General features: G+C 40.8%; 5 protein-coding genes and 4 long non-coding RNA genes across 22 annotated transcripts; 5 read left to right on the forward strand and 4 right to left on the reverse strand.

Moving 5' to 3' along the window:
• Positions 1–98274: 98274 nt before the first annotated feature.
• MBOAT1 (membrane bound O-acyltransferase domain containing 1) lies at positions 98275–156899 on the reverse strand. Of its 4 annotated transcripts, none has more exons than XR_007508924.1 (14): positions 156801–156899; positions 132760–132905; positions 132134–132211; positions 127728–127823; positions 118525–118580; positions 116308–116362; positions 113336–113519; positions 111506–111698; positions 108193–108296; positions 104708–104772; positions 103311–103378; positions 101899–102050; positions 101419–101631; positions 100026–100143 (listed from the first exon to the last, which is right to left on the reverse strand). XR_007508924.1 is itself a non-coding variant. In XM_049823836.1 (13 exons), exons 1-13 carry the CDS (start codon positions 156888–156890, stop codon positions 100011–100013), a joined length of 1485 nt encoding a protein of 494 aa, XP_049679793.1. In that variant the 5' UTR covers positions 156891–156899; the 3' UTR covers positions 98275–100010. The 4 variants fall into 4 exon arrangements, 1 of the variants encoding a protein (XP_049679793.1); XR_007508922.1 differs by having other exon boundaries at positions 103246–103378; XM_049823836.1 differs by lacking the exon at positions 101419–101631 and having other exon boundaries at positions 98275–100143; positions 103246–103378.
• Positions 156900–161744: 4845 nt separating this feature from the next.
• On the reverse strand, positions 161745–177224 carry LOC126048610 (uncharacterized). Its single transcript, XR_007508925.1, has 3 exons — positions 173164–177224; positions 165739–165787; positions 161745–163976 (listed from the first exon to the last, which is right to left on the reverse strand). It is a non-coding gene; the product is annotated as an uncharacterized LOC126048610 (long non-coding RNA).
• Positions 177225–186522: 9298 nt separating this feature from the next.
• Positions 186523–230221, forward strand: E2F3 (E2F transcription factor 3). 9 transcript variants are annotated; one of them, XM_049823798.1, is made up of 7 exons: positions 186523–186882; positions 217930–218041; positions 220342–220561; positions 221129–221287; positions 223948–224062; positions 226183–226319; positions 226821–226939. In XM_049823798.1, the coding sequence occupies exons 1-7, from the start codon at positions 186565–186567 to the stop codon at positions 226831–226833; spliced, it is 1074 nt and encodes a 357-aa protein (XP_049679755.1). In that variant the 5' UTR covers positions 186523–186564; the 3' UTR covers positions 226834–226939. The 9 variants fall into 9 exon arrangements, 8 of the variants coding, with proteins under 8 accessions (XP_049679755.1, XP_049679757.1, XP_049679756.1 ...); XM_049823800.1 differs by having other exon boundaries at positions 226824–226939; XR_007508914.1 differs by having other exon boundaries at positions 186525–186882; positions 226183–226708; positions 226821–226905.
• Positions 230222–234998: 4777 nt separating this feature from the next.
• On the forward strand, positions 234999–657608 carry CDKAL1 (CDK5 regulatory subunit associated protein 1 like 1). 3 transcript variants are annotated; one of them, XM_049823860.1, is made up of 16 exons: positions 234999–235048; positions 236828–236865; positions 238524–238690; positions 241662–241774; positions 306720–306804; positions 366697–366793; positions 377717–377765; positions 392489–392609; positions 423560–423663; positions 496706–496872; positions 513052–513197; positions 547065–547245; positions 564913–564975; positions 628728–628811; positions 632077–632241; positions 656703–657608. In XM_049823860.1, the coding sequence occupies exons 3-16, from the start codon at positions 238524–238526 to the stop codon at positions 656907–656909; spliced, it is 1749 nt and encodes a 582-aa protein (XP_049679817.1). In that variant the 5' UTR covers positions 234999–235048; positions 236828–236865; the 3' UTR covers positions 656910–657608. The 3 variants fall into 3 exon arrangements, with proteins under 3 accessions (XP_049679817.1, XP_049679820.1, XP_049679816.1); XM_049823863.1 differs by having other exon boundaries at positions 235013–235054; XM_049823859.1 differs by having other exon boundaries at positions 235025–235114.
• A 92390-nt stretch (positions 657609–749998) lies between these two features.
• Positions 749999–769731, reverse strand: LOC126048725 (uncharacterized). The gene is made up of 3 exons (XR_007508958.1): positions 768459–769731; positions 751640–751803; positions 749999–750512 (listed from the first exon to the last, which is right to left on the reverse strand). It is a non-coding gene; the product is annotated as an uncharacterized LOC126048725 (long non-coding RNA).
• Positions 769732–796044: 26313 nt separating this feature from the next.
• SOX4 (SRY-box transcription factor 4) lies at positions 796045–800809 on the forward strand. The gene has a single exon (XM_049823982.1). It carries the CDS (start codon positions 796616–796618, stop codon positions 797981–797983), a length of 1368 nt encoding a protein of 455 aa, XP_049679939.1. The 5' UTR covers positions 796045–796615; the 3' UTR covers positions 797984–800809.
• A 24355-nt stretch (positions 800810–825164) lies between these two features.
• Positions 825165–905883, forward strand: LOC126048728 (uncharacterized). Its single transcript, XR_007508959.1, has 3 exons — positions 825165–825388; positions 827589–827894; positions 905804–905883. It is a non-coding gene; the product is annotated as an uncharacterized LOC126048728 (long non-coding RNA).
• Positions 905884–916732: 10849 nt separating this feature from the next.
• LOC126048729 (uncharacterized) lies at positions 916733–986827 on the forward strand. Its single transcript, XR_007508960.1, has 3 exons — positions 916733–916932; positions 960025–960140; positions 986757–986827. It is a non-coding gene; the product is annotated as an uncharacterized LOC126048729 (long non-coding RNA).
• Positions 986828–1128852: 142025 nt separating this feature from the next.
• On the reverse strand, positions 1128853–1135215 carry PRL (prolactin). Its single transcript, XM_049823837.1, has 5 exons — positions 1135131–1135215; positions 1133433–1133614; positions 1132918–1133025; positions 1131263–1131442; positions 1128853–1129309 (listed from the first exon to the last, which is right to left on the reverse strand). Exons 1-5 carry the CDS (start codon positions 1135165–1135167, stop codon positions 1129118–1129120), a joined length of 699 nt encoding a protein of 232 aa, XP_049679794.1. The 5' UTR covers positions 1135168–1135215; the 3' UTR covers positions 1128853–1129117.
• Between the last annotated feature and the right edge of the window lie 18218 nt (positions 1135216–1153433).

Here is a 1153433-nt window from a genome sequence, read left to right on the forward strand (position 1 = left end):
TAGTGAACCTGAAAAACTTTGCTTTTAACCTTTGAATATCAAAGGGTCAAAATCTAGCCTTCAATCCAGGTGAATTTTGCCTATGGTCAAGGAATAAATGAAAGTCTGTGTAATTATCTAGTATCTGCTTTTCTGCCCGTCTCGTTTCTCTCCCATACAATAGTCCTCTTAGCATCATTTCTCTTTTCAGTTCAAAAATATTGTGTTTTGATTTAATGTTGCTCAAGAAATGAATACAACTGTGTTTGTAAAATTCTCGCAGGCACCAACCTGATTGCAAGGCAAAACTCTCTACTTTGAATTTTAAGGTCTGTATCTATCAAAGGAAAAAAAAAAAAAAGAAAAGCATAGCATTGCTAGGAAGTATTATTTGCTTTATTGCAGCATTTTTTTCGACAGTGAAATCAAATAAAAATTTCTCAGATGTGACAGTAAAGTTGACAATATTTAAACCCACAATGGCTTAACAGCATTGCAGAAAAGATAGCATTTACCAAAAATATATCGAAAGACATTTTAAAATTTGATCACCTATTATTTTTTTCTCTGACAAAAAATTAAGTATCTGGCAATCAAATCCAAACAACAGCTAAACCGAATATCTTTCTTTTATGATTGCTGGGGGGATGAAAGAGTCTCTTCTTGTTTCTTAGTCCATATTGAATATGAGGTGGAAATGAGACGGCCTTTGCGGTGGAGAACACTCAGGGGTCCAGGCCGGTGTCCACGTCATCCCTAGTTAGTCCTGTTAGACGCCTTCCCTCGGATTCACTCCTTGTGAACCCATGGGGACTATGGACAGTAGAAGGTTAAATGTGCTTTGATGTGGAGGCCAGCTGGCACAACATGGCCCACATCCATTCTCCTAATCCTCCTTCCCTCCCCAAATGCCTGTTGGGAATGGTCCCTGGCCGGTGTTAACACCTGAGCTGTGTCCAGGGATGGCTGGGGAGAGTCATATTTGACCCAAGCCAGAACCATGCCAGGGACCGCTCTAACAATTTAACAATCTGGAAAATTGAGCTCCAGCACCTGGGGACGTTCCCTGGTGCCGTTTCCTTGACTATCTGCATGTGGCCACGCAGAGCAAACCGATTTGATAAAATACCTATACGATGACACTTTCAGTGCAGGGTTGCACGCCGAAATGCACAAGAGCAGACACTTTCAACATGCCAGCCAAAACATTACGTTGAAGTTTTGCACGTCAACTAATAAGTGTCGTGATTGTTTTTAAAAGAGAGCCTAAAATTTGCCAGAAAGGCAGTCAGATCCCCAAGCTGAAGGGAAGTCAAGATAACACTTAAGTGGCTTATTCATGAAAAGCTACCACTTGACTTTCCACAGTGAACTTGCCAACGTAAGGCTTCATGGAAGGAATGCAAAACAATCAGGCGAAGCTCAAAGCAAAAAGCGTAATTTTTGTCAAGGACAAAATAATCACGCCATCTCGAGATGTGACAGGCCAACTTACATAGCTTTGATTTTACCAGCATAACTACCTGGCACTTTCTGTGATCAAGATGCCCACAGCTGTAATCTAATGTGATCTGGAGCTTATTCACTGATCACAGCTGTGTAATTTCAGGTAACATGCTTCCCTTGTTTAGTTTTGTTTAACATTGTTAAATATATAGTCAGACCATCTGCACAGTATTTTTTTAAATTGGAAATTACAACCATAACTTCCTTTTTATATATCAATAAACTAAATAGCAAAATTTCAAAGGGATCCTTCTCTACCAAACACTGAAGCAGAATGTTTGTCCCACGCCACACCATTGCCTAATTGCACACTAATTGGACAAACGTGATTAAATATTTCAAGATCTTTACTAATTGCCTCTATTTTAGCTTTAAAATTTGCTTGCCACCAACAAATTTAATGACACTGGTGTCTAGTCATCAGCAAAAAGCCCAAGAGTTGCTCTTTAAAATGTACCTAGTCAGAATATTTACTGATTGTGCATTGTTGTTTCCAATGTAGCTTAATTAGAAATCCAATCAGTTCTCTAAGTCTAATTATACTTGATTTGTAGATTCAGACTATGATACATAATGAAGCTAAGCAGCTAACAGTAAACGTGCTTGAAATGTAACAATAAGAGAAATATTTTTAATGCATGCCTTGTTATCATTTTAGAAACTCCAAGTAATATATGAGATCAAACACAAAGGGAAATACAGAGATTTATGACTCAATAGATTTCAAAAAAAGCCCATGTTTTATCCTGCAGCAATATAACTGGTGTATGTTTAGTGTTTAAAAATATTTTCTTTGTTTGTTTACTTATTTGTTTGGACAAAATAGCAGCATATATTTTGCGGATACTTTGATGTCTGTACTTGGTTGCACGTATCTTACAACAGTTATTTTTGCCCTATATTTTAAATGGCATTATGCATTGGAAGCTGGGTTAGAGGTGGTTACTAAGGCAGCGGTTCCCTTTAGCTGAGTCCCTACATCTTCAATGCACCCTTAATTTACTCTTCTCTGCGAGAAATATCCTTTAGGGGCCAAGGGCCAGATGTTTCTTTTTATTCCATGCTGTGCAGGGAAACACATCTGCTCTGCTATTATTTTTTACCTCAGTCCTATAGTCTGAACATTGCAGCTGCATCCTTACACCCGTGTTGTAGGATCAAACTAATAGCGTGTCAATTTTTGTAGGCAAGGCATTGCCTACAATGTCCTTTTATTAGTTTTTTTGTGTAGTAGCAAACATTTTTATCATGCTTAAGTAATGAGCAGCACAAACATCTTCTAAAGAACAGGCAAAACTTGGGGCAAGCAGAGGAGGAGGAGGAAGGAAGTCCGCCAGCAAGTCACCCCAAGACCCACGGTTGCTTCCTTGCGTTTCCAAGAGAGAAATCAACAGGCAGCCACACTTTTCCATTTAGTAAACCACAGAGTTACCCAGGGGCTTTTCAGAAATCAGGCTTTTTCATTGCTACCTCTCTAGCTTGGTGGCTTTTAACATCATCGTCTGCAGACTTCTTGGGGTCCACTTGTTGCTCCTGAAGGGTTCACTAACGGAGACAAAGCTTGCTGTTTGGGAACTTCAGTTTGCTGGAGAAGACACTCTTTCTCCACTAGAAAGTTTTTATGAGTCTACAGGTTAGAAACAGTCAAAACCCACCCAGGTTATCTCAGATGGAAAAACCACGTTCTAACCCTGTGGTGGAAAGCATTATGATCCCAGGCTCCTTGTGAGGAGAAGGAGCAAGGCAGGTAGCAACCACCTTCAGCAGAGTTAGGGCAGGATCTTCTGGAGGCGACAGCACAAGGAAATTCAGGCATCTGGACCCTTTCCTTTTAAGAGGGGACTCCTAGGGGCTTTATGCAGCTCAGGATTTTCTCTCCTTGCCTTTTTTATTCTAAATCTCTTCTTAAATCAAAACCTAGTCTTTTGCTGCAAAGAAAAAGCATAACCAACTGGCGAGCGTTTGTGTGCGGCCTACAGAAGACAAATGTTGAGAGCTCACCCTGCTAATTGCTGCAGCTCTGGAAGAAGCTAATGAATAAAGCAGTTCATGAATAAAAGCTGTTCCCCAAGTTGTGGCAACACCACTGAGAATACGGATGATGAGGAAAGCGAGGAAGGAAAGCCGAGAGGGCAAAAGAATTAAACAATGAAGTTAATGTTACCTGCTGCTCAGTAAGAAATGCAGTGCCTAAAGTAAGCCGTCACTGAGAAAAAATAAAAAAAAAATTCTTGGTGAAGCCGTATGACTTAGCTATGGGCGATGCAATCATGCTACCACATGGTATCATGGTTTTAAACATTTAAGATGCCACCCCAACGGGATAAGCCCCCATCGGGCAGATCCCGGCTCATTAGAAGCTTGGTCAGCTGTGGAGCCATGAGCTGGCTGGAGGGACAGCCCAGTCTCCCCCATGGTCCCCCAGCTCTGGTCCCAGTGGCCTGACCACGCTACGCTGATGGTCTGCCACTGGTTTTGGGGGTCTTTGTCAGGAAATACATCGAATGGCTTTGCTTGGCAGCATGACCTGTTGCATACAGCGTGAAAGGAGCCGGTGGGTGATGTTGACTTTCATGCTGGCTTCCTCCCCAGCCTCGCCGGCACCGGGGTACGGCCTCTGTGCTTTCTGCCCAAAAGCCAATATTCACCAGCTTCCCAGAGCACTTGAGCTCTGTCGATGAAGAACACTGAACAGCAGCTGGCTATTATTTTCAGGCTTCCAGCATGATATTTTGTACCACATACAATGAGATAAATTTTGATTATTTTTCTTTTTCAGTAACCACTGCGACAGTGTTCTTTAAAGAACAAAAACTGTGAAGTGGAGTTGTTATTAAGAACTTGGCCCTGCTTTAACAGCAATGTGTGAAATATTTTTCTGTGTTGCTCTACTTACTTTATTGAGTCCAGGGGTGGGGTTCCCCCTCCCCTCTCTTTTCTTCTTTGCCCTTAAAATCGACGGCAGCAAGGACAAAATTTTTAAAAAACAGCAAAATAAAATATTTCAGACGCAACCCCCACACTAACCAGTGTTCAATATTTTATCTTTCTTTACTTTTTTTTTTTATCTGTGTGCAATCAGCCTTGAAAATTTCCTTTGCCTTCAATTCTTTTAACTTTGATGGTATTCAGATTGCAGGCTCTGCCTTGGCCCCTCATGCCACACAGTCTTCTATTTATATTATTAAAATGCAGCACTTGCTTTTTCATTTTACTCTGTTTACAGGGTATTGCTTTTATTGATTAATGTCTCAGACTCAAGTAAAATGCTAATCACACAGGGAAAAAATTGTAAAAAAACTCAATACGCTGGTCTGTGGTGCTTGGCATTGGAAGTAGCTCACTAACTTAGCTCTGATTTAAGCTTCAGATTGGCAGCAGCTCCACCCCACTAATGCAGCGGCTGAAAACCTGGACCTCTTTGGCCAAGGTGCACAATGTGTTCCCAGTTGTGCTCACGTCATGGGGCACGTGGGTCCTAGAGAAGAAAGACTAGAAAAATTGCATATTTAACTTAATTTGCCCGGGACTATGATTTTCAGACTCATTTATATTTATCTATTTTCTGCCAAAATGGTGGCTGCCACATACTCCTTCCTTAGGACAAGCCTGACATAAGTGTGTGTGTTCTGGCAGCCGTGACAATAAATAGCAAGCTGGCTTGGAAAAACAAATCAAACCCAGAAATACAAGCCTAAAGAAACAGCAAACCACTCTCTGCTCATGCAACACCTGCAGGTGACTGGACTCTGCCGTGTTGCTTCTGCAACGCCAACCGCCGAGTGCGTAGGAAGGAGCACGACAGGCTCAAGGTCTCTCAGCACCGAGAGCAAGACTGAATTTTGTTGCATCAAAGGGGAGGGTGCCCCAAGGAGAGCAGGCTTTTGACTACTGTTTCTGTGAGGAGCTCTTCCACATCCCCTTCTCCCCTGCCTAAGCAACACCACCAGCAGCAAGACCATCTTTGGCACCCAAGCAAATCACAGGCAAAGAAAAGGAAAATATGAGCAAGAGCTGCCCCTTGCCCACTGCCAGCTGGGGAAACAGTGAGTACTACAGCCTCCGTCTCACAAAGATGCGTTTCTGCACACACCTGAATTTTCCTCACGTGCAGCCTGCAAGGAGCCGGCAGGACCGACTGTGCGAAGTGCTGATGTGTCTGTCTCTGCGGGTTCAGGACCCGTGTGATTGAGGCCCCAATTACGATAAGCTCTCAAATGTATTTTAAACTTGCCCCTCTCCTCAGGATGTGCTTACACCAGGTGCTTAACTGGGAATGGATGCTTAAATTATATTCACTCCAGTGGGACATAAGCAAGAGCTTCAACTCGAATGTGGGTGTACGTCGTAACTTCAACAGTGATGCTTTCCTGAAGCGGGATGCAAACTGTGACCCACATGAACAGTGTAACACATTTCATCATCAGAAGTCCTTCTTGCTGGTGCGGTGTGATTGTGAGCCGTTTTTCTCTGCTTGAAATCTTTATAGGTAACTTATATATCCTGTAGAAACAAAGCTAACATGACTTTAGAAAGTGTTCAGAGGCTGGAAGAGGTTAATTGATGCTTTTCTTTTTCTCCAAACCAGAAAGCTTTCTTTTTTAAAAAAGCTATTTTATACTTTTCCCATTATACTCTCTTTTTTCCCCTCTTTTCCTCTTAATAATAAGGTCTGGCCCTCTTTAACATGCAACAAGAGCCTAATGAGCCATGCAGGCTTCTGTAATTTCTTCACTGTTGAAAATGCCTGACACTAATCTATGCTATTTATACTAATAAGAGGTGCATCAGCTGATACTTGGTGGAATGAAAACATTTAAAATATACTTTATTGGATTGCAGGTAGCAATTTCTCACAGTTTACTCTGCTGTGGAAATAAAAGCCCTACAAGTATCACAGAGCTGTATGTACTGCACAGCACGCACAGCTGAAAAAAAAATATCTGATTCCCAATGATATATTAACTTTATATTTTATGTAAATATGTCAGAGAGATACTGCAGGAAAATCATATCCTCCATTTTTTTCAGCGCACTGTGTTTACAGTTTACATTAACAATGAAGTGCTGACCTAAAATACGAGGTCACATTTTATACTAAGTGGACATTAATTAATGCTAAACTGCAGGAGAACTCGTCAGGAGTTTATGCTTTACATATGTATGCATACCACAACAATTCAGCATGATTAATGATGTTCCAGTGAATAGCCAGGATTTACATGTGGAAAAACTAATTCCAGTTGCAGAAGTGCTGGTGTAGCTATGAGAGATGAAGGACGTAAGTGAGGCAAGGTTTGTCGGGAGAGCTGGTATCTCTTATTAGAGCAGCAGATGCAGCTGGAAAAAGCGGACAAGCTTTTGGGCACACATTCTTTTTCTCAGGTTTGAAGCAAAGGCTGCAAAACGGCTTTCCACGTCAGGCCTGAAGAAAGGCTCTGTGCCTGAATCTTTTTCCAGTTAAATCAGTCAATCTAATAAAAAACACTCCCTTTCCTTTCGAATCTCTCTTTATACACATATTTTAGAAAGGCAGAAAGTATTATCATCTCTTCTTCAAAGATGCTGAAAAGAGAAGCTGGGATGGACTGGGCTGAAACCGAGACGTGCTGGCTGCCCGGGTGAGAGGAGGCCAGTTCCTTCCTCCGCCTGCTCTGCTGCCTGCTACGTGAAGACAAAAACGTCCAAGAGAGGGGACCGCAATGATTCACATTTCTGAAGATGTGCCCCAGGCACATAGTTACCCTGTGGTTTTGGAAATATAAATTCATACCTCCAATTTAATAGGAAATACAAGCACACACTGCGGTATCCTATTTAAGTGTCCTCCTATCTGCCAAGTGTGGGAAATAGAGCTGGCGACTCCCCAGAGGCTGCAAACTCGCTCTTTTCGAGAAAGAAGGAACAAAGGAGGGGAATAGCAGGCCTGGGAGGAAGGATATAGCACAAAAATCCCCACACCGCCCAGTCCCGGCATATGGTGAAGTGGCGTGTGGCCAGTGGCCCTTTGCAGCATACGGATCAGGTGATCCAGCCGAGGGGGATGCCATAAGGGGGTCTTCAGACAGATTGAGAAACTAGGTGGGAGATTTTCTCATCTGAGCAGGATGTGACCCTTTAACGATACTGGTGTCAAGGTGCCCCCCCCCCTCCCCATTTTAGCAAGCTCTGCCTAGAGGTCACCTCTCCCGGGCATGGTGATGTCCTCCAAGTTTCTTTGTTTGCCAACGTGTCTACCTCTGTCGAGCGAGGTGTGAAGAGGCATCCCAACACCAATGTCAAGGACACGTCACAAGACACATGTCCTGACTGTGACAGAAGTGAAGAAAAATCGTCGTTATATTGAATAAGACCTCTGGCACCTCCAGGCCAGGTTTCCTTTCCAACAGCACCTGCAGATTTACTGGAAGCTGTGTGAAGCACCGTAGCGGACGGTTGCAGGATCTACTGCTGAAATATCTTTCTGAGCACTAATGTAGCAGTGTCACTCGAAGCAGAAGTGTAGATGTCCTTCAGGATTATCCTTCCACCTCAGGTGAGAGCCCTGTGGATGTTCTCGATTTCCACCCACAGGACAAGGCCTTGGTCAGGTCTTGGACATCCTTCCTTCAGAGATGTCCTGGGGAAGGGAACTCCAAGAATTTGTTACGCAGTAGGGGAAAAAAAAAAGGCCTATCTCTATCTTTCGTAATCATAGGGTCTTTTTACAAAACCAAGCATACTCATGTTTGCAATTTATGGACAAGTGTTAACAACAGCACTTCTTTTCATCTTCTTTGTTGTTCTGTGAACATGCCCTCCTCTTGTGTTCATTTTCTCTATAAGGTAACCATCATAACCATGGTAATCATCTTCCTCTGGAAAACTCCAGGTGCACTTTTGGGTTTTTTTAAGTTAAATACTTTAAGTACATATTTTCAATAATTTTAAAATATAAAATTATATTTTTATGCATCTTCCAGTCCAGAGGAAGTGTGGCGGTACCCAGGGGAATCCAAAAAACCACAGTTATATTGTGAGGTCTGCATTGTTTTTTCTTTCTGTCCTTTGCACGTCACACCTTGAGCACAGATTTGCACTGCCCCCATTCCTCAGACTGTCCCCAAAAGAGCAGTCAGATCTCTTTTGTTGCTTATCGAGGCTAATTTAGAACCCAGCAACGCACACGAGTAGTTCAAATGCTTCTTTTAAAGTATATTGTTTTGCATTTGTTAAAATTGGATTTTGTGTGCCACTGACCTGTCTTTTTGCCCTGTCCCCTCTGAAAGTGCCCACTGTCTCCCTAGTCTAGATGGTAGCCACTAATTTCTCACTTGCTGCTTTCTCCATCACCGCCACTCTGGCTGTCTGTATACCCTAGGTCGTGCCTAAGAGACCAGCCATGGTCCAGGGTCCTCTTTGCTGCCAATGCAGTATGAAGGGCAATGAAGCTGGTGAAGGGCCTGGAGCACAAGTCTTACGAGAAGCTGGTGAGGGAACTCGGGTTGTTTAGCCTGGAGAAGAGGAGGCCGAGGGGAGACCTTATCGCTCTCTACAGCTACCTGAAGGGGGGTTGTAGCGAAGTGAGTGCTGGTCTCTTCTGTCAGGTGGCTGGAGACAGGATGAGAGGAAATGGCCTCGAGTTGCACCAGGGGAGATTTAGATTGGATATTAGGAAAAGTTTCTTTACTGAAGGGGTTGTCAGGCATTGGAACAGGCTGCCCAGGGAAGCGGTTGAGTCACCATCCCTGGAGGTGTTCAAAAAACGCGTAGATGTGGTACTTCAGGACGTGGTTTAGTGGGCATGGCGGGGTTGGGTCGACTGTTGGACTTGATAATCTTAGAGGTCTTTTCCAAACTTACGATTTGATTTGAATACGCAGCACGAAGACAACCCTTCCCTGCATGCTTGTATTCCTCGGCCATACCTACGTGGCCAGGGTCCCCCCGTGCCCAGGCCACAGGCGAGGCGGCAGCCGTGGGGAAGGGCTGGGCACCCCCTTTGCCGGCAGCGCTGGCTCACGGGGGCCAAGCTGGAAGCAGGCACCTGACCTGCGGGCCCTCCACAGCAGACAAAAGGATAATAACAAACGCAGACGAGCAGCCTAGCAGGCAGGAAATTCAGCTCACCGCTCACCATAGTGCTCCAAATTGCTGATGTTTTCCACTTGGTACATTCCGTTAAATATTCAGCGAAGGTCATGGTAATCTGTGTTGTAGTGATCCCTCTCCTATCGCTCGCTTTTCCTGACGTTGCTGTAGCAATCCTGCTACTTCACCGGCGCTGAGAAAATGGTTCTGTAGCCCCTCTTTCCTCCCTCAAATCCAGAGAAATGCCCTTTGATTTATCCTCTCAGCGTTTGTAGCGCCGGGGGCAGATTGAATTGTGGGCTGTCTGGATCAGTAACTCATCCCCTGGACAATTACTGGACATACACGTCCCAGCACCGCTCTCCTCTTAACCTTCACCAGCCTAAGTGTGTTAACTCCCCAAAGATTATCAGGCTGTCTGAAGGTGTGATTGAAATGAGCTTGGCTCCTCTCGAGAAGCCAGTGCTCTAACCTACTAAATCACTGGCTCTAATCTTGAGCACTTAAGCAAAAACAAACAAAATAATCTTCCAGGAAACACTAATAGCGCAATGTCAATACTCACATCATGTGTGTCAACTGCCCTATTAATTATTATCATTACCTGCCTTCATAAATTGAATGCAACTGCACTGTGGGAAACCAGCATTAATTGGGAAAAAGCCTACAGAAGCACCTTTGCGTATTTGCGTGTTTCTCCTCTCTCCCTGCACGCACATACAACACAAAATGTACCCGTTCACCTATGCTACCTTGCATGCATGTATGTAGACATGCATAGATTTTGTACACACGTGTATACACTCCGTGCAACCTACCAATTTAGTTGAATATGGCACACAGGGGTACGCGCCTTCTTCCCGAGCAGCTTATTTTGCAAATGTTGCTCTATATTCTTAGCCTGTTGTTGAAATACGTGCAGACACAGACTCCGCGAGGATACGTCTTATGCCCTGCGTCTCGACATTTTTCGACAGATGTTGGCTAATGCGGTTGTAGAAGGTTCACTGTGGATGCAGTGAGCCCAATAAATCTTCCTCTTAAATGCAGACACTCCACCATCCCAGCATCTTATACCTATAATACATTTTAATTACTTGGCTATTCAAATTATACTAAATTAGATCTGCACGGAGCTGCATCACAGATTTCTCAATTTACATTTAATCCACGGCAAACAAAATAAAAAAAAAAAAAAGGCAAGCGCACTTTTTATTGGAACTTGCAGGAGCTACTGAAGTCTGATACCTTTAAAATTATTAAGTGACAAAGATTACTAGCACTAAGGTTCTACTTTGCTTCCCCATTAGCCATTTAGGTGACAGCTGCTGTATTACACATAAAGATGAACCATTCCTTGAGGGATGATAGTGGTTCCGCTGTGACACTACTGGCATAAAGCATTATCAGACCATAGCTGTGCTTAGAGCCATCACAGTCTCCTAGGCACCTATCAGTACCCTCATTATCTGCATCACAGAGTGTCTAGAAAGAACACTGCCAGGCTTCACAGCTTTGCAGCTCATTTGAGAAGCGGAAATTAAACATCCCAGGAGAAAAAACAGGCACATTGTAACAGCACCAGTGCTGTACACCAATAACATGTTGACTGCTGTTGCGCCGACTTCTGTCTCATTAATTTAATAGGCTCCTGGATTGGGGATGGGAAGGTGGAGAGGCAGCCTTTACAAGCAGATTACTGAGCAGGGCTCTCTGCACTGATTGCGAATCCAGATCGGAGTGAGAACTTACGCTGAGCACCGCCACACTTCAGATACCCGTCCTGACTTCTGCAGCTGCTCTGTCGTGAAACAAACCAGAGAGAGGCAGCAAAATTAGCTCGTCACATATGTAATCTGTGCTTAGATTATCACTAACCCCTGTGTGAAGTAAAGGAAAGCAGCACAGGTGCCTTGCTGCGTGCCCGTGCGAGGGTTAATACGGGGGTGTTCAATGGGGACCGCTGCATTCAGACTGCATTCAGTCCTGCTGCTGCTGCAACGCGGCTCTGCTCTTCAGAAAAGGCTGGTTTGCTTTCTTCCCCTGAAAAAGTAACATTCACTCACGTGGTGATGTCCAGCAAAAAGCATAGTCCTCACCGAGGCTTCTGTAGGATGCGAGCGGAGCATACACCTTCTAAACGGCCCAGGGGTGACTTGCTCCCTCAATCACTGCATTTAAACAGCTTTCACTTATGCTGAAGCCAGTGAGTGCAGGTCAGGGAAGAAAAATGGACGTGGGCTATTCCCTTGCCAAATTTACATCCAAGAGCACCTGAAGGAATTTGGAGTTTTTAAAAGTTTTTACTGCATTTTAGTTAGTTATTGCAGGTGATTTCATGCATTTCCGTACCTTTAGGCTGATTAGGACATTATAGGAGATGTCAGTGGAAGCAGGACTGGTCTGCAAATGTATATGTTGTGACAGATGTTCGTCAAAGTGATCTCTCCGCTAACGGTGTGCTTGGGTATTTGTGTCTGTCTATGTGTCAGTTTGTGTGGATGGGTGATAAAAAAGAAGATAGAAATAAAAAGAAGGTGAATTCATTTTTACAGTCTCTGTAAAGCCACTTCACCCATCGTATAGGAGCTGAATTCCTTGGACCCCACTCTTCTCTCCCCTTGGGCTGTGTAGAGGTTACTCAAGTGCTCCAGGGTGCGTGCTCAGATATGGAACGGAAAAAGGAGCCTACAGAATGTATATATATATATTTACCCTTATCTTGGCATTCAGTAATGCAGGGTTTTTTTCTGGATTGCATAACAAAAATGCAGAAACTGCATTATCTAGAAACATGTACAAACCAGTGACAGCAGGAAGAGCAGGTGGGTACTTTGTTTTGAAGGCCCTGTGGGGAATATTGCAAAAGGAATTGCACTTTGTGGGGCTATTAAAAAAAAAGTCATATGCACACAGGTGGTCTCAGCATCTGAACTACATCCCCGCCCCTTGGAAGTGTTGTGGGTCCCTGAGTCTATACACTTTTTGGGGAGTCCCACAGTCAATAAGAAGGGAAACTTCTTTAAGTATCTCACCTAATGTCATCCAAATAAGTATACTGAGATTTTTGAAACGGTGGAAATGAACAGGAATATGCATCCCAGGAAATACTTTCCAGAATTTTTCCCCAACAACTGATTCCTAGGAAGATTTCCCAGAACTTGATAGCAATTACAGACATTACTCTTGCACACTTAAGATCTGATCTGGCTTAAAGAAGCAATCATACACAGTGGTCTTTCTTCCAGGGTTCTTGTACGTGCACTTACTGCAATAAGCGGTGTACTTTCAGCTGCTTCTACATTGCTCCTGCGCTCATCTTTTGGGCTGATATTCCCCAGATGTCCTTGGACAAGGGCAAGGGTCTTAAGAGTTTGGGGCTGGGGTGAGGGTTGGAACAGTGATTGGAAATATTGGAATTATCTAACCATTAAAACAAACTTGCAGATGCTCATCTTGTTTAAACATCTAAAACCAATTTTTAAAGTCTCAGTTTTGATCATGGCCTAAGCCCAGCAGGACATAAAATAGGTTAACATTTCTAGCGTGCAATTGGAAGGATTAATGAGGCTGTGGAGGGTTTGAAGGTCATCCTCTGCCCAAGAGCAATGGACACCTTCCCCCTCATTATTCAACAACACATGGAAGAGATAGGTATATATAAAGCTTTTATTTGAACATGCAATGATTTGCTCATTCATGTAGGCACACATACGGTAAAACCCTGGGTACCTAGAAGATGTTGGGTTCAGTGGAATCAAAAACAGGTACTTAATGGTAAAGCCAAGGGACCTACATGAGGGGATTTGACTTGTTTGAATCTCAAATTACACACTTGGACTTGGTGCTGATTGCTGTCTTAAACTGTGAGCCTAGTTTGGTTTCAAAACCACCTCTGGGCAAAGATAAGTGCATAGCTCCCATGTAGCTGCTGCAGATTCACACACATGGGAGTAAGAAGATAATACGTTTCCATAAATATATGTTCATGAGGAATCAAAATCCTCTTCTTTTTCCATATTGGTCTTTTTTTTTTCCATGGGTGAGGGAGGACCCTTTTTTAAACTAAAAAGATCACAAGAAGTTGTGTTAACTGAGTATGACAACAGGGGCGACAGGACAGTAGTGAGACCCACATTTTCATTGCTGTGGGGGTGCCTTGCAGTTCACCATACCTTTTGCCACAAAGGTCTACATTTTAATTCTTACAAAACACTTTTTCACTTAGATGTACCCAACTGAGGGAAAGATTTGGCTGCAAGAAACCTGGGTAAACCTCAATCCAGATAAAACAGCAGGAATCCCTTTGACCTTTGAAAAAAGATCAGAGCAGCTGAGGTACATGCAGGGACACAGGAGCAGAAGGCATCACCTGGGTCATCGAATTCAGTCACGCACAGCCACGAGCAAGCTGAATCCCGTAATGCTCTGGGATCCAGGAGCATTTCTCAGACCTCCAGCCTAGGAACAAGACACTGTCTCCTGCTGGCAATGCCTGCTCCCAGTGGAAAGGACACCTCAGGGCAGCAGGAGCAGAGGTTCCCAGCACGGCCGGCAGGTCCCCAGCCTGGCTCACAGCCCTGGCACCCGACGTTCTGCCCACCTGCCCCTCCAGCACAGACCACCTCCACCGCCCTGGTGCCACCCCTACGTAAGAGACCGCAAGCCGTGTCCCTCAGGTAATCATCTGTGGTTGCTCCTAAGGTCTCCAACAGCTTTACCCTGCTGAAGCATCACCTTTCAGTCCCGTTAGCAGCAGGACAAGAGAAATGCATCTGCTGCTAACCCAGCTGGCTTGCACGGGACCTGGACGGGCAGCTCCTCGGTTGCAACACACCAGAGGGCCAGACCTCAAGTCCAGACTTCAGGGATACCCTGAAACCTGTCACCTTCACAGACAATATCTCTGCATCCAGGATACACTCTACCTCCTTGCTTATTGATTGTAAGTTGGAGAACAGAAAATTCTTTTTATTCCCATTAGGAATCTGGAAAAGCTTGTAAATCCAGTAACCAATGTTGGACCTGTTGCACCTCAGTGTTTTAGAGTTAAGCAAGGGAACATGAGCTGGGGAAAGGCACAGGTTTGTGGAATAATGCTCCTTTTCTAGACAAAGGGAAACAACCTTGTTCTAAACCCACAGGTGTGGATGTTGGAATAATAATGTGAAATTGCCAACAGATGGTCCTCTTTCAATCCAAAATATGGCAAGAAACGTTTGTATTAACATACACAGTGTTACCTTACATCCCTATCTCTTCGTACTCTGCTGTGTCTATCCTCCCATCAGATAATTTTGGACAATGCACACTGAGGCAACTATGCGTGTAATACCGTCTAGGAATCTGTGCCCACATGGAGAACAAAGGTGTCTGGGGCAAGTGTGCAGGCTAAAGGTCTCATTGCATGCATCTTTGCAGCTTCCAGATCGTGCCTCTGTTTGGACACTGATGTCCCCTAGCCATTCGGTGGGACTGGGATGCAAGGTATTGAGAATCATTAAGACATGCATTGAACTCTCAGTTTGTAGCTTGTCCTTGGAAGAACTGATTCATTTAAAGTAGGGGCACAGCCACTTGTTTCTCTGCCAGCATTTCAAACTCCAGGTCAGAAGGCTTAAGGATTTCGGAAAGTGGGGATAAAGGTTTATGTAAGTCTAACTTATTCCTGTGTGCCCTCAAGATATGCAAGATGGCTTTCACTGATGTCTGGGATCTGATTTGAGGTGCACAAGCATCGCTGCAGACCAATCCCCACTGATTTAGGTGGTGTTACGGAAGATTTACGCAAGTATAATTGAAGGATTCTTTTATTTTGAAACTGTTCTGGGTCAAACCCTGGAAGAAAACATATAGGGATTAATATGAACTTATCACCCCTCCATTAATTTCCAGTGACAGACCCATTTCTTTCTATTCCGGCTTGCTATTGCTCCCAAGGTAGTAACTTAAAAAAGCCAGCTCTGCCCGTCTCAGAGGTAATTGAAGTCATGTCTTCTTCACTCTTGGTGCTTTAGAGCCCCAAGAAAATGGACCATTATTTTGTCCACATTATCCAAGAAGACCATAGCAATTGTGACAGAAATTGAAATTCAAAATAATCTAGGCAATCTGTTTATAAGGACTGCACTTTGCCTGCCTAACCAACTAGAATATAACGTGCCTAACCAGCTTGTTCTGAATGCAAGCTCCATTTTGCAAGACTTGCAGTAAAAGGAGAAAATCTGCTTTACCTATTTTTGCTTTTGAGTATGTCACCTGGAGCCCCAGATATTTTTATTTTTTTTCCTGCCCCAATGAAATGGCTCTGTCTTTGAAGAATTTCTGCTATATGAATTAGAATCTCTGCTGGGAGAATGAATGATTTTGTCAGTTTATAGCCAGTATTCTTATTAATGCTATCTAATTGACTTATTTTAGAAACACATATTAAACATATGCTTTAAAAAAAAAAAACCCAAAATCCAAAACCAAAACTATGTACAAATCTTTCAGGAATGGGAAGAAAATACAGAAAAACAACAAACTTTGCAGTCATCTCTCGGATGCTGGATTCTTCCAGACTCACAGCTGCTCGAATGCCTTCTGCCAGCTGAGTGAAGAGTTTGATGTGATAACAAAAGAGCTTCCCTGGAAAAGCCAAAAATACGTCTGTAGCACAGCAGCTGACCAGCTCAGCAGCACGGGTCACTGCAAGCACAAACCGCCTGCTTCTCTATTCATTCCTCTAGCTCCTGACTAAACGCTGAGTCAAGTTTAAGGGCACAGACCATATTCAGACCATTCATCACGAGTGCCGCAACCATTTCTGTCCCTTGATTTTGCAGGAAACCCTGGGCAACAGATACCCTGGGTCACCCATAGCTCTCTTGAAATGAAACACCACAGGGGCTGCAAAATCTGAATGCTTAGAGACACCGTAGAGGGCTTCTGAATATGGTCCTGCACCCTGTTAAGGGTCTTAGGTGGCCTGGGGCTCGGGGACCTCTCTCTTTGCAGGGACCCCCTTGCTGGCTGCATTCCCGCAAGTGACAGCCACCCAGAGCTGTTTTGTTGAGGTCCGAGCCCTAAACGCACACCCTCGGCCCCGCTTTCCCCTGCTGCGTCAGCCAGCATTTATGAGAGACAGCGGGAAGAGCATCTTGATTGACGTCCCCCTCAGGGAAAGAGAGGGGAGAACCGTATTGTATCGGCGGTGAGTCATCCTGCCCAGATTATTTTCCCCTCCTAAAATGCTAAAGATACCTTGGTGATGTCAGCTCAGGCTGAATAAAATTTTAGGATGAGGATGAGGAAGGTTTTAAGCCTTCAACACTGGCCGAGTGCATGAATTTTTCAAGCAATCAAGAGAAGAACTGGTGGGGAGGGGGGGTCTCCCTGGGTCACTGTCCCTGCTCCGGGTCCCCCGTCTCCCCCATCACGCTCCGGTGCCGGGGAGCAAAGCCTGCAGAGTCGGTGCGGGGCACGCAAAGGAGATCCACACAGAGGATAAGAAAGCCGCAGTGTGGATTGTAAAAGAAAATTATGCCCCAATAATAGAGAAACACGCAGGCCTTTCATTCGGTTCACAGGCTGCAGTGCTCTAATATTATTAATCTGATTTATTTCAAGGAAAGGGTCACTTTATGAAGCGACTGTGTCTAAACTTTGTTCAGATAAAAGGCTGTTAACAAAAGGCAGGCTTTGGGAAAACAAGCAAAACTCAGGCTGTGCACTCAGTAAGCACATTTTCTAGTTTTCAGTCAAGAAGTCATTGGCAGTGTCAGTGCTTGAAAACTGCATGGCTCAGACATTTCTAAACCCTTTTAATCCATCACAAAGGGCTCCCTTGATTGTTGCTTTGTTTTTCTGCTGCTGCCCTACAGTATGGCTGCCAGTGTATATTCCTGATAAGCAGTGAGCTATGCAGATGCTGCTAGGTTTCCCTGCCTTCGGTACCATGCAACCTGCAAATGCCTGTGTGAGGGACACAATCGTGTATCACAAGCAACCAGGAGAGGTGACACTTCGTCCTCCCCTTGTAGCCCAGGAAACTTAAAAGAATACAAGATTAATTTCCATGGGCCGCGTGGTACCACCCATAAAAGTCCCTGTTGCAATAACTGGGAAGTTCTGCTTAAAAACCGAGGACACAATGAAACCCCAGCAGTATTAATGCCACTTTAATCCCCCTGGATTCAGAGTTTGGCATTACTAATGCAATTAATTGCGATAAGAGAGGGCGAGCACCAGCTCCATGCGTCTGAATATATACTTCAACACACAATCCATCTTGAGATGTATGGGGAAACTATGTCTCTCTTCTCATGTGACTGAAACCCCAGCGCAGCCTGTCCTACTCGAAAAAGCACCACAGAAGTCTAAGGGACATATTCAAAACCATTCAGGAGGAAGAAGAGTGCAGCAGATAGCAGGGAGGGTCTCGGCACAGCAGCAAGGCGACCACTGGAGTAAACCGGCATGTGGACCCCCGAGAGCGGGGGACACGTCGTGTACAAGCACCTCCTGGACAAAGCTACCAGGGAAACAAAGGGGACAGCACAGTTTCCAGCAAGCAGAGCAATGGTCTCTTGTTTTCACAGTTCTGCTTCACCTTTGCAACCTCTCTTAAATGCAGCATATTAGGCAGCAGCCCCATGGGGGTTTTGGAGGTTCTGGGGCCCGGGCTTGGCCGAGCACGGTGCAGCGCCAGCTGTAATGCTAGCAGAGAAAAATCTGAAATGAGAGACCAGCGTGACGTCAGCCCCACCGGCAGTTCTGTGCACTTAACCCAAAAAAAGAGCATGGATAAGGGAGGGCTACTGCTTCGTCCCAGGTGCAAACCTTCATCAAGAGTCTGGGAAATTGAGCTGTTTAACTCAAAGCACCCCCTTCCCTTCCTGCACCCCAACAGCGAGCAGGTACATACGGTCAGGGTGCTCAGGTTGTCCTTTATTGCTGGCTGCAAAATGTTGTGGTTTTATCTATAGGACACGAGCATCTGCTGAGGCTGACCATGAATGAGTTATTCCTTGCCCCCAGCCCTGGGAAGAGAGACATGACATTTTCACCTACAAATACATGGGGTTTTTTCAAATTTTGGCTACACAAAGAGAGGACAAGCGGCAAGATGCTCCGTATGAACTAGGGTCCTTGCAAATGTTACCCTGAGCCCTGGGAGATGGGACAGGCAGCACTGCTGTACTCAGACCTGAGGGGCAGGACTGAGCAGGGAGGGCAGCAGGAAAACAAACACGGGCACGCAGAAGAAGGAAGAAGAGCAGAAGGGGGGCGCGGAATGAGAAAATGAAATGCAATCTGCTGATCTCTGGAGATCTTGGTGAAACACGAATGGACCCTGGGTTAAGGAACATCTGTGCATGGTGAGGGCTGGGTGAGACCAGGAATAAATGCAGCAAAGGAGACGAGAGTGAACACATGCCTTGCGTTCAAAATCCAAATGGAAAGACATTTTCATGTCACTATTTTAATACTAGATGTTGTATGTCCAACATTAGCAATGAGAAATAGCCACCTTATTAATTTTTAATAATTACTAATGACCTCTTAAATTAAATTTCTGAATTGAAAAATATCATCAATATCAAACATCTGTGAGATACATGAAATCTTTACAAATATGTATTACGGCCGCTCATTGCAATACCTATGACATCAACTTTTACAAACATTGCTTACTTGCTTGACTCCCCACTGGCATTTCCACAGCTCAGCCCTGGCCACCTCTCCCCTGCAGCTGCTCCTTCTGCAGCACTGTTATTTCCACGCAGCCTAAAGCACCAAACACCAAATACCACAGAGGTACTGGGGTCTGTGCAGCTCTTGCCTGGATAACATCTCACTAGCGATAAGGGAAAAGGGGGGGGTAAAAACCCTGACGTATTTTTAACAATCTCATACAACCTTCTGAATGACTGCAGAGCAAAACATCAGATTTAGGAATAATAGCTGGTCTTTACCTTTTCATTACTGACTGGCAGCCTCAGTCTTTAGTCCCTCTTTTGTCTTGAAACAGAAGGATGTATTAAAGAGGATACAAAAACTTTACCGGCATCACTACAAGCAGCACACAGAGAAGCTGAAGAGTGTCAAACCCCCAAACTTTATCTTCTCTTGCTTTTGAATGCTATCTTGTTTTTCAGTTTGTCTGCTAAATGTGATTGCCCCATTACAGCTGCAAGCAATTTGAGACAGAGGCTGTATCTTCTTCTATTATACTTTTCTTTCAGAGACCCAAGGTGAGGTGGGGCACTTGTTAATACGAAGTCACGATGATATAAAACAGCACATGAAAAATATTTCTATAAAGAATGGAAGACTTGGCAGAGTAAACACACTAAGATATAAGATTTTCAGCAGGGTTTGTTTTTCTGTTTTTGGAGGAATATTCTGTACCACAGTGTTTTCCCTGGCCTGACCAATGAGTATTAGCTCAAATAAAATGGTATATTAATTTCCCTTGACAATAATTGGAGCAGCCTATGATCTTAGCAACCCTCTGGGTATATTCCTAAGGTCAGAATGAGAGTGTCACAGCCATGTTGCTCTTTTATGCCACTCCCTATGCATTCCCAGGAAAAGCTACTAATCCACTTAAACAATTACCTTTCAGAGGAAGAGGCAGAGGGCTTTGTATGAGGATACCTAATGAAAGACTCAGCCTGTGAAATGTTTGAAAAACTCAGGGAGCGAAGAAGTGGAATACAACTATTATCTGACATGTAGCACCAATGAATAAAATCGTCACCAGACTGAAACTGCTTGGTATTTTTATTCATGTCTGTGCTGCAAAGTGGTTGAAGCCTAAAGCTAATGAAGGAAATAATACGCAATTCATCATGGTGGAGAGAGAGAGAAAGACAGACAAACATAACTCTTGACTCGTGTCACATCAGTGCCTTTCAACCTTCCCTTTGTGGCAGCTTTTTGGGAAAGGACCGTCTTCTCTAGGCCACTTACCATCTCACTTTAATCCCGTGAAAGAGCCACATCCCGAAACCCCACTCAGGCTGCGAACACGAAATCCTCTCGGTTCCTTACTGCTCGCCTTGCACATGTATACAAAATAAGGAAAGATAATCAGTAATCATGCCTGACTTTAAGTTAATGGGGCATAATACTGGAGGCGAATAGCTAAGTTGCGGTTCCACGTAGTGGGGACAGTGCGTGCCGCGAGCTGTACGTCCGGCACAGACGGCTGCTGTGCCTGCCAAGGGATGACGGGACGCAGGGATGGACCCTGCCTGTGCTGGGAACGCGTCACCTCAGCCTGGCTTGCCTGGCTTTCCCAGAGAAAAGCTTGCCCCTGGGAAAGAAACTCGCTCTTCGGTGGCTGCCGTGGACTTTCCGTCTCTGCTAGCGGGTGAAAGCTCCTTCTCCCGTCTTCCCGCGTTCTGCGCGGCACTGGGAAAGTACCAGATGCGGGAGGGACTGAGACTCGGTCTGGGGCTGGCGCTGCCTCTGCGTCGTGCATGGTGTCCTGGTGGAGCAGCCTTTGCTATTCCAGCCTTGGGACACTTACTTTCCCTTAAACTAATGCCAGTGCTGGTCTGGAGGGGGGCTGCACTCCAGCCAGCCCCCAAATACTCAAAGTCATGGGGGAAACAGCAGAAGGAAATAACTTGCTTAAAGAAAAAACAATGTGTGAATTTGGCTATAAGAGCTCGTTTAGTATATTTGCTGTCAAAAAACTCCCAGAGAGCGGATCTACCCCAAAACGTGAGACTTCACACCTCTTTCTTGCCTGGCTCAGGCATCTTATTGGGAGAACACGCTTTGGGCATGGGGTGACTTCGTAGTCCAAGGTTCCCCCTCCAGCTCTGCAGGGCCAGCCTCTGCCATGCTAGCCAGGCCGGGGGGCCATGAGGGGGGGGGGCCGTGGACACCTCACGCTCTCCATGTGAAGCCTGGCAAACTCACACAGGACCCTGCAGAGAGCAGTTTGCACCAGCCCCATGTAGAGTGCTCTTTTCCTGCTGCCGTTACATAGCGGTTGCAATCAGCCGAGCGGGGGTCACTGCCCACCCCACTGTGTGACCTCCTCCCCAAGGGAAGGATCCCACCCGGGGACAGCAGTGAGCTGGAACAGTGGGGTTTGGTGCTGGTGGCAACTAAGCAGCAGACACGCACGCTTATTGGCAATTTTTTCTGCATCTTATATAGTCGGACCTGCTGCTTGCCTGGGTATTTGGGGCACTGTCAGTGCGCTTGCAGCTGCAGATTGGCACCTCTAAAATTTTAGTCGTGATTTCAGTCAATTTGCACATTTCCAAAATGGAGCAAAACCTCATAAAGCAGAGATCTAATGCATATAATACCAATTTGCTGAATGTCAGTGTATACTGACCTTCTATTACAAACACTGGCAGATGGCCATTCCTTTAGTACTCAAGAGTTGCTTGAATAGAAAATCAAGCGATGGCTTAGCCTGTATTTCGCCTCTGCATCAGTGCCCATAGCAACACGCGGTGGTAGCCGCCTGAATACGATGCCTCTGCCACCACCAGCTCCTTTCCAGCGCAGCAAAGCCATTGGCGATCCCATGGCTACCATATCCAGTTCTGTCAGAGCTACTAAATAGCCAGAGGGACCTCCTGGGAAGAAGACGGGAGCGTGAGGGCTGCCAGGCGGAAAGCCTCAGCCCAGCCACAGCAAACTGCGGGCAGGAGCCACGCGGTCCCTCCGAGAGCCGGAGCGATGGTTATGCCTGTAAAGCAACCGCTGCTTTGCGGTGCCGGCAGGGAGAAGGAGAGCCAGTCAGCCTAGTCTGAATGTCACGCAAAAATGGACCATAAATGCAATCCAATAGCCGAGGAAAAAACTGTTTGAGAAACCAGAGAATGCAAGAGCAGATCAGACACTTGCTCTGCAACCTGGCATGTGTGGGCAGCCTCTGCACAAGCGCCAGCTTCCTCGGATTTTGTGTCCACAAAAACTTTGCAGCTATTTTCTAATGGCCCAGATTGTCTATATTTGGGGTCTTTTTCATATCTACCCCACGAGGCCTATTTCCAGAGCCGAGAGCCTGGCAGTGCCCAGGAACAGTGTGTGTGTCCAATACAGGTAATGCATACTGTGCATCGCTCCGAATTTGTCCCTTGCCTTTTCAGCATCCCTCGGGTCTTCCGTACCAGAGCACACGCAGCCTGCACATTTTGGAAATCATAAATGCGCTGTGGCTGCTCTTGGAAATTGGAAGTGACGTGGTGAGTCGTCAAATGTTGCAGCATCCTTCCCTCCTGACCTCTTTTCCTCCGGGACTAAGCTTTTTCCCTCCCATGGGAAGGTACTCAGAGGTTCGAGGCCAAACTGGGTGATGCTCCTGTGTGGCAAGGACCAGATTGCCGGCCAAATTCCCACCTCCTGGCTTGTGGGTACAATCTGCTTGCAAAATAAACTGTGGGTTGAGGAGGTGCATTTCCACCTACCAGACTGAACCTGTGGTTGAGTTTGCGATTCTGCTGGCAGGGCCACCGCTGCCTTCCAGGTGTTTTCGGTAGGTTTGCAGAGATGCTCAGCATCTCAGGGATATTCCCTGCCAGCCTCTTGCGGTTCTTTTAATAGGCTGTGAAATTTTGGAATCAAACTATTTAAGCCTTCTGACAACACAACACATCTCCAGGTGCCTTACTCCACAATAAACATCCATTGTACGGCCTTGTCCCCTTACAATGCGGATTAATTTTAACCCTCACAACAGCCTAATGGAAAGAGCGTGCTGCACTCCAAATGCCAAACACTTGCTGAAAGCTTTCCTTTGTTAGCGCCTCCCGGTTTAGTCACCACCAGCTTCTGAAAAGATTCCACAGAGTTAATGTTTCCATTTCTTTTAATTCGCTTGCAGTGATGACACAGCCATAACACAGCTGTGTTCCAGCTCAAAGGAGCCGAGTGCGGATGCTGCCCACTGTTCCTCGGCCCCTGCTCCCTCCCTGGCTCACAACTGGGGCTGATGCTGTTGGGAGAATACGGTGACATTTTCCTATCTGGGGTGGAAAAGTTCTTTAGAGGAAGCGTCTTTCTTTTTTTTTTTTTTTTTTTAATTTGACATTTTCTCTGTGAGAAGCTGACCTAATTTTCTGGGAATAATGTAAACGGTTACACACTCAAAGCATTGCGCTGGAGAGTTTATAGATAAAGCTGAACTATTTTATGGTTCAATTATCCCAAAGTACAGGGAATCCCTGTTACATTAACACTTCATGAAGATAGTACAGTGGGGGCTTCCTTGCTCTTTTTCGTGTGAGCAAGTTAGGATTTGCCAGTAAAACCTTCACTGCAGCTTTGTTACTACAAAAGCCATTAGCACTGCTAGTTGTAAAAGACACATTAAAGATGTTTTCCTCAACGACCGTGTCTGGTGTTAGCATTTGTACCAACTCTCTGCTCCATTCTGGAGAAAGTTTTAAAGTGCCTATTCTGATGCACAAAAGATCAGGTGGAAAAGAGTTGTTCAGGGATGGGAAGAGGCAGAGAAAAGGGGATGAAGCAGTGGCACAAGGGTTGCCGGTGGCACAAATGCTGTAGCAGCGGCCAGTTGCCACTGTGTGTCCTGGACTGATGCTGGGGAGATGTTAGGACACGGGTGTCCAGATCATCCTGACGTGAGCGACACGCGACTTAGACAAGCTGTGCTGGCAAGGGCCCTTCTCCCTGTTGTGTGGGCTGTAGAAGATTGCCGTCACCCTCAAACACGCCAGTACAACCTGCTAGATTAAGTTGTGGTAATTCGTATTTCAGACTGAAATACAGTGCATTGGGTTCACCCCACCAAAAGGTCAAGGTAGTGGTTTCAGCTATGGACTTAATGCAGTGTGCACTAGGCTGAAAATGTGGGAAAAGAGGGGTGAAATTGTCTGGCCTACCCATTTAAGAGTTTTCTCTTTGGTGGACTGGGCTGTAGAAATCACCGAGACCCAGCTTGGGTACACTTTTCTATTAACCCAAATAGGTGTGCAAGTCCCTGATAGATTTGGGTTTCAACATCAGATTTTCTGACATTTCTGGGGTTTTATTCCAAAAGAGCAGTTGTTTACATTTCTTACTTCACATATTCTGTAGGTCAATACTTTTGGCAAGTTGGACCATGCAAGTGGTTTGCGTAGGAATAGATGTACCACCATCGTCTCCCTTGCTGCTATCTGAACCAGCTGTCTTAAGCGTGGCTCGGGTATGGCTCCCAGTTCTCCAGCCATACCTGACTGCCATAGAGATGCAGCTCGTATTCTTGAAGGAATTTGTTGTTCATCTGTTGCTGGTGTGCACTTTCATTTCTATGAGAATCTAATTAGGTTCAGTGATTAGGAGTGCTAATGGGCATAAGAATCCCACGGAAATTTACCTTTCAGAGAAAGAAGGGCAGCAAAAATATCCAGTAAAAGAAGAAAAAGAAAGAGAGGAAAAGGAGAAAAAACTACTACAGTTTTATGCAGGATAAAATAAATAAATAAATAGCCACTATGCAAATGCCTCTACCTATCTATCAGGGATTGTTGTAAAGACAAATTAGTTAATTGCTGCAAAGTGCTTTGAAAATGAAAAGGGATATATAAGAGGTGATTATTATTATTCACAACAATCTGGTAGGTGAAGGCATCTGTCTATTTTGCTTTATATATCCCCGGAGCTTTGCCAAAGCAACATTAGAAGAAAGGAAAAGACCTAAAATAGGAGAAGAACAATCCCAAAAGGGAGAGAAAAGGCCTGTGACATTTGTGAATAATAAAAATAATAAGCTACGGATCAGATTAAAAAAATACCATCAGGAGTATAGAGTAAGAAAGCTACACTGAGGTGCATTTGAACAGACCTTAATGGATATGGAGATCATTAGCAGTGTGCTGATACTGCTGAACTGACACAGAAAATATTAATTTAAATAGGAATATCTTACGTTAAGTCTATAGCTGCATTACGATGCAAAAAAGTGAAGCTTCTGTGCCCTATGCTTTGGCCTTTCGGTACTAACCAGAATGTTTGTTTTGTGTCAAAACTTCCAAAAATGATAAAGGGTAAAGTTTTTATCCCCAGGATCTGATGCAATTCTGCAATCTAAAATGCTCAAGGATGATGTAATGAGATCTGTAATTTAGGCTATGACTAAATCACACATTTGTCTCCACAAGTTGTAGAATAGCATCCAAGCCTCTGAATACTTACGTTATGTGTTAACTCCCTTCACACCGGCAGTCCCACCAGACCCCAGGGAGCTAGTCATGTGCTTATGCTAAGCACATGCAAAAGTGCTAGCAGGATCACTACACTAATTTTCAGCATCAGAAGGTAAAATAATGCCTATACTGAGGCAAGACTCCTGATGAGTCTGTGGACTACAACATTTCATAGCTGTGGATTTCATAGCTGTGGAAGAATTAACTCATTTTTCCCCTTTTTTTTTTTCCTTCTTCTCAATATAGCAGCTAAATTATCACTTGCCCTAGCTATGAATCACTTCGGAGCTCATTCCTTAAAGGTACCCAAAATTCCCTCAGGTGTTTTGACATAATTCTATTACATCTTATTTCTGTTTAATATTAAATTCTTTCCTGCATGTTTAAATAAACCTGGAAACCTTTTTAGGGAACACAGCTTAATGGAGAACTAAGAACATGTGCACCGAATGTCACTATCTTACATACGTTTTATTATTAATGGTAATTCATGCAGAACCAGCCACTTCACAAGGAGAGACTAAACACTTACATAAAGCTAGGTGCTTCTCTCTGACCTTAATTTGTTTCTGTACTTGAACGCTGGATTCCTTTTCAAAAAATAATTATTCCCATAAAGATTAAAAACCAATAACGCAGTCTCCTTCTGGGTGACAAACAAATGCAGGGGTTTGAGGGTGAATGCTAGGAATACTTTCTCGGTGGCTATTCCAATAACCTAGAGGCTAAGAGGTCTCCTCCTGGGTCAGGACGTGGGTGTCCTGAGAGAAGGGAGATGGAGGATGGGGGCCTGTTCCCACACATTTCATGGTGTTTTCTTCCTTGTCTGTAATACATGTTTTCTTACAACTTCTGCTATTAGTTTACTTGTTCACCAGACAACACCTCTGGTTTTTCTACGGTATGGCAGTCTTAATTTAAGTCTCGGGCGACAGTAATTCCGGCATTTCTTCTTGATGGCCAGTTCATTTCCCTATGTGAAATAGCTGAAGACTTTAGTCCAGCTCCCAGGGAAAACGCATCCTTCTTACAGCTGACTTTTCAAAGTAAGCCTGGGATTTAGCATGCCCGAGACTAGATGGGCCCAAAAACTGAAAAGAGCCTGATCAAAAGCTCATCAAATCCCATGGAAAACTCCCTCATGAGGGGGAAGGACAGGACATCTGGGTGGTCTTCCAGGATGAGGAGTGGGGAGATGTTTGGCATCTTCTGCCCAGACGGCAGAGATTTTGGTGTGGTCTCTCTCACTTCTGATGAAATGGCACATCCATCCAGGCAGGGCCACAGCTTGGGTTTTTGTCTTCTGCCTGCCAGAACCATAGACCCACAGGCACTTTTGGTAGCTCATGGTCTCTCAAAAGAGGTTTGTAATTTGCCCAGAGGAGCACGGGTAGCAGAGGGAGAAGGGACAGGTTAGCTGAACTAACAGGATTTCCACCTTACCTCTTTCAAAGTTGGTGTTTGCTTAGGAGATTCACTCATTCTTGTAAGTGAACAGTGAAAATGCTAATTGGAGTGGTACGTGGCGCTTCCCACCAGCGGTCAAGAATGATACATCATTTCAGACATACTGGGCTACACCCACAGAAGTGGAAGGTTTGGCAGTAAATCCAGATTTACCTTAGCTAAAGTATTTATGTGTTTAACATTGCCATAAAAGCTGGATATTAACAATTCTTAAAGTATTTCTTCCCCCCTACCTCTACTGTAAAGTGAAGGCAGGGGTTTTTCCCGGTTAAGCAGTTAGCGGTCTGAGCCCAGAGATCACAGGGGACTTGGTCAAGTCAGAGGCAAAGGAGGAGTACCCAAATCATAGGCCCACACGGAGACTATTTTTGCACCATTTTTCCTCTACTTTTGGAAAAGATAGATATGTGCACTGTGGGGAACAACCGCAGAGGGAAGAACATAAACTGACAAGGGTGCCAGAAAACAACAGGAAAGACAAAACAAGGATTCTTGGATTAAAACAACACTTCCATTAAAAAAAAAATAAAAAAAAATCAGAGCAGTGCATGATGCCTTTTGCAGTCCTTTGGTATTACATAGCTGTTGGCATAAAAAGGAAAGCTGCCATATAAATCTGAAGCTGTTTGTCAAGACACTGGAATATTATTCTAATAAGGCATCTACCATGATCCTTTTCAGAATCCAAAGACATCCATCAAAGCCAGAGACTGAAAGGGATGGCTTGGAGTTTATATTTCTAGGCACTGTTTTGGAGAAAACGCCTTGCTTTTTTTATTCTCTTCCAGGGATGCAAAGCTGGAATTTGGACAACAGAGAATCTGACATTTTCAGAGTACTGGAAGAAGTGCTTGTAGATGTGCTTTGTATTTTTGATCCCATCTTTAACTGTGGTATAGTCATAGATATCTGCTCCTAGGATATACTAGGTATTTCTTGTCTGACTAGGAATTAATGAGCAATACAAGCAAATAGTGTTGAACCAACATGGTGCGCTGCTATTTATGTCTCCGAAACTTTGCCCTCCCAAATCCAAACTATGCACTTCAGGTGATAAGTGGGGGTTTTTGTGTGGAAAAAAAAAAAGAAAACCGGAGGGCTGAGCCAACACGGATGCACTAAGGACAGTGAGAACACTTACTGAGGACTCAGCATGAACAGCGCAATCAAAAAAAGTTTTGTGTGGCAAGCAAGTCCTCGTCTAAAATACTTTGGAAACTGGGATAAGCATGACTAAGTTCCCTGCCAATTGCAGAAATGGTTTTCAGTTGAGCTGGGTTGCCGAGTCCCATAGCCCAGGTCCTCATTCGTCACCTGGGCTCTCTGGCTGCGAAGTTTAAGCAACACACTGCTTCGTGCCTCTGTTTTTTCACCTGTGAAACTTGCACATTACCTATCCATCTGACAATGACATTACGAGACTAATTTAATCACAGCTATATAGCTCTTCTGAGATAGTTGGAGAAAAGGTGCTATAGCAGCCATCATGCTCTTCGTTATCATTAGAGGTGGCATTTGAGTGCCAGCTGAGTACTGCGGGAGTCGGATCCAGGCATCAGCTGTGGCTATCCGTCGTAATGACCCAGATGATGAGAGTAGCTGAATGGGGAACAATTTTGGTGACCTGCAAAACAGCTCCATTAAAAATGCAAACTCGTCTGCAGCCAGAATTTAATTCAGTGCCTGGAGAAACCAAAATCTTCTCACATCTTATTATGAAGAGGAAATTAATTAAAGTTTTTTCCTTCAGAAGCACTTTTGCTAAAATAAACTGAGAGAATAAAAGAGACTGATAAAGTTTCTTGGAGGATTTCATTAGGAGGACGGAAGGCAGCAGGGGTGACAGGGAGGCTTCCCACCACCAGGGAAGGATGTTTTGACTTTTTCTTCTGCTTCAGTCTCTTCACCCTTTTCCCGCTCCTCTTGCCAGCGGCACAGCAGCACGCAGCCAGCCCCACGTCTCTGGCACAAAATCTTTAAGGTTACTTTGTGAAAGTGGGTGGCCCTGCTATCCACCCACCACAGCCCAGTTATCCCACCCACTGCCGCCCACCCCACGTTTTCCAGAAAACCTCCCATGACAGAGGCATCGAGAGCAAGCAAAGTGATGCTGGAGTTTACTTCAGGAAACGAGACAGCCAGAGGACCCATGCCTGTGACAGACCCAGCTTGGAGACACCTCCCCACTCTGCCCCAGTTTCTTCCATGGGACCTAACAGACAGAGCTGCGTGAATAAATATTTATACTAAACATAGTCAAGAATGAGAACTCGTGATCTAAAATTACACAAATATTTGGGAATCTAGACACTATAACTCAAGTGGCACTTAATCTCCAAGTGCAACCAAAAATATATAACTCCTCAGTTTACTAGCAGTGTCAGCTCCCCAAGCGTGGAGCCGAATAATTTAGGATGGAGTAGAAACAGAGAGTGAGCGCGGAGTTTGCTGGGGAGGAGAAGAGCTCCCCTCCAGCTTCGTTGGTGACTTTTCCTGGCCAGGCAGGCAAGGGAGGCTCCAGGTCACCTTTGGGACAACCCCCGTAAAGGCAGAGAAAAACCAGAACCGCGCACTTAAAACCAACGACCCCGCGAGGAACGGGGTGCAGGCAGGGGCGCGTGGTGCTGGAGCCTTCCCGTGGCAGGGGAGGCTGCCCAACACCTGCCACCAGCCAGGCTCAAATCTGAGAACTACAGCTGTAGCATAAAGGCGGATTATCACCCATCCAAACCAAATTCAATTATCATATCTATGCTGCTTCTCTATTTCTGTAACTGGAAGGCTATTATTAGGCTCCCTCCCTCTCTCCCTCCCTCTCGCTCCCTGTTTTTAATACATCTCCAAGTAATGCTGCTGTAAAACATTCAAAAAAGTAAACATTAGCTTTAGGCCATTTGATTATCAGTTTCCCAGAACACTTCGTTCTGCCCTGCTTTACTCCATATTCCTTTAATACCAAAAAAAAAAAAAAAAAAGGAAGAAAGGAAAAAAGAGATGGGCTGAGATAGGTTTAATGAATCCACACTATAGCGATTCCCCTCTCTGTCTCCAGTGCTGGCTCTGGCTCACTCTCACGATGGCAAAAAATACCAGTTTACGCTTGGATGGAAAAGAAGCAAGGAAATAGGTTTTCCCTGGAAAAGGGGGATACTATATTCCCTCCTGTCATAATTGCCAAAATGTTTCTTAGCAGGCTACCCATCTGCACCCTCGTTAATGACTAGTCCATTTTCCATGCTGAAATGGGAGGTGATCGGGTGGTGAAAGTACCTCTGAATGGGCGAGGGCAACACAGCCCGCGAGATGGGGGATCCAGTCCTGGTAGCTGAGCACACCGGGAGTCAACATCCCAGAAACATCTTCGGAGCCATTGTCCTTCTTGATACTGCTTGTTTACTCCACAAAGTACATTGTTTTCCCCTTGAGGTCTCAAGATGGGATGGGGAACGTGTCACGCACGCTCGCCTCCTCCAGAGCTCTGTGCCCTCTGTGATGAGAAGCTTATATTTTTTTTTGTGGGATGGTGCTATACTTTTTTCTTGTGTTAAACAAACACTCTGAATAACTCCTGAGCAGGTATTGCCCCTCAAAGGCACGGTGAAATAAAGCCGGTGAGTGCTTTTTCCATGTATGTCTCAGCTGTAGGAACGCAGCAATGAAAGCATTAGTAAGAGCTGAGTTAATCCTTTGGGACAAGCAATGTGTCTTCCGATGGCTTTTAACATGTCCACTCGTGAATTTAACACAAAAAGGCCCAAATCTTTGCTCAGCTCTTGCAGAGCTACCATAATATGCGTAATAAATCATAATATTATACCCTGGCTTTTTGGTTGTAATGGGGTGGTTTTAGCATCGCGACTTTCATTTCAAAAGCTGCTGGTTGACTTAAACTCCTTTATCTCTATCTTTCCCACAAATCAGAGAGTTTCATAGGTAATAAAGCATTTGGAGTAAAATATAGAGATTGAAGAGGTAGGGTCTCACTTTCATAACTTTAGGAATTAGCTAGGAGCAAAGAGCGGTGCTCTGGCCTCTGTGCTCCAAATTCACACCATACCCCCCCCCCCGCCCCGTTAGCATCACCCATCCAAGACATGCCCCAGGGCCACGCCGGCTGGAGCAGGACCATAAGCCAGGCGTGCTGAGGTCTGGAGTATTGGTCTACTTACAGAAACATCCTTCCTCTACTTCCTACATGTGCATAATTAAGAGAATTGGGTTCGTTGACTGTTCAGATGAGTCGGCCCACAACCCTGCTGACACGGATTGCTGCCTCTTGCAGTGGCTGGTCCCAAATACTCCACAGAAAAGCAGGCGTGAGCCTTCTGCTAGCATCCTGCCTCGCAAACACAGAAACCTGCTCGGCCCTTCGTTGCAATGGGCAAATCTAAGCTAACTGCAGTGGCTGCGCGTGGAAACTGGGAAGCGGAAGGTTTAGTTATTCCCTGCTTCATTCTGCTCGGCTGCAAATATTGTACAAATATTGTAGCCAGCCTTTTTTAAAATGAATTTTAAAAGCTTTTGGATAAGGTTCTTATTTACATCAGCCTGATCATGTAAAGGGACAGAAACAAGCCAAGTTTTTTAATTAACAACTGATGTAGCAGAGAATTCGACATTATATGCAGAAGTACTTCCTCTCTGTTTCGTTTCGGCCATGTGCAACCATAACACCACGTAATACTAATGACAGTTGCATGACCCCAGTACCATGCACCAGAGCAAAACCTCCTGGGATGTTAAATGGCTTCTACGGTAGGTGCTCGCCACCTTGTTCATGTCTGTAATCTAGGATAAGGCATGGGGTTTAGCCACATGTTATTCGTTAAATACTGTGCGAGTTTCTTGATTTCCTTTGTTTCACTACCGCTGATTAAAAATTTAGCAGCGATGCTGTGCAGAAGTAAGCCTACAGGCACTTTATTTGAGATCCACCTTTGAAACTGGAGGCACAGAGAGAGGCTGGGGAGGGTCTGCGGAGGGGGGGGACCGGGACAGGGACGGAGACCTTGGCAGCAGCGGAAAACACCCAAGGGAGACACAGAAAACACCTCTTGGGGGAAAGGAGAGAGAAAGGTAGCAGGTCTGGAGGAGGAGTTAAATAACTGAGAAATGAGAATTGTGAGCTAACCTGCCCCGGGGGCTGGGGGCCAGGGTGGTCATCGCCGCAGGGGCTGGGACGACTGTGCTGGTCTTAACGGAGCCTGCCCCCCAGATGTTGCGTCTGGGGTGAATTCATGATGTTTTCCTTAAATCTCAGAGCTATTTGAATTTCATGCAACAGGAGAGCAACTGGAGAGGCTTAACAGCTGGCGAGGTTTTTCACTTCAGCTGTTTAATGTGGTGGCTGTGACTCGGTTTGCACCAGCGAAAATTAGGGTGAGGCCAAAAGCAAACCATCCTTGTAAGCAGCAGCTTCAAGTCACCCCTGAGCATCCCTGCCATGGGGAGGGCTCGGCCCTGCTCGAGCTTTTACTCCTCCGCCTGGCAAACATACCTACTCCTCATCAAGCTGAAGCATGCTGCTTACTTGCTAATTTTTTTTCAAAAAAGGAAAAAAAAAAAGGAAAAAAAAGGAAAAAAAAAAATCGTTGTTTTGCTGTGGTGTTTATTGTTGTCCAGTTTCCTCGCTGAGAGTGATGAGCAATCACAAAATCGATAATTCTCGGTGGTATTTTCTCAGCAGCATTTCCCGCAGAATGCGAACGTCTCTTTTCTTGTAGGCAGATGGACAGAGCCTGCAGGATCACATTTACTGGAGAGAAACCAGCTTTGAAAAGTTTCGACAGCCGGCATGGTATCTGGTCCATCTCTATCGAAATGAGTTCATTATCATTCATTTTTTGCCAACTGCCAATCAGTTCTTAAATCACTCTTCAAATTAGGATGTTTAAAAAAAAATCAAAAAAGTCTCTGCAGATACAGTTTCAACATTTACAGGAATGTTTTAGAAGTATTGTTCCAACAGCTGACATTATATAATTAATGTACAAAATAAACCACAGAGACAACAGACCTTCTAAAAAGTATTTTTTTAATTATGTGGGTGCGAAAGCAAGCAGCAAAAGATCCCAAATTCCTTCACCTACTCATTTACTAATGAATTGTGTTTCAGAGAAGATGAAAATTTATTATTCAGAGAAACTGTTTCTCAATGCCCATCCATTTGTTGGTTTGGTTTTTTTTCTTTCAAAGGGCTACACAGTTTTTCTGCAGACATTCTGATTTTGCACTCAGAAATTTATCATCTTCCTAGTGCTGGTCCTCTTAAACAAGTGTTTGTCAATGTATAGTGAAGAGACCCACATTCAGACTGTCATACTGTTCTACCAGATTAAGGTATTTGCATATTTTCCTGCAAAATAAACCCATTGTCACAGAGGATTAATAGGAAATAAAGAAGGCAGGAAAATGCAGATTTTAGCATGCAAGCCCATGCCTTTCACCTATTGTATAATTGGTCTGCGTTTGCTGATTAGCGAGTATGCTGTTGTTTGAACACAAAGTTTTGTCACTTTTTTCCTTTTTGATGGTCGCAAATATCCAAATAAAACGTAGGAATGTCAACTCTTGCAGTCCATGAAACCTATAGTGCAGCACAATCACAGCCCATCAGCTTTCTAAAGTATCCTGTAACCTCAGAAAGAAAGATGCCAGATATGCAATGCTATTCTGAAGTGGTGCAACCTGACCATTTGCCTGAGAGAAAGGAGGGAGAAGTGAACGAAATAGGAAAAAAAAGCTGAAAATATTTGTAACTAAGTGCCTTGAAGACAGGCTTGAAGTCTAGCAAAAGCAGTACCCCTATGGATATATGGTCTGTATTATTCTACGCAGATGTTAATGAAGGTAAGATGTTAAGTGCACAGTTAAGGCGTGGTACTTGTTCTTTGTTTTTTTTTTAACAAAATGAACGATGCAAAACCAGCTCTATCCCTTCATGGTGTACAGGGACCACAATTATTTCTTGATCGACATTTGCCTCTGCCCAGCATCGTGGTGCCTCACGCCAGACACTGTCCCCTTGGCTTTGGCAGATCCGTGCCTGCGGTTCCCGCGAGATCGGGGACCTTGGGGCAGGAGCAGAGAGGGGAGTGGGCTCTCCTCTACTAAGGGGTGTATGTGCGTACATATACACAGAGGCATCAGCATTCCACTGATGGGAGCTTAATTTCTCAGGTTTGGCCAGCCTGGCTTTCCAAGCCACAACAGGACGCAAGCCGCAACACTTCTTTAAGTTAGATAACATGAACCACGTGCCAATGTAGGAAAAAGCCGTGAAAACACTTAAGGAGAAATCGAATGTATAAGGAACACTGGTGTCTGACTGAAGATGCTGTGAGATGTGGGTAAAATGACTACCTGGGCAACTTTAGATGCTGGAAGTATTGCTAGTAGTGAAAAATTTTCATCCCAGAATAAATGAGGTTAAAATGGCCTTTTTCCCAAGTGAGAAATTTCATGCATTTTGCTTTTTGTTGGCTTCCTTCTCCCCCCACCTTAAAGTTATTATTTTCACAGGGTGCTCCCTTCTCCCATGGTCTCTGCAATATCTTTTTTCTTCTTCTCCCACACCTCTGTTTTTTGATTCTTTCGGTCTCAAGAAAAATAAAAGGAGGTAAACCATTAAAAGGGAGAGACAAGTATAAAAATCAGGAGGAAGGTGTTGCTTATTTTTTTCCCAGCCAGCTCAATACAGTTTGGGAAAAAAAAAAAAAAAACCCAAACACATTTTCTTTTAAAATACTTAAGAGGAAAAAAAACCCATTGCTTTTCAATCAGCTCTAACATTTGAACAGATTAACAAGAACATTTGCAAATGTGTTTAAAAGGCAATGCAGGTTAGCATTGCATCTTGACGGTATTGGTGTTTCCAAAGTTGCAATGAGAGTCGCAGTCTCTTTCCCACGTACATTTTGCAACGAGACAAAATGGTTTCTCCCCGCTCTGTGTTTTTTTCTTCAGGTGTCACATCATTCTCCTTTGTTTTAATCCAGCACTACCTGCACTCGCCTCGTGGCATGCTGCCTCCATGCCATCTATAGTGTCATCTTTATTTCCTCGTTTGTGCTAATAAGGAACATTTAGGAGCTGCTCCCACTCAGGCGCTGCATTAATGAAGCACTAACATTTGTTAGGAGAGAGATTCAGCGATGTTGACAAGTGACTTAGCTGATCAGAGAAGTGCGGTTGGGTTGGAGGGAACCTGTGTTCTTGAAATGCGGGAGGTGAATTATCTCGGTATTCAAAAAAATAAACAGAGACAAGTTTGATGAGTTTAAATTCACAGAAGAGCTTTTTAATATTTCCTGAGGTCCTAATCAAAGAAGCATCTTAACTGGTCCCAAAGGGAAATGAAAGATGAAAGGAGCTGACACTGATGCCCACTCTACCTTGCCTGGCTGCTACTATTTTTTTTTTTTCTTCCTTTTTCATTTGTTGCTAAAAATATCTTGACGGGTAAGAATTAGCAGTAGGATATTAATGCAAAGTCACAAACAAAAATGCATTGCAAAATGTAGCATACCTTTAAAATTTTAACATCTAGTAAATTAAAATCAGAGAAATTGACATAGATCGGATGAAAGAAGATACAGCACCTCTAGCTTATGCCAACTAAAAATAAGAATTATTAATGAAGCTAGGCTTTCTTCTGCTGTGCACATTAATTATTTATGATAATAATACTCCGCACTGCCATATTAAAGAATTTTCTTCACCCAGCTTCCCAGAAAACTCCATCTTCTGAAACCCTCAACATGTTAAAAACCACAAAAGAATGAATTCCTTTCAGTGTATTTATTATACTGGAAGATGAATATAGTCTTGGGTTATTAAACTGGAATGAAAAACACATCTTATTAGAACTTACATGGTGATTTTTATTCTCACTAGTTTCATATAAACTTAATGATGCAGACTGCATTTTTATGCTCATCTATTTTAAAATGGTGCCTGGAGCAAAAAAAGCTTCCATTAATGCCAGTTTGGTATTTCAAATACAATTTGATGTAATTTACTTCAAATATATGTGAACAGAGAAGGATAATGTTGAGAGCTTTTTCTGGATTCATATCTGGGTTAGCTCATGGCAGTGATTTGTTAAAACACAAGTTTTATGCAAGAGAGGAAAAAGAAAAGGAAAACTAAACTATTTTTCAAAAAATAGGGTAGAATTAATATCTTTATACAAAGGTGGGGTTTAAAAATTATTTTGAATTGACAGAGTTTAAATAATTAGCCCTGAAAATAACATTATTATTATTTATAAATCAACAACAAATGAAACTAATTCAATATAAGTATTGGAACACATTTGTTTAGAGCCGTCTTATTTGTTGTGATCAATCTACAATAGATTGTGATTGATTTTTTTACATTAATATTCATTTACAATCCAAATTTTGCGTAACTGTATCTTTTGTAGCACCAAACAAATATTTCCATCCCTTTCAGCCCTATTCCTGCAGCGCTTTTTGTTTCATGTTATTTGCCTCTTACTGCCGTTGGAGTTTGTTTTTCATATTCCAAGAGCTACACTGGCAGAAACACTTGTACTTGAATGGACACAGCAGCGGCTGCAGGACTGGGTCCTGAGGTATGATGGGGCAGGGGTCCCATGCAAGGAAAAGAGTTTTTACAGCTGAAAAATTCATAGCCAAAAAATACAACTTACGGTAAAAATGTGTGGTTAAAAATGGTAAGGGGGCATGTAATATGTAGTATTATACTATAAATTCACAGAATCATAGAATGAATCATAGAATGGTTTGGGTTGGAAGGGACCTTAAAGACCATCTAGTTCGAACCCCCTGCCATGGGCAGGGACACCTTCCACTAGAGCAGGTTGCTCAAATTTACATGTGTTACCTGTGTATACACAGTGTCACGCTCGCAGTGTATGTAGCTGTCTCAAGGAACAGCATCCTGAAACAGAAACCATTGCAGCAGGTGCAAGGCACTGGTTTTGCTTTCCTCCTGCAGTCTTGGGATACCCCGTCAGGGGTTTGCGTCCCCTGCTACATTGGGACACCCGCTATTTCCATAAGCAAGGAGAAAACACAGTCATTGACTCCCTGGTTTTATTGCATTTCTGCCTGTGGTTTTTTCTTTTTTTTTTTTTTTCCCCTTTTTTTTAAAAATTTTATTTTTCTGAGGTTTTGCAGGGAAGGAGGCTGAACCTGAGATCAAGTAAGTGGCTTAAGGGTAAGATTATAAAAGCACTGGTGAGCTCTAGGCACATAACTCCTGTGCCGAGACTTTATGCCTAATTCCCCTAGGGCGTTTATTGAAGCTTACTCCTCCTTATGAATTTCCCCGGCATTTGTCCCACTTTGTCCTCCTGAGGATAAATGCTCCCCCCACCAGAGCTCACTGCCCCATAGCCCATCAGCAGGCGGTCACGGCTCGACCCTCTTCCCATGGCCTGCTGTGGAAGACCCCAGAAATTTGAGGCAGCACCAGTTGCCCCAGTTGGGGCTTCTGGGACTGTTGTCGGACAGCACCAGCGATGGGCTGCCATCCCCTGCGGAACAGTGCCTCTGAACGAGGGGGAAAGGGTGGGCTCCGCACTGCGGGGTAGCTGGAGAAGACAACCCGCTGCCTTCCCTCTGCTTGGGAGGCTGGAGAGAGCCCGCTCCAGCACTAGGACTCTCTTCCCAGGTGGATGAGAGCCCTTTCTGGATTATTTCCAGCAAGGAAATAATCAACGAGAACATTTGTAAAGGAATCCAAGGGGAAAATGTTTCTCATTGTTTTTCGGGCAAGGACTGGACAAAGAACTGTTTCTGGAGGAAGTGTGTCACAACATCTTTTCACAAAACAACGGTAGCTTTATGAATGGGTTCATAAGTTTCAGCATACACATCCAAATCATTATAAGCAAGATGAATGCCTAAGAAAATTAATGAGCATATTTAATGTCTGGTAATGGACTCTGTTTCCTCTGCCTGTAACAATGAAGAGAACACCGCGCGTGATCTCACAAGTTACACCATTAGAAAGATTAAAAAATCATCAGCGTTTCAAAGCTCCATGTTAGAACATTTTTTCTTTTTTAAATCCAAACATTAGAACTCTCAAACCAGCCAACGCTGTGACCTGAAACACGTATCTCTATTTGTGCAGTTCTTTACAGATGCCTTACTTATTCAATGGCAGAGGCACAGCCTGTGCTAGACAGATATTTGGTGTGCGCTGGAAAGAAGAGAGCCATTAAGATACAACATACTATTAAAATAAAACCCCTCCCTTCCTGCTTGTTCAGTTTAAGATTATGTTTCTTTAGAAATTCTGCCCATTTTGACCCCAGGGTGCCCCTCATGAGTCAATGACAGCACATACAGGCAAGGAGCAGGGCTGGATCCTGTGCTGGGTCTTGTCCTCTGGTTGCTTGTGCACCTGATAGTGAGGGCAATTCCCAGATCAACAAATAACGACTGGAGCGTGACAGATTTTCTGCATTCAGTGATTGTAGTCTTGGAAGTCAAAAGGAGATCACAGCTTGGGTGAAATATTGGTGGAGACCAGCTGTATTAAAGGTGATTATGTGTTAGTACCTCATAGCTCTTGCTGAAAACTGGCTAGTCGGCTTGAGGGATATTTTGGCCTTTTCCAGTTTCCACATCTCTGTTTCTGATATAACAGGGTGACCTCTGCAGCACAGTCTTCTCAAGTTGGTATTACACTGACACAGATATCGAAAGGGGGAGACATCTCCTTTCATCTTCTCTGAAATGGTCAGGTTTTAGGATTGCTCTTGGAGAAAATCTTCGCAAGGTGAACCTGAACTCATCGTCACTTCTACATCTGATATTTAGAAAATACCTATTCAGGCAGGGCAGACTAATAAGTACTTTGAGCCTTTCAGCTACCATGAGTTGCACTCGAGACGTTTGGGTCCCAGAACAAGTACAGCACTCATAACATGTAAAATACCCATTTTTTGACAAACAGGAAAGAAAAGAAAACCAGATAAAACACTGCAGCCATGAAAACAGTCCAGCACTGTTCCACCTTAGATCAGCTATTGCTAAATTAGATCATAATTGTAATGGTTTAATGTTTCAGATGACACAAAGGAACTTCACTGCACTGCACACGAGCTAAGGTTCTGGTGTGGTATCTATGCCAACATCACACATACTTGCTAGATGTTTCCAGTACACTCAGCAGCTAGCACCTGCTGGGCCACAGAACAAAACAAACCCACTGATGTTCAGCTGATTTCCAGAAAAATGATGGCAATACTAAAGCAAACAAAAAAGCCGTGTAGCGTGTACATAAATAATATTAAGCCTTATTTGCTAATATGAGGAAAAGTGTCTGTAATTAGAGCATGGGAATGCTCTACAAAACCATGCATAAACAAACCACTTTATCCTTTCACATACTTTGCTAGCTTACTCTGATCCTATACATTGTCCCATCCTTCCAATGAAGACCAGCCTGGTGGCAGAGGTTGCTCAGGCCCGTATGGATGCTTTTGCCCCCTGGCAGGTGCCAACCACAACCCAGGCTGTCATGGCAATGAGAGGCATGAGAGAGTCTATGTACCAGGGGTTTCTTAGCTTGAACCAAGTGGGAGACTCATACCCATATGTGAAGATTAATGTTGCATTCTGGACTCATCTTAACTTTTTCAGCCTCCTCTCCCCTAGCTGTGATGTTTTCAAATGAACTGGAGAGCAGAGGGCAGTTGCCCTTGGATCTCAGCAGAATCCAATGTCAAAGCGTAGAAAAAGAGTTGAAATTTGTGGCATTTCCTTCTGCCTGTATGGTTAAATCCTGTACAAGGAAGGGAAGAGGGTGACATTCAGGTACTGGATTATGGGTAGAAGTCTCTTCCTCCTTCCTGGAAGGTAAGTGAAGTAGAGAAGTAGGTGAAGTGAGAAGTAGCAACATATCACTGCTAATTTATGGCACTGGAACATTCTGCAAAGAAAATCTAATCTGTGATTTAGTCATTTAAATGAAACTTCAGTTCACCTATAATGTCTTCACCTTCCCAATGGTAGTTATATATGGCATGTGGCATGGAAAGAATGAATCTCTTGCAGATGTAGAAATGGTTTAAAAAATGAATGTTCTGTCCACCCTACTTTACTACTGCTGTGATTTAGTAAAAGACTAGTTGCTGTCAGATCCAGTAATTTGAGACTCATCTTACAACGAAGTATATATGCTGATGAAAAGCTGCTTTAGCAGCAGAGAGACTGCTAATTGTTTGATTATACAGGTCTTCACATTAATGAAGCACTATTCCATGGATTTGGAGCATGGCGTGCAACCAAATTACCACCCCAGCACTCAAGCTGTGAAATCTGATTATTCATTAGCCAGTCAGTGAGTGGTACAAACATCTTTTCTTTTTTCAAACCGTCAAAGGAGAGTGACTGCTTTTTTCCCCCACTCTTCCCTTTAAGAATATGAGGTTTTGGACTTTTATCAATGATAGGAGCTTACTCAAGATTTTAAGGATAAGCGTGTTATATAAAGAGGGGCCCATTTTTCTCCAAACTGTGCTCTTCTTGTATAATTTATCCTCCATGTTTACTTAGTCCTGGCCTCCCCTGAGCCTGTCACGAACTGACAATTGTGGTGCACTTAATGAATTGAGAGTAGACTATATCCTTCCTAATTGACAAGAGTTACTGAAAGGCAAGAAATCAAAGCGAGGAAAGCTCACAGTGCATCTGCCTCTACCATGCAGACCCGACTGAAGATGGATGGCTGTGAAAGTAATTTCAAAACTTCTTTTATTATTATCTTTTTTATAAACCTTGATATTTTTAAGGGAAAATTCCTTTCATGTAAACAATGAGATGGAGAAAAAAATCATTAGGTATTATTAGCAGAAAGAGTCACTTCCTTCCTTCCTTCTTTCCTTCCTTCCTTTCTTCCCTTGTTCCTTCCTTCCTTTTTTTCTTTCTTCCTTCCTTTCTCTTCCTTTCTTCCTTTCTCTCTCCTTTGAATTTCCTTGCCCACAGCAAACCTAACTTGAGGGAGATTCCAGCTACAGCCAGTCTGTTTTGTACAGTGAATGTAGCTGGAATCGGTTACAAAATGAGCCGAGTGGAAATCCTTCCTCACATGGTGGAGAAGTACTGACATCTCCAGCAAATGGGATTATCTGTAATGAGATTACATACAAAGAGATTAAGATGTGAACTGACACTCCTAGGAGATACAAAAGAGGCTCCTGAGACAACAGAGAAATGAGGTGTCAGAAGCAGAAGGTGGAATTGCTTCCTTGAGAAGGTTTTTCATGATAATGATAATGATCTTACCCGTATAATAGTGCCTTTCATCCAGGAAGATCCCCAAAGAGCTGTACAAATGCCGTACACTAGTTCTTTTCAGACCATCATGGAAATGCTTCCACCTCTGGTTGGAGTACAGCAGCTGTTTAACCACATACAACCTGACCTCATCGCAGCACTGGGCAGGAGCTATTAAGATAAAGGCTGATCACAAAGAAAATTCAGGACACCAAAATATAACTATATAAATCTCAAGTCTGGACACAGAGTCATTCCACAAAACTGTATTTTGGTGTTTGGTTTTAATTTCTTTGGTGTATTTCCACCGTTTTTCATCATTTACATTGACATGTTTAAATAAGAATATTGAATTAGTTTTTTAACTGTTCATTAAGAATGTATCATTTCTCTTTTTCAAAAACTGTGTGGAAAAATTAAGAGGCCAAAGCAAATAAGAATGAATGAAGATTTTGAAAGTTTTGTTGCGTTAAAGCTTTGGCACTATGCTTAGGTGCATCTGAAAGTGCAGTGCATAGGCTGGCCATTGTCAAGCAGATGATTGACGCATTAGACCCACACATGTCTGTTGATGGACGCAGTTTTAAAAACATGACATCTCATATTTGATTGACAAGGTTGTGATGGAAGTCACCACAAACCAGTGCAAATAGAGGAGAGGCCTCTTACATAAAGTAACTTACGACTGAATCTGGGGTGCTTGGTTTTTCATCTCACAGAACATTGCATTACGTACTGAGGCTCTTAACTTCTCTCTGTAAAGCTGGCTGGCAACAACTTTGTATGAAAAGCCTCAGAAGACAGGCAGTAGATGTTGTCCAGAAGAAAAAAATGATAGAAAAAACCCCTCCTGTTCAGGCTCATAGCTCATCAGAAGAAATAACTGTACTTCAGGCATGGCTTGAAGACGTTAGAGCAGCGTAGGCAATACTCAGATACAGCTCCTCTCCCTCACCCTCTGAGTGCTAAATTACCGTCCTTGTTCTTAGTAGATTTTATTAGTTTTCTTGTCACTCTTATAAATGGAGTTTAACAGGAAAACAAAATGTATTTAGACAATATGGTCTATATGGCTTTGCAGCTAAACAAGTCTTCCTGTCAGATTCTTTCAACTCTCTGGCAATGACAGTAAAGCAACGTTTTGCTTGCTCCTCCGCTCCGGTGTTTGCTCTGCCAGGCGAACCGCCAGCACCAATGCTTGAAGGACAACTTGCTTTCAGAGAGGGGCCTTAGCACTAACCCTGGATATTATTATTCTCCTTCCAGCCTCCAAGCCTAGAAGCCTTAAGTCAAGTTTACCACTTCGTCGCTTGCCACGTACCAGAGGAACTGCTAAGTGCTCACAACAGACCCAACGCAGCATCCTCCAGCACCACGTCTCTTCTCTGCGGAGGAGGCCTGGGTCCTGGCCCTGCCTCTGGTGCTGTCTGACAGCCCTGCCCTGACTCCACGGCTCTGAGCAAACACCTCTGCCGTCCAGTGTCCCTGTCTGCAGCATGGATAATAATGTTATTTATCCCGGGAGGGGTGGCTTTTCTTTTTCTGGCAGTCACAGTGCACAAAAGAAAAATACAGATCTTTGTAGCATCCCTCAGGCATCACAGACTGTTAAAACCAATACAAATTACTATTTTACCTGCTGCTACTGCCATTGGTAACCTACCACCAAGCTCCTGAGAGCACCGTACACACGGGAGATCTTCTCCTTTGCTCTGCCACACTTGTACCGTATCATCTCGCCCTGGATGAAAACCCACACGCTTATCAATGCTAACAATGCTATCCTCATAAATGAAATTGTTCTCTCTCTCTTTTTTTTTCTTTTTAAACGGAACTTTTCAGGCACTAAGAGTAGGCCTCTAAAGACACTTGCCAGTATGACTGTGTAATTTTAGGGTTTGGGGGATTTTTCATCTAACTTTATCATATTATATTGGCAAAAGCCCTAGGTTTTACTCACTTGTCCTGGAATAAAGCTGCTTTGACTGACGTAGCTTGGTTTACATGAGCGGCACATCCAGACTCCCGATATTCGCTGCCACAGGCTGTGGCTACTTGAAGAAGGTTTTGCTCACCTAACTGTCCTGATCAAGGTCCACCCTAGGACTCAGCATGGGCTACTGTCTGGCTATAAGCTTCCCCATGCTTTGGGACTTCTCCAGGAGGAATCGGATCGGGATACCTGCCTCTTGCCTTATGCAGTTTGGTGAGCACCCAAGGCAGGGTGCATACCACAGCCCAGCTCGCAGCCGGCTCGGGTGTCCTGACCTGGCTCAGTGCTTCTCCCACCCTGCCCCAGTAAGAAGCTATTCCTGGCAAAACCAACCATCTTCCAGTGTGGACAGGAATCCGTCACCCACTGAAGAGGGTCCTGCTTACCACTCTTGCTCTGCAGCGTTCAACGATTTGGATCTCTGTCTGGGCTACTGACAAGTGCTTCCAGTCCAAAGCAAGAAATCCAGCAGCTTTCATCACCCGCACAGAAGCTTTCATTTTAAAAATAATGCCTTTCAATGTCAGCTTGGCCAACAGCTGCTTCTAGAAGATTAGAGCTTTTCTCTGCCTTCTCTGGCAACCCAGATGGGTTTGTTTGCCTAGTTTACATTGCACTGCATTGTTCAGCTATCTGTAAGCGTGATCAGTGCTGGCTTCCACTATTTCAAAGCCTGTGGCATCATCATCATCTAATACCAATTATGGGGGAAAAAAAGCCTCTTCCAAGTAGCAGCTGTTGAGTTTGGGAGGGGCAGTGGGGTACCCTTTGTGCTTGCACACTTAATCAGCAAGATGAGAAGTACTGGCACTCACATGACACAGCACTTTTAGGACAAGATACTATAAACTATTTCCAGGATTTTCCTGCGTACCTATGCCAACAATGTCTGCAGTGACATTTCTGTATCGGGATGATCACGGCTTCCCAGGAATATCCAAGATGGCAAGACTATTCCTGGCTGGCTTCATGTGTTTTTCATGTCATCTCCGTGCTGCTGCACCACATCCTGCTGAAAGTAAATGAGCTGATGCACAATTGTCTGAGAACAGAAAAGTTACATTGGAGGTATTAACCACCTTTGTATGCTTCAGCTTCTCCCTCCAAGCAGTCTTACAGCACGATGAACATGTGCTAAGATGTCTCCTGCCACACATTCAAGGAGGACAAACAAGCACAGACTGCCAGATCCCCCCAAAACTTCTATGTTTTTGTGCCTGCAGCTCAGCAGCTAAGTCAATGTATTAAGCACCACCATCAGTGGTCTGGTTTTTTGGAGCTGCTGAGTGCCCACAAGTCCCATAGACATCACGTACAGATTCTCCCTGCTCAGCTTCTTTCCCAAAAGTTTTCACAGCTTTGTTATTATCTTCCTTCTTCCCTAGCCTGCATTAACTTGCAGGCGTTGACATATGTACTTCAGGGTAGAGCACAAAGTCCAGTCACTCTGCAGAAACATTCCATGACAGATCAAAATGCCTATAACAATACCGATTTTCCTTGACTTCAACTTATGCCACAACAAAGCTCTTCATGAGTCATTTGGCAGAGGCTCTGCTCAGTCGAGAAAACATTCCTTAACTTGGGGACAATAAACAGCCCTATTACATATGCTGCCACTTCTTTCCTTTGTTTTATTTACAAGACCTTTAACACAAGAATATCAGCTTCTCTGTGATTCTTCATTTTTCTCATTATTTCCTGCTATTAGGAGCAGTTCATTTCCACCTGCAAATCAACTGTTTGCATGCATATACATGCAAGGCACCATCTATTTCGCACAGGCAAACGTAAACTGTGAGGAAAACACTTGAGCATTGGAGACCCTAAATAAGTGCAGCCCACAAAGAGAGATTATCATTTTGGATAGGAACAAATGTTCAATCTGGGGTAACATTTGTACTGCCAGATGTCATAAAACTTGTTATTCCGCATTCCTTATGCTGGAAAGTGCTACATCTGGCTCAGGAACACATCAAAGGCTATGTCTACCCAGCATTTTGCAGGCAGACTCAAGCTTGATCCGACCGCACTCCAAGCCAGTCAGGAAACATGTGGCCACACAAGTGGGGTGCCAAACCCCAGAGAATCTGCCCAGATGAGAAAAAGTGTGTATGAGAATAGTCAGAGCTCAGAGCAAGTGTCTCCCTCCCTGTAAAAATGGCTGTAGATATACCAGGCTCAGATTTTCAGGAAACCTCCACGGGGTTTTAGACTCAACCTTCTCCATTTACCTGGCTGGTAACAAAAGTCATGAGGTTTCTTTTCATACATCAATAACTTTGTCTAAAATCCTTTGCTATAACAACAAAAGATGCTTTCATGAAAAGCCAGGAGAGCTTGACAGACAGGCACCTGCTTCAGGAGAGCTCACTGAGGAAGACCCATAGATCATAGCAGTCTGGGACATAAAACCTTGGTTCAAAGCAGTGGAAAGAATTAGGGCCTTTGAAACTCTTCATCCAGGAGCTCTCAATTATTTGCATGCTGAAGCCGTTCATATGTTTTGGAAGCCGATTATTGTTTCAGAATTTCAGGTAGTAGTCCAGGTTGGTTGCTGAAAAATTATCAACAGCTGAAACATGAGAAGTTGGACTGTGATGAGCCAGAACAAATTTGCTGTGGATGATCTGTTCTTCATCATAGCTAAATTACTATTAGCCTTCTTTAAATAAAAGTGTATTCCAAAGCTCAGTTCCATTAGTTTAATAAAAGATTGAAAAGTTATGATTTATACTAGCTCAGTTACCATGTAACATCAGGCAGACTGCATTTATCACCTATTTCCATGTGTTTGCAAAGCAGTCCGAGTTTTCCTTTTCCTCCCAGTTAACTGCATGCGGACAGAATTCAAAAGTTTATTTAAAACATGAGAGAAGCACTGAAGAAGCACAGAAGCAAAATGGTGTCACGTCCTCGGTTTATTGAAGCAGCTGCCAGCCCTGGAGCAGATGGGAAACCGCAGCTTCTGATGCTATTTCATAGAGTCTGCTCATGCTGGTGATGGGCTCCAACAGCTTGAGATCCACCTGATCTCTGATGATCCTTCTCCAACACTCCCTTCATGGAGGGATGAACCTTTTCCTCCAACTCCATGTGTCGTCCAAATGCATGCCAGGTGCTTTGTAAGTTGCTTGTGGAAAAACAGTGACCCTGACCCAAACCCACTTTCTGTGTGAATGCAAACCACGAAACACCAACCAGATGAGTGATAGTTGAAGGACTGTAGTGAAGATATCCTGGCTTTCCACAGCAATGAAACGTAGCCTTTTCTGGTCTCTGTAGGAAAGTCGAAAGTCTGATCTCCCCACCTGTGTTCAGAAGTGGACTTTTGTCTGGTGAACTAAGCTTGGTGTGTGGGTTTGTTTATGCAGACTTGAGCATAACTCGTTTCCTCGGGTGAGAGCTGTTTGCCCAGACTTAGACAGTACAAATGCATGTGATTTACAATTAATTCAGTGGGAAGTCAGCATCTGGATCTGCAGTATTTCAAATTATTGCTTCATACTGAGAATGACGTGCCTCAGCTTTTGAAGAGTTTCATGTGAGATACCCAAAGGAAATTTTCAGACTACTGAGTTATCATTGCTGAGCTACTGCAACTACTATCTGTCTTAACATTTCACTGTAATGAGGTAACATTTTAGTTACCACCAAGGAGGGTCTTGCAATACCTCCTTAAGCCAAAGGGTGGGTAAGCACCAGAGACGGTTCCAAATTTTGTCACTCCAGGGATGGATTTTGCAAGTGGTCCATTTCTTCTCCAGCCCAACCATCTTGAGACACTGGATAATACAACTTGCACTTCTCTCTGGCATAAACTGGCTACCAGCTGTCATAAAACTTGGGGCAACATTTTATTGATCAAACCTTTTGGAAATGTGACATTCCCAAGTAAACCTCAGCACGACAGAGGTAGCAGAAAGGAAAGAGTCATGCTGAGGCAGAGAGTTTCATTTTTTCCTTATGAAGTCACCATTAATGTACTACTCTTGCCTCTCACCTATATTGCAAATTTAAGGCCCCCAAAAAACAATGGCAACTAGCAACACGTTACCATAGAGGAGGACTGTTCAGAGCTGGGTGACACTAAACAGTCCGTGCGTGTATTACACTGGTGGGAGGCTTCTTCCAGGGCAGATGTGCAGTAATTGCTATGAGTCCCAGCAAAATCACAGCAGGCACCAACAATGAAAACAGACAAGGGAGACCTTTGAAGAAACAGAGGGTAGAGCAAGAGAATTTGGCTGTGCTTTACAGTCATCTTCTGGCATTTGTCTCCAAGATAGGGGCAACAAGCATGCTAGCACCTCAAGACAGCCCAGGACCACCAATAAACTACTGAACCTGAATCTCCTGAACTAAAAGTGTCTTAAAAGTGGTGGAGAATCCCTGTTCTTTCAGGGATGAGGACTCCTCTGGAGAACCAGAAACCATCTCGTGCAGTGCAAGACCTCTTGAGGTAATGGAATACCTCCTGAAGTCTAGGAGGAGAAAAGGGGCTTTTTTCTTCTGCTTGTGAGAAGAGAAAAGGAATGACTACTTGAAAGTCATTCTTTACTTTTCTCTGGCACGTAAGGAGTGAGATCCTCTTGAACAGCTCTAAGCAGAAGACAGCTCTAGTCGTACGATACCGTATTATAAGTCCATCTGCTTCACAGAAAGTTATGTTCAGTAGGTATTTACAGATCTAATTTCTCTCTTTAGTTCTTTTTCATCAGGATAAATGTGATGAACTTTAAGAGGTATGAAGTTGGGAGAGTGGGGGCAAAAGAAATATAGACGAATTTCAAGGTAAAAAAGTACACTCCATCCTCAAATCACTTAGCTTAAGTACTCTATGAATATCTGAACAGCTGGTGATTTTGCATATTGTATCATCTGCACCGTGGTATGGAGGTAGAGGGATATGTATAATAACAACGGGCTTTGGGGCTTAACTGAGAATTGCCCAGGATTTTGTTGATGTAAATCAGCTATCTTAGTATAAGGGTAGATTTTATACCAAAGTTTTCACTTTTCATATTTGAATTTTCATTACAATGCTGGTTATTATAATTTCTTTTTAAAGAAAAAGGCAAGCCATCTCTTCAATAGAAACAAGAACAATGCCTCTTACTGGAGTTTCATGAATCCACTTCAATGTCACTTGAAAGACTCCTGAAGAGTCAAGCTGCTTGATTTCTATGAAACAGCCCAGGAGTCTCTCTCTGTCCAGCTCACGCAGCTAAGTTAAGCTCTTATTAAACTCAGTTGTTATTTTTCTAACAGATTCTTAATTACTGTTTTTTGAAGCAACAATCATCCCACGCTTCGCATTCTCTTTGTTTCTCCACCTCTTCGTGCGGTGCAAGCATGTGGGCAAAGCGTGGGAGGCTCCAAGAGCCCAAGCAATTGAAAATTGATGCAGCGCTTTAAAATAAAGGAATGATCCTTATTATAAAAGGGGAAAAACAAAGTAGCACACTGAGATAAACAAAGACGCACAGACAATGCAAGGAAAATAATATTAGCAGATGTTGAGCCAGCCGTTAATGATCTGTTTTATATTTAAATCTATTGCTTGAATGCTGGAGCCAGAACACCAAGGAGCGAGAAAGAAGCCTGGCAGCAGCCATGCACTTCACTTTTATTGCTCTGACTCCAATCGTTGATGTTTCCTTTTTAAGTTATCAATATAAAATTTTTGCATGCAAGTTGAGTGCAATGGAAAAGCAGACCTGATGGCACCGGGAGAGGCAAGGGCTCTCCTTGCAGACCACGCACAGCAAACCTCCCCGTGCTTCCAGACCGCTGCAGCTCCTCAGAGGAACAGCGCTCAGGGCTTGCAGGACCTGGACCAAACCCTTTACACACGCGTCACGGAGCCGTGCAGGATGTCAGATATGACTCGCAAGAGGCAGGCAGGCCTGTGGAAATGAGAGGGGAAAGACTCCACGTTCGGCTTGCGACCAACCTCCAAAGTCACGCACTGTCTGCGCTTCACCGTCCCTCGTGGGGACACCTGCACCACGCACCTCGGGGACATTCTGAGCAAAAACGCCGGGCCTCGACACTCCCTGCGAGGAGAGGTGGCCTGGTGAGATGCCGCTCGATTGATTGCCCGCAGTTACGGCAGCGTGGTGAGCTGCTCCTGAGGAAAACCTGCCTGGTGCTCTCAGAGCCACCCGTTCGGCAGAGGGACGTGCTCCCAGGTGGGGTCTGCGGGTGCCACCAGGAGCGGTGATGGCTTCCCCATGCTCATGCTGAGCACGGGCTCCTTCACCACATGGCCGGACGAGAACTTCTTGCCCAGTTGCTTTCTGACCACCCCACCTGCCTCGGCGGTAGCCGTTGCCAAGCCCTCCCCACTGCTCCCGTAAGCCTGGCCTGAGCCCACAAGCCCAAGGTATTCTCAAAGACATAATCCAACCCTAATACCAAGGCGTTGCAGAAGAGGCGTTACCTCACGTCTGCAACGAGCTATTTTGGCAAGGTGGGCAGGCTGGCAGAGAGCACATCCTTGCTTTCGAGACCTGTACAGCTTGTGCAGGGCGATAGGCACTACAGCTGCCTTTCATACCAATTCCTCCCCTCAAAGGATACCTCAGTTTTCAGCAATAGACCACACCAGACACGTTTATTGCAAAGCAACGTGATGAATAAAAGCTGGAGGGAGAAAAGCTCCCTCATGTACTGTTCAGTCAGGGTCAAACATTCAATTGCAAACCTGCGAGCAGCAACACAAGAACAAAATGTCATAATACCGTTTCAAGATCAAACTTCAGCTAATTTAGGCAACATCAGAGAGAGCTGGATATCATCTCACGCTGGAGCAAGGCCTCCCTGGGACCAATCCTCTCCCCAACACCATCTGCCCCCCTGTGAGGAGGAATCCAGCTGCATGGGTCTGCACGGGGCTGCAGCACCCTTTGCTCAAGTCCTTGCCGGAGGCGTGGGGACCTGGGACCTGCCAAATCCTGCAGCATGCACCAGCCATTCGGACTAGACATGTCCAACCGAGGTGGTCAGCTTGGTTCCTCTGCCAGGGCCGGGCTTCTTGGTTTATGCCGGAGTTTCTTGCTTTAAGTTTCCTCTCGCCGTGCATGAGATGGCTGCCCTGTCCTCACCCACCCCCTCTCCTGGAACAGCTCCTAATTATTGGCCGTCTCCCCCTCTCCTTTATATTTACATTTTCATTTGCATTCCCTAATAAATACACTGTCTCTACTTTTCAGGGTGGTATGTCCTGCTTATGCTATTTTCAGGACTTTGGTAAAACTTTATAAATCACCGCTCCTGAGGAACAGATACTACCCAAACAATCTGTTAATACCACAGTTGTCTGCTTGCTGTCAGCCTGATGTAGACAGGGAAAGTAATATGTAAACACATTAGGAAAAAAACAACCTAAATGGAAAGGGCATTGCTCCAACCTTTCCCCCTGTGCTCCCCGGTACCCAGAGGAAGGGCACTGGGCTGTTCGCAGCTTTTGACCCAGCTCCAGACCACCAGGATCAGAAATTGCCACTGTTAATTACCTTCTGTCCCTTCAGTGGAAGGGATGTCCTCACTAGATCCATTTAGGATCAACTAGTTACTGATTCCCTGTGAAATTTTTGGATCTGTCAGGCTGTTTGACTCCATTCCGTTACTGTTACTGTAATAAAAGCATCATTACCATCTATTATGTATACCAATAATTCATACCAACCACTACCTAACTTAGAGTAATAATACAGTTGCTTTTAGCTTATTTAAAAGAGAATAATTTAATCCATTTCACTTGTGCCATACTGATTTTAGATCAGTGCATGTTTTTCAGTTAAGGCAGGAAAATTTAATCCAAAACATGCTCTAGTTGAAACAAGAATTGGTGCAACTTCCACAGCTCCTGCTCCACTGCCCGTCCAGCTGGACTGCCACGGGCCTCTGTGGCAGGGCAGTCCTCTGAGCCGATCGAAATGGATCAAGCATTAAGTCAAGCACTTTATAGATGCCTACCATGAAACTACAGGTACTTTTAGCCATCACACTTGAAATTTTAACACCAAAAGGTATCAAGTTTGTTTTTAAAATAAAAAAAAAATCAGCCATTACAGAGTTTTCACTGATACTCTTTTTACCATGTATTGACACCAGTAACAACCCTGACGTTATTGGCTCAGAATCTTCTTCAAGCTAAAGGTAATTTCAATCACCTGGATTGAGTGAGGAGTCTCCTTTAATGCTGACCTTCTCCCACTTTACTGGAGCTTCTCCGCTTTTCAAAGACAAGAGTAGCTCAGCCAAGCCTTTAAAAGCTCTTCAGTTCAAGTGATATAGAACTGCTAATTTTTAAAATAGTTAATCATTTTTGATGCTTTTTATCATCCAGCAACACCACTTATGACCTTACGTGTGTACTCCAGGAGCCCAGAAAAATCAGACCCACTGCTCTTTGGCATATCCTTTTCCATTGCCTACTTACTAGATGCCTGTGTTTGCAATTATCTTCCAGTGAACAGAGCCATGTAAAGTCAAAGGAAACAGATCTGTGCTTTGAATCTTGCACTCACCACACTTCAATAACACATTGCCTTGCAAGTCACTGTTGTGCATGCTAACATTTGGTGGTGAACAATTGGGACAACATTACTGTATCCATTATATATTAATAACAGATGCATGTGTATCCTATTTTTCATTCCCTTTCTCTCCTCCCCTCCCTTTTTCATGATAATTAACAAGGCAATAAACATGTAAAACTTAAAAATCACAGAAGTGGAAAACTGATAAAGGCTTCTGAAATGATATCAAGGAAAAAAAAAAAGAATCAGTGAACCAGAAGAACATATAAAGTTATTGCTATTGAGCTTTGCGGAGAGCACAAAAATTGAAAGAAAAATAAATAACAAGGGCAGGTCAGTTTTCCGTCAAGAGCTCAATCTGAGGTGAGCTGAGCTAACGTAAACAACCTATGTTACGATGTAAACGAAGGGAGAGATTCCTTACACTGGAATAACAGATGTCGTTCAGGTTTATGGGGTGGGGGAAAGAGCTGTATTTTTTAAGGCACTCGGACATCCAGGAGCGTGACCAGCTGCACCCAGCGCCATGGGGCAGCCAGGGGTCCCCCAGCAGCAAAGGTCTTACCCAGCCCAGCTCACGGGGACCAGGTCCTCCCGCAGCCCAAGTGCCTCGCGCACCGCTCTGCGGTTAACGAAGCGCAACAATAAATGGTGGAAGAGCAGCATTGCCCCGAGAGCGAGAGGGGAAATCGGCCTACGCTGTGAAAATGGGAATAACCGGAGAGTAGTGGGCTTTTGAGGAACTCCGCTGCGATAAGCATGAGCTTCATCTGTCTCGCTAGCTATTGCCCTGCCACCTCGTCCCCAAGTGTACCCACACTCGCACACACAGACCTGCCAGCACACACAAGCCTATACTTCCCGCCAGCTGAAATCAGGAGCTCCCAGATAAAGTACATACGCCAAGGTCTTAAGATCAGTTTAATGAACCATCATGACTAAATTTGGCAAGATTTCCCATCTTGCTTCTTTTCTGTACCTCAGACTGTTTTGATCCATTTGTGAGAAATTTAGTTTGGCAAGTGAAAGTCCTTTATCACTGCCAGTGGTTAATCTGCGCTGTAACACATTCATTCAACCAGAGAAAATCCAATATTGACATTTGTACCTTGGGGGGAAAAGAGGTTAAATGCTGGATGTACAATAAACTCCTGGACTATGCCAAGCAACCGTATAATATCTATATCACGTATAGGCGTGTTTCTTTTCCTGAGAACTCAGATTTAGCTCTATCACATCTGGACTCCACTATTATTCCTCATAATCAGTCAAATGGATGCTGTTGGACAACATCTGGAAGTGTCTCTGATAGCCCAACTCAGCTGCTCCAGCCTTTTGGTGGTCTACTGAGAACTGGCTGTTAACATGCTGCTAAATCTCTTCCTTGTTTCCACCTGCTAAATAGCATTAAAAGGCAGCTTAAAATACATTAAATATGCTCCCAACATTAATTTCCTCTGTAAGCAATTACTGTCTTGGCCACAAGGATGTTTTGCAGTTGCTGGTAAGAAGGAGATGGTCTGTGCGGCCAGACGTTCGCACGTGGGAAGGACCGACCCCATGAGTCTCACTAAAATGTGTTGTCCCTGTTAATTATTTTCACTACCACTGTGCCTAAAAGTCAGCCAGAAAAAGGAATCCCTGTTGTGCAAGGCACTGTACAAATACACAGTGTTGTGAGGCCTGGGCTCCAAAGAGCTCACAGCCCGAGAAGCCCTCATTGCCCTCTTTTCATCTATTTTTAACTCATTCATTTGACTTCTAGAGATAGGTTTAAAAGTTCTGAAATCTGGTACCTTTGCATACGTTGTGCAACATCTTCATCCATGAACAGTCTCATTGATTTCAGGAGACCTATTTTACAGATTTATATGCTTTTTTTTTAGGCACACGTATACATACGTTTGGGTATGTACGTATATTCTATATTTCAGATTATATGCAGGCATAAATAAGTTGGACTAGAGAATATTTCCCAGAGGAAGATCAGAACATACAGTATTAAATTCTCTCTCTCCAAAAGTAACTGTGCTTTTTCTTGGGTGTAGGGCTGCTGAAAGTAAGCAGGACTTCTCAAAGGCTAAGTGTCAACATGAACAAAGGTATCAAGATAATACTGCAATAATGATCAAAACCGGCTGTTTTTAAACCACGATTAAGCCTTGCAAACCATTTCACTTAACTTAAAAACTTCTGAATGACCAAATGACTTTTTTTACACTTTTCATTAAAAAGAATATTGTGGAAAGGTTGTAAGTAACCTGTGATTCAGATTTAACCCAGTTTAGACAGAAACCTGAGAACCAGCCAGAGCTGGAAATAAACCACTGTTGCCGATTATTCTGACTGCCAACAAAGAGAAACTAGGAGCCTTCATATGAAGCTAACTTTTAAAATCTATTAACTGCTTCTTTCCCTTATATCTAGAACTTCATCCGCTAATAACGAGTCAAACCAAAATAATGATGCTATGACATAGACTGTCTGGTCACCCTAAACTTGCATTGCTTGGCTAAAAAATTCTTTACTTTTGCTGAGGCCAGTGCTACTCACTCTGAACTTTGCATATGTAACACAGAAGGGCTTAACATATGACAAAGAAAATAGAGCTGGGAATGGCATCCTGACAACTATGTTTTCCTGATATAGTCATTTTGGTTAGAGAGGTAACAAAGGAAAGCCAGTTGAGCATCAGAAACTGCTAAACTCGGATACAAAACTAATGATTAAAAAAAAAACCTTTCACAGATGTAAATTTGATTTCAATAACAGGAAATATTCAGTGGGGCTTAGTCCAATCAAAGGTATAGGCACATCTTTATTAAGAAACATTACGGCCAACAAAGCTGAGAGAAATCATCACAGAAGTAACACCCAGAATCAATGGAAGGAAACTAAGCATTATTTATCTAGACAACAAGAAAGCTTTTGAGGCAGCATTATACAAAAAGCTGATTTATACAAGACGATTACTACAATTTACTCAAAAGCATAATGTTTTCATTCTCAATTGGGAAGTAATTTACTTGATTAGAAAAAAAAAAAATTAAAAAAAAATCAAGGCCCTCTCCTGCAAAACTTTCACAGTAGAAAGGCATTTCAAGGGATTGCCCGGAGGACCAGCTTACTGTAGCTCAGGTGAAGACATCTGTGATAACAGAAATGGGAAGGAAGGTGATAGGATCTGCAACACATGCAAGGGATGTTAAGAACCAAAATTTAAGAAACAGTTCATATAAGAAAACAGGTCAAATAAGGAATATATAGGCATTAATAGAGAGGAGCAGTGGATGAGTCTGGTACTGAGGACAAAACCATGAGTCCAGAACAGACCTGTAAAAGCATCATGCTGGTGAAACACAGGTGAGGCAGGCAGGGCACTAACAACCTGTCATGGCACTTAAAAACAATGAAAAACCGTGTTTTCTGCTAGGCACAGGATGCGAATCAGCAGGAGTTTTGTTCAGCAAGGATCACAGACCTGAAGTCTCCTCTTCGTGGACATTAAGTAACCAGACACTCGTCCCCAGGGGACTACACAGGCGGCAGAACAGGCAGCATATCCCCAAAGCTGCCCCGGCCAGCACCCTTGTGGAATATGAAATTATATCAGGCGATCAAAATCAGTGCCACTACAGCGGAGACTCGGTCATTGGGCCCCTACACCCTGACTAGGCTACGGCTGGAAGCAGTGTCCTCCTAAATCACCCCGGCACACGCCAGCAGGGGGTCAGAGCTGTCACCTCGTGACTTTATTAGAGATGGAGGATTTGGTTTCACCAGAAAGTTGTCCCAGTGCCATAATACAGGGCCAAATAGCAAGGAAATTAGATCTAACCCATCCTGTATTACCTGTTTTCCTTAATCTGGAGGCTTTTCCAGAGATGGAGAAGGTGAATTACCAGCGTTACCAGGGTAAGTCTGTGATCCTGGGTACTCAGCAGCTATCAAAACTTCAGTCTTTAGAAGAAAAAGGTTAAGGTCTATTATTATTGCAGAGATCCTGTTAAATCAGATGCAGCCATGGTTTCCCTCTACCTTTAAGGTTCCTCTTCACGTGCAAGGAGCATTTATTACCAGCATCATCTTCATAATCTTGGGATGGAGGCTCATCTGGGCCTGGTGTCTTCCTAATCTTCATTAACTCTAATTTCATTATCACCTGTCCTGGAGTGACCCTGAGATCACTCACTACTTCTTTCTTCCCCCCTCTGGGAAATGAATTTCTGTTCCTGTCCTCAGCTACTGAAATGCTTTTGTGAGCCCTGCGGCAAATAATTAATATTAGCAGTATCCCCTTCGTCTCTCACCGATCTGGGTGCCCCACCCTGTCTTAAAAGCTCTGTTGGCTCCTTGACTCATCTTTCTGTTTCTGATATATGTTTTTAAAAGCCTCTAGAATATTCGTCTTGGCTTGGTAGTCTTGTTTCATCCCTTGTGTGAGCTTTTCTCACCTTTTTTTTTCAAATCCATCTATTAACCTTCCCTTCTTGCATTTGATGTTCAGCAGCTCTCAGATGTCTTTTGCATGACATAAGAACCAATTTTTCCAGTTAATTATTCAACCTCTTCTCCTGCCTCTCCCCTCCCCCCCGAACAAGAGTGTTATAAAGGTGGGCTCAGGGTGACAGAGCATCACCAGATTAAAGAAACAGACTGAATTAAAGGTCTTCCCACAAAAGAGAGGTCTCGACCAAAAAGCTCAGACGTCCCCCCTAACCACAGGGAAAAGTTTTGTAAAAAGCAGACACCCCAGATCCCTCCTCTGGCAGCGGCAGAGGACGTTGTCATCTGATAAGGCGGCAGGGCAATAACGTTTTATTTCTGTCCCGCACCTAACTAATGGGGCTGTTTGGCACCGAACAGAAACAAATAGGAAGGGAAGACTGACGATGACCGAGAGAAGAGAGAAAAGGAAACATTTTCTTCAGCTCTGTGTCTTTGACAAACATCGGAGGTAATAAACAGGGAGTTTTATGAGCTAATTGCATTTTAATCAATTTGAGCTCTTAACTGCATTGGAGAGGCTGCTAACTTATATTAGATTCATGTATGGTTTTACACTGCGTCCCCACCGTTAACAGCTTTACGATAACAAAGCCTTCGCCGCCACCGTCACCATGGACTATTGCTCCTGAGGAGCGCGCGGGTGAGAAAAACTCCCCTGAACAAAAACAAAGAGGAAGAGCAGGATCCTTCGCATAAACAAGGGGAAAAATGGAGCGATTGTGCTGCACAACGTGAGGCGAGAGTGGAAGTTCGGTGGCTGGCAGCAACCCATGGCCACCGATCTTTGGAGAAAGAAATCCTGGCACAACGAATTTGGGAGAGTCCAATAAAAATGTAGAAGTGAGGGCAAAAAACTCTCTCCTCCCGGTTGTGTACGTGTGTCCACACAACCAGCATATGTTAAGCCTTTAAATGAACATTTGGCCGTGAAACAGTAGCTATGGCAATACGCAGGCATGAATTTATGTACTGTACGTACATATCGCATAGAAAAGCTCTCTGTTTCTGAACTGGACTGGCAGCTGCTTGAAATTTTCCCCTTCGCTTTCCCTAAGGTCTCAGGTGTGGGATTCATGAGCCAGTGTCTCAGCTAGAACAGGTGTCTATCGCTGTGTAAATAGCAATTAGGCCCAAATTTCAGACTTTTTTCAAATCCCTATCTGAGGAAAAGCCCAGGAATAAATAGTTGCTGTAACGGCCAGGGGTATTGTGTAGCATTATAGCCTCCAGCTGGGCTATTACATACTATAGACGGGTGAAGAATACAAGCACCTGACAGATGTGTTCTGTTAGCTTCATTAGAAAAGAAACAAAGAAACTCCTCAATTAATAGCAGTGGAGCCAAAGGGAAGGGGGGTGCGGGAGGGAGGAATCATAGCCTGTTATTTAAACAGAGTCAGGGAGCCTTTCACTGATGGCTTAATATGATTCATTAATAAAAACAGCTTTTTGAATGCCCAGTTTAAGTCAAAAGAAATCACTAGCGTGGGTTTTTTTGTTGGTGGTGGGTATTTTTTCCCTGCAAAAGAAGGGCAAAATGACAAACTGGAGTTGCTGAATACATTTTGTGCGAGGCTGGTCCTTCTCAAAGCCCCCTTTCTGCAGGGCATTTGTCCCTCGGGGTGGTGGCACAGTCCTTGGGAATCGACCGGGTCACATCGAGACTTTGGGTGAGAGAGATTTGCAGGAATAGTATAGACACATTCCATGTCTCAACCAGGAAGCCTTAATGATTTTAAAGTGTCAAAACAGAGCTTTTCAATATAATGGAAATCAGATGCATCTAGGAAGTCACACCTTTCCATCACAACACATTACTCCTGTTCTGAGGGTCTGAATGACCGGTAAAGCCTTGTTGAGTGTAGTCCTGTGTGCCACTTCTTTAAAAGCGATGGACTTCATGTCTCTTTATTTAATGCAGTTTTAATCATAATAAATGTATGTACAAACTATATTGTACCACAGCTCCTTCTTATGCCCAGGCACATGTCAGGGTAGAGGATCCTACAGCTAGCTACAGAAACCACGTCTCTTCTGCTCCTAAAAATAAGACGAAGCCATCACCACCTTTTTCTAACAGACAGCAAAACTGAAATGCAATGTAATTCTTGAGCTGCAGTGCTTACTGCTGTCCCTGGCTGTGGCAGTAAAACTATCTTCCCAAGACACACTCGAAAGAGAGGGAGGCGTTTCAAGCATTTGCGGGTTCAGGGAGCTCCCAACGTGAAGCCATCTGTGCTGCAGGGTTTTAAAGATCGAGAAATTGCTGCAGCACCTCCATGGCATGGTGTAAGATAAGTCGGAGGGAAAGGATAATCCAGCATCTGAGAGTACAGAAAGAGCCCTACAATGGAGGTAGCCATCGTTTTCACCTCCACCTGCCGAACAAACTCATCCCAAGACCTTGCAAGATTTACCAGCATCGGCCTGGGCAAGGCAATGGTGACGGTGTGGTTCTCACGCAGCAATCACCGGATCCATGTGGTCCAAGTCTGATGATGGCAAAGTTGATACACGGAGCTGGAGGGTTGGTTTGATTAGATGTATTACAGAAAGATTAAGGAGACCAACAATACCTATCAACTCCTCTCACATATTTCCCTGCAAGTTGTTTCCCACTCTGCATTAACTGATGTTTTGTCAAAGCCTGCCTCTAAACATACCAAAGGATGGGTCTTTCATCACTTCCCAAGGGACGGTCGTCCATGACCAAATAGATCTTGCTGTCAAGAAGGTTCCTTTTATATATTCAGCCTAATTTTTCCTATTCTTAATTTCATCCCATTACTCTTAGTTAAACCCACTGCTATTGTCCTAAATAATTCACCTCCCTCAGGAATTTACCCCCTCCATGTATTTGTAGGCTATTCTTTTGTCCCACTGTAGTCTTCACTTAGCGAAGCTATCTATATTTAATTCTTTTAATCTCTCTCCATAAATTAGTCCCTCCAGCCAGTGAGGGGAAGGGCATATTTGAGATGTTATTCAGTGGTGAGCTAGGACGCTCTGTTACATTCTGGGGATATCTAGAGCATGGAAAATGCCTAGGGGAAGCCTAAACATTCATATTATTACTTTTCTTTTTCTTTTCTTTTTTTTTTCCCCAAGTGTTTGAACTGCCATAGACAAAGTGATATTTCTGAAGGAGAAAAATGTAACTAAAGATCTCTGTTTCGTTCTCCCTTTTCTGCCCCACTGTTGTAAATGTCTGCTTTGTCCTCAGTTAATAACCTCCATCGCCAGCTGGCCAGCTCTTGCTTACAAGCTTTGCCTTCCTTTACACCCTAACCTAGGATTTTTTATATCTGTGTGAAAAGCAGAAAATCAGTCAACATAAAAATAGGTTAAACTATATATGATAATAAAGAAATGCACCGCTGCTGCAGCAAGCTGGAGCTTTTTCCATCAGGCTTGAAGAAGCTGTTTACTTGTGATAGTTTGTATACTTGTGACAAAGTTACTGCTTTTCTAATGTCCATAAATTCTTGATGAATTAGATAGCACCACTATCTTCTGGGTTTTTTTACTCTACTGACAGAATCAGACAATAGCTGTACTCTTGCCCTTCCAACCCAAAATTAATGACTTGGAGCATTCAGACTTACGAGTTAGATGCAAACTAATAACTGGTTTATTTGAATTGCTGGTTTCCTTCCTAAGGATAGTTTCTATGACAGAGCTGATGGCAAAGTCTCCCTCTAGGAGAACACTGTATAATTCTGTGTCTTACATTTATTTGCTGCAAATCACTCTCTGTTCAACCAAGCTCTACGTCTCAAGAAACTGAGGTGACTTATACAAGGAGGTGAGGATTGTGTGGTCTTTGAACCCAGTATTTTTTTTAAAAAGAGAGTTGTAGTTGTTGTTATTACTTGTACTTCATGGCACTTTTCCCATGTAGTTTAAACCCTCCTTTAGCAGCAAGTGGAATTTTATACTAAAACTTACACCCTACCACAATCGTAAGGTATCCATTAGTATTTGTTAAAGGGACCATAATAGTGTTTGACTTTTGTGTTGAAAGGGGATTTTCAATTGCTTTAAATACATCCAAAGACTTGGAATGACTGGGCCTGTACACTGGAATCATTTAAATATCTAAAGGAGAAATGCAGAATCCAGCACATGAACCAGTGCCCATAATTGGCTCTGATACTTCAACAATTTATTTATTTTTCTCTACAGCTGACTTAATACCATAAAATGAATTCAGTACTTGCCAAAATGCCTATTGCAAAAAAAAGTCAAACAATTCATATTTGGGTCACACAAACCTGAAAAACATTAGAGGCCAATAAATGATGTCTTCTGGAGGATATGAAAATAAACAGACCCGCATGTTAATGCTAACCAACTCAGTCTTTAACCCATTGGCTATTATTTTTCTCTGCATTGTGGCAGCACATAGGATCACTTCTGGTTATAAATGCTGCACAAGCATGAAACCCCAAATAATCCTTAACTCAAGAGTTTTTACACTAAGGAAAGTAATTGGATTGGGAGGAAGCTAGGGATGTGTGTGCACATGTACAGGAAAAAAAACCATCAATGGTATGCACAAGGTGTCCTCCAAGTACCTTCTTTCTCTCAAGTATTCCTTCTCTTCCAGCGCAAAGCCTGTTTGTCCGTTCAGCAGCCAGAGCGATGATTTAACGTGGCTGGTGGTGGTTATTTCCAGAGTTAAGAGATGCCCGCGAAGACCATCCACAAATTGCGAGAGCCTCAGTTCTTTGCCTCTGGAGTCTCAGGGCCAAGCTCCTGACATCGTATCCCCTCACGTCCAACAGCTTTGTTCCAAAAGAAGCGAAAAGCGCACGTTTACTTCTCTTGCTATGTTTATGGGTCAACTTGAGTGCAAAATGCGAATATACACAGGCTGGAAAGTCTATTTTAATCTTTAGGTTTGTTATATTTTCTTCTTTCATCATACTGCATTGCAAATTATTCTAGTTCTATTTCTCTGGTGTATTAAACTAGTGCATTGCCAAGTTTCAGCTCTCCATTCAGGTTCTGGCATCAAAGCCTTAGGCCAATTTTATTTCATTTGTATTTGCTGTCAGAGCAATGTCTTTATTCTAAAATGCCCTTCTCATATCAACTTCTCAGGTGGCTTGACAGACGTAGAAAGTGTGAGGAAGAAAACCCTCCCCCACGCTGCACTCTGCAGTATTGCTTTTATGTTTTCACCCTCTCTGAGGGGGGAAATGTACAACACACGTTGAGAAAATGGAGTTCAGGACGCCATTTAGCAATGAAGGGGATTTTCTTCTAATCTTAGCTAGGCACTTGACCTGTTCATACAGCCTTTCTACTTTATTTATATGTATGTCTAGATATAGGTGTATATATATGTATGTATATAAAAAGCACACACACTTTTAAAAAACACTAATGCTGCTGTTGCTCTGGGCTAATTTATTTTCAACTGTGAGTGGCACGTTTAGTCAATTACAAAAAAATTTTAGCAAAGCAGAGTGAAAATCTATCATGTCCAATTATGATGACAATGCAGTGCTGTGCAGCTGAGGGTTAGACTAGGACCAGCCGTGTTTTGCTTGTGGCCATCAAGGATTGCGATGGAGCTTTTTTTATGCATGGGTAGAAAAATGATTTAAACTGGATGACAGGAAGCCCAAATCATTTTGTCGTATTAAAGACTGTCAAGGACCCACCTCAGGATGGAAGTGTTTGATGTCAAATATAATGCCAGAATTCGGCAAGGTAAGGACAGCTGTAAACAGGACATCTTAAACGTCGCAGGACAAGGGGAAGCATAAGAAAAGTTTATCTTCTGGCATTGCACGTTAAGCAGTAACAGTACTTGATAATAGTTTTTATTCTTGTTATTACTATTCCCCGTTGTGTCTGGCAAAGGACACTTTGCATTCTAACAATTTTTATTTGTCAAGCACAAATGTGTCCTATCTATAAAATCACATGCACTTAAGCATATATAACCAAACACTAAAAATCCACTTGCATACACACACATCTGTCTGCAGCATCCGTGCATCGGCAACACTAAGGACACTGAAATCCCTGGGTCATCTTCTTTGCAAAGATCTTAGCAAGCAGCACTGCAGGCCTGTGGTGCAACAGGAACAGTGCAGTGCCGCACCCACCCTCGCACCCTGTTTTTAGAAGTCATGATTCTCACCCTTTTAAAACCAATAAAAATTTGGGTTGCACAAAATACAGACACCTTCCCAAGCACAAACACATGTATACATGTTTTGAAGGCTACTCCCCATTAAGTGCTTTGGTTTGGGATAGTTTAATCTGTGTCCTCACTGGTTTAAGGCAGAACAATGGGTTTCTCAACTGAGGAATGTGCATGTAAAAAGCAGGGATCAGATGAGACGTCCGTACCAAAGCAATGAGTTCCGCCAGGGCATTGGAAATAAATCTAATCTACAGAAATCACCGCTACATTTAGGATCTCACAAAATGTTGTGCCTTAGGAATGGAGTATTTCAGAAAGCAGTTGAGCAGTGCTAGTAATTCAACATCAACAGCCAGGAAAAAGAAACCTCACTTCACTGTATTGCTAAGCGAATGCAGGTGATTGCTTCCTTCCAAGTGGTGACGGTTCAAATTCCTCAAAAAATATTACAACTACCAGTAATGTTTTCCTTTGACAGCTCTGGGACAAACTTTTTCATTCATTCACTGTTTTCTCTGAAGATCTATGTCAAAATTAGGGGCGAGTAAAACCTGCTTCTTCCCATGTTTTCTGTTGCTTTTCCCCACAGCTCTGCTTTATTCTTGACTGGAAAAGAAAAACAAGTTGAGGTGAAAGAAGCAACAACAGCAGAACAAAATTATCAAAGCAGGTCTCAGTAAAATAAAAATGGAAAAAATTGAGAGCAAAAGGTAATTTTTTTCCCATTTTGTCAAAGACCTATTTTTCCCACAGGCCAGGGAAGAGCAGAAACCTCTCTGCAGTCTACCTAGATATTGCTGTCTGGATGCATATTCGTATTTCAGATACTATAATGACAGATGTGAGAGAAGAGAGATTTTTACAGCAATATTGGATGAGAAAAACTATGGGAGTGAATCAAATTTTCTTTCTTTGGGTGTGCAGATACGGAAATGCATTTATATTATTATCTCTTTATATATTATTCATATGATAATGTGTTTTGATTTGCTGCAAATTACAGAAGACTTAAAATACTAATTTTAAAAAACTTTCCCTGCCTGCCTTTCTCTCTCTCTCACTCTCACACACTTATTTTCTATACAATAACTCTCTCCGGTGATCATTACAAGAATATACTATCAGCCCGTATTCTACTCTGAGGAAGCCTGGGATGATGCACTGAACAGCCACTCCTGCAGCTACTTCTGCCAGGGTCATATAGGGGCTGACAGTGACATTTTTGTGTTTCTTTTCTGGCCTTTAGGCTTTTCTGTATGCTGTATTTAAGGCAATATAGTCAGGGTGAAATCTAGAAACCACAAATTGTCTATGTCCATAGGAAAAAAATGCCCTATGGACATTTCTTCACACATACCATATAGTAGCCAGAAGCCATGACTTTAAATGAATTCAGTATCACTATTTTAGTCATGTCAGACCAAAAGTTTGAGAAACAGAATTATCTGCATAATGGAAGTTTACTGTTGTCATGATACAAATCAACAACCATTTTAAGCCTAAAATCAGTTCAGTTTACAACAAAGCAAACTCCCTATCTCCCAAGCATCCTCGTACATACAAATTAAGCATACCCAGATCTGAGGTTCTGCATGAAAACAGAGGCGTATCAAAGTTAAACCAAATGAAATCTTGTTTCATTAATTCAAGCCCACCACAGCACTATCTCTGTTAAAATACCTACATTTTAGTCAGGACTACTTTGGACATTTCTATAAGTAGTAAACAGGCAACAGGAGCAGTCTCCTCACCTACTTCGTGAGAAGGAAGAGTTTGGGGGGAAGGAGGTGTTCATCATTTGGGCACAGAATTGCACAAAGGTGGATTTTTCGCAGGCAGAGCAACAGCCAGGGTTATTGATCTTACAAAATGCCCAGACAACAGCTACACACTGTTGAGAAGTACCTCCCAAAACATTTGCTCTGCACTAGTTCTGCATATCTGAATGCTCCTGTTACAAGGCAGATGATAGACTTGTTGTGGGACTCAGTGGAGAAGAAAGATAGTACAGACAGTCACGAGCGATGGGGAAAGGGAATTGCCGTGAGGATAGTGCCTGGACAAGGGACAGGGGCTGGGGGGGTGCTGGGCCACTGGCACAGGCTGAGGGGGAAAGGCAGAGGTGGGTGCTGGGGGAAACACCTGGGAGTTCCTCAGCTAGGAGCCAGCTTGAGACCGGGGTGGTCCAGAAATCCATGTTTCTGAAGATGACAGGAGCAAGAACAGAAGCGAGTCCCACCAAAGGTGTAGGTGATCCCCAGGAAAAGTCTTGGGACAACTATAGCCCAGCATGGAGCTCATACTAACCAGGTTTGTGTTCTCTCAGGAAGCGTGTGCACGCTTCCACACCGGACAAACCCGGTGTGCCCGGCTGCCCCAGACCCCAGGGAGTCAGCCCCACTCCCGTGGGGTTCACACCAACGTCACGAGGGTTAAGAAAGGCAAAAGGCTCAGATAATGCTGGTGTTCCTTAGCCTGATCCTCCTGCCGGGAAAAGAAGAGGCAGAACAAACCCTGGTGAGTTTATCAGAAACAAGAGATGATTTATTGAGAAAGTGTTCAACAATCACTTCTTTGAAGGAAGTTGGCACCTCGCCCCTTCAACAGTGTCGTTTACCATCCGCTCCAAAATTAGATAAGCAAATCCCTCCTGGCCTTTTCCCACCAGGAAGAGTGTCAGTCTACTCCATCCATGACCCCTGAGCCCCAAGTACGTGATATAAACTGACAATTGATAGTCCATAGTATTGGCAGACCCACTCATCAAAGCTAATTGCACAGCAGGAAACATCCTGTTTCAGTTCATCATTGTGTAATCCAGTGCTATATCATTAGAGATACGAGGAAAGTTTCCCCAGGAAGAGAGATTGAAAAGAACAGGACTTCTAGTTTAGAGAAGTAACGAAAACAGGGACTCGCTAGCCTATGTGACACAAAATATCTACTTTTGTGTTATCTACTGTTTCTCAGAATGAAAGAACAAGAGATAGCTAAAAAAAAATTGAAAAGCATTCAATTGAAAATTGATAAAAGGAATTATTTATTTGTATACAACATGCAAGTAACTTGTGGAGCTAACTGTCAACAGATATGACTGAAGAAAAAAAATCAGTAGGATTAGGAGTTTATCTGGATATTAAGCTTTTATATCATACAAAACGAACTTGCCAGCTGTGGGGTTTTTCTCCTGCAGTTAGTAAACATAACCAACAGCTTTCTTGAAAATTTCTGGAGTATTTTGAGGTAGTCAACCTGAAGATTTAAAGGGACTCATTGAAAATCACTGAAAAATCACAGTCATACCCCACTTGCTGTCTCATAATTCTACTTTACTGATAATCTGAATCAAGTAAGTAGCTGATAAACAAAACAGGACGGGAAACCAATTTGTTGACAAATACTGTAATGTTCAAACTTTGCTCTCAAAGTTCATTAGCACAGCAACCCTGTGGTGCAATTAAAAAAATCAAATCTATGCCCTTTTTGTTTTCCCATCATGAAAAGGTATTTTATTTTTTTTTAAATATACTTACCTAATAAGCATATAACACCTCAGACATCTCAAGTCACTTCTTACCATAGATTTGCTCTATGTACAAAGTACTGCTTGGACCTTCTGAAAGTTGGGCTAAGCACAAATGATCCTGATGTCCTGTCTCATCTGGGTTACCTAAAAGTGTGGACGGGCAATCTACTCCCTGTTGGCAAAGATTTTTAATCTGAGTTTTCTGAGATGTAGTTCATTCTAGTGAATAAACACCAGGTATTTCCTGCACGTAGGAAAAGTGATTGGAATAAGGTTCAACGGAGAACTGTGAAGGTCCTTGCTGACACCAGAAATCAGAAGTGAACCCCAACACATTCGGTATTAGGATTATACAGGCTTCTGACTCCAGTGCCACCTTAGTTTAGGATGTCCCACCAAAGTCTAATTTGTCTTTGTAATAAGATGCTTGGTTGACGGGTCCTACAGTTTCACCTTTGCAAATATGCGCCAAATTTATCTTCCAGCCTTGAACTGACTTCTTCCTAAACTCACGAGGTGAGCTACTGCATGTCTTACTGATTTAAATTCAAAGTCAACAGGATACATCTTCTGCGATCTGCATCTTACTTACAGCTCACTCTTGCAAAACATGACAACTTTGAGACACGGGTTAAAAATGGAGGAAGCTATTGCAAAATACATACTGCAACTCATTTTACATGCCTAAGCCTGTGAAATACCTTCACTAATCTACCTCATGCTTTCTGTCAAACAGTTCTACCAGATTTGTTAAAAAACAGATATGCAAATTTTAGGTAGAAAGGAGATTTTTTTCCGGAAATTGAACATAAGGGGTATCAAAATAAGACTTGATTGTAAAAAAACATTAATTCAACTGCAACTGCTTTATAATTCAGCGTATTAGATTAATGCTTTATGAGCACATTATCTACAAGCTAATGTAAATGCTGTAACAAACTGAAATTCAGAGATAGAGACTGTTCACAGGTTTGGCTTGGACCCCGTCCACAGAGGCTTTATTAATCAGCGCAGAAAGTTTAGTCTAACCTTTGCCAGACATTTCAAGGTAGAGAAGCTTCCTGAAAGACGACAGAAATGTCTTTCACGCTTGCAGACATCTAGCAGCCCCCTCTGCTCTAGCCATAGGGCTGGGTCAGACCTTCCCACGTCACCTCCTCACTGCTGAAAGCGCTGGACCACCCGAGCCACGACCGAGGCATCGCCGCTGCGGGCGCAAGAGGAAGCCCAGCTGAAAAGCGGTCCGTATCCATGACGTGGAAAGAATCAAAAGCCAAATGTCTGTACCACCGGCAGAGCACTGCGAGGCACACGCACACTTCACACGGTAACAGCGGAGACGTTTCAGTGCCGTGCTTTGCCCTCCGTCCCAGCCACCCCAGCCAGAGCTCACCATATTGCCAGCCTGCATCCTTTTACTTTTGTGTAGTCCGGCACACGCAAGAAGAACAGCTGAATCAGGAACAAGCAGAGAATTGCTTTTTAGCAACGTTACAAATGTTAACCTAAACAAACCAACGAACAAAAACCCGGCGCGGCAGTAATAGTGATGAAGCCACGGCACTTTATCATAATCCCATCTAGCGAGACAGGGAATTTTTGTCAATATGTTTCATGCTCAGAAAATGTACTGCTCAGCGCTTTGACACTGTACTAGCCACACGCATTTTCTTTTATTGGGGAAAGGCTCTTTTATTTAAAAGCACGTGTTGGATCCAGATCTGTGTCCTTCCATACAGACTTCCCGGCTCATTCAAACTGGGACATGTGGCTGTGCCCTCATGAATACAGTGCACTGGGAGAAAGCACCAAGTATATGGGCAGAAGTCCTTGAGACAACTTTCAAGGACATTTACGTGGCAGGATATTAGGAGCCTTGTTTAAGGAATTTATTCACTGGGAACCCTTACAGGTCTGGCATAGAGATGTGTAATTATATCCTGTAACAGATTAAGAGTGGAGGCAAGTGTCGGGCCCCCACGAGTGACCAGTATGAGCAGTCCCAATGACAAGGCAAAGTGATTTATAGTACATAGTTATGAAATAACTTACCCACTTGAAAAATGTCTTCTGAAGCTGGACAGTAGGTCTCTGAGTTATGCCATGGAGCATTAGGGTTTGTACCACTGATATATTAAATAATCTCAAATACCACGCAGAGTGCAGCTCTCCTTCCCCTTTAGGCATCCTCTGGGTCGCACACCTCTGTGAGCACCTTACAAGTCTCTGGTCTGCTCTAGATTTCATCCATTTTCCCCTCTCTCTCCAAGGTTATCTTTCCATGTCTCTAACAACTTCCATAGCAAACTTCAGTCCTTTCATATTGCAGATCCTTTCATCTTTCATCTCAAGCTTTTTTTTTTTTCTGCCTTTTTTTTTTTTTTTACTTAGTTTTGCAAGATAGGCTAACTTTTCTTCTCTGGCTGAAGACACTATAATTACATAAGGGTGGCTGATTTTTTTTAATCCCATGGGCTCTAACACATTACTTGCATTATTTTTTTCTAGAGACCCCACTAGCACCTGTAATTTATTCAAACTATTTCAATGGATGTCCTTCACCTTTTTTCACTACTTGTATTTGGTTTTGAGCAATCTACCTACCTGAATTTATCAAACTACTCTGAAGTTCCTCACAGTCTTCAGGAGCTTTGAATAACCTAAATATTTTTGCACTAGCTCAAATATTTTCAGGTGATTAATGAAAATGTTAAGTACCAGCTCTCAAGAAAAGACCATTAATCAACACATTCCCATGGATGAAGCACCTACGAGAGTCAAAAGGCAACAAAGCCTGTAGTCAGTCTCAAGCCAAGTTTAGCAGTAGCAAAGGCAGGCTTAATGCCCGCTTCCAAATTTCTTCCAGTATCTACAGTTCCTGTAAACCTGTCTAGTGATACTGTTCTATCAGTTACTGGTAACTAACAATTTTTCCTCTAATGAAAGTTATTTTGCTGTTCATTTTTACCGAACTTGCAAAGTTCTTTCACCCTCCAGTGGTTCAAATGAACGGAAGGGCCTTATTGTGCTGCTGTGCAGGGAGACACCAGGACGGCAGGGGTTTGGGCCAAAGGGTGCGAAAAGCTGAGAGTATGGGATTTACTCTACCATAAAGCAGCATTAACTCTCAAGTAATCAGCATTAACTCCTGAGAAATCACTCGATACCCTCCTGAGAGTGCTGTGGGATCGCAAGGGTGAAGCCCTGAAGATGGAGCTGCCGCTGCCTGCCCACGCTGGCGCGGCTAACAGCCTGCCGCAGAAATACTTATGTGAGATAGCCATAGCCATTAAAATTGGACAAGAAAGAATAGAAGGGAAGTGGTGTAAAATGTCACAACCAGACAAGAGAACAAAACAAAGGGATTTTTTTTTTTCCCTTACAGCAGGAAAAAAGTACTCACAGGGGCTTCTTATCCCTTCCTCCGTCATTTTTTTTTCCTTCTCAGGTTTCTTTCATGCAGGGAAATAATTCTCTCTCTGTTGACACCTATGCAACCACAGACGTGTCAGCATGAGCTGACTGGGTGGAAAAGAAAAAAATATTTACCCCCAGCATTTCTGCGATCTGCTGCATTGCCATTACGGCCGTGATTTATTGGGGCCCATTACATATTTTAGCTTAAGCTCCTCAGTCACCCAAATGATTTCCTCTCAACAAATGAGAAATACCAGGGAGCTGCGCAAGTTTGTGGGAAAAAGAGGGCGAAGGGAAAACAAGCAAGGTTTCTCTCCCCAGCATCTGCCTCCAAAACGGGGGAGGCAAACCCCCAGAGCTGGATGCTGGGAGATGCTGGGGAATGGCGGGGTACCCCGGGGCTACGATCCACCTCCACCTCCCCTCCTCGCCCCACACACCAGCAGCCCCAGCTCCCCCCCAGGGACCCCGGAGCCCCCTTCTCCTAACGGAGGGGGGACAGGGGAGGGACGGGAGGTGGGAGCGATGGCTGCAGAAACGCAGCATCAGCAGGGAGATGAGGCTGTCAGGCTCCAGAGCACTTCCCTGCGAGGGAGCAGATAAGAGGGAAAAGGTGAATGGGAACACTTGTCATAGCAGATGGCGGCTTTGATTTGCAGAAGAAAGCCGGGGCTGGGGGGGGGGATGGAAATAGGGAAGGGGAGGCTGGCTGGTCCCCGCCGCTCCACCAAGCACCCCCCAGTGCCGCCCGGGGTGCCACAGAACCCACTCCCTCTGGCCGCAGGCCGGCCGGCCAAAAGTACTTGTTGACCTTCCCCACAGAGTTTGTAAGCCCAAGTGTGGGGATTCGGCAATCCTGGCTGCCTTATCCATTTTAGTAACATTATGCTAATTAGCTGGAAAGCCACGCATTGATTTTCTTGAAAGGATTCAAGGATCAAATATCCATGAATAGAGCTGGCAAACCCTAATCTACTAATGGATTTAACTTAAGAGAAATATAAAGCTCAAAGAAAAATATGATTATTTGGGGGCTACGTAACTAGTATTTATCTTTAAAATACTTTTACAGAATTTCCATATTCCATTGAGGTGGAAAAAATCAGTTATATTTTTAAAACACATTTGGCCAATAGCTCCAAACAATGCCTTTTGTTTTCTTTCCTTCTCTTCTCTTCTCTTCTCTTCTCTTCTCTTCTCTTCTCTTCTCTTCTCTTCTCTTCTCTTCTCTTCCCTCTTCCCTCTTCCCTCTTCCCTCTTCCCTCTTCCCTCTTCCCTCTTCCCTCTTCCCTCTTCCTTCTTCCCTCTTCCCTCTTCCCTCTTCCCTCTTCCCTCTTCCTTCTTCCTTCTTCCCTCTTCCCTTCCCTTCTCTTCTCTTCTTCCTCTTCCTCTTCCTCTTCCTCTTCCCATTGCTGACCTGGTATGAATTGCTGATGACAGCCATGAGCCCACAGTGGCTGGTTCAAACCAGAGGCAGAGACACCCCACAGCACTTTTACCCCCCTGCAGAGGGACGCATTTTCTGCCGACGCACCGTGGCTGTGCCCCCATCAGCTGGGACGGCATTTTGTCCTTTTGCATCAGGGAAAGGCTTGACCCTGCACCTTTTTGTGCTGCGGCGTGGCATTTCCTCACTGTAAAACCCTTTCAAACTTCGCAGATTATGTCTCAAATTTGTAGGGCTGGACTCCAGGGAAAGTGCTAGAAGGCTGCACAGCCATGCTGGGGGATTGAGGAACATGTGTCCCACACTAACCAGGGCTAGCAACAGGGAATACAGGGCTTCTACTCTCTCCCAGCAGTACATCTCCACCTGATGTAAACCACCATCGTGTCCAAGAGCCCTAGCCACAGGCAAGGCTTGCTTTGTGCATGCGCTGTGTAAGCACAGCACAAGAAAATGGTTTAAACAACAAAGAAATGAGGCTTAGCGGGAGAAAAAAAGACCCCAGGCAAATGCGGACAGGAAGGAAATACAGGGAAATAACAGGAAAATAGTAGTCAGCTGGACAGGCAGTCACTCCAGCACAGCCACAAGCAGTTGTCCAGCCCTTTATAGATACCATTATAAAGGATAGTTTCAAGGCGGGTTGGACAGCGATAATAAGGCAAGTTTAGATTTGGCTGCAGGGGATGCATCTTGAGCATAAAAGGCAGCGGGAAAGAAAACAGAGAGACACTTGTTTGAAACTTTAACAAGGCAACAGGGAAGAAAACACAGAGGCCCTTGTTTGAAAATTTAATGAGCAATAGAGACCAGAAAATTGTCTGACTGGAGGTGGAAGTAGACATTTCATGAGTATGCAAGAGGTGGTGGTGACCCAGTGATGTGCTAGCTGGGGAATCAGGCCTTGAAAATGAAGATATGTAACTGATGTTCAATGCAGCATGGAAGCCAAGCAAGTGGAGGAAATCCCCCAAGACAGACTAGCATGACCAACGCAACAAGCCACAGAAAACTTGGATCGTGATGGTCAAGTGTTTTGATATGTTGGGACATCTGGGTAGGTAGGTAACCTGGTAGACAGCATGCCCCAAAAATTTCAGAAGGTCACACAGCTCTAAAACAGAGTTTTTAAATCAAGACTACCAAACTGTTATGCAGACAATTACACTGACACTATTGCATCGGTCTTCTCATAGGTGTAAATATGAACTATCAGATCTAAACCAAGGTGCACTTTGTGCTAGGGACAAAATCAAAGCTGGACAAAATCAAAGCTGGTACCAAGTGAGCAGAAATCTGAAGTGCGAGTCTCCCCCGCCATTGTACTAGAGAAGGCACTGTGCAAGCTGCCTCCCAGAGCTCTCTCCATGCTCTTTTCTCTCAGTGACTCAAGACCAAATGTGCACAGTTCACTAGTAAAAGACCATAATTTTAACTGTCAGCAACAGCCTCAGCCTGTGCTGTCATTCTGTCTTACACACCACTAGCAACCAAAACCATCCAATTCGAAATTAGCTGCCAGTCCTCAGAATGTTGGGTGTGTCAGAACAAAAGCAAGCAGGGCATTCTACACTGGGCTGGTTATTCAGTGCTTGCTGGACAAAAAGAAGTACACCCCCCCATTTCAGTTAGCACAGTGAGCAAATATAACTTTGAACCAACACTTTCACACCTAGGTGATACAATAAGGTGGATTTCTACATTACGATTCCTGATAATCATTCTTGAAAAACTGTAATCTGTTCCCCAAGTGAATTTGTCTGAGTTTCCATGTGTTCGCTGCTTTATTGATAAAACTCCTTTTAGCTAATGAATGGCTGCCATTAGATTACATTGTTGTCTAAACTCTAAGGTGGTTTTACTTATTCACCCCCAGAAGCACGATTGCTCTCTGTCCCTCAAAAAAAGTCACACAGCTCCGGGGCAATGCGTTGCTCCAGGATGCCTCAGCAGAGAGAAGTCACTTCAGAAGAGTTACAGCAGTCTAGAACCCAAGCGATGCAGGGGCAGGTCAGACCCACTGGGTTCGTGATAATGCAGTTGTCATCTTGTAATTTAATCAGTCTGTTTGGCGTCCCTTCCATACCTCAGGCACTCACGGTATGGTATACTTGGGTTCTCAGATTGATGTGACTCTTGGCCAACAGTAAAGCTCCAACCTCAGCTTCCCACTTCAAGCCACCATTTGCCTCTCAGGAATTCCCACAGAAAAGTCTCTGCAGTCTTCCTTGCTCCTATAACTAGGGCTAAAATTCACCACACTTCTGAATCCTGGATGTGATAACCCTAGCAGCTGTCAGATAAGTTTTGTTCACTGCAGCAAGGAGACCACCACCTTTGAGGCTAACTTTAGAGAGAGTCTTCCATAACAGGGCTTATGCCTCAGACTACTAATATCCTGCACCCACCTAGTTTATGGTCAAGAGGTTCTGACACATGAATAGAAAATGGCATGTATTTTGGGTTATTAGAGGGTTATTTCATTGCTTTTTCCACAGATGGGTTGTGATACTCACAAAGGAACCGTCCCAGTGCTGGAAAACAATGCCATCAAAATGCTCATGACGTTCAGCTCTGTGACTCCTATTTCATGGGACTTCAGGTTTTGCAGACATTTGGCTTTCTCAGGCTCAATCCAAATCCAGGATTTGGAAGACAAGAGCCGACTGCACATGAAATCAAAACAATAATTGTGGCAGGAAATAATTGGGGGAGACGGCAAAAGTGATGCTCGCCGTCTGGATGGAGGGAAGCCTTGCCCTTTGTTGCCCGGCTGGAGAAGGCCTCCTGGATTTCCAGATGCTTTTGAATGTTCCAGCGGCAGCAGGAGCTACGAGTGTTTATTTCCCCTTCTCCTATCTGCTTGGTGAGGAGATTTCAACCTCTTGTCCTGTTGGACTGTGTCACCATTGTCTGTGCTTTTCTCATCTCCAGACTGGATCGCTGCCATGTGGTCTGCTCAGCACTACGTCTGAGGACCACTCAGAAACTTCAGCTAATTGCAGTATGCAGCTGCCTGCTTACATATCCACATTTCAGACACAAACCATAGAGCGCAGATGGTACACAGGCTGCGCCAATTTTCAGTTCATTTCCAGGTGCAATTCAGGCCTTAGTTTCTAAATCTCCTTGTGATTTGAACCTGCTCGTCCCCCAGAGACTACCTCTGCCTACGAACACTAGGTCCACCGCTAAGATGAGCCGAGGCATTTAAACTGACAGTCCCCGGAGCAGCGCATTTGGAAGTGGCTTCTTTTCACAGCAGAAGGCGGCCCACAGCTCTTGAATTTGCTTCCTTGTGTGGTGAACCTTCAGGGCACGTTGCAAAACTTGTCTCTTTTGTTAAGCTTTAGCTTAATATATTGGGGTGGGCCAAGAAGGGAGGTTTTGATGAGGACACTTTTACTTTCATTGTTGTCGTGGCAGTATAATTCAGTAGGGGATATGAGTTTTGATTTGGTTTTATTTTAGCTGTAGCTAATGCAATCTAAGATTGTGCTCAGCATAAATGAAATAAAATAAATAATTACAATTGCTTCAGGCCAGTGCTGTTTCCTGGAGAGCCAGAGAAGGAAAGACAAGAGTAGAGTATCGTTGCACTGGAAGGAATTAAGTAGGTACGGCCAAACGAAAGGGAGTAAACCAGGTTACCTCCCATAGCTTATGCTATGGGATGCCACTGAGGAGTTTCCTTGCACGGGGTTCTTGGGGCCTGATGTGTCCTTCAAGCTCATAATGAGAGTTCACTGCAGTATGCGACTACTGTTGGTCTAGAGAGGAAAGGACAGAGATACTGAGACACGCTGTCAAAAAAAGAATAAAAAGAAAGAATAAACAACCAACAACAGCAAAGCATGGAGTACAATAACAAACCACAACAGCATTAGATCCCAAAGACCCCTTTGTCAAAGTATTATCTTACCTTTCTTTTTCTTCTGATTTTAGTCCCCCCCGCGCTCCCTTTGTGTGGCTGTCTCTGCTCATTTTCTCAGGTTCTTTTCAGCTGGGTTCGTACATTGCAGATCTGAACTGAGACGTCAAACTGAATAATGCTTCTGGAGAAGAAATGAAAACACCTAGAAAGAAGAGAGGCAGATTGCTGAAAATAACCAAAGCTCTCAGATGATATAGCTGATTCTGTCTAGAGGCACATGTATACATATATATACACATAGGTAAATAGATCATGATTGCAAAAAGCATTTCTTTGTGTATATCCACAGTCTGGAAGCACTTCTACTCCTTTTATAGACAATTATATCCCTCCTAGCTAGAGATCTGTGTATACTTCTATTTACTAAATGAGGCACAATTCATGGTCGCCTTTGGGTATGCAATGACAATTGTAGACCTTCAGTTTCTGTAGCCATGTGTGGCAGAGAAGACTTCTTGCCTAGAGCTCACAGGACAAAACTATGGACAAAACATGCTGCAGAACTCACCCCAAGACCCACAAAAGGATAAAAACCCAGCTCCCCAAAGCATCTAACCAGGAAAAGGCAGGAGATGTCAGCCCTTTGGAACTGTGCTTTCTTTACCTGTAGAAAAGATTTGTTGAGGGAGTTTTGCTCTCCAGTGGTGTAAAGGGGACTGAAAGCTGCCTCAAACAGGCAGCAGAGTTGGTTTTTTTTTTTTCCTAGGATGGGGATTGGCATAGTGCTGGAAGAAACAGTTTTATACCATCTGCTTCCCCCTCTGGTTCAGAGGAGAGGCAAAGGACAAGAATGCCGTGCACCACTCTTGGCAGCATGATTTACAGCAGACCAATTTAAACTCCTGCCAGTAAAGCATTTATACTGCTAGATCATCTTGTCTTCTATCATCACGTACATGACTATGTCTGTGATCACATGGACACAGTAAGGTAAAGGTATGTATCCATAGGTTCAGGTGTTTGTGTTCCAGGCCTTTTTAATTTTTGTGGAGGTTGAGTAACACCATTTTACTATGATTATTCAGGCGTTGGTTGGGGTTTTTTTCCTTGATTCTCTTGTTAGCTCTTTTTAAATACTGAAAAATTTCTCAGTGGCATTAACTCCACAGCTCTTGCAACATGCATATAGTCTTTGGCTAGCCTTCAACTGTACAGAGACAGCTTAAAAGGACTTTAAAAATCACCTGCCTGGCTCTCAGACTTGTTTAATACTCTGTCTCTCATTACACATTTGTATCTCAGTCCCCACCCCAGACTAGACCTGTTCCTTCCTTCATGAGAGACTTTCCTTTCCCCACCATGACCCTAAGGGAACCGCATACATTGTAAGTCCCCCCCAGCTCACCTACACCATATAAATGGGACTGCCATATGCATGTAATGCACACATCAAGATGAGCTGTGAGTACAATGAACTTACTGAGCACATAATCCATTGCCACTGTCATAAAGTAGTCACCAGTAATCTCAATGTCTTCAACAAGTTCTTCCTTAAAGACAGCTTCAAAGTTGGTTTGCTCTTCAAACTCCAGCAAGAGAAGCCTGGTTTTGTCACTCTGTTTTTATGGGTGCAGCTCTCAGCCGTGTGGGACCAATGTGATGCCTCTAACTCAAATTCAAGCATTCGTGAGCTCACGTCCTACAAGTCCAGAACTCAACGGGAGGAAAGGAAGCAAAAAATCGCTGCAAGCTGGACTCATTACATCAAGAGCAGGAAAGCAGCTCTACATTTTGCAGTCAGAGCTCATCTTGCCCCTCAAGCTTCTGTGAAGACTTCCACAGCAAAACCCACCAGCAGGACAAAGGCAGGAGACATTTCTTACACCGAGGGGATCAGCATCTGCGCAACACTGAGGACCGCAGTTGGGAAATGACATGTTCCTACTTGACAAAGTCATTTTGGGCGCTGCCTGAGTCAACCTCATCGGCAAAGCCTAATTGAAGAGGCAAACGAACAACCCCAGCAGAAGAGAAAGGCTATTGTTTGAGAGCAAACCTCGAAGTCACGTTGTATCTCACTGGCTGCCAGGAGAGCACAAGGCAGGTTAGGACAGGAGGCTTTCCTGGGGGGCAGAGGACGCTGTTTGCGGTGCAAGAAGCCTCGAGCAGCTCGAGTTGTCAAAGCCGCGTTCCTGTGCCACAGACCCTGACCAGAACAAAAATGGGCTTCCCCCAGTGAAAATGTTACAGCCTTGGCAGGAGAGGACCTTGTCTGGAGGTTGATATGAGTCAATTGTAAGGGGCTTTTTTTTGTGGGCGCACGTACGTGTGTGTGCGCGCGCGCGGGTGTGCGCATTAACTGAGTACACTGTCAGGGACTGATTTTCAATGATGCAAGTCTCCTCTAACTGATAACACTCTAAATAACAGGTGAGTGACTCCTGGCAAGAAGGAGATTGTCTGACCTCATTGTTTGCCTTTTTTCCCCCCTCTTTGTTCTTCACAAATAAAGGTTTTTTAATAAACTGAAAGGTCCTCCGCTCCTGCCTGATGATAAAATGAAAGGAACCAGTGAGGTATGGTACAACGTGGCAGCAAAAAAAGAGAAGCTCATCAGAAAATAACAAAGGTGCAAGTTAAAGATAAGGCAGCTGTCAGAGATTAATCCTGCTGGCCTGATTGTTTTCTTTAATACCAAGGCCTGCAATAGCAAGCGATAAGTTTGCTGAGTAATTTGGTTTTTGGTGAGGAAATAAAATTCAGGTAGGCCTCATAATTGATTTCCTTTTCTCTAGTTTTCTAAACATTAAACAAAACAAAACAAAACAAAAAACCCACCTCTGCTTTGACTACACTTTCCTTTTTTTCAAATTTGCTCCAAGGCTGTGAGCTTCCCCCCCAAGCTGGGTCTGCAGGAAGATAACTCGGAGGGCAAAAACACCCTCTCCTTCTCTGGCATCCTCCTGGGAATACTTTTGTTTCGTCCTAGACACTAACTGCACCTCTTGAACATGATTAATTCTGCCTGATGCTGGCTTCATTTTACTGTCCAACAGTGGGCAAAACGTGAGGTGCTGGAAAAAGCAAATTTCAAAAGAAAATCGGCGCTGCCCGTCGCCCGTGGGACACGGTAGTCCCCGGCCATGGCGTTGGCCACCGGCTGTGGAGGGAGCAGCGCAGAAGGACGATGCAGTCCTCATCGGGCTGGAGAAAAATCATTGCTGTCAACCATGGGCACCATCCGAGGGGGTGACTGGCTGGGGAGGACCCTCAGCTCACCCCAGCAGCGTGTCGGGGCTCCAGTCTGGTCCCTGCCCCTGGATGTGGAAGGGGGAAGTGTAGTGAGCAGGAGGTATTATCTACCATGTCGCACTGGTGAAAATCCACTCCCCATCCAAACCTTCCTCATTTGGGGGTCCATGTGGCCAGCCGTGGGGACCCTGGGGACTCCACAGGCGGCAGCTGCGGGAGAAAGCAAAAGAGAAAAGAAGTTGAGGGATGAAAACCTTTCCAAATCAGGGAGTGTGTAGCAATGAGGTAGAGCTGCTCTCAAGTGAGAAGATGATCCTGGGAGAGAGACGGTGTGAGTGTGCAAGCGTCTGCGTGGGGGGGTGCACGTGTGTGTGCGGAGCGTGCACACAGGAGGCAGCCGCAGCAGAGCCTTATTTATTGTGACAAAATGAACAGCCCCCAGGATGCTCATCCAGCAGCTAATTTCTCATCTTATCTATTATGTGAATGAGATGGGAAAACAGTTTCCTGTTTTTCACAGATATCACTAACATGAAAGATACAGAATGAATTCCCTTGAAAGCCATGCAGTCAGATCCAGCCACAGACTCATTTGTTTCAATGGAAGGAATTAATGCAGTCAGGGCTGCCCATTGATGGGAAACAAGTCTATAAAGCTCTCTATAGAAGCAAACATGCTGCCACCACCTCCAAAACAGATGAAGAGCTTGGCGGACACTTTCTCCCCATCCATTGATAGCACACAGGCAGATGCAGGCTTGTGCACCACACAAGCACACACATTTAAACCTTGTCATTTCCCTTATTCAAAACAGATATTTCTAGTGTTATAATGCAGCACCGGTGCTACACGAAAAGGGTGATCTCTACCATGGGGTTACACCCAGTGAAGGAATCCTTTGCCTCTGGGGAGCTTCTGAGGGTCTTATACCAGGTGTAAGAGCAAGAAGTGAGTTTAGGGTCAGGCTTTGGGAAAAGTCCCATGTTAGGGGCAAACAGAGGGGCCGGACAAGTTATGTCAAAGCCAGGCTGTCATGAAAGAAGGCCCTACATCTCTTTTAAAGCGTAGACTCAGAGGAAAGCCTATTAAAAAAAAAAAAAGCAACCCTGCCTGTGTATGTCCACAGGCAGTCAGTGGCCGTGACCTTGCTGCAGCTATGGCTATCCCGGTGTGTGACGGACTGGAAAGTCCAGTATCGTGTTAATGCTTTTCAGGCCATTTCTGCCTATTTTACGTTGGTTTTCACCTCTTTACTTTTCCCAGCAGAGGGAGCACTTGGATGGAAATGAAGGGGAGGAGGTGCCAGTCCCACGGCAGAAATCAGGCAAAACCTGATAAGCCTGGCAATAACCTCATCTTAGCATCCCCTTCCCCAAAAACAGGTCCCACAGCCCTGGCACCCACCTCGGTGCTGTCAGCGGCGTGGTGGGGGGACACGACTCTGCAGCACGACCGGTGAGATGCCGAGCTGACCCACCGCCCGTGGGGTGGGAACCACAATCTTGTGGGCATGGGAAGAGGAGAAGGACGGTGGTGGGCACTGCAGGCACCGGCATCGTGGCCACGGCGGTCACGCCGCCGGGGATGGGCTGATTCCATGGGATGGGCTCCTCTGGGGTTGCTGATTCCGTTGCAGCTCTTGCTCACGTCCCCGGGGTCTTACGACCACAAAAGCCACGTTCCCCACAACCTCCGCACCCTTTGCTTGGTGAGGCCAAAGCTCTGAGGCAGCAAACCTTAGAAGGCTTCTTAAAAAGTTTCCTTTTGCTTCCTTTTCCTCCTTCAATGGCACAAATGGGAGTAAGGGGGAAAGGGAGGACCCAGGCTCCTTGAGGACAGGACACCTTCTCAAAGGGCAGTGTCGTCCCAGCCCCGGTCAGAAGGGGAGCAAGGCTGGACATGAAGTACTGCTTTTAGCCATATCAGGGTAGGACACGCACAGCCGCATCACACCACGCACAGATTCGCCTCTCTCAGCCAAAGGCAACGGGCTGTGATCTCCGCTCCCGGTGTTCCCACCTGCTTCTCTCCTTTTAAAATTTTGGCTCTTGCCCCTCCTGCTTTTTTTTTCCTGGCCCTAGAGGCAGCGGGAGCTTTCTGCCCTCCCTCAGCCGAAAGCACCTCTTACCTGGCACAGGCTTAAGTGCATCTTCTGACCTGCTATAGCCGGGGGAAGAGGGAGAGGAACCTGTCCGCCGCAGTGAGGTTAGGGTTTGACCCACAGGCCAAGCGATGTACCGAGTGTGGCAGGCATCCCTGCCTGCTGCCTCTTCATTGCCAGCAGCCGATGAATCCGCGCAAAGCCCGGTGTCAGAGCCTGGGTGATAGTGGGTAAACAAGTTGCAAAAGGGAGAGCGAGAAGGAGAAGTGGGAAGGGGACGAAAAGAAGGCTGAAGAAGGTTAAAAGAAATGAGAAGAGACAACTCTGGTACTTTAGTACACTAAAAAGAGATGCTTCAGTTACACTGCAGCAAGGCACTAGTGTAGGAGAAATGAAAATAAATTCAGCCTACAGTCCTAATGAAGTAAATTCCAGAGTGGGCTGAGACCTTAACTGATACAAATGAGGATCATTATCTTCACTCTGCTATTCTGCTCAGCACAGGGCAAGGAGTGCGGAGATAGGAGGGGACGACCAGGGGTGTGACGGTGTGAAGTACAGCCCTGCCACCCTGCTGCCGTCCTGTGACAAGGAGACTCACACGAAGGGCCAGCGACAGCGCTTTCTGCGAGCCACAAGAGCCATCTGCAAGCCTTGGCCATCCCGGGGTTTACGCCAGCTCTTGGTCTGGTCAGGAGAAGGGGTTTCTGGATGCCAGGCTGGCGGGAGGAGCGGTGGGTCTCCGGAGGGATGGGGTGGGAGTCACTTTGTATCGTTCCCACGTGCATCCAACAGGACACTGGCAGCATCAGCCACCCACCGCGGAGGCTTTTTCGGCCTCAGTCATCTTTTTCTCAAGGGCAGCGCCCGCTCAGGCTATTGGGGGTCAGCCTTTGGCACCCCAGAGACTGTGTTGAGCACTGGGAGACAAGAAACAGCCGGTAGAAAGCAAAGTGCTTCTCTCCTGCCCGTGATGGCTTATTGCTTATGCCAGGATGAGTGAGGTGGGCACGGTTTTGATGCTTCCCGCTGTTACGTATTTAAAAAAAAAATGAAGCCACACATTGGTGTGAAGCAGAGCAGCACATCTGCTCAGCAAAGCGGGTCCCTGGGAACAAACCTCCGCCCTCGTCCCGCTAGTGGGACGCAGACCCTTCAGCAGTTTAAGCTGCCCATTGCGCTCCTGCGTGGGCTGTCTGGGCTCACCTGGGGAGGCCACCTCTCCCCACCAGTCATCCATCTCCTCCCGACAGCAGTGCCCAGCCGCTCTCCCACAGACCTATGATTTATGTGGGGTGGAACTCACCACCACCAGAAATTAAAATGACCTCCAGATTCGCCACATTCAACATTAAACCTAGAGGCTTGCTGCCCTATCTCCTAACCTCGTCTTCTTCTGACCCCTCCTTCAGCTCTTTCCATGGTCCTCTCAGTAGGAGTGATGAAAGGCACGTGGTAATACGGCAGTCTTGGTCCTCTCCATCACCATATCTACATGTTAATATCTCATACCATATTTAATATCGACATCATTAATCCCTCTTGGCTTTGCTTAGGCAGGTATGACACATAAGTAGGCAGCGACTTACTTACACAGTTTCTGAGCACTTACCCTAATGAGAAGAGCTGGAGCCCAGAGAGGTCTGAGAAAATAAAGACACGATAAGGTAAATTCGCTGTGGCATTAAATCAAACTCTTAATAGGATGTTGCCTTTGACATTTCTCTAAGACCCAGGCAAAAGCCCCTCATCCAGATTCGATGGAGACATGAACCTCACGTAAGCAGCTCTGCTGCAGATGCAGGGTAGTGGCGACGGAATTTAAGAGTGAATTTCTAATGAAAAACTGAAGGCTTTACCCAATTTAATCTTTTTAGTAATGATCTCAATAAAAGTCCCATTAAAAAGATACTGAATTGAAATACAAATGAGTTAGGCGTTTTCATCCCCGAACATGTTGGCATTCTGAGGTCAGATTTTGGAATTTTGAAATGAAATTTGAGACTCTAATGTCAAAATGTTTTTAGGTGGTTCATTTTGGGTTTTGTACTACTCGTGTTACTTACCAATTACATCAGCATAGTTCTGATAATTGACATCAAGGAATACCATAAAATTGTAATAATTAGCTCCCAAATTAAACAAATCACCAAGTGAACTAGTTCTGAAATGCTATAAGGCAAATTTCCAAAAGCAAAATTTCAGAGAAAATATTTAAACAAACATATTTCTGGTTCAAACAGGGTAGAAATAACACACCCAATGAACTGAAAATTCAGTTTCAGCCATCTGTGGTGAAGGCTTGCATCTGAGCACTACTCCCAAGCAGGCAGGCAGCGTGCTCGCTTCTCTCCAAGGATGCAGGTTGGCACATGTTGGGGTAGCAGGTCCTCTGCTTGACCTCTCCCAGTTTGGTCTGTGGGGCTGTAGGAGAGGGAAAGAGGTAAAGGAAGATGAATAAGAGCTCTAGCAATCCACTTGTTAAAAAAAAAATAAAAAATCGATGTTTCATCCTACAGAACTGCAGTGTGCACAGTGCGGCTTTTTGCATGCTAGAAACCCAATCCAGATGCTCATTTTCAGCATCATGCCACAGTAAATGACTCATCTTCAATCTCAGCCAGACCTGGGGACAAGGGTTAGGCCAGAGTTCACATGAGGTTTTGTTTATCTTCATTTTTCTCAGTAAGGCTGGACCAGAGAGAGTTGGATTTGGGTGGCTTTATTTATTTATTTATTTATTTATTTATTTATTTTTAATTCACAACATTCATGTAGCTGTAATGTGCTTTCCTCAATTGCTTCACAGCTAGGTTAGCAACATGTAAACAAGCACAGTGAAATCTAACTCAAGCTACTATGTCAGATAAGCTGATCTTGCCCTGCAAAACCTTTTTCTTTGCCCTGCTTTGAGAAAAAGCTGTCCACAATGTCGTGGTAGAGGTATATCATCCAAAGAGGTTATGATAAAGATGCCAAACCCTTCTTGACATTAAGTACGCCTTGCATCAGGAGCATAAGTCTTGCAGGTGCAGTGGTACCTACCTCCTTTTCAAATGCAGTGGTGGCTGCTTTCGCTCTGAGGCCAAAAAGGCTGCAGAAACAAAGATATGGATGTGCCAAAGACAATCCTCACCTCTTTGACTACAACTTGGGTCTTTTCAAATACAACTTTCGTTTGCTTTAAAATCTGGGACAAATACAAGCAGTCTGCCTAACCAACACCAAAAAGAGAGGGAAAGATTGGGAAAGGCTAGTTAAAACCAGAAGGACCCAGCACTGCTATTTTATTCATTATATTCTGCATGATTTTAGGGGGGACGTGGTAATTTACAAATGTAAGAAGACCAGAACTCTGCCCTGAGGAGCTGTTTAACTTAAATTAGGCAGACCAAGCATAAACAAGTCTGGGTAACAAGAACATCTAGAATTTAAATAGTAAATATTAAAAAAAAAAAAAAGAAAAAAAAGATCGTGCTCGAGGCCACAAGTCATCCTTTAATTGACAGCAGTTCAAAGGAAACTTTCCCAGGGGTAAGCCATTTCATAACTGCCTGCTGTGGGTTTCTTCTCCATCCTTCCGAAGCATCTGGCTCTGGCAACTGCTGGTGATAGGGCTCAGAGCTCGGCGAGCCGGCTGCTGAGCCATCTCCTCTGACATCTGACCTCTCCTCTCAGCCATCTCCTCTCAGGTCTGACCGCGAAGGAGGTGGCTCCCCAAAAGGTGGTGTGAAATGGGAGGGAAGGCCAGAGGAAAAGTCCACCCAACTCCAAAATGCTGAAGAAGGGGTCAGGGTGGGAAAGCCTGAGTCAGTCGTGAATCGAGCCCTGGACAAAGACACTGGAAATCTGGATTTCATCCCAGCCTTGACCTTGGACAAGTTCCTCTGTCTCCATTTGCCTGCTTTCACTCCCAAATGTCATCTGCCTTCATTATGTTAATTATAAAATTCTTTGGGGCAGCAACTGGCTCTTGCTACGCACTTGTGCAACACTGCTCACAACAGGATCCCAATCCTCTCTCAAGTCTGCTGGTGTGGCTGTATGCAAAAAAGAAAAAAAAAAAAAAAGAAAAAAAAGAAAGAAAAAAGGTGTAAGCACTTCAAAAAATGTTCAAAGACAGGCGACTGCAGGGAGTTCAAATGAACGTCAGCTAAAGATCTGATTTTCAGTGTCACTACATGCAAAAAAAATAGCTTAGAAACCACCCCAAACCTGGTTTTGAATGATGACTCAGTAATGGCTGGGACACATTTGTCACCTGGGAACAATAGAAAATTCTTGCATTAAAAAGATTTTAGTTGGAAAAAATGACACTTTTTAGGATTTTCCCTCCTTTTTGCAAAAGTTTGTCATCATTTTTAACAAAATTGACACCAGAGTTACTACTGAGTGGTTTTGCTCTCTGAAAAAAAATTTACTTTCAGTAAATTAAATATCTCAAGAACTATTCTGCTAACAAATTTCATTAAAGGATACTGTGGCCTATTTCACAAGAAATAAAAAAAAGTCCATTCTGGTCCCTGCACAATGAAAATAAGTTTGAAAGTTCAAAATTTGATGAAGCTGTTTTCCCGATTTGAGGTCTGCTCTATTTTTCACGCAGTGTTGACAAGAGCTAGATGAGAAAGAAATTCAGTTTCCATCATCTATTCAATCTCTGGCCTCTCTAATGATTAGCAAGAGCGCCTGTTTCACTGGTGTTTTCTTGTTAAATAGAAACTCGTCCCACAGAAACACAACTCGAAACTATCAAATCATTTCACAACCGACAGATGGTAACAGCTATTTACGCAGCCCTCGGCTGGTTTTAGCCAGCGACGTGGAGGTAAGAACTGCTGTATCATGATCAAACTCTGTATGCCTCATCCATCCTTGAAGATTTCCTCTCTGAAATAAAAGTACAAAAAAGCTGCAGTCACACACAAACCCACCGGTAAAGCCAGCTTACACCCGATGCTTCGCTCTGCCTTGCCATTAACTTCTTAATTAGGAAATACATTTTTAAAAAAAAAAAAAAAAAAAAAATTTCAAGGGAAATAGAATTCTCTGTCTATGGCTCCCCCTAACTGAATTACCCAGCACATAGAAAAAGGTGAGCAGCACCGGGAGACAGTTCAAAGACTCCACGTAGTTTTTGAAATCCAGATGAAGCTGTTCCCCACCACAAAGAAGATTTCTCAGCATTGTCCTGTTGGTTTATAAAACGATTTCTTTCCAAGCAAACAAGCCAGGAAGGCTGAGGGGCACGGTGACGAACAAGACTAGGTGGGAACCCATCACCTCTGGGCACCACCTTACAGTTTCAGCCTGGCAAGCGACTGATCGAACATCGCTGCTTCGTCATGGCCGCTCGACAGCCTCTTTGGAAGCAATTCACGGCCTCGGTCTAATGTCTGAGGCAGGTAACGTTAATAAACATCCACGCTGGCAGGCTCAAAACAGCGGCCAAGCAACCCAAGGGATGGAAAACCTTGCGCGCAGGGCTGGGGTGCCCGCGGAGGTGAGCGGGGCGAGGGAAGCCGCGCCGGCTTTGTGCACGGAGGGGCTTTTCTCTCCGGGGGTCCCCGTCCTGCCGCTGCCACGCGCGCTAAATTTGCAGGGGAGGAGAAGGACGATGTGCTAGATGGAGGTGAGCTGGCCGTGAAGTCTCAGCCTCGTCCCTCGCAGATGTTTGGCCTCTTCAGGAAAATTTCTAGAGTGGACTTTGGGTGCTGCTTTCAAAGGACCTGAGAAAAAAGGGTCCTCGCTAGCATTTTTGGGTCAGAAATACAGGCAGACATGCCACCATCCAACCCCTTCAGCACCTCGCTTGCACTTGCAGAACAGCCTTCACGTATGCACGCAGCCCAAAAAAGTTTGAATTCAGATAACTTCCACATAAACTACCCTAAAAACCCCCTTCAACACAGTAACATTTTCTAGCTTCCGGTACAGCGACTCTCATGAAGCTGTGGCATTCAAGGAGGGTTTGTATGCAGCACTCAGACGTATCGTTATCTGGACAATTTTTCTCGTGAGGTTTTTTTTCTGCCTCATTGAAACACCTCCACTGTGCTCCTGCCCTTGCCTTAGCCTTTGGGGCACTAACAAAAAGCAAGCAATGAAGACCCCATAACATCGTGGAAATAAATTACGAAAAAAAACCACTTATGCAAAAGGAAGAAAAAAATAAACAAAACACAACCTGAGGTTTCAGAAAAAGCTGCATAACTTATCATTGGGGCTGGAAGAGAAACAAATTAATTTGCTTCACATTAAGGAGAACTAAATCCATCTATGTGCAAGCTGCAGTGTTTTAGCCATCAGTACCCTTTCACTAATACAAAATCTAGCGGCGGCTGTATATCGATAGCGATTGGCAGCACTGAAAGTACATTCGTACCTTCTCCTATCTAACCTGCCAGCAAGCTGAGGGTCTGTTCATTTTTACTTTTAGGCGCAAGCAAGGAAATCTTCAGGGCTGATTTCAAACACACAGAAAAAAAGTGAAAGGCGAATACTTCTACCTTTAACCTGTGGAAAAAGCAGGGCAGAAATTAAAAAAAAAAATAAATAAAAAATAGGGTCCTAGCGCTCTGCCCTCCTTTTCCTTCGGTTCTGCAGCCGCCCAGAACTCCCTGGTTTCTAGGTCCGGGCTTTTCCACCTCAGTTCCCAAATTCTTGAGGGAGCACTGCCACCTGCCGGCCTCCCCCCCATCCTCCCTGCACCGCATCCCAGTATGAAACTGGGAGGGAAGGGGGTCCGTCCTTCCACCCCTCCAGGGTTGGGGGGTTATTGCACCTCTGGCTGAAGGCTTCTTCTTTCCTACAGAAGGCTGAAAGAGGAGGATTCGGCCGAGGGGTTGCAGCCCCGGAGGAAAACGCAGTGGCAGTGGGTGCCGGGGAAGTGGCGTTGGGGGGCTCAATTTTTGGGCACCTCAGTCCCGTTGGCTCGCTGTTGGATTCCCTTCACCGCAACGTCACGCTCTGCCCTTCAACACTTGGTGGGATGGGGGGTTATTTATTTAATTTAATTACAGCAACCTTCCTCGGAGCCACCGGTGGATGCCTGGTTATTATTTCCCACGCCTGTGCGGCTGCTCCCCTCTTCAGCCCCGAGCTGGACACCCAGTTTTGAGGATTCTGCCTTAGGGTGGGGGTGTGGGAGGCGGTGGTACTCCCGGCTGTACGCCCCCGGCTGCTCGGGGCGCACCATGGGTGATGTTCTCCAGCGCCTGCAGAGAGAAGGTGGGCAAAATCCTGCCACCAGCCCGGTCAGGTGCTGGAGGCCTGGACTAGGAGCAGGAAAGCAAGAGCTCTGAAAAAAAAAGAAAAAAAAAACAAAAAACCCCAACCCAACAACCAAAAAACGTTTTCCTCTGAGTGTTTTTGTGTATGTGTGTGTGTGTAATTTCCATAATAATTGTGTCTGTTGTCTGCAGACATGAATTCATTACAGCAGGAGGTAAGAGAACAGCCAGCATCAATATACATTTCAAATTCCTTGCTACAGCCTTGATTTATAAGGCACAACCTGAAACACTGACTAGCTGGTTGCCTTTCAGTGAACCAAATCTAGCATTACAGCCGAGAGGACTGAAAAACAAATAAACAATTTTTTTAAAATTTTTTTTTCCCAAATGACTCCTTCTCCATATTTTTTTGTTTTTAAGAGTTGCTAGCTGTGTTCTGGATATCCCCCTGCTCCCCCCACTCCATTCCCCTCCTTCCTCCTGTGCATGCTCCATCGGCACTTGCATTAATCCAGGCCCGAAAGTACTAAATTGATTCGCAGTAATGCAGGCACCCAGGGGCAGAATATTCAAGGAACAAATGAATTAATCATCTCGAAGCTTTCCATGCCAACCCACATAAAAGCCCAGTGCCCAGAGCGGTGGCGATGATGGGAGCACCGCTTGCACCACGGCAAGCATCCCGTCGTCCCCCGGTGCCACCGGCCACGCACGTGGAGGCTGCCGGGCACGTGCCCACGTGAGATGGTCCGTGCGCTCGCACGGATGCTCTTTGAAGAACCCCAGCGTATAGAAATAGGTGTAATAGGAAGAGGGGGCCCTGCAGAAATAAAAGAGGTCTGCAGTCATTGTGAATGGACCTTCACGGCAACAACGACAAGGAAAAAAAAAGAAAAAAAGCTTTCAGGGAGAAACAGAAAATAATGTTTTGCAATTACAGTCCACAGCTGCCGCAGCTCCAGCACGCATGCTATACACAGGTGCAGCTATTATAGCACTGAACAGAGTGCACTAAAGGTGGCATTCATATGGGTAATAATATGAGGGCTGAAAAGGTATTTTCATTTGCAGCCTGATGCTGGGGAAGAAAAAAAAAAAAAAGATAAAATAAGCAGGCTATCTCTCAGCCACCCAGGTCTCAGCCTTACCTGAGGCTGTGGAGTACTAGGTGGGGAGGTGGGCAGGGGCAGAGGAGCTCCCTCCACCTCCTGACTGGGGAAAGCCTCCTGATGCACCAGGTAACGTCTGAGTCAAGACCACGAGGCTTTAGCTGATAGGAAAACTGGTAGTTTTCCTCTTTCTTGGCTGTGAATAGAAAGTTTTTAGAAGTTTCTTTCCTTTCTGTTATTTAAAACACCTGAACTGTGAAAGGTCCTTGGAAGAAGGGGAAAGGCAGGAGTCTCTCCACCGCTCTTTTCCACCCAACACCCATGCCCTGGCAGTGCCACTTTCCCGACTTCAGCGGCAGGGTCCCTTACTGCTGTGAACAAGGCAGAACTAGACACGGAAAGACGGCTGTGGGACCCATTCATTAACATTTTGCCCTTTCCCCTGCCGTCCCTGTGCCAGCTCCAGGCGGCAGCAAGGGGTCTGGCCCGTCTGACCTCCAGAGATTCCCCCCAGCCCCAGTTAACGCTTCTGTGACCTGCCTCCGGTGCAAAGCGGCCCAATGTCGTTTGGCTCCACTGTGACTTACTGCAGCTCACGGCCACTCTCCACCGACGTAGACCTGTGACTCCAGAGGCACGGGACAGTTACACAGACCTAGCAACCCACTGCAAGCAAGACAAAGGCTTTCCAGACTGTTTTACCACGCACATCCTTTCTTCCATCAGAAAAGGGAGCTGTTAAAGATACTCAGCAGAGAGCAAAGCGAAAAGCGGAAAAGGGGTTACCCAGTGCAATCTGGCATCTTGTCCCATGGTTGAACGCTTTTCGGTTTTTTTCAATCTGCAGGCCACTAAACATTTTTCCACCGGCAGTGAAGATGCCTCAGTCACAAATGCAAGGCTAACATCAGGTTTGCCTTTTCCTCGCAGAGTTCTTAGCGGTTGTCCACAGACCCACAAGCATCCACAGGTCATAGACCCCTGACTGAGCATCCAACACGGACAGCTTTCACAGGTACAACGATGTCCTCGTCCCCCCTCGCCTCTGCCAGCTCTGAGCCCCTGCCAAGGTCCACGCTGCCACAGAGCCAGCTAGTTTATAGCTGATGTAAGTAGGTCCGCACAATCTGCACCCTTTTGACTTGCAGTCCAGACACAGACCAAACCCTTTACTCAATTTTTTTTTTTTTTTTTTTTTTTTTGACCCTGTATAGGAAAACCACATCGCTTGCCACTTCAGCCGCAGTGCTCCCCCCCCCAGCTTTGGCTGGCCTTTTGTGGACCAACCCCAGCTCCGACAAGTCGGCCGAGCACGGGGACGTGGGGGTGAGGCTCAGGACTGCCCTGCTGGGATTGCCTGACCCAGCACAGCGTGGGGCAGGGGTCTGACATCTGAAGCATAGCTCCATCTTCTGACCTGGGGTCCGGATGTTTTCGGACTGATAGCACCGGGAACCCGCTGAATGCCGGCAGGGGAAACGGTTCCCCCCCTGCACCAAGGCAAAAGCATCCTCCGGATTCCTGAATGGGTCCCAGTTCACCAAGGTAGGCAGAACCAGGGTCTTTTTATAGACCTCAAAATTGAGGGAGGCGTTAAAATTAATTTGAAAACTTCGCAGGAAGCTGGCATAATGAAAACAAAAGTGGATTGATGCACTGGCTGGCATACCCTCACCCTGGGAAAGAGCTCAGGCAGCCGCTTCCAGGAAAGCTGGAGCCTGCTGGAAGAGAGCACAAAACAGAAAACACTGCTCAAAGGAAGCTCGCAGACAAAGTGGCAATGTGGAAGAAATTATAATGATTAATACAGCGCCTGAAGTGTGCAGGGGATTGCAGAAGATCAAAAAAAAAGACCCAGAGATTTGATTTTCCACTACCCTTCATCAGCAGCCATCATTTTATACCAGAGCAAAGTGGGAGTGCAATCTTCACGGCACAGAACAAGTGCACTTTATGTTGCCTTTCTCTCTGTTTTCCTGCTGCAAAGATCCCAGGGAAAGGGGCAATCAGGACTTTTTGTCCCTGACCACTGGGGCTTGGAGCCTAAGCTAGGACATAGACCATAAACACCAGACAAAGGGAGAGGGAAGCCACTGAGAAGGGCTGCCACATTTATCTCTGGCTAGGATGGAAGAGGGAATAGGAATAAACTGGGGGCAACATCCAGTGACCAGGTGCAGAAAAAGCACAGAGTTACGGAAAATAAGAACTTGTTTCTTCTCTAAATTTGATTGGATTCAAGAGTTGTGCCACAATCAATCTCTTCTAAGATCAAAAGCAAACACAATTAGGGCCTTAGATAATACAATTTTAAGCCTGTAGTTCAGATTCAGCCACCTCCCTGTATCCATCACAGCAGGTCAGCAGCACTAAAGAAATAAATATGGATTGATAAACAGACAGACAAAACAGGTATGAAATGCTACCAAGCACAAACAGCAGCTGTTTGCAGCGGCACCAGCTTTCAGCGGACCGACAGTGCACCCTCAGGGCGTTCTGGGTTTGTCCTGTGAGATGCCAGCACATTTCAGGTCCTGTGGTTTCTCCAGCGTGAAGAGGGTTAAGATTTCAGTTCTTGCTTTCTGCTCCCTGGAAAGCTGTGGTTTGAATTAAGAGGCTTCTTGCTCAGATTTACTGTGAACAGGAACATGTTTATGCCAGGTCTAACTTCAGCTCCTTGGTGCAAACCAAACTGCTGATGAGATTTTTCAGTACTAGTAAATTAAGCAACTTTAAAAAGACCTAGATGACTTTCAGGGTTACAATAATGGGAAAAGGGGCACATTAGGCATAGATTTCCCTCAGTAAATAAAAATTACATACATTCACCTGTGATTTATGTGCCTTATTAAGTCCAGAGAGCTGAGATTCGCATGTTGTACTTCATTGTACCACACCGGTGCAGCCTGCAGTTTTACCAGGTACAACAAATAAATCGGAACTGGTCAATACAGGGGTGACAAAAACTCCAGACGTGCTGAAGTGAAAGAGTGACTGAGCCTGACCTCTGCCCGATGCTCACAAATATTCCTTGCTTCGGGTTTGCAGTCTGTACAGCAGCATTACTAAGCAGCTAAGTGTCTCCCATGGGTTGTACCTCTGTGACAGGGGAAGCACGTTCAGTCTCTCTCAAGTCTGGCTTTATAAGGCTTCATAAAGACATTGGGATATATAGTAGTTGTATCTTAATGTGTATTTGTGTTCTGTGACAATGTTTGGACTAAGCTTCTAACAGAGGAGAGCAAAAAAAAAAGGAAGGGAGAGTGTTTAAAGGAATAGGTTTCTTCCACCTAAAACAAAAAGCAAACAAACAAAACCAGAACAAACTTTGTGAACAGATCTTTTAATTTATTGTTTTTAAAAATAGAAGAGGAACATTTTGTATCTGGGTATCCAGAATATTCTTCTAGCTCAGAAATATTTATCTCCTGACTTAAACACTCTTGCAGCAGCCTCTGAATTCCTTTGAGTCATTAAAGGATTTTGTCCTCAAGTCATTCCCATTAGGGGAATATTCAATTTAGCAACTTGCCTCCTGCTCAAAGTTTGCATGTGAAATTCATGGTTAAGATCCCTCCTCGCTGCGTTTCAGGTCAGTGCCCTATCCACTGTAGAGATAGAGATATTTAACAATTAAACAGTCCTCTAGGCTACGTTCGTACGAGGCAGTCCAGGAGTGCTCCCCAGTCCGGGGATCTACGTGCCCTGACTGTTTTTCGCTCCGGGAAGGTATGGTCTCACCCTGCCTCTCCCCATGCTCGCTCCCCTTCCCATGGGAAGGGAAATTCCCTGGAAGGGTCAGGAGGGACACCCGGTGCCCTCCCAGACCCCAGGACAGGCAGCTGGGGTCTCTGGCCACAGAGCCAGCCTGGGGCAGCCGAACGCTGCTGGAGAGCTGGGAACGAGCCCCAGAATTATCTAATTTTGGTTCCTAAATACCTTGTGTAAATCTGTCCACCGCTTCAGGCTAACATTAGCACCCAAGAAGTAGGAGCAATCTGAAAGGTGGGAAGAGGTAAGGGCATTTCTCTGCCTGTTCAAAGATGACACAGTTCTGCTTGTAGAAAGCAAGTTATTTTTCCATTCTCAGGCTTTTGATATTAAGAATTAGCTATCCACTTTCCAGAAAACAGGGAATTAGTCTTTCCAGACTACGTGTTTAACAGAGAAATGAATCTTCATGAGCTCAAGACATATTCCCTCTTCTTCTCTTAGCCCCTCACCCCCTGCCTCATATCTCTTCTATGCAGTTTTTCAAATAGTTTAATAATATTCACAGGGACATTAGATTAATTGGATTTTAATTCCAAATGACTGTGAAAGCAGAGAAGTGAGTCACCAGTCCATGCTAATGAGAAGATCTATTAAGGACCCTTCTCTGATAGACACATAGAGTAGGGTTATAAATATTTCATATTCAATTAATTGAATTTTGCCCCCTGTTATATGATGCTGCCCTGGAATGTTAATCAACTGGGACCAGAGAGAGAGAAAGAGAGAGAGAAAGAGGAAGAAGGAGGGGGGGGGGGATCTAAAAGAGAGGCTTTAAACAACATCAGAGCCATTACCATCCCCAAATCCTCCCAGTTCACACAGCGCCTGCACATCAGAGCAGAGGCTTTCATACAGACCGCATCTGGTTCCATACAGCGGATAAATTAATGTTAATTAATCAGACAGTCATTTTATGAAGAACTGTGCGCAAAAGGTTATTCGAGCCCTGCTGCAAATAGATTTATAGGTATAATTGCCATGTTGAATGACCCTCCGTACATAGGCTCATTAAACTGGCCATCAGTCAAGAAGTCTAATTGAGGCAGGCCAACAGCACGCCGCTGGGACCACGCGGCCGCCTGCAAACAAAACCTCTCCGCAGAAGGCAGCTCTCTGAAAGCCGCCGACAATGCCGGTTCCCATCCTCCGGGCAGTTTCTGCCTCCGTCCCTCCTGCCAGCTGAAACTCTGGGCGGGAAGGAGCGAGGAGAGAGGAGAGCTCCCGCGCCCGTCGTGGCTCCTGCGCCCGTCGTGGCTCTACATCATTTGTAAAACACATCGAGGGACTGACAGCCGCCGTTTCCAAAAGCCTTTCTGGCCTTCGCAGCTGGGAACAGCTTGAACGTGTAGGCTTCAAAGGCGCCGAGATCAGAAGGCAAATATAAAGACGCTAAAGATGCATATAAAGACGCTAAAGGTTCTTGATGACGTTTCATATTTTAAGAGCATCTCTTGATTTCACTGGCGTGGGGGGAAGCACAGGAGGGACCAGCCCGGGATTTGAAACACCCAGGACTGCCAATCGGACACACGCACACGTCCAGAGAGCGAGGCAGCTAACGAGGCGGCCGTCCCCCCCGTCAGTGCCGCGCAGGTCCTGTGGTTACGCCGCGGCAGTCGGTCGTTCCCACGGGGGCTGGGTCCGGCACGCACCCCTCCAAAACCAGCAGTCAAACCTTGCCACCGTCGCTGGCAGGGGACACGTGAAGCCGTAGGCTGGCGCTTTGGAAACCCGCTTATTTTTTGCTCCTTCTTATGGCACAAGCTGCCTGCTCGCGGTCCCTTGTCACAATCTGTACCTCCGGTCCCCACCTATGCGTTTATCTCCGCTGCCTGCTGCCCAAAGCAATCTGTCTTTCTGCTCACGATCTGCACCAGGATCATCTCTTATTTCACGTACCTGATGGGCCCCGCACCTGGGTCTGCACACTGAGGGCTGAAGCTGCAAGCAGTCTCTCTCCCTCGCTGTCACGCGTGCCGTGGATCGCACGCGTGTTCACAGGCTGGGAGGAGGAGGAGGAGGAGGAGGAAGAACACGGTACCCCAAGTGATCCCGAAGCATCCCGGGCTGCGCCTCACCCACCTGCCCTGGAGGAGTCATGGTCCAGGCCAGGGTGGGGGGGCTGTGGGTGTCAGAAATGGGCGGTTTTTGTCTGAGCTGCTTCCCAAGATGCCTCCAAAGGAAACCTGCACCAGTCGCTGCACACTGGGAGGTGTGATTTAAGAGTACTCAGGGAAACACCCCCCCCACATCAGAGTCACAGACAGGTAAAATCAATTAATGGACTTAGAATGTGTTCACATTCTCTATTCCTACACTCATGTTACTCGCCACATCTTTCGATGTTGCCTTTAGTTGTGTATCTCCCTGATCAGACAGAAAATAGCTACATAACACCATCTTTCTAAAACACAAATAAAACAAGTAAAGCAAAAAACCTGAAGCACACTAATACAGAAGCCATCAAGGCAAGAATAAATATGAACAAAGAGAAATCCACATGTCTCAGAGCAGTGACAGTGTCACCATCTGAAGATGTTTCTGATGAAGAGGGGTACCAGTCTCCACCCCAGGACAAGGCAAGGGTTACTTAGCATGGCTGGGCCCTGGCAGCGTTTCCCTTCACCCCATCCCACCGTGACTGGTTCGGCCTCAGTACGCGCCAAACTCTTTTCCCAATACGGCTGGGCAGCACCTGACAGAGGGATCGGGAAAACCGACCGTGAGCGTGGCGTGTTCCTGGATCTGCTGCCTGCCGTTTGTGGCAGGGACTCACACACAATCTGCACAGCCCCTCATCCCAGCGTGCAGGGAACCAGGCTGCACTAGGAAAGCCTGGGGTCTCACTTTCAGAGCTGCTCTATGGACAGACAATAAATCGGGTCCTGAGGGCGGTCTCGGGGCACTTCTCAGAACTGATTTTCCCCCATCCTGTGGTTCCTCTCCATAGACCATATTTGAGTCAGATGAACGAAAGCGTACCCCAAGCCCTTAAGGCACATTTAAGGCACATAAACACCACCTTTTCTACCAACAAGGCAGCATTTCCTCCTGTAATAATATTTTTTTCCCAGCCTACCTAGGTCTTTAATTTCTCTTGCTCTCCTGCCCCAAAGCAAAACACGTTTGCTATCGGACATGCGAAAGCCACCAGCTGTCCTGCAGTTAGCGCGGTTGCGTTGCTGCGAACGCCTTCGCCTTGGCAGCGTCCCCCACTCAAAACACTCGAACCTTCACTCGAGTGCTGGCCGAGGTCCGGCTGCCCACAGAGGGCACTGCTCGTAAACGTATAACCCAGCAAACGCGCGCCCGCTTTATGGCATCGCATCAGCACTCGGAAGGCTGCAGTTCCCACTCAGAGCAATCCCAAACGCTTCGTGCGTTATTGTTACTGTCACCTCTAAGAAAGGGAGCAGCAAGCTGATGCCGCATAAAAGAATACGTTTTTAAAGCGCGTTCGTACTCACGCTGAGATGGCAGGCAAGGCTTCCCGCTTTGTTACCGCAGTGGAACGCCTCTAGCCCCCGAGAGCTGAAGTACATCAGTTCAGTGCAATAAGGGAAGAGAATGGTACCTCAAAGGATATATGATATTTCAATATGCAAACATACATGTCACTTTGTCTTGGGTAAGGATTCCTTGTAACACACTTTCCATTTAGTCCCTTTACTACTGCAGCCAGTAGATTATTTTTCTAAAGTCCCTAGCTCAGGGATAAGGAAATAAAGGCTTTAAATATCAGAGACACTGCCCTCACTAACAGGAATTTTACCACTAGACTTCCTCGGGTGTCGGGATTTCGACCTGTATTTCTAAGAAAGGATCCAGATCTAGTCTGCTGAGCCTACTTTTACATGTGCACACAGAGAGGTAAGTGCAGGTTTATGTAAACACCTACCAATAGAGTACGAATCTATGGCCTTCTCACCCGCCTACCTCATTTTAAGTGATGCAAAAATCCCAGCTATGTGCAATGTATGCACACAGAACAGAACAGCCAAAAAGGGAGAAAAAAAAATCTGCCCACCTTGTATCCCCCTTCTGTGCTGCCTCCATTGCTTGGAATGTACTCGAGGAGGGGGACAGCCTACAGGACAGGAAAAGAAAGTATTTTGTGCTTCCAGTCCACTGAGGAAATCACTGAGCTGTTGCTTCTTTAAATACCAGACCCATAGTTAAGCTGAAATGAAGTTTTACTCTTCATTCACTCCTGCCTAAGTGTGTCACAACTTCTAGTTTAGCTTTCATGCAGCTAAATGTGCTGAAAAATAGCAGCTAGTTAATCCAGTACAATCTACCTTTTTCATTTCTGTATGATAGGCCCACATTTGTCTCTCACAAACCATCAAGATTGTTTTTGTCTTCAGAATCTCTCTAGAAGCTTCAGCTCCTCAGCTTTTTGTAGCACAAGCAACCTAGAGAGGGGTTAGAATCTAACACCACGGTGGTAACCACAATCATGTATTTTAATCACTGAAGCACACCCTCAAATTACAGTATTCCAAGCAGAGACCAAGCAATGCAAGGCCAGTACTTGAGTTCCCGACATCACACTTTTATAACCTGAATCTCTACTTTGGCTCTTAGTTATATACTCCTGTGCAAAGTAGATGCATGCTACTAGCACGAGTGTCCTTTAAATAGTAGTGGCTGTTTGCAGTCTTTCTATAAAACCAAATTTTAAGCCCCTGAGAAAAAGAAAATGAGAGGAAGACTCAGTACGATGGATTGAGACAGGTAGTACCAAAGCTAACAGCCTTTTTTCAAAGGAGTATTTTACAGTGATTTAAATCCACTCTGTTAGCTCTGCGGGACTGCCACATTTGGCTATGTAAGCTGTCTGGTCCACAGTAACGCAGTACAGCAAAGATTTTAGGTAATTTTGTTTCATGTGTTGTTCCCCCCACCCCCCCCCCCAGCTTTAAGACTAATTCAACGAGCAAGTTTCCCTGCCAATGCAACATTTCAAAAAGACCATTTTGATTTTAATTCATGTAACATATCATATTAAATACACGTGACCAGTTGTCATTGAAGCCCAGGGTTCCTGTTTTCAGGGAGGGGATGAAGCTGAGAAGACAATGTGACAGGAGAATAAGAGTTTGCTCACTAGCCCTGACTAATTCATCACATTGTAGAAGCTGAAACCACAAGAGAAGTCGATGGCATTAGAGTTAAGCAGGTTCCACTTATGTGAAACACTAGAAAAGAAACCCCACTGATAACACTTGGCCTCTTGTGAATGTAGAGCTTGGGAAAGGCTGCAGACCTCAGAGCACAGAGCAGCAGATACAAACCCACAACCCTCTTCGAGCACATTTATTTTCCAAAGCAGATGCTAAAGCCAACCTGCTGGAAACACTTGCCTTCTGCAGGCTTGCCGAAGCCCGGCGTTGGTGTGCGTTCCGCTGGGTCTGCCAACGCTCATCATAGCAATTAATTCCAGTTGCTGGGAGGTAAACGCAGGCTGGCTTCAAGCCCACGCGATGCCACGGCCAGCAGCACCCAAGCCCCCATCCTCCCTGGGGATGTGCCCTGGTTCCCTCCCGCAAGAAACAGGGCTGGCACATCCAGACCTCAAGGGAAACACTAGATGCCCAAGATGCAACGGAGGCCGGTGCCACAAGGAGAACACATGCACAAGGACAAGTAAGGACTGGCCAAGTGAAGGACAGAGCTGCCATGAAAACGAACGGGGGGTCGTCTTGTCTTCATTTCAGCAGGAGCAGGATGTAAAGCCCAGCTGCTCTGTAAAATCCAGCAGACCTGAACATTCCCCGTCACAAGTGTGAGGGATCTCATGCCCACCCACCCTTTTTCAAATTAGACATTTGTGATTAATAATGCCAGGCGGTGACACAAAGCAATTTGTTTATTCATATCTACCTTTTAATCCCATCTCACCTTCAAAATAAATTACCAAATAAACTCTTCCATGAACTATGCTCTAAATCACGAGGTGGTCACAGGACAAAAACTTCCCACCAAAGGAAAAAAGAAAAAATCAAACTTTTTTTGGAACTTGTTTTGGTTTCACCAATTTGTTTCTTCCCAAAACATTAGGATTCTGCAAAATTTTAATCTGACACAAAAATCAGAATGCAGTAAACAGCAGATTCTTTGCTCAACCACACATCAATTAAATGATCATAAAGCAATACCAATACTTTAACGAGGGAATTGCTTCTACAAAATGCTGATAAAAACATTCCTGGAAAACAGTAATTTTAAAAATGTTTTAGTTGGTTTCGATGTGTTGTCATACCAGCCTGTTTTATTGGGGTAAGTGGACTTAAAAAAAGCAATGAGATAAAGAAAACCTGACACAGCATTTTGCAGCAGGTTATCTCAATGCACTACAAGCTCTTAGAAATTAAGCCTCAAAACATCCCTGTAAGCCAAGGACTACAAGCAGGGAAACTTGCACCGACAGGCAAAGTCACACGTCAAGATCATACCAGGACTCTGCCTTTACTCTTGTGATGATCATATCACATCACAGTATTTTGTAGGGAATGACTTATTATGACTATGCTAATTCCTGTTCGGGTTTCATATTAGTGTTACCCTGCTGGAAAGTAACCCTTCCATAAGATGGGATGTTTTTGAGTAAAACAGTCTGATCCATCACAAACCCTTTTCAGATTTAACCCATAACTGCGAGCTTTAAAAGACTAAACCTGCATGGCTCCTCAGTTATTTTGACACCAAAATGGAAGTGCTGCATCACACTAAAACTGCAAAGTAAGGCTGATGCAGCAATGAGCGCCAGCTGCGTCATTAGAGAAGCACAACTGTACAGATCACAGGGTGTACGTCCCTTCTTTTACTCTAGGTTGGGTTCCCCCCCACACCCCCTCTTTTGTTTTGCTTTTACTTGGCTTTAGATATTGGATTAGCCAGTTGCCAGTGCTCCCAGACACCTATTCCCAAGGGACATTTTCTCGCCCTCATTACCAGCAGGTGTCACATTAAAGGATGTGAAATACCCTTGCTGCCAAGCTCAGGCTGCAGTCCCTGTTTTGGGCATTGCTGGGGAAAGTCCCGCTCCCTCTTCTCCCTGCCGGGGCAGAAGTCAGCGCCAGCACCTTGAGCAACCCCACGTCCGCAGTTTTCTACTTGCGCCATCTCTCTCCGTAGCCAAGAGATGAAAAGCTTCCCCTGCCAGCTGCCCACAGCACCGGGCTATCAGGCAGCTGGTCTAACTCTATACTAGCTGCTTCCTGTCCCTCTAATCACAAGATTATTTATTGATTAATAGTTGTATATTTCTGTAAAAGAGAAAAAAATGCCTCTCTGTGTGAAAAAGTTTAAATATATAAAAACACTTCATAAAAATATTTATTAAAAAAAAATCAAAATGCCCCATGAGCCTGTAAACGTTGCCTGTAAAAATCTCTGATAACTGGAATAATTTGAAATACGGTCATTCAGGCTCTTTTCTGCCCTGTCCAGTAAGATTTTAAGACAACCAATAGAAATGCCACCTGTATTGTACTTCAACCCTCATCCCACCCATTCTTCTTCTTCTTTGTTCGTTTCCAATATGACAGTATGTTTTCCCAATATTGGCAATTTTCTTTGGAGGCATCATTTGTCTTTGCTTTTAACAGAGTTCATCATGGCCTGATTCTGAGGCTTTCTTATGGAGTGGGCTTGAGGTCTGATCGGTAACACAAGCAACACCAGGATGCTTAGAATATGCATGTGAAAATACATAGACCTGGGAACAAAAGCAGAAAGAGAATATTATATTTTTCTTGGTAATAACATGAATTGTGCAACCTCAATAAGTCCATGCAGAATTTAGTGCTAAGGGACGAATGCAGAAAGCATGAACCCAACCTAGAAAGCACAAAAATACACCCTTGAATTTCACACAGCCTATGCATGCGGTACCACTGGCATCGATGGAAATGTTGCCGTGGATGTTAATGAGGGAAGGAATCAATCAGCAAACTCCAGAATCCAAAGTCGGACAGCTCAGATAAACCCACGTAACTCAACCCCAGACTTATTCAGCCCACCTCTCTTTTAACGTTAGAGTACGTATACAAGGCTACATTCTGAAGAAACATCCTTCATGCTTGGGACATAAAACTTGTACAAGTTTAAAAAAATTAAAAAAGTGACAGAAAGAAAAAAAAAAAATCATTTAAAGGGCTGAGATCTGAAATAAATCCAAACACTGAACTTTTAACTGGGGATGGTCAAGTAATGATGTTTACAGAAGGATTGTGTTTTTGAAGGCAACTACTCAGATATCTTCATTTGATATTTTATTAAATATAAAATATTTTTATTTCAAATAATTCAGTATACACAAGATTGAACAGAAATAAAAAAAATACTTAAACCAATTACATGAGGCTCTGGCAGCTTGGGGAGGATGATGTTTGGGAGCAGTATGGTCCAGCTCTTAACCACAGAGATACACCTCCCTGTGGTCTCATTTATGCTTCTTACCATAGTTCTTAATATCCTTGTAAGGTGCTTAAGACCACTGCTAGGTGTGCAGTGTTCCAAAAATTCATGCCCTGGTCCAAAGGCCTACAATTTCCTTGCTTAACAGTCTCCAAGTTTATGTTAACTATATCCAAAGTCACTAGGGCAAAAAATATTAAGGAATGGAACTAAGAAAGATTTGGAGTAATTTTTATTTGGTAAATTTTCTGCTTTGAAATGAAATGTTTTATGAAACAGGAATAGAAAATGTCAAAATTCAACACCCTTCAAACAGACTTACTGACAGCAGCTATCTTGACTACCAGTTTTATGTCTTTTACATTAGAGAAAGGAACTGTCGTCTTAACCAAAACCTGTTACTCTATTTTGACAGTTCACTGTAGAATGAAAAAGTAAAGCAATGTAGTCCAGTCTCTTTTTTCAAATTATTTTCTCTATTTCTTTATTTCAATTTATTTTTATTAGAGTACATTCAGTATATTCTGCAACACCAGCATTTTCTTATTTTTAAGGAACCTAGAGAAGTACTCACTTCCTATGGAAGTATTCAAAAAGAAAAGCATGCTCTTTTCTAGAAGTAATGCTCTGCCAGGCACCCTCCTTATCTCCTGCTGACCAATCACATCTCCTGTTCGACGCATCCACAGCTGGAAACCTGGCCTTTTCTCATCGAGTCCTTCCTACTGCCAATTTACGTTATTCTTGACCTCTCCAGCCTTGGCCACTGTTAATGGTTGAGACTCAACTGTTTTGAAAGAGGAAACTGAGTATATGAAAAGTCACATAAGGATGCAGAAAGACTGAGAAGTACAAGTGAAGCGCTCTGCCTTGGCATTATTATTATCTCATTAAGTTACAGGAGTGCAAAAATTACCCCTTACACATTATTAAGCATCCTGTTTGAACTCCTTTCAAATCGGATGAAATGCCAACTGCCTTTCAGTGTGGTCTGAGTCATTTAACAAAAACCCATGCTGGTCTGGAGAAAAATAGTCAAGAGGAGAGAACTTACTTGTAGAACTTGATCGTGGGCTCAACGGCCAGCATAACAAACGGTGCAACAGTATAGCACACGGCTAGTTGAGTGACAACCCAGGTAATAACATCATAGGCTATCTTGAGAGGCACTGATGAGAGGAAGTAATGTCTGCAACTGTTTCTTATCTGCAGGTCAGGGAAAAGTAAACAGAAAATTAATATAAATTCTTTTCTTAGGCAAAGTCACGTGGACACATTGTAATGTATGACTTTCCACTTATCATCAGCATTACTATTACAGAAAAGTTTATACACCAGTTAGAAAGCACTGAGAGTAGGAAGACAGAATTGTATTGACTGGCATACCCAAGATCCCACAGTCAACCAGTGGCAAACAGAAGTGTCCCCTAATTTCCTCCATCATAATCATGGAAGCAGACTCTCATGCTGGATATCTGGCATGATATCTTTGGGAGGTGTTATGATTTGATCTTCCTCCCTGCTGGTTTTGATTTATTATTGGTTATCAACAGTGAAACAAAGCTACTTTAAATGAACAGATACGTGTTTATACCTGCAAGTGTGTGCTGCTCCCCAGAGATTTTGATTTAGCTTCACATCTATGAAACCCTCATAAATGAGAGGCAAAGCACATGTTAAGACCACATGTTCAGTGACCTGCTCTAGCCTTAGTGGCTAATACTGATCACTAGTTTAATTCACCTTTCAAATTGGCCTGGTTATTTATCCATAGTCAAGCTCTGAAAGACAACGGTGCTGCTTCCCAGCCCTGCACAACTGGCTGGTTCGGCCTGAAAGATCAGCAGTGATAAATTTAACAACAGTGAGAGGGGAAACCTGTTTTGCCTTCGGTGCCCCTACCTGAAACGAGGCCCATAAACACAGAGACCAGTTTACTGCATCAATTGCATCCACATGGAAGAGTTCAAGTTTGGGCTAATGCTCAACCCATAACAGCTCCTTGTGAAAGACTGGGCCCCGGGCCGATTAGACACCAGCACACAGGCAACACGACCTAGCTGAAGTCTGGACCCCAACGTGACCTTGAATCTCAAGCTAATTTGACTGCATGGACATAGCCTGTGGCACTACCAACTGTACACCCACCAGCAACGTTTCCTCTGCCAGCCAGGGACAGCATTGCAGTCCGTGCAGAACTGGTGCTGCTTAAGACTGCTGGGGGTACTCTGTGATGAGCATCAATACAGAACAAAGTTTCAGTGAACTTCAAGCCCGCAAAGGCATAAAAGAGGGCTCACAGTGGGGACAAGCTGCTTGACCATGTCAGGGCGGTCCCTGCAGTTGACAGCTGGATAGTATCTAGCATGGGCCTTAGAAGAGAACAATGAAAGGTACATACTGCTCTGGCTGCGAGTGTGATAAGGATTCCAGTGAGAAACGTAAAATAATATCCAGGATAGATACCGTGCCACAGGGCCGACAGGATAAAAGTTAAAGCCGTAGGGTACCAGGGAGCTCTGTCATAGCAGACGCTGCAAAAACAAAAACAAGAAGAGGCTGAATACAACTGAACAATGGACGCTGCACTTCAAATCCTTCTCTGTTTGTAAGGTCTTATTCTGTTTTCTTAACGGTCTTATCTTGTCTCTGGTACACACCAGGGCACAAGGCGCTCTCCATTCGTTTAGATGGAGGTTTAGATGGAAAGACGAAGCATGCTTTCATGCACTGAGTATCCAAAGAGTGCCCACACAAATATTCCCGGTCCTCATAGCATTTGATTGAATAATGGGATAGAGGGCAGGCAAGACTTCATTCACCTTTATACCTCTATCTGGAATCACACACTACCCTTCAAAACTCTGATGGCAGATCAAGAGCGAGTCAAAAGACAAAGAGACGTGACCCCACCTTTCACTGGTGAAAGAAGGTGTTTTTAGGCACTGACAAATGCTGGGAACAGGGAGTGCCACAAAGCTATTACAAAGCAGGGGATTCCTGCTAACTTTAGCAGCCCAAAATCTTACTCCAAAGACACAAGCAAATGATACCAGTTCAAAAACACGCCAACCTTTTTGGCTATCTGAAGTTTAACTGAAATGCTGTGCTCCAAAGAAACGAGTCACAATAATGCACTTACCAGGAACATCATTTGAATCATGAAAAATAGTAGACATTGACTTTTGGGATGTATATATTTAACAACAAAAATAGTTACGATAACTACAATAAATCCATGCCTGCATTTCAGACACCACATTGACTGTACGCTGAACTGTAATCAAACCAAAAAGTGTAATGAGTAATGAGAGAGTTCAATCTACAAAACTTGGACTTAATGCTGTTATTTATATAAGCCTTAACAGTCATGGGTTAAAGTCAGATCCTCTCAGTGCTATAAAGAAGTCTCTTCTCCATATCCTAGTGACTCCCTGGCAAACATCTTGTGGTAGCTCCAAACCAGACTACACTGGGGCTCTGAAGACTGACTCCTCTCCAGTTCTAGCTGAACTGGATCCCAGTGACACAGAGAGGCTCACCTCTGGTAATAATACGCATGGGAAACACAACATGGCAAAGTGAAACAGTACAGCAAGAATAACGGAGGCAAACGGCAGCCTAAAAGATGCCATAAAAATGCTATTACTTTTTATTATGGAAGATCTGAACAGTTCGTTTGGGGCTTTCCTGCTTATATATAAAATGTGGGCATTTTACATTTGCAGCAATAAAACTTTACAGCACCAAATACCCTTGTATTCCACCAACTGTTACAGACACAGTAAACAAAGAAAGGTCAAGAGACTATACATTTATGAGATTTGAGTTTCACAAGCACGTTACTGTTTCATTACACTTACCGTTTTAGCCAGGCAGCTGTCTGAATGTTCCAGTTTTCAATGTACATTTTAAAACTTGTTGCAGTCTAAGAAAGAAGTTCATATGAAATGTTAGCACTGAAAGCTGTAAAATAATACTTGCATTTTAAATTCGAGAGGAGATACATGGAATACATTAATTCTAGTAGCTAACTGTTGTGAAACCTGTGCCACAGTCCATCATTACACTAATATGTTTTGGGAGGGACATTAACTAGGCTGATTGCTCACCGCTAACACTTGGCACTTGCTAAAAAATCTCACTTTGTTTTGTAAAATTAAATACAACGTTTAGTTATTTTTCAAATTGTGGGATGTCGTGGTTTAACCCCAGCCAGCAACTAAGCCCCATGCAGCCGCTCACTCGCTCCTCCCTCTGCCCCCTCTGTGGGATGCGGAGGAGAATCAAAAACAAGTAAAACTCATGGGTTGAGATAAAAACAGTTTAATAATTGGAATAAAAAATAAAATATTATTATTAATAATAATAATATTAATAATAATAACAATGAAAAGGAAGATATCAAAAAGAGAGTGAAATAAAACCCAAGAAAGACAAATGATGCACAATGCAATTGCTCACCACATGCTGACTGATGCTTAGCCAGTCCCTGAGCAGCGATCCACCCCTCCCAGCGAACTCACCCCAGTTTATATACTGGGCATGACGTCACATGGTATGGAATACCCCTTTGGCCAGTTTGGGTCAGCTGCCCTGGCTGTGTCCTCTCCCAACTTCTTGTGCCCCTCCAGCCTTCTTGCTGGCTGGGCATGAGAAGCTGAAAAATCCTTGCCTTAGTCTAAACACTACTCAGCAACAACTGAAAAGATCAGTGTGTTATCAACATTCTTCTAATACTGAATCCAAAACACAACATTATACCAGCTACTAGGAAGAAAATTAACTCTATGCCAGCCGAAACCAGGACACAGGAAATCTGAAAATCTGTCTCGTTTTAAATGCTTAGCCTTCCCTTCAGTTCATAAACAGCTTCATTTTTGGAACAGATATCTTGCCACCCGTTATGCAGTCTGGACTTCCCTAGAGTGCTATTAAAACAAAGTGTTATAAAAACCAAAAGAAACGCATTATTATTATTTGGAGAAGGAAGGGGGAAGACTGAAAAACACAGACAAAAAATTTCAGGACTGAACTTAGAAGCCGATTCTCAGTCCACTGCCCAGCTTGAGAAACCAGAGTGGACTCCAGGGTCCTGGGAGAACTACCTGTACCTCCTGACAGCACCAGTCCCCCCAGCTTTAGGGGGCTGCTGGACTCCATTCAGCATCAGTTCCCCTAATCCTGGTCAACTTCACCCATCTTGGTTCCCCATCCCCGCTCCCCTTGTTCCTCGCTTGTTGACAAAAACCTCCGAGCACCTCCTTGCCAAGCTAGGACGTGGTTCAGTGACACCACGTTATTTTCCTGTATCAGCTGAAGGCAAGGGCACACGGGATGGATTAAAGGCAAAGGTTTCCAAGGGGAATATGCAGATATTTTTGCACTTCCACACAGAATCCTGAAGGCTAGAACTTCATCCTCTGTGTTTAAAGAGTTAAAATGATTAGCAATTCCCAATGCAGTACTGCCACATTTTAATTGCATTACTGCGCCAAAAGAAGCCAAGAAAAATATAATTTCTCTTCCAACTAATACTGTCACTCTTTTGGCTTCCTTTAAGTTCCCCTGTTATGCTACCAAGAGAGAGAGTAGTCATTGGCTGTCAAAATACACATGCTGCCAAAGCTTTTAAGTCCCCCACATGTGTTTAGCCCCCATCACATTTTAATGCCCTCACAGCTCCTGCCACGTGCTTATCTTTACTACAGATCAGGTCATTTCTTAGCCACATTTAGCACTCAAGTTCCCAACTCTTAAGCAATTTTACATATGCAGGTGGCTATACCTGCTTAAAACACACTGTATGATCACACTTAAACTTCAACTCCTGGAATTGTTGTTGGTGCATAAAGTGACAGTTCAAGGCTTACCCGAAGTAATGGTCTCTGTAGCCTCTCTTTTTCTCAGCGCACACATGACCAAACCAATGGAGAGCACTGTTTTACACTCCTGGAAACAATTTCTCCACCTTGATCTCTATTGCCCATGTGAGCAGTAAAGGAAAAAAGGGTTTGAGGGGCCTTACAGTTCAGTGGGTAGAGAGGAGCAAAGGCTCCCGTTTCTTTAATTTAGTTTGACTAAAGAGCATTGCCTGCACTTTACTTGCCTCCTTCAAGCAGGAACTGCCTCAGCTCATCAAGGCAGGAGTCATCTCCTGCCCCAAAACTGAATCAGACATTGGTTCAAGATCTCAGAAAGGTATCTGGCGTGCTGCCGCCATCAAAGAGTATAAAGCATTTCTGGACTGTGTATTCTGTACCGCTCAAGAAGAGATATATACTGAGGATTAATTAAGGTTAAAAAAAAGACAGAGAAGGATGTTGAGAAAGAAAGAATGTATAATGATACTGGCAGCTTTGGCATCTTTCAATGAAGAATTACAGGGGCTCTTTCATTTTTGAGAAAAGCTATTACAGCACATTCATTTAGTCACAGATCATTCAGTAATAAAGCAGTCAACTTGTTTTCATCTGCTTTTCCTTTTAAAATCATAACTACAGAATTACAGGGGAAAGCTCCTCCTATTTCTAAAGAAAAGAAGCCCTTAGAAAGCAGCCTCAGTCACGTAAACATTTTCACATCCCACTGGCATTCACAAAATATTCTTCGGGGCAAACAAATTACATCGGCCATCTTTTGCATTAGAGAAACAAACACAGATAGCTTACAAGGGACTAACGGATGTTGAAAGTATACTGCAGTCACAAGAAACACATGTGACAAACGTTTTGAGAAACAGTGTGGTTTGCTGGATGGAGCTCTAGATCAGCAGCCACGTAAGCTCTACCCAGTAAGCCCTGCCAGTTCCCATTCAGGTTGCTCGGTTTGTACTTGTTATCTCTCCAACCCCTGCTTTTCTCCATTTACCAGAGGCACTCCAGGCATGTGCAGGGACCCAGCCCTCGCAAGTGCCTGTGCAATGCCCGCTCGTGGTGGCCTCTTCCACTACCACCACCCATCTCAACTGGGTTACAAAAGTGGAAGACTGTTAGCAGTAATTAAACAGAATACACCACAGATGGTGGAGAATCATAGCTGCGAGCAATTTATTGACCTGCTGAACTCAGCCACAATCTACAGAAATTGACTGCTCATTTATTAAACATCTGATTAATCATTTATTAGCCTTCTATAAACTATTTAGAAATGCAACCTGAATACAGAGCATGACAAAGGCTACGTGACAGATGCTTTTTATCTGCCCAACAGATAAAATACAAAACCTCTCTATGTTAAAGAGGGGCAGCCTGCTGGCATGGACTTACTTTCCTTCCAGCAAAGCTTCACCCTGTTATCATGCCCATTTCTTTATAATTATGTCAATGCAGCCACTCCTTTAACTCACCTCAATATTCCAGATATTTAAATTGGACAATAGGTCCCAGCGGAAAGTGCCTCTCTCATCAACTCCACTGAATCCATAGCCAGCTGCATTGTTGACTGCATCTGCTGCAATGTCAAAGCAAAACAGGTCAAATCAGACTCTGGAGGAGCCGTGTTTTCTTACAAGTCAGTATAGCACCAAATACACATTCAAGTCAGCTTTGCAGCAATTAGCATCCTCTCTTTCAAAGAAAAGCTTCCCCTTGGTAAAGGGGCATTGCTATAGGGCAACACAAGGGTCATTTCCTCAAGAGGAAAAACTAGCTACTCCTCAGGCAGAAGAAATAAAATAAAATAAAAATAAACCAACAGTCGATAGAAATCACTTTTCCCATTATTTTGCCTCTATTATCTATCTCAGATAGATATACAGGGGTTGACGTAAAATGAATTAGCGTTTTCCTCAAGAGGGTACCTGGATGTCACAGCGTTTTCCAGAATTCAGAAAAACTGTAGCGTCTCAAAGATATGTTTACCTTTCCTATTAAGAGTTCCAGCATGGCTGTTTAATTGAGACTTACTTTCATACTTCCGCAGACAAAGCCGTTCGCTAATCCTGTCACTCAGTGCCTCCCTAAGTACCTCACCATCTTTACAAATCGAATATTGAGTAATTTCCATTACGGACTTAACTACTTTAAGTGCAAATAAAAAGCTTGGGTAATGGTAGGCATTTCACATGCTGCACTCTTGCTCTTTCCCAGGGCGCTGGTCAGCTACTTCCCCTCTCAGCCTTGCCTGGGAGCCATCTCATCACTGGTTCTCAAGATCCTGCTTTTAATGCACCCCTGCCAGAAATCTTCTCTCACTGTATTAAGAAAACAGGAGGGACTCATTACCTCTGGTTCACTAGCTGCAGCCAACATCAAGGATTATTGGAAGAAAAAGGAAAGCGAAAATACAGGTAAGGCTTTTCCTTGTAGATATTTACAAAATACAAGCCTGGTTAAGTTACGCTTTAAAAAGGTCAGCATTTCTTTCCCAAGAACAAAAACTGATTTTGCTTTGTAAGTGCTATGAATACAAGCACAAGCTCACGGAGGAGTCCCAAAGAACAAAATTAGGGAGAGAACCTAATTAAAAGCAACAAGAGTAACAATAAATGAATAAATAAATGAGCAACCTTCTCTAACCTGAAGTATTCAATTTTATTTTCCACTTTACTAAACAAGCTAGATTTTACTGATAGAAAGAAAGGTCTCTGAGTTCTTAATTCTCTCCCTGTTAAAAAAAACCAGCAACAAACCACCAAACCAAAAAAACCCCAATAACCCTCTCTGAAATTATATTTCCTTTATGGCCTGCCAGTGTCTTGCTATGAGATCAGTAAGGACCCTGCCCAACTGCAGAGACTGGAGCTGCATGTAACTGTCACCCCAGAGCAGGGGGACTCCTGGGTTTGCTCCTCCTTGCTGCTCCAAGGGTGGCAGGGACCACTTAGCGATTCTTTGCCAAAAGCAAGAAACCAGAAATTCAGGGATGTAATAATACAGGAGACCCATCCGCCTCTCGCTTCCCAAGCTGCTGTCTGCAGAGCGAGGTGTGAAGCGCAGAAGAATCGCAATTGCCCACCCTTGAACTGCTCATAACACCCCAACACTCCACAGTGCCTGGCAGAGTTTTCCCTGCTGACTTGAACAGCTCTGGCATATCGCTTTCACAGCTCCTTGGATGCAAGCTCTCAGTCCCAAATTGGTTTCATCGACAGCTCTGGGTTAGGTTTGCAGCCATGTTCCCATGACTATTACTAATGCAGCGAGAAGCTGAATTTTCCATCTTTCCATGGATCTGGAGGAATTCGGCAGCGCGGCTCTCGCACAATAGCGTGACTGTCCTTTTCGGAGGACAGGAAGAGCTTATCGGCCGTTTCAGCAGGCACTTTCGTAATGCCCTGGGCCATGCCACCGGGAGTTAACTGCGAAAGCATAAAGTGTCTGCTGTTCTGCTGCCTGGATTTGCAATGTGAATAATAGAGGCCTCACCCTCCAGTATGCTATGCATGCTTTTCCAGAACCCCCTCATTTGTAAGATATTTCTACAGCCTCTATGGCTTAGTCATGTCACAAATACAAGTTCAGTTTATCTCTTTGATAATGGACTTTTAATGCCGGAAAAAATGGAGGCAACAATTTAACATTGGATCTCACAAAAATAAGTTCCTGAGCAAGCAATTCTTTACCCAAAGGCTTTCCCATCCCATATGTGCCAGTCTTGGCTGTCTTCCCTCGATCTGTCAGTTTTATTCCCAGCAATTTAATCACAGCCTCGCAATGAGTTTCCCTTGCTCTTTCCATCCTATCTCAATGACACTCTTCTCAGTTTCAGGTATATATATTGCTGGCTGGATTTTCAGGATCTGCCCTACACACAAAGTCTTGTAATACCAGCAAAAACCATTCAGTCTCTCAATTTTTGGCCTGGCCTAGAAGGACTGACTCCTCACATAAAGATGGGAAAGATGACTTCTAAAAGGAAGAAGGTAAAATACAAAAAGATTACTTTGGCCACCAGTCTAGCTGGCTCCCAATATAAGAAATTTGCTTCTTTCTATAATGACCCCTCTTCCTTCTTTTCCTTGCAGAGATTCTTGGGTCCTTCCCACATGTCCTTCGTTCCCCACCTTCCCCACAGTTCTCCAATCCTTTCTCCCGACCGCTCAAAGCTAACATGCGTACAGGATCACAAAGCGCCTTAGAGGCAAAGCCTAACTTCAGCCCTGCAACAAGCACTACAGCTTTCAAATAGAGATGCATGTGCTAAAGAGGTCCCTAAAGGAAGAGAGAGGTCCCTAAAGGAAGAGAGAGGTCCCTAAAGGAAGAGAGAGGTCTGTTTGCACTGTAACGCTCTTGTAAAGCCTGAGCCGGTGTGACCAATTTTAACCTCCCAACTGCAAATTCTGAATAAAGCATAAAAATCAAGGTTTAGAGGAGGCAAAATTTTTTTTTCCCTTAGAATTCCTGTAAAAATTATTTTGGTACAAAGTTTTAAGTAAGAAGAAATTGTTACATTGACTTTACTGGCAAGAGGCTGAAAAGCAGATTTGATTCCAGAGGCAGGGGATGTCAGACAAGCTAGAAGAAATTTTATGCACGTTTTTCAAAACTTTTTGATATCTCCCCACTTCAGCGGAGTCCACTGCCTACAGGAACATGTGTACATCTCCCACAGGAACTAGAGGTCTAGGGATTACTTTCACCTCCCAATGTTTCAGTCCTCTTCCCCCATTTATAAACTTATTCATTACCTACAAAAATAAATGATGTAGTCAGACTTACCTAACGTCCATGCAAAGTAATACTTTGGTTTTGCTGCCTGTGTTACAACATACAGGTAACCAAGTCTTGACAAGAAGGGTGTTTTATCAAGAAATTCATTATCAATAATATATGCCATAGGAAAGTTCTTGGTAAGTGTCAAGAATAAAATGAGAGATACTAGTGTGATACACAGCTTGTACATCACTGCTCCCTAAAAAGCACAAATAACAATGAAACATTCATTAGAAACATTTGCTTAAGGGGAAAAAAAAAAGGCAGTACTCATGACATAGAAAAACAATGTGCCTCAAGAACCAATAAAGTTAGCAGTGACAAAGTTGATAATTAATTTAGAAGCGGTAACAAAGAAAAGGCCACAGTCAAAGCTTTGGTCTGATTTGTTTTACTGAACTACCTATAGATAGGTACAAAGGATAATTAGAAGTCAAAATTGGTGATGAACTTCACAAGAGACTCCTACATCAGTTAGTGAAGGTCCTCAAATGAGAAAGGAAACAAACTAAAAACAAACCCTACAATGTAAAGGAGAAATCTTTCCTGTGTGGACTATCATCTCCTGGAACTAAAGACTAGATTCCTCCTAGAAGCCAAAACCACCAGTATTCAGGACAATTTTAGGTCTTATTGCCCAGCTATCATCCAGAGGTCTTGCTAAAGACCACATGTCCAAAAAGCATAGGTCTTATACAGCATGCATACCTTCCAATGATATAGGGTATCTGCTACACCACACTGTTTTTTACTACCACTCCCTAGCTTTCTATATACTAATATTATTGACAGTCATGTCAGTAGGTAGAAGCTCAATTTCAAACACACATCATGAGTAGACTTTCCTTGATACAGTCATAATTAAAAAGGTAAATCTGGCACCTGGGTACCATGTAAAAATTGACTCATGTTCTCAAAAGACTAATAAAAGTGCAATATACTATTGAAACGACAATGCATTTTTTGATCCCAAGTACTCTTTTTATATCTTCCTCATATTCAGGAATAAAATAATGTGCAATTATCTTTAAATGGTTACAATGCAAGTTTTAGTATTCTCTGCTGACTTGCATCTAACACAATACGGGCCTTATTCTGACCTCAGTCAGACTAATGTAAGTCAGAAGTAACACCACTGAAGTCAGTAGAAACACAGCCATGTGCAGCAGGAATCAGGTATATATAAGCATAAAATTTCAGAGGAGAAATTCTGCACACATTCAAAGCTACACATTCAGTGTCACCTTAAGGTAAAAGAGAGGAATCTGGTTCTCATGCTATGTTATTCTGCCTTACAAGAAGTTCATTTTATAAGAAGGTCTTAGGTAATATTAAAAAAAAAAAACAAACTGTTAATTGTATGTGAAGAATGACCTCCACGTCATCTTAAAGTGTGAGATTCTCTTGCAAAGCACCCGGGCAAGCTACAGTTTCTGATTACCTGTGATTCATGTACTTGTACCATCATCTGCACTACGGGTGAGATTTGACTTTTTTTCCTGACATTTCCTCTTCTGCTTGGAGCTGAACTGCAACTTGTCATTGTCAGAACCTGCAGACCGTTCTCATCACTGCACAAAGGACATCCATTAACCAATGACCCATTTTGCAAGCCAAATGCATTGCATTTGGGGAATTGAAGAGGAAGACACTAGCCCCTTCACCCCTGACCCTGTGATAAAAACAGCAGCCACTTCACAGAAAAAAACCACTGTAAAGTTTACTGGGAAGATAATCCAAAAATGTTTTTACTTCTTAGTTATTAATTATGAGAATCATCTACAAAGCTGTACTCTCCTGGCCTTTGCAATAAATCTTTGTCATTTTAAAACTTACAGTTGGAGAAGGATCAGGAAGTCTGTCATAACCCTTCTGCTTCCAGTTCACTTCTAATAGTTTCATGTGCACATGCCTCCCTTCAATGAAGGCTATATAATCCTTGTAGTTGCTGCAAGGCCCAGCTATGATGCTCATAAAATTGAGGAGATAGCTTAAATACTCCAGTAAAGAAGGTCTTGTCCTGTGAAAATCATCCACACATGACAAAAGAGAAGAAAACAAAAACAAGGTAAAATTCAGCAAAGGCTTTCACGAATGCTTTTTGTTGTAGCATCTGCTTCAGTCCCCAGCTCTCTCCTGCCACTGTCCCCCCATCTGAAAGCTCACTAGATCTGTTTTGGAGACGATGAAGCACAGCTTCTCTTATATCCTGGTGATGTCTGGCAGATGGCAGACAGAACAAGGGTAATGTGGAAGTGCTTAAGCTACAGGTGAATGAATGCTACTGATTTGAAAAGTTGTAATCTTATTACTAGAAACATTTTAGTTAGAAAGAGTCATAAATTTACATGCCCACTCCAGATTGACTTGCGCATTTTGAACAGGCCAGCACTAACAGGAGTGACAAACTGGTAATAGTTTTTGGACATCTGTCCAGTATGTCAGGGACCAGTAACGGCTGGCAAACCACAAACTAAGTAACACTGGTCTCACCAGGCTGTGCGATACAGTACCTTGCCTTGTTATGCAAACCACAGGGCAGGGAGCATTTAAGACCAGGACTCTCAGGCTTGAGAGAAGCTCTCACCCACCCTTCAGTTCAGCTTTTTGAAAAATGAGAAGAGTGGTGTGAGACATAGAGGAAGAGAATGAAGAGGGACTCTGTCCTACTGTGCAAATAAAGGAAGTAATTGCCTGTATTGCATCACAAACAGGAAAAGGAACTAATGGGGAAAACACACATAAATCAAAAGACAACTGAAGATGAAAGTCAAAGAAAGTCCATCGTGTTTGTTATTTCCATTTTGCAAGTGCATATCCCCCACAAGTTCCTTGTGGGGTTTTGCATTAGATGTAAAATGAAGAAGATCCACTGTCCCTGCCACAGATCAGTAGGATGGAAAAGAAAGGTGCATAGGCCTCTCGCTGCTAGTGCAATTTGTAAATTGTTGGGCTTGCTTTTCTTATGTGGCAGAAAACACCAATACCTAAATTCTGCACTGGGATACACAGTGCTTTCCACAAATGTGCTAACAGTCACTGTCCAAGTAAATAAGGAGTACCCAGATAAGAACAGAAACTAGGGCACAGTGTTTCAAGACTTTCCTATCCAAGACACAGATGGACATGGATAAACCAAAACCCACTTAAAATTCTTTCAGACCAAAACATAAATTTCTAGCAGAAAAACTAAGCAACGGTTAAACATTTGCTACTGCCTACTTTTATTCTGAAGTGGAATTAGTTTGAATAAACAGTTAGCTTAGCCAGGATTTTCTGCATCCACCCTGCTGGTTATTGTAGATGTTAGTGCCCGAATGATATGTTCTCTGGTGAAACCATTTCACAGAAACATGCAGCAAAAAATTTGGGGTAAGGCTCATCTTTCTGTTCTGCAAAATCGAGTCCATGATTTGGGCTTCTGAGCTCTACAGTAAGGTTAAAAATAAAGTCATTAGTTTCAACTTAGATTCTGCACATGGGTGGGTGGGGAGACATGAGCAATGCACGAAGGAATGTGCAGAGGATGAGTGAGAAACAAAAACAGACCAAGAACAGGAGGGAAGACAAAAGGCTGTATTACCAAAGGGGATTTAAAACTCTTCAGTTATGACTTGTCTGCCACCGACACTTGAGCTATTGGCATGTACTTTTCTATTATGAGCTCATCTACTGTACAAGAAGGAAAAAAAAAAAGGCAAAAAAAAAAAAAGCCTGTTTGGTGAGAATTTGACTAGAATTAATCATATGGTCACAAGGGCCCACTGCAGTTAAACATTATGCTGTGAGCTTTAAAAATAGACACAAAGCTATGGGTCACAGCAAATGTTACATGAGTCTCCCTACAGGATTTTTGCCTTTCAAGAAATCCCTCCCTTCTTACTTTTAGAAGTTCATAGGCAGATTTTCTGATGGTTGAATCTTCTGCCTTGGAAATTAAGGAAATCATTTCCCTGGCCTTAAACAAACACTTCATGGTGAAATGTAGCTATGGTTCTAAGACTAAGTCTGTAACACTAATTCTTAAAAAAAAATAAAAAAATTCACCTGCATCCTGCACTTGTATTGAAAGATAAAATAGAGAAAATAAAAGGCACTCAAACATATGATCAACATGCTATCTCCCTCTAAAGAATGAGAAGACTAGTCACATAACATGAAGGGCTAGGAGTATTAATATTATGAAGGGAGATAGGAAAAATAAAATTTCAGCCTCCAAAAATTATGGTAAAGAAAAGCAGTACTTGAAGTGTCAGAGCCAAACCAAAATGGATTTTTACTATGCAGTGGTTTGCTGACAGAGGAGGAGTATTCTACTTGGAAAAACAACATATCACACATAGGATGAAGATAACAGCCAAAAAGTCCATATAGTACAGTCTTAGCCTGAATGTAAAAGAGTTGTGATTCAGCAAAAACTAGTTTTGTTGCACGTGGAGTATGTATCTAAGTCAATGAAATGTTGCCAAGTACTTCGGCGCTTTACTGACCAGCACAGGGTGATAAAGGCCAAAGTCCTGGATTGAAGAAATAAGGAAGACACAGCAAAGAAGCTATGTTTGTGTAAGGAGGGCACTGACAGCAGCATTACAAAACCAAAACTGCTCAAGCCAATAGAAAAAGTAGGTAGGCCTTTTGGCTTATCACAGACTGGGAAGAAGCAGGGAACATTTTCGTGGCCGGGCCACTAAGTTGGTCCTGACATTGCCAAGGGGAAAAAAACCCAATCAAACAAAAAACCCAAACCCAAACCCTAAACTTCTTCGGATGAAATTAAACACAAATCACTAGGGGAATTAAATTCTTACTTTACAGCAAGCCGATTTTGCTCAGCAGTGAGTTCCTCAGCTTGTCGTCCTATTCCTAGAGAGAAAAAAGTCACATTAGATCTTCCCAAAATCCAAACAGTGAAAGCTATCCTCAAAGCCTGATGTTTGCATCCCACAGATAGCTTTCTAAAGCCATGAGCTTCAAGATTTCTTTGTCACAGGTGGCTGTAATACAGCTCAATTCCTAACTTTTAAGTCAAGTATATTCATGTTCTACACCACCTCTTTACCCAGTTCCTTACCTCCTTCCCCCTTTCTCACCCTTGCTACACTGTGAGGAAGAGCAGCCGTCGTATTCCCACACACCCAACGCAACTCGCAATGCCACCAACGGGCAGCAACCCCCACCAGCCTCTACTAACAGTCCTGGGCTGGAAAAACCTCAGTTCCCAGAAGCTGCTGGCTCATTTAAGCACAAGCCTCCCGCTGGCTCCTCGGTGAGAAATGGAGCATTTCACAGCAGGAGGAGTGGGCAGTGGAAAAGAAACGGGCTCCTGGGGAACAGAAGCTCCACTGGTGTGAACAAGCAGCCTGGCTGCCTGCTGCTGGAGCAAGCCTAAACACACACATCGGTAATAGTCTGGAATTGTACAAGGACCAGACTGGAAGGGCGACCTCCTGTTGGGTGCACAAGACCTTTGGGGCCAGAGGTAGAGCACAGACTCGCCGTCCCAGGAAAACTATGGAGAAATCTTGTATGGTGGCCAGTGTGTAAACAGATGTTGCTCATAGCAAATAGCTCAAAACCTTCACTCCGAAGCTGTAGCTGTGCATCCTGTGAGGAATCCCACTGGCTTCAGCAGAACAGCTCACCGTGGGATGAGTCACAGCACTGGATGCTGAGCATGCATATATACGCCTTCACAAAATCAGGGGCTTGGCATCAATTAACACTACTGTTCTAAACGGACTGGCCATAATTACCAACACACACACACACACAAGACCCATTTCCTAAAAAGACTGGAGACAATTAAGCACTTAGTTACTTAAAAAGCTAGGTATTTTGTTTGTCTGTTTCCATTTATGGGCAGCTGCGTTAAATTTTTACAAATAGAAATTTGTCACTGATGCTTGAACTGCAAGCTGCCTCCATTTGATCAACTGCCCCATATATGGATGTTCACAATGTAATGAGCCTTTTCCACCATCATTAATCTGCAGGATTCCTGGTTTGCTTAAAATGCTCTTGCCTCTGCTGTTACCTTTTCCTTTCTGTTTATTTACCTTCAAAACAGTAGGTGTGCATCTAGGCTGCACACTACTGTGGCACGCAGAGATACCTGAGCTGGCTAGCTTAAATAACAGAAGCAGAGAAGCCTCAGCAACATGAATGTCAACGACAAGGTTAATTAGCCAAGCTTCAAGCTGCACCCATTATAGCCAGCTAAAAGCATTAGGCCCACTTGTGTAAACTTGGCTTGCAAACGATGCCAGACCCTGCAGTCTGTGGTGTGGCCATCACCTAAATCCCAGATCATAACAACTCTATAGCAGGCTGCTTATTTAGTCACCTACAGCTTATAACGCAATGGGCCTTGGACCATCAGAAATTCACACTGCAACATCAGTAGACATGAGCAATAACGGTACTGATGACAACTGAAGTTTCTAGCCTTTGCACTGTACTGGACACAGGCATTTTACTGGGAAATAATAGTGCTCTTTGTCACAGCACAGCACAGCACAAGACTGAAGACAATGTTATTTTGCTTGCAACTATGCTTCTCCCTGCGCTGGGAAAATGCTATTGAATTCCATCTCTCAAATCATGGAGTATATTACCACCAAATATATCAGTGATAGCATATTTTTGTTACATTAACATTAATGACTGAACCTATGTATCAAAACACAACTCTTGATATTTAAGAATCAAGAACAGCTCCAGAGACCTTAATGGAGATGCACTGTAGCAGCTAAACAGCAGATACTGGTACTAGCTAAAATCCAGATTGGGCCCCAAGGAAGTAGCGCACCCAAAGGGGAAACCAGTTGTCTTCATTACTGCAAAGACAGTTTGATCCTAGAGAACTGATCAAAACTTGAAGTTTCTAATTTTCTTCCTCAAAGCATTTTTCTTCTTCATTTGGAGCAACTTGCTGAACCACATTTACCTACTCCGTAACCCAGCCATAGAATGTGCTGGAATAAAAAGGCTGTCTTCAGGACATGGGAAAAGATTCCTTTTCTTACCATCATGTAACTGGCATGCAAGTGTTGTGATCTTCTGTGTAATTATCATCAGTGGACTGTAACAAAGACAGAAACAACAGTTACATGTCTTGTAATACAAATTATTCCCAACTTTCTTACTAAATGTCTTTATCCCTTTAAAAGGCATAACTGTGGAACTGTGGAAAACATCCAATTAAAACTAAAGGAGGAACTCAGGCATAAGACAATTGTCTGAGTTCAAAACAACCCCACAGTAACTTGCACTGGAATTTTTAATTGCTAAGTGCGCACAAAGCCTTATTTTATGTCTCCCCATCCTGCAGCAGCGCAAATTGTAATTCAGAAGAAATTGCACCACTAGGAAATACCAGCTTCTGCAGTCCACTGGGCTTCCTTTCAGGCAAAGACCAAATTCAAGCCCCATACGATGCAACGCTCTAATACAGCAATGCTGTTGTAACATAACTCTGGCTCTTCTTACTGTTACTCTCCTATTGTCTGTCTCCTCAGTGCCCTAAAAAAATGTCAACTCTGCAAATACACATGCTTATTTCCCCACATGAATAGCCTTATCAATTAGGACTGTGTGCAAATACCAAAATAGCTATCGGCACAGCAGTTTCCCACTTGCTTCTCAGCCATGCAACTGCCTTCTGGACAGCCTGTCCAAGATGTACCATCCAACTGGGAGCATTTGGGCATGTGGGGTCTGGAGCCTCCCAAAAAAACATGAGCTAGCTGTACCTGAGCCGTGCGTACAGGCTACAACCACCCAGCAGCTTTGAGGCCAACCAAACATGCAGCGTAGGAATAGCCACTACATTCAGTAGGGGCTACTTATACTTCCAGTAGCCAGCTTTACTCAGCACTGTAGGCAAATGTACGCTGCTGCAGCTAAGGAAAAAAGGCAAAACTCAGCTTGGTGGCATCAGGAGCTGGTCCCCTGGAGAGTAAAGGACACAGCCAGGAGCATTCAGAGGTACACAAGAAGAAAGATGGAGGGAAAACCATGGGGAGAACTAACCAGTCCCTCACAGGCTGGAGGATTAATTGTGGTCCGTACACAGCTTCGAAGGGCTGTGGAGCCCCATACACAAACCCCGGCACCGAACACCTGCAATCTGGAAGGACCCATGGCAGGCGAAGAGCCTCTCCCCATCCTCTCTGCCACTGGGGACACCAGCACAGGGTGCCCAGATCTCACACCGCCTACGAAACCTTCGTGACCGCAATAGCCAGGGCGATGTAAAAGGTGATAAGGATACATCGTTATTTTAAAAAACATTAATTATAATGATTATATGTAAAACCAGTTCCACAGAAGAGATTTGTCTTTGCTGAGGATTAATACAATGCATTGTTTCTCGATTTGGTGATGAATTATCAACATAAACTGTACAGAGGTTTCTGCTTGAACACAAACGTCTTCAACATGGATATTAAAACCCGAGTTTGTGTACATGCTGTTTACAGAGTTTGACCAGTATATGGAACTCTTTAAAGAGATGTAGATGATTATTCCATTTTAAATATTGTAATATATTTTCTGGAATTCAATGAAAGAAATAAAGCTGAAGGCTATTTTTGTAGTTCGAGCACTGTATTTTTTCCACCCATTTCTCAAGGAAAAAAAAAAAAAGCAAAAGTTATATTCAGTGATACCTCTACCTAAAATTACAGTCAAATACTCATGTTCTGCAGAGATTTTCAAGAGATTCTGAATCATTCTCAACTAAACTGACCTACTGGTTACAATCAAATGTAAATCCAATGGCTAAGATAAACTGTTTGCAATCTGATTATCCCACTATGATAAATCAAACTGATTTTCAAGATAATTCATATGCTGAGCATGGTAAACACAAGAATACTGGAAAAAGAGATTCTTTCATCATAAGTGGTCTTTTTTTTTTTTTTTAAATACTAAATATGGCTGATCTTTTTCAAGAGTCTACATGTAATTCTGCGTGGGTAGAGAAATTTGCATTTTCTACCCAAAAACAGAGAACATGCAGTATCAGCCAATTTCTTAATCAGAAACAATTTTCATCATTCCAGCAGCCTCTACTTGAAACGTCAGTAAAAAAGCTTGCACATAAAATCCAGAAAAAGCTTAAATATACACAGATCTGGAATACAATTGTAACACAAGGGTTTGCACAGCAGCTCCCCTTGGGTCACCCAGACCCCTGATTGCAGCTGAGGGATGGACAAATTTAGCAATGACTTTTCAACCTTCCAGGCAGCTCCAATATTGTGAAATAGTCATTCTATTTTTTATTCCAATTCATCTTTCAAGAAAAGTTATTTATAAGCTATTTTCACCATTATCTTCAACATCCTATTTCTCAAAGTACATTTTCCCATTCAGACAAAATTTAACTTTGCTTTCAAAGATACACAAATCCCAATCCTTTAAGCATACGAAAAAGCTGATTTTTTTTTTTTTTTAATCCTTAAGAGAGACAGAGGCTGTCAGGGAACCAGCAGTTCTACTGCAACAGATTTTTCTTTTGTCAGTGCTTGACCTTTTAGCTTTATGGATGAAAGCTAACACTTGTTTCAAATTGGTTCAATTTGTTGCATATGTTTCTTACAGCAAGGACTTTATGCCAATATTGAAGTAGGTAACTTTAAACCTCAGGCTCAGAGCCAAAACTGTATGCCTTTAATTGCCTAAATTTAGACACTTGTCTTAGAAAATTGGGTCCCCCCACTGTAAGCCAGAGAGAACCAAAATGCAAACAATCCTGATGTGCTGATTAACTGAGGGAAGCAGAAGTGCAGCCTGGACTATGGTCGTACAACATATAAACACAGAAGAGAGAGTGATTCTCTTCATCTATATTAGGAATTCATCGCCTCATTGACGGCACGTTGTAACCAGGCAGAACAAGTCAGCCTCTCCTGCGCTTTAATCAGAAAAGATGGACGGTCTGCCTCCCTCAAATCCCAGCTCCAGAGGAGACAAGCGAGCACAGAAGTGATGCTGCTGGCACCGTGGGCGGGAGGGAGACCCACAAAGGGCATCTGAGATACCTTCGGTTCTCTCTCCTGCCATCATCGTATTGCATATCGACATATCTCTTCTATACCCTACTCGGGAAGGTGGAAGCCTGCTGTAGAGTGGCAACGGGATGACACCCTCCAAATCTTTCACAAGATCAGTATCAGATATCATTAAATGCTTTGCGCAAATGGTAAGCAAGGTTTCAGGTGAACAGGGAACATCTTCCACCCATCTACCATTCCCCCACTGACTTGATCTCACTGGGGGACGAAGCCTTCGCTGTAGGAAAGGGCAGAACACAACAAAACTACAGCAGTACTGGAGCTATCCCTTCTTTTGGCATCCCTTTGGGGTGCGGAGGTCCCCCACCTTCTGTACACCCACACCCATCTCCACTCCTCCCTGGGGACTCACCCAATCTTGCCTCATCACACACATACAGAGCAAGTCTAAGACTGGTTTTGTTTCTTCAGAATGAAAAATAGTTCTTTCCCTCATATTTGCAGAGCAATGCATGAGGATGCAAGTCTTGAAACAACATTAAAAATTAGATAATAAAAATACATTTAATTTAGGGGGAAAAATAGTATCATCATTTCCTAAAAACACATGTGAGTTTTGATTATTAAAACTTGGCAATACCAGGGTAATGAATTGTCATTTCTATTCAACCTTTCAGACAAGCTCTAATTTTAAACAGTAAAAACATTGAGTTGATAAAATATAGCATCATATCACATAGTCAACTGTTTCCAACATGATAATGTTTTAAACCTTAGACTCTACTGGAAAAAGTCAGTAGTGTTACAAACAAGAAGGGGAGTTAACAAAACTGTAAAACTTCTAATAACCTTTCTCCCAAATTTTGAGACATGCAGAGGTTATTGGAGTGGGCCAAATTATTAGGTTGAATTTTAAAAGAAAATCTACCTACTATACTTGCATTTACAGATGAAGCATGAAGACCTACCCCTAGGGAGGAAGCATTTGAAATAAAACACATTTAAGAAGACTAAATGAATTGAACACAATCATATTTGAACAGCTTCCAGTCACTTTGCAGCCACATGCAGAATGGTGATTCCACATCCTCTCCTCTTCACCTGTCCTACCAAGCACTGCAGTTAAAAACTAGCACAGAAACACAGAATTTGATTTAACTGTGGTGTGACTTCCCCCCCTGCAATGTTTTATATATTGGCCAAGAGTTTAATCTCAGGTTGTAGCTGCATTGTACCTCCTACACACAAACCATAGTGGCCAACTTTTAATTTAAAAAAAAAAAAAAAAAAAAAAAAAAAAAAAAAAAAAAATCTCCAAGAAATTGTCCCAGGAAGTCAGTATAAAATAGGAAATTTTAACAAATAATAAAAAACCCCAAACCATCTCTACCTTATGTTAGATGCCTTGAAAAATAACACAAGACAAAGATGCCACACTTTACAGAGAATGCTCAATAGATGGATTTACCCTTCTAATTAAACTTTCCAAATGAAAACTTACCAGTTAATGTCATTTTTAAACATGGCTCACCCCGACATAAAAAATTTGCCCAGAAGCACAAGCCAGTGGAACTAAAGATGTCCACATCAGTTATAGCCTGCTGTGGGGATCCTCCCCATATCACAGACTGACTTCTGCACTGACCAAGCATCGGTGCTTACAAGAGAAAAGACATTTTCCAAGCAGAGTCTGCCTGACCTTAGGTAATCCCGTGGAGGAGTCTGGCACACGCTCACTAGAAATAGTTTCCACTGACCTGATTTCACTAAGAGAGGAGGTGGAGTCAAAAGGCTCATTGCAGACAAGACTCCAAAACGGCAAACATTTATTTCAGGTTTATCTCTTTAGCCCTGAAGCCACGATGAGAAGTTCACACAGTCACACTCTGCTACAATCTTAACCGTGCTGCCAAGGGCATCGCCAAGCCAGGGCCACCACCGGCAGCGGGCTCTCGCTTCTGCTTTCGACAGCAAAATGAAGAAGTGCTGAAGCACACAGAGGAAAAAATACACACTTATGCCTCCAAAGCAACTTCCAATTTGCTTCATGTGGTTTTTTGGTGAAAGCTCCCCAAAAGCGTTTCTTATGCTTTCATGGTAGAAGCATTTCACTTAAGACAGTATTGACTTCTGGAGAAGCGTCTGGGGATGTACTAGATGCATGGACCTCTCTAGTAGCAACTGCCTGCTTGAATTTTGGCTCATTTCCACACCGCAGCTCTTGCAGGACTTCTGTTGTAAGCAACGGTAAGCAATCTCAGTGCAATTTCAAGCAGACAAATGCCCAGCAGAGCAGCCAAGCAGCCAGCGGGCACGGAAAACTGCCTGCCCTCCCTGACCCTGCACCTGCGCTGCTGTACTGCCTCTGGGGACGTGCTGTGAACCAAAGTTACCCAGAGCTGCTGGAACACACGCTGCCAACAACGTCTTGCGCTTCATGATAAAATAAAAATAAAAATAACCAACTGAATTCACAGGACCAGTTAGTGTTTCTGCATTGGGTTTTCACATGGTAACGGAATACATCCATGCTTGTTTCCAACAGCAAATGTATTTCCTCTGTAAAGATCGGCTGTTGTACCTTTGTTCCTTTCTTTTGTGGTTGATACTAAGCCACTGAGAGGGGGAAAACCAGCAAATAAGCACTAGCCTCCCAACAAAAATTCACTGCCTGAAGTGACACTTGTTACTAAAGTCTCTGCTTATACGGCTTTTCGAGAGGCCTCTTTCAATGACCATCCCTTCCTAAGTGGTTTGCTGAGAATGTTGCTGCTATTCTGCATTTGGGATAGGGCAAACAGAGAAAGATGTCCATTCCTTCTGGAGAGCGATGTCCACCAAAACACTCATGTATGAGGCAGAGATTTGACATCTGTAGGGAGAGAAGCTGCTCGAGTCTCCCTGATAATTCAGCTCTGGTCTCCGTAAGACCAACAGAAGACTGAAAGCAATGCCAGTGTGTGTAGTGATTTTCACAAACTGAGTTTCTTTTCTGCAAGGAATGGCACCAAGAAACTCACATATGCACAATCATTCCCTGACATTCACCGAATGAGCTGCAGTACTAGGAAATTTTGCTGAGACACTGCAAGAATTCAAGGAGGACACCAAAAACATCTATGGTCTTAATCAAGCAAAGGATTAAAGCAGACACAACTTCATACAGATGAGGAGCGACTCTGAATTCTGTCCAGATGATCATATGCATATGGCATTTGTTCATCTAGCTTGCTTGATTGAAACCATATCTATCACTAGTTTCCAAAAATCCCAATCAAGATCCCCTGATTTATTTTAAACTAATTTCTCCCTAAAGCCATAATATTACTATACTTGGTCTGAGCCTGTGATACAAAGGGAAAAAAACCCAACCCCAAACTGTATGTTAGTATTAACATTTTTATAAAGTTGTATAGAAACCAGGCAACTTACCAGCATAATCCTCTTAGCATAAAGAAGAAGAAATGAGAGAGAAAAAGAGAAAGAAAGAGTTAGGATTTAGTTTTCCTAGGTACAAAGTATAAATGCCATGGCAAACCAAGCAAAATAAAATATGCATGTTTCTCTCAAAGACTGACTTGAATTAAGGGGGGAGCACAGCATTCAGTTATTTTACAATTAGTGTTCAAAAATGAATAGTTTTCTTTGAGAAAGTAGTCAAAAGAAAACTCCTAAACTATGTCACCACATTTTTGTGAAATAATATAAATGAAAGGACTTTGATAAAATATATATAAATTTTTTAAAATGTAATTAAAGTGTAGCATACTGGAACTGGTTTTCATTAAAACATGGCACTTTAAAAAAAAATAAATAAAAAAAAAAGAGGAGTTTTCATCCAGGTACTATGCAATACATGAAAAACTCTTAAATCAAGAAATTGCTGCAAGCAGCTTAAGTAGTTTTGACTGTGGGAGCCAGTGACCAAACCTACCTTTTGCATGATTTAGAAGAATTAACTATTCACCAGTAAGGAACAAGTTTCCTTACTACTTAACCTTGAAGTGATGAGTCACAGTTTGATTTTCCAGATTACTTAAGACATGACTCAAAAGTTACCTTGTCTGCTCCATCTCTACCTGCATTTTACAAGCTGCGTTCTCAAGATGGGGGGACTCCAAACAAACAGCACAACCATTACTAAAGAACCAAAAAAATAATATTTGCAAGCACACATCAAAAGGGTTATGCATGCAAGCTGTTAAGTGCACAAAGCAGGTCAAGAGAGTGAACGAGGTATGTCAGCTTTCAGCACCAACACTGGGAAATGCTCATTTAACATCTGGCTGGTCACTTTGGGAAGCTGACATTGGAAAGCTGATGGCACTAGAGCTGCCATGCAATAGATGTGGAAGCATCAAACGTGGGAGAACAAGCAAGAGGAGGGTCAGTTGCTGCTCATGCATGGTAAAACTGTGGTAGGGGGTGTATTTTGTCTCTCTGGGTCATCACATCTGTTTAGATATGTGCATAAAGCCTCAGTGGGCACATATTATTTACAGCTGAGGAAAACAGCTTCTTCTTAAAAGAAGCTGACCTGGATTTCAGCACTTTGGATTGCAAGTTTTTATTAATACCACTACAACATTTTTATTTATTCTTAGTTTTTAAAATATACCATTAAGATGTAGTTCATATCCAAACTACATTTTCCAGTTGTTTACTACTTTGCAGTTTAATGTTTGACTGAAGTTTAGGAATTTGTTTGTATCTTGAAACATCAGGACAAAAATCAAACAACAAAGTTCAAGTATTATTCTTGCAGTACCGTTATCATCCTCAAGCTTGTCATTAGGTAAGAGCAGCTCCTTTTTCATCAAGAGAGAAGAAAATGCTACCTAGTCTATAATTTAACCAACTACCATTCCTCTTCTTCCACCCCCAGTCTCAGCTGGATCTTTATTACACGTCTTCAGAGAGAGACAGCTAACACACCTCACAGTGCATTTCTGAATGCACTATTCAGAAAAACATGCTCTCTCGCGTTTCTGTCTCATACACACACAGAGCTATAGCATTCCAATCCCATTTATAGGCTTCTTGGTACGTCATGCTCTTTCAGGACATGCTTTTTTTTGTGTATTAAAAGAACCGCAGAAAAAATTATAGAACTAAATTTCTCTAAATATAAGAGTACCCTTTTCTACCCCCTCCTCTCATAAAAAAAACCCTCTAAAGTCTCAGAGGAACTTCCCCTCCCACCCCCTGAAATTTAATTAAATGCTTAAACCCACCACCTCACACAGAGACACATGCACACAGACAGCAAAAACCTTTGGTTTCCTACCCTATGCCTTGCCTATAAGACAACATAGGCTTGGAAGAGGCATCTACAACTCACTGTGCCGATTTACAGAAATTTTTCATAGTATGTTACTAATGACTCCGTATTCAGACATTCAGTTAAACAAGTGGAATACAGATTAGCACATTGTTTTTACATCATGCAAAAGCATGCCTTCCTCTCATAAACAAAATATATAGGGTTAGCTGTTCGTATTTTTGCAAAGCATCCTCTACTGCTTCAGTGAAATCAGAGACTACAGTATATATGAAAAACACTGTTCCACAGAAATGCATGGCATATAAAAAGTTGTGCTATTTAAACAGCAACCACAATCTGCTGGGAGAACCCATAAGACCGGTGCCAACAGCGAAAGCTGATCTCGTGTCTCTCTGCGCCGGTTACCCACCCACCCACCCACGTCCCAGCTCCCCCAGGCACTCAGCCCCTGGCCAAGTCCTCCCCTCCCACCCACTGGGGTGCCTGGGGTGGGAAACACCTTCCCATTTGGGGCATCAAGGTAAATCAGAAAGCGGGAAAGGATGACCCGGAGCCAATGGCCGTGCCTAGCAAGGTGGGAGGAGAGCAGCCCACCCCACCTCTGGGCACAGACCACCAGGGACCAGAGCACCAGCCACACCACTTGCCAGGGCTGCTCAAGGTGAAAGTCTAGCTAACCAAGCTCTACCTTCCTAACTAGATAGTGCCTAACAAGAAGACAGCAGAAACAATGAGTCAATGCAAAAATCACACAGTGTTTATTCTTCCTAAAAAAAAAAAAAAAAAAAAAAAAAAAAAATCTTAGAAAAAGCTTAAGGGAAACAAAATTGCAGGCGCTCCCCAGATGACATAAAAATTATTCTTAAAATGTACTAAATTTAACTAATACTAATTGACACAGGACCCAGCTTGCAGACTCACTCACCCGGAAAAATCTGTAGTGAGAATACCATAATGAAATATGTATATTCGGCTTATGTGGCACAACGTGAGGTATCCCATAGCTACGACAAAGGAGTACCTAAAAACATAACATACAGAACACAGTTACCAACACAAGTACCAACAAGAACTAGAATCACTCAAATTGGGTTTGGGCTTGCTTAGGAGTGGAGTTTGATTTTTGCAAATTAGGTTGTTAACAAGTCTGAAGATATGTTACAAGATCTGGCAGAAATTTTCAAAGAGGACTGATGGTTTTGTGTACCCAGCTGAAACATTACGGAGGTGTCTCCTCACAAGGGGGGGGTGGGAAAAAAGAAAAGAAGAAATAGGATCACTTCAAGTTGGGCGTTTTGATTTCAGTGTTCCCACCCTCACATATTAATTTGAAATTGCTGTCTGACTCAAGTATTTGAAACCAGATGATACTGTAAATGTATCACTGAAGTTATCCATTGCCTTTTTTTATCTGTACATGTTCATTATTTATATGTACAACTCTTCCTCAGATCTACCAGAAACTAAAACATTTCAAGTTTAAGATATTTCCTTTCTTCTGACTTTGTGTGAAGGCAGATACTGACATGTAGCCTAATCTTTTCAGCTCTAAATGCTGAAAGATGCCCCTTTCCAGAAGAAGCATTCCTTAAGCAGAGCTTGACAACTTCACTCAGTTTTTCAGGATGATCACAAAATTATGTTAGGCAGGACGATAGCGTGACTCTTTCTATCTGAAGAGTTGAGCGGTCTGAGGGCTGGAGGCATTGCAGTATCTAGGTAGGGCAGATGCAGCCTTTCCTACAACTAACTTCTCCCTGTGTTTACCCAGCAAAAAAGAGGATACTAGGGAGGTAAGAAGCAGATGGATATTTGGAAATAAGAATGACAAATGAAGCAAACTAGACAGTACACAGAGAGCTGGGACACCAGAATGGAAGGCTTGCATCACATGGACAAGCCAGGACCAAGTCTACTGCTGTCCCCCACACCAGGAGAAAATAGTCACGTGGAGGAGAAGATGCAAAACTCTACAGAGGAACAAGACTGCGGCTTTAAAAGAAATGAGTTTTTCCTCCCTGGGGACTAACAAACTGCAGTGTGAGTGACAGTGATGGATGGCAAGGCAACCTGCAGGTCATGTGGCCCACAGCAAACAGCTGGATGAAAGGCAGATTGAGGGACATGACAGCTTCTTCAGGAGATTCAGAGCAGAATTTATCTTATTTTATCTGGGTCAGGCATCCAGTCCAGCCTCAGCAAGCCCCTTGGGCTCCCTCTCATCAACGGAAAATGGAAAGCATCCCTCCAAAGGCAAGTCACCCAGCTCAGACATGTAACAGTGATAGATCATAGAATGGTTTGGGTTGGAAGGGACCTTAAAAAACATCTAGTTCCAACCCCAGTGCCATAGGCAGGGACACCTTCCACTAGACTAGGTTGCTCAAAGCCCCATCCAACCTGGCCTTGAACACTGCCAGGGATGGGGCATCCACAGCCTCTCTGGGTAACCTCTTCCAGTGCCTCACCACCCTCACAGGGAAGAACTTACTTACATCTAACCTAAATCTACCCTCTTCCAGTTTAAAGCCATTACTCCCTGTCCTATCACTACATGCCTTTCTAAAAAGTCCCTCTCCACTTTCTTGTAGGTCCCCTTTAGGTACTAGAAGGCTGCAATAAGGTCCCTCTGGAGCCTTCTCTTCTCCAGGCTGAACAACCCCAACTCTCTCAGCCTGTCTTCATAGGAGAGGTGCTCCAGCCCTCCGATCATCTTCGTGGCCTCCTCTGGACCTGCTCCAACAGGTCCATGTCCTTCTGATGTTGGGGGCCCCAGAGCTGAACGCAGTACTGTACCAGGTGGGGTCTCACCAGAGGGGAGCAGAGGGGCAGAATCCCCTCCCTCGACCTGCTGGTTATGCCTTTTTTGATGCAGCCCAGGATGCGGTTGGCTTTCTGGGCTGCGAGCACACATTGCCAGCTCATGTTGAGCTTCTCATCAACCAACAACCCCAAGTCCTTCTCCACAGGGCTGCTCTCAATCCACTCATCGCCCAGCCTGTATTTGAGCTAGGGATTGCCCCCACCCATGTGCAGGACGTTGCACTTGGCCTTGTTAAACAGGTGGAATGAAGCATCTAAAATAGGCCTCAATGCTTAAATAATTGTAAAGCACCTAGATTGAAAGGGAAGCAAGCAGAGGCAGATATACTGAATTGCTGCTGCAGCTGGGAGCATTCTGATGCTGGATTAATTTGTCCATTTATAGGCCTTGAAGGCTGGAAGCCTCACCAGAGAGCAAACTAGCAGAAAATAACCAGGGCAAGGAGCATGCAGGTTAAACTATGCAGTTTCTTTACTCCATGCGTTCACTTCCACTTGTGTTTTGGGGGGAAAAAAAGCCAAATTTTGCACACCCACTATGAATGATCCACTGCTCTTACAGGCCCTCTGAATGTACAGGTCCAGCCCTTAAACTAGCATTTTTCAAGTTTATTCTCAAGCAGCTTGAATACACTGTTATTTTGCCAAAATTAATAACATGGATGTACTTTGAGTCACACTGCTATGGGTAGTGGAATACAGTAGAAAAGTCCTAACCCAATCCTCCCAGCCTTCCTAAGGTTTTTCAGCATGTTGGACTGCTATTTCGCATTGACTCAAATCAACGCATGGCTATCTCGCAGCAGTGGGCGACATTATATTAACCGGCTTAATTTGTGCTGCAGTGTACAGCTATTTTTTTCCATTGTGACTAACTGGCTGAACAGTAAGAGTTTCCAGTTGAAACTGTGCCCATTTCCCTACCACCACCACCTCCACTTCTCTAGGAAGACATAAGTGTATTGCATGATTCCCTCTGTAGACTTGGTTCCTCTGATCCACAATGCATAACTCCTGCATTTCCCCCAAGTGATGGGCACAGACAATGACCAGGAGACAAGTAATACACAGTCTTAGCACCTTTTCCTTCTGGTCTCTGGATGGCATTTCCTTCATTAACATTGTTCAATTACTTTTTTTTTTTTTTAATTATTCATTACCTCTGGACTTCTGGGCTTTGCACTGAGTGAGGGGGTGGAAAAAAGCTCCTTGATTAATATCTGTCTTGCTGGTGCAAAATGCTAGTGACTGCTATAGACAAGCCTGTAACGGTTCACATTTCTAAACAATCCTAGAGAAATCATAAGTAATGGTTGCTATTTGGATATTAGAGAGGGGTTGCCTCAGGAAGAGATAAAGAAGCAGAGATGATTATCTGAGCATTAGACCCTCAGACAGCCCTGGCCCTGAAGACAAACGAATAAAGGGTTTCTGTTGCCCAGCCCAGCCTGATGGGGATGTGAGCATTCAGCAGCAGCGATGGAAACAGCCACAGAGACAGAAATCACCTGTAACACACCTAAATCAAACCACAGTATTAACCATATGCTGTTAGAGAAGCCAGCACAAAAGTAAAGTGGGAAGAATGGCCAGCTCATCCTTCTAGCCTGCTATAAAGTAGCAGTTTTACAAATAAAAATTCCTAATTATGATCAATAAGAAAAAAAACCAAGTCTACCTACACAATTTTAAAAACTCCCACATGCTGACCTCTGACAGAGAGTATGGTACCCACATGAGCAGGCTCAATGACTGAGCAGAGTAGTTCTTCCATATGAACTTTCTCTTACTCAGTGAAAGAAGCAGATGTAACTACCACGTAGTTTCCATTTTCATATGAAAGTGCTTTTTGTCTTTTGGCCAGGAAGGCGCTCATTTGATAAAGCCCCTTTAGGAGTCTTAGATATCTTCCTTCCTCTGAAACATTTGTATAGGGAAAAGAAAGATCCCATGGTCAAAAATTTCTCATGATGACGCTGGAAGCTTCTGCTTCAAAGCAGTGACGTTTCTGGTACTTTCTACTTTTTTAAGCTCAAAGCCTAGTACCAAATGCAAGACTTAATTTTGTAGATCACTAAGTTAAGCTGCCACAGTGACCTTATTTGAACTACCTAACTCAAGAATAAGTGGAAAATACCTAAAGGCCAAACAGCAAGGGGGAAAACACATTAAAAAGGATTGTCAAAGGCAATCCTCAAGGACACCAGACCAAGCAGAATATGACTTCATTATGCTTAGGAAACCAGAGGTTTGGGCAAAAGTTTTTAAGCCCGCAAAAGCTGCCTCTCGAGGCCAGCAATTTCATAGGGAAATGCAATATATCAATGCAAAAACCACAAATTGAGAATACAGCTGCTTCTGTAACTGAATGAACAAAGCTCCTGCAAGTAACTGGGAAAGAAAGGCAGGAAAGAAGTGAAGGTGGTCCTAAAAAACCCTCATGCTTCTCCATGAAAGGGGAGAAGTTGTCAGAGGGGCAGCTCCAGTCTTGCAAGCACATAAGCTCACCTGTGGATGTTGGGAATACTCGCCATATTCATAATGCCATAGTTCATCATCACCAGGACAAAAAGATGAATGGAATACCTTGAAGACAACAAAGTGAGTATTTAGATAATTTCTACGTGACCTGGAGGGGCTGGCAGTTCAGAGCGAGGGAATAATTTTCCATGCAAATGAAATAAATGCAATGTCATATCAGAGTATCAGTAAACATGGATTATCACAATGACATCCTTATAGCCTGATCATCCAACATAGATTAATACTCATCGACAAGATATCATCAATGTGTTTGTTGCATTCAGAGAAAGAGCAGCCTAGCTCAAAGTCCACATTCGAACTACACACATCTTTTCCAAAAGACGTATCTTCACAGCAGACTGGTGTGGCTTTAACTTCCAGAACAAACATCACAGATTAAATACTTCACTTACAAATACTTTCATGGCTCATTTTACTTTGAGGGTTTGGTGTGGTTATACTAGTTAGGTTTTTTTGGTTTGGGTTTGTGGGTTTTTTTAGGATAACACAGAATGTGCCTTAAGACTAAAAAGATGTAATTCAGAAAAGCTGATATGAATTTTAAAAATATTTTTACCCAAGCCTTGTCTACATGGTGACTGAATACTCACCACCCAAAGCAGAAGACAGCAAAGTATATTCCAAAGAGGGTGGCAAATGCATGGCGAACAGCAGAGCTGGCATGACTGGGACCCAAGTAAATACGAAACCAAAACGCAGCCAAAAGTGCAAACAGTTGACAGGCTACAAAATTGATCTGTAAAAGACAAACAAAACAAAAAGTGGTTGTGATTCTTGGAGGGGGAGTGAAGGGGAAGAAGTTTCTCCATTCTCAGAACAACAAAGAGTAGAGCCAGGAAAAGGGAGGAAAAAAGTGAGAGCAATGAATCTTTTGTTTTCTTAGCATTCTCACTTGTGAGCCCAAGTGGTAACTTTCCTTGGCCAATGACAGAAGGGATTAAACAAGCATGTAGCCACCCAAAAACTGAGACAAGCAGGCTCCAGCTCCCCGAGGTACAGGTGGGCTCTGGGCAGCTGGCACGCCAGCCCACCCCACGTGCAGGGGACGTCACCTCCGTCTCCATCCTCCTGGTGGGAGGCAGAGGCCAGGAAGCAGACTGGGACTCTGAAGCATTGCCCCAGTGCCTGACTTCCTCCACAAACCCCAAAACATGGGCAAGATCAACAATCCTGATGTGACGCTGTTTCACAAGCAATAACTGGACAGCCTTCTTAGCCGAAATGCTCCACTCTGCAGCACTCTGCAGCAATCTCCAAGAAGGCCTTTCAACTTACCACTTTTTGCAGCTCGAGAGCGTGAAGAAAACAACTGTGCTCTACCATCACGCAGACAGCTAAAGGAAAATGCTTCTCAATTGTTCTTTGGCTACTGCGTGTCTCTATAGAGCATGGGAAGTGGTCTGGCTCCGTTGTAAGGAGGTAGCAATGGCAGTGGGAGCACAAGACAGGTATATGCAGAGGGTAAGCAGTCCATGACTAGCTGCTACTCCTGTCAGACACAGGGACAAGCAAAAGCTTCAGTGTCCTCAGAGCAAAACCAACACCAAGCTGTCTTTCTTCAAGTCACCTTCTCTTTGACAGCCTCAGCAAAAATCCCAGAAGCCAGAGGAACAACAGAGCTCAGGAGCTGTCTCTAACAGACCAATACACCATTAGGATGCGACATCCGTAAAACCAACCTGGACCCTAGACAGCTGGAGTTAAATTCATGTATTCAGCTGCAGTCTTTCTTTTTTTTTTTTTTATTTTTTTAAAAAAAAATTCACCCTGAGCTTTCCAGCAGCAAGTCATCCTAGACCGAGCAAAACTAAATAGGCTGCAACGTCGAAGCAATCACTTGGATTAGAGGATTATCCAAAGCTATCAGTTCAGGACAGGATGATACATCTCACTCGGAAATGCTCTGACATGCTGGCTGTCCAGAGGTGGTTGGATTCATCCAGGCTTCTTGCCAAAAACATTTACAATGTGTTTAACAAGACACTACAGCCCCAAACTGCTTTTATTCTGATGGACTATATCCAACGTGGTGCTGTTCAAGCAAATGCTTTTATTAAAGATTTGTTGGCTATGTTGCTGTAGTTCCTTTATTTCCGTGACACAGGCAGCCATGTGATAGAATAATGCAATAATTTAAATACTTACATATGCTGAATTTTAGTTTTGGAGCAGAGACAATATCAATTTATTTCTTGTTCATGTAAGCACCCAGCATTTATAATGGATGGTATCATAGAACTATACCCAAAAGCAAGTAATTAGCAATGTCTTATTATGACAATACTTTACACTGTATTTAAATAAGATGATTCTTATTTTCTGTGCAAGATTTAAAAAGAGATCAGAATTGCACTGGTCTCACAAAACCCAGTTGCTGTAGTACAAATCCCAAACTCTCATCTGGTCTATTACCATACAGTTAACACTCAAACCACCAACTCCTCCTTCCCCTCCTTCCACAGCCAGAGCTACCGCAGAAACTGCTGGAGAGGACATCCCCTACAGGGCTGCTCTGACTGTATCCTTTCTAAGCAAGTCCCCAAGTCTGATGGATGCCAATTCATCAATGACAATTCGGTGAACCTTAATCCCACCTCATCCAGTGCAGCTCAGCTTGGTGGCATGCAGAGCCCCTCTCATTCAGTATAAAGAAGGAAAGTGCAGAGACTCCAAGAAACCTGTTGTGGCTGATTATTTAAAAGTCAATACCCCCTTCTGTGCAGCATCACTCACGGAAGCTTTACACCAGTAAAACCCATCAAGATAAGCAAGCATTTGCTTTTTACTTTCATCCAGTTCTTGTATGTTCAGTTTGAGGTGTTGAAGATGCTGGGACTTCAGAGGTTCACATACACAGCAAAATGGAAGTGCAAGATCCCATGGCAGACACACCTGTAATAGCATTTACATAGCTAAGGCAGGTAACCACAACAGCAGCAGAAAGCAAGCAAGCAAGCAGAGACTTCATTACGAGCTAACATATGGTATATGACAGCCCAGTAACCTTGCATACATATGGTGTTGCTTGCCTACGCTATCAATTCCTCTGAGCATGTTACCTGTGCTACTTGGATTAAAGTTAGCACTGGTACACCAACCGTGCCACTACCATATCTTCATTTTGTTGTGCAAATTAACCAAGGCAATTTCTTCTCTGTGCTGTTTTTGTAGGAGTAGGGGTAAATCCTTGTACCAGTATAAAAGCAAAACTACATGCTAGCTTTACATTTCAATCAGCTTTCAATTCGTAAGGGTTGTTTCTGCAGACCAGCCAAGCATCACAGATCCAGTGTATTCAGCAAGCAATAATCTCAGAATGCTAGTTTTCATTTACCCTTTCTGTACTGAATTAAGCTAGGAAGTACCTTAGAGAGGAATGGTTACAACACACCATTAAAGGTTAGAGATAGGATTCAAAAATCTAAAGATTAACTTTCTTTTTCAGGAGCTGTAAATGACAGTGATGGTGTCAAAGAGGCACAAACACACATCAGGATTCCTGAGTCTCATTTGAACATTACGTTGCTTACTACAATAGCATAAAGGAAGTGAGAAAGCTGCACCTAATGCATTGCTTGGGAGATTGACTCCCAGATACAAAAAAATACCATCTGAAATGCAGAAAGAGAAGACTTTTGCTCACTGGCTGAGAACATTCATACCTTTGCCCTCCCTTCTGAACTGCAACCGCCATAGCTCTTCAGCAGTTTTCCAGGTTCCTTTCCCCCATAGCCATCTTTTTCTCACAGATAGTACTGCTTTTAAACACAACGCGCTGCATTCGTTGTTCTTTGTCTACCATTAAGGCTTTCAGTTTAGGGGTTTTTTTTCTGTGTGTATATTTACATAAACACATACACATTACAAACAACATTATCAGTTTTAAAGGATTCATCAGCAGAGAGGTTGGGAGAGGGATACCAATGAACAAGAAAGCCAGGTAAATAAAACAATTACTGATAAAAACTTCCTGCCATCCATGAGGTAGTTGGTACCTGCTGGACAAAACCATTGGGGAATAGTATTGGAGAATACTTCTTGTATCTCTCTACCTATAAGCCTCCACTTAGAATCTGAATGTACCAAGATGACCTCTGATTTCTGTGGGGTTCAGTCCGTAGATCAAACTGAGCTGTGCAGAGCTCACTGCACCGTCTAGCACAGTCTACTGCAAGACTGACTTTTAGAGGTGCTAAGCAATTGCAGAATACTTCTGCAGATGAATCCTTTCTGAGTTTACTTGAGCCAAAACTGCAAGCATGAATAAACCAGGACAAATCTTTTCTTAACTATAACCTGCCACAACGAGAGGAGGGACGCTGTCTGTTTCTTGGGTTTGGGGAACGTAAGAGAAATGTCAAGGCACCAGTAAAACTCCTTTCCAAGTGCTGAGAAAACTTGTTCTGCCTGGCAGGCTGAACTCCATATTTAAAACTGGGCACTAACTTTGGTACTAGACCACATCTGGTCTGTTCTCCACAAAGTAACAGACGGATATGATAGCTTTTCATATGACTACCACCTCTACTTAGTTATTTATATGTAACATTTTAAACATATGCAGCATTCATGTGCATACACACGAAGACTGTCAGTTCATCTGACAGTGACTTTACTGCATTCCATTTAACATTAATTTCATTCTTCACTCTACATATTTAAGGTACTTAAGTAAACAGATCCCTAAGATTTTAAGAAATGTTGCACTGCATCACAAGTGAAGTAACAGTCACACTTTCCTCCCTTTCCCTTCCCGAAGAGGAAAGGGTTCATATTATTCCTTTTTGGCTCTTTCCACTGTTGCTAAAAACACTTTGTAAACAGTAAATTGAGGGCTTCTGAATGTTGATGAATGGTGTCCATGCAAAAATAACAAGGAAATAGAAAAGAAATTATACAAGAATTAACCCTTCCCATTCTGACCCACCATTATAAGTCATTTAACCCATGTTTTTAGCTAGTCAAATCTATTTATTCTTGCCATCAACTTTTTTTTCACATCTGGTTTCAACTTTGCTAGCAGGAAAGAAACACCTTTGCTTTTTACAGTCAATTTCTTTCATGTTCTAGAGAGTAAGTTGTAATAAAATTAGGAATCACAGCACATGATATGTTGCCAAAACAAGATACTATCCTCCTTTCATTTTCTGTAATTAAACATTGGAAGACAGAAAGGCAGTCTCATCACAGTATCCTGCACCAACATCTGGAAGACTTGTATCTGAGTCACAGCCAGCTGAAGACAGCCTTGCAATGCAGAAACAAGATATCTGCACTTTTGGAGAGAGCAAAAATCTGGAACAGCTCCAGCCCAACTGGGTTGAGAGTTATTGTAGTCTGGTTAAGGAATTCTTTAATATCTAATAGTCTCGACTTTAAAAGGCCAGATAGATCTAGAGCATGTAAACACCTGGTACAAAGAACAAGAAAAAACAATAAACTGTAGTTCCTCCCTTTATCCATTCAAATTCCGTAGTAACAGTAACTCAAAGTGATGTTTAGACTGAAAATCTGAGTTTTATAGAAAGCTAGCACTCAAGGCAAACCAACCCGCCAAGCACCTACGATATCGACACAAGAATCACCAAACATAATGGTTTCAAGATCCCTCTGTACTATTATGCTAAATCAAAGCCCTCAAAGGGCATAAAAGGTTAGTTCCGTCTGCCTCAAGCCTTTGCACCTTCTCCCATTTTTGACAGGGTGAGACCAACTCGGCAAATATTGGACTGGTCCAGTAGGAAGGGGAAACACTAACTGCTAGGCATCTGGAGTCACCTTTTCAGTCATGTCCATCAACGGGCAGGACATATTACATGGGAAAGTCATCTCTTCAACTTCCTAGCCATTCTCAGAGGAAAACCATAAAACTTTTTGCTCTATCTTTTATTGGGTCCCATTAACCATCTGCAGGCGGGCACTTTTAGAGGCAACAGCCAGCTAGCAAGTCACAAAATAAAAGTTCCAAATATCTGGCATTAAACATGCACCAATTACACTGAGTGGGAACAATCATCACCTTTTGTTTTGGGGACAAACTGGCTCCATGGTGGAGGTTAAAACAAAACAACAAAAACACCCAAAGTAGTAGCAATTTGTTAAATTTTGTCTAACAGGAAAGTCATGGAGTCATAGCACATTTCTAAAAGGAGACAGGTAAATGTGTTGTTTGGTGTACTGGGAAACAACTGAAAAAAAACCCCCACAAAAATCTTACAGACAGAAAATGGAAAGTGCTTCTCCTACCTAGAAGTTCTTGAGATGGAAAACAGAAAACACAAGAGGAGGCAAAACTGGCTTTATACCCTTCCACCAAATCATCACAAATAGCCTTGGTCACTGCTTACCATTAGTTCAGGGGAGGCTACTAATTGCCCACTTCAGGAAGTTTCAATTCCCCTCATCCACAAGCCTTGCATCTGCAAATCTCCCTATTTAAAGAAGTGGTAATAGACATTTGAGGGTTACTAGATCACAATCTAGGAAGAGATAATAAGTAAGGTGAAGCACGTAGGTCTGTTATTTTAGTGCTTTTAACATTTCCTTCTAGTTAAGTATCAGGAAGAAAAATCCTGCATTCTGTTTTGACCACAGAAATACTTTGGTTTTCCTTTACTACTTTTTTCCTCCCTCATAATGGCAGAAAAACTGATCTCACTTTCCAAAAATCTAGGAGGATATAAGAGATTGACCACGTAGTTCTCTCCAAATGACAATTAAGTCCATTACCCAAACCGGACAGTCCTCTGTAAGCAAAATTCCTATTAATGCTGTAATTCATTCACTATGAAAATCACAATGAGAAATCACACTGCTAACTTGTTACTTGTTGGATGACAAGGTGCTGATGTGTCCCCCACAGCACACAACCTCTGGACAAAAACCAGGCACATTGCACATTCATACACGTTCACAGACAGAGGTACAAGTGTGTTACGGCACAGCCAGGCTGCCAGAATATTCCCAGCCATCATCCAGGTCCATGCCCGCTCCAACGTGCAGCAGATGATGCAGACTGTCCTCAGATTATAGATAATGCAGACGATACCTCTGCTTTTATTCCAGGCCTTGTGCTTACCAGCCAAATGAGAGAATAAGGCTTTAAACCTGCATTTCGTCTGCTGAACAAAAGAAAGTGTATGAACAGAGGCCTCCCATGGTGGCTCAGTATAAAGATGAAGTTGTAGCCCATGGTCAAGATACTCTGTAGTTGCTGCTATCTACTAACTAACTACTGAGCATTAGTTTAGGAGGCAGCTACAGGGTTTTTATCTGGTAGATTAGAATTTCTCCTCTATTCCCTAGCTTACCACAGATCATCAAACAGCTGTTTTCAGTATTCCGAAAAGCATAAGGAACCATGATAGTAGAAACTACTGACAGCAACAGCAACTCCTTCTCAAGTCAAACCACTGTCTGTGGAGTCCAACAGTGCTTGGGTAGTATTTTGGAAAGGGGATGCCATAATAAAGCATTCCACTTTGCCAGAGATCAGCCCCATCTTCCAGGATGATGTCTTTCTTGCAAAGAATAAAGCAAGAACTACAGAAGTGCAATAACTTGTTTTCTCTGTTTAAAAGATTATTTTGCACATACAACCAAAGACACCTGGCAAACAACATGTTTAAGTTCAGTTTGCTGGAGACATTTCTACTTTGTTGCTGTTATGATAGGATTTTGTAACATCCAAATTGTGATATTTAAAATGGGTGTGTTAAGAATGAGAGATGGAATTTTCTTTAATCAGATAATCTCAAAGATATCTGATACTTACTGAAATTTTTCAAAATATTTTGATCTTGAAGACTATTTTTATGAACCATAAGGACAAATATTCTCTGCAGAGATCACTTAGCTCTATGCAGGGAGGGGACAAATGACCCCAAAAAGGAGGGCAATATCACAGAAACCACGTCAAGTTTCCCCCTGCTAGAATTTTGACTCAGGCTTCCGCGAAGGAAAAGGATTCACGTAACATCATCTGTGCAGTTCCCCTTATTGCCCAAAGTGGTACGGCTTTGCACAAAATTCAGTGCACCAAGAGCCAGCACAGGCAGGCATTCGTGAAGAAATCAGAATTGACTGTCACTAGCAAGATGCTCTATTTTCTGTCTACAGCCAGGCACTGTGAATTGCAAGCAGCATGGATCAGAGAAGAGACAAATTCATTTACATTGGGGAAATACCGATACGACTACTGAAAAGTCACACCTCCAGTATTATAATGAAACAACTCATTTCTCTGACTTTTGAAGTAGGAGTCCTGTGGAAGATTTTGAGGAGACAGAAGCAAAGGTTTGAAAATAGAATTTCTCTCATGGGAGAGAAAGAAAAGCGTATATGCATGACTAATTGAAGATTATTGTCCTCTTCAGAAGCAGCACTAAGTTCTTACAGCCCTGGCTTTTTTGTTGCTGTTGCATGTGGAATATGGACTCGGTAAAGCAGAATATGCCAAACTGACAGTATTTTGGCCTGTTGTGCTGTTTTCCTGGGTAAATTCTGCTGTTTCCCTACTTACAGGGTCAAATATCCTTCCATGATTTAGACTATAAACTTGAAACAGATGTTCTTTCTGGATTACCTCTATGAAGCCACTAGCAGAATAATCACTAGCAGGACACACAAATATAGCCATAGAACAGATTAAACCCTGACTCATCAGAAATTTTAAAAGAAACACATTTAAGTCAAAAGTAAGCTTGAGAAGTCAAATCTACATCATAATGCTAAGTCACATACCCATATATTTACCTTCAGTGGCTGATAAATTTAATGTGTGGACCTGATCCAAATACAGCTTTAGCTTGCTGTCAACAGCTCTTACATTGAACTGTAATGACTCTGTATGTTGAACAGATGTTTAAGTAGTGATCATCTATGTGCAGCGATGTTCTGCCACTACCTGCAACTCAATAATTGCTGTTCTCTTAGTGAGTAATGCCAAAACATAGCATGATGAAACTCCCTTGTACCTGAGATAGCCAGCACTAATTCCAACCTGTAACAGAAGCAGCAGTAAAATCAAACAAGCTGGAACCTTTAGTCATTCCTGTGGGTTGGTTTTTTTTAACCAGAATGCCTTCAGGTTGTTAGGAGAGCTACCTCATTTCTTCAGACTACTCGGCAGTGAGGTAGCACATTAATTACAGTAACTTTAACCCCAAAAGAGTACTTTAAAAAGAATAATTAGACATACCTCTGTGCAGGTATACTATCGCATGGTATAGTATGGCAGATGTCTAAAAGCAGAACTACAGCCAGCAGGTCACAGTATAAAGGATATTTTAATGAGAAAGAGATGAGTGAAATGCCATTATTCAAATGGGAATTTTGACAGAAAAAAAAAAAAAAAAAAAACAAACAAAATACCAGGACTACCAGGCTTGCTTTTCCAAAGGCTTCCATGGTTAGTAGGAAGTCACTGGGATCTTGTACTTCTCATAAGAAAGGTGGCATCTGGTTCTGCCTGCCCTCCTTGCTTATGCATAGATTCAAACTGACACAGAGGGAACAGACTGACCTTACCATCATGTTACTCCATCATTCCAGCTCTTCTCAGAAGACCCAATTTAAGTATATGTAAAGTTATGAGACAGGTGTTGAAGTGAAAATGAACAGAAACAAGGAAAACAATGACTTGGGGAGAGTGAAATACAAGAAAGCAGAGACTGGAGTGCCTGCCAAGCCTCCTCTGAAAGTCCCTAGAGCTCTCAGACCCCCCATGGCAGGGACACCACAGCACCGCTTCCCCCTTTCCTTGCCACCTGTAGGGCTCAGGCACCCAACTGGAGCTTGGATCCTTTTCAGATCCATTAGCTACATACACCATCTTTTTCTCAGAGATAAATTCTTGGATAATAGATATGGTTCCCAACTGGTCTTTTCAGACCTGATGAGTGCTCCCAAACCCCAAACAATTATTTTCACACAACCTCTCAAGAGCCTTGCCTAGCCCCTGCTCTCCAACACCGTCACCTCATCCACTACAGACAGTGGGTCAGCAACAAAAAAGAAGCAGGACCGAGACAGGTTTCGTCAGGCACAATCCAGCTCAAGTTCACCAGCCTCAAGCACTAATTGCTCCAGAGATTTCAGTCCGGTTTCTACTTTTACATTTTTCAGTAAATAACTTCAAAGTAGCATCACCACAGATTTGCATTTTGCTCCCAGATTTAAAGGTTTAGTTTTTAAAAATTTAGAACACAGCACAGCAAATCAAGCACCTTTTCACCTTGTCTATGTAACTGACATAAGTACGTAGCTGATTTATTCAAAATGCAAAGAAGGCAGACAATAGACACGTGTATATACCCAGCCACCCTGCTGGCACATCTTTCTGTGGCTTCAATGTAAATTATATTCCTCAAATACCAACAGGAGTTGCATGAATGTAGCAATGGCAGGATCCTTGTAGCAATGTATCTAAAGTCCCAATTCAAAAACAGCCTTAACTTTCAGGCCAGTTGAAAGCCTGGTGCCCACACTTATTCACCAATTTAAAAACAAAACAGTAGGCTTAAAGTGCAATCCTTCACTAGAATGGGAACTGGCACATCTAAAATAACTTGCCCCATTATTGCTGTTGCAATGTCGGTGCAATTCTATTTTCAGTTCCTTTTCTACAGAAAAATGTGTCAGTGTCTTTAAAAACACACACCAATACAAACAGAGCAGGTTTGTTCACATTATCCCAGTAATTGCACACAACAGAAAGAAACAAACATCAGTAAGGGAAAAAAAGTGCCAACTTCACCGTTATTCTAAACCAAAAGAAAGTTGGGCGCTTTTTCCCCCACTGTAGAAACTGTCAGCACTGCATTAAATTTAGGTACATTATTCTTGCAATTAAGTGGCTTGATCAAAGACTAAACCTTTCAGACATCACAACAGTATTATATAAGAATTTATTAGGCCCTTACATATTGAAATCTGCAATATCCTGTATTTAAATGCTCAATCATCCTCTTAGTAACTTAAAACAAGGGCACTGTAAAAATTAGCATATTAGGACTTGCTTTAAAAATTTATGCAATTTGCTAGAGGAAGGGGTAGAAATTATCTGTCCTAACACTGATGTTGATACCTGAGCTAGTCTATCTAAATTTCTTTCATTGTCAATGGGGAAAAAAGGCAATTCTAGGTTGCAATTCATCTAATCCTAAAACACAAGTCTAAAACAGGTACTTCTACTATAAAAGTAATCTAGATGAGTAAGTTTAGATGTAGAAATGTACACTGCAGACTTACAAAGATGAACAGTAGCCATACTATACACGTTAACTTTAACGGAAGCAAAAAGAAATCTCTGGGCTATGAAACTGGACTTTAATTTAGTTGTAAGAAATGAAATTTTCAAAAATGACCCACAGTTCCTGGTGCTCCACTTTTTGGTTTACCACTTAAAGACACTGTAAAATGGTATCATATTCCAGAAGCTGGTATTTTGCAATAAACTAAGCCCACTTCAAGTGCCTGAAATAGAGCTGGGGGGGCGGGGGAGGAAAAAAAAAAAAAAAAAGGTACCACCAATCAGGAGACACTTCTGAAAAAAAATTACTAGTATATCTACTGCCAGATACATGTGGAAGAGTTTTAGGGTAACAATGATCCCATGTGATGGGTGTAGCCAAGCGCACCCGTTTTCCTGCTTCCACAAGCAGGTGCTGCAAACCTCAGATCTTCCTGTCCTCTTCCTCACCTAAGCAGTTTTGCATCTCTGAAACACCCAGTAACAGCACTTGCAGAGGAAGGGACGAAAAAACCCTTGCGAACAACACCAAAAATTATTTCAGTTGAGCTTAAAAACATCACTTCAGCATACATCAACATGGAGAGGTGACAATCTATGTTCTTCTGCCCATGCTCCAACCTAGCAAAATAAGGGGCACAGATCTCAGGGTGCCACTGTACCCTTTCCCACACTGCAGAGCCACAGAATTTGCTAAAAGAAGTGCAGAAAATATTCTCAGCTACCGTTCAACATGGAACTCCCTCCCAGGCAGAAGAGGATACACAAAGATTTTGGGAAGCCACCAGTAAGGGCCAAGGAAAATCTGCAGTGAATCTGCCGAGATTGTTGGGGTTCTTTTAGAGTTAATTTTCAGTCAGCTCAACCTGTACAGATGCACAACTGAGAGTGTTTTCACAAGAGAAGAAGGAGGAGCATGGCACAAGGAATATGTGGAGAACCACCTTTTTTAGTAGTAAACTTTAGTCAGAGCCATTTATTTGACTGGGAAAATCAGTTTATATTTTGGCAATTATCTTTGCAAATGTAACAGTTAGGAACTCAGTCTCTTTGTTTCCATAAACAATGAAAACTTTATATTCTGCAGTTGCTTGCAGAGTCCCCCATTTCCACCACAGCCCTTGATTCTGCTGGCAAGCAAATTTTCTAGATAGCTTTTTTCTTCATTTTTTAGCCTGTCCAAAGAGCTGTGTATGGGGTTTTTTTTTTTTCAATTCAAGCACAATTATCTCTGTTTCATTCTTTTGCTCTAACAGTGACAGTGTAGAATTAGCAAGCCTCCGTAACTGCCAATTTCAGGTACTCGCTTTCACAATCATGAGATTTCACAGTCATAAAATACTGCTCTTCTCTATTGTTCTACAGTTTAAAAGTAAAATTATTGCTCTGTGTTGTTTAACATAAGGTATGTTTATCTAACCTTCATTCATGTGGGCTACAGACTTATTTTTAATCCCTTCTAAATTGTGGCAGGAAGAAAACCCACCAATAAAACGTGTGCAGTGACAGTATCCTGTTGTGGCTGTTTTTTCCTTCCTTATTTCTGTTCAGAATTTGCAGCATTCTTACTGCACGCTCATTTATTTTGGATCTTGAACCATGCAAGAAAACAAGAATGCAGCCCCAGCTGTTTAGTTATGCCTGTGCTACAAGCACCTTACATCTACAGCAAATATCTCTGGAAGCTGAACTTTGGAGCATGTCTAATTTTAGGCACTCAACTTCAGACACTATTGAAAACAAGTAACTTGGAGATGACAAGCAGTCAGGACTTGACGCAAGTCAAACATCTCAACTCTCACTAAACTAAAATATCTGGAAATCATTAGTACCTTTCCAAAAAATCATGCTCTGAATGAATTCCAGGGGTTACCCCCTCCAAAAAAAAAAAAAAAAAAAAAAAAAAAAGATTTCCTAGATTTCAAACTTAGCAACCAAATCAAAACAAAAACTAACAGGAAAACACACAGCATGAGCAAGTGTCAGTTGGTGAATAAGCATAAAGAAATGTAAAGTAAACAATAAAAAAAAGAAGAGATACTGGGATTTTGCTATAAATTAATTTCTCTTGCACTATACTATATTTGAGAAAAAAAAATTTCATTTTCTTGCCTCATTAAAAGCATGCTGCCCTCTTTGTATAACCCCCACTAGAGTTCCATACTTCTACTTGCATACAGTACAGCAGAACTTTAGGTCATAACACTGATATTTTCCACAGATAACTGCCATATCAGGAGGAAAAAAACCCCACCCACATTTGTATTACTTAGCCATAGTATTGTATTTTTCCCCAGGCATATTCTTGCCATGCTTATGAGTCAGCAATAGCAGAAACTTAACTTGCTTTCCTTTACAAAGGACAGCAATGATTAGGCAACAGGAATAAGTCTCTTTTTTTTCCCCTTTAACAGTTTGGAAAAAAAGAAAAGAATGCTCTTACATTCTAGAACGATTACAGTGAGGCTCCTACCATGCAGTGACAGGCAACTTGCTGTCCAAGAAACAAAGTACAGCAAAAAAATTCCAGAAACTCCAAGCGAGCTCTTCTCAAAATACCCCATGAACTTGAACACAGCCAGGGAAAAGGAATTCAACAATCCTTTAAGTTGCATAAATAATTATAACTTCCCTTTCAAACAAGCCCTTTACACATAAAGCCTATAAAAACATGCTTTAAAAGAACTAGGACATCGCATGATCTGCACAGCTGACTTGCAAAATTTGTTTCCATCTCTCTATCGCAAGGTTTTATACCACTAACATCTGGCTATCTCAGATGGACTCGGAGAAAGCATTTCAGGTTTGATTTTTAGCAAACTTATGATATCTCAAAATGCACATGGAGTTTTCCCACTGTTACTATAGAACTAAAGTGCAGAGTGCGGTAGCATTTCAGCTTCCCTGATGCTGGAAGGCACCCGAGCGGTGAGCAGCACGTACTTTATACGGGACGAGGGAAAGGAGGCTGGGAAAGGGATGACCAGGGACCTGGGTCCCCCTGACTGCTCAAAGCTTCTCCAGGGCACAAGCCAGTAGTTCCACCTGCCAGCACATAAATGAGGCCATCGTCTCACAGGCAGAAATAGTCCAGGGAATTGCAAAGACCCGATCCTAGACACGGGAAACTGAGGCACACCTGCTGTTTAGGGTCTTCTAAACTGGTCTGGTATGTTGCCCTTATTAGTGACTATGCTCAAAAACTGAAGTGTCAGAGAAAAAGGAAAAAGAGGAGGCACATATGGAATCAGTTTTCTCCTTATAATTATTTAATCCCTGACTCAGCTCTATCCAGGCCAAAAAAACAGGAAGCCTGACCAAGATAGTTAGGCAACTGAGGTAATGGAGCACGTAAAATGTGTGATTGATAAACAGTCAGATAACAGACTACTGATCAGGACGTCAGAACCCTATCAAAGGATGAAGGCAGACTACACCAGGCACCTGCTGGTGTAGTCTCTTCAAAGAGAATATGCAGATGACAAAACCCCCAAATACAGCGTTAAAGATATGCAGCATGAACTGAACAGAGAGGAAATGCTCAGCATATGGACAAAAAAAAAAAAAAAAACAACCCAAGAGTTAAAAATCAGAAGAGACAAGTAAGAGGATAACCAAGAGGGAAATGCATTGCAAAGCATGTAAGGGGCCAGTTACTTTCTACATCAACTAACAGGACAGCTGTAGCTTGGGTTCCCTGAAAGCAGGATATTGGAGAAGTGACTTCTCCTGGGCGTTGGTTGACCTTCCCTACAGAGATCTGCTGCTTCCTCCGATATCACCATGTGAAGGAACTTAAGTAATAAATCCAGCATTGAGGCAACCCCTGGGACGGGATGACGACTCCAGCAGACCCACTCACCCGTAACGGGAGCCACCGCGCTGAGGACTGCCAGCAACGGCATGGGATCCCAAAAGCATCAGCAACACCAGAGGCAGAGCTGCCAGAAACCAGTGCCCGCTGAGGGAAAGGAGCCAGCAAAAGAATACTTACTTCCAAAAGGTTTCCCTTTTAAGCTACTAAGTATCTTACTCTAGGTACACATGTTTTTCATGAGAACATCCAAGTCCACGCTGGCTCTGGCCAAGTTTTTGGGCTCAGCAGCCTCCTGTTGAAATGGGTTTCATAGTCCAGTTCCGGACTGCATGAAAAAGACCTTCATTTTAATCACTGTTGAATCTGCAGCCTTCCAATGTTGTCACATTTTTCTCTTCACATGGAGAAAAACTGGGAGACGGAAGGGAAGATCCATTTCATTTATGCTGCTCACGTATACTTTCACCATGATCCCTTTGAACGGCCACATTCCTAAAGCAAACAACCCAGTTCCTTCACTTTGCTTTTGCATGTTTAAAAAAAGAAGTCTACCCTGTAATTTTTTTCTCTTTTACCTTGTTCATATTTTCATTCTGGTTTCATGGCAAAGAACAGCTACAGTAATCTTTTGATTGACAAGAGCAACTACAATGGGACAGAAACATAATTACGTTACCCATTTCCCTCAGCTGTGGGCCATTCTTTGTTCTAACCCTCACTTTATTTACTGGTTAGTATCAGCAGAACATCTTCCAAACTTTCTTTTTCCAAACTGCTGAGCGCATTTTCCTCCCTGCAATGTTACATTTGCAATTGGGAACTAGCACCCTAGCACAGAAGTAGCAATAAAGGTAACACAAAATTAAAGTTACATTCTCTAAATAAAAACCAAACAAATGTTTTCTGTCTCAAGAGTCTACCATATTTCACAATGTACCACAGCAATATGCCTACACTTTCAACATACTTGTACAAAATAGGCAAAATCCACCCATACACTGAGTGCAGTGTTATCATCGCTGTGGCAACCACAGACCACAATTTTTTGCCTCAAGAGAATTAGCATGAACACAAACATAAACGCAAAGGCATAAACAGCTGTGGGTGAGAACCGTGCCTACAACTCACCGTGAATGTGTAACACTGCCATCAAAAACTGGATTTAATTCAAAAAGTAAGTCCTTTAACTTCCCAGTCACTGTCTCCAAACCATTCGTCTACGCTTGTTTTTCACCTTCAATACAGCATAGTTGGCAAAAACATCCTGAGAAACCCTGCCATATAAGAAGTATAAATGTAAGGTAACTTAAACTCCGCTTGTGAGTGAACAAATTCTAAAACTCTCTCTCAGACAGATGAATGATTGCTCTACCAGCTGGAATTTGCTGGTATAAATACTCAGTGCAAACTGTAGGAGTCAATGATTTGAACCTGCCCTCTGTGTGTGCACATGTGAGATAAACAAAGTCAATACTGTACTACTCTTTAACACTCCCTTGCACTGATAACAGGAAAAAACCTACTTTCACCAGTTTATAATGTCATTTAAGCTAGGTGTAAGAGTTAATAATTAAATCTTTGACTCAGTGGTCCTTTTAAAAAAAAATAAAAAATGAAATAAAACTGACACATGAGCATGAAAAAAGCCATGGCAGTTATTTGAGAAATGTTGGGAGTGGGGGATCCTCAGATGTTTCTTTATTTGCCTTGTCATTTTGTCTTCCCCATTCCTGCCCTACCTGCATACCAGTGCCAATCTGCACTTGAACAAGAAACGACAAACGAAGAAATTGCTCAACTCCAATTAGAGCTTTTGTCACAAGACCAGGGCCTGTAGTAGAAGCAAACGCTCACCCTGTGCATAACAGCCAGCAGCTGAAGTTTCTTTCTTGGCCTGAAATTGTTATTTAGATTTTTAGTATTCTGCACACAATCCAGAAGACTGATCTAAAGGAGTATTTTCTTGCCTCCTTTTTCCCTCCCAGACATGCCCAGCCTGATGCACTCACTGAACTTGAAAACCGCAGAATATAATCTGACACTGATCAATAACTTTTAAAGTTTCTATTCCACAGGATTGCCACTTTTTTGTCTGGGACTTACACACACACAGGTCTACCCGCCCTTTGCAGGTCTGTTCTTGTAGGTAGCTGACATGCTTTCAGACAGCATCCCACCCACTACGCTGCCATGTGTCACATGAGGGGACAGGCAAAATTCCCATTATCCAGCCACCCAATCACCCAGGAACACCAGGTAAATGCTCAGAGTCCTCAAATCCCACCTGGACAAAGCATCCAGAAAGAGAGAAAACAAGAATGAAGAATTGTTCTAATATTTAGTATTTGTTTTGTCTAAGACCAGATAGCATGGCAACAGTCATGCTATAGACTGACTTTCTTAATAGTCTTCAGAGTAATTACTACCATTTCCTGTTCAAAAAAAAAAAAAAAAAAAAAAAAAAAAAAAAAAAAAAATCCAAGCTGGTAAAGCTGTCTAGTTCATATTTTGAATTTTGATTTTAAAACTATTTTCATTCAGGTATTTTAGAAAAAACTGAGAGGAATGATTGAGAATAAAGTCTTTGGGAATTTGAGTTTCCATTAATTTGATTCAAAAATATGTTTACAAGGTTTTTTTCTCACATTATTGAGGTTTTTTGTTTGAGTTTTGGTGTTTGGTTTTTTTCAGACCTGAAATTTTCTTATCATGAGGGAAGCCCAAAACACAGTAGAAAAATTATTTCCCACCCAACTCCATTAAGGATGCAACATACTGTAAGTAGCCCCCCAAAAAAGTTCTAAAAAAACCATTAATACCAGTAACTACTGCTTGTGCTTTTGTTTTGGCTTTGGTGCTCACCTACAATTTTGCAAACACTGTTTAAAATGCCTTAAGCCAGGGAGAAAAGGACTGGCGAAAGCGAACATTTCCAACCAAGATTGTAAGAAGGGAGAACGCTCAAATCTCACCTTGCTCTGGCAACCCGAAAGGTTTCCCCTTGGCCATTTTTCTCCCCGTTGGCAGAGGCAGGACAGGCTGACCCAGCTGGGCCCCATGCAGAACGGGCTGGATTCCACATTGTCAGAAGTGACCAAACAAGCCTGACCAGCACTACGCTCTGAAGAAACCACCAAACGAAGGTCAGAGATTTCCACTACGCCCATCTTAGCAAGTGCTGCGGCGCAGAAGTGGGTCTGAAGAGCAAAACAGCTGAGGATGAGGACCCCACATTCCCATGGCTCGTTGTCTGGAGGGTCTCACTTCAGAGGAGCTGAGCTCCGGTGCTGCGGGCTGTGTGCCCTTTAGCAGCTGAAGGACTGCAGGCTCCTGGGACGCATCCTTCAGCTTCACATTCTCAGAAAGCAACCCTGCGTGTAGGTGCTGCGGGGCCGCTTCACGTACAAAGTGTGCTAAGCGGGGACAGTCAAGAGATTCCTCCCCAAAGCACACTCCTGATTCAAACTACATGTTAACATAAACACTCTCACTTTTAGTAAAGGACAGTAGAAATTTATGCATCAGGCTGTACTTTTAAGAGCAAGCCTGAGTTTCTGGAAGCTCTCCTTAAGTACCCTCACCAGACTACCTGAGCATCCAGGAGATGAGGCTTGATACCCTCAAGGTTACCTGTAACTACTAGGTCACATACAGAAGGATTTTTCCACTCCAGAAAGAAACACGGCCCATTGACATCAGACTTCTTACTCAGTTTTGGACAAGTACAAAAGGTTGGCTTCACCTCTGCACTGATGCCAAGCCCAGCGCGGCAGCCTCCCCTGCCCAGGGATTACCAGCACCACTTGCAGTTTGGCAAGTCTACCTCGAGCGCTGCCCATTCTCATGAACAGTAACAGAAGCCAAGGAGCAGCCAGGGTATTAAATACCGTGCCAGGCTGGCTAACGCGCAGTAAATTCTAAGCATCAGGGGCTCCCCTGAAAGCACAGAGCCAGCTCTGTGCTCGGTGCCTAGACCCCTAGGCTGGAGCCCAAGAGTCTTCATCGCTACTTTATATTGTCTCAAAATAGGTGCAGAGCACCACTAAATCAGCGCTGGTGTGATTAATGTGCAGAGAAGGTTTCAGGAAACTTTATGCAGCCCTTCAACGTTTATTTTTCCAGCTCTCGTTTAACACAAATGAGAAGGAAAGTGCTTAAAAGGAGGAAAATTGCAAGCGGCTGTTTCCAGTTGCACTTTTGTCCCTTGCCAAATGAAAAACTTAATAGGACAGACCTTGTTTTCAAGGCATGAGGGATGTGGAAATATTTACACCCATAGTATCAAGACATCAGCCATGAGGTTCATGACTGCAGTGCCAAACTGAGCGAGAACACATTGAAAAAGACAGCACATGTTTCCAATGCAGAGGAAAATGTGTATTACTGCAATTGTTAGTAATAGCTGACCTGAACAGAAAGAAATGCTTTGGAGACAGCCTTAATCTTTGGAAAGTACTATACCTCTGACTCAGGACTGTCTCAGGAACATACAGAATCTTGGGTCCTGCACAAGTGGGTGCAACCAGTTTGAGAGTGTATTTGCAATAAAAGCACAGAAAAGCCATGCAGCCCACGAGCACTATGAACTGCCCGGCTTGCAGGCACCTGTTTAACTGGGGACCCAAAATAGGGTCAGCAAGACTATTCCTCTGGTCTTCAAACCAAGTGCTATGTCTTCCATAGCATTGCAGTAAAAAGCTAATGATTTCTTTTAAGGACAATAGTTTTACAAAACCTGGGTACTCGACAGTCAGAAAAATATCAAAATTAAAGGTGGTTTTGGCAACCTAAGTAACACCTCTCTATACATGTGTTGTAAGATGTTGATTTCAATTTTCATTTCTGCTTACTGTTTCTCAAATAACTGAAAGTTACACAGCTTTATTTTTTGCTGTTGATGGTGTCAGACAGGCATTAAATCTGACAAGTACTGCTGCGATTCAAACTGAAAACACAGAATTTTCGATTGCAAAATGACTGGCATTAGGAAATTAAAATGTAGCATAGTTCATACCAAACATGGACAGTTGTTGCTGTTGCCTTAGAGCAGCTTTTTTCAGGTAAAAATCTGACACTAACCCCACTTATGTCTTCAGTGAACTTCCATCTTCAGTTATCTCGATTCAATCTGTAACAAATTACGTTTTTTCCTTAGCATTACATCTTCTAATGGCTGTACTGACAGCCATTAAAGGAACCTCAAACTTCCCAGCCCAAGTCTGTTGAGTTCCTAGAAAGCTAATTTTTTATTTGGCTTTTCTTTGCCCAAAAAGTCACACAAAGAGGCTTGGGACTAACACATTTGCTGACAAGCCAAACCAGAAAGCGTAGAAGTAAAACTGAAGTTGGACAGCAAAAGAGCTGAAAAATGTGAAATTTAACAAAGCAGCCCCTGATTTGGGATCAGAATTCATATTCATTTTTGTAAAAGGAAAAAATATACATCTGCTTTTTTCTTCTTTCTCCTTTTTAAACCAATTAATCACCATGCTTTGGGCAGAGAGCTTTTCCAACTCAAGGAATGGTGGGAAGACATCTCTAATACTTCAACTATCCCGAGATTCAGAGACATGTTCCGCAGTCCCACCCCAGAGTTAGTGTTTTATTTAAACTGTTGCCAAAACATAAATATGCAGACCAGCTCCAATGAAAGGATTAAAATGAAAAGGTGCACAACCAGCAGCCAAAGCATCTAAAATTAAGTTTAAATGCACATTTTTTTCCCCTTTGGGGATTGGCCTCATCAATGAAAACACTGAAGTTACAAGTACTCTGATATACATTTATATACATTTTTGGGGAAGAGTCTCCTTGAACACAGAACACATTTTCCTGATAGTCAACAAACTTGGTGCTGTCTGACACAGGTCAGGGTAAGGCCTGTTAAAATGTAAGGTTTGTTGTGTGGCGGTTGAAGATTTGCATTTGGGCTGCTACTTCTAAGGCAATAGGTAACCTGGGATATCAAGGGTACTGCAAAATAACCTTGAGAAGTGAAACCTTCTAATCGTATGGCTTAACCCTTTGAATCTGAATTACTTCTAGAGATGCCTAGAGCTTAGGAAGGCACAGTAAAACTACATGTAGATAAACAATGCCATTAAACTGACTTTTAATATACCTTTAAACAGTATATTTATTTCTTCACTGTAGTTATACACACATGCACTTTGTTTGCAGAAATTACACTGTTAAAATTTAAATGTTTAACTTCCCGTATCTCACTGATTTATGGTAGAGGACAATGTCCCAAAATTGGTGATTTAGGGCGTAAATGACAAAAAAAGTATATCTTTTGCCAAAAGTTACTGTATAAGCATGCTGGAAGGATGATGTTCCAGAATCAGTTATTTGGGGCACATGTGATAAGGAGAAAATAAAACCCCAAACTCTTTCCCAAATGCTGCTGGAGGTATATCATTGACCTAGCTAGATATTTTTAGAACATAAGTCAGCTAAACTTCAAAGTCTGCTTTCCTGGGATATGAGGATGAATTGAACACAGAGTCTTTTCATCCTCTTTCAAGCTCATTAATCTTGTTACTGAATATAGCACTTCTTAAAAAATAATACTTCAATGCTAAATTCAAAGATAAATCATCCATTAAAGAGACATGCAAATACACACTGAGACATCAGGATTATTTTAGCATCTAATGCAGAAAACATCGCTATGTTCTCATGCTGTACACCGGCTACTGAATAAAACAAGGAAGTCTGCCAGGTACGCAGCGCAGCTAGGAATCGCACCCCCACTAATTCTGTGCTGGTTTTAAACCTAAGTTGTAATTTTTTAAGATTAATAAAAGGACCAATGTGAAAAATGACATTTTCATATTCATCCACGCTTCCCATAGTGAGTGATACAACAGCTGCTTATTAGATGACAAAATATTTTCCACCTACCATTACTACAGCTTTTCTGCCCCTGCTATGAAAGGGCAACGCTTACGACTTTTCATTTTTCAGACCCTCAGCTCAACTGGGTGGTTTTTTTCCTGGTCTTTCTCATAGACTGAAATCTCTCTCGCAGCACAGACCACACGGTAAACCATCTCTATAAAAGAAGGGACAAGTCCTCTGCACGCTTAACGTAGAGACAGATGCACACAGCTTTCAGGTACTGCAGGGACTCGGAGAGGTTAGACCTCACCTGCACAACTTTGACTCTCACTCTCTGGGCACTTCTCGGCATTTTTTGGAGGCTGAGGGCCAGCCATGGGGAACCGCCGGCCACACGGACCGGAGATTTAGGCTGTCATTATCCAAGAGGCTGAGCGCAATGATGCTGACACACAGTGACAAACCCGAGATTACCTCCCCTGCTGCAGCCTAGCCACTGAGTGGAAGGCACAGAGAGCTCGCAAGCATCGCGGTAAGGGACTCGTGTAAAACCAGTCCCTGCTACACATGGGATTCACACCTAGCAGAGTAGGCTTTCTTATGCACAGCTCCCTTCTGTGCAGAGGAACAAGTGAACTTTTCCCCTTCAGCAAAAGCCCTCTCTCCTTCTAACGGGGAAGGTAACCAACCCACCTGGCAAAAGAGCTCTGTGAAAGCGTTTTTATTTTGTTTCCGAGGGCATTAGCACTGCAGGTCAGAGTTGAAACTCATATGTCATTTGAGGGCATGGTGATGGCACAACACTTCTACGTGGCGATCTGCTTATTTCCTACTTCAGGGCAGCAGAAATCCCTGATGCTTGGTATGGCCAGCACATTGCAGTGGGGCAAGACGGGTGGGGGAGACTTTTTAAAATAACTGATAGCATAACCTCACAGAAACAATTAAACAGGATTGTGGAGGTTGGAGGGGGGAAGGGGGTGCGTGTGTGATTTTCAGGTGAGAAAAGCTGCATTTCAGCACAGCCATGCTGCACTTCTGCGATGAACCCCAGCAAGGGGGGTTCCTCCTGACCCATCACTGCTCCGTGCTGCAGGAGCCAGCGGGGTCGTTCGCAGGGACGACACCCACGCCTGCACGCACGCTTACACAGTCCAGCCACACTGGTAACCCCAGGGTGCGTGTCCCCCCTGCTTACTGGTGTGGGCTCAAGATGCAAACCATCAGGCACACAGGTGCCCACCATCAGCACCCATGAGACCGCGGCCCTGGGACAAGCACAGCACGTAACCAGATGCAGCGAAGCATCCTCAGGCCCAGAAGAGCACGGGGAGAATTTTCTCCATGGACAACACCATCTTTGGGTCACCTTGGCTGAATGGAAGGACAAGTTTTTGAAAGCTTCGAAAGAAAAACTAGAGTCTGTCAAGTCTTCATTGTTCAGTGACTCAGTCAGCCTAACACCACACGTACGCCATGGTGTTGTAAAGAAGCTAGAACAGTAAACGTTTGCTATTCCTGGTTCCTTTGGTGTTCCTGTATTCATCAATCATGGCACGGATTACCTCAAAAAAGAAGCTATCGCTATTCATGCACCTTCTCCTAAATTAATAGCTTATAGATAATTATAGGCCTTGATTGTTTGACTGCTTTAGCGTTGAGCAACAGATCTCTTTTTTGCATCAAAACCCATTTTCTTTTAAAAGGAGAAACTGGCACGGTTAGACGTAGGGTTTTAATCTATAAAATGATATATTTCTCTTACTCAACTTCAAAAACAAACAGTAGTAAAAAATGACACATAGCACCAGCCACTCAGCAAACAGAGGAACGCAAATAAATCTCAATCTTCTGTCAATTGTTACCAGCACGTCTCTGCTGCCCTGGTTCCTCAGAGCACAGCTCGGTGTTCTAGTAATTTGGTGGAGACTTTTTCTGGTCAGCGCAAACTTTCAGACCAAACTTCCTCATTGCTGGAAGAACGCAGGCAGGCAGCAGGTGCACGCAGGCTTGAGAAATGATAAAAAGGGGGGTGGTTGGGGGGGGAAAGCAACGTTTTCTGCCTGTTAGGGGTCAGCTTAACTAGGAGCCTATAAACAACCAGGCAGCCAAAAATATATGTTATGCCGTTAAGCGTTTTATACAAACTTGCTCGCCCGTTTCTCGTACGCGTGCCGGGCGTCCCACGTATCTCCCATACGATTCCACCAGGCGCTCGTCCGAGGCTGAAGGAGCCCCCCGTGCCTCCCTTCAGCAGATCCACGCCCGCGTAAAGGGTTTCCTCACAAAACGCCTTCCACACACACGCACACACACACCCCCCGCGGCGGGTCACGCGTGGGCCAGCGCCCCAACTCTTCCTGCCGCTACGACTTGGCCGCGACTCGCAGCATCCCCGCAACCCGCGACTTTATATTTTTTTTTATTTTTTTTTTGCAAGAGGACGAAAAGCGCCAGGCGGTGCCGGGAAAGATAACGGGGCTTTCCCTCGGGAACGGCGACCGGGCCGGCTCCTAACTCGAGCCCACCTCCCCCCCCCCCCAAACGCCTTCCTACCCCAAGCTCTTCCACGGGGGACCGTGTCCCCGCGCTGTCCCCCCTTAACCAGATACAAGGCGTGACGGCTGCGGGCTGCTCCCCTCTACCACACGAGCCCTCCCTCCCCCACCCCAGCACCGGTAGACCCCCCGACCCGCTACGGCAACGACCCGCAGCCTCACCTGATCCAGCGGGATACCCAGCAACCCGCTCAACGGGTGCAGCAAGGTGGAACCGGTGGTGCGGTGCGGGGCGCCGGGCGGCTCGGCCATGCTGCATAGCCGCCCCCCCCCCCCCCTCCTCCCCCTCCCTCCTCCTCCTCCTCCTCCTCCTCCTCCTCCTCCCGCCCCGCCAACGGCCGACACGCGCCCCCGGCCCGCGCGCACCTGCGCGCGCCGCCGCCACCACCGCCACCACCACCCGCCGCTCTCCCGCTCCAGCGCCGGCCACCGCCCCGCCCCGCCCCCGCCAGGCCGTAGAGGGCGCTCGGCGGGGCGGGTCCATCACCAACACGGGGGGGTGGGGGGGAAGGAGGAGGAGCGGGAAGCGGGGATGTTCGTTGAGGGGTTCACCTGCCGCCTCCCCCTTGGGAAGGGGGATGGAGGTGGGGGGGGCGTCAAGCGGCCAAGCCTGCTGAGCGGGGGCGGTCCGTTATAACGGAAACTGAGGGAGCCGACCCCCCCCCCCCCCCCCACACACACACACACACACCCGCCCTGCGGCGTCGCGTTTGTGACGGGAAGTGAAAAACATCCCGCGCGTCCCCTCACGGGGGTCTTCCTCTCCCTTCGCTCACGGCACCCTCGGTCCGGCAGGGCGGGGAAAGCCTCGGCGGGAGCGGGGTACGGGGCTCGAACCCACCGGCGGCTCGGCGGGGGGCGGGTGGGGGTGCACGGTCCCGTCCCCCCCCCTCCCCCGGTAGCTCGGTTCAACCGAGTAGTCACCGACCGGTCTCAGGTAAGAGCAGTTCCCCTCAACCGGCTTTTGGTCAGCACCCTTAACCTCTCTCACACCCGAAGGGCCGAGGTGCCGGCAACTAACTGTCCCAGGCAGAGGGGAGGTGGAGTTTCACAACAGAAAACAGTTTTAAGGAGTTTTTGGTACTTTTTTTTAAACACGGATACGGGTTTTTTTCACCCATCGCTCTTAGAAGTACTGTTGTTTTTAATGGGGAGCGACCAAGCGTTCAGCCTGAGGTTCGCGTTGCTGGAAGCTCAGATGTGTGTAATCTGAGGGGGAAAAAATGAAAAAGGAGTAGGAGTTTTAAGTGGTATGTTTGTCTTGTAAGTGAAATATGGCCATTAAAAAGGTACTTATGCCAAGATCATCTGTCTGCAGCAGGAGCGTTCTTATGCTTGCCCCGGACAATGTAGTATTGTGTTGCAAGGAGAGCTCGGGCAACATTGCAAAGCTTTTTGTTCAGCTCGTGCTGCCGACGTGCTTAGAACCTGAAATACCCCAAAGGTTCTTTGCGGGCTCAGTTTCAGGCTCTTCTATAGGCCCGTCATTTTCTCTTCTTCAAATAATTGCCAACTGTGCTAGCTGAAACTGTAGCAGTGCCTTAAAACGGTAGCGTGCCATGTTCGGTGTCCTGCTTACGCTGTGCAAGTGAGTGCTGTGCTGGAAAACCCAGGCAAAAATTATTCAGTAAGGAAGGAGTTTTACTGCAACAACGTTCCCTTAATAGTATTGTTTTACTGGTGCCACTTTGAATATATATGTAAATATATATATACACACACATACGCACACATATACATGCACACACGTAATTAATTAGGGAAAGTAAACAGTTTGGAAGGACTGGGTAACCATGCATAAGAGTTCCTAATGTTTTCCATTAGAAGTCCCTCTTTCCAGTTGTTTAGAATTTGCCAGCCTGAAACTATCTGGATGGAACTTTCCATGGGCCATGTCCACCACAAGCAGGCTGCTTGCTGAGCTGTTGACCTGCTTTTGGGAACAGAAAAAAAATGATTTATTACACACACACTACAGATGTTCTCAAAGCTTTTTCACTGTGGAAATCTTGTACCTCTGGGATGGTGACTTCAAGTTTAGATGTGATAGTTTTCTTGGAATCAAGGAAATGCCTTTCATTGCCTTTGTGAAACCACTCAAGAGTGACCAACTGCCAGAGTTCTGGGGAAAAAGCCATACATAATCCATGTGGAGACTCGGGGGGGGGGCAGTATATAACATCTCTGAAGGGCATGAGCATTCTTCAGCCCTTCACATTTCCTCCATGTGACAGGACTCCATCTATTTCTGCCACTACAGGAGCAGAGTGGGATATCGCATGGCTCCAGGCACAGGAACCAAGAAGAGCATGCCTGTCTCTGTAGTCAGTACTTGGCCATCTGGGCTTTGTGTGGTGGTGGAAACAGCTGCTCTGGAAAACAGCTGGAAGGAGAAAAGGACAGAAGGAGAAAGTCAGGAGCAAGAGCACAAGAAGGAGGAAGACGGTAGTTCTGAAGTGGGTTAGCACAAGAAGCCCAGGGAAGGGAACTGGAGCAAAGTTGACTACAGACGTAAAGGAACAGAAGCAAAGGGAGCTGTGGTTAGGAGGACAGAACTGGTGAGGGAAGTGTATCAGCAAGAAGGGGGCGGGACAGAGGTTTGAGAAGAAAGGAAAGGCAGTATTGAGATGAAAGCCCTGAGGAGAGGGACAGGAGAAGCTAAGAGGGGAGGAAAGAAAACTGGAATTATTATTAGAAAAATTATTACTGTTGAAAACTACTATTCCTGAATTTCAGTGCTCCTTTTCTTGTTTAGCTAGTAGCTTTGAAACATATAAAAAAACATACTGGCAGCTCTACAGCTTCTAGTCACGCGAGGCTGGTACAATCCCAAAAGAAGGAGAAGGTAGATTCCGCCTCCAAACCTGAGCTGTCAGCAGGAGAGCTTGGTTTGATGTCTCGTCAACGCAGTCTTTGCTGCACCTCCTTCTGGGGGAGCTTTACTGGCTTGATTACAGGGTAGTACAGATGTATGGAGCCAGCCGTGCAGCATGTTATGCAGAGTGTGTGCCCCTGGAAAGGGAAGCCCTGCTATAAGAAACACTTGAACTGGCACTGCATGGAGCCAAGGGACATTTGACAGGGCTAAATCCAGCTGAGAGCACGCTCCTGGACCTAAACTGGCTCAGCAAAGGTACATTTGTAATACACTGGGCTTAGACTAGAAAGCTCTCCTACACCCTACTGTGCTCGAATGGACCCATCTTGAGTATCTTTGCACCACTGCTGTATTTGATTTATAAACTAATTTGCACATGTTACTGTCTGTTGCCCCCTTCTCCGCTGGCAGGACCACCTACAAGGTTTACAAGGAGCCATAACCTGTCAGACCAAAAGGTTATTTAGGTCTCTTGTCTCTGACAGTGACAGTTGTGGATGTATACAGGAAACGTGGCAAATACAGAGCAATCCTTTTACTTTGTACTCTCCCAGCTTCTAGTCATCAGTAATTCCCAAGATGGAAACTTCATCTGGAATATCGTGTTTAATAGCCACTGATGGGCCTATATTATATGTCTAATATTTTTTGAATTCACTTATATTTTTGACCTCCACAGTATCCCCTGAGTTCCGCTATTTAATTATGTGCTGTATGAAAAAGTACTTCCTTTGGTTTGTTTTAAAGCAGCTGCCTTGTAATTTCATTGGGTGCTGTCTTGTTCTTCTGCTGTGAGAAATAAGTGAGTAATCATTGCTTAATCACCTCCCCCATGCTATTCATAGCTTTATATACCCTGAGTTGTCTCTTGTCCTCATTGAGGAGTCTAGTTAATCTCTCATTATATGGAAGTTACTGGTATCTTTGTTCTTCCTTTTCACCCTTTTCTGCTTCTATTTTTGAAAGGGAGAGACTATAGATTTATGTGGTAACATAACGTTTCGCTCTATATTCCTTTACAAAGAATTCCTACCATCATCCCCAGTGACTTCAAAGTCTATTTTCTCAAAGGTAATGGGTAATTTACAGCCTAATGTGTATGTGTAATCAAGAGTTGCTTTTTCCTGTTTACATTTATTAATATTAAATGTTAACAGTCTTTAAATTGCCCCACAATACAACATTGTGAAATCTGCTGCAACTCTATAATGAAGCTTTGATTATCCTGAATTATTTCATATCCTTGCTAACTTTGTCTTCCCATGTCCTTTTCCAAAAACTTAATGTGTTCAACAGGACAGATTCCTTTGTATTAATTTCCAAGTCGACATTTATTGTCATCCTTTATTTATTTCCTTTTAAACAGCTATTAATCCAGGAGGGATTATTCTCTACTCTTCTGTGATTATTTAATTTCTGTGGGTGTGAAACCTTTCCCCCAATAATCTGAAAATACAAATATACTTTCTTGACATCATCACCCTTAGTGTTCAGAGAACTCTAATGGATTTGGAATGTATAATTTCTGTACAATGGCTATGGTTTCCCCACTATATCACAGTTACCTGGGTGTCTACTCATTTCATCATTTACTGGACAGTTTCTGCCAGTTTGCATATGGAAGTGAGTGCTGCTCTGCCACCCTGCCTGATTGATAGTTCCGTATGGTGAGTGTTACTCTTCAGTGGAAGGTTTTAGTTTATGATTTAAAAAGTAGAAGACCATTCACTGGACAATGTGGAGACATCACAAAGACAGTCATTTAATAGGAAATGCAGGAATGAAGCTTGCTGGTGCAGCAGCCAAGCACAGTGTGGCAACATTTTAAGACATCTAGATTGATCTCATCAATAGAAATGTTAGTCTGCCTGTGGTGGGTTAACCCTGGCTGGATGCCGGGTGCCCACCAAAGTCATTTTATCACTCCCCTCCTCCTCAGCTGGACAGGGGAGAGAAAATATAACAAAGGGCTTGTGGGTTGAGATAAGGACAGGGAGAGATCATTTACCAATTACCGTCATGGGCAAAACAGACTTGACTTGGGGAAATTAGTTTAATTTATTACCAATCAAATCAGAGTAGGATAATGAGAAATAAAACCAAATCTTAAAAACACCTTCCCCCCACCCCACCCTTCTTCTTGGGCTCAACTTCACTCCCGATTTTCTCTACCTCCTCCCTCCCCAACAGCACAGGGGGATGGGGAATGGGGGTTGGGGTCAGTTCATCACATGTTGTCTCTGCTGCTCCTTCCTCCTTAGGGGGGACTCCTCACACTCTTCCCCTGCTCCACTGTGCGGTCCCTCCCACGGGAGACAGTCCTCCATGAACTCCTCCAATGTGGGTCCTTCTCACCGGCTGCAGTTCTTCACGAACTGCTCCAGCGTGGGTCCCTTCCGTGGGCTGTAGTCCTTCAGGAGCACACCGCTCCAGTGTGGGTCCCTCGCGGGGTCACAAGTCCTGCCAGAAAACCTGCTCCGTGGGCTCCTCTCTCCACAGACCTGCAGGTCCTGCCAGGAGTCTGTTCCAGTGCAGGCTTCCCACGGGGTCACAGCCTCCTTCGGGCATCCCCCTGCTCCACTCTGGGGTCCTCACCAGACTGCAAGTGGATATCTGCTCCACCCTCGACCTCCATGGGCTGCAGGAGGACAACCTGCCTCACCATGGTCTTCCCCACGGGCTGCAGGGAAATCTCTGCTTCGGCACCTGGAACACCTCCTCCTCTTCCTTCTTCACTGACCTGGGGGTCTGCAGGGTTGTTTCTCTTACATGTTCCCATTCTGCTCTCCGGCTGCAGTTTCTGCCCTGTAGCAACTTTTTTTCCCTTCTTAAATACATTATCCCAGAGGGACTACCACTCTTGCTGATGGGCTCAGCCTTGGCCAGCGGTGGGTCTGTCTTAGAGCCGGCTGGCATTGGCTCTGTCAGATGCAGGGGAAGCTTCCAGCAGCTTCTCACAGAACCCACCCCTGTAACCCTCCTGCTACCAAAACCTTGCCACACATACCCAATACACTGCCACTGAGAAGTCCCTTTTACCTTTGCAGGGGTGTTTTAAACTTTGGCCTTGCCAACACTAATTTTGGAAGAATCCAGAAAAGGTTGGAAAATGGGGAGGGGGGGATAAACCAAGAATTTGATTCTGCAGTGAAGGAAATAATGATGTGAAAGTGCCCATGAGGTGTATCACCTGTGTGAATAAAACTCACCAGAGATGAGCTGGAAATTACTCCTGTGCTCCTTTTGCTTCAGGATGAAGGGGTATGGGTTTGTTTTCAAATCCTGATTCCTTTTGACATTGGAAACTCAGGCATAGGGACCACGGTGGCCTGGGGACGAACTGCAGGTCTAGAGGATACATAATTTTGCAAGAAACAAAGCTGAGCAACTGACAGAGCAAGTGGTTGGGTATTTTTTTCTAAGTAACATCCAGATATCTGCATGGCTGTAAAGATGTAGCACTGATGGCCTTCATCATTATCAAAAGAGAAAGTTACCTGCTGAAGGAGGCTTCATAGATCATGGGATAATGATTTTTAGTATTTTCAAATAATAGTGAATTAGAATCAGGATCTATTGATGCAAAAGTAAAGGCAATAGAAGACAATGAGCAGAAGTTAACATATACCTTGTGATTCATTCTACCAACATGAGGCATTCTGTGTCTAGACTTGAGATAATTTTGCAGCCTAGTTTCTTTTCCTGCTGGTGAGAGGGTTCTCTTGACTTTAATTAAACCAGTGGTCATAAGGCAGGCATGTGTAAATATAGAAGGATTCTTTATTCCATTTACTAGTGAATTGAAAAGAAGATGGTTTGTATCGGATCTTTTTGTGAGCTCTACTACTCTTCATTCAGGAAAATTTTGAGATGTAGAAGGCTCTGTGTAATATAGCTTGAAACTAAAAACCTGGAAGGGCATTTTGTGATTTAAAAAATGAGAAATTGCAAAAACTGAAGTTAATAAGAATTACTCATAACCAATATGAAAAAGGCAAAGGTTCATGGAAATAGTTCAGGATCCAGGCAGTATCTATTGGACATGTGGAGATTTCAGTTCAACTACATTCAAGGAAATCAAGAGAAGGATTTTATAAAGAAAACAGATGTCCAGGAGTATTGAAATAATGTTTTATATTAAAAAAACTATTTACATAATATGTTTGTATTCTTAAGAAAGAATTTGCAGAAAAGTAATGTAAAGGCAAATTGAGGTGCATGAAAGTAACATTCCTTCAAAATTCCAGGTTTAAGTTTACTAGGAACCATCACTGTATCCAGCATAACTCTTCTTACCTATGTCAAATGAAAATGGAACACGAAGATAATTTGACATAGCATGACTTTTCAGCTTTTTTGCTTTGTACTTCACCAGCAACATTGTTTTTCTCTGGTACCATCCCAGTCTTCACTGTGCAAGTACCTTAGAGTTTGTTCTCTGCTACCATCTAGAGGGAAAACTGTACAACACAGAGAAAAGTCATTTTAACTTTGCCAGAAAGTTAGAGAAATAGTTCCAATTCCTTGTATCATAACTGTTTCCCACAAATCCTTTTTTGCAGTAAATATAATAGGTGGGGGGGAAAAAAAGATGTTGAAACCACTCAAGACTTACAGTTAGCAGAAAGGTATTCTAGTATTTTTAAAGCTGTAGGTGTAATACCACAATTTTATATAAAGAAAAATTAAACTTGTATAAGCAAACAAGCCCCTTCAATTGTAGTTAAAAGTCTCATGGAAAAGATGAAATTACATTGCAGGACTCATTCAGTGCTGGTGCATAGATTTAGAGAGCCGAGATCTACAAAGTCCACTAATGCTATCAAATAACACTGTTGGCTAAATGCACTGCTCTGCAACATGTATAGCCTGAATAAGATATCTGGTAACACTAGTGCTAACTGAACCCTTTGTCCTACAGTACACTGTTAAAGAGGTCTAATTGTGTGTACACAACTCTAGTTGTGGATAGTCATGATTTTTTCAAATAATGTCCAAAGGAGAAAAGAAATTGGGGATAAGTATGATTTAAAGCTGATGAGTATTATTTGAGATGATCAATATAGTAATTCTGTAACTACCAGAAATTCTGGATTGTAAAGATTTTCTAATCTATTTGTTTCATAGAAGTTGCCTTTTTCTACTTTAAATCGGTACTTCATTACTCTGGTTGAGTGAATACCTGTAGAAATCTAGTCAACACATGCTCAGCTAAAATCTCCTCCAGGCTCTCATTGTCTCATTTTGATTACTGAAACATTTTTTTCCTGCAGCATTGGTAAATTTACCCTTGTCCGAATAGAATGCTACTTCAAAGCGTATTTCCCAAATTCACCTCTTTGAGCATGTCACTTGTATTTTTGCATAGCCTGCTTTGGTCTGTCTTGTGTCATTCTTCCTTTTCTAGGTTCCCATTGTCTATCCATCCACCCTAAGACAAGCGTTAGCCCTTATGTTAGATTTTCAGACAAGCACTCCTGGGTTTTCTTCTGAACTTGCCCTTTTACAATTAGGAGTTGACCCCAATAAACATGCAAGATTAATATACTATCCTCTTTTTAATTACTTCTTAAAACTTCTTTTTTCTTATTGTTTCAGGGGAGTAAAAACACTTTTCTACTGAAAGCTTGTCAACAGAGAGTTGTTATACTGAGATCACAGCATATTCACTGATTAGTGCTGTCTTATTGTTTCCTTGGCCTCCTACACCAGCTGGTCTACATCCAGCTTCGAATCCTGCCTCCTACTTAGATCATTAGCCCCTTCAGCCGGGGCCGCCTGCTTTATTCTGGGCCTGTGTAACATCCAGAAAAATAGGGTCTTCCTCCATGAATACAGCTGCTTGGTGCAGTGATAATAAACATATTACTGCTGTGATTATTATTATGAGTATAATATTTATATGTATGGGGGAAAGGACTGAATTCAACACCCAGTAAGCTCCACCAGAAAGAACATGACCCAACTAACAATATGACCCTTAAGTGTATTTTCATCACTGGCAAAGGCAGGACCCCTGCTGTCTAATCTCTAAAACATTGATGATGTTTGTTTTAAAGGCAAACACTTAACAGACCCTCCCGGGTGGATCAGTTCGTGTCACTGCCTCAAGCCAGGATCACCAAAGAAAGGCTGTGGATACTACAAGGAAGAGAAACTGAGACTTTCACCTTCAAAGTCTCTGGTCAATCACACCTGTCAGCAGATATTTTATAAACTTACCATGGGTGTTGGCACACCTTCTGGCTGTCCCATAAGCATGAGGCTACTCCTGTAGGAAAAAGAAGACCTGGTTGAAGAAGACAATTTAGCTGAAGTTGAGCATTGCTGCTTTAGCAGCTCCTTGGAGAGAGTACCATGCCTACAGTATTAAAGTGACTGTATGTGACCAAATTCCAGGTTTCTTAGCAGTGCAGGAAAATAAGAAGTAATAGTCTGCCCTACCATAAAGCTGGGTGTCCAGGTAAGCGTTTAGTTTTACTAGCAGTCCAACTAGACCAATCTCATAACACAGCATGCATTTCCCACAAGGCTGAGATGGTGCAGGCATAGAAAACTGGGCTTCCAAGTGCCATCACAACAGTGCAACAGAAGAGTACGCAAAGACTATTTGCACTGAGGGGCTTGATGTTATATATCGCATGTATTGAAACGATGTTTGAATATTACCCTGTCTGCCTCAGTCCTACCATTTAGCTCCAATTTCAACAGTCAGCTCCCTTACCACTAGCAACAAGCCCTTTGCCCAAGCTGGCAGAAATGTGATGAGCTTGCTGTTGCTGGATGTTTTTTTCACTGCTCATTTTACAGGCTCATCTAAGAAATGGATTGATTGGCAGTGATGCAGTCTGCTAGATTAAGTCAAATGTTAATGAGTTTCAGCAACTGTTGTCTTGTTCAAGCGATGACTCTGTTAAATACTTTGGGGAATTTTAAAGTAAGTCTGGTGTGAAAGAAGTGATGGAAATGGCTGATGTAGCTGAAAGTTCCACTCACACATTGCTGGCAGTGGAGATTCACTGGCTATAAGGCCAGAAGCGACCCTGGTGATCACAAAGTCTGAACTAGTGGGAGAGCACAATGTATGAAGCTTCATTTTAGAAGGATTCAACTTTCCTTTTGTCTTCCTCCTTTAGCTTTCTTTCCACTAAATCAGTTTTGGACTTCGTTTGAAGAATGTGTATGTATTTTTGGTGCTTAATCTCTAACGAAGCTATAAGGTGCTTCCCTTACATTTGAGAGGAAGTTTTGCTTAGTTTCTCAGTTTGTTTTACATATGTTCCATATATCTGTGTCAGTGAGAAGTTGTTGAGTTTCACTACAAAAAGCTCTTACCTGACTTTATACTGCTGAGGTGGCCAAGGCATCATGGATAGCTGAACTCCCAGAAACTCATTCTGTACATATAGTAATGGAGCTTGTCTCAGAAGAGAAAATTAAAAAGGTTCAGGGGTTAAAGACTGGGAAAAAAAAATCCACTCTGATGAGGTAACATAAGCTTTTTGTAACAATTATTTCTTGTTCAGACTAGAGCCTAACTTAAGAAAGGCAAGTACTCTAGCTTTTAAAATTGCTAGGAATAGAGAAGAGTTATAATCCTAGCAAAGTTATTCTAATGGATAATTGCCCTGAGAGACACGGAGAGAGGAGAAAGAATGAATACTTAGCGTAGAGGAAAGCCCGATTCTTCTGTCACAAACAGCTAAAATAGGAGTTATAACTTTGTAATTTTTCTAACCAAAAACTTGATTATCTTTAGATCAGAAACCAACTCTGTTATTAACTCTTATTACAAAGGAAGCTCCAAATGAAAATTGCCAAACTAAAAAATTAAAATACACCAGTACCTTCCCAGTATCATTTTTTTCACATGGGCAGTACCCGTTGTTAACAGAAGGGTGCTGAAGCTGGTGATCTGTAGCTCTGGACAGGAAAACAGCTCATCCTGGCAACCCTCTCTTTAGGTAGGTTGCAGTCCCCTCTGTAATGATAACTTTCGGAACCTTTTCCCTTGTTTTCCTTCAGCATAATTTCTGAGGTGCAATTAGACCTTCTCCAGAGCCTCAGTTGAAGACGTGACTAATGGGATCTGCTGTTTCCAGTTGGTTCCATAGGAATATTTTCTTTCATTTATCCCACTGTTAGAATCCCTGGTCCGATACAGGCTTTCTTCATATGAGGTCATTGCTTCTGTCACTACATGGGCAAAATAGCTTCTTCTGAAGTGGCTGACCCAATTACTGTGGTAACAGATGGGCCAGTGTGTAATGCAATTGCCAGCTGACTGCTTGCAAATATGTTTTAAAACAGATATCATCATCATTCGCAACACAGGAACTGAAAAATTGCATTCTACTTGACAGAGTATGATACGGATCTGCTGTAGTGAGAGCCTCCTATACAGTTAACGAAAGATCTCCTTTTCCATCCTATGCATAGCCAAGGTGTCAATAAGGGTGATCGCCAATATGTAGTTATTGAACTCCCGTAGTTTCCATTGAAGTCTGCTGCTTGCCTGAGTTATCCCTATAAGGAAGCATTTAGGCTTCTGATCTAACCTGAATTTATCTTCTCTAGCTAGCCTGCAGATACATCTTATAGATTGCTGATCTAGCTCACTGCTGTGTGCTACTATGGGTGACATATATTCTAGCTATATAGCTTTTTTCAAATGCTGCTACTGATTTTAGGGGCCTGGCTGAAGGAGAGCTCCTTGCTGTCTTGAAACCAAGCAGTGTAATGATTTTGGTTTAAATTCAAACTGTAGAGGATTGCAGTTTACATCTACCATGTAAGCAGAGGGAGGCATCCAAGTGTTGTGCATCTTGTAAGAGACAAGGAGTGCTTCCAGCTCCGCTGTGTCTACCCACGGGAAGCATCTTCTCCGCACCCAGGCTGTGGGACCAGTGAAATGAAGAGGTCATGGGATGCTCTCAGAAAAAGAACAATGCTCAGGACTCCAGTCACAAACCCCCGTGCATGCAGGCAAAGCGGTCTCCCCAGCCACTGCAGAGGAGCTTATTCAGTGACTGTGCTGTCGTGGCCTGACTCTGCCCACAAAGCACTCTGACTCCTGTGACGTGCAGAAGAAAACAATAGGGTGCAACAGAGACTTAATACTTGTGAAAGTATATTAACTCTGAGTGTCCCAGCTCAGCAGTCTCTGCTTCCCCTTTCCGTTGGATTTGCCATCTTTTCCATGTGGCCCCACACTCGCTTTTATACTTGGGGAGGGAAGGAAAAGCAGGCTATTTGTCCTCTCCACATTGGCAAACCATAGCTTTTCACAGAGATTTTTCCTCCTGCAGGGTTTTTCTAAGCATGGGAGTGGAAGGGCAGGTTGGTAACAGCATCCCAGCATTTTACATTAGACTTTTGGAAGGCTGAAGCTACTCTGTGCTGCACAGGATGGTAAAACATGACCTAATGTTGCAACTCCCATTCTAATTTGCCTCTACTTAATTCAGCTCAGGTTGGGTGTGCAGGTAATTAAGAGCTGACTGCTTGCTCAAACTATTCCTTTGGTTTCTCACACATGCTGGTATCATGAAATAAAAAAAATTCTATCACAAAGTCCAAATGTGTTGCTTTAAGATCCCTGCAGATATAGCATCCATCTTCATTTTTGGGTATGCCAAAGAGTGCAGAACACACAGATAATCCTAATATTCCCAAGGGACGTAATGGAAAGAAAACAAGAACATGAAAACCACTAAATGATTAAAAGTTTTGTTCTGACGTAAAGTTATTCCAGCTCACTAAGGATTCTGAACAAGTTGTGGATCCAAAAATCACACTGTTCCCAGAAGTAGGGTCCTTTCCGTAGGTACTAACTCTCTTTTGCATAACATACTCATTGCCAGCTGCAAATTGCGATAGTTTTACTGGCAGGAATATCCCTTGTAGATAAACAAACCATCCTTTACCTCTGCAGGATGTGCCTGAGGCTGTCCCATGCATCAGTGAATAGCTTTCAAGTTTCTGGCACCATCTTTGGGGTGTTCCTCAGCCTGAGAGGGCTGAGCACAAGAAAAACCCAGCTACTGCTTCAAAGTTATAAGGAAACACTCTACGTATGTGACTATACTTGAAGATTGTGTTTGGCTTACATTTTATATAGTGCAAAGTTCTGTAACTTAGGAGATAGCCTAAGGTATTTATTGCTGAAAAGTAAAACTGGATGGCTTTTAGCACTTGAAGTTCATTTCTGAATTCAAGACTATGAGCAAGAAATGCAAGAAGCTACAGACTTGAAAATACTTAATACTCCAAGCAAATATTTCAAGAGCCTGTTTAACAGCAAAAGTGTAAAGAGGAAAATCTATTGTAAATAGTTAGAAGTGAACGTTGTATTTTATACATGGTCAGGAGTATAACAGTAGAAACATCTAGATGGTTAGCAGACATGCTGAGAAGCAAATAATTGACCAGCTGGGCTAGTAACAAATAGAAATGGGTTAGCTGTTTTCAAAAAGCTGTGCTAATTGTTTATTTGGACTCTATAAACTATGTGTATGTCATTGGTCTAAGGAAACTTGAGAACCTTGAACTTCATGGAGGGCTCTGCTCTCTGTTTGATGTATCAGAATAGATGAGGATAACAGTTTTAACCTCTACTTTACTCCAGACTTACAATCAGACTTTACTCCAGATTTACAACCACTCTCATTCATCAACTGCTACTTAGGTTAAATTGGGTTTTTTTTCCTCTCTAATACATTGCTTTTTAGAGTTAGATGGATACTTTATAAAAGACAGAATTGGTCAGGCAAAAGCTTCTCCACAATACTATCTGCATTTTCAAATACTATTTTCATCACCAGATAGATCCATTTTTACATTGTCCCCTTGTAGTTTACAATGAAACTGACTCAGGACATTCCCTTATTAAGGCTTTTCTAGTTTTGAGAAACCAGTCCATACTCGCAGAAATATGTCCCAAAGAATATGATGCTGAAGCCTGAATGTCATCACCAAGCATCTGATTTATAGCAGCTCCTTAAATACATGCTGTTTTTTTTAAAAAAAGAACAAATCCCATATTAACAACAAAATGGGCAGTATTCAAAGAAATGTTTAACAAATGGAAAATGGATAAAGAGACAGCTGCCCAATGTAGAATAAAAATTAAATAAATTTTAAAAATTAGGAAATAAAGTCAATGAATTGCTGTTGACAGAAATATACTTTTGCAGGGCCTTGTTAGTCTGACATCTGTATTATATTTGTGGTCATTATTAAATGAAGATAGTAAAATTTTTTCAAGGCTGTAAATATCACTTCCCTTAACATTTGTGGACAACGCAGATTTGCCTGACTAGAGTTACTTGGGCAGACAAGGCACTTGTATAGAGCGATCCGAGTCATTCTGGGATGACCTGGACCTTTTCAAAAAAATTGTAGCCAAACATACAATTGCACAAGAAACAGAGGCTCTGCCTACAGCATGGGGGGCTGTAGGCTGGACAGCAGTGACCCTGGGGGGAATTGCAGGAGACAGTAGCTGAACAAAGTCTCCAAGTGCAATGCTGAGGATTGGCACAGCTTGGAAAATAATGCAGAGAGAAACGGTAGGAAGGAGGGAGTTGAGAGCTAAGACTACTCCACTAGAAGTCTGCACAACTGCATTAGCCATCCTGATTTAAAAGGATGTTGAAAATGGGTGTTGATACGGAAGAGAGCAGCAGTATTTATTACAGAGCTGTAGAAAACACCTGATGAACAGAGGCCTGAAAAACACAAACTCTTATCAAATTCAGGTTTGATTACAGTGTATAAGTATCTTCTGAAGAAGGAAGTACTGAATGACTGTAGGCTAACAGTCAGCAACTGGAAATTGGAGCCAGGTACTTCAAAACAGACAGTAAGCTCAAATGATTAAGAGGAATAAATTCTCAAAGAAAGTGGGGAACATTCCACCTCTTTTGATATTAAAATCAAGTTTTAATTTCTTTCCAGGAACTGCAGTTTAGTATTCTAATAAAGCACAAATCATTGGGTGAACTTATAGGATGTATCAGTGAAATTTAGGAGTCCACAATATCCTCCAAAAATAGGGTGGCCACATTCAACAGCTTTACCAGGAATGGTCCTGAGCTGGCAGCAACTCCTGAACTATGCCCAGAACTGTTTTGGGACAATGGTAGTTACTCTGAACCAAAACCATGCCAGCAACTGTTCTAATAATTTAAAAGTTTAAAAAATAAAATGAAATCCATGCCGAGAAGCATTCCCTGATGCTCTTTAATTTCTCAGTAACACCTAAGTCTCTGGACAGATAAACTCACCTGAGCTTTTTGCTTCTAGGGGTTTTTTTGTTATGTCTCTCTTACAGAAAGAGGCACAAATTTGGCCATTTTTTTAAAATTCAGGCCTAGAGGAATTAAGGTGCAACACCACCTGATTCAGTAGCACACAAAAATTAAGCTCTTCCTCAGCAAAACTATGGTAGACAGAAATCAGGGGAAAGAATTTCTCAACAGAACAATTTATGAGTACAGAACGCTGAATTCACCCACCTTGTCCTACCTTCTTTGGGCCCACCTCCAGCCAGGAAGGAAGAGAAAAACCACCTCCCAGCCCAACACCTTCCAGCTCTTGCTTTGTAAATGTACCCTGCTGGGATGGTTAAAGTTGCACACCTCTTGCCAGAAGATCTCAAGATATGCATCACCTGAACCTAAATGGGTCTTGTTGAAACCAAAGATGAGGAAATATCGAAACTCAGAAACAGAGGATAATTTTTGTTCCTTAGCCTGCACCCCATTCCCTGCCTGTTAACAGCAGGATTACTTCTGCTATTCCTTTCATTTACATCCCAATTTAAACTGTTAATGCTAGTACATCGGTTCAATGTAGCAAATTAACTCTGTATGAAGGGTAACTTCATTTTAACATTGACTATCTTCAGATGCCTGGGAGTGAGCAGGTGCAATAACAGTTGTTATTATAATAAACAGTTGTTATAATTTCAATGAGCAGAAGAAGATGCTCTTTAAACAGACAGCCCTGCTTTAGACAAAGAGCCTCAATGACAGGCAGAAGCAAGTTGTATTGCTCAGCATTGACTTTATTAACATACTCTGCTGGCATTCCCGTGAAATCAGTATTCACCAAGTTACTCGCTGTCCTCATACTTGTACTAGCACAGCTGATTTTTTTTTAACCTTAAATCACAATCTCCCTAAATAGGTACTACCAAGGAAACCTAGCTATTAAAAAAAACTTGACTGCACTTAGTTATTAGGTTTGTAAGTATTTTCTCAATAGCAATCCTTGCTTCCCTAAGTACACAGTAATTTAAAACGAATGTAAACTGGTGGTGGGTGGAAAGGGATTCTGAGCAACAGTTGAGAAGACTTGGATATGTACCTTTTTGTTTGCTTGTTGTTATTTTGCATGGGGGTTTTTTGGTAGGGAAGTAGGGCTTTATAAATTGGAAGAGAACAGAGAGTTGTCAGTGAACTGAGGAAGTGTGTGTAGCTAAGGTTATGACCAGTGCGTCTGGAAGAAAAAAAATCTGCAATTTGTTACTGGGGAGCTGGTAATCAGGGGACTTTCTTGCTGTCTGTCATGACACTTCTATTTCAAGGCCACATCTGACTTGATCTAGTCAGGCAATAGTTCAGCTTCAAGCAGGAGACTGACCTGCATAACCACCATGTGTCCTGGCAGCCTTCTCTGCTTCTACAGCTCTCTGCTAAGTTAACGCCAGCGTCCTCCATCAGCAGCGTGTGAACCTGTCAAGTACATGCACGCGATGCTTGGCTCTGTTCTGCAGCACGGCACCCTTTCAGAGGCTTCTGGCAGTCCTTAGATCAAGAAAGCAATCTTCAGGCAGCGCACTTTATAACGCTCCTCAGGCTTTTTGTGTATTTCAGTAGTGCTTCCCCATTGGGTAAATCAGGAGTGTGCAATCATCCTGTTGTCTTTGCTGCTCTTTACCTCAAAAACGAGATTTCTTGTATTTCTGAGAGATTTACCCATGGTGTTTCCTGGAATGCAAAGAGACATAACATTTGATACAACACTGATGAAGTTGTTGACTAGTTCATGAAGTTCTCACTAATCTCAGTGCAACAGTCTCCAAAGTTTCCAAGCTCCTAAGGTTTCCCATCTGTCTCACAAGCTTAGAAATGGCATACTGCAAAATCAGATGAATGTGAGATCTGAAGAAATCTGCTGTTTCCCAACTTATTTGCTGCATCTCTTTCCCAGAAAGACAAGATCTTCCCAGATGAGTCAGACATAAAAGTGAATTGAGGACCAGAAGAAGAATGCATTTAAACCCTAGTAGAGTTAACTCAACTTGCATCATACATTTTCTGAAATTAAAATGCTAAATTGTTTATGAAAAGCAGAGGAAAAGCCTCTGTTTTCTATTCTAAGTTTAGAATTTAAATGAGACATGAATTATCTTTGTTCTGATTATAATAAGAAATATATTTTACACAAAAGTAAAACCAAAAGAGCTAAAATCAGAGAAGCATTTCCCTTCTGTTCATCTTGATAAATAATAATATGCTTTGCAAGTATATGCTTCTTTCAACAGCCACTCTCTTTAGTCTCAGAATATTGATGTCTGGCTAATGAGGATTTTCATGGACTTGAATCTCTTTGGTTTTGTAAAAGATGCATAGCAAGACTGATCATTCTGAGAATTGAATCCTAAAATCTTTATGCATGACCAGATTGTGCTCAAACCTGGGGACACATAGGGACCCGAAAAGCTGACAAGGGGTTTTCCATGTGGGCAAAGGACTGCATCACAACAGACACTGTTCCCTACTAGAAGTACAGAGCAATTTACATTAGTGTCTTATCTCACAGCTGTCCATTCCAGAAGCTTCATCATTTTCTAAGACTTTGACAGCCACATCATAGCACCCCCGCTTTTGCTTATGGAAGTTCTCCAGAAGGGAGAAAGATTTGCTTGTCTTTGTGATTTTATTCAGAGTCCCTCCTATCTCACCACTATCACTCACAACCTCAACAGCCAACTATTCTAATATTTATAATCTTTGTCCTTGCAATGGTACCCACGGAGTGCAATGTTGCTCAGTTATAAATAGATTATTTTTCTTTTAAAGAAGCAAATACTGCTGAGATCAAAGCAAAATCAACTGCAAGGAAGTAGTGGCAGGAAATGGCATGGTTTGGTGGGAGGATGTTCTGAGAAAGGCCAACCTAAGTAAATAATAAGAAAAGTAGGCAAATAGGACCTTGCCAAGGATAGGTGTGCATTAAAACCGAGATTAAGAGGCTGATCAACAGCTGCTCCTGTAGCTGTTTGTCCCAGCTGCATCTGCAGCTGGTTCTTCCCTCGAGTTTGGGGGCAGATGGTATTACCCCTACACCCATTTTGTGCAGAAGAGTCCTGGAGAGTGGGACGATGCCAGCTGGTCTCTACTATATCAGCTTTTACTGCCAGGTCTGAGGGAACATGGATCTGCAGCTGCACTCCAACAGACCAAGCACAGCTTGGAGCCACAGCAACAAGAGAAAACATCGGCCCGTTAAGATCCCTTCTGCAGTCAACAGAGTACAGAGACTGCTGTTAGGAACATGCAGTGTTAAGCAGTTTTTCCAGCTGTGGTTCAGCCAAAAGGAAGCCACCGTGGGGCTTCTGTTGTGCGGATGGAGCAGAAGCTGTAAGGCCAAAGCTCCTTGCTGAAGATCTCAACGGTGGAAGGTGAGATCTCGTTGGTTGCAATTTTCTCTTTGACCACCAGACTCCACTGTCCTGCCTGGGATGTGGGCAGCTGTGACAGCCACGTCTTCCCTGAACTCAGTGCTCCCAGCATCCCACCTTGGAAAGCAGGAGCAGCAAGAAAAGCCCAGAGGAATGGGAAGTAGCGTAGATCACCTGTTATGCAGAGATGGAAGAGGAACAACTGAAAATTTTTGCTGGCAAAACAGCAAAAATTCAACTGACCTCATTAACTGAACGCCTGCAAAGCACAGTCAAGAAAAAGGCTGGAGTTTCTTGAACTCTTTTTCCTGGTGGTGTCTCGGCTCCCTTTTTTCCAGGCACCTGGATCATCCCTGCCTGCCTCCACGTTGTCCTGTCACTTGTGTTGGCACAAAAAAATTCTGCGCAGCCTTGCAGTGAAACAGATCAGGAACCAATACAAGCTGAGATCAACCCAGCCCAAATAATAGTTGGCTCTAACTCAGATCAGTTCCCCAGCCACAAGCAAAGGGAGGGGTAGCACAGGGACCTGAACAAATGATAAGTGAAAGGCGGGACGGCTTCTTCTGGTGGCAGTGGGAGCTTCTGCCTGCTCAAGTTGTGCATGCACCTATAGCCTAAGAGCAGAGGCTTTTAGGGTCAGTGCTCAAGCCTGACTCAGCTACGGATGATGTTGGAGCAATGTTGGATTGCTCTTCCTCTACCTCATGTTCATGTGTCTCCAAAAGGTACCTAATTTGAACAGCTCTGGTCAAAACAGAAGGCCAAAAGTCAGAAAACAGGAATTCCCCAAATGTCTTCATTAGCATTATGCTCTGCTAGCTTGTAGCTTCTGACGGGGACAGCAGAAGATAGTCCTACAGAGAGAGTCCTGACCACGTGTGAAAACCTTGGGCTCTCGCTAACTTGGTTTCCACTGTAGTCTAGATAGAATGGGTTTCTGAAGCCTTTATATGCTGTAATAATAATCAAGCAATATTTGAAAGTATTATTATTTGTTGTAGACACTTCTGATGCCGCCAAAACACATGTCTTGCAGTTGAACTCCTGTGATGATGAAGTATGAGTTTTTGGACAAGCTGCCAGGTACTGGAGAAGCAAGGCCATATTCCTGAAAAAGCTATATTGACAGAACAATTCAAGCAAATAAAAATGCTAACTGATGTTCTATCTAGATGTACTAAAGAAGAAGATAAGGATGGATATAACTCTACTTATAAAAACCCACTGTGAGGTGAAAGGTGGATTTATTTAAGAAAATTTTTTAAAAAACACAGTAAAGAAATGCCTCTTCATAAGGCACAGAAAAAGCTAACTATGATCTCAAAGCAAACTTTACAAACATTCTTGATGGAACAAGATTTCATGAAAGGTTAGGGAAGCTTGAAAGTGAAAGGGAAGGAAGAAAAGGATTTCCATCTCCAAAAATGGTCATGACTCTACCTATCAAACCACAGGTAATAGGAATTATGAAAAAATCCAGAATGTAACTTGTAATTTTGGTAGCACAGTATACTTTGTGCAACTCTGTACTTTTCTAAAAGAAAGGGCTGTTGGTTTTCTGGTTAATAAATAATAAATCTAACCATTTTGCCAAAGCCTGTAAATAGTCGGTTCCAAAAGTCAGCACATTATGAGAAAGAGCCTCAGTGCATAGACTCTTTAGGCAAGCATTCAAAAAAGTAAATACAGCATGCGATTTATCTGATCTGGATGAATGTGGAAAAGAAACCTAACAAACCTGGACTGAATTAAGACATTCCACTAGTATAACTCTCCTACAACAAGCCCACTAGTTAAAGAAGAATAAAGGAGACCTTGTATACACAGAGATTAGAATCTTCTAGTTACAGTAGAGACAGCGCCCTAATAAAGTAGTCCTGCTCCCGTCTCCTCTAACAGGAGGTAATTTTGAGCTGGATTGATGGAGGGGATATAAGCTGAGCACTGTGGTGCCCGTCTTGTAGCCCCTGACCCAGGGAAGGAAAGGGTCCCTAGCCACGCAGCCATCAATGCTCTTCCTCGCTCTCTGCCACCCACCTCACCTCGTCCCCAGCCCAGGCTCCTGCCACGTAGCTGTGTGCTCAGCAGCCGTTCCTGTGCTGCCGAGGGAGACCTACGGGTCTGAACCAAACACCCAAGCTCTTCCCAGCCGGTGCATGGAGAGAAACAGGCACCCAAGATTAAGGGCTGGCCTTCCACCCTTAAAAAAAAAGACAAACAAATGAGCAGAAAGCTTCAGAGGGGTCCTTACTCCAGCTCTTCGCAGCAAGTTACTTGCTGAGCAGAAGTCGAAATGTTCTCTCCTGGTTTGCCCACAACAAGGGATATTAGGGGACTGGGTTCAAAATTGTCTTCTGTCTGCTTTGGAAATTGGGTTTGAACATGTATCTCCATCCTAGGAGGGTGCGTGGGCTGTGGGCACCCTCCAATGGAGCTGTTCCACCGCCAGCCAGACCACTGCCCAAGCAACTCCTCGGCAAGTGATTTCAGTGATTGATCCAGAGACCTGCACTGCAGCCCTTGCTCAGCAAAGAAAAATGGAGAAAACTCCAGAAGATGAAACTGAAACAGATTCCTATCAGAATGCCCTGGAACTGACCCACCCAAAAAGTCCCTAAATAACTTGCTCTTCTTGAAGATAAAAATACAGAAAAATGAACAAAACATACATTATCAATAGTATATACCTGAACTTAAAAACCTTTTGAAGCCAGTTCTTCTCCTGAAGTTATGAGCACGTGAGGTTCAGGGCCTGCATGGATAGTTGTCCCACAGACTTCTGCACGCTCCAGGGGCCAGGAGAAATCCCCTCTGGATGCCAAGTCTCTTTGCAAACAATTGTTCAGGCTTGGTTATTACAAGGGGATTGTTTGGTCTTTTGGAAGGCAATGGGGTCAGTTATACAAAGGCTGAAAGAACTTCAAGATTGGAGGTCTGAGTAGTAGACTTAAGAGGGTTAGATGGCTTGAGAGCAGATATATTTTATGTTGCTTTGTGTTTTAAATAGCACTTGATCAAGATGAACAAGTTTTCAATTGATTGCCTTGTGAGGACACGGTGCGGGAGGCTACTATGGACTTTAACTCTTTGGACTAAATTGACAAAAGGGATCGAAACGGGCCGTAGAGGAACAGTCTCTTCTCCCTGCTAGTGAAACCCCTTGCACTGGGCCACATTCTCAGAGGGTGAGAACTGCGAGGTGTGCTGTGATCCCACAAAAGGAAAAGCAGAAACTTGCAGCAGAAGGAGCGACAGTCTAGCAAGCAGACGATCCCCTAATCCTGCAATACACAGACAAAGTCACCTTGTGATAACTAGCCTGCATAGGGTCAAGTATATGCTTCTGTCTTTCCGTGATAGGGGCGTAGTGCCCTTCCATCTCCTCAAGCAGATAGTCAGACTTGATGTTCCTCACTAAAATCCTCCCTAAAGCCGAACTATGCTGACATACAGAATTTATAATGCATGCATGATTTTGATTGTATTTTTGTAAGTATCATTTTCTGCAAATCAAAATTGTATGTTTACAAAGTATGTAGGTAGTGAAGTATAGAAATGGAAGATGTTACAAGCTTATAGATATATACAGGAGGTTTTTTCACATAAATATGTGACTACATGCAAAGAATTGAGATTCTTATGGAATATCAAGAGAGTGTGATGACCTTGTGTCCTGGTTTCGGCTGGGATAGAGTTAATTGTCTTCCTAGTAGCTGGTGCAGTGCTATGTTTTGAGTTCAGTATGCGAAGACTATTGATAACACACTGATGTTTTCAGTTGTTGTTATGTAGTATTTAGTCTAAAGTCAAGGATTTTTCAGCTTCTCATTCCCAGCCAGTGAGAAAGCTGGAGGGACACAAGAAGCTGGCACAGGACACAGCCAGGGCAGCTGACCCAAAGTGGCCGAAGGGATATTCCATACCATGTGACATCATGCCCAGTATATAAACTGGGGGGAGTGGGGGTGGGGGGATCACCACTTGGGGACTAACTGGGTGTCGGTCAGCAGGTGGTGAGCAGTTGCACTGTGCATCATTTATACATTCCAATCCTTTTATTATTGCTGTTGTCATTTTATTAGTGTTATCATTATCATTATTAGTTTCTTCTTTTTATATTCTATTAAACCGTTCTTATCTCAACCCACGAGTTTTACTTCTTTTTCCTGATTTTCTCCCACATCCCACTGGGTGGGGGGGGAGTGAGTGAGCGGCTGCGTGGTGCTTAGATGCTGGCTGGGGTTAAACCACAACACCTTGCCAAAAGTTAAAAAAAAAAAAATATAAATCATTAACCCTGAAAAATAAACTCATATGAACCAAGCAATCATTTCTACACTACGAAGTTCTTTTGATAACTATGATTAATGGATGTTACACAGGTATAAGGAGGAGATGCTACCAAATGATGCTGTGTTACTGTATGCCCTCGCTCTAGTTAGGTGGTCTGCTGCTTTCCCTGAAGCCACCGAAATAGGAGGGGTGGCTTATTGGTAAAAAAAGTTGTGCCCATGTCTAATTATTTTTTTATGGCAAAGTGACCTTTTAAGGTTGATGCCTTTTAAAAATTAAGGGATGATAGTTCTTGTAAATGTTTCCAGAAACTGTTAAGTAAATACGCTCAGTAACTAGATCACATGCTGCTCATAGGAGTCATTTCACCCCTAAATTCTCAGATCACTTTCCTAGTAGATATTACAGAATAAGGGAGTTTAGTTTGTTTGGTTTAATTTCTCTGTTTTTTTTTAATTTGGCCTCTATCCTTGAAAATAGCATTATAATCCTAGTAAATTTTATAAGTGTAAAGGTGGTTAATGAATTTGCCCAGGTTTTAGGCTTTTACTTCAAAAGGGTTCATTTTTTTTTTGTTGGTTAGTTGGATTATTTTTTTTTTAACTCTGAGTTCCAGCTAAGAGGAACAAGGGTCTAATGACATAAACTGTGTTCAAATGTTGTGGAATCATATTAGATTATTTCCAGTAATGTCCCAAATATCTAGCCCCCTGCACAAAAGCAGAATCTGCTGTTACTTTACTGCAGCTCCATCCTGTTTATTCTCAAATTGCTCTCCAGAAGGGATGCCTGTATATTATTCTCTAGGAGGGTAGGCATGCCTATACTTAAGGTTATCCATCATTTCTCACTCTGAGACCCAGTTGTTCAATCATCTGTTGCCTTCTAAAAGCTAACTCATTTGGCCTGAAATTTCACAAAGATGATGGCCTCAGCCTGACATTTTTGCCCAGAACTATTAAACTACTTGAGAAAGAAGGCAAAGGAACATAAGCTGTCTTTTAAAAAATCTGGCAGGCTTTCCTTTGAAGCAAAGCCTTGAAATTTGGTCAAGGATAGCTCTAATACAATTTTTCTGCATTTTTTTTTTTCTGAAAAGTGAAACATACTAACCATCACGGCCTGCAATTGCTTAGCAGAGATTCACTAGTGCTTAGTGGCTGCTTCAGAAGATGTCATCCTAAGATGGCAATCGTGTGTGGAGGGAGCAAGGCAAAAAGTAGGATCACAACCCAGACTGGAAAAGAAGAGTTTGGCTTTTTCAGGTGTCTGCCTGGAAGAATCCCCTGGGAGATTGATTGTCCTGGAGAGAAGAGGAGACCAGAAGATCAGTTGCTTTTCAGGGATGACCCCCTTCACACTAGAGATTCGTCCATCCCAATGAGCTGGAACTCAAGCAAAGGCAGCAAGAAGCTGGCATAGATGGACAAGGAGCTCCTGACAAAACTCAAATGTAAGAAGGAAGCACATAGGAGGTGGAAGCAGGGACAAGTGACCCGGCAGTAGTATGGAGATGCTGTCCAAGCATGCATGGATGGGGTTAGGAAAGCCAAAGCCCGCCTGAAGTTGAATCTGGAGAGGGATATGAAAGGCTAGAAGAGGAGCTTCTCTGGGTACATCAACAGCAAAAGGAAGGTGAGAGAAAACGTGAGCCTGCTGTTGAATGGGGAAAGAGACTTCGTGATAAAGGAGGTACTGAATGCTTTCCTTGTCTCAGTCTTTACTGGTAAGACTTGCCTTCGGGAATCTTCAAGAGATCAGTGGGAAGGTCTAGAGAAAGGAGGATTTACCCTAGGTAGAGGAGGATCAAGCTGGGGAACATTTAAACAAACTGGAGGTACATGGGACTTGACAGAATGTAACCACGAGTGCTGGGGGAGCTGGCCAACATCGCTGTGAGGCCACTTTTGATAATCCGTGAAAGGTCATGGTGTCTGGGAGAGGATCCTGGCGGCTAGAAGAACGCAAATGTCAATCCTGTTTTCAAGAAGGGCAAGAAGGAGGATTGAGGAACTACAGATCTGCCAGCCTCACCTCACTCCCTAAGAACGTGATGGAACAAATTACCCTGGAAACCATTTCCAAGCACATGAAGGACAGGAAGGTGACTGGGAGTAGTCAGCTTGGATTTATGAAGACAAAGATATGCTTGACCAACCTGATAGCCTTCTACAGAGAGATTGACTGGTTCAGTGGATGAGGGGAGAGCAGTGGATGATGTTTATCTTGACTTCAGTAAGGCTTTGGATAGTGTCTCCTGTACCATCCTCGTAGACAAACGGATGAAGTGTGGGCTGTGTTAGAGTGAACAGTGAAGTGGATTGAAAACTGGCTGAACCGTAAGGCCCAGAGGGTTCACATCAACAGCACAAAGTCCAGCTGGAGGCCAGTCATTGGTGGTGCCTGGTAGGGATCAATACTGGGGGCCACAGTGTTTAACATCTTCTTTAATGACCTGGATGATGGAGTGTCACACTTTCAGTGACAGCTGGAAGCAGTATCCCACCACTCTCAGTACTCCCTCCAGATGTCCATTTGCTCTCATGCAAGTTGTGTTCCAGATGTGTGATCGTGAGCATATAATCCCATCCCTCCCTTCTCAAATCTTCCTTGGATGCTTGTGAAGTCAAGCTCCAAAATTCAAGATATTGAGTTCTTAAAGGTTAATAATTAGGAAAGTGGGTTTTTGTACAATCTCAGTTCTGCCCCTTGCATGTATGCATAACAGTGCACTCTTTTGTTATGTGAGCATTATTCCTGCACAATTTCTTCATTCAGCATGAAGGATGGGCAGGTCTCATGTAGTAAGTAGCTGTTCAGTATTTTCTGTCCTCATAATTATTCTGTATGCAGAGCTATACATTTATTTAATGTCTATTACTATTCAAACTTTTCTTAGAGACAGTTTTTTTAAAAACGGGAACTTTTTTGCACTCTTCTTTTTCACATTGTGCATAATCTTTTTTATGGGAGAAGTCACATTAGAATCCAGGTCTCTGGGGCAGCTTTTAACCATTTTAAGATCGAGGCAAAGCTTAACCTCCATTGTTTGCTTCCACTACCTGCAACAACAGTCAGAATCCCAAAGACAGCAATCTTCATTACACAGGTCCATCCATTTTCAGGACAAACACAGCCTTTTCCCTAAATAACACTGTGTGGATAAAATTGCGTATCATCATACAGATAAAGACCATACTCACAAGGGTAGTAGTGTAGTACCATAGTACCATACTCGCAAGGAAAGAGAAATCACAGCTGCCCACCAGTCTTAATTATAGTATCTCCTAAGCCTTTGAGTTCTGCAGGGTATTTTCTCTGCAATAGATACCTGGATGATGGCATCCCAGTAGGCAGCAATTTGTTTTTTATAGACCAACAGAGGTTCTTGGGCCTGCAATTGTCTTCCTTTGTGTAGCTCTCTGCACACTTCTTTTGTATGTTTTACTTCCCACTTTCTTTAGGTTCCTTCCATTAGCTCTAGCAAGTGAATTACACGTTCAATAGGTTGTGCTGCCAACTGAAATATCTGTGTTTAAAGAAAAGAAAACGCACCCCTTCTCCCGCAGTGTTTTCTGCACAAGTCAGTTTATGGACAGCAAAGTTGCTTTTCAGAATGAACCCCATGCTTTTCTTTGAAGTTTCTCCACCAGCCACCCCATAATCGCAGCACAACTCCACTTCCAGAAGACAGGAACATGCGACCTTCCCATTCAGACGATACGGGCCGCGTCTCCTGGCCATCCCATTTGGCTGGTGTGCATTTCTGGGACTAGCTTACAGGGAAATGCTACTTGGCAGAGTTTCTTCTTCTGCTGGGGTAAGGATTTATCTTCTATTCCTTTATTCTTCTATTATCTTCTATTCTTTTTCTTATGTAAAAATAGATGTTGTCTTTCTGGATTTATTGCAGTTCAGCTGAAGTGTCCTTCTGAGTGTAACAGGGTTTTTCTTGTTTCTTGGAAACTTTTACCCTTTCTTATGCATTAAGCCAGACCCTTTACCTTCACAATGAAAAACAAAACACAAAGAAACAATACAGGATTTAACTGTTTATAGTTTAGCTTTACTTTATTTCAACTGCTTGACTTTTGCCCTTTACAGAGTAATGAGCTACTAGGAACTTAGATAATGAAAGAACCAATGTATGAAAATGAATTCCGAAGTGTACCGTGCCTTAGCCTGGGCACTTCCCCTTTTGCTCCCTCTGTTTGACTGTGTTTTGTTTCTGCTCCTGGGATCCTGCCTATTTCTACTACATCTACATGGCTCTTTTTATACTTCAGTCTTTCTCTGTTCTTTCTCTTTAAAGCTCTGCTCTAAGGACTCTCTGTTTTTGCTCTTGTCACTTTGCTATGTTTGTACCTTGTTTCTTTATTGCTTTTATTTCCTTATGACGAAACAACATGGCCCATGTTTCTTCTCTTCATCTTGCAGGATCCTTGATTATTTCCTTTTTTTTCCCTCCTTTTTTTTTCTATTTTTTATACTGTTGTTTCTATCCACAGTGTTTCCTAGATGCCTTTTTTCCTCTCCTCTCTTTCCTGAAGAGTCCTCATTACTTCTTTCACAGCTGCCCACGGTTACCCTTCTTTCCTGTCATTTCCATTCCCTTTCCTCTAGGATATGCAAAAGCAATGTAGTGTTACCATTTCCATACATGGAAAAAAAAATATCTTTATTTTGAACTATAAGCAAGCTTACTGCCTGCCTGCCTGCACATTTCTCTATATCTGGACTTCTCCCTCCCTCTTCCCCTGTTATCCTCACTCATCTTCTGCCCTGCTTTGGCCCTCCGATGTGTCCCAGTAACCGCCTCCTGGCATAGGATGCCCTCGTGTGATGGGTAGTTTGCTGAAGGTGGCAGAGGAAAATCATAAAAGATGCTGAGGATCCACCTCACCCGGCCAGCGAGGTGCTGCTATACCTGCCACGGCCAAGGCACACTGAGCACAGCTCTCAGCTGCTTCACGCCAGGCACGGGCACAAAGTTGGGAAATTGCTGGTTGACTTCTTAAGAGCGGTTCACAGCAGCAGAACTGCAGATTTAGATAACAATGCTAAGGTTCTGCAGAGGAACATGAAAATTTTCAGCCAAGCCCTGCTCCTGCCTGGTCTGGGAGGACCATAATGAAGAACTTGGAAAGGCTTTTAGACTTGGAAAGGTGCTGGATGCCCAGCCCGAACTTGCATCACGCCTAAAAGAAGTCTCGTTCGCCTATTAAAAAATCTCCAGTACCCCTGGGTAGGCTGCTGCAGAGTTTCCTCTCTTCAACATCTATTGATCCCCAATTATGTAGACTAAATCTAATATTGCTTAAAAAGTCCGTAATCCTCCCTACGGAGGAAGAGCAATCTCTTTGTGACCTCTTGTGTATCAGATCACCACTGCCCCGTCCTCTTCCCCTACTTTTCACCCCGACAAAGCAAAAGCCAACCTTTGTAGCAGGACAAATTTTCCTGTCCGTCTTTTCCTCTGGATTCTCTCCAGGCTGTACCTTCCCTAACGTGCAGTGTCCAAAATTGTATGCAGTGGCTTAATCAAGGCCTCTCCAGTCCCAAACAGAGCAGAATTTCCTCCTTTGATGGAGAACACGCCCAGAATGCAAGATGCCCTCGTTTTATGTGCAACAGCATCACAGCGCAGGCATCGGCTCTGTTTGAGCTGGGGTCAGACCGGGGGGAACTACAGGCAGGGTTGCAGACTCGGTGGAGCAACTTGTTCGTGTACCTGCTAGTGATGGAAACGGGGAGTGTTACGGAGGGAAAGGATCTTACTCTGCCCAGTTCAGTAGTGCCAGCCTGGACATGTCTGCTGGGAGCACTGGTGGGGGGTGTGGGGGGAAACGAAACATGGGGAAATTTCCCTGGGCACGGCTAGCGGGGGGGAGGGCATTTAATAAATTATAATTAGTAAGTTAAGGGGGGCATTTAATAAGTGAAAACACTACCAGAAAGCAGGGGCAGTGGACACAGTTCCGCTGTTTTACTTCCTGGAGGTAATACAGATCCTAAGGGAAGGGAAGAATTTGGCGAGGGCTCGCTTTCCGTGGCCAAAAAAAAAGACATTCAACGCCTCACGCAGGCTGAGGATCCGCGGGCGCAGCTGCCGGAGGGACACGGACGGTGCTTCTCCGGCTACCGGAGCCGGGAATCCCGCGTGAGGACAGCTCCTTAAAAACTCCTCCCGCACCGGCTGCTGCCTTTCCGAGCAAACCCTGCCGAGAACCCGGGGTGGCCGGGGGCTACAAACCGGACCCGGACCCGGACCCGGACCAGGACCCCCCCCCCCCTGCTCCGCCGCCGCCGCGGGGGGAGCCCGCCCGGCGCGGCGCGCCGAGGGGCGGGGCGGCGGCGAGGGGCGGGGCGGGGCGGGGCCAGGCGCGGTCCCGCCCGCCGGGGTGGCCCCTGCGGCGGGCACGTTGCGGCAGGGCGCCGCCGCAGCTGTCACTGTCAGGGAACCGGCGAACCGGGATCCCGGCTCTTCGGAGGGGGAATCCCCCAGCCTCGCCCCCGCAGCCAATCGGCGGGCGGCATGCAAATCGCGGCCGCGCCGGGTCGGCGGCGGGCCAGTGGGAAGGGAGAGGGGCGGCGGGGGGCGGCGCCCCGTCGGACGGCGGGGAGGGCGGCGGGGGCCAATGAGGCGGCGAGGCGGGCGGGGCGCGCCCCGGGGGCGGGGACATGCAAATTTGGTTTGAAAAGAGGGCGGGAAATCCGAGTTTCGCGGGAGGCCCTTGGCGCGTAACCCGTCTCCTTTCCCTTCATTCATTGTCAGCAGCCGCCGCTTCCTGGAGCCATTTTCCAGCCGGCCCCACACAGCGGGAGCGGCCCCGCTCCATCCGCCGCATCTGCCCGCGCCGCCGCCTCCGTCCCCCCCCCCGGCGCCCCGCATCCTGCAGCCGGGGCCCCCCCGGTACCCGCAGCCCCCAGTATTTTGCGCGGGGCCTCGGCATCGAGGAGGAAAGGAGCTGGGAAGGCCAGGGGGGGGGGGGGGGAGGGAGGGAGGGCCGGGGGGAGGAGGAGGAGGAGACGCGGCTGCGGGGACAGACCCGGAGGGAAGGATGAGAAGGGGACTCCAGCCGCCGGCCCCGGCAGCGCCGCCGCCCGCACCGTCCACGGACTCCAGAGCAGCCCCCGCCGGCTTCCCGGCCCGCTTTGCCGCCGGCACCTTCATCCAGATCCGCAGCACCGGCGCGGCGGCGCCCTGTGTTGTCTCCTCCTCCGCCGCCGCCGCCGCTTCCCAGGCTCCCGGTGCCTTTGCCCCGGCGGCGGATGGGGGCCAGCCCGCTGGCAGCTCGCTGTACTGCACCCCCCACGGACCCGCCGGCAGGACGGCGCTGCTGCAGCCCGCTCTCGGCGGAGGCGGAGGCCGCCCCCCGGTAATTTTTTTTTTTTTTTTAATTTTTTTTTTTCCCGCCCCCTGCCCCCGTCCCCGCGTGGAGGGTGAAGGGGACGGGGGGGGTGGGGGGGGGGGAGTGGAATCAAGCGCCAGGCAGCCCCTCTCCCCGCCGCCGTCCGGGCCCGGGGGCGGGCGGGGTGGTTGGTGGGGGAGGGAGGGCAGGAAAGGCGGAGGCAGCGCTTTGTTGCAATAAACTTTCCTGCCTCCTTCCCCCCCCCCCCCCCCCCCCCCCCCCCGCCCGCTGCCGGGTCTTATTTAAAAGGAAAAAAAAAAAAAAAAACCCAGAGAAGGGGGGGTGGTAAAATAAAATATAATCCCCCGCCACGTCCCGCCGCACGGGTGCAAAGAGCCAGAAGCCGGCGGCGGGGAAAGGCCCCGCTTCCCGACCCCCCCCCTCCCCCGCCTCTCCCGGGGCGGGGGGCCGGGCCGGGCCGTGCCCCGCCGGTGTCTCCGCTTCACCCCCGGAGCCGCCGGTGACGTCTGGCACACGTGCGCGGAGGCCGCGGCTGTGACTGGGAGCCGGGGCGGGCGGGGAGGGGGACGCCGCTTCCTCCTCCTCCTCCTCCTCCTCCTCCTCCTCCTCCTCCTCCTCCTCCCTCTGGCCTGGGACAGCCCGACCGCCGGCTGGCCGCCCCCCGGTCCCCGCCGCTCTCGGAAATGCCCCTGCAGCAGGTCAGTTGACTCGTGGGGCGGCGGCGCGCACCGACACCCCCCTCTCCCCCTTCCTCTTGAAAATTCCTCACCCCCTCCTTTAAAATTTTCACCCCCCCCAAAAATACCCCACCCTCCCCCCCCCCCCCGCGCTGCGTGGGGTTTTCTTTGTCCTCGCTGTTTTCGGGTGCGCGCTTGGCCCTCGTGGGTCCCGCCAAGTTGGAGAATGGGGGGGGGGACGCGGGGCATCGACGCCGGGCAGGGGGTCGTGGGCGCCGGGGGGGGCTCACCTGCCCGCCTCCGGCGGGCAGGTGAGCCCCCCCGGCGCCCACGACCCCCTGCCCGGCGGCGTGGGATCGCTAAACTCGCTTCCCCTCCCGCCTCGCTGCGCCCCTGCCCGGGCAAAAGGGGTTTTAACACCCCCCCCCCCCCCCCCCCCCCCCCGCCGCCCTCCAGTCGGTGATGGTCCAGGTATGGGATGCTGCTGTAATCCTGAAATACTTTTGCAAAAGCTTGGGAGAAGCGTTTGCGGCTTGGGAGACGGTGAGGATGGCAGGAGCTGCCGTTCAGCGCAGGTTTTTTTTGCAGGTGTTGGTTGCGGAGGTAGGGATGGGAAGTTTTTGAGACTTGTCAGACCCCGCTTAAAGCTTGTTATTTGTTTGTTTCTTAAATAAGCGTCCTCGCTGTAAAAAAAGAATTGATTTTTCGGTGGTCCTGGTCATCAGCATATCCTAAGGGGGCTCGGTGTCAAGCAGGCTGCTTCAAGCCACTTTGTAAATATTTGGCTGTCCTTTGCGAAGGTTTGATTCCTAGAAGGTGGTGGTAAGCGAATACAAAGGGGAGCATATGTTACAGGGCGATTCTGGGAGAGTAATGGTACAGGCTTTTTTGGCTCTGTGGGAGGGATGTTGGTGTCATAGGGGACTCCTAAAATTTCCCCTTAACGGGTGCTTCAAGACCTTCAAACATGAATTCGGTGCATTTTTTTTTTTTTGGTATACTGTTCAGCTCTCTAACGGGAGGAACTCCTGGCCATAAAAACCTAGGCAGGCTTCTGTCCACCTTAAAGGTTTGGAAACAGGAAGGCAATTTTGGACTCTTGCCTGCAAAAAAAGTCCCCAACGCAAGTTGTAAGCGAGTTCCTTGTATACCCTCGGCCCCCATGTTTACTTTGGGGAGAGATGTGGGAAGGGGGAAAGGAAGAGAGTGGTCAGCCCAGCGGTATCTATAGGCTCGGGCTGGCACCCTCCCAGGGCGATAAGCCATCCGTGGCACGTGTCGGGAAAGGGGCTGCGCATCCTGCTCTGCCCTGACAGCCGTGCTCTCGGGATTGCCCCTCTTGGAGCCGCGCCGGTTTGCCACAGACCCGTCTTTCGGGAAGTAAGGCTGAAGTGCCCCAGTGCTCTGCCTTGTCTTTCTGCTCCACAAACTGCTTGGTGGGGAGATGATCCAGCCCTTTTGCAGTTCTTTGGCTCCCGCTTAGTTTTCCCCAAAACTCGCAGAGGATTTCCTGGGGCTGGGAGGTGAGGGTATTTTCCTGGTTGGCTCCTAGCTGAGCATTTTTGAGAAACTGGTATGGGAGACTGGTGAGGGGAGCAAGGAAATGCCGGGTAGTCGAGGCAGTGAGCTCAGGCAAGTAGCACCAATATAACTTCAGCGCTTGATTAGCTGAGTTGCAAAGTAACGCATGGAGTCCGAGACCTCCAGCTGAAAACAAGGCCCTGCTATGCAAAAGACTGTAGGGATAAGTCTAAAATTTGGCCAGCACACCTGCACTGGTTAGGGTTATGAAAATACTCTAGCTTTGTAGATGTAACTGCATGGGCAGCCCACCCATCACTTCCAAATATAAACTATGGAATGACTGGAAAACAGTTAGTACAGAGGTATAGTTTAATTCAGGGAGGCGTTTGACTATACCAGCAAATGAAAAAGTTTGTTTTGCCACGGAGTAAGCTGCTTCTCCCCTGGGAATTCGTTAGTTACTTTATCTGTGATTGTGTTACTTTATCTAGGCGCTGGAAAAGCCTTGAAAAGTGGCCTAGGCCATAACAACAGGCAGCTCCAGCCCCAGACTGATGAGAGTGTGCACACTCCTCCATCTCCCAAGCAGGTGTCTCGATACTGTCCAAAAACCTGTTCCTTGCTCCCGCGGCCGAGGGCTGCTAACCGGGCTTTTGTACCCTGGTGAGCCCAGGCTCTGGGAGGCTGTGACCCAGGCTGCCCGCCCTTTCAACCTGAGGAGCTTTTTGGTGATTCCTGTGGAGTTAATAGAAAGTGTTACCGGGCAGATCTGAACCCCCGCCATGGCTTAAACACAAGCGGTAATGAAGAATTAACCCTTGCAAAGTAACTACCAGTTTGCGCTCCTGGGGAAAGCCTGAGCCTCCGGCGACGGGGTCGGTGCTGCTGCAAGGGGCAGGCGGTCCTGCGTCCTCCCCTGCCCTCCCTGGGGTCTGGTGCCGCTTCCCTTCTGGAATCTCAGGCTTCCCAGGATGGACAATTAACCCTGGCCAGAATAAATAAATAAACATTTTTCTGCTGGGCAGGCAGGTTGAACCAGCTAATGGAAGGTCTGGTAAGTGCCAGGGACCATCGTGGGAAGGCAGTGGCCGGGGAGAGGGCACAGGGGTAGTGTCACCACGCCGTTTTGGTGGCAGTGAGCTTGCGAATCAACTCGGCTCCTCATGAAAACATAGGAGAAATTAGTGTTTGATGAGGTACCCCAAAAGCGTTCTTGCTGGTGTTGCCTTCCAGCTTGGTGTGAGAAAGTCACTACCATTTGCAAATCCCACTACTTAAAAATGGGGCTGCTATAAAAGCAAGCTGCTCAAAATGTTTCTAATTCAAATAGTGGAGAATTTCTTACTGTCTTTGGGTTATAAAGATAAGCCTTTAAGAAGAGGGCCATTTTCTTAGCCATGAGAAAATGCTTAAATGGAGACACCACCCACATGTTAAGTCCTTTTTAAAAGGGGCTAAATCCTCTTAACAAGAATATCTTTAGAGAACTCCTGTGGCCTTTAGATGACATGAGCTGTGGAGAGGCTGGTTCAGCATACTTCAGAAGGGGCTGGGAGGATTTACATTTCCAAACTGAATACTTAGCACCTCTCTCATTTTTCTGGTGGTTTAGAAAGCACCTCTTCCTCCCTCCTTCCCAGCAAGTCACAGCTGGAAAGGGAGAAAAATGGGGTAACACACGATCTTTCTCCTAGGCCTTAGGTAAAGGAGCAGGCCAAACAGGGCATAAATACTGAACAAGCATTCGAGGTATGGGAGAAAAACCTCTAAGTTGCAGAAAGGAAGTGGGTAGTTAAGTAGGAGCTTTTCTTTATTTTGCAGGAATAAAAAGGTTTGTCTGTGAAGATGCAGGTGTTTCCATATTCAGGCCCGTTTTCTCATTTCTCTGCCTCATAGTTTGTGTTACTAGGAATGAAAGCTAGCATAAGGCTGGGGCCTTTGCTTATTCAAAAAGCATTTAAGGGAGTTCCTTTGGTTTAAATCCATCTCCTCCAGCAACAGACTGCTTCTGAGCCCAAAGAGGTACCGCATGGTCCTTTGGCACAGCTGTCTGAGGAGAGTTCAAAGAGGTATAAATCCTGGTTGCCCTAACTGTGCCAGCAAGCATCTAGTGGAAAGCAGGCATCCTAATAAAATGGTACAGGAATAGACTGTAGGTTGCTGTGCTTGCTGACGGCGGCTTCGCTATCCTCACACGAAGTCCAGCAATGCTGGTGTGGCTCCGTCTGCACCAGAACTACTGAATTATGGTAGCCTCACGACGATAAGGGCTGCTGGCGTGTTTCCATGAGCAGCTGAGACACCCAAAGGCTTTACTGTTGCTGGAAGGAGTCGGCTTGCTTCTCCCTCACCATCTCCTTTGCTCTGCCCCTGGCCAGGCAGCACTCTTCCCCCACCTCTGTGCTTGGGGAGCATCCAGCTGCCGGGGGGGGGGTGGTGGTGGTTTTCTGCTGCTTTAACGAGGTGAAATAGCTGGGTCTGACGAGCGTTGGGGCTGGCATGCGGTAGGTATTGGGCGTATGTGGTCCAAGATGGGATGAGCGAGATGAAGGAAGGAGACGGGAGCTTTCCCACGCAGTGGTGTTGAGGTGTTAAATTGGCTCGCTGAGGCCTCCGTTTTCCGAAGTTAGCCTTGCCTGTTCTCACCATGAAGGTATCTTCCTTGTGCCACCAGACTGCTTGCCGAAGGCTGGATGTGGGTCACTTTACGGCCAGTTTATTCTTCTGTGGAGGCTGCTTCAACTGATTGAGCAATTAAAGGCATTTTCTTTCCCCTCGTTTTATCCCAGGTATGTTGGTGCTGCTCTGTTAATTTTTACAGTGTGCTCATTTGTGAGTATGTGCAAGCATTTAAAAAAAAAGGAATCTTTAAACTTAGGAACAGCTGTATTTTGCAAGATGAAAGGTTCTCCCACTACTTCTCTGACTATGACTGTGGCAAACGTTTGAGGAAGGAACACAAGAAGAGGGCTTGCACAGGACAGCCCTTCTACTTGCTTTGAGAGAGCACTTGCTTGGTCAGGGCTTACAATGAATTTTATGGCTACCCGTGGTCTGTGTTTTTTGTTTAATCACTGTTTAAATCTAGTTGTAGTTCTGACCTTATGTAGCAACGAGTTCTATCTATGATTAAGTTATCTCATATGGAAGAAAAAAAATAATTATTTTTTTTTAAATTTTCATTTTGAACTTACTGTCTATAGTGTTATTGGGTGATCCTAGATACTGTGGTAGGGGAAAATGATTTTCTTATGTACGCTTCTCTACGCGGTTTATGATACATTATCTCCTGTTGTCCGTTGTCCTCTCCAAGCTGAAGAGTGCTAGACCATTTAATTTCTCCTGAAATGAAAGCCGTTAACACTAAAATGAAGGCCTCCTTTTATAAAAGAACCCCATGGGTGTGAAAACAAGCCTGTCTGTTAGTCGTGAGTTTTCACGATCGGCAGCTTTGAAAGACGTTTTGAAGACGTGGTAGACCCACTTTGCAGGCCTAGCAGGAGCCAGAGACCCTTTCAGAGCCAGCTTGTTTCACAAGGTCTTAACCTGGCCCTGTGGGGGGGGGGGGGAACGGGAGGTATGGATCACGGGGATGAGTGTGCTGGACTACTGCGGGAACGGCTCGTTACAGAGCGTAGGTTGGAAAAAGGAAAACGAAGCAGCGCCGTTCCTCCTGGGAGCGTCCACCCGCGCAGGCCGGTCAGCGTGGTGCGGCTGTGGGAGGGGAATGCGGCCCACCCCTTCTGCCCAGAGCCCCCAGAGGGGGGACCGGGGGAGAAACGAAGATGGGAGCTTTTCTCAGTAGCTTGAAGCACGACGCCTTTCAAACCTTCAGCCTTCGCTTCTGTCCCGGTGGGGTGGGAGGGTGGCTCAGGCCTTAGGCCTGCCTTGTGGAGGGGCTGCCCGCCAAGGGTGGGCTGGAGACGGCGACGTGGGTTCGGGTGGGCTTCGTGCACCCACGGCGGTAAGGAGATCCAGCCCTGCCCAGAGCGAGGCTTCGGCAGATGGAAACCTCTTCTTAGAGTAACTAAATCTCCAGGTTTTACAGTCTCTGCAAATAATCTCATTTACAGCTGGCAGCGCTGCTGCCTGTGTATGTATGGTGGCAACTCTCATCCTCGCAAATGAGTAAGTTGGGCTTCAGGCTTTTGTTTTGGCTGGCAGAGTTAATCGCTTCCCGCATTGTTTTTCAAGAGCAGAGTCGGGTTTGCTGCTGCCGGGAGGAGAAACCCCCTTTGGGTTCCCCGGGGGCGGTGGGAGGGAGGCTGCCCTGCTTGAGGTGCTGCTGATGAGGTATTTGGACTCGGTTTCAATTTCAGTTCTGTTTGAAGACAGACTTGGCAAAATTGCCCAATTTATCACATCTTTAAAAGGGAACTATTTCACTTCTGTTTTCCTCAAGTAAGTTGGTCCAAAACCACGCTTGGAAGTGCTATGCCTGGCATGGGTGTCTCTTGAAGTACTGTGCTGTCTGCTTGGATGGTGCTGCTATTTGCTGGATCTCGTGGTGTCCGTGGAGTTCTTAATGCCTTGTGGGCTCAGCGTGAGCTGTGGTAAATATTTCCATGTGCAAGCCCTGTAAAGGGGGAAGACAAAGAGTTTGGGTGTTGATGAAGCTGGAGCATACTAAAAATGGCCTCTGCTATGTGGTAGGAGTGTTCTACATCATGCGTTTTAGCCTTCCTTTTATACATATATGAGTACATCTCAAATGTGTTGGTAATTGTTTGCAAACTGAACTTGCCTAAGGTTAATGGCGTGTCTTGTGTCTCTCCTGTCCTGCTTAGGCATGTGAGCAGTTGCTGACCTGTTACAGTGTGAAAAGTAACACGCTAACTCTGTCAGCACTGCATGTGCATGCCCTGCAGCTTTCAGGCTTTTGTACCCAAGGTCTTTTGCCTAGGACCAACTTAGGAAGGAAAGGTGGAGTGTTGAAGATCACCTTTTCACTATCAGCCAGGCATCTTTTCTGTGACTGCGCTGAGTTAGGGGGGCAAGTGTGGCTTTCACTTATTCCACAGGGATGTCAATAACCGGCCTCTAGAAGTAAAACCCATATCCCGTTTCGTCACTTCATTTAAGTAGGAGACTTAATTTGATTACCTGCGTCTACTTTCAAGACTTCATCCAACTCGTATGTGGCTGCATCTAGGCCCAGAAGTGACCACTACCTAAGATTGACGGCGTTTTCAAGGACTTAAGGGATCTAGGAATCGCTTTTTAGGAGGATACTGGGTGCTTCCTGTGATGTTCAGTTGCAGTATTGCAGATGTGTTCTTGGTATCTTGAGTTTTATAGGAACAAGCCACTGTTAAAAGCAGAGGCTGCTATTATTTTTGGCTTTCATTTCTACATCTTTACAATGGGATCTTACAGTCTCATCACACAGACAGTGCAAGCCACTAGTTGTTTTACAAAGAGGTGTGAAAACTCATAGAAAGTATCTAAAGAACTATTTTTGGTAAAAATAAATTGTTATCTAGTTTCCCAGTACAAGAGGTGTCTGCTTAGCCTTGGTTGCTTCAGCTCCAGCATTCCTGCTACAAGTTGTGGTATGTGTGTATTGGTTAATATATGCATAGATTCTAGAAGTAATTTTCATTAATGAACTTCTTGAAAGACTTTCTTTTTACAATGGTATTCTGTTGTTGGTTGTTTTTTTTTGTAGGGGGTATTTTTTTTTTGGTTGTTGTATAGCTGTTGGTTCAAAGGTTGTTGCGTATTGCATAACTTACTGCTAGAAAGCGGGGTGGGGAAGAAACTCATTGGCAAACTTCCTTCCTTGTTAATTAAGGTGACATTAAAAGTATCTGGTTTAGGTCTCAATGGTGGCTGTCACTGTGGTGCAAAAGTCAAATTCTTATATATCATGTCAGGCTTATTGATCCACTCTACTAGTTCTCTTTAAATAAGACTTTCTTTTCATTTTGGTTCTACACGTTAGTTACAAAATCTTACTAAAATTGGAGTGCAGTAACAGATAAATTTTTCTTCTGCAAGCCACTGAATCTGCACTGTAGGATTTCATGATTTTTACACATCTTAAAAGTACAGATGTAATTTTAGAGTGAAGTACTTCTCCATAGAGCGAGTGTGTTATGCTCGCTATAAAACTTAGCTTTCAAATTTGCCTTGCATGTTGTTCAGAAACAAACTGGCATGCAGACTTGCTTGCATCCCTTCTACCGAGACTCCCATTTAAGAGGTGTCGTCTGGCAAATTTCAGGTCTGGAAGTGAAAAAGTAACCTCTTGGCCTGGCATTTATGTTGGCACAGTCCATTTATGTTGACAGTAGTCTTGTAGCTTTTTGGGTGCTACCACAGTGTAAGTAGATAAGTATGTAAAAATACAAAATGATGTGCAGAAAGGGTTTCATCTTGTACCATAGGTGGAATGGTGGTTTGTGTGTATCAGGTTGTCTACCATGTACTGGAAAATACGTGCTTTAAGGAGCAGGTCTGAAGGGTTTGCTGTGTTCTCTGGCTGCTTCTGTAATGGAAACTGGGCTTTCCTTCGCCCTCTGCTTGGGCTTTTTTAACATCTGCTGGTTTTAAAGTCTTTTTTCCAACCAGAGATGCTAGAAATGCCATTATATGGAATTATAATGTCCTGAGTGATGCTAGTAACCTAATAGTGCCTTCAGTACTTGTTTTCTTGTGCTGCTAACTCTGGAATTAAATGGCAATTACCATGTATATATGCTGGTGTTATTTTGCCTTGCCAGTGTTGTGTTTTTAGACAGTGTTGGTCCCACACATTGACAGTTTTTTGTCCCCGTACAGTAAGCTAGTTCACACTTTGTCTAATGTCTTCGCATAGTGGGAATTGATGTTGGTTACAGCTCTCACAGAAGGCTTTTGTGTGGCGATATCTGAAAGCTGTCTTGTTGGAGCTTTTATCAAGGCTATTGCAATGAGGCCATTATCCCCGCTCGTGGCGAACATAGATATTCTCAGAAATTTTTATAATAATGCTTAGTAAGTGGCATGCTGGTAAAGAGCGACAATGCTGGAGTGGTACAGAAATAATACCCGAGGTGGCAGCCGTGCGGCGGTGGGGCGTTATCTGTCCTTGCAGACCGGGGACAGGGTGGGAAGGGAACCCCGCGCGGGGCAGACGGAGGGTGGTGATCAGGGCTATCGCAAGCACGAATAATCCTGGCCGTCGGCTCAGCGGAATAAAGTTTTACTTTTCATGGTAAGACTTTTATCGAGTGGCTCCAAGTAAGCCAGATCCAAATTGCTGTATAATAGTTCTGCATCTCGTCCTTTTTTTGTTTCGGCTGCACGGTATCTGTAACCTAAAAACGTCTCTTGGGAGTTATGTAAAACTGTGAGTCGGGTGAGAGGAAGCCGAAACTTCACAACTCTGCTGTAGTACTCTTTTTAAGCACAAACCTCTTGAGCCGGTAGAAAAGACAACTTACTACTTGAGGTGGGGGCAGGGAGAGCTTTAAAAATTATAATAGCATTTTCACCGGCTGCTTTGTCTCGACAGTGGGTATTTCACTGGGTTTGTTCTCTTTTTCCCTCAGGAACTGGGTGTTAGAAAAAACTCTTTTTGTAAAAGACAGTGTCCTGAAAGCATAAGCGAGTTGCTCATTTTCTTTCATAATCGTAAGAGCTGCCTTGATGATTTTTCCCACCTCAAATTAGCAGTTTATTTATAACATGCTAATGTTCTGCATACCCGTCGGTATTACTGTTCTGTCGTGCTGAGCTGAGAATTGTTCTCTCGAAAACTGACACTGCGAAGATGACATAAATGAACATGGGAAATAGCATATGATAGGGAAAAATTCAGGTGGCTTTTGGTATGACTTTGGTTCACACTTCTTTCTATAAAATCACTTCAATTTTCTTTCTGATTTCCATTGCTAGTCACATTTTTGTTGCTTCTTTTTATTTGTTACAAAAGAAAAATGCAGACCATTGCCTTTTGGCATCCTCGCTACCCTTTCATTCCTTGTTGGCAAACTTCTTTGCGACCGTCTTCTGCGCGCTGCCACCAGCTGCCTTCTTGGATTGCAGGCAGGGGAGTGAGGAGCTTCAGGGGGTATTTCTCCCTTATCAGGGCCCTAGCAAAAACTGCTTCATTCAACCGAGAGCCTGCAAGGCCCCTGCAGGAAGGCTTTTCCAGATCTAGAGGTTAGCAGCATCCCTCCTGGTGGTCCTCTGCTTCAGCTGTTCTGCAGAGAGACCGGGGAGTGTTCAAAGTCCAGACCATGCAACGCAGGGTGCCTTGTGCACGGAGAAGGAAATGGTAAAATAAACACATCCCATGAGTTGCTGTACTTGGAGCCATGTGCTTTGTAGGTGTTTACAAGAAAGGTGCAAGATGATTTGGAGGCCTCCAATATTGTTTGCTTGTGACCTGTTCTCTAAAGATGCTCTTCATGTTGCTGCTGGCCTTGGGGTGCTGAAGTCCTTCTCTTTTCTCGTGTTGGTAACATCACGCTTTTGTTGAATATGTGGGAAGTGGATGCAACATTAGAGAACAGGTTGCGTGCTGTTGGCTAGACATTAAGCTTGGGTACAGCCTTCTGTGGACAGAAATAAGTTAATACTTATAAAGCTTTTTTGTGGGTTTTTTGGGGGGGCGGGACAGAAACCCACTTTGCTGTGAAGGGGAATGTGTAGGGGATTCCAGAGACTGACATATTTAATTAATTTTTTTTTAAAAAAAGAAGGAAGAGAAAAGCAAGCTCGGAGGCAGGCAAATTCCCCTTATTCAGAGAAGGCCATATGTTCAGGATACTATCCTTAGTGTGATTTATTTGCTTCAGAATTAGGAAAGAGGGTTGCTAGGAAAACTAAGATGCATTCACTTCTTTCACCTTAAAGAATTTTATAAGGGTGATTACCATCTCCCTCCTTTCTTCCTCTTTTCCAGTCCTGGAGAATAATCAATTTAGCAATATGTCAGAGCAAGCAAAAATGGGATTGTTCTCATCTGCAATGCAGACACTAAGACAGACTCTCTCTTTAAGGCCAAAATCAGGTATTTCAGGAGTTATCAAATCATTCTGTGTTCAGTTAGAAAGGATCAGAATTTCAGCCTTTTTATTCTCCCCTTCAGATTTGTCTTGTTTTTGTTTTTTTTTTTTTTGTCTACCCTTTAGTTCTTTTGATGGCCTCAGTGCCACTTTGAACACATTTCTCTACTTCCTCCAACGGGGGGAAGCAGCACCAGTTGTACCAGACAGGCATTTTTATCTGTTGCTGGTACTTCATTTGAAGTGGAGAAACATGGCTTTCCCAGCCATTTGAAGAGCTCGGTTGCCTCAGCGTGTGAAGAGCAGCCCCCAAACTCTGCTCAACTGGCAGTTGAGAAGGGAGGAATCTCCTTAAGACCTTGCAGGGAGAAAGCTCTAAGCACCTGTGAGATGCTGTATTATATCTAGCTAAAAATATCAGATACTTGAGCTTGCCTATTGACTTGTTCAATGGCGATGCCTTGTCGAAATGGAAAAAGCCAACAGATCTGGAACAGTTTTAAACTTCTTGAACTTTGCATAATAGTGCAATGACACACGAGGGTCAGGATAAAGATCCCAGCAAACGTACTTGTCCACTAGGGCAGCCCTGGCTCTTTCACTGGTTGTGCAAGTGTGGCATGCTAGAAGATTAGGCACAGCCTGCCTGCCAGCAGCTGTAATGGTCCTGGAGGGTTTGCTTTTCTTCTGAAAAACTGGTGTTAGATAATTTGTCTGGATTCAGCCCCAGACCCTTTGGTTAATGTTGTGCAAATTGTACAAAAACGTATCGTTCCTTCTGCTGCAAAGTAATGCTGAACACCTTCTGCAAGTATTTCCCTTCTCCCTGAACACCAGAGATGATGCTTTTTGTCCTTCTCGCTCTGCCTCGTGTTTGAGTGCCCCTCCATGACTGCATGGGCAGGAGCCCCACCATGCAGCACGTGCAGTGATCTTCCCAGCTAGAGCCTTGAATTAAAAGAGTATCTGGAATTAAGAGTGTGGGAAGGTACACAGTTTGCTCTCCTCTGAAGAAAAATGTGGGGTGTAACCTAGTAGGTGTGTTAGTTTGAACGGAGGTGGGTGTGCAGGTCAGGATTGATGGAGCGGCACACTTACATGGGGGAGGTATTAATGCACGTGTCACTAGAAGTCCACCTGTTTGTGCATCTGCACCCTACGCACGTAAGATTGGAATTTTTTGGATAGTAAAAGTGATCAGGGCCATGACTAGTTGCTTTCTTGTTCTTGTATGTAACTGTGTAGAGTGGAGAAACTTCAGCTTTCACTTAGCTTCCTATTGCTTTCAGAGGTGGAGTTGAAACTTTGATTTTCTTAGGTCTACTTTGACTACCGTCGTATGGTTGTAGTACTCTGATCTGATTTTTCCCTTCAGAAAAAAGGATCCAAAACCCAGCATGCTTCACTCTGTCCATTTTGCAATGAACTGATTCTTTTTTAAAGACAGGCTTAGGAGCTTCTGTTGTTGTGAGGAGCTACACTTACCAGCAGATGCTTGGAGTTACCTGTGAGTTTGTGGAGATTGTGTCGTCTTCAGACTTGCTTTCTGAGGGGACAAGTTGCTCGTCCTGCCACCAGGTCAGCAGCTGCATCTACCATCTTGGCTGTGGCTGAGATTGGACTATCGATCTCAGTGACATGAGCTTCAAATTGCTGAAGAACTGATGAAGGCTTTGGATTGCTCAGACAAAAAGACAGGAGATATATCTATCTATATATAGATATATATGTATATATATACACACACACACAGCCTTGGGGCTTGTGGGGGCTGAGCAGGAGTCCTCAGAGGCAGTGGAACGAGGTGTGCCCTGGGGATCCTGAGGAGCTGGGCGTCTGCTTCTCCAGTTTAATTAGCTGCTTGCATCTCCCCTGGCACGGTGAAATCACATCAGTCCCTTCACTAAGTGTTTTTATCCAGATTACCAATTTCAACAAAGTGATTTTTTAATTATTTTTTTTTTTTTTTTTAAGCTTCGTGTTAAGATCTTTAAGAAGGCAGGCCAGCAAGGTGATTTGGGTAAGAACCTTTTACAGTCACAATATGGAATTTTTTCACCTTAACGAGCGAAGGCAGTGGTTTGAACACATGCCAGTATGCCTTTCCAGAGCTGTGATACGGCTGAACCACAGTGGAAATCTGGAACCGTAACGACACTGCTTATAGGAAGTTTGACTCCCTGCATTTAACCACAAATGTGGTCAATCTTAGGAGAGGCAATAATGGAGAGGAAGAAAGGTGGTGGTATTTGATTAGCTTTGTTCTCCTTGTTTTCTGCAGTGCATCTGATGGATGCAACTCCGGCTGTGAGAAAAGAGTGATAATATTACTGACTGATGGTTCCAGTTTCTTCCTTGTTACACTTTGAAGATACTCTTTTGGGGTAGATATAACAAGACTTGCTTTCAGCTTATTAAATTCAATAGTCACGTGCTATTATTAAATGGTTGTGCTGCTTGGTAAACTGTTTGGTGTTTCTGAAGACAATGACCTATAGAAGAGGATTAAATACCATGTCAAGATCCTTCAGGTTGTCGCTAGCTTCACGCGGGGACTGAAACACGAGGCAATCCAGTCCTGACAGGTATGTGCAGTGGTTGAGTGAAGGACGAAGGTCTTCCCCTTGCTCCTCACCGTCGCGCCCCAGACCAACACCTTAGATCCGTTCAGTTCAGCAGCACGGGAACGGCTGTTTGTCTTGGAAACTAAAATATCCTCCTGCTTCCTATCGGCCTGTTCTCGGAAATGAAATGTAATCCTCTCATCGTCAGGGTAACCTGGATTGCCCGCTGTGGTGGGAAGGAAAGGACGAATTGGGGATCGGGTCTGTGCCGCTCAGAGCACTTCCCGTGACAGAGGGGATTTCCTGGAACCATCCTGGGAGACGCTTTGGGGACGTGGTCTCAGGGTCAGCTTATGGCGATCCAAGTCGGAGCGGGGGTCATGCTGCCCTTTCTCCCCTGCTCAGGCAGTCCCACCGCCTCCCTGCCTTGGCGCCTGCCCCTCGTACCGCCCCGTGCTCGGCCGGACTGGGGACCCGCTCCAGCTGAAAGCTAACACTGGGCGAGCGATTAGTTTTCATCCCAGCGAGCTCCCCGGCCGGGCTGGCAGCGTGGCTGGGGGCAGAGGTGGCCGGCGGGGGGCTGCCCCCTCGGTGCCCCCCTCGGCTGCAAGCGCGTCCTCCGGCCGCGCGTGGGATGCCTCTTTTTGGCTGCCCGCGCGACCTCAGCATCGCCTCGAAGCGGGTTGGAGTTGTGCGTGACGAAAAGCTAACAGATGGCTCTGTGAAAGAAACGGGCAGCTTTTGTGCTGTTACTTACTGCTTAGGTTACCGACCGCGTGCAGCTGCCGGTGCCCAGGGGCTGAAGGGATCTCTCGCACGTTCTCCCCCATCGCCGGTTTTTGGCTTTTCAAGGTTCGGGGGCAGTTTAGGGGTTTTGTGAGCAGGCGAAATGTGGTCGAAAACGTTCTCAATTTGCAGAGGAAATCTACAGTTGCTTAAACCGAGAATCTGCATTTTCTCAGCGCTCCGTTTGCGCCGTGCCTGGTACGCTCGGCTTCCAGTCCCGGACCGAGGCTCCCAGGCTACCTGTAATTTAATTACAGCCTGACGGCAGTCACTGAAGTAGGTGAGGATATAAGTGTAATTTGTGCCTAGAAGTTATGTATGTATGTAATACTGGAGGCCTTCTCCGAAATTGTCGCTATCAGGAAATACCTCCTGAGGAAAGACTGGCTGTGCTGCTTTGACAGGTACGGTCACTCTGAGCAGGGCTTTAACATGACTGATTTTTAACGGATGAAAGTAAAGGCGTTGTGGTCTTGCACGAGAGGTCACGGGATCCTTGCACGTAGCAACTGGGATGGCTTTTACTGCCAATAGCCGCAGCCGAGGGGCTTATCTGGCGTGGGTTATGGACATGGGAAGGCTCCTAGAGCTTCTGGTCGGGTGAGTGGTAATGGATGCTAGTGACATGGAAGGTTCATCAAGGAAGGTTGAGTTTCATGACTGCAATCATAGCAAGGTCTCCTTTTTGCCCCTCAAGGGGAGAGGTGAAGCCAGCCTGCGTGGCAGCAAGAGCACCCTGCTTATTTCACGCTGCTGCAGAATTTGGCCCTTGTGACCAAAATACACTGCTGAATTTTGGCTTCAGCTTAAAAGGAGGTATATCATTTTGGTTGTAAGGGAACCTCCACATACGCACTCAGCTAGTGCGGTATTAACTAACTCTGGAGGCAGCCTGTGACGAATAGGGCTGCAAAATTAGAGTTATCACTTTAATCTGTTGCCTAATTTTGAACATAACTGTTTTGTTATTGATTACTTCCACAAAAAACTTCAGATGTGTTTATCTTGCAATCCTTCTACACGCTGCCTGCTGCCAGAAGCCTCAGCTCTGCCCACAGCAGCTGCCAAAATTTCTATCTTTTTCCCGATACTTTCTTTAGCACCATTGTGCATTGAAACGTTTGCAAGATAGTAAAATGTGAAAGCTGTGTAGCATTCCTATTTATTTTGGAATTCAGTGTTTTACACAAGGAACACTGTAACTCTGCCATATTTACTGTCTTGTATTTAATTCAATAAAATGTATTTACCTGAAGTGAACATGAAATTACCAGTTTGCTGTGGAAAGCGTAGGGCCACGCTGCAGAACTTGTTCCAAGTTAGCGCGGAGTGCGTGAGGGCTTCGTGCCAGTGCAAAGCGTGGGAGGGAAGTCGGGAGTAAGAAGACTCTCGCTGCTATCATCAACAGGCGTCTGTTGAAAGGGTAGAAGTTATGGATGTCAAGTCAAGATGATAGGTTTGAGTCTTTTTTTTTTTTTTTTCTTTTTCTTTTTAGTTTTATACTTCCAAGGCAAACCGATGAGTGGCAAAGCAGGTTTCTTCCAAGGCTGCCTTTAAAGTGCTTTTGCTTTACCTTGGATAAGAACTAGCAACCTCATATAGTGAAATGTAGTTGAGTTTTCTTGGGTAATCTTGGCTTTACAGTTTGATATAGTTTGGAATTAAGGTTGAGAAAACAATTAGTGTAGAAAATGAGGATTTTCTTAAATTTTTTTTTTCTTTCTTTTGAGAATCTACCACACTCTAGGTTTTTTAGCAGTCTAGGAAGCCTACAGGCTGGTAGGGGCTTCCCATGGCTGCCCTCAGTTGTCTTACCCTTTCCTCCTACTGCTAAGAAAATAAAGCTGTCCTTCCTATCCATATACTGTTGAGAAGGACCATCATACGCAGGCTATTTTTGATCCTATTCCTTTCCATAATTATATGTAGCTTTTATAAATCTGTCTGGATGGAAAGATCCCGTGTACTTTGGAAGGGCTCATTTGATCTAAATTTAAGGATGTCTCATGTCCAGTTGTGAAACATGCTATTTTAGTTTGCCCTACCTACAGCTTTTACTAAAACAAGAGGAAAAGGATGAAAAGAAGAGACTGAGAAATGTGTGTGAGAGGAGGGAAAGATGACTCATAAGTGGGACTGCACTTGAAAATGAAAAGGATCAAGGTGTACTGATTGTAAGAAAGTAAGTTATGGTTTTTGTGAAGAAGGCACAATTAAATCATATGGTCATTTATCTTCTGAACAGATTAAGGTACATTCGTGGAAGAATCCATGAGCCTGAATTGAGTAGATAATTTTGAAGAGAGAAGAAATCCATTTAAAGAACAGAATTTTTAGTGCAATGTTTAATAGGTGATATGTTAGTGCTAGATTCCCCTGGAAGACTTCTCCAGGCTTCTGGAAAATCCCATTTAGCTGTCCATTGCCTATGGGATAGTTCTAATAACTGCACAGTTATACAGCAAGGTAGGTAGCAGAAAGGAAAAGAGGGGGAAGGCAACAGTGCAAGAAGCCAAATAGGCTTTCTCTGAACTTTGGGCTGCAATGAATAGAAATTAAAGCTCATGAATAGACTCCTGAGTTTTTGCTTTCATCATCGGTGTTGTCTCTTTTACATCTCTGCTAATGTTCTGCTCTTCCACTCTTGTTCTGACATCCGTAAAACTTCTCTAATACTTGGGATGTCCAGCAGTCTTGAAATAACCCTTTCTGTAGGGTTTAAGTAGTGTGCAGTTACAACGATGGAGTTCTGTATACAGTACTGCAAAAAGTGCTTGTGGTGGTTCTCAAAATGTTTACCAGCAGTATCCGACAGCCAGCTCTTCCCACCTTCACCCTTCTTTTCCTTCCTTTCATCCCCACCAACCAAAAGCTAAAAAGATAACAAAGATGTCACTGTCCAACATGTGAATGAGGCTGATAGAAAGGATGTTTAATTTTGTAAAGCGTTTTGATTTTAAGAAAAAAGTAACTGTCGGTATGGCATTGGATTAAAAATTGGCTAAGTGACAGGAAAAGGGTCCTTTTGATTGATTCCAGTGAGTATTTGCACTAATCCCAATACTGTAGAGTGCTTTCATCATTGTTGCAGAAGTAAACAAGAAAACTGTTACTGATAGTAATTGCTAGCAGAATAGTAAATGATAATAGAGCTCTCTCAACTTGCTCTGGAGGCACATTCAAACACACTGTGTCTTTAATACAGCCAAAGGCAAAGTTGTATGCCAGAGAACAGGGAATGCAAGCTCTGCCTTATGAAAGAAGGCCTGTATCCTGGAAAGCAGCACTTCTGAGAAGTCTGTAGTGGACAAGCAACTGCACGCCAGCTTCCAGCGCACTGCTGAGGAGCGAGGGCACTGAGGCTTGCATGCTGGCATGTATTAAAAAAGGAACAGGAGAGGGGATGCTTCTGCCTCAGCGAACGGTTTTGGTGCAGCTGATACTTAAAATAACATACACAATTCAGTGCTAGTACTTGTAAAGGGAAGAAGTTGAAAATGGAAGATGATGTTAAATAGGGCAGCAAAAATTGAGGTCAGAAGGAAATGCCCTACAGTGCAACTTAAGCAAAATATTGCTTAAGTGAAATTAATATTAAGGGATGACTTGACTGATATACAAGATACAGAATTGGGAGGGGTGGTTGATATAGCTGATGGTTGTGCTGCCATCCAGAGGGACCTTGACGGGCTGGAGAAATGGGTTGACACCTCATGAAGCTCAGCAAAGGGAAGGGCAAAGTCCTGCCTCTGGGGAGGAATAACTCCAGGTACGAGGATGGGCTGAGGCAAACCTGCTGGAAAGCAGCTCTGCAGAAAAAAAGCCCTGGGGGTCCTGGTGGACCAGCAATGTGTCCTTACGGCAAAGGCCCCCGATGACCTCCCGGGCTGCATTAGGCATTGCATCATCGGCAGGTTGACGGAGGCGATCCTTCCCCTCTGCTCAGCCCTGGTGAGATGCATCTGATGTGCTGGGTCCAGTTCTGGGCTCCCCAGTACAGGAGAGACATGGACATACCGGAGCAGGTTCAGCGAAGGGCCGTGAAGGTGGTTAAGGTCTCAAAGCATCTGATACACAAGGGGAGGCTGAGAGATCTGGGACTGTTGAGCCTGGAGGAGAGAAGGTGTCTGAACACCTGATGGGAGGGAATGAAGAAGATGGAGCCAGGGTCTTCTCAGTGGTGGCCAGTGACAGGACAAAAGGCAATAGGCACAAATTGAAATGCAAGCAATTCCATTTAAACATAAGATTTTACAGCAAGGATGATCAAATGCTGGAATAGGTCTCTTGGGTTGTGAAGTCTTCTTCATTGGAGGTGTTAAAAACCCAACTGGACACAGCCCTCAGCATCCTGCTCTAGTTGCCCCTGCTTTGAGCAACTAGGTGATCGTTGGACTAGGTGATCGATCTCCAGAGGTACTTTCCCACCTCAGCCAGTCTCTGAGATGATTCCGGTGTTAAAGGACTTCTTAAATTGTTGAACTTGATAACATCGAGAACCTAATACTGAAAGGTGAAACAGTGCAAACTCAAAGTGGAAATTAGACTTTTTTTTTAAGTCAGGGGAAAATAATCATGAGTTGATACCTTCAGGTTTTGAGAATAAATGTTTTGCTCTCTAATTTCTCTGCAGTTATGCTCTGTAATTTCAGCTCTGAACAGCCTTGAGGTCAGCAAGTCCATCTGCCTACTTTTCGGTGGGGGCAACTGTGTTTATGGTCCTTCCTGACAGGTGCTTGCTCACTTAACTTTCTCCTAACAGAGATTCTAAAATTGCATGACAATCTCTTCTTATCCTTGGCTACAAGATAACTTAATGTTACTAATGGCATAGCAACTAGGGGAAATCCAGTGGTCTGTGACACCTAGCAGGTCATATTAGAAAGTTAGATTCTTTTCTTTGATCAAAGGGCAGATTAGAAAATGTGAATTCATTTCATTTTAAAATTTAAGACTTAAAGGTAGTATTTGTTTTCCTGGAGAAGTCATCTCAAGGTATTTAGTTTAGGGAATACATAGTAAAGAAGGCAAAGTAGAATGGAGAGATTGTCTGGTGTGGGTCGATTTGGTTATAGAATCAAGTCCTTGCTTGACTATGACCTGAGATGCTTCACCAGAGCCAAAAGGGATAATTTTTTGAAATATGCTTCATAATCTGAGAAAGAACAGCAACTTTAACTTTGTTTCCCCTAGAAGTTTATTCCCTGTGATGACACATCTGTTTTGGATGTTGTCTTGTAAATATTAGGCTGTCACATCAGCTTTTTAGATTGCCCTGTCCGTGGCATGACAGAATTTACCCAGATGTGAAAAAGAAAATTATTTGGTCTACCAACACTCATTCACGTTTCTTGTGAACTGTTGTTTGTCTTCTTGTCTTGTTTTTATTCCCTCTCTGTCACTGGGAATAAGTAAAACTTGCCATTTGGATCAAATAATTTATCTTCATTTTGTCAGCACTCTTAGGTTGTTCTGCTCCTTGGTGTGGCTGATGGAGTGATAAAATACTGCCAAGGTAGGATGTGCATCACGGCGAAAGCTCTGTGGATTAGTTGTTCTTTGTGACATTACACAGAATTTAAAACAGTAAGAATTTGGCTATCTTTGTGCTGTTTCAGCCATGTAGGCTGTCTGCTACCAAACAGACTTGTGAAATAAGAGTATATGCAACAGCTGCCTACCTTGACGTGGGGAGGGAGGAAATCATCAGTCCTTAGAGTTTAGCAACCCAGGCTAGGTGAAAATCAAGTTCCGTTTGTAGTCAAAAAATGTGAAGAAACCTGCTGATGGCAGTACTGGCTCCTGATCTAGGATGAAGGGGTCTGTTAGCCACGGCTGGGGTCTCTGGGTCCCTGCTGTCTGTGATTCTCTCCCTCGCTCTCTTCTTATATGCTTTTATTTATTTTTGTGACTTTCTCCTGATTTGGAGCCTGCTTTGGGACTGCTTCTAGGAGTAGTTGCTTTTGGATATGTAAACTGTGTTTCCTGCTTCTTGGGCACTTGTTATTTATGTTTGTTACTCTGAGGTTTGGTATGTGGAGGAGGTTATTGTGTTAACTTCTTCAAGGTTACTTAGGGATTTTTTTTTAATGTGATACTAGTAACTGCATTTTCAAAACTGTACCTAATTAACTGTTTGCAAATAATATATTGATATCTGGATGCAAAGTCAGCATTATAGGTATTGTAGGTGCAGAAATAACTTCTTAGGGTTAATCTGTTTGGACAATGTTGGGACTTCCTTAAAGTGAACTGAAACCCCCACAGTTTATGTAATGTACAGAACTAGCCCGTATTACAGTAAATTCTCATCATCTGGCTCTAAGTGCAAATCATTGCATCTCATTTGGGCCTGGTTGTCTCCTGAAAGTTTTTTGTCAACTTTCACAATATCCTTTGGTATCTGTATAATATTTTTATCACCCTAAGTGGATTCAAAGTACATTTATTACTTCTGGGGAATCCACCTGTATGTTTTTATACTTGTATGGAACCAGGTTAAGGAAGTACTTAAAAATAAAAGGTTTTAGTACTCAGATCTGATTTCTCATAACTAATTACATTAATTGAACAAGTAGTTAGATGTAAGAACCATCGTGCCTCAGGCAGTGAATTAAAAATATGGAGTCAAGATTGGTGTTGACTTTTTTTAAGAAAGGATTCTCCTCCTTCGGGGCCATGAATACCCAACACTAATGCTCATGTGCACCTGAGTGTTTAAAACTTACTGCCTTCTAGTTTGTAGCTCTCTGCTATAGTTTCTGAAGTGTTTGTATATGGATCCTCTTTGTCATTAATTTTTGGAAGAACGTACAAGCTAGTCGGTTCCCTGTGAATCACCTGTCGGTAAGTAAAGCGATGCAGTCCCTTGGCACTGCACTGGTATAACTCAGGATGGGTATTTTGCACGGAGCGCAGGAAGGTTTGGGGTGCCAGGGTGGGAAATTTCAAACCACAGACCTGTATAGACAGGAAAGCTTGCAGTCCAGAACCTTCATTGGTATAATTCCACAGATGCTGTCCGTTTGTGTAGGTGTCCTGTATCCAAGGAAAACAAAGCTCGAGATGCTGTGGCTTAGGCTGGCAATTTAGGGAGCAGACTTTGTGATGCAAGCCCAATCTTGCATCATTACGGCGCACCTACACTGAGATGGTACTGGCGTGGCTTTGCTAGTGCTCCTCCTTGTCCTCCCTTTCCCCTTCCTATGTATAAAATCTTACTAATTACATCTTCCTAGAGAGTTTTATGACTATAAGCTGCATGTTCTGTAAGTAAGGAGTAACTCTCCTCCCAATTCCTATGTTGATATATATGCCCAGTATACTACTACTTTAGTTTTTAACCTGTTTATCTGATGCTTCATGGCATTTACTGGAATTTCCTCCAAGGAAGTTCATCCTATCCTATTCTCCACCTCTCTTAATGTCCTTCCTCCCCACTCCGAGGGCTTGTTTGTTTAGTAGACAATTTGGCAGACAACTGAAAGTATTTGAAAGTTTTTCTTTTTTAAGTAGCTGTGCTAATTTCTACACGTGGTGTGCAAGCCACTTGGTGGAACTAATCCAATCACAATCTTATTTTGAAGTTAATGACTTTTAAAAGAGTACTTGTAAAAATAGTCCTTAAATACAAAAGACAAAATAATCTCTAGGATATGTTTTGCGACTGACTGCTTTGCGATGGTTTTTCTTTGGGACCAACCTTAAAATGATACAGAAGATGTATTTCCCTTGGTCCAGTTCAGTTTTAGCCTCACTAGTCAGGACACTGGAACTTTCCCGAAGGGCTGAAACACTGCAATCAGCTCTGCAGCCACGTGAAGAAGTGGTGCCCTATCACACACTGTGTGAATTTAAACTATCACTTTCTTATTTGGCTTACTTTGATCCTGATGGATAACATTAAAAGTGGACCTGTGTCAGTGTAATTGTTACGTACAGCCGCCATACAAAGAAATTACACCAAGAAGTCTCTTATGTGGCCAGGCTGTCATCACGTCCTACCCTCCCCCCCGCCTGCTCGCCATCAGTTTGAAAGTTCAGCATCAGGCCTGTTTTATGACAATCTTGTTTTCTTCAAAGGATGTCTGTGGTGAGAAATTACTGACGTGAACAGCAACTGAAAGCCCCTGGGCTTTGCTCTGGAGGCAGCAGCCTTGCTGAAGTGGTATTTTTGGGAATGGGGGTAGGCAAATGGCCGGTAGCTTTGGCATCAGTTTGTGGGACAAGGCTGGCATTAAAGGCTGCTGGTGGTCCACCGTGGTCCTGGCTGTGCTTCCCAGGGAATGGCAGGGAAACTGTCCTACTGTACCCAGCCACCCCAAAAACCTGCAGTCAGGATTCCCCTCCCCAGACACTGGTTGGTCTCTCTGTGCCTCTGTGTGTGAGTCTTGGCTGTTCGTCGGTACATTTTCTGGAATTTTTGTCTCCCAGAGATTCCACTTTACCCAGGCAGGTGCAGCTCAGCCTCCAGCAGCTGTTGGGATGAGGGAGTAGCTGTTGCATGGAGCCGTTTTCGGGGCTGCTCGGAGACACGTGTGCCCCTCACCTTGGGCAGTTAAGCAGTTGAGATGAAAACTGGGTGCAGTTTCCTGAAAATAACTTTTCATATTTCAACATGAGGTGGTAACTGGAACCTTCAAGCTTAGTACAGTTCAAAGCCATTGCTTCCAGTAAGAAGTAATTGTTTCATATTTGGTGGAAAAAATTGCAATAGAAAGATCTCAGATGATTCATTTCCTATGCAGCATAGGTGTAATTCTGTTGGTTTGAGGCCTGAAACATGGCTTATGCTTTGGTTCATTTCTTGCACAACCGTCGTAATGTCCTTCCCCTTCTAGTGCAAAGAAAATACCAAGTACCGCACCAGTGCGGGAGAACAAGATAAGCTGCACATTTTAGCAGTTGCTACTGTACTGCGAGCGAGCGTAGGCTGATCCCATGGCATCAGAGTAGGCTGATGAGCAGAAAATGGAATAACATCAAACAGGTTGTCCGCTTACCTCAGTGTTAAAGTTACATTAGTGGTGGTGACTGAGATACTTCGACCTTCTGGCAGGTCAGCTCCCCATGAGATATGAGGGTGAAAATCAACGGGAATTAGTACCTCGAGATTATAATCCTCCTCCAGTAAAACCGACCTGCCGTAGGTGTAGGAAGAAACCACCATTTTTCATTGCTACATTTTGCTGCTTTCTTGGTTTGGTTCAGGTCATTGTGTTTCATCTGAAAGCAGTTGAAAATGTTCTTCTGTTCAGACAGGACCGAGATGAGAGAATTGTGAACTGCCACCTTGGGGTGAGGTGCAGGGCATCCACGCACAGCGCCGCTAACGCGGGAGCGAGCTATCCACGCTCTGACTCTTGAGCGTACCTGAAAGCTAATGTATTCCTTTCAGTGGGTGTTAAAAATGGCATTGTGTGATGTTCTGCGGTAATGACTGGGAGGCACTCATGACACTTGCGTTGCTCCTTTCTGCATATTCAACCTGAGAAGGGAAAGCAATCGCTAGGTTCCTCTGGCTCGGGTCCTACTTTCAAATGAGGATCTGCCACTGAAACTTGGCTACCCACATTTTAAGTTTTTTGAGCTAAATATAAGTCTTACCGTTTGATGTTTAAGCGCTTACAGTTCGTGGCTTCCTTGCTACTCCTGATACTTCTGAGGGAATCGTGAAAATGGAAAATGGATGGAAATAGGATGGTTTAATTAGGCCTTGAAAGGAACTTCAGCAGAGTAACACTATGAGCCTTCAGCTCTCAGGCTCAAATGCCTAATGAGGGGGGGCTGCGAATGATCAGAACGTAGTTTGATTTCATAATTGTGAGGTGCCTTTTATTGAATTATAAACCCAACTAAGACATACAAAGGGGATTTTCTTTTAATATTCATCTACATTAAAAACAAACAATTTGACTGTAGCTGAATGAATAATTTCAGTATAGGAGCTAGAGAAGAATTTCCCTCAGTCAAAACTATGATAAGCTGATCACCTGATAAGCTGAAAAATAAGATGATAGTTTAGGAAACACAAATTGGTATAGTGGAAAGGATTTTTTTGTCCTCTTTTTAATATACTTGCCATTTTCTGAGAAGAAAATTTGGGGCTTTTGTGTTGGAGTAGGTTGATCAGGATGATTTCTGTAAGCTGTGCTTTCATTTGCTTTAAAATGCTTCTTTAAATGTTACTTTAAATACCAGCTGCTTGTCACTCAACTAATAATCCTGACTAATTAGTGATGTTTCAGACTCCTGTTCTTCCTTGTGTTGGTTTTACAGTGTATTCAGTTTTCAAGGCACTATTTTTGTGTATCTTTTCATATGCTTTTACCGGAGTCTAATGAATGGGCTATGTATAAAACTTAATTTTGAGGTCATGTTTTCATTAAAGTGCCATTCCTGGTCTTGTTCCACTGTGTAGGGTAGTACGGCAATGCATACTTGTGACAGAGAAGGAATATTTTGGGGAAGAGTTGAGAGGACTTTTAGAGCTCCCCTTTTAAGGACATACTCAGTTTATTGTCTTTTACGTGCAAGCAGTTTAATTCCCAGCTATTTCTTTATCTCCCTATTCTGTTCTTAAAACCCATTTTAGTGGTTTTATACTGTCAGAATTAACTACTGAAACCAAGGATAGTATGGTACTAATTATTGGTATCTGTGTGTAGACCACTGGGGTAAATATTTCTTCATGGAAAATGGAAATCCCTCTCCCTTCCAGGAGTTTGAACTGCAAATTTATCTCCTCGTTGCTCAACAGAAATAGGTAGGAAACACGAGTTGTCACTAGGAGTCCAAAGGCAGGATCTCTGATAGTCCTCTTGCATCTTTTTGATGACCTCCGGCGTTTCTTCACTTGTGAGCTGACCTGCAGAGCTCAGCCCCTTCCTTCCTTGCTGAGAGCTCCTCTGCTTTCGTCTTTGTGCCTCTCCCCATTTTTGGGTCTCTCTTGGTGTTAGTGGTAGTGTTTGCCATGCCCTCAGCTGGGTGCAGCCCTCTGGCAGGTACTCAGGGCTCTCCACATACCAGAGTTTGCTCATTTGAGCATGTTCAAAATGCACAGCCTGTATCACCTTGTTCAGTGGAGACATTTCCTTAGCGTATGAATATTTCTGTGCATTCACCCCCAAGGTGTCTTTTTTTTTTTCTTCCCTTCTTTTCTTGTATTCCCTCCTCATCAGGCTCCAGCTTAATTTACCCTTTCAAGTAAGATGTTTGCTTTCTTCTCCGCAGCTCCTGACCTCTGGAACTGCTTTCTAGAGTTCACGCCTCAGAACCCTGGCTTTTAAATTGTATTTTTAAGTGACTGCTTAATTCTGAAAATGTGGAAGAAAGCTTGTGGAAAGTGTGTGGGGATGGGCAAAGCATCTGTGCTACGGCTTCCTCACTGCGGTCAAAATTTATCTGTGCTGTCTGGCTAGGCTTGCATCCCCTCCCCAGTAATATCAGCATTGTGGTGACATACAGAAGAGCTGCCATTTTATCTGCCCCTAGCAATTGTAATATCTTCTAGAGACTATGCCAGGTTTAGTCATCTGCTCTTGCTTAACTTGCCCAACTTAGTCCTTGCTCTGAGACACCGACAGAGACACAGCTGAGCACTAAGACACATTTCTCTGGCTTGCTGCTTAGTTCACCATCAGCTATCACTTAATACACACATTTTATTCCTTGCTATGCTTGGTCATTTCCAATCTTCCTATTTTTCCTGCCCAGTCAACCCTAAACTGGAGTTTCTTTCCAGCTCCTCATCCTGTTTTTTTTGGAATAAGTTATTTTTATCTTCTGTCCCCATCTCAGCAGGCTTTGTCCCAGGTAACTTTTGCTCCCATTCCGAGTTCAACTTTTGTCCCTTTGTATTTAAATCAGACTGCTACTGCTCTGATATACCCTGAATGCCAGCTAGGGGAGCAGGGGACTTAGATGTGTCTTGTCCCAGACGGGACCTTCCAGGAGATGGCATGTGCATAGCCTGGGCAGGCCCAAGAGCTGAGACGCTTGCAGTTTGAAATGGAATTTGGCTCTTAAGGTTTATAATGAAAATGTACTGACTGTGCTTTTCCAAGTGTATTTAAATTTGGGATTTTGAAGGGATAGAATATGTCCCACTCAAATCATCCTTCTGTCAAACTTTATGTGCCTGCTAAAGCCTAATGGGTGCAGGAATGTTTCAGACAAAGGGTTTTCAGAAGGCAGCACAGGTAATGTAATTTTTCTTAGGTCTGTTTCTTGCAAAGAGTGCAACTGTCTTGTGTCCAGTAATAAAGCTGAGAGAGACATCTAGCAGGAAAAATTTCAATGCGCATAGTTTGGCAAAGTTACGCTCCATGGTTTTATCATTGGAAAGAATTAGAGGCCGTTTTTACTGCTTCTTCCCTCAAACTTAGAACTATAAGCTTCGTCGAAAACGAGGCTTTGGTTTGATATGGTGCAGTCTTCAAAAACTGGTGCTGGCTGTCCCCCACCACGACACTTCCCTCTCTGCTATCTTGACAAAACCTTGTGCTGGCTGTTACCTAACGCTTAGCACTTTGCTATCTGTTGTGCTCTTACAAGGTAAGGCTCTGACTTTTCTTTTTTCTTTTTAATTGGTGACAGTTTCTTTCCCCAAGAACTGAAGTCGATGGCCGCGGGACACCGAAGCGAAGCCACTCTAATGCCAAGCTGATGCCCCAAGGGGCAAGGGGGTGTCCCACTGCTCCCGCTCAGCAGTGCTCAGTGCAGACAAGTCACCCACAAGGGATAACCTGGCAGAAAACTCACTTTTCTTTTGGAGGAGGACTAGGTCTCTGCTGGTTGTGATCCTTTGAGCCAGCTCCCTGCGGGGTCTGACAAGGACCCATCGGTCAGGCGCTGCCTGTGCCAGGGGAGCAGGGAGAGCGCAGGGGTGGAGAGGGGACGTGGGAGAAGAGGCGCTGGCAGCAGCGACCTGTCAAAACAGCTCATTAAGGCAAATGGGCTATAACTTCCCGTTTGCACCTTTTCCGCCCCTATTTTTCAATTCATCAAAAACACACTTGCTCTTTTTCTAGTGTTCTGTAAGCATACCTGCCTCCAACCTCTTCTTAAAAGTTACTCCCCGAGACTGAGTATTGTAAAGGGAATTGCATCAGGTCCTGCCTCCTTGAAAATACTTAGCTTATCCTAGGAGTCTTAGAACTATTTTCCTACAGAGACAAGTGTTCTTATGAAGACATTCTTGTGGTTTTGCCTCTGATGTTAATTGTGGTAGCTATCTGGGTTTCTTTTTTGCAAGAAGGGATTGAAGCTAAAAGAGCATAACTACATAGGAGTCGAGGTGCCACCTGTTTTTAGTGGTCTGCACTGAACAGTGGATCTGTATCAGGAATTGCTCATAGTATTGGAAGACAAAAGTGAGTCAAAACAATTGATGCCACATTTTTTATGTCTCCACCAAGGGGTTAGATAGGTGTCTGGTTCAGCTCAATAGGATGCTTTCCTGTTACTTTTATATCTCTTGCTGGATGTATCAATTTGTGCCTTTACCTGTCTCATTGCCCCATGTGTTTTGTGATCCTTTCACAATCCCCCGGAGGAATCTGACTTCCATTTATTGCACTCAAGTTTCATGTTGCTGAGAAGTTCTTAGTCCCTCTGCTTCTTATCTTTCCCTATCATTGGGATGCTTTGTGCTGGTGTCCTTTGCCTTGCTGCTTCTTAGCAGGTCCCACATACTGTGTCAGAAGATTTTGCACGCTATGATTGATCAAACAATGCAAATAAAGAAAGATAATATAAATTTATACAAATAGTGCAAATAATGAATATAGTGCTGTAGCAGAAATAACTTACGCAAATCAAGAGTTTTTTTCAAAAGGGTCACAGATTCTGCTGATTGCTGAACACAGATCTTGAGATTTTTGAAAGGAAGTCTGATATCAGAAAGCACTATGAATAATTTTGGAGATGGGAGAGAGATACTATGAGTCACTCGGGATCTCTAGAGCAAAGAAAAAGGCGCTAGAAAGTCTTTGGTCTGTAAGTCAGGGAAGAAGAAATTGAAGGAATATACCACTTCAGTCCTGTATGTTATCAGTTATGAAGTTTGTAAAACAGGAAGGGGAAGAGAGCACTTGCTGAGTGATGTGTAACATCTGGCCAGAAATTAAACATTCCCCAGGGTTTGCTAAAATTGCCTCTCAGTAACTTCACCAAGCTTTTTAAAACTCTTCTAAAATATTTTGCTTTATATCTCAGGTTTTCTGTGGGCTTTGTGCTCTACAAAATAACTTACCTTGTAGTGCTATCTCTGTCCTTGGTATTTTTCCAGAAGCCAGTCAATAGTCTGTGCCGTCCCTAGGTACAGTATCCTGGTGACACCAACAAGACTGGGTCGTTTGTAACGGCCCCCAGCACACACGGACGGGCTTGTGCTGCTGCACACAGCCAAAGGACGCTGTTTATGTTCTCTCACTACCAAACCTGATTATTTGAAGTTCACAGGAGAAAGTTGTAAGTGTTTAACCACAAAAGCAGGGGCAAAATACTGTTGTTTGTGTCTTGCAAACAAGTTGAGACATAAAGTTTTGATGTGTAGTCCAAACTTAAGTTTCTCTTCTGATGGAGAGAACCGCTGCAAATCTCTGGATTTTAAGGCTTTAGCATTTCCCCTCCTTCTCACACCTGGTTTTGAGATTCTCTTTTATCTTTAATTGTATCCCTTTGGCCTAGTCTTCCCACGCCCTGAATTGTTCCCTTTTCACCCCTCCTTCCTTTTCTCTTGTAGTTCTCAGGGTGGAAAAACACTTACTTAAAAAAAAGTGTGAGATGTATTTCTCCCTGTGGAATAGCTGTAATCTTAATTTAATCCAATTACGTTGGCTAAACATATTAGCTGGATGCTTTTGTTAACAGTTGACCTTTTTAAAATCTGTGTCCTTGGATTACAGAGCTGATGTCTCAGGGAGAGGAGCAGAGGTGTTTCACAACACTAGAAGCTGCCACCAATGGACTGCTGGGAGCCGGGTGCCTGTGTTGGTTACAAGGATGCAGTTAATTCAGTTTTTTCTCTGTCACCAATGAATTAATGCCTTGCCCCTTCCCACAAAGTATAGAGAAGAGTGGCTTGAGCACTTTGCACATGCTGTTACACCATGGGCTTATATGAGTTTCATGTGCTTTAACTTGCCTTTTAATAAGTTTGAGGTTTGCAAACGGAATCCAGTACAAAGATGTTAGTTAGCTATCCATAAATAAATGCATACAAATTAATTTATTTAGAGGCTTCTGTTGGTTACAGGCCCAAAGTAAATGCATAAGCTAAATCCACAATGCAGAAATATCTGTCTACAACTTCATAGCAGACTGTATTATTTTATCTTGGTTCACTGAGGAGCAGAATATGATCCAACCCTTTGGGGCAAGTCTAAAGAGCAAGCAACTATAGTACTCTGAATTACTCTACATAACTGAATAAACAACGTTCTTCAGAAACAGTTATTTGGCTTATACTTCATTAGATGTAAAACTTTTTTCTTCTTTTTCCTGTGTCTTCCCAGGTAATGTTCTTTCTATTGTTAGGATAACAAGTATCCCCAGGTTTAATTTCAGTAACCCGAGTAGCATGGCAGGGTATAGAATTGTTCCCAAAGATAGTAGATTGTGTTTCTGTCTAGGAACAAAATTCATATTGCTGGTGGTTTTCCTTGCAGTTTGTCTGTGTGTTGCATAGTTTAACAGTTTCATTCATTGTGTTTATTATTCAGGATGTACACAGCTTTCCTTTGAGTTGAATGCAACATTTAGCTCTTTCAGGGATCATCTATCTAATGCTACTTATGCTCCACCTTGCTTTCATGTAGGTAGCTTTAATGCAAACGTGCTAGTTAATCTGAAATAAATGTAGTGGTTGTGCTTTCAGTGAGGACAATTGTTGAGAAGCAGAGGAGAGCAGTTGTTCAATGCTGCTTTTGATGCTGTGTCTTGTATTTCATTGATGGAAAGTTTATACTAGTTGGAAGCTACTGGTCCTCTCAAAGCCATCCTTTCAAATGGTGAAGGAAAAACATAACTTGCACTAGTACTACCTGTGCAGAAACTTACATGGATATAAGGAGTTTTTCAAAAGAAATGTAGCTTTGTGGGTGCATATGTATGTGTGCTTGAGAGATTCTCTTTGTTGTTCTTAACTGACATGTTCTCAACTCAAGTGAGGGTAGAAATCTTTCATATGTATTTAAGAAGGTCCAGACTAGACTGAAGTGGATCATACAACTGTCACTCAGCTTTTCAAATTAAAAAAATTGCTGAATTTTCAAATAAAAGCCCCATGAACCTAGCCTTTGAGAGAGACATATTTAAGTCCACCTTAGGATTCCAGTAAATATTCAGATTCCCTTGTGAATATGGGGTATGAACCTGTACTGATACCTTGCTGTGAAAAGTTCACTGCTGTCTGCCTTTCCTGTAGCCCCAATATTGTGTTTGATAAAGCAAAATACACTTCTTAACAATCCATCAATTAAGAAAAAATGATTTTTTTAACAGGCGAAACGAAGGCTGGAGCTAGGAGAAAGCGGCCACCAGTATCTTGCTGAAGGACTAAAGACTCCAAAGGGGAAAGGAAGAGCTGCGACAAGAAGTCCAGATAGTCCAAAAAGTAAGGGAACTTGTAACACGCCGTATGGCACAGTGTTTTTTATTTTACTAGCCTGGGATTGGAGCGAACCGGTACAACAGGCTGCGTTACCTAGCTAAAAGAATGTGTTTATTACTATCCTCACCTGGATGTTCGTGCAACACACTGAATCCCGCAGCCAGGCAGTGGACAAGTTTGTGGCGTGCATCGGTCGGTGCAGAGCTGCTGAGCGGCTGCAGAGGCTCTTGGCTGTTAGGTCTGTCCCTCTGCCTGCAGCCTCTCCGTCCAGGGCCTCCTCTTCAGCCAAGGACATGAAGTTAGGGATGATGCTTAGGAGAGGTAGATGCTGAGGAATGAAGGTACTATGATGGGATCAAACGCACAGTTATTAGGCAAGGCTAATCAGGCCAGACTCCTCCTTCCCCGCTAAAGTTACAGCAGCTGATTGGCAGGGGTTCTTCCCCCAGGCAGGGATTTGCAAAGAGTGGTAGCTGTGCCTCAGCAGCATCGCACGCTAAATGCTTTTTGTGGGCTCTGAGCTGTCTTCTCTCACTGCAGAGTGACTAGATTATTACTGCCACTGCTTAGTTGCTGCAAATATTAATTTTTGCACATCTATATTGTCTCGGGCAGTAGGTTTCTTGCAACAGGAGCTGTGGGGTAGAGCCTTGCCATCTTGTTTGGGGGATTTCAGCAGGAGAATTAAGCTTGCATAGGGAGGCAAACAGGGAAAGGGGAGGACTGGGGCAGCAGTGGTAGTGACGGGAGAGCAAGAGATGTGAGGGGGTACTTTCTTGTCCCCTCTCACTGGTCTAAGTGCTTGCTTCTGTTGAGGCAGATAGGAAAAATGACATTAACTAAAGATACAAACTTAAAGTGGACAAGTTAAACAACCCCAGTTGTTTTAATTAAACTAAACTTCGTTAAGCTAAATGAAATCCATTTTAAATTGAAGTGTGTTTTCACAGAAGTTCAGTACCGTTCAGAGCATAGGATGCTGCTGCAGTGTTGGTAAGGCTGTACAGAGGACTTCTTGGTGCATGACCAGGAGCACATGCCATTTTAGGTGGGGGTCAAGGCCTCTTGTCCTTATCACTCCGACTCTCTCATTCTTTTCCAAACCCCAAAAGAAAAACAAACAAACAGAGCCCACCCTGCTCTAAATTCACAAGGTCGCCTAAGTGATACAAATATTCCTCCATTTCCCAGTGCAGACAAGCCCTCAATCTACCAGAGAATGAGGTACAGCTAGCTGGTTCTCTTTGCAAACAGGCAATGACTTCATTTTCACTGAAAAGCCGTCATATTCTTAAAAATATTTCAGGGTAGTCTAAAGGTTTACTTTCAGGTAGGATTTCAATTTTGACTACCTTCTGCAATTAAATGTGGGACCTGAACCTTGAAAACATGAAAATGACCACCAGATCAGCCTAAGATCCATCCTGCATAATACTTCAAGTGAATTAAAGGTTTGAGATGTACCAGCCCAGCAGACTTCTAATAATGGCTGGCTCATTTCCCTTGACACAAAGGCCTCAAACATTTAGTATTAGAAATTATTCTGATCTAAGTATTTAAACTCTTAAAAGCGCATCTATTAAGTATATGATGTTGCAGTTGTGCATGAGAACAGCGAGTTGTCTAGTAAGATCCAAGCTGTTTGCTGACTTCTAATTTAGAAGTGAATACTCTTGCCCAGTTTGAGCATTGTTTGGTTATGGAGAAATGATGATTATAAATTGTATCTTACGTCAGTCTCCTTCAATTCACTTGAGTTTTCTGTAAGCCGTGGAGTCTGGTGCTGATGGAATCCATCATTGTGTTCACCCACTGAAGTACACCTAAGTCCTGCTTAATTGCATGTGAAACACTTATCTTACAAGAGGGAAAAATCAAACCCTGATGAAAGCTGGCTATCAGCCTGATGAAGGAGAGTCATAGGGGAATTTTTGGTATTGCTGCCAGGATAAATAGATACTAAAAATACTATTAAGAATTCACATAGTGAAAGCCTAAGTAGAATATTGCTATATGTATCCGTCGGACTAATGGAAATATTTGCATTTAAAAAAATGTATATATTTGCTCATGTACCTGTGACTTTTGGAAAAGTACATCTTGAAATACAAATAAATACCTAGTGGTAAGTTGTGTCTTAATGCAGAGGTTTGAGAGATTTCTTTAGTAAAAATGAAAGAAATATCTGTAATACATATCCTTTCATTTCTGGATGCTGCTTTTGGAACCAAAGAGAGAAAAACTGATTTATCTGTCTGGGGTTTTTTTTTTTTTTTGTTTTGTTTTTTTCTTTTCTTTCCAAGCTCCAAAATCTCCTTCAGAAAAGACTCGGTATGATACATCACTTGGCCTTCTTACAAAGAAATTCATTCAGTTGCTGAGCCAATCTCCTGATGGGGTCTTAGATTTGAACAGAGCGGCAGAGGTCCTCAAGGTGCAAAAAAGGAGGATTTACGATATCACCAATGTACTGGAAGGCATCCATCTCATTAAGAAAAAATCCAAAAACAACATTCAGTGGATGTGAGTATTCATTATCCTTTTCCATTCCTGCTGGCTGATTTCACTGTCACAGAGCAGCAGTGTTTTTCTTTTCCCACCTTCCATTCTAAGACTTTGCTCCAAGCAATCATCCAAAATGCCTTCCATCAGGATAAAGCTTTCTTTTTCTGTTAAGACAGGTTTTCAGTGTATAAATAGCATTTGTCAGGGAAATTAAACCAACATTTTGTCTGAATACTGGATTAACTCATTTGCTTCTCCAAGTTGAGTAAGTTTTTAGGTAAATGTCCCTACCTACTGCTTTCCTCAGTCTTTTTCAGGGTGTGGTTAGAGGAGCTAGAAGCAAGATTTTGGAAGTGCTTAGGAATAATCAACTTTTCCATCTCGGTAGCAGTCCAAAATGTGTTGTCATGATAAAAAGATGCTTCTTCTGGAAAGCATAGTTTATGTTGACTCGCTATGGGCAGGTTTAGGGAGAATGGGCTAAGAACTTGATCTGCAGTGTAAAACCCTGCCTCTTCCCTTTCCCTTAGCATAGGGTCAAGTTGTACAAATATGAAAAGGTGTCTTCCTTCTTTGTGTCTGTAGGGGCTGCAGTCTGTCAGAGGATGGTGGCATGCTGGCACAGCGTCAAGGCCTCACGAAGGAGGTGACCGAACTGACTCAGGAAGAGAAGAAACTGGATGAGCTAATCCAAAGCTGCACCCTGGACCTCAAGCTTCTAACGGAGGACACAGAGAATCAGAGATATCCTTTTTCCCAAAATCTCGGAGGTGGTTAGTCTCCTTGCTGTGCCCTGTAATGCTAGGAAAATTCCTCTACATAATGTGATATAAAGCATCAGAAATTTCAAGAAGTTGGCTAATGGGTTTTAATGTAGTTCTATATAAAAGTTACTTGAGCCACTTGCACCCGTAGTGCTTCTGGAATGTCAAAAGAAAAAAGAAAAGGTGGTATATGAAGAAGCCCGTTAACATCCGTGTTCACATAGAGTAGAACCAACAATCTAGCTGATTAACAAATGACAACATCCAACAACCCTGTCCTTTTTCGACTATTTTGGGCCTAGAGCAAACCCTGTTTTTATGTGTGCAGAAATTATAAAGGCATGCAGACAAAGTCTTTGCTAAGGTAACGGAGTTTTGCGTGTGTGTGTACTCATTATTTTTTTTTTTTTAATTTAAACTACTGTGTATATACATTACAGGCACAGAGAGGAAAATAAAGTTAGGAGTCAGTTTAGTCTGAAACTTGCAACAAATTTTCAGATTCCTCTGGTTAGAGAATCTATAATAGAGTATCATAGATAAAAGTTTTATGAGCTCTCAAAATTACTATTTTGGACTGATAACAGCAATGCTCAATTGCATAAGGTTTATATGACTTCAGATATCTTGGCTGTTAATATCCCTTGTAATTAACCAATTGTCATTTTCACTAGATTTCCCACCCATTAGCAACAGAAGGAAGCATTTTATTAAATGCTGATGTGAAAACTATTAGTACTTTTTATAACGAGTAGTTCTTAAAGAGCATCCAGTAAGGTGGACTTCTTTGTTCTGAAGGATCGGGAATAACTACGGGAGTGTCAGTAAGAAGTATGTGAACTATGTAAGTACTGTCTGTTGACTAGCTTTCATACACATTTCGAGACGTAAGCAAAGATCACCAAGTGGCATAGGGAGTAGGGTCAGCACAGCCTTCAGCTAAGAGCTTGATCCCTGAAGAGATTTAAACAAGACAAAACTGAGCATTACGATTCTTTGTTTTTCTAGTGCTGATTCCTGGTAGCGATGGTAGCGATCCCTGCCCTGCCACTGCTGGCTGCCGTGGGGATGGGCGAGCAGGGATCAGCGTTAGCAGCATGTTGGCCTCGTGCTTTTGGATTTAGGAGAGTGTATTCCCCAAATCCTTCTGTGACTGTAAGTTTAGTGATAATACTAGTGATTGTTGAGGAAGGAATGCATGTGAAACCTGGGGATGAATCTGAGTGCATCCCAGTACTGTCTTTCGCCCACCTCACTGAAGTCTGACATGAGATGACCTGCTGAATACTCATGGAGCTGAGAAGCCTCTTGCTTTGCTTAATCACTGAAGATGAAGTTTCTGCTTTTGAAGGTTTTTTTTCTTTTCCCTCACGATTAGGTAGTGTGCTTCCTTGTCTCCCTTAAACAGAATCAGAAAGTAACCGATTGCTACCTTGAATGTTTTGGGGTATGCCCAGCATTAGCATGGGGAGCCTTTATCTACAGCAATGAAGATTGTTGTTTTATCTGAAAACCGTGCAATCCTTTCCTTTGTTCGTATAGTGACAGTCACTGTAATTTGTACTCTGCCTTTGCAAACCTTACTAAACAAGTGGTAAAAGCCTTGGTAAAGCTGCTTGGGCGAAAGCTGACCTGTCACTTTGCCTCTTGACCTGTTAGGTCCAAGTTAGGTGTGACATGTATTAGTGTTTTGAGCTTGGGCTGTCTGTCTTGCTGTACTGCATGGTAACAGTACACTTTTACCAAAATTGTTCTCATTTCCACCCCCAAAAAGTATAATATTAAATTAGGCTTTTTATTTCTATGGCATAAACATTGATAGATACCTCACAGATGACAAAACTGAAGAGCTGGAAGCGCTTGCATGTCATTGTGGCCATTGCACAGTTCTTTTTGCAACCAAAAGCACTGTGACACCTCAGTTACATGGGTCAGTAAGTGAGGCAACACTGCGGTAACCCACTAAAACACTCATGTTGACTTGGACAAATTCGTGTTGAACAGCAAAATATTCATATTCATTCCATGCTTATGCAGAAATTGACCTTGTCAAGTTGTTTAAAGTAGTTTAAACAGGTGTTGGAAATATTTTTATATAATATAAGTTAATGTATAAATATATGAGTATTGTGTAAATGTTTATACATCTATATGTTTATTTATATGTTGTATAAAAGTTTACAAAAACCCCTTAAATGAAAACCGAAATTATGATTTTGTTGATGACTTCAGAAATATATTGTATATGCACATCTATAACATGCTTCTGTAAATTCCTTTACATTTTTTCTGAGATTTCCAGTTCTCTGCATTTTGATAGCAAGTGTGTAAAAAAAAAAAATTTTGCTTCACGTAGTCTGTGAGTAATTTCAGGTTGTGGGGCTTTAGCTTATGTAGCTTTATGTGTGTAAAGGAGGAAAGAAGCACTAAGCACAGAGAATCCCTTTTGTCACTCGGTAGTGGCCCTGGGAAGTTCTCACACAGCTTCGCTACAATCACAACCAGTATAGAGAATAGAAAACTTTGGGCTAAGAGCAACGTAGCCATGAGAAAATGGAAAAATAATTCAAAGACTTCTGCCTCTTCTAATAGTCTGAATATATTGTAACTGGGGTTGGAAAGTTCCTTAACAGTAATTACATTAGCTTATGTGACGTATCAAGATATTCGAAAAATTAGTGGCCTTAAAGACCAAACTGTTATAGTTGTGAAAGCTCCTCCAGAAACAAGACTTGAAGTGCCTGACCCAGTGGAGGTAAGGAGAACCTGGCATTTCCTGCCAGGTTATATATCATTTTTCTATTGTTGTGAGTCTTACTATGGTAACTGATGCAGAAGTTGGATTGTATTGGCATACAGTCCTACATTCATCCGTCTTACAAACTTCAGACTTTTTTTTTTTTTAAAGGAAGGGGAAACTTTAAAAATCAATTTACACAGGGCAATCATTATTTGTTCCTTTTCTTTCGGTTCCAGCTTTCCTTCAAAGTAATCCATGCTATTTACAGATACTCTCTTTTACTCTCTTTTGCTATACTTTATGTAAAGAACAGCTCTTCCTTGACAGTCAAAATTTCCTGTTTGTAACCATGTAAAATCTTTCTCTTAAGAGATTCAGCTCTTTTTTTTGTTTTTTTAGCTTTTTATGTGGTTTTATTTAAAAAGTTCATGGATAACTCAATGCCTTAAGCATCTTGATGACTCGTATTATTGATACCCTAATTTATTGAGACATATGTTTTCATGTAGGGTTTCCTTTTCTGAAGTACTACAGTTATTTGTAGAAACCAGTGTTTCCTGAAATCCATTTTTGCCCTTCCTTCTTCCATCACCATCTTTGCTTCATTGACAGTGATTTTACACATCTGTGTAAAACTTTATACATTCTGCTAGTGCACTTCTTGTTTGCTATCGTGAAATCTGTAGGGGATGGGGATTTCCTTTCCTATTTTAAGTATTTCTATTTCTGAAGCTGTGTTCATCTGTGCCTCTTCTGTTGCCCCTTGCTATTCAAGCCACAGTCTCTCTGAGTGCTGGCTTTTGTATACGAGATGTCTGGCTGTCATTCTTTTGTTTCTTATCTCAGGTAGATGTCTAGGGTAATTTAGCTGCTTCCTTTATGTCACAATTGCAGAGAAAAATGCTTCAGGTGGCTTTTCTTTGAAGATATCCTCAGGGAATAGCTTTACTTTTCTTCATTCCTCTCATGGTTTATGAACCACATGGTTCAGCTGCTCCTGGGATTTTATCTTGGTGGTAAAAGTGTGCTGCATTACAATTCCCAGTTGTTCTGACAGACCCAAGTACATTGGGCAAATGGAATTTGCAGGAGCCACTGCTTTAGAGAATCAAGAAGTGTACCTAATTTCTTCACTCAAGGAGCAATTGGAGAGAGGGCTAACCCCCAAACTCCTCTGTGTTGTGTTCGTACCTCTGCGTTACTCCTTCATCCCTGCCATTGTGCCGGTTCCAGTGAGCCCAGGGCTACCTGCTGCTGGGTGGGCAGGAACAGACTCTGGGATTCCCTGTCACTTCTTTTCCTAAGATTATTTTTCACTTGCTTTAGGCCCATTATGGTTTCCATTCTCTTTTTTCTTTTTTTTTTCTCCCTTTTGTCCTTAATTTCCCCTTTGAACCTAGGTGCAGGTTTTGGAACAATAAATCATTTTGCTGCAATGAGGAAGGGATATCTTTTATCGGTACCCATAAATATGTACTGTTATTGTTGCTTGCTTTCCTGCTTCTTTCCCCTAGGCGTTATGCTTTGATTTTAATTCAGTGAAATCAGGCAGTTAGAGATGCACACAATCACTAAAATTAGTGCCTAGACCTCCCTTATCCCCTATATCCAACTTATTTGATTTTCAGCTTCAGGCAGTAAAGTCCTATTTCTTTCTCTCATTTGCAGTTACAATTCAGTGTCTTTTTTTGCATATCTCAAGTCACTCAATAGTACCTTCTCCAACTTCCATCTCCTTTTTTCTAATTATCTATAGCATTGCCCTAAGTACTCTTTAACTGTTTTCTACGCCCTGGGGAATCCTGATTCAGTTGCTGTTTTCTGTATTTGTAAATACCGTCTGTTATGTTACATAATGGTTAGAATGCAAGTAATATGAAAAACTTTTTGTCAAAGGGCACAATAAAATGTGTTTGAAACAAGTCTGCAAAGAGGTATATAATGCCTGTATTCATGCTTTTGAAAACTATTAATGTAATACAGCTGGAGCAGATTTATTTGTAACCAGAATAATTTATGATTTTCCATCATAACATAAAGAGAAACTTTGCAGACTTTCTGTCTATATATGTCATCTTGTTTTAGTGCATTAATGTGTGAAACTTAAGAAAATGTAACTTCTTGTGACTAACTAGGAGTTCCTGTTATTCACAACCACCATCAAAATTGCTGCCTTGAGGGGGCAGAAGAACTTACATAAACAAGTTTGGGTGAACAAAACGGCATCTGTTTTTCTTTTCTTGTTATTTGGAAAAGCTTCCCTGATAAACAGGTGAACTTGCATATAGCTATTTGAGTTCAATGTGAATAAGTGCTGAAGGTTTTTTGGGGAGTGGGAAGGATGTTTTGGCATCTGTTTAAAGCAGAAACATTTACACAAATACATCCAATAATATTGTTATGTATAATAATAATAAAACCTGTGACTTGCATCCCATAGCTCCATGCCATCAGAATGCTCCAGGTTATTGTGGTTATAAGAAAATGTTAGGAGTTCAATCCTTCATACCTGTCTGGCTATGATACAACACATAAAATGGTGTGCTTCTGAGATTTGTGCCCTACAGACAGTGGGAAAAGCTTTTATGTTCTCTTCCAGTCTACATCAGCCAAACCTTTCACATCTTCAAATAAATGCATGGGGGATTTCAGGTTCTTTTGGTTAGTAAAAAAATGTATTCAAACACTCACACCCCAGTAAGAATTTACTCCATATCGTCAATATTCTGTTGTATTCATTGGTATAACATCTTATTGATGTTTGTTTTGTTAGCAGAGTGCATTGATACATTTATCTAGTACTCAAGGACCTATCGAAGTTTATCTGTGCCCAGAAGAAAACGATGCCCTCAGTCCAATGAAAACCTATAGTCAGGACCACAACGGAAATATTTCCAAAACCATTTCCAAAGGTAAAATTATTTCTTTGTAATACTAATGGCCCTTCTTCATGCTCTCATGCAAGATTTCATTTTGAACTTCAGATATCCAGCTCTTATTTTTTGGCTTTATTTTTCTTAGAAGTGAAAAGCTAGGGTATCAGTTTTCCACTGTGTCTTTCTGATTTATATAGCAGGAAATATGTTTTCCTCTGCATCAATTCTTTAAAATAAGCTTCCTATTTGCATATCATATGTAACTAAAGTTTATGCAATATTGAAGAAAGAAACAATTTAGTTGCTTTTGTGTTTTCAAACAGGACAGTAGCAGCAAAGATTCACCTCAACACAAGAGGCAGAAATCTCTGTGTATGGTCTATGCAGCTACAGCGTCACTGATGACATCTCTTGCCTAGAAAGTTTTCACTTTGACTATGAATTCCACCAAAAAATTGGCATGTCTTGCTACACTTTATTTTTTCTTTTCCCCAGTAGTTGTTTAAACCTTGTAAAATAATTTTTTAGTAGAAAAGTCACTGGTGATGGCAACATGAGCATTTTTGAGAAGCCCTTTCTACATATCAAAAACAAGCTAGAAATTATACAGAGGCTGTATTTTGTTGAAATGATGCTTTATGAAAGGCCCTTTATGTAGTGGGTACTTTGTTTGATCTGTGTCTGTTATTTCTAATGAGATTAAGTGTGCCATCTTTATTTGTTCTCTTCCCCCTCTTACAGAAGTGGCTTCTGCTAACTCAGGACAAGGTGACTGCTCAGTAAATATGGCAACAATCTCTCCGTTGGCTTCTCCAGCCAACCTTCTACAGCAGACCGAGGACCAAATTCCCTCAAACTTTGAAGGACCATTTGTGAATTTGCTGCCTCCTCTGCTTCAGGAAGATTATTTGCTGAGCCTTGGGGATGAAGAAGGCATCAGTGACCTCTTTGATGCTTACGATTTAGAGAAGCTTCCTTCGTTGGTGGATGAATTTATATACAGCTGATTCTCTTAAATGCTGTCCATATCTAAATCATTTTTTTAATGGAATCAAAAAACCTGCCATCATTCAGAGTTGTCCCCTACTTACTATAAAATAGCATTATTAAATAAACTAGGCTCTCGAACAGTGCTGATATTTTAATGAAATACTCCCTAAAATACTATAAACGGGAAGCAAAGGCTTTTACAGCAAGGCCTTCTCCTTGACCCTGAGCTCCAGCGCCTTGTGAGTCAGCAAGTGCAAGCAGGTGACCGTAAATGTTTTGTCTTCACACTCCCCCAGTCTCTGCTTACCGTGACAAGTGGGCTTACGGAGAAGGGCTCAATGAACTGCTTTAGTCCTAAATTACAATTTTATAATAGTATTTCAGGTCGTGCCTTCTGCAGAGAATGCATGTCTCTTGAGTGTCACAACATGGATTGTACCTGCAGTGAACATAAATATGAAGTAATGCAAAAGTGTGAAATGGGATTCTTCAGCTACTTGTGGGAATGTTTAAATTGCTGTCATAATGCTCATTTTGAGCTGTGTATATGTCTCATTATGAGGTCAAATACTTATGTCCTTAAAAGCTTTTAATAAAAAAATACACTGTAAATGTAGTGTATATTGCAAATATTGAAAAGTATAAAGTTCTGCCACTTCTCGTAGTAATCACAGATTTTTAAAGATGCTTGTGTGTGTGTGTGAAAGTAGTTTTTGTTGGTTGTTTTTTTAAACTAGAACGAAGATGCACAGTTCAATTTTACTGCCCCCAGTGTGCATTAGAACTGGTACATAAATTTTTGTGGTACTAAGTGGGGCTTTGTGTTAAGTGCCTACTAGAGATGCACTGTGGGTTTTTCCCTCTATGGAAAACACTTATGCCAAGCTTTGTTTGTTCAATATATCATATTTATCTCAGTGGGTTAGCTTCCTCTGCTTACAGCTTTTTATAATTCTCTTCGCCAGCAAAATGGAACTAATTTTTTTCCAAAGTACATAACTGTAAGTACCACATCAACTGAATTGCATTTATTTTTTGAAGATCTTTGGTAGTATAGTATAGTACCAATATTTATTTTTTGAACGTGAGAGGAATTCTAAGAAGTCTTAAATAATTTTTTTTTTTGAGTGTAAAATATGTTGCCATGTTCTGGGCTAAATTAATGTAATGTTGATTAGATGATGCCCATATAATCCTTTTGTTTGCATTACTGTTGTGCTTATCTGACATACTCAGAAAATTAGTACTATTTGTACTGTAGTAGGATATTATGTATGCAGGTTTTCTGGTACCATTGAGTTGCTGCTATGAAAGCTCACACATGAAAAGGCAAGAAGTCACAGTACTAATAAGAGAACTGTATGACTGTGTGAGTTTTGGAATATAACAAATGTATAAAGGGCAACACATAAAGAACTGTTAAACAGTGTTAAGTGTGTGTTTATATGTACAAATGTGTGCATAGATCATTCAGCAGTTGTATTTAAGTTGATAAATGTTCTCAACTCACACTTTAGTTATCTAGCAGTTTTGTACAATAGAATTAATTTGTAAACACTGCCAGAATATTTTCTAGCTGGTTTGTAATTTTTTAAGAGTTTTTTTAGATGTGGATCTGTAAATAAAATTGTAGTATTTAAAGTTTTCGTCTTGTGGAAGAGGAAAGTAAAAGTTGTGTGAGCATGAAGATTTGCGAGACAAAGGGGCACTTTTGCGGGGGAAGAGAAAATGAAGACTAACGCAGACCATCTTTTTTTGTACAAATTAAACACTTGTCCCAATGTGTGTGGGCAAAATACTAATCTAATTTAGCTTTGCATTGTATGCTAGTTTAAAAAAAAAACCTCTGTAAAATACTGTAAAAAAAACCAAACAAAAAACAACAAAAAAAGCTTTTATGGTGAGTTTTGTAAATAGATTTATTAAAGGATGACCTGTTCTCTAGCTGTGATCTTACCACTTCAAATGGATGTAATTTGAATAAATTTTGTATGGTAATGAATCAATAAAAAGGATTTTTTAAAGAGTTTAGATTTGTATACAGCTATGTAAATTCTTCTTACTCTTGGTGCCAATCATGCTGGTTCTTGGAACCTAGCTGTTACTATTTTCATTATTAGTGCTCACACTCATTTGACACCAGGTATGTTTCAATGCTTTTTTTTTTTTATTATGCCAACAGTAAGTTCAACATTTTTTTTTCTTAAGCCAGAGTGAAACAAGAATAAGACATGTAAAGAGACATAGGAGGAGATCCAAAGGTTGGGATAACAGGTTTATTTTTATTTATCCCCCCCCCCCCCCCCCATGAACTATGAACAGACTTCTTTCAAACTTCATAGAAATTGGGTTATTCTAGAATTAAATGACATGAAAGCAAGTGTTGAGGATCCTTTTAACCTTCCTACTGATAATTCTCCAGAAGTCTCCTAATAGAAGCTTTGAAAAGAAGGAGTTCTGTTTACTTGAGTCATCTCCAACAGTCTCTTGGACCATACATGCATTTATGAACTTATACTCCCTTTCTGGTCTTGATGCTGCACCTTTCTAGATGCATGGCCATCTGTTACTAAAACAAAAAAAACCCTATAAGGATTATAAAACCACAGTAGGATCGTTTGCTTAAATATTACACTTCTGAGCAAGTCCTATGTGTCTCATGATCTTCCCTGCACACAAGGAGAAGGCTACTATTTTATCTCTTTATGTATCTGTCTGTACTCTAACTTCTGCATACAGCAGTACTGAAGGGAAAATTACAGAGAAGATCCTATGTTCTTCCATATTCCCAACAAATAATAAAGGAAGGCTAGAGGATGGTGTTCTCTGTTCTCCCTTTGAAGCAGAGATGACAATAAATGTCCTCCTTCCGTCCTATCTGTCATAGCTCCCTGGCCTGTTCTCAGTTTCTCTGTTCTACAGGTGCCATAAGCACTTTTTTATTCACTCCTAGACTCTACTACTGACTGCCAGTTTTCATGTCAGTTTCTCTCCTTTCCCTTCTGGCTTTCTGTAACTGCTTTGTAAACTTTGGATGCGATGAGTTACAGGAGAAATAAACCAGCCAGTTAAAATACTTCATTCTGCTCCCCTGAGCTAGCACAGTGCACCTCAACGTTATTCAGTGTACAAATATTAGTTTCAGTGAGGTTTTATTGTTGCCTGTATGTGCTGCATTCCTTGGCTGCCAGCAGATTGAAAAGAAGTCTGAGAAATCTTTCAAAACTGTCCCGAATGATAGGCAACCACACACTCCTTTACACCCAGAAGAAGAATTTAAAAAGGAAAAAAAAAAAAGCAGCGTTCCTGCCCTTGAACCAACAGTGAGAACTCGTCCACCTACAACTGACAGATACGATCACTTTCTATTCTTTTTGACTTAAACCTGAAAGAGTAAATTACAACGCTGTCTTGATGCAGACATGGACTTTTTTGTTGTAGAAAGTATGAAAGATATGTAAGGTACTTTTTGTAGCATGAGACATTGCTACATGTTTAGAAACACTAAATTTAGCAGTATATGCCATTTTTTTTCTCTATGGAACACAGTTAACGAACAATGCTGTTACTGTTCCTGGAGCCAACAATTCTTAATCTTAAGTGAACCAAGAGCCTGTATAGCAAAGTCAATGGAGTGATATTAACAAAAGCATGAACAAGTATCATTCATCTCTGCATTTTGCTTTTCTTCCTGAAGCAAGATCTTCGTGGATATTACTCTACAGCTAAGCAAAGATCAACAGACTGCTTTGCCTTTATTAAGTTTGGGAGTTTCTTTACCCACTTTTTTCTTTCTAAAACTTGGCAGGGAGAAAGTGTCACATCTAACAGAAAAAACGGGTTGCTATCAATTCTGAGTGGTGCTGAATGTTGTTGACAAATGACCAGCCAGATTCTCCTGAATTGCAGGAATACAGGAAGAAATCTGATTTCTTGTATCTAACTTTAGGACTCTCATTTTTTTCCTGCATGCCCTACCACTTACTTTTCCACCCAGAACTGCACGTTAGTTATCAGAGAATAAGATTGCCATGTAAAAATTGGGCCCCCACTTCCCCGTCTGTTTCCCTTCCCTAAGAATGCTAGTTGAGATGCTCTAAACCAACTAAGGATGTATCTTCTACTAACCATGAGCTGTAACTGATGTTTGTATTTTATTTTCCTACTAGTTTTTGTATTTTCCAACTACCTACTCCTGCAAAACCTGTCATGATTTATAACCCAGCCTGAGCCTGGTGTCTTCAAGTCTACCACGCCTGAAGAGTAGGAAGTAAGGTATAAGGCAACTTGGAAAGGATGTATTCTAAAGCTGTTCTTTGGACATTCAAGGAACTGGAGCGTGTATATTGCCAGTCTATAGAAGGCCAGTACTGGGACTTGTACTGCCAGCCGCTGCCTCTGAAAAAGTGGTTTTCCCAGGTAGCTATAGATAAGCTTTCTTCCTGCGGTCAGGCGGTGGTAGGGAATCACCTGCTTCCCTTGCTCCCTGCTGCACTACAGCAGTCTGTGTGCAGCTTTATTTGTAATTATGAATATGCTACAAAGCAATTTAGATTTGTGAGCTTCAAAAGCACTTACAGAGTGCCTCCCATGTTGTGGCTATATCCTAAGACTGAATAGGACTGTGCTGGCACAAGGGCTGCTTGATATTATGAATTCTTGGCAGCGGGACAAAGTAAGGACTCTGCCGGATCATGCTGAAACTGATCAGCATGGCCTATTTATGTCACTAGGTATGGGACTCATGGGTTATTCCTGCCTGGGAGCTGCTCTTGGAGCTCACTGCCTCCCCTTAATGAGTAGTGTTTTGTCAATCTTGGCCATCTGGTGATTTTTAGGTATGTCTCGCAGACTATCTATCTGTGCTTTGCTCTTTCAGTCAACCATAAACCAGCACCGATGTCTGCCCAGTTTTGTTTAACCAGAGAGGTAACACTTGGCTAGTCAAGATAACTGTGGGGTAGTGCAGTGCAGCGCTCCCAGAATAGAGAAGTTTAGACTGATGTGAAATACTTAGAAAACTGAATATGGGAAACTGAAAAGAAAAAGGAAGAAAATCGCTAACCTTATCAGGAAGCAGTTAAAATACTGATTAGTAATATGATTACTTACTGACATTCTAAGGACTACTTACACCGTACTACGAAGGAGGATGTCTGAAATAGATTAATGTGACTGCCAATTTTAAAATGTTTTCCTCTGCTCTCTTTCTGGGCTAAAAATGCTGCAAAAATAATGAATTACACATCACTCAGTGTCTCACTGAGAGTACCTCTGACAAGTACTTGCATGCTTAAACAAAGACCAATCACAAAGGCAAATGTATCTTAAGCTGTAACAATGACTCTAGCATGAGGCCAGGGTGATATTAATAGTGCTCAGTCCTGCCTAGAATGATTTGTTCTTAAAGACTGATTAAAAGGAATTTGTGCTTGTTTCTTTCTGTCCCAATTCTCCTCTTCAAATCTCTCCTGTTACTTTGTTCTCATTGTTATCCTTCTTTGGCCTGTGAACATTGTCAGGTAAGTGTGACATAAAATAAGCACCAGTTTTTAAGAAAAAGGAGAGGGAGGGGAACGTAGAAGTTCATAGGTAAAAGTTGCCAAGTTTTATCAGCTAGCAGACCAATAGGCCTATTATGGAATACGCTCAGGGCTTTCATTCGCTTTCCCTCCAGTTCGAGGGAGACTATAATCGGCTAGCTGGAGAATAAAATAATGATTCCAGAGGCTCCTTACTCTAAAGAGAGTAACTTAATGTTTGAAATGCAATTACACGAAATGGTGATTTTTATACTCCGAAGCTGGCTACCTCAAAATCAAATTAATATGTTGAAGATGCAATATAAATAATCTTTTTAGATTAACTGCGTGTATTAAAAAGAAAGCAACAATATTATGCTCACCCTCCATAACACTTTGATCAACTAGGAAAGTACACGCTTAACAATCTGTCTGCTTAGAGCAGTAGCTTTAGCCATCCAAGTTGAAACAGCCAGACTGTCTTCCAAAATGTTAATCAGAAAAGTTGCTACGAGCCCTAAATTGGAGGAAAACAATGCCAGAAACTTTAGCCATCTAATATTAAGTATTTCGAGCAATGTCTTCCAGACTAAACAGAAAAGTTGCTACGAGCACTGGATTTTGAGGAAATGAACGACTGAATATAAAAAAGCGTTGTGGCCGTAACAGGAATAAATAGCTCATCATTCATTTGGATTAGATGCATCAGAATCCAACCGTTTAACGGGAAACGTATTGCTGGACCTAATTCTCCATTAAAATAAAAGGTGGATCCCCAAGGATTCGGGAAAGTGGCGCCGAGGACGTGTGCCCTCGGTGCTCAGCAGACGCCCGGGCACCGCTTACTTCCACTTCAACCACAGCCACGGAGGAAATTCCATCTTCCGACTCGCCCGCTTCACCTGCGGTCTCACGGTATCCCACGTTTCCAGCACAGCAGAAGCCGCCGCTTGTCCGTTCCACGCCGTGCCCGCGGGTCCCGGCTCCCATCTCCTCACGGCCCCAGCGCGGCCTCCACAGGGCGGCTCCAACGCGGCGCCCGCAGCGGCGGGAAGCTCTGCCCCGGGCCGGCGGGGCACCCTCTCCCTTCTGAGGGCGGCGGCGAGGACGCGGACCCCGCAGCCGTTTTCAACCGCCGCCCTCCGGACACACGACCCCGGAGCACCTCCCTCGCGGCTCCGGGCCCCGCCGTTCCCCCATTTTTTACCCGGCCGGCAGCGGACGAAGCGACGCCGCTCCCCCCGTTTCTCCCCTCACGACGCCGCCCCCCGCTGAGGGCCGGGGCGGCCCCGTGAGGACGCTCCCGCGGCCCTAGCGCCCGCCGCCCCCAGCTCCCGGTAGGAGGCCTCAGCTCTCCTCTTCCCCCACGTACGGCAGTCCACCGGCGAACGGAGCGGGAGCGTCGGCTCGCCTGTCGGAACACCTCGGCGTTCTGCCGGCGGGACCGGGCCGGGACCGGCGGGACCCATCCCGCCGCTCCCGTCCCGCCGGCAAGTGCCCGGCGGAATATTTTTGTCCGCTGCCGGCCGCCGTCGCGGCGCGGCTGCGCGCGCGGGGGCCCGAGGCGGGGCGCTGCGCGGCGGCCGTGATGGCGGAGCCCAGCTGAGGCGGCGGTGAGCGTCGGGGCTCGCCGTGGAAGCCTCCCCGCCCTCCCCTCCTTCCCCTGCCCGGTTGTGACGGTAACGGCCGCGTCCGTCCCCCTGTGGGGGCTTCCCCGGGGCTCCGTGTTAAAGCCGGGAGGGGGAGGTGGTCCCTTTCTGGCGGGAATCTCCAGAGGAGTTGGCGGCCCGGTTGCCGCTCCGGTGCCGTCAGTGGGGTGGGAGCCCGGTGAGGGACCGAGCCCAGCCGGGATCCGGGGCGTCCCTGCTCCAGGCCGGGCTGCCGGTTGCCCGCGGGCACCGAACGAGCTCGCCCTGGGGCGAGCCGGGCCGGGCGGTGGGTCGGTCCGGTTTTATATTAACGCTACGGGTTTGTTCTGCTCCGTGTGAGCCTGGGGATAAAAGCCCGGGGCTTTACCGGAGACACGTGTTGGTAAACAGAGGAAAGAGCGGTGCTCTTCCACCTGGGTGGAGGTTTTTTCTGTGGAAAGAAGGACTTACTCCCTTGGTATGTGCAAGAGGATGAAGGAGAGGTGACTGAAAGAGACAGGGGCAAGGGAAGTTTAGCTTCTGTCAAGACGTTAAAGACACTGTTACTGTTTTTTGTTTGCTAACGTTCATTTTTTAAAGGGAAAGGTAAAGTTCTGCAGGTACAACTTGACAGCGTAAGAATACGTTAGCTTCTAATTTTGTTATTGTCTCTTATTTCGGTCAATCTGTCAGAGTAGCTGCAGAAATCTGTTTATTTGCTTCTGAAGTAGGGATGTCACGGATGCATATGGAACCCGTGCAGATATCAAGTAGTCTGTTCTAAAAAAACTTCATTGTGCAATTTAATAAAAAAGTCGTGAATGTTTTAAGCTAGAATTTACCCTTAATCTCTTCCGCTTCTTTCATTCCAAATTTTAAACTCCTGATTGAAGATAGAAATCTGGAGGAGGTCTGAAATAACTTAAATACACCAGATTTTGAAAAAAACACAAACCCTTGTAAAAGAAGGACAAGAAGATTAGTGCCTCTGCTCAAGGAAGGACAGGAAGAATGTGGTTACTGTTCTACCTTGTCAGCCAGTCATCATGTGTTCCCAGCATTAACAAGGTGTCCTGGTTTCAGCTGTGATAGAGTTAATTTTCATCCTAGTAGCCAGTACAGTGTTGTGGTTTGGATTTAGCATGAGAAGAAAGTTGGTAACACACTGATGTTTTAGTTGTCGCTAAGTAGCGCTTACCCTAAGTTAAGGATTTTTCATTTTCCCATGCCCTGCCAGCAAGCAGGTGTACAAGAAGCTGGGAGGGTGCATGGCCAGGACAGCTGACCCGAACTAGCCAAAGGGATATTCCATACCATGAAATGGCATGCTTGGTATATAACTGGGGGGAGTTGGCCGGGAGGGGCTGATCGCTGCTCAGGCATCGGTCAGCAGCTGGTGAGCAGTTACACTGTGCATCACTTGTCTTTTCTTGGGTCTAATTTCTCTCCATTTGTTACATTCCTTTTCATTACAATTATTGTTATTATTATATTTAATTTTATTTCAATTATTGAACTGTTCCTAACCCACGAGTTTTACTTTTTTTCTGATTCTCCTCCCCATCCCACTGGGCGGGGGGGAGGAGTGAGCAAGTGGCTGTGTGGTGCTTTGTTGCCAGCTGGTGTTAAACCATGACATGAGGTCAAACTGAGCAAGAGACATATTTCTGCAAAGGGAGGACGAATACTTGTTGAACAATAACATGAACTTGTGTTTTCTGTCTGCTAGTTCATGCTATGTCTTTTTTTCTTTTTTTCCCCCAGGATTATTATCCAGGAGGATTTAGACCTTCCTTAAAAAGGTAAGAAATTTATTTTGGCTGTATTCTTTCTTTTGTGGGCCACTGGAATAAACTAAAGCTTATTTGTTTTGCTAGCTGCACCATTATATTGGATATTTTTCTGGAAGAGAGAAAAAACAACAAATCAAAACCTTTTTTTCCTTCCCTGTATTGAGTTGATAACTTTACCGATTTGTACATGCTTTTGGTGTTATAAAGCAGTGTAAGGGATGTCATTTCCCCTGCAATGTTTTTTATTGCTAGATTTTTCACAGCTTTTTATGTTTGTTCCTCCTTTGCTGCATTTTTTAATAGATTCTGGGATTTTTGATCTAGAAGAATGCTAAGTGCTTAAATATCTTCATCAGATGCATCCTCTTTGTGACATCATTATATTCCTTTTTAAGTTTAAATGCAGATGTGTAATGGTTCAGGTAATATGAAGTTTTATTTTGAAGTATATTTTGCAAAGTTGAAGGACCTTATACTGGGAAAATGCACACCTGTTTAATTTCTTATGTTCTTGAATAATACAATTTCAACATCTGAAAGTATTTTGTACGCCAGTAGCCTGTATTTTCTGTTCCTGAAATCTGTTTTTAAAGAAATTAAAGCCTTGTTTGTTTTGATTCACTGTCAGTTAGGAAAGTATTGTATTTTCCCTGTAAACTCTGTGAAATGTCCTTGTGTGGTTTCCTTAGTAAACTGTTGAGACATGTCCGAAACCAAATTTCCAGTGGTAAATCAGACTTTATTCCGAATAAGAATTGCACACAGCGCAGTATGAGGCATGCAATTAATGCAGTAGCTTTTTTTTTTAATAGGTTCCTTTAGCAAATAGTTTGATTTTTTTTTTTTTACTTTCCTGAAAACAGACCTGGATCTTGAGAATCTGGGAGATGCATATGCATATATATTTACTTTCTTGTGGACAATATAATGAGATTTTAATGATCTTCTAGTATATTATACGAGCCAGATGATAATCTAGCTATTTTATATTAGCTAGGTATAGTTGCTTAACATCTTGTACCTGAGGACAGGAATTTTTATTTTGCTGTCCTGATGAATGAAATAATTCAAATGAAAGGCCTGTGGGATCAGGAATTCTAGGAATAGTTTGATTTGTTTTCAAAAGGACTAAGAAGACATTGACATACTGTGCACCTGTTTTCAGCACACAGATAAAAGAGTCAGAACAGCTTCTGAAGGAGGCACTTGAATGCTGTATGTTTCATTCTTTGCCTGTGATGTGAGTGGAAGCATATCTGTCATATAATGTGAACTCGTTGTTTCACTGTGATGCCTGACGTGATTAAGAATACTTGTATCTTGGGTATGCCATGTCAGAGCAGTGGCAGGGTTTTTGAATTAGAAAATGACAAGTACAGATTAATAAAAAAAAGGCAAACAAAACCCCAGAAAACCCCAACTATACGGTTTGTGGCTTTCTCCTCGCTTGTGTTTGAGATGTTAGGGGAAGAGGGCATCAGGAAGTATCTCTGGATAGTTGATTGTTTTAATGTGCTCAGTATCCCTCATATGTATGATATATTGCAGGTGTATATATATATAGATCTATCTGTCTTTTCTTTATGAGAATATATGCAGTAGATATTAGGTCTTGGTTTTGTACTCAAATGCTTGCTAATACCAGTCTTCTCTAATGCTTCTTGAAGATGCCTGCTGCCTGTGACTCAGTGCTTGAAGATATTGAAGATATTGTGTCAGCAGAAGATTTGAAACCACGTGATCGGCAGTTTGTAAGAAAGAATGTTTTTCCCAAAGTGCGAAAACGCCATTCACAAAAGAATATTCAGACAGATGATGATCCCCCAAGTGACAGGTAAATTCTTCCATCAACCCTATCTTGTTGCTTTTCTCCTATCTTGTGCGCACTGTCAGCTTCTAAAAATAAGGTGGAAGTTCTCGTGATCTCATAATATAAAATCTGAATACAAAGTAAAAATGAGTAAAATAGTGTTTAGAAAATGTAGTGATAATGAATCCTAAGCAAATGTCTTGTCCTGGACAAACTTTCTGTAGAAATCAGTTATGACTGGGGTACTGATTAATGGAGTAATGAGACTGGAAAAATGGTTCTTATTACTTAAGCTTTTATGTGTAAAACATTTCTGAAAAAATTGTCTGCTTCACCTTATTTACCTAAATAGAAGCTGAGCTCTTCAAAATGCATTCCTGGAGTAGCCTTTTGACATCTGAAATCAGAATATAAACAAAATTCTGAGAGTCACAGAAGGGTTGAGGTTGGCAGGGACCTGTGGAGATTATCTTGTCCAAACCCCCTGCTCAAGCAGGGCTTCCTAGAACCAGTTGGCCAGGACTGTGCCTAGATAGTTTCTGAATATCTCTAAAGAGGGAGATTCCACAACGTCTCTGGGCAAGCTGTGCCAGTGCTTGGTCACCCTCACAGTGAAAAAGTGCTTCCTGATGTTCAGAGGGAACCTCCTGTGTTACAGTGTGTGCTTGTTGCCTCTGGTCCTGTCACTGGGCACCACTGAAAAGATCCTGGCTCTGTCCTCTTTGCACCCTCCCTTCAGGTATTTATATATATTGATGAGATCCCCCTCTGGCGCCTTCTCTTCTCCAGGCTGAACAGCCCACACTCTCTCAGCCTCTCCACTTACGAAAGATGCTTCAGTCCTTTAATTATCTTCATGGCCCTTTGTTGGACTGTCTCCATTATGTCCATATCTCTCCTGTGGGTACATCCCATCAGGGCCCAGGGACTTAGCTATGTCCAGTTTGCTGAAGTATTCCCTGATCCTCTTCCAGCAAGGGTACATCTTCTGTCCTTCAGTGTTTCCACCTGGTTTCTGGAACCTGGGATTTCCAAAGACTGTAGTTTTTATGTGTACATCCTGCCAGTGATATAGGGAAACTTCTTTTGAACTTAGTGTTTTATTTCAGTGGAAATAGTATGCAGTAACTACAGAATGTACCTTTGCATTTTTCCTTCTTGTGACTCCCATAAGAACAGAATCAACCTTCTGCTGCAGTGGAATTGATTAAAGTATAGGTGAACTCAGTTACTGATTCTAGTTTCTACTGCAGTTCAGACATCTGGATTTTGTCCCCCCCACTTCCCCAATTAAGTTCAAGCTGGTGGATAAAATTTCCCCCCATTATAAAGACAAAAATAAAGTATGTCTGGAATGCACAGGAAATTCAGTTTTGGTTTTTCATTAGTATTCAGAACAGATTTTATAAGCATAACAATGCACCTTTATGTGAAGCCCCATAAAGGTGCATTGACTGCATTCTGCCGGGAGTGTATGTACAGCTGAACTGGTGGTCTATAGATACTTCACACTAGCACTCCTTTCTCCTAACTATTTGGGTGTTACGAATTACCTAACAGGTTGTATTTTAGTGTTTTTGACCCAAGAAAGCACATTAAATGTATGTTGTTTAGACTTCAGGAAGTCAAAATACATTGTACCTGTGTGACAAGTTACGCATGTCTACTTAATGATTATTAATCTTCCATCAACAATTTTCTCATTCTAGCTAGGGGAAGTATCTTTAAAAAAAGAAGCACGGTGGGGAGGAAAAAAAATGTGGGCAGGGCAGAGGATTGTATTCCAGGAAGTATGTTATTGTTCTACTGGCATCTTTAGCTCGTTAGCACAGTTATCCCAGGAGTTTCAATGGGACCTTCTTGCAGAATTTTTTGTTGCTTCCTAAACCATTGTTTGTGTTAGCTCATGGGTACATCTGCCATACTGCTTCTGTAGCCCAGAAAGGTTGGGATATGAGCTTTCAGATGTTAGCATGCCTGGTGGCAGGCTTAAGTTAAGAATTTATAAAGATGGCTTGTGTGGAGGGAACTAAAATCAATGGGTGCCATAATGTCAAAAGGTTGCAGTTTAGCTGTAACACTTTGTTTGCTGGTGGCCTAATTTCAGTGCAGTCAGTTGAAGCTCACTTGTTAAATGATATGATAATTTTCAGAAAGTTAGTTGTTTTGTTTGTGTTTTTTTTTTTTTTTAACATAACTGCAGTGTACTGAATCTCTTCTTATCCTACAGCTCTTGTACTTTCTCCATTCTAAAACTCTTTTCTTGCCACTTGTTGGCCAGGGTCAACCCACCACAACTGGGCAGCCGCCCAGCCACTTGCTCACCCCTCCTCCCAGTAGGTTTGGAGAGAGAACTGGAAGAGCAAAAGCGAGAAAACTTGTGGGTTGAGATGAAGGCAGTTGAAGGGAAGGGAAGAGTAGGGGAAAAACCCCAAGTGATGCAAAAGCAATTGCTCACCACCTCCCACAAGCAGGCTGGTGCCCAAGCAGTCTCAGAACGATGGCTAGTTTGGAAAGACCAAACCCCCAGTTTTTATTGCTGAGCATGATGTCATCTGGTATGGATTACCCTTTTGGCCAGTTTGGGTCAGCTATTCTGTCCATGTTCCCTCCCAACCTGCTGTCCATCTCCAGACCGCTTGTGGTGGGGTGGATCACGATGGGGAAACAGAAGGTTTTGATGCTGTGCAAGCACTGTTCAACAATAGTTAAAACACAGGTGTGTTATCAACACTGTTTTAGTCACAAATACAAAACATAGCACCATATGGGTTGCTGTGGAGAAAGTTAACTCTGTCCCAGCCAGACCTAATACCCACTACACTAAAATTACATAATTATGATGTTTTTTTCCCCAGCTGTTTTGGAGTTGTTACTGTTTGTGTTGCTTATTTTATATTTGGAGAATTACAATTAATTGAGTCTGTTTAGTGGGCTTAAAGGGGGAGCTTGTTCATCTTTTAACTTGCCTTTTCCCTTCCTTTTTACTTAACAGCATTATTCCTGGTGCTCAGAAAATCTGGATTCGTACATGGGGATGTTCTCACAATAATTCGGATGGTGAATATATGGCTGGACAGCTGGCTGCATATGGATACAAAATTACAGGTAACAATATCAGACAAGTTGCATAATTCAGGTTTTTGGGGGGGAGTGTTCAGAGCTGTCAAGCTGTAATCAAATGTTTTTAGTCTTAACTACACTTTTTAAAATGCCGCTTTAATCTCCTTCTGATTTGAAGGTGAGAAGGTAAAGTGTTTTCCTGGCATTAAGCAGAATGATTACAAGATGAGTGCTTTCAGAATGGTTAGGTTTTCCTGACAGGGTAGCCATCTAGTAGATGTCATACAGTGCCTTTTGTGGGCGTTTTGCTTGCTAAACTTAATTGAAAAGTTTTCATAAGAGTGGAAGGGAAAGATACTAATTTTGGGGCAGAATCTAGCTGGTTGTCTGGTTGTAGTTGGTGGAACCCATGTGAGAGAGAGAGGAGGGAAGTGCTATGTGTGTGTTTGCTGCTGGAGCAGAGGTGAACTAATCTGTGTGAATGATCCTTTGTTTCAGGAGGCATGAATAGTATGATGGAGGTGGGATGATATAGGATTGTATCTTGTACATTCAAAAGAGCTGAAAATACTATTTCTTCTTTTCTTCCAAATACTTTAAACCACTCCCTGTCATCTTGTTCCGCCTCCCCAATGCTAAAAAAATATATGCAAATTTATGGTTGTGCTAGCCACATTTCATCTCCTTAATGCAAAATGTGTTGAAAGAAAAGCTGTAGAAATCTGAGAACTTGGATGCCATGTTTCAATGGAGAATTATTATCGGAATACTTTTGTGTAGCTTATGACTAGTAAAAAATTTAGATTTTATTAATTCAAGTTGTGGTCTGTCTTGCATTTAAACTTGCGTCCTGCTTGTACTGAAAGACTGCAAAGTTGTCTTTCCTGACATTTTGCTAGAAGTATTTTATTCTTGATTTCACAAAATGCTTGGGTTTTTTCTTGAACATCTGGTGATACTGTTAAGCAGTTACATCTCATTTTCCTTTCTTGCAGTTGATGTTTCTGTATTTATCTAAGTAGAAACTGGATACTGATTCAAATGCTGAACTATTTTAGGGAACCCAGGTGATTCTTTAATTGGTAGTGCAGCTCTGGAGTAGGCATGCTTTTTTTCACAGACAAGTGGAATGCTCGTCCAAAAAGCCTTATTTGTGACAGCTGTTTATATAAGACTAGAAATGAGTTCTCAGTTTTGCCTTGTTATGGCTTTCTTAAATTTAACTTCCTTTTACCTTAATTTCTCTAATGCAGTGTTCCAGAAGCGACTTCTGACTTGTCAAGATTCATGTGGCTGTCCTGTCTTTTTGGAATTTTATTAGGAGAATTGTGGGAAAGATGCAGTGGAGCAAAAGAAGGAACTACCTAAAATTTGATACCTTCTCTTTTTAGAAAATTAAGTGTTCATAACTAGAATAGAAATGAAGTCTACAGCTACAATCTGAAACTGAGAACTAAAAACTGAATAAAAGTTGCAGTAGCTGGGACAGGAATACCTACTGAGTAATTTGGTAATTGTGTATGAAATTGACTGCTAGTTTCTGGTAATTATTAAATCCATTTCTTGATTTAGTTTATTTGTGTGTATGTATATACATACATAATATCAAACAAACAAACAAAACCCAGTGATGAGGTGGTAGGTAGAAATTATCCAGTGTGGTTTCTTCTTTGTGAAATTAGGTAACTTCTTTTTAAGCTGATATATTTAAGAGCCTCTGGAAATCTCATTTTTGTTCAACAGAACAAAAATATTGGCTATAAATTCTGGCTAAAGTAAATTTTTACAATTTCATCTATTGAATGTTCTCCTTTACAGGCTGTTAATGAAGCTGGAGCTGACTGCAAGTATTGCAAGTGTGGTAGCTGTATGTGAGAATATGAGGTGGTGAAGAGGGCAACTGCCTTTCTGCTCAATATAGTGATGCTTCTGGCCAAAAGTGCATAGGAAAGTGCTCTGCTGCTGCTTGGATTGCTGCTAATGTCTCTCAGGGTTTCACACTGGGACTGATCTATTTAATGTCTTTAATGGACTTGGAAGACAGGGTGTAATGTACTTTCAGCAGGTTTGTAGACTATGCCAAACTGGGGGAAGTGGTTGATAGGCTGGAAACCAGTGCTGTGATTCAGAGGGACCTTAATAAACTAGAAAAAGGGCTAACAGAAACCATGTGACATTTAGCAAAGGCAAATGCAAAATCCTAGGGTTGGCATAACCCCAGCTAGTGGTAAAGGTGGGGGTGGACAGGCTGACTAGAAAGCAGCTTTGCAGACAAATATTTTGGGATTGAGATAGACAAGAATTGAATATGAGTCAGCGATGTACTCTTGGAGCAAAAAAAAGGCAAACTGCATCCTGGGCTGTTAGCAAGAATGTAGCTAGCAGGTCTGTGAAAGTGATTCTTCAGCTCTGCGTGGTAGTTGTGAGACAGCCTTTGGAGTGCTGTGTTGACTGATCCAGCTGGGGCCCAGTTTTGGGCTCCCCAGGAAAAGAGGGAGATTGATGTAGCGGAGTGAGTCCAGTGGAGGACCACCAAGATGGTTTGGGAGCACATGGTGCATGAGGAGAGTCTGGGAAGACTGGGTTTCTTCAGCCTTGAGAAGAGAAGGCTCATGGAAGATCCTAGTTGCAGACAGCAATGCCCAGTAGGAGGACACAGAGAAAATGGAGTCAAATCGCTTGTCAAAGGTGTGCAGTGAGACAAAAGACAACAGAGTCTTGCTCTTGAAAAAGTGGCAGTTAAGATTTTTAGCATCTGGTACATAACTTAGTGCTCATGCTGTCCCTCTTTCCGTAGAGGAAATGCCAATATAGAAAGTTTCCCAACATTTCTCGAGTGTCTTTCATCAATCCCTTTTAAAGAAAGCATGTGAATTTTTTTTCTTATAGTAACTCATCTGGGAAGTTCAAATAGAATGTCAAGAAGGGATTTAATCTCTTTTTGTCCTATACAGTGAAGTAGTTACTCAGTAAGTATTGCTTAACACAATCCAAATTTCAAACATTTGTTGAAATTAAACTTATATTGTTTACACTATGCAAAAAAATAACAAAAAAATGTTTTGCAAGACCTATTTTCTACATCAATGCCTCTGTTGCTAGAATTTGTTAGCTTAATGTAAAACTGTTATAAACTTCAGGAAAAGATAGAAGTATTCACTAAAGTGAAAGATTATCTGTTGTCACAGTGCCTTGGACAGCTATTGCTTAAGTGTTTTGATTAGCATGTTTCCTATGTATTCCTAAGCTTTTAAATCAACAACACTTATTGAAGGGATGCTGGAATAAAGTTCTGGTTCTAGAAGATAAAATGTGAGCTTTACTTGCAGTTATTGCTCTATCGTAAGGGAAATGGTCAAGCACTGTTTCTAGTGTCTTCTATCTAATTGCAAGATTGAAAAAAACCCAAACAACCAGAAGGAAGAAAAGGAGCATCAGGCAGACTTTTATTGCTAACTGTAACAATCCCACCTGCCTTTTAAGTTGACTTAGCTGAAACTGAACATTGATATAATGAATGTCTTCTAATTATAGAAATAAATTTTTATGACTTGTTGCAAAAATCCGAATACTATTCCTTATCCCTGTTTATTGCATGGATTCTACCCTGTTCTTTATTTGAACTCTCTTCAGGACATGCCAAAATCTTTTTTTTTTTTCTTTTTTTTTCCTTGTCTTTCATCTGTTTAAAAAAAATGTTCTTTCTGTACAAGCACCCTTTGCTTTCTGGAATGGCTATATCCAAAGGTGAAAATGGAGGGTTGTGCTACACTTCTTCAGAGCAAAGACTACCTCTGTCTGGGGAGAGAGCACAGTGTGAATCGGCAATAAACAGATATTACAATAACAGCAATGCTGAATAAATATCAGGAACTGCATCAGCTTAAAAAAAAGGCAAAGGGAAACCAACAGAAGAGATGAACCTGTTTTTGTATCTGCTTTTACAATGTGAAGGTAGGCGGTATTCTGAACTGATCTTGCATACCATCCTATGGGAACACAAAGCTCCTTTGTTAGTCTGAGCCACACAGAAATGTGTGGACCAGCTGCTATCAGTTTAGGGCTGTACCGTGGTACTTGTTCATGTTCTGAAAACGGTATAGCTGATGGTTCTGAAGTTGGTTTTCCTTTCTTGGGAGCATGACTCGCTGTATAGTTTAAATATGCCTGCAGATCTACTCGAGTACTCCCTTTGAGATATACCCTGGAGGAAGAAACTCTCATGGTACAGACAAGTAATGCCTACTGTGAAAAAGAGGATGTGGGCGAGCTGGGAGCTCTCAAATACTGGGAGCCAGATGTTTGTTTGGGAAGGGAATTCAGTATGTGTGCCACTTAACAGTACTTTCTCTTGGAAAAATAGAACTGAACATGTATAGTCAGACAGAAGGAGTTGTCTTCTGAAGTGGGTAGTTGTATTGGCGTTTGTGGCATCTATGGGTTTCTGGTTCTGTGGAATGAATGGGTTTTGGCCCAGCCTTCTTGAATGCATTTTGATGGATCAAGCAATTAGGTATGCTTGTTATTTTGTGATAAGTGCTTTTGGCTTGAGGATATTTAGGTCCAAAGCATTCTCTTCTCAGTCATTGTAAAACTTGTTAGGAGGGGGAAAGACATTACTAGTGACTTAAAAATACCAGAAGAATGAACAGCAACTTTCTCTTTTATGAAGAGGAAGCGAAAACTGTTATTAAATGTTCAGCAAAGCTAAACCAGTAACAGCTTATCAGCACTATGCTTTTTTTAAAAATTTAGAAATAAATGCTAGCATGGAACTCTTCCTCCTGTAGCTTGGGATTCCAGAAGCAAAAAGGGGCAAAATTGTTTTGTTGCTAATTCAGTGGGTTTGGCTTTGATTTAGCACATAGAAACTAGGTTATATTATAGACCCTTAGGTTTACTTGTGCAATTTTAGAGTAGTCTTTGTTCAGGCGTCCTTTTTACTGCCTCGTGCAATTTTTCAGCAGGTTTGTTGGATGGAAAGATGCTGTATTTTTCATGGGTTCCTTCCTGTGCCTCTTGAAGAGCTCACTCAGTCACTGTGATTATGGTATTTGTTGGCAGGAGATGTGTCAGATTTCCCCATTCCTATTGAAGCTTAATGTTTATAGTCCATGCTATATGCCTTACAACTCTGAAATTCACTGTGCAGAGAATTTATGCAGTTCTCTAAAGCAAATCTCAAATAATATTTTTGGAATGCTGTTAAAGAAATTCTGTTTTTTATTGCCTCTTGTTCTTGTTAATTTTCTAAACACTTCTCAGTCTTGTTTACCAGGGGATATAGCTGAGGTATCCTTAAGACTGTCCATCTGCTCAAACAGCAAATTTTAGTAGAAGAAAGAAGGAAAAAGACAAGGAAGAACAAATGCTCTGATTTACTTAAGACTTCATGTTGAAAAGACAGATGTAAAAGGAAACATACTTAGTCTGCTGTTGAAAAAGCAGATGAGGTGCAACAAACTAATACAGACTTTGGTGTTCAAAGGCATTGCCTAGCGTTCATAGTGTTGCATAAACTGTTTCCTTATACTTTGGCCATCCCCATACAGATAAAACAAAGCATGCTGCAGCATCCATTTTATTCATCCAAGTGGAAAAAAAAGAAAAATGATGAAGACAGGTATTGACTTATGGTTTGTGAATCACAATTCAAAATCTGGTGTTTTAAGTGTTGTTTTAAAAGTACTTTTGTACTGCACAATAAAATTTTAATAATTTTAGATTTTGATTTAGTTTGTTGTCCTAAAGTGGAGAGCTCTTAAACAGGTTACTGTATTCCTTACATTTGTTAACTTAAAATAAGCTCTCTGCAGCCTGTGTAGTGGTTGATGAAGTATTTTGACTAAGGTTTCTGCTGTTTTCCGGTGTATGCTTTTAGTTGCTCATAATCAGCAGTTGGTCTTTCTGTTTTTCTCCACCCTGCTGCTGATAATGCTTCACTGTTGCTTCATAAGTATCATGTAAAACAAATGGTAGTGATTACTGTTTAATTTTGGGGTGCTGGGAGCCATCCTCATTGTGAGGTATTTTTAGTATTCTTTTTTTTTTAAGCTAAAAGACAGATCTTTATTAGCTGCTCATTAAGTGCTTGATATTTAGCCTTATCAATCAGAGAATTCAAGTTTAGTCTTTGCTTTTAGATTTGTACTTTTCAAATGGTTGTGATTGCAGTGCCAATTTAGAAAAAAAGATACTTTACCACCTTTTTTCTTGGGGGGGAGGTTTAAATATACAAAATAATCCAAACTACTTTTCTGGTGATGAGAAATGTTTCTGTTTTCTGTGACAGCACTGCAGTCATGAAACTGTCATTCTCTGTGAAGCAGCTGAGCGATGGAGAAAAGTGAACTGAGGTGTAAATCCTGTGGTGTTTTGTACCCTTGCTGAAGAATTCCCCCGTATTCTGTAATTTGTAGAAGCACAATCCTGTATGATTTTTGCGTTGCATGATAACCTTACACACCTGCATAACTACTCCTGCAACAGATTTAATTTTCAGATTCAAACTGATTGATAATATGGTCATAAGAGCTTTTGGTTGTTGATATTGAGAGAGGCAGTAAAGTAATTTATTTCTGTACCTGTTGTTAAAGCAAGGTAATTGCCTTAACAGTTCCAGCGATATGGTCTCCTGGTTTCAGAAGGTCTAAGTTGCTCCTTGTCACAAGTTTGCTTTGTGTTTTGGTTCTTGGTGCTCTGTCCTGAAAACCCTGCTCTGTCATGCACAGTTAGTATGTGAATGCTTGGTATGTAGGTGTGGTGGGTTTTAAGTTTAGTCTCGTTCTTTCACTGCTGCTGAAATAATTGTTATAGTTGGGCATATCGAAAACCATCTTCCAAGGAGATAGAAGAGCTGTGTCCTCTGTTTAGAATCTGAAACTTTTGTGGTGAGATGGTTAAGAGGATGAGGAGAGAGGGTGTGAAATGGGGACACAGAGGAAAAATGGAAGGTGATATTCATGGGATAGAACAGGTGGGATTGCATGAATGTAGACCATCAAGATATCACAGCTCTTTGAGAGGATTATAGGTATCCCAGTGCAGCCTGAAGTGTCCTGTAAGGCAATGAGTGGGATGATGGGTCTGGATATTGTTGGGGTGCTTTCTTACAGTATGGAGTTAATACAACATCATAGTGTGACTCATCTGCAGCAGTGTGTGTTCCCCAGGTATCTGTAAATTAATGTATAATTGTGGTTTTGGCAACTGTGTATTACTGTATTATACTGTTCCCGTGTTCCCTGTAAAACTTCTTGGTCCGTGTGTGGCTAGGGTTCTGTTACTTGCCACCTCTGACTTCTAGCACAGTGCAAGATATACGGCCTCTTTGCGGTGAGTTTTTCCTACCTCGGCTTCCTCAGCATCAACTTCTTGTTCCCATTAGGCAACTTCCTGTTAAGTGGAGTACCTAGCTTTGAGGATGTTGTCTCTGTTACAGGACAGAACTCCTTTAATTCTCAAACTGGGAAATGTTTCCCCTGTTTATGGGGGAACTTAAAACTAGTATGTGTTTTTTCCCTCATAATGGCTTCCTGTATCACTGCCATTAGAGTTTGACCTGACAAGTGTGCACTGTTCTCTTTATCCCACTCAAAATTACCTGTTTTACAGTCCCTCTAAATTGGTATGATTTCTTTGTTTTCTTTTAGTGTTTTTCTTTTGCAGTCACAGAGCTGGCAACTGGAAGTTGGGAGCAGGCCTAAGAGCCTAAATAAATCCTACATGCACAGAGACGCTTGTTGAGTGATTACATAGGTAAATTTAAGCATGCATACATGTTTAGGGTTAATTCTAGTGGCAAAGCAATTGGCTGCATGCTCTAGTGGTTGCACAATAGGCTTTAGTTTTGGCAATGCTGAACTTCATGTAATCCAGAAGAATTAATCTGAAAAGGATTGAACCATGAAAGGTAAATTTCAACTACTAGTAACGTGTATTCTTTTATCTGGAATGTGTCCCTACAGTAAATGGTTAAGCAATTGGTAAATTAAGCATAAATAGCAGTGATGAAGTGAGGTCAAAATAGACATAAGAGGTGAGGTGGAGCTTTGTAGAGTGCTCTACTGAGACATTAGTTTCATGTACCTCATGGTTCTTTGTGCTACAAGTAATGATTTATAGCAGATTTATAAAAGCTAGTGGGAGAACAAACCAGACTTTTATAACCCAATGAGATATTTGACCATGTACTCGCAGAGGTAGCAGCAAGATCATATTTTGGTCAGGAGCATTTGTAGGAGCACCTGAAAAAGACTTGCTGGTTACCCTAGGTGACTGGAGAGGACTGGAGGAAGGTTAACGTTTACTGCAGGCTCTTGCTATAACTTGGCTACGGTTTCATTGGCTAGTAAAGCTGAAGCTTAGCTGCGAGTTCCTTGTTTTTGAGAAATTGCTGATTAGGATGAAGTTCTCTAAACTTGCCATGGTCAGCCTTTGCTGTGCAACTTGGCATTAAGATGCTTTCAATCTATTTTGGGAATGCTTTTTTGATGGTTCCAGTGTGTGTGCCTTGCACGTGTGAGCTGCTGTTGCTTTATGTTACTCCATGGAGGTGAGGCAAGTTTAAGGGAGTTAGTTTCTGGCTTGTTGCCGGTAAGACTTTCGAATGTAGCACAATTGATCTTGAAATGTGCTGTGTCTCCAAACAGAGAGCATTAACCTGCATTGTTCTCCTTCTGTCGGGCCTGAGGGTATGCTAAGAGACAAGGCTGCCATGTGATTGTGGAGGCTGGCTGGAGACAGTAGAAATTCACTAAGCAGATAAGAGACACAAATTGGTTTTGGTGCTTTTCCTCATTGATGGGAGCAAGTAAAGTCTCTCTCTCTCTCAATCCTGCCTGACAGAGCTGAGTGTAATTTCTATTTTCTTCTTCATGGCCAACCTGGGTTATGTTCCTCTAAGCCTGGTAAGGGTCTCTGTGGCTCCCAGGTGTTAAAACAGGTCCTGTCACCGAGCAAGCAAGTAAAAACACATGTAGATATTTTACATCTCTCCCAGAGTCCCGTCCCCTCCTTGGAGTGTGTCTTCTGCTGCTGTCTTTATGCCTTTTTCCTCCTTTTTTTTTTTTTTTTTTTAATCCACACATGCACACCCACCCACCCCTGCCCCTGCGGGCCCTGTGACTACCTTTGGGGGTACCGGCTTCATACTCAGGCTCCATGTCTGCATTTTCTTACATTGGCTTCACTCTAAATTATTTGCTGTCATCCTGATCGCATGGCTGTTTAAGTCAGCAGCTTTGCTGTTGGGTGTTAGAAGGGTCTATGCTTCGTGCTTCTGTTTTGTCTTGGAGTTACTGCTTTTTAGCGTAAGTTATGTTTTGTGTTGGACTCGTTAGTTCCCCTTCCAAAGAGCGTGTGTTATGGGTTTGAGATTCATAAAGTGTAGTTGCTAAGTTCATGTATTTGAAGAACTCTTCCATTAGGAAACCCCTTCCTGCTTCATGTTTGTTGGCCTGGGGAAGTTGGTTTAATTTACTTAAGGACTTCTCTTTGAAACGTTAATTGAGGATTTTGCTTATAATGATCTACAGGACCCCCTGCTTATTTTCATTAAGGAATGATTTTAAATTTTTGTTTATTTAATAATCTTATGTAGACTGTCTTAGAGTGTGTATTACACCAAGACACTGAAAACTGTAAGGGCTGCTGAACAAAGGCTATCTGTCGAAATGCATGACTACAGCGTAAGTAAAACCATGCTAATAGTGTAAAGGCAGATGGTGTTCAGGTTAGACATCAGTAATTAACTGTTACAGCTTAATAAGGCTAGCATTTCAGCTAGATGGTAACTATTGTCATTAGCGCAGTGCTATCCTGTTTCCAAAACAAGGTTTTTCATTTGTTCAAGCAAATTCTAAATAATGTACAGGATCTGATTTAATGTGGTTTTTGAGGGAAAGCGCACTTGCTGTGAATTAGCATCCTAAGTTGAATGTAGGTGAGGCCTAGCTACATACTTAGCTTGTGAATTTTGTATGGTACACTTAGGGTTTGTGCAAATATTTTTTTTATTTTTATTTAATTTGCCATTGTTGAGCATATATAATTTTCTTGAGCTTATCTTCAGGAACTTGCAGGTTGTATCATTTTTTCTTTTTTTTTAAGCTAAATATTTTTTAAATTTAGTTGTGTAAAATCTTTTGTTGTGAATGGTGTTTAAAATAGTGGGAGATAAGCAACTTGTCAGAGGGCAATCTCTCCCTTGTACGTGTTGGGAGCAGTAGAGCTGCGCACTGGGAAGTGTCTCGAGTTTGCAGGGAAGGAGCTCCAGGTTAGTTGAATGACATTGTGCTGCAGTTGGAAGCAAAGCTGGATCAGACTCCCATGCTGTTTGTATCCTCCTGGTGGTGAATATGGAATAACCATTGGATCTTGAATCCTGCTCTTCTCTGTGGCATTGCTATACTCAAAAGCCTATTTTGAAATTAAGCAAGTTATGCACTGGCTCTTAATGTTTCACAGAAACTGAGTAATGATGTGGTCTCAGCAACATTGTAGACAGAGAGGTACCTTTCACCCCAAGAGAAGTGATAAGCCGCTCTGTATCTCAGAGATGCGGAGAAATGGCTTTATTGCATCATAAAACTGTGTTTTAGAATGTTTCATATTGTCATAGCCTACTTCTGCAGTTCTTGGGAAATTTCAATGTCATCCTGGCTAGTTTCTGTGATTTTTATGCTCATCTCAAACACTTGTGGAAAGTGGGATGGATGCTGTGACCAAACAGCCTGGCACTCACGGGGGCCTTAAGTTGACTTCGCTGGCGCAGTCTTTACAACAGCCATGCTTAGCTGGGGTACAATGTGTCTGCAGAAATGGGCATCCATGAAGCTTGTATGCACTTCCATGAATCTTTCAGCATTTGTGTGCTGCCAGTTGGAGTTAGCACACTAAGTGTTGGGGCTGAGGAACAGGCTTCATCTGTTTAAGCATTAGACGTTAGCATTTGTCTTGTGTGTCAAATCCCTGGCTTTGGAATTTGCTTACAGAAAGAAACTAAGCAGAAAAGCAGAAACTTTGTCTTGGATGACTATAAATAGGCTTTGAGTTAATTGTGCCAAAACTGAATTGCTGTTGATTGGTACAAGACACTGGTGTATAGAGAAGTGAGTTTTTTGGCTTGCAACTTAATAGAAGACAGATCACTTGGCTGCTGATTTTATTAGGCATTTTGGACCCTCAGCTTTTGTTGGCTGGGCTTTAAGGGTAAAAGTGTGCTTGTTTGTAATTCATTTCCTAAGTGATAGTTGACTTTTGAAATTCTGTTGTTTATGGATTGGCATTTTTCTGTTTGTCTTTATCATGCTTTGAAAACTTTACTTACCATTGGTAAATGTTAATCTTCCTCTATGAATGTAAAGATGTAGACCATCAGATGATGCTAAATTTGAGTATCCAGTATTTGTTTAACTAGAAGTTTGAGTCTTACAATTGGGAGTGATGAGAGGAGAATATCAACTGAATATGCTTTAGAAGTCTACTAACTAGAAAATAAAAAATGAAGAAGTTTGTCTGAGACGGTCACGTTGATATATTCTCAAGAGCTCCAAATATTCTTTGTAACATCGTAAAATAGGAAAACCCATAACATAATTTTTCATTAAAGGAGAAAAATGCCATTGTTAAAGTTGTTTTAAAACAACAAAAAAAATCCCCAAACAAAAAAATCCAAGCCCCAGGAAACTTATGAGTGTGAGGAGGAGTTTTTCTACAAACTATTTTGCTGTGACACTTGTGTCTTTTTGTAAAAAAAACCCAACACAAAACTAATGTGTTTTCTGAATTGTCATTGGGTCTGTCCACAACTTTCCAAATACGGACACAGCAGAGCAGAAAAACAGCATTTTCTTCTGTAGGTGGCCGACAGTTCGCTTGCAGCTGTAGCTTTTCAGTGCTGTCAGTGGTTCCTCCCTTTACTGGGGCAGAATTACATTTAAATGGGGGGGACTGAGCTTTGCTTCTGCTGTTCAGTGAGTTGGGGAGAAATTCTCATAGCTTAACAGCACCTCCCTGTGATGCTGCTCACCTGCTGGCAGGCAGTCAGGCACTGGGTATGGGGAGAGGAGTTTATTTCTGGGGTGTAAACTGATGCAGAGAAGCATGGGAAGAAGAATTTTAAGTAAGATTGTTTTCCCTGACCACCTGTAAGGAGTAGGTTGTAAGTCTGTGTTCGTGACTGGCAAAGCCTCCTCTTAGGCTCCTGCAGTCTGTTGTAGATCATAAGGCCAAAAGGCACCTGCCTGGCTGAGCTTTCCTTCCAGGGCTGGGCCTTTCACCGACATTTGTTTTAGCTGGTTGTCGAAAGCTTCCAATGATGGAGAATTCATAACCCATTTTGTGAGTGATTAACTACCTTTCTGGTTCAAAATTGTTTCTGAATGTGTAACCTAAATCTTTTAGCACAGTTCAAGCCCATAGCTGCTTGTGTTTTCTTCAGTGGGTATGGAGAACATCTGATTCTCTTCTTCTTCATAGCAACCTTTCACATATGTGAATGCTGTTACCACTTCTCCCTATAGGCATCTTCTGACTAGGCTAAATAGACCTAATTCCTAAAAGTTTCTCTCATAGGTCATGTTCTCTAGATCTCTGGCCTTTCTTGTTCCTCTCCTCTGGACCTTATCCAGTTTATTTGCATCAATCTTCAAGTGCATTAGTCTGTTTATCTAGTGCGTACAACTCTGATAAATGGGTAGTAGGTGGATTTTTTGGTGTCTTGTTCAAAATATGGTTTATGAAACCTTGAAATTAGGTCCCAGAACAGCTGAAATCTAGAACAAAATCTGTTAGAGACCAACTCTGTCATAATTGATATATATATATATATATATTTTAGTAAAATGGGAAATGCTGAAATAAACTTATGTAGAAAAATATTTATGGGAGATGGTTTTAGAATAAAACTATTTAAGATGGGGAAGCTGAAGTCTTGGTGCTAGCTTGGTATACTATCCTGAACAGAATACCTTGTTTCTCTGCATCTATTTTTAAGGTATCTGAACTGAATGCTACTAATTTATAGAGCTTCACAGTTTTTAAGGATTTGCTTTTGTGGCTCATTTAGGGACACTGCTGCTGTTCATAATGGCTGTATTCTAGCTTTTTTTAATAATATGAACTCTGAACTGCTAAGCCAAAGATTGACATCACACTTCTGTTGTTTGCTTTTATTTTTTTCCACTGTAATGTCAAAAATACTCTGGGACCATTTGTTTTACTTTTTGGCCATTTTAGTCTAAAACAAGATTAGTTCCTTGGTTTGATTTACTGCGAAGTTGGACAAATCCTTGGAATCTATGCATATGTATTAAGACATTGCGAAAGAAAGAGGGCAGAGCATTAATAGGACTGAGTGCTCAAGAGATGGGTCGTCTTTCATTTAGCACTAGGGCTTACTTATGCTGAGTTAAAGTATGTGCTTGTGAAACTAGAGCTTTAAACTTGGAATACTTCAGTGCAGTGATTGATTTCTGCAGGTATTTTATGCAACTTGATCTGGTAAAGAATCCATCCTGATGCCAATCTTTTGGGCCTTAAAGTATCTTTTTTTTTTCTTTTTCCCCTTAGTATGTTAGAAAACGTGAAATTACTGGTGTGTGTAACTTCAGATGTTTCAACAGTTTTAGTCATGACAAGCAGAGAAGTCTTGGCTGTTTAAATTTAGTGAAGAAAAAAGCTTTATAAAAACAGATCAAAATTTAATTTTGTTGTCAGACTTGTGATAGGAGCTGTACAGGGCTCCTTTATAACAAGAGTTCTGATAACGCTTACTTACCTTCTCCAGAACATTTTTAGAAAGCTTTTTTGCAGGAGTAATAAGCTATCAAAGAAAGGTGTGTTAAACACCTTCTCCCCCTCTTTTATGAGGCCAGAGTTTAGGTCAATGGAAAGAGAATTGTGGCAGTTGGTGTAGATTCAATCTGTAAAGTTTCAGCTTTAGGTTCGCTTATAGCAATTGTATGGGTCACTTCACTGGTTTCTTGGAATTTACTTAAATGAATAAGGACTTTACAAACTATTTAATGCATCAAACTTAGTATCGTAGTAACTGCGGTACTGTAAATCACTGCTAGATGGCACTGTGTAACTGTGCTTTCACCAAGATTATTATTGAAACCTATTTTTGAGAACCGTTTAAATTAACATTTAGGTTAAAAATGGCATTTTATTGAATTTTATTTTCAATTTAGTCACTTAATTGATCCCACTACAAGTGATCTCTTGGCTCAGGGACTTATTTTGCATTGTTTGAAAGGACTCAAAAGTTCAGAGGCAGCCCTAGCAAGTGAGGTAAAATTTTCCTGCATTTCCCACACAATTATTAATAATGCAGAAGCATTGCATACATTAGGCTTGTGTAAATATCTTAGAAGATTATTCAGAAAAAATGAGATCCATTGTCAGGTCGAATATGGTCACAAAGGAAATGAAGCAGTGATTAGTATAAAAGTCTTTTGAGATTAGAGGGATTTGTATGATTTTTCTTAATTGATCGTCGTCCATGTGTGTTCATGCTAGCTACATGAACGCTTTCTTGTCAGAATCTTAGCTAGGAAAGCTTAAAATTTGTTTTAACTTTTTTCTCTCTGTAAAACTGGATTTTTGGCTTTAGAGTGACTGTGCCATATTACTGTAAGCATAGTAGTTGTTCATACATGGAAAAGATCATCTCCAAATAAAGCTTATGGGTGTGGTACTAAGATGCTTGCAATGTGATGCAGCCAGGGTTTTCTGTGTCCAATCAGGATGGCGTAAGTTTTTTTCATAATAATCAGTGTTAGGAAGTGGTTTTCACTGTGCAGGAAGTACAATATACTAAGCAGTCCGTTTCCCTTACTGTAATGGTCAAAAATCACTTTAGAAATTTTGGCAAGGCAGATTTTCCTGGTTCTCAGGTATGTACATCAGGAAAGTTCGCATCTCTTGAAGATGTGGATTCTTCCAACAAAAGAAGAAAGTTTGCTTCAGCTGCGGCTTGTGCTATATGTCATTTTTAAAAAATCCCCAAACGGTCTGTGAAGTGCAAAAATGGCATTTATGTTACCAGACTGCATGTTTTCTGTGTGCATGTGTGAATTTTTTTTTTTTCTTCATCATTAAGTGTATTTTTTGTGGGGGAAAGTTGGAACAGATGTAGTTGCTGAATGCTCTAGTTGTCTCTTACTGTAATGATTATGTGGATTTATTTAATCATGACAGGATATTCTTCACTTACTTTCTGAGATCTTACCAGTTACTGTCTTTGTTCACACCTATACTTGTGTATCGGTGATTATTTGCATTGTGTGTCTGTAACATTTCTAGTTTGACTCACCTTCCTGGCACTAATTGAAATCACTGGATGAATTTGTACTTGGAGTTCCAGGTGTGTTACCTAGCACACAATACAGAGAAAATGGAAGGTTTAACATAACACTTGATTCTTTTAAAAAATAAATGAAAAGTATATGCAGATATTGGCAAAGGGACTTTTCTTAGAGGAAGATACTGGGGAAATACTGAGCAGTTACTTTTGCTTTCTTTAACTGCAAAACTTTATTAAAACCAATTTTTTTTAACTGAGTTTTTTTGGGAAACCTCACGTATTGAAGAAGTGTTCTTGCAAAGACCGTATACTAGAAGGAAACAGAAAATGGTCTCTAGCCATATATAATTTTCAAGACATTGAAATCGTGGCAATCTGAATTAGTTTGTTACATGAGGCTGGATGGCAAAAGTGAGATGTTTGTGAAAAATGGAAAAGCTAAGATGATCTGTTGTCTTAGTTGAAAGCTTCCTCAGTTTGGAAAAAATACATAACTGTAGTATATATACCTATAGCTGCTGATCCCTGATCATGATGCAGTGATTCTGAAGTAGTTAAGTTTTTCAGTCTAAAATGTGAATGAACTAGTTTAATATAACTCTCTTATTTTGCAGGTTTTCATAGCCTTTGGTTTGAAGCAGTAAGGCAGCTGCTAGGATGAATTAGTAACACATAGTTCAGTTGAGATCTTTCTTCCTGTGTCTCTATTGATTTGGTTCTGCAAGAAAATGTTTTAATAATGAAAATAATGTTTTTGTATGAACTGATTTATAGGTTCTTTCTACTTCGGGGGGGACAACCTGTTGAAGGACCTCCCCCCACCCCCAGAGACCTGTACCCAAACTGTGATTCAAGAAAGTATTTTTAATTTAAGGGGTCTGCCTTTCTTGTCCTTACTGTTAATGGACACTCAAAGAAGGAGAAATTAATACAAACTGGAAATGTTTTTCTAAGCTTTAGTAAAAAAAAAAAAAAAAAAAAAAAAAAAGTTGTAAACTCATGTGAACTAGGGTTGGGTTTGGTTTTTTTGTGAGATCCAAGACACTGAGAAATGCCTGCTAATCAGCAGTTCGCACCTGTAAAGCTTTGTTTTAAGCTTTTATAGATGTATTTTTTCCTTTTCATTAATACAGTCTAGCTTTCTGTAAAAGTAATTCCCTTCCCGTTAACACCTATTTCAGGTACCAGATACTAAATCAAGAATACACTTTGATGTATAGAAAGTGTGGAACTAGTTAGTGGCTTGGTAACATCAAGGAGTGTGTGACTTAAGAAACAAACTGTGTGGTATTTGATACCAAGTTGTACCCAATTACATTAGACACATTTCAGTATTGAAAACACGTGCCATCTATGTTGCAAACCATATTCTCAATAAACTGATTCCTAAAATGAAAGATTTAAAGCCTGATGAATGAAGTGGATTTAAGATGTGTTTTAAATGGAACTATGTATCTTTCTGTATGCTAAAACATTTTTAACCTCTACTGAGTCTACTGATTTTTGGCATCACTCTCTCTAGCATTGTTTCAAAAATGTTTTCATAGTTAGCCCCTGAAGATAGAATAGTGTCTTTTAAAGTGTCATTCTGGAATAAGCAAGGAAGAGACTTCTTTGGCAAAAAAACCCCAAGCCAACAACTGTTACAATGGGACTTTCTGTCTTTGTTTAAAGATACGTTTTAGCTGCTATATCAAAGTGATGATGAGCAAAGGACTGCCTAGGGATTGCTGAAACATATCAAGATAGTTGTTCAAAAAGTGTTCTTATGGTGCATCTTCAGATACATAGTTTAGGTTCCTCAGTCCAGTTAGCTAAGTGAAAAGGGACTTGCTTTCCTGAAGCACCCTCTGGAGGTAAGGAGTTCAGTAGTGTTGGCTTTTTTCCTTTGAATATACAGGGAGTTCTGCGCCTAACTCAAGACACCTAAGAGATGCATAGTCATTGGTATGAATACCATAATTCTTTCCACTCTAGTTATTAACATATTAAGACCATATTTCTTGTTTGTCTTTTTTTAACTGTATCTTCCCTCAAATTGCGTAAATCTCTTCAGTGTTTAGACAGCTTTATAGTTCTTCGGGGTTTTTGTGCATATAGGTAAACATGTGAAATGCATTAATAAGTTACAATGGAAAGTCACATGGTCAGGCTTACAATATAATTTCAAGTTCAATTGAACTTTCAAGATTTGTCTCTCTTGTTAGTTGAGATGGTATTTGTGGGGAGGGCGCAGGATTTTGTTTCAAGTTCAGTGCTTCTACAATGTACTTAGCTAACCATGAATTAGTTGATTAAAAATGGTCCTCATTCATGTTCTTTTTTAGCAAATGTAATTTCTATGCCTTTCTGACATGTCTTTGTGATAATTTTATCTTTGGATCCATAGATTGCCATTAAAGCAGAGAAACAGGTACACTGTTCTTTGATACATCCTATAAACTTTGTTGCTGCAGAGCTGTCCCTGCTTCTGATAATAGTAACTACTTACTGGACTGTCTTGGCAGATGCTGTTAACATACTATCTTTGGCTGGGAAGACATAGATTCAGTCCAGTTCTGTAATGATATTTATACACTGAGTAGAACCCTATATGCTAAAAAAAAACCCCCAAAACAAAAGTTGCGAGAAACGCTTGGTGGGATGACACTAATCTCATACCCTGTGATGCTATGTGATGGAGCTGTGAACATGTTTGTCTGGTAAACTGGTGCTGTGTTTCGCTGAATTCAATCCAGGATGTCAAAATTCACAAATGCTTACTTTTTGTGTCTTGCAAAATTTTTCCCTAATATGATGAATTTTAAATATTCTTAATGATGTCCCCGTTAGGACATCCTAATAACCCTATTAGGAGGTATATTGCCAAGCTGTTTTAGTACTGTAAATAAATAGACAAAGTTAAATGTGCTGTTTTGTAACAAAAGTTCAATGCAACATGTTAACCGTTATGTTTAGATTTTCTTACTGTTTTGCAATGGATGATTCTCAATAGGTATGAAAATGATTTAAAATAGTGCATTATAAGATTATATGTTATTAGGAGAAAGATACAAATCAAATATACTTAGATATGTTTTTAGCTTTGAAGTAGACAAACTAATATGGTAAGTATTTGAGCTGGCTTAGTTAAAATGAAGTATAACGGTGTAATGCCATGCATGAGAAAACCAAGATATTGTAACCAAGGAAGCAAAATGTTCCTTTACTTCTGTTTACACTTGCAAAGACTCATTTCTCTGTGTGCTGAAAATTTCACGGGCATCTAAAGATGAACAGCTATTGTAGGAGAAGGTTAAACTTAGGTGTTATTTATTGTTGTTGTCTATAATATTTGAATTTATAATTCTAAAGTAGCACCTGTTATCAAAGTGCCATCCAATATTATTTGGCTAGCATGTGCAATTCAAAGTTGTACCACATACACAGGAGGCTCACTCAATATAATAAATTCTACGTGGGATGCATCATTGTTTATATTTGTCCTTGGTTAGAAGGTGCATCAGTTTGATCTGATCTTATGGGCCAGTAAAGGGGTGAAAGAGGTCTAAGGGTGTCCGCTATAGCTGGTTTTCAAGAGAGAAGGGATTAGGCCACACTTTAAGTTTCCCTTCATAGGTCCTCAGTATGAGTGCAGAGAAACAGGTGGTTTCTGAAACACAGAGAATGTTTTTGGAGATGTCATCGTCTTGATGCTTCCTGTGGGAAAGTTTAGTCCCTCCATGGGAATAATAATAAAAAAGAAAATTCTGTTCTTGCTATCAGTAATAGAATAGTTCTTCACTATATCGCTAGTCTCCTTCATATATAAAGAAGAAAAACGACCTATTTGTCTTCTGAGTTAAAAGACCGATATCACTGTTTTCTTGGAATGTATTTAATGCAATATATCATTGCACTTGAGGAACAAAATTCAGTCACTAATGAAAGGTGTGTTTTAAATGTTCCATTTTGGGGTTCTTGAGTATTTCCTTGTCCAGATAATTTGCTGTGGTTGCCATAAAGTTAAGCTTTTGCTTGCAGCCATCCTGGTGGTCACATCATCATCTCATTCAGCAGTAGGAATGAGGTACTAGGAGTGAGGCTAGTAGATGGACTGTGTGTGGTGTACATTACAGGCAGCTAGCGCTGTCTCTTGTTTCGTAAGAAATACTATAACGAAGCACTTAGTGCATTGTAAAATGTGAAGTTATGTCTGGGCTTCAGTCTAGTACATAGTGACTACAAATGAAAAACCCACTCCCAAAAGTGTAATATAAAAATGTTAAGTTAAAAAAACCCAGACCACACACAAGTTCATGTTTACCCTAAAAACTGTGACTAAATCGGTATCTTATCAGGTAATCTGGGCTGAGGCTACCTTGATTTTGTTTACACTATTCTCAGATGTATCACTTGTGAAAGGCACTTAATTTCTGAAGTGACCAGAGACAAGTATCTAATAGGGAATGAGCCTAGCTTAACTTTTTTTTTGTTACTTCAGTGTCTAAATGTGAGCTTATTTTGAAGAAGTAGTATTTTTGGTACCTTTCTTAGCATGTAACCCTAGGTCATGAAATCTTTGGTGGGCTGTCTTGAAAAAGCTTTTGGTAGCATGAAAAAGTGGAAGTTGTTCAGAAAGGGACGTAATTCATGGTTTATGTGAGGGGCAGTTCGGTTTTCTTCAGACTCGAGTAAAGGTGGCTTAAGTACTTAGGTTGCGGTGATGTTTCTGTATGGGAGCTGTTCAGAATAGATAGCCCATTGTGAACTTTTTAATATAGATTTTAATTAGTGTGCTACTCCTACCACCTGCTGAAGTAGAGTTGGAACGTCTACTGACCTGAAACGAATGCACGTGTTCAGTATTAATACTGCATGCCTGCATCCAGACAGCAATCTTTCATTTTGACATGCACATAGTCAGAGTAAATTAATGTTTAAAATCTGAATGCTTGAAGTTCAGCCAGAGTGTGCATTCATAATTATCTTCAGACTAGTTTAAATAGAAGTGCAGAGTGCTTTTTTATTCTTTATTTGCAGTACGTACAGGTAAAAGTTGTGATATTAGTAGATAAGTTAATTATATTGACTTGTTTTCCCCCTACGCATGAACGATACTTATTAAAAGCCTTTGAAACAGTTCAGTTAGAAGGTTCAGATTCTGTGTGGTTCAGTGTGCACTCTGTTTTTTCATGTATCTTGAACAATTGATTTCAACTTTTCTAGTTGAGTATATACGTGCAATTAGTCTTAGAAATTATTATTTTGTTACAGGAAGGTCTAAGTCATTGTAGATTTTGTGGCTAGTCAAAAAACTACTCTTCTACCTTGGAAAAAGTATTTTCCAATGAATAGCATCATGACCTTTCAGATATTTGATTCTCATCACAATATCTGCTCCCTTAATTTAAGCTATGTATTCTCAAAGCTTCCAGAAGATAATTAGTCTAAATACTGCCATTCAGTCCAACCCTGTTCTCACTACAGCAAAATTATTTTAACTTGTATCGTTAAAATAGTGCATAGTTCTACAGACAGCTGCAGCTTTAACAGCACAAACATTTTTATACTAATTTTCGTTTGATTGTAAGTCAAGTAAAGTTCAAGCATGCAAGTACTGCTCAGTCAGGACAAAGAACTTTAAAAATGTTGTAATACTGAGGTTCATACATGTGTCTGCAGTAATGCCAATTACTGGCAAGAAAGCTAAGTGATAAATACTTTTGATATACTGCTGTGTCGATTTTTTTGCAGTAACGTGATAACGGAAAATCTTCCCAGTGATTCTTTTCTTTTTGTTTATTAAAAATAACAACAACCCTGATGCTTAATGGGGTCATGTTCACTGATTATAAGACTGAAAAGCCTATTGGTACATTATCTATTTTATTTCTCATGTTGAGACTATAATGAGCCTAGGCCCAAAGCTGTTACCCGTAGAGCTGTGTTCAGCTCTAGGTAGTTCAGATAAGTGAACAGTGTTTTTAACTGTGAAAATTATCGAGGACATAAATTTGTAAAAATCAATCAAACAAAAAAAGACCAACCCATCCCCCAAACCACCCCAATCTATATAGGATTATAAATTAGTATAAAAATGTTTGTGTTGGTGTAGCTGCATCTGCATGTGGATTGTGTTTGAATCTGAAAGAGGTGTCATCCTCATACTGGGTTTTGTTGGTAAGTGTCTTACTAGTAGATTCACAGGAGAAATGTAAATGCTGATAACCTGTAACATCTGAGTTCTGAATGGGGAATTTTGCTGCTGACCAGTGAAGAATTTTTTTTTCTTCTTTTGAACTCATGATTGATGACTGCTGGCTAAACAAAGAATGAGCAAATAGATTTCTCGTACTTCTTAATCTTTCCTTCATTAGGTTAACTTTCCAGCTTGAATTCAAATTTTACTGTCTAATCATAGAATTTCTAGAGTGTGGAGATTTATTATTAAATGATCTGTTCCAGTCTTTTTTACTGTGTTCTATTTATAGTGTTTGTGGGTTCATCGGATACCTTCATCTCAACGATTCAGCTGTGGTAAATCTTACAGCACTTTTTCTTGTTTCATGATTGACTATGAATCTGTTTTTAAGCTATCTGCAGGGCAAAAAGAGGTTCCTCACTTTTTCTCTTGTCTTACCTGCCTCTAAAAAGAAAGAAATACTGCTTTGTCTCTCTGATTTTACAGCAGAAGATGCATATGTGTGATTGCAGAGCCAAGTATTTTTGAGTAATGTCCTTTTCATTGTATTATGCTTGGAAATACTTATTTTTTAATTGTGTAATTTTTAGGTCTTCAGGTGAAAAGCTAGCTGTGTTTCTAATCTGCTGACCCTCTTGGTTGTCAGGAGTTTTTCTCAAATTCTTACAATCTTTTTTGCTATGTTACTTGTGCAAGTAAAATAAAACAAAAAACCCAGCCAGGGATCAGACTATTGGTACGAGTACTTCCATTATGCTGTCTCATGTTCTTCTGTCTGTATCAACATCTTAAGTTACTAGACAGTCTTTTTCTATGAGATTTTTGTTCTAACAAAAAAATACCAGAATCACAGGCTGAAAATGTGAATCAAGGAAAGAGAACGCTGCAGATGTGGAGTAATAATGGTCAGGGTTTTAATTGTTTATCATCTCAGTAATTGGGTAATTCAAATCTTCAGCTTAATATGGCATAAATCAGCAGAAATTACTGTTTCTAAACCACCTTTTGTGCCTACTTCTCCCCTGCCCCCCCCCAATTCCTGGTGTAAAGCAAATATCAGATTTAAACAGAAATTTTTCTTCTGCGTGACAACCTTAGGAAGTGAAAAGCATGTAAAGTGTGAAGTGTTGTAAGGAATGTTTTATGACTTTTACTCTTAAATTCAATACAGCTATCTTCTGTGCAGCTTTTCCTTCCTGTTCCTCTTAAGCATCAGATAGTGATCATCACAAATACGTAACTATTAGTGTCTGCGTACAGAGTAAATTTTTGTGTGCAATAATAACTCAGGGTTCTCTTCAGCTAATGTTACTGTGCCTTTTGCTATGGTCTGACAGGCATGACCTACATTTAAGAAAGCCCTCTGGGTCTGTCTGGTTCATTACTGTCTACTTGCAGATGCTTCTTCATAGATGGTTAGTTGAGATGCTTTTGCCAACCTCTAGGGTTTTTTTGCAGCATTTTGGTATAGTGGTTTTGCACATTCATGCTCTCCAGTAGTAAGAGCCTGACTTGCTTAATAGGATTTATGTGGAGCTTGGTTTTAAGCATCTTTCTGGCTTTCTAATAGCAATATTGAGAACATTTTGATTTTTATGTCACTGAGCTTCAGGTTGCTCTGGGTTGGTAGATGAAAATAAATGTGTATTTACATATGAAATGTCCAGTCTCTATTCTGAATTCTGCTTGAGAGTCTGTTTTCAGTAGACTGTTAGAAATGGTTTTGGATATAATTTAAAGTCATTTCCTAAACCAGTGGGGGTGTATCTTTAATAATAAAGGAGACTGCCTCATATTTTCCTCTTTAGTAGTAGTAGGCTGGTTGCTGTAACTGGCATAACTTTTAAATGTAGTAACGATCTTTAAATTAACCAATACTGCTTGTGTTTGAAATGCTAATCCAACAGACTGTATGGTTTGTACAATTATTAATACTCTTTGTCTATGTTGCTTAGTAGTTAAGAGGTTAAGCAGTTCCCGGGGGGCCGGGGGGGGGGGGGGGGAACAAAAGCAGTTTGCGTTTTGTCAATTTTCAACTTCAGATATCAGTAAATCATTGCAGCAGCCTTCCTTATCAGTTGTTTGCACAAAAAAAAGTGGAATGGGGGAGTGGAGAAAACCTGTTAGAGTTGTGTCTGAGGGGACCATCTGCTGTGGCTCCCAGTGTTGTCAGTGTGATAAGGGATAAGCTGTGTAAACAGAGGTACCACAAAAAAAGGCAGGCCCCGTTTGGGGAGGCATATGTACGGTTTGGATTTGGGTTGATAACGGCCTTAGAAAGTCCGGGGACTTAGAGTAAAAGTCTGTTAAGCAGAGGAGTGATGTATTTAATCTGAAACTCCAGATGCAGCTTATTAGCATGAGTTTGCCTTTGGACTAACTTCTGTAGCTTTCTTCTGATTTATTGGAACTTCTACAAACAGAAAATATGCATGAATTGCAACGGTTTTATGTAATACTGACACTATTTGTGTTTTAGAAACCTTCATTAGCTGTTTGCGTTAGTGCTTAATCAGCAAAAATAGATAAAGATTTGCAGAATGACTGGCATCGATATGAAGTGTTTGATTTTGGGGGGAGAAATGGCCAGGTGGTCACCTGGCAGAATAAGTGGGCCCATATGAACACAAATGGTCAGAGGAAATTGGTGACTATTCACCTGGCCACAGGTGGCCCTAGCAGATCTTAATTTGATGTATCTCAGACCTTTGGAAAAACTGTGAAAAGGAAACGGACTGTCTCTTGAAGTGGGGAGGAGGTTTCTGGAGCCTCTCGAGTCACACACTGGATGCTCATTATGGCAGGGTGGGGTGCAGGTGTGTTTTGCTGGCTGCCAGTCCACCTGCAGTGTACAGCATGCTGCATGTATCAAAGAACCTTAGATCTGTCTGGACTAAGGCAGACATCTGCTACTAAAGCCCCTATAAGTAGGTAGTTCCAGTTTAAATTTCTGTATTAGGGTCACTGATGTGTCTGGTTTCATGGTGACTGAAGTACTGGAAAATGGGGAGGAGGTTTGCATTAAAAGTAAAGTTAAACTTTTCACCAGTCAGTTTCTGGCTATTTAGGGTAGTTGTTTAGGGGAAATATATGTAGAACTTGGCATTTTTTGAGTTAATGTGATGAGTTTTTTGCTACTAAGATTCCTGCAGCCATCTATAACAGCAACTAGGGAGGAACTCTTTGGGAAGATAATGTGTAGAATAATGTTCTGAGGAAAAGAAAGAGTATGACAAGCTGCCTACTACTGGTCCAGGACTGTCTCCCTTTCCATCACACAAACTCTCCTCTGTAGTAGCTATATCAAGAAGGTAACAATTTCTTTATTAGTGACGATGTGTGGAAACTGAAGAGATGCCAGTACCTTCGCCTTGCTAACTGCTGGAATGTGATATGCCACGTTTGAGAAGACGTAGTGTGGGTCGATGTTGGCCATCGGGTACGTGGTATTACATCTTTGGGGAGGAGTAGTTGCTGTGAGCTATTACCCTCCGTGAGGGGGCTGGAGCCTGGAGTTCGACGTGCAGAGGTTTGGAACAGGCTGGAAGCTGGGGTCTATAATGTGAGAAGAGAAAGCAGAGGTACGGGCTCTCAAACCTTTATGGAAAAGAAGGGAATTGTCAAATAAATAAAAAAACTTTGAGCATGGCTGACCTATTGGTTAATTTACTTTCTGGTGACTATATAAGATGTGAATATTACATTGTTTATTAGTTGGCCAGTAACAGTATAAATGTAATATTTTCCTGACTTTGGGATGCGGCAGCAGGTTTATAATAGCCCTGTTTAAAATGTATATACTGCTTTCTCTGATGAATGCTCACAGACCTTTCTGTGCTGGGCTTGACTGATGTCCCTGCTGCCCGTGCAAGTAAATACTGTCAGTATATGGTAAGATGTATGTGTAACTCTTCTCCGTGGTGCCCGGGGATGGGACAAGAGGCAATGGCCACAAATTATAATACAAGAAATTCCGTTTAAACATAAGAAAAGACTTTTTTTTTTTTTTACAGTGAGGTTGATCAAATGCTATAACATGTCTGTTGAGGTGTGGAGTCTCCATCCGTGAAGGCATTCAAAACGCAGCTGGCCACAAGCCTGAGCAACCTGCTCTAGTTGACCATGCTTTAAGGGTGGGGGTTGGACTAGATGATCTCCAGAGGTCCCTTCCCACCTCAGCCACTCTGTGATTCTACAAAAAACTGTAAGCTTCAGAAGCTTTTCTAGATAAGGAGGAAGTTGTTGGGGAGGGGAAAAAAGACTTTTATCTTGTTATGTGAAGTCAGCTGAGTTGCTGGCTGTTTTTCTTCTGGTTAGCTTTTTGCCAAAATGTTCTTTGACTTTTCTGTCTACATTGTTTTTCTGTCTGTGGGTCTGCACTCAGGTTACCAGGGTTTGACAAAGTGTCTTTACCTCTCTTACGGAGGAGGGGGGAAGGTTTTCTTGCACTTGTGGGAAGCGGGGAAAGGCAGAGGAGAATTTCACATTGCTTTCCTTTGTCCCGTGGAAAGTGTTTTCTAACTCATTTTTAGGTAGTTCTTGCAAGGGTGAGTTCTGTACTAACCTAGTGCTACTGCCTTTATCACTTTTTTTTCTTTTTTTTTTGAATGCAACTGCCCAGGTCCCAGTAATAGTAAGGGGAAATGTTCCTATAATGGCAACTATGATCAAAACTTTAGAAATGACATACCAGTTGGAAGAGTTGCTTCAGTTTTTTCACTCTTTGAGTTCAGGCTCAGATATTCCTTGTGTGTGAAATACTATCAAGGGATGAGAAAGAACTCAAAGTGGGCATAAAGTGCTTCTTAAAAGTAAACTTTGAAGAGTCTGAATGCAACACTTTCTCAATATTGATGTTTCCTTTATCCTGTTTTCAGTTTGTGAAGGTTTTCCTCTTTTCCTGACAGACTTTTTCCTTCTTAGTGTAGGGATGTTCACTTTTTATTGTCAGGGCTTAGTTATACATTTATCAATTCTCATCTTGGTGGACCATTATACTTTGCAGAAAGTCTCATATGTAAGGTTCTCCACATAGGACTTTGATTGAAATTATTGGGACACTTGCTAGGTGATAGAAGTTGCTGGCTTCTCTTGGACGTTGGAAGAAGATGATATAAAGAGCTAGTCTTTGTGGCAGAGGATGTGTAGGAAATAGCTCACTGCTGATCTTACCCCTGTAAAAAGAGTAAGGTTACATCAGATGCAGCAAATGTGACCCCGAGAATTTAAGCGGGTACCTCTTCATCATCTGAACAAGATGAATTACGTGGATGTATTTCTACATTTTGTTTAAAATGCTGATACAGCATATTTTCTTCCTTGTCAGCGAACATCTGGTACGCTACAAATAACACACTCTCCTTAGGATATTAAAAAAAAAAAAAAAAAAAAAAAAAAAATCTAAGTGCTTCAAATTATTGAGATTCTGCTTAAGTACATGTAAATACTTATTAATAAATTGGTGATTTAATTAATGATGTTTTAATAATTCTTATACAATTAGATTGAGTGATAGAAAGCATTTGCAAGCTGAATTAATTATGGAGTTATTTTACAGGTTGCTCCTGCGTCATCTACTGCATGTGTTTCTTAATGCTTTGGTTTGCTATGATTTCACCTTCACTTAGTATTTCCTTATTATTTACTTAATTCCATGCATTATGAAACAGTGGTTTCTGTTTCATATAGATATGAGAACAATATTTGAAATCTGTCCTCTTTGGTCTGCCGCATTAAAACATTAGGTGCCAGAGGAAAATGTTGTGGGTCAGATGCAGGTTTTTTTTTTTTTTTTAATCTGATCGGCTATGGACTCTTTAAGCTCTTGTAGTAGGTTTGAAAGTCTGTTTACCTGCAATAGCATATGTTAGATGCTTGTTTCTTCGTAAACACATCTGTCCTAATTTCGTTGTATTATTTTCATGTTTTGAAACAAAATATTGGAAGCTAATGTACTAGCCAAAACCTGCACTCAAGCTTCTGTCTGCTTTTTCTCACTTGAAGCAATAAAATTAACCTTTCCAGGCATTATTTAATGTTGGAGACCTTTAAGTAGTTTCAATGTTGAGTTCAGCTTTGTGTTTGCTGTTTTCCACAGTTTCTGCAGTTGTTCTGAGATTTGGTGCTTCAAGTAATAAAACTAATTAAAATTTGAAGAGCGTGGTTTTTGCTTTTATAACTGATTAATTTAGTTTCCATTGAAAGTAATTTCCAGATGAATGGTATCTATTAGCCTGCTGTATACCTGGAATATTCTGGCAATGTAAGTTCTCTTCAAGATGAATCATCTGTGTGAGGAAAGACCACATGCCCTTGCCTGACTTGACTGGTGGAGAGGTGTATGAATAGGGGGGGAGTGTGGACTGACGGAGAAACAATCTTTAGGATGGCTCCTTTTTTTAATAATCTTTCTCCTTTTAAGCTGTCTTTTATTTGTGCTGACTTTAAAAATTGGTGTTTGAAAGATAACACAAAATGTTATTAATTTGCTTCTTTAGGACGGAGTAAAGAAGTTTTATAGATAAAATGATTTTAAAAGAGTAGTGATTATCAAACTGAAAAGTCTTCTTACCTTGAATTTCGATCTGTTTCAAAATGGGTTTTGGTTACTCAATTACTGTATGCTGACAGAAGTAGCATATTGAGAGCTTTGGCAGTAGAGGAACAAAAATGACCAAATAGTGAAAATGTGCAGTCACGGACTTTCTTTCACTGCTGTTCCAAATCATGGCCTTCTGATTTCTGCTGGTGGTGGACTGAAAGATGATTAGCACGTGGATCCTTTCTTCGTAGTAGCACAGCTCTGGTTTTCAGTACAAAGGTAAAGAGCGGCGTGGGCTGCTGAAGCGAGTGTTGAGGAGTTGAGTGGACTGATTCGGTGTTGCCGAGGTGGTGCAGCAGCAGGGCAGGGGTGCAGGCAGCTCACAGCCACTGCGCGGTGCTGGGGCTGGGCATCAGCCATGGGAAGGCTGCTTGAGCGTTAGCTGGTGCTGTGCTGCACAGCACCCTGGCCTTGTGGGCGACCCGTTTGGGTGTCAGCCCCTGAAAAGCTAGGAAGAAGTGCTTGTTTTTGAACATTGGTCCTGTATCTTCAGCCTTCTTGGAATGCAAAGGCAACGTTTTGGAATTGTATTTTTGCTCTAGAATATAGGTCTCTGCTTCTGTGTTCTCGGAGTTAGATGGTTCAACAGGGCATATAAGGTCCCATGACCTTGATCAAAACACATGGAAGCAGTTTTGCTATTCCTCTTGATGCTCAAAGCAGCTTTTCCCATTTGCTTGTCTTTAACTTAAAAATTATAGAAGAGCTTTGGAACACATTGCTGGGGAATCTGGAAAACCATTTTTCATTTGTTTTTTTGGTGTGGTTTTTTTTTTTTTTTTGTGTGTGTCTTAATTAAGTAGCAGTATAGAGAACATGATTAATCCTTTATCCAGAGCCTACCACAGTGGGCAGCTTCCTAAAACAAAATTTAGCAATGTTTGACTGTCAGTTTTATTTTATGTGTGAAAAATGGGTGAAGAGGGATTCTTTTTAAATGTTCCTTGCTTCTGCAGGACCGGGACGGTGAGTTCGGTAGCTGCTGTTCACGGTTGAAAATAGAGGGCAGCTCTATGCTGGTTGTCAGTTTGTGAGTAGACTGTTTGTGGGGGGTGTCTGGGGGGGACAGAGCTACCTCTGTGTGGAGGACAGGCTGGCAGACCCTGTACGTGGGCAGTGGCATATATCTGACCTGGGGAACAGGATGAAGCAGGGGGCATGAAAGTGGCTGTGACTGGGGAATGGAAGAGCAGGATCTGGTGTCTGGTTTAGGTAACCTGGAGTGCCCCAGTGCTGTCAGCCACGCCAGCTCTTGTGCCAGTGCACAAAAACCTCACTTAAACCGTGAGCTGCACGATGCCAAAAGCCATAGCTTTAGATGCTGCTGTTTCAGAATGTACCAATTCTTAAAAAGCGTGGCATGACTAATTTGTTCACGTTTTGAATGATACAGGATTTTAACAGTAATGACAGCATTGTGGTCTGGATCCTTCATTTCATGCCATATGTCACACTTGTAATTTAATTCTGAAAAGTGCTTGCATAATGATTTAAAAGTGCTTAAAGTACTTGACAGCACATCATCAGCGGGGGATAAGTCAGTTAGTGTCTGTGTAAATTCCCTTCTAGTCCTTTTGACTAGATTATTCAGCACCTTGTTTTAAAGACAGATGACATGCAAGTGTTTTCTGAAAGTCAACTGTATAACTTGAAATTGGAAAGTAGTACATAAGTATTAGCAACAGTACCAGACAGAACATTGTGATGCGTGACACAGCGTGAGAGACTTGTGCCTCCTGCACACTCACCTTGCCACAGGGCCTTCGCAGTGTTGCAACTCCATGGTTAATATCCATCAGACATGTCCAGCTTCACCATCTACAACACCTATGGCCTCCGCTGAGCTCCTAAGGCCAACGCACAAAAAGCTCAGTGAGTTTTTGGACACTGACTTGGACTCTCCCAAGCTTACCAGCCATGCTAGGAGGGCAGAGGTGGTAACAACTGTAATTAAATCTTCCTTTCTTTGTCTCCCTGAATGCTAAATAAAGGGCAGGATAAAAAAAGGTGATCCAATGAGGAGATTTCTTTCGATCATGAAGCTGTAGATTGCATAGAGCTAAGCTTAGAGGGACCTATTTAAGCATTTTTTGAAAGATAAGGTATACACACGTCTTGCACACTTTTATTTTTAACTCTTGAAGGCATCTGCCTCAGGTTTTTTTTCTGTATAGTATGAGCTCAGATTTAAAACAAACAAAAACCCAATCAGAAAAGCCACCCAAACCCACTGTTACTGGAATCTGCACTGGTAGGTTGGGATTTGAGATCTTCCTGGCACTGGCGGTGTTTGTGGGAGCTGAGCACTGTTTAAGAGGGGAAACTTCAGTTTTAGAGCTTTTACTTGTGTATTTATATATAATATGTGACAAGTGTCTTCTGAAATTGCACAATTTTTATCAATTATGCACCAAACTTTAGATTATGCCACAGGATTTGATTCCTTCCAGTTAATGCCTTAGGCAGCTTAGTGGGGAGTCTGTCTTTAGCAATGCCATGCAAAGGATTAAATGTATTTTTTATAAATGTATAATAAATTAACTTCCTTATTTGAAAAGTACCGTTACTTAAATAACAAAGCAACATGGGGGAACTTGCTATTTTGGAGAGTTCATTTTTAGCGCGTGTTGTCTGAACTTTGTTTTTTAAATAGCTAAATAATGAATGGCTGTAGAATCAGATGATGAATGTTGTTATGAAAATTTCATTCTTGTAGTTTCTAGTTCTGAAAGCATTTGCTCTATAAGTTTTGTGTGAATTTTGAACACATTTTCTAAGGTTTAATCAAATAAATCTTAATAGACTACTGAAAATCTGATTTGCTGATGCACTAGAATTGAGGAAAAAACCATATTTCTAGTTTTTCAGTTGTCAAAATACCAAAGTTATTCATTACTGAAGAAATTCTGCCTATCCTCTGAATTTTGAAGCAAGTATTTATTGTCTTTTGGAGATGTGCACATCTTTGGCTTTTTCTATGGCTAGATGGGTTTTCTTCGTCTATGTCAAGTAAAAGGACAGAGGTTTTCATAGCTAAATAGATAATGTTCTCAGAAACTTCAAATACTAACTGTTCACATTAAAAATTTTACGGTGAGGTGCTGTTTGTCCAGAGGTTGGCACAAAACAGTTTTATATTGCTGTATGTAATCCTTTGAGTTCTGAAATAATCTATTTTGTCTACCTTTAAAAAAAAAAAAAAAGAGCCACTGTTTATTCTATTGTAAGTAGATGCTCTTTGTTTGCTATTATTTACCAATTTTTTTGTTATTAAACAGAACTGTTGTTTATTTGCAGGTTTTCTCCTCTAAGGTATTCTGAGCACAAGAGAGTTTTACGTGATTTGTTTTCTTCTGGATTAATAAGCCCTGAGGTAACAGCGTAAAATATGTCTTCTCTTCATAGTTAAGGCATCCAAACACAAAGTAGTAATAACAAGAGAATGGTTGGCCCCCCTGCCTGCCATCTGTGATAGCCAGCTGCTGGATCGCAGCGCTTTGTATCGGAGGAAAGGCACGTGTCTGACTTGTTTTGAGATGAAAAGCTGGCGTTGGGAACGCTGCTCTGCAGGAACGCGCGGCCTGCCTTGGTGTGCTTCTGTGGGGCAGGTATCTTCCACTTCAACGTACAGAAGTTAAATACGTGGTGTTTACTTTGACCTGCAGAGAGGGGGTAGACTGCCCAAGGGGGGATGCTGTTAGGAAATAGCCCTTTCCATCCTTATCCCCTTGGATCTAGTGTTCAGAAGCAGTAAGTGCCTGTCACTCGTGCACGCGTAAAGGCTTTTCCACGTGCGCTTGTGGAACTCGCGGGTGGCATGCAGGGACCAACGCTTGAATTCTCGCTACTTTGGGCAAGGTGCTCCGATGGTGGCCTTGGGGACCCTCCGCCTGCCCTGCCTGTCGCCTTGCCAGAGCAGAGCTGCTCTCTTCTGCCAGAGCTTTCTGCTCTGTCGCTGTGTGGCCGGCGAGCGAGAGCGCCGACTTAGTCGTCCACCAAAGGTGGCTTAGGTGTCATTGTATGACTTCTCACAGTGCAGAGTGAAAAGAAAAGGAGAGAGGGGGATAAAAAAAATAATCACATGTGAGCCATTGGCTTTCTGTGGAGACTGGGGTCTCCTGCTGAGGTACAGTAATGAATAGTTGGAGGCAGTAATATCTTAATTTATTCTAGATAAATTCTCAAGAGAGTGAAGTTCTGTGTTTTGTGTGCGGTGTTTTTTGTTGGTTTTTTTTTTTTTTTTGAAACGACTGTTATTGTTGATGGATGGTTTCCTTAGTATATTCAGACAGAAGTTGCGTAGACAACATGTTGGGGCTTGCTTCAAAGAAAGCGATGGGATTGTTGGCGAGACACAGAGGGAGGAGAGACAGGAGGAGCATACTGAAGAGGAGCGTTCACTTTGCACTGATCAAGAGTCTGAAAATGCTTGGTTTTGTGTGGAAAGTGTCTGTTTTGAAAGATGGTGAAAGAAAAAGAGCAAAGTCTTCTTGAAAGTTGGCTGTGGGTTTTTGTTTTTGATTTGGGTTTTGTTGGGTGTTTTTGTCTAATAGTATCACAAGGACCAGGATTACCAAAGCTAAAAAGCTAGTTTTTCCTTCTCTTTAAAATAATAATAATAATATTAAAAATTCAGTTTTATCAGTATGGCCATTTATGTACAGTCATTTGTATTCACAGTTTGATTGTGTTTTTTTTTTTTTATTTTTTGTTAGTGCATGTGGCTCTCTCTTGGTGAGAAATGACTAAACCTTTTGTGGCACTTTTGTGGTCCTATGAATGCTTTCTTTTTTAAAGTGGTCCCTATTATTAAAGTGGTGGTATGAGCAGTCTTTTCTGAGTTGCTGGACAGACACAGCTAATTAAGGGAGCTGTGAAAATGAAGTGGTTTGATGTAGAGAGTGTTCATTGAGAAAATGCTCAAAAATGAGGGTTTTGCCCCTCATACTATGGCAGAAACATTGGAAGGAATATGACTTGTTATACAATTGTGTTGCTGCTGTTGTGGCAGGCAACTAAGATAAAACCACAAAAAGCTAACGTGTAAAATACAATGCTTCTGTATGTGCTGTACACTTAGCTCCTGAGATTCATTGCTGGAAATATCTTCAGGGCCAAAGATTCAGGAATGACTTCTGTGTTCATAAATAACGAAGTATTTTCCCACCTCATAAATTAGGTGAGGCATCATACCTCTGGGTCTGGAAGCAGCTTCTTTGTAACTCGCTTGCTCTTATGTTTCTGACAACTTCTAAACAAACCTCTGTGCCCCTCTGCCAAACTGTTAGACAACAGTGACTGGCTGTGACCAGCACGTCAGTGATAAAGAAGTTGCTAAGTAAAAAGAGCTTATCCTACTACCACTTTTTTGCATCAGCTAACTGTCCAAAGTGTATGTGGAACAAGGACTATCTGTTACTCGGGTAGTATTCTTGTAATTTCTGCAGCTTTCAGCATTGGAGAACAAAGAAATGCCTATTTTATCAAATCAGTGGGTTTTAACAAACAGCAATAATATTAAGTAACAAAATACCATGTTTTCTCCTGTGAAAATTCACGAGAAAGTATATTTTCTTCATGGAGAATATGTACTTCTTGGTTTCAGAACAGTTTCTGTAGCTTCCATAAATGTAGTGGCTGTTGAGAATAAGTTAAAGCTTTTCATCATGTTTAATATTTGCAAGCTGTACACAAACCTCTGTTTTATACTGTACTGCTTTTTCTTTCTACATTCAGCAAATAGGCATTGGACTAAAATGCTTTTGTATTCGTAAAACATAGCTGTGTGTGAAATACAGTAAACTTGTATTGCCACTGCCTGATCCCGAAGCCCACTACAGAAAGAGATTTGCAGGTCTCTTTCATTGTAGTCTTTGTACCTGTACCTATACCTTCTTGAATTAAAATATTAAGTAAAATTTAAGGTAGTGAATCTGCTAAGTGTAGTCTGTGTTTGGTACAGAAGTAATGTCAAACTGACACGGGGTGTAGTGTAGAGAAATGGGACTGTGCTATCTAGTATGAAAACCCTCATGTCATGTAGTGTTTCTAAACTTATTTTTAAAAAGTTGTTAATGTCAAACAAGGCTGTTGAAGCTCTTTGGTTGGCCAAAAGCTTCAGGAATGAAAGGTGGTTGCAACACCTGGGTAGGTCCTCTTTCTAGAACTGCCTGGGTGAAGGAGGAGCAAGTGGAGGTTTTTCTGTGTGTACTTCTGAGTGGTTTCCACCCGAAATACAGATTTACATAAATGACAAGTTAACCATTAATTATGTTGTAAACAAAAATAGTTAACAATGATTTTTAATGCATGAAAATGTGAAAATTAAGAATCTGCAAAAGTCTGTTAAAGTAGCACAACTATTTAAGTATATAAAGAAGTATATTTTGTGGTTAGCAAAGAAGGATTTTGGTACAGAGGTTGTAACTTCTTTTGAGACTGAAGTTTAAAGCAGGTATTATTTTAGTACATGAGTTAGAAGTTTGGTTTTAAGTTGTGCTTCTCCACTACAGTAAAATAGAAACAAGTGGCTTTACATAACTGTTCTTAACCTTGAATCCTTGCTGTCTTACTTTTCAAACCAAGCTGATACACAAAGCTGCTTCAAAGCAGCAGTTATCCTAAAGATAACATTAAATGTTTGCAAGTGTTGAAGTGGTAACATGTTATGTGGCTAGTGTTGTTGAAAGACTGTAATGGTTAAGATTTTGCTACTATTTCTGTGGTGGCATAAACTTCAGCATGTTACTTCATGCTATTTTGTGAGAAGCTACTGTTCACCGTTAAAATTGTTTAAAGAAAAACTGATCTAATTTTTAGCATTTTTTTGTTCTGACCGAAATGTTCCATTATGACAAATGTTACAACTTGGTTGGAAGAGAAATGCAGGCTTTGGTCAAAGGAGGAAAATATCCATTCTTCTTCAATGAAGTGTTAATTTAAGTTTTTAATGTGTTTTGGGCCATATTTCAGATCATCAAGCTGCTAGTCTGAAATTAATAGAACATTAAAAGTGGAGTGGGAGATAGTGAGGTTCATAGTTCCAGTTAGGAATGATGTAGAAAATTAAATTTTTCTTCAAAATAAAATAGTAACTTGAAACATTTCCACTGACATTTAGTGGGAATTTTTTAAATGTTTTGTATTGATTATATCATAAAAGGGGAGAAAAAAAAAATCTACTTAGAAACCATTAGAAGTGTAGTTCATAACACTGTAAGAATCTCTTTCACTTCAGTGTGAAGTGATATTTAATGAAATCAAGTGTTTCGGTTGCTGTATTTTCTTCAAATGGAAGATAGATTTTCTGTTGAGCTTCGGTATTGATGTGTTTGAAATATGTTAGCACTGAATTTGAAAATGAAACAATTTGAAACCTAAGTTGATTTTTTTTAAGTAAAGGAAAATTAAACTTACAGTACCATGAGGTAAACAATTTGCTAGTCCAGACTTGATCGAAATTAATTTGAATAACTTATCCTGGCAGCTGATCGACAAAGTGGTTCTTGTACTCAAAGGTCTGCTAGAGTTACTGTGCTTTAATGACTTACCGTTGGAAGCTGAGCTATAGTTATGTGCCTGCGCATTTGCCTGCAGCAAACATATTTAAAACACCAGCTTGAACTGTAATGGCACACTAGCTAGGGAACGCGTCCGTGCTGCCTGTTGACGTACAGCTTTATAGCCAATAATCTGCTTTTGTGTATCAGTTATTCTTTGTAAATAGCATTGAAGGTGAGAGGACACCTTCAGTAAATCAGTTATCATGGGAGAGGGTGTATAGTAAGTTTGAAAAGTTTCAAGTGCAGGTTTGAGATTGCCTTTTGACATTAAGTTACAACAGATGTTGGATTTATTCCAAATCCTTAATAAGAGATGGGGGTTGTAGTTTCTACTTGGCAAGTTACCAGACTAAAGAAAAAGGCTTCTATTCATGCTGTTATAATGGAAACTATTCTTTTTACCTTGGTCTTCCACAAATGCAGCTCATTTGGTGGATAAAAATATCTCCTCATATTCATAGACTTCAGTCTCCTGGTTATTCATAGCTAGACTGATTTGTTGCCCAGAGGTCTTGGGCAATACAGGCAGATTTACACAATAGTGAGAAAGCCTCCTTTGAGGCTTGACTGATACCTTCTTGTGAAGTAAAAGGAGCTGAAGTGAAGAGAAATCTGGTAGTGAGTCATTTGTCCTTCAAGCAGGAGTATAAACTTAGTCTTGCAGGATCACCTGCTGTACTCGGCTGGCAGGGGCAGCAACAGGATAGCAGCTCTCATGCCCGTGTTGTGATTTCTGGGCTGCTCAGTTTGTGCAGTGGGGCCAGGTTACTGGAATGTTAAGAGCAAGATAGACGATTCTTTTTGGCAACTTCATTGACCACAATGGTTTTTAATTCTGTATGTCTATTTTTCGGAGGAAAGCCCTCTGAGGGCTAAACCAGGTTTGCGTGGTGCCCCAGGATTTTTCTGAGAATATTGTTGCCTCCTTGATAGGTGAGGTAGCAGTGGCTGATGGAGACGTAGACCTTTTATTATGATGTGAATAGCAGGCAGAGATGTAGATGTTCTTCAAGCATGTTTTCCTTTATAGATCTCATCCCTTTTCTCAAGTCAGGAAAGTATTCAGATAGAGGTGAAGGTGTAGGTGGCTCTAAGGGTATATTGAAGATTTTGTTTGTTTTTCATGGCACTATTTAGGCTTTGCTATTGAGACATGACCAGATTTTATCTGTCTGGTGTGAAGGTCAGTAGGGTATTGATCTTTGGGCCTATTGGGTACCAAAAGTAAACAATGAAAGAAGTTAAAAACTTTGTTAGTAAATGACTTAAATTTATGTTTAGTGGAGGTCGGGACTCAAAGCTGTCTAAGCTTTTTTTACTGCTCAGTAGCAGAAATGAAAAAACCAAAACAAACCCCAACCAACAAAACAAACCCCAAACCCCAAACATATAAGCATACATCAAGCGTGTTCATGACAAAGTAAGAAAAACTTCACTGATGTTCCTGATTAGTTGACACTAAACAGTAGTTATGCAGACAAACAAAAATATGTGCATGTAGCATCCTGAAAACAAATGGAATTTGCTCACTTCTACTTCGGAGCAGCATGCATTAGCAGGAAGGAGGTCATTAGAGATGAGATACAGTTCTGAATTACAGCCTTCTGACAATAGCAGTTAAGCAACATTAAGTGAAGAATGACACAGAAAGCAGAAGAGCCTTTGAGCCGTCAGTTACAGGACAGTTAAGTATCAGATTTTATTTGAAACTTTACAGTCCAGTGCACTTTTTGCAGAGGCCAGTATTAGCCTTAGCGCTGAAACCTCACAGTGCGATAGGTGATACTAGCTTTCATGATCTTTACACCAGTGACCAAAAGTAGGTCATCGTTTTAAAAACAACGATACACTTGCAGCCTACATTATTTATAACCGCATCGCATTGCCTGCGTAGCACGTCTTGACAAAACGAAAGTCAGTAATGACAGATATCTCATGTCATGGAAGAAGACAAATGTGAAGTGATTTTGAAATGTGTAAGAAATCCATAATAAAAAATGCATGACTTCAGTATTAATCTGTAAAAACTGGTCTAAATGATTCATTTAGAAATAATTTTGATTTTCAAGTTTTCCTCGCTTCACAAATTTTAAGCTTTATTCAGTCTGTTTGGTTTGTTCTATTAGATGTTGAACATGCATGCTCTCACTTTCTGACTTTTTTAATAACACTAGAAGGCAAGTGCATTATTCCTCTGAAGTAGGAGATGAAAATGGGGCATAGCAAGTGTAAGGAAAAATTAATAAAATCAAAGTCTGTAAATCTAATTTTAATTTACCCCCACCCCACCCCTGAAAGCTAATTAAAGCAAGTCCACCACTTCTAAGTCCACCATTTTCTTAGTCATAGGTTGATTATTCCTCTTTTGGTGAGAATATGGTGTTGTATGTTGAGTTTCATTAAACACTTTTGCTTCAGTATAGTTCCATCCTTCTTTTTCAACATTTACTGAAGAAGTGTCAGTTACAAATTTGTAATTGTTTAAAACAGAAACAGGTTTTTTTGTATTTGTTAACATATGTCGACTCTGATGCTAAATGCCTAATAAAAAATTATAAATATATTTAATTTATCTAAAAAGACATGACATTTGAGAAAATTATTCATTCTCTGATATTTCAGTAACTCTGCAATGTTACCTGGTGCCAGAGTAAGTAAATTTCAGCAATGTATTTTTTTTCTTGCACTGTCTTGTACTGAGGTACTTATTGCACTGTGGACTCAAGTTCCATAGCTTACAAGGACTTCAGGAGGTGATGTTACATGTGCTTCATTTTGAGAAAAATGTGTTCAGTGAAAACAGCCTAACAAACCTCTCAATTCCAGCATTAGTACATTCTCATGGAGGAAGCGTCCTTTCTGAGCGTTTCAGTTTGACCCAGCCCATGCAAACTTACGTTCATATGCAAACAGTCTGTGTGTTATATAAATATGACCTGCTTTATTGTTGTTTGATGTTTCTCAAAGCATTATTTTAGAATTTGCCTAATCGCTTGACTCAGTATTTTGTATTGTCAGGAGTGCAGATGTTATGGATATGAAAAATACTCTAATGTGCACAAAACACAGAAAGGTAGTGTGACAGGCAGTGTTCCCAGGTTAAAATCTTTCATAGATATTTGCATGCATTTTGAATATTGAATATTCCCAGGTTATAATCTTTCACATGTATTTGCATGGAGTTTGCATAGTGAAGCATTCATGTGCTTATTAGCCCCACACTATACTTGCAGTTAAGAAATTTGCATATGATTTGCTTTCTGTTCAGTGAAATAAGCTTTATACAGAGTTCAGTGTATTAACTCTTTTTATGCATGATCTATTACTGGGTGGAAGGCACTTGAAAAAAAAATCTGGTACTACTTAGCATTTTATAACAAATGCAAGATTTAAAAGGGGAACACGAGTATGAAGTGTTTCTGTCAATAGGACCTTTCAGTAACACATGCATGTGCTGGGTGGCATGTTTCCAGGTTTAATGTCATTTGTACCCTACAAAGGACTTAAATTTGAAGCTTATTCTTCATAGCAGATGCAGAAAAAGAGGTAGAGGGGATAGATTGTTTTGTTGTGGTTTTGTTGTTGGGTTTTTTTTTTCCCCTTGGTTCTTTTATTCATTTGTTGCAGAAGCACTGATTCATTGCCACTTTCATGACTGATAGCATGAGCTGTCAATTGGTTGTGTTCGTGACAGTAAATTGCCATTTGTGTTTAGAATATTTCCTAGTATATTAATTTTGGCTTCCTTCTGAAGCATAATCAATATTCGTTGTTCTTTCAGATCTACAGGCTTGAATTGAGATTATTCAGATCCTTGAAAAATTAATAAAATCCTACACTTTTTCAAAGACTAGAGGAAAATAATTGTGTTCAAAGCTTGGCTCTCAGTAGCTACTAATAAATTTTACTGTGAGGTGCTCTGTAATTCCACACCATATGTATGTCAAAAAACCCCCCCAAACAAACCACAAAAAACCCACCTCCATGTGTCAAAGTACTCCAGCCGTGTGCATATGACTAGTTATCTTTTTGAACTGGAGTTGCTTTCAGTAGGTTTTAAGTTGTAGTAACTTTATTACTTTGGTAATTCTAAGTGTGCTTGCTAAACAGTAACTAATGTACCTATTAGCGTATTCGTGTATGACAATCAACTTTTTTTTTTTTTTTTTTTTTAACATTTTCATAGGTCCTAATGCCCTCACCTGCATCCTCGTGGCATTGGAAAGTGATTTCCACTGCTTTGGCTGCTTGTCCTTTACCGTGGTCAGAGTGGGTCAGTGCCAGGGTGCTGTGCAAAGATAAAATTGATTGTAATTTATGACAGCAGAAATTACAATACCCCCCCTTGATTATTTATGAAATAAAATTGGCACCCCCGTAGTTTTATGCTGCCACTAAGGATCAGATGTCTCTGCAGCACTGCCTGATAGTTTTCTTCATCTGTAAAATGGAAGAATAAAAAACTGATCTGAGGTAGAAGTGTTTAGTGGTCTGAGAAATCCAGAACATCTGATTTGCACTGCAAGACGTGTTTGAATATGGATAGCAGCAGGCCACCGCTAAGAAGAACCTGCGGATCTTCCTTCTTCATCCTTGAAAGTTGGAGATGGTCCCCGTTGTGTCACTTGGTGTTACGTTTTGGTCGTTAAATACCGCGTAGCACAGGCTGCAACACCGGTGTGAGCAGCTGCCCTTGCGTTCCCCTTGGGTGCCTCAGCGGGGCCAGTGCAGATGTGCTGCGTGGAGCAGTTCTGTACCAAAACAGGTTACCTTTTTTGCCTGGTGCATTTTTTTTATCCCAGGTCTGTTATCTGGCTGATTTTGTAGCCACAAACAGTTGTATTATTCCAGTGAGGACCGTATAAGAAAGAGAGGAAAGCTGCCAAAGCTTGGACTGCTACTAAAGGGAAGCTTTGTAAAGCTGTGCCTAAGTCTGTTCCCTGTCTTAATTAGTTATAATTTGTGTCTGTGTGCCAGAACCGGCCTGCCACTGTGCTACTAGGACAAGACTGAAAAACTTCTGTAATGATTGAAAATGATGATTTTTTACAATGATTTACTGCTGTTGGTGATGGCTTCATATTTCTTTAGCTTAACACACTGCAGAACAATAAGCTGTGTTTGTAAGCCTGAGTTTTGCCTATGGTTTGCACATTTTGTCTTGGAACTTGGAGTTCATAAGATTAAGTTCAAAGAAAGTAACTTCTATTTTTTTTCCACAGGGTGATCTTGAAATATTATGAATTTATTTTACCTATTTAGGTGATTAACAGGAAAAAGTAATAACTTTTTCATTACATTGCTTGATGTCAACACTGTATGAACACCAGAAATTCAAAGTAGATCTGATTATGCAGGAAAAAGTATATTATTTAGTCTATTGGTGTACCTTGAAGGAAAAATGTGTTTTGAGGCTTATTACAAAACAGATAAATATGCATTTTCTCCAAGAAATATTCTTTAACTTTTGTATCTAGAAGTCATTGTTAATTATTTCAGAATTAGTTTTCGTATCTAGTAAAAAATTCTTTGGGAATAAGCCTGAAATGTAACTACTGAAATTTAAGAATGACTTTTGTACAAATTGATGGCCACTTTTAGTGATTGGGTAGCAGCGTTTCTGGTCACATGAAGGTACTATGTATAAAAGATGTTATTCGAAAGAGGTGTTTAAAAATGTTTCATTGTCTTGATTGTACTGCAAATAATGGCAACAGTAAATGAGAAAGCTAACCAAAAATCATCAAAGTCTTTTTTTGTTCCATTTCTATTGATTTCCTCAACTGACTCCTGCTAGTAACTGTGGCTGGGCTGCTTTGCTTTCCATTCTGTGAGCATGGGAGAAATGCCGAACCCAAAAGAGCTGGCTTCTATGTGTTTGGTGGAATTATTTGTTTAGTTTGGGACAGTTACATTTACACAGTATCTTTAAATAGAGGCAGATTGGATGGTGTCATAGAAGGGAAAATTTGGCAACAGTAGGATTAGCATAAACACAAAACTCTGTCCTTTATAGTGGAGGTATTATTTGGGATAGCCCTTGGTTTAAATTTCTTCTCAGAAGCCTGTATGCTTTGTGTTTAAACCTCCGGACATAACACCGGTGTTCAGGTAGTGTTTTGGGAGCTGGTTCATGCTTCTTTACATATGCTGTCATCTTGGCATTCTTGATCTCATTCTACGGTGGTGCAAAGTGTCAACAGAAGGTGATGGCTAAGGACCCTGTTCCAGTCTTCCCCATATACTTTCTTGTCTGAATACTGTCCTAGGAATTAAAAATTGTTCTCTCACCTTTTAGAAAATGTGGAAGGCTCTTTTATCCTCTTGCACTGTATAAAATTTTATATTTGCTGGAAGAGAAGCTGAGCAGGGTTTTTCAGTTCATCATGTAGGTGACGTCATCTTCGCCACATAGACCAAACATGTATTGCTTATTTTAGTGCTACAGCTCATCTCTCTTGTAGAGTGAAAAAGATACAAGTAATATCTCCCGTTTCCTGCTGTGGCTGAACATGGCTTTGTGAGCATTACAAACACCTCAGTCTACCTAAGAGTATCTGGTTTTTGGCTGACGGCTCTGGTGCAAGAGCAGGGACAACTTAAATTTTGTTTGTAGCTAGTTTTATTTTAAAATACTGGGCTGTCTGGTATCTGTCTTACAAACAACTTGGACGTTCAGACTATTGGAAGAGGGTAACAGTACCCTTGAAGGCTGTCTCAGTATAAGTTATCTGTATGAGTCAGAGCCCTATGACTAAGATTACTTTTTTCTTCTGTGGTGTTTAGCATCTGCTCCTTGAGACTAAGTAGCTGTTCCATTTTGCATTATAGGTGTATGACTGCAACTACCTTTTAATCAGTGCTATAGCTTTTAAGGCTTGTTTTACATTGTGGAGATGTATTTGAAAGCATTATTTAAGTATTGCTCTAACCAGTCACATTTATAACCCTCTAATGAGTAGATAATGAACTTAATTTCAAAATACATGCCTTTGTAAGTGGATTTTAAGATATGGCTTAAAGATAGTACAACTTCACCTATGGTCAAATGAGTTTCTGCAGCTTCAGTGTTTTACGTTGGCTAATGCTGTAGTTGCACATTCGTGTTCTGATGGTAGCAGGCTACGTACTTGTGTCTCTCCATCCTTCTTTGCTTAGGTTTATCATCTCGTTGATTGGGCCACCTCATGCCTTTCTACATCTGGTTTCTAACTTGGATCTGTGGCATGGTGTTCATGGAAAATTGAGTGTCTCTAACAACCTAAGCCAATCTCAGTTTGACAAACAGTTGTCACACGTTCCCCCAGCTGCAAGGTACCTGCCTGCACTACTGCACAGATCACTGAGCCTGCTCGGTTTACCAAGTGGGGTTATGATCCCCTGGGGTGGGAATGGTTGTTGTTGCTGGGAAGGAGGACTTGCCTCTGGTGGAAAAGGATAGGGTTAGGAAATACTGAGTCAAACTGGAAATACATAAGTCCATGGGCCCTGGCGGGATGTACCCATGAGTGCTGAGGGAGCTTGCGGATGTCATTGTGAGGCCGCTCTCAATCATCTTTGAAAGGCTGTGGCGACTGGGAGAGGTGCCTGGTGACTGGAGGAATGCAAATGGCACTCCAACCTTAAAGACGGGCAAGAAGGAGGACCCAGGGAACTACAGGCTGGTTAGCCTCACCTCAGTCTGCAAGAAGGTGATGGAGCAGCTAATCCTGGAAACCATTTTCAGGCACGTGAAGGACAAAAGGGTGACTGGAAGTAGTCGGCATGGCTTCACCAAGGGAAAAGTCATGCTTGAGCAACCAGATAACCTTCTACAATTAAATGACTGGCTTGGTAGATGAGGAGAGAGCAGTTGATACCATCTACCTGGACTTCAGTAAGGCTTTTGATACTCCTCATAGAGAAGCTATGAAGTATGGACTAAATATGCAGACCCTGAAGTGGATTTAAAACTGGCAGAATGGCTGTGCAAAGGACCTAGGGATCCCTTGCTGCAATGCACCCTTGCAGCAAAGAGGGTAGTGATATCCTGGGTTGCATTAGACAAAGTGTTGTCAGCAGGTTGAGGGAGGTGATCCTTCCCCTCTGCTCCACACTGGTGAGGCCACACCTGGAGTACTGGGTCCAGTTCTGGGCTTCCCAGTACAACAGAGACATGGACATGCTGAAGGCAGTCCAGCAAAGGACCGTGAAGGTGGGTAAGGGACTGGAGCATCTCTCCTATGAGGAAAGGCTGAGAGAGCAGGGGCTGTTTCACCTAGAGAAGAGAAGGTTCATGGGAGATCTTATCAATGTGTATAAATACCTGAAGGGAGGGTGTAAGGAAGATGGAGCCAGGCTCTTTTCAGTGGTGCCCAGTAACAGGACCAGAGGCAGTGGATACAAACTGGAACGCAAGAGGTTCCCTCCGAACATCAGGAACCACTTTTTTACTGTGAGGGTGACCAAGCACTGGCACAGCTTGCCCAGGGGGGCTTTGGAGTCTCCGTCCCTGGAGATATTCCAATGCCATCTGGACACAGTCCTGGGCAGTTGGCTCCACGTGGCTGTGCTTGATGAAGGGGGTTGGACCAGATGACCTTCCAACTTCAACCCTCTGTTGTGCTGCTGCTTCCATGCATTGCTTCATAACATGGAATTCAGACTGGAGGATGTGTTTATGCTGTATCAGAGTAACCACCTTAAACCCGTCCAAGTATTGTGTGGTACATGAGCTCCCGGTGAGTTCTGTGATGGTGTGGGTAGCCTTCTCTAGCGACTGACGTTGTTGGTTTAATGGTAGTTCAGAGGTCTGTACAACCCTCTATTTATAGTCTTACCTAGAGCAATGCAAGATGTGGTCAGGTTCATTGTGAGCTCTGGTCATGCTTGTTGTGAAAGCAATTTTCTTTGAATCTTTTAGCAGTGTATTATACATACAGTGAAAATAGTTCTGCAAAACATGTTGAAAACATCCTACAGCAGATATATCGTACAGCAGAAAGTAAATATTATTTTTTTCAGCAAAACTTCCCATTTTGCCTTTTCCTTTCAAGTCTTAGCAGGGTCAGTATTTTTTATTAGGTTCCCCTGTTAGTTAGTTTTTGATTCTCTTCTGTAGTCATGTTTTAAGTACACTTTAGAAACCTACCTGTTTTCATCAACTGATTTGAAACATGCATTTTGCAGTCCATGTGTTATTTTGGAGCAGTTTGCACTACAGCAGCACTTACCAGCCGGTGACAGTCTTTTGGTTTCCTATATTGATCAGTTTTTCCCCCTGACATACAGTTGTTGGTTCCTTAACACCTTAGATGTTCTCACTGTGATGGAATGCTGTCATGTCTGGGTAAAATGGTGATGGTTTTTAATGGGGTGCATATGGAAGTATTTGTGTATTTTTCCCACAAAAAGCTTAGTCAGCAGGGAGACTCTTAACTAAATACCAAGTGTTTTGATGTATTGTTAGTGTGCTAAGCCTATCCTGGGATCTTTGATAAGTGTCTAAACTAGGAATGTACTATCTGTGTAGGATTGCTATGGGAAGAAAGAAAGAAAGAAGATTCATGAAGATTATTTATCTAGCAAGAGGTAACTTGAATTTTAGTATTCAGTGTAGTTTTGGTCTGAATCGAAGAGTTTACCTTTTTGCAGTTTGCTGTCAAGGTGGTATGAGCTTATGTGACACAAGCTTGCTGTATGTGACTTGGAAATCTTTTCATTTAAACCCAAGGATATGTTTCTTATCTTGTGTCCATCAGCTCTCCTGTTTGTTGGGGGCAGAAAGGCAAATATTTGTTTTGGGATTCAAGAACCTATTTATGTTGTCAGAAGCAATATCTAGTTGAATTGTAATGTGTTATACAGCTTGTGTGTTCTTGACTTCGGTGCCAATATTCCATGATGTATTACAACCTGACGTAATGTCACATATTTGGGGGGCGGGAGACGTTATCTAGAGCAAATGGCAACCTGTTCTTGATGTTTGTGAGCTGGTTCATTAATCAGCTGAACTGCATACTCATAGCTCAGCAACTTTCTAGTATCTTAAATATTAATTTCAAATGAAAAGCAATGAGAATAGGAGTAAGGTTTTAAGATCATGTTTGAGACAATTCATTGTTTTCAGGTAATAGCAGCTAAACGCTGGTTTTAAACTAATCATATTTTGTACATTTTTAAAGGCTGCTGTATCTTTTTAGGATGCTTTCTGTCTTGGCAAATGATCTCATTTGTGTTCACCTCCACCAGATTAAACTGCTTTTTGTGAGGAGTCTTCATGTCTGTTGCTATTTTTATTTTGGTTCCAAGGTGGTTAATCACCTTTGAAGTGCTACCAGTAGATTTGGAAAATACACCTCATAAAAGTCTTTATAATCTGTACAACATTCGTGTGCAGTGCTGCTATTGTTTTATTAGATAGTCACGTGTAGTTGAAGAAGTAAGTGTGCTTTTGGATACATAGACGTAAGCTCTGAAATAGAAATAGCTGACTTCAAAGGTAAATACAGGTTGAGAACTGCTGCTTGGTCACATATCACTGAAAAAAAGGGGGAGCTGGTACTTAGAGTGTGGGCAGTGATAAGGACAATAAAGTGGTTATCTTTGGGGAAGGAGAGAAACTTTGCCTCGTTTCTCATAGGTGATGATTTGAAGTTCTCATACAGAGTGGAAGGTGGGGTAGCCTGGAGGCTCACTTTTCTGTGGGGTGGGTGGTAGCTGGTCTGCCTTCCCAAGCTGATGAGTTGTCTCATCTGGGTGATTCCACGGTGTAGCGGGGTGGCTGGTTTGGCTTTTCTGGTGTGTGCAAGGATACCCTGTTAGGCAGGCATCGCTGGCCGATGGCTCTGTTCTAAACATTTGGAGATATTGCTGGACACTAGGTTGCTCAGGGTGCTGATAAAATAAAGTTTTAGGGCTTTTTGGAAGAGCCTGCTAGTCTTTAGGGTTGCTAAGAGTCCTTAGTTCTTAAAGAAACTTGTCAGAAACTTGCTTGCTTCCTGAGGGATTTCCTGCAAATTCTGTGCTACTTTGAGTATGTTTTTAGTAATCTGTATCTTGCTGTTCCTCCATTAATATACCCCCCAATAAGGTACTTCATGTATTTTTGAATCCCATGTGCTGTATATTGGTTTGTGTTTATTCAATTTCTTGAGAGGTCTGGTGGGCAAAGAATTAGTTTCCTGTTTGCTTGCAGATATTGCTGTACCTCTTACTGTACCCTCAACGGCAGGACCATTTTATTTGCAAATACGCATCTATCTATTCCTTCGGTCAAATTCACTGCTGGTCTTGTATAATTTAAACACTACTACTTTCAATTTTTCATCATTAGTTCTTAACCATAGCAAGAATGCATTTCTTGCAAGACTCCTCTAGTTGCCCATATATTTGTAGTGTAGCTTTATACTATGGTACAGACTACTTACGGTAGTGTTTTCTGTTATGTGGCTGGGAACACTGAACATGACAGTGCATGTTTGGATACATTTTGAGCAAAACCAGTGTACCGAAAAATATGAGGCATGTATTTTCAATCTTTTCACAGGATTATTTAATGCATCAGAAAATAATATAAAACAAACTGAAGACAATACTCTGGCTAATGACTGTCTGTGTTGTGGCAATACATACATAAAAAAATAAGGAAAGATTTAAGGACTTCCTCTAGAATTTTTCTTTTAAATTCAGTGGCAGTTTCTTTTGAGGGAATTAAAAAAAAAACAAAACACCACCACCAAACCCAAACCAAAACAACTTTACAGCTCATATTAGAGTTTACCTCTATACTGACATGTGTTGATTATTTGTACCTATATTAATTAAATTTTTTCCATATGTAGGCAACAAATATCAAATAATTACTGGCTAGGATTACCTCTGCTAGTAAAATTCCTTTAATATTTTCATGCCTGGTAAAAAAAACCATTGGACATACAATTATCAAATAAATAGGGAAACAGAAGCAACCGGAAGACTTCGGTACCATATTATTTGCAGCGTATTATTAAAATGAAGTAGTAAACATTAATGAATAGTGACTTTTTAAAGGAATAATACATACTCTTTTTTCAAATGCATTGGTGTTAATACATACTCTGTTTTTTCAAATGCATTGGTGTTAAATGTGCACCTGCTTTGAAAGAAGTGTAATAATTTTTCCTTTTTGAGGTAGTCATCCGAATGGTATATATCAAATTTGCTTCTGTAGTGCAATAGAGACCACTTAAATGCATATGTTGAAGCTGAAATCTTCCTGTGAAACCAAGGGTGTGATGCACAGAATATCTGCATTATGACAGATCTTAAGGGTTTCAGTTTCCTAGCGAATACTCAGCTCTTCATACTTCACAGAAGACTCCTGCGTGTCAGTGGAAAGGGAATGTTATGCCTGGCTTTTACTTGCTTTAGTAAATGGATTAAAGCGATTAAATTCTACCACTTAACTATTTACTTCACTAATCATCTGTTTCAAATGGATTGGTCAGTAAGCATGCCTGTTCATATATTCTAGTGGCACTTTTTCTAGTCATTAATTTTGTACAGATTTTATTGTGGATAGTAATATGTTGAAAGAAGTGTACCCGAGTAGTTTTGTTCTGTGCTTCTTAAACATGGTCTTAAGCTGAGTCGTCTTCCTTCCTAATCTCAGAGGCTCTGTGAAAAATCAGAAGCTGTTGGTATCATCTTTGATGTATTTTTGACACACAGTTGCTGCCCATATTTAAAGTAAATCTTCAGCCTAAGTGTGATGATGAAAGATCTGTACATTTTTAGCGCATGCCTTAACTTTCTGAATAGTTTAAGCCTTGCAAGAATTCCTTGAACTTATGGCCTGCCTGAAAGAACAGAGGCCTTCAATAAACTTCCTCAAACAGCTAAATCTTTTGATTAGCCATTAAGTGTCTAGAAATCATGTTTAAAAATGCAGAAGCAGCGTATCTGTAGTAATTACTGGTAGGACTTCAAAAAATGCTGTGTGTCAGAAAGTGAAAGACAAGTGAGATAGCTGTTTATTCTTTCACACCTAGTAAGAATAATATTTTTTATTTTTAAGGAAGAAAGTTAAGTATATATTATACTGTAAAAACAAAAAGTGGGGAACAGAAAGAGAGGAAGTCACTCAAGATTTTGAACAGGATCTAATAATTTATTTGTCGTAAGTGCTAAATACTGCTTTTGAAAGTAAGTGTAATGCTGGATCCCAGGTTCCTCAGCAAAAATAGAGGATGTTATAGGATTCTTGACTGTTAGGAGCTGCAAACATTTGATTTTAAGTTGTTTTTAACAGTGTTCAAAAAAACTGATTTCTTCAACCTATCTACTGGAGAATTATCTTGTTTCTACTTCATAACGTGGGCTAACTTGTGAATAATTAATGTACTTTTGGGCAGGACATTTTTCACGAAATTATGCCTGTTATCTGGAGTGTTTGCTTTGGTCTGAGGATTTAATTGTGCTTGATGTGTGTAAGTAATCACATTTGTTGGGGAGTTTGGACCGTGTGCAGTTTAAAAACAAATACAGCAACTGTAGACCCTGTACCGACTGAGAATTTAAGGATGATACAGCATGTGACAAAGATATGTGGCTCAGCATGAGGAATACAAATAAAATTCATTTCATTTTATACCAAAACATAGCTATTCACTATAACGAACATTTGTAGTACTGTGAAAATGGACCTGCTGTATGTCATTCCCTGTTTGTAAGAAAGGTAAAAGAAAAATCCTACTTTGTTTGGAGCCAGTTGGGGCAAAAGCTGTATTTCAAAATTATTATTTTTTTTTCCCTGCAAGTAAAGTAGAAGTTAAGGCAATGCCATTCAGAAAACAGCACTATGGGGTGGTTCTGAAATAAGGGGTTACATGGGACTGGCAGCTTTGGGGTGAAATGGGGAATTGCTTTCCTTGTCCACATAAGGCTCCGCAGTCTCCGTCGGCAGCCAGGCTGCGCGGATGCTCCCAGGCTGTGCAGGGCTTGTGGATTTGGGGGCAGCTGGTGGCTTCACCTGCTGGCTGGGGATACAGGCAGGGCAGAGTGCCAGCGGGCTGGGGAGTCCAGGAGAATTTGGGTCACCCCCTCTGGGGTAGTCTCGGAGCTACAAACGTTTGGGGCTTACCTCAGGGCTCCCAAGAATGAGTTTGGGACACAGAGCTTGGACTAGAAGGTCTCGAAGTCTGCTGACAGTCTGGGAGCTGGAAGCGCGATTTCTTCCCGAGGGATGCCGGGAGCCCCCCCACGCTTGGGTGGTGCTGGGGTGCGGGACCCTGAAAGCGCCTGGGTTGCAGGCGGGGGACCTGGTAAAGGAGCTTCGGAGTGACAGGTACGGAAGGTCTGCAGTGAAGTGGGTGCTTTCTCAGTTTTTCAGCTAGTGAGTTTTGGCAAAATACATTTGTTCAAAGCCCCTTCCAACATTGTGTGTTAAGTGCCAGATGATTAATGGAAAATACATCGTGTGTGCGTTTGCAAGGCCCAGTGATGATGAATGGCTATGAAAAGCCTGTAACAAATAAAGTGCTGTGGTGTCTGTTTTGTGAATATACTATTAATATAAGTTTGAATACAGATTTTTTTTTTTTTTCTTTAATCCATGCTTGGTGGAAACTAGGGAATTTCAAACAAACTTTACTTATTTTTTCCTTTTGTGATAAAAGGTCTGTTATCTTTAACAAGAAACATTGACAGATTATATCCAGGATGTAACAAATACTGCGCTTTTCAAACAGGAAGAAGTACAGTTGGAAATTGTCCTGGGGTGGTGGTGCTTTTAGTGATTTTATTTCCTGAATTTTCTCTGTCAGTCTGTATACTGCTTTTGTTCCTCCCCCATTAGAGCTGCCTCTTCCCGACTAGTGTTACACCCAACAGTATACCCTCTCTCTCCCTCATGGCATCAGTTCTAAGTATGGAGGTTAGTGCTTATACTGTTTGTTTGGTTTGTGAAAGAAATTATCAAAAATTACTCTAAACATCTATTGATGGAAGACTGTGGATAACACTTCAAAGTGTCACCAGACACTTCTTTCTGTGTATTAGTCAGTTGTGCATACACTGCACATAGCTTGCTCTGGCCTCTGTGATTCCTCACCCGGGAGAGGAGGAATATTCTCTTAACTGTATCTATCTGAAAGCATCACAACATTTCCCAGAGTACTTGCTGTCAGATGAAATGCTGTGGTAATTGTAAAGGTTTTTTACATAACAGTATTCTTATGAATCTGTGTTAAATCAAAGGCTGTTGTGAGGTTTCTCATCTTTGGTGTTTGGAAGACATTTAATTTTAAATTTTGTTTACATCAAGCATGTACTTTCTTATTCTCTGTACTTACCTTTAAAAGAAAGTAATGCCACAGTGATTTTTTTTCCACAGTTAGAAGAAGAGTAGCTGCTGGGTGTTTGAAGTACTTGTAACTTTACAGTAATAAGTTATTTTCAATAAGAGAAGGGCCATTGGAGCAGTAGGCAGGGTGCCATATATATTGCTATACATACTAAGCATTAAAAAGGAACTTAGCCGTATAGAGCTTATGTATATGGAGTGTAACTTCAATCTAAATTGCAGCCTTGGTGACTAAATACCTGCGTTGGCAGAGCTTTAAAGCTCTGCCAAGCAGAGGGCTGGCGTGACTGAGGAAGAGGACAAGGTGAAAATGTGAATTTAATGTTGTTGTCTCATGGCAACTTTGTTTTCCTGGTTTTATAAGTAGGACAGTAGTAAATACTTTCATCTGAGCTGAATTTTAATTGGAAGAGCTTAGAGCAGCACCTTTAGTTAAAATGCAAGGGGTTAAGCACTTTGTGGCGGTTAACTTTTGTGCTTTATACAGGTTGGATGTGTGGATGAAACTGAAATGGTAGATGAGGTGCTGTCAAAGGCGGGAAGGCACCTGCTCTGCCTGCGCTTGTGGGAGAACTCGATGGTTCCACGTTGTTTGTAGCTGGGACTCTCCAATGCGTGATCCATGCTGTGTTGATAGAGTGAATTACCAGCTGTATTTCAATTTAGACAGATCCTTACTGCTAAGCTGTGCTGATGACCCTAAAGCTGAGTCAGTATCTGTATTTCTCTATCTTGCTGGATATATCCTGACAAGGTGTCACTCACAGATTTTTTATTTTTTTTTTTTCTTTTTCTTCTTTTCCTCCTTACCTGGAGAGGTCTGTTAATGCACTTGTAGGTTGTACTGTTTTCTTAGGGTTATTGTTTCAAGGCCAGTTGAAATAAAGATTATTTAGAAATCAGTACTGTGTAACTTTGTGAATTGAAGGTAAGTAAGTAGTCTACACTTTCCATGTAGTCATGGACCTCCTGGTGTCCTCTGTTGCCACTGTACCGCTTCCCTTTATATCTAGCAATGTTTTATTTGTTTCTATTAGGCTTTGCTCTTCCGAAATCTTGAAAAGACTGAAGGTGTGGCAACAGAAACAGCTTATGTCTTCTACTGGAAGTGATCATTACCCTTTAGCAAAGGGTGGTTATGACCATGAGCATTTTTACCTTTGTATATTAAAAGTATAAAAAAAATGTTGTTTGCATTTGGGTTTTGGATTTTTTTGTTTGGTTGGGTTTTTTTGTTTAAGGTTTACCACTAGGGTTCACCAAAAGCTTTCTAAAAAATTGCGTCAGTATCAAGCAGCTGAGTGGATAATGTGCCACAGTGGGATGGGTTGTGTGACTTGTAGGAACTTGATATGCTATTTTTAAAATTCATCTTTGAAAGCAAAGAAAAGGTAAATTAGAGAACATGTGCTAAATGAAAACAGCTGTAAAGACAGTGAAGTCATAAGATATATAAATATACAAAGGAAGATAGTGATCATGGGAGATACCAGATTAAACTGCAGCCATCAACGTGAAAAAGGAGGAATTTGCATAAAGATCCCTCTCACAATAGAAAATGTAAAATAAATTGTGGAAAACTACAGGCCTTGAAGTCTTCAAAGTAGGAAAGTGAAGTACCTTCAATCTGTTGAAAGGAGAAAAGTGAAAATGGCTTCTGAAATATCTTGGCTACTTTGAGCTGTGTAGTGAAATGTAGGTTTTCTGTTTACTCCTTACCTTGCCTTCAGAGTAGGAAAGACAAAGGTAAACCCAGCCAGAAGAAAGACGTTCCCAGTGTGGAGCATGGGGCAGGGGAGGAGAACACAACCCCAAAACTTTGTCTCCTCCTGTTATTGGCCTATGGAGCTCTTCCAGAAGATCTCCTGCCTTTTCCTTGAAGGAAATGGAGAACTGCTAGACAGCACTGTGCACTCTGAAAGCGCAGCTCACTCTGCTGTAATACATCAACATCACTTCTTGTGACAGTGCTTGAAATCTTGAGATGTTGCTTCCAAATAAGATGAGAAAATGGATCCTCACACACACCCACCTTGTCTTGTTTGTTGAAATGATTTCCTTTTTATTTTGGGGAGCTGCTGCTCCGTCAAACAATAAACGCACGGTGCCTGAAACTGGTGTTTGACTAGTTTGTGCTTGATGAAATTGGACTACTCTGGGACCATAAAGCCACAGTTCTCTATGCAAAACTGGCATACTTGAACTTTTGGCACTTGTAAATGCTGTTGAAAGTTTCAAAATAGGCTTGTCTTATTGTATGCAGCCTTATTAGTACTGGAAGAATAGCTTTTGTTTGTGTTGTGTGGTGGTTTTTGTTTTTTTTTTTTTTTTGGTAGTGACAGGAACCTGACAAAACTGGCTCTCACGAGAATATTAATTAAACCTGCAATCAAGATGGGGAAGAGACAGGATAGAGAAATCATATGTGAGGCTGTAATGGATATCTCTGTATTGGTACAGAAATATTCAACCTCTTTAAGGGACTGCTTTGAGTGACTGGTGTCTCTTTTTACTTCTGTCCTCACCTGTTCATTTGGTTAGGTGCTGTTAGATACTTCAGTTGCACAGGGAAGAAAAGTGTTGGAGAAACGGTCTGCATGGATAGTGAGGCTGCAGAGGGGCACGTAAGTGCTGTAATAGCTGCATGGGCTGGTGTGTCTGTTCAGTATGAGTCAGGGCATGGAGAGAGGGCAGGTGGGGCTGGGATGTGTGTTTGCACATCTGCCTGTGCTCAGTCTTGGTTTTTCTTTCCCAGTACATCTTTGCTCTTCCCTTCTCCCATGAATAGACTTCCTTACTATTCTGGATAAATGGGCAGAGAAGTAGAACTGCTGCTTTGTCCTAAAGGCTTGCAGACAAAGCATAATCGAAACCTGTTGGTGGGACTTTGTGAAGAATCTTGCACTGCTGACTGCTGCGTTGCATCTATCGGTTGTGTGTGTTAAGAGTGAACTTTAATTTCCGCTGTGCTCAGTCTGGAGCTTTCACAAGCACTAAATTCTGCTGATAATCTGAACTGGGGATGATGGCTGGGAATTAACCACAGCAAAGGCTTATCTGGCTGCTGGGTATGGTACCTTAAGCCCATATCTCCTGCTTTTCAGAAAACTGATAAAGCAGCAAATAGATGAGGTGTGAAGGTAGTTCTGAGAAAGTCAATAAATAGCCAGAAGCTACAATTTAATAAGTGTTTGGACATATCTGGCTCAAATAGCTTATATATTTTAAATCTTTTAAAAGTGATAGATGGAACTTAAATCCATATTCCCTGTGGCATTAGGTATCAGGAGAAATAAGTGGAAGCAAGGCATTTGAAATCAATAAATTGCTTCTAGGTACAACTTAATGCAGACAAAATTTAGAGAAAAAAGATGGTGAAACAGATACAGGAATAAAATTTAGCTTTAATTTGCAGACCACAGCAAAACCCTAATCCTGGCTCTTGTGAAAATGAATGGAGATCAGGAAGTTATGGAAGTGAGAAAGTTCAGTGCTGTGGGCCAACTTGTACAGAATAGGTGTACTGAGAAAGTAAGAAATCTGTGGAGTAAAGCTCCTCTCCAGATTAACTTTATACATTTATGGTCTCATTTAAGACATTTGATTACCCAAGATCTGCAAAGATTCTTCCTCATTTGCTTGGGATTTTTGCTATACTTGAGAATCTTCTACTTCGCTGCTTTGAGCTTCATTTTCTTGGGCATACCTATGGCTTTCAGGGGCTAGAAGTGTGAGAGGCTTCACCGAGTAGGTTATTCAAGTGATGCCATTGCATTTTATAAAGGCTTTTGGTTTCTGTCTGCTGTGCCTAGCCCAGCAGGTTGTTACCTGGGTGCACGATAGGATTGAAGCAACCCTCAATTTATATTTTCTTCTTTCTCCCCCACAGACATAGTGAGGGAGAGCTGTTAACATTTCATTAGCTCTGCAGATGGAAGCATTTGTTTAAGTGAGGCTTGTCAGAGCGTTACGCTTAAGGGAGATTGAAATAATCTTCCTGGGGCAGATTCCAGTCAATCTTTCTTGTTCCTGAAATATTTATTACTGTTTACAGCAAATTCGTATGGAATCATAGAACGTGTACAGAAAAACATAAAACTTTCATTTTTCATTCACCTGTGGCTTTGTGGTCAGCATAGGAAATTAGCTGCTTATGCTTGACTACAGTGTTTTCTCATACCTTAAAAAACCATCACGGTATGTGATATTTCCAAATAAATAGCTTAGACAACATTTCTGACTTGCACTTTGTATCTTGCAGGTCTTGACATCATAAGTTTAACTTAAATTTTACCAGTTGTTTAGAAACTCAGTAAAAATGATCAAGAGGATTTGACTAAGTAAGCTTTCTTCCGAGACTATAGATAAAGCAGGTGGAGATTTCTAAAGTGTTGTACCAAAAATGAGAACACAGTTGTTTTTCAGTGAGCCCTGTGAAAGCTAAGGGTTCTTCTGGAGCTCACACATCAACCGTCATCCTTCTAAGGCAGTTGTTAGTCTTCAGTAGATGCTCTAAGACAGTTGGTAATGCGTCTGCCAGAGTTGAGTTTGAGTACTCATGGGGAGTTAGTAGAACTGTTGTAATCTGCTTTCATTTTAGTTTGGGGTTGGGTTTTTTTTTTTGTATGGTTGGGTTTTTTAGCGTGTCCCATAAAAATATTCAATTTGATCTGCTGTTTAGTGTTTTCCATTGATTTGCTATGCTACCCAAATTACTGAAGGGCTGGTTCTTGGGGGTGCCTTAAAACCTGTTGTCAAAAAGTTATTGGACAACAGTGATCTGGCCTGTAAATGATGTAGACTGAAATAACTTGTGCATATGAATCTAGGCCATAGCTTTATGTTTAGGAGCAGGCCTGAAGTCAGGGACAACTTGGCTAAGATCTTGCCTTATTTGCATAGACATCCTGTGTGGCTTGATCAAGTTATAGAAACTCTGAAACTACTTGTCTACATTTATAAGATGAAAAGGAATTGGTGTAGGGCTGGGCGCATATTTAATATGTGGGTGTTGAAGGTAAATCAGTTAATATTTGCAGTGTGTTTTGAAACTTTAGTTGCACGGTATTGTGCAAGATTTCTTTTGTTGATGGTTGACTTTAGACTGTTAGTGACTAAGATAGAAGCAGTCAGTCTGTATTTGCTCATTTGAATAACTCTTGTGTTTTGCGTATAAAGCTGTATGTAGGGAGTACAGAGACAAAAAAGCACTGAATCATACTGCGTGTGCTATTTCTGGAAGATCAAGCAGGCTTAAGACTTAGAGGAGGAGGAGTTTCTGGGATTTTTCCAAATTCTGTCAACAAAACAAATTCTACCCGCGTTAATCATCAGAATGAGTCGTTGGAGTTATTTGTATGTCCTTGTAGTGTAGCCTGGCTGAAGCAGGCTACTTGACCTTGTTTCTAATGTAGTGGGACTTTCCCTGCGAGACTGATAAAACACTCATTAGTACTCTTCATAGTGAAATTATTTACACTGATCATTAAGTCTTCAGTGAAGTGAGAGGAGCAGTTGACTCTTGGAATGCACCAAGATTACGCTTGTGCGCAAGAGCAGGATGAAATGCCCACCTTAGCATGGTGCTCTACGGCACCTCCGTCTGCTGCTGCCCAGGATAATTTGGGTGCCTTCGTGTTAGGTGGTACTGTGCTGAACAGACCCTGGCTACGCTTAGGCTTTCTGCCAACACACCTTTTTGCTAGCAATGAGATTTCTCCTCTCTTGTTTTAAGGCCTTGCTTTGTTCAAGGAATAGTTGTGCGATCCACTTTGAGAAAAGTAGTGAGGTCTTTATTTTGAAGGAAAGAGCTAAAATTCAGGCTGCCTTTTCCACCTTTGGCGTATAACACCATGTGCAGAGAGACCATTGACTGTTTGATATCAACAAAGAGCCATGGGAAGAAGGTAGCCCAGAAGCTCCTGTCACGTTGGAAGAAGCTTTGTTTAGAACGTGGTCATGGATCTATGCTCGTAAATGGGGTACCTTTCCTTTAAGATGTCTATCTGGGAGCTGTTTGAGAAGACAAGCGGAACTGTAGAATGTATAATAAAATCCGGCCCAAATTCAATTGTTTATGGCACACAGCACTGTACTTAGAGTTGAAGATGGATGTAACTGAACTACGTGGGTTTTGTTCTGATCAACAAAGGTAGCAAGCAGATAAGATATGGAAATGGTCAGTCCCTTTCTTGACTGGCAGAAGCATGAGGTGTTTGATGGCTGCAGGCATGGTGGTAGCCATGGGCTTAGGAAAGTTAACACTCAAATGGGGAAAAAATGGAAACAAAATTATTGAAATGCCCTGTGGGTACTGCAATTTTAGAGTGCGATTACCTGCTGCTCTTCAATAAGAAACATTTCTAGATTTATCCTTTTAAACCTGAATCTTTTTACAACCTCAAGTATCCTTAGGTGCCTTAATGAATGGAAAATTTAGTGAGTTAGAGAAGATGAACAAAAGAGCAAAATAACTGTCGATTCGTGTTGTCTGTGCTGGTTAAACAGGCAGAAAAATCAGCTGGATGCTACAGAAGGAGTTGAAATGAAAGGTATAATCTAATTGGACTCTTAACATTGTTACAAAGTAAATCTTTAAAGTATACTTAATTCTCCTGTTCATGACTGTGCAGCTTAGGTGTTGCTATGGGTAGATGGGCTGAAGCTTTCCTACCAGGTCTGTGTGTTTGTGTGGGTGCTTCAGTGCAGACCCTGGGCTGCTCCAAGCGGGAGTACATCTGGAGTAGCCTGGAAGTCTGACATAAGTGTGTAGAAAGTGGGAGAAAAAGGTAGGTTACTCCAAGGATCACCTAGGATCCAGGCTGCAGCCTCTGCTGCGTCTAAGAGCAGAGATGGAAGGTATTTAGAGAATGGATTGCTCACTTCAAAATCCTGATATAAATAAGACTATGTGCTACTGATAGTCACATGGTAGAAGGAGAATATAAAGTTTATCATAGTCAATGTTTTGAAGCAAAATTTGTTTTCATGTGTTTTTTCTTCTGTACTGTGTCCTGTGTTCAGTACACCTGTGCCAGGATTCTGTTAATGTACATGCTCTGAAATACAGATTATTTTGTTTATGCTATTTATAAATACATTAATGTTAATTCAGGTGTTCAGCTATTGTATTTTTTCCAAGTTCTAGTTAAAAGGTATCTTCTGGGTAACTTCAAAGTTGCCCTTAGTTTTAGTGATAGCAGCAGACTCCGTAAGCTGTTCTGCTGGCCTTGGCCAACTCCAGCCACAAACTTACTGTATTTTGAAGGAGTTTGTTTTTTGGAGGGAGTGATAAGGCAAGGTTCCTGGTCATGTATACACTGAATGGGATACCAGCTGGTAGTTCAGTAGTTTGTCCCAGTAGCTGCGTGCTCCCACCTAAAGAGCTGAAAAGAGAGCTGTGTTACAGTACACTTCTTACTTGGGAATGGGCTCTCAGTGGTGACTGGAAATATAACAGTATTTTTTAAAAACATCACAGACAGACCTGAAAGTATGCATGAGTAAATAAAATTGACCTATTTGTTTATCACACTGAAATGAAGAGAGGCAAGGATTTAACAGGTAGTATTTTGAATCCAGTCAATAGGGTATTATTAGGTTTGGGGTTCCGCCCACCCCCCCCCTTAGTTGAACTAGCTAGATCTTATGTGTTCAAACATGCTCAGTTCCAACTCATTTGATGTCTTCAGTGGACAGTCCCTGTGCACCTCTGTTTTGGTGCTGGACAGAGAGAAATGTCTGTTGATAGCAGACACAGCATGCTGATCTGGAAGGCTTTACAGAACCTGTCTGTTGTCCAGCAGTAGCTGCTGTTGAGATGTCTGCCCACTCAAGAATGAATTTATTCAATACACTCAATTTCTTAACAGGAGAAAACAGAAAAGCTTACTTGTGCTATTAGCTCAGTAATGGAAATGTTAATGGAGAATACAAACAGCAACTTTGCATATGTGCAGTTTAAATTAGGGCAAGAGGTATGATTGGAGAATTATTTTTTTTAATGAAGACCTGTCCGTATTACCTGATTTGATAAGCAGTCTGTCTTTCCTTGTGGAGCTTTAAATAACATATTTGCAGGGTGAACCAAGTTGTTGAATTTTCATTAGTTGTAGATGAAGTAATTTGGTATGACCAGAGTATTTCAGAAATTCAATGAGAAAACAGAAGTCATGTTGCAATCAAGTTGACCCTTTTATATTTTACATCCTAATATTGCTGATAAGAGACGAGTGGGGGGGGACTGTTTTGAAAGACATTTGCAGTCTGCAAAGTTAGTACTTTCAGGATGCATTTAAGTGCTTTGTGTCATTGGTAAATGCATGGTAGGTCTTCAGACGTGGGAACTGATAATGTGGCTCTGAGATTTCAAACAAATGCTATCTGGAAGTTCATGATAACTTGTGGTTTGGATTTGTAGTTGTTGTTGAGGGAGCAGAAAAAGGGACAGTGCTTGCTTGATTGGAGTCTTTAAGATATGATATATGAAACTTGATAGTTAACTATATTTGGTACGAAATATTGAGAACTAGCACATGGTAACTAAGTGTTTTGTGTGCCAAAGAAATGTCTGGAAAGCAAAAAAAAAAAAAAAAAAAAAAAAAAAAAAAGGAAATTGAAATTGCTTTCTCCTGTTCTTCTTAACCTTGTGTATTTTTCCTCTGCCCAGCAAAGCCTATTGTCTAGAAACACATAACCAAACTTAATGTCCCCAGAGGAAGATGTACCTTCCTTTTGTGCTGATGACTCACAATATTTCTGAACTAATATTTAGGAAAAAGATTCTTTCCCAATACTTGCAGAGGTCCCTCGATGCCCAACGGCCCAAGAAATGATTAAATTAACCAGCACCTAATTTCAGTAACCCAGGGCGTAAGAGTGGGTTCCTGTGACACAGGAATGTTGAAAGAAAATAAGTTTGGTAACTTTGTTCCAGGCAAGATGCTGGATGACTTCTGTAATTGGCTGTGCGATGTCATCATGCTTAGATTTTTGTGTCTTTTGGGGTGAGATGATTCACATGGAGTCCAGTTGTGAGTTCATGCTCCAGATACATAACTTGGGTGTTAACTGGGTCTGGCCCCAGGGCATAAAATGCCAAGCAGGGGATTAAGGGAAGGGGGCAGAGCTGTTTTGGAAGTGAGAATGCACAGGACAAAGAGTTAATGGGGAAGCCCATAAATGGGAACAGAGACTAGAATACAGCACATGAAGACAGAGAAACTGGAGGCTATCTGTTGTGCAAGAGAGTTGGAAATAAAGGAAAATCAGAAAGGGTGTGAAGGAAGACTCGCAGAGAGCTTAGGAACAGAATAAGGAGAGCTGGAGGAAAAGGCCATGGGAGAGCCTTCTGTGATCATAGAGACAGATCTTTTGGATTGAAGTTACACAGATTCATGTACAGGATTGAAAAGGATGTCATACGAATTGAGTCATGTTTTTTGAGCAAGCAGTGCTGAGCAAATCTTGTAGCAGTTTCAGTGCAGAGAGGAGTGATGTGCTCAAGTAAAGAAGGGCTAATCTGTCAGGGCTTCACTACCTGTGTTTCTTCTACTTCAGTGCTCTGTGCGTGTTTTGATTTTTCAAGGAGATGTGGGTTGGGGGCAGTTGGAAGAAAACAAAGTTTTGGAAAAAGAGTTGAAAGGAAGAAGACTTAAGTTAAAACACCAGAGCAAACCCAAGTCAATTGTTTAATTTTCAACTGATAGTATTACTACAGTGTTCTTAAGAAGTTCTCCTGATTTACGATTTCTAAAATGATAACAAACCCAAAAATGCTAGTTAGAAAAGAATTGTAAATATTGTTTTCCTCTGTAGGTATACTGATATTTCAGACTCTTGCCATTTTGTCCTCTTAGTATTGCACAATGCAGCCAATTCATGTTTTCCAGAGCTTCCCAATTAAGTTAAGTGTTCAGAAGTTTCCATGACCTTTAGGTTTCTTTGTACTCTATGTTGTTTTGCAGAGAGTATGATAGACTTTGTGGTTTACTTCCAGTGTAGCCTTTCTTTTATGGAAAAGATGTCACAATGCAAAAAGGCCATGGTTTTGAGTTGTGTTTTTGAGCATTTAATACAATGCTGATTTGACATAGCTTTTTTTCTAAAAATGTCTTAACGTACAGGAAACTGCTTAAGTAGCTCATCAAAAAATGATCAGCAAATTATCATCATTTAGAAAGTATGTTGCATTTAGAAACAAGTTGAAGAAAGAAGGTTCCCTTAGGGAAGTTTGTTGCACGATATAGAAAAGGACACCTATATCTCTCATTAACTACCGTAATTGATGTTCACTGTGCTTATGGTTCTTGCTTCAGTTTTGCCTGCCTCAGTATGTATGACTTGGTGGAAAACCTTCTGTAAAGATTAGATTGTCCTCTTCAGTCAGATCTGTGAGAGTTCCCAAACACAATCCTCTGTTCTTCACTGAAATTCTGGAGGTTTCTCCAAAACCTTATGGTCTAATGGAGTTTTCTGAGGATGATGGGTGTCAACCTGCTGAATGAATGAGTCGCGGTGACCTTACAAGGTGGAGGCTGGAGTTGGAGAAGGTGGCAGGTGGAGACCTTCCAAGGAAGGGTGCACGGGCTGCCTTAGCAGGCACAACACTACATTCCTATGCTGTTTACCACCCGGACCTAAACACGTTCATGTCTGTCTTCCTGGAGTACAAACAGAGAAGAGTCAGGTCTGTCTGCCGCTGCCTGTGTAGGCATGTATTTAGAAGCCTGAGCTTATTTGTCAGAGCTATTTTACTCTTTCTTTGGGTGTGCACTGAACACTAGCAACTACTTGTGTCAGAACTCTGATTAATATACGTATATATAGGTATATATATACATTTACATATAGCCAGTCCCTCCAATCCCCCTGCCCCGAATGAAGAACCCTTACCCCCAGTGTTGCTTAATATTTGCTAATTATGAAGCCTCAAGATCTTGTTTATACGTGCCAACTCTGATCTGGTGTTTTGGTCCATGTTTGTTTCAGCATGTCCCTCAAGGTCTTGCATTTAGTGTAAGTGCATCAAAAGTTCTGAAAGCAAAATGTGACCGCTGACAAATTGCCCTCGCAATGTTGTACAAGGGCATATTTTCCTGCAACCTGATACATAAATGCCCTGTGGGTAAATAATTTTTTTAAAACTGAAATTTGCTTGAGAAAATACAGTAGATCATAGTGAATCTACACCAGTGCATGTAATTCTTTTATGTATGAACAGTGCAGTAAAGAACTAAGAAGATTCAGCTATCATTTTGAAGATTTGTGGTATGAACTCTTATTAATAAATACATACAGCATAAACATATGTGTGTATATATATCTATATATACAGAATCAAAACTTGTATGTAAATATATCTGTATGAGAGAGAATGAGAGTTAATAAGAAAAAAGATTAAAAGATAAATACAGAAATAGAACAATGAAATATGATAAAAAAAATACTGCTGCTGTAAGAAGGCAAGCCTCTGCTACAGTTCTATTTTTCTTAAATGATTTTTAGATGTATACATTAGTGAGACTTCTTTTCCCAAAACTGCTCAGAAGATTCTGTTCTGCAGAAGTCTTTATTCTGTACCCTCTGTTCTGCAGAGGGTGAAACATCTGAAGGAATGAATTAGAATGTATTTGGGAGATTTTTTTCGATGTGTAAAATATGTGCAAATGTTGCAGTTGTCCCTCAGACTCCCAGTCAAGGACCTAATATATTAATAGTCTGGAGTCCAGATTGCTGTATGAAATGATGGCTGCTGGGTTAGTATGTATGGTCTTTCTAAACTTAAATGTGATAGTTTTTCTAATGCCATTTTGAAGAAAGGGGTTTTATTTTAGCTTTAGGGGAGAGGTATTGTCACAGTGAGGCTATTTCTTCCTTTGCATGTGGAGACTGTGGTACAAGGAGGAACTGAAACCAAGCCCAGAACTGGTGTTCTCTGCATTAAGGCATCTCTCCTCTGAATAAAGACATCTCTTGAAAATTGTTATGCTCTACAGTGATGTATGACTGCTACTGAAAGTCTTGTCTGGTGAATGTATTCCCAGCCTCTTGTCTGACTTACAGTGCTGGTCTCTTGTTTAGTTCCCCCCAGTTCTCAGGTGGGTGTGTTATGGGTGTGGAGTTGAATTTATAAACATTTTATGCTGCTGAACAGAATAAGAAATACAAAGTTTTGGCAGTGTTATTGGAAAACTGTTTTAAAAATGTGTTTGTTTTCATACATGGTGAATTTGACTAGGCCAAGAGTTCACCCTTTTCTGGTTTTGAAACTACCTTTTTTTGCTTTACTGTACATCATTCCTAATCAATTGTTTAACTATAATTATCTTTCTAACAGTAATAGTATGTTCATTAGTCTGAAAATGTTCTTTTCACCCAGCCTGGGTTGGAGGAGAGATTCTTTGGCTTGTTCAATTTTTGCTTTGACTTCTATATGGACTAAAATTGAACTTGGTCCTCTTTCCCATCCTGCCAAGACAGGGACAGATCTTGGTAGATTTACTGTATGTTTAAAATAGCTAAAGGTCTGAATGCTAGTTTTGATGACTCCTTTGTAGCCTTTCCCTGTCATAGAAGAGGCTGGTGTTTGATCCAAGTTAAATGGTGTAATCTCTATCAACAAAGATTAGAAACCTTCACAATGTTTTCTCTTATTTAACAAAAGTATGTCCTTTGGTTGCTATTTTATGTGTTATTTTCATTTTACCTGCTTCCTAGGTTAAGTGACTGATAGTTATTTTTAAAGGATCATTTCTTTGGAGAAAATGGCAGTGAGACAAGGAAAGATTTTTCACTTTTAGCATTGAGTGATAAGTATGTGTGTGGGGGGAAAGGATATGCATGCCTATGTGGATACATTCGTGATGAGTGCATATGTAAACATGCTTAAATCTTTGCAAGCTTTCTTCTGCTTTAGCAGGATGTCAACTCAAATAAAGCATCCTAAAAATTATGTTTTAGCTCTATTCATTGTTCATTGGCTTATGCTATTTAAAGATACCTCAGTCAGTACTTCAGTACTCGGGATGTACTGAATAATAGCAAGAATGACACAAAATTTCTTATCCAAACTGATACAAGCTATTCTGATGAATGCTAGAGCACTTGAATATTTGACATGTATTATCATAGACCTTCTTTTTTCAAATAAAAGAATTCACAAGAAAAATAACTGTGCTAGGAATTCTGTACTATAGGTCATGTTTTACAGGATTAGAATTTATATATGTGCTGGCGCAGATAATTCTGGGATGCAGTTCTGTTAATGCATTCAGCTATCAATAGGCTGTGAACATACAGAAAGGTTTGCTTCTTGAAGAAACTTATATGCTTATCTGAATGAAAGCAGATACTTGTTGCATGAATATCTTTTGTATGAAACTTGCTGAGCTATAATTATATGATAACTAAGATATAAGCCAAACTAGAAATACACATGCTTCTTTCCAAATTAGTTACATTCATTTTTGTCTTTAGTAGAGATTAATGTTTTATTCTGATTTATCTCTTTTGTAGTACTAATTCACAATAGAGCTGAAGCAGGGATTTTGTTTTGTTAGTGAAACCTGCTGTTGTTGACCACTTAATTTAAAAAACACCTTTATGTATTTTGGTGATCTTTTTGCCCTGGTGTAGGCCAGATCTTTGCAGGCTGTATGCATTCTTGGGAGTAGCAACCATTTTTCTTAACTTTGTTTCCCATGATGTGCAACCTAGTGGCATCTCAGTTGGTAAATGAGATAACTGTTCATTCTACCTTTGTAGGAAAAAAAAAAAAAAAAAGTACAATGGAAATGCTCATGTGTGGTCTTGTTTTTGTTTGTTGTTTTGTGATTTAGGAAAAAAAAAAGCAAACAAAAAACCTGTTCCTTTAAATGTTGAATATAAAGTCATTTTGCAAATTGTCAGCTTATCAATAATGGCTAAGTTTGGTCTTTTTTTATATGTTATAAAGTAGGACTTGAGAGGTTGGATAATTCTTAACACAGATTTGTATCTTTATGTCTTCTAGACAACTCTGCTGAAGCAGATTTATGGTTGCTGAACAGTTGTACAGTAAAAAATCCTGCTGAGGACCACTTCAGAAACTCAATCAAGTAAGTTGTTTCCCTGAAAAGATACTTAATTATCAATGAACATTGCATGTTTTAATTTTAAAAGCTTCATAATTTCAATCTGGAAGTAATTTTGTGTTTTAGAGCAAGAAGCGTGCTGAGTTTGAGTGTTACAATGGTGAATTCTCTAGAATGGATTTGTAAGGTGCAGTGCGCCTTTTTTTTTTAAATTAGCTATAACTTTCAAGTGATTATCAATATACTTATTTAGGAGAACTGCTGACCTATTTAGATAGGGGCTTTTACATCACTTTTCAAGACGATGTTTTAATATTCTTTGGAAGAGTTGAATATTTTTTTTTTTTTTTCAAAAGTGTGAATTGTTAGGCTGTTTCTTTTTTCTTCTACTTACATTTTACATAATCAGGCCCTTCTAATTAAAAGAGTATCAGGTACATACTTAAAATTAACTATTTCACTTTACATTTTCTTAAAAGGTGAACTGATTAGCCTGTAATAGAAGTCTTGTGAAGAATGTGTTTTGCTTCTCTGTAACACTTCAATGATGTTGAAAAATACGACATGGTAGGGACTTCTGCCTCCGACGTCCACAGAAGTGTAGTTGTGATGAGGGTAACGGGAAAACCCGTACACTTACAGCTGTCACTGTCCAGTATAAATAAATATTGTGGTATGTTTCTTGTAGATTTTACCTTTAGTAAACAAGCGTGGCTATTTATGCAGTCATTGTTTAGTGTGGCGCACTGCTGGTGGACTGTTTGTTGAAATCCATTTTGGTTAGAAAAACATAGTTCTTAGTAAGCAGTTGGCATGCTCAGGAAGGTAGAGAGGAGAGAGAAGCTGGGTATGAACAATCTGCTGGAGTTACTAACAACATCCCAGGGCTGTAACCTGGAACAGAAACAGTTTGCCAGCAGATTAATTGTATTTGCACAGCAGAAGCTTTCTCCACCCCTCAGAAGGCTTCACTTCCTGACTGCTGGTGTTGCGCTTGGTGACAAGACTGGCTTTTTGGCTTTTACTACTGTTGCCAAAAAAGAAAAAAAAAAAAAAGCTGTTCCCAGAATACTTCCAGTTAGTGTGTGTTGGCCAACAGAACTGATGACAAGATCTTTTCCAGTTCAGTTGTGGCCATCTTTCTATTTTACTAATCCTATGCCAGAATTGATGTGGTATGGTGTGTGTCCTTTAACCAGTAGAATAGAGTTGGTTAAGAAAGAGGGTCTAACTAAAAGCAAATGACCAAAAATTTTTCTTTGAACTTAATGTTTCTGTTGCCGGTCTATTAACGAGCCTGATGTTATTTGTAGCCTGGGTTTATTCCTCTTTTTCCTTACTTTTGCCTATACTCTTTCTGTTCTGTCACATGGATACTCCGGTTGTTCTCCATTTCTTCTCTTTGCTGAGAGTCACTCCTTTCCTGTAACATGCATCATTCGTTCTCTACTCTCAGTTCCTGGCAATTCCTAATTATGGAGAAAGACAGCTGTTGTTGTTGTTTCTGACCATTTTTTATAATGTTGATTAAATGTAGGGGAGAACCATATGTGGGTGCTCTTCCATGGAACTTAGAACCGAAAGATTAAACATCTTCCATCTCAGAAAAGAGCAACTATTACTGTATTTGGGTGAGGAAAGCTTGTATCTGTAAAGAACACAACTTTTCCTGAATACATCTTAATTTGTTACAGCAACAAACCCGATGCATGAAGTTTGGGTGATACAAAACTAACTGCCGTTATATCCTATCATAACAGCTTGTTGGTAGCTGTGGAGATCTTTGTTTTTCTTGGTTGAGTAACAAATTAAACATTTTTGACATGGATTATCAAAGCAAACATAGTTCCAGTGGAAAAATTAATACTCAGCACAATAAGCCTTTCAAATTAAAAAAAAAAAATCAGGCTGAAAGTGTTATATAGCATTATGAATGTCATGTGGGAGAAATATTTCAGTTTTGTTTATTCTCTGCTCTCTGCAACAGTTTCTGCTATGTAACTTTCCTTGCATATATGACTTTAAAATGCACTGATTCAAACCAGTGGTAGTGTGTTCACGCTGGTGGTTGAAGAATGACTGTCTGAGAAGCTGATCCCTCACTAATACCGTGTGCCAAAGGATGTGTCAGAACCCAACAAGTCCTGTAGGTTCAACGTTTTTGATCTGATCTTCTTCTAAAAACAAACCAAAACCACTCCCAAACTCTCTGAACCTTTGCATTGGACATGCAGATGTATATATAGCCGATACAAGCCAACTGACGGTATCATCTCTGTGCCTTTTTGTATAGTTCTTAGAAGTAGTGTGCTGCTCTTCAGTATCAAGAAAGTTGCAGCTGCTGAGTCAGGGTGAGGATATGGAGGGCAAAGAGTTGTGTAAAGACCATTAGCTTATGGATGGGAATTGAGAACTTTTCCTGTGTGGATTTTATTCTCGGTTAATTGTAAAATAAGATTAAAGGCAGAGGTAGGCAATAGTAATAAAGAATTCCCAGTATAATTAAATATGTAGAGTTTAAAAAATAATAATTAATATCCTTCAAAAAAAAAGAAGGTTAATTCAAGGAAAAGTAGGAAATAAAGAGAATAAACTGAAGCACATAGCCTTCATAAACTTGCTTGATGGAAGTTAAGATGACTGTACAGCAGATAGCAAGGCAAACAAAAAGGATCCCTTGAACAAGTAAAAAGAAGCAAAAGAAGGAAGAAACTAACATTGACAAGCAAGGCAGAGAACACCACAGAGACTCAGTCCCCATTTGGTGTAGGGAGGCTGAATTGTGTTGTAGTAACTCTGTTCTTCTGTTTTAAATACTTTGCTAAATATCACAGAGTATGCAGTATTCCCAGCTTTCCAGAATTCACAAGTGCATGTAACCCTGTGGCTGAAAACCCTCGCGATGCAAGATTTGCTAGTAGCTGGTTTTGGCAGCATCCTACCTTAGGATAGGAGGAGCGGGAGGCGGTCTGTTGTTTAAGGGCTCCAATTTGCAGCTGTTAGGAAATGAGAACATCAGCTTCTTCGATGGGGAAAGGGAGAGCGTGGAGTATAGGGAGGAGAGGGAGACAAGGGCAGAGGAGCTAGTGTAGGTGTATGGTGTTACTTGTGCAGCTGATAAGGAATCCCTTATTACATGGTATATGTAGAGATGAATGAACGATGTCCCTTTGTTCCTACGATGTTACTGTGTAGTATAGATAGTACTGCATACACAGAATCACAGAATGGCTGAGGTTGTCGGGGTCCTCTGGAGATTGTCGTGTTCAACCCCGCTCAAAGCAGGGGCAGCTAGAGCAGGTGGCTGAGGGCTGTGTGCAGGCAGGTTTCGATTATCTTCAATAGACTCCACAAATGCTCTGGGTACCCTGTTCCAGTGTTTGACCATCCGTACAGTATAAAAGGGTTGTCTTAGGTTTCAACTTCCTATCTTGTGTTTCAGTTTGTTCCTTTTGTCCTGTCACAGGGCACTGCTGTGAAATGCCAGGCTCTGCCATTCCCTCTCTCCCATCTGTCTCCCCATCAGGTGTTTATACACGTTGATGGGATTCCCCAGACCCTTCTCTTCTCCAGGTTGAACAGTCCCAGCAGCTCTCAGCCTCTATTTGCATGTCAGATGCTCCACGATTACTCTTGCGGCCCTTCCCTGGACCCCTTCCAGTTTGTCCCTTTCTCACCTGTACTGGGGAGCCCAGAGCTGGATGCAGTGCTCCAGATGTGGTTCTCACCAGGACCCCTGGGGACTTTCCTGCCAAGCTGCTTTCCAGCTGGTCAGCCCCAGCCTGTCCTGGTGCCTGGGGCTATTCTTTCCCAGGGGCAGGACTTTGCACTATCCATTTGTTAGACTTTAGGAGGCTTACACATTATGTTAGTTTAAGAAAATCTCATTTTCATTAAAATTGATGTTAAAATAAACTCTATACAGAAAATAATTCATTTGGGTTAAGTCAGTGTTTATTGTGAGTGATCTACTTGTCCTCGTAAAGGTCTGACTATTCTTGGGTATGTTGCGTAGGCTTTTAGAAATACATTCCTGCAATGAACTTCTCTTCTGAAGGAAAAAAAAGCACTTTTGTTCTATCAAAGGCTTGTATTTTGGTTGGTGATTGGTATACCTATTGTGCTTTAGTAAAGTAGTTGCTGGGCATTCCTGGGAGGAAGCACCTTTTGGAAAGATCCAGGACTGTTGAATCCTTCTGAGCAGTTTTTTTTTCTAGTGGTAGTGAACCCTTACTAAAGTGGAGGGTTCTCTTGGCGGGGAAAGCATGCCACAGAAAATACCTCTCTACCCTGACCTGTTCTTAAGAGTCTTAAGTATCTGTGAATGGCTGCAATCCCAGATAGGGTGTTAGTTTATTGGTCCTTGATCTTGTGCTTTTTAATTGGCCTGTATACACTGATTTAAGCAGAAGGATTTTTTAATTTTAAGTTGCAGTTCAGAAAACCCTGATAAACCTAAACCACAACCATTAGTATTGTTGATATACTATTTATACAGAAAGTGCCCCTGAAAACACATTGTTCAAGGTGTCATGTTGAACAGAACGACTGTGATGTTTTTAAAGCCTGTAATGACATAGTATCTCAAATAGAGTTGTGTGGAATCAAGTGTATTGAGGTGGGTTGGACTCAAGAACATTTACCTTACTTGGAGGTAGTTTTTGTCTGCTGTCACAACTGCTTCTGTCCCTGCTGTTTTTTTTTGTTTGTTTGTTGTTTTGTTGTTGTTGTTTGTTTGTTTTGTTTTGGTTTTTTTTGTTGTTGTTGTTTGTTGGTGTTTTTTTTTTTTTTAATCCTGTAGCTCAGTTAATCAGAAGTTAAAGGTATTTTATGGAATGGGATATGTTTTCCGTTTCACATTATTTCTTTTAATGGTGGCAGATATTTTCTTTCTCCAGTTACTAGTCAGATAAAATATATCAAGATTCCTTTGGAGAATGCATTCCTATGCTAAAGGCAGCAAAGTGCTTGGGATCCTTCCTTGAGGGACTTTGTCCTTGTAGGACAGCTATGCCTTGAAAACTCCTTGCCCCGTCCTGTGATCTGAGCTGGCTTTACCCCTGAGATGGACAGAGCTAGGATATTACTCTGTTTTGAAGTCCTGTAGGATAGTATATCATAACATTAAATTGACTTGAAAAACTTCTTAAATATTTGTTTTAACATTATGACGTCTACTCTATTTTGCCTTAGAATTTAGGATGGAATAATACTTTTTTTAAAGGTAGCCTACAATCTATATTTAAAAGTCAATCACATCCTTTTTTGCTGATAATGTTTTGATATGATGTCTTTGCTCTGGTCCTGATCATCTGTCAGTGTGACCACATTATATGAGTTAGCTCATATAGGTGTTTTATAAACAGTATAAATAGTAAAGATTCAGTAAAGTATCATTAATACCCTTCTAGAAAGATGTCACTGTATGTTGTGGTTTAACCACAGGATACTGTATTTGTTTATTTTTGGGGGTGTTGGGTAGTTCTGTGATGGTACATTTTAGTGTCTCTCCTTAGTCTGGCTGTGTTTGGGTTGTTTTCCAGTTGCAGAAGGTTGTCAGCTAACATTTTCTGCTATCATTTATTTTATGCAAAAGTAGCTTTCTTAAAACTTAGCTGTTAGCAGCAGCAAGAATAAGCATTCAGTAAGGAAGTTGCTAACCTTAACTTCTGTAAACCACAGTAAATCTGTTAAGGCTGTTTGAAGAAGAGAATTAAGCATAAAAGCACATTCCAGAGGAGCTCACTTCCTTTATTTTAAAGTTACTTTGCTCTTTGGACTATGCTTCAGTGATTTCTGCATCCTCTGATAGTTTGTCTTGACCGTTACATCTCAGATATGTAACCCACTTTTCCTAATGACCTCTAAAAATTTAGAGACTTTTGTGTGTTTCTAGCTAGCCATCTTCCCCCTTGCTTGATCCTCTCCTGAGTGCTGTTACAACTTACTCGTGTTCAGGGACTTTGGCTTTTCCTAAGGAGTTCTCTTGCTGGTTCAAGTATTATGGACAGGATTCTGGGGCATCTCTTATCAAAATAGCCAGAATGATGTCATTCGGGAAGTATGATGTGGTTATGCTGTTGAGGCGTTCATGGCTTGTCTCTTGGTATGGAGTAAGTTTGACCACCATAATAATCTTTGTTACTATATATAATTAATACATAACATTAATGCATATTCTTTTACGTATATGTCGCTGCATTCAGTTTAAGGCACGCTGCAGTGTGTATTGAACCCTTTTCTTTCTGACAGCTATGAGTTGTGACAGCAAGTGAGGGCTTTTAGCACTGAAGTAACGCCATGTGGCTTCCAGTTCTGTCCTTGCTTCAGTTTTGACCAATTCATGAATAAACACTATGTGTGGGATCTCACTTTTATGCTAGAAGGAGCATAAAAAACTGCACAATTTGTTGAAGTGGTAGTTTAACAGGACTTTGATCTTAGACAATGCAAATTGTTTAAGGCTCTCGGGTCCAAGTGGACTAAGTTGAAGAGTAAAAGGCGTGACTACCTTTGGATGCTACAGAATTTCTGTTCACTGAATACGATTGTGTTAATTTTAAGGTACAGAAGGAGGTTATTCTTTAAGATATAAAAAGCTTGTTCAGAGATGATAACTTTCTGCTGCTTGTCATCTTCGCAAGTGAAAATAACCCTGAAAGAAGGTTTTTTGGTTCTTTGTTAATAATTGTGAATGTAACTTATACAATGCATTTTGCAAATTGAGCAAAGCCAAAAATTGCACACTGAATTAGAAAAGTGTTACCACTTTCTTTAAAGCAACATTAAGCCTTTTGCTTTTACTAATACTTTTCTAGTGTGAAAGTAGACTGTGATTTACACTTATGATTTACACAGATTATACTGTTCATACAACAAAGTTTAAGCTGTGAAGTGCCTCTGGAAGACATAAGCATTTCAAAGCTCTGCATTTTATAGAACCTGTTAGCATAAGAAGATTGCTTCCACTGTGTTTCCGAGATGAGTGCCATAGCCTTGCTGTTTATTGCATTTCACAGAAATAGTATGTTGCCATGACTTTCAGTGTTTGTGTTGGAGCAGTTAAGGTAACAGGACAGCTCCGAGAACTGTAGCTGGGTGTACTGCTATTTTCTGCTCTTGTATTGAAGATATCTGGGGAAGAGCTGGATTCTCTGAAGTAAAAAATGCCTGTGGAATAAGCTTCATTGGTTGGGAGGAAACCTGGCACTTGAGTTTTTTAAGAGAAGTTGCCAATAGTATTCCTTATTGCTCAGACCCTCTAAATTATTCCAGATAACGTTGATGAAAATCTTATTTTGCCATGATGAAAGGCTCACATGCTCACAGACTGATGAAATGCTTGTATTCAAAACACATGCTATATTCTCTGTGCAAGAGAAACATCTTCCCCAGATAATAGGAGTTACTTCGTTTTGAATGGAGACTATAAATCTATTAACTAGAATTTTAAATCACAGCTCTTTTCTAAGAACAACTGGAGAAGCTTATGTGACTGCTGCACACTGGCTTCATCAAAGCCTTGATTGCGATAGATTTATGCGCAATGCTTCCATTTTTACAGTCATGGGAGATCTGTAAAGATCTCGGCAATCACACACCATTAACCAAAATGATTTTTAAAATTGGTTTTGTAGTGTAACATCGCTCATGCTGTTTAATAAATAAATATTTTTAGAAAGCACTCTCCTCTTTGATATAAAGTGTACATATTAGCTAGTTGAAAACACTGAATACTTCTGTGTTTGAATGGTTTTGGTTTTGAGGTTCAGCATTTTTCTGGCAAAAATTTCTAGAAGGGTTTTGTGCTTCAGCATTTGCGATTTCGTTTTTCATATAGCTGTGCTCATCCGTATTACAAAACACTTCAATGAATTTTATTTTTATGTTCATTTTGCTAGTTAAGGTGTCTTAGCCAGAGCAGTACCAGTTTCACTGTTATATAGTTGGTTAAGCTTTACCATGGAGCATAGTGTTGTGCTCTCTGGCTTCCAAACGCGGCAGAAGGATTTTATATGGCTAGACCAAAAATTTTCTTGAACTGGAAGTCTTCATTTAAAAACTTATGGATCTGATAAGTTTTTTCTTCTTTTTAAATTTACTGAATATTGTTATCCATGCTTTTATTGTCATAGGTTGATGGAAGACATAGCTGTTTGTGAAGGATTCTGTTTTTTAAATGATGTTTGTTAGTGGAAGGGTTTTTGCTGCATTTGAGCGCATTCCTTTCTGTGCTCCCTTCCCTGCCATAAAAGAGAATGTTAAAAGCTGCTTGATGTGATGTTATAAAATGCAGAGAAAAAGCAGACCATATAGAACTGAGTGTTTTCCATTGTACAGTATTTAGAAGATAAAAGGGTTACGGACCTTTTGTGATGACATGTGTTACATGGCTGCATTTTGCAGAGATTTGCAAAAGCCTGGGTTATAAACTAGTGTGCATTCTAGTTTAATATTTAACAAGGTAAAAAAATAGTACAAGAACAGGGCCTGTTAAAATCAACTTTTAAACACTATTCTGGAAATGTTTTTGACTTTATTATGAACGCATTTGGGACTGTTACAAGTGCTGCATGATAGTGATGCTTTGAGAGGTTAGATAGTGCAGTGGCTTTAGTTCTACACTGCTTAGTAAGCCGTGGATGCTTCAGGGGGCCGATTAGCTTTTAGATACTCTTTAAGCCTTGAGCCAGATCATTAGGGACTGATGTATATTTGATGGCCATTTTAAAGGGGAAAGTATTACCAGGACATGAGGGGCCGACTCTGTTTCATGACTTCATTTAAGTTGAACTTTTTGATTGGGCTGTAGTTACAGGTCCCCAGCTATGTAGGCTCCTGGAGCGCTGGTGCATTACAAGCAGTGTTTACAGACATTGAAAATCAGTTAAGTTCACTACTAAACATACAAGATACACTTTTCTTTGCAAACAAATACAAATCTATTACACTTCAGTGATACGGGTAAACAAGGAAGGCTTCTGATTTGAAAAGTACAGCTCCCCTGGTAGTTTATGGAATAGCATTTCCACCTCTCTCCTCATCAACCAAAATGGGGACACAGCTGTACTCAGTCTTTTTTCAGCATTTTAGAACAGGAACTTGCATTCGCATATAACCATCCGAAACCTGTTTTAAGAAAACGAGCAACACTAGAAAGGGGATTTAATTCTCTTTAGACTGCATTGCTGATGTTATCTTTAGTTGAAAGACAAAACAGTTCTTCTTTCCCCTCCTCTCAGACTTGGTCAAATTGCATAATTTTAGGAAACCTCTCCAAACAGGTTTAATAAAATTAGCAAAAGTATCGGGCTTTTTCAGTGTTTCTTATGCTGTTCTGCCATACACTTTCTTTGGGGATGTGATGTTCCTTTTGGGCTCTTAGTGCTGGCTGCCCTCTCTTTGCCCAGACCAGGGTCAGATACAATTATAAGTGATCAGGAAGATGGAAGCACCATTTTGGGATAGAGATTCTAGGTTTGTTTGTTACTTAATCAAAGGCTTTAAAGAAGAGGCTTTTATAGAGATGGCAGAAATTTGGACAAAACTATGCTTGGTCTTGCATTATGGGCATTTGCATGAGAAGCATGTTAAAACCTATATGAAAATGTCTTGCTTGTTTTAGTAGGATGAGGACAATGATTTCTTTTCATCAAAGGAGGTCTCATTCTGAATACACTAGTCCTCAATTTCTAATGCATTGGTTAAAGTTCCTCCCTTGATTAAACTCACACTTCAGATTAGCAGGTTAACCCCTAGTTTGTCCCTACTAGTCAGAGTGTTTTCTGTTTGTGGTTCAAAAAATAGGCTTCCAAATAAAGATTTTAAAAATGTAGTTTGAGTGTAGAAACGAATAAAATCCACCTCTGTGTATATGAATTTAAGGGATGAGAATGGTGGAGTGAAATTAGGAAATTAACAGTTTGTAATTCAGCATGGCTGCAGATGGAAAACACTCCTACTGAATTTGTCGAAGCAAAGAGCAGGTGACAATTCGTTAAGAGCTTGTGCTTCACACAGTGGTGAGATAGTGGATGACTTCTGGAAATGGAAGCAATCTGAGACATTGTAGTGTGCTTTTTTATAACTTCAAACAGTAGGCTAGGTGTACTTTCTTTTGCTTGGAAAAATATCTGTGACTTACCCAAGCAGACTGTTGCCAGTAGTGGACTACTTTAGCTGAACTTTCTGGATTGCAATTAATTTGGGAGTGTGCTGTCGGGGTTCTTGCTGCCTCTGCCACCTGGCATTCATCTCCTTTCTGTTGAGAGATTTCTTTTTTTCTTTCTCATGGGAGGTAACTGAATTAATTGCTTCAGCCCTGAAAAGGGCGCAAGAGACGAAGACATTTTAGATTTGCCTCAAATATGCAATAGCATTACTGAGAGAGGACATAATATTAATTGAGGTCCATGGAAATGATGTGAGACAGCATCAGGACAGGGCTCTGATAGGTTTAGTTTGCTTTGCCTGCACACAGAAAGTACAGTCATAAGAGGTGAAAAAGGCTTTGGCATGTTTTGTGTTGTTCCCCCCCCCCCCCCCCCCCCCCCCCCCCGCTTTTCTAAGTGTGTATCTAATAGATCAGAATATTTTCAGTAAGCTGCTGAAGAAGAGAACAGCAAATTGATTCTGCTTCCTTTTTAAAACAGAGTTTTAGTTTCAGCAAGGCTAAGTTTTCATTTTTCAATGGGACAGGTGTTGGGCTAAGTTGAAAATAAAACTTTCCACACTAAGTGATTGCTGCTGTTTTAAAAGTTTCATTATGAAAGTTCTAGTAAGAAGTGGAGACTGAGAGTTCTCTGAATGAATTGAGCAGAAAAGGTTAATGCCTTGAGTGCTGGAAGCAGATGGTTGATAGCTTTGAATATTTATCTAATTAACTGCATGTTGGCTGTTGTCCTAGCAGGCCTGACTTTTCCTAGTGAGGGGGCACAGGAAAGCACGCAGAAACTTGCTGTAGCAGGATTAATGCAGAAGTCAACATGATCTAAACTTGTCTGTACTGACAAGTGTGGTTTTTATTTGTTTTTGGTTCAAAAGACTATCTACTAATACTTAACTTGTGTTTGTCCTAAAACAGAGAATGCTTGCTTGTCTGTGTGAGCTTGAGTGGAAAAAGCATCCTCTCTCATGCTTCTGGACGGGTGTCATCACATGGTTGCATTAGATGCTCACTCAGGAAGGGCAAAAATAATGTTGGAGATTTTTCTGGTTTGTCTGTATTCAACAAAGCTGTTGCTTTTTACAAGGAGTTTTGTTGTAATTTGTGCGTCTCTGTCTAATGCACATCTGTAAAGACTGTGATGGTATACTGAAATTTTACTTTGGTATATTTAGTCAAGGCAAGTTGGGGTATTGCCTATACAGTACATTTGGCATTTGAATACCTCAGCTGCTATCTTGACCCTCAGTGCACCGCTTTTGTCGGGGATATGAACACGGACAACTATTTCTTTTGAATTTAACTTTTTAGCCAACATTTCCTCTTATAAACTTTTCTCAGCTTTCATGAAGAAACAGCAGAAGCACAGGCCCACAGCAAGAAATAGTTGACCACAGAGTTGTTTCACTCCAAGTATGTTCCAAAGAGATAGTGTCTAACTGCTTCTAACAGGCTAAATAATCAACTTTTTTTCATGTATTGGTTTTACAGCTCACAGCACAATGGAAACTGACCCTCATTAGTGCCTCCAGCTACCAACATAACACAAATACTAACCAACAAACTGTATACACGTTTGCTCCAAATAGGAAAAAGCCTATTGTTTTTCTTGGGTGTACTGTAGTTTATTAGCATGATCTCAAGGGAAATTTAGTAGTGAAGATGCAGAGGCTCATTTTTTACAAAAGGACAATGTTAAATAAAATTGTCTAAAGTACAGTAAAACTCACTGTAGAAGCAATTTATGAATACCTCTTATCATAGTGGGTGGCATGCATTTGTCTCATAAAAATTTAATATACTTCCAGTTTTTATGTTGTCTTTCTCTGTGCTTTTTTAAATGAAAACAATACCCTTAAAGTAGCCCATTTCGGTAACAGGTTTCTAGTTTGCATGCATTTACCTTATACCAGTTGTCAGATAAGACATTTTTTTTCTGTGGAGCTGTTGATTGATACCTCTAACTCCAAAAAATGAAGGAGAGTCAGAAATGTTATTTAGAGTCAGAAAAGGTGCAACTGTGCATGTGTCCTAAGTACAGTGAAAACTTCTTTCACATTATTTCAGAAAATGAATACTGTGTTTAACTTGAATCCTGAATCCAGGTTGTGTAACTTTTTTATACAAGGAAAGCAGCAGAAAATGGAATTTTTACTTCAGATTGTCCTTAGCTTCAGATGCCGCCACTTTGAGATTTAATATCTGAACCTGAAATTATTCTTTCAGTGATTTCCTCTTTTTGTGTTTTATTTCTTCCTATTAGTAGGAGGTCTCTTGTTTAGCTAGTATTGGACACCTTTGCTAGCTTACTTACATGAACTGTCTTGGACTGAACCAGCAAAGACATTTGATACAGGAAGCTCTTTCAAGATAAAGACCATAAAATTTAAGGATTTGTGAAATGCAAATTGAAATTGCTGAGCTTTTACATGAGAAGTGGAAGCTATTGGTTTTTTGTACATAGGAAAGTTGTATATGGCCTCTTTTGGTCCTATTGCACGTAATTGCATTTGTGGCCTGTGGATTTGACTGTATATGTATGCATGCATGTAACATACCTGTACACAAACACCCTAGAAAACAGGTTAAATATGTGCTTTGACACAGGCTTTGCTTTGACCTTCGCTCTATGGTTCAGCAGAGTTGCTTCTGATTTACTCCTCAACTAATATAAATCCAATCTGTGGTAAACCTGGGGCTTTAGAATGTGGTAACTTTGTAGGATTCACTATGCACTGAGATGCTGAAGTTCATCTTTTGAAACACGGATAAATGCAGTCTCAGTTTGGACGGTGTAAAACGATGTGGGCTGAGATGCTCGTCGCTAACGCACTAATAGGGGCAGCCGTTCCACACAAGCCCGATTCACCTTGCAGGCGGTGGTGTGGATCGCTTGGTTTTGTTAAGGTGTTTGGTAATTCATGAACATCCCTTGAAATGGAGCTTGGATGAGGGGCTGAGGAGAAAAATCAACGTAATTTCTAAATGGTTTTGCAATGGGAAAAGAATTTCTAGTATTTACTGTGGAAATACTGCGCAGTCATGAAGGTAGCAGCTCCCCAGCATAACTAAGGTACAGATCTCTAAGGATCCAGAGGGCTAGAAGATGAGATTGCTAGTGGTCCTGGCCTATTGTAGACATTAAGAAAGAAACCCCCAAATTTGTCAGTCTTTTCTATAATGATGGTAACATGTCTCATTTTTTTGTAACGTAGAAATTGAAATGGCAGCTCAATTCTTACTGGCTTTATTCCTTTGTTCCACTAACAGTCACGCTCATGAGGAAGGGGATTATTTGCTTCATATTTGAAATACATTGGTTTTCAGTGTTAATGGCATAACATGAATTAAATGCAGTGTTAAAATATCTCTTGAGCAACATGTTTTTAAGTCAACAGTTCATAGTTTTGACAGCAAGCAGTGCATGCTCTTCAGTTTGTGGTTTCCACTTCTGTTTCACAAAAGATACCAGTTGAGCATGTTTGTTGCAAAATTTTTAAGTTAAGCTGTTGTGAAATTCTACTCCACATTTTACGATCATTGGAGGAAGGACATTTAATTAGAATAGGCCAGGTATTGCGCACTCTGTTGTCGTTCTTTATTGATGCTGTGGTTGAGATGCAGTATGCCTTGCCTGAATTTCTTGTGACTATCGCTCAGAAACCACATGCTAAGACGACATTGTCATATTCTAAGAAAATTGTCAGGGAGTGTGTTTTTATTGAGGAGATGGGCTGTAACTGACTTCCTCTAACATCCCAAATTACATTACTTACATAATGAGGTTTCCAGCTGGAGTCCATTGCTTGGTGCAGTATTTCCATGTGAAGAGAGGAAAGCAGATTAAGTTGCCCCATTTTTCTTCTCTTTCCCCTGCTCCCTGCTGGAAATGTTCTGGTGCCGCAGCTGCTACCAGCTTTACCCCCTGCCAAAGACGCGATGTTGCTTTGTGGCTTCAGGAGGAAATGGCAGGTGGCAGGATAGAGGGTCCAGCTTTATTTTGTCTTCTCAAAACATGCTTCAAGTAGTGTTAGTTGTGGCTGATGCTGTGAGTTCCTTTCCTGCCTTTCTATTCCCCGATGGGGACAAGCTGTTGAAGTAACACAGCTTTGGTGCTCTTTTGTTAACCTTTGCCAATTGTCCTGAGGATTTGGGGCATCCAGATGTTTGAAATAGAATTAGGCAATCATTACAGTAGTGTGTGAGGGCTTTGTTTACTTCTCCAGTGCTGATTTGCAATGCTTTTCCCTGTATTTTTCCTTTGTTTCTAATTTTAATATGTATACAATAGGGAGAGACAAACCTTTTCAATATGACAATTTTTTTCTACTTTGCCTGACTTGAATGATAATGAGAAGCTTCTAGTATGTTTTATTGAGGTTACCTTTTTCTCAGCATTGAGATCTGAAGTTGCACAATAGGGTGTTTCGTTACTGATCCACAGTAAACTTGGATTTGTTGTTGTTGTTGTTGGTTTTCTTTGGTTGGCTTTATTTTTCCATATGGAAACTTATCTGTTGCAGTGATGTGGACACACTGAGCCATTCACCCAACCATCCTTATTCAACTGCAGAGGGATTCAGTTTCCATTTCTCTGTGAGAATAGGCAGTGCTTGTTTGTTTTTCCTTTTAAAAACTGTGTTCATTAGCTTTGCACTGTGGGAATACATGTGCTGCCTTTAAATGTTAAAACACTCAACTTATCCGTGGACTGGAGCCTGTATGCGTAAGAACTGTAGACTTATGCTTATAGAAGGAAAAATATATATTGATATGTGAATGCGTACAGAAGAAGCACATGGCTAGTCAGTATCACAAGCTGATCTGTTAGAGTTGTAGCACGTTTCTCTTGGAGTTTGCTTTTAAGAGATAGCAGAGATTGCTTCTGAATTGGAACCTGAAATCCAAGTTGAGGATATTTGCAGAACGTCTCATTAGATGAGTAATTGCACTTTATCTCTGACTAATACACTGGACCCTCTGTGGGAATTAATGCTGCTGTATTGTAGCAATAGTGCAGCACAATGTATTGAAAGACCTTATGGGGAAAGTGATTCTATTTTGAAAAATAATACAATTTCATAGCTGCATACTCACGTGCAATAAGACATGTCCATGCGTTGTGTCCAGCAATTAGGTGCCGTGACACATGTGTTGCAGTGGTAGTATTCACGGGATGACAAGAAGAACATGTCCTTCATTCTTCGGTTGTCTTTTGATGTGCCTCCTGTATTCTGCAGAGTACCTAACAGGTTAGGATCTCTGTTTTTTTTCTTTCCTGTGCCATGCCTGCAGGTGTTAGGGTTTGCTCTGTCTACTTACCTGTGGTATCTTAAAGCTTCAGTGATTCTTTTCATCTTCCTGCCATCATCTGTTAGCGGCTCGAGTTTTTCTTTCAGTAGACTGTACCTTATTCTAGGCTGGCACTTGTTTTCCTACTGCGTGTCCTGAGCAGCTGTGTGCGGAGGTGCTGCGATCTGGATCACCTGCTAATTCGTGTGCTGTCAGCACGAGCCTTTCTATGTCCCTCCTTCTGCTGTCCCTTCTGACGCTTCCACATCTGTGCAGCCCCATTCATTCACCAACTATACCAGTCGTAACATTCTTATTACCAATCTCAACAACAGTAAAAAGATACCCGACTGTGTGTGTGTTAGTTATTTTGAGTTTTCCATTATCATATTTGAAACTTGCATGTTTAATTCTTTTAAGTATGTATTTTGTGAATGAAATAGACTTTTTGTATAACATAGGCTGCTACTGACGTAGAAAAAACTCGCTAAATAGAAATCAATTAATTCACTGCAGTTACCTAGTCAGGACCCTTGTTGTTTGTGTAGTATCTCAATTTTTGAAATCTGCTGTGATTGATGCACCAAGTTGCTGGAATTTGAGGTGAGATAAGAGAGTTTCCATTCAGCTGAGTTGGTACTGACTGAAGGCACGTCTCTTGTAAATCATACTGCTCAGATCAGAGCTCTGTACATCACTTGTAACTTTTTGAAGAGTCAGAGGAAGGTTACGTTCTGTCTTCCCCATCATTCTGCTTACCTTTAATGACAGGCTACTGCTACTGCCATGAGATGAATTCAGAATAACAATCTGGTATTTTTTTTTCATTCTTTTCAAAAATGTCAACAAGCAAAACTTGTTATTTTTGTTTGGGAGTAATGAGTAATGCCTTCAATCAAATCCTGTTGAGTTTGCCTCTGAGGCATGTGTTGTTAAACTTCATTTTCAATCTTCTCCATGTACCGCTTAGAAACCCATGGGAAAGAAGTAAATTTTAGCTTTATTTTTGTTGGAATTATGAAGCTTAGTTGCCTATTTTTACTTGAAATATTGTGTCTGCTGAAAACTGTCATAGCACCAACGTTAGAGGCACCTCTGGGAGTTCTGTGAGGTCCCATGCTGATCTGGGGTCACTAGGTGGTACCTCTTCTCCTGACTAGGCATGGTTTTAAGCATCTATCCTATTTCTCTAAGCTCTGGTTCAAATCAACATTAGCAGGGCTATTTTCCAGGATGTCCCTGAAGGTGGTGGTTGGGGGGGAGGTATTATTAACTGGGGTTGGCAAACTTGTGTTTCAGCAGCAGTGAAGATGAGTGTGCTTGTGTTCGTACGTCACAGTAACTGTTCAAGAACTCTGAGACAGCTGTTGAAATAAAGCAGCTATCGTCAGTTAAAACAGCTCTCTGTGCCCACAGATGTAAAGCTCTACTTCTGCTTCTGGACCTCTTACTGAGCTGTTTTACAAGGCCATGTTCTCTGTCACCCTATATAACCTGTCCTTATGATAGAAAGGAGAGCTGAAAACGTATGTTCAAAGACAGTCGTACTTAGATGATATGCATTATTAAATATCCTAACGTAATTTCTAATACTTGCACTCCTAGGATTCCCAAGGCTTAACAAGATGAATACCTGGGTATTAGGAAGGCTTAGCTTAAATCTGGATTGTAGGGAATTTGTATCATAGATGGAAAACAAGAGAATACTCAAAAATAGCATAGGAACCTTGCTGTCTCTACTGTGTTTAAACAAAGTGCTTTAATTAAATTCCTGAAACTGTTTAAATGTTTCTTTAAAATTAAACCAAACATATTTGTTTATAGTTTTTGATAGTTGACATAGTTATGTTAAATTATTTTGTTTATAGATATTAGCATCCATGCAGGTTGAGAAGTTAAGCAAGTACAACTGGAACATACAAGCGGGGATCTGTACCAGACATTCCTAAGGTCTCTTGTCTGTTTTCCTTATCTGAGTTAGTTATGTTCTGAGCAGTCCCCCATAGCTAGGCAATGGCTAACACAAATAGTCCCTCTTCATCTTGTTGGATTATCCAAATTCCTGTTGCTGTTGCATGTGCAGAAAATGGTAGTTCTTCATGTAGTTGAAGTAGCCTCATTTATTCGTTGCTCTTCTATGCCCATAAGCACAATACCACATAATGGTAGTTCTTCATGTAGTTGAAGTAGCCTCGTTTATTCGTTGCTCTACTCTGCACATAAGCATCTGGTTGTGATGATCTGTGCGTTTGTAACGTCCGTAGTTGTCTGCACAGACATACAGCATTTAGCAGTGGGGACATATGGCAGTTGAAATAAATACTGCTACATCAAGTGCTGGAGCTTAGTATATTACTTTAAAAATGTTATTTTTATATATGTAATATATTAAATATATATACCCTTGTTTGTGTGTATATATCTCAAGGTTCCTGATTATGTGTTAGCTTTATACCACCTGAGGATGTTGTTGGATGTCTCTTTGAGGGCAAAACTTTACTTTATCAAAAGTGGTATCACTGGAAAGAATTAAGGAATGAAATTCTTAAGCAAAGTGGTTGTGTCTGTCCCCTGTTCCAGCTTCCTTACGGATCTGGAGCAAACTTTATTCCTGGGGAGTTACATGATTATAACTCAGACTGAAATGTAATGCATTATCTTGAACGTGGTCTTCCCCTACCGTAATGAGTCATTAGTGAAGAGACAATTAAAGTAACTTCCCATTGTGCCTTCCTGGTGACCTTACAAAATGAGGTATTGGGGTGATAAGAACCACAGCAGTAAGAAACATGGGTAGCTTTGTCAGTAGTTATGATTATCACTTTGTTATGGCAATTTCCAGAGGAAGTCATGCATGAGTCATAAATTACAGGCTAGTTTAATACTCAAAATATTTTCCCATAAACATATGCATGATTCCTGTCATTAGGAGTTACTATGTTGGGAGACCTAAAATTTGCATCCTTGCTGAACTCTCAATTGAAAATATATTGAAAATCTGGCAGGGAGAGAATACTGATAAAGTCTATACAAAGTCCACTGGAAGGTACTGCAGTGATGCCCTATTGCGGAATCGAAGTTGTTACTTTGCATTGATCTAATCTTTGATTTTATTAATGTTTGAAAACCACTAATGAAACTTCTTGGCATTGAACTGCCTCCATCCTGTTTGCTCACTTATGAAAAGGAATCCCAGATAGCTTACAGATGTTTCTTAGTAAAGACTGGAAGACAGACATTGAAAAATCCCCATTCAGTCATTTCTAGAGAGGCCTGCTAAGCTGGATACAAGCTTACTTCCTGATGTAAAGTGATCTCATGGTGTAAATCGCTGATGTATTTAAAAACTTCATTTCCAGAGTTTGGAACTTAATTCTGACCTGAAGGTAAAATTTCCTCAAAAGGTGCAAACTTAACTTAACTCTTAAGTTCCCATGGCTGTTAGTAACTCAGAAACACTGGCAAAACTGGTCTTAAACTGTCTTGTCAGATTAAAAAGAGAAATTATTTCTGGTTTGTGGAAGGTAAAGGAAGCACCCTGGTTCATCAATGTTTAGCTTGTGCCAAGGTGATAGATGTCAGATGATGCCAGGGAACAAACAGATTTATGTGGGAAATGTCAGGTCTCTGTCTGCAACGTTCTTTACTGATGCTGAGTTATTTTATGTAAAAAGCAACTATAGAACATGTATTGTAAACGAAATACTAAGGAGATTGTGATAGTATTTTCTGTGGCGCTAAGTATTTAGGGAAGTATTAGATTTTCTTTCGAAGCTCATGTTGTTTGCTCCCTCTTGTTAGAAATTGCACAATTTTTTGGCAAATTTTTCATGTGCGGTAGGCTTAGAGGAGGACAGACTTCTGCTTTATGTGGTATATGGTAAATCTATAAATCTCTGTGCAGTTCTTTGAGGGTCAGTTTCTTCATTCAGACATGATGGGTATCAGAATAAGAAGTGATTCCTGCTCTTGGTGTATCGGTAAAAGATATTTAAGTGTGTGATCACAAATGCTTCTAATTGGGAGCAGGTGATTTTTCTTTTAACTGTTCCCATAAATGTGTTCAGAGGCAAGTTTTTACCGGTGAAGGATCTCTAGCTAAATATTTAACAGATTACAAAAAATAATAATAATAATAATAAAGTGTGGACAAACATTTTAATAAAAATGTTGCTTTTCTATTGGTATTTCATGCCTTCTGTTATGTCATAGGAGAGCTATTTAAGCAATATAAAAGCCAGCATGTAAAAATAGAGAAAAACAGGAGAATGAATTTGAAATAGGAATGTTAATGGCTGCTTTGTTAGATACAGAATGACTGGGGAGGGGAGAGAAAAAACCCAACAAACCAAAGTAACTGTGTTTTCTTCTTGAAGTGTTTTAGTGAAACACCGCCATTTTGCCTGGGGTCTGTTGAACTGATGGCTTCAGTCAAATTACATTAGCCCCTAGCACCTCAAAAACATTACTGATGCTTTAAGATGTCATTGCTTCCATGCTGGATGTTATTGCACCTACAGCAGAATTAGCAGAAGAAAAATCCATATTAAATTTTCTTGAAGTTTTCTTCAATTCTTTCAAGCAGTTCTTTAGTCTTTCATAAAACCCAATGAAGTAAAGGGAACAAAAGTTTGTGGAGTGAAGGGCTAAGGTCACTTTGTAGGCTTCCTAACTTGAGTTCTGCCTGTCTCATAATTTCAAACCTAAAGCCTTGGTCAGTAACCATCTCTGCACAGCCTTCAGTCTCTATCGGTGACAGCTGCTTTCTCTTGTAGCTGCGGGTGTACAACTATAAAGAGTATTACCAAATCTGCAAAATCGAGCACTAGAAAGTGAAGATCAAAATGAAGAACAGCTATGCAGCCTCCTTTTTTTTTTTTTTTTTTTTTTTTTTTTAACCTTATAACAGTTCTTAATAAATGATTACATGCTGGTGTTTTCAGAAGGTTACTGCCATAATCCGTGCTGTGATATACAATTCCCATTGCATGTTCTGAGGTGCTATTTACTGGTATCTAATACTTTTTAAAACTTGCAAGCTCTTTTCAGAGGGCCAGATTTTTAATTTCCTTATGGCTTTTCTGTGCTTCCCATCACTGTAATATCCAAGTGCTTTACAAAAATGATATAATTTATTTTCACAGTATTCTTTGTGGTCAGAGCTTCATGGTATTCCTTTTTTTCTTAGTGTATGGATGCTTAGCGGGTGGGAACAGGTGTATGCCTGAGTTTGCTCATCTGATATGTGAACCCCAAAGGTTTGGTGCTTCAGAACCTTTAGCTGTAGCTGTGACCCTCCATGCCCAGTACCTGTTGGCGATAGCTGCTTCTGCAAGTCAGGCAGGCACCACCCAGTGGAGGGTATTCAAAAGAAATATAGGTACAATTTAGAAGCATGCATGAGTTTTGGAGCAGAAACATCCTTGAAAAGTGGGTTGTGGGCGGGTTTGTGGTTGTTGTTGTTGGGTGGTGGGTTTTTTTGAGGATAATCGGGTATCTTCACTAGGAGACCATGTTTTCTTTTTCTGGAGTCCACTATATTGTTTGATATCCTGCTTTTGCCATGAGTGTTACAAAGGTTGTAGAAATTACAATTTTCCTCATTACACAAACAGGGGAAACCCATTCCATCCAGCACTGGATCAGATGGGAAACCTGGGGAGACCTATTTTTTGAGCCTGTTTAATGGTGTTAGAAGCGCCTGCGAGCAGACTGTGAGGGGAAGTACTGATGCGTAGGGGCAACCTCACCTCTGGCATTTTTACATTTTGAGTGTTTGACTTTGCAACCTGAATAACGTTTTTTGACCAGAGTTTTATGTGCATCGTTTTCTAGGTTAGAAAACAAACCAACAGCCATTTGTTACCTGGCACCGCACCCCGTGCCTCACCGTAACCTCTTTCCCAGGCTGCTAAGCCAGTTGCTATTTCCCCCAACGCCCTTCTCTGGTTCACCTCTCCTCTGAATTTATGTTGTGCAATTTGTCTCTTGCATGAATGGTCTTGATTCACTGAAAGCAGAGGAGGCAGAGGCTCCCTGCTCTCTGTTCGGGTAGTTGGGATGCAGCCTGCTGCATCCTGGTGTTGTGTTTGGAGGGAAGGTTGTCTTCTCTGGACGTGCTTGGTGCAGTCCGAGTCTCTGAAGGACGTGGTTAAAATCGGTGCCTTCTGCCAAGCTAATGCACCTGCAGTTTTTCAGAGGCCTGCAAGTTGGCCAAATCCAAGCCTTTTCTCATAGTGTTGGCAGAAAGCATGTCTGTCATGAAAACCTATTCTGTTGCCCATCTTGAAATACGGCTATTAAAAAAAGTCTTCCGAACTTTTTTTTTAAAATCTTTGGCAAAACACTGCATATCATTGTACTGGGTCTTCAGTCTTATTCTTGGAAGAGAGCTATGGTTTCTGGAGAGTTACGATTTCATGCTGAAGTTTCCAGAACTAATTAGATACTCTGGAAATCTCAGCCTGCTGGAGGGGAGGGGTTTTGAGCTGAAAAATAAGGTATTGGCCAACTGTTAGAACAGACTTTTTGTAGCAATCTAAGTAATACAGCAGCTGAGTAGTACCTGACTTTAGTTTGGCTATCCTAAAATTCTTTTTAAATGACAACCAACAAAACAATTACATTTCTACAAGGAAAAATGTTGAAATGCATAGGACTGCGTGTTCAGTGATTTTGATAAAGGAAAACAAAGCAAAACCAGTCTTAAATGACTCGGGCTGAAAAAAAATGACCTGAATGGTAAATTGCAGAAATGAGTCAATCTTCTGCGACCGGTTTGCTAACGGTCGGCATAGGCTTAACTAAGGCGGTGAGCTCCAAGCTTATTTTAGGGGGATTGCAGGGGGTGTGCCCGGGAGCGAGAAGCAGTTAGGTATGAAGCCTGTGTCACTCTGCCCAGTACCGGCTCTCAGCAGAGGTAAGGTCAAAAGGAGCGGAGAAGTCAAGAGTCCCTCTGGCCACCTCTCCTTCCCCTGCCTCTGCCCCAGCCAGCTGTGAACCCAACCTCTGGACAGGTGGTGGAGGGAGGCAATCGGGCCCGTACGCTTTCCTGCAGGTGGACGTAGAGTTACCAGATACGCTTTGTTTACCAAATGTTAATGGTTTCTTAAGGAAAGAACTCTGTGCCTTCTGGAGCGGAGTTTCATAACCGAGTGGAATAGTTAAAGCTCAACAAATTGCATTTTTAAATGCTGTCTCATTATGACTAATTAATAGGCTGGCTAACTCACATTGCTCAGGAACAACTATAGCCACAGTGGCTTGAAGTGTGGCAGTAGAGCTAGTTTTTGTGGTCCTTGTAGATTGTAAAACGGTTAAAGAAAGCGTGATGGATTCTGGTTTTTCCCTGAACTTTTAAAACCATCATGTTATTTTAAGGATGAAATCGAGAAACGCTCCATATTGCATCACTGCCACTCTGCAAATGGAACTGACAGGTACAGCTCAATTTTAATCAGAAAAATTAAGTGCTACTTGATACACTTATCTCAGTAGTTGTAAGGACAACATTGAATATGTTTTGGTCTTTTTCTGCTTCACTTGCACAGTCAGTGTGGAAGGCTCACTGAGCTCGAACAATGAAAGAAAAATCTGTCTCACCTTTCACAAGTTAAAGTTTAAACAGCGAGGGTTAACTATCTACAGACCGGGAGAAACAAAGGAGGTTTCTTAGCTTTGCACCTGTCAAATGCTGGAAATAATTGCTGTTCTAAAGCGAAAAACCCAAAACACAAGCTGTACAGCAGCTGCCAAGCCCGGTGTGTCGGGTATACGCAGGTACCTGGGCCAAGCAGCTTGAGGAAGACGAAGCTTTTGGTGTGCAAAGTTGAGATGTGTTTTGTCGTGTGGAAACCATGGGATACAGGTGTGGTGTGTGCACTGGGGGGAAGAGCCGAAGCAGTCACGAGAGGGGGTTTGCGCTCAGGCGGGAGGCAGCGAAAGCCTTGCTGTAACTTGAGTTAAATATGGCTCAAAGCGTTTTTCCAACCGTCTCAGCTGGTCTCGTAACAGGCAGCCTCTCCTCTCACAGACCCTCCCTCGGTTATGTCTTCAGGTCAGAGGTGTAGCCTCCCTCCGCAGTAATGAGCCATGTTAGGAAAATTATATGTGTTTTCTCCACTCTCATGTAACAGGAACGAGCGAACGATACGCTAGCGCTTTTTTTTGTGGACATGAACTGGCCCCCTTGTTTTGCTGAAATTAATTAGCCATGTGGTGCTTCATATTACTAGAAATCCATTATTGAGCACTTCAAAATTGAGCAAAAAAAGGTGCGGGCACTGGAATTTGAATGCTGCTCATCATTTAGTTCATCCCTAATTGGTAAGGTTTTTAAAGATAGAAAGTTTTTTGTGATTTCCAGAAGTTTCTCAGTTGCAGAACCCAAAATTGCAGTAACCCATTAGTATTGAAAGAAAATCTAAAACTTAAAATGATAGGGCTGGTAATGATTTACATGTGGTGGGACTGAAAGCTGAATTACCCCAAGGAGTCCTTGGTTGAGGCATGCGTTTGCAGCAGCTTAGCTTTATCCTGACAACTCATTTTGATATTAAGCTGCTTCTGTAATTTTATCTTTCCTTGGTCAACACAGGTAATTTTAGGATGTTTGTACCTTTCATCATTTAAGGAAACAAAAAAGTGAAATTGTCTGATAAATCTGTTGTACTCTTTCATACTACGCAAGGCGGTAGTAAACTACATCAAGGTTTAGCATGGAAATAAGCTGTTAGTCCCCCTACCTCCACTAGAGCTTGCTTTTTATTCTATGGAAAATTGCAGTATTTTAGTGAGTAACAAAACATGATCTGTGTAGGTGGTCTGAGAACACCTGGACTCCTACAGTGAGGTGGCCCAAAAAATACTGGCTCTCCATGTGGAGTTTCTTATTGTAGCTTGGAAAGCCTGGCTTCTAGGATGGACAAGAAAAGGAAACTGTGGGTTTCGGCTGTTGTGATGAGATGGGAGGAAGAGGGCAGCTATGCTCTCTAAAGGGTTTGTAGCTGTAAATGACCCAACCATAGGTTATTTGGGAACAGGGCAAATGTTCAAGAGTGTGAAATCACCAGTATTCTACCTAGGTACCTGGCTGTGGCTTTGTCTGGTAGGCTTTTTAGGGCATCTTCCATGGAGTAGTTTATCTTTGAAGCTAGCATAAGTTTTAAAAATGTGGATACTGATAGAATTACCTTGAGAAAGAAAACTGTGCTTACGTATTTAATTGCATGTTGTATAAGCAGTATACAAGCATAACATATATAACAAATACGAATGAAGTTAATCTGCTCTGTGAGGAAGGAAAGTATCATCAGTTTTGTTTTAAGAGAATCAAGGAATTAAACTGACAAAGGTCCCATAGGAAGTTGGTGGCAGAGCTAGGAAATGGACCTAACCCAGTGGAGTCCCACTAATATGCTTAATCCAGCAGCACTGGTATTTTTACTCTTCTGTATGTCAGAGCTTACAACCGAATCCAGTCCTGTTTTTAAGACTCTGAATTGTATTGTTATTCTTACATTTTAAAAAAATAAACACCAAAACCCAACCAACCAACCAAAACCCCCCAAAACCAAAAAACCCAAACCAAAACAAGAAAAAACCCCTCAAAACCAAAAAACAACACGGGAGAAATTTCTTTTTCTTTGCTAACCTGTATTGAAGGATCTTGCATTTGCTTCATGCTAAGAAAAAGCCACTGTCTTTTCACTGCAGGTTGCTTGGCTAGTAGTATTTTTTATCATGTTAATCTTGTGCGTCTTGTTAAACTGGCAGTTAAACTGATACAAAAGCTGTATGTAGACATCTAGAAGAGCAAGGAAACTTGTGCTGTTGCTGATCTGTGCAATCACGCGCCCCTGTGGCTGCTGGCTCTTACATCCTCTGTTTCTTCTTGCTGTTTTAAGTCAGTTTGCTGTCTCTTCTTCACATGGTAATCCCTGTAAGATGGGGATGTTGAGTTGCATGAACATATTGAAGCTCAAGGACAGTACGAGTCCTGCTCTGCATTGCTGCTGTTGCTCCGTGTCTCGATGCAGTGAAGTGAGAGGTGTGAAGCCACATCACTCAATCTCCTCATCGTCCTTGGTTGACTTCTATTATTGTTATGTTAGAGAACTCAAACGTGAGTCAAAATTTTACCCCTTCTCCATAGATGTAGTATTTCAGTTGTAAGCAGCTTATCCAGGTCCATGACCATAGTTTCAGTTAGATACAGGTGAAGCTGTTTTCCCTCCTCAGTCCTTGTTTTAGGACCACGTGGTCCGTGTGCCCCATTCCTGCGTTAAAAAGCTAGTACAAGGGCAGCCTTGCCTTTGTGTTGACACTCTCACTGCACCAACCCACAATTTTTGGTTATACAGATAGTAATTCTCAGTTGAAGATTATTAATTTTGAATTTGTGCTATTGAGCACTTCATGTCTGGCTGTTTGCTACTTGTTCTTTTACAGAGAGAATTTAACGCAAGAGTCAGCTAGTCTTAATCTTTCATACTTGCAACAGTGTAGTACCTTCCAACTCTGTGTGCTTAGGCAAAGATACACTACATATTGTAAATTTTACTGTGTTTGCTAGTTTTTTAATTGACTGTGACAGCCTGGTCACTCTTAAGTTTCTTTGAAGGTGCATAGTCATAATGTGTGTATCAGTGGGGCTTCTTGGGTGTTGATACTACTTAACGTTTTTTTCATTGATGTGGATGATGGGATGAAGAGCATTCTTACCGTGTTTATGGATGACACCAAAGGGAGGAGAGTGTTTGGTGGCACAGCAGCCTGTGGTAAGGTGGGAACTCAGCAAGCTGGAGGAATGGGCCGACAGAACCTCCTGAGGTTTGGTGAAAACACGTGTACCTTCAGGAGAATAGCTCCATGTAACAGTGTGGGCTGGGAACTGATTGTCTAGGGAGCAGCTTTGTGTGGGGGGGTTTGTTTGCTTGTGGGTTTTTTTGGGTTTTTTTTTGTGTTTTTTTTAAAGAAAATAAACCTGGTGGACACCAGGTTGAGTCAGCAGTGTGCCCTTGCAACAATAAAGGCCAGCGGCTCAGCTGCATTAGCAAGAGCATAGGCAGCAAACTGATGGAAGCGATTATTCTTGCTTACCATTTGGGAGCACGGAGCTGGAAAACTGCACAGTTTTGGACTCATGAAGACAAAATGAATATCAACAAGCTGGAGGGAATCTATCAAATGGCTGCTGAGATGACTGGAAGCTGGAGATGAGATCTCATTGCTGTCTTCAACTGCCTAATTTATAGCTACAGAGAAAATGGAACCCAAATTTTCTCAGGGGAGCCCAGTGATAGGACAGGAGGCAGTGGTCTGACAGCAAGACTTTGGGGTAGTAATGGAAACAATGGGAGTGATAATTTTAGTAATTCTGACTGGCTGTAGAGAAAAAAATGTTCATGGCAAGAGGGGGTAAGTAGCAGGAACCGGTTGCCTGGAGAGGCTGGTGTCCGTCTTTGGGGAGTCTCCATCCTCGGATATGCTCAAAATTCAGCTGGGCAACTTTGGGTTTCATTATTAAGCAGGTGTTGGAACTAGATGGGAAGTTAAGGGGGACTCTGAGACCCTGTCTGACCGGAGTTTTTCTATGGTTCTATACAGCTACCTTGTTGATGAAGGGGTTTTGAAGACATCTTTTTATATGACTATATTAACCTGTCTTATGCCAAGGCACATGTAACAAAAGGAGGCTGGGAGACTGCTAATCTGGCTTTGGAGTGTGTGTATATATACGTCATTTCAAGCAGTTTTTTGGGGACAAGCTTAGTTGACTGTAAACAGAAGAGGGGTTTTTGTTTTCTTTCAGGTTCTCTAATGTCAAAGAGCAGAGCCAACAAGAGCTGGTTTGGAAAACAATGCTCTTACAAATAGAAATGCTCTCAGTGACAAACTACTTGTTTGCTCACACAGCTAGTCTGGAGCACTGCTGTTTGTTTTTGTTCAAAAGTCCAGATATTTGTAAATATTCTCTTTGTCCTTTTCTTAAGAAAAGAGGGTAGCAGGATAGAAGCATGTATACTTTCAAATGCTCTCATTATCGAGTAAGGCCAGAGTGCTATGTTTATAATGCTGGGTAGGGGGCACAATGGTAAAATTGAAAAAAGTTAAGCAAAAAAAAAAAAAAAAAAGCAGGATAAGTAAACAAACAAGATAACTGTTAACTGTTTACAGACATTTTCTTCCTAAAAGTACAATTTCTAAATGGAAATTACTGAAACCTTAAGGCAGGAATTTTGGAGAATAATTTGCCAGTTTGCTGTTTTGAGATTTTTGCATCTTTGCTGTTTAAGTGCTTTCCATCCCAGTAGCAGGAGGACGCAGTAGTAGCTCTAAAGGAGGCAGTTTGACTAGATGATCATTGTAGGTCCCTTTCAACTAAACTATTCTAAAATATTCAATATATCTTTAATCCTTCATAAGCTTCTTTCTGCCTCTATGGCTAGAGAATTTGTTTCCTTAAATGTTAACAGGTATGAAAGCTCTTAGCCCCTGCAGTTGGTGGCTTTTATGATATCCATTCCCTACTCTTTTCTGAGTCAAGGATTGTGCCATCCTGTCGTTCGGCGTTGTCTCAAGGTAAGCTCCTGTGTGTCTGGAATATAATCAGCTATTGGTATTGAATCCTTTGTTATGGACTGATATCAAAGTAGGGCTTTGCTCAAGAGCAACTTAAATTTTTATGTCTGTTCGTCCTCCATTTTTTGGTACTTAAAACTAAGGCTTAAAAGGAAAGAAGTTGGTGTGTGTTTGTGTATCCAGCCCTCAAGGACAGGTGGCTGATCTGATCTGACATGCACTTAATGATTTAAATGCAGTGAGTGAGTGACAAGCTTGACCCGAGGCTGTGAAAACTGAAAGCTGCCCTCCCACCTCCGTTTCCTTGTAGGCACTGTCAGGCTGCAGCTGTGCCCCAGACTGCACTTTGGAGCCAGCACCTATGTAATTAGCTACATGTATGCCCCTCGGAGAGGAGCAGGGGTACAAGTCATTTGACAAGGGTAGAGAGCATGTGAGACTGTCCCTTGCTTTCTTCCTGTCTGGGCTAAATATTGTTAGAGGTACTACTGTATTTCTTGCTTTTTTCCTCTCTTTGTGCAGGAAAATGCTTTGCTGTAATATTTCTGGGCATTTGTTCAACTTACTAAAGCATATCTACAGAATACAGTTAAAAAATGACTCTTTCTTCAGGATCAAATAAAGATATTTATGTGCACCTCAAGCTACAGTCTAGGCAAGCAGTTTTAAGCCCTGTGTCTTGTAAGCAAGTGTCCTCCTGTTTTTGTCGACCTAGTGCATGTCTAGCCTTACAGCTGCAAGTGATAAAAGGCAACCTTGGGCTGAATCTGCACAGGTGTGCAAACACAGTGTTTGCTTACTCTGTTTGCTGCAATCTGAATCCTTCACTCCTCAAAGTATTTGTTTTCCCTGGAAAACTACATTGTAGTGTAATGTATATAACACCACATTAAATATCATGTAATAGATCTGATCACTGTGAGAAAAAGGGGTGTGGTGGTTTTGTTTTTTTGGGTTTTGTTTTTGTGGCCAGGAAGACTAATGGTCGCTAACAAACTGCAAGACTACCCCACCTTGATATAGGAGTGACAAAGCCCACATTGAATAAACACTTTTGCATATGCCATTTCCACTGGAATTTTGTCTTGCTATCGTTACCTTGACTAGCGGTCTTGGGGAAAAAGTGACCCTTGCTATGGCTTAAGAAATGCAAGAATTGCCTTGATCAGCCCTGCAGGTAAAGCTTGTTAACTGCTACAGACTGGCACAGGTCAGTGTGTAAAAACATTGTGGTTAAATGTTAGTATTAGCCTCTTGGACATTGTACCGTTCTGGTTTTTGTCAAGTATGTGAACGCAGTAAAATTGGGATGAGGTAGTTACCACTGGTCGGTGTGAGCAGCTGCCTGTCCCCTCCCTCCTCCGACCTCAGCATTACAAGGGTGAGCCCTAAAAGCATCTTCCTTTCCTCTGTCTTAGGTCCTCCTTGCCTGGCTCCCAGACTGAGGGTTGTGGAGGAAAGACTGGGTCTTCTGCCCGGGTTCGTAGTTAGGACTGCAGAAATACGGCCTTTTTGTTTCCACATTCCCCTTGCAGCCCTTGTTTTATGAACTCCCCTATACAATTCCTCCCAGTTACCAGAAGTCATTGTATAAGTAATAAACCTAGATGTACTCATGCAATGTGGAGACATTAATTTCTTGACAAGAAAAAACACCTGGGTGTTCACTTTTTTTTTCTTGAAGAAATGTAAGTGTTATTTGAGTTGAAATAAGTATAGTGGTTTTTGGACTTGGCTTGTGTATCCGACAGAGGAGTGTGGTGGTGTGCTAATGTAGCAAATGCTTTATAATGTTCCATTTTATTACACTGCATTGCTAAAAATGCTACACTGTGGGTCTGGATACCAAAACTGGGATACAGATTTCTTATCAAACTAACAGTTGAAGTGTATGTAAATTTTTTATCTGGAACAGGTGAGGAATTGGAGAATATAATCTGGTTTATTTCAGTGATTCATTATTTCAACAGTACTCTTGTGTTATACATTTCTATTTATTAAATATCAAGTAGATTACACAACTGTTTTTAATTATCCTTCTGAGCTGTTGCCTCTTCCATTGAGATAGGTAGCTACTATGGCAAGAGGAATGGCAATTAATAGTATTGCAAGAGGAAAGCAACAGATTGAAGACAAAACCGATACAAAATGCTGGTAATAATGTTCTTTTTCTGATGCTATGCAGTTTTACATATTCTTAGTGCCTCTGCATGTGAAACAAGTTTTGTCTGGTCTCAGATTACTAAATTTATTTTAGGAAACAAAACAACAAAACCCTTAATGTATCTTTTTAGGGGTGTAAAAAGACTTCAAGCTTCTGCTTCTGGTTTTCCATCCTTTAGCCCTTTCTCCTAGGTAGTAAGCTTTTTAGTTCATGGCCTTTTCACTTCTGCAAGTGGTGATGCCCTTTATTTAAAAATAAATAATCAAGAAAACAAAACCCCAGACCAGACAGTGCCTTGCAACTGGGGATTGAGGTTATTTTTAGGCATATCTGACTTCTGTCGCATCAGTTCAGCAATGTCATATCACTAAAAATATTACAAGCATACTATTAACCTTTGCAAAAGAGATCCAAAATGCGATTTCAGATTTCAAGATCATAATGCCAGCATGAGACTGGAAGATTTTTTTCCCAAATTGCTGTCTGAGAGCACCCTCCCGGAGGGAGAAGTGGGGAGCGTGGAAGTGTGGCTGTGCCTGGGGTGGCCTCTGTGCTGTCCCCGTCCCCCATCGAATGACCCGGCAGGGAGTATTACAGTCTGCAATTCAGGTGCAAGTCTACTGGAATTAAATTACCAGTGAGAAATGCATTGGAGTAATGGAGTATTTAGTGCTTCTTTTTCTGGTTAGTTCTCTCTTTCTGTGTATTAACACTAGCGTAATTGTAATGACTGAATGTTTTTCTTCACTTCAGCTGAAGCAAGTAGTCTTCCTTTATGGTGCACAGCAAAGTGTGTAAGCCAAACAGTTCCTTTCCTATTTAAGGTTAAAAGTAGCCCATCACAGTTGCTTTCAATGCAGACTGGTAAGACAACGAGCAAGGAAAAGTAATTAAAAAATACTACGTTGTAACATAGGAGGCATAGGTTGCGCTTTGTAGCTTTTCTGTAGAATCAGTGTTTCCCAGATTTCTGGTCTGAAATGCCAGGCGCTGGATTTTCTCCCGGAGCCCGACGCCAACTCCCACCGTGAAGTCGGCGTGAGAAGCGGACCGGGACCAGGCTCCGAGGCTCCGGCGGCCGGATCCCCCGGCCCTTTGCCGGGAAGGTGGGGCCCTGGCTCAGGTGAGCGGCCGTCGGGGCATCCCGGGTTAGTCGCCGGTGTTAGATAAAGAACTAACTGAAAGATGGCCTGACGAGCGATAGTGCCGTGTCCGTTTGTCATAAAATGTTTGAGCCATCTGTTGCTAGAAAAACTACCCTGGTCTACCACCTGGTGTTTCACTGAGCCCGGGGATTTATTCCAGATAAGCACTGGTTTACTTAATAAATATTGAAAGGGAAGAAAATAGAGAACAGGGAGGGGAAAAAAATGCAATAGTTTTTTCTCTGTTTTATTGAGTGCTGAATAATACCGTTCGGATCATTGTCTACTTCTATGGTTCGTGTGTCACTAAACCCCATTTTCTTTTCATTTTGAAAATCGAGGATGAAGAGTAACATTAAACAGATACAGCACTACACAGCGATTGGTATAAAGTTCTGAGCAGCGTATGATTTAATTTGGAGTTGTGGATGGCCACCTGCTGTACTTTTGTTCTTGTGGCAATCTGGCAAGTGGCTGCGCTGTTTTGGTGCTTTTATTTGTCGGGTGGATTTGGAACGATCCAGGAGAGCTGCAGACTGCCTGGGCTGGCACAGTCTGGTGGAGTGCTTGGCTACCAGCCCCCTGAATGCAAAAAAACCCCCAAACTCCTAAGACTTTTTTTCAGTAGTCACAAAGTGCATCACTGTGCTACTACCACATACAGGTAAATTATGACTTCACCGTCGGCCAACTTATTTCCTTTTGCTAATCTTTAAAATAAAAAGGACTGCACTGCTCTGGGGTAATGCAATTCCCAATGTTGTGCCAGTGCCTGGAGCTGTATTGCCGGGGTCACGGCGGGCTGCAGGAGTAGTCGGCTTCAGTTTCGAGGTGTTGGGAGTGGGCTCAGCTCAGGGCGAGACATGGTTCCTGACATGGGGTTCGTTTTGTTTTGTTTTGTTTTTTAACTCAGAGTATATGTGATATGTCCTTCAGAGAAAGCAAGTAACGCTGTGTTCTCCAAGTCATTCGGATCAAAAAACCCAGCCTAGATCTGGCAGCTGCAGTCTGCTGGTGTAACCTTCAGCTTCCTCCCAATTTATTCTTTCCCAGGCAAGTTTTGATATACTCAGTAATGTGCAAAATGAATGTGGGAATTATTTAAAAGTTAACAGGTTTGTAATGTTTTTACCATTACATTCTGTTTTTTCGTTTAATTAGGGTGGGGGTTTTTGATATTGAATATTGCTTAGGAAGCTGAAGGATGAGTGGGAAGAAGCACCTCATTGTGTAATTTTATGAAAATTTTATCTAAAAGCACCAGATGTAGAATAGTTTTCTGTAGCGTGTTATGTTTAATTTTGTATAAGAATGGAGAAAGCATTTACTGCAAAATAAGCACTGAAGGTAAAGTAAACACACCTGAAATCCTTCCATTACAGTAACATAGTTTCAACCTAAAGTTTTAGTGTTGAAATACATTGGCAGTATTTTGTAGCCTGTATTCAGATCCTGGTAATTTGAAATTAGTCTTCTTCATTTAGTTGTCCTTTAGGCTACAGAAACGATGTGATTTTTGACTATGGAGACTAATATTCTTTTCATAGGAAATGCAGTCAGAAACAATAAGGAATACAATACATGCTCCTATTGCCCTTTGAAAACTTATTTGGACTTGCTGTTGTGATTTTTTTAAAAGTGCATTATTGACAGATTTCTGTAACTCTAAAAGCAGCAAACTAGTGTTGTGTAGGTTTTTGTAGGGGTTTTTGTTTGTTTGTTTTAGGAGTTCTTGCTTACAGGGACCAAAATGAGATACTTTAAAAAAAAGAAAGAAAGAAAAAATCATGTGTTGAGCAACTATCAAAAATGCATTCCTGTGTCAGCTTGTTAACTGACAAATGGTGGCCCCTTGTATTCTTGTTTCCAACGTTATTTGACACATCCTGCAATCTGCTGAACTTGAGTCAGTTCTGTCTGCACTGAACTGGTAGGCATTTAAGTAGCTTTCAGCTCTTGTGTGGATATGGATTGTATAAACAAATAATGTTTCAGGCTTGCATAGGATGTCAAGGCATTTCATAAATCACCCATTAGAAGTTTGGAAGTATCACGTTTGTTAGTTAAATCGGATTTTGCCCCTTGCCTGTGTTCCTGCTGTGTGCCCCAGTTCCTAGCTTTGGGAAGCAGTGGGTGAAATAAGTGGCTGTGAGAATAGATGGGCTTTTGACACTTCAGTGCCAGCGGTTACAGCTATTTCTGCAGTAGAAATACTGTACCTTGAATTATAGCAGCTCATCAGCTACTAACAAAATCGCTGTGTAGTCTTTTGTAACACAAGACTGTAGCCAGTGGTAGCTCAGCTTGTTTCAGAAGGAGTTGACTTACGAACTGAAGCAGTCAGCTGCAGCAAAACCCTGCCCTGCTTCTCAAGGTAATTTAGCACACATGGAGTGTATTGATGGTACGGCTGGGCTGGTTCCAGTGCCTGCTGTAGCCCCTTCAAAGCTCCGTCAGCTCACTTTTTATAACTGGTCTGATAGTATGGCCTCTGCAGTCCCTGTGGTTTGAAGAATGGTGAGTTTCACACTAGAAGCTTGAGCGCACTGAAAGCAGCAAAATATTGTTGTGGAAATAATTCCGAACTGAAGTCCATTTCTTACAGCTTGAACTCATCGGTTTTCCTTAACTGAAAACTGGGAATATGTTCAAAGAAGAAAAAGTTTTTGGGGTGGTAGTTTTGTTTTGTTTTGTAAACTGTGAGTATGGTTAGGTGCAGTAGAAGCATAGTATGGGTAAGATACTAACATTTTAAGGTGTAGGCAGCCAACGTTTCTGTTGGCAGAAAAATTGATAGTTTGTGTAAATTACTTGTTGAAAAAAACCCCATGTACTAAGGATTATTTAAGTTGGAGAAATCTATCAAACGCACTTGAAGTGCACTGGGGCAGATATGGAAAAACGTGCTTTACTTTGACTACACATACTTGATAACACAAAAATTATTATCAATTTGACAACACAGGCCCATGCCTCAGTTCTCTATTGCTGAACTGTAACTCTAGTTTAAAAATGTCTAGCTGATTATTTTGAGGAAAAAGAAATAATTGGGAGAACTCTTCCTTTTGACTGATACTGACATCTTGGAAATGCTTGTGAAGTTAAATTCACACGTCAGTTAAATCCAGAGTCTTCATTGGACCAGTACGTGTATGAAGCCTGTATGTTTGACACATGCTCAGCATCTTTCGGGAGAATTTACCATTGAGAGTCCACGGTCAGTTTATCTGAAACACACTGGGGAGAGTACAAGCAACGTGGCTGGGCTCAGCTGGACTGTTCTGGTGTGTAAACATTGCTAATAAGCTTCATGGAGTTGTTGCCGCGCGTGGACTCAGGAAGGAGATCATGCCCATCTGCTTTCTGGGTGCTTCTCCGAGTTTTTCCTCAGGTAGTTGTGACTTTTCCATCTCAGACCCATTGAGCTTGAAGTCTGGCCTCGGGGGTGGGAGTTTGCCAGCTGGCTGGAGCCAGACAATTAACGAATCCTCCTTTGCTCTCTTATACATTTTTGGTATTTTGTCTGGAAAAGAGAATGTCTCTGACACTGTGTTATTTCCTAAAAGGTTTCTTTGATATAACCTTGTAAAGTTAAATCAATCATGTGTGGCAGGTAGTACAAAGTCCAAGTTATTTAAAACCAAACTCACTCTCTCTTAAATGCAAAGAGTTTCATTTGCCCCTCACACCGTATCAGAAGTGGCATATTGAGGGAGATTGGTTACTCATCGCTTTGAATGTTTGCCAGTCGTCTTTCTGAGACCCAGGGTTTGTGCAACACTCGGGCAGTGAAAGTCTGAATGTGGTTCATTTTATGTTAGGCAGTTTTTTGGCTCATGTGGCTCCACTGTTGTAACACTTAAAGGGAAAGCTTTGTCCACTGAACTGGAAAAAGTTGTAGCCAGTCTGTCTCTCCTTTCCCACCATGTGAGGCTGGCTAAATTTTGACAACAGGATGATGGTCTGGATTTTGGAATGTGGTTTTGGTTTTACTGCTTGAGTGACTTTGAACAAGTCACTCTTTACTTTTTGGAGTGGTAAAATTGTGATAAAGAAGGATACCCAACTTGTGGATATGAGCTTAGAAAAATGCTGCTTGGACAAAAGAAAGGATTTATGATCCTTGGATGAAAGCTGATGTGAAAAATGCAAAGCAGCATTATTCTGAGCCTTTTTTTTTTTAATAACAAGATTATTCTAGTATGCATTGGGATGGTCAGCTCTAGCATATCATGACATGCTGAAACGTCTGTCTGCTATGTAAGCTTACCAAGCTAACTTCTATGTATGTGTAGTGACACTGAAGTAGAGCCTTGTGATAGGGGTCTTACTGAGCCAGAAGGGTATCAGGTTATTCCCAGACATCGTGACTTGTCAAGGGATGTTTCAAGAGATGTGTTTTGGTTTTTTTTGTTTGTTTTTTTTTTTATTTTTATTTTATTAACAAGGAATGTATTAAGTCTTATTGTGCAGCAGTTCACTTTTACAAACGGTGAAATTCATTAAACTTAACAGCATGCTGTAGGTAGTTGAGAAGATAATTATAGCCGCCTGCTTGGGAGCAGAGCAAATAGCCTTCAGAAGGTGGGCTCTTCAGGTGCTGACTTGATTATATTTCCACTTGCCTCTGGCATGGTTTCTAGCAGATTTATTTATTTATTTTTTTTTTTTTTAATTATTATCATGCCAGAAGACAGCCTTTGAAATATGCAATTTTATGTTAGCCTAGCAGTTTCCCCATCTGTCCCACTGTTCAAATCTGAATTTATTAACTCTTCCAAAATAAAAAGTTCATGGCTTCCATTAGTACATCTGCATTCTCTAATGCTGAATTATCAAACTGGGCAGAGAAACTCAAGATTAGTGATTTCTGTATCAAGATTATCTATGTGTATTCTCTGTATGTGTAGATAAGTCTGGTGAAGGTTGCAGCTACAATGATGACTGCATCAAAACTTTCACTGTGAACAATTATACAAGCTCTACATTGTTACAATTACTGTGCCTTTTTTTTCTCACTAATGATAATAACACTTGGCAGATTGCGGAATTCTAGCTAGAGCTTCAGACAAACTTGTGGATAAAAAGACCAAATCCTTTTTGCACTAATTTTAAGATTTCAGCTTGGCTGTTACTGCAATGTGTAAATGCAAATATATCCAGAAGATAACCCATGCATACGTAGCCAGAGATGCGAGCTGACCATTGATCTGTTGGTCACCCTTCCGTTGTGCGAGGCAGAATTGCTTATGGTCAAGAAATGAGTTCTTTCCTGTTCCACCTACGCCCTCCCTCCATCTCTTGTGTGTTGCTCGATGGGTTATTCTCCTATTTACTCACTCAGCTGACCTCTGGGAAATGAAGGCAGAAGATCATGCTTTATGGAAGTAAACTAAAAGACCTCTTTTTCTGCTCTCTGCTTTCTCCTTAATGATAAACCACAAACTTGAGAAATGCAGTTCTCTAGAGGACAGATTATCAAATCTACAAGACAAAATTTAAGCACTTACAAGTTCCCGATTAGGCACAGGTTTTCATGGTGGTGATGAGTAATTATGCTCTTCACCTGAATTTTTTTCTTGAGGGTTTGTTTTCAAGCAACACAAATAAGGTACACGATCCGTTTGAAAATGGTCACTGCTGGGTATGACTCTCAGCAGCTGGCCCCACTGGAAATTTCAGTTTTGCATATGCACCAGTGGTGTGTTGACTTAATACAAAGGTGATCATAACTTCTCTCATTTTTAATTGCTTACCTACAACAAATTATAATTACCAATTTTGGCCACTCCTGAGTGAGAGTGAAGAGAAGGTAGGAGGCAAATGTATGACAGAGAGGTTTGCAACTGGATAAAAATTCTGCATTTCTCTATGTTAAAAACAAACAAAAACCTGTGTGCTGATGGGGTCAAAAGGAAATAACTCTGGCCACCCTTTCTTTGAGTTTTAACAACTTACTGTTCCCCCTTCAGTTGAATTCCTCATTAGGCATCTGTTCATAGTCTCTACTTGTTTGTCTTTTGCTCTGAGCCTCATCGTTTTCTTGGAGTGCCGACAGCTCTCGCTCAGGGGCTGGGCAGGGCCGGCTCCCGTGCAGAAAGGCAACCGCCAGCACAAAACGCACCAAGGGATTTTGTTGTCCTGTGATCAGACGTGGCAGTAAATACATTTCTCTGTTGAACAGCAGAAAGCACTTATACTGCACTGTTCTTTCGGTTGGCAAAATACAGCACAGGTAGAGAAAGTCAAAAAGGTGGAGTGAAGGAAAGTAAGTAGTAAGGTGAGAGGATCTGGGCTTTTAGGCAGCGTGTTCTGTGGGAAGGTGTAATGACTTGCAGGGATGAAGTACATGCTGCTTTTGGTTGCCTCGCTGAACGTGCAGCACTAGAATACGATTGGGCAGTCCCTCTATAATTAGTCAATACTTACAGGAAAAATGCGTTTTGAGAAATTGATAAGTTTGCACAGTGTGCTTATACTTTGAGATAAACAAATATATAGTAATTTAATTGTTCTGCAAGATATTTTTTTGCAATTATTGCAGGGCTTAATATTCTTTTTCTAGCAGCACTGCTTTTATGTAGCAAACAAAATTTCTGTAAAATATTAGTGCCTTAATACATACATGAGAAGTCCTACTCTGTTAACCTTAGTTCATGAGAGTTGTCTCTTATCACACACTTGTTGTTCTTGTTCTTAGTTTGATATGTAACTTGGAAAAATGCTCTGTGTTGACTGAAGCTACTTGCGGTATTAAAACAGTGATAAGTAATTGCTGACAGATCCAGACCAGATAACCACTTAGTGAAAACTCAAACATCCTAAATGAAAATGTTTTAAATCAGGCTGAGAGCATGTAATACACAGTTCTGAAATAACATGGATATGGTCTTAAAACTCTTTTTGATGGTAATTTTAATTCTGCATACTGTAATCTTAAAAAATGTTAAGTCCATTACATCAGTTGAACTGTGACATTTAGAGCACTTGGTATTCTGAGTCGCATGTATGTCTTCTGAGAACTACATCAAGTTTGGGGGCTTATTTACGTACAGTTATCACACAGCAGTCTAACTGGATGTGTGAGATACAGCCTGGTTTTGTTGCTTTGCACTGAAGATGACTGCCCTGCTCTGGGAAATAGTTACGCAACTTCTTGGGTTTTTAACTTATTTTATAATACTAAATGCCATGGCGATAATAAAGCAACAGGATGACAGATCTCCTAGGCATTGGCAAATTGCTAAACATCTCCTGTAATCTATTTACCCCCCATACCTTGCCTTCTTGGCCGTCCTTTACATCTCTTCTGCTCTACTTGTTCCTGTATCACCTGCTGCTTCTGCCTTATACTGGCTTACCCCAGTGCCCTCTGATTTCCCTTTCTTGGCCTGGCACACCTGAGTGCTGGTAGTGGCTGGCAGGCCAACCTCCTGTCGACATACTCTTAGATTTATTTATTGTTTGGTTTTGTTTGTTTGTTTTAAATGATGCTCCCTTCCTCATCCACCGCCAAAAAGAAAAATCTCAGGGAAGTACAGTGCACAAGAACCTTGGTCTTAAATGGACGGCACTCAAACACAGAGTACTGAAGATTCCATGTTAAGTATCTTCCTCTGTGTTCCTGGTATACTAACAATAAGGGTAAGTTCAATAAGCCTTCTAGCTATGCAAAGCAATTCAGAAGTAAAACAGTAAAATGGTGAACTTCCAGCAAAAGCGCATGAACTAGTCTTTAAAGCGTTCTTTGGAAATGTTCATGCAATCTCCACTGCTGGGAAAGGGGAACAAAGAGAAAAGACAACACAGAATGAGTGACTTGCAGTGCTTAAAGTATGGATTTTTCATGAAAAATGGTTGAATGAGAAGCCTCTGCGTTTAAGCTTTCATTTAATAAATTCAGTACACTCTTACGTTTTACTTAATAGTTACATCATCTTTATTGAAGTCAGCATAACAAATAACTTCGAGTATAAATGAGAAACGCTTGAGATGGTCTTTCATCCAGCTACCAGCACGTATTTCTATGTGCTGCAATGATGTGTTTTGTTTTATATCAGTAATCCTTGATTACTTTAAAGCAATAACTACTTCAGATGGAAGATCAGGCTTTTTTCTGTTCCTGCCCCCTTCTCTTCCTTCAGTGTAGAAGTGGATGAAATGTTGCAAGGGTTGGAATGGAGATCAGATGTGTTAACAGAGAATGCTGTTGATTTAGGTAGATTAAAGGATCCACGGTAAGGACTTCAGGTATAATAATTCTTCTTTTATTGCCCCTTCAGCCCACTTGAGTCTCTACCAAGATATGTGCAACTGTGAGAAGTGGATAATAACTAACCAGACAGGTATGAGGAGATTTAGTATTTAAAAGAGCACTTGAAATTTTCAGTGGTAGGTATTGTGTGTTACCTAGACATACTCTATTGCTGCTGGAAAAGGAGTATTTTAATGGTCTTGGTGTTCACACCCCAGCCCCAATTTTCAGATGTTGATGGTATAAAATACACTGTTATACAAGGTATTTGGTAGCTGGACTAGCTATATCCCTGTAGATAGATTCTGTACACAGAATTACAAAGGCCTTCATTTGGATTGCTTGCTCACTGAGGGTTTTTTGTTTGTCAGTCCTTTCTGAAGCTACTGCTGAGTACTTAAGAACCTATTTTAAGGGGAAGGAGAACAAGTAAGAAGCAACACAATTCAAATACAATAGATGCCCTTAATTAGTACAAGAAGAGTTCAAGGTCTCTTAAATTTGTCTAATAAACTTAAGATAATAAATCAGATCATAGTGCGTTCAACACAAGAACGTACTAAACGTGCAGATGCATACTGACATGACGTCTTGTTTTGTTTTACCAGTTGAGGTTGATCTCAGAATTTTTTTCCCTGAGGCTAGCTAATGTATACAGTACCGTTGAGAGGCTGTCTGAGGGACAGAGGTTTTGTTTTCATATAAGATTTTACAAAGTACTCTTCTACTCCATATTGTAAGTTTATTATTGGTTTATCTATAGTCTGATAAAAGGGTTCCCAGCTCACAGCGAGTTTCACATGTAAACGCTTCCAGGTCTGAGCTGCTGAGCGACATTCCAGAAGCTGTCCGCTCTGCCGCCAAGGTATGGGGTTGCCCCCTCCATGTTACTATTGTAAATAGCCAAACTGTTTAACACGGACAGATCCACCTTGTTGTGGGGAAAGGAATTCTGACCTGGCTTATGTGAATTATTCAGCCGAGACCCCATCAGTCAGCCCACAGAAAGGTTCACCTTTGAGGCCCCAGTTCAAAAGCAAATTGACATAAATTAGCTTCTACAACAGTGCAATCCTAATGTATCACAAGTTTTGGGGAAGAAGAACACAAATGCTGAAAATTTGTATTGAGACTAATGAAAAGATTGATTGTTGGTTGTTTAAAACATCTTTCTGATAAACTAGAAATTCTTATTTCAGCTTTGTTGTATGTCTTGCAGTATTACTCCGGTACGTAGCATACTATACTTTTTAAAAATTAGGTAATGTGTTTGTAAGAGGAAATTACACCCCCCCCCCACCCCACCCCCCCACCCCCCCCCCCACCCCCGTCACATTTTCACTGTTTTACACTCGTGAAAGTATGTGTGCACATAATAAATACTGCAAAAGAAAGATTTCTAGTATCTGGTACTTCTTATAACTAAAACTTTACAGATGCCATGATTTTTTTTTTTTTTTTAATGTGGTAGTATCTTCATGTTTCCCTAGATATCTCAGAGCTCAATTTAATTCTTATTTAGTAAGCAATACTCTTTAGTGAATCTCTGTTGCTTTGGTACTTAGGTGCTTTTGTTTTGATAATGATGTCTTCTAATAGCAGAGTTCAAGATCAAATGTTGACCTTCATAACCATAGTTCAAAATCATCTGATGTCTGTCATGAGTCTTTAGCCTGTTCAGCACATTCAATTTATTGGAAGTACTGCTTTGATAGAAACAAGACCAAATTTTCCAGAGGCTCATATATACAAGATTTCTGTGTTTTATGTGGACTGGCTTTCCAGCCTTTACTTCTCCCGCTTGAGAGAAGTTCACTCTCTCAGAAATCTTTGTGGAAGTAATGGTGTCTGAAATCCTGCATTGATAACTCCAGGTTTCTGAGAGGGATAGCATGAACTAATAATGTTCAGATAATTGATGGTTGGTAATTGCCCTCCTCTAGGAGAGGTTGTTGATTCTTTAGAATACTGAGTCATAAATGTTGTGTTGTCCATTCGAGTATGTTAAATCATTAATCGAAACTGTGGTTTGGGATAACAGAAGTAATAAAAAGATGACCTTTTTCTATTGGGCCTTACTTACCTGTGGTAATCTTAAGTTTTGTGCGTTGTTTTTTAAAGCAGGTAATTAGAAATTTTGCTGCTCTGCTGCTTCTAGTTGCTGCAGGTGGTGCTTAAAAATTCTTGATACCATACAGTGGTGTTTGTGTTTCTTGTGCAACGGTGTAGTGTCTTTGGATTATTTTCTAAACAGTGCTTGTTAGATGTGTGGTAGAAGTCCCTGGGAATATTTAGCTGGTTAGCTTCTCAGGCAGATGATTTTTAAGGCAAAAATCAGATTTTTGTTGCAAAGCAAATGACTTGTTAAATAGCTGGAAGACAGCAACTGAACTTTCAGTCTGTAATTATGTTAGTTTTGCTCTTTACCAAGAGTGCCTTTTTTTTTAACCTTGGACAAACAGTAGTTTCCTCAGCTTCCTAAAGAGGGAGGTTTTCTTCTGTGTTCAAGTAAAGCCGTGATCTGTAGTGATTTTATGAAAATTTCTTAAATTCATCCCATATGACTGTATGATCTTATTTTGATACAGTTCTTTTCCTGAATTTGGTAAGACCCGCTCTGTTTTCATGCCGTTATCATAGCAAACAGCGGTGATTTTCAGTAAAACTGGCAAGCTCCCCTCCCCTGCTTCCCTCCCACTATCAGTGCTGAGGAGTCCTTGACCACAGTAACTTCTACTTCACTCTTCCAGGAAGCCTGCTTGTAAACAGAGATGTATCTTGCTCTTCCCCCACCATTGATTAGTTTTACTGGGAATGCAAACAAACTGGTTTTGCTATTTTTATACGCAACAGATGGGCAACTTGTGCTGGAGTGAGACTTGCTTGACAAATGGAAGTTCAGTGTAACAAGGTGCCTTCCTACACAACTATTTGTCCCTCTGACCTGTTTGGACTGTTCATCTGGTTTCCAGACTGAACAGTGTTTTTCGGAAGACTTCAAACATCACATTTAAGTGTATATTTTTACCATAAGCATTGTTCTACCCAAAACAAGATGATATTTATTTTTGAACTGACTGTGTCTGGTAAAGGTGAAATCATAAATGGATTTCAAACTGATAGTTTGATAAGGATTAGTGACTGTATGAAGCTGGTTCTCTTCAGTGGGGGTTATCTCAGTGAATAACGTGTTTAACATTCAGAAAGAAGTAAAGAAACAGGTAAAATTATGTAAGAAGAAAAATTTAGACTAAGTGGAGACTTGTGTTGGAACAGTTCCTTCACTCGTCCCCAATTCTGTAATCAAGAAGGGTGGGTAATATGGAATAAAGGTCTAATCAGGTGATGTTAAGGCAACTTTTTTTAGATATACATAGGAAATGGAGGGGGGGAAGTGGAAAATGATACAAAATGAGGGTTACATAACCTAGATTTTTGGCAAAGAGAAGCTGATTTTATTAAGGGAATATCTGTGGTGGAAGCCCTAAGAATACCAGGAAGGCTGTGTACATTAGAACTAAAAAGAGAGATCCTACCAATTTTGAAGTGGCACTAATGATATACTAAAGATGTATGTTTATTATATGCCCTTAGTGTGTCCTATGCGTGTTTACATAAAGTGCATAAAAATGTTAGATTTTTTAAATGCCATAGGTTGTGGTAATAACTGATGGATGTTAAGTTTAACAAATCTTGGAATGCTGAGATAGTTCCATCAGACCGGGAGAATGCTAATATTGGGTTAATACTAAAAGAAACAACAACAACAACAAAGTGTGATGCTCCAGCCTGTTAATTTATTCAGAAGCTCTCTTTATCCCAGAGAGAACTGTATGCTAGACAAAAGATACGAGGGCATAGTTTATAGTCCACAGAGGAAACTGTTGTTGATAATCATGGAAAAAGCATCCAGTGTTGCTTGGGCTTGTACAGAACTGCCAGTCTGGTATTTATGCCGTTTCTGAAATACTGGCCGATGGTTACGTGGCAGGTAAAGTGCTGCATTTATAGAAGGAAGGGTACGTATAGCTGGGGAGTCTGAGAGCAACAGAAAGGAGAATATAGGCTTTCAAACACCTCCCAAGCACTTTCTGTGGTACGATTAGGAATTGAAGTGTGTGTTGTGTGGGTTGGATAAATTCTGGAAGAAGACAGCTGGATAGATGTTGACTATAGTCCGTAGCCTCAGGAGTGATTTCTCTAAATTAGCACGATATGACTTCCTTTTGTAGTAACATACAGGCAATACTATTCTGGGGCAACTTGACATCTTGAACGGTTTCTTTTCAAGTTATGCATCCTTTCTATTATGCCCAGATTTCCAGAAAAAAACCTCATAATAAAAATTAGAACATTTCGGGTTGTATTGGTCAATATTAAATCCCATAAATGTGTTGCAAATTCTCTAATATCAAGATGTGGGATACCAACAAAGTGGGAACAGTTTGTAACATATCGGTTAAACTGTATAATAAGTTGAAAATGCAGAGAGTATCGTTGCCCATTTTGATGTCAAGGTCAAATGCACACTGTTTAGAATACAGAATATGAAATGAAGGATTTCGCTTTTTAAAATTTATAACTTTTGAGAGTTATGTGCAAACTCTCAAATTATTCATGTACTTTTAGAGCTTGAGCAGTTCTACTGAATATTATAATTCATTGTGAACACCACACATTCTCTGGTTTTGTGCTTTAAAATTGATAAAGCTAATGTATGAATAGTAAAATATTTATCTGCTCACTTTTTCTTCTGAGTTACTTTTTAAAGCAGAAGTTGCTAGAGGCACAGCTTGAAATAAGTTTGCTGCAGCAAATAATTATTTTCTATTTCTGTGTTTCCTAATTTGGTATCTGTGTTATTGACATTGTGATTTTCTGATACTGAAGACATTTCAAACTGGGTGGAAACACACTTTATCCATCTCAGTGTTATTTTAGATACCACTGTTTTTGTAGAGCGGGAACTAATTTAGAAAATAAGTATAACAGTACAATATCTCTTTAAGCTAACCTTGCTTTATACATAGGGTTTTGTCTGAGCCTGCCTAATTCCCGTCAGGGGGAAGATGTTCTTGCATATAATATCTGATAGCTTTTTCAGAAAGTGGCAAATACTGGCAGAAATCACAGAGTAAGTGGGTATTCCGTAAGTTGATATGTATTGTGAACGGAGGCGGAAAGTAAGAGTAATTTTTGGTATGCTCATGGGAGTAGGGACGGAGAATGTAGCTGTAACAACATTTTAAGGAGAGTGCACTGGGAGTGAAGGCTCTTAAGTCTTCTGAAGGTCATCAGAGTAGATCTGGCCTTCACTTGACCCATGATCAGGGCACACAACAGGGTAAGAGCTTTAATTTTTTAAAAAAAACAACAAAACAAAACAAAAGGCTCAAGTGAGCAGTGCAGCACTGTCTAGCTCCATGGAAAGGGATTAAGCAGCCTAAGGTGTTCGCTCCTTAGTGTTTCATACTGATAAATCTAAGATACTGTAAAAAAAAAAAAAAAAAAAATCCATCTAGTTTAGCTGCTGGTAGTAGCGATGCAGAACTTACCTTTTTACTTCTGTAATTCTGTAGTGTATTTTGAAATAAGTATACATGTAACTTATTTAAGTACTTGCTTACTGTTCCTTACTGAAGAATGTAACCAGCCTTCTGCTGATATAGGTGGGCCTATGTCCTACAGATACAGAGTTCTGTGTTGTCTCAAATCAGGTTAACACACGCTTTGCACCCCTGAGTGCTAGAGAAACCTGGAGTGTGTTGTCTGCTAGCAAGAGATGTGAAAAGTTGGTGAATGGGGCTCAGATTTTGAAAGGAGCTTCAGGGACCGTGGGGCTCAATTTCCCAATTTGAGCTTTATTTAAAAGAAAAGTTCTGACTCCTGCTGGCACCTGTTTAAAAACAAACTTCTGCTTGATGGCAGGGGAAGGTCTTCCTGTGTGTAGACTGTTCAGAATAAAGGCTCAATCACTGTAAGAATTACCTATTTAACATTTTAAATCTTTGCATATAGGCTATGGTAGGAAAAAATCATGATGCTTATTAATGAAGTAGTGTTTAAAAGAAAACATATTATACACTTAGTGCAATCAGTCTGAAAAATGTACTTGAGTCACTATGGAAATTTGGAAGAAAAATATAAGCAAATTTCAGAGGTGTAAGTTGTGCAGTTAGCACTTCTCCCATCCTCTCAAATTCTGCAGTGTCTGAGAACTGTAGAACAGAATTTCTTTGAAACTCCTGGTAGGAGCAGATGGATTTCTTTTACGAAGGGCATGAATCTGTCATACAGAGAAAGTTTGGAGCCCCAGGAACATGCAGCTGGAGTCTGCCACCGTTTCCTGTACAGACCTGTGGGTGATCACTCATCAGAAATGGGACTGAGAAAAAAGGTTAGAGAACGTTACAGAAACTTTATCTGTAAAGCACCTAGCTCATTGTGCATAGGACTTGCAAAATAACCTTTAAAAATGATAGATTCTTATCTTTAAAAAGCCACTGATCAATAGCACGCTGCAATGAGGCCTTTCTCCTGATATTCCTGATAGCTGGGATGGGAGATAAAACTGTGAAATCCTGGTAAAGTGTTATATGCGGTTTACTGTGCTCAAATAGTTACTGCTGCTGATTATATGCTGCAAACTTAGTCCTGTGTAGTATTAGAGTCTGCTGCTTCTTCAAAAATGGAATATTCCTTATATGTGTATGTACAGGTAAAAAGGTGCTATAAAGATGGTGGTATTAATCTGTGAGAGTTAAAGTTTATGGGAAATTTGGAAGAAAAAAAGGGAAATAGAGCTTTGGGAGTAAAGTAGTTGTTGTCATGTGCATATATATATATATATATATGTATAGTTTCAAGCCACATTAGATTGCTGTTTCTTAGAAATGTTTAGTGTTAAGGCATAGGAGTTAATGTTTGTTGCTTGAATCCTTTAAATTGTTCTGACCTTTCAGATATGCATGTGACCTAAAACTTTCATGAGCCCATACATTTATTATTATCCCTATGAAATGCCTTGCAGTGTATTGAACTTGTAGAATATTAGCTATTGTGAAAACTACTAGAATGATATCTTGGTTATTTTAGGAAACATTTCTAGGCAAGCTAATATGCTGAGAGAAATTATTCCTCCAGCTCTGACAGAAGTTACAATTTTTAGCTCTTTAAATAATACATTTTGAACTAGATTTAGATGACTAAACTGGTGTTAATTTTTTGGAGCTACTTCTAGGGGTTTGTCTCTTTCTCTTCCTTCTCTCAGCACTCCCCCTGCAAATGTTTTCCCAGCCATACTCATCAAAAAGCCTAAACCAGAATGGAAGCAAGCATGCTGCATAAATTGTTAGTGGTGAGCAGATGTAGCTACTCCGATCAGTCCCACCTCACAGTGGGAGAGCACTAAAGCCATCTTACCCTGCTTGATGCGCTTTCAAGCTTCCTGCTTTCTAATAACATTTTCTCCCTTCCCATGCTTAAGCGTCAGTGACAACAACTGAGTGGAGAATTTTTCCAGCAGTGTACAGGCAAAAGCAAAGTGCAGTCGTTGCTCAAGTCACCTGGGAATTTCATTTTTGTCCTGTTTTTGATAATGTGATTAAAAATGCCTCAGCAGAAAAGGACAAAATCATATTTCTTCTCTTCAGAAGTACGATTAGCTTCTTAAATAATTGTCATACACTGTTGAATCTGTACATGTAATCACAGACTCAAAGCTTCAGTCTCTTAAGAAAATAGTAATATCTCTTCAGTTTGTATGGTAACGTGTGGTGCAAGGTCCTTCTAAAGCGACAAATTAAAGCAGTGTAGGAGTCTGTTGCTTTCAGGAACTGTGATGAATTTGTGTGAGTGTAGAAGCATTAAGATGTTCTACCAATACAGAAACCAGATTTTTTTTTTGTCCAACAAACACGTGTGTCAAAATGTAGTCCATTGAGAATTGTTTGGGCTTTTACCACTCTTTCAGGTGTGGTATAAAACAATGAGAAATTAAAGATATTAATGAAGAGTTAGCTACCATAGCTTCATAATCTATTGAGAGAAGGCTGTTGGCCAAGTAGCCCGTTGCAAAGAATGCGGGACGTATGGTGAGGACGTGAACCGCCTCTCAGGAGTTGCTCTCACTTGTGAATAAGACAAAACATGACCAGAAGATTGAGGGAGGGCATTTATTCCTCTTTACTTGGTGGGGCTTCACCTGGATTACAGTGTTTTGGGTGCAGTGGAGGCAGTTGAGAGATGCAAGGAGAGTGGAGCAGGTCCGTTGGAGGATCACTAAAATGGTCAGGCTGTCATGAGTCCGGCACATAGGAGGCTAGTGGATTATCTACTAGTAGTCTGTAATTACTTGAAAGGCAACTGCAAAGACTATGGAACCAAGCTTTTCTTGATCAGGCCGGAAGACATAACAAGTGACAGCAAGTTTTCTGGCCTTGGCTGGGTAACGATGTTGTCAGTAGTCCACTTGTGAGCAGTCCACTTGTGAGCAGGAGGTTAGGCTAGATGACCTCTAGAAGTCCTTTCCAACCTACATTTCCCTGATTCTATAAAAACAAGGTTAAACAGAGAGGATAAGAGACATTCTACTGTGTAGTATGTTACTTCTGTTGCTATTCAGATACTAGGATCATGAATAGGAATTAAATAAAACAGTCCTCATCTCTCTAGATTAGGAAGAGCTTACTGGGGTTTACTGGAAGAATTAAAAAAAAAAAAAAGAAAAAAAAAGTAAAAGGTTAGTAAAAATGTGATAGAGTGCAATTTGGACAGAATGAAGGTTCCGGTATTGAAGAGCTAAACCTCCTTTTTTGTTTCTGCTCTGTTCTTTGTTGCTTATTTCTGTTTCATCACGCCATGCTATAGTCCTTATCTATTGCAGAATTCCTGACAAAAACTAGGCACAGTGTGGCTGCTCTCATAGTGTTTCCATAAGGGAAAAAGCACTTAGAAACAGCTAACTGTTTTTAAAAAATTACTTCATTGAATTTTGTTCCCTTGTCTTTGTTTGATAGCTTCTGACAGTCTTCTGTGCACATATGATGAAAACTATATTTAGTGGCTCTTGAGAAGATTTTTGTGGGTTTTTTTTCTTTCATGTAGTAGTTGTAGTTACCTGATTTTGAGTAACAAAGAAGCCTTGATGGTCAGAATATTGGCTGCCTTTCACCTCTGTGGCTTTTCTTCCTCAGCTGCCCTGATGGTGTCCAAGAGAAAATGAGCTGGTTCTTAGCGCCTTTGTTATCCTCAACTTTTTATCAGAATGTCCCATGTCAGACACAGCATGGAAACCTTCAAGGGTTTTGTTCTGATGACTCAGTAGAACAATATTGTTGGTACCATGTACTGTTCCAGGTGTTTAGCCCATGTAAATTCTGCACCCTTTTTTGGATCTTCACCTTCCCTACCTGATGGAAAAAAATTTCCCGGTGCATTATATTTACCAAAAAAAAAAAAAAAAAGTGTGCTCATAATAGCTTCTAGAAGAGCAACCTCTCTTGATGATCCTTTTTTAATTTTGTAGGTAGTCTGTTACTGAGAAGCATACTACACCTCTCAGGGGAGGGGGGGAATCAGATTATTTAATTTTCATTCAACAGTAATTTCATTTTTTAGCCATTGTATCAACAAGGTTTTATATTACAACCATTGGCCATGCATGCATGTAACTTGAAGCCTGCCTGGACTTTGAACCTGAGAGGTAGTGTAGTATTTCACAAACTAATTAGAATAATAGTATGCCCTAAACTGCACTTCTTTTATGCTAAAGAGATGAATAGAAGTAAGAGTGGGAAGTCTGGGAGGGTAAAGTAGAATAAATGGTCAGTTAACAAAACATAAAGGAGAGATATGCCGCAACTACTACAACAGAATATTATAGTTCCTACAGGAATATGTGTAGAAAGAACAGAGGAACAGAATAAGAGTCAAGTGGGTTATATAAAAGTTCACTGTAATGATTTTTATTTCCATTTTTTTTAATCTGTCAGAAGTTTAATGTCCCCTTCCAAGTGAATTTACAAGAGATTTCCTTTCACTGGTGTTGAGACAAGTATATGTGATCAAACAATCTATATATGCAAAAAAAATAATTAAGAATAGGATTAAACTTTCAAGTTTGAAAGGAGAGAATGAAGTCTTGCTTTTTCAAAGTAATAGAAAGAATGCAAGAATGCTTGAAGGAGGAAAGTAGTGGTAGGAGGTGAAGAGAAAGGACAAAATTGCTGCTGTAGGTTTGGAGTACTTTCTGCTTCTTCTGAAAACTCTCACCACTGTGATTTCATTAGATCGTTGCTGAAGAAAGGCTAGCAAGAAACTGGAGATGTAGAATGATAGTGAAATATTTTTAGAAGCTTACTACAACCTGTCATATACGTACTAAAGGACATAAAGCTTCAAGGATATGCAGAAACTGCTAATTTTTTTTTTTAAAAGGTAATTCCAGCTTTTGCCACCTGCAACACTTCCCTTGTGGTGTGGCTACCGGCAGCCTCTGCTTTTGCAAGGCTGAGTCGGCAGAACTTCAGTATATCTGGTACTCTACTCTGTGCCTCAGAAGTTCAGAGTTAAAGTTACTCATGCTGTCCCCAGAGAGCTAAAGTGTAAGGACGGGAAAAGAAAAGGCAACCAGTGCTGGGGATGCCCAAAGTTTTGTGAGGTTTGCTGGTATACACTTTAGAGCCTCATGTAGGTAGTTTAAAGTAGCAGTAACAGAAAAAGAAATAAGCATTTCTCGTTTCTTCAATCCCACAAATAAATAAAACATAATATTAATTATGGAAAATGTTGTCGTCTTAGAAACTATTTTAGTGATACGCTTAAACTTGCAGGTATTACCACAAGACCAATCAACATGCTGAACTCAGTTGTAAATCTGCGCTGGTCACAAATGGAGATGTGATCTAGTCCAGTGTGTCTGTTTAGGAGTGTCTTGGCTTATGTTTGGTGTTCAGTATTTGCGTTGAACAGAGTTCAAGAAACGAGATGGGTTTTTTTTGCAGATTTTACTGAAGTTAAAGGTTTTGAATGGAGAATCAGTAATAAAGGGCCTACTACAGCAGGACAACCTTATCCAAGACATTTAAAATTGCCTAATTGTGGTCTTAAGTAATTTAATTTCAGTGAGTAGTAAGAATCTAAAGAGTTGTGAATATTTTATTTGAAGAATGGAGTACGTTTACTTTTAATAGTTGTCTACATGCATTGATTAAGATAGCCTAGAAAAATTTCAGTCGGCAGTGATATTTTTTGTTTCATTGTTCCCTGGGAAGAGTATAGGGATGCTGCCCAGTTGTGTAGGGATGGGGTCAGGAAGGCCAAGGGGTGTCTGGATCTGGACTTGGCAAGGAATGCAAGGAATAATAAGAAGGGCTTCTACAGGTGTGTCGGCCAGAAAAGGAAGGTCAAAGAAAGCGCACCAAAGAAAGCGCACCCCCCTGATGAACATGACTGGCAATTGGGAACAACGGATGGAGAAGGCTGAGGTATTCAAGAACTTTTTTTGCCTCAGAGGGCTGGAGCACCTCTCCTGTGAGGACAGGCTGAGAGAGTTGGGGTTGTTCAGCCTGGAGAAGAGAAGGCTCCAGGGAGACCTTATAGCAGCCTTCTAGTACCTAAAGGGGGCCTACAGGAAAGATGGGAACAGACTTCTTAGTAGGGCCTGTTGCAATAGGACAAGGGGTAATGGTTTTAAACTGAAAGAGGGTAGACTTAGACTAGATATAAGGAAGAAATTTTTTACTCTGAGGGTGGTGAAACACTGGAAGAAGTTGCCCAGAGAGGTGGTAGATGCCCCATCCCTGGAAACACTCACGGTCAGGTTGGACGGGGCTCTGAGCAACCCGATCTAGTCAAAGATGTCCCTGCTCACTGCAGGGGGGTTGGACTAGGTGATCTTTAAAGGTCTCTTCCAGCCCAAACAATTCTATGATTGTAAGAAAACAGTGAAGGGGCTCAGGACCATAGCAACGCATCCTACCAATAATGTGCTTGAAGCCCCCCCCCCTCATAAAACCCGAAGTTTGTAGAGCATCTAAGGCAAATACATTACCCTTTTGTCTGAAGAAGAATGGTAGGAGCCTAAACAGTTGTGAAATATTGCAGAAATAAATTACTTCTCAACGTTTTAGCAAATACCTTCTACAAACCATAAATGTCACCTTTGTTAGCTAGTGAAGGTTAGATGGTGTCTAACGAGTCCTGGCGGACGGTGGTGTTCACTTGACTGGAGGTGGAGGGAGGTTTGACCCGGCGAGTGGGTGTGTTGGTGTCCGCTCCGACAGCCCCTTTGCATTTTGCCAGGTCCCAGGCTGTTTAACTGTCTAAGAAGACAAACGCTGTTGCTAACAGAGCGGGATGTAGCAAAATCTATATGCCTTAGTGTGTATGTTCATATTGCTGATACTACCCGGGGGGAAGTATCCCAAACTTCAAACTTGATGCATAGAAAACTCTTTTCCTGGGCTCCTTCGTACAAGGCGGAGAAAAACTCTTTTGCAGAGTGAGCTGGAGCACCTTAGTTTTCTTTCCATTCGGAAATACTCTTTGGAAGAATGTTTCTCTTGACTAGAGAGGTAATTATTTTTCTCTCCCTGCATACCTTTAATTTACCTGCCATTCTTAGAAATAACTTTCCATTAGTTTGAGTACTCTTTCCACTACAGAGCCCACTTGCCAGGGAGAATCTCTAGTTAGTTTGTTGGGGTTTTTTTCCACTCTGAAGGGGGAAAAAGAAGTGATAGAAATAGGAACAAATTTTGGAGGTAGCACCTAAATCACAGAGCTTTCTAAATGAAATTTTTAAAACTTGGTCTCTTCTTAAGGCACTAGCCGATGCACTCCAAATAAAGGAAGAAAGTTTGATTCAAGTGAGATGAGGCCCAAAAATACAACCCCCAAAGCATCTATCCTGTTCTTGCTTAAAAAAATTCAAACCTATTCTTCCATAGGTCAGCAAGCGGGTCTAGAATTGAGTTGTGGGAAAAGCTTGCCCAAGAGCGCTTATCATTTGGATGGAAGGTATTTAATTTGAATAGCAGTAGCCCAAAAGCTATGGCATCTGGTCAGGAATTTAAGAATACAGTGTCAGGAGCAGGGCGAACTTCCTGGTTTGAAATATTGTACTGAATCTCTAGTGCTTTCTGTTCTATGGCAAGGTCTCTCAATCTTTTAAATAAACAGAAAAAAACCCCACTTGACTTCTTAGTAATAATGAGAAAAACAAATTAAAATACATGTGCTTTTTAGCAAACAAGTAAAAAACTGTTCACCACCAGCCAAGTTGAATTTTTTTGAGGAGCAGATTGTCATTAATTACATTTTCCCTTTTCAAACAGTTTTGTTGTTGTAAGGCTGATAACTTTCATTTACTGGTTTTGCAGATTTGCTTTAAAGTTATGGTATATTGTTTTTTAAATTGATTTTCTTAATCATCTGGAGGGACAGCAGCTGGCCTGTAACCATTCTTGTCTAGCCCGCCCAAAAGCCATCCTGGTAGATATCTCTTCTTGGGGAAGGAGCTTCCCCTCTGATGTCAGTCAGTTCAGCCTTGCTTGGGGCTACAAAAACTACCAGCCGGGACCAAGGTGAGATTTAGGATTTATTCCTTCATCCCATCCTCTTCGTGAATACATCTTGGTCTGATTTTTTGATTTGATAAAATCTTTGTACTGTTACTTCAAAAGTGTTTGCAGGAAGAAAAGACCATCATCACCACTAAAATACCATATTTGTTTGAGTAATGACTGCCCAACAATAACTGTTGCATCTTTCATTGCTGCCTATAAAGTTACATTTACAGAAAATTTGAGTAAAACTGAGGCACAGATTTGACTGGGTCTGGAGTTTAAAATGAGATTGCCTTTTGCAGACAAACCTGCAGTCACTTACTTGCATGCCAAGTAGCTGGATGAAAACAAGTTTCCACTCAAACCAAGATATGAGAGCTACTGCAATAAGCTGCGTTGGGAAAAATCCTTCTAGTTTGGAAGCAGCTGCTAACCTATCATTTTGGAGTGTGATGGATGTAAGTGTCTGCCGTAAAAGCCTGGATGAATCTGTTGTAGTTGTGAAAAGCAGAAGTTCGAGTAGTATGTTCAAATGTGTTGTTTCTGACAGCAGGAAAGATGCGAGAAGTGTAATGCCTGTTCATGCAGATGCTGCAAATATCCAAATGTAGATAAAATACGCTTTTTCTTCCTCAGGTATGTCCTCTCAGAAATTCAGGGAATAATTTGATATGTAACATGCGAGTCTTGGGGTTATTCTCAGAGCTGACATAACACCTCCTATAAAAAGCTCTGTTGCAGGGGGATATTTTTATGCTTTTATTTATTTATTTTTGCTTGGAGCATATCTTCACAACCTCAGTTTGGAGTCTGATGGACTCCAAAAGAGATTTGTGTCTTTTTGAAGTATTGTCAGAAAAGATACTCTTGCTTTTGTGAGGAGGAGAACATGCAACTTACCCTGGAGTATTTACATGTTACCTGATGGTTTTTGCCAAAGGAGACAAGTTCAGAGGATGCAGCGCGGTAACTAGAGGGCTGCTTCGCTAGAGGTTGGTCCTCAGAGCAATTTAGTAAACTCCAGTAATTAGCATCCTCAAATGGACTTTACATCTTCACATCATTCCTTTTCACAAGGAAAATACGGTAATTCTTTGGGCGCTGTGGAAGCGTACAGTCAAGCTGACAGGCCTTAGTAGGCTCGAGTGGTTCTGCTCTAGTTAATAATGTTGACAAGCTTAAATCAGGTTTTCCATATGCCTTTGACCATGGGGCTGTCCCTAACCTCGAAAGCACAACGTGCACGAGTTTCTTGCATCCTTTTTGCTTTTTATTCACCCATGCCGCTCAGCATATTGTGACCTCAGAGGTGTGACGAGACTTGTCAAGCTCACCATAAATGAAACAAGTTGTTCCCATGTCCTTCTCTTTTTCTGTTTCCTTCCCAACAGCTTTCCCTTCACCTCTGTTCTGGCTCTACTGTAGCCCTTCGTCCATGAGCTAACTTAATGGAATAAAATGGTAAAAAAAACCCCAAACTTGGCTCGATAGGTTTCTCCTATATCAGTGAGTTAAATGGGGCCCTGGAAGGGTCCAGTGAGCTGCAGAGCTTGGAGCAGAGGAGGAGTGATACCAGATGGCCAGAGATGAGAAAGAGGAGGGGTTGGAGCTGGAGAAAGGTGGGAGCAGCAATAGCAGACAAGGAGGGTGGGAAGCAAACCTTTGGGTAGTAATAAGACATTAGATTGGCTCAAAGCCTGTACAGCCACAGTTTGAGTTACCATTTGTAATTTTTCAAACAAAAAATAGCTGTGTGATTTTATGGATTTTCAGGAACGTATTCCAGATGCTGTACAGGCACCATCTTTTCATTCCAGGGATGTTGCGCTCTCTTTAAAACTTGTGGCTTCCTACTGATTAATTCAGCAGATGAGCCAGTTGGCAGGCCTTTCACAACATTTGAATCTTTAGCCAAATAGCATTTCTTTTTCCCCGGAGACATCACAACATCATTTCTACAGCCTGGGAAGTAGTATCCCCCCAATTTTACTTTTTATAACCTTTGGCATCCTAATCTCATCATACACCCAGCTCATAGTGTATTCAGCTAGAGCTGCCTTAGCAGAACTTTTTCATGTATACTAACATTTCTTTGGGCATTTCTAGACACAAACTTCCTGTTGATTTATGGCTTTACACCTTTCTAAAATACCTGATAAGGGGTGTTGTGGATTTTGTGTAATAGAAGGCTGCGAGAATGGCATGAATAAGCTACACTGGTGCATTGCACAATTTGGTTCAACTGAACACATCTTAATTTGAACATTGCCAGGTTTGTGCTGGTACAACAATGGGGAGGGGAGTCCTGTGTTTTGTAATAGCTCATTGATGTAAAAACTTGCTTGAGAGTGTGCTCAGTTGTCATCTGCCTGGTAGGATTCAGGTTGAAACACTTCCATTTTCATTTCAGGCAGCAAAGATGCTTCCTGGTTTACTTTAGCATTAGAAATAGTTCCTCTTATTATTTTATGAATATTTCCCAACTACCAATGCAAAGCTTAACAAGCTCCCTGTAAAGCACTTTCCCCATAATTCATTGCTTTTGCTGAAAATTCCACTCTTGCTTCTTCTCTTACTTGTATTTGACTGTTAATTAGTCCTGCTGCTGCAGGCAGCCTTCTGCTCATTGTTTAAAAACATCTTGATTATTTGATTCCACCAACAGTGGGGTTTGGAGGGAAAAAAAATTGGATTTGTAGGTATAATGCTTGGTTTCACATATCTGGTACTAGAGCAACTCTTAACAAATTGCGTGTTTTGTGCTGACCAGTCTGTAGTTTGCCAGCTTTGCTCCCTGCAGAACAGCCTGCTTTTGATTTCAGATGCCCGTCGTGCCTTCCTGTGCGGCTGGGATACCTTGGTGAGCGGTAGCGGTGGCTCTCTGAAAGCCGAGAGTCGTTCACTTGAGGGTTCACAGCTTATAAAAGTCCAGTGGGCAGCTCTGCTTTCGGAAGGGCAGGTGAGCAGTGGTGATCTGGCTTCTCTCGTCTCTGTCTAGCAACGAGCACGTTAGCAATTACTTTTGATGTCACAAATTGTCTTCCACTGAACTCGGCCCATCTTCTCTGCTTTTGCTTTTTTCTTTTTTTTTTTTTTTTTTTTTTAAGTGCTTTTCTCAGATTTGAACCTCAGGGAAAGGTCCTTAACTTTTCTCCTGTGGTGATTCCACCTGAGTAGCTGTGTGAATCATGAAAAAGTGGTCCAGCTTCTTGCGCTGGCTGCCACGGTACCCAGCAGGGTTGCTATACCTGCAGTGCTGATGTAGCAAATGCTTACGGGGGGCTTTGCTTTTTTTTTTTGGCGGTGGGAGGGGGGAGCACTTCTTTATCTTTGGCATGTTACTGACCAAATTTTCTTGAAGCTCAAAAAAATAGAAAGTAGAGGAATTGTGCAACAACATGTTACATAAAATTGTGAGCACAATGTTCCAGTTTGGGCAGGTTCCTAAGAACATAAATAGAAGTGCACATAAACTAGGCAGAATTTTCTCCCTGTCCTAGTTACATTCTCAAATTTGCTTTGTAAAAAGCAGAATACATTGAACATATTTCATTAAGTCTGCTAGTACAATTAGAGTTGCGATGGCTGTATCTATGCAATGGAGTATAATCTCACTACAGGTCTTGTATGAGTCCCCTACCGTATGCAGTACTTTTTTTCATGCCCGTATTGTTTCTCACTTGTTTTTCATTTCCCCCCCATTACATAGGAAGTAGCTCAAACAATTCCTTTCTTTAAAAAAGAATTGCTCTCATTAGATTTCTCTTCAGATGTATATCTTGCAAGTAGTTTTTAGAAAAGAGCGTATTTCTAGAAAATGTTTCCCGAGTCAATTAAATTGAAAGTTCAAGGTAAGGTTCATTTAATTGAAAAATATAAAGGGTGTCTAAAAGGGAAGATGTATTTATTCATGCCACCCACTAGATTCTATGAGGTATTATTCTCATTACTATTCATGTTTTTGAAGGATAAAGGCTTTTCTGATACAGTTGCCGTGCTAACTAGATTTCTGAAGAATAATTTTTGTAGGCTTTTGTTCATATGAGGAGGGCTCATTAAACAATATTAAAAGGAGGTGCCAATATAGTACTGGAATGCATATTTTGAGAAGTAGTTTCTTGAAAATGAAGCAAAAATTTTCATAATTTCCTTATAATGGTTTTTCATTTATGGCGGGTTTCATGGACTGTACGGTGTATTATGGTTGTAATGAGAATTGACTATGATTGAAAATTTAGTTCTGACATTTCCACTTAATTGCATTTTTAAGCAAAAACATCTCAGTGTACAAAATTCTTTATTCTGCAGAGACCTGTACAACTTTAAAAAAGTTAAATGAATGCAATACTTACTATGAAGAATATTCAGTTTAACTTTTTTCCCCCTAGCTCCAGTTATAGTCCCAGAAGATATGGCAAAATGTTAAATCTGTGAAATAACATTAAAATGCCATTTAATGTGTCAAGGGAAACTTTGTTTATTTTTTTTCTCAGATAAAAAGACTTGAATAAAAGCTTTTTCTTCTGTAGTGCTCACAGGTTTTCAAGTAGATGGAGATGGCTGTTGCTAGCAGCAAATTATACCAGATGCGGAGCTGCTTAGGGATGTGTGCTTTGTTTGCTGGAGACAGGTCTTATTGTCTTGCCTCGAGGCATTAGGTTGAGTCTGTTAGACTATATAAGTAGTGATTTTTATCCTTTGAGTTAGTGAAGTGTCACATGGTGCTATGTGACATTTTTAGGCAATGCATGAAGTAGGATTTTTGTATTTGGTTTTTTGGGGTTTTTTGTTTGTTTGTTTGTTTTACTTGGATATGTAGAAGTAGGTGACTTCTGTTGAAGTTTTGCAAAACCCTTAAATATTTACCACTGAAAGAAAAGAAGAATTGCAGATTTCAGAGATGTGTTGCTAGGTCCCCTGCCTAAGAAATATACTAAATTAGCAATTCATCATAATTCTTTATCCACAAAAATATTATCAAGGAAGAGACGGAAGGATTTGCATTTATATTATACACCTTAGCCTGCAAGTAGAGGACCAATGAGGCTCTGTATGATGAATGTCTGAAGATTTCCTGAAATTCCCACTAAACCAGAATTGAATATTTTACAGATATTTGCTTTGTTTATATTAGATATGAGGTAATAGGTGTAATACATTTTCCTGTTATTTCACACTTGTCTGTGTATAGGATATTTAATTTTTTCGTTTGAAGTACCTCATTTTAGTGCAGCAGCCAACACAAGGTATTTGGCAAGATGGCCCATGATCTCCTTTAATATTACAATTTGTGTGTTGTGAGATTTCATTTGAGCTATAATTTGTAAATAAATTTGTCCATATTATGAGTATGAAGTGAAAATTGTGAGTAGTGGAACTGCATGTGGTACCAGTCTGGGTTTTTTTTCTTTGTTAAATTTGCGTTTGCTGGAGATCTCCAGATACTCAGTGTAGCATCCTGGTGCCTGTTGAACATCACTTTTTCTAGTGCATTCAGCTCGGAGGCAGCTCAAGCAAACTGAAGAGTATAAAATTGTCTAAGCAATTGTGTATTTTGGATAAGGTAATTTTTCTGAAAAATGTTATGACATGTCTTAGCCTGTTCCAACATAACAGCAAACACTTCATGTATTCGTACATTGCTGGAGAAAATACGGATTTACAAGGTTCCAGTTTGACAGAAGTCTGCCAGGAGGTTGTGATAACAGCACGCAACTGTGAAAGATAGATCTTAGGGCAACCCATAATATGTCAGACCCAGCAAATCTGCTAAAGTTATTCAGTGCTCCTCTTCTTTACTGTTTTGCACATGACAATGCAGTAGTCGTGTTGGGTTAATGTGTTAATGGATGATCTTCAAAGTTTAATGGACATAAGCAGGTTTCGCATCTCAGTGTTTTGTATGCAGCCGATAGTTTTGTTCAGGGCTTCCTGTAGTTTCAAGATTCAGTGATGACTTGATATTTAGTGTCGAATTCAAAGCGAGTCAAACTATTACTAATGAAATGAACAGTGTTAACCGTTTAATCTTGGTGTTTTGTTTTCCTGCTTGTGGTGCTAAGGTAGCATCAGAGCTAAGGAATTATGTAAGTTAATATCCAGACAAATGTTTCCCTGCCAAAGGCAAGCAGTTAAAGCTTGAAAATGCTCAATATGATTTTAAGTAAATGTTTACTTAAACATTTTTAAGTAAATTTAAATTTTTTACTTGTTTAATTTTTACTTTATTTTAAAGTAAATAAACATTTTTGAGTAAGTATTGGAAGACTGCTGTAACTGGTCGTTTCTGACTGGTGCTGCTTATTGGTTATGTTCTGAGCTAGCAGCTCCTATCTGCGTGGGCTGTCCCTTGCATTCTCTGTAACTTCTCTTGAATCGTGCTTAATATCTCTGTCCCATCTTTCTTGACCAGATTCTCTGCTGTCATTCTGGCAAATAAAGGCTAACTGAACTTGATTAGAGCTTTCAAGGTTGTACTTTTGTCGAAGATACACAGTGGTAATGGTCTCTGAGGTGCTCCCCAAACTGAGCCATGCGTGCTGTAGCCTGGTAGCTTCGTATGGGGTTCTCTTGGTGTGTGGGTTTCTTTTGGTTTCGGAGGTTCAAACATGTACAAGCTGCTTCTGAGTTGGGCATGTTTTCATTGTGGTTTCTTTGCTGTGTCACATGCATAGTACGACTACTTTGAAGTTGAAAATAGTCAATTTTGAAAATTTTAACACAGTGTCTTGTTTGTCCTTCTTTAGGAAAGCCCAAGAAGGGAGGAAGAAAGTGGTTCTAGCAGGCTGCGTGCCACAAGCCCAACCTCGTCAGGACTACCTGAAAGGCTTGAGTATTATAGGGGTATGTATCTTTATCAATTAGAAACCAAAGGTTTTAAAAAATGCTTTCAGTAGGTCAATATCAATATATAGACTTAGCTGCCTTTTTCTTGGAAAAAGCAACAGAGAAGCTTGGTGCTTCTGTTAGTGCCTCTGTTAGTCTTCTTGCATTATACAGCGCTTGAGCCTTCTTTCAGCCAGGGAGATTTGGTTTGATTGTGGCATGAGGGGAGAAGGAAAGGGATACTGTTGGTGGAACTGACCTCCAGTGCCCTTTGTAGCCTGAAAATATCCAGGCTTCGTCCATGTTGATGAAGATATCCATTACCATATTCTTTAAAATACCACGGTTTATTTGCTTTAAGACAAAGAAATACACCCTTTGTTAAAATCAGTGGAAGAAATGTAAAAGACTAGAGCGTATGAATTACACAGACGCAGCTGAGGGTTGGGTAGTTGTTTTTTTACTTCACACTACTAAGCAGAATCGCAAATAGCAATGATTATTTTGTTCAAATTTGAGGCAGTCTGAAGAGTTAAATCCACTGGTGACTGAGTTGTTAAACAGTTATCAAGCTTTGCCTTGAAAAGGTAACCAGAGAGCTTTTGACTTCATTCAGTTAGTAAAGTGCCTTCAGTATCCTTTGGGATGAAGTACTGCTGTGTAATTGAATCACCTTTGTAAACCAAGCATGAAAATCCGGGAGTCAAATCACAAGCTAACAAAGACTCTTCGTTGTTCAAGCCTTTAGATTAAAACTGGATGAATTTGTAAAAGACATGTTTGCGTTGAAGCTCTGTCATTGGATTCAGTGGGTGAGAATTAAAGTGAAGCTGTCCTGTATTATGTTAAGTCAGAGCAGATGACTGTGCAGCATCATTTCTGTGTTAAATGTAAAGAGGTTAATGTGTTTCCACTTCAGCACCATGAATCCAGATTGAAACTAAGATTTCATAGGAACAACAACAACAAAATGTTCCAAAGCTTTCACTTTTGTTAGAAGATTATACAAGATGCATTTTTTCAGAGTAATTTAGAAGTAAAATAATAGTTTGTTTGGAATTAGGAAGATTGCTTCATTAACTGATTTATTGGAATTCTTTATAAAGATGGGCTTTGTGCTATCTGAATTTTTAATGAATTGCTGCTGTTGCTCAAAACGTTTTCGCTCCCAATTTTTTTCTCAGCTGCCATTCTCAGCTACGTTGATGCCTATAAATTAACTCAGTGCCCAGGGGCTGTAAAATGCCACACTATTCTGTGTAGATGATATTGCATTGATAGTCACAGTTCAAAGGAAGAAACAAACTTTCCATTCCACTCTGCAGTCTTACTTCACACAGATATATGCAAGAGAACTGTGGTGCTGTGTCATCTCTAAGACTCCAACTAATGAAGTGCAACTTAGTCTGTGCAGCAGGATAGGAAAATAAATGGTGAATGGATTTCCTCTTGGCTCAGAGGCAACATAGTTATGTGATCTGTATTTGGTTGTTACGCTGAATATGAGGATATCTACACATATGAACGGAGAGGAGAGTCACTCTCCTTTGACTAAGACTATAACTTAACTTGATCTTTCAGTTTTGGTGAATTTAACTTGGGAAACGTGAGGGACCTGAAGTCTGATACGTAATTTTTTTTTAATTGCTATTTTTTTTCTTTCCTCTTTTTTTTAAATTTACCTTTTTGGGCAACATGTAATTTCTGAAAATTAGCCTCTTCATCTTCATTTTGGTACCTAGAAACAATGTTTAGTGAAAAATGTTTGCAGTTTTGTATCTATTACAGAAAGATTTCTGTTAGCAATTGAATTAGGCTGTTAATGCGGTGTTCCCAAGGACTTTGGAATTGGACCTGAAAATACTGAAATGTGATCTTCACGCACTGTCTTCCAACTGTCATTGCTGTGGTCAAATTTACTGTACTTTAAGTAATAGATGCTTCAGCTCAGAAAGGTCTTAAACTTTAGGCATAACTATTAACAAAAGCAAAGCTAAGAGCAGACTTTGTCCACATTTTCTCCTTGTATATTTAAGACTTTCTTCTCATTTTACAAAGAGTGTGTGTGAAGGGGTGACTGTATTTAAAGGATAAGAGTTGTTATCTTACTATTGCAAAATATTTTTGAAAGGCAGTTTTGACAGAATTGAGAAATAGAAAATGTTCTGTTGGCAGTAGGATATTGATTCTGTACAGTTTTGGAAGTCTTGCTTTACCACCAGGTTGGTCTCATTTTCAACTTGGCTGAGAGATACAGTTGATTTATTGTTGCTTATGTAAGCTCTGCTATTTTTTTATTTTTTTTTAAAGAACAGTGTTGTCTGAGAATGTGGTTATTTACCAGCAATTATAACTCCCTTGGGGTGGCTTTCTGCAGGCAGAGTGTGTCAGAGGGCTCTTCTGCTCATCTTTTTATGACGGAGGAGGAAGTTGCGATGTAACTACCAGAGAAATTCTAGTAACTCAGGGCTTGTTTTGAACTGCACTTGAGAAATACAGGACTGAACTTCCACTGTTCGTTCTTTATTACTCGACTGGGGCAGAAGGGAAGGAAAGGCAACTTCATATCCCTGTTACATTTGTGATGCTACTGTGCTTTTGTGTTTCTTTAAAGTCATTGCCACTTTTTAAAAATAATGTGGGTTAGGGCATTGCTATAGGCTGTATATAAGGCAAACTGTAACATAACATGGGAAGGTAAAGGACCTGTTTTCTGGAAGGGGGAAGCTCTGGGTAGTAATAAACTTGCCAAGTGTGAAAAGTACACGAAACACCTAACGATGCATTACACAGGTTCACAGCCATTTAAGCTCAGGTGGTTTCCAAAGCTTACTCCTTTATGTTTAGAGTAGTGTACCCACTTCAAACTCAAGTGCACATACGGTATCGCAAAGAGAAATCAACTCTCGCAGTTAAGGGTTGTCCCTCGCTTTTCATTGTAAGTTGATAAAAAGAAGGATATCTGCCTTTGTCTATGCTGATTGTTTTGAGGGGTTTATAAGGGAAGGGAAGGGAGGGACAAGGGGGAATGAAAGTTTTAGCAGACAGGTTATGTTCTGGGGTTCAGGAATGGCTGTAGGTAGGTGTAGTGTTTCCTCGCTTCCCGAGTTGCATTCGAGGGCATACCGACCTCTTGTTCCCAGTGATAAGTGGAACCGTTGGAATGGGATGAGGTGTTTTGTTTCTTTGACACTTGTCTGGAGTTCTAAGGTATTTGGTGTCCAAATGATGCTATGTGTTGGAACCCCTGACCAGTTGGCTGAGGGTTCATAGGTTTTAAGATGCTTTGCAAGCCCCATGTATCCGTACTTTGAAATCACCAGACTTACTGGACGTACTGAAAGCATGGGGCCTAATGCACATACGTATCCCGTTAAAGGCGTATAACAGCTCTGCAGGTGAGAGAATCTCTTCTCTTCCTGAATGAGAATGTCAACCCCAATTCTTCTTCCTTCCCCATTTTTCCCAATGTAATATCTAGCATCAAAGGTCTGTCGCCTTCTGCTGTACACCCGTTTCCCGAGGGAAGAATTTCAGCTCATTCTTTCGTCTGCAGAAAATATATCCAGTTTTGCCAAGGTTGTAATCCTCCCTCTGCTGCTACGCTCTGACTCGGAAGGTGCAGGTCCTGTGCGTGGCAGAGTTACTGCAGGCTCTTTGGCCAAGTTGAGTCTGAAGCTACTGCTTCCAGGAGAAACATATAGCTGTCAGAACCTCTCTGCAGGGGCTCCCTGCATTCCCCTGACCACCAGATAACTCTCTTCTGTGGCTGTTCTACTCTATAAGGCAAGCTTTAGGTAATTCTTTTTTAATGTCCAGTTTGAAACTATGGAGTGTGATTAGTGGAAGTGCTGAACACTCCCTGTAGCAGCCCATAACACTAGGACCGCTGCTACAAAGTGGATGGTTCAGTACAAAAAATGCTAAGTACATTGCGAAAAATAGCCACTTCTCAAGTTGTACATCTATAACGGGTGTACACTTCTAAATTTAATATGCCTTAGGTCTCCATTTGTAAAACTCTTCAGTGCCCAGAGCTTTAACGGTACCATTGTGAAAGAAAATCAGTGTAACCTTACTAAGATGCTGAATGCCTGTACATCCCTACTGCTTTGGTGTCCTAAATGAGGATGATATGTTGTATGATATTTCTGATGTTCAGTTCATACAAGTTTCAGTGATGTTTGTAAAACAGAGATAATGATACTTCCCTACCTTGCAGTGTTTGTAAGGTCAGACTGCATTAGAGACGGCAAGCCTCTCTGTGTGCTGCCCTGGAGCCTTGCATAAATGCAAATATCCAGTGTGTACCTCAGGAAAGACAAATTTGATGGAATTTTATTTTGAATGATTTGAATTAGCAGAACTTCTTGGAAAGTGTGCTGAAAGCTTGGGAAGAGGTGCACACTGGTTTTCTGTAACTTACGGCCAATAATGATTTAATGCAAAATTCAAACTCGGTACCTCTCAGCTGGTCAGCTTTGGCTTTTGAATTGCCATGCTGATATTCAGATATGACACTTAACCTGGGAAGTCAGGAAAGAATTGCAGTTAAGCACCTGCTTTTAAACTGAAAATTGGACATGCAAATACATTTCCACAGCAGTTATTGTCCTATGAATCAAAAGGTAGAGGAATTAATTTCGATATGAATTATACTTCAGCTGTGTCAGTGTTCAGCAATGAAAATCAGTTGTTTACATGCTTCTCTGGGGCAGTCGCCTTCCCTTGAAGGTCTGTGTAGAGCCTGCTCTCAGTATACCTTCCTAAACTAGAATGTTGCCCATTACTAGGGTCAGTGTTGTCAGCAAAGGTTTTAAACACAGATGTTATCCCTCTGAAGCCAAAGTGGCTAGTCACGTTGCCTTTTGAAGTTATGTATTAAGGCCTGGATTTATGCTGCCTAAGTGCTGTAATTTGAGAGTCTGTTTTGCTCAGCTCCCTTTATGGTCAATGAAGATAATTATCTCTAAGATAATTTAGATTTTTAGAAGATCTGAAGTGACTTTTGAAGGCATGTATTTCCCTTTTACTGGCTTTAGAGAGGGGATAGGCTGAGTAGGCTTTTAACATCGATATCTGACAGACCTGCCTAAACAAGGTGAGACGAAACCGAGAGTTGGTGAACCGGAGTTAAAATCTTTAGGTTTACGAGTAGTGGGTTGTAATTCCCTAAGATTATTTCATCTGTGTACTAACCAATTTGTTTCTTATCTATGTGAATGAAGATCAAAGATGTGTAGGGTTTTTCCTAGATGAGAAAAAAAAATTGTTTTACTTCAAGTAGTTATGTATATACATGCACGCTCACTCCCAGGGTGTTCAGAAGCAGCCGAGTGCCGATGATGTTTGCTTCAGCAGTAGCCTCGTGCTGTCTAAGCGAGCTGCTGCTCCTTCCTATGTTGTGGGTACCCTGTCCTCAGTTTCCCTCCATTGGCTAAGGCTTTTTTGGTTTGTTTTGCAGTGTTTTATTTTCAAGAAACATTTCTAGTCTTAAATATTTCTGGTTTTTGTCCCTCCTCCACTGGCTACAAGATCTTTTTTTTTTGATAGTCACTTTCTGATACTTGATGCGCTTAGGCATGGCTTGTGTTACGTCCGAGAAATTTCTCTCTCTGGGAAACTCAGTCACCGTGCCAAGAGAAGGGCAGTCGGGGGACTCTCCGGGAGTAACTTCTTGAGAATTGCCACTTTCCTGTCAACATCAGAGAAGATTTAACCTTCAGACCTGCTGTGGTGGGAAGACGTTTCCTTCCACACTGAAAGGAAGCAGACTGCGGGGAGCAACTGCGTTTGCTCCGGGAGAAGGTCCCCGAGAAGGCTGGCTGCGAGGAGGACCTAGCTGCCATTTCTCACCAGCGGTGGTAGCTCTGTCAGTAGCTGAGAGAGCCGAGACTCATCAGAGGGTGAAACCACGGACTCCTTGGCCAAAAGACAGTCACTGGTGGCAAGTGTCAGAGGTCTCATGCTTTGTCACTGGTTTGTTTTTATTTGCTGCTGATTCTACCAGCAGAAACAGCACTCGTCAGCCAGGTGATGTGGACACCTTGTGACCGCTTAGAAGAAATGGCGTGTCAGGCACAGGAATTATTCTGTGATCTTATGATTTGGAGACAACAAAGTGTAATGTATTCTACGCTCAGACCTGTTGAGGTATCACTGCACTAAGAATCAAAAGATAATTTGAGGGAAACTGCTGATTTGAATGCCAAGATGCTTCCCAACCACTACAGTGATTTTTTTCATCACCTGGTGGGCACGTTCTTCTGAGATAGGGAAGGTTCAAGTCATAAGGACATACATATAAGGACATATTTTCTGAAGGAATTGAAATGCTTCCTTTGTAGGATTTCATCCTCTTCAGATGGGACCAGGGTAGCCATTATCTAACAGGCAGTGGCATGACTCCAGAAAGCATGAGCACCGTGACAGTTGGCAAAAGGCAGTGTGCCTCTGGTGTAAATATGCTTCCTGCAGCTGACTCCATCTGAAATTATCTCTGGGATGTATTCAGAGGAGAGAAAATTAGTACCTTTTATCACATAGACTGCCCGGGAAGCCTTATGCATTCCCACCTTTTTTGCAATACATAGTTGGGCCAGATCATTCCTTAGCTGCTCCAGGGGTGCAGCTTGAACCAGCCAGCTTTGCTGTGGTGTCTTAGATGCCTGTGGAGCGGGCTCCATTAAAAGGCAGTTTGTGTCCTCCAGAAAGTATTGGACATTGGTAAATTCTTTGTTTTTGCAACCACCCTCTAGTTTCTTGTCATGGCTGCAGCCACAGAGAGAAGCATGCTGAGGCTTCTCTCTCAGAAAAGACCATTAAGACATCAGATATCATCACTAAAAAGAGCTAACTGTAGCACTTTTTACCTGGCTTTGTTTGTAAGGGACATTTGAAGACCATCTCTCCTGTTTTGTGTTGGTCCTATCACTTCAGGAAGGGTTTGGTCCAAACATCTTTACCCACCAAATGCTTCTGTCTGTATTTTGGTGGATGCATTATACTGAAAGTATATTTATTTCACTGTAAATCTTGTATGAGCTTTTGTCTTCCCAGATGACAGTGCAGGGTCTTTGCAGAGGTCTTGATGCTTTCCTGAAGAGAACGTCAGAAAGTTTCTCTTAGTTTCATGATAGGTTCATGCATGCACTTTTCTAGGTAGCGTTCTTTGGTGTGAGGCTCACTGACTTCTACAGAGTACAAAATGTCAGGGTAAATGTGCAACCTCTCACTCAACTGCCCATTAGGAGTATTCGGAGTTTATAGGAGCTATCTTAGAGGTTATGTTTTTTCCAGAGTCCATCTCCTGCAAAACAGTCTCAGGATGTTAATACTGGTTCTGAGACAACTTGGATCATGTCTGAGAGCTTGGAAGAATTTGCATGACCATCCTCAACATGCGCGTCTGTCTGCACTCGCAGATCGCCTGGTGTGAGACCGCAGACATAGCACATCACAAGCGTTGTCTTTGGGCTGTTTATGCCCAGCAGTCATCTGTCAAACGATTACATCTGCGACTGTGACAGTACAAAGGGAACCGGGGGAATTTCTTCGATGACAAATGGAACGTGTGTGCATTTCTATACTCCTTTTGCTAATTAACTGGTGCTTAGTTGGAGAGCTCAGGGCTTCTGTCTCTCCGCGGAGCGCTGGGGTGTCCTGGGAGGTGCATGGTTTGAAATGTGGCCGGCTCGGAATTGCGTGTTGAGGAGTGACCTCCAGCTTCAGCCCCAGCATGGATTGCCTCACGTCTTCCTTGTGCGCGTATACGGGCTGGATGCATAGGATTGCTCAGCTGCATTTACACCTAGCTCTGATCCCACCAGGAAGGCTCAAAGGCTTTTTCCTGGTGTTTGTTTCAGCTCAGGCTTCACACTTTGGTAAAACTTCTTTTTTGCTTTTTGATCAGCCAGTTTCCTGCCTTGGCTGCTCCTTCATCCCGTGGGCCTTGCCACTGCTCTTGTCCTATGTCCATCTCAGCCCAGATTTCTTCATCAGCCCTGATTCGTGGTGGTTGGGTGTTTGGGATTTTTGTTTTGTTTTTTTTTTTTTTTTTTCCTTGTGTAGTCCTCCTCAGCTGCCTGCCTCAGTCTGCCATTAGCTTTTGTTCTATCCAAGTCCTAATGGAGAACCATTTGTAATGGAAAAGGAAGTCCACCATGTACATGCTTACACTAGAAACAAGATCTCACAAGATGTGTGGAGCCAAGTACAGCACACGAACTACATCCAGCAGTAAAGTACCTGCTGTCGGTCCTGAGGGTTTGGGTTTTTGAGACTCACTGCAAAGAAATGTTGAGGAATGGTGTCTTTTCCCTTCATTCACCACTAAGAACTTTTAAGTCTCTGTGCTTCATGGGCTTCGTGATGCCTGTTGGAGACATTGTTGGGGTCTCTGCTCAGGAAGATTTATAGATGCCTTTGACAGCACTCCAGAACAGAATTATCCATAAGGCTAGTGAGATGGTGGGGAAAAGAATCCTGCAGGCCTTTTAATACCCAAGAAAATTGAATTACAATGACTGTGATTTCCCCCCTTTTTTTCCAAACAAGAATCCTCTAAACCCTTCCCTCATCTCACTCCAGATTCACCTCAGTTTTACTAAAATACTTTTATCTTCCTAAATGCAGATAGGAAGCATTCCATATTTTCTTCCTGAGCACTTGGGGCTTTAGCCAAACAATTTCCAATAATTTCAAATGAAAAATACTTAATGGGGGAAATAACACAGAAGGCAGAATAAACGCCCATGTCTAGTCACAGAACTCATTACCTCTCAGACCTAAAATTTTAATTACTTACATGGACGTTCTTCTTGACAGACATGTTAAGAATAAATTAATTTATCTAATAAAATCAAAATACAATATACTGGTTGGTTTTTTTCTGTATCTTTATTTAACAGGGGGTTTGGAGCTATGCAAAAATTTCTCAGATGTACAATACAGAAAGTAATCAAAGGTGGTTCAGGTTATGAACCAACCAGGATTCTCTTGTTTTAAAATGATTATGAACTTAAACAGTTTAGTATTGACATATGTAGTGATGTTATTTTGGGCGATGTATTTGGCACAGACTGTGTTCTCTGCCTATATTTATAGGTGTAAATGTGCACACATTTTTTTTCAAGTTACATATTTTTATTTATTTTTAAAAAATTAAGTAGAAAGTCTATATGTAAGTATCTTAGGCCATAATTTTTTAACTTATATCTAAAGGGGATATGTACACAAGTATGTAAATACACATGCGTTCCACACAACTGCTTATGTGTGCTTTCTTTAGATTGTTAAATATTGCCATATGTCTATAATATGAATGCTTGTAATCCAGAAAAGGATTTAAATATATATCTATTAATAAGATTATTAAAATGCCAATATTAGTGATACTTTAAATAACTTAAATTCTAGAATTCACAACTAATACTCTGTATTCAGAAATCTGATGTGGCAGACAATTGTGTTCTGAAAAGGCTGTATTTCAAAAGGTTTAAAAAAAAATAAAAATTAAAACCCAAATAGTTTTACGTGGACTTGATCCAACACCCAGACAAGGAGAGGAACAGACTCCCACTGACTTCAGTTGGGAACTCTAGATCAGACACCAACTACCCATGAGGTTTTTTTTTTTTCTTTTTAAGCTGCTATTAGACCAGTTGGGAAAGGAATGTGAAATAGAGGTGGTTGTGCGGACATGTGTTTACAGAAAATGACAAACTCGGTGGTTTAAGGGCCCAGAGACTTAATGGCTTTGATGCAAGGGATCCAAGTTCCAGGATCCTTGTTGCAGACCACGTTCTGCTCTTGAAACCTCTGCGGCTTGTGCTTTTCCGCTTGTTCTTGAAACAAACCGGAAAAGAAACTCCAAGGAAATGACTGCAAAAAACATACAAAGTCTAGTTCATATAAGGAACAGCTTAGAGAAGCAGTGTTTAAAAAGGAATTTTGTGGGAAAATTATAATCTAATTTAAATGTGCAAAGTAGGCTTTCCTGCATTGTATGTAAACATCTATGCACATATATAGTAGACATTACATAGAATAGGCAGTTTGGATGACAGTTGTAGGAAGAATCTCAATTCCAAGAATCTGAGTGTTTAATTTCGCGGTGTTAATGCTGATTCCTTCTACCTAATATACCAAACTCTCTGTAGTATATTTGCCATTAACTTTAAATAATGTATCTAATAAGAAATGTGGAACTTTTATTTATAAATAATAATTATAAATTATTATTTATAATTTATCAGGTTATAGATGAGTTTTGGCAAGCGTTAACACTAAATCATGAATTTGTTGTCTTTGCTGGAGATGCTGTCATGGTCATTAAATGTTATTCTGTCTTGTGAAAAGCGTCAGGGCTTTTCCTTCCATTTCCAAACACTGCCTGCAGTAAGTCTAGGACAATGTCTTGTTCACTTCAACTTGGCCACAGTATTTTTAATTTCTTCCCATATTTCAGTGTCTTTTCCCAGCAATACTTCCTTATTTTTCTCCCCTATAGTCTGCCTATTGTCAGCTTCTTATTATGCTCTCTACCATCCACTCTTTTGGTGCCGAGGAGCGGGTTGGGGCTGTTTGAGCCGCCCAGGCACCGACTGCCCGGGTGACCACTGCTTTTCACAGACCACGAGCAGCAGTTCAGACCTGAACTCTTTTTTTGGGTCCATCTTTTCTAGCCATGTGGTGATTTATTTTTTTTATTATTATTTTTGCCAAATTTACAAGAACTTGCTATTTTGGGGGACAAAATTTTGTTTAAGTTAGGTGGTGGGTTGTAAAGTTACTTTTGGCAGAAGAAAAACTGGCTAAAAACATAGCCCCCAAACTCTTTACTCCCCCTTAATCCAGAAGAACACACTTTTGAAAGAAGAGTTTATATAAAGTATGTCCAGTTGTTGACTACTTAGATATTGACCTTCTGACTTTTTTTAGGTTCAGCAGATAGATCGTGTAGTAGAAGTTGTGGAGGAAACTATTAAAGGTAAGCATCACACTTGGAATAATCGCAGCTAGTCTGAAAGATGTAAGCATTACTGAAAGATGTAAGCATTAGCTAGCAGAAGCGCTGCTGTTATGTTACCAACCTAATGCTTGCTTTCTCCTCTAGCTAAATGTTTGGGCAGTGCTGTACTTCGCCATGTATGCTTTGTGTGAGTGGTAATTTCAGAGGGATCTTTTCTGGAAGGACCTGTGCGGCCCGTTGGGTTCAGGGGTAAATGATCCAGGGGAGACTTCAAGAAATCGTTGAAGTTGCATCAATGTAGGTGGGTGTGGAGTATTGTCTAAAGTTTCTGCACTATCTTAATTCAGGGCTGTATCTCTGCTTTCTTATGTTTAGTCCTCTCGTGTTTTCTTCTTTTCAGATGTTTTGGCTCACTTCCCTGAGCTTTCCTCAGCAGGACAGATAAATTATCTGCTGGTTTAATGTTCTTTTCTAACTGTGTTCCTTGTTCTCTCTGGCTGTGTTCGTGTGTGTACACTCAGTACTTTGTAGTGAAGGGGGCAAAAGACAGTATTGTTTCTGCAGCCTGACTAGTAAACATTTGCTATTAAATAAATATATTTGTCTGGGTCTTTCTGGGTTACCTAAGTTTGTCTCCATTACTTATCAGGCCATAAAAATTACTGTTCCCTGAAGCTTTAAATTACAAGGTTTAGTTAATTGGCTGTACTTTCAATATAAACAAGTGTCTAGTCCACAAGACATTGCCTGTAACTTTAATCCTGGAGTATGATGTTTCTGAAGTACAGCATAAAAATGTAGAAACAGTGCAAAATTTTAAAAGGAATGGAAAAGCTTCTACCAAGAAATTGTGTAGCGTGGTGTAAGGCTTCTAGAGTTTGTGGTTTGAAGGCCTTAAGATTTCACGTTGCTTTGACTGCTTTCAAAAACGAAACCTGTACTCTTACATACTCCCAACTAACACTTTTCCCAGTTTGTCTTTACCTTATGGCATCTATTTTTGGGGGGTACAACCTGCTGTACCACAGAGACAAAGAAGAAATATATTCAGTGTCTTCATATTTGTTATTAAATAAGCCAAACTGTTTTTCCAGAAACATCACGGTGTTTATGACAATGTGTTGGAAATGGGTATGCTTCATGATTTCTACAACAGCACAGTATTTCAGATCCCTATCTGATTTTCCTGAATTTTATGTATTCTTGAGGGAGTAAGATGATAACCTGGGTCAGCATGGCCTCCCTTTACAAAAATGAGCTTTGCAATATTTATACTGACTCCAGACATCACTGGTTTTTCAATAACATAGTTACTCAGGTTATTGTGACTGAACATTATATGACTAGAAAGAAGACAAACAATCTAGTAGCAGTTGTTAAAATCATGTTTTTCACTGAATTGATTTTAAGATTGCATTTTACATATTGATATAATTCTGGAAAATAATGTTCATAGAAGTGTTAACATTTAAACATCAAAAAGTGTGAATTTGGGGAAATATTTTGGTTCATTTCTAGCTTACTAGAAGTGATTTGAATAAAATGGAGTAAGTGGACTGCTGAATTCCATACATAGTGCCAGTTCCTTCAGGGATGTCTCAAAGGTAATGGAACACAGGATTTCTGAAGTTTTATTGGAAAAAATGAACAAAAATGGCTCCCCAGTGCAAGAGAGACATGGACATACTGGAGAGAGTCCAATGAAGGGCTGTGAAGATGGTTAAGAGGCTGAGACTGGAGCATCCGTCCTCATAGGAGAGCCTGAGAGAGCGGGGGCCGTTCAGCCGGGAGAAGAGAAGGCTCAGGGGGGATCTCATCAATGTGTATAAATACCTGAAGGGAGGGTGCAAAGAGGACGGAGTCACGCTCTTCCCAGTGGTGCCCAGTGACAGGACCAGAGGCAGTGGGCACAAACTGGAACACAGGAGGTTCCCTCTGAACATCAGGAAACGGTTTTCACTGTGATGCTTGCCCAGAGAGGTTGTGGAATCTCCCTCTTTAGAGATATTCAGAAAATATCCAGGCACAGTCCTGGCCAACTGGCTCTAGGGGGCCCTGCGTGAGCAGGGGGTTGCACAAGACGGCCTCCAGAGGTCCCTGCCAACCTCAACCCTTCTGTGAAAAATGGAATTTCCATTGGCAAGAGAATCGACACATTGACAGGGGTCATAGCATATGATAGCAGTTTACTTTTGCAAAAGCCAACCATAAGAAAAGGAGTTTTCACTTACATTTCTTTCATCCAAATTTGTGTAAAGATAATGCATCGATTAATGTATTTGGGAATAATTTTCCACTACTGGAGAAGAATGTGAAGCTCTTTTTCAGTGTGCTTTATGAGTCTAACCATGAACTTTCATTATCCAAGTGAAGTGAAATACTGTAGACAACAGGAATGTTGGTTAAGAATATTTTATATATTTGTAAAATAGATACGTGGTAGAAACTTAAATTCATTTATGCAAAACTAAACAAATTATAACCCTCTGTCTTCATAAGTCTACATCATTAGTAACAACTTCTGAAGCTGCAAATGGGTTCAGGAGATGGAGTTGATGTGGGACAAGGGATTCAATACAAATTCTGAATTCAGAGCCAGCTTTTATTAGCAAGTTTGAAGTTGGTTGTCTGTCATAGTTGTATGATACAATTTTTTTCACCTATTTTTTAAAATGAAAATAAAAAGGTTGCATGAGTGGTATACTCTTATAGCATGGCTATGTTTACATTGGAAGTTTAAAAAATATTGTATATTGAAAGTTTTAAAAAGTTTCAACTGAATATTGAAATTGAGTAAGTTTTTAAACTGCATAGCATCTGCACTCTGTAGGGCAGCTGTCTCTGTAGATTGATTAGTCTGAGTTGTCCACATTTTCTGTCCAGATTCCAAGGTGGTTATCTTAGTTGACAGTTTTAAGTCTAAAAGTCTAGCTTTCCTTGGGTTCCACTTTCTTAAGGGGTACCTTAGATTTTTCTTGGATGCCTGAATTCTGTAGTGCACAGTTAATAAAAAGGGAAACTTTGTAAAAACAATTTGCCTCCTCCCCATGCCTTTTTTTTTTTTTTTTTTTTTTTCCTTAATAGTCACTTTTCTAGTTTGCCAAGAAAATGGCTCCCCTGTTGGATTTGCTTGAAAGGTTACTGTACTCCCAAAGAAAATGACTTTCTTGGAATTATTTAGAATTCTTTGTACAAATATGAAGGGGTTTCTTCTGGCTTTATTTCTCAGTCTTCAAGGCATTGTCAGGAAACCTTCTTCAGAACAGTGTCATTCTGCTGGTTCAAGAGATAGTTTTGAGAAGTAGATCTTTATGGTGGTCTTTACTTCAAGTGTCTAAAAACTGTAATTGCTGGTTCCCAACTCTCCATTGAGATAATTCTCAAATACTTTTTATATGACTTTATCTTCTTATCCTTCTTCATCAGAAAATGGAAAAGAAGGATGTTCATGTTTATTATTGCACTAACAGCCAAAGGAGAGACAGAATTTTTGAGAAACTGTGATTTCTCTTTTTTATATCACCCTGACTTTTATCACGAGTCTTATGAAACTTTGAAATTTCCCAATTATCAGGTAAATTGTCAGGCAAACTGTCATTTCTGGAAGTGATCTTTAGTAACTGTGCAGTATTTGTACACAGGTCATGTCTGATTAATATTTATACAGTGTCCCAAAATGTATTTTAACTAGAGGCATCTTCAGGTACTTTTACTATGACATTGTAATTTATAATCTGAAACGTCTATACTGCCTGCTAGGAGCTAGACAAGTTAATTCAACCTCAGCCTCAGAGTTGGGTTTCTCACAGTGACAGCCACAATTGTGTAGCCAGCGTGTGTCAGTCTTGCTCATACACAGAACAGTTTCATCATACAAGGCTCTGATTTAACCTTGCTTTTAGTAAACCTTGCTTCACCTGTACATTACCCAAATTATAATACTAGATTACAGTAATTTCTACATCATTGGGGCACCCATTTCCACTTGTGTGCTTAGTTTCCCAGTGACATGTTGTGATGGCATAGTATGTTAGGGAAGTATTGCTAAGGAGTTGCAGTGTCTGTGAGGTAGGAGAAAACAGGGTTGCAACTGGTGTATGTTCCATCATTAAGTAAAAATTCTGTACAGAATTTAAAAGCTGTTTGGGCTGATCAGTCTCTATAGCATGTCCCAGTAAGATGAAGATCTGTCTGTGATGAGAACCACAGAATGTCTTTATGGTGATTGCTCAAGTCGGCATTTTATGAACCACTTTAAAAGCTGTCTTTAAAAAAACCCATACCCTGTGTATAAAAGCTTGGGTATAAGCAATAGGCAAGATAATACATATATTGTGTAATTTAAAAGAGAAATTTTAACTGCTAATGTAGATATTCTTCTTTTCTTGGTTTTGAATTTAGGTCTTCGGAGATTTGGGTCTTCCCCCCCTTTCTAGACATGCTAGCTCTCAAATCCCATCTTATTAAAGCTTTCTGGGGGTGGGAGGTGTGGAACCAGGGTATTTGTGTACAGTCTGCTTTTAGCTTAGGCCTTGGGGAGATGAAGGGACACAGGTTGAATTGAGTTTAGTCTATATTGTGTCCGTCTAATGCTTTCACAAAACATAGTTTTACAATGGGTCATTAGACTTGATTGTAAAAAACAACCAAAGGAAATTACTTCAGGGTTGAGCCTTTTATAGTTAACCTTTCTTGATTTCAGTCACGTTGACCTGTCTGGTGAAGTTGCCCATCCATTCCCAGTTTGAATATTAACCAATATTTACTAATCTGTTAGATTGTCCTCATGTGGTTAGTAATTATGGTGCTGATAGTTGCAGTGTCATTTTGTATGAAAATGAGCAGATAAATGGTGCCTATATTATATATAGGCTAAAGTGTAGAATTTATACTGGATTGCCTACCTTAGAGCGAGTGTGCATGTATATATATGTATGTATATGAATGCCAGCATATTAAATAGTATTTATATGGGCTGTATGATTTCACTATAATCTGCTGATAACAGCAGATGAAATACTCTCTTTTCAAGTTCTGTGATTGTGGGAAGAGTGGACTTGACTTAAGAAGCTGATGACAAGCCAAATGAAGACTAAAAATTGGAGGAGTCAGGAGTTCCTTTTTGAGGAAAAGTATCATTTGGCTCCCGGTCAGGAAACTGACTGTTTGTGCCAAAGTGCAGCTTGAGGAGGGTCAGAGGGAGGGTAGTGGCCTCATTGAGTCCCTGTTTCTCTTTCTATGTCCTTTAAAAGGAGATAGAAGGAGGGGGGGGGGGGACGGTTTTGCATGGGTTGTTTTATTTATTTCACTGAGTGGTGGGTTGACCTCGGCTGGCTGCCAGACCCCCGCCCAGCCGCTCTCTTGCTCCCCCTCCTCCACAGGACAGGGGAGAAAATAGGATGGAATAGCTCATGGGTCACGATAAGGACAGGCAGATCACTTACCAATTACTGTCATGGGCAAAACAGACTCGACTTGGGGAAAATTAATTTAATTTATTGCCAATTAAAAATAGAGTAGGGTGGTGAGAAACAAAGAGAAAACTAAAACTACCTTCCTCCCCGTCCCCCCGCCCCTTCTTCCCAGGCTCAGCTTCACTCTTTCATCCCAGACTCCTCTACCTCCCTCCCCGAGCGGGGCAGGAGGACGGGGAGCAGGGGTTGTGGTCAGCCCATCCCAGCTCCTCTCTGCTGCTCCTGCCTCCCCACGCCGCTCCCCTACTCCAGCCTGGGACCACCCCCCGGGGCTGCAGTCCTCCGAGGACCTCTCCGCCGTGGGTCCTCTCCAGGGGCTGCAGTCCTTCAGGAGCAGGCTGCTCCAGAGTATGTCTGCCCTGCAGCCCCTCACCACGGACACCCCGTGAACACTGCTATGTCCGTAACGGTATTTCTAGGGAGTAAAATTGCCTTTTAAACTGAGATTGTTGAATAGTAAAGGCACTACTGGCAAAAATGATGCAAGGGGCTATCTGTATTTGACAGGCTAAAAAAAAAGCGGTGGAGGGGGGTTGCAATCGGGTTTTCAATAGGCGATGTACAGAACTACAGCCTGCCAGTAACTTGGTGAAATGACTGTGGTTAAAAGATTCGGCATCACCCGTTTGTATTAACGGCTGAGATTAACAGTATAACATGGTAAATGTCACCCCCTGCCCCTTTCTTGTGCCCCTGGGTTGGAAATTTTGGCGCTGTTCCTGTTTAAACAAAAATAATTACAGATTTTTGTTGTCATCTAAAAAAATGGCTTTGTGTGGAAAGAGTGTCATTATCAAAACAGTAGCGGTTTTTTTCCTTCTTTTAATTTGAGAACTACTTTGACAAAAAGCATTGACTTATGAAGGACCTGACTCGAAGGTATCCCACCTTACAGTTTTTAAATGAAGGGGTTGTCATTCAGCCGAACGCTTCAGTGAGAGCACCGGGTTGCATTTTGATTGCCCGTTTCTGACTGCTTTGGGGAATTGTGATGTACTGAAGGCACGAGTTCAAAATAGTAATACAATGATCTGAGCCAGTATCAATTCTGTGAGTTTAGCTTTGTAGACTGTAATTTAAAGAAAACAGTAGAGCACAATGAGGAATATATGGTAATTATGGAGAATCTCATTCTGCAAAGTCAGATTTTAATTGCTTTTGTAAAACATCAGTAATTGTGTGGCTCAACTTAATCTCATCTGCTGGGACAAGAGATTTCCATTGCCATCAGTTGGTTTCTGTTCTTACACCAAAGTTTATTGCCATTTTTGCTATGCCTGTTCAAATACTTTTAGGCATGCAGTGACTATTAGGTGTGTGAGATGATCCAGGATTTTAAGTAGGTTTTGTAATTATTTTTCTCAGTGCAGTTATTTCATTGATTTGGTTTATCATTATTTCATTGATTTGGTTTAGAAAACTGTTAGGAATGACTATCCCTGTTATGACTGTCGTTGTTACAACTTTATTTTGTAAGTAGTTCACAGAAACTGAATGGGAGATAAATAGTGCTGCAGAAGAAGAAAACAAGAAATGGGGGGGGGGGGGGGGAGGGAACAGATTGAAAATCTTAGTAGCAAAATTGTGATTGTAAATCATCCTGTGATGTGCATGGAAAAGATGCCTTTTCTTCCAGATCCATACTGTGCACTTTTCCATACCTTCAGTGAATGACCATCTTACAGGATCCCTATTTTTTCTGTCCTATTCGTATCAGTTAGACCCAGCTGGGTTTAGCTCTGTTAAAGAATCCTCGTGGCTGGTAAATGCAAAGAGCACGTTGTTAAACCAGTGCAATTTAGTTAGCCATAGGAAGAGTACAAATAGATAGCAAAGCAGTAGAGATGAAGGTAAAAGCTTGCTTTTCCATACAGCGATAGGTTCAGCTCAGCATTTCTCTCTAAGGCTAAATTTGTTCTGTTCAACCTGCACACCCCAAAACATGAGGCAAGTTACTTGCACTGCTGCAGCTGGCTCTGACAATCCACCCTTCGGCATTTCTCTTCCTTGGAACACAACCCATTTCATCCGATTCAATATCTCTTTTCCTTGAAAGTTTCTATCCAAAATCTCCCAAGATTTTGAGCAGCGTCCTTGAGCCTAATGAAATGCATTTCTTCAGAGGGATGAGGACGGAGGGTCAGGGGAACTCCTCCTGCAGTGGATTCTTAGTATTGTCCTTCTGAGCTGTCAAACTGTAGCAAGTCTTTTGAGTTCACAGCAGATGTAAGGTTTAGTCACTTTTTCAGAAACACAATAACATCACATGATCTCAAAATAAGTAGGGTGAAGCTATTGAATCCTGAAGAAAAAAAAAGTGCCTTAATAGGGCATTTCAAGTGCTTTTGTTGTGAGAGTGAAGTGCTGTGGATATGTAAAAAAAAATGTTCTTGAATATGTATATTCTTAATTTAACTCTGTGAAATTTATGTATGAACGCTAATTCCTTGTCAATAGTTGTCTCTTTTTCTGTTTTACTTGTTGCACCCTACTGTTTTTAGTGCTTACAGATATTGTTATGATTGAATGACACATTGGAGAAATACCAAGAGTAAAGAAGTATTTTGTGTTTAATGAAGAGGAAGTGATGTATGAATTTTAGCAATCCAGGCCACCTGCAGAGCTTTTTTTCTGAAGTTTGTGAACTGCCACACTATATTTAATATCTTGGTTTTGAAATTACATAAAATGAATTTTAAAACCCCCTGTCCTCACATGTGACACTCACATCCTGGAGTCTTCTGAAACAGAATTGTTGTTGGATGCTATTTCCAAGTGCAAGGCTTAGGAGGTGTATATATTTCAAGCTAGTAACATACGTGCTGTATGCTTAGTAATACCTGCACGTTTCTCTGAAGCTTTTTTGGGTTGGTATAGGGTGGAAGGCGATGTTTTTATGAAAGAGTTCTGAATTGCGGAGACCGGGTCACGTATACCACCTGCTCTCAGCAACCTGGTGGTGCTGGAAACACAGGGACAGATCAGTAATTCTGCCAGCATTAGTCTGCGTTATTCCTTCTCTCATACTGGACCCAGTTCCTGCCTACACCAGTTGAAGAAGGAGTTTGACTGTTGCACAACATTCCCACCTTCACTGAGCTAGAGGAGGAATAATTTGTAGTAGTTGCTTGGCCAGGAGCAGGACACCTATCTTCCAGCTAGGTTTGGCTTCTCTTTGCTCCCCGTATCTAGTGGAGCCAGGAAATCCCACAGATGACACTCAGGGATGCCTTCACTGCGTAGCTAAATGTGCTGCTGGCCGGCTGGGGTTGGTTTGGGTGGGAGCATTCACGCAGCCAAGTCCTACGCTGATTAGTGTCCTTGTTGTTTCTGCACTTGTGTGTGTCTGGCAGCATGTGATTGCTCTGGGGAGCTTGGGGATTCCTTTGCAATCAGTCATGTCTGCTGTGGGACAGCTTGTTTGTGCTGCAGGGCAGGGAGAAAAGATCTTGAAGGTCTTTTCCAACCTAAATGATTCTGTGATTCTATGGGAGAGGAGTTTAGGGTCTGCCCTTGCTACACGTGGGCTGCTGCCATCGGAGGTGGACGAGGCCTCGGGCTCTGAGCTTGCCTGCCCACTGCGAGATCACCAAGGCTGGGTTTAAAGCATCTCCAGACTGAGGAGGCTCGGACTCCAATATGAGTAACAGTCCAGGTTAGATGTAGAGTGTGTTAGGCAATTGGTGTTGCATCCTTCTGTTTCAGATGCTGTTTTTTCTGTTAGTCCTGCCAGAAGATCCAAAATAAGTTGTTTAGAAGGTTGTTTTTACCCAGTAGTTAGAGAGTGAGAAGAACATAACTGGAAATAAATCTAATATTAAAGTTTTGTAATAGCTCCCGATTTGCTGCTTCTGCCTTTACACATATTTTTTGTTTGATCTTCTTAGGCTCTCTTTGCTCTTTAATATGTTCTTGACTTTTTTTGTTAACTTTCATTTAAGTGTTCTAATTCTCTTCACCTTTTGTATTTACATGATGCTCCTTTCAGTCTTTGTCACTGCTTTTGGTTCTTCTTTACACTTCTTCCTTTTGTTTTTCTTTGGAGAAATTCACTACTTTGTTGTCCCTTCATATGGCTTTGCCTTCCTTAGCTACGCTGCTCCCACGTGCCATTTTTTCCAGTGTTAGCCTTAAGGAAAGGAAGCTCTGTATTCCTTAAGAAGTGAATAATGGTGGAAGGAAATGTGTGCAAGCGTACATGAAATGGTGTTTAATCCTTTTCCCTGAAGATGCTGGAGAAGATCAGACAGGTTGGTGAGAGACAGCTGGGAAGTATAGAACAGTACCTTGCCAGCCTTGTTGAAAAAAAAGTGTCTTTCAGGAAATGGTGAATAACCTCTAAGTATAATGATGTAACTGGGAAAGGGAAAGAATGGGTAACAGAAGAAGCAGAAAACAATAGGAATTGTTGCTGCCAAGGCTGGGGTTTCCCGCATCTTTGAGGATTTTCTTTAAACTCGTGTTTTTGAGCTGCTTGAGATATCTGCACGGAGCTTTGAAGCTAACGGCTAAGAAACACTGCTCTGTGTCTGGCTGGGAGTTTGTTTCAGCGGCACCCTGTGTAGCTCCAGCAGGGTGCGCAGGGATGGGGAGGACCCTCAGTGGGTGCCCTCTCCCATCATTCAAGCAGATAGTATTTCTCAGCAGCTACTGAGGGACGCCAGCCGATGGACTGAGTGAAGCTGACTTTTTTTAATACAGTAGGTCTATTAATAGCTGATAGATATTTGCAACACTGATAGGCAGTTGTTAGTTAACTTTGAGATGACTAAGCGAGGCCACTTCCCCCTCACTTATCTTTGTATCAAACTAGCAAAATGCCAGTCCAATTTCAATCTGTTTGCTCTAATATCGTTAACATGCTTCTGTGGGTCTGGGTCCCGGGGGTCTGACAATAGTCTGAGGTTCACAGCACTTGAATGTTGTTTGTAATCTTATGGCAAAGAAATTTCATTACCTGTTCCCTTTGTATATTTGTATTTCAAGATCATGCAATCTCTATCCCAGTCCTGAAGCACACATATCTATGATTAATGGTATATGTACATGCCATTAATATTATGTCACTTTTTGGTATCCTTTTAACAAGTGAAAATAAATGCCTTGAAAATATTTTCATTCTGCACACTGGTTTATCAAACTGACACATTTAAAAGCCCTTTTTACAACTAGAAATCTGATTTAATATCCTGATTAATTCATTCCAACCTCATCCTCTCTGCGCACAATGCCTTGTAATGTGAATTGCATCTACTGACTTGCATGTAAAGATGAGTTTGATTTTAAACAGTCAGTTCTCAAAACTAGAGAGCTCTGATACATTTTAATTTGTTTCTAGCTTGATTTCATTTACACTTCCTGTGAGTGATTCTGCTCCATAAGCTTCCTCACTGGACTTGCTTAGTACTACTGCTGTGTTGTCATCCGTATTAATTATGCATTAATTAGTGAAAAACTGCTCTGAAGCATGACCTAAACTGCTAATTAACCTTTTCATTTTTATTTTTTTTAATAGAATTTTATCTGCTGGTAGACTATGTGGAAGTAGAAAAGTTATCTTTATGGCAGGAGAGGTTTATAGGACTCGAATGTTTAGGCTCTCAAATACAACCCAACTAGATCTGTTTGTCATTAAGCTGTGTTTCAAAGCTTGCAACTTCCAGTGAGCCATCAAAAAAGGAGTGGGTTTTGTTTGGTATCTGAGATGGAGCACTCATCGTTATGGAAGTGGAAGTGCGATTAACTCTGTTTTCAAAAACGTTGTACCAAACTTAAAAAAAAAAAAGAAAAGAAACAAAACAGAAAAGGACTGCTTTTAAGTTTAGGACCCCTGTTTTGCTTAGTTAAGTTGTTATCCAACCTGTAAAGTCAGAGAGAAGGTAACTTAATCAGACAAAATTCTTGAGAAATAAAACTTGATGGCAATGTTTTGCCCATTCTAAGCTTTGAAAGGAGGTCATAAATGAGATTTAAAATTACTGGTTTTTCTGTTATGCTTGGTGTTGGTGTGGACTTGATAATGCTGGTTAGACAGTTTAAAAAAACAAATGTTGCTTAGCTTTTTCCTTATTGAAGATGACAAAATATTTATTTTTAAGTTTTCTTGAAATAAGCGTGGGGAAAAAAAGATCTACAGCATGTGAAAAAGTATGATTCAGTGTTTATCAAGTTACATTTTATTAATAGCAACAATGCTGTAAACAGATGCTTTAGTGATTACTTAAAATGAAACAAAATAGTCCTTGTATGGAGTAGGGGAAAAAGGATTTAAGGTCATGAATACTGTAACTGAGGGGTTTTTTTTAAAAAAAAATAAATAAAAAATTAAGTGTGCCTGCAGCACAGATCACTGTAGTTGGATATGCATGTACTGCTTGCTTTCTGGAAGCATTGAACTATCTGCTAAAACTCATCTCCCAGTACTGCTTTTTTTTATCCTCTGGTGTCTAGAGTGAAAAGTGCAGGGTTGTTATCATTTTCGAGTGCCACACAGGTTTTGCAAGCCTCATATTAACTTGAATGTTACTGTCATTCAGTAGGAATATGGGAAAAGCTGTGGCCATCTTTCATGTGAAAATAAGCTGCCATATTTGATTGCCAGGCCATAGATTTCCTGAGCTCCGGCGCAGGGTCGGTGTGGGTGTTAGCGTTCAGTGGATCACGTGGGCGGTGGTCACAGGGCTGGGGTTTCTTTCCTAAATTAAGATTTCTGAAGGTAAGAGAGGCTAGGTCTTAGGCTCTCTGTGAGTTATATTCTAGGTTCAAGTGTCCTAAGGTTTTGGTATTTTTTTTTTCCTTTTTTTTTCCCCCTAATGTATTTGCTAACCTGCCTAGCATCTGAAAGACAGAGATCTGTAAGAAGGTAGAAGTAGTACTTTTGGTTAACAAGGTTTTCTAGACTACCATAGTGTTTTGGGGTTTTTTTCTCCCCCCTGTTTTCCTACGAAAACATGGATTACAAAATTGTGCCTCCTGCACAGGTCTGTCATTATTTCTGTTTTCCTCCCTCCTTATTAGTTTTTAGTCCTTTGACAAATTTCAAACAGATTTGTGCCAAGTTTTGTAGTCTAAAGGATACTCTTTTTCCAGAAGTTCCATGAAAAAGTTTGCCTCTTTGATTAATGCTCCCAGTATGAGAAAGGGAGAGCATGAGCTAAATTCTTACTAGAGCAGTAATTCACATGGCTGTTCGTTTTGAGGGTGCGCATTCAGAGGAGATGAAGCTTCATTGATTTTGTGCTCTGAGATATTACTTGTTGGGGGAGCAGGTTGTTTATGTGGTTTGTTGGTTTGTTTTCTAAACTTCAGAATGGAGGTTTGACCCCAATTCTAAATGTATGGATTTTAAATTTTGGGTAGCTTGTTGTTATGTTGTTAAGCCTGATTGTTTAAGAATACTGTGAATTGTTTCACTGTATTTTCGGCCATAAATCTGAATACAGTTTTAATATGGTAATGCTATTGAATATTTAAAAAATTGATAAATCTGTTTATTCCAAATAAACCACAGTATTAGGAAATACAAAAAGGAACGTTCTCTGCTTGTATTTTACTTGTTATGCCTACCATAATGCAATCACTTCTGTTATACACATAAATAAAATGGCGCCATGCTTGCGGCTTCTTAATGAAGCATTAGATTGGAAAATAACTGATTGTATTATGAGACAAAGATATTGCTGTTATTGTCATGAAAAGGTAGAAGTGAATAATTTAGCAAATGTTAATAGCACAAGGACCATATTGCTAAATTCACAGCAGGATGTAATGAAAATTTTGTCAAATGCAACTGCAAAAATAATGCCTTTTATTTCCTGTTGACGTCATGATGTCTCCTTTTAGTATTAATCACTATGATATCAGGCCAGTCCTGCTCACTTCTTCATTAGATCACGTTTTTGATCAAGAATTTTTATGTATCTTAAAAAACCTAAGAAAGATGGTATGCCAGAAGTAGTTGTTTATTTCTGGGCTGTTATTGCCATATCACAGAAATAAATTCAGAGTATGAATGCCACATTATTCAAAAATTAGTTAATGACTCCTCAAAACAGGTAGTGGAGAAAGAGTTTTAGCTGACGGATGAATTGGTTTTGTAAACAGCTGTTGGTAGTGTAAGTTAGGAGGTTTGGTTGAACATGGTTTTTAATTGATCTGAATTGGTTACCTGCTTTGCTGTGCTGGATGTAGCTCAGCTAGTAATTCATAGTTTCGTGCTTTCCTTTCGCCCCACTCCCTTTTTAGGTTAAGTGTTGTTTTTTTTCTTTCTTTTCTGAAATATTTGACAGATGGTAGCCGTAGTTTCATGTACTATCAAAAGAGTTTTCCAACTTCGGCATTGGATACGTGCTTTCTCTCTTTCCTCTACTCCAAGTAGTGGTTACTTTCCAGCTCTTTTCAGGTATCTATAATTAGCTTTCCCTTGCTTTCTCTTATCTGCCTATTCTAGGCTTTGTGGAAGAAATGATACAAGTCTTATGTTTATAACTTGGGCACATTTTACACCACCTGTTGCAATAATGTACACTTAATTGTTTTTATTCTTCATTGTTAGATATTGCTTCTGAATATTAGTGAACACTGTCATTTGTGCTCTTTAAATATAGGACTTGACGTGGGATGACTGTACTGTTGTAGGCAGTTGGTGACAGTACCTGTAGTTTACTCTCTGAATATTACTGGCTTCAGGAAAGAAATTGTGAGGCAGTTTTCTGACCTGCAGTCTCCTTGGTGTGGGAGGAATATGCGTAAATCTTGGTAGTCAGCTTAGCCATGAACATGTTATCAGGATATGCTTCACAGCACTTCCCTCAGACTTACTCAGTCAAGTAACTTTGACTGAAATGTGTTGGTTCTTCATAAAATAAGCTAAAAAATATTTAGTTGTTTATTACCTACTAATTTAGGTTTGAATGAAATTTTGGGGAAAAATATTTTAATCCTGCCATGCAACTTATTTAAATTTTGCTATGTTGTTATTTGCTTGAGAATCTGAAAATGAAACTGCTTAGATCATTTTAATTGAATAAACCAGAAAATATAAGTGTGAAAAGGTAATTGGATGAAATAATTTGTTCTTTTAACATGATTTATTTTACCTGTCAGTGTCTCTTTTTAAATGCTCCAGCTGGTGGGAATACATTATTACACCTCATTCTCATTTTCAGTCTTTGAAGTATAAACACTACTTCTGAAGAAGAGCAAGTCAAACCAAATATGATGGGACTTGTGCTTTGTATTGACTGCATTTTTGTGATTCATTTGAAGGTCATTCTGTGAGACTGCTGGGTCAGAAAAAGGATAATGGAAAACGTCTGGGGGGAGCACGACTGGATTTGCCAAAGATTAGGAAGAATCCACTGATAGAAATCATTTCCATCAATACAGGGTAAGAATGTTCCAAATTTATAAAACATTCAGTACTGCTGAGGAATTCCATTTATCTCTTTCTTTAGGCCTGGTGTATTACTCCTTAGTTACATAGCAGGGGGCAGGATGACCACTTTTATATAGAAAAAGATTTTAAATGGCATTCTCTCTGGAAAATAAATCCCTGTTTATTTGGGTACAAGACTTCTGCTGCTCTAAGGCTCCATACAATCATGCAGTCCTCTTTGTAAGTTCATCTAACTCTTTCTCAAAAGAAAAAGTCCTAAGAAAATTGGAGAAGAAAAAAGCATTTAGAGTTTTTTCGTGTGCTCTTTTGATTTCTAGGAAGGCAGTCCTGGAATATCATTAGTAACTCGTTAAGATCTCTAAACACCTAATTGTCAGCCCAGGTGTATTAGTGGCTAACTTATATATAGTTATTTGCTTCTTACCCCTCTAATATATTTGTAAAGAGTTATCATGCTTGTATTTTAGCTTTTTCTTTGTTTGAATAAGCTACCCTCTGCCTATCAAGCAACTCTGAATGTTCATTTCTCCATAAGGCTATAAGCGTTTTTCTGTTCTGTATTTCTGCTTTGAAGAAATCTATTTTAATATTCCTTCCCTTGATGTTTTCCTTTTCTCAACTCCACTTGGTCATCTCCTATTTGGTCAGTTTCCTAAAAAAAACCCCAAACCAAACGAAAAAAACCCACACAAGTCCTCTTCTGATTTTCCCATCTTCTCCAAATTATGTAGTAATTTCCCAGGTGGTAAAATGCAAAATGCATTGTTCTAGGCGTCCCAGGTAGGTGCGAACTTACTGCCTAGAGAAAAGAAATGTGGTAGCTCTTAGCTGTCTTTGGTTTGAGTTTAGTCTAGTACTTCATAAACATTTCATAAAAGAGTTTTGTTACTATCCTCTTTCTCTCTTCCTTCCTTGTTTTTAAGTAATCTTGCCTTCATAATTTGCTGTAAAACCTAGTGTGGTATTTAGGTCAGAACACCAGTTCAAGGCTTAGTGCGGTTACTTTTTCTTCCTCTGACTTATGGTAAACATATGGGTTATATTTTGTCATATTGCGAAATTATAATACCTTTTTAAACTGCAGTTTCATGCATTGTTTTTTTTTTTTGTTTTTGTTTTTGTTTTTTTTTTTTAAGTCTGGATATGAGCTCTTCTGGTGCAGTTACTTGAAGTGATCTAAATTTTTTTCCTTATTGTCTTTACTGTCGACATCTTGTTTGTGCCCATGTGATTGAATTCCTTTTCATGATTAAAAATAAGCAAAGCATTCTTTTATGTTTGGTTGTGTCTCGGATAGTATAATTTTTTATTTTCCATTAATATTTATCAGAAACTAATCTTATAATATCTTTCTAGTTGTAAATGTTGTCAAGGATGTAAACTTATAGAGCCATGGTCTTGTTTACATGTCTTTTGTTTTGTAGTAGTGTGTTTAAGATGGTAAAAGGTATTGCTCTTTCTAACAACAGGTTATTGCTAGCCTAATTATAGAGGTTAATACAAGAAGAGTACTATAGGGTATACACACTTGATATTAGGTGGCTGATGAGAGTATCAACCCTTTGAAAACATTTTTTTTAAAATATATTTTGAATATATGTGTTTTCATACTGGATTTTAAAAAAAAAAATATTCTCAAGTTGATCGAACTGCAGACAATTAACATCTCCCTAAGACGTTACCTTTGGAAAACCTTTTATTTAGAACCTGATAGTTTACAAACACTACTTTGCTTAGTAGTTATTGATGTTCTCAGGTCAACAGAATATGTATTTTATACCATAAGGTAATCTAAAAAATACTAGAAACCACAAAAATATATTTATTTCATGGAGAATAATGTAAAATATGACTTGATAAGACCAGAGTATTCTGAAAACCTCAAACAAACAAGTCAGTTGTATAAGACACCTAAATTTACTGATGTCCCATTCTATGTTACATCACATATTCAAGGAATCCTGTTTCTCTTGAAATACAGGTTATTGTGTTTTCCTGTCTTTTTCCCTTTCCTGGTCCCCAGTCTCTCCACCTGTGCATTGCAGGTGACTGTTTTTGGTTGCTACTCTGGGTTTGAAAATTAAATTGTAGCTTTAGAAAGGTAGCAGTGCTCGGCAGTTTCTGAAAATATAAAGATATAATCAGTGAAAAAAAAAGACACCGTACGTGTTAGTGTGACTTGACTGTGTTCATTTTATCAGCTTTGCCTTAGTAGTCTGGCTGTGGCAATTTTTAGTACCAACACCACATTTGATCTGAGCTGTTTTCTCTGTGTAAAGACTGGAGAAAACTTTGAAGATTAGTTTTTGGTACAGTGCAATTTATTGAGAGGTGAGTTTGGATCAGACTAGGTGGTCTTAAAATGGTAAGAAATACATTAAAAAGAGCGGTTTCCTCTTTGGAAATACATTTGTCTGATGCTGTTGAGCGACAGCGTCCGGGAGCAGCACGAGCAGAGCGGTTCCGTGCGGGAGGACAAGAAGGGACCTGAAGGTGCCACCAGCACAGGCAGTGCCCGCACCAACGGGACACCCGGTGCCACGGGGCCTCAGCACGGTGGGCAAAGCTGGGGCCTGGTGGTAGGACCCATCGGCAGTCCCAGAAATGGCAAATAATCAGCCAGGGCCTGGGTCTGTCCAGGGCTCCGGTCGGGATCAAAAGGAAACGGGCTGGAGACGGGACGGTGGAGGTCTGAGGTCCACCCAGGGCCTGATGGTGCCCGCAGGGCTGTGACGGCTGGTGGTGTATCACCGTTTACACGTGGGGTCTTAATGAACTCTTGGGCCTTTCTGTAATTCTGTGGGGGAAGAAAAGGCTTGTTGGAGCATGTGTACCCCAAAGCACTGCAGTCTGTGGTGGCCTTTCCCTCTCCAGTAGTACCAATACCTTTATGTACGTGGTCACCTGCCAGCTGGAGCTATTCTTCTGAGAATTCTGGAGGACCGGTTTATTTTTGAGAGTCTTCAAACACGCTGATCGTTAAGAAGTCTCTCGTTCTCGTACGACTGTCTTTGAGGATGGGGGTGCAGCTGAAATGCAACCCTGTAGAATAAGTTTTGTTTCTTAACTCAAGGCGGTGTCAAATTCTATTTGGTAATTTTGAGTTGAGGCTTCTTGTTATTGATTCCTTCTTCTCTCAAACATGGAGGGGAAAAAATGTCCTGTCCTGAAGGGTTCTGCCCTTGTATAACTGTGAATTTTTTCTTTCCTTGCCCATGCACGAATGCATGCCTTCACGTGCACGTGTTCCTCTGTGTTTGTTTTCCCCAGACTGCTGCTGTATATGTCTCCTCAGCTTGTTCCTTTGCATGAATCAAGTCAGTCCTATCGAGGGACAAACATACTGTGTCTCCACTACAGTATGCGGTCTGTAATAATAATAATTTAAACCAAACCAAACCAAAACCCCATTAGGTATGGAATATCTGAAGAAAAGTGCTGCTTCTGTCTGTGGTGAGCCAGCTCAGCGTTTTCACTTAGTGGCATATCTGTCCCTAAAAAGGTGTTGCGGTGCCCTTAGAGGGACCTGGATCTTGTTCAATGTTTGGTGCTTTTTCGGAAGTAATGGACAGGGGTTTTTTCTACTGTTAATTTTGGTTGCTCAGAGGTTTGCTGTTTTCTCGTTTAGAAATCCAAGGTATCTTTATCTGTTTAATTTACCATGGCAGTTAGTGGTTTCTGTCAACAGACCGTGACTCTAGAGGAAACCTTCCATCCCAGGAGCAACATGTTTCAGAGTTTCCAAGTATGTTTGCAGAGGCTATGGTGGGTACCAGAATGGGGACACAAGAGACTTATCAGACTTCTCTGACACACAAAGATACGTTAGCGAGTCTTAATTTTTCCATGTGCCAAATACATAAGGAATTCTTGCCATCCCAGTATCCCATACAAGCTGTAGATTGACCTTTGTAATTTTCCCCTAAGGAGTAAGTGACCCTTTTTCCCTGTATTGTTTGCTTTCTCTGATATCACTTAGAAAACATTTTTCAGTATTTTTCAAATCAATTATTCATTTTTTTTCTAGGCAGCTGATAAAAAACAGTGTTTCCAGCAGAGCTTGGTTAGGTCCTTTAGTATCTAGTAAGTTCTGCAGTGATGTTAGTGGATCTGAACCTAGAAACAGTGATTTGTTCCTGTCCTCCAAAATCATTTTCTGCTTTGAATTAAGGGCATTTGGTTCAATCTCTTTCACTTTTATTTATGTCCTAAGCATGTATTGTGCAGGTCATCTTACTGGAACAAGCAAGGTAATAGTAGTAGAATAGCATGTTAAATGCTGTTTGCAGAAAAGGCATAAAGTTGTTCACTAATCTCCTAATATGATTATTTCATCCGTTAGTTTGAAGTAGGAAAGAGAACTGTTCTCAAATCCATTTTGCATTACAGCTTCTTTTAGGTCTAGGGAAAAATCTTATACCCTTGTGATCTAATCTTCATTAGTGCTAGTTTTGTAACCTATGTAGCCACTTAGCCCTTTTTAATGGGATCAAGACTTTGTCTTCCACCTTTTAAGTAATTCTGTATCCTGAACTCTCCACTTTGTAGCTTGGACTATTGCTTACTGACGTGTCTCTGTTGTTGGCATGGCCTGAGCTCCCTTATATTAAAGCTGCTACCACTCACAGACAATTCAAATATGATTTTATATGTGCTTTGCCTGGATGCCTTGGGAAGCAGGAGAGGAGTGTAGAATATGAGCCCACAGTAGAATTTACTGTTGGGTGGGTTTGCACATAGGTCACTGAAGTGCTTTCTGTACTGTTTCTGAAGTTTCTGCCTCTCTTTTTCCTTCTGGAGCAGGCAAGTTTTTGTACTGCTGATGTGGCTGACTAGAGAAGAATAAGCACGCGTTATACAGGGGATTCGGCACCAAAAGGAACATGGCAGTGTGCATGCATGCATTGGACCTGATTAAGATCTTGAGAGCTAAGATCTGCTGCAACTCATGTTAAATTTGCTGTATGAACATACCCAAAGGGCCAAGTCTCTGTCCAAGTGTTTCTGTTGTTCTCGCTCATCTGAAGACACTGCATGAGTCCCATATAGTTTCATTCTCTTGTTACTTTTATAGATTCTCCTATTACGCTACTCAGAGGACAGGGAGATGTTTAAGATTCAGCCCAGCAAACTGAGCATCTGTATTTGAGTGTAGTTCTGAGGGAGTACAGCACCACAGCTGTACTGAGAGGACTTCAGTAGAATTCAGTAGAAGCACTGTCCCCTTCTCAATCTATACATCTGTGTCTGTTTTCTTTTGGGAGAGGGGCTTTAAAAAGCATTATTAAAAGGAAAAATAAATTAAAATTACCTATCCAACCAAGCCTGATAGATTATTCCTGTAGTGCTAGAATATCTTACAGAAGATCAGCATATTAATCTATCTCAGAAAGATTTTCGGATCTACTTCTGAGTCTTACATGCTAATTAAGGCATAACACTTCAAACTTAGTACTCTCAATGTTGAAGAAATGCAAACTTTTTTCTCATGGGACAGTCCTTGCTAGCAAACTTTCTGTTGAGATTGAACATACATAGTCGTGCTTAGGACTTTCTTTAGAAGTCCTCAACGCTTCTTGCTAATTCTGCAGGGTTTTTTAAGGCCATGCTTTGAAGTTCTGTAGTGGTGGTCACTGAGAATGTTTCTAAGCTGCTGATGGATCTGAATCTAGCAGAAGGATTAAAAAAAAAAAAGTAGTTCTACGTACAGTGCTGGATTTGTTTTACGAATCAAGTAAGCAAAAATTCATCATAAAAAAAAAATATGAATATAGAGTTGTTCTATATTCATCCTATTGTTGGTTCTGATGTTCCTAGGCAGGAATATTTCCCTGGTTATGAACTGTGAAAGGTTAAAATTCTATTCTTTCATCTTTTTCTGTCGTAAGCAGCTTTTGCAGTTTTATGATGAACTGGGGAGTAGGAGGATTGAATTTTCTCCAAGAGTTGCATTTTAATTTTATGTGAGGTCACATAATAGTCTTCCTATATATTGTATTTCAGCATTTGTTTAGGATCAAGAATATAGAATACCCTGGAGTTGTATGTCCATGTAAGTGTAGGTAATTAGTTTGTTGTTTTGTTTATTTTTTTTTAAATTGTGCCAAAAAAAAGAGAACAAACTTAAATGCTTTCAACTCCATGATTTTTTTTAATGTGGATATCTGAAAATATTTGATTTAGTTAACTTTTCTCACATTCTAAAACTTAGCAGCACTAGATGGTTTTCCCCTTTACTTACTTTTGGTGGTTAACAACTAGGTACCTGTAAGGTGTTAGGTTACAAAAAAATGTAAAATAATGCTGGTAAGAGGTCTGGAAAGTCTTTGGTGGTATGCATGGATTCATTTTGCTATAGGTGGTCTTCATTGAATCAGCACATATTTCAGGCTGCTTTCAGTATTAAAAGCAGATCATATTCCACCTCTTTGATTGCTGCAGTTGGTTGAGATGTCTCGTGAACAAGAAATATCGGTGGCTTTCCCCATACGGCAGGACATAAAGAGGCAGTGGCATCACCTCAGAAATGAGGGTTTGCAAACAGAAAGATCAGGAAGAGAAGCACATGGCTCTACTTGCCTCCTCTGATGAAGGGATAATTATTGCTTTGGAAGCATTTGATGCCAGTACACTGGCAGAAGTGGAGTCCAGTCAGAACAGTATGTATTCCTTTGCCAACTTAAGATGCTCCAGTGAAAGATATTGCGGTCCTTGGGAGCACTTGAGGATGCTACTATAGTTTTTATCAGTGAAATATGCATCTAGTTATTAATCTGACAGTACTGCAGTGAGTCAAGTGTTAACCAGGCCGAGGTGCAGAAGCAGCGGCCCAGGGGCACGTGGCGTAGGACTGAACCGTGTTGAACACAGGGTTGGGAGACCGGTCTGATAAAGTTTAGGGTCTCTCTTGTTTTGTTTTTGTTTTTACCTGGTTGGCTCTTGTCCAGCTATATCACCGAGATGCTGAATGGCTACGGAGGCTTGGGCTTGCAGTGCTGATCCTGCAATATCCTGCTCCTGCTGTACCATTTCAGAGTGTCTTTTCTCCAGAAGTCAGGTCTGCTCTTCCCCTCGTGTTACAATACTGCTTTCCACTTTCATATGAGACCGTGTACCGCAGAGTCACTGCAGGCCTGCGCTATTATTTGGCACTGGGGAGCTCCCTGTAAGAAAGGGAGATTTAGTCATAAACACGGTGGATGTGGATTACAAAGCAGCAAGCACTCTGTTGTGATTAACTGCATATTTACCATGGTCTAGCCTGCCTGGAGAGTGATTTAAAATGGATATTTAGCAAGTATAGAGATCAACTAGGATGCACTGCAACTTTTCCAATTACGATAGCAAACTGCTATTTGGTAAGGCCATAAAAAGAGGCCCTAATTGTGACTCTTAAATCCCTGAGCTCTTGCAGTGGCCTGTGTTGCCTGTCCAGATTTTTGGCTAATTGAACTGGCTGAGCTGGATTTCTGCCTTTTTGTGGCATTCAGCAAACATCATCTATACCTGTGGTTCCATCTTTGAAAACACTTTGTGCATTCACATAATCTCTGACTCCTTTATAACTAGGATGAGTTTTCTGGAGGCACCGCCTTGAAACCATATCAAAATATCTTTCATTGCTCAGGAAAGGTTGTTGTGGCTTAAGTCTGAGAGCTTGTGAAGCCATTCCCCTCCTGTGCTGAAATTAGTGGGCTATTTCTGTAATAATCTCATCAGTTCAGCAGAACCACCACTATTTCTGTGGCTTTCTGTGTTTACTGATGTGAACTCAAATCTATTCCCTAGTGCAATGTTATCTCTAGATAAAAATACAGAGATGGAAAAAGGAAATCTTTCTGGTAAGTGAAAAATTGGATTACCTACTGTTTGACGGTGATAGACTTGGCTTTTTTTTGGCAACTGCTTATATACTTTTGTCTATCCAACTATGCCACAATGTTTTCAACATTTCCATCTTCTAAAATATTGCTGTCCCTATCTTGAATGAATAGTGAGTATAAATTACAAATATGTTCATATTTTGTAAAAATCTGACTGAATATGTACAAGGTAAATTCCATGTCTTCAGTTTATTTGATTTAGTTTGTTCATTAATAACATACAGATTTTCTGTATTTTAATGTTTAACTTTTCAAGATACTCATGTAAGTGACAGTGCAGTTGATGGGTTTTGATTTTAGAATCGGAGATCAATACACGTTTTGATTTGCATTCAATATTATGCTTGCAGAGGCAAAATAGTATTTCTTCTGATTATAATAATATAGTTGTTGTATAATTGCATATTCTATTACCACATATTGTATTTCCTTTTACTTGAATTCAAGATAAATGCTTAGAGTGAACTCCCCAGGAAATATGAAGTGATACAATTACTTTAGCCCTACCTTAGCTTATAATATTTAAATAGACAGGCTTTGTAACTTATTTAGCTCAAACTTCTATGACATGCCAGAGCCTATCATGTCAGTTACCCTCAGAAAAACAGAGAAGGTAGAAGATCTAGAAAGATAGTGTATGTGTTTTTGAAAGGAAACCTCTGCATTAGGCAGAGATTTATATTTTAATCAATATTTGCATGTATATCTGTTTAGATTCTAGCTATACTATACACTAAGCATGTATTTCGTTCAACCTTGCATGTACCAGATATCAATCTGATCTGCTTTTGCACACTTCACATAATAATTTACATAATAAAAATGATAGATGGCACAGTTGTGTGTATCTATATGGAAGGCATTTTAATTTTAATCATAAAATCTGAAAGGCTAGTATTCCAAAGCTTGCAGAAACCACACTGCTGTAACAGAGGGAAAAGGAAAAACAATTGTTTATAACAGTTCTAACAGTCTACTTTTTTTGCCTAAGGTCTCTTTCCACTGCAACTTACTGTAACTCATATCCAATGTCATTATTTCCTAATTAGATATTTAAATAGCATATTGATGACACTCTCTGAAAGATTGCTTTTTTTTTCAGTTATCACTAATTTCTTGCAATTATAATAATTCACATTTGAAGAATGGAATATAAAATTATTCATAACAGTCTGCTACAAAACCTCTAGGTGCTACATGGTAACAATTTCACTGAGAACATGGAAAAAATGTTGTTATTTATCATGAAGAGTCAGTACAGCGGTGTGGCTCACATTCTCACCTTACCAGCTGTTGTGCTTGTAGTCACTTCTGTTCTCTGTGTGTCTGTCTTGTTCTGTGTCCCCATTGCTAAGAACATGCCTGCTCACCTATGCTTCCTCGTGCAGAATAAGTGAGAAGTATTGCATTTTAGTGGTTAGTTTCCTTGAGCAGCTTATGTAGAAAGGTAATTTAAGCAAGCAGAAAATAATACATGGATTGGAGCCAGGAAAGAACTGTTTCCTCCCCCCTGAGCAGCTTGATTTCTGTCTTCCCCCAAACCTCAAAGCTTGCTACAGCTGATTCTGTAGGGTAGACTTGTATTTCCTTCGATGCCAAAAAACCCCAGCCAGTAGTGTCAATTAATGGGAATTGCTCATTGAAATCAACAGTTGAGGGCAGGAGGGGTTACCCCTTTGGCTATATTGGCGGAGGCGGCTCTTCGTTCCTCTTCATTCCGCAGTAGTATTAGGCCTGGTCAACTTTGTTGGACTACCTGGAGTTTAGTATGATAAATTCCCTTCTGCTGCTGGGAAGGTGGAAGCTGTTGATGTCTTCCACTTCTCTTACTGTCGCACGTGGTAGTTCTGCCATCTGTATTATACAAGACTGCTTTGAGTAGTGAATACGATACAGATGTTTTGCAGATTCTTCTGGAGTGAAGTCTGCTACTGTGGTAGCCTGAAAGGAAGAGGACCATGAATTCAGGATGATCCCTCACAAAAAGAAAGGTTGTTTATACACAAAAACTTAATTATATGCCTGTATTCAGTATATAATTGGGGTAAAAACTTTTCACTAAGTATTTGCCTGAAAGAAGGTATTTTTTTCTCTTATCCTTTATGACTGTTGTATTTCAGCTTTGTACTTGTCTTTATGATTTCTGCCACTGTTACTCTCTTTACGATACTACTTTTCTCATTTTTAGTCTGCACTGCTTGAACTCATTCTTTGAACTTCTGTCCTATCCATGGGATTTTAAGTACAGAACTTGTGAAACCCTTTAGCTACAACATGTGAATTTCTCTGATGTCGTGCTGTCTTAATTCAATGACAAAGTAATCCTGAACTGGCTTCTTTACTTTCCCTATAGGGATTAGAGCATGAGCCCTGCCAAGAGTAATTTTGAGGAAAAAAAACTTTAAAAGTTCAAAGGGTCTTTAAACAACTTTTTCACTAGTACATCAAACACCTGCAGTTGTGACATCATTTGTGGTATGACTTGAAGACTAGTATTCATTTGTTGGATTGTATTTTTCATTGCTGTTGTTAAAAGCTGTTTGAATGGATCTAGGACAAGCATGTTTTTAATGAACAGCATACGTTTTGTCCCATTCCAAGAGATGTTCAGCCAATCCTTCATTAAGTTTACTGACATATGACGCCTAAGAATTATTCCACTAAGTAATTGTTTCTTTGGCATTATTCTGCTATTCAAAATGACATTCAATGGCAATTCCATATTATCTGCTAGTACTGCCAACTGTACTGTAACACATATTTTTCATTCCCCTGTTCTTATGATGACGGATTTTGCTCCTGTTTCTTCAACAGTGCAGTTTGATGACATGTCAAAGTAAATAGGCGTCTAATCTGCATCATCCACTTGGCTCCTTACTTAGTCCTATTGTATGCTGTTGACATGCAGTGAGGTTTTTCACTGGAGTCAGAAGGTACATGTTGGTAAAGTTCTTTGCCACAGGCAAAAATCATTATGACACAGTGTTTGTACACACCAAGCGTTACTGGCCTTGAATTCTTGCTGTGCAATGTTTTGTGTTCATGCTATTTCTTGGGCTCTTAGTTTGAGAAATGAGAAATGCTGTTTAAATACACATAAATTCTAAAACTGTTTTTTTCTGGGTCATGAGAGCTTCCTCTTTTGAGTCTGCTGAATGACTTCTGCATTGAGTTAGAAGAAAATAGTTTGTTTTGATTGTTCCCATTATTGCACATTTGCTTCCCTTAGGTTATTTCCTCCCAGCCTCACAAATCTTAACTTTTTCTGCACATAGTGCCATCATGGGTTTAAAATTTGCATCAAACCTTCTCCTTACGCATCTTGATACATTTCCTTTTGCTCTTCTACATCTCATCTTCAGAAAATTTGCTATTTCACAGTTCACTTAGACGATTAGGAGGACTCATAAAAGTTGCCAGGAATCACTGTGCAATTCTCTAAACTCCAGTACACCACACCACTTGCAAGTCAGTGAGAAAAACAGCAGTAATCACATGCTCCAACTGCGTCATCTTATTAAAACTTTGGGCAGCTTCAGGCATGTTTGTGCTCCTTCGTCACTAGGTGGCTTCCCGCACTGCACAGTTCTGTTACTCTGTTAACCCAAGAGGAAGATCACCAGAATTTAACACAATCCCCAATTTTCAAGTTAAACTAGGTGGGGAAAAGGTTGGGGGGGAAATAAGCTTGACTTCATTTTATGGAACTTTGATATGTAGTTCCCTGCAGTGTCAGCTTATTCATTTCGATGCTACATTCCTGATTATTTTGAAGATTGATGCAGAAAATGAGACAGCTTTCACATACTGGAACCTGATTACAGGTTAGCACGCAATATTGTAAGGCCACTTCCTGCCTGCCTTTTTGGCAGATGCTTACATACAGAAGTGGTTTTGGATCACACAACAAGCTACATGTTCTAGTCTTTTTGAATGAAGAGAGATCATTTGGAAGTGGTTTGCAGTTTCATAGATCCGTAATTCTGACATCAATATGCTTTCTGAGGTTGGAGATAAATTCCTCCTTGTTGAGAAGAGCATTCATTTGCGTCCCTTTTCTTAACACCCACATACGTATTTCCTAAGGGAAATCTGGACAGAATCCTGAGAAACATTTTATTCATTTCTCAGATTACAGTAAATACTGAGAAATAACCTCCTGTGTCATAACTGATATTGTGTTGCCTTTAGTCCCAGCTTTTCACATAAAAACCCCCAAACTAGAAAAACAAGACAATCACTAGAGAAGTCATTGTTTTGAAAAAATACTATCTTGCTGAATGTTAGTGTGAGAAATGTCTGTGCTTTTACATATTCATAATTCTGGGGGTTTTAATGGCCTATTTTAAAATGTTACACAACTTAAGTGTTTAAGGCTAAGTGCCCATGTCGTTACTGCTCATCCGCAGAATCGGATAACTTTTAGTTGCCTAATAATAATAATAACCTCTTTTGCTAGTGTTGGTATGACTTCTTAAATGCGACTAAAAATGAGAACAACTTGTCAAAGGGTCTGATTGAAATGTCTCTTGTGCCCTTTTTGGTTAAGGTGGAATTTTTTTTGGAGACCTGACAGGGAAATGTGTTAAGGGCTGTGCAAAAAGGAGAATCAGAATTGGGAAACATCTTGTGCTTGAATTTGTTCCTAGACTTGACCCAGAGATAAATTTAATGGAAAAAATAGTTTTCCCTGAATAAGGGGGGTGGGGGGGTGGGGCAGAAAATTTATATTTTACATTATCTATCAAAGTACGAGGCATGTTTTTGTGGTATTCTCATTGACTTGTGTAAATCTATAAGATTTGAAAAGTAGGGAGGAGTAGGGCATTTTAACTGTGATCATCAGTATGTGGCACAAGAGTAAAATCACTGAAGTAAAGGTACTTTAAAAAAAAAAAACACAAGCAAAAAATAACTGAAAAGTTGAATATTAAGATCGTCCTTGGCAGACAAGGTGGCACAAAATCCCTTGTAACATATTCCAAGATTATTAATATTACTTCAAGTGTTTTGTACGTGATAGTATCTTTCTTTATATGGCTTCTTTATGTGGGGAAGAAAAAACTTGAAACTTAACACTCTTTAATTCTGATATTTATGCTGAAGCTCAAATAAGCTGTGAGTTTTTAACCTGTTAGCTTGCAAGGTCCTTACTTTTTAAGATAATTTACATGATCTCTGTTATAATTGCACTGTGTGTTCCTTTATCTGTTTGTATAGCAAATTGTGGTGGGTTGACCCTGACTGGATGCCAGGTGTCCACCAAAGCCGCTCTATCACTCCCCCCTCAGCTGGACAGGGGAGAGAAAATACAACAGCAGGCTCGTGTGTCGAGATAAGGACAGGGAGAGGTCTCTCAACCAATTACCATCACAGGCAAAACAGACTTGACTTGGGGAAAATTAACTTAATTTATTACCAATCTAATAACAGTAGGGTAATGAGAAATAAAACCAAATCTTAAAACACCTTCCCCCCACCCCTCCCTTCTTCCCGGGCACAACTTCACTCCTGAATTCTCTACCTCCTCACCCTCAGCAGTGTAGGAGGATGGGGAATGGGGGTTGGGGTCAATTCAGCACATATTGTCTCTGCTGCTCCTTGCTCGTCGGGGGGGACACACACGACTCCTCACACTCTTCCCCTGCTCCAGTATGGGGTCTCTCCCACAGGAGACAGTTCTCCATGAACTTCTCCAACGTGGGTCCTTCCCACAGGCTGCAGTTCTTCACAAACTGCTCCAGCGTGGGTCCCTTCCATGAGCTGCAGTCCTTCAGGCACAGACTGCTCTAGCAGGGGTCCTCCGCAGGGTCACAAGTCCTGCCAGAAAACCTGCTCCAGCGTGGGCTCCTCTCTCCATGGGTCCACAGGTCTTGCCAGGAGCCTGCTCCAGTGCGGGCTTCCCACGGGGTCACAGCCTCCTTCAGGCACCCACTTGCTCTGGCGTGGGGTCCTCCCCAGGCTGCAGGTTGATATCTGCTCCACCGTGGACCTCCATGGACTGCGGGAGAACAACCTGCCTCACCAGGGTCTTCACCACGGGCTGCAGGGGAATCTCTGCTGCAGCACCTGGAGCATCTCCTCCCCCTCCTTCTGCACTGACCTGGGGGTCTGCAGGGCTGGTTCTCTTACATGTTCTCACTCCTCTCTCCGGCTTTGGTTTCTGTGCCCCAGCAACTTTTTTTTCCCCTTGTTAAATACATTATCCCAGAGGGACTACCACTGTTGCCGATGTGCTCGGCCTTGGCCAGTGGTGGGTCCTTCTTGGAGCTGGCTGGCATTGGCTCTGTTGGACACAGGGGAGGCTTCTAGCAGCTTCTCACAAAAGCCAACCCCTGTAGCCCCCCCGCTACCAAAACCTGGCCACACAAACACAATACACAAATACATTTTGAATGGGGTGAGTTGAAATTTTTCTCATTGAAAATTGAAAAATTTTGGGTTGGTGTTATTGAAAAGTCTCACAATTCACATATATTTCAGCATTATTATTCTTGACTGTCATTCTTGAACTGTGATACAGTTTTTTAAAAAATCAGGTTCCTAACTGTAAAAACTAGTTACACTGAATTGAGTGATAGTTTTATTTGTGCTTCAAATAGTCTAAAAAAAATTAAATAAAAAAGGTAAAATGCTTAGAGCAGATTTCTGCACTCCTCCTCCTTTTGCTTTTACTACAGGTTGCATGCTAGAAGAGTTAGTATTTATACCAAGAATAAAAAAGTTTAAAAGAGGCACTTGAAGGCTCCTCTACCCCCAGTTGTGGAATTTAGGCAATAAAGTCTTAAATTTTTGTGGACACACAACTTTTTCTCCAGCAGGGTGGCTTAATAAAAAGCTGTTGAAATAGTTGCTTTAAATTTTCATTTGACTAGTTGTTTTAGCTTTTCCATTGTAGCAAGATCAATCTTACCCAAGAAATTAAATGTATGCTTTACTAAGTATTTGCTAGTACAAATAAGATGGAACTCCTCAGCTTCTGGTCCCTTCAGATCAACATATTTCTCTGCAAGCTGCTGGTTTCAGAACTGAGGGTACTCAATAGATCCCCCAAAATGCTGTGGTGTTCCTGCACTCCTATGCTGCAGAGTACCGTGCAGTACTGCTTCACTAAATGGGGAGAGGAGTTAAAAAAAAAAAGTCATGATAAACAAAAGGTAATTCCTTCCTCTATCAGCTGGATACCAATTGTGTGATGGCATGGAGAACCATGTCTGTTTGGGGTTTTTATCTAGAAGATGGTTTATTTTCGAGTGGAAGAATACAAATACAGAAGAGAAGATTTGAGAAGTGCCTGGAGGCAGGTCCACCCTGACTGATTCACAGTTGTATTTGGGATTAAGTGAACTAGATTCATTCACTGACTAGAGAAGATCTTTCACGTGTTCCCTCTCTCTTTACAGAGATCACCCATTAGGTCCCTTTTTTGTGTTGTCATCCTTGTTTTTCTTAACTCCAGACTCAATTGAGAGGAAGAAAAAAGAAGCTGTAAAATAAGATCTTGGATCCATATTTAGACTATAAAAAATAGTTGTATAACTTTTTTCAGCATGCTAGTACCTGCTATGTGCTGTTGAGGAGTGTGGAGTGGTGTTTGTACAAATGTTTTGTATTCCTTTCTGCTCTGATGCATAGTAGTAGTGTAAGATGCACAGAAAGCTTCAGTCAAATGAGCACTGAGTACTGTGTCTAGAAAATTAAGATCAGGTATTTCTCTGTATCCCGATGAATTGTGTCGGTAGTCTATAAACCTCCTGAAAGTAAAAGCTGCCATGAGTATCTCACGTACTGTTCCTGAGGCAAGTATTTCATAAGTCTGATGGACTCCTGACTCATCCTTACATAAAACATCTTTACAAACATGAAACATCTATATGAATCGAGCCTAAATATGACAGTTATAGTCAACAGTGTAGTATTACCTCATGTGTATTGGCATGTCAAGGAGGCAGGTCCTTAGACCTCCATTTAATCTGTTCTTTTTCCTTTGGCTTTATTTCCATCTTCAAGGACTCATCTTGTTGTCCTGTATAGCAAGAATATGAATCCAGATGAAATAGCCCCGGCAGCATGTGCTTATGTGATGAAAAGTGGAATTGAGCGTGTGTGATTCCTGTTAATTTCCTTTCTTGCAGACACAACTGCAAGTCAGAAAGCTGGTGCTTTCCTGTTTGCATATCATTGCCAAGGAGTTGAGAAACCAGGCTGTCCTGTTGGTGGGACTGTGTCAGTGTAACTTAAAACAGGATTTATCCTAACAAATGGATTTTAGTTGTCTGACTTTTTTAAAGGAGAGAGACCTTTTCTCTGCTATTTGGTTCTGATTTCAGGAAAAAGAATGATTACTCTTGGAGGGGTGGTGGTAAGAAGTGAAAATTCAATGTTTTCTTTTTTAACCTCTTTTGGTCATGATTAATTACAATGATGTATTACTCTTTTCAGAATTACTGTTGGTTGCCCCTTTTTATGGAGATTTTCAGTTCATACATCAGGAATGGTTGGGGACCTCAAGTCTTTATTCTGCGTCTTGAATACAGTGAATGCAGTGGAGGAAGATGCCGAAAAGAATGCTTTGTGCTACTAGGAATATGGTTAACAGCTTTGCCCCCGAAACCCGTATCACCCACTGACATGATCATACATGTTTAGGTAAAGCACAAAACTTACTGTGAGATTAGCCCAAACCAGGAAACACTATCGCATACGTCTCATTACTTTCTGTTTAAAATGTGCAAAACACATATGTAAGGCTTGTTTTCACAAACAAAAGTACATGGTAAACATGAGCCAGCAGCGTGCCCTTGCAGCAAAGGTGGCCGACAGCCTCCTGGGCTGCACTCGGCAGTGTCTGCGGCAGGTTCAGGGAGGTGATCCTTCCCTTCTGCTCAGCCCCAGTGAGATGCATCCTGGAGTGCTGGGTCCAGTGCTGGCTCCCCAGTATGAGAGAGGCATAGAGACACTGGAGCAGGTCCAGTGAAGGGCCATGAAGGTGACTAATGGCTTGGAGCATCTGGCATATGAGGAGAGACTGAGAGCTGGGACCGTTCAGCCTAGAGGAGAGCAGGTTCAGGGGGATCTTCTCAATGTGGATAAATACCTGGTGGGGAGGACAGAGTAAAGAGGACAGAGCCAGGCTTTTCTCAGTGTGCCCAGGGGCAGAACGAGGTGATGGACACAAAGTGAAATACAAGATATTTTATTTAAACATAGGAAAAAAACTTTTTTACAGTAGACCTGATTGAACACTGGAACAGGTTGCCCAGAGAGGGTGTGGAGCCTTCATCCTTGTGGTACTCGGAAGTGATCTGGACGTGGTACTGAGCAACCTGTTCTAGTTGCTCCTGCTTTGAGGAGTGAGGTCTTGGACTGGATGTTCTCCAGAGGTCCCTTCCCAACTCAGCCACTGTGATTCTGTGACACTTAAATGAACATAAACAGCAACAGAAAAACCCACAAGGATTTAGATACAGGCACTATGGATGTAAGTGCAGTTGCTTAATAGTAGTGGAGACCTTCACTCCAGAGGTAATTGTTGTGGTTTGACACTTTAAAAAGTAATGCTCTAAACTAAGGGTTCCCCATCCCATGCAGAATGCATCCCCATTTCCTGACTTAAAAGCATTTCCTGTGCAATCCTGTAGGCCTACTCAGCCTCAGGAAAGAGGAACTCTATTTCCAAATTCCTCGCCTGCTAGGCAGAGTGAAATATTCCCACTGGAAATATACACCCCAAGCCTCTGTCTCTGTAATTTAGCATGTTGAATTTCATCAGCTTAATTTACAAGAACATTTCAGTGCTTTTTTTTTTTTTTTATTTCTTTTTCTGTATTCCTCCTGCAAAACGTACTTTTAAAATTTTTTTTCCTAAAGTAACCATGTAGAATTTTGTTTTTAGAGTTTATCTTTAAGACATTGGATGACAAGTAGGGTTTTAGCTTCTTTTTGTTTTAGGAATTTTTCTGATACGTGTGTGGACTGTGAAAAGTTGCTATTTAAGAAAAGGTCAAGTACAAAATTGTCACTCATCACATGCTTATCTAGCTTATTTTTAAACTAATACACAAGTGTCTAAGTATCACATGGTCTTTCTTGCATTGCAGACTGGTGCCAGACTTGGTGTCTTTTCTGGTTTTAAGGGATAAATGGCTAGTGGTTTTTGTTTTCAGTGAGTATGTTTGTGAGTCATGTATATTGTATAATGTTGCTTTGCTTCTGAAGTTTAATCATTTTGCAGAAGGTAGATGGAGTCTCCATGTTTTAACTTGGTATTAGGCTGAAAACTACAGCTGGGGAATGTTTACTGAAGGGTTTGTTTAGTCATTCACATTCCTGTGTTCCAACAGTTTGTTTTAGATCATTTGTTAAAGAGCTTAAAGAAGAACTCACTTTGCTTTTGTTGTAGATCTTTTTTTCCCCTGCAAGTTAGGTTTTTTTAATTGATTCCCCGTCCCCCCTGCCACCCCCTTCCAGAATTATACATCTGTTACTTTTCTAAGTAGCAGGTATGGGTAAAATCGTATACTGAGTTAATATAACTAGTCAAATACATATTGAAACTTTTGTCTTTTGTTTTAGGAATAATTCTTTAATAAAGTAAAATGTGATGAGTTTTGAGATTTTCTTTTTAATGTAGCACTTAAATGAGCAATAGTCTAAATGAAAGTTTTAAGTAATAGAGGGAAAAAATTATTACAGGTTAAACTATGTAAGTATCAACATCTTTAGGAAAGTTCAGCTGTATAGTTCAGCAATGTTTAATGTATTAACTTACAGTTCTGTAATTCACAGTAATATAGCAACGTCTGTTCACCAAGCACACTATAAACATTTAAATAACCTTTGAATTCTGGCTAAAGGGTTAGTAGTCATGTCTCTACTAGGCTAATCCATTTTGCTTGAGCAGAAGGCATAAGCTGATGTTGTCCTTATTGGCTTGTATCTGCAGTTTGTAGGGAGATAGTAGGTTTGCAAGGGAGTCTTGCTGTATCTGCAGCTGATCTCAGAAGTGTTTCTTGGACATGTTCAAATCTTAATCTAGCATTTTTTTGTGGAAACAGGGCCCTGTATGCCAAGTTTAGAAATACATGTATGTGAAAGCACCAAATATGTAAGTTATACTAAGTGCTGTTTAGTTCCTATGCTTCTTTGTGTAGGTTCCCTTCTTGTATAAATGTTCCACTCATGCACTAGGTATATATCCCTTGCATCCATACTGAAAGCAAAGCTAGTGCAGACACTTTATAACCACCTAATATCTAACATTCACCTTCTTTTCGATTCAGACATCTGCTGAACGTATTGCAGAGACTAGAATAGGAATTTTAATCATTAAACTTAAACTAGGCCCCATTCCTATATTACCAGTTCATTCTAAATGAATGAATGCAGGTAAAACAAGCACATTTGAAGTAGGATTTTTTCCTGAGGACTTGTAGCTGAAAACTTTTGTTTGAACACACATTGTTCAAAAAAAGTTCCAAAAATGTTTGTGGTTGGAAAAATGCCCTCAACCTGCCAACTGAATTTCAAATTCTACAAAAATAAGGATATTGCTGTGAAATGGCACATAGGCTGCAGTGCTCTCTGGGACGTTGTATGAGAACAGTGCTGAAACACCACCAGCAAAGCAGATCTGTGTGTTTGCTATGTATTTGTGTAAGGAGAAATGCATTTTTATGAGGAAATAAGACTTGCTCTGTCTGACAACTATTAAAATACTAGGAATGAGATTTTTCAGTGTTAACTGGGTTTGTATCTTTAGCTTTATTTCAGATGCACTGGGTGTTTGTGTTTATTCCAAAGCCATTTTGCTTTTAGGATATTCAGCTGCATAGGTTGGCCCAGTTTGTGGTACCTTCTGCAAAATAAGAAAGAATAAGACTTGGTATTCTTCATGATTTTAATAAAATGAATTTAATATATAACGCTTACAAGACTTATATGGGAAGATATTCTCAGCAAAGTGATAGGTACGTGATTTGTGTATGTTATGTCCCATAAAGGTAATATCGCTCTACCTAAGTCCACTTAGAACTCCAGTATCTTCTGTCTTCTATCTCTCCTTTCTGTAGGAGTATCTAGGGTTTATCTTGGGTCTATGTTGAACATTTTATGAATATTGTTGAATATTATATGTTGAATTACTTTCTTATTCAATCAATATGTGGATAAAAGTCATGGTCCCCTTTGAAATGAAATTGTGGAAGTAATACCATAAATACTCAATAAACACAGTGGCTTTTTTATGTTAGTCTGGATCAGCTGAATGGCTTTATTTTCTGAAGGGAATAATGCTTTTCTGAAAAGCGAAGCATAAAGAGGGACCGGTGTCCATCGAGTCTAGTGAGACTAGAAACTTGGATTCTATAGTTTGTGTAAGCTGTCTTAGACGTGAGCACATGTAACAGCTTATTGCACATCTGTTCACTGAGGGACTTTTCTTTGCTGTTTACACAGTACATTCAGGTTTTTTCCCCTGATCAATTTCTTTTACATGTGATGCAGGTGTGTTTGCAGAAGACAGTTTAGGATTCTTAAGTGAATTCACAAGTTTAAAAGTGCCAGTTATAACTCATAACAAAATGACAAATTTCACCTTTTTTGGTAAGACTTGTTCACAATTTGGGTTGACTTGAACATTTCAAAGGGATATGGAGAAGCACGGATATACTGCGCTCAGGGGACTAAATTATGGCCTTTGCACAGTTACTCTCTGTATGACTCTACATAAGGCTTAAAGGCATATTGATTAACGTAGCACAAAGGTGAAGGATGGCAGGAAACAAAGTGCAGTTTTAAATGGCAGTTCACAACTCCATGGACATGGAAGAATGCCCATACACCCGCTTTCTCAATGTCCAGTGTTATGGATATAGTGCCCCTTCCCTGTATTCTTTTATGCTGTGGAGGAACATGATGAAAGTGGAAACCTAATTTGCACAGAACGGATTATCTGTTGTCATATCTAAAATCAGAGTGTTCTAATATTTTATTATTTTTTTTTTTTCTGTGAACTCTTGGCTGGCTGTAGCTCCAGTAGCATGCTTGGGAATGTTTTGTTCTTGACTGGCTACTGGCGATCTGCTCCAAAAACTCTGCCGTACTTGTTTCTCTGTTAATGTTAGCCCTCAAAGTGCTGTGGTGTACTTATGGACAGCATGTGAATATCACGTTAGTGTCACACTCTAAATGCATTTGATAACAAAGGGAAGGAAAATTTTAAATGTTGACACTGTTTGTGGTATCTTTAATCTAATCTTCTTCTCTGGCTCTCCTTGTACAGGCCAGACATGGTCCTTCTCTGCATTGATTTCTCATCTTCTAGTTTTTCTTACCCCTGTAGTTGAATCTAAGCTTCCTGTGGTGTTGGAAGCATGCTATGCTTCTCCTGTGTGTGTGTGTGTCTTACACGTAAGTGTATGTACTTATCCATGTACACACACGTAATCCTGGAGCAGAGCAAGCCTTTGGGCTCTAGAAAGGAATAGTGTTCTTGTTGGGTTCCAGCATCTCAAAGAGATGAGATCAGCAGTAGTGCAGCCTGTTCAGTACTTGACCACTGTCATGGTAAAGTATTTTCTTTGGTCTAATTGCAGTTTCGTGTGTTACGACTTGTGTCCGTTGCTCCTAATTTTATGACCTTGAGCCTCCAAGAACAGCCTGGCTGTGTGTTCACTGTATGCTCCCGTCAGCTGTTTGTAGACAGCAGTAATATCTCCTCATCCTAACAATGAGTAAGCCAGTTCTCAGCCTCTTCTTGTGTGCCGTGTGCCTGAGCTCCCTAATCGTCTTGGTGTCTTTCCTGTCTACTTCTTTGTTAATTTATGTCACTGTCTGCCTTGCTCCAGGGAGCTCAAAACTGGACACAGCACTACAGATGCACTCTCACAAGTGCCAAACAGAGGGCAGTAACAATTTCAAACTGTTGGTTTCATTCTTGAGAGCGCAATCCAGTTGCACAGGACAGTGCGTTTGACCCTCTTAAATATAAAGGGCATATTGCTGACTCGCATTCAGTTCATTGCCCACCTGGACCCCGAAGTCCTTACCCACAAAACTGCTTTCTAGCCAGTCAATTCCCTCCCCACCTGCACGTTGGCCTGGGGTTACTCTGTTCTGGATGTGGGGCTTTCTACTTGCTGATGTTGAAATTCGTGAGGTTCCTGTTAGCTGGTTTCTCCAGGCTGTTGATAGCTCTCTGAATAGCAGTCCTGCCCTCCAGCTGCTCTCCTCGCTGCCAGCTTGGGATTTGCTGCAGATGCATTACATCCCTTCACCTATGTCGTTAATGAAGTCAGGAAATAATCACGGCCCCAGCATCTAGTCCCTGAGGAACACTGATACTAACGAGCCACCGGTTAGACTTTGCACTGCTGACCACAACCCAGCAGTCCAGCCAGTTTTAACCCACCGTGTCGTCCACTTATTCAATCCGTATCACAGCAATTTGGCTTTAAGGATTCTATGGGAGACTGTTGCAAAGGCCTGCCTAAAATCAAGGTATATGACATCCCCAGACCTCCCCTTTCCACAGGGTCAGTCACCTCTCTGTGGAAGGCAAGGTCAGGTTATGTCTTCTAAAGACAACTGAGCCTCACGAGGAAAATGTCATTTTAAGCGGTGTTGATAAAAGCAAACAAACGTCTTCTAGTATGATGTCATCGACCTTATTTGTGAAAGCATTTCTGCAGGGAGGTTGTTGGGTGGTGCTTACTGTACGAAACGGTAGCGTACCTTGCTTCCTTGGCTTGTTGGGTCTGTTCAACAGCCCATGTGCAGCCAGTGCAAACCGTCATCCTCCAAAAGGTTGCGTCTTTCTAAGAACATTGTTAAAGCTGAAAAACTGTTTCAAGTCAGCCCTTGCAAAGATAATGTTGTAGTCAGATGTGGCTGTGGAAATACAAAGAAAACTTCCATTTACGTGTTGACTAAGGCCTGTGAACAACTGAATTGCTGAGCTACTTTGTGTTTGGTCTGTCTATTCCTTTTTATTGTTAAGTCTTGCTTTTTATGACTAGAGCTGCCTCTCATGTATTTTCCAGCCTGTAATGTCTAGAAGGCTGTTTAGATCCTGAATTCCCAAGGGCTTCTGTGGCCTGTTTTTAATGCTCTGATTTGTGCATTAAGTGCTTTGGTCGTGGTCTTACTGATTTTCTTTTAAATGACTGACCATAACTATCTGAGTTGCAATGGAGATGACAAAAAAAAAAAAAAAAGAAAGAATTTTCATCAACTTAAGTCTAACCAGATAAAAACTAGTTGTCTTTGTGCTTAAAAAAAACACCCAAAAACAAAACAAAACACCAAAACTAGGAAGTTTATGCTTTCTGTCAGAGCTGGCAGCAGTTGAACTGGAAAAGTTTCAGACTCACCACAGACTTGAGTGGTTAAAGAGGAAATCAAAGCATACAAACACTGGCCAAGTAGCTTGGAAGAAAGTCAGACCATTCCAGTCACTGGGACATGAGGACACCACAGGAGAGTTACAAGCATAATGGTCACTGAATGCAAGACAACAGGAATAAGTGAAGAAAATGGCAGGGGAAAAAAAAAAAAGAAGAAAATAGAAGAAAAGAGCTGAGGAATCATTAGAAGGGGAGAATTTTTGAGAAGTAAAGCAGATGGAGAAGTTGAGGATAACTAGTTTAGTAATGAAAGGCTACTGTTTCCTCTTTTCTGCACTGTCACTATGCTTTTAAGTTCTGCAAAATATATTTGGATATATTAAAACCATAACATTATAAAACAATGAAAATAATTTATAAATATTAGTTTGCCTAGTTATTCAAATTAGTTTCCCTAATTATTCAAAGGTAAGTACTTAACTTGCATTTTCTGTAAGAGGTACATGGGCAGTAAGGAAGATATGTCCATGAAGATAATCTGACTGACTCAGCTCTATAACTGTTTAAAGGGGATTAATTTGCTTTTGAAAATCTCCTTGGAGACTCTTAAAGGCAAACATAAGGCCCCTGGTTTAAATTTCTATTTTTGAAAGGAATCAGTCATTGGAGTCTTATAAGAATAACTGTGTAAATCAGTCCATTAAATTGCTTGGAAAATCTCAGACAGATTTAGGATTGGGCAATTATGTTGAAATGTGTGGTCGTCTTTGATTTTAAGTTGACAAAGTAATACATAATGAAGAGTATGTACTTGAAGCATGTATGTCTGTGCTGCTGCTCATACACTTTTTTTTTCAGCAAGACTAACCAATTTATCACAAGGCAGAGATGATGTTTATGAGCAACAACATAGTATTAATGGTAGATAACGCTTAGATCCTTGTCCACATTGGAGCTTTTAACATTTCTACTGCTGCCACAACCAGTAGGACCTTTTGGAGCAGAAAGCTTTGTGTAGACACAATCATTGGGAAGGGATTCTTTCTAGATTATAAATGGTGAGTTTGTTTTTATTCTGCACTTATTTCCATTATTTTACCCAGACAATTCAGATCCACTTTCCCACAGACATTTTACAAATACTTTTTTTGAAATTGGTCTGATGGCAATCTCAGATAAATTCTAAATTAAGCCTGGTAGTTTCAGTGCTGCTGAAATGTAACTTTTTTTTTTCCCCCCAGGATGTTTTGACCAGTACAAAAACAATACCTTTTATCCCAAGAATCTGTGTGGTACCTGCTGTATGTTACAGAATTAACTGCAGCCTAATGTTTCCTGTGAGATTTCACTACTCTAAAAGGGTCTGTCCCAAAAGCCATTCAGGAAGTAAAAACAATAGCTCTTATCACAGGCAGTGGTCTACCTTTCAACCATGTTTTCTGTGTGGGTGATTCAGGAGCTGGTAATGTTGTGAGGATGCGTGGCAAGTGAAGTGGTTTGCTTGTAGAAAGACGCTTGACTCCCCTTACCCTTCCTCTACTCACGGAGATCTGCTGAGATGCTGCATTCTTGGAACAGAACTTTAAATGTGCTCATTGTCTCCCCCCTGCTATGTAGAAACCACAGTTTTAATGTAATCCTTAGTATTTTGTCAAAAAACTTTGAAAGCTGAATTTTTAAAGCTTATGAAATTGTTTATTACTGACCCATTTAGGTTTTACAGCACATTCTGTATAAGTTATGCTAAGTCATCTGTCCCTGGTAGAGGTTTTTTTAATAAAATGATACTATTTGATGCTTTAAATACTATGGCATTTTTCAAGTCACAGCTCTCTAAAACTTTATAAATTAAAGCTAGCCTCTGAGAATCCTGTCCTCAGAGGTCATTTTCCAATCATTGCTGTTCATTAGGGGTATCTAAGAATAATAGTTGCTTATGCATGCTGAAATTGTGATCTTGCCGTATTCTGCTACTGTATATCTGGGATTAGCTGTGAGCAGGTTTCTAAGAAAGTGTCTTTTCTATGTAAGGTTTTTCTGTCGTAACTCTTTATTTCTACCACCTTCATTACTGCTATTTGACTGGGACCAGGAGTCATCATCTTCCAAATATTGTTGCTCTTTATGAAGTGTTGAAAGAATTGATTACTTGTAGTTAAAATGCCGTGGCATTTTCTGCTCTGTGCAACCACAGAACCTAATTTATCTACCTGTGCTATTTCAGCTGAGTCACTTTCTTGATATTAATGATTGTCATGATCTGTCCCAAAGTTGTGGTCTGTGTAGCCAAGCAGCTATTTGGAAATGCTTCTAAAGTAATTTATGTCTCTGTGAATCATAGAGCTTTAGTTTGAATTGCAGAGAAAAAAATCATTGCAGTTTCCAGTAAGCATCCAGCAATGCACCATTTTGGGCCAGGGTGGGGAACGCAGATCTATGCAGCTTAGCAATGGAACGTTTTACCTTGTAATATCCATTTAGAATGCCTGAATTAATGCAAACAATTGCAGAACTGTGGAGGCAGAGTAATTAATCAAGAAGTTCTTTAGACAAACACTAAAAAATGCCACTGATGCACTTGATTTTGCTGATGTTAAATCATGGGCCTTAAAGTGAGCAAGTTGAATGTATGATGATATAACCACATGGCTGTGACCTTTGAATCACCTGCACTTGACTGTAGGAATTCAGTTTCACAAAACGCAAATATTTAAAGTACAAAATTAAATCTTATTATAGCTTATCAAACTAACTGAGCTGCCTTCTCTCGAAATTCCTTTTGATTAGTAACTAGTGAGACATTACCAAATAAAATGCTGGCTTCAAAGGTCTTCGGAAGAACAAAATTATAATGCACTTTGTTCCCATTTTGCTGAGCATGGAATGGGTTGCAGAATTAAAAAATAGCATCCTGTAGTTGTGTCCTACTTTGAGAAAAATGTGTGTGCAATCCCATACACTGTACAGTGTTTGTTGAAAGGTCATCCTATTTTCTGCTAAAACTTTCTTGAGAGGCTGGCTTTTTCTTTTTAAGTCGGCATTGTACTTTCAGAGCGGTTTCTAAAATAGTTGGCTACAAAGATCATTTCAGAGAAGTCCTGCTTTTATCATACAGAAAATGTTGTAACATCGAGTGCATCTGTGTAGCATAGCCCCTGTGGCTCATGTCCAAGCTCAGTCTGAACAAGCTGGGATACTAGAAACAGTATTTCTGCAATAATGTGGTTTGCTGCTTAGACTAATTAGCCTTGATGAGAACTGGTTTGCCACTGTTTCAAAAGTATTTTAAGTCCTGAATCTTTTTAAAGTGAAAGCAAGCTCCCATGCCCCAATTTTTTACAGGAAATTATCTTCCCTGTCATAGTGGGTTGAAAGGCTTTATTGTAAAACGTGCAAACTTCAAGCAAAAGAAGTTTCCTGAAAACAAGGCAAGTGTATTACGGATGGGATTTTTTTTTTCGGTAAACTACTTTTTCGTGATCCATTGCAGTTAAGTTTGGTGGAATTTAGAAATTTTGCAAGTACAAAGTAGCATTTATAGAGGAAAAATGCTAAGAAATATTCATTAACTCAATAGTATGATATTTAACTATAAATACAGTATAAATGCTGTTGTTAGATTATAGTTAGGAGAAAAATATTTGTAGACTTCTACTAGCTCTTGTTTAGTAAGTTTTGACTAGTATCCATCTCCTTTTCATCTGCTGGGAGTATATATTTCTGGTATTTCTTTTGCTCAGTCAAGCATGCAAAGGGAGTTTTCTCTTTACTCCCACTGCAGAGCATTTTTATCAAAATTACATTTGGTAGAAACTCTAAAAGTATCTTACAAAAGCCTAAATCTCTTCTCTAAACTGTATTTTGAAACAAGCAAATCATGCTCCCCTTTCAGGAAAACCACAGTTTACGAATACAAAATATTCTTGGGCTGGAATTATTGAGGCCTTCTAAGGAAGTGTGGTGGTAGGTGCAGAGAGATGGTGTGGGTGACTGTGGTGAGCAATCTTTCTATATTTGTACTGCTGTGATGTTGCAGTGTTGTTAGGGGCACTGCATTACTGTGAGAATTTTTATTTTTTTTAATAGGGCAAACTTCATAAGATCTTGAATTTGTATAACGAGTCAGATCTCATAAGGGCAGATATTGGTATTTAGACTGAACTGTGATTAATGATATTTTACTTTATTTCTGCAGATTTTTAATTTGGGAGAAGACCACCTTAGGACTGGGTTTTGGTTGGGTTTTATTTGTTTGGGTGGTTTGGGTTTGTTGTTTTTTTTTTTTTTCTTTTTCTTTTTTTTTTACCAGCTCATTAGGTTGATACCAAGCAAGAATTTATTGGGTTATTCAGGAAATGAAGGGAGCAATACCACCTCCCTCCCCCCAAATTAACCACCTGCAGAGCAGCAAGGATCTTCTGTCATATGACACTGTTGCAGCTATTCAGCTCTCCCATCTTGCTCACAGATGTCTGGTCTTGGTCAATCACATTAAATGTGAGTGACTAGCACACTAATGGCACATAGCAGTCTGTAATTGAGCTGTTTTCTAATCCCTGAATGAAAGATGTTTTATACTTTTCATATCTGAGGGTGGAATCCTGTCTTCACTAAACTTGGTGGCCCAAGTCCCATTAAGAGGAACCAGCACTTTGCTCCTCCTGTCTGTACTCTCATTCTCATCTGCTGCTGAAATCCACTGATTAGTCCCACTGAAGGAAAGTCTTTATGTGTCTGCTGTGTCATAAGTATTCTTACTCCTAATTAGTTCCATCTGTAAGGGTTAGCCTTTCATGTTAAGTGTGTGTTTTATGAGGAATATTACTGTTTCAAAAATGAAGAGTCTGCTTAATCTAACGCACAACATAAACACATACTAGCTAAACAATGTGAAGACCACTGTTTCCTATGTCTACAACAAAATTTCAGGCACTTGACCAAAATGTTGATGATGTTCAGCTTGGTAACATGTTCAGAAAGTTTTTAATTAGCCACATGGTTGTAATTTATCTGTGGATAATATTTTACCTTGCTGTGAAATAGTTCTGTGTATTGGGCACATATCTGATTAAAGGTTAATAATTCAAAGCAAAAGGTTAATAATTCAAAGTACCTCCATCAGTTTAGTATGTTGGAAAACCAGGACTTAGTGGTTTTTGTTCTGGAATCAATACAAAAGTTATTCAAAACATGTTGATAATAACAAACACAATGATGATTAATAGTTGTTGCTGTAAATTACTGTAATTTATTTGTGCAAAAAAACCCTTTGACCTGTATTAATATAAACTAACATTTGCAAACCAACTTTAAATGCTTGAAGAAGGCTTCCACTATAACGCAAAGCAAAATACTCTTTTGCAACCACTAGCATATTGGCTTTTTAGTCCCATATGTTTGAGCTTTAGCTATGATAAAGGCTGATTTTTAAGGAGAGCTTTACCTATGGGGCTGGTTTTAAATGATCCACTTGCTGGTGCATGCCACTTAGTAAGAGGCAATGCTCAGATTCTCAGAGTTCCCAACAGCTTTTTTCCACTTGATTGTCTGTGGTCTGAGTATGTGGCAGCATGGACGTATGAATAATTTGTTATGCTGGGAACTTGGAGTAGAGGCTGGCTTACTAGGGGAAAAAAAAAATTCTACAGATACTGTATTCTACTTACGGTTTGGTTTAAAATGATATTTTCAAGAACAGATTATTATCAAATCTCTGAGAAGTGGTTAGTTCAGCATTTTTACAAGTATTTGAAATCTGCACTCTTGTTGGTCAGCTGCAGCCCAAAATATTTTTTTTTCCCAAGTTGGAATTAACAAATATGGTACAAATAGGATTTAAAAGTTTTGTCTTTTTTGTTTTGCTTTCTAAAATTGATCATTTTCTATGTTACATCGAAGTCTGTCTCATTTTGGTTAATAGGGGAAATATAAACAAATTACCTGCTTATACTTTCTTGATTTCAAATGCCACTCTTTTAAACATGCTTTAGATCTTGCATGATGAAAGGCTTTGATTTGCAGAAGGAAGGTGAGATATGTAAAAATTGTTTCATGTCTGATGATTAAGTTGTCTTTGGGTGGGAATAAATCACTTATTTGGAGCAGGTTGTAAAGGTTCAGATTTGGGTTTGTTGTTTTTTTTTTCTTTCTATTTTTAATAGATGATGGTGTATTTTACTGAATGGCAGCTTATTTCATGTAAGTTTTTAGTTCTTAATAGAAAAGTCTCATTGCTGCAGTTAAGCCATATCCTTTAGTTTTCTGATCTAAAACGGACACTAAAATCTGAAGTTTAGGTGTGATAGGCAGGAAAAATAATATACATAAATAAGACGATGTAGCATTTACATAATGCAGTCTAGCAGAGAGAATCACAAACTATCTAGATGTCCTCTGGCAGAAAGTAAGATTTTGTTGGTGGAGAAGGTCTCAGGGCCAAGGTGAAGTGCAGGGGCAGGAGGGCACTTGAGAAAATGTTGTGTGCAGTGTGCTGCACTTCCCGACCCGCTGCTTGTGCAAACAAGGCCTAACTGATGTGTGAGGGGAATCTCTGTGAATGAAAACCTTTAGAGTTTGCAAAGCAGTAATTGCCTAGTCATGGAGCTGCCAGACGTCATAATAGAAGACAAGGTATATCCGAGTAGTAAACACAATCTTGCAGCTGGCGACTTCATCAGAACCCACCTGGTGCTATCTTTGCCTTTTCATTATTGTTTTGAAAGTTCTGTAGTAATTCTCCTGTAGTTAGCCTTTTCTGGCACCAAAATGCTTTATGATATTGAAGCTGAGGCTTTTTTTATTGTCAAAATGGACAGAATTTAAGGTGTACTAGTAACCATGAACGAGAGAAATGTTTATAATTGGTTTTTTTTGGTTTTGTGGGGTTTTTAGCGGTTTAAACACTTTAACCTATAAAAAGCTGTAGGGCAGTATTAGCTTTAAAGAGCAGGGAAGGGGAGGAGGAAAGTACAACGAACTCATAACATTCTGTTTATTACATTAATGTCACTACCAGGATTCAAAGGCTGGTCCAGGAAAAACATATGAGTGGTAGTTTTTGTTTGTTTTGATCTTTCCATCCTTTTACTTTGAATTAGTCTGCCTTTACTACATCGTCAGGTAAATTAAAAGCATTCACATTATTCCTTTAGTTTCTTATGAGAGTTTTTCATTAGCTCCCCATTCTTTTGTGCTAAGCCATCCTTCTAGTTGGTGATTCTGTCTTCATTATGTTATTTGTTCTGTTTATATAAGCCAAATGAAAGGAGAAAAAAGTAACTCAAACATGTTTTCAAGAATATGCACTATCTTTAAAATCTACTTTTAGTCTTTCAGGACTTTTTTTTTTTTTTTTTTAATTCCTTGTTTGGGTTGGAATTTTTTATGTACTATCAGGATCAGAAGCCTGAAGATTCATCTTTAGTAATGAAAAATTATTGACCTTATCATAGCTTTCTAAAAATATGTAAATTCCCACTCCTAGGTTTTTGTATGTGATTTCCACTGATCATTTTTTCAATGCTTTATATAGATGTGAAAGGTGCTTTCAGGAGGTAGGAGGACAAAACTTTTCAAACTACTTTATTGATTTTAAAACAGAATACTATTTTCTGGTCATAGCTACAAAAGCTTATTTTTCTTGATGTACTTAAATATAGCTGTGCATATAAAGGCTTTCTTGGCTAGAAACTGAGTTTTTTTTTTTTCTAAACAGGTGTCTCAATGCATGTACCTACTGCAAAACTAAGCATGCCAGAGGGGATCTAGCAAGTTATCCGATTGAAGAGCTAGTGGACAGAGCCAAACAGTCTTTTCAAGGTAAGCAGTTTTATCCCTACAATAAAAGTCAGCTTCTGAAGTGTACCAGCTCTTATTTTCACATATAATGATCGTGATACAATGTGGCTCTGTTACGGTATTGATGTTCTTAATAGCCATAACTGTGTCTGGTGGTGCCTTTGCAGTAGAAAGCCATGCTTTCGTTATGTTGTGCACCACTATTTACAAAATGTAGTCCTACCATAAGGAGTATTTAATTTTGATTTTAGGCTTGCTGAAATGAAGTTCCGTGCAAGCATTTTTTCATGATGATGGGATAACTGTATGGACATTTTACTCTATCTCTGGTTTCTTAAAGGGGAAGACAGTAACTTTTTTTCACTCAACAATAAAAGCCAATTTCATGACACTCCCTAGGATTCTTAAACCCCTGTTTTAAGGATACATTGCTTTTTCTGGTAATGGATTTCCTGGAGGAGTTCTGGGATCTTTCTGAGAGCCATGCAAAGCTTGTCAGCTTTTAAGTTCAATAGGATATTTGTAACATCACATGGATCCAATCAAACATCAAAAGTTTTTCCTGCAGTACAGTACTCTGTGCCAGTATCTATCTAAAACTCTTGTATGTTTGGTAGTTATGATAGCTTTATTGTACCTTAATATTTGTTCTTTATATCTAAATTTTGCCTGCATTTCAAAAATACAGATTTCCAAATAATGCCAGTATTCATTTCTGATGCAATCTCTGTGAAGGCACAGGTGGTGTTTTTTGTGTTTGTGCCATGTTGAAGGACTAAATGCATATTATAAAAAAGACAGAGGTAATTCAGGTGTAGCATCTCCTGCCATCTTTGTATCAAATACTTTGAATCAAAAGTAGAGCAATAAATACGACATGTGATGTCACATCTTCTGTGCACTTACAAACAGTACATGCATTGGGTTTCACTTATGGCTCTTGAGTATTGTATCTGTTCTAGTAAAAAATAGGTCTCCGATGATTTAATGTGTTTTTAAATCCATCCTTATTTAGGGGTCCATAATGAACCATATCAAGGTCAGTGATGAACTTCTGGCTATTTCTATCAGTACTACGCAAGGAAGAGTCCTTTTCCTAATCAAAGCCCACATTCACAAATTCTAAGTTCTACATTATCTACATAGAAAGTTCTCACTTAAGATTGTAAACACCTTTTTCTTTTGCTTTTGTTAAAAGCCAAGCTCCTCTCTTTTCTTCCATGAGGCTTATCTGTAATTGGCACAAAATTTCTCCTATTGCTTAGGTTTGTACGGTTAATGCTGTTGTTGCTGTGAATTGGATTGTCTGTTATGACAGACAGGAATCCTGTCATGTCTCAGATTTCTTGTTTTAGTAGGACAAGCTTCTAAAACCTGTATGCCTATTATGAAATGGTCAGTAACTGAAATACAAGATGTGTAAATACACTTATTTTAGTAGAGAAGCAGTTCAGGAAACATTTCAGAAAGCTAGAAGTTTTCAGTTGTACAAAACAGGTGATTTTGAAATTGCTAAGTAGTCACTGTGCAAGAGAAAATCTGCCATTTGATGGTTATGGTTGTTTTTATGCAGTAATTACCAGACACAAGTAAATGCCTGGTGATAGCAACACATGTAGGTAGAAAAGGAACACTACATTCTTTTCCCTTCATCCAGGTGTAACTGTGAAGTACTTTATATTACGTGTACCGTAAGAATAGTATTATGCTGATAGCACTATATAGCTGTTGAAATGTTCTAAAGAAACTTGGAACAATTCAGCAAGGGAATATGACAGAAGACAACATATGGGTAATACAGTCAGGATTGTGGTCTTACTTAGGTTGACTATATAAATTTTATTTAGATTTATTGTATGTATAGAAAGAAAAATTCAGACTTGTCTGTCCTGTTATAGGTGTGTATACATGCCATAAAGTCCACATTAAATTAACAGAAGGATGTATTTGCTTGATATAACAAGAAAGAAGACTCAAGTTTTGTCTTTGCAGACAATAAATGTGAAATTTTGGAAAGTATTTTAAACTTCAAGTATTGTACATTTGGATTGAAAATTCAGTAATTCATTTCATCTGTTGTACTGTGGCCTTTATTATAAATATTGACTCTTTCAAAATAACTTGATTTCTAATGGAAAAATTTGCCCTTAAGCTATTGTTATGAAATTTCTTGAAGAAATGCTATGACATGTCTCACAGCAGGCATCTCCAGGGAGTTTTATTCTTATTTGGCCTTACAGTAGTACCTTTGTTGCAGAACATAAGGAAAGAAGCAAGTACTGAGTTGTAAAGTGACAGGCTTTGCCTCCAGCTTTCACATACTTAGAAAGAGGCATGAAATAGTCAGATACTTAGTTTGCAGCGTATGGAGAATTTACTCCTGCCAGCTTGCTGCATCTGGGCTGCAGAAACTTCATCAATCCAGTGAAAGACTTAAGCAATTCAAAGTCATCATTAAAGTTCTTGTTGAGTTACTGAGCTACAATCTCTTCAGCAATCACTTCTGTTTTCTCAGAAGATGTGTTGCTGAAGCTCTAGTGAAAAATAGAGAGGTACAGATGTGTGATGAAAAGTTTTTTCCACTGGAATTACTCTTGGGAGCACTGAGGTGTCTTAGAAGAGCAACAGCAAACCAGTATGGGATGATTTCCTATGCCTGCGTGATGAAGTCATGTGAGAAAAGAGAAAATGATGTTGTTTGCAGTGTTTTGTACATATATATTCTTACAGTACACAACTTCATAGGCCCCAAAGGTGTGATGTTTCAATTGTGGAACACACTGAAAACGGATTAGAAGAGCTGTATTTAAAGGTGTTTTGTTACCGGTCCTTAAAGCTCAGCACAAAAAATCTCTCTAAAAACGCTTTATTCACGTGATTCTACTTTGATAAGATTGCAGCTGACATCTAGAAACAGTTATTTCTAGTAGCAGTATGTTGCCAGAACAGGCTTTAGTGTTGCGATCAGATACTCCCAATTTTCCTTCAGTCACTTCTGTACTGCAGCCTCTGGGTAGGATGTCTCTATGTAGGAAGTATTTCCAAGCTGCAGTATATGCTGCGTCACTGGGCTGCAAGCCATTTCAGGTAGTCAGTGGACCAGTCTTGGACCGCTAATAATGTGGCACACAATAATACGGTATCTGTGTGACGGCTGCTGTAAGGCGGTGCCTGACAGTCATCGTGCTGATGTTTGTCTGCAAGATGACTTCTAAAGATTTTTGTAACTCAGGCTTTTTAGTCAAAATTTAGCTCTGTGATTTTATTTAGCTGCTTTTTTTGAGAGTTTTGCATACTTTGTATAGGTAAGTAGGTATTTATTTCAGTGTATTTTAGGGTCCAAACCTTTATCTTGTTGGTCAGTTTTGTAAAAATGAAATTTCATGCTCTGCTGACAGTGGTAACTAGGTGACAGCAGATGATAAAGCTGTAATAATTTACATGGGTGTTCAGATTATTTGTATAAGCATAAACTCGATTTAAATCAACTGATTAAAAAAAGATGGCTGAAATAATCATGACTGAACAGATATCAGCCTATATCTTTTCCAACATCTGAAATAGTTTTTCTTTTTTTTCTTTTTGGATTTTATTTTAATATCTTAAATGCAACATAATGTGCACAAAACATAAGTGTGTTGCAGGTTTCTAGTACATGCTGCATACTTTCATAATGCATTGGACTAAGTGTTAAGGTACACTGAAATTGAGTTTGTTTGCATACTTTGTATGGGTTTATGTCTCCTGTCTGACCTCCGTAGTAGTTTTGAAGTTACGACTGACATCAACCTTAATAACTGATAGAATTTCTTCAACAAAATAATCTATCTTACGTTGAGAGTAGACTGCTGAGGTTTTCACTTTTTTAACTTTTATGTTTTTTCTGTAAATTTCAGATTTTAGTAAGTAGTATCATTTTTTTACATGGACAGCCTTGTCATATCACATTGTATAGCAGACGTCTATAAGACAGCTAGTAAAAGAAAGTATTGCGAAATATAGTAAAGTAGTCTTTGAGTAGAGAACAAATGTCTACTGTAAGGTTGTTTATGCAAAGAGATTTTCTACAGCTGATAGTACAGCACTTTCTTTGTGTCATCAATTTAGTAGTATGTTTTTTTCAAAACTTGCTATATCATATTCAATGCTGTATTTTAGGGAATTGCATTTGCAGTTATGAGAGAGCTCTTTCTTTCCTTCCCAAAGCTACTTTATGTGTAACAATGTGGTTTTGCTTAGTATGTGAAGTGGAAGGCTGGGGTAGCAGCCATTGGTGAACAGTGTTCCAAGGAGACACAGAAGTTAAACAAGCCTCAGCTTTGAATATGATGTGGAGTGGTGTCCTGGGATAGCTTTGGCTAAATTGCAAGACTTTAAATTGATTTTATATTTATTTTTTTTTTTTCAGTGGGATTTTAGTGAGCATAGAAAGGTATATAACTGATAATGCTACATGGTGATTTGTAAACCCTACACATTGTGAGAGTCTTTCTGGGCAAAGATAGTACTTTATCTTGCAAGCGATTTTTACTGGTTCAGCAAACTAAGTTAAAAATATAAGTAGTTTTATGGAATTAGCTGTTATTTCATTCCAGTATAGAATGATAATTTTCTGCATGTACCAGTACAAAATTACACTTTAGCATTGCATGCCTGTTGCAGATGGCATGGAATATACTGCTATTAAAATATACACTGTATAATTACTACTATATTAGCTTATTTTATGGTAGCAACCAGGGAGCTCAAATGAAAGTCAAGTCCTGTTGGGAAACATTGCTTTCATATCCTCAAGCTATGTGGAACAATTGCTGCTGGTTGAATAATTGCAGTGGCAAAATATAATTTATTTTTATTCCATTATTTGCATGATGGTTCACTGGCATGCATGGTGTTGAATTCTGAATAACACTTCTGTTTATGAAATCTTGGACAAAAGGTAGCACTACAAAGCAGAGTAGCTATCTAAATGAAGATTCTGAGTCTTGACTTTCATTAGTCGTCTTCGGCAATTATCCCTAATCTGGTAGATTTTGAAGTGTTGAGAGTTTAAAGGAGATTAATGTGAAATATTTCAGTCTCTACAAGTAATACTGTAAACAGATGTTTATGCATAATGATAAGGATTGATTTTATATAATGTGACTGGTTTCCAGAGCTTTTCAGATGACTGTGAGCTTTGCTAAGGAACTTTGATTTTTGTAGTTCTGATGAGGTGCTGTCAAGACATTCTGCTTTCTTAACTGGTAACTGTTTCTTCCTGCACAACTACCAGTAAGCTCTCTGTATGTTTTCAGAACAGCTGCTGTTCATGAAAGGACAAATATTAAGTATCGGCAATGTTTTTAGTTTCCCATTGATTGGCAGAAGGAGTACCAAATTAGGATGCGTAGGCTACGTCTTCTCAGTAGTGGATTTGGTCTTTGTACACACTGAGAGGGACTGGGTGCCCAGTCACCCAGATGGAGACCTGGGCTGTGTCCTCAGGGTCCTTCTAGGGGTGAAACTAAAACTGTAGAGAGAGCAGTTGTTGTATATGCAGGTCTCACCTTCGTGTGAGATAAACTCTTACTTGGAGCCTGGACGCAGATCCAGGAGTGAATAAGCTGTCTTAGTGATTTCAACACAGCCTTTGTTAACGATCCTAAGCATGTCCCAAGAAAGCTTTCTTAACGGATTTTAATTTTTGCTCACTGTTATTTTTGCCCTCCTAGTTCAAAGTTCTGTCAAACAAGTATATGTATCTATTATACCCACACCAATGTCTTTCTTCTGTAGCCTAGCAGCATTATCAGAAGTCGAGCATTTTCTTGTACTTCTTTGTCCTAAATTTTATTCAGCAATTTCTGCAACAGTCCTGAAAGAAAGCTAACTCTTCTTCCATACTAGCCATGTGATGAAGAGACTGTTGAAACCTGTTGGATAACAAATTCAATACCAAAAAAGTGCGCTGGTGTTACCCATTGATGTCTGGGAACTGGGTTTCCATATAAACTAAAATCTTGACAGTGTGCAAAATTGTAGTTGATGTTGATTTCGTGGCTGTCAATTAATTTCTATTGGAGTTATGCTTGAAAATGCTTGGAAACTCCCTGAAATTGAGTCTGCGCTGTATGGTTCAAACTCATAGTCTATGACTCTGTTGTAAGGATAGATTGGGGTGTGCTTTGTGTGAGAAAGAAAGGGAAAGAAAAACTTGTCATTATACGTATATTGTTAAATACCAAGAAAAACTATATCATGTTAATGACAGACAACTAATCAATTAGTTGAATTGGATGCACATGTCTTTTGGAAGTGGTGTTGGGTTGTTTTTAATTCAGTTGTCTTTTGGAAAGATTGGGACATCTGCTTTGTATAGAACTGAAATATGTTTGCTTGGTTGTTCTCAGAATAAAAGGTTTTGTTTCATTTTGGATTGAATTAAATATTTAGATTGACTTGAATGTTTTATTTGGTTTTCAGAGTACCCCTTGGCTTTCAAAATACAGGTCAACTCTGAAACCAAACATTTGTGAGTGGGGTGATTTTTTTTTTTTAATTTTTAAGGAATGGTTTACTGTGGAAAATGGTTACATTGAAACATGTCACTTTCATTCCATGTGAAATATTTTACCATTTTGAAATTTTGTTAAATTTTAAAAATTTTCTTTCCTTTTGAAAATTTGATGATTTCAATACGGAAATGATGCCTGTTCCCAGAAGGCTGTAAGCTAAACTTTAACAGATGTCTGTTTCTGTTCAGCAAAAAAAGCTTTAGAAAAGCAAAATTTAGGGTATTATTTACCAGTCATTGCTGAAGGCAGCATAACAAAAAGTTGCATATAAAATTAAGAAAGTTAAGCTCAAGACACTTTTTCATGCTGTGTCCTTTACAGCAAAAGAGGAAGCAAAGATAAACGCAGGTTTTACCTGTAAATGGAGAGTATATGTTATTCTTTTTTTGCTGTTTTAGGCACACTAAAGAAAGCTTGAGGGTGAAAAAGCCAATGTTAGTACACTTTAAACACCTCCAAAAGGGGTTGCAAAAGTCAAACACAATTTTCTTGTAAGGTGAATGTAATGAAGGAACATGGAACTTCAGTGCTGGTTCACTGTTTCTTGAGTTCTCCCATACTTCAGTCACAATATGCATGACCCCATAAAACCTCAGAAGGAAAAAAGCCCGTACTTAATATCTGATATAAAATGGTATGTTGAAGGTGTACCATGTATTGGCTTCTACTTGCTCTCTTTTAGCAGCAAGAATGACATTGTAGGAGTATGAAATTCATGCCCATTATAGTTGGTTTTAAACTGTCTTATGGAATGTTTTTCTATCAGAATAGACAAATTTTCAAAATGCTTCATTTTTGACAGGAATATATTGAATTCAACAACAAAGTTCTATAGAAAAAGCTGAATCTGTTCCATTTGGCATTGTATAATATAATGCTTGACTCTTCTTTTCCAAAATGCTTTTGCCTCTGTATTTTCTGATTTATAGAATCAAAATTTTCTGATGCAGATATTATATATAAGACAGGAAAATTTTATGTGCAAATCTTTTCTAACAAACACTCTTTACCGTTAAAAAAACCAAACTCAAACCCCATACAATTTTTCAAATCCTTTCCATTTGAATTTTTTGGGAGAGCAAAATTTTCCATATCACAGATAATCTTGGTTCATACCCACCTTTGCTATGCATAGTGTTTCCTTATGTTGTTTTTATTTGGGTTTGGGTTGTTTTTTTTTTTTATTTTGGGGGGGAGGAGGAGAATGGTGACTGTTTTTTCTAAGATAAACCTCTTCTGTCAGCCTTTTTACCGACTTCTAGAAAAAACAGGCTTTATTCTAATATTGTTCCTGAAGTATAACTTGAAGTCGCATTCCAGGGAGCTTGAGCAGCTGTATTTGAGACACTTTGATAAACAGCTTCTCTTTGTTCTTCTGTGCTTTTTGGCTATAGCTAAAGAGCTAGGTTTTTGTTGTTGTTGTTAAGTTTATTAAAATTCTTTCTGTATTGTCTTTAGTGCCTTATGAATGTTTTACGTTTTTCCTGCTGACTTTGCTAATGCACAGAATACTTAAGCCAAGATAAATATTTTGGTACCAGCCTGTCATTTCTTAGAGTTATATGGGACAGCGTAATGAATTAGCTTTTCATGGCCCCTTGTAATCTTTTCTGATGATCCTGAAAGAAAAAGATATAATTACATTCTGTCAGTAGTGATTAGAAGCAAAGTTTTCAGGTATGTAAAACCTGCTGCGTAACAGATATTTAAACATACATAACCAACATCATATATAGCAAAGAGATATTTAAAAAGATATCTTTTCAGTAGTAAATTACAATATTGTAGATATTTTAAAACTTCATTTGAGCAATAAAATTAGAAGTTTAGTCAGCTTTCCTCTTGCCTTAGAAAAAAATTCCTCATCATGTTTTTGATATGTGTTTCCTTTATACAGTCAAGTTTACCAATGTTACGGTTGTTTCTGTTTTCTTCAGTGTTTCTTGTTGTATAAAAACTTCCTTTGCTTTTTTTTTTTTTTTTTTTTAAAACAAAATTTTACTTGAGAAATGCAGTGGCAATTACATTAAATTATTGATGTCTAGCTTTTCCCCTTATTGCTCTCTCCAGCTTTCTGAGGAGGGAAAGTGGAGAGGGAGGTGCTGATCTCTTCTCTCTGGGATCCACTGCCAGGACATGTGGGAATGGCTCAAAGCTGCGCCCGTCAGGGAAGGTTTGGACTTGACAGGAGGAAGCATTTCTCTACCGAGAGGGTGCTCAAACCCTGAAACAGGCTTCCTAGAGAGGTGGGCGATGCCCTGTGCAGGTCAGTGTTGAAGAGGCAGTCGGACACCATGCTTGATAACATGCTTTAGCTTTTGGTCAGCCCTGAAGTGGTCAGGCAGTTGGATTTGATGATCATTGTTGTAGGTCCCTTCCAACTCAACTCTTCAATTTTATTCTTCCGCCCTCCTTCTCTACCTACCAGTACATGCTGAGAAAATAATTGATGGCATTTCTCCCCAGCCCTGCACTAGCAGAAGGGATTGAATGGGTAATCATGTCCCGGCATAGACATTGGCTCTGTCACTTTGTGGGAAGGAGGCATGTACCTTCTAACGGGGGTGAGAGCTGTGGGTCATCTCCAGATCATTTGACCACCTGAACAAATTTGCAAAAAGCGTGTGCGAACTTTGGTTTTTGAAAGTTTCCTATGTTTATCTAGTTCAGTTGGATTTCCACAGGATGGGAAACCCCCACATCTGTGACACTAGTGAGGCTCAAAGATCAAGCCAGCCCTGTCTGAAGCAGGAAGTGCTCTGGAACTAAATGGTTGAAAACCTTTTTGAGGTGAGCAATACCTGTTCATTTTCCTGCGGATTTGTTTTTTTCCTCTTCCTTGTACTCATTTTTAGAAATGCCCGAGCTGTGTCCCTTGGAAAAACATGCTAAAACAGAAGAGCCAGAGAACAAGTGTTCTGCCACAGTGAAAGTCCATGTGGCCCAATACTCTGTCTCCGAAGTGGGCAACCATAAATGTCTGAAGGAGAGTATATGAGCACTGCCGATCTACTTCTGCCAGGGTCCTGGGGGTGCTCGTAGGCCTCAGTGGCTGGGGCCGTCTTTCCCTGGGACCCCCACCGCCACTGTCTCCTGCCAAGGGCCTGGGGAACGAGATGTCTCAGCTCTGCCTGGGGCCTTCAGTCCCTGCCTGAGCCATGTTGTAGGTGTGCCTTGTCTCTGCCTCTCTCTCCTGCATGAGCCTGGGACCGGCACTGCAGAGAGCTGCTCTCCTGGAGGGAGCCCTCAGACCTACGCCAGAGCCTGCCATGCAGAACTATATGCAGAACATAGCATAACTATTATATTCTATTGCCTCCGCTCACCACGAGTCGAATACCAGTGAGACTATTATTTGCCTGAAATGCCAGGGTACTTTCAGCTTTTTCAGGACACATCACAAAAGTTAGAAGTGGAAGCAGGATTTTATTTTTATGTTATTTTTCTGAATTTGTTTCAGAGCCGATGCTCACAAGCATTCACACAATGTGCATGTGTAGCCAGGAGCAGGCTGATGCATTCTCCAGTTCAGCTTGAAAAAACATCCCTTGCAGTCTGGCAAAGGCAAGTCACAGAGCTACAGAAAGTAGCAGCAGGAATACAGACTAAGCAGTCCCTGTTTCCTGTGAGAACTTGATAAATGAGGATCAGAATCAACCGCTCACAAAAGAAGAAGCGGTGTGTGGTACTGTGGGGTATTTTCCGAATTAGGACACATATCAATGACAAGCATCCTTTTTGCCTTCCCAGACTTGCTCCGCTCTGCTTCTTGGCCAGTAATGCATGAAAAGCGCTCTCGTGCCTGCCCTGCCTTTGTATTGCGTGCAGGGAGAGCTGGAAGGTGGCAGCTCCTGATGGGGCAGCAAGGCTGGAGCTCTTCCAAGCACAGGCTGTTTTGCACAAGCAAGAACCCCTGTGGAAATGGAGCCAAGGGAAGAGCAGAGCTCGCTCCCACTACAAACTCACACTAGGAAAGAGAGCCTGAGAGAGCCAGGGCACAAGTAGCACCTTCGTGGAGCAAGAGCATCAGGCACCTGGCCGAAGTGGTCCAAAGGAACCCTGGCAAGGGACCACGCTCAATGCTGCAGAGGAAGGCAAAAAAACCCCAGGAATACTTGCTAGTCTGCCTTTGGGGGGAAAAAAGCCTTCCTCCTGCCACCTGCAGGGCATGAGAGGCCATCTTTGTGGTGCGTGAGCAGCAGGCAGCAACCCAGCCAAAATGGACCAGAGGAGCCCTGCCCTGACAGGTGGACATGCTCAATGCTGCAGAGGAAGACAAAAAACCCCTGGGGACCAGTGCCAATCTGCCCCGGGGGGAAATTCCTTCCTGACCCCAGAGTTGGCGAGCATGTGAGCAAGACCTGCCTCCTCGTCCCACAGGCTGGTCACGCCTCCCAGGAGAAATCCAAGCCCTATTCTCCCTCAACCTGGAACCATCTCCAGGGCTCCCAAGAGTGGCCAAATGCCCTTGGTCTGATCGACTTTGGGGGCAAGAATCCTTCCCACCCCTGGCAGGACACCAGTGGCTGCTCCAAAGCACTGGGACCCCTGGCAACATCTTTGCATCCTGATTCTTATGGCTCTTGCCATTGGCTCCACAGGGGATGAGGATGGCGAGCTCTGCAGGACTTCTCAAGGAGGCATTCCCTTGCTCTTGCCACTGTTCTCCAGCTGACAAGGCCTGATAGCCTCGGGCACCTCCAGATGTTGGTTCTTTTCATCTCCAGCAGCCTCATCCAGCCTCCAGTCTTCCTCTCTCAGCCCCCTCCAAGTAATTCCACCGGCTCCTCAAGGACTTCCTCTGGGATGTCTGCAGGCTGCCCCTGGACCAGCTCTGGCAGTGGGACACGGGAGGATGCTCCCTTTTATCCTGCCCCGGGGCATTGTGACTGCTGCGTTGCTGGGTGGTGGCAGTGTGACACTGGGGTGACGGGGCCTTCCACGCGTAGCCCTGCCTGCCGCCCCTCCGCCCAGCATCCTTCGGAAGGAAAGTGGAGAGGGAGGTGCTGATCTCTTCTCTCTGGGATCCACTGCCAGGACGCACGGGAATGGCTCAAAGCTGCGCCCGTCAGGGAAGGTTTGGACTTGACAGGAGGAAACATTTCTCTACCGCAAGGGTGCTCAAACCCTGGAACAGGCTTCCTAGAGAGGTGGGCGATGCCTTGTGCCAGTCAGTGTTGAAGAGGCATTTGGACATCATGCTTAACAACATGCTTTAGCTTTTGGTCAGCCCTGAAGTGGTCAGGCAGTTGGATTTGATGATTGTTGTTGTAGGTCCCTTCCAACTCAACTGTTCCAGTTTGCTGCATTCTGAATGTATGTATTAGAATACTGAGCAGACATCTGTGCTAGTTCCTTTTACATGTGAAAAAACATCCATCTTCCTGCGTAGTTACAGCAATTTTTAGGCAAGTTTGGTTCAAGACAGAAAGTCATATATATGCCCTTGGATGATTGAGCTGAACTGTTTTGTCTGGTCTGACCAAAGTTGTCTCTTGTCCTGTCCGGAATTTGTAAAAACTGCATTACACCGGTGAGTTTCCCTCCATTTCAGACATATTTTCACAACAATGCACCTTTCATTTATACCTTTTTTTAAAGTTTCTCTTTTGTATTTGCTCATTAGTCCTGAAAGATGACAGTATATTTACATTCCTGTTTGCTATACAGTGACTGAGTTTCCAGTTCCATGTGTCCCTGCACCTAGCTTTAGTGAAGAGATAATTTCCTCCATTCATTTCTTTATGACCTTTGATTAGTGTTAAATTGTATCTATGTGTTTGTTATGCCACTCCTTTATTTTATTAAATATAATTACATTTTAAAAAATAGTTCCTCTGCATATTTTTACTTTGTTTTGCATGTTTTTACTTGGTCTTTGCAGTTAGAGTTGAAGTCTCCTTCTGAGATGGTCAGATGTGAGCTGACTTTGATCTAAAAAACACGTAGCCATTCTTGTGCATTTGTAGTGCATTATATATGTAGTCAGTCCACTGCTGTCAGAATGCTTCAAACCTATTGCACATGCTAGGTGATAGACTCATGCAGAATAAATTTGGTGTTTTCAAGATCTCTTGCCAAAGGCTGATCACTCTGCAGTGCACTTGCGGTATGTTTGATGTTGTCATCAAAATATTAAACATACTGATCATCTCTGTGCCCTGTGGCCACAAAGGATTCTGGAATTCACAACATGCCACTGTTTTTCACAGAAACGCTAAGAATCAGCAGAAGGCTCAGATTTAGTTTAAAATGTTGTTAATATTTTCATTAAGGGTGTAGATCATGGCATCTTCTAATTTTATAGTTGCCAAGAACTTTCAGTAATATAATCTTGCTTCCATTTCCTTATAACTGTCAAACTTTAATTGATAACATCTAGTTAAAATCATCTGACTATTTGCAAGAATTATGTTAGGGAAAAGATGTTATTCTAGACGAGTTTAGAAATAAGAAAAACTTGCCTTACTGAAAAGTTATGGAGGCCTTCATCCCTTAGTGTGGTAGATACTTTGCCTCAGGTCACCTTTTTTTAAAAAAAAAAAAAATATGCTTGGTTCAAATGGGTTTTGTGAAGACTCAGTAGATTTTGACTGTTAGATTTTGTAGGCATGCTCCATACCTTAGGCTGATTTCATGCATTGTTTTTTTCCTGTTGCAAGGTCTGCTGTGATACTAGGCATCGGAAATGAGGAAGGGAAACTTCTTTCTCTTTTGCTCCATGTGTTAATGCCTTCTTCTGGTGTTGATAAAGGGTTTAGTCTAATCAATCTGTTTAATTGTCCATGGCACAGCCTCATATAACAAACATGCCATAACAGTTAGTTTGCCAAAAAATCATGTCTAGGCCACGTTTAGGACACAAATGAATCACACGAGATTTTGCAAATATGCAGTGTAATGTGCAGAACTGTAACTGGGCTCTTCCCTTGCAAGGAAAACCACTTAGGCAACGTTTACTGTTCGTATAATTGGGATTCTACTATTGAAGTACTGTGTACCTTTACCAAAAAAAAAAAAAAAAAAAAAAAAAAAAAAGGAGGTGGCCCTAAAGAGCTTATAATGTTGTGATGTAAACAATTGAAGAGAAATACAGTAGAATAAGATATGCTTGCATTCAGGGTAATAAGCAGTTGGTCACCGTAGTTACTACCAAGACATTGTCCAGGGTCTTATGTGGGATGACAGAGGCAAAATTGTTATATGGGAAAGATTGGAAGAAAGACAGTGCAGTAACAAGGATTGGTCATTCATTTGGGGAGGAGCTATCCCTCTAAAATTTGCAAAAATTTACGTTCCCCTAAAGATTTTCATCAGGAGTCAAAGTCTGTATGTGCTGGCTTGTGTTTCTGAAAGTAGTAATTTCTTCTCTATGGGGATTATTATAATAAGTTTGAATAGCTTTAAATGGATTCTTTGGATGCTTTGGAATGTTGTTCATGTCATGGTTGTCTGTTCCAAAATATAAAGCCCATTAATGCTGTAAGATGAAATAAAAAGCATATTTTCTGAAAATCCAGACAATTGTTGGTTTAGGATGCTGTCCTCTCTGTAAGTTGTTGTCAGAGGTACATAGTCATTGTTCTGGGGATAACTTGCCAGATGTATTGACACTGTTGCCAAAATTTCTCATAGCATGACCACATTACCTTTTTGTCTCCATCAAACCTAGTCTAGTAATGTTGCTTTTTTTATAAAGTGTTTCTTACTGTGCATGGGTTGTTGTAGCTTACAGTGTTGGAAAACCCAGTATAAAATGTATGTGAATGCTTATTTTGCATGCCTGCCTAAGACTCCTACAGACAACAAGACTCCACTAATCTCTTAGCTTTGGCAGTTTGAAGAACCAGAGAAGTCTGTTTAACAAAGGTCGGGGGTTTTTTTTCTTTAACAGAAAAAAAAGCAATTTATGGTCACATTTGCCTGGTATAATTCAGTCTTCTCATCCCTTTTTATTTTCCTACTCAAATATTTGCATTTGTGCTGTTTAAATTCTTGAATGACAACCAATCAGTTTAATTTTGCATTTTTTTGAAAAAGGTGTGGGTTTTTTTTTTTTAAATAAAAGTTTAATACAAAAGAGCCAAAACAGAGATGTGTGCAATTAAAAATACTACTTGATCTTCAGCCTTAGGCTATAGTTTCAGCTGTACTTTAAGCAAATACTGCAACTAAAAGAAGCATTTCTTTACTGTCTTCCCCCCTGCCTCCTCTTCCCCCCCGCCGCTTTCCTCAGGCCACCTGCTTTCTTGCTGGTGGGAGTGAGTTCCTTGTATGAAGCAGGCTGGGGAACTGATGTGGGGGTAAAACTGAATGTTGGTCGTTCTCCCCACTTCTCTCCTTCCTGCCTCCCTAACCAAAACCAGCCCCCTTCCCCCATTTTAACTGGGATTGGTTCTCCAGTCTGGTTTACTTCAGGACAACATAAACACTTGTAGTGTAGGGAATAAGCAACTGAGGACAATGGAAGGTGGGATTGATGCTCTCATCAGCAGTGTTGCCTTGTGCTGCTTGAAAAGTGTGAGAGAAACTGGACTGAAAGAATGATCAGATCTTGCTTTCTGGGAAAGGCTGCAGAGTTGTGCATGTATTCTCTTGTGAGTCTTGCATTCCTGCACATACCTTTGTGATTAGAGGTGGTGAAATCTGTCATTCTAGTTTCCATGAAACTTTTCAGAATATAATTTTGTTGTGTTTTAAAATGAAATGTCCTGCAAAAGAGAAAGCTGGAAGGAGACTATTTATTATCTCTTATCACTGAAGCTGCATCCTACCCAAGCTTATCTAGCTTGTGGGGTAGAAAATGGCCCTACAAAACTTCACCTAATACTAGACACAGTGGGGTGTCTGTCGTCTTTCATGTTCTGAGAGCATAAGATACCTGTTCCGTCTTAACTCTTTCCTTCAACAACTTACTAGGAGATCCACAGATTTCCACGAGCCCCGTATGCACTGTGACATTGGTGTCTTCTGGCATTTTAGTGAGGAGACAAGAGAAGGGGTGATCACTAAAGAGGGGAGAAGCAGAGTTCACCTCCAACCTTTTCAAACTCTAAAGCAGAGATTTTCAGATACTGTGGGAAGGGGAGAAGAGAGACTTACAACACACTTAGCAAGACTAGATTGGATTGCTCAAGGCAGAGGAAGGCAGGGCACAAGCGTACTGTTTAGGAGTAGTTTAATCATTTGGATATTCTTTTATATTGCATATATTAGACTTACAGTTATACCATGATAGTAGTTAATTGTTGATAACTGCTTGATGGCTCTGAGAAAGATTGACGTGATTCCTGTTGTGACCTTAAACTGTTTGCTAAAGATGAACGATCTTACATGGTCCCAGACAGTGAATGGGACTGGATTTTGGGAACCTCCAGATTCCAGAATGGTAACACTTCAGAGTTCCCCAAGCTGGCCTCAAAAATTAGATGTTCTTGAGGCAGATGTCTCCTCGTGGAAGCAGCAACTGGGCAGCCTGAAGAGCTGCTTAGCATAGGAGACTCAGTGGGAAACACTTTTCATGTCAAGATGTCCCAAAATAGCAGATCTGGAATCCTCGTTCAAGTTTTTCAGCTATCAGGTTGTAGAAAGAACTGGGAGGTACGTAAAGCCTGACTACAGGTCCAGACTTACAGGCTCTGACAGTGGGACTTCTCAAAGCTGATGTTCTGAAAGAGGCTTTGCTGCAGCAAACCAACTTACTGGTGGCTTTGGGCTGCATATTTTACTTGACCTCTTCTAATCATTGATCAAAAGCTATCAAACTATTACTACTTCACTGTGCTTGCTTAACATTACAAAAACACATAACTTTTAGAAGCCAAAGTAATTTATGGACATTTTAGAACAACTTGCTGTTTTCTTCGTCAGTTACTGAATTAGGTGTTGGTCTGCTAAGCAGTATGATCTTGTAAGCCTTTGAAAATTATACCAAGTGCTTTTCAAGTACCAAGATAATGTGCTTTTATCTATACATTTTTGTTCATCCTTCTTGAAACAGACTTCCTTAGAAATACAGTTTTTTCTTTCAGTGTGTATTTTTACTACGTTATTAGGAAGACTTAAAAATCACACTGTTTCAGTGTTTTCATCCAGAAAGGAATTGGTTAAAGTTGCTGCTAAATTTTCACGGAAAAGAACTGCTGATCTCTACTTGTTAAAAAATAAAAGGAACTTTTGGTTCCTGATTGGTACCTGTAAATGCTGTGGTAGTAGAATACTGCAAACAAAAGGGAAGTTCAAATGCAAGCCACCTGTGTCTTTCTGAAAAACTTGTTGGAAACACCAAGGCCTCACGTCCACATTCCCTGTGCAAAGGAAAGCTCGTACACCTCACGTATACCGCAGCGAGACAGTAATGGCCAGGTGCGAGTTGTTCTGGCAGAGGTAGGAGTATACACTCTAGCTATGGTTGTCATCTTGCTGTTTAATACTGTTAGTAACTTTACCATTATAAACAGTACCTTACAGTTACTTTTGAATCATGTTATTAAATATTGTATTTTAAGAATATAAGTTCTTAGGGGACATGTAATTACTATCCGTAGCTGTATCCTTTTAGAACAAAAGGTAGCCACTAAGGCTGCTGTTGTGTTAAAAATCTCACAGATGCAAATTGGTGGATAGTTATCGTGGGTTTGTTTGAACTCACCCTATTGCCAATATATTCCCCTTGTAGTTCTTCACTTTGAGCTTATGCTTAGATTATAGACAGTAGAGTTTTTACTTCTTTTAAAGTGTTGTCAGCCAGTTTTGTGTCACTTTCACTTTCTTTTGTGAATTGTAATGCCTTGAAAATTTAATTCACTGTTTAGACCTGCTGAGGAAAGGACTAAAAAGCTTGTACTGTGTATGTTTGGCAGTGAAATAGATGAAGATTCTTCATGCTTTTTAATAGAATGTTTGGCTTAGGGCTTCCTCAGAAGAGCTATTCAATCTGATGTTTGCTTTAAAATCTTTTTTTTAAATACTTGTTTTATACCAAAGTAGTGTGTGTTATTTTCTTTCCATGCTTGGTGGAACAGCAGCAGAGGAAAGCTGGATAGCATTGCTTGTTTGTTAAGTTTTATTTATAAATATATTTTTGTTAAGTTTGCATTATTTGAAATGGAATGTAAGACACGAGGTATAGTAATGCCACAGCCAGTAGTTGAAGTCTTTACCAGACAGATTAAGTTGGTTTTGTGTGTATTTTTCAATTCACAATTCAATTGTGTTGAATTCAGAAGCAGTTCAAATTAAAACACAGTGTATCTTTTTAATTGATCTTACTTTCAGGAAAATAATTTATATCTTTAATTTTGTTTGAAAATAAAAGTTTGGGTTTATGTGGCTTCTTAGCCACAGGGGTATTGGAGGGTTTTTTCACTAGTTTTTTCACTCCTTGTAAGTATTTGTTCAGCTATGGGAACTTGTTGTGTTTCTTTGTTGGTAATACTTGTTTTGCTCATGTATTTACTGCTGCTTTTGTAAAACCTGGACTAGAAATATTGTCAAAATGTAGTAAGAGTATTATCACAGCCAACTTCGCACATTATTCACCATCGGCTACTTGGAGCTTTCCATTGCTCCTGTGACAGTATCACAAGCAATTCTTACTATAAAAGAGATACGGTAGCCAGAATCCAAATTGTTAATTTAACAAATCAGATGCACTGTGTTTCACCAGCCACATACCAAGTGGTCATAGTATAGGTCTTCATTATTATGTCCAAAGGTAGTTTATCAGAATACAGCAATTATTTGTTCTATCATTTGGTAAGTAGTCTCCTACTTACTTGTGCTGAACACTGCAAGGTGACGGGTGTGCCAAGTACTTCTTAAAATGAAGAGTAAAGTTAGATACCTCATCCTGTACAAGGTTTCAAGGCATTAAGTGAAACTAGCAAAAGCTAGGTTCAGCACAAATTAGATTGGGATTCTTAACCTCATAATGTAGTTAAAGCTGAGAAACTTCCCAGCATGGGACATAGTGAAAGTTTGCACGTTTGGGATAGGACAGATACGTGGAAGAGGAATCCATTTTCTTTAAATGGGAACAAATCTTAGCAGGAGTGTTGTGATTTGCTGACTACTCAGCAAATACTTTATGCTGCCTGTATTTGTACTCCCCATTAAGCATGCTTTGAGAGACGACACCAGGCTAAACTGACTAGTGGTCTTATTCGTGGCTATTCTTAAGCAGTATTTTAGCAAATGTGTAATTTCCCCCATTTTGCTTTATCTAAAGTGTGCATTAGCCTTTTAGTGTTGCTCTGTACCACCTTTGTAATGAGGGCTTTCCTTCCGTGTTTAGGTTAGGTTTTGTGGTGTTGATGCTCCTGTTATGTTATGCAATACCATTGTGACTCAAGTCCATGTCATCTCCATATCTAATGCTACTATAAGATTGAAACTTCTAAAATTCTTTTAATAGGAAACTAAGAGCTGATCTGATCAAGTCTGAGTTAGCTTTCTTCCAAAGTCCGTTAAAAGTGCTAAGTGATTAAATGAAAAAGGTATGGTTTACAGAAGCAAGAGGCTTCAACATCAAACAACTCACAGCATATGTCACGTGTAAACAATCTGTAAGTTATAAAAAGAAATTGTCTAATCTTTCATGCTGTATTTGCTGAAGTCATAGTGAGAGCAAAACTCTGGGTGGTGACAAGCCCAGCTGTGACAGTGAGAAAATGCTGAAAGAATACTAAATATGTCTTATGAAAAAATAAGTTTAAATGCTCAGTCACAGAGATTTGATTGATCTCTCTCATGGTTAGCTGTTGTCCCTTCCTTTTTTTTTTTTTTTTTTTGCCTTCCCTTGAATATTTCCTACTAAGGTAAGAAAAAAGTCAATACGAGTTAAAGCATTTTGAAATTGGCTTTAGACACAATGCTACAGTGAATTGTGATTGCTCGTGAAATAACAGGTCAGGACTAGGTAGAAGAAAACATTACTTTCATGCTGCTCTGGCGTTATTCACAGCATTTAATACAAAGTCAGACTGGTCAATCAACACTGTTTTTAAACAAAATATATTATGTAGCTTTTAGCAGCCTTCTGAGAGAAGCTAGTTATATTGTATGGATGCATTAGTGGCTCTTTTCATTGGACAAGGCATGGCTGCAGTTTTTCTTGTCTTAAAACCCTCTTGTGTGAACAAGTATCTGATGTTCAAAAGTTTCATCTTGTTATTGAAGTGTTACAGAAGTGATAATTTAGATATAATTTGCACCTGTACATTTTAGAGAGCTCCGTGGCCTCTCTAAATCAAAGCAAATGGGTCTTAAAATGCATGTCGTAAGAGTTATGTACAACTTGCTAAGTTCAGATGTTAGAGAGATGGCTTTTATACACAGTTTGGTTGTTCGTGGAAATAGATTAGGAGTAATCATGTTGAATGACACAGAAAAATTGTCTGCAATATTGCCCTATGAAAATAAGAGCTGTGATTTTTACAGATGTGGGACTCCTGATGTGCACACCAGGGTGTCCTGGTAGCTTAAATATATGCCTTTTTTAATGCTGTGTACGATGTGTTAAAATACTGAAATCTGAAATTCAAATATTTCATGTAAGCTAGGTCTAAGAGCTGTCAGTGAGGGTTCAGGATACTCCAGAACCTTTAGGAGGATACCTGGTTTACCTGTGAAGACCATTTGATTCTGCTTTACTTTAGGGTAACTGTATTTGTGACCTGTTCATGGTTTGTTTTCATGTATGGGCCCAATGCCCCAAAGAAAAAAAGGAAAAATAACACTCTTGTTCCTAGTTTATTTGTAAACCAGGTCAGATACCCTTGATTAGCTCTCAGCTGGAGCATAATTTAAATCCTGCCAGATTGAACCTAAACAGCAGGCTTTTTTCAGATTGGCCGAAAGATAAGGAGAGAAAAATAAAAGCTATTTCCACTTCATGAGCAGTACAACAGTGCTGAATAAATCTGCAACTGTTAATGAATAGCTATTTCAAATATTTACAGGAGGCAAAAGAAAAGAAGATTGGCATCCAAGGCAGCTGTGCCCAGGGAGAGCTATTAAAAATAAACATGATAAATGATGTTCAAGTGCTCGTATAGCTGTCAAATATCAGAGGTACTCAAAAGTGGAAAGGGTTTATACTCTATGGCCATGCTGCTAAGCATTCTGGACAGGGATTTTTTTTCTCAAAATATTAATAAAACTAACATTTAGCAGATCAAAAGGGGACAATGGATCTGATGTAAAATATTCAAAAAAAGTTGTACTTTTTTCTACATTAAAATACACAAATGCTTATTTGCTTTGTAGGTGAAAATCAAATTGTTTTATACATTCAATTATTTCCACACTTGAAATAATTTCTTTAGTCTTGATTCCTAATAAAAAAAAAGTGATGAGAGTTTATGGTCATAAAAAAATACATTACTTATTTTTATGACTCTTTCAGTCTTCTGTATTGGTGGATGATAGTGATGAGGGTATATGATTGTTGCATTGATTTTGTATGAAACTTGAAAAATTGTATATACGTAGTAAGCTATGGACTTCATGTGCTTCTGTACATAGATTTTTTTTCCAGGTTGTCTAGAAAGTATTTTTATATCAATTTTCAGTTCTGAGTTTAATGTATGTCAGCTGACTGCAAACATTTTAGCAGATGCTTTATTTTTGTACTTCACCGTGAAGCTAGTTTCTCAGAAGCTGTCATGCTGGCAAATCCCTCTCCCTCCTGCATTCTCCGCCAGCTCCCCCCCCCCAAAAAAAAAAAACAAAACAAACAAAAAACAACAAACAAAAGCCCCCACCAAACCACAACCAAAAGAAACCAAAACAAAAAAACCCAAACAACCCGATCCCTTATATATCAGAGATAGACCAAGTGCAAAGGACATGAGAAAAATGTATAATAGAAATCATGTGTTTGTTGTGCATGGTGATTGCTTTCTTCCCTCTTGCAATGTTTTTTCCCCTTTCAAAAATGAATGAGAAAAAATGATGCTAAAATACTAATCCAGCTTGTCTTAGAAATAAGTTCAGGTCCTGTGGTTGAGCAGTAAGCAAATGTGGAGTACATGTAACAAGCATATTTTCACTGAAACGCTGCAGGAAACCCATGTGTTATAGTTACATCGATTGCTGTCTTGCTTGTGCATAAACTCCTGTCCTTCAGCACTGAAATTCTCTGTGAAATGGGTATAAGCTCAGCTGTCTGAATCTCAGTCATGGAGAACAGCCGAAATAGTGTCAGTTTTATATTTGGTGTCTTGAGCTTTTGAAGAAATTCCTGAATTAAGTGTATACTGATGACTCAATGAAGAGGAAATGGCTTAGTGGTTTCCTCAAAGTAAGTTTTAGCAAAATCTGCCAGATCCACTTCTTATCAAATTGTGGTAAGAAGTGCAGTGATGGTGAAAAAATGGGAAAAGATGGGACCTCCCCAAGCCTGAAGACATTCCAAGCCTGAAAGATTGCCTCTTCTTTGCAGTTCTACCTTTCCCTGTAATGGCAGATGTTACCTTTCAATACACTATTGCATAACAGTATAGTTTCCTGAAATGATCAAAGGAGACAGCAAATTCTATGCTGGTTTCGTTAACATGGAGGCTTTGTATGTCACTGGACATTGATTTGAGAGTTAGCACAGTGTTGGATATGGAAATGATTGTAGCTGCCATGGCCCAACATGCTTTCAGTCATCTTTAGTTAAGCATGCCTCTTGCCCGATTTCCTAAATGGATCTCATGATAGTTACACTTTTATTGTTTCAGGATTATAATGCTGTGCTGCATAGGGTGCAACACCTGAGTTACTTTATGTGTACTGTTGTATGTATTTTAAGTGAAATTTTATAGTTGTGGCATGTAAACCAGACTTCAGAAATCTGAGACATTTTTTGTAAATTTTAAACGTGAAATCTGAGTTGTCTGTGTTACCCTTGAAAAGTCCATGTGGTTGGAGTAAGCACTTCTCTGCCTAAGTAATACTGCCCAGCTAGGAGCAGGAGGGACATTTGATTTGGATTTTCCTCCTTCTGGGAGTGAAACAAGCTGTTCTCTCTTAACTAGATCTTTTGAAGGCTTGCTCCGCAGTTAGCTCACCAGAATCTAGACTGCTTAACCTTCTGTATGTGATAAAAACCCCATAACTTTCCAAATTATTTAAGGAAAGGAATAGGTAATGATGAAGGAAAGGAAGCTATCTGGAAGGCTTGATAGTTATGTGTATATCAAAATAGAATTTGCCATATATAGATAAAACATATATGATTTTTAATCTGTATGAATACTGTGCAGAGCAGGAAAATCCAGTTTCTCTAGCCTTCTTTTTTTTTCAAACCCCTTTTTGGTTGCACAGTAGGAATCATACTCATTACAGAGTAGGCCTTTTCATTGGTTTTGGGTAAACAATAAGCTGACATACTTTCTGAACAAGAATTGAACATTAGTAGTAATACTTTTTTAAAAAATTAATTTTTAACCTGCTGTCCTGATTTCAGCTGGGATAGAGTTAACTTTCTTTCTAGTAGGTGGTATAGTGTTATTTTCTGGATATTGGATTTAGTGTGAGAATAATGTTGATAACACATTGATGGTTTCAGTTGTTGCTAAGTAGTGTTTATACCAAGTCAAGGATTTTTTAGCTTCTCGTGCCCAGCCAGCGAGAAGGCACAAGAATTTTGGAGGGGACACAGCCAGGGCAGTTGACCCAAACTGGCCAAAGGGTTATTCCATGCTATGTGATGTCATGCCCAGTATATAAACTGGGGGGCAGTAGGCCTGGGGTGGATTGTTGCTCAGGAACTAACTGGGCATCAGTCAGCAATTGGTGAGCAATTGCATTGTGCATCACTTGTTTTGTATATTCTGATTATTTTGTTGTTTTTTCTTCCTTTCTGTCTATTAAACTGTCTTTATCTCAGTGCACGAGTTTTACTTCTTTCTGATTCACCCCCCCATCCCGCTGGGTAAGGGGGTCAGTGAGCGAGTGGCTCCGTGGTGCCTAGTTGCCAGCTGCTGTTAAACCATGAAACCTGCAGAGTGTCACTGGAAGAAATAAGATGCTGGTAGCATTCATTTAACAGAGATCTGTCTAATGCCAAGTAGTATGTAATACTCTTCAAATAGTGCTTCTTATGGATAAAGCTTACCTTCGTGTATTTAAACTAAAATTTGTGTGCACTGCATTATTCACACCAGCTAATGTTGTATTATGATGTGATTCTTCTTCAGCTGTGGTGAGTACTGTTTTTTAAGCACTGATGACTTGAAGAGAATTTTGTGTAGAACCCATTTTCTTATAGCAAAGCTTAGTAAGTAAAGCTTCTGGTTGGAGGATATGAAAGAGAAAGGGTTAATGGAGAGTTCGAGAAAGTTCAGTTTGCATTACCACTAGAGAAGACAGTCTTGCTCAGAATCTCTGGATTTTTAAAAGATCTTCTGGTTAACCTATGAAGGTATATTTCATGTTCGCTGGAAGCACATGTACTTGCAGACTACTTTAGTTAATTACTGAAAATAAATACATTTTCTGCTAAACCTTGTAAATGTCAGGTGCATTGAACTACTGGAAGGGTGTAGCAGACTTATATTTTCTTCCTCCTTTAGTACTTTCCATTTTCTGCAAGTAGAGTAGATTTTTCTGCCTTTTGTACACAGAGAAACTTCTTACCGTTCTTGGGTGTAGAAAGGACAGAGATTCAGATGGCACGCCCAGACAAAATTTACTCACAATATCATAAGAGTGATTTCTTTGGGCTTGTCTGCTGCAGCATCCCACCACCATACCCCATACTGAAGGCAGCATACAACATCTGCGGTGAGCAGACTGCATCTGTCTAAGCTGACTTCAGTAAAATTACCCAGAGCACTTTTGCAAAAGTAATTATTGTTGTCCTGCTCCAGTTCTTCTGCTAACTGTGAAGAGGGGAATGATACTCTCCATTATTTTACTGTTCCCCAGGACCGTATCTTTCTCCCTCTTTGTAAATATGCTAATGCTTGTGTCTGCTTATATTTTTCCCAGGCTGCAGCAATGAGAAAGAATAATAGTGTTGCAGAAAACCCTTAGTATCCGGAGCAGAAGCAGAGAAGCTAATAAAATTAGCATTAATTTCTCTGTTGCTGCTCTTCCAAAATTCTGTGGGGAGTGGTAGCTGGATGGACCTGAAGATTCAAGGAGAGGAAACTTCAACTACTCAACTTCCCACTGTTAGTTGGGAAGTTCTTTGTAAACATAGGGATAGAAATTTTCTTTGAGGTTTAATCAACCACATATCAGTGTTTCCTTATCCACAAGAGTTTGAATAAGGAGGAGTAAGCACATGGAATTATTTTTTTAACACTTTGGTAGAGCACAATATTAAGTTCTTTTTTGAAGATGGATAATTGAAACATAATTTATATCTTGTGTATTAAGTACAGTGTTTGGTCCTTTAAATATTCCAAGTAGTAAAGTTGTCATAAGAGAAGTAACATTTTTACATTTCTAGTATTCTGTGGCAAAAAATATCTTCACAGCAAATAATAAAATGGAAGTTCTATAAGGATTTTAAAGTTGCTTTCATGTTTGGTTATTATAAACTGCAATATCCTTCACTGTAAGTTAATTTTGAAAGTATCTGAGGATAGAGCAGGTATTATAATGTTAAAATTTCTGTGATATGGATAATTTTACAGGTTACAGGAATTTTATTTAGACATAATAAAGTTAGCGCTGTGAAGCTTATCTTTTCTTTCTCAGCCCCTTCCCCCAATGCAACTCTTGCTCTATAAAGATTTGTGCTTGATTCTTACACGTATTTAATGTATTTTTTTGGTATTTAATTATTTTAATTTGCATATTGGGCTTGCATAGTCTCCTTAAGTTAATTGTTTCATTTCTCCAGCTGTTCCTAAATAGCCATTGTGCTGATCAAGCACTTACTTCAGTATGTCCTTGATAAAATTAATGAAAGCATCTGTAGAAGCAGCGACAGCAGCTGCAGTGCCTTATGGAAGCCAACTTCTGCTTAACATTCTGATAAAAGAAATAGTTTTGTACTTGTGCTGGAAGCTAATGCTGGCTGGCTTACTTCTAGCATAAAAAGAGTTGCACCTGCCACGGCTAGACCAAGCACTGAGGCTTGCTGATTACATGTTCTTGTTAGTGTCATTGTTATTGGTAAAATGGGAGTGATGTCATCCTTATCAAACCCTACTGGCACCCTACAGAGTGACAAATAATTTGCCTGCTGCTGTTTATCAGCATGGGCCTTGTTTCAGAAGTGACGAGAGTGCTGAATTTTCACAGTTGAATGCTGTGCAACTGCAGAGGTGTATGAAAATGAAATGGATTGGTACTTGTAATCAGTGTGCATAGTGATGGTTAAGGTGTAATGAAACATAAGTGCACATTTAGGGTAATTATATTGCTACCAGGTGGGGCCCTGGGGCTTTGCATGTATAGAAACTGCTTGAGGTGGCGGATATGCAGGAAGAAGTACTGCAGCACCATCTGCTTTTTTCTCATTTCCTCATTAATTCTTCTATCCCCCAAGCCTGGACTGCACAGACTTTGAACAGCACTTGGACTGCTCAGTATCTCCTCCCCTTCTAGTTGGGTATGGCCCCAAACACTGGAGTGGGTGTGATGCAAAACAGCAGCTCTTGTGAGTAGAATATATTAGTACACCCTTCTAGAGCTCTCTGAGACATATGTTGGATACTTCTCCTCTTTAACCTTCTCTCAAGATGGCTTGTAGTAAAATCTGTTCTTGTTATATTTTAAGGCGGTAACTAATATTTTAAAGTTTTCTGTATGTATTGGTTGTGTATTCTTATGCGTCTATTTCTTAAATGGGGAATGAAAAATACTAAGAATTCCTCCAGACAGGCATCTGTATTTTCTGTTTATTTCAGTGGAAATCTGTAAACCTTAAGCTACTTGCATTTCTTCGAAGTAAGTAATGGGAATAAATGGTTGGTAGTTAAAAACACTAGAAGTATCTTTTGCTCCTTGGAATCACTGTGCAATCTAAAAAATGAGAACTGCATATTGTCATTCATTTGTGGTAATTACTATGGGAAATGGGAATGTGTATTTTCAAATTTAGAAAGGGAAGAGGAGCCTGGTGCCCCCAGGGACACTACTGACACAAGCACACCAAATGTCTCAAATGTGGTAGATAGACCACACGTGCAGTTTGGTTGCACATGTCATGTAGAGTAGGTTTAATGTATCTCAGATGCCTTGTATTCATCTGCACTTGTTGATAGCTGATCTGTGTTATGTGCATTTACTCGTCTGGGAGTATGCTACAAAAAGCAGTGTTTTCAAAGCAGTTTCTGGACTGATAGCCGCAGACAGATTGTATTATTGTGAAATGTTTTGTAATTTATCTAGCTTTTCTGTTATAATGCATCTTTTATACATCTTTGACATTTTTATTAATCTCAGTTTTTCCCTGCTGAATATAGGTCATTATATAATTTGCACTGTTTGTTCCCTAATAAAAAAAGAACATTGCTGAATGTGACTTTTTTTTTTTTTAATAGCATGTGCCAGGGTCAGGCCAATACTACTTGATGTAACTGCAGGAAAGTCAGTGGAGTAATACCTTGGCTAAATTTCACCCAACTTTTACTAAAGCATTCAAGTTTTAACTGAAGCCTGCCCTGTTAGAGTATTAAAAAAGAAAATTAAAAAATTATGTGAGAACTGTCTAGGTATAAAAACAATTCTGTATGTCTGAGGTGGTTCCTGGTAGCTATTTAGCATAAGTTACCAAAAAAACCCAGATTTTGGAAGTTAATGCTGATTTACAGAAGCTAATGCTGATTTACAGAGGTAAACATAAAAAACCATCACATTTTAAACTGATTACTTCAGTGAGAGAAATGATGGAAATTTAAAAAATAGATGTGGGTGCAAGTAGGGCGATAACCTGTGTTGCATATATGGAGAACATAAAAGTTTAATCACTGTAAACTTAGAATGAAAAACGTATTTATGGGTGGCGAGGCCATTGAGTTTTATCAGCTTGACAAAAGGCAGTCAATTCTGAATCTTGTTAAGACCTTTACTATGACCTTTTATTAGGACCTTACTTCCGGGAACCCTTGCAGAATGAAAGCATGAATGATCCATTTTTTAGAATTAATTTGGTGACAATCCTTTATCAGAGGAATGCATCAACATCTCTTGGCCTGGTAGATAAATTACCTCTGCAGCCTGTGGCCCGAGAAGCTGTACAATGCTTGGACGTGATGCTCTTAATATACTTGAAATTGTTCTTTTGATTAGAATACTGGAGTATTATTGTGTTTATCCTACAACTTAGTAAGTTATCTTACTAAGGTGGAACATTTCTTAACACTCAAGGAAAGCAATGAATGTCCAATTTTATATTTTTTTTTGATCACGTTTCTTTCTCTGACAGCAATGAAAAGACAGATACTCTGTTTCTATGAATTAGTCTTTTAAATGGGCATTGGAGCTGGTGGTAGTGTAATGTACAAGTGCGTACCACATATGCTTACAATATACTTTTGGTTGAAAGTGCTTACTACTAGGCAAGAAATATGTTAAGTGTTTCTGTCCTGAATCATGGGCAGTTCAGTTTTATTCTACCAGTTTTGGACAGATGGGGGAAAAATAGCAGCACATTTGTCTTACGCAAGACCTTAGTTTGCAAGATTTTAGTATGTGTTTTGTTTGTCTTTTAAACACAGTTTCTGCCTCTACCTCAATCCTCTCTGACATACTTGCCTAGATGGACATGTCTCTCTCTTGAGAAAAAGAGCTTTTTTTGGCCTTGCAGGCATAAGCCTCTGGTACTGTTTCTGTTGGCCTTCTCTTTGCTTGTGATATGAGGTGGCAACTGTCAGTAGCAATGGCATTTCCAAGTTAAACGGAAGCAGCAGCTCTCAAACTCAAGGGATCTCTCATCCCCTTCCCCATACACACACTACATTTTTAAAGATCAAGATGAATCCTTTAATTCTATAACAGCTGATGAAAGAGTCAACAAAAACACCAAACTGAAACAAAAGCATAGCTTCAAAAGACAGTTGATTCTAGGCAAAATTCTAGCTTGAACTGTAGTGGCTTTCACTCGTATCATTTGTATTCTTAGGACAAAACCAGCTGCTATATTGAAAACTTTCAACATTTAACTTGCATACAGCACAAGAAAGGAGATTTATTTTTGCCTAGAATCTGTAGGTCATCACAAGTGAAATACCCATGGTACTGGGCAACTTCTCTGTGTGAGTAATGGCTTGACTGCTATAAATATTTGGTGGTGGTAGTAAAAAAGTTATAAATGTACTTATATTTGTCCGATAATACATTTACAGTTTTCTGTCTTCAGTAGAATAATTATATGAATAGTACAGATAAAGTTCATGAAATGATCTGACAATAAGAAGTGAAACCATTGTCATCCACTTTAGAGGAGAAAGAAGCACTACAAAGGTGATGTTAAATCTGAAACGTAGGGTGCTCTTGAATTTGTAGCTAGACACAAAACCAAGATGAACTGTTGTGATATGTTTTTCTATATGCCTACTCTTAGGAGCATAGTCTTCAGCAAAAAGTGAGAGGTTATGATGCCATTGCCCAGTTAGTGGGAGGCAAGATGGGTGTGAGAACGGGGGGGGAATGGTCAATGCTAAGTGCATCATGAAGACAGAATATTCTGAATTGCTTGAGCCCTTAAACAGTACATGAACTTGTACTCACTGTTTTTTATTTTGGAATTCTGTACTGAGATGTTTGATATTTTGGTAGGAAAGAAGGACATATCTTATTTGTCTGCCTGGTTTTCTGGGTCTTGGCAATATGAAAAGTGCTTAGTTCACAATAAACCAGTGATCTTATACTTGTGAATCACTGTGTTTATATTGAATTCTATTTGTTGAATATATTTCTGTAACAGGACAGGTAAAAACTCTGTGCCTGAATAGATATAAAATTTGATTCCATCTTATCCCTATACCTTTTTGAATAAGCACTTTCAAATTCTTCTTGTTGGTTTTCTGTTTTCTTGATATCCTTAATTTGACACCTGTCATAATGTCAAAGCTGACTCCTGTACTTTAGATCAACGGCTCATTTTTAAAAGTGATACTAATAATATATTTTAATCCACAACTCTCAAATTACAACACTTAAAGGTGTGCGTGACTCTTGGCATGCCAGAATTGCTTGTGGATTAGACTAAATTAGTTTATTAACTCTGAACATGTTCTATGTGAATGTAATGTAATTAGTTGAGATGGATTAGTTAACATATGAAGTATGGAGGATGAGAAATTTCAAACCAGAAGAGGGCAGCAATGCTATAAAAAAATAATTTTGGCTCAATTATCTTCCTTTTTCTGTTTTGCCAGTAAGTCACATGTACGTGCTCTGCTAATGTCTTGGACAGACTTTAAGATAAGTAGCATGAAAAAAGTCTGTTAATACCATTGCAGTGGTTATTATTTCATTTATATTTCTTTGAACAGCTTCTTCCTGCCAAAAGCTATTAACTTGAAGAAATACATGTAGAGGACCTGTTGACTTTTTTTTAACATATATTTCTACTATGAAAATTAATTTTTATGATGCTGTGGTGATTTCTGGTTTTAGTCTGTCTGTCCTTAGATGATTCAGAATAAAATGTTTAATTTCCTAGTTGTCACAATCATATTCATTTTAGGGTATTGAATATCAAGCTGGGTGCTTTTTAATTTACATGTTGGAAGCAATAAGCTATGCTGACCAAATATATTGTATTGTATTTTAACAACTTTACTGTCCTCGGAAAGTGACTGTAGAAACACCAGTGTATTGCACAAATGTACCAGAGTACATAATGTAAAGCAATATTAAATACTTGTGTGGAAACTGGATTGGGGACCATATTAAATGTGAGGTAGTGCCTAGATATGCAGGACTAAAATTTAGTTGATTCTTTCTGATGATGCATCAGTTGTAGGAAAAAAAGTGGTGTCTTCTTTTTGGAGTATGTTCTAAGAGGTAGTGGAATGGGGGAGGAATAGTTTCAATGCATTTTCCATACATAGAGGAAAATAGGTCTGTTGAGGAAGGTGATGTCCCACATATTCTTATTATAGAACAGAGCTACTCCTCAGCACTCAAAATTGCTGATATAGTTCTGCAAGTGAGTGGGAGGAGGAGATAGACAAGCATTGCTTATTTTGGTGCTGAGAGAACATCTGAAGAATAACTGCAGCTATTTATATGGCATTAGCAACGTGTGGGTACTAATAGTTGTGGAAATGTACATCTTGTGTACAATTACATTTGTGGAAATATAAGGTTTGAATGTTCTTTTTTCCCAGTGCTGATTCAGACAGGAAAGCAATAGCCAGAAACTGTTCAAGGGTCCACACTGTTCTGTAGTCTGAGAGAATAAACCCAAATGTTCACATGCTACAAAAGAACTGGAATACACAGAGGGTGTTGCTTCACCATCTGGGGAAGAATTAGCATTTCATTTGTATTAGCTGCTTCTGCTCTGGTTTTAGAAGCTGACTCACTGTCTGAACACACTAGAGGGCTTCTCCTAATATGTTAATTTTAAACTAGTCTGTGTGCTGATTAGTATCCTTAATAGTTTCCTGAATGTGGCGCACAGTGCATGCTAACATGCCATTGTTAAATAGCACCATACATCCAGGTTGCTGTTGGGTATGCCCACTGGAAAAAGTAGAAACTTAGCCTTCTATTGTTTGGGTATGTATAATTATCTATGCTTCTTCCTGGCTAGACATGTCTTAGTCCTGTGTCAATCTTGACTAAGACATGACTAAGGGGAAATTTAGAAACCAAGAAATCTTTGAAGATGTTAAGATGACAGCATTGTTTAAGAGTACCTGAGCTGTGTTACTTACGTCACGGCTGTTCTCATGATTACTTACAGGGAATTTCTGGTTCCGGATTTCTGGTGCAGACAAGGCTGTAGAAGGAAGAAATATGTGCTAGTATGGCACAAAAGCTCCTCCCAGTGGGCAGCCCCCCCCTCACCCCCAACCCAGCTACCCACTAAAGATGAAATCATTTAATATTAACCATAATGTATGCACAGTAAGACAAACTGGGCACTAGTACAAGGAACTATTGAGTGGCTGAAGTCTCATATATTACTACATGCCAAAGGCATGAATTCTTTTAAAAAGACATATCCATAAGTATGTCTTGCAGCTTTTAATTAAATCCTGCAAAATCCCAGCAAGACTTAAGCATTTCTACTGTTCTCAGAATCTTGCTCTTCCACTGAAAATAGTGGTTTGGGGTTTTTTTTATTCTGAACACAGAGGTGCAAGCTGGAATTCTTGCCATTAAATTAATCTGGAAATGCAAGATAATGTCGATAGACTTGATCTGATTCTGGGTGCTTCAGTTTTAAAGATGCATTTATTTGACTTTAGGTGTGTAATTGAGCAGCCTTGGCTTGATGCGTGTAAGTCTGTATCTTGCCGAGTTTTTTAAGCTTTTTGCCAAACTGACAGAATATGGCACAAGAAAACAGGATTTCAAGCACCTTGGAAGTTGTTTTCTATAGTTTCATTCTTTAAAAAGAGGTAATTTTTTTCCAGGAAAGAAGAGAATTGCTTCCTAACTTCCCTTAGTATACTATGCACTTCGGTTACCTACCCAAAATTTGCAGGAATTGAGAGCTGAAGTCCAATCTTCCTTGACTATATAGGGAAATAATCTCCTCATTTAGACACCTGAATGAGGTACTCAAAATCAATGTGAATACAACTGTTTTCCCCAAAGTAGTCAGAAAATTCCCTAGCATAGTTTATAGATGAAAGTGTACTTAATACTACCTTTGTGGCATCCTACCAAAATTCTCAAATGACACCTGAGTTGATGTCATATTTTCTTATGTGGAAGCTGGAGGAATTTTGTTTCCTACAATCATGGAAAGGTTCAGGCTGGATGGCAGCTTTGGAGATCCTCTGGTCCCACCCCCCCTGCTCAGGTGGGACCAGCTTTGTGAGAGGATTTTTGTTGTTGTTCATTGGTCTAATCCAACAGGTGTCCTAGCTTTTTACCTTCAGTGCAGGCTACAAGCATGTTAACTTCTTCACCATAAGAGGTACCTGGTAGAATATACCTCCCCACAACCCTGGCCAACTTGATGCTAGAAATACATAAATTACAGTTAGGAACGACTTTCTCTATATTATATGGTTTTAAGAAAAGAGTATATGTTACTACTATGTAAAATGCATAAATATAAACCAAACTTACATAATCTGATTTCTAGAAACCTCCCTTTTCTAGTTGGGTTACTGAATGCAATATTCAGGTTTAATTGCAAGATACTTTTGGATTTCTTTTCAAATACTGTATATCCTGTGTTCATAGTTTCCATATGAATTATTGCTGGACATTTTGACCATCTTTTCCTGTTCTTGCTGTAGTAATGGATAAATTTCAGTTTGCAATTTAAAGCACTCCGTGGCAAATGTAATCTGTTTTTAGTTTGATTAGACTGTGCCCTATCAGCTGCTTTTGGTTACTTAGTCATTCAGAATTGTTCATGTAATTGTTATGATCATGCTGCATCTAATATACATGTGCTGAATCTTATATGCCATACTTAAATTAGCTGGTTTGTTAATTTTGTATTATTACTGATTACACTGTTTGGACTAAGGTATGTTCTTGAACTGGATAGGTGTTGTGTTTTTAACACCATGTTGTAAAAAGCTGTCTCTCCTTGGATTCTGAGTGGTTTTGTATAGTGTTTAATTAATAGCATTCTTCTAAACAGTAAAAGTCTTTCAGTGCGCTTAAGTGAGGTTTATATACTATTTAATTTTTTCCACAGTGTTCTTGTGCTTCCACATGTTTTTCTCTTCTTTCTTTTTGTAGGTGCTTTTTTTTCCCCTCTGGAATATCAATTATGGAATGATTTACTTGTGGTTTTTGGGTTGGGGACTAATTATGGAATGGGTACATTTTATAGTAAACATAACTGACAAGTTGGTCGAATGCACTGCAGGGTGGGCTGGGTTTAGCATCTCTCTCTTTACCACTTTGCCCAACTGTTTTTCAGACGAGGTGTGCTGCCCAGCCTCCGTGTGTAAGCAGTTATTGCTACCTCTTATTTTGTAAAACTCCTAGATCTGAGGGCAGAGGGGATTTTTAGGAGCTTCATTTTCAGGGTGGTTTTTTGTTTAAAACCAGCAGCTTTTTTTTCTTTTTTTCTCTTTCTCCGTTTCTTTTTCAAGCTCTGATGATAGAAGTGTGAGATACTAGATCAAAAGACCTTGGGTCTGTTCTTAATCTGGAGAAACTTGCTCTGTGATTCCCCTGTAGAAAAAAAAGAGGGCTTTGTTCAGTTACCTGCACAAGAAATAAGCTCATGGACTTTCAGGCAAACAAAAATGTTCAGAAATCAGTTTAGTTCATTATATGACATACATGAAAACACCATCCCATGGAGCTATATAAAAGTAGCACCTGTGCCCATAATGTCTGTTTGGGGTTATTTGTTTTCCCCACCCGCCCCCATCCCTCCTTCCTAGGCCTGTGTATTGCCTTAGTCCTGCGTTTTGTACTGTTTGGGCCTGGTCATTCATTTCCCTATTTTTTTTCCCCTTCCTGCACATTTACCTGTGAAAGGGGAAAAAAGACTGTCAGCTGTGTACATCAAGGACTCTTAATCATGGCTCTCTGGAAAATGTTTGAAAGTATTATTGGCTCTAACATAGCATTACCAGTAATACTTCATGTAAAAAGAAATGTTTGGGCAGACAGTGCATTAAAGGGGCACCACAGTGAGCACAACATAATGATGATTAAATGGATGGCTTTGAACGAGGAACGGTGGCATCTCCAGCTCTCCGACTGTTGCGTCTAAATTATTCTTTTTCCTTGAGTACTTGTTCCAAAAATTGTGCTCTCTGTTCACTTTGGGCACAGTGAAGCCAAAAACCTTCTGTGCTTTTTAGGATGGAGCCAAAGGAAATGCATGAGCACCGGCAGCTGGCTTTTCCCGTTGGTTTGGGGTTTTTTCCTGTTGTTTTTTGTTTGGTGTGTCGTCGTCGTCCCCCCCAAACAGAGTGATTCTCTGAGTCTGTTTCGGAGGAGGTGCTGAGGGGCCGTGGGGAGCTGGTAATTCCTGCGTGCCGAGGGCTAGTGAAGAGCGTGGGGAGCTGCCCCAGCCAGTGTGTGGGGTGGAGGATCCAGGGCTCGTGCCCCATCCCAAATCTGGTGGCAGGAACCAGCGACGCCGGCTGCCGCAGGCCGCTTCCCCAACCGGTCTGCCGCACCTGGTGAGCCGAGGACAGCGTGGCAGGTGCTCTCCGTGCGGCCTCCCCGACGCCGAGGGGCAGAGCCGGGCGGCCTGGGGTTGAGGGGGGCAGGCCGCGCTCCCCGGGGCCCGCTGCCAAGAGCGGGCTGAGGCGCTGGGCGCTGCCCTGCGGCCTGAGCCGCGGCAGGTGCAGGGCCGGGGGAGCCTTTTGTCCCGCACCTGCTGCACGTCAGGTAAGTGTAAACAGCTGCTGGATGTAAACTGGGATTATCCGGTAGGTGGGCCTGGACCTGGCCCAAATATGCGCGCGGTCTTTTTTTTTTATTAGCTGTTTTGAACCACAGTTTACAGTGCAAGCAGGCGGGGGGGGGGGGGGGGGGGGGGGGGGGGGAAGCGTGCTGGCGATGCCTGCTCGGACTGGAAATGTTCACGCTAACACGTGCGACAGGACTTAAACCTGGGGCCCTTGCATTTTGCGGGGTTGCTAGGCATTGTGCTTGCTCTGAGGTAGCTGGAAGTTGCACCACATTTAAGTTTTCAGATAAGCAGACAGCCCGTTGTTTAACTTAGAAAACATTAACTTCTTTGTGTGGCTTGCAGCAGCGTAGCAATGAGTTGAAGGGTAAAGAGAATAGAATAGAAAGTATACTGCTTTACTGTTTTTATAAAGGACTGTGATCACTGTGTTATCAATACTGAATTACAGAAAGAGACTTTCTTGCTGTTACCTTCCATTATGAAACAGAAGTACTCTAATGATAAACATTTACAGTGGAAAATTTAAGATACAAATATATCGCTGTACTATGTGTACTAAGCGTAGGAAATACCACTGTAGGTCAGTACCGTGGCATAGTAAATGTTTACTTTTAAAGGGCACCCTCTTTTTACAACTTTTTTTTAAGACATAGTTGTGTGCAAAGTGTTTATATATCAACAGTACTGTGTCGGGAATAGTCAAGTGAAGAGAGCAGATAAACCACAGGAGAACTCATTATGCTTCAGCTTTCTAATTTTCATTTCTTTATTATTGGGACTCCGTAGGTTTTTGCGCATCATTAATACCGTAAAGGAGCTATAACTGTAATTATCTACAGTGAGAATAAATGTAAGTCAAACAGACTGTCTCTTTCTTGAGCTTCCTTCAACTTCTGAGAGCACTGTAAATGGAGACTTGTGAAGCGACCAGCAGTGAATGGCCTAGATTATTAAACCTGTGTGGTGTCTTTGTTAAGATCTCCTTCAGAATGTGCATAAAATCTGAGGGAGACTATGATTCTGGGTAGAGTAAATGCTAGTGGCAGATGGAGGTAAAGAACCTAGGCAGATCAGAACAGTAATCTGGAAAAATCCAACAGCTATCTTGAATTTTGAAACAGAAGTTCTTGAAATTAGAGTATGGACCTATCAGAATATTGTCACTGCTGAAATATGGTTGGAATTTTCTGAAAATTGGATTTGGTCTCACAATATCCATTTAATAGCTTAACAGGTTGGAAAAGAGTGCTGCAGTTACTCTCAAAGTTCATAGTCTTTTTTGTAGGCCTATTGGAAATAGATCTGAACAGTCAGTGTATAGTAAAAATGTTTTAGAATGTTTGAGATATTCAAATAGATGAAAGGAACAGCTGCTCTTACATTGATTTTTTACTCTTGGAAACAGTCATGATGGAGAGAGAGTCCCTAGAGGACCTGGAAAAAAAACCAGAAAGGGAAGAATAAAGAAGTTAAACTTTCAATTTGGGATTATTTTGTCACTCTAAGGAGAAAAAGAAGGAGGAACTGGTTCAAGTTAAAATTGATTTTTATTAGCATAAAGGCACGTGCATGCTCAGATAGGATGTACTATTGGGGGGGGAATGTGTTTTTATTATGAGAAGAAGCTACATATATGCAGGCACAGAAAATGTTTCATTTACAAAGAGTAAAATATTAAGCAGATTTTAAGGTACTTAAAAACTGCTCCTTATGAAAATCATTAAGCAGTTTAAAAAAAGGCAAAATAAAACAAAAAACAATGATATGATATTCATGAGAGATATCAGAATAGCAGTTGGAGACTGGTGTCCCTCCTGAAGCGGTGGATTCAGTATATGATCGGGCTTCTGGCCCGATCATATCCTTCTCTCTTCATGTCCTGGTTTCAGCTGGGATAGAGTTAACTGTCTTCCTAGTAGCTGGTACAGTGCTATGTTTTGAGTTCAGTATGAGAAGAATGGTGATAACACACTGATGGTTTCAGTTGTTGCTAAGTGGTGTTTTGTCTAAAGTTAAGGATTTTTCAGCTTCTCATGCCCAGCCAGCGAGAAAGCTGGAGGGACACAAGAAGTTGGCACAGGACACAACCAGGGCAAGTGGCTGAAGGGATATTCCATACCATGGGACGTCATGCCCACTATATAAACTGGGGGGAGTGGGGGCAGGGGAATTTCCGCTTGGGGACTAACTGTGGTGAGCAATTGCCCTTTGCATCATTTGTATATTCCAATCCTTTTATCACTACTTCTGTCACTTTATTAGTCTTATCACTATCGTTATTAGTTTCTTCTTTTTATATTCTATTAAACTGTTCTTATCTCAACCCACGAGTTTTACTTCTTCCCGATTTTCTCCCCCATCCCACTGGGTGGGGGGGAGTGAGTGAGCGGCTGCGTGGTGCTTAGTTGCTGGCTGGGGTTAAACCATGACACTTCACCAGCAAAGGCCACCTGGGAATAGATAGTTCAGTCTCCTGACCTGTTCAGTTCTTAGTGCATTGGCTGGAACTGGCCCTGTGCTAGATCATTAAATGCTAAATAGTTTTAGATGCCCTTTAGATGCCTTTAACACTAACTGAGGATTTGCTCACAGGTTCTCAGTTAGTGCCTTATTGAGAAATCCTCAAGTTCTAGTATTCAGAAGAAAAAGAAACTCTATTAAAAGGCAGTATTCATGCATAGTGCTCTCCTGTAAACTTTCAGTCTTGTCTATGTGTAAAAGAAAAGTGCACAGCTAAGTGAAGCTAGTGAGAAAATTCAGCCATTTAAGTTGTGATTTCATTTCAGATTTTCTGCTTAAGGGAGGTTTTTTTCACTCAACACCTTTTGAATGATCCTGTTTCGTTGGGTTTCCACTTGCAGTGAAGGACCTTCATTTTCCTTAGACTTGTTTACAAAGAAATACACTTTGGCTCTGGGTTTGTTGGTTCCTCAAGATGAACTGAAATGAGATGTTCTGTAACAATGGCTGTTTCACATATTCAGAGTATAGTAACAAGCAAACGTTGTCTGGCAATATAAGATAGCTGAAACATCTAAAATGAAGGTAATGACATTTTATTACATCTCATTCTATATATATATAACAGGCCTTAAAGGTTGAAAATTAAAATGAGTTTTAGGGAACTCCCTGTGCCACATGAATTGTCAAGGTTTATTGTGACCAGGATAGTAATTTGTTCATCATTGCTTGTGATCTGTTGTGTCCTGTTGCTTTAAAAAAAAAAGTACATTGAAATGTGGAAGTGTAATATATTCAAGCACTTGCAGGTGCAATAAATACATGTGGTGCCAAAACCAAGTAACTTGTATATTTGAGAGGAAGACAGTTGCTTTCAAATACAGTAGTAAGACTGATTATGGTGCCATGTGCTTGCTTGAATTGTTTCTTTTCAAGCATCTGCTCCCTTACTGAAAATGTATTTTTGAACACCTGCAGAGCACAACCATTTCCCACTTCCTTCCCATATAATGGAGTTGTATTTGCTAATGGTTCAGAATCCAGCACACCCCCAGGGAGAAGGGGAAGGCACGTTTTGTTTTTCATCACTGTGTACTCCGCTGTGTCAAGGAGCATACTGTGATAATCTCCCTGTGCAAATGCTAAAACTCATTGTGAGGTGTTTGTTGGGGGTAGCTGCAGGGCTTAGCATCTAAAACAGTCCGTTTGTAGGTGCAAATTTATTTTGCCCAAACTTTAAAACGTATTAAGCTACCCAAGGATCATGCACACTGTCTAATGTAAAACACAGGGAATTGTTCGAATATATACTGAAGTTCCATTGTATCCATACATCCTAAAACCTAAAAAAATAAGCAAGCCCCCTGGTAGAAAGAAGGGGGAAATGATCTATAGTTGAATTCTGTAACTGCTGGAAAATGTATGGGAAATCAGCTCTTCCTTTTTGTCTTAGCAGTCATGTGAATAGGTTTTACTGCTCATAAGGTAAGTTGTGAATAACTCCGGTGTAGGTTAGGTGGCAAAAAATTTACTTGTTTGGTTTATAGTGTGACGGAATTTAAAGTGCTGAGGTTCAGGGTGCTGCAAAGTTTTTTGATGGTTTGGGGTTTTTTTTGTTTTGTTTCGTTTTTCTTGTCCAGGCAGCTTTTTTTGCTATCCTTGAACCCTGGGTTTAAGAATATGGTTTCACTGGAAGTTTGTGGGGTTTTGTTTTTTTAGTTTTTCCCCCAATATTGGCAGTATTATTATTTCCTACAATTACAGGTGGTACAATACAGACCTATTTATTCTAGTGGCATTGGTATGCCAATGTCAAGCTTCTTTACCATATAACTTTTCATAGTTGACTGATGAATGTAGTAAAAACAGTTGTGATTTGCAGAACCATTTTTGTTAGTACTTCTTTAGCAAAAGACATCACTGTTTACCTTGCTTAAAAAGTCTTAGCACCAAATTGAAGTGTTTAGATTTTGTAGAGTGAGCTTCGTGTTAAAAATATTTTGAAAACATTTAGATCTAAAATAATGGCTATCCAATATTTTTTTCCCAAGTTTTCATATGAGAAGGTATTTATTAATACTGTTTACTTGCAACTTAATGCTTTTCAACAAGAGAATATAGAAACCATAGAAGAAAGTAGAGTGCGTTGGACTTCTATTCATTGTCTGTATTCTGTCATAGAGTAGACTTTGTAATGGCTAATAGTTTTTCAGTGTACTATTTTGAATCTCCAGAGACAGTCTGTCTTTACCTGCCTTTTAGTTTTAGAGGTTTTATTGTGCCATTAGAACTGATGTTATAAGTCCTTGTCAGTCCCATGTTTATGTGGTTAAAAACAAACAAAGTACACCACTTTAGCTGCACCAAAAACCTCCAAACCTGTTGATACAAACATACAAATGTAATTTTAATAGAAACAGCGATAAAAAGCTTCAGCATAAACCACTGATAACTGTTGAAGACTTCAGTCCTGCATGATTCTCTTAGGTGTGTCTTACACTAGTGTAGTTACTAGGGTAAATCATAATTTTATCATCATTACCTTGAAATATTTAGTTGCAGCTAATATAAGACCTTATAAGATAAGCACAGTGTATATAATATATAGCTCTTGCAGTTTTCCCTTACTATAAACTCCATAAAATTAGTATTTTAGGTGTTAATATTAAATGTATTGATTTAACATTTCTGTTTCCATGAGAAGGGGTTTTTACAGCTATAACTAAGTTGTTGATACACATATAGCAATTTTCTTGGTGGTTCTTCAAAAATGTATTAATTTTACATCTGTGAATAGACTAGAACTTCACTGTAGTATAGGCAGACACAGGATTCAGACTGTCCTGTTGCAGATAAATCTAAATTGAATTAACTTGTGTCTGCCTTGGACTGACTTCTCACAAATGAACATTACAGTTGATGAGGTAACTCTGATATTTGTCTGAGTCCTGGCAGAGCACATAAATTTTTGATTGCGTTTACATATATACTGCATAGATAAATGACTTTCCTTGCTTTTTTTTTTTTGTTCCTTGTGCATTTTGATTAGTATAATTTCTATCGAAAGTGTGTATTGATAATTTGTAAACTCTTAGAATTGCAGATACTAATAGCATTTAGTACTTTTCCAGTTAACACACAAGAACTTTCCAAAAAGCTTTATATCGTGTAACCTTCCCTACTGGTTCAAAATAGTAAAATCTTGGATTTTGGGATATAACTACCATTTTGATTTTGATACAATTTATCTTTTGATAAGAATATATGGAACTGGTGACAGAAGCTTTATATCTTTTATGGCAATGAACTGCTCAAACAGGGTTCTATGGCTGCTTTTTGCAGGAGTGTTTATTTTTGTATGTCCCAGATTCTGCTCGTAGGCTACAATTTCATAAGCCCAGCTCTTTCTTTCCTTGTTCTTGTGCAGTCTTCCAGGACTTTCTGCAGCTGTGCTTAATGCATGGTAGTTGTACTGCTGTCCAGCTTATTGTTTTTGCACTTCAAATTGCAGTTTTCACAAGCATTTTCCATTCTAAATTTTCCTTTTCAGGAAATTTTCTTCTCTCTTTCTGAGTAACAGAAGGAGGCTTTCTGCTGGAGTGCTGTGAGTCTGCTTGAGGATTCTCTGGCTCAGGAGTAGATCTCCTGCCCCTTCTCGGTTCTGGAGGTTGTTTTAAAAGTTTCAAGAAAATAATTGAGAGCTCATGCGATTATACTGCTGTAAAGCTCTCTGAGCAATGTTGTGGGCTTCTCTTTCAAGCATAAAAGACTTCTTGAAATCACTCCTTTTTTTGCAGTTTTCTGTTTCCACCTATGTAAAATGTCTTATCTGGATCTGATAATTATTCACCCTGCTAGAATTAAAAATGCTTGAGTTTAAAAGGCTTTTTCATACAGAACTGCTGAGCTGTTAGATTTTCTGAAATAAGTATCTTTATTATTCTGCCTTATTTGTATGTGAAGGATGTCAGACTTCAATCTCATTCAGTAAGAACCTTCTTTAAGACTGGATATTGACACGATGCATTTCATATTGTTCCTATTGCTTATGTTGCACAGACTTCCTTTAATGAGAGTTTAGCTATTAAACCCAATATGCGCTTGCCATGTTTGTTCAACAGTTTCAAAGGACTCTGTAAACAAACAAACAAACAAACTTCCCCCCCACCACCACCACACCCCCCCAATGAGGCTACTATATTGATTGTATAGGGGATTCCTCTCTCACCACTGAACCTGAACATACGTCCTCAGTTGTGTGGACCTGTGTCCCCTCGATCTGAAAGGAAGAGTGGAAAACCAATAAAACTGGATGTGATTGCTTGTCACACCCAAGCCTATGCGCTTTGTTGAAAACGTGCATTCTGACACGTATTTCCTATCAGTTATTGGGTGGTTTTTTTAAGTGTAGTTGTGCTTTCCAGAAGTGCCTGCTGACATTCCATGGTTTTGCTCAGCAGAGTGTCCTCTCTTCAGCAAGCTGTGGCCAGTTTCTCCGTAAAAGTTAACAGTCGTATTCTCGTACTACTAAGAAATTACTGGGCCATATTCCGATTTTTAGCTTAGAAAAATAACTTTTAGACGAAATCCGTTTTCTCTTTAGAACATACAGACTTTCTTAAAACTATATAGAGTTTGTGTGTGTGTGTATGTGTGTGTGTGTGTTCGGTTTTCTTCCTGAGTGAAATGGACATTTAATACCAGAAGATGATTTTTCCTGGAAAGTAATTAATTACCAAAGACCAACTATTACAATAGAAGCTATTTTGAAATCTTAATTATAGTGTTGATTATATTCAATTTACAGGCTTCTGGACATGACAAAATGAAGACTGTAGGGTTTTTAGACACTGAAAACGAGATGTATAATTAGTCTATTAGTGTCGTTATTAAAACAGTATTTCCTTTTCCTTACTGATCAATAGTAAAAGCAGAAATTTTTGCTTTTAAATGTAATTATGTTCATAACATTTGTGATCCAGCATTTTTTATGTTAATTTGTTACTTGGTGCCACTGGAAAGAAACAATTTTCATTGGAGATAATTTTCTGGACTGGAAAGTTGTGTGGCTTTGTGCTGTATTATTTTTATAGGGTGGAGAAGTTTTCCTGGTCTGTTTCTGAAAGAGAAAGAAAGAAAAAAAAAAAAAAAAAAAAAAGATCAAAGTGAAATGCTCTGACATTTTCCTGAGAAAAGACCACCCTACGGTTTGATAGGTTTTATGTTTTTCTCTTGCTTGATGATTGATGCTTCTCTGGCACACTGACGTGTGTCTCAGGAGTATAAAAGTGAGGGGAGGATGGTGCTAATATTACATATCATTTGAAAGGGCATTGTGTAGTCATTTCAACACGTTTTATTTTTGTGTCCATTGTTTACCGTATTTTTCTGAAGCTTGGAAAGCTCTCGTGTTCCACTGGGTGAATATTTTCCCTGCATGTTTCTCGTTGAGTTGAAACAACTTGTCTAGTTAGTTCCTCATCTATCATTCTAAAATATTTCTTCTTTGCTACAGCAGCAGTTTCTGCTCCCTACTGCCATGTAGGCCTCTGAGGAATCATTTAACATATCTAAAGTGACTCTTCAGTGCTAGAAGCTATTTGTATGTTTTATGAAAAGCAAATGATTTTAGTTTGACAAAGTTAAGGAAAATGAGGTATTGGATAAAAGTTTCAGAACCATCTTTAATGGCTTACCAACTTACACCATTAATAATTAAAAAGTGCGTTAATTACTAGAGAACCTCTCAAAACTTTACACTGTGTCCTTCGAAACTTTGGCTTTATTCCTCTAAAGTTCAAAAAGCATCAGACAATGTTGGGAATACTCTGCATATAAAAAACAGTGATGGAAAAATGACCAGTATAAGGACAAAAACCATAAAACAGTCAAGATACAGAAACATGAAATCTAGCAAATTTGATAGTCATACACGCGAGTTTATTATTTGTTGTAGGAACAGGTTTTCAATACTAATTGAGATTTCCATTTTGCATTACAGGATTGTATATTAGATGGGCAAACAGGTTGACATCGTTTAGATATCTGAGAGCTGGTATTGGCTCATTCAGTCTTTTGCGAGCCATTTCCTCCAACATATCTCCCTCTATCTGCATTAGTAAAAATGACACATTTTGTTGAGGATCTGTAAGGATTTTTTTCTCTTTCTGTAAGTGTCCATACTCCGCAACTTATGAGAGTTCTAGTAGTTCAGGTTTGTAAATCCCAGTAGTGCAAATTCATTGGAGGGCGACTGTAGTAACATTGATATTTAAGGAAATAGTTACAGTGTTTTAGGGAGCATTAATGTTTGCAGTGTGTACGTCTGAAGAGGGTTTCTGTAGTTGTGCTAATTCCCTATCTCAGAAGGCTGATGGATTTTCATGAATATGGCTGAAGGATGAAATGGCCAGACAGAAGAGGCGGAGAAACAACAAAGAAAGCTTGGCGGGGGCAAGGGGGAAGGAGAGTTGTGTTAGACAGCTTTAGTTTAGTTGTGTTCGTTTAGCTTTAGTGAAAGGAGGAGATGAAAATAATTGAAACTTAAGACTCTGTTTTGCTTTAGAACAAGGCAAGAAGAATCTACTTACTAGAATTGCTTCTAAATAAACAGAACAGGAAACCACCAGAGGGAGATGCAGGGTAAAAGTAAGGTCACTTTTCCAAGTGAGTGGTAAATTGAAAACAGTAATTAAAAAGGGGGGGAAGGGGTGGGGGAGACTGCTGAGAACTAGTTTAAAATTTATCAGAGAGAAACCAACAAGTTATTCAGTGGCAACTTTATTAATAAAAGAATTTTATTATTTTTCTGAAGTTACTGTGTTTCAATTGCGTTTATTGATGATTATTCCCAAGTCTCTTGGGAAATTTATTTTATTAACATCACTTTCACTTACAGAATATATCATTTCATAGTACTAAATATTGTGAATTTATAGGTCATCTGAGGAGGTCCACTACTCCACAAATCAGATAAAACATTTCTGTACTGGATATTGACCTGAAGGGAAAAGATGGACTTTGATTCATAAGTCAGCAAAATTTAACAGACACCTTACATTATTCAGGCTAGAAATGGTTTCAGAATATATGTGGTTTTCCAGTTGCTCCGAGATAGATGTAATAATACATTCCAGATGTCGAGAATACCAAGAAATGCCTTTGCCTTTGATATTCTTGGTATTTTACTGTCTTGTTCTTCAGTACCATTTTTAATTTTCATTAGTATTGGTGATTTTTCATAAATCAGCATTTACTTGAGATTTGTTGACTTTTTTTTTTTGAGTTTTTGGCTTCTTGGAAGACAGGTGCACCATCTTCAGCATAGCACAACACATCTAGGTGCTTTCTGTCCCCAGATTCACCACTGATTCTGTTTTTTCTAAATTCTTACAAAAGGGAGAATTCACACTTTATGATCTAGAATGTAATGTTTGCAAGTTCTTTGGACTGGCAGAATTGCATAAGGGTGCAGTCATGGTATATACTCAGTTATGATGGCTGTGTCCTTCTAACAGACATAATGTCCAGCTGTTGTTTTCCTCTAACTTGGCATAAAATTAACTGCAACTTAGTGTTTAAGCATTACTTTTTCTGTAAATTGTTGTCTACAGGCACCACTTACTTAAAGCAGTGATTATTGAGCACTTCTTTAACTGGCCTATGCTGCCAGCTGTGAGGATGTTAAACTTTGTGGCTCCACTGTCAGTCTTAATCTCCCTCAAAGCAGAAGATTTCTACCAGCAAGAGAACCAACCTACTTTTCAGTTTAATGCAAGTCAGTCATTTGGGAGCTTTTTTGGGTTCTCTATTAATTTTTGTAAATAATATAATTGCTTAATTCTCCAAAATTATGTGTGTATGTCTGTTGCAAAAAAGGAAAAGTTACTAAGTATTTAGGCAATGTAACTTTTTTTTTTTTTTTAAATGTAATTTGATCATTTCTGGTACTTAAAACTATTAACTGTTTTACAAATATCTTGAAAAGGAAATAACATATAAGTGGTATTCTTTGATATTAAAAACTTCTGTATTTTTTGAATGTCAATATGTTGGTAGTTGTAGCTAGATACTTGCTTATCAGTTTGTAGGAAGCTCATCCCAAACGACTGTAGCTAGATAGTTTTGTTGGACCAGATCGTTAGGTTAAGATAAGAGAAAAGCAAGGCTCCTCTTCCAAAAAGAAGACATTAAGCAGAAAAAAAAACATTAACAAGGTAATGAAATAAGGAGTTGTATCTGTTGTAAAATTAATGAGTTTTCTGGATTTTCTTGTCAGCAATGCAAATTAAGCCACTGCTATCTAATATTGTAATCTGTTCTTGAAAGCAGTAATTTCCTAGTTCATGGACTTCTTTAAATATTTTGAATTTTGAATTAATTGCAGTGAAGATGATAAGGAACAGTTGCCCTTATAAGTAGGAGCATCTCTATAATTCTTAATTTTTATGATCTGCTTGATGGGTCTGAACAACTGGAGAACATTTTTGCTCTCCAGGGTCAACAGTAAATTTAGATTTAATACTCTGAGCCACAATGACACACCAGAATCGTAACTTCTGTTATTCTGTGACTTTTGCATTCCTCCTGCTCTGTCTTCTCTGAAATCCTCTGCATGTTCAGAGTTACTCTTTTTATTCTCCTTCCAAAGATTAGTATGATTCCCTCCCTTTCTCCCTTCTCCCTTTTTTAACCAAGAACACATCAATATGTACTTGTGAGTGAAACTGGGAAGAACAGACATTTCCAATCAGTCCATACTGCTCTGTATTGTGTAAGAATCTACTGCTGCTTCTGGCTGGACTGAAATTTGGAAAGAGATTTGAAGTGCTGTCTTGATTATCATCGTGGGCCCTGTCACATTCATCTGTGTCCCAGCAACTGCTATCTATTAAAGATATGTACTGTAACACGTGTGTACGTGCATACATATATGTTGTATATAGAGATGTACGTGTAAGGGAACCAGGAATCATTTGCAATGATTAATAGGATTTTTTTATTTGTGTTTGTGTCCTTGAAGCAAGAGTGATTGTAAACCCTATTTAGGTTTACTTTCCAAGACTCTGTTTTACGTACTGTACAGAAAATACGTTTGGTGTAATAATCTCAGTAAGTGAGCTTTTTTTTAGAAGCAGGTATGTATGTGTCCAGAAAGAGAGTGGGGAAGAGTAAAGTAATTTTTTGTGAAATTTTGTAAATATTCGAGAACATGAAATGTACTGAGGTTTACAAGTGTATCTAAATTTTATAATTAATTGTAGTTTAAAGATCTTGACAGTTGGATTGGGGAGACTTGAGCTTGGTAATGCTTAGGCATCAGTTTGATTTGTAACTTTTTTTTTAAATTCAGTTACTTGCTTATAGAACATTAATGTTTTGAGTTTTAAAAATGAGAAAAGGACACTCTTCTGATAATGTAGGCAAGCAGGAATCAAAAATAGTAAAAAAAAAAATAAAAAAAAATTAACATCTGATAGAACAATTTGGTATCCTAAAATTCATATGCTTTAAAATTCATTTTTGGTTCATTTAAAAAACAAGTATATAAGGTTACTATAAAAATTAGGACTGTAAGTACAGTGTTTTACTACTGTATGTATATTTTTCTTGGTATTTTCACAGAATTATGAGGTGCTGATTTGAGTCATTTTCAAAACAATTACTGTTTTTAAGTGTCACACGAACATATATAAAAGTAACGTTAGGGTTAGTTTCTTCAGTGCATACCAGTATTTGTGTCTTTGTAGAGGTAAGCCTTATCTAGTTTTACATTTCCATTTAGAATTAAGAATTGTTTTCATACATGTCCTGGGGCTTTTTTTGGTCTTCTACCAAGGGCATGATGTTTTCTGAAAAAGAGACAGTTTTTAACAGAAGCAAATACTCACTTGTTATTTACTAATAAACCAACATTCTCTTTTATGTTGGAGTGGAAAAGTACATTCTGACGTTATGTACCAGAGATGTATTGGAAAAAAATTAAAAGGTGTAATTTGGGGGTGAAAAGATACAAATATTTGTAATATTTGGGCTTTTATATTTAGGTGTTTCAGCTATTATAAGGGGTCAAAATAGTGAATATGGTCCTGTAAACATAATCTTATATATTTTCCTGTATATGTGTGTATATATATCTGTATATTAATATCAAAAGCAGGTACACAGAGCAGGCAGCATACATTGCTAAGCTCATTGTGAATGTTTAAATTTGGGAATTTCGTAAATTACATTCAACTGCTTTTCCAGAAAGCCACAGCTGTATGTAGTGCAAATTTGTGAAAAAAATGCTATGATGTGCTTTGTTGACAGATTTGCTAATGCAGTTGTCTCAAGTGTGTATTGGTTGAGGCTGTACATTGGGCAGCCTGCAAAGCATTTGCTATGGATTAGTCTTATATGATGTCTAGTGTTTTTCAAAATTTAGGTCGTTTAATTATGTACCCTTTTAAGCCCCAACTTAAAATCTTAGGCAGAGCTTTGTCTTCCCAGCTTTGTCATTGTAACTTTTTGAAGAGGCTGGGGAGGAAGGCTGTACTGGCTTGCAAAGAAGTGATTCAGAAAAAAGAAAAGATTCTGTAATATGCCTTCTCTACAGCTGACACGTGAGTGTCTGTTGACTGCCCGTGCACATAAGAGATTAGGAACATGCTCTGTATTAAGGCTGTTGTACAAGCTTGCTATATCTTTAATAAGAGTATCATGAAATTTGCCTTCACATTCCTTTCTGATTCATTTAGCTGAAGAACAGAAGAAAAGTATGTGGCTTTGCCTATGGTTTCTCAACCATTGTTTACTGTGTATTATATCGTGTAATCCATCAGCCAACTTTAATTTCACAAGCTATTCATTGTATTTAAACAGTGCATTTCTTATATTAAATATTTATGGAAGTCTTTGAGAAGAATACATTAAAATGGCAGATGGAGGTCGTTTCAAGCATTTTCTTGATTGAAGGCTGGGGACCCCTGTGAATTTGAAGTCTGCTTTCAAGGAAAGTTCACAATGTCTGATTATAACCCAGGCAGGCAAGAATTCCACCAATTCCCTGCACTGTGATTTCAAAAAGGAATGGCTGCCTACAATCTTCATGCTTCAGCACCTTTCATTTTGAAATCATTTGCAAGTGCACTGAAGAATGGTGAACAAAAGCATTTACAGTTGTATTGCTTATTAATAATTCAACAGACCTGCAACTTTTGCACATTAAGATTACTTTACTCATTGATTTTTAACTACTAAAGCTAAGTAGAAAAATCTGGCTTTTGATGACAGTGCAATTGAGACACGTACATTCAGACTCACACCAGTAACCTGGGATTTTTGCTAGCCAGGTCTAAAAGGAGCCAGAAAGAAGGGATGTCGTTATGTCAGGCAGGTGAGGTGTCCCAGGTCCTCAAAGGAGAGAGCAGATCATGTTGTCTACTGCCTTGCCTCAGCTAGCTGATCTTACTGCTTCATATTGCTATTTCTCCAAAAGATGCCATGAGCATCTCTGCTGATATGCAAGGACTGATTTGCAAACATATTTCATTTTTAGTACTTGTGAATTTCACTGGTTTATCAAGTACAGTAGCTGATTATTTTAATTCATATGACTTGATGTCAAAATAACATTCGTATATATTTTTCCTTGTTTTTTATTGTCTTTGATCATGAGCTACTTCCACTGACGACTGCAGTCAGCAGAAGAACCTAACTTTTTTTCTTGCTAAAAGCTTGTACCCCAACCCCTTTTCCTTTACTCTTATGGAAACATTTTCAATACCCATATACATGAGAAAATAAATCTAAGAATATGTGGTTTTTAGAAAAAAAAAAAATATAGCGTAAGAAATGCAGTCGTTTACACACAGTTGAATTTATATGACTAAAGTCATATTTGGCGTTGTCTTTTTTTGATAATTTCACATTTAAAATTATAGGGAAACTTTTAAGAAAGTATGCATCAAGATGACCAATTTTTAATCTTTCTATTCTGTTCATTATTACATAAACATATGCATATGTGATACGAAATTGATGGTTTCTGAAATAGTAAGGTGGAAGAGAAATTACAGAAATACTGGTCAGACCAAGTCCACGAGGATATATTCATCACATTTAAAAAACAAAACAAAACCAACAACAACCCCCCAAAACCCAGCTTCATTAGATAAGGCATTGTTTTAATCGAGCTTCATTACAGTAGCATGCCATTTAGGCAAGTTTCTTTGGGAAAAATATAGTAAGTAATGTGTTACCATCTGGAGGAGCCTACCTTTTGCTTTTGTTCTTTGGTAGAATAACTCTAGTGTTTTCCCATTGCAAAGTGTGTTTATTTTTGTCATTTGGACTTTTTGAAATTTTCCACTTAAACTGTATTTATGCTTTTGCTGTATTCAAGTATGAAAAAATTAGTGTTGTCATTATGCATTACCTTATAAAAATGTATACACTGTGTAATAGTTATTTGCTACCTATTGGGAGTATTATACCCATCACTTCATGGGTCAATAAAAAGTCCTTGCTGCAAAGAGTCTGTTGTCAGAGCAAAAAGCATGCAACCACAACAAAAATAACTATACCCAAAATGCCTTGGAATGCAAGCAAATGAATTATTACTTCTGAAAGTATAAATTTGGCTTAATTTTTTTTTAATTTTTTTCTGTCATTCTCTGTCCATGTGAATCATCCTAACAGCTGTCTACTCTGTGCAGGTTGGGTGGCTTAATCATATCTCTTGACCTTAACTAACGGTGATGCCAAAGAGGACGTGTTTATGATGGAGGCTGTTACTGATAACAGGGCAGTTTTGGAGTTGGTTTTACTCCCTCAGAAGTTCTTATATCTCAAGAGTTGATTCAAATTTAGAAATCTCATACATTTCTCTGAAAAGTTTTGTATATACTAGATTTACAGTTTTGTCTATCAACCATTTTTTCAGTTACATGACTAAATTTTTATTACTTTTTTAAACTTAAGAATTTGTGGGTTTTCTTTGAATTTCTTTAAATTAAATACTGGGTGTTTTAAAACTTCCTGAACACACAGATAATAAAGTTAGGTCTGAAATCAAACCTAACAAAATAATTTCCATAGAAAATTTAGAAAATTGAGGGAGAAAATCCTTATGCATGAAATTTCAACTGTAATTCTAGCATTGTTTGGCCATGTTGCTATAATATATTCACTGTAAAAACTAGAAGCTGTGTAAATAAGTGAGTGGCAGTTGCCCCAGGCAGAAATTTTTACTGATGCAATGAGGTAAAAGTAATTAAGAAACATGTAGACTGATGGGTAATTAAATCCATGGGAAGCATTTTGTAACTAATTACTATGTTCTAATCACAGATTGCTTTCTATTTGTCAAGGTAAGTGTATATAATTACACAGTTCCCATTTTCTTTCATCTAAAATCATCCCAGTTGGATGAGTATTTTTAAGCAAGCCCAGACCTCTTAATTTTTGACAGTTCTTTTTTCTTGGAATAAAACAAAGTAAGTGGTGGTCATCTTATTGCCTGAATCCAGGAGGCACAGCTGTCTGTGTTTACCATTGATGCTCTCTGCCATGCTTGCATTATGCCATGCTCTGTGAGATGTTATTCTCACTGGTTTCGCATGTTCGTACTCTCTTTAGATGCCTAATGACATTCTGATACATGTCACTAGGCTGAATTCAAACACCAACACTTAAGCATCTTAACTGCATGTCTTTGTATGGCTCAGCTTTTCAAGTGCAAATATTTTAATACTTGAAATAGAAAGATTTCCTTTTGTTAGGAAGAGTGATATAGTTTAGATACGGCTTTGTTAGTATGTGCTTAGAGCTTGCCTACTCAGTTTAGTTTTTTCCTAATGTGACACTTCAGTTTGACTTTAAGTTGGTTTATGTTTTCAGCTTGACAAGGTGTTTGAGGAAAATGTAACTCCGTATCTATACTTGATTTTGCCGTAGAATACAGGATTCCCCAGTATGTCTTACCTGAGCCCAGATTTTCCTTGAATCAAGACAAAAGCATGGAATAGCTAGGATACAAAAATTGTGGCCATCTTTGGAATTGCTATTCAGTACACTGTCTTTTACTATAAAGTCATGGATTCATCTGTAATCACTTACCTTGACATTTTCTCCTGCCTTGTTTACACCTTGACAAATGACTGAAGCAGGTAACGTAAATAAGTATTGCTCTGTTGTGCCAGGGAACTGCCATGAATATGCAGTAAGCTTGTTCTACTTTTCTCTGGTGGTGGTCAGTACTGGATGCTTTGGGAGCAGTGAAAGAAGTGAGGCAACTCAAGGTGAGGCTTAGCTTAAACCTGGCATAGCCTCCCAGCTTGTAGGGCCCTCCCATGCCAGAGGTTGCAACCTGAAAGTCATGTTTAATAGCCTCTTCTTCCGTAAAATTGCCAATACTCTTACAGTTCCATTCTCTGCAGCAGCCTGTAGCAGTGAGTTTCATAGTTTCTCTAATCAATAACCATGTACTGTGTGAAAAAAATTCTTTTTACTTAAGAAGTCTCTGCCTGAGTCACTTGCTGGTTGAATTATGTTTTCGATTCCTGAATAGTGAAAAGAAGTGTGTAGTAATTTTCCTTATCATCTTTTCCACAAGTTCATGATTTTGTAGATCTTTGTTGTATTCTCCTTCACATCTGTCCTTCTCAAACTGTGTGTTCATTTTCTTGTGTCAACTTTATTACAGTCTTCTTTATGATAACTTTTATGACAGAATGTCATGATGGAATTCAGAATTTTGGAATACCAAGGATGTGTGAAGAGGCATAGCGTTGGCTTCCCCTTAGTTCTGTATTCTTTCTTTATTCAGTGTTAACGTTCTGCCAGCTTTCTTTGATTGGTGCTAATTAGTCAGATAATGCTTTCAAAAATCTCTAGAGAAAAAATTATCTCCCTTATCCAGGCTATAGTAAATAATTCTGAGCCCATCCTTCTCAGGTTTTGTTTGTTTTATTTTTGGTTTGGTTTAGGTTTTTTATATGGTGTGTTATTTTGTGTTTATCTGCATAGGGTTTCATTGGCTGTATTATTATCACCTGTTAATTCAGTATACTTTCTGCAAGTTGTTGCAGTGAATTTAGTTCTGACTTCTTATAGACAATTTTATGTCATCACAATTTTTTCTCGCATTCCTATTCCACACTTTTTCCAGATTGTTTGTCTGTTGGATACACCAATCCTAGTGTAAATCTGGTAACTTCTCTATATTGTAAAAACTGGCAAATCGTTCCTAATGGTTGCCTCCTATCTGTAGCAAGGCAATCCACAAGAGGCGTCAGTCCCTCTATCTTATGAGATACTACTGTCTCTAAAACTTATTGGTGAAGGACATTTGAGAACTGTTTGGAAATCCATGTGCACTGTTTTGTCTGTATGTTGACTGAATTTTGAAAAAAAAAGTGTAATAAATGTGTGAATTCACATAGGTGTAAGGAGATTTAGTTAACATTGACATAAATACAAGTTGTCCTAAATGTGGCAGGGAGTTTCATTAAGAATGTGGATATGATTGTACCAGAATAAAATATAACTCACCTACATATAACATGCAATTTTGGGCTCAAAGGTATTTAATCTCTTACGTTTTAAATTCTTCATAGTATTTTTAATACTTAATTTTAAATACTTAGTTTAAATACTTAATAGATGCATTCTTTATGCAGAATGTTTTTGCAGCATATCAATTATTAAAACAAACCACACTGAAGCTCAGTAGGGCTTGTGCTCTTACATGAGAAATGGAGAAGTTAAATATTATTCACATCCTTTGGCATAATACAGGACTGATTTGATTTGCACCATCCTAGGTTTGAACTTGGAATTGTAGCTACTACAGAACTTTTCCTAGATCCTCTTTATCAACTTTGTAAGTATAAAGAAAAACTCTTTGCGACACTTGTGAAAGCTGAAATTTTGGAGCCTGTAAGTGGAACACGGTAGCTACTTCTTTGCTGAACAGCTACTGACCTGGTCTAGGAAAAATTGAGGTTGATTTAAGAGGAAAGAAGCCCTAAAAGGAACAGGCAAAATGTGAAGTTTTATTTTCAAAGCTAACAGAAGCCAGCAGTGAGCTCAGGGAAACAGCTTCAATCTCCTCCCACTCCTGGCCCTTTGTACTGGCTCCTGTACTGCTCTCTGCCCTAAGATGATACACTCTATGGCTGCTCTGTGAACATCTGGAGAGCCGGTTCAGATTAAAAGTAGCCTTATGAGGATGGGGAGAGGTAAGGTTTAGTCACTGTTAATCAATGAGTTTCTTTTTCCTTTTCACTGCAGAATGGAAGGGAAGAGAAATAGGTGGCTGGAGAAAAGTTATGACTATTTAAGATGCCATCCTTTTTTGTTTTGTTTTTGTCATTGTTTGGTTTTTGTTTGTTTTTTTTTCTTCCCCTGAACACATCTTTTGGTTCTTTCTAAGGGTGCTTATCTGTAGCAGTTTGTGTTGGTCGGTGTCAGGGCTGTCCGCTGTCACATGTTCTTCCTTCCAACTAGCTTTTCTGATTCCATTGCTCATTGCGCAGCCAAACAGAAGGCCTCTTCAAAATCTGTTTTTCAACAGAAAGCTAAAAAAAAAAAAAAAGTTTCACTCCTCAGCCTGCTGTTTGGTTTTGTGCAAAGGTAAGGTAGGGGACATAAACATGCAGCAGACAGGAGAATGGGACCATTTTAGATACAATATAGATCCTGTTAAGCTTCTTGTAGGACGGGACCCTTAGAAGCAAAATAAGGGCTTGAAAGAAGCAGAACAGACTTCGCAATGCAAGTAGACTTGATTGTCAGGCTTTGTCTGCAAAGGATTGTTGGTGGTTGATGAAGACGTGTCTACCAAGACCTGCCTTTAGGCTGAAGCAGTACTGAAAGTTGTGTTGTAAATTCAATCTATAAAGGAAGGGGTGAAAGAGAAACCTCTCATGAAATAACTACTTCAGATGAATGTATCTGTTGAGAGCTATCATGTATATGCTTTTCATTTCCAATATCCAAACTGATGACTAAGAGTGTGATTTTTAGAAAGGATGCATTGGGTTGATGTTTATAGAGTACCTGGCACTGTGTAGCTCATATTCATTCCTACCATACTAGAACTAATTATGGTAAGAAGGAAAAAAACTTATCTGCTGACTTTTTAGTTATAGAAACAGAAAAAAGATGAAGTGCCCTCTTTCAAAAAACACTTTATTTTCTTGTTTCTAAAATGCATTCATTATTTGAAAGAAAAATCTTATCTCCAATGGGTGACACAGCCATGGAGTGTTTGCAATTTAGAAGAGAGCTAATTAAGTGCTCCTCGTAGCATAAGATGAATGTTATTTATTTACTGAGATCACTTAGGCATCAACAAATAATGTTAATATTACAGAGTGTTATGTGACTCTTTATAAAGAACCAATTTTAAAGAAATTAAGTATGACCAGACTACAGGCACAGCTGTGCTTGTAGCTCATGTAAGCATATACAATCTAGCTTGAAATAAGCCACCCTTTTTTTCAGTAGTAATATAACTTCAGGTCACCAGAATATTTGTCAAGGTTCCCTAACAGGTTTCTGCTGAGTTCTGTGCCATTAGTATTCTCTTTCTATAAATAAGCGCCTGGGATAGCTGCTTCAAGCCAGCTTATGGGGACATGTCCAAGCAAAAGCAGTAATGCATGACATATGCCCTAGTTTGTATTATTTCTTTAAATTAACACGTTGTTTAGAACATGATACAGGCAGCAAGCTGGTGATATATAGGCCATCTAAAATCTTTCAGGTTTTTAGTCACCTCTAAATTGGGTTGTATTCACGTTACTGCTGAGTCTGAGATGAAATGCATTATTGCTGTTACATGGAGTCATCCAGTCCCTCATGTTTCATAAATATGACTGGAAGAAATTCATCCAGTAGTTACAGCTATAGTGAGGTTGTTTATATTTTCTCCCACTGACTTAAACAATGCCAATTTCTTCATCCTGACTCTTGTAGAAATAACAGTGCTTTAATATATGTTATGAAATTGGAACGTACATTTTAAGTAGTGACATTGGAATGCTTTGCATTGGAAACTAGCGAGCAGCCTCTGCCCTTCTGAAGATCAGATTCTTAAGTAAATTACCATTTTCCTATCGAACAGAGAGGCAGAAATTAACACTTTGAGATGGACTCTGCAAGTCCCACAGAATGTCAGTAGAGTTCTTTTAGGTGTAGAAATAGTTTCAAACATTCTTTCAGTGTATTTGTGTTCCTGGATAGTCCAGTTCAATCCTTATAACTCATGTAAAATTACTGTTCTGTAGTAAGATTTCTCTGGGAACTTTGTGCTGCGTTTTAGTTTTACAATACCTGCCTCTTGAAATGTCAATGTGCTTGTATTTGTTAGAATATATCTTCATTAGGAAATAGAACTTGTGAACAAAAACATGTATCATTTTGCTTCTCTTTGCGGTTTAAAGTGGGCTAAATAACAAGATGCTTGTGTTTGTTCCTTTTATGACAGATATTTAGGTGGTCCTCTATGTTCCTGTTCTTCCTATAAAATAATTTGAACTGCAAAAAATTCTTTACTGGCAGTCTGCACCTTGGCTAATTGGTTCTGAGGATGTCACTAGTCAGGTCTGAGCAACCTCCCGCTGCTGGTTTCCCAAGTTACAAATGAGAATTAGCTCCTGACAGCCGGCCAAATAACTTCAGCAAATACCTAGGACAATGGGCACTGAAAAGCACCGAGTCTGTGAAGTCAGTGGTTTATGGACACTGAAGCATTCCTGAGGATCTCTTAAGCTGAGCCACATGGTGCTCAGCTAGGAAGTTGATTGATGGTTTTACAAAGAAAAAATGTTTATGAAAGAATGCTTTTCTTACAGATTATCCTGCATTAATATATATCTGATGTGCCTGGCAATGTTTCAACAACTGGATGTTTGCCAAGACTTGACGCTCTTGCAAGACACAATACAGTTTGTGTCTAGCATCACAGAGCTTTTTGGTTTATGATCCTGTTTTTAACGATGCAGACACTTTCATATGAATCGTCCTTCTCTAAATCAATTACACTTCTACATTGTGATTGTTACATGTTCAGTTGTTTATCTGGGCTGAAGTGGAGTCCATTTTTGCAAGTTTTTGCTTCTTATCCAGAATTTCAGTCTTATTATAGCATTCTGTTTCAGTGATTGGAATAAACACAAAAGGTACCAGAAAGGCACTCTCTTGTGAAGTTGAAGAATTACAGGCTCCATAGAAAACGTGCTAACCAAGTTCCCTGTTCATATATTCTGAAAATAAGCTCAGAGGTGTTTAAATACATTTGTAAAGAAAAGATCGGTGTTCTAGGCTATCAATGGGAGCTGGGAACCTGAATCCATTTGTAGATCTGTCTGTAATCATTTCAGAGTATGCATTTGATATTAAATGTCCTCATTGGACTTGCTTAAAAGTGAATTTCATCAGTTCTTTTGTGTAATTTCTGCTGTTAATTTCATGTATTTTGTGTGCTGTTCTATAGAGGGGGGGAAAAAAAAGCATTTATGCACAGCGTGGAGAATTATTAAATCCTTCCTCTCAATCTGGGAGAGCAGCAAAACCTAGTCATTCTCAAACTGCGGCACAGAAATTGCTCAGGCTATGATTCCCTTATGTTAAATTTATAATTAAGGGCTGGAACAAATAAATTATTTTACTTTGAACTTTGACTTACGTCCAGCCTCCCTAATGAAACTAGTGAAAGATTTTTTTATTTTTTTTTAAGCTAAAAACTCCTTGTATGATTCAAAATGATTGAAAAGTTGCATATGCTTTCTTTTATGAGAGAGGCTTTAACAAACTATCATTGAGGCTGAATTACTTCTTGTTACTAGCAGAGGGTGGTTCATTTAAATTGGGTTTAAGGTCATTGACAGGGCAGGTTGAAGGGGAAGAAAGAGAGGAGATATGCATTGTAGTTAAATGTGTTGGAACAGACCTGCAAAATAAAATGGAGACTGTCAGAGAGTCTCAATATTTGTTCTGTCATGCATAGAAACGTACACAGAGAGAATATGCAGAAAAACTATTGCTCCAGTGGCTTGCATTCAAGCATATGGTATGATGAATTGCTTGAAGCCCTAGTAATAAAGAATATTAACAACTTGAAGACAGAGAATCATTTAACTGTCCCATACTATTGATTATTGTCACATAGTATTCTTTAGGTATAAGTAGAGGTAAACTAAAGTAGTTGGACAAGTAACTGTAATTACAAGTTGCAGATTCTTGTGAGTCTGTACTCGTAGTTATGCAATGCTTGCAGTATTTATATGAAGACCAACTCTCATGATGTGGCAAAGCAGGCTTTCTTAAAATTTGGTGCCCTATGATACTGGTATTCTTTTCCACCAGTATGAACCCCACTTCCTTCCTCATGGAGTCTGTGATGTCCCCGCCATGGAGGACTTGTAGCTAATCCAGCCTGGTGGCTGCAGCCAAATAAACTGAGTAGTGGCAGAGTCCTGCCTGACTTCCCCTAAGTGGGACACCCGTTTGGGTCATGCTTCTCCAGCTGGTTACTAGTATTGATGAAATTTGTGGGAACTTACTGTTGAGATTTCTAGTTTTCAGTCAAATTTGATAGAAAATGGCCAATGAGTTCAAAAGTTACTGGGATAGAATGATACATGCACAGCATGATCATGCAAGCCTTGTTTTCTTAGGTATTCTGATTTCTTAAATACAAGCTTAAGGAATCTGAGTCCACATTGGAGACTTGAATAGGAGGATTCAGGATAACAGTATTGGGATCCAAGAACTCAGTTCTTAGTAAATGCAAAACATAATTTGTTTTAAGAAATAGAAGCTCAAACTTGTCCATTCTTCTGTATTCCTACAGACCAACGTGATTGATTTAAATAGTATTTCATAAGAGTGGCATCAAAACCCGTGTTGGAATAGTAACTCTAAACCTAAATAAATGAGGGCAAACTTCATTGTAATCCCAAGATGACTTGATATTTTGTGCAACTGGAGGAAAGGAATGTATTTCTTTTGAAAATTTTCTTTTGAGAGGTTTCAGTTTATTTTTCTGTGCCATTCTGTAGTTAATACTGTGTGTGGTGTTATTTAACACAGTCAGTTTTGCTCGTTTCTCTGATTTCTGTTTGTGTTCATGTGTTCACACTCATTCTTAAAACACTTCTTTCCGGTGGCTGAACCTCAAACAGTATCTGAGCTGAGATACTGCACATATATCTAGAGGTTCTCTGTAGGACTCAGGGAAGTGTTTTCATCTTGTGCATCATTTTTTGGTTTATGCTTACATGTTTCACTGCATTCTGTGATCCTTATTTCGAATTTACGGTATCCTTTTAATTTTCTTTTGAGGCAATATTTTGAAATAGGTAATTGTTTTCCGTATTTCACTAGAGGGTGGAGGTAGGAGAGAGGAAATAGTAGAAAAGAATCTTTATGAAAGTATGGTAAACTCCAAAAGGCACTTTATTCCCATCTCTATTAACCAACTTTTTCCCTTCCTAGAAAAAAATGAAAAGGTGTTCAACATGTTCTAAGTTGCAGCCAGATTGTTGTTGTTGTTGTGTAGGGACACAAAGACATGTTATGCTATGACTTAAGAGTCACTGTAAACCTTCATTAGATTATTTGGAAATTAGAGCACATGACCCCAGGCTAAAGCTCATGTTGTTAAAAAGGAATTATTGGCAGTCAAAACATGCTATGTACGATATGACATTTCTCCCATTTCTGAAACAGAGGAAGAACAGACCTTTCATTGGGTTTCTTCTTGTCTCTAGCATTGCTAAAGCTTGTTTCCATATGTAGAAGTGACAAATGGCATATGTTATATGCAGCATGTTTCCTCTGCAGCAGTGCAGAATATATGATAGTATACATTTTTATTTTTTTAGTCGTGCTTTGGGTTAGATATTTGATGACTTTGTAGTGCATTGTATGTATTTTATTTCTTTATGCAACTTAGTGATATGCATTTTGGCATTTTTAGTAAAACTGCTCTACAAAATATCCCTTTTATCATAATCAGAAAAGACCAATATATGCAAAAAAAGTACTCCTTTAACTATTGGATCATATTTCTTTCAGAAAAAGGAGGAACATTTCTGAATAGCATTTGTGTTTGATTTGTGATGCCTTCAGAAAGTATATTTTGGAATTCATCTTCAGGGCTCATAGGGTCCTGAAAGAAAATGATTCCTTGAGTTCCTGTAAAGATAATTTATTTGTGGAATTCTGAAGCCACGTATCAGTCGTAGATTTCTATGACTTAATTGCAATGCTACTATTAAGTGGATTAGTCATCGATATGCTGTGCTAATATTATTGTAAGTGTTGAAAGGCTGAATATTTTAGTAGTGACAACAAAAGAAAAACCTCACTCAATACTTCTGACTCTTTGGCCTGAAATTATTTACAAGGAATTGTTTTCCTACTATCACTGCCCATTGCAGCTTCTATGATCGAATTGAACAAAAACATATAATGTAAGTAGCACTTAGCAGTAAGAGAATTCACAAGATTTTTGTGCTTGTTCAGAGAAGACATGCCTGTGCTATTCAAAGAATTTATCTTTTTCTCCAAACTGATTTTCCCCTGCCCCTTGAAACATCTGGTAAGCAGCGGTCATTGGCAAGAGTACCACACCAGACAAATCGCACCACTCGCCCCAACTGCTGTGGTGTTTTCTGTGTTCCTGTCCCAGTGATGTGTTGCTGTAGCACATGTGCACACACTGCAGTTCCAGCCTTCCCTCCGTGCTCCTTTCCTTTCTAAAATCAAATACACAGCCTTTCCTTAATCACCTATGAACTGGTGCTTTGACATGCCCGTTGTGGGTTGGATGAGTCTCCTAAAACTGAACTCTTTGTGAAATGATGAAAAGTACTCCTGATGGAAAAGCCATCTTGAGAAACAAAAGAACAAGTAATAACAGCACTGTTCCTCAAACATTAAAACTGCTGTGCATAGAAGTAGTATTTGAAATGCAATTACCTGGTTTGAAGGGAAATGTGGTCTAATGTTAGGGATAACTCATTAAAGAAGTCTTTAAGGCAAGTGTATTATTTTTTGACATGATTTTCTTGATGATGGCTTTCTAGCAGTTACTGCAGCTGAGCAGCTGTTGTAAGATTTGTGACGTTCAATACCTTCATAATTTTTTTCCTCAAATGACATCGCTGGGTTGCGTCTCTCAGAGCTAAATATAGGATGTAGAAGTGTTGGTAATAGGTATAAGGAACACATTACAGAAAATTTTAAATGAAGACAAAGGTAAATTTGTACAACACTCGTAGACTTCTACTAAGTGTTTAAAAAAAACCTATTTCACAAATAGGGATATTATTAGATATTGATAGATATGATATTGATTAGATATTGATAATACATATTATCAATAATTTTAAAAAATTTTTTTCCTAGTGTCATCTACTCTGTTTTTTTCATAGATGGAATAATAAACTATTTTTCTGAGTGACTAGGCTCTTGTTTGAATTCTAGTCTTGAAAAGATTCAGTAATTGCAGTTTGCATATTCTTTTGATAAAGATTCCCGAATAGAAGCTCATCTCTCTTAATTTTGATTTAATTTGCATTCCTATATTGACATATAATAAGTTGATCAAAAGGTAAATTGTTCTCTGGAATGAGACTTTAATAGGTGTTAATCTGTAAGAGAAAAATACATTAATAGCTTTCAAAACTCTTGAATGATTTCACTTTGACCTCCCTGTGGACATCTCCAACAGATTTTAATTGCATTCTGATTATGATATATTTTGGTGGTGTATCACTGAATACTTAATAAATTTAGATTAAGGTGATTACACACCAAAGAGGCTCTTGGTATTCAGTGAGCATTCAGTAGATATACTTAAATGACTTCATGATTTAGAATTAGGGAAACTATATTACTAGTGCTATACAAGCATTCTCCTTTTTGGTCAAGTTGACCCATTTAGAGTTGCAGAGAAAATACCATCCATTTGAGAAAATATTTTAAGTAATACTGAACATTAAAGCAGGGTTTTGCCGAAATTGGGATTATGATGTTATTTCTATCTGTAGCCTATCTAATTTTTAATGTATATTTTCCTGATTATGGTTTTTCTCTTAAAAAAAAATATAAATGAGACACCACTTTAGTTTTGAGGTTACTCAGTGACTTGCTACTGAACTGTTTTAGCTTATAATCAGGTGCAGCAACAGGTTGACACGCTTGCAGATACAGGCCACATTATTCTTAATGAATAAATGGTGTTATCTACAGTACCATGAGGATGTAATGTTAGATAAGGATTATCATCCTCAGAAACAGTATTTACACGTTACCTCTCTGTATTGCTGGCTTATGGAATTGGGGTCCCCTAAGTACATTCTGTGTATAGCTGACTGCCTTGTCCTTGCACATGCTGAGTGTTTTTCCCTGCTTTCTTTTATTCTATGATATAGCAGTTTGCCAGATTCTTCAGCTATTTTCTCACTTTGTGCAAAGAATAATTGTAATTAAAATCAGTCTTTTACTTAGAATTCAGTACTTCAACTTAAGATGACTGTGGTATATAGAAAGATTGCTGAAAAACAAAGCAAAACAAACATTTTTTTATTAAAGTATTTTTGTAGCCTGTATTGCCATTTGAAGTTTACATTATTATATCTTGGCTCATAACTTAGTGTGAAACAAAGCATTTGACACTTTTATATTTGTCACTTATGATAGTGCTTTATTCTTAACTCTGGGGGTTTTCTTGTGATCAGAACATGTAACATTCTAAAAGATGTCTCCCCTAATCCTGGGATATGTAGCAGAACAGAGATTATTCATTCTTGTTAGCTTTTCAGTCAGAGGCAGACATAAGCTATCTTCTTTCTTTGATTACATTTTAAAATTTCAACATTTTATTATAACCCAAATTATTTCCAACTAATTTTCAGGTAATTTTTAAAATGTCATCTGTAAATAGCCAAAATGTGGTTTCTTTCTACTCTAGTTGTTAACCTATTAAAAAAAAATCAGAAACATTGAATGAAACAAGACTATAGGATTCAGCTCTCCAAAATGCAAGAAATTTGGACAGGAGAATGCTTTCTGAAGGATGACTTTCCATGTCAAATATCTCTGATGTGCCCCAGTAGCTTGTGTGCAAGCTGCTGTTGTAAAATTTGTAAGTTATTCTCTTTCTGAACTCAGATTAAGAGAGTTATTTAGCTTGGCTACAAATTTTTTTAATGATTGAAACTTGGTATGCCATGTTACTTCCCAAGAATTAGTTTCCGTGAAAACATGTTGTTTAAATTAATCCAAAATCATTAGCATTACAGAGATGGATACTCAGTAAAAAGCCTCCATTAATTAGCACTGCATCCTGTAATATGCCTACAGCTCGTGACCATTTCCTTGAATTTGTGCAGTGTGTGACCCTTTGCATCTGATACTTCATCTACAGCAGACTGATAGGCTATGTTTTGGTTTTAAAACAGTAAGCATATGTTATAATGAGTGGCACGTTACTCTTCGTTTCCCAATGAATTCCTAAGTCATAAACAAGATTTCTCGTATGCCTCATTTTGAATTCAGAGTTCAAAGCAGGTTTCTCATTTGTGTTTCTACAATAGGCATAGAAATAATAAATTCTAGTTCTTCAGTTTTTAAGTTATGGAAATTTTGCTCTTTCTCTTTTCAGTAACTAAAGAGTATTTCTGCAGGGTGCTAGACCGACCCTTCTGGTGGAGGGTCAAGTACTCTTTCTCTGCTTACAGTACAAGAACAACATGAGCATATCAATAGTTCACAAAGTGTATTTGTGAGGCATAGAGCTGAGAACAGTAATTCCATGCTTCTGGGACCTGCATATCTGTGTGCCGTATACAGGGCTGCAAAACGGCAACTCTAAACTCAGGCCTGTTTTCTGAAATAGGTTTCCTTTGTGTTTAAGTCCCTTTTTGCAAAACCCATTCCCTATGGTCACCCAGTCCTTTATGCTTTATTCTCTTGATGCATGTACCATTGCCTATCATTGAGCTTGCTTCTTGAATAATGTTCTTGGTTCAGCAAAGAACTAATTAACATCAGGTAATTCTGTCCCCGATCATTAATACACATAAGACTTCTATTCTGTTAACTTAGGCGGTAGGTGTCCACGGTCTCTGAAAACCAACTTGATTCTTGTAGGATGTCTGCATAAGGAATGGCAAATTTCAGATTTATCTTTTTGCAGCTGGCAAGTGTAATGATTAAGTGGATTTTTTTTTTTTTTTTTTTCATTTGTGCAAGAGCTAATGTTAAAAACAGGCCATTGTGTAGGTAACACACATGCCTGGAAATAGGAGGGTCATAGGCAGGTGGCCAGCAGAAAAAGCACAGACTTCTCTCTTAAAGAACAACTTCCTCATCCCTCAGCCTGAGAAATAGGACCAGCTCATGAAATTCAACTACGGTTTTTTCCCTCCAGTTTTTTCAAAATCCTTTCCTCCCCTTTCTCTTCAAACTGGCTACAAAACACAGTTTATCATCATGATATATGGTATCATTAATCCTCCTTGAAAGCAAGATGCATAGTGCTGCAATGTTGGCACTGAGCAAACTTCTGCGGCCCGACTGTCTTGATGCCCTTTTGAGTCTCTCTTGTTCTAGCAGAATGAAACTGGACCCATAAAAGTTTAGCTATCATGCTGTTTGCAGCAGCAAGTGACCTATTATACTGTTCCCTTTCCTTCCCCCCTCGCTCCCCCCTTTGCTAACGCACTATAGCTACAAAATGAGCAGACAGGGCTGCTAGTTTATGCTCTAGCAGTAAGCTATTAGGAACAGAGGTCCCTATAGGGATAGAATGACCTCTTTTATAAGCAAGGACAAGGGTTTGCTTTGTGGGAGAGAGAAACCTCTTATGCTCTCTTTGGTATTTAATGATCAGTTGGCCCTATCTGCTGCCTGCTTTTTATTGGGAACTCTCTAACTATTTTTTTTTATTATTATTGTTAATACCATACAAAGAAGAAATAATTTTAACTAAACTTTTACTGCTGTCACAAGCTTTCTTATTCCTTATTTCAAAATACTCCTTGTATCAACATACTTTGCTTATCAATGTAGTCACAGAAGTGCACAAATGGAACAATATTTGATACAAATTGTAAAACTGCTAAACCCTACAACAGTCACAGGTTACAACTTCCTTTGTAAAAGCCTTGATGGTGAAGCATTTGCTGCAAAAGGAGCAGTTCTGGTTTTGAGACTTTTACGCAATGAATTTAGATAAATAATCAGTTTCATCTTTCAGATGCATGACTTTTCAAAAGGAAAACCTTGAATGGATCCATTTGTACCTTCCACTTTCATAACCACAGAAATGGAAAGCTGCCATTAGTCATACGGCTATTAGATTCTGCTATCAGACTTCACATCTAAATATGAAGCAGATGATAGAGTATCCTTACATTAAAGTTAGCCTGATGTTACTGAAGAGTAGACAGGTAGCTGGGCCAGAACATTTCAGTGTGTGGTTGTTCTGGTAAAATCTCCAAAGTAACCCTAAAAATTAAAGTGAAAGGTGGTAGTAGAAGTGTTTGCATATGTTTTGTTGTTGGGGGGGAGGGGGAGTTTTAATTTTTTTTAATTTTGTGCAAAACCAGAATGTTTTGTGGTTGTAACTTAAAAGTAATTAAGAAAAGTTCTTATTGAGCAGACCTAATGCTTGTTATTTTTTTTTTACTATGGTCCAGCTCTGATTTGACTTTGTAAGTTACATGAAATAACACAAGAAATATGAGTGCACTTTGAGGTGAAAAAATGTATAAAACAAAATTTTTGAGATGTATTAACACATTTTCATTGAAATAGAATCAAGCTGTTTCTTAAGCTCTTTTGCATTGAGCTTCATAAGCTATTTCTTGAACTCTTTTGCGTCAAATATCATTTAAGCTCTGATTACAACTTATTATATAAGTAAGTGAGATAGCATGTTTTACTTTTTGGAAAGAGAACTTAATCTAACCAAAATTCAAGGGATGTTTCATATTTTTGAAAAAAGCGATTGCCAGAAGAGCTAAGGGGGTCCAAGGCACGATTAATTTTTCTGTTTTGGAGTTTGCAGCTATAGCCCAAACTTTTTTTGCATTGGTTGGCAGGATCAGGAATTTGTTGTAAGTACCTACGTCACGTTGGTGGTAAACGATTCTTTAAATCAAGTTCCAGTTATGGCTTCATGTAGTTTAAGAATTTCATACCATGAATATATACTAATGTATAGAATGTATATAAATACATGAGAACTTTGATCATTTGTGGGTGCAAACATTTACTTAAATTAAGCATCTTGACAAGGAGAAAGAAAAAGTATCTTGTATTTCGTTACTAAGTGTAGTAGACAACACTGCCAAACAGAATCTTCCAAAGTGATATTGTTGAGTGTTCTACTTTTAAAATGATGTTATCCTGCATAGGTGGAATAATCTGAGTCAGTGTAACTTGGTCTGTATGTCACTTCATATTAGTTCCCAAACACATTTGTTCTCAAAAACATGTAGACCATAAAAGTTACTGTGTTCATTTCCTAAGCACTCTAAGATATGTGTCATCCTGTGGGCAGTAGAAACCACAGCTGCTTTAAAGACTTGTACTGAGCTAAGCACTTGCAAAACATAGCTGTAGTTTTTGTAACTGCAGACTGACATCCAGAAGTAACAGAAATAATCTTTCAATGAGAGGCTTCCAAGTGTGCTGAGAGTGCCGGCTGATGTCATTATGAGGCTGTTCTCTCTCATCATTCAAAGGGCATGACATTCAGGGGAGATTCTTGATGACTGGAGAAAGGGAAATGTCACCCTGCCCTTCAGGAAGAGCAAGAAGGGGGATCTAGGGAACTACAGGGCAGGTGAACTTCACTTTCTATGGGGCAAACTCTCCTGGAAGCCACTTGTAGGCACATGAAGGACAACGTGTTTGGGAACAGCTAACATAGATTTACCAATGGCAAATCATGTGACTAGCCTGAGTGGCTTTTCTGATAGAATGTCTGGCTTTGAGAAGGAGGGGAAAGCTGTTGAGTTCTGGGGTTTTGGGGTGGATTGGTTTGGGGTTTTGGGGGGGCATGTTGGTTTTTTTGGTTTTGGTTTTCTGTGTTTGAGGTGGAGGGTTTTTTTGGTTTGGGATTTTCTGTTTTGTTTGTTTGGTTTTTTTTCTTTTTTGGTTGGGGATTTTTTAGTTGTTCTTGGTTTGGTTTTTTTTACCTTGAATTTAGCTAGGTCTTCAGCATAGTATCCTATTATATTATTAGATTGGTGAGATGTGGGCTGGATAAGTGGATGGTAAGGTGGCTGAAAGAATTGGCTGGACTGCTAGGCTCATAGGGTGGTAATCCATGGTATTAAGCCTAGCTGGTGGTTACTAATGGCATTTCACAGGGATTGATACCAGGGCCAGTATTTCATGCCTTTATTAACAATGTGGACAGTGAGATAGAGTGCTTTTTGAGCAATTTGGGAGTTTATACCAAATTGGGGGAATAGTTGACTGGCTGGAGGGTAGGGCTAATATTTGCAAGGGACCTCAACTGTCTGGAGAAACGGACTGACAATAACTTCAGGAAGTGCAACAAAGGCAAGTAAAATGTCCTGAATCCAGGACAAAATAACACCATGCTGCGGTATGGATGTGGAAAGCTGACTGGCTGGAAAGCAGCTTTGCGGACCTTGGAGTTCCTTTTGGCAAGCTGATGAACGTGAGTCAGCAGAGAAACCCCTATGCAATTATCAGCTGTGTCCTAGATGCTATTAGCAAGAGTGCAGCCGCAGGGCCAGGGGAGTGAGTAGTGTCTTGTATTTGGCAAGTATGAGACCTCACGGAGACAGCGCTCAGTCCAATTTGGGGCACCCCAGGACCAGGCTTACTGACATACTGGAGTAGTTCAGCAGAGGGCCGCTGAAATGATTAGGAGGATGGAGCACATGAGGCATGAGAAGTGGATTTGTTGAGCTTCTGAAGAGAAATCTAGGAGGAGATCTTACTGCTGTCTACGAGTGCCTAATGAGAGGGTGTAGAGAAGGCAGAGCTGGACTGTCTTGTAGTCAGACAGGTCTTACAGAGATAGGATGAGAGGTAACAGGACAAGTTGGAACACAGGAAATTGCAATTAGGTGCAAGGAAAAATATTTTACCCTAAGGGCGGTCAAATACTGGAACAGATTACTCAAAGTGGCTGTGGTATTTCTGTCCTTGGAAATATTGAAAACACAACTGCACAAGGACCTGAGCAACCTCATCTGATTGGACCTGATTGGAGCAGGAGATTGGATTAGATGACCTCCAGAGGTCCTTCGCAACCTAAGCTATTCTGTGATCCCGCAAAAAGAAATCTTCACCGTGTGTACAGAATTGCCTTTGCCTTTTGGCTTTCCTGATGACCACATAAAATGGGATTTGTTCAGGCTTTTAAATTAAGTCACTGTGTGTAGCAGACCTTTATGTAATACTAATCAGCGCTTCAAGGCAATTTATACTATTAAAGAGATATTTAAAAACTATTGATTATGACTCTAATAGTGACAATTCAGAGAACTATTTTTCTGGTCCTCATTTTGATGTGCACTAATGCCGAACAGACTTTCCTGGCCACTCAACCAGCCATTGCTTCCTCCTGTGTTGTGAAGGGTTGGTTAAGCCAGTCATCCTTTTGCTAGGTGTTCTTTTAACAGGAGTTTTGGGGATCCTAGCGATTTCTCCAAGCGTTGCATTCCAGTAGGTCAAGCCAACGTTCATGATGCCATTCAGATCCTGTTCTGCTATTTGTGGCAAGCAGTAAGAAAACAGGAGTGTACAATTATCTTTCACTTCCATAAGACTGTACAGAAGGGTAAAAAATAGATCTTTTGAAAAGAGGAAATATGTTTGGGCATAATAAAGATCCTCTAGAAAGTCAGACTACAAGACACTTACCTAGAGCTTTGTCCCTCAAAGTAGAAGTGAGACTGTGATGGGACCAGTTTGGATGTAGCATGTTGTGAGCAGAGGTGCAGGACTGCATTCTCCTGAATGATACGTTGCTGAATCATAAGCTGACCCACACTTTCCAAAGTTCAGAAGAAGCATTGAACCATTAAATCACAGCCTGACAGCTTGTCTCTTTCACCAGCTCTGTACCTACACCTGTCTTTTTTTCTTCGGTCTACTTTTTTTGTCATCTGCTCACCAGATATCCTGCAGTTTCTAGTTGTGACAGTTAGGTGTGAGTTACTTTGTGAGTCTGGGATAGGGTGTGTTTGTACAGCATTTTGTGTAGCTCCATTCTTGCTCTCCTCTACAATCCCTGTATATATACAGATCAAATAGGGATTTCTGGGTGAACTGGAAATGAATACTTCCAAAACTCCATTAGCACCAGTGAGTTGCTCCCAGTTCGCTTCACTTTTTCAGGAAGTCCCTGCAACGGGAACTTTCAGTGGTGATCCATGTGGTTGAACTGACTGTCTAAGAGGAGGCCTGGACTCACATGGTGAATCCATGCTTGCAAAGTACTTCAGAAGTATAGGAGGAATTTGATTCCCTCAAATCTCAGTTGCTGTTTAACCTTGCATTATATTCAGGTTGATAGTGGTATGGTATGTACACAGATGTTTTCCCAGTTTCTCAGTTAAGGCACTGATTCAGCAAAGTCATCTAGCACATGTACTGTATCAAAATACGTAAATAGTGCCTGTAAAACCCATGCTGAATAAATAAGGGGAAACTCAAATAATTGAAGAGAAAATACATTTGTGTAGGGTAAGCTCATTCTGAACAATGAGCACATTTAAAATGAATTGGATTTTTCCAAGCCTTTCTCTCTGTCTTTGGCTATGATTTTTTTTTTTTTTTTTTAATTCTAAGGGTGTGATCAGGAATGGCAGAGTCAGATTGATTGTCCTCATGTCTGTAGACAGTTTTTCACAAACATTTAAGTCAGACCTCCCCTTGGCAGATGGTCTTTCAGAATTCTGTGGTGCAGTGGGAGAGGTATTCTATGGTCTGTACAGCACTGCAGGCTGCCCTAAGAATTCACTGTTGGAGAAGGAATAGTAAGGAGGTCAGGCAGTTATTGATAAGCATATGTGGGCTACTGAGGTCAGAATCGGGGGCCTCCCACCGAGGCAGCCTGCAGAGGATTGTGCTGCTGGAGAAGACACTCCTGTTCACATTAGAAAATCTCCCAGGAAAGAGAAGAACAAGAAGAAGGGAAGGAGAAGAAAGAAATAAGGGGATTTTGTGATTGAATTTCACTTGTATAAAGGTACAGCAGGTTAACAAATAGGAGAATTTCAGCGGGATTAGTGTCTGGTATTTTAACACCTTCAGATGTTTTTGTAGATTGAAGTAAAGTCATTTTTTCAGATGGAGTACGTTTCCCTTCAATTTAAAAGATGTTTGCTACTGCTGAAAACAGTGTTTACAATAGTGGCATGAGGATAAAGCAAAATAAAAAACACTAGAAAATTTTTATTAAAGAAATTAATCTTCTCAAGTGCTCTCTAAAACAGAAATGCACATATCTTGTAAAAGTGACAACTGTTGGATTTCTTGTCTTCTTTATGACAAGGGCTCTTTAGTCTACCCCACAAAAATGAAGTTAAAACCCTTGTCAGATAATCTGCAATGAAAATTCTTTATATTGAAACGTTGGAGAAGGAGTAGGCTCAGAACCTCCTTAATTTACTTGGAACCTATTCTTTTTCCAACATTTATCATTCTCAGTCATCTCCAATTACAGCAGAGCAGAGATCAGAAGCCAGCTGTTGAGGTTACTCTTTTGTGCTGGGTAGTGATGGCAGAGTGAGAAATAAACTATGAGCTGTGACCAAAGGCAGACTTGTAATTACTTGAATATAATGATAATTGGCCTTAATACTGTAACAAATGCTCTGAGTTTGCACATGCAAACTCTGCAGTTTGGATCAATTTTCTTGTTTACAAAATCAGCTTGCTTTTATTAGCACCAAAATTGCCCAGTAACAGGATGGTGAATAATCAAGTGTGGTTCACTGCAAAAGAAAAGAAAAAAATACCGTACATGGTTAGACAGTGGATTTAAATAGGTTCCTACATAGGGCTGGAGCTTAGAGGGGAAGGGGCTTGAGTGAGAGTGGGAAGTGTTGGTTCACTTTATTAATACTGTTTGAGAGGTCTGTTGCTTTCTCCTCTTACCTGGTGTAAGTTTAGACTCCTAAACTCAGGATACAAAGGACTAGAATAAACAGCCTGACAACAGTTGACACCAAACCTCTATCACACACAGTTGTGTACAAAGTTGATTTACCCTGCCTGTAAATACTTAGCACTCGGAGCAGCTTTCAGTGTTTGAAGATCCATTTTGTCAGCCTGAAACTGGGACATGAACTTTCTCATAAAATACAGGTGTCCATTCCCCCCATGTTAAGACTACGTCCTTGGTTCTCTCAGCATGAATTATGCCCATTTCTAGTTGTTTAACACCCTGATCGGAGAGCAGATGAGACAGTTATTCCTGTTGTTGCTGATTTACTGTTACAGCTGCTTCCTCTTCTTGTGATTTAATTTGAAGTTTCAGCCCACCAGGGGGCTAATGGTCCCCACCTATGCAGTTTTAAAAGCTCACTGTTGTTTTCCACTGGAACATTATTTCCATTCCTAGCCAGTGATTTATTTTTTTTCCTCAGTGTTAATCTGGTAACTGTGAGGCAGTATTCCATTAGCCATTTTCATTAAAAAAAAAAAAAAACAAAAGAAAACAAAAAAAAACCCCAAACACAAAACAAAACAAACCCCACCAAACCCAAAACTCATGCAGCTATTTAGACTGAAAGCTTAAAAATGAGAATTACTCTGTTTTCCAGAGTTCTCCTGGCTATTGGAGACTCATATAAAAAAAACCAACAGGACATTAGGCATGATTGAGATCCTTTGTTTCTCTTATTTTTAAAACCTATCCTATAAATCACTTCTTTTTTTCTATATCTCAGGAAAATGTAGGGCAGGCGGCAAACCCTAGAGTATGTTTCATGGTGTGGTACTGCCTGGGGTGAGATGAATTCTGAAAACGTTAGCAACTGCAGTGGAATCCAAGGTGTGATTGTATACTGCTAGCAGATTCTGTATACCTGATCAGGCATAGGGGAGCTCAGTTTGAGTGTGACTACAAAGTTGTGACTGCAAGCTGCATAACCAAAGAGCAGTGTGTCAAGAATACTTTCCACCAGACTTCTTACAAGAACAGAATTATACATCTCTATCATTAACTTCTTCTTGAAGCAAAACTTAAGAAGTGATGAGCTTTTTGGTTTACCTTGATTTTTAAGTATTCTTAGTTCTAAATAATAAATGGCCTTGAAAACTTTTCTGAACAAACAAAATTAACTGTGATGCTCAGCACAGCCTGCTGTCCACCTTTATTGTTATAGTGTGAGTTTAAAAGTGCCAGTCTCGAGTTCACATTTTTTTAAAGCTTCTGGTTTTCTAGGTTTATTACTTTTTATGTGATTAAAGTCTGGGTATGTGTTTGTTTTCCTCACCTTAAGTATGTATTTGTAATATAAACATTTACATTTTGCAATACATTCTCTGCTGGTCCAAAGAGTGCTTTGATGAATTACACATCTTGTAGTAGTGTTTGGATGTTTTCTTTACTGGTTCATCATTGGTATTAGAAATTTAACTCTTCACTGAGTTTATGGTATCTTATCTCACTGGGAATCACAGGAGTCTTTCTCCCAGCCACCCTGTTTTCGATGGCTTATTTCTTGCTTTGGAGTGTTGAGGAGGGAGAGGGGGATTGCATTGCAAAAAGGATGGAAGCTGGGCAGACTGATAAAAAGAGGCTGCGTGAAACCTCATTGCTTTCAACTATTATTAAAGGGTGGTGCAATCTTTCCCCTCTTTGAGCAGGAGGATAGTATTACCAAATATCAGTGTTCAAGGTCACTGCTTTTTACAATAAAATTCAAATATACTACTTCCTAAGGCCCTGATTGATGGAAAATAAAGTATTAACTGTCCAGAAACAGGTTTTCCAACACTATCACTCAATTATGCAGTGGTCACTAACCTTTTCAGGACAACCTTAATATTGCATTGCTAATTGTATAATTTAAAGCATACAGGGTTTTAATAGTTATTCCAGGAGGATTGTTAATCACTGTGCTTTAGAGCAATTTTTGCTTATTGGAAGCTTATCAGTTAATAAGTTAACTACTAGTAACAACCATTAATGCAAACTCTTTGCTTGGGTAACGTAACTTGTGGTGTTCAATGAATTAGACTCAAAAAATAGAGCAAGTACTAAACTTGACTGCCTTGCTGTAGAGGCAGCACAGAATTAGTCATCGGCTGTGAATGTTAATCACTCCACAGCAATGATAATTTACAGCATTGTTGTAGCACTCTTGTGCTCATAAAATGAACTTAATAACCCACTGCTACCCATGGGATAAGCCTTCCTTCTCCTTCCCTCCCCCTTGCAATTGAATACCCAGCCTGGCTGCATAATAGCCTTGTGAAATACTGCATTAGAAAGAGTGAGCAGCTGTATGATAAAATAAACAGCTCTAAAACAGATTTGTTAATTATCTCTTTCTTTTATTCACAGAGGGTGTTTGTGAGATATGGCTGACCAGTGAAGACACAGGGGCTTACGGCAGAGATATTGGCACAGACCTCCCTACGCTTCTGTGGAAGCTGGTTGAAGCTATTCCTGAGGGAGCTATGCTGAGGCTTGGCATGACAAACCCTCCCTATATTTTAGAGCATCTGGAGGTAAGGAAGAAAAGAGAATCTTTTATATGCCGGCATAGACATTCATTGAGTGAGTCAGCATGGAACCTTGTGTATAGTGCATTTCATTTTAAGCTGTGGCTTGAAAAAATTACGGATTTCAAGTAAATTTATAGAATTAGACTAATAGTGTTAAGTCATTTGCCTGACAGAGCAAGTTATAGAGATAATATGATATTCAAATCATTTTGGAATGATAATATTACTGAGGTCTCTGACCTGTGGAGCTTTATTATAGTGATGTTGCATTTGTGTGTATGTCTAGTGTTTCCAAGAAGTAAAAGAAATATCATTAGCAGGCGATGGACTATGGGATTGAATTTGTCTTCCTGCTACACCTCAGACAAATATTTCCAGAAACACTATGCTGGTCTCACTCAACGACATGTTCATTATCCTATGTCAAATGCTATTCTGAGAGTGTGTAGAGCTTCCATGATAAGAAATGGAAAGTCTAAGTGTAATCTGTGTTAAAAAAATTGTAACAAAGTAGTTCAATGAGATCAGAAGCAACAAAGTGTACAACAATGTGAATTTGAAAGAATATCGTATGTGTGCAGGGCAGGAAATGAGAGTTTCGTCTCAAATATAGGTTGATTTGGTTAGATTGTCGCCAAATTAATTTATTGAAATTCATAGGAATTGTTTATAGAAAGAACCTAACTTTGAAGAGGAGGAAACAGCAAGGAAGGATATAGCTTAAGGTAAATTCTGTAACCATGTGCATCGGCAATGTTCAGATAAATAGGTGGTGTCCATGCTGCTTTCCCCAAGATGTTATAGAATTAATAGTCGCACTTACATTTTCTTAAGATGTCAAGGACAGTATTTTCTCACCAGAGTGCCATAACTGCACCTCTCCCAGTTGAAGCGCATGGGCTAGAGGAATTTAATCTTGATAGGAATAAGCAATTTTTCATTTCAGCAGCTAAAAAATAGAAGCTGCAGAAAACTGCAAGAAATTTCACAGGCTGTTATTTTATTCTTTTGTTTAACATACACTTCACTAAGATAGAGTCTTAACAACACACTAAACAGAAATCTTTAGGAAGTGGTTTGGTTGTGTTTTTTAGAGCTTTGCATTCTGTCTTGAACTCTCAAATCTGTCACAAGTTTTTCTTCTGTTTTTTATTTGAACTTTTTTCAATATCTTGTACAAAAGCAAATCAAGCTTTTAGCAATTTTCAGTTAGTGTCTCTGCTTTCATTTTTAAGTCGTATTATTAAAAGTGTTTTGGCATAGACCGCCACTTTTGTCACTGCTGCTCATCTTATGAGTACTCTCAGAAGCTTTTTAAAAAAAAAAAACAAAAAACAGTTGCTGGAAATAAGAAACTGCTAAGGGGCACTGTAGTAGTCTTAATTTGATATAATCTGAGCAAGGTGGAAAGTATATTGCTTTCCTTCAGTCAATAGCCATCTTAGTGAGTGTGAGCATGTCACAAATCTGTGAATGGTTTTGATTTATGATCTCTAAATCTTCCTGTTTCTGAATTTTCTAGAAAGTGCTGTAGCTAGGACTCTCTTTGACCTGAGTCATATTCAGGAAAAGTACTCTTAATCTCTTTAAAGATGCATCTTTAAGTGTGATGGCAGAATGAGAGGAATTCATGAAAGCCTATTGAAAATGCGTGTCTTGAATGTTGCTGTGCAAACATGTGTTATGTGTACACCAGCCTTTTTGTATAATAGCAACATCTGCTGTTGCTTGTCCTCTTCAGTGTTTCTTACGATTTCCAGTTTATATGATGTTTTTTTAAGAATTATTTAATCACAATTCTGTGTTTCATGTACGACCAAGAATTTCTGAGCTTGCAATTCGGTGAAATAATTTTGATGATTTGGCAAACTAAATTTGTAAAAATTTTTTTACCTTCTGTATTTTTGTCTAGTCCCCTCTTCCAAGCTTACCAGACTTGTATCTGAAAGATCACTAGGGAATGCTGGCAGTCTCCTGTATACATTTTCACCAGACAAAATAAACTTCTTATGGGGAATGTGCTTTTAACTTTCTGGTTGAGGAAAGGGCAAAACTATGATTTGTTTAAAAAACAAAATAAATTAAATGAGAAGTTGATTAACCTTCATGTCAGTTGATTAGGATAAAATCCAGATGTAATTCTGTTATCTCCTAAGAAAAGTATGAAGCTGTGTTATTGGTTGCAAACATCTTTTATTAATTGTTTTAAAAGGTGCTGCATTTTATGAATTTATTTTGTTAGAAGTCATGTTGCTAACTAGTATGTTGTTCGGCTTTCTGCAAAAAAATTTTACGTGGGAAAATGTACTAATTGTATGTCACTTTTTATATCCAATGAAAAGGAAAAAGACATTCCAATTGTGTATCTTTTTAAAAAAATAAGAAATCTTCAGCAATTGCATAGAACTGTACATATGCAACTGCTAGGCAAGAGTGTATTTCACTTTAGTAATGAGCACGTGTCTGATAAGTGGTATAGAGCAACAGCAGTCATGTAAAACCATAAATTAATTTTAAGATCTGGACAGAGCTTCCCTGGAGACTCAGCCTAAAAGCAATTATTTCGATTAATTTACTGGTTTTGCCATATTTATTGGAGCTTACCTGCAGGTAAAAGGTTTGGCCACTTTTATGTCTGTCTGGTTCTTGTAACCTCCAAAGCTAATAACAAAACTTATATAAATAGATTTGTTTTCTCCAATAACACTCAGTTCTAAGTTAAATGTTTTAAAAATACCAGTTTCCAAACACCTAATGTACATGTTTTAAATATTGATTTGTAGTAGTGCATGAACTCCTCTACCATTAGAACTGGTTTTGTACTTAAATACAAGTTTTTAAAACATTTCACAAATATCTGTTTTCCTTCAAATACCTATGCATTTTAATCTCTGATCATTCAAAGCGTGAGGTCACTGACATGATTGAGTGCTTGGAATTCGCAGGTTTCTTTTACTCTTTGCTGGAGTTTCTGCACCTTTCAGTTGTCAGAGTGGGAAGAGATTGGAAATAAAAAGAACAGGGATGTACAGATTAATGCCATGAATTGTAGGTGGTGCAGCTGCAGTAGAAGCAAAGAATTTGTTAGACCATAATGACAATGCTCATGTCCTCAATGAATGAGGAAAAAGTTGCACCTATGGATAATATGATTGAATAAAAGACTAAAAATTTAAAAGTGTATCATTTCATATTACAACTGAAGCCTAATTTGCACAAACTGTTCTAGTTGTGTATGGAGTCATACACAGAGGGAAGGTATCTTGAGTGGTGGGTTTTGCTGCCCTTGCCCCACATCTCAGTCCTTTGAAATATGCCCAGCTTACATTGTTTGTGTTGCTCAGGTGGATCTTTAAGATGTAGCTATATTTGAGGTACTTCAGTTACATATTAATTCGTGTCTTGATGGTTCTCAGGAAAATAGATTGTATCCACTGACTAAAATAATATGACTTTGTCATACTACCTGTATTTTCTATATATAGGTGGAATAGCTTTCTTCTTCATTAAAAGATACTTAGCCCACTTTTTGGTCAGCTGCTTGATAAACTGCTTATAGATTGAAATTTATTTGCAAGTGCCAAAAAGTGATTACAGGTTCTTATTTTTTTCCTGAGAAAAATCATTTCATAAACATACTCTGAGATATTGTCTGCTTAGAAAGTGTACAGTGGATGGGATTATGACCAGAGATCTGTTTAAGGTGTCGGCAATGTTTCCTTTGTACCGTACGCTCAGGTCTGTGGCTGGGCTTTGGCCCTGTGAGTCTTTTGACTCGTTAATGAAGTGCCGACACTCACAGGTTCTCTGGAAATAAAAATGGAGGAACGGAAGATGCCACTCGTCTCGGGAGTGCTTCATCTGCCTCTATCTGGGAATCCGTCTCTTAGTATCCACTAAGAAGAGCCAGCCAACAGCTGTGCTGTTTGCTGATGCTGGAGGCCAGCACAAGGGGGGGAGGAGGAGGAGGAGGAGGAGGAGGAGGAGGAAGGCTTCCCTTGGGTCAGGAGTGGTGGGACTAGAGCAGAGGAGGGGGCAAAGGAAAGCTGTGGGTGCTTCTGACTCGACTTGAGGCTCTCAAGGGCCTCCCAGTGCCTTCAGGTACTACTGTCAGGTAAATGCCATTCTGTCCTTAAAGATATTTGTCATTTCAGGGGAGGCTGTTGATCTCATGAAAATCAACATTATACTTCTGAGGTACGGTCTGACAATTTAGTACTTTTAGGGTTTTTTTCAGGAAATATGGTGGTAGTAGTGCCTTATGTATTTACAGATGCGTGTAGCATGAACAGTTTTGGGATGAAAAGCAGCCATATGTTTTCAAATGATAAATTCTGCATTCAGTTGGGCCTTCTTACTTGTAAAGAAAGAAATATTTGGAACCATGCAGTGTTTTATAGTCATGCAAAATATTAAACACTTTTTGATATGCTGCATACTGAGCTAAGTCATTAGAAAAAGAGCCTTTATCACAATTATTCAGCATATAATCTAAAATACTCGATTTTTTATCTGCTGTTTTCTTCAGCTGCAGATGTCTGTGCTTATATTATTGAGTAGTATGAAGCAACAAGAGAAGATTAGGAAATTGTAGAATTTGGTAGTGACGCCACTGTATCTCCATTATCTGCATTTTGAAGTCCTCGCTTCAAAATAAATCTAATCCCCTTAACCAAACTTTCCCACTACCCATGGTCCAAAGCTGTTTCAAAGGCAGATCATTGGTTTGAATCCCTCTGTTCCCATCAAGGGCTTGGAACACATTTGCTGTGAACCTGGAGTATGGCTACTGCTCTCATTTCCTTGGAAATGAATTTGGTTTGCCCAGCCCAGTCACCCTGCGGACTGAACAAACCTGTGGCCGGGAAGGAAGCATGGGAAATTGCACTCTACAATTTCACTGCTGTTTTCAGCCACCACATTAATGTGAACACAGCCAATGCTAGTATTACTTCTCCTACGTGAGGCTTGTTGGTATGACAGAGAGGGTTATTTTGTGTGTTTTAAAAAACTGAAGGACCTGAGACCCTAACATTGTTTCTCTTGATCGTGGTGCTGAGACTGAGAAAGAAGTTGGAGTTCACTGTTTAGCTGCAGGAGACATCCTCAGTTTTCCTCTCAGAGAAAATCTGGGCAACCGATGGAGATAGTATTACTTTTTCCAGAGTGTGCTCTCACAATCTTAGCAGTCTGTTTGAATGTATACATCATGGAGCATATAGCTTGCTTGTTTGAAATTTGGTCTCCAACTGCGATTTTGAGATGTGTGCCCTTGTCCAGTGTCTGTCCTCTCCTAATAGGTTGATGCCACATGGTATTGAGGAGAACTTGGGATTTTATCTACATGGCAGAAATTTTTTTTAAATGGACATGAACTATGGTCAGGGATAAATGTTTTAGCTCGGAACTTATTTTATAAGATGTTAAAGGTGAAGGAAAAGGTTGGTATTAGGATCAATTTTATAGTCCTAGCAAAGCCTGCAATGAATGCACATGTGTACAGTTACCTTGCGTACACTTACCCATATGTCTTTGCACAGAGCTACTGTTCAAATTACACAGACTGCCAGATGGCAAAGATGTTATCGTCCTATAGTATCAACATGTACCAAAAGTACATAAGGTATACATCCTGCTTCAGATGTAACCTCCAGGCATTTATTCTAGACAATCATACAATCTTATTACGGAGTTATTGGCTAGTGCTTTAGTGAGACAGTGTTTTACATCCACTTGCAGTGACAGATGGAGAGGAAGGGTTGGGAAAAATCCATTAAAACAGTAGTAGTAGATAAACGGTGAACAGAGTCCGAAAAGTAAAAAAAAAAAAAAAAAAAAAAAGAGGCCAAATGTATAGCAGGTTGAAGTGAATTAATGTTAGCGGCATGGTGTTAGAGACTAATTTTGCCTAGAATATATTTCACTTTTCCTTAGGTTTTTACCTTCATTTTCTTGTTCAGTATCTGGGGCTCTGTCCAAATCGAAAGGGAATACAGATCACCCAGACTGTAGAAGGGCAGGGGCTTGCATCCCAGCCTTAGCTTACCTCACTTGCAGATTTAACACTAACTGCTCTTCCAGTTGTCTGGGATTTTAGTACAGTACTTTCTGTGAGTGATGGGACGCTTCCAAATCTGTATAAAGGAGGCAGTTCACACCTGCCATTCCTGTAAGTGCTTAATTTCACATGACTAGATGAGTAGTCATCTTTGTCACCTGTCAAAATGAGTCTGTCTCAAACCATACCACATGCCATCTGTGGGCTTTATCTCCGTTATTAATTCAGGACACTTGAGTGATACACCAACCATTGAGATGGAGTCTGCATGGCGGCAGTGTCTTTAAATGCATAAGGAGTGCCAAGTGTACCACAAGTTGCAATAGTATTTCTTTGCTCTTTTGCTTTGATTTTTCATGTCAGCTCGGTGTTTATGTTCCTTAACCTCATTGAAGCTGATACCCTACAGATGGCTTCCTCAGACGTGCCCTGACACAGCACATAGATACGTATTACAGTAAAAATACTAACTCACTTTTCTTTTTTCCACATTGTTCTTTTTTCTTCTGAGTGCACCAAACGCTTTTGAGCATTGTGCATAAGTTCAAGTTTTGAATAAGCTAGAGTGTAAGCTGATTTGAAATGCGTTTAAAAAGGGAATAATATGCACACATTCTTCAATTGCAAATAAAAGGGCAGCATGATTTCAGGAATTAAAAGGCCTTTAGGGCATATATTTGCTTTGTTTCTAGTATTATTTTTGTCATTTTCATAGACTGATGTATTTGAAAGTGCCAATTAAAATCTGTTGATTTGACCAGAAAAAATGAAAACTGTGGCATACATTTAAATAAATGAATAGTTAAGCCCCTGACCTCTTATTACTGTGAGTTTTGTAGTGTTTTGTAGTCAGTGGACCATGCAACTTTCCCTTGCTGTAATTACATAGTTGTCTCTATGCAAACTGTGTTTGTCTTGCTAGTAGTAAAATTGAAAGAAATCTCGGATACCAAGGGGAGAAGGAGAGGGGCATCTGGGCTTCTAAAAAAGAAAAAAAAAAGGAGGGTGGGAAGGGATGATAACTGTTTCCTTTGGTATTATGTTAAATGCTTATTCATCCTATGGAGGCTGTGTGTGCATCTTTGCTTACTCTGTGTATTCCAGCTTTTTATATTTTTAGTACTAAAATACTCTGTCTCTCCTGTTCTTCCTCTTAAAGGGTTCTTTGTCTTTGGGGTTTCCGAATACAGGATATTTCCTTGAAATTAATCCTTAAGATATAGTGTCATGGGAACTTTTTCAGTGGTGAACTCACCCCAGAGTGAACATATATTTGGGTATTATGGGCGTAGGAAAGGGATGAATCTCTGCTGTGCTTTGAGATGCATTTTGTCACACTACTTTCTGTAATCTAGAGTTTTAAGGTATCAAACTCAGAGGGGCCTAATGTCCGTAAATGCTTGGTGACGTGTTTGCTGCCAACTGGTGAAACAAATGGCTTAATAAATGTCAAAATAAGAACCCATCTTACTCTTCTTGAAGGTTTTATGTTGTATTTGTGAATCTTGGGTGTTCTCAAAAACCTTAAAGGTGTTATTGTATTGAGAACTTTGATGAACAATAAAGGTTTGCTTCCAGATAACATAGAAGGGAATATTTGTGGTGCTGGGAGAATGAAGCTCCTGTTCTTTGTAACACTAGTAGAAAAAATGCTTTGAGAAACACAGAGAAAGAACTGTGTTTATTTATGCAAGATTCAGTTCTCCATCAGAATATTTTATGCATGCATCTAGTGCTCTGCTGTATTTAATAATCTGTGCATAAAAATCAGTGTTGCAAAAAAGGGGTTAACATTAAATAGCACATTGCTTGACCAGTTAAAGCTGTGCATACTAACTGTACCTTGATTATGATTTGCTCATATGAATGTTTCTCTTGCTTGTTAGGTATCACAAGAATGAAGAGTATTTAAATGCAGACAGATCCACACTCAATCTTGTGTTGAGAGTCAGGTCGTCTGTCAATTACTTATAATGCTGTCTCATCGTAGCAGACCTTTGGAGCTGTGGTTTACTTTGTTGGTGGATTATTAACAGAAAATAAAAGTCACTGTTAATTGAGCGGTTTCTTCAAAGAACGGGTAGTACACATATGGGAAACTTCATTTTTGCTAAATAAAATGGGAATTTCAGCAGTTGCCATGCACTTCAAGGCATTGGGGTAGAAACTATTATCAAATGTATAGCTTGCATAACAAACGGTGCCATCTTCTCTCAATATTTCTGCCTTCAATGAAAAACAAATAAGAACTCACTTTCCTAGTTATTTATATTATAATAAGTAAAGTTCCACCAACTACTCTCCATGCTCATTCAAAAGCTTCTGTTTAGTTTAGATGCATAAACCTTCTTGTTTTCTTTGATAGATGAGCTCTCACATTCACTGTGCTTTGCAACATCATCTACATAATCTTCAGTAAGACTGCTTGCTTCGTTAAGCTTTGGCATTTGTTTAAAAAAAAGTTTGGGTTGGGTTTGGGTTTTTTTGAGGTGATTATTCTTTAAAAATGAGAAAAAGGAAATATAATGTGTTCTAGAAACTTTAATAAAACTGCACAATAATATTGGCTGTGGGTTTCTGTACCATTGTGAATTGAGGAAAGACATAAAATCTCTTCTACCTAGTCTTTGAATTCAATTAGTTTAGTTATGTTAAATGTGCAAGAGCTGCTGAAGAATGTAAATTCTATGATATCAATCTTGTCATTATGGTTTTGAATATTTTTATTCTGTTTTGCTATGAAAATTAGCTCAGTGAATTGGATATTTATGAAAGAAAGTGATAGCACTTGCCTAAAGGTTTAGGTTTTGATTAAATCCTTCCACTATTTTCCTTCCATTGTAACCTGCTAAAGCAGATGCTGTTTTAGGTATTGTACTAGCTTGTTTGAAATAGAGGGAAACAATAGGCAGGCTTCCTGGCACTGCTCCGTCTTGGTGCAGCTGAACTCTGGTGGGGTGTGCCATTCATTCTATGACTTTCTTCTGAGCAGAAACCATCAATTATTTTATATCATGTGGGATTCTCATTTTTGAGGTGGTGAACAAATGCATAGTATGGATGAAACTAGCAATCCATTTCACTCATCCGGGTTTCTGAAAACAAAAAGGTAGTGTGACAGTCCTACCTGCCTATTGTAAGTGTGTGCCTCTCTATGCTTCAATTCATTTTCAAGGTTTAATTAGCATAAAGTATGATTGGGACAGAGTTATTTAAAGTAGCAGTGTGCTGTTGCAATAAATCATCTTTTTAGGGAACTTCCTAATATGTTTCTAACACATACTGCAAACAAGAGTATTAATTTACTTCCAGAAAAAAATATTTCATTTGAGGAGTGCTTAATGATGAGAAATTAGAGAGCACCATGGAGAAGATAAAGAAGTGCATATTTTTTTGCACATCAGAATTAATCATTTCACAAGGAATTAGCATTAGCTATTTGGTTGGTTGGCTTTAAGTCATTAAGCCATCACTGTAGCTGTTAATTAAATGTACATTTTACCTTAAAGTGAATCTCTTCATTGAAACTGGACAAACAGCGCCCTGCACGTTTCCAACCCCACAACTTCCATCAGTTTGTGTGGGAACTGAAGGTGTGCGTTACCTTGAGGAAGTCAGTGTGGTACTATTAATGCTGAACGCGTCGCTGAATCAGCTGTGTTTCGGTGACACACTTGCAGAGACTCAGATGTTGTACTTGGGCTCACGGCTCCACACAGACTGAGTAATAAGCAGTCAGCATCTACCCAACGTAGATGCTGATGCTTTACAATTTATCCAACGTAAAGTCAGTCCTAGTTTAATATTGGAAGCGGGTTGTGATAGGGATACCAGTTTTCCTATCATGAAGTATTTCGGCAACCCGGGTTAGGATTTCTGTATGGAGAATTAGTTTTTATCAGATAAATGCAAAAAATGGTACTCTGCAAAGAGAGTCTCTTCTTGTATATTCTTTCTATTCATGTATATTCAAGTTAAGTTGGAGAGAAACATATGTACTTGTTAACTGAGTAGGAAGAGGTTTTGGTATTTCTGTGTTTAAAAGTAAAAATCAGGTAGCTAGTATTTGATGCTGTGTGTTTCCTTGTTTGTGCACTGACTCATGGGAAGAGATGCAACAAACCTCAGCGGAAGCTTTGAACTATGAAATACGGTATTGTATTGTGGTATTATCTGAATGTCATTTTTTTTGCAAGAACTTCTGTTAGCCTGTCCTCATTTTTTCATAAAAGAAGATATGGCAAGTTTTTGAAGGCATGTAAATGTTTTTGGTGTGACTTGGTTTGGTTTTTAAGAGATTAGGCTTAATATGTAGCCACGAAGGAGAAAAAATTGCTTAGCTAGTTCGGGCTGTCTATTTTATGAGGTTGGAAGCAGTAGTGAGATCCCATACCTAGGAGAACAGCTGGGAACAGCTAGGGCCGAGCATATGGCTCTCACGTCTAGTTTTCCTATGAGCAAATCACGGCTTGCAGTCTGGTTTATATCCACTTCTAAGGGTGGCCTGAGCTAATACCAGTTTTTTGTTTGGTAATGTAGAAGGCATTTTTCCCATATGACAAAACAGATTTTTGCCCTCCATCTGGCAACCCAAAGATTTGATTTTAAGGTTCAAATTACCTTGGTCAGAATTGCGTGGGCTTCTAACTGCTCCAGTGTGATCTCCCTTTATCCTAATGATAGGATAAGGACGTGGGCATAAGTCATGTCCTATTACATCGGGTAGGGGCTGCCGCTAAGCTTGCCATCGTACGGCTTCATTACATTTCCCCCACTTCATATACGGATGAGGGGGAGGCATTGCCTTCCAACCAGTGTCCTTGGGGAGGTTTGCGATTTTACATCCTACACGTTCTTAGAGTTTTTTACAGCCCCATTACTCATGGCGGGTGGGAAGCATGGGGAAGGTTCCCTGTTCATTAGTTTTAACAAAACTGTTACGGGCTTTCCAGACTCGACCGTACTGTGTCATCGTTGCCATGCCTGCATCGCTAGATCACATCTGTTCTTGAACTGCACTGCAGCAGAGGAATTTATAAAATGGACTACAGCCACTTGATTTTTAGCCAGACTGTGCTGGTGGTGGCACCACTGGGCTTCTGAAACAGAACAGTCAGCGGACACCCCTCGTGACATATCCCAAACTAACATCTGCCACAAGGGGATGAAGTTTTGAGGGAGTGCCATTTTGTCATGTTTCCATATGGATGAGGGTTTCTTTGGGCTTCACTGCTGGCAGAGGGAAAAATCCTTTTGCTAAGAAGCAACTTACTCAGATCATCGTGACTCAAACACGAGGCAGAATTCAAATACTGGATTTTTGCCTACTTTAGGATAGGGGAAAGAATCACTGTCTGAACAGCTTGCTGGTACTGACATAAAGATGCACAGATATTGATGTTTATTGTCTCTGTGAATTCTCCGTGGTTGTGCGTGGTGTCATTACAAACAGAAGGATTGATTTTCTGGTTAGGTAGTTAAATTTGTGTATTGTAATTGCTAGGATAAAATATACTGACTAGATAAAAATCTTTCTGGCAATGTGCCTTGTGTTCTGATGTACTCCAGCTGCTAAGAATTGGAAGAAATAATTTCCTATGTGATAAGTACCCTAAAGGATATTTCACATACGTGGTTAGATTCCACAGGTAGACAACTTTTATTTTTTGTAAAGGCAGCTTAAAACAAATTGTGCTACTCTTTGACCTTTTCATTCCTACATGAAATGTCATTTTCGCATAGTGCTTCCCTTCCTTCGTAGACATATTGCTGGATTCCAGGGGATAGGGGGAAAGGCAATCAGCTGTTTCAGTCATGATTAAAGACAGAAATTTTCTTTCACAGTCATATGATTTCAAAAAGTTGTTCCTTTATTGTTTCCAGATGGAAATAAAATTATATGTTGCATTTTTCCTTCTAAGTGAAATATGTAATTATATCTAGTAATGCAAAGCACTTTGAAAAAAAAATATTTATAAAAAAGAACAGGAAACAGATGTTAAGCTTAGAATGTTGAGACACTGTAAACTACAATTATGCATTAGCCCATGATGTCCTTCAAGTTCTCTCTGGGATATTAACTAATAGTTTTATTAAGTGATGAAATCTAGTATTCTGTGCGCAATCTGTGGTGTGGGAAAATCTGTCAGCATTGCCTAAGTATGACTGTTCAGTGCATAGCTGTAATTTAATCAAACCTGTGTGGTAAAGTACTTCAGTGTAGTTTTAGGTGTAGGGAGGATAAAGGTAAGACTGGAACAGTCTTACCTTAAAGCTCTGGGTTAGCATGTGATATATATATCACATGAGATATATAACACTTACAAAGTTTGGAAGAGTGATTTTTCCAGATTTCTGAGGTAATAATGCAAAATTTTTGTTTAGTTCATTATTCTGTTTCCTTCTGAATTGCTCACTCCAAGTTTCTGGTTATAAAAGGTAAATTTAAGAACACCAGTGGTACTTAAGAGTGAATGACAAACAGTGGCTCATCAGGTATTTCTATCTTGTGTTTGGTTTGTGTTAATAATTTCTGTTCTGCTAAATTCACCAAGTTAATAGTTATGATCCTGAAGTATTTGGTGGGAAATCAGTTTATCAGTAGGGCTTTTGATTCAGATCTACACCTGAAAATAGAGGAATATACTCAATAGGACTTCAGTGCTTAAAGCACATGGCAGCATATTTTGTGTAGCTTTAAATATAGAAAGTAAGCAAAGAAAGGACTTCACAGTAGAAAGAGTTGTTTGCAACCTCCTCCTCTGTAGAAGGAGCTTTGAGTGTCCAGAACATACCTGAAGCCTGTGACCACAGTAAGCTAGGCTGTATTAGGGTTTCCAGATACTTAATGTGTGTGTCGCGTGTGCATTTCGGATACGTTTGTCAAGCAGTTTCCTTTCAAAAGAATGCAAGATCTTTGATATTGAGGGACTAATGTGCATCTTTCTAAAACAAAATGAGGCAGTGGAATAGTCAATAAAGTTTTTGAGCTAGTCTTACTGCATACAAGGACCTGCAGTGACAGTTGAAAAGTTCAGTTAATTAATGCCAGGCATTTTGCGTCCTATTAGTACAGAACCAAGGGAAACGACTTTAAATGACAACAGTTGTGTTCTTAATCCTGAAAGATAGTGACAACTGTGATTGCAGAAGCCATATGATTTCTTTTGTTTGAATGTGGGATAACTAGAAGAGGCAGTTCTGACTAGAGTCGTGTTTAACTATGGCTGCTGAACACTGTCGGTTTAGTTCCTCTTACAGGAGGCGTAGTTGAAAGCTCCCTCTTGGCCACATCCCACTGAAGCAGATCAAATGTGAGACCAGCAGGATTCTGCGCGTTACTGTAAGATAAGCAACTAGTGGGTTTGGGGTTGGTTGGGTGTTTTTTTGAGATCCTCTACATAGGAAAACACTTTTCAGATTTTAGGATTTGGTTCTCGCTTTTCATACGTTGCAGCAGAATTTTCATTTTTTTGTGGCAAAGAGAGGAAGACAAATGAAACCAACGTTTTCACATAACTAGAGAATTTCCTCACTTGTGACTTTAAAAACCAAAACTTTGTGGTAAAACAAGGTAGTTTCTCCTTCTTTACTACGGATGGTGTCTTCAACACAGGTAAATAACAACGTAGTTATGCCTTTTTTTATTAGTTCCTGCTGGCTTGCAATGTGTGTCTAGTTTTGTACACAATTTTAAACTAGCTACTATCACGGAAAGAATCAATCCCTATTTTAAGGTTAAAAAGCAACCCTTAAAAAGTAAGTGTTGTTTACTATGAATTCAAAGGGGAAGGAACAAAATCTTAAATTTTTAAACATAATATTCCCTGTGTTTGTTTGAGATATAAATGTGGGTTTTTTCTATCAAATGATTCTCAGCCTTACAGAAGCTGTAATAAAATAACACTTTTGTAGTTAGAAATTCTAATAAATAGTTTATTACCTTCAAAAAGAATTCACAAAGTGATCACATATTGAAGAGGCTGTTATTCAGAAGGTGCCAAATTTGAGAGGAGTGAGAAAGAATTAATTTTTTTTTTTTCCTGTGTTGTAGGGTGAGTTATTTTTAAGAACTTGGCAGATTCAAAAACATGTTATGAAACTTGACTTTTATTGGTTTCTTATATCATAAATCTGGTTTTGAAGATTGAATTAAGTGCTTTGAACTAAGAGATAAGCAGAAAAATAGGCTTGTGGTACATAGCTTAGGTTCTAGCCTTTTTGCCACTTCTCATATTTTAGAAACATATTTTATTACTGATAAGCAAAAAAATAACAGATGACTACCAGGATGCTTCATATGAACTATGTTTACAGTATTTTCTAAAGCTTAAAAGACAAGCTTTTTGTCACTCTATTTTACTGAACTTATTCTACGCTGTTTCATTTTGAAAATGTATTCTAGCTGAACATCTAAAATTATTAAGGGCATAGGCAAATAGTTCCATTTGAAATGGACACATAAAATTTGTATGGATGCATGGTGGCCTTTTCTTTACTCTTTTATTCATGAAGCCAGCTACCTCCAGCTTCCACTGAGAGCCAGGTTCATTGCACACAGCCTTTCTGTGCATCAAATTGTATGCCCTCCATTATCAGTATAGTTATTATGTTATGTTTAGTTTACATACCTGAGATAGATATTCCACTGAATAATGTAACCACTTCTCTTAGACATTTATGTAATAGGTTCTTAGACAAAAACTTTCAATACTGCTTTCGGAAGCATTTCGGGTTTTGTACGTGTATGTTTGTCAGATGAAAGGTATGTGTTGAGAGCGTTTTTCCTTCTTGCTCTAAAAATCAGTGCTTTTAAGAGGCAGATACCTGAAAATTAAAAGGCATGAGGGTGTTTACCTTCTCTTTGATCAATCTGGGTCAACCTTGTAGAAATACAGAGAGAAAATCTAGATGCGTGACTAATATTGCTGATTAATGATCTGGAAAGAATTTGTAAATAGTTGCAACTCAACAACTAAATCTGGCAGCAGTATGTGTTTTCAGACAGAATATCTATGCTGTCAAAGAAAAATGGTCTGAGTGAGCCTGACTGGAGCATGCAGTGTGCACATGGCAGAAGAGCAGGCAGTGCGGCGCTCAGTCCCAGGCCATGTCCTGTATGCTCACTGTGTGGGGAGAAAGGGAAGACCTTAAGTGAAAACCTGGTTGTACACATAATATGGTTCTTTGTCCAAGTTCACTTAGGTTTTTCAGGGTGGAGATTAACAGGCCGTATTGTACCATATTGCACACAATCTAGATATTTTTTTGCCTCAAGTTTTAGAAATATTTAAACTTTCTTGCTAGACTGTATGTCCTTAATTGTATAAAAAATAAAAATTAAAGAAATGTGACCACCATATTCTGTTCTCCATCTCATGTTCCATCACCCTGCCAAGCCTCAATCGGGGTTTGGTTTGACTTTGATCTGGGGGTTTGTTTGCATTTTGCTGTTACCTTTACTTTGTTTTCTTTCCGACCTTTGTATTTGTACAAAATGTAGAACATCCTCTGTCTCTTTTCAAGCTGTCACTCTGCTTTTAGCTGCCCCCTGATTAATTCTATCCATTTTATAGCCAAACACTTTTAATTCCTGGAGTCTTATCTCTGAAATAACACAGGTAACATACTTCAGACCAGTATTGGAGCAGGTTTGCAAATGGCCAGATATACCTTAATTAGCAAATGGCCAACGTGTAGGATACCCCAATTAGAGACAGTGTCATATTGGTATCTGAGAACTTATGTGACTCTGACAGGAAAGAAGCTAACCCTTGCCATCTTCTGAAATTGAAAACAGCCACTGTCCGAAAGCACCGGTTTTCACAGTAATTTGCCTCTGAAATTTTCTCTTAATTGGATAACCAATACTACGTAGAAAACATTATCCCCATCTCAAAGGAAATGCAATCTTGCATTCTTATTTGCTTCTTATTTTCTTTAAAAACAAAACTGCTTCCAAATATTTTCACCTGTCCCTACTGTTTCAAACTGGGCCACTGCAACTCAGTATTGGGTTTCAGAAGTATTACTACTGATACTTACCCGTATATTAATTTAAAGGAGTTTTGTGTATTGTTTTCATAATGCTTTAAAGCTTTTCTTTCTTTTTTAATAACTCTTAGGAAATGGCAAAGATTCTCAATCATCCAAGAGTATATGCTTTTCTGCACATACCGGTCCAGTCAGCCTCTGACAGTGTGCTCATGGACATGAAAAGAGAATACTGTGTGGCAGACTTCAAACAAGTAGTGGATTTCCTTAAAGAAAAGTAAGTCTACTAATATTTGAGAAAATAACAGTATTGGGTTTTTTGCAATGTCAAGAACATGTGGCTGAAAACACAATTACTTGCAACTTCATAATTAAGGTATGAAAAAGAATGAGCTTCTTTAAGTTTTCAAAGTCTTTGCATTTTCTGTAAGCCCCTTGATGTGGTTTGCCCCTTTGCTTGAGCTTTTATAAGCATCTTAAATCTCTGCATGACATGCTTTTAATTTGTCAATATATTCCTAATCTATTTCAAATAATACATTCTTAAATTATGTTTTTATACTTAAACTACTATATATAGAGTGCTTGAAGTTCAAGTTATTGAAGTCTTCTTTAATGTGGTTTTTAAGCGTTGTATACTTTGTGTACTGGAGATGATCCAGCTCCAGCAAATGTGAATGGATTGATTTGTTGGGTTTTTTTAAGTAAGTATTTTATGTCCTATAGCTGATATACATTTACATAAATATAGTAATACTCTAATCTTGCTTATAGGACTCATAATTTCTAGGATAATTTCAAAATTATTTCCCTTAACAACAGAGCTAACTAAGTGTGAGAAATAAGAGTGTATCGTAATGTGTTTACTTATGTTGACCTCAAGATGAAAGTTACATTCACCTGCAAAACTTTCATAACTACAAGTAATAATTCAATGCCCAAGGAAGTCTTTTCTTAGCTTTTAAAATTTAATAGTGACATAAATTGATGGATGTTTCTGCACCGATTGTGCTAAAAATAGGTAGCTGGAGAATAATTTCTGTCACATTTTTTGGCTACTTACTCTGTCTTCTTTTTTTGTTGTTTGTGTGCTTGTTTTAATGAATTAAGGACTGTGAATTTGTACCTTTCAGTCTTGAATTGCATTAAAATACTTGTACATAAGAGACTCTAATTTTGATAATCATTTTCATAATCAATTTTTCATGATCATTGCAAAATCCAGCAGTCTAGCTATGTAAAACATGTCATGCAAGAGCTGCATGGGCATTATGATACATAAGAAAGAAAATCAAACTGTGACACAATAGAATCTATTTTGCAAACTGTATGCGTGGTTTATAGGATATTCCGATGCATCTAGGACAACTGATAGAAATGGAGCTGCTTGTCTTCATACAGGTTGATGGGGCATTAATTTTCCACTCTAAACAATGCACATGAATTCTTGGCACCTAATTTTCATATGACTATGGGTCAGTGTTAGTTTTTAATTAACAGATATATTGTTTTCCCACGTATCTTAAGTGGGAGCTGTGTCAGTTTATGTCTTAGTTGTCTTGAAGATGATTCATTGTTCTCTTCAGTAGTTTTAGCATTGGCAGCTATTATCATAACAGCAGCTGGATTTTCGATAACCTAGTATAGCTGGCACATGTTGGGGCATATGGGAATTTATTAAATCATTCAGCTCTTGCACACAGAAAAGAGTGAATTACTTAATATCCAAATTTGAAACAGCTGGTCATTGAATATACAGTAATCTATGACATACGTCTTTTTCCACAGGCTTTTTTGTAGTGAACTTAACAAGGAAGAAATAATTGGTTTGATGTCTTAATTTTAAGTAATAATAAACTTTACTTATCCTGCTTATTAAAAACCTACCAAATGATCTAGTAGTTCCTGTTAGAAAACAGTTTCCAAATATTAAGATGGAAAATTCTTTGTACCATATGGCAGCAGGATGAGGAAGCTATGCAAGGCAGAGAAAATGTTTTGGATATTTGAACATGTGCACATCTGTAAAATTAATATTTTTTTTCTTTTGCGCTTAAGAGCATAGTGTCTTCATTTGTAGTCTCTCCTCTTATGGCAGCAGCCAGCTATTACATTCACATATAGATATTCCCATAAAGATCTCAGCACAAAGTTTGCCAGGACTTAACATTGTTGCAGACAACTCCAGAGCCTAGAGCCAGAATAGCTAAAATTAAATATGTGTTTGAACTACTTTAATAGCCAAAAGGGATTATTTCCATCTTCCATTTATCAAAAAGGAAAAATAAAACAAAAGTAGAGCCCCCTGTATCTCCTTTCGCTATTGCTAGGGCCATAAAGACATCTAGACGCTTCCTGCACAAAATGTACAGGGGTCTTATCAGTAGATTCCTAATGACGTCTTTGTCTTTAAAATGTGACATCTGCTTTGATAGTATCTTCACCTAAAACTCTATTAAACCAATAATCGTATATGCTGACCTGCTGAAGAAGTAAACCCACACATCAAGAAATTATATGGTTATCAGTTAAGTGCTTAATAACTTGAGTTCAAACATATAAGCAAATAAAAAAGAAGTACAGCAAGTAAAAAAAGAAGGGAAAAAGGAAAAGAATGAGCCATGTTATCTTTTTTGGTTTTGGATACCAAGTGATTCCTGAATCTTTTCTCAATCGGGCCTTCAAAACACACTGGGACTTTTTTCTCCCAGTAGAAGGAGCAGATAACTTTCCTTCCTCTGGAGAGCCAGGAGTGACTGCAGAGGTATCTCCTTCCGAGAGTGAGTATTTATTTATATCCTGCCAGGCACAGAATGCTGTACAGAGAAGCTAGAGTTCTCCAAAGCAATTACTTTTTGTGTTGAAACTCACTTTTTAAAAGAATAGACCATTCTAGACTATCTGAGGCTGAAGTTAGACATGTCACTTTTTTCTTCTCTTTGAGGACTCTTTTTTTCGGGCAGAAACCCTAGAAATGAACTTGGAAAATGAATATTGGTGTTCTAGTGCAGTCTTTTGATATGCGATAGTTTGTGTTTTAGAGCCACTGTCCCCAGTCAGTTGACAACATTTTTGGTTTATTATGAAGATCAACAGCAAAATGTATAGAATATAAAGCCAGAAATACAAATCCATTAGACTGAAAAACTGAACTACAGAAGTCTTGGTTTATGGGTTTTTTTTTAGAAATTCCTTCTTTGATATTATGCATTTTTTGCAATGAAATATCAGTAAATTCAAGTATTCAGAAAAATACTGTTGTGCATTTGATAGGTCAGTAGCTGATCTTACAGATATGTGTGTGTATATATATATTTACTGAGGATTTATTTGTAAACTATTCTAGAGAGCAACAGCATAAAGGAAATGAAGATGCGCTGATTAATTTAAAAGGTGATCCTGTACAATTTGTACATAGTCTGTAGGGACTAGGGACTAGTGCCCTGGTCTGTAGGCTTTAGGGACTAACACAGTAGTCTGGAGGGACTATTTGCAAGAATGATTCCTGGATGAGATACTAATTTCAACGTGTTTGCAATTAAATACAGGACCTTTAGAAATTGCTGCTTAGTAAATTTAATCCAGAGACCAATTTAGTCTTATATCAGAAAGTCTTTTAATTGTGGTGTCATTATATCAAAATGTGAGTTGTTTTTCAAGTGATCTCATCTTTCAAGAATCAGCATAAATTATATTTCTGAAAGGTGATGTTTGTAGTTGCAAAAAGAACAAGACTGCTTTAATTATCTCAAAGTTTTGAAACTTAATCCCCTGAAATTTACTTTTGCTGATGAAAGCAAACAATTGGAATATACTTTAGTTAAAGAATCCTGAGATCTGAATGTCATATTCTGTAATTGCTTGAATAATCAGCAGTGCGAATATATACCCATTGAAAAAATCCTTAGACTGGTGATGTGGTTTCCAACTCTCTTGTTTGCTGTTGTTGACCATACTATATTCTCTTACCTTTCTGGTTTGTGAAGCGATTAGAACGTTCATCAAAGTTTATAATAATCTTTCCCTATTACTTGATAAGATAGGAGAATTGTAACACTGAAATCTAGACAAATTTAAAAAGTGGGGAAATTTAGAGCGAGGCTGAAACACTATACCATTCTGTTTTGGGAAGTAGCATAAAGCTGAGGAAAAGTTCGGTTTGCTTCACAGTTTGTTTGTGTTTGTGTACTGAGATAGTGTAATATGAATTGTGGGTGGCTGCTGCTGTTCACTTGAGATTATCTCATAATTCATACTGGAAACATCTGAGCTTTCCAATATCATTTGAAAGCCAGCAAACTTGGGCTGCCGGGGGGAGAGCCACAGCGCTCTCGGGCAGAAAGTTCTGTTCTTTTTTGCACTATTTCTCTCTTCTCCATTGAAGTCAGATGTACTAGTAAGCCTGTCCTAGCCTCCCTTACTTACTTTTAGTGATACTCAAGAATCAGTTTTTTGGCATATGTAGATACATAAATGCATGCAGTTGGAAAAAGACACTAAAGGACCAAAAGTAAATGAGTGCAGTGTAAAATAAATCTCAAACTTGGAGGGAGATTAATCTCTCCGGTGTAAACTCGGATCTTAGTTGCCCAGCAGTTACAGACAACTGCTGAACATCTGAAGAAACTGGAGATCTTGTCCAAATTGAGAGAAGGTGTTATAGAGTCCTTTGGCACAGCTGGCTTCAGGGAAGCTCCCTTCTTCCCTGTTGCTATACAAGGAGTTAAGACAACAAATGGTAGCTTCAGCAGCTTCCTAGGCCACCTCTGAATTCTGTTTTTAAGGATTTTGGGAGATTCAGCAGTGGCTGTCTCGTGTTTCCTTTGATCTGCCCTGACTTGTCTCTTGTTGCAGTGGCAGCCAGGCTGCATCTGCTTGGATGTTTAGACAGGGTAAAATAGTGTGGCTGGGAGCAAAGTGGACTTAGCTACTGTCTCCTCCCAATAATGCTGTATATCCATGTTAGTGGATTTTTACAGCAATATTTTAAGTGTCTGAATGAAACTTTTCATAGCCCGCTTTCTCAATATAATTTTTCCAGTATGTTTCTGGATGGCTGCTCTTGCCTTTCTGAACAGTTTCACAAGCAGTAATTTGTTTCCCAGGTTCTAGTCTTCTGTTGTGACCTTGTTCTTATTCTGGGCATCGTAAGCCATACCATAAAAGCTTATGTGGACAATCAGCTGTTTATCATGGTCTCTGTATTTCTTGCGCAAGGAAGTATCTTGCCATCTGGAAGTCTTCTGCTTGAAAATTTTCTCTATTTTCTAATAGCTAATTTTTGACTGAAACGATGAACTGGGAAGAAATATCTTCCCAAAAGCTTGTTTCTAAATACTACTATTTGGATGATCAAGAACATTCCGAACACTGTAAATAACTTATAGCTGTAAATAATTTTCTTCTGAAAGATGTCCATATAGTAAGGTCCTGAATGTTATTAAGTCCACATTGAAAGATAAACGGCTAAATGAATCATCATCAAATTTGCAGCTATTACAGACAACCTGCAGTTTTGAAACTATCCCAGGCCTTGTGGCAGTAGTAGTGTCTGTATCACATTATCCTGCCAGTTATTGAAACTAGAATTTGGGGGCAGTGAATAGAATAATTTTTAAATAACCATTTACTATTTTTATATACATTTTTCTGCTCACTTTCAAAATGCAGGTAATTATGAAGCAGACTATAACAGCTCCCTCACCTTTTTTTCAGCATGAATCTGTTTCATTTTCTGTCTGAAAATGCGCTTTTGTTTCTTGGAGAGAGACATCGTTGAGCTCATTTTGCAGATGTGCAAATTGTGGTCCTAACAAACCGTGACAAGTCTTTCAGATTCAGGCTTTTTTTAATGGGTTTTAGTACATCTGTTCTGTCAGTCTAACTACTGCAAATGTAAATGTCATCTGTTTAAAATCCTTATGACGTTTTCTGCTAAGAAATTGCTGAGTGTATTTGGTACTTATCTGTAATTTTATACTTCAGTCTCTAGACTCTTCTCTCTACTCTTGTCTTTTGTCTGCACTTGGAGTCTGAACTAATCACTTTACCAAATGTGTCTCTTTTGGAGGATGTTTTAAATGAATTGAGTATTTGTAAAAAGTATTGAATTAGCACCAAATACAAAAATGTGGGGGGGTTTTCACCAGACACAGCACAAAAGTAGATTCAAGTTTGTGTCTAGACTTTAATGATCAGTAATGTAGTCTTCGATGGACTACAAGCTCTTTTTACTACAGCATTAGCTGTCTTTAAGTGTTGTGAAATTTAAATTTGGGCTTACATAAGGCAGTTGCTAAATTTATAAGTCTTCCTGCCTTGCATTTGATTTGCAAGGTCATGTAAAGCGATACAAGTAGGTGAGAGGTTTCAAACGTGCTGAACATTTGAAGATCCATTAATTTCATTAGGATATTTTGAATATTTAGTGTTCAGCTACCTGAATTTAAAAAGTACATTTTTCTTTGGTACTGACTGGGGAGAGACAAATGTTAGGCATTCCAGGATAGCCTTTTTTTTTTTTTTTTTTTTTTTTACTTTAACATTACTCCAACTAAGCTGAATGTCATTTTAGGAGGGCAATCTTTCCATTTTGGCTTGTACAGCACTTCTTTGCCCTCTTCTCAGCAAATGCTACTGTACCCTTATTTTCTAGCAAGGAGATATACTGAGGGGATTTCCTGGAGGGGAAATGGAAGGAGGGAAGGAAGGTCGCTTACAAATACCTGCATCTTTTTAATCTCCTGTCTTCACTGTTCTATAGGTTGTTGAATCAGATTTCATTTAGTTCACGGAGAGACCTCTTACTGCCATAGTTCGCATAATTAGATCTGTTGCCACTTTATAAATTACTAGTCACCATTTTATAGCATAGTCTTTCATGCCAGATGCATCAAGGATATTAGAGTTTGCTGGGCTGTAGGCTCTTAGTTATTCTGTTGCTTGTACGTCAGTATGGCAGCTGCCAGAAGTGTATGCTTTTTTCTACTTTTGGTGGTCCCATGCCTTGTAAAGTGTGACTATTAAACTCTTTCTGTAACAGGGCTGGGGGAAAACATCATTTCTGGAAGGTGAACTAAAACCTGCAGCTGAAGTTGTGGTTGTTATTTGTAGAACTTTATTATAGGCACTTAAAAAATATCTGTTAATAACAACTTAGCTGTGGGTCATCTGTATTGAACAACATGAATGTTTGTCAAGTTCACTTTACAACTTTCACTTTCTTATATGTGCGTATAGATAAAGAAATTGCTAAAGTCTCTGGCTGAAAAAAACCAGCTTCATCTATGTTAATTATACCTTGACAAAAGTCTTCTGAAAACACACAGGGTATAGCAGAAGTTTTAATGACAGTGATCTCTAGAAGTCCAGGTTTTCTTTTTTCAGAATCTTGAAGAGCAACAAAAACTATTTACCTTCAAATAGTATGCCTTTTTCCTACTGGGAACATTGGCTTGTGTCTTACTATACAACCAGTTATTTATCTAAAGAGTATACAGATAATGGTGTAATGCGTTCTCTGAAGTTTTGGGGATATTTTCATAAAAGTAGTTACTTAAGTTTTTACTTAGTCATGTACCCACAAGAAGAGTTGGGAGTAAAACCTGTGTAGTATTGTAAACTGGATTCTGTGCTTAGTAACTGTAACTAATATTGAAGACAAGCTTTTTGTTCCCATAAGATTTATATATTTTTTTAAAACAAATATTTGACATTTCACTGTTATGTTCATCCTTGCTTACGTCTTCCTTCCAACTGTTTCTTCCAGCCAAGTGAATTCAGGTTTAAATGAGATTGTAAAATGCATAGGCCTAGAACTGTTCCATAAGGAATGTGACTGAGTCAACTTGGAGGACTAACAGCCCACGTTGTAGTATGGGTATAACTAATTCGGGGTAGTAATAAAATAAGAAATATAGAACTGAGTTTAAAAAAAACCCAACTCTTTGATATGTGTGGAAGAATAATGCCAAAAGCCCATGGGGGTATCTCTTCAACAGTTCACCGTGCTCATTTTTCAGAAGCTGTCTTTCTTAAAGAGGATCATACCTTTTTTGAGCAGGAGACTTGGAGTTTCAATACATGATATGGTAACAGTACTCTTTGTAATAAAAGGATATTTGTTTTCTGCATATGCATATCCTACAGCTACAGTCTGTTACCCAAATTCCCAGTAAGAGTACGGCTGCAATCCCGGTTTTCCTGTGGCTTACTGTTACTGGTACATCTGTCAGACTCTTGTTCATGTGCTGATCACACTTTGCCTGAGGATGTACACATGCAAATACTGAAGACCAAATTGAGTCATTCGATGTGATGTTAACACAAAGTAATTCTGAAGTTACAGACTGCTTTGCAGATTAGATGGCACTAAGTGTAACTTCAACCTATTTATTTTTGGGGAAGGTACTGTTTAGGAAACTATGATTTCAAAATTTCTATATGTTCCATGATTTTTTTATATGAAATCTCTTCAGCTTCTGGAGCAATTCATTTCTGCATACTGTCCTGTTTAAGCAGGATGTGCATGGTGCTCCTGTTTTACAGAACTTTCCTCTAAATAATACACATATTTTTCTGGAGATAGAAAATCATTATGAGAGGGGTTGGGTTTTTTTCTGGCTCTCATGCTATTGTTCTGCCCCTATAGATACATGTAGAAACTGGAGGGTGAAGCCTGGCAAATAAAGTGCCCAGGATGAGCACAGCTTGCCGAGTGCTGGCTTACTGGGTACACAGGGCATTTGTACTTTGGATGCTTTGTGGTCACGACACTGTGATGTTCTGCTTTGGCCAAAGTTTGGAGAAATAATTTTTGGAATGGTTCCTGGAGAGAGAAGATATGTCCCCTTATTAAATGTAAAAATTATTTAGTCTTATTATTATACTTGTCATAGAAGCTGGCTTGCTTTTTTTACTAATATAACTAGTAAAGTTGTTTGGAGTGATACTTTCTGTACGTAGTTATGGTTAGGCTTTCCTTTTTCGGGGCAGTCTTATCTGCAGTTTTCTTCTGCAAAATCCTGATGGGAGTATTGTTAGATGATAGAGTAGGAATTAGTAATGTGCATCCAATTCCCAGTTTCTGAAGTGTAGCAAGATGGTATCTTCTTTTCTTTTTCCTTCACCCCCTGAGGGCATGTGAATGTGGTTTTTGGAAGTAATGATATAAAATCTGTAGTAAGGTTAAAAGGAAGGAACTGTAAGCATCATGCAGAATTAGAAATGAGTTGTCTTACAATATTTAATATTTATGATTTTTAAATGCTTGGTTTTACTTACTGAGATACTATACCACTCTAGTATTTTAAAATAAAATAACTAAAATCACTTCTTTGTTTTTTTCTGTATAAATATTGTTGTTGTGTTTCAATGTCTGGGTCAGAACTTAGAATGGAAGTGGGGGGAGACTAATTTGGTTTTAAAACAATAATAACTTTAATTCTTGGGGGTTTGCTTAATAACAGATTGATTTGACATGTAATTATCAATTTTAATTTGTTCCTGAGTTGTTAAGTATATCCAAACATATGTTAAGATACTTAAGCATTTATTGTGTTAGCATATTAGTACCCATACAAATCCAAGATGCATCATGTGTACACCTTGTACTGCTCAGATGCGAAAATTCTGATGATGGTGTTAAATTTTCAGATTTGATACATTAAAAAAATTAAGAATTTGTTCATTTACATGTGTACATTTTTCTGAATTTTTGGCATAGTACTAGGTAATAAATGAATTTTGTAAGCCATATTATTTTGATCATATAAAACAATATGGTACAAAAGAATTTTTGATGAAGGTGGTAGTTTGCCAGCTGATAAGTACTGACTGAAGTTACATTTGTGTCAAGTTACATAGCTGATCAGTACCTTTAACGGTTATTTTCTTTAACCCTAAAATGCTTAAATGAAGAAAACTAGTAAGTGGAAATATGCAAAAGTTGTTAAACCTCTTAAAGTGTAGCTATGCAATTAAAACTCTATTGCGTGTGAGGCAGACAATTATTCAGCTACCCAGACGTTTCCTGTATACATTCATTTGGGGGCTGTGGTACAGATTACTTCAGGGAAGCTCAATTTTGTATTCATGTGCATATTATACTGTCCTGTAAATTGTACTCATGAGTTGATGATTCATCTCTTTAAAATGAGAGTGAAATTTATAGTCATAAACTTCTTATTTATTACATGGCAAAGTAATCACAAACCTGATATTTTAAAAGGTTTGTGCATAAAAGTAGTGGCTGTAGCAGATGAAAGTTTATTTTCCACAACTGAATCGCTTCTCTCTTGCACTTGGAATTATTTTGTCTTTATATTTTGCTTCTCATCGTGATATAGAACTCTCATTTTGTTTAGTAGGAGAAATTACCACAGTATAGCTGTTAAATTACTTTGTAACGGGAAGACGATATTGCAGATATGGTCATATGTGAAGGCACAACAAGCAAGGTGAATTCTTCTCAATCCGCTTACCAGAAAATGTGATTCAGATGCAAGTTCAAGCTGGAAAATAAGTTACTGTGTCCAAACACTTTACACATAGGAGAATATAGTGCCAGTGTCCCCATTTCTTCTTAAATCTGGAGAAAATATTTATCGGCAAAACCCAGAGGTCATAGAAATTAATTGTCTTCCGGCTTGCTGGGTCGGATGCCTCCCTGCTTGGCTTTTGAATAATCCGTGACCCTTAGCAGGAGAGATGACTTCTGAGATCAGAACGCAATTCCATACACACTTGCAGTCAGCCCTTGGGGTAATAACTTTTGAATATTACTAACCCCAGCAGATTTGAGTCTCCTACAAAAAACGTCGTATTAAAACCAAATACTGATCTCTGAATTGTTTATCTCCACTGAAGGATTTTTGTTGTCAAATTTTGTCAAATTTCAGCATAAGCCTTCAACTTATTTACAGAAGCGGTAAACACCACGTCTGAAAAATGGGTCGCGTGGTGGCTTGTAGCTCTACTGCTGAATCTGTGCATGTGTCTATGTCCCACAGTAACGAGTCACAGTTCTTTTGTCGCCCTAGTGCTTGGTGAGAGGAGATCTACTGTGTGGCAGGGACGGGCTGTTGCCCAGACTGCAGAGAGGTAGACAGACAGACGAGCTATGGGTTCAGGTTTGAACAAAACAGACCGGCATCCTTTCTCTGCAGTAGTGGCATGGCTGCTCCCACTGTTGACTTGAGTTCTTGGGAGTACTTGACTCACATACTCAATCCTAAAAATTGCTAAGGCAGTCAGCTGAACTCTGAACTGTGGCCAGCAAACTATTTTTCCATGTAGCATATTCTCTTGGACCTCCCCCATCTCTGTTAGACCATGTACCTAGAGAAAGGGGTTGTAACACTGAACACTTGAAGAAGCAGACTTCTGTTTCATTTCGCCTATGTCTGTCACTTCTTGTGTACCCACATACTTTAGAATAGAGGAAAATAATACACGTGCTTTGCTTAGTTGTGTTAATTTCAGTTTGTAATTGTGTGATTGTTGACATTGATTGTAAAATCCTAACAGCTGGGAAAAAAACGTAGCAGTGGAGATTCCTCTTTTTTTTAATGCTATGATACTTTAAAATGTTTGTTTCAAAACCAGAGCAAGCAAATAGAACTTCTGTTAAATTTCCTTTTACTTTTTGCTTCCTTCCTGTTTCCTTACCTACTTGATACCTTCCTTTAAATAGTTCTTGTAGTACTAAGCATAACCACTGTGTAGGGTAATGTATTTTACAGTCAGCCAGGCACGATGACTTGGGAGTTTTGCCACAGCGTTGTATCAGCTACCGGCGTCTGCATATGAATTTGAGTCGGAAGCTTACTTTCACCATAGTTTATTATGATCTTATGTGATAATTAGAATAGGTGTGAGAATTGGTGAGAGGACACAGGCAAAGGATAGTTGGAATTTAAATACATCAAAGTGGAAAATGCAGGGAGTGGTTTTTGTTCGGTTTGGGTTTGTTTGGTTTGGTTTTTTGGGGTTTTTTTTTGTGGCTGCATTTAGTAAGTACAATAGATACGCCTTAATTTTATGTGTGTCAGTGTATAAAATGAACATTGTGGGTGCGGCAGTGCATTGTAATTTAAATGTTGTGAGAGAGAAGTTTTCTTTGACCAATGTAGTTGTCAGCAGAAATATGATTAAAATCATTTGTAAATGAAACCCTGTAGAGTAAGGAACTAATCTAAATTTGGGGCATGATTTTGTGACTTTTATCAGCATTATACTTGGATGCATGCAATGTTATGGATTCACTTAATTTTAGTTAAACATCTAAACATTCAACTGTGGTCACAAATTATGAATTTAAACTGAGCAGTAATATTAGCTGTGCCTCAAGTTCTTCTAAGACTAGAAGGGGAACATGTTTTGGAAATCTGATCCTCAATGCAGAAGCTCTTACAACAGAGCTTTAATAGCTGGCTTGACACGTTCAAATATATTGAAATCACTAAAATAGATGTTATCTAAAATGATTTTCTTTATCTTTCAAACAAGAGGAGCCGTTTTCTAGTCCTAATTTGCAGAGCAATGTTTTATAGTGCAGAGCACTATTTCAGCATTGGCAACCTCATGTAATTGAAGCCAAATAACTTTGTGAGTCATTCCACTTCCTAATCAGTGTTGTTCACATATGCCATAGAACAGGGAAACAACGTTTAAAATATTTGGCTTTTTAACTTTCTATATCTGCTTTCTTTATGCATTTTAACGTGTACCCATGCATGCGGATATCATCTTCCCTTAGTTTTTATGTTAGGGCCTGCACAACTATATGTATGTACCTGGGAGACTGTTGAGAGTCAAGGTTTATATCTCGCACAGCAGAAGCTAATTCTAACCTTGTATTCTCCCACGGGTGTATGCCTGCAATTCCTGGACAGTTAACATTAATTAGAAATTAGCAGGGAGCAATTGTGCTTCCCCTGGAGGATCATTTTTAGCACAAATTTAAGATGAAAGAAAATGAGAAGCTGTGTTACTGCCACTCGTTTGGATTATTTCCTTACCTCCTTATGATGGTAAATAATCATCAAAAACTTGTTAAGCTCCTGAACAAAACTATCATGAGATTTGTTGGCATTTTATGAATGTTAACAACTTTGAAGCATTTTGCTGAAATTTAACTACTTTCATACCTTTTATAGGTGACTTTGTATTAACACCTCTCTGCACATATCATCTAAACAGAATATAGTTTAAACTTTATTGTTTCATTTTCAATATTTCTTTTCTGTCCTAATAAGCAGGACAGTTCTAAATCTGAATACAAGCTGGTTTAGAAACTTGATTGTTCCTCCATTCAGTCCATCTACTCTAAAAATGGTAACAGGTCATACCTACCAGCTACCTGCTTGTGTTCTACCTACTTTTCTGTGTATTAGATTTAGGTTTTTAACTTGAAGTAGGGTGACTATATATCAATAATAAGACATTAAAGAAATTGGAACTACAGGTATAAAAAAATTTCAAACAAATTTAAACAGTTCCCAAACTATGGATTCACAATAAAAAATCAGAAATACAAATATATGGAAAATGTTACATATAATGAAGAGAAGTTTACATATGTGGCTTAATTCAAAATCCAGTGGACACAGTAAACAAAGGTTATAACAAATGATGTAATTTTACCATTAGCAACTGAATTTTTATACATTTTCCTTTCCAGATCACTCTAGATTTTTGACATAGCATACCTCCTCCCACCCAGCGGTGCAGGGTGACAGGGAATGGGGGTTGGGGTCGGTTCCTCACACCTTGTCTCTGCCGCTCCTTCCTCCTTAGGGGGAGGACTCCTCACTCTTCCCCTTCTCCAGCGTGGGGTCCCTCCCACAGGAGACAGTCCTCCATGAACTTCTCCAACGTGGGTCCTTCCCATGGGCTGCAGCTCTTCACGAACTGCTCCAGCGTGGGTCCCTCTCACGGGCTGCAGTCTGTCAGGCACAGACTGCTCCAGCGTGGGCTCCTCTCTCCACGGTGCCACAGGTCCTGCCAGGAATGTGCTCCAGCGCAGGCTTCCCACGGGCTCACAGTCTTCTTTGGGTATCCCCCTGCTCCACTCTGGGGTCCTCCCCGGGCTGCAGGTGGAGATCTGCTCCACCATGGACCTCCCTGGGCTGCAGGGGGACAGCCTGCCTCACCATGGGCTTCCCCACGGGCTGCAGGGGAATCTCTGCTCCGGCGCCTGGAGCATCTTCTCCTCCTCCTCCTCCTTCACTGAGCTGGGGGTCTGCAGGGCTGTTTCTCTTACATGTTCTCACTCCTCTCTCCGGCTTCGGTTGCTGTGCTCCGGCAACTTTTTCCCCTTCTTAAATACATTATCCCAGAGGCGCTGCCGCCGTCACTGATGGGCTCGGCCTTGGCCAGTGGCGGGTCTGACTTGGAGCCGGCTGGCATTGGCTCCGTCAGACATAGGGGAAGCTTCTAGCAGCTTCTCACAGAAGCCAGCTCTGTAGCCACCCGCCCCCCAGCTACCAAAACCTTGCCATGCAAATTTAATGCATCTTTCTGCTGAAAAAAAGTCCTTATTGCCATTTATCATAACCTACTTTGGACTTTGGTGAAGAGAATAGTTAGTTCTTTGCCAGAGTATTTCAGAGTGGTGTACAAAAAGAATGTCTGAGTTGTTTGGTTTTTGTCTTCAAAAATTTTAAAATTTGATATAAGATCGGACATGATTGTGTTAAGATTTATGTTCCTGGTTGGTTTATGTTTTAAACGTTCTATGGAGTTACATGGTAATAAGTCATAACATGAATTTGTGCTGTTGGCTACCTAAGATTACATAGTCATACTTCCTACAGAATGCAAAATTATTTGAGGTGTTTTGAGAGCTTTCATCATTACAACAACAGCAGAAGCTGAAGTCTGTCTTTTAACATAAGTTTTCACAAAATACAGGTTTTACTTGACAGTATTAAAGTGAAGCACAGTAATTATCACATTAAGTGAGATAATCTTTTTGTGTTCTCATTAATAAAGCAAATAAACTTTTTTTTTCCCAAGGAAAATGTTCAGCTAATTCTTTAGAACAAAATATTGTACTACTGATGGCACTAAATGTACATTCACACTAAGATTATGTTTATGCAACAATAGTAGCTGGAGATTTTTTATTCTTTTTTGTAATGTAGCATCTCTAGGGGATATGCTCTAAGCCTACTGTCCCTTGCATAGAGTCTGCACAGAAATTAATTGTTATTTCAATTTGACTTCTGGTTAAATTAAAGTATCTTGCTTTCACTTGTTAACTCTGTCACAAAAACTTGTTTTACATTCACTTTAAATCCTCTTCTAATACTTCTGATGAATTCTTTTTATTAGTTTAGCCTTTCATTTTTAATGTTCTAGCCTGAGGTTTGTCCCCTGGCATGCTGCGTTTTTCCTCCTGGAAACAAGAATGTAATTTCTGACCTGGTATAGATTTGACATTTCCTATTTACCTCAAAGTGCTTTTTTTCATTTTCTGGTGGACATTCCTTTATAAATAAATAAACTGCCTTTACTTTCTGAGAGAAAAACACATTGCATCTAAATATTCTATCTTTCTAGTAATTGACCCCTAAGCCAGAAATTTGCAATGGCATCTTCAGAGTATTTACTTCCTAAATTCAGTGTATTTTTTTGCCAAGGAAATAACTCACAGTCCACATTTCCAATTACTCCAGTAGCATCTACTTTGCCTCCACAGAAAGCCAAACTTGAGGGCTTTGGTGAGGCGCAACCCCATGGTGCAAGAGTGTGTGTTCTCCTTAGGCAGCTTTCTACCAAGTTCCTGAGACTTGAAGGCCCAAAGAAATGTTTTCACAATGGGAAGTGGTATCTTTGCGAGTTTGATAGATACTTATAGCCCATGGCTATACTAAGATCCCGTTGTTGGACACCACAGGCTTCCACAGGTAACACAAAATTACCTTTTTCACCAAAACAAGTTTGTTCTGGAATTACTAGCCATGATTCTGGTGCATAGGATTCTAAAATCTTGCACCTTTCTATCCACACGTCCACAGGTGCAATGGATTTTAGGTCTTTCAGTATCTTTTGGGTGTTCACTGCCATCCTTGTCTGTGAAGATAGCTTGTACTTTAGCTGGAAGGAAAAAGGGAATTTGTGCTCTAATGGTTGATTCTCCATTTGTTGTTGTTTTCCATAAAGGCAAGGTAGCCCATGTAGCATTTCTGAATTCCTTTTCCAAGGTGATTTCCAACTTTCAATTATTTTAGGAAAGTCAGCGTGCCTTGTTTTTTTTTCTTAAACCTCATGCTTTCCTTTACAGATGCTTATTTTGTATCCTGCCTGGATTTTACCTTCTGTGTGCCAGGGGAGAACCCTAAAGAGCAATCCCTTAACTCCTTGTATCTGGTGATGAAGACTTGAGAGGTTAGCAGGCTCCTCAGAGTCTCACAGTAGATGAAAGCAATATTACAAAGTCATGAACAGGAATCACCTGCTCCTTTAACTGCTCCTTCAGTTAGACCTTATGCAACTATGCTCTGCATCATACTTTTGTATTTTTTATATGCAAAGTGGACACTTGAAACTTCACTTATATCTTTGCTAAGTGCTACCCTATTGAGGAGGCTGCTTAGGAGAAAGCTGCATTTGCCATAGCTCTCCTTCGGTCTTGGTTTATTTAGAGACTTGATGTACCTTTCTTCAGACTTTCCATGTTCTTGGATTGTCTACAGTGACTGCAGGTAGTCCAGCTGAAGAAGAGAGAATATTTACTTTCCCATAACTGTTTTTACTTTGAGATATGCTATCAACACATTTAACCCTTCAGTTTAGCTGTGTTTCTCAGAGTTAAGTCTAGTTTGTGGATTCTGTCTTTGAGGGGAACTGAGCCACCTCTGTGGCATGAACTGCTGGCTGAAAGAGGCAGGCCTGAAAGATGTTCCTTTGGATACTGCTGTCATAATAAATATCATGGTTGAGAGTGCTTGCATGTACCACTGTGTGATTACATGTAGATAACTCCTCTGAAGTGGTGTGTAGATAGATAACTGATCTTTGTCTTCACCCTAGAACATGGTTGCTTTGTTATTTTTTGTTAACAGCAATCCAAATGCCAAAGAGATTGTATTAATATTTTTTTTTCAATATTCACTTTTCCCTTAAAGGGTGAAATATTAATACTGAAGCCTATTTTTAGGCTGAACACTGAGGTAACTTCTACAAGACAACAGGAGTGTCCTAGAAATTGAGCACTGTAAAATGAAATAAATATTTTCAAATGATGTTCTTTTCTGCTAAGGTAAAACCTTATAAAAACCTTTAGTGAGATGCTTAACTACTCTGTCTTCTACTCAGCTGTAAACCCAACCTACTGAAATTCCTGGAATTTCAGTACTGACACTGAAACTGGGGGAAGGGAGGTGTTGTAAATTATAAAGGCTTACAATAGATCACAGAAGATGAAACATTTTCCATTAATGGATTCAAAAGTTATATCAATAAATAATTTCTAAAGATATTCAGTTTTTCTCTACCTACTTAAAACATGTCTGTACCTCCCACCCCGCTGAAATAAGCATTTTCAGAATGCTGGTACATAGATGGCAGCTCTGCATTAGTTGCTCAATATTCTCAACATAATAAATGAACTTAAATTATCTGAGATACAGCTTGTCTCATCCTCAATGATCCTAATTTGCCACTTCCTTTAAATCTCTTTTTATATGGTATCTTCTTTTTTTTTCAAAGTTGAAAAGCCAGTGTCCACATTAGGCCCACCAAGTTATACCCAGACGCTTGATCTCAGCTTGGGAATTTACAGCGTTTGCACCAATGTTGTGAATAGTCCATCTTTCTGCCTAAGTATTCTTCATGTCTCATGTTGGTATTGCAGAGCCAAAAGCATACCATTGTGCCTGGCAGTCATTTGGCAGGCTTTCCAGGTTCTTTACCTGATGGCCATCGTGGAACATTATGTGATTTGATAAAATTTATTTCAGTGATATGGTCCAAATGCAACACTCCTGTTTCTACTGAATTGATTCAATTCCATTTTTGTATTCTACTCCCTCTGTATCATAGTATGCATATTTTATAAAATTATTCATTACATTTAAGTAGACTTTGACAAGGAGAGTTCATGGTAACTATTAAATTCAGACTTATCTTCAGCTTGCAAAATTGAGTATGTATAACCACTCTATTCCATTCATTTGAAACATTTTCCAGGTCTTTCAGTATTGGTTTAGTTTAATTCTGGAGCTTAAGCCTGCTCCAGTAGTAACAAGTGAGTGAGAAGTTTGTCAGCACTGGTTTGGGGAAGGCTTTATCCCTCTGCAAATTGTAATATGATTCTCTGATTAGAATGCTGGGATGGCATTTGTTCCATCTCTGTCAATCTCGCTATCAAAGTACTCTCTTTTTGTTTCTATAATTGGCTCTTTAGTAATAGAAGTATTCCATTTTTTCCTTTATCAGAATTATTACATTTTATATTCTTGTCTGAGGACATCACTGATGTCCTTTTATAATGATGTTTTTAGAGGTTTTCAATTCTGTTCTCTCTCTTGTATAAAATTTCATGAGTATTGCTTTTTCTACTTTTACCAACTCTTTAGGGATTTCTGAAGGTTTATTATTTTCCTCAATGCAAGACTGATGCCAGTTCTTGAGCAGTTGCATTATTCCATGCTGATTCTCATTTCTTTTTCAATAGTAATCAACCTGCCTAATCTTCTAATTCTGGGAGCTTCAGAGATTCTGTTTGGGTTCTGTGACTTTATGTGTCAGGTCTTTCTGTCTTACCATTTCAAGATACAAGAAAATCTGTTTTCCGTAATCTTCAGATATTACTCCTGTGTTTTGAATCAAGTTGGTTAACCAGTTGGTAGTGATCTTATTTCTTATCTAATTACATGTATTCATACTTGAGAAAATATATTATTTTTGTCAGCTGCATCTTTATTCATCTTCCACTGCTATTAAATTTACCTGAAATCTTGTTCCCTAGATACAATTTTCATACATCACTTATTCTAGTTGTAATGGTTTAGTGATGCCAAAGAGCTTTGTTGCCATAATTGGAATGCTGTCATACGTTTGATTTCTTCATAAAACACATTTTTAACTTTGTCATTGATGTTTCTTCAGTGATAACAGTATATTGTTGATTTTGTGCTAATTCTCTTTTAACCTTCGGTTGTAGATTTGTTCACCAATAGGTCAAAGCAGGTAACAGCTCACAATGTCAAATTTCCTTAATAATTACTTCTCCACGGTATGAGTTTGCTAACTTTAAAAAATTCATTTTCTGCCTCTTTTACTTCTTTAAAATGTGGTAACATATTTACACTGTGTCTGCTCCATTGCATAATGGAGGACTTCTGACCCTTACAAGCCCCGATATTTCAGGTGTCCACCTTCCAATCTTCTGTATAAATAGCTGGGGTGGCTTGATTTATCTTTTCCAAACTTCTAAATTTTGTTTGGAGTTCATGAATAGCTTTGGGGTTTGTAGGATGAAAGATAGTAAGCAGATAACTCTTCTCATGTTGATGTGCACTATTCCTCTTAAGTTTGTCCAAGATGATTTGGATTGTCCCATTTAGGGAGTCTACCTTTAGGCAGCAAAGCTACTGCTCAAATGACGTTGAGAGTTGTGGCTGTGTACAGCATGTTGAAGTCGGAGTCCTTCAGAAAAAGGCACCTGAACTTATACATGTTTAACAGTCCTTCATTTTATTTAAAGTTTTTGAACGTGACAAAATATACTGTTGTTTTGATAACAACATTGTAAACCATGGTAACTGTAATTTTTAAGGCATCTGAAACTTGGTGACATACCTAAAGTGAAATAGTTCACTGAACTGAATAGACAGAAATGGGTAAAAGCGTCCCTGAGGCAACAATGTCTATTGAATTTGTATAGTTTTAACTTTGTCATTGACAAACTAACAGTCTACATTTGAAATACCATCTTTTCTGATTTTGCTTATGATGTCCTGTATGTGTATTTCTGTGTGTATGTTTGCATCTGAACATTTGTCTTCAAAACTTTTCAAGGAATGTGTGTATTAATTACTTCCATTGACCCCAAAGTACTAAACTGATTTTGCCTTTTACAAAGAAATGTTCTTAAACTACTAATGGTTCTAGACAAAGGAAACTGTTTGCAAAGTGTTGAGAAAAAAATTGAGTGACAACCTGGTTAGTTGAGGCCATCCTTCTGGAAGGTGAAATAGGAGATTTTAGAGCTGTTCTCTGGTGATTTTGCTTTTTCTGCCCAGTGTCCTCAACTGCATAGCAGAGTAAGCCCATTCCTCCACTTGGAAGTGAAGCCACAATATTTTGCTCTAAGTTATGTTTTATTAACTGATACATACATTAATATTTTTTTTGTTATGGACTGATGCTGTGTATTTAAGAAAGTCTTTTATATTCTGAACTCACCTGTTGTTTGGGTTTACCTGAGAACAAAACAGATACTTCTCACAGTAGTTCTGCTACCTTCCAGTTAGCTGAGTGAACTGTGCTTGCTCATGAAGATTGATATTGTTTCTACTGTGATTTCTTTAAATTCATGTTGCTATCAGAACGTACCATGAATAAGATGAGACAGAGTGATTTACAGACAGTATTTGTTGTATGCTATCACTCCTGTGATGCCCATTAACTTAACAGTCATGCCCAGCTCTTTCTGTATATCATTCCCATTATTTTTTACATGAATGAATAATTCTTTATACACACTTACTTTGGAAAATTCACTTCATAATTTCTTTAAACTAATTCTTGCAGGGTGAATTCTCTGTTTCCCAGTGAACCAAGTTATATTGCATTGTGTTGATTTGGAACATAATTTACATTATCTTATCACACTTTCATTAGTAAAGCACACTGGATTTCTTTGAAGTTAAGCTCATGGGTTTTGACTTAATGAGGAAATAGCATTGCTTGTGAGTCTGAAATGTTACCTCTGAAAATTTAATTCTGAAACTATATAAGGTTGTGTTTCGAGCACATCATGATGCTTGTGTCACTCTTTGTTCTGAAGTTTTAAGACTCCATTGTCACCTTTGCAGTGTAGCACGGAGTAAAAGTGAAAAACTCTGAAGTTATGTGATAGGAGCTTTGAATCGTTATGAGGTGGGGAGGGTGTATGTGTGGGATTTTGAGCCAAATACTACACTTACTCTTAGAACTGAGAAAATTATTATTATTATTCAAATTTGCTTTTTATGCTTCTCACAGAAGGCATAGTTCCCTATACAACCTTTTTCCATATGAACGTGTACACATACTGCTCCTTAAGGAAAAAAAGTGCTAGAGCAGTGACAGTAAAAGTTTTTGACCTAACAGATCTTCCTTTTATAAAGGCATAAATCTCAAGCCTATCTGGAAACATTGTCTAGTCCCCTACATCCTCTATGCAGCTGTTAGTCCTGAAGGCTATCTGGGGCACACGTATTAAGTCTGCAGTTATGAACATCTCTGAATAAGGATGCAGATTAATAGCTAGCGTAACATTGCTATCCAAAATGCTGATCTGTTTTGATATTTTTCTGTTCTGTTCTTAATTTCAAAATCCATCCTCTTAAATATCAAATTAACTTTGTACACCATTAGTCTTTGCTTCCCTATTCAGACATTCAAAACCTGTTGTTTTCAGAGGTAGTAATATCCTACACTTGTAAGGGGAAAGCATCTCTGAAAATTAGACCATTTGCATTTCATGAGGGATACTGCCTGTGAAAAAGTCACATTTAGGAATGTACGGCAATGTACAGCAACAACTGTCTGGTGTAAAGCTGCAACGCTTTTTAGTTACAGTAAGAGTACGTTAATTGTGTTTTAAATGTCTCTGGCTAGCATTCAGAAACGCTGCTTACAACTGCTAAAACCTTGCCCCAGCCGACCTGCCTGCCTCTCTGTCTCTCTCAAATCTGTGGTTCTGATATTTAGTTATAACAACGCTTTTTCTAAGTACTGTGTCAATAAGGATGTAGCATATAAAGCTGCTGTGTATTGGATGATCAACTGGCGTGGTTATAAGTTGTATTTTATGAGGTACTTTGAAAATGGAGTGGAGATTATGTTAAATTTAGTGCATATCATGCATGTGGTGTTAACTGCTGTTTCCTTCACAACCTTGATCCTTCCCATGTAGATGTTTGCAACTGGAAAACTTTTAATGTGATGATTTCTCAGAAAGTAAGGACAAAAAAAAGCCAGCCAAATTGTTTGTATAGCTTGTGATGTGAGAGAATTATGTTTCTCTTAAATCTCTCAGCTGTTTTAGGGTAACTCTTTCGAGCCGAGTGTGTTTTCCTCAAAGCCTGCTTTGCTTTAATGTCTGTCTTGCCAGGAGCCATTCTCCTCTTTTTCTCTGTGCTACAGAAGTTCTTAATATAAATAATCTTGAACCAAAACCTTGGAATAAAACATCTGGCCCAATGGCAATTTTAGTTCTTCATTTTCTTCCTTGATCCATTCTTGGTTCTGCTTCAGATAGAAATCTTAAATTTTCTGTTAAAGTCTTCTATCTTGTCATACTACTACTCCTTCTGTTCCCCCCTACCCCACATTGCTGACTTTGTCCTGTCTTTGAAACCTGCTTGGCCTTCTTTTTGTTGCGAGTTTTAGCTTGCTTATTTTCTAAAACTTCACCTAGCCAGTATGTTTCTGCAAAAAGTTATTCACTTCCATCAGATTCATACCTTAAGGGGAAATAATTTAATAAGGAGGGACCTATTGCACCCCAACTATTTAATATCCAGCTGAAGTCAGCTGCACAGTCCTTGACTTTTTCAGGTGACGTCTTTGCTCAGCTTTACGTTTCAGATGGCATATTCATTGATCGGTCTCCTTTAATGACAGTTATGCTTTTCTGACTTTCTATTCAGTAATAGCTCAGAAAGAGGCAGAGGCTGATATTGATTTGCAGAAGATCTAGATATGGTGGTAATCCCAGGCTTCTCAGATGAAGCAGGTAGAGTGGGACTCAATGTAGTGTTTGTACCTTTGTGGAGGAGAGAATTTTTTTTCTCCATCTTTTGTTGGACAGTGTCTATTTTCCTATAGCAGGGGAAAGCAGTAGTATGAGTCCTCTTTTCCTGAATTTTAACGCTGATCACAAGGGATTTTTACCAGTTTGTTGTCCCTGTTGCAGACTGCTCTCAAAGTAAATTTCAGAACATGGCTGACTTAAATGTAGTGTATTTCAATGATTTCGGGATGTAACATTTCTCTAGCTGTGGAATGCTTACCAATGCTATACTTGCATTTTCTTGCAAATAAACAAGCGTCATTGGTGTTTCTCTCTTGTCCCTTACCTTGTGTAAGGTCCATTACCTTTTGGTACTTGCTTACTAGAAAACAAATGAACCCAAACCTGAAAGAAAAATTAAAAAATCAGACCATTTATCTAAATTCTAGAAACACTTTGAGAGGTTTTTATCTCATTGCGCCTGTGTTGTTAAATGCTGTCAACATCCCTCTCAAAAAGGATATGTTACAATGGGAAATGTTACTGTGAAGACTAACAGAAATTATCAGAGGTATGACAGATCTGTCACACAAAGTAAATTAAGGACTCTTCAGTCTGGAATAGTGCTAATTGAGAGGGACTAGAACAGAGGTCAGTAAAATCATGGAGAGTACTGAGAGGGTGAACAGAGTTGTCACTGGTCTCTCCCACTGTAACAACTAGGAGACATCAAATGGAATTAGCAAGTGGCAGGCTCAGAAGAGATATTTTTTATTTTTTATTTTTTTTCTTCTTTCAAGTGGTTATGATATGAAGGGGTTTAGATTCAAGAGGAAACTGGACAAGTTAATGGAGAAGTCCATCACAGGCTACTGGTTACAAAAACACCTCTCTGACAAAATCCAGTTGTTAGAAGGAGGAAGGGATTCTGGGGGACTCTGCATCTTAAACACTTCCCTGGCTGCCTGCTGCTGCTCAGTGCTAGCAGTAAATGACTGGGCTTAGGTGGACCTTTGGTCTGATCTCTCTTATGTTCAAAGTCCCTGAAACATTACAGGACTATAGATTATGGGGGGGGGGGGACGACAAGTTCAGAAAGATTTTATTATTATTATTATTATTTTTATTTTTAATTAGCATCTGTTAGTGGAGCACTGCTTGCAGTTTTTTCATTTGGTTTCATCATGCCAAAAAGGCATGTTAATCATTTTGTTTAATATGCCCGATTTCTTTGTCAGAGTGAAGAGCTAAATGACTGTCACTGACACAGGCATGGATGGGTCCTCAGAGCCCAAGACATTTAGTATTGGTGATAAGCATTCTGTCAGACTGAGAAGAAGTATATAATATTCTCAGCTACTCATGGCTGCGATCCTATTATTTCTGACCATGCCTGACAGCTCTAATGTTAAACACTGAAGGGTCATACAAAATTAGTGTAATTTCAATGGCTGCTTTAGTGCAGCAAACATTAAGTCAGTTCCCAAGAACAGTTCCCTGGTGCAACCCTTAATAAATGCAAACTTTATTTTTAGTGATGACCTTTAGTAATGCGAGCCTTGATCCATTGAGATGCTGTTCACTTTTGATGCATCTCCAAATCCCTTTTTTATGCATTTTAAATCAACACACGCTTATTCTGAATTTATGCGTGTGGATAGACGGAGAGATGTAATTTAAACACATCTGTTCAAATATGCATTTCAGATCAACTTGGTGCCGGTTCTCATAATACGGCTGAGTTTTTGACGGGTATTATATCCCTAAAGTACACAGCAGATGGTATTTATTAGAGATTGAATGGAAATGAAGTTTAAGGATGTTGAGCTTTTTGTCTTAAGTCGCTCATTTTTTAATCATAAAACAATAATGATCTGAAGTTATAAATCTGTAATGAAGTCCTGTAAAATGTTTCATTTTTATGGGAAGAGTAGAACACCTTATATTTGAATAAAGTTAGTCCAAGCCTTAACTGCTTGCTTCTTTAAGAAAATTGATAATGGGAAGGATTACAATGTTTCTTATAAAACATTTGGGCTAAATCTAGTAGGAACTCTAGCAACCTTCACTGTAATTGTTCAAAGAGAGTAAAACTGTGTGTACTCTTTCATCCTCAGGCAGTGAGCCATGCTAATTATGAAATATTCTTCTTATCTAGGTCACTATTCCCTGACAACAAGGACAGACCCAGTCCCTACTCGCACAGAGTCTTCCATACCTATACTTTCTCACATTCAGTTCTGGAAATCAGGTCTCCTAGCTGCCTCCAGGTGTCATTCAGCCCAGTTTCTGAAAGAGCTCTTTTGGGGTCTGGAGGTGGGCTTGGAAAAGAACAGTCATAAAACATACCCCTTCTCACTCTCAGTTAAACTCTGAGAGCTGTTAGATTGTGCATCATGGTCACAGCTACTGTATTCTACAGCCCTTCTAAGGTGACTTGCATCAAAACTACTAATGACTCCAAAGTTCAAAACCAGCCTCCTAAGATGCACTTGTAAATCAGTAGGAAGTTGCTGCAGATCACAAAGCTCAGGTGTAATGTGTTCCCTGTGGGGATCGCCACCGTGAGCAGCCTTCAGTGCTGTGTAAGGTATGGAATGCAAAAAAGCAGAATTCATACAGTGACTCTGTATCTGTCAGGCTAGGCTTGTATGTAGTTTCTGCTACTCTTGAAATCTGAAGTGTTTCACTATGAACCACGTCCAAATTAAACCCCCTCTGAGGGTTTCTTTGTGGTCATGTCTGAGTTTTGTTTGTCTGTTTTGTTATTTTTTTCTAAAAACCCAACATATAAAAAATACGGCATTACAATTTCTTTGATTTGTTGTGTCTTAGATACCAGTTTCAGAAAGATAGGACCCAAGCTGTGAAAACAATTTGAAAAAAAAAAGTCTTAAAATTATGCATTTTACACACATGAACAAAATTTTACATACTTAATCGTCTGCTAGTATTCAGTGTTTCAATAGCTGAGTGAAAGTAAACAAGTGACTTGACTTATAAATGAAGCCATCATAGATTTTACAAACAATAACAACATAAAGTTATCTTCACTTTGATGCAGGCAAGCTGCAAGGTGAAGGAGAACTGATTTGTGAGACAATCTAGACTTGTGTTAGGCAGTAATAGAGAACATTTTAAAATATTTGAAATAATATAATTGCTTTGCAGTGGGAACATATACATGAATAAAAGATGTTAGCAGGTGTCCTGCCAGGGTGGAATCTCATGCTATTGTATTTAATAGGAATATATACACCATAAACAGCTCTAAATTTGCTAAAAGTAATCAAAACAGAAGGCCTGAATAACTAATATGCAACACAGTTTAAAAATAATTAGGTTTAAGCATGATAGTTTATTAAATACATTTTTTTCTTGCACTGAATATTAGCAGCTTTCTTTTTTAGAGAGTGAGGCCACAGCTTTCACCCTTTTCTCTCAGTATGTGATTGTATCTGACACTATTGAATGTAGTATACATTTAGGTTTTTTCCAATACAATTCATCACACCTTTAACAGAAATTCAATCAAAATGCAGCAAATTATCTTTTCAATTGGCTTGATCTGATGGACAGTTTGATAGAAGCAAACGTAAGGTCCCTCAGACTTAAACAGAGCTTGAAGTCAAACATATTAATACTAACTATAGAAGAGTAGAAATGGATACTACTTCTACGTTATTTATATTTATTTTATTGAGGTCTGACTCTGTGGCCATGTTAGCTCCAGTATCTTGCCGTCTCTCTGTCCTTTTAGATTGTATTGCAGTCTGTGAAATGTCTGTCCTGTCTTACCATTTAATACTTTTATTGCTAAATTTTACAGTACTATTTTAAATGTCTTTCCTGAGAAGTCATGATTGGCTCTTCCCTACTTATCCTACATTTAGTTGCAAAATCTCCCACTATTTGTCCTAATAATTTCAATGATGTCATTATGCGTCTAGAGCAACTGGACACTGGAAAAGGAAATGGCAGCATTAAATAGATTTTCATATAAAAATTAATAACATAAGTTCTGTGGTGAGCTTGATAGTACTCCTTACATCAGTTTCTTAAGTATTAACGTTCATGATATATATAGCTTCATTTGGATAAGCACTCTTACCAAATGATAGTTTATATCTAGCCTTAAGGGTCGGTCTGTTATCATTTAAAAGGTTTCACACAAAAATGTTAATGAAATGTCTATTGTTGTTGAACCGAGGTACTTTCCAGTTTCACTCCATGTGTAAATCAGTTGAGCAATTGATACGAGGGTTTAAAAGAGCTCTTTTTTCTGCCACAGAGGTTTTGAACTTGTACATCCTGGACTACTTTAAACACATATGGAAAAGATTACTAAGAAAAACATTGTCAGTGGATATCCATTTATTAGAAGTCTGTACATCCATTGCATAATTTAGGGTAAATCATAAACTGGAAAAGATGGAAAACACCCTGCTTCAGAAATGATGTGCAGGTTTACTCCCCTAACTCCAGACACTTAACCCAGGAATATGGTGTGCTGTGCTCCATTCATAGTCCATGGAGAGAGAGAGAAGTGCAGGAGGGTTTCAGATCAGAAGTAGGCCAAATCCTTTTCTGAAAGTGTGGGGATCTTCCCGTGGCGTCATTCTCAAGTTAATCTCCATATAGTCAAGAGAGAGGCAGGGTGAGGTTTCATGTTGTTACTAGCCTTTGAAAGAGGCAGTGCTTCCAGCTGAGCAGTCTGTTTCTCTTGTGCTGGCTCCAGCTCGTGCAACTCCTCAGTGAGCAATTCAAGTTTAAGTCAAAAATCCCACAAGACTAGGCCTTGTAGACAAAAAAGAAAGAGGGGGGGAAAAGGGCTTCTAGAGGACTGTGTGTGGCCATGGGGAAGATGCAAACATCTCCTTCAGCTCCAACACAACATGGCATGTTGAGATGCCTGTTAGGTTCTGTAAATATGCTCGAAAGACCAACTCTCAGATACCTTCAAGTTATTTCATCCATTAACTTCATTTCATTTGCAGGTTCCCTAAACGGGCATATGCTCCAGAAAGGTTCTAAAATATAACATAACATATGAGGCTGAAATAACATTTTAGAGAAGACTGGTATTATTTTCTTAAGAATTCCACTGGGGTTTTTTCCTAACATTTTTTCAATGTGGATTTCTAATTTAGGAATCAAGAAGTTGCTAGGTCATCACACTTTTTATTTTGACCTTAATTACTCTAGACTTCCCAGGCAGTTCTTGTACCCTTCTGTAAGAACATATAGTGTTTTAAATTTATTCATACAGCTATTTATTCTAATCCATATTTTGTTATACTGGGAGGAGCGGAGGTGGGGGATCTTGGTTAGGAGCGAGTTGGTGGCTTTAAGTCATTGCTCGATTTAAATGTTAATTGCTGAAAAGGAAGTGGGAAGAATGTGTGATCATGCAAAAGAATTCCAGGTGGTCACATTAGTAGGTGAATGTGCTGATGAATTTTAGCTCCTTTACATAATTTCTTCCCTGAGCATGGATTTGGTTTATAATGGTTATTGCTAAAGGAAATGTTTTCTGTAACTAAAGCCACATGAAATGATCCATGTAACACCTGAATCCTAGCAAGTTTCATGCTTTCGCTGCTGGTTTTCTTAGACATCTTGCTCTGTGAAAATGGGGGGTGGGGGGGGGTGGGGGGGTGGTATTGGGGGTTTTTTTGGTGAATTGACACTTCCATCTCTTTCCTAAATCAAATGACATGGGATTTTGCATTTCACTCCCAACTTACTTTCCATCAAGAGTTTTCTCTAACTTCCCTCTGTTGGTGAATCCGTCTGGTAACTGTCGCTGTAATATCTGCTGTGCTTTCCTGTTACTGCTAGTCTAGTTTCTGTTTTCTCTAACATTGTTAACTAGGTCCCCTGGGCAGAAAAGAGCAGAAAACTTGTCACTGCGAGGGTATGCCTGCACTGCTTGCTGGTTAGTAATATGAAACAGAGATACCTGAGCAAACAGAGCTCCAGGAGCTCTAGTAGCTGTAACAGCTCCTGTGAGATGTGAGGAGGCAATTCTCAGGGCCACAGTAACCTACAGCATGTTCTTTACTTACCCACGACTTTACTTCCAGGCACCAGACACTCCTTTGGGAGGAAGAGGTAGTTGCTTCTTTGGGGATGGTCAGAACTGCCCAAGGTGATGGTGATGGTATTGCTGGTCTGCTTCAGGATGACAGAGCATAAATCTGCTTGAGCAGATGGAAGGGATTTATCTATGTAGAGGGACATAAAGGAGAGAATGTTGAGGAACCCTAAGTATTGGGGCTGTATTATCTTATACATGGCATTGATTATTCTTCAAATTCATCTTCTTCTGAAATTCCACAATTTCGTTGTAAATTGTTCGAAGTGAGAATCAACTTAGGACGCTGTTTATTTTTCTTGGTTTCTGAAGTTGAGTGAATGGAGAAGATAGTACGTCTTCAAAGAAGAAATCTTGCAAGATTTATGATTGCCAGATAAAATGATTGCACGCAGTCTTGCTAGGCGTTTGTCGGGATTATGAGGGTTTAAAATGGCTTGCAAAGTTTAAGTCATTTTATGCTCAGAAGTGTTGAAAGAGGTTGACCACCTCCATTAGCTAGGCTATAAGGAGCATCTAGAGTTCTGTATGTTTGAAGCAACTTCTTGGTTTTTTGAAATTGTTTTATCTTTCATAATGACCACTGTGTATTCTTGGTTCACTGAACAACGTCTTGTGGAGCTTCTCTACTGACCCTAGAAAACATCTGCTGCAATTTTTAGACTTACTGTGAATGCATTTATGTAATAAATGTTACAAAATGCTTACTGGGGATATGCAGCAGTTTCTACTTTGTGTACTTCAGAATAGATAAACTGCATTTCATTTCGAATAACTTAATATTGGCTGATGCACAATAAATTGTCCTTGTGTGATTTTGCATTGTATTTCATAGCAGGGACAATTTTTTAAACATCATCTAAATCTAAGCAATCAGGAATTTTGTGCTGCTTTCTTTCAGACTGTCAGAGCAAAGGTTGCTCTAATTTTCAAGTGTATATGTGTTTTATATTTTTCCGCAATTATATCTTCCCCCCCTTTTTTCATTAATAAAAGATGTTTCGCATGTGTAACTAATTTTACTTATTTTTCTTCATCAATGCTTTGAGAAAGGCTAAGAGCTTGATTTTTGTTAGTAACTGGATTTTATTCTGAGCGAAATCTCATGCTTTTCTCCCTTTTTAAAACTACTTTTTAAACAATATAATCAACAGTGATATAAAAATGCACTATGCAATGTCATATTTTAGGCAGTCATACTGGATTGAACTGTAATTAATTGCTGTTGCTGAATACACTGTGGTCCTTATTCTCTTTTCATACCCTAGCTTTTCTTTGTGTGTAATAATTCCATCCAGGAAGAAATCTAATTACTAAGATAATTAACACCTTATCACCAAATGAAGTTCAGACATTTGTAGAGTTTATGAATTTTTAAAATATGTAATTTCCTTTTAACTGAGCGACAACTGGTGTTATGGAGAAAAAGCATATTTTATTGTATCTGGCTTGATTGGACCTTATAATTCATGTTGCTATAGAAACAACCAAACCTTTATAAAGGATGGTATTACCACTGCCATTTGTAATAAATGCTTTGACTGTTGCCAATAGTGTCATTAAAATGGTTAGAATAACTTCATTATAATGGTTTTGTCAAACATAATGAATGTTCTGTTCATGTTCTGAGAAATGGCAGCTGATGTTATGTGATATTGATTTATAAAGTAATGTACTTTTTCTTCCATAAGCTTACTATTACTGCACAAAATATTTGCAATGTGAACAAAATCTTGTCGCAGAATACAGTGCTCCTCTGTTCGCTCAGTCCTTAAAGCTAACGAATTTTATTGTTACCTGATATCAAGCAGAACTTCATATCTTGCAGTTTGTCAGTCTTAAGAAAGCAATGGTAATTGAGGCTGTTTAGCCAACAGCTCTGGGGATTTTTGTTGTTCTGTGCAATAGTCAGCTTGTGTTTTCCACTTACGATTATTGGACCGAGTCCTTGAAAGTGTTCAGTTTTATTCTGGTTTTGATTTGGCATTCAAATGCCATGTTTTAACTTCGTCTCAAATGATGGAGTTTGAATTCATGAACTCAAAAAGGAATTGAAATAATTTGGTTTCTTCTGTGGGGATTTTTCATAAGGAAAACATGAAAGAAGATTCTAATAATATAATGTCTAATAAATTCCTGTGCAGCTAATTATGCATACAGACACCTGCAAAAAGGAGGCCAAGACATTAGCTTTAATATAAGCTCATTGCTAATAGTTAAATAAAAAATTGATTTAAGTTTAAAAAAAAAAAAAAATCACAAAAGATATTTACTACCATATAGTGTTTGTTTGAAGGCCGCTGTGGTGAATATAAGCTATGCATGCTCTAATAGTGCACCTAATCAAATTACTAAGAACAATATTCTCTGCTTCCCCTTTCTTGGGTCTTCTGCCAACAGATTCTCATGTTCCAGTAGAGCTCATTGTTGCAGGAAGTTTTTCTTTCAGCTATTCAAACTCAAGTTTCTTCACCCACTGTAACCACAGCGTTATTTTTTCAGTGGTGATGTATTGTCTAATAAGAAATGATAGTTCTCTTTGCCCATTCAAATGCTTTATAAATGTCATTTGGATTACATGCGTTTGTATTTACAGTTCTGCTGTCTCTTGTCCTGGTGAGGGGAAGAGAAGCCCTCCAGACATTTCTTTAGGTTGGAGACAGTCTTGGAGACCCCTTCTTAAGCTCACGTGTGAACTTTGCTTGTGGCAGTGGTCTTTAGGCCATTCACCCATGAAAGAATCTCTCGGCTGTTCCCTTCCCTAGTAAAGAACTGCAGAATTATTTAGGTTGGAAGGGACCTCTGGAAGTCATCTCATCTATTCCCCCCCCTTTGAAACAGGGCCAGCTTTAAGTCAGATACCACCAATATCTTTATAGGGTTCTCACTTTTCTCCATAAATCATACTTTCTCCAGTTCATCGTTACCGATAGTATAGAATCAACTCTGTGTTGTAGGAACAGTCTCATCTGTGTAAGTAGGAAGCACTGAGCACTTCTGAACACTGTACATTACTGCCTCTCTGCAGAAGGGGTTTATCGTTATTCCCACTTTACATAAGCAGGCTGAATACAAAACAGTGCTGTGGTTTCACGGTTTTTCATAGGGCAGTGGTCATCCAGCTGGCTAGGGTCAGATTTGGAAAACTGAGCTGATATCTCCTGGGTCCCATAGAGTGCTCTGTAAATACTATGCAGTAATCTCTTGGTTGTAGGAGTCATTTTTCTGGGCCATGTCACAGAATCACAGAAGGGCTGAGGTTGGAAGGGATCTCTGGAGGTCATTTTGTCCAACGCCCCCCTGCTCAAGCAGGGCTACCTAGAGCCAGTTGGCCAGGACTGTGTCCAGATGGCTTTTGAGTATTTCCAAGAAGTGAGACTCCACAACCTCCCTGGGCAGCCTGTGCCATTGCTCAGTCACCCTCACTAAAAAAGTGTTTCCCGATGAGGAGCACCCCACCTGAGCCGCCATGCCCTTGACTACTGCCCTGCAGAGCTCCGTAGTCACTTTTAATACTGTCCAGGTGTCTCGCAGTATCATTTGTGCCCACATGAAATAACAACAGGGCGTAGCAGTCAGAGGGCCAGACAAGCCCCACAACATCCCGGATCCTGGCCCCTGGCAGACAGCAAACCTCTCTAGATGATTTCTTGGGTCGACAGACGGGTGCCTGTGTCCCCCACAGCAGGGAGTCACCCGTTAACAGTGACTTGCCGCTTCTTCCTGGTAGTCCTGCGTGGTTTAGGTATTAGGTGGACCGGACACTTTTGTTGTTGGCACATCTGGCTCCTTTTCGGCTTTGAGGGAGATGAACCTATTTAGCAGTTGCAACCCCTGTGGGGCAAGACCCTTCCTCTTGATGTCAGAAGTTACCGGCTTCCAACCTTCCCCTTCCCCAGAGGTTTCCCTTCCCTTGGTAGTGGGGGTTGACACTACCTGCTTCTCTACTGCAGGTGGGGCCTGAGGCTCTTCAAGCTGTTGAGTTGCAGAGAAGGTCCTATCTCCCATTGATCTTCTCTGATGCTGTGCAGCTTGCTCACTTCCTCCCATCCCTCCTCCACTTGGAGGCACAGCTGCTCCAAGGCAGCACAGCTCCTGCAGGACCAAGGGCCGTCTCCTGGCACCAGAGAGAGCCCCCAGGAATTCCCTGCAGCCTGGGACTCGGAGGGCTGCCTCCGCCATCTGAAGCTCAGTCTGGGTGCAAGCCTCGACCCTAGCAGGGACGGCTACTCCAACAACTGCTCGGGAAAATGCTCAGTGACGTGTTACCACCGTGTCTAAGACTGTCACTGTGACACAATTTCAGTGAGGCCCCTTACTTCACCCCCTTCTGTGCGTCCTGCTGCGCTAACTGCTGGGTCGGTTGGCTGCCTCTGTCAGCTGCGCCCTCTTAAGCCGCTCTGTGTGACGGTTCTGCGTTCTCGGTCCAAGGGGAACAGTTAGGAAAAGTTGACCTTGCTAAATAACAAGGGAGCTCAGTGCCTGTGCATTTGTAAACTTCAGTATTTTGTTTTCCTTTTAAAGCAAGGCATAGGCTGATTTTATGGAGTACTGAGTTAGAAATTAACTTGTGACTAAGAGGTGTCTTCTTGGTTCCAAAGCCAATTTTGTTCAGAATTGCTAGGTTCTATGGCATGCGAGTCCCCTCTTTTGGCTATCCTGTTCTACTTCGATAGCAGCATTATAAACATTAGTTTACAAATTCTAGTGACTAGTCTCAGAAGTTACAAATTTTGCAGGTTAAGCAATCAGAATTTAAGAAATTTACAAGCTCTGCTGATCACCTATAATTTTGAATGAAGAAGGAGTGGGTCCAGATATTTTCACTCTTCTGTCACAATCCTAATCCAATTTTTGCTGCAATATTTTCCTTCTATTCCTTGTGCTCTTGGCTGAGTACCAAATGCATTTTTCATTAGCAAGCAATGGTATTAAAATCTCTCTTCCCCCCCCTCCCCCTCCCCCCCCCCCCAATATCACTTTAGGTCTCAATTTCTGTAGATAAAGTTGAAGAGTTATATGTCTGTACACTAGCTTTTAACGGAACAAGATTTTACAGGTCCTTAGTTCAGTGTTCCTTTCTACTTTCTTTACAGAGTGCCTGGAATAACAATTGCTACAGACATCATCTGTGGGTTTCCAGGAGAGACAGATGAAGATTTTCAAGAAACAATGAAACTTGTAGAACAGTACAGGTTTCCGAGCTTGTTTATTAATCAATTTTACCCACGCCCAGGAACACCGGCTGCAAAAATGCATCAAGTCCCAGCTACAGTGGTAAGATCCATTTTCTTGTGCCGCTATACATGGTGTACTCAGATGTCATTAAATACATAAAGCATGTACATGAAAATGTAGATTTTCTGCAGAACTATGCTACAATTCAATTAAAGGGGCCTTTTTTTTCAGTCCAGTAAGTGAAATGATTGTTGAATTGCCTTTAGAGGTTAGCTAGATCACTGAATGCATTTTCATATATAAATTACTGTTCAGATTGTTAGGAAGGGTAAAATAGCGGTTATATGAAAGTCATGTCTTCTTTCTATCAAGTTTTGGCTGAATGAGTACGAACAGTGGTAGCTGATTACGTGTATTTTTTTTCCATTTTAAGATTTTTGCGACTCCAGCAATCTCAAGCTTATTGTAAATAATTATGCAAAATATTAACAATAGAGCAATGATAATCTCTGATTTATTTGTCAAATATCAAATCTGCAGGCAACTTCTCAAGACTCTCCTTATACACTGCTTATAAACTCTGCTTCCTTCAGCCTGCATGTTAAAGGTCATTGATAAAACTGGCATTTAATCTTTCGGTTTTCAGCTGGTTTCTTTCTTTCTTTCCATTTTTGAGTGAGAAGTGTAACCCTTCCTGATACCAACATTCTCATCTCAAATTCCCATGAGGAAAACGGCCTGTTTTGATGTAGAAGGTAGATGGCTATTGACTGTATTTTGCTTGATATAAATAGCTATTTATAAGCAATAAGAACAGCAATCACATCTGAAGGCATGGTTTGATTTATTTTAAAAAAATTGAATTCGTAATTTTTTTAATCTAAATTTCAAAACAAGAAAGTATACAAGACTGACTGATGCCTGTACAATAATTCTACTCATTATTATCTCATTATTATGAGCATAAATAGCATTTGTATTTCTTTTCTGTGTAAGAATGAAAGTCAGCCAACAATGTAAATCAGTTTAAATAAAAACCCGTTTCTTTCAATTTATGTATCCTGGTACACCAACACGAAGTCAAAACTACATATCAGTATGTGTATCCCTTTGCTTATACATCTGAAATCTAAACAATTTCTGCTTACTCTCAATATATACCGCAAATTCCATAAGATGCGTCAGCTGCTGAAGACATGAAATGATATTATATTTGGCTTCTTCAGTTTATTGTTTAGAGAAGTACAGCTTAAGTAATGACTGCTCATTTATTGTATGCTATCTCATAATGGGAAATACCAAGTTTCCAAATATAAGTAGCTGCTGTTGATATAGTCTACTCAGTGTAACTAACTCACATTGTTGAATTATTTTCATTAGTTTTGAATGCTTTTTACAAACTTTTTTAATTTAAAAAAATGCAGAAATGTAATTTTTGGAAGTTAGGAAGCTCAAAAATCAAAACCTTGATTTATGTTTCTGGTTTGCATTCTTTCACCCACAAGTTTTTCAGTGTGCTATTTTCACAGGAGGTGCAAAGAGCTTAAGTTAATTTACCCTCTTCTGTTTAACTGGGTGCCCTGGGAAGACAATATGTGAAGAGCTAAATTATTAAAAAAACATTAGCTTTTCTGTGGTTAGGAGTGTTACTTGGAAAATGGTAATGTCATTTTAACCCAGTTTTACATTCTTTCTTCCTATTTGTAGAACTACTATTATTGCTTTCAGTGAATTAGAACCTTCAAAGAAGATGGGGCTTCCCATCCAGAACTGATGAAAATCTGTAATTCACAGATTTTGTTTCTCTCTTTTTTTTGCACACACACACCCCCCACCCCCCACCCCCCCCCCCCCGCAGTCCTTCAAAAATCCTGTGTTGTGAGATCCTTTGTTCTTTTATCTCTTTGTAGAAATGGAGAATAACTACTCAGAGCAGGAAAGGCTTGTGCCAATCTCTTACATTTTATATTCACATTACTTCTAGACAGAAGCTGATGGTCTTTCCTGCATTACCAAGAATGGACAGGCATTTCATTTGTCATTCCTTGCATAGAGTAATTTATGTTTCTCTGCTAGGAGAAGGAAGTAGCATGTTACCGTCTACGTTATGCACTCTTACCCCTTCATCCCTTAATAAAATATTATTTGTGCTATCTTTCTGTTAATGCATTTATTTTATTGCATTTGCATAGGGAAAGAAATAGTACATAAAGTGACATACAACTGCTATGTGCAAGGGTCTGAGTGTACAGGTGGTACATTGTATTATCAGCCTGAACTTGTGAGCTAGTGCTTTTACAGAATGTTCATAACATTATCCTCTGCAGTGGATCTGTTGGTATGATTTCTTTTTATGAAAAGAATTTCGGCTGTATTATTTAACTACAGACGCTGAACCAGTGAGCAAGTTATCTGACAATTGTTATCCTTGTCTTTTTTTCTAATGACTGGGTGTATTTGTTATGTTATTTCAGCTTTGCAGTACTTCTGCAATGGATGGATCTACTGCTATTTGCAAACTGCTCCACTTTAGTGAGTTCCACTTCAACTCTGGTTCAAGACAGCTTCAGTGATTCTGCCCAAGTATCACAGCTGCAATAATAACGTATTTGCCTTGTCAGTTCCATTTAAGTTAGCTCTTTTTAGGATGATCTTATGACTTCTAGGGACAGTCTGTGGAGTATTAAGCTTAGTAACATTTAGTGCTTTCAAATTTTTAGTGGATGGTTTTGATGGAAGTCGTTGCCTTCTTGGAGAAAACCCTCATTTGAGTTTATCTTAATAGAAAAAAAAAATTGGTAGGTCAGCATGGAATCTTCCCTTCACATAGATAATTTATCTTTGAAAGCCTTACAAGCACTGATATTTTTCTAAAAGGGCAGATGACACTAATCCAGATGGACAGTGCTGCCACCATAAATTCAGAAAAGACAGTTAAGGCTGCGGGCCTTTCTTGTTTCTCCTGAAGAAAAAGTGTCCATGGAGAATCAGACATCTGTCTAAATGGTCTCATCATTTCATAACCATCAATTAGATTATGCTTACCATAAATGCTGTCTCTAGTTCAGAGAAAAGTTAGAGCACAGTTAAGCAAAACTAGGCATGATTTTGGTTGCGTTTTTTTTATAAGCAATTGCAGTGATGCTGAGTCATGTACATGAAAATCAAGTCAAGATGTTGTTCAGAACTTAAATGCTACCCCAAAATTCTGTTTTTCCTGGCTTTTACCCCCATTTTATCCACCTACTGCTAAATACAGTGTTTCAGAGATGAGTCTGGATGCTCGTTGTCTCCAGTGGGCTGTCTGTAGGAAATTTTTACCCTGAAGAGTGTTAACTATGAAATGCTATTTTGTAGATGATGATGATGATGATGATGATGATTATGGATCTGGATTTCTCCATTTCCCTATTGCATTCAATCATAAAAGTTATACTGCTGATAGTTGCATAACTCAAATTACAGATTCTAGTCAGATAAATATTTTAATAAGCAATGTAAAAGAACATGATTTAGATGTGTCTGGTAGGGATTTTATATTTAGCTGCATTGCAGAGGATCAGAATGCTTTAATTCTAAGTGTAAAAATTATTCTTTGTCTCTAAAATTAAGGATCTGTAACACCTTATATTCTTGATAATGTAATTTCTCTGTGCTTTATTTTTTTCAAGGTAGCTATTACTTGTCTGGGGACTTGCGAGGAGTCTTCTCTCTCTGTCCTTGAGATTTGGTCCATCACAATTTCTGCAAGCATTAGGGGACATCATCATCTCAAGATCAGCTTGATTTCCATTAGATGGGAACAACATGAGGAAGTAGCCATTTTGAAAATAGGGATAGTAGTAAGGTACAATTAGGTTCATCTCTACTGAGAATAGGAGATGGCAGCTGTTTTGAGAGCAGTAACGTGACTGCAGCTTTATGATTACACTGCCCTCAACTGCAGTGTGGATTCCAATCTTTCTATATGTATTTTCAATAGTGTGAGCAATTCAGTTTCCGTTATTGGTAAAATTATTAGATTTTTTTTTTAAAAGAGCATTGTGATGTCTAGATAAAAGACTATATATTCACTTTCCTTACAATCTTTTTCCTTCTCTCTTTCTATATATCATCAAATAATTACCTTGCTCCAAGCTAGAAAATTTTGTCAGTCAATTACTGAACATTTCCTTTAATTCATCTGAAGAGTGTCTCCTTAAATTTTTCTCTCTATATTAGTTGTATTAAGCACAGTCCTTACTATACAATAGGGATAGCATAATGCCATATGCACCTTCTCAGTGTTTTCTGCCAGACAAGTTGTATTTGATCATTTCTGTGGGAGCAAACCAACTATCTTGTATTTTATGCCTTCATTCTAGGTTGGCTACATATTTTTTATAGACTGCTTTGCTTTTGCTTCCTTCTAAGAGGTCTCCAAGAAGTTTCCTGACAGCCTTTCATGACTGACTGGCTGCAGATTCCCCCATATCTCTCTTCACCAATTAAAATTCTGCAAGGCACTGGAAATAGATATTCCTGGATACCAGCAGATACAGTATGATGCTTAATTCCTCCTTTGCTGGATTGATACAGGTTTTGTAGTTCTGAATCTCCACACACAAACAGCTGAACCTTCTGTGGTAGCTCATGTTGCTCTTACCTCTTCAAAATCAATAATTGTCTGTGTTGCCAAACTGTCCCTGCCTGATTGAGAAGTAACCACATTCCTGCATCGGGCAATATTAGCTGTCTTCTTCACTTTTTAACACCAAGCAGCAGGACAGCAACTGGAATAGCATTGCTTGTGCAAGGGACACTTTTTGCTCTGTTCACAACTCTAAAGGAATGGGAGCACAGCTGAACCTTGCAGTTGTACCATCAAAGAAAAGGCTAGTAAGCTCCGGGTTGAGCAGACAGTAAGGAGAGATGACAATTGAGGGCTGCTCTTGCCCTTGAGCATGTGCTTCAGGTGTTAGTGGGTACAATGTGCCTAGGGAAGCCAGGGTCGGAGCTAGGGCAAGGAAAGAATTCATTTGCTGTCTGGGATGGATTTAGAAATAAAAATAACTTTATAGAGTTTTATGTACTCTGTGATATGCGAGAGGACCAATTGCACTGTTAATCGCTTGCAGGTGAGAGAGTGCAACTTTGGGTAGTGTTGATTAGTTAATGTGATTTAAGTGCCCAGAAAGGAAGGGACCATTTCCCTTGTTTCTAATAGAGGCACAGCAGAATCAGTAATAATTCTTGCCTTAGCTTGATGGCAGCCAATCCAAAGATCATACAATGGGAAGGAATATGTAGGGATATTCTAAAATTAAGAAAGAGAGCTGAGGAGATCAGGAGGCGGAAGAAAAGCAAAGAAAGCCGAGTAGGAAAAGGAACAATGCCACTTACTCAACAGTACTGCTACTCTGGTCTACCATCACTACCTTTGAGCTCCCTTGTTAAGTGCTATGACTAAATGGCATTACATGCCCCAGGAAGTAGATGCAGGTTCTGGTGTATCAAAGATGCTTGGCCCCTGACACCCCCCTAACACGTGCAGTGATGCATGGTGTAACATGCAGAATGTACGTTATGTGCAAGAGAAGCCAAGACTGAGTCTTGTCTGAGTTTGACTACTAAACCTCTGTACTACGCTTTTATTTTTTCAGCAGTACACTTTTATTTACTGCTTGCTACTCTGCCAGAATAAAGACCTGAGTGAAGACTTTACAGCAAGTTTGGGACCAGAGAGTTAAAAATGTGAAGGCTGGAGCAGGAGACAGATCATGAAGGAAAAATCAATATATAATCCTTCATATTTGTCACTGAACTATTGCAGTATTCCAAGTTAACATTTTCCAGCACGTTTTGTACTTGCTTTCTAGTAGTTTTATTTACAACATGTTTCCTTATGGTTTTTATGAGAACAACATGTGAGGTACTGCGGAAAGCCTTACAAACCATCAAGATAGCTGTGATTTTCTCTTATCTACAAGCCCAGTTATTCACCAATGGGATTAATTTTGATTGATATAGCTCTTGGTTAGTGGCAAATCAGTGTTGGCTCTTTGTGTTACTTTCTGGATGCTTACAAATAGTTTTGCTTATTTTCCTCCCTGTTTTTCCAGGAACTGTATAAACTGACTGACCTATGAAAGCCTGGTTCCTCCTTTTTCCCTCTTTTAAAGATGGTCAAAACATTTGACTCTTTTTAAGCCGTGTCTTTAGATCTACCACAGTGCTCACCATTCGGTGTGCAGCCAGAACTGCGGGTTTGTGCAATGAATTCAAAGGAAGGTAATTACCCGTGAATAGGTTTTTTTGTGGTTATAGACAAAGCTACTAAATAGAATTTTACAAAAGTTTAAAGAGACTTTTATTTTAGAGCTAGATTCAGCTCAAGTTCAAACCACTTTAAGTTATTTAACCAGGTGCTGAAATGAAAATCTGTTTGTGTTGTTGTGGGAGACAGTTGAGCCAGTAGGTTTTAAAATAGGTTTTACCGTTTTGGAAAGCTATAAATGATCTGCCTATGGAGCTGCTGAAAATTCACTTCATAGCTTGAATCTGGGGAATGATTGAAATTGCATAGTCACGTCTGGGCTGTGCGGAATCAGACCCCTGAGAAAGGACAATATTTTTACTCCAGCCTGGAGCCGTAGCTCTTAAATCTTGCACTGGTGTTCTTCAGGCACATGGTAGAAATCTTATAATAGAAGTCTTAATGCTTTCAAGGAGCACGACTGTCTTTCTTGAGAAAGCAAGTCAAAATTCAAAGCTAGACTGGAAATACACTTAGGAAACCAAGTTGGTGTTCTACTTTTTTGAATTTTGCTTTGTTTTTACAGCAGAAACTGATTGGAATGAAAATTACCTACAGCTTCCTCATAAACTTTATACAAATTCAGTTTGAAAATTTGAGCATCTTAAAGTAAATGTCCAGCTATGGGTTCAATCTAGGCCATGTTGTTAAGAAAAAGAATTAATAGACACTGGGAAATAAAATGTGGAGACTATACATGTAGAGGAAGAGGCAGAGTTCTTTCTCAACTTCACTGTCAACCTAGAAATAGTTACAGAATTTGCAAAGATTCTGAAACCACCAACAATATCATGTAATTTTGTGGGTTGATACTTGCAGCGATGTGCAGTCCACAGGTTGACCATCCAATATAAAAAAAAAAATACTTTAAGGAAAGTGTAGTCCTGTAAGATTTGTAGTGGCCATGAGCATTCATTACCCATTCTCTTTGCCCTGTGAGTCCGTCTAGAAACCCTGATGCAATTCTGGCATTTTAGTTGCAAGGAAGCTGCAATAGCATCAGGATTTTTGTATACCACATACTCCTGCGCTGAATAGAAGGGAAGGAAGGTACTCTATGGATAAGGTGGAATACTCTTGGATTTTAAGGGAGAAAATTACTTTTACCTCCAATATAAATATATATGTGATCAGCATCTCAGGTAAATTTCTCCTTTCACTATAAATATTTTTCTCAGAAAAATTCAAAAGTCAAAAAATGGAAATGTAATTTAGTGAAACAAGTTTAGTGGTATTGTGGAGTTTTTATCTTTTTTGTAGGATATATGGTTTAGCATCCATCTAAGCAATTGCTTAGAAAAATGCAGAAGAGTATATCATTCTTCTGTATTTCCTACCTAAACTTAGTTCATTGAAATTTTCAAGATTATAACATTGTTCTTCAAAAGAAGTTTATATAAAATGGCATCAGGATAAACTCAATGCATAAATTTATTTTACTACTGTTACATTTAAATCACACTACAAACTGCCTGAATACACACATACATGGAGTATATTGGAAGCCTCTCCCATTAATTAAAAGGATTGAATTGGTAAGACAGGTGTCATGAGAGCAATAAAAGCTGAAAATTGTGCATCTTTTTCCTTTACCACCGATTATGAATTATGTATTCTGATCTGGGGCTTCAAGTTAGGATGTTACAGGAAGTTTAAGGACTATTTTGTAAATTCCCTCTTCCCTGTCAGGGAACTGAGGGGAGGCAGAAAGAGAAACAAAAATTTCTTCCAACACCTTTTACTCATTAAGCTGTTGTTATTAGTAGAACCAAGCCATTATTGTTAAAAGCAGATAACTGTTTGCACAACACGTTCATTTAGTCACTGGCATTGACTCGCATGCTCACCTGTGGTTCCCTGTGGGGCAGGAGCTAGGAGGCCAGCCCCAGCTGGCTGCTCAGGTGTTGGGGGGTCAACCTTTGGCTTTGAGGTGGGTGCTTGGAAGGACCCTCGGAGGGATCTTTATTCCTTTCGATATAAACGTGATCCTGCAGTCTTCGTCTGCATATAGGACTCACCACCCTCTTGGATGTGGTCCGAGTCACTTTGTTGTTGATCATGCTGGCCTTGGGCGGGTTGAACAGGCTGTTAGTGTCCTGCGTTTGTTAGTTGTTGCAGATTCAGCATGAGTAGTAGTCTTCAGAGCTTATTAGGTCCTTGGAAAATTTTCATATGCTGCATTTTCAGCAGGTAATGTTGCCGTCTCTGGCCTGCTGTTTTCTGTTACAACTCCATCCAAATCCATATATGCCTATAGAACCCATTCACAGAAGCTCCTACAGAAGGGACCTCTGTGGCAACTGGATGTTATGTTTATGTATTCGTTGTCCTTCTGTCCTCTTCATTGGCTTATAATGAAGTGGAAGAACCGTGAAAGAAGTCATAACTGTGTCTTTTTTTAACTTTTACTTGAATTACAGTTAGGTAACTTCTGTAATTCTGGAAATTTTTCTCTTTTTTTAATTCAGGATTTTAATATACTTTATGAACCAGTCTGCTCAGAGCTGGAAACAGTGCCAGCAGTTGTAGACATAAGAGAGTATTGCCCATAACTTAATCCCTGAAATTGGATGTATGCAGCAGAACAGAAAAATCTATTCATTTCAAAAAAAAAACCTCTTGGCTTTGGCATTTACGGACTTCCTAAGATGAGAACGTGGTTTAGATTTAATTGTGACTTAACACAGATAGCAAATTAACAATCTATCCAGGTCTGATATTAATTATGTTACTGAAATCGTTTAAGCTTTACTACTTTACTCTCTGTATTGCCCAGCATAAATAGGCTCTGGTTGAGTGTATTAGTTTTGTGGCTATCTATAACTGTTATTTTAGACTCCAGGAACAGAATTTGCCAGTGCTGTAAGTCCCCTTTAGAATTTCTTTCTTTTTTAAAAATCACTACAGACTTATCAATATCATTCTCTTTGCCTTTAAAGTTTTTTAATGTGCCTTTGATTTCATTAATTTTTTTTTGTATCATGGAGGTGACTTGGCTTGTCCATCATTTGCAAATCTTGTGACATTTATGATGGCCCATAAATTGTGCTTGGAAGAAAAGGACACTGAAGTATCCTGAGGTGGGTTCCTGGTGACCCTTTCCTGAACTTCATCTGTCTTTGATAATCCAAGCACACTCCTTCAAAGCCATCACAGTCAATCAGGTCACTGAATGCTTGGGAGCTCGGATCTTCTGCTGTTTTCATAGCTGCGCCTGCACCTCCAGTCACTGTGCTAAAAATCCATGTGGAACTTGGAATTGCTGAAAAACTGGAAGTAGGGTGGAGGACTGAATAGCACATTAAGGTAAAACAGTGAGGGCAATTTTTGTGTGTCTAGTGAATTTGTGTGTTGTGGGTACATGAGTGGAATCTCCCACACAGCAAACACTTCAGCACTGTTTACCGCTCACTGTTTCTCTTCTGCTCTTTTTCTTCCTTCTGGGATGTCGGAAAACCTGGTGCTTTCAGGGCCGCTGTTGTGCAATAAAGCACACAGACATCTCACCAGATTATAAAAAGGAAAAGAGTGCACTGCAGACAGGTCAGTCCTGCGCATATATATGTCCTGGGCTTAACACGTATATATATAAAAACTACATTTCATTACTAAAATGTAGTTTGCAGTTCATTCTGGTTTGTATTATTGCATGACTGGGCGCAATAACTAATATATATTCAAAATCAGTCTGTCCTTTGTGACCAATCACTTTATTTCTGATTTAGTGTCATTCTAATTTGAAATATGGCTGATATCTCAGGCCAAGTTTCTGTTGCGTACTTTTGTTCTACAAAATCTTTTTGAGCTAAACAGTCTTCCTAATCAGTTACAGTGGCATCCTTAGAAAATACCCACCTCGTATAGATTATGAAATTTCAGTATGAATTTTAGACATAAAAATCTACCAGATACGAGACAGAGCATTTGCAAACTGTGCCCAATTTAAGGACCCTCAAGATGAACAAGGGTTGAAGGCCTTTTTTGAAATTAAGGATTTCTTTGTGAAAGAATAAATTTTGCATCATTTGCCCGCTGCTAAGGGAGAGATTTTATTATGAAAAATGACAGGAATAACAAACGTTAATCCTAAACTAAATTAAAGAACTGAAGTGTAGCAGAAGGAATGGAATTCAGTAATATTTGTAAAATGTATGAGTTTGAAGAGTGTATTACATAGCTGAAATTATATGGGAGGTAAGAAGGAAGAAATTGCAATGCCCATGGTTTCATTGAAAATGGAACCTTCAAGAAATTATTTTCAAATAGGTTGACAGATGATCTTATGAAGATCCTAAGCTGTTTTTTGAAAATGTTTGTATTTTTCAATAAATAAAAATCTCTACTTAAAATGTAAAATAGACTAGACCATGGCTATTTGTGTTGCCACAATCCTGAAGACAGGATCCCTCTAATGTTTGCGATCATTTTCTAGATTAATATGACTAGTAAAAGTGCTTAAAGTTTTTTAAATTTTCCTCTTTTAGTCAAAAAAACACATTGCATGGGCTCATAAAACTTTGTTCTAAATTTTTTAGAAAGAGTCACTGAGTGTACAAAAGATCAAAGAGTATACAAAATATGAAATATGAATGTATAGTTCTGATGTTAATTGGAGTTGGAAAAAATGTCTACCATCCTGGAACATTGAGGTAAACTGCTGAATATAACACATTATACACTAAGTGACATTTTCCATGTGTGGATCACAAATTATTAGAAAGTAATTTCTTAAACCAAACTAAATAATGAAATATGCATGTATCAATAGTTAAAGTAGAACAGTGAGTCTATTTTAACATAGTAATTCCAGGTAGGTTAGGTCAAAAAGACTACCTAATCCCCAAATGATTTTTTATGCTTTATTATAGATGCAATCAGAAAGACAGGAATAGTATCAGGAGAAGTGAGTTAGCTAGAGGAAGTAGGAAACTTGTCAAGCCTGTATTGTCACTTCTGCCCTTTCAGACCTTACAGGGCACAGAATGCAAGAGCATAATGAACACCAGTTATGATTTTATCAAGAAATCTGGCTGGGGCACAACATTTTTTTCAGGATCATTTCTAAGAGGGTGATGCACTGAATAACTCAAGGTCAAAGAGAACGGCTCACTGGTTTCTGATCACTTTTAGAAAAATTGTTTTGCAGAACAAAAAGCAATCTCTAAACTTTGATAACGTGGCAGTTTCAGTGGCTTGGCTTATATTTGTGTTGTGGTTATAGGTACATAGATTTAAGGCTTTATGGATTGAATCTCCAAGCAAAGGGTTTAAATGTACCTTGCTTGGAGTAGTTGCTACATCTCTCTCTGGTGTTTTGCCAAGTAACTCTTTGGAGATTAAAGTTAGGCCAGTCGGTGTCTGTAGATAGGGTGCTCCCAACTCCATTCTGTTTTATAAAAGTTTGGAGTTTGGAACTACCCAAGGCCTTTGTAGTTTTGAGATCACAGATGTAATGTGGGGGAAAAGAAAAACACAGCTTCATTATTGCTCAGAAAACACATGTTGCTGAAGTTAGAGAATGCCATAACACAAAAGGCATTGGACATGCTTTTTCAGAAAAGAAAGTTCCAATCTCATGGTTTTCGCTCTTGCATCTATTATGCTGCAGCCTCTGTGCTTTTAGTAATACCGGGGAAGAAGACGGTGAAAATACTTGCAAAATTGCTTCATTCTTCTCCCGGAGTCGTGTCAAAGTTGTAGTTAAATTCTACCTTGGCTCATGAAGTTTAATGTGGTTTTAACTCTAAATTATGTAATCCATTAGATACTAGGCGAATAGGTAATAACATTGTTTTCCAGACTTGTTGGAAAGAAAAACAATGTTGCTCTTGGTTGTTAGCACGCTGAAGTGTTTGAGATGCTTTATAAGCTCTAAACTGCATAAGGGTCCTGTGGCAAAATAAAATAGTATTTTAATTCTGATCAGCAGTATGTAAAAGAGAAATGGGGGAGAAGATGGTTGGTGAGGGAAGAGAACTGAAATAAAGACATTCATCTCGTTGCCTTGACACGTTACTATTCTCTGTGTTCAAGAAGGAAAAGAAGAATATTTGAATGGAAACAGATATGGGTCCCTATTACTGAAGGCAGCCCCGTATACTGAAGGCTTTTTAAATTATGGAAACAGAAAAACAAAAGCAGGAGAACTTTGCTGATGATATATTGAGGCTGACACCTTCAGTGGAACTGGTAGAATCTGCAGATGTGTCGTGGTATTAGGCTGAAATTATTAAGAACCTTGAAGGTGAAAATAGACTTTTTAAAACTAAAAGTTGAGTCTAAAGGAAACCAGTGATAACTTCATATTGGGGAGTAATTTTGTCCCTTTTACTCCCAGTGGAAAATCTGAGAATACTTCATTTAAGCTGCTTCTAAGTAATCTGCATTAAAAATACCTTCTCAATACTGTAATTGTCCTTCAAGATAAACATTGTAGACCTATACTGGCTTGAAAGGAAAACAAACAAGTTTTAGACTACATTAATATCATCTGAAAGACAGGTAATTATCACCTGAGTATGAAAAGAGGATCACCAGAGAAGTGCAATACACGTGTGCGCCTACGATGTTTAGTATTTGGTATAGTTACTTCATTTCTAAACTTACTTTTCTGAAGTATTTTCTATTTGTAAAAAAGTATTGTTAGGATACCCTTACCTTTACCCTATTTTCACACCATTATTAAAAAAAAAAAAAAAAAAAAATTAAGTTCAGCTTTATTTTTCTGAAGTAGTCAACACAAAATTTTATGCTGGTTAATTTGTGCAGAAAATATTTGAAACCGTTTTAGAGATTCATCCTGTATGTTTGTGTTTTTTTGTTTCATTGTTTTTTTACATTCTACCTATTCATTCTTTAACTTATTATTTCCTATCAGAAGTAGGACAATAATCCACAGTGTAGTCCACTTAAAGCAGTAGAAAATGTTTCATTATGGCTAAAAATCAATGCACAAGAAAAAAAAGAGTAAAACCACCAAGGTTACTAACTCTTGGCTTTATTGGTATATAATTCTGGATGTGTTCTAAAAGGATCCTTTATTGTTACTGTACTTTAAGCATATAATATGCATCTTAGATGACCAATGTCCCTTTAAAAAAAAATCTTAATAGTTAAAGGAGCAAAGTATGTGTTACTTGCATGTATGCTTGGGCGGGGGGGGGGGGGGGTGGAATAAGGAAATTATGGTAATGTGTTGTTTTCTCGCTACTAACATTGTCTGTGTATGTTGTCATAAGAAACATCATCAGTTGATGTTGGTTTCTGGTTCTTATTTTTACAACTGCATGTTGAACACTACCTGTCTTTTGAGAAGCACTTAATAACTTATGTGTATTTTAGTAACAAGCTTGAAATAATTCACTTACAAAAGTATTGCTTTACCTAGGGAAACATTGCCGTCCCAGCATACTTATGTGTAAATGCATTTATGATTTTACAGTATTTAATTCAGTCCTGCAGCAGCACTTTAATCCAGTCTTTATCAAGATTTCACATACTTTTCCAGCTAAAGATAGAAATAAAAAGTATCTCCATTGTGTCTCCCATATAATGCAGCATTTTAAAAACTTACTGAAACAGAAAAGTGAAAATTTTTTACAGTCATATTCATATATTTTTAGTGGCCCACATTAGCATACTATCTGAATGTATGTCTTTATCTCATCTCCCTAAACTTGTTTCTTTAAGTGTGATGAACTAAGTACTATGGGTTTAAAATTTAAATCAGTGCATGACTGAGTCATCAGAATTTTGTAACCTAACAGAATCTCTGCTTCTGTAAAGCGCGCACACACACACACATACATCTATTGGGGAACCTTCTGTCCGGAGTCTTGCTTGTAAATTTAGGAGGATCTTGCTGGGCTCCCACGGACTCCAACATGTGAACAGTTGGACGCAGCAGTGATGCAGGCAGCACCCTCCACCCAGGGAAAGCCCTTCCTTCTGTATGGATAGGGTACTGCTCAGCAGTTCCCCAGATGGCCTGCTACTACTGCTTTAAAAAAATCCCCACTTCATGTGCCACTGCTTGCTTTGATGCACGAGTAGGAATTGTGCAGTTCTCAGGCTCATGTTTTACTGGTCCTGTTAGTCATACAATATTTATCTGAAGTGATACATGACTCTGTCCTGTCGGCAAACCAATACTGGAAAAGTTTGTAGAGGAATAGTGTGTCTCTGGCTTGCTACGTGTCAGATGCTCTTGCACCAAAGTTACACACAGCCAGACTGAGTATTGCAAGTAACCCCCCACCCAGAGTAACTTGGTTTGAGGAAAGGTTCTGTGGTCACTGAACATAGGCTGTATCAATATAGGGCAAGCCTGAGAGAAGGATGGAAGTAAGCTACGAGTCTGATGCTGCTATCTGGCTTCTAAGAGGTCTTTTCATTTTTGGAAATACCCTGTGCTAATTTGTATGGTGACTTTGGAAAGACTTGATTTTTTTTTTCAGAAAGATAATAAATTTAAATATATCCTGTGCAGATCTGTGAGGGTGTTTGAAAGCGATACTGTACATGGAACAGCACAATGGGACTGTACATTTGCCTAAGTTCAGAAGGGGGTTTTGAGTGTCTTTTTACCATGTGATTTTGGCAGCATTATTGGTACAGAACAAAGGAATGGGGAATCAGAACACAAAAAAGAGCAGGAAGACGGGGGAAGAAAAATATTTTTATATTGGTCAAGAGAGTACTTGAAAGGGATGTTGGACTAAGCTAAGGAAGGAGAAATAAGAGTATGAAGCTGTGTCAGGAAAAGAAGTTCTAGGGAGATGCATGTAAATAGGCAGTTTCGGGACTGAAATAGTCCACTGGAGGCAATAAAGAAGAAAGAGCTTTTGGGCTCCTTATTTTCCTCTGTCACATCTAGACATAGGGAGGCCTGCTTTACTCTGTGCTTTACACTCTTTACAGGTGAGCTGAGAATCATGCCTTTTCTTCATGTAAAAAACTTCTTATTAATACCGTGTGGCTATTGCCTGCTGGAGGAGTTGAAGGGCTTACCATTATAGCAGCATGAATTCCTTGTCCTTTTATTAGTCTCTGTGTTCTGAAATGTTTTATATTACTGTTTTTTGGCGATCTCTAGAAAGACACAAATTATCACTAAGCAACCTTAACTCTGTGCTTAAGACATTTTTGTCTCTATATACTCAGAGTTCCTACAAAGCAGTCAAATGCTCTTTCAGTTTAGATCAGCTAAGCATACGGGACATCCTGGGAATTTTGGGGCAGCATTTTTTCAAGTGCATCTCCAGAAGTTTCATTCCATGTTCCTCTGTGTCATGAATTTCCAGCATTTCCCCAGTCAGGAGCATTTTGGTGTTGTACAAAAAGCAAAACTTCTACCTTTTGTGGAAAGATAGGAAAGAAACCATAATTTCCTATAATAAAAAGTGGAAGACTATGTCTATGTGTTATGCAAGGGAAGCCATCTTCATTCTTCATCTTGTGTAGCTAAGTGTATAAGCAGCATTTCGGCCAGAGTCTGAGGGTGAAAGATAGGACAGTTTCTGTCATATAGTTTTACTGAGTTATTAAAGCTATTGCAATAAAAATGCTCAAAAGCACTTTGTGTGCAGTCAAAATGGATACAAGAGAAATAGTCTTTGGTAGGAAAAAGCAAGAATTAGACTTTTTCTGGATTTTGTGGCTTTTTTTCCCTAGAAAGATTAGTGGAGGTCTCCAGATTCGGAACTAAAATCCTTTTGTCAATTTCTTGCATGATTCTACGTTAAATTAGGTTTTTTAAGCAACCTTTTAAATAATCATTTTGATATCCCTTTTCAATTTATTATCATATTTCTCCAAATCCTTTTCATAGTATTTTAAGCACTTTCACTGTGTATAACTGTACTACCAGGAAAGAAGTCATTGTATGATGGTGATGGAATTTGGGTTGTGCTACCTTATGCTTTCATTTCAGTGGGGGTTTTCCCATTGGAAATAAAACAGGTATTAATGGGGGTTAGTGGGTGAAGGTTCCTCTACTAAGGGAGATCTTTTCTTTGGCAAAGGCATGTTTGATTGCTGAGAGAGCCTATACTAACAGAAATGTCTTTTTTAACATCAATTCTGTTAGTTTTAAATCCCCTTAGTAAACTCGGAGAAACAAGTCCTGTTAGGTATTACTTCTGGTAATTGAACAGAATTGTCTATAACAGAAGTAACCTTCTCATACTGTCAACAAAATTTATTGTTCCTTTTTGAAGAGGGACAGTGACTAAAAAATTATTTTCTTGACTCTTTAGCGGTCGTAACTAAAACATATGTAGGGACCTCACAGACATAGTACTATTAATCTGATACCTTTAATGACTCAGAAATATCCAGCTGTCATAAATTTGTACTAGTAACTAAAGTTATAGCTTTTATGACTAAGTTGCTGCATCTGAACTTTTCACTGAAAATTGTGTAAACAAAGAAAACACATAGTTCGTTTTGCATAACCAAAAATTACTACATTGTCCTACAGTTTCCAGAAGTTAAAATAAATACTGCAGTCATGCAGCTGCCTATTTGGTTCCCAGCATGCCGGAAACATGAACATATCCTCCCAGTTTAGTTGGAAAACTACTTTCGCAGAATTGATGGCTAAAATAAGACAACGGTACAGACTACAAGCAAGGAGTTCCTGTAGTTGTCTCCCCTTTACACATTATCCAGCACAGAATGCTTTGCCTCCCCAAGCTATGAGATAGGTCAACGTCAATTTTGACATAATAAAACTTTGAACTTATTTGTGACTCATGCCTGCATTAAAGATGAAGAGTGCTTTTCTCCTCTCCCTGCCCCTCCTGCATAGGATGCAGCTGAGAGATTCTATTTAACGTCTGCTGAAATCACTGAAAGCTCTTCCATTGATTTCAGAAGAAGCTGGATTAAGCACGTTTTGTCTTTGAACTTTGCTCTTAACAGAAGTTTTTTTCCCTTTGCCTTGGCATTAAATGGCATACCACCTATTAATTTTCCACAATCAAGGCAATGAGAGTATTAGCATCAAAAGAAATCGAAAAATAATAAATGATTCTTCTTAAACTGACTTTCTGTAAACCTAATCTGCTATAAAGTGAGACTGCATGTACATGCTAGAATAGTAGACAAGTCTTTGCAAGATTGGAGCCTAATCTTCAAGTTTTGTTATCTGTATTCTAAGACATTATTTATAATTTATTGTGCAGAAATTAAAACAAATCTGAATTGTTTACACGTTCTACTGATGTTGCATAGATTAGTGTTTATTATTTACCATGGATATGTTCTTAACATTGTTAATATATATGTTAATTATTTCCTGTGATATTTAATATCCTTAATCTGCATACACTGCTCTTCATACCTACAGTTCCGTTTACAAAGTGGGGAGAGAATGTGTTTGTACCTGCATACAGCTTTTTAAATCAGTAGTCTCTTTCTTTTTGCTTTAACTTTTCTAATACGGTTTATTTATTAATATTACGTTTCAGAAAAAACAGAGAACAAAGGATCTGTCCCAGCTGTTTCATTCATACAATCCATATGATCATAAGGTAAGAAAAAATATACTACCTATGTTTGTTGTTAAGAGTAATTCCAAACATTCATGATAACTATATTTCATGTTTAATGCAAAAATGAGAGGAAATGATAAAATTGAAAGCGCTAGGGTATTCATGTTACTTAAATTATGCTATCATATAAATGTTTCTTTGTTTCTTCAAGCCAAGCTTGAAAAGCTGCATTTTCTGATTTGTGAAGCCCATGACTCACATTAACCTCATAGAAGTATAATTTATAGACTGACACTAAATCCTGCAAAGTGACCATATGCGGTATCAGATTCCCCTCTTTTTTTTTTTCTCACTATTTAGAAACTGTGTTGCCCTTGAGTATGTTGCTTAACCTGTTGTGTCAATTAGGCCCTGAGATACATGATACTAATGAATTATCTATTGATTCTGGAAGCATCATTGGAAGAGGCTGCTTTGCTAACAGCCTGATGGTTGTCTGGGGGAAGAAGAAACACGCATCATCATTATAACTTGATCCTTATTTGTAAAGTCTGGGAACCCTGGTTAAAAAAACCCTAGTTTGTTATATCCATACTATAGGGTAAGAAAAGAAGGTCACTTCCCTAAAGACATTGCAATGCGAAATAAAAAATTAAAGCTGTTACAAGAAGATTGGAGAACGAGGAGACACAGATCACAGCACTTCTGTGCTATTAGTATGTCATGGGGGTTTTGTAGACATTATGCAAAAGAGAGCATTAAGCAGCAGACCGAAGGTGAGTTAAGTAGGTTTGTAAATATTTTGGGGGAGTTCCTCCTATCTGGAATGCATCTGTGGCCATGTTTTTTTTAAGCAAGTGCACCAAATCCTTTAACAATTTGTCAGCAGTATGAGATGACTGTCTTTGCTGCTTATGTTTTGCAAAGCATGTGTGATTTTGCAAGTATCCATTTCAAAAAAGAAAGATTTAAAACATTTTTTTGTTTGTTTAGACATTTCAAAGGAAAGTTCTGAACTGTACTCCTCCTTTTCCTGGCTGTGTAGCAAATAGCTATACATTGGAAAATTAGCTAGGTTTTATATGTGGGGGAAGAAGGTGGCCGAAGTGTGTATGTACGTGCACCTATCTCTGTGTATGAACACATGCGTGTATATGTGTAACTACACATATGTCAATGAGAAAGAAATGCTTTGTGTAAATACTAATGGATTCAATTTATCAAGTAGGTTGTTGCTATGAGAGTTCCATAGTTACCAGCAACTTGAAAATTTACAGTTTCTAAAAAACCATTGTCAAATAGTAGGTATATTCTATAATTTTAACTATTATATATCATTTCAAGTTAAATCCATCACTTTGAAGTATTTTTTCATAGATAGACTTGCATTATTTACAAGGGTTGGTAAAGCAGATATTAAGGGTCTGTGAAAATTGAGAAACATGAAGAATAAAGGAAATTAGTTTGACAAGATTTTGAATAGGATCATTGCTTTTTTGAGTTGAAGCATTTTAAGGTAAATGTAATAGTAAGTCAATTAAGATCTAATAAGGACAAGCAACTGATGAACCAGAAGCTTTTGATATTCCTCTCCGAGTCTACATTCTCCTGTGCCAAACACTTTTTATTCATAGTACAAGGAAATTCCATTATTCTTTTATTAGCATTTTTAATGGAGCCTGGCCATTTGTAACTCCTGCTGCCTTCCTGCTCATATCCTTTGTGGCATTATATCAAAGTATCCTCAAATGATTTTGGCTTCAGTTGTGAAGACTTGTGCACTCTTTACAAATTAGTCATCAGGCAAAGTGGAATTGAATATAAATGCTTAGGTATATTCCCTTTTGATCTTTGTTTTAAGACCTTTAATAAATTATTAAAAGTAGCACAATTGTTTGATGAGTGATTTTTGAAGCTCCACACTTCTGCTGCTTCCAAGCACATTCTACATATATATCTAAGAGTAAAACGGGGAAAAAAGTACAAATGACAGTTTATTACAAGGATGATCTTTCCTTATTTTCCTTTTGACAGAGAACATTTTCCTTCTGCTAACTACTTCCTATTTGTAGTGGCTGCAACAAATTCACTGCAGATTTCTTGCTCTGTGTGCTGTTACTTTCCACCTCAGCTGCCAATATCGCAATTGTTGCAGACCAGAGGAGGGCTTTTAATTTTTATATTAATTGTAACAGTAATCACCATTAGTTGAAAATACAGTTATTTCAAGGGGAGGTCTGTATTAGTTTTACTCTAGTTCTGTTTTGTTTGATTTACGTGGCAGAAAGTTTGGTTGGTTGGCGGGAGGGGGAGTGTTTGCTATTTTCTAGATTATTTGCAGTAAGCGTAAAAAGATTTTATGATGACTTTGTGAAACTGTTGGTGATGCAGGATCATGGCATGAATTACTTGAATTACTGGCTTCCAGGATTCTTAGTTGGTTGATTAAAATGTTTTTCTCTGAGAACCTTTCTAAACTAGAAAAGAGGTAACCTTAAATAAGTTGGAGCTTGGTAGTAGTTGTTAAAACAAATGTAAAAGGGAAGCTCATGAACTATAGTGGCTGGAACAAGACTGTCTACTGAGATTTGATAATATTTCATCCTGTTTTGATGGGATATTGCATAGAAAAGAGAAAAATCAATCAGAAAATGTTTATTCTTCCAAGTTTGTGCTTCACTCACTAAATCAGAAAGTCATGTTTTGACGGAGTAACTACACTAACCTTACTACTGTTTATGCTTGGTCAGGAGACCAGTAGCTATTAGAAATAGCAGCTATTCCTGGAAATTTTACCTCAATGTATGTTTGCCTATCTAGTGTAGGTTACTGCATCCTGGAAGACATTTTAAATGTTTGTGCTCCTGTGTTCCCAGGTGAAAAGCCAGCTCTTTTATGGAAGGGGAAAGCAAGGATTTCCTTTTCCTTCCACTTCCAGCTGTGGAGTCTTGTATCTAGTGAGGCCTTAATTGAGCAGCAGAGAGGGCAGAGCTTTCAAATTCTTCTGTGCAGAAGGGTTGGAGAAGTGGGAAATATTCTGTCTCTGCTGATAGCAAGGAAGGAGTAGTTAAGGTGTTCCTTAATGCCTGAATATTTATAGTTTACTATCTAGTTGCCCTTCTCATTGTTCAGATGAAACCATACAACAGCAAATCTCAAAAATTGCCGTTTAGCTGTATCCAGGGGGATTTGATCCTGTTCTCTTTCACCTAGTATCACCGTAGTGCTTGCAGACCCTCAGACTATGGAACCTTTCAGATACTGTGCCACTGACAAAGCTCATTACAGCATCAGTCTTGAATGCCTGGCAAATACATTGAATTTTTGTTGTTCTTGTTGTTAAAATGAATAAATACCTTCTAAAATTCATTCTTTCCAAAACTAAATAATTATTTAGGAAAGGATGAGATATATCTTGATTATGGAAAGCTGTTCCAGGTGGGTGTTTGTCATTTGTTCAAACTCATTTCAGTTAGCATGTGTAAAAATACATAGAACTCTATTTGTAGACGAAGCCATTCCTTGTTCTGAAATACTTGCTTTTTCCTGTGTTTATGTAGAGTAGGAGTGTGTATAGTCTGGCTTTCTTGAGAGTCAAGTTCTGACTGCCATGTAACTTTTCTCTAGTTAGCAACAGAACAGCTCTAACAATTATATGTACAGTTTATCTTTTTCTAGGACCATCAGAAAAGTAGGATAAAAATTACATCCTCATAAAGCAGTACCAGCAAAGGTTTTAGTGATTTAAAATTAAAAAGACGACAATTGAGGAGTGGTTTGGGTTTTTTTACCCTTAGTTGTAATCTGGCCGGTTTTCTACTAAGCTTATTTAATGAAAGATTATGTTCGCACACAAGTAATTTCTGCTGACTTTTTTCTGTGTACACGGTGAGGTCCCACACTGCACACAGCAAGAGTTTTATTGTGTCTGCAGTGAACGTTTAACTCCCTACAGTATCTTTCTCCCGAATGATGTTTGCCCTTTAAAACTTGTGACCCAGTTTTTTGAAAGCTATTAAGGCAGTTGTGATAGCAGGTTACCTGGTCAAAACAACAGGTTTGAGAATCTTAATATGAGCTTCAGGGTCCAATATGTAGCAAGTGTCCAAATTCAGCAGCACGGAGCTCTAGTTCCTTTTCTTCGTTTTGTCAGATGAGTTAAGTATTCAGCCTAGCCCTGGAGCAATTGTTTAAAATGATAATCCTCAATTTATGCTCTGCAACAGAATGTTTTTATATATAGTAAACACAATATAGCGGAACCACTATTCATTTTGCTCTTCTGCCTTCTTGCGAGGATAGCCAGAAAGAGAGACCTTAGGGCATGTCCATACATGCCTCTGGCAGCATTGTACTGTTACAGCGAGAAATCCTCTGAGAGTCGTGCTTAAAACTCAGCTCTGGATTCTTTTCTGCCTTTTGCAACCTGAATCTCTTGCTCAAGAATAGGGCATGATCTGTGAAAAAATAAGGTCATGCTTACAGCATTAGTGATTTATTTTAGCATATACTGTGTCCAACCAAGTAAGAAATAAAGTCAATGTTCATGTGATTTGAAAAGAGGTTTAGAGAGATTTCCAAGTTGAGAGTCCTCAGGATTAAAAAAATAAATTATGATTTCAAAATGTGCTCTAATTGATGCAATACTACTAAAACAGTTGTAAAATCTTTAAGCCTCATGCTTTAAAATGTTCTTTATTAGTATGTTCTGGAAATGTTAAAACACTCAGAAAACTGGAACCCCATAGACAATGCCTGTGTGATTGGCAAGTTGTTGGACCGTTGTATTAAGATACACAACTAAGTGACAAAAAGTTTTCTTTTTTTATTGGCTAGGTCTTAGCCTGGTAGGCAATTTTGGGAGGCACAGGGTGGTGTCCTGTATTCTGTTGGCTTTGATAAAGGCAGATATGTGCATAACTGATTCAAGGTAGATTAATAACAAGATTATTTATGGCTATCCTTGTAGTTAAGGTGCTAATGGCTGCTGTCACTTACAGACTTACCATGATAATTGTCTTTAACCAGTTATTTCAATAGTGCACTTTTGCTCCAATTTTTAACAGAGAATAAACAATCTAGTGTCAGCATCCTTAAACTGTGGTTGTAGGGCACCTCTGTCTTCTGCTGGGTTCTGTAGCTCCTCTGGAGAGCTTTAGGCATTTGTAATTCAGAAAAATGTTCATAATGAAACATACAGAAGCCACTGTCAAACATGTAGGATCTCTTGGCACTGCCTGTGGAGGCATATCCGTGGTCTAAGTGGTTTTCATTGACAATAACACAAAATATTCATTGCAATGCCCAAGGCTGTGGCATTGCCTGGAAGTCATCCCAGGCACCTGTGTGCAACATGAAGTATTTCAAAAGCAGGAGGAGTCCCAGGTAAGGGGTGAGGGATTGGAGTCAGTTGGCTTCTGGTAGCAAAACCTGTCAAGTCCTGCAGTCCTTCCAGTCCCTGTGCTGTAGGTGGTGGCCTCTGGGGACCACAGGCTACGGCAGGGCAATGGAGGCTACGGTGGTGGCACCGAGAACCAGCAAAGCTGTCTTCACCATGGTGAGGATTGCTTAGTTAAACAGCAGAAAGAGGGGCAGATTTGGAAGTTAAGCGCTTTTGTTGGGACCAATTTTCCTACCAGTGAGCTGCTTCCTTTCATTTTTCTCTCATGTTCAGGGAAGCTGTACCTTCTGTGCATCCTTCACAAATAAGCAAAAATGAACAAAAGAAATTCTGATGTCTACTGAAAGAAACAACTCTAAAATGCCTGATAACGGCTAACTTTCTAATGGCAGGCATCACCATACTACTCTGTTAATTAGATCCTGAAAACTGTTTTTGAAGATGTGTCTGCACTGTGGTATGATGTGATTGCATGAGAGGGAATGTAAATTGCAATGTTGGGCACTTGTAGAGTTGAAAGTGTTGCTATGAGAGTAGTTTCTTTAAAAGAGGCTAGTGAAAGACTAAAACATAGTTTCAGCGTTAAACATATATGGCAGGTGAGATTTACATCCTTCAGTAATCTTTGCTTGTACCTTTTTAGTAGTTCCTGACTCTCAGACTTTGCCATCTTCTACTTCTGTGTTTGGTGCTGGCCATCTCTCATAGCCACCAGCATTAGGAAGTGGTTTGTTTTACATGAGAGTCACGGCAGCTACTGTGTTTAAGTAAACCTGGTCTGGATGCTTTTTGGAGTCTGAAAATGGGAAATTTCAGAATTGCTGAAAACCACAAGCAATTCTTGTTATTTTTCTGAAGGACAGTAATGTTTCTCAGATATTAGCTGTGTTTTGTAAGATGTGCATGTGCAATGGAAGTGCTGTGAATGTGTAGGTTTTACTTTTGAGCCAGAAAAAAAGAAAGTAGTTTTGAGGTGCTGTCTCAGCCTTCAGATTTTTTGGGTAATGACTTGGGTATAGGATTCTGGAAAGTAACAAAAATCCTTCTAACCTGCTTTCCATTTATTTCAGGAACAGCATTGTACTGAATCATAAGGCAACTGTGAGGTTGCAATGCCTGTGATATAAGCCATAGTCTGAATTTCCTAAAGCAGGTGCTTTGAATTGTTCTTCTGTAAGATGAAAAGGATTTCTAGGTTATTGCTGAAAAGAGACAGAGCCCCTTCCTATCTTGTGCCTCAAAATAGATTTCAGGTTTAATTTAATAGCTCGGATGTCAGATATGACTGCGTTTTATGGAAATATTCTTATTGTAACCTACATCCATTCTTCTCTTTTCCCTTCCCTCGTGTTCAGAACTGCTTTTTGGAGGACGTTACATAAAGATGTTTTGTGCTCTTGATATGATGTGAGGCTTCAAAGACGACTGCTGAAAGAGAAAAGCAATTTCTATTTGGAAGAGCAGTGCAGTGGCCTTGTGCTAATGGCACACTTGAACATTACTTGATGATAGTGAAGAAAATCTAATGGCCTGAAAAGCTCCTGCTTTTTCTTGGCTTAACTCTTAGCTGCATTGAAGTTTATGCCATTTCTAACACTGAGCAAGCTAATATGGAGACAGTTTAGAAATGGCTGTTCAAATACCAGGAATTGTTTCATGGTTTTGTAGAGAAAAGGAGAAGAAACAAGGAAAGCAATGCAATGAAAGGACTTGCTTCTCTGTTGGATATGCTGTACAGAAAAAGTTGTCTCTCCTCTGTCTTAATTCTATAGCTGAAATGTTGGGATAAAAGACTTCCAATCTTATTTGAAGTGTATACTGCATCCAGAAATTAAAAAACAAACAAACAAACAAAAACCCAAAACCAACAATTCCTGAATTTATTGCTGTAAAACCAATGGTTTGTTTGTTGGTTTTGTTTTACACAAAACCTAAAATATATACAAACAGGTAGTGTATATATATGCTTAATACTTTGGTTAAAACTGTATTCAATGCTAGTAACTTGCTGTAATTGGATATTTAAAGCATTTAACGCTGTCTGATGCTAACTGAATTGTTTGGGGTTGTTACCTCAATATTCAACCAGAAGGGAGGCTTTTCCTGCTTTAGGTTAAACAGGTACTTTTTCTATCTTTTTAAAACGATCTTTCTAAAAGACAACTAACAGTAGCCTGTCAAATCACATTTGCATCTATACACAAAGGTAATGCTATATGATGATGCACGAGCTTAGATGTTGAGTGAGGTTTCACAGGTACCAATATATTATGGAAATATCTTCATTAATGATCTTGAGAACAGTTTTAAGAAATAAGCTGATGTAATCTACATATACCCTCCCCCCATGTAAAAACATCTATACGTTTTTTCAGTTAAATCATCACAAAAATAGTGGTCATTTACTTCACAGTTTTTCTCCTTGGTACAGCATGCAAATGCTACCTGGTATAGCAGGTTGCTTCAAATAAGTATTTTCCACCTCCAAAAAAATATTGAGATATAAAATGAGAGACAAGTTTTATGGTGATATTAGATAACCGTCATACGAACTCAAGTAAAACAAATTGTATGAGGCGCATTAATCCTCTTGTTATTTTCCAGAGAAAGGCATTACCTTTTGCTACGTCTTATATCACTTATGTACCTTGTCCATCATTACTGTGGTACTGACACAAAAGTATGTAAAAAAAAGGTATTTTAGGTTTTCTGAAATTAGTTGCTGGAACACCCTGACATCACAAAAAGTAAACAGGCCTGGCCCTGTTAAAATTTCCTTTAGGTTCTCTTTAATCTTGCTTTGGCAGTGCGACGGAGTGTATAACTACTAGTTCTATGGTCATTTCCAGTTCAGATCAAGTTCGGGTATCTTTCCTTCTCCCATTCCCTAACATCTCATTTGACCTGTATCTCTCTGTGGCTGTGCAGTTTGTAGTGGATTGGATTTCGCAGTTATCTTTCACCTTCTCTCTCTTTCCCCCCCCCTTCCTCTTTCTTTATTCTATTGCCATTTGTCCCTTCCAAAAAAAAAGTTTATTTCTTCTCTGTGTAGTCTACCTTCTTTTTTCTGTTTCTTCCACCTAACTATTCTTCGTTTAATATCTTGTTCAGGTATTAACATTGTATTCTCTTTCATTTACTTTAATTCACCTGCCCTTCCATTTTTCTTGGTTTTTTCCTCTTTATCTTTGTGGACCCTCTTAGTTCTACAGCTGTACTTTGTCATGGCATTAAAGTGGCTGTGGGGAACAGTTGCTGTCAAAGGGGAAGGCGTCAGTGCAGCAGGTGTAGCAGTGCCTGAGAGCAATGTCACCTAAGTGTTCCTATGACCAAGCTCTTGAGCGTGCTTACTATTAATTCATTGTGTATCCAGAGATGCAAGTTTGGGGAACTTTGCTAATGGATATGATAACTAGCCTTACGTTCTGTTCCCAGTCTTCTCACTGGAGAACAATAGTTGCTTTTGCTTATAAAATTGCTACAGTCTTTCTGCGTACTTGAATTAATTTGAGATGCTATTTAAAGTTCTAGATGTTAATAACCAAGTTGGTATCAATGCTTTTATTACCAGAAGATTTGAAGTAATCTTCTGGTACCCAAAATCTTGGGTAAGATTTTGACTTTCTTACGTGGAGTGAACATACTCCATTTACTTTTCTTCTTCCTTATTCCTGTTTAAAAGCTTGTTTTAACAATCCTTTGATATAAAGCTGTGAAGCAGGTGGGTATTTTCTGGCTTAGAGTCTGATAATGAGTATGGAAATGTTGATCTCCGTATCCTCTCTTAATATTCTTCTGCATAGACTTACATATACGCGCACACACACACGAAAACCCGTGATCAACAAAAACTTTGATTTGAGATTCATTCCAAGTGTCAATCCAAGGAACAATCTGGTGTATTTCAAGTAAGTCAGGGAAGGATGGGATCATGTTTTTCCCAATTTGTAACAAGTCAGCACTGGCTACAATTCTATCCTCTGCTGTCATTTCAACTCTTGGAACTAGAAACACTCCTTTAGTTTTTACTTTGTTAGAATTTCTTCTCTGTACTATATCCCTCTTAAAAGAGTGAAGAAAGGTTAGTTATCATACAGTTGAAAAGACAAGTCTGAGTAAAGTGATGGTGTAAAACTGTAGATAGAATTTGGGCTTTAGATTGTTCCACGGACGAAACTTGTTCTCCTGCTGTCTGCCCGCACAGCGCAGTTAGGCCACTTTCAGCGTGAGCTCAAGTGCTCTGCTTTGAAGGGCAGCTGGAGAAGGAGTGTCAGAATCTGCTAGCAAACGATGTGGAATTTCCATAGTTAATCTGGGTGATTGTCACCTATTTTAGCTGCCTGTGAAATTCAGGGTTCTTACAAACATGCTCTCAGTGACCTTGCGCTCAGTCTGCCTGTGTCTGAGGGGAGGGCTCATGGTTGTAGGGGAGAGGGGGTGTTTGTATTTGGATGTAACTAGAAAAACATCCTCTGGTTTTTACCAGTGCGCGTCCTTTTTGAGAATTGCGGGATGAGCGCTGAAGGATGTCCACGCTCTGGTGATTTAGTATGCATGCTTACAGTAAAACTAGCAATGTTCAGTTAAATTACCCAGATATGAACATATAATCTACTCGTGTAAATAAGGGTAGACTTAAAAGACTTCCAAACCTAGTTCAAGGGTAGGAGGCTCAGAGTCAGTAGGCTTTGAGTTCACTCTGCGGTGTAGACATAAAATGGAGGTTTACATCCCAGTTCAGGGAGGAAGAAAGCATCTAAAACATGATTCGATTTCAGCTGTACTTGAGCTTTAGTGTATCAGAAGGCAGGAGCGGTGCTGTCAGGAAGAGAGGTACAAACCTGGATTTTGTTAGAAATGCACATTAACAAAGCATATTTCATTCCTCAAATAGGACATGTTCTTCGTATTATTTTTCCTCTGTATTCTGGTATTTTATGAACGTAAAATAGTTTTCATCCAAAAAACTGTATCCATCCAAAGATGGATAAAATAAATTATCCATCTTTCCATGCGTTTTTTGAGGGAAAGGCTCCAGCTTGAGAGGCTTGTATGGCAGCCATCTTCTTTGGAATTTACTTCATAGTTTCAAATTCTGGCAAGATTCCAACGTCAAAAAAAAGATCTTTCCATGAAGGTATAACTTCTTTCTGTAATTCTAGAGACCGCCTCTATTTGATTTGCAGTATCTGAAGTATAAGAGGCTTGTGGGGCCAATGGCAAATTTAAGGTTTGGTATCTCATGATCTATCAGGATAAAAATGGGAGGGTTATATCTCCTTAAAGGAATAGGAGCATTACAATTTGTTTGTGATAAATGTGGCATTTTCTAATATCACTGAAAGCAACTAAGAGGTTGATCTTTAAAGATGACATTTTACTTCATGTAAATGGTGCTTTAGGCCATGTTAAATTTTTCTTTCACCCGTTCCTTATACAATCATGATAGTCGTACCTAGTCATCTAGTCTTATAGAAAAAAAGATGAATATGCAAGTAGTTGACAAAGGTCTGTAAAACACAGCACGAGATATTTTTTTTTCAAAAATATTTTTCTGTGAAATTTGATATATGTAGCACACGTAAGAGAGGTGTTGGGATAAAACACTCCAGGTTGCAAATACAAGCAGTTATGCTAACAAATCCTTTCTTTCACACTGTCATGCTTTTTCCAGGAAAAAATACCTATGTGTTCTTACTGCTGCTAATACTGCTAGCATCATTTATGAGGCATGTGTATGGCAAATTGTGCTTCTTCATGCCTTTTATTTTTACAGGCTTGTTTTTTATATAAAAGGACTGCTCGGTACAAAACCTTACAAGACATAAACCATCACTGTTTTACGTTGCAAACCCCAGCCTTTTTTTCCATAGAACATTTGCAGAAAATGTGTAATATAAAGCTAAAAATATGAACCATTTGTGAGTCCTGTGCGGGAACAGACGTTAAATACCAATTTACGTGTCAGACAGACAGTGGCAGCTGCTTTGTTAATGTATGGCACAATCCCATATTAAATCAAATGGCAAGTGCACAGTTTGACAGATACTGTCATCAGTGCAAACATTATTAGACTCATTGAAGAGCTTGCTTTTAATTTTTTTATTTAAAGTACATATATTTGGCTTGCAGACCCTTCCTCAGTCAGAGCCTACAGCAGCAAGTACTACTTCTTGAGGTTTTTAGCCCAACATAGCCTGATGTGTTTCTGGCTGTTCCTCAGGGGCAGTGCCACGATGTTTATGGCTTCCCCTGCACATCACACATTAGGGTCTGTGACCAGAAATTCCATTTGAGAGCACATCGCTCTGGATAGCACTCAGTGGTCTTTTCATTTTGATTGATGGCTCTGGTTTTGCACCATCTGGCTTCTGATAGGCTGCATTAATCATATTCTGAACTAAGAAAATCTAGATGAGATTTTTTAATAATTATATGTACGTGGAAAAGAAAAGTGCATGTATATATGTGTTTGTGTATTTAATTCTTATAGGTTCCAGTCATACAAAAGAGAGCAACAGTCCTGTCGTACAGTTTGTGTTGGGATAAATAGGTCTCCAAATAAACCTCTACTTATGAATGCCCATATTTCAATTTTATTCCTACTGTTTTAACTTTATTTTATTTTGTTTTCTGTCAGCTGTTTATAGTCACTGCCTTATGTTCACATTGTTTTCTGTTAGGAACAATGGGCATGTCTAGAGCATTTGAGTTGCATCTCAACTGTTTTAAATAAGTCTTAAAATTTCTCTTTCTGCTGCTTTGGTGATATGCTGAAGTTCCTTGCTTCTTTGTAAACATAGCGTGAGATAATGGTTTCTGAAACAGAACGTCATCAGGTCTTAAATTCTATACATGTAGAACATCTTAAAATTGTCATATTTAAACTCACATCTTAAGGAAAATTTAAGAACCTTAATTAATCGTACAATATACAAAAGTCAGTAATTGGCCATATTGAGGGCTTCTCATAGAGTTTGACAATATTGTATTTAAGGTATTGTATCATTGGATTAGCAAAATTAATAGTCTCCCAATACGTATGTAGGAATTAATCAGCCAACATGAGGTTGTTCCAGATTTTATTTGGTTTTCTAATTTATAACTAAGCAGTTATCTATATTCCTTCTCGTTAGGTTGCTTTCATTCTGTAATAATTTACAATATGTCTTAAGGGAAAAATTTGCCCTATGGCATACCTTGTCACATTGAAGCCATGAGCTGGATGTTAGTTTTCAGAAGCTACTTAATCTCCACCATTTAAATTTTCAAAGACCTTGGGATGAGAAGCTGCCCTGGATTCCCTTCCACCTGTACTGCTATGGATATAGCACTCCATGAAATGGTGGGCAGATGGCAATACTTTATGCTCTTAATAAGAAGTCCAGTAAGTGCATTTGCAATGTCCCCAAGTCTAGCATTTACTGGTCACACTGGGTGTGCTTTCTTAGGTGTTCCTCACCGATCAAATGGTGTGGAAGTATCACAGCCACCAATTTTTCATTGCCAGCTATAAATTGCATTATTGGGGGGGGGGGAGGCAGTTCTGTTTCTTGCTTTGTTTTTACCTTTTTTTGCCCCATTTTCTCTTACTTTTCCTCAATATTCTCATTAGTAGTGCTTGCAGGTACTTTGGAATCTTTTTTTTTAAAAAAAAAACCTTATTATTCCCTCTACTTTGCTTGTGAAAATACCTTAAGAATGAGGTACAGAAGAATTCCATGTATAACTTAGAAGTAACGTGGAGCAACGTTTGTCCATAACCCCATCAACTAAAGCAAAACTTCCTGTCCTGCTTTCATTTCTGCCAGGCTTGATGATGTCTCTGTAGAGTAGATGAGGTTTATTTCGAGACATCTGGCATGAATTCTTTATAATTTAAAGCTGTACTTAGAGTTCAAAACTAATGGCGTGTTAGAAAGTTGTTTGACATACCACAGCAAGAAACAGTTCTTGAAGAAGATTTTAGAAAATTCACTCACTATATTTAATAAAGATGTAAAGCTCCTTAAGGTCTAGCACTGTGCAGATGCTGAGAACACCCTGTCTTACTTTTGTTCGTTTCCACAGTTCTCTGCAAAACTCTGCTTTTCTGTTGTCTAACGGGTTCATGTTTTCTTGAACATTTATTTTAAAGTCAAGGCTTGTTTATTTGTTTACAGTCTCGCAGCTTTTTAAAATAGACATCTCTGGTTGAGAGAGTCATAATTCACCAATAACCTGTGTTAAATTTAAGTATAGATGCTGAAAATTAGGGTAAACAAAACCTGTTTAATTATTGTTACAAAAGCAGCATCTTTATTTGTGTGCCAAAGAGGATTTTAAAAAAAATCTTCATGATGACATTTCTGATCAGACTGTGCCCAGTGTTGAATTACAGTTCTCTAGTAAATCAACAACGGATCTTGAGTAATTTTGCCTTGTGCCTCCCAGATGTAGAACTCCCACCTTATTTTGCCTGAATCATTGTAATTATAGTTCACCTCAGAGACATTATGGAAGTTAAAAAGTTAAAGTCTTGCCAACAGGCATAATCAGTTTCTTCTCCTAAGCTCCCTGTTGGCTATTCATAAAGGCCTGGATCCTCAAGCTCGGAAGAAGCCTACAGTACGCATAGTGCTCCCCGGTGTTCTCATTATCCAGCTTCCAACTTGGAATAGCAGCATCACCATACAGGCTTGTGGAAACTGGAGCAGCCCAATACCTTGTTGGTAGCAAAAGTCTACAGTGAAAACAACAGCTGTTTATAGTAGCATTCTGCAAATGATCCTCTGAACTTCGTGAGATATCAGCAAGAATATTCACTCCTGTATTACACTTCAAAACATGGAGAAAAAGGTAAAATATATTTGCAAGTTTCTTCCTGAGAACTGAAAAATCATTGATATTGTCATTTAAACACTGCCATGTAGTGTCAAAAGGTGAGTTCAGGGCCTGCAGGATGGTTAATAGAAATCCCTAAAGTAAAACATTTATACTGTGGATCTCCTTTCATCCCTTTCCAAAGTTGTACCTGCCAGCTTAAGAAAATTGCCCCCAACAACTTGTCATCAGTAGATGCAGACTACTGGTGTTTTCATCTGACGACTTTCGGTAATCAGCTCAATATAAAGAAACTTTATATTACCATATTTTCTGAAATGCAAGGCCTGTCTATGCTTTTCAACTGAACCCCTGCAGTCAATCTTAGTCCATGCAGGTTTAATGACTTAGCTTCTTGAAGTCAATCCCAGTCTATTAATTCTGTAGAAATATGCCCTGCATTACTGTGGCGATGCTGCATGTTGTCTTATTAAATGCCACTGGGTTTTGATTCTGTTTCAATATGGAGAACAGAGGCAGTTGAATTTTGGGTTGTATTTTGGGGTTGAATTTTTGTTACTTTCTCTTTTTAGTTTTATTGTCACTCCCTATGTTGAAAGAAATCTGAGGAGTAAATACTTTTAAATATGTTAAGGTTTACCAGCTTCTATATGCATATTCCATTCTTTATGAAGCTTTCCAATTAACAAATCAGCAAATACGATCACTAAACCTTTTAATGAACTCCTTTCCTGGGCTACTTAATAGATTGGTATCTGGTTTTGCTGTTACACTGAGTATTAGTAACATTGTGTAAAAGGATAATGTTGATTTATTGTAGAATGTTTGGGTTTTGAAAACAGATACCATTGGTAGTTATTTTTTAAAAATTCTGCTTGTTTGTAGTTAAAAATCTACAGGATTTTCTATGAATAATAATCTGGGAGAGTGTACACTTGAAGATTTTTAAAATTCTTTCAGAGGATTCTTACTTCTGTGAGACTACATATACAGTTTTGGTGCTTTCAAACTCCTTTATAAATACCGTCTTTGAGTAATTCCTTTTCTTGTGCTGCGTGTAGTTTTGAGGGGAGAGGGAGCCCTTTATCCATTGTATTCTGTGGGTACATAGCATACCTTTGTTAATGGTTGGCAACTGTGTACACGATGCAAGCTCTGTGTGTCTGGTAAGAAATTGGGCCTGTACATCAAATCATTTCATGGAAGTAGGGAAAGTGAAAGTGCTTACTGTAAAACCTTTATAATGCCTCATATCTAAATCAAAGTAATACAATTATTCATATTGGAAATAGGATAATGTTATTGCCAAGAAAGCTATTTTGTCTTTAGTGGTAGATAGTATGCCATTATATCGCATGCATATACGTCATTTCTGTTGAGAAGACTCAAAATTATCTTTAGAAAGAGATATGCTGTGCTTTGGTGCATCTTTTTCCTTCACTACAGCTTATTGTGGTTCTGAGAACGTAATTCCATAAAAAGAAAAACCTAGAGCCAATGAGAAGAGAAAGTTAATTACCAATGAATATCTGTGTGTGCGTATTATGGTGGCAGTTGTGATTATTGAGGAACAGTCTTCTCTTTCAGAATCTTGCCAAAATCCCAGTTCCACTGAAATATTTAGAATAAGGTATCAGCCTGTTTTCTTCTGGAAAGTAAGATAGCTTTTGGCTTCCAAGCTGAACCCTATAAATTATCCAGAATTAAAAATCACTAGCAGCTTACTTGTGAGAAAAAATGGATTTGCATTCCATAGGAAAAATATCAGGCATGTGGGGATGAATGAATGTATGGAGAAGACTTGACTGACATGTATTTGTGTGTCTAAGTCAAATACCAGTCAGAAGTTACAGTTCTGCTATATTTCCTCAGCAGTGAACAACAAAGTGACAACTGCTGTGGTACTCAGGCACCATCTGTCTTGTGAACCCTGCCATTCTGTTTGTGCCTGAATATGATAGATTTTACCTTATTTCTTCAAGAAAATAAAAATAGTACTTAATCTACAGTTCAAAAACTGGATAAATTCCAAGTGAGGCTCTGTTAGTAGTGATATCCCTTGTCTCTGGGGGTGTAAATTTGGGCTTACACCTAAGTGTGTGTATATAAATATTACAGATTTATTGCTATGTGTGCTGTGCTATGCCACAAATACAAGTCTGCATACAAACATGCTATATAACAAAAACTCTTTTTAACAATCACTGTAATTTATATCCACAATATAGTAATTCGTTTTAACTTACATATCTACAATTGAAGACTTTAAAGGTATTCTACTGCTTGGGGGGCTGAGTAGGCACCAAAGTAGACTTTTATTTGGTTTAGTATTTTGAACTCCTCTTTGCTGGTGGTATGTTGTGGACAGTGTCTTTAGGTACTTTTTATTTTAATTTCAGCATGGTGAGATTTGAAATTACTCCATAATTTTTCAAATGCAACCTTCCTGTTTTCTTCCATGTAAACAAAATTCATTTAGGCTAGGTTGCCTTTTTCCAGAATGCCCGGTGAAGTTGTATTTTTCTGGCTGTCTGACTGCTGCTTTTTCCACTTTCAAACATTTTCCTCATCTTCAGTTTTGTTAGTGTTTAACTGTACTGGTAGTCTCAGCCTCTGAATTATTATGCTGCACCACTTTCACGGTTTAATACATTGGACAGCAGCAAAAGTACCTGAAAGCCAGCTGGCTCTGTGCACGGCTTTGTCTTACAAAGAGTCTAATGAATAGGCACTTAAAAATTGTAACCCAAAGTCTGCACGTCTCTGCAGAAACTTGAAGCATCTGCTTCACTTTTTAATTTTATCATTTTTATAAAGTCTACACATTGATAGTCTTTCTGTCAGAGATACAGGATCTCTAGCATTAATTAAAGATCACATTGTGCCTTGAGAAAAGGTGACCTCACGTAAGAGACTTAATTATTTTTAAACACTTTATTTTAAGAAAGTGATACCCACACTGAAACTGTTTGCAGTGAACATGCATAATGAAAGCAGTCTGTAAAGCCATGAATCCCAGTTATATGGTGCTTGGGTTTATGTACCAAATGACAGCAACCTGTACCTAAGAGCTGAAGACAAGCTATCTTATGAAATTGGATACCCTATCCGTAAAGAAAAGAAAGCTTTTGTAATGGCACAAATATACCAGGTACGGCATCATTACCTTCATTACCTTTGTCAGTCACTTAAAATTTTTTCTGAAAATTTTGTGAATGCTTTTTCATCTTGAAAGTGTCTGTTTAGTATAACAAAGTGTTTTCCTTACACAAGTGAAAGAAGCCCTTTATATTGTTCCTGAAAATTTAAAAAAAAAATTGTAAGAATTTCATACAGGAATTGCTGGGGGAGCAGATTGTTTTGAAGGGTAATATGTTCTCAGATGTGATTTTCTTGCTCTTCACGCTCAGTTGTGTATCTACAATAGGTGCTGTTCCCAGTGGAGCAGGGAGGGTGAGAGAGAGGTAGAGATAGTGCAGGGCTCTTTCTGGATCTCCATAAAAAGGCCCAACAACAATTGGCTGAATAAAATAGCCACTTTAATAAGACCGAATAAAAAGAGGGGTAGAGATAGTGAGTCCCTTCAGATGCTGAGAACCCCACGTTCATGCAGCATCGGACAGAGCCCAGATGGGTTTTCCCCCAGCATGCTGCACGCATCCCGACCGTGGAGAGGATCCTTCTGGGGTCCAGAAAGGAGGAAAAATTATTCCTTTAATAAACCTAGATCTCCTATTTTGAAAACCACAAAAGAGTCTTGCCACCTTTTACTGCTTTTCCTTTAAAGTATTCTACAAAGTAGAACTTGTGCCTATATATGTTATATGCTGTCTCTGCTCTCAATGAGATATTTCAGGTACAGAAACCCTAGAAAAAGTGCTAGTGATGAAAGGAGCAGCATTACAAATGCAGTCAGTTAAAAAAAAAGGGGGGGGGGGGGGGGGGGAGAGAAGCTTAAAAACACCACAAAACCATTGTAGTCACTGATAAACACAGAGGACTTTTTTAATGTCTGGCCCCTCTCCTCAAAAAGTGGTGTGAATGGGGAAATGCCCTTGTAAATGGTGCAACTCATATAAACATTGTTTATGAATAGCAAGATGAATGTGCCTTCAGATATACCTCAAGAGAGTTATATATAAGAAAATCAGCAAGTGAAGAAACAAAGGCTTAAAAAAAGAAGAAACAGTCCTACCAGACTCCATGTCTGCTTCACTTGGAGGAAAGACATAAATATTCTTTGCCACATAACACTGAAAAATGTGTGATGAATGTAGCAACTGTAAAACCTTCATTGTTCCTTCAGCTAAAACAAACAGAATGTGTAATTAGTTGGCTGCTTCTGCCTAATCCTAAATCCCAAGAAGATTATGTGCTATTTGAATCATCGTGTACCTGTTTTTTACAGGCATATTTCGGTTGTTCCAAATCATCTCCCATGTTTGCATGCACCAAACCTCTGCAAAGCAGTAGAAAACAGTTAACGCTGCCCTGACATGCTGCATTTGGGTGGTTAAAGGGGAGCTTCCTGCTGTGCTAGTATTTCATTGGCTTAAAGCCATACCAGTGATTTCCGGATTTTTAAAGTATTTTTGTCACAGCCTTCAACTTTGTACGCTTGGTGTTATAGGTGAATCTCAGTACTAATTTTATTTTGGTTTTTTTATTCCTGCTTTATTGGGCAGTTAATCCATTGTAATTTGTTTCTTCTGAAGTAAAATTCACTTCCAGTTAATTGCAGTACACAAGGTAAAATTGTTTTGGTTTTATATTTGCAAGGTAAAATTAAATATAAACTCTTTTTGTGGATGCACAGCAAATTACTGATTTTATTTCTATGTCGGAATGAGAGAAAGATTGCATTAGATCTAATATAATATGAAATCTTGTTTTAACTGGAAGGACTCTTGAAGGAGAACACCTTTAAAGACATTGCTTGGGTTTTTTTGTCTTTTTAGATAAAATTTCCATGACAGTCCATTTTCTTCTTCTGCACCATCTTGTCCGAGTTCAACTGTTGTATGTTTTAATGAGTATTCAGACCTCTGCTGCCTCAGAAAAGCCCAAGGTAGTTCCCTGGCCTTTCATAAACCTCATGCAGAGAACATATGAACACAGCACCACCCTGATTGTTTTCACAAACAGGGTCATGGACAAGGAAGTTTGCTGCAGTCATGTACCAAATGTCAAATATGCAGGTCAAAGCAATAGTTCTGAGTTTGGTCGCAGCTGTCTGAAAACCTCAGCTAAATGCCACTGTGGAGTTGCAGATCACTGTAGAGGACGCATGCAGTAGTCCCACAATTTCCATGCGTTTCTACAAGAAGAAAATCTTGGATGGAGAACATGGGAAAGTCCGTCAAAGCCAGTGAAGTTCATATCTGTAGAACCAGTGTTAAATAAGCCTCGTCCTGATCAGGCCATGTGCCTTGTCCTGTAAAGCTCTCTGGATAAAGATGACTTCAAAGTTCATAGAGACAGGATGTATGCAGAGATAATGTCTTTTATTAGACAAATTGCTACTGTTAGAAAAACCAGACAAACTCTGTTGAAAGCTCCTCTATTTCTTCTAACTGTATCAGCTAATCTCATTTTATTAAAAAAAAAAAAAAAAAAAAAAAAAAAATGTTTACCCTGTGAACTTTGCTTTTCTTGTATCCTTAGACCATTGTGGCTACACCACCACTATTTTAAAATCAACAGAAGAATAGGGTATAGCTACCCATTTCATTTACTTCGATGTTCTGAGCCATCTTGGATTTCCTGAGCTATGCTATAGCTTAAGATGACAAAACTGAGTTTTAGAGGAACAAGGAGGATTCTCTGATTCCTACCTTGCTGCTTTCTTATGAAGTATCAAAGTACAGCATATACAATCAACTTCAGAATTTATTTATTTATTTGGTAGCTTTTTTCTTTCCTTTTCTTTTTGTAGTAGTGAAAGGAAGAGCTACTGCACTTGTGGCTGACAAGGAGGAAGAGAGTAGTGCGTAAGTTGTGCAAGGCTGAGGGTCAGACAACTGAGAAGAAAGTGGGATATGCAGAGGAAAACATTTAGAAGCAAGTGGAAACAGAATCACTAACCAAAGAAAGCATGTTAATTTGGTATTTTCTCAGAGGGATATTTGGATTATATTTATTTGATTAGTGTTGTGATTTATAGATGTAACTGCCCCTTTTTGCCTGAACAGAAGCAGTTCTCTCTCTTGTCATACATAGCATCTACAATGAAGTACAATTAAGCTGGTCTCAGATTTGCATATCATGAAGTCATATGAGCTTATTCAAGCCAACAAAAAGAGGTCTCTCTTGCTAGGCTAGAGCATTATTTGAGCTAATCTGCCTGTTTGAGTACATGAATGTTTTGCATATGGTTCTAAGAGATACGTGCAGCTGGGTGGCATAGTTCTGAATTATTGGAATGATTCATGGCACTGATTTCCGTGCAGTCACCTTTTCCTTCTTTAATAAATGAATACAACCTCAACTCGGTAGAAATCCAGGCTTTCTTTGCACTGCAACACAAGTATTGTTTGTTCTTTATAGCAAAGATCAAAGGATATATAATTTTTTTAAATAGCAGGAGGAACCACAGATCATAACTCATTGAAATGACTCCCCCCCCCTTTTTAATCTTAGAACTATACTATTGTGGAGTATTTACTCTTTTATTGTGGAATATAGATGTCACTGACTGCAGTTATGTTGATTCAGTATGGCCTTTTGTATATGTTTTTCAGAAGTACAAATGATTGCATTTAATTAAAACCCACACATTAGACCAGATGCTCCTTTAAATGGAAAAACTCATAATATGGGCAAGGAAGCCTCCCCATGTTTCTGTGTAGGGAATTTTCCTCCCAGAAAAATACTTGCAATGAGAATGGGTGGTATAAATACACAGGTGGTATTCTGAAAGCTAAGCGGTACCTAAAAAAAGCTTGCTTTGGTTTTAGCAGCCTCCTTCCAGACTTCTGTACCAAGGAAAAATCCTGACTGTTGTGCTGGCAGTGGCCTCATCTTGGTGTCTGTTGAAGGAATAGGTGCAGGGTAGAATATAACATGATGGGAGATACACACAGGTTCTGAAGCACAGGACTCAATGTTACGTGGGAACACAGCAGTCAGCTTCCATATTTCCTTATTCTTTTTTATCACCGTATCCTGCCCTTGCTAGTTTCATTTTGGGGCATTAGTAGAAGGAAGTGTGAACAAGGGAGCAAAATTAAGAAGTCTTCCCTATAGCTCAACTTGTATTTTATCAGCCGATGAAGCTGGAGGATTGAGTTCTTGTTACCGAGCTCATGGCACTGCTCACACATTGGTGGCTGGAGAGGGTCTGGAAAGATGTGCATTTTCCAGGCAGAGGCAGCACCCTGCAGTGCTGCTCTTTGCTCTAGCAGCTTCTGGTTATGCTCCATATTTGTCATTCCCCAAACGCCTACTGCAGCTGGCCACGTCTCTCCCCTTCACTGTGCCCATAAAGCACGTTTTGTAAATCTCTGTGGGCCATCTAATTCCAGTGTTACAGGTAAGGAAGGAAAAAATTAAACTCTCCTTTATTTAAATTGAGGATAAATTTCCTACTTTGAATTAGTGTTCCAGATACTCTCTTCTAAACTTTTTACTCCTCCCATACCTTATTATTTCTCATCCGACTGCTTTATCTTCTGCCTTTTGTGCTAAAAAAGACATTTCTTCTGTCCAAACTCCCCTTATTATATTTGCAGAAGTTATGCTTAAGGAAGGAATAAGAAAAATGCTTTTCCTCCCGCAGGTTATTCCCATGCTTTAGTGCCAATAATACCCTCCTACACCCCTGTTTTATGTGAAATTATCATGTTGGCATTGGGTCAAAGAAGACAGAAACTCTCAAAAGGGTGCTGGGTGGTAGGGAACACAGTTTCTAAATAGTCTGCCCGCCTCCTCCCGGCCCCCAGTTTGGAAATGATACTAGCATGTGCATTGGAGGATATGTTGGGGGCTAGAAAACAGGTCTGTTATTTAAATCATATTGAAAAATATGGAAACAACTTGGCTGATCTACCTTTCCTTTTTCTTGGAGTAGAAACCATGTGTTTTATCTTCGGTGTGTTCTCTCATACTTGCCAACTTCTGAAGCTGTAAAGGTGAATGTTTAGGGTGATTACTTAGGACATTCAGTACTTTAGTTTGGTTTCAAAAGAGACTTTTAAGCAGATCACATGAGAAATGTTAAAAAAGGGTTGGAGGAGGGTCTTGGGCTTGAATATATGTAATAGATACATACTCCTTTGCCACTTGTTTCCACAAATAATGTCAAGGAGAAATGTGATACTGCTAACATAGCTCAATTTTTTGTGTCCTGCACTCTTGGCAGGAGAGCAACAAGAGTGAGAGTCCCACGATTCTGTCTGCTGGAGGGTGAGAGCCTTCCCTTAAGATTCCCATCTCTTTCATCTACCTCTCCTCAAAAACTTCCTCTTACCCTCTTAGAGTTGAGGATAAGAGAGAAGAGGAGGAAGAAGTGCGATGGACACATTAGGGAATTGGAAAGAAAGAACCAGAATACTAAGCAAAATTCTGCATCAGAAAATTGCTTTCAAAAAAGTACCGTTGGGCTCCAAGTTAGCAAATCATCTGGACTGAAACTCAGGAGTCTGCAGCCTTACTTGTGTCCCCAGCACTGGTCTGTTTAGAGACTCGAGTGAATTTCTTGCCATTCTTGCACCTTTGCTTCGGTCTTAACAGTCTGTATTTGTTGCTGTCTGTATCCATCTAAAAAGGAAAGGAGGCCCTACTTTGTATCCACCCAGTTCTTGCAAGGCACGGGAAGGAAGCAAATGTGACCTCAGCTCCTCATCCCTCTTAACTTGGTCATTTATTTCTACTAACAGTAATAAAATCAGGTGAATTCCATAAAATTGTTGGGACTTGCAAGTACCTTTGGATGCAGGTGTTTCCAGGGCATTGTGCATTTGTTTAAAGTAATAGCAGTAACACCCTCCATAGTGGGATTTTGAATGAAAGTGGTTTTAATGGTATGGTGGTGCAATGGTATTAATCTTCTTCAAATCATATTTCTTAAAAGTTGGCTATATTGGCTTAGAGCTCAGTCTATGACCGAGTTACCCAGTGCTGTTCTGCTGTCCAAGATGACATGAACCATCAGAGCTGAGTCAGATTTACACGCTTTGTATCTTAAGGTCTTGCCCTGACTCTAGAAAGTTATCATCCTAAGGTCTTAACTCAGTTCAGCCATGTTCTTTGTGAATAGATGTCTACATGCAGAACGCTGTAGCACTTAGATGTATCAAATCCAAGGAACTGGAACAGTCATCATAATAATCTTTCTAAATAAAAAGGGCTGGTTGAATTGGTAAGAGAAGTGGTACTGGAGCAGTCAGAGTCAGGCTTCCAGCAGTGCAGTTAGGTTCAGAAAGTGATTTTAATAAGTCAGTCAAATCTCACCTCATTTTTATCATCTACTTTCAGGAATTATTTTGATAGTCAGCAGTGCTGAACTGCTGTAAAACAAGTCAAGGAACTGTTGAAGCTGTTCTTTCTTAACCTTCAGGTGAAGGCAGTATAACTCTAATGCCTAGCACAGTTGCATTTGCAGCTGCGTGATACCATGATTTTTTCTGAGGTGAAGAATGCTATTGTCTTTTTTATTTGCAACATCAACAGGGGCATTTGTTTAATAGATGAAATTTGTAAATGTGTATAACATGCCTATTTACTACTGTTGTCTTTTTATTGTTATTTTTGTTGTCTGTATAATACGGGGCTGACAGTACAGACGGCAGGAACTCTCAATTAGCCCTGAGGTCAGGCATCTAGATTAAAAATCTTGACACATTCCTTTATCATTTCACCTCAATCTTAAAAGGGCAGTTCATTTCTCATCTGTATTTAATACCTTGTTTCTTCTAGGGCACACGTAAAGATAATCTTATTTTATAGCACTATTGAATTGGGTTTATGATCAGAATTGGTGCCAATGCTCCTAGAAGACCTATTTCTTTGGGGTGCAAAGTATCATTTTATTAAGCTGTGTGCTTGAAAGTTAATTTTGTTGCTGTATTAAACCAGTGATAACTAGCCTTTCTGCTGCTATATGGACAAAGCTTCATTCTAAGCAAATCTTAAAATGGTAGATGTGGCTAATAGGCAGCTGAAGGCCTGTGTTTTGTTTACAAAATAGGTGCAAAATAGTTTTTCTCAGATCGTCAGTCTGGTATGTCCAAACCTATTTGAGCTACCCTGGGTGGGCTTCTGCATCTAAGCTTCTGCTTACCCACCTGTTGGGTAAAGTAGCTTTGGACTTTGTTTAGGATGTCAGTGCTTTTTTTTCCCCATTCCCACCGTCCTCACAGCGTAAGTGGGAGCATGATTCTGTGCTTATGACCAGGTATTTTCATGATTTTTGGCAAACCTAGAACATAGCAACGCAGTGTGTTTTTTAAAAAGGTCTGAGATCTGAGAAATATGATCACTTTCTTTAATTTAAAAATGGCTGCCATTTTTGCAATTTAATACTAAAGCTTAAGCAGAGTATTTCAACTGCTAATCAAGTGAATTTATTCTGGGGTGAATGAAGATGGCACAGCAGATCAACTGCCACGGTTTGTCTGTCCTTTGAAAGAAGCAATATTTCTAAAATATATCAGAAAGCAGCATGTATCTGTGAACATCACTGTACAGCTTTGCATCTCTCTGTAGTTCATGATTTCCATATTCACACATGGAGAAAGCGCAGCACAGGAATTTGAAATTACTTCCTGAAGGGGACAGTCCTAAAGGGATTGCTCTGACACATGAAGACCTTTGTGGGGGGAAAAAAAAACATTCCAACACAGCGGGATTTAAAGGAACTACACTGAGGGGATGAGTCCTTGTTTTGTATCTAGGTATATGTGCTAATCACATCTTCCGGAGGTTTTTGCCTATCATGCTAACTCTTTGCAATGTAGTGTTAATGACTGAAATACTACATTTCTTACCCATGCGTGCTCTCTCACTTGTTAGGAGTTGGCACCTGGTTTTGTATTTTTTTTATAAAGGGTAAAAAGAATTAATATGCTGTCAGGAATTATGTGAATAAACAGTGTTCCAAAATACTCATTTTATGAGAGCTACAAGAAGCATTTAAAATGTCATATATGGAATTGGTTTGCTATGATCCAAAGTCTACAAGGACCAGGACATTGCTAGTACCATTATTTTCATAAAACCATTCTCATATTTTTAAGAAAAAATGTTCAACTAATTTATTCATCTTATATCAGGTCATCTAGACAGGTCTGTTAAATTTAATGGCTGTTTCATGATTAAGGCAGAGTAAGAAGTTCTTAATTGAGGAACAGATAAAAAGCAAGCTAATTAACTCCAAATACATTTCTTTAGCGGCATCCAAACAGCCATTTCTAAGATGAACTTGGGTTACTCATCTTTTGAGCTTTTAATCATATTTTTAGATTGCATTTTTACACCATCTGTACTACAAAAATGACTGTAATTTCTGTCACAGTTGGAAGCATCAGTTAATAAATGTTTTCTATTTTGATCTAGGGAGGTGTTTGAATTGAGGGAAAAATATTCTTAAGCTAATTGGTTTAATTTACAGTGGATTGAGGGAGAGTACAGTGGGAATGGTTTACTCCTATCCCTACCTGGTTTTCTTCCAACTATCACCTTACTCTTTTTTTTTATTTAAATACTGTCCCAAATGAAGCCTTTTCCTCAGCCCTCTGATCTTCTGTAAATTGTTGCTTGTATCAGGAAACCACTGGCACTGTGTCCATGCTCTGTCACTCTATTTACAAGACACTTAGCAGTTCAAACCATCTACTAGAGCTTAGGATCAAGCAGGATCAGAGCCACTAATGCAGTAGCATTAGGCACTGATGTGTTGACTACTGCCTTATAGAGTCTACATAAATAATGCATTGGGGCAGGGAATGAAAATAACATAGTGAGTTGTGTTATGGCTGACTGGTAGCCTGCAAAACTCACTGTTCAAAGATTGCTTTTGGTGAGGAAAAATCTTTTAGTGTGCAAATGTGTGGGCTAGAATAAAAATGCTGCAGTCTATGTGCAAAGCACGTATGATGTATCGAGAATTTTACATATGTATGTGTAATCAGTATTATAGATATCGTACACGAGTAATAATAACCAGCTAAGCATTCTTCAGGGTGCTCTATGAATTTAATTTAATTTCTGTGACACAGGGAATATGGATTCCCAACAGGCAGGTGGTATTAAGATCACTTAAGCATATTAATATTTTACTATCCTAATTTATTCATTCATAGAATGTTGTTAGCAAACGTCAGTTTTCCTTTTACAGATACCACTTTATGCTTTTGCATCTTCTCATTTTATTTGCTTATATGTATTTAATATTTCTATTTTCTGCACAGTTTAGTGGGAAGCTGTGTTTCAGTGTAATCTTACTGTTATTCTGAAGTACTGAGATTTTTCCTATGATGTCTGAAATATCTTGCAGTGGAAAGAGTGGGGTTTCTTTGTTTAGTAAGAGGTTCACACTTCCACAAGATTATTTTTTTTTAGGGTCTTTTTCTTTGTCCAAGTTACTAGCATGTTCACAGTTTACAATCAGGTTAGCTAGGGAATACTGGCAATTATGCTGATAGCTTGCCAGGCCTTTACTGACACTGGATAAAGCAGTGAATGTAGTGATGTTAAAATAGAAAATGAGATTGAAACAGAAGTAAAAATAATTTGCCAGCATCTCCCAGTGGATTTTATAGTAGATGGTAAGTTTTGTAGAAAAAAGGGAGAGGAGAGAAAAGAAACATCATGAGAAGTTGTTTGCGATGCTAAATTTTAATTCTGGGGTTTTTTTTTACATTGCTGGACAAAGGATTCTTTCATGTAACAGTAATTATCTTAAAATATAGATAATTTTGAAAATTATCAGAGACCTATTACATTCTTAAGGTATATTTATATATATTTTGCTGAATGACAAACTGCTCTGTTCTTTAAAACAGAAGTGATAACGTTTTACTAATGAAGGAAAACAGCCCAAGGTCATCTGCCAAAGCCTATTTTTCATGTTCATAAATAAAAGAATTTGGTGGCCATTAGGTAACTCAGCTACGGTGAAACCATTCAATTATATTTTGTAATAATAATTCTAGTCATATGTGTTGCTCAGAACAATATTTCTGTTTTCATTTATTTTTAATCCTGCAGAACATTTAAGTGTCATCTTAAACCCATGCAAGACACTATATGAAGCCCACTGTAAGGATTCTTGATAACAGTCAGACCTTTAGGAAAAAGTATTTTTTTCATATTTGGATCTCCTCTGTACCACATGCATACAGACGTGACTCTTAAATACTTTTGTTCACATGACTACTAAGAGATGCCTTGCAGGTCGTTGGTAGCTCATAGGCACTGCTTGGAAAGGACAGATTAAACTCAAAAGAAAGTAGATGTGTTGAAGTATCTGTAACGTGAATTTTAAGGCCCTAAAAATATTTATGTTCCTTCATCCTTTCTGAACTCTAGTGAATATGAGGCATTTAAGTAGCAGCTGAGCATGTAAATATCCTGGGGAATATATTCCTGAGTCCGAGTTTTGGTGTTGCTGAACCTTTTGTTGATGCTGATGTTGGGATTGGATGAATAAAAGATACATAAATAAAATATACCACATACTTATATACATTTTCTATAACAGCTCTTCATTTTTAAGACTGCTTCTTGATTCTTCTAAGCAGTCATATTGTTGACTGTTTTCTTTAGCTATCGAGTTGAGCTCCCTAGCTCTGTCTGAAAAAGCAGTTGGTTCCAGGATCGCAGCATGTGCTGTGGCTACACTTTCGGTCTCGATTTTCTTGTTGCTACTAAAATCACAATTATCAAGTTGCCGTATTCTGATATTAGCCATTAAAGTTGTTTTGTTTTAAGGGCAATGGCTTGTTTCATTTCTGCAGCTATAAGGATGCTTTTATGGACCATTTCCTATTGTCCTGTAGTGAGATAGTGTCATGTCAGAGCATTGAGGTGGAATCTAGAGTATTTGCTGATGGATTTCCAGAATAGCCAGCATGGCTACTGTGCTGCAAAAGAGTCTGCTGAGTTAACAGCATTCATTTTAATGGCATAAATGTGAGAGACATTAATGGTGAGAAATCAAGTCTACAAAAGAAGACATTCCAGAAATATAAATTTTGTTGCCATATTAAGGAGACTATATTATGTATCTTCTAAAATACATGATATAACTTATGTAAGCAACAATTTTGAAAGATTTGAAGTTAAGAAGAACAGTGGTAATTTCTTCTGTAATAGATCTGCGTATGTACCCTGTGAACATCAGAACTTCATAGAGAACAGTGACCACAGGAATATTTTTGCAGATTTACAGGCTGGACAAATCATTCCAGTTACATCTGAAGCTTCTCAGTGTTCTCAAATGACGCTTTGCATTCCCTTTTAGTCTTTCCATTTTTCTTGTGCGTGTTCTGTAAATTGCATAAGTGAATTTCAGTTGTGTGAGGTTAGGTTGAAAATTGGTCCTCACTTTCACTTTCAGGTGCTTTTACGTTTATTAACATGTTCAACTTGTAAAATAAACTAGGAAGGCAAAAGCTGTAAAGTGCCAATCAGCGTAAAACTATGACTGTTAGGTTCCTGAGCTACTTACCTTCCAGCAGGTGCACCATTCCCCATACCTACTTAAAAGCGGGTATGTTTCTCTAATGAAAAAATAAAGCGGGTTATACTGGCCAGTTAGTGCTTTCAGGGGTGGTTCATAAATCTTGCAAGTTTTCAGAGTGCCTTTCTGTGCCACCAGATTTATGTCATTCTGAGAGATAAAGGCCATATTTAGCAGTAAAGCTGCAAGTTTTGAATAAGTACGCTGAAGTTAAATCTTTTTAGGAATACCTTAGATATTAAATAGGAATGTTAATCACAAGCTTACAGATCAGTCCCAGCAGTTACATACTTGTTAACTCCTCTTTCCTGAAGATTAAAAAAAAACCCAAAACCACCCAACAAAAAAAAAACCCCTTTAAATCTCTGCAGTTGACAGCATAAATTTCTATTGAAGGAATGCAGTGACATTTGTTAGAAGTGTCACGTTCTCCATCCTTCATAGTCCTAAAAAAAAAAAAAAAAAAAAAAAAGCTGTATCTCCATATCCTCATGTCTCAGTTATTGATTTGTCAGTGACACAATAAGCACGGTGTGATGTCTTGTCACCTTTTCTCTCCTCCAGTTTGTGTATGGCTGTTCTAAAAATTATTTTTAAGTAGTATCGAATGCCTTTTACAGTATGGGATTAAGGTGAAAAATTGTAAATTTTACTGCTGATGGCTTTTAGCTTGTTTGTTTTGGAGTGGATTTTTTTTTTTCCAAGCATGTTTCAGGCCAGTGGTTCTGTCGCTTCAAGAATGAGCATGTGACTGACAGGATACTATTTGGGAAGTGATGTGCAGTCTCAGAGTAATATGACATTTTATGAGCAGCTTGACTGTTTTCATTACTTGGATTTATACTTTTATTTCTGTGTGCTGAGGAATAAGTGAGCAAGGCAGCTGTGGGAAATAGAAAAGCTGTCAGGATGAAGTTGATAGAACAGCCTTGAAATTATGCCATTGTGTCTAATAAGACATTATGGCTGTTATCTTTAAACCCTTTAAATACAAAAATCTGATGGAGCAGCTTGGATCATTGTTTCAAGCTAAGTGATTCAGTAGGGTTTGTAATAGATTAATCTGAGATATTCAGGAAAACTTGAAAAAAAATTTAAGAATCTTGTTACCAAATGGCACATTCTGGCCTTTTTTGTTAATTCATAATTAGAACTATTTTATTACTAGTGACAGTAGGAGATAGGACTTCTAAGGCTTTTTTTGTCTGTTTTTTAACCTCAGCAGCAATTTAATGGACGAACAAGGTTTTAATGTAAATATTTTGAGGCAGTCCACTGTGCTTCTAATTATGAACCATGCTCTTTTTCACTTGCAGGCTTAAATACTCCGTTTCTGTTGCTTCACTCTTACGAGCTTCCTTGGTCATGGCAGCACAGTAGCTCTCATTCTTGCATGGCTAAGAATTGAAGCACTTGTGTGCCTTTCAGTCATTCCTGACTCCGATTCCCCTCCTTAGTTCTGTAAGGGACCCTTCTGTGGGAAAACTCCAAAGGCTCAGATGCCAGGTTTGCAATCTTGGTTCCTCTAGCAAACTGACGGCTTGGTGGTTGGGCGCCATTCACTCGTTGAGCAGTTTTCATAATCTGTCACGTGCAACTAGGAATGATTGTAAAATACACTATTTCTCACTGTAAATGCACTCTGATCTGATAAGGAAATGCCCCTCCAGAGTCTAGAGCTGTCTGTGAAGGCTTTGCTTGGCTGCAATTGGTAAAACTCCATTGGTTCTGTTGAGTGAAAGCAGATAGGAGCAGCCCTTGGCACCTTTGGACATCCCAACCACCGGCCTCAGCTCAAAGATATCGCAGTGCTTTGTTACAGGTGCTCTACCACTGCACCTCGGAAGCGCTCGATGAAGGGTTCAGAGGGGTTTTCTGACAGCTAGGGAAAAATTAGATTGTTGTCAGGTGGCTACAAATTTGAAAGACTTGTGATTTCAGCAAGGAGATAAATAGTGATATAAATTAAACACATGCATAAGCAATTAAATCATAATAAGCAGTTCATGGTGATTTATCTTACTGTGAATGGGGGAAAATGCACAACTGCATTCACATAGCATTAAGGAGTTTGGGCAAGAAAAGCTATGCTTGTAGAAGAAATAGAGTGTTTGAGACACCAGGTGGTTGGTTTGTTGGTTGGGTTTTTTTTAATTAGGAATTACTGTAACATTGGTACAAATTGCAGTGCTTTATCAGCAGCAAATATCTTCTGACTAGTGAGAACTAAACTTAAAATAAATATTAACACTTCAATTGCAGAAGACTGATTAGTGACTATTAACCTGGTGGTAGGATAAATGTGATGTCCTTAGTAACACAGATAATATACAATTCTCTTTCAGTGCTTCCAAAACTGTGGTGACATTTTTGGTGAAAATATGCACAAGCAGATGTTTTAGCAGAAGACAGTGGATTATACTAATAAAAATAATAATTTTAAAAAAAAGCACAGCCTTGTAATTAACAAAAAGTAATGGTTTTTGTACTTTTAATTAAAAAAAAAGGCAAACCAAAACCTACAAAAAAACCCCAGAAATCTATTAACAAAAAATCAACTAAATATATGGTATTCCATGGTGGAAGTGAACCTTATTTGTAACTTATGGAGAAAGACATATTGTGAAAAAAGATCTTTTCCATCTTCCTTGTTTGACAAGGCAAACACTGAAGTAATTGCGTAGTGTTCTCTTCCTCCAAAATTTACAGTAGTAGTAAGGAGGCCCCAAAAACTGTTGTGGCCAGGGTCGTATGAAACATTTTTCATTTCCAAAAAGTATATATGGGTTGGTGGGACAAGGGCTGCTAAAGCTTCTCTTGGAGTTGCAGTAGTGTGAAAGTTTGCTAGCAACAAGGAGAGTGGCAAACTTGCATGATAACTCAGTCTCAATTTGTAATTAGATAGTTCACATTACACTCACTTCCATCCATTCACCAGCTAATGTATCACCCAATTTCCTCAAAGCTTTACTCCCTAGTAGATTGTTCCTCTCCTCTGCAGCACTGTTGAATACAATATTCTGGCAAAAAGATACCAACCAGATGCAGCAAGCAGGATAAGCAGACAAAAATTGTTTGTGTTACGGTGGCTGACGGTAGATCTAGACCTAGCAGGCAACTGTGGGAGGATATTTTTGTTTGCTTTGCCATGGTTAACTCTCCCACCTTATCACACAGCTGTACCAAGTGCTTATAGTACAAAATTGGGTGAATACTCCCTCTGAGTGAAAATGAAATGAATTAAAATGAAATTTTAATTGCTCACAAGCTGTTTATATCATGGAGTTACAGCCATTCCAGATTTATTCAGAGAGATCAAAGAGCAGTGTAAACCTCTTAGCAATATATATCTTCCATTCTCATCTAAGTCTATTGTGGGACACTTCAGGTGCCAGCATAGCTAATGTCTCACTGGATGTGAAAAAAAGCATCATGATCCTATGAAAAACGATTTATGTAAAGCTGGCAGGTTAATGAAAGGAGAGCAACAAGTAATTACAATAACGGTAGCTGCAAATCTAGTGAAAGAGAAATGGTTAAAGTAAGGGTCGTGCCCGCATGTGTGTAGTATTGGTAGGGGTCATGATTGGCCAAGCATCTGTATCCTGTATGGGTGATGTGATGACATTTCTCTGTTCAGACCCTTGTATATCACAAACAAATTTTGAATGTGGTATCTGATCATATCAAGGGATTTCTTAGGCTTTGGAGGACAGAACCATATTATTTCAGTCAAAATTGGAAAGGGAAAAGGTAGAACATATTGAAGTACTGATACCTAATTAGCAGATAAACACCTCACCTCTGTAGTTGTCTGGAGGGGAAAGACCTGATTGATAGCAGCTATTAACACCTTCCTGACTCGAAGATGAGTGCTTGGAAAGCTTGTCTTTTTCCCAATGTGTCATTTGGTCCACTTTCACCTAGATTATGCCTTGTTTATGTCTTCTGGTAGAGTAATTCCCACAGCTCAGTTCTGCTCATTATTTCAGTATTTTTGTAATGGTCGTTCTCTGGAAGAGAAGAAACAAAAGAATGACTTTGGGAGAAAGAAGAAAACAAAATTTATATGGATAGGGGTGTACAAAAGCAGAGCTTTTGGCAGAGAATGGATTAAAAGATTTCAGCATGTGAAGGTAAAAGCAGATTACATGTGATCTCTGGTAAGAAGGAGTAACAGAAATAATATCCTAAAATGGAGGCCTGGGAATGGTACCAAGAGAGCTTGCAGGACAAAATACCAAATACAAGGAACTACTTATAGGTACAATGAATTTGGCCAAGACAAACATGCCTTTTCTCTTTCTCCGTGCATCTACATAAGCATCATATATAAACACAAACGTACATTTCTTACTAAAACTATGTCACTGATCCTTTGTCACGCCTTAAATTAATTGCTCAGAAATATCAGGTTGCACAACTTTGTGGCCGCTTCTTATTAAAAGTTGTTTCTACAGGGCTGGACAATATTTTAATCTAACAAGCACATGGACATTGTAAAGGTTCCAAATGCCAGACTCTTTATGTAAGTAGTATACAAGCCTGGACAAAGTAATAAATGGCTGCCTGCATTTCACAGCTTCATTTTCTTTAGCACACTTTGGTGAAAAATCATATTATTCAACTCAGAGTTTCTTCTGCATATTCATTGTTCTTCCTCTCATGGAAGTATGTCCTTATCTCGTCTGATTTTAACCAGTTGCTTTCGTCTTTATTTGGTCCCGCAGTTAGATTAGACACCTTTGCCAAGAAAGTATGTCCCACTCTTCCCCTCCCTTGCCTAAGCTTCATTTCTTTCTTTCAGTTCTCATGCATTCTTTCTAAGTCTCTTGAGCCCCTTGAGGTATAGCATCCAGCCATAGCATGTGGGGGTTTTTCTGCTTTTAAGTACAGTCCAATACCTCAAACTTCCTCTTCTTCAGGCTAGCTTGACTGGCCAGCTTTTCCAACTTCCCACTGTTTCACCAAGCTTCTACTTGAATGGGTAGACTTCAGGGATTAGTGAGTCTGCATTTTGTGGGAGATGTGTAAAAAGAGCCCTGAGACCACATGCCTGACTCCAGTGTTCACTGATGCAGCAAGTTCATCTCCTCTGCTGGGTTCTGTACGTTGTACAAAGTCTTATTCCCTGAATCAGCAAGACCAGTTCATGGCTGCCTGACAAGTTTTAATTCTACTCCCTTGTCCATTTGCATTATGATGGTGTCTTTTGATTACGTGATCACATGCTATCGTACGTGCGGCATAGGATGCACAGTACTCATTGAACAAGGAATCGGTCCATTAGTTTATCATCCTTCTACAGCATGTGGTCTCCTACCTATTTCTAATGAACATCAGCCAAATCTGCATTCACAAGTTTTTCACAACTGTTTGTGAAGTAGTGGAGAAGCACTGCTCTATAACCAGGGATCTGAGGTGCAGGGAACTAATGACCAAATCTTACAGAAATACCTTAGCTCATTGCGTCAGAGCAGGAATACTCTTTCATAGGTGTCCAAAGCTTGCTTTTTCAGATTTATTTGCATATGTATATGGAATAGTATTTTATAAATTGAAAGATAATGTAAAGAACTTTAGTCCAAAATCAATTCTTAAAAAATAAGTGCATAAATGGTACTATTTCCTTACAGAAATAGAAGTGAGTCACAATGGCATTTGGCAGGGAATCAGTCATTCGGAAAGGAGAAAACTTTTGCCTGCTGAGTAGGCAGAAAATGAGATGGTTGTTAGTCATCCGTTAAACCTCAGTGATATCTGAATAAGGTCTTTAATACTTACTAAATAAAAATCTTAATGACACTCAGCACTGTTTTCCTTTGCTGCTGTCTTTACTTAGGGAAGGGAAAGTTCAGCAGAAATTCCTAAATCACGCTGTCATTTTGATTCAGTCCTGAAGCATTGTTCATGGTGTGGACTAGGTAACTTTTGAATATTTGATTTTTGTCTCCCTAATATAATTAAGCAATGTTAGGTAGCCACGCAGTCTCTATCAATGTTCCATTTCCAGGGGAAGCTGTGTGAGGTGAGTGCTGTGTGTTTTAAGAAGTGAGGTGATAAAAGTGACATTTCCTTGAACTTGTTTATGTCCAGCTACTCTTTGTCTAATAGAAGCTTCTGGTATTTTTGTAAGAATATTTGCCACTAAAGAAAGCTCTAAAATGTTTCTCAAATCTTAAGTTTGAATGCAGTATATAAATCTTGAAGGTTGGCATTGGACCACTGAAGTAGAATATTAGATCTCTGAGGGGGTAATGTAGCCATGTTGCTTATCTCATAATCTATCATATATAAACTGCCTGAAGTATACGTGAAGGTTATACTTCATTTATTTTTAACTATTTAAAAAAGTATGGGAGAGATATAAAAAATGGTTGACCATTTTGCAAAATGATACTAAACCTTTTTATTTGCGAGCAGTTACTGAGAGGGAGTTATGGGAATGTGTATGTCCCATATAGAAAGGAGACCCTATTCTTCTCCTCCAATAATTTGTATGCAAGGACATAACCTTAGCTAGAACATTAATCTTATGAGTAGTTTCTCCATCCCTGGAAATTTTGAACTGAGATGATGAAAGAAACTTCTCTAGAAAATTATTATTCTTGTGTTGACAACATCTCAAGATGTTCCTGACAAAGGAAATGCAAAATTTATTTTCAAATACTATTCTGTTCAAAGTGCTCTGAAATATTTTCTTTCCCTTATGATACTGGCTTTGACCTTAAATCAAGTGCTGAAATTTGAACATTCTGGCAAGCTTCTTTGGCAACGAGTTTTTTGGGTGAGAACTGTGACCAGTAGTTGTCACTACTGTGACCAGTAGTCATTATTGATACATTTTGGAAATCATATTGCCAATGAATTTATGATATAGTGCTTGTGCTGTCAAGTAGTTTTAATGTTTATTGTCAACATATTTAGCAGTTGGAAAGCTAGGATTCTGTCCATTCTGACACCATTCAGGATGGAGTTCTTGTGTATTTTGATTTTACCAATTTCCGACTTTCTAGTTGTAGGCAAGTATTTATCTGGTATGATCTCTAATGAAAGCCAATGTATTAATGATGATATTCTGCAGACAGAGCTGTTTCTTGTGACTGTACTGCTAGGCAGTTGTAATGTGGAAGAGAAAATTTAAATCATTGTATTTCACTAGTCCCATGAAACTTCCTGCAAGGATTTGGTGTGTTCCAAGTTTGGCCATTTAGGCAACAACTAATATAATTTATATTTTCCTGAATTCATTGCAGTGAATGTGGTCTGGCTTGTTTCTTGTCCTAAAATTCTTATGCAGTATGACAGTATAGGGTTAAATGTTTGATATGCTTCTTTAAATGATAGCTGTCTTTTTAGGGAGTGATAACATTGGTTTGCACTGCATGTTTTTCATTTTTGCTTAAAATATGTGAGGAGCCTTTGAGATTAAACTCACACTATGAAATAAGCATTATTATCATTAAAATTAGCATGTTAAACTAGAAGGAAGCCATCTTTAAAGTTCTATATCACAAGATAAAATCAAACATCAGCAATTATTTTAGATATCAGCTGCCGTATACAAAGGCCAGTCCAGGTAGTCAGTAAGATGATCCTTGCCTCTTGGGTGTTTATTTGCAGGAGCATAGAAAATCCTGTCAGGCTTAAAAAAATCATTTTTTCACCTCTAAAATTACCCTTGATGCTCATTATGTTTTTAAGTGTGCTGTAAATCTGGAGCTCACAATTTTTCTGTCATTGGGATCGCAGAGGGGCAGCTTACCTGCACGTTTACCGACAGCTTCCCTGCATGTGGAATATCATTAAATAACTACTTAGAAAGGATGGACTGGACCCAACAGGCACGGCTTAACAAGTTGTTATTTATGGAAAGTAACCCAGCAGCGTGGTTGTCTTGGGAATCTGCCTATATGCCAATAAAAGGGGCCAATTTCCAGAGCAACCTAACTCTGCTCATACATTTGTGAGTGTAGAGATGCTAAACTGCCACAATGATGTATGCAGCTGGGGTTTTATGCAGATTTGAAAACACATACAGAAGTTAAGAAGTTACTTTTGTAAATCTGATTACTGGAACACAGCAGAAGGAGAAGACGTTTTCACGTAGGTTTGCTAGTTTTTCCTTGCAGTTTTTGTTTTGTTTTGCAGTGGTGGTGGAACAATGTAACATGAAATGCTTGAAAATTGATTAGAAAACATAGATTGTTTCAGTCTGCAGAGCATAGGACTTGCCCGTGAATCCTCTTAAAAAGCAGTTGACTGGGAAAAGGTGGGGGTTTTTTAAACAAACAAAAAAAAGAGCAGGTGGATTATTTCTTCTGCATTCACAGAGAGGTTCCTTTTTCTTGGTTTCACACAACCACGTTGTATTCAGTGAAGTAATTGCTGTCCCCTTATCTCGCATCCCAAGCTGAGTTCAGCATCTGGAAAAGCTTAAGAACTCAATGCATCAAATTATCCTGCTCAAACTGTTGTTTATTGCAGGCCATTTTGTCCTGTCATCTCCATGACAGAATGTCAAAGCTTTTTCTTTCTGTTGCCTTCAGCTTCCAGCATCTGCAGGGATCTGATATGCTACCTCTGCATTACACAGGGGGAAACCGTCAAACAGTCATGATTAAGGCAGCAAGCCGGGCAACTGCAGGCATTGGTAACTTCTGGTACTGCATTGCAGTGGTGCCTTCTGTTAGAGATTAGATTCACCCTTCGCACTCACTCAGCCATTTTGGTGGGTTGCCTCAAACTTCGGACCTCCCATGCGATGGGCTGTTCTTGCCCGTCTTTTCTCTTTTATTAAAATGTTCCAAAGTGCGGTGGCATGAAACTTTATGGCTTTGCTAGGCGTGTACCAATATTGCTTCCTCTTTCTCCGCTTCCAGGTTTACATAGCAGTTTCCCCTAGATGACATAAACTTTTTTGCATGTGTTAACAAAGCTACAGAGAACCTTGGCGGGGGCAAAGGGGAAATCCTGTCACAGGATTCTCAGTTCTAAGTGTTCAGTTTTATTGTATTGCCCTATTTCACCTTTTTTATTTTTTTCTGGCGGCGTTAATTGGAATGTCTGTTCAGTCATCCAGTCTTCTGCTTCAAGCTGAGGCTCGGCAGTGGAAATCCACAGTGTTGCAGTTTCTCTATTGTTGTAGCTTTAAAATGCTATGGGTGTATGCGTTTAAAAAAATACTTTAGTTTACATTTGTACAGAATTCATCTATGTGCACATGTCCAGTTTTAGCAGTATAACCCTCCCTGTGTATGTCTTCTGCTATAAAAATGTCCTGAAATATAAAGACACAAATGCCTTCAAGCATCTTCTAAGATCAGAGGTTTGTCACTACATCATCTTCAGATGTTCTGACTCATTCAGAATCTGACTCAGCCTCCCTCCACTGGCCATATAGGGAGCTTGCATCCTGAAAGTGGGAACTTCAAAGCACTGCTTGTGCCTACGGTAAGTGTTAAACTGCTCTGCATCCCTGCCCCACAACTCATAGGTGGTTTTTTGCTTGTGAAATACTGTACTGTGTTGAATCTCAGAAAGGCACTTAACGGGTGATTTGTTTATCTTCTCTAGACTTCAGTAATCTGTGGCTTGAAGGATTTACCAAGTTGTAGCTAAGTAAATTTGGCATGTACTAATAATTCTTTTTTCTTTCTACAGTCATTAAAATTAAACTTTGCCTTCCTATAGTGTGAAAATTAGGGGATATCAGATAACACTGGACAAAAAACTATGAGTGATTAGCGTGTTAACTTTTGATATGCAGAAATGTTTGATATTCTGAATAAGGATTTCATTGCTTGCATCTCTCTAAGTAGAGAATGCTGAGCTAGAAATTGTTTCCTGCCAAGGCTTATATGGTAAGATTTGCTCTTGCTGTTTTTTGTCTATTAAGGATCCTTAGCAAGGAAGCCAATTCCAAAATTTAGTCAAAACATAGCACACTAGCAACACAAAAAATACTTTCCAGCATATAAGCCAAGCAAAAGTAAACAATGTAATTCATCACTATCATGTAAAGAACACCAGAAGTTTAGGTGTCCCATAGCATATGTTCTCCTCCTTTAACTGAAGGAATTCATGGGAGGAGTGAAAATTCCACCAAAAGTCCATTTTGTCACTGATCATTGCCTGATGTGTGAACAGCAGCTAATGCATCATGCACTGAGTTTATGAACGATGCATGTTCCTGCAGATGTTCAATTTGCTACATCTAACTCATTAGTTGTGTTTAAATTGTCGCATGGAGAAGAAATATTCGGGGGGAGAAGTCCACTAACATGTATGTGCAGGTTTTTTGTAAAAAACCACTGTGCTGGAAGAGGGAACTGGTATTTCACACATGCTATTCAGTCTAATGAATCAATTCCATTCTTGTATCAAGGAGACTGAATCTGCATAGCGTGTGGGAGGGGAAGTAGGGCCCTGGGTAATGTTCAGCGCACAAAAACCTGATACACCTGTTTTCCTCTTTTGCGGCTTTCTACTACATGGTGATCCTTAAAGGTTAATGTGTTTTTTCTGGCTTTTTTGTTTGTTTTCTTAGGGGGTTGTTTTGCTCACTGGAGGTTGCATGTAGTATGTGAATTACCTTGAAGAGAGATTGGTCTTCCAGGACCATATCATAAATAATTGAGATGATGAAGAATTACATTTAGAGTGCACATCTGTGTGTGCATGGTTGTGTCTATATATATATATAAGGCAGAGCAAATTCAAATTACGCCTGATCAGTTGTACACACACATACATACATGTCAACTCAGAGAAGAAGGTAGCTGAAAACAAAAAGTTCTTCTGTTTTTAAAAATGGTTATTTATAAATATGGCATTTAAAAATGCAAATATGACATTACATTCTAGGTATCTTAATTAGATCATGTAACACTTAGAAGAATTTTTTGGACTTCAGTAGATCTCTTAAGGACTGCATTTGTTGTCATCATTTAGCGAAAGGTGTGTTTAGAGGGAGAAGAAGTCTTAACTGTAGGGTTAAAGGAAAGAATCTTTTCATTTAAAAGCAAAAGCAAATATAAAACAGTTTTTTTGCTAGTTGAACACATAAATGCAAATGTCTACCCTGCCTACAAAGCTTCCAATAAGAGAGACAGGAATTGTTTGCACAGATTAATTTATGATTATTTTTTTCTTGAAGTGCTTTTGATGGGGGCTTGCTTCACTCTTTATTTTATCGGACTGTTTCAGGTCCTGGCAGTCATGCTTTTTTGGTTAGTTAGGTTACAGTCAAAATAGGCAGTAGGTGTTTTCTATTGAATGATGAAGGGCAACCTAGTGATTATTAAGAAAACTCTGTGGTATATTGAGCACTGCTGAAAGGTAGCATGATAAATAGCTTCTGGCTGACAAGAGAAACCTCAAATTATTGTATGTGGTTTATGCCAGTATGTCAGTTTTCCACACACTGAGTGATAATTTAGAAAAGGAAAAGAGCAATTCACATATATACATAAAATCTGAATCTAATCCAGGATATCACGTTACTGTGCACAGCCAAATGCTATGTATGTAAACTACTAGTAATAAGTAATTTCCATCAATATTATCTGTGAAGAATCCAGTTGCCTGGTAGACTCCAGCAAAGTATCTATTTGTTTTAATTGAAAATACCTACTCTAGCATTCTGAATATGCTCGGCATGGTTTTCTAATCAACAAATTCTGTTCATTTCAGTTGCTCTATTTCTGAAATCTGAGCCTGAGGAGGTACATTCTTCACAGACCCTAATTCTTTGGGAGAATGACAGGGGATCATCAAACTTTGATCTCCAAGGTTTCAAGCAGTTTGAAGCCAGCTGCTGCTGAATTCTATTAAAGGCAGAGGGGTTGGATCAATCCAACAAAATCCATGTTGACTTGGAAGAAGGTTATCAGCTCTGGTTAGATTTTTAAGGTTAAAGATGAGAGTCAACTGTGAACAAAAACTGACAGGGACGTGTCTTGCTTAGACACAAACTGAATTGAAATGTGTGGGTACGGATCAAGAAATATAGAAAGATTTATGTTGGACTTATTGTTATAGCTGAATGATCTTTGCATTCAGATAGTCTCCCTGAAGTTATGTGTAGGCTTGATCACTAAGAAACATAATTAAGAGAGAAATCAAGCACTTCCAAGTTTGGGATTTTTTTGGTTACCATGTCCCTTTTTCTACTTCAAAGTGGGGGGTTTTCCAGTGCCTTCAAAGTAAAAGGATTTTTTTAGTACAATTTCAGCTGCATATCAGATATTGTAAAATGGTTTTAGTCATTGTAGTTTGAGATTAAATAGACGAAAAGGACGGATATTAAAAAATAGGAAAGAACTTTGTTTATCTTCAAAAGGCTTGTTGGGACACAGGTTTTGGGTAGTGAGACTCAGAAATAGTTCAGTATTTCAGGATGGCAAACTACCGTATGATTCTGTTAGGGACTTTCACCACAGAGCAAATGTCCTTGGATGCAGAGATTGCCTGTGCTTAGCACACCTATGGAGTCAAAAGCTTGGGAGGCTGTATCTGGGCTTTCTTTCTTAGATATTTGTTCTCAGCCTATGTCTCAGTTTTTCCATCTCTAAAATGAGAAAAATGGCAACATAGTGTTGGCATTTGTTACTGCTTAGGCCTTTTTAGATATTTGAATTGCAAGCAAGCAGAAGTTCCAAAATATTCCTTTGTTTATTTGTCATCTGGGCTAGAGGACGGTTTGTGAATGCGGAGTTGGCAAGAGTAAACACAGTCAATTGTGGCTTAAATAACTTTCCAAGAGTGTCTGCAGTCCTTTGTGAACTAAAGATTACTGTTAGCTGCTCCCTAAAGCACACAGGTATATATCTTGGGGATACAGCTAGGTTGTCAGCTGGGACAGAATACTTTGTGTTGAAGGTGACTCTTGCAAATTTTTCCAGTAACATTTCAGTGAATCCGAAGTGCAATTCTAGCTGCTAGAGAACTTGAACCTTTCATTGTCTGGGTGCTGGCTAATGTCAGAGAGGAAAATAATACTAGACTGGGTCTTCCCTTTACCCCCAAAATCCAGAAAGTTTACTTTTGCAGCTGCAGATGAGCAAATTAGCATTAGAAATGCCAGAATATGTATTTCTTCCACTATTGCTCTTATTATAATCTAAGCAGCTGAATGAATATATGATCTAAAAGTTGGAATAGTTTGGTTGATTGACATTTTATAAAGCTCCTGTCATGCAGTGGTATATTCATAGCACATCGGAGAATACAAACCAGTACTGCCTGAAAAACTGTATGTGCAATGCAAACTTTGAACAAGCCTCATTTATGATTATTTCTTTGAAAGACAGGGTTAAAAGAGAAGCATTGATATTAAAGGATCGGTCATTAAAGATGAGCACGTGCCACTGACTTTCCATCTCATTGCTGCTTTATACTTGCCAAACTTCCTCCTATATTTAAGCTGAAAAAGATCTTGCTTATTATTTTTACATAATAGAATAGGTTTTTTGACGTTTTCCACTCCACATAAATTGTGAAGCTAAGCAAGAGAGGTCAAAATGTGTTGGGATTAAGCATCCATTTCTCACCTAAACAAACTTCTGAGAAATGTGCTGAGTGTATTTGATTCTTTTTATCATGAACTCTTGAAGTCAAGTTAAGGGTGAAAAAAATTAGTGCTATGTAAAATAGTCTTGGCCAATTTTCTTTTGGACAGAATTCCGAGGTCTTTTTCTGATCACTTGTACTTAAGTGGTGCCAGACACCATACAGATTAGATAACAAACTGGTATTTTCTGCAAAATTCACTTCATTATTACACAAACTGAAATGGGGACAAAACCAATTGCATCTAGAGTTCCTTAAGTGTGAGAAAGAAAAGTTACTTTGATTGTTTCAAAAATAAAATGGAAACAAGACAAGACGAATGCTAATACAAGCAGAAGGAACAGTAGACAGGCTTCAGGTACTGAGCAACATGGTTGAAGTTTATGGCACTGAAAAGAGAATGAAAAAAAAGGTTTCCTTTAAAATACGACAATCCAATTTTGTGACTTTCAAGATGAAATTGGACATTCTTTCTCAGGCATGTTGTTACCGCCTGGCCTTCAAAGGCATGACGTGCTGCAGCAGAAACCCACATTAGGGGGTAACCAAAGAATTAGTAGTAATTCTAAGAAAATTTTTAAATGCATGCTGAGTAGGACTTTTATTTTTAAAATGTTATTCCTATTCAAACTAAACAATCCTAAAATGAAGCTACAGATGGAAGAGGATTATTTTTATATGGTGTATCATGCAATAATGAAGGCTTGCGTGGCACAGAATTTTTTTCTAATATTTTGATTGGTCTGGTTTTAACTGACCCATACACTGAGGTGGCTTGGCAGGTGGTTTTGCCCTACTGTATCTTCCAAAGGTTCTGTGCAGCCTCATTAATTCTTGTTATTCTTTTTAACTTGTCTTTGTCAGTCTTGTGATCTCTCCTCTTTACTTGTCATCTGCAGATTTCCAATGTTAATTACTCTCAGAATTCCAAAATCTTTGTTAATTTTACATCTAAATGGGAAAGCATTAGCCCAGGTCCAGTGACCACAAAGCAGAGCATTGCTCACATCTGATTGTCTATTTTTCTATCTACTTTGTTCTTTTTAATACAGGCAAAATAAGTCTTAGAAAATTGCAAACATTTTTATTTTAGTGTAGGTTTAAATTAGTAAAACTTTCAGAAAAGGGGGGGGGCAGGGGGGAGATAGTGTTAGTATTGGTTTTGAGAGTGAGAAAATACAATTCTTTTTTGCAGGGCCCTGAAGGAATGTTTAGGCTCAAGGGCTCAGTGCCATACTCGTGACATAAATGCTATGCGTATATATTCTGAAATAGTGTAGGCCTGTGTTATTTTCCACTACCATATCATGTTACAAATTCATGTCCAGTGTTCTGTTCTCCCAACAATCTTTTTCAGCATTGTTGCTTTCCAAGTTTCCCAGAGAGCATCTGTGTTTCAGATTACATTTTTCCAAATAGATTAGTTGATGTTTTCAGAATGGGGATCTTGTTTTTCTGTACATAGTTCAATTTGTTTTCTCTTACTAGTGTTTGCATATACCCTCCATTTTAATTTCCTCCGTGAATTTCAATACTGTATTACTTACTCCCTTTTCCAGATCATGCATGAATATATTAAATAAAGATGGATGTGTAACTGATAGCTGAAGTTTTCCATCTGACACTTCCAACAAACCTGAGATACTGCAGCTTGTCTCTTATAAACAATTCTCCTTGCTTTACCAGGACATGCCAATATTCTTGTCCCAAAAAGATACATAGAAAATCTTACTCAAGGATAATTTATGCAATATTGTATAAAGTGCTTTACCAACAAGTATTTATTTTGCTTATTACTTTTCTCTTACTCCCTAAGTTTTTATAGCTGTTAAAAAAACCCCAACGAAACAACAGTAAACAAAGAAACCCACCATACCCCTCCCTCCCACATCCCACTCCTTAGTCAAAAGTAAACAACTGACTGTTAAGCTTTCTTTTTCTAATTGAGCATGCTCATTTTTGTAAGGCATGAGTTCTGATAATCTGAATTCCACCAAGTCCGTGTGGTTAGTATTATCTGTTAAGTAGCTGCTTGTGATGATCAACTTCCATCTGAAGGTCTGCATTAGTGACAAGGGATAGGCAGTCCCCTGAGGACTGCTGAACTGCATTTTCAATGAGCTCTGGATCTTTTTTCAGCTATTTTAAGAGAAAAGTTTGGTTTAGAGGAAGCTGTTAGGTAGGAGCGGCTTGCTTTTCTTTTGAAAATAACTGCCAAGTTTTCTCCCCTCTTCCAAGATGTTTCAGGATCTGATAATTTTTTTAGGTGCATTATTAGGTAGAAAATCAAGTGGTATTCTTTTTCTAATATGCTAGGCATTCCGTGATTGTGTCTTGATATTTAATTGTGAATTTTTTACATGTTGTAATTTTTCAACTTTTTCTTGCAGGGCACTTACCTATATAAAGTCTCCATTATTCCTAGCAGTCCAGTCTTTTCTTTTTTTTTTTCCACTTTTTCTTAGTTGTTTTTAACTATCTAGCTGAGGAGGATTTCAGTATCACCTGAGCATTGAGATGCTAACAAAACATTTGGCTGCTTTTGATCCCTGTACTCTGGAGGCAGTATTTATTAATAAGAAGTGATGGACGCAATACTTAAAATTAGTTTATTTTGCTGTCCTTTAAACAGAAGAGAACTTCCAAACAAATGTCTCCTAAATCCATTCTTGTCACACATCATGACTTTTTAGTAGAAAAGTTTTTTTCTTTTTTTTTTTTTTTTTTCCCAGCAATTATATTTCCACTACGAGTCTGCAGCGGAGGTTGGTCAAGGCAAGCACATTTATATTACATTATCTATAGAGACCATAATCTCTCTGTATGCTCATCAGTCTTACTGCTTTTGAACACATGCTTCAAGAAGACTGCATTTTGTTAATACTGGTCCATTCTTGTATGCAACTATGAAGGGTATCTGAAACAGCATGTATTCTGTTTGCAATGGTATGAATTTCATTTTGTGTACCCAATTTACCTAGCAAGTTTTTTAACACTGCTACTAGGATAGAAACAGCAAATACCAGATTGTAGCAAAGTCAGTGAGGGATGCCTTATCATCAGTATCTCCAGGAAAACCCAGGGATAATTCATGAGTTCTGAACTGAACCCTCGGCCCATGACTCATTTTTGTTCTATTACTCTGAAGAGTGAAATTTACATCCCAAATGAGTACACCTACAGATTTTATTATCTTTAAAAATCTGTAGCAGGCCTGCTGACTACAGCTTAAGTCTCTTCATAGTGAATAGTTACGCATAATCTTTTTAAATTACCAAAATTATTAATTATTTGAAAGATTTCTTCTAGCAAAAAGTAGATACTACTATGCCATATGACTGTACTTGTAATAATCAGCTCCCATAGGTCAATTAAATGCTTCAGGGTTTAGTCAGCAAGCAGACACCCATCACTGCTGCATGTACTTAGATGGAATGGAAGTTATTGCTTAATTATTCCATTTAAGACTGGATGGAAAAGGGGTCATTACGGGTTTAAAGCTTTACTTTCAATTTATATGGTTTGGAATTATACTTACAAAGAGAAGAGCTTTTCTCTTTGCATAAATTAATTTAAAATCATAGACTTTTGAGTGCTCTTCAGAAAGTAAATGGGATTCTGATTAATTTTAGTTCTGCAAATGCGGGACTGAGTAATGAACTGAATGTAGACTGAAATCATGAGGAAGTTGAAGAGATCTTTTGAAATATGTGTGAAAATGTCAGATGGATCTGCTGAACATGTGTTTCCTTCATATGATGCAACCAAATGTTTAGGTTTCCAGCCTATATAATAAATTGTGTGCAGTGCCTCCCTCAGCCTTCTGTGGCATGTGTTCAAGGTGTGAAACCCATTATTCTAAAAGCTTTAAGTTGTCAATGGAATTCTAGGAAAGCAGGGAAATGTGTGGTATTACATTTTGTAAAGAAGCAATCTGTCTGCTTTCAAGGGTCACATATTTGTGTCTGATTTATTGCCATTGCATCCATATGTACAGCTTATGTGCAGCTCCGGGACAGTTGTACTAAGAAATCCTACATTCTTCAAATCAAATAATTCTATGGAATGTCCTTCTGTTTTTAAATAGATTCCTTTTGAGTAAACTCATGATCATGAGTATTTGTTACATAATCCAAATGTCAGGTGTATGCAATGTAAAATGTTGAAAGACGCAACAGTCTTCCTTCTCTAATCTTAGTATTTCCTAGTGAGAATTTTGTACTCACTATTCATTTTCCCTTGTGTATCGTACACCTCCTTTACAACAAGTACGATCTCTAAAGAAAATAATTCGCAGGAAGGTTGCTGATCTTTTCATCAGTCTATCATAAAATTAAATTTAATTTAAATTATGGGGGTTTACTATGTATTTACTGAAATTCTCATCAGTATATATTGAAGTTCTGAATATTGAGTCCATCTTTCTACCTGTTTTTCTTTTCAAATTGTTTACTTAAACTGATTATTTATTTTGAACTGCCTGAAGCAAATGCACAAAAAATAGAAATCAGTTTCAAACGATGAGAGGAGCGAAAACAAGTAGGTGCTGCTTTGATCTTGATTCAGACTGGTTCTGTGAAAACACTGGCTGTTGTTAGTTGAGATATCTTATCCCATCTTATCCTAAATGAGAAAAATGTTACTGAAACCTAGATGGCTAATGTGAACTCAGTTTTTCCGTGTGGTCTGTTATTTCAGTAGCACACACAAGAACAATAATACAGTACTTTAAGAATTTCATTTAACAGTGAGCTCAGAGATAATTCGTGACTTTTAGTGTGGATCTTCGAGCAGAGAGCGCTCAGTTGGAGCAGTAAGAAATGCAATATGGTGTCACTGTAACCAGGAACTGTTGAGGGCCACGTAGTGTCACCCAGTTGACTACATATTTGGCGTCTCCAGATTAACTCAAGACTGGCTTTGTTTATGATTTACACTGCTGCTGTTATATATAAAACTGCACTGGGCGGATGAGCTGCAGCAACATCTCGGAATGCTTTACCCAAGGAGGAGACACAGCAGTTTGTGAAAAGAGCAACCTGTGGAAGGGCTAGAGTCAAGGAGACCAAAATCAACTAAATGGAAGTCTACAAAGATCAGAGGCCTGTTATTTCTCTTTTAAATATATAATGCCATGGGATTAAAAACAGAAAGTACCTTATATTCAACAAAGCTAAAAGGATTATCTGTCTTAAGGACAAAAAAAAAAAAGGGGGGGGGGGGGGGGAGACGGATCCATGACACATGACTGGATTCAGTTTGCTTAAATCAGACCACCCAACCACAGTGTTCTCCTGGAATAGTATGTTGTATACAAAGCATACGTATTAACTGTTAACCTCTCACTGACTTTAGATAACATTTCTGGACACATGCATGGTATATTGTAGCCCAGTTGCCAATGTGAACACTGAAAGATATTTTCTTGAATAATATTGTTGTGGCCACCCGGTGAGCAGCCAACTCTTATCTGTAAAGCCAGTTTGAGGAGCAATGGCAGCTCTGTTGTAGATATTAGCTGACACCTTTAAACTAAATCTTTTGCTTCACTGATCATCAGTCTCTGTGTTAAACAAGCCAAAAAACAAGCAGATAAAGGAGAGATTTGAGATTACTGTAAAAACTGCAACGATAAAAGGATTTGCCAGTTCAGAGTCATCTGCCATTTGCCAAGGATTCAACGTAACCACAAACTGATGTTTGCTTTACCATCACTTCTCTTTCTTTTCAACCAATGTCCTGTGCACCATTCCATGCATAGCAGAATAATCATTTTCTTTCTAATGCCCAAGGCAGCTGGTGTGTCCTGAGTAAGAAGATTACATTTGCAGTGGCAAGACAAGTATCTAAACACATTAAATTAATCTCCCAGTCCTCCCATAATTGAAGAACCTGGTTGTTGAAATTTTGCTGCCTTCTGGAGAATTGCAAAACCATGGAAGGCCTGGAGTCAGACTCTGATGGCCATGCAGTCATGTCATTATCCTTCACGCAAGTCACAGTATAAGAGAAGGCTCAGGTGGCAGGGACAGAAAAAATCCGTATTACTGTATCTGCCAATCTCATTCAGACTGGCCGCCTCCTAAGAAGGCAGTGCAGCATTTGATACTCAAACAGAAACTATATTTTAAAACATTTCTGTAGCTGTTTTCTTCCCACAAGTTGAATGTATTATTACCTCTATAGGTAAAAGGGTAAACTTTCTAGTACAGGCAAAAGCATTGTATAAATATAAGCCCTCCTGACAGACGTTCATAAATAATTAGACCTTTGTGCTTCTGAACTACTTTTTTTTCAACTTTTATCCCATTTTTTGAGCAGTGTATTGTAGTCTAAAGACGAAGGCAACTGCGGTCTGCATATATCCAAATGGCCTGTGTATTTTAAGTCTATCTGTAGGAATAGGAAGAGTACCGCTGCCCCAGACTGATTTTCCTTTTCATGCTAAAACCTCAGCAAGGTGTTTATTTAGATGTTCCTGCTGACTTGTAAATTTCTTACTCTGTGGACACCAGAGAACAAAGAAAGAAAATCTATGAAACAAGTAGCCCAAGGACAACTATGTGTTTTTTCCACAGTGCCTTAGAGGATTAGACTGTATTCTGGCAATTGTTTGTTTTCTATGCAGTTTTTTTAAAGAAGCATTAAATGTTGAAGTGCTAAAATGCAGCAAAACTGTTAAACAACTTAAAGGAAAAATGAATAGCAGTTTTCCACAGTTCCCTGACTTCATTATCTTTGGATTTTCTATCTATGCCTACCATGAGATTTCTTTAATAGCTTCTTCAAGTATCTGTGTTCTAGGAAAAATACATGTTCCCTTCATATTTCGTGCCCTGTTTTTGATATTGCTGCTAAAAATATAGTAGCACTTATGAAGTTATATAAGAACAAAACAGTTAAAATGAATCAAGAACAGGTATATTCTAATGCTAAAATAAAAAATATATACACATAAGACTGACTAACATTTTTGCTAGTGTAGAAACTGGCAAACTAATGAACACCCAAACACAAAAAGAAAGGCTATAAAATGAAAAAGCACTCTGCTTGAATAACGGCTTGCCCCTATTTTACAGATGGGAAAACTGGGGCGCGTAGAGAACTTAATTGATTTCCCTAGTGTCACCCTATAAATCATTGATGTGACAAGGCCTAAAGCTGATTCTGTCTGAGAGCTATGCAGCTAACTCTTTGCCTGACTCTCTTCAATAAACAGATTCTGAAAGCATGTTCTCTTCCATGCAATAATTTATACTTGATGCATGAGAAGCCTGAAGTATGAGCAGATAATGCTATTTGATCTATATTTTGCAAAAAGCCCTTCCAGATACTCTGTTCTACTTGATCCGCTTCTTTCATAAACAGATTTTGTGTTGCCGCCTTCTTTCCTTGTTCAATCTCCTTTCTCTTTGTGTAAGTGAAATGGCATATCCTCTCTCCCAGGTTCTGCATTTATTTCATGCTCTCTTGAGTTTGGATCACATAACTCATCTCAGCCTCTCTGAGAGGCTAACCTCTTCTTCACTGAAGCTGGGTCATGAATAATTTCCTAGAAAGTGAGGCATTACCTCTTCTTCAACCCTGGAGCAGAGGGAATATCAACTGTGAGCAATTATTACCAGTACCAACCGCCTAAAAAGGTAAACCTGAGAGTCCTAAAGGCCCCTTCTTAGCAATGGACTCTTTACCTGACAGAGAAATTACTACATGACTTACCAGGACCTCTCACCTTCCTGGCCTCTGTATTAAGTCCTTGTTTTCTTTTAATCAGTCCCATTGTTAGTGCCATTTGTAAATACTAGACTTCAGGAGTCAGTGTTGGCTGTTGTTTTGTGAGGATTGCTATGTACTAGCAGTCATGAGCCTTTACATCTCTTGCCTTGCCATCTGGCCTTGGTAAAGGAAACAGACCTGGGACAAACCTAGGCTGAGGTCTTGATTTGGGAGCATTTTCTCTGCCTTTAGAAGGACCTTCAGGTCACGTGTGGCCCATACTCTGGCTTATCTCACTGTATTGTAGCTTAAAAGAATTTGGAAAAATGTTTGACAAATGTATTAAATGGTCAGAATCTTTATGACAAAAGTTAAAACATGTATTTTCAAAGTGCTTCAAATACAAATATGACCAGTTATCTCATACCACCTGAAGAAATTCTGTCCTTGATTATATATAACAAATGAAAGGGCATTTATTTCCTTTATCAGAAGCACTCTGCAGAGATTAAGTTCAACAATATTCCTCTAAAAATAAAGCAAAAGCTCTACTCTCTCTACTGGTATTCAAGCATAATGGAATATAGCAAAATCCACTATATAAAATGACAGGGTTTTTTTGCCAAGCATGTCTGTAAGCTGGTTTAATCTATGATCTTGAAAAAGAAAGGGGAAAAAAAGCAATACAAGGATATGCCTAACTTCACGTTGACTTAATGACGCTGATGCTGGGTAATCACAGCTAAAGTGTTCGTTTGAAGGCTGGGTGGAGTTTCTATTTGTTCAGAAAAAGATTGTTATTCCATGACTTCTGTAGGCAAGGAGAAGGTACTATTCATTTAGTAACAGAATTTGAACCAAGTATATTAAGAGTTGGGAGGTATCTATTTTACTATTTATACTCCTCTGGAATTCTAAGGCTGTGCTAGAAATGTAGGCTTTACAAGCCATAATCTATTTTCATATTGATACTGCCTTTTCTAACACTTGTGATAGGCATGCGTATTAATGATAAAATGCACAAGTAGTAAATATTCATGTACTATGCCTACGTAGTTTAAATAACAATGCAACAAATAGGAGAGGTAGGGAAAAAGTTGACCCTGCCCTAATTGCACAAAATGGATCAAAGTTGCAAAAAGTTATCTGGTAGCATGTGGTAGTAGGCAACATCTGCTGAGTTCAAGGGGTTGTTACAGTGGCTTCTAAAGCATGGCATGGTTTCTTCTCACCACCTTGCCACAGAAATCCTGTCCCCTGCTATGACAGCCTTTTGTTGTCGGCTCTCAGCCTGGCTCACTGAAAACAGTCTGGAATCAGCACAGCCTCCTTTCCTCTCCCATCAGATGGGGAACATCCCTGAGCGTGTCCCTGGGTGGTAGAAGCAGTGTGAAAATGCTCATGGTCGATCACATTGCTTCTGACAATACTGAAATTTAAGATCTGATCTTTGGTATCCAAAGCAGTAAATTTACCACATCTCTAACAACATGGAAATGTGTTGCCGTTGCATCTGAAGCTGGCGGTGTTCCGTGATTTGCTGAACTAACTGATGGTGGTGATGAGGGTGGTGAGGTTTGCCCTTTAATTCGACAAAACTGGTGTGACGCATTTGTGTTGCGGAGTTCTGTTATCGCCATTTTCTGGTTCCAGCCACTAATCAAGTCGCTAACATACGATGCTTATAATTTGAGCTATGTCCTAAAATTTTGACATTCGGCTCTGACAATATCAACTTTGTCCAAGCATAAATAAAAAGAAATTATGTCTTTCATTTTTTTTTTAACCTTCAATGAAGAATAGAGAATCTTAAAACAAACAAAAAAAAACCATGCAATTACGTTGGCCCGTTTCTTTTGTTTCAAAGTTCTGTAATTACAAATAATTGAACATAATTTCCACTAATTCTCAATTAAATTTGTGCATAGTTTTGCATCGCCGATCCCTGTCTTTACTGTAATCCCGATCAAGTTTCTAGAGCTTGAGAAACCTGAGTGACCCTGAGGTGTTTGTACCATTTTTACCGTAATAGCTACGAAAGACAACAGTGCAAATATGTGCGGAGTCAATTGGGTGCAGGAGATACTGGCTAAAATTTTACGTTAGCTAGAATTGATCAAAATAATTTCTTGGTGTGAAGATATGATGTTTTTAACATGGTAAATCGTGCCATTTCTACCACATCCTTTAGGAGAAAGAAACAGTTCTGAAATTGCTTTGACAGGAGCCTTCTTATTTTCAGACAGTAAGCTTGATAACCATTTCTTTAGTATGTTATAATAAAACTCTAGACCCCATGCTGGCTTTCTTGGCAATCTTTTTTGCTTGTGCAATATGAAGCATGCATCAGCCCAGTATAGCTGATGAACCCAGCTATAGCTATTACACCAAGCAACTTTGTCTTCATAACTGCATGAAACAGTGTAACATCTAAATATGATTCTCTTCTCCTGTCTTATATACCTGCTATGCGTGATCACTGCACAGAAACTAGTTTATGCTCTTCTTGCTGCTTCTGGCATAAAGAGGTAAAACACAAATGATGAGAGACTGATTCTGATCCAGAATTCTCTTTGGAGAATTCATAGTTAGCTGTTAAAGTGTGACTAAGACAACCTACTACTGGCTCATTTTGTGCCCCATCTTAATTGTTTAAAAGGCGATTTAGGGTGAATTACTGGCATTTTGCCTTTGAAAACCAGCTGCTTATTGTGTTGTTGCCTTTACTGGTGTAAAAGGGGAAAGGGGCATAGATTTTGAAAGTGGAAAATGGTAAGCCTCATTTTTTTTCATGGGGACATCACTTTTTCTCCTCCGTGCTAGGAGCATCTCAATGTGGATGAATCTAAAGCAATGGTTTGTGCTTCCTCTTGCACATACGAGACATGTTAATAGAGTCCCCTCAGGAGCAGAACTATTTTCAGGGAAAATAAAAAGAACAATTGCCTCAAGCTGGGTGTGGTAGAAAAGTAAGATAAAATTGTGTGTTGGGCATTTCAGTAAGATGTAGGCAGAAGGAGGAAAGAAGCTAGGAGAACTCTTACAGCTCTTGAGTTTTCAGTCTAAACTTGCTGAAGAGTTTTTCTCAGGAGTGGGAGTATTGCTTAGTCTTACTCAGCTTTTTCATTCCAGTCAGGTATGAGGAAAATAGTACTCTGAAAGGAGGAAACGCAGAAGAGGAAAATGGGCAGGGTAGGAAAATAAATTGTTGCATACTACTGACCTTTTGATATGATCCAAGACTGAATTAAGACAACGGCAAAAAAAACGTATGGACTTTTCTCACAAGTATTTCCACATCCTTTGAGAACATTAGAATACATGATTGACAGCAGTTATGGGAATACAACACTGATTTCTGCCTAGAGTACCCCATTCATTAATACATTTCTTTTAATGAATGATGATTTCTTCTCCATGCCTCTGATTTTGTTGTGTTTTGACTGTGATTAATTGCAGATTACGTACAAAAAGGAATGACCAGAAATAGCAATTTGAAAGAATATTTTTTCTTTGGAGAATTGTTGTATTTACGTGGGGCATTCTATTTGTATGTTTGGGCTTTTGTCACAGAGGCATGGGAAGATCCTTTATTCCTGAGGCCCTGTTTGACAGCTATCAACCTCCTTTGAGGATGATCAGCAAAGACTGTAAAGACAGACAGACCAACTCCTTTCTTGACTATTCAAGACTGTTGAGCAATGTGTAAAAATTCCTCTGAATCCCCATTTTCATGTACACTGAAGATATTTAAATCTAGTGACTAATTGTTCCTCTTGCCATACCCACACAGAGGGTTAAAAAGATCTGTTACGCAATTGCTGAAGAATCTTCCTTTTTCCGTTACTCTTCTGTTAGTAAAGACTTTGTACCATAAGAAGTGTCAGGCCTGTCTAGCTCCTGTATTGTTTAGTGTATGTATGCAAACCATTGTATTGGTCTTATTGGTAATGTAACCGATACACTTGGTTTGGAATTTGAAACTTGCAAGGTGAGAACATAATAGTCTGATTAGTGATGTGATATGCACAGAACTGCAGCCCAAATATTGACATCAGCTGTAATTTTTTATTAAAAACTAGGTTTTTAGAAAGGTTTATAGTATGGTTTTAACAACTGCATTAGAGATTATAGCATGTTTCTTGTTGATCCATCTCAGTAATTAATTTCACTCGCAATTAAATTTTACAGCTTGTTTCACTTTTTGTCTTGTTAAACTTCAGCTACAGCATAGGATGTTGCTGCTTAGTTTGAAAGATTGTAGAAACCCCTTGTGTCTTCCAATTTTTAAGTACTATTATCAGGGCTAAGTAAGGACTTTTTTAAAGAGGAGAAGGTTGGACACAGTGGTATAGGTGTCGAAGACAACTTACAAAGTAGTGAAGCTTTTAATTTGACATATTTGTTTCTGATGTCATGCAAAAGGTAGTGCGCTGAGGCATATACAACAGCACACAACTGAGATTTTTGTGATAACTTTATGCATAGCCTTGAGACTTGAGTAGGTTGTAAAGAAGATGTTAGAAAGAAAAACTTAGTCCGTAATCATTTTTTTCTTTTTCTTCTAGAACAGAAGTGATTTAACTTATGACTTCCTTGAACTGATCTCTGTTAACTTCCTTTAAAGGACAATAAAGAATTGGTCAGAATTTTATTCTAGTATGCTAATGAAGAGGTGCTTCTTTTGGTTACCTTTTTATATGCAAATAATTGGCATACTGTTTAAAAATAGTAAAATGCATGACAACTAGTTTGACAGTAGTGACTATTAAATTCTAAACAACATGAAGTCACACTGAATTTATCACTCCTTAATGAGTCATTCACTTTGGTCCCTCTGTAAGCCCTTGACGTTATTTGTCATTCAGCACTATGCCTCTAGAAGTGTCAGCAGTTCTAGGGTCTTACCTTGCCTTAGATTGAAGAAATCCCCTGAAGTGTGTCATTTTTGATCATATATTGGCTACCTTCAAAATAAAAGAAAATAATGTCATTTCCTATCCTCATTAACATTATCAGCTTCTGATGATGTTCAGATGCTTTTGTTAGCAGCCTGTGATTCATGTATGCAAAAGGAGCTTTATTATTCTTTAGAAAAGAAAGCTGATACATATTTATACCCCCTTTTTTAACTCTTTCAGTTAGTGCCACCGTTTTTTTATTCTGAGTTAATTAACTTGCTACAATGTTATGTTATTTATTTGGTGTGTTAATGTATTAATACAGCTTTTAGTGGATTCTGGGGAAGAGTTGGGTTTGGCTTTGCATATGGGGCCATCATGGACCTTTGTTTTATCTGTTTTATCCCATCTGCTCTTCCTTTGTTCTCAGATGAGATGAACAGAGAACATTGGCTTCAGTAGTAGGATAAGCAGAAAAATTATATTGATATTTTGGAGAGAAGCCCAACCTTTCGGAGCAGTCTTTTTGGTGTATTTGATGAAAACATGTCGGACTATATATGTATTCTAGGAACATCCAGTCTTACTGTGGGGATTCCAGTACGGTGTCAGGGAAGACGGTGTTGACTGTTGATTAGTATCAATGCTATCTTCACTTTGTCATCAGCTTACATCCAGTATTTTCACCTACTCCCAACTTTTTCCTGCTTTTTCCTGTCTGTGAGGAAGTAACGTGCAGTTCTGCCTGCAATTTACTGAAGTTACACTTACGTTAGGGCCTCTGATTATTACCGGCAATTCTCTCCAACAGCTGGTGATGCTGAATCTGTGCTGAACGTGGTATGACATCGGTCTGTGCTACATCAGCACCCTTCTGACAGAGCCACTGGTGAGCAGTTTTCTTTCCGTAGTGTAGACAAGACTTTAATCTGAGAAAACAGATTGGTATTGCAAGCTCCTAAAGTAATTTCTGGAGAAGTTATATGATAGGGTATTTACCGAGATGATTTATAAATTCTCGTATAACTGATACTTGTCTGGGCTTATGCAGCTGTTAAAAGAGATCACTGAAACAGGAATTGCATATTGTTGCCTTAGCAACTGCCACTTCATATTGTGCTTAAATCACTTGGAAATATGCAGTGTATCTTAAGGAATTGCTTCCAACAAAAACAGCCGATCTTAAATAACTTTAAATAATTTCACTGAAGAAGCTGAAAGGATGGCTTTTCCTAACAAAGACCATCATATTTTTAAGCTTGGTAGTCTCCCTTTGCCACAGGCTTAGCTTGTTAAAAAACAGCAAAGTAAAATTTAAAGAATATTTGTTTATTCATGCCACCAGAATCCACGTGATCGCCAAATTTGCTGGAAGTTGCAAATATTTTTAAAAGATTCCTCTAAACTCCATCTTCCATTCTAGAAGATCAACATTAATAGTTTTGTTTCCTATACTTATATTTTAAATGTCAAGTTTCTTTAAGGGCAGGCTGTTTGTCTAGTTTTTTGTTCTGTTTCTGAAAGGAAGACCTTAAACGTACTTTAACTACCCAGATGTTTCTTGTTCCTATTTTGAACTGATTTTTTCATTTAGACTTTTTCTGTAGATATTTGCCACAGTTTTATGGGGTTTGTTAGGTCATCTAAAAAAACAGGGGAGAGACTTTTGCCACTATTATATTAAGGCAGTTGCTTGAGTGCTCATGCTACATGATAGTCTCAAATACCAGTTGTGCATAGAGTATTTTACATTGCTATAGCAACTTCCCCAGCTTTGTGGACACTACTCTGTGAGCTGTGTAGCAATCAGAATTGGATTTTGCACGTGTGGAAACAGAGTTTCAGAAAGCACAAGGAAACAGCCAGAGTCCCTTAGCAACGTTGTGCTGGATCCAGAATAGAACGCAATTCTGCCACCTCATCCTTTTACTGCTTAAGTCCAGGTTTACAACAGAAAAATCCAAATGAGAGAGACTGCTTTAAGAGGCAATATATATCTCCCATATCAGAAAACTTATTTGCCTTTTATAATATTATATGCAGTTAATAAAATTGAGAAAGGTAATACGACAGTTGTCGACATGCTAGTTTTATTACCCCTTTTCTAGGCAATGAAAAGGAGACACAAGCAAAATGCAAACTTACAGAATTTAAAAGGAATCAGATATTTTGAGGACCAGTTGTCATTTTTAGGTCACCGCTCACATCTCTGAACATAATTTTCATCTGAGCTGCATGGCAGGGTTTGTATGTGTTGGAAGAAGCTACATTTTCACAGCAGGAGACCAAATCAAAATGAAGCAGTCAGATGCAGGTGCACAGTAATAGAAAGGATCTATTTACCCTGAAGCGTGAGCAATGGGCCAAGAAAGCAGAAGCAGTCTACTTCCATCTCTCGCCTCCTTCTCTCCCTACCTTTTCCCTCCCCCATAGCTATGCCAACAAATTCATAAGGGGACCAAAGAGAAGGTGTTCACTTGCTTTTAATGAGCTGCATTGCCTGCTGCTGAAAGTCTGAGGCACTTTTTTGTTATGCTGATTGTGTACTATTAGAGCTGGCTGTCTTTAATTTATACCTAATCCTTCCTTCCTGCTTGCACAGCCTCAAGCCAGCCTGGAAAACGGTTGAAAGAGTTTGTCCTGTGGGCATCTGTTGCCTGTGTCCATTCTGAATTCCTGAATGACGCTGTGGAAAGAGCAGTATAGCTGAAGCATGTGTGCTTAAAACAGGAAAAAAAGGCAGTTAGCTTAGATACTATTTTATAAATCATACATTTTATGTAATCCTTTTCAAATAAAAATCCCGCAGCTTTGTTTAAATATGGGCAGCTTAGTAATGGTGCTTTGACAAAGTCAGCTGTGTTGGTTGACAGTGAAATGAGACACCTTGATGAGCACTGGCCGCTTTTCACTTGGGAACCTGGAGTTCTCTAGTTGAGAGCTAAGTACTTTCCTACGTGCAAAGACGACCACCCAATGCTGTTTCCAAGGCTGCAAAAAAACTGAGCAATGTAAGTAAGGGAAAAACACTGACTCATAGCAAGTGTGAAATGTTAAAATTTAGCCGCACTGGACTTAAGTGCAAAACAGTCTGATACGGATAGTGGGACTAGTAATATCCACTATCTTTTTACAGATTTGTTCGTAGTTCATACATAGCTCTGTGATCTATGTAAGAGACTGAGAATTTTGTTTTCCTTGCTAATTAGTGGCATTGTAGAACTGAGGTAGCATCGTCTAGGTTTGGGAGGAGGAAGCAGGAATACATGAAATCTGTGTGGTGAAATTTGCCGCTTACTCTGGACCACTGGAGTGGTCAAGTTCTCTGTTTCTTTCCTCAGGTGTAAAATGGGCCAGATGCATGTTGTAAAGATTAATCTGATTGATGCTTGTATGATGTAAAAGATGCAGGACTCTAAATATTTAATGTCACTCATTGCTGCATTTCTATAGGGAGCTATGTACTAAACAAAACATAATAAAAAGGAGGCACCTACCCATCTGGAATTGGACAACAGCGGTAACATAAGCCCTAATAAAGTGGCAGCTGTCTGTGCTGCACGCTAGAAAAGTATTTTTAACCTGGCAAAAAAATTGCCGTGCTCAGGAGCTGAACTGTTTTATATTACTGCTTTCCAATCTCCATGTTTAAAACCCTAGCAATAGAAAACTCTGTAGAAGAACTCTGAGATAAGTCCATTCTTTGTTTCCAGTACTACCTTCAGAAAGGGAGAGATGTATACACCCTAAATGTTGGAGAAGCAGTGCTGAATAGCAGAAAAAAGCAGTACAAAGGAGAGTTTGCAAAGAGATGTGTTCTGGTATCATCAAAATGGGACCATGTCATAAGTTTGTAGAAACTTGGTCTTTTTTACAGGGAGGTTGTAGCAAACTTAGACTCATCTGTCAGGAAGAGAAAACATGTACAATGGATAAATAGAGGACTTAGAGAATGCTTAATTATAATTTTTGAGAAATTTGGCTGCTAATTACAGAAGGATTAATGTGATTCATAAAAAGTAGGTCCAGCAGTTCTTCCCAGCTCATAGGGAGGGACACATCATCTCTATAATTATTAAAACTTATTTAAAATAACTAGACCACAACTGAAAAATTGGGAAAGGAGCATACCAAAATTGGTGTAGAATGAACACGTTCTAAATTACTTTTCCTTAAACTTTGTTATACTTGGTAAGGGTCAAAATATGCATGTTTACCAGAAGTATTCTGTACATTAGGATAATCTGCTAAAACATACACACATAAATTGTGACAGTGTGTATTTTTTATTGCCTCCTTTATGATGTATTTAAATAAAAATAAGGAAAGTAGCTTTTTGTGTGGCTTCCAAGCCTTGTACTAAGTATGCTCCACAATGTTTGGGGTCAGAATCCAAGCCTGACTTCTTCAACACAAATGGAGAGATTCTCATCGATTCCACTATGAATTGAACTCAGACTGAAAGGATGCTTTGGTAACTGTCTCTAAATCAAGGGAGATGGCTGGATGTGCAGTGAGCCGCCTTCTGTGGGAGAAGTACAGAAATACAGTGGTTACTAATTATTATTTTTTAGCCAAACAGACTCTTAAAAACAAAACTAGCAAAATTCAGATAAAAGAACAGTAAGGAAACGGTGAGAAAGATCATGTGCCACATGCTCTGGCTGTAATAAGTAATGAATCAAACTGGAACAATTGTAGATTTCATTAAGCAAAAAAAAAAAAAGGAGGAAACGTTATCTAATTACAGCAGGCCATTGCTGACGTTACGTAGCAATATTCTATCAAAGCATGTAAACAGGGCCCATCTTTTGCACCCATACTATTGTAGAATTTAAAAATCAGTCTTGGGTTTTCTGTGATTCAGACAGTTTTGGTTTAAAAAGCAAACCTAATTTGACTAAAGCCAAGAAGGATGTTTGACATTTCTTACCATTCATTCATTTTAGCATATCAGCCAGCTGGAAAAACTGCTTTTTGTGCTATTCATTAAAGGAAAAACTGAGTTATAGAATTATCATGTCAGAATTTCCTGTAGGATAAATGAAGGTGAAATAAAAGTTCATAAGTGATTTGATTACTAATTCTGATATTTACAAACTACCTGGCAACTGTTGCAGTGTAGGAAGTGATAGGACCAGCAGTGCGCTTGTTGAGTTATTTTTGGTGAAAATAAATTCTCCTTGTGTAAATGATGTGACCAGTCCACCTTGGGATGGGGGAGGTTGACAGGCAAGATTTTGCTATCATTCATTATTACTTTCATGCTATCCTCCATAAAGGAAAAAAAAAAAAAATCATGGTTCTATAGAAATCTTTCCAAACTGAGATGCCAGGGCTGAGTTTCCTCACTTCCAGATGCTTTGTCAGAATTGTAGTTCCCTGAGAGCTGGAACTCATGCATACCTGTGGGAGCAGATGAAAGAATAGGAATAAAAATAAGATACTGAATTACTTCTGCTGGTACATGCCTGAAAAAAATCATCAAAGGTTATTATAATTATGACTGTTATTAGATAGCATGTCTGGTTTCTGCATATTTAAATTCTGAGAGAGGTGAAACTTAGGCACTTACAGATCCCAGGGGAATAATTGCAGAAATGATGACATATTCCACTTCTTGAACAAATTTCAATACCAAAGCTGCATTCTGCGTACTTACATTTCTTCTTAATTATACTTGGATGCAGGATAGATAGTCATTTTCTGTCTTACAAATGTGTGTAGCCAATTAGTGTTGTAGATCATGAATACCCAATGGCCTAACTCATTAAATGGAATTTTCCTTTTCTGTTGTTATGGCAAAAGAGTCTGCAAATAGCTGAATATCATCTTTCTCTGTGATCTCAGCCTTGGCCAAGGCTACAAATCCAGTAACTTGAGCAAGTGAAAAATTACTGGGTTTACCTGTACTCCTTACAGTTTGCCGCCTTAGTCTTGTGTGTGTGTATGTATGTATATACGTATTGTAAATCAGTATAGGCTGTTTGGCTCCTCTGCACTTCTGGCAGTCAATTTTAATGCCACAGTTTTGATGCTATGTGACAAATCTAGTCTTCCTGATTTCCTCCGATTCCCAAGAAATTCTGAGCCCAGAAGCTCTGTCTGGCCCACTGAGACGTGGAGACCTGAGCTCTTTTTGCTCATGGAAGCAAAGATAAGAAAAACTGGCAGTGTGTCTCTGAAGAAACCACTGCTTATATCAAATGATCAAACACAGGTGTTCTTTTCTTCTTTCCTCTGATTTTTTTATTATTATTATTTGCATTTCATGCTTGCCATTCTGTCATCTGAGAGTATGAAGATAACACATGTAGCTTAAACTACCTGACAGGCAGGAATCGTAGAGATGATGGAGGCAGAACGTTACGACCAGAGAGAACCAGGGAACCACAAGACAGTTGTGAAATGAGTTACAGACCCAGTACTGCTCTGAGCTGGTTTTGCTAAGTTATGGTATGGTATCAGTAAATAATGAATACAATGCGAGGACATGACTTGGTGATGGGCCTTGGTGCTTTTCAGCGGTAGCATGTTTCCCCAAGGGTGAATGTTGCTTATCTAACATTTCGTCCTCTTCTTTTTCATAATATTGCATAACATCTGAGACTCTGGTACTATAGTGCTACAGCAGATACTGCGTTATGATTTTAAAAGATATGTTCTCAAATACTATAGAAACAACAAAATGTCTCCGTTCAGGGGAAATGTTCCCTGTAATCTTAGTACTGGCGTAGTTATCTCCAGTGCCTTCTTGACATGTATTTGCAAAAATCCTCTGGAGATTTGAATTGACTAACTGTTTTCTTGAAAGAAAAAAACCACCTTACCATTTAGGGGAACGGTAAATAGTTACACTGGATTTAGGTTACTAAAATTTGAGTTCATGTCGTATCTATTGTTATTTGTAATTGCGGACTTCTGAGAGAAACATGAATGGAAATCTTAAATGTGCTATAAACAACTGTTAAACACCTTTTAAAAGTATGCAAAAATGTGCATCTTTTCTACTATTAGAATTCTGTTACTTGGTCTGTAACTCAGGGCTTGTGCCCCTTCTGCTGTGAACCCCACAGTTGTGGTCCTAGGGAATTAACTCCACCTGCCTTTGGGGAGATGAGCTGGGGGCTCTCTGTCTGCCCTGCTCTCCAGGGTTTACTTTGGGAATACTCCATGTACCTGCACAGGGAAGGGAAGGCAAGACTTATTCCATGAAGTCTTTCTGTTTGGTGAGTGGAGAATTATATACATAGTGTGTATGTGTGGATATATATGCATATATACAGTATATATACACACTGTAATGTAGATGTCATATTGCTGTTCTTATTTCTTCTTGTTCTTTTTCCTGCCATTGACTGTTAGAGAAAACCCTAATCTTATCTTTTACTGCTTGTACCTTAAAGAATCAAAACATTGTTGTCTGATCTGCGTCTTCTTGCTAATTCACATGGACCTTATGCTGGAGGCCTTAAAACTTCTCCTTAACAGCTGCCAGTAGGATATGGTAGAAGTCTTTCAGGGAGGGAGGAGGATCTTGAATGGAGCCTTGCTCACAGATTTTAAAAGTTTGGAGTAAAATGTGAAACCTTTTTGATTCTCAAAATAGCAATAAAGGCAGTAAATTTAACTTGCTAGACAGTTGTAATTTGCAGAATGCATTTGTCAAATAGTTTGGAAATAATCCAGGGCACATTTAGATGAAAAAAAGTAGACATGGGCTCAGACTAAAAATGTGACCTAAGTGTCCTCCAAGGTTTGCAGAAATTAGGCAATAAACTTCATTATACAACTCACTAATGGACAAAATCAAAAGGTGTTGTGGGGGAGGATTTTGAACTTTGGGGAAAGTCAGATTTTTTTTCATACATACTTGGCAGCTGAATTGCAACTGATTTGTTGGTCTTCCATTAACTAATTGTAAAACTGGTGCTTCGTTTAAACTGTGTTAGTGCATTTGGAAATTGGGAGGTATGATTGAAACACTGGGCTTTTTAGCCCAGAGCTTATTTGGCCTTTAATATCGCTGTGCATGTGAGTTGCTAAAAACTCTTCCCCATTGAGTCTTGGTAATATGCAGTGTTGACTCCACTGTCGTGGAAATCAATGTGAACTCCTCGGTACAGCTGAGTGAAATCACCGCAAAGGGTTAAAGAGATGCCCTAGCATAAATAACAAGTGCAGCTTTTCAAAAAAAGAAGGCAAATAAATGAGCTTGATGGCATCTAGAAGTTGTGCAGTGTGCCCTGTTTCTCTCAGGTGCTGCTAATTGTTTTGTTTGTCAGAGGGCTCCTGGCAGGGGGGAACGGTGTTACCTTTTTGTGATTGATTGCAGAATTTTATGCTGAAGGGGAGGTTTTCCATTAGTGGGATGAAGCCGTAACGGGCTCTGTGCACATCTGACATTTTTATTTGTTACTGTGTTAATATGTAAAAATCAGTTTGTATTTCTGAACTGGATTTTCTTTTTAAGCCATCGCAGTACCACAGTTCTAGCCCTCCATTCTGACTTTTAACCCTGTCAGTTTTAGACAGTTTGAACTAGGGCTTTCTCTGCCCTGCTTTCTTGCTGACACAAAATTTCCTCAGAGAATTTGATTATTTCTGCTAAGAGTGTTTGTTTGTAGTTGCAGCTCTCTTCTGAGTGTAATTCAATATTTTTGTTTTCTGAGACATCTCTCTTGTCTTTATTTTCCAGGTTGGTGAGAGGCAGAGAGTTCTGGTAACAGAAGAATCCTTTGATTCCAATTACTATGTTGCTCACAATCCTTTCTATGAGCAGGTACAGTTAGATAAACAAAATAACATCTTTTTGTTTTATCTTTGCTTTCTGATAATCTCAGCAGCACAGTGTGCCACAGTGGAAAAAAAACAAGTAAGAAATAAGAAACATTTTCCAGGAGAGGTGTGACCATCAAGAATTGTTTACGAGATATTTGGTTTCTGTGTTGTAAATACAGTTTACCTGAAATTATGTTAAGTAATACACAGTGGCTCTTTGAGTATACAGCATGAGGACGATACATGCTATGTATCCAAATTTGGAAGGTTTAAGAAGCTCTTAATTACTGCAGTAATTTTAATTTCTGTGTCTCCAAAGCATCGTTTTCTGAATTGTGGAATTTTAATCATTTCCATTCATCTTTCGGAAAATCCTTTCAGGCAATGCAATTTGCAAAAAAAATAATTTCAAGCAATAGGAGGGGTCAGAAAGTTCTTTAGATTAACACTTCAGCCTGATATGTTGTATTTCCTTCTATGTACTTTCTATAAATGAATTCTTTCCACACAGAAACATTATCTTTGAGCTAGGAAGGAAGTAACAGCATCTGTTTCACAAAATTACTGGTTTTGCTCAAAAGCAGATGACTTGCTGAAAACCAATAAAATTGGCTTTTCTGAATCATCATGATTTCATTCTGGTTTTGCCTTTGGCTTGCTCTCTATTTTCTTGCACTGAGCTGCAGGCAGTTTGCTTTTGTTACCTTTAGTTATTGAGTTGTCTGAACCTGGCGAGGCTGTTGTTGATGGCTGTGCTTATATAGTCACCAATAGTGCTTTCTTCTGGTTCCGGATAATGTCACAGCATTTATTTATTCATTTTTGCTTAGCAGTAAGTAACATTACTGCTCTTGAAATATGTTTCCATTAGATATCTGGTTCACTAGTTATTTTTTCCTCAATTTAATTTTTTTTTAATAAATCTCTTTTTTTGTTGTTGTTATATCTCTCACCTCTGTCTAAGTCTTACATATCACTGTTTCTTGCTTTTGTAGCTTATCTGTCAGATTTGAGGAACATGGTTTTCCATATGGAGATGAAAAATTGCTTGGGGCTTTTTAGTATTCAATACTTGTTTTATGAAAGTTTCATTAATTAAAGGAAAAGCAGTATGTGCAAAAAAAAAAAAAAAGTGTTGATGTTTCATGGGGTGTTTGTAAAGCACCTAATACAGGTCCTGATTGGGACTGGTAAAGAGTATACAAAATACAAACAGTAACGTAGGGAGTAATTTTAAATTTCATTATAGAAGAAATACTTTTCATTATTAAAATGTATGTCTTTTCCCTAAAATCTTGTGTGGCGTGTTTGACAAGGTTAATATCCTACTCTTTTCCCAGGTAAGGACAAGACTTGGTGCTGGTGACTAACTTCACTAGCAGTAAATTTAATGATAGTAAATTGAAAACCACTGTTGAGTCACTAAATATCGTATTATACTTTGGAAGCTGAAGCTCGGAGTCCTGTTGTAATGTTCTGTTAACTCAAATAGTTATCAAACCTATCCTCTCTTCACTAAGCTCATCTATATTAAAAGAGTTTGCTATTAGAGCCACATCGGTAGAGCTACACTGACAGACTTTCTGGTAGAACTGCAGCTTACATTTGTGGAGGCTTTGGTGGTGTAGTTTAAGGTAGTTCATTGACGAGAGTAGTCTAAACAGAGCAAAGGGTACTTTGCCAGAACAACAGTCAGGATGAGGGTGTCTGTTGGTATACCTTTGTTTCTTAGAAATAGGGTTGGGGATTTTTTCCTAACAGGTACTTGTATCAGAAAAATGTAGGCGTGTACACCAAGCCTGGCTGCTTGGTTGTTTACAGTATCTCCCAGATATGTTCATTTACCCTCTTTCTTTTTCTGAAATAATAGTCACTTACCCATGTCTGTCCTTGAGGATTTATATTTAGTTACTGCCATTTCGAATATGGAGGTACCACGATTTGCAGAGGTCGCAGGCCTAGTGATACTTAGTTACCTAATTTTCCTTTGATTTAAATTTGCCGGAGATGAACTATTGGGAAGAACTGTGATCTAGTCATATTGTAATACTGTCTCAGCATTAGGATCCTGGCTTTGTGTTTGCCACTTAGTTCCAATCAGTCTCAGCTTGCCCATCTCTGAAAGGCAAAGATACCTGCTTTTCTTGGAAGATGCCTAGGAAGCTCAGCAGAATCCTAGGATCTGGAACCTCCTACAGTCATCAACACCTTGAGCCTTCAGGAGAAAAAGGGAAACTACTGGTGATGATTTCCTCCAACCGAGACAACCAACACTTGTGATAGGTGAAAATGAAGAAGGGCACAGAGTTTTCCTCTGAAAATCCTTTGTACACATAGTCTAAAAATCAAGCCATTTTAAGGCGTTTCAGCATCCAGAAATCAAGATATACGTATGTGCTCATCGCCTTTGAAAAGCTTGCATTTGTGCGTGGGTGAGCTTCAAGTAAATGGGATTAAGTAAGTCCCCATGATTCAATTTTTCATTGTTTAATCAGGAAATGACTCTGCTTTTCTTTTTTAACTGCTTCTCTATTTTTAGAGCCTTTTTATGCCATTTGTTCTTCCAGCAAAAAGTGTTGCTCCTGTATGTTGGGCTTTGTCTTTTGTAACATGCATGACCTAGGAACATCTGTTATGCAGTGTCTTTTTTGTGAAGTTCTTATGGGCCTGTCTGATATCATGGTTGTGCAAATTCAGGAAAGGGTGGCTATTAGGTGCTGACCCAGGAAACACACTCATCCATTTTTACGAGCATTCATTGTCAATCATGCATCTCAGCTGCGAAGGATCTGCACAATCAAAATAAGGGCTTGTGCAAACAGAAACAAGGGCATAATTTCTGTCCTGAAGCATTTACAGACTCAAAAACATTTAAAAAAGAAAAGTGTCATGAGATAGATGTGAAAATAGGAAGCTTTACAGCAGTCTCTTAGAATTGTGTAGTATAAGTGCCCTTGGGAACTGTTTGGGTCTGGATTCAAATGTTGCAAGTCAGGCCCAACTTTCTCATCAATCAAAAACCACAACTCATGGAATCAGTTGGAGCTGAAAAGAGCTGAGCTAACACTGCAAAGCTCTTAAAGAATGCAAGCTGGAGATGTTACTGGTCAAGTGTGTCAGGGGCTATAGTGTATGCCGGTGACTAAAATTTTAAAGTTTTAGGATTTGCTCTCATGTTTATCAAAAATCTGTTTTCTGAGTTGAAGCTGGAGACACTGATGTTCTTTGTGGTATTTAGTAACTATGTCTTTATCTTTACTTGAAAGGTTCTTGTGCCAAAGGATCCTCTGTTAATGGGTAAGATGGTAGAAGTGAATATTTATGAAGCTGGGAAACATTATATGAAGGGGCGACCAGTGTCAGATGCCAGAGTTTACACTGCATCCATCACCAGACCGTTAGCAAAAGGAGAAGTTTCTGGTTTAACAGAGGTGAGTAAAAGACATTTTCTGCTTTACTACACTGGTAAAACAGCAGCTGTTCAAGCATAATGATTCCATGCTATGGATCTGTTATCATTTTATAGTTCCCTTTTTATATATGCATGAAGCTTTAATCTTTCCTGACAGATTGAAATCTGAATTTAAAAGGTGTTTTTGCTGATGCCCATAGCTTTACTTTGCTGACTATAAAGGCAATAATACACTTGTTTCTTGTTCCAGGGTACAAGATGAGGAAAGAACTTAGTAGAATTGAAAAGATTTAGCACCAGTGATTATATAAGTTCTAGTTTGGTGGAAGGATGAATCGGTTTATTTTGCTTTACAAAGCTGTTTTAAAAAAAAAGTTGATTGATTATACGACTGTTAAAACGTGTCAAAATTGGATTCAGAGATACAAGATTAATTGATGGGTAGAGATACAGAATATTTACAATATATTTTGGAAGAAGGTCAACATCTGATTTAGTCAACGTAAAGAAAATGAAACTCTTTTAAAAAGAGATCTGATCCTTATTTTACACCTCAGTAGATATGGCTGTTAGCCAAGTATTCTCATACATTTCATGGAGCTCTAGTTGTAAAAACTGATGGAGTGTGAAATGAAAATGTGTATCACATTTCTAAGCATCATTTGATGTCCTTTCTCCAGCACTGTTGTTAGGATCTCCAAAAATATGTAGCAATAATTTAGCACATGGAAGAAGGATAATTGGCAGTTTAGCAGCCACCTTGCTGCTTTTACAATATATTGTTGACAAGTATTAAAGTATATATGCATCCTTGTTAAAGTTCTAAGTAGTCGTATTTAAAAGAAATAATCCATGCATACCTTAAGTGACTAGTGTTAAGCTAAGCTACTTGGTCTCTTGAACAAGCCCGGCTATGGAAACATGGAGCAACAATAATGCACCTACTGTAATGTGTTTGGCAGATCGTGAAACTTAAGCACAAACACATTGCTAAACTCTCCTTTGAATACTGTCTGTGTGTATGTGTATATTGGCCCGATAAGGGTCTGTAAGAGGAAAAAACAGCCAAAACCCTCAAATTGTCTTGTTGCACTATGTAGCTATTTAAACACAGCTGATTTTTTCATCAGAACACTTTTTTTAATAATCTGCTGGAACAGAACCAAGTCTGTCATTAAACTGAATACATGCTGCCAGAAGCTTGTAGCATGGGAACAAGCAAGCAGACTATTGACTGAAATTTTGTATTTTAAAAATGAGAGACAAAATTATTCAAATCAAGGATACTGATAATTTCCATAAGAACTCATTGAGATATGTAGATCTGCTCCAGCCCTTTGAGTAGGTATTAACAAGTACCTGGAATGCCCAAGTAAATGGCTACAGCAAGCAAATGATGAAGCAAATTGCTTTTCATTACTTTTGTGCTGCCGGTGCTCCTTCAAGGGAGTATGTTATTTATGTTTGGTCTACTGGACATGTTAGGAACTTTTGCTTTCTGGAAGAAACTACAATCTCAGTACTTCAGTAAATGGGACATCTTTTGTACGTGGAAGCTACAGCTGAAAGCTTTTAATCATGCCTGGCTAATGTATAATATATAGAACATGAACTGAAATTGTTAGTGGGAAGTCCCTCCTGACAAATCACACGTAAGTGGCAAATCAGGAACTTTCTTTAGGTTTCCAGGAAAAAAGTGAGTTTGTCACAAAAGTCACCGTGGGTTTTTGGCTGGGTGAAAGATGCTCTTTATGTTGTTCTGTATGTTTGGACTGCTGGGAAACGTTTCCTGCTAGGTGTGCTCAAGACATGTAATTCTAGCTTAAGTTACTTGTGAGCAAGACCAAAGGGGCAACATATGTCATATGACCCTTTATATAGCTTGTTATGTGCACAGATGACAGGTTGGGGAAAGAAGGAGACGACTCAGAGCATATGTGTTCAGATACTCCCTCGAAAGTAGCCAAAGATCTTGGATATTCAACAAGATCCTAAGTGTGTCTGCCAGGTTTTCAAAAGGGCAGCAGGCAGAACTAAAACCTTGGATAACTTTCTTGTTAAGTCAAGCCATCAAACTGTGTAATGGAGAGAAGGATGAGTTACCTAGAATAGGTTGTAAAAGCAAAAAATGAAAACAGCTGCGGCCCTTTCACTTTCTCCTTCCCACTGCGCACACAAATGAGCAAGAATTAGGCCCTACTTTACATTCCCAGGCTTGAAAGGCTGGGGACCCAGCTGGCTCTTTGACGACCAGGCACATTTCTGTTGCTCAGCACCGATGTCCTCCGGGCAGAAGCTCTTTTAGGCAGCAACCAACATCCTGCAGCTGGCATGCTATCTGCAGTGGACCTCTGGTCTCACCCTGTCAGTGATATGCCTTCCTCTCCGCTCCTTTATGCTTGCTGCTCCATGGTAAAAGCTAGTTCAGAGAAGTACGTGAATTTAAATGCAGATTGAGGTAATCTAGATCAAAAGAATGTGATAATGGGCTGTAGTGCAGTAAAATACATGCTTCAGTCCATTCCCATTCAACAAAGCACTTGGCTCTCTCCTAATGACCGCGTATATAAGGCTGCAGTGCACACCTGACACTTCTGCACGTTGCACAAGTACTATGATTAAGAGGGATAGATTGCTGAGTCAGGGCTGTAACATGGTTGCAGACAGTCTGCAGCAATTACACTACAAAAATAGCGTCTTTTTATCCGAGGCATCACTTGCTATTATTAAGTGGTTTTGTTAGCTTGCATAGGACACAATAAAAGATGTTTCAAAATACATCACAGCTGTACTTCTCTCTAATGAGGAATGTTCACAGAGTGAAAGCTTTCAAAACTGTACAGTTTTAAGGAAATTAATCCTATGGCTAAAAAAATGAAGTTATAAAAATGGAGAGCACCATAATGTGAGGATGTCAAAACAAGCCACAAACCCATCCTAAGCAAGAAGAAACTTCTATAAATGCTGTGGTGAGGAATACCTCCAGAGGATCAGAGCTTATCTGCAATTATGTGCTCTCTTTCTCGTCTGCTACGTGTCCCTCAATAATTTTTTCTGACGAGTTCAGAAGGAGCACCCCAAGCAGCATGGTGTGTCTGAAGGAACAGTTATAGGCTTTTTTTTTTTTTTTTTTTACCCTTTTGACCACATGACTGGGATGACAAATTGGTCCAAAGAAATACAAGAAGTAGGTCACCAACTGGAATCAACAGATTTGACTAGAAAAGACGGAGTGCAAAATGTCACACAAAGGACAATTTACAGACTCCATAAAATATTCACGCATTATATATATGTGCCAAATAAGACGATGACAAATATTGATAGAATTAATTCAGGATATTTCTAGCATATCTTTTTATCAGTGTCTAAAAAACACGTAATATGTATATCCATTGGTGTATTAATGATGTAGAATGCCTTAGCAGTTGTTATATTCTCTAAGGAAAAACTGTGACTACATAGCTGGGCTTAGAAGAAGGTCTTCACATTCAATAACATTAGGCTCTGTGGCAGAAGTTGGGACAGGAAGGACAGAAGAGTGTTGGAGTCAGCAGCTCAGGTTAAAATACTGTCAAAGCGATCAGACTTAGTGATTGCAGTGGACATATTAAGTATTAAAATGCACAGGTGTTTGCCAGGATTTTTATTTTACTTCAGCATTAATTTTTTATAAAAGCCACTCAAAAAGGAATGATGTCTCCAAGTTGCACAATTTTACAGGAGAGATATTTTAGGGGGCAGATACATTTGGAAATTTCAGTTAACTCAGAAATTTAAATCTACTCTCAGAAATTTAAATCTACTATAGATTTATTTGAGTTTAAAATGTGCAGTTGCTGATTCAGTAAAAGAACAATGTTTAGAAGATATATAGCAGAGGATATATAGGTGAAAGTTGAAATCAATAAAGCATGAACACATGTGTAAAGGCATTTTTGGATTTCGTTCTAGTGAATCTAACAGGATACATGTGGACTGGGTTTTAAAAAATATTGACGGTAACATTAAAAATGATCATTCAGACAAAACAAGCATATCGTGAGTTACTAAATGCAATTACAAATAACAGTGAATAAATATTTCAAAGCTGTGATCGAGAATTAGTTCTACTGAGTTTCTCAGGAAAAAAACAATATGTAAATGCTGCAGAAATGATATCCTTTCATTGAGGTAGGCTTGGAGGACAAAGTATTAAGGATGTACTTCAGCTTTTCGAGATTCAGTAAAGCACTTTCGCATGTCTGCTATGTTCTTAAGCACTCTGGTAAACTAGTCTTTGAGATTTTGGAGGTTGATTTGCAATGCACATAGTACTGAGTACATTGTCACTAGATAATAAATATTTTTGAAAAGTCAGCAGTATGTGTCAACTGTGTGAATGTAACTTGATTTTTAAATAACATTCCAATATTTTTATTTTTATTAATTTTATTTGGCCGTGTTAAGGGATCTTGACAGTTTCTCAGCATCATAAAGTAAAATACCTAATAAATATATCTTGTTTACACACAAATGTTTGCTCAACCCTAATCGTTGAAGAAAAAAATAAGAATCTGCAAGAATATGATCTCTTGTTAGAAACGGAAATAGAGCATGTTATGCTTCTGTACTCCAAAAATAATTCTAGTTGTTTACGTATGTTCTGTGACTAGAGGAAAAAAAAATATTGCAAGATGAGAAATATATGAAGAAGAGACCAGAGGATTGAGGGATAAAAATAAAAGGCTGGCTACCTGCCAGAATTGTAATACGTTGCCAAAATCAAAGCCCTGTAAGTCTGAGGGCCTTTGGTGGGAAATTTTAATCAGATGGAAAATTAAGGCAAGAAAAAAAATAATTTTAACAGGCTATTTAATTATGTAGTCATGATTATTTTATGTTCATAATTCCTGTTTCTATAATGCATCTACGACTGACTGACTTTTCAAACAAATATAGGCACATCTTTCAGTAATCTGTTTTCCATTGTCTTGTGTGGTAACGTTCTCCACGTCTAACACTTCCCCTGCGAACAACTCCTGCTGACAGTCTCCATTTGCAATATCTCCTTTTGTGAGTCTGGGATCTTGGTGCACATCTCTGTGGCTCCCAGGCCATGGTAATATCCACCGTTGGCCCGTTAAGCCAATAGCTACTCAAGTCATTGGGCTCTTCAGAGGAAATGAGGAGTGAGCCACTGATTTGCAGTTAGCAAGCAATTGCTCGGTCAGTCTGCTTGTTCCTTTCTTCTCCATCCTGCCTTCATTTTTTGCAGTAGGTTGTTGTAGCACTGTACTTCTGGATACTACTGAAGAAGCTTTGTGTCCCTGGTCTCCCAGTCAGCCACAAGTATTTTCTAGTTACATTAGCAAAAGATGACTCTAAACATTATCCAGGCTTTTTTCTGATGTTAGGAAACAGGAAAGATGCATATATCAAACGCTTCTTTATAGCCTGCCAGAAAGAAGAATCAACAAAGCATAGCTTAAAGGGAACTCTCTGATCTCAGGTAGAAAGGGTGCTTCACTTGCAGGCAAAATAAAACGGAGAAGGGGGAAGAAAGTATCTTCTGCTGGAACAGAAATGAAAGAAATCATGGCAGAATTGAGATCTCTGTATTGGAAACTTCCTTCAAGGACTTGGAAGGAAATGTGGAAGATGTACATAAAACTCAAGTAATTATTAAGCACAGCTTTTACATATGTTGGAGTTTCAAAGTAGTAGAAAACTTGGTTCCTGAACAGGAACTAGAGATTAGAGTTTTAGGAAAAAAAGAGAATGAGAAAGCAAATTTCGGATCAAGAAAAAAAAAATGGCATAGAGGTGAGAGGAGAGGAATCTTTCATAAAATCACAGAAACTATAGAAAGTATGAGAAATGCTAATGAAAGATCAGAATTTCTAAAGAAGGAAAATAAAGCAACATAAAGTACACCTTTTATTTCTCTTGGAAAGCTACTTTGCAAAGGGATCTTTGCATCACAGTGTCCAAGAAGGGGCAATTTGAGAAAACTGTGGGAAAGTTTCTCTTTAAGATGAACATACTGACAAAAAAAAAGACCATTTTCTATGTAAAATAGTTTTCAGGTAATACTTCATGAAAATATGGTGCACTATTTGGTGTTCTTGCATTCTTAGGAACATACCTCTTGTGGGCTCGGTTGCCTCTCTCTTTCTATGAAACAACTCATTGTAGTGTGAGGCATACAAATAGTTAGTGCTTTTGCAGTGTATTAATCTGTTTTATTTAATGTGTTACTCACGTTCCCTGCTGGTTGTAAATAGAGGTCATAAAAGATGGTGTTAAATCCTTCTTAATTAATATTTTTTCTTATGTTTTCTTCAGTTATTTCACTAAAGTCACTATGAAGTTAACATAAGAAAAGAGAAAATTCCTTTCTGAGAGTGGAGCTTAATGCCATCTATGGATGTTTTTAAAAAGGACCTTCAAAAGTCTCATTTTTCCCTGAAAAAAATGACAAAAATTTGTACTGTGCTGTTCCTTAGATGCTGATTTTCATGATCTACACGTTATCTGTGCGCCATGTTGGCTTTGTTTATCTGGGGATATGAGTTGATTTGAATTTTTCTTCTGCTTGAAAGCTCAGTGTTTCTCAGCTTAGAATATGAAATTCGGGATGGATTCTTTCTTACGGGCAGAATAGATTTTTCACGCTGGGTTCAGATAAGCACTGGATTGGATCGCCTGTAGTGGTTGGGGAATTTTAATCAATGCTGGTCTTTAGGAACATGCTTAGCAAGTATCTGTGAGAAACGCTTGAGATGCAGGTCAGCCACCTTCAGTCATAGGTGGGCTAGGTGACCTCTGAAGTTTGTTTCCAGTCTTATCTTCTGTAATTCTATGAACATTTTAATTTAGCCAACAATCATTTGATGAGTAGCAAACTGGAATAGAAGGTAGTTCATCGATCAAAACATCTCTCTGCACTGCATAGAGGGTTAAAATACATAGAGATGATTTAAGGCAGCAAACCCAAGAGCCAGCATAAGACCTTCACCAAGTAGTTTTATCCTGAGGTCTTTAATTTAATGGGCATGTTGTCTTTCTGCCCATCCCTCTGGCAGAGCTGAATTTCAACTACAGTGATCAAAGCTCGGCTGAAACAACACGTATTACGTAGTCCCTTTTCAAACAAATGCTCTTTTAAGTCCATTTCAGGTGAAAAGATCTAAACTTCAGTTTATTTACTTTTCATTTCCTCAACAGACAGTGTTATTTGGCTGAATGTCACTGTCTAATCACTTTAAATTACATAATTATGTTAATCCTGTGCAGTGCATGCAATAAATAGAAATAGTAATGACTGGGATGATTCAACTGTAAGTCATTTTCTGGAGAATGAGAGAAAGTTAAACAGAAATGTTCTACCCCTCCTGCCTTCAGAAGTAAAACTCCAAGTGCTAAAATAGTTTTGCCATTTTTGTGTATTATTTCTAGTACTTGACCTGCTGATGCTGCACGGCAGGATGAGTGGGTGGGTTCTGCTCTCCCTTGGCATAGGGACAAATTCGAAGTGTGTATCCATGGTAATTTTAACTACTTGACACTGCCTATAATATTTAGGAGTTCCTTTTAAAATGTTTTTTATCTTCAACCAGAGCTTTAACAAATAGACTGGAAAGAATCAAAAGGCCTTTGTTTTTAGTAATGCTTTATTATTTAATGTAACAGGTTTTAATTGGCTTTCAGGGGGAAAAAAGTAGCAGCCACAACTTTTCTCAATTTTTCTGTTGTTTTGGAGGTCATCTATTTCCAACTCACTATGCCAGCAAGTGTCATTGTAGGTTTGACTTTTATACCTCTCCAGTAGAGTTTAATACAAAGACAGGTGAAGGATATTCAGCCATTGCATATGTTATATCTTTGCTTGTAGTATTTAGTCATCCCTTTTTTTTTTTTTATTACTACTGTTTAGATCACCAGAAAGCTCATGTAGGCAGCATTGTACTCTCCATTCCTTCCCTCTCTCTCCTCTCCCTGCAAGCAAATACAGAGAGTCATGAGATATTTATGTCTTGGATGGATGATTTTTCTATGGGTTCCTCATCTATCGAAGCTGTAATTGTGGTAGTCATTCTACATGAATACTTAAATGGGACAGCATGAAAAAGGCACGTGGAGCTCATGAAAGGAAATAGAGGTTTAGAAGGGTGATAGAGCTTTCCCCATCACCAAATGAAAGGTCAGTGGGAGATTTGATTTTACGCATACAAGATATTAGAATGTTGAACTTCTGCCTCTTAGAAATATATTTGTTGCAAGAACCATTGAAGTAAGAGGGTTCATTAGCTTTGAGATTGTTTTGAAGGCAAATGAAAATTACAGTCATGAGATTAAGCTATTTTTTAACTTAAAACTGTTTTAAAAGTGTATCTCATTTCAAAGAAATTAGCAAACCACGTTAAAGGTAAATTAGGGTGTTCTGTATCCTTTAATATTATTACATGTTCAAAAATTTACATTAGATTCTGAGTAGATTAATGGGTTTGTAATAGTCTAAAAAGCATCCTTTGTGTTCTTGTTGATTCTCTTTATGATAATGAGAATTTACTAAGATATATATAAATTTTGCAAATAACTTTTTATTCTGACAAATCTATTAAAACAGTGTTGAACTGATCCAGCAATATTAGGATTAATTGTGAGTCATAGTAGACTACCAAGATCCATTCATAATCATAGTTTCCCACTCAGACTTTGATAATATTTGCATATCATGATTTACATTTGTGTTTTTAATATACTTGTCAGTAACATTAGATTAGAGATTTTTTGTGGTGTCAAGGGTAATAAGATAAAAATGGGGAAAGGCTTTTCAGTAGGAGAAAGAAACAAGTTTTTTAAGCTTTTATCAGTATTAAATTATATTTTGTGTATGGGGATGTCTACATATAAAAATTCAAAGGCGAATTTACAGTGGCTGTATCTTTAACTGAAATTAAATTACAGTTGAGTAATAAGCATGAGGTTCTATTTGGTGGCTACACTGGAGAAAACGTATCTTGAAATATCCAAATGCCATACTTCAGTGAAGTGGATGTGAAATTCAGAGCCCTAAATTTAGTCCACCAAAGATATACTCCTAACTACACTAGAATATCCAAAGAACTTACTATGATCCTGTTGAATATATTAGAATGACTGTAACCTTAAAGACAGTCCACAGAAAGTTGTAGTATCTCAGCAAGCTTAGTAAACTAGCACTTCTTCAAAGGCTGCATACAGTAACTTTGTGTTTACATAGGCTGTATTCCATATCAAGTTTAACATTCACTCAGGATCCTTTGGCATGTAATCAGATCAAGGTCTTGATCATGCCATTAGCCATTAAAGCATGTTGTTGCAGATTTACTGGACCAAACAACAACAGAAATAAACCCTTGCCCTCTTACTACAATCTCTCCCCCAGTCTGAGTCCTCTCAAACTACAAGAGGAATAATCGCTTTAAAAGTTTGCATTCTACCTCTGAGAAGCTTGTCTCATTGCCTATTATATTGTAGGTTTTCATGAGACCTGACTCCTAAATTTATTTAACTTTAGGTTCAGTTCTTACTTGTAACAAGTTCCAAAGCAAGCTGTTCCTTTGGGCTTTTTATCAAAGACCGTGAGTAAAAGAAACATTTAGAAAACTAACTAATTACTAAAGCACTTCATCAAAGCTGTTCAAAGACAGCTTTACCTGTGTTTAGTGTATAGTACACCAATCTTGATAACCTTCCTCTGGCTACTTCCCATTGTGTATTTAAATGACTTGAAGGATTCCCCCACCTCTTATTTATTATTTCAGATGTTAGAACCCTTCTTAAAGATGCAGAAAGATTTTCTACTGACTTACTCCAATGCCAGGCTAAGTCACTCATACTAGCCAAAATCCAGAAAGTATGACTGGATTTGTTGTAATTGTCTGATCCAGCATTGGAAAGGAGGAATATTGCTCTGAAAGATCTAGTCAGTACAGCATGAGAGGTGGTGGTGGTGGTGGTGTGATGCGGTTAGTGTAGATAGCCCAAATGCCATATACATTACCACTAAATTAAAATTAGCACTCCATCTGTTTGCATGGTCCTTAAGGACCATTATGCCTTTCTTTTTCATCAGAACAGATCCCAAAGCTTGTTCGTTTTTTTCACTGGGAGTTTGCTCTAGAGCAGATTTGCAGGTGTGCATGAGAAACAATTCATGTTTTGAGGTTCCAAAAGAGTCGGAGGGCTTCAAGCACGGTTTTCCTGTATTTGAAACTCAAGCCCACAGGATTTTAAAATTTCAGCATATTTACTTTCATTTCTTTTACTGGAGTCAGGACCACAACCCAGGTTTGGTGTAATAATAAAATTATGATCTTGGGGAAAACTAGGACATATTTCTTCCATCCTAGATGCTGTAAAAACCTGAGAGTTTGGAATTATGGTGAGGAAGATATATGTACTTCAGTGGTACTTTAGCTTTTAGTTGTTAAGGTCACAAGCACTGGCATGAAGTCATTTTTAATTAATATACACTGGTGTCAAATCAAAACCAAAGTTGAACTACATGGTGGTCTAAGCCATCAAGGAATGCAAGAAATAATACGGATTTTTCTCATGTATTCTTTATTGTGGAGAAGGGCTGACAAATTATTCGTAACATAAAAAACATAAATTTGAAAAATTTTCAGTGAGAAACATTTCTTAAAAAGAAATGTTCATTTTTAGTTGTTCTTGGTGATGACAGTCACGCAGAATAATTAAGGGCCTGAAAGCAGACCGTGTTTTACCTACGTGGCTCATAATTCTGTAAGAAAATAGTTATTTCCCAGCTCTCTGGCTCAACGTAAGTGAAGAAATGCAATAATGTATGTTGATGTTGCTGTGCTATCAATGTCTTCTTTATGTCACTTTTCATTTTGCTTTTTTACTTGGCCTTACCAATAGAAACACTGTTTTGTGCGACTTGGCCTGTAAAGAAGCCCTCTCCACAGATGGTGAGCATGTTGTCATTATACTGGTGTGGAGATGGCCAGCCGCTGGCACGGGACAACCTGCAGCCCCCAGAAAAGTTCACCTGCCTCACTAGGCACTATCCAATACCCTCTTTTCCAGTGGCTACCAGGTCAGGATCATACATGTCCCAGCACATGTGATATGTGGAGAAGGAGAGCTAGTAGCTATTAATCACGTGATGAATTTATGTCTGGTTGTGTGATTGGCAAGGCGTGGTAGTGTAAGGCTCATAGCAGACTCATGTGGCCTCTCAGAAGAAAAGGATTGACCACCCATGTACTAAAACATGAGATGGATGTGTGATTGATAAATAGTGAAAGGAATGAGACCTGACTGGCTGGAGAACCAGATGTCAAATGTAAAATGAAAAGCAAAAGCCCTATGGAAATAATATTCTTTTTCTTTAGTCTCATTATAACCATGGGGTCCTTGAAATAATATCATATGAGAAAATTATTCACTAAATGTCTTAGCTTTCAAATTGATGGATTCTTCTTCATAGATAGAGAGATATATATACTGTGTCAGAACTTGAACAAATGCTCCATTTTGGATTGAGGTGGCTTGGAAATTTTTGTGAAAATACTTTTGATGGAACGAAGATGTGTAGGCAGTACATTTAAGCTCTTTTTGTCAAAACATCAGATAGCTACAAAAACTACCTATGCATAATATCGACCAGATGGATTTCTGGTCCTGAGGAAAGGGTCTTGTTATCAGTACTAGAGAATTTATTTTTTTTTAAATCTCATCCTTGTTTTGACATGATTTTGTATGTGATTGTAAGTCATTTCAGTCAGTCCGACTGTGCTTTATCTTATCCGTATGGAAACTGTTTTGCAATTCTCACGTACAAAATCTCTGATAAGTGCAGATAACATAATTATCATACAAAAAGGATGGCTGTGAATATCCATTTCTGACACACATAGTTTTTTTCTAAATACAAGAACTTTAATTTGGTAAAATAATGGAAGTAGTGCTTAGAATGACAGGAATTCTTTTCCTCTTTCAGCTATTCAACGTGTATCTCTGTCCAAAGAAACATTAGTTCATTATTTTTTCAGTGAGGAGTGCTTAAAATTCTGTAGCATAATCAGATTTTGTCACAGAACCACAGGGGAAAGCCAGATGTGTAGCTCTTAATAGCTGGAAAGGAATAAATTAGAGTTATGCTGGGGAGAGTATCTTGTGTGATAAAAAAACCTGCTGTAGTGCTGTTAAGCTTTAGTATGGAGACATGGAGCATTTTAAAATCCAGACCCATCAATTTGTTAAAGACTAGATTAAGCCCGACAGTTATCATCCTGTGGGCTTGCGTTTCTTACCCCTGTAGACACCTTGTGTATGTTTGCCATTTTCAGGTCATCTTCTGTTTTGTTTCTGTTTATCTCAGATTTTCTTAATTTCTTTTCCTGAAAGCAGTGTGGTTTAGTATTACCTAATTTTAGGAAAGATTTTATGGGTTTCAGAGAAGTAGAGGTGAGTGACATTCTTTTCAAAGATTGTGACTCTGTCATAAGAACCTGATCTTTTCCTCACTTCGAAGGAAGTGGTCTGCAACTACTGACACTGTGTTTGAAAGAAACTCATTACCATTTTAATTTAGGCCTAACATTGCAAATCTGAAAAGTAAAAGAAGTGTCATTGCAACAGTTTCCTATGTAAAATCATTCTTGTATCCTGCATTGCTATACAATGGTAGAATCCAATCAGATAGGTCCCTCGGCTGTGAAAAGGTTGGGGCGGGTGGGAAGTGTAGACTCTTCGTACTTACGAGCAAGCTAGTTTGTTGAAACGCTCTTCCCCGTGCTAAGCAGTACCGCCTCCCTCCCTTTCGTATTTCTTTTTTGTCCAGTTTTCATCTGGCCTTGCGTTTAGTTTTGAAGCGCTATGAAGCAGAGGCAGTCTTTGATCAAGAAAGCTGCATTCACAGAGTTAGAGAATGAACAAGTGAGTAGTTGTACTAACAAAGCCTGGTTTCCCAGGCTTTGGGTCCTCTCGTTCCCTCCGTGTTTCTACAGTAAAAACTTCAGCTTCCTCTCCACATCTTCCCTGTCTCCTCTGACTGCCCTGTGGACAAAAATGTGGTGGTTTGTTAAACTATTGCATGTGATTTGGAGTTTTAGGAATACAGATTGGTCAGCAGGGTGATGGCAAAAAAACAGATTGTTGAGGCTGGGCTTTGGCCTTTCCTTAAACGGGAGCACGGATGTAGATCTTTTTCTTTTCTACCAGCCCTTGCCAGGAAGCTTACTGGATAGCTCTTCCGTTGTTGAAGCAAGTGAGTGCGCTCAAAAGTTACTAGGGTGGACAGAGAGATTGAAATGGAATCAAGGACACCACTTGCTCGGGAGTCAATTCCAGTTAATACTTGTATTCACCTAGAGACAAAAGCAACAACATAACACCAAAGCAAGCTGTATTAAAATATTATGGGTTGCGCTCTACAGACCAGTATCCTTTTCTAAATAAAGGAAAGTGTTAACACTGCAATGACACTGAAGACCTATAATATGTAAGAACGATATTTCTCACATACATATGTGCACAGATTATTTGGACTGTGAAGTGATGTATTCTGAACTCAGGAAATTCTAGAGTTTCAGCTCCTTTTTTCCATGTAAATGCCAGCTATATTATGTCTCAGACTTTAATTATGTGCTTATGCACTATTTTCACACACAGACACACACAGATCTGTTTCCTTCTGTGCACAGAGCTGAGACTATTCATTTAATAAGCTATTGTTAGATATTTTTCCTTTTCATTGTTTGTTGTGTAATAGCAGTGTTATTTGCTACATGCTGCTTAAACCTCACTCTCAAGGGAGTTATTAATTTCTTTCTAACCTCTCCTGTGACCCTCATAACTAAATTTTTGAGTGCTCCAGAAACAGTAATAAGTTTATGTTTACATTATCTTCCTGAAATGCAGCTTGTGTCTTCACATTTCACAGATGAAGATGAGGCAGATGTTCAAATTGTCAACTAGAAGGTTAGTCTAGTGAAGAAATTTAATGGTGGTCAGTTTAAAATCTTTGGAACTAGATACTTACAAATTATTTAGAATTTCATAGCATGTGTTCAAGCAAATTGCAGTGGTGACTGTTCAGCATTTAAGAGAAACTAACTCCAGGGTATGAAGTCTCAAAGAAAAAGAGGAAATTAGTACTTGTTACTTCGTGGTTAATTCTGGGGAACTGATTTTCTCCTCATGAGCTAATCCTAGGGATTATCAGACACAACCTGATCGAACACCATGTAAAAACCTGTGTGGGAGAAGACTGAGGTCCAGCGGATTCATTGGAGGCTCTCATCCGAGGTACAAATTGCCAGTATTTGAGCATGATAGGGCGCAAGTTCGTGCTTATGCGCATCAATCCCTTACAGAGACAGAAGTTGATTGTCTAGTCAGACCACCCTCTGAATGATACAAATGCTCTCCTGAGGGTAGATATTCGTTACAGCCTGTAGATTGGATACTTACTGTTCTTTGATGTCTTAGACAGAGCGCCAAGGTGCTATCATGATTATCTAGCATAAAAGACACAGCAAGCCAAGAAAGGTTTTTCTCATGTAATCTTTATTGTGGAGAAGGGCTGACGAATCATTCGTAGAGACTGGGGATACAGAGATTGTGTTAGAGCAGTTCGGCTTGCTAATCACTGAAAGTAACCATTGTTTGATGTTTCCATGAGAGAGTCCTCCATTAACTGCAGTTGAACTTGACTGAGTGTGAAATTAAAAAGGAGACTCAGATTTCAAGACACTCCCTCAGGTGCTCAAAAGTATGCTAACTGGCACTGTGGGAGACCTCCTAAAACAACTAAGGATGCTTAAATGAAAGAGGCCATGCCAATGTGAAAAGGAAACCTTTGTATTATCACTGAACCCACAAAGTTGGTCAAGATCAGTCACTCTTTATTAGCTGTGAAATGTCAGGCTTGCGTGAAATGCTCCTTTTTGCCAACGTCTGATTCCAGTTGTGCTTCGTGAGCATCTACAGTCCCAGGAACTGGAGGTATTTGATACTGAACAGAGAAGTCTGTGAAAATGAGTGTAAGAGAAATTGTCAGGAGACTACATATTAAGGCATTGCCTAGCTTTAAGAAAATGTATTTAAAACTTAAACTTGACAGAGATAAAAGGTTTTAGACGCTAAGTTGGCTTCTGGTGACAACTGGAATCTGAGACAGGAATTGTAGAAACCTGATTGCTGGCTTGTGTTATGGCACTGGAGACACTTTAATCTTCTTTGTTTCTCTACCTGTAAAATGAAGGAGGCATATAGATCCCACAGCTACCTACTGGTATGGAATTTGAAACTTTGGAAACTAGTATCATTCCTAAATATTAAAAATGCTTATTTTATACCATGTTTATTATCCGTGAGGTTGGAGTGTAAGAAGGGCCATATCCTTTGTCTCTGTGATTGTCATATAGTGCAACGTTGAAGACTCCTTGGAACATTCCATTTGTAATGCTCAGTTCTGTAGGAATAAATTAAAACACCATAAATTCAGGATTATGACATATTCTAGGATTAAGGGGAAGGCCTTAGCCAAGAATATGTACATATATCAGTTTATTCTACTTTGCTCCATGTGAAAGATCTTTAAAAGCTTTTCCTGATTTTGAGAGAGAATGTCCCCTGAGTTATTTCTTGGATATTTATCAGAGTGTTCTTTGCAAATAACAATCTTTAGAAAGGCTTTTAGTATTTTATTCTTTCTACCATCTGGGAGTATAGAATTCCTCTTAAAGATAGTATTTTAATATATACTCAGAGTTCACTTCCAAGTAAAAGCAGTATTCTTCATTTCACCGTTGATATGTGAATATCATTCAATTATATTGGTGGTTCTTGTTGCATGAATATATTTTTTCAGATCTAGCTATTCATTTTACTGGGGTACTCTTTCTGATGGAAACCTTTTGTACCTTTGCCTGTAGCTACCATTGACCTCCATATAACTGTCATTGTTATTCCAAGATTTAAAAGAAAAGCAAAAAAGGTGATGGTCTCTAAAGGCTTGTGCTATAAAAAAAGTATATCATATTTCATTTAATAATCTCATCTGTAGAGCAGTCTTTGAACGTTCACATACTGCTAGCTCTTTGTCATTCTTTCATCATCCAACAAAATAAACTGGGAAAATTGTTGTGTTGTAAATATAACCTTAAAATACTTATTTAAAAAATAACAACAACAAAATCTCTATGATCTTTTAAAGAAGGAGCTGGAATCCTGTGGAATGATATCTACTAAGACAGGCCATGATATGCACACTGAAAAATGGTATCTACTGTTATTACAAGTAAATGTACATCCTGTAATTCACTGTAATGTATTTTCAAAGCCATGAAGCCTGTGCTTGTGATCTCTAGGAAACAGATTTGTCTGTTAGCCAACTAATTACCAGATGAGTGCCCAGAGCAAGCACCTGCCATCTCCTTCATAAAACTGTATTATGTACAGGGAGATAAATAGTGACAGATCCCCATCCTGAATTTGTCCACATTGTGCTGCTAGGTTCATTCTTCATTTCAAGTCATTACTTGGACAACTGTGATTTTTGAATCACAAACTTTTTCTGCTTAAAAGATCTGTCAGTTCCCTTGTGGTTGCAAGTGCATGACTGGAATGCTGGCTTGCATGTCACTTGTTTCCGGCATAGTGATTGACAACCCCCACACCTTATTACAAAAGAAAAAAAAAAAAGCTCAGAATCCAGACATCACACTGACTTATTTTTCAAAATGTTGCTTCTGACCTTGAATTGACAGGTTATTTTGACAATGCATTATTTGTGTAGTGGGAGGATACTGAGTCACTAAGTTTAATAGCAGCACAAAATACAAATATGTACAAAAAAGAGTCAACTCCTGGCTGGAAGCATATATAGGTAAATATAGAGAAACAGGCTAAAACAAGTGTGTATAATGGAAAGCAGCACAGGACTGTGTTTTAAACATTTTGGAGGTGGTTTTGGCTTGTGTTTTCTTGGTTGTTTGTTTTTCTTCTTTTTGTTTCTTTTGTCAGTTGGTCTTTTTGGTTGTTTCACTCCTCCTCAAAGTGTACATCAAAAAGGAAGTCATTTAATCAGCCCCAGTTACTCAGCCTTCCATCTAGCTTTTAACTGCATTATGAATTTTGAGGGCTCATTGAGGGAATAATCCTTAAAGACTATTTGGGGGAGGAAAAAGAAGTAAGTAGGCAAGGGCCTACCCTTAAGTAAGAACATGGAAGAAAGCAGCGAGATGGCTGCCAAGAAAAATACCAGTGGAGCCTTACAGTAATGGTGGGAAGTTCTGGTACAGTAACTTAGAGAGAAAGAATTGATTTCTCTTATACTCTTACACAGGAATATTAAAGTTTCAATTTAATGTTAATGGAGGAGGAGGACGTTCCAGAGGTGGGTCTGTGACATGGACAGAAAGTCATGATGTGGCATGTCATTCCAAATCTGTGTTCCTATTGGCATCTTTGCTTTTTTTGCTTAGGAGAGGCCATATGGTCGGTTGATGTAAGAGAGAAATGGGGAGTAGAAGGAAAACAGGACAGGCAGGAGGAGATTGTAGTAGTAATCAAGGTGAGAGGTAGTTGAGTAATGGGAAAGGTGTTTTTTCTATGCTGACCAAAGGAATCAGATCATGCAAGTGTTACTAGGAAGGAAAAAAGATGTCGTGGACTTGCTCTGCAGGTCAGCGGTAGGCCCTAGTTAAAGATGATCTCCCTAAGGGATGACAAATATGGAGGAAACTGTCAGATGTGATGCATCTGAGCTTAAGGCCAATCAATCTCTATATCCTTCCATAATTAAATGTGGTTTATGTTTGTATTTGACCATGGTCCAGCTGCTAGGAGTATTGCTGACCTGACTTGACTGGGTCATTTTTTGTGATCTTGCTATAAATTAGGAATTGGTAACTGGAACGAGTTCAGCGTAGGGTCGCAGGGATGGTGAGGGGCTGTAGCACTTGGCCTGTGAGGAGAGGCTGAGGGACCAGGCTTGTTCAAGCCTGAAGGGGTGGCTTCAGGAGACCTTAACAGAAGCTCCCCCAGTGTCTATGGGGAGGCTATTGAGAAGACCGAGCCAAGTGCTTCACAGTGGTGCATGTGGGAGGATGAGAGACAGTGGGCATAAGTCGAAACAAAAGGTTCGGACTGGGTAGGAAGAGAAACATTTTCCCCATGAAGATGGTCAAGCAGTGGAACAAAGGCCTAGAGAGGCTGTGCAGTCTCCATCCTTGGAGGTTTTCACAGCCCAACTAATTAAACCCCTGAGCAAACTAGGCCATAACTGACCCTTTTTTGAGCAGGAGGATGGACCAGATGCGGTCCGAATTATCCTAGGGTGCTATGACAGACAGTAAGACAGTTTTAGTGACTGCAGCTGTTTACGGGATGCTTTGATTAATTTATTTTCTTGCTATAACTTCAGTGGTAACGATTTGGGGTTAACAGATTAAGAATCCTAATTATTGCTAAGACTCTGACCATTTACTGAGAAATTCATAATAAATCTGTATTTGTCCTTCAGCTCAGTTCTGTCCCCTCACTTATATATTAAAGCATAGAGTCATACATCACACACATACTCAAACACATACGTGTATATGTACACAAAAAGAGGCAGCAATATGAAATTCCTTTGCAAAAGTGCCTGGCTGCTTTATTTATTTCTTCAAGGTTTCCCATTTCTTAAAATGGGTAAGTAAACTCCATGTGTATTTGGAATCAGTGAATTCCTGGAATGGTGTGCAGCTGATAACATCTGACACAAGCACGCTTGTAGACAGCATTTTCTCTTAACAACATAGCACTGTGCATTCATTGGAATACATGGTCACAGGGACGCTTCTTATGGGAATTACCATGTTAATTCCATTAGAAAAAATATTTTGTATGCCATTTATTTTCTACTTTAAGATCAGCATTCCACATTTGCAGAAGGCTGGTAGAATTTTGTAAGTAATAAATCAAAGGAGCTCTCTTAATACCTACAGAATTAAATGTGTCTTCCGGAACTATTCAATAAAATTTAATTTACATATTTTTTGGATGTGTAATCTATGTGACCTTCAGTAACTGTTTGTTTTTTAAATATGAAAAATGCCTCCGAAGTGTAATAGCCCAGAGTTTCAAATGGCGCAGTAGGATATGTAATGCATATTTTAACATGTTTTCTTTTAATTTGTCACACAGACTTGTGCATGATTATATAAAAGTCCATATTTTTAAACCCAGTAGTACAAGTGTGTAAGATGTACTTGGTCGGGCTAAAAAATTCAGAAGTCTAATTTATCTTGAGATATGCTCAGTCAAGTAGTTTTTCACAGCAGTTAGCTAACACTTCAAGCTCTAACAGTGCCCCTGAGCCATAAAAGAAATTTGCATGTAAGAAATGTTTTGAATCTATTAAAACCTCAGCTCAGAGCTAAAGAGTTGCTCTCATGTCTTTGTTGACTAACATGAAGTGAGATCTTACAAAAAGCTAGGCTATGATCGACAGATGCCAAAGCTTAGGTTTTGATGTGATCATATATTTCTTTCATGCACAGCATTTTAAGTCTGGGACTGCAGCTTCAGAAAGACAGCAATCAATGGGTCTGCGCAAGAGTACACAAAATATATTACTCCTGGCAGTCGTCAAGACAGAATTATTCAAAAAAATAATCAGAAATGCATTTGATCATACACTAGATGGTTTAATAATTTATATTATACCTTATTAGCAAAGTCTTGTGTTTACTTTGTGGCTGCCAAAACAAGATGAAAGGCTGCCTCTATGGAAATACAAGATGCTTAGCTCAAAGTGTCTGTCTTTGCATTTCAGTTTGATAATTTCCCTTTTTTGCCTCATTTTGATTAATAGTATATAGGTTTAAATCTTAGAGTACCTTTTCCTTCGTTGCAGTCCTTTTTAGTGAGAGCAGTGCTCCCTGTTAAGAAGTCTACCGAAGAGTTTATGGCCTATCAAGACTTAAATTAGTATAAACATATATTTCTGGAAACTTCTTTACCTTAGGATTGCCTCCAAGTATTTTTGGGTAAAAGAGGCTTTGGATTTCGTTCTAAATTCCACTAAACTTAATCCTTACACTAATCTTCCCAAGTCTTGCAGCTACAAAAGTGTGATTTCTGAGCTCAGCCCAAGAAACTTGTACTCTGTCTAGTGATTGTGTGTAGTAAGTATCACCAGTTATATCAGTTCAGAATATTACAAAAATGCCTTGAAGATTTTCTTGAAAAGCTAATGCACTGCAAATATTTTATCTAGAGATACAACTATGGGCCTTTCCGAATTAATATTTCTATAGAATGAGAACACAGGGATTGGACCAGCGTAACTGCTAGTTCAACAAATGAGATCTTTGCCTCCAGCCAATTTTTTTGACGCTAAAGTTTATGAAAGAGCTCTGATAAACTTGGTTTCCTGTGGAGAACTCCCCTCCCCACAAAATATGCAAGGTCTTTTCTGAAGGTGTCTTAGGTAGCTCTTCAAGGAACAGTATATGGAAAGCTTTAGGGAAAAGAACATATATGAGAGGATCTCGGAATACAGCACTACGGTATTGCAGCTCAGAAGCTCATATGACAGCCCAAAGCAGCTCTTGTAATTTGCCTTGTCTACTCTAGAAGGCTTAATTTTAGTTTCTGTAACTTTGTCCTCTCCCCTCCTTCTCTGTGCATGCAATGTACACTACAATATATACTGTATACTTTACCTGAAAACTAGGTCCTCAAATGGAGCCTACAGAAGGACGTTTTGCCCAAATATACACAGTGTTTTTCACTAGCACAGCATATCATAATTGTATGTTAGTAAGAACTGATTATATTCCAGGCAGGCACGTCACTGTTGTCCAGACTCAGTGAGGGCCGCTCAGCCCTTAGCTCAGGCTTACGAAAGCGCAAGAACGCGGCCAGCTTAGCAGAGCTCTTCCTCTTCTCAGCGAGAGTTTTGTGCCGTGTCTTGCAGAGCTGCATGACAGACTCTTTCTTAGGAAGAGGCATCTACCTGCAGGTGTCTCTGAGAGATTATCCTGGTTTTAAAAGCTGCGGTACGATTTGCAAAGGGGGACAAAAGACTGCCATTTTCTAAAGGAGCCTTTCAGTTGCAGGGAACCAGATGTACCCTTTTTTACAAATGCGTCTTCTGTGACAATAATGACGGACATTTTCAAGGAAGATGGTGATATTACCCATGTGTCAGTGTTGCAAAACAGAATTTTGGGGCAAACTAGAGAATAGTTCTGAGAAAATATGGATCAGATGAACATAGTCGTTACTGTTCTTGAAAGAAAATACTTGGCAGGATCACCTGAAGAGATACGTGTCATCAAACAGAAATGCAGTGGTGTTTTAAGTGATAACCTGTGAAGTACATCTTGAAGAAAAAGGTCACTTTAGTTTGCAAGTTGTGATCTTTTTGTCCATAAAAGAACAGTTAAATTTGTAAAGAATTCAGGTTAGCAAAGTAATAGTAGTAGTATTTCACAAATGCACCTGTTGAAAGAAAAACTTCTGGTTTAAATTGTTTGACAATCTCTTATATGATCTGAGATACTGTGAAAATCTGAAAGTTTTGAGCAGTTTAGCAAATGTGACTACTAGTAGAAACAAATGCATCAGAGTTCAAAATACAAGAATGAAAACAAAAGCATAGTGAAATTGTGAGAATAGTACCTCCAACCCAGTTAAGTTTTAATATTAGTAAAATACTGTAAAAGAAAAATTTCATCTATGAAAGAAAATTAAAAGTGGGTTTAGTGTATTAGTATAATCATCTAATTTATGGGAAATATTATAAAGTAGGGAAGAAAATAGGCCTCGCAACATTACAGGCTGACTTGGATGAAATACCACTAGGACAACTGGCCATGGGAACAGTGGTGTTCCCCACCATCAGAACTTTGTAAACCTTGCTAAAATCTCTTGCCATTCTGTCCTACTAGCCCTATGCAGCACTACCTAATGCATATCCATTGCATGTTGCAGTAGAGGTTTAGGAAAACAATGTAGTAACAGAAAAACAGTATAAGCTATTCATGATCAAAATTATACCAATAAGATGAGACTATTTGGGTTTATGTTGGAAGACAGAAAAACTGTAAAACAGAAATGAAGTGCCGGTGAAATCACCACTGAAAACTACTGCACAGGAACATGAATGAATGCATGAAACACTGATGCATTTAACTGTTAGTAAGGGGGGAAAAAAGGCCGTCAAAACTTTTTACAAATTGTAACTTGTGTTTGGGGTGTTTTGCTGGCTAGCCCCAGTCTTGCAGAGACAATTAGAGAGGAACTGAGGCTGAGCATGAAGAGGAGCATTGAGGAAAAAGTTACAAAGTCATTTATGAGGTACTGACCCTTTTTATCTGTTTTCTGAGGGGTAGCATCTGGTCTTCTACAATTAAATATTCAGGACTTTACTGACTATCAAGCTGTGTAAAAATATTTCATAAGGAATTGGGAGTCTGACTGTAGTCAGCCAAATTTTAAGTCATGAATTAGTGAAAATTAAATATAAGGAGAAATCGGTCTTTGGTTGTATTGATATTTTTACAGCCATATCCATTCCTTTAAATCACCTTAGCCTTACTGTTAATGTACCAACAATACATGCAAAAACAGGTCATGACCATACATTATGTGCCTTAGTTTGGTAGAGATCTGTGAGACCTGCAAAGAAAAGAAAGGCTTTATAATGTCTAGAAAGAATAAAATACACATGAGTTTTGATTCATATATAAAAAAACCTTAATACTGTATGGTTTCTGGTTCATTCTGCAGGCAAAGGTTAATCAGCTTTGATTTGAGGGGATAAAATAGCTGTGGCCAGTTACTAAAATTTCAAATTGATTGTAATTAATAACTTAACAATGTGAAGCAGTTTTGTAGTTATTGATGAAGCTGACATATTCTGCACAGTCTAGGCTGGAATAGTGTTATTGTGCCTTACGCTGTGGAGAACTATAACCCAATTCGCTTACCTGTTTCCTTTCCTCTGTTTACCCGGTTGATGGTCTTCTGGGTGCAGTATATATGAGAAGTCATCTTCATTTCATAGGTCACTCGCTCAGTAACCCTATGCCTATGTGAATTGTGGCCTAAATCAACAATACCTCAGATGTTAGAATAGCATTTAAGCCAGGCTGTCATTTGTCCCTTTGATGCTTACTTACCTAACCAGCAGTAATCATTATTTTCCTTCTATAGTTGCTATAATGGATCTGATTCCTGAAATGGAAAACAGGAGGCAGTTACAGACAGTTTGAATTGTGCTGTCACACTTTCATGGGCAGGCACCTTTCTTGCAACTTTGATACTTCTTCGAGTTTGCCCAGAAATACATTTGGTAAAAGAGGGACTCGGTCATCTGGTCTGTATTTTCATGTGACGCTGTTTCAGCTGCTTGGAAATACAAGAGTATCCAGATAGGTACTTTCTGGGTCCCTGACTTGTTTTACGTGAAACATGAAGGGAAAAAAAATAAAATGGATTAATCAGAAACCTTTTTTTTTAACTGGAAAATTTCAAACCAATTAGAAATCCAGCTAAGCTCAGTTGAGTTCCTAAGAGATTATTGAAATAGAGGGAGGAAAAAAGAAATGATGAACAGAAATATTGAATCTTATGATGCAAGATCGTTACACCCTTCCTTAATTACACCTTTACCACTTCTGCCTCTTGCAAATGTCACCATTTTACAGTTTTTATAGACGTTTTTCCTTTGGAGTATCTGCAATGCTAGCATGCTGAACTGAACAAGGTTGCAAGAGAGAAGAGTTTCTTATTCTTTCCACTTGGATTTTCTGCTGAAATAGTGACTCAACATCTGTAACTTGTCCTGCAGCTAAAAGTCCTCATATTCTGGGGTATCTTGGTGCTTGCGGTCAGGTTGAGAATGGTAATGGCAGGCGCAGCAGGGAACTTGGATTCAATATGCTGAATGAGAAGGTGAGTGTTTTAGCACAGCTGCCTCCTGAGGGTCAGGGGAAAGGAAAAGCCCTGTGGGAGGATTTTCAAGCACCACTGAGCTGGCACACCAGGAGACGATGATTGACTTTAGAAGAGCCCTGCTGTGCAAAGGATTGTTGTGTTGTGGTCCCCTTTATCACTGGTTAGACTTTTCTTTTGAAGAAGCCAAAAATGGGAGAGTAGTGAGATAGCAGCAAAATAAACAAATTAAAAAATCATCATCAAAAAACTCTCTTTGATGACATAGAGGTCTGGAGATTTGTTTCTGTTGCTAACAGCTTCATTGATTTGGCAGTTAATTTCATTAGAAGGATTAACTTTGTATAACATTGGTAAGATTTCTGCATGAAAAACTGATGACGATGCAGTGCAGGTTGAATTGTTGTCTTGAAAAGGGGTATTAATTTGAACCTCAATATAAAGAGGAGATTTTATCTGTATTTGGTATGTACAATCAGAAATACATAACGCAGATTCAATCTTAATATGTGTGTTTCTTCACAGGAGTTCAGACATGCACCACAGAACGGCACAAAGTGGAAAGCCCACCCTTCTGCTGAGATCACAGTGAAAACACCGCTCAGCTCCTGGATGGCTTTGCAGCTCCCATGGCAACAAGAAGGAGGTGGACTGAAGATACTGTCTGTCAGCCTGGCTCTACTGGCAGTTCTTGTTATGTTTTACTACGGAGGAATGAAAACAGAACTGTGAACTGAATGAGGCTTTTATGAAAACAATAAAACTGCTGTTTAAAATCTTCAAAGGAAATACTTTTACCAAAAATTCTTTTTTCTTTTTCCTTTTTTTTTTTAAAAGCGCTAATATAAATTGGGCAATAATTTGTACTCACCCTATGCCTTTCCTGCCATCCATAGGAATGTTAATAAGCTCTAGGGAGATCGATCTTGCCAAAATTTGAGATCCTTGATTGGCAGAACAGTTTGTTGCATCTTTCCTCTTCTTTTTTCTAAAATGATGCAATGTTTGCATTGCTTACTCTTTTCATAACTGGTGTAGCAGGTAAAATTGCATGCAGGAAACTCATGAGGTTTATAAGAGATCTTTCCATTGAGTGATGTTGGTAATCTTTTATGGGCAGAACATTTAAAGCTTTCTTAAAAATTTTGCTTAATGCAGTGTGATGGTTTGATATGTGTCTTTTTTTTTGCATTAGAATCAAACACTGCTGGGCCATTAAAGTTTGTCATTCGTTGCTAATTATTTTGCTGTCATGTCTGAAAGAATTTTTGTCCTTCCATCTTGCCTCTCTCTACTTCACAATGTGTTACTAGGCTTTGTTAATACAAGAATTATTTTTTACATAGAAATAGTTTTAAAGGTATTGGGTTTTTATCATTGGATGGGAAGATGGAGTTCTGGTGGTAGAGTTCTGTTAAAAGATTGATTTAATACAGTCTCTATAGATTTAATATAATGCTCAGAGACCTACATGTGAATCTCATATTAGCTGTGCATTGGGTCATGCTGTGTATAAGACAATATTGCTTCGTTAGTGGGGAGGTTACATTTTGCACACTGCAAATTTCTAATTATTTCTTCAAGCCATTTTTGTCATGACAGGATCTCCACGCATCTTGAGATTGTGCTGGTCAGTCAGGGACTGGACTCTGTGCCCAGTTCTGCCAGAAGCTGTCTGCATGATATTGTTCATTCGTTCATGCCTTGTCACCTTTCTGGATCTTCAGCCAAACTTTAAAAAGTCTGTTTAAAATCTTCAGCGCAGGAACTGTTTGTTGGGGTTTTTTAGTATGTTTGTGTTGTGCCCAGCACAGACGGAGCTGAGCTGCCTACGCGGCTGTTGTGGTTTAAGCCTGGTAGGCAGCTAACACAGAGCCGCTCGCTCACTCCCCCCGCGGTGGGACGGGGGAGAGAATCGGAAGAGTAAAAATGAGACAACTTGCGGGTTGAAGTAAAGACAGTTTAATAGGCAAAGCAAAAGCCACGCACAAGCAAAGCAGAACAAGGAATCCATTCCCCACTTCCCATGGGCGGGTAGGTGATCAGCCATCTCCAGGACAGCAGGGCTCCAGCACGCCCAACGGTGACTTGGGAAGACAAACACCACCACTCTGAATGTCCCCCCCTTCCTCCTTCTTCCCCCAACTTTACATGCTGAGCATGACGTCCTATGGTCTGGAACATCCCTTGGGTCAGTCGGGGTCAGCTGTCCCGGCTGTGTCCCCTCCCAACTCCTTGTGCCCCCCCAGCCTCCTCGCTGGTGGGGTGGGGGGAGAAGCAGAAAAGGCCTTGATGCTGTGCAAGCACTGCTCAGCACCAGCTGAAACACGCCCGTGTTATCACCGCTGGTTGGGTCACAAATCCAAAAGGTAGCCCCATACTAGCTACAATGAAGAAAATTAACTCTACCCTAGCCAAAGCCAGTACAGTGGCTCTACAGTGCAGGTTAATAATTTCCTAGGAAGGATGCTTTGTACTTTATAAAGTGAGGATACCTAGTAGTTACAGGCAATTAATCAGGAAGTTCCACCATGATGCTTTCAGTACAGCTTGTAAATTATAGCAACAAATGTAACTGTCTTCAGGAAATTAGGTGTGTAATGACTTGAGTATTATAGTGCTTATTGCAACCACTGAAGGTCATGAGCCAAGACTCAAAACTCATGAGATTTTTTAAAAAACCTGTGCTCTTGATTGGCTTCTGCTTGGGGTTGGGTTTTTTTCAGGCTTTTCTTTACAACCAGGAATATGTAACAATCAGTAATTTACATTTCTAACAAATCTGAAATATTCAAAAAAACCCCACTTGTCTCTGGCAGCTGAAATTTTCAGGAAAGTACCATATATCACAAGATTTTCAGGAAAACTATGAGTTGACAAAATCATTATATCTGAGCCAAATTTTTGCATTTGATGGGAATAAACTATGCAGATACGTTCTATGCCTCTAGCACTCTCTCTGTCAGCCACTCTAGCTTATCTAATCATAGCAATTACAGACTCATTGCATCAGCTGTTAGAGATTTACGAAGCTTGTGATTTAGATTCTGTGCATCATTGGCTTTAATGGGACCAGCTTATTTTCTTAGAAATAATGCAATATACAGAAAGAGGGTGAAGAAGAATCTGTAAATGTCATTGCCCACAGATGCAGTATATTCTTAAACTGAGCTTTAACCCAGTAAGTAGGCAGTGTTGTTTATCAAGTATTTTATTATCTTCCTTTAGATTTTGAGAGGGCTTTTTGACACTTTGTATTGTAGAGCAGTAGAGTGTTTGTCATTTGCCTCTGTCTATTTACAACTAAAGCTTTCAAAGCCACTGAGCCAAACAAGTCAATTCTGGTCAAACAGCTCATCTGGACCTTCAGGCAAAACCCCAACTGCATGCTGCTTGAGGCTGTTGTTGAAGGCTGCTGGGAGTGAATTGTAGAAGTGTACCTGCTTCATGGAAGGGGTTGACCTGAACACATTTGACCTGTGATTTTTGCTCCCGTCTGGCTCCCTGAATGCTTCTAACTGCCATGCCAGGTGGTGTTTTTAATTTTTACGTCAGCATTATGTTTGAGGCCTACTTCCACCAAGTATTCTCTCTTTGCAAGCCATGAGGGTGGATGAGAAATCTACTGCGCTCCAAGTTAATGAGGTCATTGCAGGAGAAGGTTCCCCTTGGTCAATTGATCTCACTCTTACACCTGGGTGAACACACTCATCACTAGAGAATGTGTCTGCTAATAAGCAATCTACATTCAATGCCTGGGTTTTTTTCAAAGCAAAAAAGAATCTAATTTCCTTTTGGTACCAAGAAAGCCTCAGCTATTTTTCTGAAATGTCTGTGGTAGCTCTGAGTTCTCTTTGGCTGTTTCCAGTGAGGAATCTTGCAAACCACAAGACTTGAATAGCAAAGACATCTTAAATCTCTTCTGAACAACATTAAGTGCACGCTTTTTATGTCCTCCTTGTGCGTGGGTTTGGATGCTGGAGGACTTTGTCATTTAATCTTTTCATTGTAGCTTTCTATTAATGGTATACTTGTTAGAAAAAGAATATGAAATAAAAAATGTGGTCTCTGTAAAGCTTGTTCTATAAAGCAGGAGAGAGAAAGAAGAAGAAGGTACCTTTTGAGGAGAGTTCATCCACCTCTATCACATCATTGCCTGCACATCTCTGAACATCTGACAGCTTCTGTTAATTTAGTTTCACTCCCCAGTTCAACTTCCCGTATGGAAAGCTGGAGTGGGTTTTGAATAACAGCAAGTAATATCTGAAGTGGCAGCAACTGGCAACTCTGACATTGAGCTTGGCTGTGGCCATTACCCAGAATCCTTCTGCTCTTCTTGAGAAGCAATTACAATTTCACAGGTTGGAATTAAAATTCCCTGCGGTATGCAATAGAGTAACTGAAACTGTCAAAGTGATTTCAAGCTGCTAATCTCTCACTGCTCGAAGAGTGAAAATAGAGCCCCTCTTACCCAGGCACAGATCTGACAACTTAAAAACTCCAGCCTTCCACTACATTTAAATACATATGGAGAGTGGCTTGATCTGCTCACAGAGGATATCTGTAAAGATGTTATGTCTATGAACATTTGTGTGTTATTAACAAGTCTATCTTTTTTAACTTTAAGATGTGTCTAACTTCAGGAACTAAGACAAATATAAAAGAAGTCTTACGCAAGAGCTCTGAGAATTTGGAGGAATGAGTAGGCATGTGCTTGTTTGTGTGAGGCTTATTAAAATCTTACTTATGTATTTTTGAACATGCAGTATTTTTTGCTGGAAAAATTGCTTGCAACTTTCCTGAGTTTTATTTTCACATATTTATAACCCATGTTTTATTTTGAGTGCACTGTGTTTGATTGTATAGATAGAAACAAAGAGCATTTAGAAATCAAAAACAGAGGAAGAAATTGAGAGGCTGTGAAGCTAGGGTGCAAAATGGAAAATATTAGTGCAAAAGCTGCAAAGCAGGTCTGAACTAGGAGACCCAGCCCGTGGAGTTTGGGACTGTTTTTAAAGCACCCTTTCATTTGTTCAGAGGCAGGGTTCATCCACTAGATAATTAAAATTAGAATGATTGCAGGAAAGTATTTGTGCAAATATCATTAAATGTCTTTTAGTTGCATATTTCATTCATGCATGCACTTAACATTAAAGTGAATGCTTTTTTCTTTCAATGAATATGCTTCAATAGCTGGTGGAGGGGAGACGAATTATGAATAGTCCTATTTTTATTTTAAAGAAGCCAAATTAAAAAATATAAAATTGTAACAAATAATTATGCCCCTGCACCTGCTGGTATCCCAAAGTCTGTTAACTCCTACTTGGGAAGCTGTGGTTATGGATTTGTATCATTTATGCTGTAGATCTCCTTGTGCTATGTTGTGACAAGCTGGCTGTTTATAAAGTCACGGAAGTGCCTGTGTTAAGGTAGTCAAGCTGATGGCAGAAAAGATCTTTGGATCTCTTTGTTTCTCTATTCCACACCTCTCTTACACCTTTTCACTATCTGCATAGGCTTCTCTCCGTTCCCTAACTTTCTTCTCATTCGAATCTCCTTTATCAATGTCAAGAGTTTAAAGAACAGTTAGATAATGTGTTTAAGTTTCCATGTGATCCTCTTAGGAAAGGAAGGTAAGAAAGAGGAAGGTAAGGAGATGTGGTCGTTGATGAAGGTGGTGTGATGATCAAACATCATGAGAAACTTTTATGCAACAGTGAGAGCTACATCATCACCTAAAATAGATAAGATCTGTCTTTGTGCATCCTTGTCTTTCTCCACCTGTAATCATTAGTGGCTCCCTCTTGTATTATCACTCAGAGTAAACTGCATTTCTTAGGTACTGCTGGAAAAATCCAGCATGACTAAATTACATGTACTAGGGCAGATTGAGTATGGCAGTAATGTAGACCAAGATGTGCAGGTATATGCAGTACTAAAAAAAACAGCAGCCAGTGCAACATCATATACCTGGTATTCACAGCTGAACTTTTTCATGGGAGTCCTAGTTAGTAACATGTGAATTCCAGATATGAAAATCCCCCCATGTGCAGAGAGCTACCATTGAACAGGAGAGGAGAGGAGGGGAAAGGGAGAAGGAAAAGAAAAGGAAAAAAAACCAACCTTGACTAGATATGTTTAAGTACAAGGGGGTGTTGTTTAGTAGCTGCATCACCAGAGGAATGCATTAGCAGTTCAGAAGGAAGCTAAATACTGCACAGTGACATGCAAAATCTCTTCTTTGCACCTTTTGCTTCTTTCCTAAATACTTAATCTGCATTCCAGAGGGATGAAGATTCCCCTGGCAAAACCTGACCAGATCAAGAGGGGGAAAGTCTGCTTTTTGATTGTGGTGATTTAGCTCTTTTTTCGCTGAGGGGGAGAGGCAGGGTGTGTGAATCATATCCCATGAATGGAGAAAAAATAATATTTGAGTATCTTTTCAGCAATATTTTATTGGAAACTATTTAGCAATGATAGCCGTTCCTCTTGAAAAGTGTTGTTAACATGATATTTTATAGAGAACAATCTGCCTTGGATGGTTTGCTGAATGCTGGTTGTAGGTAATGGAGTGAAATTACATGCTGGTGACCAGAATATGATGCAGATTTGTGCCTACAACTTGCGTGCTTTAAATGTCCCATCTGTCATTGAGTGTGAGAACAGGCTAGTTGTGCTCAACTGAGCATAAAATATTGTGTCTACTCCCTTCCTGGGTGGTGTTTGTGGGGACTGGTGTAGAAATGGTTAGTTGGCAATGGGTTACAGATTACAGGAGAAGCTTGGAGATGATAAACACACCAAAAAAAAAGGGGCCATGATTGTTTGGCACATAGTGTGAGTTGGGGATCTGAGAGAAATTAATGTGATAAAATCGTGACATCATGGGAAATTTGACTTTGCATAGTTAGGATCTCGTTATGGTATAATCTGAAGAGCAAAACTGTTTTACGGTGCTTGGAAGGCTTTGCTGCACAGACACCCTTCCCAACTGCTCATAACTCTTGGGGTTACTGTGCTGTGTTAGAGCAGTCTGTCTCACCACGGTAGCTACTGCCGCTAGTATCACAGTCAGAGAAAAGCAGTCCAGCTCACCTGGCCTCTGACGGCAAGTTGGGCACGTACAGTTTTAAGGAGCAGGGCACTCCCAGCTGGTTGTCACCTATCACCCTGTTTTGTCAAAACATTACATTTCTTATTGCAGCGTGGGAAAAACGGGTAAACTGTGACCAGCAAAGAAACTTCCTCAGTCCAATGGCATTCAGTAAATAATACATGCTATTTAATGATTGCAAGCTTCGACTATTTGTTTTTTAAGTACCTCCATTCCATTCCTTCCCTGCGAGCCTATGTTCTCTCTTATCCTTTCTTCCAGCTGCGTCGCCCAAGCTCTCGGCACCTCCTTTTGTTTTATGGAAGATGATGTGTCTTCAGAAGGGTAAGTATTAGTCTGAGCACGGTGGCTGCTTCCCTGAAAACAAGAATGCTGCTTCTCCTGTGGAGCTGATTTGCCAGAGGTGTCAATGTTTGGAAGCCATTGCCTTGCAGTGTCTCTCCTTTAACTGTGTAGCATCTGGTTGCCGTAGCCTTTGGGTTTTATCAGAAACTCCCATTTGCTAGTAAGCGGTATTAAAAGGCCTCTTCTGTCGTGCTATGTTATTTTTAACCTTGCAAACCCCAGAAATGTAGTAATTCGAACCAAGAGATAAATACATCGATGTCAGTTGAACGTATTAAATTTGATATCCGCTAGTGGCTTTATGAGCCGTAAAAGTCAACAGCTAGCAATCATTAGCTACAGGATCTCTGTACAAGGGATTATAAAGGCCCATGTGTGACATGGTCTGCAGAGTATTAGTATGAGACAGCAGAAGGAAACAAGTGAGCAAGTTACCGAGTCAACCACACAGATAACCAATAACGGAGGGAAGGATGTTCCCACTCAAGGGACAGCTTAATCTCCAAGTATTACGGTAATATTAAGGAAATAAAAAAAGACAGATAGCAGCTTGGCTATGCTGCAGCAGCCTTAATTTGCTTCTGTCCTGCTTGAATTGTTTAGTAGGCAGAAAAGGCAATCTGAATGACAGTCTCCAGCAGAAGGATAAAATGGAGCCTAACAGCGGTTAACAGCTTTGGCTTTGTGAGACACAAATTATTTGGTACAAACGTGAACCTCCTGCACTTCCATATCTTCTTCCCATTCAGCTCTAAAAAGAGAGACCTTCTTGTTTTTATTTAGTTTTCTTTGGTTGTTTTTTTTTCTGCAAACACGTGCTCTTGTTCCCAAAATCTATTTTTATCTGACTCTGAAATAATACTGAACAAAATCATTCACTTTTATTTTTAAGATGAAGCTTGTTTGTGTTTTGTTGAATCACCTGTGAGCCTGAATCAACCAGCACCTTACTTGTGGGGAGATGGGATTAATTTTTATATTGATTTGAATCTGAACTGGAAGTTTTCAGTTGGCCTGTGGAGCACTACTAAGGGGACCAAGAAAATGAAGCCTAACTGGCAGTCAGTTTGCTATATTTACTGTGTCTACCTACAGATTTACCAGGATTGGATACTGAAAATTGTTGAAGCTCACTAATCTAAATCCACTGATAAATTTTCAGTTTCTAATAATTTATAGTGACATTAAAATCAGGCACACAGATAATTTCATAGCTTTCCCCCTGCAGACGACTACTGTAAGAATTACGACTGCAGGACAGTAGTATTATACATTGCTATCACCAGCTCCTGTATGGAACCTCTGCTACGCAAGAAGAAATACAAATAATAAAGATCAGATAAGAGGAAGTTCCTAGACTTTGTAAAGAAGTGGCTGTGTTGTGCCTCTGTACAAATATTCATGAAAGGTTGTAGTAAATTGCAGTTTCTGAGTTCAGAAAGTTTGTTCTAGAATAGTTTATCAGCTGTGTTCCAATGTGAACTCTGCGTTTGGGTTAGTAGGTTTAAAACGAGAAGTAAAATCGCTATCGAACAGTAAGTTTTCATGCCATTGTAGAAGGATGGAGGAACATTCCTCTTTCCTCACCTCGTAGCAGCAGCAGTTTGCCACTGTAGAGGTGGATGAGCCTTAGCCGCATTGGATGTCAAACAGCGGCAGGGCGTCCAGGGCCAGCCTTTTGTCACCTGCGTTTCTTTTCACAGTCTTTGAAAGGCATTTACTTGCCATGTATCCTGCAGAAGCCTTGTATTCTCTGATGTCCTTTAATGAGCTCAGAAGCACTTGTATGTTCTGCAGAAATCCAGGGTTACGGTTCCAGCTTTCTGAATCACAGCAGGGACAGCAAGCTGTTTCGGCCTTTCACATCAAAGTTGTCATAAGAGAGTTCAATAGTGTATTTCCTGTTCTTGCTGCATACACTGCTGCAAAAGATGAGTCATCAGCATATAAACACTTTCTTGGCCTCGGAATATCTGATTTTTGTGTTGATTAGCTGCCCATTTCATTTCTCTTTCCACACTTATTGACTCCTCTAACTAAGAAGAACGAAATGGGGTTACTGCCGATTGTACTTCATATTGGTGCAAATGTAGGGAAGCTGAGGCAACTGGTAAGTACTATCTTATCTGCCAGGAAATCCATGAAACTAAAGTTCTAGCGATTCCCATTCACAGCAGTAGCTCGAGCAGAAGACCTGGAATAGTTTCAGTAATGAAGTCTAGTCCTGTGGGCAGTCTTGCACTGTGGTGTCTGATGGTGTGCTTGTGAGCAAGGAAAGTAAATGAAAGTCTGCTCCATGGAGGGAACATATTTTATTCTCTTTTCTGGAAATGTTTAACAATCTGGCCAAAACTCACTTGACAGGTAGAATTGACAAGGTCTCCTTGCTTAAAAAAAATGACAGCGTACTAACTAGTCTGATTTTCCAGTTGTCAGAGTTCAGTTATCTAGACATGCTCTTCATGTTTCAGGCAGTAAAAGCAAGCTGGTGTGATGGCCAAATCAAGCATAAAACTTTTCTCCTCTTTTCTTAGGCACTTCAGAGTTAGTTGGAAAGCAAAAGTTTTGGCCTTATGAAGAAGGAATGCTATAGATGGTTCTTCCCATACCTTGTAATTGTCAATATGGGACAAGCTGTAAATAATACAAAGACCTAAGCAAAGGAAGAATTTTAAATAACCATATTCTGTGATGCAGTATGATTTTAAAGTAAGCTACATTTTAAGAGTTTTATCCATGAAAAGGCCAGCTACAGTATTTTGCTCACTTTTCTGTTTTTTCTTTTTTTTTTTTTTTTTCATGTTTCCCTCGGTTCTTGGCAGATTAAACATTTTCATTTCAAAGTACAATAGCTGCAGCTCATCTAGTCCTCTTACAAAAACAAATTTTGAGTCACAGTAGTTTCTATAGGCTGAAGCTAATTTCCCAGAAATTAGAATCACTGTGGCAGCCTCAGGGAGTGGCTACAGTGGCCCAAACAGATTTAAACTGAAGCTGCTGCCTTTCTGTCCTCCCTGCTTCTATCGACAGCTCTTGCTTGCACCATCAGTAATGCTGTGAGACAGCCTGGGTCAGGTAGCTCATCTAATTGAAGCAGTTTTTTGACGGGGTTCATTTTGAGCTGGCTTGTGTTGCTGAACTGGCTCGCTGTGCTGTTGCATGAGCATCGTTGCAAGGAAAGGGCTGACTTACATTGGCTTGAGCTGCCAGAGAGCCACACTTTGGGCCAAAGACAAGGATTGCGCGAGTCTTCCAGGCTGAACTGCTTCTTGCTGGTACGGCTTTGGAAAGATCCTTATTCTACCACTTTATTTCAATTACAGAGTTGCAGTAGCATGCTGTGGCCACACAAATATGTGACTGAAAACTGAGTACTGTTGTGCAAGCACGGTAGAGCAGAGCCATAAAGTTGTTGTTTGAAGACCTCGACGCAGCTTCAGAGGTAAGGTGTGCTCAGGAACTGCAGAGCTAAGGTCACGGCCCACAGGGCATGCAGGATGTTGCTGAACTATGGGGTTTCACAGTACTTGAGTGATCTGTTCTGATCAGCTCAGGATTAGTTGATCACAAAGGCCATATAAAGTTACTGTCGACGTGTCTTTCCCTTAGGCTAGTAACTCTCTTTTTGATCTCTAGGGATACATACATAATACAGCTTTTCTTTTCTTTTCCTTTTTTTTTTTTTTTTTTTTTTTTTTTTTTTTAATGGAAGCGCGACGTGCTGGTTGCCTCCCAGGAAGTGATATTTATGTGGGTAGAAAAGACTTCATGTTTCAGGACTCCCAATCCGTCCCTTTTGTTAGCTGTAGAAATCACTTTAAAATCCAACTGGCATGTGAGTGGGTGGTTTTGGTTGGCTGTGGTTTTGGGGATTCTTTTCTTTGTTGCCTACTTTCCTTATGCACATGCTGCTAAATTTCTATTTGTTAAGGAAGTACAAAGGAGGAAAAAGTAAGTTCTGCGTCATTTCAGTTTGCCTTTGTGCGATCTGGTCAGAGCCAGCTAAATTCTGGGCAGTCAGCAATGTCAGCAAACATAAAGCAGATATCTAGAAAAGGACTTGGAGCTTTAAAGTCACATTAAGACTTTGTTATAAACGTCTGCTTTGAAGACTTGCACTATGACACATGCAAAAAAATGTTAACTTCCATTAAAGGCTCTCATGAGATTTGTTACCAAATGTTAGCAAATACTCAGCAGGACATTTCAAGGGGTACATTCCAAAAGTTTCTATCATGCATTTGATGAAAACATCTATAAAAAACCAATTACTGTAAAGGAGGAAACACTGTACTTGCACCAGATTGATATTAAATGCGAATTTGATTGCTGGGAGCAATTTAGGAAAACAATGACTTTTAGTGAGAGCTTAATGGAAATGTGTGAGAACAGAAGTGGTCTTTGCTTGGCCTTCTGTCCGCTGCTCGCAGAATATGTAGAAAGCAAGTGATTAGACGTTTAAATTGTGAAACACGGGGGGGAAAAGCAATGTATCATCAGTATCCTTAATGAAGTATTATGGGCATCCTGCTACTTCTAACACTGCATGTTTTGTAAGACTTTCCCATAGATTAGCTTGTAGTCATGTAAGGGTATATACACTGTTCCGGTATATTTTTGTCTTTCTCCTGTTCATTCTGTAGTCAGTGGCTTGAGAAAGCTTGCATGAGTTTAGGAAGAGGAAAACGAGGTTAAAGAAGCGATATTATGTCTTATTCTAAGGCTCAGAAATTCAGTTGTTTCAATTTCTTGAAACAAATACCCCAGTTGGGGCCAGCGAGGGAGAGAGCTGTCTCCCCTGCGCCCAAGCCTCCTTGCAAGACAAATGGCTCCATTGTTTCTGTGGTGTGTAAATATCGCCGGTCCTGGGAGGTCAGGATTGCACGCACTGAGTGGGTGCTTAAAGGGGTTGGATCAAATACATGTAGAAGATTTTGAAGATAAGGCGTCAGTAGCGATAAGACTTGTGTACTCTCTGACCATGTTTTGGTGGTACAGTAAAAACACAAAGCACTGAGTTTGTGTAAACTTACTCACTCTGCTACTTCAAAATATGTCGAGGAGTTGACTTTCTACCAGTAGGCTTTATGCCAGATAAGGTATCGTTTTTCCCTCCACAGCCAGCCTAAAAACCTAATGCTGCCATAAGCTTTCTATCATTTACTTGAGCAAATTCTGCAGGAATACGCAGTTACGTACCTCTGCCTGACACGATGCACGTGTGTTGTAGGTGACCTGATGTCGCGCGGGTGTGGAAATAGCGAGCTGGGAGACTGCGAACGTCTGAGGGGTGGGACGGGGTGAAGCTGGGCTGTGAAGGCTTTCCAGGGGACTTCACAACTCTTCAGGAGTTTGGGAGAATGGGGGCCTTAACGTGGGGCTGAAGGTAAGCTGTAGAGTGGCATATAGATTTTTAATTTTTAGTGCTATGAGGATGTTGATATTTATTTCCCTTTTAAAAACAGGAGTTGCCTTAGATATAGTAGCCAGCGGGCTGATCAGATGTTACAGAAGAGCACAACAGCGCTGGTGAGCTCGTGAACTTTGTTTTGGCTGTCATTGGCATTGTTAATGCAGTAGGCTGTAACAGTTCTTCACGGAAGATCAGTAATCACAGAGTTTTGGCAAAGTCCTAAATTATTCATGTTCCTAATAAAAAAGAAAAAGAAAAGTTCTTCCTTATTTATGGTATACCGCTGCCTGTTGCTCTGACCACGTACAGGAAATAAAAAGCCTTATGCTGTTCCTGAATTACACAGACGGCTTCCACTGTGGAGTGTCCTTCATAATTAGCTGTCATAGAATTGGAGCAGAACCCTGCTAAAATGTTTGGTATCTTGAGATGCCATCTAATCTCATAAGGTTTTGGAAGGACAATTCCGCCCCCTCTTAGTTTTAGGAGGAGGAACACTTTGTTGTCGTGCATCTTGTGCTGTGTGAATTCCCCCTTCGGTTGTGTCTGCTAGAAATGGCACTTTACCAATATCTGGGACCGTTACTGACTTTGATATTGCAGACAATAAAAAAATCACTCACAAACAGACTTCATTGTTGTGGTGGTTGTTTGGCACCCACTTAAAATACAGTTGGATGAGTTTTAGTGACTTGTCAATGTCTGCACTTAGCGTGAGACTCTATAGACAGCAGTTGCTGCTGGAGATCGTTGTTAGAATGAGATGATCTTGAAGGCAGGACTGAGTGGGCTCATTTAATTCCAATGCAGCAAAGTGATTTAAAGGCCTGCTTCCCTCTTATTTTGAAGTTGGATTTATCTGACTCAAGGATTCCTGCATTGACTACATTCCTGCAGTACGAAGGCAGCACCAGAACTGCATGCAAAGTTAATTTTTTTGGAAATATTAATTTACCCATTTTTTTTAATACATCTGCTCATTTCATATTTCTTTTGCCCACCAGACAGTTAGGGCATGTTTTCATGATTTTTCTTTGCAAATGTCCATTGGAGTATAGGATTCTTTCTAAGGCATGTTTAAAACCTGGTACATACTTTTTTTTTTAAATGAAAGATTAAATCCTTCTCTCCCTATTATTTTATCACTCCTTTTGTTTTAATTTATAAGGTCACTGCAGCCAGATTTTTTTCTAAGGTGGGTTTTCTGGCCCTTTTTTAAGGGCTTGGAGGTAGGGGAAAAACAATTATGTAAGAGAATGATTTTCATTCCACTAATGTTGATTCACTTGGCTCATAAGAAGAGCTTATTGCTTTGTTTACTTGGAAAGAATGAATATCAACACATAAATAATCAGCTGAGAACTAGATTTCCAGAAGGAAGAATTTTCCTACTCACTTTTCTCTTAATTCAAAGCAGTATATTTTAAAATTGATGTAACTCACAGCCTTATGATGGTCACATTACTTTCCCTTAGGAGTAAACACAGACAAAAGTGTCTGCTTAGTTTCCAAACTAGAGAGCAGTTGTTGCCTCAGGTACTCAAGCTTCTATAGAAAAAAAGCCTTCCATAGCTCCTGTAGCTGTACATACTGAATGTACCAATGTACCTGGGGACTTCCATGCCAATTTTTAAGAAGTACTAGGAACTCTTCTTCAGAAAGACACGGAAAAACAATTTACTGAACAAGCCTCCCAAAAGTGCTTTTTCAGACAGTCTTTCACCTAGCTAAACTACTCAGACCTGACATGCTATAGCTGGAAGAAACTAACCATATCATACAATTTCTGAACTCATTTTTCCCTTCCTTTCAGTCTTGGAAAGATGTGTAACCTGACAGGACAAGAGGGTTGACCCTTTCTTCAGACCCTATTGCAGTGCAACACTCAAATCTCCTTCTGGAAAATCCTCTCGGGCTAATACACTGCAATCCCACTTTTCAGAGTTTGCAAAACCTAATGTATTTAGCTTGTTAACAGCATCCCACAGAATCGTAGGTCCCAGGGACAATTCATGTCCTTCACAGCTCATGGGATTTTGTAATACTCAACAGCAGTAAGAGATGTGTCTGAGAGGAAGGGCCGGGCCACTGGTCATATACGTCATCTACACCATTATCTGGTTCAGCAATATGGCTTGATTTTTAAAGCTTATAATGGAAAGTGTATTACTTACATGATGCATAAGTCATCAGATGCTTTTATCGAGTACTTCAGCTGCTCCAGATTACAAGCATGTTTGTGGGCTACATACATTTATTGGCTTATTTCTATATGATGGTTTCATAATGCTGAAAATAGATAAAGAAGCAGATTCATTTTCCTCAAACTGCTAGATGTGAGAAAATTACGCTTATATATAGTTCATGCTGTTATAGAAGGTTGCTGTGACCTGGAGAGCTACCACTTAGCTTATCACTTTCCAAGTTTAAAAGAATTAGCTGTCAGCAACAGAAACTTTCTTTCCTGCCTGCTTTTACAGCATTTTGCAGAATGCAACGCTGATCCATGTCAACAGACACTTTTAAGTAAATACAAGTAACCAGTCATCACGCTGGCTTCCACGTATTTACAGTAATAGTGCCTAAATGCCTCCTTCAGACATTGGACTTTGATACCTAATGAGGCAAGGAGGTGCCAAGAACTAAGTAACTTAAAGGATAAGAAGTTGGAGACAGAAACTGCAAGGGAGACAAGCCTTAAAAGCATACCTTGAATGCACTTAGGGTATTTGGGGGTGAGGTGGAGTTGTTGGCTGTGCAGAGCACCTGAGCTGAATTGCTAGCTTTTGAGTCAGCAAAGCACTACCAACTTCACAGCCGAGGACTGCGTCTTCTACCCAGACTGAGTCAAATGCAAAACCAACTTTAGTTTTGTAATAAGAATTGCATGTGATTATTAAAAAAAGAGAGATCCTCTTGAGTTGTATTTTCATAATGGGAAAATGCAGGTCCTTTCTAGTGTTACTTGTTACTGGCCAGAATCTCTTGTTCAGCTGTTTTTTGGACATAGTTCAGGACAGACATCCTTGGGGGTGATTGAGTTAAAGAGAATTTTTGTAGATGGACAGTTGTCCGAGTTGCCAGTAAACCTACTGTTTAATGCTAAAATGAAATCGCACTGCCAGCACTGTGCTGGAACTCTCCATTTTTAGTTACTATTCAATTACAATTTAAAAACAAAAATCTGGCCTTAGACTTCAGCTTGCTCAGTGGGACAGCAGAGGCCTGAGGTATATGCAGGGACAATCAGTATGATACTTTTTTCCCCAGTGTTTTGAACTTTGTGTTCTGTTGGATCTGACATTACAAAGCATGAATGTAAAATACTGCCAAGTCATGAGTGTAACAAATCTGCACCCACTTGCATGTAAGGTGGTCAGAAATCAGGCCCGGGAATCTTTACTCCCTGCAGACTGTCAGTAGTCTGGCAAAATATGAGTGCACACCCTTTTCCAGAATAAAGTTAGGGCCTCATTCATGTTTAGCTTAATCTACTTTGGAAAAGGAAATACCTTGTGACATTCTTCAGTGGCCTCTATGGACAAATAAATAAAAGATTTAATGGAGCCTTCACAGTAGGACATTGGCAACCGAGGAGGACCCTAAGGACTAGGTTGTATAAATTAGGCAGAACTTGGGATATTTTTGGAGCTCCATAAGGGATGAGGAAGAGGTCTTTCATCCACCCAAGTTCCCGGGGCTCTGAGGAAGAAAAACTACACCATGTTTAGCACAGGGAACAACTGTTTCTCATGTGTGTTTTGAGGCTGTATGTGTGCATCATCTAATCTGGCCTAGTTCCATCAAATACATTCCTCTGAATTGGACGCTAGATGGTAACGGCTTTTAGTGTGTCAGCAGGTAATTAATTATGATAAACGTGCAAATTGTGTATTGTCTCAATAGGCTGTGTGGAGCCAACAGGGTGCACATGAGTAAAAATATACTCATTAAAGGTCTGCAGTAGTAGTGAGCACTGCAGCAGTATACCACACTGAGCCATTGAGAGCTGTGCTGTCAATTACCTGTGGATTAAGGACCGATGCGATTTTAACCAGATCCCTTATGACCTGAATGGAACGCCCCAAAGGGTTTTGTGGCACTGCCTCTTACAAATGCTCCATGACAGATCTGGTTTCAATTCTTATTCTTTCTCCCTTCTTTCTTTTTTCTTTTTTTTTTTTTTTTTTAATTTTTAAAAGAAAATCAAACGTCAAAGTAACAGCCTAACTTATGATTAATATATTTTCCAGTATATACCCTATGACTTTTTTTTCTTGTCCCGTCCATTAGCCTTCACTGTAGTTCTGCACCTGGATGCTAAAGGGAGGGAGCGTGCTGGGTGGAACAGATGATGCATGCCAAAAGAAAAAGTAATTGTGGTGATAAGGAGTTTTAGCAACTCGGAGAAAGAATCCTTTCCCTCACAACTTTCCAACCTCTTTTGGCTTTCATGTTAGCCTCTCATTTGTGCGTGCATAGATACGTACGTGTGTGTGCGCATATTAAGCACATTGTTATATGAAAAGAGGATGGTTCTTCATGTCAACGCATCAAGAAGAACTCAGAACCACTTTGTCAACATACATAAGCTATTAGACTATCCACAGCTGACGTCTTTGAGGTCATCTTCTGTAGCCAGAATAAATTTCTCTTTAGCAGTACAGATGGATAGTAGGAAAGCCAGCAGATGCGTTGTAGCTAATCAGAAAGAGGCTCAGCAGGGTAACTAAAATCTCTGCTAGAATTCATATCCCTTCACGGAGTTTAATTAAAGAGCTTTGTGTGCATCCTTTTGTTTTATCTGTTGCCAGTGTTTTGTCTCCTATTGTGGCAGTTCCTTCAAATAACCATCAATTTGCTGTGATAATCTAATGAGGAGAACGAGCAGCACTGTTTAATTATATAAAAATGATAATGAGCTTTGGTTGCCGAAGAGTTAAGGAGCTGCTGCTGGCCACTGGAATACAAAAGAGCTGGTGCCAAAGGGGCCCCTGGAAGTCTGTGGCACTTCAGACTTCATTGCCGAGCAGCAGTAACTGGCTTGAGCAAGCAGCAGGCCAGTGGAGCTTCCTTCGGGGAGAGATAGCTGAATTATTGAGCAGCCTCCTAACAGCAGGAAGCAGAACAGGCATGGACAGATTTCTGTTTCACACCCCAGCAAAAATACAAGGCAATCAAAAGAAAGATCTCTTGTCCTACATAAGCGCAATGCCTTTGGCACTGTACTCCATCCCTCATCCTCACGGCAGAAGTTGGGAGTTTGGGCATAACCAGGTGTCATCTGGTGCCATTTTGCTGCAGGAGGTAGCAGGAGAGCTTGGGGGAATGGGGTTCTGGCTGCTGGGGAAACGTGAGCCACGGTGCAGATAACTCAGGTATGCCTGTGCTCTATCCAAGAGTAGTGTGGATTCAGGTTTATCGAGAGATAACTCTTCTAAGAGGTAAAAACTTCATGTTTTCAGACTTTTTTTTTTCCAGTCCTTTCTCTGGTTTGGGTTTTGTTTTTTTTTTTTAACCAAGAGGTAAGTAAAATCTTATGCAACCTCTTTATTTTGCATCCAAACTATTTAGTCATTGAAGTTGTTTTCCCTTTTCTGTTTTCTCTAGCTGGGATCATGCTGAAGTAAGCATGGGGCGGGGAGCTTTGGAAAACAGGAACAGCAGAAGAGCAGAAATTGCTGGAAGCCCTTTTTCTTAAAGCAGAGAACCAACTCTCTGGAATTCAGCTTAATATTGATGTGACTGACTACCATGTGCATAGCATCTTGATTAATCACAGCACTAATGAACCCCCAAGGTACATGGTGCCCACAGGGACCTACAAGCCAGGTCTCCAGGCACAGAGGCGCTCGGCTGGAACACGTACAGTGGAGCTGGTGATAACGCATCCAGAACCAAGGATGCCTGTGAAGGCAACGAGACGTGGCAGGGCCTGCGTTTCCCCTCCCAGTGCCCACAGCCTGGCCACACCGCTGTGGGACGGGAGGTGTGGGAAGGCCAGGGCATGAGCGCAACTGAGGTAAGCCGAGGCAAAACCTGTGACGGAGCGATGTTGTTAGAAGTCTGACGTGACCAGGGCTGTGACGGTACCACTTCTGACTGACACTGCTGCGCCACTAATACCCAGAACCTGGAAAAAACTTTGAGGAGCGCTCTGGCTTTACCAAGTTGTGTGTTGGTTGTATGTAAGGAAGACTGGCATGGGAAGGGGCAGTACGGAGTTGATAAGAGATACAGCTTTGCCTTTGTTGCAGCGTTCATCCCACAGTACGCTGTGCTGTGTGTTGGTATTTCTGTATCAGGAGCGGTGTGCTGGGATAGATACAGACTTAAACAGAGAGGTTAAGGTAAGCTTATATTAGGATCACTTCACAGGTGTAGGACTACAATCGCATTATACAGGCAAAGCATTTTTATTGCTACTGGCAGTCTTTTAGGCACTGGCCGCTTTGACCAGATCCTCTGCATGTGATTCTGCAAATTTCTCATAAGGGCAAGTGAGCAGATGTGCCATCTTCCTCCCTTCCTTTACTTATCCTCCGCACCTCTCCTCTCCAACTCTGTCCTCATGCTGTCCGTAACAGGGTTATTGACCTGCTTTCCCTCATGGCCTCTCCATGTGCCACTGTCTCTACTCATGTATTTCATGATATTCCCTGCCCTTATCCTTCTTCCATCCCTGTGGGCACTGACAATGCTGTTCAGCCCAAGAGCCATCGAACTCCTTTGGCACTGGCTCTTTTGTGTTCCAGTGGCCAGCCACGGCAACTCCTGCACAACCAAGGCACGTTATCATTTTTACATAAAGGGTACCATGCGCCTTCCTTATTAGGAAAGATGTGAATCTGAATTGCCGCCTCCTCTTTTAGCCTCACTCTTTTTGACATGCCCTCCCATTTATAACCCAGCCTCATTAGTTCATTCTGCATGCCATCTATGTAATACATCCTTTTCACTCTACCCAGACAACTACAACTTTGCTGTTACAACTTCAGCTCTTGTTGTCTTATGGATCAATCACCGTATTCATCCTGTCATAAATCTGACAGATGTACCCTACCCAGCCCCAGTGCTCCTGCAAAGATAACTTTCCCAACGCTTAAGTTTAACCATGTTGTCTGTTCTCTGTGCTTTCCCATTGCCTTGCTCTAGAAACTTAAGCTACTTGTTTTTACTTCAAGGCTTATCATGGCCTGTCTTCTCCCTACCTATCATCACCTCCTCAGTATTGAAGAGTTATCTTCCACCTCTAATAACACACAGTCCTGGCCTCCTCTGAGCACGCCTTCCATTTTTAAACAGTTGGAAGAGCATCCTGAGAAGCTCTGCAAAGCAGCTGCTTTTGGCTCTTGGCATCCATTCCTGACTCTTCCTTTCCACATTGCCTCTTAGAAGACTTTGTGTGCGGCTAATGTGCTGGCTGACATTGTCCTATTTTACTGCCTTCCCTGGCCATACTGCCCCAACGTTTTACATTCAGGTCATGAATGCTTCGGGATTGGGACTGGCACTCTGTTCTGCCCAGGTACAGCACATAGCACCAGGGGAACGTGGTCTGTGAAAGGGCTCCTACACATGTCAGTAATAAATACGTATGCAGCAGGAGCGCACCTGTAAAAGCAAAGTTACGTGGTAATAACACAGTAAAATTGTCACCCTCCCCCTGGTGAAATAAGCAGTCCAGAAGAAAAGCGGAGTGGCTGGTATCTTTACACCCACGCTCAGCTCATACGCACTCAGAAGAGATCGTATCTCTTTCTGCTCCTACCTGACATAGCTTGTGCTGAAACCTCAGGATGCGAGTTTTAGGATCACCCGAAGGACACCTCTAGCTAGGCTGTGTACTGGGAGAGATACCTGCGAGTACCCAGCGCTTCCAAATATAACCGGTGCAGTTAAGGACTCGGCAGCTGGCCCCACCGCTGTGCTGATGGGAAGGGTGGTGTGAGCACTCCTTCATCTATTACAGCACAGATTCATCAGATTATCTCCAGCTACTTTACTGGTGGCTTAAACTGGCTGGGCTGGGCGCGCAGTGCTGCAGACTGGGGGGCACGCGCGGTGCCTTTGGGGCAGAAAATCCTGGCACGGGGGTGGTGGCAAACAGCCCTGGGGTGGGAGAGGAGGAGCGGCTGTAATGTCTCCAGCCCTCGCAGCTGCGTGCGGTGTAAGCCTGTATCTGCAGCACCACTGCACTCGCCAGCGCTTCGGAAAAAGTCGTCCTTTCCATTTGTAAGGAAAATCGTCAGGAAAATATCGCCTTCGTTCTGTAGGAACTAAAAGCCGTCGTTATCCGTGGAGTTTGACTAGTGTCGCATTGAAATGAACTTCAAAGCAAATTCACATCGAAACTGCTAGAGACTTAATTTCTGCTTGGTTTTGATACAAAACATGAAAATCACCTCGGGCTAGCTGGCAATGCTTGTGACGAGCAAATCTTTTGGTGAAACAAGAGAGGGCTCCCAGTTTCTAATGAAATCCGCCCCCCCCCCCCCCCCCAATCCAGTGGGCATTTACATGGTTTTCTTGTGAACATTTCACGCAACTTTGAAAATCAAATGCTTCCTTACAGGAAATGTTTTTTTCCCTGTTGTGCATCTTTTGTGGCTGGCTGCCAAGAGATCCTGATCCGACACCCAGCTGTGCTTCTAAGACCAGCTTTTGTGACCGTGGAAAATCATTTTTTTACTTCTGCCTCCTCCGTTTTCTTCTCTGTTAAATATGTATAAACAAGTTAGAAATCAGAGCCTGTATGTTCTTTGCAGCCATACTGGGCAGAAATGTGATAGCAAAAGGTCAGGCTTCTCGGTATCTTAAAAAGCACTGAGAAATAAAACAGATAAACTTTTTTTTTTTTCCTGACAAATTTTTAATTTTTTTTTTTATTCTCAAGGTGAGAGCCATGCAATATTTCAATGTAAGTTAAAACAGTAAGTGACAAAATGCTTACCCTATGTTAAGTTTTGCTAAATGGGGGAGGAGATAAAGCTCATGCAAGGAATAGGCAAGGAAAACAGTTTCCTTTTCTGGAAAACACGCTTTACTGGTATACATCCTTTTATACTGTCTTAAGGCATTCTGAAGTAACAAGGTTGCAAAAGCAATCTTTGTTTGCTGCATTTTCTCTTAAGCAATGAGGTAATTACTAATGTGGTAATTTCACGTGGGCAGATCGTGAAATCCCAGAAAGACACCCTGCTTTACACTTATGCAACTGTAAATGAGTGTTGCAGTTATAAATATCAAAAAACAGCGAGGAAGGGGGCGTGGGGAACAGGAGCGGGCCCGGAAAAAAAGGTGGCCTTTATACAGCCATACATACTGAGTACAATACATACTTAATGAGTCATTAAGTAATAATGTCTAACAGGAACACTTCACGGACTGCCACGTTAAAGTGACTGTAGAGGCGAGTGACATGGACACGTGATGCTGGTGCGTGGGGCATCATCGTGCTCGAGGACACGAGGATTCAGCAGGGGAGGTATTGAGGTAGATGCTAGCAGGAATCCATTTGGCCCTCACCGAGGCTTCTTTCGCACTCTACAAATCAGGGATTCAGCTAGTGTGGAAACCAAATGCCCATTTTGATCTGGGAAACAGATGCAGTCTTGAATAGATGAGAAACGCAACACATCACCCTATGAAAAATTTACCTTTGTTCCTTTTTCTTTATTTTTTAAATCAACATGGTGGCCACTACTCTATGTCCAAAAATAACTTGCTTGGATATGATAGTATCTTCCTTAAGCTAATCACAAGAAAACAGCATTTTTAAAAAGCATTTTTCCTTTTGATTTGTCATTATTTGGGTTTGGAGTATTTAAGATTTGTGCTTCCAATTTCTTCCTCCTCATCTCGGGTGCTAGATTTGATGTATGTTTCTTTTCTTGTTAGTGAAAGCTGAGGCTTTCTCTGACTGTGAAACTGGGTTAAGTATTTCCTGCTTTCCCAATCTATCCCGCTAGTCTGTTAGCTGGCCTGAAACAGTGGTTTGTGGTTCAATTTCAGATTTCTGAAAATAATGGTTGAAAAAAGCTGACTTCCTTTTTTTCCATAAGATTTACTTTCATATTTTTCTCATAATCATTCTTAGACTGTAGTCAGTAAAACTTAACAAATGGCATTGTGAAGGTGACTTCCCCATGCTATAAGGGCCTTCCTGATCATCACCCCTGCATTTCATTCAGCTCCCTTGTGAAATGGAAGTCTCACAGTGGTAATGCCGAGGTTTCCTACAGAACGCTCTTTTTCACCTCTTTACTTCAGTGGTATGGCACTGAGGAAGTGCTTTTGGCCGTACTCCTGGTCATACGTTTCCCCAGGAGAAGCCCACCTGCAGTAGACTTAGTTAAGGCAAATCTGATCCTCCAGAGATTCCCTGTTCTTCTGACATCCAAAAGATATGACTTCACGTTGTGAGAAAGGTGACTCAATGTTGTAGTCATCTTCTCAGGAGAGCAGAGTAGACCACGATTTGTTCCTCTGTGTCTTAGCGTGGTGTTACCCAGATCCTTCCATTACCTGAGGAAGAAAGTGTAGCCTTAGTTCCTCCCCTATTTCCTTAGCTAATAATTCAGAAAGAAATAAAAAATTATTCTTAACAAGCTGATGATATCAGAGTCTTCAAAATGGATTTGCACACCCTGCCTCCTCATGCCCGGGAGGATTAGCGAGTAAGTCCTGCTTGCAGGCACAGTGTCTGCCAGAGATGTTGAAAACTTCTGCACCAACAACCAGTTACTGTTGGTGGACTGTGGAACAAATCTGTGAGGGGAGCAAGTCCCGCCTGCACTGTGCGATTTTTCTAAAAAAAAAGAAAGAAAAAGCAGTATCGGCCCGAGAACAACCTGTTCACTGACCTCTAAGTCAATCAGTCACACAGTTAAAGTAACCTACCAACCAACCCACCACAATAAAAAAATCCCAAAACTGTAGTCTATGATTGCTCCTATCTGTTAGGAGTTAATTTTTCTTTTTATCCTGTCTTTTTGACTACTGAAACTTGGTTAAAATAAGTAGAAGTAGAAAAAATGAGTATTTCAACAAGGGCTCGTTAGAAAATTCAGTAAGTCTTTTTTCAAAAATTAAATAATAAAAAGGAGATGCTCTCTGTGCACTGATGTGCTGCACTTTCCCTTTGGGAAGGCTGCTATGGCATCCTCAATAAGCAGTTTAGAGGTGTCACTGATTAGCCTGGTGCTGAGTGGTCATTTTTAATGTACTGTATTGTCCTCACCTTTGGCCATTGGGGCCCACGGGCTGCAAGCCTGACAGGCTCTTTACTTGCTCCGTTCTGTCTAAGTGGCTGGTTTAGCATACCTGTGTTTGCAACTGATCGTTTTGCTCAATAAAAAGGTTGTAGTACTTCATCGTGGTCAGGAAAGCTTGGGCTGGCATTGCCAGTACACTTCTCTTGGGTTTAGGGTTTGGGCACTTGTGGTTTTATCCTTAATTCCCAGAAGTTTTTACAAAATATTTTTCAATAAGGTGAGTGAGCTTTCTGAACAGCAAATCAGGGACATCTCTGTTTACTCGAATCTCAGCACTGTTGGTGTTTGTATGGGGACAGAAGTGCCATAACCTGTGGGATGACCTTGGCAGTTTGCTTAGCTGGGATAAGAGAGGAAGAAATTGAATTCTTTGCTAGATGAGGGGCGTTAGAGGAGCTGAATTCTGTAGTTATGTCCTTCCATAGCTGCATCATATTTCCTTGTAAGCTTGGATGACTTCAGAATCTTTTTCACCAAGTCCCAGTACCTATCACCTAAATGTATGAGGATCTTAGCTTGCATTTTCTTGAAGCACATTTCTTTGCCTTGTGGTTGCCAAGAAATACTTGGAAACACTGCCGAAGTGTCTACATAAGAGTTCTTTCCTTTCTTTTAAAGTGAATTAACAAAAAAAAAAAAAAAAAAAAAAATACAAAACCACAATGTAATTACCTTTTTCATTTAATAAAATCTTATGATTTTTAGAGAGACTGACTCACGATATTTGAATGCCAGAAGTTGGCAATACTGCTAGATGAAGTGTTAAATCACTTCAAGATCTGCCCTGATCATCAGCTTTATTTCACAAAGAACAGTGAGGAGACAATATACATATAACCAAAAAGTAAAGCTTATGCAAGAGTGTCATTATTAGATACTCAAAGCAGTGTATCCTTTCCCTGAAAGAATTTTGACCTGAGAATGAATATATTAATAGCCACTCGTATGTTACCTTCCAAGATCCAGGCAAAAAATATGTTTTAACATCAATTTCAGGATGATACTATACTACTGGAATGTCTTCCATTACCTTCTGCTGCAACATATTACTTGAAAGAGTGATAGCATTTAAATAGTGTTGCCCAAATAACACAGCCCATGCCCACCTGCTTTGGATATTGTTTCCCACTTCTAAAAATCCAAAGGAAAGGCAGAAATGTTTTAAACTAAATATTGGCCCCCATGCAGGTCTTATCACTTCCACTTCTCCCCCCTTTCCCCCGAGCACAAAAATCTTTTATATTTGTTGTTTATGTATGGTCTTGTGGTATTTTCTCTTGCTATTTGACTAGTTCTACCTTTATGTGGTATGCTCATGCCTCTGGGCAGAACGCAGTGGAGGAGGATGTTTAAAATTAGGTGCAAAATTATAAATCTTTGATAAAATGCTGATAAATCTTTATGTAATGTGTATTTAAAATCACTCAAAATCAAGAAATCGTGTTGCCAAATGACAAGCCAGTAGTGCTGTTTCACGCCACCAGAACCCTGTTGGAAGAAAACACTCTAGATTTGGATTTTCTATCAAAACCTTCCTTGTTTCTCAATGCCACAGCCCTGTAAACAGAACATAAAATAACCATTTTAATTCTAAGGTAAAATAAATGTCATTAGATGCTCTTGGGACATTTTCAGCTAAGCATGTTTTGCTGACATGAGACACATATCACGGCACACAGAGAAGCTGGGATGTGTAGGACATTACCTGTGTTGTACGAAGAACGGGCTTCCTGCTGTGGAAGCTGTATTGTGCCTTAGAGGCATGTACAGTGCCCTCAGCTAATAAACCGAAGGATACTTCTTCTAAATAAGCTCTAGTTAGCATAAATGGGTGAAAAGGGTGTAAATCACAGATATCTTTCTATTTATATTAATAGAAAATAAATGGTTTAGAAGCTGGGTGACTGGTTAATCAGAAATGCCATGGAAACAGCATCAGCTTTAGTAGCAACGATGAGATCATAGACAAGGGCTTTAAAAACAACACGGGATGACTCTATGAATTTCTTGCCTGCTGTGCTTAATATTTTTAATCTGAAATTATCATAAAAATATCTGTTGCTCTGGCAGATTTCAGGCACAGGTTCCCAACATGAGGGGTGGTAAAGCAAATGTCCTACTATCAGCTGCAAAGGCAAAGCTGTGCCATATTTTTTCATAGGTATTTAAGGCCAAGAGGGACCATTACAGCCATGTAGTTTGACCTTCTACGTAACCCAGACCAGAGAATTTAACTCAGTGGTTGCTGCCCTTGGGCTAGATTTCAAAAGTGGAAAGAGATTTATTCCTTTCTTTTATTCTTTTGATCCCTCAGTGTGTTCAGCTGCCTGAATCTGGCTCTTTGTTAAAATGAAGAGACTGTAATTTTAATCTATGTTTTGTTTTCAGAATATGCATATATATAAAAAAATACATAGGTGTGTGTGTGCAGACACACATCTTAAAATGGTTTGCGTTTGTAATAGTAGTTGGCACCACCATAGAGATGACCTCAGATTTAAAAGGATACATAGACTCATAGGAAAATTGGGAGAGGGAAAGGATGGCAGAAGGTAGCATGACCTTCACATGCAACTCATCACGGGCCTCTCTGTTGAAGTGTTTATACTTGGTATTAAGTCAGCACAGGGAGGGATTAGAGGCCTGCAGAGAGAAACAACTTGCCTCACCCTGCAGAAATTGCCAAAAATGTAATGTAGGACAGAGACTTCTCAGTTGGGGCTCATTTTGAAAAGGCAGAAACAGGCCAGGCGCTCAGCCCTTTGCAGGGAAGTCGAAAACTCCTTCCCTGTGCCTACTGTGGGAATAGGCTGGGTAGGAACGTGCGTGCTGAGGAGCAAGTGTGGAGCTGCCTGCTTTGCTACCCATTGCATCTGTGCTGGCTTGAAGCTGCAAGGCGCTTCTCTTTCGCTTCAAAAAGTTTTCAGTGAAAGCTTCATTGAGATTATTTTACTTTAGCTTACGTGGGCTAAAAATAATTTTTTAAAAAAGCCTGTAATCACTTTACTTACTCTAAGGAGTATGGTAAACATGATAGGATACTGGGCAGACCTTCAACCGTTTTGTGTTTACTGCCAGTGAAGACCCTTGGCCACCCTCAGAGAAACAATTTCTGTTAAGTTGTCCATTAAGTGCTCGAGTCTGATTAATGAAGCAGACTTATTTATTGTCACTGGAAGATGACCTGGAAGTTTATTTTAAAGGAAAACTGCAATGAGAAGTTATCACACTTTGAATAGGTAAATACTTAAGAAGTAAGACTATATAAAAATGAATTTTTGTCAGGATAGCTACCCTCTCTTTCACAATTCCCATAATAACCATGACCAGTCTGAATGACCTCCCAGTGGGCCTTTTTATTGATAGTTCCCAGCAGGAGTTTCGGTCTGATAAGTAGGTCAGGATTCAGTTGGTCTGATTCCCATTTGAATGCATGACAAAACAGGAGGATTTCGGCTTTACTGTCAAAAAGGTTCTTCTCTTTCATGTTCAGGTTATCTAATATCTAGAGGGCAGGTGCAGGGGTAAAAAAAAAAAAAAAAATCACAGTGGGGAGAAGGATAGTAAGGAAAAGAAAGTATTAAAATTTAATCCTCTGAGTGATAGCATGACTAATGACTCCATAATCTCTACTCTGCCATTTCCCATGTACAACAGAGTTGTCCTGCTGCAGATAGTACTTAATGTCCCAAAATGTTTTGTAGCGACCTTTAATTTATGAAGTGATCTCCCACTTATCATCATAGCGCTATCTTTTTGGAGTGGAAGAGAGGGTGTGTTGATACATTCTGCCCTCCTCCACAAAAATGCAGAAGGTCCAGGGGGCAAAACTGAACTTGCTCTGACAATTCCTGCTTCTCCCTTTTCTCCACGTGCCATGTCCTGGGAAGGGAGTTCATGCAAATTTCCCAGTGCCCCTCTGGCACTGGGAAAGGAAATTTAATCTAATTTACTAATTCACCCATAGGCTTATGATGAATAGAAAATGAAGAGGTGTGTCATCTTGTCCGGTGAACTTGGGGGTGATGAGCTGAAACCAACAAATATATTACAAAAAAGATAGCAAGTTGGACTAAAACCAAGTTCTCATTGGTGAATTATTAGTCCACTGTTCATTATGATGTCTAGTTTCAATCCTAATGAGGTGGAACTTGATGAGATAATTACTTTGAACTATAGGATTCTGTTTGCCCACAACAAAAGCTTGTAGTATGGTATCATCTCATCAAGCCCTTCCCTTTTTCTCAAAAGTTATTAGTTTTCTTTTAAATAGGAGGTTTGTCTTTCGTCATTTAATGAAAATGGTACAGTGACTGGAGATATCTGGTACCTATCAGGATTTATCTAAAGGTAACCACCATCTGCAGATAGTTCCTACTCAGTCTGGTAGAGAAGAATCTCAAAAAAAGGAATGTCAAGGGGATATTTACTGGCAAATCTGGTACAAAGTTGGCGCCATGTGTACTGTCTGGTACCAAAAAGATGACGTGAACTAATATTATTGGAACGTCTTTTGAGTCACAGAGCATGGACCTATATTGTATAATTTCTACAAGGTGGCTTGCAGTGTATGGAGGCTGCAGGTTCAGCTAACTGTGGCTCACAACATCGTTGCTGTGTAGTAAAGACGCCTCAGGTCTCTCTTGCATCCCACCTTTGCTGGCCATTCGTTTCAGCCTAGAATATAGGAGCATTTGTGAGTACATGAATGAAAGACTTCCTGCGTTTTATTGCTTTGACCCATGGTGTTAGGATATGTATATATTTCACCGAGCAGTTACTCAAACTTACAGGGGTTTTTAAATCCTTTTTTCCAAAAAGGATGTGCTGGTTGAGCCTCTTCACTTTGTTCAGGAACCTAGAATTGCTGGATTTACCATCATTCCATAAGGAAAGGGAATGAAGGAAAACTGCCTTCAGACTAAAAAGAACAGAAGGATTTTTCTGTGGGTTCCAGTCTGAAGGGTGCAGCAGTATGTTATGGATAGAGCACAGGACAAGCAGTTTGGTACCTGCTTATCTTTTTCTCCACAAATATCACAGACTGTGGATGAGGCACTAATTTTTTTTCTCTGGTGAAAGCTTCTTAGTTATAAAATCAGATTGATACAATTCAAATCTCATGGGGATGTCAAAAGGCCAAATACATTCATATTTTCATCTGAGGAGAGTCTTAAGATTGAAGGAGCTCTAGAAGAGCTGTGTTTATAACAATCAAGAGAGCTTCATTGGGGGAATGGCAGGGTGTGTTGCGATGTCGTAGAGCTAAGGAAAAGAAGCAAAATGGATGAGTAGTTAGGATGGAAACAAAATTTAGCAAGTTAAGAAAGGAATTATCAGAAAATAAAATACAATCTTATACACTTCAAAATTTGGGGAAAAACCTGAAGGGACATATTTCTTCCACTCATTCATATCTCGCACCGGTAATGGTGTTCGTATAGAACAGTGGCTTCTTTGTATTTTGAAGTCCTTGCTTTTCTCCACAGAAACACGGACAAGGCATGGACTAGCTCCATGATGAGACCATAGGAACTGCCATGCTGGGCCAGGCTAACTTGCTCTCTTGTCTCCACATACCTTCTTGGCCTTTTAGCCAAAATGAAGCCAAAAGCCATTCTTGTCAATTTTATGCCAGACATATCTTCAGTTTGAGGACTTGCTGTTAGTTGGGTGTGGGGAGTGGGAGGTCGACTTGGAGCTTGCTCCATGCCTTCGCCTAGCAGTGCAGTGCCCCGGACACAGGACTGGGTGATGGGAGAGGTGAGCACTAGCGAATGCAGAGGCAAAAGTGTATAAGCGAGGCAAACATGCAGCAATATTTCACAACAATATTTTCCCAGGCCCCTGTGACTCACGGTTCAAGGACTTTCTGAGCTAAAGTGAGTCTTTGTGTAAACTCTTTTCCGTGAATTTTCCAGATTTTTGTGAGCCAGGTAACTTTTAATGTTCTGCGGCAAGGAGGGTGCAGCAACCCTCTCCGACACACTGTGTGAAGAAGCATCCCTTTCTCTTGGCTGTGAAACGCTTTTCTATTGGTGCTCCCTAGTTCTTTTTTTAAAAGACATAGAATAACCCTTCCTTCATTCACCTTCTTTGTGGGCCACTTATGATTTTAAAGATCTGTGTCATGTCTCTTTAAAAAGTTGTAAATCACGGTTACAATATGAATACAGTTAATTTAGTTTAATGGCAGGCTGTATAAGAAAAAAGCTAGCAGGAAGTTAAAACAATGATACATCCTTCAGCAGACATTTCAGTGTGATTAAGAGACAATACAGGAGCTATTAACTGTCAGGCTGCAATGAAGTTAAACAGCTTGTTTTGTTTTTACTGGAAAGCAGAAGGACTGTAAAGAATTTAAAATGTCTTTCAGATCAGGGCAAAGGAGTTCCTAAGAAGCTATTTCCTCATGTAAAAACCTTACTGAAAGGTCTAAGGAGCTTGAACCTTCAAAACTCTTTTCATAGGGAATAGGTAGGAGAGTTGTGTAGAGAGACCATTTATAGCTCTGAAACTCTTTTTCTTTGAAGTTTTGTCCTGTTCTTACAATTCAGACAGACAATACTGTCATACTTGCTGGAAGAACAGAGGGAAGAATCAGAAGTACTGAACCCTGTCAGACCCACATGGGTAAGCCCTGTTGACATCTAGGGCACTGTAACCCATGCCAGAGCCTAAGCGGAGAAGAGCTTGGAAGTTCCCAGGAGAACTGGTTGAAGATTCAGGTTTTGTCAGTTGAGGAGATGCAGTGAGGACACTATGGAGGGCATAGGTGTTTGGGAAGCCCTCCAGGCATTGTTTTCGTTTTCATATATTTTTAGTGGTTTCAGGTTTTTGCCTCCAGGATAGATATGGTTGAGGGAACTCGTAGAAGCATGCAGCACCTTTCAGAAACCCCAGCCTACATTTCTTTAGAGTTTAATACCTTTGTTGGCATTGATTTTTTTTTATTAAATGATATTTTGGGGGTTTCTACTTGTCTGCATGCTCTGGCACTGGTTGCACTGAAGAAACTTCTGTTTCTGTAATCCTGACTTTTTGTGTATAAATGCTATTTTCTGATTTAGCCAGTGTTTAAGCCAGATGTGGCTAACTAGCTGCAGGTCCTTTTCAACACTAGTGTCTCCTAACTAATCTTCAGGTTGGTGTCAGTATCGAATTTGCAGATGTTTAACCATACGTCCCAAAGGCTGTGTTCCTGGCTGTAGAAGTGTCCTGTGTCTATTAGAGAACAGGACTGTGAGCAGAAAATTCAAGCTCCACTTCCAGGGTTTCTCACTGGCTTGCTTAGTGTTCTTTTGCTGAGGATATGAGGTGTTTTTAGCCTCCATGAAAAAAGTACATTAGTTTCTTACAACAGTGTGCTATGCAGAAACTCAGTAAGATTCATCAATGAAAGAAATTTCTGAATGAAGCCTTCAGTAATAAAGTTGGTGCTTAAAAATTTCTCAATAGAATGACTATAACAAATGTTGTAGTTCTCATTTTGTCTAGATTGTCCCCTAACCAAAGGAACTCTACTAAATCCATGAACTATTTCTTCACATGCAGCAAAATATTACTGCTGTGGAGAAGTCGTCATCATCTGTGGAGGTGATGACCAGCTTTTGCTGTGCTCTGAAGTGCTGTGCCAATGCTTTTTGTTCCCTCTCCCCTTGCCCCTGCTTTGAGCCCTGTGAAGCAATTACTTAGGGAGCTGTTGAAACATCTACCTTGGGAAAGTCAAGCCTGGAGTCCTCAATCTTAATTTCTTCAATGACTGCAACCAGCAGTGGCCAGAGGTACCCATAGCATCCACAGGTGGCAGCGGCCACGGATACCACGTGGGGTGACTGGCCCAGGGACTCCTTCCTTAATTGCATGTTCATGAAGAGGTGTCCCTCACCCTCCTTGTTACATAACCTCACCTCCCCAAAACTGGGTCCCAGCCGATGTATTTGCCCCACACGAATAAGGGGACCTTAACCTCGTGCTCCCATCTACCTCTCCCATCCCTGCAAACTGTCACAGTCGCATCCCTTCGCTAACATTTTTTTTGTACAGAAACACTGATTGAGCCCACGTTCGGTTTGTGTCAACATATACTTGCAGATGCTTTACGGAAGTCTGTAGCCGCGATACGGTTCTCTCTGTATTGCAGCTATTTCCCTGTAAGATGCCCGTGCGTGAGCATTGCGAAACATTTGAATTAGAGATTACGGGGATTGTCAGCCACTGCTGCTGGCAGTAATTGAGGAAGGCTGGCTCGGGAGCCTTGGCCGAGCACTTGTCACTCAACCTGCACTTCCTTCCTCACCCGGCTTCCCGCTCCGCTCCCGAGAGCGTTTCCGATCTGGGCAACTGGTTCTGGACTCACATGTCTGCCTTTTACTCTTGGTTGAATCTCCAAGTGTTTCCAAGCTGTGGTACGCTGGCTGCTCGTGGCACCCCAGTGTGTTCAGAATGCGACCTGGCTGGAGAAGGGGTGGGTGCTCCCTTCCCAGCGGCGGTCCCTGCTGCTGCAGGAACTGTCACAGGGAAAAAAAAATGCGTGTGTCTGTGGTTTTTAGTCTCTTATGGGCAGAGCCATCTCTTGTAAAGCCTCGCTTTGGCCATTTTCCAGCTGGGAGAGGTTAGAAAACAGTCTGGCAGCGGCTTCCGCGAGTCTTTCATGTCCGACAGACTGGGCCAGGTGGACCGTTTCACTCCGGAGTTCATGTGTGTTGCCAGCCAACTTCTCTTCTAGGCTTAATGACTTTTGCAGCACGTTCTGGGCAGCTCCAGTTGATCTCATCCTTTCATCTTCCTGTGATCTCCCTCAGTTTCCTGGAGAATGAAGTGTGAAGGTGCAGTTGGCCTCTTCTGTGCTCCAAACCCTCAGGCTGCCAGTGCTGGAAAGGGGAGTACGTGGTAACGCTGCCGCTTATGCCTAATCCTTGAGTGGCTCTGTGACTGGAGAAGTACCTGTCCTTGGAGAGGTCAGTCCTCCATTGGAGAAATCCTCACAGCATTGATATTTCAATGCAAATTTTAAATTATAATAAAGTCTGGCCTGTATATACTAAAACACTCATCCAGTTACATGCTGAATTTACGCAGGATTGTTTTAGAAAAGAATGTGGAAAACCATGCAAATATTCGTAGACAATAAATGGGCAATTACTATATTTCTTCTGTAAATAGGGTATAGGATATACAGATGGTTGCTTTAGCGTCTACTGCTGTATTGGCATATGCGGATAGCTGCTTCATGTACATATGTGTAACAGTAACTGAATATTAACATTGAACTGTCATGTAACACTCTGTATATTTTCCCTCATCTTAAAAAATCTGGCCTGCTTTATTTAGGCAACGTATTACTATTCTTTTTGGACCGTCTGTGCAATATTTACTGAATTCATAAGTCAAAATATGATTTCAGCTTTCACAAATTGAAGCACACTTAACCATTTCTTTGGTCTCATCTTGTTTGCATTTAATAGAAAATTCACAAAGTGAACAATAAATCTTGAGAGAGAAAAGCATTTTGCAAAAGAAGTTCATAAAGATGTCTAACACAGAGAGGATACATCAGATGGAAAAGTCCTCAATATGCTGGAATAATTACAAACTCCTTTTAATAAAATTTATTAATGGGATTTTTCAGATGTGGCTTAGGATACTCACAAAGAGGATTTAATAAGCTACAGTCTATAAACACTCCATCTAGGGACTGGAATCATTATTTGGACCATCTTTAAAAGTTCTGCCATTTATTCAATAGTCTATAATGGGCTTTATGAGCTGTAGGAGTTCATTATGCAAATACCTATTTAAGATTTGTATGGACCAAAATTAAAAACATAGCTGGAGAAGAAGATGTGTTGGTTTTTACATGCCCAGTAGGCAGGCTCCAAAGTGAAGTATCTCCACTGCTTCATTTTAGTACCAAACTAACTTAAGAAAATTACACTCTCAGTATGAATACCTGTATTGCTTTCCCTCTCTTATTTTATTTCCAAGCCCAACAGTTAAGGTCTACCACTGAATCAGGACAGAGAATAAGACATGCTTTCACCATCGCATGTCATTTTTAGGGCATGTTCTTCTGAGACCTTTTTTTGCCAGCATCTTCAATAGGGTTGTATCTTCAAATGTACCTATGCATATAAACTTAAAACGGCCGAATTTATGAGGGATTTTCAAAAGAGTAACTTGTCAAGTCTGGGGTGTCAGTAAATTAGCTGCTGCTTGAAACCTTGGGAAACTGAACTCGTGGCAAGGGTTAACTCTGCAGACGCCAGCAAAGATGTTAACAAATACTTGCCTTCATTCTTGCTTTTGTCCACAATTGCAGCATTTCACTTGCCTGGAGTATGATGGGATCAAAAGAGGAGTACAAAGGAGCGCTGTCCCCTTCCACTGTTTATCGACGCTGAGCGTACCGAGTCTCCTCTGACATTGACCATAAAAGACTTAAGGCTTTCCCTGCCTTGCATTTGCCATCAGTGGGGGAGGCATTTTCTGTCACATGTGAGGTGCAAATAAAGGCTCTAAGAGTCGCTTCAGGACACTAATATATAAAATCTTCACCCCACAGAGTTATTCTAGTGTTAAGTTGCAAATGAAGTGGAAAATCATCTGTGATAACCAGACATAATAGTGAAGCAATTGGACTGGGGGCTTTGTGCCCTATTTTTTGTGTCTTACGAGAAATCATTGCTTGTATGGAATGGAGAATATTTTCTTCTCTTTTGTGGCAGTGATACGAATTTTGTTTTATAGATATTATGGTTATTGCATTAAGCTTGTTCATGTTCTTACCTAAAAACATTAGCAGTAAGATTACAGGTGATGCGTTGTTTTGTACTCTTTATCTGTAGATCCCACAACAATATAAGATGAAATTACCCTCGTGCTGGAAACTAATAGCATATTTTGTATCTCCTCCCCTAATATTTCCAGATTGTATTAATCATAAATGTCAATGAAGTCTCCAGATGAATTCCTGACTTTTGACAAAAGGCCTTCATCTCAGCCTCTTAAATTCCAAGGTCAAGGGGAATGTAACGTCCGGAATAATTATTAGCATTATTTTACCTTGACATTTCAGCCCTGCTTTCAGTTTAGCATTCCAACCAGGCAGTGAAGACGAATGTCATCTTTCAATTCACTGGAGGGAATTGCCCCAATTAAACCTGACTTTAAAGATATCTAAAGCCCTGTATTAATGTTCTGTCCTGGGTTTTTTTAGCAAGAAATACTTCATGAAGGAGAGAAACTTTCATTAAAAGCGTTCAAGATTTACTGTGACAAGAACAAGCAATTTTTGAATTGCAGTTTTCCCCCCAGGCTGGGATAATAATCAGTGCTTCTCATTTTCAGAGGAGTCAGTGGTTGCACTGCCCTAAAGATTCTTTTGCCTTTTGTTTCAGCTAAAAGGTCAGAGTTATAATTTTGTCTCATCATGAACTATTAGTGGTACCTTGTCAAAACCTTGTTACATGTCCAGGATCTTGCACCCATCCTTTGTACATACTTGTATTTACTTTTTTTTTTTTAACATCATATCAGGTAATAGGGACAGAGTACATTGTTTGTGGGATTTATCCCAGCAAAGGAAAACATTTTCACCAAGGCACAGACGAAAAGAAGACACAACCACCGTGCCACACACAACCCCACAGCTATTTGACCTTGGCTGGGTGGAGAGGCTGGCAGTCTGGTTCAGTCCAACAATTTTACTTACTTCCTGCAAACTGGATGACCCTTGACATTCTGGAAGTCTGTTTTGATAATGAGGTAAATAACCATATAAACGTCATTCACTGTAAATTGGTCAGAAAGCAGGTGTGTACAGACGAATGACAGACACCAGTTAGTCTTCAGACGGTGGGCTTTTTTGGTACAGTAAGGAGAGTAAGTTGAGTTCCTGTGATGAACGCCATTTATTTCAATACTGTTGTTCCCATCCAATCCGTGGCAAAGCTTTGCTGTAGAGAAAAAAATGGAGCCATGCTGCAAAAGGATATACAAGACTGCGTAACTTTAGCTCCCTGTTTGTATTCGCTGCTTTTCCTGCTACACTATGCCTTTCTGTGAAACCTTGAAGATAAAATTGTTTTGCATGTTTTGGGCTGTAAGTCATGGCTACCCTCCAGCTGGTAGCAAATTGCTATTTGTGTCTGTTATGGTTGTGTGCCCAGTGTGTGATTTTACACAACTGCTGTGGCCTGTACTGTTTCAATGGAAGCGAAATTCATTGACTTCTAGTTAAATTTGACTTTGGGACTTCACCTAACGGGAAAGTAAATTGATTGATGCTGACACTCCTTTTCTTCTAACCTCTAGCTCCATGTACATTCATACTTGAAATGCTTTTGTCTCCAGCACAGACACGCTCTTTCTCTTATTCTTTCTTTATTTTTAACTAGAAATCTTGCATAAATATCACATGAACATAGAGTTCACTGCATAGGTGTGTAACGACCCGCAATGTTTTTTCCCCGAGACTTTTCAAGCAAATTTAATATTGCTTTCTACTTAAAAGCTGTAAATTTTAGCATGGCTTATAGTTAAAAGTCTAATTGTACACAAATGTCAGAACACTTTCTATGAAAAGTTGGTTAAGCAATGCATCTCTGTAATTTATCACGGAAGTCCACAGGAGTCTTGAGTCCCTTTCCAATTTCCATTTCCTTCCCTGCTTCCTCCTATTAGATATTTACTAAGGATAGCTGACTGATCTTTAGTGAGTTTACGGCCAACAGTTCCTGACCCGTTTTTAATTAGCTTTCATTGACTTAAGCAGCACGGTGATTAATTGTGCTGATAAGGGAACTGGAAGCTTCTTTCCTCCTGCCTGTCAAGCTTAACAAAAGCAGTGACTGTGAAGAGCATGGCAGAGACAGAGGATTGATACTGAACCCTGTGGAAATGATCCTGTGCTGTCTCAACTAAGGATCTGGCCCATTTTGTGAAACAGAATTAAATTTGTTCACTTATACTTCATTACATAGGTGCTGCAGTAAAGCACATATGTTGCATACATATATGCATGTAAGGATATAAAGGACGCTGTTGCTGGTCTTTTCCATCGTAATTTTTTATGGGTACTATCTGATGTTGAAAGAGGGTGTAAAAAGCATTCCATTGAACATCTATATTTTTCCTTTTTTTCCCCTTTCCCTACATTTAAAATGTAATTTTTGATTTTGTAACAACGTTTGCCCAGCTATCTGAATGCCTCATTAGTGCTAATCTACCAGATGGGACCCTGGAGAGTGGGAAAGAGAGATTCAGAAGAGCTAGCCGTAACCCAGCAAAGCAAGGTTTTCTGGATCCCCTCTTGTCCAGCTGCTTTGTATAACCTTTCGGGGAGGGCTGTCTCCTGGGGTTTACTCTGTATTCCTTCAGGATTACCTGACCCCGTAAAATTAAGCTTTCTCATACTAGCATTTTTCTTCTATGTCTCCAGTAAGCGTGTTTCTGAGACTGCTTGGTTTTGAGGGCTTAGAACACAAATCTATGGCTTTCTAGTGCGCTCTTTTATTTTTGCACAAGCAGTGCGTATTCTTTCCTGGCAATGCACTGCAGCCCACAAATTCACCTTTTCAGGAGACCATGCTCTGGTGCCATTTCTAATTTAATTAGTTCTTTGTACAGTCCCACTTCTAAGCCCTTGGAACCTAAAGCCTGGCAGATAATTATTTCCATCCCTGAAGAGGGGTCTGCATCTTGTGGGTTGAGTGTTTAATGTTTCAGCTGGAGATCAGTAAGCATGAGAACAGAAGCTGAATGGAATGCATTGTGTTCAGTGCCCATCCATTTTAAATAATTTTCCTTTTGGCCCTAAACTTCCTTTTCTTATATAAAAAATATCTTTGGAGTTTCCAGTGAAAAGGAACTAGAGATTATTTTTCCCCCTCTCAAATGGCATAAATACAGAAGGAGTGTCTGGCTGATAATGGATCTGCAGCAACACAACTCCAAGGCCCTTATTGTCTGTGTTTTTCATTCAGTGATGTATGTCTTCGCAGTAATATAGAAATGCTAACAAAGGAGTGCTGTTAAGTGTGGAGGAACAAATAGATTCACATCTATTTTTGGAGTCAAATTTTCTTGAAGCATAAAAAATAAAAAATTGCTCCATGTTGACAAGAAGTCCTAAAAAATCAGTCTGTTGCGGTAATTTATATGTGTGTACACACAGAGACAGGTATTCTGGTCTGGCATTTTAGTTTGAGACTGTTATAAAAGTGATTGAAAACAAAAGGAGTTGTTTGGGAGCACTGCTTCAGTGAATCAAAACTATTAGGGATTTTACTGTTGTGAAAGCAGGGTTTATTTAATAGGCCTCTCCAAAGTTTTTTTCTTTTTTTCCTCTGCCTCCAAGCCAGAGTGGACACTGGCATGTGAGATGATTGCAGGCTGTGAATTTTCAAAGAGGTTTAAAGTAACAAGACCACCCCAGTTGCTCTGCTAATGCTGCTGCTGCTGCCCTTAGAAAGAATTCTGTAAGTGTTTGAATTGCAGAGGCAGCAAAGTAATTGAGGAGACTTGTTCAGGAAGCAACTTATGAACATTTCTTTACCCGAGAGCTCTTTGGTCAAGAACATGAAAGCAAACGTAGCTGAAAGAAACCTAGTAAAATCCTTAATGTAACAGCATTGATCTTCTGATTTGTGTTTTTCTGTTGGTTTTTTTTTTTTTTCCTTTTCTTCTGTTTTAATATATCCTCTCTGCTTTTTCTAACAAATTACAGTATTCCACCCATTGCCCAAGAAGTTTAAAAAAACACAAACACAATTGAGCAATTAAACAGGTTTCCAGCAGCTTTGGTTACGAAGCCATTGGGCTGCATGGACAATATGCTGGCAAAAAACAACTGATATAATTTAATGAGGTGTAACTGAGTAATTTGGAGCATCCAGCAGGTTTTTGCTAAAAGGGGCTACATCAGAAGGCCTCTTTAATAAGCACCCTGTGATTGGCTTTTGGAGTTGTCTTCACAGAGCAGTTACGAAATGCATTGTGCTGATGTTGATCTATGGGCCCTGAGCTCCTGCTTTTCACCCGTTTAATTAATTAGAGAAGAACAGAGCCAGAGGATAAGTGACTCTAAGGTCTCATACTTCCTTTTCACACTGTATTACTCACAAAGAACTTGAACAGGGAGAAGGTGACCTTGCTTGTAATTGTAATAGTCCTTATTTTTTATTTAATATGAGCAAAAATCTTTTTTCCTTTACATTCACATACTCTTAGAGTTATGGGTAGCGAGTTGCTTTAGAATTGCATCCTTCTGTAAGGAAGATTGTGTCCATTTTCCATTGCAGAAATGGTCATCAAGTTTCCTGAACTCGTGTCTTATTTCAGTAATAATGCTATTTCAAGAGAAGTTGCACACTTCATGATGCTGTTTCTGTACTCTGTCTGTGGGTCTGAAAACTTCTGTGATGTGATTATTAAAAGGACAGTAATGGCCACTAAACCGAAATCTGCAAAAAAAGAACATTTTTGCCCTTTTATTTTTCAAAGACTAAATTGAAATACATCGATGCATGTAATAGCCATTTCTCTAGCGTGAACTGACACGAGGTCTAGTTTTTCACGTCAGTAGTATGTGAGTCCATAACGTCCTGGCTCTGGGCAAGCCTTCCCTGCTTTTGGAGGGCGAGTTGTTTGGAAGAGTCCTTCCTAGAAAGCAAATCTGCTCGATTGAACCTGCTCAGGTCTTCCCCAGAGAGAGAGACCTCTCCCAGGAAAACACCACTGTAGAAGAAGTGATATGTTAATTGGCTTAGTTGAAGAATATTACACTTAAAAATCGATTGCTCGTACTAATATGGAAATATATTTGAGAGAGGGTTTTTCTGAGGGGTGGGGGGTGTCTCTAATAGCTTTGGACAGTCTTGCCCCGCTTGGCGAGATGACGGAGAGCTGTGGAGATGCTGTAAGTGCCGTGCTGCAGCGTAAGCGACGGGCAGGTACTTTGGGGGGGGGGTCCCCGAGACGCCCACCGCCCCGTGGAGCCCTGTGTCCTGCGAGTCAGCGCCCGCATCCACCGCCCTCCCAGGCGAGGTGCTGGGCTCGGCTGCTCTCTCTAGCAGCTGAGGAGGAGCGAGGCAGCGAGGAGGGAATTTCTGCCTTGGGGAAGTGCGAAATACGAGTTTAAACGTATGGTGCCTATTACTGGCTGTCGGCATACAGCGCGTGTGTGCGAGGATGGGGAAGGGGAGTACTGGAAGCTTCCTATGTCCCATGTTTTTAACCCCTGCCAGAGGGTGCCTGTGGTTGAAAAAGGTGCTGCTTCTAGCTTGAAATCTCAAAGTGGGTAGGAGGCCTCTTACGACTGAAATCGCTGCAGTGAGCAAAGATGGTACTGCCAGAATATCCACAGCTGTTGAAACACACGTCACGCCAGCCAGCAGGTAGCTGATGGGAGTGCTCTCCACGAAACACTGGTTTTCAGTCCTGGTAGTACAGCATCAGTTTGATCGGTTTGCTACAAAAATGTGTTCCACTTCCAAAATGTGCCCAGTAGTTTGAATCAGCATGGTACCATGATGTCATCGGTTCAGTAATATTTGAGGTGTTCTGTTTCTCAAATTTTCGCCATTGGCTTTGGACATTTTTTTTTTTTTAACAGCTGTGTTTCAACCTGATTGCCCTCCAAGCCCTGACTGTTTTGTAAATGATTCTTACTACTACTTTACAGAAAAGCTCCACGGGTAGTTGTCCATCATATTCATGAAGTTCACAAGAAGAAATCTGTTTCCTTAACTTAACCTTAATGACTGAACCTTAAAAGAAATATGTTAATCAACACCCAGTTCCTTGAATATTTATGCTGAAATAATATCTTGTGACTGGAACTCCTTTTAGATAAGTTTCATTTGTAATCCATTAACTCAAAGTGTTGGAGGATGAAAGCAGATCTGGTACTTTTGACAGTGTACTCAAAACACCACCTAGTACAAACCGAGTCTGACTGAGGGTTTAGGTGGCTATGTCTCTTTACCTGTGAGCAGTCATTTTCAAAAAGCATTGTATTTCAATCAGATAGTAAAACAATAAAGATCTACATCTGCTTGCGTACATAGGCCATTATGGAAACTGCTGGAAAGTTGCTTGGAGGTTAGCCTGATGATGTCTGGCTGCTTGTTTGATTTTGAGAGAGGTTTTTTCAGGTGTAGATGCTCAAGTTATGTACAGCTATAAATGCAGTTATAAGCATTGCAGTCAGGGAGTTGAAGTTACACACACAGAGTAGCTAGGGAATATGTTTTGCATGGGCAGCTACGGGAAATGTTTTGCAAGTGCTTCTTAGGCACCTATGGAAAAAAAAAAAAGCTAACAGAAAAACAAAAGTCTGGCATTGCTCACTCTTAAGAGCTGAAAGCCTGGGGTTGGAGCCAAAGGTCTAAAATAGAAATGGGCAACATAACAGTCTTTTTCAGTGATTAATATAAAGCGTCTGTTAGACTTCCTAACTCAGATCAGTCCTAAATATAATAGCAGGTGAGCTAGGAAACAGTGGAGAGAAGCTTGTGAGAGAAAGAGCAGATGAGCTGCATTTTTCTTAGTAAGCTCTATCAGAACTGACTCGCTCACTAAAACTGGTTAAACCAGGATGCTCAAGCCTTCAGGAGTTAGATGCCTTTACAGGCATCTGTTTAAGGAAAACCCACACCTTTCATTTAAAAAAAATGCCATTCTACATTAATGGGCCAAGTTGTCTTATCCAGAAAACTTTGATCAAAAACTTTGGTGGTTCTTCAAAGCTGATCCTAACCACTGTGGGTGGAAAGCCAAAGTGAAAAGTATGTGAAGGTTTTTCATACCTCCTGCTTTCCTTCTGGAATTGGAAACGCCAGAAGAGGGGCTTTCTCATTTCCCGTGTGGTTGTTTCCCCAGTTTCTCATCATACTTAGAGTCCTTGGTGAAAAGGGGATTGTGGTTCATGATTGTGAAACCTCTTTGTTGTTTAGAGAGCAATGTTACATGAGCAAAAGGCTGATCTGTGCTAAGAAATAGGTGATAGTATTATTCCTTCTGTGTTTTTCCACCACTAGCATAAACTTGGGCTTAGCAATGAGAAGTACTCAGGCTGTAGTCTTTAGTACAAGTGCCCTCATCTCATCTATACTTAATGGAAGTTAATGATGCTCAGCATCTCACAGGACTTGCCTTCATACCCTGGTTTAAAAGAGGGGTTAAGTAGGTTACAGGAGTGCTTTCCGCTGTCTTTTTCTTAAACATCATATTTCCCATACCCCTGCCTCAGAGATGAAAAAATTTGGGAAGAGTCCTGAGTGGTAATAAAGAGATGCAAAAGTGTATCCGGTCGAGCCTCCCTCCGTAAAGTCAAGGACAGCACTGTTGGCCTGTGAAGCCAGTCAAGTCAAGGGGGAGTTTAAGTGCTCTCCACTCATCTGAAACTGTCTGGGGAAGTTTTATGAAACTCCACAAAGGCAGTTGTAAGATTGTAGTGGGTGGGAAGACCCAAGAAACTGGGTGGAGTGGTGAGAAAATTTTAAGAAAAGCTGGCAATTAATCTTAGCTCCTGGGACTTAGGGACTTTCCAATGCTGGCAGGTCTCAGTATGTGTGTTGTTATTCAGGCTGCACGCCAAGAATATTTAATGCTGACTGCCGAGTGTGTTGGAGAAAAGTCATTGTGCAGGCACTGTCACTCAAAGGAAAAACGCCACACCATAATCATTGGTTCAACAGTCATTTTGCAGACAATGAACGCTGACATTTGGATAGCAAATGGAACAAATAGTAAAAAAAGGTGAGTGGGTGGGGAAACCTTTGTCTTTTTGATAGTTAAGACCATTAAATCTGTTAGTACACATTGTCTGTACATGGGCCCTGAGATGCTGTTGCAGTTGTGATAATGACAGTGCTGTGAGGGGGTGTTAGGGCACACGGGGAGCAACTGATTGTTGAAATAACAGTGGCCCTTTGTGGTTAAAAAACACCACCTCCGTCCTGAAAAAAATGTACAACGTAAAGCAGCAAAACCAGAGGAAAAACAATAAAGGGTGGCAGAAAAGAGGAAAACTTAGTTTGGGTGTAATATGAAGATGTGAGTGGCCCTGCAGATTTCAACTGAGCCTGGACTTCAGACCTTATTTTGTGTAATCTGCTACCTGTTAGTTGTGGCAGGCTGGGATGTGCCCTTCCCACTGCAATACGTCAGTGAGTGTTTATGGAATAAGCGTACTTAGAGAGCCGGGCTGGGTGGGGAGGCTGAGCGAACGAAGAGATGGGTGTCTCCTCCTGGACTGAGCCGAGCGAAGATGCACGGCTAAGGGAAATGTGGGGACGTGGCCCCGCTGCCCCTTTAGGTCACACCAGGCCAGTCACCCCCTGCTTATTGCCCACATACCTCCATCCCAGGAGCTACCGAGGCACCCCGGCAGCCCCCGGGGCCACCCACGCCGTACGCCTCGTGGGGTGCCGCTGGCACCAAGCGGCGGTGCCGGCGCTCCCTGGTACCTCGCCTGCACCCCGTGGGTGCTGCACCCACATCCCGCCTGTCACCCTTCAGCCCTGCCAGCGTGCTGAGGCCGCACCGGGCAAAGGGGAGGAGGAGGAGACGGGCAGAAAGGCAAACACACCGCAGCGAGCAGCAGTGGTTGCTGCAGGGCCAGTCGGCCGCCTTATCTTGGGGACTTGACTTGATAACCCCGGCGCCAGCGCCGGTCTCTTGCAGATTATCGGCTAGTCACTGCCTTAGATGTGCAGGACAGGATCACTGCCACACTTTGTCACGGTCCTTGAGGGAATACACATAGTGTGCCAGGGCACTTTGAGAATGGCCTCAATTATTAATAACCATTAGGACTTTTTTCTGTCAGTCTCTAAAGTCTTGCTGATCATCATGGATTATTTATACACCCTAGTGCTGACTGCACCAGCTCTGTACCATCAGCCCTCCAGTGACTACCTTTCTGGCTGGCATCTTTTTTCCTGCGCAATACCCCCTGCTACACCACGGGCGTAGCGATCTGCCTGATCAACAGATGTATTCCCTGTTCCCCCATTGTGGATGCAGCCATAGTCTAGCAACTTCAGAAAGTTCAGCCATGTCCTTAGTGTATTCAAGATGGGCTTGTGGTAAAGGAGGTGAAGGATGTGCTGGGCTCAGCTTCGGTGGCTTAAGGTTGAGCCCCACGGCGGTGGTAGTGGTATTAATGGTGGTTTTCACCCCATCCCTTCTGATGTTCAAGGCACCCTTCTCCTCATCCAACTGGTGATGAGGTTCCCCCCCTGCTGCTTTCCAGTGACAGCTTGATGCACATCCATCAGCATCATGGCTTCCTTCCCAAAGACAACATGAGACATCTTGTTGTGAAGGCAGGATGACCTCCAGCTTCGAGAATTACCATTCCTAGTCTCGTGAAAGCTATCTTTTTTTATCCGTCATTGGAATCCAGCCTGTATGTATTCTTTTGACAGCTTTTCCCTCCCAAAGAGATGCTATTTCTGCCTGAGAAATACCACCAAACTAGAACCGGTTGGGAATTTCTCAGGCAGATACTTAGATGTGGCCACTGCAAGTTGCCTATCTGAAACTGCAGTCCTGTGCACACTGCATGGCTGTGTTAATGCAGACCTTGCCCCGTTTCCAGCGTTCACCACACAAAGCTGACTCACAGCAGGCTCTGTGGGAGGCATTCTCAAATGTGAGTTGTCTGGAATGCCAGTTATGTGGAGCCTTCACGGAGGTCCCACGGGGGACAGGACGCTCCTGAGGTTTCATCTGTTGATGGAGCAGTGGAGGCCCCTTCATGTCTTTGTCACTGTGGGCGGATGGTGTTGGGTCTCCTGGATGCAACCACAGCACTCTGCAGAATCAGCTGAGGAAACCAGTCCTAGCAAGAAGAATGACATGGGAGAAGCTTAGGCTAAAGAAAAGGAGCAAGCAACAGATTAAGAAGAGATCGGAGCAAATGGTCAATGTGCAAAGCCTCCAGACTGAGATGTAGATACTGAACTGAGCAGATGAAGTGAATAAGCAAAGAGGGCGCGCTCACAGGTACTGAGAGTGGTAAGCATCTGTCTAAAGTCTCTTGTCCATTGGTTATTGAAAAAACAAACAACCAAACAAAAAAAAAAGGGAAGAAAGGTCTACTCTTCCTTTTACTAACTGTCTTTTCTTCTGCCTCAATATGAAGACTAAATGTATTCCCTGTTTCAAAACGTAGAATTACACTGCAGGGAAAAACAAGCATAAAACCCCTCCTCTGCTAGCACTGCCCACCTCTGATAGTTAACTTCGCAGTGCAGGGCTGGGCTGGGTAGAAAGCTCCTGGGCCAGAGACCTTGACTGGGAGAAAAGCAGTAATTTCGCAAAGGGCCAAGGGTACACTTTATGGATAATGTTAAACCAGTCCAAAGGCTTAGTGCCTTCAAAGAGGCTATTACCTTGCTGCTTTCCTTTGCTTTTGCAGTAAGCCAGTGCGGGGAGTTACACGAGAAGGAAATGACTCAAAGTTTGAAGGTCTACGTCTTTTAAGAAGTTTGCTTAGCCCCAGCAGCGGGAGGTTGGAGTATTAGGCTGGGGAAGCGGGACCCCTGCTTTGTGGTCTGTTACTGGAAGAGCTAAACCTGCCGTGCAGAACTGCCCTGTCCCTTCGGTATCCCTAAAACTCTCGAAGCAGGTTCCCGTAGGAGCAGTGGAGACACGTGTAGTCACCCCCAGGTACCCCAGGTACTGCGAGGTGTAGGTTTGCTCCCAGAGGGTTGGAGACTCATCTTCAAAGCCAAGGCCTGGAGGAGGTCATGTAACTTGGAGAGGAGAATGGCTCCACAAGAAAGCTGAACACCAGGAGTTGAACGTGGTAATGGAAGCATTTTTAACGTTGAAGTCCTTCTGTGGGTTTCACTGTGTTTACACATGGCTAATTTGTAGCAGGTTTTTTGCTTGTGAGATACCGATAGCTCCAAAACAACCGTAAGGGCAGATAAAATAATTTCTAGAGAATGTGTGTGTATATTACATTAAAAAATAACCTAAGGGCTTCGTGGTATATAAAATGTTAACTGAACAGTTGTATAAAACTGGCATCTGGTGTCATCAGTGAGACGAGATTACAGACAGTGATGAGACAGTGATGTTACTAATGCTACTGACATGCAAGAAGAAGCAGCAGGAATTCTTCCCTTTTGTGTCATCAGAATCTAAGCACATGGTTAAAGCCAGAGGAGAGCGTGTGTGACAGGGAAGAGCACAAGAGAATGGTCATTTTCTGTACTTTTTCCTATGTTGAGTTTTCCCCTTTTTATTTTCCTACAAAGAGGCTGGTTTGTTTAGCCTTAAGGCTGAAATTGGCTGTAATTTCCATGGACAGCAGATTTTGCATGTGTGGTACAAGCAGTAATATTTTCCCAAAAATATGCTTGCCAGCCTTGTGAATACAAGAATTCAGAGGTGCTAATTTCTGGGACGTGTAGTGATAGTGTAAGTGGAATCGGTATTCAAAATTCAGTTAGAGTCAATACCCCGCAGCCCTTATGAGAAAACCCCAGTATTTTGTGTTATACTTACAGGCAGCCTAACACTATCAGAAGAGATTCCTCAAGCGTACGCAGCAGGTAGGACTCAACCTGAGCTTCGGGTAGCTTTTAAATGAACTGGTTTTTCTAAGCAATTCTGCATGACCCCCCCAAGGATGTCTTCTGCTTTACGTGCCTTGCTGTCTAGCAATAAAGGAGGTGGGAGTAGCATTGCTGAGGACAGGAGGTTAAGGAGTAACCTGATTGGGGAAGAAGCCAAACTAAACAAAGGTTTAGATCTATAGCTGAAAATAGTATAACTTACCATTTTCCTCTGCCAGTGGCTGACACACCACATTTTTTGTTCTTTAAAACCACAGCGAACCATTCCCAAAAAAGGAAGCGTAACCTCTGTTTTCTACACTTCTGTCCTTCGCCTCATCTGAGGAAAACCTTTTCTTGCTGTATTTCTCATGACACATTTGACTGGAAGGTTTCTTCACAGCGTTTTTGCTGGGGGCTGTTTGTTTTATCTCGCATTTTGCAGTAGATAACAGACCTTTATGCTGCATAGATTAGAGTTGGCAAATTTTGCCACTGATTTCTTTAGGTACAGATAAAATGCCTTAGTCTCCCCCTCATGTCTATACTTAAAGCAAAATTTTGAAATGTCTGTTAATGGGAGTGCTGAGTGATTTCTGTGTTTCCTTTGGTTCTCAGCTGGCCACGTGTGCACACTAATGAGACATACTAATATTAAAAGTGGAATTTGGAGCGGAGCAGGGGCCAGCCTAATAAATCTGCTGTTAGTTCAGGCTCTGCGGTGATGTTGCGGCACCCAGGGGGAGGAAGGGCAGAAGCTGGGCGTTGGGCTGGAGGGACAGCAAAGGAAATCAGCCGTGGGCAGGCGGAGAGGCAGGATCTCGGTTGCTGAGGGCTGGAGGCAAAAAAGCAGCGTCTGAAGCACTGTTGGGGGCAGGAGGGTGTGCAAAAACAGGCTGTGGAAATTTAGTTTCAGGAGGTGGCTGTACTGCAATGAGAGGATGAGTGATTTCGGAGTGAAAGGTTCTTTATACCTAAGAGTAGATAACGGAGAATCTAGAAATAAATAAATAAATGGTTGCCTTAATTTGGAAGCCTCTTCCAGGAAGACAAAGCAATCAGGTTTTCTTCTTCTTCTAGTACAGCCGAGGTTTTATGCTGACCAGGCTCTGACTTCGAAGCTGGCCCTTCTCTGAGCAGGGAGCTGGGCCCACTGGCCCTGGCAAGTCCCCCAAACCTGAGTGCTCGGTAATTCTGTGATTTTGAGCAGTGAAGGTGAAATCTCTGCTCCATTCACCCCTGATGTCAGTGAAGCTGGAATCTTACCCTGAAAGAGTGCTGATTGTAGTAAGTCATGGCCAACAGAGGAAAAGCAATTTAGATGTGAAAGGCTGTAGATGTTCCAGGCTTGAATTTGATGGATGTCAGCTACAGTAGCTTGTTTGCCATGTTAGAGCTGTTGACCCCTGTGAAGTCGACGGTTGATGTCTATACCTGCTTCCCACCGAACAGAACTCCTTACCAAACAGCACTCATTTAGAAATTGGTTGGTCACTCACGAGCAGAGCCGAGGCTTTGAGTGGTCACAGTGAAATGGTGGCCTCACCACTTGCTTGTATTTCCCCCTACTATGTGCAAGTGTAAAGAATGCTTTAAAGAGCTAGATTATTGCTGTTACGGATTTCACCCGCCTCCAGGCCAGCAGGCGAGCAGGCTGGAGCTAGCTATGTCTGTTTAGTGCATAAAGAGGGAGGCTTGGTTTCCAGAACTGTAAGTCTGGTGCTGTCACGAGCATCAAATCCATACAAGTGTGAGAGAGAAAGGCTGCTGGAAGAGATCAGTCATTCTCCAGAAGGGCCACTGGCTTGGACTGGAAAACCCTATCAAAGGCTGAACATATAAATCTGTAGCTGTGAAAAGCTATGGAACAGCTCTAAACCTATGATGAATTAGAGATCTGGGGGATGCCAGAGTCTCTGAAAAGTTACTTGCAAATGCTAAATTTCACTATCCCTCTCTCACCAAGTGGTTGGTTTTTTATTGTGCCTTCTGTAAGATGATCATGAGTTGTAGCTATCCAGAATAGTTTGTTTCACTGAAGGTATTTAATTCCAATTATTTCTCCTCAATCACATTCAGAAAAGACTTTGTAGAGGGAGGACTAGCAAAACTCTGGAAAACAGATCTGAACAGCTGTACCTCATCACTTTGTGAAAGATTAGGAAGGGATGAAACCTCAGGCTTTTGGCTGAAGTTGGCCAAAGTAAATACAAAGTGGAGTCTTTAGGGGTTATGATGGAACTAAAAGTAGCAAACAAGTAAAGTCATCAAATACATTCAAATCACAGGTTGCACGGGATATTTGCCTTTCCTAAGCTTGATTGGGTTAAGCCAGACCATCAACTTTTTTTGGCAAATAAGGTCCTTTATTTTATCAGCAGCCCTGACATTAGTGGGATTATTTCTATAAAAAATTATTCTTTAATGTGAGTGAAAGTATTACAACCTAGTCCTATGTTTGGATGTTATATCCCCATTTATTTTTCTTGTCCATTTAGACTTGGAGCTCCCTGGAAAATAATGACCTCTTCGTATGTACAAAGTACAGTTGGTTGTGATTCCCCCACAATCCTATGTCACTTATACTAAAGAGCTTAAATGTCAAAAGGAAACATTTTGGCCTTTATAAGAATAATCATTTTTATATAATTTTCTCTGAATTTAGAGAAAATGGATACATTCCCATGAAATATTTTAATTGTGCCCAAATTAGTATTTCCCGTTTGGCCAGCTCTACTCTAAAGAGACTTGGTGAACGCAAAGTCACTGGGAACAAGCAGGACTGCGGGTCTGACGTTTCTTACTGACCTTTCTATCTTAAATTAAAGGTTATTCTTTGTTATGTCTGTTGGAGTTTCTACATACTATTCACTTTAAGGAGGAGTGAATTTGAATAATATAGGAAAAGGTGGCCTGTGCATGGATCCTTGTTAAAAGGCAAGAAAGTAAGTGGCATGGGCCTGTGACAAGTTCGTCTTGAAAAGGAATGGGAGAGATTGTGAGGGGAAAGGTTACGCTGTGGAGAATACCTCTTCGTCTGAGAGCGCAGTGAGCTTGCCCAGGGTTTTGAGTGAATTTCTGTAGTCCAAATTGCTTTCAGAGCTGAAGCTCAAGAAGTTGGAGTAGCTTCCCTTGAGTGTGTCGGCTGGACAGATGTACCTGGAGCTCCAAGGTGCCACAGCCTCCAGCTAGCTCGGGCGCTGCTGTTCTCAGTGGGGGCTCGCAAGCAGCGCTGTGGACCACCTAGAGGACCCGCGGCCACCTCAGGTAGGTCTCTTCTGTGTTTCTGTAATTAGCAATTAAGAAGGCAGCAAGAGCAGCCTCGGTGCAACCACCTGAAGGGTTGAGCACTGCAAGGGGTGAAGCACCATTAGCTTTCTCCAGTGAGTCTTGACGTGGAACAGCCTGGGGACCTTTGCTTTCTGCAGCATCAACACACTGGGAGAATAAGCACTGCTTTGGCAAAGGCATATGCCTCTAATGGAGCTAGTGAGACAACCTGGGTGTTACTCATTTGGGGGGATATATGCAAATTTTTAAGTTGTTGCTGTTCTTAGACTGCTAGGAGCATGAAAAGTCAAACCAGTTATTTAATCAAAAGCTTTACTGTTGACAGTGAGCAGGACAGCATTCTTTTTTTTTTTTTTTTCCCCCATAAAGCTGTAGTCAGTAATAAATAGCTGGGTTTTTAATATATTTTTGTGTTGTTATATACATGCGACTTTACAGTACAGTTGTTTGTTGCTGAACAAAATTTCCTAAAGTATTTATCTACCACCACTTTTACATTGCTGCTACGTTCCTCCTAGAGGAGGGATGAATGCATTTGCTGAGGTCTATGAATTTCTTACAATCATAGAATCATAGAATAGTTTGTGTTGGAAGGCATCTCCAAAGGTCGTCTCATCCAACCCCCCCACAGTGAGCAGGGACATCCACAACTCGATCAGGTTGCTCAGAGCCCCGTCCAACCTGACCTTGAGTGTTTCCAGGGATGGGGCATCTACCACCTCTCTGGGCAACTTCTTCCAGTGTTTCACCACCCTCAGAGTAAAAAATTTCTTCCTTATATCTAGTCTAAGTCTACCCTCTTTCAGTTTAAAACCATTACCCCTTGTCCTATTGCAACAGGCCCTACTAAGAAGTCAGTTCCCATCTTTCTTATAAGCCCCCTTTAGGTACTGGAAGGCTGCTATAAGGTCTGCCCGGAGCCTTCTCTTCTCCAGGCTGAACAACCCCAACTCCCTCAGCCTGTCCTCATAGAAGAGGTGCTCCAGCCCTCTGATCATCTTTGTGGCCCTCCTCTGGACCCACTCCAACAGGTCCGTGTCCTTCTGATGTTGGGGGTCCCAAAGCTGAACACAGTAGTGCAGGTGGGGTCTCACGAGAACAGAGCAGAGGGGCAGAATCCCCTCCCTCGACCTGCTGGTCACGCTTCTTTTGATGCAGCCCAGGATATGGTTATCTTTCTGGGCTGCGAGTGCACATTGCCGGCTCATGTCCAGCTTTTCATCCACCAGTACCCTCAAGTCCTTCTCCTCCGGGCTGCCCTCAATCCACTCACCCCCCAGCCTGTATTTGTGCCTGGGATTGCCCCCACCCAGGTGCAGGACCTTGCACTTGGCCTTGTCAAACCTCATGAGGTCTTGTCTTGCTGAATTGCAGTACCTACAGCTGGTTCCATCCTCCTCATACTTGCGTGTTCCCTTTGTTCACCATGTGTGCTTGAGTTATGGTCACCTCGCTGCACGCTGGCTATTATGAAGCTGCTGTTGACCGATTCTCCAAGAAATGCCAACAGATGGATCTCTCCTTATCTTATGTTTAATTTTGAAAAGTACACAGGGAAAAGGAAAACAAAGTGTGTTCTTTTTACTATTCAAATTTGATCACACTGCTTGGGAACAACAAATGTCAGCTCCAGGCTTAAAGTGCTAAATAACATTGTTTCATAAACACACAGCTATTTTATCCAAACTAACCGCTTCATCAAAATGTTGAAAAATGTACTGTACCACTGGGACGGCTGTGCTGTAGACAGTTTTATTCCTCTCTCTTCTCTTATTTGTGCTTTAGGAAAAGAAAAGCAACAATATAATGACTTTTATTTTTATTACTCAAATATTTGCTCTGGAGCCTGGAGAAGAGAAATAGTTATTATACGTTATGTAAATGATATCTTTAAAGAAATCAGCCTTACAAACAGTGCTACATTAACCCTTCAGCAACACCTAGCACCTCGTTCTTCTTTAGCTGTTGACAAACAAGGCCAATTAACATCAGCAAGATAATTAACTACAGCTCCAGGTAGTATTTGCATCCAGTCTATTGCTGTTTGAAAGCTGTCTCTTCTCCTTGCCTCCTTGCAGCTTGAAGGTGTGAATTTTAACACCTAAAAAGTACGGAGTTTGGATTTGGTTGAGAATAGAGCAGGACTGCTTTTTTTTCTTATTATTAAAACATTAGATGAATAATTATAATAGTGAAGTGACTTCAACCTTCTGCTAGATTTCTTTTCCCAAATCATTTGCACATTTCGGGTTGCTTTTTTTAATTCCTTATCTTCCATATGGCAAATTATTCTTTTTGAATGTCTTGTATTTAGAGTGAGAACACTTTCGGAATGGACTTAAGTGGTGGTCCAGAACCAGTGTAATTACGTTTGTTGCCAAGGAAAGAAGAATATTATTCCTGGAGACACAGCAGGCATTTTATTAAATGATTGTACCAGCTGGAAACAGATTATTGCCTTTATTTTAAACTTCCATTTAGAGGTCTAATGCTTTTATTTCAATGGGAAACAAATTTTTAGGAAGATTACAGCTCACGTGTTCTTGTGATTTTTACTGGGGTATGCTAGGTTCATATCATTATCCATGATAGTGTTATTTGCCTTGGTTTTGATGAGGCTGTTATTACCTGCAAGTCAAAAGTTGATCCTACTGTTATTTCCCTTCTGTCTGATCCCCCAACTAATTTTGGAGTGAGGAAGAGCACATGCAGCAGGTGGGCTGTGTTTCTAATAATTAGTCTTCTTAAGCACGTTATAAAAAGCCTTGCCAAGAAAATATCACTGTAGCATTTTGAGCCCAGCTGGCACCGTATTCGAGCCTGAAGAGGGGAGGAGAGAACAGCAGACTGAGCCACGTTCATCTGTGGAGTCTCTCAGCCAGATTCACCTACAGGTGAATTTGGCTCTCCCTGTGCTCCAGAAAACGTTTTCGCCTGGGATTTTGTGGAAGGAAACAGAGGTAGTTCTTGTGCGCACCTTGCACTGTGAATGTGCCTATTCGTTTTTCCCTCTGAACGAAGTCCTTAGGACACTGTCAAACGTAGTTTCAGTTGCTCAAGGAGCTCTTGAGGTTGAGAGGAACTGCACAGCTCAGTTCTCTGTCTCAGTTGCTGGGATGTTTGGGCACCCAGCATGAGAACATGCTGATGGACAACAAAGTCTGAACAAAGGCTCTCTAAGCCTTCCTTTCCCAGCTTTCCAAGCCAGAAATCGATAAGAGATGGCTAAGAGCAATAGCAGCAGGGGTGCACTATGGGTCTGTGTTTTGGCAGTAAGTCTGATTTCACGGTCTCTAGATCAAAAATGCCTCAGCCACGTAAGGCAGAGTGCTGACACGGTATGAACTCACACTAGCACTTCAAATCTGTTCCAAAATGTTGAGGGGTTAGTATTTCGACTGCTTGCCTTACTATCAGATCAAGTCGTTGTCTGTCTTCCTGCAGCAAGCATAAACTCCATGTGTTTTGGCTAATCAAATGGAAATATGATCTTGGGCCCGTTCCTGAACTGAATTAAATTTGTATTGCTGAATTAAATTTGTCAGGCGGTGCACTGGCTGTGCAGTACCAGTGTGCGTGTTCCTCTCCCTCCTCCCAGAGAAACGGGAAGGCAGCAAGGCTGGAGTGGTTTTCCTTAGCACTTTTCCAAAGGTTGCTGAGCTGTTTTGGCTGGACCGCTCAAATAAATTCAGTTTTATGAAACATGGAAAAGTTCAGTAAGGTTACATGTGTTTGAAAAGTGCCAGGTAATCCTATCAGCCCTGTGTTCTATATAGCAAGTCAGTCCCGGAATATATATTGCTCTTCAGGTAGCCATGATTAGCAGATGGGTGGTATGGCCCTTGGCTTATTTTAAAACTTTGTGCTAAGTAAACTCTGTCATACGAGTGAGCTTCTTTTCTCCAAATTAAATATGACTATTTGGTGGGAAAAAATAATCTCTTTTTTTAAGGCTTTTAGACTTTTCTTGGTCTTTGTTGAAGAAATCAAATGAAGGACATCTTCTATCTCTTTGTGAGATTACTTTGATGGGAGCTCGATGTAGAAAATGCTCATGTCCCCGGTAAAAACATCTCTTTTTTGTCTGATGTGCCATATCTGTAAGATACGTGTAATTTCTGTAGCATAGTGCTATAGTCTCCTGACAGCCTCTGAAAAAAAGAATGAATGTTCCCCTTTCCTACCCAGTAGAGTAACGCTGAAAATGTTGCCAGGATGCAGCCACCTACCTCAAACTATTGCTAGAGGCACTTTAGCAGCAAGGCCCATTTGTGCAGTAAAAGCTCTGTGATGAATTTAATACACATAAAGCACTGACTTCCCTAGGGAGAGCAGAAATAGGATCAGAGAAGATAATCAGAGAGTCTGAAGGCTTCAGGAGGACAAACAGGTGTTGTCTGTGCCGTGTTGCCTCCCACTTTGCACCTTAGTCTGGAGGATACATTATTTTCTTCTTTGACATTCAGGACTTTTGCTTCAGGAAGATTATTTTTTTTTTTTAGTGAAGTCTTGAGTCCTGATGCATGAGCTAAAAGCCATCTGTGTCCTTTTTTTTTTTTTTTTTTTTTTTTTGTCTTTTTCGGTGTTACTGTTCCAACTGACTCTCTGCAATCCATGGTTATGAAAAGGCTGAACAAGAAAGTGAAAAACTGAAAATACCCTTTGGGGAAAGGAACATGCAGTCAGTCACCTCAAGGTCATATAAAGTACAATGGGCTTATGCACTGGTGCAGGTTGAACTGATTTATTTCATTAATCAAAACTCATACTGTGTTTGCAAAGAATAATTGACATTAGCAGAGCTATGTTACTTAGGAATCCGAAATTAACATCTCTGTTTAATTATATTGAGTTTTAAAGTCAGAAAATAAGCCTTTGCTTATTCAGTAGCAACAGCGTCTCTTTTATTAACAGAGCAAACCTTTTGTCATGTTATATAGGACAATTTTTGCATTTTTAGCAATGAAATAAATACCAAGTTATTGTGACTGTGATTTGGTAGGGATTAATGTCAGATTCTGAAATGGAGCTGCACTCCGAGGAGGTCCTTGTGCACATTAGTGGGGGGAACCAGAAAGAAAATGTCAAAAATTAGCACAATATTTTCCAAAAAAAAAGATATTTTTGTTGGGGGCAGGGGGGTGGGGGGAGGGGGAGTGGGAAAGGAGAGGGTTCAGGATAGGAAGGGTGTGTTGGGGAGAGGAATGCATTAAGCACTGGCTGAAAATGGAAAACTGAAGGCAACAAAAAGAGTTGTATCGAGATGTATTTAAAGGAAATTAGGGATGATTAAAATGCACAAATATTTGATCGTGATCTAACAATTGCATGTTGTGGCTGCTGCTTATCCTGCAAATTTGTTACTACCAATGCCCTACCCCGGCATCTGTATTTACCAGCGTTTCTGCAAATGTGCAAGTAGCAGCTCATTGGGTGAGCTTTGTGGTTTGTTTGCTCAATGCCTGGTGTAATGTGGCTTTGATCTGTGAGGCGTCCATAAATATTACTGCAACCCACACGGCTGTGATGTCCGAGCCCACTCTTTCTGTCTTCTTGTATTGTCTGTCCTCTGGGGACATCCTGGTGAAATCAATGGATCTACAAAGGTATTGCTCAGTTTAACTAAGATGGCAAAAGCATCTTTTCCTAAATTTCAGTCTTAATTGAAGACATCTTCTGCAGCAGGAATGCCTGGTTTATGTCCTATGTGATCACTCTGGCCTACTAGGGTAATTTATTCCTCCCCTTCTTTCCGTAGTCTAATTAAGTGGATTGTTTCAGTGAAAGCGAGCACCTCTCTCTAACCACCACCCTCCTCCTGGGGACTCCTTCCCTGACTGTCTGAGGGACGTTCAGCCAGTCACGCCGGGGTGAAGTGAGCTTGGGCAGCGTCCCGGCTGAATGGAGGCCGTTCGTGTTCCCCACGTAGGTCTCGGGAGCAACTGCAAAGGTGATGGCTAAGAGAAAGAGTACAAATTCCTCTTTTGCTCACAGGAGCCGAGTCCTTCCCCTTGTTCTTGGGCAACTTCTGGGCAAGGAGCTGGCTGCCCCGCAGTTTCCACACGCATGTGCTTGCTTGGGCTTTCCGACCAAAGCTGGTGACCTGCTGGATGTTCCGAAAAGCCGCAGCACGCAGGTGTAAGGGTTTTGTCGTGGCATGGGGGAAGGGCTGTGGCACTGTCCTTCTCCGTGTTCTCGGTGGAAGTAGGGGACCTGCCTAGAATTAAACAGCTTGGTGCTACCATCCTACAGGGACAGTTGTTTCGGCCTGATAATTTGGCATCAGGAATTAGGTTGCTGAGAGAATCTTCTAGCAGGAGAGTTGGTCCCAAATGTCCCTTCTGCAGAGCACTGTAAAACCGGAGTGGCACACAGCCATGCTCTGACACACTTTGCTGTCTACTTAGTTAAGGAGTCCCACGACAAAGGAAGGACGTTTTCCCCCTTTAATTCTCTTAATTTCTATTACTTCCATTCCTCATTTTCAGCTGCCCATCTTGCCATGGTCCCCCAATTTTTCATTTTCCTGAATAAACACGCCCTTTCAAATGGGGTTTGCCTATCTGCTCTTTCACCCAGCTGGTTTTTAGTAAGTTTTGTAGCTAAAAATTCTTAACTACTACCTGCTACTTTTTGGTTCTCCTCTTCACAGATTGTATCAGCCAGGAAGAGCAATGCTCGCCCTTTCTAACTGTAGCAGTTGTGCTGCCCTGACAGAACCCATTTTGACTGAAAGTGCTGATAATACCTTGCTTTTCCTGCTACTGCTCTGCATTTTTCCAGTACTGCAGACATTTTTACCGAAAGCTTAACCAACATCTCCTCCTCAGTTTGCTGTGTCAGGTCAGGGTGCCACCAATAATTTCAGCGTAGCTTTGGCATTTTTCCAGTATTAGCTGCCTGTTCACTTCAGGATTCAGCCTCAGCACCTCTGCTTTGTTGACCTCTGAAGCTATTGATTTTTGTAGCTGGAATACATTCAAGTGGCTGAAGGAAAAGTCTGCTTTCCCTTATCAGCAAAAAATGTTTGGTCCTTCTGTAAGCTGCATTTTTAATTTTGGGGTTTAGTGCAGGAAAATGTTGTAAACAGTGTTTGTTTATTAATAGCATCTTTTTTGTTATTTGCTATCCAGATACTTAGTAAATATCAAGATCTTTTTTTTTTACATAGTGATGTAAACGGTGATTTTTTTAGATGATAAACTTAGGCACAAATCTGTTTATCCAGTGGCAGAGTTCAGTGAGGTTTTACAGAACCTCCTGATTTTCATCTTTCTCCACATCAGATAGATGCGTTCCTCACATCTGGGGGGATAATCAGGGGCGTCTGGAAAAGCTTGTGCAAAAGAGCAGTTCCTGCACCCTCCCTCCCACCCTACCCTAAGTGGAAGAGGACATACTTCTCCAGGCAGTACTGACTAAGAAGAAATGTGCCTCTTTTTTGGGGAACACAGGAGTTCTTTGTTGCCAAACTTCAGTTGTTCTTGTGTTCTAACCTTTTCCTTTCTTACTTATTTTTAATGGTATCTAGCCAGTGACTGCTGTTTCTCATGCTTGAAAAATATAATTAAAGACACCTGTACATCATAGATGATATAGAATCACTTCCATCGTTCTTCACATATTATGGATTGTTGATGAATTCTCAGCAGTGATTTGGCTCAGGAGGAGCAAAGTGTGTCTGATTTCACTGGCCTTCTCATTTGCACCAGGTCTGCTTCACATTCTTCTGCTAAAAGGGACCTTAAATTAAGAACAAAATTTGTTTACTGCCACTACTGCCTCCTGTCAGGGCCTAAGGAGACCTAGCATCGATATAGTCATTAATTGTGTTTAGACAGGGTGGATTTGTGACATTTTATACACTCAGGCCACCATATAAAGGGGGAAAGGTTATACTGTACATCTGTATCTTTCTCTGGGGCAGTTTTGTTTTTCTTGGTTGTCTGGGTTTTGCTTTTTTTAAAAAGTTTCTCAATTATGTGGTTTTGTGGGGCAGCTTCAATGGCTGTGGTCTCAGAAGTCTGACAAAAACAGGCGGTTGCTGATCTTGCAGTTGTGTTTGTCTGTGTACCTGTAGGATGAAGGGCAATATTATTTCTTGAAGTATTCCCATCAGCTGAAACACAAAGTTTACTTTTATGAAAACTGCAAATATGAGATCTAAATGTGTATTTTAGTCTTTAAAAAAATACTTACTGCTGCCAAACAAAGCTATAAATTTTATTTTGTCTAAACCAAATGAAAGGTTCAATCTTCCCAACATAAGACATTATGCTTTTTAATTCTCTTCTGAGACTTGAAGTCTCATACAACTAGTTTAATTCCTCCCTCTGGAGCTTGTTATCCATCAGTTAAATAGATTGATACAAACTGCTATTTCCTGATCCTGGTCTTTACTAGTTTTGTTTTTTAATTAACTAAATCTTTTTCTTTTTTTTTTTTTCTCTTTCAGTTATATTTTCATACTCTACCCATCTTTCCTGTAGGAATGATCCTTTTTTTGATCAAGAAATGGTCTCAGTTTTGTGATATAAAGACTGATTATTTTCACAATTATTAACCAAAGTGTGTGTGTGTGCGTGCAGGGGGGGAGTGGGAGAGTCTTTTATTTCCTATCAAGTGCCTCGTGTCTTATTTATGGACTTGCACACTGTTTTTTTCATATACTTTATCATCAGGTGCTTCTTGCAGGTTCACATGGAGAGACTGTGTCTGTTGTAGTTGTGCCAGCTTCCCTGCTAAATATTTGGCAGAGAAAGGTGTAAAACCCTATTCATGAACAGTGAAAATCAAGACCTAAAAGCAAGTTCCCCTAGTGACCAGGTTTTACATTTCCTCCCCATCCCACTGCTTTTATCTCATCATGAAGTCTGAATTCCTAAGCAGAATTCATTTTACTGAAGAAGTAGAATTTCATTGTAGAGAAAATGGTAATTTTTTAAGTTTTCCTACCTTATAAGGGGCTTGGTTTATAAGAATTGTTATTCTAATTTGATATTGTCAAGCGCTGAGTGGGTAACTTGGAAATCAGAAAAAAAAGTCAGGCTTTAGTCTCTGCACAGCCACCGCAGGTTTATGTATCTGCCCTGGTTGGTGCAGCTCTGTCCTTCCCGGTCTTCACTTCATTGCTGTAGAGGCAGAGCAGGAGCCCCTGTCTTCCAGAATCTGATTTTTTATTATTATTATTATTTTTATTTTTATTTCAACTGAGAAGACAAAATGTTTGTGGATATCCACACAGACACACCAAATTTACATTTTTCTTCCCATGAATCTCTGCTCACTCTCTCCAGCAACTGCGAAAGCTCTTTGCTGCTCTTTCCCTCACTCTTAGTTCACATCCAAATGTTTGACTTCCAGGTGCCATTCCTTTCCTTGTTGGTGGCAATACAGGCCTACTTTTGGAATTGCTACTTACCAAAGATCAACATGAAGGTTTTTCTTTCAATGGCACAAGCCCTTCTTCCATCCACATTGAAAATCATGTTGCTTTTTGAAGAGCTCCACAAGGATCCACGTGAAAAGTTGAGGACTGCATATAGGTGTACCTTTCAAAATTCAATGAAATGAGGCATTAAAATCAGTCCCAACACCCTGAGTTTTAAGAAATTATTTCCTACTGAACTGATTGGGAATCTGCAGAGAATAACTTTGCTCCTATGTCCCTCCCAGATTTGCAGACAGACTAAAGAAGAGTCCTTTGAGCAGTGTGCCGCACTTCTTGGCGAGTTCAGCAGAGTGGTTGGACGCCCTTGACGCCACAGACACAGGAGAATTCTCCGTGCCATACATGCTCAGGTATTTGCAGAATGGGGTTCAGCTCAGTAAATCTTTTAATGTATTTATTTTCACCATGAACCGTGCTTTGGCTGTATTGTCCGCAAGGTGGTTTGTGTTTCAGCAACGAGACTTAGCAATGATGAGCCATTGACATCAGGACCGAGTTTGGCACTGGTGGAGGCTGACACTGACTCCTGTGATTTACAGCCCTTTTTGAAATAAATTTGTCACCAGATGCCAAAACCCAATCACTAGCACTGCTTCAAACTTCAGATTCTGGTTCCTTGATATGTATTTTTGTACTGGAGTTACTGGTTTATTTTGCTTAGTTTGGTTTTAAAATAAACCATTTTCTGGTATGTGGAAATAGAATACAATATGTATTCAGTCTCTTTGGCCAAAATCAGCTGGAATTGCTTTCCATTGCTTCTGACTGGCACACAAAAAAAAAAAAAAAAAAGCTAAACAAGGACATAGTTGTAAAAAAAAAAAAAAAAAAAAGAAAGCAAAAAGTTTGGCAGCTGAGTTGGGACCTGTGTGTCAACATGAATGCACACTTGTGAAGGTAGTGCTTTTATAAAAGCCAACCTTTTTTTTTAATATAAATAAAATCTAACCAGCTAATAAAATCTAAGCTGTGTGGCTATGCAAAACTACTCCAAATGAGTTTGCTTCCCCCTGCTTCTAAAATCAAGTGTATATGGGAGTTGCTATTTTTAGGTTTCATCTTAAAAATAAATAGGTTTCTCTTTAAAAAATGGTTTGCATCTGTTGCGTTGGTGGCATTCTCTAATTTTTGTGAACTACCTCTTCTACTGTATGGTATAGGCCACTTATATGAAGTCGGAATATACAATAATCTCTACAAGTTTAGATGAACCCTGGTAAGAAACAGTATTGTCAAAATCTAGCAAAAATATGTTTAGACCATTTGCCTCACGCTGGCTATCGCTAGGGTACAAGGCTTTTGGATTCCTGATACCCAAAAGGATTATTCACTCTTGGCTTCCCTGCGTACTGTACAAGAAAAAGGGAACTATAAATCATACCTTGCAAAACTTGGTCAGGCTTTGATCCTCAGACTTGCCAAGTTTGTCTTACTATGAAGCAGCTGTTCCATACACTAAAGTTTAAAAACTAAGTTTTTGAACATAAAGGGAGGGAGAGAGGGCAAAAAGAGGGACCAAGAGGGGAGGTTGTTCCATTACACGTAGCTCTGAAGGGGCAGTTAATTCCCTGGTGTGTGGTGGTAAGAATTGCCTGGGTTTTTTTCAACAGGCTGCATATGATCAATATTTGAATTAAATCACTCTGACAAGGAGAAGCAAAGACTCCCCTCATTTGGGGGGACTGCAGTGTGTGTGTCATCCACCATACGCATTGTCATTGGCTTGTACAGTTTCAGGGCAGCAGGGTGCACTAGCTTGTATTTATTTGCTTTGGAGCTAAGTATGCTTTAGCAGCTCACAGGGAAACAAGCAGTGGGTCCAGATATAATAGAAGTCTTGTGCCTGCCAGCTCTGCTTTCCCCAGAGCATGGCCCCAGATCTCACGTGGCCACCTCCTTCAAGAGGAACAAGTCAAGCCATCTTTAAATCTGTTTTTTTCTTCCTGCAGTTGTTTACTTCCAAAGATACTGCTTCCAAGACATGTAAACTGGAGGGAATTACATTAGCAAAATGGGAAATCCATATAGTTAGCAGTGCTGTGGTTGACTGGTTTGTCTTCTTGGCTTACAGCGTAGTGATATTCAAACTGTCAGCCACGTCTAAGTTGGATTTAAATGAAAGTGACTCCAAACTGGCATGTAAAATTCAATTAAATCACCATGTTAGCTCCTGTATTTGCATTCTGAGGACTGTGACTAAAATAGGTGTTAATTCTATATCTTATTACAGAATAATGACATTTCAGGGGTCAGTTTCCTGGTGGAAAATAAACAACAAATGTAATGAAGCCTCATTCTGAAACACAAACCAGGTGCTGTATCCAGCAGAAAATTAAGTTAATCAATAAACTAGTTTGATATTTTAAATTCTGAGTAGAGGCTATGCATTGGGCAGATTTAAAGCATTTTGAAAGATAGTGTAAATTATTAATAACATAACTGCGCTGAATATCTCTATCCATTCATTCATCCTGAAAATGGGGGACTTACTCCTAAATATTTAACAATAGTTATAACAACTGGCTTATTTTCTTCCCTTCCAGCCTGTAGGAGGAATAACGTCATTCATTTGTGTCAGTTTTATTTGCGTATAGAAACGTGTTCAAGGGAATCTAAGCTGGAGAAATACATGTCAATCAGTGCTGTGGCTGCAGCTTGGCTTTGGTCACAGTACTAATAGATAATAAATAATACAAGGCAAACCCAAGATAATACAATAGATAATAGATAATACAAGGCAAGCCCAGCGTCTGCGTGGGCTCTGTCTGCTGCATGTTCTGCGTTTGATGATGGGTTTGTTTTATAGTGAAACACGGATGTTGTGGGAGACCATGGCCACACAGTGTTGGTCCTTCATATAGACCTGGCACAAAATACCAGTGTCGAAACCCCAATTCCATTATAGTGGTGGAGAGCAGAGAGAAGGGAGCTCGCAAACTAAGTGGATGTGGTTCCTCGAGGTATATGGCTTCATATAATGAGCCAGATCCTAAGTAGAGAAGAGCGTGGATAAAACTGCCTTCCTACCACTTTTGGCGTGCCCATTCCTGCTTGTTACTAGGGCACACTCAGCTCGCTCAGTTCACCAACCAGAGCATCCACGGATGTCCATAAAACATCTTGGTAGCACAAGGTTGCCAGAATTATTAAACTATTCTTCTTACACCAACATAGGAGTCAGGAGCAGTTACTAAGCCTCTCACACCTTCTGGACTTCATGGCAAAGCAGGGTGAAAGACGCTTGCTCCGCTGCACTGCAGCAATAAAACCTGGAGTTTACAGATGAGTGAAAGGAGTTGGTGTGTGACTGGCAGACTGAGGATCCATGTCTTACAGTGGTTAAGAAATTCCTAAACTGAAGAGAGAATGCAGTCTCATTTTCTTTCTTTCTTGTATTTTTTTCTTCGCTCTGTTCTTCTGACCAATCAGTATTATCTACCTGAGTAGTCTTTTACTTGGCAAATATTTCTGTCTATTTACTGTTCTGTAGAAAAGCATTCTTTCTGGTTGATCCCCTTACTTGCTTCTCCTGTTTTTTTGCAGCGTTGGGATTGTCATCCACCTGCTGTCCTCCGCTTGAGTTCAAAGGTCTCGATCTCTCCTTTCCCCATCTTGCACATATGTATGTATTTTTTTATAAACTATTCCCAGAAGAAGCTATTCTGACTGCTGTTAGATTTTGGAGTCTAATATCTCAGAAATATACCCAGATGGATGGTAGAAAAAAAAATCAAGTGAACAGGCCAAGGAATCTGCTAAGAGACAAGGTGAGAGAAAGATCAATTGAAAAGTGATCCTGATGGTTCAGTATTCATGGGCTAAAGTGCTGAATCTTTGCTGTCTCTTCTAAATACAATTGGCTCTTCTTCCACTGTCACCGATTTTTATATAATCCTCTATTTTTCTGACCTCAGACTATATGAAGAGGACCTTTCAAATTTACAGACTTCAAGAAAATACAAGTCCAGTTTTACCAAGCTTCTCAGCTTCTTACATCATTGTATGGAAAACTGAGTTTATCATAATGTTCCAGGACCCTGTAAAGCTAAAGTTGTTGTATTTCATCACAGCATCATTAAGACAGATTAATCTTGCTGGCTTTTGTCAGGTGAAAACTGTACAAAGCTCTGCTTTGGCTCTTATGGTGTTTTTAGCCAGTCAGTCACGATATTCCTTTCTTTCCATGCATAAAATAGTTTGTGCCTCTTTAGGTGCAGAGGTCATTTTGCACACTGGGTGTAGCTCCTAAAATGAGCCAGAGAGGTGGGGATATGAGCATGGGGGAACAGCTTCAGGAACTGTTAGGGAACCACTCCCAGCTAGTTAAAAAATTATTTCCATGTGAGCTAATACTATTCCTAAAGCTCTTAGTGGAAACAGAGTTCAGTATTATCTAGCTACATCTGGAAAGGCTCTTTTACTCAAGAGTAAAATTTTTATAACATGGCTATTCTAGAAGCAAAGTGGAAGCTCTGGTTAGCTTTCAGTCTAGTTCCCAGAATGCTCTTACAGCTCTCAGAGTTTTTTCCCAGCCCTCCTAGAATCTGAATTGTAAGAACAAACCAAAGGTTTAGATACAGTGGTACATGCCTTGTAATTTTTAATGAGTTTTCTGAGTAACCATAGCAAATACGTTTCCCGCATGGACCGTTTGTGTTTACGTGCATGTGTTATGCTAAATGTGTTTTATGGAAAGCATTAGAGTACTGAATGCACACATACTTCATATAAAACCCTTTCCCAGGTTGCTTATGATTTTACAGCAATGCAGCTTGAACTAGCACTGAAGAGTTTATGAATACCTGATGAACAGGGCAAAGATACATCTGTATCTTTGTTAAAGTGTGTGTGTATGCATATTGTTCAACACAGGCACTGGTTTTTGTAGGGACCTGAGCACAATCGACTTTCACTGAAATCACTGACCACCACAAAAGATTATTTAAAACTATGCAACTTGTCCATTCTAAAAGTTGTTTTTCTTATATAAGAACATCTGAAAAGAGGTAAATGACAGGTAAAGAAGCACGTGGGGTTTTTTTGGCTTATTGGCATTATTATTAATTTTATAACTACCAGACAAATTAGAATCTGGCTTTTTTTATTTTTCTGGAGGAACTTCAGAAGGTCTGAGTGAGGTTTATTGTAAGCATAGTTACCCTTATTCAGTCTAATTAAAACATGTACCTTTTTCTCCAAGTCCCTTCGTTCAGTCCCTCTGTAGATCTCCACATACTGTGGAATTTTCCAGTGCAGACAGGGCTGTTGTTTTGAATGTGAAATAGTCTGGGAAAAACACACCCCGTTTTCAGTGGCTTTTCTCCATGATGAATAAATCCATAGAGGGGAACAGGCTTGTGCTTTTCCTTTCCTTACTTTTCTGAAGCATTAAATACAACCTTTAGTGCCAACAGGCAGCCAAACCCCCTGTACTCTGGGTAAGTGGGATGCTTACAAAACAGTTTTTAGAAGTGACCCTGTAGCAAAGATCTGCCATTTTTGTTGTCTAAATATAGATATTTTTGTATTGCTCTTATCTTACCTCTCTAGGCAGTGAATCTTCCTGAGAACAGTTTATGTGCTAAACAGCTGATTTACATATATACATACTGTTAGAGGAGACAGCCACCAAACCTGGTGCTTCCAGAAACTTTGTAGGTGGCTCTGTAGAAATAACAGAGCAAATATAGCCTGAAGCAGAAATGAGATGCATCATTTTGAGTAGGTGTTAGGCTGAAGTACTGGATAATTGACCTATAAAATGAGGCAGAGCCACTACTTCATCTGAAGTTGTGCCCTTGTGCGCTTCTGCCTGAAGTCAATTCAAGCCTTCAAATAAAATAATTGACTCACTGGATGTAAAACACAGAGGGGAATTCATTCTGTGACAAGTGTATACTTTCCAAACAAATCCTCCATCGCTAGTAAACTGGTTTTAGTTGAATGCTTGGTTGGAAAATGTGGAAGAACTGCAATTGGAAAGCACAGGGAAGAGAGAAACATGCTGCAAGTGTTTGTTTATGTTACTTCCCTTGCTACGCATAATTTGTAGGATTTTGTAGGAAAATGATAGCAGCATATTGTCCTTCCCCAAAACTGGAGCAGAAGATTGGGTTTTGCCGACCACTGGCTGTGATTCTGTACTTTCCCCTGCCGCTCTGCCCTGGCCCGTGGAGAACTGGCTAGCAGCAGGAGGCACTCATCCCCCAGCTACTCCCAGGAGAGGAGGAGATGTATCGTGAAGCTAGCGAATGTGGAGGCAAAATCACTCTGCTAGCATTTTCTGGCATTTTTACCAGGTTTCTGGATGGGTCAGGCTGATGGGAGTCTTAAAAAAACCCAAAAAAACCCAGAAAAACCCAAACAAACCCCACACAAGTCTTATGAGAGGAAGGAGTCCACGTGCTGTGATAAGGGCTGGACTTAAGATACTGTGACAGGAAAACCCCTGATCAGGTTTTGTAAGCAGGGGCTTCAAAGGTGGGGAAAACCAGGGTAGGGTAGTACCAAAAAGGGGTGCCTAACGATAAAACTGCATTTAGTCCTGTCTAAACATTTGGAAACATCAGATTTGGTATCTCTTGCTGTCTCTGTGTGTATGCATCTGTTGTGATCTCAGGCCAGCGCTTGCTTATACGAGACAGCCCGTTGCTCCCAGGTGTCTTTCTGTGCATGAAGAGGTACTGTTTCAGTACGTGCAAATGTGACTTTTGAAGTTACAGCTTTTATAGGCAAATCTTTGATAAATGTCTTTTGAAGCTGGGGCCTTTTTTCTACGATAATCTTAAGAAAAATAGAGAAGGAAAACTTAGTTTAGCTGTCAGTTACGGACTTCAAAAATACTGTTTCTACATTGGTTGTTTAAGGCCTTCGGTACCACCACATCACTGAGGCTCATTACTAGAATCTGAACACCGCAAACAGAAAATCAGATTGCACCTTCCATCCTATTTTTCTGCTTTCTCTTAAGCACCTTTAGTTTTGGGGAATCCTGATATGCAAAGTATAAATCATCACTGATTGTTGTCATGTATGGGATTTCCTTTTACCATGTTCTCAACAATATCAGCAGTATGGCCTGTTTTCTTTCAGTGTGTTCAGATACAAAGTCCAATAAAATATGAAGTCTTGTTAAAGTTTTGATTTTGGAAATTGGATTGATTTTCCAGACCAAAAAATAAGTGGTTATGCTGTCCTTTCCATGGCTGCCTTCTGTAACACCTCCAAGTTTGTGCCATTTAAATGTTTTTAAAATTTGAAGAGAAATAAGAATGAGAAAAATTCTGAGTTAGATCTTCTTTCGGCACTCTTCTTGTTGTACAAACATTATGCAGCTGTTTAAGCGGCCATGAAGAAGCTATGATTTCAAAGGTGGAAGATACCCTGGGAGCTTGGAAATAGAGAAAACTGGGTGGGTTAATTTTTTCCGTTTCCCCACAGGAAAGCCTTCTGGAACTGGGGTCTAGAGAGAGGACTTCAGTGCAGACAGCAGCTTAGGCAGTAATACAGTAGAGTCTGTGTCAACTTTTTGCTCCAGTTAAAGCCTCCCAGTAGTACCAGTTGTAGCTGTACCCAGATTCGTCACTCAAATCCAGACCGTGGGCCACCATTAGCACTCCAGGGTTACACTGCCTCACAATCAGTTTAGACACAACTCCTTTAGAAAACATACTACTGAGCTGGGATTTAGTGTTCAGTATTGTTTCTTACTCTGGGATATGTGATTAAAAGAGAAACACCTTCACTCTCCAACTAATTGGTATAAAGGATAACTTTTTATGGCCAGCAGTGGAATTTTGGAAAAGGAGAGGGGAAAACATTCCCATTAAGAAACTGTAGTGATATTCAGAGGGGGAGACACGACAGCTCCTATAAGCAGTGAAAATAAGAAAAAGTAGCAACAAAAACTTAACGTCGTGTACGTACCAAGGCACGTTTTCTCACAGCTCTGTCAATACCACCTTTGTTGTGATCTGCAAATGCGGATAATGCAGTAATGCAAATGTGCTTTGACATTATTACCGCTCGTTATGGATCATTTACCAAGTGCCTGTGCAGTGGAGGTTCTGCAGCCTTTTGGCTGGTTTTGGTGTAACTGGTTTGCACGGATTTTAAATGGAAGAGATGACATTAAAAAACAGCATATGAAAAATGCAGATATTTGGGGAAAATGGCAGTGTGAATCCACGTGACAGCAGACTCCTTAGTGGAACTGAGTTAGCCCCATCTGTGCAAGTCGGCAGTTCACTAGAAGGTACGAGCAATAGTGAGGACAGAGGTTTTTCAGGCTGGTGAAGGCAGGTTCAACACATCCAGTGTTCCTGTTGATGTCAGTATTTTTCAGCCTGAGGGAAAATGCAGCCTGATGCAAACTGCATTAAGGTTGAGGCACTCAAATGGGAAGCATTTTTATAATCAGTCTATTTCATGGAATGAAAGGAGAAGACCCACTGTGACATGCTGCGATATATGTTGTTAATGGCTCATCGTAACAATTCTGTTTCTTCAGTAAGATCTCTCTTTTCCCTTACCTCCTCTCCCTATGAAAAGATCTTGTCAATATGGAGAGAGCAACTCTGAGGAATCTATAATTTAATGAAAAATTGCTGTTGCCATGGCATAGAGTTCACTCTGATTTTATATTGAAAGAATTTCTCAGTCTTCGTCTGCATTCCCTGACTCTCTAAACAGCTGTATCGGTTGTTAGGATTCAAACAATTAAAAATGCTCTATTATTAAGAAGAAATTAAAAGAAGTAATCAGCTTAACACAATTCCAGCTCAAAAAACCCTTCCCTGGCAGCTCACAGGAAAAGCATATTTGTATGCTGTTAACATCCCAAATTGGCTTAAGTTAAAATACACCGGCGCAAGATTAAACCAAAGCAAAGACAGTGGAAAAAGAGCTAATGTTTTCTTTTCACTGTGAACAATGTGGTTTCATCAGTTTGTTGTTGTTAGTATACTGTCATATGAAAATACTGTGCTGAAGCCTACTATGCAGGCTGTTACAATCTCCTAAGTGAGACTCTTTAGTATAAATTTCTTGGCATCTACTGAATTCCCCTGTTTATTTGACTGAAATGTTTGTACCAGGCTTGTTCTTGTTCCATCTTCAGTGTTTGAACAAGAGAGAATTTTTTCCCCTCTTCCTTTTTAATTCCTTGGTTTTGTGGGTGGGTGTAATGAAGTTTTATAATCCTGATGAACTGATAGTAACTGGGTTGAACTTAACACAAGAAGAGGCAGATGGTACCTACACCTCCTTTGCTATTCCTAAGACACCTATTGCCATCGTTCAGCAGCCTCCGCTGTTATCATCTTGGATGTCTGCAGGATAGATGCTGCAAACTGCACTGCAGCTCACCGCATGAATTTGTGGCACATGGGTTGGTGCAATCTGTTGTACAACCACCAAAAGCATTGGCCAGCTTGTATGCCCCAGGTTAAAAAAGCCTAAAACCATAAAAGTGTGGCTCCTGCCACTTTAAATATCCTAAGCCAAACTTCAGGAAAGTACAGCTGAGGAGTAGGAGTTTGGGTTTCCATTTTATTTCCAACGCTAAAGACTTTAGCTCAGAGTACAGACACAGGCAAGAGATCCAGGCCTCCCTGGGATGCCCAACTTCAAAACTTAAAGTCATGGAGGCTCTCTGCACTACCTTTTGTGCTTTCTTTGGTGTCCTCTCTCCCTGCTCTCCAGTATGCTAGTAATATTTTTGTCTTTTCCTCCCTCTTCCCTTCCCCTTCCAGAATATCCATTTCACTGTATACTTGACCCTCGATCATTTTCACATCTGTGATTGAAATTTACCTCTAGAAGAAAGTCCAAACACCAGCTTGGGCACAAAGCACTTCCAGGCACTCCTAAGCTTTAAGGGAAACTAGTCATGCCTGTGCTTTGTGGTCTGGGGCCGTCCCAAATGACATCACTGACCTTGGTTTGATGATTTCACTCCTGCGTGGGTGAGCCTCCAAACCACTGCTTTGAAAATGAAGCTCGTTTTGTTCAGAAGGAGGCTTTTCACCCCTAGCACGTGGCATACCGCATAGTGTCCGTGTACCAGGGTTAACGTGGAAGCCCTAAAGGTTTTTCAACTTGGTGAGTTATGTGCCTGCAAATCTTATCTGACTAGAAAAAGTACAGCCAAAGCATCTTTTAAGGAAGGATGCTGCTGTTACTGTTCTCTAGTTCTCTCATCGATATATGGGGTGTTGTCCCCGTCTGTCTCTTTCTGCACTGGAACTAAGAGTGAACTGTGCTCATTACAACGTCCTTACAGTTTGTAAGGTGGGTGGCCTATAACTGCATCTCCGAAGCACTGTTAAACCCTTGAATTGGAGTGTAGCCGGGCTAAAAAGCTTAACCAGTTCAAAGGCCAAGTGTGCTTACTTGCAAGGCAATGATGGTCCAAGAATAGTTTCTTTTTTTCTGACTTCTCATTCACATTCCCCAGTTCGCCTCCCAGGATGACAGGCCAGCTGATATACAGACGATTGTTTTATCAGCTATTTAAGAAGTGGCTTCATGGTACGAGGTATGGTCTCTTTCCCAATGCAGGACGTCTCCTCAAGAAGGTCTGTCTGCATACTTAGTATAGGATTATTTTTCTAGCCCACAGCAGTCTTGAAGGCTGTGGTTGTTTGCCTGGAGGGTTGGTTATTATTTGCTTTTTTTTCCTAGCCTGCTGCATGTCGTGTGAGGCAGAGGAGGAGGAAAAGATGCAGGTGAAAGTCTTTTCATCTCTAATGTTTGATGTATAGTTAGTTTTGTTATTCTAACCTCATACAGCCATCCTAGGGTTGATGAAGGGATTAGAGAAGAAGTTTAGTAAACTTCGCTGCTGTACCCAGTCCATCTCTGAACTTCAGGATTCATGTGTGTGTGCCTCTGGTGTCCAAAAATGTATTACTACTTCGGCTTCATATTCCCTAGTGATCAAGTCACTAGATATTGATGATTGAATTCCTAGTGATTGATGTGGTAGAAAATAAAAGCCCCCAACAAAATCCCACCAACTGCCTGGCGATAGTGTGTTTTATTTCTATATGGAACATAGCCCATGCTTTTAACTCACCTTGTAAATCCAGTTGTAACTTCTTGGGCAGCCCAGTACACTATGGTAGCTGATGCTCTTGCTATTTTGCCATGCTGGCTCGGCATCATGCTGTGACCAAAACAGATTCTTCAACAGCCATTTAAGAAAAATATTTGTACTGCTTACAGCTTCAAAGCAGAGGTAGTTAAATAAAATATTTTACTTGGGCATGTTAAGTTACTGTCAAAATGTGTGACTAACTCTCATGACATGGCTGATGTTTAATGAAGAATCCTCTCAATTTTTTGCTCTTTTAAGAAATTTGTTCACTGAACATGCTCATGTTTAAGAGTTGAAGTATAAATAATGTCTTAGGCAGGGTCCAAACCTGCCCAGTAATGGTTGTACAATCTGGATTTCTCTTAGAGTCCTTGATTTCCAGTTTGATCCAATAGAAACATAAATTATTCCTGGATTAGCATGTATGGACAACTGCAACTAATAAGTGCGTGCGTACATGTGTCAGATATATATCTTTTAGAGACATATATCAGAGACGAGCATCAGTTTGGATTTTTGGTGCTGGTAAGAGAAATGAGACTTCCCTAGTGAATCAATTCCTTGGTGAAAGAAGTCTTTTTGTAGAAGGCATTTTAAGTGGGATTATTGCTGTCCTTTGTAAGGCTGATGAAATCCTCCCAGGAATTAGGTGACAATGTTTGTCAGTAAGAACACCCAAGTTGTGTCCAAGAGCTAAAGTGACTTTTGATCTCTTAGAATTATCTTCTGAGAGCCTTTCTTGATTACCTCTGCAAAACCAGATTTAACTTTATGTTCTGCCTCCAAAGTCCTTCCTACCTTCTGCTATATGAGTAAATAAAATGATTTTAGGTAGGCAAGTATCACTCTTTCATAAGAACAAAAAAAAAAAGTAGGCTGTTGTGTCTGACCCTCCTTTTAGTCTTTTTTCCAATGCTAAGTGAAGCAAACAAAACCATGTGAATCTCAAATACTCATGGGAGGGGAGAAAGAGGGAGAGGCTGTTGCTTCTTTTTTTTGGATCGAGTAGTGCCCAGAGACACTGAATAGAAAGAGGCTCCCATTGTGCACAAGCTGCACAGACGTGAAAGCAGCAGTCTGTTGTTTTAATACTACTGTAATAAATATGTGTATATATTTGGTAAGTCTGTAGTATGCTGCTGCAAAACTGTTTGTCTCCAAGTAGCCTTCCAGGAAATGGGTTAGTACATTTGCATCTCTTGTTCACATTGCTCAAGCTTAGAGCTGTTGCCTTATTAAGTAGAGGAGCATGAGGGTGAGTTTAGATTGTTTGGGAAGCTGGCTCCGATGTGTCTTCCTCCCGTTTCTCTGGTATCGGTTCTTGCTGACAGTGTTCTGCAAGGGAATTTCCCTTAGGAAGTAAGGTTTTTATTGGACTAGTGCTTCTCTGAAGTATGCATGGAGGAAAATAACATTGGTAACATCAGGCAGGAAAAAATAACCCCTTCAGAGCTCCAGCAGGCCTCCCTAAATATTATCACATGTTGTATAATACAGGGAATAATAAAAAGAAGTAGTGATTATAGAGAAACACATTTTATATATGTTTTTGTTATCCACAAAGCCAGTATTATATTTGAACAAAAGGCCCTCACATACGATGTCAATTTTACATATGTAACTTTTATATGAGAGCACCGAATCTCATAGTTGTGTAATGCAGAAATATGGTAATCAGCTGATTAAATAATGAAAAGCTGTTGATAAAATGGTGAGCAACGTTCAAATACTATATGGAAAGTAGCAGAAAATCTGCAGGAAATGTATAATTACACAATTTGTTAAGCCTTTGTATTTTTCATTGACAAGGCATCATCTTGTGTATATATATGTTTGCAAACGAAATCAGATGTTCATCATTTGGTGCTTCATTTGCTAATTATAATGTGGGATCCAATACAGCAATAAGCATCTACAGTGAATAGAGGCTGACTTTAGCTCAAGAGTAAGCTTTTTCCGTGTTTGAATCTCACTTCTAGGTGGACATGATCCCGTTTTTCTTTATTCTCTCTCCAAAATTTTTGACTCCCTGTTACAGTTCCAGCTGTCTGCCCAGCAGTCATTCTTAACTCATGTTTGAAACTTACCCCGTTAGGAGTGTCAGGCTCTATCAGAGCTGTTAAGCCACAGTCTATTTTAGTGAGATGTTGAGGGTCAATGTTGGAAGGGTACATCAGATCTCCTGCTTCAGATTTTGACTGATAGGGACAGGCAATAAGGAGAGAAATCTCCCTCTCGCCTTCTATCTCTGCTCATATATTAGCTCTGTTTAAAACCTTTGGACTCCATATACTTCCTTGGGCTGTCCTTGCCTTTTCCCTGTAGTTCCTCTGAGGGGCTGTTCCCTCGACCATCCTTAATGATGTATTTCAGTCCCTGAATTTAGAAAGGTCAGCCACCCGGATTGTTGTTTATCCTGTTAGCAGGGATGCAAAGAGAAGGAAATATACATTTTTTTCATTCTCTTACCTCCTTGAAAGTCCATTTAAAACTACGTTTGTAATGTGGGAGTGCTATACTTTTTTTCTTCTTGCCCCAAGCAGCCTGTCATTTCCTCAGTAGCCTTTTACTGTAACAAGCCTGGAGATTGTTCTTCTCGTTTTCAGTGGGGAGGCTGCAGTACTCCTGGAAACGGAGGTACCCATGTTACTCAGAGTGTGGCTTTGAACAATTACCAGCACATCCAGATTTCTGGACTGCTGTGGAGGATTTGGTTCAACTTGTGCCTTCGTAAGCAAAAGTGCAGTTACTTTAGGTGGACAATCCAATGCAGGGGGGAGACTAGAGTGAGCTTTCTGTTATTTTATTAGCACGCTCTCAGTTTAGGTCATCAGGAAACCTCCGACCAGTATTTATTTGAAGATGTCTCTGTCCAAGACAATATTATGATTAGACTCAAAGGAAGCAGAAAAAAATAGGCTTTCTTACTGAAACAAAGTGAAGGACACTTTTTATTTCCCCAGCCTAAAGAATCTCTGGAAGAGTAACCCAAGATAGGACTTGGCAAGTACATATTATGCCCTCTGCCAAATAATGGCTAGAGATCTAGCAAATCTAGTTATTAAATGAGCTGAGCAGGAAGAGCCTGTTTGAAACTGCTTAGAAATGCTAGCGCTCTGCTCAGCAGAGGACAAAAGACGCGGGGATTATGAACTGCAGTCGCAGAGGCCTCATGTCAACTAACTAAGATCGGGGTCAACAGTGGACGGAGCGGTGCGGGAGAAGCAGGAGAGGGGAGACGAGTGTTGTCGAGGCTCATATGCTGCTCTTGGCACTCGACCTACTCTTGTTATTGTTACTCTGCTTGGCTTTTAGCTGATAAATAAAATATGGAGTAGTGCCTAGAAACACGGACAGAAGAGACTTCAACTACTGCCTAACTGCCGTGTGGTGCAGTTGCCGCGTAAGGGCTACCTTTTTGGAATTAAAATGGGAACCTGTGGCATTCTATGGACTGGGACTAGCAGTAATGCTTTACAGTAATAGGCTCTGAATATGGTGGTTGAGGGAAGTATAAAGGCTTTATTCCTAGACAAATCTAGGAATGGCATTTAGACAGTCCAGGGAGTCTGGTCTGTAGCTGAACTGAACTGGCACCAGTTGCTAGAGCAGATTGCATAAGTGACCCAAAAGGGATGGCAGAGAATAGCTTTCCAACTCCCAAGAGCAGAGGGATCCTATTCAGGGAAGCTGTCTCAGCTGTCAGGGCAGTTCTTCTTCCATGTCAGTGGACTGAAAAATATCTCTATTTTTCCCTTTGCAACAAAAAGCAAAAGCCAGCTTTTGAAAGACTATTTTAAAAGTAGAAAAGCTTCAGGCTTCTGAGGGCTTCATCTTCCAAAATGTTAATGATGGCTCATAAAAGCTAGAATTCTGCAGAGAAACAGTACAATTTCTCTCCTGCATTCTTCTAAAAGGTGAGTGCTGACTCAGTATGGAGGATAATTCACTCGCTGTTGTAAAGCTGGGGAAGGTGCAGCTTTGCTCAGTTCTGTAACTGTATGATCTCTCTGTTTCAGCACTGGGGAGGAAGCGCTGCTGCTTCGTACTGAAATCCTGACTAGTGGACAGAAAGTTTTCCAGGAGCAGCGTGGCCGTGTTTCTCCGGGTGGGTGTTCAGCAGCTTCTCTAGCAGGTCTTCCCAGGAGGACGTGCACTTTTTGGGAGCGTGTTTGCACAGGGGGTGAGCCCTGAGGGACTGGGCTCTGCTGTGGCTTGAAGAAAACTGGGGAGAGCAGCAGCTTGTTGTATTCTTTAGGGTTTCTGGGGCAGTAGACCAGGAGGGGTCTCCCGTATCTTTTTGCAGCCTGCCTTTGCTTCCCTTTCTTGCCCGGTGAAGGAAGGCCTCCACATGCTTGGGGCTTGAATCCCAGCTCGGAGGCTGGGTTTACGAATGGCTTTCAAACGTTAGCCAAAAATATTAGTCTGTGCATGTGTCTGTGGAGGCGTGGGGGAGGGAGCGTTGCTCCCTTGTGCAGTCGCACAGAACAAGCCACAATCTGGCGTGCTTTTGGTTATTAATAGCTAGAATATGGAAGTAGGGCAAATATCCATCCCGATTTATCCTGACCTGAATAATCCATATAGTCTTCAGGCCACAGACTAGCGATTCTGTCTCTAGCTGTCACATTCCTGAATTTTAGGAAGTGATATCTGTGACCATTTTGTGTCACGATGATCAATGTCACATTAAAGGGAGATGCCTGCAGGCAGGCGTGTGAGCTGCGTGAGCGCTGCTTGATTAGGGAAGCGCTGGGGTGGGAATCCTGCTCGCTGTCACTCCGCGCTGTCAGGGACCACAAGACAAAAGATCCCGAGGGAAAGGTCACCCTGGCCTGGGGCTGCTCTGCTGGGGACGGGGGAGCATGCAAGATGCTCTAAGAGGCAGGCCACAGGCGGAGGAGAGGAGTCAGAGAGCCGTAAAACAGCACTGAAGGAGGCAAGGAGACATTTGATTCGGGAACAGGGAGGGAGAGATGTGCAAAACCCCGTATCCCTATGGTTAACCACTCCTAGGCAGGACCAGGGTGTTCTGCGGGAGCGCAAACTGATCCAGTAATAATGGGGTGTTGAGACTCCAGGAATTAAAATTAAAATGAAGAAAGAGTGATGAGACTCAGGAAAGGCTCTGTGGTGTTATTGGAAGTTGGGCATTTTTTTCTCCTTTTTGTTTCTAAAAATCATGAATAAATCGAATCCCATATTTTTGTTTTCCTCCCAGCTTGCAACATGGTGTTTTTCACACCTGTTTTTGAAATCACAGCAACTTTTTTGACCAAATGTGCAGATTCGCCATTGTGGCCTACTTACATTCCTAGCATGTGAAGAGAGACAAACAAAAGGGCAGTAACTGTGATAAATCCAGCAAAAAGATGCCTGGAACACAAATCAGAAGTCCTCATTTGGTCAGGTTTCCCGCTGACTTCCACGTGAACTGGCATGATTCTGGAGTAAAGCATGCAAGCTGGAAGAATAGGGTGCACATTTGTATCCTGTTATTGTTCTGAGTGTTATTCTGGTAACAATTTCTTTTTCTGGATAGGCATACAAAAAAGCAATAAATATTATTGCTGGTTGCGTTTTAGAAACTGCAGGCGCTAGTTGGAACATAGGCCTATTTACTGGGGGTAGAATGAGCATGCAGGGAAACAAATCCTTGCCCAGAAGTTTTTAAAGCCTAATATTAAATCAAGATACAACGTAAGAAACAAGAGTAGCATGAAATGAAGATGGCTGTGCTAACAGTCTGCAGTTATTTAAGCCAGCTAATGTACAATTCGATAGCTTCAGCTCATCTAGCGTTTTGTGTGCATTGTGATAAGTTCCTGTTCTGCTTTAATTCAGATGAGTAAATACAAGAATGTTTTCTACCGAGCTAATTTCTGGAATTGCAGTGTTTGAGTTATACGCAGGGCAGGTTAGCCCATTCGTCAATACTGTGTTTCAGTGTGTCAGTGCTTTTGGGGGGGACTTTAAATGTCGGTACGGAACCTCGCAGGTAGCCCCCCCGTGCTGCAAAGTAGCCACAGTTGCCCGCCTCCTCCTTGTGCGTCCCTTCCCGAGCCACGGCAGCCGCGGCATCTCCCAAAGCCAACGACCGCCTCGGTCCTGCCGAAGGGGCTGGGACGGCACCCTCGCGTTGCAAGAGAGCCGAAGCTGGGCAGGAGAGGCTGCCGGCAGGCGGGTGGGTGGGTTTTTGTGTATTTCTGATGGGAAGCGTGCACCAGTACTCTGGGCTCTCTGGTTTTGGGCTTGTGGCGTTCGCGAGCCGAGTTTGTTAGCGGCAAGTTACTCCTGTCAGATTTCCAAGTAAACGGCAGACAGATACTTACCCCTTTGAGCTGTTACAGTTTGCCAAGTAAACGGTCTGAACTTTGAAATTTCTCCTTTTACTTTCTGCCTTCCTGACCCTGCCTCCGCCGACAGCAGGTCCCTCTTGTCGGGGGAACGTCCTCCAGGCACGACGCAGGGAAATGGAGGAGGGAAATTTTCACCCCCAGAAATCCTGTTTGGCAAGCCAAGGATGTCTGGGCCTGCGAGAGGGACCGCAGAGCAGGCGGCTCCGTGCAGCTACGACTCCTCGATGAGACTTTCCCTGAGACCGAACGAGATCATTTCCCTGGAGAGAGGAGGCAGGGTAGGAGCGTGCACATAGTAACTCGGCTGACGGGTGATAGCTCATTAAGCTGTCACAGCTCTATGGTAACAGCGTGTACGGCATCCGCGTCGAAAGCAAACACGCAAGGCTTTGATCAAGTTTGCTCTTATTCTGCTAGTGGAGTTCAGCCCAGCCTGGGCTCCTCGGGAGCTGGGGACTTTGCAGATTGCAGAATAAGCCTTGTCTCTTACGGGGACACCTTCGTCGGGTTTCTTGTTGCTGTGCCCCGTCCCTATCCAGGGCTAATGCGGAGGGTCAGCGTCGCCGTCCTCTGAAGCTCTGTGCAGGCAGCAGCCCGGGCTTTAGGTCGCCTTCTCTACCACGACCCCCTTGGTGAGGTTCTCGGAAGCCCTGCTCCACCACTGTGTGCACCTGAACGCGCCGGGCGGCTTCTGTGGTCTGTGGAAGGAGCGGGGTTTGAACAGCTTCTGTTGAGTTATTTTTGCATGATTCATACATGCCTTGGGCATACATGGAGTCTGTTTATGACTGGGATGAAACATTAAAAAAGCTAAAGTATCTGGTACCTCTGCTTGTTTTCCTCTTTAAGATACAAAATAAATTGCATCAAGCAAATAGTCTGAATTCTGGAATAAAGAGCATTAGCCACACTCCAGAACATATCACCTTTTTGCTTTGTGAAATGAACAACTCTGGAAATGGTGTTTGAAGACAGTTTTGTATCATGTGCTCAAGACGCTGCAAGCAAAGTTTTTGTTAATTACAAAATAAAGTTGTTCAGTTTTGGTCTTTGGAAGGGGAGAGGACTTCGGGCCTTTAGGCATTTCTTCGGGGAAGAAATGATCCAGCTCTGCTGAATCAATGGGGTTTCTTCCATTGACTTTATACATTTTGGCTCATTTCCAATCTGACCTCCCTCAGCTGCTGTCTGGATGTTTGAACAGTTAGATCATCTTTGGCAGCTAGTAATATATTTTTGAATTTTTTTATACCAAAATGAATATCGATGTTCAGCAGGTTATCAAAACACAAGCTTACATTACTGCAAAGAACGCATTGCTGTTTAGTTTTCAAAGCCCAGTCTTGAATTTCTTCTCGTCTTGGGGAAGAGCACAGTAAACGATGTAAGGGAACAGAGGCACCGTTCAAATACATCCTTACAGTGAGCAGGTCTGTAAATACCAATATTTTAGGAAAGAATCTTTGTGAAGGATCTATTTCACATAGGCTTCCCAAATGTTGCAGGGGGTTGCATCTTTTATATGCCGTGCAGGTCAAATCCTTGATAAAAGTCCCATTTTTCTTGTAACTTGTAAAACTTACAACTTTTTTCCCCGAGCAAAGGCTTTCCCTTTTTCCTGCAACCCCCTTCGTCCAGGTGTGTGAGGTCTCTGTGCCGCAGAGGTCTTCTGCTCATGGAGCAATTCCTCCTGGCTCCGGGTTAGACGTCAGTTCTGGTGCGTCCACCTCCTTCCCTTGTCTTTTTCCTTTGAAGATGACCATGTGAGGATGCCAGTCTGCAACTGCAGGTCCGTAAACCGTTGTTAGAGCTGCAGTTGCGGGCTTTAGTGTGGTTCATCGGAGTGGGACTCAGCCAGCCTAAAGGGTGTGCTGAGCTGAACACATCCCAGTTCTCTCTGTCATAACATATAGTGTATACCATGCCGACGATCGTGTTTTTAGCATAGGTAATCACTGGTATGTTCTTTTAAGTGAGATTCATAGATGCTGATTACATTTACTGCATAAATTACTTCATTATTAAAATCAGGTCATTTGAGCCCCAAAACCATTAACATGCAAACTATTAGCATAATTTCATAAGCTAATAAATCAAGCACAGGAAAAGAATTAAGCGGTTCCTAGTGATAAGTGTTTCTTCAGAGATTAAGAAACACAATTTTCTTATGCATATATTAACATTTTAAAAGTGAATTCATGCAAAAGCAATTTTTCTGCATATATAAAACTTATGTTTAATAATCTTTATACTCAGCCTCCAGAGCTGTTTCAAAATTAATGTTTTTTTCTCAAATCACTGTACAGGAATTTGACACTGAACCAGCTAGCCTGTTTTGATATACTCTACCTGTAAAACACTTTATGCCTTTATTAAACAGTCCAAGTTAAGAAATAAAACAAGCCAAGATATGATTTAGAAGAAAAATAGCTTGGGTTCATCTTAAATAATGAACTGTTCATCCAAGGTAAATTTTGTATTCTTAGTCTTCAGCAGTACCAATGAAATTGTAATTATCTCCATAATTGCAATCTAGAACTGTGGTTGTCGCCTTATTAAAGTGGTGCATTAAAATTGATTTATTTCCCATTTCTTATGTAATAGAATGTAATATTGGCCAGAATAATGCAGAGATAGGCTTTTCTATTCGCTTTACTGACTAGATTTAAAATAATACAGTAATACAACTGTAATTATTTGGATACACAAAAGTTGCAGGGAAACAAAGAAAATTCCAGTGGAAATGAAACTGTAATAAGCAGCAGATGACAATGCCCAAGAATTTTACTATGTTAGGAGACATCCATGATTTATTTATGTTTAGCTGGTTTTGTTTTCCAGCTCCTAACCTACTGTGTTGGTTTGTTTAGTGTATTTCTTTTTCAATGTGAGGCACCCAATGACTTGCTCCAAGGAATAAGAGAATATACTGTTTTCAGAATGGTGCTCACCATACTGGGTGTTTTGGGTCTCTTGCTTCCTAGAGCAATACCACAGCCTCTTTCTTTCCTAGCCCACATGTGAAAAAAACACTCAGCTAGGTTTCAGCAGTTGCTTGTGCTTGCTGCTGGTTAATGACCGACTTGGCTAAGACACCACCACGCTGAGAACCGCCTCTTTGGGGAGGGTTGGCTTTTTGCTGTCCCTCTCTCTCCCATGAAGAAGTTCACCCTGGGGCCAGCCGAGGACCACCGCTGGCCCCAGCGAGGTGGTGACGACACGCAAGAGGGGAATCGCGGGGACAGCCCTTATGACGGCGGCTGGTTGCTGCATCAGCTTTGCTGCAACTTGGAGCCGCAGCCTCAGCCGCAGGAGAGCCGGCGCGTTGATCCGAGCGCGGCGGCAGCGGTCAACCAAGTGCACCCGGGGTAGCGGGACAGTCAGACGGACAGCCTGCGGGGAAGAAGAGGCAAAAGGGAACGTGTCGTGGTCGCTCTTGTGATAGTGGCGTAGCTCATGCGGTCCGTGAATTGGACCTGTGGCTCAGAAGACCAAGTATTACTTACCTAAGTAAAGAAAGAGCAGAGCACCGTCGGTGTGCAGCTTTCCATGTCTGTTGTCCAAACCGTTCTTGTTCTGTGTTCCTTCCTCGCCTTTTTGCCCATCGGGAAGTACAGGGGTGTTGTAAATCCCCCAAATTATTAAGTGTTCTCCTTACCTTTCCCCCATTGGAGGGTTCAGTGCCTCATTCCTCAGTTATGGTCTGTTTTACGTTCTTCATTTCAAAGCAGATATTGAATTACTGCTGCTCCTGGCAGGTCTCTAGCTTGTTTGGAGGCTGTCTGCGCTATTGTATATGCGTAAATCGTTTGTATCTGTTGAGGATTCTCCTGGGCTGTGTTTCAGGTATGTCTTCAGAAGAGTTTGTCAAAACTCCATTCCAGGTGATAAACTCATTTTTCAATGTTTGCTAATTAATTGCACAGAGGAGCGGTGTATCTAGCACAGGGCAGGTGACAACACCCATGTGAAATGGTATTTATGAGAATTTTCTAATCAAAATGTGAGTAATCACAGTTGAACGGTTATGGAGCATTTGGCAGTGTTGCCTTCTGTTTCGCTGAAGCTGAATATTAAACAGGAGATTTGAAATCTCTTCTGGACAAATTGGCATGATTTGGGAGTTTTTACAACATAACAGTCCCACTTGAAGACAAATGGAGGCTACTGCATAAATGCAAAACCTGACTTGATTGCTTTGTTCATATATAGTAGAATCCCATTGAAGTCAAAGGCAGATTACTCACCTGAATAAAAATTCCCTGTCAGGTTCCGCATTTGCATGAATGAATATGTGTAAAAACAAGATTTTGAATTTCCAGGATTCTGTAATAATTATTCTCAGGTAATACTGCTATCTTCCCTTTTAAAACGCTAACGAATCTTTCTAATGTGGGACACCCGACATGAAGTACTTCACTTAACTAGGCAGTGTCCTAATTTTCAGCAGTGGATGAAGAGGAAGGTTCCTCCAGGCAGTGTTCAGCACACCTACCCCAGGCTTCTGCTCTCACTGCCTCTCGGAGGACTCCGTTCCTCTCCACGTGCTGGAGGGGAAACCTCAGAAGACATTTAGCAGGCAAAATGAAGGCATCTCTGCCCAGGTTCAATGAATGTTCTCCCAAGAGAACAACAGAGAAACTCATTTGAACCACGGAATTTATGTTTCACTGTTGGGTTTTTTTTCCACTGTTGTTGTTCATACTGGCATCTTTTCTCTTTCAGCTTATTTATCTGCTTTCTCTGTAACGTGTGACCGCCTGATGAAGTGGCAAATTCAGCTTGGAAGTAATTTCTAGTATAAACTAGTTTCTGGTATACCTGTTTATCAAGGCCCACTGAGCGGTGGAAAAGGATATTTAAAAGTCAGTCTTTGAATGACGGCCTATTACATTAAAGCTTATTCATTCACTAATCTGACCACTTCTAAACTACTACTAGCACATTATATGCACTTTTCAATTCATGGAGGAAGAAAATGGAGACAGAAGTGGACTATGTTGTCTGTGCTTGGCAACGACAGCGCACATCGGTGGCAGGAGGATGAACAAAAGTTCAAATCCATCTCTAATAGATTCCCTTAATATGAAAAACTGCTTTATATGAAAGTACATATAGGGCTGCACTTTGCACACACAGTTCAGAGCCAGGAAGGCCAGGAAGAGCCCAGCCGAGGCATTCAGTTGTAATATACTCAGTTTTCCTCCTGCAGGTCTGCAGTGGCTGCTCCTGCTCCTTCTTATCATGCCTGCAAGTGTATGGGAGGGAATATTCTCTGGTGTTTAGGGAAGACTGCTAGGAAATCAGCATTCCTGCTCTGGGGTACTTATAACCATAATAAACCCAACAGCTTTCCTCCTTCTTTCCCAGGAATCCAAAATACTTATGGAAATCCTGAGCTACTGCAGATTTTTCTTCTAGGAAAATGATGTTGTCACCAAGATCTTTCTTGTGGCAAGAATAGCTGCTGTTTGGGGTTTTTTGTTAGTTTTTTTTCTTTTTTTTTTTTTTTTTTAAAGGTCTCTGTCTACAATACAACATGAATGCTGCTTTATTTTCCTCCAGCGCAGAAAATTCTTGTTAGGAGGGAATGCTGTGTAAGAAGCAGTGCTATACTGCTCCCCTAAGATGTTCAAAAGTAGGCTGGTTCTTCAGAACTAGAATTGCAGTTTGCCTCTTTTTAAGATTATTATTCTCACAGGTAACCACCACATACAGCATTTCGGTTGGAAGTAAGTAACCATATATGACTGAGGTGGAAACTGGACCATCCACCAGAGGTTATTCCAGGAGAGGAGGCACTTCCAAAGTCCATTGGGACCTCCATGAAAATCTCTGTGGCCATTTCAGTGACTTGCTTTGTTACCAAATCCACTCATTTATTAAACTAGCTACCCAGCTGAACCATTGCTCCATTTCTGAATTGTCAAATATTTCTGTAAGAACAAAACAGATGTATAGAACCTGCTGCTTTAAAAAAAAAATAATCCACAAATACCAAGATATGTGAAAGTGTTTGCTGAGGGCCAAAGCTTTTGGGTCAGAAAAGAGTTCAAGAAAACCAGGATACACATAGTACTCTGGCTTTATCATAGGTTCTCTGCTGCAAATTTGAAATTACAGTATTGAAGGTAACTGTGGAGTTTGTGTAGGTGCCTGCTGAAGATCTCTGATGTGATGTAAATGGCCTTGGATTATGAAAATCTGATCCTCATGCATTGCATTGACTTCATTTTCGTTACTGGGAGTATATGAACTGTGAACTGTTGAAGAATAAGAACCAGTTCACACAAATGGCCCTCCCTTAGTTATACATCAAGAGTCATTTATCTTCTTCATTTTCTTATATAACCTTAAATGGAACAATAAACTTTAAATTTTTATGAATGTATTTGAACTTTTCAGTGGGGCAGGGTCTTAAATCTCAAGGTATCTGAAAAATTATGAGACTAAAAAGACAGTTGGGTCTTAAAAGCTTAATTTTATTTAAATGGCATTCAGATGCTTACTTGAGACCTTAAGAATTTCTGTAAAAATTTATCCAAAACAATGTGATTTCAATATTTTTAAGGTATCATGATAATCTGCTTGTGCTTTATTTGCTGTTCTGTGAACCACTCACTGCGGCGGGTGGAAAACCTTTTTCCTTTTTATTGCAGATGACCTGTGGTTCCAGGTTCTTCCTCAAGAAAAATTCTAAGAAGTTATTAATCAGATTGGAAGATTTTATGGTAAACTGCAAAGGACAAAAAGAATTGCTCCACCAAGGCCAGAAATTGAGCCCGCAGGAATTAGCTGAATGGCTGTGATATATGTCCCATAGAAAACTGGCAGTGTTGGTTATTCTTCATTTTTATGTAATGTATGTTAGTTCACCTTTGTTTACCCATCCATCATGAACACTGTAGAGGAGAATTATGCGTAATAATTTATATTTAGGATGTTCTGGAAATATGATTTGCTTTCAGAAATGAGCCTCCAAAACTTATATGAAAATCTATCTGTGGCTTGTATTTCAAATAAACAGATCCTTTGAAATTATTCGAACACTGGAGAGCGTTTATAAACTGACTGATGCTTACAATTAGCTCGTTTGTTAGCACGCCATCTTCTCGTTTCAGCTGCTCTCTGAGCATTTGGGACCCATTTTTGAAGCAAGGCACTTCCTGCTCGCTTTCCCAATACCCCTGGAATATTCCGGGGGTGTCACCCAGAGTAGAGAGATGGTCAGGTCTTGACACTGTGGCTCGGCTTGGGGGGGCTGGCTGACCCTGGTCAGGGAACTGTTTCGGTGTGCTAAACCAGCAGGAATCTGACCCAGCAGAGAGAGACCTGGTGCTTTTCTGGCAGGCGACCGTGCCGAAATGTCTCGACGGCGGGTGTCGAAGGTGGTGCAAAGATGAAGGTGGGACAACTCTACCAGCGGGGAGGAGGGAGCTGGCTCGTCACTGAGCAGTTAAGTCACCTGAAGGGAGAGATGGAACTGCAACCTTGTAGGGGTAGCTGCTGTGTGGTTTTCCACACCCAGCTTAGATATGTAGTGCTGGTGATGTGAACTTCATGCTGTCTGTTGAGAAACCTGTTTATCAGCATGGGGTATCAGCTTAGAAGGATTTAATGCTTACATGAAAGTATGTCTGTGCATTATCATGACAGAGAAAGTCTTATCTTGCGCTATAGACAAATATTATGGCAACATAGAACTACGTTTTAGAAAATCTGAAGGGAAGGTAGGGTGACAAGCCTATTATAACTGACGTGTATTACATAGATTTTGTTAAAGTGGACCAATATTGGCTAAGTTTGTTTACCAGTATGACATGTCCTTTCCTTCTCTTTAAGTCTTGCACATGGAGAACTACAGCACTGAACATGAAATCTTTAATTCCAGGCACTTCTAAATAAGGACAGCCAAGAAGGTTAAGGCAGATCAAGTTAGGGATGTGAATCCAACTTCCATAAATTACAGTGCGTTAAAAGGCTTCTGTGTGGTTCAGTTCCTTCAGGTGTAGTGCAGCTTTAGACTTGCTCCAGGACTCAGCTTTCTTCTTGTTATTGATTGCTCTTAAATTTAATGAACTTTAGAAAAACCCCAAGAGTGAGATAAAAAAAGGTTGAAATGTGTGTCTATTCTAATTAAACACTTAAGGGAAGAGGCGAATGTCTTACCTAATGACTTACCTACATATAGTTTGAAAGTATACGACATTGCTAAGTAGGGTCTCCTGCTGCAGTAGATGAAACTCCTAACAACAGTGACACTTGCCTAAAAAGGATCTTGGGAGCTGTATTCAATGTGAAAACCGTGGACAAATCAGCCAAGATTCTTCTGAAATGCTTCCAAAGTAAGTAAACATATATTTTTAAATATTTTATTAATGTTTTACTAATATTTATTAATATATTATCCTTGAGAAGAGAAGGCTTAGGGGGGATCTCATCCATGTGTATAAATACCTGACAGGAGGGGGCAAAGAAGACAGGGCCAGGCTCTTCTCACTGGTATCCGGGGAAGGGATAAGAGGCAATGGGCACAAACCGAAACAAGGGAAATTCCATTTAAACAGAAGAAGAAACTCTCTTCCCCTGAGGTTGGCCAAACAGTGGAACAGGTTGCCCAGAGAGGTTGTGGAGTCTATGTCCTGGAGAGAATTCGAAACGCAACTGCACGTGGCCCTGAGCAACCTTCTGCCTTGCCTTGCTTTGAGCAGGGCGTTGGACCTGACGATCTCCAGAGGTCCCCTCCCACCTTAGCCTGCTGTGATTCTGTGTAGACAAGGTGTTAGCAATCTGCTAGCAAAGAGATATGAGCAAAATTTCAATCTCTAAAATTTCCTCTCACATCATCTTATTTACAGAACTGAATACATTAAGATGGCGTTTTAATTGCTGAATTATTTTTTCCGTAACACAGTGAAAAGGGATAATGCAAATGTAAGTGATCATTTTGAAGAGGAATGGGAAATTAAAATGTTATGCCAGAAATTCCTTTGTGGAATTCAGGTTCAGTTGTCAGTGGTGCAATCTTTGGTCTGCAAGAAACATTCTCTCCAGATCTTCACTGATTTTTCATTTTGGATGATTTGTGACATATTCCTTTTGACAATACTTACTTATCTTCTTTTTTTTCCCCTTGCTAGTTCTAGTATGCTGTAATATGTTAAAAATAGAATATAACCATAAATTACTTCAGCATTTTCAGTAGTCTTAGCAATTTGCCCAAACTGGCTTGTCTGACATCTCTGTTCAAATGTTCTGAATTTGCTGTCTTGCTAACTAATCCAGATGTTCAAACACCAGTTGAACAAGAGCTGTATCCACTTAATGGAAGCATGCAAAGATCCAGAACACTGGAAAGCAGCAGAACTTCTCCTAATTTTGTCTACTGTCTGTATTTACCGCTGCCCGTTCATCTCTGTGCCCTCCCTCCCACCCCAGCTGCCACCACGCAGATGGCATTCCCAGCAAAATAAACAGTTCGGATTCAGTACAATTTGTTGTCTGTCAGCAGATGACAGGGAGAGAGGAGGAAGAGGATGGCCAGCTCCACATTTTTCAGGTCATGTTTTGCCCTGCATTCTACTCAGTCACGACAGAGAGGTCCTGGGGATTACCAGGGGGGAAGGGAGCAAGAAAGAGTTTGAATCTGTGCGTATAGTGACCTTTGACGCATTCTGAGGCTTGCTGGATTTAAGTTTCCATACTATGGAGTTATTTACTTCTAACTCTATAACAGCTTTAATTTATTAAAGGGCTGAAAAAATTGGTTTTGTTTGCCCTAGAAACCAAGTGAAAACAATGAGGAAGAAGAAGGCATCCCTGCAAAGTTGTTACTATTAAACCCAGACACAAAGTGGAACATTTGCAGTGTCTACGAACAGATGTCTAGTGACAAGCAAACAAAACAGTTATTCTTAAGTCATGATTTATTTCTGGTTTATTTTTTAAATGCCTTTTATTCAGCCCTTTCATATTAGTCATTTCTATATGCTTTTAGTGTTGTAGGCTGGCCCGAGTGCTACTGAGAAAAATATGATGGTCTGGGGTTTGATACAAGAAAAGAGGAAGGGAGAGACAGGGTAACTTTTTAGACTAAAGGATAATGTAGCCACAGGTGTCCAGCATTTGCCTTCAGGAATTCAAATGTCAGATGCCATTAACTGCGCTCAACTTTCATTCCGGGGGCTGAAATCTCCAAAACTGTTGTGTGCCTCAGAGTGCAAAGTTTCAGATAAAATCATTTTGCTGAACAAGGCTAAGGGAAAGGTTGCTGGGTTTGGCATCTTAAAAATATTTTTGCAACTGTTTTGCTGAGGAGCTGTAGTACCTCTGTGTGTTGCAACAAGGACTTGATATTCGGCCCATCTGACAGCAGGAGATTTTTTGGCTGCCTTGTGAAAATTCATTCAAAATACCACTCAGAGTACAGGCTTCTGAAAAACACCCGTTCATAAACACACAGAAGATTTCCTGATGCCCAGCTGCGGCAGGGTCACTAAGGCACCCAGTCTGAGAGCAGAGACAGATGTCCTTTTCAGTGACTCGAGCTGGAGCACTTTAAGCAGGTATTGGCCCATCTGCTTGGTACCGCTGCCATATCTCAGATGTCACGGCTCATTATCTGAACGCTCAAGCTCTATGTTTCGGTAAAAATTCAGGGAAGCGGTGCCATTCACTGACAATGCCATCTTAGCAGCCCCCAGCTGCTCATTCCCAGCCTGTGACCTCCTTCAGTTGTTCTTGTAAAATTGTTTATGGGGCCCTGCGACAACCTGGATCCAAACCCTGCCCCTCCACACCCCCAAAAAGGCTCTGATTATTTTTAACCCGAACCCACTCTCACAACGATGCGGGGATAACCGCGGCTGGATTTGCTAGAGGACAGCTAACCGCCCGTGCCCTGTGATCAGGGAGATGGTCTTTTCCAGGCACTGGATTTTCCTCTTGCCTTTTTATGTGCGGGTGTCATAAGGACACCCAACTGAGTTTGTACACGCTCTGCAGTCAGCAGAGCAACAGGAGCAGCTGGGGGCTGGCATGCCCCCCTGCAGAAGGCAGACAGCTGCGGCTGGTAATCCCCTGGACTGCCACCGCAGGGTTTGATAAAGCTGCTCTGGCAGAGCACTTCGCGCTCCGTGCTTGCTTCCCTACCACCTTAAAAGGTAACTGAGTCTTAATAAGCCTTACGTATAAAGTCAACATCTCTGCTGATGCCACGAGCACTTCATTATGCCCAGGAAATGTAGGAACGTTTCTATTTCGTACCGCCGAGCGCAATTCTTTACTGAGCAGGAGGGAAATTTTCTTAAACTGGTTGGGCAAAATCCCCTCAAGTAGAACCAGAAAACACAGGACTATGGGACTATATACTCAATCAGCTCTCTAATGATAGATGATACAAACACTTGCCTGTGCGTGTAACTAGAAATTAGTTGAACTTGAAAGCGGTGGGTCTTTTGAAAGCGGTGTAAAGGTACTTCACAGTCGTTGTGCACTATAAAGAGTTTCTGTGTGGAACAAGTTTGGAGCGCTGGTGCTGGCGTTGCTTTCCACATGTAGTCCACGCATCGTGGAGGTCTGTGAGCTTTTTATAAGAGGTCTGTGAAAATTTACCTATGAAGAGTCAGGGAGCTTTGATTCACTACATAAAGCTCTGTGCTTCCACTGGGAAGAAAAAGAAAAGTGAGAGCCTGCAGACTGATAAAGACTGAAAGACACTGATTTGGTGAAGTATACATTTGTGCTGTAAATGACTGCATGCTAATTTCCCGTGCAGGCAAGCGTGTGTGTTTGTCCATGATGGTTTTACTCATCTCCTGGGTTCTCAGGCTGGTTTCTCTGTGACCTGAGTTCTTGGGATGCCAACAAAACAAAATTCTAGGTGAATTTAGGTAGTACATGACAAAGCTTGTAAGCAGTTGCAGAGCAATCTGTGGATTAGGTGAATATATGGAGTTTAAATAGACAAAGTGAAAAAAAATGGAATGACGATTAAAAAAAAAAAAAAAAAGCAAGCTCTATTTCTTTCTCCCGTCTAATTAAATTTTAAGACCTCCCTTTTTAAACAGCATATGGGACACAGATTTCCTAGTCATCTGGTGATCAGATAGATACGTGTCAGTGTGTTGTACTCAAGTTCCAGCTGATTAAGCTATTACATATACCAGAAGTTCGTTTTGATATTTGTATGGACTACCATGGACAGCAAAGCTAGGTTGGAGCTTTTTGACAGAATGAATTTCATCCAAAAATGCCTTTATTTGTCTAAGCCAAAACTTTGTAGGAAGTAGGTCAAATCAGATTTCAAGGCCCTGAAAAACTGAATTTGATAAAACAGGATTTTGACACTTCAAAGATTTTGGTTTTCTGTAAAATGGCTTTCAGTTACAAAACATAAGCAAATCATAGTGCAGTTGAAATGTTTTAAAAATCACCTAAATAAAATATTTCTATTGACATTGTTGACATTATTAGTACTTTTAGTTCATAAACTTTGTCAAGGTTTTGAATTTTTTGTCATGGTTCAGGAAAGAAGCTTTCCACAAGATGGGAAAGAGTCCAAATCCAGTCCTAGTTCAGTCCATTATATTGTAGAGATCTGAAAGCAAAACTCGGTAGAAGAAAATGAAGGACAACCACATAAGCATCCCCAGAAAAAAAACAAATGAGGTATTGTTGTTCTACTTTCCCTTCGCATCTGCTCCCCAGCCTTTAATCATTCATTAGCAGCTGTAGTTCTGGTACGATTCTTATCAGGTATCTATTCCAACAAGTAAAGCATAATGGTAATGAATAATCAGGATCCATTATTTTAGCAACTGTTCCTGATTCTGTTTAATGACTAAATGAATACAAAAGGTTTTCTCTTCCTTCTAGCAGGGCTATTTAATTTAGATGTACTATAGATAAATGCTTACAGAAGTCATTCCTTAAAACTTATAACAACAGGAAACATTTGCATGTTTACATATTGCTTTCATACAATAATGAAATACCTTTTGTATTTTTTTCAAGGTTACACAGAAAGCAACCTAGTATGTTAACTATGGTTCATTAGGGAATTGCGTTACAATGGAAAAATTCTCTCTAGCTGTATGTCCTGAAAAAACATACTGGTTAACTTCAAGTTATGATGTCTGCTAAATGACTACAATTCTGCTTCAGTGGTTGAAACTGCAAAAAATATTTGTGTTTTATTTCAAAGCAAAACTTTTCCTATAGATTACAAAGTTTAAATTATTTTCTGCAGTTAGTTGACCTAGAAATTAGAGTAAAGGAAAACTTAGGTGGACAACTGGAAGTGAGCTATTTAGGTCTCAAGGGTTTCACTGGGAAGAAATGTAGAAGAAGCATGCATGGTCAGGGATATTTTGTTGAGTGTATGGGAAAAAGGGAACAGAAGGTTTCTGTCCCTCTTGGGAAGGAGCACTGTGAGAATTTTTGCTAGCCGAAGTTGAAAGAAACAGAAATATGGGGGCTGAGATTAACAAGATTACTGAATTTGACCAAGGAATTCATACAGAAGTTGCAAATTCTTGGATAAACCGAGAACGACAGTTAGAGGATTAATTTCTTAGAGGGCTCTAAAATTGTGATGGGCCTGAGGTCTGGTGACTTCGAAGCAAGTGGTGACTCTCATGAGAGCATCTCATGCATCTCCAGAGCATCACTGGAGCAGTTTGGCAGGTGGAAGAACCTCTGAAGGTACTTGAGAGGGAAAGTCACTGGACAGCAGCTCAGTCCTACCCTTGTTGTTGGCTAAGATAATTTTAGGATGACAGTCAATTTAGAAAACATCCAGGTTTAACTGTGAATAAATCTTGCAGCATTTAAGGAGGGGGTTGGCACCTGGGCTTTACAATGTTCATTCACAGGTGCTGGTGGTGGGAGAAACTCCTCCCTTCCTAGCTTGGGTTCAGAGAGGCTTTGGGTTACTTCAGCCCCACGAAGAGCGTACCGCTATCCGTGAAGACGAAAGCTGCAGATCCCACATCTGCATTGGCTTACTTTACTGCTTTATTGTGTGGGTCTTAGGCAGCCCCCTCGGAGCAAGGGGCTGCAGGGAAGGGAAACTGCAGGCTCTGTACCACTGCTTCTCTCTTCTTCCCTTCGGCCTGTAGAGGTTGGTTTACGAGAATCTCAGTAAATGGTCAGTTAACAGTCTCGCATGCAATGAGCTTGTTGAAAACTGCAGTTTCCTCAAGGCTGGATTTATGACGTTGCTGTGTCAGCCAACATGGTACACGCTGGGCAGGTCCTCAGCTGTGTGACTTGTCATAGTTCTGTGGAAGTCAGTGAACCTTAGGCAATTCATATTATGTGAGGATTTCACTTATAGAACGAATATGAAATAATATTTTATATTGAATCGTTTTTCATGACAGAGGACTGACATGACCAAGACCACTTTTATATGGCTTATGTAGCTATGGGATTACTTCAGTTAGTTAAAAAAAGAAGGGGGGTAATGGTAAGTTTCTATGATTTTTGCACTTCTGTATATTAATATATTCTTCATTTTCTATGCACGCTTATTCATCCACTTGCAGAGCTCTTTTTAAAATTGTGTTGATATAGATTTGATCTGAGAATTAAGCTTCTTTCAGTTTAAGGACACATTGCAATTTTCTTGTCATTTCACCTGCTGGGAAGAAGAGAGTATTTTTTTCTTTTACAGGGATGAAGAATTATTTTCTGTCATCTCATGTGTGGTGCCACTTTGTACTTCAAGAGTTAAAGACTATATGCAAGTGTACTTCTGCTTTATCTTTTCTTTACATTAGTTGCTGATCCTGCTCAATTAGTTACCTCCTCCTAGTATTTTCAGTCTTAATTCTGTTTGGAGTCCTTTATCTGACTCTTGTTGTTCAGGTTGACTCAAATGAATCCACAGAAGGCTTTCCACAAACTTCATGAGCTACTTAAAAGCAGGATGTAAGAAGGGGTGTCCCAGCTCAGGCTAAAAAAGATCCATCTAGCTTGGTATCCTGGGCCATCACATCCAAAAGTGATGAAAAGTGGTGAAAAGTAGAGGATGCTTACTAAAGATTATTATAAAATGACAAGCATGTAATGATAGCTACCTGCCTTATATTCCCAGCTTCTAGTGATATGACGTCCAAAGTCAGAGGCAGAGACTTTCTATTTGATAGGTCCTGATGGATGAGTTTGTCCAAGAGATCTTTAACTCATGTCAAGTTCTGTAAACCACAACATTCTGTGGCAAGGAAATTCAAAGTTACCAACATGCTATATGAGGAAACACTTCTGGTTTTATTTGTTTTGAATCAACTAATGATTTGATACATCCTTGTTCAGTGCCTTCATGATACAAAAAATTCCATTCCCTATTTGACCTGTCTTTGCAACTCATGATTTTAGAGAGCTTTCTTCTTTATCTTCCCTTTTCCATGCACACTAATCCTAGATTTGGTTGTTCTTTGAAATTGTTACTGCTTAGTTTCTCTCTTTCTTAGAAACCTACTGATATATAATTTTCACTGAGCTCTCCAATTTATGCTCTATCAAGAAAACTTCCAACAAGGGAACCTGCTTGAGTTTATAGCAAACAGGGACACAAAGAATTCATGCAGTTCACTGCCATGGCCTTATCTCACCTGCGTGCTCCTTTTGTATCTAAGCAACCTACTGCTCCTGCTAACTCTTTCACAGGTGTCCTGCTTGCTACAGAAAATAATTAACTACAAGTTTTTGATGGCCATCAATGTCTTTTTGGGCATATGATGTGTTTATATTTTACGTCCTATTTTCACCTTCAACTTCTCGAGGGATGTAATCGGTTTTTAACAAACTTCCTCTGTTTAACCCTGGCAGCTTTTTCTAAAGTATTTGCCCTGAGACTTCAAGCTGCTGGGAAGTATCTTCCTCTTGGGGTTGTCACTTTTGATATGTCTTTTACAAGCTTCCACTTTCTTTTCCTTAAACTGGATCACTACCATAGTGGATTTCTTGTATGTTTGAATTTTTTATTGCTCAAGCATGCATAATAAGTCTAATTTAATTACAGTTACTGTTAATGTGGCTGTTTGATACAGAAAGACTCAAATGACAGGCCAGATGGCTTTCCTGCCCTGCTTCAAACACTATGGCTGTGGATGGGTTTTTGCCCAATTATTTTTCCTTTCATTTAAGATGATGTGATTGTCTACATTTTTCAAGTTGTTCTGAACAAAGTTTAAAAACTGACTTTTTCTCTTAATGCATTACCTTTGTTTATTGGTATAATTCTTACAATTTACAATATTTGTCTTTTTAAGGTAAGAGGAAGGTGTTCAAGTTCTTCCACACAACTAGCAGCCGGCGAGTGTCAGTAACTGTCCCGGTTTCAGCTGGCATAGAGTTAATTTTCTTCCTAGTAGCTGGTATGATGTGTTTTGGATTTAGGGTGAGAACAATGATGGTAACACACTGATGTTATAGTTGTTGCTAAGTAGCGCTTACTCTAAGTTAAGGATTTTTCATTTTCCCATGCCCTGCCAGCAAGCAGGTGCACAAGGAACTTGGAGGGAGCACGGCCAGGACAGCTGACCCGAACTAGCCAAAGGGATATTCCATACCATGAAACGGCATGCTTGGTATATAAACTGGGGGGAGTTGGCCAGGAAGGGCCGATCACTGCTCCGGCATCGGTCAGCGGGTGGTGAGTAATTGCACTGTGCATCACTTGGCTTTTCTTGGGTCTCATTTCTCTCTTTTTGTTATATTACTTTCCGTTAGAATTATTGTTATTATATTTGTTGTATTATTATTTTTATTATTATATTTTACTTTATTTTAGTTATTAATCTGTTCTTACCTAAACCCACCGGGTTTACTTTTTTTCCCAATTCTCCTCCCCACCCCACGGGGAGGGGGGACGAGTAAGCGAGCGGCTGCATGGTGCTTAGTTGCTGGCTGGGATTAAACCACGACAGTAACTTAACCCGCAGGGCAGGTCCCAGTGCATCGCCTGGCGATGACCCAGCAGCGGGACTACGTTGCACGGGGTGCTCAGCCACCCACTGCGGGATCTTGGAGCAGGAGCGTAGGAACGCCAGCCTTCCAGAAAAGCCAGGGTTTACGTTTTCCCTCTGACCAAGCTCTCTGGGACAAGTACCAGCCAGAATTCCTTTGTGAAACTCTAATGATGACATAGAGGCATATGGGAACTGGGCAGGCTGTTGCGTGAGGCATGCTAACTGCAAAAAGCCAAATTCAGGGAAGTAACTTGTAAGAGTGCTACCAAACTGTATTTTTCATTTTAAAATATATTTCCCTAGTGCTTTTGCCCTTGATTAATGGATTTACCTTACCTGAAATGTACCCTGAAAGGCTCTGGCAGTTCGGCAGGCAAGCAAACTTCAGCCAAAAGATACGTACTTCTAGCTGTATCTGCGGTGATGAGAGCTAACCTGAAGGAGAGGAAAAGGCAGTGAATTATTATACGCTTCTGGAGGAAATTAAAACTTGAAAAAATACTTTTTGTTCTTTTCTAAATTCACATATTGCAGATGCCAGGTGAAATCTATTTAAAAGCAAACTTGCATCCCTGATATAATTACAATATCACTAGTGTGGTTGTTGGGCTGGGCCCTGCTAACAAAATGCACCATCGATTTTGTTATCAGCTTTTACATCAAGCTGCTACAACAGCAGTAAGTAGGCAAAGTGCAGGAACTATCCCCATTTCCCTTGGAATGTGCCCTATACTATCAAATACAAGTAGAGGCCTATAAAGGAGCCATTACGGTGGTCGCTGAATTGCCTAAGACAGGTTTAATAGACGGAAGGGCTTAGTTCTCTTTTGGGGCAGTGCAAGGTTATACTGTCCCCCTTACGAAACATACTGGGAAGGTGAAAAGCACCATCAGCTCAGAGCATTTAAGACAGTAGCCTAATTACAGTAATGCACAAATGAATGAAACTCTTGTTTTAAAAGACTTCCTTGTCTTCCCTTCATGCTCCATTTTAGTGAAAGAGGCTTTACGTCTAGACAAGCAAAGACTTGAAACCTAGCCTTATGCTGATCAGTTTGCTTGTCTTGCCCCTTGAGGACTTTAAGAAATCCTTGAAACCTTGAAGGAATCTAAACAAACTGTTGCAGAATCAAGATTTTTATTTTTTTTTTTTTTTTTCCTTGTAAGTCTTTAGTGCTGAGCTGTCCCGGAACACATGCAGAAATAATCCTCTGCCAAGGTGTGGGATCCAAATACGCCTGTAACCACTCAGGCTTCAGGTTACCTGGAAATTGAGAAAGACATTCTTAAATGTTCTTAAGCATGATGAGAACACCCCTCCTGTTTCAGCAGAAATTAAAGCTTGCAGTCAGAGAGAGAGCTGAAGAGGGAAGGTTCCCTGTAGACGTTTTGAATGGGATATTCTCAGTGCGGGAAGTGTATCTGGCTAAGCCTGGAGCTTGAGGTGACTGCTTTTTGTCTCTTAGAAATGCCAGTGTTCCTGTCTCCTGCCAGAGGCCATCCCTCCTCATTTGCTACGGACTGGACCTAAGTCACCATCTGCTGATCCTTGTCCCGTCTACCTCCTGAGATGAGGACCAAAGGCACGTGAGCCAGAGGCCAGTCTTTTGAGGTATTTTGTGTCTTTAACTCCCAGTGGCATCAGATGCAAATGCACCTATATATCTGCTTCAGTGTCTTCTCTAGGCCTTTAAAAGCAGTTCTTCAGCAGCACAGTCCAGAGCACCTGCAATAGTTCGCAGTCAGTAAGTGACTTAAGTTGTATTTAACAGTCTAAACCAGCTTTATTGCAACATCGCGGTGATACCATCCAAACTGAGGTCTTTACAAAGTGCGGTATTGTTTGCCAGACTGATGTTAACATGCATGATTTAAATGATGACACAAGCAAAACTTCTGCTTTAAAACGGAAAAATTAAAGATACCAAAATATTGTCTTTCCTCTTGCCAATGAGAACAGCTGGCAGGATGGGTTTACCGAACAAAAACTTTGGCCAGCAGACATAGGTTATCATTTTCACAGGCTTTCCCTCTGAAATACAGGATTAACAAAACACGCTATTTTTTTATTTCAAAATTGGAGGGTTTGTGTCTTTCATCTGGTCAAATTTAGCGTAAAAGTGAAAATAATATCAAAGTTACAGGCACCATAGGGAGACTGTTAATGTGGTAACAAAGGGCATTTGGCCAGTTAAAATAATAAAAGACTATACAGCTTTCCCAGTGATGGCGGAAGCCCAATTAGTACTTTCCAAGTAGAGCCACAATATTCCTTTCCAGATTTTGCGGTTTGGCATGATTCAGAATGAGTAAACTTACTTTCCTACAAGGGGAAAATATAATTAACAGAAAAAACAAGGTCATGCTTTAAGTAAGCAATAATACACCATGGGGTGTACATTAAACAGTCAATATTCATACACCTTGGACAGGCTTAGGCAGAGGCAAAGCAATGGCTCAGCATACAAAAAGATACATATATTATCTTAATAAACCTATGTACAAGAGTAAAATGCAAATGGATATTTTATTTCCTTACTAGATGATTTTAAGGGAATATATATTCAACGTTCATGTGTATAGCACTCACACGTACTTCTTTAAGGTACCCTTTCCGTTAACATTTTATACTTTTAAGGAATAAGTGGATTTGCTATTTTCTTTTTGTTTGAGCACCCGTTTTTTTGTGCTGCTACTAAAGGCAGAATGGTTTATAAGATTCTTTTTTTTTTTTTTTAACTAAACTGATTAAATTTGTTAAAAGGACTTTCAACCTGGATACTCACACTGAAAGCCTCTAAGACTCTATTCTTATTTATAGTAATCCACTTTCCAGGACTCCGGAAGTGATACAAAGCCTGCAAAGGCTCAACAAAGCTGAAAATAAAGTCACAGGATTGGAAAAAAGAAAGACCAACTTCCAATTTGGAGGTGAACTTGCAAGTGATTTGTAAGGGTAAGTTTTTCCTTCTCTCGTGTTTTTGCTAGTGTTTTTGAAATGAACAGGCTGTTCAGCTGAAGCTCAGAGGAAAACATGTAATGCAAAAGAAAGCGTGGTGACCCAGGGTAAGTATATACTATGGTAGCAAAATGAAAACAGCCCTGCTGAGACATCTGGTTAGCGCTCTACTAGTGACACCGTTCGTGAGAAAGCAGAGCAATATGCCAGGAGGAAGATGAAAAAAGAAGAAAAAGTAAAACTTCAAAAACCGGGGAACCACTCCCATCACCTGAAGCTTAGACCACCCACCTGAAAGGGAGTAACCCACATCCCGCTCGAGCGCAGAGTACGAACAGCCTTATCTCCCTTTCAACTCCACCATTTCGCAGCTGTCTCATATAAAGTGCTTGCAAGGGAGGAATTGATTATTTCTTTCCTGTTTCTGTAATAATTACAGTAACCTATGATATTATAAGCCTTTATGAGCTGCAGCACCTCCCCACAGTTCCTGCACTACTGCTTTGTGGCTCCCAGCTGGTACAGTCTCCTTCACTTCCCAGCTCCACCTGGGACTGCTTGCTCCGTGAAGATCCCAAATAGCCTCCCAAATCAGCCCTGCCCGTCGTGGTTCTGCGTGTGAAGAAGCAGGAGACGCGGGGGCGGTGGATATGGGAGCATGTTTGTGACCTGCTGTGGCCTTTCAGTAGTCACGTCCGTGCGCTGTGCGCAATACGCATACAGCCTTCTCTTAACCCACAAGTCGACAACTCATCACGTACAACACTCGGGTCGCCTACACTGGTTCAGAAATGCCCTGAAACACCCGATTTTAAGGAGTTACTTGAAAGACACAAAAAATCCTCACCAGCTCTAGAGACGCGCCAAGTGTTAAACTCCTTGGAAGGAGGAAGACGTTGCCAAAAGCCTTACGGTGTAAACTCTTATGATTACAAACCACTCCAACCGCAGACTGAAGGGGAAGGCGAAGCCAGGCGCTGTCCCACCGCCTGCCGTGTGCCTGCGTTAGCCTGCGTGGCACGGCGGCATCCGTGCTGATGCGCGGCCCCGAATTCCCAGAGTGGAATTTTTACCGCTTTTGCTCTTGAATCAACATGGCGCTCCTTACAGCGTGATAGCGATACTTGTCATATCCTTCTGCTCTTCTCCCACTGATGTTACGGTACTGAGGTATCTAATTAGGTCACCTAACAGATTTAGGGGACTCGAGTGTATAAAGAAAAGGAAATAGTCTAAAAATATGGAGAAGACAACCTAAAATTTGTATGCCTAAACGCAACTTTTTTCTCTATGTCTCTGTACTAATAAATCTTTGTGTTGGAAACAACAGATCTATCTCACCCTGAGTCAGAGCTCCAAGAAACCTATTGGAAAGGAACCCAACACAAGAAATGGAGAGAAAATAACTGAGAAAAAAAAATATCTCCATTTTACATAGAAAATAATTTCTGAATGCTTCTTCATGTAGATGCCAAACAGTATTTTATATTAACTTATTGATGAGGACAGCTTCTCATAGAAACATAAATTTTCTTTGCTTGGAAAAAAAGTTGTTGATTTTAATTCTAAAATGGCACCAGAAGGTACTAGACAAAAGGAAAAAATAATGATTTTATATTAAGAGAATAATGCAAATATTTCCTATATAAATAACTGCTGAAGGGTGATTCCTTGCTCTTCACTACCCCCCCCCAGCTATTTTAAAAAACTTAACAAATATTTTCTATCTAGACTCTGTATTAATGGCAAAATTATACTGTGTAAAAGAACATCTTGTCAAACCAGTATACCATGTTTACCCGTAAAACCCACTATACTTGCATGCAGCAATTGTATTTTATTTCTCTTCTATATATGCTCTTGCAGTGCTTTCATCACCTCTGTGGTTCTGTTTCCTCCAGCAGTATATTAAGCAATGCGACTGGTATCCATTATGTGTAGTTTAATTCTTTCTTAATTAGCCTCACACCTCCACCAGATTAAACTTGGTAGGATAGTATTACCATCCACTACATGCTTTACTTTCTGTGACATGTTTCCTTCTGTAAGGTACTTTGCAAATCCCTTTCCTTTAGCAACACAGTAAGTCTATCATTGTCTAAAGAGAAGAGACTAATGGCTAGCTTTGTCCTGGTTTGCCAAATACTTTTACTAACTACAACTAGCAAAAAAAAAAAGAAAGAAAGAGGCGAGTTAGGGGAAAGAACTGCTTTAAAGTTAATCTTGTAAAGTCAGAATGATGGTGTGGTTGCACCCTGCTGCAGCGGAGACCTGCAAGCTTCTGATGTCTGAACGTGTCTTAAGTATTTCTAAAAAGACAGTGAATTATGGGTGAAGAGAAATAAATTCTGCTGACTGAAATATCAGTACATTTACTATTTGAAGCCACTATTTGCATATGCTAGGTTTACTTAAGTCATAGATCCTGGGATTTATAAAATCAAAGCCTTCCAAGCTCAGCTTAACAAAATGAAAAATATCAAGACTTCTTCCTCCTTTGGTGAGAGTCATTCTGTTAGCACTGAAAGGCGTTCAAAGCTTGCCTGCTTAGTATGCCAGGCATTAGTCCACAGCTATCAGCTCCACAGGGATGCCCTAAACAGAATGCAACATATTAAACGTTACTAATAATGCACCACAAAGTTAATTTGTTCACCAGTTCAACATCAAAGGAGGTATTATATAGCAATAGTCAAAGGAGGGCACATTAAGTAAAACTACCTTTTAATAACTTAATAAAATAATCCTGAATAGATACAGATTCCCCTCCCAATAAGCAGATTCCCATCAAATTTGAAACTGACAAAAAGATTTTTCAAGAATTCTGTAAAGCTGCATGCCCTAGCAGATAACTCTTTTGAATAAATTTTCTCATTCCAGTGCTTTTATGCAAAATAAAAATAATAAAAAATATCTATCACACAATTTTTAAATAATCTTTCTCCCTCTAAAAACAATCCCTCAAAAACATAGTTCATCTTTCTAATAAATGGTGAAGCTCTTGCTAGTAAGTGTGGGAATACACTAGTCTTCTGCTCTCTATGACTGTACAACTAAAGGTGTTTTATAAATTGCTGGCTTCCACAACAAAGTAAGAACATTTCAGTCCTTTTCTGAAGGGCTGAAAGTTTCCCAACTCCTAGCTAGTTGAGCTTGTAGTCCAAAATCATTAACATGCTTCTGAAAATGCCAATGTCTTCTAAAACCTAAGAATTATATATTCTTCATTCCAACATGTATGGCTTTTAAATGGAACCTTTACAACCAGGTAGTATCAAAGCTTTTTTACTGCGAACAACTCTAGAAGTACTGATGTAATAATCCTAATTATTTTGAAACACTCATGTAAAGAAATATTGCGTTGCTACTTCAAGGATACAGACTCTGTAAAGTCTCAAGTCTTTAATTGTTACACCAACTTTAAAAAATAAGCAAAACCAAGTAAAAAGACACATCTACAGTGGTGTGACTTCTAGGAAATGGCTTGTGACTACTCCTACCACTACAGAGCACTCTAATACAGAGGTTCTCCAAATTATTTTGCTTTAGATACCACCATCTTCTTCTTTTCTATCACTGTGGTAGACGCCGTAGCTGCCAGCTGCGTGCTGAGCTTCAGATACACACCAGAAAAGACATTTGGCTGCTTGGGCAGCAAATGCAACCCAGAAGCCTTTTCCCCATGCTCCCTGGGAGGAGGTGGTGGGCTCCACGGTCCCTCACGCTCCTTTCATGCCGTCTTGAAGGATTCCACAGGTGCCTTTGGGAGCTCCTGCTCTAATGCAGCCAGCAAACTTTTTCCCCAACTAGAACACAATATTCAAGCAGCTGTGAGTATACAAGACCAAAAAAGAATTTCCTAAGGAACTGCACACACCATAGCACACTCAAACTTTTATGTTCTACCATATTACTCTGAAGAACTTGTGAAAATTTCTTATTCCTGGTGCCGTCAGTGCCTGGTGCTGTCAGTGGGGTGAGCACCTCCCTTTGTCTCCCAACATTATTCTTTTTCTATTATCTATTATCAATTCATCCAAAACATGTTACCCTTGGAAAAAGCACATTAAAAACGCACACTGCTAAATGCGCTCTTAAAGGTGTAGTGTTGGCAGTGGATACACACAGTTGAGGATTAATAAGAAAATCTGCTATAAACCAGGAGCATATCAGCTGTAAACAACATAGGAGATGGATCTAGGTATACATCTTAGCTGTCTGGAGGGTTATTAAGTTACCAGTGGGATATGCCCATGAAAAAGCAAATGCCATCCAAGGATGAACCAGTTAAACTGTCTCTTAGCAGAAAAAAGAAAAATATCTGTGCCACTGTTTAAGGCACCTGAGAGATCTCACAGAGGTTTTTTACATCATGTTCATGGAAGATGAAACAGGTAAAGAAAAGAGCTGCAGAGATTACCAGAGAGAAGTCATTTTAAGAGCAAGGCTGCAAAATTTTTGCTTGTTTAGTCTAGCAGAAACAAAAGCTGATACAGGAAATAATTATTCTCTAAAAACACAATAGGGTGGTAAACAGTAGGCAAGGAAAAGAACTATTTACTCTAGCAGACAATGTTGGCACAAGAACAAATGGGTGTAATTTGGCCATGAATAAATTTAGGCTGGAAATTAGAAGGTTTCTGACCATAAAAGTGGTGAGGTGCTAGAGTAGGTTTTTTAATACAAATAGTGGGGACAAAAAATAACAACCGAAGCTATTTAATAATGAGGATTGTTAAGTTCATGGCAAATGCTACAGGCGTAGTTCCCTGAGTAAGTAAAGGACTGCATTTTGATCGTCCAGGAGCTTGTTTCCAGCATTATGTTTGCCTATTTTCTGGAAGTATGGGGTTAAAAAAAAAAGAAATTAAATCATACTTATGCATATAGTGTTAGAAATATTGCTTAAGCAAATGCCATCCATATGTAAACGATCTCTGTAATTAAGTTTGTGCTTTGCAACAAGAAAACAATTTAACTTGATAAATAGGTATCACATTGTACTTCAGTGGTTGGAAGCTAATTCTTTTTAACAGAAAGATGCAATTTGTCACATGCTAATTTTCTTGGGGTTTATAATGTATCTTTCTACTACTTTTATTTTGCCTTGTAGTCTTCTTTTAGTCTTTAAAGTTCTAGACAACAGTTTTATCAGCATGTGTGGACAGCAATGGGAGACAGCTGGAAAATAATGTCTGCCTATTTATTTATACCAATCTGGCCAAATTTGGCTCCTCAGAGTTCCTCAGATGAGCATTTGCTGTTAGTCTAAACAGTATTAGGAAAAAGAAAAAAAACCTGATGATTACCACAGAAAGATGGAATCTGAATATCAGAAAGAAAGAAGCAAACATAAACCAAACATATCTGAGTTAGAAGAATAACTTAAAATACAGGAAGGGTGTCCAAAGAAAATAAGGAAAATGTTATGAAACTAATTTCCACAAACACAGAAAGAATTTGCTGAGATTGCAGTCAGGAGTTTAGCCTAGAGACCCAACATTAAAGCACTTCTTAAGGTTTTCTTGTGCAGCCTCTGCTGCCTGTAATAGTTTTACTATTAATAGCTAATAAATATGGTTCATCCAACACTGTAGTGGCTCTTGAAATTCAGATCTGTGGTATACCACTATGCCATCTGAAGAATTACAGTTATTTAAAAACTAATCTACATTCTTGCATCAGCAAACCCAAGCAGCAGAAAGAAAAACAAAACATTGCAAAGGCAAAGTAGAGGTATTCCCCTATCAGTGTCAAAATATAAACAAGGGACAGAACCCCGTTGAAAACAAAGTTAAATGGTTCCATATGCATAAAGTCATGTTAAAAATTATTGTTTGCGAGTGTGTGGGTACACATATGTATATAATTATAAATGTATTTTTTATCATCAATTATTTATCACTTATATTGTCTGTAAGTGCACTTACAAAGGATTTATGATGGAAGAAACTGTATTATCAACTGCAGTATGCATAGCTATTAGCTTACAGTTGGTACTTGCTCATCAAATATTATAAAGTATGTCAAAACATAACAATATGTGGGAAATCACATAGATAAGTGTACTTGACCAGATACTGGAGGAGTCTGGCTGTACCACATAGAGGAAAAGGGCACATACAACCTCTCACCTTGCTCCTCAAGGAGAAGCATCATATGTGGGCTGGCTGTAACAGACCTCACTCCATTTGCTGAAAAAATAAAATAGTCCTAATGGCCACAGAAGCAAATTAGAGAAATTTAGATAAAGGGAGCCATTTCCATATTTTGCCAGTTTTGTTGCTGACCAAAATCAAGTTATGCAAAGATGTAGTAAAAATAATGCAAAATAGTTAAAAGTATGAAACTCTATTTCTGGTTCACTTGAATTCACTTTTGGATGAACCTGGTTTTGTTCTTCTTCCCTTTTAAACCCTTCTTACTTATAGTTACTAGCTACTGTATTCAGGAGCTTTTGCAACTAACAGCTAACTGAGACTCCAAGCCTGAAGGCCTCAGTAAGTTTTTAAGAATAAAAGGAGCTCACATCATTAAGAAAGCAATTTCAAATTCTTTATGTCTGAAGTTGCCACTCAGCTACTAGCCGTGATGCTCATGAGACAGCTGCCAATTTTCACTTTTTTTTTTCTTTACATTTTTACTTCTGCTTGGGGAGTACAAATGAGTTTTTTGATAGTGTTATGGTCTGGTTTAGAAGGACACATTTCTGATGAGGAATTGTTATTTCTCCTCATGAGTAGCTCCTAGGAGGACACCGTGACTCGTCTGTTGAACAAGTGACAAGGGACTGCTGAGGAACGCGTTCCCCCTCTGTGAAGTTCCGTCTGCCCATCCCAGTAGCACCCAGTCAGCAGGTGGGACTTGGTAAAGTTTTACTATCGCTTGTAAATGAATAGCTCTCGATTTAGCTTTTGAAAGGGAAACTACAATTTCCAGGGCGGAGAAACAAAGAAAAAAGCGCCAGGTTATTGTGTGTTTCTGAAGGTTGTGCACAATGAAAATGCAGCTACAATATGGGAGGAAATTTAACACGTTGGGTGCGATCAGTGCTCAGTAGAGCTCAGGTAAACAAAAGCAAAGGTGTCTCTCGGTTAAGTTTTACACCTTTGCTGATGGCGAAGAGGTCATGAGCAGAAACTAGAAGATCGGCAGGGATTCAAAGAGATGATTTGGCTTACACTAGGTAGAGTACCCTGCCAAGGATTATTCTTAAGAAGCAATGAAGATCAGATTTTAGTCCCATCCCTTCTAACTTCTGCCTCATGTCTCAATCCTGCACCCCATGCTCCACTTCTGGCGTTCTCTTTGCTGTAGTTAGATTTTATCTAAATTTTTAATCTCCAGGTTTTACTTATGGCCTTTTCATGTCTCTCCTGTGATGCAAAGGGGCAGGCAAGATCCAAAGTTACGCTTCAAGAAGTTTTCCAACCCTGAAAGGATTAATGATTTAACTAGCAAACTGAGCTTCAAAGAATGAAATGAGTAGCAAGGCTCTAGTGGTCATCAATGTTGAAAATATCATGAAAAAGAGGTAATAACCCATGATTTCCGATTTATCTTTGTGTCAGACTAGTTTGAATTCCTACAGGTCCTTCTTCTGTCTCTGCCAGTTGGATGTGCTGATTTTTGAAGTAAGTTTTCCCAATGGACTATGTTTTAATCCAACAGGAAAATTTAATATTTGGGAAGCTATTAAATACAGTTTCAATAGCCTCTATAGTGTCTACATAGATTAATTGTCAGAAAACTGAATAAACCTATTTGGGAGTAGGGAAGAATATTATATGAAAGTACTTGGCAAATGGCAGTATATCTTTAAACATGAGGAAAAGAGTAAATGTATCATACTGTTAAGAAACTTGGTGACAGGCACTTCTAAAATAACTAGATATTTGTCCATCATCAATGAAAATTGCTTTCCTAATAGTGCAAAAGCCACCATGTTCTTTCATCTAACTTCAGTTTCAGCCCACTCATTTAAATAGTTTTCTCATGCAGGTACAGCAATATTGACTAAACCAGCCCTGATGCAGTTCATAATCACCTTTTTCAAAAAAAACAAAACAAGAAAACAGCCCAACTTTTACTGTCACAATCATTAAAAAACCCAAGCACACATAACAGGAATATCCATGGATTCTTATGGTGTAAACTGTATGTCTGTCTAAACCAACAAGTTTCTCTACCTTCTGATATTCCAGGATACATTAGTTTCTTTTCTAGATTCTCTTACTTTGAATCTGTCTCTTAAAAAGTGCAGTGTTCTGTCTGTAGGTAATGAAAATAAGCAACTTAGTGTGAGCTGTTCAAATAAAAATCCAGAAACTTTTCTGTCAACATGGTAGGTTGTTACATGAGCATGAAAGATCTGTTTGCATTATACTTAAGTGACCACTGACAAATATACAGAATATTGGCTACCTTATTTCTAGAAGTCACTCCAGCCCAGGACCGATAAGTTCTTTAATCTTTGTAGAAGACACAAGGAGCTTTAAAAACTGGCACTGGCAGATGGGAGTCTGTTTAAGAGTTATATGCAAATTAAATCACATTCTGCTACATATAAATTTATGGATGCTCCAAGAGTGATTGGTGGTGGTGGTGGTTGTTGTTGTTATTATTAAAATCTTTACTTTTTCTAACACCTAATCAGTGCCTCAAACCACAGTTATTTTGGGGGGAAGGAGTGGGAGTCGCCCTTTTTTTTAAATGCAATCATCAATTCATCACTACAAGTACATTTGCATTTTTGATAAAAATAGATAAGAGAATTGCAATGAGGTTGTTCAAAAACTGGATTGCATATATAATGTGAATCTTGCAGCTTATAGTTTATAGCTTTATTTTTTTCTGTGTTTTCTAAAAATTATCTTCTCTGAATATCTCAAAATGGCACATTGCTTTCTCAAATGGTTAGTGACTGTTCTTCAGTCAGATAAAAATCAACTCCAAATTGCAGATCTTTTGTTTTCCCTTCATACAGTGCTTTGCACAATGACATTGTTTTTTTCTTGATAGGTATTGTGGCTAAATATATAGCAATGCAAATATTTTCCAGGCAATTGTTAGGAATGCACAGAAATTATGGAAGGAAGTGGACTACTCATCTACAAATAAGAGAAACTATCTGTTCAGAAGTATGTACCTGCCGGGAGTCCCTGGGCCACTGCTGTAGTGGAAGATGAGAGGAACTCTCCAAATCCAAGACAGTATGAAGCTTGGGAATTTTCCAGTCCCAAGTTAAGACAGCATTTTAATGCTTTATAAATATACAAAAAGTTTTATTATGGTTAGGTATCCAGTCTTTTTCACACATTTATGATACCCCTTGACAACTATATTTTATTTTTGCCCCGGCATCCCTAAAGTACCACTGAAACTTAAAATTCTTTGGGGTAGTCAGTTTTATAACCTTTGTGCATTAGCTAGTGATCAAAATTCCCCCAAGTTATGTATATATATTTCCCAAATACATAATTAGGATGTTCTTATTGCTCTTAAAGAAAAGATATGCATAATGAAGTCATTCTTTTCCCAGTTATATGAAGGTATACACATACAAATCTGTATGTGGCATAGGCGTAGGAAGTATACGCAGGTAACTCTGACTATGTTAAAGCTTCTCAGCACTTTTCATTTGCATCACCTTGTTCTCTGATGCTTACAGGCCTGCCAGATTTTAACCACTCAGCTGGTATTTTCCACACAGGGCATTTGCATCAGGAGACTTTTTTCCCCTCCTTGTTTCTATTGTTGTCGTTGCTAATTATTGTTATTATTCCATTATTTGTAAGCTCTCGGCCTTACTCCTGTTTAAAAATACAGGAAATGTTCTTGTGCCTGTGTGCCTTGAAGAACTCAGTAGAGGTGGAGAACAACGCAGGAGGCGTTCTCCCTGGGAGACGCACCTATTGCTCCCTCCCTGAAAATCCACCCACATTTGGGTGCTTGGTGGTGCCTATACTTTGAAGGCCAGACAGGAACAATAAAGAACCAGCCTGATGCCAAGCAACTGGAAACAAAAGCTCAACTGGAGGGCAGGAAGGGGTGTGAAAAGTGGGACGGCAAAAAAAAAAAAAAAAAAAAAAATCTATTTGGAGAGGATTAGGATTGACTAGCCAAAGGCTGGGACCTGGGGTGGGAAGTGGTGGGGATGCAGAGCTGTTAGGAAAGGAGTGGGAAGCCCCGGGGAACGGTGCCTTAAGTGGGCAGAGAGATCGTGACAAGAAGGTTGCTTTCCAAAATGGGAAAATGCTGAGATAGACGGAAGAACCAACAGCAAGGGGCACAAAACTTACTCTGTGCTCAAGACAGGCTCTCAGTGAGCACCATTCAGTCTTTTTGTCCTCACTTCCTGAAGAGCGTGCTGCTAATTTACCACAGACAGCACTGATGATGGGAGTGCTAATTTCCAGCAGGATTTTCCCCTAACACTTACCTGACTCACATTTGTTAATGAAATTGCTTTCCTAAAGCGCCCTATACGGTGAAAGAATTGTGTTTAGAGAGACTTATTTACAAAAATAAAGACCCAGAGATTAAGGTCACAAGTATTGTCTAAATTAGGGCAAACAATCTGAAGCACCTGAAGGCTACATTTTTTATTCCTTTACAGAGAATCCATCCTACGCATACTCCCATGGACTCCAGATACTGTTGTAAGAGCTCAGGAATTCAGCAAGTCACGCACAACTGTCGGGCATTCGGAAGATGAAGCGCATATCATTAAAAAGTTTGGTTTAAGTAATTGCCTAGCATCAAGTTCTGTGGCAGAGGAAAGGATGCACTCCAACTCCTAAATATAATAAAACAAACACAGAACACCACAAAAGCAGAAACTGCAAGCAATTCAGAACCGGATCAAGCCCATCAGCTTGCCAAAGACAGACACTGCCCCTCATGAAAAGGTAGGGGATAAGTTTAGTACGGACAAGCTTTGAAGAAAATAATTCCTTTTTAGAAAAGGAATTGCAATAATCCATGCTAATTCTCTGCATCGTACAGGCCATGCTGTATCACTCAAAGGAAAGCCAAAAATGCCATTGCCAAAACTGCCAATTTAAATGGGATATAGCTGCTTAAGCTAATATGAAATATATGGTCAACTTATAGATATTACAGGTGCAGTGGCATAGTTAGCTACATTAACATGCAAATAAAAAGGCCTGTTTTTGAAGAGTAACGCTGGGCCTGTGTATATGTATGTAAGGAAACACTGTTGTGGTGTATTGGGTTATGGAAACTTTTCCCTCAGTCACAATATTGATTGGCAAGTTAAATTTTCTGGGTGATTTGGAGTTTCAATACATGATGCTCATGCTAGGTATAAATATGACAAGTTTACAGAAGAGCTGCCTGTGAAAACATAGAAACTAAAGATGTTCCTACTCCTCTTTAATTACTTAATAATGACATTTTTCCACTTTTGCTGGACTATAGGGTTCAGGAGTATGTAGCATATAGAGAGTCTCCCATCCTCAAGGCCCCTCTGCACACCCTCTCTCCCCTAGCCCCGCCAACCCGGGCATTGCCGTTAGGAGCCGAGGCTGCGGGGTCTCCTCCGTTTCCCACCTTGGTGAAGCTTCTTACCATCACTCACTGCCTGCAGGTCAGGGGGGCGGCCAGTTGCTGTGACTGTTGTGCCACTGGAAACGGTTTTTGAACAAACATAGGAGGCAGAAGAAACAGAAATGGGTGAGTACGAGAAAAGGCTTTTTCCTACTGAACCTTTCACTGCGTATAATTTAACTGTATGTTCACTTCTGCACAATCTCTGTGAAATACTGAGTATAAGTGAACAGTACAATGGCAATCCTACAGTCTATCAATTTTTTTTTTTTTTTCCATTTTAACAGCATTTCCCAATTCAGCATTTTCCACAGGTGCTAATTCATTGTGCGTGCTTGGCTATGCATGACTAGCTACGAATGAGGTATATTATTGCAAATATGCTTTTGGATACAATTCCCTGGTAAACTTTGAGACAAGACCTGTGGCACAAAGAGTATCAGATGTAGTTAGAGAAAAAAGTGCAAGTTTTCAGGCACAAATGGGGACATATTTTGAATTCCCACTCATTTTTAACTTTGTGTTCATTAGGACAAATTCTAACACAATGAGGAGTTTAACCTGATCTAGAAAACCCACAACAAGAAGCTCTGTTGGCATGAGACCTGGGAAACCCACTGCCTCCACTGCAATTCCCATTTCGGAATTGATTTCCCTCTTTCAGTCAGTCAGAAATCATTCAATTTTCAGAACTTTTGGTTGCGTTACAGTTACGTAGCTAAAAGCACAGAGCAGATATACTCCTTTATAGTTCATAAAGAAACTGAACTGATACTGTGAAACATGGTGCAAATACTTTAAAAGTCAAATGTGGTTTTTGATCGTATCTATATAATATAAACTGAAATGGCAAAATTATTTACCTCTATCAAATCCTGCAGTTATCACATGGCAGCAAAAAGAGAGTAAACTGCTTAGGTATTTTAATTGTATCTATGAACCCATTTGGATTTTCTTCTGTTTAACTCTGAATTTCCTGCGTCGAAATGGTTGGTTTGGAATGCTGCTGTTATCCTTTCAAGTTCCTTCAGTCTCACTTTCCTCCTAACAATTTGACTGGGAATAATGGTGTGAAATTCATAGCAGCCAGAGTGCAGAGGAATCTAGAGATATTTTATACATAGTTATCAATAATGCATTTCTCTGCATTCTTAGGGGATCATATTTCCACAGGCAGTTGCAATTAATTCAAAGCAACTGTAAGGTGAAAAAAACCCAAACCCACAACAGACCCTCCTATCCCTAGGGCTCTTGTCCAAACAGATACAAGCATTACAGATCAGAACTTGTGTGTTTTATAGCAGCTGATAAGAATGCAGAATTGACAAGTGAGCGAGCACAAATATTATCAACAAAACTACAGGCAAGCAGGCCCCTTCAATTTGCAAATAAACCAATCCTGAGTTGCTGGTTTTAGTATGGTTCAGGTTACGTGTCCCGGTGAACAGAAAGCATCTTCTCTTCAACGTTGTGTCAACTATACTGGACTCTTACAATCAAGACAGAAAAAAACAGCAACAACTTTCACAGGAAGGCTGTAATGGAAGGCAATTAATTAATCCATCTTTTATGATGATGGCACAGGGAGTCTTGCTATTAAATTCAGTGGTAGTAGGATGGGCTCCAGTAGGTTTTTCACATGTGCCACTGCATCATGATCACTGCCTAGCTGCCGATGAGGGCATGGGTCCACCAAATGCATAGAGGGAATTTTACTCAAGTGAATATTTGCATTTAATTGGGAACTGATGTAAAGCAAGTGTTTTGGCCCTTACTTTGCCATTGCAGATTCATATATAGGCAAGTGTAGCGCAGTGAAAAACATAAGCACAAAACCAGACTAATACGTCTTGTGATGTAATGAAGATTAACTGTTGAATCAATATTGCTAAAGTTAGTGGCTTTATGTTAGAAGTTTAGTATTGCACATCTGCCATTTATTTCGACACATACAATTACACATCTTAAACACTTCAGCTGTAGCTGTACCTGATTAGCTATCGCCATATCAGAAAATACATGGATGATACAGTTGACTATAATTTAATGCTTTTTATGAGGTAATATTGCTAATATTATTTCATGATCCTGTGGCTGAAAAGGCTTTAATGCTTTTTTCTCCATTTGCATGTGCAGTCTATCCTACTGGCGGGCTGCAATCCTGCCTTCTCTGAAACACAGACCAGCCTAAAAGGCAGAGTTTACTTGCTGAGGCTTTCAAACTTTTTCAGAGTACTTCATGACAGAGTCTCACAGATAACCTCACCTCCTGAGGGCACTGTCATGACATCCTCTGGCAACTTCTGCAGTGGCTTACACTGAGAAACAGCGTTAGGCCTGACCTGCACTGCATATTTTGAAAGGTGAGGCCAGTATGGAGCAGTGGGAGAAAGCCAGTGGCACATTAAAAATTCAATAACACAAACACAAAGTAAGTTAGGGGACTCCAGCATGGATCCCCAGAACGATTTGGATCGGGCCCTGATGAAGCCACCAGCAGCATGTAAACTCTGTATTAGGTCTGCCCTGCAGTTGTTAATGAGGATACCTCGCACCCCATGACCAGCCACTCTCTACAGACTGTCACAGCAGATAAAACTGATAAAAAAACGCTGATTGCAAATACTCCATGGAATCAAAATGGTTAACAGACCACCATTTCAAAAGAGTGTATGATACTAGTAGATTGTGGCAGTAATAACAATAATGTAAATGCTAGCAGGTGTTTGTATGGTGTTTTGCAAAACATTCACATTCCTGTTTGCATGATCCTTGCAGTATGGTAGTTGTATCAGTATACGTTATTCTTGCATACACGAAAACATGAAATGCTCATCATAAAACAGTTAAACCAAAACACCTAGTTCTTTTCAGCAAAGTTGGGTCTGAATCTCTTGATTTTATTACCCCAGTAACACAATGTAGGTTTTACACTTTCACCAGAGTTTCAGTCTTTGCTCTGCACAGGGATTTTTCTTTGTTAAGTTTTGAATACTGTGTGAAAATGAAGAATATAAATGTAGCAGTGAATGGACTAATTAAATCCGGATAGTGTAGTAACTTGAGAGTATGTTGTCTAAGAAAAACAGTTTGCTAACTCACATTACTGAATAATTTAAAATTCAAGATTTTTCTATAATCATATTTTGTGCCCTTTCAAATTCCTTTGTTATCACAGCTCAAGCTGTAAAACCTTCTGGCTCTTCTACCTCTAGAGAACAGGCTCCACTCCTATACAGAAAATTCAGAGGTACAGTAAATTGTGTTTTAAGAAGACAAAATATCTAAAATCCAAAGGTTTCAAGAACATTATTGTTGAGGTAGAATAGGCTCTTATTTAATGACATTAGAGTCAAATCTGAATACAAGCCCAATCGTTAAATTCTTTTTAGCGTAGCATTTCTGCAAGTGTATTTTGCATAAAAAGCCATATTTTAAATCTGCTTTCCTGTCCAGTTTTAACATGAACAAATACTGAAACCTTTAATTAGATGTCATGAGATCATGCTGTATTATGTAACTATGTGCTACAAACATGCATTTCCCCCCAAAGAAATACAACACAGTCATATGAATAAGAAGAAATACTGCTTACCTTCCTTCCTTAGAAAATATTCCCTGAAGGCTGAGTAAATCTGGTTATAAACCGAAAAACAAGCCTGAAGTGTACAACTCACACACATACAGGCAGCAGATACAGTCGTCTCCATGAAGAATGCCTGTTTCTAGCCTTCTGTACGTGTTTCTCACTTCTCCACATTGTGGTTATGCTACAAGGACTCGAACTATGCTTAAAATACTAGTCTGTAGCGTAGCTATAGGCACCAACATATTGCATAAATGGTACTTACTGTTCCAGAAGTCACGCATCATCCTATAGGAAATTTACACCTCCAGACCAGGGATTTGTTACAACCCAGCAGATTGTGGGAAAACACTGCGCCTGGCTTGTCAGAAAAAAGTTGTTACTTTCAGTGATCGGCACATATTCACAAAGCACGGTGTCTTTACATTTATGAATGTGCACGCGTACCTACAGACACACATCTACAGAAGGAGCCGCAGCCTGTCTCTCACCACCACATGCTAATTGCTGAACAGGGGAAAAAAAATCTTGTTAGTATTACACGCGATCGTTTTTCTTGACCATGGCTTTTGCATACATTTTTCACGTAGTACAACCAAGACCGGTGATGCTAGAAAGCCCTTCTAACACAGACACGAGTAATTATTCACATAAGGCACCGAAGTCGGTTTGGCTTCCCCTGCGAGAGCGCTGCTACTGCAGCAGCAGTGCAGGGTCTCTCTGCTGGTACTCGTTTGCTGCAGCCTTTGTGCATGAGTATACGTTATAAACAAATGAGTAACACAATGACATCCAATACCCAAGAACTAAAGAAAATCATGGAGAATCAATCAGATCCTACAGCAGGCATGTAGATTGGCTGTAAAAACATTTAACAGTAGATAGATTTTTCCTGTGCTGTCAAAGTTAAAGGTACCAAAAGGAAGCACACACTAAGGCATTTTTGTTCCACTGTGATATTGATCCAATGCCAGACGTAGTGAAACACAATGGGCACACAGTCAGCCTTGGTAAATTAGGTAAATTAGAGATCATTTGATGGTATTCTATTGTTGCTATTGTAATCACAGTAATTTTCACTGGTAATGGTGCTTCGTGATGAAGTGCGGTTCTCACAGGATAATTGTGAAAGGTATCGAAAGATTCAGGGTGTAGCATCTGGTTTTAAAAGCTCTTCAGATTCAAATTGGCATTTTACTTTATCTTGAAAATTTATTAGAGATTCAGATCATGCCGGTTTAAATGGAAAGGTGAAAGCAGGGTAATTTCAATCTATGAATTATTCAGATTCAGACTGGTGAAATTGCCATCCATGAACTGATTCTCTGACAGTCTCTTTTGCAGAGCCTCCATTACGCTTGTCATTTTTATTTCTTTATCTACCATCTCTTTCTCAGTTACTGAGCTCGTCCCTTAGGGCTGTGCTTCACAAACCAAGTATTTCAAATTGGCAATAACCTAAATGTGTTGCTGTCTCAAATCGCAGTCTCCACAGGCTGTCTTTTCCAAATCATTAAAAACCACATCCACGATGGTGTCTGCTAGGCTCTTCAATTAGATGAATTTTTTAAAAAAAACAAAAAAACAAAAACAACAAAAAAACACAACAAACCAGCAAAGAGAAGAGACCAGGGCGTCATATCGAAGAAGAGTTATGTTCCTGTAACAGTCCAGCAAAGAAAGTGGTGCTTTGTGCTTGTTCCTTTGTTGTCAGTGTAACCCATTCTAGTTGCATAGCATCACGCAGAAAGAAACAACTGTTAAAGCAGGCTGACTTCGTGCCCTGATTTCCAGCAGGAGCAGATAAGGACTGCATTATAGGCAGACTAATCCACGCAAATGTACACTCAGAGACCAAGCACAATTAATAGCTTCTTACAGGCAAGAAAAACAGAAGTAGTAGTAGTTGTAGTAATTGTAGTATTAGAAGAAGGAGAAGCGACTGGATAACCGAAAGGGTTTCATTCTCTCAGACTCCAACCGATACAGATTGCAATCCCAGAGACTCTCCACTTGATGGCTGGTTGTGTCATTGCTAGTCGACTGCTGCCCTGTATCCAGAAGGACTGGGATTGATTTAGGTCAGAGAGTCTGGTTTCTTGTTTGAGCTTTGCTCTAACTGATGTAAGAAATTGCGGCAGTCTGGAATAACGACCCAATCTATATGACCCTGGGACGCTGGCACGGCTTCGGCAGTGGAGTGCCTGCAAAGGCCCCAGTCAGACAAACAGTGACAAGTGCCATCTCCTTTGTCCTATTGCTGCAGGTCTATCAGCGTGGCATAAAAAAAACCCCTCTTAGTACACCAAGTGGGAAACCAGGTGTTCTTCCTCAGAGGCAGTTTGGGTACAGAGCTCCGAGCAGTCCCTGCTCAGCTGAAAACGCTGCCAGGCTGAAGCCAACACATCCAGGCTGCGTGTCTGTTCCTATGCTAACACCAGGAAAATTTCCCTCGTATGAAAAAGGCAAGAATAAAAAAAACCTATGCTGCTTTGTGCCTGGTTCTATGCGTCTGCTTTGCCGCACTGCGACTAGAAAACTGCAGCAGTAAGAGCTCTGGCAGTTGCGATAATGTAGAAAGCAGCAGCTCTGTGACACAGCAGTCAGCTGACTCGCAGTGTTATCATTCAATGTCCTCTATAGAATAAGGCCAGTTTCTAAGGTAGCACCAGGAGGATGACCTTGCATACAAAAATTGGGCTAGAAGGAGCGGCGAGACTTGCGCACACCTGCAAGTGATTTGGGGGTGATGTGTAGCGTTATCGCCGGGAGCGTGAGGGTCTTTAACGGTCTCTTTTCCTTTCCTTCTTTCCAAAACAGAACTTGTCATTTTTTGAGCAGTTTTCCTTTTATCGTGAAATAGTCAATACGGTCATCTATAGCTGATGACAACAGTTACCGTTAATAACAGTGGTTAGGTAAACTATTTTAAAAGTATTGCCTGCAAGCCACATTTCTACAAGAAAACCTGGTGGGATTTGATTAACTTCCCCCCTCTCCATGACTATGGACATGCTCCAGGAGAGAGCAAGTAATCGGGTGAAGACCCTTTCAAAGGCAAGTCCTAATTGGCAAGAGCACGTTTCTGAGTTCTCATTGAGGCATCTAACTACCTAGACTGATTTTCACGGCTCTCTGTAGCTCCCAGCTAAATTCACTGGGAACGTTTGGTCGCTCCTGCCTCTGGGAAATTGGAGGGGAGCCCTTTAAAGTTACAGCTGGCAAGTACGGGAACTGGTGAAAGTTTGGAGTCAACAGGAGTCAAGTGCCCCACCGCTACCTGGGACTTTGAAAGTTCCCTTGGAGAACTTCATCATGTGTCTACCTACTTAAATTCTACCTAAAGCTAGAGCAGCTCCATCAGAAATTGCCATAAATCAACTTGCCGATCACTTACTGAATGTATATTATATTGCGTTACCCTTGGCCTAAGACAGATCAGCTTCCACTCATCTCAGTGGACAGGCTGTACTTGCTCAGGCCAGAACTAAATTGGCTCTCACAGTTACTACTGTAGACTGTGCATTTCAGTAAGACACATTATAAGTTCATTGTAAAGTATTCAGAAAGTCTTAGCGTGAAATTTAGCAACGGTCAAGTAAGGAAGCAAGCATTATACACCAAGGTGCTATTCCCTGTGGTAACTCCACTCACACTAAATTACATCAGCATTAAAGCGGACATAATACAGAATTCTGTTATAACACAACAATTTGCACCGAAACCCAAACAAACTGTGATAAAGCCATAAAAGCGGTGCTGTATCTTTAAGGTGCAGTTCTCTGAGACAACACAAAGAGCAGAGCACCCATGCAAAGACTGCATGTCCATCGCTATATTGCTTCAGGGGCAGAAATGTCTGTTCTCATGCGTAGCTGGTTAATGGACGAGTAATATAGTCACAGTCCTGTCTCTTCCTTAATCATTTTTTATTAAATGCCCCCAAGGCCACTATTTCTGCAATCGGCAAAATCAGCGCAGATGTCTAGTGGGGAGATGCCCGTGCTGTCCTCTTGCCCCTCACGACGAACCGGCCACACTCCTCGATGACGGGCTGTGCCTCCACGGCCCCATACGCTTGATATTCAAGAATATCTTTGTATTTGCTATTCTGGGATCTCTGATAGAAGCCGGGAAGAAGCACAAACTCTAGGCAAACTCCAGGAAGCCAAGGGTGCCAGTTTTCCTGCCTTGCAGGATTTGCTGGATGGCCAGTGTTGTCCTGACTGTGCTAACGAAGTCTCTTTTTTTGCTGAGCTCCTCTCCATGGCCTCACTTTCTGGCCTCAAGATAACGCTGAGTGGCTGTTCCCCCAACAGGGCTCCTTCAAGCAGCAGCTCTCCCTAAGCGAAGGATGCTCTGTAGATGGCAGAAGAAGCGGTTCTGCCAACCGTGGGAGAGGAGAGGGCAGGAGGAAGCACTTCCCTCCTCTTCCTCAGCCACCAACTCTTTGGGGCCAGCTACGCCTGCCACAATCACAAACCACAAGTTTCTCCCAAGTTTTTTTTTTTTTCCCTGTAAGCCCATTGTGTCTTTGGGGGTAGGCAGGGGCGTTTTATTCCCCCCCAAGCCCTGCAAGGCTGGAGCACGTATCTTGCAACCTTTGCTGAGGAAAGGGTGAGGGAAGCCAGCTGGCTCTGACGGGGGTGCCCCGGGGGGGTCAACGATGTGTGAAACGCAGGATGGGGCATATTCACTGACAACAGTTCGGGAGCTCTCCTAAACCCCACAGTAGGGTTCGGTTCCAAGATTGACTTTTCACTTTAGTTTTCTGGTGTTGATGAAGGCTAATGCAATTTCCTGAAACGTGTACAGAGCTCCTTTTCTAGTCATTAACACAGACATCTCTCCCCACGAACAAGATCCTAATTTGGTTTTCTTAAAGTCTGTTGCAGAAGGTTCAAAGTTGAGTGTTTTGATTAGTTCTTGGCTACGTATCCGTGTGTGTACTATATTACACTGCATTATGTTACGTTATGTTTAGGGTAAGAAATCACACTTGGACAAATTTGGGAAAAGTGGCTAAAACATTGAAACTTTTACCTCGTTTGCCACTTAATAACTCCAGGAACAGAACAGGTTAAAATTTTGCCTCTTTTCTCCCCTTTTCTTTTATATTGAAACGAAAATTGCATCCAAGTCCATAAACTGGATGCCAAGTTTTAGCTGAACACAATTAGAAACAGCTTAAATATTAAACTGAAAGCTGAGGGGCCAATGACATTAAAGGGACGCTCTCTCACGGGCTCTTAACTGGAGCGCTGCTGAGAGGGTGCTGTATTAGAGCTGAATTTTTAAGGCATCGCCAAATATATCCCACATATTATGTTAAATTACAAACTCAAAACGTTTTACAAGTCTTTTGGATGTGTGTTCCCTCTTCCTAAACATGTGCAACACCATGTTCATTCAGCTGATGTTATTTTAAAATCTGAGAGCATCACTGCAAATTAATAAGGCTGGTTTAAGTTCTATGCTTTTTCTCTGTTTCTTATGTTGGTTATAGTTTTTAGTCAACACATATACTTAAATGCTAGTTTTTTTAATTGACTGATATTTATTTCAAATGGACCTTTTCATTTTTTTTCTTTTTACTTGTCAGATTTTAGTAAATCCAATTGCTTTGATTTTAATGATACTATCGTGTAACCAAGTAACAGGGAATACATTGATATACAGGTTTTTCCTGTCCATTATTATCTGACCTAGCTTTTTATTCCTTCCCAATTTACAAACCTTGGGCCTTCAGGTATTGAAAATAATATATACATATTGTGTAAGATATTCCCAACAGCTGGTTCTCTTAAGATTTCAGTGAAGTAGTACATTGACCACCACCCCCTGCTCCCTATACCTTCAATAAGCTTCATGTAAGTCAAGTCTGCTGGGAGAAAAGAAAACCCCGAACTCTTGCATTTCTTCAACGGAATATGCCAAGGAACTGACTTTTCCAAAAACCTGAAAACGCTTTCAGAATTGGTCCCTAAATACACATAAAAAATGGCCTTATCAAGTGGCACTCAGACTTGAGATAGAGAATTAAACTTTTACAAGCTGTCCTCAGAAGACTAACAGAGGCTAATTAAAAATATAACTCTTGTCACAGAAGTGAAAGAGAATCCTGTGTATTTCCCAACCCTGCTTCTGCAAATCCTTCCTGCTGAAACAGCTGAATCAGAACAAATTGCTTGTGTGCAAGTTACTTCAGCCATATGGTGAAAGAAAAAAGAGCTGTGTGCCTCCTCAGCTATGTAGTAAATAGGAACTACCTCCATGTGGTTTTACACATTTATAGCTAATGTGGAGACCTAAATGTGAAATCAGGGAAATGAAGTGAATTTGTGAGTCTCCCTCTGGGACTTAGGGCTTATAACCTATTAAAAAGATTATATTCAACCAGCTACAGATAAATATATATATATATATCAGTGCTGATTATTCTGCTATGAACAACCTTTTTCATTCAAGTGATTAAAATACAAACAAAACTAACTGTGAAAAACAGAACAAAATGGCGGTATGCATAAACCACTAACAAGAACATGGAAATTTTTTGATCCAAAGCACGAGAGGATCACTGCACGAGGTTGGTGAATAGGATGCGACAGGAATGTCAGTAAAGGACAGGCACAAAAGAGACATCTTGTTGTCTGTGGCACATCATTGGTGTCAGTCACTAATGATCTCCTTGACATGTTGAGCACATAGCTCAGAATGTATCAACATTACTTCTTTTTTCTATCGTTATTAATGGAAGTCAGTTTAAACTTCCTGTGATAGAAACCAAGGCTTGTGCAAAAGGGTGGTTGTGTGTCTTGAGGAGATTACAATTACATGTTTGACCTTATTTGGATGTGGCATTTGATAAATCTGGGATAATTAATCATGGAATAATCTATGAGATTATCCATTTGGGGCCTCTTTTTTCAGCTTTTGTTTGTGCTTCAATTGGTATTTCTGTTTGCTGAGAAAGACTGCAGTAGTGCCAGGGATGAATGAGGAAACAATCCTGGAGAGAAATAAAAAGCAAAAAATATGGCATAAAGTAGGGGAACCTCTATAAAAGGACAAAACTGAGTGAGTGTACTGAATGTATTGGCCAAATGCAGCAGCCTGCAGATAAAAAGTCATCAATCTGCTACAGCCCACCCAGAAACCTGAAATTCTCCCCAAACTTTCGGGACCCTAATCCTCTAATAAAAACAATTCACACCTACATCCAGAAGCCCAAGCTTTCATCAGTGTTTACATGGTTATGTATTTTTGTGTGTTTGATATGTCATGATTTTATTGAAAATTGCCATGCTCCTAATAGATGCAGTTTTAACAATCACTATTGCTTGCAATTAGAAAATAAATCAATTTGTTTATTTAAACCATTAAAATACGCCCAGCTAAAAATAAAAACTGGAATTAAAAATTGCAAATAGAAGAAAACGTGCAGGGAAGTGCTAAAGTGAATGCAATCAGTTCCAGATTTAAAACAGCCTCCCCACACTCACATCCCCCCTTTCCACTACTGGGTGGTCACGGGCTCATGGCTGTTACTAGTGGTTTTCTTTAGAGTCATTCCAGACTTCTATTTTCACTCACTTAAAAATGGGAAGAAACAGAGGTATTGACTTAATTTTCCACACTCTCTGCGCCGAGTTTCAAAACCTATCCCTAAGGAAGCAGGCTCCTGAAATGGTGGTGGAGTGTTCCTAATCAGTGGAACAGTGGGAGTCTGGAAGAGCCTTGCAGTCAGGAGAACTTGGGCTAAAAAAAAAAAAAACCAAAAAAAAACAAAAAAACCTATTATCCCTCAGGATGGAACTTGCTAGGCTTCTGGAGGGTGGCATATGACATACAGGCTGTGACAGGCAAAGACTGGGCTGCAGGGCATTAACGAGGGATGCAGCCCACTGGCAGCTGAGTGATAGAGCAAAGCAGCCCAGCACCCGGTATTGGTCTTGAGTAGAGTTCTGGGGTTTACTCGGTACTGGCACCAGTCTGGCCCCACGGGAGCAGAGGGATGTTGGATGCGCTGTTGGAGCACGTCTGCCAGGTCAGGGTAATCCAGAAGGAAACCGGTGGGCGTGCGGCAAAGGGGCTCCGTGGTGTGAACGTCAGCAGCGTAAATGGAAACAACTGAAAGATGTGCTTCAAAAGTACCCTCTTGATCCAAGCTGAAGTGACGGTAGGGCCACAGACAAAGACTCCCTTCCCATCTTACGGCCAGTAATAAAACTGAACTGTTTCAGTGAAACAGCCGCTGGGGATCTGCCGTTCAGACCTCTACTTCCACGCCAGCCCTCATCCACAGTGTGGCCACAGTCAGGCCCCGTGTGATACAAAACTGCTTAATACTGTATCTAAGACCCAAAAGAATATCAGCCTCTGGGGGTTCGTGTAAAATTAAAAAAAAAAATCTGGGTAGGAGTATTTGGATAATTTTACGTGGGCTGGTGTAACATAAATACTAACTAAATAATCAATAACTAAATAATCAACTAACAGAGTTATTTAATTTTTTTCCATTCCCATTCAGTTACTAAATCAGCACTTAAAAAGCTATTGTATTTCTTCTCATTGTAACTTGCGTATTGCTTACCTTTCTCTTTCTCGTGCCACAGCTCTGGCAGCCACATGGTCCGTTTCACTTTCCCGTTCCCAGGTGCAACTGCAACTTGGTGTGACCTCTCCTACCTAGAGGGGCAAGAGCTCAGCCCCATGTCCCACCCATCCAGGTGCGTTGATTTGGCAAGTCCCAGCTTGAAGTTCGACATGCATGCAGTGCAAGGTTCAGGGTCTAAATAGCCTCCCCTGCAGAGCATCAAAAGAAGCACCTAGCTGCAAGGCAGCAAGGAGCTAATCCGCATCTCCTCTGAGGAAAAGACCAAAGGGTCAAAGAAAAAAGTCCTGAGAGCCCGGCTGGGCTGCAGGCAAATCTGTTAGAGCCTCCTGCACAATCCTCCTCTCTGGACGCAGGGCTTCCCATACCCTGGATGTCAGGCTAGCTTTCCAAACACTAAAATACATATTTTTAATGAGTTTTAGCGAGCTTTCTCTGCAAGTAATCTTTCTGACGTTCTAGAACAAGTAGGGCAATAAATCACAATGTAATGCAGGTTTCATGTTTGGTCTGCTGGGATCTAGGAAGCTGTGGCAATGCAGTCGCTTCGTTAGAATTAACCAAATCATCAGTTCATTCGCTAGCTTAATGGAAACCATTTCACATGCAGATTTGTAACTTGTTCTACTGTTGAACTGTAAGAGTACTTGCACTTGTACACCGCTTTTGTACTACATACAGCATAGTTGTTGAAGCGGTGAAGTTACTTGTAGAATAAAGTATTATTACTCAGGATTAATAAGGTGATTAAAACTGGTTTCAATACAGCCGCTGAAGGCAACGGCTATGATTTAGTTTTAAATTGCATATGCCTAAGAGAAGATGGTGTGCGTAAGCTCCTGTATAAAGGAATAAGCATTTCTTTTGTGCAGGCGCACCAGAAGGTAACATCCAGAGGACCATCTTCCATGCACGTAGGTGGGTTTTTGATAGGCCCACCCCACGCGCGGTTCACGGGTGAGAGCGCACACCCGCAAACACGCTCAGACTTGAGCGCCCGGAGCGCTGGAGGCTGCTGTGCAAATAAGGACCCGATGGCCTTCGCTCTCTATTTCATCCTTCACCCAGGAGCTTTCCGCCTTTTTTGGTGGGGGGTAAACCGTATTTACATTTCATATTGAGACACAGATGCAAGCAGGCAACTCGCCACTCTCCACGAAGACCAAGCAAATTGCCCATTGCTAGGTCTAGGGGATGTATCTGGAAATACCACCCTAGACTTTTACCCGCTTTCCCGTGCTTTGATTTTTCATCGGCATCTGCTGTTGGGAAGCAGGAAACCGTGCCTGACGGACTCTCACCCGCTCAGAGGAACTCTAACACAATTATGTTAAGTACATAGCAAGCACACATCGCTCAGCAGATGTGCGTTTAAATCCACGGCTCTTTCATGAGCCGCGTGAAAGTGCTTCGCAGTCACACACAGCTTACAGACTACTTTGCTTTGAATTTTCAATATCGTTCTATTTAATGATGTCTGTAGTTTTATATGGCTCTTGAAAATGACTTGTTTCTCCTTCTATCTGTAAATCAAATATAGCTCAATCAAAAAGAAAACAGAATTTAAATCTCTTTTTGGGGGAAATAAAAATGTGCCATTCTGTCTTAAAACCTAAAAAGAATTACGGTGATTATCTTTTCCCATTGACCTAACAGGGCCAGGATTTTATGTGCGGTAGTGCCTTTTCTCTGCAGTCTTAGGATGGGAATCGTGTTTCTGTGTGTCTTTGACACAGCACAAAATGCAGTGTATCTCTGATCTTATCTGAAACTATAAAGAGCTGTTATGCTAAACAACAATATAATGAATGATTTTTTTAAAAAATCAGCAAATGAAGCTCAACCAGTTCTTCTAGTTGAGCTATTAGATGCAATTAACATTCATCTTGAATTTATCCCCTTTTCCTTTCCGGAATACCTTAAAAACTGAAGTGAATGCCTTCAAAAGTAACAGAAGCCTCAATTCACAAATTAAAAAAAAAAAAAAAAAAAAATCATTGCAACATGTTTAAACATAGGCTTAAAATATATCTTAAAACTTTTTTCTGGAAAGAGGTTTCTCCGATCTCTGTTAACCTTTTTCCTGAAAGTTCATTCACATTTCTGCATCTTATTATTCATAAACCACACGATCTTGTTTCTGCTATCAATGGACTAATTCCCCAATGACTGAAACACGACGGTCACAAGGGCGGCACCAGTCCCACGGGGGCTGCCACGTCCACGTGGCCCCGGGGATCCCAGAGAGGCAGGAGTTGCAGATGGAAGACTTTGAAAATCTGAAAATGAAACGGGCTTTTTGTTTTCCAGTTTGATCTTCTTAGCTCCATGGGCCTTGAGCAAGTTTTTGGTCGGTGAGTTTGCTGTCTGGTTATTATTTATGTGGTAATAAGTTTAAGCAATTGAATATGCTGGATTAGAGACCGAAATTCTAGGTTTGAAATATAATGTGCATCTATGAAAGTGTAAACAAAATTGTGTGTATTTACCATATTATGAAATTAATCATAATCCATATAAAAATGTGATACCAATGCTTCCGAATAGTATCATGAAATGAATCTTAATCTGCGTAAAAGTGACTCCAATACGTACAAATGAACAACTTTTTTCTTACTGTGAGATACAGTTTTTCTTCATTTTATTGTTGCAAAACTGAAAACTACTTAGGCTGAAATGTTTCGTGGCACACATCTAGCTAAGGCTGGCATTTTATTGAAAAGTTTTGGTTAAGTCTGTTTTGATACTGTGACCAAGGAAGAATATGTCTTGTCCACATTAGCAGCACTGCCACATTTTACAAGCAGCTCTGTTGGGAAGCTGCTTTGTTGAGCTGAAAATCCGATAGCCCAAAAAACTTCATCACTGTGAAAATTTCCCATAATGGGACCAAGTTATGAGTTTCTGAAATACTGAAGTTCACGTGTTTGGGGTTTAGGGTCTGGCATTCAATGTTTTGGAAAATTAGGAGCTGCCCACCAGGCTCTGCTTGTTCCACCTCCGGAGTGACTGATGGTGTTTCATCCTCTTGCAGCTTTGGGTACGTGCATGACATGCTGAGGAAGCACAGCCCAGCCTGGGGCTAGAGCATTTCCATGTACTTGCACTTCTTGACCATTGAAGGCTGCTGCAATACCAAGAACACTGTCATACTGTCTGGCAAGAGAAAAATCTTTTTTCTTATACGTTAAAAATGTATATTTTAATTAAATATGTGCAAAAAGAATTTTAAAGAATGCCAAGCTTAAGGTTAAAATAAAAGAAATGCTTTACTAATAGTCTAAAGACTTCTGGGCCAACATTTTAAATTGTGTTTTAAATAGTCCTGCTCTCTCCACATAATTTCATCACATGGAACTTTGGTTTTAATAATTACTTCTCAATTTGCTCATAGCAGTTTTATAGCCATTTAATCTTTAGATAACCCCATTCTTAGCTTAGCTGTTTTAAAGCCATTTTCCTTATTTGCTGTTTATTTTAATTAGGCAGAAGTCCAAGCCCTTGTCCACCCTTAGTCTGCCAAAATAAAGAAGCCAATCTTTTTCAGCCTCCGTACATACATCAGATTTCTCCACTCCCTTGGAGAGTGACTATTCTCTAAACCTATACAAGTCTGAATTCATCTTTCCTGAAAATGGATGACAAGTATCCAAGGGTTTTTGCTAGTATCTTACCAGGGCCTTGTAGAACAGTACTAATGGTTTCCACAACCTCTGTTGAAAAAAACTTAAATTGATCTTAGAATCATTATGATTTATGAAATGATTAAATTTATGGCTTTCGGTGGCTGCTGCAGAACCTTGATAGATGATAATCTTGCTGTTACAGACTTGTATATCCAGACTGCTCCATCTGCCTTTGTCATTTATAACCACTGCTCACTTATCCCACAGTAACAGTGATTCCTGGTAATCTGTACCAGCTTGGATTTGCGCTTTGTACTTCCTTATCCCATTTCTCCTGCCCCATTCATACAGTAGTCCAGTTCCCCTTGTATGTTATCCCAATCCTCCTCCCTATTAGCAGTGCCTCTGTGTTATGAGCATATTTCCCTAAGGTGCTTCCAAACCATTACTGAAAATACTAAATAAAATCAACGCCAAGACCAATCCTTGGATGACTCCACTACGAGCTTCCCTCCAGCCCAAACCTCCCATTTTCAGAGCTGGTCTCCCTGACCCCATGCCTCACTAACCTCACAAACACTATGAAGTTCCCCATCTTCTCCAGTTCAATTAATAATTTCCTATGTGGCACTATATCAAATACTTAACTGACATCTAAATACTTCTTTTTGTTTTCCTAGAGAATTTTTTATCTTACCTAGTGCAGCTTTTGAGTTACTCGGCCACAATACACCTTCTGTAAAGCCAAGAGTGTATTTGTCCCATCTACCATTTACTTCCAACTGTGCGTTATACTGCCTGAACTGATGAGGATCAAAGACATTTCTTTTTACCACTCTGATCTAGTTTTGTTCAGAAAACTCTGTTATTATTAATAGTACCAAAGGTACCAAAGTTACGATCGGTCCCTTCAGCCCGTCACGGGTTTAGACCTGTAAGGGCCAAAACTGAAGGTCGTTTCCTGGCTCCAGGGGCTCATCTTGTCTTTCCCTGCCTATTTCCAGCAGAGGACTTTTGCTGACAGTGCGAAGCGCGGAGCACAAACGGAAGAGTCCCTGCTGTGGGATACCTGTGGGGTTTGTTGTATTTTATGGACCAGCGAGAGCCAGCTTTTCTCTTAGACGCTACCTTGGGCAGCAAACGGTGCGGAGTCCAGGAGGAGCGGATTCTCTCGAACAGGTTTTGCCGTGAATGGGAAGTGAAGTTCCTGCATCCTTCAAGGGACAGCACTCGCTTCCCTCAGCTGAGGCTAATGCTCAAGTTCATGCCCATTTACTTCAGACGCAGCATCTGAGACTGGTAATGTTCTTTTTAAGGCTCAAAATCTAGGTGTCTCTTAATAGATTAAGGAGGGAAAGACCTTTTCTTACCCCCTCCTCATAAACCTCCCCGCCAAGCCAAGAGGCAGAAGGTTGCTTCTCAAATCTAAGTGCTGTACTTCAACTGAATAGTTCTTAATAGAAAATCATACTCTGTGAGGGTAAAAAAAAGGCAGTTGTGTTTGCTTGCTCTGAAGTCTGGCAGAACACAGGTTTCGTAACGTATTCTGAGCTGGATATGCTCACCTGTAGACTGTCAGGAATAATTACTACTTGGGTGCCTGAACTGTCATTATTAAAATAATGGTGTGCTTAGTCGTTAAAAAGCAAAATTAATCCAATTCCATTTAAGTTCTAAACTGGCAAATTTGCAGAAAGCCCTCAGACTGACTCGAGAAGATTACCGAATATAAGTAATGTAAGTTCTGAACTGATGAACTCCCAGGGCCAAGACACCCCTGTGTCTCTACAGTAAAAGGGCAAAAGTCAAAAGTCTCATGGCACAGGAAAGCCAGGTGAGTTCAAGGTCACCGCTGCTGCTACAAAGGAGTATGGGCTTTGAGGACTGACTACACGATATTAGGAGTCAGACCGTGCTCTGCACTACAAAAGGTAAAAACAAAATAGAACACTCCCTAGAGAATACATCAGATTAGGTTTCCTTATTATTTACCAAAAGAAAAAAAAAACCCACCCCACCTATGAAGTATTGTCTCACATAAGAAAGTTGCCCACATTCACGCAGTAAAAGAGTAGACAGACACGAAGGGGACGATAAGCACCGTAGTACCTGGTGGTTTTGTCCTGCACTTAGAAGCGGCGTGGGGAGGCAGAGAGCAGCACGTCTCTCCAACGTTGCACCCGTTTGCAGCTCACCTACGTTTCTGAAGAAAACTGTATGAAGCCTGCACTTCCTAAGACTACATCTTCCATCAGTGGATTACTTTTTACTAAGTCTTCAGACCGCTGCAGTCATAAATAATAATATAATAAGCGAATGCGCAGAATCCTGATGCGGAGAGAACTGTGATGGTGCCTGAAGCTCAGCGTTCACTTGGCAAACAGCCAGAAGGTTCTCGCCCTCCTTGCTTTGGGAGAAAAAGAAAAAAAAAAAAAAAATAATAGTGAAAACATGACCCGAGTGTTAAAAACGCTGAGATGCATACCTTGGTCAGCAAGCAGATGTCACGAGAATTGGGAGACTCCAACATCTTGCCCCGTCCCCCCGAGAAATGGTGAGTCTCCAGCAGGGAACAGCCTGGCTGGGAGTCGTAGTGCTCCCGCACTCTTGCAGTTGGTTTCCCTTCGGTGCACGGCTGATGGAAACCTCCGGTGCCCCGAGCTTCTCCCTGGGGTCTGCCGCTCCACGGACTGACCCGGGCAGGGAACAGCAGCATTGGTCTAAACGTCCCCCTGCCACGGCACTGAAATGGGACTCTGCTCCTCTGCTTCTCTCTGCTTTGCTTTGCTCAGCAGTAAAACCGTTTTTAGTATCAACACCGAAATCGCATCGATGGGCACTGGAGATAGAGCCGGAGAGAAAAAAAGCGCGTTCTAGCCCTCGCTGCTGATAAGAGCAGGCTTCGCTAGAGAGAAGATTCAGGCTTTTTCCCCCAGCCTTTGAGAGTTTTCTTTAAAACCATCAGGACTACACCCATTTTTCCCCTTTTGAATGAACAATACAGCCCCGTCCCCACTCCGCGGTGCAGACAGCGAGTGCACTCAGTACGAAGTACGAAACGTTACAACAGGTAGACGTGCACACGTGCATTAGGGACTTCTGCTTTAGACTGGAATTAGCATGTGTAACCAAGCGTAAGCAGTCAACTATTCAAATATTCAGTCTCTGAAAGTTAAGTTCAGATTTAGCAAGTAAATCAGGTAAGTCAGAAGCTTCACTTTCCAATAACAAAAGCTCCCTAAGCTGGAAGCTTAAAAAATTCCTATTGTGGCTTTATTTGCCTAACTGTAAATTCGTACGTTTTTACAATGTATTACTCAATCTGGATAATCCTGTCTCCCACTCCAGTGACAAAGTAACTGATGTAGATATATCTGGAAAGATTTTAGCCTTACCTGGAGAAGTCTTCCCACCTATGATAATATGATGAGCAATAAGAAGGGGCGTGAACACCAGAGCCTTCCAAGTCAGGCCAGTGAAGAAAAAAGGCCAGTTTGAGCAAAATCTTGGCATGCATCCCGTCATTATTTATATCAAATTGCAAAATGTTTTAAAGCCTTCCTCTTAGATTCTCAATCCGTGAAGAACTACTAACAGGCTTTTTCAACAACGATCCTATTCTCAGTGTTTTGTACCACAGTGCAAATATAGCGCTAGGACTAAGTATCAGACCAACAAAAACGTGTTAAAAAGTGACAATGTAATTCAGAAGAAAAAGTCAGAGGCAATTGCAATCCACCTCAAAACAATGTGTGCAGAGAAAGGGGCTAATCTGAATAGGCAAATGATTCCCTGCAATTATTTGTTCAGGTCCATTAAATTCATACATTTAACAGTTGCCAATTACTATGCATGTATGCTGCTCTGTGCCAATGATAAGACACTGCTGGTCATGCATTTTAAAACCATAACCAGGATCAAAATCTGAGATTCTTTTCCCTTTATTTCTCTTTTTTTGTCACTAACATGTGCAACTCCATTACTTTCAGAAATACCTGACTGACATGTGCTAATAGCTGTACTCTTTACTATTAAAACTCCTTTTGTTGGGACGCAGATTTGAAGATACATGTAAGCAAAATATATATAAGCATGTGAGTTATAGAGGAATTCTTACTGCATCACTCTTTATCTAACATAGAGTGGTCTTAATGTAAGTGAAAGCAAAAAAATGACATGACTGAGACTGTCACTCCATTACAAAAACTGGAAAAGACTCATTGGCAAGGACTAACTAAATACATTTATTTTAAACAGGCTCTTTAATTTTGTACTGGAATATGGAGAGTTTTGGAAGTTATGTGGTTGGTTTACTGCTCGCTCGCTCTCTCTCTATCATATCCACAGCGTGAGCTGTAAAGCTAAGAAGAAAATGTAATACTTTTTATGACCACTGTTTAAAATTCAGCTTATACAGATTGTGTTTGATTATTTGATTTGGAAGGGCTCATAGTGAATCCACCACATGACTTGATGGAACTAAAAGGGTAAAACTGAGCCCTCATCAATGATAAATCATTCTTAAAAAACAAAACAAAACAAAAACAAAAAACACCCCAAATTTATACCTGACAAATAACTTGTGTTCTACTTTAGATTAGAAACCCACAGAGCAAACACATGGTTTTAAAGTTTCTAAATCCCTAGAAAAAGAAATGGATCAAATGAAAACAAAATGGAGTCTCTGAAAGACGTTTTCATTTTCTTCCTAAGTGACACAAACTAAATAACAAAAAAGCCATGCACACAAAAATTAAATGTAAATTCAACAGCTAGGACAGTTTACAACTCACTCTGTAGCCCCGAAGCAGGATAAAAGGAAATAAATATACTTCATGGTTGGTAACCTATTAACTGACACCAACTGTTGCAGCTGCGAATAAAACAAATGCATGATAAGATTAGATATGTTGATTGCACCTGGCCATCTGTAAATTGCTGCTTACCATAAGAATCACATGCTTTCTACTAGTCACTGTGATAAATGCAGAGTAACTGCTGGTGGTGGGGTGGGTTTTTTTCCTTTGGTAAATAATAGAGGAAATAATAAGGAAAAACTTGTATGCAGCAGATCTGTTTTTCTAGTTTGTGCAAAGTTTGCTCCGGTGTTTTCCTGCTCTAAGAGAGAGAAGGAGTAACTAAGTTGAATAAATGAAACTGTATCTCACCAGCGTGGACAGAACAAGTCATCCGAATGTGTTCCTTTCCGATGGAGAGAGAGAAAGGAAAAGCACTCTGTAATGAAATTGCCTTCAGGACTGCAAAGGCCTTGCGAGACTTTCTATGGTTTTGAACAAAATTATAATATAAATATAAGTTAACATACCAACAGCTACAGCAGTCACTTTTTCCCCTTGAGGGAGTCACCAACAGCTCCTGAGTAACAGCTCCCTTTATTTTTAGGCTAGAAAAACCACACAAAAAAGAGGAGGCTCATTGCACGCGTGGCGTTCGGATGCTGCTTTGCCTACCCAGGAGCGGGCGTCAAAACGCTGGGAAGCAGAGCGCGGCTGCGAAGAGCGGCGTGGGGCTGTCACACAGACCGAGGCGTGCAAAATTTCTGCCCCCCCCCCCCCAAAAAAAGCAGCCCCCCCCCCTCCCCTCGAGCTGCTTTCCTGCTCCCCACATCGCTGCTGGGGTTGATGTCTCCCCAGGGAGGGCAGCTGAGCATCTTGCCAGGCAGCAAACCTGTTTTTTGGGCGAGGGGTGGGCAGCACCCAGTAAGTGTCCGCTGCTCTGCGGTAAGGCAGTGCCGTGAGCTGGTGGGCGACTGTCCTGGAGCGGGACAGCGGGGTACCGCTCCCCAAACCAGCGGGAACCTTTCCTGCTTTGTCGGGGGACGATGCTACTGAGCGGTGCTGGCTGAGAGGCGTCTGGAGGATCACCGGCCCTGGGTAGAGTTTCCAGGTGTGGAACCGGACCGCGTGCTCGCAAGTCGATTTGAAGAATCGAAAACCAGAACGGTAAATAAGGAGCGCTCTGAATATGGGGGTTTGGTTTTTTTACTCCAGCTAGGTACTATCCTCTACTGTATTCACTAAACCTGAAAGGCTGCTCTACCATCTTGCTGAAAATGTACCTGTGCTGTGATTTGTCCTTGTTACAAATGACAGTAGGTGTCAGCTATGCAAGTCTCTCGTTTAAATAATGCCGTATCACAGGCAGCCAGTTTATGTATGCATGCCATATTACAGCCCTCGTTAAACGACAGATTCCACTGCTCCTGTCAGTGTGCGCTTAATATAGTGCTGTTGCCCTGTATTCCGAAAGAAGAACAATTGCAGGCAAAAAAATTGTAAATACAGTCAAATGTCTGAGTTGAAGGCTCAGCATGGCTGTGAGATAGTCGGGTGTCAGATATCCTTTCATGGCTGGATTTGCTTAGAAATCTGTGAACAATCCAAAGAGCGGTCAGACACCACTTCTGCTCCCCTAGTTTGCAATAATTCTGGCATTACATGTTGAGCTTTTCTGAGAAGCAGCTTCAAGCCCGTTTAACACCAGGATGTACAGCAGCAAGCATCTTGAAATCTCAGTTACTGAATATAGATATGAAGTATATAAGATTACAAAATACATCAGCGTATATCTATGTAAGAACAGCAGAGCTTTTCCATTTATAGCAGTAAAGATGGTATTATATTTCTAGGAGAAGAAAATGGAAAAACAAAAATAGATGACTTGAGATAGTTTAAATGAGGGATGATTTTTATCTTCATCAGTAGGTGGGCAATTTATCTGCTCACTTGCTCCATGTGATTCTGAAGATGAAATCAATAAACTTCCCATGGGGAAATTCTTGCAAGGTTGGACTGAATGTGAGTTATGTGCTGGGTGAACGCTGCTTAAATTGCCTTTACGTGATTAAAAGCAAATTAGCGCAGAAGTTGTATTACAGCAACGCCGAGGCTGAGAGCAGGGAAGCAGAAAGCTCAAGGCATGAAAAGCTGTGGGCTGGTGAAACTATGCAAAGGAGCCAAAAGGCTGCTGGCGCCTGCCTCGCAGAGCCTTCGCCCCCAAAAGGAGCTGGGAGCAGCGGGACGAGAGCAGGGCAAGGCGTACCTGCACCACAGCCCGTGCCCGGCCGCTGTAGAAAGACCTCGGAGAACTGGAGCCACCCTTGAATCACAGCTGGTGGGACGGGTAAATCAAGGGTGAAAGCCGAAAAGCACCTGCGATTGTTTCTGGTGCCTAAGATGGCTCATTGACAGCTAGCTCAGGTGTTTTTACACTGCGCCACAGTCTGCGGTGTACATCTATCCTAAAAACACAAGTGTCTCCAGAGTCTGTTTCTGTAGGAACTTGATATTCTTCTGTCTTTTTTAGCTCTGTAGTCTAAACACTGTTTTTTCCCCAGTGGTCTGACTATTTGTTTCTCCCAGTGATTTTTTTTTTCCCCCTTTTATATATACAGGGAGAAAAGATCATACGCAGAAGTCTTCAGCACAACGCTTGTGCTCGTATTAGCAACATGCAGCGGTGCCTCAGAGACGTTCCCTGACAGTCATACACCTCCGGAATGAGCATTACTTAGCAGGTACGAGATGCACAAGATGCAGTCTTGTATCCTGGTTACTTCCACCCCGCGCAAAACATCTACGCGGGGAACCCCAGAACTGCCGTGCCACGCCGGCGGAGGCACGAGGAGGCACTTTGTGTCACAGGGGTGAGAGCACGAGGAAAACCATAAGATCTGCATTGAGACAAAGTAAGTGCCTCAGCCCGCCCCCCCCCCCCCCACACCCCTCCTTGGGGCACACGTGTTTTTTCTAGCCCCGAGGTTAAAACAGTCGGTCTGTGGGTATGTTGCAGCAACCCCCCCCCCCCCCCCCCCCCGGTACTGTTACCTTCCACCTCGGAGTCTCCACAAAGACCAGTTAGAGGACGAGTGCACGGAGGAGTAGGTCATCTCAGGCTCCTGGTGGAAACAGGTGCGATGAAGACTGGGCAAATTTGGTCTAAATGCCAACTTTCTGTGTTACCTGGGAGATACTTGGGTTGTAAGGCCATCTTAAAGCATCCTGTTTGGTATCTAATAGTGTTGCTTATTAATACTTCTGAGCAGACTATTAACTTGGGGAAGTCATCCCGCAGCCAGGCGTTGAAATAAAGATTATTTTTTTCTTCAAATGAAATGGGAGTAAGAATAGACTAATTGGATGTGTATAGTCTTTCCTGAATACAGGGATGTTTTCTGATACATCAACAAGATTTAAGCCTCAAATTTCAAAGGCGGTCCTGATAAACCAAACTAAGGGCCATTTAGCAGATAATCTTTCTACAGAAGAGCTTTGATTAGCAGGAGTGTGATATTTTTCAACTACTATATTTATAATCCACAAAATTACTGTACACTAGTATCCCCTTATACAATATTCGATAAATCAGTAGTTTTATAAGGCATAATTCAACACTTCAGGTTTTTTTAATTCATTCCTGATACTTAGATAAGACACCAGACTTTGTGTATTGGTGAAACACGAGCTGAGGATTAAATTTTTGGAATAGTGCATGGAAAATGCCTGATTCTTGTCCTATGAAACAGTGTATAATATTCTAGCTTCCTGAGGTTCCATACAGACAGTTTTTTACTTCTGAGAGCAACTAATCAAGCTTCAATACAGACTTTATAAAGCAATGCAAATTCAGACATCCTGCCTCACTTGAGCACACCTGCACATTGAGATTACTCATATATAGGCTTCTTGAGTGTGACAGCTAGATCAGGATTACATGGGCTAGTGCAGAACTCTACCACCCTTTTCTGACGTTCTGTTTAAAAAAGCTATAATTCTCAGAGAAAACAAGCTTTTGAAAATACCCTTGTTTTTTTTAAATAAATATTCATATTTAATATTAAACCAGTAACCTTATTCTGCACAAGCAGCATAAGCAAGGTAGGTGACAGAGATTGTAGAACAGACCCTGGCAAGTACAGAATGGTATCATTTGAGCAATCTATTCGGAAAAGGATTCAAAAAACCAACCAACCAAACCAAACAAAACTTACTAATTGTCACACCGCTACCATCATTAAGAACAATTATATGGAAGGAAACCAGGAAGAAAGCCAGACTTGTATTTGTCCTGAGCACAAAAGGGGGAAAAATGGTAAGAAAACTACCTTTTTTTCTCATTTGATTTAGATTAAAATGTATTTGCCTCTTCCCACCAGAACCTGCTTTTTTGACCTGTGCATCAGAAACACCAAATCAGAAAAATTAAGTTAGGTAAAAGTTTTTTTGACAGAAATTTATCCGTTAAGTCTGAACACTACAGGGCTGAATGAAGGGTGTGAGTTTTTGAGTACAAAGGCAATTTTATGATAAAAAACACTAAACGTTGTCTGAAGTTGAAATATCAGAAAATGATAGGCCACTCTTAAGACCAATCTTAATGGCGTGACATTGCTGGTGTTAGTCGCAGTAATTTCCATGCCTCAGGAGATCCTAAAATGAAAGGCATTTAAAATAATCACAGTTATTACCTCCACCGTCCTGTTCTGAACAGTAAACAGCATTATTTGATGACAGGCTTTTCTGGAGTCTCTGCAGAAAGCCTCCAGAAAGCTTACACGCCAACCCTGGATCTGCCTGGGTGACGGTTTTCTGGTGACTCAAAAGCCAGATACTGCTCCAGAGTTTGTCTACCTCTGCCAGAACCACCTTCGAGCACACGGATAACCCCAACTGGCCGCGGGTTGCCGAAGGAATTTTCGTTACTTAGAGTTGGATCCTGTGGATAAATGTCCATGACTAACCCAGAGTTTACAAAAAAAAACCCACCAAAACAGTTGTGATGAATCCTATGCAAGATCTTTTTTATTATTATTATTACTATTTAATTGCCTTGAATATATTGCTCAAGAAATGGTCTCGCAAGAAACAAGTTAAACTCTAAGACTTAAATTTTAGAAGAACTCTGCACAGGGATTATTCTCTCCCTCGAGTACTAGGTATGAGCAACATTTTGCTTAACACAAGAAGTCATTCGTATACTGAATTAAATAGCATGCACTAAATGATCTTTAAAAACAACCCGAATTTAATTCAGTGCAGAGTGGTTTTGTAGCTCCATCTTATCAACAATGCTGAAGTCTGGGTGACATCGTGACGTTGTGGAAGCGGGCGGAAATATTACTTCATTCTCGGTACTATGTGGGCTTCTGCCGAACTGCCTTCTTGCAGCTGTGTGCGCGTTCGTGGCGATGGCAGGAAAAGATGAGCTGAACGTTTGGAGAGCGGTAACGATGAGCTTGTAGGAGAAGGCAGGGGAAGGACCAGTACAGATGGCTGGGAGGGAGCGCGAGGGGCAGAACGGAGGAGCACGTTCAAAAAGCGCGGTGGTCCGAAGGAGCGGGGCGCTCCTTCCCTAATCCTCTTGCAGGGAGGAAGGCTCAGCCCTGCCAGCAGCGGCTGCTCCCCTCGGCTGGCTCTCCTCTTGGGCGACCCTTCGTGGGGTGGCCTTCAAGGCAGCTGCAGCTCATGAATATGCAATCTGCTGCTACATATGCAGCAGAGCGGTAATTCCTCTTCAGCCTTGTGGCTACGGTGCTTTTCACTTTGCAGAAAAGGCTTGCCAAAAGAGCTTCTAAAATGAAGTAAAAGCTTTTCTCCTATGAAGCTGTAAAAAAAAAGTTTACAAAACCTTACAGGATTGGGTAGGGGTTGCAATTCTCCTTTTAAGTAAATGCAAACAATGTGTTTTCCAAGTTTCTTTTTTATTTTTTTTTAAAACAGAGCTTCTTGAACTTGAGTTATTCTTAGAGAACAAGTTTGAACTTAAAAAGTCACCAAAGTGGATAAAGCATAGAAGGCATTATCATATTTTCTTATTAAAAATCTCTGGAGAGGTGCTTCTGCCTTCCCAAACCAAACATTTCCATATACGTGATTAATATCTGAATTAATATACATATGTATACGCCAATGGCTTCTTACCTACTTATTGTAGTAAACGAGCTAGAAATGTCTCGGCGTTCTCGTAACAAGAGCACTAGGTATCTATGCGAAGGCTTGTACTCAAGCAAAATGTAAGGGAATATATTGTTTTGAAGGAAACACTACCGTGCAACTTCAGGCAACAGATTTTTCACTCCTAAGTAAACAATATCCTCTATAAAACACTTCCCAGTAATAAAAGTTCTTTTCCACAAAGCTATCGGGGAGAGTTCAAAGTGTTCTTGAATCACGGCGAATAAAGGTACTCTGTGAAGCAGAGTGATGCAATTGTACAGTGGAGTTTTCTTCTTGCGAACAGGACGAAGGAGGAGGGCCCACTTCCACGTCTCGGTTTACACCTCTGATCCCGAGGCACGCTCTTCTTTGATCGTGCGTGTTCGCTATCGTCGTGTTATTTCAAAAGCCAGGGCTTTTTTCCCTGTAACGGCAAGTATCTCATCAACTTTGTTTTCCTCAGATCAAAACAGGCAAGAGAGAGATGGTGGGGAAGGTGTTCTTTAGCAGCATCCCTCTGCTGTGGCCTTGCCGTTTGCAATTCAAGAAGGTTTAAATCCCCCCAAGATGCCTATTTAAAACGGGGCGCAGAACGCCAAGGCAAAATGTATGTTCCGGAGGTGAAGTTCGGTCGCAGGCAGAAAAACACTCTGAAGTAATACAGGTTTGGGGGGTTTATTTTTAAGGAAAGTAAGATGTCCCAGCAATCACCTTAATTAGCCACAGCAGTTCCTCACGGGTCACTAAATGACCCGCTGGCATCACTGCTCAGGACGTGCCCCGGGGCAGTTTTTTTACCTGCAGGCGAATACACCCCACGCGTGTTTAGTCCCGCGGGGACCCCGCAGCGGGTTTTCCGCGGAGGGGGGGGCGGCTCGGAGAGGCTCCCCCTGCTGCCAGGCACCCCCCCCCACCACCACCACCACCACCATCACCACCCCCCCCCCCGGCTGCGGGCGGTGCGGGCATCCCCTGCAAGGGGGGCTTGAGGGGGGGGAGCGGGGTCTGCTGGCCAGAGCGGGGGTAAAAGGCGGCCGGTGGAGGTTCCCGGAGCTGGGGGGGGGGGGGGGGGGGGGTGTTTTTCGGTCCCCGGGACTGGCCGGGCAGCCTGCCGGGGAGGCTGGGGTGCGCGGAGTGCCGAGCCGGGCGTGCGGGGACACGCTGGGCGGGAGGGATGGGTTCGCCTCCCGCAAACTCGAGCCGGAGCCGGCTCCGAAGCAAGAGCTGGGGAGGGGGGGGGGGGGGGGGGGGGGGAGTGGAAAAAAAGATCGACTGCAAGGGCTGCAGCTGAATAAGGCCGAGGGCTAGTAATCCTCAGCTTAAGGGGGAGAAGGGAGGGGGGAAGGAAAAACAAAAAACAAAAACAAACAAAAAAAACCCAAAACAACCCCCCCCCCAAAAAAAACCAAAACAAAACAAACAAAAAAAAACCAACCAACCAAACAAAAACCCGAAAAAATCCGGTGCGGTGCTAAATCTGCGGGTTCTTAAGACTTTTTAACCGGACTGCGTTCTGATGGACACACAGAAACGCCTGAATCGGTGCTCGTAGCGCCCAGCGCTGCTCCAAGACTTGGGCAGGGGCTTTGTCTCGGAACAAGGTCTCCCGCCCCACGTGCGAGGGGAACTGGAGGTCCCAGTTCGCACCAGTCAGTGTGAGCGGGGTGTTAGTAATGACCGTGCCCTTAAATCCCCGCGGGGAGGTTGATGGCCAGTGGCAAAGCGTTTCGGCGGCGTACAGGTGAGTGTGTCTTTTACACAAACCTGCTGACTTTCGGTCCGAAACTTGCAGCGCTTTACTGCTCGGTAAAACCATGGGGGGGGGGGGGGGCGGAAAAAGAATAATAATTAAAAAAAAAAAAAAAAAATCCCGGGTTCGAGAGCTCCGCGTTTTCCCACGTCTGGCAGACGAGGCTCAGCGCTGCCACCTCGCGTCCCACTCCGCAGCCCCGGCCTCACAAAGCCTGCAGGAGGGAGAGTGAAGTTTCGAGGCTTTTTAAGTTGTAAAACGCGGAGAACCCTTGCCAAGGCTCTTAAAACTGCGTTTGAGATGGAAGCTGAACGCTCACGCTTTACACCTAGGCTTAAAAATTTGGGGAGCTGGAAAGCACTTTCAGTCCAGCACTGGAGGATTAGGGGTGGAAGCAATTAACTTCAAGGAAAGAGCCAAGAAATTGTAGTAAAATGCTTTTATAGAGTTTCACATCGTGTTCTTACAATTGCTTTATTAAGCAGTTCTAAATTGCGCTTTTGTGAAGTTTTCATTCAGGAAATAATACTCTTCTGTCCGTCCCACACACAGGCTTTTTGAACCAAGATTAAATCGACGTGACTGCTTTCATCAAGATAACAACTCACCTGAAGTTAATTTTTATTCGTGGTGGTCAAGACCTCGCACACCGTAACACAACTGAGTGAAAAGCTTCCCTAAAGCTTTTTCTTCCTATGCCTCTGCCTATCGGTTTAGCTTTTATTTGTTCTGCTTTAACCTGTGTCTAGAAACGTGAGAATCTTTTACTTGCTTTGTAGTTTAAACAAACTGATACTTGTATGTAAAATATGGTAGTCGGCGGTTGAAATCCTTTTGGATCCCGTGCTAACAGGTGGAGCAGCCAGGAGCTACTGGCTGCTCCCAGTCCCGGTTTTTCACACTGCGGCACATGAATACCGAGAGTGTAAATAAAGCCTGTACTTACTCCTGACACCAAAACCGCCGCCAGCCTCCGTTTCCATCCGTGCTGGTGGTATACGGTGGGACAGATTTGGTGTGAGCTTCGGGGTTGCGGGGGGAAAACAGCGAGTGATTTACTTCTCGCAAAGTGTGGAAGGTGAGAAACTCCACTGATGTCACCGGGTGTCGTCAACCCAGCAGAAAGCAGTATTTTATCCCAAAGCTTACCGGAGGAAACCATCTATTATTTTTGCAAGCAGAGCAATAATTTAGGTTGTATCTTTGTAAACACGCTCAGTAACGGAGGTGCCCTGTCTAGGGAGGTACTGGGAATTCAGGGCTTTTTTTCTCAGCACTTCAGTGTAATAGTTTGAGCCCAGTGTGGGATCTTAATATTCAAAGCTTGTTCTCAAGCCCTGCTAAAGGATCCGACCATAAGTTTTCTTGCAAAAACGTGTAACTGTTATTTTTAGACCTCTTTCTTAGACATTTCAGCTGGTTCCAACCTTTTTTTTTTTTTTTCTTCCTGATTTAAAAAGTGTTTTATACTGATGGTGTGTGGAACAAAAATTTTCACAGCTGTTTTGTCCAACAGCCTTTTTGGTTCCTGGCCTGATTGAATGAGGTGAGGAATCTTCAGGCGGTAACACTGCTGCTTTTTTTTTTTTTTTTTTTTTTTTTTTTTATGGCCTTACCATCCCCTTTTACCTGAGTATTATGGGTTTGGGCGGCGGGGGGGGGTGGAGGTTTGGTGCCGCGGAGGCCTTCAGGGGCCGCCCCGTTTTTCTTCACTATCGCTCACGGCAGGGCGAAGGGGGGGGGGGGGGGGGGGTTGGAAAATGAGATGAAACACCAAATCCCCGAATTTTCTCTCGGGGTGCCCCCCCGGCGCCGCTCAGCTCCAACTGCTTGGGGAACGCGGGTCGGGCGTGACGGCAAAACCCTTCGCGGCCGCTTCTCGAGTGGTGACGCGCCCCCCGCCCCCTTTCCGTCACACTCCGTCCCTTTTGTGCGGGCAGGTGTCCCCGCCGCGACCCCCCCCCCCACACACACACACCCGTGTTTTTGGGGTTTTTTTTTAAATTATTTGTGTGAAGATGATTTTTTGCCGATTTCCTAATTTTTCCCCGGCAGGGAGGGAGGAGCGCGGTGAGGGGGGGGGGGGGGTGGAGGGTGGTGGGGGGGGGGGGGGGTGCCTGCGCGGGCACGTGCGCGGCGGGGCGCGGGGCGGCGCGCGGGGCCTGCCCCTCGCTGCCCCTTTTAAAAAAAAAAGTTCGCCCCGCCGCCGGGAATGAGGTCAGCGCGGGCGCTTCTCATTGCACGCGGCGATTATTACCGGCGCCGAGGCGGCCGCCAATCGCGGCCCGGTGGGAGGGGCTTGGCCCGCGGAGGCGTTGGATACAGCGTCTGATTGGCCGCCGGGCGGGTTGGCGAAAGGATAAAAGGGGCGCGGGGCGGGCGCGGGGTCCGCTCTCAGCTGCAGCCGGCGGAGCGCGGCGGGCGGGGGGCAGCGCCCGGCGCCGGGGCGGCCGGGGGGGGGGGGGCGGCGGCGCGCGCGCTCCGCGGGGCTCCGCGGGCGCGGAGCGGCGGCGGCAGCAGCAGCAGCAGCAGCAGCAGCGGCGGCAGGACCGGCGGCCGAGGAGGAGGAGGAGGAGGACGGGGCTGGGCGGCCGGCTCGCCGCTCTTCCTGCCGGGGACGTACACACTCGTTCATGCACGAGCGCTTTTCTTTTTTTCTTTTTTTTTTTTTTTTTTTTTCCCGGGGATTTTTTTCCATCATTATTATTATTTTTTTCCTTCTTTTTCCCTTTTTTTTTTTTTCCCCCTTCTCCGAGGGGTTTTCTTTTCGCTCGGTACCTCGCAACTGCCAAATCCTACCTGCACAAACTCCTGGCCGCCGACCCCGCCACCACGAGTCCTGGAGCCGGGGTTTTCGGGGTTTGGGGGGCGCACCGCCTGCCCCCCCCCCCACCCCACCCCCCGCCCTTCCTCGTCCCCCCGTCCCTCCGCGGTCGTGCCCAGCGCTGAGAGACTCTCCTGAAACGCCGGAGGCAGGCGGAAAGCACTTGTGAACTGGACCAGCTGCTTCGGGAAGGGGGGAGACCCGAGGTGGTGGTGAGGAAAAAAAGCAGACCGACACCCCCCCGCCCCTCCAAAAAAAAAAAAAAGAAAAAAAAAAAAAAAGGCAACCAACCAAACCAGCCCAAAACGCCCCGAGAGGAAAACAAACAAAAAAAAAAAACCCACCAAAAAAAAAAAAACCCAAACCCAGAAAGGGCGAACTTGGACGGGCGGCTCGCGGCGCTGCTTTTGCAGAAACTCCGTCTGACCGCCGGCGGCCCCGCCGCCGCCGCCGCCTGGAGGGGGAGAGGACCGCGCCGCCGGGGACGAGGCGCCGGTGTGGAAGTACGAGCGGTGCGGGGAGCGGGGTCGCGGCCGCGGGGGGCTGCGCGGCCCCGGTGCCGCTGTGAGAAGAAGAAGAAGAAGAAGAAGAAGTTGCGCTCCCTGCCCCGCGGCGGAGCGGCGCTGAGCCCCGGCGAGCCCCCCCCCGCCGCGATGGTGCAGCAGACCAACACGGCGGAGAACACGGAGGCGCTGCTGGCCGCCGAGACCTCCGACTCCGGGGCCGGCATCGAGCTGGGCATCGCCTCCTCCCCGACGCCGGGTTCCACCGCCTCGACGGGGGGGAAGGCGGACGACCCGAGCTGGTGCAAGACGCCCAGCGGGCACATCAAGCGGCCCATGAACGCCTTCATGGTGTGGTCGCAGATCGAGCGGCGGAAGATCATGGAGCAGTCCCCCGACATGCACAACGCCGAGATCTCCAAGCGCCTGGGCAAGCGCTGGAAGCTGCTCAAGGACAGCGACAAGATCCCCTTCATCCGGGAGGCGGAGCGGCTGCGCCTCAAGCACATGGCGGACTACCCCGACTACAAGTACCGGCCCAGGAAGAAGGTGAAGTCGGGCAACAACAGCTCCGCCAAACCCGCCGACAAGGCGGACAAGGGCGCCGGGGGCGGGGGCAGCCCCGCCGGCTCCGCGGCCCCCGCCAAGCCCGCCCCGAAGAAGGGTGGCGGCGGCGGCGGCGGCGGCTCCTCCAAGCCCTCCCCCGCGGCCGGCGGCGGCGGCGGTGCGGGCGGCAAACCCCACGGCAAGGCGGCGGCGGGGGCGGCGGCGGGGGGCGGCAAGGCCGCCCCCTTCCCCGGGGAACCGCCGGCCGCGCTGCTGCCGCCCGAGCACCAGGCGCTGTACAAGCCCCGGGGGGCGGCGGGCGCTCCCTCGGGTCCCGGCAAGGCGCTGGCCGAGAAGAAGCTGAAGCGGGTCTACATCTTCGGGAGCGGGCAGGCGGCCGCCGCCGCCGCCGCCTCCTCCTCCTCCTCCTCCTCCTCCGCTTCCCCCGGCGGCGGGGGCGCGGTGCCCGGCAGCCCCACGCTGAGCAGCTCGGCGGAGGCCGGCGACCCCTTGAGCCTGTACGAGGACGGGGGCGGCGGCGGGGCGGGCCGGCCCGACGGGGACTGCGGCGGGGCCGCCTGCCCCTCGCCCTCCGGCTCCGGTTCGGGTTCGCCCTCGGATCACCGCAGTTACACCAGCCTGCGCGCCTCCTCGCCGGCCCCCTCGACGGCGCATTCCTCGTCCGCGTCCTCCCACTCCTCCTCCTCCTCCTCCTCCTCCTCCTCCGGCTCCTCTTCGTCGGACGACGAGTTCGAGGACGACCTCTTGGACCTCAACCCCAGCCCCGGCTTTGAGAGCATGTCCCTGGGCAGCTTCAGCTCCTCGGTTCTCGACCGGGACCTGGATTTTAACTTCGAGCCCGGCTCGGGCTCGCACTTTGAGTTCCCGGACTACTGCACGCCGGAGGTAAGTGAGATGATCTCGGGGGACTGGCTGGAGTCCAGCATTTCCAACCTGGTCTTCACTTACTGAGGCGAGAGCCGGGCCCCGCTGGAGGAGGCACAGAGACGCGGCAGGACTCGTCCGTCCCGTCCCCCCCCCCCCCGCTTTTCTTTCTGGGTTTGGGTTGGGGTTTTGGGGAGGAGGGGGGGGGTGGTGGTGTCTTTTTTTTTTTTTTTTCTTTGCTGGGAAGGGGCCGGTGAGACTGCTTCTTGCGCTCGGGGAGAGCGGCGGCTGGAGCGGGATCGCCGTCTCCTTGCAAAGGGGCCAGCAGCCCCCCCCCCCCCCCCCCCCTTCCTCCGGCTGGAGACGGACCCGCACCGCCCCCCCCCCCCCAGCCCAGAGACGAGCCTGAACGTTTGCTTTTTCAGAGACTGGCGGGAGCGAAACGCTGCCTTTTTCCTTTTCCCTTTTTCTTTTCCCGAAAAGAGAGACAGGAGGGGGGAAGGAGGGGGGGGGGGGGGACCGCACACACACACCTCTGGGTTCTTTGTTATTGCCCACTTTGTACGACTCAAGAGGAGGGGGAGCGATGCCTTGTGCTGAGCGCGCACTGGATGTCTTGAGCATTCGCCCTTTTCGTGTGAAAGAGCGATCAGAACTGCTTGGAGGAAAAAAAAAAAAAAAAAAAAAAAAAAAAGGAGAAAAAAACCAACCAAACAGGAAAAAAAAAAAAAAAAAATCCACCCAAGCCCTTGCAAGGTTCACGTTTTGGGGGGAGGAATCCCGTCCCGGTTTCTTCTGCGGTGAGAGGAGGCGACGATGATGGGAGGAGGAGGAAGAGGAGGCGGATGGAGCTGGACTGAGATCCTAGTTAAGAGGAGAAGAGCCAGACTTACACTTGAGAGCTGTCTTGGAAATACGGTGGGGGGAAGATAATAATAAACTGAAACGGATTTGCACGTACAGATGAGGTGGCGGCAGCGCTTTTCTCAGTCACCTTATGTCATATGTAGAGAAAAAAAATAAGGCCGAAACTTCAAGAACGCTGAAAACTTCTTTTTGCAACAGAGACGGAATGGGAACAGTTTCTGTCATGATGTGGTACAGGGGAAATGGAGGGCGATGGCTTTTGCAAAAAAACCCGAAAATACTGAAAAAAAAAAAAAAAAAAAAAGTAGTTTTTTTCTTCTTACTCAGAATCGTGATGGTGTTGGATTATTTCACTGGTGGGGTTTAATATAGCATGTTATCCTGTCTATCTTTTTAAGATTTCTGTAAGACTGTTGAACAGTTTAAAAAAAATAGTGTTAGGATAATATAAAAGCAGATAGATGGCGCTATGTTTGATTCCTACAAAAAATATCACCAGCTTTTTTTCATTCTTAACTCTTTAAAGGATTCAAACGCAACTCAAATCTGTGCTGGACTTTAAAAAAAGAAAATTCAGGACCAAATTTTTTCTCAGAGTATGTATGTGTTTGTTCCTTATAGCTGTAAATGAAAAGACTGTTTTTTCTCACCGATGCTCCATCCTCGTATTGGGTTTTTTTGGGTTTTTTTTCCTTGTAAATGTAATCGGATGCCATTTTATAAGTGGACGTATTTATACTGGCCAAACATTTTTGACTTGTATTCCTTTGTCCTTTTTTGGTAGTTCTCGTTGTTACCCGCACCATTTTTATGTCTCCTTCACTGAAGGGCTAGAGTTTTAACTTTTAATTTTTTATATTTAAATGTAGACTTTTGACACTTTTAAAAACAAAAAGAGAAGAGAGATGAAAACGTTTGATTATTTTCTCAGTGTATTTTTGTAAAAAATATATAAAGGGGGTGTAAATCGGTGTAAATCGCTGTTTGGATTTCCTGATTTTAACAGCAGGGCCGCTGGTTAGTATCTCCCACGCGTGTGCGCGCTCTCACGCTCACCCACACTCTCACCCACCCACGAATCAGCCCCTATTTTGTCCATGTTTACACTCCAATCTGCAGGCATCTTAAAGTGACAGCATCCCTCGCCGCCAGCGCCCGCTCCGCACCCCCCGCCTCGCCGGGGGAGGGGGCGGCAGGGGAGGGGGGGCCCGAGGGGAGGGGGAAGACTGAGGCGTGTACACACTGTATGCTACCGTTTTGGGGAGGAACCTGTCCCGAAATGAAGTAAAGCGACTGGTGCATTTACACAGAAGGGATCCTGTACCTTTAACTTGTAAACCACATCTTTTTGCACTTTTTTTAGAAGCAAAAACGTGCCGTTTAAACCACTGGATCTATCTAAATGCCGGTTTGAGTTCGCGACACTATGTACTGCGTTTTTCATTCTTGTATTTGACTATTTAATCCTTTCTACTTGTCGCTAAATATAATTGTTTTAGTCTCTTATGGCATGATGATAGCATATGTATTCAGGTTTATAGCTGTTGTGTTTAAGATGAAGAAAGTGAAAACATCTTTGTACATTTAAGTCTGTATTATAATAAGCAAAAAAGAAGATTGTGTGTTTATGTATGTTAATATAACATGACAGGCACTAGGACGTCTGCCTAATGAGGTGGTTCCGTTAAGGGTTTAACTTTTTTTTGTTCTTTTTGTTATTTTTTTGGTCATCCATCCTGTGCAATATGCTGTGTAGAATTTTTTTTTTTTTTTTTTTTTTTTTTTTTGTGTAAATAACACCCACAACGCAACGTTGGGAAAGGAGGAAAAAAAAAAAAAAAAAGATCATGCCAGCTAACCATGTCAAGTTCACTGCCTGTCAGATTGTTGATATACCTTCTGTAAATAACCTCTCTTTTTTTTTGTTTTGGTTTGGTTTTTGTTTTGGTTTTTTTTTTTGTTTTGGTTTGTTTTTTGTTTTTTTTTTTTTTTGTTTGTTTTGTTTTGGTTTTTTTCTTCGGGAAGGAAATAAAATCAGCTGGAACTGAACCCTAACACTGGGCTGCTCTTGTCATCATTGCTTCGTCCCCGGTCCCCTCCGGGTGGGTTTTTGTCGCCCCCCCGGCAGCGCTGCCTTCAACCCCCCCCCTACCGGGAGGGGCGGCCCAACCTCCCCCCAGCCAAAATAAGTTTCTCCGGACACCTGTAGTGAAGTCTTTCGAATGCAGAGCGTTTACATTAGCGGCCACTGGAGTCCGGGGGGGCCTCAAGGCCGGTGACCCCCTCCCAGCCCCCCCGGGTTTTCGATTTCCCGGGTCCCCTCCTGCCTACGGATATGCATCGTCCCTTCCACGGTGGGTTTTTTGTTGGTTTTTTTTTTTTTTTTTGTAAACCGATTAAAGCAGCCCACCGACATAATGGTTTCACTTAGCTGTTAATTTACAGCTGGCTGCCAGCCAGAAACTCTTTTTCCATGAAAAAAAAAAAAAAAAAAGGAGCTGCACCAGCTCTTTTCCCAAAGCCGTCGGCCCGGGAGGTTAATCTTCGCCCTCGCCTCATCCCCACGAATTCCTCCCCTTTTATTTACCATGCCAAAAAATCCCCCTGACCCCCGCTCCCCTTCTCCCCGGGAGTTTCCCAGTTAGCCCCTTTGCCCTTCCTCCTTGTTTTTCCAGGGCCATTTACAAAGCAGATGGATGGGGACTCGGGGTATCCCCCCCCCACCGTGAAACACCCCAGGTGGTGGTGGGGGGGACCCCCCCTGTGCACCCAAACCCTCCTCGCCGTGCCCAGGTGCTGTGCTTATCCATAAAGGTGCTCTGGGGACCGAGCACTGGTCAAACTGGGAGGGGGGGGGAGGAAAAAACCGCAGGGGGGGGGGGGGTGATGGGGGTGGGTGACACCATCAGACTGCAGCCGCTGGTTTTGGGGGCTGCCGGGCTCTTTGCCGTTGGCTACAGTTAACTCGAGGGGTTTTATGGTTTCCTGCGCGCGTTGGGTTTGGTCTCGGTTATAATAAACTCCAGAGTTGCCAAACGGGTCGTTTTCTCGGGGGGGGGGGGCTCTTTGGGTGACACGCAGGTTGTTTTCCTCCAGATAGCTAAGTGGAAGTCAGGCGAAAATAGATAGATATTGGCACAACGTTACGTATGGGCGTAGGTACATAAATGGGAAATACTCGTGTGTTCCTTACTGCCCGCGATATGGAGCAAGGCAAAGTCTCTCGCTAGAGAAGTACCCAGAACTAAGCCACACAAGGCTATCTCACCAAATGTACTTTTTTTTTTTTTTTTTTAATAGACCATATTTCTAATATGACTGTTTGGGCAGGAAAAGCAGAAGCCCTTTAGCAAACCTGCAAACTAACAAATTTATTGCAAAGATTTTCTAATGAAGATCTATGTAAAAGAAAACTAGATTTTAGGAATCGCAACTGGTGTCTGGCCGTAGGTTTGCCTAACACCGGATCCTCTCCTGGAGGTGGGCCAGCGTGGCGGGTGCCTGTAAAGAAGCGCATTTCCACAGCACGGTGAAATCTCTGACTCAGGATTGCCGTAGCTCTCGTTTTCTCCCGCTGCCCCAGCTGGCGTGAGAGGCCCCAACCCCGCTCCTGGAAGCTGCCACCATGCTGGAGCAAACAAGGCAAAGCAAAACTGCTCCTCTCCTGCTGTGCCTTCACTCCGGTAATTAGCATTTTAGAGACTTTCACAGCCACGCGTGGTCATCGTCACCAGTGAATCCTGCTCCGTTCGTTTATACTGTCCTTCACGGCATCCCCTTCTTGCCTGTGGCCTCTGCAACATCTCGAGGTAATGCTGAGTGAATTCATTTATGTGCCGTGTGAAAAAATGAAGTTTCTATTTTCTATTTAACTTTGGTGGAGATAATTTTGTCCATTCTTGCACTGTGACAATTTTGTCTCTTCTTCATCTTTTGCTAAACCTCTCATTTTTATAGCTCCTGGCCATTTCTCCATCAGCGCATCTCATAGTGCGCAGAGGTACAGAAAAGACTTGAACTAGATTTAAATGAAAAAAATCACCGTAACAGGCCACATATGTCTGTCGCTAAAATTTACTTTTAATAGACTGTGCTTCTTTGTAAATCACTAATTTACCTGCAAATTAGATGAAGACTGTTCACCTCAAGAGCGTATATATAATTTTCAGTAATCAGGTCTGCCTCCCCTGTGTGTCATTTCATTTCCTTCCCTTCCTTGTAAAGCAGCGTGCGATGTGAGCGCGTGCACAGACCGTATTGTATTTTCTTTCTTTCCCAACACCAAAGTAGGGCTCCCCGGGAGTCCGCAATGCTGAGCGCATTTGCAAGCCTTGTACTCCCGTGTTACACTTCCAGCAGAATCGGCTTGACTGAGCAGAAAGGAGAGGACTGAGCTAGAGGCCTCCCCAGCCTCCCCGTTAGCTGTCGTGACGTACGCTGGCACGATACACGACGCAGTAGCAGCCGTGCGGGGCAGATCCTTCACGCTGGCCGGCCTCTCCTCTGCCACCTCTGCTTCCACAAGAAAGTGGAAAAAGTAGCAGATTAGAGTTTAACCCTCCTCCCAAGGGTTCTTTGTTCTGTGTGTTGGATCTAGTTTTTGAATGTATGCATTAGGGTTAATTTTTCGTGTTGAGTAACGCCATAAAGGTCTCTGTAAAGCTTTGAAGACATTAACAAGGTATAATAATGTGTCCTCCTGCATCTACACATGTTGTGATTGTCTTGATATGCCAGAGTTCAAAAATTATTATTCACCTCCCGCCATTTCAACCTCTCCTCTCCAGGTCCTCGAACGAGCTCTAAAATCAGCTGTGATTTTTGTCACCAACATGAAGAAAATAAATGTGGTTGTCTCCAAGATGGGTATGCCGTGGCACAAAAGGTGACTTATTCAGGACTTAGTAATTAGCCGGTCAGTGACTGCTCCATTTTGTGCATTGTACATAAACATCTCAGGGCAAGGAGTAACATTGACTGAACCTATAGTAACCAATTTCTAGACCACCAACAGAATTAAATCCCGTGGAATGTGATTTAGGCATAACTCACAGGCACGGACGGCTATGCAACATTTCCTAATACTACTTCTCTGGCTAGATCATACTATCCTGAGTCACTTCCTATGCCTTTTTTCCTACCGATACACTAACTCCTAGTAGCCTTTCTCCCCCTGTACTAGCTCCTCGGTGGTTTTTTGCAAGCAAAGCTTAATTCTCCTGCATGGCAGAAGAGCATCCCCAAACTCCACGTGGCTCCTGTTACATCTTCCCTTTTAAGTGAGTTTACCTGAAGCAAAGGACAACGTAACGGTGGCTGCTGGTGGGGTGATGTTGGTTGGTTTGCGACAGAGGAGGTTAGCTGTCCGTAACCTGGCCTTGATGCCATTTGTTGACATCTAACAAATGCTGGCCAGTCTCTTCGCACGCCCCTGTGTGTCCCGTCCTTATCCTAAGCAGCACGAGCTTGCTCGACCAGGAGGAGGAATAGGGCTTGCAGAAATAGGAGCAAGACTGGCAGGTCTATTGCAAGGGGCCCATACGGGTCTTTCAAAATGATGGGGATTAGGTAGAAGTAGAAACTCAGACCTGGCAGGGGTATGAGCTTTGAGTCCTGCTTGGCACTGTTATGCCAGCAAAATACTAGATAAAATGTGTGTTATACTGGCAAAGCTGTGCTTTGTTGTGTTGGCAGTGGTCTTGTGACGTAGACCTGGAAGCAAAGGGAAAACATTTGCCTTTCCCTTCTTATCTTTCCTCTTTTGCTCTCCCAGTAATTCACTCGGTTTCTTCCCGGGCTTCCCTCCGCACTCTCCAGTTTACGTTCCTTTCTCTGACCTCGCTTCTTCCCGAATGTCTTCCTAATCTTCTTCAGGATGAGCTTTGCTTATACTATGTTAGAGACGTACGTGCCCATTCAGTGGACCCAGAACATTATGTCTTTCCTGCTTCCCAGACCCCCTTTTTCTTCTGTTTCAGCATTCATCGCCTTCCCTTGCAAAAGGCACATTGCCTAATGCGTGGCAGTAGAATGAAAAGAAATCTAATTTAAAATGTATCCAAGATGTACCCATGCTATGTTATCATCCTGAGCTTAGTCCAAGGCTCTCAGATGAGGGTATATCTCTGCACATTGTCTGTCTCAAAAATAGCACCAAGCTGGGTTCATACTGTGACTGAGTGTCTGAAAGCTAAATGAAAACAGCTGGTATCTAACTGAATCATTTAAAAGGCTGTTGCTCAGGTTGACTGTTTTGAACAAGTGGGATTGCTATGAAGCCAGACAAGATCTCTCGGCGTGATCTCGGCACAGCGCACCGAAACCTGTATCCTCAGGTTAAAGCCCATCCACCTCTTCCAAATGGACCAATTCTTCGTGTGTCAGGGAAAACATCACAGAGTGACTTTTTGCCTTAGCAGCCTGCCTGAAGTTTGCGACCGCGTGCAGCTCACGGTTTGCCCCTCTCAAGAAAGTGAAGCATACATCCGAATCTTTCCGGGACCCCCGGACCTGCTGAAGTTGTGATTGCTGTCGCAGTGGGATGGTTGCTAATGAGGGTATACGGACCCGACGCGAAGCGAGCCCTGTGCTGACCACAGCGGGTTACGCAGGACAGTGGGGGACCCGGTGAGTGGCAAAGGGAATGGCAGTTTAAAGGAGAATCTGGGCATTTCTCCAGAGCTGAACATCTGGAATTTACTTCTCTAGAAGCAAATTGTCTTCAGACTCGGCAGAATTTATGCTAGGGACTGGTATGGTTCGGAAATGTGGCGCTTGAGGTATGGCTCCTCCTGTGATGTCGTTGATTCAGATTAACGCAGGGTACCGAGAAAGGCAAAACATTTTAACTTTATGTGAAGCAGGTCATGTTCACATATAAGTACTTGTGTGCTCTAATTGTACATAACTTTAGGGCTTAATTTCCAGGGAGGGACATATTTTCTGTAAACATTCAGTTGTTCCAGAAAATATTTTTTTTTCTATAATAAGGAAGCAACATTACTATTTTCTAATGAAAGAACATATATAGTTCTAGCTCTAGCTGTAGGGAAGTGAGTGGTACAGTGGATAAAACAGGAGATCAGAAATGGGCATCTTCAGATTAATTCCTGGTCTTCCTGCAAACTTTGACCAAGACTCAACATAATTTGGAAAATCTTGTTATGCTGCTTTCCTTTGGATCAGCTTCTTGTGCTGTGAAAGATGAGCTATGGGTAAAAGCAGACATACTGAAATGTAGTTGTTTCACCATGTGTGAGGGATTTTTAATAAATAAATATATATGATGTTTCTAGAAAGGAGAGCCATGGAACAGAATAAGAACAAACATTTACGTTCTCCTTCAGAAAAAGGAGGAAACCTGGGTATTTTAGAAATCTTTGGTTTTGTTCTCTTGGATCAGCTTTGGGGGTGAGGGGGGGAAAGTGTGAAAATATTCTTTGCTTGAGCTCTCTCCTCACTTTTAAGAACTTGGACATGAAGCCCTATAAACAGTCCTTTGCTTCCCTATCTCGAACTGAAAATGCACACTAGTCCTCTGGACCTGGTTGCAAATGGAGGGTCATACATTCCAGCTCAGCTTATCTAAATGGTGTACTTCGTGTAGTTCTAAAATACTGTATTATCACAGTGAAAGATATGCACTGTGAGTTAGACTTGGCTGACGTACTCACTGATAATTACATAGAAGAGGCTTCCTAATTCCATTAACAAATTGTTCCAGGCTTAGACAGAAATGAAATCATAGTGTCTTCTCCTCTTCTATTATATTATTATTGTTGTTATGTAGTTGTTGATGCCCTTAATCATAGATCAGCAGCTCATGTCCTTGGTGCACTGTAAGTACAGGACAAAAAAAAAAGAAGATCCACTTCAGGTTGTTTATAGTTTGAATGCAGGACAGAAAAGCAGCCACGGACATGAGCAGAAAACAAAGTATTATTACCATTCGGTTTGGCCTCACTGATCCAGCCCGAGCTAGCTGCTCTTTTGCTCTTTGCAGGTATTGCAGATGAAGGCAGGCATTAACAAGGGATTTGGAAGAGAAGACACATATATTTGCACCAGTGAACAGGGACCTCTTCCAAAGTATTTCTCATGATTAGAGAAAACAAGAAAACAGTTAAGAAGCTGGGATCATGAGGTGATCGTAGCCGACTCATGGCTGCTGCGTGGGAATAATAAGATACTCGATAAGCGTGTGGTGGTGCTGGAAAGGAACCCTGACATGGGCTTGTTTGTGAAGGAGGGCCAGGGGACAAGAGCACAGATCATGTTATTGTGGTCAAGCCCATGGGCCGCGAAAATGGTCATTGGATCACAAAGTCTGGATGTGTGGGAAGAAGCAGGGGGAAAACTACCGCAGCTGTTGGGAGCCAAGGTGATGTGAACTTCAGGAAGAGAAGTTTAGGAAAAAAACAGTACTGTTAAAGCATAGGCTGGAGAGTAAAGCAGAATTATTGCTGGTTACTGACAAGAAACCGGAGTCTTATGGCAATAATTGAGAAAGAGGTAGGAGGAAGGCTTTAACAGCCTAGTGGAGATGGAGAATTGTATCTTTGTTTAATTTGGGCAGAGTACGCAATCTGGGTGGCTCGTTATCCACAGGCAGCACTAGAGACAAAGGCTGAGGTTTTAATGAGGTGAGGATGTCAGCAAATCATTGTGTGAGCCAACAGAACCTGGTTTCTACAGATCCCTATCTCAGAAGAGATCCATTGGGTGGATTCTGATGTCCAATTGGTACGTTACTCCCTGCTGCAACCTATTTGGCAGGGGCTGGAGCACACTAACTGTGTTCCCCCACCCAGCCCCATATGGGACATTCCTCCCCCCAACCCCTCAGGAGCTCATTTAAGGTGATGCCTGGGCATCCATCCTTTCTCCTGGGCATCTCCCTTTAGCAAAGTCTGTAGGAATCTAGTGTTTTGGGGATATCAGCTTCCCTTTTTACAGATTTTGGACGGACGGATGGATGAATAAATGAAGACACCTGTATGACACATCTTCAGGAAGGCAGGTTAAAAAGGCAAGTCCAGAGAGTCCTTTGCCTACAGCCATCTCCAGCTGGTGAAATGGGCTGCGGAGGTGTTTGGGAGTTGTGCTTGTGCTGCTCTGAGTGACCTGAGCACTCAACGTAGGACCTGCTGTCCTGTGGCCTTGCAGGTCAGATGTGCTTTTTGTAGTCTTCTCTGAAGGATGCTGGATGCCAAGTGGCAGGTCTAAAGCTTTTGTGGCTCTGTTTGTGGCTGGCAGGTCTGTTGGGGATCTGAAACTCGGTTAATTCTATGTTGTCCTGTAATGCTGATATTATGGAAGAATTGGAAATATTATCACTTGCAAAATAAAATTCACATTTAATAATATTTCTTGGTAAATAGAGTTGTGTTACAGGTACGCTAAGGTGTAGTTAGTGCTCTTCATGTCATAAATGAATTACAAACATGTAGAACAAAGTGTATTCATAAAGAAATATCCACATGTGCACATTTACCAATAATTTTTTCATCAGGGTGCTCTGAGAACAATAACGATGACAAACAAAATGGGCTGGTTTCACATCAGGGGGATTGATTTAGATCAAAGCCATTTAAATTGCCAATTTTAATCATGATTTAAATTGTCAAGTTGGAAACCTTGATTTAAATAATTGATTTTCATCTTGTTTTGCATTTGTGCTTCCTAAGTATTTTTCTTAATAAAGGTTGATTCTCATTGGCTGGTGTAATTCAGTATTTCCTTTTGCTAACCATGAGGATTATGTATGTACTATGTCTGTATATATTTAAGTAATTTAACATATATTTACACAGATTCTTAATTTATACACTTCTATCTTGCCAGAAAAATAATTAACTAATATTTTCTGAATTTCTAAATTATGTTTATTTTTCCTTATGCATTGCTTCAAACTGTATTTGGATGGTAATTAGACTTTCATTAAAAATACATAAAATCTGGAGGGAAAGGAGGTGTTAGCTAAAATATGCTGGGTAGCTAAAATGTAGTTCTGTTAGAATGCATTTCTTTTAAAAAGCAAAGTCTAGATCTGCCATGGACTTCAGACTTGTAGCTATGGTAAGTTATGTTAGTGGGGCATTAGTTGCCTGTGTTGCCCAGCCAGGCAGGGCTACGTTGCTAAAACCTTCACAGACCTCTTTCAGAGTCCGAGGACCGCGTGATGAAGCTGAGGTCCGGGCCGGGAGAGAGAAGAAGAAACTGCCAAGGACAGGAGCTCCTGCAAGGTCAATGGTGGCTTCTCTGTCCAAGCTGGTGTCACTGGAGAGTACGGGAAAGAGGAAAAGCCACGGGCCATCCTGAGCCTCCAGGACAAGGACAAGGTTCAGAGCTTGCTGGAGGCAGCTCGTATCGGCGGTTTTGACCGACGTGGGTTACTGCTACCCCTGCACCATCATGGAGTTTAGTGCCAAAGTGCTTCTGCAGAGTGTGTCCTAACTGACTGTTAGATTACCTGGCTGGTCTGTGGTTGGTAAGCTGTACTGTCGCTGTGTCTTCCGATACTTTAGAAACAGATTTCAGTGTCCCAGAATGCATTTTAGCCTAATTGAACCAGAAAAACTGGCCCGTCCTACTTTTAATCCCTGTTGTTTACTTTGTGTGTCTGGTCACTACCGTGATGGTCTCCTGGAAGACCTAGTCATTGGAGAAAGATCTTGATTTGCTGTACCAGGAAGTCTAATTTCTTTCATTTTTGACACTGAAGAAGGCATTTATACTTATTAATCAGCAAAAGTGCAGCAAAGATTTGTGGTACTTTCTTTTTCAGATTTAAATGCATTTCCAGGGTCCTTAACAGTCTTTTGGGTATGGAGTAATGGGGAAGATGTAGTTCTTCCTTTGCTAACTGGGATATCCTGAACATATTGATTTAATCAACTAGACAATCAAGAAACTTAATTTTTTAACCTTTTACCTTGATGACAAAAGATTATCTGTGACTGTAGACTCTTTCACCATTGAGTGATCCTTTTAGGTAGTGAAGCTACTGTGGCTGTAGGGAGTTTTGAATGAAAACATTTGGAAGGTCTGTGTGACCCTCAGTGTTACAGATGCATCTCTCTGTGTGATAAAACTAAACCCAGCAAAGGTGCCCTAAATATATTCCAAAACATGTAAGATGTATGTGGACTACATAGTTTGAATTCTGTAAGGACAAGCTTAAATAATAGTTGTTTGAAGCTTTACCTAAAATGTTGTTTCTAAAATCTCTTGGTCCTCTTATTCTGCTTGGCTAAGGTAGTTCTAGGTATGAAGAAGGTAACAAATTGCCAAAAAACCTTTTTTTTTTTTTTTTGGGGGGGGGGGGGGTGTTGGGTTTTGGGGGAGGTGTTGGTGGTTGGTTTTGGTGTTGGTTTTTTTTTTGTAAAACACTCTTAACTCTACCTCTTGATTTCTGCTTAAGTAAGTCTGCTTTTTTTTTTTATTAAAAATTTCATATGACAGTCAAACCTGGAAAAAGCAACAAAGTACTAATTAAGTCCTATCTAATCTCACTCTTATCTGGCCATCCATGCTCATAATTAGTTTCTCAGGTTTAAAGGCACTAATCATTTAACAAAGCCAACTGTGTAAATTGAAATTAAGGAACTATTAATTCAGCACTTGCAGAACAAGCTACTAATTTCACATTTTTATGTTAGCATTTCTGTCGTTGTGGTTCCAAGCATCTGGTCCTTATCTCTGTAAAGGCAGGGACACCTAATGCCTGACCCTTCAAACTCAAATATCATAGAATCATAGAATGGTTTGGCTTGGAAGGGATCTTAAAGATCATCTAGTTTCAACCCCCCCTGCCATGGGCAGGGACACCTTCCACTAGAGCAGGTTGCTCCAAGCCCCATCCAACCTGGCCTTGGACACTGCCAGGGATGGGGCAGCCACAACCTCTCTGGGCAACCTCTTCCAGCATCTCACCACCCTCACAGTGAAGAACTTCTTCCTTATATCTAATCTAAATCTACTCTCTTCCACTTTAAAGCCATTACCCCCTGTCCTACCACTACATGCCCTTCTAAAAAGTCCCTCCCCATCTTTCCTGTAGGCCCCCTTTAGGTACTGGAAGGTTGCAGTAAGGTCTCCCTGGAGCCTTCTCTTCTCCAGGCTGAACAACCCCAACTCTCTCAACCTGTGTTCATAGGAGAGGTGCTCCAGCCCTCTGACCATCTCTGTGGCCTCCTCTGGACCCGCTCCAACAGGTCCACGTCCTTCTGATGCTGGGGGCCTCAGAGCTGAACACAGTACTGCAGGTGGGGTCTCACCAGAGGGGAGCAGAGGGGCAGAATCCCCTCCCTCGACCTGCTGGTTATGCCTTTTTTGATGCAGCCCAGGATGCTTTCTGGGCTGCGAGCGCACGTTGCCGGCTCATGTTGAGCTTCTCGTCAACCAACAACCCCAAGTCCTTCTCCACAGGGCTGCTCTCAATCCACTCATCGCCCAGCCTCTATCTGTGTTTGGGATTGCTCTGGCCCATGTGCAGGATATAGTAGTGTGCAAATGTAGAAAGAAACATATAGAAAACAACCCAAGAAAATAAGTCAAAATTCTGCTTGATATTTATATGGTGGTGAAAATTATGTTAATGAGACTGTCTTGATGTGTCATAGCCATGACTAAGTCTCTCAAATTTGAGGATGGTGATTCTGTGTTTTGGATGTTTGGTGGCCTTAATACCAAATTTAAATTATTTGGTTTTTTAAAAGATTTCTTAATGTATGGAGGCGGGTAGTTGTTCTAATAAAGACATTTCATTATGTATCCATCGTGCCTTACAAAGCTGGAAAATTACCTCCCTTCCTCCAGCAAAGCCCATTATTTTTATACTTCATAGAGGAATAAACATAGTCCTCTTTTACTTCAAAACATCCCTTTCCTCTGATCCTCAAATAGCTACTCTCAGAGAATTTCTTGCCTTTTTGCTCAAGATCTTGATTTATCTCAAGTCCTGCATATCTTTGAGTGACACCTCAGAGCTCTCGCACTAACGGTGTTTCTTTTCCTCTCACTCTCTCTAGTTCAAAGTTGGCCCCAAATATTTTTCTGTAACAAATTAACGTACCCAGTGTTTACGAGTTGTAAGGATAGGATTTCATAAGAATTTCTCCATAGGTGGAATATAAATTCCTCTAATATGTGCACAAATAGAAGATAGGAAATGTTTAAAATTCTGAAAGCGCCGTGCTTGTAGGGTGAGTTCTGATTAACAGCTGATAAACTGTACTCTAAGGTTTCCTGCCATATGTAATAACATAGGAGATGAAAGAGTTGCTTTAGGCTTTGTCCATTTTACTGAATGTCATGTCAGGTATTGGATTTAATTTGATCCTTTGTGCAAAGAATTTTTTTTAATAAAGTAGCCATTCAGATTATTCTATAGTAATAAGTGTTAAATTGGATGATATGTTGTCTCTGATGGTATCACAGAAATTACTTACTGTGATAAAATGTTTCTTGTCATAGTTCAGTGGAATATAAGTATGTCCTAGAAACTGCATTCCCAAAATAAAGGGGTTTTAGCTATTCAGATTGCTTATCATGGAAAGTAAACAAAGTTGTGCTGCCCTTAATTACGAAGGAAAAGAGACTACTTTTGGTTCTGTTATAGAAGTCTTGTGGAATAAATGAAACAAGGCAAATTTCTCAAACACACACAAACCCAAAGCAAACCTTTTGGATTCAAGAGCAAAGGCAGCAGTGGAAAGAAAGACAACAAAAACCTCATGAGGCAGTGAAGTTTTGTATTCTAGCCCTGTCATCTTATGCTGGGTTTGAGTTGACGGTGGCTTTTCGAAATGGTATAATTTATGAATAAAAAACCCTAATCCCCTGCTCCTGGCGGGGAGAGCAGCTTTGCCTGAAGAAGGCTGTGCAGGCTCAGGAGGAGCGGGGAGTGATCCCCGTCTCGGCTCTACCTTGTCCTTCCTGCAGAGCTGAAGGCCTTTCTTTTCTTTTTTTTTTTTTTTTTTTTTTTCCCTCCCCTCTATTTGTTATATTCCACACTTTAGCTGAGGCACCACGAGACCCTGAAATTACTCATATAGCACCAGCAGAGATGAGAAAATGAAGACTGGCTCACATGTTAATTAACCAGCTTTACCTTAGTATCCACAATGCACCCTAAGACTTTAAAAATATACCTTGGTGTTTCAGCTTGGTTTTTAATCTTCCATACTTTTCTAATGAGAACACCTGAAGTAATGTTTTACAAAATTTGATGCAAAGTGCACTGAATCCAAGCGGAAAAGGCACCAGCGATTTAAATCTGCTTTGCAATATGCCTATAACGGGAGCTGGAGTAACAACTTCTCAGGTATTCCCTTTCTGGAAATAATTCCCTTCCATTTCTGGACTTCACTACTTTGTTCAATAGGCCTTGTTGATACATGCATGTTCTGATTTTAAAGGTAATTTTTTTGTCAGTAAAAGCTGAGACAATTCTCTCCACAAATGATTGGAAAACTGAGGAATAATTTAATACAAGAGCCTCCCAGAGGACTTGCAGGAGGTACTATAAGCCACCTGACAGTTCCAGCTAGGGCTGCATGAGTCACTAGGAAAGAGGGTGATGTACATGCTAAAGCTTGGAAGTGCGGGAGTGTTCAGAAAGGGCAATCTTTGATTGTTTTTTTTTCCTTTTTAATAGATCCTATTGCATAATTTAAGCCAGTGCTGTAGGTGGTTGTACCTTTGCCAGACAGGAGCGGGTCACTGTCCCATGACTCCAAGAATCCTAGTTGTTACCTTTTGAAATCAAATACAATGAAGCATTATAGCAATCTGCAATAATTCCCGGTTTCTGCCAGCCGATCGGTTCTGCGCACCCACGCCACCGAATTATCGTGAACGCCGACCACGACGGTAGGCAGCGGTGCTGGGACCCGCCTGCAGGCTGGGGAGATCCTACAGCATCAGCTGAAAGCTGTGACCGGCCGCCGTTGTTCCTCCTCCTCCTCCAAGGTCATCTCTTCCCCTCGTGAGCGAAGATGACGTGTTTGCTCGGGGTGCCCATATGCTTGACTGCCAAAAAGGGTGGGCACGACGGGTTTCAGATGTTTACCAGTACACCCCATTTCTCTCATCTGTTGTCCTCAGAATGCTTCTCCCAGCGGGGATCCTCCTCGAGGCCCCTAAAAGTAACAGCAGCTTTTAGAAAAAAATAAAATCGGTTAAGGCAAATTAATCACAGCATCACTTCATGCTACTCTTTTGTCCCCTCATAGTAGTTCTGTTTCTGAATTTGGAGATAATTTGAGAAGTTTGAGTTGTTTGGGCTACACTTATGTCTAAATGCTTCTCTGCCTTGTAAGTTCTGATAACTCTTTACACAAAACTATTTTGATGTTTTGTGACTATCTGGTGTGCGTGTATGTAAAGGTTTATGTGCGGAGATCCGCACGGGCCTGGCTAAGGTTCTACTTTGTCTACAGCTTATTCGCTATCTGTCATCTAACTGGGTGTTTAGTCTTCTGCTGTTAAAAGTCTCCTGTTTCTGCTATCTAGAAAGCCGTGTTGTCTGTGGCCACTTCAAAGGACATTTTCCTCATCAGATATTTTTATTATTAGTTTAAACCAACAATATTTTTACTCTTGAATATTTAAAAATGTTATGACATTAGAACATCTGTTATTCTTTCCTTGATGATAAAGCAAGGAAAGTATCTCTTTCTGTGCCGATTTTAACTTCAGATTTTTAATTTTTCTTAGAATTCTTTATTAGGAGAATAACTTGATTTGTACTGGGTATATAAAACAGGTTGTCTGCGTGATTTTCAGAAAGAAATGTAAGAAGCAAACAATGTAACTAGACATGTTTTGTAACTAAAATAGGTTAAAAAAAATAGTCTGGTGATCCTATGGTGGTTGGAAGCTCAGCAACAGTAGGTTAATAATTGCTCTGAAGCCTCTGATTGTGGTTATCTATGGAGCTGATTTCTAAGAATTTCAGTTTTTCACAGCTATTTGTTAATTTTATGTGATTAAATATGATGACCTAAACTTTTCATGTGCAGTTGTCTGTGAGCGTTTTTTTTAAAATGCCTTGGTTTCCCTGCAATTAATATTCTGAATTAGCAGAAACTTTTCTTCTGGAGTGGAACTTTCAATTTCTGTTTCTCAATGAAGATGGGAGAAATTGTGTTACACTGCCTTTTTTTTTTTTTTTTTTAAGTATCTGTGGCAACAGAAGTGCAAACCTCATGGACTGTGTTATTGATGTAACGGTAGATGATTTAAGAGCAAAGGAAATTTCCCAGAAGTCCATCCAGTGCTTTTAAACTGACCTTTTCAGTACAGTATGCCTACTTGAAACAAACCACCACAAGAAATATTCTAAATGGTTTTGGTATCTGTATCCAGGTGTTTCTGATATATGTATTAGAATATAAAATCTACATATTCAGCCATCACTAAAGCTGATCAATAGCTGAAACAGCTCTCACATGCATATTGTGTACATAGGTGCCTTAGTGAATGAATAATGTAAACCAGAGGTTTCTAGAGTTTTCACTAAAGAAAAGAGGAGTGAGGCTTCCTATCAATGTTTAGGGCCTGACTGTTCTTCAACTGAGATCTTCTGTGAACTTTTATATCTGTGTGAAGTAAGCTTAAGAATTAAAAAAAAAAATAAATAAAATGCTTTGCTGGAATTTACATGGCTCAGGAGGCTGGTAATAGGATGAGTGTCTTTACTTCAGGTCACTGATTTAAATCCCAGTTAGAAATAGCCAGAAGTCATTACAATCTGATGGCGGGTTGGTGACCTATGAAATGAACTGGTGGCTGGAGCCACCAGTTGCCACCAGGACGTGGCTACGTATCGCACCAGTGATGGAAATTTAGTAGCCTGCAATTAGAGAAAGCAGAGTTTTTTCTTTTCCTTAAGGAATATCTTGTTTCTCACTGGCCAGCCTGCACTGTGAGTTTTATCCATTAATAGGAGATTTTCTTAGAATTACAGTCTCGGTAGCTGATCCTTTAAATCTGCAGAGACAACCAGCTGCAGCCTTTAGGTAGTAATTTCTCCTCTGCCTGGCTTTTATCTAGTAAATATTTGCCTTTTTTTATGCATATGGTGATTTCTGCAGGCTTTTCCTGTCATCACGGAGGAAGCAGCCTCTCTTTACCCTCTCCCATGCTTTATTTTACTTTGTGTAAAAAAAAAAAAAAAAAAAAAAGATCGCTGTCCCTCTGAATGTGTTATTGAAAATATTTATGTACATATAGTTGGAGTCTAATATAAAATAGCTGTTGACTGATGGACCCCATAATTTACCCAGTGCCTGTGGAGGCAGAACCTGGAAACATAGTGTATTTATGTGTAATAAATACAGAATTTGTAATTTGACCTTACAGGCAGAGGTTACTGACAGATTATGGGTCTCTCTAATCTGATTCCAAAGTCACATATGGATGACATTTTCCTTTCATGACACCTCTGGCATTGTGTGAAGCACCAAATTTGAAGAGAATAAGCTTATTTGAGCTTTATTAGTTTTTAATTTGACACATTTTCTTAAAAATAACACCAGGCAGAGAAAAGATGAGGAAAAGAGAAGGAGGCTGGGGGTAAGTTTTAATGTTTCAAGCTGTTGCCTTTGGAACTTGCCATGGCCTTGAGTGGGGCTCTCAAAATACAGTGTTCATGCAGTAGTCAGACACACACACATAAAGTTGCTTCCACGGGAGATTGCAAAAGTGGGGCTGGAGAAAGCATGCTTTTCTTGATATACTAATTGCATATTATGTTTGGGTTTGCGTGGGGGAGGGCATTATCAATATTGGTGTCAATGACATTTTTTCAGTCATTCCACTGACAGCTGGATCGAATCCCTACTTAGGAATCATGGGTTTAAGGAAAATGATCTACTGTTTTACCAATATTGACCAATATACACCTCAACATTCTTGAGGGAGCACAAGCAATATCTCACTGAGACCCTGTATGTATTCTATCTTCTTGCTCATTAAATACAGAGATAAATTCAACTTTTATCGGACTGACATAATTGTTACATGTATTTCATCCGTGCTACGTAACCTTATTCAAGACTGAGACCCCTTCGGATGCTGGTTTTCAACATACAGTTTGTATTTTAAGAATTACTTATTAAAACAAGGGTATGCTTTGAAAAATGTTAGCAGGGTGGGTTAATTATTTTGTGTAAACAGTGACAAAGGTGAAAATAAATTGGTAAGATTGAGTAGCTACCCTTTTATGAATATGGATCTATTAGGGAGAGAAAGCGTTCTGTATTAGTCAAAGGCATGATTTTTTGAATACGTCGCAAACAGAATAGGCTTGTAATGTTCCAGACGAGGTTTTATTTGAAAAATTTGAGAGCAGTGGCAGCGTTGAGACTAATAATCATATTGACCCAAAGGACCAAAAAGGCAATTATAGAGGTTATAGGCAAAGGAACAAAGAACAGTAATAGAGGTCACAGGCAAATGGAAAACCAGACAGTTAGTTTATCTCACGTCTTTATTTACTATGCTGGTTTTGCCAGAGCTGGTATAGTATTTCTGTGCTTAGGGTGACCTTGATATTTCTTGCAAAACCAAATTATATTCCATCGTCCTTCACAATGGCAGGTATATGTCCGCATTTTTGCCATGCCTATTTCCATGCGAAAAGGGTCAAACTCATAAGACCTAAAGGTACAGGAGGTCAATACTCACAGAGTCCAAAATCAAAGCGAGGAGGCTGGGCTGGCTTGCTGGCTCTGTGGCCAGGCGAACGTGTTATTGCTCAGAGTGAAAAAACCACCCCGTTGTGCCGACGTGGGCTGAATTTGCAGAGCAGCCCCGTGGTGGCCCTGGCAGCCTCGTGCTCGGAGGAGGCTTTGCCTGCTTGCATGGCCTCTGACAGGACGGTGGAAAAAAGTCCGTCCTTCCTCCTCCTCCCTTTCCTCGGCTGTTCTCTCGCTCCCTCCTTCATCCAGTGCTTCCCAGCTGTCCCAGTAACAGCCGAGCCGGCTGCGTGCACGAGCCTCCCGTGCCCTGGTCCTTGCTGGCACCTGGGGATGCCCAGAGCCAGGAGAAGAGGAGCATCTTTGCTCTCCCTGCGTTGGTTCTTTCGCCCGTCCCTTCGTGCATGCAGGGGAAGCGTGTGCCGTGTCGTAGACTGATTTTATTTTTTTTTTCCTTTTTTTTTTTTTTTTTGAGGGCTGCAGACTGTGTAACCGCACCCATGCCACATGAAGCAGAAGTGCATGTTTTTGGAGGACTGCCTATGGCTGCGGAGGTGGGGAAGTCCCAGATCAGATTTTGGGCCAGCCGCAAAACCCCTGTCTATTATCTGTCCGTCTATCTATCTGGTCATATTCTGAAGGCACAAACATATATTATTAAGGTACAAGCAGGTGTTTCCTATGATAACGAGGTGCACAAAGCCCTGTTAAACCAGACCAAGATTGTAAGTAGGACTCAAATCCTTTTCCTGGCATTATCCTGTATATTCTCTATACAAAGGAATTTAAGACAAGGATTTTACAGTCTCCGTGTTTCATGAATATTCAGCTGACTGCTCAAACAGGTTTATGAACCAAAGAGATCATCTTGACTATGACTCTAGTCCAGCGCCTTTGTCAGTACTGTGGGGTGATTTCTTAAAAGAAGTGATAAACTAGAAAAGCTGTTGTTTTCAATATAAGCCAGAGAGGAGGATAATTAATTAAATCAGTTGAAAAGCAACTAGAAATAACTTGAACGTTCTCTGAAGGTGAGAAGAATGGATATTACCAAGCAATATACTCAGACCATTAGTCTTAAATGTTCAAGACAAACTGCAGTATTTTTCTAACAATTTTGAAGGTATACATACGTTAGGTAATCTTTACACAGTATCTCATTTTTGTAGCTATATCTAGAATTAATATGTCTCAAATAGGTCAACATTTTGAGGAAGGAAGAAGCCCAAGTTAATGTTTCAACACTTTAAGAAAGAAGAAAGTAAGGCTGAAACCGGAACTCCCCACACTTAGTCTTATTTTGACTATAATAATCTTCTATTTGAGTAGTACTCACAATTGTATACAGAGTAAATGGGAACAAGAATGTGGAAACGTAATCTTTTTTGCCCCTGTCTATTAAGAATAATATAAAACGGGCCTGCTCGTTTGTTCAGCTTGCAATGGAGCTTTCATTATTCATAATAAAAATACTCATTTGAGAGGAACAACAACTGCAATAGCAACTATCATATACAAACATAGCGCTGAACTAAACCCTTCTTTGAATTTGTTTGGGAAGTACCTATTTCTCTAGGGTTTCTTGTCCAAGATCTGTTAGAAGAACCATAGGCTCTGGAGGGAAAAGTGGCAGAAACAGTTAAAATAGAACCAGGTCTGTGTCAAGTTACTGATTTGCCAAATAAAAAGGGTGGGCTAAATAGGACCAAAAAAAAAAAAAAGATATAAAGGGAGGTGACAAAGAGGCTCTGGTGTACATATCTGAAAAAAAAGAAGTTATGTCTCTGGGCTAAGACTTTCCTTGGCTTGATCAAGATGGACACTTGGCAGAAAAGAAGATCAGAGAGGATTTCACTACCCTTTTTCTGGCTTAGAGAAGAAGATAAGGAAAATGCACATAGTTGAGAATCAATTACAAGTTGTGTCTTCTTTCTCTAGAGTACGGGTGTTGTGAACAACCTTCAGGTGGTTCAAAAGAATGCAGTGCTGGAAAGCTCATGTTTTCCTACCCTTTTGGAATAATACCGGGTTTTGGTTTGGTTTGGTTTTTTGGTAAGCAAACGTTTCCAATATATGCATTTCTAAAATAATCTTCCTATGAGTTTGCTGAGTATGTGTCTCTAGACAAGAATATATCCATGTCAAAACAATTCTTTCATTTGCAAGCTTGTCTGTCTTGGTCTTTAAGTTTACAGGAGTGGACTGCCCTAATGATTTGATTCACACTTCTACAAAAGACAGTAATTGGTGAAATCAGCCTCCGCATATAGAAGAATAAAACAGAAGGAGAAGCAAAAAACTGCTAGGACAGCAAAACCCAGAAGGTGCCCTGAATTCTCTGCTAAAAGACCACTTTTTACCCACCTGCTGCTGTATTGCCCATCTTCCTATACATGGCAACATCCAAAAGCTCGTAATCAAGTCAAAACCTTCAGGTGCTCTTGGAAGGTGAGTGCTAGTTCACTTCTCAGGGAAGCGGGGTCAAACGCCACCAAATAACGTTTTGTGCAGTCTTGTCTCACAGCAAAAGCAAAGACAGTTACTATAGCTGGTGTACGCTAACTTTTCTGTGAGTTCCCTCCTGAAGTTCGTCATCTCCTCTGGCATCTATTAGAATAGAAAGAACTGAAACCAGTCCTCCTCTTCTGGGGCGCTCTGTGGTAGTGGTTTAGTGGATCTTTGCATAGTCTGAATTTGTTCTACACAGCCAGGAACAAAGATCAGAAAGGATCATGTGGGTCTTCAAATCCAGCCTCTTGAAAACTGCCGGTAATTGGCCACCGGCTCTTTAGACTGGAGAAGTCTGCTGGTGATGTGCTTTTGGACCTCCCCATTTCCAGCATAACAAACCTTATAGAGGAAGTCAAAAAGGCACATGTAGGATGCGTCATGGGAGCGAGGCATAACCAGCACCCCAGCTCTCCGCTGCAGGCTGGGCTGCCCTTCGCGTTGATCTGCACAGTAGGTGCTTACAGCATCTGCGCGGAATTCCGGGCTTTGGGAGTGCCGCAACGGCACTGACGCGTGCTTCAAAATGACCATTGCCATTAGTGTGGCAACCAAATGGTAAATGGGTGTCACAACCCCCAAAACCCGCCCAGCTGGTCAACTTCAAGCAATTGTGTGTTTTCTTAGTAAATGTAATGGAACCTAAACAAGTTAATGCAAGTAATCCCTCAAAGAGATTAAAACAATCCTGTAAGTGCATTATCTCTGCAGGAAGGTTTCCTGTCCTGTGCAGCCAGTCTTGCTTTCAGGCCCCCATTTATAAAATTAGCTGTATGCTAATTTAATGTGGTGGCGAGACATAAAATAAATTAAAAGAAGTAGCTAGAAGCTAAAGCCAAACAAATTTTGATTTAAAGTGAAGTATGGCTTTTGTTGTTGTTGTTCTTTTTAACAGCAAGGGTGATAGTTGACTTAGTTCTTAAGGGAAGTGGTTGACTGTGTATCACACACAGTGTTTTAGCAAAATGGCAAAACCTTTCTGGAAGTTAGACTTCAGAAGAATACGGGCAACCAGGATAAATGCAGGAGAAACTAGATTACATTCTCTGTCCAATTTGACCTTTTATATAATGTTTTAATTACTTTTCTGAGCTTAAAAGTTCTGAATTTATGTCTAGAGCGAATTTCACCAAAGCCTTTCCTCAAGGAGACTCGGGAAGCAGAATAAAAGTCATATGGAGACAGAAGGAGATCAGATATCTGAGACTGGAAGAATTAAGAAGAGTGTGGTGGAATGTGCAGTGGTGGAATCAAGGATTTAAAAACTAAACACAGGTAGTTTAGGCTACTTTACCCGCTCTTTGGGAGCTGGAAGAGACTAGATCACTGCCATTTGGAAATGTTTAAACGTTGGTACTGTATGGGCAATTTCTTCGCTGTTGTGGCTTTCTTCAAACTAGATGTCAGCACGTGGAGCTGCTGGTAGATCTGCACTTGGACCCCTCCTACAGCCACAGCGAAACCTGAATACAAAGGCAAGAAGAATTAAAGACGAACGAACCCTGCGTTAGAATCACTATCCTTATCCTCAGTTCTCCTTGAGTTTAATCCTGTGCCAGGCTTTCCACTGTTTTTAAAGGACGAATGTCAGGCAAAATGGAGTATTGTAATCTGGGTCATTCTGTTTGCCCTTTTTTCATATTGGCACGACATTGGCAATAGATTCCCATAATTTCCATGACATTCCAGGATGTATTAAACTGAACATCACTGTGACATAAAGGGCCAAGTATTTCCTGTTGCTGGGGTGCAAGGAATCTGGGGCTAAGGATTTAATGTTTATTGGAGGTAGGTGTTGCCCAAGGACCAAAAAGCAGGTCATGATCTGTGTGCAATGTTTATCTCTCCACTTACAGAACACAGGTATCATTATTAGTACGTTTTGCATCACTAAAAACGTTGCTGTGTCTCCTGACAGGCCTATGAGCATCGTTAGGAGATGCTTCATTCCCCACTTACTGTAAAATTATGTGAATTCCAACCGTTCTAGATGTGGATTTTTCTGTAATGTTTTTGACTTTTCCAAATAATTTTTGACACTCTATGATTTCTATTTCATGTTAATTGTCATCAATTGCTCCCTTTTTCTTGCTTCTCACATATTCCTTTTTACTGTTTCATGCTTGCCTTTACCTGGCCAATGAACCACAAAGGGATTTTAACCTAATTCTATTGTCTTGACTGCAGATGGCCTTTAATCCATCAGATAAACTCTTCTGTAAGACACAGTAACTTTTGTCAAACTGTTTCTGATATTTTTGCCCTTTTGATCAATTTTTCTAATTTTTCTCATCCTCGCTCACCTCTTCAGCTACATATTATCAGTTGTGAGTGTCTTCTGTTTGTGTATGTTGAATGTAATCAGGTCACGATTATGGGACCCTAGGCAACTGGTGGCCTCTTGTCCAACAATTAGTTAATCTTTATCACTCATAATGAAGTAATAAGGTAGAGGCATACCTTGTTTAAATACAGTTTGTACTAGAGAATTACAACATATGATATTTTTTTTTAGGCACTTTTGGCCTCAAACTTCCAAGGGCAGGAGGAGAAGTGGATGTGGGTGATCCTATTTACCTGCCCCACAACCCCCAACTCAGCCAGCAGGCCATGGGGCAAGTCACCATCCTCACAAATTCTCAGCAAGCGATACCTTTAGGCAACATGTCTTGGATGTCCCCCAAAACCAAAATCCCATAAAACCGGAAGCTACTCGTACAATTTGTGCTTTTCCAGAAAATGCTGCCAAGAGTAGTCCTTTATAAGCTTTTTGCTGGTTGTGCCACAATGCACAGCCTTCCACTGGATTTTGGGCCATCTGGGAAAGAGACCCGGCGAAAAACTGCATATACATTAGCAGAAGAGCACATTTTGGTTGGAAATCAATGTGCATTACTAAAAGAACACATGTGGAAAGCAGAGAAAATAAGGATGGCAGTAATGCAAGGGCTATGGTGCAGCCAATGTCCCTCTTCCCCCTCTGCAACTGAGGGATTAAGAAAACAAAAGCGGGGAGGTGGAAGAAGAAAGATGGATAAAACAACCATGGAAATAATGTGGATGGAGAGAATAAAAATCTAGGACTGGTGAAAAAGTCAGAAATGGAGGGAGAGAAGGAACAGTCTGTAGGAAAGAAGTTAGGAGGAAATCGTTAAAGTGTTACAACAGCTGCTCCAGAGCACGCAATGCAGAAGGGCAGAAGAAGGTGAACGGAATGGTAAAGAAGAAGGACCATAAGGAGGCATTTCACATACCTGGTGTTACACTATGTTACGTATTAACATTTCACCTCAGAAACCTAAAATGAAAACCAGCAGCAAAGTACGTCGCAGCAGAACGTAGCAGGACAACGTTTGAGAGCGTCATCCATCACATGCAGTGATGGAAGAGCTGGGGGCAGTTTCTCTGGGGCAGGAGGATAAAAAAGGTTGATCCTGGGTGGGGAGTTATAAAACATTTTGAAGAAGACGACTTTGAGGCCGACAGCCTTGGGTAGGAGGGAACGGTTTGCATGAGCCTCAAAACTAGGGAAGATGGGCAGGGGGGAAAGGAGCTGGAAGAAGGACAAGTTGGGTTGCTAGCACGAAATCAGCACGAACCGAAGGGAAATACAAAGGGACGGAGGTGAGCAGGGGCTGTAGGAGGTGTCGACAGGACACCGAAGGCTAAATAGCGTGCCCTTCCCATCCTGTTTTTCCTTCTGCTAAAAACCCCTGCACATCCCAGGATCACGCTCTGGTTTCTGACTTTGAAAAACCAGCACGGACACACACAAAGGGCGGCAGAGCCCTGTCGCGTGTGTGTCCCCCGACGTGGGGGTCCCTCTCCGGGCGGATCGCCCCTTTTCCCACTGCCTTTCCCAAAACGCGGGGCCGTCCACTCTGGGTGGGCACCAAAAAGTTAGGCCCCCCGGATTTTGGGTGTGTGTGTGGGGGCCGCTCTGCCCTCGCCTTTGTTTGGCGCCGGGGAGGGGACCCTCGGCGGGGCCCAGCCGGGTTCTCCCCCACCCGCGTCCCATCCCGTGGCCCCACCGTGGCGCGGGGGGGGGGGGGGGGGGGAGGGGGTGGGAAGGAGGAGGAGGAGGAGGAGGAGGAGGGTTGAGGCGGAAGGTGTCTCTCCAGCCTCCCCTTCCCTCCCTCCCTCCCAAGGTGAGTCGCAGCTCAGCTCCGCGCTTCTTTTGTCTCGGGGCGAGAGACAAAAAGGGGGGAGGCAAAAGGGACACCCCCCCCCCCCTCCTCCTCCTCCTCCTCCTCCTCCTCCTCCTCCTCGCCAAACTTTCGGGGGGGACCTCGGTGGGACCCGAGGGGGGGGGGGGGGGGACGGGGGACACGGGTGAGGGGGCAGCCGCCGTTTCCACCCGTGGTTCCCCGTGGGGGGTGGCCGGAGGGCAGGTGAAGGGGCCGTGGGTGACACCCCCCCCGCCCCATGGTCCTCTTTCCCTTTTGGTTTCTTTGGGACCGATGCGGTCGGCCCCATCTTTGCGCTTTACGCAACAGGTAGGGATGGCAGGAGCTGGCCGCAGGGAGCCGGGGCCAGGAGCTTTGGGGGGGGGGGGGGGGGGGGGTTTTTTGTTGTTACGGTCTCTGGAAAAGTGCGAAGGGGAGGAGAAGCAACAGTCTTCCCAAATTCCCCTTCAGTTGTTTATTTATGTACTTCCCGTGTCCATGCAAAAAGGGTTCGTTTCGCAACTCCGGAGGTTTTTCTTTTTTCGTTTTTTTTTTTGTTTTTTTTTTTTTTTTTTTTTTTTCCCCCATCTCCTTTTCTTTCTTTTAAACTTATTTTTCTTTACGTCCTGCGTTTGCCCGTTTCGTTCCGGGAGATCAAACTAACCGAAACCAGCTACCCAGAGCCTTGTCCTCACTGACAGTCGGGGGAATCCAAACAAAGAGGTGCATCTACCGGAAATAATGATTTGAGAGATGTTTCTCTCCCTTTCCACCCCCCACCCCCCCGCTTTGAATTAATTCCCCCCCCCCCCCTTTTTTTTTTTTTTTTTTTTTTTTTTTTTTTCCCTGCGTCGTTCAGTTCGAGGGAAGTTTTACGCCGGAGCCGGGGTGGAGAAGGGATGGAGCAGACGGAAAGTTGCGGTGGGAGGAGGCGGAGGGGGGGGGGGGGGGGGGGGGGGGGGCTCTGCGGGACCCCGGCTGCGCCCGGGCCGCGGGGGGAGCGGGGGAGCGGGGGACCTGCCGCCGCTGCCGGTTCTTTGTCTGCTCGGGCAACTTGAACAAAAGGAAAAAAACTCGGATGAACTCTCCATCTCTCCTCTCCCGGGGTTAGCTCATCTTCGGCAACTTTATCCGGAGAGATTTATACAACTTTCTCCGAGCTCTCCAGCAGCTCAAAAGCGAACAGCCCCCGCTGGATGGAGGCTGGGGAGGAAATTCGGGTTTCGCAGTTTTAAAGAAAGGAGAAGGTACGTTTGGATTTGGGGTTTATTGTTCTTTCTCGGCTCCCTGCCCCCCCCCCCCCCCCCCCCCCCCCCCCGCGCTCTGGGCTGGGAGCGGGCCGGGCCAGCTTTTTCTTTGTACTTTTGGGAGCACATGCAGGTATTTTTTGGGGAGGGTGAGGCAGTCATTCCGCCCTCGGTACGGTAATGCAGGCTTGGGGGGGGGGCACTACTGGGTGTGGGGGGGGATCCTGCCTCCTCCTTGTGCCTGCTTTGTGTTTTGTTTGAGCGGTTTAATTTATTTCTTTGGCGGGGGGGGGGGGGGACACACGAAGTGGGCTCGGAGAGCTCGCTGGGTCGGGCTGTGTTTTTAAAGACTTGGGACAGAGGAAAGCTGAAGACGGGGGAGAAACTTCTTGGGACTGTAGGGAGTCCTGGGGGCCCTGGCCAAGGAGGGGGGGGGGGGGGGCTGCGGGGCTGGGCAAGGGCCCAGCAAGGGCAAAGTGGGGGACACACACCCCACCGAGGGTGACACTTTGCTGCTGTGGGACCGTCCCAGGGGAGCAAGGTGCGCAGAAGTGCCCGAGGGACAATTTTCGGAGGGGAAGGACCAGAGGGAGGACTTTGTTCTTCCAAATGCGTCGATCATAGCGGAGGGGGCGAGCGGGAAGGGTCAGTCCAGGCTGGCCCTTCCTCGGCTGGTCTTCGCCCGCGCAGCGCGGTCCGCTTCGTCCCTTCGAGAAAGCCGGAGTCGCCTTGGGTTTTGTTCCATTCTTTCTCATATTCGCGCTTTCTAGAGCAAGCACCGCAACTTCAGAAAACTTACTCGTGTGCTTTTTGTACTTTTCTTAATTATCTTGCCTAATTTAGTGTCTTGTTATTTCCCCTTCCATTTTCCTACGCTATGCAACGACCACCGCTTTTCCTCTTTTTTTTTTTGTCCCAGTCCACTACTTTACCTTTCCCCTGTTATTTTCTTCTCCTAATGTGCCAATTGTCCCTCTCTCTCCTCAGAGCTATCCGTTTCAGAATTTCTGAACTCTCTACTTTTCCACTTTCTATTGTCACTCGTTCCCCTTCTTCCTGGTCCCTTTCCACCTATTCTTCTACCTATATGCTTGCTTGCATTCCCCATGAAAAGCTTCTTTAACTAGGATCTTTTTTTTTATGCAGGCGTAGATACACTCAGGTTTCCCCTGATGTGAAGCAAACATAAAAACTTCTTCTCGTTCCCTTTTCTAAAATTTTTCTTCTGTGGTCTGCCCTACATGCACGTTACTCAGGTATGCAGACAGAGCTTCTAGCGAAAATTCTCGTGCGTCCACCAATATTCACCTTCTCCTTTCTTCTTGTCGTAATCTCTGTGCACATATATCTTCCAGTCTCTAAAAGCTGCTCCTAGTTCCTCTCCCTTGTCTTTGGTGTAGAAGTTTGTTCTTTCCCCTTTCCCCCACTCCAGCTTGGCAGACCCGATGCTGTTCTTCACGTCGTTATACCCTCCTGTGCAGAGTACTCAAACTTTTCTCTCCATTCCTCATATTCCCCTTCCCAAACTAAGCAAAAATTTGCTGTTGGTACTTCTGAAGTAATGGCACGGCAGGACTCCCGGCGTAGACAGGCATGGGTTTGGCTGCTTTGGCTTGCTTCTTGCTGGCCCAAGAGTCAACACTGGTGCTCGTTGGCCAAGCCCCGGCTACAGTAGCACAACTGCTGGTGGAGGTGCCGTGGGGGGACACTGAGCTGTGGCTAAGGGGAGAGGAAACATCACCATTAAGTGCTCTCCTCCACCATCCTGCTATGTTTCCTTCAAAAGGGTTGATGAGTTTTATTTTTGCTACTTGGGGCTTTTTTATTGACGTACTCTTTTCATGAGCTTTGAAATACCTGCCGGGGCAGTTGAAGAGCCTTCATATTACCTTCTTTTCCTGTCACTTCGGTGCTTTCTGTAATATAAGACTGTACAACATGTAGAGAAATATGAAAGCCTTTTTCGTAACGCATTGAAAGTACAAGGGTGACAGCATCCTGCTGTTACACTCCAGCCTGGTGATGTTTTTAAAGTGAAACGCCGTCACCAGGCTTTGGGTTTAGGATGTGTCTAAAACTGTGAAGAAATACGGGTTTGAAATTATTGAGAAGAATGTAACTTTATATTGGTATGTTAGTCCCTGAGTGGTGTGGGAGCGTCACTGTGCTGAACTAACACTTCTTCCTCTTATTTGAACAGGTCAAAACGTGCTCGTTGGGAAGATGGGATGGTTGCCAAAATGCCGGTCTGTGATGGGTGCCATATTGCATTATTCTTTGAGTGGTGGAATACAGCTTGGGATTCTTCAAGGGTGGTTAATGTGGTACAAACTGTACCGTACAGCTGCTGAAGGTCCTAACCGTTTGGATTCATATATAACTTAATGGCCTCCTGGAAGAAGTGGAAGAGCCTCTTGAGGAAACTTGAGGAAATTGTGGAGGATGCTGCTGAGACCCGTTTGGATTATGTCAGCATCTGACATCAAGGTCCTGCAGCTGGTGAAAGGTATGCTTCTCTCCGGTTGCAAAAATACGGTGTCTCGTACATCAAAATACTAAGCACGTCGTCTTTGTTTTAAACAAACTTGCTTTGTAACCTTTTATTGGTTTTGTCTTTGCCTTGCTGCTGACGCCTACCAATAGTTTTGAATGGTGTAATCCGACAGAAATGCCTTACTAATGGTTTGGCAATGTTTATATCTTAAATGTAGAAGGAAAAACTGAACTTGAAAATATTTTTCTTTTCTGAGTTAACTGATATTTTCAAGATAATGACTTCATTGGGTCTAGGAGTGCTTACCAGCTCTAGAAAATCAGACTAGTTAACTTTACAAAAAAATAAGTTAAAAACAATTTAAAGAAAGCATTTTCCACAATTATGATCTTCCAAATAGCCAACTTTGTTTAAAGACATGTTACTATTTTGAGTTGAACTCAAGAAAACAACTTTCTATTTTTTAATCTCTCTTCTTCCACACAGCAACAAAAATCTTATGGATGGCTTGTATGAGGGAGAGAGCAAATAGAAGTATTTCACTTAAAAATTCAAGGGATTCTTTTGTTTCATATGTTTTTAAAGTTTTGATTTAAGGCTTCTTGTGGAGCGTGTTTGCATCCTGAATGTCAAAGTACTGTGAAAGTCTACTGAATGCAGACAGTGTTCAGTTTTCTTGTTACTGTGTGAGATAACCGATGTACAAAAATGAAATGAAAACTAGTGGAGAGAACAAGCTGTTCAAGAGTTATTAATGAATAAGAAATTATTCTTGAATTGAGATTAAGTGTTAATCCAATGGTGGGGAAATCATTGAGCCCCTTAGTGAACTATGAAAATTGTAAAGCACATTTTACAGCTATTAAATATCTGATCCTTTTATAACTGTTTTGTGCACTTCTTATTTGTAGCTGAAAATGAATGACATGAAAATAGTTGGTTTTGCTGCATATTTCAGCTCATCTGATTGGTTCCAGCCTATACCATATGTAGGGCAGGCAAGTATTCATAATCTTAAGAAAAGTGCTGAGCTGGCTGGCCTACTTTAGAGCAAAGTAGAAATCTGAAAGAATAATCACTTGTTATCCTTTCCAGTTGTAAACAGAGATACAAGAAGCAATACGGTCCTAATTTCCTGGTTCTGACTGTTTTTTTAATAAAGAGCTACTCTTAGTTTTCTTGATTATTGAGGATAAGCTTTTTGTTACGTACTGAACGCAATTGATGTACATTTAATTTCCATTGTTAGTATTGTTCTGCACTTATACTTTTTTGAACTTTGCATGACTTAAGTTAAGCGTATGAAAGTCTTTATTTTGAAGTCTCAGAAAAGGAAAGTCTTAGGCTGTTTGTGGAAAGAGGAAAAAAAGAATAATAAATGGATCGTGCTGGATAAAAATATTTAGAGCTGCTATCTAGTGTCATCTTGGAAAAGCAGCCCAGTCATTACGTTTCTGCATTTAAAGGAAACCAAAACTGCAATCCTTTTTCCTTTCTGTGCAGATTTTCTTCTTGTTCAGTTTCTTCTCAGGCACTTGCTACTCTTTAGGAAAACTAAACTGGGCAGAAAAGGCACACTTCATTTATCTGCATGAAAGCCATTCATTTTCATCAACACTGAAAACTGAAGTGAATTTTTACTTAATGTAAATAGAAGCAACTCCTTATCTTGGCTTAATCTGAGAGTTCGTGTCATCATTGCTGTAGGATTCAGGATATATTACGTAAATTATAGATATATTTCTGTCTGTTTATACCTGGAACATTTCAAACCTTACTAACGTGGTGACAAAACCGTTAAGCTTTAAAGAGGGAGGGGACGCGATTCATCTGTCTTCAAATTTATTTGGACTATTTCCAATAAAATGCAAAAAAGCATTCTCATGTTTGGAGATCATATCTGCAGCGAGAGGAAAAGTAGAGCCAGCTAGGAAAAGTTTAGCGCAGCAGTTCCCAGCTGGTAGGCGTGCTGCGCCGTCGGAGGCGAGACCCTCGCGGGGTTTGCACGGAGACAGGCAAAACGCTTTTTTTTTGGGCCCTGGCTGGGATGTCCCCCTACCTTTCTCCTGCCAGCAATCCCAGCAGAAAGGGGTGGGAACAGCAGGGGACGGAGGGAGGTTGTGGGGAAGGAGCAGCACTTGGGCACTGGGAGGGGTGATGGGGAACACCTGCCTTAACTGGGGCTGGAAGCAGCCCTGGTGCTTTTGATGGGGGCTGGCTGGGAGGAGTTTGGGAGCTGCTGCTCGAGAGGGAGGTTTCAGGTACGTGAGCCCTGATGCTGTGGCTCTAAAGTGGGCGAAAATGGTTGTTCCTGTGGTTTGTCTCTGGTTACGGTTGGGGCTATGGCTTGCTTTGCTTGTGACTGTCCTGGAAGGTGATGGAAGTCCTCGTGGGTGTCCTGGGAGGTACGGGCTTGGGGGTGAGCGCTGAGCTCCCCCTCGCAAGCCTACCCTGGGGTGTGGGGTTGTTCAGCTGACAGAACTTACACCTAAACCAAATCCAGGCAGTCTGAGCAGCGGTTCCTCCTTTGAACCGTGCTCGCAGTGAAGAAGGTCTTCTAGCCAACGTATTTTGTCGCATGAGAAAGCATCTTGCTCCGTGTAACTGAGGTGAGAGTAACTCTGGGCTGGGCACGTCTCAGGGCAACGGAGCACAAGTGCAGAAGGGATTTAACAGGCTGCAAGAAGTGTTTTTACAGCATGTTGGGGGTAAGTGAATTGCGGCGTTGGAGCGGTACGTTGTGAGGAATGGGCAGAGGAGAAAAGGGCAGGTTTGGCAACTTGTGGATTTTTAGGTAGCAGAGGGAAGGGGTGGTATATGGAGTAACTTCCTATCAACAAACTTCTAGGAAGGTAGAAAGGAAAATGCCACAAGGACTTTTTTTCTTTTATTGTTCCTTCCCTTTAGTCAAAGTATTTTTCTGTGGGGGCATGAATTCCAGAATTCCCAAGTGAGGTAGCTATTTCTGTAGACCTGCATGTGCCCCGCTGGTTCCCGATACCAGGTGGAGCCGGGGTGGTCTCCTGAGGGTCTGCTGCCGTTCACCCCTCCGGTGGGACACCCCGCTCCTGGCCATGCAGGACAAAGGAGCTCCCTTCTCTGGAGGCTTTACCAGAGCATCCTCCTTTGGGATGCAGAAATACAGTTTGGCTCTTGAGTAGAGTTTTGGGAGAAAGTTTTTGGAAATACGATTGTTAGTCCCTGAAAAGGCTCCCGAGCAGTCCAAAGAGTATTGTGCAATTATGAGGAGGATGGCGTGGTAAGTAGTGACTTTGCACTCCTCACTGGGAAGGTGAGGTAGAAGGTGTAGGACGGGGCATATTTCCAGAACGGAGCTGGCTTTGTAGCTTTGCTTCCATAGAAAATGGTATTGATACATGTCTGTGGGTTTTTTTTTCATTTGTTTTAGGTTTTTTTTTCCACTTTATTTTGCTCAATGCTGGTTGAATCTCATGTGCTTAATCATATAGCTTCATATAGTAGAAATCATAATAGCAAATAAGACATTGTCTTTTTTTTTTTTCTTTTTTTTATTTCTCTGCTTTCACTTATTTGTTGCCTTATCAGGTAACTTGAGGTATAATACTCTCACAGAATGAGTATAAGCATTGGAGTGTGGTTTGTTTCTTTTCAGCTTGTGTGAGCAAATTTTGTGAGAGAGGTAAAAGCAAGTTGACCAAGGCTGGAAGGGAAGAGCTGCCGCTTGAAATCTGGGAGCAGTGGTGGTGGGGCTTACAGCCCCCCATTCTATTACAGTTGTGATTGAGAAATACTTGCATGAAAACTTATAATGAAAAGGAAGCTTCCAACATGTGAGCTGCTTTCTGTAAAATGCTATCAGTTATGTCAGGACAGAGGCATATGGTGTCTGGAGCAGTGTTCTTTCTCTTGATTGGATTTATTTTATGTAGCAAGAAGCTTTCCAGCTCACTAACGAATTCAATTCTGATTTTTTTTTTTTTTCTGACTTGCATTGTCATAACATGAATTTTATCACAAACTGTTTGTGAAGCCTGACGTAGGATGCTATTGTGCTCGATACCTTGACCTTTCCTTGATTAAAATGCATAGACGTATTTGGGGTTGGTAGGAGGAAATGGATAAGCTAGGGGGATTAGGAATATTTTAACACAAAATTAATTGTGTTCTTTGTGTGAGGACAGGGGCAGTACTTCCCCTGAAAGGTTATTAGACTACTGCAAGTGTGGATTCTGTATCCGTATCTATGAATATTGTAGATTAGTAAGAACATAGTGCATTTAGTTCTGTACAAAGAAGAAAAAAGAGAAAAATGCTGGTACCTAATCTGAATGGGCATGCTCCTGCTAAACGCATTTTGTACATGAAATGAGTTGCCTTAAGTCCTGCACGGGGAGATGAGTGTGGTGTTGCTCTGGATGTCGGCATTACTTCTCCTCTGGAGATAAGAAAGCAGTGAATTAGAACCACGAATGTTTGCATGGGACTCCTCGCAGGCATGGGAGGCGGGGGGGGGGCGTGCAGGGGTAAGGCACCGGGTTGTCATAAAACCTAATAAGTGGGCACCGGGAGCGGGTATTCTGGGCTGATAAGGATGGAGTCTGACGTGATTGTGAGCCGTGATGATGGGTGAGGAGAGGAAGCGGTGAGCTCTCTTGAAAATGAGGGCTAGTTGCTAGTGATTGATGCGATAGGGAAAGGAGAGGTGGATTTTGTGGGAACGGATGAGCAGCTGTTTGTCATAATTTATGTGTCTGGAGGCCTGTGCCATCAGAGCATTTCTAATGGGAAAATGCAGTGAAATCTTTAAACGGCCCTGGCGAAGGTTATAAATATCTTGGGGATCGGCAGTACTGGCTTCTCTTTGGTGTATGACAATATTGTTTCTGTTTAATGCTGTACAAGGAAACAAAGTTAACTTTAGCTTTGAATGTTTTGAATTAAACTTGCTGCCAACATAGCTGCAGCCTTCAGTGGAGGATACAAGTTAGCTGCTTCTGTTTGGCTTTGCAGTACTGCAAGGCAAAAATTCATTTAGGTAAGTGGTTCGGGGATTGCATATGTTGTTTTGAGATTATCTCGGAGGTGAGACTTTGTGTGGCTGCTCGTTTAAGTTATCTTTCAGAATTTGTAAATGGGGTTTTTTGTTAGTATCAATGTTGCTCTGTGCATATGCTCTGAAAATAATAAGTTGTGATGGCTCCAGAATACCTAAGAAGGTGCCCTAGATTACGCAGCAAACACTGAGGTGTATCTAAGCAACTCACTGCATGTTGGTGTAGCGCCACACAGGGCGTTAATTTAGACCTGTAAGCTACTTTAACTGTGTAATGGTGCTACCGGACTTGATCTGTTAATTGTTGCTGCTGAGCTTGCGTACGATGTGGCGTCAGCTCTGCTGGTGCTGGAGCTCGCCTGGGCTGGTGGGGCTCAGCTGTGCTTCGTAGAGAGGCTGTTTTTAAAGGCTTTAGGCTTCAAGTGTTGGAAATTGCGAGGGTGTTGGAAGAGACGCTCTTCCCCTCACAGAAGGTGTGTAGCCTTGGTAAAAACCAGAAGATAAGGTAGATGATGAAAGGTGTGCTATCTCTGGGGCTTAAGTTTGCCATATTCAGAGATTTATGATGCAGTATAGGCTGTAGCTGTATTCATTCAAGCTCCTGGACTGGACCTGTGGAGCATGTTTAGGCATGGGTCCTTACTGGAAAACAGACATTGGAAGGAAGGGTGGTTCTGGTTTACAACTTCATGTTTTCGGTGCCTTGCCTTTTTTTGTTTATTGAAATTCATTGCACTTGCAAAAGAATGAATGAAACAAACATAATTCTAAACCCCGGTGCTTGTTCTTCATCATGTAGGTATCCTTCAGCTTCAGGATTTGTATTCGTTATTTTTTTATAGTCTTAAGTCTATGCATTATGTAGCTTTATCTGTCTAAAGCTTTCCTTCTGTGTATGGTTAAAATCTGTGTCCTAGATCATGGCTTGGTTTATCAGATTTGGATTAACTGCGATTTCTTCTTTTCAAACAGCTTCTTTTCCCATGGTATCAACACCTGGTACTTGAATATTCATCACCCATCTTCAGGAGACTTTGATGCATGAGCGTTTCTAGTCTAATTTAGTTGACTACTTCAATGCGTTGTGAAAAACTTTGTTTAAATTGAGAGAAAAGTTGAGTGATTATTGCTTTTAGAGCATAAATGGGAGCACAGCTTGCAAAAACAAATTAGCTGTCCCTGTAAAAATCTATATTGTCAACTTAGTTACTCTCCATACATCAGCTATGGGAGTTAGCTAGAGAGGGTTTGATGTATATCTCCTGTGGGAATTCCAGCACTTGGGCAGTGGAGGAAGGGGGCTATTAACCTGGTATATGTTCATGACGGCAGTTCACCTAGTAATAGGACTGAAAAGGAAGTTTTAAAGGCACGATAAGACAAAGTTGCTCCCTCTTCCCAAAGAAATGGACAATTTGCTTAATGTCTGTTGAGATTGGTTTTGGACCACAGGATGCCTCTAGATGTGAGATTAATTAGGTGCTAGTTTATTTTAAATATTTTCTTTAAACTCATACCTTCCTTGTACGCATTTTAGTGCATAGTAGCTTAAAACTAATACCTGAAATGTTTTCATCAGCCAATTTGAGTTACCCAGTGCACTTTTTTCCTGTTTAGCCACCAACATTTGAGCTGCTGTGTCTAAATCCAGTCATCCAGGTCAATTTTCAGCGGAGTGAAATAATAGTTGCTATTGACTTCAGTCATGATACGGACCACTGGGTTTTTTGGGAAAGCAAGTCAGACACCAGAGCCTCTGTGTGTGTGTATACACGTACATTACATGCTTATGTTTTAGACACAAATATATACATACGGACATGTACACATGCACACCATACAGTCCAAAACCAAAGGTGTGGTACCTGAGGCAGCTTCATGAAGGAGACAAGTGGTTTTTCTCATTTGAAACAGTGTCTAGTGCATTCCCAAACCTTGCTTCTGTTGCCTTATGTCGGTGGTCTTCTATGCTGTGTTCCCTTTTTGTTTTGTTTTTTAGCTACTCAAGACGAAAGACACTCCCTGTTCCAATTTACCAGTTTGTTTCTTAAAATACATCCTGCATGTAAATTGTGATCGGTCAAAAAATGTATAATTGAAAAGTGTCTATTGAATTAGTAGTGACCAGGCATATACTGAAAGAATTCACTGTAATCGGTTGTAAAACACTTTACCTCAATCTCAGGCATACTGCTCACTCCTCTTCCCCCCCAAAAGACACTACTGAAAAGCAGCAGGGCATATCTGAAGTGAAGCTATGACAAGTGCTAAAAAAAAAAAGAGTTTTTTCAACTGATAATCGATCTGGCTTAACTTTTTAATGTGTGTATGTATATTGTATATACGTATGTATACACCCATGTTTGTTGGTTTGATGGAATTCATTGCTTTAATTTATGCACACTGTAATAGTTGTAATACTTTTTTTTATATCTGGTTTTAACATTGTCAGTAAGAATTGTTGTGAGTACCACTAAAACTATGTGTGGAATGTTACTTGTTGTGGACTTCATGCAGGGTAGATGTATTAATGGCTCTCTTTTGAGACAAGTAAAAGGATGTTTGCAAAGAAAGACCAGAACCATTCCCAGATTGATTTCTTTGCATTTGCAAATGCAAAGAAATCAATCAACTGCTTTGACCTTGGGTTGTGTGTTGCAGTTGAAATAGTTTTTGCCCTGAATGCTGTTGCAAAAGGCAGTAAGTTAAGATATGACGGATCAGAGCAAGAGTAGGACAGAAAAGAGGCAGAATAAGAATTCTTGTGTGTTTTGAGATTTGTCACCCAGGGTTACGTATCTTGAGTCTTTTCTTAAAGTGTTGGTACAGTCCTGCAAAGCATAGTTGGGCTGTCTAATATCTGTGTAGGAGAGCATATTCTAGACATTGAAAAATGTCTACAGCATTATTAAAAATAAGCATTTGCAGACACACTATAGTCTGGTGATAGTTTCTGAACATGAAGGGCAGGGGAGCTCTCTGGTTTGTTGCTCTGCTAGATCAGAAATGGTGTATCTGAGTGATTGTTGCTAAATTAAAGCAGTGTGTATTCTAGGCTTCTCATTGCTTAGTATGACTAGTGCTGTGCAAACACCCCAGAAATTGCCAGAAGCCATTTTGCATGTAACATTTTCCCTTATTTTCTGCTGTGGGCAGTGGTTTATGGCCATGTCTTTGTGTAAGAGGAGTAGGGTGTCTTTATTCTTTTTATTTATTTTGAATGCTTCCAGGCTGAAGAGAGCTATGAAGTAGCTGTTCTTTCAGGTCAGTGCCTGGATTAACTTCTTGGCAAAAACTTGTTATGGATCATATACTGCCATCACCACAAAACACTGTCAGTGAAATAGGCTATCTCTAGTTCTGCTTAGGTAAGATCAGTTTCTTCTGCAAAAAAACCAAAAAGAGAATCTCTCTGGAGAGGCAGAGGTTGAATGTGGTATAATAACCACTTGCTAGAAAGATATGTGATAATAGTTAGCTTTTGAGGGAGATGCAGCCGCTTAGCCTGTCTCTATAAAGAGAACCAGGGTGCCCTCATTGGAAGAATATTAGTGTATCTGTTGGACAACAAATGTTGTTGTATGTATTCTTAATGAATTTTGACTTAATCTACCTCTTGTCTTGGTGTTCAAAGATGAGAAACGCAGAGTCTGAGGAAGAGTGCCATGAAGAGTTGATGCCTGCATTTGGGTGTGGGGCCATACTTGCTGTATAGCAGAGCTGGCAAAATCTATAGGCATTACTGGCTGTCTTATTTTTGTTTTTGTTTTCCAAGTGGGAAGGGGAACAAACAATTCATTAAGCATAATAGAATATTTAATTTTTCTTACAATTTTTGTATGGTTCTTGTCCTGTCTTGGTTCTCTAACTCTTGGATTTAGAGTTGCTATGCTAGCTGCACATACCTTATTAATTATGCTGAAATTGTAATAAGTAGAAATTGTATTTGAAAAAGTTCAGCATAAGAATTCTGAATAGGTTAATATTAATTTTAAAATGAAATCTCATACTTCAAGGGTCAGAGTCTTTTGTCTGAGGAGAATTATCAGTATAGAAGCTCTCTGTATCTTTAACTGAAATGGTCTCTAATTTATGCTTGATTCTTCTGCTAGGTTAATGTTAATTAGTTTAACATATCACTCCTAAAAAATGTCATAGTTGAGTCATTGTGTAGGTAACAAATCTTGCACTGGCTAGCAATGAAGAAATATTACCTCTATTAAAATCCACACTTAAACCGTGGGAGTCAGTAAGGACTCATGACATTTTGCAGTCATCCAGCTTAATGCATTTTAATGCCTTCAGTGGTGTGAGGTTTTTTCTTGGGGGGCTGTGTGGGGGATAAGCAAGTGAGGCAGAGCTTTCAGATTATGCAGTGCAGTAGATAGTGTAACCTGTGCCAAGTGAGAAACCTGGTAGAAATGCTGGCTCAGGCGGAGGTTAGGGCTGGGTACTGTAACACTGATTTAACCTTAAAAAAAAATATATATATTTATCTGTCTGGTGTTGGTTTACCTAAAGACAGCATACATAAACAGTAGCAAAAAAGTTCACATCTGTTTAGATTCAGAACCCAAGTAATTTGTTATTAACACTACAGCTAAACATTTACAAATACGCATGCTTGTAATTAGCTCAGTAGTTTTGTCCATCTCTGCCCTGAGAGAAGCATTAGAACTGGGCCTATACTGGAAGGCAAATTTCAGTCATAACTGTGGAGTGGTTAGTGTGACTCCTTAATCCTTTTTTTTCTTTTTTTTTTTTTTTTTTTTTTTTCCCCAAAATAATTCCCCAGCCTCCCAGAGGAGGTGATGGTGTGGTGCTGCCAAAACAGCTGTGAGCCTGTGCTGATTCCTGGTGTCCTGTTCTGCTGTTACGGGAATTCCAGGGTATGGGACTGGCAAGGCAAGTTAGTCTGATCAAACCTTTAACCAAAAGATGCCGCCCACATTTATTTATTTATTTATTTAAACCATCAGTGTCTGAATGGTAACGAGCGATTGAATTGGCGTTTGAGAGTGCTGCTGCTTTCTCTGCCTGAGGAAGCCTGAGTGAGTGGGAAGGTCTCCAGTCAGTGGAGTTTCACTTGAACAGCACAGGCAGGCATGGTCAAGAGACAAGGATTTTGCATCAGAAATGTTAATTTGAAAATGTTTAAACCTCCCCCGTTGCTAAAGGCCGTAAGCGCTTCCATGGCACAGGAGCAAGGCAGTCCCTCCAGTACGTGGCGGAGAATGTCTGAACCTCTGGAGGGCACCTACCAGTGCATCTCAGAAATCACAAACTAACCAAACAGATGTATTTGCTTGCAAAGCGTGTGTTTGTTTCCCTGTGAAGCAGAAAACCGTAGCTTTGTGGCCACGTAAATGTGATGAGGTTGATCTGGAAAAAGAAGGGTTACCAGGTTGTAATAAAATGCAAGCAAGCAGCCAACATGTTCTATCATCTCATAGTCTGAATACTGGAAGAAAGTAGGTTACCTCTCTAATCTTTGTAAGTATCCTGCTAAATTCAGTGTTTCAGATCAGAGAAACGGCTGCTTTGCAGCAGGTGGAGCTGCCAGAAGAACAGGAGCGTTCTTCTGCTTCCTTTCCAATTGTGGGAGCATTTAAGCTCCTTTGGACTATTTTTACTTCTGTCCCTCAGTAAAAAGCGAAGCTGGTGATTATTTGTTTTGGTATGAAGGTCCAGTGAAGTTTTGTTCATAAAAATGTACCTTTCTTGGACATCCTGCCTTACTGCTCGTAGCACTGTTGTGGTTTTTTTGAGTGTCTCGGTGTAGTTAGGTGTGATATAAGATAACTATCCCTTTGAAGTGGTTACAATCTTCCATGTGTCACACTGACTGCTAATGAGATACGAACACAATAGTAGGCAACTATGAACATTAGGTTTTCCTTTAGCTGAAGGAGACCTCTTTCTATGAACAGGGTGCTTTTAAGGTGCCGTTCTCCTGAGATGGTTTTACTTTTAGCTCCCTTAGCCATTTGCTCATTCATTTGCAATTATGAATTCTGGTTACCACAAGAGTTGAAAAATTGTAGCAAATGAGTGACTTCTTTCTGAATTTGCTTCTCACCTTGGATTTGCATTAAGCTTTCAGACTTCCTTTAATTTTAAGCATGAAAACTGAATATATTACAGTAATTTTATTAACATCAAAAGGCTTCAAATTGTTCACGTGTAGCTCTTAAAATTTATAAAGCAGCATTTTAAGACTTTGAAATTCTTAACAGATGCTCAGCTATGTTCTCAGTATTTGAGCTTAAAGCAGAAAGAATTTAACTCAATTATAATAATGTAAACCTTTCCCCTTTGCTTTGCATAATTAAATATTTTAATTTACATAGCACAGAAGTTTAACATTCCAAACAGGGTAGATAAGCAGAAGAAAAAGGCATACAAAGATGCATCTTTGATGCATGCAGAGTAGTAATGCACTTGCTGGTAATCTTACTGCACTTATTATTAACAACTTTAACTAGAAATCCAAATGCAAATTCCTGTGAATATGGATTGTATTTAATATGTGATTTTTTAAAATTTTTTATTTTTTTTTTTTTTTTTTAATTGGGTCCATCTCCTGAAATAGTAAAGTACATTAGAACTGGGGCAGGAATACAGTAACCTTTATATCTTCTTTTACTCCTTGTTTTAACATATTAATTAGTAGAACAGGTCTGGGGAAAATTAAGGTTTCCCTTTATTTGTTTGGCCAACTTATGTGGATGCAGGTGATGGCTTGAGTGTACCTGTGTGGAAATCTGTGATCCTGTATGTCTCTGATTTACAACTGGTGTTGGAAAAACTATACTAGAGGTGGTTATTATGATCACCTTGAGTAATGCTGTGTATCAGAGTCACCAGCCTGCTGTCAGAGTATTATCTCTGTGGTATAAAGTGAAGCACCAGGTGTTTTGAGGGCTACAAAATAGACCCAAGATCTGCAAATAAACAGCTGCACTTCTTTAAACTACTGCTGTTTGTCATGTCCATATCGGCGAAATGTATCGGACTGAAGTGAATCTTTGCTGTGTTTCTGAAGAAAATTAGTGTGACTTTTGTTGGCTAGTTTAATGTCATACTTGAATCTTCTTGAAAGTGGGAGGATCAGTGATGTTCTCCTGTAATAAAATGGAACACTTCTGATTTTTATGTTTCTGAGTTCTTAAATTACGTAATACATCACAGATTACACCAAAAAATGTGTGATTAAATATAATTGTGTAAAATAAGAGAAAAAAGCTTGCTTTTTTTGTTTGTTTTGTTGTTTTTTTTGTGTAGTGCCTTTTTGTTTGCTTACCTGGTGAAGTTTGAGGGTATGTGTCTTGGTTTGGTTGAATGTCATGCATTGAAGCAGTTTGGAGGTATTTTTTCTTGACATTTATTACATGTGTCAAATCTCAAATTCTTAGTGCCAATATGTGAATACATACAAAAATGCTATACAGTAGAATTAAGAGAGGATGGATTTTTAGACAAAGCTTAGAGTACTAACGCTGTTTTCAGCATAGGGATTTTATGGCATATATCAAAATACAAAATAAAGTGGAAATCCAAGCAAAAGGGAGAGCAACTGTATGCGTTTATATGCGTATACATGTGTTGCGGGAAGGGGGAACTTAAAGGAAGTCAGTATGTTTATCTTTCACCTTTTATTCACATTTCCTGCAGGGATCCTTAATTGGTGAGCTTTGGGAAATTGCTTACTTGCCTTTCTGGGGTTTTCTGTCAATTGTCTGGGTTTCTTCCATTTGCACATAGATTTTTCTAGTGCACTATAGAAAGCTTTGTCATCTTTTTTGCTTTGTTTGATGGGAGTGAAGATAAGAGAGCAGGATGTGGGTGAAAAAGAATGAGAATTTAATTTCCAGTGTAGCAAAATTTCATGTCCTAAAGCTGCTTCTGATAGACAACCTTTTAATATAATGAGAGTGGCTGTTTGCTAAATACAATCCAAGAGTGTAGGTTACTTGCTTAAAGAACAATTGAAGTTACAAGGATCTCATTAACTTTGATGTTCATATAATCCCAGAAGCCTGTAACAATGCCTCTACTCTTGTTTTCTTTTCTCTTGCCTCTAACATCGGTCATTGGGGAGCGCTTACATGTTCTCGAGAAGTCTTTGGGACCTCTGAGCACTTTAAAGACAACTTCTATTGGTAGAAATGCAACTGGAGACTGTGTGGTGTTTTCTTAGTTTTCATCATTGTTCTTTTTGCTTTAGCTGTTAGGTATTTTGCCAGTTCTCTGTTGCATTCTTGCTTTATTACACTTGCTCTACGTATCTGAAGGGTCATGAGAAGTTTGCATTATGAAGTAGCTACTTAGCTCAGGAAATTGTAGTATTCTCTAGATTTTTGAGATGTTTTGATGCTTAGGAGAAAATGGTGGGGTTTTGGTTTATAGCAAGGTAAGTGTAGCGAATGTATTGGAGGTGTCAGTATTGTAGTCAGATAAGTTATTTTTGTATATGAGGAGTAAACATGGTTCTGTGGGCTTGGTTTCCTAACTGGATGTCTTAGGCGTATTTCCCTCCAGTTGGTTTTCTGTGTTATCATATTCTCTCTGGCTCTGTTTCTGTTCATTTACAGCTGGATTTTACTACACTGAGGCCTCTGAGGTGAGATAGGGGATTGTTTCAGCATAGAGTTAGGCATTTATCTAACTCTCTATGTGTATGAGGTAGGATTTGGTTTCTTTTGGTGGTAAGAATCCAGTGCAGAGAACTGTATGTGGAAGACGGGGAAATACCTTCCTTGCTTACTGGATTTTGCTCACAATTAGCTTGTGCTACGTGGCTTAATTTACTAGAAAAGTAGTGTGTTGCTGCTTTACTAAGGCTTTCTCGCTCCCTTTTCCTATTCTTGACCTTGTCAAAGACTCTTAAAGTAATTGTGTGCCCGTTTCTCATTTAAAAACTATACGAAAAACCCCATACCTGATATTCTGAAAATAATATTGGAATATTAGGCCTGGGAGTCCCTGGAGTACAACCATTTATTTCTGTGGTATGTGCGCTATTTCTCAGGTTTGTTTTTGTCCAAAGGTTTGGGGAGCGTCTATGCACTTTCCACTTCCTGAGTCATTAATGATTTGTGGATGATTGGGTCCAAGTTTAACTATTTGCCTGTAATCTCTGGGGATTAGGATTCCTAGATGTTTTAATACCAGGGACTGCCGTTAGAAACTGCAGTGAATAAGCAAGTCCTGATTTATGTGCATTTAATTAATCCTAATGCCTGGGACTTGTTCCAGTAAATTCACACATCTGGGTGAGTGCCCAGGGTTTTCAATGAATTCTTACAATTTGGGTATTGACCTTTGAGGGCTGGAGACTAGAATCAGGGTATCATCCACATAAAACATAGTTCTTCTGTGGGACCTATTTTAGTATTTGTTAACATCTCTCAGCCCATGGCTCTGATTATGTTGGAGAGGGGCAGGGCGAGCAGGCATTCTTGCTCTGATCTTGGTTGAGAAGTATGATTTTTTTTCTTAATGCAGTTTGAAAATCAGACCCCTCCACAGCAGTTTAATCCAATTGAGAGACGGTCAGTGTATCTCATTTTCCTAAGGACTCTGATGGGATAATCCCAGGTAACCCCATCATAAGCTCTTTTCAGCATCTGGCGATACCACTGCTGAGTGCTGTGATACTGCAGGTGACTTGATTAGTTGCTTGAGGTTGCCTTGTCCAGGTCTGCATGTGATAAATCTAACCCAAAATATTTTAATAATTTTGAGTGCGAATTTATTCAACTTAAAAAGGGAGCGGTGGGGGGAAAGCGGAGTGAAGTATTACTGCAGTAGAAAATAGTTAGGACTGTGATCCTTGTGATAATTAAAGTTGCAATATATTTGAAACATGCTCAGCTGATGGCACCTACCCCTGGCTAGGTTATAGTGGACATAGATGGTTTTTTTTCACGGCTGTAGGACATAGGCATCCTTTCCCTGAGCACATTGCAGGGGCAAGAACGTTTGCTTTGCTTCTGTAGTTGGATCCTTTTTCCTCTGGACTAAGAGATGTTTCTGAAATGCAGGGAGGACTTTCCCTCCCTCCACACCAGTTGCGTGAATGGGAATGTTAATGTCATTTGGGACTCTGTCTCTGTGGAGTATCTGGGCAGAGTGTTACATCCCTCTTTGAGGTTTTTCTTTCCTTTCTGTGTGGTGGGAATTTGATTTCTTCCTTCAGTTCTGATCATTTTTCTGTAAGAGGTTATAGACAGTCCTCTCTTGTATAAAATTTCTATGTGGGAGCTGTTTAGTCATTATACCAGGATTTTTAGTTTCAGGTGGGGTACTTTGGCAGGGTCTAGATCTCAACTTGTGTGCTCTTTGGTCAGGATTTCTGAGTGTTGTGTGTGGTGTGTTGTTTAGGTTTTGTTTGTTTGTTAGGTTTTGATGTGTTGGGTTTTTTTGTGTGTGTGTTTGGCCCCCCCCACCCCACCCCCCCCTTTGTAATATCATTGTTGGAACTGGAATCCTTGAAGGTCTCTGGTTTGCTGTGAATGAAATCCACAAAGTCAGTGCTTGGGAGGAATGAGGTATCAATTCTCCCCACCTTTCCCTGTCCTTTGGGAGAGGAAGTCTCAGTGAACATCTGCATTGGCTGGGGTTTGCATAGTCTACTCTACAGTAAACTTTACATGTTTATTTGTACCTACAACTGCTTCAATGGTGTGAATATAAAAATGATATTTTTGCCTACCTATAAAAGGAAGGATATACAGCATTGGTAAGGAGGGGGAAGAGCTCAGAGGCAGGAACAGTGATACTTGGTCAAACAAAGTTTTGTCTTTTTTGGGGAAAAAAGGAATAACAAATGCATTAGAACTTTTTTTAGTGGCATATCCGAGTGCAACAGTATGCACAAAGACAACGACAATGTAATTGGTAGTTCAGGAGCTCTATTGTAGGGGGTATAAGTGGTTTGATTAAAGGCTGATACGCTCAAGATCCTCACTGAGCTGTTGTGGGTGCTTCAGGAAGAGCGTGAGAACAGGGCAAGTTTGTATTTATGCTTTCACGGTTTCCAGTGATTTATTGCTTGTGAGCCTTGGACTTGTCTGAGTGAAAGTGTCTTTGTAGTTAATGATCATCTGAGGATTTTTATTCCCACCACTTTCTGAGCCAGTGGGACTGGTAGTATTCACAGTACCCAGTGGCACTGAATCCCACAATGGACTTCACATGAAGAAATCTGCTTTCGTTTGGTTTGAACCTGCTACGAGCCGGGTTCCTCCAATGCCCCTCTGCTGTTGTAACAGAAGATGTAATTGTTTCCTGCGTGTCTTCCCCTGCCAGCTAGAACCTTGCAGAACTCTACATTGTCTCCCTCCATGGCCTCTTTAAAGAGGTTATACGGCTAAAGGAGCCACACATAGGAGCTGTCTCTTACCTTTGATTATTTCATCCTTTGTTCTGTGTTTTCTAGTTCTATTGTGTCCTGTTGAAAGAAGAAACCAGGTTTATGTAGTGATACAGCTTTTTTTGTTTTCTTCCTTATGTATTCCATAATAATAATACTTGATAGCTTTCTTTTTCCTTTTTATCTTCCTTTTGAACTGCTACTAAGAATTACACTATCTATTAAAGCAATCTATTGTTGCCCCAAAACTTTGTTCCTTACTGGTAGGTCTCATGGCTGTCTAAGTAAAGGAAATACTAGGTGTTCCCTGTCGTCCTCCCACTCCACGTATGTTTTATTGGTTTTTATTCAATTTCATATATAACTTAAATGCTGTAGTCACCGAAGATGTTGAAAACTTTTTTTTTCCTTCAGAGGTTAAAGAAGCACTCATCAGAGTAATGCTGAAAAGCTGTAGCTCCTCCAGAGGTGTCCCAGCTGACAGTGCAGGCCAAGGAAGAGCTGGAAGGGCTTGTTCCTCTGGGAGTCAGAGAGCAAGTACAAGAATCAGTATAGTAGGAATAGTCTGTCCTTGCTGTAGGTAAAAAACACAGAAACTTCTTTTTATTTTTGTATCTAGTAGAACTAAATAAAACGGAGTATTGTTTACTGCTTACAAAGAGATATTGGCGGAACAGAGGATCTTAAGTAAATCTTCTGATTGTCGAGTTGTTAATTTTTTGACAAGTATTTGTGCCAGCAACTTAGCACGTGGCTTTTTGCATGTTTGCTGTTACTTTTTTTTTTTTTTTAAAGGTATTTCCCTGTCAGCCATAGATTTACTTTTGGCTCCTGATAGTTTCACAAGCACACACAAAAAAAAGCAAAATAACTCTCATGATACAATCAACCTAATTCTTTCATATAGATTATATATCCTGAGGATGAGAAAGCAAGCAACTAGATGCTTCAAAGTGCATTTTGGAAAGAGCTAGCATCGCTGTCCTAAAGCTGTGCCAAAGTCAATGAAAATACCTTATTTCTTCTCTGTTAGCTGAGCAAGATGTATAGGTACAGCACCGTAAGATGGAGGCTGCTGTCACTGTGCCTGGATACAGACTTGACAGACAAGGAAGGGTTCAGGGATTAATGGGAACTGTGATGTAGTGGCTGAGAGAAGAGCAGTCAGAACAGGGAACATCCCCTTCTGCATTACAGATATTGGAAGTGTTTTTATTGTCAGCTTTCAGTGTATGATTTGCAAATTGCATACAGGCCCAGGTGATATCTAGTGTTTTCTATGATTCATGACCAAATTAAAAAACAAAAAAACGCCCCCAAACACTGTTAAGTTGTATGTTCTACTTTGTTTAAAAGAAAAACTAAAAATTGCACCTTGGGTTTGGTTAAATGTGGAATTCAATCACTAGAGCTACTTCAAAGAGTTACACAGAGGACAGCCAGACAGTGTACTCTCCTGTATTACCAATTTAACTGTCTCCATTCTAGGCAGGATTTTGATTAAAGGCTTTTGAATTGTGATTCTTAAGATGTTAAACTTTTTGAAGAAGGTATATCACTTGGGATCAAAGAGGTAAGAGGAAGATCAGAGCTCTTCTAAACCAGTCCTAGAGGAATAGGGTGGCTGAAGAAGCTATTCATTCTTCTTGCGTATCCCAGAACTAAAACACAAATCATGCCAAAGAGCCCATCTTGGTGGTATAGGGAAAAACTGAGCCTTTGAGCAAGGTAGGCATGAATTAGTTAAATTGGTCTTGTAAATTCAGTGAACTTGAGTTTCAGGCACTCTGGATTTAAAGACATAATGACTAGCCTTCAGTAGCAACATTTAATGGGTTAGTGTATCAGTGTCAAAATTAGAAAGTACCTATTAAAAATGATGTGGAATCAAATTGATCTGTAATAGCCATGTCTGAGGTGTTTCCACTGCATGATGAAAATGATACTTTGGCTGTAAGTGGAAACTTGCAGACTATTTCGTTAGACACGTGTATCAATTTCGGAAAACAAATATAAATCCTGAAACAGAAGGAGAGAAAGAGCACTTGCTTGATTCAGCTATTTTGCCCAAGAAGGCCTTGGGGAATAATTACCAAATTGGGAAGGGAAATAGAGAGAACTAGTGGATGCCTGTTGTGTAGTACCAGTGATGCTGATCTCTTGTAGGAGATGCAGGGGTCTGCTTGCTGCACAGGGCACCTCAAAACTAAACATTGGTTATGCAGTTAGAAGTACTGGAAGCTGTCTGTGAGTGATGATGGTTGAGTATTTGTGTTTAGCTTAAGATGACTGATGTGGGGAACTATACCAACTCTGGCGCGAACTTCTCAGAATTGGTTGTGTTTTGCAGTGCTAATAGAGTAGTGTGCCTGGTATTTCTTTTCTGTAAGCAGGTTCTTGAATGGCAAGCCCTTTGTCCTCTGTAGGACACCCTTGAGTTTGGGTGAGTGAGGTTGGAATGCCACCCCCCCCCCCCCCCATCATCCTCCAGCAGCTGCTTTGCAAATTCCATGTGTGCAGTTTATTTGGTGTGAGCTGAAACACTGGGCTTATTTGTAAAGAAATGTGTGGAGTACCAGGAATCATTCACACAGGTATTTAGTTTCTACATTTTCTATTCACTGTAACCATTAGCCTCAAATAAAAAGGGGCAGAATGCTGCAAGGGGAGAAAAATCTCTCTGCCTCATGTTACATGGGGGTTTGGGTTGTTAGAAAAATGCCTCTGTTTTAAATTGATGGATTTTGGAAGAACAGCTCACCTATGCTTGTTGGACTGCCTTTTTTTGTTTTTTTTTTAAACTACTCTTCTTTTTTTCCTCTCTGATGTCAAAATGGAAGAGCAAGTCACAAGCTCAGGGCTCTTTTGCCATAGCGCTTGGCTCCGAGTGTAAATGGCATACTCCAGGCTATCTGTGTTGGGGGTCTGTCTAAGAGAACTGGCTGCATTCAAAATCCTCATTGGGGAAGTGATGGATGGCTTTGCTGCAAGCTGCCCTTTCCCCTTCAGAGTGAGCCTGGGAAGGAGACAGCTTCTGAGGAGTTGTCAGCACTTGATAGCTGTACAGAAACCTATGTGTGCTGGATCGCTGGAGCAATGCTGAGAGGAGAAAATGAGAATAATCTAGAGCCCTGCCTGTTCAGACAGTACCTGCTAAACTTGCTGAAATGCAGGTAGTACCAAACACGTCTGATGAATAAAGTCTTGTTCGTGGCATCAGACGGGAGTTGAATATTGCATAAATATCAGATTTATTAAGAGCTCTTTTCTTGTTCAGTAAATATTAAAGACTGATTCCTCTTCTGTTGAATAAAGGATAATCTGTTGATAACAGTCTTTTTGAATTCAAAGGTATTGGGACTGTGTTTTGAAAGGTGGTGTTTCCTAAGAAACAGATCAGTTGAGAGAAGAATATTTTTTTCTGATTTCTCTTCTGTGAAGAAATGCAGAGATATTAGTTGAGCATTTCTTAAGACAATATTTCTGGAGAGAGTCATAGTTCATTTCTCTGTCCAGTTAAAAGTACCTAATGGAGATTTATGTAGGTGTTTAAAAGTACATAATTTTTTTTTTTTTTTAACGAAGTCCAAATCAGAAGTTTGTTTTTGATAGTCATGACATACTGGCTAACTGGTGTGTTCTGGTCCAGTGCTTTAACACATGCATCACTGAGCTATCCAAGTAAGTGATCATACTTTCAACACTACCTCTGTTTTATTTTGTATTTGTACAACACTTTATTTCTCAACTTTGCAGTTACCCTGCCAGATAATTTAAGCATTATTTCTATGTCATTCCTTTCCCTTGTCTGAGAAGAACAATATACTTTGTGAGCAACCCCATTTAAATTGAAATGAAGTCTGTCCGCTGTTTCCAGCACTAATCTATATCTAGGAGCCTTTACATATTGACATGTGTCTGAGATGAGAAATTATGATATGGTGTTATTAAGTTTACATCACTCCAGCTAGATCTCTGCACTTAAAGCAGAGATCTTTCTTCTTTGCCAGGTATGAAGAATAAAATACATTCTCTGGTATATAGTAACTCTTAGGCAAAAAAGATGTATTTCCGGAGGATTTAGAAATGCATTGATTTACTTGAGCTAATAACAATGTAATTGCAAATAGGGGTCATTTAAGCTATTTAGAAGATGAGTCAGACTTATGGTTCCAAGTGTTGTCTGACAAAATTACCTAGCTCAAACTGAGAAACTTCTTCTAAATTTAGCCATCTTTACTGTATGTTCTTCTTGCACGATGGGAAAAATTCCTCAGTAGAAGGTGAAGAAATGTTTTAGCTCAGAGTTTGAAGGAGGAGTTCGTTCTTTTCTTAAAAACAGCTGTTCTTTTATGTGGTTTCCACATGCCACAGTATTCCTGCTGTCACCTACTGCTCTGCCATAAAAGGAGGAGGCTTATTTTTTAAAAAATCAGGGTGTGATGATTTCAGTATTGGTACAACTGGAAGATCTCCTAACTGCGTTTTAATCGGGTTAGGTGTTTAAATCGGCACTGAGGGAGCTGGCTGGTGGTGGAGAGGAGGCCCCGTGTGGTGCAGGTGGGCCCTGTCCTGGGGACCATGGGGCCTTGCGGGTCGGTGGCACCCCTGAGGCTGGCCCGTGCCAAGGCCCTACTCCTCTGCTCCGTGGTCACAGTTTCATACGCTCTCTGGTCTGTCCCTGAAGGCTTTCGTGCTGCTCTGCTCACCTTTTGGGTACCACGGACCGTGCTCTACCGCGGGGTGCGGTATGAGGTTCGCCAGAGGCTGGTTTGGGGGACATTAAAGATGGGCAACTGCCTCTGCCTGTACCGGCCAGAGAAGAACGGACCCCCCGCTCCGCACGGAAACATGAGCTGTGGGATCTGGAAAACAAATGCCCCTCTCATTCTTTCGATTTGGTGATTTTTATTTGTGCAGACCTTGAGATGAAAATCCTGCAGAGCCGCACGTGAAGACTTTCCTTCTTCCCTTCCAGGCTGTTGTCCATGGGTCTTCGTGTGTTTTTTTTTGTTTGTTTTGGGTTGTTGGGTTTTTTTTTTATTTTTTTTTTTTTTGTGATGGAATAACTGAAAGCCTGGTCTTACCATGTCTACAGACAAATAAGGATACATACGCAATATACAATATCTGTAGTGAAAATGGTCCCAGTGGAGAATTTCAGTGTTAGGAGTGAACTCAAGATATTTCATGTGTGTGTGTGCCGTCACGGAGATATGGGTGGGATGGCATTACCTACCATGGGTTCACCTTCTGTAGTACGTAAATGCAGCCACTCTGCAGTTTTGTTACTTTCATTAGTTTTGTGCTTGGCTAGGTTTTTTGTTTGCCAGTATAAAAACAGTGAAATGACAGTTTTGTTTCTATTGCTGTCACTTTAGGAAAATATTTCTGCATTAAAAAAAAGGGCTAAATTGGTGTAGGAGTTGGAAGAAAGGTCAAGTAGAGAAGCAGGATGAGGGATTGTTGGTAACTCAGTTCCGAGGTTTGGGTGATTTTTGTACAAAATGGTTGGGTAGGCTTCACTTCTTACTGTTTCCTTTCAATATCCAAATGCACTAATAAAATCACAATAGTTGATTGTATGAACAGGGAGAGAAAAGCTGTAAAATATATACTTACACTTTTATTTGGAGATAAAAATAAAATCTATTCCTTACAAAGGCCCCTTTCTGAAAGACTGAGTTGATGAAAATATTTTTATTTTGAGAAAACATGTAATAGTTCAATATTTTCTTGAAATAACATTGAGTTTAAAACTGACTGGAGAGTGAGGCATGAGCTTATTTAGGCTTGAGAAAATTACAGTAAGTTAAAAAAACCAAAACGAATTGTAAATTTACTGTTGAACTTATAGAGAAATATCAACTCACTGAGTGGTTGAAGGCTGCTGGATTTATGCCTGAGGTGTAAGCATTTGACAAAGGCAGTCTGCTCATACAGAGGGAATATTTTCTTTCCATTTACTTCAATATAGTAGCTATTCCATTCAAAATTAAGAGCAAATTGGAAGAGAAGACAGGAGAGCCTGTTTTTCATCTTCTGGCATAAGACAGCAGTGGGAGTAGTAGGTAAAGATCTTCTAAACACTGCGGGGCATGGTCACCAACAGAGTCAGTCACATTCACTAAATGTAAATAGAATTTCTGGTGAAGTGCTGGAGTTATTGTGGGGATAATAATTAATTTCAAATGAAAATGTCTTGAAGGTCACTAATATGAGAAATCTTTTTTTTTTTTCCTAAGGAAAATAACCAAGCATAAATATAAAGCAAGCTTTTTTTTTAGGTTGATACAAATGGTGATTAAAAACTGTTGTTTTTTTAAGTCTCTTGGTTTAAATAATCTTAATGTGATTAAGGTAAGAGTCTATGAAAGGTGTTTCCTTTTATTTTTATAAGTATGGAAAAAAAGACATAAGGCTATAGGTAAGCACTATTTCTTTCATTGTCTTTAGCTGCCTTTTATCCTCTCCCCCTTGAAGTTAGAGACCTATTTCAATAGTTTCAGAGATTACAAAATGTGTATCTTAAAGTCTGTATTTGGTAATTGCTTGTGGAAGCTTGTGAACTTAGTGGCATTAATAAAAGGGTAGGAGTTGAGGATCTGTACAAATATTTGAAGGATATGAACAAAACTTCTTTCTCTTTGCTTAGAAAGAAATTTTTCTTTGGGCAACACAGTGACGAGTCTGGCGTTCAAGTTCTCATCTGAAGAACGAATGCTTTCTCTGTTGTGTTTTTTTTTTCCCCTTCACTTCCACTTTGCCAATAAATTAACTTTCTTTTTGTTTAGCAGCATTTTATCCATGACTTTCAATTAATGGGGTGTTTTCTTTTGAATGGCTGTTTTAATTTTCTGTGGTTCAAGAACAGAAACAGTAAATAGAAGACAACAGATTATAAGAAAACTTTTCTTTAAAAACAGAGCATTAAAAACTGGATTCTTCCAAAAAACCCCCTAGATGGTCTCTTTCTCTGTCTTCTACCTCGCTCTCTTTTCCTTCCCTTCACAACCTAAAAGGTCAAACAAAATCATCCCCCCACACACACTCCAAACAAGAAGAGGAAACCGATATGCCTTAATTTCTCAATCTATTGCCTTGCTGCATGCTGGTAGACCCATCCATGCAGTGGGGATAAGTATCAAGACCCTAATTTTAGCAAAGTATTTAAACGCATGGTTACATTAATTCCTACTAAGGCCAATACCAAGGTCTAGATGGTGTTCTGAATAAAAAGCACTTTCCCAAATTGGAGTATGGGATGCAAAGTATTTGGCTGGTAGATGAATGTGTACTCTGTCCGGAGATTGTAGTTCTGATACTCTACTGACTGCAAATGTGATTCTAAGAGTTTGATGTATATTTAGGTATTCTGCACACCCCAAAGGAGGGAGCAAGGTAGTCATTCAAAAGAAAAAGTACTGAAAATAATTTTGTTTTGAACAGAGACAGCAGTAAGTTTGAAGGCTGGTAAACCTAATGTTGTTAGTAATTAGGCATATTCTTGTGTGAGTTTAGATACCGTTAAAAAGTTTCAATGCTGTTGAAACGATAAAAATATTTGTTGCTGGCAAGTTAAACTGAAAACATCAAGTTGCTTTGTAGGTGTCAAATTGTTTCTTGATAGATTTCTCGTATCACAAAGAAGAAATGAGAACCAGAGTAGGTTTAATGAAGCACATGATAATCCACCAAGCAATCCTGCTTCTTGTGCCTCTATTATATGGGTATGGCCTGTGATGAATATGGATTTAAAATGCAGTGCGGAGTCATACCCAGGGTCTGTGCTTTCTGTGTGGAAGGGTTTCCCCTCTGTATTAGCAAGGAAGATGACTGTATTTCATAGTTACTAGTTGTTGCTTTGGGCTCTTGGCAAAGTATTAGGATAGCTTCTGGTTGGGTGACGTTTGGATGTGTCTGTTTTGCAAGAAAATATTTTGGCACATATTATGTGTGGTTCGGTCCAGCGGAAGAGTATGTGGGATGTGTAGTCTTCAAATGGAAATGTTGTAGGAGTATTTATTTTAATCAATTTTTAAACATGCATCATGGCATGGCTAAAAATACCTGCCTACTTCAGCAGAGTGAAGAAAAGTGCTGTAAATACAAACGTAGGTGGTGTGAATGGCTGAGAACTGGGTAACGTTTGCTGTAGGCTTCTAGGGGTTGTTTTTTTGAGAATAGAAGTCGTTGTGTGAACAACAGGCCGTAGAACTTATTTTTTATTGATATGTTTATGAACAGCTAGATTTGGAATGTAAAAAGATAACGAAGCAACATTGTGTTTTATTCATTATCTTGGATAAGGTCAGGAGCAGTAACTGCACCGTTCAGATCTGACTCACTCTGGCTGCCCTGAATGTGATGAAACTACAAAGGCAGTTTTAAAACACGTGGCTACAAATAACTTGTCAGTGTTTGGTGATGCAGAGTCCACATAAATCTCTACATCTGGAATGTGTGAACCCACGAGTATCTCCTGTTAATTATGCTGTTTGACATTTTCAAAGCTAAATAAGAATGATAGTTAGTTATGAATCATATCTTGCCATGCTGAAATGCTGAGCTTCATTTTATTGTGATAGAGATTAAGGCCAGCAGAGCAGTAGTTATTCTCAGCATCAGAATTTTTGCTACTGTCAAACTGCTGATGCAGCATTTGCTTAATATAAATGAACCTTTGCACCTTTATAAAGTGCTTTAAATCTAGAAAAAGTCATGCCTTATCAAAAGGTTAATCCTGATAAATTATTGTAAGTTATCTCCTGTTTGTGCAGTGCAGGTGCAGTGAAACTGATTCTCTGCCGTACAGTCCAGTGCCTATTTTGGAAGATTGGAGAGCATCGTTATAGGTGTTAGTGGCACTGGGGTGGTTGGCAGGAATAGCTGGGGGTTGATCTCGCAGTACTCTCACTGGGTCAAGTCTTTGAGTACCAGTTATACAGGGGGTAACAAGCTTCATTTCTGCTGCTCAGCATTTTGGGTGGACTCCATACCAGCCTTTTTTTCCAGTGACGTATGAAAAATATGTATTTAAATAACATCAAACTTCAGTGGTGTGGAAATGCTTCAATGAATCAGGGCCTCAGGTTGTGGTGTGTGTGTGGTGGGTTTTTTTTTTTTTTTTTTTGTTTTGTTTGGGTTTTTTTTTGTAGGATAGTATCCACTTTCTGTCAGGGGTGCTGCATTCTTAGTCCTACTGTTAATGCAGTGCGTGTGGCGGGGAAAAATACCGTCTCTGAAGCGGTGACTGCTGAGTAACCTTCCACCACCACAAAAAAATCCAGTTCCAGGAGTTTGAGCGCTGTCTGCTTAATCAACCTCATAGCTCAGATGTAAGGAAGTTCATAAGCTCCAATACCTGTCACTTCCTTTTATTTCTGTTTTGACTGAGAAAAGTGAAGAAGCCTAACTGAAAACAACATTTTTAATCACAGTGTAAAGTCATGCAAAGGTGCAGGCTTGTACCTGTATATCTACTGCATCTGCAGTAACATTTTGTAATTTCTATTCCAACATATAAAGTATTTGTGTAAGGACATAATGGGGTACTTCACATTGAGGCAAACTTCTGAAAATTGTTGGTTTTATGGTAGGTCCCATGCAGCCATAGGAGCATGCAAGCCTTCTGTGCAGGGTGCTGCGCTTCCTTCCCTGTCGTGGAAGCAGCTGCCGGAGTCCCGGGCAATGAAATGGGTTAATAAGTGAAGCACCTTCCACCTGGGCACTGTCCTGCCTCTTATGTCGATAAGCTTTAAATAACCCTTAAACAATGATACTCACTCAAGAGCATTGCAACAGAGGATTTTTGGTGTTATTTGTTAATAACATCTTTTGCAAGCGTGAGACCTGCTGTTGTATGGCTCAGAAATGCAGCTATTCGCTGTCTGAGGACCATCTTTCTCTCCTTTTTTCCCCTCCTCTTTTTGAGGCAAGAAAGATGCATGTAAGAGGCAAGTGTGATGTGTTTTGCCAAAAGTTTTTTTTTTAACGTCTTTCAGTTAATAGGACCCAGAACGCGGCCAGCACAGGTCTGCAATACTGGACCACGTAAACTGAGCAGTGGCCTCCGTTTTCCTCTAAAATAGGCCCTTTTGAAGTGAATGCTGGGTTCACTGCTCCCATTCACTACAGGAACAGTCACGCTCCTATTTCTCACCTTCCTGGAGAGTGCCTTACCCATCCATGCGCACGGTTTGGTCTTTTTTGGGGGGTTGCTTTGCTGAGGTGGCGTCAGCCTGCAGGAGGGAGAGCGAAAGGCAGCCCCTGCCGCGGCGCAGGTCTGGGCGTGCGGGGCCAAGGCTGTTGTGAACTCCTCCTCTCCTTAGTCCAGCAACTGTTTATATATTTTTATTGAACAACTGTTTCAGCTCTTTGCTCCCTGCTGGTCTGACTGGTGATGTTTCCCTTCTCTTTTGCAGTACCTTTTTCTTTCCCCCTTCCTCTTGATTGGCGTCCTCTCTTTAACCTCCTATTGTATCTTCCCAATTCCATAAATTCTTTTTCTGAATTCCTATTCCTTCCCTACAAAAAGCCCCTTATTCTCAGAGGGGGAGTGCGTTTTTGCCTGGCCTCTGGACAGCTGTTCTATTCAAAACCTCTCCCCCGGAGTAAGAGGCATCCCACAATTCACCGCTTTTTTCTTTGCCATGGTAAAAGCTAAAAGAATGTTTGACAAAGACCTACAATTTGTGAGGGGGCTGGGAAATGTGAGTATAACTTAATAGTTTCAGAAAACTGCTGAATAATATAACCCTTTAAAAAACCTTTTTGAAAGCTTTATCCTTGTTCATAACCAGCTGATAAAGCAATAAGCTTGCAGAATTTGATACAAACATCTTGTACAGAACCCAGCGGTAAGTCATGTATTTTAATTATGTAATATTTCAAAGAATCTTTTTTTTTTTTTTTTTTTTTTTGGCCAATGCAAGGTGGTGTGACATTAAAGCACATATTACATGTTGAGGGTTGATAATGGGTAGGTGATTAATGGATTGTACTGTGTTTTGAAGATTTTGGAGTCAGTAATGTTATGCAAATGCAAATTGAGGGCAATTCCTTTGTAAAAAGTCCTTTTTTTTTCTTTTTTTTAGTTGCATTTATCCCTTAAAGCCATTACTTTTTCTTTTAAGGATTTGTGCATGTTTGATAAACACTGTTTTGATCATGGGAAGCATTTGTGGTACGGATTTAGATCATAATCTGAACAAGTTTGTTACAGAACGGTGTGCTGAAATTGGCATTTTAAAGGAACACAATCAAGTGAAAATTACAGTTTTGCCTCTGTTTACATAACAAAACATTTTAACCTCCTCTCGCTTGCAGTGTAGCTCTTATCCCAAAGCAAGATGAAGAATAAAATACTTTGCTCTAATTTTTTTTGCTAGCTTAATGGGTGCCTTTGACAGCTTTTCCTGCATGTTGCGTCCTGCTGTGTTCTCACAGTGGTCACTTGCTTTGTCTTTTGTCCAAGAGGCCTCTTCATGGCGGCTGGGAGCCTGGTGCAAAAATGCTCCTGGTTTTGAACGTATTTAATTTCCAGTGCAAACTTTCCTTATTGCTGCTTTCGGGGTCACAAACATACGGGGGATGAGGCTGCCATTTTGAAATGTTAGTCTCGCTCAGCTCACAGCGGCCGCGTTTCCATCCCTGCTTCGTGGCACACGCGTGTACAAATGCATTTTAGTTGACGTGAAGGTGTTGGAGTGCTGCAGCTGCCCGCTCCCTTGCTCCCTGCCTTAAGCATCCGAAAAACCTGCTCCCTGCTTGACCAGATACGTCTCGCCCTCACACGTGTACCCAGCCTCTTTGGGTCTTGCACAGATGCCTGGCCTGAACCCTATGGATGGCTTTAATACGATAGATGGCATCTCCAAAGGAGCGGTGAGCTGCGTTGCTTCAACCCTTGGACAAAAGATCTCCCCAGCTGGCCTGCGACTGGGCTGGCCCCAGCGGCCCCACTGTGAGCGCGGTCATATACATATGAAAGGGCCTTTAAATATGCATTTGCACTAACCGTTACTCTATTGTCACTGATTCGTGTAATGGAGAGTCCCTAGATATTCATTAATGTGCGTCGTTTCATAAATATTTCTTGTGCAGAATTCTTAGCCGCCGCTACTTCCGTGGAGTAAATGATATACCAAGAATCATCCCTTTTTTAAAAAAACCCAAACCAACCAGTTAACATATAGAAAAGCCTTAAGTCAGAGCGGGTGGAATCATGCAAAATATTCATTGAGAATTATGTGTACTTAAAACTGTCCTCTGGTGTTGTGGCAGTGATTATTTTTCCACTGGTGATGAAGCAAGCATTTCAATGAAAGCCAGACTTTTCTGGTCACGAGTCCTATTTGTTTTGCTGATCTCTGGTGTATTCGCAGGTATGTGGCTCACATCACGTAATTTCTTTGAGTAAGCTTCTTCAGCGATTTTGCAAATCCAGTCCAAGGTATCTTGTTTTCTTATTGCAAGGTAGTATGAGAAACCACGTTTTAACAGTTGCTACGGTTTTAAGTGCGTTAGAGCTCTGTTCTGCGATGGTTACGCGGAGGCTGGCTTTGTGTCGGTTGTAGCTGGAGGAGCCACACCAGCAGCCCCCGTCTAGAGACTGAGAAGGAGCTTTGTGAAAGATGACATTTGACTACCAGATGCATTCAAAACCAGGGCTGCCGAGCATTACCCCATCTGCTTTGAGCAGAGCAGCAGGGGTTCTTAATGCCTACGTATTCATTGTATAAAGGGAGTGGCTACATGTTTAATACAGGTCCTCATTAATTTTGCGTAGTCCACTAGAGTTCTCTAGTGTAAGTATGAAGAAATAAAACTCATAATGATCTCTTCTGTTCCTTCAGCTTGCATCTCTTCCACAGGATCCTCACCGGGATTTTCTGTCGGCTTTTTTTCTTTCAGGCCCTCATAGGAAGGCTTTAGGAATCACATGAACGTTACTGTCCCTGCGCAACAAGGACCTGGGTGTCAGGCAGGGGACTGGAGGCAGCAGGCAACTCGGTGAAATGATATTCCTGCTGTGTTTCGTCAGAGCGCGTGGCCGGCTGGTGCCAGGTGGGCTGCTGCTGGAGTAGCAGGGGGATGTGAAAAATAAGACCTTGCTTTCTATGGCAAGTATTTATCCTCCTGGGCTTGCAGTCTCCTCAGGGCAGCTGCCTTCTCTCCAGTGAATGCCAGATTTCTGTAGTTTGAAGGAGTAGCCAGCAATAAGTTCCTGGTACTCTTAGAAGGCTTTGGAAAAGTGTGTGAACAGCCCCCCAAAGACTTGATAGCAGCCTCTGACACGCAAATGCAATTCTCACCACCTCATTTTCCCATCAGTGCCAAAGCATTTCAGGTCCCAGCATGTAGGCACTGGTTGTGCTTTAGTGTGGCATTCACATGCTTACAGTGTTAGTCGCTTCTAGTGTCACCGGAATGAAAGGAACAGCCGCAAAGTCTGATGCAAGAAGAGATGTGCTCCTGAATTTTCTAACATATTGCAAATAGTAGTGAGAGTCTGAAACATAGCCAGAGATTCTTTTCCACCTTTCCCTATCTTTAATTTTTTTTTTCCTTTTGATTCAGAACTCCAGGGTGTATATCTCAAATATTGATTTAAAGTCCTAAATAATTTGTGTGATAGCTGAAAATCTTGTATCCATTTATCACAGAATTTTTTTTATTCTTTGCTCAGTGCCTGTGGAGATTGCTGTCACTGAGGCAGCAAAATTATTTCTGCTGTGAAAGAGCTGGAGTTTGAAGCCTTTGGGTAGGACACCAGAGTCAGGCTGTGAATTCTTGTTTAATCTTCATTCCTGATCTCTAATAGCAGCTGAGGAGGAGGGGCGTGCTGGCTCTCGGAGCTCACAGGACCAAGACCCACTCAGTGCTTTCCTATAAGATGCTGACCTACTCTCATCTTGTGCATCTCCTGGCTTGGATGTATGATGGTAGAAATACCAATGTTACAAAACCCAGGTGTTGAAAAATTCTTGACTTGTTTTCACCTCTCGCTTTGGGTCATACCTGCAGAAGAAAGACTGTTTTTCAGTAGTGTGCCTACTGGCACGTGCTCATTTATGAATGTAGATTGGCAGGGCAAAAACTGTAGATTGCCAGCTTTTAAAGTGAGGTACAAAAAAAGGATGTTTTTATGAGCTGTTACATTAAAAATGCCATTGATAGTCATTATTTCCTGTAAGGTGAATCAGTAATAAAATCCAGGCAATTATTATCTATCCTAGGACTTAGCATTATGGGGCCCTCATTGCTAGTTTAAATGAATATGCTGAGGGTGAACTGTGGCGAGGGTGGCAAGGACACACGTTCTCTTCTGCCATCTCAGCTACGCAGATGGCAGTCCTTGGGCAGAGTGGGATGGGAGAGGATGGTGTCCTACCCCCTGGCAGAAAACGGCTGCAGCTTCCTTGTCAAAGTCCTCGTTTACTGCTATAAACCTCTTCCTCTCCTCATTTATAGGGAGAGACAAGCTTTCGGGCTTCGTCTGCTGAATGATCCAACTGATTTTTTTACTAAGACAACTTATGTGAGTAGCACCGGTTGTCTGCAGATGTCACAAAATATACGATGAAAGTAAGAGAGGAAAAAATCCAGGGAAATAGCATGAGCTGAAGTCTATTTACACACAAGCAGTGTGCAAAGGTATTAAAGAAAATTGCACTGAAGCAACTATAAAATGCTAGATAAATGGTGCAGGCTGTGATCTTTATCAGCCTTTATCAGGGGCTAACCTAAAAATTAGGCATAGTAGAAGCTTACCCTAAGGTGAGCCTTTTGATTTCTGTGCATACTGTGGAATGGGTATTTACATTCATCATTCCCTGGTTATTCCTTTGTTTACATTTACATTCCCTTGTTTTGTGAATATAGGTCACAACCATAGACTATTTTGCACTGCTTTTAATCATAAAAAATTCATGACAAACCTTGAGAAAAATGTCTCCCTGTGTGGTGAGTGTTATTGGTAATAAGTAAAAAACCTAACTTCTCCGCCAGAAAAGGCATTGAAGCATCTCTCGACATTGGGAGAAAAATAGAGCATTAGGTGAATTTTAGAAGATCTTTATTGTGTCTGTCTTTAAATCTATGATGCTGGTTGGCTGGAGTGCAAGTCAGTCCATTAAAGAAATGTCAAGTGTAATTTTGGAAGAGATATGTTTTAAAACAGTACATGCATAAAAAATAGCATAAGGAATTTGCCTCTGGGTTGCTGTGAGGGTGACACATTAATTGTCACAGATGAAGAAGTAGACCCCCCTTGGAGCTCATGATTTCACTGTTCATGATTTATTAGTCTTGCCACTCATTAGAGGGGTACACATGTGCTATTCTCATAGCATTTAAAAAATGGTCTGTCTTATCTAAATATTTTAGCAACAAACTTGAAACTTTCCAAGATCTACTGGTGCCTTCATATTACTTCTCCCAAAATGTGCTTTCATTTGGTTTTTAATTGAGCAGCAAGTACAGCTTGGTTTTTGGTTCTCTCTCTCTTTTTTTTTTTTTTTTTTTAAAAGAGCTGTTGCTTTATGATAAATACTGATATTTTTTTCTCTGTCAGGATGTACTGAAATGCAGACAGTTAAACCAGTGGTTCTTGTATAGTACATAATAAATCATATCTTGTCTATTTTTTCCTTTATACTTCCTGTTCAGTTTATTCAATTCAGCTCCGTAGTGAGATCAGCTAGATGATGCTGTTGGAGCAGAAGCAAGACGGTGATGCTGTGGCAAGTACTCCCCCTCTCCCCCCCCAAGCGTTTATTGCAGCTCAGTTGGTTTCTCTGCCAGTATTCATCTTGGTCTGCATGCTTTTTTTTTTTCTGTGCACAAGCATGCTTTGTCTTTTAGCTGGGAAATTCCACTCTTGTCCTGATGGTGATGATGACCCTCACCTGTGAGTTTAACTACAGGAAGAACAAGTGATGTTGTACAAGGAACAGAAATGAAGGTCTTTCACATGGCCCTTCTCTCCAAGCCTTGAAAATAACTTCCTGGAGATACTTCCCTGCCTCCTGTAGGCATTTCTGACCAAATTCTACCGTTATAGCAGAATGCATTAAATTTTAGATCTATAGGGTGCTAAGAAAACGCAGCATAAAAATCTGTTACCCAGGCATGGCTTTGGTCATAGTGCTGCCTCCAAAACAAAACTTCCTGAGTTCTGGTTGCAATAAGATGTTCTTGTCTGGTAATGTGCTGAACAGGGATGTCACAAGATTTTTCACTCATAAGATCATCTGTGATTGAAATGCTTCCATAACTCTTTACACTAATTCTTTTCCCCACACCATCAGACTTGGAGTCCCTCAAGATTTTGATAATTTTCGAGAAAGTCCTGATCACTGAAAGACATGTCATGCTAACTTGGTTCCTTCTGAAGGCTCTGAAGTGCATGTGAAATATCCTTCTATATCATATATTGATTTTTATATGTGCTGCATGACAATGCAATTCATCAGATTCAGAAGCAGAGCCTAAACCGTAAGATTTTTACAAAAACAATTGTGCGACGGGTTCTAAATACCATCACCTGGTTTACCTGGTGGTCTTGTGCCACTACAAAAGTGTGAGCATCTCTGGGCTTGTATGGTTGCGCGTGTGGGAAACAACTCGTGAACATGTTGCCCGGTTGAACCGTGACCAGCAGTGCAGAAGATGATGTTGAGGGCTCTGCCCGCACCACTTTTCTTCTGCTATGGGCCTGGGAACAGCTGGTGAGGAACTGTAGAGGAGGGAGAAAACCTGACTGGGGGATACGCCAAAGCCGAAATGAGGAGGGCTGAGATGAGATGATCTTGTGCTGTTGGGAGAGCAAGAATGGGGAGGACGTAGGGGAGCAGCATGTCTTTCAGAGCTTTGACTGCCTGTCCTTGGGAAAGATGTTCCCAGAGAATACTTCCTGGAGGTGCCACCTCTTTTTTTTTTTTTTTTTTTTTTTTTTTTTTTTTTTTTTTTTAAGCCTGGGGGTATTTGTGTATGTTTTCTGAAAAGTTCTTGGTCTTGACTTTAAAGAGGGCTCACGGTCTGTAGTGTGGCCACAACAGGTGGAAGAGCAGGTCTATGCCAGAAGAAACTTGCCCACCCCTGTCTCCCGATGGGTGCCATGCACATCCATCAGCCCCCGGGAAGGGAGGGGGGAAGGCGCTACAGGCTGAATATTCATTCTGGGGCTCCAGCTTTCCCCAGCAAACTCTGCCTTTTGTCTGTTTGTTAGTGATTTATTCCTTCTCTTCAGCAGCCTTAATGCTGTGGGGATGTTTGTAGGGGGGTGTGTATGTTTATTTAATGTTTTGCCTGTGTAAACATCTTGCCTCTTTGACATAGTCTAAAAAGAAATAGTGCAACTTTTAATCAGTAATGCCTTCAAGTAGTCAATATAAAAGCCACCAGGATTAAACTTTAAGAGTATTTCATATTTTTGAGGCAGTACCTGGAGATCCAAACTTGCCTTGTCCTAGAAATTGCTTGCAAAACCACATTGTCTGCGTGTTATTTCTAGGAGATACTCCTTTTTATTTTACACGTTAGTTTTCTGAAACAGGAAGCCCATAACGTAACACATAGTTTTGTGCCTGGATGTGTGGAAAGTGTCAATGTAATCATGCATTTTCCTGACGCTGCAGCTTCCTGAGAAGGTGCTGAGTCTGACATGGGCATATTGCTTGTGACTGATCAGTGATCGATTTTAGTCCCTTCATTAATTTTCAAGGATTTTTAAGCATGAGTTTGTGCTTTCATCCTTCTTCCAGTTGTTGTTTTTTTTCCTGCTAGTTGATTACGGTCATTCATATCTCATTATTTCAGTCACTCCTATCCTATTATCTTAGTGTAGTTTATTTCCAGAAATTCTGACATTCTACATAAACTTGGCTTTATTTACCCCTTATCTTTGAAAGGCTGGTGTATTCTGGGAGGTTTAAAAAGATACTGTAGGGCGATACTACTATTCTCCATTTCTAAAGCTGAAACTTTTTCCTTTTTGCAGTCCTTTTGCAATACAGTGACTGGATGGTGGAGTTGGTGGCTTGTGTGTTTTGCTATTTGAACTGGAGTTTCTTTTCTTCCTTTTTCTAAGATTTTTTTTTTTTTTTCAGACGGGAGTTGAACATGATTACTACATTTCATGCTGTAAATGAATTGGAAATGATTCAGTGTCACAAACACTGTCATTGCATAAGAATAGAAAAAATAACTCCAGAAAACACCCAAACCCATTTTAAACACACTGAATGTAACTGATTAGCATTCACTTAATTGACGTAAGAAAACTTTCTTTCTCTCAAGCTGCTCTAAAATCCACACTATTAATCTGTTAAACCAGGCTGGATCATATTGACAATTTAGAGAAGATTTTTTTCATTAACTCTGTCAGAAAAAGCAGAAATATTTGAAGATTATGAAAAAGGTGCCTCCAGTGTACAGAAAATTGAGATGTGCCTGCAAAATAGCTTAAAAACATGGAAATAAATGAATGAAACTGAATAAAAACATGGAACAAAGTCTAGGCAATTGTAGAAAAGATTTAATGGCCAGAAAAGCCAAGCTGTCTTCATAAGTGTATGAAATACATTAGATAACTAACTCTGCATCTAGCTAATGCTCTTACTACAATTGCATATCAGGATGATACCACTTCAGTTTACCTTGATTTCTAAGACAACGTCACAAAATACAGCACTTTGTGGTATGTAAGTGCTTATGGTTTTTAATAAGGCTTGCTTGTATCGTCCATTAGGAGTTAAATTGAGTAAAACTTATTTTTTGTTACAAAGCATTTTCCAATCTAAATAAAACTCCATAGTCCATGCTACATTTAGCATAGGGTGTTTTCTGAGTTTTTAAAACAAATCTAAGGTACTTGTTTATGCATGGAGTTTGTGTTGGGAGAATGCCTTAGTAGTATTGCACCTTCCTTTTGACCTTGGGTTAATTATAAGGAGTAGTTTTCCCTGTAAGTGGCAAAAGGTGGTGAATCCATAACAGTGGCAGAGATTGACACGAGCTCCAGGTTTGTTTCTGTCTTTTATGCCAGGTTAATGTAGTGATAACTGAACTGTTTAGGAAATCTTCTCTGGCCAAAGCGAGTAGGGCCCTGATCTTCACTTTACGTGCTTAATTTTAGTGCTACATGTGCTTAGTTTTACTTGCATAGGTATGTTCCGTTAGTGAACTTTAATCTTTAAATTGATAAGCCCAAACTTGTTTGTTATCTATAGGTATTGTTATTTATGGGCGTTGGGAGTCTGTCATGGGTAGAGATGCGGTTTTGCTAGAACTTTGCAAACTCAAAGGTAATTCTTGCCCCACAGAATTTACAGTGTAAATATTGTTGCTGTTTTTGCAACCGCTTGGGAGCTTGCCAGGAAGGGGTTATTTTGTGTTTATGCAGAGGGGCTTCTTGGAGAGTCTCGTTTTCTGCAAATACCATACTCCACTCGCAAATGCTTCTGTGCAAGTCAATGGTACTGTAGCAATGGCCCCCCCCCCCCTTTTTTTTTTTCCTCAGAAAGCAACCAGTGCACAGTGAATAATGCCAAAACTTAATCAAAATTAGTGCCACTTTTTAATTTTCCGCTATGTATTTTTTTTTTGCTAGCTTGTTTCTGTCTCTATCTGTTTATTACAAAGCTCAGGAAATATCTTGTTGTGAAACAGTGCACTCAAAAATCTGCAAACAAGCATGCAGCCTTGCTGCCTGCCCCCTGAATTGGGGGATGCCACAGTTTCCCAGTTTGCAGCAGGGCAGCTGTACTGGCAAGGTGGCTGTCCCTGCAGCCCATCATGGGGCTGGCTGGTATGGCTTCTATGGAAAAAATTCCTTAGCTGTTCACAGTACTTTCTCTGACTTAGAACAGCCGTGGGGTTTGCGGTCCCTTGTCCTTTTGAGTTTCCAGTGCTGGTCTCTCTCTTTCTCTGCGGCTTCAGGAGGAGAGCTTCTCAGTTTCAGGCTCGGGGAGAGCCAGCAGAATTTTGCAGGGTGGCAGCAGCACAGGTTTTGTGTCTGTCAGGGTTGCCGCCGTGGGGCACGCCTGTGGTGGGTATTCGTGACACCGTTAAGCTTGTCTTAAGCTAGAAACGGAGAACAAAATTCTAGTTTTCTTTCTAAAAGTACATGTAACTTATCTGTTCTACTTCTGGTCATCTGAGTGGGTGACACACAGTTATCCAACTTTCATTTGAAAATATGACTACATTTCCATCAGTAATATCAATATTACGTATCCCTTTGGAGCGATTTGTGAACTATTTTCTCAAGGGGGTGGGAGAAGTCTTCGTGTTATAGGAACTCAACACTAGTTCCAGTTCATTGGTAGCAGCTGCGCTCTTCATAGTGTTAGAGGATAACAGATAGTGTTCTGTGGAAACAATGCCTTTTTGTTTTTTATCTTTAAAAATAGAGTAAGAGGATTTGAGGGGTGGGGGAAAAAAAAGCCCTATATGATGTAGGCTGTGTTATCACAAGGATGAGTATTTGTTTTAGAGCACTTGCTGTTACCCATTGTGTATTCTAGTTACATGTTGAGAAAGACCTGCAGACTGAGGAGCCACATAATGGAAATGTTTTAAGCCTTGGCTGTTTGTTCAACTGTAAATTTCTCTTTCACGAAGGTAGAGAATATACTTCTTTTCATGAGACATAACTGCATCTTTAAACTTATCATCAGCCTTAGTAGGTAAATAAAGCCATGTATGTATGTAGCACATAGAGAGGAACAAATAGCATACAGAGTAAGATTAGTTTGATTTTGCCATTAGTTTTCGTGCTTCTACCCAACTTGTTTGTGACCCATTTTTAAAGACTCTGCTGGTTATTATAAAAATGAGAACTTTACCTTTTTATACTAGAAGTATAATAAGAAAAGATTCACATGGCATAAAACACCTGTTACCTTCTGCATGGTTTTTAGAGACTATGCCCTAAAATATCAAGGTAACGGGGCAGGAGGAGAGGATGTAGAGAAATGAGGAAGCAAGATGAGGTGTGAACTTTTAAGGTGAAAAGTTTTTGAACCAAGAAACCCTTCAGTCTGACACGAAGGTGTGGAGGGGCCAGTACCTTTGTCTAATGTGGGCTGTAAGTCCATATTTAATCTCTTTTTCTCTGAGAATGAGTTCACTAAGACTCACATAAGAAGTATTTGAAAACTTTATTTTGCATTTTGTATCATAGGTGTTTTATGTACAGTAAGTGTGTTTTGAAAGCTCTCTCCTGTAGATGTGGAGGTGAGAGCTGAGGAACGAGTAGAGCTGACACTGCTCGAGCATATTACGTTCCCATGGGGGTTTTGCATCCCTTGCTGCAGGCTTGGATCGGAACCTTTTTACCTGGAGAGCGGAAATGATATGGGTGGCATTTATTTTTGCGTTGAGACTTGGCTGTACTTTATTCAGCTTGTTTCCTACCACTGTTCTTGATTTCTGGACCAAGCACAGCACCAGTGTTAACCAGTCTGAATTCTTATATATTCTGTTCCCAGTTATAATTTCTGCCTTTCACATCCCTTTGCTTCCCTTGCAAACTCAATTGGTGCAAAGCTGTTTTTATTGAAAAGTAGTAATGATGCTTAACAGATAATATGGACTTATACTCCTGTGGTAGGCTGGACCTGTGGTACAAAGGCCTTCACAGATGACAAATGTTTTTGTTTTTTTTTTTGTTTTTTTTTTTTTTTTTGCCAAACTTGCTTTTGTTTTCCTATTCTGTTTTGCCAAACGGTTGGCAGAAACTAAGGTATTGTAAGATAAATCTTTAATTTCCAAATATTTGACCATGTTTCCATATCTTAACTGTGGTGTACTGCAGCCTTTCATATTGATGACTCACTGTTTTGTCTAAATTAATGGGGGAAACGTACATAATTTGGCAACTCGGAAAAAGGTAAATTGTGTTTTGACAGTTGTAGAGACTTTGAAAGATACTTTGGAGTGTGGTGAATTTTAATGACTGAGATGGCTAGGGCAGCTCATACCTCAGCTGATTGCTTCAGACTCCATACCTGCAGCCCTAGGAATACAACTTTATTGGTTTGCAGTTATCTGTTATTTTAAAGTTGCCTCTGCAACTCTGAGTGCAATGTATAAACTGAGATTTTCTGCCTCAGGAAGTAGAAGTCACAGGATGTCAAAGTTGCTTGTATCACCCTAAAGTTGAATGAGTAACTTTTTGTGTGATTTTGTGGTCTTTCATGATTGTGAGTCTGCATGCATATTGTGTGTGTAGTTGGAAGCATCAAAGTTACAGTCTTGTTTCTCTTCAGATACATTAGTACCGTGGCAATTTTTATATTACCAATTTTAAAATCGGTATCTTGAGGTTTTGTTGTATTCAAGGAAAGGCAGTTGGCTCATGGGGGTGACACGTCTAGTGAGAACCTAGTGTATGGCCACCCTGCTGTTAACACAGTCTGCTATTTTTATATTTTCCATATCTTACAGCTTAAAAAAGACACTAATTTATTACTTTTTTTTCTCGGTACCATAAAGGAATATTTCCATTTTTCAAGGTCTAGTTAATGAAGTAAAGACATTCTTTCCCCTTAAAATAATTGCTAAAAATCCCTAGTGTCCTAATACTGTGTTGGGACGCTTAGTTGGCTATGAGAGTAGGGGAGAACTTGTCACTCCTATTTGAAAATTTGAGTTTGAGCATCGGCAGTCATCTCTGTGGAGGTACCAAAAGAAGCTGCTAAACTTTTTGTTTGCTAAACTTTTCTGTAGCCATATTGCACAGTGAGAGGTACTTAAGATTTCTTAAAAATAAATATGTAAGCCTGTAATATATGTGATTTCTAGTTAAAAAGAAAAAAAAAATCATATAATCGTCTAAGCCCCAAAGCAAAAAGTATTGCGTAGGCTGATGCTCCTAAATGTGGAAAATGAAGGCAGAGTGAAAATTAGACCAGCTCCCAATAGTTTGCTCATGCTTTTACCAACTCTTTTTTTTAACATCTTTAAATTCTAAGTGTGAACATATTTTATTTAACAACGTGTGACAGAAGGCATAGGCTTTTCTTTCCGTTTTCGAGCAACCCACACTTTTCTTATGCTAGTGGATAATAGTATGAAGTGTGGTTTCCACTGTAGGAAAATAATTCCCAGCAGTGATTGAGGGGAGGAGGGAAGCAAGGATCCAGATTTATTCATTCCATTTTAGTGGAAGTAATGAGTATTTAGTTTTCCTTCTTGCATTTGGCTAAAATGAGTGTCATTTTTTTTTCAATTCATCAAAGGATCTTTGATTTACCCCATACCGATCCATAGCGGCTGCAGTGCTTTGCCGTCAAAGTTCCAAGGTACAGTCATTCATTGCCATGTTCGTGTTTTGGGGTGGCTCAGGAGCTCAGTTCTGGAGTGCAGTCAGGGCACTGGGAGTCGGGGCTGATCGTGCCCACGCTGGTCCATGCTGTGGGGCAATCCTGAGAGCTGGATTCATTTCGGATAACGCCAAGCCAGAAGATTCACACCCAGAGTGCACTTCATCTCCCAGTCCCCTCTCCATCCTGGGGACATGTTGGAGCTGATCTGAAGTACAACTCCTGAAATGTACATCGTGCAAATGTGGAGTCCTTAATACCAACTGTGCTGCTCTTACTCATTGCTTCGTGTGGGCAGCCTGACATGATGATAACGTAGGTCAGGAGACCTTCTGAGTGGCCTAGAAAGAAAATAAGAGGAGCAGTATAGATTGGGATTTCTTCTCTAGCTTGGATGAACTTTCTGGAAAAGTTTTTTTGTTTGCAGACACTTTATGGAGATTTTTGTCAAGTTGTATCAGTTCCTCACTTGGAATACTCCTTTGGTTTTGAGTAACAATATTTAAATTAAACAACACTTTTATTTGATTTGAAACCACTACATTGTGAAGTTTCTGGAGCTCCTCTCAGTGAATTTTGGGAGTTGCCAGCTGGCTTCTCTTCTGTGATGTGCATGTAATGTGTTTTACTTCTGACTTTTTTTTTTAAAGTTCATTACTAAATTGAGTAGTTTAAAATTTAACACCATAGCTGCTACAGTAATGCAGACAAAGTATCAAATATTTGTTATTATTAATAAGCACTTAAGCATAGTTAGCTTTTCTCTTGCCTTGGTATCGGGGAAGGCTGTCATGCGAAGCCTGCCTCAAATACTTTCTTATATCGGCTGTTTCAAGACCTTCTAGTTATGAGCTTTGCTTTTTGTTGGTCTTGTGACTCCAGATACTATTATAAACAAGCGTACTTCTGTTGGGCTTGTGACCCCGGTCATAACTGCTGTGACCCTACTTGGGGTTGTGACCCCTTGTTTGGGACTTGCTGCATTAGAACAATATGAAAGAGTTGTCTTATGCTAATGAATTAGAAGGCAAATGCAAATAACTGTCAAGAAAGCAGTGAAACAGATTAATCATGCAGAGGGCTGTTTTCCAAAATAAAACTGAAAAAATAGAGATAGCTTCTACATGTTCAGTGTCTCAGGAATAACTTCTGTTCCACTCCCCATTGATTATGTACCTCTCATTTAAAAACAAAATACCAAGAACGCATGTGTCTTTAAACATATCTGTGAAAATACATAAAAATCAACCAGCATTAACTTAATGCAAATGTTTGCATTTCTTTGCAAAGTAAAAGAAAGGCTTTAAATTGAACATCATGTGAGAAACCATTCCCCCTCACTCTTGCCCAACTCCACTAGCCTTTCAAAGATAGAGATGTTATCTCACATTGAGAACTTGTGTCAAAGTTCAGCCTGGAAAGACTTGTTTTATAGTGCTTGGACAAGTGGTTTGTAATGAAGATAGTGATGACATTGCCTTTTTAATGTCACAAGTGTAATTCTTCTGTCTCTTTGAAGGAAGAAACTTGAGTATATTGTTCTAACATCTAACTTCCTTCATCATTTTCATACCACAATAGGGATTCAGTAAGTCCAGCTTTCTTGGTCTGTGGGTGTAGTTTAGCCCTGTTCTGGATTAATTTATGCCATATGTGCTCAGTTTTTTTTAATTAATGAGGCTTCTTGAGAAAGGTGCCTGTGTCATTGTCTAGGAAAAAACTGTCGTTCTGAAACAGAAGAATTAACGCTAGTTCAGGTTGGTGATGCTGCCTGTGTTATTTCATCTCTCCAGTCTTAAAAGTGGTTTGAGGCTTCTAACTAGTGAAACCTAGAAGTTAAGAACCACAAACGGTAATACTGAAAATACAAAGGGCCTTTTTAGGTCTTCATGACTCTAAATGCCTTACTGTGATGGCAGAACTTTTAAGGAAGCAAAGAATCTATACCTACCTCATACCTGACCATATGATATTTGCAAGCAGCCTACAATGGTGTCCTTTGCCCTTACTAATGGGAGTGCTTGTGATCTATGGACAAGCAGAATTCACACCATTCACACATGACTTGGTTCATAGGAAATGTGGCCGAATCCCAGTCAACAGCAGTGTGTCCAGCACAGAGACACCTTCGAGGCACTCTGGGTGGCAAACAAAATGCATGATGGAGGTCTGCAGTTCTGCGAACACATCAAACTCCTGACTTATGTGTTAGTGACACTGCTTCGCAGGCTTTGCTTTAGCTCTTACAGATGTGGATGAGGGATCGTGCTTCCTTTTCCAGAGGTGCAGGCAACTCTGTTCAGTCACCCTGCTCCTCACTGTAGCCTTGGGCTGACAAAAAGCATCTTAGAACTAAGTGCGAGGGGTGCACCCCAATCCTTGGTCATTACACCTGACAGCTTGGGTTCAGGTTGGTTGACTGCCACCAATAGTGCCTCAACACTGTTGAGCGAAGCAATGTAACCCATGAAGTCCATCCCACGAAAGCAAAAGAGGCTTTGTAAGAGGCAGTTCAGGACAGTGCTGGGAGACTCTGGTTCCAAAGATTTCTGACTGTATGTTGCATAGATGCAGGGGTAGCACCTTTTAACTCTCTTGAGGATCGCCCCTGACAGTAACATCTTGCATTGTTGTAGTTTCTGTTGGATCTTTCGTAATATTCAGTGATATTGGCATTCATCAAGGGTCTCCTTGGTGCTTATTACTCTGTTAAAAATATGATTCTCAGATAAGACCTCTTCTTCATCCTCTTATAACTTGGTAGTCTCCGAGCCAGCTGTGGTAGTGTGCATGCCCTTTTGTGGCTGTAGTCTCGCCACAGAGATCCACTGAGTGCCAGGCCCACTGCCTGGTGCTGATTTGCTTTATACCTTTTCTCTAAAGACAAGATCAGGCTGAAGATGTGTCTTAAATTCCTTCTGGGGTCACCGTAGGACCCACTTTGCCGCACGCAACTGCAAGGCCATCTTGCTTTCCCAAAAATAAAGTTCTTCAAGGTTTTCCCTGTTGCGTACAGATTCCTGATCTGCTCTTTGATCTTGGTTATTAAGGAGTTTGAAAGCAAGGTGTAAATTGCAAGAGGAGGGAGACAGACCAACCTGTGCTTTATTCTCTTGTGAAACAGCGTGAGGGAGGGTGGTTAAGCACACTGAAAAGAGGACCCAAACTTGTGCCCCTTGGGAGCTGAATGTAATGTCTGGCATTTGAGTTCAGAATTGAGACATTTCCCTTCGACAGCTCCAAATATACATCAGGTTTACAGGACTCTGGAGTAGTTAAAATGTCTCCTAGGAAAAATATTAGCACTTAAGGGCTTGCGGTCTCGAGCACTACTAAGCAACATCTGTGGTGCAGTGCATGAGGTGTAGGGTGCTGTTTCCTGAACGTCTTCACGGTTATTGAACACCTTGTCTTGGTGCTTGCTTGTTCTGTCAATGTCTGGTTTTTGAACATGTTCTAGTTTAAATTTGAATTTGTTTGTTAGACTGCCTTTGAAAACCTCCAACAATTTTCAATGTTACTTGTTAAAATTAGAGGACTATTATAGCTGTGGGAAAAAAAAGCACACGTTATTATGACTGCCTATCTTATGATGTAATCCTGCTAATATATTAACTTTAGTGAAACTAAAGTAAGTACTTAGCTGTCAAATGCAGCTAACCACTGTTAGAAGAGAGGGAGCAAGCCTGCTGAGATGCAGCATCAGCCTTCCTGGCTTTGCCTTGGCTTTATGACGAAAAGTTAGTCTCAGAAGTGTAATTCTAATTTATCTTCTTTCATCAACAGAAAACAATTAGTCAACTATTCTTTTCTGCCTTGACAAGTGTTTTATCATAGCCTCAAATATCTGCGCTTGGAGGCAAATAGCTTTTTGTATCCAAAGCCTCCATTCCAAGATAGATGTGCTAAAGAGGCAAAAGCTTGCTCATGGAAGTCTCGTCACTACTTTGATACATAACTGCACTGGCTTGTAGTGGGAGGTGTCTTTGGTAGAAGTTAAACAGAAACTGTAGTAAATCAGTACATTGTGCTATTAAGAAATTAATGACGTTAGTTTCTTCCGTGTCTGGAAGACTGCAAACATTGCATCTTTGACACACTGAAATACAATGCCAATGTGTTGACAGGGAACAATGTAATTAGCATTTTCAATAGCTGATGAATGAACACTTGATTTTTACAGGCTGTGGATAAGTTGACTGAACATGTTTGTTTTCTGACTTGTTTTCCATGCACTCTCTAAAACTGTAAAGAATAGTATTTTCTCAACTTATTTAATTAAATGTCAGTTGAAAGCCTTAGTATTCTGAATTTGGGAAGAAACTGCATTTTGTTCTACTACCTACCTGATTGGTAGGCAGTCATTTTCACTGTGCACTAAGCCTCTGAGTAGCCTTTTGGGGATTTAAAGATTGCAACATTCTGTGAAGGTATTTAAGAAACACTTTGCTTAGTCCAAGCTAGTTTGATCTTCTAACAGATATTCATGGTTGTTAGGTCTACAAAGCAATTTAAATAGGTAGTCCTCCTCTTACAAATTTTAAGACCTTTAAATGTCCTTTGGCATTCATGTAGGTCTTCTGGAAGGAAAAAAAAATATACAGTTTAATGGTTTTGTACTTTCTGACAAATTATCTGTGTAGACAGTTATCAAAAGAGGTGCTGCTAATAGCCTAATGAAATTCTGGGTAACGTTTACTTTGATTCACAAGGAAGATCAGAGTGTCTATCAAAAGGATTTTTATCTGAGGCTATAATGACAACTTTGATCCATTAACTGAAATTGTCTAGGTGAGAGTATACACTGGTTACACAGCCTGCATGTGAATAGGGGATTGCTTTTCTTTATTAAGATGCAGAAGCAGAAACAAAATAATGGTATGTGTGGTGTTTATAAATATGCCAGTTAAATATAAAATTGCTTGTTGGTATTTCCTCTGTTGGCCTCTAAGTCTTTCCTGGCAGAGTATTAACAGGATGAAAAAATTACTTTATGGACTTAAAGTTCATATTCTATCTTCTGAGAGCAATTAATTTCTTAGTAGTGAGAAATGAAGCATATGGCACTTAATTTTGATAAAGGCATGTTCTTGTTTTAAGTAATTTTATTGGTGCTTATTTAAAGTAGAGAGCTGATATAACTTGAGATAGGCAGAAAACTTCCTCCTTTCTGCTGTCAGTTGTCTTGACAAAATAAAATCCCGTATTGATACTAAAATAATTAAAATTGGGTCTAGATATTTTTGCCTGTATTTCCAGAAAAGCTAGAAATGCAAGTGATAAATGTCCATGAGCACTTTCCCCCTTCGCTTTGAGAATATATTAGGTTGTAAGACATGGGCTAGTCTGTGGCCAGTGTCTTGCCAGAATCCGAAAATTAAATATAATAGGTAAGAGGCTCTGAGGACAGCCCATTGTGAAGCTCCTGTTTTCTAGTCCTAGTTTTGTTTCTCTTTTTCAATGTTGCTGTGGGGAGCATGAAGTACTTGATGGCTGTCATTACCTTCTGTGGCAATAGCTGCATTTTCCCAGGAGTAGCTATGTGGCCCACGAATAGAAGGAGATTTTGATGTATTTAGAGCCAAACCTCTGGAAATCCCTGAAGGCTAAGACTGACCTAATCTGGAAGCCAGCGGAACATATGCTGCACCTACTGATGTGCTCTTTGTGGGGCTTCCTTCTTGGTGAGCGTTCACGTCTAAGCTGGAGCTTTCACCCTGTCCCACAGGATATCAACCCCTGTGGCACCTCATCTCCTGGCAAGCTGGAGACAGGAGAAACTTATCATTGTTGCCAGGACATCGTTAGTGTTGCCAGGAGCCCTAATCGAATAAGGTTCAAAGTTTTATACTGATGTGATGAATGCAGTACATGTGGCTTAGATTGAGGGGGAAGGTTGATTTTGGGGCTTGGTTCTCCAAATGTTTCCTCTGTTCTTATCAGCGTCACTTCTCTTGTGCCAGCTTCTTTCCATGTGGACACAGATCTCTTGCTGTTCTGTTGACATTTTCACGATGGGTTGGGTGTGCTCGCTAACAAGGGGAGATAAAGCTGGGTGGTGTGTGTTAGTATATTGCTACCAGATGCGACATCCAGCAGCTGTACAATAGCATCCAGAAATATGAGGGTGGAGTAGAGTATCAAAGACTCCTCCTTCCCTCTGCCCTTCCTCTGCAAAGCAGCAACTGGTGGTGTTTGGTGGCTTGTGTGTGTATGGGTGTTTGTTGTTGGTTTTTTTTTTTTTTTTTCCCCTCTTTTCTTTTTCATTCCATTCTGGGATGCTGAATCTCTGGAAATGCCTTCTCTTGCCTTCCTGATCAGCATCTGGCTAGCAAGCATTACTTTAACCCTCAACTTCAGCTTGCCTTGATTCCCCCCCCCCCCCCCCCCCGGCATTCATTCTGGGATGTGGGATGGTTGGCAGCTATTCTGTGATTCTTATTCTTTCTCTAACTAGCTTGTTGGAGGCTGTGGTGTGCGGGTGTGGTTTTATTGGTCTCCATCTGAGGTAGCTAAGATGTTGTGGTAGGAATGAGCGAGTGCTCAGGACCACAGGAATGAAAAGGAACAAAAAGCACGGAAGGGTTGATGTACCTGTACCTCCAAACTGTCATCTAAATTAAAGCACCAGAGGCCCTTATTTCTAACTGACGGAGTTTTGGAAGTGTCACCCACAGTGATCTGTCCAAGTGACACTTCCTCAGGAACTCTTAAAACTTGATAAAATCTTTGTCATCCTTATAGTAGCAGAGATCCTGAATTTCTTTCCCTTTCCTTAAAATAAAAGGCCATGGATATGGCTTTGGTCAAATTTAATCACAGTACTTGAATCAGCTTATGTGTGTTAATGTTGTTTATGATGTAAACATAGAGCAGATAAGTGAGGCACTGTTTTGTTCACTTGAGGCTTATAGACTGCAGAAGTTAGTGGTTGGTCCGTTTCCTTTAATAGCAAATGGGTTTTCTGTTGATTATCTGGGTTTAAAAATCATATTGCAGCATTAGCAAAGGAATAGCTATTCTTTTCATTTAAAAGCCTTGCTATTAGCTAAGGAAAAAAATTTTACTCTTCTGTTACAGCTGATTTGAATACTGTTGAATAATTAGTGTCATTAGTAGAGGGACACGCAAGGCCTTCTATAATGAGATGGAAAAAACAGTGCAAACTTGGAATGTCCTTATTGCCCGGCATGTGCAATGTGCGGCATGGTGTCAAAGCAAGAGTCTTAACTGTAACAGTTATGCCAGTGCAATGAAAAAAGAAATGAATGGTCACTGTTTTTCTGCTAACCATAGGAGTGCCGTTCTGTATTCGGTGACATGTGTTCACAATTGGTTTATCCACTTGGGTTTCTGTGTATTAACTTAATGTGGTGTTTTGTTTTGCATTTTATACCCAGGATTCTTTTAAGATAAATGCTAATTGTTACAAATGCCCATACAACAATCCCCTCTAAACATTATAATTTTCCCCACATTAAGTAGTACAAACTCAGAAAATTGGATAGCAAGTCTGTACTTCTAAGGAAATGCAGACAAGTTTAGGTTTAAGAAAAAAACCAGACCACAACACCCCAGAATGAACAGCCTCTGTGCTACAGGAATGCACAAGAACTTAATTCCGGTCTGCAGTGACATCAGTGATCAATATGTGATGAATGCATTTCAGTATTCGTGCTACTCAGCTAAGCATTTTTTCCTAACAAGTAATTATATGTATTTAGTTGCTGTAGCAGAGTGACTGTTGGTTTGGTGCATTCCTGCATTAAATTCAAACAGTGAGAAGTGATTTTTTTTTTTTTTTTTTTTTGTAAACTCTAGACTTTGGGAGCTACCGAAAGAATGTGTTTTAGATGCGCTTAACAAGGTGGCAATGTCAACACACACTCTTTAAATGAGAAATGTATTGCAGAATTGATTTGTTTTTTTTTTTTTTTTTTTAATTTACTAGTGGAAAGGACTTTCTAAATGATTGTTGATTCTATGCAGTAAGGGTTGCAAAGAGAATCAACAGTTAAGCATCACATTTTGCTGTGTTTCTCTTCAGTGAAGTTGTCACCACATTCTTCCTGTCCCAACTTGAGGCAGTGGCTTGGGTGATGGTATCACACCTGGGAATGTCAACCAGCTAATGCAGATTTAGAAGCTGCTAGGTGCTGCTGGTTGTTACAGCCTGCTCCCAGGGTCACTGCGGAAAAGCCAGGGCTTGTGAATGCATCTGAACTGCTTCAGCACAATGTCCAGTGTCTTTAGCTTGCACGGCAGCGGGTGGTGATCCATACATGCAGCTGCTTCCAGGGCTTGGCTTGCTGGTCTGACAAATGGTAACAAGCAAGAAAGGAAAAGAGGAAGGTGGGAGAGATATTAAAGTCTTAAACCATTGCAGCTCTTTGAGTGCACGTCAAAAGCTCTCGGTTAAAAACACAGGCCACTGCGGTGGGGGGTGTGTGTTGCCTATGAGTTGGTAGCTCATCTTCCTCAAGTGCTGTGGGTTTCCCATGCTGAAACACCTCTCGCTCTACAGGGATCAGTAGGAGCGTCCCCTGTACGGAGTGCTTCATGGGACCAAAGCTGGAGGCCCAAAGTATCTGATGTGCAATGTGGCCACTCTGCCACTTCTTTGTCACTGAAGACCACAGCCAGACATGGGCTGAATGTTAAAGGGGGTGACCAGGGGGGCTAAAGCAGGCAGAGCAAAGCTCATTTAGAAAGTGGGATTGTAAATGCTCCTCAGCCCTCTCAAAACCACCGCATGTGGTCACAAATTGCTAGATAGTTACATCAGGGAGAAAGAAGAGTTTTACGGTTCAGGCACCAGGCTGGTGTCAGAAGATCTGGTTTCAGTGCTATAAAATTCCTGTTTGTCTCCATCTTCCATGCTTCTGTGTTCCCTTCTGGAGCAGAGGTGATGGTGCTTCTCCCCTTCCTCGCCTGTTTTGCCAGCTCTCTAGGGCAGCGAGCGTTCGTTGCCCCATCTGTAGGACAACAGGGCTCTTGTGACCAGTCAGTGTTGTATTCCCACTGGACAATGTGGGGCAAAAGCATGCCGTCCAGCAAGCTGGCCAGCGAGGAGAGTGTTCACATAAGAAAGGGAAGTGTCACCTCCAGTACACGTACAGAAACACATGCAGCCTGGGAAACAAGCGGGAGCTAACACCGCATGTGCGGTAATGGCTGTGACTCTGCTGGAGTAACTGGAACATGGTGGGTCAGCATGCAGGACTGGGGTGCTATGGTGGGCAGGTGCGGGCTCTTCTCCCGTCTGTCATCTTCAGGACAGATGGGAAGGGAAGGTGAGGATTGAGGGAGTTTTCCTCTAAGTGAAGAAGCAGTTCGAACGTATGGAGCTCTTCTGTGGGACAGATGACAGGCAGGTAGAAAGCTTGCGGGTCATGATCTGGGATAGGCGAGTGAAGGGGATGTCATGATGGAAGTTTCTTGCAGATGACCTGATGACCATAAGGAAGTAGATAAAGCCTTTAGACAGTTTGAGGAAGTGTCTGGCTCACAGCCTGTGGTTCTCATGTGTGGCTTGAAGGTCTCTGACATCTGCTGGAAGAGTGACATGGTTGGATGCAAATTAGCCAGGACATTACTTGAGAGCATCAGGATTAAATTCTTGACACAGGCCTTGTAGGAGTCAAACAGGTGTGACACATGATTGCATCTGCTGTTTGCAAAGAAGGCAGAAGTGATTGGAAGAATGATGATGGCAACCTTGGCTGTAGGCACCATGAAATAGAGGAGTTCAAGAACCTTAGGGGAGTGAGAAATGCAAGTAGCAGGGTGACAGACCCTGGACTTAAGGCAACTGGTACCAGATAACACTGAAGCTCTAAAACACAAAAGAACTCATGAAAGCTGGACAGGTCTTGGAGGACAAGCTCATCCAAGTGCAGGAGCAGTCTTTACTCAGGAAAACAAGCAGATGTGTTGGGAGACCAGACTGGCAGAAAGCACGTGATGGAGCTCCAATGCAAAAAGGCCATATACAGGAGGAGGAGGAAGCAGTGAAAGAAGAATTTAGAAACATCCAAGCATGCAGGGCTGGGGTTACAAAAGCTCAACTGGTGCTGACGCATGCAGGTGGTGTTAGGGACCACAGGAAGAGCTTCTACCACTTACATTAGCAGGAAAAGGCTGAATGAGGGAAGGCTGGTCCTGCTGCTGAGTGGGGTGGGGGAATTAGTGGCAGTGGGTGCAGGTAAGGCTGACGTACTTGTGCCCCCTGCGCCTCCATTTTCACCGATGAGGCCTCACAGGCCTCTGCACTTGGTGAAGGGGTTCAAGGAGGACAAGAAGTCTCACCAGGGGCCAAGGACAAAGTCATGGATTACTTGAGAGCTCAGCCTATGCAAGCCCAGGGAGACTGGGGCCTGTCCACTCTTTGAGGTTTTCAAGACCCAACTGGGTAAAGACCTGAGCAAACTGATCCCACGGCTGGGCCTGCTTTGGGCAGGAGGCTGAACGTGACCCCTGAAGGTCCCTTCCAGCCTGAACGGGTCTGTGGTCCTGCGTAATGTATGTAGCCGGGAGGGTTGTCTGCAACCATGTTCCTCGCTTTTTAATTTTGAAGTGTGTGTTGTGACTCTGTACGTACGGGATAAATTGCTTTGGCTATTTGTATAGGAGGAAGCTAATTTTATAGGGTGTCATGATACGTGTTTGGCCTTCCCTTACAGAAGCTGTGTCATAGTGTGTGAAGTCAAGAATAGTTGGAGTAATCTATCCTTTAGAGGGGTGTGTACCTGGTCTCTCGAGTGGCATGGTCAGTTCAGTGGGAGGCTGTTCTCTGCGGTCATCACTGACTCCAAAACCCATTATGGTGATGAGGTGGGCTCCATGTGGAGCCTCTCCACTCGTGCTTATGACCGCTTGTCAATAAAAGATTGCTTGAAGCTGCCAGCAGCAGTTAGTCTGCCCAAATCTTCTTGTCTGATGGGGTCGGTCCCAGCGTGAGGAGCGGCGTGCTGTTCCCCTGGTCTCTCCTTTGAGTCTCACCTGCGTGATGCTGTAGTCATCTCGCTTCTTGTCCTGAACTTCTCTGAGCTGTTCCCCGGCGTTGGTGAGAAGCTTCTGACTCTCGCCACAAAGGACTGGGTTTTGGTGATGAATGGGGTTTGTACTGATTGCTTGTAAAATGCTTTGGGATTCTTCCCAGTGTGAGGCTCTGTATCAGGATGCGAGAAGCTGAAGTGTGAATCACTGCTCTGCCTTCTCTTGCCAAGCTGAGGCTGCGGGGCTTAAATTCCAAATTGTTCCGTTTTTTTCTCAATGGGCTCATGAAGAGCTGCTGCTATTTTTCGTGCGAGTAGCTATGAAGAAGTTGCACGTATTGGGCTATAGCTAAGGCACTCTCCTGATTTCAGGACAGTTTTTAAAAGCTGTTTTAAAATTGCAAGGCCTTTAGAGACCTTTTGTAGGATCATGGAATACTGAGAAACTCTCCCTCCCCCCAGGGGAAGGATAGAAGAGGGAGAATGGGATCAGGTCTTCCTTGGAACTACAGCGTTCCTGCCTGTATGCAGTCTGCAACGAAAAACTTAATTGGAAGTACATTTTCCTGGAGCCCTCTTTCTCCACATGCTGAATTTTGGTTTTTTTTGAATGCTGTTCAGCTGTCTGTTACTTCTAACAGTGTTTCCTGATAAATTTGAAAGCATTGTATCTGTTAGTATATTTTTAAATATTTCTTTCCTCATGCGTGTGATTATAGTCTTGGGAATTTTCTTCCAGTGTTCTGCCAATGTCTTTAACATTTGTTTTACTCTTAAAAAATATATAACAACGGATGTATTTCCTGGTTTTAAACTCTGTAATAGAAAGAAAGTAACCACAGTTTTCCCATCTCAGTGATAGCCTCAAGCAGGATGTGTGGCATACAACAGACTTTCACCAGGAGGAGGAAATTAGCTGGCTACAAAGTAGGGAAAGTTCACCAGAAGTCATTGCTCTTCATTTATTTTTAAGCTCAGCTTTGAATCTCTAGGCAAAAGGACAGATTATATAATAAACGGAGTCTGCCTGCATATGAATGTGCAGTGTCTAGATACCTGTGTTGATTGCAAGTCTGGTAAGATCATGCAGCCTCCGATATTAACAGTGTTATCATTGACGTGTCTCTTCTCTTTCCCTTTTCTTTTTAAGGAATGATGTTTTAATGCTATTAAATGAAGTACTGATGCATGTTTCCATGGCCAGATTCTGCTGTGTTTCCAAGTGGTGTGCGGTGGGAGTGTACATAATTTACCCAGATATGTCCTGTCAGCTCTTTAGTCCTTATTCTTTTCGGTGCCTGGAAAAGTGAGATAAAGCAGCTTATCTTCTTTGAGACCTGTGCCGCATTCAAAGCTGCTTCAGGAAAGAAAAGGAACCTTCAACAATTTCTCTAAATTTAATATAGACTAATAGCAAAAAAACACGGTCAGAAGTGTTACTATTAATGAGGCTTGAAATATGCGTTACTCTGAAGAATCCACAGACCAGTGGAGGGAGAGAAAAGGTCTAACCTCTAGAATAGCCTATATTTTGGAAAAACCCCAAGTTTTCTTTTTAAGTAAACTTCAGTTGCAATGTTTCTTTTCCATAGTTTGCTGGTTCTGTAATGCTGAGTGCCTATAGGCAATGCATTGAAATCCGAATGGATGAAAAAATCTACTTCAGCTGTTATTTTTATGTGAGAATGTAGTAGGAAAAGAGCGAGGCTTCCTCACTGGGGGATGCCCCCCCTGCCCCGAACCGCTGTGAAGTTTAGTTTAGCGTTGAATTCAGTGTAGCACTTCAGTGTAGAATGGTTATTGTAACAGTGATTTCTTTTTAAAAAATTATTTTCTAGTCTGTAGCACAGAATTTATCCATGGGATGCTACAGGTAGAGATAATTAGCTTAGCTCGATGACATTTTTTTCCATGTTGCACTGAATTCGTTTTGATAAATGACATGCTAGGAAGAGCTCCTCAAAAGTAGGAGATTCATATTTTAAAAACTGTTTTTGTCCATTTCCTGCTGCTTTTTATTTTTTGCTTCTTATTCAGGTTATGTTTTATGAGGCCTTTATCCTTTCTTGCAATTTGTTGTGCCTTAATTCCTCACTTGTAAAATGGTACTAGTATTTCCTCTTCCTTCCTTGATATCTTCCCTCCTTATTTTTCCTGTGCTACCTATTTTTGTATTGAAGACCCAGTGTTGACCCCCTCAGATTAGAATTTGCATTTCTCATTTCCTAGGAACACAGCAGGTGCTGTCCTGACAGGTTCTACTTAAATGATGGTTAAGTATTAATTTCAATATTTTTCTAAAAGCAGCAGAATTGTGACAAAGATATGTGAAGGGGAAGGGTTTGCAGTGAGAATGGCTCAGGAAACTCTTCTCAGTTCTGTTCAGCAAGTCTGTCCACAGTTTTTCTCAGTTCAGCTACATATTTAGGATTGGGTGATACTTCATGGCAATAGAGGTTTTTGTATACATTACTATTTTGAAATATTTCAACTGTAAGACTCTAGCTATTCTTTCCAGCGATTCTAATAACAGTAAATTAATGGTGTAAAAATCTTAATATGTATATGGTTTACTAAAATTTTTGTGGTGTCCTGTTAGTAATATTAGGAAAAAGGTCATATTACTAGTGAGATATGGTCTCTAGAAATGTGTATAGGCAGAATAAAAGATTTCATGGAGATCTTGAATAAGATGAGTGAAAATATTTTTAACAGTAATACTTCTGTTTGAGGGTCTTGTTTGCCCTGTGTTTAGCATACACAAGTGAAAGGAGATTGGCTTTTTGAGTTTGTGTTCCTCCTCTGCCATGTATCATCAGGTACACACTTCTGCCATCTCCATGGGAAATTCTAGAGAGCAGCTGGGCATGCCCTGAGGAAGCCAGCTGATGCTCCTATTGATTTATTTCCCAATATCTTCCTCCTTTAAAAGTGAAGTACATACGATAAACATGAGAGAATTCATTCGTGTAGCCATGTTGTCATCTGGAAGGAACATTAGAAGAGTAAAATTTCAACAAATCTCTCACCTACAGAGCTTGGCTTGTCAAAGCTTATAAATGAGACGCACAGGGAAAGCTGTTGCCAAATTCATATTTGAATGCATTCAGTCTGGGGTGTTGTAATTAATATCTACAATTGTCTCGACTAGAGTAGTAAGCTGTTTTGGTCTTGGTTTTGTGATTATTACTTTTTTTTTTGGTGGGGTGGTCTTGGTGTATCATTATAGTAAAATTATGCAATCAAAATGTACTCTTAGTACTTGACACAACAAGACTCTTTAATGAAAAACCTGAACTGTCAAAAAGTGTGTTTTTAAATATTTATAGGCACACACATTACAAATGTTTATATATATATGTCATGGTTTAACCCCAGTCAGCAACTAAGCACCACACAGCTGCCCACCCGCTTCCCCCCCACCCAGTGGGATGGGGGAGAAAATTGGGAAAAGAAGTAAAACTCGTGGGTTGAGATAAGAACGGTTTAATAGAACAGAAAAAAAGAACTAATAATGGTAACACTAATAAAAAGACAATGGTAATAATAAAAGGATTAGAATATACAAGTGATACACAATGCATTTGCTCACCACCCGCCAATCGATGCCCAGTTAATCCCTGAGCGGTGATTCCCCCCATGCCCCCACTCCCCCCAGTTTATATACTGGGCGTGACGTCCCATGGTATGGAATACCCTGATGGCCATTTTGGGTCAGCTGCCCTGGCTGTGTCCCCTCCCAACTTCTTGTGCCCCTCTAGCTTTCTCGCTAGCTGGGCATCAGAAGCTGAAAAATCCTTGACTTTAGACTAAATATTACTTAGCAACAACTGAAAACGTCAGTGTGTTATCGACATTCTTCTCATACCTAACTCAAAAACATAGCACTGTACCGGCTACTAGGAAGACAAATAACTCTATCCCAGCTGAAACCAGGACTATATATATGTATATATATATATTTTTTAATATGAGAACAGGATGCCACTGTGCATTGACTTCTAACCTTTGCTGTCTTATGGGCAACCAGGTGGAATAAATAACACACTGAGTAATATCACACTAATGCATGGCTTCATCTTTAACTCTTAACTTCCTGTGGCCCGACATAATGTAAGGATTTCACGTGAGACTTGTTTCCTACCAAACGTGGGTTGGCCATCACGGTGGTTGATTGTGAAATGGATATAAAGCTGCTAGGGTGCCAGTTTTACATTTAGCCCAGACACGCAGTGAAGAAGTACTTGTCCCAAGGGCTTTGTTCCTTCCCTCAGGTTAGTTTCAATATTTTTGCATTTAACCACCACTGCATTAAAATCCATAAGCAGTTTGATAGTGGAAACCACATTGTCTTCCTCCCGGGGAGTGTCCTGACCTGATAAACCAGAGTGGTTTATCCTCTGGCTGAGTTAATCCTGGGTGCTAGTCCATAAAATGTCACAATATCAAAAAGTGCTGCTCTGATATATTTCTGTGGGTCTCATGTCCCTAAGGGAGGGGAGGACTGTGGGGTTGAAAAGCTTCTGTGGCATCTGTGAGCCACAGGCAGCCCCCAGCACATACCCAGCCCTTCTCCCTGTCCATGGGACTGTTTGTGTGGCGTTTTTGTTCTGTTTTTTTGTTTTGTTTTGTTTTGTTTTGGGGTGGGTTTTTTGGTGTTTTGGTGTTTTTTGGTTTTTTTTTTTTTTTTTTTTTTTTTTTTTTTTTTGGTGTGTGTGTGGTGGCATGCTTTTGTTGTTTTGTTTTGGGGTTGTTTTTAGAGAAAATGATTCAAAGTGCTGCCATATTTTCCCTGAAGCTCCAGGTATGGCTCAACAGCACGCGTTGAACACTTTTTACAGCTCGCCCCTGACAAGGAGTTTCCATTTCCCCCCCCTTGCTGCTCCTGCAGCTTCCTTTTGGCTGGCGATTCTTCACGCCCTCATCTAGCCAACTTGTGGCCCAAAATGTGTGGAAAACAATCTGGGAGGAAATATCTCGGTGTTTCTTCTGCTGCTTGAGTGAGTCGGTGCCTTGCGGAGCAGCGGGGTGGTGCGTGGGCAGGGAGACCCGGGGAGGGGGGGCAGAGCAGGGGACCAGGGCTGCCATTTTGGGGGAAGGAAGGAAAAAAAGAAGGGGCCTTTTTCCTCCCAGCAGCAGGCAGCAATGGGTCTGTGGCCATGCCTGTGGTCAGTCCTCCTTTTGGTGTGCGTTGAGTGGAAGTCAAGGGTGGAAGCACGAGCGGCTGTGGGTGCCGGGTGGGAGGGACGTGGGACACGCGTCAGGCCTTTGGATTCTGCCCGAGGTCTGCTTGAGGTGCACTAACCCATCCTTTGGGGGTTTCCAAAGTGTTTTTCCAGGGCCCTGGCTTAAGAGGCTGGCGCAAAGCATTCAAGAAAACCTGTGGGTGGGAGAAAGAATTTGACTGTAGGCTTTCCTGAGTGTCGGAGGCGAATAACCAACAGCTAACCCCTCCTTCCTCTCGAAATGTTTTTCTTTGATAAGAGCGTGAGCTCAGCTAGGCAGAGATGCCGAACAGACACAAAGGCCGTTTGTAGAGGGACAGCCGCGAAATGAGGAAGCGTGACTGGAAAGGATGCAAATACGCAAGCGACAGGGTCGAACCCTGACACGTACTGCGCTCCCTTTGTTTTATGGTTATGACCTGTAGCAATGACTGGCCACTTTCAGGCCGTGCTAATTTGATTCCTTCCTTCCCCTGAGGCAGCTCACAACTTCTGGAATAGCAAGAATAGGCAACTTTTGCCATTACTGCACCCTGCCACAATTCCCCGCTAATTTTTGCAGTGGGATGTGGTCAATGCCTGTGCTCTGTGCCGTAGAGATTTGGAGTTCAGATCAAGGGAAGAAAGCAGCATGTCCAATCCAACCAAGAAAATATTGCTTTTCCTTCACGGTGTTAAGGCAAAGCAGACAAATCTTGCAACCTTCAAGCTTCTTTGTAGCTGTTACATGAAGGCCTGCTTACTCAAAATTTTTATTTTCTTTTTTTCTTTTTTCTCCCTTCCAGGGTTTAGCAGCCCTGTCGGGGTCTCTGGCTCTGCGTCAATATAGTAGCTTGTAGACACAAATGCTATCAGTCTTTAGAGGTGCAGGAGGCACAGTAGCATTAATGTAACACGGTTGTAAACACCAAAAGGGCTTTATCTGTGTCTCCTTTTAATGACTTTTGTTGAATATGGCTTGCTCTAAAACAGCAGTTCAGGTCTCCTGTGTGAGTTTTGATGCAGCTGGGCTCAGCTGAAGAAATATATTATCTATCAACAGCATGGCTTTTGTAGAGCCTAAAATACCAGCAGAATAAATAATGGAGAAAGCAAACAATCAAACAAAAAATGGTGAAAGACGCAACCCAGGAAAAAAAGCGTGTTAAAAGGATAGGTAGGAGGGGAAAACCAAAACAGTTTGACTCCTCAATAAATGCGCGGCTGCTCAGATTTGCCGTGTTTCTTCCTCTTCCTCCTCCCACCACGGTGTGCCTGTTGTCTTTCAACATTAACCTTCAACCCCGGGTGCTGGGTGTTGCTGCTCCAGGAGTCCTGCTCCTGCTCTTGCGCCCCTGCTGTGCTCCCTGCTGAGCTCAGGGCTGGCGGCTGGGGGAAATTCCTTGTGATTCAGAGCTGTGAAGAGCTGTTTCAGCACATGGGAGATTAAGGTTTTTAGTAAATTTCTCTCTTACTTGGAGAGGGGAATTAGTGAGCTCCAAAATTCACTGGATTTATTGGAAATCTGTGCCCGCTGAATGTATTTATTCCCCCGTGTTGCTGGCTGTACTCTTGACAAGTGCTGAGAGGAGATTTATAGAACCAGCAAATATTTGCTAGAGTGGCTGAAATATCTGAGGATTATTTAGATGTGACTGTTTATCATCATCTCTCTCAGTTCTAGTTCAATAATTTAAATGCATAGGCTTGAGTCTTTGGAAATTTTTAATCTACTTCTCTGTTGGATTTTGTACAGGTTTCATGACTAAATCCTACTACCGATGGACTAGTACAGGTCTGACACATAGACTTCGAGGGTAATGTTTTCTGTTTTTTAGTTTTGGTGAAGTAAAATTACGGGGCGAACAGAACGTGACTACAGATGGATGCTGCTCATCACAGTAGAAAAACTTGTGTTGTGTTCAGCTGACTCAAAGTAATCCTGAAAAAAACTCCTGAAGAAGAATTTCTGTGTTAGTTCTCCTGGCCATATTTCTGCAGAACTGCTTTTTGCAAAACTTTAATTTCTTCCTTTCTTTAAAAAAATATCTTTTTGTAGATAAGTTGTACATCACTAGCTTTTAGAGGAGGTACAAGAGGATGAGAAAGCAAAAGGGAAACACTTAGATAATTCATTCTGGACATCCAGATGAATAACTGTAGAAGGAAGCAACAGTAAAAGCAAACCATTAACCTTCTCTTAGGTTTCCAGTGAAATATATAGAAATCGATGTCAGCTTTGCAGTTATTTGACAGATTAACAAATACATGGTTGTATTTGCACATATTCTGATGCACCAAGCCTGAAAGAGAGGTCCAGAATTGGTGCCCTGTATGGAAAAGTCTGCTCCAGTGTCACCTCCATGGCTGTGCTTGTCTTTTGGCAAGATCTTCCATCTTTATCACTGTTCCTGACGCTAATTTTGACTGTGCAGGGAAGTAGGTGATTTCTGAGGTAGCAAAGTCCAGAACTGGTAAAAACCATCTTTGCAATTTGCCAGTGGTATTCAGCAGCGAGCCAAGGCTGTTTGGGACGCGGTGCCAGCTGTCCTGGGTTTCTTAGCATAAGAACAGCTGATTTGGCAGCTGTTTGGTCTTTCTTGCAGCCTGAATAGGGCTAGAGTTGTCAGAATCAAGTAGCTGAACTTGATTTGGTTAAGATGAAGACGATACTGGCTGACTCACAGGAAATTAGGCAGAGAAATGGCAACTTTCTTCCTGTTTCTTCTGTTTGTCGTGCATCTTCTCCTCTTTGCGCCCCCGAAGTTTTCCATCTACAGGTGCGCTGCTTGGAGCGTTGTGCTGTGAAGCGCTTCAACAGCACAGGGCCTGTTACTGTGGTTTTCTAGTCCTTTCTTGGTGAAGAGGTTGAGCTAATTTTTCTTCTTTACAAGCCTTGATGCAGTTGTCAGCTCCTGCCATTCGATATTGCATTAATGCGCTCTGTCTGGGGTTACTTACCAGGATTGCCACAGGACCTGATGCTACTGTTAAAAGTGCTGTTTATTTATAAGTGTATGTGTTTTTTTTTTTTTTTTTTTTTTGACTGTCTATTTCTGAGTGCCATTCAAGGTAGATTTTAAAATTATTCTCCTTTTTCTCTGCCTCTCTTAGTACAAGTTGGTTATGTTTGGTTCCAGCGTCTGAGAGCCCATTTCAGCTGGAGGTTGCATTGTTTTGGTGTGCATGTCCTGTTCTAGAATTTACTTTTTCTTAGGCTTGGGGAGAGTATAAATTTATTGGCCTTCATGCTCTGTTGCAAAGCCCATTTCCTGGAGGGTGCAGAGTGTGTCTGAGGCTGGGAGCAGCACTCATCTTCGTTCAGTTGATGCATGGATGTGTTTTTGCAGTAATTTTTATACATGCACCTTAATTATGGCAAGCATGCTCTTAGACCCCAAAGGAATGAAGTTCTGTGAATGAATGTCTTTTCAAAATGTTTTCAATTAACTGATAACCAAGTTGTTTTTCTAGGAAAATCTGAGAATATCAAATCCAAGCTGAAATTAATAAAATCAGATGTGATTTGATCAGAGGTCATCGACCTGGAAAGTTGACTTACACCCATAGCAACATTGGACTTTAATTTCAGTTTTGTATTCACGTAAAAGCATTCAAATGCATTAAAGAAATGAGATGTATTCTTGTTTTGAATCAGGTTACTGCATTTCTCCTCTTTCCTTAGGCCTTCAAGTTCACCTACAGCTTCCATTTTAATCCTTGAAAAGTTTGAGTAGCCGTACATAGTGAATATGCAAATGCATATCTTTTTTTTTTTTTTTTTTTTTTGGCAAAAAGGATATTCTGTGTTAACTTCTGCCAGCTAGCAGTTGGACATGTATTGTGCTCTGTGTCAGGTATTATTGGATAAGGATTACAGGAATGGTTTGGTTAGTAACAAGGAACTGTTCCTAACTTTAATTCTCAAAAACTGAATCAAAACTGTTTAAAATTAAAGTTTGAGTAATTCTAATTTCTCATACTTGTGTGTTTTCTTAACATCATTAGAAACTAAAACAAGAAAAAAAAGAAGCCCTCCCACCTGCAAGTTTATAATCTAACTGCTAGACTGCTGACTTTAGTCCCACATACCTTTAAAAAAAAAAAAAGCAACACCCCTGCCCCCAAACCAAACCACCCCCCCACCCCCCCAATCCCCAAACCAAAATACCCCCCCACCCCATCACACACTGCCCATATATATATATATATATATATATGTGCATATTTAGAGAGCCTGGTAAAGTAAAATTTTTCTATGAATTGTATTTCTGTACACAGATAGACGGATAGGTGGAGGATGAAATGAGCATGTTTCTAAATCTTGGTTTGTCTAACAAACTATTAAGTTTTGGTTATGAAGGGAGTGAAGTGTAGAGATAAATATTATGGGTATTGCAACTATAATAAAATAGAGGACAGTAGAAGTTATTGCTACAAAGTGGCTACTGGCGTGTTTTTGCTTCCCTTGTTTCATAGTAGTCTGTGAAGAAGAGAAGTTATGACTTATGTTTATGGAAAAATCTATCTAGAGTAACTTTCTCTGGGCCCGGTGGCCTCATGCTTGGCAGGAAACGCGTGGGAGAAGATGCAGCAGATTGTTTTGTTCGGAGGAGTAGCCAGAGCCCACTGCGAGCATCAGAAATACCCCGGCCGTCGCCACGCTGAGCCTGTGACCTGCTGAGGCTTTCAGCTTGACTGCCTCGGCCTGCGTCGTTCGTGTGATGATGGAAATGATTAAGCAGTGGTCGTCTTTCACCTTTCCTCTCCGCTTCTAAAATAGTCGGTGTCATTCGCGGCACTTCAGCCCGCTCGACTGCTTAGCGCTGGGTGAAACGCTTCGGTCCCGTGCAACTGGACTTCCCTCCCCTTTCCCTTTACCTAAGGGGAGCAAAACACACCTAGAGTATTTGCTTCAGTGGAATTAGTAGGCTGTGTAGATATATATTTAAATTATCGTGGGCTGGGAGCGGCTGGGGAGGGGGTCCTGTCCCGTCCCCCCCCCCCCCCCGGCGGGTTGTGCTGCTCCCGTGCCTGGCTGCCGGCTCTCCCCAGGCAGTCAGCAGCCAAAGTGAAATTCCAGAAGTCGTACTTGTACGCGTGGCAAACTCGTTTTTGGTTGCCTGGGCCGGGTCCCCTTCAGCTGAGCTTCCGTCCTCTTTTACAGTTTAAATGCTTCTTATCCCTGAGACATTGTCTTCTTTCGTAATTAATCTTTTCATTCTTTGTAGAGTCTGGACTTCCTCTCAATATCCTGTTTAAAGTGTTTATTCATCCGAGCAAGTCTCCAATCTTTCCTTACCATTTTTTTCCCTCCTGCTTGGAATGGGAGTGCGAATAACATTTGTATTTTCCAAATGAGATATTTCAGTGTTTGAGATAAAGTGTTTGAGCACAACTTCACTAATTTCCTTGGTTTCTCAAAACTTACCATTCTGAGATCCTGAAGTCCCCATTGCATTTGCTTTTGAGTATTTGATTCTTCTCAAAATGAATTGTGACGTATGCAGTAATTTTTGACAGTCAGCTCTTCTGCGCAATCTTTGCTTCTCACTAAGGCAATAGCTACAACAGATTAATCTCATGTCTTGTTGTTTATGAAAATAATCTCATCAATAATAGGGAAGAAAAAGCTCTCGGTCATTTTCTTGGGCACCATTTATCAATCAAGGTGAAAGAAGCAACATATTGTAGTGTCAGAAAGGGAAAAAGGTGTAATTACATTTATAAGGGACAAATTGCTGTTCAGTGAAATTCTTTGCATTTCCGACTTGTGTGTATCCACTCGCCTCACTAGCCGCAGCAGGGCTGAACCCGCTCAGTATTAAAAGAGACTACAGGCTAGCCTAGACCTCTGTGCGCCCGCTGTACGGCCTTTTGGTGCATTATAGGCATCTCCAAAAAAGTTTCCATCGGGTTTTTGTGTTCAAAGTTGGTAGCCTGCCTGAGGACTAGGGAATAGTCTTGCCAATTCCTAGGCTGAAGAGTCGGAGGGAAAAGAGGAGAGAAATGGTATCACAGAAGACACATGTACTATGGAATAACTTTTGCGCTTTCTTAGCGAGTAACTCCTTTTTTCTCATGTGGACAAAGGTTATCCGTGCCTTAAATGCATTATTTTCCAGGAAAGCCAATATCCTGTATTTATTTGAACCCAATAATTTTAGGGCTAAGCTTAATATACTGACACCGCTGGAAATAGGATGCATGTGGCTTGCATCTGGGGCATAGTGGCTTGCTAATAAAATTGTGACCATAAGCCGTGCCAACTTTTTCCCCATGTCTGTTTTCATTATCACTGTGTATGCATTCAAACCTGAGTGCACATTTCCTCGGTGAAGATGTGCGTTCTGTGCCAAGCGTGTAGGCTTCTCTAAGCAAAATAAAAGAGCGCAGTCAGTAAAGGCAGTATGTAAAATCGGTGAGATCAATATTACTAAGTGCACAAAGTTGGAAATGCAAAAAGGTTAAGACAGTTTAGAAATTTGGCCCACGGCATGCATCACAAATCTCTTTGTGTGGGTTTTCTCCCCTTCCTTTCCTTGGAGATGTAAACGCCCGCGTGGAAAAACCTCCTCTTACTCCTTGCGTTTCATTTCTTTCTGCCTCTGAAAGACATCCAAGTTCTCATAGTTAACATAAAATGGATTCAGTCCAGGGAGATCGTTGCCCTGCCCTCATTATTAATCTAGAAGGCTTCATACTTGCAGCGCGTTGCTGTGCCGTGAAGAATATGGAGAGGGCAGAGGCGTCTGCCTGGGGGGTGGGGAAGAGGCGGGATGCCTCCCCCAAACGGAGCAGCCTTTTCAGCAGGGATTTCACGCTGATTTGAGCATGAGCTCGCGTCAAGCCAGGCCAGCCCAAACCGTTCTCACGGGCCGAGGGAGCCGGTGTGGGAAGGAGAGATGCTGGGCTGCCTCCGCCGTGGGACCGTGGGCCAAGCTCGGCCCTTCGCATCCCTGATCCTGGCCTGGCTGCCGGCCGGGAATTGGCTACGAGACCTCCCCGCACTGGAGTCGCGCTGTATTTAAATTAAAAATAAATATTTAGGGCGTGTTTTTTCTTTAGGAGCCTCTTGCGTGAGACTTGCTAAATGTCAGTGTTTAACTGGAGTGCAAATACAGCTTTAATTAGAAAGGATGTTTTTGCTTAAAGCTGTACGCCGTCGCTGACTGGGGTTCGTAACTCCGTTATTAATGGCTTTTCCTAATGACCTGGTCTGAAGATTCCCAAACCACGATCCCATAGATCACTTCATGTCTGTGGGGAGCTGACAGAGTGTGGCAGCTGCCGTTAGGCTTCTTGCCAGAGATCAAATCATGCAAAAAGCAGCTAAAAACACACTGAATCCTTTTTTTTTTCCTTTTTTTTTTTTTCCCCCCTTTTTTTCTTCCAAGTAAGCAAGTGCTGTCTACTGCAGTCCTGCTACTTATTTATGAGTGGGAGGGAGAATTCCTGAGGACATCAAGGCTGTGGAGAAGTGCTCCCTGGTAGCTCTTTCTGGAGGAGTCATTGCCACTCCTTTTCCTGTGCTTTTTTTCTTTTAATAAATGACGATTTATGTGCTTTGGTGTTGGATTAATACTTACTCCTAACCCCCTGGTACTGATAGCGAGGTGACTTCTGGTGTAGAAATGAACATTTCTGGTGGTCAAAATACATGGGATGTTCCATATATGGTCTCTTCTTAAATCCTGCATGGGTGTACAGAAGATGGATGGATTTTCCTTACAAAGAAGTTTACTGTTTTATGATTCTCAAGTATGACAATTTGTTGGTGGTTGCTTTTTGTTGTTGTTGTTTTGGTTTGGTGTTTGGTTTTTTTTTTCAATATCACAATGTTAAGTACCCCAGAAGACAAGTTCCAGCCAACTCCTATTTCAGGAAGGTTTTTGGAAATACCAAAGGCATGCCTTTTTTTTTTTTTTGAGCTGCACATTTAATCCATATTAATTTTGTTGGTGTCTTATGAATTTTTCTTATTACTATCTTAGTCTCTGTGACTGGAGAACACTTTCTTGCAAATAAAAGGTTAATTCTTTTTCTGTGACTCTGGAAAAGAGCAGCCTTTTTCAAATTGTGAGAATATTTTTATCATATTGATAAGGATGTTGGGAGGAAACAAATGCTTTTTTTTTTTTTTTTTTTTTTTTTTTTTAAAAGACAGCAGCTGGTTCCAGCCTCCAGGTTTGAAGTATTTTCACTCTCATCTGCTTACAAGCAGCTGGAAGCAAGCCTATATGGTTTGCTTATTTAAGAGGTTGATGTACTTTCTATGGGGAATGCAGTACTGGATCTCACAGAAAGGAATATATTAATGTTGTCAGTGATGAGTTTTAATAAATTGAGCTTGCACCAAGGGCCTTTGAAAAAAGTGCTCTACTCTGAAAGTTCTTTTGATCTTCTGCAAATAAAAGTAGCAAATATTTGACCATGGTCAGATTGCATTTTTAAATGGTAGTTCAGTTATTTTAGATTTGTTGGTTGATTTTAGTTATTTTAGATGAATTTGAAACCAAGTATCCCAATAAAAGAAAATTTTCAGGTGAGGAAGATCACTTTTTACATTCCAGTTACTGGTAAGGGAAGGAATGTCTTTAAATAGCCAAAACCTCACATAAGGGCTTTCTTATTCATGGTGTGTATATATATGATAATTTCCCCTACCCCATGCAAATGGTGTCTAGCACCATATAAGTCAGTAGCAGAAAAAAGACTCAGTTTGAAAGTTGACCATCAAATACCTTCATTGAGATGATGTGCATTGATCAGCTGATGTGTTGCTTTACAGAAAATATGTGGTGAGTTAAGAGGGATTATTTTCATTTGAACTGTTCGCATGATGGAGGGAAGATGAGGCAGCAGCAAAGTGGGTCAGGCTGAATCCTGCGTTCTTTGTACAGAATTTAAAAAAAAAAAGGAGACTTAGTGAGAAATGGACAAGTTTAGCCCCTTCTTTCCTTGCTGTGTTCACATTCTGTGTTTTCTGGTGTTAATAAAACTGGTAATTCTGTTGGGTATCTTTCTTAAATTCTCAGCAGTTAACATGTATTCAAGATGTTTCCTTTAGGGAAGTTTTTCCCTTTCCATAAGCTAACTAGGGAGCTGTGAGCAGCACTGCCTTAAGGCGAGAGCAATGCCTGGTTCCAGGAGAATGGCAGTGGTAGACAGTGTAGGGGGAAAAAAAAGATGACAGTAGTGTTTTCCTAGTACCCTGTCTGCTCACATAGTGAGGTACTTGCTGTGTGTTACGATGGCCTGTGTTTACAAAAACATACTAATTCATTTTCCGGAAAACCTAAGCATCATGAAATACAGTTCAAGATATGTTTAAGCTTAAAATGCATACAAGCTATATTTATTTTTCTAATAATTCTTTGAATATTGTTGTTGAATGTGTGAATAATTTCTATCAAGTGATCTGTAGCACTGAGTGATTGCAGTTGAGGATACAAAATGTTGTACCAGTTTGCCTTGTACCCTGTTGCAAACCTCATCGCACCCCACAGAGAACTGTTCCTCGGGGTGGTATTTTGAGCTTAGCATGTGCGAGTGGTCCTGGGATTATTTTGCAGATGCATGCTTTCCTGCTGCCAGTGGACTCGGAGTCTGGATCCTGATATTGTTGGCTACTTGAGTCAGGGTGCTGTGGCGCACTTCCCACTCGCAATTTCCTATCTTTGGCTCATTTAACATCCAGAACCTTCTTACCTGAAATACCACTGTTGTTCTTCTCACGCTTTAAAGAAATGGCATGGGGCTGTCACTAGGGATCGAATATTCATTGCCCTGATTTGCGGAACGTGTTCTTTGACTATAGGATTTCTGCACAGCTATTTCACATCACTACTTTATCCCACTCTTGATGTGACCTGTGTTATACGTGCGTATCATACTGTTTCACTGCAGAAATGGTATGTCTGACAGCCTATTTCTCCTCCTCTGTTCAAGAACCTTGGTTTTCTGTACCTTAAGAGACTATATGGACACTTCTGCAATTCTCTTGGGCTATATGCTGCCGCTATACCTTCTGACGTGAGACATAGACCTGCTTTAACAGCAGACCTTTACTGCATTTAAATACGTGAAAGACACTGCTTGTGTAGGTGAAGCTCTAGTAGCAAGATTTGAGCAAAACATAGCAGGCAACTGAGCTTTCTCAACAGTAATGCTCTGCTTGTGACCTTTGGAGGACAGGATTAGCGTTTATCTCTGTAGCACGTTTTTCTAAAAACACAAACAAACAAAACCCCAGCCCTAGGATGCAGGTGCAGCAGTAAATAAATGGAGATCAAACGATTTCATATTGTGAAGAGATGCTATCAAATCGGAAGGTGTAGGAAAAAGAGAATGTTTTTAAAAGGCCTCTGTCTAGGGTGTTTCCTCTCAGGACATGTCATTCTTGAATTTTCTGAAAAGTTTTAGATCACTTAGAAGGAAAAATTTGAGCCATGTCTTTCCTTTATTATATTGACAGTTTGTGAGCTGGGGAAGAGTGCTATAGGTGGACCATAGAGTTCCATGTATTGATCTATTTTTCTGCTGTCATCTTTTTGAGGGTAATGGCAGAAATATGCTTTGCAACTTTCATAGGAATGTAAAGAAAAAACAAAGTTGCCGCCAATATAAGATTGATATGTATCCATGTCTTGATCAGTGTTTCTTCCTCTTTTCTTTTATGAGAAAGCTTCAGCATGAGCATAATTTCAGTATCTCTGCATTTGCAGTTAATGATTGTAATTAATATTAAGCTGTTGTTATGATACATCATAGCGGTGTACTTCTGAGTGTTCTTCTAAAAATGTTGAAATACAGTTGTAGGATGATAAATGTTGATAAATGGCTATAAGACAACTACATGTGAGAGTTTGAAATATCTAAAAGTTATGGATTGTGTTTAATAAGAAAAATCATGAAAGTATGATTTTTGTGTTTGAAGGATTTTCTAGGGTTGCATAACTTTGTAGTAAAAATAAATTAAACTGGAGTTACCAGGTTTTCTTTAGAAGCAACCTATATTGCACTTTAGGACCCTTCAGAATGAAAACTTCCTTGCAGACTAGAAATTAAAATGCTTACAGAAATGTGAATGGAGGGGAGATAAATAAGGGCTGTGAAGTTGTATATCATGACCATGTGAGATAAATAGGAGCCCATCATAGTATTGGATGATCATAAGGGGGCAGATAGTATCTTTTTAGCTGTACTGCGAGATCCATGCCTGATTTAGAGCGAAGACGTTTCAAGTTGTGGGCAGACATACTCTGTTACAGGACAGAAGCATCCTTCTGGCATTGACTGCCACTGGCATTCTGTACAGTGGCACTTGCTATACTGTTCCACTTGCACCAGAAACGGTGGCCAGGGTGAGAGGAGCTTCCCAAAAAACATGTTTCTGGGATTCCAGAAGCTTTAGGCAGTGGCTCCTCGGTGCTTGGTCCTGCTTCTCTGGGGTTCCGACACCCTGGCCCTGTATCCAGCACGCTCTGGGTAACAGGACTTGTTTGTTCTTAGAAACAGCCGTGTCTGTTTAGGAGAGGTGTCAAAACTAGGGTAGTATTGCCCGTTTATCGGAGATGTGTTGGTTTTGGAATTCTCGTCCAAACACTGAAGAAGATTTTCAGCTTGTTTTGGTTTCACTCTAAATTGATTAATATTGCTCGTTCTTCAAAGTTGATTAATAAAGATCTTAACATATTGTTTAGGTTAAAGCAGTTTTATATTACATTGCAAAAATATTATGCAATGATTGTATTTGGACCTCATCTTCTTTTTCTTTTCTCCTGCTAGTATTATTCTGTGGGGGCCTTCAAACAAGGGATCCTGTTAGATTCTTGCTGGGTGGCCAAAAAGCAGAAGATTGCAAGAGTTACAGATTCATGTTTGTTTTGGGTGGAGGCTTCAAAGGCTCACAGGCTTCCTTACACAAGGATGCAGTCAGGAAATGGGAAAGGCAGGAAAAAAAAAAATTCTGAATCTGTTTTATATAAAAAGGGGATCACAGAGCCACCATCCTTGCTTAGTTTCAATGGAAAGGCAGCGTAGTCATGGATGTCTTTGCACTGCATGTCTTTGATGTTTGTGTTAGTTGCCATCATTAAAGCTTCCTTTGTTTTCTTTACATGTACACTTTAGTAATGTAATATACAGTGATACATTCATAAGGCAAATTGTAAATAGTGTGCTAAAGCTTAGTGACTTAATGTGTACAGTTTGAGGTGCTGGATGATGGGATGTATTCCAGTCCATATGTTCGGCAGATTCCAATTAGTAAGACCCTCCTGCTGCTATGTGGGATAAAGTGTGAGTTAGGGTTTAAAGCTGTATATTTTTTTTGATAAGTTACTGAAGGAATTACCTCATCAGTTCCTTTCAGTACTAAAGATAACTCACTCATGTGGCTTGCCCAGGCTGGTCTGTATCTGGAGGGCTTGTGATTTCGTTGTATATCACCCATGTTAGTCATTTTATTAGATGATGTTAAGATATGGCTGTAAATCAGAATTCTAACATGATATTATGGATGTCTGCAGGAACATAGGTCTCTGTATGCTATGTCAGACTATGGGCACTTAAAGAATTGTGCACTGATATGTACTAAGGATGGATTAAAAAAAAGGAAGAAAATATTTCTTGTCCTATTCAATTGACTCCTTTCATGAGGAAAGGAAGGAAACGTTTAGTATTAATATGCAGTAGCTTTTATATGGTGTTAGTGCTGTTATCTGTTACATTTGAAATACCTGGTGGTCTTGGTCAAGAAAAAAATCTTATCTCTGTGCTTTCTAGCTGTATTTTTTTTTTTCCCTTCAGATCCCAACCCCCCCCCCAGCTTTTCTTTTAAGAGGCTTCCAGTTAATGAAATTGCACTCAGGAAGTGATTCAGATTGTAGAATGGACACAGGCAGCACACGTAGGCATAGGGAGATGCTGTGGGATAGTCAAGGCTTTCTTTCAGAGTCACCATGGAGCAGAAATCCCACAGAGGAATGACTCAGGAGGACTTGGTGTACTTGAGTCACTTCTTTGAAATTGTTACCCTTTGTCAATATTTGCCTATAAAGGCATTATTGCTTGTGTTCTTTATGTTCATCAATAGGTTGAACTTTACATCACTTTTGTGGTGAAGGAGCTTTTTGTTTAAGCGGGGAACTGAAGTTACAGGCCACCCAAGCAGTGTCTCAGGTTGCCGTCAGGGGCATGCCGCGGAGCACCCCGGTGCCCTAGCCCTGCTAGGGGTGTTTTTGAGCTCCATCTGGGTCTGTGGAAACCAGGATGTATGGAAAAGTCAGGGGTTTGTCCTGTCCCGGTGTTGGGATGTAGCTAGGGGCTCCTCTGGGTGAGGACATGATGTTCAGCTGAGCTCAGGAATGGGACCTAGCCTAAAGCTGACTTGCCCAAGGCTGCCTGGGCAGGCAGCTGAGATCTCACCCATGCTGCTGCTGGTTGGCCAAATCACTACGTGACAGAAGCTGACCAATCTAGGAAACTTCATTTTAAATCATAACTTGTAGTCACTCGCCCACTGATTTAATGAAACTGAAACCGAGGAGTGGCAGCAGATGCTGCAGTGTTACAAATGGTCAGAACTCAGGGTGGTTAAGTGAACGTTAAACAGCCCTACATGGGAAAAATCAAGGAAACTTAGTTTTCTTGGCAATAGTTACCTTTGTTTTCCATTTTAGGAGGATCTAGGGCTCTGTGAAATATAACTAGAGATTGTCGTTACAAGTCCTACTCAAGTCAGCTTCCCAAGACCTCTTATGCTCTGCACTGACTCTTAAGTCAGCTCCAAAAACTCTGTAGGTTACTAAAAATAGATAGTACAGTCTTTGATTGTTGGAAGATTAATGTTATGCATTCTATGGATGTGAATTACGGTTCCATTTGGGAAGGTTTGTTTGCCTAAATCCTGCAGAAACACCTTCAAGCAAATATTAAAGGAAAGTGGGATTTTTTTTAAATTTGTTTTGGGTGTCTATTAGAGTGATTGTTCCAAGAACTGACTTCAGTTGGGCTATAGTGGCAGAAAATGAAACCTGATATAATTTCCACTAAGGGATAAGATGATCAAAGCATTTTTGGAAACCAAACCCAAACCTGAGAACTTTACCAAGTTTGTCAGTCTAAAGGTGTTCCATTAATTCAATGAGCATCTTTGCTGCAATACATTCAGAGATGAGAAGTCTTAAAAATGGAAGCTGTGGTGGCAATTACACTAGCAAAAATCAGTTTTGTCTCTGGAGCGGCAGGTGTTCAGTCAGCCTTTCTTCCCTGCTGCACTGCCTGAAAGTCACTGCTGTAAAACCAAGAAAGCTCTGATTATTATTTATGCTTAGGCATCCTTATGTTGCTGTGATGGTACCAAGGGACACTTGCCTGATGATGCTTGCTATAGTATAAACTATGGCAATATGATAATGTTGTTGTTTCTAGTTCTTCACCAAAGTAACTGATTTCTATCAGGTATTAGAATACTATCTTTTTTAAAAAAAGGCAACAATTCTCCCTTCTGAATTAGCTACCAGTATAATTTAATTAAGTATATATATATTCTTAGTGTTCATATGACTAAAATTTGGATTTCTGATTATGAAAGTATTTTCTTTGTTTTAGAAATACATCCTAAACCTTTTAGAGAAGGTGGTTAAAAGTGAGTGACTGTCTAAAGATACACAGACAAAAAATAATGAAAATTACTGTTTGGCATCTTATTTGTCATTTCTTGTGGTACCCTTTTAGGAACTTGAATATAATGTTTTCTTCCCTATCTGTTGTGTTCTTTTCCATTTATTTCTGTATCATGACAATAGACTCCTAAAAAAAAAAAAAAAAAAAGTGCAGTTGTAACTCCTTCTGTGTTGTCAGGAACGTGGGAATTTTCTCAAGTCTGGGTTCTTCAATAATTTTGTAGTGAATGTTGCAACATCATTGGATGGTTACAGTTATTCTCAGAAATTGTAACCCATAGAAGAAGTCAATGTTTGCATTGCAGCTATTTTTTTGGAGAAAAGATTTTTGGCAGTGTAGAATACGTATATGTAATAAACTCTGGAATTTTAAGTATAGTGAGAAGGCTGTAAGAGGAAAATGCCTGCATTTCTTATGAGCGTGATTCGTAAGGGATATGGTTGCTACGGTTCATATCCAGTGTTTTTTGCCTCCCTGAAATATAATGTCCCATGTCCGTGCACAGAGGTCCTTCAGTTGCCTGATCTTTGGCCTTGACTTGCTTTTGGTTGACGTCCACTGTCTTTAGTCAGAGGCAGTTGGATGTTCCTAGCGTATACCAAGGGTAAATGCTGCCTCAGGGCACTCGGGCCAGATTCCTTTGCTGGTTTACCTCTGCAGTGCACCATGCCGTGTGGACATGGATACTCTTCAATCCCACCAAAGCCTATGGTTCTGGAACTAGCTGAAATCTGACTGATTCGGTACATGTCCCGGCAAGCGCACACAAGCTGTACTTGCTAATTGCATCATCAGTGATGACAGTCTTGCAGTACCGTCCCCAGGCTTGAGTGTTGGAGTGTTTGTGCAGTCCCACGGGATGCCGAGCTTAGATGCTTTCCGAGCACTCAGCACCGAGGTGCGCAGGACCGCAGCACGGGCATGCTTGCTGCTGGCTTGGATGGGCAGATGTGCCCAAACTGGGGTCTCGGGAGGAGGCTGTGCCCCAAACTGGGGTCTCGGGAGGAGGCTGTGCCCCAAACTGGGGTCTCGGGAGGATGAGGAATGTGAAAGTCTAAAAGGGGTCAGCTGGAACAACACAGGGGAGCTTCTCTCTTGCTTTCCTTGAAATGGATGTTAGTGTTGTTTAAAGGAAAAACCCCAACACGATAACAACGACAACCTACCACCACCACCGCCCCCAGGTCTCAGCTCTGCCCCCCAGCACTAGGAGGTCTGCAGCTTCGTGGTGGCCTGTCAGCAAAAGGGAAAGCTGGATGCTTTTGAGGAGTCCAACAGGAAAAGAAAATGTGTAAGAAGCCTGCCATCTGAAGTGACTTTATTATTTTAGTGGAAGAATGCAGTAGATGCATATGTTCCTATTCTGCCTGTATGTGAGGTGCTGGTGTTGGTACTGGTATTATTTCCGTTCTGTGTCATCCCAGACATTTTCTAATATGCAAATGTCACTACTTACTGAAAACTAAAAGCAAGTTAAGTATAGAAGTAAAGCCATCTGGTAGTTCAGACAGAAAAGTTAGATAATTAGCTGTTCTTGTCAAGGGACTGTGATTAAAATAGGCCATCTTCATAACAGTGACTAGTTTGCAGGGACTTCCTGAAAGCCACCTGGGATAATGATAATGAAAAGAACAAAATTAAACAGGAGGGGGAGGTGGTGCCATTATAGCTCATGATGACTTTTGTAAGTGAATTAAGTCAGCTTTTAATCTGAAGGCTGTTTGTTATTTTGGTACTTTGGAAAGAAACATAGATTGAGTTTTCTGGCTTTGGCAAAGTGACATAACTAGGTCAGCCAGGTTACTGCTGGGGATCCTTCATATTTCTGTGTAAAGTTCTGGTTTCATTGTTCATATCCTTATTAGCTTTGAGTGCTGTTGGCATAGCTCATCTTCAAAGGCCGCTCTAATCTGTGTAATCTGGTGGGTTCTGCTCGGGGAATTTGTTCCTTTTGGGGAATTAGCACTATTAAGAAAAATGCGATGAGGAAAAACATCAGAACGCCATTACTGCATTATCCTTTATGAGGTGATGATCGCAATATGCATAGCAATGTTAGTTTAATATGAATCGATATTGACACCTATCTCTTAAGGAATAAGCTGTTTAGCAAGTAGTGCTTAAAAGTAACCTGATTCTGTAGTGGGAGGAAGGAGCTGCGTAGCTTTGGCAGCTCCAGCCCCCTTTCCAGCACCACTGTGGAGGGGGGCTGTGCTCCCTTTGGCCTTTCCTACGGAAATCTTGTCCTCCTCATCCAAGAAAACAGCAGCAGGGAAACCTCCAAAGGCTGAACAGTGCTTGCTCTTCCCTGCATGTGGATTCTTTAGTGGATGCCCTATGCCAATGTGATAGAGTAATTTTAATCAGTGAAATCTGACCCGAATCATCTTCTAAGTTGGGTCTCTTTGGGAACACAGTGGTGAGGGCAGCTATGCTAAATGGACTAGTAGGATAAAATAAATGGATAGTGAAATGGCAAAGGGAGAGTGCTCCATCACTGGTATGATTTAATTAAATTTATTTTCACTTCAGATGGATAAAAATCCTAGATCTAAATGAGATTAACTGAAATTTATTTGGCTTTGGGTTTTTTTTTTTTTTGACAGTTTCTACTTATTTAACAATTCTAGTAAAGAGCTGCTCATGCTGTTTCAGATAGAGGTTTGTAAGAGTTCCAATGTGGCTGCAATATTTTCTCATATAGAATGTGCTGCAAATACATTTTCAGAAGATATATAAGCGAGTTGAATTTTTAAAGTAAAATGCGGGCAAGAATTAACAGTACTCTGGTTTTTCTGTGCTTATATTGTCCTTACAAAACCCCCCGCTTCTAAATTATTTTCATTAAATGAAGCTTTTATGTCCCTTTGTTCTTTGATTAGGAAAGCAATGATTTGAAAAATTCAAGATATTGAGGTCTCCAAAGTGTCAGGGATGCTCAGCTTTTAGAAAACTTAAGTAAACATTTTGGTGCAATCTGCTCAAAATAAATTGCTGTGAATGTTTATGGATATACAAATATTTCTGATCACTTTTATGGGTCAAACTTCATATCATTAAAAAGGCGATAAATGTACACACACAAGATCAAGTTAATATAAGTCTCTAAATGCATTCTGTGTAAAACAGCAATGTGATGCATCTAGTGAGTACTTATCTAAGGCTTGTTGTAAGAAGTGTTGAATCTGAACACTGCCTTAGGAATTTTAATTTTTTTAATATGGAGAAAATTAAACCATTAAACTATTAAAAAGTGCTTTTGAAGTATTTCCTTAAAAACCATCAAAAGTGGAAGATCCAGATTTTAGCTTTCAAGCGCGGGTTGTCACTCACACTTTAAGTTCTGCCTGCTCATGACTTATTTCAATATCCTACACTTGGTGACCTGATGGCAACAGTTCTGCTTTGTACTATTTTTGTGCTTGTGGCAAACTTCTGCATTATGCCCAGACAATCTGACTTTCCAGCGTTCTTCACATTTTTACAGTTATTTACTTAGATGGGAGAAAATGGACTGAGAATTTGACAACCAAGCTGAAGCAAGAACAGGCTTTTCACTTGGTACCGTTATAACTCGCTTTAGGTAAATCTTGCAAGTGAGCAAGGAAAGGTACGAGATAATAGAAAGGCTGGGTGGCTGGGGTTGAGCACTGTTAAATTGGAGTGCTCTCTCCATGGCAGTTCATTAGAATTGAATTTAATCTGCTTTTACAATTCAAATTTATTTTAAGAACTAAAGCTTGTTTTGTGGTATGACAGACCTTCAGATTCCCACCCGCCCAAACTATATTTCTCTAACGTGCCAGAGTTTTTTCACATCTGCTTTTTGATGAGGTGTCTGATTATATGTTTGGGTTTTGTCCTGTTCTTTGTATGAGTTGGTGAAATTCAGATTTTCGTGAAGATAAGCCTTTGGCCTTTCAGTTTCTCCTGCCTTGCAAAGAAATTAATTCCTTCAAGCCAGTGAGTCTGCAGCTCCAGCTGTGACTGTAGATGAATGTTCTTGCGGGGTCATGTACTGTAGCTCTGAACCTAAATAAAAGGATTAACAATACTTCACTTGGAGGAAAAACGCTTAATGTCACCATAATAACTACAAGAATCCATAGGGAAAACCAATAAAGCTTTACTATTAAAATTGTTAACAAATGATTATTCCACCCTGACCCCCCTTCCTGCTGTTATTGTACTTTTGAAACAGTAACAAAGGATGGGATTGACCTAGTTCATGGTAGTGCTTCAGTCCCTTGCCTACAAATGATCTTTTTCTTGAAAAATAATTCCTAGCCTAGTCCTTTTAGGAGGCAGTGCTGATATTTATGAAGGAAACAATGTTTTCTGATGCGTTTCATGCAGTCTTCTACCCCAAAACTTTGCTTGGTGCAAAGGAAGAAGGGGCATCGCGTAGATAGTTATGCCGGGACCAAGCCTGACAGCCAGCAATGGTGCGTCTTGTGAATGCTCTTCTGGAGCAATATTTCCCACAACTAGCACAAACTGCTTTTAATGATTCCTGGCTTCCTTGCTCCGTACTATCTCCGTTGGTTGGGATATGGCCCCTTTTTGCTTGAGCAAGAGGCGTGAAGGGCTTGAGCTGCTGCTCAGGGCGACGGTCTGATCCTTGAGGGCTCTCCTGTCTCTAACGGTGATGTGAGGAGAGGATGGAAGGAGTTTGATCATAGCGATCTTGGCTCTTTGCCCAGCGTTTTAGGACTGCCAGCCTCAGGCAGCGCTATTAGCTGAGTAGTCAAAGCAATACTTGTATCCATTTCCTTGGGAAGGAAAACAAGTAATTAAAATTGACTAATGTGACTGCCCTGCCTGGTTTTAAGAAATCAAACAGACACAAGTCATCTAATTTTAAAGGTTAAAGCTTGATATTATCTTTGTCTTTTGCTTCGTTTGGGCTTTGGAGGTGATCGGCGAGGGCTGGTTGGTAGGTTGGTGACCCTCTTGAACCCCGGGTTAGAAGATGCCACAGCGCCCATCTGGGTTGTCTGCCAAGAGCTCCTGGTGTGGAAGCCAAGGCGTATGAAGGTGGGTGGGTGAACAGGTCTCCCTGATAATGGTCCGAGGTGCTGCTTGAGCACACACTTAGCACCAAGAACTGGGAAGCATTTTGGGTTCTGTCATGTGCTTTTTGTTCCTGATTTTTACTTCAAAGTCTTTGCCCCTTTGAGACATATTTATGTGTCTAGTATATGATTGTAAAGAAATATAACTTGTGAAAGGATTCCTTTCATCAAAATACTACCTAATACTTGCTTTCAACGAAAAGAAAAACCTGTGGACAGCATTGTGCTGTGTTTCAACAATGGTTTTCATTTGTGACCAGATGAGAATCATACTAAACTTTGAATGTTGACCCACTCTTAATTTCTCTCCTGTTGTTTTCTTGCTTGCGTGCTCAGGAATGCTGTTTCAGTTTTTCCTCCTCATGATTATTTTGTGGACCACCTTCTGAAACTGTAGGGACCACCAGCAGTCCATAGGGATGACTGAGGAGCCACAGTCTGCATAGAATTCCACGTGAACTTTTGTTCTTTGCTAGACCCTTGCTCCAGCACTCTGAGTCAAATGTTTCTGATGGTCTCTTGTCTCTAAGCTACACGTGGGTAACAACTCCTTGCCCTGACACCTTCCTCTCCATCACGCCTGGCTGTCTCACTGCAGGCGGAGCAGGTTGTGTGGATGTAAAGGTATGCACCAGCCCAGACGGGCTGTTGCTGCTACTATGTGAGAGTGGAGGGACCACAACTTGATTTTTTTTTTTTTTTTTTAAAGGCTAGTTTGATCTGAGAGCTGACGAATTGATTTTTTTATTTATTGGATTTGTAAGTAGAGCAAATATGAGAGAGTCACCTGATTGTGCCATTTTCTGTGTAGCAGGTGGGCAGGTTCTGTAGCCTTTTGAAACAGTTCCCTAAAATTAGTGATGTAAAAGGACGAACATTAGAAAAATGATTGCAGAATTATTTTTCCTTGCATAAATTAACTTCTAATTTTTATGAAAGCATTTATGTGCATATACTAATATTAGATAAGCTATTTTAAATTCTGTAGATGGAGAGATGGATATGTGCACGTGGATTTTGTAAGCTTTGTCCCATAATAAGTGAAGTATAGTGAAACACAATTATAGCCATATCCTGAGTGATGCTTTGCTAGCCTTATTTATTGGAGTAGGCAGCTGAGCTGTCCATCAGAAATAACAGTATTGAAGCAGCAGAAACCAGAATGTTCTTCCATGTGTTACAGATTGCTAGAAATTGGGTGGTACCTACTGAGAGATTGTATCTTGTACCTTAGATTTGATTAAGATAATTTTATAATGTGTATAAGGGAGAAAATGTAATTCACAGTGAAAAGTGGTGTCCTTCATAAAAGCAGACCTGATGGCATACTGTTATGAAGAAGTACTTTTCCTGTGTCCTAGAAAGCGTATTTTGCCCATGAAGTTTATGGTGATATGCTTGCAGACATGGGAGTTAATTGCAGTATGTGAAATCTGAAAGGTTAATTTGCCAGTTAGGTTTCTACTCTCTGTTAATCAAGCAGATGTGTGCAACATTAACAGTGCATGTTTTTTCCAATTTATTTTTTGATTTAGAAAGAGAAGACTTTTGCAGAGATACAGTATAACTAATGTAAGTTGCAGAGCCTTTTAATGTACTTGTGTTGTGGCTATAAAGTCAAAATGCAGCTCTGAAGTATTCCGTGTCCAGAATTTTAAAGTATTCTTTATACCTGGACACTGAAGAAATAAAGATCTTTCCAACTGAAATTGAAAATGCAAAATATTGAGAAAAGACATGTTTCACATTTAGCATAAGTCATTCTTTCTGTAAAATATAGCCATAATTTGGAAATGCTATTTCTTTTCCTATGAGAACTGAAAAACTGCTCTCTATACAGTGTGAATTAATATCAACAAGTGAATATGTGGATACAGCATAGTTGCCAAATCGTTAAACCAGCTAAGGATGACTGCTTCTCTTTTGATACTTTTATTTTTACATATGTTGATTTTCCATCTATAATTAGTCTTGTTTAGTAATTGCATTTCTTGTGGTTCTAGTTCTGTCTCAGATGAATGTACCACAACTTTGAATGCATGGACAAAGAGTCTAAATAAAAAATTAGATTAAAAAAAAAACATCTGAACAACAACAACAAAAATCCTTGCAAGTGCAGAATAACTCTGAAGTATTATTGTTCTACTTGCTGTGGATTTGGTGACTTCTGTATTGTGTAACATGCTTATATTTCTTTTTAAACATTTAGGAGTTCACCAGATCTTTTTGTTATGTGGTTGCTGAAGCATTATCCTGGGACAGTGGTAATGACTGATGAACACACTTCAGGTAAGAAAACAGATGTATGCCATTTGGTATGGTTGTTCATTAACTTTCCTCACATTGTCTTGGTTAAGCTTCAGTAGTAGCAGTCTTCAATGTTACAGCATCAAAATTCACTGAATATAAAATATAAATATCTTCTTTACATGTTTGTTTGCATATGTCTCTCTGTAAATCACTGTGAGCAGGTATTTGGTTTTTCTCCTAGGTATGGTAACGCTGACAACAGATGACGTTGCATGTTAAATTGGGTTTTAATGATTGAAAGATTATTACAAAATATGTTCTGTCATTTCTAATTCTTCCATCAACCCACCCGCTCCTGCACGAATTAGTTCCATCTAATTTAAGTTATACCAGATTGGAGCACCTATTCCAGAAGGCTTTACTTCTCTAAACCATACTTGGCCTGCTAAAAATTTTTTGAGGTTTGCCCCTTGGTAAACTTTTTACCAGTTAGTCTGCTAATACTTTGGTAAAAGTATCTCCATGAAGAAGAAAACAAAACATTTTTTCATGTACCTGTAGTGAATTCCAGCCATATCCCATGGGGGAGATGCTGGCTCTCCAGTGATTTCTGTTCTTCTGCCCCTTGTGATCCAACTCATTCACTCACATTTTGCACTTGGATCTATAGTGGTCAAGACTAGTCTGATGCAGGTTTCAGTTGCGTCTCTGTTTTATAAAGACTTCATATGATTTATTTTTCTCAATAAATCCACTTCTATCAAAGATATGATTGTGATGGAAATACAATAAAGAGGAGGTGTGCCAGCACATGTGTGTTTCTTTGCACAAAGCAGCAAACGCTATTCCTCAGTCGCCTTATGTAGAAGAGTTATCTGATGTTGATAAACTGTAAGATTATTAGTAATACATAATTATCCTATGTAATTGACTAGAATGATGGGAACAAACAAGCTGCTGCTATTATAGTCTTTACCCTTGCCACTGTATAAAAGCATTTCCTTAACTTACTTTTGAATTTTATTTCACTTTAGCAGTCACAACTGTAGGCCTGAGTATAAGGACAATTTCAGCATTTCTTGGGTGGTTTAAGTAACTTAACTTGCTCTTTGAGGCTGTGCCAATTCAGGATATAGTTGTCAAGTTGTTAATACCCTTGGAAATTAACCCAAGCTTGTTAAAGCCTACACAAAGGCAAGCAAAGGTTGGTCTTGATTCAATTCTCGCCCTGTCGCAAGCTTCCTGGGAAACCACGGACAAATTCTTTAGTCCCTGTATCAGTGGGAGGTAAGTGCCTACATGCCTATGTGCTTGCGTTTCTGGTAGAGAAGATAGTGTGTCTCGAGTACTTTTCTTGCACAACTCTGATGTGCCCAGGGCTACGCTGAGCTTTCTGTGCATGTGAGGATCACCTTGTTGTGCTGGTAATGTAGAGCTGCTAGGCAGCCAGTGCTCAGAAGTAAAGGTGGTTACTGCCAAACGTACATTTCAGCTAAAGTTAAAAGACTTGGGCTTATATGTAGGTGGTGTCTTACTACACACGCTGGCTTTAGTATCTCTGGGCTTCCACTTGCCCTCTTCTTTTCTTCCTTTGCAAGAGTATTGTGAAGATAAATACGGTGAAGATTGCATTGTGTTCAGGTTGGAGCCACATGTGTCTCTTATACAGCACACTGTTAAAGAGGTGTCTTAAGGCAAGGGCACAAAATATACACATGGATGATGCTGGAGTTTATTTTGCAGCTTGCAGGCTGTAAGAGCATAAACACAGCAAACGCATCAAAATGTTAATATCTGTCAGATCAAGGGACCAGGTTAAGCCTAGACCTTTAGGGCAGGCATAGCAGCCTCCTGTCCCAGAGACTGACTGGTAGCTGATGCCAAGAGAGGGGAGCAGAGCAAGCCCAGCATGTGGTCACTCCCCAGACCAACCTCTCATGATCTGCACATGAAGGACCTCTGAGTCAGTGGTGGCTTCGTGTGTTGAGTAGTCTTGGGTATACTTTCCTCTTCTGTGAATTTGTCTGGTTATGGTTTGAAACCAGGTGACTTTTTAGGCTTTGCAGCTTCACACTGTTCAGGATTCCCCAGCTGGGAATGCTGGAGGGAGGGAGGAAGCACTCCCCGAAGTTAGTTTTGAACCTCCTACTTGCAAACTTCGTTTAACCTGGGCACTAGGATGACATGCTGGGTGAGACAGGAGTTGCACTGTGCCCTTTCTGCTCCAGTGGGGTGGTGAGAAAGGACAGTGGGCGCTAAGCTCTACAGAAGGCATCTTTTTAAGTAGCTAGACTAAAATCCCCCTGAAGTGAAATGGAACTGCAGGACTTCTGTGGCTCTTCCACTGCCGGTGCCTTCCTGATGGGTAGGTTCGAGGCAGCTGCTCAGACCTGTCTTGCTTTTCTCTTTGAGCTCATTTCCCATGTTTTTTTTAATAATAGTTTGGGGGTTGTGTGGCCTTTAAGTTGTGTACCTCCTTGAGTTCCAGAAAGCAACAGAGAAGATGCTCTGTCTCCTAAGCTGTGAGGCAGTTGTCCTGGCGATTTTTTTTCCTGACAGAATTCAAGATTGTGTGGAAGAAACCGTCATAAGTTTAAAATATCCTGGGGTGATGCACTCAATGGCTTAAGCCTCCCAGCAACACATTAAAATATAGGACCATTAATCAGAACTGAACTATATTTTTTCTTGTTTTTCTTTCGTACATTCACAACATTGCTTTTGGGTTCACAGAAACTTTAGATAGGTTAAAAAGAAAAAAGGAATTACCCAGTAGTGCCTTTGCAGCAAAGTTATTGCACTGAGGACCTGACTGCACATATTCCAGCTAATGCATCAAGGCTATGGAAGTAAGTGTGAATACTGCATAGATCTACCTGACTTGCGTAGATGGAGTTACACAAACACGCGATGCAATATAGATGATGTTAAGTATTGTGGTAAGATTGCTGAACTGGAAAAGGCTATGGCTTTGCTGAAGTTGAGCCTTTCTGAAAAAGTAAAATTTGATTACCGTGAATGTGCTAAGTACAGAATACAGAGTACTATGCTTTTAAGAGTAAAGGCTTTCAAAATTCTGTAAAAGCAAGCAGAACCCAAACCAATTTTTAGCTGAAGTCTTAGAGCCAGCTGAAGGAGAATAATTATGCTTATTCTCCTTGTGGGCAGAAAATGTTTGGGAGACAGAATTTATGTAGCTGGGTAAAGTTGGGTGTATTTTTGCTCTCCATTTTTGTTGTTCTTCAAAACACAGTGGAGATCCTGGACTTAATATCTGTTCCTGATTACAGAACCAACTTAATATTGTACAATTATTTCTACCCCATCTGCCCTCATTTTTCCCTTCTGTGCCTATATTTGGGGCAGAAGGTGATAAGGCAACTCTTACAAAGGATTGCCTCGATGTGCAAGGCCTTCAGCTGAATCCTTATCAGATACAAGGCAAGTTGGATATAGCATATAATTTAAGGCTTTTTCAGTTGAAGATGACTCTGCTGCATTTGTTCGGATGGCTCATGGAAAAGCATGTAAAAGACCTCCAAGCCGCCTTTCTGCTTAGAGGAAACTGTTGGGTGCCTTGTTCCTCAAGTCCCCAGAAAGTGGGCAAAGGTTTTCCCCTGAATCCCTTCGGGGAGGCTGATGGACACTGAACGTCTCTGTGGTACAGAATGACCAGCTATTTAATGGAGAACCAAGAGGAGGAACCTCAAATGAAAAAGCTTTGCAATATTAGAACTGTGGTTGAACTGTTTGCTCGCTGTTTTCAGCCTTCCAAAAGTGGTGGTGGTGGGCAGAAGAGCAAATCCGCTGCTTTGCTTGCCTGTACAGGAAGGAGCGGCTGAGAAAAATGTGCTGGGAGTGTTTGGAAGGGGAGAAAGTGAGTTGGCCAGTTTGATTAGACTAAGGAGAATAAGGCTTATCCACAGATCATCTGGATGCATGTGAATATATGGAGGTGGATTGTTTCTTGCCAGAGACTTGTATAAAATTGAAAAAACAGAGCAGGCTTTTTTTCTGTAGCAGGATATAACTAGATTGTAAACTTTGGCAGGACTCTTAACATCTGAATGCTTCTTGAAACTCTGACAGTGTTTTTGTAAAACTGGTTCTGGAACTGGAATAAATGAGAGTTTTCTATATTCTCCCTCATGTTAATTAGGTGAAACAGTAAGTTTTATATTTGTCCAGAAAGAGGTCAAAGCAAACAAGAATCGGAGAATGGAGGAGCCAAACAAGGAGAAGTAATGAGCCAATTTCTCAAACTGGCAACGACATACCACGAGTTTGGAAAAAGTACACTTGCAAGCTTCCTTTATTATTATAACCTCTTGAACAGAATAATCCAGTCCAAACAGCTATAAACGCTTTCCAATAGAGAAGTTTATGACCTAGTTTCTGACTGAAACACTGTATCACAGTGTGTGGAAAAACTTAAGTGAAGATGCTGGTGGCAGTGCCTCTAGAGTGTTGTATTAGAAACTCGGTGTATTTAGGCATTCCTGCCCTTTGCAAATACTTGCTAAGTGGAGTCAAGTGGAGTGAACTTAAAATATTAGGGTTGGTTGGGCTGTTTTTTTTTTGCAGGAGATGTAGACATTTAAATGCCTGGGTTGGCATGCAGAATTTTCATAGGATGTCTGAAATTTTTTAACAGAGCACTGTTTGGAAAAATAATCGTTCTAGGATCATTTCAACAGGAATTTAGCAATTGCAGGATGCCTTTCTAGATCCTGTGTTCCTTTAGAGCAGTGAAGGGGGAAAAAAATGTATTAGGTCTGTTCATAATTATAACTCTGTTCTGGAGAGAGGCAGGGAAAACTTTGATTAAGCTTCATTCAATTCATGGCCCTCCTGTGAGGAGCAGAGCAAGGAGTTGAGGGAAGTGTGCTGGGAGGGGGTGGGGACAAAAATGTTGAACTTGTAATTTGAACAGCAAATTCTCTTAAGTTGGAGAAATATTGCTCTTTGCTTCTGTATACCCTTGCAGGAGGCATCAGAACAGGCCACACTTTGATTAGCCGCTCTGGTGAGAGGCTGGCTGACATGGCACTTCTGTGAGGGGGAGGAAGTAACACAGAAGTAAACTAGATGAGCTGTTACAAGTTGGGGGATTTTGGTTTTGCTCCCTTTTCTGGCTCTTCCTGTGACTCACTGATACCACTGAAAGCAAGGGAGCTGTGCTGATCTCCGTCAGCTGCCACTGTGACCAACACCATCTATCCCGTTCTTCTGCCTTTTCAGGGAGGTTGGGAGTGATGTTGAAAGCACAGACCTGTCAGAAAGCAAAGACATTCGCGTCTCAGCCAAGAAGCGTCTCTGAGTGCTGTTGAAACACATTAAATAATACTTGGTTGGCATAGCAAGAGCGACATTTAAAATTCTTGCAGTGTTTCAGTTATAATTCCTTTATTATTCCAGTTGCTTATAACTTCCTGAAATGCTCATGTCTGAAGTCTGAAACTTTCCAGACTTGATCTTGGCCTGACAGTGACCTTTCTCCCCTCTTCTTCTTTGTTTCTCTTTTCTCTGTGGTGTTAAGTCAATATGGCTTGGGCATTTCATTTCTAATGAGAAGAAAATAGTAGAAAAATACATTTCGGCTATCACTTCAAAACTCTGAGACTGAATAGCTCAAGTGGTGCAGCTGTTAGAGAAATGGTGGTGCAAATCATCAGAAGTGCTTATTGAATCTTACCAGAATCTGTGAGAGGGGGCACTCGGGACTATCAACTTTAGGTCTTAAAATGTAACTTTCTCTCTCTCATGCCCCATGCATTACACTTCTTCACAATTATCACATGCAGTTATTTGGGCCTGATCAGCGATCAGCTGAACGAAGCAGTAGTCCTTGGTGAAAGAGCAGATCTGTTTTTCACTGTTTGCCATGACCCTGGCGAGACAGGGCTTCTAATTCAGGAACAGAGCAGCACAGCTGGCAAGTGCTGTGCTGGGACATGCAAGGGGGGAGCCTTCTGGGGCTCTCCTCCTGTCCCACAGTTCAGGTTGAAAATGTTGACGTTTTCAGAAACTTTGCTCCCAAGAAAGCTTTTAAAAAACCCACAAATTCTAAATAAACTTTTTGACCAGCTCTACTCAAGTTGTAGGCTGCAGTAGTTTAAATCAGAACCCAGTTTTCTCAGGGGATGGGATTTATACCTGGGGCGGAAAGGATAGAAATAAATTGTCAAGTGCTTTCCTTTAATTTAGTGCTGTTATCATGTCTGCCTATTAACTTATGTAAAGCCTACTGATGATGGTGGTGATGTGTCTAAACAGCAAATTGTGGGGTTTTACTTCTTGACTCACAAAATGTTTTTCAAGAAAAAAAAAAAAGAAGTCATGTGCTTGCCTGTTGGCTTGTACACAGGCACGCTTTCCCTTAAAGACTGTGGTTTTTGCCAAGGACAATCAGTGTGAGAGTTTCTATAAAGCATTGTAAGAAACTTTTCATTTCTAGAATTGGCTTCTCTTGGTCTGTTCTGTTCCATGGGAAATATCAATCCATGTGCATTCATGAATCGTCTTTGTTTCTATTGTTAAATGGATGTGTCTTCCCAGTGACGAAGACAAGTGTCTGACTCTGAAAGCTGCAGGGCAGCAGCGGACAGAGGGTGAGAACAGAACTGCCAGCAGATCTGGCACAGGCTCCCGTTCTGCTCTCCTGCCCCTTAACATGTGGTTAAGTGACTTCGCTAACTCTGAACCTCCTGCGTAACATCACAACTCTCTGATCTTGTAGAGAACTGCAGAAACTTTCTTCATTGCCTGTCATAAACCTATTTTGGTCACCTGCAAGATCGTCCCTTGCAGGAGCTCCTGAGTGCTGCTCAGACACTGCTTCCGCAGCACTGCCAGCCCTTGGGGAACTGCAAGGTGCCTGCAGCATAAGCCCAGCTTCTCATATTGCTGGAGAATACTTATTTCTTGTTGGTGAATAGTACTATATATATATATGGTTTTCTTAATGTTTAAGGATCTTGGGATTTAAGATGAGGTCAATAAGTACAGAAGTCCCATCACAACCACTTTCACCTCTAAAAACTAGTTGGAACACGTCTGCACCACAGAGTGGAACAACTATCTTAAAGTTGCATTGATCTGTCATAAAAAGCAAAGTCTAATACCAGAACTTTAAAGAAAATTGTTCCGTGTTGCCAGTTTATGTCTTCAGAACAGGAGGGACTGTTTTCTTTAAATTGGCTACCAGATTTCAGTCCGACTTGCTGTTTTCTCAATGGGAATCTAGTCAAGTGGGGCATCCTTCTGACCTGTCCCCGAGTCAGTCAAACTTCATAGCTGCGTGAAAGACATCCATTGATGAAAAAATCTGGGGCTTGTTTTCCAGGGAAACCCCTGGATTCTGAATTCTTTCAGGCCTCCTGATACATGGGATACTACTAAAATGGAACTGCTTGGAACAGGTCCGGTAAACTTCAGGTTCAGAGGTTAAAATATAGCTTTACCCTTGAAGCCAGCCTTGCTCATCCTAATGGGAATGAGTAATGCATGCTTTGGTATTGGCAGCAGGTAGCGAGTACCACTGCAACTGTTGTGGGTACATGACAGTCAATGTGCAAAAAGTTTTGGGTGAAGTAATCAAAATTTCCTTGAAAATGACAAACCTTTGTTTCTGTGGTGCTTGCCTTGTCATTTCAGTCTGTCACTGAAGCTACTGCTTTAGGTTTGCTCTCTTCCATGCTGTCTTTGGGCTTATACTTTCAGTTAAATTTTTAAATGTCAAAACTTTGAAAGATAAGCATCTATTTCTATAACAGATATTTAAATGAAGACTCTATTATTGGAGTATCCAGTATCCAGAAATTTGTTGTTTTGAGACTTTTGGCCCAACCTGCCTAAACTCTACACTGGGATGGGTGTGTTTTTGCAGGGTTACAGCTAGGTGTTGCTGCTTTTGTCAGCTGTAGGATATTTAGGGTGGATTTCCTACAGGAGCATGGAACTAATTTTATCATGTTGATTTTATCTTCAGTTGTTTCTGCATTGGTCTTTCCTTTGTAATCTTCACTTTAAGTACTGGCATAAGTATTCTGCCATCCGGATTGGGCTCTGGTGTTAGAAACTTTAGTAACACAAGTTTTTTGTTCCTGGGGTATTTAAAAACTGACCGGTCATCCTTTAACCTGTTGAATCAAGTGTAATGGTGAGTGATTGTTTTAATTCACTCTGTTTTTTTGTTGTTGGTTGTGTTTTGGGGTGTTCCCCCCCCCCAGTTATTTTATTAAATAGTCTATGGCGATGAGTACTTTGGAAAAATTCAATTTAGCTCCTGAAATGCTAATCTCCTAATCACCCTTGCTTTGTCACTTCCCTAGCCCCCCACATGCCTCCTCTTATATACATGGTCTATGAGTTAATAAATGACACACCAGACACATAACCAAGTATAGGCAGAAAAAGCTCCCTGAGAGAGCTGAAGCAACTCCCACGCAGTAAATTCATGGCTTGCTGAACGCTGTTGCTGTTCTGTTGAAGGAGGGATCAGAAGAGCACGTGGGTTTTTTTGGTTTTTTTTTTTTTTTTTTGGTGCCTGGATAGTTGTGCAAATGTGCCCTGGGTGCCTGATTTCCCTTCCCCACCTTCCCAGGGCCCTCAAAAATAACCATAATCCTCCTGGCTCCTATTTCCCCCACCAGAAAAACGCATCAGCTCTTAGCTTGGAAAACATCCTGCTTTGCAGATGTGCTCTGTCCCAGGGAGGACGGCCCTCTCCCAGGCTGAACGCTCCCCGGGTCAGCTGCGTGACCGTGTCTCGTCTTGGTCCTCTCGGAAATGATTAATTCTGGTTACGTTGCTGCTCTGTGTACAGTTGGGGAGGTCTCTTGTCTTATTTTGGGGATCAGTGTAGGAGGGCTGTGTTGCAGATTGCATACCATTGTCTTTGGACATTGGGTACATACGGTGACTCATCAGTTTAGTTTATATGCCAACGGAAAATTCAACTTGAAACTTTAAACTTGTTTTTAGGATGCTTACAAATCAAGGTTTTTAAATAGTTTTTTTGGGAGGTCACAATTAGCACGTAGACTCTCCTGCAGGGAAACGTTAAGATGAGGTGGAAATACTTGTATTTTGCAAGGAAGCGAAGAGGATGGTGGCTTATTGCTGCAGACAACTGGGGCTCTGCTGGAGGAGAGGGAGGGCATGTACCCTTACCCACCACTGCCCCGAGTGGGCTGACTGGAAAACCTGAGCCTCTGCCGCGTGCCCCAGTGCTGAAAAGTGTTGTATGTAGCTGATAGGTGGAGTGATTTAGAAAACATTCAGAGTGTCTCTAAAAAGCAACAGTCTGTGGCCATAAACTGGGAAAGGCAGCACGGGGCTGCTCAGTCAGGGAATCTCCAGGCATGGAGGCACCGGCGAGATGACCGGCCTCGGAAAACCAGCAGTCCAGAAACCAAGAAGTGGGAATTCTTCCACGATCAAAGCAAGACCGAGCAGGAATATCGTCTTGCCAGCAGGTTCGCGTTGCCGTTGACTGACGGAGACGGTGCCGGCTCGGCTCCCGCCGGCGCCCAGCCTAGCCAGCCTCGCTGTACTTTCCCAGGACAGAAGTATCGGCGTGAGAGTTTTCCATGTGCAATTCAATTGCTCTGGTCGGACCACCCTTGGGTAGGCAGATTACAGTCAGTCGAAGCTATGTTGGTGGCAGCGCTACGTCTTTGCCATCTGTAGGTTCAGATATGCCGGAGATTAGGCCTGTTTCAAGCTGTCTCTTTCATGACCATACCCTTCGTCTGATCCCAATCATTAAGAGATTAGGTTTCTTGAAATATCAGCATTTGTCGGCCCCCCTGGATGGAGCAAACCACTTAGCCCACAGATGCGGGAAGGCTTGAATAGGTTTTCAGTGTGAAAGAAATGCTGAGTTCCTAAGACGTATAATTTATACGGAAGAATAGTCTTTCACCTGCAGAGTGTCGGTAAATGCTGTTTTTTGTACTGTGGTCAAGGGCATGCACCGATAAGCTGGTGGAGGAAGGAATGCAGTGACGGTAGGTGTTTCTTCTAGGGAATAAATACAATAAAAATAGGAATATGCATGAGATGGAAAGCGCTGACTTATCAGAGCTTCCCAAGTGCACACTGGTTTAAAACTTTATTCTTATTTTCTTTTGGGGACTGTGTTGCAGGTTTTGAGCTATGTATTTTTAAAAAGAGAGCCTTTGTCATAAGAAAAAGTTGATTTATTAAAACTCCTCAAGTGGCAGGCAAAGTGGAGAGCTTTTGATTCACATGCTATGCTTTCTGAGGAAGAGTCTGAAAATAAGCGAAAATGAGGTTTTTGATGCTTTGGCAATCGAGGATTTGGCCGAAGCTTTGGAGAAGTAGTACAAAACATAGCGCACATGCCTTTGTTTGGAGGGACCGCTGCCCAGCTTGATTACTTTGTATTGGCAAACACGGAATTTCAGTGCAGATAAACGCTGTAATGTTTTGCCACCATAAAGAAAAAAGGCCGAGCTCTGGGTCCTTTATCTGAAACCAGTTCCCGGACTTATAGGTGTGGGTTGTTCCTGCAGTGCTGGTCGTCTGTCGTGGGGCTGGGAACTCCCCTGATTTTACCCTCCTAGCCGGGATCTAGACCTAGATGTGTCTGATTCTCTGCAGTAAAGCTGCAAGCATTCATGACAAAGCTTGGAATAGGCAGAATATGTGTGTGATTTGTTTATTAGGGAAATGTCTGATTATTTCAGTCTTGCTTTGAATAGCTTTCACATTCTGGTCAACCCTTTGTTTTCCCTGTTTTGTCACTTCTTACTGAAATCCCTCCCCTCCTCCAATGGCATAAAATGTTCTTGTCTTTTTTTTTTTTGCAGAGACTGTTCATGAGGAACACCATAATATGTACTCTGAGTACAAAGATGCATTCTTCTGTTTATTCATAGAATCGCAGAATGGTTTGGGTTGGAAGAGACCTTTAAAGATCATGTAGTCCAACCTCCCTGCTATGGGCAAGGACGTCTTTCACTGGATCGGCTTGCTCAAAGCCCTGTCCAACCTGAATTTGAACACTTTCAGGACGAAAACTAGGCTGGATTAGGTCCTTCGGATATTTTCTGCATTAAGGTAATAATAAAGTGATTCATGTTATCACATACAATTCTGTTGAGTTTTATTGGAATGAAGAGAATATTTCCCATGTAAATGATGGTAGAATGGACATGAACATTTTATATATGTAGGTTGTCTTATTTTCACCAGTTAACATGCAAAAGCATATTTTCCTCTTAGAAAAGAATTTTTGGTGAAGTTCTACTTGCTCAAGTCTGCAGAGGTGTAACAAACAGTTCTGTTGATTTCTTTGCAATGAGTTCAAATTTTTGCTTGTACAACTGAGGAGACTCTGACCCATAGCTAGGCAAAAGGTATACATTTTATTCTTACTTTAAAGTATCTCAAACTTTCAATACTCAAATTACTATTTTAAATACACTTCACTTTTTTATCTGCAAATCCTCCCACATAATTTAGTTTAAGTTTTAAGACAGCTGTGATTGCCTTCTCCTGCTTGCAGCTGTTCCCTTTTTCTTGAAATTTAGACTGACTGAAGCAGTTGGTCTAGACATTATTGGTTTAATTCAAGGGGAACTTGCTCACTGATCTTTCGGTGTTAACCATAGACAATGTGTATGTACACACATACCTACAGTATGTGATACATATGTTTAGAAGTGACTTCATCATGTGGTTTGGTCTACAAAGCCAAGGAGGAGAACAAGGCTGTTTTTTGCAGGAAGATCTCACCAAATGCAATTATCTAAAACTCCAGTTCCACTAACAGTTTGCATCTGGCTGCCTGGAGAGGTAACTCAGCAGTTAAGCCAAGCAAAGCAAGGACTGGATTGCAGCAGTTTACATTTTTTTGCACTTGAAATTCCCTCTGTTTAACTTTACAAGTGGACTAGAGACTTAAAACTTGCTCTGGAAGGGGTGATCTCCAAACCTTGTTGTCTGATATGGATTCTTGAACTTAAAGAATAACTGTTACCAAGTCTCTAAAATTCAACCCATAAAAAATAAGGAGTCTGGGAGTCTCTGGGGATGTTGGTACAGGGCTATGCTGTATGAACTAGGTCCTTGGCAGGATTGCTTTTTGTGCATTTGCACGGGAGGGATGGGGACGCAAGGAATCTAACCCCAAACAAATCAGTTTTTTTGAGACAAAATGTTTATTGCAGTTGGCTTTAATATAGGTGCCATAGCAGAAGTGCATTGGCTTGAATGCAATAGTGTATAGCTTCTCTTACGTCTGTAAGGTTGCTCTGGATATACCGCGCATTGATGCAGCCAAGGTCAGATGCGGGTCATGGGGGGGGGGTGTTTGTGTGTACGGACTATCTATAGCAGCATATAGCAGAAGCATCTGCGAGCTGTAGAGCTTTGCCATTATCACTTAATGATTTGAAGCACGACTCTGGCTTAAAAAAAGCGCACACTTTCTCATCATGTTGGCTGTTCAAATGTGTAATGGATATTCTTAACTGCAACAGGAAAGCATATACAGTAATTAAAACACAGAACAGAAGAATTAGTCAAATTTGGCACAAATGCCTGAGAAAGCGTCTGCTTTCGCTGTAGATAGAAATGAAGCACTAGCCAAAATTACTTTCAAAGGTTTTAATTACATCTGTTTTAATTTAGGATGTGAAATACAGGATATTATTTTTTAATATAAATTTAATTCATGGTTAATCTGCAGATTGCAATATCCTTCCAGTAGGAGTGATGTACTTGGAGCGGGATAATTGAAAACTTCCCTTTCGAGCTGTTAGTCTGTCACAGGGCACGCTGTCCAGAACCATGTGTTCTCTGTATACGTGCAACTGGTGGTGGTGGATCATTTAATAACAACCCACCCCCCCAACACTCTCTTGATGTTAATGGAAGTCCATTATTATACAATAAGCTGTTCATACTGTAGATATGTAAACCAGCCATCAAAACATAGTACCTTTTCCGTAGCCTTTTTTTTTTTTCTCTGAAGTGCGCACAGTAGGACTGGAGAGCAGTACTTCTCAAAGTAGTCTAAAGCTGACTGCTTGTAAATGAGAAAAACAACGTGCTCGAGCTAGTCAATGTTTTTTCTCTAATTAACCTTTTCCAAATAAGAAAGGGACCTTGTGTGTGCATGCATGTGTTATTTCACGTATTCTGTACTGTTTGATGGCTGTGGGAGTCATGCGCCAGTAAAGAGTGAGTTCAAAATGCTCCCAGGGAGAGAGTGCAAGGTCCAGGCGAGGGAGGGACTGGCGGTCTCGCAAACCTGGCTGCTCAGAGAAAGGGTTTTAAGTGTCATTTGACAAATTAGAGCTGCTGTATAAATCAGCAGGTTCAAACGCTCGAGACCTGACGGGTTTGGGAAGATACCTGAATGACTTTCAAACACTACTGGGCCACTGTATTGGATGAGTTGTGAAATAAATAGCGAGTTGGGTGAGAGAAGCAAGAAGAAAAGGTCATCTGTTGTCCTCCACTCAAACAGGGAGAGGAAGGGCAACCAGGAACCGCTGCTCAGTGAGCCTTGGTTTTAGTCCTCGTGTAAACACATACGCCAATGAATAAAGTAATAGATTTAAAAATAGAAACGGTGTGTACCTGAATAACAGAAACAGGAGCTAGAAATTATGTATCTGGGTAACAGAATCATGGGTCTTAAATAGTTTAGTTATGTAAACGTGGAAATTGGGCCAGAAAAAACGGAAAGCCTTTTTTTTTGGTCAAAATTATAGTATTGGTAGTAGAAGGAGACTGCAGTTCATATAGTGTAACTTGATTTGGGGGGAGTAACATATATTTTCTTGTGAAATCTTACTAAAAATGTCATTTTAATTGACTAGTCTGTGAAAGTTGGCACACTGACTGAAATTGAAAACTGGCTAAAATAAAAAGAAAAAACCCCTCTCAAACCCAGGAATGGATGGCAGTAACGATATACAAGGTTAGGGAGTGTTATCAAGAGGGCATTGTAATGCTTTTCCCATCTTATTTTAATGTATCTTAATGTAAGGATGTGGGATGCGGATACATAGTGACAAACTCTGAGCTCTCTTCCACTTCATTGTACTTTCTCCCCCACACAGGGGTAATCAGCTCTTCACAAACAGCTTATCCTCTTGCTGTGAGCAGGATCTGAGGTTATTTGTTTTTAGCAGGGTATTGATTTTTGTCAGAGGAGTGGCTGCACCATTGGTTACAGGATTGTGTCTCTGAGTAGAGTTTGATCCATTTTATGTGTGTGCATGTTAGGAGCATCACTTTTTAAATGCCTCCAGCAAAACTTTGGTCGATCGGTGATGCGGTACGGGAGATCTTTGTTGTAAGAACTCTTCTCCACAAATAAGAGGCTCGGGAAAGCCGAGTTTCTCATGTAATTACTTCATGTGATTGCAGAGCTGGGAGTTTAAGTACATAAGAAAACCCCAGCAAATACCAGGGGACTTCTGATAAAATCCTGAGCATGTGGCAGCGCTGTCCCTTGATATAATTTTTGTCCCATGATGTATCTGTTAGAGTAGGAACAAGGTGTTAAGGATGATTTTGTTTGACTTGCTCCTTCTTAGTATTTTAGTAGCAGCAGGTAGCATCACTGCGATAGCAGGCAATCATTGCTCTGCTCAGTCTCTAAAAACATTACTAAAAATATAGTCATGTTACCAGTAGATACTGTCTGCCACAGTTGCCAAAACCTGGCGCTTTTTTCTGCTGTCTTTGCTTTGTGGACCACAAGAGAGAAGTTTACTGTCACTGACGTGCAGGCAAAGAAGAGGCTCTGCTGTGCCGAAGGGAAGAGCAGAGAAGATGCAGTGGATTTGGAGGTCCTGTCCCTTGTTTCTGAAGACACTTGGTCAAAATGGGGACCACTGATTTATTCTCTAGGCTTGGTTTAATTATGAAACCAAGGAAATATTGAGTGCACGCTTCAATTTTTCTGTTGTATCTTGGGAACTTTAGGTTCACTTTTATTAGCTGATGGAGATTTAGAAACCTGGCAGCCTGTACTTCTTGGGAAGATGCTTTTTGGGAAAGAAAGATAGTCAGTGATGGTAGAAAACCAAGTTAGAATAACTTCTTTTGGCTATCAAACACATCTTTGACTTAAAACTAGTTGCTAAGCCTAATAGCAATGAAAGACAGAGCAAAAGCCACCTGCCTTTCCTTATTCTAATGCCTAAATCCTTAATAGACTGCCTTAGTCCAGCCCCTGGAAACTTAAAGCCATTGTAATACTATTACATCCTCAGGCAGAACCCTCAACAAGGCACAGCTTGGGGAAGAGAAAATACTTAGACCATCATTTTAAAGCCAGTTCCCTCCAAAAGCTGACAAACAAACTCCATGTTGTATTTGAAAGTAACTAGAAAAAAACCAATGCCTACAGAAGACTCAAAGGAATCAACAAAGACCATTAAATAAACCCAAAGAAACACTCCTCCCAGATAAACACTCTGTGCAGTCGGTGCCCCCCCAAAAGGGAAGAGAGCAGCAGATTTAAAGTAATAGGGGACATAGAAAAAAATAATCTGCTGGCTAGAAGTTTTGACCTCTGCTAGTAAACTTGTAAGTACTTTGTGCTGCCTGCAAATGCCTGGAGGCTGGGCTGCCTGGTACGCAGGGAATAACCTCGCTGAAACGGGAAGGGGGGACTCCAGCTTGTGCCATGCACGGGGGTGATGGCACAGGGGTCCCACCGGGTATGGCAAGCTCTTCACAGCAGACCAGAGATGGATTTTGGTTGTGGCCCTGGTGCATTCAACTGTGGGCACCTGGATAGTGTACGCTTGTGCCTGTGGCCTCAGAGTTAGCTGTTCCTGTGCTAGATGTTTGTTTCTCCCTCCATTTCCACCTCTTGCCCCGTACATCCCCTTCTAGAACAACGCAGGAGGTATTTGAGTATACTTCGTTGGTGTCTCTGTTGTCTATGAAGAAATCTACTGCATGATTTTTGGGCAAAGTGGGTGTTACTCCAGTTCTTGACTTCTCCTGTTCCCCCATGTCCTCTGCTTCCATCGGTTTTGCAACAGAAGGAAGGGAATGGGATGTCCCGAGACTCGACTACTTTTGAACAAGCAGCATGCAGTTAAATGCATTTAAATAGGCAAAAAGATAATTAAAAATATTGTGCCTACTCAGACACTATTTTATTCTTACTGCAGTGGTCTGTAGATGTGCAAATTGAAGATTGGGGTCCCTTTTGTTCTATACTGTGTATGAAGGAAAACCACAGACCAAGGAGCCTAAACTTCCAGTTGCCGAATACAGCATGTCACTGGGTGATATACTGAACTTTTTTCTATAATAGCATGCACTATGAATTTCCTGCGTCCTTCTCATTTAAGAAGCCTTAGAACTTAAAAAGCCCTCACAGAATAAAACAAAATGTCACAAGCAATCCCCTTTCTTCTCATTCCTCTCTCCATTGTCTGGAAAGGGTGATCTGCCATTCCTGTGAAAATACGATGAAAAATATGGGATAATCTGTTGCAATACTGAAATATTTAATAGTAAAGGCAAGTCAAAGGTCCTCACTCAAAGATTTAATTGCAATGTTGTTTTTGTCTTTACCTTGCTTTACCAACTGTTACATTACCACCTGCTGTACACCCCCCCCAACCCAACTCTATGGCTTTTTTAGTAAAAGCAAGTAACTTCACAATGATTATCAGATGTGCCTTATGCTTATACTTATGTTGACTGTTCTACATATTTATTTAAAAATCACAGTCTCTTATCACAGTAGTAGTCTTGTGGAAGGATGTGTTAGGATAGTTCCTGAGCACCCAAGAACTGCTGAGGCAATCTTGCCTGAATTTTTCATTTTTCAATTATCAGGATTTTCTGTTAGTGAAAAAGAAGTTGCTGCTGCTACCTAAGCTGAGAAGAGCTTGTAGATGTTAATGATCTTCTAGCGTGTAGACTATAAACAGAAAGAAATCTGAAATAGAAATCTTCTGACTGCATAATACAAGAAATAACCAACACCTAGTTACAATAACTGTTGAGGCTCCTATTTTAGGCCTCTTGTGGCTGTGGTGGTGTGTTGTTATTTTGCCTTAGTGCGTTATTTTAGAGATGCTAGTCTGCACCTCTGCAGAGGAGAGAGGCTGCTTTACGTAAGCCAACACAGCTGCTTCATCGTCTATCGCTCTTGCTTGAATTTGGTCTTTGAACTTGTTTCTTTTGCATTTAATATCAGGAAATGCAAAGGTGACAGGGGTGATCTCCAGCATCAGGTAATTCTGTTGTTAGAGGAGGTCAAAAATCGAGGCTTGCAAGATGTGGGGGAGCTCTGAACTTCTGGATCTGAATGTCCCCAAAAGTGCAGGGAGATGTTGATGGTGTGGAGCAACGCTCAGCGGTGGTCATCTCTAACTGCTGCTTTCCTGCATTTACCTTGTTGGGTCAATAATGAGTTCAGATCATGTTTGGCATAATTTCTGTTGCCTCCATGTTGCCTTCTGCATGCTGTTACCGTTACAGTAAGCTCTACGTTTGCTGTGTCCCTCATGTCAGCTCAGGATCGCAGCAGGGTTAAACTCAGGTGGCCGAAATGGTTAACTCCTGATGTTGTCAGCCCTTACCCTCCCCTGGGAAAACTTCCTTTTCAGCTGGACAGCCCCCCCCCCCCACACACCCCGAAACTTCTCCTTCGTCACAGTAGGTCACAGCTGAGCCCAGCAAACCCCCACCAGTGTTTTTGTGTTGAGAGCAGCCTTGTCTTCAGGCTAACCCAGCCTGCTGCTGGGTGGGCAGCCTCTGGGAGTGAGGATGAGCCGTGTCGAGGGAATATCCATGGCAGTCTTCTGCGTTGGTACCGCCTGCCTTCGGCTGTGACCGCCTTCAGCATCTCCTCCCCGGAATACAATGTCTTGAAACTTGTTAGTTGTCCCAAAAGAAGAAAACGCAAACAAACCACAGCTGCACTGCATGTTTTGAAAGTCATGGAAATGCCAATACTTTACAAGTAAAGTACGGTTGTTTGCATGCCATTTTTAATGCTTTTTGCAAAGATTCATAGAAAACACTGATTTAGGGATGAGCGAACAGATTGGGCTGAAGGAAGAAGCAATCCATGCTTTTTCACATTTTTTGAATTGACTGTCAGATTTATGGTTTTGGGATTTGTTGTCTTTGAACAGTTAGGAAGAGACAGGAATTGAAATTGTTCCCATTCTTTCTGCAATGCTTCAGCATTTTCCTTTTATTTTTTTATTTCTTAAGAGACAGTCTTGAGCTTGATAGTTTGCTCCAGTTTTCTAGTGTAGACAGAAGAATTTCAGACTGCTGTCCTGGTTTTGCTAACTAGTTTAGAAAGTTTTGTAAACTTTAGAATTCCTTATTTGGTTTTAGATTAGGTTATTTTTGGTCAGTTAACACAATTCAGAAATGGATTATAAACACAAAGCATCCTATTGGAACCAGCATTTAATTCTCTGTTTAAATCAGTGCGTTTTATTTGCATAAGCAAAGCTTAAAATATTTTCTTTTTAGTTTCTTATAGAAGAGAGAATGTATGTTATAATACTTCAATAGGTAGAATCACTAATCTAAAGTGATTTAAAGTGCTGTTAAGCCAAAAAGATATTGTTTAAGGAATGAAAAGAAGGGAAAAAGGATTTAGCTTCTCCTTATAGCATTCAGTAGGTCAGTTTTGGTTGTTTTCCTTGTATTTTGGGAATCACTTTCCTTCTCTCTCTCTCTCTCGGAAACCTGTTTAATTGGTGGGATGAAGCATAATTTTTATAAAATTATCCTCTCTGCCTGTAAAGTTATACTCTGGCTTTGTTCCATTTAGGTTTTCTCATCTGTTGAGTCTGCTGAGCACAGACAAATACAGGCGAGACATGCAGCCTTTACTTGCAGTAACTCTGTCAGTGCAGGTTGCTTGCTTATTCCGTATTTATCTGTTCATTTCTCTTAGAGCTCATTAATCTGTCAGCATGACACAATCCTTCCAATGAAATTGTGCCAAATGTTACAGTAGCACACCAGCAGAAACCTGCGTGCCATTTATTTTTCCAGAGATTAAATAAGATCATTTTCCTGTCATCTAATATTTATGCCCAGTGCAGTCAAAATTCACCAAATTATTATTTTTTTTTTAAGAGGAAATAGCATAGCCAGTCAAAAGCGTTGCCTGAAAACGTAGTTCAGGCCTTACATACTTACTGCCTGACCCTCTACCCTGCAACACTTTGCTTTGAAGCAGAAGGGTAATGGTGGAGAGAGCACGGGATAAGCCCGGCTGGGAGGGAGAGCTCAGCACACAGGACTCCAGTGGTATTTAAGACTGAGCTTCAGAGCTGCTCAAGAATTACTGCTGCTTATGACTGTTTGGCCTGGCGGACTGTCAGAGCTATTAACTTCAGAATAACATCTCCTTAAAGAGAATGCAGTGGCTGGGGAGGAGGGGAAGGAAGGGGCTTTTTTCTTTTTATTGAAATAATGCCTCGTTAACTTATGGAAAGAGAAAAGGCTTCTGCCTGGAGTATGGGGCTTCCATAGTTCCGGGTGATGTATAAAAATAGCTGGGAATGTGAGGCATCCAGGAGAACCTCAGGGTCCAGTTTTGGCTTCTTGAAGCTTTCAAAGCCTCGTAATTCTGCAGATGGAGCTTGCTTTGTGCTGACCTTTGCAGCCTGAATTCCTTCAGATCACTTACACTTTTTTCACAATTCCAATGTATGTGTTCTTTTGTTCATATGTTGTTTATTAAAAACAAAACACCACCCCTCCCCCCCCCCCTTCCTATACTGCTTAAAATATTATGCATACCTGTAAGCATCTGGAGCTTCAGTTTCATATGCTGTGTTTTTTGTGAGCATATGTTCAGAAAATGACTCATGCAGAGTATTTTGATTATTTGTGAACCTCTCCATCTTGCTTTGAAAGCACCCTAGCATTATTTAAATGGCCATTTTGGATGGTGGTGGCATTTATTAACACAGAGTCTGAAACACAAGCAATGTTTTCTTGCAATTGAGACAGGCAGATTAAAACAGTCCTTTATCAATTTCAGGACCTACCCCAAAACAAGCAGCTGTTTGACTTCAGCTGAAAGTGCAAAATGTTTCGGTCACCTCTTTCCTGGCATTGACAGAATTTTTGGACTTTTGCCAGAGAAACAAAGAACAATTGAATGTATGAAGAAGGATACAGTAAAAAAAAAAACCAAAACAACCCAGCAAAACAAACACCCGTAGTAGGCTTTTATGAGCCTGATTCTTTGCTCTTTATGCTGCCTGTCCTCTCCTTTTTGTCTAAGCGACGAGTTTGTCTTAGGTTTGTATTAAAAATACTTTTTCTTCCTTCTCTTTTCCAGTTCTTTGGTTTTGCCTCTTTGCTCTGCTTTCTCCTGTGCTCTTGTACACTTTTCCTGTTCTTTCATTAACATGGATTTTCTTCTCCACTTCCTGCTCAGAGCCACAATTCCTTTCTCTCTTAAAATCCATTTTTCTTTTCCCTGTTTCTCCTCTCCTGCTATTTCTTACATTCTTCAAGCTGTATATTCATTTTTCTTTCTCTTCTTCCCTGTACATGTGCCTTGGTTAGGTATTCCTCTTCCCTATAATTTTCCAAAATAGTCAACCTGCTGAAAAAACCCAACCCCAAAATAACATGCAAACAATAAAAATCCCAAACCTGGGGCATCCTACTAATCAGGTACTTCAGGTTCTTGACAAAGTGGGAATGGCTGTACACATGTAAAGCCTTTGACTTCCAACCTGAGTGAATACAATTACAGAAATCCTTTTTGTCGGGCTTCTAAAAGCACAAAATCTTAAGCTCCTAGGAATAGGTTAACAGGGGAGAATCAATATATTAGAGGAGTGTCACCTGTGCTGCTAGCTATAGCTGTTACTGTGTCAGCATTTCCATTATAAATTTTTGCTTTCAAGGGTTTATAACTCTGCCATTAAAATTCACTGCCGACTGAAACTTGGCATACAAGGACTAAGCCTGGAGCAACCTTTTCCCCCCGCTTTAAAATAACTTTTTAAGCCAAAGGAATGCAATGAAAACCATTAGTCTAACGATTAAAAAGGCAACATTATTGCAATCAAAAACCTACTTAATTTACTTATATGTTAGTCTTCAGTGTGGACTTATACTTTAGGTGTTTTGGAACAGGAGATTGAATGGACTAGTAAAAAAAAAAATAAGAAAACAAAACACCTCCTTGATAACGCTTTCACGATACCTCTTGGAGTGGATTTCAGTAGGCCATTTGTTGTGCAGCTCTGCCGCTGTGAAACAAATGCCTTAAAAATTGTATACATTAAGCCAACTGAATGTAGACCATCGTATGCCTTAAGTAAAAGAACGTTGTATAGAAATCAGGAGACTGAATAGTCCAGGCTCTTGGGTGCAGGATGCTGAACGCTTCAGACGGACTCCAGTCAGACCAAGCAGGACGGGGTGTCCCTGGGTGAGCTGCCGGCACGGGGGGCTCTGTCTGCTGTCCCCCAAAAAGGTGTTTTCAGCTGGTGACCTGCACCAGATGGACTGCCTTGCTTGTCTGTCATCGCCGGCGAGATGCCTCATTTCTGGGCAGATGAAGTTGAGACAAGCAGGATCCTGTTCTTAATGAGGTAATTTAGGTCACCCAGCAACCACCTGATGTGGGGCAAATTTCTCCTCATTGCCCGTGGGCAAGTATCTATCCACGGAGCCTGCTGCCAGAGCACTTGGTATTAATTGGCAGCTTTTCTTGTCCTCCTTGCAGGGAAGACTTAATGGGAAGATAACCCTTTCTTCCTTCTCAAAGTAGATGGCAGGATTCGGGCTGCTGCAGCGTTTGGGAGTGATCCGTGTAGCTGTTCTTGAGTAAGCCCGTATCTGTGTACCTTATCTTGCATATCTCACCAACTCTGATGCCATATGTGCAGTCACAAATGTGAACAGAAAAGAAGTTGGGAAGGAAAGACATTAAAAAAAAAAAAGTATTTAGTGACTGAAGCAGGTCTTTTGATCTGTCACAGTAATTTGCCTTTAAAGATGTAGGAACTAACGCTCAATCTTGCAAGTCAGAGGGTCAAATATTTGACACCCGACATATGTAACTGTTGATTACAGTAACAAAACATGGCTTTGAATGGCAACAGGGACATAAACTGACCAGCAGAATCGCCAATGTTTCCTCTTACAGGACTGAATAGTAACTAACATGTAACAGCAAATTCATATTTTGAGTCTGTTGAAGATGAGTTTGGCTTATGAGAATGAACCGTGTCAGAGGTGTATCTGTCAATGGTTTGCCGCTTGACTTTTTTTTTTTTTTTTTTTGTGTGTGGAAAGGGGCTTATAGGATGAAAAGCTAGTGCTTATTCTATCAGAAGCCAGCTGTGTGAATACCAGTCAAAGGAGCCGGGCCAGTCCCCGAGTCACTTATTCCACCGCCGCCAGGCTGAAGGCTGGTGAGTCAGCCAGGGAGCGACGGGGAACTTGGGTGCCTCTGCCCTTGTCGGTCCGAACCCCAGAGGGAACGGTGGGAGAAAGGCTTCCTTCCTCCTCCGGAGCATCTGCCCAAGCAACGCTGCTGTTTTTCGGGTGCCTTATCTGGCTGCCACGCGGTCAGGCTGGTGAGAATCCACGCGAGGAGTGTGTCGTCGCTGTTTTCTGGCAGGGCTATGCCAGAGCGCGCGTGTGCTCCTGAACTTTTGGCGTGGTGGAGAGGTTCTGGCTGCTGGCTTGTCTCCAGGGGGGGCTTGCCAGCGCTTGTGCAGTAGCTGTCCTTCAGGGAGCAGTTATGAATAAACAGCTGGATAAATTGCTTGCCTTTTATTTCCCCCCTCCCCCCCCCCCCCCGTCTCTGAATGCTGATACTGTAACGCATGCCCTCAAATTGCCCTAGCTAATATTAGAAAATGATTGGGTAAAATGATGAGAAGATTTATTAATGCTTTTAACTGACCTCAGACATATTTTTATAAGAATGGGAATAGCCTTCCTATCTTTTGTATTGCTTTCTGGGTTAGAGTGGGTGTTTATGATATAACCCAGAACTACTTCTCTCGTGCAGTCTTGCCCTTCTTTCTCCTCCAACGCAGCAAGAATTTGGAGCTATGATCATTCCCCTCTTGCTGTGTTGGTGCCTTTGGGTGTGTGTGCATGTGAGGGGGAGAAAGCAGGCTTGCTGGCAGAATCTTATTTTATCACGTGTTTTAAATCAGAGGCGTTTTCAATAAAAGTTTAGAGAAGCTGGTTCAAATCACTATAAATAAAAGAACCGAGATTCTGCTCTGGTAGTATAACTTAAAATAATAATGACCGTGATTCTTTATTCTTTCCAGTGTCAGAGGAACTGCCCAGCCTTATGGCCAGGCTTCCTGTCTCTTCTGAAGGCTTGTTCAGGAAATGGCAAAATGCACAAAAAGGGTCTTTGTCATTGAAAAAGTTTGTTATTGTGCAGTTGAAGTACAGCTGTTACATATTTCCTTACTTAAATTCGGACCCTTCCTGAGGCTTTAGTCCTCTAATTATTCTACCCAGGTCACTGGTCTATAGTGTCCATATTTAGCATATTACAGAAGTTCTCTGGTCATCCAAAGACTGAAGAGCCTTTCTTTAAAACTCTGTTCCACCAATATTAACTACCAATTTTCTGTTGGAGAGCATAATATGAGATGTGGAAACTGGAGGGTTTTACAGAGAAGTTTGAATGCATAAGCTACATCACTATTTCTACATTTTTGCAGGTTCTGAGAACTGTAGAGTGTGCTCGCACTCTCAAAAACAACAAAAAAAGAACCAAAATGCTCCCCCACGCCCAAGTCAGGCAAACCATGCCCTCTTTATTTGGGGTTGTCTTGTCAAATGGCTGCAGTGACTATATTAACCAGAAGTCCCATGTTTCAGCTAGTGAAGTTTATTTTGCCCTTAGATAATGATAGTCCAGATGTTCTAGCCTTAATTTACTGGATGTATTTGTGAATGCTTCAACAGTTCTGGAAGAGACGTAAGTTACAGGGATGAGTGCATTACTGTGGCTTTCTGGTGGAAGCTGTTCTGATCGGTAAGGCAGGGAATGATAATTATGTTTATTTCTCTTCTTCTAAGGTCTTACCTTTCTGTTGCCCTCTAAGAGTTTTAACTACAATATTCTTGCTATTCACCTTTCAGGTAGTGGTGTTTGCAGATCACTTAACCATAAGAAAATTCTGGACTGGGATATAATGATAGATTCTGTGAGGGATATTGCGTGATTTTATGTACCAACATTTATAAAGTAGTGTAAAAAATGAAGAATTATAAAATATTGAGGTAAAAGGCATTGGCCTTGGGTTTTAAACTGTTTTTAGCCATAAGTGCATACTAAACACAGTTTGAGCACCGAAAATATTTTTTCCCCTCTTGTTTGTGAACAACCGAAAGCTGGATAATTATTGGCCAATAGTGGTCAATGACAAGCAAAACAGTTTTTGCATTTTCATGGCTTGGTTTTAGATGCTGAGAAAAAGAATAGACAGAATAGCACGATGAGTGTGGTGAAAATAGTATCTCTAGATGATGTACTCTAATTGACCTCATAAATCATCTTGATTGTTTAGGTTTAGCTCCTCCTTGTATGAGTGGACCTTGTTGCTAATGCATGTTCCTGGAGATGAGCTGATGACTTCGGAGAAAGTAGCTGTGTCCTTTGGAAGTAGAGCCCATGATGGAAAGCAGGCTTATGCTGTATTTCAGTGTGCCTCCTCATGGAGTTTAGACTGTAACTGTAGGCCTACTACCTGACATGCATCCCACACACACCCCCCGCCCCCCCTTCCTCTAGCTTCTTTTGCAAAAGTATTCTCATTTATTCTGTAATATGGTGCTGAGTGGTCATCTGAGTTGCAGACAGTTAGGTACGGTTTCTGTACCTTTATCCATGAATAGTTCCTACAAAGGATCTGTAGAGAAATCCTGGCAAGAGGCTGGAATTTCCCTTCCTGCAGCATTAAAGCTATCTTGATGGGCTATAATGCAGGCTCCTGGACTAGGAGAGAATGTCCTGGAGGAAAGAAGGCAAATACATCTCTGGCAGTAATATATATATTTTAATTATAACATGATGCTGTTCAGTTGTATTTGGTTATAATGTGGTGCTGCTTACTTGTAATGAATATATGTATTATCACAGCTGGGGAATAGACATAGCTGAACAAAAAGTAGTTAAACGGCAGAGTCAGCTCACCAGCCTTTAGCTCTGAGCAATATAGTACAAGCAAAATGAGCTGGGTTTGATTAAGTGGCACCGGGATACAGTACTGGCCAATAAAAACTGTGTTTTTGCATTATACGTTCTGCCTTTTAAGTCAGCTCATTAGCTTTATATTTATATCGCACCCTGTGCTCCTTTGAGCCATGTTAATTATAAGGTGGTGCATAACAGAGTCAGAATGCTTATACATGGGTTTTGCACGAGCAGAGAAATGGTATGTTTCAGAGTACCTGGAGGAGATGTATTTGAAGTCAGCTTTGGCCGTTTCTTTTTTTTTTCTTTTGAAAATTTGCTAAGTGAGAATGGGACATCGGTCCGAGAGGTGCCAGTTCACCTCAAAGCTGGTGTGCGGAACTTGGCCTCATGTTTGCTTCCAGCCAAGGCTGCTGCATCGGAAACCCCGCTCTTGCGCTGAAGGGTTGAAAGTTGAAAGGCTTGCGTATACCTAGAGCGTGTGTGCGTGTCTATGCACGTGTCTTCGTACACACGGGCTCCTCAGGGCGGTCAGTTCATGGGTCAAAGGGTGTTTATGGGAAAGGACGGTGGCAGGCTGGTTTTGGTTTTTCTTGGCGCCATGAGAAACTTCATCAATTTTTCGTTTGGAAACAACACCACTGCCGATCGGTGAAGAAAAATCTTCGCATCGCCCCTGCTATGCTGTTGGCTTTACCAGAGCAGCAAGCCGCCAAGGGCCCAACCTTCAGCGATACCCAGCTCGGGCACGTGGAGGCTCTGATGGATACAGATGTGCAGGTTGCTTGCCCTCTGCTCTGCCCCCAGGGCCAGCTGTGGAAGCCTGGGTGCTGGCGTGGGAACCTGTAGCCTTTTGCCGTCTTGCCCGAACTGTTCACGCTGCACCAGTCTGGGATCGCGTGTTGTGTCAGTGAGCAATAGGCTTCGCTTCTTGCCTTAAAAAAAGCTCTTCCCCCCGCAAAAGTAGACGTCAGAGGAGACAGTGATGTTGGAGGAAGAGGAACAGTACTTCACTTGTTCAGAACGTTTAAAATGCCTTAGATGGAAATAACAATTGCATTCGTTTTTTCAGTGACAACAAAAACCTTGACCCAGTGTTTGACCCTACAGGCTTTTTTCTCTTGTTTTTGCATCTTCCAGCCAAGGAAGAGCCGAGCTGAAGCTCTGGGCTGCCCACAGGTTTTCAGGAAGCAGTGACACGTAGCTCCAGCCACTCTCCCCCCCTTTCCACATATTGTTTCTGGATTTGTCAGAGAACATGCTGAGATGAGAGGCTGCTATTTTTTTTTTTTTTTTTTTTTTTTTTTTTTGTCAGGTCTGATGCTGAATGGAAGCAGCTGCTTTATTTAGAATATGATGGGGAAGAAAAACACAGCTTAGGGTTAACACCCTCCTGGTGTTTAGCCATAAATATGAAATAGTGCAAGAACACCAGATACATATGGAGCACTGTGATTGGCTGCTACTGATGTCATACTGATGTCACTCTACCCAGATGAATGAACAGATCAGCTTTCCTTATTTGTTTGTACAAATTCTGTTTCACAGCAGCACATTTTTAGGGTTTTATTGCACTTCTCAGGTGATGGAGGACATCTAGGCCTTTTCATGAGTCTAGCAATATTTTGTCTTGCCATACTTAAGTGCACCTGTGCCTGCCCTCTTGGCTTTTTTTTTTTTTCTTTTAACACTGGTATGTGAGCAGATGACTTTTCTCTGAATTAAATGCTAATGAAATAGGTGGGAGATTCAAGCTAGCTTTCAAGCCTCACATGCTATTATTGCAAGTTTAGGGAACAAGAGTGTGTGTTTTGGGGAGGATGCATAGCTGTGGATGAGCGGAATGGGGCAGGGGGGGAATAAAAGGTAGCTTTGTGGAAACGATCAGGTTTTCATCTACCTGTTCCTCTTAAATCTAGGTCAATGTGTGAGTACTACAGTGTTTTTGTACCCAGTGCTTGGTGTATTGTAAGATCATCAATGCATTTCAAGGTTATTTTGTTAATATACCAATAATCCATGACATGCATGTCAAATCAGTCAATGTTTCTAATGCTCTTAAGTGGAAATAGAAATTCTAAGAAGTGATAGTCTGCTCTTAATAAAGGATGGGAAGGGCACAAAAAAGGAAAACCTCTTGAAGTTTGGGATTAGTTGGACTTTCTCACATTCCAAGTCTCTCACTCTAATCTAGCAATAAATAACATTGTTTTTTTCTGAAAGTTGCAAAATACTATTTCCAAACAAAGCCTTTAAGTAGAATGAATTTACTTGTATAAATAGAAATGTATTGGAAAATGGTTATTGCAATATTTTTCTTCCATTTCTTTTTAATAAAAACTTTCTGTCTGTAATCCATCTCCCTCAGTTGACCAGAAGTGACTCTCAAACCGATGAGGTACCCCCTTGCATAGTTGTAGGAGCTGTATTTCCAAGGGATTAAAAAAATCATTGCGATCTCAATGGACGTTACTTCTCAGGAGTATTTTGAATGCTCTATTGTTGCAGATTCTTTTTAGGATTAGCAAAATTTTAAGCAAGCAGCTTGACTGATGCCTTAGAAACTTCTTTAGTGTTAGACGTCCTTTGCCCATATAGTTCTGAATTTCAAGTAGCCAGTGACCATAAATTTGCTGATTCAAAAGGAGGTGAAAAAGTCATTACGAAATGCAATGGGGTCTTAGGGGGCATTTCTGAGTTCCAGGCTAGATCCACGTCTCCGACAGGCTGTAATTCTGGGTGAGCTGCAACTAACGCTGATCCAAACATACGTAAGAATTTCATGCACAGATTTTTGCAGGTGGTGCCTTGGACAAGTCTAGCAACCTAAATCAATATTATTGCTTATTCTGTCCAGGCGGGAAGGCACTGCTCTGCTGTTCCTTCTGCTGCTTTTTCTTCCTCCTCCTCCTCCTCCTGCTGTTTGATCTGGTGAAAGCTGTTTCAGACTGAGCTAGCAAGGCTATCACTCACTCTCAGGATACTTAATCCCACGCAGGTGCAGTTTGAGCAACTACAGAGGGCTTCAAGGTCATGCCGGCTGCAAAACTGGGCAGAGCTAGGCTTTTGCAGATGGGCCCGGGTGGGAGGTGTGACAGTCAATAACGTTTCACATCTGGAGCTTCCATGCTCCTCTGTGCCATTTCCTCCTCCTCCTCGCTCCCTCCGTCCCTTCATAGGCTTTCACAAGGCTTTCCTACAGCACTGCAGCAGTTCTGGGGAGCTGCAGAGGTGAATATTGCTTTGCAAGCAAGCCGTTAGGTAAGGGTTGTTTATACTTTTTATGTAAAAAATGTAGGCAACTGAAAGGAAACCGTAGACAAGCAGACATCTTTTCTTTCATTGATGTTGGTGGTCTAACCTTCAAGCCAGTTCTTTTATTTGTTTCCTCTCTCTACCCTGTGATTTTAAGCCTACTTTAAAAAAAAAAAAAAAAAAAAGGCAGGGTATTGCCACTGGCTGCATCTCTGCTCCAAATCCAGCCCTTCCCCTTCTGAAGGGTTGAGTTTGCCAGACTCCTCCACCTCACTCCAATCCTGGCAATCCCTTCTTGCCCCATCCTTGTGTTAAAAGCTATTTATGTTTTTTTCTCCAAGAGGTCCTTTCTATTGTGGTGTTGTCACGGTTCTGTGAACTGTTTAAACAGCCATGTTTCCTTTACCCCCTTCCCCTGAAAAACACACCGGAGACAGCCTTCACAGGGATATCTTAGGAGAAAAGACCTGAGAGAGAGAGCTTAGGAAGTGTTGGCAAGGGAAGCAAATGAACTGTGATTAAAGCAAATCTGGGCACTGAATAAAGGATCCTTAAAACCCTTTAAGTTTTAACTTAATACAAGTCTCCAAGAAAGTTGGATGGGGTTTTGGGGGAGGATTTCTAACCTCAGAGTCATTGCTGCTAAGAACTGCTGCTTCCCTTGTGGCTTCAGGCTGGATCATGGATTTCCACAATTATACTGTGAACAGGAGCACGAGCCTATATTTAGGATACAACACTTTGTGGTAAAAAGCTACATATGGCATATGAGCACCCACTTATGGGCTAAAAATACACATTGCAGCCCAGTTTGTCTTTGAATGAAGTCATGCTTAGGACTGCAGAGCTTAAGCATAGTTTGATTGCCCACCTCCCTTTCCACCCCCTTCCTATTATTATTATTACATTTTAAAAGACTTTATTCAGTGAAAAATTGCCTGCTTGAATTTTCAGCATGTGTCTCCCTCCACACTAGGCCATATGCAACTTGTACATCAATCTAGGAAGCTTTTATGTGACTTTCTTTATGGCAGGGTTTTTTGTTTATTTTCAGGCCAAAGCTACTCCTTTTGTCTCCCTAATCTCCAAACTTCTTGTATGGTAAAAAAGAAGGGGGAAAGCACTGTAGTACAGTGCTGTCCTTAAACAATTGTATGTGTTACTGGGGGTGGAGGAGGTTAATGCTTGCTGCACTTGCCAGTTTTCATTTAGTTTTGAAATGGTCCTCAGCTAGTGACAAATTAAAAGAAATCCTAATATCTTTCATTTAAAGGGGAAGGAATATTGGTGGTGGTTTGGGTTATCATGTAAAATTTAATGAAAACTCTTAAATTAGTCCCTTGGAAGGGGCTTTCGTGCCTGCGCTACCCCTCTACATGGTGGCATTGGCAGGGTTTCCTCACTGGGGATGTCCTGGTTTTGGCTGGGATCGAGTTAATTTTCATTCTAGTAGCTGGTATAGTGTTGTGTTTTGGGTTCAGTATGAGAAGAATGTTGATAACACACTGATGTTTTCAGTTGTTGCTAAGTGGTGTTCATACTATGTCAAGAACTTTTCAGCTTCTCATGCCCAGCCAGCAAGAAGGCTGGAGGGGCACAAGAAATTGGGAGGGGACACAGCCAGGGCAGCTGACCCAAACTGGCCAACAGGATATTCCATACCATGTGATGTCATGCCCAGTATATAAACTGGGGGGAGTTGGCCTGGGGGTGTGGGTCACTGCTTGGGAACTAACTGGGCATTGGTTGGCGAGTGGTGAGCAACTGCACTGCGCATCACTTGTTTTGTATATTCCAATCCTTTTCTTATTATTGTCAATTCATTATTGTTACTATTATCATTATTAGTTTCTTCCCTTCTGTTCTGTTAAACTGTTCTTATCTCAACCCACGAGGTTTACCTTTGTCTTTCTGATTCTCTCCCCCATCCCACTGGGTGGGGGGGACTGAGTGAGCGGCTGCGTGGTGCTTAGCTGCTGGCTGGGGTTAAACCACGACAGGGGGTCAGGAGATGGTCAGATATTCCACGGGAGCAGGTGGGGCATAGGAAAGACTAAGACATAAATTAAACTTTCTGGTTACTGTGAAGTATTGTACATTGGTGTCTTGAAGTTGTGGTGTGAACATGTATTGCATACATTGAATCTTAATTCTTAATATATTATTGGATACTGTTACCTTATTCTTCCAGCTCCTGTCCTTCAAAGATTTTTCTTCCTTCAAGAACGCGGAAAGCAATCTCTTATATGCAGAACACTTAGGATATTAAATGAGCTATCTTACTACTTTCTTGCTTCAAAGTATCCTTGTTTAGATTCAGAGGGGGAATAATGAAATCTTAATTCCTTCAATTTGAAAATGGTAGGATTAAAAAGATATGCTGTTTGTTGGTGTTCTTCGTTCTTTCAGAGCTGCCGCCAGCAGCATCTCTCCAGCTTGATCACTCTTCAAGAGAAAGCTGCAAATGAAATATCTGCAGGCTTTCCAAAATGAAGCTAGATTAAAGGAAGAAGGTGTTTTTCTTCTCTCTCTCTCTCTCCCCGTAAAGCAGAATGTTCTGCCTGTTCTTTGAAACACTTATTCCAGTGATAAGAACATAATTATATAGCTCCTCAGTGCTTATGTAAATGCATTCAGCAACAAATTTTAGAAACTGGACTTCTCCTCTGTCAGTCTTCATTGCCTCATGCATTTTGGTTAAACTAGAGATGTTTTTAACTTTGCTGTTCAAAAAGAGCAGGGGCGGAAAGCTTCTGTTTTTCACTAACAATATCACGTAATGATGACGCTGATAGATATCCAAAAATTTTTACCGGAGAGGACTGTGGCAATATCAGGGCAGAGGGCACACTCAATTGTATATATGGATTTTGAGGTTAGAACAGAAGTTTCCAGGCACATTTGGGGTGGGGATTTTGGGCGGTACAGGCAGGTGCATTTGTTCTGTTTTTTGCAAGGCTGGGTGAGCAGACCTCATTCCTACGCGGGCCTGGGGCTGGTCGCATCCAGCCCCCAGACCTGTACGTTGAGGCAGCAGCTCCTGGCTGTCTGCTGGAGAACAAAAGTGAAGTGAGGTTCTTGCTCTGCCTGTACGTTTGGAGTAGCTTAGGTACCGTATTCTGGGAATTTGTTGGTTAGAAGAAAACAGAGGAAGGGAAATATTTAGACTTTGAATTTGAATTCAATCTTTCAAGAGTTATCTGGTGCTTTTCCTCAGCATTTAGATACGTTGCAACTTTACAAAAGCTTTCTGTGTATCTCTTCTTGCTTTTGAGACCAGCTTTAAGTATCCATTCTGAGGCTCCGGGGATCTCTTGGGATGGCTGTTTCCAGCTCGTCGTTTACTGCAGTGCCAAGTTATCCTCAGGTACCCCGTCTTGTTTGCTTGAATTGCACTTTGTTCATTTCTTTTCTGGATTCACATTCAGAGTGAGATGAAAATTCCCTACCCCAGTCAAAATTTGGCAGCTGATCATCTTATTTAAAGTGCTTCCATATTTCTGGAAGAGATGCCATTTTGTGGACAGTAAATTGTGGATACGTAATGCCAGAATACCTGTTTTGGAGAAGTGTATATCACCACATAGAAAAATAAACCTACTACAGTTTTGAACTTCAGGTTGCAACATAAGAAGGTTTTGCTAAGAAAAAACATCCCAACTTCTAATGCTGTTATAGTGACTGTGAGTCAGCTTGCAGAATTATATGCTCTGTTATATGAACACATTCAAACTGTCCGTAGTACCAAGGGGTCTAAAATATCCTTTAAAGTTGAATTTAGAGTTGAGTTTTTGTAACTTCTTGGAGGTTGTCAAAAACAATGGAAAAATCAATGTTCAGCTCATTGGTGAACTGAGTTGACAAAGGAGTTTGAAATCCAATGCCATCTGTTTTACTAGATCCTGCCGTAATACAACATCAACAGACTGTGTCAATCTCGAAGTGCTGCTTGATATATTTTTAGTTGCCACAGAACAAACGATTCTTGAATCCTTCTATCTGTATTTCCTGGGAAATACATTCTCATCTAAGACAAAGGAAAATGTTACACATGGAATAAAACTATGCTGGGATGTGATAGATCTTTGAATCTGAAAGCATAATATTTTTGGGGATGTGATAGTATATCAAAGAGAAAATTAATTATGTAGTGATTTTTCCTAACACCTGGAGCTCATGCTGTTGCTACTTCTGCTGCTGGCTAGCTGTTGTTTTTCATAAATCACTCTGTAGGAAAAAAATTAAATCCAGTGAAATGATGGAAAAAAGAAGTCATGGCTAGGAAGGAGGAAAGCAACATCTAAATGTTTAACTACCACCCAACAAGTTCAGAACCTTCAGGAATTTCCATTTTCCTTGGCTTGTTTCCTTGGCTTACAGCTTGGGAAAGAAACCTGCCTAGATATCTGGGATTGAAAAATAATAATCTCAGCCTATGTTCTGGATACCTTAACCACCACCACCACCACTCCCCCCCCCCCCCAAACCAAACCAAACCCAACCCAAATTAAAAAAAACTCCAAAAAACTAATAAAAGAATTAAACCAGAAATGTCTCCAATCATGTGCTTTATGATTTAATCTCTGACTTTAATGAAGGCCTTTTATCCATTCCAAGGACTTTCACTGATGCATGCAAATGAGGCCATTCAGCGAGGTCTGTGATCAGGGTATTCTCCTTCCATTATATTTTGATGCTGCCAACTCTCATATTGGCATTTGGTTTGCACGTACAGGTCCTGGGGAGCTACTGTTTGTAGCACCTTTTTGGAACAAAGGTGGGGCATCAAAAAGGACAAGAGGGATCTTAATTCCTAACCAGATGCCTCTTTCAGCCAGATTCATGAGATGTGAAGTAAGTGGCAGCATTATTTTGTATAGATTTTATTTTTTCCAACTCAGAGACCACAGAGTTTATGTGAGCAGGAGTGCCGTCAGCTTTTACACCCATAATAACCACTATTTACAAATGATTTTTGCATGCTGTGCAATTTGACTTCTGAAAGTGCTGAAGAATCAAGGTCTAAGAAAGTAAGAAAATAAAGCTTCTAATACCATGTTTGTTTCTCTGCTTGGGTTTTTCAGCAGACATTGATTTATTTACTAGGATAGTAGTGGTGCCTGTAATGTGTTTTTGCTTCAATGCTGATTGGGAGATTACTTGTTCTTGTTTTCAAATATCTTTCAAGGAAAGTAAATGCAAACATCAAGGACCACAATAGCTTTTCCAAGAGGTTCCTCTGTTGTCATCTTTTCTGTGACATTTTTGGCAATTAGATGTATTATTTGACTTTGATCGTTACCAAAGAATGTAAAGGATAATCCTTGATTTTACCATGTGCATTGTTGATCCCTGGGAGAGTACCACTGTAAATGCATTCATTTATTTCAGTGATTTAAGTGTAGTCTTTGCCTGTATATAGAAAGAAAATGCTCTCAGATGTCTCTTGTAGTGGAGCATGGGAGTTTTTTAAAATTTGTTATGCTTGAGAGTGAGGAGGCAATGTTATGATTGTCACTCCCTGCTGCTAGAATAAATACCTGGACTTATCAAAGCATTTGTTCTAATCAGCAGGAGATGTTTATCTGTGAAAAAGTTCTCGTCTTCTGTATTGTCAATGAATTATATATCTCTACCATGTGTGTAGGAAACACTGTTCTTTTCCACTGCCTGAGATGAATGCCCTGCGCTTCACCCCCGGGTTCCTGTGTAGGGATTATTCTGTGGTCATGTGGGAGACAAGTCAGAAAAAAGATATTAGTTTGGCATTCCTTGTGGACCAACTCCTTTCCTTTCTGTCTTTATGTTGCATTAAATTTGTAACCTTATGCTAAACGGTGAAATTCCTCATGCTGGTATAAAACAGCATCCCTCCATCATTCCAATGTACTTCCTACCGATGGATGCCGTTCCATGAAGTTAGTTTTGTAGAAATGTTGAAATGAGGGAATTGGATTCTTTAGAGCAAGGCCAATGTAAGATGATATGAAACACAGTTAAGCTATATTAATGTAATTGCTTGTCTTCATAAAACATGTATTAGGTGTGATCAGAAAAAACTAAATGAGTAAAATCTAATGTATTACATTTTTATTTGCAGTCATTGCAGTTACATATTAGTTTCACTAATCGTAAACTGAGAGCTTTAATTTTTGACGGGAAACCCCCTCATCTAAAACCCTACAGCTTTCTGCTTTTCTTGCACTTCTAATAGGAGATCCCCAGTGGTTACTTAGAATTGTCTTGAAATTTGTGCCAGCCTTCCTTACCTGCCTGCCCTCCTTACTCTTCACATGTTGTGTTCCCTGGTGCGATGTTGCTCGTATGATCCTCCTGAGTCGTCTTTTCTCCAGGCTGAACAGTCCCAGCTCTCTTGGTGTCTCCTCATATGACGGAGGTGCCTGGGATTATTCCTGCCCGGGGCAGGACTTGGCATTGCCCTTTGAACTGCATGAGACTCCTCTCACCCCATTCTCCAGCCTGCTGAGATCCCTCTGAAATCTTTTCCAGGATTACTTGCTCCATCACCTTCCCAGGGATCGAAGTGGGGGCTGACTGACCTGTAGTTGCCCAGAACATTCTTGCCCTTCTTGAAGTGGCATTTATTTCCTTCTGGTCCTTGAGAACCTCTCCCAGTTGTCGTGACCTTTCATAGATGATTGAGACAGCCTCCAAATGGCATTGATCACCTCCCTCACCACTTTTGGGTACATCTCATGGGCCCCAAGGGCTTGACTATGTAAGGTTTGTTTAAATCCCGAGTCTGTGCTCATGTGAAACTTAGCCTACCGGTGAGATGTGTGGTGCTGTCTTCTAAAACAGTTCCTGGGTGCAGGCTTCTCTCTGGTTTGTATGCTCGTATGCTTGCCTGGGGATTTCTTTTTCCTTTGTTATATATCTTTAAGCTTTCCTTCACTTATGCAATAGAGGACTGTTATTTCCTTGAGAATTTCTTTAGCCTATTTAATAAAGGTGTGGGTTAACCTATATACCTGTTGGACTTTTCCAAAGAGACTATGGCACCTCCTAAAAGGGTCTGTGGAAACCGTGTTAGAACATGCCCCAACTCTCTCTTGGTCTGAACACTTTGGATTTCCTTTCTGTGCAAGCCAGGTCAGGCAGGTCTAAGGTTTGGGGAACTGATGTGTGCGTGGGGCTTGACCAGCCAGAGGGTTGGACTGCAGGCACGGTGGGTGTGTAGACCCTGAAAATCAAATTGCTCTTGGTTCCCTGGTTTGGAGGTAAACTGTAATTACAGGTTGTCCATCTACATTGTTATTCCCTTTTTTTTATTTTTATTTTTTTATTTTTGGGGGGCATTAGGTGTAGAGGGTCTAGGGGATGGTGCAAAAAATGCTTTAATACCTACAGGCAGTGGACCTTGATTATTGTGAAATGAAAACCACGTGCTGTTGTGTAGTGAAGTGCAATATTTTTCCTGGAGCCTGAATTACCTCTTTCAAATTATACCAGCTTGATAAGCAGAGGCAGTGCCTCACGGGAGATGGAAGTTTTTCCCGGGGAGTCTCCCTCTGAGGGGAGAAAGGACTTGAAAAGCCAAACTGCCATTTTTTTGTGAGGTTTGCTGTGAATGCTCTCGGCTTTTGAATGCCCTTTCTTGCCAAGAAGACCCCACAGCACTTCCTGCATACCAGAACGGTTTTGTTGGAAGCCCAATAGTCTGTTGTAAAATGGTTCAGAAGGGCAGCTGTTTTAAAAGCCTGCACCAGGCTCGACCTGCAGAAAGATGATGAAGAGTACTTCAGCCATGTGCCACAGATTACGTTGTGAGAAGGTATACTCCACTGAATTGGTTATTAAAGTGCATGGCATCAAGTGCTAGCTACTCCTTACATAAGAGATTTTGTACATAGTTATTAGGCTTCATTACCTGGGTTTTAAGTAGATGTGTAGGGCGTTTGGATCAGTTGTCACCGTCTAAGAACAACTCTTAAATGAAGGCAAGCAATTTGTGCTTAATGTAGTAGAAAAAGGGGGAGCCAGTAGGAGGACTGGCAGGATGAAATAGGGGGAATGTGCTTGAGGCAGTAATCCAGAAAGATGATTTTTGCATTTGCATTTTGAATGGATTTCAGGGGGCAAGATTGCTTCTGTCACGGCCAGGAGGAAGGAGATTATCTCGCATCTCGGCAACAATAATGAGGGCCTAGATGAGCGTTTTGGTTTTACGAATAGAAAGGGAAGGCAAGGCACTGAAGATGTTAAAGCAGGCAGGATTTTGAGCCGGTCCTGGGTGCGTGGAGGTGGGCAGAGGACAAAGCCAAAGGTGACACCCTGGCATCACAGGAAAAAGTGATTGAAAGAGGAGAAGGTGAAGGGCAGCTGCACGTTCCCCTTCGGATCAGGGTGCGTTTTGGTTGACCTGCAGGAAGTTCCCTTGAGGAATTCAGCATTCAGATGTCTCTAACTCGACATTGTTTGTAGTCTTGTGTTATATTGTTGTCTTAATTCTGCAGTATGTTTACAAACTGAGATTTGCAACTTGCTGCAGCCGTGCCCCATGGGAGTGTAGCTCGCTCTTTCTTTGTAGAATAGGATGCTGATCAGAATACACCTTTGGTGAAGCATTGCGTTTCATCCCCCTGGTGAGGGAAATAGTGTGTATGAAAATCTAACATACTAGAGTGGAGCCTATGCCGTGGAGAGAGAAGGAAAAAAAAAAAAAAAAAAGGCTGCTACTTAAAAGCATGAGCTTCTAAATGCAAACATTTTGGGTTCTGGTTAAAATACTGTTTGTTTGGGGGTTTTTTGATGTCTAAAAGAAAAACTGAATATTTTCATAGAAAGCAAATGTATTTTGTGAAAAGCATTGCTTACCAAGCAGCTCAGTTTTCTGTTAAGGAGAGTAAAAGTCTTTTTCTGCCCATCCTCTTTTAATCTCTATTCCCTGTTTGTTTTCACCATTTGTAGACTGGCAAGGAAGCTACTGGTGTCTTATGGATTTTCCACGCTACTATTTCTATTTCTGCTATGAGAAATCAGCCTTTAAAGCAGTGCAACAAAAGATCTTTTTGCAGTGTTTTTGGTGGGCTGCAAAGAAGTTGGAACCAATAGAGAAAGCAAAGATCAGAACAGCCATTTTTCTCATAAAGTTCATGACAAGTAGGAAATGGAATAGAAATTGTGTGTTACAGAAGGCTTTTCACTGTTGCAGTTATGATAAGCCCTGGACAAACAAGTGGTAGAGATGATGCCTCTGAAGGAACATTTCCACTAAAGCTGGTTCTCATTTAGGAAGGATGCTTACATTGATATAGCTTTCTATCTTAAGATGTATGTTCATTATTAAAAATTTTTCCTGAAAATTCTTTTGGTTTATTAAAAGGAAATATTTTCAAGTAATATACTTAATCATTTTACCTGCTGTTTTACCTTTTCCCAGTCAGGCAGCTTGGATTAAGAAATTCAACTGGTTTTGCTTTATGGCTGCTTTTCCTGCCCTCACAGAACAGTGGTCTTTTGTTTGGGCTCTTAGCACTTCAGGTGAAAGATTTTAAATTCCTGCAAACCTGTCCTTCCACTTACTGAAGCGGTTTGTGAAAATATTACTTTTCACAGTAAGATTTTTATAATTACAGTGTATTTTCTTTCTCTGTTTTCTCCCTGCTTTCTCAAAGTACTCATTTCTTCTGTAGGGGAATACTTTCAGTGATAGATGTGCTGGGTTTTTTGTGTGGTAACAGGTCTTTGATCACCTTGACTTATGAGGAGCAGCTACAGCAGCACGTAGCCCAGGGCTGAAATCTGTATGTATCATGCCTGCTGTATTTTTTCCTGTTTTGAGCTTAGTTTGGGCCTGTGAACTAGCAGAAAATCTGGGTGCCATCTGGACTTGCTCTCTCTGCTCAGGCGAGGTCTGGGAGGCTGGGAATTCTGCATCACTCCTAGAGGGAGTGTTGGCTTGCCTTTTTTTTTTTTTTTTTTTTTTAATTGCACTGTGGGACAACTCCAAGTTTTTCCCAGGATTGTGAAAGCACACAGTCTGCCTTTCCCAAATCTTTTGAGGTTGCCTTTTTTTCCTGAGGAAGGCCATGAAAATCACTGCATAATGAGTTTGGCTAAAACATTAATGTCAGATGTGACTTGAATAAACCCTGGAGGTAACCTCACATGAAGCCTACTTACTTACTTAAACTAAACGAATAATTAGTAAAATGATAAGTTGATTTCACTGAGGTTTTCTGATGAGTTGAAAATGTTTGTTTATTTCTGGAATGATAACAAATAATTGCAGAGAATGATTCTGATCACAAATACAAGGACAGAGCATATAGAAAAGAGACAGTGTCCAAGTATGTAATTACTGGCGGGGGTGGGGGTGGGAGGGGTGGAATTAAACAAACCCGATATTCACCTTTTCCTGAATGTTTGCTTTGGATTCAGGGTTGCAGTAGATCCTGTTGTATGTGTATGTCAACGGATTCAGTGTCGCAAGCAGGAATATGCGAAATACTTATCCTTGCTTTACCCAATACAGCTGAGGACTTCACTCCCTTGAGAAAATGATGATAGAATTGTGTCCCTGTTCTATTGAAAGAAATCAGCATTTGTCATTTACATATGGAGATATTGTTATTCCAGACACTTTCAACCGTATCCATTTTCTGTAGAAGACTGAGTAGCAGAGGTGAAATGTGTTGATTGAGAAAGCAGGACAGGGAAGACTATGCCTTGCCTCTCCTTTCTCCTCTTCTCACCCCCTCCCCAAAGTACCACAAACTAATGAATGTGTATTGGTTATCTGCTTGCAGAAAGAGCGTTGATATGCAGCACTTAGTTTTTACTGTAAGTTAAATTAAGCGTGGGTAGCAGTGGGTAAACTGTAGACTTCATTGTACTACCATATTACCATAAATGCCTTGTGTTCCATGGATTTACACTGGATTTTTAACTGATGACCCCCTTGTGATAATCTGAATGACAAAAAAGAAAATTACATTTCTATTGCTAAGAACAAAGCGGGCGAGTTCCTGCCTCACCCTTACTGAATATGGTTTGTTTTGCTTTCCCCTGAAGCTGGGGCATGGACATGATCGCAGCCTGGAGCAGCTGCCCTCTGGTAATGCCGTTGCTGCTGCTTCTTACTCAAATTGGGAGCGGGGGCTGCAGGCCTAAATTTCCTATTTGATGAAAATTCAGCAAAAATAGTTTTGGAAATAACCCTATAGCAATATTTCATGCAGTCAAGGTACTTACGCTAGCCTTTTGATACTACGTTTGACTCTTAGAACATTCCAAATGCGGTAATTATGTCTGGTGCTAAATTTTAATGACGTTAGAGGTCTGGAAGAGAACTGTTCAAGCGTCCACTTCCAGTGTGCTAATGGAACACACTCATCCTGGTATGATAATCTTATCAAATTGATGTGTCAAACTGATGGGTGAAGGTTTTCCTGTAATCTGAAGGGTTGTGTTTGGTTTTTGTAATACATATTTTTAAGAGACTGCTCTATCTTTTCAAATGTCTGACACTGTCTTTTAGCGGGACAGCACCGCTGGCTTCCTTTGCAGCAGAAAACCTTTGCACGTTGCCACCATTTACGTATTCCACTGAGCAAGGCAGCAAGCGTTAAGATGTGATCTGCTAATATGCTCAGGCAGAAGGCTCTTCCATATATAGAATACTAATTGTCAAAATGAAAGCCAGTGGTTTTTGCTTCCTCTTTCTTAACACAATCTTTTGTGACCCTGACCGTGGAATTCTATCCAAAGGAGAGATGTCTCAATTTGTCATTGAGGTAGCTTTGGCAATGGGGGTTGATGCAGCAGCCACGAGGGAAAAGCGAGCATGCTGTAGCATCAAAGTTCATTTGATAAGTTTTAAGTGATGACTTTTAGTGATCCACCAGCTTTTTACTAAGACTTGCAATGTTTTGCAATGTTGTAGTTTACATCAGCTTTCTTCCCTACGAAGACCTGAGGTGGAAGAGTTGTCTGTTTGCCAATATCTTGTTTTCTTTGGAGACTCTTGCCTAAAAGTGTGTTGTTTGTTTTTTTTTTCTTCTGGTGTGTCCCATCCCTCCCCCCTCCCCCTCCCTGCCTTGCCGCAGGCCATGGAGGGGTACTAACGTTTTCAAGTATTCAAAGCTATTAATATGGGGTTGATGAGGCATTAATAAAGGTAAATATTGCTATCATCTGATGATAAGCTAGCAATATGATAAAAAGGAATAAATCAGCCAAGCTTCCTCTGGCTGCTATTTTTAGGACTTGAATTTTCATCTGCTTTAAAAACTTCGGTCGTTGCTCTGATTTTTATTGTTTGACTTGCAAGTTTATGCTGTTGCCTGTTTAGCTCGCATGCCCATGAGTTATTTTCTCTTCCTTTACATTCTTCAGGTGCTTAAAGACAGAGTGAGTCAGTGTTTTGCAGGTGAAGGTTTAGACAAGTTATGGATAAAATAATAATAAAGTCTCTGTTGAGATTTTTATCTCAGCACAGCAGAGGCAGATGGTTGAAAGACAAAGATGAATCTGGGTGGTCTTGATGTCAGAGACTGCCGTGAGGATGGATGTTCACAGCTGGGGGATAGGGAGAGAAAAAAGATCCTGAAATTCTGAAATAAGTGTATTAGCCTTAGTTTTGCTGTGCAAGAAACCCATCTTATTTGAAAAGTAATCCAACTAGCTATTTTAGCATTGCTTATCTTAAAAGCAGCAGCAGGTAGCAGTAACGTAGTCAGGAGTACCTCGCTTACTGTGGGAGTAGAAAAACTGTGATGCAAGCATAAAGACCTGCTGGAAGTTAAGCCACATCACCCCTCCTGCACATTTATTTGTTTTTAACAAATCGGGTCTTTAACAAATGAGATTTGGAGTATTTCAGTGATATGGAGAAGTTTATGGAAAAGTGCATTACTAGACCTGTAACTGAAGTGATTTCATAGTTTATTTTTAGGCACTTTGGATTGAAGCTTGGTAATTGAGGGCGGGGGTGGGAAGGGAAGGTTTGCTTGGAGTTGGGTTAAGCCAAGGTTATCTGTATTTGCCTCAAGCCTGGAAGAGTTGGCAGGAGAATTGACTAAACTTTGTGAACTTGCATAGGCCTGGCCCTTACACTCACACACACACGCGCACACACACACGTCCTTGAACGCTTTCTCAGCCTTCCACTCCAGCCAACTTCTCTAACAAGCATACCGCAATTCTTATTAAATACTTTTTGACCTAAAAATCCTACTCCCTCCTCCTCTTTAACTTTCCCATCCACCCTGTGTGTGCTCCCACTGCGGGGAAGGGTGAGTGCCGTTTTCTCTTATCTCCTTGGCTATGAGGGTAGTTTCACAACCGCTCCGTGTTTCAGTTTTTCACCTACCACAGACTTAATGTATTAAAGTGGGCCAAATCTGGCACTCCTTATCCCAGACAAAGGTTTTATTGAAGTCTTTGGGAACTGTGCCTGGGACTCGGTGAGATTGCAGGCAGTGGTATTTAAAAGAGGTTTCCACAGTCACTTGATTTGATTGAAGTAACTTTTTTTTTTTTCCAGTAGAGGTAGCTTAATCAAGACAGCACTTTCAAGTCTGAAATAGTTTCTTATGAAGTTACCTGGGAAGAGGTTTGAAATATTTCACTTAATATTTTCATGTCGCGGCACATCGGATCCCAGCCATTTCCCCTCTTTGCCTTCTGTTTGAAGGCAAACCCAAACAGAGATGCCATTTATTTTACCTTCCCCCTTCAAGGTTAAGGCTGGACAGACTCGGAAGGGGTAGTGACAAGACAAACCGGTACTCTTCCGAAAGGAGAAGTTATGACAGCTTGTTATCGGGTACAACTGATTGTCTGCAAGCGATGTGATGTGATGAAAGAAGCAGCCTGGCCGATACTCTGCTTTTGCAGCACTAATAAAAGACATAAGGGGGGCGGGGGGGGGGATTCAATCCCCCCTTGCATGCACACACATACATGTGCAATGTTTCGCTCTGTGATTGATAAAACAGTAGCAGGGTAAATTATTATTTTTTTTATTTTTTTTTTTTTTTGGGGGTGGTGGGTGGTGAGTTTATACAGTTGCTCATCCACTGGAGGCAAAATAGTATCAGGATGAATTGCCAATGAAGAAGGAATTGGTCTGTGAAGTTAGCACCGCTAGTCCTGCCTGGATTTGGGCAGGGAATATCTCCTGGCCATAGAGCATCAAGTCTGCTAGAAAACCCATAGCTGTGAGTCAACATATTACCTGTAAAGCTTTGCTATATTTATGGTAAAAATAGTGATAGATGTATTTCTCTTAAGACTTCAAAGGAAGAAAACGAAAGGGAAAAAGTTCAACTCTCCCAAAACCCACCAACATACCAACACGTCAGCTCCTGAATAGGGTGCGCAGTGTGTCCTGTGCAGGGAGGTGCTGCTGTAACCAAGCAAAATTTAGAGAATTGAGGTATAGCAGATATACTGTTTTCCCATTAAGCAGTTAAAAGAGAAAATTAAAATAAAGCCTCCTCTAAGAGAGAAAGAAATAGTGGGGAAATAGTGCCTCCGCTGACAAGCCGCTCATTTCTGTCTGAGGCATCGTTCATTATAAGGTTATAGGAAAGGCCATGCTAGTGGTGTGTTCTTTCACCCTCTGCTTTTTCACTGATGCTGATGTGCCAAGCGCCTTTGTGAGAGCCTTGAGCTCAGGTCAGAGCTGCAGATCTGGCCCTCCGGATCTGTTCTGACTTGGGGATTGCAGCAGGGGATTTATTTATCTAGGGTGGGAGCTCCTTTTTTCTCAGCCTCGAAGGCAATCTAAAAATCTGGTGTACTACTTGTAGCTGGAGAGAAGCTGGAGAGCAAATTACTTCTTGTTGGACTGTGGTGAGGCCACGAACTCGTCCAGCATTTAGTGAAAGGATTTTGTGGTGGGAGGAGGTGGAGGCAGAAGCTGAGGATTCAGCCCAGGGAAGAGGCCACAACTTTGCAGCTGTGGCAGGTCGGTGTAATGGCTTCTGTAATTTACTGGTGCCGTATGCGTGTGTCTTTTCCACTGAGCTTAAAAAAGGTTTGCCTCTTAACTACTGGGTCTCCCAGAAGAAACCACTTTAGTACTTCTTGTTGTTTTTTCCTGTGGAAACCTTGGTGAGCCTCACTGTCTTGTTTGCTGACTCCACCAGTCCTCTTGGCATCGCCGCCTTGTCTCCAGCTCCTCGGTCACTAGTTCCCGGTAGCGCCTGGCCTCACGACTCGTGCAATGGATGTATGACTAGAAGAGCGTTCTTGGCCACTTACATGTGTTTTTAACTGAAGTTCATGAAGGTCCATTGTATGAAGTTACCAGAACTATACTATAAAAATGTACTCTTTTATTTTGTTTTACATAGAGACACGTTTTAATTCTTGAGGCATGTCTGGACAAAAATGTTGGTTTGTTTATTTATTTATTTTATTATTTATTTATTTTTTTAACTAATGGGTCTTTCCATAGTGTGTACATGTAAGAAGGAGCTGGGACAAATGCCTAATAGCGCAATAAGGAAAAACAAACCTCTTGTGTTAGGATAAACTATATTTTTTTTTAAACAATCATATCTATGTCTTTTGGAGTTTAATCTGTGCCAAGACTTCTGTTTGTGGTTTCCTTGTGTACTTGCATTGTGCCATTTCATCTTCACAGAAGTTTTTTTTTGCTGTGTTCAACTTTGTTTCAGTTCTGTTACATTTTTCCTTTTTTTTCCTACATGAAAGCAAAGCTTCTGGTTTGATTTCTTTTGTATTTTTTCAATGATGGAAATGGAGCTGAATGTGTTGGACTAGTGGTTGAGTTTCTGTTGCTCAGCTCTTTTTTATGACATTCGTTTTTACAGTGTAATTTCTACAACAATTAACATTCCTCCAGGCTGAGAGTAGCTCTAATGGAAGCCTGTCTGTGAGCTGAGAGAGCAGCAGAAGTGCTCTGGGAGTAGAAAGCTTAAACAGTGAGGTTAAACAGGTCAAATGAGAAGAAACAGTCAGTTGAAAGAAGTGAATAGTAGAGGGGATTAGAAGAAGGGATGGAGCTTAACGGCCAGGTTTTGCAGTGAGGTTGTTACTTACGTGTAGGTAAATTCTCTTTGCTTTGGCATCAATATTCAGAAGTTTGGATTTCTCTCTGAAGCTCAAAATGTTATTTTGTAGAAATACAAAAAGTCTGGTTTCTTGCCTATTATCTTTCCCGTGTACCTCTGACTTGGTGAGACTCTACCATTCTCCCTGGAGGTAGTTCTTTTCAAACTTCCGTTCATTGCAGAAGAAAATACCTTCAGTTGCGAAAGACGGGTAATAGTTTGCAATCTGCCTGTTGCTTTCTCACAGGTGCACACAAACTTGGTTTCAATAGTAAGACACCACAAATGTTATCAGCTTGTTTTTCCTTTGCCATGTACGAGCAGAGTCCAAGATCAGATAGAGGAAACATCACGTTGACCTGTGGTTGTATCTGAAATATTTTTGACTCTTGACTTTGTGGGTTAGTTGTCTTTATCTACTGAGGCAGATTTCTTGTCTGTAATGGTGAAACCAATTTTTCCATCATGCATTAGTACAAATGAACACTACGGAAGATCCCTATGACTCTGACTGAGAATTGTTCTGCTGTCCGTGGCTTGAAAAAATTGGCAATAAGCAGTGGATTCCAGGAAAGAGCAAAGCTGAGATGTGTATTACACTGATTTCTTTTATTCTTTGTAGGTGACTTCCCCACATGTAAATGTAACAGAGCAGACAGAGTATGAATGTGTGCTGTGTGAGACAAGAGTGAGAACTAGAGGGTGCAGGCTGGATGGGATTCTTTGGTTTCCCTCTGGAAGAAGCTCTGTTGAGTCCAGTGAAAGTTTGGCACAGGATCTTGGGGGTTGTTGCTACAGGCCACCGTCAGTGGGATGTAATGTTATTTCCTTTCTCTAGTGAGCAGAAGCAAGAATCGGTTTCTTTTCTAAAATTTATTGAACTTCTGCTGATTTGTGATTCTATGCTAATGGTTTTCCATTTTGTGCAGAAACATCTTTCCTTGTCTTGTTATGGTTAATGATAATAAGTAATGAGGAAATGGCTTCAGAGGTGATAAAGGACATTACGAAAGTCCTGCTGTGAGTTGACTGTAAGCTAAATTGTGTTCAAATCATCAGCTTTGTGCACAACTCTCCTGCTGTGTTTCATCCTTCCTTCCTCCATTCTCTGCTTTCTGATAGGCTTTGCAGCCTGGTCTTTGCCAAGAAAGCATAAAGCATTGGAAGGAAAATGGGAGTTAATTGTATTTAATGGCGGGTCAGGAAGGGGGGAAGGGAGATAAGGTTTTAATATCAAGAGCCGGCGTTGATTCTGAATACACACATGCTTTTAAGCTCGTTTCATTAAAATGATTTCAAAAGCAACTCCTTCAGAAATATTGGTCATCTTGGCAAAGTACCATGATGCTTTTTTTTTTTTTTTTTTTTTTTTTTTAAGTGTGAACTCTGGAGGAGGTAACACTGGGCCCATGAAAAAACCCCTTTCTTTCCCCTTCCCCTTCTTCTCCCTTCACCCTCTAAATAACCGACCGATAAGCAAAAACCTCAGAACGAGCTATTCCTGCCTTGGTGGTTGGAGTAGCTTTTCCTGCTGTAGTAGGTGTCAAGCTCCGCCTGCGCTGACTTCTGAGGAGGACATCTCTTGCGGATCTTCATCTCTCCTGGTGCCCAGGAGCGGTGGTGCTCATCTGCTCCCTTGGCCTTTCGGCGAGGCCGGCGTGCTGCGGTCTGGCCCACGTGCAGTGTCGGGACCACGGACTTGGAAGCACTCCCAAACCACAGATACGTATATCTAGTGGCGTGGCTGGGTTTGCAAGGAAAGGTTCACGGAGAATTTAGGACCAGTCTCCCCAGCACCTTCTCGCTTCAGAGCAAGATTCACGTCTGCAGCACCTTGCGTCTGGCAGACTGGGGGTGTCTGTCTCTAAACCCCCCCGGTTGCGTTCTCCCCGGACTGGTTTGGGCAGCTGCCTGCTGCAGACCCAAGAGTTGATGCAGGCTTTCCAAGCCAGGGAGGTTAGGTCCCTCCTCGGCTTGCCAGGGAAGCTGGTGGGAACCAGAGCATTAGGGTCTGTTTTTCCTCACCAGCTATTTGGATCCGTTATGTTTTCGTGAAACATTTTTGTTCAGCTGACAAGGATTCTTTTTTTTTTTTTGTGAACGAGATTCTTGTCAGAAAATACCAGTCAGAGTTGGCAAAGGAGTTAAATAGAAATATATTGTTATAATAATACCAGAGAAAATTTCCAAGCATGATCTGAATGCAAGTCTTGATTTCTTTTGCTATGGGTCAGAGGAGTGTAAACTGCCCCGTTCATCTGTGTAGTGCTGGATTCTGAGACAGAAATGCTTGGTATTTGATATTTGGTATTTTATTTTAACTACTTCTGTGCTGAGAAGTACTGCAGGTCCAAATAGTGTCCATTTTTTTTTATTAGTGTAGTGGCTGGTCCAGTCTCAGAATTTACAAAGCTCTTGGCAGTGAAGAGCTGCGAGATTTTATCTCTGGCAACTGCTCTAGCTGTGCAACTTTTAGCAGAAGGTGAGATTCAGGGTGGCATAGGTTAAGTAGAATTTGATATATCAAATAATGCAAGAGGCATTGTAGAGAATTTGTTTTAATTGTCATGATTTTCAATGAGAAGAAAATGAAATTTACTTAGTTTTTAGGTCTACAGTGGGCAAGGCTGGAGGCTTAGTATCCTGAGATTTTACTGAATATTTTATATCAAATATTATAAATAAATGATCTACTAAATCAACATTGGATAAGAAGGTTTGAGTAATGCAGGGCAATTTCCTTAAAAGTGGCAAAATGTGGAACATATTCCTACTTGCATGTTGTCAAATTCTACCCCATGTAATAGGTTGGCTATGATAAAAGCTTGTGCCTAAAACTCATGCTCTTCTGAAGCTAATGGTGTCTTTCTGAGTTCAAGACATCTTAATGATTTTTATACTTTATAATTTGAAAGAATGATAGTTGAAGAATAGCCAGATTTATTCTTCTTCCTCAAATGAATGTGATTAAGCTCATCATTTTAGCTTATTTCTGAGTAGTTGCTAATTCTTTCTTTGAGGGCTATGTGTAAAAAATGTAGCTTGCAGTTCTGTCTTGCATTAAATATATGGGCTCGTGTGTTGCCAGAGTTAATTGCACCTATAAGGAAAGTACATAGCTAAAAGGAAGTGGTGGAAGCATAGGAAGCTATTTCCTTATTGAAATCTGACCACTTGAAAGCACTGATAATGTCTGGAAACATGGAAGCTGATGGCCTGTAGCTTTGTTCCTATGGTTGTTATATTTCTTGGTGCACATAATTATTATTTTTTTTTTTTTAAAGAGTGAAAACTGCAAAACATATAATAGATCATTTTAATAGTCTTTTTCTTTGGTTTTCTTTCAGTGTTAAAAATTAATGTAAAAGACTAAATTATGCGTATTATAAACAAGGCTCCTTCTCTGAGCACCTTGGAGCAAGACGTTCTGCTAGCCTGTGCTCAGAGTCATGGTTCAGCCACAACCTGATAGAATAAAGGAGAATTCAAGTAATGTCAGTTTCGAGGCCATTTTTACACTTGGTGATCAGCGGAAGGATTTAAGAGTGTGGACATGCTTGGATGGGTTGTGCTATCATCAGCAAAGATAAAATAACATTTCCTTTATCATGTGCCTTGTTCATGGGTAATCATTATTCAGAGTATACCTAGAATATCTTATAAAGTATTTAAAAAACAGTACAAAAACCACCACAGAACTTTAGCTGGCAAGTTGTGGAGACTGTGCAACCCTTCCCCAGACACGGAGTTGCTAGTTTTTAATTTGAAAGGAACAAACTTCCAAGTTCTACTCCCAGATTTCTATTCCGTTGGATTTAGTGACCTGCACTTGGTGAACTTTAATGAGAAGATATATTTAAAATATTTTTCGGTCTTTTTGTGATTTAGATGAAATTTCAGTTGACAGGCTTGCTTCACAGTTAACGACTACCTTTAGAGTTAATTTTGAGGGAGTGTGTGTGTTTTCATGTGTATTGTGGTTGTATTAAAAAGAAAGGAGTTTTTCATATCAAGACGAAAACGAGCAAAAAGAAAATAGGTCGCCTTTTTCCATTTTGAGTTGATTCTGATGCAAAGCTAATTAATGCAGGTTTTGTGTTTTAAGAGGTCGGATTGGCAGTTCAGGGCTGTGACCAGCAATTAAGTGGCAGATACCCCAAGTTATGGACTTACTTATATCTGCATAACAGGTCAACTTAAAAGTAGTGAACTGCTGAGATTTCTTCAACCTACTGGGCACACATACCTCTCTTTCAACCTTAAGCTTCCCGTGGAGAAGCCCAGGAGGAGCAAAACTCTCTGTGCAGCGGTGGAGTTGAATAAGTGGGAGTGCAGCAGTGCTGGCCAGGAGGTCTGGGGGTCCCTGAGTGGGGTGGGGGGGGAACCCCCTGGGTGGGATCGTCTCAGGGCTGGGTTTCACATAAAGGTGTTTGCAAACAGGGTACGTGCCTCAGCTCCTTTAGCAGCTGTGGCCTGTGTGCTGTGGGCTAGGTTAGGGTACAGCATGCCTGTAGGAATGTGCTTCTGAAAGTTATGAAGTGTCATTGGAATACATTTTTTTTTTTCCCCCCTTTGAAAATGGGTGTGGGGTGCAGGAGGGGGTAATGTTTTGGGAAGATGTGCTAAAAACCCGAGGCTAGTCAGGTGTAATGAAGTTTAGGATGTCTGCCTGAAGGTATTTGCAACCTACGGTGACAGCTGTGAGGGGCAAATTACAGCTTTCATCTTGCCTGCATGCAGGAGATGAGTTTGGTGGGAGATGAAGTCCTGCAGCCCTGACTCTCTTGCTGAGGCAGAGGTGAGCCCCCACTCTATATGTGCCCCTATGCTTTACCTTTCTCTCACCCCAAACCCTACCTCTAACCTGAACTTTGCACTGAGCCCTAGACCAGATGCCCCAACCATGGCCCGGATGATTTTCTTGCAGCCCTGCTTTCTCGGCATCTTGCCGGGGGCAGCCCCTATCCAGCCCCACTCCTTGTGGGCCCTTAGGCTTTCTCGTTCATCCTGAACCCTAATGTGATGTTGAGCTCTGAGGTAAGGGTGTAAATTACGGGCATCTTCTCTTTGCTCCTATGGGAGGTGGCACGAGGTAATCTTGATGCTGTTTTTTCTCTGTCGTAGGGGATGAAGGGATTCCTGCTGCTGCTGTTCCTCCTCCTCTTCCTCCCCGGTGGGGGGGGTGATAGGGGTCACAGCATGAAATAGGGCAGTGGGGGTGACTGTCACGGTGTATACGGGCCTTGGATTGATGTGACCCAGATTGGTATGGTTCGCCTCTTCCCCTATTGTGTTTCTTGATTGCGAGGTGAGAGGGGAGATTCAGACCATCTTCTCTCCTGAGGTGCCCATGGCTCACATCACATACGGCCTTTATGAGGAAAGCATAAAACCTGAAACCTCCCTCCCTGCCCCCCCAAACCAAGCTGTGGCTGCATCGGATAGGATTGAAATAGGTATAAGCAAATATGAATTACTCTTCTAAGGTCCTGGGGCTCAATTTGCCATTTCTTTGATAATATCCTTGGAAGCAATAGAGCCAAACTCTAGGTCATATCAGCATTGTGTTGACAAAGTGATACGATTTTACTTGTTAAAATAACAGTCCAAAGATTGTTAGTTGTAGTGATGGTTGTGAAAGTAATCTTTCAGGAAACATTCTGGTTGTGGGGACAGGCATAACACTTTCTGGAGGAGGGAAAGACATCAAGACTGATTTCTACAAGTATATTTGCATTTCCAGGAAAACCTCACAAACGGCTGATCTTCAACTTATATTATTTACCTTGGTGTGTGCGTATGCACATGCGTGCTTCTGCAAGAGTGCTGTGTTATAAAAACAATTGGTGTTTACTGACTTTCTGTATCTGAAGCTGCTTCTTTTAGGCGTTTGAACCGAAGTTGCGCATCCTGGCGTGTGCAGATCTCTAACCTGGCCCTGGCCCACTCTTACGTGCCAGCACCCTGCAGCTCTGCACGCCCAGGGTGCAAAGGCAGGGACACGTCTGATGTGGTGCCATGGGAGGGGAGTCAGGGTGGGGGTTCCCCCCATGTAGGGGCTCCCATCTCGTGTGAAGCCAACCTGTGTGCTACCTGTCGACTGCTTACTGCCTTCAGCTGTGGGCCCAGGGTGGGCAGGATCCTTATTTTCTTTGGTTTGCTTGCATTAAAAGCAGAGGAAAAGCGGAATTTCACCATCCTGCCCAGCTAGTGGTGTGTTTGGTAGCCAAGCCTGTTTTGGCGGGGCTGCATCCCACCTCTTCACAGGTGCACACCCATGTGCGTGTACACACCGTCTTGGATGAACATTTTGCAAGAAGGGCCCGTGGAGGAAGATGTATGCATTTAAGTGATCTGATTTATTCTGTTGTGTTTTATTTGATCGGTTTCTCTCCTTCTCTCTTCCCTCATGTTCTCTGAAATACGAGGAAAGTCCTTCATTTTTCTTTGCTATGCATGTTTGACAAATGTGTTTCAGATGACTTTGGCAGGTTTTTGAAAAGAAGGATTGAGCTTCTGTGACTATTCTAATTTTTCCCCCCCTATAGATAAAAGTATTACTGTTGGTTGCCTGGATAGTAGAGCTTATGCAGAGAAGGGGATTTACTCTTCAGTATCTCAGCCGTGTATCTTGGTTTAATTATTCAGTTAGCTCCTTCATGAAATATAAGCATGTGGTTGCATAAAAAAAAAATAATAAAGTGACGTATTCTATCTGACTATCTTGAATCTTAAATAAAGATGGTATTGTTTTGAATGTGTTAAAAATAACAGAATTTTCTTTTCCTATTTGCAGAGATTATGATAAACCTTAAATCAGGTCATTCGGAATTGGACACCTGAAACCAGGCAGACTTTCGGCGCAAACTTCTTAGATAAATGGAAGATACGTTGCAATTATCTAATGTATTTTCATGAACTCCTGTGTTCACCCTGGCTTGTAAAAGTATGTAAGGAAATGTAACATGGTTGATTTGTGTGTGCAGGTTTGCTTGCACAAAAATGGGGCAAATACTGTGGCCTTTAGTTTGCTGTTAGAATTTAGAGTCAACTCAATAAATCCAGGTACCCTTTGATTTCAGTGGGTCCAAGCTTGAGAATTAACCTCAAGGTCTGCCCATTAAGCAACTCGTCTCTATTTTGGTGCCATCCATTTTTATTTTTAACTCTTGAGCAGCAAAGCATACATGTCAAGCGATTCTTCCAGAGCTATCTCAGACTTCTGGCTTTCCTTGTTCACACCAGCTGCTGGCAGATTTTAAGGTGTATGTGTCTACGTGTTTGAAGACGTTATCGTGGATGTTGGTGACAGCTGGGCTTTGAAATATTCTTTGCAGCCAGCACAAAGTGTACGGGGAAAGCGTCATTACAAACATTTACAGACCATACTTGCTTTGTGTGTTAGTCTTCTAATAATGAGCCCTTCTCTTTGACCGGGGGAAGCTAGAGGACTTCCTCGTGGTCCACAAAAAAGTGATTCAGTCACTGAAGTCAAGGATCTGAACAACATTTTTAGGATGCTAGGTTTGATTAATCAATCAAATTTAGGTTTCACCTTTTCTGTGTCTGCCAGAGGTTTCCAAACCCCTGTGATTTCCACGCCCCAGAGGCTTCCATGGGTACCTTTCCTTTTGTGCAGTTTTAGTTGCTTAAGTTAGACAACATGAGGCTGTGCGTTTTGAAGGTAGGTCTTTCCAATTATGAAGTTGTTTAATCTTTTCTCCATTCCTAGTTTAATGTGTAGTACATTCCTCAGCAAGGTAATTGAATGCAGCATTTTATGTTTAGTCACATGCAATCAGATAAGTTTGTAATAGGAAGAGATTTGTGTTCGTAGATGCCGTATCTGCTCCAGGTGTAAACTGAACCACCAGAAGTCTGTGAAGGCAAAGCTCTCCAAGCCCTGCGCAGTTATTCTGGACACGTTTCCAGCACGTGCGGAGAACATTACACTGTAGATACATCATGATTATACAAAAACTGATTGCAAGTTCCTGAACCGGCTATTTGCATAAACCGCAAACTGCTGGATTGTCAAGCCAGTGACATCAGCTGTAACCCTTACAGCATTGTGTGTGCATGTGTAGCATGGGATTTTACAGCATTTTGACCGCTGTCATATATCAGAATCTGCTTTTGAGAGTGTTTCTTAGTATGTGCTACAGAACCTCTCCACTGGAGCTGTGGCTGTGAAGCCTTAATCCAAAACTGGGTGTTAATCGTGTGTCCATCTCCCCCCCCCCCCCCCCCCTTCCCTTTTATTTTTTTACATGAAGGCTTGTAATTTCCTTTATTTTAACTTTTAATCTTTTAATTTGGACAAGGATCGTACTAGCTAGGTGGGTAAGACCTGAACTTTTCCTGACTTTGATCAACCCCAATGTGTTTTATTCATACTATTAAAAAAAGCGAAGGTGCACTTAACGTTCTTAGATATTACACAAGTTTATTGCTGACAAAATGTCCTTTCTTTTATCCTCCTCAGGATTTTCAGAATGTTTTGAAGAAGTGAACTTTTATTTGACTTCCTGAGTGTTGGAAGTCTCTCTAAAGCTGTTCACAGGGTTGAATCTCTGGATGCCACAAATCTGCCAGGCCTCAGTGTCTTTAGTTCATGCTGCCTGGTTCAGTGTTACAGATTTGTACTTAAAAACTTTGTGATTTCAGACTGGAATGCCTGCTTATGTTGATTTTCCTTCAAGGTTATAGAAGCGAATGCTACACACACGTGCGTGCATATACACATGCACACACAAATGCACATAGTAAAACTGAGAAAACTGGTATTTATAATAATGGTATATAAAAATTAAGTATAAACGTAGGAATAAGAAATAAATGGCATGAGAGCATTTTCATGAGCCTATACTTGCACGAGTGATGTGCAAATATGGAGTTTTCTGTACTTCATCTTAGCTGGTGTGTTGGTGCTGTTTACTTAGTAAGGCTTAAGGCTTGGTCTTACTGCATCTGCCATTGCGCCGTAGCCTGTGTTTCCGAGAGGGGCAGGAATTATTGTGTGTGCCTTGGGTAGTGGCAGAAGGCACGATGTGCGGGGCTTGCTGGAAGGCTGCCCACAGGGTTCCGCAGGTTTACAGGGACGTCACACACTGCCGCTGCCCAGCACCTTTGTCCTGCGTTTGGAGCTGATTTGGTAAAATAAATAAACAAAATAGCCACTGAAAGCTCAGGACTGCAAAGGCTGCAGAGAACAAGAAAATACGCTTCTGAGGGTGGGTTTGTCTTCTGTTGACACACTTTGGCTTCCTTTTTGTAGGATGAAAGTTCAATAGATTTTATTTCTCAAGGCTGTGTTTTAAGAGCTCGTTCCAGGTTGTGTTTCTGCTCAAGAAAGTTTTTGGTAAGGAAGCATTCTGACAGAAATTTTGGACTTCTTCCAGTAACTGAAAAGCTTGTGGTGCCTAAATGGGATTTATTGTAACTGAACAGGAAAAATCCTCAAATATGGGACTATGTAGTTGTATAAAAGCATTGTGTTTTCTGTCGCCTTACAGTCATTTGACCTTGAATTAGAGCAGTGTCTTTGACTTGAGTGTCTGCAAGACATAATATGGTATGAACTAATTGTTTTAAAGCACCTATTATTATAGCTTTATTTTTTGTCATTGCATTACATAAAGTTACTAAGTGTTCCCATCCTGTTTTTCTTTTCTTTTTCAGGCTTGAGTCACAGAGCAGCGTGAGGATTTACACTTCTGAAGTAGGAGTGTGAATGGGATTGAAGGATTTACATGGAGGATTCTGAACTCCTCTCCTTCCTGCTCCAGGAAAGACAGGTAAGTGAATTATGGGATAATTTGTAATTAACTCAATCCTTATTTCAGAAGGTCGCTAGTCAAAACAGGAAGATACAATTCAGATGGCTGTATGTAAGAATGGAAGACAATTCGGATGCTACAGATACACCTCTTAATTACAAACATCAGCCTTCAAAGTTTTCTGTTCCTGTTCAGTAATAAGAGGGTTTCCATAAAAAGTGGTGTGATTTTTCTATACATCCCACCCCCCTTCCACCCTTCCAACTCTCTCTGATGTAGAACTTTTTATATTGGGAAGCTTTTCACCCAATGTCAAAGAAATCTGAACCGACAAAATGACTTTAGCCTTTCTTGAAGCAGTTCTGAGTAAGGCTGCCACTGGTGAGGAGCTCACGGTGGAGCTTTATTAGACCCCTGCAGGTATTCGTTAATGAAACAGGTCGGCATCAGACCAGTACGCCCATACTGCGTCTGGGCTGATGAGAAGCCTGTTGGAGCGGAGGGGATGTGTGAGTTAGTTCCAGCGGCTGCAAACCCAGCTTGGGTATCTCCCTGCCTCCTTCCCTCGCTGCTTCCCTGCCCTCCGAGGGGAGGAGAGAAACCAGGGGCCAAACCCAGTAGGGAGGTAGCTGGGAGTTCGTGTCAGGTGTTCCGTCTTTGGCTCCAACTCTAGATACGCGGGGCCATCATTAGAAAAGGGCGCAGGATCTTTTTGTGGAAATTAAATCTCGACGTTCTTATTTCTTCCAACTTGGGGAGTACTTGGCCTGTACCACCGTCGGGTACTGACCAGTGAATAAGATTTATGCTTGTTAGTACGATCTGTTCAAAGTAAGCAGATCCAATTCCTGTTGGAAGAGCACAAGGTGTTGGAGCCCTGGCTTTTGGCAGGGGCTTCTCACTTCTGCATCCCTACAGGTCCCATGTAGTTACCAATGCTGAGCAGTGCACAACAGGACGAGCTTTCGACTGCAGGTATTGCTGACCAGACAGCTCTTGCACCAAGCTGTGACACAAAGAGAAATAGTTAAGAACTAGTAAAAATGAGCTCTAACACTGTCAGAATAGCTGCAGTATCTTTGTATTAACTTAAACCTTCTTCTAGCTTAGATTCTTTTTTGTCTATTTAAGCCATGTGCAGGGCTGAAAACAGAGGCTGCACCATCCAGGGTAGCTTGGGATGACCACCTGAGTCTTCCCCTTATGCCCATGGAGGCAGGCGATGCCAAAAAAAAAAAAAAAAAAAAAAAAAAGTGGATCTGGACAGGACTCTGTCAGCTTCAGAGGGCTGGAACTGAGATGATGCCACGCTGCCTACAATCCTGCAGCCCAAGGGAAATGTCTCCGGCGGTGTAGGAAGAAAAGACGATGCCATTATTGCGTTGAAGGTGTCGGGGAAGGGGAGGTTGGCGGTGAGGTGGAGCAAGCTGCAGCAAGGTACGAGAGTGTCCCCGCGCTTGGAGGTGGAGAAGGGCGGGCAGCAGAGCAAAGCGGGCGTCAGTGGGGTGTCAAAGCATCTGGTGCTCTGTGGATGAAGGAGGGGAAACAAATGGGAGCAGTAACTTGTGTGGCTTCTCCAGAACAAAGAGCGGGATGAAAGGATGCAGTGGAGAGTGAAGTGGGTGGGAATATTTCTGTTGAACCGTGTACACCAAACATTTTTTTTCCTCCAGAGATGTTTCTTGGTGGGCTGTACTTGAGAGCGAGTATGAAAGAGTCTCCCCTGCAGTTGGTGAGAGAAAAGGTGAAGACAAAGTCGGGGAACCAGAAATAAGAACTTTCTGAATAAGAGGAAAGAACAAAGGGGTGAGAAATGTGCAGGCAATAATGAGAAAACAAGTGTTTTGAGGGGGAGTTTTGGAAGGTAATGGGAGAGCAGGGATCTGCATCAGGAAAGACACAGTGGTAAGATTCAATTTCCAGGTTTCTCATTTTTGTTCACGAGTATAATGTGAATGGCAGCTCTTATTGGAGGGAGGAAAAATCAAGTTTCCTCAGCAAGGAAATGAAAAAGGTCCCTAGATTTACTTGCATGCACAAGGAATGCTTTAATGTGAGTGTGGGAAAGCAATAGAAACATTTTGATAGTACTTTCTGATTTTTCTGTTCTTCGAAGAGGGGGCTGCCTGTGGTCATACAACTGAGTAACCATGAGTCTACAAACCCACACCTGAATGTCTTGTGGTGCTTTCTAAAAATGTGCTCTGTTTTCTTCCTATCTTTCATACACTGGCTTGCTTAGAAAAAATAGTTTTAAAACTTTATTTTGAAGTTTGTCATAAGGAAGCCTAGTTGTAGGCTGGCCTGCATATTCACTGCTGAGGGTAAGGTTAAATGGTTGCGAAGGTTTTAAAGACACGGGCTTTGCACGAGTACCGTTTGTCCTGTAGTGGGTAGGTGGGCTGTCACTTGGTGAGATGTGGCTCCTGCCTGAAACCATAGCAGGTCTGAAGCTGCCCTAATAGCTCATAAACTGGCATAGTCTCTCAAAACAGAGATCAGCTTGGCAAGGTACGGACCACTCTGCTTGTGGCTGTATTCAGTTTTACCTTGTGCCCGCTTTTCCTTTGGCTGCAGCTGTGCTCGCGAAGTGTTTTGGGTATATTGGTTTTATCACGAGGAGACTGGAGGTGCCAAATGTATGCCAGAAAAGTACTTGTTAGCCTGACCTCTCCTCCTGCGGTCCCTACGTGGTATCATATGGAGCTGGAAGTCTCCTATTTTAGCAATTGCTTAAATACGTTGATAACATTTGCTTCCAGCTGGGCATTAAGTTTTCCTGGGCAACTTGTCATCGTCATCTTTCAAGCTTGGTCTGGGTCAGTCTGAGGGCTTTGTGAACTCGTCCTGGCTTCCCAGGCACCTGGCAGTGGTAAAAGGGAGATGCTGATGACTAAGCTGGAGTACGGGCAGTAGTACGGGATCCCCAGTGCCATGGCACAGTGGAGGGTAGGGCTCGTCCAGCTGTAGAGATCCCGACCTTTCAGGGAGCATCGCACTCAACCTCTTTGTGTTACCCGGCCGCCGTCCCCGCTGTATGGCAGGGCTGGTGCTTGCGAGGCCGACACCAAAGCAGCGTAGCTGTCTGCAGCTTTCCGCTGCTGGAAGTAAGGATCGGAAACCTCGCTTTATGCCTAGGGGCGTTTCCATTCCTGGATGTGCTAGCTAAGAAGCTTGTATTCCATATGGATTGCCTGGCCTTGTTGCTCTGTGCCTGGTTCTAACCCTGTACATTAATTTTTTTTTTTTTTTCTTTTTTCAAAATCTCTCAAAATATAGGTAGAGCAAGCATTCCATTGTATCTGTAAAGATGCTGACCTAGCATCAAATAGAAGACTATGATGAAGTGATAAATGTTTCAAGCCTCTGGCCTTTTATCTCTGGTCCTTTTTTTCTTCTTTTTTTTCTTTTTTTTTAATGCTTCTCAAACTTAAGTGATTGAAAAGCTTTCCAGATCTGATAACTGCAAAGATTTCAAGTGAAACTTTTGGCTCCTATCCCAGCATGAGATCATACAAAGTGATATTAGCTGAATTTGTACCAGAGTTTGAAAAGAAAATGAAAACACATTACTGTTAGTCTCTCTCAGCTATTTTTCAGCTCTGCTAGGCCAATGCTTTCTCATTGGTTAACTTCTGTGTACCATTTTAAAGGTTTCCAAATACATATGTGTGTGTATATATATACATTTTCTCCACTAATAATGTATTTAATTTATACCCTTTTGATCTCTTAACCTTGCTAGCAGGACTCCTTAGATTTTTTTTTTTTTATTTTTTAATAAGAGGTTTTAAAATATAGTGTTGCTGAGAAAACTCACTATAAGAGAAAGGATATATTGAAGCCCTGTTTCTATTCCAGAATTACCTTAAAACAAAATAGAGCTGGGGTATCTCTTCTTTAACCTATCTTTTTGTCTGGTTGCTGTGATGAGCGTCAGTGAAAGCAATGGTCTTGTACGTGTGTGTACCTAATAAGGTTAAAAGTGTCAGCTGCATGTTTTATGGGTTTCCTGTATAAAAGTAAAATAAGATAAATAATGCCTTAAGTTAGGCCTTTAAATTACTGTACAGGGCTGAACTTCAAGGTTGCAAAACCAAGCAATTGAAGGCTAGAAAAATTCAACAATTAAAGCTACTTGTTCGTCCTCTTGGTAAATACTCATTTTGATTGCCTTTAATTAGAGGATTGCGTACTATTTTATTTTTTTTTTCCACAAGGCCTGCATATTGTTCAGCGCACAGCATGGCTAATGCTTAATGAGTGGGTAGGTTGTTGATGTTTTGTTTCTCACCATTTCTTGTATGGCCTTATTTACTGTATGGTTGGCAGATGGTGCACAGAATACAGAACTACTCATTTCCTCTTGGAGTTTTTCATGGCGTTAACATCATAAAGAGTTACTTTACTGCATGTTTTTCAGGAATCTTAATCAGGAGTGCAAAATCAGATATACATGCATATTTAACCAAACTCTGAGTCTTGACTGTTAATTTTCTGGGGGGAGATGGTTACAGTACAGTCGCCTTGATGGAAGTCTTCAGTGGAGGAACAGCAGGTTGTACCGACTCTGTCCCCCACTCTTCTTTCTGTAGCAGCAGACAACAGTGGGTCAAAGCTCATGCTGGGGCACGAGGTATCTCCAAAACTGAAGGAATTTGGTGAAAATGTTTTAAAAAGCTATAGCTTCCCTCCACTCCGCCAGTGTTTGCATCTTCCTGTCATTGTTTGTATGTAGGAACATAGACATGCCATATCGGAAATTCTCTTCTGTAATTGAAGGTAACCATGCAGTAGATATTTTGTCCAACAAGCTTAGAGTACTCACTCAGCAACGCGCTCTCCAGCATTTAGTGAATATTTAAGACCTGATGGAAACGAGCAAAGCTTCAAAACCTACAATAGGCTACAGGAAGAGAACACCCTTCATCTGGTTTCTGTCTTTGAGACTGTAAGCTCTTCAGGCTGGAGGCTGTGCCTTCCCACATGTCGATAAAGCATTTCAAGCACTACATTAGTATAAACACCAGTGGATGAGGTCATCATATATCAAACAACATAATTAAATCAGTGCTTTATTCACTGTCTGTGTCTCATTATGGCTGCCTCCTAGGTCACACTGCAGCCTTGAAGATCATGTAAGAACTCGAATGTTATAACAGCCCTCACAGAAACATTTGCTTTGAAGTTGGTGCTATTCATTTAGAAACCAATCTGCAGGAAAGTGTACTTTTGTAAAATGTGGTCCTATTTTGAAAAAGGCATGTAAAAGGGGAAACACTTATTATTGATTTTTGTCACAAATTGCCATGCATGAATGTCAGCCCACAGCCACTGATCACATGATTGTGATGGGATTTCTTGATTGATTAGAGGTCTGAAAGCAATCAAGTGGATGATGTATTAGAAAGGACCCTGTTTCTCAGAAGGCAACACGAGCTTGAAGTGGTGCCTGCCAAGTAACCAGACTTGGGGCATTGGTATGAAACTCTGGCAGTTTTAGAATTTAGGTGGTGCTTACTTTTGCCTGCTACTTTAAAGTGCCCTCTCTTTAAAACAATATAGGAAAATATTTTAAGTAAGATCCTCCTTCCCTCTTTCACAGTTCTTGTACCCACACTTTAAAACTTGTGTTATATCAGCACCTATATGTGTTTTATAGCAATAGATCCTCATGTGTGTTTTACAAGGAAGTAGGCTACCAATTTTGTCTGAGCAATAAGGTACTTTGACGTCTGAAGTCATAATCGCAGATATGCACGTAAGCCTCGTGCCTCACCAAGTATGATGCCTTGGGCATGTGTTATTGCTTACCTATGCCATAATTACTGTACACATGTAGCTACAGGAATATGCCCATATGGTTTTCCTACTGTAAACTTTCAGGTGACTTGCTAATCTAGGCCAGTACTCAGAAACAAGGGCTGGTCTGAGATCTTAATAATTACAAAGCTGGCATACAAACTTTAGCATTAAGGCTCTCCCAGATCCACTTGAAATCAGGTTACATTCATATTCTGTCTTGTTTTTTGAATAGCAGCTCGACAGCATGCAAAGTCGTGATGTTGCTTGACCTGCTGTCTCCCAGTCTTGCTGGCAAAGGAAAAAGAGGGAAAGATAGTTAGGGTTTATAGTCTCTTGGCTTTGCTATAAATGGAGGAGATTTTTTTTTTTCTCTCTCTCTTTTTTTTTTTTTTTTTTTTTTTCCTGGGGGTTTCCTGAATTAATTCACATTAACTGATGAATTTACTGGAGTAATACATGTTCCTCTTCCCTAATATTTATCTATTTGTCTCTAGTGCTTTTCCTCAGCACCGGTAACGATGGCACAGAATGATGAGTCGATGCCATGTGTTATGGGCTGCCACTTGCTAAATTTGAGCCTGAAAGCAGGAAAGTGAAGAGAGAGCAAAGGTGGCTCTTTAGTGTTCTGCAGGGCAGGCGGGCTCCAGAAATCAAACAGAAAAGCAAAGTTGTGCAGTTTACCCAAACAGCCACATTGAGGGTTGAGGGCATCTGTCAGCTGGGGCTGCCTCTGGGACTAGCCTGCTCTCCACGAACCTGTTGCTGCAAAGTTGGGAGGTGGAGGATGATGATGAGGAAGGACTTGCTGGGTCCTGCTGGAGGTTGGAGTCGGTAGTTCCTGCTAGGTGGCTCCCTTGCTGGGAAAAGCAGCCCTCCTGGGGGGGGGTAGGAAAGCTGTGGGAGGGCAGGGAAGGCTACTTTCCCCCAGGGTAGAGCTGGAAATCACCTGGCTCTTGCTCAGCTAGTGAAACAACAGCAAGGAGAAAAGTCTGTTACCCTGCCTGAAGATGGGTGCCTTCATGTGGTTCTGGGGTGCTAGAGAGGAGTCAGTTCTCCCATGCTTAGCCTGCTCTTGAGAACCCTGCTCTTCCTAGCTTTTTCTTGTTTTCCTCTTCAATTACAGCATCAGAGCAGGGGTTAAAAAAAGATCATTGGCAGACAGCAGAAGGATGCTCAATACTAAAATTTCCAGTGTCTTAAAAAATGACTTTAATTTTATGATGTTGTCTTAGTAGCTTGATTGTTGACTGGTTAGGCGCTTGGTAAACCTCCTAATAAAAAGAATAGACACTTTTGTTGGTTTTACACCCTTTTTTTATGTCCCTGTTCGTGTTCCGTTATTTTGCTGTGATTCTTTTTTAAAACAGCCAGAGTAAAACAAAAGTGGTAAACCCTAATTTAGAGGTGTTAGCAAGAGCTGGCTCACTCTGATAAGGGTCAGCCAGGCTTCACTGGTTCTTTATTATAATCCTCTACCCACTGTGGTTTATCCTCTCCGAATATTACTCTTCTGTTACACTTGCTATCATCTCTGTGCAGATGATAGCGTAATACTTGCAAATGGCCTAAATACGATGAACAGCAAGCCAGAAAAACTCTAAAAAAACATACCCCTATGAGAAGACAAGGGCAATACTGGCAAACTTGTTTTTCTAAGGACAAGTGTGAACAAGTGTTGGATGATAAAAAACCAAACCCAACAAACCTCTCTCTCTCTTCCCCCCCCCCCCCCCCCCTTTTTTTTCCCTTCCCCTTGCTACAGGGGCAGAATTCTCATTTTGGTTTGCAGTCATCTAGGCGAGCTTAGGTGTGTTGAGTGTCAGGACCTATTTGCTTGTGCACAGTGTACTGTGCCTATAATACAAAGCAATGTAAAGCTTTCAACCTGGAGCCAGCTTGGAGCACAGGCAGAGCAAGCTCAGGTCTGTCTGTACCTGCCTGCATAGAGAGATCCTTAGAAGAAAGCAGAGACACCCATCTTCTCCTTATTACTGCATTACACCAGAGGCAAATGCTCTAATTAAAATTTGCAGTTAGCAGCGGTTTGTTATAACTGCTGTAAATTCAGTCATGTTAAAACTTCCTGGTGGTGGGAGGAGAGGCACAGACAAAGTGGTTAACGCAAACAAGGGCTCTTGCGTAGTTGGCGAGAGCAGCCTGGCCCCCGTCTTCCATACGTTTTGTTAAGGCATCACCTATGGCACTTTGTACCAGGAAAATTGCTAAATAGCTTAAGAGAAAAAGTGATTAAGGCTGTATAGCGGAGGAGCTAAGATCTGTCTTGTAAGAGGTTCTAGTCACATCCTGCTTGACAATTCTCAAAACAGCCTTGCTGTTGCCTCTGCCCCGGTGCTTTGCTTCCATAGGTCTGACGCAGTGGGAAAACTGGGAACTCGGATAACAGGGATGGTAAGATTAAGAAATAGGCATTTTAATAAAGGTTTTAGAGAATGGGTTTGTGTATCTTACAACTAGAGAAAGAGAAACTTGGGAAAAAAAATAGTTTTCTGAACGGGTCCCGGTTTTTGCCTTCTCAGTCACTGTGTTCATGTACTTTGGTTATCCTGATGGCTACTCAAGCGCTGTGCCAGGTTACTGTCTTCTGCTTGCTTTTATCAGCTGGGTGGCTGAAAATGTCTTCCTTCCAAATATTTCTTTGCTATCCTACATTGTGCTGTTTCCACCACCGCATAGAGACCAAGGAAGAACGAATATTGAATTAATTTCCTTTCTGGGATGGGAGGACTTGATTGTATGGGAGCTACCAAAAGAGGTGCAGTCTGGTATGTAGCTACTGTTTCCCTTCTACAAGGGTGCTTTTCTCTTGGGCAGGCCGGGCACAAAGCTGCAGGTCTGGACGTGTTCTCTCTGTTGAGCATCGTTTAGCAGTCTGCATTTGGGACAGAGGAGCAGAATGGCACTGAGTTGATGGGGCTGTATTCATGTGGAGCCCCTGCTTCCCGTCGCACTGTACTTGACCTGACATAAGCAGCTGACATAACATCACTGTGGGTGCCAGCGTTTTCTTCTTTCAGTATTAAATTTGAGGAGAAAAAAAAAAAAAAGTTTTCTTTTTAAAAGGAAAGAGAAAACCCCAAAGGATCTTGGCTGGCTCTTTGTGCCCTATAGGTATGTCTGGTTGTTTTTGATGAGCAAGGTGCTGTCCTCCTGTTTACCTCTCTTAAAGGAAGTCTCTGTTGACATAGTCTGCGTTTCAATCATCTTTATTACACAGTGCTCTGGGAAGCCTTCCGGGCAAGTCGAGCCAGTCCTAAAAGCAGCTTCTTGGTCACAAAGAGAGACAAGCCCAGCCAGGCGCCCACAGTTCGTATTTCTTTATTTGCAGAGATCTGTGCCCCGATAACCTCGGACCCTGCAGCAGCTGAGATCGCCTTAATTTGGAGTGGTGTGAGAGGGGCAGCGGGCAGGTCTCCCAGTGGCTTCCATACCCACCCTCACACCACAGCCAGCATGGACCACCAGTGCTGTCAGGGAGCTGACTTCGCTATCCAACCTGGCAGAAACTGGGGTTTTCCTGCAGCAGGAGTGCTGGGTGGGGGCTACCAGGCTCAGAGGCAGCTTGCAGGCATCTTTCTCCCTTCTCCTCCCTCCGTCCCAAGTGTTTTCTGTGCGTGCTCTCGCCATGGGGTGCTGCTTAGCCTTTGTTGCTCTTAGCGTGGCTCAAATGTTCGCAAGACTTCGTGTGCCATTACCCACGAGAGGCTCGTTCGCTGAACGGCGTCCAAGGCGTTGCACAGTGAGGGTTTGTGTCTGGACGGTTGGTCCCTGCATTCATTAGAGAACTGCTGTCATTAATGATCAGCCAGGTCATCAAAGCTGTCTGTTAACGTTTGCATGAGGAAAGAGTTTTCTTCAGGTTGAAGTTTGCACGTCAGGGCTGAACCGTTGTCGGTAAGCGAACTGTGGGTGATTTGCATGACATTATGGTAGTGTCTCGTATTATTCCGTGTAAGCTCTTGTAAGTCTTTCATATAGGCGAAGTTAGCCTCAGTTTGCAATGGTGTGATATTTTCCTCCAGTGTTCAATGATGAGTTCTAGATAGAAAATGACATCATGAAAATGACGCTATGTGAAGAGCATCCATCTTCTCGGTAAAAGGGAGAGCCCCGACCAGCTGTGATGTGCCCTCGAGGTCTCTTTCTCCATATCTGTGCAGCTGCCTGGCACCTCTGAGAGGCTAAACCCATCCATCTTTCAAAAAAGGATTGACTTTATGCTGTGTTAATAAAGAGTGAGCTATAAACCTTCCCCTCTCAAGATGTCTGCAGTCCCAACATAAAGCTTTATTTTATCTTTGGTAGTTCAAACCTTAAGACAGTCGCAAGCTCCTATCAAAAATTGTTACCCAGGAAAGCTACAGGTGGTTAAGAAACAGGGTGCGAGTGACCTGGTTGTCAAGTGTAAGGCACTTCTTGTAGGGCACGGGGAGCTGCCTAACAGTGGAATATTCAAATATCAATTAAAATAATTTGCAGAGTCATGCACTAATTATGAAAGCAGCTTGTGCCTTTGTTGTAGCCAAAGATTTCAAGGGCCAAATTCACTGCAAATATAAACAGTTGTGCCAATTATATGTTAGAACCCAATTGTTCCCCTGCAGGCTATAAATAACTCCTATTTTAAGTCACTGGGGGTTATTTGTCTCCTGTGGGAGAGACTGTAGTCTATGGTGTAGCTGACCAGAAAATGGTTGTTAGTGATAAAGTGGTGCAATTTGCATTGATTTATTATTCATTGGCTGTACAGATCAAGTGCAGCTTACCCAGCGAGAGGGATTGACACCAAATTCTTTTGTCGCTTAAACAAATGTTCCTGCTGAGTATAACTGAGAGATGCTATTGTAAAAGACTGTTACAAGTTTATCACACACCTTCTAGCTTGTAACTCTCTAAAATCTGAATCGGACTTCGGTAAGAGTTGACTCCAAACTTAATTTTGCTCTGTCTGTGTAAACCGGGGTTGATAAATATTAGAAGTAGATGTCTATAAAGAAAAATAAAAGGCAATTCCTTGAATTTTTCTAAATTCCCCGCATCTGGTAACATGCGCATCCTGCTTTAGAAGCTCTAGTGCTTGTGTCTAGCGTCCTGTATCCAAAACAACAGGCCTTTACTGGCTACAAAAAGGATGAGATTGTGTTTAGTGTGGGCAAAATTAAGTTAAAGATAGCCCGAGATCATCTTCTAAGGTTTTCTTCTAAAACTGTTGACTTCAGAGCTTCCAGGTATTATGAGATGTATTATGATTGGCTTGAGCATGACATTACCAGTGCCTACTTTGGTGTTCCTCTGAAAACTGCAGCTCTTGGAAGAAAACAACTGATAAAGACTGCTTGTTGGGTTTCTCTTCTCTTGCTCCTCACCTTTTAAGTCAGCCTTCTATTTCTGGTGGTTGTGGAAGACAACCCGGAAATATGAACCAAAACGCTTCTTCAAACTCAAAAATGAGAAAGCAAAATAAAAAAGGAAGAATATATCGTTTAAGTGTTATCTTCAAGTTAGTCTTGAGGGCAGGGAGGGTGTTTTATGTTCAGATTCGTTATGTTTAAGTATGTGTGGCCACTGCTGCAGGTGTCGAACCATCCCACCCCTTCCCGGGCTATCAGCAGCACTGATTTCACGCAAACCTGCTCGTGGACGTGCAGGCCCATGGGTGCTGGGTGGGCTCGCAGCCCTGGGGTGCGAGGGGTTCTGCCGGGACCCTCGCAGCCCCTGGTGACCCTGCTGGCGTGCGTCGTGTTTCGCAGACTATTCTGCAATTCCACTGTGAGTTTGGCTGCGAAAAAGAAAATGGGTGGTAATATGGGAGGGAAAGCAATGCTGGAGAAAATCCTCAGAGGCTTTCCAATGATTCGTTTTGCTTTGTACGTTGACTTAGCATCAGTCTCCCTCGATGAGTCCACAGCTAGAATCTGCCTTTGAATAAATACTTTGTGTCCTGCCATGGGCCGTTGCCGTTCACAGCCTGGAATGAATTTGTGGAAAGGAGTGCTGTAACTATAAATTGCTCTTCTTGGGCCAAGTTTTCTGGCAAAATCTGAATAAAAATAATAATCTTGGAACTTAACTCTTTTCCTAAAAGGGGCACGTCCTACCCATTTAAAGCTGAACCGTTTTGCAGCATATTCTTTCACCTTAACCTGCTAAAGGTTAAAAAAATTGTTCAGACAGCTCTAGCGGCTGCACATCAATCTGCTATAACCAGCTGATTAATGTGACTGATTTCTGCAGCGAAATTCTCTAATCACTCCTTATTTACAAACTGGGGTTGTTTTATTTAAAGCAGCTATGCTGTGAGTGTTCATCCATCTTAAAAGTGCATTCCGCGACCGAAGTAAGTTTAGGAAACACAAGTCTAATGAACCTTTGTGACAAATGGTGCCCACAGAAGAAGAGGTCACATGCAAAGTCTCTGGTAGTGTTAATCCCTCTTGTCATCTCCTACAGAGGAAGTGGAAAAAATATTTTTTTCTTGAAGAAAAGATAAAGGAAATCATAGTGAATGTAGGCAAATAAGAGAGAAACCAGTGCTCAGAAGCCTGCAAGGAAGTGTGGAGGAAGCCAGGAAGCTGTGGATTTCCATTAACCAGGCTATTGGCTGACAGCTGGTGATTTGCAATAATCTACGGCTATTTTTTTGGAACTTATTTAGACCTCATAGACTTACTCTACTGGGAAATGCAGAGGTTCCCTCTTTAGAAATAAGATAAAATTGTCTAGTCCTTCTTCAAGTGGAGTTAGGCACTGAGCTGATGTCTCTGCTGTGATACGTTGTGCTTTGTTACAGAGTGCAAATGCGGAATCCTTCTGTGTGTTTATTCTGTTGGTAAATACCATTCTAACTGGTATTATGCAAACTGTTTCCAATGGTAAATACAAGAAATATTTAGCAGCTTTGTCCCTGTAGGCAACTCAGTTGGACAGGTGTCCACAGGTATTGGGATGCAGGAGTATAAGAGAAGTCTATGCACTTTATAGACAAGTCATTATAACTATGTTGAATTGTAGCATGGCAGAAGCGAGTCTCCAGGGAAGTTTCAAATGGTCAGATCTCTTATGTAGGATGCCAGCAAAAGTTGTGGCATGCTAGGCAAGGTTGATTGGGAGGGGGGGAAATCATGTAAGTGGATATATGAATATTTCCTTCAATATTTAAGGACCACTGAGTATCTGTTAGTCATCTTCAGCAGTTATCATGCTTCTTATTTTTAAAGCAGGTATATTTTCCCTACAGTTTTATGACTTTTTTGTTTCCTTCTAAAACTTTGTATGTCTGGGAGGATACACTACACATGGCTTTCAGAGCAGGAGTAATTCTACAAGTTTCCCTTTACTCTCTGTACCTTCTGTTCTGATGACTCAGATATGTTTGCACTTGAGTCCCGTCTGAGGAAAATATGTGATATTTCCTAGTGGTGGTCTCACTATTTTTTTCTACACTTATGTTACAGATTGGAATTTTGGCGAATATCACCTTCAGATTGACTTTTAGCTTCTCTCACAAAAAGTTATCTGATGTTTTCAAACGCTTGTGCACTTCTGAAGAAAAGGCATTTCTCATCCATATGTACCGCTAAAGCTTTTGCCCAGTCTCTCATCACCTAATGATTCTCTCTCTCTCTGCCTTGTTACTTTTTCTGCTTTTGGCATGTGGTCTCTTATCCTGTTAATATCCCTTTCGACTGCTCCTACAAAAGGTCTTCCAATCATATCACCTTTAACACTATCCTTTTCTCTCTAGATTTCCCTTTGTTTTCCACTACCTTAAACAAAAATCAACTTTATTTTAAAAGCACGTAGCAGTCTACCTCTCTTCTATCTGTAATTTGTGGGTTTTGAAGTCTGACTCTTGATCTTCATCAGCCCGTGGCACCTACCTCCCTCGCTTATTTGCTACATTTTAAAGTGGCACTTCAGTGCTTTTGCTCTTTCTTAGGACAAACCTGTGGGGATATGCACATCTCTTCCCAGTTCTATCTTTGCCATAATTTCTGCAGAAAATTTGGAGTCTGGTGATCAGAATTCATCCAGTCCCTAGAGAAGGCCCATAGATGAGGCGAGCAGATGGGAGAAAAGCTTGGGCTGTGTTTCTACTCAAGAAAAGAGAATATTTCTGAAGGGACGGTCCCCATCACTGAGTGGGTTAGTAGTCTTTGATACTGAGTCTGTTACAGCAGTTGAATACGTCGAGAAATTATGGGAAAAGGTCTGAAGATGCTCATACAATATTCATGCTTGGCTTTAGTGTGCAGGAAGTGGAAAAAGGAGAAGATACAATAACGGATCATGGAAAGACAGCAAGAAAAAAAGAAAGAGATAAAAATGATAGGGACGTTAATTGGATCAACAGGACGGTTAAAAGTTTTGTGCCTAACCTGACAAGGCAATCAGTTGCAGTCAGTTAGAAGTAAAGAAAAGGGTTGTACTTAAATATACCAGGTTTGTACTTAAATACCAGGTTAACAGGATAGAGGAATCTAAAATACCTGTGAAGGCAAATGTTGTAGAGGACAATAGATGCATAGCAGAGTAATAATCTTGCTGGAAAAGTAGTACTTAGTGGCTGTGTTCCTGAAGAACAGAAAGAGAAGGTAGTAGGCTGTCCATGAGTGTTAACAATGTGAAAGACCCTTAAAAAAATCCCCAGAATGCAACAGGGAAGGACATATTGAATAAAAGAGTATCTGTTCTGATTTTAGCAGCTAATGATGAGGTCATAGAAGAGCTAGACATGGGAAGTAACTTCAGATTAAGTGATGAGGAATTGATTTAATTAAAATGAAGGGAGGATTGAAAGTATGTCCTTAATTAAAAACTCTCTTTGAAAGATAGCAAATGTGAGTTTGTCAAACTGCTAGCAAGGCAAGTCAGCTGCACTGGGGAGCTCAGGGACCTGAACAGTGCAGAAGTTGGGAGTTTTTGCAAGTACTCCAGCAGTCTGGATTTTGTGCCGCAAGGAAGGAGAAAAAGTTATCAGGAAAGGGTAAAAGTTAAGAGTTACCAGAATTCGGGCTGAATGGGAGCAAGCAAGCAATGTTTAGACATGTAGAAAAAGGACATTGAGCCATATAAATAACTTCCAAACAGCAGGAGGCCTACTATGTAATGGTGCTGCTTGTGCAGTGATTAAGCATCATTTAAATGTGGCCTCAGTGTAAAAAAAAAAAACAAAACACAAAACCCCCACCAAACCCAACCCCACCACACCCCAAAGAAACCATAGTGGTGACCAGCAGGAGAGAAAAACCTGAATGTGATGGAAGCAAAGCTTGAATATTGCAGTGCTCCTGAATTGCATAGAAATAGCTAACCTTTATAACCCCTCGCTTGGAAATTGAGGGTATGACTGCAAGCATTTTTAGCAAAACTTTCAACACCCACTGTCCACCTCTGGGCTCTATGCTTTGTGCTTAATTGTGTCAGCTGCCTGGAACAGAAGTGGTTTTGTGTTGTCGTGCCACTTGGCGTTGTGGTTCTTGAGGATCTCTTATGTCAATTCAGGAAGGTTTAATGTATATAAACCTTAGGAAAAAGTTACAGAGGAGGGTGTGAAAAGAACTTTAAATGTGATGCCTTGTTAGGAAACTACTTGAAAGGTTTATTTGGGGGTTTTCTGACTGAACAGAGGAGGGCAGATGAGTTCAGCAGTTGTACTTTTTATGCCCTGGCAGAAGGCAGTGGCATTTTTGGGACACTCAAGGGGACAATGTTGTCAGACTGGTTAGGATGAAGTACAGCGTGAGAGATTTAAGCTGCTGAGACTTGAAGAAAGGGGCTGAAAGGGAACAGCTGGACTTGATACTCAGAAGGAGAGAAGAAAATGTCACAGGTGAGTTTGAATTTGCTGTCAAGCATTGAAATCCCAGCATTGGCATCAGTTGTGGAGAGGATAGGAGGAAGTTTTGTAAGGAAGGCACTTAGCGTTAGGGCAATTTGATTTATGTTGGTGACAAAACATAAAACTTGAAAATTTGGGAGGTAAAATGAGGCATGTGTACAAGTGCAAAGGAGACGGCTTAGAAGGGGAAAAGATGTGTCTGACAACATGGTTTCCTGAGCTGCTCGATCTGATCTAAGGCTCCTGGCCTCTCCTGTCCCTTACCACGCGTTCCTGCCATCGCCTTCGTGTCAGATCACCTCGGACTGCTTCGACAACCTTGAAATGGCATCTGAGCCATCAGTGCAGAGGTGAATGCTGAAGTCGTGAACTAAAGAGATCACCGGAATGTGTTGAAGTGAGAATAAGAGCGTGCCAGTGGCAGAGCTTTCAGAAGTCCCTATCGATACGATGGGCTGCCCAGACCAGAGAATAACCGTTTACAGGAAAAATAGTGACTGACTTGAAACCTCAGGGAGGATGAGATGCCAGAACAAGGATGATGATCAGCAGTGTCGAAAGAACCAGAAGGGCTAAGCAGGAGGGGCATAAAGGAAGGTTCTTGGGATTCGCCTGGGCAGAGATCATGAATGATCCTGGTGAGAGCACTTTCATTCAAAGGGAAGCAGCGGAAGCTGGGCTGGACGTGATCCAGTGTGGAGCTGGAAGGGAGGAAGCGAGTGCATTGGCTTCAGCCTACGCTTGCAACGAATTTCTAGATAAGGGAAAGGAGGAAAGGAGTAACTGCTGAAATAGGTAGGGCTGTTGTCTTGCGGATAGCGGAAAGGGGCGACAGTGAGAAGATAGAGAGGTAAGTAGGGACCAAGCTTGGCTGAAACAGAAATATGCAGCTGAAGACCAGTGGAAGAGTTTAAAGAATTTCACATGAAGAAAGGTAAATAGTCTATAGGCTCTGTATGGTGATATATGAGCAAACTGGTTCTTTTTTTGGTAGGCGCTAGCAAAGACGGATAGAGAATTCGGTTAGAAAAAGCAGCTTCATGCTTAATGAAAAAGAAATCGGCCAAATGAACTTTTTTCAGTCAGTTGTAACTGATTTGAAGCAGCAGCATGCTGCTGCTTTCCTTTTCCTCCTTCCACCCCCCCAGCCACGGCAGACAGCAGGGCAGCGTGCCAGCGTGTGCCGGTGTTACGGTGGCTGCTACGGAGTTCGCTTGGCTCTGGAAGGCGACCGATGCATCCAGACTTCAGGGGCCGCACAACCTAATTGTCTGGCTGCGGTCCAGCTGCTGATTGACCCAATAAACTCTAATGAATCTGGATTCCTGCAGTCTGATTTGCTTCCTCTCCCCGTTATGTGCCTTTCTCAGTCCATGAAGAGCTGAAACCTGAGTGCTGGCTTTGACAAAGGGAGCGAGAGAGGGGGGAAGGAGGGGAAGAAAAGGCAGATAACAGCCGAATGTAATCAGTGTTTTATTACCATCCTCAGGAAGTGGGAATGGCTTTAAAAAGAAAAAAATAGTAGTAGGTCGGAGCAAGGAAAGTTAGTTATGGTGAGGTTATTTGACAGGAAATTACAAAATACAAACAGACAGAAGAAACACATTTTAAAACAGGGTAGGAAATCTCAAGTTACTTCACTGTGTATATTCAAAACCCCCAAAGCAAAGGCTGAAAATAGCAGTTTAAACAAAAGCTATCTTATCTGATAAAGGCATTTCAAGCACAAAAGGAAATTTATATATTGGGTTGACAATCTTAAAATAAACTGATTGTCTTGATAACACCGTAGATTTAATTGTGGGAAAAAATTGGGTTCATGTGTATGACCTGCAGACACAGTAAATTCCCATGTAAATTCATTCCTTTTCTTTCTTTGTACATTTCTTGTCTCCTAAGCAGTGTTTATCGGTGTTTTCCAGAAACTGTAAAGGTAGATTTATGCATGTAGGACGAGGCTGATAAATATGTGCATATTTTAAAGACTTCCTTGCAGACCAGATACAATTCATTTCCTATGCTACTGTATGGAAGCGTACTAATGGTACTGTATTAACGGTACTTCACCGAGTACCGTTCGTATTCGGAAAGGTTTTGGCAGAAATACATTGGTTTGGGATGAGGATAGAATTTCCAGTACCAGTCATCAGCATCATTACTTGGTGTGTCTTTTCACTTTCTGTGTGGAAAGGAAACCATTCTGTTACTGCATCACCTTTATCCTGAGTCTGTAAAGCATTTGCTAGTGTGAGGAGAGCAGAACTCGCTTGCTAGCGTGGGTCTCTTGTAGCCCTGCTATAGGTATCAAAGCCGCAAAGAACAGCAAGGAGGACCTTTCCAGTACCTGAACTGTCACCGAGTCTTTTGTTATGAGCAAAGTTATCTTTAAAGAAAGGTGCTGGTTTTTTGGTTTTTGGTGTGGTTTTTTTGAAGCAAATGCTGCTCAATTGCCAGTATTCTCCTTACCATTTTTCTTTGAAGGTTACTGCTGAGCTTTTGAATAAACTTTGCATCCATACAGATACGTGTCCTTCTAGTGAGATAGGATATGTGTCTTACAGGGTTGATACAATTTGATTTGCTGGGAGGGAGGGAGCAAGGAGAAGGGGAGGAAATAACTCGGTTGTGCAAATGACAGAATACCTCTGTTCAGATCAAAGACTTAGAACACTGTGGGACAAATATCTTGCTTTTGACTGAAGCAGTAACGAGAAGCATTAAGAGGTTTATAGGTACACCTGCCTGGATGCTGTGACTTGGAACTTTGCGTTCCTCCCCTCTTCTTGCTCATCAGGCTGCGTCACGGTGTGCTACGGTGCGGCAGGCGCATCTGTGACTTGGTGCCTCACCATACCTGCTCAGTCCTGGGACACATGTAAGTTTGGGGTTTTCCCCCCAATTAATTTGTCCGCTGTGCCTGTGACTCCCTACTGCTAACACTGTTGAGCTTTCATAATCTATGAATGCAGCAAAATAAAGTCTGGTAGGAGGGTGCACGCTTACTGAGTGTTATACTGGAAGTTAGTGGTAGGTAATGGTTCTTCTTGGCTGAGGTGCAACACGGCATCTTTACGGCTAAGTTAGGTAAGTGGCTGTTTTCATCTGCACTCAAATGTTTCCCTTTTACAGGTGATCCAGGTGTGCCTGGAAATCTCTTGGAGACCAGAGTGCTCAGAATTATGTGACCTCATGAGGCTCAGAGTATCACTGAAGTGTAGCACAAAGTTGAGTTCACGTCAGCTTGTGTTGAGGAAGACAAGACTACAAGGCTCGGTAGTGCCCTGTTGCTGGAAAAGCTTGCTAGGAGTCCTGTAAAACTGTCAAGATCTGATGGGTCCATAAGGGCTTTTTGCTCTATTTAACAAAGAAAGATCAGTTGTCAACAGACCATGAGGATCGGGTTGCAATATAAATATTCTGAACTTGTGATCACTGGGCTTTGTGCTCAAAAGAAATAGAAGTGACACCTGTGCAGGAAAGAAGCTGATCTTTTTTCTATTGATTTATGTCTTATTTAAATGACCTCCTACTTTAACAGGCTTTCATAACTCAACTAGGGGAGTTCATGAGGGAAAGTTGTGGGAAGCAAGTAGCTTTCTCATTAGAAGGGGAGAGTGTTGATGTCCATATGAATCACTAATCTAAAACAGTGAGTATTTAAAAAAAAAAAAAAAAAAAAAAAAAAAAAGAGAAATGGAGCTAAACTATCTTTCCCAAAAGCATGTATTGAGTCTATGGAAAAACTGTGAATAGAATCAATCATTCTCGACTGACGCAATTTTTGTTGTTGGGTGGTTGGTTTTTTTGTGTTTTTTTTTTTTTTTTTTTTTTTTTTTCTGAAAACCTCTACAGTTCCTCCCTGATACAATTCTGAAATGTAGATGTGGTACTGTTGTGAAAGGAGATGAATAAAATGTAGTCTTCTATAGTCACCTCTCCAGAATGTTGTTGCAAGTATTGGGAACTTGTGTTTCCCACTGTTTTTTCAGCAATGATCAATACAATCTGACAGAGCTGATAGAAGATTTTCTTAGGGTTAAAGAGCATGTTTCAAAATTAGCATCTCTGAAGAACCTCAAGATAACTTAAAAAAAAAAAGTTGGCTGTTAGTATGAAGTATCTTTTATAATTGACTTTTTCTTTTTGAAATTGAGATGTGTATGAATGAAATTTAAGGAAACGCCTTCATCGTAGGTGATCATGGTGTACATAGTTTTGGTACTGTTTTATAGCTATTATTTTACATATGCTGAAAATGGAAAATGAAGTTCTGGAGACGCAAAGTTACGGCCTTTATAACAATCCTTAAGACAGGCTAATCCTGTGACTAGGTAGTAAGCATGTCCTTTGCTGAATATGCATTAATGTTAGCTTTAACTTCTTAGCTAAAATAACTTATTAGCTAAAATAAAAAGAAGTAGCCAAAGTTAGGACACACAACCATTTTGAAAGTTTGCTTTAACACAGTTTTACTGTTTTTACCTTCATAATGAGGATAAAATAGATGGACTCATTTTTTTTTTTTTTGAAAAAAGAAAACACTATTTTACATTAAACTGAAAAGTGGGGAGACTACTTTGGGATAATTCTGTTTGCTGATTTTGAAAGGTGTATACATGAAGCTCATAGTGACTACTGAGAGTAAATAAAGGCTAGGTCAAGAAATACAGAGTTAGTCTTGTCTCCTGGCTTTAGTTATATGAGTTACTTAAGCAAGTCTGTGCCATCAAGTGTGTTTTCCTGGTGAGAGAGCTGAGACTCTGTATGTAGGTGACTGACTTGGGATAAGAGCCAACTGATGAGAACTCTGGTAAGGATCCAGCTCCCCTGACAGTGTTGTTCATGCCCAATCCACTGGTAAGTACTCCAACCAAGAAAGGTGCTACGGCGAGGCTGAAAGACCTACCAGTTGGATTTTGGGATTTTTTTTAGGTCTGTTCAGCATTCTAAAATACGGCTCATTTATTTAACTTGTGTCCCTGCATCTTAGAAACTCCACTGTGGGTAAAGTTTGAACTAATTAACCAGTAACAGATGTAAACCATGTTCATATCCAAACCATATGTTATGCTTGTAGTTTATCTGTACTTGTTTCCTTTGAAAAAAATGAAGGCTGAACGAGTATTTTGCATGTATATGGTTTTCGTTTTGCAACATTTTATGGTTTCCAAATATAGACAGTAGTGCAGTTTGTTTCAAGGTGTTTTGAATACAGTACCTGGCACATTTCCAGCTTCGTTCTAATCAGCAACTGGCTGGCTTTTTTAAAAATTTGATTTAAATTTTGAAGTGAGTATTTTGCAGAAGCACTTAGTACAGCTTCAGTCTAGGACTGAAGTCTCTAGAGATTGGGTGATATTTGTAATCATTGCTCCTGGAGAAGAAGAATTCTGTGAAATCTTCTTACTCTCTGTTAAAAAAAGCAAAGTTTCTTTTGAGCACTTACAGTTTTGGGGGAGGTTGGGGAAAAGGTTGACAATAAGATTGAATTTTATTTTGAAGCTTCAGGAGACAGGAGATTAAAAAAAAAAAAAGGATAAATGTAATTTTTAAAAATGCAAGATTTTCAGACCAATCTCATTCCTGTTTTGTTCGTGCGGCTTGAATGTTCGTGGGTTAGCAGCGTTACCACACATTCACAATAACGAAAAGGTTTTTTTTTTTTTCCAAGGGCTTACTCAGTAGGGCCACAGTCTTCCAACTTGTGATGGTACAGGGAGGTGTTTTTCTCTATCGTAGGACAATGGCAATTCATTTTATGTATTGTGCAAGGCAGACATACTTCTAAAAGTCTCCTTTTTATTCCCTTCCCCCCTTCAAGTGAAAGCTCTGCAGTTTGGCCTGAGGGAAATAGGCTACAAAAGAAGGTATCAAATTTTGCAGTCCTTCCTATAGCGTGTTGATGTTGCTCCTTGAACCCAGCCCGAGGGAGCCATTAGAGTGTTCTAGCAGCTGAAGGGGGGAAGGGGAAGAGTAAAGTTTCCGTAGTGCTCTCAGTCTCTAATAGACGTGGGACCTGAGCTCCGTGTTAAAACGCAGTTTCAGAATTATTGTATTCAACCTTAGTAACACTTAAGATTTTGTTTACATAATATTACATAACAGTTTTCCAGGTAGTTTATTAAAAATCATGAGATGTTACTTATAATATTTTAACTGCCTATAACGTATTTTTTTTCAATTAATAGCCTGGTATAGAAATTTTCTTATGGATCAGTTTACATGACAAAGTAGAAAATAAACATTCTAATTTTTTTTTTCATATATATATTTTTTAATTGAAGTAGATGCAAAGAAAATATCCTTTTTTTTATTCCTATGTTCTCCAGTTATCCCACCAAATGCAAGCTGATTTGTGTTATATGATAGTATAACATAAACCATATCCTAAACAACATAAGCATATAAAAATCATATTGAAGAGGGAAAAAAAAATATGTTTTAAATAGGATGAATGTTATCATCAGGGTAAGACTATGTTAGAAAATTATTTTTTAATGCTGAATACCAGTGCATAGTAGAACAATGAACTGTCCTCAGTATTTACAAAATTATGAATTATCCCAGTGTACCAGATATTTGACTTCTTTTAAGCAATCTTCTTTTGCGTACAAATGTTGTGATGCAGGTGGTCATAAAGTAACAGCAAATGCAGATTTTGGCACAAATGCAAATAATTTTTACATGACTTATAGCTATCAAATGCTTGTGCTGCAGATTTTCTGTCTGAACGTACTAAACCGCTTGGTGTTTCATAGACAGCTACAATGGAACTGATATTTGCTAATGTGCTTTTTGTCCGTGCCCTTGTTTGTTCCAGTTAAAACTACCTACTGTTGACCCTTGTGTTATCAGCTTACACTCAGAGTCTAGAACTGCTTTACCTTTCTCTTATCCCTCAAGCCCAAGCACAGGCTTTGTCTTTGGGATCTTGGTCTTCTCATAAAACCCTCAACTAATTTTTGCTACTTTAGCTTCCACATTGCTCTTCTGGGTGGGATATGCTCAGACCTGGGTTTCTTCCTGAGTTTGTTCACAGGGAATGCATCTCAATTTTACTCTGCTTCTGAAACAGTCAAATGTAAAAAGCAAATAGCGTTTGAAATGTCCCCACCTAGGCTCCTAATGAGCCTAAAGCTTGTAGAGGGGTCAGACTTGTGTGGTATGTTAAAATCAGGCTGAGCTGAATTTCTGAGATAAGTTTATTTCCCCAAGCAGATATTCTTTTTTTTTTTTTTCCCGATCTACTTAAGCCAAAGCACCTCTTAGTTTAGTGTAATGTGTAATGAGAAGAAACTGGGTAGAACATTATATACGAAGACGCAGGTACTGTGAGTGATAGGAGCTATTACGACTCGGATGTGAGCTGAAGTCCTGAGCGGAAAGGACCACGTGGGTGTTTCTCTTCCAGACGGTCTCTTCTCTAGCAGGTTTGGCGTCACTGTAATCTGACGGCTGGCCTGTAAACTCAACAGTGGTTTGCATTTTAAACTCAACCTCTTTAAAACCAGTGACTGATACAAATTGAAGCATCGGAGTCAAGCAAATGATAAGGAAAGTGGCTCGTGTGCCTCCCACCTCAATTCCTTGCAACCTCTTCTCCCAGGCATTCTGCCTACCCACAGGGGAAAACACCTCCCACCAGACCTCGGTTCAAGCTTATCTCATACGTACATCCACTGGTACTGTCAGCTATAGGACAAACACTCCAGGCCATTTCAAGAGTCTTTCTCAGAGAGCCACAAACCCAAAGTAGCCTGTTTCTAGTGTGGTAGCACCTTGGGAATGAGAAAGGATGCTTCGCTGTTCTACTCCTGTTAGTGATGAACCTCGTTTTCCTGAATGACGACTACGGTGAGTCCTGAAAAGACCAGAGGAGCACCTGGGTTTGCAACCAACGCAAGGGGATTCCTGAATTCAAAGGGTGTTTTCCCAGACTGCCTGGAAAGCCATGAAGAAAAACTGGCATCAAGGAATGAAAGACACTGCAAGTCTAAGTATAGGACGGACCCGCTTGTCCGTGCTGTATAATCTGAGTTGGGTTGCAGCAACTGAATCAGGTTTTTGAAGGCATGGAGGAAGGCATCTTCCAATAACATTTTCACAGTCTGTAAGAGACCTTTTGCAGAACTGGGAACAGATTCTGGGTCACTTCTGAAAAACAGATCAGTGTTGGACTATAACGAGCAGCCTGTTTGGTTACAGCTGCCGAACACAACATGTGTGCTGCCCTGCACATGGTAAGCCTATATCCAGCTGTATTTCTTATGGAAATACCATGGATATTAGAATGGAAGCAGAGACCCCTTTATTTTTGTAGTACAGTAATTCTGAAAGGATTTTTTCCACTACAGCAGCTCTGTCTCCATGCCTGCCTGTTAGGAAAGTTTAACACAGTTTGAAACTGTTTTTTCACTTGTAGTCAAGAGAGGTAAATCCTGTGTAAGGATGGCCATTTATTGGAAGGCTAAGTAAGATGCCAGATAGTCTGCATGTATGATTTTGTCAGGTTTAGACACTGGGGAAAGGATCAAAGTGTGGAAGAAGTTGTCATAATAGAAACTGTATAAATACATATAACTAGTATGCAGAGATTTAAAATTATTTTTAAATGAGGTCAGATGTATCTGAGTGAATTACATCTGACAGGCAAAGATTTTTAAACCTGGTCCTCATTGCTTTAAACGCACACAGTCCCAAGCCTTTCTTCATCTCTGATGACATGCTCTCTTGGCACACTCTTGGCTCAGTGGTGAGGAGGGTCCCGGCAGTATGCTTCCCTTCAGCCATCTACTGTTGCTTTCTGTTCTGCCCCTTCTGAGCTTCTGGGACCTCTCCCACTTGGATTGAGGTGTGAAACGAGCATGTGGTGTTATTTCTTCTTCCTTTCGCCTCACCAACTCACCTAGCCAAGGAAGATGAGAGACGTAAATCAAGAAATCTTAGTAGTGTACTAGTGGTGGAGACAGCAAATCATAGAATCGTTAGGTTTGAAAAGACCCTTAAGATCAAGTCCAACAGTTAACCTAACACTGTCAAGTCCACCACTAAACCACGTCCCTAAGTGCCACGTCTACACGTCTTTTAAATACCCCCAGGGATGGTGACTCAACCACTTCCCCGGGCAGCCTGTTCCAATGCCTGACAACCCTCTCAGTGAAGAAATTTTTCCTATATATCCAATCTAAACCTTCCCTGGTGCAACTTGAAGCTGTTTCCTCTTGTCCTATTACTTGTTACTTGGGAGAAGAGACTGATACCCACCCACATTGCTACAACCTCCTTTCAGGTAGCTGTAGAGGGCAAGAAGGTCTCCCCTGAGCTTCCTTTTCTCCAGGCTAAACAACCCCAGTTCCCTCAGCCGCTCCTCATAAGACTTGTGCTCCAGGTCCTTCACCAGCTTTGTTGTCCTTCTCTGGACACGCTCCAGCACCTCCATGTCTTGTAGTGAGGGGCCTAAAACTGAAAACAGTATTTTGAGGTGCAGCCTCACCAGTGCCAAGCACAGGGGGACAATCACTTCCCTGCTCCTGCTGGCCACACTATTTCTGATACAGGCCAGGATGCCGTTGGCCTTCTTGACCACCTGGGCACACTGCTGGCTCATATTCAGCCAGCTGTCAACCAACACCCCCAGGTCTTTTTTCGCCAGGCAGCTTTCCAGCCACTCTTCCCCAAGCCTGTAGAACTGCATGGGGTTGTTGTGACCCAAGTGCAGGATCTGGCACTTGGGCTTGTTGAACCTCATACAGTTGGCCTCGGCCCATTGATCCAGCCTGTCCAGATCCCTCTGTAGAGCCTTCCTACCCTCCAGCAGATCTACACTCCTGCCCAACGTGGTGTTGTCTGCAAACTTCCTGAGGGTGCACTCAATCCCCTCATCCAGATCATTGATAAAGATATTAAACAGAACTGGCCCCTGTACTGAGCCCTGGGGAACACCACTTGTGACCATGCTCCAACTGGATTTAACTCCATTCACTGCCACTCTTTGGGCTTGGCCATCCAGCCAGTTTTTTACCAGTGAAGAGTATGCCTGTCCAAGCCATGAGCAGCCAGTTTCTCTAAGAGAATGCTGTGGGAAACAGTGTCAAAGGCTTTACTAAAGTCCCAGTAGATAAAATCCACAGCCTTTCCCTCACCCACTAAGTGGGTCACCTTGTCATAGAAGGGAATCGTGTAGTCAAGCAGGACCTGCCTTTCATAGTCCCACGCTGACTGGGCCTGATCACCTGGTTGTCCTGTACGTGCCGTGTGATGGCACTCAAGATGACCTGCTCCGTGATCTTCCCCAGCACCGAGGTCAGACTGACAGGGCTGTAGTCCCCCGGTTCCTCCTTCCAGCCCTTCTTGTAGATGGGTGTCTCATTTGCTATCTTCCAGTCAACTGGGACCTCCCTGGTTGGCCAGGACTGCTGATAAATGATGGAAGGGGACTTGGTGAGCACTCCCACCAGCTCCCTCGGTTCTCTTGGGTGGATCCCAACTGGCCCCACAGACTTGTGTGTGTCTGAGTGGTGTAGCAGGTCACTAACCATTTCCCCTTGGATTATGGGGGCTTCATTCTGCTCCCTGTCCCTGTTTTCCGGCTGAGGGGCTGGGTACCCAGAGAACATCTGGTTTTACTGTTAAAGACTGAGGCAAAGGCGGCATTAAGTACCTCAGTCTTTTCCTCATCCTTTGTCACTGTTTCCCCCCACATCCATTAAAGGATGGGTGTTTTCTGAAACGTGGGTTCTCTGAAAGCAGCATGGCACAAATCCTTGCTGTGCTTCAGTGCCTCTGCTGTTGTATCTGAGTTTTTGCTGTTAACCTTCTTTTACACCTCTGCATATAACTGTTTTTTCTGAAAATTCTTTTTCTTTCACTGTCAACAGTTTTGTCTCATCACATCTTAATGTGTAATATAGTTTAAAAGCAAAATGTTTTCAGGTGATCAGGGGATCATGATTGTACTCCTCACTTTCTAGGGCCCTGCCCTGAGACCCATGGGTATGATCCATGTGTGCTACTGAGGACGACTGGAACGGTGTGACAAATGTAAGTATTTTGAAGAAACTTGGCCCTGCAAGCCTCCGTGTATGCACTTGGAATTAACAGATGCTTTAGTATCCCTGTGTCACGCCCCCCCCCTTCTCTAATGTGCACACAATGATGATATTCACTTCAATGCACAAAGATGATGTGAAAATGAATCACTTAATGTTTGTAATGCATTCAGATGTTGTTGTGATGAGCACTGTAGGAAAACCCACAAGCAAATGAATAATTCATTGTTCAAATCAGGCTCTGAATAGTACACAGTAAACAAGACATGGGACTTCACACTGAATAGTAAGAGTAAGGCCAAATAATTAATGATCACTTGTTCAATTATCACTGTCCATTCAGAGTATTGAAAGGGAATGGGATCCTGTGGAAAGAGTGTGGTCCTGTCCTGAGGGATGGTATGTTAGTGTATGATTGGAAAGGATAATAAAGATAAAATAGTTTCTTTTTTTCTTTCATTTTTTTTTCTTTCATTTTTCTTTCATTTTTTTTTTTCTTTCTCCCAGTGACCTTCAGTATTAGTTACGATGTGTGTTTTGGAACAAAGATGAAGTGTGTTAGGCTTTCTAAATTGCTTGATTTTTAACTCTGTAGGTCTCTTCTTACAGTGGTGTGATAGTATTTGGGGATCCTAATCTCTTCTTTAATTCTGTTTTCATAGTTTCCTGCCACCCAGTGAATGCTTTTGGTTGTTGGTGCTTAAGCATCAAATGAAGGGTGTAACATCCTCTCTGATCACTGTGGAACAGTTTCTGGATATAGTTTTTTAGTTTGGATTTTATCTCTTGCTATGAAATGATCTTAAGAGAAGCTAATGGAAGAGGAAAGTTAAATGATCCCCTGCGTACTGGCTGCTAGATAAGAGTTTGGTTTTGATGGAATCACACGTACTGGAATAGCTTGTTACTGTGTTCAATCTTGTGACCTTCCTTTGGACGATAGCTCTGAATGTTTACATTTTGAGGGTGAAAAAGAAAACCGAGGGAGATATTTGAAGCTACACTACACAAAAATATGTCAATAATTCAGGCTGACTGATGGCTCCTCTAGTAACCAAAGTCACCTGCAATTTTTTATAGTCCTAGAGCATAAGCCATCCGTAACATATAATCAGTTCCACTCTGCAGATGGAACTGATGGTTTTTTCCCAGGCATCCCCTCCCTACTCCCCTTAGCTGAATCTTTAAAAATCAATTCACGTAATTTGATCAATTTAAAATACTGAATACACTGAGGTAATTATACCAAACTTCTTGCATTTCACTGCTTCCAGTGACAATAAAGCTATTGACGGTGCAGCATTAAAGATAAACCAGCATTTCCATGAAAACAGTTGGTTTACATTTGCCATTTTTTAAACCTTTTAACTGTTTTTGAAGCAGCTTTTGCAGAATTGTGATTTATAGTTTAAAACTGAGGGCTTAATATTTTTCTCTTGAAGTGAACAGTCTTCAGTCCATTCATCAGTCCCTGAAGATGAATTTTGTATTTAAAAACCACCAAGGTGCTGAGCTGTTGGTTTAATTTAACAAAAGTGTGTGTCAGCTCAGCTTTCTGTTTATTTCCAGTAAGAATCTTGTTCCAGGTTTTGAATGTATGTGTTTAACAAGAGGTGGTTAGTACTTACAGTGGTGAGGAGTCCAAAATGTGATTTGGGTGGTCGCTGACATCCACTGGGTGCTTCCATAAAGCTATTCATCATGACCAGTATCAAGACACTTAGGGAGAACTCTGTAATTGGGAGAAAGTTTCTTAGGGTCTAGTTTTTCCGAAATACTGAAGTCTAACCATGCCATAATGTCTTTGGACCACACGTAACAGTCACTTTTGGGGGCAGACTGAGTTTTATAGCTTTTTCTTGAGACTGCTACCCCTTATGAATTTATTGGCATTCTCAGTGAATTTGTAAATAGATTTTACTTATTTCTGTTTTAAGATATCCTTTCTATTTAGATAAGTATTAATGTGAGCTGCGTGCATCTTTAAAACAATCTAGAATGACCATGTACTCGGGTGTAGTTGTGCTATAAGAATGTTGTGTATTTGTGTGAAATTCATGAATCGGGAATCACTGTTGTAGAAGACCTCGCAAAAGACAGAAAAGCAGATTGTTTTTCTTTTGTGGCTCCTCTCCCCATGCTCTTCCCCTCTTTGGCTTCACAATTTAAGTGCAAGACCATTAAGCACAAACACGTCCAAGAGACAGCCACAGCCCATGGTGATATGATACCACCACTAAGTATGATAAATAGTAGTTATGGCACACCCATGTTTAAAAACTAAACCAACTCATGTTTGAAAAGCAATTCTGTATTTGACACTTCCGGAACAACTTAACAAAACACTGGTACTTCAGAATATGAGGCCAAATTTTGATGAAAAGCCCTGCAGAACAGCTGAGTGATTGGATCCAATATAAAAGGATCAACCTGCATTTTAGGATTGTGGAGCAATATGAACCTTAAGGACATTAGCAAGCTGAGAAATGTAATGAAAGGAGGAGACTTTCCTTCCTAGATTCCAAAGCTGGCAAAGAACAGTAAACACACCGTTATTTTTTTTTTTTTTACTTTAGAATATATAATCCTTTCTATTCTATATTAAATAGAAAACTTGCAAATGATGAACTCATCTTTTGCAAAGATGGGCCAAATTATTACACTTGAAGGTTGATACATCCAGGGAGTTCTAAGTGTACTTTCACTGGCTTTCTACAAGAGATGAGTTTTGAATATTAACTGATACTTGCTTCTGTCTCTGTCAGCATTTTCTTAGGGCCCTGCATAATTTTTAATCTGAGTTCATAGTGGATCCAATACTTCATCAGTCTCACAGCCAAAGGTGGATTTCAAAAGTTGGAGCCAAGAGTTTGGAGGTATTGGAAAGGACTTACGATGAGATCTGAAACTCAGAGACAGACAGTAGTGAATTTAGGTGCCTGAAGTAGTGCGTGCACCTTTATCTTCTGATGCTAGTCAGGACCTGAGTTAGGAACTACCGACTTCGTTCTTTCTGGTTTTTACCCAGGGATGTCAAAGCATATTATAACTGATGAATTAATCTTGGCCGCAATGTGAAAGATGTATGTAAGCTACTACGTGCTTATTTTAGGCCTGCATGAACGGAAACATAGATCAACTTGGCTTGCACTGCATGCAGAAGTAGTGTCAGGAACAGAAACCAAAGGTTTCCTTTCTCCTCTTGCTTGGCTGACCCAAGAGTGTGAGAAAGCTCATTCACGCGCGCAGAATTCTGCTTGCTGTCAAAAGTACTTCTGTGCTCCGTCTTTAGCCTACTTCCCAAAGAAAACAAGACTTTTGCTTTGCTTTTTTTTTTTTTTCCCCCCCTCCCTGCCTCCCCTGCCTCATCTCTTCACCCAATAACCTTTCATTGTCTTGGCCAATTACAGGAGGATGGGGCAGGGCTGGAAGTGGAAGCACTAAAAAAGTTATGAAATAAGGGACTGGCTAGAGGAGGAAGATAAATGACTCCTTTCTGAGAGATGTGTGAGCCTACCGGGTCTCTACTTTTTTTGGCCTGAGAGCTTAGCTGAACGGCTCGAACCATGGCTCAGGACTTGCCGTTGCAGGGGCTGCCTCTGTGTCCAGCCAGGAGTTAGCTGATGGGGAGGTATGTGGGGAACAGTTTCAAAATGGTGTCACTGGGGTAAAGGGTGGCTGGGAATTATAATTGGCTATAAATTAGAATGAAACTTAGGTTTTATTGCTGGCACTGTTTACAGAAGGACTTGGAGCTATTCTTTCTGTCTGTAATAATACATTTAGCCTACTTGGGAATGTATTGTTACGATTTTCATCAGCTTGGCAATTAAAAAAAACCATTTTGTTTCCAACAAGAGTTGATAAAAGCAGAAACTTTTTTAAAATATTGAAGTCTGAGCCCCTTCAAGGCAGCGTTTCTTTAAATAAATACATAACAGCATCACAAACTCTGAGAGGGTTGTGTTTTTGTTTTTTTTTTTTTTTTTAATCTTCTAAGTAAGTGTCCTTTGCAGTTATGTCTTTCATCTCATGGGAACTGCCTGCTCCTTGTTTTAATCCCAAAACATCATCAAAGTCAGTGGGAAAGCAGGAAAAAAAAAAATAATATATCTACAATCTCCAAAATAAAAGCTCAGTGTATTGTGGTTGAGCTGGGCAAAATCCTATCCTGGTACTTTTACATTTTGTATAAGGAAAGATGGAGTGTTAGAAGAAAAGAATTTTCAGGGTTGGAGACTTTAACTGCATTTGTATATGGATCTAGAATTTTTGTTCTTTTCACCAAGAATCGCGCATGATTCGAGGAAAGTGCGGGGTGATGTCTAATTTTGCCCTCCATGGGAAGACAACATTGTAGCTCTTTGGTAGAGAAGGAAATCAGAAGTGCGTATCAGAAATGTCTCCCTGGTCCGTTTGGAAAAGAAAAATCAAGACTCCTTGCACCCCCCAGGAAAATCCGCTAACTTGATGTTCTTTAGTCTGAGCGAGCTCTGAAGGTCATCAAAGTAATTTTTTTTTTCAAAGCCTGTGGCTTTAGTATTCTTATAGGTAATAGCATCAGGCCCATCATCTCCTAATCCTCAATTTTCTTTCGGCTTCCTGCAATTTACATCCCATTGTCCACTAATATTTTCTGAGTTCTTTTAAAATAAATCAAATAACACTTCCTATGTTGGTTCTGGACTTAATAAAAATCAGACGTGCAGCATTTGGGACTCTTAAAATAACACGTTTTAATACAAAGATGTGAGATATCTTTTGAAATCTGTGGTGGATGTTTGTTTCCTGCTGGGCTTAATTTAGGAATCTAGTGCTAGCATTAAACCAAGGAGAAAAATGTTTGCTCTTTCATCTGTGTGCCACATCCCATCCAAAATCACAAACAGCTCCTTTAAATTTCTGATCTTTGTCCCCTGCTGGATGTGCATAATACACATGCCTGTCTGACACGAGACAGCCAGAGCCTTTAAAAAAAAATAAAATTGCTAAGCCCTGCTTATGCTTCTTGTGTTAGGCCTCATAAGTATCTGCAGTTTGAGAGAATGACAAGTGTCTGAATCTGTTTTGATTTAATAAAGATGCAGCTTTTCCTTTTTCTGAAGAAACCTTTCTTACCAAGTCAAAACTCCTGGTTTTACTGGTAAACAAAACACAGGTAAAAATGCTTGGGGAATAATTACCTTCCCCATAGCAGGGGGCTGTTTCGGTTATTTTCATACTGCCTCTGAATAAAGAGGTAAATATCACCTTAAATATGTCACCTTAAAATTAGAAAATTTACTAAGGTCAAACCCAAATGTGAATCTCAGTCTTTTAACACTCGGCCATGCAGCTCTCATAAGCTGCACGGTATAACGTGCTGAAGGACTTCTGGTTTTGTGCAAGCTTGTATGAAACTATGTGCCTTCAGACGTTCTACTGCTTGGATCACATCAAACAGATCGGATCAGAGTTTAAAGAAAGTTTCCACTTTTTGTTTGATAAAAGTCCATCTTTGAAAAATCATCTTGGGCCCACTGTGCTATAATAGAGATTACACATGAAAAGCATATTTTAAAAGAATGTTATTAAATTGTAAAATGTAACACTGACAAGTTTGATGCTAGAATCAATATTAGTCCTGTAATCTCAGTTGGTACGTTGTATGTAGGCATTATGATACAGATTTTAGTTATATGCTTGCATCTTTTTTTTCTCTGTAGTTTCTCTGCCTCATTTACATAAACATCCCTTCTCACCTCTCCCTCCCCTCAAACAGAAAGCACTCTTTAAACTGACAAGTTATTTGATGTTTTGTTTTCTCTTTATGCAGCATATGAGCAACTTGCTCTAACCGTATGCTGTTCCAGCCCTGATATGAGGGCAAAATAATTAAATTTTTCCTGCAATTCTCTGTGGTACTTCACCAATTGAGGAGCAGAGAGATCCTGTATAACCTAACAGCTGCTTTTTAGTTGCAATTACAAGGAAAGCCCTGTCGGCATAAACTTAGAGAATCTATGTCTTGAAATTTGAGTTATTTTTACAAGGTGTGTGTGCACAGATTTTTATTTTCTACCAGGCAGAGAGATCTGGGAAAATTCTGAGTTTAAAAAAAAAAAAAAAAAAAAAAGAAAAAGCAAAAGCAGGAGGCATGTAGGCATGTTCACAGCTGACGGACTTTTCATTGACATGTTGCCAGTTCCTGATCCAAAGCAAGTATGTCCTAAAGCTTCCCAAAGGAAAGGCCACCAGGATTTTACAATGTGTATTCCTCAATTCATTTGTTTGTGAAAACTAAAGTTTATGTTTATAGGAAAGGAAAATTTCAGCCCAAACAGTTTAATTTTGTTGGAGACTGGGTCTTTGCAACTAAAAATATCTGGCCCACTTGGTAACTGGGGACGCTGTTTAGAGAAAAGTATTGGTTTTGTACAAGGCTGAGAAAGCGTGTTAAAACTTTGATTTTCTTCAAAATGGCATGTTGTTAGCATGTTCAAAATATTCTGCATGTAGTAGACAATAATCAGCTGTGCTGTCCTTCTAAGAGCGCGCTGGCCACGAACATCAGGCAGGATGGGGTAGAAGGAATGAGGCTGTGCCGTGTGAACCTGTCTGGGGTTGTGCTGGGTCCTGAGCTCTTCATCCTGGTGGAAGGATTTACAGATATGCCTTGGGTCTGACCAGCCTTCTGTATCTCAGATTCCTGTGTGTGCCTTATATAATCACGCTTTTCTTTGTTTCTGTTTCTGAACACCATAAAAAAACCCCTAGAAATTATTCTGAAGCAGTGTGAGAGTTCATTTTTAAAATGAGATTGTTTACTCAGTGGTCTTCAAAGCTCGCCTTGTCAATAGGGATTTCGGGGTTTTTCAGAGCGCTTTTCAAAGACCCTAAACTTTGGCTAACACTTAAGATCAAAAGAAGAAATCAAGCAGTATTTCTTTGGAGAAGATATTTCACTTTCTTGAGCTTTATCTGTCTTCCAAAGCCTTGGTATCAACCTAAAGCAAAGTGACGAAGCTTGAAAGGAGCGGATACAGCTCAGCCTCTGTTAGAAGGGACTGCTCCCAAGCATCTCCCCACCTGTAGTCTTAATAAAAAGTTGTTTTAACCATAGTACACTTCAGAAAATCCACTCGCTTGGCATCCTTTCCTTTTCCCCCATACTGGGCACATGTCATTACATGACTGAGAGGTGAGAGTATTTCCCATCTGCAAGAGGGAGGGTTGTCTTCTTGCAATCTCTTTGGTAAATTAAAAGAAAATGATAGAGCAGAGAGTTCAGTTGTGAGCACATGAGAAGATATAGAAGAAACTCAGTGATTATCTCAGTGATGTGATATTGTATCCATCAAACCCTTTTGCTGATCTCATTTTATAGTATACTGTGCTCATGGCTTACGCGAAGTTGTGATTTCTCACAATGATACTAAATCCCATGTAGGCAATATTCTACTCATTTGGCAGTTGAAGTGGAAAGGTAACTGTTATGAAAGGGCTATGCAAGAACGAGCTGTCTGTCTTAACATAGCAGTAAGATGTTACAAGCTTAAATTGTCCTGATGATGAGTTGTCATTAGTGTATTAACTCCAACAGGGTCTGTATTTGATCAGCTACATCATCACTGGTACAAAAATGCCTGAAAATGGTGCCAAGGTGGCACGCAGCACAGCTCAAAACAGGCAAATGAACTGTTTATTTACAAAAAATACAAACTATTTTATGACAAAACAAACAACTACCCCCCCCCCCCTAATTTCTGTTAGTGTCTTTTTGATGTATTTGTTTCATAAAAGCACTCCTTTTGATTGTTTTTATGGGAAAATAAACCAGAAAGCAAACTTCTAGGCTGGGGGTAAAACTTTCAGAAATGAAAAACTGATGAAAGTCTTCTAGGGCCAATGTTTTATAAAAAGTTTGGCCACTGAAGGCTGCCTCACTGTCTTCCAGTGAGACAAATGCTTCTGAACTTGGTTCTGAAGGAGGGTCTTAAAAGCTGAAATGTTTTGGGAATTTTGAAAATGTTACCTTCAGTCTTTATACGCAGTAATGGGGCCAAATTTTAGGCAATGGGAACAAAGGCATGGAGTCCTAGCTGTGTGCACTCCTCTTTTAGTTTAGTTGGAGACCAGGAAACATGAATCCAAAGCGTGGGGAAAGCATAAAGCTTGTATTAAACACACAAAGCCAATACGGACATCTTCACATAAAACAGTCTTATCTTTGCTTTTTTCTTTTATCTTGAGAATTATCGCAGTGTGTAATATGAATTATGTATGGAATTATCATGTAATTTAGCTTCAGTGTCACATGTGTAATTGAAAACGTAGGTGTCTGCATGGCTTTAGTGGTTATTTTTACTGTAGTATTTTCTAAGCTTAGAATGGGAAATATGCAGGAAAATTTAGCTCCTGTAAGTGAAAAATATTTAGTTTTTAATGAGTGCTGTCTAGAATTCTGTTCTTACCTGACATTTCAGGTTTTATTGTACGTTTTCTTAATGTAAAAAACCCACCACCATGAATTCTTAGCTTCAGTTTCTCAAGTGGTTGTATTTTTGTCCTAGTAATTTAATTTCTTTTCTCGTGCACTAGAAGTTGTTATATCTCCTTTGTTCCAGGACTTCTCTGCTTATCGCTTTGGTGTGTCTTACAAAAGTCCAAAGAGAGATGAGACCATACTTGACTCTGATATAATGATGTGTATAGCTAACTATAACCAAAACGAAACTGGCAACAGTTACGTTTCTGTATTTTACTGTGGTGTTTACGTAACACTTTGGGCACTGTGCTAACATTTCAGATATTTCAGTTTCTCCTCATCACCGATATCCTTAAAATTGTTTCTGTAGACAGCAGGCCAGCAAACAGGAGATGCAGCAAAGCTTTTTATGTAATCTATATAGCAGCGATCTTCTGGATTAGGTCTCTACAGAAAAGGTATTTGGCTTTCAGCCCCGTACTTGCTTTAAATGAGCAAGTACAGCTCATGTTCATCTTTTGTCTATAACGAAATCGTCAATTCAAGTTTTACAGTTCATGTGCACAAACTGTCCGTGTACGTCTCTTTGATATTTCATGGCTGGCTGGGCATAGGTTTGTGTTTGGTTGCTACCCAGATTGATAGAAATAAGGGAAGAGGCCCATAGTTAAGTATTGGCACTTGTGCAGCAGGGCAAAATAAATAATCCTGAATCGTACTATGCCGTAGGTTACTGACTGAGCGCCACAGGACCAATGCATGCTTTGAGAGAATATATTTTATATTTTACCTATGAACGTGTGTAAATGTCTATAACTTATAAATCGCTTTTCATCTGGACAAAGTCCCACATAGTCAAAGAAAATCACCTGTAACATGCATAAATTGTTAACTTATTTCTTTCCCACCCGCGCCAGGTAAAAAGATAGTGCATCTGAAATGGTTGTTGAGGAAGGATATGCAACTTCTACTCTGGTGTGCTAAAGGAGAGAAGGGTGGGAATCGGAAATGACTCTGCTTATCTAGGATAATTGAGTGCAATCCTCTTAACTACCCCTTAACTTGACTCAGCTGCTCCCATTCTTTTCTACATTAATGTGCTCTCATATTGGCCTTCAAGCAGTAGAAAAAAGATGTGTTCAACAAAACATTAAGTTATTAATTAATAATGGTATCTTTTTGCTTTTGGCATGTTTTTGTCCCCTAAATTTTTTTTCCTGATTTTTTTTTAAATATCTATTGTTAAATATAATTTGCATGAAAATTTTTGAGAAGTCGAAATTCATGGCTAAATTTGTGATATTCCATGCTAAAAATTCCAGATGCTTTGGGTAGAATGTGCTACTAGATGTAGCAGTGCCTGTGCTGGGTTTGGTGTGTGCTTTCTAGGACGCGACATTGGAGAACAAATAGAAGGCATCTTGAGGTGTGCAGAATTACTGTTGTGACCAAAGAAATTAAATCTGTAGATTTTGGGGCAACTTTTAGTCCTGTGTGTTGTTTGTCTGGTGCTCTCAAGCGTTTGCTTTGAAAATACAGAGGTTGGATATTTTGACTGAATATTTTATAGGTTTCAGCTTAAATATGGTTTAATGGATGTTTGTTTTTCATTGCCATAAGTCTACCTTGTCTTGATTTCCAAAGCATCATTCATTCTTTGTGTTCTTTTTGCCTTTTCAGTGGAGAAATAGATTAAAAAAAAAAAAAAAGAAAAAAAAGAGAAAAAGTTGATTGCCAAATGAACACAAATAAAAAAAAACGGAGGCATTTTTTGACCTACCTGTGTAAATAGTATTTGAAAAAGTACCATATAAATATAAAGTGAGTGAAGCTGGCTGCAACATATTTGTCAATGGATACGAGAAAGTCTTTAGGTTCAGTGTCATTAAACAATTTCCTTAAATGGGGATGTGGTTTGGAATGGTTGTTTATAAATATGCAGATGTACTTAAGCCCAATAACTGTCAAACATTTGCATGTTAATGAAGTGTTACTGCACTAAGCAGTGGATAGCCAGCCGGAACTGTGGAGATAGGATTTATCCTGAGGATCTCAAGGAAACTGCCATGCAATGTAAACAGAAGGTACAGCTCCTATTGACTGGCAGGGCTGTCATTCACTGTCGACACTTATTTTCTTGTATTCTATCAGATGCACAGTAAAACGAAGTTCCTGCTGTCTCCAACCTTTCTGGTTTTTTTGCCAAAATAAATCAATTTTGAGGACAGAAATGAATACCCTTCTTTCTCAGATAGACAGCAGAACTCATAAGGGAATAATTACAAGTCTAATTCAGCTCTTTTAATGACATCAGCTGAACGATTCTTGGATTCAAAGTCCCGGATGAGTTCCTAAGCTTTTTAACTCTAAGCTTCTAGGCTGAAATAGTAAGACTTTTAAATTTTGTTTCATTGGAAGATCAAAGAAATTACTGCAGTATTAATTAACTGTGTGTATTTCTGTTTGCATTGCCTGCTGAAGGAAATCTGTGTATTTAATAGCATCCATTTGCTGGGTGAGATAAGGAAAGGAAAGAAAGCTGGTATGTTGGGCCTATAGGAGGAATTGTCTGCAGGGCTGACAAAAGCTTCTAGAAGTTGGTCATCCATGTATGTATTCTCTAGCAGATTTTTCTGTCAAATCTAATCTGATAATCCTGACGTGACCTTCCCTAATGGGCTGGATTCCAGATGGATAACTCGGTGTCACTATTTGTTTTATCTCGTGCTGATTTTGAGCACGTGAGATTTTTTTTATTTTGTACAAAAATTACAAATCTATAGTCGGGAATGTGGAGGGAACGGCATGTTTCTACATTGTTTTCCTTTCTGATAACGTAATAGCATCCATAGCTTCCCTTTGTGCAAGCAGACAATGAAGGAGAGCTGGTGCCCCGCTTGTATGATTAAAAGCTGCATGCCTGCCGTCAGGGCAGGCCAGCCATTCCTTCTACCTGTTCTTCACTATCACATAGAAAACGTGTAAAGGGTAAATATAGCAGGCATCCAGGACCGGTTTAGTACTTGCCTTAATCCTTTATCTGTATTGAGGCTGCAAGTTTTGAATAGTTTGCTCTTTCAGTTATTTGTCCAACAGAAACATTGATTTTGTCCTTGAAAAGTCCTGGTTAATAAGGACTGCAAGTGACAGATGTGTTTTAAAACTATATCTGGGAAAGGCAGGGAGAGGAAATGGATATTGAATGTAAGAAGTAAGTGGATATCATGTGCTCTGAGTGGAATGTACCTATCCTTCACTTAAGACAAGTGCACGTGAAGAAAAACTGCAGGAGTCTGCAGCACATAAGATGCACAGGTCTGGCGCAGCTTCTCCAGGCTGAAGTTACAGCAGATGGGTTCACTGCAACGAAAGGCATGGCTGCAGAACATATGGATATATTTCATTTAGCAAGCACGGGTTCTCATAGCAATACAAATGCGTCGGTGTGCGTTTTAGTGGTGCTGGTAAGCCGGGCGTGCAGGGTTTCCAGGATCCTTGGGCTGTAAGGAAGGCTGCTGCGCCAGATCTCTGCCACGTGCCATTATTTGCTCGGTTATTTAATTGCTACTCCAGGCAGAGGTGTGAATGTTGCAGAGTATTTCTACACCCTAAGGTACCGTCTGCACCTGCGTGTTTGTAACACAGGGGCTTTTGAAGGGGTGCCCTGACGGAAGGGAACCGAGTGGATGCTGAATTCTAGCTATGAGAAGGGATAACCAGTGCAATGACAAATTCTGGGCTTGTAGGCTGCTGCCACCTTGGAAATTTAAGGCAAAGGAGAATGGCTTGATAAATCAGGGTGCCGCTAGTCCAGCTTTCTGCTGAAGGTAGGGACAACTATGGGATCAGGCCAGTTTGCTCAGGGCTTTATCCAGTTGGGTCTTGAACACCTGCAAGGATGGAGATGGCACCGGATCTCTGGGCCCATGTTACACTGCTTCCCTGCCCTCATGGGAAAACAGTTTCTCCACAGAGCTGGTCTGAAAACCGCTCCTTTCAACTTGTGCTCCTTGTCTCTTGTCCTCCTACCGCGCACCACTACGAAGAGCTTGGCTCATAACCACCTTGGAGGCGCTGGGCGGCTGCTGTTACAGCCCTGAAGCTGTCTCCTCTCCAGGCTAAACAACTTCTCTGCACAGGGCAAGTGCTCCAGGCCCTGACCATCTTGGTGGCCCTCTGCTGCCGTCCTCCTGGTAATGTCTGTCTTGCTTTGGGGGACCCAAAACTGGGCACGGTATGTGAGTTAATAAGTAGAAGGGGGGTAATTGCTACCTTCGAGCTTCTGGCTGTGCTCCTGGTTGTACAGCCCAGGAAACCTTGGCCGTGTCTGCTGCCAGAGCACACTGCTGGCTCATGCTGAGCTCACTGACCACTAAGATCCCCAGGACGTTTTCCACACGCCTGCTCCCCAGCCGGTTTGTCCCCAGCCTGTATCGCTGCAAGGGCTCCCTCAGAGCCCAATCATCCAGCCGGTGGTTTACTGATCAGGGTGTCCACCCGTTGAAACCATAACGTCCCAACTGGGATGCAAGCGTATTGTGGGAGACAGTGTCGAAAGCCTTGCCAAAATAGAGGAAAATGATGTTGGCTGCTCAGCCTTCGTCCTCAGATCCAGCCATTTCACCATAAAGAGCAGTCGGGTTGGTCAGACGTGATTTACCCGTGGTTGGTCCATGCTGACTGTTCCCAACCAGCTTCTCCACGTGCTCAGAGATGTGCTTCAAGAGGACGCCCTTCGTGTGCTTCCCACAAGGCGAAGTGAGGCCGACCAGCTGGCAACTCCCTGCATTGCCCTCTTGGCCTTTTCTGGAGGTGGGTGCAATGCTTGCCTTTCTCCAGGTGTAAGACGTCTCTGCTGGTCTTGATGACTTTCCAAAGAGAAGAGAGAGCGGGTGCACTATGACAGCGACCGCTTCTCTCAGCATCCATGGATGCAGCCCATCTCCGAAATCCTCACAGCAGCCGAGTTGCTCCTGCGCCAAAGCGATGACGGCTTCTGCTACCCTGGGGTAGAGCAGAACTGAACTGCTTATTTGCCTGCTGTCAGAAAACGTCCTTGGTTTCCTCTTCGTTTCCTTTTCCTTGCTGTGCTGTAGGGGAAGGGAACCTCTGTGCTGATCATGTACTAAGATAGTACTTCTCGGTCTGGTTTGCTCAGAAATAGGACAGAGGAGTTGCGCGAAGCAGCTGCCGCACGCTGGGGAGAGCGTGAGGAGGAGAAATGTTAGAGGAAAGCGTACCCCTTTCTACTAGTTCTTTTTTTAACATAAAGGCATTGTTTGTTATTTTTTTAAAAAAGTGGTAGATCTCTGCCTGCTTGTTGAAGGCAGCGTGCCGGTACGCTGGCTCTGGGTCAGGAGCCGGGCTCCAGGGAGAGCAGGCTGTGCTTGCCTGCTGGCGGCCTCTGTGATCCTGTTTCTGCGGGAACAAGTGTTGGATCAGCAAATGGGATGTATGTGAGAATAATAACAGGGAAATATTGATTTACTAGATACCTGAGCTACTTCTGTGGTTGCAAGCTGTCTGTCTTCAGCTTCATACCTTGCTTTTCAGCCAAGACATAGCTCTTCTCCTCCGCTGCCTTCTGCTTATTGTTTTCAGGGGATTAAGGAGTGCTTTAACACCTGGCGTGTGAGGGTACGCACCCGTGGAGATGCTGGTCAACCAGAGCTTGGTCCAACCTGTTCCTTCCTCTACTGCTAGTGCCGTGACTGCGCGGGGCGTTTGTTAACTCTGCAACCTCACGACAGTGCTACGATGCTGCAGCGTCTGGCGTCTCCCGGAGGGGTGAGGAGGAGAAAGCAGAAGGCTGCTACAGAACAGGGGAGGGAGTGACTTTGACTTTGTCATTTTTCTCCCCCTAGCCCTTTCTTTCACCCTCTCTTAAAAAAAAAAATAAATAAAAAATCCTACCCCTTCATAATTAGTGCCACGCAAAAGGCTGAATTCAGCCTGTCTCACTTTGGGCAAAAAGGGGGGAAAAACCTACTATGACAACAAAATTGTGTTCTGTGTAATTTTAGATGTCAGACTGAAAATCTGCTGATCAGGGATCATTTTCTACCATAAGACCAGGCCTACAATTAGAGGGGCAATTGTGCTTAAAAATCCTGACTACTGTCCCACAAATGTGGATTTAACTCTTATTACTATCTAGATAACACCAGAATTGTTGGGTTTGATCCTACTCTAGAGGATGCTAAGCAACAACCAGATTCTTTTGCATTGACCCCTTACTAGACTGACTTTTTTTTTAAACGTAGGCAGCTTTTTGTTTGATATATCCCTAGATACTTTTGCATTTTGTGGTTTAATTATATTATGAATAGAAAGGAATTTAACTTTCCAGGGGGAAGGGTTAAAACAGAGTTTGCATCTGAGAAAGGGAACTTCATGTTATGCCTATCAAGCAGCGATAGGATGAAAATCCCAGAGTGCCTGACAGTGATGTATTCTGTTGCCCTCGCTGTCCCCTGAGGAAGCCTTTCCAGGGCTCAGTGAGCTCTCGAGAGCTATGTTTGTTTGTGTAGTCATTCCTTCTGCCCTTCCTTCCCTTTCCTTCTTTTATTTGTATCTTATTAATTACTCTCTGGATCCTAAGGCTGTTAAATACAGCTCATCAAACTATAAGTATACGCCAGAGAAGCTTTTGGCTTCCGCAATTTGGCGAGCTTCATATTGCCCCCGTTGTCCAAACCTGCAGTCAGCTATTGATGTGGTGTGGGAAAGCCTCAGTGATGTGTGTCTTCTCCTCGTGTGCACACCACAGGAACAACAAGTGTCGTGGAGACCTTTGGGCTGTTTCCACAAGCTAGAAGAGTCGCTCCTACAGTCTGGCATCCCTCTGTGGCTTGGTACCTTCTTGCGTTGCCCTCCAGCTTCTGCAACACTATTTTCCTGCAGTGTGCTACTGAAATAACTCTTGCTGGCAGAATTGTTGCCTGTGGTTTTTTGTTTTGTTTTTTGTTTGTTGTTGTTTTTTTTTTTTTTAAGATTCCTGGGTGCTACCGAAACAGCTGTCACACACTTGCTGTACTGAAAATCTCCTTGCAAACATCAAGAGATCTTGTCTCTTGGAGGAGTTCTTCAGTTTAAAAAAGTAAATGTGGTCTCTAGTATAAACTTTTCTAATAAATTAGGTTCTGACTTATTTCTACATTTACCAACTCAAGTCCCCTTCAGAGCAGTGGTAATGGCCAGAATGTAATTTCTGTAGTTGGAGCATATTGCCATTGTAAGCAGAGAAGAATGCCTTAGTTTTAATTTGTGTAGTTTGAAAAAAATCTTGCCTTGACTCTTATTATCAATTATAATCATGTCCCCATACCAAACAGTGATGGCTTCAGTTGTCTGCTTTACTTAAAAACCTGCTGTGTGTCAAAACTAAAGGAATCCTTTTTCCGCTCAGCACGCTGATACTTCCTGGCAATTGTGAGCAGGACATAAACTCATTAAAAGTCCTGAATTAGTTCTTCCAATGTTTATACAATAGCTCAATACAAATTATGTTTACACAATAGCATAATGCAAAACTGTGCTATTTTTCATTTTAACAAATTTGTATATGCTGTGGAAACCAGAGGACTTGTGGGAGGAGGAGGACGCCTTGGAGAAGAATCCACTGTTAACTGGCCATGGTTATTGAGATGGTACAGAAACCTTGTGGTCAGATTGGCTTTGTTTGTTGCTCCAGGAGGTATGGGCTCCTGAATGTTTTTTTAAGGAACACTTTTCTCAGTTGCACACTTGCCTATGGGTGGCCTCCTCCACCGTAAGCACCTTATTCTTGTTAGCCACCCCTTCAGGCTCAGCGTGCTGGTGTTAGGCGAAGCGAGCAAACTCATCCGCAGACCACGAGCACAGCGTGCCGCACCTGATCGGCACCGGCCAGCAAACAAGCTTAAGTCAGCCCTAACTGGTAAAAAGCTTACCAAGCTCGGACTAGCTGCTCGGGAGGCAAGTTGGCTCTTTCTTACAAACTGAAATGATGTGATACACCAAGGGCTGCTGTCCTGGATCAACTGAATGTGTGGGTACCCTGACACCCTTTGCAGACTTGAGACATATTTAATACTTAGGGCATGTCTGCAATTCATACTGCTTCGCTTATCCTGTGCCTCCTGGAAACGCTATGTCTGTGACTCATGGGGCATTGAGTATATTTTATTGGGCTTAATGCCACCTTAATGTGGCCGTGCAGTTTCCAGAATACTTGGTGTGGATATGCCCATAATCAGAGGAGCTTCAAGTGACTCTGAAGTTGTTTCTGTCTGGTTCGGACTGCGTGACCTTTAAAGAGGCCATGAAGCAATATCTCTCCCTTTTTCCTCTGTGCCCCAAAGGCCAATCCAGGACAAGGAGGTTTTGGAAGGACACAAGAAAAGTAGAGCCAAAGTAAGCACCAGGAAAGAAAGAGGAAAGGAAGAAACAGAAATAGCAACGGAAATCTGTCAGGTACAGAGAAGGCCCTTTTTGACATACTCTATTTCTTATAGCACTTAGCATACGTTTAGGTACAACAGTAAAAAGAGCCTTTCTGACCCCGAGAGATGTTGTGTTTCCATTTGCAGTATGCTTCTGCTGAGAAGATTATATTTGGCATTTGAGCTATAGCAAACTGGAATTGTTTTGTAGGAACCGTATATTTTAACAGAGGTGGTTTTTAAACTCTGAAACAGCTTACTGCTTGTTCTCACCTAGGTTCAAGTATTTAATAAAAAAAAAAAAAAAGAAAAAAAAAGGCAGTGTGAGTGTGCTGCAGGTGTGCTACAGGGTTGCCTGGATGACTAACCCTCCCTATTTGGCTGGTTGCTTTCCGAGAGCATATTGAACACATGCTCTGGTGCTGTTCGAAGGCCCCGTGAGAGACAGGAGCTGATTGAAAGCTCTCAGTTATGCTGAAGTGGGTGGCCAAAGTGCTGGAATTGAACAGCTGCTATAAACCTGCTGAACTTTGTTGTTTATAAATTATTTTGCATGCCATCTGGAACAAGAATGGTGTCACAGTTTACCAAAGCTGTAACTGAGGTTCATGTTGAGCAGTGAGTGTGAAATATTATTAAGTGATTATCAGATTTTAAAGGCTTCTCTGAGTGGCTTAAAGACAGATTCTTAAGTTAGAGAGGTTTTAATTGAAACACGTTGCCAGCGTTTCCTTCCTTGCAATGTGTTTATCTAAGTTACATTTAGGTGTCCTATTAAGTCCTTAACGATACCCAGGAATCATGCTGTGATTGAGCGTAGGACAAAACATCCGTTCAACATGAGGTTCATTTGCTTCATTCGTGTCTTGGTTTAACCCCAGCTGGCAACCAAGCCCCACACAGCCGCTCGCTCACCTCCCTGGTGGGATGGGGGAGAGAATCGGAAGAGTAAAAATGAGAAAACTCGTGGGTTGAGATAAAGACAGTTTAATAGGTAAAGCAAAAGCTGTGCTCACAAGCAAAGCAAAACAAGGAATCATTCCCCACTTCCCATGGGGAATCTGACCAACAGATTATTTATGTTTCAGATGGAATAAAACTACTTAATACATGAGCCCATTTCTCAAATCTTGCTGAGGCAACCCAGCAACTCTTGTGGGGACAAGGGTGTGAGGACCATGTCACACAGCCAGGCTGGAACCTTCTGGCTGCCTCCTGCCTACTTGGCTTGCTTCATCATTTATAGACCTTTCCCTTGGTAGCAGAATGGTGTTCGTAGGTGTCACTGCAGCTGAACAAGTATGGGCTGGATGAGGAGACCTGGCCATTTTTGGGAAACTTGGAGAAGTGTCTCTCCCACATAAAGCCATACTTTTGCTGTCCCCAGTGATGGCCTCACCTGGATCCACAAGATGGGGAATCTTTGACCTTTCAAAGTCTCTGCTATGAGTATGAGGGGGATTTTTGCCTCTTTTCTTAACAAACTCTTACTTAAAAGGCATAGGGCGCCTGTGGTGTGATGGTGATTCATACCTTTACTCTGTGAGCAAGCGGAGATGTAACTGAAATGGCTCAACATGTGGGTGCTCAACATATGCTGGCTGGGCATTTAATGGGAAATGTCGCAGGAGAGAGACTAACCCACAAACCTTTGCTATTTCTGTGTTTTGTGCATGGACCTGCTGCTGTGCTGACCTATGCCTTTTTAGTTAGGTGCATTGCAGCTTAAGCTTTTTCTGGAAAGTTGGTAGTGAAGGAAGGCGGGGGAATTGAAAGGCTCGTAGGTGTTTGTCAGGTATAAAGCATGGATTGACAAATGGAGCAGATATTAATAACAAAAATAATACAATAAACTTGCATAGTTGTTGCAGGAGCACCTTTCTTTTCTGTTGAATGAAGTGGAACGCTTATGTGCCTTGTTAATGTGAAGCAGGTGGCTCTCTCTGGAAAGCAGCAATAAAGAAGGCTTTCTGGTCAATTGTTTTATAATGCTGAACAGGCAGTTCTTCGATACAACCCTATACCTTGTTTCTTGGTATTATGTACAAGGAATTAAATATAACTTGCCTTGTGCTGGCCATTTAAAATGCAGTCTCAAAATATGATGCAGTTGCTTGGATTAATGGTGTTTGAGTGTGTGACAACTTCAATATGTTCTTGTTACAGCTTCAACATATTAACAGCCTATCAAAGGGTTGCCTAAGTATTATAGCTACTTTTCAGACGTGAGTTTGTACTTTCCTCTGAAGATTCAAATTTGTGTGCAGGGCTTTCTGTTCTGCATGAGATGCTGTGGAGAAGATGGGAACCTTAAACCCAGAACCGTTAAAACCAGTGAAACCTGGGTTCCCGAGAACAGATGCTCATTGACACGTGAGTTCTGACTGCTATTTTTTCCCCTCACTTGGGGACCTACAAAACGGGGCAGGGGGGTGTCTGTTTGCTTTCTAGCCTCCTTGGCTATCTCTGGTTTCCCCCATATGGGTGTAGTTCTCAAGTGTCTAATGCTGTGGAGCTCGTTCTGCAGCCTTCTGCTCCATCAGGACACTAAATAGGTCTCCCTTGCACGTACCCAGCTGCATATTTTCACAAAATCTGTAGGAACTTACTAGCTTTAAGACTCTTAGTCCTCTGTCAAATGTGTCTGAATTTAGTCAACAGGTTCAACAATTGCTGGGAATATGGGCGGACAGACTACCTGTGTACGTGTGTGCACAACAGGTAATGAAGCCATAAGCTTTGCAAGTGTAGGAGAACATGTACCAAGTATTGCATGTGCTTTTTTTTCTCTATACACCTGATGAAATTCCGGCAGGTCTGAAAATTAAATCCCACTTTAAGAAATAATTGATTTGCCTTTGGGTTTTTTCTAGACATGTTATTTGTTATTTAATTTGCTTCTCTCTAATCCATCCTCATAAGCGGTATAAGAGAAATGCTGACACGCTCTTACCTCTGCTATCACCAGTGGGTACTAGTCTAAAAGTACGTAATGATTTTAATGAATTTTGTGGCTGAAAGCTGGACACTGAAGCTGATTTGAAAGCATTCACCAGTGAAAAAAGGATAGGCTTTTATTGATAGCTAGTCAAAAGTGAAGACTTAGCTGTAATTATTTACAAATCAATTAATGGACCTTTCCTCTAACACCCTATCAGTCAAAGACTGGCTAAGAGCAGAGGAGAGCATTGATAAGAATACACCATGAAACAAAATCAATTGTCTTTTGTCATTCTGACAGAAGTGAGCTCTACACGTGGATTAACCCAGAATGCAATAGGAAAATGTCCACGGGCTGGAAGATAACCCAATTTTGTAAAATCAAGGTTGTCATAAGAATCTTTCATAATTGATGGTAAGATTAGAACTTATCTAGCATCCCGGTGGTAAGAATCAAAACAGCTTCTGGTGCAGCATTGCAACTCTTTAAAGCTAGATTAATTTTCTCAGACCTGGAATCTGTCCTTAATGTCAGCTAATTTAAAGAAACTACATATGTAGCATGTACTTTGAGGTCATACTTTTATGATTGAGGTCATATGTTTATGACTGTAGCTGGCAGTTGCACTGTTAGCCATTATGCAGTTCTTGGAAAGTATTCGTGCAAGTGTGTTTCTGATGCCGTAGGAAAGCTGTCAATATTTTTTCTCTTATCTTTTTGAAAGAAGTCTGTTTAATTAGCATGTTCTTGTGCACAAAGTCTTTGGCTCAGCTTTGTTTGTCTAAATGGGAAGTTGTGATGATATTCAGATCGTAATCTGAATGATGACTCTGCAAAAGGACAATAGGAAAAAATCTTAACATTTCCTCAAAATGGCCCTTGAAAAAAGTCTGAAATGTTTTTGTAATTATCAGTAGAGCCCTGAGATACTATTGGGGTAACCTATCAGTGACAAAATTTAAGACTACCATTTAGCAATGCAAGAATTTAGCAAATATTAGTTCTTTGCATGATGGCGCCATGTGAAATTCTCAAGAAATTTTCAGAATCGTACCTAGGTTTTTTCTCTTTCCGCTCAAATCACTAACAGCAGTGCTCTGATTTCTGCTTCCAGCTGGGCAGTACGTATTTTACAGCCTTACGATAAGCATAACTTCGTTCTACTCGAGCATTCCTCGTCAGTGCGCGCTGGCTTCAGCTCCCCAAACTGGGCCTTCCCCAAGCTGCTTTTGGGAAATCCTAGTGAAAGAGACCGCTAGGCACACTCTTCCCCCATCTCTCCGTCCCCCCCCGATGTGTTTTGTTGATCCTAGCTGTAACGTACTTTTCTGCGTTTCTGCAGGTTATTTTGTAAATCAGCTGAGGAGCATAGCTGTCGCTCTGCTTGTCTACTCAGTTCATTTTTCAGCCTAAGATAACTCTAAAGATCGTATCTCCTCTGAGATTTAGTGCAATAGCTCTTCCTCACCAAACAGTACAAACAGGCACTGGTGAGTACAAGAGCACGAACACCTCAGAATTATTCAAATAAGCAGCAGGCCAAACCTAAAACCAAAACCCAAACAAAAAATATTAATCAAAGTGAGGATTATCAGTAATGTTTTGTGACTGAGACCAAAGGTCAGTACTATAACCTTTCAGTAATGCGTTGTGCAGTCATGCAAAAGACCTGGTTTCTGTTCCCAGGCTTGGTCTGAACAAACTCGCGTGGTTTGCTTAACCTCCACGGGGAGAAAGCTTTGCGTTGTTCATTGATTTCAAGGGTGACTGTACGGATGGAAGTATGTGCCCTTCCGTCAGATGTTTGGGTCCTGAAGTGGGATGATTCTTGAGAGACCAAGTTTCCTAGGGACTTTCAAATGGCTAGAAGTATGCAATGAATGTTAGAAAGAAAGATACGGAGTTCCAGCTTTTAAAACATTTTAACGTTGTAAACCCGCGAGAAGGTAAAAGCGTACGCAGTGAGTCTGACAACTCCATGCTGAACATAAGGGATTCCCAAAGAAGCCTGCTGTGCTCCAGGGTGCTCTGTCTGTACCTACAGAGATGCTTAAGTTTTTGAGCTATTAAAAAGAAAAGAATTTTCAGTGCAAAAATAAATATATTGAAAGAACAAAACTTAGGGGAGCTGTGGTTGCCCTGGTAACCATAACTCTAATATTAATTAGTATGTCAGGTGGTTTTAGCTGCTGACCTGTTAATGTTTCCCTCTACTTATTTGCTGTAATAATTTTTCAATTTTCTGTTCTTTGTTTCTACTTTATTTCATATTTATTTGTCTTTGGTAGTTTTGTCGCCAGCCTCGCTGAGCTGTTCAAAGACAACCTTTTTCTCTTCTTTTCCCCACACACTCCTCTCCCCTCAAGTGGGGCAGAGTGAAAGGCGCAGGTGAGGAATTGCAGAACTGAAGTCAACATCCTAGCACCTTCCCCGAAATAAATTCTTTCTAAGAAAATCATTGTCTTGTCTGCAAGAAACAGAACTCTTCATTTAAACTTATTATACTTCTCATATATCAAAATGACACAATGATGTGACAATAATGTAGACAAGTAGTAACATGAGAAAAATAAAATAACTGTTGTTTTCAGCGTGTTTGACACAAACTATTTTTTTTAAATATCAGAAGAACTGTACGTATGTTTTCTGACGTATGTCATAACCTTGGCATTGGTTCAGGAGCACATTGACACTAGTTGGGATTGTGAGATGCTTTCTGTTCTTTTTCCTTCTGATTTGGCTCATGGTCATGGACTGACATGCCCTTTTTAAAGCTTTTTACAATTTGTTTTCTAGGCAAGAACGAATTTTCTTCCGGGCAAATTTGACTTTGGGAGGAAACAAGGTGAGTAGAGGCAAAGGAGGTGAAAGTACAAAGTTAGCTTCAAATCACTGCCTGCCACCATCTTGAACTACTTTTTTTTTTTTTTTTTGCTTATTGTTGGGAGAAGAACATTTGGAAATAGTAGCAGTAATCAGCAATGACCATCTTGTATAGTAGAATTTTCCTGGGAGGTATACATGTTCTAGTTGATTTACTTCTTACAGCTTAAAATCATGTTATTCTTCAAATATTTAATCTTCTTTTGCCTGTTGCTCCATAGTAAATATTGTGGAAAAAAACCTTGAGTCTCTGCAAAACAGGTTTTTGAAGTATGTTTTTAAGTCTTGCCACTTAAATAGTGTTCCTCTGTTTTCTAGTGACTTCTAAAAAGCAAAACACTGTGAAGGGTACTCTTACCGGCTACGTTAGGTATTAGATGTAGCTGTTATTTCTGAAGTCCAAATTTAAAATCCCTTCACTGAAGAAAGGTTGGTGTCTCAAGTTTTAACTGAGGTTAAAATAGCCCCCAAATAAATGGTATAAATACTTCAGAATGAATCCCACTGAAAGCAATTTCAAGGTACTAAAAGGCAGTCCCCTGAATGTATACATATGGAATAGAGTGTTATATAGGTAAGTCCAACAGCTTTCCTTCTTCTGAAGGAAACCCTATTTACTGATGATTTTATTTATTTTTTTTTCTGATTTAGATCTGTTTTGTGATTAAGATCTTCTATTTACACTGCCCTTATACAGAATTGTAGAACCATAGAACAGCCCAGGTTGGAAGGGACCTTCAAAGGTCATCTGTTCCAACCCAGATGAGATTATCTAGCACCCTGTTCACTTGCTTCTTGAAAACCTCCAGCAATGGGGACTTTACCATGTCGCTGGGGTGGTTGTTCCAGTGAATGATTGTTCTTACTGTAAAAAAGCTTATTTCTTACATGTAGGAGCAATACACTGTTTGGTAGCTAATGTTGGGTTGTGTTTTGGGAAGAGGGGAATTACATGAGCTTTGTGTGTATAAGGGAGAGAGGGAGGAATTTCAGTGGAAGTAGATAGATGCATTTGAGCAAAGTTTTGTTAAGGGTTCTTTATTCTTTTTTGGGTGGGAAAACCCCCAACCTGAAGATCAATTCCAAATCTAGCTTTGTTGCTTCGGAAATAGCTGGACTGAGAAAATTTTGCTTTGGCTTCACTCTTTGTGAAATTAATCCTTAAGCTTTCCACACAAAGCATTACATAGTTAGTCGGACATCAAAAGTATGTGTATATGGGGCACATTTAGATCTGCTTCACATCAGTATCCTTCTGATGCATCAAGCTAAGCAGACTAATAATATCACAGCACATCACGACAACATGAAACCCAGTTGACTAGATGGTTCTCTGTGGCTCCAAGAAGTACATTTGGCATCTGCAAGAGCACAGTGGGTTTTTTAATCATTATTTTCCCAGGCATTTCCCCAAAATTACTAACAGAGTGTAAAACTTCCAAACGAACTCTAAAAAGCTTCTCTGCCAACAATCATCTTACTCCCTATTTGAATACCTAGTTAAAATATTTTGGTATCCAAATTTGCAGATGAAGTCAATGTTTTTACATTTCCGTGTATTTCAGATGCAGAGGATACTGGGAATCCAGACATGGTTCTTGATCAGTTTAGTTTGCTGTTCGTGCAGCACACCACCCTTTGACAGACTTCTAGTTCTGTGTTTTAGATCTGTGCTTGCTCAATCCCCTTCATTTGTCAAAAACATTAAGCATTTTTATAAATAACGGTATTTCACATGGAATGCCCTGGAGACCCAGTGTCTTGCTTTAACAGCCCAAGGAAGAACTATTGCTGGCAGCGGATCAGGAAATGGAAATATAAACTTGCATCTTAAATTTCATACAAGTGCAAACTGGTGTTAGGTGATGTAACATCTTATCTTTTCTAGTAAATGAAGTAAGGAGGAAAAATGATAACTATTATACAGCTAAAAAAAAAAGTGACACATATGATTAAGAATAGCTTTTTTTAATGAAATCTCTTTGAAATTGTATTATGTTTAACATCTCTATGTTCACTTAAAAGCAGATTGAGTATAAGGTTGGCTTCTAACAAAGGAAACCAACTTTTTTTTTTCTTCCAACAAAATTCCCTAATTGTGTGTGTATTCTATACAATGTTGCTATTAGTGATAGAAAAATTGGTTTGCTTTATCTGAAATCCACGTGGACAACATTAGCTCTAAATCTTAACTCCATCTTGACTGCTCAGCCTGCTCAGTAAGAGACACACTAATACAGGTGTGGGAGACGGGAACAGAGCACAAGTTTCTGAAAAAAGAACAAAAATACTATGGGAAGAAAAAAAGAAAAGTAGAAAGTGAAGACAAAGTAGAAAATAAACAGGGGTTATGGAAAAGGTGCATGAAGAAATAAAGGAAAAGGCAAAAATTAAATTTAAAATTTATGATAAAGTGTAGGCTGCACTACCTTTTGTCATTTGGGGTAAGAAGAATGTTTCTGTTGTTTATATATGGACTAATAGGCAATCTTACGATCTCGCATATTTCAAAAAGTTGACTCAAATGGATAAATGTAGAATAGATATTAATCTTTGGGTTCAGGAAAGTGTTACAAGCTACGGAGATGTATATAAATGTCACCTCACAGAGTTTGTATAGCAACCCCAGTTGTCAATATTACAGGTTTATTTATTGTTGGCTTAAACTTTAGGGAGCAACCTCATCGAACAAGGGCGGTGTGCTTTTACTGACGCTCATTGTCGCCTTGCAGGAGGGTAAGGATGCCAGCAGACCTCTGTGTGGTTAGTGCAATGGTGGTATTTGTTATGTAGGATTATTCTGTGTTGTTGCGCTGTCAAAATATAAGGTGGCAAATGTGACAAAGTTTCCCTACAGCTGTGCAATGTGTTTGCAACCCACAGGACAAATATGAACAGGTGAAAGGACATGAATGTTAAAATAACACAAGGTAAGGAGCCGGCCGAGCTCTGCTACCCATAACTGTGGCTGTGGGTACACCAAACAAATTACTGTGGGGTGAGTTCATTGTAAATTCATAGCGTTGGTTACTGCCTCAGCACATGCTTTTGACCTATGGTTAAGGTGAAGTAGCGTGAGGTAGTTCCCGTGCACCAGAAGTGCGTATTGGGGCAATTCCCGAGAGTACCTGCTGGGCTGTGAATTCACACGCTCCCCTACCTTGTGCGTGTGCTCTTATCGTGGCAGAGACTGTAATGAACCCGGCATCCTAATATGTTGCACGAATTGAATGAGCAGATACACTTCAAATTATGTTTAACCCGGTAAAGACCTAGTTCTGTCATGACTGCACAGTTTTATCTTTTTTAAATCAGGAATCACCACTAAAATTCAAACGCAAAATAGACACTAAGGTTGGTTGGTGTATACTCAGGTGTCAAAAACTGGTTAAGCTGGCTTTGGTCTAGCTCTTATTTTGTATGCAGAAGTAACTTTTTGGACATAAATTAAAGCATGCAAATACCTGCTTGATCTGAGGCTGCAGTAGACAATTAGGTATCTTCTCTAGAAAAAAAACTTTATCTGTAACTATTTCCTTGAGCAGAGGAATAAAAGGAGGAGAGGGGTTTAGAAAGTAAGCAGTTAATGTTTTATGTTATACTACGACATTGTGCCAGTGCAACTAGTTTTACGATCAATCCCTTTGTTCCGAAAATTGATTCACGTTGGTAGCTAGCTGGACCTGCACAAGAGGTGTGATCAGCTCATCTCTCGTTTCATCCCTGGACAAGTAGATAATGTTGCCTTATGACTTTCAGGGTTTTGTGTCCTTTCTGACAGTTTACCTAGGGATTCCTAGGGAAGAGTAGAGATATCACCGGTAGTGTGATCTAGTTACCTAAAGCGAATGGAAAGGTCTTAAGTACAATCATTGTAAGTTTTTGACAAATGCCATTATTTAAATATAAACGGACGAAGGAGTAAAGTTTCAAAGCATTGCCTGGAGGATTGGGTGTATTTCTTTCTTTGTAGCGAGAGGAGTAGTACGTTTTAGACTTTGTCCTGCATTTGAAAGAGCTCAGTAGATGAGATCTGAGGGCCTGTGAGTTTAGAAAACTTTGCTTTAGGAGGTCCAGATTGAACCTTAAAAGCGGAGTATAGGCCTCAAAGCCTGGCCTGCATATTCACTTTCCTTGTCATTTCAAGGTGAGGAGAACGTTGTTTGCTTGTAGGCTTTTCATTAATGTTGAAGGGAAATCACGAGAACAATCAGCTCTCACGATGGTTTGAATTTCTTTTTGTAACAATTCATGTAAATAGGTGTGCATATGCAAGCTAGACATAGCTTTAGGGTTGCTGTTAAATTGCCAGTGTATATGCCAGTTGCATTAAAATTGGACAGCGCTGGCTTATGCGCAGCGCTTTTAGTTGTAGGAGTAACATTTAGAAATGCCACTTACTCTTTGTGGCAGTTAAGGGCTAGATGCCAAGTAGATGGACCACGAGTTTGGATTTGGGTGGGGGGAGTTGTGGAAGCCGTAGAAAAGCGATCCTCTTTTTTTCCTTATGAACTGCTTTCACCTCGGGATTGCTCTTAAATTATTACGCAAACAAGTAAGCAATGTCTTTTAGCCGGCTGCGTTAGCCATTCTCTTTGAAGCGGGTGTGCGGTGCGAGTGTGTCAGCACTTTCAGACATCAGCGAGCTCTCTCGGTGTGCCTCCGATTAGGAGTGATGCTTGCTACTGCCTCTTTTCATTCCGTTTAAAGCAGAGCTACTATAATGCAGGTCCTTTTTATTTGCTAAGACAGAAATACAAAATAAGCTGAGCCCTGTTTACCTGAATATGGGAGACTGCAATAAAGCAGGGTATTTCTCCACCCAACACACCAAGTGCAAAAGCTACTTGCAAATCCTTAAAGGGATCAAGGGCTTCCCAGGTGAATGCTGTTGGGTATTTAGGAATCTCTGGTGAGCGGCCATGACTGATGAGATAAAAGTTTCAACTTTATTTGGTCACTGTTAGCGATGAATGACTGACCACAGACAACCCGTGTAATGCGGTTACCCAGCGATGAGTCCGGCTGAGCTGGCTCCGTCCCTACTCTGCTCGCCGGTGCCCAGTGCAATGAACTGTGTTGATTCTGCTGCGGTTTTGGCTGGCAGCAGCAGAAGTGACAAGTTCAGCTCGAAACATGGTTTCTAATGGCAAGAATGCTTTGTTCGTGGCGACAACTGGGGCTGCTGGGGCATCACATCTAAGGAACCGGTAGCATGGGAGCAACAGCTTTCTGTCAAGCACCGAGGCAGGTGCTGCTGTTACTGGGACGGTTGAGCTGCTGTAAATCACAGTGCTGGAGTTACAGAGGTCAGTGGTAGCTGGGGCACGGGGAAATCTCGGCCGTGTATCCTTTCCACCACAAGGCGCTGGTGGCACGATGTAAGGAAGCCCTACCTGTAGGTAGATGTCCACAGTGCGCATCCAGAATGGGGAAACTGCTATTGGAACGAGATGGTGAAAAACACCTATTGCTTGCACAAAATGAACGTTTTCAAGCAGCAGTCAGGGTTGTTTCTCCCTGTTTACCGTGATGATCTTTACAGCAGAAGTGTAAATTTCACAGCATTTTAAGAAAAGAAAGGAAGACACCCCCCCCCCCCCCGCCTCCTGCTTGTATTGATGCATTTAAATTATTTTAAAGGTAACGTGTGTGTGGAATGACATGGGCCAGTAACAAGCACCTAAGATGGGGATAGGAAACAGACCTGACGCAGCAGGCTGTGGGGGAAATGGAGAATCAGCGTCGTTCCCGGGGAGGGGAAAGGGAGCTTGTTCGTGATGGTTGGGAGCAAGTGCTGCTAGGAGAGGACAGGATGGTGGCAGAGGGCATGGAAAGGGATGAGGAGGCAGGGACTCCTCCCCAGGGCTGTTAGGAGGGAAGGAAAGGTCGGCACGGAGGCAGGAGCGAGAGCTGCAGCGGTCGGGAGGAGGAAGGGATCCTGTGCAACTGGAGGGAGGAATGAAGCAAAACAGGGGATACCAAGAAGTGGTGGGATGGGTCCCCTGCCCAAAGGAGAGGGCATGAAGGTATGCAGACACGTCCTGGGCAAACATGGGAGCCCAGTGAAGAGTTGCATCGTGCTCTAAAGCAGGCAGAATCTCAACAAAATGTACAACCTTGTGAATAAATACCCTGGGCTGAAGGTGTGTTATTTAGTGTCAGTACTGACCTGAGAGGCTGTTGCAGCTTACTGGTTTCAGTGACCACCGTGGTGTAGCCCACTTTTGAAAACGGTGGCCGAGCTATTCACGCCAAGCCTTTGCCTTCTCCTAATGTTTTCGGGGCCATTTTTTTTTGCTTCCAGCAGCAATCAGTGCACCGCCGCGTAGCTTCGAGCTACACAAAAGTGCGGTTCGATTTGTTTGCTACGTCTAGAAGTCGGTGACACCCGCGGGGTGAGTGCTGCGTGGGACGGGGGGACCCGCTCGCTCCCAGCAAAGGCTGTGGGGAGGTTGGTTCTGCGTGGAAGAAGTGGGGTAGATGTTTCTGCTGGGGAGTGAGATGGGTGAAGCTGGCGTGTACAGTCAGTACGCTTCTGTGCCAGTGGAAAGTATAATGCTACAGAGGAGGCCTTTGGCTGTTGTTTCAAGTCCTGGATAGTAGGATTTTAAGAAAACATGAATTAAAAAAGGTCCTTTAACACTGCTTTCAAATGCATAAGGTCTTTGTGCTTACCTGCTGAAAAATCTGTGTTAGAGACTCAGGGTAAAAGAGGTGTTGAAATCCTTGGGAGTAAACAAATAAAAGACTGTCTAGGCGCATGTAGTCTTGTGTGTAAATCAGAGATTGTTTACTGTGAGGCTACGTCCTCAAAGCAGCTGTTCACAATAGCTTGTTGTACCAGTTCTACAAGATTTTCTGAAAGAAAATCAAGATAGGAAGCTTGCTGTTTGCTTGCCAACATTTGTTTCACACAAGAGTCCTGCATCTTTGCACCCTGTGCTAGGAGTTCTTTTGCTTTGAGAAGGAGCTCTCATTCTCACTCTTGATCAGGAATAAATCCAGCTCAAGTCCAAAATAAAGGGGGGGGGGGGTAACAGCGACGAATCTTTCTTTCCATTTTTGTTTTCCTTTCAGAAGCTGGGAGTTAGAAGAAAGGGAGAAATGCTAGAAATTAAGAGATGTTAAAGAGTGGGCTTTAAAGCACATATTTAGCTATAATCGTTCTTACACACCCATGCGTCTCTCTTCTTTTATTACCAGCCCTCCATGAAATGTGGAGATTAGCACTAGTCATGCGGAAGTGTTTAAAAATTCAAGCAGTGACAATAGGAAGTGTCAGACAGTAATGGAATAAGTATGGCAAAATTACAAAGACAGCAGCTATTCATTAATAAATTAGAACCTTGTAGGTTGTTTTTTTTTTTTAAACTGAAGGCGTCTAACTTGGGAAGGATATTCTTCTGGATGCAACTTTATAATTTCCCTTTCACCCCGTTTGGGGAAAAAAAAAGAATCCCTTTTTAATCATAGACCAAATCATGTGTTAATACTCCCCAGTGCACATTCAGAAGTAAATTTAGTATGAGGAATTAGAGCCAGAGCCACCTCCAAGGGACAGGTGGGGGAAGCTGCGAGGTGTAACCCCGGACACGGAGCTAAGAAGACGGGGCGAGAAAGGGGGTGTAGAGAAAACCCCGGCGCAAGGCACCTTTCTCATGCTCTCTGCTTACTGAAAACGCTGGTGGTGTATATGAGATAGCCAAAACACGATCTAAGAAAGGTCTAGCTAAAGCACATGTTACGCTCGGGTAATTTTGGTGGCGTTACCGGGAGGTTTGGGGTGGTGCTTCCCCGAGCCCAGCTCAGCTCTGCACCTCGGTGTCGGGTGCTCCGCGTGGGATTCCCTGCCACGGGGCTGTGACTCAGTGTTTGGCAGAGGACAACCCCACCACCCCCTCCTTTCCAGGCCACCGCACTCTGCGCTCATGTTTTCCATTTAAAAGCATTCAGGGTGGCTGAAGCGAAGGGCCACCCAGCGCTTCGAGCGAGCAGCTGCAGTAGTGGGGCTCGTATTGGCCGGAGCGGAGCATGTTCTCGCTTAGCCGCATTAAATATGGGTGGCCACGAGTCCCTCGGGAAAGCGCGTTTTCTCACTAGCTGGAGGTGGCAACGATCGTCTGCCTTGCCAGCTTTGCTGCTCAAAATAGTTTTCTTCTGCCTCTTGCATCTGCAGGGCTGTGTGTGTTCAATGGTCTCGAGAAACATCACATGGGAGAGAACCTTTTGAATCTGCTGCTCTGGTATAGAGGGACCAGCTTAATGAGAAACTCTTCTCTTGCAAATTTTTTATTAAAAAAAATCCCTTGTTCCTTTCTCCATCCCCTGCCCCTTTTGCTCCCTCCTCTTTCCTAGCTGAGGACCATAGGTGACTTTTGCATGTAATATATTTTTCTGATCGGCCCTCCGAAGGCTAAGTCCCTGATCTTCTGTACAAAAATGCCATTTCTTATTAATTTTTTATGAACTGAGCTTATTAACCTGCCTTTCATTTTGTGTAAACTGTAATTAAAATGTATGAAGACTTTGACTTCAGTGTGCCTTTCTGGATCTGTTGTTGGGTCTGCCTTAGCAGCATGCATCAAGAGAACACTGAAACATTGATTTTAATTTTTTTTAAAGGAAGACTCAGGTCATTTCACAGAGGGCAATCGGAACCTTTGAATGAGCAACCCAGGAATGCCTTTTCCTTTGAGGAAGATTTGTGCAGTCATGGCAGGTACCAGTGTAGTTCTCTGGCTGGAAATGCAAAGAATGAGCTCACATCACAGTGAGCTCTAGCAAAGTCAGTGCATTCCTGGTCTCCAAATAGGTGTTTTATTAGGTCATGTTTTAAATTTACTTCCCTTCTTTTTTGGGCATATTGGTGAAGAAGGTAGAGAGGAGTGACATCATTTGTGACCCTACTTGAAACGTCCCTAGAGCAAAGTGAAAATTGTTGTTGTCGTTCTGTGTAACCCATGAAGACAAATTTGGTGGGAGCCCAGGCAGCCTCGACAATTTGAACATTTCTTCCTGTTGTTCTTGGGTCAATATAGTTATGGTAATAGGCGAGCGTGATTGTAGATAAAGCTATGGTAAAAGCTGCCTTCTGCCTTTATACATGTCCAAAGGCACAACTGTCATCAGAGAGTCACTACTCGGCTTACTGGCAATTTCCCCCCCCCAAAACTTGTACCAGGATGGCCAACTTGTAAATGATAATTTGTCCGCAGTATTTGCAGGGGGCTTTACTTGTGTGGTATGTTTGGGGTTTTTTGTTGTTTGGTTTTGGGTGTTTTGGGGTTTTTTTGGTGGGTGGGCTTATTTATTTTTAAATTTCAAGCTATGTTTCTGGTACAATATGATCACCTATGACTTTTAGCTTTTTTTTTTTTTTTTTTTGTTACTAACTTTCTAGCCATTTTTTGGGGAGGAAAATACCAAAGGTACACTCTGTGTGTATTATATGGCTGAACCATCCTGTCCTGCAAATAAGGACCTGAGAGAATTATTTTAAACACCGGAGTTTTTAAGCAAGCTTGATTGTTGATAGATGTAGACTGTGATACAGACAGATCGGAAGATGAAAATTTCCACTATTTTAATTCAGTCATTCAGAGGTAGGGGTTTTTTTCTTTTTTTTTTTAGTGATGTACCTGATTATCTCTGCGTCTGCCTTTTCACACTGCATTGCCCACAGTCTGCTTTTTGCAGCCCAGAGTTCATATACTGAATGGTAAGGCTCAGCGTAGTTGCCCTCGTAATCTCCCCATTGCTCTACTTTAATCTCCCCATTCCCAAGGTTTTAAAAGCACGGCTGATGCTTTGTTGATTAGGGGGTGGAGGAGGATATAGGGATGTACGTACGTATGATAGTCTCCAGCGTGGCCTGTCCATACACGCAAAGTGTTAATTCACTCATTTTGGGGGGTCAGAGGAGGGCTGGGTGGGAGCTGATTTCTTATCGACATCCTTTGGTCTTTGCTCCGCTCTGTGGCTGAGGGTATGATGAGGCAATGCAAAGTTTAATGGGAGAAGAGACCCGCTTTTTTCCACAGCAGACTGAACGCGGCTTGTCACAATGCCCGTGTTTTCCCAAATGGGACCAAAGAAAGTCTGGTGAGGGGCTCTGGACCAGCCTGTCGTTTCAGTTGAGTTGTATCTTTACACTCAAATTGCTTGTGGTATGTGCCTTAATTAATTAAATAGTATCATCTGTCCAAAGAAACCTCCTCTTCTTTCCTCAGCTAGTGGCTTGCTCTGATGATTTCTCATTTAAAAACCCCAGTAAGACTGTTTCTTTTGATGCTATTCTCTTTCTTTCCCTTGTGCAGGGGTAAGCCGCCTTCATTATAAAGGCAGCGTGGCTGGGCAGTTTCTTAGCCGTGGATAAATAGCGAGACCTTTGAGCTGAGCCATTCCAGATGACCTAGGATGAATCAGGCTGCATTCCTAGCGAGGGCACCCCTTTTTCTAAACAGATGAAAAGCCGCCTTTTAAGCACACCCGCATATAACTTGTTTGGGGGCAGATGTTTTTCAGTGTTGCTTTTTTGCTTTCCTGAGAATATAACGTAAGGTTAGCAAAATATTTAAACTGTAACATAGTCACAGGCTGAGCTTATTTAAGGTTTATTTAAGGGAGGAGAGCGCTATTTATGGAAAGCATGTGGTTTACTCCCCCCCCTCCCCCCCAAAAAAAGTGGGAATATTTGTTTGGGGTTTGGCATGCTCTTCCATACAGTATGTGAAAGGAAGAGAGAAAGGGTTTTTGGAAACTTTCCATACATTCATGTCCACTTCCCCATCCCAGGTGTGAAAGTTTAATGATTATTGTATTTTGTGCATTCATATTTTACCTGCTGGGCTTTAAGCAGTATTTTTAATCTTTTCTTTTACAATCAAATGATGCAATTTTCTCTCTTTTATGGTTGTGGTATGTTGATAATCTGAATTAAGTGCAAATTATGGGTGCCGATTAGGAGCAAAATGAGAAAAAGACATTAAAGCTCTTGCAAATGTTTCATTATACTAAACTGCCAATTTTAAAGTTCATTTCATTGCGTTTAAAGTGAAATGTTTAAAGGAAATGTGGATAGCTGGAAAGGTTGCCACACTGCTTAAAAGAAGATTATATTATGATATGAGATACTTGGTTGTCATTGTGTCAATCATGGCTCGTCAGGCAACATTAGTCTTTGTCTGGCATTTGTGGAAGACAGTTATATGAGAGTGCTAAAAAGCCCTGGAAAGTATGTTTGTTAGTTGTGGGGTTGAGTAAGATATTCAGCTCTGGCAAAGGGTCTTTCCAGTCCAATATTGGCAAGACAGGTAAAAGCTTTTATGACTCAAGAAAAAGTTGTATCAATTCTTTGCCTGATCCTGGGGGAGCCTGCAATGGCCAGTCCAAAAATAGGACTTAAAGAATGGCAACTTGCTGTGCGGCATAGAGGATCGCAAGCTTTTGCTGCCTGCCCTAAATTTAGAAACCCGTGCTTGTCTCCAAGGGATGTCTCAAGCCCCCTGGAAAGCAGTCGTGCCTTCTCACCCATTTGAGGAGCGTGGCTGGCTCTCAGCAGAAGTGAAGCAGGACGGTGGTGGAGCTGAGGGATGTCCTGTGCAACGTGGGTTTTCTGCCCTTCCATGAGCTTAGGAAACAATTAGCTATCAGATGGTACACCCATGCTGGAGGTTTGAAACCCTTAGATTTTTCGTTCAAACCATTAAGCGCTTTCATCTAATGAAAATCGCTTTCTTTCAAAAAGGAAAACATTAAAACAAATAATAACTATTTTTTTTTCCTAATGACTTTTTTGATCTAAGAGCTTTCAGAGTGCTTAGTCTTGCAAGTTCAGATTTATTTTTTTTTTTAAATTGCTTTGCAAAATCACAGGATGTTTCTGTGGTGAACATACATCTGTGCTGGCTTTCGCTGAGCTTTGGAAATAGGTCAGGAATTAAAGCTCCGGCTTTGTGGTTCTGAGGAAAGCCCTTAAGAAACTCTCTCAGACATAAGAGGGTAAAGAGGGGTCACTGGAAATACTGTTTGACCATATATAGATGGCGAAGTCTCTCTTGTCTGCATGTATGTACAGCTATATACACCCACATATATGTATAAGCTGTTGAAACCGGTGCTCTTGAATGCTTGCTTAGAAAGGACAGATTGCTGCAGGGGAAAAAGAGGTAGTCATGGGAAAACATGAAGAGGAATGTTCTCCCTTTACGTGGCGGTGGTAACTCCTTATGCGCCTTAAGCTTAGCTATATGTCCTAAGCTTAGCTCTGTTGTTTCGTGTACCTCTGCAAAAAAACCCCCCTATGCGAGGCATGCATTTACTGTGTGGTTCCATTGCCATGGAAACCGGCACCAAACCTCATTCACATATCATGCCGGGCTACGGACGGATAGAGGTCGCACGCCGGCATCTGCCCTGTGCTGCCCTCGGGTCTTTTGCAAGCTTTCCTAAGAGGGATGTAGCAAGAAAAGGGATGGTGGCTTGCAGGAGAAGGGAAGAGAAAACAAATCGCACCGGGAGAGAAAATGGCCAATAAAGTGGGAAAAAATCAACCGTTTTGCCCCGCTCCCAAATATTACTGTTTTGCTGTAGTTTGATAATGTTGCTTTTTTGATCTCAGAATAACAGTGGAAATGAATAAATGCTGCAGTATTAGCGGGAGGCGCTTGGGTCATTTCGTATTCCCTCGCTGTGGGTCTCAGTAGGGCGGTATGGAGGAGCTCTGGGTGAGGGAGGCGAGCACCGAAGGAGGAGGGCATGAAGCACAGGGGTGGAGAGCTTTGGCATGGGGATTAAACCTGGACGTGATTTCTGTCATTTCCCCTGCAACAGTTATTAAAAAAAAAAAAAAAGTTCAAAGCCTTAGGGGGGGAAAAAAAAATCAACCTAAAAAGAAATGAAATAAAACAAAATCCAGCCTTTGGGGTAAGTGGAATTCCCCTATACTTGTCCTTCCTTTCCTGCTAGGAATCTTAGAGCAGGATTACTGAATGTGAGGCTTTTTCTTTGCAGCAGAATAGGAGGGCAAAAGGAAAATAGGATGGGAGGAGAGCGCTTTTTTTTTTTCTTCTCCAAAACACATTTTTCCTTTCCTTTGGCATAAGCAACTTCTTCCATCTCTCCCTAAGTCCCTTATTTATTAGACTTGCGGTTGGCCTTTAGACAACCTCATAACAGTGTGGCCTTTCGCTATCCTAAAACATTAATTTCCAGGCATGCTGTGTAGGCAGCCTGCCTTCACGGTGTGCACAATTGTTCATTTCTTCTGTGCCCAGGTTAGGGAGAGCGGCTACTGCTTTCCGACCCCCTCTTCCTCCCCTCTGCCCCCTCCCAGAGCCCTCTGTGTGTGCTGAGGATGCAGCGTAGCTGGGAGACCCCCCCAGCCCCCGAATACTACCTTCAGATGAAGGAGGCAAATCCCATTTACAGCTGCTGTAAAAGAGGACCGGTTTCTTTGTCGTGGACGTTGCTGACTTTAACTAGCAAAAGGTTAGCGTGGCTAAAGGACTAGAAATCTGAGCATGGTACAAACCGTGGAAAATGCACCGAATCAGTGCAGCTGTAAACGTACTCCTCCATCTCTGCACCTCCCACTATGTCTTTCCTGAAGTTGCTGAATCAAACCAAACTAGCTGATAGGTAAGATGGACATATTAGCAAAATCTTTGCTACACATTTGTTTCTCTTCCTTCTGCTTTCCAAGCAACCTGTGGGGCCTGTGGGCAGCGTGCCATAGTGTCAAAATATTTTAAGCATTAAGCCATTTCTTTGGGAGCTGGTATTTATCTGAAACTATATGCGCTTAATCTCAAAGTGCTGTAAATTTAAGATACCTTTTATTGCATATAAATACTTTCAGATCTGGAACCTGCCTTGCATAAATGTGCAATAACACACTTAGCCTCGGCCCCTGAGAGGGGCCGCCTGTAGTCTGGTGGTTGTTTAACAACTTGCTGAGGGTAAATGGAGCGTCCGTGCAAGGTGAACCCTGAGTTGGCTGGGGAGCTGCCCTGCGGCTGCCGCTGCCTCCTCGCTGTGTTTTTCCCCCAGAGACCCCGCTCCGTGCCTCTTCCCACGGGGGACGTGTCGAAGGACGTGGGCCACGGAGGCAGAAATGGGAGAAGCAGCAAAGCCTGGGCTGTTCCTCGGCAAGGCAAAACTGGCTTTGCGCTTGGTCGGTTTGAAGTCGGGTGCGAGGTGCTTGTGGTCGTGCTCACCGCTGGGATGCCGGGCAGCTTCGTTTCAAATCCTGTACTTCTGCGAGAAACCAGGCGAAGGTAACGCCTTTATCTCAGCATCCTCTGACGCTGCTCGTACGGGTGCAGCTCAGACATGTCTCGAGCCGCGGCCGCTTCACACCTTGCTGTACCCCTCGGTGTCTCCTCTGGTTGCCCTCGGTTGTGTCAGCAATGGTAATAGTAGGGTGATGACAGAACTGCAAGATTCCCGATTGTGCGTGTGTGCCAGAGCCGACCACAATTATCCGTCCCCCCCCTCCATGATCCCAGGCAGCGGGGTGAGATCATCGCCATGAAATCACTGCGCTGCAATACCGTGTGGGTCCAGCTCCAGCGTATTCAAGCCGCGCATGGCTTATTGTCATGTACGTGTGTAATTGCTAACTGGGGCTTCACGTGCTGGTGCCCTGAAAATGAGTTGCTGTTATTTTCCCTTTGATTAGTGTCCTCTCTAATTGAAAAGAGGTCTTCCCTTGAGGGAGGTTTTTCTTCATGTATTTTGTTACTGTGTATTTTTTTTCTGAATTATAAACTTACTTTCCTGTATAGGTCCTAGAAAAAAAGAAATGGACTGACAAAGATTAAATATTACCTCTAAACATGAGGCTGACAACGTTCAAGTTTAAAAGAAAAAAATAAAAAAAAATAAATATCTGAAAGTCAACCTTGTTTCTGGTCTTTTCTTGCAGCTTTTAAAATGTCACTGCCAAGAGAAATGACCGCAGTGGTGAATGAAGCTATGGAAAAAACAGAGCTGAATCTCTTTTTTCATGTTGTTGTTGTTATAATATCTAGTCCTTTCTTTTGAAAATGTAAGTCAGGGAAATGTGTGCACTGAAGTTCAGAAATAAACACCTGAATTCCTTTTAGCATTAAAGTACTTGGAATATAAAAAGATTACCTCGATAGACATGCTTTGTTCACGAAATGATTCGGTGAAATTTGGCATGCTTCTTAAAGAGGCCTTTTGCCAGTCTCTCCCCATATTCTTAGCTCATGCCTTTGCATAATGATGTGATCCATGGTGGGCAGGAATAATTCAGCCTAACGATGAATAATGGTAGCATTTGTGGTCAACTGGTCATGACATTCTCACTTGAGCATTTCTCTTTGGGAACTGCGACTTTGAGTCATGAGACTTGCAGTAATGTCAAGAACGAGAGCAGCACAGAAGCAGACTGGGTGAGGGAGAAAGGGGATGCTTGTTTTACAGGGTCCACTGCAGGGAAAAAAAAAAAAAAGGAAACAAAAAAAGTCTTGCTTGAAATACTGGTATCTTTACAATCATCTCTTTGTGACACTCCTTCCACCCCCAAGTACTTCTGTGTTTAAAGCAACGTACGTCTGCAGCCTTGTGCGCAAAACCCACTAGAGTCTCAGCGAGGGAAAAACAACCTGTAAGACGGGAGGTGAGTGGAGAAGGACAGGGAAAGCATCAAGGTGGGAGGCATTTATCTGTAGCCTGAAACAAGCAAACACAAAAAAGAGCAGATGCTTTTAAATGTGCTGGAATTAGACATGCTACCCCAGATTTGGATCCCCCTGGGCAGAGGAAGAAGGGGAGCATGTTAAACCTGGGCATCGTTTTTAAATGGGGACGTGATGTAAACACTGTCATGCCAGAATGAGCTATTTCCATCACGCCTCATCTGTGTCTGTTGTTTCTAAGTCTTAGGTATTAGGTATCTTTGAAAGTTACATTTATAGAGATAAATTATTCATTGCTAAGTAGAAAGGGATGTGTGAAAAATGCAGGCTTCTCCACTGCAACTTAAAAAGGCAAAGAAGCTCCTGTGGGTACATACTTGTGGTAGCTGCATATAGGAATAGTTTGGACACCATAGTTTCGATTAAAGGCAGGTTTGAAGTACTGTGGTCATGCTGATTAGATGTGTAGGATGTAACTGCTTTGCGTTGAAGCAAAAAGTGTGTTTACAGGAAGACGAATAAATGGGAAAGGAGTATCTGTGGTTCAAGGGAGAAGAATTATTAATGTTCCGATGACTTTTGCAAACTGAAAGTCTGGGAAGTTGGTTGTGGGCTAAGAAAGCCACAAGTACTCAGGCTTGGTTTAATTTCGGTGTCTCAAAATTTGTTTGAATGTGTGAGAAGGAATCCAAATATTGTGGTGATAGAAGAGCTGACGCTCTTTCCATCCTTCAGATGTCATTTATAGGACACTGGAGATGGTTGAATAACCAGAAAGCTACACAGTTCCTTTGTAGTGTAAAATACTACTGAAAATCATCAAGAACACCACGAAACTTGATTGACGGTTTTGAATAAAGTGACACTAAGAGAACATGCACCACCTTGTCACATGTTACTTAAGAGATTCTGCCAGTGTGCCCAAAGTAACTCCATCCTCAAAAAGGACGAAAGAAAATCATGTCAAATACAATAGTCTTCTGATGTCTCCCATTAGTTGTGAATTTCTACGAGTATTTTGCAAACACAAAATAAATTGTTCTAAACAGTAATGGCCTTATTCAAGATTTCACAATCTTAAAGTAACACAGAACATGTCAAAATTGTACAGTTTGTGCTGAGGTCTGACTAATCTACAGCTGAAAGGGTTGAAGCCAACCTTGTACATCAGAGGTGTGTTAAAAATTATTAGTAATAGCAACTCCAGAATTTGACCCATGGTTTTCAGAACAGTTTGGAAAAGTATTTTCACACAGTACGTGCCCAAACTTTTTTTTTTTAAACTATCCTTTGCATTTTATCTAAGTCATGTAAGAATTTGTAACCAGAGACTATAGACCAATTACCCATCCAAAGTAAGCAGGAATGTTAGCTGGAGCAGAAGAAACAATAACCAGCTTAAACTGCTAAAACATTTTCTTTCATTTTTATGACAACACTATATAGAAGTTCCAGCTGAAAGTGGGGGGCCGTGTGGTTTGCTCTTGTACAAAAGCAGAGTGCAGTGTATGGAGAGAGAGCACGGTGAGTGCACGCAATAAAAATCTGCCCTAGGAAAGTTGTGTGAAGAGTTTTGGGAAGAAGGAGTAGGAATAGTGATGTTAAATGGATTTTGCTACAGTTTAAGCAAACATCCATATGATTTTATTTTAATTCCTCTGATTTTGTTTTTTATTCGAGGAAAGGGGTGTGAGAAGATTGATTTTTAAGCTGGAGTAACCTAAAGGAGCTGCATTATTTCAAGATTCTTTTACTTTAAGGCACTGTAATACAGTAGTCTATGACAAGAGAAGAATTTTGCTCAATCACAGCCTAGAAATAGGAAACGTTCCCTTGACATAGACCACGGAAGTCTTTGTTGACACCGTGAAGCGGTCTCTTCTTCAGCAGACAGTTGAACTTAGAATAATGCCTGTAATGTTGCACAGTAATATTTACATGCACAAAATGAGTAAATAATTGAACACTTAAGATGAATTCAGAGCTGCTGTAGTGGGTTTAACTTCTTTGAAGTCAAATGATTTGCACATGCCTGTGTCACGGCTGAGTGTGATCTCTTCAACTTTTCAAAGTTAGGTAGTTGAAGATACCAAGGTGACTGTTTTGGAAACTTATTTCCTAATCGTAGCATTCCTTTTCCACTAAGGATGTGGCTTGGATCAATTACTTACTTACCCATCCTCAAACAGATCTATGCTTTTCAAAAAGTTTCTTCGTCCAGTTTGTACCCAAGCCGCACGTCCTTGGTATCAGCTTCTGCAGAAAGTCTGAGGCAAGCGATGGCTGCGATTCCATACAGCTCCGAAAGATGAAACAACATGAAGGAAACAATCACGATGTCTGAATTTTTTATCTCCTTTTATTATCTGAATGCTCACTGCCTTAGAATATCCTCACCAGCGACCCCTCTGCAGTTATCAAGTGTCTCAGCTTTGTTTCAGTGCTTAACTGGCTGTAAAAGACATTTTATTGCCTTGTATATTCTTCCACCATAAAACTTATCATTTAAGTAAATCACTTCAGTATTAGTTTATAGGTGACTCTAAAATGGAGAGTTTTTTCTACAACGGATTGCGACTAGTGGCCAGGTAGGCACAGTACACTGGGAGCAAGCAGCAACCCGTACTGCAGTATTTTGGGGAGGGAGGGTTCCTCCAGGAGGAATGCGGCGGTCCACGTGCCCTGCTGCAGAAGACCAACTGGCTGCTACCAGAGCTGCTTGCCAGCAGGCATGGCTCATTAGAAGCCTAGTTGCAGGATATAACATCTTTGCAGTCAATTACCAATGCCGCTCTTTAAAAAGGTCCAGATCCTTCCTGATTCAGCAAAGCGCTTCAATGCACGTTCAGAGTTAAATGCTTGATTAAAGTTTTGTGTCATAAAGATGTGAGGTCTTGTGCTTGAGGTTAAACAGGTAAGCGCGTTCCCAAATCAGACATGTTACGATTCTTAGAGGTTTCTAGGAATCTTGAATGTCCTGAAATACTGACTTTGCTGATTTCCAAGCTGAGTATAACGTACAACTGAAAACCAAAACCAAACCACATTACTGTGAAGCGTGCAGGAAAGCCTTCTAAAATCCGTTTCCCGGTCATCACTGATGCTTGTCTAGTCAAAGAAATTCTAGCAGACTGTTTACATTTTTGTAACCTTAAAATAAACAAACAAATAAAAAGAAATTACACAAGCCTAATTTTCTGGAAATGGAGTAAAAGAAAAAAAAAGAAAATATTTGGTAAAATGAATTTACTCTTTGTAAAAAGAAGAAATAAGAGCAATTGAGTTGTTATATGCCTCCTGACTGTAATATTTCTCACTGTACAAGGTGGTATTTGGTAGCCTGCCTCCTGTGGCCATGTAAACAAGCGAGTATTGGGAGAACCAAAATCCAAGTTTTTGCCCTAGTATTTTGTGTAACAGTGTGCGCCACTTTCCCACACTTATTTTCTGGTGTATAACATCCACTTACTTATTGTAATACCCTACTGATAAATCATTACAGTATTTATTAGGAAATTGTCTTTGCTCCAGTTCAGTGAGTTAACAGCAGAATCAAAATGATTGTCTCAGTGATTGCGAGTTACTTATAAACGTAACCATCGTGTTGCTCGTGGACTTGGTTTAAACACCTTACTGCGAGATCTAAACTTGGCATTTTCTGTAATAGTATAGTCATTTGTCACAGCTCACTCCATCTTCTACAATGTCTGATCTTCTTACATTCCCACTGATATGGTGCAAAGCTCCAGCTGGCTCCAGTGAGTGTAGACTCGAGCCCCAAATAATTTTTTTAATGCAATTTCTTGTAAGTGATTAATTGGAGATGCATGCTATGAATGTGGACTCTGTTTCATTCTTCCTCTTACTTACTTTGTTCTGTTAGAGAACAGATTGAAATAAGTTTTCTGGTGTGTGTGATGCCTTGCTTGTACGTTTTCAACTTTTGTTTTCAGTCTGAATCGGGCTGGAGTGGTATTTTGTTTTTAATTTATTATTTGGACCTGAAACTTAAAACTAGATAGCCAAACCAAGCATGTTTCCTGTACAGAGACTGCCTAGAAGTAGCTGGAATGTGGTCACAGCCTGCAAGGTGGGCTCAGCACCTCTCGTCAAGGCGCTGGGACGTCGCCTGTCCCCGTGGGGCCGGCGCTGGCTGCCCTGGGGACCGACCTCCGTCAGCCCACGCGGTAAGGCAGGAGTCAGATCCCAGGGGTCTGTCTCCAGTTTCCACTCCCAGATTCACTGGATTTGTTCGGGGGTAAGGCTCTGAGGCTTCGCCGGTTGCCATGTTTCGGCTATGTTGGGGAAACATTGGGTTTAGTTGGTGTGATGCTTGAACGCACCAGAGGTGCAGGTTCTGGAAGCGATAAAATCCAGGGAGCTGAGGCAAACTCTGCTACAAGACCAGCCCCCCAAATCCACATCCATCACAGCCCACCAGAAATCCGCATGAAAGTTTAGCGAGAGCCCTGCGTTTCTTTGCCTTGCCCCAAATTTCCATGTATTTCAAGATGAAGCATTTTGGGTTCAATGATGCAAGCCTCTTCAGATGAAAGCATTCGCAGCAAAATGTCCAGTCCCTCCCAGACACAGGGGTGAGCCGGTACTGGCAGGCTGCATCAGAAAATGGACAAACTTTGGAAAAGTTTGGACAGCATGTGAACTTTGCCACTGATCAAATATAAATAATCCTGCTCAGACCCTAACAGCCGAGTTGAAGCAGAGCTTTTGAAAAGATTGAACTTAGATCACAGTTTTATGGCTATCTCTAAAATATTTTATTGCTGTTTTATGACACCAGAGTGTAAATTGTGAGGCTGTAAAGACTCACGGTGTGAAGGTTTTATCCTTTGCTTATGTACAAAACATAAATAGCAGTCTTTTGTTTTTAGGGAAATACGTTTATATATATGTTTTTAAAAGTACAGCTTAGGAAGCCCTGTGTATTAGTAAGAAGATGACCTTCCTCAATTTATTTTTAAGTGTGGGTACTTCAATTTTTATTAGTTGTAGTGTATAATGATTTTCAATCTATTGATGTAGGTCAAACAATTAAAAAAAAGAAAGGAGGAGGGAGCAAGTGTGCGTTGTGTGTATGTAAACACTACTAGAGTGCAAGTAGTGTGTGTAGCTCTACAAGGATCAGAGAGGAAATGTCTTTTATCAGATGAACTAATGGAGAAAAATCTCTTTTGGAAGCACAAGCCCTTTCTCAGGTCTTAAACAGACCTTATATAGTTTGCGTGTAAATATAATGAATCGGCTTATGCTATGTGTGTACACGTACGTACGTGCCTATGCAAATGCAGTTACATAGGTGCAACAACAGTTACAATATCGACTTATTTGTATTAAAATTGCATGGCCATGTTCTCCGTTTTTAGAATAGGAATTGTAACATGAAAAAGTTTAGTCTCCTATTACATTTTTAAAGCTAACATGAAACTATGTAATTCAAGAACCGTGTTATAGTTCGGAGTCAAGAGGATTAAAGATTGATTCCCTTTGGGTGTGACTTCATTGGGATTCATCAGTAGCTTACCCTGGCCTTTATCTCTTGGGCTTTGTGTCCACTACTCCTTCAGATTTTGCTCCATCCCATGTTGAGATGACACACCGACATTTCCTTCAACTATCTCATGCTGAGTGACCACGGGCAGAAAAATTGTTTTCATCTGCTCCTTTTAGCTAAAGTTCTTGTTCTAGTAGACTCACTCAGATAAATTTCTTCACAAGTTATGAAACAGTTATTTGATATCTGTGAACTCTGTGTTGTTATCCTGCCCCCAGCCTTGGCACCAGCGTCCTTTCCAGTCTCTGGGAAAAATGCTGCTTTATGCTAATTGGGATGAAACTGAGGTGTTAAGTGTGATGGTTCTATTCTCCAAGACTGGAAGGACTGGGATGCGACATGAGTGGCTATAGTGGTGTGAAACACATGTTTTTAGCGCTCCTAAATTATTATTGTTCAAATTTCTTACAGGTAATGTCTTTCTTCTGCTAGGAGATGCAGATGCATCACTCTTTAGCAGCTGTCAAGGCAAATATTGCTGTATGGTCCTTGCTCTCAGCAACATCCTCCGTGTCCTGGTGATGGGGTGCCTTCAAAGGAATGTGCAGAACAAGCTTCATACTACCTCTGAACTTCAGGTTCTCTGTGCTGTAAGTACACTGTATAATGTTGTGGCTACCGCTTGGCATTTCCAAGTTGGCTAGCTTGGAGTGTTTTGTCTTCACATCTGGAAAATTTATTGTGATTTTGATGTTTTTATGCTTTTTAGGTGGATAAAACTTTGCATCTGACTCAAATAAATATGAAAGGAGCTTTTATATTGATTTATTAGTCCCTATAATCAGTAGATGTTTCCGTGATTGTTAAAGAAATTGGTATTTTTCCTGTAGTGCATTACAAGCATGCTGTAAAGAGCACAAAGGCTGTAATTGACAGGCAGCATCTGATAAAATTCATTCTTTTGCTGCTGTGCCTAACGAGAAAGGGAGAAGATGCTTTTGGTTATTTTGAAGATATATTCCCTAGGACCTATAATATGTCTAGTGGTATCTCTGAATATATATAATAGAGAGGGATGTTGAAACAGTGTTATGTATAGAGTTGTACGTTTTCCAGCTGTAAGAAAGATGTGTCTGCAACCCAACTGCACGCATTTTAGCCGAAATAAACACTTTTGGGAAGAATTTAGCTGAATGGTTATTTTTGGTCTGGCAAAGGGGAAACTGACTGAGTGACTGTCATTACTCTGATGCTGATTACTGGAATTGACCAGCTTAAGGGCAATTTGCTAACTTTGTTTAAAAACAAAACTGGTCTTTCTGGGTCCAACTGTGATTTAGAAAGGGAGGAGCTCTAAACCACTTCTTTTTTTTTGTTGTTTTTCTTTCTTTTTAAAAATAAATATAAATTATTAAAAAAAAAAAAAAAAAAAAGTTTCCTAGCCGAAAACATTATCCAAACCCCACATGCTGTGGGATTTAGGGAATTAACAGGATGATTCAGACATACAATCCTTGCATTCATTCCCACTCCTTAGAATTTTCCTTCAGGAATAAAACTGCTTTCCTACACTGGGTCAGAAACCAAACCAAACCAAACCCTCTCCTCCTTTTTTTTTTTTTTTTTTTTTTTTTTTTTTTTAATTTTTTTTTTGTTGTTGACTGGAAAGTTAGACAACTAATAAACCTAACATTAAGCTCTGGCGCACGCTGTAGTCCAGTATAACCTCAGGATGTGAGTGCTGTGACCGTAGCAGGCGTTTGCAGCACTCCTCCCTCCCTGTGAGCTCTTGACTGATAATGTTGTCAAATCGCTCCTTCATTTTCCTCTCCCCTGCTCCGTGTGGAGATTTGTGCCAGCGGCGGCTAAAGGGTGGTTCAAAGTGTTCCCTTTTTCTTTTTTTTCTTAGGGAATGGGACAGAAGGCACTGAGAGCACTGCCATGCGCGTTGGGTTTTGCATCGGTTTCACACTCTTTCCCCTTTTGTTGCTTCTTATCGAAACCAAACAAACTCAAAAAACTATATCCTTTCATTTAGGCAGGAAATAAAGCAAGTTAGTGAGACTTGGTGCTTGTCCATACTGCAGTTTAAATGCCCACATGCACAGGTATTTTTCTTGCTTTCTCCCTTGTAGGAGTGCTTTACTTGGTGCTCCTCCTGCCAATTTGATTTAGAGATTCCACTGACAGCATCTTTAACATTTTTAAATTTATAGTCTGATTATCCCCGCCCCCCCCACCCCCCCCCGCCCCTTGGTGTTTCTTTGTCAATTCCCAGGAACTTCTTCATCCATTCCCTTGGTCCCCCTTTTGTACCTGGAATCAGAAAAGTCTCTTGGCTTGCTCTTGTTTATCTGGTCCCCACTTGAATCAAGTAGTACCAAGCTATCTGGGGATTTTTTTTATTTTCTTTTTTTATATATATATATATATATACACACACACACACACATACATTTATTTCCCCCCTGACTTTTTTCTTCCATTATTTTTATTGCTGGGCTTCCCTGCCAAATTCAGGCCATGTTTGTCCATCTGTCTGACCTGTCTCTCCTCCATCTTAGTTCATAGGGTCTTTAGGGGCTTCTTTTAAAATTCACCTGAGTTCATTTGATTGTTTCAAGTTTGTCTGCTGTTCCAATCCTATTTCACAGCTGTTTTTCTTACTGTGTCTTCAGTTTGGGGGGTAATCCCAAAACAGAGCAAGTTTACTAAATACCTTGCGGGATTTTCCCTTTCACTGGCACAGTTCTTGGCAACTAGATCCACAGCTGCATTACTTACTGCATTTTAAAGATGAATACAACCTGACAGGAGGATCAGAGGGGCTGCCTGCTGTACGTTGCCTTTCACCACATTCCCGATTCCGATTTTGCTACACCAGATGCTGCCAACACCCTTGTCTCTTAGGCGCTTCTGTAGTCCTATGTCTCTCCTCCCTTTCCTCTAGCTGAAGTTTCGCCAGTGTTTAAATCCACATCCAGTTGTGGTTTTGTTACACACAGAGATGGAAACTCTGCCCGATGATTCCTTTTTGTTCTCCACCTTCCTTTTGTTTTGTCTTAAATATATTCAAGGAGGAAACAGGAGGAGGGATGGAAAAGGAAGGGTTCAGTCTAGACTTCCAAAGCAATTTCCTTTTCCCTGCGGAGCACAGCTCATTTCCTTCCAGAGCAGTGTGACTGGGAAGTTGCACATTTCTTCTCAGCACTGACTTTCCTGAATTTGTTGAGTCAAAGCACAGCTACTAGGAGTGGTCCAGAGGACTGTAAACATGAGTGTGTGAGTGTTCTTCCCTCTCTCACTGCCAAGCAGAAGAATAAACAGAGATTAATGTGGAAAGGAGAGGGCGGTCTAGATAAGCAGGGTGGAAATGTTGAAAGAAAATAGACAAATATCCATAGACACACCTGCACTTGGGTGTTTCTGCATCATGGGGCCTCACAGGGCTTATTTTTGCCATAAATGTCTCAAGGACAGAAAACCGAGCAACGTGGAGGTTGATGATTTGCCTGAGGGTTAATTACAAGGTTTTGCTTTTGCAAAAAAAAAAGTTTATGGTTGTAACTTTAACTCTTCATGCACTTAGCCAAAAACAGGAGAGGGCTTTTTTTTTTCTTTAAAATCCATTTACGTTTGCTGTTTTTGAATAGTATCCCATTTAGTACTGTCGCATCTACTCGTACCAGGTTTCTGTGTTTGCTTTAAATCAAATTAATAAATTGCTTTAAGTCAAATTAAAACCAGCCCAAAAGAGTAATGTAGTCATGACTGTGAGTACCTTTCCTCCTGTGAGTTCAAGATACTCTCTGCTTAAATTTTTCAGGTGAATTAAATTCAGTTTGGAAAGGAAATGCTTCCCCCGTGCCACCTCCCCAAAAGAAAAAGAAGTGATGAGATCATAATCTGTCAACTCCATGGAGTTTCTAATTTAGTTGGTGCCTTTATGTGTGTGTTTACTTAAGAGATGAGATTTCTTCTGTGTTGAGAGTGTGTGGAGACATGAATAGGAAGATGAGCTGGAATCTGACTGTGTGCTTGATTTAAGATAATTATTTCATCCATTCAGTTTGGCTTTTGCTTAGCAAGACAAAGTTACATGGTGTTTATTCTCCTGCCGCCAGTAACTACAGATTTGTGTCTGAATAACTGATATTTATTTTTGAGTCTGAAAAAGCTCGTAACTGATTTCTTGTGTTGCTTGTCCAAAAATGCGCAACAAAACTTTAGAGGAGTACCTCCAAACTACCAGGTATTGCAGTTACGCAGGTAGTTGAGTTGGTTGATCTTTTTTTTTTAGTAGAGGAATAGATGAAGAAACTGCCTTTACATTTCATCTTAAAAATGTAAGTTCAGCAAACTCTGTAGGCAGAGGAGCTTTAAAGGATCTCCTGCTTCCCAGATCCTTTGCCTTGAATTCCCAGCTGCAGAAAACCCTTCTGCTATTAGCCACAAGGTAAAACACCACAGCGTTTGCTCCTCTCCAGCTTGGTGACAGGTTTTTTTGTGTGAAGGAAAACATCTGGCTTAGGAAGAGGTTGTGTCTGGGTAGGCATGCTGGTGGGGAGTGGTTACTACTTCCACACGATCATCCTACACTGGATAGTGCCAAGCTAATGGGACCTCAAAATTTGGGAGTTGCTATCTGGCATGGGAGACTTTGTGAGGACAGGAAAAAGACATTATGGTATGTAATGTAACGTAAAGACCCTTTTACAGAGCTCAGGTTGCAAATTACAGACTTTTTTTGTGAGGGTAAGGGATGCTGCTTCTTGCTTGCTTCGGCCAGATTGCAGGTGGCCAGACTGGTGCGGGGAGGTACAGCTTTCCCATTTGCAGAGGTACATCTGGAGTGAATAGATGTGTAGCTGGTAGCTGAAGGTGCTTGAGTTAGTTACAACCTTATTATCATCCAGCCAGACGTGTTGGACTGGTTGGCTTGAATTTTTGACAGCTGTGGCTGGCAGGGAAATCTCCGCTCTGTTAAAGGGAGTTCTGGCAGTGCCAGGTATTCAAGATGAAATGGAGGTGGGGGGGGAAAAGATGGCTATGACATTTCTACCGATATTATCTGCCACTGAGTGATCACTGTGGGCTTTTTCTCTTCCTCAAATGTGTAACTCTATGTAGTTTTGGATTTTGGGTTTGTTTTTTTTTGGTTTTTTTTTTTTTTTGGCCTGTTTGCTGCCTGTAGTAGGTACTAAGGCTGCATTTAGTAGACCAGGTGAGGGTGAGAGGTAAAGGTGCTGCTTTCTAAGAGGGAGAATGAATACACAACAAATACAAAGGATTTAGAAAATGCTACTTTTGTAGCTGTGATCAGGGCATTACTAGGGGCTTTTAATACTCAAAAGAATGTCAGTGCACTCTGACCAAGAGGAGAAACTGCGGTAGCAGGTAACATTTTTTAGCCTGCCAGGAGAAGACAGGCTAGCGTCTCATGTTTTCAAGTAATTTTTCATCTTATTTTTCAAAAAATGCTCTCTAATGGTACTTGGGGGGGGCAGGGGGAGACTGACCTTTCTGGTGCAAATTGAGGTTGTGAGCGGTTTTGTACATGTAGTTGCTCAGTCTTGCAGGAAGCAGGGCAGTTCCAGAGAACAAACCAGTTGTGTTCCTGGAAAGCCAGGATTTGAAGCCGTGCTATGCTGAATGAGGCAGATCAAAACATATGGAGGCATAGGTGGAAATCAAAAGAAGGAAAAAACCCAGGGTATCTAGTTTTGTTGCCTACCATCTGGTAGGACTGCAGAGTCTGAGCTGTGTCCCAGGGTCAGTCAATGGCATGTTCTATGGCCTTAAGAAAGTAACTGCATCTCAAAGTTGAATGTGTGAAATGGGGACAATAAGCAAGGTGCCTTGAGTTCCAGGGATAAAAATGTGATATATAAAAATTGAGTTTTATCGCTCTTAATAATAACATGATTATTGATTTATTCTCACTGTAATTGTTACATCAGACGTGATTACTGTTTTTCTGTGAAGAGTGTAAGATGCACAAAGGTACATCTGGTACATAATTTCTCTGAAGGTATTGCTTGGAGGCAACCTGCAAAGATTTGGAGTTCTTTGATTTGTCCTGGTATGTAACATAGCCCGTAGCAGTAAAGTCTTTTCAGATCAATGTATTTCAGCAGAATTGTTTAGTACTTTCCCAGTAAATGATCAACAAATAAAACTCACTTGAAAAGGAAACCAGCATTTACTTTCTATTTTTGAAGTTGTCTCGTATTTTGCAAAACAAGACGGAGGAGGCTAGATCTCATATAGCATCCACATCTAAAGAACAGTGTGTCTTGCGCTTAACTGATATTGGTAGAAGAAAATAGATAAGAAGAGTTACATTTCTTATTCTTTACCATTGCATCTCGATTACTGTTGTAGCTGACTCTTATGCAGAAGGCGCATACGAATGCGCGGCCATCTCTTTGCATCAGGAGTGGCAGTGTTCAGGTCTTATCTCTAGACTAGTAATTCCTTTCCCATCTCCCTTTCAGTTTCATTGGCTCAAATAAAATAAAGTGCATTTACACTGAAAAACTTAAGCATGCTCTTAGCAGTCTCTGAATTTGGAAAAAACTGGTAGCTGGCTTGTTTAGTGAACAACCCTTGATTGCAATTTCTAATCTCAGATCTGGTTGTTGAGCTCACCTGCCTTCTTTCAGCGCTGTTGCTGAGCTCAAAGGGGCCAGACTCAGGCAGATAACTGTGACACTGAGTCGAACTGGAAATGTGTATGTAAATGTTATTTTTGGCTAGCACTTTTTTTTCTTCCCCCTTCTTTGGTACAAATGTGATGAAGAATCACCGTCACTAAATTGGTTGGAAGCAGGTGGAATAACACCTTACACCATGGACAGAAGGTGTTTTCAATGTGAAAGATGTCCTGGAGTTTCCTAAACGCTTGCAGGAGGAATACATTCTCCCTGAAACTTCAAGAGGTGGATGAAGACTTACTGGGCTGTGTATCCCTTGACTCTTGCTAACTTTACCTAAGCATTTAATAGGTGCTACAGAAATAACTGTGACCAGAGAACCATAATGCTTCTCAGAAAGTATTTTTTTTGCGATGTGGCACTGTCCATTTTGTGCCACCCTGGTCGCCCTGCTAAAGCAGATCAGAGCGAATCCCTCCATCACAAATGCATAAAATGTGTCAAGGATGGATTATAAAGGTACGTCTCCCTCCCACATCACTGAATTATTTTCCTCTTTCCTACCCACTGCCCTTTATATCAGAAGCATTACTGGATATACATCTGGGAAATTAGCAGAATGTTTGTTTTACTTCTTTTCAAAGTGTTTTCATGGTTTTAGGTGAGTGTTTGACTTATGTTCATTGGCCCTTGCACAAGAGACTGGGAAAGCTATTTCCTTTTTCCTTAATTAGAGCATGTGGAATATCAGGTTTCTGAGCAGTGAATTTCCTCTCAGGAGATAGGTGAGCATATGTGGTAAAAGTGGTTGTTTTTGCAGACTTGAGAAGTTGGTCCTTCTGTACTTTCCAGATACTTTCTCTAAGCCAAACTTGTACTTTTCATACAGACAGAAGTGCAGTCTTTTTTCTCAACCTCCACCCCCCCGCCTTTTTTTTTTCTTTTTTAGTTTTTGGAGTTAAATAGACAAGTGGAGAGTTAGAAATGTCTGAGGGAATTTCTAGGAGGGTGGTAATGGCAGTGTGGTAGCAAACATAGTGAAGGCAATAGGCCAACCTAGTTTGTGTGTGTAACGATTTGACTTAGCAGATCTCTACTAGAGGTAAAGCCAGCCCTCTGCTTTTATGCTGGTATTTTCGTGCACGACTTATTTGCAGTGCTGGGGAGAAAGGGAAGAAAAAAAGAAAAAGGGAGAGACGTTTCCCTCTCTTTGCTTGTGTCCTGGTTTTTAAGGTCACGCGTTTTTATATCTGCCGGTTTGTCTGTGTGGGTGGGCAGGTATGAGTCTTGGTTTGTCTTCTCCTGGTGCAATGTCAGGGGGAAGTTCAGGTCGGTGCTGCCGGGGCCAGCCCACATCCTTCACCCACGCAGCCCCGCGAAGCTGTTGCACACATCAATCAGGGAAAACCCTCAGCTCTCCGTGCCGTTGGAGCAGGTGCGTGAGCTCACGGTGACATCAGATGACTGTCACGTTGCCACGGGGCGGCCACCGGCGCCTGGCGCGTGTTTTGCGTACAACAGGTCTACCTCCCGAAATAAATGATAGGCGCTGATGCAAAACATACAGCTCCAATGCTCAGACCACTGATACCCATCCTTTCCTCTCATGGATGCTCTGGGGTGGAGCGGAGGGAAAGAAGAGCGAGGAGAGTGATTTTGCAAAAAAATTGCAGATCTCTTTACAAAACCCCCTGCCTAGTGCCATGCTCTTAAAATTGTCAACCAGTTACAAGCATTGCAGGGGGAAGAAGGGAAGACCAAGGCTGCATCCAGCCAAAAGAGAAGCTGGCTGGATCAGTCGTGACCCAAGGATCGGAGAGTTCTCGAAGCACAGACAGATGCTGCGGGGAAAAGTTCTTGCAAAGCTACTGCTTTCATGTCCGGTTAGTGTTGGATTTTTATTTTTTTTTAAGCACCAATACTGCACCTTGGTTTTTTTCCTTGACAGGTGAACCCAAAGTAAACACACACTCACCCTACCTGACCCTCTTTATTCTGGTGTCTCACAATTTGTAGTATACCAACACCTAGCTGTAAATAAATTACCTGTATGAAGTGAAAATACTCTGTGCTTCCCCAAGTGGAGCTGCGGGCTTCTTCCAAGTCCTGTCTGCTTGGACCACTTCTGTTATGCAGTGTGAGGCAAAGTCGGTCCCTCTGTGCCTGGGTAAGTGTGGAAGGGCATCATTGGCTTAATTTGCCCCTGGGAATTCAGCAAAGTGGCTCTGGGTTGTAGGAGTACATACGGGAGAGGAATTTGGTGTCAGCTTCTGGCACTTCAAATAAGATACCTGTGTCCATAGCCTTTATTTTGCTAAATGAATGTAGTATATTGAAACAAGTTATCCTTGGGACATATGCCAGTGGGCAGAGGAGGAGATCCGAGGAGCGCTGAGATGGTGGCTGCCTCCAGTCCAGGGCATGCTCTTAGACAGTTAGCAGAGAGATGTCTCCACCATGTGGGGCTGGGGTTTCAAAAGTTTAATATCTCCAGAAATGGAGTTTAGGGTATCTTTCAATCTGCGTGCAGCACTCTACCCTCTCAGTGCCTTGGGGACAGGACACATCTGTACTATCCTTTCAGTAGCAGTCCAAACCTTGCTTATGAACAAGGGTATGAAGAAACTCAGCGAATTTAACTTCTAAATGAAATGACTTATCCAGTTATTTTTTCTTTACATGGAAGCAAGAGAAAACAAGGTTTTAAGAAATAGTGGTATTAATCATTATAGAAATCTTTTCTAAGGAAACCAAAAAAAGGCACTTTTTCATCTGTTAAAATGTTGAAGCCTTCCGGATTCAGTGTATCCACAGACATCTAAAAATTAGAGAGTAAGAGCCTAGTTGAGAACGAATTCCCCTTATATTGCCATGCCAACAGTGTTCATGCTGCTCCATTTCACCTACAGATAATAATAGACACAGGTGCCTAGATGCAGGAAAGGAGGCGGCTTCAGTTCTACTGTGCACAGTTCTTAGATACAGTAGAGCAATTCTGACTCCTACAAGATATTTCCAGCTTTGAAACACTGTTTTGTTTGGTGATGAAAGGTAATGACTTAGCAAGTGTATAACTGAATATTGCTGTGAGTGTTGGTTTACATAGATAATGAGACCATCTTCAGCTACAATAACTTTTTGTTGGTGCGACTTCTGTGAAAGGGATCTGAGTCTTTCTGCTTTAGGATGTGAACTCACCACCACCAAACCATTGAGGAGAATCTTCCTGTAGGGAGAAGTCTCCTCTTCCCCCACCCCACCCCTTTGTTTTTCTTTTCTGCCACAGGACTACCTCTTTTTGGTTTTCTGCCAAGAGCCTCTCTTAAAAACAACTGCTGGACCAGCTGCTCCAGTGTTACCTCTTTTTGCCTTTCCTACGGAAGCTGGTCCCTGCTTGTTTCACACTCAGGAGCCACACGGGTAGCGGTGGCCCTGCGTTAAGGTGTAGGAACTGTTTTCCATGCACTTGGATAACATGGCGTGGATGCTGACCCAGGGGCTGAAGCACAAGAGAATAACCATGCGATGGTCATGGAAGGGTCACAGCATGCTTGGCTTTACTAGCTCTGTTTTCCTACTTTATCCTATAAATGAGCTTGCTCTCCTAATTGGGTTCTCACATAGTGAAGGTGGAACAGGCTGGTACAGATGGCGGGAGAACTGAAGGGGGGGTGGGGAGAGGGGGAGAAAAGGGAAAAAAAGAAGAAAAATATTTGTCAGGCTTGATAGTGTTAATGAAAACATAAAGAAAGAAAGGAGGAGAGCAATGTTTGGAGAGCAAAGAGTGACCTGACAAATGTGACCTCTGTTTTTCCCCAAGGGCTTCTGACTTTGAAACCAAAGCTGGCTTTAATGTTCACCAGGTGCCATTGGGGTGTTTTGATTGCCTTTAAGGAAGGGAATTAGCCTTATAGTTTCAGCATCTGCACTTCAGTGAACTTCAGTGACAGGGTGTATTCTTGTTCAGATCATAACCCTCGAGGTTCAAAGGCCATAAGTGGCTCAATAATTAATTCTGTTACTTCCAAAGGAGGCAATGAACACGGACCTGTACTTCACACAGGTTTTGCCACAGGAGCCTTTCCAGTCCCGTCCCTGCTCAAACAGGGTCCGCCTGAGCATCTCCGAACAGCTGGCCGGAAAGCTAGGCAGACGCAGCACAGAAGCAATGCTGGCAGTAAGATTATTCCTCATGCTAAAATAATACTTTAAAGTTCATATTTTGTCAGCTGAGATTATAGTTCAATTTCTTGGAAGAAGTGAGACGTTATTTTGCTGAAGATATATGGCTCTTTGTCCCCTGTTGTTATATAAGCAAATTGTAGTTACTTATCATCCTCTTTCTGGCTGCTCCCTCTCCGTGTGTAATTGTGCCTCTGATATTACCCAGATATCTCAGCCCTGCTTGTGACTTGAGTGTTGCGTATAGATTCTAGCTCTTCAGGTGATTGTCTTGTCCTGCAGAAGATGGATTTATAGGAATATTGCATATCGTCAACCAGACGAAACGACAGACCGCTCGGTGGGGTCTTTGCTTCCCCCCCACACCCCTTCGCTCTGAGAGGCCCAAGAGCCAACCGTTCCCAGAGGGCTCCCCCTCCCCTTGTGAGGCTCAGGAAATTTAAGCAGCTCATCTAATCCCCTGGCACAGAGGCTGTGTTGCAGCAGCGAGGACGGTAGGGTAGGCAACGTGTCCTTGACAGAGGTTTTTTTTTGGGGGGGGGGAGGACCTAGGGCTATCCAAGGGCCAGCTCAAGGTCATTGAAGTGCTGGTCACTGGAGTAGTGGGGTGGGCAAGATGGCCTTGAGAGGCCATGTCCAACGATGACTCTGCAATATCTGTGGTTGTCTCAGCCTCAGTACTGTAGCAATGGATGCTTTAGGAACAGAATGTAATAGTATCTCTAACACTGCTAGTTGTACTGCAGGACCTCATGGCTCTAGAAGTGAAACTGGATGACCTCTCCTTCTGCTCATCAGTAGGGTCAACTCCTGCACCCAATATCTGTTCTACCATCACCTCCTGCAGCCAATTATCTGTTCTACAGTCCATTAATTTAAAAGTGTATGACCAGAGCAATTTCAACAAGAGATTTGGGATGCTGTTGTGCACCTAAGATCCAAGACTGCCAGCGTTCGCTGAACTGAACACGATGATGATGTTATTACGAATAATTGCGTTTCATATTGTGGCACAAAATGCTGCTTGTCTTTGTGTAGAAGTGTTCAGTTTATACTGTAGTAGTGCTTCTTATTTGAAGTGGAAAATGACTGCATAAAGTATTTCCATCCAGAGGGAGTATTTTATTAATTAGTAAATAATGACATGATGAAATTGAAGCATACTGCCTTTTCTTTTTCAGTCTTACTTTGAGGAGTACATGCTATAAGAAGTTGTCCCTATGTCCCTAAAAACTTAGGCAGACATGTTGCAGTACAATTTAATTTTAATAACAACGACAGTTTAGAAGGGCAATACTGTCCAAAGATAGACAAGGAGTATAGCAATAATAATGTAATTTCATGAGTTTAAAATAGAATATTAGAAGCATATTCCTATAAACTGGAGTCAATATATCTTGTTAGCATTAAACTATGTTTGGAAATTGCCTTGAAAATTTCCAACCCAGGCATAAAATCTAGTACCTGTTCTTTTTATTTCATGTTAGGATAAAAAACTTGCAGCCGGTGAGTGGGATTTAGCAATGCTACAGGCATTGCTGTGGGTTTTGGGGCTGATTATAATCACTAGGGAGATTGCAGTGTATTGAAAACGAGAAAATCTCAACAAGCCTTTTAAGTGAATTGTTGAAGTCTTTTAAGAGGATTTTGGAATAAAAGTATCTGAATGGATTCACACATGTGTAGAAAGCTGAGTGCATATGGGCATTCCTGGCCATTCTTGGGTCTAATTTCATGTAATATTACCATGAACTAAGCCTGTGTTACTGTAAAGTGCGTGTTGACTTGGATAGTGCCTTCCGAATCAATTCAGAGCCCTTATTAGTATAAGGACACTTCTGCTGGAGAATGTGGACCTTCTTCAATTGCACTGAGTGATTTTTTTAAGGATGTTTCAACATTGGGGACTGGGTAACAGAGCTTGGAGGAGAATGTTTGAAAGTTGATTTGAATGGATAATAACAAGCGTCTTGGAAATAATATTGACATGATTTTTTGGATTTAAGTTGTTTTTCATGTAGTTGAAAATAGTATTTTAATATTTCTGAAGTCTCCTCTAGTTTGTGTTCAGCAGCAAATTCTGGAAAGAAAGTTCACGAGCAGCTGCAAAAATAATAGAAGAGTAATAATTCAAGAGGAAGCTGCCTCAATATTCACAGCTGAAAGGTTCTCCTCCTGCATTCCCAAATATAACCTTCAGCTTTGCTTCCCCATAGTGTAGTACTGATTATATTGTGTAATGAACAACATCTGATATAATCTTTACTACTTTTCTTTCTTTTTGCACAAAGAAAAGAATTTTGTTATTAGGGTAGAAGGAAGAAAATATTCTGAAGTGTTTTCACTAAGGCACAGCTAGAAAAAAATAGAAGGTAGAAAACAATTTTCATTATCTCTATTAAAAAAGAGTCAAATAATTCAAATATACACACAGGGAAATTTTTTTCTGAAACTTCAGCTGTACTTCTAGTTTTCAGTTGTACCAGTTATTGGTGATGAATCTGTTTGTATGAGCAAACAGAGGAATGCTTACACTGAGATGTCCTGAAGTTAGTGTTCTGGATGTATTTTGCCTGGTTGTGGTTACATTTATTTTACTACTCTTGCAAATCACAGTAGTTGCAAATCGGCCTGCAAGTTTATGAAGACATAAGTAAGCCAATGAGTTCATGAGTGTGAAATATTGCACCCATAGTTTTCTACATGATTTTTTTTCATGTCGTAAAGTGGATATGAATTGCCAGTGAGTGCTACAGTAGGTCGAGTTTGCATCATCAATTATTTTGTGTCTTTGAGTTATTTTGAACATCATCTATATTTAATACGTAGATATAAATATATTTGAAGAGGTCTGTGGTGGTTTTCTGTGCACATATCTGTTATGAAAACTTTGTTTACAAACAACAGCTCTTTCTCTTGTGTAGCTATCCACAAATAAAAAGCAAAATGGGAGAGAGTGCTAATCATTATTATTTATGAAATTCAGCATGTTTACTGCATGTGCCTATTTGTTCATGTTAGCAATTCACTGCTAGTGACAACCTGCTCCCTGAGCAGTAATTCCACCTACAGCGTTAAATGTGAAAAAGAAGATACTGGGCTAGATGTAATTAAACTTCAAAATCTGGAACAGTTGTTCATTTTAGTGACTGCTTCCTTTGAACATTGCTTTAAGATTAGTGGGATGTTAAGACCCACAGAAGTGAAAATGCATTTGATGACCCCAGGGACAAGAGAAAGATGGGCATGGTACTCCCGTGGTTACAGCAGAGATGGGTGATGTGGGAGATGACAAAGCTCTTGGGGAGATAGCCACGCCACAATTGCCGTGTGCCAGGCGCAGCAGCTTAAAAAAATAAATCTGAAACTCCTTTGTATAATTTCTTAAATGAAAAGAAGATTGTGGTGATGAAGACCAGAGTGATTTTTTTTTTTTTTTTTTTTTTTTTTTAACTTGGCTATTGACCTGTGAGTTCCTAAAGGAGGGGTTTTGGAGGGAGGAGGTCAGATAGTGAAATGCCAGCATACCTTTGTCCAGAGCGTGCTGATGGGTGTAGATATAATAATGTTGTAGTATGCCATATGAAGAAGAGGTAGAGTAGATGGGTACATCTGCTGACAATCTTTCTTTTTAATTTGGAGCCACCTGAAGGCAGTAAGTATCTGAATAATAACCTGATCCCCATATGGCTTCCGTTCTTTCAGAGTAATAGTGTGCAGGGAGGGAAAAAGAAAAAAAAAAAAAAAAAAAAGAAGTCTACTTTTAGCTCTGGCTTCTGTTTGCCTCTTTGTGAGCCTGAGAACGTTTCCTGCCTGCTTGGTGATGGGAAATGTAACCAAAACGGACGTCGGTGAGTGACATTTCTCATGGCTGGCTTTCTGTGTTGTGTTTTCTGTACCACCTTAGAGATGTTGCAACATGCATAAAGGGGGAAGGAAGCCAGATCTTTAGCATGCTTTGCAGCTAAGTCGCTGTAATATTTTAACTTGTTCGCTTCTCAGCATATATTGTATTGTATCCAAAATATATTTCCCAATTACAATTCCTTACAGTCCAGTATTGCAAAGAGCAGGTGAATATTGCCCTTTAAAAAACATGTAGTTTTGTGAGTGGCATTTTTTGAAATAAGGAGTTTTGCTTTGGTCTAGAATTTATACATAGACTCCCTACCTATAGTTTTCTTATTTTTTGCTTCTTTATCTCCCCATACTTTCCTTCCCGTCTGTGTTCTCTTATTTCCTCTCTAAATTACAGATATGAGGGAACAACCATTTTCATTGAAAAGGGCTTCGCTTTTGGGGATAATCTCTGGCTGTTTTAAGAAAGGTCAGCAGTTCACAAGGGTGTTGCCGAACATGGGATTATATGAAATGCGGCTTTAGGAAAAACAAAACAAAATGAGCAGTCCTCAGCACCCTGCAATCTTGAGATGGATAGTTCTAGGAAGAAATGCCCATCCCGCCTGTTTTTCTAACAAGGTTTTGTGCCAGATTATAGCCCTCGCCCTGTCTCTATCAAAATAAATTTTGCCATACAAATTCACCTGCCATGCGAAGGGCAAGGTGAGAAAAGGAGGATGAGTGAGTGCAGAAAGGAACAACAGAGAATTTATACTTTGGCTGTGTTTAGTATTGATGCTGCACTAAATAATTGTAAACACAGGTTAGTATTGTAGATGGGGAAGCTATATCAATATTGGCATCTTTAATAGTATCTGTTGCCCTATTGAATTGTTTAATTGCTTTAATGAGAGAATATGAAGGTATGCAACTCTTGAGGAAGAATTTGAGAAGGAGACGGTCAAGTCACCTCCTTTTTTGGCCTGTGCAAACAGATACCCATACATTTATTGGAGATGAGAATTCAAAGTTACGGATTTGAAGGCACACTGGCATGGAGCAGTTAGAGTTGGATTTCTGTGAGAAACTGTACCCATTTTTTTCTACTTGGAAAAATGTGAAATCCTGAAACATACTTCACTGTCCATCTCTCACTCCTTTTGCTTACCTCTGGAAAATGAAGTCTAGGCTTCTCTTTGTTGACTTTCTGTAATTTCTGTCTCCGGTTTGCTGTGCCTTCTGGTTCAGCAGCACACAGGAGACGTAGTTGTGCAGTAGAACCCCGGCTTCTCCTCATCTGGGTGTCGTCAGGAGAAAAGTGCACCGTGGGTGAACAGGTTCCAGAAATCCCAATCCCAACATGAAAGCAGCTGGGAACTCCATCCTCTGGAAGCTGTTTTAGGACCTTAAAAATTAATCTTCCTTTCTCCCAGTGGGATTTTAGCCCCTGCAGAAGTCCGTTACCTGTCCCTACATATAGGCATGAACAACAACTCAGAAGTTTCTACAATGTTGTGAGTGCTAAGGTGTTTAAGTTGCATGTATGCATATATGGTTATCTATCAATAATAATTTTTAAATAAGAAGGACATAGACTTGTTATTGTGCATTTGACATCTTTGTATTCCTCTAGATGTTGTTTCCAGGGTCAGTTTTGCTGTTAATACTTCATCTTTTGAGAACTTTGGGTAAGGAATACTTTGGTTATCTACATATTTTTCAGTTGGGTGTTCATCACAGGGCTGGAAGATGGAGCTAAGACATAGTTTGTTTCACCTGGTAGGGAAAGTTGTGAAATTATAGTCAGAAATAATGATACTATGATGTCATTCTATGTTTGAGAGAGATCTGGTACCTGTATTAAACCAGAAGACCGCTTTGACAGTGGGCAGAAAGGTTGTGTCCGTACTGAGAAGTTAAATGTGCCTGGGAGTATCCTTTGGCACTGAGGATATGGACAGCCCATGACCATATCATACAACTCTTACTCTCCAAAAGAAGCTGGCCGCATCCAAACTGTCTTATGGGATTTATCCCTGGGCTGTGTTTCTCCCCTGTGCTGCCAGGAGAGTGCTGGCAAGCCTGTGCCAAACCTGTGCCAAGGACTTGTCTAATAACTGAACCGCAGAGACAATTAAAGTCTACTGTCTGGGATTGCTTGTTGGTACTGTTTAATTTACTGATGTAGAAGTCGCCAAAGAGGAATGTTTGGCTGCTTATCTCTGGTTATCCTGTTTATTGAGATGTGCTCCAACCAATGCATCTTATGCATTTGGGAACTCGTTTTGTCTTATCAGTGCTGAAGACTTTGTTACGGTTTTGCTTTAAAATGACACCCATGCTACTTCGGCACATCTCTTGGGGGGGGGGGGGGGGGGGGGAAGAAAAAAAAAAAAAAAGGAAGGAAGAAGCCCTAAGCAAGTGTAACACTGGCCACAATACATGAGGCTCTGTGATGGATGGGACTGAAAGAGCTTGCCCTTTCCCTGAGGTATTTTTTGCCCTTCCTTTAAGATTTCAGGGGATGATAGTGATTTCTTTTCACCATAATATATAGTGCCTTTCTGCTGTGTGCTTCAAGTGCGTGCCTGGTGTGTGTATATATGCGTAGACACATACACATGCATTGCCCGTTTATAGTGGAGATCTGTAGTATCTGTGTATGATTTTTGGTGGTTGGAATTAAGTGATAGTGACAGGTCACGTGAAGGCTGAGGCTCGGACCCAGCAGGAGGTGGTGCATATGCATCTTCAGCATTAACACAATCGACATCCGCTCAACAGAAGGGTGGCCGGGCCTTTCCTTAGGAAACATATGCCAAAACTATTACCAGAGACTACGTCATGGCCTGCGGCAAACTGGACAGGATGTTAATGAGGAGGGAATTGTGGAAGGAATCCGAGTGCATCCCATATTATCAAAACAGAATGCTGAATAAACAGATTATTTCCATTACTGTGCCCTGTCAGCAATCTTGGTATTTTGATCTTTATCAGGTTTATGCTGATAAAGGTTTATTTTTCGTTACTTAGTTGATACAGGTTTGCGGGCGGTTTAAGTGCAATAAATAAATAAATAAATGCAAACATCTGGGAGGCTATAAAAGACAGTGTGGACCCAGGACAGCTCATTATTTCTCCTTGACAAAGAAATCTCTGGTGCATCCTGTGATGTCTGTGACAGTGTGTAATGAGGCACTCCACTATGTCAAGCCCAGAGTCGTAATTCTGTCTTATCTGCTGCAATAATGAGACTTTTTGAACTAGTGAACTCAGCAGAAGTTATAGGTGTAAAGAAAATGGTTTATGTTTTGCAGCTATTTACAATAGGTGGAGAGCAGCGAATTTGAATCGGTCATTTTTTCATTCATGGACCATATATCAGAACCTGAATTTAGATTCTAAAAGTTGTGTTGATGATTCCAACAGTGTCTGGCACTAATTAAATCTGGCAATTTTCTTCTGTAGTCCTGCATTGGAGGTTTGATATTTTATTGCTTACTTTGTTTCTAGTTGTTTTTTCCTTTATCTTTTTCTTCCTGTCCCTCTCCCCCTCCCTGAAGGTTTGCCTGAGTAGCAAGAGTGAGATAGCTAAAATAAATACCTTTGGGGATAACAGCTGTCCATTTAAAGTAATTTTTGGTGTGTGTTTTAGAAAGCAAAATACCAAAGCAATATCAAATCCTTTTTTTTTTTTTATCTAAAATGCCAACTGTTAAGAGGTTGCATTTTTATGGATTCATCAGAAGTTCAACATTAACATTAGTTCGATGTCCCTTGAAATGTTAGGCTGGTTCTTCTGTTTGTTCATAAAATTAATAAAATATGGCCAACGTCATAGCAAGTTCGTCTTATCATTAATTTTCAGCTGCCTTGTCTTCACCAGACAATGAGTGTATTTTTTCCTACATCTCAGCTAACGTGCAGTAACTAACATGAGGTAAGCTGTAGTTGTAATATGAGTTATCAGGATGACGTGGCTCTTGGCAAAGTATTCACAAACTCCCTTGTCTGTGTTACGGTTTTACCAAATGTCAGCTAATATGTGCTAAGAATAGGTCTTGCTGCCTGCTGCCCTGACAGGAACGACCTCAGCCCTGACCTGGAGCTTCTTCTGTCTCGGGGTGCAGAGATGGCTCGTGTGCCAGAACCGTTCCAGCCTTGGCCCCTCAGCGCCCTGAGGTGCAAATCCGTGCCCCGGTCTGCTAGAAATGAGATGCTTGGTATTGCAAAACCCATCGAACAGCTCTCGACCGGCAGTCACTGTTGCTCTTTATTAACCTGAGCTTGATTTGAGGAACCAGCTATTGGTAAAGGGCCATCTAAACCACTTGCTTGTTCTTAAACTTCTCTTTGCAGGGAAAATGTTTCTAAATATCAGGTACTCAAGAAAAGGAGAAGTTAGAACTTATCTTATTTGTTTATGTACAGCACCATCATTCCAGGTGACCTAGTTTAGGATTGTGATGAGATCTGAAGAGCAGAGTATTGAAAATGTTGTTTTTGAGAGCCCGTGCACCAGAACAAGGTGGGGTAAAATCACCTTAATGAGATGCTAGATCATCTGCGGAATGCGTCTCTCAGTAAATACAGTGGATCTATTTTCCTTAAGAGGAACACAATGAGCCTCTCGCAGGAATACACTTTCAAAAGGCTGAAAGAAAATAAGTAGCGGTTTTGGTTCTTCTAAAGCTTGAGCAGAAGCAATTTTCTGCAGTACCCCACAGTTGCAGCCATCGAGATTAAACAGTTGTTATTGCCAGCCTGCTCTAGTTTCACACACAGTGATGGGACGTTGAACAAAAAACTAGTGTTGTACTCCAGAAATAAAATAACTGCGCTTAGTCTGTTTGGCAAAATAAGCATGGAGATGTTGTTTTGTTATTGTAAACCAAGATCCAGAACCTGAGAGTCCAAAATAGTACTGTAGCTTCCAGCTAAAAATCAAGGCCTGTCAGGTGGTATCACATCCACTCCCTTTTCAGCTTTATTTGACCCAAGAGGAAATTTGTTGAAATGCTTGCTAACCTTTACTGAACAAGAGGAGTCACTTAATAAACATGATTTCCCCCTGGGGAGTTTTACTGTCTGGCCTAGGCTTAGGCAAGGCTTCCCCCTTGACATTTTTCTACCCATGTTCTGAGTCTTCCACGGAACACAGCAGTAGCTCTCGAGGAGACATGTTGCATTGGTGTTCCTCCGGAGGAAGCATAATATTTGTCGACCGAAGCCTTAGCAAAAAAAAAAAAATTACGTATAAGCCAATAAGAAAGGCAGGTTTTTACTGTTCTGAACTTGCAAGGGGAATCTCGTAAACCTTATGAGTTTTCATTAGCTTACTTTATAGGAAAAAGGTAAAGTTATGGACAATGGCTAGGAAACAGAATGTATTTTGCTTTTCCTTAATGCATCCTGCTAGTAAACTTGTACTGACTGCAGCTTATGTTATAAAATGAATGAATAAAAGATGAATGAGTAAAGGCTATTTACAGAAGGGAAGTTGCCTTACTATATGTTTTCCCATCCTGATTCTGGTTGATGACATCCTCTAGTTAATTGGTTAAGTTCGGTGAGTAAAACTCATAATAACCTGTTATTGTTATTCAAAATGCTAAAAAAAAAAAAATAATCCAGGTTTTCTCACTTTTCTGTCCTTGCTCAGAGCGAAATCCACATTGCTTAGACTGAATACATGCAAGACTGTTGATTTTTCTCCTCTTGGTCTACATCCATCAATGAGAATAAATTCCACACTGAAATAAGAAATATGCCTTCCCACCCAGAAAACGGCATTGCATTCCTTTTCACTTCCAGACATGAAGAATTATTTGTGGGTTTTTGCTGTGTCAGCACTGAAGAACATGTTAGCATTTCTTTGCAACTCATGGGCCACCAAAAACGCTCTTTCCTTGATAGAAGTCCTGCACTTTTTAATTGTCCTACTACTGTCTGAGTCACTGTAAACGAATATCTCACTCCAAGGGTATATACTAGAAATGCAACTCATAGTTTATTTAATAGACTTGCAGGCTATAGGTAAATAACACAGCTGCATCAATAGGAGGTGAGAATTCAGCCACAATTTTAAAGTTGTATTGGTCTGGCTGCTGGTAACATTTTTCTTGTTTTTAAAACCAGTGTTTTCAAACACTTACATAGAAGTATGTATGTGTATGCACATGTAACAGAAAATAATTCTTTTTGATTGGTTGGATAACTAATTCCCTACAGAAAACAATTGTGATGAACATAAAGCCATTATTTTTCAAATCATTTTAGCTTAGTTCTGTATTATATATACCTGGATATAACTCTGCTCTGCATTCTTACGTGTACAGCACATTATTTTGCTCATTACTGCTTAACTGTCATGCAAGTAGTACCCATCCATGTACCATTATTGGACAGGAAATTTATAGAACACAGGTCATAGTTATCCAAATAAGCTCATCGTTGTGATTTTAATAAGGAAAATGAAATATGGTTAATATGTGATGTTTTAGTATTTTTAAATTATTCCTTTGGCTTTCAAAGTGCATAGTTCACTTCTGGGCCAAATGAAGAATGATGTTACTTCATTCTTAATACTTCATACTTGATTTTTTAAAAGAGTTATCAAACTGTGGAAAGAGTTCTGTAGGTTTTCTTGTCCTACTGTACTTTAGCTTCAAATATAGGATTGAAGGGGTCGTGTGTCGTCCCCCCCCCCCCCCCCCCCTTATTTTTTTCTGGATAGGATTACCTTAGAGATAATGGGAGCATTGTAGCTTAAGTCAACACAGCATGGGGTGATGCCTTACTGCTTTAACTCTGATGTAAATAAAATTGGGGATTCTAGCTGATCATTTGGATAAATAGTACTTAATTTAACTTTCTCCTCCATAGCTTTTTCTAGCTGATGACTTGAAGGTGGACACAGAAAAAACCTTCAGTTATCGAGTTCTGACTCATGCATTTTAGAATTCTGGTTTGCATCACCCGGTGTACATCATCTTATCTTGATTAAGATTTATTTCCCACCATGCTACATTTTGATCAGCTTAAGATGCATTGAAGTATACATGTACAACCATAAAAGACTTAGCATATGTGTTAGCTAAGACATGTTAACAGCTCAGTTTTAAATCTTAGTCTAGACAAAGCCTATGGCACTGTTCCACATCGACTTGTGTACAAATAAGGGAAGACCTTTAACTCTGTCCTTGGATGCTCAGCTTGCCATTGGCACAACAACCTGTCTTTTTTATGATTCATAGTCTAATGAATAATTTTGTTCCCCATGTGTCATACCAGAAGAAGAACTGAGTCTGTTCTTTTAGAGCTGTGTTGGTAAGTGGAAAGTCATAAAACTGAGACTTAGGCAGGTGAATTACCGCTGTAAATGTACTGACTGAGGCTTAAATCAAAAAATGAATTTGCTTGCCTGCAAAAGATACAGTTACAAAATTTTCCTGGAAAATTGTTGTGTGTCTATTGTGTCTTGGTAACCGTACTATTCACAACGCGCAGTCTGTTTTCATTAATTATACATACCTAGCATGCGCATTATATTTTTTGTAGAACAGCATACTACTATACGTAGTACACACAGATTTTGTGTTCTTACCAAAATTGACATGGTAAGAATGTATTCTTCAGTATTTTGTGGCAGTTTTACATGAGTGCAAAATACTGCCACTTCAACCTGGAATTTATTTCTTACAGAGGATGTTTCTGTCCCCCTGCCTGTTCCTTCGAATGATACTTAAAGGCCTCTTTAATTGTGTGGGGATACAAAACAGACATTAGAAGAGAAAATGAAGCAGGAGACGACACTGGTTCTTACCAAGGGCTGATTATGCTTCTGAGCGCTGGATCTTGGCAGTAAAACACCTCAAGCCCCAAGGGGAGTTTCATAACTGTTGTTGATTTATAATATTTGATATACTGAAAAGAAGGAATCCTGCCTAGTATAGTGTATGTCATGCTGATAGCCCTTTACAGATCAAAATGTAATGTATGTTAAGATCTGAGAACTGGGATATTTTGATCAATACCAGTGCAAATAGATTGTTGTTGAATAGCAGTAACAACCAATGAAACAAGAACAATAGCAGCTGAAGAAAAAATATGCCTCTTTTCCCCCCCAAAGAACACTATTTGAATACACTTGCTGCTCGTAGAGCATTATTGACGTGACTTTTATTAACAGTGAAAATCACATCCTGCTCTGGCCCTAGAAGACCATGTTTTTAATAGGCAGGTCCCCTCCCAGATTCCTGAAGTAGGAAGGGATTCATAAGTGATACCCGACACTAGAAAAGTTCTGTTTTCGAGGGCTGAAACAGATAACCTGTTAAACTGAGTGAGTAAGAGATTTTGGTCAGTTAAATTGCTTTTGGCTTTTCCATCATGCTGAGTTAATCAGTTAATCTTAGGAGAGAAAAGAAATGAGATACAAATGTAACAAGCAGCGAGTAAGTAAAAGACTTACTTAGTCTGCTGTGACTGGAGGGTATTCTAGAAATTGTGAAGTGGAAGGACATAGAGGTTTTCCATTGAACAGTGTACTTAAAATCTTATAGGAGCAAAACCAAAGGATATACGAGTCAATGATATACCGTATGGTTACCTGTACATCTGAGAAACCGTCCTGTCCCTGGAGGAGATCCAGTAATTTGAGCTGAGCCCAAGTACCTAATAACAATATATTTTTAAGTGGCTGGTCAGTGCTCTGAGAAAAAGCAGGATACAGATGCATATATGTGTCGCAGCAAGAGAAAATAAGGCAGTAAACCTATATAATATTCTTAAGCCTTCAGATAAGTTTTGCATCAAATGTTCCATTCCCTCATGTTCTGTTGTCTATAACCAGGCTTGGCTTATTTCTTTACTTTTATTATTGTATTGACAGGATTAAGGAATAAATTTCTACTTGTTTTTTTTACACATACTTTGAAATAAGTGTAATTAGACATTCAAGTAAAAACACCAAGGAAACGTTTTGTATGCACTTAAGAAAAGACACAAAATAGAGCTTATTCCCGCACTCCTTTGTCATGCAACTGAACACGTCTTGAGATTATTTAATCTTCCGTTATTGAGAGTCACCCTAAAACCTTTGAGCAATGCAACCCATGGAAGTCTGAGAATGCTGGAATTAAGGCTGGACCAATGTCTCTTACTGCAAAAAGAAAGAAAAAGACAAATCAGCTTTCTGATAAAGATAGGTGGAGGTGGGTGAAGATGGCTGGAGGAACCCTTGCCTTCCTCTGTTTTCTGTGATTGTGCTACAGCTATAGAGCTGGAGATGTTTGTGAGCAGGACTCCGTGTCCGTCCAAATAGCATAAACATGTAAATAAAGTAGCAGTCCTCACCTAATTTGGAGGAGAGCTAGGGAAGAGAATGCTGCTTCCTACTAAATTTTATTGCCAAAGTACGTTTTATTGGTTGGCAGGAACATCCTTTACTAGCTGATGTTGTGCTGACTGGAGCTGTGAGTGCAAGGTTTATGCTGGGTATCATGGCTCTTTGGTTTGTATCTATTTCACCTTTGCTAATAGAGGAAAGTGGGCTTGAAATTCCTGGATCATTAGGCCTTCTAAAACTAGCATGAAAGAAAAGATTTCACCCTCTGTTGGCAGCATTATTTTGTACTTGTTGCAGCCCATGTTGGTATTATAATCAGGAAAGGTAAACTTGGTTTTTGTGGAAGTCAAGCACTGCGTGGAATAAGGATGGATTTTAATGCATGCTTAAGTGTGTGTCAAGGTGCACAGCTGAATGAAGCCTGTAATTTAAAAATTGTTATATATTTATATATGTATAAAAATATATATGAGTTCATTAAGCAAATAAAAATTGAGCAATTTCTGAAGTTGCTGGTAAAATAAAAAATTTATAAATAGGTTAAAATACACCATAGTAAATGAAGAGTGGAAAAATAATCTTAACTTTAAAGTAATCTTAAACTGAATGTGGTACTCCTATGTAGACACCTAGGAACTCTAAGTTCAATATCTAACCAATGTATGTCTTCTCAACTTTCAGTTAAAATTAAAACCCTTGCCTCGCTCTCCATTATTTTTAAACTGCAGATTAATGAGCTGAAACAGAGGGAAACAGTTGCAAAGCAACTGAAAACTTCACTGTGATGTAAAGCAAAGAAAATCTCACTTCTTGACAACCTGCAGACCATATCTGTAGAGTTCAGTGTTTGATACTTCAGGAAAAGTTTTTGTGCCCCTAAGCTCCTTTGTTTTGGGCTTTTTACTCTCATATAACTTTGTCAGTTGGTGAAAGATATTACCGCCTGATTAGGTGCTCAGTTAATCTCAGTCACAACAGCACGGTATCTGTAATCTTTTGAAATTCGCATTCTGCTAACTGCAGAGCCCTATTAACAATGCTATGTATTATTATTTATTTATACCATAAACTTTATCTTGTTCAAGGAAAGTGTTTTAGGGTTTGGTTGGGTTGTTTTTTTTCCTCCCCACTTTGAATTGGATGTTGGTGTCCTTAGTAGTCAGGACGCTGTGACCTGGAGGGAAGACCTCAGGACTGGAGTTCCAGCACGTGTTTCTCTGTTGCGACTCTGTCCCTAATGTTGGCCCCAGCAGGGAGTTTGCAGAACTGACTCCCCTTTCCAATATTTGCTCTGTTCATTACAATAATAACCCCTTGATATCTTCATTGGCACCTTCAGGTGAATTCCCTCAGTACTCTGGTAGATTACTTTAAATATTGATGGCAGGTACACATTGCACTCTGTTGGCAGTCCAATAGGCCCAATAACATGTCGTTTAAAATTGAGGGTATTGTGCTCTGTCTTGCATAGTATTTTCCCGTAGGCTTTTTTCAAGCCACAACCAAAGTGTTTGTTGTTTCTAAAAACAATTTGCTACTGCTCATATTAACAAATTAAAAAAAAGGCGAGAGATGAGTGCTTAAAAGATTCCATTCTTGGCCACACTAATTAGTCATTTGCAGACACTCAGTTTTGCAATGACCTTACGGGACAGCTAGAAGGCCAGAGAGTAAATATCCAAAAGCAAATACATGCTGTTGGATGACAGGTATCAAAATTAAAGTCGATGGAATTGAGTAGCTTTAGAAATAGGACTTCAGGTTCTTTCGACAGTTTCACCTTTAATCTTCAACGAGGCTGAAAACTTGGGTGCAGTTTAGTATGGCTGAGACTTGGTTTTGGATACAGCTATTTAACTTTAGGGTTAGCCTGGGGAACTTTATAGTTCTTGGCTTCACGAAGGATGATGATCTGCTGGGGAATGACTGTTTGATAAGTGAAAAGGCAAAAGTGGCTGGAGTTCTCTTTGTCTGTCCAGTCTCCTTTAAATCTTCGGTCCTGTGGGTAATACATTATCGGACCGATCCCAGTTTCCTGTTTATATAGGGTCTGGCTTTGATGCAAGTACAACAGATTAAGAAGCAGAAGCAGAGTTCCTGTTTTAGTAATTTCTCATTAAGATGTATATAAGTCCAATGACACTGTGCTGACAATTATTAAAAACATCAGACTAGAGAGCACATACTTCTACATCAGCACCAACGATTTAAAGGCGTACCACCTCACTAGCAGCCCCACTACTTCATCTTTGATCAAAGCTACAGATTAGAAAGAAATTTTGCATGTTGTTTTACACGTGTTTAAAGCTAAGGAAGATCATTCTGAAGAGGCAGATTTGTCTATACAAGAGAATTTAAGTAAATAATTCCTGTATTAAATTAAATCCCACAGTTTTCGTCTGAAGTTCATTTATCAACCAAAGTGATCTGGAAACTGTTGATAGGTTTTTCTGGAAATTTGTTAGTTGCATTTTAGGTTAAGAAGTCATGCTTTGCTCGCAGTTTCAATGTCTTTAGCAAAGTTTCTTGCCATTATCTCTACCTGTGCCTTTGCCTGATGAATTATAGTTCTCCTCAGTACAGAGCTCCTCCTCCCTGGGATTGGGGTACAGTAACCCATTGCCCTGGCTCTTGCCACAGTGCTAATGATTTGTTTGGCAGCCCCAAATTTTTGTTTCGACGTGGAATTCTGTAATTCCTTGCGTAAAGTAACGTTCTGTCCATGTGTCGCCTGGTACAGCAATACACCTGCACCAGAGTGGTCTGCAAACCACATACTCTTCTTGTTCAAAGACAGACAATAGAGAACCACTTATGTCAAAATAAAACAAAAAAAATGCATTTCAATATAACTATTTGTGTTTTTAAATAGGCTCAAATGTCCTAAGTTAAGTGATAAGTGTTAAGCCTATTGCTGCAAAAGAAGTGTAATAATTCAGAGTAAACTTGTGACAAACTCAACGAGAAGGTGAACTCTACACAGAATCCCAGCCACTTGGAAGTTCATGCGGGCAGGCCAGGATACTTTTCCCCTCAGTCTGCAGCTTCTTGTGGAAAAAGGTTTGCGATGACCCTGCTCCACATTACTTTTTCCTGAGGTAACTTTCCAAGCCGATTAGCGACACTAAAGTGTGTATTGTAATAGGGCTTGCCTGTAGTAAGTATCCATCCCAGGTAACCCTGGAAAACTGCCCCAGTTCTTTATCCCAGCAACACTGGCTGTAAAAATCAGAGCAATGCAAGGTGTTTAGGAAACTCTTTTCAAGCCATTTTTTGTATTAGCAAGTTTACTAGTCTTACAGTTTAATTGGTATGTGAACTTCACACACCATTTTCTCTTTACGAGTTGTTGATATGTTACAAACCCTTGTTATTTTCTCTTTGCCTTTTTTTGGGAGTTTCATCAAGAAATGATAAATATGCCTATGCATACAAATTCCATTATATGCGATATAATTCCAGTAACAGTATCTATGATAACTGTAGCATGATATCAATAATAGAAAGCTTATACTTAACAGCTATTTGAATAATCACTTCAGTGCCTATTTACATTTGAAGTATAGAACTGGCTAGATTTAATTTCTGCTCTGGTGTATGTTTATCCTGTAACTGACTGTTTGTTCCTTTCTGCTACTTATGGTTGTGTAATTTACATTTACTTAATGATCCAGAATGTTTTGAAAATAGAAAAAGGATCATCTGCTATAAAAGTACTCCCGTCAAGAGGGTTAGTTGTCAAATTAAAACTAAATAAGATCCAACTGGGCATAATTAAACCAGGACTTGCACTTAATAAGGTGCATACAAGCATATTGGAACTACTGAATTCAGAGGTGGACTGGGTTATTCTTATATTAGTTTTGAAGTTATTAGCTCTTGAAAAAAGAACTTAAAATGAGGATAGTTTATTAAGTTCAGTTCTGCTATCTTTAGTGAGACGCCATGAGACTTCTTCCGTGGAAGCTTCCTTCTCCCCTCCCACCTCCAGTAAAATCAGGGCAATTTAGTTCTCTTTAGAAAGGGCCCCCAACAGATTTTTTTAAAATCACGTTTACTGCATATGCTTGTGAAACAATAGACCTTGAATAGGCTTTTTTGTAGGTATGTGCTTTGAAAGCAGAGCTCACCATATTAAATTCAGTTGAAATCTTATGTCCATTTATATAATCTCCCTACCAATAGAGTATTCAGTATGTCTAAGGAATCTCTGTGAACACAGCAGATTGTTGTGGTGTTCATGTGTTATCAATCGATAGGCCTGAGAAAACAATATATCGGTCACTATAATTCCTAAATTTATTATTGCTAAAATACCAGGATTTTGATTTTACTCTTCTTTGGATGTCACATTGCTAAACTGATATGTAGGGAACTTGCAAGGTGACTGAAGAACTAAATGCTTCCTGAGACAAATCCTTATATCTTCCATGCATTGCACAAGTATATTCATGAGGATAAATTCCTTAGAGGGGCTTTAAACTGTGTAAGGGAACCTAATAGGATTTAAAAGCTGTAAAGTTGGTTAGCACTGTTTATAGCCTACTTGGATGGGTATGGTCTATATATTTTTTCAGGCGAAGGTCAGTGGTATAAACGGTGTTGTAAAAACTGCCTGTGAATAACTGCAAAAGATACCTGCTGACTGAGGCAAGACATTTTCAACAGCCGTTTGTGTTTGTAAAGTAAGTTTTTAGAGTTGGGGCAGAAAAGTGGAAGACAACTTTTGCCAGAGCTAGACCATAGCTCTTGAGTTCGGGCTGATTTTTTTTTTTTTTTTAATTGCTTTCTCATGACATCACTTTTTCGAGATTTTTTTTTTTTTTTTTCTTTTTCTTTCCTGTCTGGGAACTATAGTTGGTGATGAAAAGAGGACATTTACTTTCCTGGATTGTTTGGGCTGGTGTCTCTGGGTGCAAATGGGACTTCTTTTTCCGAAGTGGATTGTACAAAAATTTCTACCTGCAGCCACTTGCTGCCATAGTCATGAGGGCTGCTTAACAGATGTCATGAGAGCACTTAACACAGTCTGTGACCAACTGTTTTTGAAAGGACTGGAAATGTCACGAGCCAATTATTCCCATGTATAAATGACATATTGAGACAAGATCATACCTGCTTTCCATGAGTGTAGCGAGGTGGGGGCTTGCATTTTGAAACCCTGTGGTGGGGGCTTGCATTTTGAAACCCTGTGGTTACCTGCTTAATTATCTGTTGTCCGTCTTCCGCAAGAGGAGCCGTGGGGCTCGGCTGGTCCTTGTGGGATGCCTGCAGGCAGCTGCTGGCAGCAGGCACTGCCTGCACATTGCTGCCAGTGTTTAGAAATTGTTGTCCTGCCACTTGGGACTGGGTAAACCGAGTCTTCGGTTATGTATCCGAACACTGCAGCCATTTAACCCTGCTTCTTAGGTCCTCTCTATCCTCTTAACACAAGTGCACGTTGAATTTCAGTCAGCCAAGAAATGTAGACCTGTGAGGCTGGGCCTGCGCCAAGGCTTGTTTGGCATGGGTAGGGTCGGGCTGTTACAGGGGTGCCCTCAGCCGACGGCGAGTGGCTGAAATGGTAAGCCTGCACGCCTTGGTTAAATATAATCACCATATAGGTAACGTTGACACCTAGTTTGATTTATTCCAATATTTATTTCCACTGGGACAATGTTTTATTCTGCTTTAAATGCAACATGGAAGAGATTCGGCATGTCTAAAGAGGTAGGTCCATGTGTCTGCTGTGCAACTGGCATGTCTTTGTTGACACTAGATATATAAAGTGCTCAGAAAAATCGTAGCTTTGCTCGTATCGGTACTTCTGGTCTGGGTGTGATGTTGGAAGCAAAGCTGAGTCTGTACAATTAAACAGAATGACTCTGAAGTCCTCGGTGGAGGAGCTGCACGGATAGACCACCACAGCAGCTGCCCAACCGGCCTTTTGCCGTGCGGGGTGATGTTTGTATCCCAACACGGTCTCCGCAGAGTGTGCAACATTACTTTCTTCTCCCTAATAGCTGTGAGAGACTTCTAGAGAGAAGGTGGCAGTCCCCAGGCCAATGTGCTATCACAGACCTCTCAAGGGGTGGTTAGTACGGCTGCCTTTCCCTTACCAGCCATGAATTCCTGCTCCTAACTCATGGCCATGTACCAGGTTGTGATGGGTTGACCCTGGCTCAACACCAGGTGCCCACCAAAGCCGTTCTATCACTCCCCCATCCTCAGCTGGATAGGGGAGAGAAAATATAACAAAAGGCTCGCGGGTCGAGATAAGGACAGGAGAGATCATTCACTATTACCGTCACGGGCAAAACAGACTCAATTTGCAAAACATACTCAATTTATTACAAATCAACCAGAGCAAGGTAATGAGAAGTAAAATGAAATCTCAGAACACCTTCCCACCACCCCTCCCTTCTTCCCGGGCACAACTACCCTCCCGGATTTCACCACCAAGCCCCCCCAGCGGCACAGGGGGACAGGGATGGGGTTTATGGTCATCACACGTTATTTTCTGCCGCTTCACCTCCTCAGGACGAGGGCTGATCACACTCTTCCCCTGCTCCAGCGTGGGGTCCCACCCACGGGAGACAGTCCTCCACGAACTCCTCCAACGTGGGCCATTCCCACGGGCTGCAGTTCTTCACGAACTGCTCCAGCATGGGTCCATTCCACGGTGTGCAGTCCTTCAGGAGCACACTGCTCCAGCGCGGGTCCCCCACGGGGTCACAAGTCCTGCCAGAAAGCCTGCTCCGTGGGCTCCTCTCTCCACAGATCCGCAGGTCCTGCCAGGAGCCTGCTCCAGCGCGGGCTTCCCACGGGGTCACAGCCTCCTTCGGGAACCCACCTGCTCCGGCGTGGGGTCCTCCACGGGCTACAGGTGGATATCTGCTCCCCCGTGGACCTCCCTGGGCTGCAGGGGGACAGCCTGCCTCACCAGGGTCTTCACCACGGGCTGCAGGGGAATCTTCGCTCCGGCGCCTGGAGCATCTCCTCCCCCTCCTTCTGCACTGACCTTGGTGTCCGCAGGCTTGTTTCTCTTACATGTTCTCACTCCTCACTCCGGCGGCAGTTTCTCTCCGTCCCAACTTTTTCCTTCTTAAAAATGTTATCACAGAGGCGTTACCACTATCACTGATTGGCTCGGCCTTGGCCAGCGGCGGGTCCGTCTTAGAGCCAGCTCGTATGGGCTCGCTCTCTCTCGAACACAGGGGAAGCTTCTAGCAGCTTCTTACAGAAGCCACCCCTGTAACCCCCCCCCCCCCCGCTACCAAAACCTTGCCAAACAAAACCAATACACAGGTTTACCGTGCTCCCTCTTTTCATGCAGCATTTAAATATCATGGCAAAGTGCATGTAATAAAACTGGAAGATCACTAAATAGTTCATGTGGCATTAAATACACAGAAATATAGCAACCGGCAGCTAGGAACCATAACTAAGTCAGCAACAGCACTACTACCATCACTACCAGTACTTAAACTGGATGCTCCGGGTCTACCTAGCTGCTGTTGCCTGAATGGATTTAGCAGCATGTAACACATGTTCTTCCTGCACCAATCAGGCATTGTATCTTGAGCACAACAACAGAAAAAGAAATAAAATAACAATTTTAAAAGCCCAACCACAACAACATACTGCCTCTGTTTTTAACAGTGAGATAGCAAAAGCTTACAATGATGCTTTCCTAGTTGGCTGTTGCAGTTACTCAAGCATAGTTTCAAGAAACCGCAATTTTACTGTTTCAGGCAGGAGAGAAAAACCCAAACAAAACAGTCCAGCCAAACTGCTCGTAGAAGAAGACAAAAAATAATTTGAAGTTTAAAGTAGCATTTTAAAAAGAGAAAAATCCTAAGGCTTATCATTCCCTTGCAAAATATCTCTAGGCAGAGCTAAGGCCCTTTTTTCCCCATATAGGCCTCTTTCCAAGCAGAGAGGGCTGGAGTGGCAGGCAGGGTTTTGCAAACTATCCCATTACTTTGGAGCATATTTAGCCCTCAGTTTTGTATGCATCATGGGCAGCTTCGGTTTTAAGCTTTGAGCTCTTGTATATGTAACTGGTATTTCAGAAATATTTATGACAAATAGGAAAAATTTTACTGGTGATAGTTACTGCAGTTTGTTACTGTGCGAAGGTATAGATGTAGAGACACAGTTTTCCTTACTATTAAATATTCAAAGGCTGAGTTACATGGGATAGCTGGCATATAAAGCAGGGCTTTTTTTTTTTTTTTTTTTTTTTGTCTTTGCTGGCTTTTACTGTAGGCCAGTGAAAGAACTTGGCAGTGTTTTCTTATCGTTTCTGGAATGTGTCAAAACTTCCTAACGTGCATGTTTTCCAGATGCTAAAATGAAGACGCCTAGGGTTTGGGGGCTTTATTTTTATCCAGCAGTGATGGCCTTGGAGCAAGTGACATTCAATCAATAACCTACTTTTTCTTGTTTTGAAGGTAGCTGTAAGGGTATGATATAGAGAAAAGAACTGCAACTGTGTGAACCGCAGTTCATAGGAGAAATTATTGTCACAGGTCCTAATGCCAAGTGCACTGCCCGGGAATAAGGAGAGCTGGAACGAAATAGAAATTAAGAAAAAAAGTTGACTCCCTGCCTTTAATCAGTAAGCAAGTACTGTGACCCCTGTAAGTATGAAATAACTCATAAAAGAGCTCATGTTGAAACAACTCTTTGGAAAACTACATGGAATTAGGGTATCTGCATCTCTCAAGAGGCTGTTCATTTATAAGATGTATGTTTTGCTCTGCTTGGAGGCATATGTGCTGTCTTCGGCTGAGTGTTGTGCTGCATAATATTTGTCCTGTTTGTTGGGAAAGTTTAATTTAGCAAGTCTTAACCACGGGCAAATATCAAATGTATTCTGTGATGAAGCACTGGGTTTGTCTTAGATACCAGTATTTTAAGTTCTAGACATAAAACTATGTAAAGCTCTCTAATGGCTCTTAAAGGAAACCACAAACTGTTTCTTGAGTTGGTTATACAAGGAGCCGCTCCAAGGGACTTGGTCCTGCCGCCCTTGAAGCCAACAGCCAAGCTCCCACAGATTTTTGCGGTGCAGGCACAGCGCGCTCTGCCTCGCGCGGGAGCCAGCTGAAATCAGCCCTCGTGCTCCGTCAGACAGTTCAAAGCTAGCAAAGCTGTCATCATCGCTGGCAAGCCCGAGGGGTAAAGCGAGGACAAGGCGAGGCTGCCAGAGCAATTCCCGGCGCTGAACTCTCCCAGGTCACTCCTCCGGGACTCGCTCCGCTCCGGCGGAGCCACGGCCAGGATGAGCGCCCGGCCGGCCGGTGGGCTCAGGACAGCACCGGCCTTTTGGCCACGTGGGCTGCGAGCTGTGGCTTGTGTTTCCGAAGGCCGGCTTCTCTTAGGTGCGTGTGTTTCGTCCAAACTTTGGAAATTTCAGGGGAGCGCGTAAGCGCAGACGCCGCCGCAGGCGGTGCAAGCCTGCAGATCTGTTGCTGGCCAGAGTGCTCGTGTGTACAGATGCAGGGACCGAAATTGTAAGACAGTTTCTTGGACCCGCGTTTGAAGCGAAAGCCCACGCACGTGCTCTGTGCGCACACGCAGGCTGAAAAGAAGCCCCACCGAAGTTTTTTCTTTGCTGCAGTCGCACAAAGTGACTAAAAACCCAGCACATACATTTTCAGTTAAATATAATCTTTCTAGTACATGTATTACTCAAAGGAAGCTTATCTTACGGAGAGTGCTATTATTCAACTGCTTGCATTAAGTGCTGATATAAACCTTTAAGTAAAAGTAGTAGTTACTCTCCTCCACCATGTCTGCGCTATTTGATCATGTATGTAAAAATAAGTGTGTGTGTGTGCACATGCACACGTGGGTATATGTGATCTCAGGGCCCACGTTAAATCTTGAAGCATTCACTAGTGGTTCCATTATAGGTAGGCTCACTCAGGATGTGCTTTTTCTTTGACAGTGCCATGTAGCAGTGCCTTGATTAATATTATTACTCTAAGGAATATAACAAAAAAAGATCCAGCGGAGCAAGAAAATTATTGTTACAATAAAAGCCATTCAAATGAACATGCTTATTAACATGCCTCTCAATTGCACAGAGACTAAAAGACGGAGAGTGCGTTCTCCTCTTCCACGTTGCTCTGCATATTTTGTCATTATGCTGGAGAGCTGTCGCGACTGCTGTCTCCTGGTTGTGATTTTCAAATCCCAGTTGATGATTAATACCTTTGGCTCAGAAAATTGTAAGAGGCCGGTGCTGTAGCTGCATGCATTTTCGCACTGCTCTGGCAGTAGTGATGTGTATCGCAATGTGGAGGGGCATGGAGGGTGGAAGGGAGCTGAGACAGAGGAAGAAAGAGGGTGTTATGCAAGGAATAATTTTTTCCATATGTTTTCCCCATTTGTCAGGTCAGCACTTGGATGGGTTTGACTATTTCTATTTCGCACATTGCGTGAATGCCTTGCATTTCTGCAGCACCTTTTACTTACAAGCATCCTAAAGTCTCCCGTGAGGGGATCAAAAATCTAGGACTCGTGGATAAAGTCCATTCATTGTCCTCAGGTAAAGAGGAAGAGTGGGCAAGGTTTTCCTGGCACCTCTACCTTTGACAGGGAAAGAGTGTCCATGGGGCGACTGTGTAGGGTCACACAGAAGCTTAGAGGGAAGGCAGGGTATGCTCTATGGCAATGACAAATTTAAATCCGCAAAAGTACTGATGAACGCTCAAGGTAAGTAAGTGTAACCACGAGTAGATAACGAATGAGAAATTCATGAAGATATTATGGGATCCCTGATATTCCTCGTTTTGTTTTCTAGGACTGCTCTGACTATCTCTTCTTTCTCCTATCTTCACCTGCTCTCTGCGTATTCACCTTTCCTTCTGGTATTTTCTGTTCCACCGTACCATCCACCCATCCCTTCTCAAGTTCCCTTTCCTCTCAGTCGCAGTGCGTCTCGCCCGGCTATTTGGACCCCTCTCTCCAATGCAGGCAAAAGAATTTGCAAAGTTTTAGTGCATAGACCATCATCCAACGCAGACAAAAATTAATTTGGAGAACCCGTATACGCACTGGTGCGCAGCGTGATGTATACTGGTGAGTGCGCAATACCCGGCGCTTGTGTTATTTATTGTTATTTACGACGTAAGTTTATCTGTCTGTGGAAAATACAAAGTCAGCCTCTTTCGGACTGGGATGCTGAGTGAGCTGGATATTTGTGAACAATACCGTTATGAGTCGTACCCTTCCCCTTTGCCACTGAGGATGTTTGCTCAGATTGCGGTATTGTTTTTGTTTTGGCAGAGGCCGAAAGCTGGGAGCAGGAAGCGGCTGCACCCTGACGGCTGTCATTTCCCCCGCGCGCGACTCCTGTTTACTGCCAGCCGCTTTCTTACGGACACATCGCCCGGGCTTTGATATGAGCGGATCCGTCGCTGACTCAGAGCTAGTAAACTTTCTGCGGCTATCTGCTCGTTTGTGCTGTTCTTCGCAAACGATAAGGTCAGCCTAGGGGGGGGAAAAAAAATAAATATAATAATCGTAGGATCTTTCACAATCCTCTCGTCGGATTAGGGTACGCGTGTTCCCACTGAGTCAGTAAATGACGACGGCCGGGAACGTCTTAAGCGGACGGTGGGGAGCTGGGCAGACCTCTGATGCAGAAGCTGCTTTTCCAGCAGGATGCGGAGGAGATCCTGGTAGACAGATGGCTGGCTGCCCGGTTTGCAATGTGTCCTCTCAGGCCTCAGTCTGAATTCCTCCCCCCATAAAAACTTTCATTACGTTTTGTCACTTGATACATTAGTTTGTTTTAATGCACTGGAACCCCACGTACATTTAGCAGCCTCTTCTGCTTGTTTTATGGGGCTCCGCTGTGTTTGGAAATGAATTAAAGCATCTGAAAAGCTTGGCAGTTTCATTAGAGAAGGGCAGTCCAATCCAAATTAGTGTAACTCACTTAAAATTGAAGTAAAATGTTTTAAGGAGAGTGATCTGATAAATATTGGCTTAAACTAATTGGATTTTCAATAGACAAATTACTGCATTTTTCTCATTACTTAGTGCTCTGTAAGGCTTTCGCCTTGTACGGGAGAGTACAGTTCCCTGCTGTGGAGCTGAGGATGAGCGAAATCACTGACTGAAGATGCTTTCCGAGTCTTTGGCTGCTGGGGAGCGAGGCTGGCTCAGGGGTGCTGTGCAGCTCGGCCCTCTGGGCTGCGTGGCTTGCTGTCGAAGGGGTCTTGCCATTTTCCAGCGCAGATTTGCTAATCCTCGTGCTCGTTGCATGGGCGAGGTGATGGGCAGGCTGCCACTGACCTCTCCGAAAGAAGGCACTCACCAGGATAAGCACAGCGTAAAGCCTCTCGTGTTACACGTAGGGTAGCCCCCCCCCCCTTTTTTTTTTTAATAAGCAAAAGCAATGCTTATGTGCAGTTAAGGGGGACAGGAACCCGGGGTGCATTTATTTGATTCCTGCTGCTCGTTCGAGAATTCCCCTTTCATGGATGTCAAAGCAGGTGTTCTACAGAGAAAGGAGCTGCTCCTCAAAAATATTTTCAGTAAGGCACAAGAGCATGTGGCCTGAGAGGTGGTGTGGAGAAGTGAAACAGCTTCTTGTTCATTAGTACTGAAATGTTTGTACGAGCAGCAATAGTAATGGTGTATTTTAGTGTCTCTGCAGTACGAAATTGCATGCGGATGCAATTAGATAATATTGACAGTCGCAACAGTGAGTATGCAAATGATACCATGAGATTCTTCCATCTAACTTTGTGTGTAGGGAAGAGTAGAGATGGAAAATGGAGTGGTGCTGTGAAGAGTTACCGAGCCATTTATTTTTCTAATGCAAAATACCCTAAAGCAAGTTCTGTGTGTGGGATGTTTGTTCTCTAAGTCTAGGAGAGTCAGTAGTCAACTGCATGGCTGAGGCACGTAGGTATGTATTTTTTCAGGGCAGATTTGGTGTGTATCATGTGCAAGCTTGACCATCCCAAGGTCCAGTATCCAGGCTGAAAACAGTTTAAGTCAGTGCACTGCATTTCCATGTGATTATGCTGGTGTGCTTATTTTTTTGTTACCTTTTGAATAGATAATTTAAAATTGCTCTCTATAGGGATGTTCTCTGCGTCTGTCTGCCTATCAATCTTTTTATCTGAATGCAGAAGTATTTGATTAGTATATTTAAAGTAATAAAGATGTCAACAGTAGTGTCACATTGATTGATGCTAATTATAAGTCTTTAATGGCTCCTCTGGTTTGGCCACTCTCCTTGCAGATTGTGATTTTATGGTTAAAATAATGCCCCGCTGTCCGCAGACTCAGTCATAAATTGTGGTCTATCTTTCTTTAATGACTCCACATGCAGTGGTATAATCCCAATAACATACATTATCTTTGGTAAAAGGAAGGCAGTGACTTCCATAGAGGTGATGGATGGATTTATAAGGACTAGCTAACAGACTGGCTGGGATCACACTAGAGGCAAGGCTGATTGTTCTGCTTGTGCATTGCCATAAGCAGAAACATTAGGCAGGCAGTCTTGGATAACTGATGATTTTCATTCAATCCCTCTCTTTCCACTCCATACCATTAGCAAAAGTTAAAGAAAACGCTCAGGTGCAGATCAAAGTCTCCTATCAAAAGGCTAACCACTTAGTAAGATGTAAAAACTCTTCCGTAGGCATCTGTCAGCTATACTGAACAAAAAGCAATGGAGATTCTTGCTCTGTGGGCATTCTCTTTAAAGCGCATAACGAATCGTCAGTGAATGCGTGTTCACCTTGCAAAAGCGCATTGCTACCATGAGGAAAATGCTACAGCTCTGAGAGATGTCTCACCATTTCTAGAGCAGTTGAATCATTTTACCTGTATGTGAAAGCGAAATTTCAGGGGACCAGGCAGGAATGCGTGCAGGGATGCCCGCGTACGTATGGATGTGTATCAAGTTACACGTGTCCATTTTTAAGTAGAATCGCTATAGCGATTCTGAAACACCACCTTATTGCTTCTATATTCATAACTGGCACCGCGGAGCTCCGGCACAGAGCGGTCTGTGCCCTACAGGGCCTATAATATCACTAATGAACCTGGCTAAAAAGCAGGATCTGTTTCCTTTGCCTAAAAAGTTAGGAATAAAAGTTAATTTGGAAAAGATACAGTTACAAAAAATAACTTGTTGGCACCGTAATCCAGGCCTTTACTGCCTGGTAGCTTGCTGTAGTTGTACTCTGGTGTGTGATCATCAGCGATGAAGTCCAAAGAAATTACTATTGGGGGGTGTTTTGTGGGGGTTTTTTGTTTGTTGGTTTTGATGGAGTAAGATGGGACTCATAAAATTAATTCTGAGCAGAACTGTAACACAGACAATGGTAAAAATATATCACAAAAGTTCCAAGCATTTGGATCCCATTGTAAACTGTCAGTTCCAGTACTGCTTTCTGTGAGTACATGTCTTATACAGCTACTGCTGGTCTGGTTACTATCTAAATAAACCCAATTAGTGTTTGTTTATTAAGCTAGAAAGCTGTGTCACTTTTTCACAGAACAATATGGATATGCTTAAATGTAGCAAGAAAGCCAACAAATGAAAAAAATTCCCCCAAACCCAAGGCAAAGCAGGATTTGCATAAAGGGCTTTTAGTCACTCGCTACCAAATTTTACTAGTATTAATTTTTCTGACTCTGACGAAGCGGCAGTATTCCTTTGCCATGTTGTGAAGTGTATGCTTCCAGAAGTCCCATCAGCTGGACAGCATCTGGCTGGCTGATGAGCTCGGCAGGCAGTTGTACTTGCAGATTTGGAGTTACTTCTGGTTCTGTCATCAGAGACCCTGTTGATGGGGTGTCTGGAGCACATCGCCAGTGTGAATGGTTTGGGTTAGTTTTGTTTGGGGATGGTGACATGTTTGAATTTGGTTTTGGGTTTTTTTGTTGTTTTGTTGGGTTTTTTTAAATCATTTAATTTAATCTTTAATTGAGCAGATTTTTTTTCTCTTCTGACACGTGTGCTGGAATTGGGCTGTGTATCCGCGTGAAGCTCAAAGGGCAGAGTTCCCCTCATCCCAGCCTCTGCCTCTTCATCCCGTTCTTGTTGCACACTCTTCTTATTCGCAGCACTGGCGACTCTCTGGGAGTGGAGACGAACGTGCCATGTGCTGGGGAGTTTTCAGAGACATTATGCTTCGTGGAAGCATGTCCTTTGCTCTCCAAGTGGAGGAGCCCCTCAGGTAGTACGTGTGCCTGTGCCCAGAGGAGATCAGTTCCCTCCGCATGGGAACTCACGCTGACTAGGAGAGGTGGCAGCAGGGTTGTTTCTTCTCTCTCAGTTTGATTATTTCTCTTTTTTGTTTGTGATAAATTAGCACTAGCTCATGTGTTGGAGATGAAATGGGGGAAGAAAAAAAAACCACACAAAAAAACCCCAAAACAAAAGACCAGCCCTAAGGCTTCTGTTTAAAAATGCAGGTTAATCCTCCGCGGCTTTCAGAAGCATTTCTGTAGCATGCTACTAATTAAGATAAGGTTATCATTTTAAGTTATACCAGGAATGCAATTAGAGCTCTTACTAAGAACTGTAGCAATCAATTTTATACAAATTATTCAGACCTGGTAAGGTAGAATGCAGTTTTAATAGGACAAGAGGACACACTGTGGTTTTATTAAATATAATATAGATTTAAATTAGAGCTGAATGCTGTACTGCTGCTCATTCAGCAGGAATCCATGTATCCCTTTATAAATCTTTTCTTAGGTAGGATTAATTCAAGCTTTTTTTTTTTTTTTCTCTGCTTTTTCATGTACAGTTTCAACTGATTTTTGATCTTGAAAAGGAGCCCTTTAAATGGACTGTAACCAGAAATGAATGTAGAAAAGCATTTGGTAGGCTTACCAAATAATACAAATTTTGTACGTGCAAACGGGTACGAGTTGATGCCAGATGCCAATTTAGGATCTATGTAGCTTGTGGATGTATGTATTTTCTGCAGATACTGTAGACAGGGGATCAAATTCAGCCCCTGTTTAGGTAAGTGAAGAAAGCAGAGTGGGCTGTACTCCCACCGGCCTCCCGTGTACCCAACAGGCTGGGATGTTTCCATATATGTGAACTTTGTCCAAACCTCAAAATAGAAAAAAACCCAAAGGATCGTCTGTTAGTGGAAGAACTATATCGACTGACTTTCACGTTTGTTTGTTTATTCATTAAGATATACCCATTTCTGAGAAATAGTGTGCGCCGTAGACATGTGTGATGGGTTAACCCTGGCTGAACACCAGGTGCCCACCAAAGCCGTTCTATCACTCCCCCATCCTCAGCTGGATAGGGGAGAGAAAATATAACAAAAGGCTCGCGGGTCGAGATAAGGACAGGAGAGATCATTCACTATTACCGTCACGGGCAAAACAGACTCAATTTGCAAAACATACTCAATTTATTACAAATCAACCAGAGCAAGGTAATGAGAAGTAAAATGAAATCTCAGAACACCTTCCCACCACCCCTCCCTTCTTCCCGGGCACAACTACCCTCCCGGATTTCACCACCAAGCCCCCCCAGCGGCACAGGGGGACAGGGATGGGGTTTATGGTCATCACACGTTATTTTCTGCCGCTTCACCTCCTCAGGACGAGGGCTGATCACACTCTTCCCCTGCTCCAGCGTGGGGTCCCACCCACGGGAGACAGTCCTCCACGAACTCCTCCAACGTGGGCCATTCCCACGGGCTGCAGTTCTTCACGAACTGCTCCAGCATGGGTCTGTTCCACGGTGTGCAGTCCTTCAGGAGCACACTGCTCCAGCGCGGGTCCCCCACGGGGTCACAAGTCCTGCCAGAAAACCTGCTCTGTGGGCTCCTCTCTCCACAGATCCGCAGGTCCTGCCAGGAGCCTGCTCCAGCGCGGGGTTCCCACGGGGTCACAGCCTCCTTCGGGAACCCACCTGCTCCGGCGTGGGGTCCTCCACGGGCTACAGGTGGAGATCTGCTCCACCGTGGACCTCCCTGGACTGCAGGGGGACAGCCTGCCTCACCAGGGTCTTCACCACGGGCTGCAGGGGAATCTTCGCTCCGGCGCCTGGAGCATCTCCTCCCCCTCCTTCTTCACTGACCTTGGTGTCCGCAGGCTTGTTTCTCTTACATGTTCTCACTCCTCACTCCGGCGGCAGTTTCTCTCCGTCCCAACTTTTTTTCCTTCTTAAAAATGTTATCACAGAGGCGTTACCACTATCACTGATTGGCTCGGCCTTGGCCGGCGGCGGGTCCGTCTCAGAGCCGGCTAATATGGGCTCGCTCTCTCTCGAACACAGGGGAAGCTTCCAGCAGTTTCTTACAGAAGCCACCCCTGTAACCCCCCCCCCCCCCCGCTACCAAAACCTTGCCAAACAAAACCAATACAACATGTAAACTACAAGTATGCTGTCGTGGAAGGGTTTCTCTGTCTCGTGCATACAATGTGGTATTTTTATCTCTGCATAGTGTCCTCCTGGCTCTATTTTCCAAGCAGAGAATGCTTGTCCTTTAGGTTTTCCTGGAACAGTCATCTTTAACATAATCACTTCTTGTTATCTTGCTCTGGTTGCCTCTTGCTTTTGGAGCTGTGCAAACTTGTATTCCTGACTTACACTCATGTTTTACAGGTGCCCTTTCCTACATTCTTAAAAGTGGATGGCGTTAAACATCTTGAGTGTATGTGTGGGCTTAATCAATAATTTAAAAGTTGAAACATTAGAACAGCAACTACCCTGCAAGTGTCATTAAAACCTCAGCAAATTCAGAAGAAAACCTTTATCTGAAAGGAAACAAAATGTGAAATGTGGGTGAATGCACACTCTGCCAACTTTAATTCTCCAGTGTAACAACTTGGTGATCAGTGAATAAAATGGTCTGTAAGTACAGATTAGAAGAAAATGATTTATAAAAATGCATTAGATTATTTCTTATTTTACCTTTTTTTCAAAGAGATGTTAAGGTGGTTTAGTTTTCTATTTCAGATGTCTCTTACAAAAGAAAATTTTTGATAGGATTTGTAACCTTGTTTCTCTTGAAATGCATGCTAGAAGTGTTTTGGTGAGAATTATAGTCTTCTGCAGGGTGGGAAGTCTCTAATTTCTGCCTCCAGTATTTTTGCACTAGACTGTCCATTTTAAAAGAGCAGTGTCTAATTAACTCTTTGCTAAAATGTTCAGTATGTGGGCCAGTAGGAAACATACTCAGCTATCTGTGTTTATCCACGTCACAGTGCTGTGCTTCACAGAGAGCCCCTGTTATCTACATTTTTTTATTATCTGGGCTGTACTTACCAGCCCCACTGACCTTGAGGTAAGGTATTGCTGTACTGCATTTTAGTAAGGGTGGTGCAGATGGCACTTTTCTGTATTGGGGCTGGTTTTTTCTTTCATTATGCAACTGTAATCCAGGGGAATAAAACTTGCTAGTTAATCAGGAATCTTGTTAGGTTTGAAGGAATACTGTATGAAAAGACCGGTCGTCATGTTTTTGCAGTTAATTTGATTATTGGTGTGTGATGTTAAGAGAGCAATAGCGAATGTTTCTGTGGATGCAAGTCGCTCCTTTCTGTCGGCTGGAGAAGCTCCAGCTTGTGCTGGAAAAGGGGGTATGTGGAATCGCTACTTGTTTTATGAGGAAAATTTGCTTTCAATTTGCTAGCATGAGCAGCTGGGACAGGAAGGTAGAGCTCTTTTGGACTGAAAAGGTGTCTCTGGTCAATCAAAGGACACTGAAGCAGCACAGGTTACCTGCATGCGTATGCATATATGTATATATTTGACAGTGAGTGGTTGTGGCTTATGCCCAGACTCTCTGTAACTGAAGTACTCATTTTAAATTGGTTATCCTAACAAAAGGAGTCAGCATTAGGATGCTATGGTCCAGCTGAGAGCTGATCTGCAGGACGGCTGTTTGCAGGCACAGTGAATGCAAGTGTGCATCTCATTCTCCCCATTTGTTTTAAAAAAAAAGTGGGGGTTGTTTTGGTTTTTTGTTTGTTTATTTTGGGGGGGGGTGGGGTGTAAAAGTGCTTTTAAAAAAGTAATTCTAGGAAAGAAAAGAATGTATCATTGTTACTCATTTTGAGACAAGTCTGTCTCCTCTCAGACTGGTACCTCTGACAAGAATTTCATGTTTGGAAAATATTTTCATGTTGCAGGCAAATGCCCCTTCATTTCCCAAAAGTTGGGAAAGAGGGTGATATTTTTCACTTAAAAGAAATCAAGTTTGGACACAGTGCAACAGCAGCTTAGTGGTTGCTTTCCGTATAAGTAAAAAGGCTCTGACATTATACGTATCCAGATGTTTTCATACCATATGTGAAATTCATAGAATCATAGAATGGTTTGGGTTGGAAGGGACATTAAGGATCATCTAGTTCCAACCCCCCCTGCCGTGGGCAGGGACACCTTCCACTAGAGCAGGTTGCTCCAAGCCCCGTCCAACCTGGCCTTGAACACTGCCAGGGATGGGGCAGCCACAGCCTCTCTGGGCAACGTGTCCCAGTGCCTCACCACCCTTATACTGAAGAACTTCTTCCTTACATCTAATCTAAATCTACCCCCTTTCAGGTTAAAACCATTACTCTTCCACCTATCACAACACTCACTCCCTGATAGAGTCCCTCCCCGTCTTTCCTGTAGGCCCCCTTTAGGTACTGGAAGGCTGCTGTAAGGTCTCCCTGGAGCCTTCTCTTCTCCAGGCTGAACAACCCCAACTCTCTCAACCTGTGTTCATAGGAGAGGTGCTCCAGCCCTCTGACCATCTCTGTGCCCCTTCTCTGGACCCACTCCAACAGGTCCACGTCCTTCTGATGCTGGGGGCCCCAGAGCTGAACGCAGTACTGCAGGTGGGGTCTCACCAGAGGGGAGCAGAGGGGCAGAATCCCCTCCCTCGACCTGCTGGTTATGCCTTTTTTGATGCAGCCCAGGATGCGGTTGGCTTTCTGGGCTGCGAGCGCACATTGCCGGCTCATGTTGAGCTTCTCGTCAACCAACACCCCAAGTCCTTCTCCAGAGGGCTGCTCTCAATCCACTCATCGCCCAGTCTGTATTTGTGCTTGGGATTGCCCCCACCCATGTGCAGGACCTTGCGCTTGGCCTTGTTGAACCTGATGAGGTTTGCACAGGCCCACCTCTCAAGCCTGTCAAGGTCCCTCTGGATGGGGGGGGTTGCTGTGGGTATACTCAATCCTACTGTCCATGTCGCCGACAAAGATGTTAGCACCAGTCCCAATACTGACCCCTGAGGAACACCACTCATCACTGGTCTCCATTTGGACATCGAGCTGTTGACTGCAACACTCTGAGTGCGACCATCCAGCCGATTCCTTATGCACTGAGTGGTACATCCGTCAAATCCATGTCTTTCTAATTTAGAGACAAGGATGTCATGTGGGACAGTATCAAATGCTTTGCACAAGTCCAGGTACCTGACATCCGTTGCTCTTCCTTTATCCACCAACACTGTAACCTCGTCATAAAAGGCCACCAAATTTGTCAGGTAACGATTTGCCCTTAGTGAAGCCATGCTGGCTGTCACCAACCACCTCATTTTCCATGTGCCTTAGCATAGTTTCCCGGAGGATCTTGCCAGGCACAGAGGTAAGACTGACTGACCTGTAGTTCCCTAGGTTTTCCTTTTTCCCTTTTTAAAAACGGGGGTTATGTTTCCCCTTTTCCAGTCAGTGGGAACTTCACTGGACTGTAACAACTTCTCAGATATGATGGATAGTGGCTTAGCCACTTCATCTGCCAGTTCCCTCAGGACCCGCTGATGCATCTCATTAGGTCCCATGGACTTGAGCACCTTCAGGCTCCTTAGATTGTCTCATACCTGATCTTCTCCTACTGTGGGCGGTTCTTCATTCTCCCAGTCCATGCTTTTGCCTTCTATGTCTTGGGCGGTGTGGCTGGAGCACTTGCCAGTGAAGACAGGCAAAAAAGTCGTTGAGTACCTCAGCCTTCTCCATGTCCCAGGTAACCATGTCTCCCATTCCCTTCTGGAGAGGGCCTGCATTTTCTCTAGTCTTCCTTTTATCACTGATGTACCTATAGGAACTTTTCTTGTTGCTCTTGATGTCCCTGGACAGATTTAATTCTGTCAGGGCTTTAGCTTTCCTAACCTGATCCCTGGCTTATTGGACAATTTCTCTGTATTCTTCCTGGACTACTTGTTCTTGCTTCTACCCTCTGTAGGCTTCCTTTTTGTGTTTTACTTTGTCCAGGAGCTCCTTGTTCACCCATGCAGGCCTCCTGGTGTTTTTGCTAGACTTCCTCTTTGTTGGGATGCATCGCTCCTGAGCTTGGAGGAGGTGATCTTTGAATATTAACCAGCTTTCTTGGGCCCCTCTTCCCTCCAGGGTTGTATCCCATGGTTCTCTACCAAGCAGATCCCTGGAGAGGCCAAAGTATGCTCTCCTGAAGTCCAAGATGGTCATCTTGCTGTGTGCTTTCCTTGCTGCCCTAAGGATCTTGAACTCCACCATTTCATGGTCACTGCAGCCAAGGCTGCTCCTGAGCTCCATATTCCCCACCAGCCCCTCCTTGTTGGTGAGAACAAGGTCCAGCATATCACGTCTCCTTGTTGGGTCCTCTATCACTTGGAGGTGGAAGTTATCATCAAATCATTCCAAGAACCTCCACTTAAGTCTGAAGAAGGTTTTTGCTGGTTTAAGGAGGGCAAAGGCAATAGGTACCTTGACTATGCTTTGTTGGAAAAGTACATCCATAAATAAGGTGCTTTTTTTATTTAGGTAATGTGAAGATAGTTGGATTAAGAAGGCATAGTTTAGGGAAAAAAACCAACCCTGCTTTCATGGAGATCATTCTCTATAGTTTGAGGGTAGAAAGATGTAATTTAGGACTTGTGGTAATTAGATAATTATTGCCACTAGTAACGTATAACACAAAGGACACACTACAGGTGCTTTATATTCTAAGAGTGAAATGAGAACAGGAATTTTTCTATTGCTGTCATTTCATTCTTACAGAAGTTTACTTTTTATTTGCTTTCAAAAAAAGTTATGAGTAGGATTAGGTTTTGGAATGTATGTTGTTGGGGGTAACCACTGCAGAGCAGAAGCCACCACTGCTCGGTGCGACCAGGCTGTCACAAGGAGCCTGTGGCTGTTGAAAGCTTTTTCAACTGCACTGTTATTTATACAGATACTATAGTCTACAAGGCTTGTTCAGGCTTATCAAGAGAAGGTTCATTAGCAGTGGTCACAGGCCTCATTATTGTGACTAGGCTTACAGGTGAAGGTTATTTTGTCATACACAGAGGTAAAGAGACTGTGTTTATGGAAGGAATTCCTCTGTGCTAAATCTGGACAGTTGGCCTTCATTAGCAATTAAAAAGGTATGTGGACTGACAGCATGCGTGGATATCAGCTTCATTTACTGTTAAAACTCACAGTAAAGGTTAGCTTGGTGAAAATGTCTTTTAACAATGCCTTATACTATGTAATATTGTAAGCACTTAATATGAGTGGAGCACAGCCTTTTTATTGGGTCCAGACCTGATGAATAGCAAGTTTTTCTAGTCTCATTTACAGAGTGGTGGGTTATGTTTTCATAAATCATATTTCGCTGTCGTAATTCGGAAGATTTTATTTTGAGATGTTTCAAAATGCTTAAAAACACAGGATGGGATGCTAATGATGAGCAAAAACAAATATTCCAAAGCTGAATCTAGTTATGGATGTCAGAGTCAGAGGAACTGAATCAACTCTTAAATAGCAATTGAGTGCCGAAGACATTTTCACATGACTGCTTGATGCTGGATGTATGACCAGGGAACATTCATCCCGTTGGCCGTAATTTTTTTAGAGCTCCTCAAAGTTTTTCATGATTTGGTTACAATTATCTGCAGTTCACAGATTAATAGCATGCACCTGAGGCTCTTATGTTGCTCAGCCAGTATAACATCTGTACTCTGGATGCTGTAGTCCTGATTCAGAAAACGGTCTTTACCAGCAAAGATCAGTTAAGTATTGGGGTATGTGCTTCTGTCATACTGAAGACGGTAGAATGTCAGCAAGTGCTTAGTAAACGAGCTTAAATAGATCTAATTTTAGGGCTTTTGAATAAATTTGAGATGTTGCTTGCCTTCTTCAATTTGTTCTTCTGCCTTTGTTTTCATTCCTGATAATACTCAGTCTTCTAACCTTCTTTCTTAAGCTCTGCTGTCACTTTGCTTATAATCCTGCCCCATCCCCTCCCAGAGGCTGTAGTTTTGTGATGAATACTGCTTCGATAGTACAGTAGCAGATGAGGTGGACTGCCATTAGGAAGCGTTTGTTAAAGTAGTTGAAAGATCAAGGTTTATAGTTCAACAGAAATATGCACCCTGTTACTTCGCGTGGCACGAATAATGACCTAAAGTACACCATTTATGGCATTACACACACAGGTAAGTTAGAAGAATGTTCATAAGGGTTTGGGCACAAACACTTAAACACAAGGAAGCACCAGCAGTAAAATTGTCCCTCAGTAATGTGTACGTTTGTACATGACTGTTCACTCTCTGTGCCTGACCATACATGCTTTCTTTTCCTAGAAGTTCCCATTTCTTTCCCTAAGCAGGATGGATATAGCAAATCGATGTACACCCTCCCCTTTGTTTTTAGTCTTTCTGCTTACTGTGCTCCGAGATCTCTGCTCCGAAGAGAGATGTGTTTTGTCATCAGCTAACGTGTGCATTATCTTACTGATCCACAATCTAATTAATCTTTTGTCACATCCCCGTGAGATGAAGGGCTGATGCTATCCCTGTTTTACAGACACAAAGCTGAACTATAGATGCAGCAGTGCAGAGTCTCCACCAGTTTAGGGTATTCAGTTTGGGATGCACCGTGTTGTACTACCACCACACAACTTCTACTGACTTCAGTTGTGGTCGTAAATATTCCTTTGCAGAACCTCACCTTGGGGGCCTGGAGAGGAAAATGCACATATAGAACTTGTGTATAGTTAGGTAAGCTTACAAGCTTCACACAAGGGCAGAAAGGGGTGAATTCTGTTCACTAAAATAATATTCAGCTTTCCAAAAAAGGTTTAGATGTAAAAAACCACCACCAACAAAAAGTTACAACATTGGCAAATTTGGGTTTATATCTGAGGAGCAGCAAAAAGTAACACTGTGAGGAGCAGCAAAAAGTAACACTGTGAGGAGCAACATATGTTTATAAAACTATACATTCTGGCTACAGCTCTTGGAAGTGCTAATGCTTCACAAACAAAATATCAAGAGAAATGTTACTGTTTGGGGAGAAGGACACTTCTGAGAAATGTCTAATGTTATTTCACTGTAAGTTTACAAAGTGAGGTAAAATAAAAGCAAACAGAGGTGGGACTGAGGTTTGACAGATAAAAGCAACTGTTAGAAAATGAGTGGGAGGCAATGTTAATAATAAGTGATGCTACTGGCTCTTCTCCCTACCTGTTCACTCGCCGTTTCAGCCAGAAAGGTACAGTTCATCTATATAGATATAGATAAAAGTATGTGTAAGTATATATAAGTATACATATATATAAGTATATATATTTGTATAGATATATGTATAAAAAAATGTATGCAAGGTTGTATTTGCATGTGTTCGTTGTGCTGCCCAAACAACTGAGCAATGAGAACGTCAAAACAGGGTTTAAAGTATGGTTTTTCTCACTTCAGTGTTGTGCCTTCGGTTTCTGGAAGCAGTCTGTCGCTCTTGCAGTTTGGTCCTTGACCTTCTGTCACTTTTGGACATGTGCCATACAATCTTTGTTTACAGTAACAAGCATGGAAAAACTGACTTCCTGACAGTAATGCTGAAGTCTAAGTTGAAACCACTCACAGGTGAAAAAACATAGTTCTTCCACTTTGAACTTGTAATGTGTTTCATGTAAAATACCCATCTAAAACTGGGCAGCCAACAAAAGGAAACCAGTCCTTTGCCCAAGACCAAATATTAACTGCTTTGTCAGCAGTTTCACTAAGGAGTTGTTTGTAATGTGTTTCTGTATGTTTTTCCTTGCTTAGCATATAATTTATAGTCTAAAAAAAAAAAAAAAACCAAACAAAAAACCAAAACCAAACCATTGGTTATTTAATTTTTATATAGGTATGATATTAACTGACTGAGCAGTTCAGGCCCATTCATGGACTTTTAGCTATTGCATGTGCAGCTCTGATCTTCACATAACCTCTTCTTCACACAGCTTTCTTACAGGCTGGTAAAACACATTAGGATTTGTCGACTGGTTTGTATGAAGAACTGATAGATCACACAACTTCCTCATTTTCTGGCATTCTCATCACTTTTCCTAGTGTTCTGTGTTCATCAACCCAATGCTAACGGCTGTTAGACTTTTTAAGGAAACTAGGGTATTTGCATGAGGAATTTGTGTGTGCAGACTAGACTCTCTTCTTGAAGTACAGGTTTACTAAACAAAGCAACATTTGAGTTTTGGAGTCAAAATCAAAGTTGTGATGCAAAACGAACGCAAATCTAATGGAAAATTTGTGGCCCGGTCCAGTGGTCATGTTTTGGTGATGTAAGTTAGGTGATGTGTTTTGTAGCAATTAAATATTCCATAATTATGTCAAAAGAGTGGTATTTTACACTTTCAGAAATTAGAGGGGAATGATAAGAAGAGTGGCCTAATGAAGCGTTCCTATTTTCCTGCAAGTTGTGTGTTCAAGCGATATGTGTTTTAATGTACACTTCCAAATCCTCTGTACAAATTTTATTTTCTTTTTACATCATTAGAATAATTACAGTACTCTACATTAAGTTATGGCCTGACCCCTTTCACACTGGCATATACATCATGTCAGTTGCTTTTGAACCGTGAGAAGAGTTTGGCCCCAGGGCTAACTTAACTGGAGGAAACACTTTTTAGTAAGTCAGAATAATAGTGGGAAGCTTCTGCAAATGCAGAGAAAATTATGTATTTTTTCAGTGTTGATTATCATTTGGTTGCATTTACATTGATGTATCACGTTCTGCTCTGTTGAATTCCCCTGTTTCTGCTCCCCTCCAGAACTGCTGCTGAAGTCTTCTTTCTTCCACAAACAGTTTGCAGGGATCCAACAGCACAGGGCCTAAGATATGTATGTAGACTCAGTCCTTTGAAGTGTATAGGCATTTTCTAGCATACAATGATCAACTGTGGGTGACTATTGAGAAAAAATCACTCAAATTTTAAACATAGCACTTGTGCTCACACTGGAAACAGAATCTTGAATATTATTATTAAAGAGCTGGCAAATACAAACGTATGTGGTCGGTGCTATCATCTGGAATAGCTGAAACTTTGGGAGGCTAATTGCAATAAACTGTCCATCGTGCATCTGTAGAACGTAGAATTAATGTGGGAAATTTTTCCAAGAGTAGTATTGAATAATCAGTGAATGCAAATGAATTGATCTCGTTCCAGATGACTGCAAGAGAAAAGTGCAGAACTGTGCTTCACCAGTTTCTTGTGATAAAGTCTCTGTACTAAAAATGCAGAAGCAGCATTTCCCTATTTTTTTTACATGCCTTCACTAAGATAGTCTAGACAGATTCTGGCATATTCTACTGAAAATTACCAAAAGGTGGAATCGTGGCTATTTTTTAACTGGATGGACAACCAAAGCGTACCTTTTGTATGAGACAGTACTTAGATCTTCATTCCAGGTGCCATACAGTGTAGCAGGCGTCATGCATGCTTTGTGGTCTCACAAAACCCCTTACAGGATATTTTACCCTACTGAAGAGCTCTGTACACTGTAGAGAAACTGCTTCTGGGACATGAACTCTCAGATAAAGTTGACCTGAGTGTCTCAAAACTGTGGCAGTGTGTGTCTAGACATACCCCGTGGTCACTAAACATCTACTGGTATTTTGTGCGAAGCGCAGGGCACTTCATGCCTTGGCCAGTAGCCAGCACGGCTCGGTACTTAGACCGATGTGCAGCTCTGCGGTTTTTGTTCACTGACATATGTTTGTTTTGGTTTGAGTCCATAAGGTTTGCACGCTTGAGGTTCGCTTTGAGGTTTCAAGTTCAGTGAAACATTAAGTTTTGCCTGGCTTTTGGGTTGAAACCTCAAGCCTAAAGATAATGCTTTCTCTATCTGCAGATTACAAAGGGAAAAGTCATTGAAAAACAAATTCCAAAGCCTGATACTTGCTGAGAATCATCAACCATTAAATGGACCATTCCTTGCAGAATTTAGCAATTGTATGTTTCTGTCAAAACTAGCAACTCCGCATTTTACTGATATGCACAAGTGTATTAGTGGCATTCTGTTTCAATTGAAACTACAGTATTTCTCCAAGTTTCTGCTATTGTTCAGTTCCTACTTCCCAGGTGGCACTGTTTAGCGCTATGCAGCGGTGGCAGTTTTTGGCCGTAATAAATAAAAAGTTAAATTTACGTTAAACCATTGGCCGGATACTTCTTTGGCTTTAAGTTCAGTTACTTCTGTCCGGCTTCTGCAGAGCCCATGCTATGCTTAACCAATGTGAAGTTCTGCTTCCTTTGACTTCAGAAAGTAAGACCCAAAAAGGGACGTTTCCCAAAAGGGAAAGCTTGGTGCCCTAATGGCGGTTGGGTAGCTTTCCTCTTTTGAGTCCTGACACTCATCTGGTGTTGAAAGGAATTTAGGTCTTGTTCTCTGTAACAGTGCGACCCTGTCGGAGCTGGGATCCAAAGTTTCATTTTCAGTGCCGTTCAATGAATCTTAGACTCTCATGGATCCACGTTGTAGTGCAGTACAGTACCAAGCATATAATTAGCCATACAAAGTATACTGAATCTGGTTGAAAAGCACCTGCAAATCACTCCACAAAGTTCAGTAGCCTTTAAGCAGTCATGAATTACGCTTATTTTGAGCTCTCTGTATATTTCTCTAATTCTTCATGTTGATCTAGAGTCTACTCCGCTGCTGAATCTTTTGCTCCGAAGCCTGTCCCCTGTGGACAGTTAAATCCAAGGTAGCTAGTGTATCCCTAAGGCAGCACGAAGCTGCACTAATATGGAGCAGGATTTATGATCAAATGTTTGAGAACAGATCTTCAAATGCTGGCACCAAATTGGTGTTGAGAAAATTTCTCTTGGTGACCTGTCAAGGCAGCATCCAAAATAAGCCCAGTTCTTTCCGCATCTTCCAATCGGAAAGCTGTCATGTGAACTCAGGCAGTGATGATGTCAACCAGAAATTCCTACCTGTACCCGCAGCTGTTCTGTTTGGACAATTTCCTACTTCTCCATTCACTGTATGGAGGGGGAGAAAATGTGCTGTGACTGAGAAAGTCATTTTAGACAGGTAATTTTAGAGTCTGCCAGTGAACTACTTTGAGAGTTAACGGTATCTAACAGAGCAAAGTAGCTATGTTAGAGATTTAGAGAGGGAAGAAAGAGTTAGTTACCCATGCTGTTATCAAAGAATTTAGTGGGGAGGTTATCTGAAGGGATCTTAGGGTAAGAATTAGATTTTTAAGCTCTATGTGCCTGTCTCTCACAAGGAGCTTTTCTTCATCTAAGTCTTTTACATTTCTGAAGAAATTATGACTGGTCTTTCTCTTTGTAATTCTTGCCTCTTCCCCTTTCTCCCCCTTCATTTGCATCTAATGTGACTGTGCATCTCTGGGTCACGTTTAAAGGTACATACATCATGTACCTGCACAGGAGGTTTTTCACAAGCTTGTGAATATATCTAGAGGCACGGTAGGGCCCCTTTTCAGGTCTGTTTGAAAAATGTGTCCTATATAGCATGTTCTGAATAAACCGGTATCCTCCAGGTACCATGTTGGTTCAGCCCTAATTCTGCCTTCTGAGAGTAGTTCAGGTTTCGCACGCATCGGGTCTTTGGTTTTTCTCCTTTTTGTCATGCGCAGCACATGGCAGAACACTGCAATTGTTAACAGGGTGTTCACTGGGGTTTTAGTGGTTTGGTTAATAGTTGAACTGGAAGCATCTAGGTATCAAAATGATCTTCAGATGGCGGCAATTTGGAGGTGCTACTGATTTGAGCTGAAGTTGGTTAAATGAGTATGAAAAGTCTCTTCATTCCTTGACTTGTTCTCTGGTTTTAGTATTAGAAGATGCATGCAATTCAGTATTTCCCACTAGCAGTGCAGTGAAGGCTGTGTATGTAAGCAACAGAGAAAGAATATTTATTTCCTGCACATTTATTTTCTCAGGGAGGGAGGTGCAGCACTGGAAGAGGTTACCCAGAGAGGTTATGGAATCTCCATCTCCGAGGGCTTTCAGGATGAAGTTGCAGCTGACCTGGTGTAATGTTGATGATAGCCAGGGGGTTCGCTTACTGACCTCCAGAGGACCCTTCCGACCAACATATCTGTGATTCTAAGTCAGAACAGATAAGTGAGCTCCTGGTGTCAAGTGGGAAAGATCATCAGCTCCCAGAGTCAAGAACTCCTGCAGCTCCGTCTTAGAAACTGATAAGAATGGACAAGAAGCCATTGTGAGCCATGCTATTATAATTGTTGTAGGTTAAGAACAATGAGCTTGGTCACCAGGACAGCTCCTGTTATCTTGTAATCCAAAGCCCTGAAGATACTTCTTTTGCTGCACTGAGTCCCTGCCTCAGGAATGTTTATCTTTTGGACTGAGAAAAAGTCATCCGTAGCCTTTATTCTTCATATGAGCTGACGCTGCGTCTGAAAATACAGTATTATATCCATTAGCTACAGTCTGAGTTTGGGTGTCCCAGTATCGTTTTCCAGCAAAGACTTGCCAATGCTGCAATTATTAACCCCACAGGTGAACACGCCCTCAGATGACCGTGGTAATCTTGTGATTTCTGTACGTGCAGTTCTGTGGCTCTCCTGAACACTAACTGCATGCTGAGGGTGAATGCTACAACTGGATTTTACATGGAATTTAGGCAACTCCTAGGTGCAGCCCATTGCAAAACCCCTTTCTGATAGGAGCCAATGAGAACAAGCTACAACTGCCTTGTGCAAATTTTTGCAATCTGCTATTGCGTGAACAGTTGGGAAGGTTGAAATCGGCACGGAAGAGCACTCGGGTTTTGCTCCGATTGCACGTCCCCGTGTGAGTGCTAGGCATCTCTCTCTCTTCTGGGGAATTCTGTGCTTGATCTCCATCACATAACTTCGGAGCTTGCAATGGGATGCTGTGCAAAACAGCTGTGTGGATTCACGGCAGCTATCTTCTTACATTTCCCCGACACTGTACGGTTTCAGTGTAAAGAGCCAGAGAGCGCAGCGTTGCGAGGTGGTGCCCGGCTTTTGCAAACAAAGGGGATGGAGGACACTGTGCCACCTGCTTTGTCACTTGAACAAATGTTAGGAGTAAAACAAGCTACGAACCGCTAACTGTTTGTTGGATGATAACTTTATGCAGCAGCAATTCCATCGATCATCAAGGTCAGCTTTTTTGCTTTTGTTTCTCAAGCGAACCAGTCCCTCGGTTCCATGCTCCTATAGGCAAGATGGTAAAACAGCCAAGGATGTTAACTGCTTGGTGCCCTGACAGTGAACAGCATTGCGGAGCAGCACGCTCTTATTCAGGGACTGCCAGGGGTGTCCAGATGTTTCTGCGTTAAACAGTGTGGCACAACACCTCTGCTGGAATTGGCAGGCAAGAGTGTTTGCTTCTTGACTTGGATTGAAAGCTTTTGAGTCGGCAATGTCAGGAAAACGTTGCCACCTTCCGCAAACCAGAGAGCCCCGTCGTGTCCATGCGTGAGGAAAAAACCCTTCTGCTCATTTTTTCCTGATTCTTTTGTGGGATAGTGCATTTACTAAAATTACCAGTTACGATCACGGTGAATGCCCTTCTGTTTCTTGCTGTAGTCGCTCATGAGTGTGGGACTGAGAGGGAAAAGGAGTGGTCTTGGCAAACAGCTTATTAGTCTCAAATAAATTATTCAGAACACAGGTTTGGATACAGATTGCAGGGAACGATAATGGAGTTGGTTTTCTGAGCCTGTTCATGTTATGAAGACATGGAGTATGCTTTTCAGGAATTCACTTAAGTGGAATCAGCATTGAATAACGTAGTCTGGAAGTAATATTGCTGCCATCCAGCTAGTGTCTGTGGAACAGCATTCTCCTGCCTCCTGAAGCATTGGTGTTGAAGATGGATAGATAGGGAGATACTTATTTTTTGGCCTTTTTTTTTTTTTTTTTTTTTTTTTTAAAGGGAAATTCTTTCTAATCACTAGAGAGGGGCATGTTTTGGTCGAGATTTCCCCCCCCCCCCCCCCCCCCCCGAGTGAAATAGTGGACCACATCAGCATCCGATTTGGGTGCGTCATGTGGTTTCTCATGTGATGCTGGTCTCACTGCGCTTTGGAGAGTGAGCCTTTGTGACTCCGCACTCTTGGACAGTAGCATCCAGCAACACAGGAGACTTTGGGGAAGGAGAGGAGAAGAGACACCCCCTCAGAAAACCCCCAAAGCCCAGAAAAATAAAGTTACAATAATTTCTTATAGTTATTGTTTCTTCTTAAGTGTTTTGACTTTTATTTTTAATTCTGGGTCTTCCCTTTTCTCCGTTCCTGCAGGCATAAAGCTGCACCGTTCGGAAGAAGCGAGATTGTCTTTCCTTACAGCTACGACGCTGCACCGCTCTCAACACAGCCTGCTTTTCCCCCCAGTTACCTGGGCGGCTGCTGCTGTTTCTGCTGCTGCTGGGGCTGCTGCAGTCTCACTGCCTGTGCTTCACCCGGGCTGGGCTGACTCGAAACTCACTCGTCTGCACATTGCTAAGGAAGAAGAGCGATGGAGCCACGTTTTTTGTGTCGGTTCTGGAAGCAAAGGGTTGCGATATGTGATGGTTTTGGGGTTTTCTTGGGGGGGGGGGGGAGCGTAAGGGAGAAAGGAGGGGTGTTAATCTAGGATGGGGTGGGTGAAAGCTTAAAGAAATATCATGTAAAGTAATCCAGTGCTTGACAAGGGCATCAGCAGCAAGAATCCAGCCTCTGCTGCTCCAGAGGATTAACATGGGGAAGCCACAGTGCTGCAGTCGGGTTTCACCTCAGCGTTGTGCTGGAGATGGATAAATAAGGTATCGGTTGTGTCTGCCCGTTAAGGCGAAGCCATGGGAGAAGGAGAGAGCGAGCGAATGCAAATGCAAAGGAAGAAGAAATGCTACGTGCCGTTTGTCTGATTCTGTGCATTCTCATTGCAGAGGACGGCTTGATTAACAAAGCAGCGTATGGACGGAGGGACTGTAAATTGTAGCTCGAACACTCCTGATGCTGTCAGGGAGGGAACTGATGAGCTAGGTGGCTGCAGCGATATCCCCAGGGAAAACAGCAGCCACGCACTCTCGGTGTATAGATATGTATGTGCGTGCTTTTGTGTGTGTGTGAGCATGTATAAACATGAAAGACAGACATTTCTGACCAATTTACAGAGGAAGTTTGTCACTTGGCTGGGTCAGGCTTGATTGCAGCTTGTATTTTCAGCTATAGCTCTACACCCATTTCCTGACCGAGGCGGCACTTTGCGAAAGCAGATGTAGGCAGAATTCTGTTAAGAAACGTGAAAGCAGATCCTTTCCGCTTAACACCTTGAAGCACTGAATCTTCTGCACTGTGCTAAGGGAAACTGTGGGGTTTCGTTTTCTCCGTCTTAAAATCTTTATAAACACAGCTGTATTCAGTATGGTGAAAAATTCTATACTGTAAATAGAAATGTGATCAATCTAATCAAAATAAATGCATCCCAGATGACTTCTAGACCAGCTGGCTACCACAGTCATCAGATGGCTAAATGCTCAACTGAGCATTTATATTCAGCATTATATTTACGTCTTTTTTGTTTGTTTGTTTCAGAATTTCAAATTCAGCTTCTAATGAAAAAGGATTCTTCATCTATTGCGAAAAGACAATGCTCGCATTTGGCAATAGATTTCTCTAAGATGTACCTGGGTGTATTTTTTTATTGCCAAACATGCATGGGGGACGCTGCGTTTTTAGAGCAGGTAGACTTGTCACAGGACAGGCAGATTTGGTTTGGTAGGCAGCTTGGCTTGGCCACGTCTGAACAATGCAGAGATAGGGGAAACAAGCGCTGCACTCAGCTAGCAGGGCTTGGCATGGCTTCTAGCAGCTGCCTACTGAGAAAGAGGGTGGGTTTTTTTCTTCCTTTTTTTTTCTTCCTTTTATACAAATCCATAGACCATAATGTCATCCTAAAACGTGTACGAGGGGATTTCCCAATAGTCATGGTGAGCTACCCTACAAGACGCCTGTCTGGCCCTTCCACTATTTGTTACCCAGCCTACAAAGGCAGCCCTGTGTGTTGGATTATATTTAGCCAGCTGTTGGATAACATTCTTGTGCTGGGGGCAAAGGAGTCTTATTACTCCCAAACTGTAGTTTTCTGTTTGCTTAAAGAAAAATAACCTTGGCAATACAGCAGGCTCTGCAAAGGAGCTCATGCCACTCCTATACCTCTCTGAAACTGTGGTGCGCTTCTAACTCGGGCAGTTTAAAGCAAGCAAGGAGGAGGAAGAGAGACTCTTAACTCACAGCTTCAAAGCTGCAGAGACGAGCAAAATGTCAGCAGCTTGTAATTAGGAGTCCACGGTTACGTCAGTGACTGTATCTCTCCAAGAATAGCTATGTGATGTGTGCCACAAAGCAAAGGAAGACAGTCATAACCTGGTTATCAAGCCTGGTTCAAACAAGAAAGAGCAAAATGGATTAATGAATCTGCTGTGTTCCTAAATCAAATGTGGATGCACTACATGTACAAGGCTTGCTGAATCCTGCAGCAGCGAAGACTGAATTATCAGTTTGTCAGAGGGCACGCATTCACTGAGTGAAAGTGTGAATCCTTCAGGAAAAAAAATGCAGAGGAACCGTCTATCCTAGAAAATGTCTTTCCCAGCTCCATCCCATCCAGGCAGCTGCGTGACACGGAGGCATGCTCTGAAAGGAGAGACCGGCGAGCCACACGGAGGTGTTTAAAAGGAAGGGTGTAATTAAACACAAAGCAAGCGCGCTGCAATTCTGTTCTGGCATTGCAGATTTGATACCGAAATACCACCCCAGAGAAGACTCGCTAGGGTCTGGTGTGGTTTATATTAAGGTTTCTCTGGTTAAGAGTAAAGGGGGGGTGGAAAGGGCTTCGTGCAGCATCTTGCAGCCACACAGAAGTCCCCAGGGCTGCGCGGGGAAGAGGGATGCGTGCGGCTATGTGCTCTTAAAGGCACATGCCCGGACCCCGCCAGGAGCTTTCTGACCTCCGCGATTACTTTTTTTTTGGTCTGTGCAGGCAACTGGGCAGCGTTTAAGCAGCGAGATTGCAGGGGGGGAGGCTTAATCTGCTCCGACTGGCCTTTCTCCGCGTTGTGGCTGGAAGATGTTTACAGGGCTTTTATCAATACCCCTTCACAATATTCAGTTTGCGTGTCTGTCGCTGCTCACGCCGCCCAATTGCTAAGAAGCCTGGCGCGGTTCCCTGCTCCCAGCAGAAGCCGGTTGTAGTTCAGCTCTGTTTATGTCGCTCTTTAATTTACCAGGATAGGTAGATCGCATTATGCAAACAGTGGGGTGGGTTGTTGGTTTTTTTTTTTTCCCTTGGACTGTGAACACAAACTTGTAGGAGGAGATGACTCTGTATATTAAACCAATAGCTCTTTGAATTGTGTGTAGTATAATTTAAATATACTTACTTTAATTAATAGAAGGTTACAAAAGCTGGCATTGTCTGGGGCTGTTTAATTTACATCTTAGGCTTAGTCAATGAGCATAACCTGCCTGATTAGAATAGTGTATTCTGCGTAGCCAACAGGGTGGAAGACATTATTTTGTTTGTGTTAGTTCAAACAGCTGGTCATTAATGCAGGCCCCATCTCCAGAGTGAAGTGCTAGTGGACATGAATGGCTGCCTGATTAATGCTGCCCCTCGACGGGTCCTTCATCCAGCAGCGATGCTCGCAGCAGAATAATGCAGCGTGATTTGATTGCGCTCTAACAGGGTAGTATGTCATTGTGTCACCGAGCAATCGAGGTTATTATGGGGCAGGGCAGACAGACGGGACAGTGGGGTTACTAGACCGTGGCATTTTTAGAAATGCAGGCCTGACCTACTTAGAGTTATTCTTGCTGGCTGGCAGCTGCCTGGTGCAGGGCTCCCCCTGATAGGCTGCGGCTGTTGCTAGGGGGAATTAGCATGAATTTTTCCACATACAGACTCGGTGATTGAATGATAAAAGCTGACTGGAATTAAAGAGATTCGGTTCAGTATTATGCAGATTTATCTCCCTCATTTTTTTTTTTCTTTTTTTCCCCTCTCTCAAATGCATAAAAAGGAGCAGAAGACAGTTTGTTTCCATTTATTTTTGACCTATTTTTTTTTTTCCAGGGGAGGGCAGAAGTGTTGTGAATTTTTGATCATCATTTACTATTTAAGGCGTTGAAATGATATGACAGTGGGTATGCATCTTTAATGTACGGGAGATTCAAACGGTGTCTCTTCGGAAAGGAATGAAATGAATATATTTTGTGTTCTGGTCAGACTGCTGCCTCTTCCTGTTTGAAGCTATGTCAGATTCCCTTGTCTGGAAAGGGGAAACATATACCAGGTTTTATTGCATAACCTTACTCTCGGCTATTTTTAGCTATCTGTACTGCACAAAATTAGTCCTATGTTTATGTTGGTGGATGAAATTAATCCCCAGACTATGTCTCCTATATGCAGAGACAGACGCCAAGAGTATGCTGCAGTGTTGTGTGTCATGTTCATCTGAAAAGGTGTTTATATACTACAGACATATCAGCACTGCATACCTAGGAGAGACCTGATGCCTGGCCTGTAATCAGATCAATTAGAGAACATCTTCTGGATTTTGGAGTATTTTTCAGGCTTTGGTTTGAAGATGGATTCTCTAGATACCCTTTTTTATTTATCTACATCTGCCTAAAATAGTGTTATCTTTTCAGAGAATTCTGTGCTCCCTCAGGAAGCAAATAAAAACAATACTCAGTGAAGAATCCTTCAATGTAATTATGAATATTTCCTTTGTTATTATCACTAATTATAGAAGATCTTTGTTTAAACCGCAATTCCCTTCTGTGTGATCCTTTACCATGCAAAGAAGTTACAATATAGTGCTTATAATTTTAAATTAATTTTTCATGGCGACACATCACAACATCAGATTCGAAGAACTGGGAATTTTCAAAGTAAGAGGCAGTTGGGGATGGGGGAGAGGGACCCAAAAGTCTTCCGAATTACAAAATAAAAAATGTGACCGGGTGCTGAAAAGTAGAGAGCTCATTTGTGTCTGAAAGGATTTCATTTTAAATACTTGGACGAAGGAGATAACCTTTCAGAGGGGGGTGAGCAGCCTGCACGTCTGTCTGGACAGCCAGCAGCCTCCACGGACGCAGAGCTCCCCTGCCTTGGCCCCTGGAGTTTCTCGGGAAGGTATGAAGAGGAAGCAACTGGAAATGGAGACACGCATTTGAATGCGTTTTGTGGCCAAGGCAAAGCATTCAGTTCCTACAGATTTGAATTTCCTATGTCTCTTTCCTGGCCTTGGTTCATTACTGAAACTCACACCACTTCCTTCGCTGCTCCTTCCTGACGGTCCCATGGAGTGACGGGGTTTTAGAGAAGTGAAAGTGAAGAGAGGCACTATTTGACGCCCACTAATTGTGTTCTCCTTGGCTGTCCCTAGAGGTGACTCCAGAAAGTGAAACTGCAGTTTTGGTCCCACTTCCCTCAGCGATATTCTCTTCATCAAAGCCTGACATCTTGACCTGCTTTCCTGTGGGATGCTGTCAGTGGCTGTGCCTTCCCACCTGGGCACATTGGTCTTCCAAACTTATCTCTGTGTTGTGTTGTCTGCTGAGCTTCTCCCCAGTTGCTTTTCCAGTGACGAACCAGTTCAAGTGATCAGAGAAAACGGCTGGAGCATGGCCAGGTTCAGCCCATCCCAGTGCCATCCCAGTACGGTGGCTCGCACCCAGGTGGGCAGCCTCTTTGCTAACAGAAGGGACGTACTGGCATGGAAGTCAGCTCCTTATGGGAGGAAAAGCCAACTTTGCTTTCAGGAGGCTAGGCAACAGCCAGCCTTTGTGTGCAATTGTCTGTTGAGGTTCTTGCCCTTGTTGGTTGTAGCCAGTTGTAGTTGCATCCAGTTCACCTGGGATATTAGCTAACTTGGACTTCAGCAAATTAAAATGAGTGTGCAATGTTATATTAATTTCAGCAGAAACCTACTTGCTAGAAAAATTATTTGACTGTCATCTTATTTTGGTATATTCCTGCTAAAAAAGAGGGAGTCCAAAGAAAAGCAACAAACAATATGAAGCGCATACTCTGTGGAAAAGAATTGTATCCTTGATGTTTGTTTAGGATTTCAGTGCAGTGAACTTCTATAACAAACATCAAATCAGACAGCTTAACAAACCATCAAGTGACATATTAAATATAGAAAATGTAGTGCACTAGAAATTGTATTCAACATTAGGTTACTCTTCTGAAAGTATCTTTAATGGGAATTATTCCAAATAAATGAATGTGTGAATAATCTGATCATAATGCTTTGGGTAATTACAAGTAGCAGAAATATGGAGTTAATGAAACAAAACCAAAATCTGAGCTCTGTGTGTGTATAAAGCATAAGAAACAGGACGCCAGAGGAGTTAGAAATAGATGTCTGTGTTGAAAATATTGTCAATTCTGCACATTCCTTTGAAAAACCATGTTAATCATTTTCTGATGAGCTCCTCTGAGATTTCTGTTGTTGCAACAACTTACACCTCCTACCTTGAAGTTGCTTACCTACAAAAGATTGTGTTGTATTGTTCAACATTCTTGTACCATGACCTCTCCTGTGAGCTATGAAAGATCTATTATGCTGAGTTTCATGCTCTAGGGTGGCTAAGCGAGTGCTGATTTACTGGCAGCATATGCAGGCCATAGTTTTTATTTTTTCTTCCAGCAAAAGACCCAGAATCCAGCCTCCGTTTACAGCTGTGAGATGGCTGTGCTGCTTGGTGTATTCCTGACCTCGAAATCTTGGCCGGTCGTGGATTTGTTGCGCATTTTGTGATGTCATTGCGGCTTTCTGTTCTTCTGAAAATGACCAGAGGATACAGGATATAGAGCGACACATCTAGATTCCCATGAAGGGATTACAGCCACAAGGAGCGAGTGGACTCCCAGCCTTCACCTCCTGCCAGGGCCATAAAGATCAGTTCTTCTGAAGCAAATGTGTTTCAGTTCCGATTTCAAACCAAAAGTACGAGGCATTGTATCACATTTCTTAAAAGACTGGCAGTTGGCACATTCCTTTTATTGCAATACAGTAGGGAATACAAATGTTTTACAAATTAAAATAATCCTTACAAGATTTTTTTTCTGTGATCCATTAACATGGAAACAAATTCTGTAACATACTACCATCAGCCAGGAGCAGTGTTATTGTGGCTCCCACATTCATGCTTTTCCTGCATCTTGGATGTGTGTGCCTCTACACTCAGAAATGCTGTATACATGTAGTGCGTGTGAATGTGTATACAAGACACAAGCATAACTTACACAAATACAACACTGGCGCACATAATATGTAATCACAGTTGTCTCAGGGTAGTACCAAAATCTGTGCCTCTAGATGTACGATGCTGGTTTGTGTATGATGAAAAGTGGCTTGTCATAAAATTCATGCAATTCTGGAGCGTAGCATAACCATTACGTTAATGCTGTCATCCCATTCACCACCAGCTACAACAAAAAAAATCATAATACTGTGTAATACAAAGGTAACAAAAAGGATACTGTGGTGAAAAGTAGGGTGTACGTAGATAGATGGGTTTCATAAGCGCTCGTGCCCTTTTTGTAGTCAATGGCAATGTAAAATGAAACGCATGATGGGCTGTTTAAGAGGGAGAGATATATTTTATTTTATCGTTAATTCTTCCCTCCTGCTCTTAGGCCACACCTACTTCAAAAGTGAATCCAGACTCAGATCTTGACAGAGATCGTGACCCTGTTGAAACCAATGGCTGTTTTATCCTGGAATTCAGTGGGGCCAGGCTTTCATCTCTGGTATTTTCCCCTGAACATGTCTTTTTTTGTGCTTTTGCTCCAAAGTGTGTGGTGTTTCTATTTCTACTTTTTTTTTTCCCCCTCTGTTCCTCCGAAAATGCTTTGAAAGCTTACTTTTTCTGAGCGATATCTATAAATTTGCTCTTGAGTATGAGAAAATGTGGAGAAATACCACTTCACTGCCGAGCAGGTAAGGTTGAGTTGTGGTTAGTCTCCATAGTTACGTTTTCCCGTATACTTCTGCTTTCATCATAAACTGTCTTTAGTTTTGATGAAATGGAACAACAAGTGAAAAAAACAAATACACCAAAGAGAATCCAGTCTCTAACAGGTTGCAGAAACTCAGGTAATGAGATGGCTTGTGTCTCGACCCACAAAGCTAGGCCTCGTAGAAATGTAGAAGGAGGCAGAACACAACAATCTTTAAAAAGAAATGCCTTCTAGCTCTCTAGCAACTTGTGCTGTTACCATCATGAAAATTAATGGTGGATTCCTTTTTTCTTTTTTTTGACACTTCAGTGTTGCATAAACAGTACTTACACCAATATTCAACAAAGTTACTCGTTTGGAGGTAGGTATACCACAGGTGTGTCTGGGTTTGCCATGTTCTTCTTTGTTATGTACAGACATGGTAATTAGGCTTTTCTGACGTCAAATATTTTTTGGTATTTCAAGGCTGAGGCGATTGAAGTAACGGCAGTTAGTAGAGGACATTGGTGATAGATTTTGTGCAGAGTTTATATCATTAAGAAAACATGCAGAATGGACGAGATGGTTCATTGTGCTGCATGCTTGGTTTGGTTACGGTTGAAACAAATGGCTGATGAATCTTAGTTTAAATGTCCTGTTCATGATCTCTGATGATGGCAATGTATTGTAGATCTCACCTGCAATTCCTGTGTGTATGCACAGGCACACATATGCACCATTTTAGCTGAGCTAAAATTCCTAGCAAAGTCATGTCTAGCAGCTCTTCATATTACTCCTTTGAAACTCAAACCTACAGTCGTCTACAACTTAGAGATGAGACCATGAGTTCTGTTCTTTTTTTTTTTTTTCTTTTTCCCTTTCCAATAGTTGATAAGATTATGTCCCTTTGTGAGTTTTATGGATACATGCTTTTTATAAATGAGCAGAAATTCCAGTGCACTTCAGTGCTCTGTTTGCTCTGTCACAGCCAGTTGATCTTGTTTCCGTCAAGTGTTTTCTGTTAACAGCCAGGGAGTAGCACACTTGTCTTCACATTGGACCTTGATTTCTTGGCATTATATTCACTGTTCCCAATGTTTTTGTGGTGGTGAAGAGATAGTTGCAAGCATGAAAAATAGTCTTCTCTGGTACCTATATTTGTAGTGTCAGTTCACATTTGATACGAGTTGAGCTGAACATGAGAGATGAAGATTAAGCACTGCCCTCCAACGTGTTTTCCCTTGTTTTATGAGAGTAATCTCATTTCTTTTGGAAGAAACAAGTGAACAGCAGGCCAAGGAGCCCAAGCAGACAGATGATGTTTGATTTCGCGAACCAGGTATTCACATCATGATACATTCCTAAGAAGCAGGACAGGCAACTAATGCTGTGCGGGTCAACTCAGTTGTGTGTTTTCAAACAGTAGATTACCTGAAATCAGAGCTATGAGACCGAGTGAAAGCCTGGCACTGGTGGAGCCGTTGGAGAGCTGGGCTGACTGGGGCCCAGTGCCTGCTTGCACAACTCTCCAGAGGGATTCTCCAAAGTTTCAAGTGCTGCCAACAGTAGGTTGCCGCCTTTGCTCAGCTCAGCTGAAGCTGTTTTCAGTTTGGTGGTGATTGTAAGGAGAGGTAATACCCTTTATTTAAACCACCTCTCTTTCATAAACCTTGGCTTCTTGATAGCCTTAGGTAGTCCTGGCTGCCTCACGTTAGTGTTGACTTTAATAGGAATTTGGAGCATGCCATAAAATCGGAAGGCAGCCAAGTTTTTGGAACAGCAGTATGCTGTAGTTGAAGATTTCTAGATGGGTTAGTAATTTCTGTTGCAGAAAAAGTTAGAAGAAATGCAAGGCAGTGAAGGTTTGGCTGTACTCCAGTGCTGCATAATGATGGAGACCAACAAATTCAGTTAAAGCTCTAAGTTTACTGCAATCACTTGCTTGCAGCACTGCAAATCACATCAGGAGGAGAACAAAATAGAAGAAAAAAAAAAAGCACTGTTTTCTCGGGGAGAAAAATATTTTTAATAAATATAGTTTTATGGGGTTTGTTTCACCATTGATGAGTCAGCAAAACGTTCCTCTGTGTGTTTACAATGTACACAATAGGAACTCAGCATATATTCACTGGTCTTTATTTTAATGTTTTATATTACCAAAACATTTTTTTAACCTCAAACTTTATATTGTAGGCTGAAAAGCAGACATAAGCAATCTGAACACTGAACATACGATTTCTCCTGAAAAATATTTGTATTTAAAGACATGTCAGCATACTTTGACATAAAGGCAGATCTGAAAAACTTTAGGAGAAAATAACACCATCTGACATTAATTCACAAGGAACTCATGTATTATTGAAGAAAAATCATTCCATAATGTGACTTTTTTTTTTTTTAACATTATTTTGGTGGTTACAGTTGCTTAGGTTGAATGAAAAGGACTGAGCATAGTTATAAACGCAAATTCAGTAATAAATGTCCCTGTGGAACGTTGAAGTACCACAAAAGCAGTTTCTTGGTTATTTCCCAGAGTGAAAGGATAAGTTTTTTTTCAAATAGAATTCTGTTACTCTTTGTAAGACTTCTGTTTTTGTATGTAAAAGTTGTTCTTTTGGTGGAAAGTGTATATTTTTGTTATATTGCTTTTTAGGCCGAAGTTGCATGGTCAGAATTCAGAAGCTGGCAAGTAATTCCCATACGAACAAGAAACTGGTGATAGAAGTGAGATGTATTTTGGGGGTAGTTTTGTGGCAATATGTGCTTTATTCACAGAGCGTGTGTGTAATTTTACTTCCCTACACATAGGCAAAATTCATCAGAGAGCTGTTTTCCAGAAATACCCCAAATGGGCATTGCTACAAGTGGTGTTCGAAAGAAACTCCATCTTTCCAATGTCACCTTCTTCATTGCTCTCGCATGCCCTTTGCTTGCTTTGTCTGAGATTCTCTTACTCCATGGGTCTACCACCAGAAAAAAAAATTCCCCTCTGTTTATCCACTAGATTCAGTTCTGCACAGGCCCCAAGCAGTTTACATCTTGGGTTGTCATGCCTATCATGTGCAAATGTTTTAAAACATTTGGTTCCCCTTGTCTTTGAGCCACAAGTACTTAACATACGTGCTGGCTTTTATGAGGTCTGTGATTATTTCTAGATTCTAGGTGCTACCCACGCCTTCCTGATAGCCACTAGAATATAGATAATATTCAAGCATGCACATAGACATTTTTTTAGAAAGGATGAAGTGGCTTTTTGTCACTCCTTAATCCTATGTCAAAGGGTAGAAAATGCCTTTTTTTTTTTTTTTTCCTCTGTGAGCTGGATGGACTTCAGAGATTACCCTCTTTCTTTGGGTCCCACAACCCTGCTTTGAAATGTCTTTTAAAGAGATGAAAAGGGTGTAGTTGTAGCTTTAAAACCATGAACTTTGCACATTACTGAAATAAATGGTTCTCCTTTTTATCCTGGAGTCCAGGTTGAGCTAATACACAAAAGTGAAAAAATATGGATGTCTTCTATTTTATTGTCTCCTGACTTTTCCTCCCTCTTTTAATTTATTTTTGGGGTCTGGAAAGAAGCGCATGCCAAAAAGGCCCGGGTATTGATGTGTGAAATTGAAGGAGTTGCTCATTCGTATGATCCAGACACTCTGCCCTTTGACAGGGTTAACATAAAAAGAAACATACTGGAAAACACACACCTAAGTATGAAAAATTCCTTAAATTCAGGGTGTGTTCATACAAAGTGAAATTTCTACAGTGTGGAAAGCATTAAACCTGATCCAGAAAAAATGCGAGGTGCCCCAGCCATTGAGATGTGAATCTCTTTAATCCGCACAAGCATTAGAAAAATCTGAAACATGTGAAAGTTCAAAAGCTGCAAAGCCATTACATGACTTCTTATTCATTTCTCAAATATTGTAACTTTCTATTGAACTGTGAAAAAGCTTTTTCTTGTATTTTTCTTTCTTTTCATAAGCAATAGATCAGTCACTCACTAATATGTTATTGCACATTGTGAAGCTGAAAGTGAGTTTCACTTGGTTATATCTACTTGGTTATAAATTCTTGATTTATTTTAGAGCATTTATGTAACATTTCAATAGTTGGTAATTTGCACCTTTTCAGCAGTTGCTGTTAGAGAGTGGGAAAGGGCAAGATTGTGTACAATTTATTTTTTTTTTAAGATCCCAAGCAATTTCACAGTGAGTTTAGAGGTAATTTTAATGACTAGCTCTAACTTTGCACGAGGGCTTTTTAACTGTATGTGTGCTAATTAAAAAAAAAACAAACCCCAAAACAAACCAAACTAACAAAACCAAAGCAACACAAAGTAGCTTTTTTCGGCTTAACTTTACAGCTCTGAAGTACACCAAGGGGACTTTCAAATTTGGTGAAAACTTGCTTCAGAGAAAATGATAAGTTACTGTTTGTAAAAGGACAGTCCCGGTTGGTAACAGAAATGCTCAGCCCAAGGATTTGTCACTATCAGCAACCCTCTAAAGTGCATATATGCTTAACTCGAAGGGCCAGAGCCTCCATGTCTGGTCCCAGGCTGTTCTTGTGCTGCCACAGCAGCCAAACCTCCCGCGGAGGCTTGGGCAGCCTGGCAGATCTGGCTTCCCCTCTACGGGAGTATTAATTTGTTTTGCATCTGCAATTGTAGTCTTAGGCTTATTTTTGGATACCTTTGCCCTTGCTGTGGTCAGCTATAGCAGCCCTCAAGTTTTCAAATAGTTGTCTCTCACTGGGGTATGAGTCATGCTTTAGGCTGTTTGCTTAAATGAAGTACTTGTTGAGATAAAGTTGCTGGGGAGGGGGAGTCCCATGCGTCTAATGGTTTTGTTCTAGGAGCTGCCAGGGATGTAGTGTTACACTGCAATGTCTGAAACAGTACTAGATCTTAATATATGGGGTAACAGGCTTTCTTAAGGGCAGGAGGACTAGAAAGTTTCATATTGATTTGCCATTTGAAAACCAGCCACAAATTTTTGTCAGTGAAACTCCTGTGAGGAGATGGAATAGTGACAAAAACCAGTTGGAGTTGGTTTTTAAAATGACAGGCAACTGCAGAATCTGACAAAGAGACTTTTCGAGTCCCCTCTCCACAAAAAATGTCTTCTACACTTAAAAAGATAGGGAGAGGCCTGTTTTCCGCATGAAAATAGTTGGCAACCTGACTTTAATCGACTTGCCAAAAGATGTATCAGAAGAGCTGAGGTAATCCACTAATTTCTGAGGTGGCGAAGCAGAAAAGTCAAGTACTCTGTGGGCTAGAGTTGGGGGTGACTGTGGGAGCAGAGGGGAACATCAGCCGAGAACTCTGGGATCTCTGGAGTAGACCACGTTCTCAAGCAATGCTCACCATTTAGAGTTATAAAACCTAAACAAAACAAATGTCTCGAACCTGTGCCAAGACCCAAAGAGTTTAAAGGTAAACATTAGATAAGGATTAGCTGTAGTCACTCAGTCCTCTGCTGCCAAGGCCTCGCAGCACAACAAAGGACTGTTGATCAAAAAGGTCATGTAGAAGAGGGCTGGGTTTGAAGAAACTGAATCTGAAAAAAAAAAAAAAAAAAAAAAAAAAAAGCCCAAATGAGACAAATGCAAAAATAGTAACTCGGAGATGAATGGAGTTCTGTACGTTATGGATTTCTCGCATACATTCTTTTATTTGTCTGTGCAGATACAGCAAATATCTGGAATTCTCTTGGTTTGTACAGTGACATCTCCCTGTAGTCTCCAGAGCTTGAAATGGTAAGTAATTACATGTGTCCCTGTAAATAAAGTGGAAAAGGTGGCAAAAGAAAACATGGTGCTGTGCTTGGGTTTTCCACTTGATGCTGTTCTATTCTACATGTCTTGCAGGGATGCTTAAGGCCGCTCACATGCATGATGGTGGCCAGTGGCTACTGACTTATTACTGTAGTATTTAGGCCTTCACATGGTAGCAGCAGCTGCTAAGGGATATGATATGAATAACAACCTGCTGTTATCTTGATCTTCTTGACCAAAAAGTTCTCCCCCGCTGGAGGTTATATGGGAAAGGGGAATAATTCTTTGTAGCTGGGATCCGCAAGTTTTCAGCCTCTTGTATCCTGAAAAATATTAATAAAGGGCAATTTACTCATATGAGGCTGCTGTAAAAAGATTCTAAAATACAGAGATTCTAGTGTCATCTGCAGACGACAATCTGCTAAGTGTGTTTGTATTTTGGGGGCAAGCGGAAAAAGAGCATTCCCTGTGAATGACAAGTGCCAATCTCATAATGTCATATTACCATTACGGATGAATAAAGAAAAAGGCCCATTATGTTATAACTAACTAGAAAGAAATCTAACAAAGAAATACACTGTGTTGTTAGGGAGAGGAAGGATAGACTTGTGGTTAGGGCACAGGAGATGTTGGTTCAAATTTCTGGCTCTGCAAAAGGCTTCCTCTTGTGACCTTGGGTGACTCGCGTACTGCCACGTTTCAAAACGGCAGTAGCACCCAGATTGGGAGAGAGATTTCCTAGAGAGGTAAGTTCCCATTTAGGCACTCAAATGGGTGCTTAAGTGGCCAGATCTTCAAGATGGGCAGAAAGATCTTTTGAAAATCTACAACAAAAGTAGGAATGGAGACTTTTTTTCTCTTCTTTTTTTTTTTCTTTTCCTTTTCTTTATTTTCTTCTCTTTTTCCTATGAAAGTCTGGCTCTGATGCTGGTTATTGAGCATTTGAGAATCTGATCCTTGACCTCCCTTGGGATTCTGAGTCTTAGTCATTTTAAGGCATGGTTTCCCAGCTGAAAATGGGGATAACAATGCGTCCTTTATCTTACTGTCTGCCAATTTTGTCTGTTTAGACATCGAGGCTTTGGGGGAAGGGACTGCCTTCTACTATATACAGGTATTTGACCCTAATCTTTGAGAGGTATTGGGAGAAACAGGGACTTTTGACATCAGCGTCATGAAAAGGAACACATAAATGATGGTAAAAGCAGTGATTTTGAATAAGTGATGAACTCAGCTCAGTAGTATTAAAACTGGTTTTGCTTGTTATAGAAAGAGAAAACAATTTGGGTCAGAGTCAGGATTTCTTCAAGAGTTGGGAACGTTGAGATCCAGACTTGTGGGTTAAATACATCTCTACCCAGAGTTAGATTAGAGTCTGTGTTGAAGTATGTTTTCAATTATATTCTGTTAGAAAAGTAAAGCTGAAATTTATCTTAAGTTGTCACAGTGCTTCAAAGCATGGGCTTTTCCTCTCTCTAAGTCCTTGAACAAACGCAGGATGTGTTGAGGCAAAACTGTTTCCAATTAAGTTGATGCATTCTGTTCTTTAATGTTTCAGGACTTCAAGTTTAAGTTAAAGAAAAATCCTGTAGCCAGAGTTCAGAAGGATGATTCAGATAAAATTGCCTGGAAAGCAGTCATTTGCCTGAATTTCTGTGGCTGCACCATGTCGGGTCCTCAGAGAACACAGGGTGACACATAGCCATGAACTTCACTGAAACTCTGCTAACATCGACTGGGGATCCAGCTCTTCTCTGTGTCAGGTCACTGAATATGTAAGAAGGGCTAGAAGCATATGGGTTAAGGGAAGTGAAAGTGATTCCAGCAAATTTCTCTGTTGCTTGTATCCAATGTAAATTTTTTGCTGTAGTCAGTGTGCCTTGTTCACCAGGACAAGTTTTTGGAGTTCCAAGGGTTTTTCCCTGCCTAACTGAAGCATTCCAGTTCATCACCCATCATTTTGTGGAGTGCTATCCTGAAAACTTCTGTCACGTTGAAGATTAAAAAGGGATTAAGAGCGAGTAGTGGCTTTTTCAGGTACATTTATGTACACACACAGCACATTAATAGTTCAGGTTTAGTTCTCCAGCTCAAGACAAATACTTCCATGTTTAGGTTGGACACCCTTATTTGTCAATTCTTGGAGCTGCTGCTGCAGGGATCCCTGAAAAAACTGCCTTAGCAGGCTTCTGTATGTTCTTTCGTATACGTGCCACCTCCATCCCTGCTCCCCTTGCACAGACTTCCCTGCTGAACCCCAGCCAGCAAGGTTATGCCAGAACTTAATTTGACTCACTGATGTTGACTGCTTTGCAATGCCTGGCCTGCTCAATTTTGTTTTCCCTCAAGGACAAATTTAAGACTACTCAGAACGCATGCTCAAGCTGGCTTTGGCAAAGGTAAATATACATGGAAATGATGATAAAAATAAATCCTTGCATTTTCATGATACTAAATAAGGAACAAAAATCACATGATATACGAACAAATGGCCAGTTTCTCACTTTGGCCAATATCCTGTTGCAAGAGAATGTGTGATTGGTGGTCAGTGCTGAATGTGTTTTAGGTTTTCTAAACTTTGCAAGAAAACATTTGGTTTTTTTTAATTTTTAAGAGTGACGTTTATTGTGGATAAAGATGTTCCTGAAGGAATCCTCCTTACTTTGTCCACTTAGTTGGTAGAAGTTTGTGCAGATATTCAGTAATGCATTAACCATCTATAGGGAGCTATAAGGAAAAAATCTTCATAAATTACTGAGTAGCTTTGCTGAAGATCAAAAGGTTTCTTCAACTTCTCTTCACAAAAAAGAAGACTGAGGGACTCTGGATAGTCTTTTGGCCATTAATGCAAACTGTCGTGCATTGTGTGTGGGACTATGTGGTGACAGGGGTTGTAAGAAGAGAAAAGCTTGCATTTCAGTTTCCTCCTTGGTTTTGGTGTGTTTAATACACGTGTTAAACAATTAGGTCATTTAGAAGTTGAAATATCAAGTTAGGTTATGGATCCAGGTTACCTAGTTGGCCGTAACAGCGAAGCTACTTATACTTGGTTCTCTTAAAACTGGGTACAACTTACTTTGGTACTCTTCAAAGATCACTTTGAAAACATAAGGCCCCTGAAAACATAAGAAAATATCTAACATAACATTAAACTACACTCTAATTCAGACTGGCATCCTTCTTTAGGCTTTTTCTTGATAAGTCATGTCAAGCCTCTCTTCCATCTAAATTTTTAAAATTTTTTAATTGCAAGGTGTCTTAAATAAACTTCCCGGACTCAGAAGCTACTGGAATTTTGATGTATTTTGATGTATGCACCATGTATGCATGGGATAATTGTTCTATTTCAGGATGATATTTGGTTGTATTATCCATGACAAGTAGGCTGTTTCCCTTGTCTGTGTTTGTAATCTTAGCAGTATGTTCTGCTCTTAGTATAAATAAGAAAACCCAAGAAAAATAACCACAGTGCGATACGGGTCCCCTTAGAGCTGGGGATAATATTATGAATGCCCTCTTAATGAGGGATTAAAAAAGACATTTATTTTGCTTTGGAAAAATGTGGAATATTAGATCTCATTCTGGAAATCTGGGCTGTGACTACTTCCTGCCTAGCAGGGTGCAAATTTTATGTTCTGTGTAGAACTGTATCCTGGTCACCACTTTGAATTAATTGTTGACTGGCTGAGTGAGTCCTGTCCACTTTCTAAACCATAGCAGAAATATATTTCAGTGAGATGTCAAACTGAGGCTATTCAAATGAGCAGAATTTTAAAAAGAAAAAAAAGGTTAAACATATTTAATGACAGAGCAGCGAAATAATTTGCTATAAATGAATGTGTGCTTGCCTTAAAAAGAACGAAGAGATCTTCCAAACCAATGAGTCTACGACATATTTATTTAAAGTCTAACATATATTCAAGAGTTTAATTGACATGCCATATTATTTACTCTGAGAATCTATTCTGAAATTATTGTGTTGCTCTTGTAAATGTACTAGTTTCCTCCAGGCAAAGGACTAAATGACTTTCACAACAAACTATATGCATTGCCCGATTGATGCTTCATGGAAGAATGCAACATGTTTATATTGTCCTTTTCTTTCTACAGTTCTTAAAACTTATTTAGAGGAGAAATCACAGCTGCTTTTTTCTGAAGAGCATCAGTATTTTATGACTGGCAAATAAGACTGATGATGTGACTCAGCTTTAATGACAGTGACCTAGATCTTGCCATAATGGACATTATCTCAGTAGTCACAGTGGAGACATTTGAATGCTTCAGTTTTGCGTAAGTGAGACTGTACGCAGACAGATTATACCGTAGCAAGCAGACCCCTAATAGTCAGAACTGCTGTGCTGTATTGACATATGGTTTGAGAGAGATGGCTTAAATATTATCAGAAGCTTTGAGTAAATGGGGCATATCAGTAAGTGGTATGGATGAGATAGTGAAGTTATGGATTTTACAATGGCTTAAGTTAAATGAGACTATTTCCAGCGACAACTGATACATGTGTATAATAGGACAAAAGACAGGTAGGACATTACAGAGACATTGCCCAGTCTGTCTTTTGACAGAAGGATAGCATTTTGAACCATCCCTAGTTGACTGGCATCAGACGCTTTTACCTGCCTGGTGATTGGTGCTCATGGTGCTGATTTGATCTCAAACTTATTTTGACAGAAAAGTGTGCCTGTTGTTGCAAAAGCACCCTTGCGCAAGGTAATTGTGGTCAACACATGAATAGTATGTGTGGGGCCCAACTCTGAAGATTACCTGATGACTGACTTTAGCCAGCAAACACCAAACTGCATTGTTATCTCAGTGAGCTATTCAGGTTCCTAAAGTTACACATGCACCAGAAAAACTTTGATGGGTCAGGGATTAAATTACTTTCCTTCCTCTTTTTCACCCTTCCTTTCTTCCCTTCGCTTCCCCTCCCCACCGTCTGTCTGGTTTTCCAAAGAATGTATATTGATTTTTGGTCCTAAATTATCACGGAGACAATGATGAACAGAGAATTTCAATGTGGCATTGTTGTGCACTGGTCAGATTTTTATATACTTTTTCTGACAAATAACACTGCTGCTGTGAGGTTTTGATTATTTAAGCTAAGACACTCAGAGATAACACTTTAACATTTTAAGGTGCTCAAATAGTTACATTAATTTAACAATATACGAGTGATTATATATTGCAACAAAAATTGCCCACCTTTTAACTGAGTTAGGACAGCATCTAAAGCACTAAAAATAGATCCATCAGTGCCTAAGGGCTTTAAGTCAAGTCTTTACATGAATTCATGGATGAGTTTACTTGGAAAACATTGACTGGCACTGGAAAACAGAGGCTGGACAAAATTAACAGCAAATCCTCTCAGCAAAGTAGATCTGTTGACTGTCAGCTGCCCTAGATTTTCGAGTGCAAAACCGCTCAGATGGTTTCTGAACATCAGTGGCTCAGAGAGTTGGGGAAATTAGCCTCTGGTTGTGAGAATAATTGGATTCCATTTGGGGAACTTTCAAACTTCTAATATTTTAAATATTTGAGTGAAGGAAAAGTGGTTTGTTTTCATTAGTGTATTTGAAGGGCTGGAGGGTATTTTCTTTCTCTGGTTTTAATGTGGAATTCTCCTCAGAGGATCTTAGCATACATGCTGTTTTATAAAGGCCACCTTTTGTTGTCCTTACTGAAGCACCTACCTCCCGCTTCCCCTTCCCCCCAGCCCAGAACAACCTGTAAGTGGGTGAATAAAAGCTGGCACAGTGAGAGCTATGGCTCCAAATGGACAAATGGGTATCACCTCCAAACATCTGAAAAGCCCATGTCCCACTTCAACAGCCCCCCCTTTTATCATAGGTAAGGCTTCAGTGAGGCTTGAGAGTATCAGAAAAGTAAAAACAGGATTGTTAAAAAAAAAACAACCAAAAAAATCATGAGGGGTTGGTATTGTGACTGCCGCTGTTTAACATCTTTGTCGGTGACATGGACAGTGGGATTGAGTGCATCCTCACCAAGTTTGCTGACGACACCGAGCTGTGTGATGCAGTCAATGCACTGGAGGGAAGGTTTGCCATCCAGAGGGACCTTGACAGGCTTGAGAGGTGGGCCCATGCAAATCTCATTAGGTTCAACAAGGCCAAGTGCAAGGTCCTGCACATGGGTGGGGGCAATCCCAAGCACAAATACAGACTGGGCGATGAGTGGATTGAGAGCAGCCCTCTGGAGAAGGACTTGGGGTGTTGGTTGACGAGAAGCTCAACATGAGCCGGCAATGTGCGCTCGCAGCCCAGAAAGCCAACCGCATCCTGGGCTGCATCAAAAAAGGCATAACCAGCAGGTCGAGGGAGGGGATTCTGCCCCTCTGCTCCCCTCTGGCGAGACCCCACCTGCAGTACTGCGTTCAGCTCTGGGGCTCCCAACATCAGAAGGACGTGGACCTGTTGGTGCGGGTCCAGCGGAGGGCCGTGAAGGTGGTCAGAGGGCTGGAGCACCTCTCCTGTGAGGAAAGGCTGAGGGAGTTGGAGTTGTTCAGCCTAGAGAGAGTTGGAGTTGTTCAGCCTAGAGAAGAGAAGGCTCCAGGGACACCCTATAGCAGCCTACCAGTACCTAAAGGGGGCCTACAAGAAAGATGGGGAGGGACTTTTTGTAAGGGCATGTAATGATAGCACAAGGGCTAACGGCTTTAAACTGAAAGAGGGTAGATTTAGATTAGACGTAAGGAAGAAGTTCTTCAGTATGAGGGTGGTGAGGCACTGGGACACGTTGCCCAGAGGAGTTGTGGATGCCCCATCTCTGGCAGTGTTCAAGGCCAGGTTGGATGGGGCTTGGAGCAACCTGCTGTAGTAGAAGCTGTCCCTGCCCATGGCAGGGGGGGTTGGAACTAGATGATCCTTAATGTCCCTTCCAACCCAAACCATTCCATGACTATGATTCTCTGATAAAAAACTTCTACTACTTCCTCTTGAGGATCTTTAATGTTTCTGTATGTCCGTAAAGGGGCTATATTTGCTGCAGCAAGTCAATTTTTTTCTCAGATATAGTGCTAAACAAAATGATTTTTTTTCCCCCTTTTATCCTTCTAAACTGAGTTTATTGGAGGTCTTTCTTTTTTTCCTCAACCCTAAACCAATACAGATTATAATTCACATCCCCTTTGATTGCTCTTTCCAGTACTTCATGAATTACTGTTAATCTTAGTGATCCTTCAATCCTATATTTGTATGGACCACTACCCCATTCCCCGTGTACTCTGGAGGATGTGTATCAGGGCGTACATATTAATTAGGCAGAACTGTGTAAGCAGTTTTTTCCAAAATGACTAGGGCCAGGTAGTCATCCAGACATTACATAATAGAAGTTCATAAGTTGAAAAGAAGGTTCTCAATCATTTATGCTCAAAGAAAGAGAGTTTTTAAAGGTACAAATGGAAATTAGATTTCTTGACATTTAGAACTGAAGCATTCCCCTTAGAAGTTAACACAAATTACTGCAACTAATAATTTAACTGAAAAGGCTCATATACATGTGGATGTATGTGCATGTGTATGCATCTTTATCTCTGCATTTTCTAGAAGTTGGTTTAGGAATTTAGACTGGAACAAACCTGTCTGCTAGAGAGAGCTCCCCTGCATTTAGTTGAGGCATCGCATGGCCACAAATGCTAATCAGCACAGCTAAGATAACATCAACACTTCGTTGACCGCAAAAAAATTCAGTTTTGATGTGAGATGTGGAGATAGAAGAACTGCATCCATTTGGGTGTCAGCGAGGCTATAAAATCCAGAGCATAATGCACTGCAAGGGAGAAGGGATGAAAACCCACTTGCAGACACAATGTTCACAAGGACAAAGTAAGGGATCCAGAAGGAAATATGAAGGAGAGAACTATGGAAAATGCTTATGGCCCTGAAAAGGACTCTAAGTGGATGTTCAGAAGAATGCATTTTTCTACTTATCTAATATAAACAGTAGAGGGAATTTTGAAAACTGGGTCCTAAGTATATGGAAACTTGGTCAGTTATTCCTGATTACCTTGATATAACTCACGCTATGTGGCTTAATTGAGGCAGCTTGTGTCAGAAAGAGAACATTTAATTGTGTGACTGATTAAAAGCTACTGCATTGTAAGAATGAAAATAACTAAAATATCAGTTAAAAAAATATAATGAGTAATTTTAGACTGCTGAAGATGTCAGGGTTCATTATTTGAATGTAAGGTCAAATTCCAAGTGCACTCCATCATTCATCTTCCCCTTTTATGGAGAGTTCATTGAAGAAAAGCTGGGGGGAGGAAAGATGAGGGGAAAAAGTAGTGCTTTCAGCAGATCCCGTAAAACTGTGCACTTTTTCTCAAAGATTGAGCTTAATCTTTTGTAGTTGTACTTGAACTTAATCTGCCCTGAATTATAAAAGGTATTAAATTTTCTTTTCTGAACTTATCCCTGTACTTCCAGTATAAAATTTTCAATTCAGTGTTCTCTCCAGACCTGGTTAATTTTATTTCCCTTTATCCATCTCCATGCCTAGAATAAGCAGCAATGATTAGACTGACAGAGCATCACTGTTTGCTCAGCAACAACACCCATTCACCTCAACCCTTCCTTTGCAAAGTTGGAAACTGTTGCGTTACGTACTTCTGCTTTGTATCATCTTCCCTCTTGTATAGGGTAATGCCACTTCCTAAAAAGCAAGTAAGTTCTGTAAAGAGTTTTGAATGGAGTTTTGCTTCAATTCAGTCAAAACTCTTTTTCTTTGGAAGAAAAGGTGAAGATTCCGCTCATAGAAGTTTGTGAGGCAGATTGACTTTATGGCGAAACTGCTAATGTCATAGAAAAAGTGACTGTTGGCAGAAATGCACCAAAGCATTTCTTTCAAAAGCCTACAGTCACCTTAACTTCTGTAGATAAAACCAAGCTTCTCCAATGTTACTAGATTTAAAAGAAGTGAGGTGATTTTTTTTCTTTTTGGCCAAATAAATATACTTATTTCTTGAAGCTACGTGTCAGTAATAAAATGTGAGAATGAAATATGCTCTTACACATACCTTATTGAAGGTAAGTTGGTGTTTTTAGCAAATATTTTACTGGTATTAGTAGAATCCTACAGGAGAATTTGTGCTATTTGTAACATTGAGACAAATTCCTTTCTGATTGTTTCCTTGAATCATTTTTAGTCCTTTTGCACCTCATTCCCAATTCCTGATTGCTATCAGGTAGACAGTTCCTCCTTTCTTCTTCACCATCTTTAACTCTTATGAACACAAATTAAACCCCTTTTTAGGAGGCTTTTTTCTGATCCTTCCAGCCAAGGAAGAATCTAAAGCAAACAAAAAGAAATCATTGTCACACAACAAGTTGCGGAACTCACTGCAGCTTGCAGTTTTGGAAAGCAAAAGTTTAAGCATTTTAAAGTAAAAAATATCCATGTTAGTGAAGAACAGGCCCACAGTAATGTTCAATGTGATGGTTGCATCCAATATCCACTTCAGAAGGTCCATCATCTCCTGCCTACAGAGGACTCGAGGATATGAGACCTGCCTGTCTCTAATGGTCTTTTCATGAACACCTCCCACTTGCTGTTGTTAGAAACATGATGATGCACTAGATAGTTCTTTAGAGCAAACCAATACTTCAGTTCCTTTGTAAAGTGTTCTTTCTCCCCTCAAGGCCCAAATTTGCCTGCTCAAATACATATTTGAACTGCGTTGCCAGTGTCCAGTTTAGACTGAAAATGCTTCAGGGCAGAGGTGATATCTTCCTTTAATGACTGCTCTGTTTGTAAAGTCAAGGGCATAAATAATCATAATGCTACATACAAGGAAAAGTCCAGCTCTGCCCTCGTATAAGTGAGAAGCAGGATACATTCTTTGACATAGACTTCTTTGTTTATGATTTACATCAGTGGTTGTCTATGATAAATATTTTCATAGTGATTTCTAATTTTTCTCATGACAAATTGAAATGGAGGGTCATTTTGTGATAGTCTGAGATTCTTTTCTTATATAGTTGACTTTTTCAAGTCTAATTGTTAATTCTTGAATGGGAAGCAGTTTCTGCAGATTTGATAATACCAAATGGAAGTTGGGTGATGTTTTCGTATTTAACATATATTTAGATGGGTATCTGTAGGACAATGTCTCAAGAATAGAGAGGAAACAAAGGATCTATCATGAACAATCTCAAGGACTGAAGCCTAGAAAATTCTTTGGTTTTTAATGTGTTCCATTGATAAGGGAATGTCTTACCGGTAGAGAGCAAAACCAGAATGATGAGCCCTTGTTTAACTGGAATACTTTTTAATAAACAAGTCTAGTGGTAATTTATCCAAACATTAATTATTAAATGTTTGCACAGATCTTAGAGTATGTATGCATTTCAGTATGACCACTCATGGATGTTATCTTAGGGGCTGGCAGGGTAATACTGCAGAGTGACTGGAACTTTTTGAACTCATCCGCATGACATCAGCAAGTAAAACTTCTGCAGGGCTCTGACCTGAGAATGTTTTCATTGTTGTTGAAACTCAGTGTACAAAACTGGCTTTGGGTCTAGGTGGAAGAGAATGACAACTTGGTAAACTGCACATTAGGCAACCGATATCTTATATACAGAAGAGGGCAACCATGCAGGAAAACAATAAAATGTACTGCTGAAATTAGCCTTTTAACAGGGGCCCCTTAAATGTGAGGGGAAGTTTTGGAGATTGGTGTTATCAGTATTAATATAGTATGTTCAAATATCTGCAGTTTCTGAGGACAATATCTGGTTCCTACCTTGTGGAAAACGACTCTGCCACCTCTGTGCTTGAGTAGGTATCTTGCTAGTGTAATACTGTGCAACACAGGGTCAGGAATTGCTGACAAAGTGCCAGAGTTCACCCATGCTTGTAGCACAGCGACTTGCAACATGCCAAACTACCACTCTTTTGTAAGTGAGAAGCATCATCAAATGCAGTGAGCTAATTTTCCTCCTATAGATCCTTGGGGTAGAAGCTACAAATCCTGTTCTTGGGCAGCCTGGGTGTGCAAAGGGGAATGACGCTCTTTAAGACCAAATGTATCCATGCTTACTGAAGGCTATATAAAGGTTTCTTTTTTGACTTAGAAGTTATTGCAGAATTTCAACCTGGATTACTTGAAATAACAGAGCTGTCACTAATATGACATTTTTTAAAAGTGGGTGCAAATTACACCCTTTTGCAAGAGCCTGCTGGCTAATAGCAGAAACAAAACAATAGAAATAAGGCACACCAGTGAGAGGAAGCAAACATAAATCTAAGATGCTGAATCCTAGGGAAACAAGAGTAGCTTCCATTATGAATAATTCCACGTCTCTTAATTTATTTCCTCTCTACATCCCCCAGCATTTCTATTATTCTATAGGGCAGCCTATTACCAGTTTAGACCAATAGTAGACTTCCCAAGATGTTTGTTCTTCAACCAGTTTTACATGCAGAATAGTTGGGAGGTTGTGGACACTAAAGGGAAACAACCAGCAATGTTAATTTCAGTATTTCTTCATTTGTAAATCAAACTTTGTTTTGTATGAGTCTGTTTATATTTGGGTTTTTTGCCAACACAGTAACATACTATTTAAATGTGCATTTTAAGTTACTATGATTTGAGTGCAAATATTGTACTGATGAGTTCTGGATATAAAGTGGAGAGCTAAATGATAGAGCCTTGTTTCAGAAAGTCTATTGTATTTAGTTCTGGCTTAGTAAATGAAGCAATAGCTCACAAAGTGTTCACAAGCTTTAGAAAATCGGATCTGTATATAGCTAGAAGGATTACTGATAGGTTTTCAGACAGTGTTATGGGTCATAATACAACTGTTTCAAAGTCCAGGTTTGATTTTTGCTGCTTAGACTAATTTTGAAAAAAGGGTGCTGTTAGGAATACTTGTACAGGAGTCCTGAAGTAACATAATCTCACCCCTTCTGAATGTCATAGAAAATTGGTTCCTGTCTTTTTTTACTCCCTAAATAACTTTTGATTTCCTGGTAACTCTTAGGCTTATTCTTTTAATCACTTCACAGCATGTAGAGCTGATGGGTAGGGGTCTAGAATATTTCCCCACAGGCATTTTCACAGGGCAGCTGTTGATCATGTGAACATATTCATGTTTCCTTCACAGCTGACACCCTGCAAATGTCTGACGTGCCTGGAGATGGTAAATGTGTAGGAGCTTTCTTCTTATAGGCATGGCATGTCAATTTTCTAAGAGGAGAGGGAATTTGAAGTGAAAATAAGAGTTTCTACAATTGCATTAAGACAATGCAGGCCATCAATGAATGAGAAGAAAGTGTGTCATGTTAAAGTATGGAGCTAGGAATCTGGATATCAGAAAAACAAATAAATTTCTTTATTTCTATTCCCTTGCAAGTAAAGGCTTTCAGAGCAAAAAAGCTAAACGTTTCCACAGATTTTAGATTTTTAGCTTGTCTCCCCTCACTTTTTTGTAAGAGATTTTCCTTAGCTGCCTCTTTAAAACTCTCTTTTGCTGTGAAGTTTATTAAAATTTTGACAGCTGTCAGACTAGGGATGTGCTGAAAATGCTGCCTATCACACTGACCAACTGTGTCACTGCTTCTTTGTTCTTCCATCTGTCTGTCTTTTTTCCGTTTATCATTTTTTATCTCACTCTTATACTGTAAGTGCCTTTGACACAAGTAACGTTTTTGCAAGGTGTTTCGTATAGCGTTTACACAATTGCTCCTGATGTATGTCATCCACTTGTGTTTTGTTCTGTTTATTTGGTTCCCTTTACTAGCTGAAAAACTCCTACCAGGTGAAAAAAGATCAACTCCCTGTTATACCAAATGCAGGAAATCTCATATGAATGCAATTATAATTTTGACAAGAGTCTAAAATGTTTAAAGAAGAATCTCCAAGGCATTAACTTCTGTCAGTGCTTGCTTCTACACTAAAGCAGAACTCATGCCTTTATGCAAGGATTGAATAACCCAGTCAACTAATTAACTATACCTTCTGTCATTTTTTTGAACCCTTTTATTTGAGAGTGCATGAATGTTTCCCTCTGTAACCTAGTGAACCTAATATAAGACAGTGAATTGTCATTTGAGCTAATCTAACCGTATTCTTTTCTCTGTTTAAGGAAATAATAAGGCTACAAGGACACATTTATTGCATATCAAATTATTCAGTCTTTTGTGTTTAGTGAAGCTCATTTAAACAAAAATCTGATAAAGGGATAAATATGTAATGATGAGTAAAATAATGCATACTGGGTATAGATGACATATCTAACTCTAATGTTAACGGACTTAGTACCAGAAGATAGACATTTATGCTTCTGTATTCTACATTGCATAAATCACCTGACTGAGTATGTTAGGCTTATATGCCAGCAAAGTGCGCAGCTGTGTTTAAGGTTAACCCTTAGAACACATATTTGTTCACACAATCTTCTTTTCTTCTGGTAGTGCATGCTCCATAACTACCTCTGAACTGCTGATCTTTCTCAATTTTTTTTCAACAGGAAGGACCCAGTCTACTGTTGGCTTTTTGCTTGCCTACGACCTTGCTGAGGTCCATCCTTCTTGGTAGTTCTCACACCAGTCCTCTCCAGCTGCTCCAGGCCATGAGCCAACAGACTGCTTTGTAATCACACCATCTACCTATTTGAGTCATGAAGATACACCATCTTTCATACTACTGCTCTGTGGATGAATCCTTATCCTGTCCTAATGAGGTTATTAAAGATGAGCAAGCATTAATATCTGAGATTAGTAGTTTCTGGAGTTGTAACAAGGCACAAAGATACGTGGACAGATGGATTGCCTCTCCAGTGGATGTCTTGTCCTCAGAGCTATTGTCTTGGAAAGTCCTTGATATTTCAAGTAATATTTCCCAATTTCCTAGATATATTCTATTTGTCAGACGTAGCCCAGCTACAGAATTGCCAGTTTCTAAGCACTCAGCTATGCTGTTTTCCTCTCAAGCTGTAGGGAAATGGATTTGCACCATTTGCAAAAGTTCATATTTTGCTAAATTATTTAAAAACCAAAACAAACCCCCAAACAAACACCACCACCAGCACTCCCAGTTCCCACCACCTTTCAGTATTAGAAAGAAAACAAAACTCTTCTCTTATACCATGAGAGATTTTACATTTCTTTCTTGCAGTTTGCATTTTTAGAGAGGGAAAGGAATGGAAGAGAGGTGTCAGTCTCTGAATAACACATCCTCTTTTTCCTGTGTAAAAGTTCTTCAAGAATGAGCAGATAAATTTTATCAAGTCACTATGAAGCAGAAAGAAAAACTGCGAAGTAGCTCTGTAGAATATTAATAGTGATTGTATTTGTTCATTTTGGTTTATTTTTTTTTTTTTTAATTAACAGCATGTTAGAAGTAAAAAAAAACCCCAAAACTTAAGTCTACTGTAAATACTAACATGTTTGGACTGATCTGTCTGTTGCTTGGCAGAGTGTTAAAATCCACTACAGGAACAATTACTCCCAGTATAATTTGGTGCTTCACTGTGAAGCAGATACATATCTTATATATTTTTATAAGAAAATATATATTTGTTTAAGAAAACATATTTATACCTCCTTATATATATTTTAAGGCATGAGACCTAGTCCTACTCACATAAACCCTTGTTTGTGTGTCCAATCCCATCTTTCTTAAATCATGTCATAGCATTGAGAGAAAAACTATGTGCATATGACTGAGAGTTTGGAGGCTTGGTCAAGTTAGCAAGAATAAGGCAGTTTAACATTGTGCATTAATGAAATAGAATGAAAATAAATGTCAGCTGAAAGCAAGTCCCACCCACACACCCGTGCAGCCAAGTGAATAAAGCAGAGAGGACAGCAGTGACTACAATGACATCCAGCAAGACGTTAAGGGTTCACACACATTCTGTCTCCAGGCAGTCATTCAGTAACACTGTGATCCAGGAACATAGCCATTCCTTTCTGTACATTACCATAGCATGATCTAGTAAGCTTTAAAAGCAGTTCTCTTGTGATTATTTTTTTCCACTTCTTACTTTATGTTCTATTTTGTATCAACAAGGATAGCACATTTTATACAGATTCATCAGGGAAAGGACTTTTTTTTTTTTTTTTTTTTTTTTGGTTGTTCAGGATTTTTTAGTTTCACAGTAACAGGACTTCTAAGTTTGTGTCTGCATGAGATGAACTGCATTTTGCATCATTGTCTTCACCTTCATATTCAGGGTTGTTACCTTCACCTTCCTCTGTTACTAGCCCCAAGACACATGTTATCTCATATTCACACGCATTCTGTCATGTCTCATTCTTTGACTGAATAAAACCCATGTTTGGAAGATGGGAAATGAAGGGCTGGATTGAATTTTGTAGATATGCATGGAGGAGGCACTCATCGTGCAGATTTCCCCCTTCCTGTATCCAGGTGGTCATTGCAGAAAGTAGCTGCCTTGATTTTTTCCATCTTTCTTTTGTGGAAACCATATGGGGCTTTGTGCAGGCCTGTGTTTATACATCACCTCTTGTATGTAATGCCATATTCAGCTCCAACTTTATGGGAGCCGGTTATATCTACCACAGCAGCCATGGCGTGGATTCAGCAACAGGACACTACAAAATAGCTTGGATGGACTTCGGTTGGGTACTCCAAAATCAACAACACTGTAAGAGGTGGGACTTTGGCTCCAAAACTTCTCTGTCTTCCCTCTGGGGGTACTGTAGTGAGAATTCACTGTGCTCTGGAAGAATTTGTATGAATCTTAGTGCATAGTGCTTTTCTTTACATGTCCTCTATTTGGAAAAGGCCACGAAACCCTTCTAATGAAATGAGTGCATATCAGTATTTTCACAAAAAGGCATTTCTAGAAGAGGTGTGTTTATTATTTGAACTACTGGTTAGGAAACCTCTTCAATATTTATTAGCAAGGATACAGACAGATTTAGAGTCAAGAACTGAATTTTCACAATTTGAACCTTGAGTATGTTGATTAAAATTTATTTCAATATAAAAGATCTCTGTAGGGACCTACCTTCAAGGACCGTGTTTTTCAAGGCTTGATTTGCATTTAATCTAAACCTGTCTTTCCTGGCTTTTACTTGAAAGAATGGATAGCTTTGCACTGTACTTCCGTACTTCCTGGCAATTTTATAAACTGCTCTTCTATGGCAAGTTAATGTCATTACCACTAGCCCAAAGGAGTTCCACGAGGTCAATGAGGCTAATCCTATATTAGCATCTAGTCTGAGTATCAAGATGGAGGATGATCTCAGTGCAGAACCTGATATAGGTAATATGTTCAGTCCTAGTGAAGCACGTACAACAGATTTCTTTGTGACTTTGCTGTGAACCTTCGGTGAAGCCAGACAATCTTTCAGTTATCTGTAGAGTGCATTGAGAGACAGAATATTAATTATTCTGAGGGGGGAATTCTGCTCCCCACTTTACTCAATTCTGCACTGACAAAGTATATATGGCTTTCCTCTCATGAATCACCTACTCTGTATTATGCCAATTTTTACTTAGCAGATGGTGGTCTAGTCTCTCCTCTATGCTGAATCCTGTGACCCAGTTAGCTGATACAAGGCAACTGGGGATGCAAAGAGCAAAACTTTCCTTATTTCTGTTTTCAAGTAAGTCAGGTCAGTGTTACTGCCAATAATATTCCCTTTGGTATTTTTTATACACATGAATATCTTGTAGCTATGTTGGTGTGCTTTGGGGATTAAAATATAGTATTGATTGTTTATACCATATTGCATTAGCCATTTCACTGAAGTCAATAGGAGTATCCACACAAGGAAGGAATGTAGGTCTGAGCCTTTGATTCCTGTAGCATGCTTCTTTAACCAAATGAAAATATTACTCTGTGTTTGGATTATGTTCAGTTGCAGCTGAGAGATGATTGTTTGTCTTTCAGATTCCACTCACATGACTATCTTTTCATAACTGATATATGATAATTTATACTACATGCTCTCAGGACTATGTCATGTGAAAAGTAATATTTAGATAGCCAAATATCTGACACAAAAAGTATATGTCTATCACACACATGCTTAAAAGTCCAAGAAATGACATCTCCCAAGTTGCTCATATCTTTCGCTTTCACTGTTTGTGTTGGTTTTCTTTCAGTAAATACAACTGCAGATCTTTGGCCTGTGCCACATGTCAAATAAGGATAAGAACCCTCTACATGGAAGTCAGTTTTCAAATGTAAATGGAGCAGATATGTAAATCTCAGCAGTTTCCCTATACAATATAGATCTTTAAACTGCCAGATTACGCAGGTGTATGTGCAAGGGGTAACTTGTACATGCAAGAACCCATTTATGATGATTAAACAATTTGTATGTGGAAAATAAAATATGTTTAGACCATGCACTTTGGCATGTACACACTTTGCTGGAATAATTGATGGAATGAATATTGAATACCTCATCTAAGGACATGAAAACACAGAACTGCCTAAAGTCACTAAAAAAGGAGCAGAGCACAAAGGATTTCTGTATTTTTTCCCCTTACAATATTTTATAGATTCTGAGTATCTTATTCTGTGTGCTGTCTTGCTTAAACCCAGTGTAATGATAGAAAAGCTTGAGTATTCTTTTTTTTTTTTTTTTTTTTTTATTACTTTGCAATTGCTGTGGAAATTGTAAGTAGCTGGAGTTTAGATTTGGAAGTATTTAACCACTCCATTTCCATCTGAATTAACATATAATACCATCTTTAATTCTGTATTTATCACAGGAAATTTTTTGCTTGAAAGATAGACGTCTGGGAATATGTTAATTGTCCTGTGCCGTAATATCACTTCTGAAAGGAGTATTAGAGTTCAGTGGGACTGTTTTTATTCTTTGCTATAATAGTAAATACTGAATGTCAGATCTTTTCAAAGATCCAAATTGGAAATGTGTTTTATCTTGCTAAAATGAGTGGAAGCTCCACACATGTATGTACGAAAGTGGGAAATTGTTACCCAAATATACATTGCAATGATAACTGGAAAGGATTAATTTACTTCATGTGGCTTTGAGGGAGATGAATAGTCTGCTGTGTTCCCAGGAAACAGAGTTCGGAATTCTTTACTTTTGCTGGTGAAGAATTGTCTGCAAAGTCATGCAATAGAATTTCTTTCAAGTGTCAAAGTGGAATAAGTTATACATGTGTATGTTTATGTGTATATACACACCAGGATTTAGAAGACTGTGTCGACAGCATTATCCCATGTTAAGGTTGATTTAGAAGTGTGGTAGCATGTACAGTTTGAGGCAGAGAAGCTCTGACTGAGAGGCTTTTTTCAGTCCTGGGTGGGAAGCTGGTTAATCAAGCTCTTGTACTACTCATCTGCTCCCATAGTTTTACCTGAGTTGCATTTTCCTTGCTTAGCCTCCCCCTTCTTACGCAGTCTCTGGCTCAGCAGTCTAACTTTGACCTCTTTGACCTTGCCCGTTTCCTTTCTGCTGCATGGCAGTTCAGTAAAGGTACTGTGCAAGCAATCTCCTTTCTAGCATATTGCCAGCTGCGCAGAAGCTGACATGAACCTCTAGGAAAGCTGAGACGTGGTATAATATCCAAATTCACCTGCAGTCAGCAATTTTAAGGTGTTATCTCTGAAAAGCAGAGGGGATTGAGTGGATGTGCCATGAAATAATTAATGGAATATCCACTTTAATGCTCTCCTAAGAATGAAGGAATGTTCTGCAGAAATCCAGTCCAGCATGTGTGCTAACACAGCAGCTTTTGGGTCAGCTGGACCTCCCATGATGTGAGACTCTGCAGTCTCTGTGGTCTGCTGTAGGTGTCTCTGGGCTAGTCCCCCTGTCAACAAAGAGGTTCTCTAGAAACAAAATCTCCAGGAGCTGTATTTAGACATATTAGCTTCAAGGGGGAAGGAGTCCCAGTATCCCATTAGGAAACTGTTCAGCTCTGCGGTTGAAAGAGTATCCAATGGTGTGGGAACATCTGCTGCACCAGTTGGTAGTAAGGTACCAGCATTCAACTTTTACAGATGCAGATCAGAAGTCTGTGTTTCTCCCTTCATCACAGCTGCATGGAAAGCTGCGTGAATGTAGAGAGTAAGTTGCTTGTCAGATGGTATGGTGAGCCATAGAGTCAGACTCAGCTGCAGACTCAAGAAACTGTGAAATAGATGAGTTTTATAGGTATATAATTTTGTAAAGCATAAAAAACCACTGACAGCTACCCAAGAGTGGCTATAGGGCTGTAGAAGAAAGTCTTTCCGCCTATGAAACACCTATAAAACATCAGTAGGTGATTTATAATGTTCTTCAGTGGGAAAAGATAGTTGGGATAGGACCTACAATGCTTAATGCTGTCATCTAAAAGATAGTCTGTTTTAGTTGTGCAGATGTCTTCTTAGTCAATGGATCTGTGTATTGCAGACCCCTGTCTTGAACTGAAAGCTCAAGAATCAAAAAAATTGTATCTTTTCACTCATTTGAACAGAGAAGGTTAGACAGCTAATTTTGAGGAAATACAGGTAACTTTGTGCAGAAAACCTTAGGTGACACAAAGCCTACACTTGTTCACAAAAATGGTTTCACAGAGGATGAGAAACACTTCAGATTCTCAGAAATCAAAATTACCAAGCACTAATCAGATGCCAGGCCTGTGTTTTACTGGGCCATCAGCAAGTCAGACTATATATTCTGTGGAAAACTGACTGCTGCCTGTTGTTCAAAGCAGGGGCTATACCCGTTTCTTCGCTCCTGTGGCAGCTCCCAGTCTTCTCCTCTGTGCGCCGCTTTCTGAGTCTGGACCTCCTACATTTCCATGTTTGTCAGCAAAGCGCATGACTAAAATGGTATTTTCATATTTCAGTGCAGTCGAGGCCCCTTAAAGCAGAGGGTTGCAAGTGTGAAAGAGAGATATGTTGTTCCCTAATGGCTTATTACCATGCCATTTGCAATTCAGATCAGTTCTAAATTGACTGAAATTTTTAAACACATAGCAAGCAGTTTAAACTAATGATTGTCTGGAGGTTCACATCTGACATGAACTAAGCTTCTGTTCAAAACAAATTGCAAATAATTCCTCCCTTAGAGTCAAAATGTCACTTTTTACACTGTGCGTTGTTGCCAGATTTTGTCAGCTACGTCAAAAAAAAACCAAAAAACAACCCCACACCAAAAACCACAAAAAACCTGCTACCCGCTGGAAGTTCTGAATTAGAAAGCGGAGTGACACCGTGGTTGTTCCCCCCCTGCCTTATTTACAATATATATGTGTTCCTGGCTCTCTGTAGCCTGATGAAAAATCCTTTCCCCCCGCCCCACTCCCCGAAACCCCTCAGTCTGCGCTCAAGGCCCCGTGGCAGTGGTAGGCCCGAGTTGCCTAGCAACCCCCAGCAGGCAGTGGGGCCTAATCGCTAAACCCCCTTCAAATCGGGTATTTCGCCTTTTTCCCCTTCCCTGTCGCTCGCTTGGCCAGGCCTGCGCAACCGTGGTCCTGACAGTCAGGGTATCACGGGTGGCTGTGGCATGTCGGAGGGACGGTGAGCGCCGCGCAGGTTAGGCGCCGTGGGCCCTGACACGCCATGTTGGGCCATGCCGAGTGTTGTGCTCTTCGGTGAACGATGGCCGCTGCTGGCGCAGAGCTGCAGAGCTGCCTTTTCTTCTGGCCGTGGAGGTGTAGTAAAACGGGCTTAATGCTTCATCGTTTCCATTTTTCAGCACCCTGTCTTGTAACGGCTGCTTAAAGAAGTAATTCAGAGTTTGGGTTCAATTCCATCAGGATTTCAAAGTCCATAGGTTTGATAAAAAGGGAAGCTCTTTAAAAATGTCCAGCGGGGTGGAAAGGGTGTGTTTGATATGTGATTGAAATTGGGTTTCCCTTGAAAAGAATAACCTATCTGAGGGGACTCGCTGGAGAAATCTTGATAACTTAGAACCACTGATAACTAATTGTGAATAGGGAGGTATTTGCTAATTTCTAAAGGGAATGAGCTTATGTAAAGAGAAAATAAATGAGTTTCCTTTGATGTAATCCTTGCATATTTCTGCTTTGTAGGTGCTGGCCACAGGGATAAGGTTTTGGGATGGTCTCTCCTTTTTACCCACGGTGTTACTGGATCAGATATCTTTGTTAGATGTTACTTGAAGGTGCGTGTTACTTAACTGACTTATGGCTATCTCTGGACTAAAAAAAAGATTATTTTTTAAAAATTGTCACAAAGAACCCTCTTATGTTCATCAAGCTACTTGTTCAGTTGTTATTTATGTTTACGTCTTGAACTGTGTATTGACATACTTCATACAACATTGCATTTCTCAAAAGCTTTTGCATAGCACACTGTCATACTTAATGGTTTTTTTTTACATTTCTTAAGCTGTTCCTAACTTTGTGATCTTTTGGGGAATATCTACTTGCTTGTAACTAGGTCTAGGAAAGATGTGCATATATATATTACATTTTCCTTATGCCTTCAATATGTACAACTGAAACGTGACATACTTTGTATTTTACAAAAAACAACAACAAAAGCCTCAGCTTACTGATTATGGATATGGATTAATATAAAATAAGTTCCTGCTTTCAAAACAGCGTTATGAGTGCCACCTCTTTCCACTGTATAAATCTATTATGTTGAAGACTACATTTAAATAGTTTGCCCTGGCTACAATTAAATATACATAAAAGAAGTCTTGCTGATTGGTTTTAAGGTTAGAAGTCAATCAAAACCATCTTTCATCTGTGAAACATGAAAAACTATTTTTCATCTTTTGATTTACTGGAGGGAAGGGATGCTGTCCAGACGGACCTTGACAGGCTTGAGGAATGGGCCTCTGCCAACCTCATGAGGTTCAACAAGGCCAAGTGCAAGGTCCTGCACCTGGGTCAGGGCAATCCCCAGCATCCATCCAGACTGGGGGATGAATGGATTGAGGGCAGCCCTGCAAAGAAGGACTTGGGGATACTGGTGGTTGAAAAATTGGACGTGAGCTGGCAATGTGCACTTGCAGCCCAGAAAACCAATCACACACTCTCCACAAACACCATAGCTGTCTGTATCCTGGGCCGCATAAAAAGAAATGTGACCAGCAGGTCGAGGAAAGTAATTCTGCCCCTCTACTCTGCTCTCGTGAGACCCCACCTGAAGTACTATGTCCAGTTCTGGGGTGTCCAGCACAAGAAAGACATGGACCTGTTAGAGCAGGTCCAGAGGAGGGCCACAAAAATGATCGGAGGGCTGGAATGAAGACAGGCTGAGAGAGTTGGGGCTGTTCAGCCTGGAGAAGAGAAGGCTCCGGGGACACTTATTGCAGCCTTTCATTATATAAAGGGGAAGTCTTGTCCTGTAGTGACAAGGGGCAACGGTTTTAAACTGAAAGAGGGTAGATTTAGACTGGATAAAAGGAAGAAATTTTTTACAATGAGAGTAGTGAGATACTGGAACAGGTTGCCCAGAGAACTTGTGGATGCCTGATCATCACAAGCATTCAAGGTCAGGTTGGACAGGGCTTTGATCAATCTAATCTAGTGTATGTTGTCCCAGCCCATTGCAAGGAGGTTGGACTAGATGATATTTAAAGGTCCCTTCCAACCTAAACCGTTCTATGATTCTATGATTCAGTGCATGCTTTGGAGGAGAGCATGTGGTGTTTCTTGACCATTTCTCTAAAATGTGTTGTGCATGTTCATGTCTGTAGCACTATCATTCTACAGCTTCTGACTGCTGTTCTGCCCCCAGTCAGATTTATGCCATGACAATAGATATATAATATTACCCTTAATTTAGGCCAAGACAGAATTCATAATCCCTTTGATAAAGAGGCTATACCAGGAAGAGGCTATACCAGGTAAGTCATGCTTTGATACTAAGGTGATGTGCATGATAAAAATAATTACACAGGTAATTTTCCCTCTTACAGCAGTAGTGAACCTTTTTTCTTTTTTCTTTGTGTTATGACATGCATAAGGAGGGTTTTCTAGGGGACAGAAAACAACTTTTGCAGAATAATGGTACTATCTGCCACTGTATTAAAAGCTTCAAGATTTGTATTTGTATGAATCTCTCTGTCTTATATTCACCTAAACCTTACTTTTACTTAGATGGAATCTCAAGTGAAAATAAAAATAAATGGGTATTCTCAACTTCTTGCAAACCATTTCTGATGCTTTTGCTTTACATTTTTTCATGGTGTCATCCATCAGAAACTAATCTCTCAATAAACTCAGGCTGTGCATTGCACTTTCTTCCTTCACATAGCCCTTGAGAGACCCTGGGAGAATTTTCTAATATGATGAAGTATTTTCTAGTACAAGATGATAAAGAACAGAATCTTTTTTGTTTTCTCACTTTGATGCAACAGGGACACAGAAGAGCAGATTCCTTGCAAATAATACAAAAGCCACTTTAAAGAATTACTGAGCTGCTTATTGCATTAGCTTTGCCATGAGGACCCATGGTCTCTATTGCATGGGTCTTATGAAGATACGATGCAAATCAAATTAATTCAGGTAGTTTTGTCATATTAAATTATATTACATGTGCTGTAGGTCCAGGATGTTGGAACATCCAAAAGGCTCTGAGGCTTTAGTTAGGCTTGGATAATCATCAAAAGGCTTGGAAACTTTTCTGAGTTATATGAACTATTTTTGTCTGTGAAATCAGGCTGGAAATCTCCCAAGAATGGCTCCTGGGGAAGATTATTGTTATTTCAATCATCTGGCTAAAGAAAGGGCTTATTGTCACGTATGATTATTGGCCTAATCCTGCAAACCATGCACAGTGCTTTCAAACATGAAATCAGTAAAGGTAAGCACAATAATGTCTATATATGTTTCAGGAATTATTTCTACCTTAGCAATAGAGTAAAAAGAATGACACAGAGACCAGCTATGTTATATATCACGCCTTGCATTCTTCTGATTCCTACTTATTTGAACTACAAGTAAACAGAGTGGGACCTTGCTGCGAAGGGACCCTTTTTTTGTTCTGTGTTAGTGTACAGTAATGGTGACTTGGTTGATGAGTGTAGGTCTAGTAATTCTGATAATACTGTAAAAAATATAATATTCTTCATTAACTTCTGACTTATCTGACACTGAAAGCTGGAGGTTGGTTGTCAGCTTGATAGTGAAAGAAACACCATCAGTAAATGGGAGTATTTTTAGAGTTAGTCATTTAGTGCACAAACTAATTCCTATTCATTCAGTGCACATGCATGTTATGTATTTTGTATTCTGCAAACTCCCTTGCAACATGTGGTATATGGTACAAATGATAGGACTTTTATAGCTTCTTTGATATGCTAGAGTGAGTGCTCTTAGCATTTTTGATGACTCACACTGTCACTCATGTGAGTTAATAAGTGATTTGAACTCTTCAGTGTAATGAACCCTATAATTTATTAAAAAGGGAAAAGTGTTCCCATAATTTGTGTGGTGATGTTTGACAGGAAAAGTGAATTTTTGAGGGACTACTACTATTAAATACTGTTGGTAAATACTATTCATTCTTATGCTTGGCAAAGCACTTTCTGGTGGCAGACTGGATAAAATGTAAAGAAGTGCTTGTTGTAGAAGTGTTCTTTAATTTTGACTAGTGTCTATGCCATCATTTTTTAAATGGTTGTGAAATACAGGAATTCCCAGTAAAGGCCTCTGTCCAAGACATGTCCTTAGGACTTTTAGTGAGGCTTAGTGTCAACAGTAAATAGGAAATGAACAGTCATCTATCTATACATCAGTACTTCTTGAGCCAGAGACCAAGTGTTTCTGTGATCTGTAAGTTCTTTCTATAACCTCCTTTCACTTAGTTTGTTACCACTCACACTGTGTACTGAGGAAGAAAAATATGATGTGGACTGACTAATACTGATATAAAATGTTACCACTCAATGAAAGAACTTGAGAACTCCTTCATGTGGAAAGGAACAAAAAGTGTTTATATCCTGCAATTCTCTTTTGGATGCATGAATTAGAAGGCAGTATGCCATGACAACTTTTCTTCTCCAACACCCAGAATGTTAGCATGAGATTCTAGTGCTTGTTGGATGATTAAAAGAGCATAAACATGGTGGTATGAAAGAGAATTAGTAACAAAGTAAGCAACAGGGTTTGGTTTTTTCCCTCAATGCACAATAAAATTATAGATTGAAAGGTGGGTTCTGTGTTTTCCTTTAAATTGGCATTGGGTTTTCTTTGTGTTCCACAGAATCTGTCCATGGGACCTTAAAGAACAAACAAACAAACAAAATAATCAAAGAAAATGGGAGAAGTCTCTGAACCTTTTTTTCACCAAAGATAAGGAGAGTTTGTACTGTTTTCACCTGCATGGAAAAAAGATATAATTCAGAGGACAAGGCACAATTATTCATCTGTTTTAATTTCCTCTCATAGTTGAATACATGAAAGGAAATGAAAAATCACTATGGGAAACTGTACATTTTTTAAATGTCCAATTATGGGGGGGATATATCTAAATATAGTCTTAAATTCCCAATGATAGTAGATATCGTTGAAAGGTTATCTGATAGTCGTTGAGTTGGTTGGGGGAAAAAAGTTGGAAAACCACAGCTGACATTCCTACTGTTTTCCAAGACTGACTTTCATTTGAATTGAGCTTCATTCCTAAAGATGGATACAAGCATAAGGAACTTAAAAATGTATCATTATGTTTTAAAACTAGTTCTTAATCTCTTTTTAACATTTAATATAAACCTATGGATAGTCAGTTTTAAATTTCAATTGAATTGAACATTGAGGCTCAGCTTTAGTCTTCAAGATTTACTGAAGCAATTTGCAGGCACAAGTTGTTAAGACCTTGAGCTAGAAATAGTCATATATGTAAATAGCTTTACAGATCAGTAAACCCAGTAATTTCAGTGGGAATGTGTATGCCTGTGATGTTATTCCCATGCATGATTGTAGTATTTGATTTCTGTAGTGTATGGATATATACATAAGTATGATTGCTGAGTTTACATCTCTGACATAATTTGTTGTTTGTATACATTTGCTTTATAATAAGCAGACTTAGTTTAAAACGTAGCCCTCAGATAATTTCTGTTGTTCAGAAATTAAACTTAGAAGATACGTGTGGTTTCTACACTGTATCCCTTGTTATTAGAATTGTGGATTGCCTTTGAAATAATATTGTGAAGGTAAACTGTATTGTACAGATAACTTGCCATGTTATAGTCTCTCTTTTTTTTTCCCCCTGCTAGAAGTTAAACCATTGGAGGCTTTTTGTAGGATCTCAAAAGAAAAGAAAAAAAAAAAAAAGGATAGTAGAGAGATTATCACATTACTATTTAAGCAGCTGATTCCAAATTCCATATACTGTAAGTAAAATCTTCCCTTATTGGCTTTAAAATCATCCTCAAAATTATTTCTCTTTGCTTCTGGTTGGATATAGTCCTAGAGTGTAGACACAAGTCATGAATAGCAAGTTAGATTCTTATTTTGCATATATCTATTGCTCTGTTTTGTTCAGAGATAAATGCTTTCAGTGATAAATTGGTTTGAACGTCATGCCATTTAGATTTTGTGTCACAAGGTCTTATCTTAAATTTAGTGCCATCTATGGAAGCGTGAATATCATTTTCAAAGGGAGTAGAACAGAGCCTATATTTCAGCCATGTGGACCTTTCCTTTGCATTCCTGTCACTAAGCAATCTTAAACGAACAGAAGTAGAGAAACCAGCAGAGATTTCAATATGGCCAATTTGCGTATTGAATAAATAATTAGAAAACTAGCCATTTTGAATACTGGAAACCTGAAGCAGCCCCAAGTTAATACACTTGGAAAAAACCTCTTATTAATATCAGTTTCTTTCATTTAGAAAGAACATGCTTGTTCTAAATTCAGTTTCGTATAAAATCAGAGATTGGCTATGTAACATTTTATTGGATGAAAGACAATAGTTGCTCAGGTCTTATGAACATGCACTTATTAACAAAATATTAGTGAGGTAAGAATGTATTGTTCCTATTAGAAACTGAAAAAAGGAGAATAGCCAATTGGCCTATATTGTGGCTTGAACATTCAGAGTCTGAAGGCATTGTTGGTGCCAGGGCACTTGACAATGAAGGTGTAGCTTTGAATGTGCTCATGGGCTTCGACATCTTTCTGTCTCTGTGACAGCTGTGATGACTCAGAATATTAACCAGATCACTTTTAAATACCTCTTTAGCTAAACAGCTGCAAACCAGATAGCTTTTCAGTTGTTTAGAATCTTTTTTTGTCATTCTCTTCTATCTTTCTTTATGAAATTAAAAACTCGTAATTGTACTAAACCAGGCTATAATAAAGCCAGAGCATGCAAGTTTTAAACAATTGTTTTAGCACTGTAACTTCTACGCAGTTACTGAAAGTCATTGTTTTAGATCTAGTCATGTAAATGTAAAATTATGAATGTCTGCCCTATTAATCAAGTTGCTTTTGAATTCTAAAGAGATTTTGAGGTAGGAGTTTACTCAGCTAGACATAATCGTTTTTCCAGCTCAATACAGAGCAGTCCCATTATTCATGTTTTCTTTTGAATAAGAACTCACACTGTAATTCTAAGCACTTGTGATAATTACAAAGGATATTTTTTCTTTTTTCCCTTTAAAATGTTTTTTTTTCCCATTGGCATTATAACAGAAAATAGAATATTATGATCAGATTAAATTCTAGTCTAAGCACTTGCATTTTGCCTAGCAAATTTTACCCATTTTCTTTCTTGACTGTGGTGTTGTGCAGCTGTGTGTTGTTAAACCGCTGTTGCATATGCCCCATGTCTTGTGCATTTCAGAGCTTATGAAAGATGTCAGTTATGACTGCCTAAAAAGGAATTTGTTTGCTCTACAGGTGATTATATATACATATTGAAAATGGGCTTAGTATATACTTATCCAGATAAAGCTTGAGGCAATCAATAATTGAAAACATGAAGAGATTAAAAAGCCATTACATATATTCATAATTAGAAATGCAAGTATCATTACATCCTTATAGAGATGGCTAAAATGAGACCTTTCTAGCAGTTGGTATTATCTAATCTCTTACATAAATACCTATTATGGCTGTGCTTATTCTGTTATGGTAATGAGAGGCTTAAGCCCTCAAACCCATCTTCTCTGGTGCTTCACTCTTCCTCCAAGCTGGCTCAAGTCTGGGGCAATGCAGCAGGCTTGTCTAGTGGGATGCCAAAACCATGAGGAGCCAATTTGAATTTAAGCTCCTTTTTGCTGAAGCTGTGTGATGAAGCCAAGGCCAAGTTTGTTTATGGCTTACAAAGACAGTATATAGATACGGTCAATGGCTCCAGCAACTATTTGGCTTCTGACTTGCTGTGTGACTGTAAGCCAGATTTTTTCAAAAGTAGTCAATTGTTTTGGTCTCACCAATTTTCCAATGTTTAACTGTAGTGTTCTGAAATGAGTGCCCTAAAAACTTTGACTGTGACTAAACCCAAAGTGAATGGAGACATTTTGGGTTTAGGATAGCAGACACCTTAGCTTAGCTAGTGCCTTTTTATAGCTTGAAAGTTTTCTGAGCAACTGCAACCACCACATCACTTGTGAGGAATGGGAAAGGTAAATGGATATGATATGGATCCCCAGCATTTCCTATTGGGACCTACTGAAACTTATTGGTTCCTTTGCCCTCAGACAGTCACCTCAAACATAATGAACCTTCCTTTGTAAATGCCTCTTCTCCAAATAGTCAGTAGAGACGTAGATATACCTGGATCTCTGTCCTTAAAATTCCTGATGTGTTTTCTCTCTCCGTGGACTGCATGGGGAATCAATGGCTATGTTAGCCAGGATGGATTTCTTACCTTTCTCTCCCCTACTCAGACAGTTTTTGTACAGAGTAAAAGCATCAATCCAAGTAAATTGGATTTCAGACCATACTTTTAGTTTAGGGTAGTTTAGTGTAATAGGTGGTTAATCTGCTTTTGGATGTCCTTCCTTCCCCGCCCCCTCCCCCCACCCCCCCCCCTTTTTTTGGAGGGACGTTAAAGAGTAATGGAAGTAAGACATCCTGTCATCAGTAACTGGAGACTGAGATTCAAAAAGAGATACTACTGCTAAAGGTATAAATCATACCAGCTATTTTTCATTCACTGATACCACTCAGTGTTATGCGCTATTTGATTTAATAACATTTTTATTTGTATCTGCATGATCTGGTTATCACTGAAATGCTACTAGATGAGAAGATTAGAGAGAAAATTGTATTATTGTCATACAAGTAATTTATAACATTTTAAAACACCAAGATAAATGGTGCTAATAGTTGCAGCCAGAATTCACACAAACATGCCTGAAAGTTACTGATGATCCTGATACTGTACAGTGTGACTTTTCATCATGCTTTCAATGAGAAGTAGCAAAGCAACAAGAACACCATGATGAATGATTTCAGTAACTGATTAGGCCCACGAGTACTTAACAATTGCTATCGTGGATTAGGCGGCATTTCAGAAGCTTGAGATAGTTGTCAATTTTGTGGGAATCTCGGCGGAGGCAATGCAGCAGGTTGTAAAAGGCAAAGAGTCTGGAGTCCTCGTCAGCAAGTCGCAGGGATGGAAGGCCTTCCCACTGAGAGTAAATTTCATTTCCGATCTCACCAGAATGAACCTAAAGATACAAAATGATACTGTAGTAAATGATAGTGAATCTGACTGGATGTGGAACAGACCATTTAAAATACTGGCCTTGAGGAATGCTTGTTGCTCGTGTATGGCTTGTAAAGTGTTTCCTGTTATGGTTCCCACTATTTTGTATAATGTTCTATATCTTCATGCAGATTTTGAATGGATTTGTCAGATTTTTCAGTTTATTTCCCTAAAATATGTAAAAAGCTTAACTGTGTCAGTAGTGTTTTAAGAGAACTGGTGTGTTAACCAATGTCCAGTGGAATCTGACTTGGCAGAGAAATCAAACCTTCCTTCATGCATGGACTCATCAGTGACATCTCTTTTTGGTTCCCTCCACCTTGAAATCTTTTTAGCACTTGTTCCTAGAACTTCTTTGTGTGTATCTCCACCTTTGTCTCGGCCTATCTCTTAGGTGATGTCTCTGATATAGGCAACTTCAAGACCATGCTACCAGACAAATCTCTCAACAGTATATCTTCAGATGTAATGTACCTTAGATTCCATTAAAAAAAAATTTAAAAATGCTGAGTGATACAGTGACCTCTAATGTTAGAAAGCTACATGTAGGAACTCAGGTAGTGAGTTGGTATCTGAGGTGAACATTGGTTTAGGTCTCCTTGTTTGAAAGAGGCAATCATTAATTTTATTATATCACAGAAATCTACCTTTCATAGCTGGAAGTCTGTGCTTATTGCTGCTTGTGCATCTTCCTTATTTCCCACCATTTGTACTTTGTAAAAGCCCATAGGAGAGTATCTGTGGAGCCTCTATCACTCAGTTTAAGTAACAGGCAAAAAAAAAGATAGACCTACTATCACTCAAAAATGTCATTTGACACTAATGAATTTGTCAGTCTTGTCTTCAACCTCCTTCTGTAAATAATGTGAATGAGCAGGTGGAGACAGGGTAACTGTAGCAGCACCTGACTTCTACAGTTATCTTGGATTCTTGCCTGCACCTCTTTTTACATGTGGATATGGGATAGAGATGTATTTGATTACACCAATAAATGCATTTATGGCCTGGATGGGCCTTTACTCTTTCTGAGTAAAGAGACACCTAACTGAAAGAAAGACCATGAGTAACCCCATGGAAGATGGTAGATACAATGATGGTAGCACTCTTAATGCTGTTCAACTGTTCAGAGCCTAAGAAAAAGCCAGTAAAATCAGAACCTCTTTTCAACATCTAGCTCACTGACAGAATGATATATTCAGGGAATAACAGAGGCCCCTTTAAAAATAAACAAGCTAGAGCTGATTTTATTCAGGAAAGCTTTCAATCAATTACTGATAAAAAGAGGTATTTGAGTATGGGTTTTGTCAGACAACAGCCTTGTTGTCTAAACTTACAAGTGTGGGGGGAACCAAGTCAGAGCCAGAGTTCAGAGGAACCAGTATGGTATGAAAAAAGAGATGAAAGATACCATGATTACTTTGCTGTATGCCACATCTTTGCAATAGCCCAGACTTCCAGAGCAGTTCTGAACACAGTATCTGTTTCTGAAAACTATACACAATACCTGTATGTATAAAGATGTGTATAAACATGCTAAAACATACATACAAATATGTGCATGGGAAAAAACACAGATGCATCTTTAAAAAATCAGGATTACAAATTCAGAATACCCAAAGATAGAATGACAGTTACCAGTTCTGGTGATTACACCTTCCCTCGAAGCAGGACTGGGAGTAGGCTGGATTATGCTATGCTAGTCATATCACATTGTCTTTAGAAATTGCAAGATAGCAGAAGAAAAGAAAGCTGAAAGAAGAAAGCTGAAAAGTTCTCAGATTCAGCTATTTTGGCTCCCATTTTTCCTTCACATCTACCATTTCCTTTCCTATTCCAGGTAGGGAGGGCCTGTCACTGTATGCGTCTTCCTTACAGCAACAGGCTGGAAGGATGTTAAGGACCTAATACTACTTACCCGCCCAACTATTTTCTCCATTCCTTCTAGAAGCCGCTTGTTTTGTTCTTCAATCTCTACAGCCTTCCAGAGGATGGTGTCTGGAGCTTCTTTGATTCTTTGTACTTCAGAGGCCAGATGGATGAGGGGATCATTCCAGGAGCGCAGCACTCCCAGTATTAAATTCAGTAGGTCTTCATGCTGCTCACCCACATTAAGAAAAGGCAGTTAAAATAGGAAGGCTAAATGCTGACAGCATTAGGAGGCCTTTAGAGCAATATCCTCAGACACAGTGAATTGGGAACTTACTCCAGGACCTACCACTGAATGTGCCCTATAGCCCTGTCTTAGATACCTCTGTGCAATTGCATTTTTGAAGTTTGTCATTGTTGTCATCATGTTTTACAATATTAGCACAAGCAGTTACAGTATTGTAATGGAAAATATCATTAAACCTTCTCCACATTAAAAACTAGCAAGAATAACTGTGTTTCATCTCTGTGAAAAAAACAGAACTCCTTATCTGATTTTTTGATTAACATTTTAAAATCCAGTGTGGGTTTGTTTTTTTTTTTAAAGTTTAGTATTGAATGGAAGGTGCACATTATGGTAAACTACTAAATAGCTTTTATTGCCTCCACGTAACTCATCTGTTCTCCCCTTTGAACAATGGTTCTTCCAGCAACAGCTCTCTGGTTTTAAAAATTGTCCTTTCTTGTGGGCAATAAAAATTCATAAAGTTTATGGTTATGGTAATATTCAACCATTTCTTCTTTGCTAGATGCACTGGATCGAACACAACCAGACTTGTTATGTACCCAGGGCTGTGAACTCTATTGCTCCCAATAGAGGTTCTGAATGACATACTGAGAAGATGGAGATACCGGGATTGCAAGGATATCAACACCATGAAACTGATAAAGATTTCTCCCTGGCAACCCCCTGTTCATACACCTGTGCTGATTTTTTTCTCCAGAGTATTTTCAAATTGTATCTGTGAGCATAGGCTGAACAAGACTGTCTTCATCTTCCCTTAAGTTTATAATTACTAAATTGACGTATGTAGCATGTTTCTCTTTACAAGTATTTTGTAGTATTTTGCACTAGAGTCTTTGTATTTGGATGATCATGTGACCACTTTTGCCTACTGGTAACGGCAAGAATATCTGTTCAGCATTTGTTTAGTAATGTCAGTGTTTTCAGGTACTGGAAAACTATTTACCTCTGCTGACATACAGTATTGACTATATAGCCAATGTATTTTTATGTTTGTTAATCTAATAATTGTCTATAAGGTGTTTTGAGATAATGCTCAAAGGCTGTAGTATTCTCGGTGCTGTACAAGCATGGTTACTGGCATTGCTCCATGAGGTTATATTGCAATTGGAAACAAGATGAAATGGAAATAAGCAATTATTGAATGTAACATACAGGAAAAGGAAGGGAAGATGAAAGCTTCAGGTACTTAGGTATTCTGTATAGTCTGTAACTTAGTATCAGCAGTTGTAAAATCAACTTTTCTTGGATTTTTGGTGCTTTCCTCTTCCTGGACTTTTAATTCCGATGGAGCTGATTTCCCTCTCTCTCTGCCTGCCGCCACTCTATTCCTTAATGCTCCCTCTTCCCCCCTCCCTCTGCTCTATCTCACACTGAATGACATTAGAAATGGGACTTACATGAATCTGCTGAGCTTGCTCCTTATCTTCAGGAGTGGTTAAGGAGGAAGTGTGGCAGCCATTAACAGCTTTAGGAATAAAACCCCGGCCCTGAGCATAGCGTTCATCCTGCAGATCATCAAGGACAGGCATTATTGAAATGGGTAAGTGAAGAAGAGCTTCAATTCAAATACTGTATTAACTAATTGTTGTTCCATTGCTTTTATCACTGCTTTTATGCTGTAAAGGTCTAAAGTTTCTAGTGAGTCTTTAGAGTGAAACTGGCACCCAGCAAGCACTAACTTGTTCCACAGATAAAGAATGATGGGAAAATGATTTCTTTTAATAGAAGCATTGGGGATCTTAGCAATGGTCGGCACTATACACAGATTGGGTCACCATTGGGACTATCACTGCGCAGCAGTCATTTGTGTTTACTTATTGAAGGACTTCATATGTTAACATATGTTTGTGCTTAAAAAGTATTAAATTGCATTTTTATATTTTCTCGCTCTCAGCAAAGGCAGAGTACTTACAAATTCATTGAATATTTCTGAAGAGAGGAAGTGGATGTAGTGTGAAAGTTTAACTGCTCGGTCAAAAAGTTCCCCAAGGGAAACTTGGCAATTGACAGATCCATTGGGGCAGATTGGCAAGGAGGTCACTCCTTCCTTTGTCAGGAGCATGTTGGACACCAGAAGGACCACCAGCAACAAACCTGTTCAGGTTTAAAAAAAAGCAAAATGGAATCATTTTGAATTGTCTGTGTATTTAGAAGTAGCTGTCAGAGCCAGCTGCTGGACGATTTTGACATGGCTCAGAGTATCCCCTGTACTGGCTGCTGAAAATCAATGGAGGAGGGAAGCATTGTAATGCTGTTATCCTTGCTCCCCTCTGCCATCCTGACTGTATAGCAGAGCTTGCTACAGAGTTTGAGGAGATAAGGTAACCTGTGCTGCAGTGTACACCATATTCTGAAGTCTCTTACTATTGTGCCTGACTTTATTACATAGTGATAAACGGATGAAAAAATCAAACTTCTTCACAGTGCAAATATAGATACATAATTATATTTGCACAGATATATAAGTTTAGAAAATAAATTGGCCTTTTTTTTCTTCTCTTTTTCTTTCTCCTCCTCCTCCCAGAGGTCCTTTTCTTCTTTGCAAACATTTGGAGTTTAAATTAATTTTGTGGGAGAGTAGTTAGGTCACTCTCTTAAGGTTTTGATTGTCCTGGGAGTTCCTTCAGAAGATTTCCAGCAGCTGTGCTGCTTTGCTGTTTAGAGTTTAACCCTAAACTGCCTACTGCTAAGAAATCAGAGAGAACTTTTGTCTTTTCTCCTGAGTTTCTGAAACTGATATAGAAGACTTCTCATTATCTAAACCACAAACCCTCATCTGTTTAAAACTTTTAATATTAACTTGAGAGTCAAGTTTTCTATTCAGTGAAATGAACAAAAATATGCACAGAAAAACAATGGAAAAAATTAAATGCAAATATTTGGTAAATGAATGTACTTATTCAAAGAAAACTGTTCTGTGCTCTGAGAGCTTTAGTTCTAGAAATTGGCCTGCTACCTGTATTGGTTCACTAGACTTATTTTAAATGCTAAATTAAAGTGTACCCCATAAATCAGCAGAGCTGTCCCTAATGTTATCATGTGATAAGTTTCTTTCTAACTCTAAATTCCAGAAAAGTGCATTTATACAATAGTGAAGTAAGTCTTCCTTCTCCCCCATGAACACAGTACATGCCCCATGCTGTGGTTAGGAATGTACTCTGGGGAATAATTCTATGAGTAAGAAAACCTGAGACTTGTTGGCTTGGAAAGTTGAAGATAGTTATGAAAACACTTCAAAATTACGACATCAATTCTAGACTTGAGGATAATGGCTTTTAGTCATTGCCTTCTGAGTGGTGTAGTAAAGCAGTCTGGATCCAGTGGTTCGTGTACAGGTGTCACATCCCTCAAGCCAATTTTCTGTGACACTGCCCAATGCAAAGGTAGTGTTAGGAGACAGAAGGCTGAATAAAAAAGGAATCAAGTTGCCTTCTAATTCCAAGCTTTGGACACTAAACATTTGAGGTGGAGGCAGGTTTCACCGTTATTGGAAGACCAGGTGGCTGGAAGACCTCTGTTTCTAGAGCTGTTACATTTCAGTTACTTCCTAATTCAATCTACATTTAAAGAAATATAAAAGTTATCAGCACATGAATGGCAAAAGTCTTACCTTTCAGTGAAGCCCCCTTCTTGCTTATGGTAGGCATCCTGTATGATGACTTGCCCTACCAGAGAGAAGTCTGAATACTTGCTCGTATTCTCTCCACATGCCACTTTTATATCCACCATCCAGGGTCCATTTTGCATACATTCAGCGGGTCATGGAGTTTACCTCGATAATTACAAACATCAAATTGCCTTTCTTCCACATTCATATTCAGTATTTTTTGGTATTTTTTTTTTTAACTGTGAGAGGGAATTTCATTAACAAGTTCAGCTGTGGGATCCTAAGTATGGTTGGATGAAAAGAGTACCAAAATTTTGCCCTGAATGAGGTGCAAATGCCATTGATCCTAGAAAGCTCCAGTTGCCATTTCTAAGACAGGTATTCTCAGTGTTTCTGGCCTGCTGTTCCCACTCCCCACAACTGTCTTCTCATCCTTCCTTGTTTCTTCAGCCATCGAAGCTTGCTTATGTTAAAATTCTGACTATCTGTGGGAGGCAAACAATATTATATGATGTTCACGGTGAGAGAAACAGCATAAATTGTCCAGAGAAAGGGAAGGGAGGCTTCTGGAAAGACAGGTTCCTATCTGTAAATTTATAGATATGACAAAAGATAATACACAACACAAACCATGATATAAATGATCCTCAGTCTGAGAGAAGTTTAGAGAAATGGGGGCAGTTCTTATATTAAAAAAGTAATAATTTGCAACAATCAAAGAGGAAAAGGTTGTATGTTTACTGTTAATCACAAATGTTTCGTTAATAAGTCAGCATTATTTAAAAAAACCCACCCCTCTACAAACCCATGAGATGGTTTTCTATACTTGAAAACTCTCTGTGTAAAAGATGGGCATTTCCACCATATTCAAAATATATGCTGTCGTAATCAGTGGGATTTGTTTCCAGATCTGATGCGTCTGAGGTAATATACAAACTAGCCTCAGCAGGTTGGCCCTGTTTTCTTGTTGTGTGAGGCTCATCTGTCTGAATATGTTAGCAAATGTGTAATCTCTCATCTGTTTCTCAGGTCCATTTACCCATGAAGACTTTCCAAATTAGATGATTATAATGAATAAGGTATACAGTGTTAATGAATTTTCTTGCCCTTAGACAACTTGTTCCGTACCTGTGGAACATGTATGTATGTCACCCTGAATCCTTCATTATTTCATAATTATGGACATGATTCTTGAAGCAATGATAAACAAGGGAGAAGAAAGGTAGAGCGTTTAAGGGGTAAACCATGGAAGGCATCCCTTGGGAAGCAGTAAAAGGAGATGCTTCAGCAATAAACTAGAACCGGTAGCAAGTGGTCTACATCTGCTAAGTTATAGGGTGGTTGCTAGAACGGTTTGTTCTGCTTAGAGGCTGGATCTTCTTTGGAAATTGAGGCCCTGCTGAGTAAATGAAGCAGGTGTTGCCTGCAGCAGGGAAAAGTGGCAATCCAATGAAGGCAGTAAAATAAAAATAGGGCCACAGCCAAAACTCTAGAATGGATGGTAGAAAGATAGCTGTCTTCTAAACCACAGGCACAGAGCTTATGATCTTGATTTAATTCAGCTTTATTTGAAAATCTTCTCCAATAAAATTACAGGTGAGCTTGAAAAATCCTGGTATCTCATATTAGAAAAGCCCTGTGAATAAAAGGAGTGAACACTTCTTAACCCACCATTTGCTCTTTCATTTATTAGTCTGCTTTTCTTGGCATTTTGAGGGGTTGGTAGTGATGCCAAAATAAGGCACATGGTTAATTAATATTAGAGACTAGATAACAAAGGAAGATACTAACAAAGGCAGCAGGTAAAGTCCTTAGGCTCCCTTTACCATTATTGGAGAGGGAAGATCCTCTCACGCTTGACAGCATCAGCTAAAGTCAGGATCCTTATAGGACTTACCTTCAAGAAGAGTCTGTCTCTTGCTGTGTAAGGGTAGACAAGTGCCTTAAACATAGATCATAGGAAAAAGTGGTTTATTTGAAACCATTTCATGATGTTTTAATTAAAGAATTCTACCACAAAGTAATATACTTTGCTTTTGTCTTGCACCTGTCATCCTGAAATCCTCAAGTATTTTACAAACATGAATAGATTAAAATTTTCACCAATTAAGAATCATAGACAGAAGGAGAGAAGAAACTCTCTGTAAAGTAAATAAATATAAAGGTAAAGTTCTTTTTTCAGATATGAGAACTGATGTATACATTAAGATGTTTATTTGTGGCTGCACAGGAAGTCTTTGGAAAAAAAAAAACCCAAATTCGTGATTCCCAGACCTGCACTTTAAGTGAACCATCATTTCTTACTAGTACCAAAAAGAAAACAAAGGTGAGAGAAGAGAAAGAAGAGGAAAAGTTGCAATAACCAGAAATAAATAGGTATAAATATTAATTTCTTGTTGTGGTTTAACTTTATAACTTAGGAATTGGGTTCTATTTAAAAGTTGAAAAAAACTTGAAAGTAGCTGAAAATGGTCCCCTTTGCCTTTTGAAAGTGGCCTGGGTTTATATCCTCCAAAGAAGTAATATGGAACTTGGCATCTCATCTTCTCTGACTGTTCCCTGAACCTTGGTAAAGGAGACTGATCCTAGCCTCTAATACCCTCCTAATTCTGACAGTAGCTCAGGACAGCACTGTAAATAGCTGGGGAGTCATGAGTACTGAAAGCACAGCTGTGATTAGCAAGTATGTTTCCACCCCCCTTTGTCTTTCACTTTTGCCTTAGGAATTTAATTGAATTAACTTTTTTTTTTTTTTTTAATTATCACATTCTTTATCTTCAAGGGCTTTTCTGGAAGTAAAATTAGTAGGTTGTTACTACCCACTGTAAACAATATGCCAAAAGAAGGGCTTGCTATATGCAGACTTTATTATATAGCTGTTAGCTCATTATTTGTGCTTCATAGGCATTACATGTGGCGTATCAATATTACAGATAACAGCATTTAGTGCTCATTTCTCAATAATCTTATCTTTCCCCCTCATATCAGGTTGCAGACCATGAGTTAGACTGTCACATTTTGATTAAGAGCTATTGATCAGTACTGGAAGATTGAATATTCCTATTCCATTTTATTTCATATAAAGTTTTTGAGATATGCAAAGTGTTGTGTTTGATTGATAGCTACCACAGAGGAAAGAAAAATCTTTTTCTAATAGAATAGTTCTTTGCAGAATACTTATTTTAAGTAGGTGAATTGAAGACTAGGTAATATCACTTGATTTTGTCTTTTACTTACCTGGAAGTATCTGTATTTAATAACAGAATGCTAGTAACGCAGAAGTTTGAAACGCCAAATTTTTGGCTATGTTTTTAAAAGATAAACCCCAACTTATGTATGCAGATGATTGAACATGCAAAACTGAATGTGCAGAAAAATATTCCTATATGTGATCTGATTGTCTGACTCTTCCAATGCATGATGAAACAAAAGTTTTTGTGTTCCTGTTTTGCATATGTCAGTTGGAACCTAATACTGAAACTATACTTGCTCTTGTCTTCCTTTTATAGAACAGTTTACAAAGTTATCCAGTCAACTTCATTTAAGGGTTGGCTTTGGAAAGATACAAAACTATTTAATCTGGATCAAAACCAAATCCTCAGACCACTTTAATTTTTCAAACATATGGAAAATAAATTTTGAGGAGGAATAAAACCAAATATTTTTTGAATCTAGATAGTTTCAAATGACAAATATTTTGTCTTTTCCAATTACTCTCTATAATCTCCATACAACTTTTGTGCAAAATTCAAGTGAGTTTCTAGGATTCTCTCCATCTTCATATAGGAGAATTTAAAAAGCATTCTCTCCAAATGTTTGTCTCAGCAAAACCAGCAAAATGGGGACTGAGTACTTTCTTAGTGTGATCTCTGCATGAAAGCTGGTAAAAAATAGATAAGAACATAAGGGAAAATGATTCCATATGGAGAAAAAAAAAAAGTGGAAATCTTTGGGAGATTTTCAGTTTACTTTTAATTTAAGTTTAAGTACCAGTCTGGTTTCATACAATTTCAGAAGTAGACATAAAAATAAAGTGGCAGAACTTCTTTCAAAAATAATTTATCAGCATTGCCACTGTGATGACATACGTGCAAGTGCACCATGAAATATTAAGTGTGAATCCCAAGTAGAATTCCAGCTAATGACAGCAAAAAGACCAGGGGTATTTGCACAGAACAGAGAAAAATCTAGCTAGTATATATCGGTCCTGATGCTTGAAGTTGTTTGAAGCCTGTGGCTCCGTGTTCGCTAGTGCTGTATCTGTGTATTATCAAATAACCTAGCAGTATAAATTTGATCTGGATCACACATAACTGCATTATGGCAATTCAGCTGAATTATCGAGAGACCAAGTTATGGTACTTATCCTGGCTTGATACTTGATACCAGATTTATCTGCCTGGTGGAGGTTGGATGGTAATGATCTGACATCTGCTAGGACAAAGATATCCTACAAAACTTTTTGTATAAATGTGAAGTGGCAGAGTAAGCCTGTGCTGGTTCAGCATTTCGTGTCATGTGGCTGCAATATTATTTATCCTATACCTTAAATCCAATCTTCCTTTTTCAGAGCTTGAAAACTAGTGATTTTAAAAGTAAAGACAACTAAGGAGAATCTCCACCCTCCAAAAAATCTTTAGAATAGATTCCTGGGAGCATTGCTGTAGAGTTGAGGATTTGAGCAGTTGTGACAGCTTCTTCTGTCTATCTAGTTTGAGTCTTGCTCTACTTCTGGGATGGTGGAATTACATACTGGGCCATAGTTGGCCTGATTTCCAAAGCTGTAGGTTACAGTCCAGTCCAAATGGAGAAGTATTACAAGCATGTAAGTATTTGCACACTTTGACCTATAAGATACAATTACTGCTATAAAAATATCACTGAAATGCTCTGTTTTAGCTACAGGAAAAAGTGTGCTTGATTCTGAGGCATATTGAACATCATAACTCCAAAGATTGAAGACCTACTGATTTAAACAATCTGTATGGTTTTTGCTTATTTTTCCCATACATTTGCTTTTATCTCTGATTTATTTCCCTTGACCATGTTCTGCTACAATCAGTAAGTTATTCTCCATAAAATCCTGATTTCAGCTGATCATTCTTCAGGATAAAGTAAAGTAGAATGAATTTCAAGAATTTGCTTAGGGTTGGCATGCCACAGTGGAACTTACTAGTGGTCTGGGTAATTACTGGTATTGGTTTAAGTGTTATATTTGTGTAACACACTTATTAATAAAAGGTAGTAAACAGTAAAATTGCCATCAGAAGGCTGCAACTTTCCTGCTAACAAGTGAGGAATAGGAGAAATAGCAACCTGGTTTAAATATTTGCATATTTTTAATTCTATGGATAAATGCATCACTGGAAAAACATTTTCCTCAAGTGCTTTGTGGAACTAGAATCTGTAAAAGTAAGAGGATTTTTTTTTTATTATTTTATTTTTTAAAATTACAAATACACTGAAAAGAGCAGAGAAGTGTGCACAGAGAGTTTGAGCACATTTCAATAGCTAGGTATCTCCAAGGGTTGTGGTAAATATGCTTCTGTTTTAGAATGAAGTGTTTGATTTTACTAATGGATAGTATCCCGAAATGGCAAATGGAGATTCTGTCCAGTGCTTTAGAATATGTGCATCTTCCTGAAGATGCAGTTTTCCTCCTTACATGAGATACTTGTTCATCAGATAATTTCTGATATGTACATAAGGATTGAATGGAGAGGAAAAGGTGAGTAGAAAATCTTTTTTGGGGTGTGGAATTAGCTGAAAGCCAAATAGCAGGCAGAGATCAGTGCTGACGTTCTTGTTTCTTTGGGAGGATCTGACTTTGAGTTGTGCACTTATCAGAGGGAGGAATGCATATTGCTGCTCAAAATTCTCCATTTCATAATGGGATAGAAGTGATACTGAAACAATGTGACCTTTACTTAATTGTCTTTAAGGAAGCATTCAATGTCAGAGGCTTCTCTTACTGGTTCCAAAACCTAACACATTTTCGTCTCTTTGTTTGTTTGTTACTGTCTCTAAACCTAATACATAAATAAAAATAAACATTTAAAAATACTGAAGAGATGAGGTGTATATGTATTGGGCATCTCCTGACCCATGAGAAACTTGGAACCTCAAATCTTGTTTAGTATCTCATTAGAACTATTTTTTCCAATCTACTACATTTTGTAGATATTTTAATTAAGCTTGTCACATTTATTGAATCCAGGCTAGAAATTAACATTGACATAGATCCTTGGAAGACTTGTGAAATTGCTTTAGTAAAATGCATTCACCTCCTTCCTAAAGCTAAAATATTTTCTTTGGGGAAAAAATGTGAAAGGAGTTATTGTGTGACTATACATGCTGTGCTATTAAAAAGAAATGTATGTTACAAGGTGAAAAATGCATACAGATATATACAGCAGGCACTGCCCATGGTATGTTCTGTGCAGAGGTTGTAAGCTATCCTCAGGGTTTCTGGTAAGATTCTCTTGTACCTCAGATACTTACAAATGATAGCTATATTGGACATCTACTAACATAAGCAAAGAAGAAATAAATGACTGTTAATAAAAATTAAAACAGCTGAAGAGTTTGAAGTAAACTTTATTAAACAGAAATAGAAAAAGCTATAGTCAAAACTTTTCAGTAGCAAACATTGCTAACCACTCCTTGAAAGGTCAAATACATTAAATTGCACACCTGCACAACATTTGTATGTTTAAAAATTCATTAAAAAAATATTGAAGGTGCATTTCTGTTCAATCTCTTCTGTAATGAATATATTTGCATGTAATCACAGCTTTTCTCCTTTAGAGCTTTCTTACTCATTTCCTAAGTCCTCAATCTGTAACCCAACCTTGTGGGATTTACAAAGCTGAGGCCAAAGTCATCATGGAAATGTCACGACGTTGCCATTATCGGCAGTGCCTAGTCATTATAAATGGCTGACACGGTATTGCTTCGTGACTGAGGGAGAGCAGTAACGTCAGATACGCTGTGCGACTTGTAACGTTAGCCATAGATTTTGCGTAGACAGGAAGAGGTAAAGCAACGGTTGCCTGTTTTTCTCCAGACCTTTCATTAGTGCCATCCAGTGCAGCGTGTTCATAAAATATGAAGACATGGGAGACACTGCACTGCTCAGCAGCTTACACATAACCATCCCAAATGTCGTTGTGCTTTTTCATTGCGATCTATGTATTTTACTTTAGTTTTTTGACCCGTGATCATAAAATTATTATTTGAGCTACTTCAAACACAGCTCTTCCCAGGGGATGAAGGCTTCGATATTGTTACAGTGTTCCTTGGGAAGAAAAAAGACAAAACCAAAACCACCACAACAAACCAATAGGAGGGAGTGGAGTGCACCACAATCTTTGCATCACTTTCTCCTTATAGCTTTTCTGTTTTGGCTCTGGTTTCAAAGCTTGGGGCCAATATTCCCCGTGGAACATATTTCAAGAGTGTTTGGCTTTATACCTGTGAAACATATCAATACCATCCTATGTTGTAGACACCAGAAAAGATCAATTGTTCATAGTGAATAAAATTAACTAGTTTGCATCCTTCATAAAAATGAAGGGGGTAGTTAAATAGAGGCAGTTAATTTTTTTAGATATTATAGACTAAAAGTAATTCTTTTTAAAGGAGTGACGTTTTACTCAGATTATGACATTCTTTCCTTTTAAAAAACCTCAGCAACCTGCCACAAATTTTCTACAAAAAATCTGCTTTTCTGAGCATGTATCCTGTCAACCTCCTTAACCCTATGAGTCTTTAAATCAATGTTTAAAAAGTGGAGGAGACCTATGTAACAAAAGTAATGTGGTTTTACATTCATATTTGTTGTGAGGGATGCAATCATAATGTCAAAGATTTCTAATCTGTAATATTTCTCTAAATCTTATAATAAAAAATATTTAATATATGGGTGGGAGAAAGAGAGCCAGGTTACAATTAAAGATGATTGTAGAACAGAAGCTCTCAGTTTTTTAATATTTCTTTCTTGCCTTTTTAACAGTGGAGCAAAAAGGTATTGCATGTTGGCTTACAAAATTTTGTGAGAGAAACAGTGTTGTATCAGATTGCAGCACATTTTGGCATTATGGCTCTTGAGTTCATGTGTAGACAGATCCTGCAGCTGAATCCATTGTTTGCAGGTGGCTGTGAGATGAGGATTCCAAATGATTGAAACAGGCTGACCAGGTAGCAAAAGTTTCTTTCAGTTTACACCAGACTTGTTTTGGAGATAAATCATCTTTAGGTAGATCAGATAATGTAATCTCCAAAATTCTTCTGTGGTAGTCAGTTTATCTTCCACAAAATCTTCTTTCCTGCATGGTTGGATGCATGCCAGAAATCTGTGGCTGTTAAAAATCCAAACAAACAAATTTCATTTTAAAGAGTGTCAGTAGAAATAAATCAATTTCCTTATTAGAAGTAGTGATAATCACAAGAATGGAAATGTGAAGTGGCCAATCATTTTTGCTGTGCTCCAGTTTTACTCTCTACCGTGTATGGACAAGCATGGAGGATTTGTAGCTACATTGGCAATAACAGAAACTGCAGGTATTTGGTTTAATGAAGGTTTTGTTAATCCTATAAAACCTTAGTGTGAGGTAGAGCTGCTGTTAACCATTCTCACTGAGCTAGATAGGAAGAACCTTCAAAGCCTGTAAACTTGCCAGCAGTAACTGACTATTCTTGCACATTCCCTCCAGCCACCTTCCACTTCACAAAGGTTTTTAATTTAGATACCTCATAGCTTTTAAAGGTTTTTTAAAAAAAAAAAAAAAAAAAAAAAAATTCTCCGTGTCTTATTTTTGTTTCTATTTTCTGCTATTCAGAACATGAATCTGGGAGGGAAAAAAGACAACAAAAATCCTTGAAAGCTGGAGAGAATTTCAAATTGCCTTCTGAAGTGAAATCAGCAGGTTTTTTAAAAAAGAGTAAAAGGATCAATCAGCAAGAGATACAGCTAACTTATCCGACAGGCCCATGACACTGTTTGCTGCTCTCTACTGAAGATTTTGTGGAGGCATATGATTAGTCTGAAGGTTTTTTCCTAAGAACATCAGGTCAGAAAGGCCTGCTAGCCTCTGAATACAAGCAGACACAATTGCTCTCACATTGTCCATGACTGCATTACACAGACATGCATTAAAATGACAGTGCAAGAAAAAAGTCCACAGTTAGTATAAATCCCTTCAGAAAAATGTACTGCTAGTGTTTCTATTTGTTGTGTTTTCTGTTGGGAGATAGCCCTAATATTTCTGTTTTGTGATAAATCTAAGGGATTGTGGAACTAGTTCTAGAGGTTTGGGTTAAAATCAATAATGCATATGTCTATTTCTGCAGGAAGAGTTTTAACATTGTATCTTCTAATACCTTTGGAAATAGGACTATTTCTGTAACCTTAATGATTTTCCTATATCTAAAGGCATAGGTCATTTTCATGAACTCTGCAAATAAAACATATGTTCCATTCTAAATCTCTATTTTAAGTCCTGCAGAATCATCCACAGATCATACAACCGTATTTCATTTGTACTGGTTTTGGTTTTCCTTTCTCAACTCTATATAACTTCTGTTCCTCCCCTACTGTAACACCACACGAGAAGCGTCCTATCTGCTACAAGACCAAGATTGTTTACCCTCCCAAAATCCAAAATCCATTAGTCTGCCACCTGTGTTCATGTATCTAGATGTAATAATGTATATACTTGCATGCAACTTACACACATACCTCATTTGCTTCTGGACGCATGGTATAGATCAGTCCAGAAATTTGTTGCACAGACACATCTAGCTACATGCATAGCTAGAAACCTCCCATACAAGCATGTGTACATGCAAACCCAATTCAGAGGCTTACTCCACATAACTGCTGTCAGGCTCAGTTAAAGGTACAGGAAAAATTAGTCAGCTACTTCATATTGATTTGTAATGCTTTTGAAAGAGTAAGGTTCTACACAAACAATGAAATGAGTCATCTAGCTGCTCTAGGACTCTTGTTGCTTTCATACTGTATTTTGTGTTAATGGAAGACCAGCTAATCTTAGCACACTGTCAAGTGAACTTGGACCAGGTTTTTTCAGTAGGTCATGATACACTTAGGATACATGATCCTATGGCCAGTGTTAGAAAAATGCTATGGTCTTTCCTAGGAGTCTTGATATGATACTGAATTAGTAGAATCTGTGGGATGCAGCTTGGTACAGCTCCCCTTCTAAAGCGTACTCCTGTAGATTTAGGAAAGAACCAACTTTCAGATCCTTACTTTGAAATGGTAGTGAAACCTACTGTTCTGAACAATGCTCATAGGGTTTGGCAAAGAAATGATAGAGAGAATTATAGGGACATAAGTATTTTTTGCACATTTATAATCTTGGTGCTAATGAATGTTGCCTGCATAAACATGGCAGGTAATAGGGAAATCATTTACCTGTCACTTCAATCCACCATTCGAGAACCTGAAATATACTTGTTTCTCTGGCAAAACCTTCTTAACTCATTTTAATTTGTGATTTTAGTTCAGAACTTTAACTATTGGAAGTATTACATTGCCTTATCCTGTTCTTTTAATCTTGGCAAAATCAACATAGGGATTTAGCCAAACAGAATTATCTATCTCACAGTTATCTATCTCACTACTAATAACCCTGAAAAATGCTATCAGTCAAACTTGTTAATAATTGTATTGTTAATAACATATATGTTTTCTTGGCAGGATAAGAATTACATGTCACATTCCCTTGAAACTGTTTGCTACAAGCTACTCTGATTTTGGAACTGGCTTCGTAAAAAAGAAGAGGCATGCATCGTTCCCCCAGGGTGTCAGCTCTCTAGGTTGCTGGATGACTCTGGAAACAATGAGTCCTATATCCCAGCCTAGTCCCACCAAGATCCAGCCTGCATTCTGTCAGGTCTGAGATCCTGCTTGGATGTTTTATCACAGCATATGGTGGAATGAGAAGGGACTCTTCATATATATGTGACTAGATAAGTCTATTTAAGGCCGAAAAGATAAGGACTAGATATTTTCACATACTGAAAAGAAATAGTTGATGCAAAATGTTGGTGTGATGTTCTGCCCAGAGGACTCTCTAGCTTGGGAGCTAGCTTGCTGCAGCTGGAGCCCAAGAATATTTTTCAGATGGTCTTAAGGACAATCTGGGCTAGAGGTATTTAAAATACTAGCACACCCATGGAGAACTACTGCCAAATCCAGATCTGGCAGTCACTTTGGAATTTGGCCAGTCAAAGAAAGAGAAAGAAAAAATTTTGCCTGACAGTTGCTTTTAACTGTGTGTTAGTAATAATGAGCCTAGAGAAATTTGATGGTCAGGCATCACTATGAAAGCTGGAACATGAGTTCTATTACTGAGGAGTCTATGGTTTCAACTCATTCGTGATAGTGTTGCCTTCTGCTTATGCACCCCAAATCACCGTTGTTTAGCCCGAGAGCTGTTCCCCAGCAAGGTCCATAATTCTCAGTGATAAAGAATTAAGACAGCAATACTGTAACACTCCTGAATTAAGGGAAGACCGGATCCAGGTTTTGTAGGAGCTATGGTAGCAAAGAATAGCTGCTTTGTCGTGCTGAGCACTATGCTGGAAGATTTTAGATGCCGCGTTTGCCGTTGCTAACTAGCTAGCTTTAGGCCTGTTGTATACCAATTGTCTACTCTCCTGTTTCTTTTCCTGCAGTTCAAGACAGAATCAGAGCTAGCTCTAGAGAGTGAGTGAGGAGAGATGGAATCTCTTTATTGCTTTGATGGCTGTAGACAGCAAATAGTTGCAGTGTTTCAATTTTATACCCATCAACTGTCACCTAATTTAGTGGATACTCATTGATCTCCAGCAGAGAATTTTGGAATTATAATCAATATGAAGATGCCACAGAGGAATAATAACAAACATCTTAGGAGCTGGAAATACATTTAATGAATCAGGAGGTTGAGTAAATAATACCACATGTATGTGGTGGGAGCTGTCTGGATAACTGTAGTTACAGCTCCAAATAGCTCCTAAATAGCCTACAAAATAAAAGAAAAGGAGATTTAGTCATTAGTATTGGAGGGTCTGCTCATGGGACTATATCAAATGCAGTTACAACAGCATAAAACATGAGAAACATGAAAGCTCTTCTTGTTTCCCTTTAAAAAACAAAGTGATCATTTTATTTGATTTTTATTTGATTTTCTGGCAAAGTGTGTATATTTTTGTATATGTGAGGTGGATAAAGATGTGGGATGAAAGCGGGCAAAAGAAAGGTCCAACAAAGAGACACTTATTCCAGAGGAAAGAGCGTTACCTAGCTGAAGGACTGGCAACAAATGCTTGGGTGACACTTGCCAGTATCTAAACCACTGCTTCACGCCGCTTCATGTATCTGGGCCAGTGCCATAGCTCATCAGCCAGCGTGGCTCAGGCCACAGAGCTGGGTAGCTGAATAAGCTGAACAACAGAAGGGGCTAGAGCACTTAGAGCAAGCCTGAGCTGTGTAATCTCATCTCTGATACTGATCTAGGCTTCCTGTGTGGCCTTGGTCACATTCCACAACATTTTTGCCTCATTAGCTTCATCAGTAAAAGCGGCTGATATTTATCCGAGGGCTTCATAGGAATGTTATTATTAACAAAGTCGTGTTTAAGGGGTTGTAATGAAATTTCTGTACTGAATCTGACTGGACAACACCCTCACCCATCAAATGGCTGGGGATTTGATAACCTACCCTCACCCAGACCTGCAACATTGCTCTTGAGCAGGTGTGTGCGATCAGTCTCTACCAAGTGATGCGTGGGTCTCTGCCTTGGGTGCTGTTTCTAAAAAGGAGAGGTGGCAATGGGCTGATGATTCCCATCTGTCTGGCTTAGGTAAAGCAAGGGAGTTAGTGGTTCCACAGCTGTTTTGGCAACCTTCTCCCCATGCTGCCTTTCTGCGGGAGAATGTATGGAGCAGAGGGAGCAGACTGCTGTCAGGGGTTTGACTAGGTGACCTCTGAGGCCCTTCCAACCTGAACGATTTTGTGATTGTATGATTTGAGGCATCTGTGAAAGTGCGCTGGTTTTAGAGGTGTAATTAGGAAACAGAGAAAGAGCCAGAAGTCTATGACCATTTCTTCCATCCTTGCTGCTTTATTTTCTGACAGTTCCAAAAGATTAGAGGACCATGTGCGTGCATATGTCTTGATGAGAGAGTAGCATCTAAATGACCAGCGTCCAGCCTTTTTGGCTGACTTCGGAGCAGGATTGCGTATGGTAGCGCTGCTCTTCTCACATCACAGAAACTACAGCAGGGTTGATGCTCCCTGGAAGCGACTGCTCACATGCTCCGCTGTATACGTGCACAGGCAAACCCCTACGTGCTCCTGCAAACAGAGCAGCTACCAGCAGGTTCTGGCTGCAAGAAGAGCTCATGCTATGCCTGACAGCTGCCTTTCTCAGTGGCAATTCACATACAGCAGAAGCAAAGGTGCAGGGCAGGTGATTTGCTCTGCTTACAGCAGAAGTTTATTCCCAGCTGCCATCTTTCCTGAAGACGCCTTGGTCTGCGTCAAAGGCCACCAGTGTTTCATCCGACCCCAAGCCCCTTGCCTGGGCCTGGCAGTCTCCCAAGCTACCCCACGGGACAGATGAATTGCCCTGCTGGACTGTATGTGGCCCATGGGCTGTAGATTGAGGAGACTGATGGCTATTCTGCCTCGATTATTATTACTATTACTATTTTAAAGGCCCAAGCGGTGGGCAGAACGGATTCACTGAACGCTTGAACTCTTCGCACGCTTTTGAGCTATGTGACAGGCAGTGTTTAAAAATAGAAACCGCGGCTCCCCCGTGCAGCCCCTTTCCCAGCAATTCCTCCCGGCGGATGAAGTCATGCCCGCAGCCCGCTGCCCCGTGAGCGGGCTGCCTGTCTCCGGCAGCGTCAGCAGGAGCCGGCACGGCGAGCTTAAAAGGCTGTCAGGGGTTGGCAGGTCATCTGCCCAAAGGCAGGAAAGAAAGGAGGGGGAGGGAGAAAAATTGAAAAATAACCACAAAGAAAACAAGCTCTTTTTTGAAATTGGAAACTTTAAAGAAAAGATTTATGAACCTTTGGGTTTATGAAACCACCTGGTGCTTTGGAGTTTGCTGCTGGTTAAATTTGGCGGTTCAAAGCTTGGTGGTTGTTTCCCTCCATTAAAAAAAAAAAAAAAAAAAGGACTAGAATAGTCTAATTCCACATGTGCATTGATCTTTTAAAACTCACGCCCCCTTAACTTTGAGCTCAACTTGTAAAAATCAGAAAGATTTAGGGGAAAAAGCCTGTTACTTTTAAAGGGTGGTTTTACCATTTGCGGCGTGCATTAAGAAGTACAGCCCCTGAACTCCACCTCTGCTGCCTGCTTAGTTTCCTCGCTGGTGCACGGTGTGACTTGTGCTGTGTTTTGACAGTTGGTGACTTCTGACCCCCAGTTTCATATAATGTTTGGGCTGAGGACTCCCGAGAGGAGCTCTCAGACATGATGGTTGGGGGCTCTTTTGAGACAGGCCCATCATCTTTTCCCACAGCCCATATAGAACAGTGGCGTTTAGCCTGTAGGTTTTGCTTGGGCAGCAATTTGCGTCAGAATAAACCCACACCTCTGGTTCTGGGTTTCTGAAGAGAAGGGGGGGAAAATGAGAGGAGGGGAGAATAAGCGCCTCACGCTGCCTTTAGGGTTAAAAGGTAATTGAGCTGTGCGGGTCTCAGCCATGACGCATGGCAGCAAAATGCAGTTTAAACTCCGCTCTTGCAGGGGCATCTGCAGCTAGGGAGGGTTTCCAGAGAGTTATGAAGTCTGTCCTTCGGTACTGAAACTGCAGTAATAGTACTTTGTTTTTCTCTGGCTCGTTTCTTTCTGGTGTTTTATACCAGCTGATTATGCCTTATGACAATATTTGCAGAGATGGATAGTTATTAGATTTGGATGAATCATTCAGAATGAACAATTTATTCAGCAAGTTGCTTATTTTTCCCTTCATAAGTTTGCAATTAAAAACTGTGTTACTTTTAAATGCATTCATTATTTCAAAATTAGTTGTTGGTTACATGAGTGAATATTCTTGTTCTGAGTTGATCTGCAGTCATTTCCCTGAAAAATATTTGTAATTTCCACTGCTCTGGCTAGCTTCAGGAGTCAGGTGAGGCCATCTCTGTTCCCTTGGTGGTGATGCAAGTATTTAACCAGCAATAATGCTATTCTGGAACTGTATGTTTGACTCTCAAAATCAAATTCAGGTCGTTAAGGCTTAATTGTATACTTGAAAACATGCTATAGAAGTGTTTATACATAACCAGCTATCTGAGCAGAAAGTCACTCTCTTCCCAAGCTTTCACTAAAGTGTTTATAGAAAGTGAAGGATGCTGGCCTATAAGGACAGCTTATAATTTAAGAATGCATATGAATGAGTGAAAGCCTCAGTTTTATGACTGGTAAAACATAGCGTCTATTTCTTCTTTCTTCTGTTAATTCTCCTTTGACATGGCCAACCTCGTAGCATAAATCAGAGCTTTCTTATCACAGCCTGTCTACGGCAGGAGCTGAAGCAGTCATTATAGCTTAAGCAAAGCTGAAGATTTTTTTCACTTCCAGACAGAAACGAATAGAGCAGGTAGAGCTCACTCCTGTCGCTTGGCAAGAAAGCTTAAAGAGCCAGTCTGTTTCTAGATTTGCCCTGTGACTTCTGGCCCTCCTGTCAAAGGTCACGCTTGGCAGTGTTAGCTTGTCCTTTGGCTTATTAACTCCTACCATCACCTCATATACCTTGCTCTGCACAGTTTGAATTTCACTGGTTTGGAACTTACTAACTCAGTCCCTAATTGCCAAGATCCATATGTAAGGAACAAAAATGTGCCTGTGAAAAAAAGCTTTAAATGGCATGGCATTATTTGTTTTAGTACAGTGCTAGTATTAATTCGCATGCTAATTCTGCATTTTTGCTCTTCACTTGGCAGCTTACAGCTCTTGAAAGGGAGTATTATGTGCTCTGCCCTTTTTCAGAATAAACGGGAGTTTTGCTGCTCATTCTGTCTTATGCCAAAAGTCTGTGATAGAGATAAAAGTTATTTCTCCATAGAAACATGTTCCATGGTGAAAGAACTGAACTGATTTACTGGAGATCTAGGTTAAATTCCTGACTCTTCCACAAACTTATTTATGTTCCTACACAGGTTCCTCAACAGGTTTCTGCTACAGTTTTCTGTCTGCAGAGAAATTCATCTTATGGTTCTTCCCTCTCACTCTTTATATTGCCAAGCAAACTGTAAAATATTTAATTTGAGGATCACACCCCCTGTATGCTGGTGTAGTGCTTAGCACACAAAGATTATGACCTTGTTCGGGGTCAAGCTCTTAATATTCCTAGGAAGCAGACAGAATTACCCCTATTTTTCCGGTGGGGAAGTTGAGGAAAAGGAAAGGTAAGAGATCATTATGCATAAGGAGGTAAAAGGTAGAAAGAGATCTGGGTATATCATCTTCCAGTTCTTTGTTTACTTGCATCTCAGGCACAGACGCAAGTGTATCTTTAGGCACAGGCAAAAAGTGGGCGCTCATCTTGGTTTGCATAAGAAGAAAGTTACCCTTCTCAGAAAAGTACATATTCCCTGTGGGCACATATTTCTTGTGAGACAAAAGTTAGGTCGTTGTACCTTTTCACATTCACTTCCAGGACAGAAATGCATATGCCATTGCTTGGAAATATTGGAAGTATTTTGAGGATCCTTTTGGTGTAATATTTTCGTATATAAAACTTGGTGCCACAGAAGGACATACTTCTGCCCTATCAGATTCTAAGCAATGTAGTGGAAGAAAACTGAGAAAAGTGAAAGGGGAAAAACTGGTCACTGCTGGAGGAACTGCTCACAGCTGGTCTGCTGTCCTGGAAGCCTAAACTAAAATTTCTGGCTATTTGGAGTCAATGAGAGGTTTGCCATTCGGTTCCATAGGCCCAAGATACCATCCTCTGTTTATTCAATTTCAGTCTCCTTGTGTAAGATTATCAGGAGCCAACTGTGGAAACAAATCTCTCAGCTGCTGGAGCTATCAAGTAATCAAGATATTACTCAAGAGGCTAAAGCTCTTTTGACTTTCAACCTGGGGTCTGTGAGACTAGTGTGAAAGGATACTTGCCCCACCTGTGGCTAATTAAGAATGCCAAAGTGAAACAGAACCCAAGACCTGTAATAATTTATTTCCATTGCAAAAGGATGCCCCCCATCCTCCCCCTGCCCCTCCCCCCAAAAAAGAGGGGAAGAAAAAAAAAGAAAAAAGATATGCACCAGGCAATATCTTTGTTGGGGAACACAGTCACACTGTGGCATACAGTACAAAATCCCCCCACACTGCTGGAGGCTCAGGTCAGAAGTGCAAGCATATGTGAAGAGTGGTGGGAGGAGAGGTCTGGAATGAAAAAACGTGTGCATCCTGCCTCAATGTTAAGATCTGTGTGTTTCTGTTACTCCCTCAAAGGCTACTCCTGGGTGGTTCCTGGGACAACTATGTGCCCCAGGCCCCTGACGGGATTCTCTTTGAGATCTAGAAGTCTTTTAGATATACCCTACAGGCAGAAAAATATGTACCATGTAGCTATAACATATTACAGGAGTAATGCAGCAAGAATATAAAGGAAAATATTTTTATATTATTATTTATTTAATTACCTCTATAGTTTCTGTTACCTTGCTTTATAGAAGCAAGTACTCCATCAATGTTTACAAACCAAAATTAAGATATTGCAAACTATCTGACAACACAATTCAAGTTTAGTATGCTATATGTACATACACAACAGATACAATAATACAGATTCTAAAACTGTGTATGGTTTTACTTTGTGCACACATATACATACCCACAGATACATGTGAAAACAAGTCAAAGTGCTTTGCTCAGTATGATTCTGGTATATGCACCTAGTAAAGATCTTAAAAAATTGCAAATGATAAGTTAGAAGACACAGATTTTGTTGTCTCTTGGTATAATAGAGAAGGAGAATGATGTGAAACTGTACCAAGAACATTGAACTATGGACTAAACAAATTATGATGGGTATCTAGGAGAATTTCCCCAGTGAATCTTATCTCTTTCTCACAGCTATGCTGATTACCATCAGTTTGTCTGAATTATTTGCCTTTTAAAATTATTTTCATTGAGGCTCAGTTAGTCCCTTCCCCTTCTGGTCCCTTCACCTAATGCTTACACGACCCATCAGGGGCTGTTCTGTGGAATCTTTGAAGCTGAGCTCATGGTATATGACCTTGAGAAATGTGATTTCTCTTTTATTTCCA

The sequence above is a fragment of the Accipiter gentilis genome, chromosome 20 (genome assembly GCF_929443795.1).
Source record: "Accipiter gentilis chromosome 20, bAccGen1.1, whole genome shotgun sequence".
Taxonomy (NCBI): Eukaryota; Metazoa; Chordata; class Aves; order Accipitriformes; family Accipitridae; genus Astur; species Astur gentilis.

Coding starts and splice junctions, on each gene's coding strand:
- MBOAT1 (XM_049823836.1), bottom strand. CDS start 156,890: ATGGCCGAGCCGCCCGGCGCCCCGCACCGCACCACCGGTTCCACCTTG. Junction 127,824..132,133: donor AGTATTCCCAACATCCACAG/GTGAGCTTATGT, acceptor TTATGTTTTTAG/GTACTCCTTTGTCGTAGCTA. Junction 104,773..108,192: donor TAAATATCTGGAATATTGAG/GTGAGTTAAAGG, acceptor CTTCTTTCTTAG/ACTGCAACAAGTTTTAAAAT.
- E2F3 (XM_049823796.1), top strand. CDS start 186,565: ATGAGAAGGGGACTCCAGCCGCCGGCCCCGGCAGCGCCGCCGCCCGCA. Junction 218,042..220,341: donor AAGTCCAGATAGTCCAAAAA/GTAAGGGAACTT, acceptor TTTCTTTCCAAG/CTCCAAAATCTCCTTCAGAA. Junction 226,960..227,664: donor TTCCAAAACCATTTCCAAAG/GTAAAATTATTT, acceptor CCCCTCTTACAG/AAGTGGCTTCTGCTAACTCA.
- CDKAL1 (XM_049823860.1), top strand. CDS start 238,524: ATGCCTGCTGCCTGTGACTCAGTGCTTGAAGATATTGAAGATATTGTG. Junction 423,664..496,705: donor AGCCAAACAGTCTTTTCAAG/GTAAGCAGTTTT, acceptor TTTTATTCACAG/AGGGTGTTTGTGAGATATGG. Junction 547,246..564,912: donor ATCAAGTCCCAGCTACAGTG/GTAAGATCCATT, acceptor ATTACGTTTCAG/AAAAAACAGAGAACAAAGGA.
- SOX4 (XM_049823982.1), top strand. CDS start 796,616: ATGGTGCAGCAGACCAACACGGCGGAGAACACGGAGGCGCTGCTGGCC.
- PRL (XM_049823837.1), bottom strand. CDS start 1,135,167: ATGCCTACCATAAGCAAGAAGGGGGCTTCACTGAAAG. Junction 1,133,615..1,135,130: donor GAAGGGGGCTTCACTGAAAG/GTAAGACTTTTG, acceptor AAACCTGAACAG/GTTTGTTGCTGGTGGTCCTT. Junction 1,133,026..1,133,432: donor CAGAAATATTCAATGAATTT/GTAAGTACTCTG, acceptor GATGATCTGCAG/GATGAACGCTATGCTCAGGG.